General features: G+C 37.5%; 28 protein-coding genes and 3 long non-coding RNA genes across 59 annotated transcripts; 17 read left to right on the forward strand and 14 right to left on the reverse strand.

Annotated features, from left to right (window-relative positions):
- Positions 1–395: 395 nt before the first annotated feature.
- On the reverse strand, positions 396–22,949 carry LOC114245488 (protein obstructor-E). Its single transcript, XM_028177668.2, has 5 exons — positions 22,811–22,949; positions 4,249–4,307; positions 3,462–3,624; positions 1,544–1,738; positions 396–1,166 (listed from the first exon to the last, which is right to left on the reverse strand). The coding sequence occupies exons 1-5, from the start codon at positions 22,851–22,853 to the stop codon at positions 946–948; spliced, it is 681 nt and encodes a 226-aa protein (XP_028033469.2). The 5' UTR covers positions 22,854–22,949; the 3' UTR covers positions 396–945.
- A 12,326-nt stretch (positions 22,950–35,275) lies between these two features.
- Positions 35,276–47,372, reverse strand: LOC114245477 (protein obstructor-E). Its single transcript, XM_028177655.2, has 7 exons — positions 47,183–47,372; positions 41,791–41,877; positions 38,349–38,462; positions 37,318–37,382; positions 36,712–36,850; positions 36,055–36,268; positions 35,276–35,391 (listed from the first exon to the last, which is right to left on the reverse strand). The coding sequence occupies exons 1-7, from the start codon at positions 47,223–47,225 to the stop codon at positions 35,334–35,336; spliced, it is 720 nt and encodes a 239-aa protein (XP_028033456.1). The 5' UTR covers positions 47,226–47,372; the 3' UTR covers positions 35,276–35,333.
- Positions 47,373–59,032: 11,660 nt separating this feature from the next.
- On the reverse strand, positions 59,033–69,910 carry LOC114245478 (protein obstructor-E). The gene is made up of 5 exons (XM_028177656.2): positions 69,752–69,910; positions 64,010–64,204; positions 60,444–60,647; positions 59,347–59,560; positions 59,033–59,164 (listed from the first exon to the last, which is right to left on the reverse strand). Exons 1-5 carry the CDS (start codon positions 69,792–69,794, stop codon positions 59,107–59,109), a joined length of 714 nt encoding a protein of 237 aa, XP_028033457.1. The 5' UTR covers positions 69,795–69,910; the 3' UTR covers positions 59,033–59,106.
- A 9,432-nt stretch (positions 69,911–79,342) lies between these two features.
- Positions 79,343–84,212, reverse strand: LOC114245509 (uncharacterized). Of its 2 annotated transcripts, none has more exons than XM_028177694.2 (10): positions 84,074–84,212; positions 83,779–83,853; positions 83,509–83,582; positions 82,991–83,258; positions 82,111–82,282; positions 81,712–81,892; positions 81,438–81,494; positions 81,159–81,288; positions 80,429–81,073; positions 79,343–80,078 (listed from the first exon to the last, which is right to left on the reverse strand). In XM_028177694.2, exons 2-10 carry the CDS (start codon positions 83,829–83,831, stop codon positions 79,616–79,618), a joined length of 2,043 nt encoding a protein of 680 aa, XP_028033495.2. In that variant the 5' UTR covers positions 83,832–83,853; positions 84,074–84,212; the 3' UTR covers positions 79,343–79,615. The 2 variants fall into 2 exon arrangements, with proteins under 2 accessions (XP_028033495.2, XP_089588884.1); XM_089732758.1 differs by having other exon boundaries at positions 84,159–84,203.
- A 2,899-nt stretch (positions 84,213–87,111) lies between these two features.
- On the forward strand, positions 87,112–110,359 carry Hen1 (Hen1 methyltransferase). The gene is made up of 24 exons (XM_089732759.1): positions 87,112–87,546; positions 88,085–88,255; positions 89,057–89,316; positions 90,365–90,537; positions 90,961–91,051; positions 91,756–91,998; positions 92,801–93,065; positions 93,477–93,646; positions 94,015–94,141; positions 99,471–99,549; positions 100,764–101,030; positions 102,217–102,268; positions 103,044–103,087; positions 103,491–103,592; positions 103,711–104,195; positions 104,529–104,895; positions 105,120–106,006; positions 106,076–106,098; positions 106,202–107,657; positions 107,730–107,870; positions 107,951–108,067; positions 108,719–108,946; positions 109,688–109,799; positions 110,183–110,359. The coding sequence occupies exons 1-24, from the start codon at positions 87,280–87,282 to the stop codon at positions 110,299–110,301; spliced, it is 6,246 nt and encodes a 2,081-aa protein (XP_089588885.1). The 5' UTR covers positions 87,112–87,279; the 3' UTR covers positions 110,302–110,359.
- Positions 110,360–119,185: 8,826 nt separating this feature from the next.
- On the reverse strand, positions 119,186–317,611 carry cac (calcium voltage-gated channel subunit cacophony). Of its 10 annotated transcripts, XM_089732765.1 has the most exons (45): positions 317,500–317,610; positions 303,714–303,887; positions 227,144–227,350; positions 162,708–162,842; positions 160,031–160,163; positions 158,624–158,763; positions 157,342–157,439; positions 156,571–156,726; positions 155,072–155,292; positions 149,284–149,387; positions 148,532–148,647; positions 148,369–148,428; positions 147,483–147,584; positions 147,124–147,141; positions 146,276–146,473; positions 145,525–145,739; positions 144,846–145,058; positions 143,866–144,039; positions 143,551–143,607; positions 143,262–143,351; positions 142,476–142,582; positions 141,514–141,636; positions 140,501–140,680; positions 139,234–139,500; positions 138,233–138,376; positions 137,263–137,464; positions 136,507–136,671; positions 134,162–134,272; positions 133,237–133,320; positions 133,025–133,066; positions 132,206–132,388; positions 131,383–131,474; positions 130,523–130,676; positions 129,631–129,758; positions 129,335–129,537; positions 128,485–128,696; positions 127,892–127,927; positions 126,052–126,206; positions 125,755–125,767; positions 124,611–124,723; positions 124,134–124,288; positions 122,811–122,891; positions 121,784–121,977; positions 120,161–120,270; positions 119,186–119,521 (listed from the first exon to the last, which is right to left on the reverse strand). In XM_089732765.1, exons 3-45 carry the CDS (start codon positions 227,347–227,349, stop codon positions 119,323–119,325), a joined length of 5,889 nt encoding a protein of 1,962 aa, XP_089588891.1. In that variant the 5' UTR covers position 227,350; positions 303,714–303,887; positions 317,500–317,610; the 3' UTR covers positions 119,186–119,322. The 10 variants fall into 10 exon arrangements, 5 of the variants coding, with proteins under 5 accessions (XP_089588891.1, XP_089588887.1, XP_089588888.1 ...); XM_089732761.1 differs by lacking the exons at positions 125,755–125,767; positions 126,052–126,206; positions 157,342–157,439 and adding an exon at positions 158,097–158,197 and having other exon boundaries at positions 317,500–317,609; XR_016324164.1 differs by lacking the exons at positions 119,186–119,521; positions 120,161–120,270; positions 122,811–122,891; ... (1 more) ...; positions 126,052–126,206; positions 157,342–157,439 and adding exons at positions 124,478–124,524; positions 158,097–158,197 and having other exon boundaries at positions 121,822–121,962; positions 317,500–317,611.
- Positions 317,612–362,022: 44,411 nt separating this feature from the next.
- On the reverse strand, positions 362,023–363,296 carry LOC149501420 (uncharacterized). The gene is made up of 2 exons (XR_016324217.1): positions 363,120–363,296; positions 362,023–362,362 (listed from the first exon to the last, which is right to left on the reverse strand). It is a non-coding gene; the product is annotated as an uncharacterized LOC149501420 (long non-coding RNA).
- A 1,030-nt stretch (positions 363,297–364,326) lies between these two features.
- Positions 364,327–365,272, forward strand: LOC149501421 (uncharacterized). Its single transcript, XR_016324224.1, has 2 exons — positions 364,327–364,583; positions 364,765–365,272. It is a non-coding gene; the product is annotated as an uncharacterized LOC149501421 (long non-coding RNA).
- On the reverse strand, positions 365,273–366,398 carry LOC149501422 (uncharacterized). The gene is made up of 2 exons (XR_016324223.1): positions 366,118–366,398; positions 365,273–365,788 (listed from the first exon to the last, which is right to left on the reverse strand). It is a non-coding gene; the product is annotated as an uncharacterized LOC149501422 (long non-coding RNA).
- Positions 366,399–373,604: 7,206 nt separating this feature from the next.
- wds (WD repeat-containing protein wds) lies at positions 373,605–379,654 on the reverse strand. The gene is made up of 8 exons (XM_028177715.2): positions 379,301–379,654; positions 379,083–379,179; positions 377,295–377,440; positions 375,690–375,834; positions 375,341–375,443; positions 374,849–375,080; positions 374,359–374,559; positions 373,605–373,935 (listed from the first exon to the last, which is right to left on the reverse strand). Exons 1-7 carry the CDS (start codon positions 379,427–379,429, stop codon positions 374,371–374,373), a joined length of 1,041 nt encoding a protein of 346 aa, XP_028033516.1. The 5' UTR covers positions 379,430–379,654; the 3' UTR covers positions 373,605–373,935; positions 374,359–374,370.
- Positions 379,655–380,476: 822 nt separating this feature from the next.
- Pgk (phosphoglycerate kinase) lies at positions 380,477–387,669 on the forward strand. Of its 5 annotated transcripts, none has more exons than XM_089732769.1 (11): positions 380,477–380,858; positions 381,156–381,294; positions 381,378–381,581; positions 382,693–382,919; positions 383,332–383,449; positions 384,293–384,431; positions 384,783–384,917; positions 385,762–385,883; positions 385,998–386,098; positions 386,232–386,330; positions 387,424–387,669. In XM_089732769.1, the coding sequence occupies exons 2-11, from the start codon at positions 381,233–381,235 to the stop codon at positions 387,462–387,464; spliced, it is 1,248 nt and encodes a 415-aa protein (XP_089588895.1). In that variant the 5' UTR covers positions 380,477–380,858; positions 381,156–381,232; the 3' UTR covers positions 387,465–387,669. The 5 variants fall into 5 exon arrangements, with proteins under 5 accessions (XP_089588895.1, XP_089588894.1, XP_089588896.1 ...); XM_089732768.1 differs by having other exon boundaries at positions 380,479–380,692; XM_089732770.1 differs by having other exon boundaries at positions 380,479–380,689.
- Positions 387,670–413,553: 25,884 nt separating this feature from the next.
- Pdzd8 (PDZ domain containing 8) lies at positions 413,554–441,025 on the forward strand. 3 transcript variants are annotated; one of them, XR_016324168.1, is made up of 16 exons: positions 413,554–413,792; positions 419,090–419,261; positions 422,036–422,218; positions 422,876–423,068; positions 424,213–424,423; positions 425,629–425,794; positions 426,781–426,981; positions 427,498–427,704; positions 428,696–429,342; positions 429,867–430,089; positions 430,215–430,323; positions 433,588–433,698; positions 433,985–434,071; positions 437,855–437,978; positions 439,039–439,231; positions 440,700–441,025. XR_016324168.1 is itself a non-coding variant. In XM_028177689.2 (15 exons), the coding sequence occupies exons 2-15, from the start codon at positions 419,109–419,111 to the stop codon at positions 440,859–440,861; spliced, it is 2,883 nt and encodes a 960-aa protein (XP_028033490.2). In that variant the 5' UTR covers positions 413,554–413,792; positions 419,090–419,108; the 3' UTR covers positions 440,862–441,025. The 3 variants fall into 3 exon arrangements, 2 of the variants coding, with proteins under 2 accessions (XP_028033490.2, XP_028033493.2); XM_028177689.2 differs by lacking the exon at positions 433,985–434,071; XM_028177692.2 differs by lacking the exon at positions 433,985–434,071 and having other exon boundaries at positions 439,023–439,231; positions 440,700–440,901.
- Positions 441,026–449,870: 8,845 nt separating this feature from the next.
- Sclp (leucine rich repeat containing protein 20 sclp) lies at positions 449,871–458,194 on the forward strand. 3 transcript variants are annotated; one of them, XM_089732771.1, is made up of 5 exons: positions 450,064–450,204; positions 452,653–452,789; positions 456,107–456,250; positions 456,585–456,752; positions 456,940–458,194. In XM_089732771.1, the coding sequence occupies exons 2-5, from the start codon at positions 452,690–452,692 to the stop codon at positions 457,104–457,106; spliced, it is 579 nt and encodes a 192-aa protein (XP_089588897.1). In that variant the 5' UTR covers positions 450,064–450,204; positions 452,653–452,689; the 3' UTR covers positions 457,107–458,194. The 3 variants fall into 3 exon arrangements, with proteins under 3 accessions (XP_028033451.1, XP_089588897.1, XP_028033452.2); XM_028177650.2 differs by lacking the exon at positions 452,653–452,789 and having other exon boundaries at positions 449,871–450,204; XM_028177651.2 differs by lacking the exons at positions 450,064–450,204; positions 452,653–452,789 and adding an exon at positions 455,226–455,771.
- A 3,806-nt stretch (positions 458,195–462,000) lies between these two features.
- Positions 462,001–462,773, forward strand: LOC114245474 (ATP synthase F(0) complex subunit k, mitochondrial-like). Its single transcript, XM_089732772.1, has 3 exons — positions 462,001–462,147; positions 462,267–462,354; positions 462,619–462,773. Exons 2-3 carry the CDS (start codon positions 462,268–462,270, stop codon positions 462,691–462,693), a joined length of 162 nt encoding a protein of 53 aa, XP_089588898.1. The 5' UTR covers positions 462,001–462,147; position 462,267; the 3' UTR covers positions 462,694–462,773.
- A 3,489-nt stretch (positions 462,774–466,262) lies between these two features.
- HERC2 (E3 ubiquitin-protein ligase HERC2) lies at positions 466,263–546,524 on the reverse strand. The gene is made up of 89 exons (XM_089732773.1): positions 546,101–546,524; positions 545,131–545,305; positions 544,270–544,414; positions 543,995–544,162; positions 543,656–543,913; positions 542,998–543,156; positions 542,529–542,657; positions 542,215–542,335; positions 541,969–542,137; positions 541,162–541,372; positions 540,152–540,300; positions 538,950–539,109; positions 538,784–538,881; positions 538,541–538,696; positions 538,026–538,131; positions 537,843–537,948; positions 537,114–537,336; positions 535,047–535,191; positions 534,346–534,428; positions 534,185–534,258; positions 533,517–533,659; positions 532,911–533,107; positions 531,555–531,771; positions 530,071–530,308; positions 529,385–529,555; positions 524,568–524,762; positions 523,643–523,805; positions 523,445–523,563; positions 522,924–523,096; positions 522,286–522,839; positions 522,083–522,207; positions 521,633–522,000; positions 521,391–521,557; positions 521,174–521,313; positions 520,918–521,101; positions 520,481–520,711; positions 513,356–513,474; positions 512,295–512,481; positions 511,757–511,908; positions 510,814–510,904; positions 510,582–510,733; positions 510,219–510,360; positions 509,294–509,419; positions 508,971–509,135; positions 508,531–508,632; positions 508,344–508,445; positions 507,547–507,779; positions 506,785–506,853; positions 506,398–506,569; positions 505,574–505,669; positions 505,319–505,473; positions 504,726–504,950; positions 503,857–503,976; positions 503,357–503,458; positions 503,116–503,271; positions 502,284–502,445; positions 501,544–501,774; positions 501,341–501,464; positions 501,113–501,231; positions 500,359–500,514; positions 499,558–499,780; positions 497,858–497,997; positions 496,887–497,039; positions 496,182–496,301; positions 495,484–495,619; positions 494,727–494,879; positions 486,362–486,529; positions 486,179–486,276; positions 485,783–485,939; positions 484,405–484,592; positions 483,596–483,882; positions 482,213–482,433; positions 481,581–481,675; positions 480,989–481,095; positions 480,724–480,901; positions 479,831–479,954; positions 478,499–478,628; positions 477,984–478,090; positions 477,329–477,456; positions 476,034–476,183; positions 475,488–475,610; positions 474,611–474,821; positions 473,728–473,922; positions 473,174–473,346; positions 472,905–473,035; positions 472,155–472,318; positions 471,463–471,617; positions 471,176–471,288; positions 466,263–470,627 (listed from the first exon to the last, which is right to left on the reverse strand). The coding sequence occupies exons 1-89, from the start codon at positions 546,335–546,337 to the stop codon at positions 470,459–470,461; spliced, it is 14,412 nt and encodes a 4,803-aa protein (XP_089588899.1). The 5' UTR covers positions 546,338–546,524; the 3' UTR covers positions 466,263–470,458.
- Positions 514,777–518,449, forward strand: LOC149501423 (uncharacterized). The gene has a single exon (XM_089732774.1). The coding sequence runs from the start codon at positions 515,414–515,416 to the stop codon at positions 518,252–518,254; it is 2,841 nt and encodes a 946-aa protein (XP_089588900.1). The 5' UTR covers positions 514,777–515,413; the 3' UTR covers positions 518,255–518,449.
- Positions 546,525–548,435: 1,911 nt separating the features above from the next.
- On the forward strand, positions 548,436–559,626 carry Atf6 (bZIP_ATF6 domain-containing protein ATf6). 2 transcript variants are annotated; one of them, XM_089732741.1, is made up of 13 exons: positions 548,436–548,669; positions 549,482–549,674; positions 550,299–550,420; positions 552,122–552,213; positions 553,232–553,292; positions 553,375–553,628; positions 554,010–554,212; positions 554,983–555,133; positions 556,665–556,762; positions 557,183–557,274; positions 557,646–557,849; positions 557,923–558,312; positions 558,655–559,626. In XM_089732741.1, exons 1-13 carry the CDS (start codon positions 548,627–548,629, stop codon positions 559,023–559,025), a joined length of 2,274 nt encoding a protein of 757 aa, XP_089588867.1. In that variant the 5' UTR covers positions 548,436–548,626; the 3' UTR covers positions 559,026–559,626. The 2 variants fall into 2 exon arrangements, with proteins under 2 accessions (XP_089588867.1, XP_028033494.2); XM_028177693.2 differs by having other exon boundaries at positions 557,649–557,849.
- A 1,095-nt stretch (positions 559,627–560,721) lies between these two features.
- On the forward strand, positions 560,722–561,758 carry LOC114245484 (uncharacterized). Its single transcript, XM_089732742.1, has one exon. The coding sequence runs from the start codon at positions 560,867–560,869 to the stop codon at positions 561,530–561,532; it is 666 nt and encodes a 221-aa protein (XP_089588868.1). The 5' UTR covers positions 560,722–560,866; the 3' UTR covers positions 561,533–561,758.
- A 308-nt stretch (positions 561,759–562,066) lies between these two features.
- mRpL30 (mitochondrial ribosomal protein L30) lies at positions 562,067–563,184 on the reverse strand. Its single transcript, XM_028177673.2, has 3 exons — positions 562,944–563,184; positions 562,679–562,805; positions 562,067–562,412 (listed from the first exon to the last, which is right to left on the reverse strand). Exons 1-3 carry the CDS (start codon positions 563,054–563,056, stop codon positions 562,116–562,118), a joined length of 537 nt encoding a protein of 178 aa, XP_028033474.2. The 5' UTR covers positions 563,057–563,184; the 3' UTR covers positions 562,067–562,115.
- Positions 563,185–565,019: 1,835 nt separating this feature from the next.
- On the forward strand, positions 565,020–569,227 carry LOC114245532 (uncharacterized). The gene is made up of 5 exons (XM_028177721.2): positions 565,020–566,793; positions 567,209–567,269; positions 567,391–567,512; positions 568,664–568,884; positions 569,013–569,227. Exons 1-5 carry the CDS (start codon positions 565,322–565,324, stop codon positions 569,090–569,092), a joined length of 1,956 nt encoding a protein of 651 aa, XP_028033522.2. The 5' UTR covers positions 565,020–565,321; the 3' UTR covers positions 569,093–569,227.
- Positions 569,228–572,381: 3,154 nt separating this feature from the next.
- On the reverse strand, positions 572,382–788,550 carry LOC114245449 (GTPase-activating Rap/Ran-GAP domain-like protein 3). Of its 6 annotated transcripts, none has more exons than XM_089732744.1 (26): positions 788,431–788,550; positions 786,301–786,412; positions 729,922–730,027; positions 616,151–616,220; positions 594,957–595,049; positions 591,446–591,527; positions 590,256–590,362; positions 588,001–588,129; positions 587,339–587,465; positions 587,018–587,116; positions 586,756–586,859; positions 586,361–586,466; positions 585,362–585,504; positions 584,961–585,083; positions 584,228–584,384; positions 583,462–583,602; positions 582,486–582,752; positions 581,456–581,565; positions 581,162–581,275; positions 578,696–578,807; positions 578,162–578,251; positions 577,010–577,131; positions 576,627–576,778; positions 575,577–575,716; positions 574,679–574,802; positions 572,382–573,766 (listed from the first exon to the last, which is right to left on the reverse strand). In XM_089732744.1, exons 2-26 carry the CDS (start codon positions 786,353–786,355, stop codon positions 573,685–573,687), a joined length of 2,955 nt encoding a protein of 984 aa, XP_089588870.1. In that variant the 5' UTR covers positions 786,356–786,412; positions 788,431–788,550; the 3' UTR covers positions 572,382–573,684. The 6 variants fall into 6 exon arrangements, with proteins under 6 accessions (XP_089588870.1, XP_028033416.2, XP_089588871.1 ...); XM_028177615.2 differs by having other exon boundaries at positions 786,301–786,482; positions 788,431–788,544; XM_089732745.1 differs by having other exon boundaries at positions 788,423–788,537.
- Atac1 (Ada2a-containing complex component 1) lies at positions 677,599–678,974 on the forward strand. Its single transcript, XM_028177616.2, has 2 exons — positions 677,599–677,756; positions 677,970–678,974. The coding sequence occupies exon 2, from the start codon at positions 677,973–677,975 to the stop codon at positions 678,951–678,953; it is 981 nt and encodes a 326-aa protein (XP_028033417.2). The 5' UTR covers positions 677,599–677,756; positions 677,970–677,972; the 3' UTR covers positions 678,954–678,974.
- On the forward strand, positions 685,531–687,420 carry LOC149501424 (uncharacterized). Its single transcript, XM_089733028.1, has one exon. The coding sequence runs from the start codon at positions 685,855–685,857 to the stop codon at positions 686,998–687,000; it is 1,146 nt and encodes a 381-aa protein (XP_089589154.1). The 5' UTR covers positions 685,531–685,854; the 3' UTR covers positions 687,001–687,420.
- A 1,497-nt stretch (positions 788,551–790,047) lies between the features above and the next one.
- LOC149501425 (uncharacterized) lies at positions 790,048–793,530 on the forward strand. The gene has a single exon (XM_089733029.1). The coding sequence runs from the start codon at positions 790,460–790,462 to the stop codon at positions 793,361–793,363; it is 2,904 nt and encodes a 967-aa protein (XP_089589155.1). The 5' UTR covers positions 790,048–790,459; the 3' UTR covers positions 793,364–793,530.
- Positions 793,531–799,092: 5,562 nt separating this feature from the next.
- LOC114245457 (uncharacterized) lies at positions 799,093–801,893 on the forward strand. The gene has a single exon (XM_028177629.2). It carries the CDS (start codon positions 799,692–799,694, stop codon positions 801,360–801,362), a length of 1,671 nt encoding a protein of 556 aa, XP_028033430.2. The 5' UTR covers positions 799,093–799,691; the 3' UTR covers positions 801,363–801,893.
- Positions 801,894–801,941: 48 nt separating this feature from the next.
- On the reverse strand, positions 801,942–803,075 carry LOC114245496 (uncharacterized). Its single transcript, XM_028177677.2, has one exon. The coding sequence runs from the start codon at positions 802,992–802,994 to the stop codon at positions 802,395–802,397; it is 600 nt and encodes a 199-aa protein (XP_028033478.1). The 5' UTR covers positions 802,995–803,075; the 3' UTR covers positions 801,942–802,394.
- Positions 803,076–805,770: 2,695 nt separating this feature from the next.
- Positions 805,771–821,903, forward strand: LOC114245468 (RNA-binding protein RO60). Its single transcript, XM_028177642.2, has 12 exons — positions 805,771–805,858; positions 806,130–806,445; positions 806,565–806,739; positions 807,212–807,370; positions 808,675–808,886; positions 814,115–814,320; positions 814,490–814,626; positions 815,886–816,017; positions 816,511–816,672; positions 816,892–817,025; positions 818,347–818,600; positions 819,376–821,903. Exons 2-12 carry the CDS (start codon positions 806,245–806,247, stop codon positions 819,509–819,511), a joined length of 1,908 nt encoding a protein of 635 aa, XP_028033443.2. The 5' UTR covers positions 805,771–805,858; positions 806,130–806,244; the 3' UTR covers positions 819,512–821,903.
- A 776-nt stretch (positions 821,904–822,679) lies between these two features.
- PpV (Protein phosphatase V) lies at positions 822,680–828,160 on the forward strand. The gene is made up of 6 exons (XM_028177661.2): positions 822,680–822,975; positions 823,218–823,363; positions 823,687–823,828; positions 824,618–824,772; positions 825,036–825,148; positions 827,241–828,160. Exons 1-6 carry the CDS (start codon positions 822,811–822,813, stop codon positions 827,429–827,431), a joined length of 912 nt encoding a protein of 303 aa, XP_028033462.2. The 5' UTR covers positions 822,680–822,810; the 3' UTR covers positions 827,432–828,160.
- eIF3i (Eukaryotic translation initiation factor 3 subunit I) lies at positions 828,154–830,418 on the reverse strand. Its single transcript, XM_028177660.2, has 5 exons — positions 830,259–830,418; positions 829,907–830,133; positions 829,664–829,796; positions 828,805–828,972; positions 828,154–828,671 (listed from the first exon to the last, which is right to left on the reverse strand). The coding sequence occupies exons 1-5, from the start codon at positions 830,259–830,261 to the stop codon at positions 828,213–828,215; spliced, it is 990 nt and encodes a 329-aa protein (XP_028033461.2). The 5' UTR covers positions 830,262–830,418; the 3' UTR covers positions 828,154–828,212.
- Positions 830,419–831,446: 1,028 nt separating this feature from the next.
- Hr4 (nuclear hormone receptor 4) lies at positions 831,447–964,077 on the reverse strand. 5 transcript variants are annotated; one of them, XM_089732750.1, is made up of 9 exons: positions 963,782–964,077; positions 959,624–959,709; positions 854,453–854,557; positions 845,867–846,976; positions 845,578–845,792; positions 845,104–845,499; positions 844,059–844,251; positions 836,483–836,598; positions 831,447–836,162 (listed from the first exon to the last, which is right to left on the reverse strand). In XM_089732750.1, the coding sequence occupies exons 3-9, from the start codon at positions 854,550–854,552 to the stop codon at positions 836,082–836,084; spliced, it is 2,211 nt and encodes a 736-aa protein (XP_089588876.1). In that variant the 5' UTR covers positions 854,553–854,557; positions 959,624–959,709; positions 963,782–964,077; the 3' UTR covers positions 831,447–836,081. The 5 variants fall into 5 exon arrangements, with proteins under 5 accessions (XP_089588876.1, XP_089588874.1, XP_089588875.1 ...); XM_089732748.1 differs by lacking the exons at positions 959,624–959,709; positions 963,782–964,077 and adding exons at positions 869,740–869,875; positions 893,125–893,676; XM_089732749.1 differs by lacking the exons at positions 959,624–959,709; positions 963,782–964,077 and adding exons at positions 869,740–869,997; positions 893,125–893,676.
- Positions 856,664–860,775, forward strand: LOC149501426 (uncharacterized). The gene is made up of 2 exons (XM_089732856.1): positions 856,664–857,361; positions 860,543–860,775. The coding sequence occupies exons 1-2, from the start codon at positions 856,684–856,686 to the stop codon at positions 860,555–860,557; spliced, it is 693 nt and encodes a 230-aa protein (XP_089588982.1). The 5' UTR covers positions 856,664–856,683; the 3' UTR covers positions 860,558–860,775.
- Positions 964,078–972,138: the final 8,061 nt, after the last annotated feature.

Raw genomic sequence — 972,138 nt, forward strand, 5'->3', positions numbered from 1 at the left:
CCAAAGTTGACAGTGCATTTCGAATTTGTGAATGTTAAATTAATCAGCCAAAAACTTAAGAAAGAAACCAAGAGAAGATCAAAGACAAAACGAAATTGAAGAAATAGCAAAAGGCGTAATAACTATCTCGACGAAGTGCCTTTTGTTACGTTAGATTTTAATCTTTGAGTTCGATCAATACTATGTATGTGTATGTATGAAGCTCTCGTAAGGCTCACCGTGGCTCAAAAACATCAGTTATGCCAAGAATATAGCTAAGATACTGTCGAGCGCTGTAGAATTTTCACATAAAGAGATAAATACTATGCATTTCATTGTTACCTGACGAAGGTCTGTAGAAAAGCATTGGGGTACATGGATCATTACTCAAGTTTGAAGTTTCAACAAAATGACTGTTTATTTTTTTTATATGTTTTATTGGTATCAATATTCTCTCTCGTATTTACATTTTCACATCTCAAATGGTATATTTACAGAAATATGCAAAATATATATATATTTATGTCTCAGATATAAATTATATGGTAACCTAATATCACGTGGTTATTTTAAATTATTCGGCAACTGATTTGCTCGTTTAAATTTGTAATCATTATTTTCTGATGGTTATAGGGAAATAAATAGAATTATTTGAGAAGGATCCAATCTCAGAGTAAATAAGTTAGGTAAAGCATCACAAAACGAAAACGAACTATGTACGAGTATATTTATAGGCAAGTACGTCATTTCAAATCAAAGTTTATCTCTTTTTTATTTTTGTAGTAATTTTAGTTAGGTAGTTTGATTACTTTACAAGAATTTTAATCAAGCGTAGTTTTAATTATTAAAACTTGCAATTTGTTAAATAATAATAAAAGCTTATTGTTATTTTAGAGAGGCTCTGTTCAAAGATCATAAAATTATGGATAGTAGTCGTTTTCATTTTGCAATACAGTTGAAAGGCAATTACGCGCGACCACAATGCGGAACGATCTCTGGATCTTCACAGGTCAGGTTCTGATCGTCGAACACTTTTCCTTCTTCGCAGGTGATAAGACGGGGCTGACCCTCCACGCAGGTGATGAGCCTGTGACAGTCTCCGGGTACGGGGAAGCGGGGGAACGGCCAGAACTTAGCCGACGGAGTGTTAGCTGGTACTTTTGATGGGCATTTGAAGCCAACGACAGCTGGAAGAATAATACATTTTTTTACTGTCAAAATTTATAGACAAACTGGTAAATTTTATGTTGATCCTCACAGAGATGGCCACAAAAATTCCATTGCTGAGGGATCTTCTACAGATTTTCAAAGCCACTTTGAATATCACCACCAGAACTCGAGTGGTCATTGTCACTCATGGACGATCATAGTACTGGTGAAATCGCTGCTTATCATTTACAATGAAGATGTGTGAAAGCATGTATGTTGGTTAGTCTTTTTTACCTGAAGCAACTGTCAAGACTTGACTTTTTTCAAAAAACCACATTTTCTAAAAAATCTTTTAGAAGATATATCACTCAATACAATTCAGAGATTTCGGTTTGACAACAAGATTTGAACTTACCCTCGGGGTTACAGAAGGGTTGGAGGAGATCAGGCCAGTTGCAACTGTGACTGCGCTCATCGTAGACCAAGCCTGGGGTGCAGGGAAATTGTTCCGGGACACCGTATGCGCATTTAATGTAGCTAGTGGAGCACTCGTGGCTATCTGGGTAAATGCCGAATTGGTATTCGCAGCCGGGTGTTGATAGAGGTTCCACTGTGGTAAAGAGTATAAATAACTTGTATTAATAAAATCATAGAGACTAAAGTCATAGCCGTAGTCAAGGGGGTCAGTTTGGCCACAATCTCATCTGTAATTTTTATGTTGTATCTTATGAGTGAATGAGCTTATGGTTCATCTTAGATTCAGTGGTTATTGAAATCGGAGTGTTATAATAGGTACTATAATAATATGAATACCGCCATCCACACTGAGAATTGAGGTTGACGTCTCAAGCGGATTGAACGACAGCTGTCTCAGTGTTCAATCTGGAATGCCTGAATGCTTAATATCAAAACGAGTAAGATTGTAGTCCCCAAATTTTGCGGGTTTTGGTTTTTCCTTCTTCGTGAAAGTTGTTCGTGAGCACGTGTTAGGGACACTTTTTTTAAAATTGGTACCTGTTTGCGGTATTTGAACACTGGCATAGTAGTATTGCTTGATATGAGTACACCCTACGACTAATATTTTTAGGTACGTTACACTTTTCTAGATTTTACAGCTTAGGTATAGAATTTTTTTTTATTGCTTAGATGTGTGGACGAGATCACAGCCCACCTGGTGTTAAGTGGTTACTGGAGCCCATAGACATCTACAACGTAAATGCGCCACCCACCTCGAGATATAATTTCTAAGGTCTCAGTATAGTTACAACGGCTACCCCACCCTTCGAACCGAAACGCATTACTGCTTCACGGCGGAAATAGGCGGGGTGGTGGTACCTACCCGTGCGGACTCACAAGAGGTCCTAGCACCAGTGATTACGCAAATTATAATTTTTGCAGGTTTGATTTTTATTACACGATGTTATTCCTTCGCCGTGGAAGTGAATCGTGGACATTTGTTGAGTACGTATTTCATTAGAAAAATTGGTACCCGCCTGCGGGATTCGAACACCGTTGCATCGCTACATACGAATGCACCGGACGTCTTATCCTTAAGGCCACGACGACTTCGATGTGTCGAACGTGATAAGGACTTGATTGTTATGGTAGACTTGACCATCTCGCTTGTTTCAGTCACGAGGCAATGATTTTCTTCATAGGTCTCATAATCGTAAATCCAATACAATTGAAATTTCGGGCATGGATATCCAGTTGTGTTGCACCTTCACTCTTTTGTATCTTCGAGGGCTGAGTTTTTACGTCTCCTTTGGAGGCGCTCGGGTAGCTGTTAGCAAATCCCACACCTCCTGGTTTAGCCCTTGCTCACCTAGCTGCCCTTGTGAAACTGGAAAGGCCTCTGGGCTAGCATTAATCACTCACACGTAAAAAAAAGATGTGTCGTGTCGTGGGACACCGGATAGGAACGAAGTTCCCTATCATAAAAATATTAATTTAAAGTTCTATTCGAGGTATAAAGAAAATAAAACTGAAGGTTTTTTTTTTATTGCTTATTTTTTTTTACAGCAACAATTCACGATCATTCGGTACGTGCGAACTTATTGTGATACATTCATTCATGGTTGTTTGCATAAGAGTTAGTGTAAAACGCAAACGAACGCTTTGAGATCGTGGTCAATGAATGATAAAAAATATGTTATTTTTTGTACGTTATTACAAAGTTAAGTCGTACACTGTGTGCATTACTAATAAAAATCTTACGTTACGGACGTTTTTTTCCCGGTTAGAGTAGCCCTCCACATCGTCCCATAAGGAACTTCGTTCCAAAAATGGTGACCTGAAAATTTAAAAAGATACTCTAATAAAAATGTCCTTACAATTCGCTGTTCTGTGACCACAATCAACAGCCCAATTATAGTTGCAGTGGTTGTGAACTGCGCCCTTTCCGTCGAAGAGAAGCCCGTTCTCGCAGGTCTCTACGGTGAGCGTGCCGTTAGTGCAGAGAAAGAATTGGTCGCACTGCTCGGGATGCGCATATGCCTGAAATTGAACATGAACATTTATGGTAATTATTTTGACTTTAACCCGACGAAGTACTAGTCTTTTGCTGGTAGGACGTACAGTAATCTCACAAGAATTTTTTTCGCTACCTTATCCTTGGTAGCATAGGGGCTATTCCAACTACGTACCGGTTTGGTAAGTGAGTTCAAGGTACTCAACACTGGGTTAATCACACGGACAAAGACCACTATTCTAAGTATTTCTGAGGTGAAGAAGCCTTGTATTATGATTTAAACGGCAAAGTTCGCATTATACTCTAATCAATTGTGACCTGACCTTTACAATTCCGAACTACGTTTAGATTTGTTTTATGCACTAGATAGTTGAACAAATACGCAGTTCACCTAGTATTAAATGGTTATCGCGGCTCATAGCCATATGAAGGCGTAGAATATGATCTTGTAATTTAGTGAAATCAATAAAAGACCGTATGAGAAGACACCTTATACAAGAGGATGTGAGGACGACATGTATAAGAATGGAGTGAGCGAAGAAATGGATAGGATAGAGGAATATTGAAGGAGAAAACATGTTGGAACTTGAAGAAATACAGGAGAGTGATGATGAGAAGACACTTTATTGAGAGAGAATAGTTTAAATTACCTGGACACCGTATTCTTCCGGGCATGGTGGAGCGTGGTCCAGAAGTATTCCCGCGTTAGCTGAAAGTAAGCAAAATAAATGTGCTTAATTTAATTTTGATTATGAAAGGGCATTCCATGAAAGGGCTCTATAAGACAGACAAATCGCCCAACTGTTGTTACTGGAGTATAGTAAGCGGAGCCTAAAGCAACCGCAGTGAAAATATCAGCGCTCATTACAAGGTCCCAAGTCACATGTTTACAAGATTATATACCCTATAAATAGTAATTTTCTTATTTGATAAATTTCACTATTTTATTCGACAGGTATTCAACATTTGATAAAAAAATTAAAAAAATCATCATTCAAACATTTCATAGAAACTAAAATTTACAAACACTAACTCGTACTAGTTCATAGTAGATCACAGCTAAAACCTCGCAGAGTACCAATTGTCTTAAGAAAATACGTAGGTACTTAACACGTATACACCGGCGACTTATACGATGAAGTAAATAATAGCTTCATATTATATAATTAAAATTAAACGTACACTTATTATTAGAACCTTTCATTGTTAAGGCCATATTGTGAATACTAGCTAGTAAGCTCATCAGCTAAGCAGTAGCTCATCTTTTTTTTTTTTTTTTTTATTGCTTAGATGAGTGGACGAGCTCACAGCCCACCTGGTGTTAAGTGGTTACTGGAGCCCATAGACATCTACAACGTAAATGCGCCACCCACCTTGAGATATAAGTTCTAAGGTCTCAATTATAGTTACAACGGCTGCCCCACCCTTCAAACCGAAACGCATTACTGCTTCACGGCAGAAATAGGCAGGGTGGTGGTACCTACCCGTGCGGACTCACAAGAGGTCCTACCACCAGTAATTACGCAAATTATAATTTTGCGGGTTTCATTTCTATTACACGATGTTATTCCTTCACCGTGGAAATCAATCGTGAACATTTGTTGAGTACGTATTTCATTACAAAAATTGGTACCCGCCAGCGGGATTCGAACACCGATGCATCGCTAAACACGAATGTACCGGACGTCTTATCCGTTAGGCCACGACGACTACCACTCATCTAATAATAAGTTGTTACCACAGCCTATAAAATTAGCAAAGTGACACCATCCATCTTGACATATCTTAGGCCGGTTGACTGTTTCGACGGAATTTTCGGTGAACTATACGAATATTTGAAAAAAAAAAAATTTAAAGAGAGATCGCGATTTCTTACATAATTTTCTACCAAAGAAAAAGCATACGGTATTATCAGAGTGTGCGTATTTTTATCGAAGTCACTCTGATGTCAATAGACTTGTAATGTAACCTCTAGTTCATGACACAACGCTTTCATACAATATCTCTCGCGTGAAATCGTGATGTGAAGTGTGACCGTTGGGCAAGCCTCGCTGTTTGAGGTCGGACGACGCAATTAGCGGTAATTAGATCGTATTTCTCTTACGGATATCCAATATAACACACGAGAATTTGCCCCGGCATTTGAAATCGTTATTTTTTCTGATTATGAGATTACTGGTGGCCCGGGGGCCTTTCCAGTTCCACCAGGACATGTAGGCGAGCAAGGGCTCAGCCAGGAGGGATGGGATTTGCTAACAGCTGCCCGAGCGCTTCCGAAGGAGACCTAACAACTCAAGAGCAACTGCTTCGCGAATGAATCTATTGCCGGATCAGTAATGAATTACTGCAACGCGGCAGAAATAGGTGGGGGTTGTAGTACCTATCCGTGCGCACACAAGACGTTCTACAACCAGCAAATATTTGCTTTCTTCAGATTTTCTTTGCAAACTAAAATCTAGATACAAAGATAAAGTAACATTCTACAACAGTACCTATTCGATACAATTATGTTGTTACTTGTCCGTTCGTTCAGCCGAGCCCCGATTTCGAAATAAAATTGGCGTTTTGGTATCGGCCTATGGTTTCGCAAAGTTTTGCGAAATTAATGTACTAACTTAACTGTTTTAATATTTAGCAATCGACTTCCTACAATCTGCATAGCTGGTCATGAGCCGATTTAAACACTAGAACGAATTTAAATGACAACTCGTTAGTCGACTTGTGGACTTGCTTATTGAAATCGTAAATTAATAGTGATCGTGTCAAATTAGATATTTGAATCTATGTTTTGTTCGACAGCGGAGGTGACGCATAATTTGTTTGATCCTCGAATCGATTAATTGCGAAACAGCTTGGAAGTCGCACAAATATATAAAAAAAAAAACTTATTAAACTGGTTCCTTAGAAGTTTTTAATTTTTAAATACTATACTATAAGTCTGTGCGTAAATAAACGAGAATCCGGATAAAACAAGAGTTTAGAATGTGAAGTTGTGAAGTTTTTATCGATAACGAAATAAGCCGTGGTTTGGTTTCTATTATTAAACAATTATGCACGAACGCCTTGTAGAACGAAGGAAAACAAAATATATATATATATATATATATATATTTATTGCCCTTGTAGGCAGACGAGCATACGACCCACCAGATGGTGAGTGGTTACCGTCGCCCATGGATTTCAGCAACGCTAGGGGCAAAACCAAACTGCTGCCTACCGACCAAGCCACTGCCTGCCTATATATGGAAATGTACAGTAAAGCAAGCAGCAAGCGACCAAGATAGATGGCAAACGTCTCAGAGGACGCCGTCACACGAGATGGTGGAATCAAATTCGATATTTTCTAAACATTAAGTTCGAAGATGCCTTCCACGAAACCAAAGATCGCAGCAGATAGATGGAAATCGTACAGTATAGAATGTGGCGGGTAGCTATCATACAACCCAAGATATTTGACAGATGCCCGAATCTCGCTTACGACATTTTCAAGATAAGCTTGCATATTTACAAGTTCCGAACAACAACATTTGGACCGTCGGTCTACCGAGCAATATAACCCGCTCGGTGCAAGATCTTACCTGTGCCGTATACCTCCGCATAGAATGATGTAGCCGGGTAGTCACGACCCACAGTATTGAGGAAAGCGATGCGAGGAGGGAGGACAGTAAGGCAGACATTTGGAGAGTAGGATAGTAGATATTTTAAATTATAATAATAGAGTTTTTGTCTTCCTCTCTCAAGGTCAGTCAATAGTCACATCGATGGGATCCGATAACCACTTAACAGCGAGTGAGCTCGGTCACGCATCTAGAGGAATGAATAAAATTGTTTCGTGTGAAATAAAAATTTTGCTTAATAATCGATTCTGATAAAATTCATTAATGTTCATTAGCGATAAGTTCACATACTTATACACTAGCTGTCAAATTAATTTAGCGCTATTGTTATAAGGACGTCAATCAACGTTCATGAACAAAACCGCCTCGTGAGTGAAGTAACGTTATGTCGGCCAGGGTATCAACAACCTCGTGGACTTTTACTTTTGTAGCATTATTTATACAATGCCGGCACATGCTCTGTACACAACGTAAATTATTTATAGACACTACTATTTGACGGGCTCTTACCACGACATTTAGTTTTTTAGAAGTTTACCCACGATCTATGTTTTAACTATACTGAGACCTTATAACTTATATGTCAAGGTGTGTGGCGCATCTACGTTGTAGATGTCTATGGGTTCCAGTAACCACTTAACACCAGGTGGGCTGTGAGCTCGTCCACAGATCTAGGCAAATAAAAAAAAAAAAAGATCATGTCGCTTGCAATCGCACCGAAATATCGGGAAATCACAAAGACTTATACTGCTCATTGTAAACTACTTATTACAGTGATCCCCCTTATAATACGGTACTCTTATAACACATTTTTGTTTTACGCGATTTCAGTCTCTGGTATAATAATACATCCTTATTCCCGATATAACGCGGGGATCTAACACGTTACATGTATTTAAGTGCTGTAAAATTTATAATTACTTTGTACAGTTCATAATTGAAGTACATACAAAAGGCAGCAGTTTCTTGAATTCTTACATGTGCTGAAGTAAAAAAAATCAGAAACCATAAAAATTGCTTTCAAAACAATTGCAAATAAAAATTATTGACTGATATATACGTAAGAAGACAGTAATAAATACAATTGAGCTTACGAACTCTTGTCTCAAAAAGATTGATGGTGTTCAAGTTGCGATATTTACCAGCTTCTATAATAACTGAACAAAAGCTTGACTAAGCTACCCTATTTTTAAAAATAATAATTAAATGTACGGCCGACTTTCTGCTTCGATTGCCCGATATCTATATTGTAGACTAGGTCTTATTCTCGAAGTTACTACAACGTGACCGTGACTACTAATTATTATGCTTAAAAATTTAGTGCGCTCATTAACAAGTCCAGTGCCACATTTATACTGCACGTCACTGTTGCGCAGTACTTTAAGCATTTACGAGCGCTTTTGTTCTCTTAGAACTACGTGAAGTCTTTTTTTTTTTTTTTTTTTTTTTTTTTTATGATTGAAACTTTACTGGTGGCCCGAAGGCCTTTCCAGTTTCACCAGGACAGGTGGGCGAGCAAAGGCTCAGCCAAGAGGGGTGGGATTTGCTAACAACTGCCCGAGCGCCTCCGAAGGAGACCTAACAACTCAAGAGCAATTGTTTCGCGAATGAATCTACTACCGGATCGGAATCGCGACCCGCTGAGAAGATCCGGCGAGAAACTCAGCGGGCTGATGCATGGGTTAGGTTGCACGTCGACCTCTTTGTCGAGTTCGACGAGTACGGTTACCGGGGTCCCTAAGCCTGCCCCTAGTATTAGAGCTGAAGGCATCTAATGCAAAGGTTATTGGATCTGATGGATCCGTAAGGACGTGTCTAGGGCGTCGACGGTGACTGGCTCCTGCATGATCAGGATTCGGGGAGTAGTCAGCGGCGGCAACGATAAGGCGATTATCATGACGCATAGCCTTATCGAAGTATCGTTCCGACGCTGACTTCATGTATTTCCGAATTGATTCGAGGCCCAGGTCGTCGTGTAGGTCAACGTTCCTCACGAACCACGGAGCCCCGACAGCTAACCTGCAAAAGCGGGATTGTAGGGATTGGAGGGTGTCTATGTGTGTGCGGGCCGCGTGAGCGAACACCACACTCGCGTAAGTCATGACGGGCCTTATGCAAGTTTTGTAAAGTGTCACCTTGTTCCGAAGGGACATTTTACTCCGCTTACAGATCATGGGGTAGAGTCTACCGAGAATAAACGCGGCACGGTCACGGACTGATTTTATATGCGGGCGGAATGTCATCGATGCATCCAGGGTAACGCCCAGGTACTTGACCTTCCTGGCCCAGGGTATGGGTTGTCTAAAGAGAGTAATCGGGGGTGTGAGATTCCTCCTCCTAATCCGGGAGGAAATCCGTGTGGAGCTTCCCCTCTGAAATAGCACCGCAGTACTTTTCGCTGGGTTGATGTCTATGCGCCATTTTCGGAACCACTGTCCTAGGGCTAGGGCTGCGCTCTGAAGCTTCTTCGCGATTAGGGACTTATTTCTACTAGAATAGTAGACAGTCGTGTCGTCGGCGAATAAAGCTAAATGGGTCGGCGGCGACCGGGGAATATCGTTGACGAATAAGCTAAATAGGAGGGGTGAGAGGACAGAGCCTTGCGGGACTCCAGCTGTGAGAGGTCGTGGGGAGGAGCGGGTTCCCTCGACTCGATATCGAAAAGAGCGGTTCGACAAGAAGTCCCGTATGATGAGCACGAGACTATCCGGCACGCCCATGTTGAATAGTTTGAAAATCAAACCATTGTGCCAGACTTTGTCGAACGCTTTTGCGACGTCGAAGAAGAGAGCTCCCGTGTATAACGGTTTTGGTCGATTAAGCCCCACAAGAATGTGCTCCGTGAGGCGGTGCACCTGTTGAACGCATGAGTGATTTGTACGGAATCCGAATTGTTCATCGATGAGAATGCCCTTGGATGAGACGAAGTATCTGAGGCGTTTGTAGAGCAGACGCTCATACAGTTTGCCTAGAGACATGAGGAGGCTAATCGGGCGGTAGCTCGTCGGATGATTTTTTGGTTTACCGGGTTTATGTATGCCGATAACGTCCGCTTCTTTCCACACCGCGGGAAAGATACAGTTCGCCATAGCGGCATTGAAAATAGATGCCAACATCACGATGAGTTGGACGGGTAGAAGTTTAATAACGCGGTTAGATATACCATCGGAACCGGGAGCCTTGCGAGGACGTAGGTCTTTGATCAAGTCTTTAACTTCTATCGGGGTGACGGGTGGTAACGCATCCGATGGTGGCAAGGAGGCTCTGCGTTCTACCTCACTGTCTACTAATTCTACATGAACAGGGTCCACGGATTGAGTGCTGGGCGTGCACTGGGTTTGCAATGTATCGGCCAGCAGCTCTGCTTTTTCGTCATCATCGAACGCCGCGAGTCGGCCTGAGGGGCCTACGAGGGGGGGCATAGTTACTACCGTATCCGATTTGAGAGTACGAGCTAAGCGGTAGTAAGACCTTTGGGAGGGCGCGAGTCCTTCTAAGAAATCAGACCATCTGGCATCTCGGACTTCGGCGATGCGAGACTTTACGTCGCGTTGTAGGGCACGCATTCGAATACGATTTTCCGCGGTAGGATACCTGTCGTAGGCGCGTATCGAGGCGTTCTTAGCTCTAAGGAGTTCCCTAATATCGTCAGACAATTTGAAGCGGTGAAGGAAGTCCTCCGCTACAACTTGTTTCGATGACCTATCTAATGTCGAGGTGATGTGTGACGTTAAGATGTCTATGGCTTCAGCGGTATCCTGAGGAGACGGGATAGAGTCCGGGTTAAACGGGAGCGATGGTGGATCAGATTCAGCCAGGCTGATGCCCAGCGTGTGCCAATCCACCACAGTCCTCGTGACGGGAACGGAATCGGGAGCGCGACCGAGCTTCATAACGACGGGACGGTGGTCTGAATCTAACTCTGAAACTACTTCGATCGAGTGTAAGCGCAGAGTTACGTTTTTTAATAACGCTATGTCGAGTATATCCGGGCGATGCGCGATGTTTAGCGGGTAGTGAGTCGGGGTTAGCGGAGCGACGATATCGAAGGCGAGATCATCGACTAACGCGTCAAGCCGCCTGCCATTCGGGGTTGTGGTGTGTGAGTTCCACCTGATGTGTTTACAATTTAGGTCGCCCGCCAGAATGACAGAGCTCCCCATACCGAGCAGCGCCTCGATATCACTGCTTAGAACGATCTTATCCGGTGGAAGATAAACGGACGCGATAACGATCGGCGCGTGTCCCGTCAGTGAGATTCGGCACACTGATGCTTCGATATTAGCGAGCGCGGGAGGATCGAGCGGGACGCAATGCAGGGCTCTTCTATAGTAAATGACGGTACCACCACCACGGGCAGAGAGCCTGTCGTTCCTGACCATGTTATAGTTCGCGATTTTAGGGTCACGGCGCGCGGGCTTAAGTAGGGTCTCCTGCACTAAAAAGATATCAATTTGATGGTCACGCAAAAAGTCAGAAACCTGATCACGTTGATTTGCGAGACCGTAAGCGTTAAAAAATCCTATCGTTACGGATAGGGGCTTTATTCTACTTATATACGCCATTGATTACCGGCGGAGTGAGGGGAGGACGTACGTATTTAATGACGCGTATACGTCGGCGTATTCTTGCACAACGGCGATAAAGTGTTGTGCAGTGGAGGCAGCGCGAATGGCGTCGCCCAAAGCGTTAACGCGCTCAAAGTTGATCGACTGAAAGAAGTCGATCGCTAAAGCGAGATTTTCGGACGCGGTCGGAGGGCAAGTCGCGGGAGAGGGACGAGTCGCGGGGGCGGGACGAATCGCGGAGGAGGGAGTTGTAGCCGTGTTCGTGTACGGCAGCGGTTTTGCCCAGGCCGAGACACTGGGCACCGCCGCCGGAACGAACGCTGGCTTAGCCTGCGACGCAGAGGGTGCCGAGGCTTTGATGTCTGGGCCGGAAGCTCGGAGGCGGTTTTGGCGGGCGACGCGGCGATTTATTTTAGGGGCTCGGGGGCAACCACGGTAATTCGCGGGGTGACCCTGTGTTCGACACAGGACGCAGCTAGGCGGTTCCGTCGCGGTTTTTTGGTTGCGAGCGCAGAGGGCCGTGGCGTGATCGCCCAAACACTTAACACATCGGGGGCGCGCGTGACAGTTACGGGAAGAGTGCCCGTACAATTGACAGTTATGGCACTGGCTAGGAGTGCCTTTTTTATGGGGGGCTTCGATGGCGATACCGGAGAGCCTACATACGGTCTGTGTGTTGAAGATTTTCTTACCCTCGGGGGTAGGCTGGAGGGTGACTAGAACCATATTATATGGCTCCCTACCGCGACCGGTGTGCATACGGTGCACAGAATTCACTGGAAAGCCCTGTTCTAACAGATCGGCCTTGACGAGCTCTACATCTAACTCTTTAGGGATTCCGCGTATTACAACGCGGAGTTCGCGCTCCTCCTGGAGCGTATAAGTATGGAAACTTATACGTTCCTTACGGAGGTAAGAAGAGAGGGCCCTATGGTCGTCAGGTGTTTGAACCTTAATTTGAATGCCGTTCGCGAGGTTACGGGCATTCGTGAAATTTATATTTTTGGCCTTAAGGGCCAGGCAAACTCGATCCCAAGCTGCCTTCTCCTGAAGGATAACCGGGGGAGGGGTCTGGGTTTTATTTTGTGCCACCGGACGCGGCGACGGAGTGGCACGGGCTGGGGGCGCAACGGGAGTCTGAGGGCGGGGGCGCGATGCGTTCACGGCTTTGCTAATTTTAGCGGCCGCGGGAGCTCGAGACTCCGCGGCACGCTTCTTACCCTTCTGTACCAGGGTGAATCCATCCGTCGATGAGGCGGGGGCGAGGTCGACCTCCATGTCCGAGTCAGAGTCGGAGCACGAGGAGGCGGGTGCAGGCGACCTACGAGCAAGTGTAGGTGTTTTAGAGGGCGCGACGGAGGCCGCGGATGATCGCTCAGCTGAAACGATGGTCACGGCGGACGACGCAGCAGCTTTTCTCGCCAGTATAGGCGACACGGGAGCGGCAGGCACGACAGAGGCTGCGGTGCTCAATGCAGAAGCTCTGCACGCAGGTACCGGCGACGCAGGAGCAGCGAGCGCGGCGGAGTCCTTGAGAGGGCTCGCAGTGTGATTGGCCTTGAAGGCCAGAAACTCTGAGGCGAGCTGTGGGTGGCGAAGTCGGAGGAATTCCGCGAATACAGTGTCCATGATCGCTGAGTACCCAGGTGGGGCGGCCCTGGGTCTTGAAACACTCGCCTTGCGGCGAGGCCCCAACTTCTCGGACCTGAGCGGTTCTATTGAACACAGGTGGCAATGCGGCGCGATTACCACAGGACAAAGAAAAAGCACAACAAAACAGAAATTACAAAAAGAAACAAAACAAATAAATACTTGCAGGAAAACACTTTGTCGGCAAATGTTCCACGAACACAAAAATAACTAAAACAAAACAAATAAAAGCTTCCAGGAAACACACTTGGTCGGCAGATGTATCACGAACACAGGCCGCGCGAACAATGGCCGGGCTAACAAAAGCCGGGCGAACAAAGACCGGGCGATCGAGTGGACGATGAGCACGTCCGCACGTGACGGGTGCCTCTATCGGAATGACGTGAAGTCGTCGTGGCCTCAAGGTTAAGACGTCGGGTGCATTCGTATCTAGCGAATCCCGCAGGCGGGTACCAATTTTTCTAATGAAATACGTACTTAACAGATGCTCACTATTGACTTACATGGTGAAGGAATAAAATCAAACCCGTAAAATAATAATTTGCGTAATTACGGGTGGTAGGACGTCTTGTGAGTCCGCACGGGTTGGTACCACTACCCTGCCTATTTCTGCCGTGAAGCAGTAGTGCGTTTCGGTTTGAAGCGTGGGGCAGCCGTTGTAAAACTATACGGAGACCTTAGAACTTATATTTCAAGATGGATGGCGGTATTTTTACGTTGTAGATGTCTATGGGATCCAGTAACCACTTAACACCAGGTGGCTGTGAGCTCGTCCTTCCATCCATCTAAGCAATAAAAAAAAGTGAATTGGAATGTCGAGCACATTTTCGTGATGATCCGAGCTTATTCATTATAACTACTATTATTTGAAGAGCTTCAAAAGATTTTCTTTAATCATAAATGAAAATCGCGGTAAGAACCAGTTAAATAATAAAGTACGAACCTACTAAATGAAAGTATTCGTAAATCGAATGGCCAAGCGAGTGTCAACAATTCATGCTTTCTTAGTTTTAAATTTTTTTATTCATTGTATTTTTTTCTCAAAGCTTTGTGGCATGCGCTTCCTGCTAACTGAGATAGTACTAAATAGTGGTGCGTGCTTAGTGCGAGCTCCTACTCTATAAAAATTTGAGTTAAATTTTACGCGATCGAGAAGTTAAAACTCACACTAAGCACAATGTTGGTGTTTTGCTATCTTTTTTTTATTAATTATTTTTTATTGCTTAAATAGGCGGAAGAGCTTACAGCCCACCCGGTATTAAGTGGTTACTGGAGCCCACAGACATCTACGACGTAAATGCGCCACCCACCTTGAGATATAAGTTTTAAAGTCTATTTTAAAGTATATTTACGACGGCTGCCCCACCCTTCAAACCGAAACGCACTACTGCTTCACGGCAGAAATAGGCGGGGTGGTGGTACCTACCCGTGCGGACTTACGAAAGGACCTACCACCAGTCAAAATATTGAATATAGTACGATTCCAATCAATGTAGACAGTTGGTGTTCCCAGTGAACCAAACTCACGTCTACGCTTTTTTTTTCGGGCCGGAGGCCGAATCTCCTACGAGATCCCCGCGCCTAGGGGGCGCGCGGGGTATGTGGGACTCAAAGATCTGCAAGGTGTTGGAAGCAGACCGCGGGCCCAAGGAATTTTAGGACCCACCCACTAAATGACTCCCCTGCACTCTTACACCCGACGTCCGATCTCCGTCCAGGGTCAAAACCCGGTCAGAGTAGGGGGGTTCCCGCGGTCAACACTACAACCAGACACGCGGCGCCACCCCGAAGAATGACGGGTCGTCGAGGCGATAGTCAACGACCAACGACGTCGGTCTCCGCGGTATGTCTACGCTTAACTTAACCTTTATGACGTTCGTTATTTTGTGAGGAAATGAACCGCTAATTCGAGTAGTCGCCAAAAATAATACTATGGCACTACGAAATACTTTCAGTGGCCTTGACGTGCGTCGTAAGCGGTCGTTGCGGTCAAGTGGCGGTCATAATGAAACGTTATTTGAATGATTAATTTTTTTATAGACATGTGATAATTTAATTTAATTTAATTTATATTTAATTATTTAAATAGTTTAATTGTTTTCAATGTTGAACTGAAGTTATTCTAAACGCAGGCAGATACGTATGTATTTTTTTCTGACCCAAATAGATATTCTCAATCCAAATAGGACCCACAGAAATAGCATAAAGTTCCTTGATATTTCGTTAGCAATTTGTTTTGAACTATTTGCCATTAACCTGAATACTTTCCTTGTCACGCCAGAGATCATATCATTTTGAAATTATTAGGTTCGCGTTTTTTTTTTCTTTACAGCTTAGATGGGTGGACGAGCTCGCAACCCACTTGGTCTTAAGTGGTTACTGGAGTCCATAGAAATCTACAACGTAAATGCGCCACCCACTTTGAGATAGAAGTCCTAATTTTTTTTTATTGCCCGTGTAGGCAGACGAGCACACGGCCCACCTGATGGTGAGTGATATGATCGCGTCTTCCGTAAACACGCTTTAAGCGTGTGATCACTAAGATACTCATCTGAAGCTCATCTGAAAATTCTTTTGACTTAATGACAAATATGTAACATGACTTTAATTACGACGTATAACAGTTATGAAACAAAGCAATTATTTCTTTTGAATTAAATCAGTGTTTTGTTGCAGCACTTTAAGCGTGCGTTGCCACAGGGGAAAGTAGTCGTGAGTCGGTCGCCTTGGAGTGTGTTCTGGTCGCACCCAACTAGATTATTACGTTTTATTAGCTTGATAATTCGTACGCGATTGTGTAGTTTTGATAACGTCTACAACAATTACAAATGTAATCTGTCTGTTTTATTGTCGTATCTGATCTAAGATACATTTATAGAGGCGTTATCTATTTAATAAGGATTAATGACAGATATTGAGTTACATTGTAAGTGCGATTTCGTATTATTGCTAAAACGTAAAGGAGTTTGATTGTTATTTTTGTTTCTCAATTTAATTTGTTACTAAGTTAATTCATTTCTAAATGTAATATACATATATTAATATTAATACAAATTCGTATTATTATTTTCAAAATTGCCTTGGATTTTCAAGTTGAAAACAAATTTAAAAGCATCTGGCGAAACAATTGGTAATTTAAAAAAAAAACATATTTTTTTATTTATTGCTAGATGAGTGGACGAGCTCACAGCCCACCTGGTGTTAAGTGGTTACTGGAGCCCATAGACATCTACAACGTAAATGCGCCACCCACCTTTAGATATAAGTTCTAAGATCTCAGTATAGTTACAACGGCTGCCCCACCCTTCAAACCGAAACGCATTACTGCTTCACGACAGAAATAGGCAGGGTGGTGGTACCAACCCGCGCGGACTCACAAGAGGTCTTACCACCAGTAATTACGCAAATTATAATTTTGCAGGTTTCATTTTTATTACACGACTAGCGACCCGCCCTCGCTTCGCTTCGGAAACATTAAAACACACATGAAACCAAAAAAAAAATTAAAAAAGTAGCCTATGTTCATCAGGGACAATGTCGGCTTCTAATGGAAAAAGAATTTTTCAAATCGGTCCAGTAGTTTCGGAGCCTATTCGAAACAAACAAACAAACAAATCTTTCCTCTTTATAATATTAGTATAGATGTCATTCCTTCACCGTGGAAGTCAATCGTGAACATTTGTTGAGTACGTATTTCAATAGAAAAATTGGTACCCGCCTGAGATTCGAACACCGGCGCATCGCTCAACACGAATGCACCGGACGTCTTATCCGTTAGGCCACGACGACTTCGATCTTCGTTTCTTTGACTTGTCCATTTTAGAAAAGTCACACTCTCGGAGTCACAGTCTTGATATATGCCGTCGTTGTCAAACCAAAATCTGCTATGTGCACTTTTTGAGATTTTTACTTTTTGACTTTTTTGTATAGTTCACGGCCCTATCTACTGTATAAAAAAAAAACTGTTATGTGTCCTATAGCTTTAATATTTACTTATAGCTTTCATTTGACACAGTTCTTAAAAAATCACTTTCATATAAAATTTTATACGAAAATGTTTTTACTCGTTAATTCAAAATAGAGTTTTTGCACAAAGCAGATTTTGGTTTGACAGCGACGATGTTAAGTCTCCTTTTTAGTCTATGCCTAGTAGGCCGTATGACCTGTCAAAGAGGTTGTACACTACGACATACATACAGAAGACGACAATAGGGAGATGTTCTACTGTGGTTTGTGTTTGATAGGGGCGTTTTCTTAAATCTTTATCGACTCGATTATTTGATGATCACACATTTCTGCGTTATTATCAACTACGACGGGTTACGTAAAGATAAGGTTTTAACGGCAAAACACTGAATTCGTATACATTATGTGTCAGATGTCAAACGTTAACGAGACGGTTACGTAACGACGAGCGGTTTCACCTCACAATCAGCGCGTCTTGCAACAAAATCACATATTGAATATTCTATTCGCTTCTCCAACATCCAACTTTGAGAGCCGCCGACGAAAGCGAAGAAAGTATCGAGGTAGTGATGCGATTAAATTTGCATTTTGAAACAACAACAAAAAAAAAACATTAGAAATTTAAAATTAGAATTAATTGAAACGATAATGATTAAATAAAAAAACAAAGCCCGGATTTTATGTTTTACGATTAAAATATGGAACGTGATTATCAGATATGAAAATTTTAATAGCTTTGTTAATGGGTTTGGAGCCGCGATCATAAATCACTCAGCCACTGAAAATATTAAGCTCCCACGTCGTATTCGTAATTAAGCATATTAAATTTTTATTGGTTAAATAATAAATGTTTGGAGGTTTTTTTTCATTTATATGATTGAGTTGAAACTTTTATAGTTTTTGTTGACAGTGTCGAGTTATCTGGCGTGATCATATCAAATTAAATTGTGCAAATAACAACCCGGGGGCATTTAGAACGATAGACACAGCAAAATACAGTGTCATATATTCTATTGATAAATATGATAAATTATTGCTTTAATATATGTTTTCTCATAGTTAACTTAAATTAAACAATAAGTTCGGCGTACGAGTTTTTACCTTTATTTTAAAAGGTATGACTATAACTAGGGTAACTTGACACAAGGTTACAACAAAGTTCTCGTTGAACTCTTTTCTGTGAAAGAGCTATGTCCGTAAAGAATACCTTAAGAATTTTGGAGCTATTCATACTTACAATATTGACTGTCAATTAATAACAAACGGTTACGTAAGACGCTCGTTGAACTCTTTTTTACGGACCAGTGAGTAGTTATATGTGACACTGCGTTAATTAATTTTTTTTTAGTTATTCATTGATATTAATCACATTAACAACGAATACAGTTGGGAAATCGAAGCGTAACCAGTGTTAATCCCCTCTATTACAACGAATTGCGAATCTAAGATGACTGATAAACTTACATCATAAATGATTGATAGGCTTACAGCTCGTTGAAGTCTTTTGTTCGAGTGTACAGTTTCATTAAGATTAAAATTTAAAGAAAGTTGCGTGTTCATTGTTTTGCGGTACTTTATTATTTTACTGACAAATCGTAATTACGGTTATGTAAAGCAGTCGTTGATACCGTATGCACTCGTAAGAGTACTGTTGATTAAATAAATTTAACACTTCATTTATTCCCAACAATAAAATAAATTAAATGATTCATAAAGATGAGCTACGCTCGTTAAAGTATTTTGTATGACACATTTGTATGACAGTCCCGAACATAGTGCCATAACTTAATGAGTACAAAAACAATTTATAACAGATTTTTTTTAAATTGGTATTTGCTCCGCCTCCCTTAATGTTAAGAACTAACTTCGAAAAATTAGGTCGAAGCCGTAATACCAAATTCTTCGGGTTTGATTATATCACACAATATTATTGCTTCTTCGTGGCAATTAATTACTTAGTAACTAATTCAAGTTAGTATTCAAATTAGGAGCCCCCACGCAATTTTCTACACATGCACATTGAGTATGTTTCTTTCAAATGCGTATTCATTAGGAATGTGCACAGAAACTATATAAATACAAATTAATTCGATTCAATCGGTCTTATCAACAATTAAAAGTCGGCCTCACACCGATAATTGTTTCGAATTGGATTTCCTTTGCTCCGTTGCTCAATAAATTCGAAAGGGAGCCGGAATAGAGGTCCGAGACTCAAGGCTCGCAGGTAGGTGCGCATGCGACCTGTCCATAAAATATAAATTCAATATGATCTATTTGGGTCGACCCGCGCCGATATGCGTACGTTACAACACCTGATTCTTAATTCAAAAACTGAACAGTTCATTGATAATTGAAGTCTAATAATACATATCGAGGATGAAAGGAGGGTATTTGGTTTATAAACAACATTTCGCCCAATACGCGACCTTTATGATGATTTTGTAATTCGAGGTGCGTAATTTGGTATTGGCATCAACAGTTCAATGTTTTTAATGGAACTTTACTTAAGTTTGCTGCATCGAAATAGCTGAAGAAGTATTACTTGGATATTTTTTCCAAAATTTAAATGAATCTATCATCATCAGCCTGTATCTCTCCACTGCTGGATGTAGGCCTCTCCCATACTCCACCACAATAAACGATCCTCCGCCTTCCGCATCCAATCTTTTCCAGCATATCGCCGCAAGTCATCGGTCCAACGGGCAAGGGGACGCCCAACGCTGCGTTTATAATGAATCTATACTAATATATAAATCTACAGTGGTTTTTACGGATGTTCCGTTATAACTACTGAACCAAGAATCCGATTGACTTGAAACTTGGTATCCATGTAGAAAATACATCTACTTAATGGATAGGCTAATATTTATACGAGTGTTGGACTCCCTACACCAGTTGCGGGGGCGTTAATGATGAGAATGTTTGTGGGAGTGAGAATTAATAAAGTTAATTTTAAATGCCCAGCGAAGCGGTCGGGTACAGCGAGTCTCTTATAAAGTTACAAAACTGTCGCTTACACGAAATAGCCTTTTACCACTCGATATCAATCTTCGACGTTCATATTTCTGTATGAATATTTTTTGACCCTATATGTAGCGACAGTTCACATTGTACAGAAGATATTTGCAAAAAATCTAAATCGGTCTAACAAAAGTTTCAATGTAAAATTTGAATATATAAGAGCTCCAAGCTACGACCTTCTCCGCGTTCCGTATATTACCAGTTACTTATCTTACCCGAATTAGACCAACATATGTCTTATCTTACGCATTATTGGTAGGGCTGCAATGTGCCTTTAAATATGGCTACGATTCGAACTAATTCTGCAACAAATTAATCAAGCGTTCTTGTTTAAAGAATAGCTCAGACTTTATACTGATGAGATTCAAACTTCAGTCTTATGTCCCGAGGGATGCAGTTAAATTCACTTTGACCTCTTCGAGTTACTTAAGGTCAATATCAGTTGAGCTGTATACTTATATTGTCCAAAATATATATATATATTTTTTATATATTTTTAATTATTATAATTTATTTATTATAAAAAAAGAACACAATATTCCTAACCTAAAAGTACATGTTATTATCCGCAACATGCTTCGTCAGATTACAGAAATAAAGTTATCAGCAACATGCTTCGTCAAAAAGTACAATACTTACTTTCAGCTGCAAGCGTCGTCATAAGTAACATAAAGATCATTATCCAAAATATCTGTAAGAAGTCTTAATTTATTTTGACCGTGACAACTTACCCATAAGGCCGTACGCTTGTCTGTATTTACGAATGTATTTTTTTCGAATTGTATTTTTTTACGAATGAATTTTAAAATGGATTTTAAATTTCTCCTTATGAATTAACAAACGAATTTATACTTAATGCTCTGCTTTTATACCAAAAAAGCAGTTACAGATCGCAACTCTATTTTGAGTGTTGTGAGCCAATAACACAAGAAGCCACTGTAAAGATTGGAATGATCGTTTTTTTTTTCCAATTAATATCGTTGCACGTCCAATGTGAAAAAAAATTCTTACTTTAAACAATAGCCAACCTTTGCCTATTGCCGATAAGTATGTGATGTATAAGTTTTTTTTTTAATTCATTCTCAACCGCAAATGTGTGTGCTGTAAAACGAGTCAGTCTAGTCTTTGCGACCGAGTTATTAATAAAACAAGTATTAGGTATTATATGTGGGGCTCAATATTAGTTGTTTATTCGTGATTTAATATTTGAATTGAATCATAATGGTTTTGTTTGTATTGTATTGAAAAAAAAAAGAAATGTTTTTTTAGCATCATGGAAATGTATAATTCGTACATTTTCAATTGTTGTACACACACACAGGCTAGCTGATGGCTCGTCTAGTGTAAAGTGTCGGGGCGACCAGAATCCACCAAACTGTAAATTCCGCTGCCCATCTTGATATCTCACGAGGCATTTTGTTTTCGATGGCTATTTGTTCAGCAATACCCCTATGTTAACTTACTATTTATAAGGCAATACATCATTGCTGACTCACAATTTATACTGCAATATTTAAATCTGCAGCAGAGAGAAGCAGTATGATGGTAACTACGTGCTACGCCTTGTCCCAAATAGGTACAAGGGATAATATCTCAGAAGAAAATGAATCCAATCAAATATGCATCTATTTACCGAATTAGACAAGGTCATGTAGTGAATCGTCTCAGGTTTGGTACCACCACATTGCCTATTTCAATCGCAAAGCAGTCACGACTTTCCAACTTGAAGGATGCTTTGATACAATTTGAAAATCAACCACATTTCTCAAGGTGAAAGACTTCATATTCAATTGTCCTTGAGTTCCGGTGACAACTTAACATCAAGTTAGCCTCTGTCTATTTATACTATTAAAAATAAATTAACCGGTACTACTACTTCTACTACTACTACTACTACTCCACTACTTAACATCAAGTTAGCCTCTACTAAAAACTACTAAAAATAATAAGCTTTGGCGCTATGACCCCGAAGTGGGTCTTGGCTTGCGACAATAAACTTTGTCATTCATCCCGGCGCTGCGCAACCCCTTGCCAGTCCGACACTTGGAGCTCACGTAATTTTTTTTCCACAGCGTCAGACCAGCGGTAATTAACCAGTTGATATTGAATATGTAAAATCTCTATCAAATATAAAAAAATATATAAACATCACCTCTAGCAGCACAATTATGAAAATTATAAGTCCAAATTAAAGGAAGCCGATTTTTAATCGCTGGCTCGCTAAATTGATTCGATATCTGGGTTTATTTAATAGCATAATAACCTTTAAAATTGAAATACCAGACTAATAGCCGGAACGTGCCAACTAGAGGACCTTGACGTATTAAGAATAAATAGATTTAGTTTTTTTTGTTGTTGTGTATATTGTAAGAGTTATTTAGAGGTCTTACCGAAAGCAACGCAAGCGGCGAGATAAAGGAACTTTGCACTCATGTTTACTGGTTTGTTTGTTCGTCGCGACGTCTGTGCGTCGTTCTTGGCCCGGTAGCACTGGCGGCGCGCGGGCTAACACACAGCGCCCGCTGTCCAACGCTGAACACATATATCTATAGTACAGATTTAAAAAAAATACATTTAATTTATTTTCGACGGGTCAATTTGCCCACTGAGTTTCTCGCCGGATATTCTGAATGGATCGCGATTCCGATCCCGTGGTAGATTCTGCGAAGCATTGCTATTACTAGGGCTAGTATTAGCAAATTCTCTCAGGTTGAGCCCGTGAGCTCACTTACCCGTCCGGTTATAGCTGGAATAGCCTCTTAGGTTACCAGCGAATAGGTAGGGGAAAAAACGTCCTTTTTAATTTAGATGGATATTATTTTCTTTAGTTTCACGTGTCGTATATACTATAGATTCAAACTAGTTTTACGGTTTAACTCGCGTCTTTTTACATGATTTCCAAAGTTTCTTGTACTCTATAGTTTTATTCGTAACAGCCAACTGTTGACTATTTAGATTATGTATAAATATTAGATATTTCATTAACATTTAAATTTTGTTATATTTAAATGTGTATTACTCTAACACAAAAACTAATTGTTTCAGCCATTGTGTAAATTAGCGTGTACAAATCCGCTACTGCTATAGTCATATCCCAAAAATGTTTATTTTTCATAAGGAAAATACAATGTCTCTTAAATGCATTTTATTGAAAATCTAGTACGAAATTTTACGAAGGCAATGAATAATTTGATCTTATCTCGACATATTTGAAGTCGGCTATTGCATATAATTTTCAATAAAAGTATTTTATTTCAACGTTCAACTATAGATACGGGTTACGGCTTCGTTAACCGACTCCAAGTCACCTATTACGAAAACGGGCAAATACCCCGAGATCGGTGTGACAATATCGTTCTCGAACACACAGGTAGATGGCACATAAATATCGGACTTGACTCATTGGACATTACATAATTTCCGCGGAGAAACTCCGTTTTCACTGATAAACATGCCAAGCAGCTAAAAAAAATATATTTATCGCCTTCAAAAATCATATCATAAAAAATGTCGACGATAAATCAGTTTAATGGATCCGTTGGCCTGTTCAAATTCTTAACCAGAAATTTTGAGTTGAGAATTTTAATTTAACTTCAAATACCTATCGGACGAGTTTTCGTTGGAAATTTGTAGCTAATACTCAATCTCGCGTTAGATCAAATAGATCGATTGTTATAATCAGATTGTTGATTGTTCGCTTATTAACAAATTTCCACGAGCCGTCCGCGAAATCCATGATAAAGAAACAATTGTGTGATCAATCATTCGTGACTGCATTCATGACATCGGGCATAGTGTTCAACTGCTCATTATTATGATTATTCGGTTTGATGATCAAAATATACTACACAGGTTTTTTTTATTGCTTGGAAGGGTGAACGAGCTCATGGCCCATCTGGTGTTAAATGGTTACCGGAGCACATAGACATCTACAACGTAAATGCCGACACCCACCTTGAGACATAAGTTGTAAGGTCTCACTTTTAACAGTACAACGGCTACCCCGTCGTTGCGTGTTATTCAAGTAAGATAATTATAAGTACTTAATACTGGAAGGTTGAGACATTGCCAAAGAAAAAATAACATATGTATTAGCGAAGCACCTCGTCCAAACCAGACAAAAGCTATATATGAGTCGACTATTATCAAAGCCGGCAATCTGACTTTTGGACAATTATTGGTAAATCAGAAAAACGAATTATTGACTTTGTATTCCATTGGCAGTCACAAAACTCTTCGGAACGACATCTTAGATAAATAACAGGTTAACTATTAACCTTTATTTAATGCAGGTTTTGTACCGTATTCTTTGAAGGAGACGATTATATTCAAATCAATCCGTATTGACATATCAAAACATAGGCATAGAAATCCGTCGATGGATTTGCAAGCAGCCTACTACAATAATTCGACTACAAACTGACGGAGTTATAAACGAAATATCGTATTTTAATACGCTAATAGTAGCTTCATACGTATGTTAGTATGTAACGGAATCTTTGAACATGATTTTGACCTCCTTCAAAAGGTCGGATTAACTCGAAATTTGGCATACTTATTAAGGACCGATGACGATTCAATATTTTAAATGGGTGCATGGTATCAGTAGATATAAGTATTTTATGAGCAGATAAGAGTAGAAGGGTCATTTTGATATTATCCTGAAAAGCAACCCACGCTTTTTTTACAATAAAATATTTTTTTCTTACACTATTATTAAGTATTCAACCATGCGAGCCGAAATTAAATAAATCGGGCTGTTTAAAAAATAAAGTGCGTGACAACTGATTATGACTTTCTGAATGTACTCTTCCCCCAAGCCGACTGGTCCTCGTGGGGGATAAAGACCACAACCCTCCAACAATACAAAAAAAAAAACAACTACAAAGACACAAAAACATCCGTCGCAGCCCTTAACGTACTTCCGCTGAAGAATGAAGAAAATCTTATAGAATTAAAGGACAACATAAGAAAAGTGGCAGGCGTCACGTGGAACAGAGTGGCTCAAGAAAGACATGAGTGGAAAAGGTTGGAGGAGGCCTTTGTCAATTGGCAAACAGATCTGCAGAAAATAAGAAAAATTTAAATAATAGGCTAGATTAAGGTTTAAATAAAATTTAAGTTTTCTATATAATATTATATTTAGTCATATAATTGTAATATGGATCTGAATAAAAGGCTAAAAAAAAAGAAAAATTAACTATATAGAGTTATTAAGTAACACGAGTATTTAAAAAAAAAACGAAAATTTCACCTTGTTTAAATAATTCCATTTGAACTTATTGTAGTATATTTATTATTTCATTCCACGGTTCTTAATTCAAGTTACGAAAAAAAGGCTAATTTATTTTTCGAATGAACTCGTTTTATATGTCATAAGAACTGCCGCTTGTGTAGCATGTTACGTATTTTATTAAGATCCGGTGCGTATTACGTAAAAAATATGATTTGTTATTCAATTGTTATTGTTCATATAGTAAGTGGAAAGTCTATAGGAGGTATAGCGGCGTGTATATTGTCGACGTGGGTTATTTCACAATTAAAACAATATCAATTGCTTTTTGATGAAATAGTCGGACAGTATTTAAGGGAACTATAATGTATTGAAATTCTGATACTTAAGAATGGGCTGGTTTTCCTTGGCACGAAGTCTACACACCTTTATTCGTCTTGGTGGGAAGATTCACTTCTGTCACCTATCCTCCATGAGGATAGGTGAGGTCGGTTATCCTTTTGCTGTTTACGACCTCGGGTAGTTACTTTGGGTGCTAAGTTACATATTATTTTCCATTACATTAAATCGTTAATATGTTCGACTCGAATAATCAGATCTAATAACTTATCGATGAGAGAGTCAGAGTTAGAGACTAATAAAGATCTACTATTTATATCACTGATGACTGACTGACTCGTCTGTATATGTACAGACAACAACTGAACGATTAGCTTTAGTTTGAATAAATCGTGACAAGCATACATATGGATTAAATTGTTTTGTTATATAAGAATTGTATGTCTGTGGTAGGCCTACATATAACTAGTCAGGTCATAAGTTTGTCACACGGTAAAAACTTTTCTATTAGAATGCTGGCCACAAAAAAGTTTATTGAATTCGAATTTCGAATTGTTCATGAAAATAAAAATGTATACTTTTAGAATTTTACTCATTTTTAAATATGGAGTGGACGCTTAAAGAAGACCGTGTTGCAGTTATTGCGTTGCATCGTTGCGGTTACGCGCCAATTCAAATTTTTAACATACTGAAAATTTTGAATATAACCAAAAGATTCGTTTATCGTACCATCAAACGATACAATGAAGACTCTAGTGTAGATGACAGGTCAAGAAGTGGTCGCCCTCGATCTGTTAGGACTCCAGCAGTGATAAAAGCTGTGAAGGCGTGAATTCAAAGAAATCCTAAACGTAAGCAGAAACTGTTGGCCCATCATATGGGGTTAAGCAGAACCACGGTGAAAAGGGTGTTAAATGAAGACTTAGGGCTTCGGGCATATCGAAGAAAAACAGGACATCGTTTGAATGCTCGTCTAATGGACCTGAGACTGAAGAGATGCCGCGCTTTGTTGAAGCGGTACGCGGGGAAAAAAATCGGGAAATTCTTTTTTCGGATGAAAAAATTTTTACCGTAGAAGAGAGCTACAACAAACAAAATGATAAGGTGTACGCTCACAGTAGTGAAGAAGCGAGCAACCGTATTCCGCGTGTCCAACGAGGTCATTTTCCATCCTCGCTCATGGTATGGTTGGGAGTTTCTTATTGGGGCTTAACAGAGGTACATTTTTGAGAGAAAAGTGTAAAAACGAATGCAGTTGTTTATCAAAATACAGTCCTGACGAACCTTGTGGAACCTGTTTCTCATACCATGTTCAATAACAGGCATTGGGTATTCTAACAAGATTCGGCGCCAGCTCATAGAGCGAAGAGCACACAAGACTGGCTGGCGGCGCGTGAAATCGACTTCATCCGGCACGAAGACTGGCCCTCCTCCAGTCCAGATTTGAATCCGTTAGATTACAAGATATGGCAACACTTGGAGGAAAAGGCGTGCTCAAAGCCTCATCCCAATTTGGAGTCACTCAAGACATCCTTGATTAAGGCAGCCGCCGATATTGACATGGACCTCGTTCGTGCTGCGATAGACGACTGGCCGCGCAGATTGAAGGCCTGTATTCAAAATCACGGAGGTCATTTTGAATAAACTTTAGTGTCATAAGAATCTATGTTTTGTTAAGTTCATTTTGGTATATGAATAAACTTGTTTCAATTATTTTACATTAAACATGTGACAGAATTTATGACCTCAATGTGGATGGTGTAATTACCAGGCTTCTATCTATGAGCTCCGGTAACAATTTAGCATTAGTTGAGTCGTGGATTCGTTCATTCATGTAAGAACCTAAGCAATAAAAAATCCTTTTAGTCCAGTTCACGATAGTCCGTGGACCTACAAATAAAGTCGATAAAAACTACCAATAAATGAGTCAATGAGTTTTCCACTTCATCGATCATTGATTTCCGATACCTGATTTCCGGTATGTTCGCACAAAAAAAAATGCATTTTGCACATAATTTTACATAGGACAGCCTTGTGACGATTTCAATTATAAAAAATATAAGAATAGATTGCTTAGAATACTTCCATAGTATTTTGGTCACAAAAGATTTTTATGAATTACTTAAGTTGAGCTGCAGTTTAGAATTCGTCAGTTTGTTGTTACTACACTCTTTTTTTTTGTGTCCCGGAGGCCTTTCCAGTTTCACCGGGACAAGTGGACGAGCAAAGGCTCAGCCAGAAGGGATGGGATTTGCTAACAACTACCCGAGCGCCTCCGAAGGAGACCTAACAACTCAAGAGCAATGATACTACACTCTGTGATTTTCATAGGGATTGATCACCACAATGGGTAGTATAGCCGGAGTGTGGCTGGTATCACTTGAGCCTCTTTCGTTTCAATTGATTTACTAAAAGGTATTCATTGTTTTTTTTTTATATGTATTTTAAACCGACATTTTAAAGTACCGTCCTACTTCTACACCATCTATAGCCATTATGTTTTTTTTTTTTGTTTTGCTTAGATTTGTGGAGGAGCTCACAGCCCATCTGGTGTTAAGTGGTTACTGGAGCCCATAGACATCTACAACGTAAATGCGCCACCCACCTTGAGATAAGTTCTAAGGTCTCAAGTATAGTTACAACGGCTGCCCCACCCTTCAAACCGAAACGCATTATTGCTTCACGGCAGAAATAGGCAGGGTGGTGGTACCCATCCGCGCGGACTCACAAGAGGTCCTACCACCAGTAATTAGGCAAATTATAATTTTGCGGGTTTCATTTTTATTACACGATGTTATTTATTCCTTCACCGTGGAAATCAATCGTAAACAATTGATGAGTACGTATTTCATTAGAAAAATTGGTACACGCCTGAGATTCGAAGACCGGTGCATCACTCAACACGAATACATCGGCCGTCTTAACGCCACGATGACTTCAAGGAATGAACTTTGCTTAATTTCATTACTTAACAGGTTAAGGACCGGAACTGTAGGTAGTAGCTCATCTAGGTTAGTAGCTATAGCATATCGAAGAGGGACTATCCGACAATATAATTTTATAATCAAAAAACTAAAAGTGGGAATAGCTTATTTGAGTATTTTTTTATCCATATGCGTTTAATTACTTTTAGCAAAAATCGCTAAATAACCTCTGTGCTTAACCTGTTAAGATACGAAGTGGAAATCGTGCAGTTTTATTAAAATAGTTAAGTACGTTTGTAACATAAGCGAGTTGTACAGTGGCTTTTAGAAACCGACAAAATTGTAACCGTGTAGGTTCAATCAATTCTTTACTATAGTTACTCCCAAACATGAAACATACATAAGTTCTAGTTATGCTCGATTTAACATAGAACAACCAGTAAATCCGCTTCAGCGCTATTTCTCAGGGCTGTTAGGGTTGGTTATATAAATAGATATAAAATAAAATTAGAGCAAATATAAAGATACCTAAAATACAACATTTAGAAAATCAAAACTAGTATTATTATGGTTTAATCACGCGTTCCTTGATTTCATTGAATTGCTTGATGTATGTGATTTATATACCATTAAATTAATTAATTAATTAATTTCTACACTAAATATATATATTTTTTAACGTACTTATAAACGTATGTATGTCAGTCTTTGGTACACATAGCACAGTGAATCCTAATTTGATCAAATAAAAAAATAAAAAATAAAACATGTTAGAAACAATATTTAAATATCAACGAAGAACACTTTACTTGTCCGTGAACTCGAAAAACTTTAAAATATTCGAAACGTCTTGAAAAATAAAATTAAAATGAGATCTACGAATCGCAAAAGAGAAAGAAAATACTTCATAATATTTTATAGCATTGAGTTCAAAAATATTATCGGTATCTGGTTACAATAAAATGTCAAGAGTTTGAATCATTCTTAGATGATGACCGTAAGAGTGACGTCTCATTATGTTTTCAATCGAAATTGTCAATATGTGAACATCAAGGTGAAATTGTAAACAAAAAATTATTAAAGATCATTTTTAGATCCGACAGTTCCAATTTAAAAAAAATTTAACACTTACTTTTTAAATTTATTATTTGTCCAACGAGTTCCAAATTTATTTATTATTTATTTATTTATTTATGTACACACAGAAAACAAGACACAGTACAGAGTAATAGGAAAATTATGTACAAAGGCACTGCTTATTTCTTTGAGAAATCTCTTCCAGCAGACCTGCGAGAGGATAATGAGAATAATAATAAAAAGTGATAAGTGTGTGTAGAACAAATAACACATAACTAAAATAACAAACACAAAATGAGAATTATAGCACATACACATAGCAAATATTATAAGTAACACAGTAACACTCGTTTATTATTTGTCCAACGAGTTCCAAATTTATTATTTGTCTTCCAACGAGTGGTATTTTACTGGTGTACCACTTGTAGTCCGCGCGGGTAGGTACCACCACCCCGCCCATTTCTGCCGTGAAGCAGTAATGTGTTTCGGTTTGAAGGGTGGGACAGCTGTTGTAACTATACTTGAGACCTTAGCATTTATATCTCAAGGTGGGTGATGCATTTACGTTGCAGATGTCTATGGGCTCCAGTAACCACTTAACACCAAGTGGGCTGTGAGCTCATCCACCCATCTAAGCAATAAATAAAAAAAAACGAGCTCTTTCGTTTTTGTGATAAAATTAACGTTGTATAATTTCAGTAACCGATGTCGAGTTATTTGTATTTATCGGCAGCCCTACTTCATATTGACGTCTAAAGATAAATTCAGTTGTCAGTGACAGTTGATTGACGCGTCGTATTACGCATGCTGTATCCGCTTTAACGCGCACTCATTGTATTATTTTATATTGAGTTTTATTATCTAAAAAAGAAACGAGTCATTGAATTCGTATTTCCAATTTTGCAACTATATTTATTAGGTTGCACATTGCAAAAAAAAAAAAGCAGAAAAACTGAAAGCGAGTGAGTGTTCGTAATTTAATAAAACAAATATTATTACGCATTAGTATTTTTGAAACGGTTAGATCTTATGTTTGAAATTATTTGGATTGGAGTTCGATGAATAATAAAATTGCACTTAAATTTCAAAAACATTGGCCTCTACGCCTCTTTTAAAACTTGTTGTTTACATTGTGTTCTGGATGTTTTTTTTTATTTGTTTTTTTTATTTTTTTTTATGATTGAAAGTTTACTGGTGGCCCGAAGGCCTTTCCAGTTTCACCAGGACAGGTGGGCGAGCAAAGGCTCAGCCAAGAAGGGTGGGATTTGCTAACAACTGCCCGAGCGCCTAAACCTAACCGATGTATTTCCGAATTGATTCGAGGCCCAGGTCATCGTGTAGGTCAACGTTCCTCACGAACCACGGAGCCCCGACAGCTAACCTGCAAAAGCGGGATTGTAGGGATTGGAGGGTGTCTATGTGTGTGCGGGCCGCGTGAGCGAACACCACACTCGCGTAAGTCATGACGGGCCTTATGCAAGTTTTGTAAAGTGTCACCTTGTTCCGAAGGGACATTTTACTCCGCTTACAGATCATGGGGTAGAGTCTACCGAGAATAAACGCGGCACGGTCACGGACTGATTTTATATGCGGGCGGAATGTCATCGATGCATCCAGGGTAACGCCCAGGTACTTGACCTTCCTAGCCCAGGGTATGGGTTGTCTAAAGAGAGTAATCGGGGGTGTGAGATTCCTCCTCCTAATCCGGGAGGAAATCCGTGTGGAGCTTCCCCTCTGAAATAGCACCGCAGTACTTTTCGCTGGGTTGATGTCTATGCGCCATTTTCTGAACCACTGTCCTAGGGCTAGGGCTGCGCTCTGAAGCTTCTTCGCGATTAGGGACTTATTTCTACTAGAATAGTAAACAGTCGTGTCGTCGGCGAATAAAGCTAAATGGGTCGGCGGCGACCGGGGAATATCGTTGACGAATAAGCTAAATAGGAGGGGTGAGAGGACAGAGCCTTGCGGGACTCCAGCTGTGAGAGGTCGTGGGGAGGAGCGGGTTCCCTCGACTCGATATCGAAAAGAGCGGTTCGACAAGAAGTCCTGTTCTGGATGTATAGTTGTGCTGCCAAGTACTATAGATATGTAGGAAAATATATACAAAAATCAAATATATTTTTATCAGCGCCATCTGTTGGTGTCATACGCCAAAACACACTGCTTCTCTTCACCCTAGCGGCATGGTTTGCTGAGAAAATGTTTTAAATGTGTAGAAATTTTAATATAAAACAAATTTGCATTGATTATATACTAGTGAGATAATTAGACAAATTCAATTAATGTTATGACTTATTCTAATAATTAAGTTGTGATAAATGCAGATATAAAACAGCTAAGTAAAATTACAGTAACACAATGAAGGAACCACTGACAATGGCTATAAGCTAAATCACGTTTTGAACACAAGTAATTCCGGATCTCTTGCATCAACGACCACGGCGATTGCGCAACGACCCGCTATAATAATTGTCTTTAATTGCCTCGCAACCCAGAACAGACAGAACTAGATCTCGTATCAATTTGTTTGACTTTTATTTTTGTGCAGCCTATAATACGTTTTAGAAATTTATAGATACAGTGGGCTGCGTTTAGTATTGTTGACCAAGCACACGTATAACCAGCCTTTCATAAATTAGATAAGAACTTTTTGGTCAGTTTTGAAAGCTCTCCTATTTCTCTTCCTCTATACAGTTTCAGAATCTTGAGTAGTCGCTTTTGCAATAAATTCGTAACCTTTCTTCCCAGTCCTAGGGTAGTTTAATCAAAAGCCAATCTGATCGTACCAGTGCTGTGCAGTGGTGATTTAACAAAACCAATTCTGAGGATAAAGCGGAAGCAAAATCTTACTAATTTTCAAGCTTTTCAATGTGTTTTTATGGATGTGTGTATCCCTTACATGTGGTTGAACGAAAGAGCAATCGTTTTGTTGTCAAATACAATTTGATTTTTTGTTTTGAAAGACATGTATATTACTTTTTTGACATACCGTTATGCAGTGAAACGCGGGTTTCAAAAAATAATTTTTGTGAAATATGTTTCAAATAAATATATTCAAATATCGCCATCTATTGTTAAAGATACGAAACTAGCTTCTATTCTGTTTTGTGTATCTTATCTTTCTTATACCCTTAAACGAGCAATTCTTGTATATATATAATCTGAATTTCGGAAACGGCTCCAACGATTTTCATAAAATTTAGTATACAGGGAATTTCGGGGCCGATAAATCGATCTAGCTGCGATTTATTTTCAGAAAATTCGTGTTTTCAATAATCAACTCTTCCCGACATCTATAATAATAATACTATTTTTCTTAATTGAGGGCAACTAACCGCTTCAAAGACACAAGATGGCGTTATCAAAAAAAAAACCTCAAAATGGAATGAATATATTGTTACGCACTGGGGTTCGGGATAAATAAAAATTCTACCGAAGTATAAATTACAACTGTATTAACACTTAAAACACTTAACAACTAATTTAAAATTCTTAATTCACTTCTTCCGCTTCGCTTCAAGTGATCCGTTCGCTGTTTCTCCTCCAATAGTTTCGATTCTTAAATGATTTCATGCCATCTCTGTAACGCTTTTTTAATCGATACGACATCCCTAGAGCTTTTTTTATTTTTTTATTGCTTAGCTGGTTGAACGAGCTCACAGCCCACCTGGTGTTAAGTGGTTACTGGAGCCCATAGACATCTACAATGTAAACGGGCCATCCTCCTTGAGGTATAAGTTCAAAGGTCTCAGTATAGTTACAACGTCTATCCCACCTTCAAACCGAAACGCATTACTGCTTCACGGCAGAAATAGGCGGGGTGGTGTTACCTTCCCGTACGGACTCACGCTTGCATCGCTAGATACGAATGCACCGGACGTCTTATTCTTTAGGCCACGACGACTTCAGAGATTCAAGATTTATTGAGTACATTCTGGGCAAGTCGAGTAGCTTCGATGTGTGTTTCCGCTATCTGACAATAAATGGCGTTGTATTTCTCGAACGTTCTTGACCTTACCAGTTCTTTTGATATTCGTTTCGGCTATTCGGCGATAGATGGCGTTACTCTTACCGGCGTAACAATATTTTGACACCCCTAAATGTTGTATAAGACTTTTAAATATTCGAGAAGGTACATGTTTAATTATAGTAATATATGTCATCTATTTCTTGTACAATTTATCAACCAATTCACACAATACACTTTTGATTGACTGGCAGGTAATGCCTTTGTCACTAAATCCACGACTAAATCCGTCAATCTACACTAATGTGCACATAGGTAATAAATAAAAAAGGAAATTTTGTTTTAAAAATATTAATTTAGGTAATAAGTTCGCTTATTGCCAATACTCCATTAAAGGTCTTTTTAACAATATTTGTATGAGTTTTGAAAACTCATATAATTTATGAAATTGCCTAATCATTGGATGTAGGACCTATTTGACAACCACGCTGGGTTCGACGCAGATCGGCCTATTTCTACCCAAAGTAGACACATGCACCTTTATCAACGGTTTGACAGTCGTTACATAACTCATTCGAAATTTGACTTCATGTCTCAAAGTAGGTTGAATTGCCACAACATGCACTCTTTTTTATAGATATTCTAGTCACTTCGAGAAGTTATACTAGATTCATTGAGCGAGTAGGTGAGTTCACGGGGCTTTAACCTGAATAATTTGCTAACACTAGCCCTAGCAACAGGTTTACTGGTGGTAGGACCTCTTGTGAGTCCGCGCGGGTAGGTACCACCGCCCTGTCTATTTCTGCCGTGAAGCAGTAATGCGTTTCGGTTTGAAGGGTGGGGCAGCCGTTGTAACTATACTTGAGACCTTAGAACTTATATCTCCAGGTGGGTGGCGCATTTACGTCGTAGATGTCTATGGGCTCCAGTAACCACTTAACACCAGGTGGGCTGTGAGCTCGTCCATCCATATAGCAATAAAAAAACAAAAAAAAAGTGAGGTAAACGCGACCCGCTGAGAAGATCCGGCGAGAAATTTAGTGAGCCGTGACTGTGGGCGGTATTCACGTCTAAGCTTCCCTATTATATACAACTAAGTTTTTTTTTGTCTCTCAGTGCTAATAATATCTGAGACATAAAGATAGATAGTTAGAAGATAGAAGATTTAGCTTTGCTCCTTACATTGCTGAAGCACATGGGCGACGGCAACCATTCACCACCAGGTGAAGGTATTATTGTATGCCTACAAAGGTTATAAAACAAAAAGAAGGATTTATTTTGATCCTACGTAGCATGAAAGGTAATTAAAACGAAATTAAATTACCATAATTTATTATAAGTCATATAATACTAAAGTCTTATATTTAAACTCCTTACGCCTTCTTGGGAAGCTTGTTCTTGTCAAGTGGCTGTCCGTCGTAGTAGTTTTCACTGAGAAAATTACGTTAATTATTATTATTTAAGAGTAACAAAAATATTGTCATGCAGGGAAATTTCTAATTATTTGTAATAACAGCGACAGTTTCCACAAATATGATGAAAAATGTTTCAAATAATGGAGTTGATATGTTGTATTCTAATGAAATTAAGTCGGAAAACAGCAGACTGATTTTAAAATGTAATTATTTTTTTATTTCACAATTTAATTTCTGAATATTACTTATTGTAGATTTGATGTTACATCATATTTTATATTTTTTAATGGTGGTAGGACCTCTTATGAGTCCGCGCGGGTAGGTACCATCACCCTGCCTATTTCTGCCGTGAAGCAGTAATGCGTTTCGGTCTGAACGGTAGGGCAGCCGTTGTAGCTATACTGAGATCTTAGAACTTATATCTCAAGGTGGGTGTCGCATTTACGTTGTAGTTATCTATGGGCTCCAGTAACCACTTCACACCAGGTGGGCTGTGAGCTCGTCCACCCATCTAAGCAATAAAAGAAAAAGGTACTCGTGGATTTCCGAATTTCGAGTATACCAAGGCGCCGACGAAAGTACCCTCAGGATAGTGTTTCGAGCTCACTGGAGGCACATAATGTTGGATTTGCTGGCGGTCGACCAGATTTTTTTTAATGACAGACATTTAAATACTCACCATCCAACAACTTTTTCGGGATCGTCGCACATGAACGTATCCTCATTGTAGACCTTCCCGGATGGACAGCTTCCCTTTTGCGGTTGGACTCCGTTACGGCAGATATAGAACTTCTGGCAGTCTTCGGGGTGGGGGAAAGTGGGGTGGGGTAAGGAGCGGCCGTTGGGGCCCATGACCTCGCCGTCGGGACAGGTGAAACCATCATCCAAAACATCTGCAAAAGTGGCCAGTTTTAAATTTGTTGAACTTTGTTCCATTATTTTTTAAATAATGCAGAAATAGTAAAACGATATATGTCGTTTTAATGAGTGGAGTAAAGTTGTGCGCTATGAGCCCTCTTGTCGTGGCGGTCGCTAATTATATATCTGATCCAAATAACGGGGCAAAGCAAAGCCGCCATCGCCCGAAATTTGTCTCATCGGATCCTCTAGATGTCTCTCGTGCTTTTAGACTCTTCAAACACCAGTCACCGTTCTCCTTGAATTCCTCTGTTACAGCGAAGAGCGAACTAGCCCATAGACACAATCCACTATGCTTCTGGCCGGATCTTTTCACTAAGTTCTCAGTGAGCTCACCTACCGGCCGTATTACTGTCTCGCCGATGTTAAAATTCGAATCAAAGGATTTTTTTATATATGAACATGAGAGAACGATTACCTTTTGTGATTTGGTCGCATTGCCTGTTGACTACTTCTTTCCAGTCGCAGTTGGAGGTCTCTTCGTCAAAGTACAGTCCTGGAGGACACGGAAGCTCGTTGGGAATACCATCAGCGCAGTAGTGGAATTTATCGCAGGCCTAAACAGATTTAATTACACTTTTATTCCATATAATTAAAGTGAAACCTTAAAATTCATGTCTCAAGGTGGTGAGCGGAATTTACGTTGTAGATTTCTATGGGCTCCAGTAACCACTTAACATCAGGTGGGCCGTGAGCTCGTCCATCCACCTAAGCAATAAAAAATAAATAAATAAACTCAACATGAGACAATCCGCCCATATTAGTTTCGTAATTAGAAAACAATTAAGAACACACGTAATTTTTTTGGTAAAACTGGCCAATATTAACTCTCTGGTCAATAATTACAAGCACATTTGTAGATCCTGTACCAGACATTGTCAAATATATATAAAAAAAACTCGACAGTACCAGAGTCATATCATTTACCATGATAATAAATGTTCTATGTGCAAGTATGCGGTTGGCATACTTGCAAATATATATAAGATTTAGCTGATAATAATCTTAATTAAATCTAAGTTACCTGTGGGTCAGGATGTTTAAAGTATCCGTTTTGACGAGGGCAGCCCTTCGATGGTTTAGGTTCTTCTGTAATTTCAAATTTGGCAATTAAAAAAAAATTACCACCAATATACTGATAAGTCATCAGTTGACTACTAGCGAACGTAGTTTTGTGGTTTAGACAGATGTCACACATATCCTATCCTATAATCTTGGCATATTTCATATACATAATATACCTACTGTAAGTAACGACAAAACAGTTAAATACCACTCTTTTCGTCGTCAATCGATTTTATCTTTCTTTAATTTTTGTTAAATAGCTGTTGCGAAGCTATGGAGAAGTATTTTTTAAATGTGTCAATAAAATAATTAAAGATTATGTTTAAGCTTCGAACACTGGGCAAACACTAGTATCGATAAAGGCAATAAAATAAACATTATCGATTCTAAAGCACTTATAGATGGCCAATTAAACCTAAGCTGAGAACTATTATCATTTGCTAAAAGATATTTGTCGTTGGTTTAAGTTAAATTTTCGTAACGCGGCAACAGAAAGCGAATGTAGTCTTTATTCCTCTACCCGCGAATCTGTACATTTTTTTATAATGTGGCATACAAACAACAAAACTTAAAAGGCCCATTTCATTAACGTAATTATGACTGATGTATATAAACAATGACGTGTTAATAATCAAATTAAAACAAAAAAACGAATATGTGTATTTTGAATATTCCCCTTTATCATTAGATTTACGGTTCGTTTCTATTTTACGAAAGACGCCAACAAACATTACAAATACGTGTCGAGTCGTGGGTTTGTGTTGATGCGTGAGCATGGCCTGTGTCAATGAACTCTTATCTGATCGCGACGGAGCAATGCAAAGCCACCGTCGCTCGCAACATGTCTTGTAGACATGTTTCACCAGCTTTTTAACCGTCCGGGCGTGGCTGGAAAACCCTTTTAGGCTACCGGCGAATAGGTAGGGGGAAAAAGTTCATGAATCTCCAAATTTGGGATGTACTGACGATAGTTCATTGAATAGTACTCACGTAGCTCCTTTCTGTCGCCGCAGTCGACGTTAGAAGGGATATCACAGTGTTCCTTGTTGGGGTTTTCATCTGAGAACACGAGACCATCAGGACACAGCTTCTCTTCTGCATCTCCTGTATGAACATAAATATTTACAAATAAGTTATCGTGAGTCAAAATATTAACTACTAGCAGACCCGGCCACACGTTGCTGTGGCTAAGGTTTTTGTTTCTAAATAACACGTGGCCGGCTATGCTAATACAAAAAATTAACAAAATAAGAACAATTGGATTTCACTGTATTGCGTTTACTACGAAATAAATTTCACTTATACTTTAGCCTCAGCAACACGTGGTGTTTATGCCATTAAATTGTAGCTTATGTGAAACGTTGGTATTTTTAACACAGCGTCATCTATGAGATATTAATGTCAGACAGTATTACAATTTTCTGTAAAAACTGATTTAAGGGGCCATTTCTTATAGACTCATGAAACTTAAAATTAATTACAACAATCAACATAAGAAATAATTTTATTTTTAATTAATAAATATTGCGACTATTAATCGAAATAAAAACCATCCTATGGCCTAAGTTGGAACAAAATACATATTTAAAAAAAAGAAGTTAAAATCGGTTCAGTAGTTTAGGTCCCCATCGCGGACAAACAACGTGACACGTAATTTATATATATTAAGATTTATCATAGCATGTGATCAGGCTCCGCCAAGCACTTAGCCTCAGGTGGCTGTGAGTTCATTCGCTGTCTGTGGCTCGTGAACACGAGGCAGATACGTATGCCCAGTATTGGTTCAAGTTCTTACCAATACTGTGTTCACAAACAATTTCTACGATTAAGCGGGTATCTTTAGAGTACATGTTACTCATATTTTTTTAGTCATAACTAATGTTTGTGTAATTATGTATACAATACATCATCATCATCATCATTCTTTCCTATCACCCTCTGCTGGGGTGTAGGGCTCGAATCATTTTTTTTCCATTTATATCGGTCTTGGGCAGTCTGTTCTAGCTCCTCCCACGTCATGCCCAAGACCCCTAGCTCCTGCTCCACCGAGCGACGCCAAGTTGTTCTGGGGCGGCCGCTCTTCCTTTTCCCAGACACTTTCCAGGTCAGTGCTCTCTTTGATACATATAATACATACCAAAAATACATTGTTTACTATTTTCTTTATTTGAATTTAGCCATACAAAATGCATTCACATCAATCAGACTTGATTAAATTCATTATAAATGCTAAAGATCAATTTCTAAGCGATTCTCTCTAATAAAATTCCATTTCACTTAAAACAATTACTGTTATTTGAGCTATCTGTTGTTTATGACACGATTAAGTGCATTTACAAAGCATGTTTTTTGGTTTATGTACCACGTAAATTTATGTAAATAGTATGCTTAATATGCTTATTGAGTGAAGCTATTTTGTAAGCTGTTGAACTTTTGAATTTCGAAAAGAAAGTCCGGAATTTCAAGACAGCTGAATGCGGTGTAGATAAAAATAAATGTATCAAGTCTTGTTTCACCTGTTGCTTTAATAGTCCCCGTTGGAGATAACTTTGTAATTGGGATGGCTGTAGAAAAATAAATCTAGGTTCTTTAGGCTTTCGCAAGTTATTTAGGATGTTTTAAAACATGAATATTAAGGAATTTTAAAATGTTATGTAGTTTATCTCTAATTGTGAGCATAAAAAGTTTTTTTGTTGTTGTTTTGGTTTCGCGAGTCATAAGAATAATTAAAACTACTTTTACAATATTGCAAATACTTTACAGTTTACACTGAATTAAATCGTAAAGTCGACTTAATTAAATCGTAAAAGTTGTTTTAATTAAGAAAAATTTCATTTCGTCTGTAATTTCGCCTGCTTGTAGTGAACTACCACTTGGGCGAAGACCAATGCTCAAAGGTTTGAAATTATGTTAAACCGATTTCGTCATAACGTTTATATGAATAATGTTTTTTTACTATATGTCTTTTAAAATCCAATAGTACCTATAAAAGTAAATTCCATTAATCTCTTAGCGATGAGATTTTTTTTGTAAAGTTCCGTATTTAATGAAACAGTCAATATTCTGATCGAAATCAATATTTATTTACTTCCGAAAACTATCAGGTTATATGAGAAGGTTTTTTGTAGTTTCGAAGAATTGCACGAACACACAAACATAAAAAAACAGAACACGAACAAACCAACATACAGAGAGAAAATAATTTAAAAAAAATCTATTGTTTATGTTCTTTTATCCAACCTTAGCTACTCCCTTTCTATTTTAATTACTGTTTATCAATGTACTGTAATAGCTGTAGCTTTCAGTGTACGCCATAGACGCTCTTCTAGAGTTTTCATCTACTGAGCTCACACAAATTCACAGTTAAATGAAAACAAAGTCTTGTGAAACTATTTAGTTATTGCAAGGGGCATAAAACACAAAGAGGAATGAAAACGCTAGTTGCAAAAACAGTTCATTGAACTCGAGTTAGCTCATCTTTCCGCTTAATTAAACATCTTAACCTCTGAACCAGCGATTCGTTTTTAAATGTGTGTGTGGAGAGAGGCTCGATATTAGGGTCACATCTCGTAAGCCTTTTCATCTAAGCATTCTAGCGTATACCTAAAGATGTAGGGTTGAGATATTCTTTAAATATGTGTGCTATTTAACTGATAATAAGCCATTAATCGATACGGGTCGGTACCAATGCACTCCAGACCACGCTCATTTTTAATTTTAGGGTAAGTAATACAAAATTTCCTCAAATATCGGATATCAACTCTATCTTGGTACGAGTTATTAAATTTCTCTTTCAGTATATTTTTGGGAATAAATTTGGCAAGTATACAAAATTTTCGTCGTACATACAAATCCTTCAAGGTCCTTTAAAAGTACTAATCCGAATGTAATATAAGTAATAAATATTCTTCAAAGCTTTTTGAGCCATCTTTATAAATGATTTTGAGTGATGACGTAAAATATTTTAATAGATATTTGAATTTACATTGAAAATGATTTATTAATTTTATAGGTACTCTATTTATCGTCATAATTGCTGTAATTTTTTATGTTACTGATATATTAGAATAGCATTCGTCTATTTTCGTAACCAAATCAGTATCTGCTATCTTATAATCGTGTATTTATGCATCACCTTTACCAATATTCATAAATTGGTTTATTTTTATTTGTGAAAAGATATGAAAGAATCGACTCTAAGTGTTAGTCTCTTACTTACTTGATTGTTTTAATAATTCTCTGATAACTAACTGAATATGATTTTAAGTTAATATTTAAATGTTATTTCGTTCACAAGTATGAGCAAAAACATATTACGCGAACTTCTTAAATTGTTTACGTCACATAGGTGTGTGTTAGTGTAATTACAAATTTTATATTTACGTAAACTTTACACTCAGGCATACGACTCGAAAGACCTTTAAATACTGACCTCTGCTGCATTTGTAATAAAGGTCACATTGATACGGGTCCGGGTAGAAGCCGCTCTTGTCGGGGCATTTGAATTCTTGGCCTGAAACTTAAAAAAAAAAGAGAGGATTAAAGTTTGAAAAATAATTAATTAACAACTATTGCAGGAATAATGAAAATTATTGTTGTTTTCCTAGTTTAATTAGTTTATATAATTTTAAGTTATCGTTACAAAATATTAAAACAGTAATAGTAGAAAAGATACTATACACACAATTAGAACTCCATTAGAACAAAATTAGAACTCCAACACAGTCTTTAATCGACACTTATATCAAGTCAAAGTAAATTGTTTTATGAAAAGGTTGTTCCACCACTTAATACAATAGATTTCCAAGCTACGCGTCTTAAAACTGCATAAAATCGCTTAGGTAATTAACCAATAGAACTAGGAAAAATTAGGTAAATAACCGTAGAAGTCTAATTTGCAAATGTTTTAGCAGAGACAAAGGAAACTTAATATCTTCTGAGGGTTATTTCATAAAGACATATGTTATATAGATCTAATAAAGTGTATTTTGATTTAGGGAAGCATCACTAATTTTACGGTATAGGTACCTAAAATAATTTCACGGTAGCATTAATTCAATTAAGTCCATAAAATGTACTAATGTGTTTTTTTAAAATGCAAACAAAAACTAACATGACCAATAGACACGTTATTACTTCCTTGTAAAATGATATTTCAAAAGTGGTCTTGTTAACGATCAATTAACTCAACTCACTCGATCGACTCAAGAAAGTAATATGTACTTCAAGGATAAATACCAACTGTACTCGAAATACGAGATAAGTTTCAATGTAATGAAATGGAGTAATCAGGGATATTATATTTGAATATAAAATAATAAAAAAATAACAAAAATAAACAGGAATTTTTGAATAGACGGTCAAACGAACTCACAGTCCATGTGTCTCTAAATAATCGCAGGATTATATTGCCATCACAATGTCAATACGCCGCCCTCCTTGAGACTTCTCTAGACTATTCGTCTATGTTTTAATTATTTAGTAATTACATAAAATTATTATTTATGCAAATATGATTTTTATTACAAAATATCATTCCATCATCGTGGAAATAATTCTTGAATATAAATTAAATAGTAATTTCATTAAAAAAATTGGTCTCCGAGATTTGAACACACGCATTATCGTCTCACTTGATACAAGTAGGTACACCGTGCATCTTATCATTTAGGCTACAATGGCTATCAGTTTACGGTAGGCACCGGCTTGGCTCTGCCCCGGCATTGCTGAAGTCCATGGGCGACGGTAACCACTCACCATCAGGTGGGCCGTATACTCGTCTGCCTACAAGGGCAAAAAAAAATATTTCTTCTTATTCTGTTTATTCTGTTTTGTAATTTTCCTAAGTTCGACTAAGCGCTCTAGGGATAGTTTAACCAACAACTACACTCAATTATCTACTTATTGAAAAGACTCGTTGCAAGCCATAAAATAAATAATCTAATTTGTTTCACTCACTACCAAACATGTGCGAAAGTCAATATGTTTATAGTCAGGTTCGGGAAGGTACGACCATCACTCCAACTCAGGATCATTGGACATACGTATTATTCGACGAAGAATTACAACGAAAAGGAACGTACGAAAATACTGAGGTATCAACTTATTTTTTCCCCTACCTATGCTGATAGCCTTGAGAGGCTATATCAGCTTCTCCTTGACGTGTAGGTGAGCTCACGGGGCTCAAGCCGGGTGTGTTGCTAACACGGTCCCTAGCAAGAGCAGTACTTCGCAGAATCTACCACCGGATTGGAAATGCGACCCACTGGGAAGATCCGGCGAGAAACTGAGTGGGATATGTCTATGGGTTAATTTATTCGTCGAACCCTTCGTCGCAAGCGACGGGTTCGGCGAAGACGGTGACCAGTGCTTGTGGTACCTAAAAGCACCATAAATGGATCGGGAGGATCCGTAATGACGTGCGTACAACGTATATAATAGAAATACGCACTGTACGGCCGAGCGCTTAGGCGTACGTTGGATTTTATAAAATAGTCCCTAATAGTCCGCATAACAATGCCTAGGCATATATATGGTATATATTGGTATATCCACGTACTGGGACTTCCCCACCATCCCTGACTAGCAATGGTATTCTTTATTAATTTTTTTAACAAATTTCTCCTATTAATTCCTATTCTAAAACGTTATGCTCACAATTAAAATAAATAAAATAAATATTTAGATTAAGACCTAAAATAGCTATTACTGTATTAACCGTGTCAAGGTGAACTATTTACAACAGTTACCTATTTCAGATTGGCAAGTGTGATTATTTTTGTTTGTTGAGTAACGCGATAAAAATGTGAAAAATGATAAATGTTTATTGATCAAATGATTGTAACATTTTATTCTTAACTAGTGGCGCGCTCCGGCTCCACTTGGGTCTTTAACAAAAATTTCAACAATATTTGACGTTGTTTTATTTTTTTAAATTATAAAAGAACACTTGTTGCGGCATAACTATAGTAATTAGATATATGCTGTCGCGACACTTTTTGTAAATAATAATGTGTTCTACAAAGTCGTGGTACATTATTTTATTCTATCATGAATAATTTTCGCGGGGCACGCGATGTAAAGAATATTAGAGTTTTAGTAAGGATCCCTAATTTAAAAAAAAAAAAATTATTGCCTATGTCACTCGGAAATAGAGTAGCTTCCAAAGAATTTTTCAAATCGGTTCAGTAGCTTCGGAGCCTATTCAATACAAACAAACAAAAATTTCATCTTTATAATATTAGTATAGATAATGTTTGTGTTTTAAATGACCGCTTGTGACCGATAAATATATTTACTAGTTCAAGCTTTTGTATATGTACACACAACTAAAATACAAACATTACTTCTAGTGTATATGCAAGACGTTATAATTGCCCCACTTAACACACTACAGCAATTAATTTGATTATTGACTGATATAAAATCGTACATTTTAGCATGTAATATAGACATTTTGTTATTGTAAAAAATACTGTTTACTTCTCATAGTACATTAACTTGTATCCTTATTATCAAAGCGGATTTATTGTTTTGTTTGCATAACGTATTATTCGTTTGTTACTTAATGTGAAAACGAAATGTCTGTCTCGCGTGTTCTTAAAGTTTTAATTGGTCAATAGTAAACGTAAGCTGTCCGTTTTACTTAGTAATCAGTGATTTGTTATAAATAGCTGTTCTTGATTGAAGTCTATAAGTCCCTACTAAAATTATGTAGTAGATTTAATTGCATTAAATTAAACAATATAATGTTTTAATGACAGCGAACATAAATGTATTTACCGATAATCATATATGCGGTATAAGATTTGTCAATGACCTTCCTTAAAATGACTACTCCGAAATTCGCTAGTCACCTTTTAAGGAAAAAACATTTATTATTATTACCAATTTAAATTCGTTTTTTATTATTTTCCTTTTATTGGAAGGTTTTTTTTAATCTGGCAACTGCGATTGACCGTTTGGAAATATCCTATGACAATTTGTGGTTCGGTAATTGGATACTTGTGTATTATTGAGAATTTTAAAGAAAATGTATGTATTTTTTTATTTTAGTCTGGTCTTTTCGGACTTTGAAAGTCGGGGTGAGCCTAATTGATTGAATAGATGGCCGGTCCATAGAACGCCTCGTTGTACAGGGAAGCGTTGATGGTACAAGACCGCGCGGGACCAATGCGGTGGACCGACCAAATTAAAACTGCAGTTGGAGGTCCCCTAAACGAGTGCAGTAGAATGGCCTGGAGCAGGGAGGGATAGCGCGACATCGTGAGACGCATCAACTCTGCCTCTTCCAACACTACATGACGATCACGACCACTCTGTCAAGAGTGACACGATTGAGAAGAAGAAAAAGATTTTAGATGGTTTTTCTGTTTGTCTCAGATACTTCACAATCTACAGAAATGTTCTGAAGCTTTTCGAGAAGATTAACAGATGTGTCGTGAAATAATAAGTCAACAGTCACTTTCATACAAAAAATAAGCAAAGGCATACACACTTAGGCAATAAGTATGATAGTTTTCAAACAACGAACGTTCGCATTTTAGTCAATGATTCTTTCACACGTTTAACAACATATTGTCACGACACGCTACGAAGCCAATATGTTTCCGTGACGAGGTTCAATAGAATGCCCTTGCATCATATGCATAATGCATACTGGGGCAATAACAGTTCGGGACGCGTGAGTGAAAGGAGACCTGTATTTGTATCTATATGCATAATATTATTATTAAAATTTTTATTGTACTTAAAGTTACTCAATTGGTTTTTAAAAATACATTTAATTTTTTATGCGATGTTTTATTTCTACATTGTAGTACATTTCACACATTATATAGTACATTTTATCAAATCATTTTATCAAAAACCAAATTGAAAATTAATTATATTGTGTCATGTGCTTATGATATTTTTATAATTCGTAAAAGAGATACATTTTTTTAAAGTGTCGTGGCCTAAAGGATACGACCTCCGGTGCATTCGTATGTAGCGATGCACCGGTGTTCGAATCCCGCAGGCGGGTACCAATTTTTCTAATGAAATACGTACTCAACAAATGTTCACGATTGACTTCCACGGTGAAGGAATAACATCGTGTAATAAAAACCAAACCCGCAAAATTATAATTTGCGTAATCACTGGTGGTAGGACCTCTTGGCAGTCCGCACGGGTAGGTACCACCACCCCGCCTATTTTCGCCGTGAAGCAGTAATGCGTTTCAGTTCGAAGAGTGGGGTAGCCGTTATAACTATACTGAGACCTTAGAACTTATATCTCGAGGTGGGTGGCGCATTTACGTTGTAGATGTCTATGGGCTCCAGTAACCACTTAACACCAGGTGGGCTGTGAGCTCGTCCATCCATCTAAGCAATAAAAAAAAAAAAAAGTTTATACTTTAACAATTTCAAAAGAAATATGAAATTGGAATTAAGTTTTAATTACAAACAGTTCTTGACAGGGACAGTTTAAAAACAGCGTTAGTTTTTTGTGAAGAATAATGAATAGCGATAATTTAAAAGACATTTTTGTTTTTATCATTGGCGCATGTTAGATTTTTTACTAAAACATTTTTACAAAAATCCAAAGACGTCGGGTAGCGGTATTAACGTCTATGGACTCCGGGAACCGTTTCAAACTATATGGCCAGCTTGTTGGCTCATCTAGTCAATAAATAAAGTTAAAAATCGCAATTTTATACTTTTCGATAAATTATTCCTTTCAGTTTACATTTTAACACACAACGCTCGAATTTTCTACGACACATCACCTTAGAACTATAAAATAATATTGAGACGAGTATTAATATTGTGTAAAAAACTTACCTAATCCACAAACAGCCAACCCTAGTACTATTAAACTTTTCATTTTTTATTTTATAATTTTATTTAATATTTTGAGTTGTGCACGTGCGCTCCGTGCCGATAGCTGTTTGGTATTGCCACGACTATTATTGTGGACAACGGTCGTCTACTGTACTTTACACGGTAAAGGCTGCTGCGAAGAAAGCTGTCAGCGGCAAAACGATTAATTGTATTGTCGAGTGAAATTTTTATAAATGTTAAACGTTTTGTTATTTACTTTTATTACTTAATTTTTTTGTGTGTTCGGTGGCGGATTTATGGCCTTTGAAAAAAATCGTCTTTTATGTAAGGCTTCGTATGGTTTTTTTTCCGCGATTCTTTCATACGCCGTGCTCACTGCTAACAATCAAATTAACTATATGATTAAATATATTTAAATTCAATTACATATTTCTATCAGACGGTTTACAAAAAAAAATGTATTTTACAATACTGTTATATGAAAGTTTGTAAGTTTGATTGTTTGTTGCTCAATCACGCAAAACGACTAAACGTATTTGAATGGAATTTAGGAGATTTTTTTTAAAACTCGGAATAGCCCAATAGACATTTAATCTGACCTGAATAACATAGGACATATCTGCTGGATTAAATAACAAAATGCGTTGGTTTGTTCATGAGTATACGCACCTACAAATTTACTGATAATTCATGGAATATAGAGTGAAACAGACAACTATATTATTATATTTGGGTATTATAGTTGGGTAAACGTAACGTGACTAAACTAAATTTGGATAAGAAGCTGCGTGTCACATTTAGTGTATAGTATTAGTTAACAAAAATTGCAGCGTTTGAAACCGAGTAAGTTTTAAAAAATCACGTTAATTATTAAGAAAAAATCATATGTACTGGCCACATTCACCGCATTTTAAAGACAACGAGGTCTAAAGGAGATAGCCTCGATGTAACAGCCTTCATGGTCAATTTCATGGCACTAAAAGTTGTTTATCTTGGTCGTTTATGTGCACTTAATTACGCATAATGACCCGGCAGTGGATACTTTTTTCAGAGTTTTAAATAAAAAAGGTTTTTATATTTTACATTTGATTCTATTATAGGCTTTTTAGTCAAGACGTAAAGCTTAATGTAGCGTGAGGTTCGTTCAGAATGAAGACCTGTTATCCGCTTTCATAAAAATTGTTCAAACGTCAATTAAAATTTAAAAAAAAAGTGTCCCGTTTCAAACCAGCCTTTTGCTTAAAACAGCCATCTTTCTCTGTCTATCAGTCTTTTGTAAATTTTAAATTAAATTCGTGAAAGTTTACCAATAGATCTTATTTCTTTCTATTTAAAATTTTATAACACGTTAAGATAACTGAAAGGAATCGACATTCGAACGTCATGGCTTGTGAACAATCTATCGATACATAACAACTGATAAAAGCAAATTAGGCAACGTTAGACAACAATTAGGGTTGAGTAACAGAATGCCTGCCCAGAACTGGTCTGGAAACGGGCTTACGTGTGCACACTGGGCTATGTGTGTTGGCCAACTTGTGCGAATGTTGGTTATTTCAACGGCGCATTGCCACTAATGTAACTAATGTATTTGCCAAATAGAATATCTATGGTTTTGATTTTAATAAAGGTTTTTGTCTTAAACCAATTGATTTTTTTTAGTTATACTTTTTTAGTTACTTCCGGTTGGATCGTTGGATAGTACAAACGTCACAAATTTTGTTCGAAGAATTTTTGTTTATTGCCCTTGTAGGCAGACGATCATACGGCCCACCTGATGGTGAGTGATTACCGTCGCCCATGGACTTCAGCAATGCCAGGGGCAGAGCCAAGCCGCTGCCTACAAACATAACTATTGAAATACTACTGAATATAAAAACATAATTATTGAAATACTAAACAAAACTATAAACTGTGCAAGTGAATCGAATAATATGGACTAATAGTGCAAATATAAAGTGGTAAAAAACTTGTGTATTTTGTTCCGAACAAAATAAGTGCAAAAAATCTTTGTAATACCATAACCTATAAATAATAGTTGACTTTGGCATTTTATAACAGTGCTACCAACATTAGAGATAAGAACATCTTGAGCTTTACAATATCTTAAACATTTTGATTATAGTTAGTATTTTCTTCGGTTTTCGCGAATCATAGATATAACTAAGTATTTTGGTATGTCACCAAGAAACCTTGAAAGTTCTAGAAACGTCGAAAAGTAGTTTAATTATATTTCTATTACAATGTGAACATCATCACTTCGATTTATTTTTAAATTAAAGCCTACTTTTTACGCATTAAAATTAGTATTTATCAATTTTCCTAATTGATAAAAAAATATGCATTATGTATTTCCGATACTTTTGATTAACTGTTCGTTTGGTAATTTTATACAATGTGTGTTCTTAAATTTTTGTTAGTCGTGAAAAAATGTAGTTTTTGTTGTGTAGTTTATTAGTTTAGTAGTTGATTTAACTGGAATAGCGTGGGAAATAAACGCGAACAAATCACACACGGTCGCCTAGTCCCAAACAAGGACTCCCTTGCACTATGGGAATCAGAAACTGATATAGCTACAAACATAAAAACGCTAAAATAAATACACAAATAGATGTTTCTTCTTCTTCTTCTCAATCGTGTCACAGTTGACAGAGTGGTCGTGATCGTCATGTAGTGTTGGAAGGGGCACTGAGTTTCAGGCCGGATCTTCTCTGTGGGTCACGATTCCGATCCGGCGGTAGATTCTGCGAAGCACTTCTCTTATTAGCGTCAGTATTAGCACACACTCTTAGATTGGGTCCTATGAGTTCACCTACCAGATATAGCGTTGTCGAAATAGCTCCTCAAGGTACCAATGAATAGGTACGGAAAAAATAAGATAAAACATGTTTTGTTATAACGTGTATATTTTTATTGTCATTGTAGACAAGGATACGGCCGCCTGTTTGTATGAGTCACCGGTGCTCAGGGACATTGGCATTGTCAGGGGCACAGCCAAGATACCGTCTACTGCTGAGATTTCGTTTAAAAATCATTCAGAAAACACCGAATATAATCTTTAACCCAAACCTTAGAATTAAAATCTAATAAAATATTAAAGCCAGTAATGAAAAACATTCAATCCAATCATTTTTAATTAATAATTCAACATCACTTTATGCATTAAAAAAATTACGGATCGTTCTAGAAAAAAATGTTTTTACTTAATTGAAACATGGCAAGAAATTTAAATACAACTTAATATTTATTGCATGCATGAAAAACGAACAGTCGTATTAACAATCGCATTTGTGTGTCATCGGCATAATTGTATTACAACAAGGCATTCTAATGCATTCTCTATTCTTCCGAGATAATGCTTCACGACAATACGTGTCGAAATATATAGAAATACATAATAAGCTCTTATCCGACATATCGTCAAAGCATTAGCATTACGTCCTTTCACTAATCACGCCTACATACGTCTATACGTACTGTTGTTTCATTACTGTTCTCGGTATGAGCAAAAAACCGCAATACCAAATCTTAATTGATGTGTCTTCAGTGTTGATTATCCGTGGTAATTTTTTTTTCGTAATCTCCACGTCAATCATTTAGTTGTAGATATTAATTACTGTTCACAATAAAAATGTACTAACTAAATATTATTTTCAGCTTGTTTGTTCATTCGTCGTCGTCATTTTCTATTGAATCATTCTATTAGTCCCCGACAATTTAGTTTTTAAAAAGCCATGGATATAACAAACAAAATGACATAAGCCGTGCGTGATGGCTCATACGGCGTTTCAAAGTAATCTATAATAATTCGTATTTTAATAGCTTTCGTGATCATAAGAGGAAGTTGTCTGAGACCAATGCAAAACGCCTGCGGTATTTTAAGAAAATAACATTCAGCAATTAATTGTCTTGACTTCTTTATTGGGACTTGAAACAAGAAACATGTAGAGTAAAAAGACCCGACAGTGGAACCGTGAGCTTGTCCCTACATCTGAACAGCGTGTAGGGAATTTAAAGCATAAATCAACGCGATCCAATCTCGAAAATGAAAATGCATTTTTTATTTAAAGTTAATGCAATATATGCATTCTAGTAGACGAAATAAATGTGAACCGCCATTTGTTTTATTATAAATACAAGATTCTTGTTTATATTTATAGTTTAATGAGGCACGCGACATAGAAATTTTATACATTTCAATGATTGTCTGCGTAGTCACTAATAGGGAGGGTTCTTTGTATCTGGGGCCTCCTTGTTATATCTATATAAGACATTAAGCAAAGGACTAAAAATGTTCTCTACTCAATTCAAGAAAACATCAGACGGAACAGGGAGAACCATTTTTCTTTTCCAGTCGTCGTGGCCTAAAAGATAAAACGTCCGGTGCATTCGTTGTTGCGATGCACCGGTGTTCGAATCCCGCAGGCGGGTACCAATTTTTCGAATGAAATACGTACTTAACAAATGTTCACGATTGACTTCCACGGTGAAGGAATAACATCGTGTAATAAAAATCAAACCCGCAAAATTATAATTTGCGTAATTTCTGGTGGTAGGACCTCTTGTGAGTCCGCACGGGTAGGTACCACCACCCCACCTATTTCTGCCGTGAAGCAGTAATGCGTTTCGGTTTGAAGGGACCAGTAACCACTTGACATCACGTAGGCTGTGAGATCGTCCACCCATCTAAGCAATAAAATAAAATAAAAAAACCATTTCAGCTATTTCGAATTGGCATAATCAATAAACATGGAACACAATGTCCCTAGTATTTCTTCAATGGACCGGACTAGACTGTGGAACAGTAAATAAACGGATCCAAATATTCAAAATAGAAAAATAAAAACGATAGGAATATTTTAAAAGTGCTCATTGAGGCAATGGAACTATAGATCAAGTACTGTAAGAATCATTCGTGAACAAAGGAACAGTTAGTAATTTTTTGGTACTGTTCCGCATTCCTCTCTCTCAAACTACAAGACAAAAGAGTCAAGGATAAGCACACCTAAAGGTCGAAAACCGTTTTAGGGATAAACATTAAAAGAAAGATTTGCCAACGAGCGGGTGGAATTAATTAGTGGACCAATAAATTGCCAACAGTCCGAATATGTTCGGAACTTGTAGAAACAGTTTTCTGCCACGCACAGTAAATCTCTGGAATTCGTTGCCATCAGCGGTCTTCCCCAACAACTGCGACATTGGGTTATTCAAAGAGCATATTCTTACCTGAAGGGTAGGCAACGCACTGGCGTCGCTGGTGACCGTGAGCGGCGGTGAATCACTTACCATCAGGTGACCCGTTTTGCTCGTTTGCCTCTAAGCTGTTATAAAAAAAAAAGGAACTCTTCCTTGAAAATATCATTACCGTGATTCGGGTTTTATTGTATTTATTTTATGATATTATAGCAAACGCTACAATCATATCATACAAAGACCGAGAATCGAAACAATCATTTTAAAATCTTCATAAATTTAACGTCGTAAATTCAATGGACGGTAACATATTAGTTGGTTAATATTCGATTAGATAGGTTGGAATTTTTGAAGAACGTCTAAATATGAACCCGAGCTTCGCAGGCCTTGAGGGAACTTTTTGCACGGTTTTACTTGTGATTCGTGATTTTGTTGCATGAATGCACATTGTGTAAGCATTAAATTGCATTTCCAACTACATCATGAAAACCAACCGAGTAATTTAAATTATATGAAACCATCAACGTTTATTTTACTTGTTACTTTTGTAATTTTATTTTTACTGGTGGTAGGACCTGTTGTGAGTCCGCGCGGGTAGGTACCACCGCCCTGCCTATTTCCGCCGTGAAGCAGTAATGCGTTTCGGTTTGAAGGGTGGGGCAGCCGTTGTAACTATACTGAGACCTTACAACTTATATCTCAAGGTGGGTGGCGCATTTACGTTGTAGATGTCTATGGGCTCCAGTAACCACTTAACACCAGGTGGGCTGTGAGCTCGTCCAACAATCTAAGCAATAAAAAAAAATATTCGAAAAACATTTAGGTTGAATTTTTAAGATCGACATTGTGTTTAGAATTACATGGTGATTTCAATAGTGCTTGATTTTTTTTAATGGTGCCGGTTGTGAACTTGAATGAGTAGATATGAGCATCATGCGTATCCCTCGCGCAAAGCAATTGTGCGGTCCAGTTGTTGGATACCTCAAGGTGGGTAGCGGATTTCATGTTGTCAGCCAGCTCTAAGTTCTATATTTATTAAAACTGCAAAACAACACAATGTTACTCAAGTATGTTTTAAATGAGTACCTACTCATCGTGACGTTCCGTTTCTTTCTCACAGCAACAAAGCCAAAGTTAGAGGTCTTCCCGTTCGCGATGTGAATGCAATTGAAGGCTAAAGGTTTTTTTTAAAAAAATACCTAGTCTAATTTAGAGTGGAGAACGCAGAGGTCGACGACCTACCGCTACTTTTCACGGAATATAACATTGAGTAGTTGTGTTCAATGAACTGACTAAATGTTATTGCTCAGTCGATCCTAAGGTTGTTGTTGGGAATTACAAATACCTAGATATCACAATACACATGAGATCTCGATAAGCTCATTGGGGTATTTCCTGGACTGGACTGGATTAGACTGAACTCCTAGGTTCACGCACTGACCAAAGAGGGGAATTGCGGAGGCACGTCTGGGCAACGCCATACAGGCAGGCTTCGAATAGTACGCCAAGCTAGAACCCCAACTACCGCCTGCCTCGCACCAGTACCTGTATGCGATGCCAGTGCGACAAGAGATGCACACCTCGCGAAAATTTTTCCATTATCCCATCTACCTTTTTTTTGTATCTAATGTTTCGCATTGTTTATTTTTTTGGTGTACAATAAATAATACTCTCTCTCTCTCTCACTCACTCACACACTCACTCATTCTACCACGATTGGGTTATGTCTTATTCGATATGGCCCGCCTATCATCAAGTGGGCGGAACACAGCGATATCCTCCAGACCCCAATAAAAAACTTTGATTCCAAAGAATTGCCCTGAATTAAAAGAACCTATTTTCCACATCGTGACCTTATAATTCGAATAACAATATGGCGTCTTTTGTCAAAATAAGTGACTAAAATTATACAATGTACAAAAGAACTATGAGAATTTTACACTGCTTCAGTGTGAATTATTTGATAAGTATCATAATGAATATAACAATGATTTTATGAACAATGCAAAACATTCTGCATTTCCTTCCTCGGTTTCTATTATGATATAACTGGTGAATCGCAATGCAATTATTTAATTACAAATCGCTAGAAACTCTAGGGTTTTTAATGAACGCCTTCAATTGCTGTATTTATTGTAAGACTACTTAAAGTATTCGTCTTTTTAGGAATTTATTCAGAAAAAAAATTTCGGACAGTCAACAGGCATGCAGACTTGTACCAATGATGAAAAGATAATACCTTTGTACCGATTTAAATGTGATCTAATAATGATATTATTCGGTCTATGGTTCCTGCGAAGCAATTATGCGGTGCGGTTTAAGTATGAGAATTGTCGCAACTCCGATATAATTGATACTTCAACCTCATGTGCTTAGCTGTTTGATTTCCTACAGTGATAAACACTATAAACCCACATACATGCAAAAATATTTCCTTGGGGTCACTTCTCCTCACAGTAAGGCAGACTTATCGTATTATCATGACTATTTTGAAGTTTATATTATCAAATTAAAGTAATTTATTTAAACCTAAATTTTATTAACACTTGAATACCAAAATACCTATACATTCGGTTGCAATAGTATATGTAATTCAAAAACTAAAAAATCATCATTCAATAGCAAACCTAACTAACAATTATTAATAATTTGATCTTTTTTACCTATCGTAGATTTTTTTTAAGAGATTTTATGACCTGGTAACTAAGACCTTTAAGTCATGTCTTATTTTAATTTATATTCTTCTTTTTATGAAAAATGATAATATGGAGTGAATGAAATGAAATGAAGATTTTTTTTTATTGCTTAGATGGATGGACGAGCTCACAGCCCACCTGGTGTTAAGTGGTTACTGGAGCCCATAGACATCTACAACGTAAATGCGCCACCCACCTCGAGATATAAGTTCTAAGATCTCAGTATAGTTACAACGGCTATGTCCGCAAATTTTTAGTTTATTCTAACTCGGTAAAAATGACTTTTAAAGTTTCCATTACATACAAATGAATATATGTATACTCTAAGCGTAATAAGATAGGCATAGTCCTGAAAAACCAGCGAAAGAAACCCAGAAGTCCTGCCTTTGTCGGATACTCGTTGACGGATGTAATTAAATCACGCACACTTTTAGTATTTCCTGTAAAGTCCACGGCGAAGTATTATAAACAACTATTAGACCATTAATAGAAATAAACGTATGATTCAGTGCGGAAATACAGTATTTGAATAGGGATTTCAAACACATACGTAAATGTCCTTGACTTAGTTACAACATCAATCATAAAATTGTCTTTCTTAGTCAACTTAAGTTACAATACACGAATTACGAAGTTTCAGTTAAATTTATGTTAATTATCATAATAGCATATTATGAATGACGAATCTTGATGTAATGTGTTAATTAATTTTGATGCAGGCCTTTGTAAATAATATTATAATGTTTTAAAATAGTATGAAAATTAAATGAAAAAATATTTGAATATACAATTTATACACATATTAGTAATTTGTATTTTTATATTAATTTTTATTTTTATATTTATATTACAAGATTTTGTTACTGGGAGGTTAAAGGGAGGTACCGTTTAAGATAAAATAAAAAAGTCATACATACATTGCTACGAAATTGCGGCTTTATCGATATCGCTTTTTTTAAATATTCACAGTATTATAATGAATATAGAGAAACAGGTGTAAATGGAACAGTTTTTCGGAAAATTGGAAAAAAGCGCCGAGCAATTTTATTGAAACTCGCCAAGACAACGTCTGGCGTTACAGCTAGCTTTAAATATTAAGTGTCACGAGACCTATTAAACAAGAATTTGTTTGTCACATATACTAAATTCAACCACCTAGATATCATTGTACGTTGCTACAAATTATATTATCTTATTGGTCAAGGTCTGTACATTCGATTCGACTTACTTAAGGCGTTGTCGGTCAGCGCACAAGAATCTAGTTATAATTATGATAATATGCTGCGATAGGAGGTCGGCACTAAGAAAAGCTAACTGAATTTAGGTTTACACTAAAAGATTTGCTATCGTGGCTTATAAATAATTTAGGTTTAGTTCTTTCGTTATGTTATGTTTGTCCTAATAGCACTTAGTGGATGTGCACAGTATATGTGTATCAAAGTTTCGGGGAAAACGACATTCTAACCTATAAAGTTTTAAGTCCCATTTAAAGTCGTCGTGGCCTAAGGGATAAGACGCCCGGTGCATTCGTGTTGAGCGATGCACCGGTGTTCGAATCTCAGGCGGGTACCAATTTTTCTAATGAAATACGTACTCAACAAATGTTCACGATTGACTTCCACGGTGAAGGAATAACATCGTGTAATAAAAGTGAAACCCGCAAAATTATAATTTGCGTAATTACTGGTGGTAGGACCTCTTGTGAGTCCGCGCGGGCAGGTACCACAGCCCTGCCTATTTCTGCCGTGAAGCAGTAATGCGTTTCGGTTTGAAGGGTGGGGCAGCCGTTGTAACTATACTGAGATCTTAGAGCTCATATCTCAAGGTGGGTGGCGCATTTACGTTGTAGATGTCCATGGGCTCCAGTAACCACTTAACACCAGGTGGGCTGTGAGCTTGTCTACCCATCTTAGCAATAAAAAAAAAGACCGACATTACGAGCGATACACAGAATGTTATTTTTACTTATGTTGCATTTTGCACTAATAATTTTAGGTTGCGATTAGGATGGTTTACAATGCACTAATAATAGTATATTTAAGTTATTGTTGCTGTGTAATATGTTAAATAGCTTATGTATTTTAAGCTTGCATCTTTACTGTGCAATCTTGATGTTGCAAATACTAAGAACGGGTCCAGATAAAACTGAACTACAGTCTGTGTCAGTCCAAGCTGTACGAGTAGTATAAATCTGAGCTGGGCGTCCGTTCTGTGCTAATATATTTATTATTTCATTCTTTTGTTAAGGTTTTTTGTATTTTTTGAGGCACTAAGCTGTTACTGGTGGTAGGACCTCTTGAGAGTCCGCCCGGGTAGGTACCACCACCCTGCCTATTTCTGCCGTGAAGCAATAATGGGTATCAATTTGAAGGTTGGGGCAGCCGTTGTAACTATACTGAGATCTTAGAACTTATATCTCGAGGTAGGTGGCGGCATTTACGTTGTGGATGTCTATGGGCTCCGGTAACCGCTTAACGTCAGGTGAGCCGTGAGCTCATCCACTAACCTAAGCAATAAAAAAAATTAACTGGATATTCTTTTTTTCAGTAAAAATGTATTATTAATTTTTTGGTATTGATGCCTAGTGAAATATATAAATAATAATGTAGGCATAATAATATGTATAATTTATATAAGTTAATTAGCACATCATTACGAGTAAGTGCTTTACGTTGAAACTTTCAAGTTAAATTCAGCTTTAATTAATAATGGGTTCGCTGTTTTTCTAATTTCTAATTTTTCTAATTATATGTAATACAAATGTGGTTTTACTTAGCTTAAAACACCCTACTGCCCAAAATTAATTCACCAAGTGTATGGTAGGCCTGACTATGTTAAAACAGGATAAGAACTTGTGATGTCAAAATGAGGAAGTAGCATAATAGACTTGAGACGTTTCGACCTCATACCTCAAGGGTGGTTCGTGAAACACGTGGAGTATTCACGTTATGATATATATGTATTTAAAGCAGAGCTTGTAGTCGGCAATGAAATGGTCCGTAAAACCACTTACCTATCTATAATAAATGAAATGGATTGACTTTCCGTTTAACCTTTTGCCTGTCCTACGGGAATGTTGTCTCTGGTAGGATTGATTGATATTGAATTATTTTGACGTCGAATCTGATGTTAGACGCGACAGATCTTGTGTCACCCGGCAGAGACTTTCGTACAGTCAGACGGCTTTAGCCCCATAAATAGCATCACCATCAATCATCATCATCATCATTGTCCTGCCGTCTCCCAATCACCTGGAGTCAGCGCAACATGTTTTCCATACTCCTCAATCAAATAGCATTTCACGCAATCCATCCATTTATTTTTAGATCTAACTCTTCCTCTTCCTCTATAGCAACACAACGTAAGACTAATGATATATTTATAAATTGTCGGGGTTGCTTGTTATAATTATTGTGGACTCCGGCGACCACTTAACACTATATGGGCAATAGGTTTATCTAGCCCTCAACTAGGCTTTAATTTAAATGTGTGAAAAATAAAAAGGGTATCTGTAAGCTTATCATTTTAAAATGCCTTTGTATCTGACAGTTATTGAAAGTAGCGGTTCATGGACGTCAGCAATTCCATAGGCATAGTCAGACCGCTGGCTACCGTCGAGTACTTTTTTTAATTTTTTTTTTTAATTTTTTTTTCCGCTAACCTTTTTTAAAGAAGAACATATTATCATCTTGTATGTCCAATAGTGCAGAAGTAAGGCTTAGTATATTTCGGGATAAATTATGGTGTCACTCATGAGCACGGCACTGCTAGAAACATTCATGAATCACTTTTGATTTTATTTCCTGTTGTTGACAATTTTTGCAAAACCTTATTTTAATATACCAAAAGAAACCTACATTTTGTGATTTTAAATATTATAATAGAAATATAAATATTATTGGTTTTATATTATAGTATTGTTTAATTTTCATTTAATATTAGGGTAAATAAAACGCAAACAATTATTTAACTTAATGTATTAACTTAATAAGTCTTAAGTTGTAATTATAATATAATGTAGTATCACTATACGGCTTAAGATCTCGATTTGGGTCCTGGTGCGGCTTCCTCAGAGTCCTTGTACCAGTCCTCGCTGAGAAACAAAACAAAAAAAAAAATAATCAAATAATGCTAAATCTGAGTCACAGTTTATCTAACAATGCTTTCGAATCAATCCTGTTTTTTATAAAGTATATTGAAAGTTACTGGCTATTTTTATTTTTTATTCTAAATAAAATAATAACTGTTTGTTCATAAATATTTTGTAGTACAAACCATCCGCGAACGTTCTCAGGCGCATCACATTTCTGGCTCTCCTCGTTGTAAACCTCTCCGACTTGGCAGCCGAGGTCACGGGGCTCGACACCGTTCAGGCATACGTAGAAACGTTGGCAGTCGTTGGGGTGGGGGAACTTGGGGTGAGCGACGATCTGTCCTTGGGCATCAACCAGCTGCTCTTTGGGGCACTCGAAGCCATCCTTTGTTTTTTCTGAAACCATCAAATCGATTTTATTATCGATTATTCAAATCGATTTTATTATCGATTATTCAAATCGATTTTATTATCGATTATTCAAATCGATTTTATTATCGATTATCAATTGCTAATAAATATATTAAAACAACGGACGTGCTTTCTACGTTTAATTTTGTATATTACAGGAGTGAGTGCTTGTTGGAACGTTTCATTTTCTATTCTCCTAACTACTACCCTTAAATACAGCGGTGAATTGATCCACAATGTTCTTTCCTTATTAGACAACCATTTCGAATAACTCCATAATTACCGTTTCCACAACGAATAAAAGATGGAATTGATCAAATTTTTTTTTAATTGTCGTATAGGCAGAGATACGGCTCACCTGATGGTGAATGGTTACCGTTGCTCATGGACGTCAGCAATGTCAGGGGCAAAGCCATGCCGCTGAATACCGTTTAATAAAATATATAATACACAATATACAATAACACAATATACAATATTTTATAACTATTTTTTGTCGGCTTGTTGCTAAAGCGTTTTATAGAAATACTAGCTGACCCGGCAGACTTCGTAGTGCCTCAATCGATAAGTAAAAGATCTAAACGTTTGTATAAAATAAACTTAAAACAAACAAAAGGAATGCGTCCGACGGGGGACACATCAAAGGAAAAACAAAATTGTTATTTTTATTTAATTCCTAGCTTTTTCATTCATTTATCTACCTTTTAAATCTTCTCGAGACTTCCACAAATAATTCAATACCAAAATTAGCCAAATCGGTCCAGCCGTTCTCGAGTTTTAGCGAGACTAACGAACAGCAATTCATTTTTATATACATATATTAAACATTAACAAGAATACACGAGGCCTGTTTGTTTGGTTTACTAACTTTGTTGTTCGTTACATCCTTGTCTTCCGGCGGAATCGGGCCAGACGCAGGTACCGGAGTACTCGTCGAAGTGAAGGCCGGCGGTACACTTGACCTCGGTGGCTTCACCTTCGATGCAGTTGTAGAAGATGTTGCACACAGAGGGGTCGGGATGGGCAAAGAATCCATTGCGGCGGGGACATTGTGAGTTGGGCTTGGGGGGCTCTGGAAAAAAGAGAACGATCTATTTAAATATAGTAATAAAATCCCGAATACGTACTTAAGAAGATATCGCGCGATTCTGTTCATCATCCTTCTTTGTTAGCACGAAAGGTACGTAAATACTTGGAAACCTTAAACTCAGAAAAATCAGACGATCGTGAGTCCACCAAATCAATTAGGCCACAGACAAAAGAAAATTTTATTTACTACAATATTGGTCCAGTAGTCTAAGTTCTATCGGAATTACTGACACCTCAAAATTTAGAATCATTTTTTCAGGTAATAATATTATCATATTTGTTTCAAAATATGGGAAAGAACAGTCTAATATTTTTATTATTAAGATTAAATTAAACAGAGAAGAAAAATTTACTGAACAGTTTTGTTGTTCGCATTTATATTAAAAACGTAAGCATTCCCGAAATTCACAATAAACAGCTGTGACACAAAACTTCGATGTCCTTGATTCTTTTTACAAAAATACCCAAGTGAACTTTCAAAATATTGCAAATCTTCGCAGAACCCATCTCGGAAAACGAATGGGAGCTACAATCGATTGCACAAAAAGAAGTTCTCAATGCAAACCGCCTTTTCAGTACAAGCTATTCGTATAAATACGTTGAAAACTTGACTTATCACTTTCGATGTTAACCCGACCTTGGGCAATGCTGAGGTCGTGCGTATCAGGAAACGACAATTAGCCGTCGGGGACTACATTATATTACAAGCAACTCTATTATTAATGATTGTCGTCTAAGAGATTTTTTTCCATAATCATGGTATACTGTGTAATGTTAGTTACCGTTCTCGTCGATCTCGTCGAATAGGACGACAAAGAGGTCGACGTGGAACCTAGCCCATAGGAACAACTCACTGAGATTCTCGCTGGATCTTCTCAGTGGGTTGCGATTGCGATCCGGTGGTAGATTCAGCGGTGCTGCTCTATCTAGGGCTAGTGTTAGAAAATTCTCTCTGGTTGAGCCTGTGAGCTCACCTAGACGTCCACGCGTGGCTGGAATAGCCCCTCCAGCGATTAGGTAGACAAAAGGTTTAAAGTTTATTAAAATGTTATGGGACATTGATTAAAATTTTGTGGAGTGCCGATTAAAACACTGTTGAATGTTGATAAAATTTATTACAATTTCTTCTTTGCTCTCTTTTCTCTTTCTCTCATTTCTCTTGCTTTCTTCTTTGCTTGGTTGATAGTTGGAAAAAAATCGTTATTATTTTTACCTCTCTAATTTCATGATGCAATTATTTTAAACAGGTTGCTCTTTGCATGCACACACAGTACTTTGTTGAAGTAAAGTATAATATGTATTTGAATACGTAAATTTATGAGAATCTTGGTAAAGGTTCCATTAAAACACAGGTCACGGAGTTGCGCTCGACGCATTCCGAGCTTCCACGAATACCACGGAATATTTGAATCTTATACCTTTAAACGAGTAATTCTTGTATATTAATATATATATATATTTATATATATATATAATCTGAATCTCAGAAACGGCTCTAACGATTTTCATAAAATTTAGTATACATGGGATTTCGGGGGCGATAAATCGATCTAGCTACGATTTATTTTCAGAAAATGTTGTTTTATTCGTGTTTTCAATAATCAACTCTTCCCGACATCTATTGGCGAATAATAATACTATTTTTCTTAATTGAGGGCAACAAACCGCTTTAAAGACACAACAAGATGGCGTTATATAAAAAAAACCGAACAAAGCTCGGTCATCATCTAGTGTTAGTTTGTAAAAAGAATACAATAAATAGGTATCGAACCGTTTTTATAGGATTTTTTGCTAATTTTTATATCTTAGAGGGCTGAACGAGTTCGTCACGGTCTATCTGGTATTAAACGGCAATCGGAGTCCATAGACATCAACAACAAAATTCAGAGCCATCCCCTTAAGAAATGAGTTCTGAGTTTCAGTTTTATAGTAGCACTGCTGCGCGATGCTTCTATCCGGAATGTATTACTACTACGCGGCAAGAATAAGCAGGGCGGTGGTACCTACCCGTGCGGACTCACAAGAGGCCCTACAACCATTCAATTTATTCAATTTTTTTCGTTTTAAAATCAACAAACAAATCTACAGGCATTAATTTCACGGTACCAAAGATTACATCAGTGATTTTACTCATATTACAAATATTCTTGTTTCTGTGACTAAAATTTATTCACGTAATAATAAATTTCATAATAATGTCATTAATCTAGTACATTAAAAATTGTAATATAATACCCTCGAGATAATGTTCAACAGAAACTACTAATAAAATCAATATTCCATCAAACATGAGCTTTTGATTGCACACACTCGTGTCTAGACCGACCGGTCGACCTAGAAAGTTGACAATCGGTCAAAGGTACCCAAGACACCTTCACTTAATAGGAACTAGCGAGCGACCTCTAAGAAATTAATCGTTCCATTTATTGGCACAGCAGTAATATATTTCTAAGAATAAACTCAACGTGATTGGACTGAGCAGGAAAGACCGCCATTATGCGACACAGTTTTTTACATTTTTTTATTGAATTCGTTTCAATATAAGCGTTTGCATCATTGATTTATTATGTTGAGTCAGAGTTGAAGAAAATTGTACAAGAAACATACTAGTATGTATGTAAGTATAAAAATATGTAATGTAAGAACAAGAATCAACAATATATATTAAGACAGTTGCAATAGTACCTTTAATTCCCCTTCGAATTTGAACACGTGTTTGCTTCGTGGCATAATTTAAAATGTATCTTAAAGTCAAAATAGGAATAGAGAAGACTAGAGAAACTTTCTGCTTTATAAATTTATAACTAGATACCTATATAAAGAAGAACCTGTATAAGGAAAATGTGAAAAAACTTAAAGAAACGCTCCTATAGTTACCAGTTTCGTCATTTAATAGATTATCCACCCGATGATGGTGCTTGAAATAAAACTTTTAATGTAACCAACTAAAGGTGATAATTACATATTTCTACATGTAGTTTACGATAATCTCGCAAGCGACATGTAGAAATATGTAAAAGTGCGCGCTTGGGATGGTATGGACATGTAGAGACGAAATGAAAATGAGGTTGGTAAGAGAATGTTAACTATGAATGTGGAAGGATATAGAGGAAGAGGTAGACCTAAGAAGAAATGGATGGATTGCGTGAAAGACGATATGGGTAAGAAGGGAGTGAGCGAAGAAATGTTATATGATAGAAGAGTATGGAAGGAGAAAACATGTTGCGCCGACCCCAGGTGACTGGAAGAAGGGCAGGATAATGATGCTTACGATAATCTCGCCTATAAGCCTCTAAAATTGTTTTGCTGTAAATCATGCCTTTATTTCTGGAACACAAAACTTACGGAGCTCAGTCCTATCGCCGCAGTCTACGTTGAAGGGCTGGTCGCATTTGTTGATCTTCCTGATAGTAGGGTCGAACACAAGACCGTCCGGGCAGAGCTTGGTTGTGGCGACTCCATCGACACATTCGAAGAACTTGTCGCATTGCCTGTCGTCTTCATACTGGCCGTCTTTAGCGGGGCACTTGAATTGGGCGCCTGTGGAAAAAATTTAAATTTAGAGGACTGTCAAAAATTAAATGTAAATTGTTAATGCCCTAAATATGAAGTACTAAAGTAAAGCCGTACTGTTAAAAGTGACACCTTAGAACTTATGTACCGAGGTGGGTCATTTAGTGGGCCGTGAGCTCGACTACCCATTTAAGCAATAAAAAGAAATGCTATACAAGAAAACATTAGGTATGTTTTATAAAAAGGCTAAACACAACTTCAGTTACCAAATTATTGATGGGTACATTGCCACCCATCATCACCACCCATTCGCGTTAAGCGGTTACCGGATTCCAGAGACATCACAACGTGAATACTGTCCCCCGCATTGAAATAAGACATCGACGTCTCCTTTATTACAAAACGGCAGTACCATCATTCGACCCGGAGTGCATGGCTTTTTGGCAGTAGAAATACGCAGACTGATGTCACACACCCATGCGACCTTACAAGAAATTTTAACAGCTAAATGTTCCATCAACCTTTGCCATCAGAAAAGTGTTTAATAATGAAACAATCCTGAACAATCGTTTTCAAACTGTTCCCAATAGTTAACATTAAAACTGTTACCCGAATATTATGACAGTGAAAGCGTCTACAGTTCAACGGTCCGGTTCCCTGCTTCTGTTGCTCTGCACGGTGGGCAGAGATCAAGTTTTACATTACGCAATGAAGTGTGTACATTGCGTAATGTGTGAACGTGTCACAGAGTATTGACATAGTTTAAGAGCGCGCAAAGTTTTCGTCTGTCAAATATAATAAATATTGTACACTTGTGCAGACCACACAGATTTGAATTTAGAGTTTTTATCGGCGTAAATGCAAATAGGCAGAGCTCACGGATTAGTTGATGCAGAATGGTGCCTATACCCACCAATACAGCCGCCCTTTTAACATGATGCTTGTTGCATTAAAGAACTATCTTGTTCTTCAAAGTGGAACATATGAGCTAGAGACGGATGGTTATATCGACTTGGGTAGAACACACAAAGTACTCTGCCAGCCATATTTTTTGAGCAATTTACAGGTTTGGGCAAGTAAAATAAAATTTTCCAACTAAATATTTAAAACACAATACTTGCATTTTATTCTTAAAGCAAGTATCGTATTTATTTTTTATTTTATTGAAGTAACTAGAAAGTAAAGCAATCACATAATTTCGATTACTTCAAACAAACAATATTATTATGTTTTTTCTCAAATCTAATATGGATCATCATACCTACTATATCATACATATGATTTTAAATCAGAAATATAGCGTGGCACTTAAAAACATGTCTTAGCATGACACTCAATATCATAAAATATATGTGACATTTAGCAAAATAGCGGAATTTTTGCAATTCAAATCATCTTAAGTGTCAAGGCTAAACGATCATAGGAATATATTAACAAAAATCAAAAACCTGTGATGAATATAAATCTGTTGTTATGTGAGATCGTGAGGCCATGCCTAGTTCAACTATAAATGATAAAAAAAGAACAGAGATTGATGAATCTGACATACATTATTTAAATTATTAATTTAAGTGGGAAGTATTTATTGTTAAAAATGTCGATAATAAGCTGCATAGCGTAATCTCTCTCTTCAAGCTTAACAATTAATTACAAAACGACAAGGGAATTGAAGTTTAAACTAAAGAAGATACCTGCTTAGGGGATCTCATATAGCATGACCACTTTTTTTCCCTACCTATGCTGATAAGCTGCTCAAGAGGCTATTTCAGCTTCTCCTTGACGTGTAGGTGAGCTCACGGGGCTTAAACCGGGAGTGTTGTTAACACTGGCCTTAGCAAGAGCCGTGCTTCGCAGAATCTACTACCGGATTGAAAACGCGACTCACTGAGAAGATTCGGCGAGAAACTCAGTATACTACACGACCACAATTGATTAGCAATCGTAAGCCAGCACGTGCGATTAAAATAAAGTAACAATGTCGGCACGGATTGTACGCAACAAGCTCTCTGACGCAATGAAGTGAAAGTGTGCTACTGCTTGCGAAACCGCTGCATCGCTGCATCCTTCGGGGTCGGAGATGAGCCCGTGTCAACTAATGAAACTTAACCATTAAGCACGCTTGTAAGGTCTACAGCTGTCTTAAAATATTTTAAAAATCGTAACTTAATTTACATGAAATTGATAATGGCGACAATTTTTGAATTTTTAACTACCATTATTGGGCTATAGATATTTATTTATTTTTTAATTATACAAAAAGAAAAAAACACGTTTTACTTTTAAAACAGTTCTCGAATCAAAATATTTAAACGCTTGAGTTATGTGTAGAGTACGAAATGTCACACTTTGGGCCTATTTATACAAGCAGAGTTTCTCGGTTTTGTTGTCTTTTTGTTTACATAAGCAGACTTGCTCACGTCTCTCATAACATCAAGCAATTTTTGGTGCACATACCTCAATATTAGTACCACCTTAAAACTTGAAATCGATGTCTCAAGTATTACAACGTGAATGACAGCCCTGACTTTGACACAAGAGGGTATTTTTGGATTTTATAGAGGCTGTCCCTAGTTCTGCTAGTTTATAAATTATCAGTTACATATAGGGCTGCCAACAGCATTGGTTCTCGGTGAATAATGTTAAAGCAAATTGTACTATAGTTTAATACGCTTCTGTAAATCATCAAAACTTCTGTAAATCATCAAGACTTCTGTAAATCATCATATCAACTGGCGTGTTCCGGTTACGATTTTCTGTGACTGTCATCTAAAGTATTAAAATCGACCAATTCACTGAAAATAAGTGTGAATCGCCAGATTGTCTTTTGATAGTATGAGAAGCTTTCCCCAACAAAAAATTATGTAAGCGTATAATAAAATATTATGGATAATGCAAACACAGAACTAATTATTTACTAGTTAGCTTGGTTACGAGTTGACACTGATTGTTTCGGAGCCGTTGACAATATCTGCAAGCCTTCACATAATGTCAACAGGGTGAGCTTTGATTCGAATCCGTCAAATGGCCAAATGGAGTAATTTCGCTCTAAACAGATCATTTCGGATGCTCCCTATGTACTCTCGTTGCGTTTAGGCATTCCAAGAATCGGTCACCGTCCTTGCCGATCTCTTAGGATGCAGAGACAACCTATTGAGTTTCTCGCCCCCGTGAGCTCGCCTACATATCCGGTAAAACCACAGTGAATCCGTATTCTTCAAATATAGTGTTATGTTACATACAAATACAGATCTACTGGACATAAAGCTATTCGCGTATAAGAATACCTATGTATTGTCACCATTATACTATATGCATAGCACTCATCTTGCTTGAGATTATTTGTCTTCAAATGGTAATTTCTCTACCAACAATTAACAACAATTATAACAATTACAATTATAAACCAGTATATCTTCGACCGTTACATTATTCGCCACCCATGGAACCTATATAACAGTCAAGAGACTACCTTGTATACCTACATTATATTTGGATTGCAATTAAATTGAATTTCTCAAAAAATAATAAACCTTGCATGTGAACTAAATATTCCAGCGGCCTTCGGGTATTTGCGTAAAAATTTCTATATCAAGCGATGTCAACATTCTACAAAGTATATTGCAATAATAGCAACCGAATTTCGTTTATTTTAATGAGTGCGTAAATTATGTTGAAAAATAAAATATATTATAATGAAAATAGTCTACCGAAATTCTACAAAACGAATGTCAATGTCGGATTACGAAAAGAACTATTAGCGAGTGAAAACCGCTTGACTTTCAAAGTATTTTTTTTAGTTATTGCAATCATTCAATTTTTTTTTTTACATAACATCGAGAAATCAACTTTCTCGTAAGTAAGATTTTGTAATTAATTTATTGGCCATGTAACGCGACGGATTGAAAACGAAATTGGATAATGATTCTTTTGTAATTTCATAAGATTTGAAAAACACTTTTTGTGGTGGTAGGATAGCTTATGCACGGGCAGGTACCATTACCTTATACATTATTGATAGATGGTTGATTAACACCAGATGGACCGTGAGATCCTTGTTCTGTTTAAGCAATAAAAAAATAGACACGGTTTAGTCCACGTTAAGATATTATAAAAAATACCATTTATACTTCAGGAATTTTCAAAATTTTAATCTGAATGAAAAATAGCACCCATTTTGATATCCATTTTTACCCGTACTTTTGACAACGTGTAGACAAATTTCATGACAGTCGGTTGAATAGTTAAGGCGTGAAATCGGAACAAAAAAATTCACTTATGTATTAATTACTTTAAAATTTGGATATGAAAATAAATATGTTGAATACTAGTGATGTGGCATTAAAGGCAAATTACCAATATGTTCTATTTTTTTTAAATGCCTAAGCCCTATGAGCAGTGCATTCACAGAATAAAAAAATAATTCGTTTTCTCCCGAATCATTCGAATAATCGATAATATTTTAAAGGCGGCCTGTAGTTTTTCAGTGTATATTATTTTAGCTTAAGAAATTGTGTGAAACTTACGACAAGCTAACACAATCGCGACTTTGTGTTGCCAGATTTTGAAATATGCAAACGTTTTATATTTCTGCATACAGTTAATGTCGTGTCAGCGCAATTGATTGTAACAATTAATCGCGTAATTAGCAGACTCAACGATTCGTAGCGCCAATTGTATAATGTTTCATAATCTGTTACCGCTTTCTCAATTACATCATGACAATTGGTACGTATTTGCCGTCATTGTGATCACGTAGATATATTGAGATGTTACGAGCTCTATTATGTAGTTAAAAAAATTAAATTGAAATAAAAATTCTATAATTTTTTTAAATGCATCTACGCTTATAGCAAATGTCACATGCAATATGATTATATTTTATAAAATCTTTTATTGAAGCTTCTTTGTAACCAACTATTACAAATTAAGATAGGTACAATACCTATCTAAATAAATCTAACCAAATTCAATAATTTGGTTAAATGTATTTAAACTTTCAATAGAGACATTAAATTTATCTTTTAAACTAAAAATAAAATATATAGAATAATACGTTACTATCTATGCATTTGCCTTTCAGGTCTTTTTTTGTTTTATGTCTTGTCTCTTTACAGAGTAGTAAATTCTTTGAAATAGATTCTACTCGTTGAAATCTTTCAGATGACGAGAATTTATTCGTAGCAATCCTAAAGCATACGCTACGCGACAGTCACTATGTGTGTAGATACAGAATAGCTTATTATTAATCACTTACTGAATATATAATTTGATATCAAGGATATTGTTACATGATCGAAACAGAATATGATATTTTAGTAATCGGAAAACAGGGCTGTGGTGGTTTTAACCGCCTTACACAAAGCAAGTACGATTTTTTTATTTATATCAATCGAAATATTGCATTTGCACAATGTTCTGTGCATAATTTTTTTCACCCAAAACGGAACAGTATTTATTAGCAAGGTGACATAATTTTTACAGAAAATATCATTTAAAGTTCCGTTTTAGTATTGAAAATCCATTTGCCAAATTTTTTTTTTAAATCTTTACTTATATTTGTAATGTCGAACTTACTTGCAATTGCAGCGACTGCCGTCAATACGATGAACACTCTCATGATGACCTTTTTTTTTTTAAATATCCTTTTTTTTTTAATGACTAGATAGTCTGACAGCGCCAACGGTTTCGACTCGACTGACTGCTGCGGTGGTAGCGCGCGCCTTTTCTTGCCGCGTGCTCTGCGTACGTACACAAACCGGTACTTAAAGACGGTTCGAATTCTTCTATTAATGCAGCAATAATTGTTTTCAGCTGTGGTTTCTTTAATCTTCTCTTAACAGTGCGCTATAGTAATTCGTCACGCTTTTTGTTTGTTGCTGACAAGAGTTACAATTAAACTGTCTAGCGATGCCTTTGGTGCGAAGGAAATCATATCAATACATAAAATAAAACTGTAGGATTCAGTGTGTCCGTACATTGTAAAAAAAGTAACAAAAATAGAAAGGGGTTTCATTTTCTATTAACATAAAGTAGAGCAAAGAAAAGTAATTGAACGGTATTTTGTATGTTTGTTTGTTCGCATTTATATTCGAAACTAGTGAACGAATTTTCGTGTAGTTTTTATAATGGGAGAGATATCGGAGCAGTATCTAGGATTTGTTTCATTAAAATAAAATGTTACGGAAAGCTTGTCGTTATTTTGATGTTAAATATTATAAGTTCCGAAGCAAATCACATTATTGTTACGAAAGTAGCTCTGTCTGTCTGTTACATTTTCACGTCCAAACCACTGACTGAACTACTGTTGAAAAAATTCGGTAACTTGGTAATCGGTAATTTGGGCCCTGGTAAAGAATAAAGAACATTATCTTTAATTTCAGTTAGTATCGTATCGTAACTGGTGGTAGGACCTCTTGAGAGTCCGTGCGGGTAGGTACCACCACCCTGCCTATTTCTGCCGTGAAGCAGTAATGCGTTTCGGTTTGATGGGTGGGGCAGCCGTTGTAACTATACTTGAGACCTTAGAACTTATGTCTAAAGGTGGGTGGCGCATTTACGTTGTAGATGTCTATGGGCTCCAGTGACCACTTAACACCAGGTGGTCTGTGAGCTCGTCGACCCATCTAAGCAATAAAAAAAAAATCGGTAAAAAGTGTTAAGCCACGAAAGTGAAGCTGAGAGCGATGAACTAATTCTACATAAAATACAAATTAGAATATAAAAACTTCATTGTGCTCTCGCTGTTCGGACAATCGGATCTAGGTGCGTTTCCCAAAAAACGCCTCTGTGGATAGAGTATGTACATATTTCTTATATCTATGAATTATAATAAAATCCCAGTAGCCAATGAATGTAGAACGCTCAACTGTCTTTAAAACTTACTAATTATAAAGTACATATAGGTAAGCTAGCCACAGTAAAATATCACAAGCTTCCCTTGCCCTTAAAGAGTTTTACAAAGTTAAGTGTATCTTTTCGAAAAATTGTTATGTTTAATATGTTTAATAGTTTATGTATTAATATTTTTAAATAGTAAGCGTTGAATAATTTTTAAATCTATTTTTTTTTTTACGCTAAAAAAGTAATGTTGATACTGTAGCAAGCACATTTAGACTTCACTTCGAAGTGTAAATCATGTTAATTCTAATGGTACTGAGATAGGGCCTAGGAATAAAGAAGAAAGGAAGGAAAAATACAGCAATGAAGTACTAGAGATTCACGGTCACATTTCTTGGAATGAAGAGAGAAAGAAAAGAAGTGAGATCATGAAAGGTTTGAAGTTCGTGGTGGTAAACTGCGCGATCAGCTTTCATTATCTATCAAACTGCGTGGAAATTCGGTGTCTAAATGGGATCCATGTTAAATTAGTTTGCCGTCGGCTTGCCTTTTTTTATTGTCCGTCCATGGACTTTTTTTTGTTATTGCTTAGATGGGGGGACGAGCTCACAGTCCACCTGGTGTTAAGTGGTTACTGGAGCCCATAGACATCTACAATGAAAATGCGCCACCCACCTTAAGGTATCAGTTCTAAGGTCTCAAGTATAGTTACAACGGCTGCCCCACCCTTCAAACTGAAACGCATTACTACTTTGCGGCAGAAATAGGCAGGGTGGTGGTACCTACCCGTGCGGACTCACAAGAGGGTCTCTCACCTGTAAGCAAGACGTCAATAATGTCAGGGACAGACCCAAGCCGCCGCCTACCATTAAGTTATCTCCAGAAGCCTTGTTTCAAGAAAGGCATGCCATAGCGCTCGAGAAACACCGTGGAAGGGAAGCTCATTCCAATTCGGATGTACGTGGCAAAAAAGATCTCTGGAGGCGCACTGTGGATGAACGCAGTGGCTCCAGGTAATATGGTTGAACTCTACTCCGATGGCGGGCAGAAAACGAGATGATGGTATCATCTCAAAGAATTCCTCAGAGCACTCCCCATGGAACATACAAGCCATCTGAAGCCCATTGTTCAGTATTTTGTGTATTCGCCGTTGTGATCGTGGCTAGAGATGTGCGTAGCGAGCTTTTAAGTAAAAAAATATCTAAATAATCTCTCAGAATTACTACAAGAACCGATCAGAATATATTTGTTCACTAATTATGCAGGCTATATTGTAACATCTCGAAAATAGTATTCTTAGTTAAATTTTTAAAGTCTACATTTCGCAACATGTACGATTTCCAAACATTTGATGCCAACTTGATTTGAATGTTGCTGGGTCAAAAATACCTGATCTTTGAACGCAATCGTTAAAGTTTGTAAACATCTCAGTAAAATCGCATCACCTTAATTCTCAATTTTGATATCCTAAAATCAATAGCTGAATTTATTAATTTCATCCGTGTAGAATTGGAAACGAGGCGCATGAAATAAATCTGATTCACTGGATTGTAGCTTTATTGTGCTTATACCAAAACACTCCTGTTATTATAACTATAAATTAATTGACACCTATTTTACACATTGCCGAATCAATCGTCCTAGAGATCTTGCTTTTTTATTTTATGATTTTCGCTTTACCATTTTCTCTCACTCACATCTTAGCACTCTTTCACACATCTTCCACGCTCTTTTCATACGTTCCGTTATTACCAATCCTACGTCCCTATCACAATAAATTACATTAGTACCTTTTTGCTCTTAATTCGCTGGCGATACAAGGTTCACCTGAATTTAAATGGCTACCGGATCCCATCGATACAGTAACTTGAATACTGATAACGTCTATACGATGTCAAAATACCACTTGTCTATAGACTGTTCTACTTCAAATCTAAACCCGCAAGTAATTTTAGAAAAATAAGGTAGTCTAAGATAATGTTTACTGTCTGTAGAAATTTTCAATAAAACCTACTAATTTTCACTTTCCATTTTATGCACTAAAATAAAAAAATCTAAACTAAAAATTTAAAGTTTTATTTAGTTAACTTGAAATGAAATAAATAGAAATGTTTGATTTTGTGCAAAAATTACAGCTTACTCATTATGTTAAGTCGCTAATTACAATTATATCAACCCTTGTTTATGCTTTTTATTCGAAATGATCTCACAATCAATGAAGCTTCATTCATCTCAGATTTGGAAAGATGCACAGTAACTTTCGTAACTAAGAATATAAAGTTACTTTTGTTAAAACTTATCGCTATATAAATAATGTATGCGCATATTACATAATTGTCACATAGAGGTATTTGTAGTGTTTTTAATTGTGAATGATACATCAAGTTTACTGTAAGTGCCTAATAAATAGTGTCCATACTGATGAAAATATAAATTCCACTTTAAACTTTTTATTTAGTTCATTATCCAGTTCGAAATTTTATTATTCAAATCAAACCTTCGACCTGAACTAATGATACTTTTGGACTATTGCTCTGTTTCAACTAACGGTATTTCGGGCTAGCTCATGCGCCTTGCATTTTAATTTTCTTCCAATTTAATAAAATCAATGTTGTCACTTAGTAGTCGCGCCGCGTAATTTCAAATTTTGTCAGATAGAGCAATTAGAATGTTTGTTGCTAACTAACAAAATACTCTGGATACAGGAATTACCGAGAGATTGTAATTAATCTGTCAATAATAGAATGATCCGGTGCTAAATGGCTTCCGGAGCCTATAGATTATCTATTGTATTGTGTATCGGTGGGTCTACTATCCAGCCAGGACTCAAGACTCATTATCATCTTAGGCCTTACAGCCCAGGGTGGGGCTTAGCCTGGTCCAGCATGTCTCTCCAGACTACTATGTGCAAGGCTTTCTCCTTCCAGTACTTGACACCGATAACTTTGAGGTCATGCTCTACGCCACAGGACTCAAGACTGCTTTACAGCAAATTTGGGCTGGTGGTACCGTATAGAGTGAACTCATATAGGCCTTAACATCTATATACGCACATAGTTACCTTACAGTCTTTCAGATAATCACAATTCATTATTTTGTTAATCATTGCTTAATTGCTAATAAAAGCTTATAGCAAAAAAACGTGTTGTTTTCGACCATTAATTTTAGAGCACAGGTAAAAATTACGTCAAACATAAAATTAATTCAGAATTATTATTACCAATTCCGTGAACGTAACTCTAAGTACCCACTTGCCGTTCAATCCGTATCTTTTGTACAACTTTCATACGTTTTAAATGTCTCTACTGTGGCGAATTGCCAAATAGACGGCTGCAGCGTATGAAGCCGGAAGTTATAAAATTATTTGCCTAACTTTATCATGCACTGCAAATTTACTTTGACCCGTGATCTATTGAACAGCATCGCTATTCATAGGTCAAAAGATATTTGACGTTGTAAAAAGGTGCGATGTTACATCATGCGTATGCTGAATGTGATTATCAAACGTTTCGCCTACTCGTTGTTACAGAGATGCGAGAAGTACGAAACTGAAAAATCTGGAGCTTATATATTTCTAATATTTTGTTTAAGTAGGTAGTTCTAAGACATATAAGCCTATTCTAGATCAGCTTCGCATCCGAGTCAGGCTCTCAATAATATGCTACCAGAGTATCCTGAGCTACTTCGGTCATATTGCCCGCCGACAGCCGGATAGCTTACGCGAAGTGATTGTGACGGGTAGGGTGGAAGAAAAGAGACCCCGTGGCCAATCACTTAACCGCTGGTGTGACCAAATAAACACCCTAACTGGGCTGTCAGTCGCAACCGCCCTACGAGAAGTCGAGGACCGGACGAGGTGGAAACAGCTCACGACACAGGCCATGGTCAAGTTTCAAGAATACGACCTTCGGTAATGAAGAAGGAGACGAAAAAGAAGAAGAGGTAGTACTATATATTTTTTCTGGATATCTCTATCTGGAATATCTATGGGGATGGGAAATAGAATAAGGGACCAGATTTAATATCGATCTATAGATAATTAAAAAAATCTAGGGCATAGTCTACTACTTGACTTTTTTTTTTTTTTTTTTTTTTTTATTGCCTTTGTAGGCAGACGGGCATACGGCCCACCTGATGGTGAGTGGTTACCGTCGCCCATGGACTTCAGCAATGCCAGGGGCAGAGCCAAGCCGCTGCCTACCGCTTAATACTCTCCATAAGCCTCGTTTGAAGAAGGACATGTCATAGCGCTCGGGAAACACCGTGGAGGGGAGCTCATTCCATAGCCGGATGGTACATGGCAAAAAAGATCTCTGGAAACGCACTGTGGATGACCGCAGTGGCTCCAGGTAGTATGGATGAACTCTACTCCGGTGGCGGGCGGTGCGATGGTAAAAACGAGATGCTGGTATCATCTCGAACAATTCCTCAGAGCACTCCCCATGGAACATACGGTACAAAATACAGAGGGAACCGAAGTCCCTCCGCAGACCCAGAGGCTCCAAACGATCCGAGAGAATGGGATTATCGACAATCCGAACGGCCCTCCTCTGTATGGAGTCAAATGGAAGAAGCTGGTATTTGGGAGCCCCGGCCCAGAGATGGGAGCAGTACTCCACGCGAGGCCGGACTTGTGCTTTATAAAGCAAAAGTCTTTGTCCAGGCGTGAAGTACCGCTTCGCTCTGTTGAGGACTCCCAGCATTTTGGACGCCAACTTGGCTTTGCCTTCCAAATGACTCCGAAACTGGACATCGCTCGAAATGTCGACCCCAAGTATCCCGATACTCTCGGAAGGTTGCAGGGATACTCCTTGGAATTGACTGCTAAAACGTCTAGGTACTTTATTAGTTATATAGAAAAATTACAACCGTAATCCGTCTAGTAGTCTCTCGTTTGTTAAAAATAACTTTTAGAACAATGAAAACACAATTTAGAATTCTGTCTTGAGTGTCACCGAGTTTCTCGCCGAATCGGATGAATTTTGTCAGTGGGTCGCGATTCCGATCCGGTGATAGATTTTGTACAGCTCTAGCTAGGACTAGTGTTAGCAAATTCTCTCAGATGGAATAGCCTTTTAAGATACCAATGAATAATTAAGGAAAAGAATCATAATCCGCTGGCCTGAAAGAAAACCCCTCACCTTATCTAGTATAGTGGTTTAGTGTATCGCGAAATCAATCTAATAAATCCTCATGAATTCCGAGAATCTAAAAACACAGCAACCCCGTGTTGAACTTATCATATGCGTGCACATAATAGTTCTTCACATAATCTTACTTTCATGAAGTGTCGATACCAACGAGTGTCGAGCGAGTCGAAGTTTGCGACCTCGATTCTGACTGCAACGAACTTCGAATGCCTATCTACGGAGAATGTTGTAATTGCCAGGACACCGTCAAATGTGACCTTTAACTTTCAGTTGATTCTTCCTTCCTCTCGGTATAATAGAATGAAGGACATTTCAATTATACTATTTCTTAGGACTATGTATTCAGAGTTGTATAAAAAATAAGATACGCTTTTAAATTTTAATTTTGCGTACAGTTTCCTAACTATCGTTTATTTAAACTATCTTACTGATCATTATTACGAATACAGCGTATGTAAATCGGGCAGTATTTTATCTGCCTTTTTGTTTAATTTTGACACACTGGTTTTTAGTATGCAGCTTAGAAACAAACGAATTTTTTTTGAGTGTTTCTATCAGCAAGAAGGTAACATATGTGTAATAATAATATAATATATTCTGGTGCTGTCTGTTAAAGTAAACGATGTCTCTTAAAGTACTAATCTAATAGGTATGCTTTATAGCATACTTATGTATTTCATTGTTAATGACAATGACGAAGGTTGCGTTTAAGCTATTTCTTCTCTACAAGACTTAGGTAAATGCGGGCTTTAAACCTTAAAATCTTGCAGCGACATCTATGGACTAGTAAAAGAAATTTTGCAAAATCCAGATACTAATAATATTTTTTTAATACTATACAATAATTATACAAAGAATACTCGCACAATGAAAACATTGTGTGTAATCGTTTCCTATAAGCCACCTGAAATATTAAGTATTATGTTAAATCCATACAGAAAAGAATAAAATATAATTTTTAAAAATACCATCATTCGTTACATTATGACTATTATTAAAACCGACAATTGTAAAAAATACTACGATTCAATCCGATCTAATTTAAAGTTTTTGTATTATATTGGATGCAGACTCTGTCCCATATCTCCTGGAAAGCACACCGAACAAATACGTCAATACTCTGTCGCCTCGCGTCTCAATACGTCTGTATCCTTAGGATTCTTCAATACTTCGAACATATTATCAGAAATATTTGGAGGTAAAAGATGACAGCTTTAACAAGAAATGAGTTCCGTGGTCTGGTCAAGGTCCGTCCAAGGACGCGGAGACTGTCCGCGCTGCTGGAGATTGGGTTTGCTAGTGGATTATCTTCAACAGATAATAGTTACATGGATATTACGATCCTCACCATCGAAGAGAACCATGCGAGGAGGAGTACACGACATTTGAATTAAAAAAATGTTTTTTGTGCGAAAATGGCTTTCAAGTTTTCAAGATAGGAATTTTAAAAAGAACAACACAATTCTATATTATACTGTTCTATGATTCAGCCCCATGATATAACTGAGAAAGTAATAGTGGATTTACCTAGCATCATGTTAGTAGGTATAAATAATTTCGTCACTATCAAAACATGATCGAAACTGGTTTACACGACATACCTACCTATTGAGCTCGGAACAATAGCTTTCAAACAATGCTGTGATACTTTCACCCCTGTTTGACAACAGCCAACAGACTTAATATTATCATCAGACTGTTACAGTCTAATTATGTTGATAACCTAGTTCATTCAGTGCAGGTATATTCAAATAATAATAGATTTGTAATCGTTTAAACTCCATCGTGTTTCGTAATGATGTAGGTTATGTCCCGTTTTGGTAATCGTGTTTTTGTCTATTCTCATAGAGGTCGTCTTTTAAGACAAAATTAAATAGTCTCAATGGAAAACGGGCCGGAATACTCTCAAAGTATTTTACCAGAATGCTGCCGTAAAACCACTTTGCTTCTTATTGCTATGAAGCAATTAAACAACCGTATTTTAATATTAGGAGCTGCAGTTGTACAACACAAATTAGACTTCAATTTTTCTAATGAAACACGTACTTAACAAATGTTCACGATTAACTTCCACGGTGAAGGAATAACATCGTGTAATAACAAACAAACCCGCAAAATTATAATTTGCGTAATTACTGGAGGTAGGACCTACTGTGAGTCCGCACGGGTAGGTACCACCACCCTGCCTATTTCTGCCGTGAAGCAATAATGGCTTTCGATTTGAAGGTTGGGGTAGTCATTGTACTATGCTGAGACTTTAGAACTCGTATCTCAAAGTAGGTGGCGGCATTTACATTGTAGATGGCTATTGGCTCCGGTACCCACTTAACATTAGGTGGGCAGTGATCTCGTCCACCAGCCTATACTATAATTTTTTTTTATTTTCAATATCTTATAGGCGACGAATTCTGTATGCTCGTACTAAGAAAGCAAAGAACCATACTCTTAATTTACTACCTATCTCATTACTGGTGGTGCTTTTAAGCTGTGTCGAAATCATGCTTATTTCTGCCTGGAAATTATCATTTGTTCCGCGTCGAAGAATAATAAAGCACTTGTATAAAACTTTCTGTCCTTCCTGTGCAATCAGAAACGGTTGAACGGCAGAAGCAGCTTACCTTTAAGCTGGTAAGAGTAAGTGGGTGGCCCTCAGGGGTGCTCGGGTAACTGTAGTCGACGAGTTTGTCCACCCGTTCTAGTGAATATGAAATGACATCTGGGCCAATAGCAATTCCTCTAACCCAGACAGATATTGCGAATACACACCAAAACCATACAACTCATATTTTTACATTGATTCAATTCCCTCCGATTGAAGTTTGGACAATCGCTAATACAATATAATATGGCGTATGCTTAGTGCGAGTTTTTTAACGTTCTCGATAACGTAAGCGTTAACTCAAATTTGTACGGAGTTGGAACGTTTGCCGCTAGGGGCGCTATTCCAACTGCATACAATTTTGAGTTAACTTTTACGCTATCGAGAACGTTAAAAACTCGGACTAAGCACACTGGGCTCTGGTATTAACGTTGCGGTGTCTTTGACCTTCAATAATCATTAATTACCAGATAGACAGAGATTTTTTATTGAAGATTTTAATTGTTTCTAATCTGCTTTATTTCTGCTTTATTTGTGTTAGTTATTTAAAAGAAAAAAAGGGAAGTTCATTAAAAAAAATTAAAAAATCTAAATAACTATATTTTACAATCCTTACAAGTTAAAAGAAATGCTTATTTATTAACATCAATTATCGTAATTACAATATTTACAAATAAAGACCCAACTGGCGTGGTTTCGTATATATTTTTTTGGCCTTTTTAAGAACGAACATAGAGATGTAATATTTCTAATTTGTTTAAAAAAAAAAATCTGTTGAAGCATAGTTAATCTAAAAAAATACTAATATTATCATCTACTCATCGTAACAATTCCACAACAACGAAATCAATTTCAACTGTTATATTGATTTGCGTGCGTCAACTCTTCCAACTGTTTGTTGATGATTACCAGCTCTTGGTTTTTCCTCTTCAACTCCCTTACTTTCTCTCTGAGCAACAGGACGTCGACTAAAAGTCGCCCAGACTCTTCTCCGTTGGGGACTACATCGCCTGACCTCCTTCCAGTACGAGGAGTATTCGTTAAATAAAATATCTTCGTATTCCCCTCTTTCCCTTTCTGTGTAGTCGTCATTTTGAACATTGCCTTCTCCAAGTAAATGTTCGTGAACATTTGCAAAACGTTCAATCGGAGTTCCTTCGAGAGCATCTCGATATATTTCGGGAAATAGGGCTGCAACATGTATTTATCGATGTTGTATTTGTGTATGTACTCGTGCCTCAGTATTGTGTCGCCTACTTTTTCTGTGATCGCGTCCGATTTGCGAAACTCTGGCATATTTTTTAAATTAGGTTCACTGGAAACAAGAAAATCGTTAGATTCATTATGGAAAAACTCTGTTAAGGTATATGAAACAGTAAAAGCTCTTTATTTGCGGGGTATAATTATGTTTCATAAATAGGCCCCGAATACAGAAACCGTGAATATGGAAAAGAGCGTTTACAAAGGATATTCGGTTGGATATCTATCTACATATAGGAATCCTTTTTATCAGTGTCTATGTACTAATGTACCGATTAGATCCGCGAAAAAATAAATCTTTAGCCGCGAATATAGGAATTGGGTCGCATTCTTTTAACCCGCGAATAGTGTAAATACGAATAAAGAACTTTTACTGTACAGTACCAGTACTATAACATGTTTTACCTGATATTGTCTTCTGTTTGTACAGCTTTATCACTGGCGTCATTTCTCAATTTGTGTATGGCGTCATCATTTAAAACGAAACCGGTAACGTTACCGTCTTTCATATACACGTCGAATACAGGCAGGACCTGTGAATTCGGCGTGTTCGCTCCATTTTCCTGTGCTTGAGCACTGGATGTTCCAGGTTTAGGATCGTTTTCACTGATACCTTCTACATCTTCTAAATATTCTATAACTTCTGTACTATTGTAATCGATCAATTCTGTGGTACCGTCAGCACTATTATTTTTGTATACAACGTTGCCCTCGCTGTCTATACAGCCGATCGTACCATTTTCAGGATCAATCGTTTGGTTGCTATAGATGTAAGTTATAGATTCTCCATCTTCGACATATTCACTTATCACGTAAGCGTTGTCATCATTGCCTATTATTTCTGTAACTAAATCGTTTGATTCTTTGACGCTTTTGGTGTTTTTTTTACTGTCAACATTGGTTTCCTCGTCTGCGACAACAGTTTCATAAGCAATATAGTTCTCGTCTATACTGCTTTCTGTTATAGAGTCTTCGACTGTTCCGTGATCATTATTACTCATGTTGTACTTCTGGGTTCGAATTCTTTTACTTTTTTGTTTTTTTGGAGATCTAAAAAAATCAATTAGAAGTTTCTGTATATATAATTTTAACGGTACAGTTATGTATAAATATCTGAGAAACTAATTTTAAATACCTTTTTTGTTCATATTCATCATTCCAAATGCTTTCGTCGCCACTGCATCTAAACGATTCCTGAAGATCATCTTCACTTAGAAAATAGTCAGGACTATCATCAAAATTTATTCTTTTACGATTCTTTAAGCCTATAAGAATTATTTGTAATTATTTTTAGATATTTACACTCACTAAGACAATATGTGCATTACTAAATTATTAGAACCTATGTTTTTTTAAATCTATTTTCTACCCCCTCTTATTATAATTTATCTTCATTAGTGTTTTCAATACTTACTATTTTCTAGTTTTTTGCTGGTATAGTCTTCATCATCATCATATGTTGCATCAACCACTGAAATTTGAGTAAGCAATTGTGTAGTACAATTTTAATTCAATTAATTTAATTAAGCACTTCTAAACAACACATAAATGAAGTATCTGATCCCCTTAAGATTTTAGAAACAAGAACAGAAAATAGAGAAATTATTTTAAAATAAAATATATTCGTAGTATTTTAGGTGAAGTCTATTTATGGGCTCTGAGATTATTTTAGATAGCAACTTTCTTACATTTAATTTTTTCAGACAATTCATTGAACCTCGTGAGTGGTATGTCTCTTTTAATATTTCTTGTTTTCATGTTCCTTTCCAATGTGTAGAAAAATGAATGACTCATTTTAAACCCAGTCTCCATGTGAACATATTTCCTGATTTTTGCATGACTCACTTTTAAAGCTAACATGTCCATTATCTGGAATAGAAGTGTGGATCAAATTACAGTACTAATGCTAAAAACACTGAAAAATGTTACAAATTGATTGAAAAGTTCAAAGTCATCTTCTTTATTTGGTTACTCAATAAAACAGTACCAGAAATGCAACAAGTCTTCAAAACTAGTACATAGAAAATATAAACTTGTGATTGTTTAAAATTAATCCAAATTATTTTTTTGTGTGTTCTCACTCTCACCTCTTCTCTTACGAATGGCGGCAAACGTCTGCCGTGTTGCAATTTAAAGAACTCCTCTTCAGAAAGAGGATGGTCATGATGATTGCAAACAAACACCACCGTCAATTCATCCTCATTGGGTAATCTTCTCAGTTTTATCTTGCACGGACAGTCAGTCTTTAAATTATTGGTCCTAGAAAAATAAATGTGAATTGAAATGGACTTTTTTATTATTGTTAAGAACCAAAGGCAGGTGTTTATGGTACTATAAAATCAAATGCAGGTGTTTATGGTACAATTAAATCACTTGCAGGTTTATGTACTATGATCATTTTAAATTGAATTATTTTCAAAATTATCACAAAGCTTTGAGTTTCAAGGGTTTGTTGTTATTCAGTAATGATTAGCCATTATTTATGTGTACTAGGTGACATATTTTGGCCGTTTTACAATTACAGCACAAGAGAGCATTATGCGGCATAATGCTCAACTAAGCTTCAGCATAATTCGGCATTGTGCGTCACTGAGTCGCATTATGCTCTGTAATTGGAAAACTACCTTTAAGTAAAGGTTTGTTTTTGCCAATATGAGTTCTACTTAGGGTTAACTAATAAAAGTACAAAAAAGATTACTCAACATGCTTATTTTAGTCCTTGGATTACTGGTGAATGTGTTAATAAACAACACAGAATTATTGTAACTTAAATTTTCAATTTACATAGATGTTACGACTCTGCTTGAGATAGGAGGCCAGTTTCAGTTGTGTGGTATAACCCTCCAAACTGAACAGTCCTTTAAGGAAGGAATAGGCAGGACTGTGATATCTACCAGTGCATGCTTATAATATGGCCTACCACCAGTAGTTCCTTAATAGAGTTATTTACAAATTTTTGATTATTACCTTTTTCTGATACCCTTTTTAACATATTTTTCTTTATTTTTTAGGTAAATGCATGTATATAAATATGATTCTTGTTCTGTAGCCTTCCTCGAGTCAACACATTTGTAATAGAAACACCATCTTTTAGCATTTTCATTAATGTACTGCACAAAATCATCATGTGTGGCAAATTTATCTCCAGGTTTAACGAGGGTATCGTCTTCTAATAAAAAGAGATCAGAGTGTTCTGTGCAGTGGTTTAATTGAGGAAGAAAGATTTGTGAATTTCCTGGAAATAAAATTACAACAATTAATTACTATCCCATAAAATGTATGATTAAGCAAAAACATTTAAATTAATTACAACAGCAAATCTAAATTTTTAAAGCAATATACTTTGTTTATTTATAAAAATTTAGAGATAATCGCTCAGTTTTAAGTGCCATTTGGTGCCATAGGGTAAATATAATTTAAGGTTAAAATGTTTTCTTCACCTAATTTTGCAATAACAGTTAGCAATGGCTAAGTTTATTTATTACCTTTAAAGATTGTAATATTGTTTGATTCATCTTTGACTAATATATACGGTTCGACATCGTCTGATTGAGCATCACTGAAATCAATAAAATTAATTTAAAACGCGAATTGTTTGTCCATTTTGTTGATGAGCTTGACAGGAAATCGGAAGTAGAATGAAATAAACTTTTTCTAATTTAGTAATGTTTTCTTGTTTCATTATAAACATAAAAACGCATGAGCGTTGGCGCAAATGATATGATTCAACTACACTGTCTTTTCTATTAGCTAACCTCATTTCCGCGTTCTCCTGCACATCACAACTATTAAGTTCATTCACTTCCATCTGGAATTTATTTAGACGCGTCCTGAAAATAAGAAATGTTCCTAGTTAATTCGATAGTAAAGTACCTAGTAATAATGAGCTATGCTATGAAACTGCTGATGATTCCAATCTGTATCTAAGGTGTTTGGATTTAGATTTGACTGTTTGTTAGAATTGAAGTGTGCTCAAAACAAGATAAGGCGAATCCATTTCGCATGACACTTTCATTTCTTTAATTTATATAATATACAAATGTTTCATACTCTCAATTGAAAATTTGCTATGCACTTGAAAACAAACAAATTTTTATTGTCTAATTTCGACTTTTCGACATTAGTAAGTTTTCACCTTTTGCTATTTGTTAGTGTATTGTCTATGGGTTTTTTTTCTGCCAATTAATAGTATTAGTCTCAGTGTCTAGTGTTGGAGACGCCTCTCGGATATTAAGTGTGATCTAGTGGAGGATCTTTTAGCGGTCGAGAGAATATTAATGATCCAATATCAATTTTCAGTTTTTACAGTACAACGGTAGCCCTTTGCAAACCAGAACGCATTATTGCTTCACAGCGGAAATAAGCAATATATTAGTACCTACTCTGTAGTCGTCGTGGCCTAAAGGGTAAGACGTCCGGTGCATTCGTGATTCGTGTGTAACGATGCACCGGTGCTTGAATCTCTCAGGTGTGTATCAAACTTTTCTAATGAAATACGTACAATTTCAAATGTTCACGATTGACTTCCACGGTGAAGGAATAACATCATATTATAAAAATCAAACCCACAAAATTATAATTTGCGTAATTAGAGGTGTTAATGGTGGTAGGGCATCTTGTCCGCACGAGTAGGTACCACCACCCTGCCTATTTCTACCGTGAAGCAGTAATGCGTTTCGGTTCTAAGGGTGGGACAGCCGTTGTAACTATATTGAGATCTTAGAACTTATATCTCGAGGTGGGTGGCGCATCTACGTTGTAGATGTCTATGGGCTCCAGTAACTACTTAACACCAGGTGGGCTGTGAGCTCGTCCATCCATCTAAGCAATAAAAAAAAATAAAAACTATGCAATATAAAAATTATAAACCTATCCATGCAGGATCACAGAACACATAACTACCAGTAATTACCAATTTTATAAAGCTTCAATAACTTGTTCATATTCGATCGTGATATCAACAAGTTAAAAATTATATGATCAATGAATATTTGTCACTTAGCCTTATTGTTTTTGGATTCACAATTTGTAAGTGCTTTTATAGTAAATTGTAGTTACATTAAGATTTACAATGATTATTGTTATGCTGTTTGCTTTTTATCTCTAATATATTTAACTTTATTCGCAGAACATTTTATTAGTTTATGCATAATGTTTGTTTCGGGTAACATAATTATTGCCACAATATGGACATCATAATTTTAATTCATATTGTGTTATATAAGTGAACTTTTTGGTAAATAGATTGAAAATGTCCCATTAGTATAGTTGTTGCAAAGTACGAGTGCGCGCCGCCCTTAGTTGATGAGTGACCAATTTGTATACGGGTCAATGTAGGCGTAAGAGAACGTATGGTTAGCAAACAAAAATTCATTAGTTTATTTTATGGATTACACTAATTTTAATATTTTAAGTATTTTTTTATTTACTTTTTAGGTGTGGTCAAAAAAAAATTATCGCTGTAGCTTTAGCGGTACGTTTTATTTATTATTAGTCAAAGGACTCAAATCACTATCATCCATATTGTTCGCTTTCATAAAATTATACTCTTCTTGAAGAAAGTGGTACACGCAGGCAATAATGGCACGTCCCTGGAAACAGTACATAAATATTTTTAATTGATAGGTATTTTTTTAAAGTATTAAACTTTCTTTAAACTTTTTTGATACAACTTATAGTTTTCAAGAAAAAAATTAAAATATCAAATGCGATCCACGAACCTGTCTTTAACGAACCCAAAATCTATCTTTGCATGCCCTCCGCTGCAGGAATGATATTTTTAGCCTATTAGATATATGTATAAGCTACATGTTGGTAACTACATCGATTTATAGGGACAAGTTTAAAAAAAAAAAATTACCTCACCATGAATTACTTTCCGTTTTCTTTCACTTTTAAGATTTGACATGCTGACCGTACTTCGTGAACAATAGCAACTGACAACTCATTCGCTACTAACCGCTCCGTCGTCGTCGGGTACACACACTGGCGAATATGTGTATATGATTACAATTACAAATAAAGCCACGCGCACTTGTACTTTGCAACAACTATATCTAAAACGGGACACTGGCAAAAAAAATGTTTACAACAAAATTAATAGTAGTTGTGATAATTTAGTCTAGTATACGCACCAATTTTCTCTAATTAAACTACTATACTATGTGTGATTAAAATTAAATAAAAATCAGCAATGTTTCTTTTTATTATTTTAATGATATATAATATATATGTAAAATGAAAACTGGTTGAAAATATGATATCCCATTTCATTTTTGTTATTTCCTAGCGGTCACAAAACGAGATTATACCATGCTGTTTGTGCCTTAATGATACGTACCTACCTATTTATCTCTACAAACTAGGTAGTGTGGTCCGTTACGTTCATCTAAATTCTAAATGTATAATGTCACTTACTGTCAATTAATTTGAAATGAAATGTCAAAATTTTTTAAAAGAAATCGAATTCTTTTCGTTGAGATTTTAGAAAAGTCTAATTGTGTCAAGTGATAATTTTAGATTTTTTTAGTAGTAGTAGTTTTATTTTTCTAAATGGAAAGGCAAAGGTATCATACCATACAGCCTAATCTTTTATATATTTTTTGCTTTATAAAATATGATACCATGAAATGAAATGAGATGAGATGATATAATATGGGATATTTTTATGGAAAATGATAATATGAAGTGAAAAGAAATGAAGATGATTAATTTGAGACATTAATCAACTGGGATGTAATTAAATGAAATGAGATGAGATGATAAGGGATGAAATATAATCTCAGTAAAATGGTGGTCATTTACTGAGATTTTTTCAGTGGACTTTTTGGAGGATCCCGAGAAGTTACGTTCGGCGGCTTTGTTTTATTTCCCCACATTTGTACACTTTCACAGATATTAAACAGTCATTAAACCACCGTTCACAGAACACTATTACTTCTAGCGAAGCCACCGTTATTACACATTTAAACCTAAAGAAACATAAATAGACAAAATAAAACAAATCATACAACTTCACTCCTCGCGTTCCCGCCAAAAAGTTCCTATCATAGATAATAATAGATATTATCATAGATTATACACGATATTAGTTAATACACTTTATTTATGTATGGAGTGGGGTGGACTTTAATCTCTTTGTTTTGTTTTGTATTGTATTTGTGTGTTGAAGTATTCCGAAACATGTGAACATCATCGTATTGTTGATCGTTTTCACGAGATAAGACGCGGTTAAATTTTTAAATTATCAACCAGTTATGATTATCGCTATTCAAACTTTAATATTTTTCCGCCAGTCTCTTTTAACCGCGTTAGATAGGCTTTTGAGGCCGTACTTTCAAAAGTTCGCACTGTCCCTCACTAAAAGTTCCTTTGAATCTGATGACGATGAACCCGATGAAAATGTTTTCGCCGAATATGACGATGAAAAAGGCGTTATTTTCTTCCCACCAATGTATGTACAGCGATATGCTGCTATTGTCGACTGTCTACTGGACGAACGGTGGAGCGGAAAATTGGAAAAGGTTTATAAAATAATGGTTTTTCATAATTATAGTGAATGGACTAGACGAGTCCTATGGAGACATACGGATGTTATGGGTTGACTGGTTGACTGGTTGAGGTCATATTTATCAAAACATGTAACATTGAGACACATGAATAATTTGCAAAATACATTCAAATGAGGCTATAATATTACTGTAACATAATAAAAGTTTTCAAGAAAATTTATGATTGCATACATTGTATTGCTGTGTATCTTAGAAAAATTACCAAAGTTTTATAAAAATATTAGCAATATTTTGTAATGTAACTTTTATTCCATGGATTTAAAAAAAAATAGTTAAACGTCCCCATACTGTTCTTGGATTGCAGGCTACATAATACCTAAGTGTGGACAATTAACCCTTACACAACCTTACACCGGCACTTAGCAAAAAAATAATCTTGTATTCAGTTTTAATAATTGTGAACTAGTTTGTACTAAAGATATTTATTTGAATAATTTGAAATGAAAATACTTTTATTATAAAACTTGGATAAACTGATTTATTGTTGCAGGTGGTAGACCTTGGTTACCATGATATGAGTTTCATTAAGTACCTGAAGGAAGTTTCCGGAATCAAGTCAATTTTGGGAGTTGATCTTGAGACTATACCATTGCAGTGCTCATCAGACTTGTTGAGTTGTAATGAGTATGCACCTAAAAGAGAAACACCATTACAAATTTCAGTATGTATACTTGAAAACATTTAGTTTCATTGATAAAAAAAGCAGTATTATAATATTAGTGTATAATGTAATAATTTTATAAATGAGTTCTTTGAAGACAACGAAAGTTTAATGTTAACTTAATAATTTTAAATGTAATAAAATTTCTTAAGTAACATTAAAAAGATCTACAGAAACAGTTCATCTTACACTGCTTGATATTGGATCTATTTTATGACCAATGTGCCCCATCTACTTATAACTCACAATCGTTCAGGCTAAGTTGGGTAGCATAGGTCTCCCGTGAATCACTTTATTATTATTTTGATTGCACAGGGGAAAACCTACTGGCTCAGTAAGCTTCCTGGCTTAATGAGCTCAATGTACCTTAGGTAAGTGAAGTGTTTATGATGTTGAATTATTCCCATTCCTTTGTCAATTCTCACGCAATGCAGCAGTAAACAATATTTGCATATTTTTTTTAATTTAGTACAGTTCTGACCTATCCTGTTTCAATTATGAAACTAAAGTAAGCTACATAGTGAAATAAAAGTTTCAAACTGTTCCCAGGGAGAGCAGAGCTAGTTAATGATACTGAAGGCAATTATCTAAAAATAATACATTCAAAATTTTATATTTATAAATCACACATACTTCTGATTAAGTTTCAAGGAGTGGATTTGTCAAGGCTATAAAAAATTTTAAAATTCAGGATTAAGAGAACCTCCCAATGGTCCCAGTTATTCAGACAGAACACATCTTTGTTCAAATCAGTGCCATATTTATCACTAAACATAATTATGTTCTACTTAAAAATTTCAGCTGCTCCAAGGCAATGCAGCAGACCCAGATTACAGACTTATTGGTTGTGATGCAGTCATAGCCATAGAAATGATAGAACATATGCTACCTCATGACCTGGAACGACTTGTACACACTGTGTTTGCATTTATCAAACCATGGATTGTCATTTTTACCACACCAAATGGTGATTTTAATGTACTGTTCAAATCATTAGAAAAAAATGGCTTGAGAAGGCTCGATCATTTTTTTGAATGGAGCAGAGATCAATTTCATGATTGGTAAGCCGTTGATACTATATGCAAGTCGTTTTCGAGCTACAAATTATAATTATTCGAATAATTATTATATAGGCGGTTTTTAGTTATTTGTTACTGTTATTGTTACTAGACGATTTTTTTTTTGATAACGCCATCTTGTTGTCTTTAAAGCGGTTAGTTGCCCTCAATCAAGAAAAATAGTATTATTATTCGCCAATAGAGGTCGGGAAGAGTTCATTATTGAAAACACGAATAAAACAACATTTTCTGAAAATAAATCGTAGCTACATCGTTTTATCGCCCCCGAAATCCCCTGTATACTAAATTTTATGAAAATCGTTGGAGCCATTTCCGAGATTCAGATTATATATATATATATATTAATATACAAGAATTGCTCGTTTAAAGGTATAAGATTAAAGTAAAATATAATTGACTTGTTGAAAGTCATATTCTGTGACGTAAAATCAATTGTTCTAAAAATCATAAATATAGATATATTTTTTTTGGAACGAAGTTCCTTACGGCAGGCTTGGAGGGGATAGGGATTTTGCTGCGCGACCGAACTGAAAAAAAAGTGATAGTAAAACCGTAAGAAAAAATCCGTGGAAAAAAGTGCGTGGAATAAAACCGTTAAATGAGACGTGCGCAGGCGCGACAGTCGTATACACAAGCGAGTAGTGTATAATACCTTTCTCTTTCTCCCTCTTTCTTTTCGTTCTCTCATCCCTTCTCTCTCTATTTTGTAATTATTTCTATTTCTATGTAATTTTATGTTGTCAAACAAAAATAAAGAGACATATTTTGTTATTTTAATTGATAATTTGAATAACGATTTTATTTTTATTTTACGTAATTTATTATTTCCTAAAATACTGAATTTCCTAAATAATTTCCTGTACTTAAAAACTAATCAGCAAAATTTAAGAGAAAAATCAAGAAAACCAACATAAAATTGAGCACGAATTTTTTTTTGCAAATTGTGTCGATTCTACATTAGCCGAAGGAACTTCGTTCCTACCTGGTGTCCCACGACACCACATAATTAGTTTTTTTTTTTTAATTTCAGGTGCAGTAATATAGTTACAAGATACCCTGAATATACAGTTTCATGCAGAGGTATAGGACCTGGGCCCGAAGGCACAGAGCATCTAGGCTGCTGCAGTCAAATGGCACTGTTTGTTTCTAAGAACTATCATAAACAAAAAGATTTGAATCTCAATAGTTTAGCATTAGTCGCTAGTAAGTGTTCATTGGAACAAAATTTTAGTGTAAATCACTACATAGTATAAAACAAAGTCGCTTTCTCTGTCCCTATATCTGCCTGTCCCTATGTATGCTTAAATCTTTAAAACTACGCAACAGATTTTGTTGCGTTTTTTTTTTAATAGATAGAGTGATTGAAGAGGAAGGTTTATATGTATAATAAAATCCAGTAAATAGTGGAGAAATACTGTTATTTTTGAGCTTTCTAATGTGATGTCGTAAATAATCAATAATAAAATTTCATGTTTCCGATGCGAAGCGAGGGCGGGTCGCTAGTAAATTCTAAATTAACTTTTTTATGTTGAGTAAGATTTGGAGATTTTAATCATGTATTGTTTTAGAAAAAGATTTAAGTACTCTATCGCTTTACAAATGACAATAATGCTAGTAATTTTACAGATGATTCTGTTCCTAATGATTTAAGCGACATGATTGATAATTGGGAGAGTCCAGAATTGATGACGGAGATGATGATTTATCCAGTTAATAAGTAAGTTAACATTTACAAATGCGCCCCCGATTATTTTAATGTATAAGCCGATCCAATTATTTCACCAAGATCATGCTATTTAATGTCGTGCGTGCGTATTTTTCCTTTGGTATTTCGTGAAATATGGGTTTTTGAGAATAAATCGGAAATATTCCCGAGTTCAAGACCGAGATCCAACGCATAACTTACAATAATCATAAGTTATTTGTGAAAAAATAATTGAACACTTCATCAATACAGCAATGGTGACTATTTGTCGGTTATTACATTTCAAACTTAATCGAATTTTGCAACTAATGAAATGTGATGAGCCGCTCGAAAAGTACGTGTTTTTAATTGAAATCAAAAGATTGGGTTCTTATTGAAACACCCTGAATTAGTCGATCGGATCTGTAACACTGATGCTAAAAGTGGGTTCAGCTAGTGGCAGGCCAACGCCGCCTAACATAAATATACTTCATATCGTAGATGGGAGGACGAGCTCACAGCCCACCTGGTGTTAAGTGGTTACTGGAGCCCAGAGACATCTATAACGTAAATGCGCCACCCACCTTGAGACATAAGTTCTAAGGTCTCAGTATAGTTACAACGGCTGCCCCGCCCTTCAAACCGAAACGCATTACTGCTTCACGGCAGAAATAGGCAGGGTACCCGCGCGGACTCACAAGTGCTCCTACCACCAGTAAGATATGCCTTATTTCCAGTATCGAATCGTACACAGATATCACGATTTCCGAGAAACAATCGCAGGTCACGTTTTACGTTCCATCAAAACGAAATTCATCACATAAAATAGAGTTTCAAGACAAATCAACACAATGTAACCTAGATTTTGAACTAGCGAGGAATTTTTTAATGTTCGACAATGAAGATATGTGTTTTAATATTTTGTATCCAAGGAAGAAAGTCGTTAACAAAGTATATGAGATTGAAGATGTTTACAGCAGGTCATAGCTTAAAGATTTATAATATTCTAGTAGTTTCACCAACTTTTATTGTAAATAAAACTCAATACAGTAATAAAACAATTCTTAGCTGTTTATCAACAGACGGAAATTGTTTTTTTTAAATACTAAGATGTATTTTAAATACCTACATATTAGTATCTGATAATAGCTATTATATATTCGTAGTTGCCATGTCCATTGCGGGCTTTACACAATGTAATTTGAATCTTAGCTTAAATAGTTTTAAAAATAAAAATCGAAAGCACTTAAACATCGAATACTGATTTCGACGATATTCAGCGACTATGGGAATGACGAAACCTAGTGCGTTTAAAATTGCGATTAACAAAGCAACAGCTTAGAACGGATCTTTAGTCAGTACTTAGTAATGTTGACCTGTTTTAGTTCTAGTAATGTTTATCATCATCATCATCATCATCATTATCCTGCCCTTCTCCCAGTTACCTAGGGTCAGCGCAACATGTTTTCTCCTTCCATACTCTTCTGTCATATACCATTTCTTCGCTCACTCCCCTCTTACCCATATCGTCTTTCACGCAATCCATCCATTTCTTCTTAGGTCTACCTCTTCCTCTATATATCCTTCCACATTCATAGTTAACATTTTCTTACCAACCTCATTTTCATTTCGTCTCATCACATGTCCATACCATCCCAAACGCGCACTATGTAAAGTTCTAGTAATGTTTAATTACATTAATATTATTACATGTATAGATTTTAAGGATGTGATCACAGGTGATATTAATATTTGTAAATTTAACGAGAAGTATCTTCACAGATTGAACTGTACGACGCTGCAAGTTAAGAAATTCTCTAAAACAACACAAGGTTTGATGGCGAAGAATAAAGTGGATGCTTTAGTTCACACAAGGGAAGTAGTGGAGGAAATTAAACATCTCACGAAAATGTTAAATTTTAATAAAAGCGGCTTGAATCAACAAGATGAGAAAACGCACATTTGGTATAATTTCAACTGGGGCGAGAACGCGCCGTATTGGAATCAGTATTATAAAATTGTTCGAGAATATAATTATCCATTTGAGGTGAGATTTCTGTGTCGAAATAGTTCATTCTTTTTTTTTAAATCCTACCTATGTTGATGGTCTAGAGTGACCATATCAGCGTCATCGGGCTAGTAGGTGAGCTCACGGGGCTCAAACCTGACGACGTTGCTAATACTGACCCAAGCAAGAGCAGTGCTTCGCAGAATTTACCACCAGATCGAAAACGCGACCCACTGAGAAGATCCGGCGAGAAACTCAGTGGGCTTAGTTCTTTTAGTTCACATCATTCGTTCATTGCAATGCGATATTTGGCGGCCTTAATAATATCTAGCAAAATATTTAATATTTATTTATTTATTTATTTCTAAGGTTTATTTTTTACATGACTAGTAAAACGTTGATCAGTAAATAATGTGCATATTTTTAGTAGTTTCTATTTCATCTTTGTAGACCAAATCAGACGACTGCCGCATTCTGGACTTGATATCGGATGAGATGAATAGACTGATAGATTTACAATATGATGATATATTATCTGTTGATTTAAACAAATTGGAGATTCCCCTGCAGCATCTGATGCAGACAGTTCAACATATAACCGATGATGTGGATAAAGTGAGGTAAATTAGTAATGAGACATTTAAAAAAAAATGCTAATTTTATTGAAACAGTATTCGAATTTGGTTCGTTCCAGCAGAATATCATAGTATTGTTTTTTTCCATAAATTATTGTTTTCTATTAAAATCAATAGGTATTGGTCATTAATTATAATTAATGAAAATATGAATTGTAGTGATAGATCTAGTGAACAGATTACTATATTGGTTTATTGAAGAAGTATTGCACAAAGCGAACTGCTGAATGAGTCTCAAAAAAAGTAGTCTATATTTATATCTCGTGTCATGACAATGGGCTACTATGTCCACCGGCTAAAATAATCTATTACCGCAATAATCAGTCATATTGATTGCAACAATTGTTTTACAGAGAACTTTTAGAATGGAACGGATATGAAGTCGTGAATGACATGGTGATATATTCAAGATTGGCTATCGACAATGTTACTATCGATTCACAAATTGACGACTGGCAAGAAAACGAATCAGTATCGGATGTAAAGAAATTTAATTAGTATATTGTATTTTGATCTATACTACCTCGGATAATGTTTTTGTTGAGTTAAATTACAATAGAGTTTCAAGGTAGAGTAGAGTAGAGTCGTTGTGTGGAGAAGCTGCTGCTGCAATCGATTCTCCGACTCTGACGGCACAGCTTCCCACAGGCTCATATACACAAGCTCCGCATGTTCTAAGTACCACCAAGATTCACCCTCACTACGGAAGAGGAATTTGAGGGAATAGAACTGGTTCTCCAACCCATATTCCGCTAACACAGCTAAGCTACTTGGCGGCGGAGTCTGTTTGGAGGGTGATCGGCAGCCAAAATGGCAGGGTTCTACCACCGATTATGCTTTAGGCTCCTGACCTAGCGGTAATTTTTTTTTTTTTTTGTATTGCCACCTGGTGTTAAGTGGTTACTGTAGTCCGTAGACATGTACAACGTAAATGCCGCCACCCATCTTGAGATTCGTCCTAAGGTCTCAGTATAGTTGCAACTGCTGCTCCACCCTCCAAACCGAAAGGCATTACTGCTTCACGGGAGAAATAGGCAGGGTGGTGATACCTACCCGTACGGACTCACAAGAGGTCCTACCACCAGTAACTTGTAGCTGGTTAAAACTACGAAAGCGGCAAACATCAATACCCTAGTGATCAAAATATCGCTGTAAAGCAAACCAGGCCTATCTAGGCGTCTGTCCACAGGTAGAAACGTGTCGGTCGATACTGACCGAGATGTTTGGATCATACCAATACTCCACACGAACTTCTTTTTGTAGGTTGTCGATCAAAACTGTTTTTCGTGGTACTCTAGCATTAACTAGATTTCATTTTGTTGTGTAGCATACTCATATAAGTTGTGATTTTAGAATTTTATGTAAAATAACTGGCATTCTATTGGAATGTAGATTAAATATTTAAATTCCTTCTATATTTATTAGTTTTATTTAAATCCCGTATTTCAAGTTTAAATAGGTATGTATATGGTAGGAATATCAGTCTTAGTTAAATATCAAGAAGTAGGAATGTTGACTTAACGTGAAATGATGACTATCAAAATTATATATATGGGGCACAATCCAAAAATCACTAGAATACCATATTAATATAAATAAAATTACGCATTTATTATTATCAATTTATATTTTCTGATGTTTCGAAAATTTTAAAGGTTTCGTGATGGTTAAAAAAAGGTGAGATTAAACCGTAAAAGTAGATTTAAATAAAAAATCTAAAACTCATGAAGATTGAGTATGTACTAAGAGTACATTAAAGATTTTATATAAATCGAAATATACATACATAGGTATATAAAATTGACTGTAGATATTTTTATACTGTATAAAGTGTATGACAGGTATATAATACACGCATAATATACTATAAAGGTATTTTCTGTAACGTATAAAATTAAAGATAGGGTTAGCTTATGTTGGGGGTCGATTGCTTCCCGCTTCCGTAGGTTTTACCCGCGATTCCCTACAAGTGACCCCTGGGTGGTGCAAAACGGGAGCCGAATACATAATCGGTGGTAGGACTTGTCCGACTGGCTGGCGACCACCCTCCAACTAGAGTCCGCCGCCAAATAGCCTAGCTGTGTTCCGGCGTGTGGGTTGGAGAGCCAGTGTTATTCCTTCCCTTTCCTCTTCCTTGTTGGGGGTGAATCTTGGCGATACCTGGAACATGCGAAGCAGACGTGCGTGTGAGCTCGCGGGACGTGATTGTTTGACGGGGGTATAGGGAGACCCAGTGAAACGGTGTTCGCCGCCGCCCGCCGGTCAGTTGGGGACCTGAACCCGGGTGTCACTACTAAACTCCGCCCCGGGAAGCTGTCCCGCCAACCGGTGTAAAATCCTGTCGTGCGGTCGTCGTGCCGGAGTCGGAGACCGGAGTGGATCCCGGCGATCGTACGCAGGGTGGACTGGGGGCCCTTCCATGCCCTGCGTCAGTCGCTCACGCAACCCGTGGTCGAGCACGTACTGTGCTCCGCGCTTTATTCAGGTATTGTCACGATTTCGCCTCGAACATCCTACCCCACCCAATCCCACTCTCCAAATAAAATTATATGAAAGTTCGAAAAAGGAAAAGGGTTTTGTCGGCGATTCCCCATTCCACATTTAATGTGGATTTCAGCAATGTAAGGGGTCTACATAGCAACCTCGACGCCGTACACCATCATCTTGAGACGGCGCAGCCTGCCCTCCTTTTTCTGACGGAGACGCAGATATCTGCTCCGGATGATACTTCGTACCTTGAATACCCCGGCTACGTATTGGAGCACAACTTCCTGCGTAAAGCCGGGGTGTGTGTATTCGTCCGGGCTGATGTCTGTTGTCGCCGTCTACGAAGCCTTGAACAACGGGACCTGTCCCTCTTGTGGCTGCGCGTAGATCACGGGGGTTGTACCCGAGTCTACGCGTGCCTGTACAGGTCCCACAGCAGTGATGCAGGTTCAGCTCTGATAGAGCATGTGCAAGAGGGGACTAACCGCGTGCTTGAGCAGTACCCATCTGCGGAGGTGGTGGTTCTTGGAGACTTTAACGCTCACCACCAAGAGTGGTTGGGGTCCAGAACCACTGACCTCCCGGGTCGGGCTGCCTACGATTTCGCCTTGGCCTACGGCCTCTCCCAGCTGGTGACACAGCCCACCCGTGTCCCAGATATTGAGGGGCACGAGCCTTCTCTGTTGGACCTTCTGCTGACCACCGATCCAGCCGGATACAGTGTGGTGGTCGACGCTCCACTTGGATCGTCTGATCACTGCCTTATCCGTGCTGCCACACCACTCTCTCGTCCTAGTCGTCGAACGACGACCAGGTATCGAAGAGTTTGGCAGTATTTGTCAGCAGATTGGGATGGATTGCGTGAGTTTTACGCATCCTACCCATGGGGGCGGTTCTGCTTTTCCTCTGCTGATCCTGACGTCTGTGCGGACCGTCTTAAAGACGTGGTGCTCCAGGGGATGGAATTGTTTATCCCCTCCTCTGAAGTGCCCGTTGGGGTTCGCAGCAGACCCTGGTATAACAATGCCAGCAGGGATGCTGCACACCTCAAGCGGTCCGCATACGTTGCATGGGATGATGCTAGGAGACGTCGGGATCCTAACATCTCAGAGGAAAGGCGGAAATATAACGCCGCTTCCAGGTCCTACAAGAAGGTTATTGCCAGGGCGAAATCGGAGCACGTTGCTAGAATTGGCGAGCGACTGAAGAGCTATCCCTCTGGGAGCCGTGCTTTTTGGTCGCTCGCCAAAGCTGCAGAAGGTAACTTTCGCAGGTCTAGTCTCCCACCACTACGCAAGTCCGATGACAGTCTGGCCCATAGTGCGAAAGAGAAGGCTGACCTTCTGGTCAAACTCTTCGCCTCGAACTCGACTGTGGATGACGGGGGTGCCACACCACCGAACATCCTCCGGTGTGATAGTTCCCTGCCGGAGATCTGCTTTACACAGTGTGCAGTCAGGCGGGAACTCCGACTCCTGGACGTCCATAAGTCGAGTGGGCCAGACGGCATCCCTGCAGTGGTTCTGAAAACGTGCGCCCCTGAGCTGACGCCTGCGCTAACGCGTTTGTATCGCCTCTCTTATTGCGCTAACAGGGTTCCGTCTTCATGGAAGACCGCCCACGTCCACCCTATCCCCAAGAAGGGTGACCGGTCGGACCCATCGAGCTATAGGCCTATCGCGATAACTTCCTTGCTTTCCAAGGTGATGGAGCGAATAATTAATATACAACTCCTGAAGTATCTGGAGGATCGCCAGCTGATCAGTGACCGACAGTACGGTTTCCGTCACGGTCGCTCAGCTGGCGATCTTCTTGTATACCTTACTCACAGGTGGGCTGAAGCCTTGGAGAGCAAGGGCGAGGCTCTTGCTGTGAGCCTTGATGTCGCGAAGGCCTTCGACAGGGTCTGGCATAGGGCACTTCTGTCGAAGTTACCATCTTACGGAATCCCCGAGGGTCTCTGCAAGTGGATCGCTAGCTTTTTGGATGGGCGGAACATCACGGTCGTTGTAGACGGTGATTGTTCTGATACCATGACCATTAACGCTGGCGTTCCACAAGGTTCGGTGCTCTCCCCCACGCTTTTCATCCTGTATATCAATGACATGCTGTCTATTGATGGCATGCATTGCTATGCGGATGACAGCACGGGGGATGCGCGATATATCGGCCATCAGAGTCTCTCTCGTAGCGTGGTGCAAGAGAGACGATCAAAACTTGTGTCTGAAGTGGAGAACTCTCTGGGGCGAGTCTCCAAATGGGGTGAATTGAACTTGGTTCAATTCAACCCGTTAAAGACACAAGTTTGCGCGTTCACTGCGAAGAAGGACCCCTTTGTCATGGCGCCGCAATTCCAAGGAGTATCCCTGCAACCTTCCGAGAGTATTGGGATACTTGGGGTCGACATTTCGAGCGATGTCCAGTTTCGGAGTCATTTGGAAGGCAAAGCCAAGTTGGCGTCCAAAATGCTGGGAGTCCTCAACAGAGCGAAGCGGTACTTCACGCCTGGACAAAGGCTTTTGCTTTATAAAGCACAAGTCCGGCCTCGCGTGGAGTACTGCTCCCATCTCTGGGCCGGGGCTCCCAAATACCAGCTTCTTCCATTTGACTCCATACAGAGGAGGGCCGTTCGGATTGTCGATAATCCCATTCTCACGGATCGTTTGGAGCCTCTGGGTCTGCGGAGGGACTTCGGTTCCCTCTGTATTTTGTACCGTATGTTCCATGGGGAGTGCTCTGAGGAATTGTTCGAGATGATACCGGCATCTCGTTTTTACCATCGCACCGCCCGCCACCGGAGTAGAGTTCATCCATACTACCTGGAGCCACTGCGGTCATCCACAGTGCGTTTCCAGAGGTCTTTTTTGCCACGTACCATCCGGCTATGGAATGAGCTCCCCTCCACGGTGTTTCCCGAGCGCTATGACATGTCCTTCTTCAAACGAGGCTTGTGGAGAGTATTAAACGGTAGGCAGCGGCTTGGCTCTGCCCCTGGCATTGCTGAAGTCCATGGGCGACGGTAACCACTCACCATCAGGTGGGCCGTATGCTCGTCTGCCTACAAGGGCAATAAAAAAAAAAAAAAAAAAAAAAATGTTGTAATTAATTTCTATTGACTTTCGTTCGACCAATGAAAATTCAAAAGTTCAAAATTCGACCATAATCACTGACACTCGAAGACTTAAATTCCTCTCACCAAAGCCAGACAAGAATGTATCTTTGCGGATTATAATATTAAGATTTGTTACAGAATTTATTAGTATTTGTCTCGTTATAAAATATATAGATCAAGATTAACTTTTTATTTTGACGATATTTTCAGTGGGACACAGCGGATTTTCGTTCCACATCAATTTCCGATGGAAGTGCAAACCAAGACTACCATGGTTTGATTTATTTTCGTAATCCACAATTTTAAAGCATTTTTCTTTTAAATGATAATTCTTTAGCAGTTAATTGTAAATTGATTAGAAAAAACTCGTAGTTGAACTTAAAAAATATTTTAGAATTCTTTAAAACACCTTTTCTTCGATTAACTGAATACAAAGTAATGAGCAGACTATTAATTAGATTATATGTTTTAGTGTTTGAAAGTGTAACACATATAAAAAAGATTGCAATTTAATTTTAAAGTATAAAATTTTGCGATTATATTTAGCCCGTTTATCGGTCTCGATTATAATTTTTGAATTAATTATTATTAAATGAAGGCTTTACCGGATAGGATGACATGAATACAGCCTTAAAAAAAATAGTTAAGATAATTTGAAATCGATTTCCGACCTTGTGCCTTTCATATTTAGTAATTTTATATAAATTTTTGTTAAAAGCTTAATTTAGGTTTTAAAATAACGTTACATACAATTTGTAAATGATACCTGAAAAGGCTTTAGTGTATTTGATTTTTCTCAGTATTTTAATTACATACAGTATGGATTCCCATCGTTATTTCTTAGTTTCGCAATTTTGAAATTATTTTACGTAGTGTTTTATAGAATACTAGACATGAACCGCGATTTCATTTGCATTATAATTAAGATAGAATATTGCACATCCTGATTTTATAAAGTATCTACCAGTCTACGATATCATTCGTTCATTCCATTATATCCAAAGTTATACCAAGTTATTCAAATGTTCTTAAATATGGATTTTTTTATTTTTTTTTGTTAAGTCGAAATTACCGGCTTAAGTTTTATTTTCTTAATTGACGCTTTGATTCACGATAGCTCCGCGATGGTTTGGATCGTATAGGATTTTTAATTAAGTAAAAAAAGACGGGCAATAAATTTCATATTCTCGATACCTCGATACCAGCGGTTTGGCTCTGCCTCTGGAATTGCTGACGTCTGTGAGCGACGGTAACCACTTACCATCGGGCGGGCCGTATCCTCGTCTCCCTATATGGTATTAAAAAAAAAAAACTAACTAAACACTAACTCTGACGAACATTTGACCCCAGATAGGTAGAAAGTTCGTTCACCCGGCAATAAAAAAAACATCGACAAAACATTCTTACGTTACATCATTTTCTTTAATAAAGCCATCTTAACAAGTAAATAATATAGTATTCCTTCTTCCAAAATTTACAATGTGATTTTTAACATAAATCAAGGGCGATGCTTGCTCCGGGCTATTGACCACAAACTACGTAAGTTGCGTTCGATGCTGACCGCGGGCGAGGATATATCCACTGAATTGGACCGAGCGGTCTGCAGGCTGATGAAGCTGGCTCTCCAGTCCAGCAAGTACCGTTGTACCCCGCCACCGGCGAAATGGATGCAGTGCAAACTGCTGGATTTGTTGACCCTCACAGAGAAGGCTATCGAGAAACGAAAGAGGCATTACATCGAGAACTTTCCGTTGAAAGCGATCGAGTGCGGTAAGTACAATAAGGAAATTATTTAGAACTAGCTGTACGCGTCGCTGGGCATTTAAAATTAACATTATTATTTCTCACCCCCAGAAACATTCTCATTAACGCCCCCGCAACTGGTGTAGGGAGTCAAACACTCATATAAATATTAGCCTATCCATTAAGTTTTCTACATGGATACCAAGTTTCAAGTCAATCGGATGCATGATTCAGTGGTTATAACGGAATATCCGTAAAGACCACTGTAGATATATTAGGATAGATATAATACTTTTAATTGGTATTTTTTTTAAATGGCCACTGGACAATGGATTAAAACGAATTGACCTTCACTTGTTGTTAGGCGTTTAAGGAATTCATAAACGTCACAGCGAGAATGCCGCTGCTCGCCTTGGAGTATTAGATCGAAGGCTAGATTGTTTTAGGAAGTCTGAAGTCGTCGTGGCCTCAAGGATAAGACGTCCGGTGCATTTGTATCTTGCGATGCACCGGTGTCCGAATCTCGCTGGCGGGTACCAATTTTTCTAATGAAATACGTACTCAACAAATGTTCACAATTGATTTCCACGGCGAAGGAATAATATCGGGTTATAAAAAAAATCAAAACCCGCAAAATTATAATTTGCGTCATTACTGGCAGCAGGACCTCTTGTGAGTCCGCACGATCGATTCCGATTAAATTCGTGTTTCTTTAGTAAACTAACTATCAGTATAAATCTATTTGACGTGACTTGAAATTTTATGCAATTTCATTTTGCTCACTGCAATTTATTCAAGAAACATAACAAGTTTCTGGTGGCAGGGGCTCTTGTGAGTCCGCTCGGGTAGGTACCACCACCCCGCCTATTTTTGCTGTGAAGCAGTAATGCGTTTCAGTTTGAAGGGTGCGGCAGCCGTTGTAACTATACTGAGACCTTAGAACTCCTACCTCAAGGTGGGTGGCGGTATTTACGTTGTAGATGTCTATGGGCCGTAACCACTTGACTCAAGGTGGACCGTGAGCTCGGTCACCCACCTAAGCAATAAAAAAATATTGGATTCACCGGGAAATAACCGTAAAATTTACCGCAAATTAAGCAGGCTGGTGGTACCTACTGGTGCCTATTCACAAGAGGTCCTACCATCAGTAGGCGTAGTATGACGCAGATACCTCACATACATTTATTTGTATTTTCTAAATAAAACCTTGCAGATCCGGCCGTTTTTCCCGGACTAACCCTTGAAAATACTAAAAAAATTGGCCAGTAAGTAATTGCACGTTTCTATATTATTATTGGAACGAAGTTCTTTACGGCAGGCTTGGAGGGGATAGGGATTTTGCTCTGCGACCGAACTGAAAAAAATGTGATAGTAAAACCGTAAGAAAAAATCCGTGGAAAAAAGTGCGTGGAATAAAACCGTTACATGAGACGTGCGCAGGCGCGACAGTCTTATACACAAGCGAGTAGTGTATAATACCTTTCTCTTTCTCCCTCTTTCTTTTCGTTCTCTCATCCCTTCTCTCTCTATTTTGTAATTATTTCTATTTCTATGTAATTTTATGTTGTCAAACAAAAATAAAGAGACATATTTTGTTATTTTAGTTGATAATTTGAATTACGATTTTATTTTTATTTTACGTAATTTATTATTTCCTAAAATACTGAATTTCCTAAATACTTTCCTGTACTTAAATAAAAACTAATCAGCAAAATTTAAGAGAAAAATCAAGAAAACCAACATAAAATTGAGCACGATTTTTTTTTTGCAAATTGTGTCGATTCTACATTAGCCGAAGGAACTTCGTTCCTACCTGGTGTCCCACGACACCACATAATTAGTTTTTTTTTATTAAGTTTTCTTAAACCCAACTGTTTGTCAGCCGTATGTATATCTTTTCCCCCCTACCTAATTACTAGTAGCCTAGGGGCTATTTCAGCTAAGCTGGGACGGGATTGTTTATGAAATCTTCAATATTCGTACATTTAATTTCGTACGTTTGTTTTAATTCAACATTATATACGCAAATTTGCATTTCAGAAACGAAATCCTTGAGAAATATAGCTACTTGACTTTCTCTACGGGTGCGTATGTAATTACAATTTTGATTAACCATTTATGTACATTTCAATATTTTTCTTTCCGCCCTAATGACATTATCGAGTGTCTACTAAGTTACAGGGAAATATGAACTCATCAGTCCATATTAAGATTTATATCTTGGAAGATATTACGGTCGAGGCCTGCAAGATCACACTAATTGTTTATAAACACAAAGTCTATAAACATATTGCAGTCATCTGTAAATTTTCGGTACGGTTTAGGAAGAGTAAGCGTGGGAATACTTAAATATGGACGTTGTAGGGATTGGGGTATTCGCTATTATGCTCTATTTGCAGTGAGCAAACAGAAAAAGAATTTGAAAAGTTTGTTCATTTTAAATTTCTTAACTCAACAAATCTTTCATGAAGATACTTTTTGCTTCAGAAAAATTAAATGCAAATGAATTCACACCCCGACCCAAATATTCACCAATTGACATGGATCTAGAAGATGACCTAAGTGTTTCTAGTACAGATCTATTGAAAGGTGCGTTTGAACCTAAAAATTTGTGTTTTCTTTTAAAATATTTAACACAATGTTGCTTTGACATTTGAGCGATTTTCTGCTTTAGATATCAATAAAAATACCAAGATTTTTTCAGTAGAATACGAATACATTGAAAGATTCTCACCAACTCGTGAAACTGATGAAAATAAGTTAACTCTGAAGAAGTTTGATGATGGTCTCAAAGATTGGGACGATAACGACATGGAGGCAAATCTTTGTTTGGATCATGATTATAATAAATACGATAATAGCTCTGGCGATACGGATCACAGTGCGAATAATAAAAGACTTAAATTCAAAAGGTCAAACAGTTACAAAAAGCGAGGCAATAGAAACAAAGTTGCTAATAAAGTTGACTGCCTACGCAAAACCAGTAAGAAATGTTTGGAGGAAACACCACGAAGACAAGATGAAAGGAAGTCATCAAGTACTAAAATTATAAAGAAAGTCATAAGGAAAAAGTCCAGTTATAGTTGTTTGGTTAAAACATGCAGTTACAAGGACATATCAATGGAATATGGTATTTATACGATGAAGATTAAACGGAGCTTGGAACATAAACGTTCGACTGCAACTAAACCGGTAAGATTTTGGACATTCTAATAGTTCAGAGCTTAGAGACAGACGTTAAAACTTAAATTTTGAGAATTTATGAAACGGCAAAGGGAAAATCTTCCATCGAGTGGGTGTTTTTGCTCGGAATGCTATCGTTCACAACTTGTAAATATTTACGCAATATTATTTTGAGAACGTCTTTAACGCCATTCAGGTTTTTGTCAAAGATCATCTAGTATGTGATAGATATCTATACTACATATAAATATCACCACGCCGAATAATGTTTAGTTTTTATTTACAAACTATTCTGTTCGAATGCCATAATTAGGAATCAATTAAAATAATCTTAATCTGCAGATACCCGAGAGTCTTATTGAATTATGCCATCCGGAAATGACGTTGCAGAAAAACAACAATAAATTTCACTATACCCAGCAACAAGAAGCTCAAGCTCAAACTCAAGATATTGGAATGGATCAAGATTATCAAAATATATCCGCAGTAGAAGAAAGCTTTTTTATTGATATTATTTCAACGGATAATACAGAAACCTTAGCTCTGAGACGTACTATAGGCACAGATCCAGATTTTCTTGATGATAATAATAGTGTTGTGCAGAGTGAGAAATTGATTAGAAGTGTTAGTAACGATGCTATGAATGTATTTGATATTTGTCAGGCAGCTGAAGTTGCTACAGTTCCATCACAGGCTGTATTCATCAGCGGTAAGTCAAAAATGCATTAACCGACTGTTCTATTCTTTGTTAATTAATATGAAATATGAATGAATGAATGAAATATGATATGAAAAGTTATTAAAATATTAATATTCACAATAGGGTCTGTAGACTAAATAAAATGTAGAAAAAAATGTCTTAATGATAAAATCGGTCAATTATTGTTTTACTTTTAGACATTTTAATTAGTAATGATAAATCTATATTTAAAGATGTTGATGAACCCAGTACATCGAAAGGCATACGACATATAAGTTTAGATGTACAATGTGGACCCGATGAGATTTCTAAATACTGTATGCTTTCGCCTGCAACTTCAATGGATAGATTCCCAATGACAACAGGAATAAAAATTGGAGATTCTCTCACTAATTTAGCTACAAAAAGCACTGACTGCAGCACCTCTATGCTAGATAGTGAGCAGTGTAATATAGTGACACCTAAAGCTAAGAACTATGGGATACGGATTCAAGATTCAGATCCTTGCTTTAAATGTAAAATGGATAGCTCGACGATAACTCAAGATGAATCATACATAAATACAGAAATTAATGATACTGCTGAATTAGCAATTATTGGTATCACTAAAACTGACGATTCTGAATTTCCTTCCATTGAAGGTTTGTCGAAAAGCTCAGAACTCGCCATACAATCTCTACATGGAAATGATGCAGTTACAACGGTTGTACCCAAAGTGGCTATGGCTACAGGAAATATATCACCTACAAAATGCTTAACTCCAAGATTGAGTTATGGAGCTGTGCACGTACATAGCTACCGGGAGAAGCAGGGAGTGCATGATGTTGTTTATCAAGGAGAATGGCAAAGATATAGACCTAATACCAGAGGTGAACCTTTGAAAAGTCCGATTAGTAAAGAAACAAAACTGACAGTCGACCGTAAGAAAAGATCTCCAAAGGAGAAAATTATTGGAAAGGATGCAAGAAAAGAAGTTGAAAAGCAGAATTATAAAAAACCTGTTCAAATGCGGAAAGCCTTGGAATCTAAAACGAAGTCATTGGTTCGAGAAGAGAATACGATAGTTTCCAGCAAAGTACCGAAGATACGCGCATATAAAGGAAGTAAAAAGATAACAAAAGTAAGTAGCGAAAAGACATATTTGTTGTGCACTTTTTTCATTGTTGGTTAAACGTTTATTTCTGTTTAGGTTGCATCGAAAGTGACTGTGAGGTATGTACCTAGTAAAGTGCTTAGTTTTTCATTATGAATATTTTAGAATTTCCTTCTAATAATTTGGTTATGGCATGTAGTAAATAACACTTAAATGTTTTAGTTCGATTTCGTCAAAAAATTCCAAAGGAACATATGTTGTTAAAAAAACTGATGTCACAAATATAAAGCCTGATGGACAATATGGAAAAGCATCTGCTATTTTACGAAGAAATTACATACCGTTGTACTTAAGACAGCGAATGAAAATGGAGAAGACACTCTCGAACGTAAATAACAAATCTATTAACAATCTCATAGAGACGACAGGCATATTTCAAATTCACAAACAAAATCTTAAATCGTTAGCGAACGAAAACAATAATTTTAATTTTAATAAAGAGTGTCGTGAAAGATACAATTTCCTGGTTTATCGTAATGAGAATGAAAAGAAAGATAAGTCTCTACTATCAAAAGTTGCAACCAAGGCAAGTTGGCAGAGTAAGGAGAGGGCGAATAGATCTTTTAGTCCTCAATCACAAAATAGCTCGACATGTTCCTCGCCTAACAGCATAGCTACTATACGCGTAGCATTCAATAAAAAGAGTTGTCAACGAGTTCGTCAGAGTGCTTCGCCACCTTTAACGTCTAAAAGCTTAGACCCTAGAAAATCCCAATCACCTGCATCAACGAAAACCTCAATCATGAGAACAACTGGAAGGAAAACAAAGCTATCTGAAAACAAAGAAAACATCCCTCATCAAAATGAAAATATCAATAAAAACAAAGACAAAAGAGTGTTCGTGAGAGATTCAAAAAATGTATACATTTCTCAATTGAAAGTGGAAAGTACATCCAAACAAGTGGACCGAAAGAGTAGTGTGAAACAAAAAAAATCACTCAAATTAAATACCACTAGTTTAGATAATGCAACAGATAAACAAACATCTGATTTAAATGTAGAGTCTGAGATAAAAGCGCACAATTCAAAAAACTTACTTGATAATGAAAACGTTTGTGAGACCATTTCACATTTAACATCCATTGTAGAGCCATCAATTAAAGTTCATATATCTGAGCCGACACTAGAGAAAATAATCAATAGGCAAGGCCTAGTAACTGACTGGATTGATAGTTCGAATATAGTTCTTACGGCTACTGCCGATAACGTTGCAATTGGAATAAGGCAGTTGATAGAAAGGACTCTAGATTTTATCGATGATTCTGTTGATGGCGACATTGGAATTGATTCTGAAACGGTGGTACTAAACCAAGAGAATCACAATTTAAGCGGTGACGAAATTCTATCGCAGACAAGTTTCACATCAGCCGTAGACGATGAGAGATTTTATTCTGGTTTAGAGAACGAAGCCAATAACGCACCGACATGTTCATTTAGTTCAGCCCTAGACGAGGAGTTTTTGAGTTTAGGTAGCATGGGACTCGAAATCAATGAATTTGATTTGTTATCATTCAAATCTATGCCGTCTCATTCTGATTACGTCACAGTAAGTGATGTGGCTTCGAGAATTGATTCTATGCGGGAATTATTTGAACGTAAAGATACACAAGTACCTCAAGTATGTATAATAATGTTATTATTTAAATTCGCGATGAATTACCATTTTAATATGAATTTTATTTTATTACAGAAAGCGGCAGGTACGTTAGCTATTCAAGCGTTCAGTGGATTTTCTTTGAACTCTGAGCCGATTGTGGGCGACCAACCGGATCGTGTAAATTTGATTGATTCAGAAACCGGTAGCTTGGCTGTGGAGATAACCAGACAAGCTGTTTGTATTACAACGTGTGTTAATTAGCAATTAATTGAAACTAATATGTTTCGATCCTATATAAATATCAATTTTATTAGACTTCCGAAGAAATGTTCGTGTCCGGAAGATCCTCGGAAAGCTATGAATCGTGTGTGTTAGACGAAGACGCGGTCGTACCAGATTGGCTGTTCAGAATTATAAGCCAGCAACAAGAGGTATTTGCAAACATAATTAGAAGAGATATCTAAAGCCGCTTTCAGACTACGCTACTACACACCTTTTACACAAGCGGTCTTTGGACTACTCACACCCAAAAAACGGATAATGCCCTGCGTATACAATATAATAATGCCTTCAGGGCGTTGTAGAGGCTTCCACCTTATTGTAGTGCATCAGGCATGTTCGCCAATGCACACACTGATGACTACTTCGCGATAATGCCCAAAAAGGTGGCATCCATTATGCGTAGAGTAGAAGAAAGCACCATCAACGTCTTGAGGGTATTAGCTGAAAGACTGGATGGCCAGTCTTGGGTAGGTTCATCAAGTTGCATGTTCTACATGCTGCTTGATGAGGCTGCCAGGGACGGAGTTGATAGATTTATTTAAATACTAACATAGTTCTTCAGTTATTTGTAATACTAACACAATATGAGATTTGATGTCTTGAAATAAAAGTTTTTTATTTATTTTATTAATAGCATATAGTATTATAATATATAGCTCATAGCACAACAATATCACACACCATACATTACTTTAAATTATTAGCTAAGTATAGGCTTCTATACTATATGTTACTATAGTATAGCGCAGTCTGAAAGCAGCTTAAAGAAAAATACTTATAATTGCGTTATTGGTTTTAAGATGTCCGAGGAACCTGAAACCGGTGGTTTAATTATTCCCCTGCCATACGATGAGCCAATGGCTCTCGCTGAACCGATGTACGATGTGAACAGTAACGTGGTGGAGCCTGTCGGAGCCGGTTCTGGTGCGGGCGACGGTCGCGGTATACACAGTGACTATTCACAGGACAGTTCTGGTAGAGGGACTTCTTTAAGCTCCAGCGACACTTCGTCTGGAGCGCGTAGTGAGGTGATTAAAAAAATTATTTTATTGGTGTTAGGACTTGTGAGTCTGCGCGGGTAGGTGCCACCACCCTGCCTATTTCGGCCGTGAAGCAGTAACGCGTTTCGGTTTGAAGGGTGGGGCAGCCGTTGTCTATACTAATATTATAAAGAGGAAAGATTTGTTTGTTTGTTTGTTTCGAATAGGCTCCGAAACTACTGGACCGATTTGAAAAATTCTTTTTCCATTAGAAGCCGACATTGTCCCTGATGAACATAGGCTACTTTTTTTAATTTTTATTTTATTTTATTTTTTTGGTTTCATGTGTGTTTTAATGTTTCCGAAGCGAAGCGAGGGCGGGTCGCTAGTACTTTATAAGCTGAGACCTTAGAACTCATATCTCAAGATGGGTGGCGGCATTTACGTTGTAGATGTCTGTGAGCTCTGGTAACCACTTAACATCCCGTAGGTCATTTTTTAAGAATAGTTTTGAATCGCTTTTTTTATCTGTTCCTGGCTCTAGAAATTAGTTTAGGAGTTTTGATTTTTATTCCTTTTTATTTTTGCAATATAATTTAGTATTATTTTTGATAATTATTCTTAAGCACTGTTGTTAAACGGAGTTTTTGATTTTTCCTATTATTTTTTCGTTTACATAACATTACGAATTCACTCTAGCTGAAAAAAAATCTTTTGTATCCAAAATATTCTAAACCGATACAATGAGTATTAATAACAAAAAAAAATCATTTGATATAAACTTTTTAGACGATCACAATCGACCCATCATCGTTTGCAGTCCAACTGGAAGTTGTTGGTGAAGGTATTGATGTACCAGATTTGAACCAAATTAGATCCGAACAATCCCTCAACATTGAAGGTGAGATTCATCCATAGACAACTTAGATCTAATTACGAAAATAACTTTAGTCTATGGTATATTTTGGTGTGTTCTTAATTTTAATTTATTGATAGTTGTAGTATGCGACCTATTTCGGGTTATAAGTAGGTATTCTTTATTTAACTCATTTCTATCTAGTGATTACTCGAACATATGCACAATGCAGTAAATTTGATTGAGTGCAAAGTAGAGCAACTAATGAGTGTATTTGATTTTATTTGGATTGTATTTGTCATTAATGTCATAATTGTCATATGTCAATAATATATCATATTTGGCAAATATGACATAATTTTTGTAGTGAAAACCTACAAATTGGAAATTGTGATTACGGTTTCCTTATTTGATTATTATGATCTCAGGAGCAACTAACTCGCGACGAGTACGCGAAAGGCGCACTATTGACCAACCAGTTACATCGAGTGATGTTGAGGCCGATGTTAGTTCAACTGACACTGACGTTCCGGATTCCGATAATTAATTATGTTTCCGTTTTAAATATTTATATTTTGGGCCTAATAAATTATGAGTTAATTTTATTGACGTTCTTTGAATTGTACATTTACATTGAATAGGTTACGGTAATGACATTAGATTTGATTCGGTTGAATATCCGAATTTACTGGTGGTAGGACCTCTTGTGAGCCCGCACTGGTTGGTACCACCACACTGCCTATTTCTGCCGTGAAGCAGTAATGCGTTTCGGTTTGAAGGGTGGGGAGTGGGGCAACCGTTGTAATTATACTGAGACCTTAGAACTTATATCTCAAGGTGTGTGGTGGATTTACGTTGTAGATGTCTATGGGCTCCAGTAATCACTTAACACCAGCTTGGCTGTGATCTCGTCCACCGCTCTAAGCAATAAAAAAAAATTGAACATAATTTTTAAAAATAAAATTTTAGGAATTATGGTATTCTTTCGCATCTATTTTTTTTTTTTTTTTTATGATTGAAAGTTTACTGGTGGCCCGAAGGCCTTTCCAGTTTCACCAGGACAGGTGGGCGAGCAAAGGCTCAGCCAAGAGGGGTGGGATTTGCTAACAACTGCCCGAGCGCCTCCGAAGGAGACCTAACAACTCAAGAGCAATTGTTTCACGAATGAATCTACTACCGGATCGGAATCGCGACCCGCTGAGAAGATCCGGCGAGAAACTCAGCGGGCTGATGCATGGGTTAGGTTGCACGTCGACCTCTTTGTCGAGTTCGACGAGTACGGTTACCGGGGTCCCTAAGCCTGCCCCTAGTATTAGAGCTGAAGGCATCTAATGCAAAGGTTATTGGATCTGATGGATCCGTAAGGACGTGTCTAGGGCGTCGACGGTGACTGGCTCCTGCATGATCAGGATTCGGGGAGTAGTCAGCGGCGGCAACGATAAGGCGATTATCATGACGCATAGCCTTATCGAAGTATCGTTCCGACGCTGACTTCATGTATTTCCGAATTGATTCGAGGCCCAGGTCGTCGTGTAGGTCAACGTTCCTCACGAACCACGGAGCCCCGACAGTTAACCTGCAAAAGCGGGATTGTAGGGATTGGAGGGTGTCTATGTGTGTGCGGGCCGCGTGAGCGAACACCACACTCGCGTAAGTCATGACGGGCCTTATGCAAGTTTTGTAAAGTGTCACCTTGTTCCGAAGGGACATTTTACTCCGCTTACAGATCATGGGGTAGAGTCTACCGAGAATAAACGCGGCACGATCACGGACTGATTTTATATGCGGGCGGAATGTCATCGATGCATCCAGGGTAACGCCCAGGTACTTGACCTTCCTGGCCCAGGGTATGGGTTGTCTAAAGAGAGTAATCGGGGGTGTGAGATTCCTCCTCCTAATCCGGGAGGAAATCCGTGTGGAGCTTCCCCTCTGAAATAGCACCGCAGTACTTTTCGCTGGGTTGATGTCTATGCGCCATTTTCGGAACCACTGTCCTAGGGCTAGGGCTGCGCTCTGAAGCTTCTTCGCGATTAGGGACTTATTTCTACTAGAATAGTAAACAGTCGTGTCGTCGGCGAATAAAGCTAAATGGGTCGGCGGCGACCGGGGAATATCGTTGACGAATAAGCTAAATAGGAGGGGTGAGAGGACAGAGCCTTGCGGGACTCCAGCTGTGAGAGGTCGTGGGGAGGAGCGGGTTCCCTCGACTCGATATCGAAAAGAGCGGTTCGACAAGAAGTCCCGTATGATGAGCACGAGACTATCCGGCACGCCCTTGTTGAATAGTTTGAAAATCAAACCATTGTGCCAGACTTTGTCGAACGCTTTTGCGACGTCGAAGAAGAGAGCTCCCGTGTATAACGGTTTTGGTCGATTAAGCCCCACAAGAATGTGCTCCGTGAGGCGGTGCACCTGTTGAACGCATGAGTGATTTGTACGGAATCCGAATTGTTCATCGATGAGAATGCCCTTGGATGAGACGAAGTCTCTGAGGCGTTTGTAGAGCAGACGCTCATACAGTTTGCCTAGAGACATGAGGAGGCTAATCGGGCGGTAGCTCGTCGGATGATTTTTTGGTTTACCGGGTTTATGTATGCCGATAACGTCCGCTTCTTTCCACACCGCGGGAAAGATACAGTTCGCCATAGCGGCATTGAAAATAGATGCCAACATCACGATGAGTTGGACGGGTAGAAGTTTAATGACGCGGTTAGATATACCGTCGGAACCGGGAGCCTTGCGAGGACGTAGGTCTTTGATCAAGTCTTTAACTTCTATTGGGGTGACGGGTGGTAACGCATCCGATGGTGGCAAGGAGGCTCTGCGTTCTACCTCACTGTCTACTAATTCTACATGAACAGGGTCCACGGATTGAGTGCTGGGCGTGCACTGGGTTTGCAATGTATCGGCCAGCAGCTCTGCTTTTTCGTCATCATCGAACGCCGCGAGTCGGCCTGAGGGGCCTACAAGGGGGGGCATAGTTACTACCGTATCCGATTTGAGAGTACGAGCTAAGCGGTAGTAAGACCTTTGGGAGGGCGCGAGTCCTTCTAAGAAATCAGACCATCTGGCATCTCGGACTTCGGCGATGCGAGACTTTACGTCGCGTTGTAGGGCACGCATTCGAATACGATTTTCCGCGGTAGGATACCTGTCGTAGGCGCGTATCGAGGCGTTCTTAGCTCTAAGGAGTTCCCTAATATCGTCGGACAATTTGAAGCGGTGAAGGAAGTCCTCCGCTACAACTTGTTTCGATGACCTATCTAATGTCGAGGTGATGTGTGACGTTAAGATGTCTATGGCTTCAGCGGTATCCTGAGGAGACGGGATAGAGTCCGGGTTAAACGGGAGCGATGGTGGATCAGATTCAGCCAGGCTGATGCCCAGCGTGTGCCAATCCACCACTGTCCTCGTGACGGGAACGCATCTATTTCCTCGTGGCCTGATAATTGTATTATCATGGCCTATCGCCCCTGGTACTGGTAGTTCCGGGGCACGATAGACACTATTTATGAATTATTATTACTGAAAAGAATACCCGTAGTTATAAGAAGTAAATCTATATACTATTTTTTACTATTTATAACATAAAGAGGAAAGATTTGTTTTTTTTGTATTTAATAGGCTCTGAAACTACTGAACTGATTTGAAAAATTCTTTCACTATTTGGAAGCTACACTATTCCCGAGTGACATAGGCTATCATATTTTGAGAAAAAAAAAATTGGGGATCCTACTAAAACTTCAACAATGTAAGCCCAGGTGTAAAAAAATTACCTAAAATATTCTTTAAACCGCGTGCCCTGCGAAAACTATTGATGATAGAATAAAATAATGTACTGCGACTTTGTAGAACACATTAGTATTTACAAAAATTGTCGCGACAGCATATGTCTAATTATTATAGTTATGCCACAAGACGTGTTCTTTTATTTAAAAAAATAAAACAACGTCAAATATCTTTGAAATTTTTGTTAAAGACCCGAGCGGAGCTGGAGCGGGCCGCTAGTTTTCAATAAAGTCGCTATTACTCCATTTATCCGAAACGATTGAGCTTCCACTGCGCTGAGCGGAATCGGGAAGTATGTGTAATAGTACTCTAGCATGCAGATTTTATAATTAATACTAAAGCTTATTCACTCCAAAAACGAAAGCTCCGAAGACGAAAAGTGTATCTTATCTATAAGTAAAATGTAACTTGAGGTACTAAAAGAAACTGAGTACACGAAATCGAGGAAATGTCTTTTTTTTTGCATTTATTCATATTGTACAATCTTATAATATGATTCGTTCTGCAAAATTTTACAGGCGAGCAAGAATTCATTATAAAACATTAGCTCTTTCGTATTGTACATAACCATTTTACCAGTATAGTGAAAACATGCATATAGTATTTTAGTTATAGGATAATAAATTACTTAAATTCTAATTTTAAGTTTGGTTCTTTATTAAATACAATATCAATAGGATTGCTCTATCCTGTAAATGTCATTGGGAAATGCCGAAAACAATTTAGTGCTCTCTCTCTCTGTGCCGATGAACTTTCTATGCTAATTATGTCTATAATTCTCGATATAAAACATGGTTTCTGAAGCAATTACAAGATACAAGGCAGGCATGTTTTTTATATTGAATTTTTTTATATGATGTCAAACTTTCTCGCCTCACTTCAAAATTATTTATTTATATCAACTGTTATTTGACAATTTTGAAACGATATACAAGTTAACTCTTTTAAGACAATTAAGTAACAGGTCCTAATCTTTAATTTAGATAATTTATTGGATAAATTACTTTATATCAAATCAGAATTTTAATCGATTTCAAAGAGGAATTGGTAAGTGTCTTCAGATCAATACATAAAAATCGTCATTTTGCCTTTTAAATACAAATAGAAAAAAGATGGTTTTAAGATGTTTTAAATCTTCGGAATTGATTTCGAAAATTGATTTTTTGGCAAATTGTAATGAGGTTATTTGAAACCGTGAATTTTTTTGCATTTTCCGATTTTGCTTTTTTGTTCGTAGTTCCAGATTTGGCCCTCCACGCCTACTTGAAAAATTCACCCTGTATACGTAGTTTTTTTGATCGTAATTATGGCAATGTCCTTAGATCTAGATCCTTAGATTTAAATTATGTTTTCAAAGCTAATTATACACCAAAATTCGTCAGCAAAACCTCGCAAGAAGTGAGTCAAGAAAGTGTTTTTACAACAACAAATACATTTTTGTATTTTTTTTTAATTTAACAACTGTATAAGAATAATAATATTACATCAATGCTGCTTTACATTCGTTAAACAGAAAAGCGTTGTGTTTATAATTGAATGTTTCATTATCAAATTTTATAAAAAACCGTACATACGCCTTCGATAGTTTTATTACGATTGAATGAATAATATTTTATTTTTATTTTGACGTGAGTATTGAATGATAAAGTATATACCTCGACACAAGAAACACAATGTGCGATTTTTTGTTGAAATCTCTTTTATACGCATTTGTGTGCAGTATTTTTTTTAAGTTTCGACCTAACGTACAGAGTTTTTAGATCAATGGATTTTAAAAAATCTTATCCTAAAATGGTCACATATCTAAAATACATTAGAACGAGTTACAATTTGAATTTTTGGAACCATTGATATTCGACTTTATGACTCTAATGTCAAGATATAACTTACGTAATTGAAATGCGGCCTATCTGGATTAGTTTAAAAATTATTACGTTGAACTTTTAATTATTAATTTTAAGGCAGTGAAACAGCCAACTTAAATTCAAAGGACAGTTGGGACGATATTACCTAGCTATCATTAACTAGTTACATATAACTAGACATTTTCACAGACGGCTCATGCGACCGTTTTTATATTTTACAATATTTACACATATAACACACACGTACATATGCCGGTGAAACATCCGTCACAGTCGTGGGACATTCAAACACTGAAGCAGGACGCACTCATTGTACCTCTGTCATCGAAAGTCCATCGGCTCGTTTGAACATCGTATAACACACAGGATGTTGTGAATTACAAAACGAAAGAACCTCTATTCAAATAACCATTATAAATATATTTCATGAATCGATAAACGATCAAACAATAAACTACATATTACAATAAAATCTAACACTCTGTAGTCGATGGCAACAATTTTTATATATATAATCTGTGGATTACGCTTTTTAGCGCGAAACATTTACGAAACAAAACAATGTAAATCCTACGCAGCTTTGTAATTGTAACATCAATAATATCATTAATTAATTCATAACGCATTGATTGCTATGGTGTCATAACGAATATACATAATACAAATAGAGGCTTTTAATATTTTTCAAACGTATAAATGACGATAACTGACGGTATAGCACAAAATACGATTGAACGGCGTTTCTGGTTTTGTTTTGTACTAATAACTATTAACTAACAGAGGTAAAATATGAAAGCTATAATATACCCGTTCCTGTCCTTCGCAACGAACAACAACGATCAAAATATATGAGAGAATAATATCCGATTTCCACTAAAATATCTATCGTTTAAATATAGCACGTTGGTGGGAAACAAGTTGCTTTTGAGTTGTTCCAATATTAATTAATAATTCGAGAATTTTTAGATAGTTCGTTGAACATACGAACTAATTAAAAATACTTAAAAACGTTGTGTTTTATGTAATTTGTTATGAGATGTCTGATAGTATTGAAACGAAAGATAGGATCTCTTTTTCGATTCGTTAAGATTTAGAATTTAATTACTAAAATTTATAAAACTATTTTAATGTACAGTCAGTAGCAAAATTGAAAAGTTTCTTTGATACACATGTTTCCCAGAACGTGCGCAGACTTAGAGAAATGAACCACCTTGCCCATGCAATCACACAGTTCTAATAATAAGTTCCTTACTTCACCATCATGTTATCACAGAAAATCATGTATTTACAAATTTTTTTCGCACTAATGTGACGTACGTTTTATCCTACAGCATGCCTCGCGACGAATGTACCTGATGGTGAACGATAGCTCTGGAAAGACGACTATTGTACTTTGTTTTTTGTACTCATTTGCTAAAAATACGATCATAGCATTAACAAAGGCTTTGTTCACTTTAATATTAGAAAAAGTTAAAACACATTTAAACTTACAATTAACACGTTATTGCTTTTTAGCGATATTTACGTTTTGTTAATACGTAATGGTCGTGTGATTATTTTATGAGTCTTAATTAGGAAACGAACATATAAACACTTTGAACACCGACTTAGTCTAACACTGAATTTGTACCTACGTTTAACGAAAACAAGGCATTGGTCTGTTTTGAGTTGTACACGCAACTATGTCAACTTTAATAGTTTTATTGTTATGTTATATTATAAAGCCTACTAGATAAACACGAGCCTTTTACGTATTAGTTTTGCGGATACGATTGCTTAATATATTTTTGATAATATGTTTCTTAAATTTTGCCTTGTGTCATATTTGATAACGATTAGGAATCTTTATTTCGCAAAAGCTAACTTGAATGTAAACTAAGCATTGTTATTTTTTTTAAGTATCTAATGTATTTAGTATTATTATGGTTTGATTATAGTGCTTTATACTAAAGTAGTGGTCGAATGAAATGGTTTATCATGATAACATTAAATTAGCATATTAAAATTTGATAACAGAATGCAAAGGCGGATGCGGCGTCGTGACACACAATATTCCAATATCGTGCTTTATTGATTGCTTAGATAGGTGACGAATTCACAGCCCACTTGGATTTAAGTGGTTACTAGAGCCCATAGATAAACAATGTAAATGCCATCACCCATCTTGAGATATTAGTTCTAAGGCTCAGTTTTACAGTGCCCCACCCTTCAAACTGAAAAGCATTACTGTTTCATGGCAGAAATTGGCGGGTGGTGTTACCTACCCGTGCGGGTTCACAAGACACCCTAGAGTAATTACGCAAATTATAGAGCGTAAATATATTTTTAATAAATTTATCATAATTTATTTCTTCAAAATTTATGTCTTTATTGCTTCATGATTCATTATAAAGTTCTCTATTTTAGGCACAGCTCGCGGTAAATGATCATAGGGATTTTTTCTCTAAGCATTTAAATTGTAAAAACAAGTCAAAGGCTTTGCATGTAATTATTTTAACTTTTGATCTCAAAGTACTTCTTATTCTGTAATATTAGTTCAATATATATAATTATTTCTTTCAACATCTAACCCTTAAAGTACAACAGTCGCATTATAGAGGTTCACTAACGAGTGACTAATATATGACAATGTATTTTTTTGTTCGTGATGGTACAAGGACTATATCGGACTATCGAACGGTACATACTACGACAGAATTGGTTTTGTACCATTTTATATTTATTTATATTAATAATTTATAAAAATCTGAAATTCATATCAAATCTAACATGTAAGTACACGCAAAGAGCGTCTTTAGTTTCTAAACAAATCTAAAACCAATTCTGTTGTTGATTGTACAAAAAAAAAACTTTTGTCTGGTGATGATTTACTCTTGGATTGGTTTGATTTTTAATTCGATTTCATAAAATTATATTCATTCTTCAAGAAATTGATGTAAAACATCTCGTGTTTTTTGTTTGTGCAAAGAAAATTAGATGCGAGTAATGAAAGTATTAATTGAAACAGAAAATGTTAGTTTTGTTTAGTTAGTTACGAAATGACATGAATTTTAAGAATTTAATCCAAGAAAATCATTGCACCAGACACTTAAATCTTATAAGCGATAAATATAATTCACGAATTAACAATTTGGGTATAGTTTAACGCAGAGATATATTTTTAAATTTACATAATAATATATTCCGCCATTATAATATAATCGTATTTAAATTTAAATAACGTAGGTATAAAGCACTTGGGGGAAGGACAGCAAATTCAATAAAAATGTAATTATTTATTTAATACGATATTAACTAAGTAAAAATTATTTTCTATGTAAATATTTATACAATACTAGTAATAATTTGTTTGACGATGAATTTCTAGTGTTCTCTCAACGTCTTTCATTTGAACATGAAACGGTTTCAAATGAGGTCTCGCCGCAACGACCCAGGGGCGCAGTGGTGGTAACGCCCTGAATAACTTTTATTAAATAGTGTCGTTCCGCAGCTTCCCCGAATCCCTTGGCTTACCATTTAAGACCTTATCCGCGAAATCGTAAGATATAAAATTGTAAACCAGCTTGTCCGTCGCTTGCGGCGTTCGACTTGCTCGGTCACGGAGTAGCAACGGAGGCGGCGCGACCCTCTTCGTTTCACCAGGCGGCAAACATAGCCCTCACGTAGTGCAAATGTAATATAGAAAGTTTACAATACATACTAATAACATTTTACGTAAAAATCCTAGCGCAAACGAAACGTCCGGCACCGTTTTACACTTAGATCACCTTAACCGTAGATAATACAAATCAACGAGTAAAATGTTTAGCGGATTACAAACGAAAGTTTCGAAACGTCGGGTAAACAGTATAACACGTCGTGGGGGAGGTGGTGCGGCGCGGCGCGGGAGTGTGAGTGCGCGCGCGCCCGCGCCGCTAGCACCAGTCGTCCTCGTCCGAGTCCGAGTGGCGTGCGCGCGGCTTGTACCCGTTGGGCAGCCGCGGCGCCGGCGACGGCAGCGCGCGCCCCCCACCCCCGCCCCCTCCGCCGCGACCCATCGCCAGCGCCGCCTCGTAGCTCAGCGGAGCCTCGTACGGTCGCGCGGTTACCTCCGGCTCGTACGTTCGTACGCGTCTGTGTACACATATGCCTATTTTAAAAGAAATTACTCAACAAGTATTCGCGCCAAACAGTCAAGTTTAAAAATACGTGCATTGAGCCGAGTTTGAGAAATCGTACACGCGATAGACTTATTGAAGTGAAACTTCTTTAGGCGCGTTGAGAACTTAATTCACGACAGATTCGTTACGGCTAGAAAGAAAATATATAATTTAGGAAGAGCGAGAGAGATAATAGACAGCGTCTCGTGAACCATCGAACGTGAAGAGAGGGAAAGGACAAAGCGAGCTAAGTCGTTTCTCTTATACACAGCATTTCCTATTATAAGAGAAATTTTATTTAAGGATGAAAAATGAAGAAAACCACAATACCACACACCATAAAAGAAGTTTTACTTCTTTCACGTACACCAAGTTGCGCGCGTAAAATTTTTATTATTATATCAAGTTACATCTAAAATAAACGCTACATCAAATCGTCAAATCATTATCTCATTTAGTAAAACAAAAACTTCAACATCACAATCACCTACCTCATTGTTAATATACCTACCTACTTTTAATATTCAAAAAAATAAACTTAAAATCAAACGATAAATCAATAAAAAATTTGACCATTAATTTAGATAAACTTTATATAGTTTTATATAATTACCTTTCTCTAGATCTATAATCTCGGTGTATCAGTCTTTCAACTTCTCTGCCGTATTCGTACTCATCATGTAAGGGCTCCACCGGTTCTCTGACCGTGTGCCTTAGTGATAACTGAAATTGTTTAAACTGAACGGTAGATTTCAATATTACATTAACGAGTAGCTAATAATAGCAATTAAAGTCTTGTAATAACTAGTTGATAACAGCTAAGACTTGCTATTATATTTTATTTTAAATATTATATTATTTTATTCACTCAAGATAGGTAATAAAACAGCTGATAAATCGGCCAAGCCGAAAGCAATTTTTTTTATTGCCCTTGTAGGCAGACGAGCATACGGCCCACCTGATGGTCAGTGGTTACCGTCGCCCATGGACTTCAGCAATGCCAGGGGCAGAGCCAAGCCGCTGGCCATCGCATCATTTACAAACCGACCAGGAAAACGTGAAAACTTACAAATAAATATTTAATGATCAGTGCAGTAACAACTGCCACTGGCGCACAAGGTTGCCATATATCAAAAATCCTACTGTAGATTGCGTAGGGCGCGTTCAAGTTGAGACTTGCCAATTGATCCCGCCTGCTAGCTTTGCGCAGAGTAGAAAAGTTCCTTTATATATACGTAAAAGGTATATGATTGCTGTTTATGTGAGGCAGTAAAAGACACTCTTTTTTTAAGGGTGAACCAGTTCTCGGCTTAGCTGGAGTTCAGTGGTTAATGAAGCCATAGCCTTACAGCGTGACAGACTGATAACCTGAATGCCGTCACCTACTTTGACACATGAAGTCGAAGTCCCAATTCTATTGTTGATGGGTCAATCAACTTGTACGAGCTTACTATACACTACCGGCAGTAGGCGATTACGCAGATCATTTTTTATAACAATCTCCTCAGAGAGCACATTTTTTACTTTTCTTTCTTTTGTCGTATCACTCTTGTCTGAGCGGTCGTGGGCGTCATTCAGTATCATTGCTGTGGCCAGATGTTATGCGCCTCACGAGCAATCGCCACTGCTCCCGGTTTGTGGTGCCTTGGTACATTCATGCTAACAACCGCCAACTGCCGACTTAACTTGGTCGGTCCATCGCATGGGCAACCTTCCACGTGATCTGGTGGTATTTTACCCTGAACAACAAGGCGCTCTATGGAGTCCCTTCCTCCCTGGAGATATGCCCAAAAAATGGATAATATCCGCCCATGCACGAGCGCCTGTTGGTTTTCTCTTCTTCAACCCGTGTGTGTCCCCACCCAATGTCGAATGTAGGTCTCTTCGAATGCACACCATTCTCTTCGGTCTTTTGCTTCTCGCATCCGAGAGCATGCATGCTTTTAGCGAGTCTTATTACTCGTATATAAGACTAGCTATATCCGCCCGCTTCGCTAGGCATTTAAAATTAACACTATTATTTCTCACCCCCACAAAGATTCTCATCATTAACGCCCCCGCAACTAGTGTAGGGGGTCCAACACTCATATAAATATAAGCCTATCCATGAAGTACATTTATTTTTTACACGGATACCAAGTTTCAAGTCAATCGGATGCATGGTTCAGTAGCTATAACGGAACATCCGTAAAAACCACTGTAGATTTATATATTAGTATAGAAGAGGTAAACTCACGTGCGAAGGACTGTGGCTGATTCTTGTGAATGGTGGCTGCTGCTTGACGTGTAGCGTGGACGGCTTGGTGGGCGTGGGTGGGAGCTGGCGGCCGCGACCGCGTCTGGTGCCTTCGCGCTCCCACGACCGGTCGCGCCACTCCCGCCACTCGCGGTCTCGTTCCCGCTCCCGCTCACCACCTATCGGAGCCCAAACTATTCTTTGAATAATTTAGAAGTCCTCCAATAGGATCGATCGCTTCGTTCAACAAGCACGGCTTTATTATAATAGTACATATAATACGATAATGGATTTGATTAAATTAAGGAAAATAAAAGGGATCAATTTGAACAAAGCAAAATATTGTTTCATGTAACATATCAAACAGATGTGCAAACAATTTTCTTATACATTAAAAACATCGTAGTAGTCTTCATCCAAACATTCATTCGTCGTTTTCTTTCTCTCAGACGCAACATTTATTTAGAAACTATGAGCTTAACATACTTTTGTAGCACCAGCAAAGGGTCTTGTGCAATATTATTTACGTGAATTATTTTATTGATGATCGTGTTAAGATTTGACAGACCCTTTGCTTTACAATAATTAAGATAAACGAAAGAATCTGAACTAAACGTTAAAGTTTGATTGCCGCTAGACACATTTAATTGTGACATTTAATTCGACGAAAATTATCAGTGGGCAGTAAACAAATTTTTGTGATACAACTTTATTCGATGTGAATGTTGAGGTTTTAAATTCTAATTGTTATAGAAACGTTCGTATTTTGTCGTCTATAGGTATGAGAATTTGATTAGTAATGTGTAATGAATGTTAGTGTGAAGTTGCTCTCAGACTACGTTATACTATAGTGCCGTATAGTATAGCAGCCTATACTTAGCCAGTACAGCTGTAAAGTACAGTGTGAACGTGTCCATAACAATGTATTGTGTGCGATATTGTTGTACTATGAGCTATATACTATGTTATAGCGTAGTCTGAAAGCAGCTTAATGTAGGTTCCAGTGTGGGTGGCGAGTGGATCTCACCGTAGGTGTGATGTGGCGGGCTGGGCGATCGCGAGGGCTGGCTCAGGCTGGTCGTGGGGTGCGGCGCCCTGCACTCCTTCCCTGTTGTCAGGAATACCTTCATGTACCTTCCACCACGTTTACCCGTGGGACTAACGAATTTATTTCCTTACTCACAAAGGTGACTCTAAAAGTTTTGGATGTCTGTCTATCGTGGTAATAAATGTGTTTTAGACACTAATACGATGGCAGTCTTAAGTAGAAGATTTATATGGAATCTGTTATTTGTTGTGTGTTCAATATAGAGGTATAATCATGTAGATTAACAATTGTGACTGTCTGATTTGAATGGATGGTTTTATAATAATGTCGTGGATGAGATTTCTCATGTTTAACAAAAATTTTTCAAGATAGTACAGTTAAGCATTTGCATGCTGCATGATAAGTGACGTTTGAAGGGCATGCACCAAGCACCTCTTGGTAATAAATTAAAGGCCCATGAGCAAAGCTGTTCTTGGTGCGAACAAGGGTGGATTGAGTGGGCACCGTGCATGCAGCAGGCAAATTAGGCTTACATTATTCCGATTTAATCATGTAATGTACTTATTTCAATTAAAATCACTGTTTGTTTATATTTCAAATGGTTTGCTATTTGCAACTAATACTCAAATAGTCAGTATCGTGATTGATTTATTAGCAGAAAAACTGAGCAATCGTGAAGTAGATAAAAATTACTACATAGAACTAGCTAAGTATATTAAATATTTCAATTAAGAACTAGGTTTTTATAATCTAATTATATTTGATCTGAAGAATGCTCGAGCATAAGTGATTCGCTGAAACTTTTCTAAGTTTCTACGTCTACAAAACATGAGTCTACCAAACTACTTTAAAGCTAATCTTCCAATCTCCACACAAAACTTTCAGAGTACCTTTATGAGAAAAAATGTTTGCAAAACTGTTTTAATTTACAGAACAAGCTATCGAAGACAGTTGGTTTTGTTGAAGGTAAAAATCCATGATGAAGGAATAAATACTACAGGAATGAAAATAAAATCGAAGTAAAGGCGTTTAGCTGGAGAATAGGCTATAACTAAGGTGTCTCGTAGGTATAATATAGTTTATATATTATAGATTTTGTTAATGAAAATTAGCACTAAGCCATGGGAAAAGTTCGCAAATCTGCTGATTCTAATAATTAAATCCTAATAAAAACTAAGTGAGCTAAGAAAATGTCGTGAAACTTTATCAGCAGATTAATTAGGGGACTTTTCGTTGAATTTAAAAGATATGAATTATATTCTTAATTTAAATAATGGAAAACGTCGAAGGGGATTTCCCTACCATGTGGGTAGTAGTGATGAGGTGCTCGATGCGCTCGCCCGTGTCTCTGGTGCTCATGCTTGACTATCTCGACGACGTTGCTAACGGTGTCTGAGAAGCCAATGTCGTGATGATAACCTCCGTAATGCCCTCTTCTTCTTGGACTTGGCGTGCGTCTATACAAACCAAATAGGTTTTATTACAGAGAAACAAAAGCTATTCAAAATAATTTAATACGTCATGCATTTGAAGTAGCATGCTACATTTAAGGTTATTTCGTTGAAGATTATCATAAGAATCATCGTTAGCAAGACGTGTGATAAAACTTTCGGTTAGTTTACGTAGACCACGTGCAGTGAACATACCATTTGTCACTACGACAACTTTGAGATCATTCTCTTCTTCGATGTCACTATAAAATAAATAACACAAACTAAATAATAAATGAAAGATTACAAGAGTGATAATTTTTTCGCCTTAAGTCAGGCTGATTCGTACCTTAAGCTGGACGATCTTCCGTGGTGTCCGTTCTGGTAAGTCTGCGGGGCTTGTAGCCTTCCTTCATCTAATGATTCCATTGACGCGTGGTGTGATCCTGGGAGTTCCAAAACCTAAAATTCGATTACATACTAAAATATATATTTTTTAAATTTGATTGTTGAAATCTACACCAGATATTAGGTTTCGCTGTCCCATACTTACAAAATTTGTTACAGTATAATCATGCACACGATTGAGTGCCCCAGTTGCGTAACATGCTATGTGCCATCGTGCAATACCATAAGTTTTACTTACCATCAATTTAAATGTACAATTCTAACAAACTACCTTTTAACATGCGTGTTGCAGTTTGAATTATCATGCATCTTAGAAACAATGAAATAATACGAACATGTTCTAGTGTAATGTTCTCATAATATGACTGTTATGTCTATTAATGTTATGTCAGTGTACTGATAGAGAAAGATACTATAAAAACTAAATAATCAGGAAAAGTTATTCAAAGACAACGTAAGATACAAACATTCCCTATAATCTCGAGATAAAAGATTAGAATGTCTAAAAGTGAGATTTTAAATTCTAATACTGAATTTTTTTACCTAAACATCAACAACCATCTGTAAACTTTAAAAACGTTCATGATAATTAATACTTTGGACGTTAACAACACAACACGATCCGATCACTATATCGAGCCTAAGGCCCTAATTATAACACGTTATAAGTAAGACGAGACTGTTCATACATTTCTAAAATTTAAACCAAAGTTTTATTATTACAGTAACTTAGACAGTAAACACCCAAAGAAAGCTCTTAACATACATTTTAATACAACACCGACTATCTATGACACAAGAAAATGCATCGATGTAGTAGGAAACACTTCTTCTAGAGGAAACACTCATTTAGCGAACACATTTACAGACCAAATAAACAACCAACATCACAAATGTATGTTTAAAGTTATTTGCCAATAGTTTTTTTAGGGGTTTTTTAAAACAAATACAATAAATTTGGGTTTGTCCATGATATTGGTAGGTACATCGATTGCACTAGACAATAACTAGAGGATTTCACTGATTAGATATACAACAGTTACGATTGGATCAAATTTTTTCATCATTTTTGAGTTGGTATTCACCTTTTTATTGTTCCTGAAACAAAGAAAGTTCATGATGACCACGATGTTAGTACTGGTTAGAAATTGTGTTAATAAGATTTTTTAAAATAGAGATTTGAGGCGGTCACTATTTTTATTAAAATAAAAAGGTCCTTAATTCAAATGAATAAGTTCTAAATAAACAATAAATCGAGTAAGCGGTAAGCAGCGACTTGGCCTCGGGACCTTTGGGGCTACTTACATCCATAAGCGACGGTATCAACTTGTTTTGACTTTTTTGTTAGTTTAATAATGTAATTTAATGTAATTGAAACTTACTTGAAAGATTTTCTTGTATTGCGCCTTGCGAGGTTCGCTAATGTGTGGTCTGGGTGTCCTTCGGTTGCGGGTCCTTCGTGGCTGAGCGAGCCGGCCCGGGAACCAGGCCCGAGGCCCGCGGCCACATTCAGCAGGCAGTTAAACAAGGTCGCCTTCTGCACCACGCACCCCATTTCACACCCCAAATACTAAACTTGCGCATGCTCATGTCACACTCAGTTAAGCTTCCTCGGACCCAACTAGCTTCTAAAGCCTACATGAGTTTGCGCAAAAGATCGTGTCCACGCTGGAGTTCCTTCCATACAGTCGATGGAGAATAGTGTAAATGTATTTGAGGATAGAACAGAAGTCCAACGGTTGTACAATGGACACATGAGTTAGGTAAGCAGAATATTGCAACTAGACCGAAAATTTTGTATGAAATATAAAACCAATAAGTTTTGATATAGTAGTTTGTTGTATGTGTGTATAGACCTGAGTTTCAGTTATGTAGGATATGCCGAAATGTAGTTCAAATTAGGATAAAGAGCTGCAAATTACAAAGCATGGTTATTAAATAAATGTGCTCTCAAATAATGTGCAGTAAATATTGAAGCCAGAGGCATAAGTACATATATTCTTTTAAAAAAGGTTTTTTTTTGTATTCTTATTGTTTAGCATGCGTCGCTTTGTTAGTTAGAAACAGATTATTTATTTTTAATTTATATGAAATTTTATAAGGGCGAGAGCGCAACGAACAAGCATGGTTTCATCATAATAATAGGCTTCTAAAAAAATGTAGTAACTGAGCCAAAATGTAATCGAATTATGAAATTTTCAAATCGATTAAGCGAAGAATTAAAAGGTTATTATTATCATATTAACCGTCATGCACATAATATTATTATTAAAATTCCTGTAAAACAAAGAACATAATGCATAGTTTCCACATCAAAATCTAGTTAAGATATGATAAGAGTCTATAATACAATCTCCGTCCATCACTTTCACCTATTTAGTGTTCACAATTTTACTATGGAAGGGTATATAATACATACATAGACAAATTTTTGAATAAAACGTATCACAGTTTAGTGTAATAGTTGTCTTTTTACTGTGGATAAATCTAATGAGTGATTTATAACAAAAAAATATATTACTTGCTTTACATTATCACACATTTTAAAAAGCTTTATAATTTTAATTTCGTGTGTTTAGTGATTTAAAATAATGTTTTTCTATTCCGAAAATTTTAAGCAATTAATTTTTTTTAACATATTAACTGCTGTTTGTTCTAGCTTTATATACATATGCAATTAAGAAATATTGTTGCAGGATTTTCCATATAACAGAAGAGAACTCAAGTACTATAGACCCTTATAGCGAGCGATTTAATGTATTAAGAAATGACGTTTATTTCTACGTCACTAAACTACTGTTCAGCATAGACACCCGTCTACTTTAAATTTTGCAACTATAGGACAGGTCACTATATATTGTGGTTTACAAAGCTCCGTCCGGACACTTGTCAGGCAAAAATGCGCATCTAACGCATATAATATTTCTTTAAAACTATTATTTTAAAGTGCTCCACTATTCACTAGTACTAAAAAAATCTGATCACACCCAATATCTAAAACTATTTTTATTGAGTCCATTAATTCATAAACAAACATTTGAAATTTAGTAAATCTTCAAATATGCCATAGCCCATGTTTCTTAGATTTGCATTAGAAGTGAATCAACGTTTAGACAAGATGCGAGAAAAAAATTCATAGACCAAATAAAATAAAGGATAATCTAGAAATAGTGCAAGAAAAATGTATTTAATGTTTCGTTCAGTAAAATATTTTAATACTACCGGCTGAATCGCCGTAGGGCTATTCTCGTTGTATGCCTGAAAAGTAAACCACCAATGTAGGCGACTCGTCGGAGTCGATTTCAGCTACAGTGACTTGTTAATGTTGTAACTATTTTTTTTTTTAATACAAATTACGGTAATCTGTCTTATTACGAACAACGCCCAAACCGTACCAAGGAAAGAGGTGAACAAATACTTAACTATGTTATTGCATAGAGTTTAGTCGTAAACAATAATACATCACAGTTAGACAACACAAAATATCTATTCAACTACGTATATTATTACCTCGAACGATCTAAAGTGGGGGTTTATAGGGGACCATCAACAAACTACTGAATAACAAAAAAAAAATACTTTTACCTACCCACGTAATGGTTACATTTGGCTCAAAATTACAAATATTTTTTACATTTAAAATAGGTACGTCATCAGACGTTGGGATAAACTCTGGCTTCATCTCTTGTGAGTGAATTAATACACAAAGTGAATTGAGATTACTCGGTAGGTATTTAAACATCTTTTTACCTAATATTACTTTTAGTGAAAATGATTCACAGGGCTACGAATGTGGATTGCTTGTCACGACCTACCTGGTCACCCCGTGGTTCTGTCTGGCCAAATCTAGTTGATCTCCAGCTCTCTAAAATCAAAAGGCCAGCATAGATCTTTCCAACTGTTAGTTTTCCTTGGTTGAGGACATCATTTCGAGGCACCAGCAAGTCGAGCATCTTCTTCGATTGTAATGGCCATATGTGGGTTATTGTTTCTCTGAGTTCTTCGTCTGCCTGATCCATTTCTTCAGCTAGTAAAAATATATATTAAATAGTATAATAAGTCTCTAATAATAGTTATTTGAAGTAGTCGTGGCCTAAAGGGTATGACGTCCGGTGCATTCGTATCTACCGATGCATCGGTGGTCGAATTCCGCAGGCGGGTACCAACTTTTCTAATGAAATGCGTACTTAATAAATGGTCAATATTGACTTCCATGGTGAAGGAATAGTATTGTGTAATAAAAATGAAACCCGAAAATTTTTACTTTGCGTAATTACTGGTGGTAGGATGTCTTGTGAGGTGGGTACCACCACCCTGCCCATTTCTGCCTTGAAGCAGCAATGCATTTCGGTTGGACGGCTCGGGCAGCTGTTGTAACTATATTGAGACCTTAGAACTCATATCTTAAGGTAGGTGGCGGCATTTGCGTTGTAGATGTCTATGAGCTCCGGTAACCACTCAACATCAGGTGGGCCGTGAGCTCGTCCACCAACCTAAGCAATAAAAAAAATCGAAGTACCGACGTCAAAAATTTACCATCGCACTAACCGCCACCAAAGTGGGGTTTATCCTACTAATCCTAGAAATGGGAAAGTGAAGATGTGTGTGGAGAAGTAAAAAATGTATATTACTCTTTCGCATGCTAATCCATAGAACAATACTCACCAGATCTCATCTTGATATTTAAATTTTCTCTTATTAAGGCAAACAGTGTTGTGGTGAAGTTAACTTTTCCTTCTTCGTCTAGTGGCATATTCATTCTAATTAGCTTCTTATACGCAAGTCTGTTCGGGCATTTGTTTCCAAACCCCAACGGGGGATCCATGTTTTTTAACATATCATACATTTCTGTGTAATGAATTTTCCCTCTGAAATTCACCAATCAGACACGTTACGCCTGTTTTAAAACGCAAACAATAAAAATAAAAAAACGAGTAGTACAAAATGAAATAGTAACTTACGTTGCGTTTGGATCGTACTCGGCCCATATCCTGACGAATTCGTCTAGATGATGGGCGCCGAGAATCGACGAGTCTCTCGTTAGATAATCAAAGTTATCCATAATTACGGCGACGAACAAATTCAACATCTGTCAATGGGAAGAGAGAATACACTTTATTGCACACCAAAACACAATTTACATTAAAAAAAACAGTCAAATGCAGATACATTTGTACAATAGGCGGTCTTATCGCCAAAAGCGATCTCTTTCAGACGACTGTTTAATTTACAGTAATTCTGGAAAATGTAAAAATATAGCAGGTGTGTTGTGGAGTACTATAGACAATACATTATTATAGAAAATATATACATACAATAAACAGATATATACCGTTTACATATAATATGAAATATATAACTGATTTATATACATAATTGCATGTGATACATACTAATATACTTAGATACACATAAGAAATCAACAGTATGGAAATGATAAATGATAATTATGCAAATAAACAGCACTAAGCAGATATGTAGTGTTCCTTCACCATTCTAAAGATAAATAGATAAAATTTATAAAATCAGAAGGGTTCTTTTTTTATTGCCCTTCTAGGTTTTACTGGTGGTAGGACCTCTTGTGAGTCCGCACCTATTTCTGCCGTGAAGCAGTAATGCGTGTCGGTTTGAAGAGTGGGGCAGCCGTTTTAACTATATTGAGATCTTAGAACTTATATCGTAAGGTGGGTGGCGCATTTACGTTGTAGATGTCTATGGGCTCCAGTAACCACTTAACACCAGGTGTGCTGTGAGCTTGTCTTCCCCCATCTCAGTAAATGATTGTTTTTTTTTTTAAATAAATATAAGGCATAATGCGCTCATGAGTAATAACCAAAATGAAATCGTACTTACGAGAAATGAACAAAAGAAAATGAACGATACAAAGTATGCATAAGCGAGGGTGCTTCCGCAAGCTTCGTGTGGCGGTTTGCCAGCGCGCCCGTCACATTTGGCTGGTTTGAGGCACGCTAACATTATATTAGGCCACGATTCACCTGTGGCACACCTGAAAACCATAGATCAATGTCATTAAATGCTTTTTATTGGAACGAAGTTGCTTAAGGGACGATGCGGAGGGGTACCCTAACCGGGAAAAAACGTCCGTAACGTAAGATTTGTACTAATGCACAGTGTACGACTTAACTTTGTAACAACGTACAAATTAGTAATGCACACAGTGTACGACTTAACTTTGTAATAATGTACAAAAAATAACATATTTTTTTATCATTGACCACGATCTCAGAGCGTTCGTTTGCGCAATACACTAACTCTTATGCAAACAGCCGTGAATGAAGTGTACCACAATAAGTTTACACGTTACCGAATGACCGTGGGTTGTTGCGAAACCTCCAGTTTTATTTTCTCTATACCTCGAATAGAACTTAAAATTAATATTTTTATAATAAGGAACTTCGTTTCTATTCGGTGTCCCACGATACCACACGTCTTTTTTTTATTAAGTAACATTGACAAAGGTTTTGATCAATTAGCTCGAACGATTATAATATTGGGCGTATCATGAGGTCGCACCGGTACCACCATCTTGCCTATTTCCGCTGTTAAGCCCTCAGGCATTCCGTTTTGAAGGAACAGAGAGCCATTTTACAGAAAAGAGATGAGCGAGCTGACAAGTCGTCTGTCGATCAATCCAAAACCCATCAAGAACCATTTTAATTATCTATTCACACAAATATTCTTTGACTGATTACCTGAACAGAAGCATCAGGGCTTGAATAAAGCTCTGAAAGTTATTATGCCTATTTATGTCTTGCTCGGGCGTTAATTCTATATTTCCAAACACCTGAAAGAAAAAGCGCAGTTTAATTAAAACTGGTCTTAATTCTATTGTTTGCCATAATCAACATTGCGAGTAACATTTTCATTAACATTAGTTATAATCACACACAACGCTTACAGCATATACCTTTTTTTTTTTAAATACAGGCAAAACAGTAGGGAAAATCCATCATGGACACCCGAGAATGGAAGGTTCAGGTAGTGCTGGACTCCTACCAGCTAAAACCTCTAATTTTGCCTTCACAATTATTTCCCATGTCGTTGACATGGCTCTTAATATTACGTTTGAATTTATTTATTTATTTTTATTTTTACCTAATGTAAGGGCTATGGATCGGGAGTTTTTACTCAATTTTTGCGTACAGTCTTACAATCCTAAAGCTTATACATCTATTTTTATAAATCGTTTCAATTTTTACATAATGGTCTTTTTTCCGGTTATATTTCTTATGCTAACACAATTAGTCTAACTATCTAATATAATTTTTATGATGTACAATTTATACTTACTATATATTGCTATCATAGTTTGCTTTCACTTGTTTCTATTTAAGATTCTATTTGCTATTTTTAAATAATACTTTATAATATATTTTCTCTTAATCAACTCCGGTAAATTTCTAGCAACCATTGTCGTATTTAATATTTTCTCGACCCAGCATATACCTTTGAGCCCTTGGCCACTACAGTTACTGGTTACGCTTGTGACAAAATATTGCATACAAAAGTACGCACCTGCATTCCGATGATGGCGTAAATGAAAAACAGCATCGCGATGAGAAGGCACACGTAGGGTAAGGCTTTGAAACTCTGCACGAACGTCCAGAGAAGTATCCGGATGGTGTAACCCTGTCTGAGCAGCTTGATCAGTCGAGCGGCCCGAAACAAGCGAAGGAAGCCGACGTTGAAAGTGTTCTCCTAAAAACGCAATCCCCTAATATACAAATACTACCAAACAAACGATACACAAGACTAAAGAATCTTCTTTTTCTCCACCTTATCCCACTAGGTGGGGTCGGCACATACGACTACAGAATAATATATATATAAATATTCAAATCGGTTAAGATGATGGACTGCTTTCCACGCAAACTATTTAAAAAAAAACTATTAGTTACAAAGAAGTATTCCAAACTATAAATTAGATCGATTAAAAGTTCTAAAACAGCAATGTAATTTGTAATAAAATAAAACATTCATTTAGTAAAGTTATCGACTACTTTATTGTACATACTAGGTAACTTTAGAACTATTTGGATATTATGACGAACGAATGGCATCTAGCAGAGTTATTTACATATAAATATTCTAATAAATCACCACATAATATTTAACGTTTACGACTAGAAATATTAAAAACCCCTACAGTATTCGGATCGTACATTGAGCTACAAAAATCACTAGATATCGTAAAAGTTATGGTTTTCTAAAATAATCTAGCACTACATATTTTGATGTTAATTAACAATCAAATTATTTAACACACTGTCTAAATCAGTATACAATCTGGCAAATATATCTAAACGTCATTAGCTATTGGATTTGTTTCGTTACCTGCTGACACGATAGGTCAGCGCAATTTTCAGCAAGGTCAGTCTGTAATCAGGATATTTTTATCTTCACTTTAATTCGAATAAACTTACAAAAATATAAAAAATAATTTAAACATTGAAGCTCTTAAAATCAGAACACGTGTATAGTGCAATATCAGAGACTTGATGTAGAGCTGTTTAAAGTACACTCGTAATTAAAAAAGGCATACTTACGCCAAACTCCATAATTAAGGCGTCAATAATACTTCCAATGACCGTGATGAAGTCAAAAGTATTCCACGGGTCTTTGAAAAAATTCTGGAAACACAAAAACGTCTTAATAAATCTGCATTAAGTTCATTAAAATAAAATTTAAGTTCAAGTAAATTTTTCAGATTTGATATTAAGTAACAACATATTTGAATTTCTTTGAAATTTAAAGTAATCGATAAATTAAAATGAGTACATAAATTATATAATATTTTCCACTTTATTCCAAAATTATTATTAAGAGAGCCTTACATACCTAATGAGTGGCTTTTTGAAAATTTATCAAAATATAATTTAGGTTAAATTAGGAAATCGATTGAAAATTCTCAAATACAAATGTACACTTTCTATCTTGGCCATAATTTCGCACATGTATTATTGAATTCTGGGGAATAAAATGATACAGGACAGGAGCTAGGAGTCTCTCTATAAAATTAATAAACGATAAATTCAAAAATGATTTCGACGTCACCTAAAATATTAATTATAAAACAAAATCTTTTATTTGATTCCTGTGGTTTAAAATAAGCGGATCGCAAACTCTCTATAAAAACGACTTCTATGCATGTAAATATTCAAGTCAGTATTGAATATTGAACGCTAATCTAAAAAATCATAACGACTATGTTACGAGCAAATATTCATGTGGTAGATCGAAACAGCTTCGAGATTGTATGTACACGACATTCGTTAGTTAAAGCATCTCCGGAATATTTAATGAAAATTAAGATGATGATGGTGATGTCAAAATATTTGCTCTCTGATAAATTTATCAAAATGAAACGCGCACGGTTCGGCGACGAATTACCTTAAAACAAAAACAACAAACCGTGTTTTGTAAAATATAAAAACAAAATAAAATAAAAGTAAATCTGTGTCTTATTCTTACCGTACAACCGAAGGCGATCAGCTTCAGTACAGTCTCGAGAAGGAAGAAGATCGTAAAGACCAGATTCATGAATGTTAACGAGTCCATGAGTAGTGGTGGAGCCTCGTGAAACTACCACAAAATACCAATGTTCTTTTTAAATTTAATATAAATAAAATATGTAAAAATCAATCACGGCCAAATGCTAAACCGATCCGCACATTTCATATCATTTTTTCGTTGATTTGCGATTTCAGAATGTAAAATCTCGAACATCGAAATCGGTATTCTGTATCGTCTTCTAGCATTTGGCTTTAAAAATTCAAATCACAATATAATAATATTATATTCCATGGCTTGAACGTGAGTGTCGCAGTTTTGTGAGTGTCTTTTCCCCGATTTATTCGTATCGGTGTCGTTCTGTGAGCGTGTCATTGTGTTTCAGTGGTCTGTGGTGCACATCCACGCATGCCGTTCATGCAGAGCCAGTGTAAAAGCCGAACACGTATTTCATTCCGTAAGCTTAGAAAGTTAAAATATAAAAAAAAAGAAGAATCTTTACATACCTTTACAACGTCACGGTCCAGAAAACTTTTGATCGAAGCACTCATTACCGCTTACCTTAATTCAGCAGGAAACATTTGCCAGCAGCGTTGAAAAAAAAACACGTGCACAATAGAACGTGCAGCATGCTGCAGTAGACAAAGCCATGCTCGACAGTGCAAATAAATACTCTTATAAAATGTTCAGAGAGATAGTAGAGTCGGGTGGTAATTAGGAAGGGATTAAAAATACTTGTTTCGTAATATTCCCATTCAGTCATGTAAATAGACAAAAACACAATATTAAATAAACGAACAGAAAGAGTACATTTGTATGTATCGTATCTGTTTCTGTTGATAGCCTATGTATCAGTTTCAACTGTGTTAGTGTACTTACTTTCACACCGTAAGCGATGATTTTCAACACCGTTTCCACGGAAAACATTCCAGTAAACCCCATATTCGAATACTTGAGGAAATCCGCGTAGTCGTCATTTTGATGATAGTACTGCCGTTTGGTAATCAAGTGCCGGGAGTAATTGACAAACCCAAGGCAATGAAAATACATTTGTTACTTTAAATAGGTATTGTGATGTGGGTATTCGGTACTCGAGAAAACTTGTTAGGACTTTAATGTAGGTTTGAGTGATCTATCGTTAGTTGAATTTACAGCATGTACATACGTATATAAATAAACTGATTAAGTTGTTAGGAATTTGCGAGGAATGTACTCTATGGGGAACGGAGTTAACATAAGAGCACTGACAGGGACACAATGGTAAGTGAAAGCTTGATTAAATCGACGTCTAATCGTCATGTATCTTGAATATAAGTTCGCTTCTAAACGAATGGGAATTTAAAGAGATAGAAGAATTGATCAGACTTCATTTTAGATTTTCAATAATACAATCGAATCGAATCATGTTTTGGTGATTATAATTTTGAATAGTTCCCAATCACAATGAAGCAGCTGATAGCCACCATTTATATCGCCTGGCAGTAGGCCATTCCACCAAGCATGCATAACCTCCACATAAATAAATTTAGACATATAGTTTGAACCACATCATGCAACACGTACAACACATATGGCCCATGCCACATCTTAGTTCCTAACCGGAGATGTGCTTTACGATCACGGCTCGTCGTGTAACATATGCCATAAATGTGCCGAAAGAATATTCCGTGCAGTAAACACTTATACAACATACATTATATGAAATGAACAGCAAGCAAGGACTCACAAGGATTACTGAACAAAAACCACACAGGATTAACGAAAAATATAACGTTAGCGATACACCTTGAATGTCGGGATTGGCTCAGTAGTTGTCCGAGGGCGCATTCCGATGCAGTGTACCGACACGGAATGCGGTGGCTACATTCAAGTTTGTACATAAAATTGTGAATGTGTGTATGTGTGTCTGTGTCAGTGTGTATGTCCTCGTATTTAATGTTTCTGGGGCGGTTCCCGTACTTTGATATATTCAGTGTAAATACATTATTATAATATTAAGTGCCAACACATACTATAGACATGTACAACAATTATCGCTTTAGCCAACACGTTAGGCGGCAATCTTATATATATACGTTTCAAGTGTTTGTGCTGGTTTCTGTGGGTCAGGGTTAACACGCTAGTCTATTTCATGTTCGTACGTGCCTCGTGAGTCGGCTAATTTTTTTCAGCAACTACTTTATCTTTGGTCTTCTACTTTTCACATTATAAAGTGCTTTAATTATCTTTTTAGAGAGATTTCAATATTTTATCGTTGTTATAATTACGCTTAAATCTAAAATACAGAAGCCACGACATATACATACCTTCATCATGAGCAATAACGTATTGAGGACAATGAGGGTCATGATGAGATACTCGAAGGGCGTGGAAACGACTATTCTCCAAACTTTGTACTTAAAACTCGCTCTTTTACTTGGCATGTACCTTTCGAGAGGTCTCGCTTCTATCGTGAAGTCTATACATGATTTCTGGAGACAACAGATAATATTATCACGTTTTTAATAAACATTTGCTCAAATTGTAACAAGGCTGGGTCGTTGTAGGTAGATAGTCATTTGTGGTAGAGCGTATTATACGTCCGAACTGGTAAGTACCATAATTGTGTCCATTTCTGCCGTGAAGCAGTCATGGGTTCCGATTTTAAGTGCAGAACAACAGTTCGACTTTATCTCTCAAGGTTATGTCTATGGGCTCCAGTAGTCTGTTGTCTATAAGTCGAATAAGTTTTTCTATTATTGCATAGATGGGTGGATGAGCTCACAGCCCACCTGGTGTTAAGTGGTTACTGGAGCCCATTTACGTCGTAGATGTCTACGACGTAAATGCGCCAACCACCTTGAGATATCTGTTCTAAGGTCTCAGTATAGCTACAACGGCTTCCCCGCCCTACAAACATAAACGCATTAGTGCTTCGCGGCAGAAATAGGCAGGGTGGTGGTACCTACCCGCGCGGACTCACAAGAGGTCCTACCGCCAGTAAAAAAATCTTCCGAGTAATTAATTCAATTATAATGATAGATATTTGAGTATAGATAACAAAACAGATTTAAATCGCTTACCTGATTCTTATCGATTTCGCCGTCTTGCAATTCCGCTTCGCCCTGCTCTTGAAACGTTATAATAATCAGAGCTACGAATATGTTAACGAAGAAGAACGGAAACACCACGAAGTAAACTATATAAAATATGGACATTTCTATGCGAAAATTTTGTATGGGTCCCCTTTCTTCGTACGTTGCGGCCATCGAGTTCTGTAGTACTCTGCGAAAGACGATTAAATTCAGAAAAATGTCATCTATATATTAATACGTGAAGCAAAAACTTTGTATCCCTTTTTACGAAGATTGCGCGGACGGATTAGTATGAAATTTATCACACTTTAGAGAATATAGAGAAGAAGTGCAGAATCCTAATATTAAAAAAAAATTATGCATAAAAATACGTTAAATCAATAAAGAAAACATTACACACACTACCATGTATTTGACACACACACATAGACTCTTTGTTTCTCTGGACTTGCACAAATAATTCAAGACCAAAATTAGCCAAATCGGTCCAGCCGCTCTCGAATTTTAACGAGACTAACGAACAGCAATTCATTTTTATATATATATATAGATAGATATATAGATAGATAAGTGTATTCGATTAATTTAGATTCCATTGATTTAGTTGAGGTTAAATTTAAATGAGGTGATCCGTAGAAGAACTAAAGTTGCTGCTGTACATAGCCCGTAGGATTAGCAAGCTGAAGTGGCAGTGGACAGGTCACATAGCGCGAAGATCGGACGGCCGATGTGGCAGAAAGATCCTCGAGTGGAGACCACGTACTGGCAAACGCAGTGTGGGACCGCCACCTACCAGATGAACCGACGGCCTGGTGAAAATTGCTGGGTCACGTTGGATGCAGGTGGCAATGGACCGGCCGCACTGGACATCAGTTGGACAGACATATGTTCAGCAGTGAATAATAGACAGGCTGAGATGATGATGATGATGATGATGATGATAGTCGAGGTTACGTACTGTGGCCATCCTTCGCCCGTCTGTACAGCGAACAACGTCAGCATGGCGGAGGCGACGTTGTCGTAGTGGAAGGACTGCGTCGTCCACGTCCGCCTGTGGATGCGCGGCAGTAAGCTGTTCGACTCGTACACGAAGTACGACCCTCTGGAATTAAAACTCCTCGTTATTACTGCTCTGAATAGATGAACCAACATTTACCTCGTAAGTTATATGCCGCCTCCCACCTTGAGATATAAAGTCGAAGGCTCAATTGTATGGGACGAGTAAATTAGTGGCAGGAATAGGCAGGATTGTGGTCCCTACTCGTGCTCTTAATACGCACTATGAAATGCGATCCTACTAGCATAGTAATAACATTTAGAGAAAGTTATTTGTTAGAACCCAATGGCTCTTTTAGTCACCTTTCACGAAACCCAGAGGAATAGTGATATAGATATATGATATAGATAATAGAGAAGTGGATAATTATATTCTAAGATATGAAGTTATGACAATTGTATGTTTATTAGTGAAATCTAACCAGGCTTAGTTGTAACTATCGCTAAATGTTTGAAAGCAAAAAATATTTTGATGGTTTAGAAGAATATCCCACTTATTATTAAATGGTAATTGGAGCTTCAAACGGCACAACATAAATGCCGCCTTCCGTTTTGTTCATGAAGCATCTTCAATTGGGTTCTGCACCGGCTTTCACATGTTCCTCGGCAGAGGTGAGCAAATTGTTGGTAACTGGTACTTACCATTAGGAACCCACAATGCTATTCCACAAATAAACTTTCATAAAAAACTATTAATTACAAAATTATGTTATTTACAAAAAATAAACGAAGCTTATCATCAATTTTTTTCAAAAACCATAAAATCTTACAATTCTCAATGAAAACATATATACATATTTGTGTTATCTATAAATTGAAACGAAAAAACTTTATGCTAACAAAAAAAGATGAGTACATTTTTTTTTTTATATTTATGTGTAGTTAATGGCAATTAATACTCACTGGCAGTCTGTCTTCGTATTCTTACTGATATCCGAGCAGAAAAAAAATTTACCATTAAAAAGTTGCACCGCGATTACGGCGAATATGAATTGAAACAATATGTACACAATGAGAATGTTAATGACGTTCTTCAAAGAGTTCACGACACAGTCGAACACTGCTTTTAGTTTTGGAACACGTTTTATAGTTTTCAACGGTCTTAACACACGTAACACTCTCAACGACTTTATCGTCGACAGATTCTGACCCGCGCCACTTTTAACGCCCCTGGAACAAAACGATAAGGTATTAATTATCTATTTTATTCTATTCTATCAGACCACAGACGTCCACCGCTAAACATAAGCCTCCCGCAAGCCTCGCCACAAAGACCCGTCCTGCGATGCTTGAATCCAGCGGATCCCCGCGAACCTCAACAGGTTGTCGGTACATCTTATGGCAGGCCTACCCACGTCCTCTTTTCCTTTGAATTTTATATAGGTATAAATTGGAATGCTCAATGGTGTGCAATTGGACAGGCCCGCCATAGGCTGATGATATGACGATATAGTCAGAAATTCAATTTCGCAATCAGGTACATCTCTTTTTCTTGTATAGATGAGTGAACGAACTCACGGTACACCTGGTCTCATATGGTTACCATAACCCATAGACATCACTGATTTTTTTTAATTGCTTAGATGGGTGGACGAGCTCACATCCCACCTGGTGCTAAGTGGTTGCTGGAGCCCATAGACATCTACAACGTAAATGCGCCACCCACCTTGAGATATAAGTTCTAAGGTTTCAGTAAAGTTACAACGGTGCCCCACCCTTCAAAGCGAAACACATTACTGCTTCACGGCAGAAATAGGCAGAGAGGTGGTACCTATCCGCGCGGACACACAAGTCCTACCACCAGTAAAAAACTTGAATGATTCCACTCATTTGAGGCTTAAAATATATACATACGTCTCAATTGTATAGTATGTTCCATATTATATTTTTGTTTGATTTTTACTACACAACATTATTGCTTCACCATGGAAGTTATTCGTCCACATGAGTTAGAACGTATTTTCTTAAAAAAAATGGTACTAGCCTGCGGGATTTGAATTTGATCTAGAGGTTTTGGCAAAAAGGTCAGTGTAATCAAAGAAATGTTAAAGATGTTAGTAGAAAGTAAAAAAAATGTTAGTTAACTCTGTGAATTATTTCTTGAATTGGCAACACTGTCTTAAAAACAGTGCTGACTAAAATGTCTTCGCAATGAAAGAATTCATCATACCCGATCTCGAAGCCAAAGCTGACGAGGGCGCAGATCACGACGGCGGCGTCCATGATGTTCCAGAGGTCGCGGAGGTAGGCGCCCGGGTGGAACAGGATGCCGAGATCGATGATCTTCAGCAGCATCTCCACAGTGAAAACGCCCGTGAACGCGTAATCGAAGTAATTTAATATTTCGTTCCTAAGGAATATAGATATACGTGGATGTTAGTGGCCGTGTTCGATCAGTGAACTTTACATACATATTTTTTTTCTTTTTTTAATACTTCGATGAGCCAACGATTTCACGGCCCTCGCAATGTCAAATAGGCACCGGAGCCCATAGACATCAACAACGTTAATGCCGCCACCCACTTTGAGACATGAATTGTAAGCCTCAGTTCTGTAGCACAACGACGACCCACCCTTCAAAACAGAACGCATTATTGCTTCGCGGCAGAAATAGTCAAGGTGGTCGTACCTATTCATGCAGGCTCATAAGACGCCCTTCTACTAGAAACTACACATGATATTACGGTCATTGTTGATGTCGTGAATATGAGTCAAGTAACCTACATTAAGTAGGTACGTTTTCCAACGCAACACTTGAAATGATTGAAAATTTAATTCAAAAGTTTTATTCCATTCTGCACAATTAGACACATTTTTTGTTTTGTCTTTGAATATATCCTAAGGTCCACATGACACTGTAGAGACCTTTGCTTTTAGACATCAACAAAACCAAAGGTTCCGTAGACTATTGTTAAGAACTCTCTTGTTTGCTGAGTTCTTTTGTTAGTCACTACAGCTTAGCATAAGATGAAAATAGATACGCGTTTCGACCTATCAGCAAAAAATCCTTGGATTCGCAAGTAAAAACAAGAATGTAGTAATGTTTGCTAGAGCTTAGGATTGATGAAGACGTTTCTATTAAAGATGATTAATGGGAATGGTTATTTACACGTATCTTGATATTATTCACATATTCATAATTTCGGATAGATTTAAAGAAATTAATGTAAGAACAGAACTAACCATTTGCTTTTTTCGCGTACGGGATCTTCGGCTGCTAAAGCTGCAGAGCTCATACATATAACTACCATGATAAAAAAATCAAAATATCTTAAATTTACAACCCAGTGTGCGCCTCTCCTTATTCTGAAACAAGAAAAATATTGATCGTCGTTCTTATACACAAAATTAAAACGAATGAATAAAATATCAGTTGTAAAATACAAGTTGAATAATTTTTGTAATTTTTAATTTTTTTTTATTCAATACTCCAAAACATTCACCGGTAAAGACCGATTATTCCGGAGGTAATTTAATTTTCTGAACTACTTTATAAATTTATTAAATCAAAATGTAAGGTAGTTTAATAACCTAAAAGTAAATTTTGTAAATGTAGTAGTAGTACCAAAAGTAAACCAGTAGTATTAGTATGCCCTGGTCAAGTAGCCTCAAACTATTTTTGTGGCGAAATAGTTTTTTAGCCAGGTAGATAGAGTTCTTATTATAATTGACACTTCGACATCACTTGTCAAGGTTAGTGACGGCAATTCCGAGGTGAAATGATTTACCTGTGGACTCCGATAAAGACTTAACTTTATCAAGAAATCGTCGTGGCCTAAAGGATAAGACGCCCGGTGTTTTTGTATCGAGCGATACAACTATGCCGGTGCTCAAACACCGTAGAGTTATTTAGCTTATTTAGCGCAGCCGACGATCGTCTTCCACAGTAGCAGAATAAAATACGTTTATAACGTGATAAAATACAATCTCACAAAAAATATGAAATCGTATAACTACTGGTGCTAGAATATATTCCTAATGACATTTTCGCGCGAAGTCAGTCATGTGTCTATAATGCATCTGGGACTTCGACTCCACGTCTGAAGGTAGCCACTTAATGACAGGTGGGTAAGTTCGTCAGCCCATCTACTTTAATAAATACAATTTTCCTAATATTGCCTGCTCTAGACATCTTAGTAACTCACGGATTAGTAGGTGATAAAATAAACATGGACGAATATGGCAGCATTGGTTTTGGTCCGTCTGGTATCTCTTCATCTTCATCTTTTTTGGCCTCTTCTTTCTTTTTATTCTGTAAAGTTTTCGTATTAATGATAATTTATTGCTATCTGAATAAATGTATTTTGAAATCAAAAAAAATACATCATAAAATCTCTGTAAGTAAGAGTTGAATCAGTTATTAAATTCAAATGTGAGCGCAGCACTACTGAGAAATTTTTGATCGTGAATGTTTTGATTTCATCGTGGTAATAGCTGTGATGTTAAGGCATATTTATTAAGGTTCAAATCAGCTAAACAATGTTTTCTACAATGTTATGGGGAATACGAACTACTCGTAGTATGCTATGAAAATGTTAATGCTTAAACCAAAACAGCATTTTACTGACGTGAAACATCCCAGACAACATGAATATGATTTTTATTTTATATTAACCATTTTGGTATAAACGACAAGAATTTTATAAAATACCTATTGTTACAATTTAGCCCACAGAAGCGACATCGACCCGTTGATGATGATCTATTTAAAATATTGTTAATATTGCCTTTTGTGTTGTGTTGATTACAAGATAGTTTAATTCAAGAGATAAACGATTTGGTCTACCATGCTTATCTAGCCATGCTGTGACAAAAAGCCTCATAGTAAGCACCGATAAAGAAGAAGTCTATATGGAATATCAACAATATTTTAAGTCATCAAATTGATAGCACACGATCAAGCATAGCTCAGCCACCATCGCTTGGTTTACCTTCCTACTCGCCGGCGACGACGGACTTAAGTCAACTCCAGGTGGAGTCCCGTCCAACGCGTGTAACGCACCCATCTCTTTCTCCAATTCCTAATTAGTCGGAACAGATTTTCGCATATGAAATTTCGGATATATCCAATCACGGAATTTGTAAAGACGCTCGTGAAGAAGTGGATCATGCTATGACATTGAGATAGTGAATCTACAGAACTCGAAAGCATTGGTAGATAGCGAACTGCCGTGATCGTCTTCGTGTTTTTATTTTTATTTTAAAGAAGCAATTACTTACTTGTTGCTGCTTCTCTTTGTCTTCCTCGACTTGTTCCTCTTCAGCGGCTGTCAGTTCCTGAAATATCACAATTGCAACATTTACACGGAAAGCGGAATTTTACAGATCAGCATTTACGTTCACACAAATAGAACAATTAGCTTCCTCGTCATATAGTACAACATGTAAAGGATTTTGCGTTCGTTGACATCCTAATCGAAATTCATTCATCATTCGATAAACCTAAAGAACGATACACTTCAATACTTTAAATAGGTCAATCTAATTTGGAGGTCAACCAACGAATGCTGCTGAAACGGACGGTAAGATACACACCTGGGCATTAGCCAAGTTGTCGACAGCGATGGCAAGGAACACGTTCAGCAATGTGTAGTTGCCGAATAAGACCAGAACGACAAAGTACAATGAGTACAGCATGCCCTTCTGAATACCTCCTTGAGATTGGATGCCGTGATACATAACCTCGTTCCAATCTTCACCTGTGAGAATCTACACAAAAATGTAACCCTTTAACAATTCGTTGTTTTGTTGTTTTTATTATTTGTTTTTCGCATTTTGAACAGTTGTCACATCTTCTAAACAAGAATGTGGTTAAACCTTTAGACACATTATTTTGTCTTAATTAGCTAGCGATCATTGTTGTCTTCAAACTAGGTGAGGCGTCTTATCCGCACGGGTAGGTATCACCTACCTAAGTACCACCTTGCCTATTCCTGAGACAGCCTTTTTACAATATATACAAGGATTAAACCCCGTGTCTTAATTTGGGTGGCGGTATTCACGTAGATATGACTATGGGCTTCGGTAACTACTTAACATCAGGTGGACCGCAAGTTCGATTCTAAACAATAAAAAAAGAAAAAAATTGAATGCTCGGAAAAAGCAGACAAAAAAGAATATATGCAAATGAAACTGAAATTGACTCAAAGGGAGCTATTATGTTTTTTTTACTACGAAAAATTAATAAATTTGGTGATATTATGTGCCTTATTATGTGATGTAATGAGACGAAATGAAAATGAGGTTGGTAAGAGAATGTTAACTATGAATGTGGAAGGACATAGAGGAAGACATAGACCTAAGAAGAAATCGATTGATTGCGTGAAAGACGGTATTGGTAAGAAGGGAGTGAGCGAAGAAATGGTATATGATAGAAGAGTATGGAAGGAGAAAACATGTTGCGCCGACCCCAGGTGACTGGGCAGGCTGGGAAGGGCAGGATAATGATGATTATGTGCCTTATTACAATTATTAATATTGTATCTACTACTAATTGCTTGTTATTGGGTAAGTACCTGGAAGACAGTGAGCAACGCAATAGGAAAGGTGTTGAAGTTGGTCGCCGGCGTGCCCTCCTCGAAGTTGAACTGTCCTCCGAAGAGCTGCATGCCGAGTAGAGCGAAGATAAGAATGAACAAGAACAGCAGGAACAGCAACGAAATGATAGACCTCATTGAGTTCAGTAGAGATATCACCAGGTTCCTTAATGATGACCAATACTTTGTGACCTGCAAAAAATAGTTTTGATGTAACTCAAAGCATTGTTCAATTAGTTCTGGTAGTCTTTAGAGTGGAAGTAGATCACAAATGTTTTGCGGCAGATATATGCTGTTATATGTTTATGTGTAGCCTTAAAAAAGGCCGCACTTATGTAAAGCAATGTCATTTCATCATCGCTTCAGTCATTTTTGAACACATGCTAGATATGTGTTAGAAAAAAAAGCCACTCCGCACCATCTACATATATCATAGCTTATTGATAAACCAGGCGGCTTGCACCACAGATGCTATGCATTAACTAAATTTTCAGTATTTTAGTGCTTCTTTTCTAGTTTTGCGGTAGGCAGCGGCTTAGCTCTGCCCCTGGCATTGCTGAAGTCCATGGGCGGCGGTAACCACTCATCATCTGCCTACAAGGACAATTAAAGAAAAAAGAATCTTAGCTAATTTCTTTATTAATATGTTAATAATTACCTTGAATATCCTCAGCAGTCTTAGAGCTCTCAAGACAGAAAGACCAAAGGAACCGCCCTTCACTTCCGACCACACAACCTCGAAGATTGAGCCGGAAATGACAACGCAGTCGAAACGGTTGAAAGAAGATTCGAAGTAAATTCGTGGACCCAGTGCGTACATTTTAACTATCATTTCCATCATAAACAAACCAAGAAATACATACTCTGCATAATCTGAAAAGACAAATAATTTGTTAATAAACGTCACTAAGGGCTTTAGGACTTCTTTGTTAATATTTTTTGAATTCTTTAGAGCTTAAGATATAAATTTACTAACTATAACTATAGCTTAATTTTATTAAAATTATAGTATAAATATTATATAGGATCGATGCCCAATTTTTTGTAATACTATATAATTTTTCGCCAATTTATGTTTAGTATGGGGGCAATTACTTAATAACAACAAATTGCGATAATTATGAAGTTAAGAATTAATGGCATTAATTATTGCTTAGATGGGTGGATGAGCTCACAGTCCACCTGATGTTAAGTGGTTACTGGAGCCCATAGAATCTACAACGTAAATGCGCCACCCACCTTGAGATATAAGTTCTAAGGTCTCAAGTATAGTTACAACGGCTGCCCCGCCCTTCAAACCGAAACGCATTACTGCTTCAAGGCACAAATAGGCGGGGTGGTGGTACCTACCCGCGCGGACTCACAAGAGGTCCTCCTACCACCAGTAAAAATGAATGGTATTAACTCACATAAAAATGAAGTAAGCCATTCAGGCTGATTATAGTGCTCGACGGCGACACATATCGTGTTGAAGAGCACCAATACGATGACCGACCAATAAAACCACTGGGTTTTCACCGTATGCCTAATCCAAAACCGAAACCTCTTCTCAGCACGCCAGAAATCTGCGCATTTGCCAGGCGACCTCGATTTTCCTTTCAGAAAACCTGTTGCATTAAGAAAGAAATTTTTATTATTCAAAATTCAAAAAATTCGTTGATTGGACAATCAACTGAAATAGTAGTTTCCAGTTAATTGTTTAATCAACTGCTCTCACTAGAGATTAGGTTCATTCCACTAAATATTTTACATCTAGCTAATTTGTTTAGTGTAACATTACTACGCTGTGGTCCAAATGTTCCATAAATCTCTAGTACGGATTTGGTCATAACGATCCATAAGCCGTTCAAATTGGATGTCATTTTCGTAATAAAATTCAATCGGAGCCGAAATACGATCTCCCTCGCACATAAATCTCAGAACTCTTTTGGGACAGTTCGGTTCTGCACAATTAGAACACGTCACGTTGTACGGTAACGTTAAGACAATTTTTTTCGTGAACTCTAAGATAAAGCCAAGAAGACAAGGGAAAAGACAAGACAGTTTGGAAACAAGGTTAGAAGAAACACGCCTCTACGTTGTGAAAGTAAACTTTAATAATATGTACAATAAGGTTTCGAATTCATGATGCATTTTACGTATAGACGTCCAAAGAAGGTTCGAAAAGAAATTCGCTAGCCTAAAGCTAAGTCTAATCTATTTTACTACAAAGAAGATTTAAAGGAATATTCTACCAGAACCACGTTTGATCCCATACCTTGCTTTTTCTTTGGAACTGTAAACAACCAACACACAAATAGAGTACGAAGTAACAAAAGTGAATTTAATGCCTTAAGAAGATAATTCTCGTAAAAACAAATAGAACATGCAACATTCACATGTAAGTTTTATCTACATTTAATGTTGATATAACTAATGATACGACGAACAAAACATTTGATTATTATTAACTTTTAAAATACGAAAATGGATACACACATTAAATCTTAACAGCAAATGCATGCGTAAACTAAACTTGTAAAATTATCATAAAAGCAAACAGAATAGTGGTTTGAATTATAGAGAAGTATTGGGTCGCACGATAGATTTGTAACATATAAATGAATAGCTACTGACCGTCGTCCCCGCATTCCTCGTCTTGTTCTTCTTCCTCTGTGTCAGTGCTTTTACTTTTCCCTAAATTTTTTAATTTCTTTTTGGCAGCTGCTCTTCTCCGTGCTAGAATGCCAAATAACTATTAAGCATGATTATTTTTTAACTTATTGCATCAATCGGTGGACAAGTTCAAGGAAGATATATTTACATATCACCACAATATGAATGTTGTCATCCTTCTTGAGACATGAGATCATTTAAAAGACGTTCTATCTGCAGTAATTTCGCAAAGAATATTTTTTGTGGCTTAGATTTTTAATACTATAAATAATTGTAAGTACGTATTAAGCGTGTATTTCTAAAGGACTTGAACACCATCGTAGGTAGTTGCATCGCTAGGTACGACTACACTGGGTGTTTTATTGACTAAGGCTCGAATTTGATTACTTTAAATTTTATATATAGGCAAGTCCTATAAGGAGATCAGGAACCTATGTAAATTTTACAACCGATGTGAAGATGATGAAAATAAAATGTTGTACTGTTTGAAAAAATATTTCAAATACATATTTTAATAGGAAAAATCCCTCGGTCACACACACACACACACCTTCATCAGAAACCAGAATTACTATTTAGCCTAGCCATTCAATTTCAGGGCTATTCTAAGCATTTCGTGTTTTAAAAGTTTTAATTGATGATGATGGGTATATATCCAACTGTGAATTGTAGATATTCCCATTCCGAGGTTGGATAGCCATTATGCAACACAATCAAATTTTCGATCTAATGTATCATGCTACATAGTGAGTTTTATACTGTGGTCCACATGAGTTTTGATAACCACTTGAGAGAACCAACCACAAGCTAGTTTTATGTGATTACAAATAAGCATCAACGTACTCACCTTCTATTATATGCATTCTTTCTTCTTCTGTTGTTCTTTCTTCCGCTAATATAACTTCCTCTATAAAAGGTAATAACATTTTTATTTCAAATTATAATAAAAATAAAACAATCACTAGAAAACAATATGAATATCTACGTATCATTCAACTGCTAAAACTCACCAGCTTTACATATCCACTCAACGTAACCGTTGAGCTCTTTCTCAAGTTGTTGCTGCCTTCGTAGCTTAAGAAATTCTTGTCTGTTTTCGACTTTCTCTCTTTCTTTAGCAAATTCACTGCAACAATAGCGTTACAAATGGTTTCTAGCAGACTTAGCATTCCTACATACCGACTGAAAATTAGCGTTTACAAACAAAAAGACTGTCTTTGAGTTCTACAAAATGCAATGATGTGAGCAATACATGTTCTTATTTAACTTTTTTTATAAATTAGCTTTCACACCACTCTTCAATGACGTAACGAATCTTAGGATACACTATGTTTTGTCTCTTTCAGTCGTGTTTGGACTGTCGATGAAATAGACGCAACAGATGAGGCTTTTTTTTTTATTTGAGCATTATATTGTGTGGTTGGTTGAACCTGCTTCAGTAATCCAGTTAAGATAAGCAGTGAAGTCACGGTTGAACAGTTGACGAGCTCTTTCCTTAACGAATTGAGCCCGCCTCTCGACACGACCTCGCTCGTTGGAAAACTCCCTATCCATGCGGATAACAAGATTTAAAAAAAAAAAACGTAACATAATTTTAAAATTATATATAGCCATATAAAAACAAGATTTTTTTGTTAGTTAAATAAAAAGAAATGAAAAAAGTTAGGAAATGAAGAAAACATTGATTAAATCAATGAAAACCAAACTAGGGTAATTTAAATAAATCACTGTTTTTTTTGTAAATAGAACTATAATGACTTACCCGCTAAGGACACCAAGAACTAAATTGAGCATAAAGAATGAACCCAATACTATTAGAGGCACAAAGTAAATCCAGTTGAACGCACAACCCAGCGCGTCGTTTGTCTGAAACAAAATATAACCAGATTTATGACTTATTTGTTTTTCATAATTCAACATACATTCTCGCGTTTAATATTGAAATTTAAACTTTATTATTATTAAAACTATACTATTCAAGTAGTATTTAAATGAATGAAAATTTCAAAGAAACAACATGGGTTTCGCCTGCCAGAGATTGTGACATTTTTTTTATATTTCCCTACTATCTGTGTGAACAACTCTTTTATTTCATTTTATCATCGCCGACGTGTCGACATCATTACATTTTTCGTAGTCACACGGACGACTGAGACTATTCGGCGATATTTTAATGCTGCGCTAATTATTATTTATTAAAAAAATATATTTATTATTAAATATATTGTTATAATGCGTTAAAAACTGACATACCTTATGGTCACCTACCTAAGAGTTTGTTTGTGACAATTTTGTTAGTTGTTTGTTTTAATTATTTCATTTTCCAAAAATCTTATCTACGTCGCAGAGTTTACGAAAAAGACGTCAGTTACTTTTGATTACATTAACAATTAGTTAGTATTAAGTGATTAATTACAATTTTTTCAGTACTCAGTACTAACTTTTTTCCTTCTTTTCCTTTGTGGGTGTTGGTTAGCGTAGGGTGTTAAAAACCGAATAATAGTTCCCACAGGTTTATACAGTTTATTTGTTATTTTTAAACACAATAATAGTCAACACCACAAGAAGGAGTATATGTACCACGAGAAAGCAACTAAGCTGAAGTTACAAGGAAATTATAGCTAATCGGAAGCAGCGTTATTTAGAGACATATACGTCGTGCGTGTCCGTAGTGGCGACTAGTGGCGAGCCAACTGATCGAACTGAACGGCCGGCAGCGGAGCCGCTCCATCGGGCCGCGGGCGCCGAGGATGCGTAGCCACCACTATATATATATAAAATTTAACTGCTTGTCCGGAAATAATATTATTTAATTTAACATAAAATATATTTTAGACTAAATACAATAACACTATACAATAAAATAAACTTAAAGCTATACAAAATATATACACGCCACATCACCCCCCTCCAGAGACCGTCCTACGGGCGATAATAGTTTGGGAATCGTACTTTACGACCAGACCTCGTCGTTCTGATGTTGCTTCTCTCAGTAGGTGAATTGGTGGTGGGTATTAGTATGTGCGTGTTAGTATGTGTTGTTGCTGTATTAGTATGTGTAGTTGAGTCGTGTAGTGTGTAGGCTGGCTTAAGTCGGTCTATAGAAACTGTAACTCTTTTGCCATTGACAAGGAGGTTGAACACCTTGTCTCCTCGTTGCACTACCTCATGTGGTCCGGTGTAAGCCGCTTTTAAGGAACCCGATGTTTCATCTCTTAGGAATACGTGGCTGGTTGAAGAAAGGTCTTTAAAAACGAACGTTGGTTTGCTACCATGACGGGAGGCTGGTAACGGTTGAAGTCTCTTGGCAAAGTTTCTTAAACGCACCACATACTCGCTCATGTCTTCTGTGTCATCAACTTTTGCCTGAAATAACTCTCCTGGCAGTCTGAGAGTTTCGCCGTACAGAAGTTCAGCAGATGTTGTCTTGAGGTCCTCCTTGTATGCATTCCGGATACCCAAAAGCACCAAGGGCAGAGATTCGATCCAATTGTCTTTGGCGTGACAGACGATGGCGGCTTTCAGCTGCCTGTGGAATCGTTCAATGAGTCCGTTACAGGCTGGATGATAAGCTGTAGTACGTCTGTGATTAAATCCGATGATTTCTGATAACTTTTTGAAGAGTGCAGACTCGAATTGGCGGCCACGATCTGTCACGATGTCCAATGGGCAACCGAATCGTGAAAACCATCCACTCACTAGGGCCTTGGCAATCGTTTCGGCCGTGATGTCTGGTATCGGTATCACCTCAGGCCAACGTGTGAACCTATCGATGGCAGTGAGGCAATATCGGCAACCTTGTGAGAACGGCAGAGGCCCTATAAGGTCGATGTGGATATACATGAACCTAGCCTTTGGTAGCCTGAAGGTTCCAATTGGTGAAGCTACGTGACGGGAAACCTTGGCACGTTGACACGCGATGCAAGCGCGGCTCCATTCTTTACAGTCTTTTTTCATGCCTGGCCAAACGTACCTTTCGGTAACTAATTTGGTCGTTGCGTTAGCGCCAGGATGACTTAAGGAGTGTAAGCTCTCGAATACCTGACGTCGGTACTCTTTAGTGACATACGGTCGAATGATTTTGGTACTCTCGTCACAGTACAGCTCAACATTCGATCCCGGCAGTTTAACTTTTGTTAAGAGTAATGACGTATCACTGTCCAATAAGTGTCCAAGCTCACGATCGCCTTTCTGGGCCTCGGATAATTTGTTCAAGTCCACCGGTTGGACGATTTCCTCGATCCGTGAGAGACTGTCAGCGACAACATTGTCCTTACCTGCGACGTGTCTTATGTCAGTCGTAAATTGTGAGATGAAATCTAAATGTCTAAACTGTCTTGGTGAGCAGTTTTCCTTTCGCGAATGGAATGCGAAACAGATGGGTTTATGATCTGTGTAGATGATGAAATTCCGTGCTTCGACCATATGCCTGAAGTGTTTTATTGCTTCGTAGATGGCAAGCAATTCCCTATCGTAGGGCGAGTATTTCTGCTGTGACGGACTTAATTTACGGGAGTAAAATGCAAGTGGTTGCCATGGCTTTCCATCTCTGCACTGCTGCAACACGGCACCTACGGCTGAGTCGGAGGCGTCGGTCATAATTGCAAGCTTAGCCTCACAGTCTGGGTGCGCCAGCATTGCAGCTTTGCAAAGGCTTTCTTTGCAATTGTTGAATGCTGTTGTCTCCTCTGACGTGAAGTGTACAGGGTGAGAACCTTTTGCAGATCCTGTTAATAAGGCATTTAAAGGAGCCTGGCTCTGCACAGCATTAGGTATGAACCGCCTATAAAAGTTTATCATCCCTAAAAATCGTCGGAGCTCCCGAACGGTCTTAGGAACAGGGTATCTCTTGATGGCCTCCACTTTATCTGGTAACGGTCTGGTACCTTTGGCTGATATACTATAACCTAAGAAAGATACCTCGCTTACACCGAAGACACATTTAGCAGTGTTGATGACCATGCCGTATTCTTGAAGACGGGTGAAAATTTGACGTAAGTGGTCCTCATGTTCGTTTTGGTCTTTCGAAAAAATTAAAAAATCGTCCAAATAAGCGTAACAGAAATCCAGACCACGCAGCATTTCGTCAACGAAACGCTGAAAAGTCTGTCCAGCGTTACGGAGTCCAAAGGTCATATATGGAAATTCATATAGCCCAAAGCTTGTTGTAATGGCCGTTTTTGGAATGTCCTCAGGGTTCACGGGAATTTGATTGTAGGCTTTTTCAAGGTCAATAGTGGAAAACACAGAGCACCCTGATAGACTGTGTGAAAAATCGTGAATGTGTCTGATTGGGTATTTGTCTGGCACTGTTCTGGCGTTCAACATCCGATAGTCCCCACAAGGTCGCCATCCATTGTCCTTCTTGGGGGCCAAGTGCAACGGAGATGCCCATGGTGATTTTGAGGGTCTGGCTGTGCCATTACGCAGCATCGCATCAAACTCCTCTTTTGCAATTTTTAGTTTGTTGGGGGCCAGCCTACGCGGTGTACATGAAACTGGTGGCCCAGGTGTAGTATTTATGTAATGTAACGTATTATGTGTTGGTGTGCGATGAATACCTGAAGGACGGGTGATGTCAGGATACTCTCTTAGTATGTGATGGTATGTGCTGTCACCAATGAGTACCTTTACCGAAGAAACAACATCAGACGGGCAGGCAGGAGAAGCCGGGGCCGCGAGTGTTGTATTATTGTCCATAAGACGGTGGTTCCTGCAATCAACAATTAAATTGTAAAACGACAAGAAATCTACACCTATTATTGCCTTTGTGACGTCAGCGACTATAAATTGCCAGGTGAAGTCACGGCGTAGTCCTAAGTTTAAAATTAAATTTTTGTAACCATATGTACAAATGGGTGTTCCGTTTGCTGCACATAATTGGTAGCTGGTCTTCTGCCGGCGTTCGGGCAATGCCGACCGAGGAAAAACACAGAGGTCGCTACCTGTATCGACCAGAAACTGCGTCTTTGATGTTCGATCGGTAACGAACAAGCGACCAGCGCTCGGGCAATCATCGGTCGCCATTATTGATTGCCCCTTGCATTTCCCGCTGTGTGATGGTCACATGGTCTGATGCATTTTTTAGCTTGCTCCCCGAATTTGTGGTGGTACCAACATAGAGGGTACCGTCGGTAATTGGATTGTGATCTTGTGGAGCTCGAACGATTACGCGTACGGCTGTCGAAGCGTCGCCTGGGTCGAGACATTCGTTCCATTCTTCCAGTTAGCTTTTCCACCTGCCTGGTCAGCGCGGCAATCTGGAGGGCCATACCGTCACTAGAAGTCCCCGATGATGCTGTGACGACGGATGTCGATGCAATTTGCGAGCCGACTACGTCGTGAACTCTGTCGGCTAGTTCCGTAAGTTCATCCATATCGGCCTTGGTCTGTGACGCGATGATGGCTTGCGTACTGTTGGGTAGGCGACTTGTCCAAATTGTGCGCAGAAACTCCTCCGGAACCCCAGGTCCAGCCAAATTAAGAAGGTGGCGGTAGAACTGCGATGGTTTTCTGTCCCCAAGCTCTTCATGCATAAGAAGCTGCTTTACCTTTTTCTCACGCGATGCTGACAGCCTCTTTATGAGTTCAGTTTTCAATTTTTCATATTTTTCTTCCGTGGGTGGGTAGCAAATTATATCTTCGACCTCGCTTGCAAATTGTGGATCCAGGTTGCCTGTGACGTAGTAAAACTTTGTCTCGTCCGTCTTGATGTTTGCTAAAGCAAACTGTGCTTCCATCTGGGAGAACCAAAGTGAGGGTTTCTCGGCGTAAAATGGGGGTATCCGCACGCCCACACGATAAGTTTCTGGAACATCACCACGATTTTGTTCCGCAGACACAACTTGTTTTTTGGATACACTCATTTCCGTGTTCTGACGGGGTCACCAATGTGGGTGTTGGTTAGCGTAGGGTGTTAAAAACCGAATAATAGTTCCCACAGGTTTATACAGTTTATTTGTTATTTTTAAACACAATAATAGTCAACACCACAAGAAGGAGTATATGTACCACGAGAAAGCAACTAAGCTGAAGTTACAAGGAAATTATAGCTAATCGGAAGCAGCGTTATTTAGAGACATATACGTCGTGCGTGTCCGTAGTGGCGACTAGTGGCGAGCCAACTGATCGAACTGAACGGCCGGCAGCGGAGCCGCTCCATCGGGCCGCGGGCGCCGAGGATGCGTAGCCACCACTATATATATATAAAATTTAACTGCTTGTCCGGAAATAATATTATTTAATTTAACATAAAATATATTTTAGACTAAATACAATAACACTATACAATAAAATAAACTTAAAGCTATACAAAATATATACACGCCACACCTTCCTTTTTTTCCTACCTAAGCTGATAGCCTTTTTCAGCGTAACCTAAACTAGTAGGTGAGCTCACGGGGCTCAAACCTGACGACGTTGTTAACAAACCCTAGCAAGAGCCGTGCTTCGCAGAATCTATCACCGAGTCCGAAACCCGACCCACTGAGAAGATACGGTGAGAGTTTTTCTTCCCAGTATCTTAGTCTACCATCAAAAAGTTCACTCACCCAATAGAGAATGGCGGTCCAGCCCTCCATGGTGATGCACTGGAAGACAGTGAGCATTGCGAAGCCGATATTATCGAAAGACGTGATGCCCCTGTTTGGCCCTTCCCATTTCTCTAAACACGTGCTGATGTCATCTCTGCAAACATTCGCCCCGTACGGAGCTAGTGTTTGGTTATCAGCGTTACACGGTGTCGCACTGTCACCTTCATTTGCTATTTGACCTGTAGAATATTTTTATTATAAATTAGAATATTTACTTTTTTTATTTAAAAAATGTTGATTTTTTACTGGTTGTAAGACCTCTTGAGAGTCTGCACGGGTAGGTACCATCACCCCTTCTATTTCTGCCATAAAGCAGTAATGCGTTTCGGTTTGAAGGGTGAGGCAGCCGTTGTAACTGTACTTAAGACCTTAGAACTTATATCTCAAGGTGGGTGGCGCATTTACGTTGTAGATGTCTATGGGCTCCAGTAACCACTTAACACTATAAGCTGTGAGCTCGTCCATCCATCTAAGCAATAAAAAAAAATATTACAGGATGTGTTTCCCCTTGATGACTTTGGTTCTTTATCCCGCCTATGAGAAGTGCTCGAGGAATAGTTTCAAACATCTATTCTTTACGGTGGCACTTAACGGAAACATAATTAAAGTGCAATCTGGTTCTGCAATTAACCCATTCCACGGCGTTGCTAACTTCAATGTCGTGTCTTCATTCAAACGAGATTTGGAGAGAGTTCTCGGCGATACGTAGCGGCTAATTTTCTATTGCTAATGTCCATGAGCGAGGGTGATCACTCACTAATATTCAATATAAACGAAAGGAATACTTTATTCGCTCAGCAAAGTTACTCATAATTTCAGGAAATTCGTAATTAATCCGCAAAAGCAAAGTCAGTCAGTTAACATCCCCCTTCCGCGTCACATGAGGTCTTTAACCCCGTGCATTAGTTGATGTTATATATTGTCTTTTATTGCGACCGGTTGATAATAAAATTACGTTTTTAAAACGAAGTTTCTTATGGGACGATGCGGAGGGGTACCCTAACCGGGAAAAAACGTCCGGAACGTAAGATTTTTATTATTATATTAGTATGAGGCTATACAGTGTCTAAAGTATAGTCTACGTGATGACGGTTATTATTATTATTCATATAAATAGCTGTTTCTTTGCATATTATTGCTATATCTTTTTTTATAAATCATTGTGAATAAAATAAAGTTGATAACTTTGTAAAGTATGTGGCGGGCGTCGTATACCTCCAAAAGTAGTTTTATTTTTATTTTTATCAATAAAAAAATCATGTTAAAAAATGTATACCCGAATAATTATTTTCTTTATACCTCGAATAAAACTTAAAATTAATATTTTATAATAAGAAACTTCGTTCCTATCGTTCCCACGACACCACATATCTTTTTTTAATCGCGACTTTTTGTCTTGCCTAGACAATATGAAAATTGGTGGCACAGCTCATACTTTAATATGAAAATTAACTTACTAATATCTTCTAAACTATAACAAGTCTTATGCAGCGCCCCTGAGTAGAACTCGAGGCCGATGATGGCAAAGATAACAATCGCGAAAAGCACCAACAGGCCTATCTGCAGCAACGGGGCCATCGCCTTTATTATGGATTTCAGGACCACTTGCAGACCTGATGCATATAATTATAAGCTTTATTTCACAATCATAAGGTTGGCATTTAAAGTTACGGTATGAATAGATCGCAGAATTGTTTTTTTTTTTTAATATTTGATTATAAATGTTTTTATTTTTATACAGAAATAGGTACAAACGTTAAACACATATATAATATGTATAAACAAAATCCAACAGTTATTGAATAGCCAGATTTGCAGAAAATTTATGATTTCTATACAGAGTATAGTTAAGTATCTCATTAACAAGACTTAATTCAGAATAGATGCGACGGAGATAGAAAAGATTAATATGAGCTACAATTTAAATAAATAAATATGAGAACTACAAGAGTTAATGCTCAATCGAAGAATACAATGACAGAACATATTAAATAAATTAGTTCACAATCAAACTGAACAACTTTGTTGCATACATTTTATTATAACATGGAACGATGCAATACGTGCATTGCGTTTTCATATGGAATACAATCCTACGGTCGCTTCCATCCAAAAGATTTGACGCTAGCAAGACAAAAAATTTAAACAAATTAAGTATATTTAAATATATGCAACATAAATGTTCGTGATGCTATTTAAAACTAAGCTAGGAAGATTCTAGAACTCACTAGGAATGCCCGATACTAATTTAAGGGGCCTCAGCACCCTAATGGCACGCAAGGTCCTGAAGTCGACTTCGGGCACCATCGGCGTCTGCGTGATGATACTGCCAAACACATATCACTCGATACTATAGCTTGAACTAGCAACTACCTTAGTAATAAAATGCTACTGAAGATTGTGCTTGTCAGGGAATAATTTTGTCAGACACGTTTCGTTCGCTATGTTGGCCGCAATGGACTTTACACAATCTCCAAGTTTCTTTAAAACAAATGTGCTACATTCTATGAAATCGTGTGTCTAATTATCGTCGTATTAAAATTTACTGATTTCCATCTAATGTACACCATAATTATTCACACCTAGAATATAATAGTTAATTGGACTAAATTAATTAATTACGATTTAGCCTTTCGTATTTGAGAACACCTACACAATACACAAAAACTTATAGCAAATTACTCTTATGCAACACGTAGCCTTAATTAAAAGTACATTTCACATCTTATTACGCATGAGAAAAACACACATTTACTAATTTGTGTTACATAAACGTGTCAGTGAACAAACCGAGAATACATTACTACATTAATCATTTGCTAATGAATTGAAAAAAAAAACTATGTTTCACAGCTAACGATTTTATCTACGTTCAAATAATTCGAAATTTAAAAATCCAAAAAACATCTAGCCAGAACCTTCTATGACAATAAATAAGGTAGTAATTAATTATATGAACTTTTCGCCAATTACTGTGAATTACTTGGTATCCGCGAGACGAGCTTGAGCGGTCGGAGCACTCTGAACGAGCGCAGCATCCGCAGGTCAACGTCCACGTTGTATTCGGCGAATATCGTCATCGACCTATTTTTGTTATGTTTTTTTTTATTGAATATCGTATACACTGAAACCGTCTAAAGAAACCTATGCGTAACCTAAAAATTTTGGTTTCAGATTCAGCCAATTGCTTACCCTGATCTCTTCAAAGCTAAAATTTTGCATTTCGAATTTTTTGCTAATCTGTAACACGCAGTGGACAAAGAGGTCAAGTTTCAAAATACTAATACTTAATTTTTTATTGTGATTATTTGTAGACTGCGCGTCGAATACATATCAGTTGGCGTTTATGGTATTAGTCTAAATCCATATACTAAAGTTTTAGTGTGATTAGGTAATTTTATTAGAGCTTCTTTTGTCATTACAAAATGTTGACGTTATCATATTTTTTACATAATCACACGTGTAATAATATTAAGTACTACCATTGGTTAATTGGTTTTGAGTACTCACCCCGTTAGCACAACAAAAAAATCCATGATGTTCCAAATGTTCCTAAGATAAGATCCCTTATGTAAAACAAAACCTAAGGCTAAAATTTTCAACGATGCTTCTACACAAAATATGCCTAAAAAGATCGTCTCGGTCTTTTCCTGTAACAAAAATAAAATATTATATGTAGTATGAAAATTATGAAAATACATTTGCAATAGCAAACCGAACTAAAAATTAATTCCATCATTTCTTTTAGCGATACTGCTCAGGATTTTAGAAGTTAAAAAAATATTGTATTATCTTATTATCGTATTGTAGGATTTTGATACCTGTCAAAATTTTCAAGGTTCAAAGATTCCCTTACGTACAAACAAACAGACATACATCAAACTAATAAAATTTTATTAAAAAAGCAACTGTTCATTCATAATTAATATCATTGCATGTATTATCTGCTTATTTCAGAAAGCATAATGGAATTTTGTGGCTGAGCGTACATGGAGAAATAATCGAAGTATTGTGGCTTTAAGTTTAATTACCAAAATTCGAAAACCAGTATCAAATTATTAAACCGAATGCAGTTTTATAATTGTCATGGCTTAAAACTAATTAATTATCCATAAGTGCCATACAAAACATTAAATTCAGAATAAATCAACACTCCTATTAGCTTCCGTTGGCAGAATTAAAGTTTTGTTTATTTATAAAATATAAGCTGCTAACAGAGATAGTTCTTGAAGGTCTTAGTATATTTCCCAAAATAGCCTATCACCGCTAAACAATAAGTAACTTAGGCAATGAATAAAATTATATTAAAGAGAAAGCAGTCCAGTTTTTAGTAATTGCACAGTTAATGTTGATACAAATATTTCGAGTTATTATTGTTCCACTGGCAAATCATCTACCCCGTCTGATATTGAATTGTTACAAGCTTAGCATTTTGAAGCAATTTTCGTTGCATAAGTTTAGTAATAAGATGGGCTATGTTACTCATACACCACCATGACAATTAGAATCGAAGTTTCAAAGAAGATTATTATTATTATTAGAAGCAGTTAGATTTTCTTAATAATAATATTTTGGGCGGCTATCTGAAAACATTACACTGCTGCTACTATTTTTCAAATAAATTTCTCGACATCATGAGAACTTTCACCATATTTTCCTCCTAGAATTTCCCATATCTTTTATAAATATTATAAATAAACGTTCCCCATTCAATGGCCCAAGATTATCCTTGGTATTGCGCTGAAAATAAATGCGATGTACGAGCAGGGCTCAACCAGAATACGAAATATCTTTCATTAAAATGACTCCGATAGGAAATCGATGGTATACAATCCTGTTACTGAACATGATACCAACGTGGTGGTCATGTTGTTTGTGGGCTCCAGTAACGTCTAGGTTACTATAGAAAATGCTTACCAGGTTCTGTGCTAAGATGGTCTTATCGCCGTTGGGCAGATGCTCCTCCAGCGCCAGCACCACGCAGTTGGCGATGATGGTAAGTAGCACCGCGTACTCGAAAGGCGGCCACTCGATAATAAATTTTGTAGTTCTGAAATTAAGGACGATTCTGATTTAATTTAACTAGAATATCGTCTAGAAGTTATTTACAGGTTTTGAATCATCTAATTTTATCAGTCTGGCTCTTTAATGCTGCTTTTATAATATAACAACAAAAAAGTAATAATTTTTTAATTTGGAATCTGTCATTTTCATAAACAGAGTCTTTTCACAATCTAGCGTTAATTTCGATATTAATATGCTTGTGTTATCAAGATGGAGTAAGGTGATATAGAAAGCCGTACCTATTGCTATGACAGCATTACATAAAGAAAACTATCACAGTGAATTAACGCATAGACCCCACTGACCCCACTGAGTTTCTCGCCGGAACTTCTCAATGGGTCGCATTTCCGATCCGGTGGCAGATTCTGCGTACCACTGCTCTTGCTAGGGCCAGTGTTAGCAACGCTCCCGGTTTGAGCCCCGTGAGCTCACCTACACGTCAAGGAGAAGCTAAAATAGCCTCTCAAGGCTGTCAGCATAGGTAGGAAATAAAATACACAAAGTCGGCCTAGAGACAAATGCAATTTTTGAGACCTCATCTGCTTGGTATTAGTCGTAATAAACATATACATGATCCATTATACATATATGTGTAACAATATTATGGTAGCTAGATAGGTATCATGCACCGTTCTTGCTTATTGAAGGAGTAAAGCAAAGTATTTAAACCCATGTAGTATTCGTAGTAAAATGCAATCGAATAGAAAGAATGTCAGGAAAATGCAGCATAAAAGAAATGCACTTTACTAAAATTTTAAAAATGAACAAATAGGTGGTAATATTTAAATTAATAAAACGGTACGAAGAAAATGGTCACAGACACCAAGGCACGATGTCATAAAGTTCAACCACACAAGCACGGTTGAAAAGGAACGATTCTGACTTCATCATAGGTTCGATCTTATGCTACTTGACTTTGTTGTATAATTTATTTTAAAGAATATGGCATGCATAAAATAAAAGCCAAGCGAATGCTTATGAAATGGTTTTTCGCAAAACTAGATCCGATATTGTGCTCCCGATTATGATTCACTATAGTCCCAGGGAAGCGTGGCTGAGTTTGAAAAGTCATTAACAAAATCTAAACCATACTATAGTCACTAAAAGTTCAAATTATCGTAATAAAAATGTATTTTCATTCTGTTTACGGTCGAAATTGGATTCCGCTGAGATATAGGAGGAAGAGCCTCGTATTTACAAAATGCATGAAGGGCCAAACAAGGCGTTCGTTTAATATTTAGAAGCCAAGGCTATTGTAGGCCGAGCCAGTAAACGACTTGGTCCAACATTATCCGGAAATTTCCGAGGGTGTCCAAATAGAAATGTATTACATTCAAATAAAATTTGGGAACATAGAATTGAAATAAATGTAATTTTTTTTGTTTACCTCATTAATATGACGTGAATGATCAAATGCTCAACGTATTTAATTCTCATGAATATTTTAGTCCAATATTTTAGGTCTTAAAGGGCATGTTAAAAGAGTTTTATTCGAGATCTCGCTCGAGATAATATGCATTGCTATGCATTGCAATTGAATTGCTGTTGTCAAACATTGACTGTGGCCCACAGGCCAAGGCAGTTGCGATGGTTCTAGACTACAATATTCAAAACAACAGATTAGTCATAATCTTCTACATTAATCTATATTACACAGCTACGTTAAACAATAAAAACACAAAACGTATGGGCCGTAACCGCGAGTTTTCACACCAAAAAAGCAAAGATGGGTGCAATACTTTTTTTTCGTTTTGCCGAATTTCAAATAAAAAAACAAAGATACTAAATAAAGCTTCAGTTCCACGATTTTAAGTAATCCATACTGATGTATATTTAACCAGTCTACAGAACACAAGGAAGGGTGCACGGTAAAAGATCGCGCGCGTGCGATAGACCGTTCAAATCATGCTTTATTTATTTATTTATATATATATATTTTTTATTGCCAAGATGGGTGGACGAGCTCACAGCCCACCTGGCGTTAAGTGGTTATTGGAACACATAGACATCTACAACGTAAATGCGCCACCCGCCTTGAGATATAAGTTCGAAGGTCTCAGTATAGTTACAACGGCTGCCCCACCCTTCAAACCGAAACGCATTACTGCTTCACGGCAGAAATAGGCAGGGTGGTGGTACCTACACGCGCGGACTCACAAGAGGTCCTACCACCAGTGAAGTGTTCATTAGAAAGTCCTTTAAATAGGTGCAGTAGCATGGACATAAACGAGAAGAGGTGGGGAACATCGTGAGACTAAGTAGAACTAAGTAATACTGGTGGTAAGACCTCTTATGAGTCCGCGCGGGTGGGTATCACCACCCTGCCTATTTCTGCCATGAAGCAGTAATGCGTTTCGGTTTGAAGGGTGAGGCAGCCATTGTAACTATAATAAGACCTTAGAACTTATCTCAAGGTGGGTGGCGCATTTACGTTGTAGATGTCTATGGGCTCCAGTAACCACTTAACATCAGGTGGGTTTGTGAGCTCGTCCACCCATCTAAGCAATAAAAAAAATTGAAGAATACTGACCTCCGAATAAGATTTTCGTCGGAAAATATAAACAGCGAGCTGGGCCCCGGAGTTGCGGGCTGGTGCGCGCCGCCCATGGTATCAGCTGGCGCCGCGCGAGCCTGCGCGCCCGCCGCCTCCTGCGCTGCCGCCAACCTGAAAACACATCATTCCTATTAAGCATATATGTTACTTAAGCCGTAGGGCGATACTAAAAAGAAACCATACGGCTCACGTGGCCACTGGTTTTTATCGTCACAGGTAACTACAACGGTAAAGTACGGACTTTAATTGAATGGTCTTGGGAGTCCGCACGGATACGTACCACCGCCCTGTCTATTTCAGCCGTGAAACAGTAATGCGTTTCGGTTTGAAGGATGGGGCAGCCGTTGTAACTATACTGAGACCTTAGAACTCATATCTCAAGGTGGGTGGCGGCATTTACGTTGTAGATGCCTATGGGCTCCGGTAACTACTTAAGATCAGGTGGGCCGCGAGCTCGTCCACCTATCTATGCAATAAAAAAAATGGAAATAAACACCAAGAACTATGAATATCATTTTAATAGAAATACAAAAATCTGCTTTGAAAAAACAGGCTGTCATCTGAAATATTCAAAAAATTAGGATCTATATTTACCCAACCATAAATATGATAGTAGTATAAGGCTTCGTTTAATGATATTGAATGCAACGTATTTTAAATAGCCGCACAGTAGTCTAAAGTTACTCTAATTACTGGTAAAATGAACCGGAAACCGCTTTCAGTGGCCATGTAAAAGGCGTAGTCAATATCAAATGACCCAAGTTGCTTGGATCCCGGCGGATATTAGAAAGTTGGAGGAAGCCTTCCTATTTGTTACTCAAATATAGAGACAGTTAAGCCAACAACTAATTTCCAGCTAATAATCTATGGCAGATAGACTTGATCAAATTATTTAAGTATCCAAATAACACGTAAGAATGATGAGAGTCAAATTTAAGTTTACTTTACATGGATTTTGATTGATGGATGAAAATATAATAAAATTGTATATAGTTAATTATGAAAATAAAACTCGAAAAACCGTGGCGAATGTACGTATAATATTAACTATTTGACAGAAAACTTAAGAACAATTTTGACATCTCTACTGCTATTATCATTTATATTTATCCATCAAAAGCACAAATTATTAATAATAAAAAATTCCGAACATTTTTCATTATTAAAACAACAGACTTAACGCTACGTACACACAATACGTACTTAAAGCTTTGACAATTAAAAATTAACTTGTTCCAGCCGAGAAAATATAGATTTACGACGTATTTATAAGCCTTTTACAGCTGTGTTGTAGCTGAACTGAACAGACAGGCGAAATATAGGTCAGTGCCTTATAAGTCGATCGTGCTAAAGCGAAGCAAAAAGGGGGAGCCACCGATGCATTAGACTAATTAATTTTGACGGCGTATCGGTGGCACGGAAGTTTTTACTTCAGAAATGTTAATGTAATCGTTACGTGTTTTTCTGGCACGGAACTGAAGGTAATAGAAGTTAGAAGCTACGCAATTTCTGCTCATATATCACATTTTGAGCCCGTATAGGCGCGGGAGGCCACCAATGCGGTGGACCGACCATATTAAAACTGCATTGGGAGGTCCCCTAAATGAGTGTAGTAGAATGGCCTCGAGCAGGGAGAGATGGCGCGACATCGTGAGACGCATCAAGTCTGCCCCTTCCAACACTACATGACGATCGGGACCACGCTGTCAAGAGTGACACGATTAAAGAAAAATAGGTACTTAGGTTCTATATTTGTGCCGCGAATACATTCGATTCTGTTTGAAATATGACACAGCCATTACACAATACAATTATGACTTCAACCACACGTCTCGAGGTAGTTGGAAACATTAAATCTGCACTCACAATCCCTTAACCAATAACATCAACATCGAGTGCTACAACTCTGCTGTAAACATCGGCTTTGCTGCCCTCCTGTTATTTCTGACGTCTATGAGTGACGGTAATAATTCACTATCAGGTCACCCCTAACTGTCAATTTTTGGGGCGAAGTACGTTTTTCGTTTTTTTTTATGCTTAGTTGGATGGACGAGCTCACAGCCCACCTGGTGTTAAGTGGTTACTGGAGCCCATACACATCTACAACGTAAATGCGTCACCCACCTTGAGATATATGTTCTAAGGTCGCAGTATGGTTACAACGGCTGCCCCACCCTTCAAACCGAAACGCATTACTGCTTCACGGCAGAAATAGGCAGGGTGGTGGTACCTACCCGTGCGGACTCATAAGAGGTCCTACCACCAGTAATTACGAAAATTATAATTTTGATTTTTATTGCACGATGTTATTCCTTCACCGTGGAAGTAAATCGTGAACATTTCTTAAGTACGTATTTAATTAGAAAAATTGGTACCCGCCTGCGGAATCTGAACACAAGTGCATCGATAGATACGAATGCACTGGATGTCTTATTCTGTAGGCCACGACAACTTCTTAAATTTTCTTTCAATTAAATATTTGATACCTTTTCTCAAAATCGGCAATAATCATGTTGTGACTTCAGTAGACTTCAGTAACAGCTGAGCACAAGATGAGCAAGGCGCGTTTCGTCTTATCTGTCTCATTGAAGCTCCATTAAGATTTTTTTCTTTTAATTTAGTCCACAATTAGTTTATAATGTATCCACCATTGCTTACATAAATCCATACCTAACATAAGATGGGTTAACTAATTTAAATTATGATGAGTCTTGATGTGTTATATTACATAATTCAGACCGTATTAAGTACTTGACCAAAATTTCTTGCTTGTACTCTGACAAGGCTCATAGGGCTATTGACGACACGTAACTGGCCGAAAAACCTTCACAAATCCAGGTCAATAGTCCAATGTATCGGGAACAGACAGACTTCGAGAAATATCGGTCGGTAATTAGGCGAATACGGATGCCGCCGGTAAAGGTTGACTTGACATTTCGTTACGAAATCTATTTGCGTGAAATTTTAGATGAGATCAGATGTTTTATTTTAATTAACCAAGTGGATTGAATCGTTTTCGATATTACATTTATAGATTCGTGGGCACTTGGGTGAGCGCGAACGATTATTGTGAAGGTTTAATTGTATTGAATTTGGAATGAATTGATTTCAGTTTTCAGTTGTTTTCCTGTAAATAGATAGCTTGAGTCGAATGGGTGAAGATTTTATTAAATTAGCACGTTACTGCTCGAGGTAGGCAGGGCGGTGGTTCCCGAGCGGGCCGACAATTTTCACAGTAATTACCTAAATTAAAAAGTCTACAGTTGATCTACAATGCTTTTCTATTCTATATCCAATGAAAATATTGGAAAAAAAATCGGGCAAAGATGTATGATAATCATATTGTTCCTGTCGCTATTTTCATTCTGCATTTTGAGATAAAATGTTGTAAAAATATTTTTAAATAAACACCAACAATGAAATTATCCATTTTAATTTCTATGCCGAGTGAATTTTAAGAGAGCATTGAGAGAACAAATCACTTGAGATATATATTTTTAAAACTAACTGCATTGTAATCTTTTTAATAACTTTTCATGACGTTCCCTTGTATATTAAATGTGTTTGTATGTAGTTTTTAAAATAGCAATAATATAAGTTAGATTTTGAGATTTGACTAATCAGTCAAGTCAATAATACTAAAATTGCGTAATCTATATATATAAAAATGAATTGCTGTTCGTTAGTCTCGCTAAAACTCGAGAACGGCTGGACTGATTTGGCTAATTTTGGTCTTGAATTATTTGTGGAAGTCCAGAGAAGGTTTGAAAGGTAGATAAATATGAAAATTCTCGGAATTAAATAAAAATAACAATTTTGTTTTTCCTTTAATGTGTCCCCCAAAAGTTTAAGACTTTTATTTATCGATTGAGGCACTACGAAGTCTGCCGGGTCAGCTCGTAATCTAAAAAAAATAAATTATTTATTGCTTAAATGTTATAAGGAGCTCACGGCATCCCTGATGTCAAATAGTTACCGTAGGCCATAGGCATATTATATTGTGAATGCCGTCTTGAGGCTTGAGGTCTATCTATCTGTCTTTTGTAATCACACCAATTAAAACATTTTGCGGGTTTCAGTTTTATTAAACAATGTTATTGATAAAAATGAAATAGGTACGTATTTCATAAGAAAAGTTAGTACATAGTTCGATAACAGTACACCGCGCGTTTTATCCCTCGGGCCACGACGATGTATTATGAGATTGCTTTACGTCAAATATTTCATTATAGATAATTTTTTATATCTCAATTTTTATGATATACATACTAGTTTTATTTTTTATCGAATTCAAAACAGTCTATAATCAATGGTCATGAACAAATTATAATGTCAAAATTGGCGCCAATTCAGTTTCATGTTCCAAAAAATTGTGTATAACTTCGTTCTAAGCTACATACATGTTATTTATTGTGACCAAAAAGTTTTAGGTTAGATTTAGGTTTAGGTTTATTACATATTTTTTTAGGTCTTAAGCTAAAACCCCGAAATGTATTTATATCAGTATATTGTGGCTTTGGAATCACAACCCTTTAGCCAAAATGTTTTTTTTAAATCATAATTTAGTATTGTAAGAAATATGAAAAGCCAAGATTCTTTAGAAAATATTAATTACTTGATTAAGTTGTTTTTTTAGCGTTTTCATTACGTCGTTAGGGTAGACAATAAATAGAAAAGTAACGGGTGAGATTTCAAACGAGAAATCAACATAATATATCAAAACTAAATTGCTTTAAACAAATTGTTGAAATTTTTTTTTAAACACGAACTTCAAATACAATGAGTATAATATAATCGTTCGTCATTAGTTTCACTAACCGGCCTCCTGTTAACGTCGTTTTTGAGCTTGGCATTAGTTAGCATTTTCGTTATATGAAAAATTCAAAATCAGCACAATAGATCGTCGCAGTGTTTATCGAGTGTGGCCCCGATGAGAGCCGAGGGAAGCCCAGGTCGAGTGATCGGCCGAGGCTAAGGACACTGCCGCATTTTGCCCTTCGGCCGCCTCATTAGCCGAAACACTCGAGTTATTGTCGCCTGAATATGAGAATAGGGCCTTCTTATATTACCGAAGTAGATATTTGTCGCTTTTTCTCAAAATTAGGTCCTTTAGTAAGTAAAAGAGAAGGAGAACAAAGTGCTAAATTGTTTGACACATCGTGCTTTCATTTTTCGTGCATTGAACAAGTTCGCGCCTTATTTGAGATACTTTTATGTTCTTTTTTTTTATTGCCTTTGTAGGCAGACGAGCATACGGCCCACCTGATGGTAAGATGGCAGAGCCAAGCCGCTGCCTACCATTAAGTACTCTCGGCAAGGCTCGTTTGAAGAAGGACATGTCATAGCGTTCGGAAAACACCGTGGAGGGGAGTTCATTCCAAAGCCGGATGGTCCGTGGCAAAATCGAAATGAAAAAGGTAAAGATCCGATTTTCTTTCTTCTTATATTACCGAGAGCTTTTTAAAGTAACACACTATGTCTTTATAGGCACCGGTAGCACCAGGGGGGTCTTGAGGTCGATCACCAACCTATGCTATAGAACAAATAACAGATACATGAGTTTGTGCCATGAGTTTTGAAGACTCAAATGTATATCATTATGCTTTAAAGCAGAATGGTAAAATCTATAATTTAGCTCTCATAATAAGCACTACGCTACGCCCAGCATAAGTTGGTGTTTAGTGGTTACCAACCTTTAATATAATATGATTTAGTAGTGATACTCAAAAAACGGTAATGTAAGATTGTTTCATTGGTGGAATAAGTACAACAGTGGTAACACCAGTCTGACTACCACTCAAATGATGCAGCGAAGATGAAAAAAAAACCCTTTTTTTGACATTGTCTATGGACTCTCGTAGCCTTTTAACAGTTGCTCAACTTATGATTAGGTATAATTTGATTTATCTTTGTAATTACTCACTCCAAGCACACGTTCTGCATTATATCATTTCGTACACTAACTCAATTGATATGTTATTTAATACATCACTAATATTTCACAAAAAAAATCTCAAATTCTAAGTTAATTGGTCAAATTATCAAGATTTCTGATTAAACTTATTTATAGAACTACACATGTTTGTCACACTATTAGTCAAATCACTATGACATGTTTACACTGTTAATTTGTATAAGTTCATCATTATCACCGTATGTTACAGTGTGCTTTATGAGTAATCGACTTAGTTCAAAGTCAATCAAACTTATTGATAATTAGTAATTATAATTAGCTTGTTTGTTGTCCGAGCTCGGCAGTGTACATTTATTGTCAATTTATTACGTAAACTGATAAAACGTGTTGTGCAGTGGAACAATAAATTGAACTACCCTCTACATGTAATAAATCAATCAATTGTGCAAGATGAGAATTTAAATTTATTTGTAACAAGTGGTACAGAAGGATTGCTGATGACGCACATTGTTTGTCACGATTATTTTTTTTAAATAATAAGACAAATTGTAAATGCGTCAAATATTTTATACCTACTACATAATTTTAAATTTTATAATATTGAATAATTTTTTTTACATTTTTTAAGTTACATTACGTTTAAGGTTCATGTAGGTATTTATTAAATTTCATAGTTTTTTATTTGTTATGTTTATTTTTTGTCTGTGAATGAATAAACTTAAAAAAAATATACGTTCGTAAGAACTGTTTTTTTCTATGTTTGTGTGTGCTGTTTCGTAAATTCATAATAATTCGGTGCGTAAACACATCAACGTCACATAAGTTCGGTTTTTCTCGATACATACATTACCGCTAGAACACATAGACGTATCGGTAACACATGTGGAAGCAATCAATCTTCTAGGTAAATTTCACGCAGAGTTCATTGTGCCATGAGCCGTTGGATCGGAAACAATGCGCAGATACAAAGGTGTTTAGTGTTTCAATTGTACGTATACATGATTTAAAAACTGCCTATCTCTGTGTTAGCATTAGAAAAAGTGGCGCATATTATTAATTTGAAATGTAGACGAATTATAATTATAATATAAGAATTGAACTAGTCGATGGGTGTAAACAAAATGATTTTCAACAGAATGAATGAATGCTTCTTTTATTTAAGACAACAACAAGTCCATATGTGTACATAGTATCATTGAAACATACTTAAAATCAACGAAACCAATCAAATAAAAAATATACATTTATTAAAAATAATTATCAGTTGAATACATTTCAAATATTTCATTAAACTGATACTTGAACGAAGCTTCTTGTTGACTTTCTGATCTGCCAGGCGTCACCTTGTCTTGTCCAAATTTTACTAAGCTTTTGGTCACAGTTTTGTGAATTCCGGGGGGGACTTTTAAATTTTTAGTATCGTAAAAAGCTATGCGTTTACCAACCAATAGCAGTATTTTAATTACAAATCTGCATAGCTATAATCGTATTTAATCGGGGACTATTTCTTCATTACGAATAACTTCAATTCAAACTCTTTAAAGAACCTAAGAAATTCACTGGCAATATACAATACTTAATTCCCGGAGCAGCGCAGAGAAACGACCTTTCACGTCACGACGCTGACAAATTATTAAAGTACGTACAACATAGGGTTTCCCCGGCCGATGTCCCATTAACATAACAGGCGAGATGACCTCGATGCCTACATCAATACACAAAAAAATACTCTCTGGGTTCGTTCCAAGGCGCCTGGATATCTGGGTCTTTTTCGGAAGATGCTGGCCAGACGCGACGGCGCCGCCAACTTCGACATCACGACGCCTCTCACAGATATAGGGTAGCCGAATGAGGCCACAGTTTAATCTTTGTTTTGGCTGTGCTTTTGAAATGTAGCAGCAACGTTGGTTTTACCGTATCTATGCAACGAGTTTCAAACGTGAGTTGGATGTAGAGAAATATTCAATTTTAAATTTTTACATTTAATAAATAAAAACGTTAGAATATCAAAATTAGTTGCACCGACACTTATTTTAAAAACTAGCGACCCGCCCTCGCTTCGCTTCGGAAACATTAAAATGCACATGAAACAAAAAAAATAAAATAAAAAAAGTAGCCCATGTTCATCAGTGACAATGTCGGCTTTTAATGGCAAAAGAATTTTTCAAATCGGTCCAGTAGTTTAGGAGCCTATTCGAAACAAACAAACAAACAAATCTTTCCTCTTTATAATATTAGTATAGATAAGAGGTACAATATGTCTTTTCTAATCCCTCTCTTATTGCTTAGGGACGAAATTAGTAATGATTCATATAATAATTTGGGTTACACGTGCCTAATTAACATGTACATGTTTGAGAAAAAATCTTACGGTTCTATTTTCACATATGAAATATAAGTAGTAAAATAAGTAAGTGTGCCATAAATCCGCGAATGGCAACGTGCAAAAGTTGCGTCATTCGATCCTGATTTTGATTTTTATGTCCGTGTTTACGCTGTTTTATACCAAATTGAAATAAATAAAAGAGTTAATACATATTATATGAATAAATTTCTCATTCGTTCTTTGACGAATTTCGATTGAATGTTATTAGCACGTGTCCTAAATCCGATCAGATAGCTCACAAAACAATGAAAAAATAGCTTAAGTTTAATCCAACATTCGGTTTTAGGGTGCTACTTAAAAAGTTCTCTACTTTCGTACTAGTTGATGTCTTGCAAAGTTTAAATCATTGAATTCAGTTTCACAAAACAATTCGACTAAGCGAATTCGTTTAAGATCCAAAATCTAATTCGGACGCTGACAATTTTAAAAACGCATCTTGTGATCTTATTTGAATGTTTAATGTTGTTTCTTCTATTTATTGTTTAGGATTATAAAACGTATGCATTAAATTTCGAATAACAATGAATGAAGCCCGATCTGAGAAACGTTTTCAGAAGGTATTTTCAGCAAAGTTTATTGCGATGACACACCAGGCTCCGCAGTGTCTGGTTACAAAGTTTGTTTACAGTGTAGTGACAATGATATACACAAATATAGATGTGACTGTAAAGATTTCTAAATTATTGTTATTTTGGACAATGAAATTAGTTATTGATGCATCAAGTGTGACTCCTTCTGTCCACTATATATTTGATTCGGCTATGTTCAATTGGCAGGACATATAATAATCAGCGTATTGTATTTTATCAAAAAAAAAACTTGTATTGAGTAATTTACTGAAACTCAACAGCGATTGGAATTTTAAAGATATAATAAGTATTGAAACTTTTGTATTATCCCTTATATCGTATGTGATTATTTAGAAATCGTTCGATTACATAATTGAGTGAGACATTCCATATATCCTCGTTGGCGTAGGAGGCGTTTAGTTGGAGTGACGCCAACCAGCGTGTCCTTCAGATCCTACCGACGAAGATAAGGCAAAGCGACAGCGCGGCGCCATACAGCGCTGATTCTGGAGGTCAGTCTACTCCCTGAATGAATATGGGAGTGTGAAGGATGTTTGCCCGGTAAATCAATGCGTATTTGCTCAATGGATACATTTGTCCTTGTTAGAGGTTTCCATTCGGAATACTAATTGCGATAATAGTGTGTGCGAAGATACAAACTCGAAACCTTTTTGACTAACATTAATTACAGTTTTCGAAAGCCAATCTATATAATATATAATAGATATTAAGATATTAGGTCTGTGAACATTGAAGATTGCTTTTCAGGCTTTTTTTGTAGGCAGCGGCTTGGCTCTACCCCTGGCATTGCTGAAGTCCATGGGCTACGATAACCACTCACCATCAGGTAGGCCGTACGCTCGTCTGCCTACAAGGACAATAAAAAAAATCAAAAAAACATCATGTTATCTTCCGTGTAGATGATCGGTGCCTTACGTATCGCACTGAACTAATTATTCTTCGTTTACTAAGCGCCTGGATTGGCTAACTTTACCTTCGTTTATTTGTTAATGTATGTTTTAATCTTATAGGTCTCTTAGAAATAGATTTATTATAAGTATCTTCGAATTCGTCTATCCTAAAATCTACTAGATATTCTCGCGCCTTAGTAAGAAGATCGAAGAGAGAAATCGACATAATTACTTCAGTGCGCCGCATAGGACACCGGTGACCTACATGGTAGTCGACGTGTTAAATTTCCGAGTATCGTGTACATATGACAACCGTTTATGGATGTTTAAAAGGTTGTGGTCAAAATATGTTACCAAGGGATATTGGGAGCTCACATGGGTGTGTAACAATATCTTGAATGTTTTTGCTACGGAGTAGTGATAACATAACGTTCACGTTTATAGAGAACGGAATTCATGTTGCGATATCTATGGATCTTCTAGAGGTTCTGCTTAAAACCATGTTAGCCGAAAGAAAGTCACACATCTAGAGTAATAAAAACGAAAACTTAAATAATTGGCCTGGTTTAATTCGGTACATATAATAAGCTTATAATCAAATTAATTACCATTTATATTAAGATGCTTTTTACAGACATGTTAGTGTGTGTACGTGTAATTTGATATTCCGAATAACATGAACAATACCGCGGCACAAGTTTTTTAATTATGGCTCTGCATTAGTTCATCTAGATGATTCCCGTTATTATTTTAAAAAATAATGTCAAAGGGGACTACCTTATTATTTGTTTCTTAGATCTGTGAACAATCCCAGAGCTTATCTGGCGTTTAACAGATACCGGAGTCTATAGAGATCGATAACGTATATGCCGCCACTTACCTTCGGACATGAGTTTTCAAATCTTTGTGCTATTATAGTAATTAAGCTTGTCTACACTGGCTGTCTTATGAATCTCGGATTAAAGTATATGTTAAATGAGCAACAATTTAGATTGTTTAACCGTTATTCCCACCCTTAAAACTAGAGCACATTACTAACTACCTCACGGAAAAATTCTGAGGTTTCAAGGGTTCAAGAAAACAAGAAAAGGAAAAAAAAGAAATTACAAACGAGTATTAGATATTTTGGCAAAAATTACATTAGTTTATATGTAGCTGATGTCAAGAATTAAGATTAAATTACAATATTTTTTTAAAGATTGTTCCCAAAGTCTTAATTACATGAAATTAATAACGTGGAAAGGCGGCACAAGTGTTCATTATACATGTAATTTCATTGCACTGGCGCCCTAATAATTCATTTCGAGAGGTGGAAATGCTGAATTTGGGTCAGCGCAGTCTAAATTGGTGCATATTTGACGCGTCAAGAGAGTAAGAATGGTTTAATTAAATATTATTAACGACCCTTGTTTGAATATCAAAAATTTATTACAATAAATAGTATTGATACTTACATTATTTTCGAAATGTAACGGAATGCATAGTATAATTTGATACATGAGGATAGAAGAGCTTATAAACTTTTTGGTATTAAAAAGGTGGTGCAAAAAACGCTTGGATGGACTATTTGAAAAAGGATATGCGAGAGGAGGATGTGAGTGCAAAGATGACATATGATAGACCTGAATGGAAAAAGAGGACATGCTGTACCGAACCCACATAGTGGGTTAAGGACAAGAAAAAGAAGGCTCTTCCTGGTTGTTGAGTGATCACCAGAACAGCTACGATGTTGAATTCTGAAGCTGAAGCTATTCTACTCTTCAAATAGGAAAGTAAAATTGCTTCACTACACAAACGGGCCGGACGGTGATATCAACGCAGATGCTACATGTCTATTGAATTTCCCATTTCATGCCCAAAGATCGGTGGTATTCACGTAGGTCTATGGGTCCTGGTAATCACTTAAATACGACGTAAACTGTAAGAAGAGGGCAAAAATACGTACCTGAATACACTTCATGTACGATTGATTCTCAGAAAAACCATAACCGTCTTATGCAGTCTCGTGAAACTACTTAGCTTTCATTCACGAATTAAGCAACCATCGCCCACTGAGTTTCTCGCCAGATCTTCTCAGTGGGTCGCGTTTCCGATCCGCTGGTAGATTCTGCGAAGCACTACTCTTGCTAGAGCCACTGTTTGCAACACCTCCGGTTTGAGCCCCGTGAGCTTACCTTACGCTAGGGGAAAGCCGATATAGCCTCTTAAGGCTGATAGCATAGGTAAAAAAAAACATTATCGTTTTGAAATCACTACACTATTTCGGTGTACATTTGAAATTGAGTGCTACGATTGCGCTAATTACTATACCAGTTCTCTCAAATTAAGCTGTTTCCGGTTTTATGTAATGCTTAGCGTGCCCTTCACTGTAAGTATAGTTATATTGAATTCCAATGTTTTTAACACGCTATTATTAGCTTGGTATGTATGTTACGTAATATTTAAGTCATTCCCAACGACTTCAAAACGTCCGGTTAACTTCGAAATCTGCATACGGACCAAGGGTCAATGGCAATAAATACAATAATTCTATAATTTCTCTCTAATACCCTAACAAGGACAAAAAGATGAATTGATTGTTAGTTCGCTTTGCTTTTTATTTTATTTTTTATTTCACACTAAATCTTTTATTCGACTCAAATATGTGTATGTAATGTATGTTTCGGCAAATAGTTTTCCGATTTTCTTAAAATTTAGTGTAGTTCTTTTAGGAACTCGGGGTAAGTTTTTGGGAAAGTGTAACACACGTAGGTGACGTATATGGTGACGTAGCTTCAACAAACTGCAGTATTTAATAATGATTGGTGATAGTTTTAGTATAATATAGTATATAAATAGTTCGTGACAAAATAGGTTAAAATAAAAACTTTAAGTCTTTGTGTCAATCTACAAAATTCAAAATCTTGTGAAACAGTTTTTTAAAACGCTTTTACGAGTTTATATATCGCTCAACATCGACGTCTCTCGACATCCTGAGGCCAATTTTATGTTGAAAATAAACGTTTTGACTTGATTGTTGTCATGCAAACACACGTGTACATACTTGTATAATATATATATATATATATATATATATATATATATATATCAAGGGGTGAAAGGATATTTGATTTAAGCAACATTGCGCTTAATATGCGACATTTATGCTAGTAATTAAAGTTTCCTTTTATTTAGTATTAGCATTTTATTTATTTGTTTTTTATTGCATATATGCATGGACCAGCTCACTTCACTCACTCTTCCGAGTGAAGAGTGAGTAGACATCTACAACGTAAATGCGCCACCCACCTTGAGATATAAGTTGTAAAGTCGCAATACAGTTACAACGGCTGCCCCACCCTTCAAACCGAAACGCATTACTGCTTCTCGGCAGAAATAGGCAGAGTGGTAGTACCTACCCGTGCGGACTCACAAGAGGTCCTACCACCAGTAATTGCGCAAATTATAATATTGCGGGTTTGATTTTTATTACACGTTGTTATTCCTTCATCGTGGAAGAAGAATATTCACTTTAAAAAAAACATATAAAACAAAATAACCTTTATATTGATAGCGGATTGTCCTTTTCAAAGAATGATGATATTTTTCGGTCTATTAATTATGACAAGAAACCTCAAACAAAACGAACGCAATTGTTTATTATTTAAAAACAGAATGATTGTGCATTCATGTCGAGCACAATCGCAGCGATACTACTCGGTTGGGCGTAAATAACCGGGTTGGCACGCTTAACCGGCTTACCCGGGTATTTATAGAAAACTGGGGAAAGTGCGGGGGCTTTCGTCTTTTTATAAAACCCGATGATAATATATTTACAGAACGGTGAAATGTAGAACGGATTAAGCTTTGCCGTTAATATTACGAAAGAATATTAACTGGTAGTATTAAATGGTAGTCGTCGTGGCCTAACGGATAAGACGTCCGGTGCATTCGTGTTGAGCGTTGCACCGGTGTTCGAATCCCGCAGGCGGGTACCAATTTTTCAAATGAAATACGTACTCAACAAATGTTCACGATTGACTTCCACGGTGAAGGAATAACATCGTGTAATAAAAATGAAACCCGCAAAATTATAATTTGCGTAATTACTGGTGGTAGGACCTCTTGTGAGTCCGCGCGGGTGGGTACCACCACCCTGCCTATTTCTGCCGTGAAGCAGTAATGCGTTTCGGTTTGAAGGGTGGGGCAGCCGTCGTTACTATACTTGAGACCTTAGAACTTGTATCTCAAGGTGGGTGGCGCATTTACGTTGTGGATGTCTATGGGCTCCAGTAACCACTTAACATCAGGTGGGCTGTGAGCTCGTCCACCCATCTAAGCAATAAAAAAAAAAAAAAAAAAAAAAAAAAAAGAATGGTTAATGTTTTATATCTTAGGAGTTTGAGTAAGGTATGTTAAAAATATCATATATGTGTACATATATGGTAAACACATTGCAAAAAATTCAGATTCGGAAAGTATTTTACTTGGTGAAACTTCTAAAAATAACAATACTGCTTTGATTAGATTTCACTTAATATCTTTGAAAAGTATTTAAAATTTTATCTACTGCACGTTAACTGAACATTAAAGTGTGTTTGTGTTCAAAATTTAAACTAAGTTTACTGGGCACTTCTTATTGTATCCTCTCACTAAATTAAGAACTTAATGTTTTCTATATCAAAATGCCGATTTAGGTATATGTGGCAGAACGTATAGAAAGTCCGCACGCGTATTTAGTACAATTCTGCCTGTTTCGGAGAGTACAATTCAGATTTTAACCTCTTGTATCAAGCTGTTACTTTCACGTTGTATGTCTACGGGTAATATCAACAATAGGTGGGCCTAAAAACGACTGATATTTTATGTATTTATTTTTTATTGCTTAGATGGATCGAGATCACAGCCCGCCTGGTGTTAAGTGGTTACTGGAGCCCATAGACATCTACAACGTAAATGCTGCCACCCACCTTTGAGATATGAGTTCTAAAGTCTCAGTATACCTAATTACAACGGCTGCCCCGCCCTTCAAACCGAAACGCATTGCTGCTTCAACGCAGAAATAGGCAGGGTGGTGGTACCTACCCGTTCGGACTCACAAGAGGTCCTACCACCAGTAAAAAAATCTTCCGAGTAATTAATTCAATTATAATGATAGATGTTTCAGTATAGATAACAAAATAGAATTAAATTGTTTACCTGATTGGATGAGTTCACAGCCCACCTTGAGTTGAGTGGTTACTGGAGCACATAGACATCTACAACGTAAATGCGCCACCCACCTTGAGATATAAGTTCTAAGGTCTCAAGTATAGTTACGACGGTTGCCCCACCCTTCAAACCGAAAGGCATTACTGCTTCACGGCAGAAATAGGCAGAGTGGTGGTACCTACCCGTTCGGACTCACAAGGGGTCCTACCACCAGTGCAAATACGCATCGCCTCACAAAAAAAATCTATGTTGATATATTAGAAAACAGGTAAATAGGACACGAAAACAAAATGAATGTTGGTTAAGTATAAAACAAACACTGTCTCAAACCGTTAGTTTTACGTTAAACTGCCATTAGTGAATGGACGCGAGTGTGCAGCCGATTTATAGCGGGCCGACACGCCACAGTGTAAACATTACGCAGATGTTGCAATATTCCCAATGAGTTAAGTTACTGTAGGTGCGGTTAGTTCGGGTAATGATGACCCTATTTCTTTCAGTGGCGTCTTTAGTGTGATAACAAGTAAATGGAAAATTTTGCGAGCGGTTGTCATAATTTAATTCATGTTCTTTCATTACTAAAATACCATGCAATATGATGCAATAGTTTGTTATGTTATAGTTTTTCATTTGATTACGAAAAAAACTCCGATAATGACAATAAACAAGACATGACATATATATATATATATATAGATATACATATGCTTTTCAATTTTAATTAGAAAGTACCTAATGTCAATTAAAATACATATGTGTCATATGTTCTGTTGATAATGTACTTCGATTTTGAGCGTTTGGTAAGTATATTACTGGTAGTAGGACCTCTTGGGAGTCCGCACGGGTAGGTACCACCACCCTGCCTATTTCTGCCGTGAAGCAGTAATGCGTTTCGGTTATATCTCAAGGTGGGTGACGCATTTACATTGCAGATGTCCATGGACTCCAGTAATCACTTAACACCAGGTGGGCTGTGAGCTCGTCATCTAAGTAATAAAAAAAATTAATAAAATAATACTGTTTACGTTCGAAAATGTAGTCACCATGTTTGCCAAGAAAATGAAAATGCATTATTATTTCTTTCCTTCGATTTAGAATTTTATTGTAAAATAGCCGTCGTCTTTTACAATTGTAACTTGGAATTCATTTGTCAAGCACGATCGCGGTATTAATCTTATAATGTCTATATAATAATATGTGTTTTGAGCCTAGTTATTCTATCAACACCAATAAAAAAACCTAAAATATTTTAGTGGGTCTGGCGCGTAATAAAGTATACATCGCTCGACATATCGTATAGTCATGTAACAGCCGGTGACTGAAATACCGATCGTATTGGGCGGCTTTTGTTTTTGACGGTAACATGTCTAAGGCATACGTACTTGATTCGCTTCGAAAGCTATCGACTATTTGGGTCAGAGGAGGAGTGTGTATTCATGGGCTAGCGATGACCATGGTGGAAATGGTCTCAGGACAATTACAGACATATTAGGTGACGGCTATTCCTATCAAGTCGCTTATAATAAGTTGTTATACTCTCTGGGGCTGTTGGAAGATGTGATCGTTGTATTTATGTTCCTCTATATTCAAAATCTTCCATCTGTAGTCATAATGATCTTAAATAAATTTTCAATACAATTGATACCCTAATAATTATCTTGATTTTTGCTTGTGGAACGTGGTGTGAGTCCACGTAAGTCGGTATCTTGGTTTGTAGGATAGGTTTAATTTTAAGTAATTGAAACATTATTTGATTGATTTGCGAAAACAGTTTTTAGAGCTAGTGGGTCGAGAATGCTTCTGTCACTCCATCATGTTGTTACGTTTCTCTGGGAGTGGGGGGAGCCAGAAAGAATTTGATTTTCGGTACCAACGACCATATAACGACCAACCTTATATGGTCACTATGAAGCTATCACTAGTTAAAGCGCCCGGTTTTCATTCAATGTAACAACTAGTTATTTTGTTTGTTTGTATGTAATTATTTTTTGTATTAATTTTATATTTTAGAATTTGTTACGACGTAACCTAACCTAATTCTGTGTGAATCTACTTCAGTTGCGAATCAAATATACACCGTAGTTTGAAGTGTAGGACAACCGTTGTATCAACGCAGTAGAGGTTTCGATATGATATTTCAACGTTGGCAGTGGTATTCAGAATTCTATGAGCTCCGCTAACATACTTTTTTTATTGCTTATATGGGTGGACGAGCTCACAGCCCACCTGGTGTAAAGTGGTTACTGGAGCCCATAGACATTTACAACGTAAATGCGCCACCCACCTTGAGATATAAGTTCTAAGGTCTCAAGTATACCCTTCAAACCGAAACGCATTACTGCTTCACGTCAGAAATAGGCAGAGTGGTGGTACCTACCCGTGCGGATTCACAAGAGATCCTGCCACCAGTAAAGATTACTATTATTATTATATAAATAATAATACTATTATTATACATACAAAAATCTAGCTATAATAACGGAAAAACTGAAAACGTTATGTTGTACCCCTAGCCTGTATAGACTAATGCTTACTAAACACCTTACTCATCATAAACCCTCTTACAATGATTTCATAAGAACATATCAGTCTCAGTTCGGGTCAGATCTTCATTGAAGTGGGACGTTTACCAATTTTCCTCACTATCTCCAAATTCTTTTATTATAATTAGTTTTCTATTATATATAAAAATGAATTGCTGTTCGTTAGTTTCGCTAAAACTCGAGAACGGCTAGACCGATTTGGCTAATTTTGGTCTTGAATTATTCGTGAAAGTTCAGGGAAGGTTTAAAAGGTGAGAAAATATAAAAAAGCTCGGAATTATATGAAAACAAACAATTTTGTTTTTCCTTTGATGTGTCCCCTTGATGTGTCTTTTATTTATCGATTGAGGCACTACGAAGTCTGCCGGGTCAGCTAGTTCTTTGTAAATATTTTGTAGTGTCGAATAAATTCTATCTTTAAAAAGAGTTCGGCCTTATCAATACTATCATTTCCTTCATAGAAATGCACTTGATAACTTTACATAGCTGTAGGTATATCAGCGATCCACAGTTTGATTTATACAGACGGCTGGGTATCGTTCGCGATCGGATATAGGCCAATTTCCCGATAAAAATGACCGGAGCGCGGACACCGACACCGACGACTGAACGATGGCGTGAATGAGTTTTTTAATGAGTCCGAGAGTTATAGGCGATTGAAGTTGGTGTTATTTTCTTCGAGATTAATTGAATATGCAATTTCGAAAAGGGCACATCTCTGAAAATGTAAAATGTTCACGACATGAAAGAAAAAACTGAATATTTTCTAAAGCAGTGTAAAATTTAAAATATTAACTTTTGAGATATATTTTAGTGTTAATTAGCAATTGAAAATTACTGGAATTATTATAAAATGGGTGTAGGTAAGCCTCAAAACTACATGTATATGAAAAAACGTATTTTACAAAATATGCGACATGAGCCCTTTTCGAAATTGCATATTCAATTAAAGCAAGCGTTGCCTGTGATAGCAGAGCCTGTTTAACCAGAAAGACTTTTTTCTATTGCCTTGTAGGCAGACGATCATACGGCCCACCCGATGGTGAGTTGTTACCGTCGCCCATGGACTTCAGCAATGCCAGGGGCAGATCCAAGCCGCTGCCTACCGCTAAATTAACTCGAGACACGAGTCGTAATCTTGTCGTCATCATCAATGAAAAAATTCTTACAGCAAAGTTCACCATAATTAAGAGTTGTTAAAATTATTTTAATTATTTGAAGGGTGGACGTAGTATCGTTAAAACTGAGACCTTAGAACTCACATCTCAAGGTAGGTGGCGGCATTTACGTTGTAGATGTCTATGTGCTCCGATTACCACTTAAGATCAGGTGGGCCGTAAGCACATCCACCCCCCATCCAGCAATAAAAAAAAATTTCAAATAAGAGTTGTAAGAAAATGAATATGATTTAAAAGATACATCTGAAAAGTTTAATATATAAATATTAATATCTAAATCTGTGACCTAATATCGAGATATAGGTAATGCTAATCAGTAAATTATATTGGTAGCACCGGGCTATGAATTACCTATAATATCTACAGTGAATTGAAATGACATAAATGAAATGCAATTAATTGTTTTAAACTTTCGCGGTTATCTGTGTACATCTCACACATTATTATTTAATAGGTTCTTACCACGTCGTTAGGGCCCTATTAATAGTGTAAAGACGAAATGTAATTTAAATAAATTATGAAATTCAAATAGTTTGGGAATATAGAAAAATGTTAATTCTTAATTCAATTATTAAGTTTCAATTTTAAAAACAAGAAATTATATATCTCTCTCTCTCTCTCTTAAAATCATCTGTAATTGAAGATTGAAGAGATCGTTAATTGTGCATCTTTAGCATTCATTTACAGTTGTTCTTGTTCGCTCGTTGAGCATCGATTGCTTTCCGATGAACGGAAATGAGTTAAGATCGAAAATCGCTGAGTATAATTGAGTCAATCAACTTAACTAACATGATTACCGATACTGTAACCTGATGAAAATAGAGCGACAGTGGCTCTTATTAAGCCCACTTAATTTATAGCACACTAGCGGCCCGCTCCGGCTCTGCTCGGGTTTTTAACAAAAATTTTAACGACGTTGTTTTATTTTTTTAAATAAAAGAAGACTTATTGCGGCATAACTATAATAGACATTATTTTATTTTATCATCAATAGTTTTCGCAGGGCACGCGATACAAAGAATATTTTAGGTAATATTTTTACACCTTGGGTTACATTATTGGAGTTTTAGTAAGGATTCCTAATTTTTTTCAAAAAAGATTATAGCCTATGTCACTCGGGAATAGTGTATCTTCCAAACAGTGAAAGAATTTTTCAAATCGGTTCAGTAGTTTCGGAGCCTATTCAATACAAACAAACAAACAAATCTTTCCTCTTTATAATATTATTATTATTATATATTATATAAGTATAGACGGAAAGATATATGTACATACATACATACGTACATACATACATACACGAACAGATTTATTATATATGTATTTTTATATGTAGTGTTGTTTTAGTTTATGTAGTGTTTTGTAATTTTGGATAAAACAATCGAAATTTTCATATTCTACCGATTTCGGCTATTCATCGATTTCTAGATATAAAACGAAATATATCAAATAAAAGTAAAGCTCATAAGATACAAATAATATTGTATATATCCTCTTTTTTTTTTGAGACATAATTTGACATCATTTCGTTACTTTGTTATTGCCGAGATAAAAAATGTGTAATGACAGAAATTAAGCATTGCGTTTGAATTGGATAGCTTCTGTAATATTTATATATTTGTATTAAATCCCACTGTGGGTAGGTAGGTATAAGTCGAAACATCACTATAAAACTACATTGAAACACCTCCAACGCAAGCTCGCGTAAAACATCTTTACGGGCCAGTGACTAAACTAACCGAAAAATCGTTGTCCGTAATGTCAGGGGTGATCTGATACTTGACATTTTCGAAACATTAGTATAGGCTATGCTATTGTATTCTATAAGTCGCACACATGTACATATACCTATACATATCAGACGGAAAGTTAATGTTATGCAGTATACTGCTTTCTTCGAGTTTAACGAGTCCTAGACATAATTAAGACATTTTATACGTCAATAAATGTAATTAATGTCAATACCTTTTAGTTAGAAAATTTGACGAAAGTTAATAAAAAACTTCAAATGTCAATCGAAGGTCACTCATACGTCACCGCGAAAACTGAAAAGTATTTGACTCGTTGGGATTAAAAAAAAGAAAATGAAATAGGTAAAGTTAAACAACAAAAATATTATTTACTGTTTTATATAATAACAAAAAAAAATGGTAGCGTCAAATCTATTCCAAAATAAAGTTTGTCCATAATGTATATACTAAGAATAAATATTTCTGCACTTTAAATAAATTTTCAAAAAGGACTTAAAATGATTCGTAATTTGATTCTAAATCGCTAATTCCTATTACTTTTTGTTTATTTACAAATTCATTCTATAATGGATCACGAGAAAACATATTTTAATTTATGCAGTCAGTATCAAAATAAATAATCATTTTAATTATAAAAACAAACAAATGATATTCAATGAACATCAAAGATTCATTGATGAATAAAAAGGGAAATTAATTTTCAGTTAACATTTATATTTTCCCGTCACATCATCATTCAATACGAGTCGAGGCTCTTTATTAAGTACAAGAAGCCCTGCCGGTGTCTTCTGATAGATGCCACGTGCTCACCCCGGCAGCTGCGTTAAAATAAATATTAGTAGCGTATTACGGAACGCAGCTTTCACTGAGGGTACGGACTGATGAGAGAGCAGGATAGGTATATATTACGTTGCGTGTTAGAGTGAGACGTTGATACTCTGTCCGATCGATAGCCCGCAGCCGCAGAGTGCCGTCTGCGTGACGTCACGAGCCCGTCTCGTCATCTTCGGCTCCGTTCAAGAAATTGTCACAGTATTTTTGTTCAGGTATTAGGTAAAGGCATCGGATTGTAACTAACTAATAGCATCTGCCAATTAAGTCAATAGAAATTTGGTGTGACGTACTATTGTGACGTCACGAATATTGTTGACATTGCAGGAAAGAACGTTTGTATATTATGACACTGAGAGCATAAATCACAGGGCGAATGATGTGTGAATTTGGTATACAACGATAATGATATTTATGTGTTTACGACACTGTCGAACTCGTGTTTAGATAGAGGGTTGCTGCTGTTTAATACATGTATAGATAAACTGATAAGCTAACTACATAATAACAAGTTTTATGAACGGTGAAATAGGAACAGTGCTGTAGTAGCGATTAATGAATAATATAGAAGGAAGCATAATAATTTGTTGTTAGGAATCAGTAGGCCGGTACTACGGCCGCCTTGGGCGCTACGCCGTAGCGGTTGTCATCAATACTGTCATTAAGCTCGCTACGCTTCGTCTATATCAATAAATTAAAATTTCATAAATTACCAACTAGATTAGATCTACTCAGGTAGGGAGGGTATTTTATTAGCCAGGATGAGTAGGTAAATAGTCAAACGTTCCTGGTTGAAAGTTTGAATAGCTGGATAAGAGCTGACTGATGTCATGATAGAGACCTGATGTCTGAAGGTGAGTGACGGCATTCACCCTGTGGGCTAGCCGTGAGCTTCTTCACCAATCTATGTGTAAAAAAATTAAAAAAAATGAAGTTCTGTTAAGATAATCACATATATGTAATCACATAAACATAATCACAGACATAATCACATACTCGTGTAGGTTTGCTACGAACTTTCGTAGCATCTCTGTGGTCTACGAGAGTTTCATTTTGTGCTAATAAGGTAAAAAGTAGCGTTATGATTGATTTAAAACAAAACTTTTCACGAAGTCGATCGACAGAGCTAACGTCCCGAAATTCACGATGCGATGATCTTAATAGAGATTTGGCGTTAAGTTAATTTTTTTAATGTATCTGGACCCGTAGAGTAGTGAATCCTTTAAAGCCGTCAAGAGAGAGATCGCACGCGTGCCATATCCGTGTATACAGAGACTTGTTTACAGTAAGGTATTAAGGGCACGCAAACGACAGTTCTGTGAAGCGAAAAAACAATAAAATGCTCATAATCATATTTTAATGCTGTTTTGTTCATTTTTCAATTGGCCTTAAAAGTTATCTTGTGTTTTTTTTTTATTGCTTAGATGGGTGGACGACCTTACAGCCCACCTGGTGTTAAGTGGTTACTGGAGCCCATAGACATCTACAACGTAAATGCGCCACCCACCTTGAGATATTAAGTTCTAAGGTCTCAATATAGTTACAACGGCTGCCCCACCCTTCAAACCGAAACGCATTACTGCTTCACGGCAGAAATAGGCAGGGCGGTAGTACCTACCCGTATGGACTAACAAGAGGTCCTACCACCAGTAATTACGCAAAGTATAATTTTGCGGGTTTGATTTTTATTATTTCGTATTATTCGCTGATGATACATCCTTATTGTTTAAAATTAAACGACAATTGGAAGATTATGACGATGTGAATGATGCTATCTCGCGCGTGGTACATTGGTTTAGTGTTAATAGTCTGTTATTAAATAACAAAAAAACAAAATGTATAAAATTTACCACATCTAATGTTAGACAAGTAGACACTAATATCATTGTAAGTGGAGAGACACTGGAGCTTGTTGATTCGACAGTTTTTCTTGGTATAACAGTTGATTCCAGGCTGCAGTGGGGTCCTCACATATGCAAGTTAGCGAATAGACTTAGTTCTGCAGCGTTTGCGGTAAAAAAAATACGAATGTATACTAATGAAGATACGGCACGCCTGGTTTATTTTAGTTATTTTCATAGTGTTATGTCCTATGGCATTTTGCTATCGGGCAATGCTGCCGATGTCGAAACGATTTTCATCCTGCAGAAGACGGCTATTCGTGCTATTTATAATATGCACCCGAGGGAATCCTTGAGGGACAAGTTTAAGGAAATCAAAATTCTAACTTTAGCGTCTCAATACATTTTTGAAAATTTATTGTACGTGCGTAAAAACATTGTAGAATTCCCCAGAGTCTGCGATTTGCATAATGTGAACATTAGGAACAAACATAGGCTTGCGTTGCCGGCGGCTCGAATTAAGAAAATAAGCAACTCTTTCAGGGGGCTGGGTGTACAACTTTTCAACAAGATCCCACTAAACGTTCAACTACTACCTGTTCATAGATTTAAGAAAACTGTCAAGGAACGTTTGTGCAACAAGGCATATTATAAAGTTAAGGATTTTTTACTAGATGGCACTACGTGGGAATGAGGCGTTCGCTCCTGGCCTTTTCATTTTTCATTATTATTATTTATTTGAATTGTATTTTTTTGACTTGTTTTTTCGTATACTGTAAATATGTTTTCTTGTTTAAAAAAAAAAAGAAAATTGTATTTGAGAAAAAAAAAAAACAAAAAAAGCTCACTGAGTTTGTTTCGCCGGTTCTTCTCAGGACTGTGGCTTTTTTTGGAACCGGTGGTAGAGTTAACATTTTCTTTTACATTTTGACATTCAACAAGTGTGTTTTTGATGACATCCAAATTGAAATAAATGATTTTGAATTTTGAATTTTGAATTTTGAATTACCCGATGCTATTCCTTCACCGTGGAAGTCAGTCGTAAACATTTGTTGAGTACGTATTTCATTACAAAAATTGGTACCCGCCTGAGATTCGAACACCGTTGCATCGTTCAACACAAATGCACCGCCGCACCGGACGTCTTATCCTTTAGGCCACAACAACTTCTCGTTGCAATGCTCTTTTTGATATTGTGTTCCTAATGGCAATGTTATTGTTACTAGTGTAGACTATAATTAATTTAAATTATAAGTTTGAACATTATTATAGTTATGTTGTTATACTTTTCTTTATTCATCATTTCTTTAATCATTATTCTATAATTACAGCTTCCGCCAAGACTACACTATAGACAAATAAAATTAAAGATAAATAAAAATATTAATCTATTCTCAATTTGACCGCAGACTGATAAACAATAAACAAAAGGGTGTATATGCGTGTGTATGTGGGTGTGTCAAATACATGGTAGTGTATGTAAATTTTTTTATTGATTGAAAAAAAAAAAAATTAATTTAATTTAATGTATTGTTTATACATAATTTAAAAAAAAAATGTATTCTGCACTACTTCTAAATATTCTCTATAAGTGTGGGAAATTTCACACTTCTTCGTTCGCCCTATTTTCGTAAAAAGGGAAACAAAGTTTTTGTGTCAGGTATTAAATATATGTATATTTTATTGTTATTACACCAAACGTACTTAAGCTCACATTGAATTTCTAATTTAGAAAAAACGAAACGCCCTGTAATTTCCCAGAATGTGTTTTATGTGTTATTTTAGTGGGCGAATGCAACAAGCAACTCTTTATCCATATCCATAAAATACCAGTCGAGGTCCTACCACCAGGAACCATAGATGAAAATAAGGTAAATTTTAAAGTGACATAGTTTATTGCATAAGCATTTTTTATGAATAATAAAAATAATCATTTGCAGTCCACTTTGGGGCCTGTGAATAAGAGCACCTTGTATTGGTACAGCTACGACACAATATCAAATACTTCAGACCACCCGCCGTTATTTGGCCTGAATCACATTGGGAGCAGGGCGTATTGTCATCCCACTCGAGTAAGTTCACATTGCCTATCTATTTTTATAACGAAGCATCAAAAATGGACTGAAGCATTAATAATTACATTATTAAGATTAAAAATTCTCAGGTCTAAAGGTGACCACGTGTATTCACTTTGAGTTGGAAAGCAAGACTGTGAGTTCTTTTGTTTATCCAATTAATAAAAAAAAAAATGCGATCACAATCGCTACTTTAAATCGATACTTTAAATATCCAAATAATTTATTACATCCCTAATTTTCAATTTAATCCCATTGAGGATTGACGGCAGTGGAAATTCCCGATAATAATTTTTTAAGACAAACCAAGTTTGTTTTACGTGCCGTGTCAATCCGAAACCGCGGGATAGGCGTATATGTACAAAAGTCTCCATGCTAACGAACGTGCGATCGAATGACAAGCTCGCTTCGGTTTTGTTTCGAATGAAAATATCGTTTTGAATTTGAAAAAAGTTTAGAATTTTAAAACGATCAAACCTTTTTACTCGAATCGATTTAAAACCCCATACCGATATCCAAAACAACCACAATATTATGTATCGTCCGCACGTACAAAAGAACGAGAACCAGTTACGAGTTTTCTAATTTACAGCGTTGTTTGTATAATGATTTCCTCGTACATATATTTATGAATAAGGGCATTGTACGCACACGCAATCGCATGACGGAGGGCTACTTTCAATTTTGAACATTAAAATCTACGAGATAAGAGATAAAGTCTTTTGAGTGTTCTCAGCTATGATTTAACTAAATTCAAATTTCTGTAATAAACGGGTCTTAATTAAACGATTATCTTTAATAATAATAAAGTTCAATCGTCGAAGAGTTGAAAGTTTATTAAGTCACCTTATAAATATTTCTGGCCTTATTTGTGATCCAGACAGAAATTATATAGAGCATTATCTTGACCAACAGGCTTCAATATATGAATTAAGAGTTATAATTGTAACATAAGTCAACGACAGGCAATACTGCCGTTTGCCGTGAATGTGTTCATTGGAAAGTGAAGAATGGATTTTTTTAATTTAATTATATTTTACAATTATTAAGACTTTGTACTTTTACTGTAACTAAATTCGCGGGATCCCAAGGCAGTTCAAATGTAACTGCTATAATTTATATGACTAAAATGGACGGGCACCACCTAATTCCCCAGTATTTTCATCACGAGACTTAATACGTTACGTATTTGTATGACAATAATCACGGTAAGTGAATTATACGGGTGTAGTTGAGAGAGACTAGTTGCACCTTCAGGCGCCGAAATTTAACATGAAGCCGATAAATTGATTATATTCGGCAAGTTTTTTTTTTTTTTTTATAACAAGTAAGAGGCAAACGAGCAAGACGGGTCACCTGATGGTAAGTGATTCACCGCCGCCCACGGTCACCAGCGTTTACGCCAGTGCGTTGCCTACCCTTCAGATAAGAATATGCTCTTTTCTTGAATAACCCAATGTCGCAGTTGTTGGGGAAGACCGCTGATGGCAACGAATTCCAGAGATTTACTGTGCGTGGCAGAAAACTGTTTTTAAAACGCATTGTAGTGGAACGCCAACCATCCAGATGGTGCGGATGATAGTTCCGGCGAGACGATCGGTTGCGAAAATCAGCGGCTTCTATTAAATTGAACAACTCCTCGGAACACTCCCCATTGTAAATTCTGTAAAGTATGCATAGGGAAGATAAATCCCTACGCAGTGCCAAAGGATCTAGCCGATCGGTAAGTACAGGATCGTCGACAATCCGAGATGCCCTACGTTGAATTCGGTCAAAGGGAGATAGCTGATAACCCGGAGCCCCGGCCCAAAGGTGGCAACAATACTCCATGTGAGGCCGCACCTGCGCCTTATACAGCTTAAGGCGGTGAGCCGGCTTGAAGTACTGTTTGGCCCTGTTGAGTACTCCGAGTTTTTTGGAGGCCATTTTAGCCTTGCTCTCCAAATGACCGCCAAACTGGACAACACTCGAAATGTCTACGCCCAGAATGCCCATGTTCGGCTTGGTACAAAGGTGAGTGTTTCCGAAGAGTGGCGATGCGACAAAGGGGGCTTTTTTAGATACGAACTTTCTTAACTGAACTAAGACTAGTGGTAGTTGATTACTAGCTGGACAACATTAAAACATCACGTTCGAAAATTTGTAGGCTCTAGCACGCAATGTATCACAATTAAAAATTTAATTTAAGTTTAAATTTTTCTCATTCAATTTTCAATTAATTAGATTAATTTGAGATTTAGATAAAAAAACTAATTACGAATTATAATTAATAATATTTTTAATGGTTAGCGTCAAGTGACGACAAGTGGCCACGCATGACGTGTAGTTACACACCATTTGATGATAGCTGAGAGGTGATTACGTCAACGCATGATGTCACTATTAATTGTTCAACAATAAATGTTCAATTTTCTTGATTTAAGTGGTAGTTAATTTGACACGAGTGGAATATTACGATGAGAAACCCGTACTTTATGTTGTCTCAATTGACATCGAATTCGTGTTTTATGTGACATTTACTCTGCAATGATGTATTTTTTTTCTTTTTTTTTTTTAAACTTAGATGCGTGGGTGGACGAACTCACAGCTTACCTTGTTTTAATTGGTTACTGGAGCCCATAGACATCTACAACGTAAATGCCGCCAACCACCTTGAGATATGAGTTCTAAGGTCTCAGTATAGTTACAACGGCTGCCCCACCCTTCAGTCCGAAACGCATTACTGCTTCACGGCAGAAATAGGCGGGGTGGTGGTACATACTGGTGCGGACTCACAAGAAGTCCTACCACCAGTAATTACGCAAATTATAATTTTGCGGGTTTGATATTTGTCGCACCTCATGTATTTTGGTGAATTCGTGGACTTGCTGTCTAATATATCCTTAATCTGTCATTCAAAGATTATCATGTTAATATTATAGGCATAGGGCGCATTCTTTAAACTATGGATAAATGTTACAGTTTGTTGTGAGAATTTGACGGCATTTCTTAATAGTGGCGGTATTCAAGTTCGTAGGTTTAAGCTTCCTAAATGATCTTCTTGGGTAAATTGGCAAACTCATCTCAAAATTAATGCTTAAAAATATGCTATGTACATGGGTTTGAATATTTAAATAAATAAAAAATGTATATACGTATTATATACAGTTAGTTGTACATACATACATACATACATATATATGTATTTTATCCATCTATATATGTATTTTATCCATCTATATATAGTTTTTAATGTGTATGTGTGTGTGTGTGATGTGATTTGTTATTAATTAAAACATCGATTACTGAAATTCTTACTAGAGTTTCATAAAGCCGCCGAAGAGGGACGCAGTTACTAAGTTAAAGACCAAGGCCAGATTTCATGGCATTTAATTAATGTTTAAGTGACTTAACGAACACCTAGCGCAGTTAATGATACAGCGATGCTGTTGGCTTGCTTAGTACGACAGCCTTGCATATTTAGCGGCAGTTAATGACAGTAAATATTAATTTTAATCTATGACAAACGCACTATCGAAATTATCGATAAAGATTTGGGGATAAATTATCTATGCTCTATTTTTTCAATTTTGAAATTAGGATTGGAAATTAAAAATCAGAAATTTTGCAAAAAAAAAAAAACGTGTTTAGGAAATATTCACACGAACGAATGTCATAAGTAAAATGTACATGACCTGATCTGTTATTTTGACATATTCTATAATTAATAATTTATATAAAACTAAATTTTTAGAATGTTAACCCTCTTAAAAATCTATCTACACGTGGTCCCGTGTATTTGGGTTTGTTGTTCCGTCTTAATATTTGCTTGTGTGTATGATATCATTTTTCTTTCACTTTAAATTATACAGGGTGGCCCATAAGTCCTTTGATATGAAAAAAAATTATTAAAATAAAACTAATTACATTATGAATTAAATTTTTATTTACATAAAAAGCTTAAAAAACGGGAATTATTTTTTGAAAATAACATCTCCTAAATGTAATCCGTTGCGATCACGGCACTCTTGCAAACGACGTCTAAAATTGTCGATGACTGCGCGGCACGTCACTGCTGAAATGCTTGTCATTTCTCTGCGGATGTTTTCTTTTAGGGCCTCAATTGACCGCGGGTTTGTGTCGTATACTTTAGCCTTAAGGTAGCCCCACAAAAAAAAATCCATCGGGGTCAGATCTGGACTACGTGGAGGCCAGGAAATGTCTCCTCTCTTAGAGATAACTTTGCCAGGAAAAAGTTGACGGATAACGGGCATAGCAGTGTTATAGGTGTGAGAAGTGGCCCCATCCTGTTGAAACCACGTCCTGGCATTAAAGCCTGAAAAGTTTTGCAATTCTGGTATGAAAAACTCTTCGATCATAGCCACATATCGCTTACGAGTTGACTGTGTCGGATTTTCGCGAATAGACTGTGTCACTGTGTCTATGTTTTGTTCCGTACGTGACGTCCTTGGGCGACCCAACCGCGGTTTATCTAACGTCGAACCGGTCTCCTCGAACTTAGCAACCCAGTTCTTAATCGTTTGAAGAGTTGGAGTGTCGTCAAAGTTGTGTAAACCTTTGTGTTCTCGAAATTTACGCCGCGCAACGGTTGCCGAATTGTCGTTTTTATGAAACTCGCGCACACAAAACGCACGGTCCGCTCCGGTAAAACGCTCCATCGCGACTAAATTCCCAGAAACCGAAGTTACTCCTCACGCTTCCCCTGCACCGCTCACGCGCGCCCTGTTCGTTTTATTCAAATTTTACTTTTCAAAGGACTTATGGGCCACCCTGTACAATAACTCGTGGCATTCACGATTTAGGGTTACCATATGAATACCCTGTAGGATTTATAGTAGTAACTCATTCAAACCACTATTGCTTTCTTTTCCTTAAACCCAGTTTGAACCTCAAACGTGTTACGTAACCCGGGGAAAAGCCGAGTGTCGAAATTCCTGCACCAAACAGGAGCGATTCTTTACTAGTATTGATGAACAAATGAGTTTATGGCCCACCCGATATTATGCGAACATGGACTTAATAATCTAAATACCGCTAATCATAAAGAGAAATTGTTGAAGTCTCTATTGTATTATTTATTGTCTCTCACTAATCTAACACAGTAAATGGTATGGTGGCGGTTACTTAGTTAATATTATTTCATTATTTATTGTATTAGTTCTTTTATTAATTTTAATTTTATATTAGTAGTTGACAATTTTAATTTTAATAATTTTGATTCGGTTTCTTTTGATTTGGTTTCATTTTTGTTTGTTTTTGTTTTGAGGAATTCTGATAAATTGTAATTTTAATTTTATTGTATTTTGATTTAGATGTTATGTAATTGTATATGAAGTTTTATGGGCCTGAGTTGCCTGAAATAAACGCATTTCATTAACCATTTTCTCACTCTTCATACCGAAATGAATTATTTGAGATTAAATCGATAGCTTGTTGGTACTATTTTGTTTTGAATCTTTGTCTATCTACATATGTATAATAGTTATAATTAAAATTGGAGCTTCTATCTAAAGTGGTTGCCGAGACACTGCGGAAATTCTCCGAATAAAATTCCCTATTTCCCACTAGCTTGCGAACGTGCGTCATACGCACAGCACACCTTCGTTCTTTGACTATGTCAATTATGTCTATTTATAGTTCTTTCCCTTTCTTTTATAGTATACGAGTAAAAAAATATTTTAATATTTTTTTGTATTTTTGGAACGGAGTTCCTTATGGGACGATGCGGAGGAGTACACTAAAAGGGAAAAAACGTCCGTAACGTAAGATTTTTATATGAAACATCTATAGCCGCACGTAAAACTGATCTCTGGCGTGGCGACGCATGCCGTGGCGACGCGTCGCCACGCTATATGATGGTATATATGCCATGCGCAATCGACTGTGCGATTCTCTCCCACTCGATCCGGCGTTAAGCCATCTCTCTCACTACACTGATCTCGGATACCTATAGTGTATACTCCGTAGTGTATACAGTGTTGTTTACTACAGTACACATAACCTGTGTTTTACTTGAAAACAAATTATTTTTTCGTAACATTTTATTTTATCATTAGGACATATTTAGTTCCTATCACAATCTGTTCTTTTCTGCATATTACTTTTACAAAATAATGTCGATGTTTCACATCTGCCAGGCGTCCCGTGACGGCTCAAATTTTTTTTTATTAGTAATGCACACAGTGTACGACTTAGCTTTGTAATAAAGTACAAAAAATAACATATTTTTTTATCATTCATTGACCACGATCTCAGAGCGTTCGTTTGCGCAATACACTAACTCTTATGCAAAAAACCGTGAATAACCGTGGGTTGTTGCGAAACCTCCAGTTTTATTTTCTTTATATCTCGAATAGAACTTTAAATTAATATTTTTATAATAGGGAACTTCGTTCCTATCCGGTGTCCCACGACACCACACATTTTTTTTTTATTTAAACTGATTTTGCGGTACCAATTAATTCGTTCTTTATTTTCGTTTCGTTAGATTTCATTTACGCTTTTCGTGGTCACAATCTTTTAGTAATCGTAATTTCTTATGTCCTAGCGATGGTACAAAAAAAAGAAATATTACGTAAAATTAATTACTGATACTGAAACGCATCGTTTTAATTTTTTTATATTAATTTAGAAATTATTCCTTGAAATATTATATTTTTAAATTAATACAAAGCTCGCTCTATTACAAGCTTAATTGGTCTTCGTTGATTGTGACTTGTTCGCGGCCATTGCTATTACTATATATGAAACAGCGAATAACATTAATTTCATGCCGGCATATATAGTTTCTTCGCGGCAGAAATAGAAAAGAAAGTATTATTTACTCTGGCAGACTCACAATAGGCCCTACTACCAGCATACACTCTATAAAGTCATTAGTGAACACTTGTCTGGTATTTATTTATTAATTAAAAAGGGACCTTATTTCTATTTTCACTTTTAATTAATTGTCAACGTCGAAGCAATTAAATAATATAATTGATTATACATACATTCACAGCTATCCAGTTAGCAATAGCTTGAGCAGCATTGATCGAATGCATCAAGCACATCTGCGGATCTAAGTTTAATTGAAATCGCAATTTATGCAAATAGAACCGGACGGTAACTTCATATTCGCCGGGGGAATGTAATCCCGGATATAGTTCGATAATTGCCAGCCGATCTGATTTTGCTACTATTTGCCTTACTATTTACATTAGAAATGGAAAACTACGGAATGAAACAGATAATTGGTGCAAACTCGACACAAACTCGATAAACTCGACTCAAATGCAGCATTTGAATATCGAATGTGCATGTTTTTTTTTTAAATTCAACCATTATATTTTTATTCTGTGATAATTCTTTTAATATCTTTTTCTTTTATTATTAATTTATTTTTATAATCCGGTATTGGGTTTGCAATCTTTTATATATCCTGGTATATATAACAATCTCTAATCATCATTCATCCTGCCCTTCTCCCAGTCGCCCGGGGTCGGCGCAACATGTTTTCTCCTTCCATACACTTCTATCATATACCATTTCTTCTTAGGTGTACCTCTTCCTCTATATTATTTCACATTCATAGTTAACATTCTCTTACCAATCTCGTTTTCATTTCGTCTCAGCACATGTCCACACCATCCCAAACGCGCACTTCTCAGCTTCTCTGTCACAGGTGCCACCTTCAGATTTCCTCTAACATATTCATTCCGTTTTCTACCCATTCTCATTACTCCACACATCCATCGCAACATTCGCATATCTGCTCTATGCAATCGCCTTTCATCCGACACTAATATTTAATATCAGTGTTAAAAGTATTCGGTATTCCGAATCTTGGTTTAATTAGCCTTGTCTCGTACAGGTTTGTACTGTCTGGTGCTGTCATTGTCGTTGAATGTAGAATTGTTTTTTGTTTTTATTCGAAGATCATTATCATTAATAAATACGAAATATTATACGGTAAGAAGACGAATTAATGAAGCGACGAAGAAAAGAGATCATACATATATGTACGTACATGAAAAATAAACGATTATAGATTGTTTTCGGTATTACTTACTTTATATGCCCAATTTAGTAAGTGGCTATTGGAGAATATAGATTTCATGGTATGAATGTTGACGAACAGATGAATTTTTGGCCCACGCGATATGATGTGGACATAGACATCATAATGTAAAGACCGCTAATCACAATGAGAAATTGTCTCTATTGTATTGTTTAACCATTTTCCCACACTTCATACCGAAATGAATTATTTGAGATTAAATATGTAGCTTGTTTATATTTTTTTTCATTTTTTTTAAGCTTTATGTATATATGTATGTCGTGGATAACGACTTTTAGTAATATTAAGACGGTGGTTTTGATTATTATTTTAAATGATGAAATGTTGTTTTTATAAATATCACAAAATGAAGGGTAGACTCCGTAACGCCACAGTATAAAATGGCGGTACGTGGACAGAGTCGTGGCATTCCGTGTCAGACAGTCATTCCGTCCGTCTCAGTCAGTGAGTCTCTGACTGACAGTCAGTCAGTCAGTCGGTCTGTCGGTATGTGGAACGAAACTGTCGGTTTACCCTGTCATTGTGAAAGTTGTGTGTGTTGAGTTTCAATAATTATTATTGAAAAGTTTTATTGACTAAACTGAGTTCAATCGAATACGAGTGATGACGGAACCTACCGCTCGGCCATCCCTGTCGTGTGCCAACATGTATAATAGTTATAATTAAAATTGGAACTTCTATCGTCTAAAGTGGTTGCCGAGACCCACCTCGAGAAGAGTTCCTTGCCTATCCATCGAACCATGCTTCTAATAAGTTTTAACAGTGTGTATAATTAAGTATTCACTAAAAAAAATCAAGGTTTGTTTGACGAACCATTTAAGAGATGATACAAAGGAACGAAATTGTCTATTACATTCGCGCATTAAGCGTGGACCGGTAGAAATCTATTATCTTCTCAATTTCTGGTACATATAACAACTATCTATTCAACTTCTGTCGCATATCCTTTTAAATAGATTATTTCGATTCACGTGAGTCGCTTAAGAGTTATTTGTATGTATAATTACATACGCTGGTAGTTACTATAAAAAAACATCTAATGGCTTAGTTTTATAAACCGAGAGGAAACTTTATAGGATGAGGTCTACTGTCACATCTATATATTAATACGTAAAGCAAAAACGATGCATCCCTTTTTACGAAAATTGCGCGGTCGAGGAAAATGGAATTTCTCACACTTATAGAGAACATAGAGAAGGAGTGCAGAATGTTAATATTTTTTAAAAGTTATGCATTAATAATACACTAAATCTATAAAAAAACATTACACACACTCACTACCATGTATTTGACACACACACCTATGTAGACTCATTGTCAAACTTTTGTTATTGCATAAATTTTGTGGTCAAATTGAAAATAGGTTTATAATATTGTTTGTCTTTAATATTATTTGCGAAATCAGTGATTATAGAAGTAAAATAGTGCTTGATAATAGAACCATAATAATGTACAAACTTATGATTTCAATTAATTATAGTCGAATTTCGACTACTGCGGGACCACTAGTTCTAATTCAAATACACCGTATCGTCGTTGTGTCAGTCAATAATCGGCCGAAAAATATGTCAAATAATTGTTATTTCGAATAACAATAGTATGGTATTTAAGGTGTACAATTACAGGGTGAGCAATGGTGGGCAATGACGTCACTCGGCGGCCATTACGTTTCGATAACACAACGTCAAGTCTAATTGATCAAGGCTGCGGGAGCTCTGTTCGATGACGGTCATCGACTAATCACAATCCATTAGCAGAAATCAGAAATCGAAATCATACAGATCAATCTGTTTAATCAACGCATACTTAATTATCTTGTTTAAGTTTCATTTGATGAGCGTTAATCAATATTTTTAAGGCTTTTAATAAATTAAAAATCTAAACGACTTCTGTCCTAAAAATGTATGTTTACTCGGGTGAAATGTATTAGATTTTAACGCAACTTCATCATGAGCTGAAGACTTGAATATTTGAATGTAACCTTTAAAAATAATTTAAATGAAGTTGAAAGTTAAACAAAAGATCGTAAAAAATTGTTTGGTTCAAAAAAACTAATCATTTGTTTATTGAATTTAGAAGTAGACGAAAATATTGCTTTTCAATGATAGAATTTGTAGTACATAGTAGACTTCTTGTCGTTTTGGATGAGCAAGGAGTTGGGGCTTTCCATGGACGGGTTCAAAACGCTCTCCACACATCCAGAGACAATAACATAGATCTTGCAGAAGAAAGTTCTACAGAAGAGAGAGAGAGAAGAGAGAACATACTTTATTGCACACCAAAACACAATTAACATCAGAAAACATTCAACAAGCAGATACAATTTTACAATAGGCGGTCTTATCGCTAAAAGCGATCTCTTCCAGACAACCGTTTAATTACCCGAAATTCTGGACAGATAAAGATACAGCCGGTATGTTGCGGTGTACTATTAACAACATACATACACATAATAAATTAACAGTAAGGATAAAGCATAAACAAGCAAACAACACTATATAGGCGGATAGGTAATGTTCCTTGACCATTCTTTTAAGGAGGGGTGGTCACGACCCTCAGCATCGAGGAATACGATACACAGAGGAGAGGTCTTGTAATTCCGCACTGGTACATCTCTCCGGCTTTGAGAGGTAGCCGATCGTTATTCCGATTCACATTTTATGGGTATGAGTTAGTAGCACTTTATGGAACATTGTGGGGGCCATCAGCTCGATTACCTACGCTCGATAGTCGTCATTGTGCTCAAGAGTTCAGAGTTCAAATTAGTCGAGGCCTAAAGGATATAAAGGAATAAATAATAAAAATAAATAAATATTTACTAACAATCACGCCACGTTAACTGGTCCCGTGCTAAGTTCGTAAAGAACTTGGGTTACAGGTACCAGATAACGGAAATAAATGTAAGATTTTTATTATACACATATTTAATATACGTCCATAACCCTGGAAAATACATTTTATATTTATCATACAAATAACCTCCCTTGGCGGGATTCGAACCCGCGACCCCCTTGTGTAGTGACCATGTCACTTACCACTACACCAGACGGCCGTTATATAGGATAATCTTCCGCAGTACTCATACAAAACAACGCGACCATACTTTGGTTGACGGGAACAAATAAGTATGAGCGACCAGGATGAAAGAAATAGGATTGTGTAACACAAATCACAAGCTTCACATTTCAGTCCCGAAGTAAAAACATTGAACTTGTACGAAGTCGTCGTGGCCCAAAAGATAAAGGCGTCCGGTGCATTCGTGTTGAGCGATACACCGGTGTTCGAATCCCAGGTGGGTACCAATTTTTCTAATGAAATACGTACTCAACAAATGTTAACGATTTACTTCCACGGTGAAGGAATAACATCGTGTAATAAAAATCAAACCCGCAAAATTATAATTTGCGTAATTACTGGTGGTAGGACCTCTTGTGAGTCCGCGCGGGTAGGTACCGCCACCCTGCCTATTTCTGCCGTGAAGCAGTAATGGGTTTCGGTTTGAAGGGCGGGCAGCCGTTGTAACTATACTAAGACCTTCGAACTAATATCTCAAGGTGGGTGGTGTATTTACGTCGTAGATATCTATGGTCTCCAGTAACCACTTAACATCAGGGGTGAGCTTGTCCAAACATAACTAGTCAGGTCATAAGTATTGTCACACAGTAAAAACTTTTCTTTTAGAATGCTGGCCACAAAAAAGTTTATTGAATTCGAATTTCGAATTGTTCATGAAAATAAAAATGTATACTTTTAGAATTTTACTCATTTTTAAAGATGGAGTGGACGCTTAAAGAAGACCGTGTTGCAGTTATTGCGTTGCATCGTTGCGGTTACGCGGCAATTCAAATTTTTAACATACTGAAAAATTTGAATATAACAAAAATATTCGTTTATCGTACCATCAAACGATACAATGAAGACTCTAGTGTAGATGACAGATCAAGAAGTGGTCGCCCTTGGTCTGTTAGGACTCCAGCAGTGATAAAAGCTGTGAAGGCGCGAATTCAAAGAAATCCCAAACGTAAGCAGAAACTGTTGGCCTTTCAGATGGGGTTAAGCAGAACCACGGTGAAAAGGGTGTTAAATGAAGACTTAGGGCTTCGGGCATATCGAAGAAAAACAGGACATCGTTTGAATGCTCGTCTAATGGACCTGAGACTGAAGAGATGCCGCGCTTTGTTGAAGCGGTACGCCGGAAAAAAATATCGGGAAATTTTTTTTTCGGATGAAAAAATTTTTACCGTAGAAGAGAGTTACAACAAACAAAATGATAAGGTGTACGCACACAGTAGTGAAGAAGCGAGCAACCGTATTCCGCGTTTCCAACGAGGTCATTTTCCATCCTCGCTCATGGTATGGTTGGGAGTTTCTTATTGGGGCTTAACAGAGGTACATTTTTGTGAGAAAGGTGTAGAAATGAATGCAGTTGTGTATCAAAATACAGCTCTGACGAATCTTGTGGAACCTGTTTCTCATACCATGTTCAATAACAGGCACTGGGTATTCCAACAAGATTCGGCGCCAGCTCATAGAGCGAAGAGCACACAAGACTGGCTGGCGGCGCGTGAAATCCACTTCATCCGGCACGAAGACTGGACCTCCTCCAGTCCAGATTTGAATCCGTTAGATTACAAGATATGGCAACACTTGGAGGAAAAGGCGTGCTCAAAGCCTCATCCCAATTTGGAGTCACTCAAGACATCCTTGATTAAGGCAGCCGCCGATATTGACATGGACCTCGTTCGTGCTGCGACAGACGACTGGCCGCGCAGATTAAAGGCCTGTATTCAAATCACGGAGGTCATTTTGAATAAACTTTAGTGTCATAAGAATCTATTTTTTGTTAAGTTCATTTTGGTATATGAATGGTTACATAATGAATAAACTTGTTTCAATTATTTTACATTAAACATGTGACAGAACTTATGACCTGACTAGGTATAAGCAATAAAAAAAAATAAAAAATGTAATGTTTTAGCAAACGTACAAACTATGTAATGTGGTTATTTGAGAGCGTCAGGTCAAACAATTCTCAGTTATACATAACTGAGGTACTCACACTCTGCCCTGACACTAATACATCACAGCGTACTCAATACGATAAACTAGGTTAAGTTTGACATTCAGCGTATGCAGAAACGAAAACCGAGTTAACGCTAAGGTCTTTTTTGGATTAAACATCTCTAAAATTGGATTTACTATTTTTCTTTTCAATCTTGTTAAATTATAGATAATTGTGTAGAAAATAATATATTATTGAATTTGAATTTCTATAGCTCCTTTTCGAAATTGATTGATATATTTTCTACGATAAATAGTATTCATAAATTTAGGTTCCCTTATAGACTTTTTTGAATCAGAAATTTAATATCAAAATTTTTCCGTCCTTAAAATCATTGTATTGTTAATATACTATAGATAAATAATCTCACGGCTCATATAGTTTTAATTGGTTACCAGAGTTTATTGTATATTATAATATAAATATATATTTCAAAGTGGAATACATAAGCAAAAACATGTGATAAAGACAAAAAAGACACTTGGAAACAATATAATATTTACCTTCTAAGCTTTTAATACCAGAACCATTAAATTATATGTATATGGAACATGACATTAGAATTTGTTATATTACATACACCGATATTAACATTTTGTAAGATATCCCTGTGCTGTTTCCTCGGTACGATGTATCTTTGTTTAAATTAAGCTTGATCCAGAAATGACATCTAATCCCCTGTTGATACGTTCCAGAATGCAACAATAAATTGCTTACGGCTCGTCGGGGCTTCTCTATATATTAACACCTAAGCAAACAGTTCAAACTGGGTCGCATTTAACTACGGCTGGCATATATTGCGATGAAGCCTATCTTGAAAATTAGAATTATTTCACATTGAATGTTGTCTATTACTTTCAACAAATATACTAAACATGTAGAAATAGATCCTTGAGTGAACAAAAAAGTATTTTTCAATTTTTCCATTAATTATTCATACTACGACAATAACTATGGTAATGATTAAAACATTTAATTCTGTTCACTCGATACCTTAGTGTGGTTATGATAATACTAGCGACCCACCCTCGCTTCGCTTCGGAAACATTAAAACACACATGAAACAAAAAAAAAAAATTAAAAAAAAAAAAAGTAGCCTATGTTCATCAGGGACAATGTCGGATTCTAATGTAAAAAGAATTTTTCAAATCGGTCCAGTAGTTTCGGAGCCTATTCGAAACAAACGAACAAACAAATCTTTCCTCTTTATAATATTAGTATAGATTTCAGAAATCGTGCCTATAGTTTACATTAACAACTATTTTAAAATTTTAACTCAATCGCATCCGATTATATGGCGTACGCACACAATATAAAGGTGAATAACAAAAAATCTCCAAGCATTGTTTTAGCGCCAATAGTTACTGACGTCTTTTGGAGTCGTCGTGTTGGAAAGAAAAAATGCCAGAGCAAGTATAGAGTGAGACAAATCGGTGCTCAAAATCCGTAGCGAAGTCTCAATCTGTCAAATTGGATCGGAAATTACAAATGTTTCATGGTTAATAATCAGATTATTTGAGCACAATTAAAGTTACTAGAGGTCCCGCAGTAGTCGAAATTCGACTATAATTAATTGGAATTGTAAGTTTGTACACTATTATGATTGTATTGTATACTTCTATAATCACAAATTTTGCCAAGGCTACACTATAAAAAAATATTAATAAAGACAAACAATATTTAATCTATTCTCAATTTGACCACAGACGTCAAGAACAAAAGTTTGACAATAAATAGTATGCATGCGTGCGTGCGTCAAATACATGGAATGTAGTATGTGTAATGTTTTCTTTATTGATTTAATGTATCATTTATGCATTATTTAAAAAAAACTATTAGCATTGTGCACTTCTTCTCTATATCTTATACCTTTAAACGACAAATTCTTGTATATTAATATATTATATGTCGTAGGCAGGCACCAGGGATGGCTGAGCGGTAGTTTCGTCATCACTCGTATTCGATTGAACTCAGTTTAGTCAATAAAACTTTTCAATAATAATTAGTGAAACTCAATACACACAACTTTCACAATGACAGGATAAACCGACAGTTTCGTTGCACATACCGACAGACCGACTGACTGACTGACTGACCGTCAGAGACTCACTGCTGAGGCGGACGGAATCACTGTCTGACACGAATGCCACGACTCTGTCCACGTACCGCCATTTTATAACTGTGGCGTTACGGAGTCTACCCTTCATTTTGTGATATTTATCAAAACAACATTTCATCATTTAAAATAATAATCAAAACCACCGTCTTAATATTACTAAAAGTCGTCAACCACGACACGGCCATTCTGTCACTTTGACGTTTGTGTATCGTTGATATTCCGAACTATTGACCCGGATGCGACATATATATGATCTGAATCTCGGAAACGGCTCTAACGATTTTCATAAAATTTGGTATACTGGGGATTTCGGGGGCGATCAATCGATCTAGCTACGATTTATTTTCAGAAAATGTTGTTTTATTCGTGTTTTCAATAATCAACTCTTCCCGACATCTATTGGCGAATAGTAATACTATTTTTCTTAATTGAGGGCAACTAACCGCTTTAAAGACACAACAAGATGGCGCTATCAAAAAAAAAACCGAGCAAAGCTCGGTCATCATCTAGTTTTCTATAAGTGTGGGAAATTTCATACTCCTCCGTCCGCGCAATTTTCGTAAAAAGGGATACAAAGTTTTTGCTTCCCGTATTAATTAAAGTTATAGTGACAACGACACTGACAGAACAGTGAATACAGTACTTTAAAAGTTTTTCGTTCGAGAACATAATTTATTTCACGTTTCAACTTCGTTTCCATGCATAAATCCAATTATCGGGTCGACCCGATGTCTCTCGTACGTTCAACGCGTGTCAAAAGCAAATGCGGGGGTGTTTTTTTTTTCAATTGACACATCAGATCAGAAACAGACAGACCAACAGACAGACATTACAATACTGACAGTGATTCTACAGCTTAATTACGATTGTTTCAATAATTCTTATAAAGTTTTTTTCTTTTCATACGAAAAGGTATTTGTTGTAACGTTTGTTTATGACTTAAAAAGTTACCTCGAGATATTTCAGTGTGATAAAAAATCTGTATACAGCCATTTTGTTCGTAAGCTGAATTCTAACAAAACCGTAAGTCACACTCGACAGAGATTTTCAAATGGATTTGAAATGACGTCAGAATACTTTTATTATTTTTTTATTGCTTAGGTGGGTGGACGAGCTCACAGCCCACCGGGTGTTAAGTGGTTACTGGAACCCATAGACATCTACAACGTAAATGCGCCACCCACCTCGAGATATAAGTTCTAAGGTCTCAGTATAGTTAGAACGGCTTCGAACCGAAACGCATTACTGCTTCACGGCGGAAATAGGCGGGGTGGTGGTACCTACCCGTGTGGACTCCCAAGAGGTCCTACCACCAGTAATTAAGCAAATTTATAATTTTGCGGGTTTCATTTTTATTACACGATGTTATTCCTTCACCGTGGAAATCAATCATTAACATTTGTTGAGTACGTACTTCATTAGAAAAATTTGTACCCGCCTGCGGGATTCGAACACCGGTGCATCGCTTCGTACGAATGCACCGGACGTCTTATCCTTTAGGCCACGACGACTTCGAATTTAAATGTGATAAGATTTTTTTTAGCTATTGAATTAAAATTTCGTACTTCTAGGTTGAAAATTAAACAAATGATTAGTAAAATTATTAAAACGATCAAGAACTGCTACAATTTAGCTATTGATTGTGCCAAAATTCTTATTTTATTTCATGTTTTTTTTTATTGAACTTACATTGATAATGCCCTGCAATGCAAATCATAAAACCTGCAATGCTAATATTATAAAGAGGAAAGATTTGTTTATTTGTTTGTATTGAATAGTCTCCGAAACTACTGAATCGATTTGAAAAATTCTTTCACTGTTTGGAAGCTACACTATTCCCGAGTGACATAGGCTATAATTCTTTTTGAAAAAAATTAGAGATACCTACTAAAACTCTAATAATGTAACCCAAGGTGTAAAAAAATTACCTAAAACATTCTTTACATCGCGACAGCATAATAATAATGTCTAACTATTAAAGTTATGCCGCAATAAGTGTTCTTTGATTTAGAAAAATAAAATAACGTCAAATATCGTTGAAATTTTTGTTAAAGACCCGAGCGGAGCCGGAGCGGGCCGCTAGTAATATATAATTTTAAATGTTCTATTATAGTTTTTGTTCATCATCTCATCTCTTTCATCTAATTAAATTGAATTAGATTAACGTGAGAATAAATCTCTAAAGGCAACGGGTTGAACACATAAAGACACCGACAGGATACAAATAGACTGTTAAGTAATCGACACCGCGGGCGCTGATTGATCACATCCTGAGATCGTTGTATTATCCGGAACAACAAGTACTAAGCTTTGTTAGGCTCTAATGTATGTATCATATACAACTGATTTATTCTTCACTTTTAGATGAACCATTTTAAATTTCGAATTAAGGAGTATAACCTCAGACTCGTTAAGGTCTGGTCGGAAGAACTACATAGAATGTTTTTGTGTTGTAAGGTGAATTATTTTTGTAATATAATAATAATAATACTTTTTTTTAGTTGTTGTTAGTTTTTCAAGGTCGATATTATTCATAATACAATAAATATATGATAAGTACACGCGTGGTTGTAGTAATATATTTTTCACATATTTAGCAATGGCTTACTATATATAGCTTTAAATTTAGCATGCTTAGAGAGCGTTGGTGCCATCCTCACCACTATTTGGGCGGTAAAGTCGGAATTCGAACCTCGAAAAATTAACTCGTCTGTGAGTTTAATTGCCGATTACCTCATCTTAGATATATTTGTCATTGTTTGTCCATTTTATCTAAAATAAATCCTTACCAAACTAACAATATCTCTAAGCCTAAATTCGGTTTTCATTATTTAGTTGAAATAACGTACGAGTTATTTACAAAAAAATCTTACCAGATAATTGTTTTTTTTTTTTTTTTTGCTTAGACGGGTGGACGAGCTCACAGCTCACCTGGTGTTAAGTGGTTACTGGAGCCCATATACATCTACAACGTAAATGCGCCACCCACCTTGAGATGTAAGTTCTAAGGTCTCAGTATAGTTACAACGGCTACCCCACCCTTCAAACCGAAACGCATTACTGCTTCACGGCAGGTAACTACCCGCGCGAAATCACAAGAGGTCCTACAACCAGTAATTACGCAAATTATAATTTTGCGGGTTTCATTTTTATTACACGATGTTATTCCTTTATCGTAGAAGTCAATCGTGAACATTTTCAAAAATATCTTACCAGATAATTGTTTTTGATGTTGTAAGCTAACAAATTTAATCTAGTTAAGTACTGAAATGTAGCACAAAGCTATTAATGCATTATGTTCTCATCATTTCTCATTTGGCCTGGCAAAGAATCAACGATGAGTCGGCTCGAATTTACAAAGCAAAGCTTGCTGTTAATTTAATTTTTTTTGTTGCTCAAAGGTGTTTTGAAAAATATAAAAATTATTACAATATCCACCAATGTTCGTGTTTAACTGACCCAATTACAAACGGCTGCATCTTGTCCTATTTGCTGATTGACCTGAAATCTGGCTCGATTTAGCGACAATTTCAAGAGGAATACCGAAATAAATGGGTTAAAATTATTCAGTAAAACAATTCACCTAATAGATAAGGTACAGTAATATAATTGTCTAATAGTTGGTTTATTCTAAGCAAGCCAGGCTTTCAGGCGACATATCAACATTCCTACAGCATGATGGTTTTTTTTTAAATATTATAATACGTTATAATATCTTAGTTAAATAATCTCTGTGATATTAGACGTTTCCAAAGCCCGTAGACATTAGAACGTGAACAGATATGAAGTCACTTTAGGACATGAAGTCGAATCTAAAATTTGATCCTATCACGGCTGTTTTGCCATTCAACCAAAACGCTTAGCTGCTTCGTGACCAAAAAAAGTAAGATAGTGACATCTACCCATTCGGACTCAGATTACGTACTGCTAGTAGCTATGCATTTTTATTTCACGAGTGGAAGTCGTTTATAAACATATTCAAGGTAAAGTTAGAAAAATTTACACCTGCCTGGGGTACCTGAACCCTAGTGAGATTGCTTAATACAATATTACAAGTACATCTGGAGTCTAATCATTTAGAGCATGACCACTCAATTCTTTTTAAATTACCTTTGTAGGTAGATTAGCATATGGCCCACCTGATGGTAAGTGGTTACCATCGCTCATGGACGTCAGCAATGCCAGGGACAGAGCCAAATCGCTGCCTACCATTCCTTTCCACCATACCTTTCTTAAGTTATATTGTGCCACACTATGCTTACTTTTAGAAAAATTAGTACATAGAAACATTTTCAGATAATTCTTAATTTTTTTTTTTTTTATTGCTTAGATGTGTGGACGGGCTCACAGCCCACCTGGTGTTAAGTGGTTACTGGAGCCCATATACATCTACAACGTAAATGCGCCACACACCTTGAGATATAGTTCTAAGGTCTTAGTATAGTCACAACGGCTGCCCCACCCTTCAAACCGAAACGCATTACTGCTTCACGGCAGAAATAGGCGGGGCGGTGGTACCTACCCATGCGGACTCACAAGAGGTCCTACCACCAGTAATTACGCAAATTATAATTTTGCGGGTTTGATTTTTATTGCACGATGTTATTCCTTCACCGTGGAAGTCAATCGTAAACATTTGTTGAGTACGTATTTCATTAGAAAAGTTGGTACCCGCCAGCGAGATTCGAACACTAGTGCATCGCTCGATACGAATGCACCGGACGTCTTATCCTTTAGGCCACGACGACTTCAATTAACAAAGTGTTTGTTGGGTGAATTGAATTAATTACCCTAAAACGATATACTTGATACTTGTAGATATTAATGTCGATATATGCTTGGATTTATGTCAAATGTTACTGCTAAATGCACTAATACTATGACTTTCTTTACTTAATGTTTGGTTAATTGGTAGATAATGTTTTAAAACTTAAGTCAGTACTTTGTTAATAAGAGTTTGGTAGAAAACGGACTCTACGGGCAGAGATAGCCACTAACCATCAGATGAGTCGCATGCTTGATCTATCTAAATTATTGGCAATAAAAGTATTGTAATGTTCTGATAATAGCCAGACATAAAATTATTGTGATTCTTTAAATTCAGTAAATACTGAACTAAAAATATATAAAATTTCTCCAAAAGGAAAAACATGTAATATTTATTTTAAACAAGTAAATTACGTGTTTTTTTGTTGTTAAGATGTAATCAGCGGGTTCTTTGAAATGGTAGAAATTTAATGAGAAGTACGCTAAGTCTGGTGAACTCAGCGAGTCAACTCGAGTCACGCATATTCAGTTTTCTTTACCACATAACTCCTAATGCTTGCATGGATAATCATTTTATCTTTCAACATAGTGCATTCTGTAAATTGGTTTGAAATGTCTTTATAAGAATTTAATTGCAAATTCAATGGTGTTTAATACCACTAAAGCCATTTATTTTTGTCAACGACCAATGTTGCGTTAGTAGATAACAAAAGCGTAATTGTTTTTTAAACGATAATTACCTGTCTTGGTGCCGATAGCCGGTGTTTAAAAGTACTGGTGACACAAAGCGTGACTGTAAGTATATTTGGCGTTTGGAGGTATACGACAAAGGGAAGATCTTCCACCGAGCGGGTGATATTTGCTCGGTAGACCGACGGTCCGAATGTTGTTGTTCGGAACTTGTATATATGCACTTTATCTTGAAAATGTCGTACGCGAGATTCAGGCATCTGTCAATTATCTTGCGTTTTTTTATGATGGCTACCCGCCACAGGCGTATGGTGAACCCGCTCGGGTTGTTATTCTGTATAGTGAGGCATTCATATGTTTGAAAGATAAAGAAAGACACATCAGGTAATCACACACATCGTTACAAAACGATTGAGCTTATATCTCAAATTGGCCGATGGTATTAATGTTGTATTTGTGGACTTCAGTATCGATTTTATTAAATCCGTTATTTCTACGTAAATTTCTAAGAATAAGTTCAGCTTAGAAGAAAGCGATTGTTCAAAGAATCACAAATCGTCTTATTTCTATTTATTGTTATCTGGGCCTTCTTTTAAGTTCATAATAATAGATGTGGGTGAAGACTGCGTAAGAATGCTTTGATATTTTATTTTGAGTAGCACGGTTCCAGGTAAGAATGTCACATAGAAAAGAGATTCGCTTAAATATTATATCGTTTATTTTAGGCGATCATAGAGCACTCGTTAATAAAATACTAGATTCTTTAACATTTCCAATTCTATGTTTGATCTACAACTTTTGAATCGTACTTCAATTTCTTCGTACTACTTCGTATTCTTACGAATAGCATGGAATTTTCGAAAGAGGAATTAATGATGGTCATAAGATAGAAGATTTCACGGCCGATCTGGTATGAAGTGGTTTCCGGAACTCATAGACCTCATTACGCGAGTGCTGCCACCCACCTTGAGGCATGAGGTCGATGTCTCACCGTCTCGTTAAGCGGCTGTGCTGTCCGCAGATTAAGCAGAATTACGAAATATAGCTGTCGACCTTAAAATACGCACTCCCGTCAGTAATTACGCAAATTTAATAATTTTGTGTGTCAATAAATTGTAATTATGAATTAAACTCTAAATTTTTTTTTTCCTTTAACCTGTTCGATTTATATGTATAATATTTTTTGTTTTCTTCTAGAACAGTCTAATGACAATGTTGCTGTAAACTAAAACAAGATTTATAATATTAAAATATCTTTGTGTTGCAGCACACACACATCGAAAGGCTTGCAATTTAATTATTCAGTCATATGTAATACATATTCTATGCAATTAGTTCCAGCCGGTACAGCATATTTACTCGCATCGTTACACGGGATCGATATTATTTCAAACGGCAAGACATTTTGAAATGCTTGATATCCACTGACGAATGTGTTATTAGAGTTTTAGGCATAGACAACAACTTTACATAAAGGGAAAAGTGGTGACTTTTTACCGGTACGATAAAAAAAAATACAGAAAACTTATCAAATCTATTTTAGTAATACAAAACAATTTTCACTGAAAACAAAACAGCACACGCTAGTGAGCTAATCAATATTTGTTGAATTCACTCCTATTGACCCCGAACGAAGCTTTCGTTAGTAAAACGTAAAAAGTTTATGGTAAATATTCTGCTTTTTTTCATCCAATTTCGTATGAACAGCAAAGTTATTGGCTTAAGGTGTCGGAATACACCTACGCGGAGTTTCCCGTGAAAATGGCACGCTACGAAGCCTTACAATCTACCACTCACCAGACTTAGGGGCATGGGCGCGGCGCGTCGCTCGCTACCCACCACACTCCTTTGACTAAATGAATCCACGACTATTTTCCATATTCAATCCCAACATTTTATCAATTAATCCACCGAGCGTTAGCTAAGAACTAAGGACCGTTCGCGACCGCCGCCACCGTTGTTGCCAAGTGCAGATCAATCGCTAACTCTCCGGGGTTACATGAATGAAACCCACACATTTGCTGTGCGTCACGAAATTATGTAGGAATAATAACAAATATAAAAACTGGAATATTTAAAAGTATGTTACAGGTGATTAGATATTTATGTTATTTTGAAATTCAGTCTATTTGTGAGTTATTTAGACGTTATATTTGGCACGTTCGAAGGGCGGAGGATTAGTGTAGATCCTGACGTTTCAGAGCCGTGTGGCGAGCGTGCCGCAGACGGCGGTGGCGGAAGGTCGGGGATGCCGGGACCCCGGCTCGAGCCCGGGCTCCGCTGACGTCAGCGACGGCTCGGCGCCGACCGGCGGTGCTCACCACCGGCCTGCCAATTATTATTTTATGTTCACGAACGGCGCGAAACAAAAGGCGGCGACGGTAACGGCGGGGAGCGGGCGGAAAGCGCTCGCCGCAGGAACGACCTTCGGCGCCATCTAGCGGGCCTCGTGGCACCACTCGCGCCAACTACTTTCAGTCTGCAGACGATCGAATAAGAACGAAACCCTTACGCTAACAGGCTCTCACTGGTCATTCGAAAGTCGTGCTCACTATCACTGATAGAGGAACGAATGGCGCAACAAGGGCCAAAGGTCGATGCTTGGCAAACGAAGCCGCGGTCACTGGTCGCGCGGTGGTGTCATAAGGATGCGTACCGTCGTCAGAGCGTGGCTGCGTGTGATGGTGGCGGTCGGGTAGGCCATGCTGTCAGGCTGCGCGGGAGAGGCGCGGGCCGGGCATGGCGGGCTCCTGCTCGACACTGCGGTGCGGGCGTCCGCGGCGCGCGCTGCACGCCACTGACCCGCGCACCGCCCGCGCCCGCCACCGTTGCGCGCGCAAACCCGCACCGCACCGACAGGCCGCACCGCGCCTTTGAGGCTTCGGCCTCCGGCCTGCAACCGCGTGCACTGCCACCACACCACACGCTGTCACACAGCAAGCACAACACGAGCTCTCAATCGATTCCCAACTTTGATTGAAGGTTCTAAGGCATTTGCATTATTTGCATAATTAAAATCTTTGTGTATGAAGCCTTCAACTATATTAAAAATAAAATCTGATTAGTGTTTCTAGCGTAATAATTGCCACGATAACCATGACATTTGATATCTGATGCGTATCTAATGCGTAATAATACTGGGCTATTTAAAAAATCTTTATTTATTATTTATTATAATTTATAAAACTTCTATTAATATGGTAATAATGGTGGCAGTAAACCATATTTACGTTACCAATATTATTAAGTATGACGAAAAACTTATAATTTTACATAACATAGGCTGTACCTTTTTTATATATATTTACGCATCTGGGTCCATAGTCTCTCATTCGTCAATGAAATACAAATGTTGTGATTCCAGTATAACGACCTCTGATTGCAAGCCTCATGACACATTTTGCTAAACAATAACTATACGTAGAAACGAAGATATACAGTTTCACGGAAACAAGACGTATACAATATGATGTTTTTGTAAACATAACAAAATAGTCAATAAGGTGATTGATCATTATGTCTGAGTCTATGAATGATATTTTTTATAGCGTTTTTCGTGTGATTTAGCAAAGTAGTCATAATAAGACGAGTGTTTTGAAATCAATTATAATCTATAATCTTCTTCTTCTATATATATAAAAATGAATTGATGTTCGTTAGTCTCGCTAAAACTTTAGAACGGCTGGACTGATTTGGCTAATTTTAGTCTTGAATTATTTGTGAAAGTCCAGAGAAGGTTTAAATAGATAAATATGAAAATACTCGGAATTAAATAAATAAATAAAAAAAAATACCCTTTGATGTGCTCCCCGTTTGACGGATTCCTTTTGTTTGTTTTAAAATTATTTTATACAAAAGTTTAGGTCTTTTATTTATCGATTGAGGCACTACGAAGTCTGCCGGGTCAGCTAGTATTCAAATAAAAAAAGTGTTATGCTATTTTTTTCATTCATAATACCTCAATGAGACTCAAGAGCATTCAGTACACTTGAACTGTTGACATGAATGCTTCAGCCAACACTGATTTCGATAAAAGAGCTTCTGATACTACGGACGGTTGATAGGGAAATAACTTGCATCCGGCAAAACCGGCAATAAAATAAATATTCTTTTTTTTTATTGATCAGCCGAGTGGAAGATTTCACGGCCAGCCTGGTATTAAGTGATTATCCGAGACTACAGACATCTACAACGTCAATGCCGCCCCCAACTTGAGACATGAATTCTAAGGTCTCACAGTTTTTACAGTAAAATGGCTGCCCCACCCTTCAAACCGAAATGCTTCACGACAGAAATAGGCAGGGTGGTGTTACCTACTTGTGCGAACTCACACACGACGTCCTACTACCAGTAATTATGCAAAATATAATTTTGAGGGTTTTGTTTTTGTTACACGATGTTATTCCTTCAACGTAGATAGGCACCATTCGTAAATTACGTATTTCATTGGAGAAACTATTCTGACATTAAACACTTCAAATATTGATATTAGCAACCGATAATTGAAAAAAAGTTTACAAAGACTGTTCGTTAGGAAATTGTACTGCTCGCGTAAGACTAAATTACGCTCACACTCTCTTGTCGTACCAACCGTAGTTCAGTAAAATACAAACAGTCTACGTCTGAAAACCATTATCAATCATTAACTCATGTTTTAATTTTATTATTTCGTAAATCGGTGAACGAACTTATAACCCGTATAGTTAATACCAGATTCTATAAAAATTATGAATGTCGCCACCGAGCTTGATACATGAAGTCGAAATCACGCTTGTATCGTATAACGGCTATTATTTTTTTTCAAGCCTCGGCCGAATCTCCTATGAGTTCCCTGCGGCTAGGACGCGCGCAGGGTATGTAGGTCTAGACGGTCAACAGATGTTGGGAGCCTAAGGGGATACACTTTAGGACACTACCCACTAAACCCTGAGGAGCTGCACTCTTTCACCTGGCGTCCGATCTCTGCCCGGGGTAAGAACGCGATTACAGTAGGAATCGTATATAGGCTGTACAGTCCTTTCAAAAGGAACGCATGACTGCTTCACGGAAATAGACATAATATAGTAGGTTAGTTTGCTAACCAGACACATAATATCTGAGCAAGATACAAATGATGTCATTATAAAAGAAAGCGTTAGTTTTTTCTACGAGTCATCAACTTATCTTGTATTTGGAGTTTTCGAGACGGTTGCTCAACACTACGACCCTAGAAATCTGTTATTTAATTTCTCTATCTACTTCTTCTCATCTTCAAACACTACCAGCATGAATTTTGCCACAAGCCTTCTTGCTTAAAGGATTAAATATTCATTATCCTTATCCAACTTATAGAATTCTGTCAAATGTTTTATGGTATGCGACATGTGCTACCTACAGGGTCCATTACTCTTTTAACATCAGGAATGCTCAAACTCATAAATATGCTAATCTAGATGCGTTACTAAGTATTCTCCTTTTTCTTCACCTTATCTCACAGGGTTGTTAAGAGAGTGTTAACTATGAATGTGGAAGGATTTAGAGGAAGAGGTAGACCTAAGAAGAAATGGATGGATTGTGTGAAAGACGATATGGGTAAGAGGGGAGTTAGCGAAGAAATGGTATATGATAGAAGAGTATGGAAGGAGAAAACATGTTGCGCCGACCCCAGGTGACTGGGAGAAGGGCAGGATAAAGATGATGATCTCACAGGTTGGGTCGACACAGCTAATTTTTCTCTTCCATTCTCTTCTATCAGCCATCAGCTCAACACTCACTCCTATCTCTCTTTCATATCATCATTCACACACTCCATCCATTTCTTCTGTCGATCTCTTCCTTTTCTACCTTGCACTACCATTTCCATACATCTCATAGTCACATGCATCTTCTCTCTACGCATCACAAGTTCATACCACGCTAACCGTCCGCTCTTTAATTTGTTAATTACCGGGGCTACTTTCACACTTCCTCCGATATACTCATTCCTTACGCGTTACTAAGTAGTAAATTAACATAATTTAAAATCAATTCATTCGTTTTTTCATCCCAAAATCCGCATTAATAAACTACCGATGTTAACTAATAAAGATATCAACGGCATGTACGTTCATTATATCCCGGGAAAAGCTTACAGATGCACTGAATAAACAATGTTTGTCGAGCTCCAGGTCGGATGGCATTTAGCAACTATTATGCCCGCTCCGGCAAAGAACGGGCCGGCTTCCTCGACCTACTTGTATTCAAAGGCAGAACGCTACGCTAGTTTGCGAATTCCTGAAAAGCATAAATAATACTATCGTTATGATTGTAAATGCAATTCACGATATGTTGCACGAATATATGTTAATTGTTAATTTTTGTTAATATTTTGTTGAAGATGTATATGATTTCGTGTGTCATCTGAAAAGTTGACTTGAGGCCTTAGATAACCGGGTTCTGACCTCGGACAGAGATCGCACGTCGAGTGTAAGAGTGTAGGGGAGTCGTTTAGTGCGATAGAGCCCTAAAATTCCTTGGGCTCGGGTTCCTTGCAGATCGTCAAGTCCCACATACGCCGCGCGCCCCCTAGTCGCGGGAACCTCGTAGGAGAGTCAGCCCCGGCCCGAAAAAAAAGAAAAAAGATTCCTTAGATATCGTGATGTCAGAGCCATCCTCCAGATTAAGATATGAGCTAAAACTCGCAATTGTATCGCGTAGCCTCTGTCCGATAGTTCAAACTAAATCAAATGACTATTTCGCAGCAAAATATTTTGTACTTGCCCACACAGGATATAGTAGAATATGGAATATTGTCTAGCTTAGCCTAGCTGTCACCAGTAATTACGAAAATTAAAAATTGTTATTTTATTATGCTTCGTTTCATTCTTCATCGTGAAAGTTGTTGGTGAACGCCTGTTAAGAACCTATTTCCGTATTTCCGTAGAAAAATTAGTAGCTGCATGCGGGATTTGAACATCGTCGTAGTCATAACTATAATTAATTTAACAGTTTAATCTTGCGTTTTCTTAATGCCACAAATATATTTATTTTATTTACATGGGTGGACGAGCTCATGACTCACGTGGTGTTAAATGGTTACCGGAACCCACTAGCAACGTAAATGCCGTCAGCATCCTTAACACATGAGTTGTCAGTCTCAATTTACATATATAGTACAACTCCTGCCTCACCCTTGAAACCAAAATTCGAAACTATTTCACGGCATAAGTAGACAGGGTGATTGTACCTACCCTTACAGGCTCACATAACGCCTTATCACAAGTAAAGTCTTCGATGTTTAGAATACATTGCAGTTTTCGTGGACACGGACGATCGCCATAGTCACCGCTTGACCCATTTGAGCTTAAGTTACGACGACCCCAAAAGTTGAAAGTTGACTTTAGTAATCAATCATACAATGTCGACAAATAACACCTTAGTCGCCCGTGACCGTAAAACTCTAAGTATTTGAAACCACGGAAATAATAAAATTTAATAATAAACACGAGATTACGACTTAATAAAGTAGTTTATTTTTTATTATTATTATGTCTTTATTATATAAAGTATATAGCTATATAGTGTTATATAAAGAATTACAAAAATTCTAATCAGCCCAGGAGGAGTGGTGATTGCTCGTGAGGCGCATAACATCTGCCCACAGCAATAATACCGAATGACGACCACGACCGCTCTGACAAGAGTGATACGACAAAGGAGGAAAGGAATCAAACCGTCATCTATATTAAGATTTCATTATTCGAATCAGAGCAAAATGGACTTGGATTACATTTTTTGTAAAAAAAAAAAACTTTTGTAGCTCAAGTTTAGAAATTTGCGCAATTAGCAAGAACGTGTATAGCCCCGCACAATTATTTTCAATATTTCGTATATATTTGTACTGCTCAGATTTAATATGTTTATAATAAAAGTATCATATATCAAACATAATTCGATACTCTCGTGTCTAAAAGAATACAAATCTACGATGTCGAACAATTTGGAAATATCGACTTGAATCGCAACCAAAGTGCCAAAAAAAGAGAATAGAGAGATATAATTCTTACTGGTGTTGTAAGTCCACACAGGTAGGTACCACCACCCTGTTTTTGCCCTGAAGCAGTAATGCGTTTCGGTTTGAAGAGTGGGGCAGCCGTTATAACTATACTGAGACCTTAGAACTCATATCTCAAGGTGGGTGGCGGCATTTACGTTGTAGATGTCTAAGGGCCCCGGCAACCGCTTAACACCAGGGTGGCCGTAAGCTCGTCTACCCATCAAAACGATAAAAAAAATATCTAATATTTTCTTAATCAAAACGAGGCTGATTTAATATCACAAATGGCATGCACAGACTCCAGTGCATAATCTCAGAAGTGCCGTAAATGAGTCGGTCCCTCAATGCTACCACACAGAAAGTCAAAATATGTAAAATTATTTTATATTTTAAGGGAAGCGTACCAGCGGTACATTTAAAGTAATTTCCAACAAGTTCGAGGGCTCGTGAGTCGTGCCCCACAGGAGAAACACGCTCAGAGTACGTACATACATATATCACTGGTTTTATGTTGAGTCCCTGTTTCAAACTTTTGCTGTTAAAATTTTCACCTTCAATGCATCGCCTCGGCGCAGATGTATCGTGTAAAAACGTGTATTGCCTATTGAGTTTGTTTAAAAAAGAACTGTATTTTTCAGAAATTCGGGTTTAATATGCTTATACGCCTATAAAGTGGAGATAATAAAATAAATAAACTATACGGTATTCTCTAAGTTTAAATGTAAAATTAGCATTCGCAATTGCCTCATTATTTAGATTAATTTGCATGAAATGAGTATAATAATAAATACCTTTCCTTTTTTTTGCAACGTTAGTTGTGCTTGAATAATTTGTTTTAAAAAACGAATGAAAACATTGAAGTAAAATGCAAACAACAAAGCACGCAAATTAAATCGTCTGAAAAGTATAATATAACGTTAAAAAAGGAGTCCACGACAAAGACAATTCCATTAGCATTGCATTAATTCAATAAAAAAGCTCGCTTCGAAGCGATATCTTCGTTTCGGTCGATATGTCTTCCCACGAGAACACCGTCACGCGAAACCGCCACTTACGCAAATTACAATTACGGGTTAAAGTTCAAGTGTAGGTAGTACGGCGGTAGGCGGTAGTAAGTTGCGACGGCAGGAGTACGGCGCGAGGCTGCGGCGGCGACCCAGTGACCGAGGTCAACGGCCGATGCACCCGCCCTGCCCTGCGGCTGACCCCTGGGCCTAGAAATGCACGAGCGTGCCACGCGAAAATATTCCTAGCTTACAAGACTGGGTGTACCTACTTTTTTATAGGCAGGGTGGTGGTACCCACCCGCGCGGACTCACAAGAGATCCCACTACACCAGTACCACCACCTTTACATATAATTAAAATAAAATTGGTATATCTTATTATTAATTAATCATTCGATGGCGCGTGATTTGTGTCTAGCATGACTACGGAACTTATAAAATATTTGAGAATTCAGAGGCTATTTATTAAAATCGATGATTTTGTTAAATTATTTTAGTTTTACCAATTTTATTTAAACAGTCCGTTAAAACAGATGTTTTTTGAAACTGCTTTAAATGTAAATGTTTTCTTGACACTCAATATTTCTCTTGTGTACCCTAAAGACTAAACGCTTTAATAAAATTACACGAATAGCAGATAAATTTTAATGATAATTGGTCTGGCAAACACGGACCAGGTCAAGCTGTAGTACCACCGTGTATCCATTCGTAAAACAGTAGATACTGTTTGACTAACGAACTCCCACGCCTCATGACTATTGCTGGTGTGCAATTAAGTATGTAATTTCATGAAACTCCAGATGCGAATAATCCATTGGGAATTAAATCTCTTTTTTCATGTCTATATTCTACGTACGAGTATGTAGTAGTGATGACCTAGTTGCTCAACTCTCGGCCTATAAACACAAGAATTACAGCGGAATATAACTTATAGTATAGCGATAGTATATATCTATACCTAGTCAGGTAAGTATTGTGACACAGTAAAAACTTTTCTTTTAGAATGCTGGCCACAAAAAAGTTTATTCGAATATAATTCGAATTTCGAATTGTTCATGAAAATAAAAATGTATACTTTTAGAATTTTACTCATTTCTAAATATGGAGTGGACGCTTAAAGAAGACCGTGTTGCAGTTATTGCGTTGCATCGTTGCAGTTACGCGCCAATTCAAATTTTTAACATACTGAAAAATTTGAATATAACCAAAAGATTCGCTTATCATACCATCAAACGATACAATGAAGACTCTAGTGTAGATGACAGGTCAAGAAGTGGTCGCCCTCGGTCTGTTAGGACTCCAGCAGTGATAAAAGCTGTGAAGGCGCGAATTCAAAGAAATCCCAAACGTAAGCAGAAACTGTTGGCCCTTCAGATGGGGTTAAACAGAACCACGGTGAAAAGGGTGTTAAATGAAGACTTAGGGCTTCGGGCATATCGAAGAAAAACAGGACATCGTTTGAATGCTCGTCTAATGGACCTGAGACTGAAGAGATGCCGCGCTTTGTTGAAGCGGTATGCGGTAAAAAAATATCGGGAAATTCTTTTTTCGGATGAAAAAATTTTTACCGTAGAAGAGAGCTACAACAAACAAAATGATAAGGTGTACGCACACAGTAGTGAAGAAGCGAGCAACCGTATTCCGCGTGTCCAACGAGGTCATTTTCCATCCTCGCTCATGGTATGGTTGGGAGTTTCTTATTGGGGCTTAACAGAGGTACATTTTTGTGAGAAAGGTGTAAAAACGAATGCAGTTGTGTATCAAAATACAGTCCTGACGAACCTTGTGGAACCTGTTTCTCATACCATGTTCAATAACAGGCACTGGGTATTCCAACAAGATTCGGCGCCAGCTCATAGAGCGAAGAGCACACAAGACTGGCTGGCGGCGCGTGAAATTGACTTCATCCGGCACGAAGACTGGCCCTCCTCCAGTCCAGATTTGAATGCGTTAGATTACAAGATATGGCAACACTCGGAGGAAAAGGCGTGCTCAAAGCCTCATCCCAATTTGGAGTCACTCAAGACATCCTTGATTAAGGCAGCCGCCGCTATTGACACGGACCTCGTTCGTGCTGCGATAGACGACTGGCCGCGCAGATTGAAGGCCTGTATTCAAAATCACGGAGGTCATTTTGAATAAACTTTAGTGTCATAAGAATCTATGTTTTGTTAAGTTCATTTTGGTATATGAATGGTTACATAATGAATAAACTTGTTTCAATTATTTTACATTAAACATGTGACAGAATTTATGACCTGACTAGGTATATTAATACGTGAAGCAAAAACTTTGTATCCCTTTTTACGAAAATTGCGCGGACGGAGGAGTATGAAATTTTCCACACTTATAGAGAATATAGAGAAGAAGTGCACAATGCTAATTTTTTTTTTAAATAATGCATAAAAGATACATTAAATCAATAAAGAAAACATTACACACACTACATACCATGTATTTGACTCACACACGCATGCATACTATTTATTGTCAAACTTTTGTTCTTGACGTCTGTCGTCAAATTGAGAATATATTAAATATTGTTTGCCTTTGTTAATATTTTTTATAGTGTAGTCTTGGCAAAATTTGTGATTAGAGAAGTATAAAATACAATCATAATAGTGTACAAACTTACAATTCCAATTAATTATAGTCGAATTTCGACTACTGCGGGACCTCTAGTATTATATAAATACCGATTAATTTAATATAAAAAACATAAAATACTTCGCAAAAATGACACGATTGGATGCGACAAGCCAAGTTAATTTATTAACTTAAATACTTTAATATATTATATGATTCAAAGTATTTATGATATAGACAAGTAAACAAGCATATAGACCATCTGATATTAAATAAGAGCACATAGACATCACAAACTCGATGTTGCCGTAGTGACACTTAGGCTTAGATATCGTAAAGCGACTGGTACCCTTCAAACATGAACCCATGACTGTTCGTGGCAGAAATATTACTGGTGGTTGGACCTCTTGTGAGTCTGCGCGGGTGGATACCACCACCCTGCCTATTTTCTGCCGTGAAGCAGTAATGCGTTTCGGTTTGAAGGGTGGGGCAGCCGTTATAACTTACCTGAGACCTTAGAACTTATATCTCAAGGTGGGTGGCGCATTTACGTTGTCGATGTCTATGGGCTCCAGTAACCACTTAACACCAGGAGGGCTGTGAGCTCGTCCACACATCTAAGCAATAAAAAAATAATGCAATAGGCAATTTAAGCCTTCACGTATATATAGACTTATGATTTGATTACAGAATATTTTTCCTACATCTCAGAAGCCGTATTTGAAAATAAAACCATATTTTGAGAACGTGTCTTCCATTTCGAGAACATTCATATTACGAGCATAATTACGTAGGTATAGAAACAGCGAGCCGAAACATTAACTTGATAGTTTGAAATTCGACTAACACGTTAGTTCATCCCGCTAGGCTATCTTGATTGTAAGACTTGGTACATTTATACACATTGACGATAATGACATAATTTTTAATGTGCTCTGGTCATTTCACGAAAAGTTCGTTTTGCTTCGCTGTAACAATACGTTGATTGTTAGTTACACGCTACTTGTTTACAACGTGAGAAGCCTTCCATGATCAGTCAGCATATCTAACTATACAGCTAAACAAATTCAATAGGGAATCGACAAAGACAAATTGTCAAGGATATTCACACTTCTTTTTCACATTTTTATAGCGAATTCTTCACATAAAGCTATGTTTAGTGTTAGTTAACAAAGATAATATATAAAACTAGTCGTACTCGGCCGCTTCGCTGGGCATTTAAAATTAACATTATTATTTATCGTTATTATTATTAGGGACTCCAACACTCATATAAATATTAGCCTATTCATTAAGTACATGTATTTTCTACATGGATTCCAAGTTTTAAGTCAATCGGATGCATGGTTCAGTAGTTATAACGGAACATCCGTAAAAACCACTGTAAATTTATATTTATTAGTCTAGATTATAAAAAAGAGAATACTCTTAATTCGTCAGTTCTTCTCAGGAGCATACGTTTTGAAACCGGCTCTAGAATTACGAGTCTAAGGGCTTATTAATATCTTGAGTCTATTATAATTTAAATCATTTTTCATATTTCATGAGTATTTCAAATTACAATTGCGAAAGAACATTCCAGTATTAAAACGTCGAACGTTTGAAAAACGAATACTAAACGGCCGTGTCGCGTGGAAAACTCTAGAACACATTCTGAAGTAGTGTTAATGCAACGGACGAACAGATCGCACAAAGGAAAACGTGATGGCCTACAAATGAATGCCGCGCCATTGTTCCGCTTGTTTTAATAGTTCTTGCACCCGCCCCAGGTCTGCGATGAGCCGTGCTTTAATTGAAATTCTAAAGTGACCTTTTGGTTGAAAACGATACTTTGGGTACGCAGTTAGAAGTTGTTTAGATATTTTAGTAAAATCGTCAGCGCTTTATAATGAAATGGTACGAATGAAGTATTACTTTACTACTCTGTTATGTCACAATTTGTTATTGGTTTGAACAATTCTGACAATTATTTGTATTTTTTTTTTAAATTAGTTCTGTCGTCGGCCCAAAACTAAAGTCAACAAAGACGAATTAAAGACGATAGTGGAAGCTGACGATACTCAATCTACTGTTAAATTAGTAGCAGCTTTCAATGTTAGTATGGCAAGAAAATTGGTATATTTTCGTTAAATTTTTATTTAAAAAAAATTTTCATAAGTGGGTTCCGTACGAACACTGCCTCATATTATAGCACAACGTCATACAGCACAACAGACGATGTCTTAAATACAGGAACTAGGGTTGGAAGTTTTGCGTCGTCCGTCGTACTCATCAAACCTTGCGCCGACAGAGTTCTGCTTTTAACAAAGTTTGTATAATTTTTTCGCGAGAAAATAATTCAATACCCGGCATTTCACATACGAAGATACAACAAACACTTTTCAGCTACGTCTATAAGTATTCTTCTTCTTCTATATCGTTCCCTCACTACTGAGGATCGCGACCACATGCGACGTACTTCCAATGTGCTCGATCATGGGTGGCATGGACTGCATGGTGCAGACTACCGCCGAGTGCTTCTCTTGCTAGATCTGACCATCTGGCTGGTGTTCTGCCCACGGCGCGCTTGCCTTCTATTCGACCCGTAATTATGAGCTTCTCTAATTAATGTCTGGGAGACCGCATGATGTGTCCGAAGAAGCTCATAACATGTTCCCGGCAGATGGTATATGTGGACGAGCTCACAGCCCACCTGATGTTAAGCGGTTACTGGAGCCCATAGACATCTATAACGTAAATGCGCCACCCACCTCGAGATATAAGTTCTAAGGTCTCAAGTTTAGTTATAACGGCTGCCCCACCCTTCAAACCGAAACGCATTACTGCTTCACGGCAAAAATAAGCAGAGTGATGGTACCTTACCCGTGCGGACTCACAAGTGGTCCTACCACCAGTAATTACGCAAATTAAAATTTTGCGGGTTTGATTTTTATTACACGATGCTATTCCTTCACCGCGGAAGTCAATCGTGAACATTTGTTGAGTACGTGTTTCATTAGAAAAATTGGTACCCGCCTGAGATTCGAACACCGGTGCATCGCTCAACACGTATGCACTGGACGTCCCTTTAGGCCACGACGACTTCAAGTCGCATAGTTAGCCCTTCCGTAGTTTTACGGTAAAGCAGCTATGCATCCTGACTCGAAAATTGTTAGAATCGTTGTACTATAAGCCCCCGACTTCATATCTGAATGTAGCTATATCATTCGTGTTTCCATGTTTATGTGCTTCAGCAATCACTTTATAGCCGTCATCTTTAAGCTGGCTCATCTAGATTTTTTACTGATAGAGTTTAGCTAGTAGGGATGTACTTGTATAACTTATTCCAATGCTTATTTCTCTAACGAGCTAACTGCTATAGGATTAAATTGTCGACAGGGCATTTCATAAATCATATTAACTCGTGCTAATTGCCGGTGGCATGGCTGAATGAAATGATTGTAAATAAGGCTTTTGTAACCATAAGCCGATTCCACATATGGTAACCACATACCTAGTTGGAGTATGACATATTGAATTTATAATTTTAATACGCTTTTATTAGCTTCAGACGTACCTATGTATGTAACGGAATTTTTGAACATGATTTTGAGCCCCTTCAAAACGTCGGATTAACTTAAAATTTGGTATACTTAAAAAACACCGACGACAACTCAATATTAAAAAAATTTGAAAAAATTTAAATTCAACTAAAAAATAGAAAATAAATTTTAATAAATTTGAATTAAAAAAAGTGTAAGAAAAAATTATTTTATCGTAAAAAAGGCGTGGGGTGCATGGTATCAGTAGTTATAAATATTTTATGAACAGATATGAGTAGAAGGGTTATTTTGATAATATCCTGAAAAACCCCGCACGCTTTTTTACTACAAAATCAGTTTTTCTTACACTATTTTTAATTCAAATTTAGTAAAATTTATTTTCCATTTTTTAGTTGGATTTTCTATAAAAGCGTATTTTGTTAGTTTTTTTTAACTATTATTTATTTTGTAATCATATTTTTAAGCCATTGAGGATGGTAACGCCATCTAGTTACGAATCTTGCAAAAATGTTGAGCCCTATAAATTCTCATTCATGATCGTTACATATATTTACTACTACATACATAATATGTATAATAAGTGACTGTGTAAAAGTTCCCGCGTTCCACCACTAGCTCTGTAATTAGACGCCCGCATCTCTAGTACTGGGAACAGGCTCAGCGACCCTGATAACCATAGTCTTGGAACTTGCCAAAGAGTTTGACGTGAAATATAACCCATAAGCCCGCCGAATTTCTCGCAGGACTGGTTTTTACTGGTGGTAGGACCTCTTGTGAGTCCGCGCGGGTAGGTACCACTACCCTGCCTATTTCTGCCGTGAAGCAGTAATGCGTTTCGATAAGAAGGGTAGGGCAGCCGTTGTAACTATACTTGGGACCTCAGAACTTATATCTCAAGGTGGGTGGCGCATTAACGTTGTACGATGTCTATGGGCTCCAGTAATTACTTAGCACCAGGTGGGCTGTGAGCTCGTCCACCCATCTAAGCAATAAAAAACAAAATAAAAATGTTTTTTAAATAAGTTGTCGTTATCTACGAGCAATTAAAATCTACCATCATATCAGTGGCTCTTATTTATCATTTCTACGTTTGTGTTTCCCGGTAATGTTCAATAGACTATTACGAAAATCCTTGAATCAACGCTGTGTATGTTACGTCACCGCGTGGTTCCAATGACAGACGTAGCACTCTATCGAATTAATCATTTTAATTTTGATTAAGTTCCATAGTTAATAGCAACTTGTTAATTAAAAAAACATAGAATGGCCTTTCATGTTACTCAATTTGTGAACAGCTTAATAGGTTTTGCTAACATCAACATTCTGTTTTAACAATAAAAATAATGTAAGACTTTAAGTATGTAGGTACCAAACTTTTTACAAGATTTGACAATGTCCAAATACTCGCTAAAGAACACAAATTAATTCCACGTGTTTTGCACGAGGAAATTGAAATAAATAAAAACACCCTAACTTTAATGTAGATGTATAACGCCTATCTAACATGGTATCATTTTATCGTCAAACAAACAGCGAGACTTCAAGATACTATTACCACTATTACTTTGTTCTGTGTGAAATGAAACGTAAAGGTCTAGAAAATTTTTTTTATAGAAAAATCGACGGTAGTTAGCACAATATTGAAATGTCGATGAACCTTAGTTCTTCTGTAACACTAACTGTAAAACATTCGACACGTCGGAAACAACATAATGACAGTAAAAAAACGCGGGATTAAACCGTAAAACTAATTATAATATTAAAAAAAAAAACTTAAAAATCATAAGTACCTAATGATTAGTGGATCACGAATTTGTTGAATTGAAACCAATATTAACTGAATGTATATTTTTTGGTTGAATTTCCTAGAAATAGATACTGTTACTACATGCAAACGAAATTATTATGTAATTGTAAATTATTTTTAGATACTAAAAATGTCTATCGGAACCAGATATTTTAAGTAATTTGAGGTAAATTAGCCTATTAGATTTATCTTAGAAACAAAATATAATGTGGTCTTCATTGTAATGTTTTATTTAGAAACAACGCGCCAAAGTGACTTTTCACCTCAGTATTTAGGCTGTATTAATATAGGGAAAGCGGCATAAAAAATAGGTCATATATTGGCGGTCAAGTGAAACAGCAAATACTACAACAATTTTCGGTATAGCGGTGTCTCGTTCTACCGCCGGAAATCAATAATGGCATCTAGCCACGTGGTGCCAGGAAGTGAAGTTCCATTTACACCGGACGAATGCCGAAAACGGACGACTTTGACAACTCTCCATTATTAGAAAATTGAATTGGAGCATCTTCTGTGCTTCGGGAGCTGAGATTGAATTTCGATCTGAATGAATTATTCGGATGTGGCAATCGAGACGGACCCTTTGTTTCGTAGCCGAATCCGTAGGCAAATTGGTTTAGTGAATTTGTATTGTAGCTTTGTTCACCCAAGCCTACTTCAACAAAGACCTCTTGAATATACATATTAACTTGTACATAAATAACAATAACGCTGTGAGATACAAACTAAATTTCTAAAATAATGACGTAGTTACTATTTTATTACGATGTTCGTTTTTTAAACCCAACAAGCGTGTTGTTTTTGTTTTTAATAACTGTGGCGCCATCTACCTATACAGAAAGTGTTTTATTATACAAACCCTACGCGGAATTGTCAGATCTCGTAAATATTTTGAGCTTCACGAAGTTAACGCTAGGTGACAGCATTGGCACGAAAACTTGTTAGTTCCAGAATTTCTCGCTAAAGGGTGGGGCGCTGTTGTAGCTTTGCGATGCTTTAATTTTGAGGTCGTCAAACACTAAATGGAATGAGTTACGAGCTCGTTGTATAGATGGCGCGCTCTTTGAGAATGTTCCAACATAATTCTAATCAAGCTTTAGGAACTTGAGTATTATTAGTATTTGATAAATTAGCAATGAGAGCCTTTTTTATTGTTTCTTTTATGATAATCACAATGGATGAAACATAATTTGACTTTTCAGTATGGTTCACTACATTAATTTGGATTAAAATATTTGTGCTGTTTATAGAAGCTACAAAGTTCCTTAAGATTTTTTTTTTTTGTAAAGAAACGTTGACGAATGTGAAACAAATTCTCGCTTTGTAATGAAGTCGTATATTTTTCTCACAGCACTCCAAATGAAATGTACCTACATTTTCAAAAATTAAAGTTCACACTATGAAAATTATTAAATTGTAAATCATCGTTGGTTTAACCTAAATTCAAATATGTTAAAATCCTGTAAAATGATATTCTTAAAAATAATGATATCATGATCTATGATATCATTATGATAACATAGATCATCGTATGATCATCTAATGATATCATAAAAAACTACGCCACTCACATGATGTCTCCCAACTTGAGCCTAGTGTGTATGAGGGCACAAGTTTTGTGGTCTGATACGGCGAGGGCGGCGCGGCGGCGGCGCATCGGTCGCGGCGACGCCGGCGGTGAGTCGCCGACCGCCGCGCCCATGGCCAACCGCCGCACGCCCGGCGAGCTGCCGCGCCGTCGCACCGACGCGTGCCGCCCTCCCACGCCGCCAAGCATCCTGAAACATCATTTAAAACGCATTAGATATACAACAGACACTACGCATAATTAACTGTTGATCAAAATACTGTTACTAAACCTTATATATAAAATTCTCGTGTCACAATGTTAGTTACCTAACTCCTCTGAAACGGTTTGACCGATTTTTATGAAATTTTATATGCATGTTCAGTAGGTCTGAGAATCGGCTACTATCAATTTTTCATACCCCTAAGTGATAAGGGTTGTAATAATATTAAATTATTATTATTATCTAATTATAATTGCATAAGTCGATAAAAAATGCTATGTAATAGCTTTACCGCGGCAGTCCCCGAGTGCCACACGTGCTTTTTTTTGTTTTAATGACGCATTATGTAGTTGAATGAGATTTTTTATTTTTATATTCCCTCATCGGTCACAGGGCTATATGCCTCTTTCACTCATTTACCACATCCTTACACACTTACAATAAGATATTTTTTAAGCTATTGCATAGATTTTATCGCGGGCTTTGAGCGCGGCGACCGAATCAAGAAATCCCGTAACGAAAACAACCTAACACCTCTCCACCTACCATGTAGCTCGCGTTCAACACATTCACACGTTGCGCTTGTGTAGTGTTTGTGAATAAGTGCGCGGCGTGACGTCGCATTGCATGCGCATCATGAAAAGTCTGTCCATCTCTCTCTCGCGCGGTCTAGCTTATGAGTGTGATTATTATTGTCTAATTATAATTGCATAAGTTGATAAAAAATGCTCTGCCATAGCTTTACCGTGACAGTCCCCAAGTGCCACACGTATTTTTTTTTCTACACTAGAAATTCCCTACATATCTTACATATGATAAAACAACGTTTGCCGGGTCAGCCAGTAATCTATATTATATATTAATACGTGAAGCAAAAACTTTGTACCCCTTTTTACGGAAATTGCGCGAGCGGAGGAGCATGAAAATCCCAAACTTATAGAGAATCTAGAGAAGGAGTGCAGAATGTTAATATTTGCTTAAACTATGCATAAAAAATAGATTATCTATAAAAAAAATTACACACACTGCCATGTATTTGACACACATACGTATGCATACCATTTGCTTTATTGTCAAATTTTTTCTTATTGCTTATAGTCTGTGATCAAATTGAGAATATAATAAATAAATTAGATTCTATTTAATAAATTAATTGTCTAAAGTGTAGTTAGGCGAAATCTTTGATTATAGAAGTATTACAAATAGTCTTTGGCAATAGAATCATAATCTATATATATAAAAGAAAGTCGTGTTAGTTACACTATTTATAACTCAGGAACGGCTGAACTGATTTGGCTGGAAATTGGTGAGGAGGTAGCTTAGACCCAAGAGAAGGACATAGGATACTTTTTATCACGTTCTCGTGGGGCGTGACATAAAACGTGGTATAACAAAACGAAACTGATATGGAATAGCAAAACGCAACTGACAGCTAAACATAATATATTCTATGGTTAATTATAGTAGAATTTTGAAGTTGACCCGTTGATGTGTTTGAAACAAACCGTGTGGCGGAACAAAGTTCGCCGGGTCCACTAGTAATATATAAATTTATAATTTCAATTAATTATAGTCGAATTTCGACTACCGGGGCACCAGTAGTAATAATAACTTGAATGTTATTCGTTTTTTCGATATCCATGCCTCGAAACGATTTTAAGATCTTTTAATTGCATTTTGTTTACGACTCGCAAAAAAATTACGAATCGTATCCTGTTATAGAAAAACATTTTGATAGCCGTCGTACCGTACTTATACCTTAGTGGATTAGCTACAACATTAATTCTTCTGAGTTTACTTAGGAGGATTCGGGTAAAAAGTTATTTTTTTAATAATATACTTTTTTTTAACTAAACCGATATTTCCACTATACATGCATATGTATATACTATAAGACGACCGGATGAAATGTTTACCTACAGTATATTATTTATTCATAAAAGTACTGCGTTAAGTAATTTTATTGCAATGCATCTATATATTAATACGTGAAGGAAACTTTGTATCCCTTTTTACGTAAATTGCGCGGACGGAGGAGTATGAAATTTTCCAAACTTATAGAGATTATAGAGAAGAAGTGCACAATGCTAATATTTTTTTTAAATAATGCATAAAAGATACATTAAATCAATAAAGAATTTGACACACACACGCATGCATACTATTTGTTTATTCTCAAACTTTTCTTTGCAGTCTGTCAGTTATAGTCTGTCAAATTGAGAATAGATTAAATACTGTTTTCTCTTTATTAGTATTTGTCTAAAGTGTAGTCTTGACGAAATCTGTGATTAAAGAAGTATAATAGTCCTTGACAATAGAATCATGATAGTGTACAAACTTACAATTTCAATTAATTAAAGTCGAATTTCGACTACTGCGGGACCACTAGTTTTTATTAAAATAAGTGTGACAGTTAATCTATTGCATCGTTATTTGAAACAACATCATTTAATTTTTCCTCAATTAAATTACAAATTACATTAGAACGGCACTCTTCCTCGATTTCGTAAGAATAAACTCCACTTTATTGTACAGCTCCGAGATTAAAGGCGATTATCACGTAGAAAGCTTTTTTTATTGAGACAAGAGATAAAATATCACGTAGCACTTTACGTAAAATTGTTTGTGAATTGTAAGAAAAAGCTCCTTTTTTCTTCTGCTGCATTGAAAAGTGAGCGAGTTCACGCCCCAGTTTCAGTTAAGTATATACCGGAGCTCCTAAGCATAACTACTTGAATGGTGCTATCCACCTTGAGACAATAAGTTCGAAGTTTTAATAGTATAATGACTGACTATGATTATGAATGACTACCTCACCCTTCCAATCAGAATGCTAAGTTACGTCATCAAATCAAAAAGTGTTTATTCAACATAAATGAAAGTGTATACTTGTTAAACGTCAAAAAAAACTACCGCCAATTCACAAAAACTAGCCTCCGTCCAGGGAAGAACTGGCAAGAAACTCAGCGGGCACGTGTTTTTTTTTTTTTAATATTAGATTTTTTTTAAATATTCATTTTTACAATGAATAGAAAGAAGGATAATGATACCTATCCGTGTGGGCTTACATGTGTACTTTCATTGGTCGAAAATCTTTGAATTTCCACGCTTAGGGGGCGCGCGTGGTGTGTGGGGATCGGTTCTAAATGCTACAACCTGCCCACTAAACATCTACCCAGCATTCTCGCCCGATGCCCGATCCCCGCCTGAGATAGAACCGAGGCAAGGGCTACCGTGGTCAATGCTACAACCAGATTTGCAGCTCATCTTAAGGACGTCCGGTCAGCTAAGAGTCCGGTAAACAGGCGATACTTGACGAATGTATTCCGCCCGTCACGTCAGAATATCCCCTACCATTTGTTTATTTTCCTTTTACTTTCGATCGTCAGAACATAGCCAGCAATGTTCAATCTTCCAAGATCACGCAAATAATTCATTACTCAATTCGTTTTGGAAAAATAATAATAACATGTCAAGTCTGAAATTTTACAAGAGGTACGATGACTGGTTGGTTACCTGAAAGATGACATTATCACAAGATGCAGACGTCGAATGGTGACATTATTACTTGAGTCGTAATGAAACTATCGATTCGATTTTAATTAATCGTTATTTTTACGTTTCTTTTTTTACTGAATAGTAACTGACAAAATGATAATAATGAATGGCCACAAATCACGCACGGTCATTCAGAGACGCCTGGGCTTGAAAAACTAGTCTTCTTCACCGAGTTCTCATTTCTGGATATGTGACCAATTTTATTATTCACATCTTTAATTTTATTATTCTTTAAATGAGGTTTTAGGAGAGTGCACAGCGGAATATACTGCTTGACTGTACGCCTGACATTTCTGACTTCCATGAACAAGGGTCCACATTGATGATAATATTGATGGACCCTATGCTCTTATACCCACAAATAGCATGAAAAAAAAACTTTTACAAGAGGTTTTACAGTCCAATTTAGGATTCATCACACAATGTTTGCCCTATGTGGAAATTGAGCCCACGACCTTCAAGGCATTGAAGTCGTCGTGGCCTAAAGGATAAGACGTCCGGTGCATTCGTATCGAGCGATGCACCGGTGTTCGAATCTCGCTGGCGGGTACCAATTTTTCTAATGAAATACGTACTCAACAAATGTTCACGATTGACTTCCACGGTGAAGGAATAACATCGTGCAGTAAAAATCAAACCCGCAAAATTATAATTTGCGTAATTACTGGTGGTAGGACCTCTTGTGAGTCCGCACGGGTAGGTACGGCGGTGGCCCCGCCTATTTCTGCCGTGAAGCAGTAATGCGTTTCGGTTTGAAGGGTGGGGCAGCCGTTGTGACTATACTGAGACCTTAGAACTATATCTCAAGGTGTGTGGCGCATTTACGTTGTAGATGTATATGGGCTCCAGTAACCACTTAACACCAGGTGGGCTGTGAGCTCGTCGACATATGTAAGCAATAAAAAAAAATAAAAAAAAAAAGGCAACAGGGGCAATAACTATTGCACCACCGAGTCAGCCCAAGTCCAAAAAGGTAATTAAATTGCAAACACTTATTCCTGGAATCGAATCTAACGAAAATGAATTCGAACAATAAAATCTAAAAGGAGAATTCATGAATTTAATTAAAATCACGGTAGCTCGCTGCCAGCGAAATCTGTTACAAGTCCTGAGGTGAGAATATTTTTTTTTTTTTTTTTTATTGCCCTTGTAGGCAGACGAGCATACGGCCCACCTGATGGTGAGTGGTTACCGTCGCCCATGGACTTCAGCAATGCCAGGGGCAGAGCCAAGCCGCTGCCTACCGCTTAATACTCTCCACAAGCCTCGTTTGAAGAAGGACATGTCATAGCGCTCGGGAAACACCGTGGAGGGGAGCTCATTCCATAGCCGGATGGTACGTGGCAAAAAAGACCTCTGGAAACGCACTGTGGATGACCGCAGTGGCTCCAGGTAGTATGGATGAACTCTACTCCGGTGGCGGGAGGTGCGATGGTAAAAACGAGATGCCGGTATCATCTCGAACAATTCCTCAGAGCACTCCCCATGGAACATACGGTACAAAATACAGAGGGAACCGAAGTCCCTCCGCAGACCCAGAGGTTCCAAACGATCCGTGAGACCGGGATTATCGACAATCCGAACGGCCCTCCTCTGTATGGAGTCAAATGAAAGAAGCTGGTATTTGGGAGCCCCGGCCCAGAGATGGGAGCAGTACTCCACGCGAGGCCGGACTTTTTTTTTTAAAAAGATCTCATTCGAATAATTTTATTAATCTTGATCTCACAGCCTCTTTGTTTTGAGTCACATTTAGGTAAGATGTGTGGTACTTACACACAGAACCAATCAGAACCAATCAGAACCACACCCAAAATTTGCTCTTTTCAAAATAGATGTCATATCTATTGCTATTCAAAAATTTACTATGTTGATCAAATGAGCATGACTGGAACTAGAGCAGGTCTACATTGCTGACCACTGATCACATAATGATTGAAATCCAGCTTTTGTAATTTGAACCATTCCTAAAAGAAAAATTAATCTCCCCAAAACCTACCATTCTCGTCCTTTTTCTTTCTCAAATCAATAGACGAAGAAAAAGAAAAAGATAGTCTCAATGGAATGGCATTGCTAATTTTCACGAACGTCGGTAACAGTCTGTTTGTCGCAAAAGAAAAAAGTGCTAATAAAAAAACAACCCTGAGATGATACACTGAAATTACTTTTGAATCTAATTAGCAACTAAATAAATATTTCAGAACTAGAGATTTTAAAATGCTACGTTTCTAGCTTACAAATCTCTAAGTTTAAATTCTGTGCAGAATTTATTTAAGTCACTTTACTTGGGGCTCTTTGTTAATTAACTAAAATAATTTCACATTTTCCAATTGTAAATAGCGGTATTCGCCAGATGTTAAGAAATTATAAGTCTTGGTAATTTGTGGATGTATAAATTTATGCATGCGACCATTAAGAAGTACGGTTCAAATCGATGTTAGCTGAATCATAAATGTCTTTCACAAGTCGAGTTCTGAAAACGTACATGTTTTAAGTTTTTCTAACAATTCTATGTGCATAATGGAAAATTTCCCGAGTGCTCTTGGTTAGAGGCTGGTCTTAACAATATAATTAAAACTTTGACTTTTAAATCTTATTTTTTTCTTTTTTTCGCAGGAGCTTTGCATTTCTCTCCATGGTTTGTTCATTATGTTTCATACTCCGAAGAATTATTTAAGATGACTTTGTCATCTCTTTTTATATTCGCACCATCCACTACTGAAGAAGATTTCATCCATACTATCTTAACAATTGCGTTCGCCAAAAGTGAATTTTTAAATATCTTTTTGGCGTGCACTCTAGAATGAACTCTCCATGATGCTTCCTGAGCACTATAACTTCTTTTTAGATGGATTTGTAGTAGGCAAGAGGGCCTGGAAGCCTTTAAACTTCTTAGAACGTACGACACAGGAATGACAGTTTTATCAAACGAGATTTTGATAATATTTTTGTGGACTTAGAGAGCGTCTCAGCTATACGCCCGGCTGATCATCTTTATTGCCCTTGTAGGCAGACGCGCATACGGCCCACCTAATGGTGACTAGCTACCGTCGCCCATGGACCCCAGCAATGCCAGGGTCAGAGCTTGATTCCAGCACTGCCACTGCCTAACGTTGGCCAAGCCGCTGCCTACCAGTGCGTTTGAGATCTGCGTTTGACACCAATTGGGCCGTACGCTTGTCCGGCATATTAGCAAAGAAAAAAACACGTCTAAGCAATAGCTACATTACCTCAACAGAGTTCGTAATTAAATAACAAATGGAAATAACCTCTATAATTGAGAATTCAATGCCAGTGGGTATTCGTTGTGAACGCAATTACCTACATTAATTTATCTATGTCTCTTAATAAGATCTATTTACGTAAATTGAGTGCTTACTGAAGCGTGGCGCACGACAAAGTGTTAGCGTACATTACGAGTATTCTAGAGATAGTAGTATAAGTGGTAAGTATTTTTATTCAATTCTCGACTTTAAGATAAGTTTGCCTTGTAATATTAAAGTGAAGATTTTCTAGGTGCTCCTTCAAATATTTTAAACTTCATGCTTCATACATTATATGTGGTGGCTAAGTGAAGTTATGAAGTCTTCGTAGCCTGTGGGACTGAGGGACTGATAACCACTTAGCATCAGGTGGTCGATGAACTCGTCGACCCATCTTAGCAATAACGAAATAGAAAGTGAATAAAAATTTTCAGTGGAATTTAAATCTGGTCTTGATTCTGTAAGCCAAATATCTCTTAATCAAAGTTCGAGTAGACGAGTCTGAGCATCAACCATCACTTCCTCAGTATCCTAACTAACTTCATCTCTACTCTTCCTCTAGTTCACTCCACCTAAGGCTCAAATACTTTTTCTAATAACTCTGAAACTTTTATTTAGATTTACGGTACTAAATTTAATAAACATTTTGAAAATATTTTTTTAAATCTTACTGTTCATGTTCCACTGAAACACGTTATTTGTTTAAGGCTTACCCAGATTCAACTGGGAAATAAAAACATTAAAAGGGTCACCTTTATCTTAATACTTTAATCTCATAAAAGATTAATTTAAAAGACGCATGCGCTCTGTAACATTCCACAACCGCTTTCATATGTTTTCATTACGATTAATTAATTAAATTACGTCACCGTTGAGGTACGTTTATTAGTTCTGGCGCTCTTTAGTTATCGGTAATCTTATCGCAACAGAAAGCACGTAAAAATATACATAGCCTATAATAATATGAAAAAGTATTATCTAAACTAATATTATAAAGTTTGTTTGTTTGAACGCGCTAATCTCAGGAACTAGTGGTCCGATCTGAAAAATTCTTTCAGTTTTAGGTAGCCCATTTATCGAGGAAGGTTTTAGGTTATATAACATCATGCAAAGACTAATAAAAGCGGAGCACCAATAAAGAATGTTTCAAAATCGGGGTTTTTGTCCCTTTTGAGAGCTTCCGCTGAGTGCGCTGCAGAAACGATTAAAGTTTCGCTAAAATAATGTATGACAGAATTGTTCCCCTTTAAAAGATATAAAAAAGTCCGTGACTGCATATGTCTATATGTTAAGGTTGGCTCACTATAAGGTTTTTATGCAGACCAAATTTGTTCTAAAATAAAGCATTATTTGTGAACTATTCCACGCGGACGAAGTCGCGGGCAAAAGCTAGCTAAATATAGAAGTGAAATGTGTATTTAATGAGTAATCGACACCATAGTATTAAGAATAAAGTTAACTTTCATTCGTACCACTAGCAGCTTTCTTCATATTGAGTAGCATCTTATATGTATTTATTCACATCTTTACTGGCACGGATACCTCAACCAAGGTGATGTTTATCGAATCAGGTCTGGTACCTGATTACAGGCAGAACGTATGAAAGCAGTCAAAAAACTAAGAAATAAAATCGCACATTTGTGTTTAATGTATGTTTTGAAAATCACTAAAGCCACTATTGGTTTGGCTATGTCAGTCGAACCATATTGGCTTGGTTTGACTGACGTAGCCAAAGTGATTGCTCGGAAAAAGTGGAAGTGGACCGGCCACATATGCCGTCGCACTGATAATCGGTGGGACACAAAAGTACTGGAGTGGAGACCTCGTACTGGACGTCGTAACGTGAGCAGACAGCCAACGAAGTGGACCGATGACCTGGTCAAAGTGGTTGGTAGAGACTAGATGAGAAAGGCAAGAGGCCGAAGAGAATGGGGTGCATTTGAAAAGACCTACACTCAGCATTGGGTGGACACGGGTTGAAGAAGAGAGAAAGCCACTATTATTATAATATTTTACTTGAAAACTACTTTTTAGATTAAGTGTACATCTCCTTCGCCCACTAGTTTAAGCCAATACACGTCGTAGAAAAATCACAACGTAATTGTAATAAACGAGGGATTACGTTATTTATTTTGGCGCGCTAACACCGGCTGTTGTTGCAAGGGAAAATGGCGAAAGGCACTTTCGAACGATAGGAACTGTTTCTACGTGCCGCAATCAAGGAGAATTCTCGTTTTTTTTCCCTAAAAATTACGAATGCTACCTGGCCTTTGGGACGTAGTGATAAAATGGAAGTTTTGTCGTTGTTTAATTATGTCGCAAACTCTTTTTTTTTTTAACTTTAAGGCACTTGGCTAAAGGCAATTCGTGCGTGATGCCAAAAATAAAATAAAACCAGCCCTACCTATCAAACAAGCAACAAGTACAAAATTAATTATTAAAATTCGATTCAAGCTTACTCAACCACAGAAATGTTATTGTTTACACTGAAATAATAATAATTTGAATAAACAAACGAATAACAAAAACTCTGATACGTAGCAGTTAATTAATTAAGTCTGCGCTGGACTTTGATCCTCGCAAGAGAACGCTTATTGCTTCGCAGGGTTAATTGTTTAATTACCATCTGTAAACAAACGTTTTCGAACTGATACCTTTTTGGGTCGTGATATTCGAAGTCGAAAAAGATAAATTGCTTTAGTTTATGCTAATTATATTAATTTACTCAACATTGATTAAAACACGCGAGATACTCCGACGTGCAACGAACTTAATGGAGGTATCTTGGTAGCTTTTTACGCTTTTTTACGACGCTTATAAAAACTCAGGTCTAGCCAATAATAGCTAGACCTGTGTTTTACTTATGTAACGTAATCGTTAAACATATGATACTTTAAGTAATTTCAAGCCGTCCCAATTCACTGGCAAACCTATAAAGATAACACCATAATTTTATTTACCAGAAAAAAACCATTTAAATTGTTAGTTGCTATTAAAACTTTTTCTTTGTTTTAACCAATGTACATAATTCTATGTCTTCCCAAATAGTTTATGACCCAATCAAACAAATATGTCGAACAAAATCAAGTTAGCAAGGTGCCAAACGATAACTTCAGGTGAAACATATTTATCTATATGCTCGTTCAATTAGCTAAGATTTTTAGAACAATTCAAGTTTTAAACGTGATAACACAATTGGCAACTAAGCCAGATATTCCCATTGCATTGTAAGTATGTATGAGCACACTTTACGGTACATCCTTTCTCGTAAAAATGCTTTGCATGGATTAGTCCGGTACATGTGATAATAACGGCCGCCTCTGGCTACTGTTAAAACTACTCCCACTATTTTCTATCTTAAATACCGTTGACAGGTGAGATCCTCGATAGGTAGATAACAAAATCCTTCATATTTCTGCTACGAAGCAACCTGAAGGATATGCAATAGAGAATGTGACCTAAAGTACAATTACTAGTTGAAAAAAAAAAGAGTTTCGGTTAAATTCGCGATCTACCCTCAAAGCAGCCCGGCAGTTGTTCTGCTCTACAAACCGGAGCTCATGACTGTTTTTAGGTGAAATATTTAGGATATTGATACTCTGTACGGGCTTATAAGACGCCCATCAATAAACAATTAAATGTCTCAAGTTGGTAAACGGCATCCCCTTTGTGATGTCTGCATTCTAAGAACGTGAGCTTTAAAATCAAATACCCTTAAAGGGCACCATCAATAAGTAAATAAAATTTTTTTTATTGCTTAGGTGGACGAGCTCACAGCCAACCTGGTGTTAAGTGGTTACTGGAACCCATAGACATCTACAACGTAAATGCGCCACCTACCTTGAGATATAAGTTCTAAGGTCTCAGTTACAACGGCTGCCCCACCCTTAAACCGAAACGCATTACTGCTTCACGGCAGAAATAGGCAGGGCGGTGGTACCTACCCATGCGGACTCGCAAGATGTCCTACCACCAGTACACAAGAGGTCCTACACTATATAATGTGTCCATTCTGTTCATGTGGAATATTTTATTCTTTCTATGGCACATGTACGTGAAAATACATATATAAGTTCATCACATTACGGTCCACATACCATTGCATTTTACTCGTACAATAACACATAAAGCTGAGAATCGTCAGAAATCATCTTACTCGGATCCCTAAAAGCTATTTTTTCCAAGTTGTTCCGTCGAATATGATTCGATTTCTTTTTTTTGTGAGCTAAATGTGAAAACACATTTTCCTGATGTATTCGGTCGATAAATCATATCAAGATGCTTTCCTAATAAATTTGAGACGGCATTCAAAACGAGACCCAAGGTCAATCGTTATAACAGCTTCCGCGATAATCTCACCATAAACATACGAAATAAATAATAATGCTATTTTTACAATTTTTACATTTTCATATTCAATATTCCGGTGTGTGTGTGTGTGTGTGTGTGTGTGTGTTTTATTGTTCTTTAATGTGTACCTATAATAATCTTAATTAGTACATTATTTACGGACACTGATGAAACCATAGAGTATTCGTAACGTCGAAAATAGATGTTAATAAAATTTAATAATTGAACGAATTTAATGATAATAAAAATGGACGAGATTAAACCGTAAAAGTAGTTTTAATTATTTCTGGAACACGCGAAAGCCGAAGACAAAGCATACTTTAGTCCTTCCTAGAAGTAATTTCATTTTGTGTAACTTTAATTTTATAGTATGTAGTTAAATTGTTTTGCATTATCTATATATTAATACGTGAAGCAAAAACTTTGTATCCCTTTTTACGAAAATTGCGCGGACGGAGGAGTATGAAATTTTCCACACTTATAGAGAATATAGAGAAGAAGTGCCCAATGCTAATATTTTTTAAAAATAATGCATAAAAGATACATTAAATCAATAAAGAAAACATTACACACACTACATACCATGTATTTGACGCACACACGCATGCATACTATTTATTTATTGTCAAACTTTTGTTCTTGACGTCTGTGGTCAAATTGAGAATAGATTAAATATTGTTTGTCTTTGTTAATATTTTTTATAATGTAGTCTTGGCGAAATTTGTGATTATAGAATTACAATTCCAATTAATTATAGTCGAATTTCGACTGCTGCGGGACCTCTAGTGTACATTAATGTGAAGAAAACAACAATATTACAATGCGAGTATATTACAAAGGTGTCATCACAATTTGTTTGACACATATTATAGTGTCGAACCGGGATCTTCATCTAGACTCGAAGAAATAGCTTACCTCTTAAATTGCTCAGATCAAAAACAATAATAATTGTTCGTGTGAACTATCGTAGTCTTTCCGAATCTTAAATACATGTAATTAAAAACCATGAAAGAAACACGAAATGAAGCCGTAAACGCTATTTATTAATCATGTTACACAATCTTGTGAACTATCGTTCTAATTATTAAAAACATTATTTCACAGATTATAAACTTTACTTTTTGACTGGTTGTAGGACCTCTTGTGAGTCCGCACGGGTAGGTACCACCGCCCCGCCTATTTCTGCCGTGAAGCAGTAATGCGTTTCGGTTTGAAGGGTGGGGCAGCCGTTGTGACTATACTGAGACCTTAGAACTTTATCTCAAGGTGTGTGGCGCATTTACGTTGTAGATGTCTATGGTCTCCAGTAACCACTTAACACCAGGTGGGCTGTGAGCTCGTCCACATATCTAAGCAATAAAAAAAAGAACTTTATTTTTAGGTAAAATAGGCAAACTAACTCACAGCTGACTTGTTCGTAAGTAGTTAACGTAGCTTAGTGACTGCAATGGGAAAGCTCGCCTCGATACGTAACATTAAAGTTGAAATCTACTATTGATATTGGTAATAGTGTTTTCTTCGGTTTTCGCGAGCTTTCGATAAGCTAATATATAAACAAATTTAATTATGAATGCTATTTTAAAGAAAAATTATTAAGGAAACTCTGTAAAGATCATCAATTATGCGATGTTAAAAAAAAACTTATTACTTACTACTATTAACTTATCTGCATTGAAAGTTTTACACAAATGATATTGCTTTAAAATACCGACTTTAATTTGCCCCCCGGCATTCATACTCTACGTTTTGACTCTTCGAGTTGAAATCGTTAAACTATTCCTGACAATAAGACTGTTACTTCTGCAAACTCAGAACAGCTTCATAGAAATCAGCACAGACGTTTGCTTCGGATCCTAATAGTTGTTTGTGCAACAAGAGAGCAAAGTTGTTTTTTGTTTCAAGTACTGATTTTAAGTCCCGAGCAAGCGAAGGACCCTATGATTTATTTATTTATTTAAATAAGTACTGCCACATCACAAACATCTAACATTGAAAATAAATTTAAACTATTTAATTTATGGCCTGATGCATGTGACAACAATGGCGTACATAGCATTGGCAATTCATCGGCTCGAAAATGGAATACAATAATAATAATAATAATAATAATAAAAAAAACAGTACTATTTGTTGAAATATTAATAAAAATGTCTAAAAATGTCATGTCATATCGAAAAGAAGAAAAGAAGAAATGTTAATATAATGTCAAGTAACAACAAGTCAGTTATAGAACAAGAAATGATCAACGATTAAAGTTAAAGTTAAGGTCCCTTTTCCTCTCTTTTCCTACTCTGTCCTTATGATTGATTCAAAGTTAGAACCCTAAGCGTAGTGAGGGACTCAACAGCACGAGATGCAAAAAACTTTGCTCTCGTGTAGCACACATAATTTTTGACCTCAGCAGTGACATATTACTTAGAAATGAACAGAAATATATTGAAATAACGTAATTTCTTTATTACAAATATCTTTAAATTTTAGGGTATTACGCGTTTCCGAACTTTTTTTCTTTGAGGTCGAATTCTAAAATCGATTTTCGAAGGGGTTTGTTTTTTTTACTCGCTTTTTTATATGCATGTGAAAGAGACAGCACAGTAAAATTCGAATGTTTCTATGGGTGAACAATGTCAATTCGTAGCACTGAAGATTGAAAAATAAAACAGCTACTTTGACCCACGCTCGAATCAAAATCGCGTTTTGTTCACTGTTGTTTCACAGCAAAAGCGGCATGTTTGAGCTGCTGAGGTGACAATTTTATTTCGGTGATGGACGCAAGATGGCCTTGGCTGACGACTTAACCTGCCGATTCGGCATTAAGGAGATGTAAACTATGCATCACACATTTTACAGGTGGGAAAGCTTGGCCAGAACAAGAATGGACACCATTGGCAATAATCACCAGGAACATATGTTCAGATTGTTATCTCCAAATTATATTTCAAGATTCATGAATGTCACAAAAGATCTGTCAAAGAAAACAAAAGTCTAAGAATTCGGGTTCTAAAAACCAAGTTAAAATAAAGAAAGGCTCAAACGTAGGGAGTATGGCGTAGGGACCTCGCACAGGTAGGCATCGCCGCCATAGCTGTTTCCTTGGCGAAGCAGCTGTGTGTCGAAACTCAGTCAATACACTTATGTTAAATCTTAAGGTATGTGGCAATATTCACCTTGTGAGGACTATGGAGTCCATTCACTTAACACAATGTGGTCCATCAGCTTTATTTACCCACCATTTTAAAAAAACAAATAACCATTTTAAATTAAACCAAGTATATCTTTCTTAATAAATTTATAACAATTATCGAGCTGTCGAAACAATCTACCGAATTTGTCGAGTTGTTTATAAATGATGTTGATCGAATCTTATTACTTAAGCCATTCATCAGGGATTTGTTTTAAATAAGGAATTCGATTTTCTACATGCAAAATAACAAAAGCCTACAAGTTTGTTAGTCAGTAACTTGGTTTGCCAAATTTGTTCCAATGAATCTAATTGGCCTTTGTTGTACCTTTGTTAGCGCTTTTCACCGTGTACCTAATATGGGCTATATTATAAAGGAATTGATTGAAACTCAAAGCGTATACGCTCAGAGCGACTCAGATTGGAAAAAGGGGATATCGAAGGGTAAATAAGTTTTATGAAATCAAATTATTCTGGAATATTATGTAAAAACTCACTTAAGTTGTTTTATTTAAAACAATACTTCTTAACAGTCCAACGGTACTAATGGCAAAGCTTATATTATTCTCTCATGATTAACATAATATACATATGTACAACAACGTGTTTCTGAATATCTATACTAATATTATAAAACTGAAGAGCTTATTTGTTTGAACGCGCTAATCTCCGCAACTACTGGTCCGATTTGAAAACATTATTTCAGTGTTAGATAGCCTATTTATCGAGGAAGGGTATAAGTTATATAACATCACGCTAAGACAAGCGGAGCACCAATAAAGAATGTTTCAAAATCAGGGTTTTTTTCCGTTTTGAGAGCTTCCGCTGCGTGCGCTGCAGAAACGGTTAAAGTTTCACTGAAATAATGTATGACAGAATTGTTCCCCTTTAAAAGATCTAAAAAAAAAAAACCGCGATAGCATATGTCTGTATGTTAAGGTTGGCTCATTAAAACGTTTTTTATGCTAACCAAATTTGTTCTAAAATAAAGCATTATTTGTGAACTATTTATCATTTTACAAAAGCTAGTAGATATATATATATATAGGTGTATCCATTATATTCATATGGAAAATATTCGGACAAAAAGCAATTAACGGGGCTTTTAATTTTAACTACAACATGGTTCGATGCGCTGCACATAACCGCAGCACGATTGCTAAATGTATGAATATTGAATCAGGTTTTTTTTTTAATTAATCCACGAGCTCTGAACGAATAAACAGTTAAAAAACCTAATATATTAGTTCCCAATAAGATGACAGGTTAGCATTTTCGTTCTTTTTTTGGAAGCCGTGTGCCACAACGCACGATTAAAGCAAGTCTAAAATTAAAACTACCTACGCACTTTTACGGTAAAATCACACATTTTATTTCATCTCAACATTTCGAATACTTAACAGCTTTCGTAAGCATTTGTCGCAGATGGCGAAATGAAGATAATTAATACGAGATTAAATCGTAACAGTAATTTTAATTAGGTTGGCAAGTTTTAATTTTTTATTTCAATCCAAATGCACTATTACCTAAAAATATTTGTTTTAACTTATTTTACACTTGGCACATTCATCTCATCTCGATGCACATTTATTACCTATCTAGTGCCTAAAAATCCGTTTTGAGATATTGTTTATTTTCCATAATTATGTGCTTTTAATTTAACTAGTTAAGGCGTCATACACTCAATTCAATAATGAGTAATTAGAATACAACAACCTGGATTTATTATCGATTTAAAAAAACCTTAGAATAAAAATAGGCATAACACCATAACACCATAACACTGGTGGTAGGACCTCTTGTGAGTCCGCGCGGGTGGGTACCACCGCCCTAAGGGTGGGGCAGCCGTTGTAACTATACTGAGACCTTAGAACTTATATCTCAAGGTGGGTGGCGCATTTACGTTGTGGATGTCTACGGGCTCCAGTAACCACTTAACACCAGGTGGGCTGTGAGCTCGTCCACCCATATAAGCAATAATAAAAATTAAAAAAAAACACTCCACACGAGTGCCTACTCAGATCAGTACGAAAGACCGTAACTAAAACATTCAAACATTATTCCCGTGGAACCCTAAAAGCATTCGATAAAATGTAAAACAGGCAAAGTGCACGTTGAACGCAAACCTCGACACGCTGCAATAAAAAAGGGAACAAATGCTAGCGAACAACAGATGTCATTTGTAGCGCTTTATGTAGAGAAAAGTAATGTACTTATAAAGCTTAGTACGTTCCAACAATGATTTTTTCTCGAACACTGTACTGTATTACTAAGGGAAATGTATTTTTATTTCAATAACAAACACAAACCATTCATATAATGTAACAACATCTTAAGGTATGCCGTGCAATTTTATTTAAAAACGCGATCAGCGTATTTTTGTTTTTAAATCTAATACAAAATTCAAAAGGCGTGACCGACGAACATCGCCTTTATTTATGTCATCATAATTTGTACAAAACGCTAAATTTTAACTTTTGACCTGATCTCTTATTCAAAATTAAAAATAACATAGCATCACCGGCTGCTTTTCTGCATCAAAATATTTGATTTGACATTTTCACAGATGGCCGCCCTTCCTCGAAATAGGGCGCCCCATTCATAAGTTTCTGTAAAGAGCTACGCGGAAACCGGCGACTTGCAACTTTGATGAGTTTCGTCTCCCCGTGTAATGGTAAAACAGAACGGATTGTTCCCAAATAGTTTAATAGGATTTCGTATCACAATGAATCGAATTGTGTGATGATCATATTTAGTTACATATTTTTTTCTTTCTGAGCATCTATTTAACTTGGTAGTAACTAAATAGTAGTCTCTCAGGCTATTTATTGTTCACTATTCCTATCATTCGTCAGTCATAGCTTTATTTAATTTGCCGTACACTTGGTACCAGAACCTATAGATATCACATTACGAGTGCCGCGGCCCAACTTTAAGACGAAGTCTCAATTACATTCCAATAACTAAATAATTTACTACAGCTTGTTTCATTTCATGTAGCATTTTGTTAAATATTAAAGTATTTGTAACATCAGTTTCAAAAAAGCCATAAAAGGCAAAATAAACAGAGCAGGCACATCATTTTCTATGTGAATATTGTATTTATTCACACAACGCAAGTAATGTTAAAAAATAATAATAATATTAAAAGAAAAGGGTGGAAACGAGCACTTTGGATGACCTAATAGATAATCATTTACTTTCTAAAATATCTTGTTGCGTTCTGTGACTGATTCCTTTAATCTATGAACAGGGAGCTTGTTGATCACTTGCTCGCATAGCTGGTAAATCGGTTCTATATTTTTTATTACTCAAATTATACAGATCATAATAATAATCATAAGCTTTGGACAGGGCACTTTAAATTTGTAAAAAGTTTTTGTATGCTAAATATGATGTTCTTAAAAATCACAAACGCTACATCAGATGCATGTTATAAATTACCCGAATATCCCTCTTCTGATAGAAAAAAAAAACGTTTCAACATCGATACATTACGTCAAAATATTGCGCCGTAGAAAATAACTAAATAAAATAACACTACCAATATAACTGAAATAAACCAGACGCGCCGTATCCGCGTTAATATTCGTTAGTAGTAGTTAGTATTTCCCTACGTTGCAGAACTATTGCAAAATGCCTATCGAAACTTATAGAGCTTGTACGCCAATGAGCCCTATCGAGCTTGTAGGACAGTTGAGAGAGCTTAAGCCATAGGGCTTGCATCTATTTTGAAAAAGAGAGACATAAAAGTGGACCTCTAATACCAATAACCAATGCTAGACAACGCATTTAAGTCTTAGATATTAGGAGCCTAACAATAATTCAAATGTAGCAAAAAGCGAACAGCAGCTGTGACACGAAACATAACAAGGTCTACACATAAGAAAAACCCCTCATAAATTGCAGCAGTTAACAGCTTAAATACCTCTATTATACTTATATACGGCCAATGATGTCATTATAATAAAATTATTCTTAAAGTATTTCAATCATTTTAATTGCTTTATATAGCTTTTGTCAATATGTACCTTTAAGCAATTTCCTTATTGACAGTTATAATAACCTTAAAAATAAATTAAGAAAAAACTTTGTTACATTATCTGTGAGAAGCAAGCTTCGAAACCAGAGATAAAATGCTCGATGGTTGAGCGAATTAATAACCAAAGATTAGAAAAGATTTCAAGTAAATCTGACTCTAGCGACCCCAAAGACTGTAACTCAATGATAAAAGCACACAGCTACTTCCATCCTTTAAGATAACACCAATTGCTGTTTTAGGACGTAAATCTTCTTAGAACACAAATCGGATCCGGTAAAATAGGACCGCATGTTTTTTTCATACGTAATTTATTAAATAACATTTTGATATTAATGAGAATGACACGAACTAATTAACTTGTTTCAAACGTGTTTTACAAAAAATGTCTAATTTTAGTTTACTTTGTTTCTTTAAATATTGTTTATTTCTGATGAAATTCGACCTTACTTAACAACCAGTATCTCTTCGGTTTTTCTCCCTTTCTTTCTCCCTATCTCTCTCACTCTCCCTCCCTCTCTCTCTAGATCTCTCTTTCTCTCTCCCCCTCTCTCTCTCTCTACTCTCTCACCCTCTCTCTGTCTGCTCTCTCTCTCACCCTCTCTCTTTGTCACGGTGATAAAAAGGCACAGAATAAAATTTTACAAATCGAATAAAAGTTGCCATGAAATTTAATATTTAAAAAGGTTTTATCAAAAAACGGAAAACTGCAATCACGAAAACACCTTCCCAGCATCCGAAAACAAACTTCGTAGCATAAATAAACGAAAGAGATTTTCCAGTAATAACACGCATAATAATTGAAATGACAACAAAAAAAAAAAAAAAATTATCGACAGCTTACGGAGCTCATCAAAAGTTTGCAGGGAAAGTTTGAAGCGAAACAAGCTGATGGATTTTAAGAGTCCTCAGTGAATTTATTTTGTTTTCGAACAAAGTCGTAACTCCAAGTACTATGGACAAAGGCAAGGCAGAACTGAAACAGAAAACAGAACAATAGGCATAAAATACCAACAGCTTTATTATTTTCTAGAAGATACAACCGCACGAACTAACTCCCTCTTCATCAAACTTCTATTATAATTATAGTTATATGCCTTATTACTGCTTAAATGAAAGTATAGAAAGTATAGTTTAAAGAGAAAGGGCCCTAGGGTTTTAAATGGTTAAATGAGTACATAGGCCTTAAAATTTGATTAACGCCACTAACAATGACAATTGAAAGTCTGAATAAAAAGTAGTTTACGTTGCTAAGAAAAGGAAAAATTTTGGTACTGTTGCGAGCTCACTACATTTTCTACCAAGCAACAACACGTCATAATCCTCAAATTAGGTTTCAATGAACCTATGCTAGTGATAAAGGCTAGCCTTAAAAAAATTCGATTCAAAAAAAGGAAGTGGCGTCCTATATTTCCAATCTCGACCGCTACCATTTTTTATTGTTGTATTGAAAGATGAGGGAGCTAAAAGCCAACCTGGTGCAAAATGGTGCCAGAGCCGATAGACGAACAGCGTGAATGCCGTCACCTCATCTTGAGGCATGAGATCTAAATCTCAAATGTGTTTGTAAAGGCTGTCCACTTTTAAAACGAGATCACACGAATGCTTCGCGCCAGAAATAGGCAGAATGACAGTGCCTATCCACACGGACTTACGATTCGCTCTACCTACCACCTGTTATGCAACATTAATCACAAAGTTTCGTATTACGTGCTGTTTATACGTGTCATCGATTTAGTATGAAATACAATACAGCGTAACGAAATATTTATGGCTCTTCATTCTATTTCAGTTGCGGAATTCACATCAAAATGTTTTTCAAGTTTCATCATAGTGTTTTACACTCACGTAGCCGGATTTCGCATTTATATACACCTCGTGTTTGTTGGCCGATAACGTGCTAACGGACTGTTTATGCGTACAACAGTTTACGAGCTAATTATAGTTATAAATCGATCTCTCTTTGCTGAGCTTCTTCATTAAATTAGTCAAAACCAGCCCGTTTTGCTAGTCTATCTTTGATTTGACTTCAATCTAATCGCTAACAAGCTTCACATGATCACCTACTGGTCCAATTGGAAGTATTTCTGAATTATATCGTAATCGCTCTAGTTATTTCGTAATCTATAGAGAACATACACACACGACTTTTACATACATCCCTGACGTTTAAAAAAATATATCGGTTTAATAATAAATATGTTTAATAAATATCATGTGAAGTCAACTAGAAATATACTAAATATGAAGCATTTTGTGTCGTATGTACGTTGACAAGGTAAGAAAAAGACAAATGGTTGTAAAAGACCAAGGGACGAAAATTCCAGTAGATTTATTGAAACAGTCCTCATAGGTCTGACAAGTTCTAAATTCACTACAAATTTGATCATTCCCCTCGTGAATACGTTATGAATTTCAAAAAAGTTACGTTGTGTGTTGTATTTTTTTTTGAATAGGTTAAGTTTATCTTGGCCCAAAGAATAAGAAGCCGGGTGAATTAATTTCAAGTGATACGACTATGCCAATCTTCAAATCTCAAAGGCAGGTACCAAGTTTCGTATAGAAAGACGTACTTAACATGTGTTCAGGAAAGATAAACACGATAAAGAAATAACAACGTGTAACAATAACCAAAGCTCGCAAAATTTATGAAAGCTTAATTAGTATTGTTTTTTTTTTTTCTAGTCGTATACATTATATAAGAGTAAACTTAATGGTTACTGCGCATGCTATTTTAGTAAATAGTGGGATGCAGACGTTTTTGTATGTATTGTGTGTAGTCTATACTTTTATAAAACAAATAACAAAAGAAATTTAACTCCTAATTTCTAATTTTATACAAGCATATGGCATGTTCCAAACTAAATTGACATTCACGTTTTGTCTATTTCCATCGCGAAATACCCATGCATTTCCATCTGAGGGGTGAGATACATTGTACAAATTAATTTGAAACTTTACCATTTATTTTTCTATGCTTTAAATACAGGGCTATACGGTATCTGAGTCGCTAATAATGACTTGTTTTTTTTATAAGTCAATAGAACAGTGTAGACAACTCGTTTATTATAACACATTAAACTTAAAGTACTTTAGAAATTCGACAAAAACACGAAATGAACGCATTGTTCGGGTGAAACTTGTGAACCCCTGCTGCTGAAGGCAACATCAATCAAACCTGTCGAGTGTGAACGAGTAACAGTCGAGCCGGACAGGTAGCCCGTAATCTTACACCGTAGTGTAACAATTTCAAGAAAATCTGAACAGAATGCTGAAAAGAAATTGAAAATCACTGAAGCCAATTTTGCTTCACAGTGAATGGCGTTTTATTGTTCTTCGTTAATACACTTTGATCGGTTCTGTAAAGTTTGTAAGTGATTAATGCGGAGTTCACAAGTCTTGACAAGAAATACGAATCTTTGAAGCCAGAAGATCTAAAGCATGACAGGTCAGATTATTTATCCGAACACACACAGTATTACGTCAATTACGCCTGATCCCATTTTTTAAGAATCGTTTCTATTTAGTCTTGGATTTCATACTAATTTTAGGTCTATATGTTTTATATAGTCTATGTTTTATGTGATCTTTATGCTCTCAAGCTGCGAGCGCGACATGTTCTGAACATACAATGTTCAATAATTTAATGTCAAATAATCAACAATGTTTTTTTATTGCTTAGGTGGATGGACGAGCTCACAGCCCACCTGTTGGTGTTAAGTGGTTACTGGAGCCCATAGACATCTACAACGTAAATGCGCCACCCACCTTGAGATACTAAGATCTCAGTATAGTTACAGCGGCTGCTTCACCCTTCAAACGCATTATTGCTTCACGGCAGAAATAGGCAGGGTGGTGGTGCCTACCCGCGCGAACTCACAAGACGTCCTATCATCAGTAAAAAGTTGTTGTTTCATCGTCGTAGCTCGCTCGAGAAACAATATTCTCTAAATAATTTGGAAACCTTATTTTCTTAATTTTAATTTCGGTGATGGTAGAACTCTCTGTTAACTCGCACGAGCCCGTACCGTCGTTCTAAAATGATGCAACGAACCAATTACATGATTAGGTTTAGAGGAAACAATAGAATGTGAAGTTTGGTCACGGCATTCACGCTGTGGTAGCTGGCGATTCAGGTATTAATACCTTTACATAAATATTCGACACGATCAGCAAATTTTTCGGACACTAGCAATATCTAAATTGTTATTAAAACTAAATTATTAAAACATTTGAACGAACACGGTATAATATTTTTTGTGTCCGAAAATAGTCAGGCTTGAAGTGTCATGTACTTTGAAAGTTCGCCATTGTGTTTCGAAAATGAGTGCTTAACATCAGATTAGTTCTATTTTGTACTAGCCGTACTCGCCTACTTCGCTGGGCATTTAAAATTAACATTATTATTTATATTGTCATTATTATTAGGGAGTCCAACACTCATATGAATATTAGCCTATCCATGTATTTTCTACATGGATACCAAATTTCAAGTCAATCGGATGCATGGTTCAGTAGTGATAACGGAACATGCGTAAGAACCACTGTAGGTTTATATATTAGCATAGATATATAATGTATAAATTACAGTATCACAATAGCATTTTCTACTAAGTAAAGGTAAAAATACTCTGTGTTTCCCCGAACAACAGCTTCGAAGTGTCGATAGGTCGAAGCTTTTTGTGTGTGACGTCACTCGACATCTGTCAACGTCAGAGCGCTTGCCTGTTCTTTGCTTTTGTTATTATAATAACCTTTACAAACACACGGGATTTTGCGTCACCTGCTTTTCTTCACAAGGCTAATTTTCTTTTTTCCTTAAACATTTTTTTTTCAATTAGGCGTTGTCCCGATCGGAATAGACTGTCAGTCAAATTGATGTACAATAGACATTGCTCATAGAGAACAGCAATAACAGGAGTACCGAACCTTTGTGCCCGTTCATATTTATTATTCAATCACGTTTTTATTATTTTTAGCTTCGTTATTTCTCTTTGAAGGGCTTATCCAATTTGGTAGTTATTTTTTCAATGTGAATAACGTAACGGCTTATAAGCTCTCGTAAATGCTCATAAAATAGTCGTGAGCACCCTTCAATTCAGATATTAAAATATAGTGTATAATGATAAGACGTTGCCGTTTCAGAAAATCTAAAAATATCACTACGATCTCAGTCTTGACTCTCGTAAGAAAAAGGCTTTAGGAGAGAGTAATATATACATATATAGGTAAGTATAAGATGTTTGTTTGTATTCTATGATGTTTATCTAACCAAATCAACGATAGTTGTTGGCATTTTAGGTAACGTTTTTAGAAATGCGCAATCATACGATCGAAATACGTAAGGTGGTAAGCAGTTTCAACAAATATAAATTAAATGACAGCGACTGCGACGCATGACCGGGATACCTATAGTGTATTGTAATAATATTGTGACTGCCCGTCAAACGAACTAACAAAGAGCATCCAGGTTCCTGGAAAACACAACAATAGCGTCGAATGTGGTGTCGCTTGTCTATGCTACTGTGCGTTTTCAGAAGTGTGTTTATATACGTTGAATAAATTGACAAGGTTAATACTATATGCGCGATAGTAACTAATTAAATTATGTGACCAAATTTATTTGTTTGTTAATAATAGTAAAACACCATAACGATCTTAACTTTGCGTAATTACTGGTGGTAAGACAACTTGTGAGTTCGCTCGGGTAGGTACCACTACCCTGCCTATTTCTGCCGTGAAGCAGTAATGCGTTTCGGTTTGAAGGGTGGGGCAGCCGTTGTAACTATACTGAGACCTTAGAACTTATATCTCAAGGTGGGTGGTGCATTTACGTTTTAGATGTCTGTGGGCTCCAGTAACCACTTAACACCAGGTGGGCTGTGAGCTCGTCCACAAAACTAAGCTATAAAAAAATTAAAAAAAAATATTTTACATTAGTATCATGAAATATCTTCTCTTCTTCTATTTCGTCGTGAGACAGGCAACAGAATCACTTAATACACGTTGAACTGCAACACTGTATCATAAAGCGCCTTCTTCTTGTCCTTATCTAGTACATTGATTTGTCTACAGTTTTTGAATTCGTTACCAATTTCAAAACCTTTTAAATCAAATCAAATGAAATCAAATCAAAAAATTTTTATTCAACATAAATGAAAGTACATACTTGTTGAACGTCAAAAGAACTACCGCCAATTCACAAGAACTAGCCTCCGTTTTGAGAAGAATTGGCAAGAAACTCAGCGGGCACGTCTTTTTTTTTTTTTTTTGAAGTTATTATTTATTTATTTTTTAATATTAGATTATTATTTTTCTAATAATCCTAATAATTAAATATTCTAATAATCCTGATTATAAGAAATACTCCATCCGTTATCTGGCCTAATTATTATTAGTGAAATTAGTCGCTCAATGCTACGTCTTAGCTCGCCTTGAAATGATAATGGACTAAAAATAAACGCGCCGTGCTACAGGCTACGGGGCTACGATGGCTCTACGTGCTACGAACACGCACCTACTCATAGGGAAACTTTTGTTTTAAAACTTGCACAATTATTGTTGTGTATTGATGGGGCTTCCGTGAATGAATAGCAGTTATGTTCAGAATTTTGTTAGGTTATAAGTAGAATAATCATTTTGGGCATTTCGTAGAACAATCGCAGATATCAGAATGTAAGTTGAGTCTACGTAACTGAAAAAATTCAAAGTCAAAAACCCGCCTCGAAATCGAACGACCAAATGACATGACTAAATAATTATTTGCCTTTTAGTGAGCGCCACTGCAAAATCAATCAGTCAATAGCATCATTTTTTATGATTTAATTTGATAACTCAAAAAACTACATCATCTATACTAATATATAAATCTACAGTGGTTTTTACGGATGTTCCGTTATAACTACTGAACCATGCAGCCGATTGACTTGTATCCATGTAGAAAATACATGTACTTCGTGGATAGGCTAATATTTATATGAGTGTTGGACTCCATAATAATAATGGCAATAAATATTAAACGTAATTTAAATGCGCAGCAAAGCGGGCGAGTACGGCTAGTTTATTTATAAAATAGAAATATTAATTCCGAAAACGTACTATATTTTTAATTAAATTTACCATTTGAACATTGAATTTATTTTAGAATTTTATATATAATTTGATCAAATACTATAGTTAAAAAAAAATAGTTTTTCTTTTTTATTGCAATTGACTATATTAAACACAGTCATTCTCGCACACGAACATACCATTTACAGAGTACCTAAATACAAACATTGACTGCAATATCCAACGCGTGGATTTGTTTGCGCGCGTCACTCAAATTTCAATGGAACTCCGCCAATATAAATGTAAATCGTACGAGGAATATTCTGTATGTATTTAAATAAAGCCCATTCGTTTTGTGCGAACAACGAAGCTCAGATCTCTTAGGCATTCCGTGCGTCGAATGTGTTTTATCGTTGACAAAGAATGAAATAAAGATAAAGTACTCTCCGTGTTAATACACGTAATAATAATCTCACTAATGTGAGAAGACAAGCTTAATGCTTTCTTAATCTTAATTAACTGCATCATCCGTCCAGTCGTTCCTATCGCCGTAAAATTATCACGCGTTTTGATTAAAATAGTAGGGTAGTAAAATAGTAGGCTATCTTCACTGAGCCGCTAATTGGAAAAGGCACTCGATAATAAATCATAGCTATGCAACAGTAAATATACAAAGCTAGAGAATTTAAAATATTGGCTTACATCTGTTTTATTGATTATCAAGAAGCATTTGATTCTAATTATTGAACAGAGCTATAGAAAACTCTTTGAACTTAAAATACTTTTATTCAACCTCACGATTAATTTAAATTTACGTAGATTCGAAATACCTATCTTTGATGTATTTTAATTAAAATCCAAGATAACATCCAAAATATTATTCACCAATAGAGTCCAGAGCAATATTTTTCGTTAATTCATAATGGACTTCGTCAACGCCAATTCACGACCACAGCTCCAAATTTTAATGGAATCTGTCTATTAACATTATTTAAATCTCTATCTAACCAACAATCGGAAGTATCGAAGATTATTTCATAAATTATCTATAATAAACGATACGATAAAATATGATGCTATAAGTATTTTGAGTCACTCAGTGCAAACAAACACGTGATTCAAGGCTGATTTGATACTAATCTTTTTTATTTATTGCTTAGATGGGTGGACGTGCTTACAGCTCACCTGGTGTTAAGTGTTTACTGAAGCCCATAGATATCTACGACGTAAATGCGCCACCCACCTTGAGATATAAGTTCTAAAATCTCAGTATAGTTACAACGGCTGCCCCGCCCTTCAAACCGAAACGCATTACTGCTTCACGGCAAAAATAGGCAGGGCAGTGGTACCTACCCGCGCGGACTCACATGAGGTCCTACCACCAGTGTTATGGTGTTATGGTGTTATGCCTATTTTTATTCTAAGGTTTTTTTAAATCGATAATAAATCCAGGTTGTTGTATTCTAATTACTCATTATTGAATTGAGTGTATGACGCCTTAACTAGTTAAATTACTGGAGCACATAGACATCTACAACGTAAATGCGCCACCCACCTTGAGATATAAGTTCTAAGGTCTCAAGTATACCCTTCAAACCGAAACGCATTACTGCTTCACGGCAAAAATAGGCAGGGCAGTGGTACCTACCCGCGCGGACTCACATGAGGTCCTACCACCAGTAATAGTAATCTGCTTACAAATAATCAATGTGTTTGTACAAACTCTTATAAAACTCGACAGCATAATTTTTACACGGCACATATCACGGCGACATCCAATAACGCATATTTTATTCAAAAATTTTACTATAAACATCCTGAGCTTTTAAAACACGCATATGAATGCTTTTTAAGCCACTCGTTTAATAATTCACAAACTTATTCAAATACACGTTTAATCTTTCATGAATCCCTTATAAAAGCTATTTCTGAATACACAATTAATTATGTTTGACAGCCAAAATAATGTGTATTGAACAAATCCAGAATAATTATTTAAACGATTCAAATGCAGATTTCCTAATTGTCCTTTATGTGATGTCTCACTTCTCGTGCCATTGTCAAATCGGCGCGTTTTCGATTGAAGTACAATTCAATTATTTTCATATGAAATCTTTTCGATTTTTACGATTCTAAAACATTATTAAAACTATTTTTATGGTTAAATCTCGCGGTTTTTATTGTCATTCTATTATAATGTTTTCCGACCTTTCGAATACTTAGGGTTTTCGTGATCAGGGATGACTGAAATTCTATTCGTCGATATTTGAAAATTGTTGTGACTACCGTAAATTTTTTTATAAGAATAATTTTTAGACTATTACGTTTCAGCTTTATTGATACACGATACCAGCTGTTGAATAGAATAAGTATGAGTTGTCCGTAACTCATAGAAGTTAGTTACTGGTCTTTTTGTGAATTTCTGTATTTGCATTATTGTTACTTGTTAGCGACTTGGCTATGCCCCTTTATCTCTATATACCTATATAGAAATGAATTGCTGTTCGTTAGTCTCGCTAAAACTCGAGAACGGCTGGACCGATTTGGCTAATTTTGGTCTTGAATTATTCGTCGAAGTCCAGGGAAGGTATAAAAGGTGAGAAAATATAAAAAAGCTCAGAATTATATAAAAACAAAAAAAAAAGTTTTTCCTTTGATGTGCCCCCTTGATGTGTCTTTTATTTATCGATTGAGGCACTACGAAGTCTGCCGGGTCAGCTAGTTTGCTAATAATTAATAGAAACAATATAGGTTATATGCTCAATCTTCAAAGGCAAAAAGAATCGGTTTGTTTTCCTTACATAAATCTATAAAAACCGCTTAGTTTAGTAGGCTTTGAATAACCTAGAAAATTTCGCTAGAAATAAAAAGACTTTATCATGTTAAAAACTTATGCAAATGAATTATCTCATCCAATCACGACAAAGCTAAATTAATTATTAATCACACACCAGCGGCAGCGTAATTTTTTCAACTTCTCAACGAACTGTCTCTGTTTATTTAAGTATTTCAACCTGTTGCAAGCCCACAGCGGTTAAAGCAAAATCAACTTATCGACCCACGCAAGAAGGTCTATAATGAAATTTGATTATATGATGGAAAAAATACTTCAAAAGGAAACATTAAGGGTAAACTCAATTTGGCGATGCGTCAAACGGTATTACCTAATACGAGAGCCGTGAGTTTTCGTCTTTCGAAATTCTCCCCCCACTCTTGACGTGAATTATGATTGAAACCTGCAAAAATAATACTCTCCGTTGCCGTTTTGTTTACGTTTCACGACGAAAATTCCACGACGATTGAGAATTTTCCGCTTGATCTTTCCCGCTGTAATCAACTTCGTTGAAACGTGTTTGTAATTTTTGTTTTTTGTTTACAACCAAATATACAGGGTGACTTGTGATTCGACGTATTCCTCTTGGGATGTGATAATACATCTAATTTCCAACAAAATTAACCCTAATGTACCTAATACCAAAGTGTCTCGTTATGGAGATATTCGATATTTTTCGTTTTGTTTAAAAAAATCCCGAATTAACTGCAAAAAAATCATTAAATAAAATGCTAGTGTTTTGAATTAAGTTGTTTGGATTTTTATCAGCTACCAGTACATCAACTAACATTTATTAATACTAATGGCACGAATGTCAAACATTTTAAAATACCAAATGATTTCTTATAAAATTTTGTTTTGATTCTCTAATTTGGTCCATAGAAATATGGATTTATTTTGAAAAATCAAATAAACACTATAGGATGATTTATACGTAATAAATTATTTAAGATGACGTTTACATCCTGTAATGAAATGCAATTAAGATAAGGCTATATACTGGTATAGTTGTTGTTTGTTTCAGTAAAGTTTAGAACAATATTGAATTAAATATAATATGTAAATAAATATGTATGTATAAATAATTATGTAAATATGTAAATAATAATGTTGGTATTTATTATTATTACGTAAACGTATGAGCGAACTGACGGCCGACTGTTGAGTGGTTATGGAGCCCATACACATCTTAGTGCCAATGTTGTCATTCACCTTGAAACTAGTTGCGACTTGACGTCTTGATTTATTTATTAACCACACAATATACATCACAAGCTAAAAAGATACACAAAAAATAACAATAAGTAAAAGAAAATTGCGGGTTTCATTTTCATTACACGATGTTATTGTTATCGTGGAAGTCATTCGCAAACGTGTGTTTAGTGCGTATCTTATTAACTAAAAAAATGAGTACCTCCCTGCGGAATTTAAGCAACGGCACTGTCGCTTCGCTCGAACCGAGTATACTGGAAGTCTTATCCTTTACGCCGACTTGTATGCAGAAGGTTTTATATTCAGAAAAGTAATATATAAATATTAAAAACTAGCGACCCGCTCTCGCTTCGCTTCGGAAACATTAAAACACACATGAAACAAAAAAAATTAATTTTTTTTTTAAAAGTAGCCTATGTTCATCAGGGACAATGTCGGCTTCTAATGGAAAAAGAATTTTTCAAATCGGTCCAGTAGTTTCGGAGCCTATTCGAAACAAACAAACAAACAAATCTTTCCTCTTTATAATATTATTAAGTATAGATATATATATGTATGTAATAAATAATGTGCATATAAAATATTCTTATATTCTTTAATATTCTTATATTCTTAAAACTTAAGTGAATTTTGTTTAAACCAACATGACGTTCGTTGGTCGACTTCGTTGTATACATCCCGATCATTGAATTTACAAATGAACTGCTTAACTGTCAATTTTAATATATATTATATTTTATTTTTATTTTTTTGCTTTGATGGGTGGACGAGGTCACACAGCCCACCTGGTATTAAGTGGTTACTGGAGCCCATAGACATCTACAACGTAAATGCGCCACCCACCTTGAGATATAACTTCTAAGGTCTCAGTATAGTTACAACGGCTTCCCCTTCCTTCAAACCGAAACGCATTACTGCTTCACGGCAGCAATAGGCAGGGTGGTGGTACCTACCCGCGCGGACTCAAAAGAGCTCCTACCACTAGTAATTACGCAAATTATAACTGTTACCGTCCATTATAATTATTAGGGCAGTCGTTTGTTGACCGGTTATTGCCATAGCGACCACACCAACGAAAAACTTACCCGGTTTATGATCAACCTTTATCGCGGTAAGTGTCACAAAGTCTACAAAGGCACTATCCACAAATTTGACGCGTTCGTCAAGTGTTTATGAAGGGGCGGACGACACTTTATTAATTTTATGGTCAAGGTAGTAAAAAAGAAATCACTATACAGCCAAACGTATAGGATGAATTTCATAAAAGACACCTAATGTTTTCTCATCGTTATAAAACTTCATAAAAATACCAAACTCAACCAAAAATCGGAACTCAGTATTTACAATAAACCATATTTAGGTTTCTATATCAAAACTATTGTTAGTCCTCAAGATTTCGATTTATTTTGTATCTTACATTTTCTGTTTTTTTTTTTTATATTAAAAATATTTTTGTGATAAAGTTTTATAAGTCGGGTGGACATTGTTTTGAAATTGAGATGTTGATATGATCTCAAGATGTTAGGCGGCTATCAGGCCGTAAAGTATTTGGATGATGGATTCTGGAAAGCTGGTAACCATATAGCTGTTACATATAGTAGTATACTTGATGTTTCCTAATGATGTATTTTAAATTATCTATACTTCTATACTAATATTATAAAGAGGAACGATTTGTTTGTTTCTTTGTATTGAATAAGCTCCGAAACTACGGAACCGATTTGAAAAATTATTTCACTGTTTGGAAGCCACACTATTCCCGAGTGACATAGGCTATATTCTTTTTTTTTTTAATTAGGGATCGTTACTAAAACTCCAATAATTTTATGAAAATTAGACAAATAATAATATAAAAATAATAATAAAATAAATCAAAACAAATATTATTTAAATGAAAATAAATGTTCATTAAAATAATGATAATTATTCAAACTACCTTTATAATTTTCTATTTTTTAGAAACCTGACGCAAATATAAGGGTCAATGTGTGTGTTTACGCTATCTGCAATGGATAATTAGCATTCATATTTTTGAACGTAACTGAGAGCGCATCGATATAGTCCCGCCCCTTTCCCCTACTATATCAATGACACTTTTAAATTCGAGTTTGAATCGTGCGCATCAAAATTGTGCGATCGCGAAAAGGTAGTGAATATTGAGTGCAGCTAATTAAGTACTTAAAAAACTGAAAGCTTTTCATCAAGATACAAAGAAAGAAGACAGGAGTGGCCACTCCATGAAGATAGTGCTACAAATATTATAACTACAAAGACACAGACTTTCGGTGAGTTCCTAACAAAATTACCTACTACCAAGTATCATATCGATTGCGCTCAAAAATATAAATACAAAAGAACCAAGCCCAAGCAGTGTGTATATTATAATTTTTTATTTTGAAATTTTTGTTAAAGATCCGAGCGAAGCCGGAGCGGGCCGCTGGTTTATTATAAACTGAGTGGCACCAATCGAAAAATTACAATATCAGTTTACAATCAATCAATATTTCAATCAATAAATAAATAAATCAATTACTCAATATTTATGGGCTTGTATATTGTATATATGTATTGTTGTATATAACATGTACAGCCACTTGTATATACGCTATATTTTACCTGAAGCGTTACTCCTTATCTGAAACTTTCTTTTTTACGTCGCCCACATTTTTATGTATTGTACATTGCCTTTATTTTGAAAACTCGTTGTAGGGCTGTCAAATTTGACGCAATATTCAAGAATTTTATGCCGTAAATGAATGTATGTGATACATTTACTGCAATAATTACAAACTGATATTTTATAATTCGTGATAGTAAATATTTAGTGGTGATAGGGCGTCTAGTATTGGTACCACATCTGTGATACTATACAGACTTTGACCACATATCTCCAGGTGGGTGGTGGTCTCATTCGGATTTTGATGCTCACGCGGCCCGCACACACATAGACACCCTCCAACACCTATAATAGAGCCCTTTATTCGGAAAACAGATATAAAATTAAGTTTCTTATATTACTGCACTTATACTGATATATGTATATATATATATGTATTTTAGAAAATTTAAATTGGTGTATTTGGTGCTTGTTTACTCTCTGTAAGTCCGTTTGCCAGTTGGCAAAGGCCTCCTCTAACCTACTCCATTCTGATCTCTCTCTGGCTACTCTACTCCATGTTATGCCCGCAACCTGCCTGATATCATCGTCCCATCTTTTTTGTTGCCTGCCTCTTTTCCTCTTGCCTTCCCTTGGGTACCAATGTGTAGTTATTTTGCTCCATTTTTCTTTTCCTCTGACCATGTGTCCCGCCCACTTCCATTTTAGCCTTTTTATTTTTAGAGTTACGTCTTGTGTCTTAGTATTTTTCCTAATGTTAGTGTTTCTTATTTTATCCTTCCTTTTTACTCCTATCATGCTTCTTTCCATTGCTCGTTGGCAAATAGCAATTCTATTGGTTATGTTTTTTGTTAAGGCCCATGTTTGGCTTCCATACATTAAAATTGGTAGAATGCAAACATTGAATAGTTTGCCTTTTGTTCCTATATGAAGGTTTTTATCTTTCATTATTTCTCTTAGATCCCAATACCTCTTCCAACTGTTTGCAATTCTTCTTTTGATCTCTTTGTTTATATTATCTTTAGGTGATATCAGCTGTCCGAGGTATATATATTCTTCGACATAGGTAATTTCTGACTTGCCTACATTTATGCTGCTTTTGGTTCCGTTGGTCATTACTTTTGTTTTTTCGGGATTTAATTTTAGTCCTACTTTTTCACTCTCCGAGGCTAGTTCGTTTAACATTCTATTTAGGTCTCCCGGTGTTTTTGCGAATAACACAATGTCATCGGCAAATCTTAAGTGTGTTAGTGTGCGGCCGTCTATATTTAAACCCAGATTCTCCCAATCAAGGCTCCTGAAGATCATTTCCAAAACAGAGGAGAAAAGTTTTGGAGAGAGAGGATCTCCTTGTCTTACTCCTTTTTGTATCTTAAACGAATCTCCTTTCTTTTCTAGCTGAATGCACGCCGAGCTGTTTTTGTAAACATTTCTAATCAATCTTATATATTTTTGTTCTATTCCTTGTTCTCTTAACGCCTCCCAGATGTTTGCATGTATTAATGAGTCAAATGCTTTGGTGTAATCGACAAATGCTAGATAGTATATGAGTTGATATTCTGTATATTTTTCAATGATTTGCCTAACAGCATGGATATGATCACCTCCAACACCTACAATCCTACATTTACAAGTTAGCGGTCGGGGCTCCGTGGTTCGTGAGGAACGTTGACCTGGGCCTCGAATCAATCCGGAAGTACATGAAGTCAGCGTCGGAACGGTACTTCAATTAGGCTATGCATCATGATAATCGCCTTATCGTTGTCGCCACTGACTACAAAGAAGTCGACATGCAACCTAACCCATGAATCAGTCCGCTGAGTTTCTCGCCGGATCTTCCAGCGGGTCGCGATTCCGATCCGGTAGTAAATTCATTCGTGAAGCAATTGCTCTTAAGTTGTTAGGTCTCCTTCGCAGGCGCTCGGGCAGCTGTTAGCAATCTCACCCCTCTTGGCTGAGCCTTTGCTCGCCCTCCTATCCTGGTGAAACTGAAAAGGCCTCCGGGCCGCCAGTTATCTTTCAATCATAAAATGTTTGTGGGTTCTAGTAACTCCAGTACTCAACACCAAGAAGTCTATGAGTTAAATCACCAGTCTATACAATAATAAAAATATGTGTTTGTTCGATTCAGTTGAAACTATTTAGTCGTTGTTAGTGCTTAAAGGAAAGGTACACTATTTTAGTTTTAAATGCTCTTATTGCGAAAGCGTCGAAGCCTGATCACTAGGGTCATGGTCACCTACCCTGATGACGTCAGTATAACCAGTCGACGAACGACTTCTAAGCCCTAGGTGCATATCAAATATCTGGTATTAATGAGGGAGAAGAGTGAACGTAAAAAAATAATCGCAACTTATGGTTTTATTTTTTTTATTTCTTTTATTAAACGTATAGAGAATAGCTGGATTTTGAAACGGAAAAAATTACCTAAAATAAAAATTTTATTAACAAATATCAGAAAAAATTCTGAACGACAGCAATACAGTCAGAAATAATTGAATTAATTTTAGTTCATATTTGCAACCCTCATAATAATTCAGTATAAATAAAAACTTTAATCAGTAATTTTTAATCAATTGTAAAATCATTATAGAAAGTATGTCATTGTTAAAAATAATTTATACTTTAGTCCTAGTTATAATATAAAATTTTAATTAAAAAATAAATATATGTTACTCAGCCCTATGATCTGAAAGATACTAAATTTAACGGGGACCATGATTACGGGATTATCCCATAAACCCCCGGACTGTGTTTGGATCCGCATACGTTGACAGCTCAGATTGAATGCGGAGCTTTCATTTCGGGTAATTGTATACGTTCAAAGTAATCAAAGCTCGAAACAGTCTAACGAAGAGCTTAATTAAATAAATTTTGATTATAAATTAAATTTCCTAATTATTCTACCAAACAATATTTGTATGAAAATAGAGATAAACACTTTATGCTATCTGTGGTTTTTCAAAACTAGGCTTTGTAAATTTCGTTTTTGTCGACCAACAATTTTATCGCAAAACACACACATTTCCACATTATTCTGTTTTACGGAAACAGCGCTGTATCCGTATTTGTACTAAGGAATAAATTCTAAATTCATATTTTGTGGTCAACACTGATAATGTCCCAACATTTGATACAAAAAGTTAGATTTTCCAGTATTTTTGTTTTTAATCATCAAATAAGTGAACCTATTAGCGATTTAAACTAAAGAATCTTTAAAAAAAAACTCTAAAATTTGAAAATCATTTTATGAAATGTATTTTATTTAAAATAAAACGATTCGTTCACAATACGTCTACGGACGAGGCGGAGAATAATTATTTCGTGCAATTACATTAAAACAACTTAATTTAATTCTGCTTAGAAACTTCTGGAAACATCCAATTATATAGAAATTAATGTACTTAAGATGCTTTAATTACATTAAGTTAAGTAAAAGCTGTTCTCAAAAAATTCAAAAGCAAACAAAAATTCACAATAAATCTTTTTTGTTACGCTAAAACTAAAAATTGTGGAGTAAACCTTAAAGTAACAAATAAAACTGGTACTTTATTATTAGCGGCGTCGTCGCTTCGAAATCTTCCAGGTAACACTGTAGATATATAGCTACATTTACTTAACTGAAATAAAATACACATACTTATGTAATATTATGTGGGAATTAAAATTTATCGCAATCAAGCTAGTTTTACTACTGCTTAAGAGATATAAGATAATAATCATGCAAAATTGAGAGATAAAATTCCCAGTCCCATGCTGAATTCTGCTTTTCGAGATACAGTAAAGCTCTAGTAAAGTTTTCAAAGGCAAAGTTATTAAAAACAAAAAAAGTATTAAAATCATTTAAATATTTTTTTATTCTTATTCTTTTATTTTAATATTTTTTTTCGGTGGCAGATAGAAGCAAATGGCGTTGAATGATCCGGAAGAAACTCTTGTTGCGAGGAGGTGGTCACGACCCTCGATATTGAGGAAACCGAAGCTAGCAGAAGAAGAAGCCTGTTAAATGTTAGACGATACATAACAAATTTTATAGAGCGTAGCTGTTAGCAAATCCGATCCCTCCTCGCTGAGCCTTACTCGCCCACCTGTCCTGGTGAAACTGGAAAGACCTCCAGGCCATCAGTGATACTTCAATAAAAAAAAAATAAAAATATATTAATAAGAATGTAACTTTGTCTAATACGTTTCAACGCCCAAATTACTGAAAGGCTTCTGACGAACTACGGCGTGGAACTAATTTTAATCCTGGGAACGAATTTATGTTACATCTCATAGGGCTGCATAGCACTTGTCTCCGCCAACACCCTTAAATAACAGGCCATGCAGACGAATTTATGATCGGCGAGCTATATTATATTTTATTGCCTATTTTATAAGTATGCATAATGACTGATAGTAGGGAATATTATGAGCAATCACGTATACGTACCACTGCTCTTTGTCTATTTAAAAAGTGGAGAGGCTGTCATAATAAACAGTTCATAGTCCGAACTCAAGTCTCAATGTGAGCATTGATATTGTGTGTGTTAGTATGCCTTAAGCTCGTTCATCAGCCCAGTGCAATCAAAAAAAAAACACTTGTTTTTTAACATGATTCTAACCGCAGCGTGTTAAAGACTAAATTCCACTGCATACGTTGCCTTTTACTTGGGCGCTCGCAGATCGTCGGGCACTCCATAAACGTTCGAGGCTCGCAAACCAATCTCTTTACGACCGCTCCCGCCGTCTTTATTATTATCCTAAATGATTACACCCGGGTATAACCGGGAAGAGACAACTCCGTCGCCCCCGCAATTTTAATGATCAGACGTTTTACGTTAATTAACAATGAAGTTTTAACGTTAATAACTCAAAACGTGAATGTTATTGTACGAGTAATAATGTGAATTTTAGGTTTTAATTGAGATTTTGATTAAACGTTAATTTACCGGTCGTTATTCTTAGTTAATATGTTTACGCAGATGTATCAATAAATTAAATAGTACAATGCAATACCTAGAGATATCCGGCATGTAGCATACATTTTAATTGATAGCACTAAGCAAAACCTTATTGTGTAACAGACAAAAGTGACTTTTAATATCGTTTCATCTTTTTCATGTATTAAAATTGTTTGCTTCTTCTTTGTTTTTTTTTTTTTTTTTTTATTGCTTAGTCGTGTGGACGAGCTCACAGCCCACCTGGTGTTAAGTGGTTACTGGAGCCCATAGACATCTACTACGTAAATGCGCCACACACCTTGAGATAGAAGTTCTAAGGTCTCAGTATAGTCACAACGGCTGCCCCACCCTTCAAACCGAAACGCAATACTGCTTCACGGCAGAAATAAGCGGGACGGTGGTACCTACCCGTGCGGACTCACAAGAGGTCCTACCACCAGTAATTACGCAAATTATAATTTTGCGGGTTTGATTTTTATTACACGATGTTATTCCTTCACCGTGGAAGTCAATCGTAAACATTTGTTAAGTACGTATTTCATTAGAAAAATTGGTACCCGCCAGCGGGATTCCGAAAAAAACTCAACATCGGATGTGTATGACTAGCTATCCAACCAGTGGACATAAAAGACAATGTATTCAACGCGTACACAATGCTTTCCGCCATAAAAAAATATTTTATGCAGTTTGTCATTTATATTTTAATAATCTAAAATTATGAAAGCTATCTAAAGACTTTTGTTACTAATTTTTACGATCTAGCGAAACGGTTCGCGGCCGTTTTATCGATTCGTTCGTGATAAACCCCGTAAAGCCCGTGATAGATTTAATAGCTTCCGAGAAATGGTATTATGAGTTGATAAATATGAACAAATTGATTTGTCGAATACGACGCCTCCGGGAAAAGGCTGTCAGAATCAGATACCAAAATTCAATCGTCGGATGTTTGTATAATGAAAATAAAACGATTCTCGAATTTCTGAGATTTATTTTGTTTTATTGCGAAAACATATTGGCAATCCGCTTTAGGATTTTATCATGATAACGAAATTCGATTTACTGTATTTAAAAACACAACTAATTATTTCAATCGAATACCTAAATAAACACTGTGTATTTACTTATACGAAGTCAATATTATGATATTAGTGAATTCAGATCACGCTTAACAATGAATATGGTTACAAAAATACGATAAACATCAACTTGTTAGTACTAGATAGACAGCTCTGGGCTATGTCCTTGGCATTGCTCATGTCCATTATTATTATCAACAGGTAGGTCGTATGCCTATAATGGAAATAAAATGAAAATAAAACTACTTGGCCCCAATTTGTTGTAAATTGATTTTACATTATTACTAAAAGAATACTACAGTATTGCAATAAAGTCCTTGGCTTCAAACCGGGTTGCAAGAGTAAATTCAGAGCGGCAGAAATAAGTATAACAATTTCACAGGTCCACAGTTATTATCTATGACCAATATGAATAGAGAAAACGCCATAGATAATACACATAAATTACTTATAGATAAGCAACTCAAACACTCATAAAAAAAAATTGCGGGCGTCGACCACCAGATGGCTTCGCCTCGATTAGTTTCTAATTGCTCCTCTAGATGGCAGTAACATATTACCTATCTTATATTTTATTTTTAATGAAGGATTTTGTAAATTTTCAGAAATCACAAATCGATAAAATTTAATCAACTTGTCTATAACAAAATAATAAAGACTTGAATGATTATTTTATTCTGTGTTTAATTATACAATAATTAAATATTTTAACTTTAACAACTCAATAAGTTTAGGGGCATCCGCGACAAGATGTCGCTAGTTTTCATACAAAAGTTTCAGGGCCCTGGAAATTGCAAAACGCTACAAACAAAATAACTTATGTGCCTCGAAAGCGTGAATATTTAACGACTAATTAAATAGCAAGAAAGTCACATTCAACAGGTCTTATATTCAACATAGTACGACGTCCCTTGGCGACACTCCGGAATATTTCCACTAAATTTCCCTGTCTGTTTGATTTCTTTTCATTTCACCACTTAGTTTCTGCGTTAGCGTTTCGGATTATTAACGCTTTCTCCTCCACATTTTGATAAGTGGACATTAAAGTTGCTTGCCCAAAAAAATGGTTGGTGTCGAATTTTCTGGAAACATGAAAAGGATGTTGTCATAAAGCGTTAATTTAAAAGTAGTTTAGTGGTTTATAATTGTAGACATAATAGTATTTAATACGCTATCGGTAAATCATTTATAATCGCCGATGTCATTTTAAAAAGCCTTAATTTTTTTTTAGGGAGGAAAAATTACTTTTGGCCCCTAGGCCCTTCCAGTTTCTCCAGAACAGGTGGGCAAGCACGAGCTCAGCCAGGAGGGGTGAGATTCGCTAGCAGCTGCTCCGAAGGGGACCTAACAGCTCAAAAACATTCAAATCATAGAATTGTTTATATATATTATATGTATATATTATAGTTTATATATATTATAATGTATTATATTACCATACTATACTTTTTACTTTTCAACACCCTATTTTTATCGTAATTACCTTTTTTGTACAGTAGTCAAACAGCTGTTAATCAATTAAGCTGAGACATATGTCTCAAAATAAATAGCAGTGTTCACATTGTCACCTCTGAGGATTGCAGTAACCACTTTAGAGTTCAAGCTAATTTGGTCTTCTAATGCAATAAAAGAAGAAAAACTTACAACATATTCAGTTGAAACATTACCAAACAAAACAAATAAATGTACCAAACAAAGAAGGAATCCTTTAAAAGAACTAACTATTAGTATCATTAAAGTGGACATTGTTGAGACCCCACCCGTATATTTTATGAGGAAACTCGTAAACTACTCAGCATTGTCATAATATGTGGAAACTTTGTAAAGTTTGTTAACTTATTTAGAGCGACCACTCTAATTCTCTGCAATGTCCATGGAAGCTTTGAACGCAATATAGTCGGTACAGTTTCACGGAACTCAGGAGTTCTTTTCAAAGTTACCGACCTGACTACTCGCCGGTCTCGTATAGTTGTGTACGAGTGATTTCCTGTGCGTTTTATAATGTGGATGTTTTCAGTCAGCCTCCTTCTCGTGTGTGTCGATTAACTTAATTAGAAAAAGAAGCGTAGAAGTTATTTTGTGTGAATAAGATTGATTTGTAGTTGACAGCGCGGTGCTCCTACTATTGCTAATGTACATAAGCGGCGGTGACTACTTACATTTATATAGGCCATATTCTCGTCCACCTACAATGTTTTTATTTTTTATTCCAATTTTTGATGAGGTGAGAAATATTGCGAGATTACTACTGTCATTATGAATAATTTTTTTTCGAAATAGTTAAGCTAGGCGGATTCTCGCTTTAGAAATGTTCAAGTTTGAATGGTGAGATAGCAACTTTACTAGTCCATTCAGGCTTCTATCTGAAATCTCAAGTAGGTAGATGGCGATGATTATTTAGAATATCTATTGGCTTCGATAAACGAGTGGAACGTGACTAATTTGATCATTTACAGCAAAAAAAAACATGCATTTGCGTGCTTCTTTTTCATTTTAATTTCCACCTATAATTTCCAAGGTATCGTTACAATACGTATGATCGCTAACCAGATCTAAATTATAGAATAAGAAGTCACCACAAAAAGCGTACATATTACGGAACAAAACCTTTTTTTAAATGTGAAGAAAATTAATGTTCCCATGTTTGAATGCAGAAGCTAGATACAGTCAACAAACTAGGGTATGAGAGCATTTTCTGCTGAATGAAGCTACGGAATGATCCGACGCGAAGCCACAGCCTAGTGTCCCGAGATACAGTAGAGGATTTCGACGGATCTCAGCCGGATTTCGGAAAACAGTGGACAGTTTCGAGAGCTAGCTCCTTTGTTTCAATGCCTACTGTTCGTTCTGATTGTCCTTATTAATTAAATTATAATTCAAAATACATGAATTTTTTTTATACTAAGAAAGCTGGTACTGTAATTAAATTAGAGTGTCTAATATATCTACTGATGTAGAAATATAAGAGATTTATGTTTCTGTGGTTATTTAAGTACAAATAGGTGATTGTGTTGATGTGTGATGCATGATGTTTTAAAAATCTCTGTAATCAAAACATCTAGACTTTTTTTTGTCACACACCAACCATTAGCAACATAATCATAACTTAGTCGTTAAATTACCCCACTATACTTATTAAATTTCATATACGGAGATGCGAGCATATATAGTTTTGGTCTGAAATCTTCATAGGACTAGAGAATCTCTAGATATCGTCTGGATATATCAATATGGATATATCGATATCAATGAGACGTCGGTCATAAAAACGGTTCAATTAAAAACAATTAAGAAAATGTTTCAAACAAAATCAAATCTGGCCTTCCTGAATATTAAAACCGAAAAATCTCAGAAGACAACGTTTAGGGCCAACATATTCTTAAAGCTAATCCAGGCAGTAACGTCGGGTTGAATATTTTTTTACTCGTCGATCATAAATCGAAAACCGAAAAAAATAAATCTAGTTACAACGGTAAATACCTATGTCAAAACATAATAAACTGTACTGGAGTCCTTTTGGAATACAATAGAAACGAAAACAAGCAGAGATAAGCACCGAATGAAGCATTGTGCTGTTTTCAAAGAACATTGAATCTTTAAAGGTATTATGTGTGTGTTTGTCCACAGAGTATTCATTGAACAATGCTCGTGGATACAAAATAGTACACTAAGAAAACGTATAAGTCTCTTTGCGAGAAGGATTGATTCAGTTATGTATTCGTAATAAATTCCTATTCTCTAAATGTAAAAATGTTTTCGTTCTATGTAGGTAAGTAGAAATAAAAATGTTGATGCTTTTTCGCAGACCATTGCGCGCCAATTGATTTGATGAGGCTCGAATATTTTTCAAACTCATCACTAGCAGTAGGTAATATGAGGATTGCGTGAACTTCGTTCCTCATTGAAGACCAAAGAATAGGGAAACCTTCCAGACATTTTTTTTGTGTGGCGGCCATCTTTTCGAAACCCCTATTATATGGATTAATAAAGCTATAATACATTAAAGTTCCCATAAAACCTGACTTATCTCTACTCCTTCTCCACCTCCTTGCATCGTTCTCCTCATTACTGAGGGTTGTGACTCCCCCGCTGCATCAATCTCTCTTGTACGATTGTTCTCCATCTGCTGCGATCCTTGGCCTCGTGGCGGATGTGGATCTCTACTATTCATCCATCTTGATCCCAAAATGACTTACCTGTTACATATAACAGCATGTGCGTAATGAATACATGTATTTATCTAGGATAATCACACAACTTTTGTGATACTTCAATGAATTATATGCGTCATTGACATCGCTTTATACACTCAACCATTTTATTAATATTAAAAATGGTATGATCGATAGTTATCGAGGTATCATTTGTGCTGTATACTGGGTCTCTCGCCTTTCAAACAGAAGCCGACGATTGCTTCGCATATTTGATGTGATTTAAATTTAAACTCATCAAAATTTATTCTTCTATTGATGTTACGCTTTCATCGTGAAAGCGGTAAACGGAAACGCCTTAAGTATTTTACAGACTTAAATTGCATAACTGAGATATTACAGTGTATTATAGATTCTGAAATAAACACATAGATGTACTCCACAAATACAAACAAACATATCAATAAACAACCCTAATAAAAAGTAACGTTATGTTTCGCATTCCTTTATATTTTCTTTTACTACACGAGATTATCCGCTTATCTTCGGTCGTTCCTTTAATAATTAACGAACAAAAGGTACTCGTTACGGTTCCAAGGAAAATTAATAGTTGTGGCAGATCTACCGTCATAAGCCAGAGTAGGACAAATTAAATTATGGCCTCATGACCCTCGTCGTGGGCAAGGTCCGATTGAGATAACACTCGGGTGTGGTCCTTTCACCAAAACAGGGCTTTAAATCTCAGCTATAATTGATATGCTCCCGTCGTGGTCCTATAATTGAATCAGAAAGCTATTTCTGTAACAAAGCAACAGTGGGCTCACTTTGATAGTTGGGTTATACATAAGTTCAATACTTGTTGACTTTGTGTTTAAGGATAGGTTTTGATAACGTAGGTGGGGGCTTTGTACACTCACATGTTGGATTCAATTACGCTCACTTATTATACGTTATCAAAACAATTAGGCTAATCGTGATATTCGATTGGCCCAACTGAAGTCGATAACATTTGAAGATGTCCTTAGTGAAAATTTTAATGGAATTTATTGAGATTTAAATTTTTAATAGAGCTTAAAATCTATCTTCTTTAGTTTCTTCTACGTCTTTCTGTTGTAAGTAGTTGATCAACAGATCATATCGATATCAACCTATGTCTAGTGCGGCTCTAAAAAGAGATATGATAATAAAGCCAAACAACTCTCTAATATAAGCTAAAATGCTTTCTATCGAACTGGTTTATCGCGTCAGCCTAATGATTGAATTGATTGATGGAATTGATTACCTTAGTAATCAATTAAAACCGTCCACAATTATAATTTCATATGAAACGGCCAAAAACCGTCGGATTGTCGATAATCCCATTCTCTCGGATCGTTTGGAGCCTCTGGGTCTGCGGAGGGACTTCGGTTCCCTCTGTATTTTGTACCGTATGTTCCATGAGGAGTGCTCTGAGGAATTGTTCGAGATGATACCAGCATCTCGTTTTTACCATCGCACCGCCCGCCACCGGAGTAGAGTTCATCCATACTACCTGGAGCCACTGCGGTCATCCACAGTGCGTTTCCAGAGATCTTTTTTGCCACGTACCATCCGGCTATGGAATAAGCTCCCCTCCACGGTGTTTCCCGAGCGCTATGACATGTCCTTCTTCAAACGAGGCTTATGGAGAGTATTAAGCGGTAGGCAGCGGCTTGGCTCTGCCCCTGGCATTGCTGAAGTTCATGGGCGACGGTAATCACTCACCATCAGGTGGGCCGTATGCCCGTCTGCCTACAAAGGCAATAAAAAAAAAAAATACTGTATGGTAAATGTGTGAAAAAAAGTTTTCTCACAAAGTTCGATATACTTAATATTTGTATAGTCAATTATGAATTCCGTTGCTTCATACCATTTATTTAAAAGTCTAAATTACAAAATTAATGATCTTCAGTATTAAATAATCATAATATCATTCGATTTTATTTCATTTAAATTTAAAAGGCTTAATTTTAGTAGCGGCTTGTAACAACCCCACAAAATGTACCCGTTTCCAGTATGTGTCTCAACCATTATTGTTCCACCTATTAAATCGTAGTGAACCGACCCTCACGCATGGAATCCTGCAAATAGACGACCATCAACGTAATTGGGTATTCGACAATGTGACAATAGCCGTTAGTCTGTATTAGTGAATTTGCCTCACTACTTATGGATTTACGCTCTTTTGGTCATTGCAGTGTCACAAAAGTTAAAAAAACGTTAATTTTTTTATATTCTTTTTAAATAATGTAATTTTTATTTAATTTGCATGAATTTGTATGACACCATTATTTGTGATTTATAATTCTTTAATTTCTTAGAAACGGAAGAAGACCACGAGGTAGAGGCCTGAGACGTTGGACTGACCAGATCCGCACTACCCTCGACACCACAGTTCACGATGCTCTACACTCGGCGGCAGATAGAGGCAAATGGCGTGGAATGGTCCGTAATAAACCCTTGTTGCGAGGAGGTGGTCACTACCCTCAGTATTGAGAAAACCGAAGCAAGAAGAAGAATTTCTTAGAAACTCGACATAAGGAGCCGGTTTAAATCTAAAAAACAACTTTGCTTGTTGATTAAACTTCTTTAAAATGTAATTCTTTAAAACTTAATGTAATTGAATAAACTTCTTCTTTCTTTAAAATTCTCTTTAAATGCCTATCAGAATATCAGTCTAGGGTCGGTACAAATGTATTGAGCATTTTTCAAGACTTCGGGCGGGCGAGTCTGGGTCAATTAGTATTCAGTAGTTACGTAGTAGTAAGAAACTAAGCCGAGGATATCAATACAATGAATACTCAACGGAAAGTTAGAGGTTTCAGTCTTAAGAAGCCGGGTCGCAAACTTCCCCCCCACCCCTTCAATCTGCTAGATCAGAAAATTTTATATAAAAATATTTCCTAAGGAAATTAATAGAAAATACGGTAGGATACACCATTATGCCTATTTCTGTGGAAATGAAGTGGTGATGCGTTCCAATTTGGAAAGTAAGACAACCGTTATACAACACGAGTTAAAGCTTAGATGTGCCCCTAGCATTACTGACGTCCATGACGTCCATGAGCAGCGATAACTACTCACCGTTTTTTACTGGTGGTAGGACCTCTTGTGACTCCGCGCGGGTAGGTACCACCGTCCTACCTATTTCTGCCGTGAATCAGTAATGCGTTTCGGTTTGAAGGGTGGGGCAGCCGTTGTAACTATACCTGAGACCTTAGAACTTTATGTCTCAAGGTGGGTGGCGCATTTACGTTGTAGATGTCTATGGGCTCCAGTAACCACTTAACATCAGGTGGGCCATGAGCTCGTCCACCCATTGAAGCAATAAATAAAAAATAAAAAAAAACATAAGGAGCAATGGTGGCCCGCATCCTCATCTACCTAACTGCGTAGTTGATAGAATTCAAATTGGAATATCTACCAAATCCGGTAACTACTAAATAATAGGCGAACTGTAAACCAGTACCTATATAATAAAAGTAATAATATAATATAAGTTAAGTTCCTATATCCGTCTATCGAATAATTGTTTACCTCACACTAATAAATCATTAAGATAAAACTTAATTTTATTTCGATTGGTTTTATAATAAACTCTTCAACAATTGCTCAATTCATTGCAACAATAGAATTATTCACTAACATTATAACAAGAGCTTCAATTTAATTAGTCGGTTTTAAATTCCCTAATAATACGAATATAGATTAATTTCGCTAAATTGCCAAATAATAACCGGAATGAATCGAAAGCCAACCTCGGCCTAATTGAACCATCTCTTCCAATTATTGTACCGAACGAAATACTTCCCTTGTTCATTTGAGATCGCTGAAGCAGTGAATTGAAGATATAGATTTACCGTTATATCTTGCTATGAATACCAACATTTGGTTCCATAAAAATTATAACAATTATAATAACATCGTAAATCTGAGTTGGTTTTATTTGGGTTAATTTACTACCCAATCCTATTTACTATCCAAAAAGCAACAAACAAATCAATACTTTTTTTTTCATACTTAAAAGACCTAATGTGACATTTTTAATTGCTCGTATATATGGCTCACCTCGTTTTAAGTAGTTACCGAAGCTCATAGACTTGAGAAATCAGTTCTAAGGTATGCTTTATCCTTCAAACCAACACGCATTACTACTTCACGGCAAAAATAGGCAAGGTTGTAAGACCTACCCATGTGGACTAACAAAACGTCTTACCATCAATAATTTGTAAATCTCGTTAAAATCTTATTTGCCGCTAATCACCTTGTAACATGAGGTCAAATTCTCGATTAAAATTAGAACCATATTATATATACTATGTAAGCACTGCTATTCTTCAAACTGGAAGGCTTAGCAGTTTCGCTACAAAAATTGTTTCGAGCTAATCTTTTTGCCATGTATCATCCGCTACGCTGTGTCTATTAAGCTCTAAGATACGTCCTGTTTCACACCACGCTTCTTCTAACACATATTTTTTTATAAATTATCCGCACTGTCTGCTTATTGGAAGCCCGAATAGGTAAGTACTATAATCCTGCCAATTTCTGCCGCGAAGTCACTTGTATAATAATAGAAACATCATGCTCCAATGGATAATTACTACCATTACGAATGAGTAGCTCCAGGAAGCTTCCGATGACTGCGAGCTGTATTTTACGAGCGTGGAAAATCCTCTAACGCCATATTTAAGTTACTGCTCAAACTAAGCCCTAACTAGATTAGTCTACAGCTGGACTAAGTTAAATGAGATAAACTGCAATCAGTGAGTCAATTTTGCAGCCGCGAGACGCAACTCTATATTACATTTCGTTCGTTTTAACGGGCGTTTTACAGTTTTTTTGATTACTTAAAATTGGATTTTTTTATATTAGGACAGTATAATATTTTTAATAGAATAATATGCAATATCTAAAAAATATTGAACAAAACATAAAATCTAGAAAGTGATTCCAGCGGTTTCACTCACACCTATATAATTAAATAGTTAATAATTATTGAGACCCGAGCTTCATTGATCGGTGCTAGATTTAAATCATATTAAGTGTATAATCTATGATTTAAATCACTTGAAGTTTATGTAATGTTTTTTTAATTGGCACAGCATAAACAAGCGAAAGGTTGCTATGGCAACCAGCTGTATAGTAATTTGAGTATAAAGTGGTAAAATCACGTGATAGTATTTATGGTTGGTATGGCCATAAATACTCTAACTAATACGCGAATGGCCTTACAGTTTCTCGGTACTAGCAACAACTTCGATCAAATATAAAAAATAAATCCAAATTGACCTTAATCGACTACCCTGCCAATGATTACAATATGTCATAACCTTAGCACTCATAATAGAAATTACTACAAAAATTGTAAATAAATAATACCTCGGGCTTTTTACGTTATTAATCAAGACTTTCATTAAGTTAGTTTTGACGGCAACTGAAAATTTTCCCGGCAATTAAGATGGCAAATGTGGTCAAGCAACATGAGTGGCTAGACTGAACTTCAGAATTTACTTCCCTGTAGACTAATAATTTTGTAAGAAGACTAACACAAGAGAATAATACCTTCTTTGCATGAGGATGAATAAATGTTTTCAGCGCGTCCATTATTATGAATCGTGCGTCGCTTTTTTATATATGAAAAAGTAAGATGCCCAGTGTAATCGTACAAGTATATTGAGGTTCTTAAAAAGGTTTTTTTTTATTGCGGACGAGCTCACAGCCCACCTGGTGTTAAGTAGTTACTGGAGCCCATAGACATCCACAACGTAAATGCGCCACTCACCTTGAGATATAAGTTCTAAGGTCTCAAGTATAGTTACAACGGCTCCCCTACCCTTCAAACCGAAACGCATTACTCCTTCACGGCAGAAATAGGCGGGGTGGGTAATTTTCGATATGTAGATATATATAGAATTCAATTATGTATAAATTAAAACAAATAATGTTATGTAATTCATATTTTGAATAAAGAGATCTATGTAGATTTTTACTCCGATGCTCATTCAGCACATCACACTGAAAATGTTTTTCGAAACTCCGAAATTCGGTAGATTGCAATTTCCTGCATTCAGTGGTCCATTCACCACCGTCTCTATACCTTTTACTCGCAACTAGGAATGTTAGTTTGTGAAATTCCATCGCAGGCGTCCTAATTAAAAATCGATCGATATCAACTTGGAAGTTAACACTAGAGCTATCCTGAATCAGACATCATTGCCTATTTATTTTACAACCTAAACTTCTCGTACCTCTTTTTTCAAAACGGACATTTTGGAACAAAGTTCCTTATGGGACGATGCGGAGGGGTACCCTAACCGGGAAAAAACGTCCGTAACGTAAGATTTTTATTAGTAATGCACACAGTGCACGACTTAACTTTGTAATAACGTACAAAAAATAACATATTTTTATCATTCATTGACCACGATCTCAGAGCGTTCGTTTGCGCAAACAACCGTGAATGAAGTGTACCACAATAAGCTCGCACGTTACCGAATGACCGTGGGTTGTTGCGAAACTTCCAGTTTTATTTTCTTTATACCTCGAATAGAACTTATAATTAATATTTTTATAATAAGGAACTTCATTCCTATCCGGTGTCCCACGACACCACACATTTTTTGCTAAATACACATGTTGACGGAGAAATCAATTGTTACCACCTAATCTTGGTGACTTTGTTGTTAAACCTGCTTAAAGTTAAGCTCAAATGGTTTTTTGGAATTTATCTGCAAACTTTCTCACCATTCTTCTACCATTGAGCTATAAATGGAGCCCATACAAATCACAAAGGGAATACCTCCGATCCCTTTGAGACACGAGATCAAAGCCTCAATAGCTTTCGAAAAACAGCCACTCTCTTCTTCATACTAGAAGGTGCTACAGAAACGGTGATGGTACTTATTAATACGTTCTCACAATACAACTTAGCATATTAGTATAGTCGTTATAGTATGCTAATAAATGTTACCAATAGTATTTACATAAAATAAGGTAAAATGTACCACGCCTTACTAATCGTAATAGCGATAACAAATTAACAAACTTTCAACCGAAACATATAAAAGAAGCGTGATTACCTAAAACACGAACAGTCGAAGAAAATATAATACCTATTTTAGACCAAAAAACTACTACCGAAGTTTGAATGACCACTAAAATGCGAACTAAAGCATTATTCTATGAACTGCTGCAGACAGACCAATCGTCGCAAAAATGACTTTCTCGTCCGATATTTACCAGAAGCCGGTCTCGGACAATCTAATCTTCTTGCAAATTGTAATTCGCTTACGGACGTCGCAACGAGTACACTAGCATCCGTGTATTTCGTACTTACAAAGCTTAAGCTTCATATAAGTCGCATAGAGTAGCAACGAGTACATCCCTGAAGCGCTCGAAGCCGGAAACGGGGTGGAAATGCGGGATCGAGAACCGGGAGTACGTATATACAATGCATAACAACAGATTACCAATACCCATAAACTTCTCAACATTGGAAGCCCGAATTAGAGAATGCATGATTGTTGGCGAGGAAGAGGAGGCAAGCAGTGGTGTACAAACGAAATGAATGTTTTATTTTTCCTTCCAAATTATATTTGAAATAACGGCCGTGACAATATACAGGTACACAGGTGTTGTGCGTAAGGTTGCTGCGAGAGAAGTGTCGGTGCGGTTGCAGTAGTGCTCGTTGACCGATTTATTTATTTTTTTGGTAGTTTTTGTGCGCATAGACAATGATTTAAATAAAAACTTTGTCGAAGTTTTCTCGAAGCCCCCATGATGGCAACAAAAAACTACAAAGTATATTATTATGTAAAAAAAATATCCTCATATCCTATTAAGCGCATAGTTACAGGAGTTACAGCAGCTGTCAAACTCTTCAAGCCAGGAGATACGACAGAACCGACCACATGTAAATACGTATTATTGTGGCGGCTTTGATTTTAATTACACAATGTTGTAACTCTGTCGTGAAATTTGCTCAACACGCGTACAGTAAATATTAACTTACAGTAACTTGGAATGAAAACCGAAATAAATGTAATTAGTAGAAAGATCATGACATCAAGAAAACGATTAGAATGATCAAATAAATTGCAAATTTCTAAGTTTCACGAATACACCAGCTTCTTCCACAGTCGAAAGCGACTGTGATTGGAATAGGAAGCGTCGCAACAGGTGACTTGGTATTGCCAAGCACGCCTCAAACTCGTTTTGCTAGGCATACATCAATCTTAATTCACGGATTCTCAGGCTCTACAAACATTCAAACTAAGCAATGTATTATAAAGCGCGCTGTAGTATCGTTATTTTGAAATCACTAAGCCTCTCTTGTAATGAAAATCGTTAATGAACTAACGAACATAACATTTATTACATAATTAAAACAAGATTTACGGTTTTCTATAGCGTGTAATTAAATTTGCGTTGTATTTTTATGATATACATGAGTCGTTTATTATCAAAGGTGGCAATCGTGCATTTGGACAAAAAAATGTTATTGATATGTCAATACAGATTGATTTGAATATAATCGTCTCTTTCAAAGAATACGGTTCAAAACCTGCATTAAATAAAGGTTAATACTTAACCTGTTATTTATCTAAGATGTCGTTCAGAAGAGCTTTGTGACTGCCAATGGAATACAAAGTCATTAATTCGTTTTTCTGATTTACCAATAATTGTCCAAAAGTCACATTGCCGGCTTTGATAATATTCGACTCACATATACTATTTAAGAGTTAAAACTATACTAAAATACATATTTCGTTCGTGCTAAGACATAATTGTTGTTCTAGCAGTATTTTACAAATTCTGTCCTGTAAATGAACATTTTTGATATGCTTGTTGAACTTTTTTCTTTTAATTTATTGCCTTTCTGACTTAGCTTTATCGCGTCTGGGCTACAAGCGTTTTATTACAGTCATATAAATAGTTGTAAAAAGAAGATTAATTCGTTTTGTTACGCTACAAACGTGGTGGAGAATTGTTATGTCAGTTTTCAAGGCCGCTAAAGTTCTAAATTCGGAACTTTTGAATTTATATTCACAACTATTTGCGCCTTGTTGTTTTATGAAAGTAATATCATATAGCAGAAACGTCTTAAGCCTGGTAAGTAAGATGATTGAGTTCATGAAGTCTGAATTCTACGATACCACAATCTTGGGTACATTTTTGGTTCAATTACAAGTCATTTAAAATAAAATAAAAAATTAAATTCTAATTTTAAAAGAAAGGCCGAGAAGTTATCGCCGTTGCCAAACCAATATTTCCCACATTGCATATAAACATGCAAAAAGAATCGTTCTCCTGTAAAATTTCATCTGAAACAAATTTGAATAATATTATTATAATGCCAGTCATATACAAATTTATTTATACCAATATTTGCTTGGTAAATTATTCGTAACAACCAAAACTGTCGGGATGTCCAAAAAATTTACATAGCAGATATTGGTTTGACAACGGTGTTATTATGTGATCTTCTAGCCCAAAAAAAAAACTCTGTCGATCTATTGTTTTGTCGCTAAATAAAATAAATTCAAACTGCCAAACCTTAAAATATTAATGACAAGATTAATAATAAGATAAAATGTTTGTGATTATTGACGGCGGTGTTCAAAGTTACTGAGACTTTGACTTAATATGTGAGTAATGTAACGTAAGGTAACGTAAAATATGTTAGTAATATTTACGTTGTGATGTCTATGGATTCCAGCAGCCGCTTACCGCCAGACGAACCAAAAGCTCGTTTGTCCATTTACCCTTTACTTTTCACGTAACTTATACTTTACTATACTGTTGTTATGTACGGTTGTGTTATAAGTGTTGTTACTAACAAAATCTATGTAGTAGTACATTACTATAGAGGCAAGTGAAGTGCCACGTACGACAACGTGCGAATGTTGGAAGACTAAAGTGAATTACACCTAACTCGTGAACTATAATACGATGCGACACCGCGTTCAACGACATAGGGTTCAAACTTCTTCAGGTAAAAATATATTTTAAAATACATTGCTCTAATTTTTAAATATTTTTATAGACGGAGTGTAACGACCTCGCGGCACACCGTATGCTAATTGGTTACCGGGACCCATAGACATTAACAACGTAAATACCATCACCTGTCTGAATGTTGTTGTTCGGAACTTGTATATATGAAAGCTTATGTTGAAAATGTCGTAAGCGAGATTCAGGCCCCCATCAAATATCTTGTGATTTACGTTGGCTAACCGCCACATTTGATTCAAATTTTAATCTTTTTAGACTTATCGAAGAGGCAGCCCTGGGTTCATCCGTTATTGCATTACATTAGTAAGTCCTGTGCATAGAATACATTCAGCCCAGTTTTGACTATATCTATTGTCTTGTAGGGAGACAACTATATGGCCTACCTGATGGTAAGTGCTTACTGTCGCTCATGGATGTCACCAATGCTCTTTTTCTTTTCTTTTTATTGCTTGGATGGGTGAGCGAGCTCACAGCCCATTTAGTGTTAAGTGGTTACTGGAGCCCATTGACATCTGCAACGTAAACGCCGCCACCCACTCTGAGATATGAGTTGTAAGGTCTCAGTATAGTTACAACGGCTGCCCCGCCCTTCAAACTGAGACGCATTATTGCTTCACGGCAGAAATAGGTGGGGTGGTGGTACCTACCCGTGCGGACTCACAAGAGGTCCTACCACCAGTTAGCTCGGGGCACAGATAAGCAAATTCAAATAAGAGATGGCTTGTTTTTATTGCGCTAAATGAATGGAAGATTAGGTCATAGAGTTTCCGGAAGAGCTATGGCACGGTGGACCGATGACATAGTCAGGACAGCGGATCGGTCGTGGCTAAGAACAGTGGGAGATCGAACATTAAGGCATAAAAAGGGAGGCCTATGCCCAGCAGTGGGTATCAAAAGGCTGAAAAAATAAATATGAGAAGGTCATGAAAATCAGAAAATGCATGGCGCCAAACATGAGGACGAAATGTCAATTATTATTGTGCCACTTAGAATTACGCTTTACATTTTTGCGGGTTTCGTTTCACTACACTTTAAAGTATACTTTCAGAAGTTTTTCGGCAAACTAGGTACACAGCCAATCAACTGTAATATTGGAAACTTTTGCACAATAATAGAGAAATTGCATTAGAACTTACCAGCGGCTGTTAATATATTCAATCACCTACGCAACGAGCCCCAGAAGTCCTCGAATTACAATAACCGAACTCTAAAAGAATAGTTAATCTCTTCACGCAGAGACTACGAAACAGAGGCAGTCCTAATGATCATTCATTACACAGGTAAGTGCATGCTTTGTGCAGAGTGCTTTATAATCTACGAGGCATTATCCACGATAATTGCACTCGCTACTGGCAGTAGACAGCAGCCATGTTGGCTATTGAAACATTATAGGCCGCATAAATCCCATGCGGCGAGAAACTGGAATTAGTCGCTACAATGTATGGCATCTGCTCTGAGAATTTGTAAATTTTATCACCCAATTTGGACTATTTTACGGTGTTAAGACAATGTTATTTGATAATGATTAAATTCTTCAATTTAACCTTATGAATGAACGCCTTCTAAGCTTCAACACAGTTTGAATTTATAGTGTTTGCGCTCATGATGTCGCCTCTTTGAGATCCAACGAAAGCGTGGGAATTTCAAAAATGGATCACCAAAACAATAATTTTAAAATTTGAAATTTAAAATTGAAAATCGAATTATCGCGCTCAACGTACAACAGCGGTGTTGCGTATTCAGGTGACAAACAATATTTTTAATTTAATTAATCTAACATAATATGTAAATACATGACAGTGTGAATTGCTCCTGTTCGCTGCTTGGAAAACCACTGAGGGTCATGTGGTCTCGCTGGACAAAACGAGAACACAAGGCGAGTCACGAGTCGAATAAAAATGTATAGTCTAGAGGTCTCGATCGCAAGAAAAGGGTACGAAAAGTCCCAACAAATAATAGGTTGGGGAAAAAGTATTTTCGCATTATAGTATGTATGAACTTGTCATAAAATCTCTTTAGCTATAGTATCTGGCTGGTTTTGGTATCATTAAAAGTTTAAATTGTAAAGAAGATAATTCCAAATTCAAATTAGGAAAATGTGTGATTTTTATTTATTTTTCTTACTGTCAAGATGAGTGAATGTAATTAAGAAATTCGATACATTGTCGCGGTATTTTGATCAGAAGCCCCAAAATTTCTATAGCAATGGAATCATGTCCCTACCTATAAGATGGCAAAAAATTATTGGACAAAATGGTACCTATATACTTTAGTTAAATGTTAATAAAGTATATTAAAAAATGTTGTGAATTTTCTTAAAAAATGCGAAGAAACTTTTTCCCCAACCTATTATGTGTACGTGTGTTCTCAATTCGAATCTTAATACTTTATGGACAATCGTTTTTGTAACTTATTCTAAAATTTCCGCAAAACCGTATCTTAAAACTGAAGTTTTCGTTGTCGATTCCACTTACAAAGTTATATTGGGGCCGTTTGATCGTGACAGCATAGATTGGAGCGTAGTCGTGGCCTAAAGAAAAATACGCCTGGTGTACTCGTATCAAGCCATTCGTCTCAGTGGTCGCAGACCATATGCGACTCTTCGACTCCTTAGCTACTTCTGCGAAATGTTTAGTTCAGACACGGAAAATTACTTATTAATTCGCCTTATAAGAGACGAGTAAACATTTTTAAATAAATGTTTAAAAAAAATGGCTCTTTGAATAAATTTCAATTGTGTGTCATCTACATTTGGCTCTTTTAGTTGACAAGGCTGCATATGCAAGGAATGGTACCTATATGTTGATGTTCGTATCCCACAGGCAGTTACTAAGCTTTCTAAGGAAATATGAACTTAACGCATATGAGAATAGAATCACATTTTATAAAAAAAACAAGAAAGCATTTTAATCTGCGTGATTAGGTACTGGTGATATCTACCCTGTATTATAAGTCCGCACGGGTAGGTACTACTGCCCCTATTTGTGAGGGCGGCCATGCGTCACGGCTTGAAGAACAGTTCACCCGTTATACTATACAATTGAAACTTAAGCCTTACCTCTGAAAGTGGGAGATGGCATTTAGGTAGTTTTGTTTATGGACTAAGTATGACACTTAACACCTAGCGAGTGCTTGTTCATTCACCTGAGCGATAAGCTATAAAACCTATAAATAAATTGATTAATTAGGAATCTATACTAATATTATAAAGCTGAAGAGTTTGTTTGTTTGAATGCGCTAAACTCAGGAACCACTGGTCCGATTTGAATAAATCTTTCAATGTTAGATAGCCCATTTATTGAGGAAGGTTATATAACATTACGGGAAGGCCAATACAAGTGGAGCACCAATAAAGAATGTTTCAAAATAGGGGTTTAAATAGCTCCTTAACATTCTATAATTCAAAAATATTTTCACTTTCTACGTAAATGAAGTGGGGGTGAAGTTTAGCGTTATGCCAAAGTAACTATTCCACGCATATAGAAACGCGGGCAAAGGCCAGTACTTACATCATATCTTTTTATTACAATTTATGAGTGGACGAACTAACTCATGGACATCACTAGATGATTGCCGTCACCAACCATGAAACACGAACCAAAAATGCTCTGTACTACTTCTCATCACAAATTGGCCGCTTGTATATAATATTAATGCGGAATAACAAACACAAAATATATCCCGTCCGTCCCAGCTAAGCAGCTCTTTGCAAACTCTTTGAAAACGATCCGCGTTCCTTCCATCCCAAAAAAAATAAACATTTAACAACAAATAACATTTTAACAATTACAAACAAAATATTTTATAAACAACAATAAGCCAAGGCTTCAAAACTTCTCAATTTCGTTTCGCAAAAAAGAGATCCTGTAACTGTAATAATTATTATGAATTTACCCAAAAGTTTACACGTAATTATTATGGAATACCTTTCGCTAGCCTTTCTCCCCAGAAGCCATTATATGGACTGTAAACAGGATCTCGAAACTCCGTAATGAACATAAATTTTCAATCAGTCCAAAAAGCTATAATAAGCTCCCGACAACTTATTTAAGGAAAAGTTTCATAAAATTTATTAATAAACAGACTCCTACTGAGGGTGTAGCCTTTTGTACTTTTAGTACAATTGTCGCGGAGTCCTGCAGAAAAAACATAAAGCTTCTGCGGATTATTCAACCCAACTAACAGTAGTATTGAGGGAGTCAGTTAAAATCGGTTGTCTGTAAAGTCGGTTTACTGACGATAGTTGAACGTGACAACGTCATAAGAAAATACTGATGGAATGGTTTCATTTTTCAACTATCGCAATTATCGTTGCTATAAATAATTGACACCACATTCACTTTTCACTGAACTTCATACTTGACGAAAACATGTAAATGTATTATTGTATAGCAGCTGTCCACGCGGATGCATCACTCATTCAAGTAGGAGAGAGACAGATGTCGAACGCTGCCGAACGCGGAGGCCGATTGTGCCTCTTTGTCGCTCGTTGCGCGCTCTCGCTTGCACTTCAAGCCTTAAATGGAGAATCGCCTCAGAGCGAAGTAACGCCGCATGAGTCATATTTTTTCGTGAATGCAGCCGGCTCCATCGAATTATAAGACGTTGTCACGTCAAAAAAAATTTAGGCCGCGAAGAAAATACAAAAAATAGAATTATTATTATCTTAGCTTAAGGCCACAAATCGTTGTGCATTGAATTAAACAGCGCTTTCTATTCCTCAATTAAGACAACGAACACATTCTACACAGCCTATATGACACGTTTAATATTCATAATTATAACATTGCGTAATATTCCCGTAATAAAGGCAAGATGTGTTTGATAGCAACGTGTTAATAAACTGCTCCGCGAGGCGAATTTTAATATACCTAAGTACACGCTTTTGATCCACCCATATTTTAATCACAGCTGAATTTACTGTGACAGATTCTATTAATTTTCAGAAACAGGTACAAAATTGCGTCTATTAGTAGGATAATCGTAAACTCACTAAAATCCCTAGAAACTAATTGCCTATGTTCGCAACTTCGCAACGGCTTCTGAAAATCTGATATTTTTTATTTGAAGAATATATATCTACACTGCCAAAGTAATTATCGGTTTCACTTTTTTAAATTTTAACCAGTACCGCTTGGTATTCGCACAAAGTAATTTTGGGGTGTAGAACAACACCAAGGTGTAGTATACTCACAGTTCGAAATAGTCCTATATGAGCCATAATGATAATGAACGAATATTAAGAAACGTAGATTTGAATAAATAATGTACTTGAATACAAGACTGTGGTTAAAACTTGACTACGAAAAGTATTCCAAGAACTTGTTAAGGTCCAATAGAATTTAAAAAAAATGTGAAGTGTCTTACAATATGCTTTTAACTCACGCGTAATCATGGATTATTTTTATTACAAATACGAGGATTTGGTACGAAACCACTGGAAATCGATTCTAGGTTCCGTTAAAGTCTCACCAAATTCTTCTAGCCATTTTGTCGGAGATAATTATTTAATTTAAATTTTAAGCTTGACATTTTCATTCCGGTCGCCGTGTCAAGAAAACGCAAATCAAGGATCATAGCGCTGGACATATTTAATTAATCTTTGAAAAATAAACTTTAAGACCTTCTCATTGCAAGCTCTAAGCGTACGCAATTCCAGTGAAAAGAACATAATAAGATAAACAGCCCATTATTAATGAGGTGAAACGTTGTAACAATAGACCCACTGAACCCCAAAACTTATGAAGCCGTGATATTGTGTAGGCCTAATGATAGCCCTTACACACACACTGATTATAACATTATAATGATATGTTGATACACAAGTACGATAAAATGTATTGTTTTACTTGAATGCTTAAATGTAAGTATGTAGTATTTATGTATAGTATAGTATTATATACGCATAGTATTTAGTATGTAGTATTTCATTTTAATCAATTAATCGAAGCTCTGGGGAATATATTATCTAATAAATTTATTCGGTGATAAAAAGCCTTTTTAGGGAATTAATAGTTCGAACCTACCGTGGTGAATATCTAAACACTTCGTAATTTTAAAATTAAATAATCACAGATTAATTTACAAGCAAGCTACCAACGAATGAAGCCGGAATTCCTCCTTTCTACATTTGTAATAAAAACAAAAAAAAACAAAAACGCCTTAATGGACATCGGATATCATGCAAATTTATGAGGTTACCTTTGATGGAGGCAAAATTGTGAAATAGAATACGCTTTACAAATATTCAACTTGTATACAAATGCTTAAACTTCTTCACATTTTACCTGCTTAAATTATCAACGTACAATAAGTCCTTAACTATGAAATTGCCATTTTACAATAAAATCAATTTTATTTAAAAAAATAATGGAATTCTATTTTCAAATTCAGTCAATTATCACTTTGATTTCACTACATTTGTACGTTTTTCTTCAATTCGGACACAATTAAAATACGAGTAATAATTGAATACGAGTTCTATCTAATTGAATTTGAATTTGAATTTTAATTTATCGCGGCAACGTGTATGCAGTGAAAACTAAATATACTCGAGAGCAATGAATGCGGGTCACCTAAAGAAAACTCTAAATCTTAAAAACTAAAAATACTAGCTTATCGAAATTAACGGTGTTTAATACACGATATAATACCCCTAAAATAAAAGTAATAAAATTTATAAGTCACTACATTTTATTTATTATAAATTACGTAAAGAAAAAAAAACTTCTGATCCCCTTAAAACAAAAATAAGAAACATGTAATTTTTGTACAACAATAATTATGATTTTCTTGAATTTTAATAGTTTGTATTGCCTCTTCGTGCTTCCATTACTGCGTTTACGTGGCTTGGCAAGCTGTACACCAAGTTTCGCCAAAGCTCTGTGGGAGCAATTTTGAGCTCACGAAGCGTGATTGGGGGAGGGTTTCGTTGCTTTACGCATCTCCCTCCCTCGATCGGGTTGATATCCGGGCTGCGTGCTGGCCACTCCATACGAGTAATGTTCATCTCTTGTAGGTAGTCATTCACAATGAAACCTGTATGAGGTCAGGCTTTATCATGCATAAATATAGAATCCTGACCCAATTTGACCATAAATGGCCCAACGCGTTAATTCAGGTTTCTTCCACATATCTTACGGTAATTAAAAAGCCGTTTTCTATGAACACCAGCTCTGTGTGACTCTCAGATAAAATACCGTCCCACACAAGTACAGACCCACCACTGTAGGCTACTTTTTCTTCTATACGTGCTTGCTTGAATCTTTCTCTTGGTCTTCTATACACTTTGTGTCTTCCATCGTGCTTGTAGAGCACAAATTTTGATTCTTCGGAGAACATAACTTTCGACCAAGCTTCAATAGTCAAATTTAAATGGTTCTGGGCGAATCTTAGTCTTGTAATACGATCACCACTCTCCACTTTAGGGCCATTTGCTGCATCGGCAGGCCTCCTCCGAGGCGCCGAAACTGATTTGTAAGTTCAATTCCTTTTCCTTTACGAGGCATTATGTTCACCAAGTACCGATCTTCTCATGCTGTGGTACACCTAGTTCTGCTTGTTCCTGGTCTACGTAGGTTAGAGCCAGTTTCCTCGTAACATTGGAAACTCTTTGTACTGTTGACAGCGACACACCGACAGTCCTGACTGTGTCGCGCTGACTCCAGCCGGTTTCCAGCATTGTGAGGATTCTGGTGCATTCTTCAGTTGTAAGCAACATGATTACAGGTTGAATAATAAATATTGAACACTATCAATGTGGTTTATATACCCACTTAAATGACAAATTAGAAACAAAATATCACATACTTTCCAAAAACTCCCACCACTCACCATCACCACCACCACCACCACCAACATCACATACTCTCCAAAAGAGACTACAACTTAGTAGTGTATTTTATATTTACATTGCACTTCTCTCTCTTTTACATAACTAAATGCACCTAAAATTTGTGCACAGTTCTTTGATTTAATCTTAGAGGGTGTAAGTAAATATAAAGATGTTTTGGGTGGATATACGACGGTCAGCAGTTTGGGAGGAAATACGACGGAAGGAAGATCCTCCACCGAGCGGGTGATATTTGCTCGGTAGACCGACGGTCCGAATGTTGTTGTTCGGAACTTGCATATATGCGCTTTATCTTGAAAATGTCGTAAGCGAGATTCAGGCATCTGTCAATTATCTTGCGTTGTATGATGGCTACCCGCCACAATGTCCTTTGTTATCTTTCCTTCTTCCAAATACATCTCGATAGCACTGTTAACTATTAGGTCTCTTTGGAGTGACTACTCTTGCATAATCTTTGGGAAGTCCAATCTAAAGTTTGTTTGACGATTTAATTGGCATTGGCACTGATGTTGAATTCGAAATGAAAACTCTTAACAAAAACGTAGTTAGTTTTTTCTTTGGTCATCCAATTAGTATATACAGATGTAGTAAATTTTTCTTAAAATATGTACCTTTATAATTATTATTCTTGTTCAAGTATTTTTCTTTATATAAATTTAATTGTCTTTTTTTGGTGATAAACCGAACCTGCTATGAGATAAAAATAATGATGATATTTACCAATATACACACCACCAGTGAAAGTTGAATATGAATATTTTAATAGCTGTGGATCTTTCTGGAGAATTTTTCACCCTATGTTTAAAATATGATGGATATGAGGAAAAGTGAGTGTGTTAGATTATCAGTAATAATATTACGTAAACGTCATTCCGATAGAGGCACCCGTCACGTGCGGACGTGCTCATCGTCCACTCGATCGCCCGGTCTTTGTTCGCCCGGCTTTTGTTAGCCCGGCCATTGTTCGCGCGGCCTGTGTTCGTGATACATCTGCCGACCAAGTGTGTTTCCTGGAAGCTTTTATTTGTTTTGTTTTAGTTATTTTTGTGTTCGTGGAACATTTGCCGACAAAGTGTTTTCCTGCAAGTATTTATTTGTTTTGCTTCTTTTTGTAATTTCTGTTTTGTTGTGCTTTTTCGTTGTCCTGTAGTAATCGCGCCGCATTGCCACCTGTGTTCAATAGAACCGCTCAGGTCCGAGAAGTTGGGGCCTCGCCGCAAGGCGAGTGTTTTCAAGACCCGGGGCCGCCCCACCTGGGTACTCAGCGATCATGGACGCTGTATTCGTGGAATTCCTCCGACTTCGTCACCCACAGCTCGCCTCAGAGTTTCTGGCTTTCAAGGCCAATCACACTGCGAGCTCTCTCGAAGACTCCGCCGTGCTCGCTGCTCCTGCGTCGCCTGTACCTGCGTGCAAAGCGTCTACATCGAGCACCGCAGCCTCCGTCGTGCCTGCCGTTCCCGCGTCGCCTATACTGGCGAGTAAAACTACTGCGTCGTCCGCCGTGGCCACCGTTCCAGCAGCGCGATCATCCGCGGCCTCCGTCGCGCCCTCCAAAACTCCTGCTTGTAGGTCACCTGCGCCCGCCTCCTCGTCCTGCGACTCTGACTCGGAGATGGAGGTCGACCTCGCCCCCGCCTCATCGACGGATGGATTCACCCTGGTACAAAAGGGTAAGAAGCGTGCCGCGGAGTCTCGAGCTCTCGCGGCCGCTAAAATTAGCAAAGCCGCGAACGCGTCGCGCCCCCGCCCTCAGACTCCCGTTGCGCCTCCAGCCCGTGCCACTCCGTCGCCGCGACCGGTGGCGCAATCTAAAACTCAGACCCCTCCCCCGGTTATCCTTCAAGAGAAGGCAGCTTGGGACCGAGTTTCCCTGGCCCTTAAGGCCAAAAATATTAATTTTGCCAGCGCCCGTAATCTCGCCAACGGGATTCAAATAAAAGTAACGACACCCGACGACCATAGGGCCCTCTCAAGTTACCTCCGAAAGGAGCGTATAAGTTTCCACACTTATACGCTCCAGGAGGAGCGCGAACTCCGCGTTGTCATACGTGGAATCCCGAAGGAGCTAGATGCCGATCTCGTCAAGGCAGATCTGATAGAACAAGGCCTACCAGTAAATTCCGTGCACCGCATGCACACCGGCCGCGGTAGGGAGCCATACAATATGGTTTTAGTCGCCCTCCAGCCTACCCCCGAGGGTAAGCAAATTTTTAACATTCGGACCGTCTGTAGGCTCTCCGGTATTGCCGTCGAAGTCCCCCATAAAAAAGGCACTCCTAGTCAGTGCCATAACTGCCAACTGTACGGGCACTCTTCCCGTAACTGTCACGCGCGCCCCCGATGTGTTAAGTGTTTGGGCGATCACGCCACGGCCCTCTGCGCTCGCGACCAAAAAACCGCGACGGAACCGCCTAGCTGTGTCCTGTGCCGAACACAAGGTCACCCCGCGAACTACCGTGGATGCCCCCGAGCTCCAAAAATAAATCGCCGCGTCGCCCGTCAAAACCGCCTCCGAGCTTCCGGCCCAGACATCAAAGCCACGGTACCCTCTGTGCCGAAGGCTAAGCCTGCTTTCGTGCCGGCGTCGGTGCCCAGCGTCTCGGCTTGGGCTAAACCGTTGCCGTACACGAACACGGCTATAACTCTCTCCCCCGCGACTCGTCCCACCCCCGCGATACGTCCCTCCCCCGCGACCTGCCCTCCGACCGCGTCCGAAAATCTCGCTCTAGCGATCGACTTTTTTCAGTCGATCAACTTTGAGCGTGTTAACGCTTTGGGTGACGCCATTCGCGCCGCCTCCACTGCACAACATTTCATCGCCGTTGTGCAAGAATACGCTGACGTATACGCGTCGTTAAATACGTACGTCCTCCCCTCACTCCGCCGGTAATCAATGGCGTACATTAGTAGAATAAAACCCTTATCCGTAACAATAGGATTTTTTAACGCTTACGGTCTCGCAAATCAACGTGATCAGGTTTGTGATTTTTTGCGTGACCATCAAATTGACATTTTCTTAGTGCAGGAGACCCTACTTAAGCCCGCGCGCCGTGACCCTAAAATCGCGAACTATAACATGGTCAGGAACGACAGGCTCTCTGCCCGTGGTGGTGGTACCGTTATTTACTATAGAAGAGCCCTGCATTGCGTCCCGCTCGATCCTCCCGCGCTCGCTAATATCGAAGCATCAGTGTGCCGAATCTCACTGACGGGACACGCGCCGATCGTTATCGCGTCCGTTTATCTTCCACCGGATAAGATCGTTCTAAGCAGTGATATTGAGGCGCTGCTCGGTATGGGGAGCTCTGTCATTCTGGCGGGCGACCTAAATTGTAAACACATCAGGTGGAACTCACACACCACAACCCCGAATGGCAGGCGGCTTGACGCGTTAGTCGATGATCTCGCCTTCGATATCGTCGCTCCGTTAACCCCGACTCACTACCCGCTAAATATCGCGCATCGCCCGGATATACTCGACATAGCGTTATTAAAAAACGTAACTCTGCGCTTACACTCGATCGAAGTAGTTTCAGAGTTAGATTCAGACCACCGTCCCGTCGTCATGAAGCTCGGTCGCGCTCCCGATTCCGTTCCCGTCACGAGGACTGTGGTGGATTGGCACACGCTGGGCATCAGCTTTTCTGAATCTGATCCACCATCGCTCCCGTTTAACCCGGACTCTACCCCGTCTTCTCAGGATACCGCTGAAGCCATAGACATCTTAACATCACACATCACCTCGACATTAGATAGGTCATCGAAACAAGTTGTAGCGGAGGACTTCCTTCACCGCTTCAAATTGTCCGACGATATTAGGGAACTCCTTAGAGCTAAGAACGCCTCGATACGCGCCTACGACAGGTATCCTACCGCGGAAAATCGTATTCGAATGCGTGCCCTACAACGCGACGTAAAGTCTCGCATCGCCGAAGTCCGAGATGCCAGATGGTCTGATTTCTTAGAAGGACTCGCGCCCTCCCAAAGGTCTTACTACCGCTTAGCTCGTACTCTCAAATCGGATACGGTAGTAACTATGCCCCCCCTCGTAGGCCCCTCAGGCCGACTCGCGGCCTTTGATGATGACGAAAAAGCAGAGCTGCTGGCCGATACATTGCAAACCCAGTGCACGCCCAGCACTCAATCCGTGAACCCTGTTCATGTAGAATTAGTAGACAGTGAGGTAGAACGCAGAGCCTCCTTGCCACCCTCGGATGCATTACCACCCGTCACCCCGATGGAAGTTAAAGACTTGATCAAAGACCTACGTCCTCGCAAGGCTCCCGGTTCCGACGGTATATCTAACCGCGTTATTAAACTTCTACCCGTCCAACTCATCGTGATGTTGGCATCTATTTTCAATGCCGCTATGGCGAACTGTATCTTTCCCGCGGTGTGGAAAGAAGCGGACGTTATCGGCATACATAAACCCGGTAAACCAAAAAATCATCCGACGAGCTACCGCCCGATTAGCCTCCTCATGTCTCTAGGCAAACTGTATGAGCGTCTGCTCTACAAGCGCCTCAGAGATTTCGTCTCATCCAAGGGCATTCTCATCGATGAACAATTCGGATTCCGTACAAATCACTCATGCGTTCAACAGGTGCACCGCCTCACGGAGCACATTCTTGTGGGGCTTAATCGACCAAAACCGTTATACACGGGAGCTCTCTTCTTCGACGTCGCAAAAGCGTTCGACAAAGTCTGGCACAATGGTTTGATTTTCAAACTATTCAACATGGGCGTGCCGGATAGTCTCGTGCTCATCATACGGGACTTCTTGTCGAACCGCTCTTTTCGATATCGAGTCGAGGGAACCCGCTCCTCCCCACGACCTCTCACAGCTGGAGTCCCGCAAGGCTCTGTCCTCTCACCCCTCTTATTTAGCTTATTCGTCAACGATATTCCCCGGTCGCCGCCGACCCATTTAGCTTTATTCGCCGACGACACGACTGTTTACTATTCTAGTAGAAATAAGTCCCTAATCGCGAAGAAGCTTCAGAGCGCAGCCCTAGCCCTAGGACAGTGGTTCCGAAAATGGCGCATAGACATCAACCCAGCGAAAAGTACTGCGGTGCTATTTCAGAGGGGAAGCTCCACACGGATTTCCTCCCGGATTAGGAGGAGGAATCTCACACCCCCGATTACTCTCTTTAGACAACCCATACCCTGGGCCAGGAAGGTCAAGTACCTGGGCGTTACCCTGGATGCATCGATGACATTCCGCCCGCATATAAAATCAGTCCGTGACCGTGCCGCGTTTATTCTCGGTAGACTCTACCCCATGATCTGTAAGCGGAGTAAAATGTCCCTTCGGAACAAGGTGACACTTTACAAAACTTGCATAAGGCCCGTCATGACTTACGCGAGTGTGGTGTTCGCTCACGCGGCCCGCACACACATAGACACCCTCCAATCCCTACAATCCCGCTTTTGCAGGTTAGCTGTCGGCGCTCCGTGGTTCGTGAGGAACGTTGACCTACACGACGACCTGGGCCTCGAATCAATTCGGAAATACATGAAGTCAGCGTCGGAACGATACTTCGATAAGGCTATGCGTCATGATAATCGCCTTATCGTTGCCGCCGCTGACTACTCTCCGAATCCTGATCATGCAGGAGCCAGTCACCGTCGACGCCCTAGACACGTCCTTACGGATCCATCAGATCCAATAACCTTTGCATTAGATGCCTTCAGCTCTAATACTAGGGGCAGGCTTAGGGACCCCGGTAACCGTACTCGTCGAACTCGACAAAGAGGTCGACGTGCAACCTAACCCATGCATCAGCCCGCTGAGTTTCTCGCCGGATCTTCTCAGCGGGTCGCGATTCCGATCCGGTAGTAGATTCATTCGCGAAACAATTGCTCTTGAGTTGTTAGGTCTCCTTCGGAGGCGCTCGGGCAGTTGTTAGCAAATCCCACCCCTCTTGGCTGAGCCTTGCTCGCCCACCTGTCCTGGTGAAACTGGAAAGGCCTTCGGGCCACCAGTAAACGTTCAATCATAATAAAAATAATAAATTACGTAAACGTAAAAAGGAGTCAAAGCAAAAACAAAATTTAACCGAGCGTAAAATATATAAATCACCGTCAATACATCGTCCAACTGTTTAAACAACTTCTGGGTAAAATGATGATTATCGAGTTAATAATCCGATGTATTCATTCAATCACCATATTATTGTTGACTGGGCTTTTGATGTTGCAATGTGAAACAATAGAAAATTACTATATTTAGCCTAGTATTGAAATTATTTAATGTCTAGACGGGATTCTAATATTTTTAAGTAACAAATCAGAGTATTATTTGGTAGTAGAATAAAACAAGATTCTACTACCTATTCATATTTTATCGAATCGAAAATCGAAATATTCTTCGTTATTATACTTTTTTGATATATGTATCAATACCTGTAACAACAGCCAATTTGATTTGAAAAACTAAAACCTCAATATAAAGATTTGTACATAATATTTTATATAAAATATTATATTGTGTAAATGTTCACTAATAACGGAATGATACATATTTACATACCAATGAATCGAAAAAAACCTACATACACACAGTCATCTAATTTAAAAGTATATATTTAAAAAATATTCCTATATACATATTTAAGATAAATCCGCTATTCACATTATACTCCGATGGAAACAATTTAAAAAACATATTCACGCCTATGTTATACAGTATTCTGAACGCCGAAAAGCCCAGGGCGAAGATCTGAATGATTTAATTCAGGTTGTATCATAAATCACATTGAGATGTTCCACGATATATAGAGAACAGTAACACGCCTTTGAAGTTGTAGAAAAATTCATATTACGATGGCAGACAAGTTGATGATTTAGAATTGTAGCAAATCACTTTAGTTTAACATTTAGAATGCACATAAATTGTGTATAGCAGTGAAAACACGTCGGTTGTTAACAATGATTGCACAGAATAGAATTGTTTTTCCGTGACTCGATTGGTTGAAGGTGTTTTTCTCGTAGTGGCCTCGGAGACCTCCTGATGGTAAGCTAATGAAGTCCATAGACATCAGCACGGATATACCTCCTAGGTGCTAGGTACGAGCAGGTTTAAGTGACAAATATTGTGTAACTGATGTGTCTTAAATAATCCTATTTCTGCTGCAAATCAGTCACATGTTCCGGTTGACTTATAACTTTATGTGCTATAAAAATATATTAAAGTTTTGATGTATATGAACTCTGACAACTTTTTATGAGAAAGAGATGAGGCATGCTCATTTATCAACAGAAAAATAAACTAAATACAGACACGTGGTTGTCTTTAATAATTAATTATCACTTGCCTTACTAGTTTCACTTGATCGTGAAAATGGGTTTGACAAAATGTGGCCTGGGAGTCACGCTCGTGCGGTCTCTCTGGCCCTTCACTCAAGCGTTGCTGATTTTGTATTCGACTCTTGTGGCTTATACGATATTCATCAGAATAGATTTATTTTCATCTATCGATTTAGATTATTGAACCAAAATATCTTGTAAAATGTACGTAATGTATAACACTAAGCTTGGCAACACAAACAATAGTTTTGGCAATATAGTTCCTGCGATTTTAATTTCATATTTTTATTTGGAAAAGAAAAAGCATTTTATTAAAATGAATACATGCTTTTTCTTAGTGAACCAACATTTCTAACGTAAGGTACATACGTTACGTAACATTTCGAACTATTATTTCGTATTTAATACGAAATAATAGTTCGAAAGCTTTGCAATAGGTGGTATCGTTAATAACCATTTGTTCCAGAATTTTCTTGAGTGGAGCGTGTGCCCGCAATTTTCATCAATCTATACTAATATTATAAAACTGAAGTGTTTGTTTGCTTAAACGCGCTAATCTCGGGAACTACTGGTAAGATCTGGAAAATTCTTTCAGTGTTAGATAGCCCATTTATCGAGGAAGGCTATAGGCTATATAACATCACGCTAAGACAAATACAAGCGGAGCACCAATAAAGAATGTTTCTAAATCGGGGTTATTTTTACCTTTTGAGAGCTTCCGCTGCGTGCGCTGCAGAAACGGTTAAAGTTTCGCTAACATAATGTAGCAGTAATGCGTTTCGGGTTGAAGGATGGCCCAGCCGTTGTACCTAGACATACTGAGACCTTAGAACTCATATCTCCAGGTGGCTGGCGGCATTTAGGTTGTAGATGTCTATGGGCTCGGGTAACCACTTAACACCTGTGGGCTGTAAGCTCGTCCACCCATCATCAATTAAAAAAAACCATAATATCCGCTAAATTTAACGCAATAAAACAAAATATTATGAAAATACTTCTATATTATCTCTATTGATTAGCCGATTGTGAATATTAGCATGGGTCTAGCTCCACAAACTCAGGTATAACCGGTTTTATTACAATTCAAAACAGTTTTATAAAAATGTTTCACAACCCTTCAGTCAACCGCTGATTTCACATTCGACTCCCGCGCTTTTATATAAGTAGTCCTTGCCAATCCCGGATTACGCGAGCTAAACTTGTGCTTACAAGGGAACAGTACAAATACTGAATGTAGAAGGATCAAAGGTTCCTTGCAAATAAACTGAGGAATAAATTTAAGCTGTTACGTAATAACAAACGTTGGAACTATGAATCGCTCTAATCTACTTTTTCAGAAATATGCGGTCCACGGAAATATAATCATTAAATTAATTTAAACACACTTTGCTTTGGTAAGTCTAAATAAAATAATTAAGAAAATCTATAACTCATATTGTGTTTTGACGCATCGACCTCGTGTGTCCGGCATGACTAAATTGACATTGTAGTATCTATCTGGTATTCACCCGCCACTCACACCATTGAAACTCCTGTGGAGTCAAGATTGACAGCGACAGCCATACCAATAGACTCTGAATGATAAAACTTGAGTTACTAGACCGAAAACTAAATTGTCTTCCGCAACAACTTAGTAAATAGGAATATAATGTTGTGGTCTATAGATTCTGGTGACCGCATAGTACCGAGTTAGCTGTTGACGAACTGGCTAAAATACATGAAAAAAATATTTTATTCAAGTAGCAATTTAAAATATTTATAACATTACGGCCGATACGAATACCGTTCACTAGGGAAGAAAAACCCACCTTAAATTCAGGGCTTGCTCTTTTACAAATGTAAAATATATGTTTATATATTAATATAACTATAACTATAACTATTTAATGCCTTCAGCGTCAACTAGATATTTGATGTTTAAGGTACAAGAAGTGATGATCGAGATTATTTAATGCTCGGCTTCACTTAAATATGTCTTATATGTCCATAACACTTTGTCTTTTTGTATTTGAAGTAAAGCTGTTGTATTCTTTGTACGAGGAGCACTGCTGCTTGAGATACAGGTTTTATCACCTAGTTCAAGCACAGATGCAAATCATGATTGTGTTTCTACTTCTATGTTAACAATAAATACCTAAAAAAAAAAACTATGTTTCCGTAGACGACTGTACCGGCACCGAATCAAGTTAGTATTTCCCGCGCAACAGTACCGTCCAACTAAATACAACAACACCAAACAAACTCTAACATCACAAGATAAAAACTTCACAAACAAAAATACTTGGAAGACTACCGTGTGCTAAAAGTTATGAAGCTACTATTCCAGCTTGATTTAAGTAATTCTATTTAATTTAAGACGAACTTTAGCAAGATCAAACGAACGATCAAGTCAAAAGTCACTAAAATATCACACGCCAACACATTGGAAACTACATAAGTTAAATTATTATGTAGATAATCCTGCAGGTTCAGGCAGACCCTCTCGGTGTCGAGGGAGCGTGTACTTTGGTATTGAATTAAATCACATTTCGGACGACTGACCTCTTCCGTCGATTTATTTAGGGCGTGAAGAGAGTACTCCTGATGCCGACACGGGAATAAACTTTTCCTGCATGACAAATCAATATTCATATACTAAATTTTACATTAATGTTGTTTTAACGCGTGTTGAATGTTGTTGTGGTTGTGGTTTTTGTGAATTGAGTGAAATTGTAGCACTCAGTAGGCAGATAGATGACACGCTATATTAGTATGTATTTAATATATTAATATATATTTCTTCTGTGCGTGTGTTTGTTACTGAACTCCTTCTAAGCGGTTGGACCGATTCCAATGATTTTTTTGCATGCATTTGGGTGGCGCCCTGGATGGTTTAGATTCACTAATGAACCCGACAAATGGCGCTGCAGTCGGTATATAGGTTATTTACCTTTCCTAGAAATAATTTATATGGCAAAGCAATGTTTGCCGGGTCAGCTAGTGTCATATTTATTTTTAGCCGTCGTGGGTAATTTGTGAGGCCGACTACCGTATTTTTGTATGTGTATTACCATATGTTGTGTATAATACGTATGTGTATGAGTATCAAGAAACTACTCATAATCGGCAAAGTGGAAGAAAAGAGGCTTAGGGGGCGTAGGCCCATGCGCTAGTTTGATCAGATTAAGACGACTTTGGACCACAGCATCAATGTCGCTATCCACTGCGCAGAAGACAGGAGGGAACGGTGGAACATAGTCCTAACAAAAATGCTCCGTAAAGGTCACGAATCTCAGCACTGAGGAACATGACGCACGAAGTTTTATTTTTGCTTAGATGGAGGTGACGAGCTCACAGCCCACCTGGTGTTAAGTGGTTACTGGAGCCCATATACATCTACAACGTAAATGCGCTACCTACCTTGAAATATGAGTTCTAGGGTCTCAGTATAGTTACAACGGCTGCCCCGCCCTTCAAACCGAAACGCATTACTACTTCACGGCTAAAATACAGTGCAGACTCACAAGGGATCCTACCACCTGTTGCTTCATAGACATGGTTGCTTCGAAGAGATAACTCTAAACAATAAGTCCGGCAATTTTTTTTGCCTATTCCTAACGCAAAGCTGCTATAGACATCAGTTTGAAGGGTGGACAGTCGTTATACAAAACAACGATGACTTCGACCTCATGTCTCAAAGCGATTGGAGGCATTGTGAAGGACACGGCTAAGGATCAAATACCGGGATGGTCGTGAGGCAGTTCACCGATCTAAGCAGTTAAAAAGTACATATTCTAAACCTAATAAATAAATTATGTAAGCATCGTAAAAAAAAACTTCACGACTGATGTTTTAGACGATAATTTAATCATCATGAGGTCGTTAATTCTACATAAATCTTTTGTTAATCATTCCTCCGTTTTATATATTCGGTCGAAAGACTTGTTATTACGAGTATGTTTCTGTACACGATAGAACAGTTGATTATACTTTTCAATTTGAGTAATTCAATCCGTTTTTTTTAACTATAATACTTTTTTTAAGTTTCCCGCTTTCAAGACATTTTTGGAAATAGTTTTTCACTATTGCCGTTGACAGTCGTAATGCATAATAATATTTCACAATTCATGAATACTTCAAAATATTCGTAATAAATATCTTGATATGAGACTTAGAAAATCTGTGAAGTATACATGTATGTACTACATATGCTTTATTTATATTAAACGTAGTGTTGTAGCTTTTTTTCCATGTTTTTTTTTGTATGCTTTGGAGAATAACGTGCATTGAAAAAATAATTCTATTGGGTTCGTTTTGGCATGACAGCGTCTTATAATTCGATGGAGCCGGCTGCACGCACGAAAAACATGACTCATGCGGCGTTACCTCGCTCTGAGGCGTTCCGTTTAAGGTTTGAAGTGCAAGCGAGAGCGCGCAACGAGCGACAAAGAGGCACAATCGACCTCCGCGTTCGGCAGCGTTCAAAATCTGTCTCTTTCCAACTTGAGTGAGCGATGCATCCGCGTGGACAGCTGCTATACAATAATACATTTACATGTTTTCGTCAAGTATGAAGTTCAGTGAAAAGTGATTGTGGTATCAATTGTCCATACAAAATATCTATCAAACAAATAAAATTAAAATTTTGTTTTGAAAAATTGAAACCATTCCATCAGTATTTTCTTATGACGTTGTCACGTTCAACTATCGTCAGTAAACCGACTTTACAGACAACCGATATTTTTTTTAAATTAATTTTACAAGGTACTAAATCATGCCGACATTTTTTGTTCAATTTCAAAAGTCAATTAATTTCCGATGTGTAAATAAGCTGCCCGAACTCATTTTGAAAAGCGTTTTTCAATAAATATCGGTAAAAATACTTCGCGGAAGGTTGACTTTTATGTTTAGGTAATTAGACGCGTGGGAAGACGCCCCTACTGATTAATTTTGGAGGTTACTTTTTGTGTTATGTTATGAACCACATTTAGAATAAATAAAAGAATAATTTCAATTATTCGTTTTTTATTTTTATTTAAACGAGTGAACGAGCTCACAGCCTACCTGGTGTTAAGTGATTACCGGAGCCCAGAGAATTCAATACTCAACGATCTACTCTTTTAAAACAGCAAAATATTCAAATTCAAATTCAATAAAACCAAATTAGATAATATTATTATTGTGCGTCCACTGTTTGTTATCCTGTGATTTCCATAATACCTACGTGCTACGATAATCAAATGTACTACGACGTAGTCTCTGATTTGCTACGAAACCTTGCAGTGTCTACGGAATACACCCCTTTGTAGGCGTCTTATTATTGTAGTGGTATCTGGTCCAGACTACAGCAGTTTTTTTTTAATAGACAAGAAATTTTTATTTCTTATTCTGATTCCGTTCCTACTTGTGTTTATCTCGCACTTTCTGTTGCATTCTAACATGTTCTGGCACTCATAACACACGAGAAAATCTTACTTGGAAATAATGAAAGTGACATGTTAATAAAACCGTTTATTTGTGTCGTATTAATGATTCGTTATTTAAATGTTGATTTTAAATACCATCGAGACACATCTCTCAATAATCTATCTAAGGCGTTGGAAGGTCAATGAAATATTGACTGCCACTTAGACCTTTTCCTCAATACAATGTAACTTATAATTTAAGACATTTAACATAACTATTATAGGCTTAACATTACTTTACAGAGCCACAAAATACAGAACCCGCTTGCAAATAACAATTCAGTGAATAGCTAGTTATTTCTCAGTGCCACTTTTATATAGGAAATAACAATTGGATTCGACTGCGTATCCTCAGATTAATAGGATCATTTTGCCGTCAGCGTTTCCAATAGGAATCGACTCGATGTTTGCCACCACTCGCTTGTAGCCTGTTCCAAAGTAAAATAGCGCATTTATTTATACTTTATAGCTTTATTATTTATAGCTTATTTAACGGCCGTCTGGTGTAGTGGTAAGTGACATGGTCACTACACAAGGGGGTCGCGGGTTCGAATCCCGCCAAGGGGAGATATTTGTATGATACACATAAATGTCTTTTCCAGGGTTATGGATGTATATTAAAATATTAAATATATGTATTTGTATAATAAAAATCTTACATTTATTTCCGTTATCTGGTACTTGTAATAAAAGTTCTTTACTTATCACGGGACCAGTTAACGTGGCGTGATTGTTAGTAAATATTTATTTATTATTTATTTATTTATGTTTATTGTTAACACAGGTGGATAAGCTCACATCCCACCTGACGTTAAGTGTTTACCGGAGCCCATAGGCACCAACAACATAAACGCCGCTACGAAACTTGAGACATGATTTCTAAGTCACAGATTTTTAGAGTACAATGGCTGCGCCACCCTTCCAACCAAAACGCATTACTGCTTCGCGGCAGAAATAGGCAGGGCGGTGGTACCTACCCGTGAGGACTCACTAGACACCCACCCTACTCCACCAACAATTACCCAATTTATATTTTTTGTGGCTTTGATTTTTGTTACACGAGGCATTTCCAACATTATGGAAGTCATTCATGAACATATATTAAGTAAGTATTTCAGTAATTATATGCTACCAGCCTGCTGAATTCGAACATTGACACGTTGCATCGCTCGATACGAATGCACTGCGTGTCTTATCCTTTAGGCCAACACGGCTGTAAACTTTCACGTTAGGTAGACGAGCTCACCAATCAACTTTAATTTGGCAATATCCAGAATCCATAGACGCCACAATATGAAGATTGCATTGGGCCATATGACCAAAGCTTACCTGATAGTTAAAGACTATGTAACTAATTAATAAAAAGTCATTTTCATCGGTTCTTAATACGTACGCAAATTTTCAAGGACGATTTGAATTTGGTTAAAATTACATTGAATGATTCTGTTACAGAGTCAAGCAAATATAGGTATTTTTAAAAAGGAAAATCGAAAATTGATGCCTGCATCGTATCGAACCACAACACAAATGCACACTGCATATAAATACATAGGAATGTCTCACGGGAAATAATCTGATCAATCCTGCAGTGGAAAATACCGAAAAAATTATGAGGATTTTAACACGCACGGGTAAATAACAACGTTCCTTTTTTTTTTTTTTTAGTGCCGGTGTAGGTAGAGGAACATACGGCCCACCTGATGGTGATTGGTTACCATCGTCCATGGACGTCAGCAATGCCAGGGGCAGAGCCAAGCCGCTGCCTACCGTTTAATACTCTCCACAAGCCTCGTTTGAAGAAGGACATGTCATAGCGCTCGGGAAGCACCGTGGAGGGGAGCTTATTCCAAAGGCGGTACGTGGCAAAAAAGATCTCTGGAAACATTATTTTTCAATATTTTATTATTTTATTGTTAATGAAAGCACTGGCTCCAGGTAGTACGGATGAACTCTACTCCGGTGGCGGGCAGTATGATGGTAAAAACGACATGATGGTATCATCTCAAAAAAATTCTCAGAACAGGTCATTTCTTACCGATTTCAGCCGTTTGCCAATCATGTGTTTCAATTAAATGCGTCATACAGTACAATTAAAACGTCAACCTGGCATATAAAATTGAATGGTCAATTCACTCCATGCACTCTGTGGACTCGGAATTTTACCTGCTTCCTGCACTTTGGTTAAGTGGGTACACAACTGGCACTTATGCTATTCTACAGCGATGTCCCGGACAGCGGTTTACTGCCAGCATCGTTTTATTTTTATTGGAACATAAAACATTCTTCCTCTCAATCACCAGCCCACTAATGGTACTTTCCGTGATACATAAACAATAATACAAGAGCTTTCAACTTTTATGAGTGGCCGTAAAAAAACGCGCTCTTGCTTGATGTATAGTGTGTTCTCGATGTCATTATAGGGTGTAACACGATAAAATATGAACCGATAAGAATACATGCTAACCTATGTTACAATTTACGGCTTGCAAATAAATCTAATCGCGGTTGACACCCGCTGTATGTTATCGTCGACTGTGTCGTGGTTAAATTCTTCTGACTCCTACTTTTGATTTCAAATCCAATCACCTAAGATGTACTCAGAATTACTTCTGTGACGAAGATATATTTTGCCATGTAAGTTATATTTTTTTTGTCAATTTGAACTATTATTGGTGCTAAGCTGCACAGTGAGCTTGCACGGGTAGGTACCCTTCTTCCCTACTTTGGCCGCGAACATCAATTACACAGCATAAATTGCTCTAGATCAGCAATTCATGAAAATTTAAACTATGACGTCATGTATCATGGCAGTCACGTTATGATGATTCCGGGCTCCGATGACCACTTAACAATAAAAAATCATTAAGTTTACTCATTTGACACGCTTCGTCAGTTGCTAATAATAAGATTTTATTAGTTTATACTAATGCAAAACAAGTCATCGCGAAGTGGATATACATAATATACTAAATACTAATAATACGAGTATTGTTTACGCGTTGACAATCGTAATTGTCAACTAATAGTTAGGTTACGTAAATAGGTAATAAGGTCTTACCAATCGATGGTCTTACAAAATTACAGCTTGATAAATTTCCTGTTCAAGAAATCCACCCTATGGATGTAATTCAAATTCAAATTCAAAATCATTTACTTCAACTTAGATGTCAGTATGACACATTTGTTGAATGTCAAAATATAAATAACAATGTTAATTAACTCTACCACCGGTTCCAAAAAAAAGCCACAGTTCTGAGAAGAACCGGCGAAACAAACTCAGCGGGCTTTTTTTTTGTTTTTTCTCAAATATTTACTTTTTTTTAAAATAAATAAAAATATTTACAACAAAGGAAAAAACAAGTCAAAAAATAATCCAGTGTAATGATCCAGTATAAACAGAATTGTTTTAGAATCCCAGTGCTGTTTAAGTAATACTGACCTGAAGTGCTAGTGTCTGAGCGGCGTGAGGCGCGGCCTGCCACCGTCGTCAACTTAGCGGCATCTCTGCGGCCGCGACCGGCCCTGACTCCTGACAAGGCTGCCACCTCACTCGCTTAGAGACTCATAACTACTACACAGCACTTCACCAACACCGACCACTCTCACTTTACACCTGAAACAAGCAATAAACGATTTTAACACTCTTTAATATGCCCAAATAAGCTCCGAAAAGTACCTTGGTTTGTGATCTACTGGTGGTAGGACCTCTTGTGAGTCCGCGCGGGTAGGTACCACCGCCCTGCCTATTTCTGCCGTGAAGCAGTAATGCGTTTCGGTTTGAAGGGTGGGGCAGCCGTTGTAACTATACTGAGATCTTAGAACTTATATCTCAAGGCGGGTGGCGCATTTACGTTGTAGTTGTCCATGGGCTCCAGTAACCACTTAACACCATGTGGGCTGTGAGCTCGTCCACCCATATAAGGAATAAAAAAAAAAAAACTTGTCCTGTCTATTTTTAACGCACTAGCTAAGTAAATCAATTCATAACTAAAAATGATACTAGAGATCGCAGACGTCACAACGTGTGAGAGCCTCATGGTAGAAATAGGCAGTTGGTGGTGCCCGAATGTTAAGCAAATCAATAAATTTTACAAACTTCATTTTACAAGTTCGGGTCGTTGGTATTTTGCTCAAGATAAGTATTATAATTCATTAGAAAAATTTGCTACATGCCCACGTGATTTCAAAACGTATTTTGTCACATCCCTCAGAACGTTCAAATTAGTTATCTCATTCATTAAACTATGAACTTTTCGCTGAACTTATAAACTTTATAGCTTAGAATCAACAACAAATTAAAATAAAGCTATAACCTAGTATAAACCTAAACCTGAACCTGAACCTAGATCTAAACCTAATTAATTATATACTTATTCATAGATAGATTCGAAACTCAAATATCGGAATTGGAGTATTTATATAGTATTGGAATTTTCCAACTCCTTAATCTCGTAACTCTGAACTATTGTTGTACAGCCTTTTGCAAGTAGCAAAAGTCTTTTAAATTAAAACGCTTGTTTTATGGATCGACTAACGATCATGCTCTGCGAGATACCTTGCGTGAACCGAAACACGTGCCAGGAATACAAAATTAGAATTTGCATTTTATACTGCATTCGTATTCCTAATTGAATTTTTAAAAGACAATAAAACGCTTCTCTCTGTCTACAGCAGCGGTCGGGGAACCGGGGTAAATTACCCCAAATGGGGTAAAATGAAGTTTTCGGGGGTAAAAATGAAACTTTTGTGAGTAAAAACAAAATATAGAAGTGAAACTTCTTTAAAATCGTTAAATTTTGAATTATTGTTTACTTTTCAAAATTATCAAGAGGGCTTTAATATGAAAGACACTAAAAAGATGCGATTTCGTTTTTTTTTGTTCTTCGCCATAGGGTAATATTTATTTATTTATTTATGTACACACAGAAAAAAAGACATAGTACAGAGTAATAGGAAAATTATGTACAAAGGCAAAGAAATATCAACTTACACAAAATTATTTTGGGGTAATAATTAAAAAAGTTCCCTGACCGCTGGTCTACAGGGTCACCTAGAAGGTATAGAAAAATAATAGGTCGCCTATAGCCATAGTTTAGTTCGTCATAATATTTTCTTTGGCTTTCACGAGTAAGCTGTAAAGTATTCGTACCATCAGAAATAATGAAACGATTCCATTTCAAACTTCGTAAAAGCAGTTTTAAGTATCTTTTGTTCGCTATGAGGCAGCATTATCTTTTCGTTTATGGTGCTCGATTGAGAGTTTCCTGTTTCACTATTTTCTCCAAACACTCTTGATCTAATTGTATTTAATTGCTGTAACGTGAATCTTGTTCTTACAGCTATTGTCACTTTCCGTATGAGCGTAGATCTAACACTAACACCATTTATAGATAAAAACTATTAGTGTCATGCGTGGTTAGGCCTTTTGGTCAACCTGTTAACATTGAAGTACATCTCAGTCGATGAGAATTCTTCGTAAGCACATCCAAAAATTACAGTTTATAATGTATCGAATAAAATATAAATGAAGTATAAATAATGAAAAGTGGTAATATTTACACTCCGACCCGTAAAATTTTATTGATCTACTGGAAAAACGCATAACTCGAAATAAGACAGTAATGCTCGTAAATGCTCAGTAATCGTGAAATAGACAGTCGTTATCGTGCGAAAATATTACATTTGTTTACATCAGGTGTACTTTGTGTCGCAGTACTCTTAATATAGTTATTTTCGATACAACTTAACTTAGTGCATAAGTAACTAATAAAAACGAATGCAATTTATAGGTTTCGATAGTTGTTTAAAAAATATATAGTACTAGTGCAACTTGGTGAAAATGAAAGAAGTGAAACTTCTTTTGCGGTCTATAGTATTGTGGTTCTCTTAATTTTTCATCCTTAAATCAAAATTCTCTTTTAATAAGGAATACTGTGTATAGGAGAAACGACCAGCTCGCTTTGTCCTTTTCTTCTCTCCACGGTCGAGTAGTTCGCGAGAGCTCTGTCGTCTCACTTTCGCTCTTCCTGAATTGTATATTTTCTCTCTAGCCTTAACAAATCTGTTGCGAGTTAAATTTTACTCTCAACGCGCCTAAAGAAGTTTCACTTCGAACAATCATATTTGCATCACTGGTTTTCAAAAAAATATTCCTAATTCGAGCTTAATGCGGATATCGAAACATTATAATAATCATATCTACAAAATACTAATGAACCCGTTTTTCAATATTATAATAAAGACGTAATTTATTTTCAAAACGCAGAAATATTAAATACCCACTTTCGTTAATGCTGAATATTGTTTGACAGTTTTCCGATAATTTACCAAACCTAACAGTAAGTGACGTAGATGTCACGTGAATTGTTGACGCCCACGTGTTTGTGTAATCAACCTTCTGTAATTTTGAAGACAAATTCGATAATCAGGAGGAATAAGGCGTTAACTTGATTTATTTGATTTTTTTTTTTTTTTTTTTTAATACCTATAAGTTGTTGGACACAGTGAATAAGTAATCTTCTTCTTCTTTCTTTCCTATTACCCTCTGCTCTAATCCTTCTCCTAATTCTTCCATTCACATCGGACTTGGGCAGTTTGTTCTAGCTTCTCACACATCATGCCCAGGACGCGTAGCTCCTGCTCCACCGAGCGACGCCAAGTTGTTCTGGGATGGCCTCTCTTCCTTTTGCCAGACACTTTCCAGGTCAGTGCTCTCTTGGATAAGTGGGTATCCGGATTTCTCAATAAGTGACCAATCCAATGCCACTTCCGTATAACGATCTCTTTCTCCATTGGCTTGGTGATAAGTAAAGTAAATAAGTAATGGCTAATATTGTTCATAGTTTTGCTGATTACGACGAACGATTTTGAACAAAAAGCTATATTATTTTAAATACTCAAACGTTCTCTTTGGTTGAATGTGTTTGGGGTCCATGGTAAGAAATAAAGTCATACGACGTCTAAGGTACTTTTATTGCATATCTTAGCATCAACACGAAAGATTAACTAACGATAACTACAATTAATTCTCTAATATAATAAGTAAAAAAAAAAATAATGGTTACCTATAATATACAAAGACCGGTATTATTCAACATCATCATTACTAGAAGTACAATTACAAATTTTTCTTTGATCTTTAATGTTGAATTAATAAATAATAAATTAGTAATACAAGCTGTGCAAGCTAAAACATATAAGACATACGCTCAAACGTAGATTTTAAACGTATTCATCAGACTGTTTGATTTAGTTATTTCTGTTTGATGACCAAATTACTCCACTTTGTTTATTATGTGGCGTGTTGAAGATGTACAAAGACCGTGTATTGATCGGGCATTTTGCCAGTCATAAGATTGGCAACATGCACCAGTAACCATTAAAATGTTTATCGGTAACTGTGATAAGAGAACATATGCTTACGTACATTTAGAACAAAGGTAAGCCAGTGTAAACTAATAAAAATAGTTTCATCTTCCTACTTTCCTAGCTCAAGATCCAGCTGACGTTTCGCTTACGAAGCTGAAGCTTTAAGAAAAAACATAAAGCAGATATGTTTTATAAAAAATACATATTATACAAGGGAATGTGTGCGACGTTCCACCATTGCAATCGCTTTATCTATTGGTAACACCCATTTATTGAAATCACACCCACACCATCGGACGGACATACGCTGATTTTACCAACCCTTTTTTTCGTTAGAGAATCCAATTTATGGATACCCGGTCGAAGGGGTAACAGAATGGGTTTTGTTAGACTTCAGCACCTCTAGGGGATGGAGACGAGACTGTTCTCGTCCTCGGAAACTATGCCTTGAAAAGGAAGCGCGAGGTGACGCGCAACGTGAGCCGTACAAGTCTCGCCCCACAGTACGACTACCAATTATACCCCAACGAGCTCCACTTCACCGGCTAAACGAGACCGTGCGCGGCACACGCGAGATACCTTCCATCGTCGCATCAACGAATCCACCGCCGAGCACCGGGCATCCGGCATTCGATGGACTCTACGGGAGCTGTACGGGGTCTCAGCACCCGCACCACTCATCTGCCTTCTGCTTTAAGTAGCTCTAAAGAAGGATCCCACACCATTTCGGGCTCTTTAGCCACGGGGTCGTAAAAACCGGCATGGTATTCCACGACCTTCGCTGCATTAAATAGTGGCGTCCTTACATTAAATAGTGGCGTAAAATGACAATCTTACTGGAATTTACATTACCAATGGCTAAGGCAACATGTTATTATAATAAGTTGTTAGGATTCTATTATAAACGATTTAAAAAAAAACTCTCGTTATTGTGACCCCACTTCCTACCGTTGTATTTAATATGCGTTCACGCTCCTACACCCTTTTATTTCGGTTCTATGTGAACTTAACCTCTCAACCATCGACTGAATAGTCTTTAAGAAATAATAATGGGTGTAATCCAAACTTTGTAGATGCGCAATTATAAAGTTTTTTGATAAACGTATTGTATTGTAATTAAAAATAATTGTATTTAAAACTATTTTTACAGTGACTATGAATGATCACGGATACGTATCGCGACAGCCAGCAGAGTCTATCGAGAAACTTGTTGTTTAGGGTAGGGTCAATGGTAAAAGATTTCATCAGGTGAAAATCCTTTTTTTTATTGCTTAGATGGGTAGACGAGCTCACAGCCTACCTGGTGTTAAATGGTTTCTGAAGCCCATAGACATCTACAACGTAAATGCGCCATCCACTTTGAGACATAAGTTCTAAGGTATCAAGTATAGTTACAACGGCTGCCCCGCCCTTCAAACCGAAACGCATTACTGCTTCACGGCAGAAATGTAATGGTGGTGCCTACCCGTGCGGATTCACAAGAGATCCTACCACCAGTAAAACCTTGCAAAAACCCCACTTAACGAGTGCGTGCGCCAAGCCTCAGTTCACAAAAATACGGAGAGCATCTGTCAAGGCTATATTAAACAAGAATCCCACATGACCACAACTGCTCTGCCAAGAGTTACCGACTATGATGATGATGAGTGATCATGTAAACTATGAAACTAGGTTTAATGACCAGGGCCATCAGTCGTTCGTGGCCACGAGAACCATAAGATATTCGAAACGTCGGAACTAAGATACCGACAGTAAAAAACGCAATAAAATCGTAAAAGTAGTAGTCTTAATTATGTTTACGACTTGCGAAAACCTAAGAAATTACGATTCCATTTCTAGTTTCAGTGGATTTTATGTAGAAGCTACTAGAACACGGTCTCAGGCTGTGACTATAGTTAATTGTAAAAATCGATTTCTTGATTCTGATAGTGTGAAACAGCTCAAAATCGCCATCGGCTGGACTTTCCCAATAGCTTCCCAATAACTATAACGACTGTTCTTGTATTGCTCGAGTTTTGTGGGCTCAAGATTTCTTAAGTACACTATATAGGAAATTCTTTACGAAATTTAGACGTCGCCCCAGGAATAATTTGCCGTTTAACTGCATCAGTAAAACTACACGAAGTCACCATGGCCTAAACTTTAGGTCCTAAAGGATAAGAAGTCCGGTGCATTCGTATCCAGCAATGCGACTGTGACATTGTTCGAATCCCGCAGACGGGTACCAATTTTTATAATGAAATACGTACGTGCTTAATAAATGTTCACGAGTGACTTCAACGCTGAAGAAATTACATCGAGTAATAAAAGCCGCAAAAACTATAATTTGCGTAAATACTTCTTCAGTATAAACCTACAATGCACGTGCTCTACGTACGTTTTTTTTCTGGGAATTGTTGTTTGTGTCTTAGTAATTTAACTTGTTTAGGTAGCTAATAAAACAAGGAAGTTTTTCTAGTAGTTTTTCTACGCTTAATGTTTAGTTGATTTTTCAAAATAAATCCAGTTTTCTATCGACCAAATTAGAGAATCAAAACAAAATTTTATAAGAAATCACTTGCTATTTTAAAATGTTTGACATTCGTGCCAGTATTAGTATTAATAAATGTTAGGAGACACTTTGGTATTAGGGACATTAGGGTTAATTTTGTTGGAAATTAGATGTATTATCACATCCCAAGAGGAATACGTCGAATTACAAGTCACCCTGTATTTCTTACGTGAAACAGTAATGCGTTTTACCTTGAAGAGTGGGGCAGCCGTTGTACTATAAAAAATTGAGACTTAGAACTCATATTTAAAGGTAAGTGGTGCCATTTATGATGTCTATGAGCTCCAGTGATCACTTAACACCAGGTAGACCGTAAGCCTACCTAAGCTACCTATTTAACTTCCTATATGTCAAATTTCAACAACAAATTGTACTTATTATTTCATGGAACGCCTGCTCCAGTTAAAATAGCACAATATATATCTTTGACATTAGTAAATAAATACTAAGTATATTATGAACTATGATTAGCACTTGCAAATCTCGGTAAGATATTCTTTGAATGACAGCCGCCTTGGGGTTTCTGTCACTCAAAGAAGCGACTTTAGATACTCGTATAGTCAACGATGTTCCGTAGCATGTGCCAGTAAAGATAGTTATCACCTTTTAAAATATACAAAATTTTATATTTATTTATTTAATTTTTAATACAAAATTTTATATGTGAAATTTACATGTTGGCTTTGTACGGCTAAATAAAATTATATTAATTTTTCCCTATCAACCAAGTATTTTTATCTGGTAAATGATATGATCCAAGCAACGCCGGGTATTTCTACTATATAATAGTTAGGACAGTGTGCATTTATCTATATATTAATACGCGAAGCAAAAACTTTGTACCCCTTCTTACGAAAATTGCGCAGACGGAGGAGCATGAAATTTCCCACACTTATAGAGAATATAGAGAAGGAGTGCAGAATGCTAAAATGTTTTTAAATATACATAAAAACACATTAAATCAAGAAAAACATACATTACACACACTACCATGTACTTGACACACATACGCATGTTTATTATTTGTTTATTGTTAAACTTTTCTTCTTGCTTATAGTCTTTCGTCAAATTGAGAATAAATTGAATATTGTTTGTCTTTATTAATATTTTTCTAAAGTGTAGTCTTTGCGAAATCTGTGATTATAGAAGTATAATAATCTTTGACAATAGAACCGTAATAATGTTCAAATGTATAATTTCAGTTAATTATAGTTGAATTTCAACTACTGGGGACCACTAGTTAACTATAGATTTTATGAACACATTCAACCAGTGTTAAATCCACGCGTCATTCCGATAATAAAAATATGACTTATTTCTTTGACTATGTTTCTATGGCGTAGGCCAAGGCAATCAAACAGTTCCGTGATCATGGCGCTGATTACCTGTGGCGACCGTTGTGGACAAAGAGCATTGCGTTCCTAGTTTAATTCCTCACCTTACCCTGTCTGTCTTTGTTCAGTTCTGTCATTAGTAAGTCTGTTCTGTCATTGTCAGACACAAATTGTTGTTGACCGTCAGGTTTGAGCCCCGTGAGCTCACCTACTAGCCACGGTTACGCTGAAATAGCCTTTCAAGGCTATCAGCTTAGGCAGGAATAAAAAAAAAAAAAAATTCCCTTTGTTCTAGGTTTCAATCGTCCATCCCAACAAACACCTAACGTCCTTAACATGTAAACAAGAGAGGCGGTTTTCCTACAAACCCTAAAGCCGCTTTAAATTATATCCTCCGTGCGTCGTATTCCTCAGTTCTGAGGGACGTGACCTTTACTGAGCACTTTTCTCAGGACTATGTTCTTCCATTCACTTCTGTCCTCCGCGCAGTGGATAGCGACATTGATGCTGGATTCCAAAGTCGTCTTAATCTGATTGGACCAGCGCATGGGACTACGCCCCCTAGGCCTCTTTCCTTCCACTTTGCGGTGATGAGAAGTCTTTCGAGATTGTCACCCTTTTTTCTCGCAACGTGACCGAAAAACTCTAAAATCCTACGTAGGCAAATGGTGGAGAGTCTTAAGGAGACGCCTAGTTCTTCCAGGATTGATGCGTTTGTCCGATGCGCCGTCCAGGGAATCCGCAGCATTTTCCTCCAGCACCACATCTCAAACGCGTCGATCCGACTTCGATCAGCCTTCTTCAGAGTCCATGTCTCCGCCCCATATAAGAAAATAGAAAACACAAGACTTGTTACAAGTTTACGCTTGGTTTTTATGGAGATGTTTCTATAGGACCAGATGGTATCAAGCTGAGACATGGCAGTTTTTGCTATCCCGATACGTCTTCGAATCTCAGGCTCGCACGATCCAGTATTCGCAATCATGGAGCCCAGGTATATGAATCTTTCTGTTGTTTCAAGATGCAGTGACCCCGTGTGCTCCAGTTTATTCAATTAAATTATATATAGGTATATATAACTAGTCAGGTCATAAGTATTGTCACAGAGTAAAAACTTTTCTTTTAGAATGCTGGCCACAAAAAAGTTTATTGAATTCGAATTTCGAATTGTTCATGAAAATAAAAATGTATACTTTTAGAATTTTACTCATTTTTAAATATGGAGTGGACGCTTAAAGAAGACCGTGTTGCAGTTATTGCGTTGCATCATTGCGGTTACGCGCCAATTAAAATTTTTAACATACTGAAAAATTTTAATATAACCAAAAGATTCGTTTATCGTACCATCAAACGATACAATGAAGACTCTAGTGTAGATGACAGGTCAAGAAGTGGTCGCCCTCGGTCTGTTAGGACTCCAGCAGTGATAAAAGCTGTGAAGGCCCGAATTCAAAGAAATCCCAAACGTAAGCAGAAACTGTTGGCCCTTCAGATGGGGTTAAGCAGAACCACGGTGAAAAGGGTGTTAAATGAAGACTTAGGGCTTCGGGCATATCGAAGAAAAACAGGACATCGTTTGAATGCTCGTCTAATGGACCTGAGACTGAAGAGGTGCCGCGCTTTGTTGAAGCGGTACGCGGAAAAAAAATATCGGGAAATTCTTTTTTTGGTTGAAAAATTTTTTACCGTAGAAGAGAGCTACAACAAACAAAATGATAAGTTGTACGCACACAGTAGTGAAGAAGCGAGCAACCGTATTCCGCCTGTCCAACGAGGTCATTTTCCATCCTCGCTCATGGTATGGTTGGGAGTTTCTTATTGGGGCTTAACAGAGGTACATTTTTGTGAGAAAGGTGTAAAACCGAATGCAGTTTTGTATCAAAATACAGTTCTGACGAACCTTGTGGAACCTGTTTCTCATACCATGTTCAATAACAGGCACTGGGTATTCCAACAAGATTCGGCGCCAGCTTATAGAGCGAAGAGCACACAAGACTGGCTGGCGGCGCGTGAAATCGGCCTGTATTCAAAATCACGGAGGTCATTTTGAATAAACTTTAGTGTCATAAGAATCTATGTTTTGTTAAGTTCATTTTGGTATATGAATGGTTACATAATGAATAAACTTGTTTCAATTATTTTACATTAAACATGTGACAGAATTTATGACCTGACTAGGTAGTTTAGATTGGGATGTTTTTGTCGTCTATATGTCGGCAATTGACGATTGTTTGCATGAGCGTACCAGGCACACCACAAACCGGGAGAAGTAGCGATTGCCCATGATGCACATAACATCTGGCCACAGCAATGATACTGAATGAAGACCACAACTGCTCTGACATGAGTAATATGATAAAAGTTATAATTATATTTGGTCGATAAACTACCTCTACCATTCAGAACTTTCTCTTTCCGTTTGAAAAAGAAAATTAATTTAAAATATGTTTTCACTTTCAAGTAGGCCAAGGCTGCGAAACTATAACGGCTACAATAAAAGGCTGCACACTAATGTCACGGATTCGCAACCCCGGCCAGCGAGAAGGCACGCACTCTCCAGATAATGCGTTATCAGAGATTTACAACATTACCGCAGATAGTGCCGGATATATTTTTACCATGTTTTATTGACGTTGTACTACGTCAGCGTAACTGATTTCATCCGGTGTCAGAGATAAGAACTCAATCCGTATTTATCAGTTATCTAGTGCGGTTTTTCTTTTCCAAATTCTTTTTCACGGCTCGATTTAAACTTTCGCGGTTTTCTACTTTGGAAAACAATATTATTTAACGAGTTCTCTACCATGATTTTTGATTATAATGGGTTCCCGATATTTCAACACTAATACAAAAGCTATGATTACTATAAACTGAAGACTGATGGTAGGTGTTAAAAACAAAGAAATGTGTCTTTCTACTTCGTTCTGGGTGCTACCAATGGAACTCGATAACAACCCTCCCGATTATATATATAATACACCAGTAGTATCGACAGTTTCTCAGGACACTTCGAGAACGCATTCTTTATTAATAAACTTAGTAATGGATTCTGCTCACTTAATAACGCGGAGGCATCAATCGCCGTTTTTGACATTTTCACATAACATAAAAACGTGTATATTAAACAAAAACTTAATCAAATCAAACTTGCAACAATTTTATTTAATATCGGAATATTATTCAGACTTAAAATCATGGTAGTAGTTACATAAATAGTGGTTTAATTTCTTTTTCTGTATAACCAATTCCAATATTTGATATAAAAACTGAGATAGAATTAAAAAGAACGAACACAAACTTCATATTATTAATGTTTACATTTCACTCTTCCGAACAACGTAATTGCAGTCGGCTCTCCATTTCCATAAAGAAATTTCATTACTTGACGAGCCACTAACTGAGATGGAATTATTAAAGATGACTCAATAAACGTCATATTGCTTACTTTATGTCTATATCTATATTACTGTCGTAACAGGTTTATGCCAAGATTTTTATCCTTGATCTGAATGCTATTACCTTGTGGGATTCTGATTACTATAACCCCAGGTCCAGGTTTCTCTCGGAGTTTAATCATTTTTGAGTTTATGCATTCATTCGAAGGTATTTAGTAGACGCTGAATACGTCTAAGCGTTCTTATTCTTTTCTCGAATGTATATTTCCGATACCAGAAGAAGACATTATAATACTATATATTCTAGGTTAAGGTCATTGCATTTGGAACTGGAAAAAACTGAAATTCAACTAAAAAATTAAAAATAAATAATAGTTTAAAAAAACTAACAAAATATGCTTTTATAGAAAATCTAACTAAAAAATAGAAAATAACTTATAATAAATTTGAATTAAAAATAGTGTAAGAAAAATAGATTTTATTGTAAAAAAAAAGCGTGGGGTGCATGGTATCAGTAGTTATAAATATTTTATGAACAGATATGGGTAGAAGGGTTATTTTGATAATATCCTGAAAAGCACCCCACGCTTTTTTTAAATTTACTTAAATTTATTTTCTATTTTTTAGTTTAATGTTCTATAAAAGCGTATTTTGTTAGTTTTTTAAACTATTATATTTAATTCAAAGAATTCTAGTCTACTATGGGACTTTTGTTCTGGTGAGTGCTCTGAGAAATTGTTCCAGATAATCCCTCCATTTCCTTTTCACCATCGCACTTTCTGCCACCGAAGCAGAGTTCATATATATCCCTATACTTTAACTATATCTGGAACACAGAACATAGGGGTTCATCGACCGCTATGACACGTGCTTCTTCAAAAAAGCTTACGGAGAGTACTCGGTAATAGGCAGCGACTTGGCTGTACCCCTTGCATTGCCGACATGAGCGACGTTAGCACAGGTGGTACGACCTCTTGTGAATCCGCACGGGTAGGTACCAGTACCCTGCCTATTTCTGTTGTGAAGCAGTAATGCGTTTCGGTTAGAAGGGTGGGGCAGCCATTGTAACTATACTGAGACCTTAGAACTTATATCTCAAGGTAGGTGGCTTATTTATGTTGTAGATGTCTATGGGCTCTAGTAACCACTTAACAACAGGTGGGCTGTCAGCTCATCCACAAATTAAAGCAATAAAAAAAAGCCATACAAAATTATGACGCAGCAATTACTAATTTCTAGTAGGTACGACCGTCTACCTTTTCTGTCCCGAATTAAATGCGTTCCGGATATAAGGGTGTAGTATAATAAGTTATGTATTTAATAAGTAAGTTAAGACTTTGACCTCATATCTCGAGTTTAGCGTATCTCTTACAGCTCTCGATAACAGATGGCCACTAGATAATCAGTGATTTCATCTGAGTCTTTATCATGTGGAAGCGATTTAGTCGATTCAAAGTGTTCATTATCAAGTTTATTTTGAGACGGAGAAATCGGGATATATTAACTAATTTCAAGTACAACGACTAATTAGACCAAAAATAATAATAAAACCAGCGGTTTTTACGAGTTCTTTAAAAACATCGATACCATTTATTTAGCAAGAAAAAGCTATTGTTTCTAAAAGTGAGTGCTTCATATAAAGAGCTGCCTATAAAATCCGTGCAAATTCAGTGTAAAACGTTTATGTTTCTAAAAATAAAAGAAAATGTAAAAATAAAACGGTATTGACGGAACAAATTGCTTTATGTAAATTTCAATAAAATGTGGCTGTTTATGTGACGCTTTTCGCAGATGTATTCGTCGTTGACAAAATTACTTTATTACACATACATTAACAATATTTACTATACATTACTATGGTAATTAATGTATTTTTTTTATTGCTTAGTTTGGTGGACGAGATCACAGGCCACCTGTAACTATACTTGAGACCTTCGAACTTGTATTGGGCTGAAAAAAAAAAAAAAAAAAAAACCTGGTGACATCTGGTAGACATCTAAAACGTAAACGCCGCCACCAACCTTGAGATATTAATTGTAAGGTCTCAGTTTATACAGTACAACGGCTGCCCTACCCTTTTTTTTTTGTTTATTGCCCTTGTCAGTAGACGAGCATACGGCCCACCTGATGATGAGTGGTTACCGTCGTCCGTAGACTTCACCAATACCAGGGGCAGAGTCAAGCCACTGCCTTCCGTTAAGTACTCTCCACAGCCTCGTTTGAAGGACGTGACATAACGCTCGCGAAGCTACCCTTCAAACTGAAAGCCAATACTGCTTCGCGGTAGAAATAGGCAGGGTATCTACTCGTGCGGCCTCACAAGACATCCTACCACCAGTAATTACGCAAAAATTTTGCGGGTTTCATTTTTATTACACGATTTTATTCCTTCACCGTGGAAGTCGATCGTGTACATTTGTTAAGTACGTATTTCATTAGAAAAATTGGACCCCGCCTGCGGGATTCGAACACCGTTGCATCGCTAAATACGAATGCACCGGACGTCTCATTTTTTAGACCACGACGACTTCAAATGTATTTAAAAAATTTTAATTTTTAAACTACAAAAATACATACTCGCAGAAGTCCATCACATGACAACTTCACAAAAACACTCACAACTAACTAATAATGATTCACAATGTTTGATTCAAACAATACTTTCAAAAAAAAACATACATTCACAATTTAAATATCCCGCCAAAAACGTTCCAAAGCGTCCGCAACGAGGCTGGCAACCTTGCGTCAACAGGTCGTATCCCGTACTGATGTCTGGGCCGATCCCGATCGCGCTCGCGCCAAAAATAATACACAGAGAAGGACATCGGAGGTTCCCTACGACCCTGTTGCTATTGGAGAATAGCTTTCCCTGATACTTTATTGTCATGTACCGTCTCGTTGAGATCCACGTCGATTTGTTTCCATACCGAAACAATGATTCATTAGGAACTTCGAGTACGCTATGAGAGTCCCTTTCAATCGGCTTAAATAAACGTAATATCACTAAAGACGTTATTCTTGTAGATTCGACCGATATGAAACGATATTAATTAAACATTAAATTCAAGATTATTAACGTACATCTTCAAAGCTGACGACATTTTTGTTATGTTTCCAGTATTTTCCATTTTGACTATGAAACCGTCTAGAAGCGTTCAAGTTTGGAAGACAGGATATCTTATTCCAAAGGAGTTTATATTTATGGCTCTTGTCTCATGACGGGTAGTAGTCACTTTACGCTGTAGAGTCCACAGGCTTCGGTGACAGCTTAATACCAGTTACTCACCAGACACCAGGAACGATGATCTCGTCTACGCATCTCAGCTAATAAAAAGCGAATGCATTAAACCAGAATATATCTCAATCGTGTCACTCTCGACAGAGTGTTTATTGTCGTCATGTAGTGTTGGAGTGAGCACACTTGGGGCGTCTCACGATCTCCCGCCATCTCTCCCTGCACGAGGTCATCCTACTACACATATTTGGGATACCTCTCACTGTACTTTTAATTTCGACGGTTCACCGCATTAGCGACTTCTCATACGGTTTTGTACTTTTCACTCTTCCGTATACGACAAGACTTTACAGTTTTCGTGGTCATGATCACGAAAGGGTGGGATCGAATCGTAAAAGTAGCTTTAATTGACTTGAAGATGTTGTGGGTATATGGTGTGTGTATTTTGTGTGTGTGTGTGTGTGTGTATGTGTTGTGTACACGAAGAAGAAGATGTTTATTTAATTCAGGCATCGTTTAAGTAAAATCCTCTTCACTGAACGCCGAACAAAAGTTTTTCAATTATATCAAAGTAAAACCCTGTAAAATATTTTTAATTGAACGCAACACGAAAATAAAGTGATTTCGGAACTTCTTATATTTTGCCGGCTGTGAAACGATACCGAACTTTTGGCAGTAAACAAGAACCGTAAGTAATTAAGTAACTTGCCTAATGAGAATTCACAAAAAGAAGCCTTGTTAAATTTGACCGAGATTTACATTAATTGGATATTTTATACTAACTCGCGTACATAATAATAGATGTCGGCCATAAGTATTTCTTGTCGATACTCTACCAACATCATAATAAATTTGAAGGTTTTCAATTTTAAAAAATTCAACAACCCTCACAAATATAATATATTCAGCGTAATCATATTTATCACTCAAAGTCGTATAGACTGCACCGCGATCACTAACATCAAATTGTCAAATGGCTTTAACCCATCACTAGATGCTACTTTAGTTACGTTAAATAGCCGACCTCACCTAAAGTGGGATAAGGACAAGAAGTATAAATACTTAAGTAAAGTAAATAAATAAGAATAAGTAAGTAAATCTTAGTGATATATTGTAAACCACTAACATAATACATTTCGTACACGTCAATTTAACTGTTTCTTTTTTTATTGCTTAGATGGGTGGACGAGCTCACAGCCCACCTGGTGTGAAGTGGTTACTGGAGCCCATAGACATCTACGACGTAAATACGTTACCCACCTTGAGATATAAGTTCTAAGGTTTCAACTATAGTTACAACGGCTGCCCCACCCTTCAAAACGAAACGCATTACTGCTTCACGGTAGAAATAGGCAAGGTGGTGGTACCTACCCGCGCGGTCTCACAAGAGATCCTACCACCATTAATTACACAAATTATAATTTTGCGGAACAATATATTAGTCTATACGTATTATATAGAGTATGTTTTAGAAATTTTTACGTTTCAAGTTGAAGATATACCGGTGATTGAAAAGCAGTACGAATGAATGTGGAATGTCAATAAAAAAGGAACGACAGAAATGAAAAAATATTAAATTAATAGTTATGTAAAATTACTTATTTTAGTTTATATATTTTTACAAATAATTGTAATATGTAATTGAAATAAATAAAATAAAATACTTTGTTTTTACACAGAAACATATTGGACTAGAAATAATAACAAAAACTAGAAGTAGACGTTTATAGTTTTTAATTTAAGGAAGAAATTCAATTGAAAGCCAACAACAATGACCAATATTTAACTCTAAGCACGTTTTTAAAATCATCGAAAAGTTGAATGCTTTTACTATGGTTATCTTCGATCGACATCAAAAACTTCGAAAACATAGCAAAGATTTCGTAACAAGCTTAATCGAGCAATAACACGTTTCCTAGCGTTGCTATAGCAGAACTGTGGCATTGCGGTCGCTAGCAATCTACACAAGTAACCACTGTTGCCATGGCGGTATAGTGTACACGGAACTTTGCAGCTTTTGGATGCTAGAGCATTTATTAAGCTTTGTTGCTATTTATTATCGGCTAAAATATACTGATTCCACACGCTATATAAATAATTACACTATAAGAAGAAATGCTAAATTATTTGTAACAGAGTACATTGCGTATGACTTAGGTATACATCAAACTAACATTGGTGCTCTTTAGAGCAGTGGTAGAATGAAATATTATTGAAAGGAAGAAATATAAATAAATAGAAGATACTATATCAAAAATACGTGCTCGACTTTAGAAAGAAATGATTAATCTAATTTAAAATATATTTACGATCTTGTGGCTGGTATATTGATGTATTTAAAAAAGGTCGATCTATTTACAGACTCCATTACATCGTTACTAATAAAGGTCGAGGCAACATGGCAATTTTGCTTTAAAACGAACTCGGCAAAATGTGGAATTTACAACCTCTCCAACTTTAATGCTAATGTAAAAATTACGTCGATACATCTCTTTAATATCTGCCAGTGCTTTTTTTCAAATAAGACGTACAACAATGACTAAAACTGTCACAAGGTCACAATTATTTCAGATAGCTAACCTCTGATATGCTTTGATTCGTGTATTGTAGGGTAATTAATGATCAATAATGACGAATGGACAATTAACAAGTAAGCAAAGATTACTTGAATGTAGTTATGTAATTAATACCAATTCAAATTCATCATTCTTATATTATTTTTTTACATTGGGCATACAACGAGTGGCTACCTTCTGCTAATATCACAGTCTTACACTTCCTGTGTTGATCCAATTAATCCGCAAAACTGGAAATTTGCAAAGTTCATTGCAAAAACGATCCCTATTTTCGTAGCCCCATAGTTCTACAGACCAACGCATAGAATAAGAATTTTTGATGTCTCTGTATCGAGCAAAATCCAGTGTGAGTTTCACACTTGGCAAAAAAGAGCATATCTATAAGTAAATCATGAATGCTTAATTGTAAATAGCATATGTAGGATTGGTAAGAACGGAACGTATGAAAAGAGTGTGGAACGAAGAGTTAAGATGTGATTGAGAGAAAACGGAAAGAAAGGGAGAAGATAATGACAGACAGAATGACAGAGAATTGGAAGATGGTGAAGACGGTTGAAATATGAGCCAAACGTAATAAAAGTGTTAATTATTAATTATTATTAGAACTGAAGATTTTGGAACACTGGAAGTTTTATTTTATGCGCTGCGTTGCTATTGTACACATATATAAATTATTAGCATTATAAATAAATAGCAGACTGGGTTTTCCTACGGCCTTGTCGGTATTCATAGGCGGCAACGGCCATTTGTTATCAAGAAATTACCCTGCACCGATCCCTTCTATAGCAAAAAGAGATCAATAGAGAGATAAATTCATGTTAAATAAAATATTTAAAAAAACAAGCCTTTTAATTGTCAGTGGATTCGTAGTCTAGAAAAAAATTGTGAAATAAAAACCATATATAATCGTATAATAATAATCAAACCCGCAAAATTATAATTTGCGTAATGACTGGCGGTAGGTCGTCTTGTAAGTCCGCACAGGTAGGTACCACCATCCTGCCTATTTCTGCCGTGAAGCAGTAATGCGTTTCGGTTTGAAGGGTGGAGCAGCCGTTGTAACTATACTGAGATCTTAGAACTTATATCTCAAGGTGGGTGGCGCATTTACGTTGTAGGTGTCCATGGGCTCCAGTAACCACTTAACACCAGGTGGGCTGTGAGCTCGTCCACCCACCTAAGCAATAAAATAAAAATAAAAAGAACAGCTGACGGGCTTCCGCACCCCAAGGTCCCAAGGTCTCCACGGCAAAAGGCGCAAATATATATATTTACCGCCGTATACGGCTCTCCCAATAATAAAATATATTTTATATGTATAATAAATATTAGCCTTGTTTAGCAATTTAGCATCTTTTGCATAAACACGTTCACATCTCATCTTTAAGCAGCTTCACTTGATAATGTTCGAATATCTCCTTTCGAGTGTTACACAAAGATGTAATTACCAATATATTATGTAATGAGACACCTGTTTCTTGGAATAATCAACGACGGAGCTCAACTCGTAATCTTTTGCGAACAAGAAACGGTAATGTTTGTTATGGAATAACTCATTGTTATCAACAGGTCACAAAACAACCACTGAGTTTTAATGGCATAATCTCGTCCTTTAGCAATACGGATTAAAGACCTTGCCTACTTATGCAACAACGTTGTCAATTCCTTAATATGGCCATATTCTGATCTTCCTAATTTGTTTACCTTAGAAAACTATGAAAACCTAAAACTTAGACTATTTAGACTATATTATAATCTAAAACATAGACTTATGATGTGTGAGTTGCAGTTATTATTGTAATAATAATAATAAATACACCGTGTGATCACATCTATTCACAGAGTAAATATAGTCTAGTTCTTTGAGTTCTAGTTATTTGAATAATCAAATAATCTTAATCTCTAATGGCAGATGAAAAAATTAAAATTCAAGAATTGATTATTCGTTACAAAGGGTTATGATGCAGCGATACATGTAATAAAATAAAAGATAAATAAATACCTAGAAATATATCCGTGAGTAAGTGCTCTTGCTATCCTCAGTTTTATGAAATACGAATGCCATTTGTGTAAATTGAAATGCGCTAACGAGTCCCGAGGGATCGGTAGTCTATTAGCAATAAATATATTAGTTTTACTTAATTTATAATGATAGAGAAATAAAGACGATTGCTTTTATAGTTTAAGCCCGTCGCTTACCTGCCCTACTATGCACCGTAATAAATATAAGGGTCAATGTTCCTAATATAATATCACAAGCAATTTTCAAATTCATGTAAACAGTCTTCACTTGGCACAAAAACAATCTGATGAAAAAAGCTCAAATATTATCATGAACTTGTACGTATACTTTACAACTTCTATGGCTTCTACTCATTCGTTTTAGAATTTTCGGAGTTTCGTATTACACAGTTGTGGTGCTGACGGATGAGAATCGTCTGCACACTTACGACAACATTGCAACAAGTTAACGAGTCGTTCAAACACCAGATTATACTAGGATTAGCTTACATATTGTTACGCCGGTAATTGTAACGCCATCTATCATCGAATAGCAGAAGCGAATATCAAAAGAACTTGTAAAATCGAGAACGCCTGAGAAGAAGAACGCCATCTATTGTTATCAAATAGCGGAAACACACACATTGAAACTACTCGACTTGTCAGGAATGTTCTCGATAATTCTAGGGATATCGTATCGACTTAAAAGCTTTGCAGAGATGACACCAAGGTAGCTAGTAATCGGATCTACTCGAAGCGAAGCAGCGAACGTTCATCTGAAGCGAAACGGAGGAAGTGAATTGCGAGTAGTAAAGTGTTCTGTAAGTGTTTTATGTGGCAAATAAAATTTTAATTTGACTTTGATGGAAATTTTATTTATCCCGAACCCCAGCACGTAACAATAAGTATAATACTACCTGCTTTGCATGACAACACTTGAAAATTGGCTCCTACAAATTTATCCCAATGGCTAAAAATATTTTTTATGGTTTTAAACATTTTTTTTTGTTCGTTGGATGAGTGGACGAGCTCACAGCCCACCTGGTGTTAAGTGGTTACCGGAGCCCATAGATATCTAGGTACAACGTAAATGCGCCACCCACCTTGACATATAAGTTCTAAGGTCTCAAGTATAGTTACAACGGCTGCCCCGCCGTTCAAGCCGAAACGCATTACTGCTTCACGGCTGAAATAGGCGGGGTGGTGGTACCTACCCGCGCGGACTCACAAGAGGTCCTACCACAACCTATCTAACGCCTCCAATTTATTATGGTATTATCTTCCAATTGTTTTATTTTCGGATATATTGAATTCATTGTGCGTCTACTTTTTAACAATAATAGTGTAAATTCCCAGTTCTCTTTTTTCTTATTGTTCCATTTACTACATACAAATTAGGGGGAAAAAATTGAGATCCGTTTTATTTTCAGCATACTTACATAATTAAGTGTTTGTAATTTAATTTTACATATTATCAAAGTATATAATTTGAAAAGCATCTACGAAGCAATTTCTATCGCCAAGCAATCGTGTGGGCGTATGTGTGTTTTTTTTATTGCTTAGATGGGTGGACGAGCTCACGGCCCACCTGGTGCTAAGTGCTTACCGAAGCCCATAGACTTAAACAACGTAAATGCCACCACCCACCTTGAGACATGAGCTCTAAGGACTTAGTTTTTACAGTACAACGGCTGCCTCACCCTTCTAACCGTAACGCGTCATTGCTTCATGGCAAAAATAGGCTGGGCGGTGGTACTCACCGGTGCAGACTCACAAAATGTACCACTACCACCAATAAATTGAATCTGATATGGAGTCAAAGTGAGATAAACAAAATCAACATTAAACCAAATTTAAACCGAAAACATAGCGATTTTAGTATTCCCTAATTGAAAAGATCAATCGAAAATGAAATAGCAATACACGTGCAATATATTTCAATCTTCCTATAACATTGCGGCATTCGAGGGGTAAAACAGCCTTATTCTGTACAACGTGATTTGCCATTTTATTATTTAAAAATATTCTGCCGCGGTATTCAGGTAATAACTGATCGTAACTACATATATCGGTTAAGTGGCTTCGTAATATCATGAAATCTGTGTTTTATTTAATTTGAAATTAAGTCACTTTTTATCAAGAAAATAAACGAGACGTGTGGTTCATAGAACACAAGATATTTCACAGATGTATGAATCAACGATATTTTTTCGACAAGATAAGTTTCCATATAATATATAGGTTCCCAACAATAATAGCATTTGGACGGTCGGTCTACCGAGCAAATTCACCTGCTCGATGGAAGATCTTCCCATAGTCGATACCTCCAAACGTGGTTCATAAACATTGAACAGACAATAATAAAAATTCAATCTTATTTTTTATTCTTAGCTATACTATTTTTTTATTGCTTAGATGGGTGAACCAGCTCACCTGGTATTAAGTGGTTATTGGAGCCCATAGACATATACAACGTAAATGCGATATAAGTTCTAAGGTCTCAGTATAGCTACAACGGCTGCCCGCCCTTCAAACTGAAACGCATTACTGCTGAAATAGGCAGGGCGGTGGTACCTACCCGTGCGGACTCAAATTCTATTTCTATCAAAAAAAAAAAACATAACCTACTTCTGTATGCCCACAAGAATAGGGATTTGTAGTAAGGTGAAAGGCACCTATCAGCGTATCGGACGGAAATTGCGCCCCCAAGAAAGGTGGCGATCTAATCTACTCGTTGCGTGTACCGACCGCGATCATTAGCGCTATCCACCTGATAGCACCTTTCTTTGCTTTCCACGAGACTTTTATAACCTCGATTTTAGCTTGAAACTACTAAGGTCAACTACTAACTACTCTGGCAAATCAACAAAGTTTCAAGTCATCCTAAAAGAAAATTAATTGCAACTGCGTTTTTACGATGCTGTTTTCAGAAAATAATCAAACTTTTCTTTTTTTTCTGGGCCGGGGACCGAACCTCCTACGGGTCCCCGGGCTTAGGGGGCACGCGGGGTATGTGAGACTCAACGATCTGCAAGTGTTGAGAGCCTAATAATAAATAATCAACCTAAATCAACTAACTTAATCTTATAAGATACATGAAGAACTGGCACAAACATTTGTTTCTCAAAAAACGATTTATCATCTTGTTAAAGAAATTAAATCGCAACGCTCTGGTATTTAGATTCTAAGCTACGTTATTTGACTAACCAGATTGAATAAACGAACAGAAATAGTTCCAAGCTAAGAGGTTTGTATAGCAATATAACTGAATAAAGGTTGTGGGCTTATTGACCGAGTCGCCATTGATCGGAGTCATAAACGCTATCGTTCAAATTTTGCGGTCCAACAATTCATTCACTGTAAGCGATTGATTATCCTTTTTAAATAATAGAATAAGTACGTACAATGGAATTTAACGGTGTTTTTCGTTTCAAGTTAATGGTACAGTATAATGGAAGCATCTGTTTTGTGGCTTCGGTTATTTTTAATTACCCTCATTTTAATGCTTATGTGGGTAAATGAGCTCACGAACCACGTAATGTAGAGAGGTTACCGAATTCTATAAACATAATATCGGTTGATACCCCTACGAATATTCAGACAGGTATTTGAGGTCAAAGTCACAATGGGATTGTGCGATAGAAATAGGCCTAGTCGAGCGAGCCCATAAAACTATACAAATCGTTTTTACATTACTTCGTGACAAAACTAACAAAACCATCATCACCCAATGAGAGTGGCTATAGTTTTTTTTCAAATATCAGTCTGAATTATCACATAATGCACTCTAATAAGGAATTTTCGATTTTTAGAAATGAATTGATGTCCTAATTAATAGCCCTGCGTTTCGATTTAGTGATCTTCATACTGTCTTAGATCAGTTTAGAAGTGGCATGGTTTTTTTAATTTTTTTATTTAGGCCACGACGACTTGATTTATAAACCCACACGCACATACGCTAAAGCCCGCCTAACTCTACCACTTAACAAAACCAACGGTCAATGTATAATGAAGTAGAAATCTCCATTTAATAACTATCCCACGGCTTGCAAATTACTGCTTTTCAATAGACCGATAGATCCATTGCCTTCCTTCCTGCCTATGCTTCAGATAGGTAAAGGTACGAATTGTGCGGATCTAACACGCATTGGATTATGAGAAAAAAAGATTGTCTGTTATCGCACTTTTTTATGATTGAAGGATTACTGGTGGCCTTGAGGCTTTTCCAGTTTCACCAGGACAAGTGGGCGAGCAAAGGCTCAGTCAGGAGGAGTGGGATTTGCTACAGCTGACCGAGCGCCTCCGAAGGAGACCTATCAACTTAAGAGCAGCTGCCTCGCGAATGAATCTACTACCGGATCGGAATCGCGACTCGCTGAGAAGTTCCGGCGAGAAACTCAGCGGGCTGATGCATGGGTTAGGTCTGTTATCCCGCTCTATGGGCAGACGAACACACGGCTTAGTAGAAGATGATTAACGGAGCACATAGTCATTGCAATGTCAATCGCGCTTCCCACTTCAGACAAGATTTTAGAGCGTACTGTAAGCCCACGCGGGTAGATACCATGCTCTGGCCTATTTTTGTGCGAAGCAATCATTCATTCGGATTTGACTCTATTCAGAATGGACCCAAGATTGCATTGCGAACACCATGGGGGTCGTTGCGTAACGAAAATAACACCTAACACCTCCCACTCCGCCTACCATATAGCTCGCGTTCAACACATTCACACGTTGCGCTTGTGACAGTTAATATGTTGCTTTTGTTAATGTTTATAAATATAGCGTGGTCTTATTTTCTATTGTTTATAATTAAATTACTATTATTGTATAATTATAATTGCATAAGTTGATAAAAATGCTATGCAATAGCTTTACCGCGGCAGTCCCCGAGTGCCACACGTGTTTTTTTATAAAATAAACTCTACGACTATGATTTTTAAGAACTTTTTTCAAGTATGACACAACATATTTGTAATATGTTATTGTCACCGCAGTAACACATGTTCCCGCAACAGGAAGTCAGTGACGCGGAAACGGACCCTTCGTCAGGAATTATTACCGCGACCAACTTTTGTATTGTTAATGTACCGTATAAGTCACATCAAAGTTTTTCCTGGGAATGTTTGAAACTGTATTAAGTTTACACACAGTTAGTTGTTTACAAGTGTATTATACTAATAATCTGAAAAAAAAATTTTTTAATTGATACCTTTTATAGAATACTAGCCGTACTCACCCGCTTCGCTGGGCATTTAAAATTAACATTATTATTTATTGTCCTTATTAATAGAGAGTCCAACACTCATATAAATATTAGCCTATCCATTAATTACATGTATTTTCTACATGGATACCAAGTTTCAAATCAATCGGATGCATGGTTCAGTACTTATAACGGAACATCCGTAATAACCAATGTAGATTTATATATATTAGTATAGATTGCCCAATCGAAATATAAACCATGTTCACAAATCATCCATGATGTATTTTTAATCTTATAAGAACAGCCCTTAGTCTAATACAATACTATACTATCCTATACATAACTAGACTTATACTGTAGATTCGCGTTGTGATATCTATGAAGTCTTATTACCACTTCACAATAAGCGGCTGTGAATTCGTTCACCCAGCTATGCAATACAAAATAAAACTACCTTAAAGTTTTTTTTATTTTTTTTTATTGCTTAGGTATGTGGACGAGCTCAAAGGCCTCCTGGTGTTAAGTGGTTACCGGAGCCCATAGACATCTACAACGTAAATGCGCCACCCACCTTGAGATATAAGTTCTAAGGTCTCAGTATATGTAGTTACAACGGCCCCACCCTTCAAACCGAAACGCGTTACTGCTTCGCGGGAGAAATAGGCGGTGTGGTGGTACCTACCCGTGCCGACTCATAAGAGGTCCTACCACCATTAATTACGCAAATTATAATTTTGCGGGTTACACGATGTTATTCCTTCAGCGTGGAAGTCAATCGTGAACATTTGATAAGTACGTATTTCATTAGAAAAATTCGTACCCGCCTGCGGAGTTCGAACACCGTTGCATCGCTCGATGCTAATGGACCGGACTTTAGGCCACGACGACTTCAAAGTACATAATTTGAGCAATAAATCTAACTACAACTATGATAGGAGGGCTTCGCACACTAAACATTCTCATTTGATCCTTTTGTGGGCCTTTTTGATGAATTAAACTTTAACATACTGTCCTTTTTAACTATGTAAATATAAGGAGGGACTGAACGGCCTGCCTTGTTTTGAATTTATTAACATCGTTTTATCCAACTTCATTAGCAACAAAACTATTTACTAGTGTACTTATTTACCATCATAAATTAACTAGATTCCATAAAATTACTCATAATTATTCTAAAATAATTGAGATGGTTTATTTTATTATAAAAAATTACGACTGAATCGAATCGAAAAGATACGATATCTTCATATCGAATTAGAACAAGTTGGAATCGTGACTAGTAATGTGGAGACTGAATTTACCGCGTTCTCATTCCAAATATTCCGAAGCATTTTTATAATACGGTTCATCTTCGAGAATGTTGCAAACAATTCGAGAGTACTTTTATTATTAGTTCCTATCTATTTGTCGGCTAAACATTTCCTAAAGAATATAAATCATCGTGTCTAAACAGATGTGTAAAAAAAACCGAATTGCATCAACAAATACGTTAAACGTGTGTTTCAATGTTACGAGCACGTCTATAAATACTGTCCGCAAATGTTCTTGAACAATCTACGCGATGAAACAAAGGATTCGCCCGCCGGATCTCCGCTATGAAGGCGATAATTGAAATTAATAACATCGGTCGAGTTATTGAACAAAACTTGTACATTTTAATTACGTACTAATTTCAGTTGTTAATAAAGAACACTGGTTCGCTTTTTTTTTCTTCAAAGAATTAAAAGACTAGATAAGTTGTGTCTAAATAAGAGTAACGAATTATTCTGTTTTTTTTCCTGAGTAACAAATAAGTATCATTCGTAAAACTGTTTCCCAAATCGATAACTATTTGTTCTCCACTTCAAATGAAACAAATACTATGAATTATGGTGATCATCGCCTATATAGGAGATATTGCGGGACATTTAAAAGCATAAGAAAAAACGCATTAGTTATTTAATGACATATGTACTCACAAAAGCTTTCTTGTAGTTCACAAATGCTAAGCAAAGCGGCAGGTTATATTCCTCGGTCTTTTGTACAATCTGCCGCAACGTATGAATATGGTCTCCGAAAAGGCTATAGTACGCCTTTTCGGAAACCGGCTTGTTCGGGTGGCTGGAAGTCATCAAACCTGCGCGCGAGACGATTCGTAATAACTCTCGAGAACAACTTATATACATGACTCAAAAGTGAGATGGTGCTATAATTCTTCATACGAGTATTGTCACCTTTTTTGAAGAACAGTATCACCACGCCTCTGGTCCAGGCCAGGGGCACATTCCCATCGAGAATGACGGAATTAAATAAATTCTGAAGGGCCCGAAGGACTGGTCTTTGTAGCGAGGCTTAGGGGAGGCCTATGTCAATCAGTGGACGTCTGTTGGCTGATAAGAAGTACTCACAATTTTGTTCTAATAAATTGTATCTTATCTTGACCACTAATAACATCAGAAATAAAAAAACAATATCTATCCTATAAAATTTCTATTTTATGAGCAGCAGAATTATCGTATGCCTAGGGTATCTCACTAGAAGATTTTCTATACGATTCCAACTAACGAAATTGTAAATTCGACCTCCATAACCCTTGTCAATACACTTCAACACACTCCTTAGCTTTTCCATCTACCCCGTCCTGTTACGGCACGCCCCACTTGAGGTGCCTTTCCAAAGCATCTGCTCTGCTCTGATTAGTTATTTCGTGTTCGTGTCACTATCTTTATCAGCTCTTAGGCCTTGAGAATTGTAGTAGTATCGATAGTCGAGTCTGAATAAATTCCTAAAATAATAAATGAATATGTATATAACACATATGACTTTCCTTACTAAATCAGTTATTTCCGCATTATAAAGTATTATTTCGAACGCGTTCAAATTTATTTACACTTCTTTATTATTACATTTAAGTAATTTAAGTGATTGAATACGTTTTAGTGACTTAAAGAGTTTCCGAAATCGATTTCGTTTTACGAACTCCTTGGACGAGTAATTACGAAAACAATTTCGGGAAATGGTATGACGTAATCATTAAATTCGGTTAAATTTATTTTGCCTTATTTAATTAAAGTAAAAGTGAAGCTATCGATGTTTGTGTCGGAAGATGTTTTCATGTCGTGGTGTCTTTTGACTCCGGTGAAAATACGTGGGCCGATATTTAGAATCCCCAACGCTAAATAATGACAAAATCGCAACAAAAATAGCCTTCCCAAGTTTCTTCCTATTCGTACACTCTTGACATAGTGGTCGTGGTCATGCATCAGTCGGATCCTGCGATACCGATGCTCTTGCGATGCGACGCCATGTGGCACGATGTTTCGCAGAGTGAGAGCAATCATTTATGTTGGAGTGAGTCACAGATTTTATGAGGTCGGTTCATCGTGTTGGAGATCGTCCGCGTCTTCTCAAGTACTCATGATGAATTATAATTCGAATGAGTACAGAAAATTATCGCCCACATGAAATTTCTTTATAGTTATCGGATTTCTAGCAATATACAATGCTGAACATATTAAAATTGAAATTTGACAAAAATTTGATCCAGACCACGAATATCAAATATCCCTAGCAACGATACTAATAGACCTATCGAACATCGAACTTGGGAACTTGGAACAAGGCTCAACCACCCACGAAGCAATCGCCTTAATCATCGATCGGCTTCAGTCAACTATGAAAAATTAGCCTTCACAATAACAACATTAAGCAAAAACGTAAAGTACAACGACCCGGTATTAGGCACGTTAATCGAAAAACAAGCTACACAATGTGAAATGACATAGCACAGGCCTTTCCGATCACGCCATAGGCGTGGTTCCATTTACTGTCCATTGCCGCTTATACTTCTTCGTTGAATGGGAAATATAAATGACATCTAAGAATAGTTATTAGAATACATTAGTTGTAATTCTTAGCTCTCCGTATTCTCAGTACTCAGTTACTATCAGGGTAACCAACCGAATTTACAAAATAATGAGACAATGAGTAAAATAATAAACTAAAACTAGTGTTCAATATTTACATGAATTGTATGTTTATGAAGCGTAATAACGTTGTTATATTATTGAAATTCTAAAATATGACATGTTCAATTTTCTTTTAAAATACCTATTGAAAATAACGGTAAAAACAGAAAAAAACAATATCTTGATTAAAAAAATACACTATACGACAGCAAGTCATACTATAACGGCTTAGTTTTAAAGTTGCCGTGCGTTAAGGGAAAAACGCCCGGTGTGCTTTCATGGAGCGCTGTTACTATTCTGATATAAAAATTCTCCTGGAAGAGACTAATTTTCTAATTAAATACTTAAGGGACGCTAACAAATAACTTCCACGATGAAAGAATGACTTCTTCTTCTGGCCCTAATTACACATAGTTTAGAGTCGGCGCAGCATGTCCTGTTATCACAGTGCAGGGGAGGTTGGCATGAAGGTTGTCTGCTTGATGTCAACCTTCCTTAGATTATGTCTTGTATTTTTTTTTATTGCTTAGATTGGTGGACGAGCTCACAGCCTACCAGGTGTTAAGTGGTTACTGGAGCCAATTGACTTCTTCCTATTGGTACGCTCTTGACAGAGAGTGCGCCATAGATATCTACAAAGTAAATGCGCCACCCACCTTGAGATACAAGTTCTAAGATCTCAGTATAGTTACAACGGCTACCCCACCCTTCATTCCGAAACGTAATACTGCTTCATGGCATAAATAGGCAGGGTAGTGGTACCTACCCGCATGGACTCACAATAGGTCCTACCATCAGTCTCTGTAGGACTCTTCTGTCTCCAGAAGTCCATCCTTCGCGACATGCCATAAGGAGGAACTTTTCTGTTTCTTCTTTTGGTACATATTAAGGAACTATGTGTAATAATTGGCATCCATCAAAATTAGCATTGAAAAAAAAACACCTTTTTACTGCTATAACAATAGACAAACATACAACCCTATGATACAAGTTATGTTGCTAATTAAGACCAGGAATTGGTTTAACAAACATAAAATGTGTATTATCCTTCCATCCAATCTAACATTTCACATATTGTTTTTTCAAAGTATTAAGCCGTAGGTAGCCGCATGAGAGATTTACGTAATCTGTACGAGCTTAATGAGCGAGCATGATATTTCTGTTTACTTCAGTGGCTCCTTTGATGAAATGTAAAAAAATGTATGTATTATTAAAATACCAAAGGTAGTTCACTAAAAGACAGTTTTACTTGAATTAGATTTTTAATCAATAAATAATATTACTCATGAACCAAATTTTATAGTTCTGTGTTTAAATTAAGTAGATAATGACCTAGCTTTGCTCGGTTTTTTTTATATAACGCCATCTTGTTGTATCTTTAAAGCGGTTAGTTGCCCTCAATTAAGAAAAATAGTATTATTATTCGTCAATAGATGTCGGGAAGAGTTGATTATTGAAAACACGAATAAAACAACATTTTCTGAAAATAAATCGTAGCTAGATCGATTTATCGCCCCCGAAATCCCTTGTATACTAAATTTTATGAAAATCGTTGGAGCCGTTTCCGAGATTCAGATTATATATATATATATATATTAATATACAAGAATTGCTCGTTTAAAGGTTTTCGTTATTTTACATTTATTTATGGCTTAGATGGATGGACGAGCTCACTGCACTCCTGGTGTTAAATGGTTACTGGAGCCCATAGACATCTACAATATAAATGACATCTGAAGTACCTAATTCAATTCTATATTCATAGACAAAGCAATCACTACCTCGCAAAATCCAAATACGTGCATTTTCGAAATTTTTTTCACAGCAAAAATAATTACCTATTAATTTTAAATTACAAATCATTATCCTCATCAACAATTCACGGAAAACACGTAAACTTTATTAAACAGGGATAAGCTAATTTCATTAGAAACAAAATGAAAGTTACATAGAACTTTACCAAACAATTAATGCTAAAGAAGTTGAAACGAAAAGCCGAATCCAATCTATCGAAGCGTATAAAAGAATTGTTTAAGTACAAATTGAGTTATAGACCTATTTCGCGATATCCAAGACAGACAGCTGATTGGCGGAATGAACAATGAATGATGATGATGATGAACAATGATGATTTTTTTTATTAACTATGACGTCATCGTGGCCTAAATAATAAGACGCCCGGTGCAACCGTATCAAGCGATGCATCGGTGTTCGAATCTCAGGCACGTACCAATTTTTCTATGAAATACATACTTAACAATTGTTCACGATTGACTTCCACGATGAAGGAATAACGAGACCAGGCGTTACAAAAAAAACAATGTTTTCTCATTTCGGTTAATTAATTTCCTACAATAATTTTTTTACAGTGGAAGTTTTTACATTGATTCCCAAACAGCTTAAGTAAGAATAATATTTTATTTTAGTTATCCAATTTATCTACACTTATGAAGCTGTGTATATTTTAAACCTATAATATGTAACCAGACCAATGTGTTTTCGATACTACAAAAAAATACTGCAAACATGTTAAATTTTAATTAAAAAAAGGTTCACTTGAAATAATAACATTCAACAGAATACAACAAAATATCTTAGAAATTAAAAAGTTATAAGTGTATACACTTAGGCGGATCATAATTTAATTGACGGATAATTATTATCTGATGATTAAAAAGATCCTAACAACAAGCCTTTGATAAGATTTTTGTTGTCAGTCAACTAGTGATGGTAACAAGGTGATGGCAGGACGTCTTAGACTGGTGGTAGGAGCTCTTGTGAGTCCGCGCGGGTAGGTACCACCACCCTGCCTATTTCTGCCGTGAAGCAGTAATGCGTTTCGGTTTGAAGGGTGGGGCAGCCGTTGTAACTATACTTGAGACCTTAGAACTCATATCGCAAAGTGGGTGGCGGTGACTCCGGTGACCACGTCACATCAGGTGGGTTTTTTTTTTGTGGTCAGGAGGAAATCGCCGGACTTCCGCCCTCCACTGGAGATGGAGGGCGGGGCATGTCAGAGTCGAACTGACTAAAACCTCCTGTCGCTCAACAACCAACGTCCAAACCTCGCATGAGACAGAACTTATGAAGAGGCAGAGGGGGGAAAGTGAAGCGCTTAGTGCGGAACACATCTCTCCCATCATCACCCTCCCCTTTGGGACGCCGAACCGGCGGTCGTCGGCGCCACGACCACCAGCCCTCTCGGTCGGCAGACTATCCGAAGCCCGCCTAGATGGCGCCGGTTAGAGTGAGCTATCCTACGGAATACCCCGCTGGACCAGAACCAGCGTGGGTCGAGGATAACCGGCCTTCCATCACCCGGATGCTCTTGCGTGCGTGCGCGTGCAGAGCAGTTTGCACGTCGTCTTCTTAGGCCCCCCTCGCCGGTCCCCAGACCGACATGTGAGGGGGACCCGAAACACTTAGAGGGCCAGGGCTTGGGCGAGATCCGCCTCCCTGGCCCCCCGTTTACCCACCTAAGCAATAAAATAATAAAGGTGGTAATTTAAAAATACAAGAATCTTCAAAACTCATACGTACCCAATGACTTAATGTCCATTTTAACATCAACAAATTCAACTTACTGAAATCAAATATTGACTTCGTATAGTTCGTGGAATTATATATGTACAGTATTTGTTCGTTGTAATTAATTACATGAATACAATGTAATACATACAAATCTATGTTATTACAGACAGAATAAACAACATGGAGATGGTAAACAAAATTAATATCGTAATTTACACAATCATACCCCCGGTACTTCTAAAGTTTATCATTCTGAATTACTTAATTATTTACGTTAAATTTTAATACCGCCATTGATTACTATTCAATAGACGATCTAAATTTGGTATTTGGCCCTTTGAGAATAAATTAATTTTTGACGTCAAAGTCCTTATGAAATTTAAACACCAGTTTTTGGCAGCACTTTGTGTAGCTGAAAATTAATGAAAATTTCACTGAAATAGGTTTGTTATAATAATATAGAGCGAATATTAAACCAATTATAGTAGAAATAATACAATCATTCGAAAATATGCTGTTATAGCTTATGGGTGCTATAAGAACATGAATATTAATGCAACATTTCTTGAACTATTATAAAATGCATTTATTACTTCATAATTTAGTTATAAAAAAAGAAACAGTAAAAAGTTAACATAAAATGCATTTAAATTTTGAATTAGGATATGTTTACTAAGCTATGAAAAAAACAAGAAGTGCTAATGATTTTTTTAGTAATTAATAAATAAAAGTAAATAATAATAATTATAAATTTAGTCAAAGGAATGTGTAGGCTCATTCTTTTTTATGCATTAGATCGAAAAACAAGCTCACGGCTCATTAACTGGTTACTGGAGTCCATGGGCATCCTAAATATCATTAGTAAGGTAGTTAAGCAAAAGTTGAACTCTAAGCCACACGTACACTCTCCTGCCTATTTCTGCTCGCGAAGTAATCAAATATTCGCACATTTAAATCATCGACTTCATATCCCATGTGGGTGCAGCAGTCATGTTGTGAAGTCTACAGGGTTCAGTAAGCACTTACACCAGATTAACCGTATCTTCGTTCACCAATTTGGCAATAAAAAATTATTGAAAGCTATCTTAGTTTTTGAAAATGTTTCCAATTAGTCTATTCCAATTATTATTTTCTATTGAACGCATACCATTGTACGACCCACCTGAAGGTATGTGTTGTAGTTACCGTCGCTCAAAGAGACCAGGAATGCTAAAGGTATAGCCGTTGTCTAGATTTCTAATTAAAAAATATTAAAACCAGCGTAAATAAACAGTCGACTGCTAGTATTCTGTAGAATAAGGTCATTGCTCAAATTTTTCTTTACCCAATCTTAGCCAGCTTCGGTAAAAATATATCAAACAATTGGTCACACTTCTGGTAAAAAAAAATAATCTTAAGAAATTTAATCATAAAAAACATGTAGCCAGGTAAATACGTTACAATCCAATTTCGTAGATTCCGAAAATACACGAGAATACGGTCACAATAATTGCCGCGTCAGTTTTATTTCAATTTTCCTTCTCACCCACCCCTACTCACTCCGATAAAAATGTTAAGAATTACGAGCGGTTGAGCATCATTATCACATGAAATTAGATTGAGGATTTGTAAGTTTGCTGTTACAAACATAAGGGAAACGTAAAGGAAAACCTATAACTAGTCAGGTCATAAGTATTGTCACACAGTAAAAACTTTTCTTTTAGAATGCTGGCCACAAAAAAGTTTATTGAATTCGAATTTCGAATTGTTCATGAAAATAAAAATGTATACTTTTAGAATTTTACTCATTTTTAAATCTGGAGTGGACGCTTAAAGAAGACCGTGTTGCAGTTATTGCGTTGCATCGTTGCGGCTACGCGCCAATTAAAATTTTTAACATACTGAAAAAATTTAATATAACCAAAAGATTCGTTTATCGTACCATCAAACGATACAATGAAGACTCTAGTGTAGATGACAGGTCAAGAAGTGGTCGCCCTCGGTCTGTTAGGACTCCAGTAGTGATAAAAGCGGTGAAGGCGCGAATTCAAAGAAATCCCAAATGTAAGCAGAAACTGTTGGCCCTTCAGATGGGGTTAAGCAGAACCACGGTGAAAAGGGTATTAAATGAAGACTTAGGACTTCGGGCATATCGAAGAAAAACAGGACATCGTTTGAATGCTCGTCTAATGGACCTGAGACTGAAGAGATGCCGCGCTTTGTTGAAGCGGTACGCGGGAAAAAAATATTAGGAAATTCTTTTTTCGGATGAAAACATTTTTACCGTAGAAGTGAGTACAACAAACAAAATGATAAGGTGTACGCACACAGTAGTGAAGAAGCGAGCAACCGTATTCCGCGTGTCCAACGAGGTCATTTTCCATCCTCGCTCATGGTATGGTTGGGAGTTTCTTATTGGGGCGTAACAGAGGTACATTTTTGTGTGAAAGGTGTAAAAACGAATGCAGTTGTGTATCAAAATACAGTCCTGACGAACCTTGTGGAACCTGTTTCTCATACCATGTTCAATAACAGGCACTGGGTATTCCAACAAGATTCGGCGCCAGCTCATAGAGCGAAGAGCACACAAGACTGGCTGGCGGCGCGGAAATCGACTTCATCCGGCACGAAGACTGGCCCTCCTCCAGTCCAGATTTGAATCCGTTAGATTACAAGATATGGCAACACTTGGAGGAAAAGGCGTGCTCAAAGCCTCATCCCAATTTGGAGTCACTCAAGACATCCTTGATTAAGGCAGCCGCCGATATTGACATGGACTTCGTTCGTGCTGCAATAGACGACTGGCCGCGCAGATTGAAGGCCTGTATTCAAAATCACGGAGGTCATTTTGAATAAAATTTAGTGTCATAAGAATCTATGTTTTGTTAAGTTCATTTTGGTATATGAATGGTTACATAATGAATGAACTTGTTTCAATTATTTTACATTAAACATGTGACAGAATTTATGACCTGACTAGGTAGTATTTAAAACTCTTTAGTTTTAAAAAATATTTTTCTTAGATGGATTTATTGACCAGTGAATCTTTATTTATTTATTTATTTATTTATTCAACTTAATGCACATAAGTACAATGGCGGACTTAATGCCTGAGGCATTCTCTACCAGTCAACCAAGGGTGGTGTAGAGAATCCTGTGGTAGGTGCATAACTTAATGTGAAACAACCAAACTACATTATACAATATACAAAGTTGAACTCATATGTTTGTCACGTATGTTTACGTATTTTTTAAAAAACAAACATATTTTAAAAATGAGTGAAGAGAGTAGTTTATTTTGCATAATTCAATAAATTGTATTTTTAAATTACATAATTGTAACATGTAATTTGTAAATAACATATTGAAAAAATAAAAAATCCAGGAGCTTGGTGTCCTTGGTGCGGGTTTTTTAACGTTCTCGATGGCGTAAAAGTTAACTCAAATTTGTATACAGTTGGAACAACGCCCATAGCGGCAAACGTAGGCAAACGTTCCAAACCAAAAACTCGCACTAAGCACAGAGAATATATTTTATGAAGATGAAGCACTAAAAGCTTAACTAACCACATAAGACACTAACAACCAAGGTACTAAAAATTAAAACAACCAACAAATTAAACTAAATAGCCTTTTTTTTATTTTATTGCTTAGATGGATGGACGAGCTCACAGCCCACCTGATGTTAAGTGGTTACTGGAGCCCATAGACATCTACAACGTAAATGCCGCCACCCATCTTGAGATATGAGTTCTAAGGTCTCACTATTGTTACAACGGCTACCCCACCCTTCGAACCGAAACGCATTACTGCTTCACGGCGGAAATAGGCGGGGTGGTGGTACCTACCCGTGCGGACTCCCAAGAGGTCCTACCACCAGTGATTACGCAAATTATAATTTTGCGGGTTTGGTTTTTATTACACGATGTTATTCCTTCACCGTGGAAGTCAATCGTCAACATTTGTTAAGTACATATTTCATTAGAAAAATTGGTACCCGCCTGCCGGATTCGAACACCGGTGCATCGCGTCATACGAATGCACGGACGTCTTATCCTTTAGGCCATGACGACTTTTACTTTTTTACTTTTCTTTTGACATTAGTCTGCGAGTAATGTTGTTAAAATATCATAATTATAATAATATTAATATATTTTACAATAATATTGAAACAATATTACTCGCGGACTCGTGAACATACGCAACGGTGAAACAAAGAGCTTATTAATTGCACTCTAGTGGCGGCGGACTATAAAGAATCTGTAAGGTCGGAAAAGTAGAAAATTTTAAAAAGAAAATTCTTTGAAGTTAATTTTCTTTTAGTGACATTTATACTGTGCGTGCCTAAAATAGAGATATCTTATATTGGAGTGAGACCTATATTATATCGGCGGAATAGTAAGATTTCCTAGAGGACGGTACAATCATGGAGAGCATCCAACATTTGTGAGGCGTTTCAGAAAGTGATCGTTTCTTGGAGCTGATATTTCTCGTCATAGCAAATGCTTTTAACACCCTGATTTGCCACGGAACGCACCCTACCTTTAACGGTTGATCGGTTCCTATCTCGAGGATATAATGAAGTAATATAACAATTCTCGATCATGCGCTATATTCCGTAGGGGTCGGTTCTTGTCCGCCTATGGCGGTGCATCAGGTATGACTAAGTGCTGAGGGCACCCCCCTTCCTAGCTCCCTCGTAATTTGCCGTGTGACATCAGTTTTTACGTTAAAAGATCCATTCAACAAAAAGCTCAAAATGACGAAACGTAAATTTGTAGTTAGCTACAAAAATTTAAAATCTGTTAATTTTAGTTTCGACATGTATTTATTTATCTATGGATTAACGAATTCTATCAACATAATTTTAAACAACTTCATGACGCTTATTAACTTGAATTATTTTCACACATATGCAAACCGATGGCTCTAAGGTAAGTTAATTGCTTTCTCCTGATACCAGGATCAACAGGTTTAAAATAAATTACTCAATAATTTTTAATTCGAGTTGCTATTAAAGCGTATATTACACTGGAACAGACGATCATTATAGGGACGCGTCTGGGCGATGGGGCCATATAAATCAATACAGAACTTTAATATATGAAGATTGCGAAAAACATAGTCTTGTTCTGTGTGCGTGCAAATTGAATTCTTATTTTCTCATAAAACTAAAATTATTTATATCCCAATACCAAATATTTTACTACTCAGAAAACGTTAATATTTGAGCCGACGGGGACGGGATCGCTAAATCACTTCCGCAGAAAACAGAGTACACGGTAACAAAAGTTTCCTCTATCTTCAAGATAACTATTATTATTTGCCAAATAAAAGAGATTGATGGATTTCTGAAAGAAAGAAGAAGGAAGTTAACATTTGTGACGGATGATGTATGGAATAAAAACGGTACAAGCTGCAACAGCTCGGACTAGTACAAGCGGGAGTTAAAGATAGCTAGCTAGCACTATGTTTTAGTAGCGTCTGTATGGACTAATTTTTAGTAGCTACCAGAAAATTCTTAGCTTCTCACAATGAAACATAAGAAGTCCGCAATACATTCGGAAGGAAACTAGCTTACACTTCAAGGTGGAACCTATGTTTACCGGCAGTAAAAATGAACAGCCTTACTCAACTACAAAACACCTTAATCAAGATACTTAGAATGCTGGTCGAATAGTACTGCTACGCTTTAAAGTGGCCCCACTCATACACTCATCCGCTGTATAATCGAATGTACTTATCATGGAAAATGTTCATTGTTTTATTGAATATCAAGATTGTATTCCATAATTACTTTTTAAACGATGAAATAAAACGTAAATTGACATTAAAAGCTCTGACCTAAATTTACGTGTATTAAAACAAACACTGAAAGCTTTACTGGAATACGAACTAGATCAATGATTGTTTCAATAAAATAATTATAGTGGAAACTTCAATGGAATTCAAAAACTATGATTTATGACGCTGTACACGTTTTATGGATAATAAAGCATATTTGTTTGTAAAAAGAATGTATTTGAAAATATAAATAGAAAAGAAGGTTTATATTAATAGGTATGTAATAAAACAAATAACTATTTAGTCGCCTCGTTAATATGTAAAATAAATTTTCCGTTATTTGTATCGATAGTCAAGTTAATTTTCCATGTAAAAATAAGTAGGTACGTACCCACACTAAATTCCGAGTTCAGAATTTCACAAGCACACCTTACTATAACACTTCAAAAACACAGGTTTTCAATTTCGGATATGAAGGCACGTGCCGATCCCCACGGAAATGGGACGGCCGTTTGTGCTTTTTGAATTTTCCGCCGGAGCAATGAGCCGCCCACACGAGTCCGCGGGCGTCCTGACGGTCATAAATCGCGACGGTGACTGGCTCCAGCCCGCGGCCCTCCAGAGCTATTTTCACGCTACACAAACTCCTGCGAGATACGTACGATAGTTATGTACAGCACAACTGTTGCTTTAGCGTGAGGATTAAAAAGCTCTCGCCTCTTGGTCCAAAAGCTCAAAACGAATACATTGAATGTACGTGAATAAAAACGTCCGCGACTTAATTATTCGAAGAAAATAAATTTGTTTATTAATATAACATCGTTTTATTCAAAAAAAATTCATTTTTAAATACTAAATAGGAAAATTTATGTAATGAAATTCTGAAAGTTTTCTTTTATCTTTTTATTGCTTAGATGGATGGACAAGCTCACAGCCTACCTGGTGTTAAGTGATTACTGGAGCCCATAGACATGCACAACGTAAATGCGCCACCCACCTTGAGATATGAGTTCTAAGGTCTCAAGTATAATTACAACGGCTGCCCCATACTTCAAACCGAAACGCATTACTGCTTCACGGCAGAAATAGGCAGGATGTTGGTACCCACCCGCGTGGAGTCACAAGAGGTCCTACCACCAGTAAAAAATTTGATTAGAAAATTTGATCCACCAGGCAGAGGCTCAACATTCCCTTAATATTAGCAATATCTATGAGTATTGGTGACCGATCACCATCGTGGGGTCGTATGATTGTCTGCATATTAGGGAAATAAAAATGAAATGATTCCAGATCATATGTTTACTTATTCATATTCATATCATCATAACATCATCTATCTATTCTGGATTTTTTTAAAACGATATTATCAACTTTACTAGTGATTGCTACTCTTCACGATAGATATTTTTGTAACTCAAAAAGGTTTTTGTTGGGCTGCAAATTAAAAAAAAAACGCAAAAGGCCACATCTAAACACTAAATAAATCACTTCCTGATGTGAAATACAGAGAATAATATTAATTTTATACCTAATGAGGTATGAATCGAAAAAATCCGTCTAGTCGTTTCGTAAAAAGCAGATAGATATACAAATAATAAAAATTCTTTTACAGAGGCCATAGCTATCAGAAGGTCGCGATCTCATTTGCTTTTTCTAACAACTGTTTCAGCTTTATAGATACATGACTGCTTCGCAGAAATACCACTCTACAGTACTCGCTAAATACCAGAAGTAAATTATTTTAGATGATTGAAATACCACTAAACACCGTAATTGAAAATTTAAATTTTAGTAGTTTTTTTTTTTTTTTATAGCTTAGATGGGTGGACGAGCTCACAGCCCACCTGATGTTAAGTGGTTACTGGAGCCCATGGACATCTACAATGTAAATGCGCCACCCACCTTGAGATATAAGTTCTAAGATCTCAGGTATAGTTATAACGGCTGCCCCACCCTTCAAACCGAAACGCATTACTGCTTCACGGCAGAAATAGGCAGGGCGGTGGTACCTTCCCGCGCGGACTCACAAGCGGTCCTACCACCAGTAAAAAAGTTTTTTTCAGTTTTTTCGCTTAATACAAATTTAATAACAATCAAAAACAGTTGACACGCAGAATTTACTGTCACGATAGCGCAATGGTGGATGCCGGTTGTAGATACACGAACTCTTCTTCTTTTTTTTTTCTCCACCTTATCTCTCCCATTCTCCTCTATCAGCCGTCATCGCAACACTCACACCTCTCTTTCTCATATCGTCATTCACACACTCCATCCATGTCTTCTTCCGTTGACCTCTTCCCCTTCTACCTTGCCCTACCATTTCCATACATCTCCTAGTCACATGCATCTTCTCTCTACTCATCACATGTCGATACCACGCTAACCGTCCGCTCTCTAATTTGTAGATTACCGGGGCTACTTTCACACTTCCTCTGATATCTCTGTAGAAACACGAACAAATGTCTTAATAAAAGAAAACAAATAATTTAGCATAATGAAATAAAACTATGAATGCTTAGATTGTCAGTTTGCTTTGCGTCAGTAGTTTACTTCCGTTTGGGCTTTAGAAACAATCTAAACACATCGTGTATATGCTCAATAAGCCGGCTCTATGTATATTACTCGTAAATTAGTGTAGAAACGCAGGTGGGGTGGCGAATCAAGTGTGCTTCAACAGCCTTACTGTGTGATTGATGATTTTACGCCGCAAAGAATTACTGCCCAGCGCTTAATGAATCACGGGGCTTCGGATCGAAAAAAATATCGTGTTTTTGTAGATTAAAGACTCGATTAAATTCGTTGGTGAATATATTTTTTGTGGCCGGTCGAGTTTCGGTTTGAATTATAGGTTTGGATTACATTGCCCTAGATGAGCAGAGGAATTTACTGCCCAGAGACGTTACGATGTTTGTGATGCTTCCTACTTTGAAATATGCGGTTGAAGTCTTAATTACACTATAACAAATAAAAACTTTGCCACCCTTTAAACACATAACCGTAATACGTGACAACTACACGACAAAAATAGTCCAATTATAATAAACAACAAGATGAACTACGCAACATTTAAAAAAAACCTCTTACTTAATTTACACAATTCCACTACTTCACTGTAGTAGTCATGAGTATGAGTATTCATGAACACGTATAGGAAATATTTACTTTAAACAAAATGAAACTGCTAGATTGTAACGCCAATATCGTTGCATCACTTGATACGAAAGTCGCAGATCCTCCGATACGGAGATAGCAGTACATAATCACCAACCTTGACCGCTTAGGGCGGTACATTCTGGTTTAAAGGGGGACACAACCGGTTGTAACTTCGACCACATATCTCTAAGAGGGTGACCGTATTCGCACTGTATATATAAGGGACCCGATATACACTCAAAACCACATCGGCACCGAGCTCGTTTTCTTTTCGAAATCAATACATAAATCCCACGAAAAGATTCTTAATTATAATGTTGCAAGCCTTGCATATTAAAATACAGGCCACTACAGATGCATCCTTTTTTTATTGCTTAGGTGGGTGGACGAGCTCACGGCACGTCTGGTGTTAAGTGGTTACCGGAGCCCATAGACACCTTCGAGGTAAATGCCGCCACTCACCTCGAGACATAATACATAATACATAGTTCTAAGGTCACAATTTTTACAGTACAACGGCTGCCCCACCCTTCAAATAGAAACGCATTTCTGCTTCACGTCAGAAATAGGAAGGATGGTGGTACTTACCCTTGCGGACTCACAGGACGTTCTACCACCAGTAGGACGTATTTTCTTTCCTGTTATGTCCCGGGCTGGACTCGGGCTATCGGGAAAAGAATCCCGGGGTGCCGTTGACTAAAAGGCTTTATTGCGGCGAAATCAATAACCACACCTTTCAGTTGGTAACGTTGTTTTATTATTTACTAGCGACCCGCCCTCGCTTCACTTCGGAAACATTAAAACACACATGAAACCAAAAAAATAAAATAAAATAAATTAAAAAAAAGTAGCCTATGTTCATCAGGGACAATGTCGGCTTCTAATGGAAAAAGAATTTTTCAAATCGGTCCAGTAGTTTCGGAGCCTATTCGAAACAAACAAACAAACAAATCTTTCCTCTTTATAATATTAGTATAGATAACATTGTTGTAAATACGTTCAAAATTAACCACTAATAACTACATAAAATGCTAATGTATTACTATGCTCTGGAAGATAAACAAATACTAATTGGTAATACAAAGTTTCACCTTGTTAGAAGTTCGAGAATCTTATTAAGTAAATAGAATATTTATTAGTGAGACATTTCTCTAGAGACTTTTCTTCAATGTCTTTCTCTGCCCTGGTATTTTGGTCTCTGCTCGATCGCCCAAACTTTTTGTAAATGTGAAATATTGTTTTTGGGTAAATGATTTTTTTCCCTGTAGCATCTGTAAGTGCAATGTGTATTTTTTTTAGAGACCTTATAATTCTTATACGATAATGTCAACTGGTGTACGATTATTAAAAACCACTCTTTGAAGTCATTAAGTCAATCAACGTCGAAATTGTCTAGTATCTGTTGAATGAATTGCGAATTTCTTATATTTAAAATATTTTACAAAAAAATATACTTTTTCATAAATTCCAACACTGAAATTTGTGTCAAAATTTAAAACAAATATTTCAACTGCCTACATATTACTTTGTTATGATTTTTTTTATTATATAAGATGATCACAATAACAACAAAGGTTAAATTAGTTTTAGTTTAAGAAAAAATAAACATTTATAAAAAGATATTTTCATTGATAATTTCAATATAATATTTAAAAATTAATGGAACAGCCGCAAAAAATTTGGACGATCATTAAATTACTCCACGTGATTTTACCTTATATAAAATTGCAAATTGAAATAGTTATATCAAAATAAATTACAGAAGATTAAAATATGTTGGCCGATTTTCTTAACCTATCATAACAACAGACCCGGATACAAACCTAAGGAGATAAAATATTAACCAAAGCAAATGAAGTGAAATAAATCTGTTTACTTCAAAATATTGATTTTACAAGTTTATGTAAACGATATCCGAGTTCGACTGTGTTGACAAATGGAAAATTTCACAGCATTTAGTGGAAATTAATTTATAAAAATTATCAATTTCAAAATTATCGATTTCAATTACTAAAACATAATAGACCAATATTGTTCGTATCTAAGTTGCAATTTTTGTTAATAACTACTAGTGAGCCATCGGAAACCGGTCACAATACCACGTAATCACTTATTATTTTTATTACCTAGTAGTAAGTTATCGATTTAGTATTACTTATATGTATTTATTTTATATCTTTCATTATATATGTACGTGTATGTATATGTTTATGTTATTTATGTGTGTAATTGTGCATGTATATAGTCTGATATATTATGTATTAGTATTTTTTATTTATTTATTTATTTTTTATTACTTTTATTATTGTTATTGTGTATTGTATCAATAAGTAAATTGATTAGATTGTACTCTTCTACCCACTTATGTAAGGCTCTCCCTCTTTAAGAACGGTTAGCTGGTAGATAACTCAATTAACTTTGTGTACAATAAAGAATAAGAATAAGTTATTATTAGTTTTTATTACCTATTTATGAACGCTAACAGAGGAGCGGGCTTTTCAATGGACCTAACAACGTCCAAGTCCTACCGGTTTCAATAAGCTCTTGTTGTACATAGGAAAACCAAAGTCGAGCATAAAGTTAGACCTCAAACAAAATCTTAGACAGTAATTGGCCCTCATTAAATTATTACTATAATAATTAGTTGGCACAGTATTAACATTTCGACGAATCAACGTGTCCTTGACCATAGAATCCTTCAAAAAAAACCTTCAAATATTCGAAAAGACAAATAATAAAAAAAAACACGTAGAAGTGTTTTTAAATTACATTCCTTACTACTAAATTTAATTTACTATATTAATATGTTAGAAAATGGCGTATCTATACCACATAACCTTATTTATATTTTGGGGAGTTTACGACGAAAGGAAAGATCTTCCACCGAGCGGATGATATTTGCTCGGTAGACCGCCGGTCCGAATGTTGTTGTTGGAACTTGTATATATGCGCTTTATCTTGAAAATGTCGTAAGCGAGATTCAGGCATCTGTCAATTATCTTGCGTTGTATGATGGCTACCCGCCACATCACTCCCCTCCGAGACTGGAGGTCGTGTCATTTTTTAGTTAGCGTTGTCCGTGCTGAGATTAGCTTGCAAGGGCCAGTGCTGCTCGAAGCCTGCGGTGAGTCGAGGCTGAGCTTGAATGCTGCGTGCGTGTCGCCAGTGCTGCTCGAAGTTTGCAGTGAGTCGAAACTGAGCTGAATGCTGCGTGATTGTCGCCAGTGCTGCTCGAAGTCAGTGATGAGTCGAGACTGAGCTTGAATGTTGCGTGCGTGTCGTGCGTAGTCCATGTGATGCAGAGCTGCCACGCCGGAGATGTGTTACCCCAAGCGTTGATGATCCGGTCGTGGGCTGCGATGAACTGTAGCGGCGTGATGAGGCAGTGAAGTTGCGTGCCGTAGGACCAGGAAGCGCGGTGAGTCGGCTGCGATGGTCCTGTTGAGGCTGCGGTGCTGGCTCGCTGTGGGACGACTGTCAATGACGTTTTATTTGCGAGAATGCGGGGATTGTGGTAGCCGAAATTCTTGATGCGCTGATGATGAATCAGAAGGTTGCGTGTTCACATCTCGTCGCAGGTCACCAGTTTGGGGAGTTTACGACGAAAGGAAAGATCTTCCACCGAGCGGATGATATTTGCTCGGTAGACCGCCGGTCCGAATGTTGTTGTTGGAACTTGTATATATGCGCTTTATCTTGAAAATGTCGTAAGCGAGATTCAGGCATCTGTCAATTATCTTGCGTTGTATGATGGCTACCCGCCACAATATAATATATAACCTGGTCAATGCTAGTTTACACTATATTATGAGGTTAGTATAATAACAAATGGATCGATTGTCGACAGACATTTATTTTTCACACATTTCATTTCAAAAAAGTATTAACACCAAGACATCGAGTTTGATCACGTTCGACAATGTGCAGTCAATAGACTGGTCCTTTTTATTTGTTACAGAAATAAATTATCAGTACATCTGACTCTCAACGTTCAAGAAACTTACTGATTGGTCATTCGATGAACAATTTTATATTAGTCTCGTCTCTTCTTTGCCTCCCTTCATTTTACGATATTCAAGAACTTATTTTTATCCGGAGCAACTCAAGTCGACGTGATCACGATTTGAATTAAAAATCAGTTGTGAAAAATAATCTGCGTCCAACTTTGCCGGTTCCGTCGCCATCTTAACTTATCGTTATGCTTTGAAATTTGCTTATCTTAAAATTCTGTTGAGAACTTTATAATCAATTAGTAGATTCTGGACACAGATAAGCTTGGACGCTGTTCTTCGCTTCAATTAAATTAAGAAAAAGGGTTTATCTTATTTTTATATTGTTGAAAATTGTTTGGGCGATTATTTTTTTCACCAAATTATATCAACTTATAATAATAATATATTTTTCACTGCTAATCATGAGCATTACTTTAAGACGTCTTATAAGAGTTTCGTAATTTAAATACCGATCGATTTTAACATAATAATATTTCAACAGTTACACATGTACTTAGGAATAATCCAGTTAACGAGTCCGCCACCCATGATAAATAATATCTACCGCTATGATATGATCGGGCCGTGCATTATATGTAATATACCTACGTTATGAGAGCTACTCGAGACTTCATGGCATGGTTGAAACTAATTATTAAATCAATTTAAAACAACAATTCTTTTGCGTTCAAGTACATGTAATGTAAAATTATACACACATAGTAGCAATGATCGGAAAATCTCATTTTGCAAGAGTAAGATGAACGGCGCACACTAACATATTGTTACGCCGGTAAGAGTAACGCCATCTATTGCCGAATAATCGAACGAATATCGGAGGATCCAGTAGCATCTAGAACGCTCGAGAAGTACAACGCCATCTATTGTCGCATAGCGGAAACACAATACTCGACTTGTGTGGAATATTCTCGATAATTCCAGGGATGTGGTATCGGCTATAAAAGCGTTGTAGAGATGGCACGCAGTCAGTTAGTAACCGGAACTACTCGAAGAGAATCAGCGAACGGATCACCTGAAGCGAAGCGGACGAACCGAATTTTATTTATAATTTATGTTTATATTTAACATGACAATGTGTTATACTTTTCTCTTTTGTTATATTATTATATAGGTATCAAATGCAAAATATAATTTAACTAAATGCAACTAATTTAATTGTTACAAAAATAACAGAAACGATTATATTATATATTCAATCAAATAAGTCTAACCTAGATACTCCGAGAGGGCTGGTGGTCGTGGCGCCGACGATCGCTGGCCCGGCGTCCCGAGGGGGAGGGTGATGGGAGAGATGTGCTCCGCACTAAACGCTTCACTCTCCTCCCCTTGCCTTTTCATGAGTTCTGTCTCATGCGAGGGTTGGACGTTGGTTGTTGAGCGACAGGAGGTTTTAGTCGGTTCGACTCCGACATGCCCCACCCTCCATCCCCAGTGGAGGGTGGGAGTCCGGCGATTTCCTCATGACAAAAAATAAAAAAAACCTAGATACTGATGTCAAACATTTTGGATAGCACCAACGAGAATCGACCCACTCGAATTATTCGTTTTCTTTCAACGTTGAATACGTTAACATTGTCAAGTTCGAATGTTTAATTTTGTCGACTTCCTCGAAATCTTTACCACTTCATCCTCATTCTTAAAGAATAAATACTAATCTTAATTTGTTAATGGTCTGAAAAAAGTTTTTGTATGCACATGGTAAGTATTTGCGATCATGTTCAACTACTGCGATTTCCCTACCTAACGCCCATGCCTTCTTTGCTCTATCATAAACGCCTACTCACAGAATGTTTTATGAGCCCAATAAAATTCAACAAAACCAAGACAAATACAAATCAAAGAGGCTATTAGTTATTGAATCTTAAAACGATAAAAGAAAACCAATTCGAAAAATAAATTTATTTCATTAAGGAATATCTAAGGCTAGGAAAATCAACGCGTTCTTTTTATATATCATATCTAACTCAAAAGCTTTTTACTCAAACGTACACATATTTGTATAGTAAAACTCACAAACGCAATCTGCGAAACGAGCAAATAAGAGATCCAAGAAACCACTCAAAGGACATTCATCCGAAGAGATATTAAAAATATATCGATACGTGAACGGCCTGCTGAAAATCAAAGCTACATTGGTTCGTAAAGCGTTTTACACACATATTTTTATTTTAGATTGAAATACATACGTAAAGCTGCTTAGAAATTATTTGTTATTAAAATTAATGGCGTTTTAAGTAGATACCTAAACGAAATGAACGCGTTGGACACGTTTATATTTGTGGACAATATTAGATGTATTTTTTGTAAGGTTCAAAGAAAGACGTCTTAGCTATGCTGATGCCTGTAACTCTTAACCACCCACAATAGGGTAGGTAGATATTCAATTACCTACTGAAGATGCGTACTTATTTGATTAAAATGTAAAATTGTCACACTCAAAGTATATTTTGAAGAAAAAAAATCTTAATATCAAAACCTCATAAGTCTTGATCAGTTTTTTTCTGCTAAACATTTTCAAGTTACAGGTTCCCATGAGCATGACATTATTATTGCCGTCATCCACTTTGAGTCATCAGATCGAAGTCCCAAATAAATTGTTTGAATTTTAATTAAATTTAAAAACTTTACAATTTAAATAATTATCTACGAAGTATTCTGTGAAGTATTTTCAGGAAATACGTTAGTTACGCAGCGAATAAAATCTGGTTACGAAATCTCAAATTTATAAAGTTAGAAGAATTTAATATCTCTGAACAAGGTAACATTTTAGTTCCGTGCTCTCAAAGGATTCGCGATTGAAATGGACACAGAACAAACACAGGGCTGAATGAAGTATTTAATTTGAGTAAGAGTTTTTTTATCCCTGTTAACCCCGCACTTTAGTGAACCAATTTAGGCAAATATTTCTTTTTTTTCTTTTTTTTATGGCCCTTGCATGCAGACGCGCATACGGCTCACCTGATGGTGAGTGGTTTCCGTCGCCCATGGACTTCAGCAATGCCAAGGGCAGAGCCAAGCCGCTGCCTACCTTTAAGTACTCTCTCTCTCCATAAGCCGCGTTTGGTTTGAAGAAGGATATGTCATAGCGCTCGAGAAACACCGTAGAGGGTTCGTTTTTTTTTATTGCCCTTGTAGGCAGACGAGCGCACGGCCCACCTGATGGTGAGTGGTTACCGTCGCCCATGGACTTCAGCAATGCCAGGGGCAGAGCTAAGCCGCTGCCTACCGAGACCATTCTTCTCACCATTCGTTCACCATTCTTCTCGTAGGCTACCTTTATAACAGAACTGGTGGTACTGGAAGTATTGTGAGCCCACACGGGTAGGTACCATCACCCTGCTTACATTTGCTGTGAAACATTTATGCGTTCCACTTTAAACTCGTGCATTTACGTTATTGCTGTCTATAGGCTCCGCTAACAGCACATGATGAAAATATTTTATATATCTAAATAAATAATAGTGATATATATTTTTTTCATTCATATTCCCCAAATTTATCTGAAATACAAACTTTATTCGCATTTATTCACATTTTATAATTCGTTTAATTTATTTATTTGGAAAGAGTCAGTATTTTTTATTACATATTTCGTTATTTAATACAAATACAAAAAAATAAAGCAAAAGGAACTCCATTTCAACCGGTGGGGCCACCGAAAGAAAATTCCCTCTTTTAAATACATATATTTTTAATTTAATTTCCTTAATCCATCCCATTGCGCTAAGATCCATTTCATAAAGAACGACACTTTTATTTCTAAGCTTCGTTCTACCTCGTACTGCTTCCGTTGAACAGAGACAAACCAGATGTTAAAACGAAATAAACTGTTCATTTACTATGCGGTTCATTTACTTTTGAAATAGAACGGGGAACGTTATCTATATATTAAGACGTAAAGCAAAATTTTTCACGCCTTTTTACGAAAATTGCGCGGACGAAGGAGTATGAAATTTCCCACACTTATAGAGAATATAGAGAAGGAGTGCAGAATGCTAATTTTTTTTTAATTATGCATAAAAAATACATTACACACACTACACACACGTGCATTTGTTTATATACTGTTGTTAAAGTCTGTGGTCAAATTGAGAATAAATTAATATTGTTTGTCTTTATTATTATTTGTCTATAGTGTAGCCTTGGCGAAATCTATGATTATAGAATGTCTCTGACAATAGAACCTTAATAATGTTCAAACTTATAATTTCAATTCATTATGGTCGAATTTTGACCACTGGGCGACCACTAGTTTATTTAATTTCATCATGTTTTAGTTAGCACTATTGTTTAACGGTATATTATCACGATTTTAGTTTATGCTCTCGATATTTCGGGTAGACTGCGGTAAGAATGGTAAGATGCTACTAGCGCCGATGTATACGCCCAAAAGTTCAATGGTCTTCATTATGGCTTATCAATCTTGTAACAAAGTAATTTTGAATAGATGACGACGCTTCTATGTTTCTGATAATGACTCTGTTGTTGACAGGCGACAGACACTATTCATCGGGTCGACTGGACGCATTGATAGCTGGTGCAACGAAGCCCCCTCGTGATAATACAATAACCGCTTTTCTATCAAAAATCTATTGTAGTAATTTCTTACAAAAAATTTAATGTCATAATTTTACACAACATCGTTTTCGAATCTCATTCCCGTGAAAACATTGAAGAACCAATATAATGGGACACGTATAATGAACATTATATCTAAACGTTTATCTATTAAAAGAAAAAGCGAGAGTTCTTCGTCGTTTTGGGCCGGTAGCGATGTCAGCTCGTAACTTTTCTCATTTGCTAATCCCCGTGAAGTTAAACGTAGCGACAAACTGATGGGATTAACCCCTAGTTACTCAGGGAACTGTAAAATAAAAGCAAAATTTAAACACGAACTGTAGGTACACTCCTTTACTCAATAGTGCAAATATGTTAGTGGCATGTCTTTAAATATGTTATACGTTCCATTATAAATAAAATACCAGTATAAATTTCAATAATTGTCGTAATTTAAATTTAACCACTACAGTTTTTAATCTGTACTTATAATATTATAAAGCTGAAGAGTTTGTTTGTTTGAACACGCTAATCTCAGGAACTACTCTGGTACGCCTTCAGCTCTAACACTAGGAGCAGGCTTAGGGACCTCGGTAACCGTACGCGTCGAACTCGACAAAGAGTTCGCCGTGCAACCTAACCCATGAATCAGCTCGCTGAGTTTCTCGCCGGATCTTCTCAGCGGGTCGCGATTCCGATCCGGTAGTAGATTCATTCGCGAAGCAGCTACTCTTGAGCTGTTAGGTCTCCTTCGGAGGCGCTCGGGTAGCTGTTAGCAAATCCCACCCCTCCTGGCTGAGCCTTTTCTCGCCCACCTGTCCTGGTGAAACTGGAAAGGCCTCCGGGCCACCAGTAATCCTTCAATCATAAAAAAAAAAAAAGAACTACTCTGGTCTGATTTGAAAAATTATTTCAGTGTTAGATAGCTCACTTATTGAGGAAGAGGCTATAACATCACTCTAAGACCAATACAGGTGGAGCACCAATAAAGAATGTTTCGAAATAGGGGTTTAAATAGCTCCTTAATATATATATATATAAATGAATTGCTGTTCGTTAGTCTCGCTAAAACTCGAGAACGGCTGGACCAATTTAGCTAATTTTGGTCTTAAATTATTTGTGGAAGTCCAGAGAAGGTTTAAAAGGTACATAAATATGAAAATGCTCGGAATTGACTAAAATAACAATTTTGTTTTTCCTTTGATGTGTCCCTTTTGTTTGTTTTAAGTTTATTTTATACAAAAGTTTGTGTATTTTATCTATCGATTGAGGCACTACGAAGTCTGCCGGATCAGCTGGTATTTTATAATTCAAAAATATTTTCACTTTCTACGTAAATGAAGTTGCGGGTAAAATTTAGCGTAATGCCAAAGTAACTATACCACGCGGACGGAGTCGCGGGCAAAAGCTAGTTATTAATAAAAAAAACCTCACTGTGATGTTCATAATCTGCTATTTTCCTATTGACGGTTAATTAGCTACAGCGCTGCAACACGGAAACACTGCCTCTTATTTACTCTGGCCGCCAGCCTATGTACCCTCGTACTCAAATCAAATTATGCACTGTCAGTTTTGATTAAACATCTTAATGGAGCGACAGACAGGAACGTCATTTAAGTTCGATACCCTCGAATTACTTGTTAACGCTTTGTTGCACAAGGGACGAGCAGAAGACAATTCAGTATTGTGTAAATACAACATTCATGAAACGATACACCATTAAATTCATCCATTAAAATTTTAATGTGCATTATGACTGCTTGTATGGATGTGTGTGTCTGTGTGTATGTAAGACTGTGTGCTTTAGGCTTAAAAGGTACTGTAAGCACAAGCACATTTCTTCTAGCTAAACAGCGACTAATCAATTCATCGGAAAATGATCAATATTTGATTGGCCCGCAATAATTGTTGTTTTTTCATATTTATAAAGTACTAGCCGTACTCGCCCGCTTCGCTGCGCATTTAAAATTAACATTATTATTTATTGTCATTATTATTAGGGAGCCCAACACTCGTATAAATATTAGCTTATCCATTAAGTACATGTATTTTCTACATGGATACCAAGTTTCAAGTCAATCGGATGCATGGTTCAGTAGTTATAACGGAACATCCGTAAAAACCACTGTAGTTTTATATGAGTAAGTATAGATTAAGTAATTAAGTATTTAAATAAATAATAGAATCTCCTTTTAAAAATTATTTAAAAATGGCTTAAGACGTTTTAACCAACTGAAAGAGCTATTAAAATTTTAAAACAAATAAACAAAAGGAGGATCGATCGACGCGTCTTTAATATGCATGGGGTATGTAGCATGAACCTGAATCTATAAAAAAGAGAGAATTACGTTGAACGCACGAGCTCACGGTTCCCGCAAACTTGTTACATATCGAATGAATCAAATTTATCCATCGGAAACGCTCAATAAACCGCGCGACATGCGAAACTTTGTATGGATATACGATTGAGAAAAAACGACCGACAAACATTCTGCGAAAATTTTAAAAGCTTCCTACTTTTATTCGAGTCGATAGACGAATGCGAAGCTGTCAGAAACATTGAATGAAACAAAGTATCTGTTGATAATGTTACATTAATGTCGCTTGAAAAGAATGTTAAGCTTTAATCTAGTGTTTTTATGATTCATATTAATAATGGAAAATAAAAATAATAGTATCTATATATTAATACGTGAAGCAAAAACTTTGTAGCCCTTTTTACGAAAATTGCGCGGACGGTGGAGTATGAAATTTCCCACACTTATAGAGAATATAGAGAAGGAGTGGAGAGTGTACACATTTTTCAATTATGCATAAAAAAATCATTAAATCAATAGAAAAAACATTACACACACTATCATGTATTTGACAGAACACATATACACACACATATACTGTGTTTATTGTCAAACTTTTGTTAATGTTGAAAGTCTGTAATCAAATTGTGAATAAATTAATATTGTTTGTCTTTAATAATATTTATCTATGGTGTAGTTTTGGTGAAATCTGTGATTATATTTAAAAATTCTAATAGTGTTTGACAATAGAACCATAATAATGTTTATAAAGAAAATTTCAATTAATTATAGTCTAATTTCGACTACTGCGGGACCACTAGTTTTTTTTATTCGCCCTACGACTCGTTGACCGGTGCCCTGCAAAACTTAATTTACTGATTGATGGTATAGCGGTATTTACCCGGCTGCACGGCTATCTACCACCATCCTGTCTATTTTCTTCCGTAAAAAGATCTTGCGCTCCTGTTTCAAGGGGCAAATGTTAAACAATACAGTTGAAAATTCGAACTCGTGTCTCGACGTGGGTGGAAGCATTTACGTTGTGTTGAGCTCCGATAAATTAACGGAACACATATACAAAAAAAAAAAAATACAAAAAACGCGTGTGCAATTCACACGTGGTAGAAATGAAACTTTCGACTTCAAGTTAATGAGACGAATCTAAAATTTCGAGAAGAGGTTTTAGTAATGATCATAGTGATAAAAAGTTTGATAATTATTTTACATTTTATTCGTATATATTCCTTAGAATGTATTAAGTATTAATATAAGGTACAAAGTAGAGCACAAAGAGAACCACGAATATAAGAAACACTGTATAATAGTTCCAATCACATTTTCTCCCACGTTAAATCTTATGAATTTATGTGTCTCTCTTTTTACTGTCGCTTTTTCGTTTCATTGACTTTCGAATCACAACGATGATAAAGAAGTTTTCTCTTCAAAAACGAATATAGCTACCTACTAACCACCTAGCAACTGCTTGTAGTTGACACGCTAATTACAACATCTATTAAATGGGAGACAGCAACACAAAATTACAATCAGTCATCATTGTACGATATATTATCATTAGACAAAGACAACATGACGGATGACAGGATTATTAGGGCCGCGAGTTTTCAAATTACTTTTATATTTCCAACACTAACAGAGTATTTGATTACAGACAAATTAGATTCTTAAAATAATATGATAATTTTTATTTTTTTATTATCCAAATGTTTATTACATGAAACAATCTAATGTTGTTGACTAAAGTTTATATAAAATATAATACCGTAGATAAGCAAATAAATCACAACCCGCTTGCTAATTAACCGTTACTGGTGCTCCACCACACCACTACCAGACTCTTACGATTTATCTTGAAATATTATACTGTAGTTCCAGCTACGCTTTTGTTACAAATTAAAGATTTATTCTAATACAAAAACCTTTTTTTTTTCAGGACATATACAGGCAAGGCATTGGTGCCCATGGTGACTCACAGTCTAATCTACTAATCTAATCAAACAACAGGAAAAACAAGATTCTCTTCTTTGTCTATACTAAAAGTATATTAATAATAATGTAGGATTGATAAGAATGGAACGTATGAAAAGAGTGTAGAACAGAGCGTTAAGGTGTAAGTGAGAGAAAACGGTAAGAAAGAGAAAAGAGAATGACATAGAGAAGAATGACAGAGAAAAGGAAGATGCGAAGACGATTGATTGAATGTGTAAGGCAATTGTCAATCAGCAAGGTGTCAGATAATTTGTTATTATTATAATACAGAATATTTGAGAAAAGAACAATAAAAATGCAACGGTGAATAATTTTATTTTACGTGCCACGATCCCAATTCTACAATAATTATACAAAAACTATCAAAATCTATAAACCATAATATACTTTTTTTACTTTTATTTGTAGTTAGCAAAAACATAGATAAATAACAAAAGATACTTAAAATGTTAATATTAATCTCAGGAACTGAAACGGCCACCAGTAACGTAAATTTAAAGACCGCATAATCCCAGTTTTAAAACACAACATAATTCAACCTTTTTAATTAACTTCTAAGAATAACGTTCAGAATGCCGTAAGTAGAAAAAGACGAGATATAAGCACCGTCTTGTAACGTTTAGAGCCTTCTTAGTAAAATTACGTGAGATAAAATACAAGGATAATACCGCAGGAAAATGACAATGTTTCAGAATCTAATACGAACGAGGGGAAGAATAAAAGCCCGGAGAGTAAAACACAATTGTCCGTGGAAGACACACCGTTTTATATGAGACTTTCGTTTGTGGTTCAACACAATATTGGATCAAGTTAGTGAAAGAACGAACAAATTTCACCTACCAGAGATTCAAATAGAAAATTTAAACAAACTTTTTTTTCTGTATTTATCGAAGACTGAAATTTAAAATACAAAGCGTTTATCTAAAATCCTTACCAGAATTATTTAAAAAACACTATACCCACTATTTTGACAACCGAATCTTTGCCGTACCTTTTGAACAAAATATACAAACGTATCGACATGAAAACAAATAATATTCCGAATCGAATCCAATTAAGAAAGTTAGTTCAAAATATGAACACGGGTGGAATACAAATTCAGTATTACGAAAGAGCTGTACAGAACTTATATTTACTAAAACTTCCTTACGAGACCCGTCAATATGGAATATTGATTTGCACAACGCTCACATACATACGCTACGCAGCACTTCTCAATAGCCCGGGGCACAATATCATCTCTGCTAACATCATTCAATTCCTATCGCTACAGTTATCAACTACCGATTCAACAATATTTGAATATATGTTTAGATCACTAAAATGTTTCTTATTTCGTCTTCTCGTATTAAAACTGTATAATCTCAAAACTTACTAATTTTACCGAAGAGTGTTTTAAAGGTTTAACATGTGATATTCTTAATATTAATCATCTTTGCAACTTTTATTTTTTATATTTTACCAGTTACATTATTTGTCTTTTAAAGTAAGATAAAATTATGTATTCAATTTGTTAATAGTAGTCAAAACATAGGTAAACTAAAAAAAAACTTCAGAGGTGTCAAGGGACACCCGGATGGAACGAAGTTCCTTTCGATTAATTAGTGAAGGAATTGTATTTTTTTTTTAAAGTTCTAATAATAAATTAAGGCATTATGAAGAAGAAAAAAACAATACTATGAACTAAATTACTATTGTTGAAACGCTATCTCGAGAAACTGTACTCATTACGCGGACCAATCGGATACGAGCAATGTCACGCGATAAGCGCCTACACGTTGATTGGTCAGAATGACGGATCTAAACAGTGTCGTGACAACTTTTCGTAAGATTTTTTTCCGTCTAGCCCCCTTTCACAACGCGCGATAAGGAACTTCGTTCCAAAAAAAACAACGCTCTTTTGACAATATTTATGAGAAAAATACTGGTGATACCAAACGAGTTAGAACGAGTTAGTGTGAGTTAATACTCAATTTCGAATATTTTTGGAAATTGTATACTTTTAATGCGAAATGACGATTTGTAAAGTTGGATGAACGTGTTCACGGGGCGCCTGGTTTAATATTATGATTACCGGAGCTTTACACATCACAACGCATTTTTTGCGCGCGATGGGCAACGACTTGGCATTGCTGACGTCCATTAGCGACGGTAACCACTCACCATCAATTGGCTCGTCTGCCAATAAGGGCTATAAAAATGTATTTTTCGCGACAAAAATGAGTTGCATTTTGGTACCATCTATATTTGCCGGTGATACCATTCGTTAACCTAGATAAAATCGTATGCTTTCGGATAAAATTTCTGCAGGTTTTTTCTTTCACTACCTTGATGGCATTTTTAATATGAGTACTAGGTGAAAAACAGAAGACATTTCCTTATGTTTATCTACCAATACCAATACAAGCACATTCGAAAAACGCTGAGTGAGGAGAATTACAAAAAAAATGTAGGATCTATAGGTACCTACTTTGTCTTATGCTATTAAATGAGGTTCTATTTATCATTCTATTCCACATTTCTATTTTATATTATAATATACTATAAACTCTAGTACATATACTGTGTATTATCACAAGAATGAAGAGAAAACATAATTAATATTCAAATAACAATAACACGTTCTACGAGTAGATTCGAATGTAATATTATTGTTTTTTATTGGAACAATATTTATGACAAGACTATGTGTTTGATGTGGTTTGATGTTCATTTTGTTCCAAATATGTATTATTGTGTCAATCGTAATTCTACAGCTTTATTACGATGTAGAACGCTTCAAAGAAGATGCATCGAATTTCACGCAGATAAACGTTCCATTGAAATGGGATTCCGAACGTCACGGCTGGAATATTTTGAAGCAGGTATTTGAAATGACCGTTTATTTTTCTGATATTTCAGTTTTCGATTTGTTATATAAGTGCATTAATTTTATTTATTTTTAAGTTTCACTGTCATAATATGTTCTCTATACTTCCAAAACCACAAATAATCTAATAACTTGTTTAACACATAAAATGTAGGCTCTGTTAAATGTTTTACAAGTAACTAGGGTATCTGTATTGATGTTGGTTTATCTATCCCCACAGTAGATGGCCTAATTTTTACCGTACTGACTTTATTATAAAATAGATCCTCGTTATTATCAATGATCCCTCGATGGCAGAGGCAATCTTGGGAAGATAAACGATGAAATTTCATATTCTTTATGTTCAACATACATAATGATCAATATAGTATAACGCTTTGATTTTATATAATCTCATATGTTTCAAATGTATCAAATCGTATGTTTCAAAGGTATTTTATTTTAAGTATCTTTTATATGTAGTTTGCTTATTCTTATTAATGTGTAAAGAAGCAAATTTTTTAATAATTATTATTATATCACATTGTGTATTCATTGTATGTATGTTTACGGATATATATATATGTATATACCTAGTCAGGTCATAAATTCTGTCACATGTTTAATGTAAAATAATTGAAACAAGTTTATTCATTATGTAACCATTCATATAGCAAAATGAACTTAACAAAACATAGATTCTTATGACACTAAAGTTTATTCAAAATGACCTCCGTGATTTTGAATACAGGCCTTCAATCTGCGCGGCCAGTCGTCTATCGCAGCACGAACGAGGTCCATGTCAATATCGGCGGCTGCCTTAATCAAGGATGTCTTGAGTGACTCCAAATTGGGATGAGGCTTTGAGTACGCCTTTTCCTCCAAGTGTTGCCATAACTTGTAATCTAACGGATTCAAATCTGGACTGGAGGAGGGCCAGTCTTCATGCCGGATGAAGTCGATTTGACGCGCCGCCAGCCAGTCTTGTGTGCTCTTCGCTCTATGAGCTGGCGCCGAATCTTGTTGGAATACCCAGTGCCTGTTATTGAACATGGTATGAGAAACAGGTTCCACAAGGTTTGTCAGGACTGTATTTTGATACACAACTGCATTCGTTTTTACACCTTTCTCACAAAAATGTACCTCTGTTAAGCCCCAATAAGAAACTCCCAACCCCAAAAGTATACTCTAAGAAGTAAGAAACTCTAAAAGTATACATTTTTATTTTCATGAACAATTCGAAATTCGAATTCAATAAACTTTTTTGTGGCCAGCATTCTAAAAGAAAAGTTTTTACTGTGTGACAATACTTATGACCTGACTAGTATATAAAATTTGAATATAATCAAAAGATTCGTTTATCGTACCATCAAACGATACAATGAAGACTCTAGTGTAGATGACAGGTCAAGAAGTGGTCGCCCTCGGTCTGTTAGGACTCCAGCAGTGATAAAAGCTGTGAAGGCGCGAATTCAAAGAAATCCCAAACGTAAGCAGAAACTGTTGGCCCTTCAGATGGGGTTAAGCAGAACCACGGTGAAAAGGGTGTTAAATGAAGACTTAGGGCTTCGGGCATATCGAAGAAAAACAGGACATCGTTTGAATGCTCGTCTAATGGACCTGAGACTGAAGAGATGCCGCGCTTTGTTGAAGCGGTACCATGACATGGGGTAAATTGGGATCCTGGGGTAAATTGGGACAAACCTGCGGAAGATTCTCAAAGTACTTGTAGCACGGAATCTACCTAATTTTCTTTAAGGTAATATTTATCAATGTATAGAAGAAAAACCAAGTTAACTATGGAAGTACTAAACATGAGTTAAGTTGGTCCCAAAAATTCGTCAAATTAAATTTAAAATAGTGGTTGAAAAGTGCGTTTTAAAACAGCTTAAAGAACTTTTAAAAAAAGTGATATTATCGTTGTTTTTTCAATAAGATCACAGTTTATATAAGTTTTTAATACACCTGGAAATACCACAACAAACGGTAAGTTGCAATATTCTTATTTTAAATACAATATTTCGACAAAATAAAAAATGTATATTTTTTCCTTTCTTTTTGGGGAAAATTGGGACGTATGTAGGGTAATTTGGAACGAGACTGGAAAAATTAGGGACGAGAAAACACAAAATTGGAACGCCAAAAGACAAAATAGGGATGGCTTGTTAGGGTTGTCACTGATATCTTATAATAGATTTTTTAGCCTATACTATCACTTAATTGCGTGATGTAAAGAAGGTTAATGTGTTTATCAGTTAGTTTATGTAAGTATTATAGGTAAAAGAAAAGTATATATATAAGTACTTTTTTTTCGCGACATTTACCTTGTAATATCTGCCCGGTCGTATGTTCTTTATAGCAATAAAAAAAATTAAAAGTTAAAAGAACTCAAACGAATCAAAACTTTTGTTATTTCAGAATCTATTCACGCATCGAATCATGATTTTGTTAACATTCACAACGAGCACACACAAATAAAAACAGGCCTCAGATTTTAAATGTAACATTAATTAAAAATCCGAGATATCCAATTATGAGTGAGTGAATTAATTGAGTTTAGTTATTTCGCTTAGAAAGAATTTCTTTTATTTTTGTTATTATTGGCAGTAATCAGATAAAGCTGTTTTTTATCTTATTCACCTGATATCTTACTCTTGCTCAAAGATTATTTTGAAAATGTTGATTAAATAAAATTGTATTATTGCATTTCCAGTCCTTTTGTTTTCTATTTTTTATTCTATTTTATGATTTTGTTTCAGAGTTGTGATTTTTAAGGAAATTAAATAATAATTTTCTAAAATATAACATGCACATACTTTTTTGATCATTGTATTGTTGATTATCATTCATGTCACATCGCTTCGGAATAGAAACCAGCTTAATTTACACTATGTTGTGTATTGTGCTTAAATTATGGATTGTATTCATCATTTCGGTCCATATAAATAATTATATGGCACCACCTATATATCGCAGTACTGCGAGTTGACAACCCTTACAAATATCCCAATTTAACCCTTAACCGTGTCAATTTACCCCGGACGCTGGGTAAATTGGGACGGCCATTATTTTACCGATTATTTCTTTAAAATGAATAATTAAAATAATGTAACGGTTTTTATCACCTAGGTACGTTCAAGACTCAACTTATTTCTTTGGTTGAGCAGTGACTATTTAATTGGAACTATTTTAAAATTCAATCTGAAGGTCGATTTTGTCCCTATTTACCCCATTGTACGGTACGCGGGAAAAAAATATCGGGAAATTCTTTTTTCGGATGAAAAATTTTTTACCGTAGAAGAGAGCTACAACAAACAAAATGATAAGGTGTACGCACACAGTAGTGAAGAAGCGAGCAACCGTATTCCGCGTGTCCAACGAGGTCATTTCCCATCCTCGCTCATGGTATGATTGGGAGTTTCTTATTGGGGCTTAACAGAGGTACATTTTTGTAAGAAAGGTGTAAAAACGAATGCAGTTGTGTATCAAAATACAGTCCTGACGAACCTTGTGGAACCTGTTTCTCATACCATGTTCAATAACAGGCACTGGGTATTCCAACAAGATTCGGCGCCAGCTCATAGAGCGAAGAGCACACAAGACTGGGTGGCGGCGCGTGAAATCGACTTCATCCGACATGAAGACTGGCCCTCCTCCAGTCCAGATTTGAATCCGTTAGATTACAAGATATGGCAACACTTGGAGGAAAAGGCGTGCTCAAAGCCTCATCCCAATTTGGAGTCACTCAAGACATCCTTGATTAAGGCAGCCGCCGATATTGACATGGACCTCGTTCGTGCTGCGATAGACGACTGGCCGCGCAGATTGAAGGCCTGTATTCAAAATCACGGAGGTCATTTTGAATAAACTTTAGTGTCATAAGAATCTATGTTTAGTTAAGTTCATTTTGGTATATGAATGGTTACATAATGAATAAACTTGTTTCAATTATTTTACATTAAACATGTGACAGAATTTATGACCTGACTAGGTATATACCAACGCTGGATTGGTAAACCGCGCGTAGTTCGTTTCCAAATGATTCTTGTCCACCTGATGGTTGTCTGGAAGTGATCGCTCTTAGGAATAAGACCGCCAATTGTACTTTTTTGTATTTCATGTATCGCACTGCTTATTTGTTTTTTTGGTGTACAATAACGAATACTCTCTCTCTCTCTAACATAAATATGGCGTAATCAGTTGTAAAAAAAAATGAAAACGTATCCTATCTTTCTATCCGTATGTCAAAATCATTGTCCTCTTTAAAATGGGGTTGGCCGGTTAAAGCTTTTCTCAGATGTCGCCAGCGTAGCTTGTTCCCTTGTCACAGAGAGCCGCCATTTTGTGTGTTTTGCGTTCGTGATATTTCGGCATTTTGTGACTTTGATACGGTTCTTATTACTTTCTAAGTAGTGCTAAACAGTTTTACAACATGTATTCCAACTGGATAGTTAAAGAATTAAAGGAGGAGTTGAGAAAACGTGTTGCATCTTTACGAAGAAAAAAAGTGGATTTTGTCGAAAGGTACAATGTTGATGTTTTATTTTAACTTAGAAAACTTCTCTCAAACTGTTTCCGGTAGCTATTATAATAATAATATTAAATTGTGTACCTTAGGAACTTTATTCCTTGTAGCATGTGCAAAAAGAATTGCTCATATTACACACATTACCTACCAACTAATGTATTATTTTGCTTTTTTCAGATTAGAGCTACATGACCAAAATTTTAATTTTGAAACAAAATGAAAAAAATGCTCTAGCAAAATATGCTAATATATATGATTTGCTAGTGGAACCATGTGGCATTTTCAATAGCCAAGAGCGCCCATATCTTGCTGCATCTCCTGATGGCGTGTTGGGCGAAGAAGCTATAATTGAAGTGAAATGTCCATACGCTAGCAGAAAACATGAAATAAATATAACAACGGTGCCTTACTTAGAACAATGTAACGGGATATTGTCTCAAAAAAAAACCTACCCATATTATTATCAAATCCAAGGACAGTTATACTGCTCAGGCAAAACATAGTGCAACTTGGTCATTTACACCTACAAGGACATCAGTGATTTATGTTGAAAAAGACAATAATTTTATAAATAATATGTTAAATAAATTAGAAATCTTTTATGAAAATATTTTCAAAGAAGCATTGTATGAAAAACATCTGTATTATAACTATACACACTTGTCGAAATAAAAAATCAGGAATATTTTTAATTATTTTTATTGACAATTCCTTCTCTAATATTACATAAGTAACTTCTCTACTTTTTGTTTCTTCAGAAACTGGTTTCATATTCCATGAAAATATAGATGGTACAGCACCTTTCTTCAGATATTTATGTTAATGTAGAGAACAATCTTAATATATTGGATGTTTGAGTTCCAATAGTAATATGATGCCTTGTAATTGTTTCATCTATACTAGAGTTATTATTTTCTATTAGAATTTCTTGAGAGACATTTGAATCAAAATGCAAATTGCTGTGTTCTTCAAGGGGTACTATATCTTCACAGTATTGGGAAGTGTTGGGGAGGCTAAACAAGGGGTACTATATCTTCACAGTATTGGGAAGTGTTGGGCAGGCTAAAAAGTTGTTTTTTAAGGTTACGAGTTTGTAACCTTTATTCTCTACTTTTTGTTTCTTCAGAAACTGGTTTCATATTCCATGAAAATATAGATGGTACAGCACCTTTCTTCAGATATTTATGTAAATGTTTGACACCTACAACACAAAGAATAACATTAAAATATACTATCACAAGGAAACCTGACCATAGTTTCAAAATATTTGTTATTGCAATGGATGCAGCGATTTAGATAGAACTTTCAATAGTAACAGCTGATAATGAACAATAGCTCATGAGGAATGTGTTTCCTCCAGTCTGATTTTGTGTTTGTTAAAAGGTTCCTTACAGCATAAATCTACTTGCAAAATTTGTTAGCAACTAATAGTATGCCTAACTAATTATTATTGGATTTTTTTAATAAGAGAACAAAGATGTGTGCTACACCTAGTCATGCATTATAAATATTTGATAGAAAGAAGCATACCTGTGTATTTACTAATGTTTTCATAGTCAGATTCCACAAAGTGTTTACGACATAACCTCGAACTTTTTGTGGGAGTACTTTTTTCGCGTCAAATGGCCTTTAACCACAGTCTTCTAATTTTCTTGTCCTTCGGGAATTGATGTACTCCAATTTCTGAGCATATTGGTACAAAACAACGCGTCATTGTGCTTAAAATAATTTTTAATCAAAAATTCCAATACAAATATTGAATGTTATGGGAACAATGCACACCAGCGCCACTTTGACAGTTGCCAACCCCATTATTGGATTATAAGCATAGAGAAAAAATACACTTAATGTTTTGCCATAAACACACACACAAAATTGCTATATTGTCATTACATTTAGTAGCAGTGGTACTCCAGTCGTTTTATTTACTTCATTAATTAATTTTCACTCTAATTAACATTAATTAATTTTCTTAAATATTAAGTGAATTATCTATGGTTTGCTTTTAATTGTAGTAGCGTAGTGCACAACCCATCAGTAAAAACAAGTTCGTAATTATTTAAATAAATCTGTTTTAACGACCCGTCGTCTTGATGAATATGTATTAATTTGAAGCATGTACCTAAAGAAAGTCTTATAATCATAATTACAGTGCTGTACTGTATAGTAATATTATAAATACTACGCACTTTCTCGTAGTACCACTTACACAGATTACTTACAATTAGTCTAAATCTAATCGGTATATTATAAGTAGGTACCTACAATGTTTATTTATTTATTTTTGAGATATAATATTTATAATAGGTTAGGGAAAAAGTTTCTTCGCATTTTTTAAGAAAATTCACAACATTTTATTTAATGTAGTCTACATTTAACTAAAGTGTGTAGGTACCATTTAATTTTTGTACGATAGCTTTTTGCCATCTTGTAGGCAGGAACATGATCCCATTGCTATAGAAATTTTGGGGCTTCTGATCAAAATACCGCGACAATTGGTTTTGGCAATCCTCTCGTGATGTTAACCTGACATTGCCTAAAGAATTCTGAAAAGACCGAAACAGGTGGAAATCTGAAGGTGCAACGTCAGGACTATACGGCGGATGCATTAACACCTCCCAGCCAAGCTCTCTTAATTTTTGCTGAGTGGCTAGAGATGTGTGAGGTCTGCATACTGTCACCATCAACACTGATCTGCCACGAGGATCAGTACTCTTTTCCACCCGTCTCATCCTGTATACCGATGATATACTTAAGTCCATAAAAGTACCTTTTTTTTCGGATAGGGTGCCGACTCTCCTATAAGATTCCCGAGCCGTGTTGTGTTTATCCCGAGACAGAACCCGAGCAAGGTAAGATGGATGGTTTCGGCGGTCAACACTAGAATCGGTATCGCTGCTCAACCCGAGGACGGCCGACTGACGGAACCGAAGCCTCAAATTTGGCCCTTACGATACGCCACCCCAGGCGATTACTACAGACTCATTATAGAGAAATAATAGTAATTCCAAAACTTCACATTAGCCCACAGATTAGCCTTACAATAGGATATTATCATTAAGAAATATCTTACTAGGTATTGGTACTTTCCTATGCATAAAACGAAACAAAAAAATTAAAAGGAGTAAATTTGATAGTTTTTCGTTATAGAACGGATTCAGGAATATTATTCAGGATATTATTATATTCAGGAATATTTTTAGTGGTGGTAGGACCTCTTGTGAGTCCGCGCGGGTAGGTACCACCGCCCTGCCTATTTCTGTCGTGAAGCAGTAATGCGTTTCGGTCTGAAGGGTAAGACAGCCGTTGTAACTATACTGAGATCTTAGAACTTATATCTCAAAGTGGGTGGCGCATTTACGTTGTTGATGTCTATGGGCTCCAGTAACCACTTAACACCAGTTGGGCTGTGAGCTCGTCCAACCATCTAAGCAATAAAAAAATTAAAAAAAGAGAAACGCTCGTTCGCACACTGCCCCGCTTTCGCGGAGCAGCACCACGACCTCGTCGTGAGGATAGGACCGGACCTATTAATGCCGACCGTCCAGGCTTTTTTTTTATTGCTTAAATGGGTGAACGAGCTCACAGCCCACCTGGTGTTAAGTGGTTACTGGAGCCCATAGACATCCACAACGTAAATGCGCCACCCACCTTGAGATGTTAGTTCTAAGGTCTCAGTATAGTTACAACGGCTGCCCCACCCTTCAAACCGAAACGCATTACTGCTTCACGGCAGAAATAGGCAGGGCGGTGGTACCCACCCGTGCGGACTCACAAGAGGTCCTCTACCACCAGTAATTACGCAAATTATAATTTTGCGGGTTTCATTTTTATTACACGATGTTATTCCTTCACCGTGGAAGTCAATCGTGAACATTTGTTGAGTACGTACGTATATCATTAGAAAAATTGGTACCCGCCTGAGATTCGAACATCGGTGCATCGCTTAACGCGAATGCATCGGACGTCTTATCCGTTAGGCCACGACGACTTCAGATGCATTCGTATCTGCGATGCTCGGCAGCAAAGCCCTAACAGACGATGTTCGACTTCTGCGATTCCACTATCTCGCGAAAGGAGGTGGCTGAACGGAAGATGAAGCGCTCTTCTTCCCTTTCGGCATCATGACGCCGCCACCGAGCCGGAAATCGGAAGTGAGAGATGGACGTTTTCCAGCTCCAATCCCTGTGAGAAGGCTGTCTCTTCCGATGATGATCACGGGGCGGCCTGAGGACAAGCCTGTGCCGCACGCTACTGTCACTAGCGCGTTGGCACCCAGAAGACGGGACGATGCGGTAGCGGCTGCGGGTTCGCGTTGCCATCGTGGCCGGACGTGCTGCAGAAAAGCAACCTGGTCGGCGGTTTATCCTATTCCGACCCGGCAAGCTGGTCTGATCTGGCGGGGTATCCCAGAACACCAGCGGCACCGTCCGGGCGGTACGACGGGCCGCTATACCGCGGAGATCAGTGTCGTTGGTCATCGAATATTGCCACGTCGAGCCATCGGTCGGGCCTCCTCGGGGTGGCGCCGCAAGTCTAGTTGTAGTTGACCGCGAGAGTACTCCTACTCTGCACGACTTTTGAACCTGGGGCGGAGATGGGATGTTGGGTGAGGGAGTGTAAGAGGAGTCGTTTTGTGTGCAAGATTCTAGTATTAACCTTGGATTCGCCATCCGCTTCCAACATCTGCGAACCGTTCATGCATTTTTTTTTTATTGCCTTTGTAGGCAGACGAGCATACGGCCCACCTGATGGTAAGTGGTCACCGTCGCTCATGGACGTCAGCAATGCCAGGGGCAGAGCCAAGCCCCTGCCTACCATAAAGTACTCTCCGCAAGCCTCGTTTGAAGAAGGACACCGTGGAGGGGAGTTCATTCCAAAGCTGGATGGTACGTGGCAAAAAAGATCTTTGGAAACGCACTGTCGATGAACGCAGCGGTTCCAGATAATATGGATGAACTCTGCTCCGATGGCGGGAGGTGCGATGATAAAAAGGAGATGAGGGAATCATCTCGAATAATTCCTCAGAGCATTCCCCATGGACCATGCGGTATAAAACACAGAGAGAACCGAAGTCCCTCCGTAGACCCAGAGGTTCCAAGCGATCCGCGAGAGCAGGACTATCGACCATCCGAACAGCCCGTTTCTGTATGGAGTCAAATGGAAGTAGCTGGTATTTGGGAGCCCCGGCCCAGAGGTGAGAGCAGTACTCCACGCGAGGTCGGACCTGCGCTTTATAAAGCGCAAGTCTCTGTCCAGGCGTGAAATACCGCTTCGCTCTGTTGAGAACTCCCAACATTTTAGAGGCCAATTTGGCTTTACCTTCCAAATGACTCCGAAACTGGACATCGCTCGAAATATCGACCCCCAGAATCCCGATACTCGCGGAAAGCTGCAGGGATACTCCTTGAAATTCCGGCGCCATGACAAAAGGGTCCTTCTTCGCAGTGAACGCGCAAACCTGTGTCTTCAATCTGTTGAACTGAACTGAATTCAGTTCACCCCACTTGGAGACCCGCCCCAGAGAGTTCTCCACTTCAGACACAAGTTTTAATCGCCTCTCGTGTACAACGCTTCGAGAGAGACTCTGATGGCCGATATATCGCGCATCCCCCGTGCTGTCATCCGCATAGCAATGCATGTCATCAATAGATAGCATGTCATTAATATGCAGTATGAAAAGCGTGGGGGAGAGCACCGAACCTTGTGAAACACCAGCGTTGATGGTCATGGAATCGGAGCAGCAGCCGTCGACGACAACTGCGATGCTCCGTCCACCCAAAAAGATAGCGATCCACTTGCAGAGTCCCTCAGGGATCCCTAATGCTGGAAGCTTCAATAGAAGTGCCCTATGCCAGACCCTGTCGAAGGCCTTCGCGATGTCAAGGCTCACAGCGAGAGCCTCGCCCTTGCTTTCCAAGGCTTCAGCCCATTTATGTGTGAGGTATACAAGAAGATCGCCAGCTGAGCGACCATCACGGAAACCGTACTGCCGGTCACTGATCAGCTGGCGATCCTCAAGATACTTAAGAAGTTGGATGTTTATGATTCGCTCCATCACATTGGAAAGCAAGGAAGTTATCGCGATAGGTCTGGAATTCGAGGGGTCCGACCGGTCACCCTTCTTGGGGATAGGGTGGACATAAGCAGTCTTCCATGAAGACGGAACCCTGTTGGTATTGTACGAGAGGCGATATAGACGCGTTAGCGCGGGTGTCAATTCAGGGGCGCATGTTTTTAGAACCACTGCGGGGATGCAATCTGGCCCACTCGACTTATGGACATCAAGAAGCCGAGGCTCCTGTCTGACCGCACGCTGTGTGATGCGAATCTCAGGCATGGAGCTGCCACACCGGGAGATGTTGGGCGGCGTGGCTCCTCCGTCATCCTAAGTCGGGTATGAGGCGAAGAGCTTGACCAGAAGGTCAGCCTTCTCCTTCGCACTATGAGCCAGACTGTCATTGGACTTACGCAGTGGTGGAAGGCTAGACCTGCAGAAGTTACCTTCTGCAGCCTTAGCCAGCGACCAGAAAGCACGGCTCCCAGAGGGATAGCTATTCAGTCGCTCGCCAATTCTGGCAACGTGCTCCGACTTCGCCTTGGCAATAGCCCTCTTATAGGACCTAGAGGCGGCGTTAAATTTCCGCCTTTTCTCCGAGATATCAGGATCCCGGCATCTCCTAGCAACATTAAATGCCACGTATGCAGACCGCTTGAGGTGTGCAGCATCCCTACTGGCTTTATTATACCAGGGTTTGCTGCGACCCCCAACGGGCATCTCAGAAGAAGGAATGAATAATTCCATTCCCTGAAGCACCACGTCTTTAAGTCGGTCCGCACAGGCGTCAGGATCATCGGAGGAAAAGCAGAGCCGCCCCCATGGATAGGATGCGTAAAATTCACGCATTCCATCCCAATCTGCTGACCTGTACCGCCAAACTCTTCGAAACCCGGTCGTCGTTCGACGACTAGGACGAGAGAGTGGTATGGCAGCACGGATAAGGCAGTGATCAGACGATCCAAGTGGTACTGCTTCACTGCTGAAAAAGGACTTCAGACCGCAGCTACCACCATGGGACAGTGGTTCCGGAAGTGGCGCATCGACATCAACCCCACGAAAAGCACAGCGGTACTCTTCAAAAGGGGTCGCCCTCCGAACACCACGTTGAGCATCCCTCTCCCGACTAGGCGCGTCGACACCTTCGCCTCCGCCATTCGCCCAATCACGATGTACGACCAGCCCATACCGTGGGCCCCGAAAGTCAAATAATTAGGCGTCTCCCTCGACAGAAGGATGACATTCCGCCCCCATATAAAGACGGTACGCGACCGTGCCGCCTTCATACTAGGACGTCTCTACCCGATGATATGCAGGCGAAGTAAAATGTCCCTTAGAAATAAGGTGACACTCTACAAAATTTACATACGCCCCACCTATACAAGTATAGTGTTCGCTCATGCGGCCTGCACTTACCTAAAATCATTTCAAGTCATACAATCCCGTTTTTGCAGGATAGCCGTCGGAGCCCCGTGGTTCGTCAGGAACGTCGACCTCCATGAAGACCTGGACTTAGAGTCCATCAATAAGTATTTACAGTCGGCGTCGATGCGCCACTTCGATAACGCGGCACGGCACGAGAACCCTCTCATCGTGGCTGCCGGTAACTACATTCCTAATCCTGCGGAAAGAATGGAAAGCAGTCGACGTCGCCCAAAACACGTCATCTCGGATCCTCCCGATCCACTAACGGTGCTTTTTGGTACCTCAAGGGCTCGACGAGTAAATTAACCCTCAGACACAGCCCACTGAGTTTCTCGCCGTATCTTCTCAGTGGGTCGCGTTTCCGATCCGGTGGTAGATTCTGCGAAGCACGACTCTTGCTAGGGTTCGTGTTAGCAACGTCGTCAGGTTTGAGCCCCGTGAGCTCACCTACTAGTTAAGGTTACGCTGGAATAGCCTCTCAAGGCTACCAGCTTAGGTAGGAAAACAAAAAAAAAGCTGAAAAAGGCAGGGTGGCGACGCCTACCCGTGCGGAATAGCAAGTCGTCCTACCTCCAATAATTACATAAATTATAATTTTTGCGGGCTTGATTTATATTACACTATCGTACAAGCTCAGGACCCTCACATTGACTGCTTCAGATCGACACGAATAATCGCCACGAGACGGGCATCCGGCGTCTTATAGGATTTCAAGAAATCTTATAAGGTTCATAAACCCGTCCAACCTGGGTTGGCGTCACTCGCTTTATCGACACGGGTGACGTGCTGCGTACCCAACAGCACGATGTTAATCTTTCAACGTGGAAGTTGTTCGTGAACGTTAAGTACGTATTACATTACAAAAATACGTATCTACCGGGGCGATTCGAACACCGGCACAGTTCGGTCCTGGTGCATTCGCTCGATATGAATGCACCAGGCGCCTAACCTTTGGGTCACGACGACATCAACTTTGGCTTAGGGCTTAGTAGGTGATCAATTTTATGCCCTGTAAGTTGTGAACACTGAGTATTTTTTGTATTTGATATTATTCAATCGTAATAATCCTTGCGTAAGCCACCTAGGGCTAGGCCCATCAACTATACTAGGATAATATTAAATATTATATGGGCCAATTTGTCTTGAAATTGTCGTATATAAATTTTGGAAAAATTAAACACTAGATTTTTTTATTGCTTGGATTGGTGGATGAGCTCACAGTCCACCTGGTGTTAAGTGGTTAATGGAGCCCGCCCACAGACATCTACAACGTAAATGTCACCACCCACCTTGAGATATGAGTTCTAAGATCTCAGTATAGTTACAACAGCTACCCCACCCTTCAAACTGAAACGCATTACTGCTTCACGGCAGAAATAGGCGGGGTGGTGGTGGTACCTACCCGTGCGGACATACAAGCGGTCCTACCCCAGTAATTACGATAGATACGAATGCATCGGACGTCTTATCTTTTAGGCCACGACGACTTCAAAAGTTCAGTTCTTAAGAAAAAGGAATGTAAATAAGTACACAATTTACAACTACTAAATCTTTAATTGCATCCAACAGTTAATTCTTAAGCTGAATTCTTAACTCGAATCTTAACTAAAACATAATGGCTAAAACATTTCATATCTCTCATTTCTTGTCAGATACAAAAATATGTATATCTTAATTACAACCGAAAATGCACACATACCAACTGTGATTACTAAATAGTATTATCATAACCTATTCAAACTCGGTTCACTGTCCAGAGATACCACAAAAATGTATCTCATTTTTATAAAAAAGTATTCACAAGCTTGTGGGCGTTTCAGCTCTCGATATGAAGGCCGCGCACAGATCTTTGTCTGATTGAAATTCTGCAAATAAAGAAATCATTTAGCTATTCTTTACGCATTCAATCTATGACATAGCTATAAAAGTAACCTACAGTATTGAACAATGAAATTAAATGTTTTCTTAAATTGTAAAATATATGAAAATATACTGATTAACTTAAGAGATTGTGCAAATTACCTACGTATAAAGTATTAATTCTAGTGTTAGAGGTAAGTAAGAAAGCATTTGATAAAATATTCTTCACAATATTTGCCTTTATACTTAATACCTAAAACTTCATACATATTTTTAATATATTGGTGATCTTTTCTGATATAAAACCTTATCTGTAGTCACATAAGCATATTTGCATAATCTTTTATTGTGCTAAATATGTTACTGAATTTATCAAGCCTGTATTATTTTTTGACATATATACTGATCATAGGGCTCCATAGACATACCCAAAGTAATTCTTAAGTATCACTCTTCCATAGTTTGATTGTCTTGTCGTTTTCAAGGGCGGCCGAAGCGATAATGTTTTCGGTGGGGTGGCAGGCCGTGCAGAGAACTGTATCCGTGTGTCCAGACAACCTCTGTACAATCTCCTTTGATTGAAGGTTCCATATGTACACCAAGTTGTCTTCTGATCCCGATACTATCCACTGTGGAAATCATTTTGATTAAAGCTTTGTAATTCACACTATTCCTAAAAGTGAAGTAATTATTGTTTAAAATTTTAATTCCATAATTTTCTTTACACCTTTCACAGCATTATGATTTTCTGGTATCAGCTTCAGAACCATAAATCTACAATGTAATGCTAGTTATGTGAAATGCCCGTTTCTGATTGATATTTAAGGAATATTAGACCTTTTCACTGTATACTTTAAGCTGGAATATCAAACTCAAAAAGGCATGGTGCTCATTAAAACATAAACTTATATATATTACCTTCCCGCCAGTGACACTAAAGTTGGCAAAGATACAATATTTTTCGTTCTTGTGTCCAGTATATGTCTTCAAACATTTTCCTCTACTGTAGTCCCATAATTTGAGTGTGTTGTCTAACGTCGCCGCCAATATATATTTTCCATTCGGTGAGAATTTAACAAACGAAACAGGAGGGTTGTCATCGTCTATTAGAGTTTTAAGACATTGTCCTGAAGCTGTATCCCAAATTCGACTGTAAAATTGAGTTCACAATTAACACTTTGCTAATTAAAACGAAATGAATCTTAAAATATCATTGTGTTAAATTTCACTGCTATTCAATAAAATGTAGAGCTGCATTGAGGTTCGGTAACAACACAATACTTTCAGGCCATCCATATCACCTCAATCTCACTTGCGCTCTGTGGCACATCTTCCTATTGCCTTTTTGTCTAAACTGGCAACACTAACGTGATGAACACATTTCTGTTGGCATCAGAACCATAAACTCACCATAAACCATCATAACTTGAAGAAACGATTAGGCTCCCGTCTCTGTTGAAATGAACAGCTGAAACTGGATCTGAATGCGCCGGTAATGGTTTTAAACATTTCCCTAAAACAATGACATTATTATAAATACTGCTGTAACTTTCTGTTCACTTTGAAAACTATACTTAATAATATTATAGTTTTTGACTCTCTTGTTCACTAGCTGACTCAAGATCACATATAGATACTAGATTTTAAATTCAATACAGTATAATACAACTCAATTTAATGTAATTAGTATTAAAACTCATATTAATTAAAGTTATAGTAATAATAATGTTATTTTGAACTCAATAATATTTAAGTTTACCTGTTCTCACATCCCATATCCGAACACTCTCATCGAAACTGCCTGATACAATTAGATTACTTTGTGGATTGAAGTTACAGCAAAAAACATAATTACTGTGACCTTTAAGCGTTTTTAAACATTTTCCTGAACTAAGTTCCCAAACCTGGAACAAAACAATAATAAATCTACAAAAAAATAAGGAATGCATCAACAATACAATTTTAACGAATATATGTATCTAAATCTTCAAATCAAGAGAGTTTGAATAAAATGGTTTACCCAATATTAAAATTTTAGATATTACTAGGACAGTAATAGTGGAAACCACAAAAAATGAGATACGATTAAGTATCAAACTGATTTCAAAATAAGGTTTTTTAACTAAAACAATTCTTCAGTATGTGATAGCTTGCAATATGCCCCACGAGTAAATACCAGTAGCCAATCGTAGCTTTTTTTAAACTTGCCTTTATGGGCAGTATGTTTCACGCTGTTTTATGGTGAGTGGTTAACATCGCTCATGGACGTCAGCAATGCCAGAACCACAATAAAGTTGCTGCCTATTACAATAATACTAGAAGAGGCAGCGGCTTGGCTCTGCCCCTGGCATTACTGAAGTCCATGGGCGACGGTAACTACTCACCATCAGGTGGGGCGTATGCTCATCTGCCTAAAAAGGAAATATAAAAAAAAAAAGTGAAACTCAAACTCAGTCACTCATTGAAGAATGGCACTCAGAGAACAAGTTAAAGTGGGCCTAATCTAGGTCTTAGATACTATTATATGAAAAATAAAAAGCCAAAGGTATTAATTAACACACTGTTGACATTTACAGTTCACATCTTGGGCATTGTGCCAGATATGATGTCGTTAGTTTTATTTGATAATTAATCTGCTTAGTTCAACACATTGGACTTCCTCTGACAGTTTTAGATAACTTAGAATGGATGTGACTAGCATAGCCCATCTGCATTTTGGCCCTTTTCTCCTTTCCCAATTATCTTAGCAGGGATCAGATGCTTGTTGAAAAATTAACAGTAAAGTTGTTTAATAGGTGCAAGACTATAAAGCTTCAGAATAGTATTAAAACTTTAAGTTAGCACACAAACTGTGCCCCAATTTCTCAAATTTAAAATTATTTTTACACTATCATGCTTTATCCTAAAAGTAGCTATACTGATAAAGTTCATTAACTGTGAGAAATATACTTAAATTTTATCTTTAGATTAATCTATGTTCACAATCTCAAATATTTGAGATTTGACCCAGTTTTATAGTCGACTTCAATAATTTTCAAACTACTTTTTGAACTTTTTTAATTTTAGTTTATTTATTGTTGTTATCTAAATGTCGTTTATCTCCAAAATATACACTAATAGTATGTTTTATGAAAAATGAGCAAATAAATTATAAAGGTCACAACGGCTTATCGAGTTTGGTAATATGGGTAGTAGCATTGCCAAGACATTAAACACCTAATCAAGAACAAACCACCACTTAGTATCATACAAAATGTAAAAAATTCCTGTAGTGTAAAAAATATTATAGTAGCTTAATTCTAACTACACATAACATAACAAAATAGCTACATGGCTAAATATTTAGAAAATACTTTTAACTTACTTTTAAAGTTTTATCGTCACTAGCACTGACAATCAACCTGCTGTCAGAGGACCATGCCACATCACTGATCCCCATTTTGTGGCCAGATATTGTCTTTTCAAATTTACCATCATATGCACCCCAAATCTTAATAAGTTTGTCAGCAGCTGAAATAACAAAGAAATGAAATCTCATAGAGCAATAATGCAGTAATGTAGCTTTAAATTATAATTACTATTGTTTCAATGATATCAAAATGTCAAACTGTTGTCTTAAGGCAGCTTGTTTCTACAGTCATATTATAATTTTTATAGGGTCAGCAAGTCCATAAACAGCATTTAGGCTATAAATGAACTGTCTATCTGTTTTCAAATTTTTTCTGGCAGTTCATGTGTGAACAAGCTCAGGATCCACATGTTTCTTAGGTCTTATTAGAGCTCATAACTTTTGAGTTTTAGACAAAAATTTAAGGTGCAAATGCTGCAACCCACCCACCTGTGAGAATTAGGGTGAAATTCTCAATAGTATTGTTATCAGCACTATTATAATCAGAATGCATGTTGCTTTGCAGCACCAGCACAAGTAGACGAAATAGTGGCACCTAATTATAAAGGTTCACTATATACCCTTATAAGCAATAAAACACAATAAATTAAAAATTATGCAGGTGTATTTGTAATGGAAATTATTATGAATAAAGCCCTTCATTGTTGTTTGTAAACATAATGTAATTCATCTATTTATAATTAATTAATATATCTGTAATGTTGATTGAGTTTAAAGCACGATACCAATGCATGAATTTTACATGTGTTTTTTGTTTTGCACACAATGCTGTTTAAATAATTCATACTAACTTGATCCCAGCACTTATATAACCAGGATATGTAGTATCTTGCTCTACTGACTCAGACAGAATTAATATATTTGAATCACAAAATATTTTTTAATTTTACATTAAAAAAAAATATTACTACAACATATGAAAACCTAAGAAATCTATTAAATTCTTATTTTAAATCAGAATGATACTTTTACTCAATGCAGTTTGGTACTTCATTCTTCCAAACCTTGCATAATGTAGTAATTGTTACAAACCAAAATATATGTATTAATGTATTTTGACTCAAAGACACAAATTTAAAATTCATATAATTAACCGTTAATCATATTTTCATTATTTGAACTTTAAGAAATTCAACTCCCTCATTCAACTGTACAAGCTTCCTTTGTTAATGAATTGTAAAAAAACAGTTACATGGCAGGTGCAAAGTAAAGTTGTTACTACACTTTTTAATGCAACAAATACATGCAACAACTTGTCATTTATATCTATATAGATACATGGATAGCCACATAATATTATTTTTAACAACCTTGATATGATTGACAGTAAAATGAATGATTTTTTTAATTGTAATCAAATAGATAATTTCACTATTTTCTAACATTGCGAAATCAAATTATGGTAGCCATTACTTATATTCTTTAGTAAGCTGTATTTCGATATAGCGTTTACAACAAGTGTGTAGTAATATGGCCGTAAGGTCAACAAAATCTTTGATAATCAACATGTATGCTGACAATATAGACATAAGGTTTAAATTAGCATAAGCTATACCATGTTGATTATTATTAGGATTAATGATTTCATTTTACTGCTGTTACTTTAACAAACGATACGGCCAATTATTTTAACATTCAATTAGCAACAAGTGTGTTCCGGTTTCCCACATTGCCATATAATTACAAATGTAAATAAACTTGATAAAACTAAATTAACAAGCGTGTTATATTTACTGTACTTACAAGAGCTAGCCAGCCATTCTCCATTTGGACTGAATTTTACCGATGACACAGCCTTTGTATGACCAGCGAGAGTGAATTTGAGGGTATAGTTCGGCTTCTGCAATGCGATATCAAAATTAGCGCGAAATCGCACGTGCTCAACTTGAAGTTACATAAACATGTGCCGCCCGCCAGACTGACGCAAACGGTTGAAATCGCAACAAACATAGGATGCTTACCGCCACTGAAGACTTGTTTGACTGTGGAGCAGATTGTGATAATGAATTTGGACCGGATAAGCTGGCTGAAGGGCCACCGTGAGTTTGATGTGCAGCAGGGTGGCCTGGCACGGGACCTAGCGGCACCATGTTTCAACTATCGACGCACTACGTTATATGTGTTCGTCACCCCACACAATCACTATTACACACAGAATAACAAAGTAAATGAAAGTTTCGACAAATTAAAAAGTTTTGTACTTCGCGCAATCTCTTTTTTTCATTTAGTTCAACGTAGATTTTAAAAGAACATTCTAAATCCGGGCGTCCCAATGCGTGCATAATGTTGCCAAGACACTTTTCAAATTTACATATGACAATGTTAACATACTTGTGGAAAGTTTTTAAAAACATGGGAAAAGAAAATTATGTATTATGTGGAAAACGTTATTTTAAGAACATCGTATAAATTGAACCTTTTTAAAGAATTCGAAAAATTGTTCCTATTAATTGATTTAAATTTCTGTAATGATCGTCCCGAATTAGTAAATAACAAGTATTTTGAAGTCTCTTGCTGTTGATGTTTTTCATTACCTTCTTCCATTCCAGTCCACTATTATGTAAGTCCTTTAAGTCAGATAAATCATCACTTGAATGCCTATTACCCTCAAACAAAAGGACATCTATTTCTTTCAGTATCAGGAATACTATATTCAATACCGGTACGACCAATGCTTAATACATGTAGCAGTTATGTAATCGTCATGGCCCTTGACACGTAATGACCAAATCTCCTAATCAACTTTTAGTTCTCCTGTTGAACACTATTACAAAATTATTATTAACTTATGAGTCCAAATTAGTCCTTTTCATAGATATTCACGAAGCAGCTGCTGGAGCTATTAGGTATTCGATCAGTTATACGATAACTACCAACTACCTTCTCCATATAATATGATAGTACCACAAATTCATAAAGTTTTTGTGGTTTAGGTTTAAGGTTAATTTACCATACCAAACCATTCTGGTGACCTCATCATAGAGTTTATGGTGCAAAGCGTATTTTTAAATTGATTGAAAAATGATTCCACACAAAACTAATATCAACTGGCACTTGGCGAGCTGACTTCCAAAGACTCCCGAAATTTTAGGAAATGAGTAAGGATAGCAATTGTGCTTTTTTCACAACTGACGCAAACATTGTCAGAACTGCCAACCAAAAAATACTACTAGAGAATCCTTTCTTCCGGTTTTTTTGTCAAATCATTTAAAAAAAAAAATCAATTTAATAATCGAAACATCAAAAAGTGTCGTTTTTACCAACAAAAAACTTTAAAGTTTTTAACTTTATCCACCAATAGATATATTGGTAACAATTTAAGCCTTTTTGGCGGGAACACGAGGAGTGAAGTTGTGTGATTTGTTTTATTTTGTCTAATTAGTGTTTGTTCGGGTTTAAATGTATAATAACGGTGGTTTATTGACTGTTTAGTGTCTGTGAAAGTGCACAGATGTGGGAAAACGAAACAAAGCCGCTGAACGTAACTTCTCGGGATCTTCCAAAAAATCCACTGAAAAAGTCTCAGTAAATGACCACCATTTTACTGAGATTATAGTTCATCCCATATCATCTCATTTCATTTCATGCCATGTTTCATAATAATCAACTTCATTTCATTTCATAATATCATTTTCATATAAAAAACTTACGTATCATTAGAATTAAAATAAGACTTGACCTAAAAGTCTTAGACTTACCTTAGTCTTACCTGGTGGTAATAAAAAAAAAAGTAACAATTTAATGCTATGGCAACAAAGTTTGACCTCTTTGACATTCAAAATTCACAAGGTTAATTTTGTCAATTTCTCTGCACAGGAATTTAAAAATTTCTCGAAAATTACATAGGACTGAAAGCTTCGAAGAATCAAAAAGAATTAAACTTTTTACTTAGAATGGCTTTAAACAAATCAAGTATTGATGCACTTAACTTAGCTGGCAAAAGAGTTCTAATGCGGTGTGTACTTAATTAACAATCAAAGTTGTTTCAAACTCTGAGCACTTCTTAAAATAAGTATCTTGAATTTAATGTCATTTTAGTGTGGATTTCAATGTACCGCTTAAAGAAGGAGTGATTACAAACAACCAGCGCATTGTAGCTGCCTTAGATTCCGTTAAATATGCTTTGGATAAAGGCGCTAAATCAGTTGTACTTATGTCGCATTTGGGTAGACCGGATGGCCAGGTAAATCTCAAGTACACCCTCAAACCAGTCGCTGAAGAGCTAAAAAAATTACTGAACAAGTAAGTGTTTAAAAGAATTAGTTATAAATATTAACACCTACATTACTGTTCGACATATCGTATCATAGTAATAAATTTGAAAACCTAATAGATTCTGATGTGAGTACACCAGTGAATTGAGTGATAGGCTATGTTATAGCCAAGTACTCGACTTAATTATAAAACTTTGAATAAGAGTATTATTGGTTAAATGGAAATTGTGTGCCTGTACTGGCAAGTAAACCCTCAAAAATTTAAAACCAATGAGGTATGATGAAATGAAATTGCAATTAAAAAAATTGTTACAGCTACTTGAAAATTCATTCTCATTTAAACAGATAGCTTGAGATCAAAGGAATAAGGTTTTTATGTAGGGAAAAAGTAACGAGTTAAAACTATTAATTTTGTCTTTCTTGTGTCATTCATTCAATAGATTTTATACACGAAAAAATCATGCAAATATTTTCTAATTTCACATTTGTAATATTAGGTGATATTACTAAATGTATAAACACTGATTCCAATCTAAATTGGAAACCAAGCCTGAATATGTTTGAACCTTGAAAATGTGACAGAAAATAACATATTTATGTTGGCTATCTCACGTGTATCATCTGAACATGAAAAGGGCAAGTTTTGGGCATGTGATATGCCTTAACAGCCAACATAGATGACGATGTGAAAAACAAGGAGAGCTCAGATGAGTTCCTGCTGAGTTTCTTTTTTTTAATGGTCATTTTCAACAATAGCTATTCTTAATTTAAATTATAATCTGTAAATTAAGACAAATCACTTATAAAATTATCAAATAAAACACACATGGACAACCCTTAAATTGTTAAGAACAATGAAGCTCCAATATTAATACTTTACTCTTTTAATTAAATCATTGGTAACACTGCCAACACTATCAAAATCAAAACTAAAAATACAAATGTGAAATATAATCCCAAGGGATGTCCTTAATAAGATTAAAAGTATCCTATGTATTAACCAGGATATGATGTGTCTATGACCAAATTTTACTCAAATTTAGTAAATGGTTTAATTGTAATTAAGTTACAAATATTCAAACAACTTCACATTTCATAATATTAGTAGGATTTAAACTTCATTGAATAAAACTTTACAGGGATGTGACATTTTTGACTGACTGCATAGGCCCGGAGGTTGAAACAGCATGTGCTGATCCTTCAGCTGGTTCAATTATCCTACTGGAGAATCTTCGCTTTCACATTGAAGAGGAAGGCAAAGGTGTAGATGCTTCAGGTGCTAAAGTGAAGGCTGATCCAGAAAAAGTTAAAGCCTTTAGGGCAAGCTTGAGAAAACTTGGTGATGTCTATATTAATGATGCTTTTGGTAAGTATAGTGATGAATTATTAAGAATTCTCACACTGTAAAAGGTTATAATCCTTTCTAACTGGTAATCTGGTACTGAATTGTGTACACAACACAGATAACCAATCTGATACAACCAATATATCTAGTAAAAAAAAACTGTCTCTTAACATTAAAATGTAAACAAATTTAGAATATGCTTTTCGGTTCATTCTGTTACTTGAACACTCTTGGTAGTTAATAACCTATCACATACAGTGTAACTAAGAGCCAGCAGGATTTTCCATTCAGCAGTTTTTTTTTGCCTCTTTATGAAAAATTAATGTGAACTGAGTTACTGTACTCAGGATGATAAAAAAAAACCCCAACTTATTTACTCAGGAAACTCAATACATGGTGCATTTCTAACAGTTACAAATTATTCTATAAACAGGTACTGCACATAGAGCGCACAGTTCAATGGTGGGAGAAGGTTTTGAGCAGAGGGCCAGTGGTTTCTTACTAAAGAAAGAGCTTCAATACTTTGCCAAAGCCTTACATGAACCTGAGAGGTAATTGCATTATTTAAAAAACTAATGAGAATTACTGTAGTACTGATTTTACATAGTAAACGGGCTATCGAAGTTGACCATGTCAATACTTCCACTCAACTTAGCAAGATAATGTCACGTAAAATACACTATTAGATAACACTAAAATAAGAAACTGCACCAAGGTGGTCACGACCCTCAGTAATGAGGAAATGACAAAGAAGAAGAAGAAGAAAATAAGAAAAAAAAAAACTGAACAATAGTGAATAATAATGAAGTCGTCATCGCCTAAAGCATGACTTGTTTGTTGCTTTTGTATCCAGCGATGTAACAGTGTTCAAATCCTGCAGCTAGGTACCAATTTTTCTAATGAAATTGCAGAACGATTGACTTCCATGGTGAAGCTATAACATTGTGAGATAAAAATCAAACCTGCAAATTTATAATTTGCGTAATTACTGGTGGTAGGACATCTTGTGAGTCTGCACAAGTAGGTACCACCACCCTGCCTATTTCTGCGTGGGGCAGTCGTTGTACTGTAAAAACTGAGATCTTAGAATTCTTGTCTCAAGGTAACCACTTAACACCAGGTGGTCGTAGAGCTCGTTCACCCATCTAACAAAAAGAAAAATAATAAAAAAAGACATGAATAAAGCTCTCTTATAAATTTGAAATTATCTAAATGCATGAATAAAAACCATATACAAATTGGTTTATCAGTAGCACAATCTGTGGTAATTGGTGTGCAACAAAAATAAAATGACTATGAAACTAACATTATATGATAGATTAATTATACTGAAGAGATGTAGTTTTTAATCGGTACCTAAATAAAATACAAAGTTTTTGTCAATACTATTTAAGGCCCTTTCTGGCTATCCTTGGTGGAGCTAAAGTAGCAGACAAAATCTTACTTATAGAAAACCTGCTTGATAAAGTAAATGAAATGATAATTGGAGGGGGTATGGCATACACATTCTTGAAGGAAACCAAAGGAATGCCGGTAAGATGTATAAATATTATTATGTAATGAGAAATGGAGAATTTTAATCCATCACTATGCCAAGCTGCAACTTCTCAGACAACAGTTGCTTTCTGTATTCAAATTTTTAAGGGTAAACTTTTAGATTTAACTTAAATATTTGAAAAAAACTAATTATAAACTGTTCAAAATTATCAATCAGATCTATTCTAAAATTTTAATCCTAAAATACAAAATCTTATAAAACTGAGATTTATCCATACTTTTCTTAAACAATATACTACATTAATGCAGTTTTATAGAGAATTTTAGTTTGGAAGCATGATTAGTGTAGTATTTGTCCCCAATTACTTATTAACAACTTCTATTTAGATTGGTAATTCCCTGTATGACGCTGAGGGAGCTAAAATTGTGACAAAACTATTGGAAAAAGCTGAGAAAAACAATGTTAAAGTTCACCTGCCTGTTGATTTTGTGACAGCTGATAAATTTGATGAAAATGCCTCGGTAAGTTAATTTCATTGTATAGCCATATGCGCGAGCTGAATGTCTACCTGCTGTTAAGTGGTTACTGGAGCTTAGAGACATCACAACGTGAATGCCGCCGATCACTTTGAAACCACGTTGTAAAACATATTATCATACCAGTATAATATGTACTATCATTTAAATGGGACCGCATAGACATGGTGGTAGTACCTACACAAGCTAGATCCCACGAAACCCTGTCACTAATAATTTTATACAAATTAAAATGTATGCGAGTTTCATTTATATTACACGATGTTATATATGTGTATTATTATAATATATATTCCTACATTGTTGAATTAATATATGAAAACATGTTAAATATGAATTCCATTAGAAAAATTTATAGCTGCTTGAGGGAGTTGAACACGAATAGTTGCATAGCTCGAGTTTATTGATTTTGAATATTTGGTTATAGTTGTTACTAACGACCCGCCCTCGCTTCGCTTCGGAAACATTAAAATTTATTATTGATAGTTGAGTCCCGCGATGCTACCCACGGTTATTGTCGTGCCGAGGGTGACGCCGCGGGGCGAAGCTAGTCTAAAAAAAGTAGCCTTAGTTACTCCTTATATTATCAGCTACCTGTCAGTGAAAGTCCCGTCAAAATCGGTCAAGCCGTTCCAGAGATTAGCCGGAACAAACAGACAGATAGACAGACAGACAAAAATTGTAAAAAATGTTATTTTGGTGTATGTACCGAATATATATTCATAAGCATGTAGTAAAAAGCGGTTATTTCAATATTACAAACAGACACTCCAATTTTATTTATATGTATTGATAATGTTATCAATAATAATTTGGGCTGTTTTATTAGGTGGGAGAAGCTAATGTTGAAACCGGAATTCCTGATGGATGGATGGGACTCGATGTTGGACCGAAATCACGAGAGCTCTTCGCGGATCCTATTGCCAGAGCTAAAGTTATTGTGTGGAATGGGTATGTATGAAAAACTTTGTACTTATTATTGACACAATATTTTAAGGATTTCTAACTAATTTTTTTGTCTTAACCTTTATATCTTCAGTACATCGAAAATCTGGTTTTTTTTAGACCTGCTGGCGTGTTTGAGTTTGAGAAATTCGCAGGTGGAACCCAAGCCATCATGGATGGTGTCGTAAAGGCTACATCCAATGGAACCGTCACAATCATTGGTAAGTACATTAAGTCATAAGGGTATTTGCCCCATGGTGTCTAGTTCTGCCTTTAAATGACATAAAAAACATAGTTGAGAGTTCCTACTATTAATTTATCCACCTAAGTCGTTTTATTAAATTTTTTATTCAGGTGGTGGTGATACTGCAACGTGTTGCGCCAAGTGGGGAACAGAGGACAAGGTCTCGCACGTCTCTACTGGCGGTGGAGCTTCTCTGGAGTTACTCGAAGGTAAAAAAATATTTGATAGAAATCTTGATTTGTCACTAGAAATGTATAAAATTGAGAAATTGTCCGGTCATCGTTCTCGTCGAACCCGTCGCTTGCGACGAAGGCCTCGGCGAGTAAATTAACTCACAGACATAGCCCACTGAGTTTCTCGCCGGATCCTTTCAGTGATTCGCGTTTACCATCCGGTGGTAGATTCTGCGAAGCACGGCTCTTGCTGGGGTTCGTGTTAGCAACGTCGTCAGGTTTGAGCTCCGTGAGCTCACCTATTAGGGTTACGCTGAAATAGCCTCTCAAGGCTATCAGCATAGGCAGGAAAAAAAAAAAAATTGACAGCTGTTGTTACTAAAGACCGAAGGCAAAGGCGAAATGAATCTTCATTTTTTATACTATGATATTGATATACTCAGGATTTGATCGCAAACAGTTACGACTCTCAAATGATTTTAGTATATTTACTACGCAAGATTGGTATTCCATGGTGGTACGGCAAACATACAATTCTACTTCCTACTGTATTACTTACCTTTATATAAAACAAGAAGCCCACTCATCATCATCTCAGACTACTGGTGATAGGACCTCTTGTGAGTCCGCGCGGGTAGGTACCACCGCCCTGCCTATTTCTACCGTGAAGCAGTAATGCGTTTCGGTTTGAATGGTGGGGCAGCCGTTGTAACTATACTTGAGATCTTAGAACTTATATCTCCCAAGGTGGGTGGCGAATACGTTGTAGATGTCTATGGGCTCCAGTAACCACTTAACACACCAGGTGGGCTGTGAGCTCGTCCACCCATCTAAGCAAAAAAAAAAACATCTCAGATCATCTCAAACAATTCCTCTGAGCACTCCCCATACGTGCGGTAGGTGAGGTCACGAGGCTCAAACCGGTAGGACTTGCTAATACTGGCCCTAGCAAAAGCGGTGCTTCGATGAATGTCCCACTGGAACGGAATAGCGACCAACTGAAAAGATTCGATGGGAAACTCAATGGGTTGTCTCTATGAGCTAGGTTGCTCATCGAACCCTACACACACATTCGACCAGTTCGACGAGAACGTTGACACAATTTCAAATGTTGTATTTTTGTTCACAGGAAAAGTGCTTCCCGGTGTTGCCGCTCTTTCAGATGCATAAATCAATAAAACATGGTAGCAGTAATATTTATTTAGGCTTTAAACAAAACACACTTTGTTTAAGACAACAAATATCGAAAGTAATGTGCAAATAACTGTATTGTGAAAGCTTTTCTATTTTGTAAGTGAAAGTGCAATATGTACGACTATGACTATGGAAATTATAAAATTATGTAAGAACAATATATATATTGATTTTGTGTTTCTACATGCATTTTTATTTGATTAAAAAGGGCCGATAATGTTGTCAGCCTTGCAATTAAAGAGACCCCTTATATTATATAAAAAATATGTATATAATGGAGATTATGAATTTTATCTGTGATCGATTTTTATGCGTGTATCTATACCCGGCTCTTTTAACAAAAAAAAACAATTCAAATAAATAATACAAATAGTATTATTAAATTTTGATTTCATATTACTTTAGGCCCAATTGCATTATCTCTGATGTGTTGCGCACCGCGAGTAATGACTATTTCAAGACATTAAGAGGAAATAAGTGGAGGCCAATGTCTATAACTCAATAATAAAGCAATATGCGGTAGATTTTCAGAACACTAATGTATATTGCAGTATCTAAGGATTAATGAAAAAAAAAAAGTTAATTATACATACATGTTTCCTTCTATAAACCATCTGGTTTTGGGTACCATAGATAGTAATTCCGCTGTGAACCTTAAAATGTACGGCCGAAGCCTCAATTTGCATCGGAATTGGTACATAGTATCAATAACACTTAATCCTTAAAAAGCTCATTGAATTAAATGGTTTGCATTAATTATACCGGTATTTACCAACTCTTTTTTAATTTTTCATTTTACGATAATGGTAAATCCATTTAATATTATGGTTAGGTATACTAGCATGTTATTGTAGAAAAAAATGAAGAATAAGCTCGTATGATTACATCATGTAAAGCACTTCTGACAGAAATTTTAGTCACGCACGAAAAATGAATCCTAATATTCGATAGCATATTCAGAGTGCACACTGAACAGCTAGCCAGATGACGTAACCCTTTTTTTTGTACCGTCGCATCAAATTTTTCGTCTGAAATAGTAGGTAACTTTAAAGAAAAATCGCTTATATATATATATCCTCCATACTATATCTATACTAATATTATAAAGAGGAAAGATTTGTTTGTTTGTTTGTTTCGAATAGGCTCCGAAACTACTGGACCGATTTGAAAAATTCTTTTTCCATTAGAAGCCGACATTGTCCCTGATGAACATAGCCTACTTTTTTTTAATTTTTTGTTTTGTTTTAATGTGTGTTTTAATGTTTCCGAGGCGAAGCGAGGGCGGGTCGCTAGTTTTTTAATATTTTAATGTGATTTGAACAACAGTAGGCTTAGTGCGAGTTTCAAAAATGGAATCGATTGACTCGCAGCGAGTGTACGCTCTTCACGGTGAAACGTGCGGAGCTCTGAGTGCGAGTTACTGGATTTGCAGGACGTTTATTCATCTTGAGAAGCGATATTTTTTTTCTTTTATGTTGGTAGCACGCAAGGGTTTTTTTAAGGCGTTTAATTGAAATGCCAAGCTTTCTAACGATATTTATAATTATTCGAGTAATGGGTAATGTACCTGTGCTTAGTGCGAGTTTTTTTATTTACTCAGTCGATGTTAATGATATGTTTAATTTGTGTGAGGTTGTATCAGTGCCACCTAGTGGTAAGCTTATGAATCTCATTTTGTGGGAGAGAGAAGGTTTGTTTATGTTGCTGTCTCATGTATCGAATAGCTTTACCGAAGTGAGGCTCTCGATTATTGTATGTGAGAGTGCGAGTTGCAAATTAATGGATTTTGAGAGTATTTCTTCACTTTCAAGCAAGTTAAGTAGTCACAAAAATTTTTGCCGTGAAACCAATACAATATCAAGATTTTTTCTTTCGTTTTTAATAATAACGTTGTTTTTTAAGGTTTTATCTATTCTAATGGTTTATACACATATATTTTTTCGGTTAGAAAATTTTATAGACTTCTAGCTAGTTGTAAATACATATTAATTCTTTGCTTTTTCATTTAATTCTTATTAAATCATTGCTTTTTTTTAAAAGAGTTGTTTGATGAGAGAGAGAGAGTGAGATAGAGTTGTTGTTTTTTTTATTGCTTAGATGGATGGACGAGCTCACAGCCCACCTGATGTTAAGTGGTTACTGGAGCCCATAGACATCTACAACGTAAATGCGCAACCCACCTCGAGATATAAGTTCTAAGGTCTCAGTATAGTTACAACGGCTACCCCACCCTTCGAACCGAAACGCATTACTGCTTCACGGCGGAAATAGGCGGGGTGGTGGTACCTACCCGTGTGGACTCCCAAGAGGTCCTACCACCAGTGAAAGAGTATTCTTTATTGTACACAAAATGAATAAATATTGTAAAACATTCTTTCTTGGTCTTATCGCTAAGACTAAGAGTGATCTCTTCCAGACAACCATTAGATGGGCAAGAATAATTTCGAAATGAATTGCACACTGTGTATATACCTATCTATTATAGAAATATATACACACGCGCACACTAACACACACACACGCGCGCGCAATATACATATTTACAGGTACATACGTACAGATTTATATTTATAAATTATATAGAAATTTGAACAATGTAATAATAATTTTGCTTCTTTACACATTTATAAATAAGGATGGATGCTCGTAATAATTTTAGTATATTTGGGCCACCTAATGAAGATCATCAACACTATTACCGTAAATACAATCATTTTATAAACGTTCAACGGGTAAATGATTAAACCTATGTAAAACATAATTTCTTTAATTAAAAAAAGCTGAAATAATTACCTATTCCAAGATTAATTATGTTAAGTATGTCTAAATATGTAATTACAATTAAATAAATTCTATAATAAACTTCTAATTCTAATACTTCTATTAAAGTTACTAAAAAAATATGTTTATGCTGGGCAGTTTTCGTGTATTTTAAAGGTTACGCCATTACGGCAAAGTTTGTTTACGAAATTGCACCATTAGAATGGAAGTGGTATAACTAAAAAATTTAAGATTAGTTTTATATTTCAAAACACTTATGTATTATTATTAAGAACCTACATTTTAAGTAGGTAATACGTGAAGCAAAAATGTTGTTCTCTTTTTTACGAAAATTGCGCGGACGGAGGAGTATGAAATTTCCCACACTTATAGAGAATATAGAGAAGTAGTGCAGATTGCTAATATATTTTTTTTAATTGTGCATAAACAATAAAAAAATAAACTAAATGAATAAAAAAACCTTACACACATTACCATGTATTTGACACACACACACACACACACATGCATTTATACTTTTTTTGTTTATTGATTTATCAATCTGTGGTCAAATTGAGAATAGATTAATATTTTTTGTCTTTAATATTATTTTTCTATAATGTAGCCTTGGCGACATAGAGCAATTATTATTATAGAAATGATGATAATAGAAAGGTGACAATAGAACTATAATAATGTTCAAACTTAAAATTTAAATAAATTATGGTCAAATTTCGACCACTGGACTACCATTAGTAGATAATAATAAAATCATTTATTGCCTTTCACACAGATTTAGATTATTACAGGCAGCCTACACGGAAACAACAAAAAAACAAAGCACTATTATATCATTTCTGGCAAGCAGCTCAACATTTGCACTTGTATATTATTAATAGGAATTTTATTAAGAATATTGACAATTTATGAGGAATTTGACAAGTACGGATTAGTTATAGATATATGTAGTTACATATTGTAAATTAAATTAGTTTTATAAGTGCAATAAAAAATAATTTAAATGATAAAATGATAAAGCCATACCTTTTTCCAATGTGACGATTAGAGGGTATCCTATTATTCTTTTCTATATTATTCTATCAGCTTATAAAATTAAACAGTCTCTTTTAGTCTAGAAAAGGACAAAGTACTCTTTCTGTCTTTTTCAAATAAAATGGCATGCCTTAAAGTGTTTAAACCGAAAAACTAAAAAAAAAAAAAAAAAAAAATACAATTATTGTATAACAATATTGAAGTTTACCAGAAACTAAGAAATTTGGGTTGAGCCACTTTAATTCTAAAGGTACAAAATAGTATTGAACACGTGACATTACCCGAATAATTTTGAAAGTAGTTGGTTCCCATTAAAATGCTGTTAAAATGCGTTGTATTTCATTTAGACGGTCTAATGCCAAAACATCACGTGCTACCAATATACGAGAAATAATATTATTGCTGCTCTCGGTGAATAAACGCCCTGCAAAGCGAGTAGCATATCTCAACTCACACTCACAATTCTTCGCATTCCGATTTGAGCAACCGACGCGCGTGGACGTGCTCATTGTTTTGTCGGAAGTGACTACCGGTGATAATAGATCATTGTTCGTGGCACATCTGTGGCCCAAGTGTTTCTCGGAATTTGTACCTGCGCCTAATTGCAAGGCATTGCCGCCCGGGAACTGTGCAGTGGTTCTATTCACTCTAATTCTATTCTATTTATTCTATTCACTAAAATTTCTAAAATTCCTAGAATCGCTTCGGCCAATTTAGTGTTACCGACGCAGGGGCCTCGCCGCAAGGCGAGCGCGTGTTTAAGTCCCGGGGCCGCCCCCCCCCAGGCGAAAATCACGTAAAGATGGAGGAAAAACTTTTCATCGACTTCATTCGGGAAAAATACCCGTCAATCGCGCCCGAATTCGAAGCCTATAGGGCCTCATTTGGTAACTATTCTCCCCCCGCATCTCTCGCCGCCGTCGCCAAACATGCCTCGCAGGCATGCCTCGCGTGCCCCACCGCCGGTCCGTGTTCAAGCGCACGTACGCACGCCGCCGCCGTAGCGTCTAACGCCCCCGCCCCCGCTACCCCCGCGCCCGCGTCAATCACGTCAGTTTCGTCCGTCGCGACCTCAATAGCGTCTAGTTCAGGCTCCGATACCGAATCGGAGATGGACTTCGAGTCCGCGACTAGCCCTCAACCCGGAACCTCGGATGGGTTCCAAACTGTAACGCGCGGTAAAAAGCGTACTCGCGTCGTGGAGTCCCGGAGCTCCATGACGAAGCAAACCAAGTCCGCGACCGCCTCCCGACCGCAGGTAGTCGTGACGCCGGAGTCGGACTCCGCCCGCCGCGTAACCCCACCGCCGCGCCCAAAAACCGCGCCCGCGCCTAAAACAGTTGTCCCGCCCCCGCTGATACTCCAGGAGAAGTCAGCGTGGAATCGCGTATCCCAGGCCCTTCAGGCCAACAAAATTAATTATACCCATGCGCGTAACGTCGCGCATGGGATTCAGATTAAGGTCGCAACGCCGGGCGACCATAGGGCCCTCTCTGCTTACCTCCGAAAGGAGAACATAGGTTATCACACCTATGCTCTTCAGGAGGACCGCGAACTCCGCGTAGTGATACGCGGAGTCCCCAAGGAACTCGACATAGACTACGTAAAGGAGGATCTGATCGGTCAGTCCCTCCCAATAATTAGTGTGCACCGGATGCACAGCGGACGCGGCAGACAGCCGTACAATATGATTCTCGTCGCGCTAGAATCAACCCCGGAGGCAAAGAAAAGAATCTCATGTCTCAAAACGATATGCGGCCTCTCCGGGGTCACCATCGAAGCCCCCCATAAACGTGGTACTCCCGGGCAATGCCACAGGTGCCAGCTCTATGGCCACTCAGCGCGTAATTGCCACGCGCGCCCCCGCTGCGTGAAATGCCTCGGCGATCACGCAACCACAGAATGTTCGCGTGTTAGGGAAACCGCGACGGAACCCCCAAGCTGTGTCCTATGCCTTAAGCAAGGGCACCCGGCAAACTACCGCGGATGTCCTAGGGCTCCGCGTAAACGCCCGAACCACCCAGCCCCCCGAACCGTCGACCCAAAGACTTCGGCGCCTTCAGTGCCGAAACCAGCCTTCGTACCGGCTGCGGTTCCCACCGTCTCGGCGTGGAAAAAACCGCTGCCGTATACGAAGGAGGGAATACAAAACGTACCCCAGCTCCCGCCTGCGACACGTCACGCGCCTCAGCCCCTGCTCGCACCTCGCCCCGCGCCCGCGTACCGCCCCCCGCAACCCTCAGTCGTCAACGACTTCGCGCTCGTGCGCGACTTCGTCACCGCGGTAAACTTTGACCGTCTGCGATCGTTCGCAGATGCTATCCGTAGGTCGGTAACCCCCGAACAGCGGCTCGCGGCCGCTTTCGATCACATGGACGTCTACGAGTCCGTGTCTCGCACGTTATAAAGATTCTTTACCGGTATTCAATGGCGCAAAAAGGTAGAGAAAAACCGTATTCCCTTACGTTAGCATTCTACAATGCTAACGGACTCGCGCGGCAACGCGATCAAATTTTCGAATTCCTCCGCGACAATCTTGTAGATATTTTGTTAGTGCAGGAGACCTGTCTGAAGCCCTCGCGTCGTGACCCGAAAGTCGCGAATTACGTCATGGTTAGGAATGACAGACTCACCGCCTCCAAAGGCGGGACTGCCATTTACTATAGGCGGGCCCTGCACGTTGTCCCTCTCGATACTCCCTCGCTCTTACATATCGAGGCGTCAGTGTGCCGTATCTCGCTGACGGGACACCAGCCGATCGTCATCGCATCCGTTTATCTCCCCCCGGACAAGCCCCTCCTGAGCAGTGACATCGAGTCACTGTTCGGCATGGGAGACTCCGTCATCCTGGCAGGCGATTTAAATTGCCACCACACTAGGTGGAACTGCCATCGTACGAACGTTAACGGTAGGCGTCTCGACGCGTTTATAGACGACCTCACTTTTGAAGTAGTCGGTCCCCCAACTCCAACATGTTATCCGTATAACATCGCGCTCCGTCCGAGCACTATAGACCTGGCATTGCTTAGGAACGTAACTCTGCGCTTACGTTCCATCGAAGCACTGTCAGAGCTCGACTCAGACCACCGACCTGTTCTTATGCAGCTCGGTCGCCCTCACAACCCAGTCACTGTTACGAGGACCATGGTGGATTGGAATAAGCTGGGCACGTGCCTAGCCGAAGCCGCTCCGCCAATCCTCCCTTACGGCCCGGATTCGAATCTATCCCCCGAGGACACCGTCGAATCCATAAACATCATTACCGATCACATCTCTTCCGCGATCATTAGATCTTCAAAAGAAGTCGATGTGGAGGACAGCTTCCACCGCATCAGACTATCCTCCGAACTTAGGAATCTCTTAAGAGTTAGGAACGCGGCAATCCGGGCCTACGATCGGCTTCCCACGCATTCAAACCGGATTCGGATGCGTCGTCTACAACGCGAAGTCCACTCCCGCCTAAGCGACGCGCGTAACGATAATTGGCATAGTTATTTAGAACAACTCGCGCCCTCCCACCAAGCATACTGGCGACTAGCTAGGACTCTCAAATCCGAAACTACCGCTACTATGCCTCCCCTCGTACGCCCTTCAGGCCAACCACCGGCATTCGATGACGATGACAAGGCTGAGCTGCTGGCCGATGCACTGCAAGAGCAGTGCACCACCAGCACTCAACACGCGGACCCCGAACACACCGAGTTAGTCGACAGGGAGGTCGAGCGCAGAGCTTCCCTGCCGCCCTCTGACGCGTTACCCCCCATTACCACTGACGAAGTTAGAGACGCGATCCACAATCTCCAACCTAGGAAGGCATCCGGCTCCGACGGCATCCGCAACCGCGCGCTAAAACTCTTGCCAGTCCAACTGATAGCAATGTTGGCTACCATTTTAAATGCCGCTATGACGCACTGCATCTTTCCCGCGGTGTGGAAAGAAGCGGACGTTATCGGTATACATAAGCCGGGCAAACCGAAAAACGAAACCGCTAGTTACCGTCCGATTAGTCTCCTCCCGACGATAGGCAAAATTTACGAACGGCTCCTTCGGAAACGCCTCTGGGATTTTGTTACCGCGAACAAAATTCTCATAGACGAACAGTTCGGATTCCGCTCTAAACACTCGTGCGTACAACAAGTGCACCGCCTCACGGAGCACATCCTGATAGGACTAAATAGGCGTAAACAAATCCCGACCGGCGCCCTCTTCTTCGACATCGCGAAGGCGTTCGACAAAGTCTGGCACAACGGTTTAATTTACAAACTGTACAACATGGGAGTGCCAGACAGACTCGTGCTCATCATACGAGACTTCTTGTCGAACCGTTCGTTTCGATATCGAGTAGAGGGAACTCGTTCTCGTCCCCGTCAACTGACTGCCGGAGTCCCGCAAGGCTCCGCGCTCTCCCCGTTATTATTTAGTTTGTATATCAATGATATACCCCGGTCTCCGGAGACCCATCTAGCGCTCTTCGCCGATGACACGGCTATCTACTACTCGTGTAGGAAGATGTCGCTGCTTCATCGGCGACTCCAGATCGCAGTAGCCACCATGGGACAGTGGTTCCGGAAGTGGCGCATCGACATCAACCCCACGAAAAGCACAGCGGTGCTCTTCAAAAGGGGTCGCCCTCCGAATACCACTTCGAGCATCCCACTCCCTAATAGGCGCGCAAACACCTCCGCCGTTAGCCCCGTCACTCTCTTTGGCCAGCCCATACCGTGGGCCTCGCAGGTCAAATACCTAGGCGTCACCCTCGACAGAGGGATGACATTCCGTCCCCATATTAAAGCGGTACGCGACCGTGCCGCCTTCATATTAGGACGTCTCTACCCTATGCTTTGCAAGCGAAGCAAACTGTCCCTCCGTAATAAGGTAACTCTCTACAAAACTTGCATACGCCCCGTTATGACGTATGCAAGCGTAGTGTTCGCTCACGCAGCCCGCACCAACTTGAAGCCCCTTCAGGTTATTCAATCCCGATTCTGCAGGATAGCCGTCGGAGCACCATGGTTCCTGAGGAACGTGGATCTCCACGATGACCTGGAGCTTGACTCTGTCAGTAAGTATCTACAGTCGGCATCGCTGCGCCATTTTGAGAAGGCGGCACGACATGAGAACCCTCTCATCGTAGCCGCTGGAAATTACATACCCGACCCAGTAGACCGAATGGTAAACCGTCGACGTCGCCCAAAGCACGTCATTACGGATCCTCCTGATCCATTAACGGTGCTCTTAGGCACCACAAGCACCGGTCACCGTCCTTGTCGAACCCGTCGCTTGCGACGAAGGGCTCGACGAGCGAACTAACCCATAGACACAGCCCACTGAGTTTCTCGCCGGATCTTCTCAGTGGGTCGCGTTTCCGATCCGGTGGTAGATTCTGCGAAGCACTGCTCTTGCTAGGGTCAGTGTTAGCAACTCTCCGGTTGAGCCCCGCGAGCTCACCTACAAACGTTAGGGTGAAGCTGAAATAGCCTCTCAAGGCTATCAGCATAGGTAGGAAAAAAAAAAAAAAAAAAAAAAAAAAAACAATTCTTCATTTTTCACCGTATAGAACGTAAACTCGATTTGATTTTGATTTATTCATTTACAATTGAACAACTAGGAAAATAAGATGAAAAGACATTTTGGAGGGACCGCGAGGAGCTAAATTGTGTGAATTGTTTTATTTTGTCTATTTAATGTTTCTCAGTTAATGCGTATTTAATATTTCTTCGTGTATAAGTGTAATTTTGAGACCGTCCTGGCCTAAAGGTTAAGGCGTCCGGTGTATTCGTATCTTGCAATGCACCGGTGTTCTAATCCCGCCGGCGGGTATCAATTTTTCTAATGAAATACGTACTTATTAAATGTTTACGATTGACTTTCACTGTAAAGGAATAGCATCATGTAATAAAAATCAAACCCGCAAAATTAATTTGCGTAATTACTGGTGGTAGGACGTCTTGTGAGTCCGCACGGGTAGGTATCACCACCCTGCCTATTTTTGCCGTGAAGCAGTAATGCGTTTCGGTTTGAAGGGTGGGACAACCGTTGTAACTATACTGAGACCTTAGAACTAATATCTCAAGGTGGGAGGCGGCATTTGCGTTGTAGATGTCTATGGGCTCCGGTAACCACTTAAGATTAGGTGGGCCGGGAGCTCGTCCACCCATCTATGCAATAACAAAGTAACGTGGGTTTATTAACTGTTTAGTATCTGTGAAAGTGCGAAAATTTAAAAAAATTAAACAAAACCGCTGGACGTAGCTTCTCGAAGTCTTCGAAAAGGTCCACTGAAAAAAATCTCAGTATATAATCAGCATTTTGCAGAGATTATATTTTATTCCATATTATCTGATCTCATTTCATTTCATTCCATGCCAATTAATTAATGCTTCAAATTAATCAAATCCATTTCACTCCATATTATCATTTTTCATAAAAAAAGATTAGGCTTTATGGCATGATACTTTTGCCTCTCTAGTTGGAAAAATAGAACTACTAAAGAAATACTCGATCGAAACGTTAAAACCCACTAATTTGTAACACGCACTCGCACAAATGTCATTCGTGGTACTCATTTCGGTAAAATTACTCGGTTACGAGATCACAACGTTAATATGAACTCGCACTCACAAAATAACACCGGGTACGTTTGCCGCTAGGGGCGCTGTTCCAATTGCATACAAATTTGAGCAAACTGGCTCGCTATCGAGAGCGTTACAAAACTCGCACTAAGCACACAGATGTATCTACAGTATTTATTTTTCCAATAAACGAAACATCTGTGGCCTGAATACATGACAAGACGTCCAGAATACTCATATCGATCGATTCGAAGTCGTGGCGTAACGGATAAGACGTACGGTGCATTCGTGTTGAGCGATGCACCGGTGTTCGAATCTCAGACGGGTACCAATTTTTCTAATGAAATACGTACTCAACAAATGTTCACGATTGATTTCCACGGTGAAGGAATAACATCGTGTAATAAAAATGAAACCCGCAAAATTATAATTTGCGTAATCACTGGTGGTAGGACCTCTTGTGAGTCCGCGCGGGTGGGTACCACCACCCTGCCTATTTCTGCCGTGAAGCAGTAATGCGTTTCGGTTTGAAGAGTAGGACAGCCGTTGTAACTATACTTGAGAACTTAGAACTTTATATCTCAAGGTGGGTGGCGCATTTACGTTGTGGATGTCTATGGGCTCCAGTAACCACTTAACACCAGGTGGGCTGTGAGATCGTCCACCCAATTAAGCAATAAAAAAAACAAAAAAATGTGGCTATATACAGGAGTTTTTGGCCCTCATTTTATAAAAAATATCCTCACTTAACACTTTTCCACGAACAAATTCTACGGTATTTTAAGAACACGGCGAAGTAAAAGTCAACCACCGTGAACCTTGGTCGTAGGGCGTCTAGTGAGACCGTACGAATAGGTACCACCACAGTGTTTATTTGTGCTGTAAAGCAGTAATGCGTGTCGGTTTGAAGGGTGGGACAGCCATTGTATTATAAAACAGACTTAGAACTAATGTCTCTATGTGATTGGATGCTTTTATTTTGTTGATATCTATGAGTGCCACTATTGTAACCACTTAACACCAAGTCACAGCCCGTGAGCTCATCCGGTTTTTCTTATTGTCCTTGTAGACTTACGAGCGCACGGCCCACCTGATGGTGAGTGGTTACCGTCGCCCATGGACTTCAGCAATGCCAGGGGCAGAGCCAAGCCGCTGCCTACCGCTTAATACTCTCCACAAGCCTCGTTTGAAGAAGGACATGTCATAGCGCTCGGGAAACACCGTAGAGGGGAGCTCATTCCATAGCCGGACGGTACGCGGCAAAAAAGACCTCTGGAAACGTACTGTGGATGACAGCAGTGGCTCCAGGTAGTATGGATGAACTCTACTCCGGTGGCGGGCGGTGCGATAGTAAAAACGAGATGACGGTATCATCTCGAACAATTCCTCAGAGCAGACACGGATATCTAAATATGAAAAAGGTTTTGCGTTCAAGTTTCGATGTCTATGATAAACCCCTAATATAACTGTAGGCTTAGTGCGAGTTTCAAAAATCGAATCGAATGACTCGCATCGAGTGTACGCTCTTCACGGTGAAACGTGCGGAGCTCTGAGTGCGAGTTACTCGATTTGCAGGACGTTTATTCATCTTTAGAAGCAATAATTTTTTCTTTTATATTGGTAGCATGCAAGTTTTTTTTTAAGGCGTTTAATTGAAATGCCAAGCTTTCTAACGATATTTATAATTAGTCGGGTAATGGGTAATGTACCTGTGCTTAGTGCGAGTTTTTTTAATTACTCAGTCGATGTTAATGTTATGTTTAATTTGTGTGAATTTGTATCAGTGCCACCTAGTGGTAAGCTTATGAATCTCATTTTGTGGGAGAGAGAAGGTTTGTTTATGTTGCTGTCTCATGTATCGAATAGCTTTACCGAAGTGAGCCTCTCGATTATTGTATGTGCGAGTGCGAGTTACAAATTAATGGATTTTGAGAGTATTTCTTCACTTTCAAGCAAGTTAAGTAGTCACTAAAAATTTTGCCGTGAAACCAATACAATATCAAGATTTTTTCTTTCGTTTTTAATAATAATGTTGTTTTTTAAGGTTTTATCTATTCTAATGGTTTATACACATATATTTTTTCGGTTAGAAAATTTTATAGACGTCTAGCTAGTTGTAAATACATATTAATTCTTTGCTTTTTCATTTAATTCTTATTAAATCATTGCTTTTTTTTAAAGAGTTGTTTGATGAGAGAGAGAGAGCGAGATAGAGTTGTTTTATTTTTATTGCTTAGATGGATGGACGAGCTCACAGCCCACCTGATGTTAAGTGGTTACTGGAGCCCATAGACATCTACAACGTAAATGCGCCACCCACCTCGAGATATAAGTTCTAAGGTCTCAGTATAGTTACAACGGCTACCCCACCCTTCGAACCGAAACGCATTATTGCTTCACGGCGGAAATAGGCGGGGTGGTGGTACCTACCCGTGTGGACTCCCAAGAGGTCCTACCACCAGTGAAAGAGTATTCTTTATTGTACACAAAATGAATAAATATTGTGAAACATTTTTTTCTTGGTCTTATCGCTAAGAGTGATCTCTTCCAGACAACCATTAGATGGGCAAGAATAATTTCGAAATGAATTGCACACTGTGTATCTATCTATTATAGAAATATATACACACACGCACATACACACGCGCACACACACACACACACACACACGCGCGCGCAATATACATATTTACAGGTACATACGTACAGATTTATATTTATAAATTATATAGAAATTTGAACAATGTAATAATAATTTTGCTTCTTTACACATTTATAAATAAGGATGGATGCTCGTAATAATTTTAGTATATTTGGGCCACCTAATGAAGATCATCAACACTATTACCGTAAATACAATCATTTTATAAACGTTCAACGGGTAAAAGATTAAACCTATGTAAAACATAATTTCTTTAATTAAAAAAAGCTGAAATAATTACCTATTCCAAGATTAATTATGTTAAGTATGTCTAAATATGTAATTACAATTAAATAAATTCTATAATAAACTTCTAATTCTAATACTTCTATTAAAGTTACTAAAAAAATATGTTTATGCTGGGCAGTTTTCGTGTATTTTAAAGGTTACGCCATTACGGCAAAGTTTTTTTTACGAAATTGCACCCTTAGAATGGAAGTGGTATAACTAAAAAATTTAAGATTAGTTTTATATTTCAAAACACTTATGTATTATTATTAAGAACCTACATTTTAAGTAATACGTGAAGCAAAAATGTTGTACTTCTTTTTACGAAAATTGCGCGGACGGAGAAGTATGAAATTTCCCACACTTATAGAGAATATAGAGAAGTAGTGCAGATTGCTAATATTTTTTTTTAATTGTGCATAAACAATAAAAATATAAACTAAATCAATAAAAAAACCTTACACACATTACCATGTATTTGACACACACACACACATGCATTTATACTTTTTTTGTTTATTGATTTATCAATTTGTGGTCAAATTGAGAATAGATTAATATTTTTTGTCTTTAATATTATTTTTCTATAATGTAGCCTTGGCGACATAGAGCAATGATTATTATAGAAATGATGATAATAAAAAGGTGACAATAGAACTATAATAATGTTCAAACTTAAAATTTAAATAAATTATGGTCAAATTTCGACCACTGGACTACCATTAGTAGATAATAATAAAATCATTTATTGCCTTTCACACAGATTTAGATTATTACAGGCAGCCTACAAGGAAACAACAAAAAAACAAAACACTTATTCATTATCACTATTCATTTCTGGCAAGCAGCTCAACATTTGCACTTGTATATTATTAATAGGAATTTTATTAAGAATATTGACAATTTATGAGGAATTTGACTAGTACGGATTAGTTATAGATATATGTAGTTACATATTGTAAATTAAATTAGTTTTATAAGTGCAATAAAAAATAATTTAAATGATAAAATGATAAAGCCATACCTTTTTCCAATGTGACGATTAGAGGGTATCCTATTGTTCTTTTCTATATTATTCTATCAGCTTATAAAATTAAACAGTCTCTTTTAGTCTAGAAAAGGACAAAGTACTCTTTCTGTCTTTTTCAAATAAAATGGCATGCCTTAAAGTGTTTAAACCGAAAAACTAAAAAAAAAAAAAAAAAAAAATACAATTATTGTATAACAATATTGAAGTTTACCAGAAACTAAGAAATTTGGGTTGAGCCACTTTAATTCTAAAGGTACAAAATAGTATTGAACACGTGACATTACCCGAATAATTTTGAAAGTAGTTGGTTCCCATTAAAATGCTGTTAAAATGCGTTGTATTTCATTTAGACGGTCTAATGCCAAAACATCACGTGCTACCAATATACGAGAAATGATATTATTGCTGCTCTCGGTGAATAAACGCCCTGCGAAGCGAGTAGCATATCTCAACTCACACTCACAATTCTTCATTTTTCACCGTATAGAACGTAAACTCGATTTGATTTTGATTTTTATTCATTTACAATTGAACAACTAGGAAAAAAAGATGAAAAGACATTTTGGAGGGACCGCGAGGAGCTAAATTGTGTGAATTGTTTTATTTTGTCTATTTAATGTTTCTTAGTTAATGCGTATTTAATATTTCTTCGTGTATAAGTGTAATTTTGAGACCGTCCTGTAGGCTTAGTGCGAGTTTCAAAAATCGAATCGAATGACTCGCATCGAGTGTACGCTCTTCACGGTGAAACGTGCGGAGCTCTGAGTGCGAGTTACTCGATTTGCAGGACGTTTATTCATCTTGAGAAGCAATAATTTTTTCTTTTATATTGGTAGCACGCAAGGTTTTTTTTAAGGCGTTTAATTGAAATGCCAAGCTTTCTAACGATAGTTATAATTAGTCGGGTAATGGGTAATGTACCTGTGCTTAGTGCGAGTTTTTTTTAATTACTCAGTCGATGTTAATTTTATGTTTATTTTGTGTGAGTTTGTATCAGTGCCACCTAGTGGTAAGCTTATGAATCTCATTTTGTGGGAGAGAGAAGGTTTGTTTATGTTGCTGTCTCATGTATCGAATAGCTTTACCGAAGTGAGGCTCTCGATTATTGTATGTGCGAGTGCGAGTTGCAAATTAATGGATTTTGAGAGTATTTCTTCACTTTCAAGCAAGTTAAGTAGTCACTAAAAATTTTGCCGTGAAACCAATACAATATCAAGATTTTTTCTTTCGTTTTTAATAATAATGTTGTTTTTTAAGGTTTTATCTATTCTAATGGTTTATACACATATATTTTTTCGGTTAGAAAATTTTATAGACGTCTAGCTAGTTGTAAATACATATTAATTCTTTGCTTTTTCATTTAATTCTTATTAAATCATTGCTTTTTTTTTAAAGAGTTGTTTGATGAGAGAGAGAGAGCGAGATAGAGTTGCTTTTTTTTTTTATTGCTTAGATGGATGGACGAGCTCACAGCCCACCTGATGTTAAGTGGTTACTGGAGCCCATAGACATCTACAACGTAAATGCGCCACCCACCTCGAGATATAAGTTCTAAGGTCTCAGTATAGTTACAACGGCTACCCCACCCTTCGAACCGAAACGCATTATTGCTTCACGGCGGAAATAGGCGGGGTGGTGGTACCTACCCGTGTGGACTCCCAAGAGTTCCTACCACCAGTGAAAGAGTATTCTTTATTGTACACAAAATGAATAAATATTGTGAAACATTTTTTCTTGGTCTTATCGCTAAGAGTGATCTCTTCCAGACAACCATTAGATGGGCAAGAATAATTTCGAAATGAATTGCACACTGTGTATCTATCTATTATAGAAATATATACACACACGCACATACACACGCGCACACACACACACACACACACACACACACACGCGCGCAATATACATATTTACAGGTACATACGTACAGATTTATATTTATAAATTATATAGAAATTTGAACAATGTAATAATAATTTTGCTTCTTTACACATTTATAAATAAGGATGGATGCTCGTAATAATTTTAGTATATTTGGGCCACCTAATGAAGATCATCAACACTATTACCGTAAATACAATCATTTTATAAACGTTCAACGGGTAAAACATTAAACCTATGTAAAACATAATTTCTTTAATTAAAAAAAGCTGAAATAATTACCTATTCCAAGATTAATTATGTTAAGTATGTCTAAATATGTAATTACAATTAAATAAATTCTATAATAAACTTCTAATTCTAATACTTCTATTAAAGTTACTAAAAAAATATGTTTATGCTGGGCAGTTTTCGTGTATTTTAAAGGTTACGCCATTACGGCAAAGTTTGTTTACGAAATTGCACCCTTAGAATGGAAGTGGTATAACTAAAAAATTTAAGATTAGTTTTATATTTCAAAACACTTATGTATTATTATTAAGAACCTACATTTTAAGTAGGTAATACGTGCAGCAAAAATGTTGGACTCCTTTTTACGAAAATTGCGCGGACGGAGAAGTATGAAATTTCCCACACTTATAGAGAATATAGAGAAGTAGTGCAGATTGCAAATTTTTTTTTTTAACTGTGCATAAACAATAAAAAAATAAACTAAATGAATAAAAAAACCTTACACACATTACCATGTATTTGACACACACACACACACATGCATTTATACTTTTTTTTGTTTATTGATTTATCAATCTGTGGTCAAATTGAGAATAGATTAATATTATTTTTCTATAATGTAGCCTTGGCGACATAGAGCAATGATTATTATAGAAATGATGATAATAGAAAGGTGACAATAGAACTATAATAATGTTCAAACTTAAAATTTAAATAAATTATGGTCAAATTTCGACCACTGGACTACCGTTAGTAGATGATAATAAAATCATTTATTGCCTTTCACACAGATTTAGATTATTACAGGCAGCCTACAAGGAAACAACAAAAAAACAAAGCACTATTATATCATTTCTGGCAAGCAGCTCAACATTTGCACTTGTATATTATTGATAGGAATTTTATTAAGAATATTGAAAATTTATGAGGAATTTGACAAGTACGGATTAGTTATAGATATATGTAGTTACATATTGTAAATTAAATTAGTTTTATAAGTGCAATAAAAAATAATTTAAATGATAAAATGATAAAGCCATACCTTTTTCCAATGTGACGATTAGAGGGTATCCTATTATTCTTTTCTATATTATTCTATCAGCTTATAAAATTAAACAGTCTCTTTTAGTCTAGAAAAGGACTAAGTACTCTTTCTGTCTTTTTCAAATAAAATGGCATGCCTTAAAGTGTTTAAACCGAAAAACTAAAAAAATACAATTATTGTATTACAATATTGAAGTTTACCAGAAACTAAGAAATTTGGGTTGAGCCACTTTAATTCTAAAGGTACAAAATAGTATTGAACACGTGACATTACCCGAATAATTTTGAAAGTAGTTGGTTCCCATTAAAATGCTGTTAAAATACGTTGTATTTCATTTAGACGGTCTAATGCCAAAACATCACGTGCTACCAATATACGAGAAATAATATTATTGCTGCTCTCGGTGAATAAACGCCCTGCGAAGCGAGTAGCATATCTCAACTCACACTCACAATTCTTCATTTTTCACCGTATAGAACGTAAACTCGATTTGATTTTGATTTATTCATTTACAATTGAACAACTAGGAAAAAAAGATGAAAAGACATTTTGGAGGGACCGCGAGGAGCTAAATTGTGTGAATTGTTTTATTTTGTCTATTTAATGTTTCTTAGTTAATGCGTATTTAATATTTCTTCGTGTATAAGTGTAATTTTGAGACCGTCTTGGCCTAAAGGTTAAGGCGTCCGGTGTATTCGTATCTTGCAATGCACCGGTGTTCTAATCCCGCCGGCGGGTATCAATTTTTCTAATGAAATACGTACTTATCAAATGTTTACGATTGACTTTCACTGTAAAGGAATAGCATCATGTAATAAAAATCAAACCCGCAAAATTAATTTTTGTAATTACTGGTGGTAGGACGTCTTGTGAGTCCGCACGGGTAGGTATCACCACCCTGCCTATTTTTGCCGTGAAGCAGTAATGCGTTTCGGTTTGAAGGGTGGGACAACCGTTGTAACTATACTGAGACCTTAGAACTAATATCTCAAGGTGGGAGGCGGCATTTGCGTTGTAGATGTCTATGGGCTCCGGTAACCACTTAAGATTAGGTGGGCCGGGAGCTCGTCCACCCATCTGTGCAATAACAAAGTAACGTGGGTTTATTAACTGTTTAGTATCTGTGAAAGTGCGAAAATTTTAAAAAATTAAACAAAACCGCTGGACGTAGCTTCTCGAAGTCTTCGAAAAGGTCCACTGAAAAAAATCTCAGTATATAATCAGCATTTTGCAGAGATTATATTTTATCCCATATTATCTGATCTCATTTCATTTCATTCCATGCCAATTGATTAATGCTTCAAATTAATCAAATCCATTTCACTCCATATTATCATTTTTCATAAAAAAAGATTAGGCTCTATGGCATGATATTTTTGCCTCTCTAGTTGGAAAAATAAAACTACTAAAGAAATACTCGATCGAAACGTTAAAATCCACTAATTTGTAACACGCACTCGCACAAATGTCATTCGTAGTACTCATTTCGGTAAAATTACTCGGTTACGAGATCACAACGTTAATATGAACTCGCACTCACAAAATAACACCGAGTACGTTTGCCGCTAGGGGCGCTGTTCCAATTGCATACAAATTTGAGCAAACTGGCTCGCTAGTGAGAACGTTACAAAACTCGCACTAAGCACACTGAGCGTCATGAGTCTAGGCTAGCACCACAACGTGACAGACGAAGAGAGCTAATAGCGTCAGAAACACTTGAGCGTCATGAGTCCAGGCTAAGATTACAACGTAACAGACAAATAGAGCTATTAGCGTCAGAAACACCTGAGCAACATGAGGCCAGGTTAACAGGACGGCGTGAGAGACGAAAGGAGTTAGAAGCTTCAGAAACACCTGAGCAACGCCACGACAGGTTAAATAACCAACGTGAGCGTGCACAGCAACGCAGAGCTGAAAATCATGTACAAGCGTTTGAAAATGCCATTAACACATCGTGTATACACGTTTGTGACATTTGCACGAAGCATTGATATCCTAACCAAATTCATACTGTACGTTACAACACAGCTGTATTAGGATATCTACCTGCAGAACTGTCTTCAAAAACAACATTACTTTTATGTTCGCGCTGCCAAACACATGTGACCAGTAATAAAACAATAGCACCATCAAAGGCGTACTGGAATAATCTGGATCCAGGTTCAATACCAGATGAGATTCAAGCGCTGACGCAAGCAGAGCAGCGATTGCTGTGTAGAATCATCCCGCTTGTTAAAATCGTAAAATTTACTGGGCTATACGGGCAGTACGGTTTCCGCGGACAAGCAGTGTTGTTTGCCCAAGATATCTTTGAGGTCAGTGAAAGATTACCTAATATGCTTCCAAGATCTTCCAGCCAGGTGGGTATCGTTGTAGTTACAGAACGTTTGGAGAATTTGAACATCACAAGAGAGTTCACAATATCTCGCGAAAAATTCTACAGCGCTTTAAGATGGTTAACTAGAAATAACCCACTTTATAGAGATGTACGCATTGACGAAAATGTCCAGATTAGTGAACAAGACTTAATACGACTTAGTGTGCCAGATATACCTGAAAACGGTGAACCTGAAAGAATTGAAATTCCAAATGTATTCATTAGTATTAATGAAGTTGCTAGAATTATTCGGGCTTCATGGCATCAAGGTGACCACAGCGTTTTCACTTCGGGATTTGCCGGCGTGCAATGTAATGGCATGCACGTTATTCACCCTAAAGCCATACAGTTTCCAGCAAAATTCAATTATGGTACGGCTGAAAGAAGGATGTTGCCCTTAGTTTTGTCATGGGCATCCACCGTCCATAAAATGCAGGGCAGCACCGTCGACCATGCAGTTGTATATTTGGGCTCAAAATTGTTTGAGGAAGGACAAGCATACGTGGCTCTAAGTCGAGTCAAGTCTCTGGAAGGGCTATCTATGTATTGAGGAATTAGATTGTACTAAATTATCAGGTAAGAAACCATGTAATAATGATGTACTGAATGAATTAAATAGAATGAGGAATATTCGTTAGACAATTTCACTAAACACTAAAAAGAAGAAAATAAAAATTGGTAAAAAAACTTTTAAGTTAAACGGTTTTATTTTATGTGCACTGAAAACTACAAAATAAATAAATAGTTACTTACCTATCAACCTACGTAGGTCATCTCGGTCATTAATATCTCTGATGGTAGTGGTTGTCATAACATGAACCATGTCAGCGGCCGAAAGGCAGTTCATGAAAGAACACTAACACCAGGGTTTGCTTGGTAGGTAAACTAAGCACACACTATAACAAGTAGGTATTTTGACCTTCTAGTTCAGAAATATTTTAGTACTAGGCAGAATAGCTTTTAGGCATATTAGACTAAAATAAAAACGTGGGGCCCATTATTATTTCTGTATTACTTTCTACTATACTCTGATATATATATTTCTGAACTAGAAGGTCAAAATACCTACTTGTTATAGTGTGTGCTTAGTTTACCTACCAAGCAAACCCTGGTGTTAGTGTTCTTTCATGAACTGCCTTTCGGCCGCTGACATGGTTCATGTTATGACAACCACTACCATCAGAGATATTAATGACCGAGATGACCTACGTAGGTTGATAGGTAAGTAACTATTTATTTATTTTGTAGTTTTCAGTGCACATAAAATAAAACCGTTTAACTTAAAAGTTTTTTTACCAATTTTTATTTCTAATTACGTTAAATCACAAACGAGTACATTAAAACAGTGTCTGATAAAACAAATATTCGATCACTCAAGCTGCGTCAAACTTGGTCCTTTCAGTATTAAAGTATTCTATATTCTAAACGACCAGTATCATAAGATAAATGTATATTATATAATATATAAAATATATAAATATAATATATAAAAAGCAAAATCTACATATGTAGAAATTGTGAGCGATAAACTGTAAAAATTAAGTCTTTAGTTATTTGACAATGTCCATAAAATATAAATCCATTTTTGTATAAAAATTAATATTGTTGAATCCTTTTTACCATTTTTTATGAGTGAATAAAGACTGGAAACTCAGTTAAGCATTTTTTTATACACCAGTCATATTGACTGGTTATGGTAGAGATACGTATATTTAAATAGCTGGTAAATCTAGTGTTAATTTATAAGGTCAAGTTCGCTTTGTCAAAGCCTCTTTCGTGTAACATCTCTCGAGCTGCGAGGTGATTATATTCTTTGATTTACCAAAGTCTGTTTCATGAATCCTTGGTGACGTGTGTTAAACCAGGGTAAGTGTTTTTGAGTTATTTTCCACACTGTGTCCACAAACTTTAATTAAATAAAATTTAAAACATAATTGTGTCTTGATACGTAGGTCCTTATAACTGGTACAAAATATGTATCCAGTTAGGGTGCGAAGCGTGACCTTCTGATCGCCTTCGGAATCCCATAGCACCTTTCTATATGGACGCTGCCAGAAGCGGGGAGCTCTAGCAAGTCGGTCCAAGAAAGGCTGCTTGACTTCGGTAGACATAGAACACACACTTCCCGGTGAAGAGTATTGTTTCTTTTATTTGTAGTAAAACTTTCTCGAGTGTTCGGTGTATCTACCGACACACCATCTGTATTCATTTTAATATTGTAACTGTTTTAACCTCTCACTAGTATCTTATAACTACGAGGGCGGCACTGAAAATTTCGGGAATTAACGAAATGACACAACATTACTATTTAAAAATGTATTTATTGCTTTTCGAAGTATTCTCCGCGAAATTTGACACATTTTTCCATACGATGGAACCAATCATTGAAGCAACCATTCCATTCGGAAGTTGGGGTCTCCAAAATGGCCGTTTTGTAGGCGTCCACAGCTTCTTCAGGTGATGAAAATCTCTGTCCACGCAATTTATTCTTTATTTTAGGGAAAGTATAGAAATCATTAGGGCTTAGGTCGGGGCTGTACGGCGGATGGTCTAATAATTCTATGGTTTCTTGCTCTAAAAATTCTTTTGTTCTGTGCGCGGTGTGAGAACTCGCATTGTCGTGATGGAGGATGATGCGGCGGTTGCAGTTCTCTTTACGGAGTTCAGAAACGACCTGTGGTAAACAAATGCTAGCATACCATTCTGCATTAACCGTTCTTTGTCCCTCAAGAGGAATAGTCGTAGCATGGCCGGTTTTGGAGACAAACGTGGCCACCATTTTTTTTGCAACACTCCGTGAACGAACAATTTTTGTTGGCTTTAACTTATTTTCGAACACCCAAACTCGTGACTGGTTTTTTGTTTCGGGTTCGTACGCGTATATCCAGGATTCGTCACCTGATACAATGTTGTATACAGCATTTGAGGATCCTGCGTGGAATCTTTCGAGAGTTCTGACGCACCAAGTAACGCGAGCCGCTTTTTGCTCTTCACAGAGCGAATGCGGTATCCATCGGGAAAACAACTTTTTTACACCTAATTGTTCATGCAAGATTATTTGTATTTGACTCATGCCAATGTCTAAAGTTGCCTGAATTTTGCGGTATGTCACATGTCGATCTTCCTCAATCAGCTTACGCACAGCATCAACGTTTTCTTGGGTGACTGCAGTTTTTGGACGACTTTGACGGGGATCATCACTGAGCTTGACACGTCCACGTTGAAACTCAGCAAACCAGCGATAAATTGTGGTTTTGGATGGGGCTTCATCACCAAATGCAGAAATCATCCGGTCAACATACTGTTTTTGTGTTAAACCATTTCGAAAGTCATAATAAATCATCGCTCTTGAATTTTCTCAAGTCAATTCCATTTTCTCAACGACTAAACAAGTTTGACAAAACCTCGTGACAAGACCGAGAATCTTTTTTTAAATAAATAAATGGTATTCGATTTTTAAAACCAAGGAGTTTTCAATTAAAAAGATTTTAATATGACAGGAACAGTGGAAATATTCCATTCCCGTTACTTTTAGTGCAGCCTAGTATTATTGTAATTTAGCTTATTTTATGTTTTAAATATCTGTGTCCAATAAACACAATATTGTTAATTGTAATTTGTTTCTTTTATTGGTTTAAGTCTCCCAGAGCGGTAAGTGGTGGCGCCCTGAGATTCTCCCACAGAGTCTCTTGTTCAACTGTTGTCTACCGGTGGTGACGTGTCTAGAAGTGGTGCGACTCGGCCCCGTGTCTCTCGACCCATAGACCACCTTTTGGGGAGTGACGCGACTGGGCCTCATGTAACATCGGCATGCCCAGGGGCACCCTCAGACACAGACACGTTATAACTATTGGCAGATAAACTTTAATGTGATTTGACATTTCACGTCGCCGCCTATATGTGGAGTCCGCCGGGCTGACACCGCACTATGCACTCTGTTGAGACACACTCTGTTGATAATTTATTTCAAATGGATTTGTTTCTGGCACCTGAGACACCTTGAAACCTTCGGGTCAATGGAGGGAATTTAGTTCTCTGTGTGTTTTGCACAATACATTTCATGGGGAGCTATATGAAGAATTGTTCGATATGAACTATCCATCTTCTTTGTACCATTGCACCTTTCACCATTGGAGCAAATTTCATCAGAACTATCTAGAAGCGTTGCGTTCATCCACATATTATATCCACAGTGCGAATCCAGAGTTTTTTTGGCTTGTACAATACGACTCTAGAATGGACTCCCCTTCATGGTATTTCCCGAGCGCTATGACATGTTTTTTTTCAAACGAGGTTTGCTAATAGCTCTACGATTAACAATAGCTTAGGCTCAGGCCTTTGACGTTGCTGACGTCCATGAGCAACAGTAACTACTCACCATACTCTTGAAAGGCAAATAATAATAATAATAATAACGCAGGTAAAATCTTAACTGTAAGCGGTTCACTGCAGAAGTTCACTTATTTCTGTCGTGAAGCAGTAATGCGTTTCAGTTTGAAGGGCGGGACAGCCGTTGTAACCATACTGAGACCTTAGAACTGATATCTCAAAGTGAGTGGCGCATTTACGGTGTAGATGTCTATGGGATTCAGTAACAACTTAACACCAGGTGGATTGTGAGCTCGTCCACCCATCTAAGCAATAAAAAAAAAAAAATGTAGTGTCGTGGGACACCGGTAGGCAGCGGCTTGGCTCTGCCCCTGGCATTGCTGAAGTCCATGGGTGACAGTAACCACTCAGCATCAGGTGCGCCGTATGCTCGTCTGCCTACAAGGGCAATAAAAAAAAATTGGAACGAAATTCCTTATTATAAAAATATTAATTTTAAGTTCTATTCGAGGTATAAAGAAAATAATTATTCGGGTATACATTTTTTATTACGATTTTTTTATTGATAAAAATAAATAAAACTACTGTACTTTAGTTATCAACTTTATTTTATTCACAATTATTTATAAAAAAAATATAATAATAATATAAAGAGAAACAGCTATTTATATGAATAATAATAATAATAACCGTCATCACGTAGACTATACATTAGACACTGTATAGCCATCATATTACGACTATACTTAAATAATAAAAATCTTACGTTACGGACGAACTTCGTTCCAAAAAATATATATTTATATTTAGCATTAATATATTTAATATTAAGTGAGTTACATACGATTATAATACTATTCTGTAATGGTTAAATTTAATACATACTCTACGGCGAACAAAATTGCCGCACTGCAATACCGACTTTTATATGAAGCAAAGAAAGGTGTGTGTTTTCACACACCTGTGACATGATCGAAGTCTCAATCGTGTCGTTCTCCCATCATACTTAAACCGGAACTCAACGGACTGCTTTGTGACAGATATAGGTTAGTAGTAAAAGTATCATTTTCAGAGCAAAATCTACTCTCGAAGACTGCACGAAAAAAAATCAAACAAACCCATAACCAAATCAACAACGTCATTGACGGCTAACACAATAGTCTAAGTTTTTATACCTAGACATTTCCATAGTACACCCAGATACATTTCTGTTACAATTTAAAATATTTTATTAATTAACGACCCTTTAATTAAGCTTAACAAACAAATTGAAGCAAACAATATTAACAAATACAATAAATTTATTTAAATAAACAGAAGCTTAAAATGAAGTTTCAGAAAATGTACAGAAATTGAAATTGCATTTGGAAAGTAGGTTTAATATCGAAAGAGAAAATCGAACTGAACTTTATTGACATTTTATCAGTCGCAAGTAAACAGTTTGTTTTGCTTTCATGAATGAACTTCAAAGTAAATTAATAACTGTACCAAATCAAATGATACTGTCAAGACTTTTGTGAAGGTTGTTTTTTCTTTGACACGCCTTCAGCAATCATAGCAACACTGTACCTGGGAAAAATACGGTGTGCTTATTGATCGAAAACACGCGCAGGCGTCTCAACTGGTGTCCTGGATTTAATTAACCAAAATAAATTTGTTTGCAACTACAATGTTTTTATTTCTGTACATTCATTTAAATATACAATAACAAATATAAAAATTAAAGTCATATGAAATTGAAAAAATAGAACGGTGCAACAAACCCTCTCAGTTCGAACATTGCGTTTTATCGGTCTTCATTTTCCAACAGCGTGAGCTTTGGTCCAGTTGGCGAGGGTCCGCGCATGCCTCGTACAGCTTGTGAGGTTCTATCAAAATAATTGGCGGAATTGTCAGTGATGTAAAGAACAGGCTACGCCGCCGGTGTTCCGGCAGGCGCAAAAACATGATACACTTAATTTTACTAATGTATCCATACAAATAAGACTAAAAAAGCATACGATAATTAAGCTTGATGGTTTATGTCAATTTGTGTAGTGAATGTCCTTGTTACGTAGAGTAATTCGATGTATGAAATATCTCTTAGGAAATTAGCAGGTGAGTAAACGCGAAGGAGTAATTTTGTTTACTTGTACATCTTTTTAATCACTTTAACATACTTACTGTTCTTCTTTGATAATTATGAAATCTATAAAAATAAAGAATTTTTTATCGTATTACATGAAAAAAAAACTGAGGTATTTATCATTGTATTTTATAAAATAAATGCCAATATATGTGCTTATTGTGGTTTTTAGTAGCTTTCATTTTACCATTTTTATCAAACATAAAATAAACACCTGTTTCAAAGGTATCAAACTAAACGGGTAATACATATAAACGTTATGTGATAAAATTAACGTAAAAACTTGATAAACTTAGTAATAGAAAATTAGTTTTTAGTAAGTTAGTGAGTAGATGAATATTTACTACATTTCAGTACCGAAAATCAAGCTAATCTTGTTTTTAACTTCATAAACAATTATGTTCATGTAAGATGATCTAAGATAATGGTGAACAAAATGTTGTTGGAGACAGTTAACTAAGAAATAGTATTCGATTTTACGGAAGCTATTCATGTCGTCGTGCTTGATTTCATTACTACTTTTTTCTGAGTGTCGTCACACATACGAAACAAGAAGATGAATACGTTGACGCAGAATACTAAATACCTTTTTGCAAAGATGTTGCCTGTGACCAGAAGAGGAACCCGAAACTAATAGTCGTAGGTATAAGTAATCAACCAATACACCAACGACCCGATCACATTTCGATTTTTAGTAAAATAACGCAGTAAATTATACAGCATCTAAGTCAAAATATTAAAATTTTTGTTTTAAAATATTTCTGAATTTAAAAAACGTAAAATAGTTGTTCATAGTACATTCTATATTCAATATTAAATTAACTCGTTTTCCTCGTAGCTGGTATTGCAATTTCGGAATGCACGTTAAGTTCATTTCCGAAATAATTTCCCAACGGAACTCATACGAGTAGGTAGGTACTTACATATGTATGCAATACGATATTGGGAAATGATGTTTGTCAGACACTAGTGTTTTTGTAAAATACATTCACAAGATAAATCAAGAACAAACTATAACTTTTGTGACAAAACAAACGAAATCTACTAGAATTTTAATTAATTTCCACACAAGTGTAGATTGGTGTAAAGTACCATGTTGATATCATAAATAAAACATCATACTATGAAAATTATCGAGACAATATCGATTACAAATATATTTAATTTTTTCTATGCACTGCACTAATATAATCCAATAATACCGTTAACAATTTCCTTAATAGTGCAGCCCCAACAACTACTGCAGCAAACATGTTACGAGCGTACGGAATGGGGTGACAAAATAGGGTGACGTGGACTACAACAGGTCATCATCCGTTTTAGCTATGCAGTCAAACATTACGGCGTTCAACCGATAGTTGTACCATGCATGTTATGCTTTTTTTATATAGCACAGACTTAGGATTGATTTGAAATTTATTTTAAATTGTTTATTGATACTTTAGAACAATTGTACATTAATAACAGCCATATTAATGAGTTTATATGTATAAATATATTTTTTTGTTACGAATAATGCTGTAAGGACAAAAAATAAATAAAAAGACTGAATAAAAATAAATAAAGAAACTGACCATGTAGATGAAATAACATATGGTACATATATATTAAATCAATTTTTTCGGTATTAGGAATATACGGTACTTACGTATTAACGCCACCGCGGCAAAAATTCGGTTAAACTTTCCTTTATGGTCCGTCGATTTTGGGTCGGGGTAAGAGTTTACCCCCTGCACCATTCCCACCCCGCGGAACCCCATGGCTATGAAGATATTTCACGGTTAATGTTTTGAGGTTAGAATAGGCACTATTTATTTTTATTTTTTTATTGCTTAGATGGATGGACGAGCTCACAGCCCACCTGATGTTAAGTGGTTACTGGAGCCCATAGACATCTACAACGTAAATGCGCCACCCACCTCGAGATATAAGTTCTAAGGTCTCAGTATCGTTACAACTTCTTCACGGCGGAAATAGGTGGGGTGGTGGTACCTACCCGTGCGGACTCCCAAGAGGTCCTACCACCAGAGATTACGCAAATTATAATTTTGCGGGTTTGATTTTTATTACACGATGTTATTCCTTCACCGTGGAAGTCAATCGTGAACATTTGTTGATACGTATTTCATTAGAAAAATTGGTACCCGCCTGCGAGATTCGAACACCTTACACTTGTGATTATTTATCATGCGTAGCAGCTGTACGCGGTTTTACAGGCGGGGCATATATTATACAATACAATTGAGACTATAACCTCATTTAGCCAGATAGTTGGCAGCATCTTTCTCGAAGCCTATGGACACCCAGGCGAGAGGTCGTCTACTCATACCAACAAAAAACAAAGATATCTTTTTCCAAAAAACAAGTAATAATGACTCCGTTTTCTCGACTTTAATATTCGTTACACTCATCCTCATTCGGGTCAACGGAAATATTTTCTAAATAAAATTTCCTTTTTTCCTGCTTGCTACTGCAGCATGTTGCTACAAGATGTTCATGATAATATCTAGTATTTTCTCGGCTCGTATAACAACATCTCCGGCAAACAGAAAAAACGTTTATTAGATAGTAAACTTAAGTACAGGCACTTACCTCATGACTGGGGAAGAAATGAGTTGTCTTCGATAATTGGTCGTTAAATGTTTTTGCTTTTTTTTTTACTTTTTTTTATTGTTCGTGAAATCTAGTACTGTTGAAACACCAGAGCGGCGTCTGCAGTCATTGCAATGTACGCGCAATCTCATTCTACTACCTATTAAACAATGACACTCTGTTAGTCTGCGTGTTTATTTCTGCAACGGAGCATTCAAGTGGTCTGCTTTGAAGGGTAGAAAAGCCACAAAAATTATTGTAATTGAGATTTGAAGCCAAACTCCCAAAGTGCAGACGGCATTATTTTTAAATTTTGCACTAATAGTGAGCGATTCTTAAGGCCTTCTGTATGCTTAGTGTGAGTTTTTAACGTCCTCGATAGCGTAAAAGTTAGCTCATATTTGTATGGAATGGGATCGTTTGAGTACATTTACCGCTAGGAGAGCTATTCCAACTGCATACAAAGTTGAATTAACTTTTACGTTAACGAGAAAGTTAAAAAACTCGCACTAAGTACACTGCCCGTCGATGATATTAAAAGAATAGATTTATAATGAATTTCCTATTTACAAGTACATTTATTTAACGGGTTCTTACCACAATTTTCAACTTTATCTAACTAACTAATCGATGCCTTATTGCAAACATGGCGCTTGTAAAACGCTGAAATATCATTCACGGGTGAATTGAAGACCTTGTGTAAGTTAAGAGCAGACAAATCTACCAACCCTTTTTCAATGCTTTTTGGGTGCTATCACTACAACTCGATGATTTATCTCGAATATATACTATGAGTTTGTGAAAACTTCCTCAGGATACTTCGAAATTTCTCTTTACTAAATCTAAGTTATCAAAATACATCAAAATGCTTCAAACTATCAAATTCTGTCTAATGAAATAATTAGGCAGTTCTGATTGCTCCAAAGCCTTGTTTATCGATTAAATAATACTTCCAGAAACACTAAATTATTATAAACTAGCTGACCCGGCAGACTTTGTAGTGCCTCAATCGATAAATAAAAAACCTAAGCTTTTGTATAAAATAAACTTAAAACAAACAAAAGGATTCGTCTGACATTTAATTCCGAGCATTTTCATATTTATAGACCTTTTAAACCTTCTTTGGACTTCGAAAAATAATTCAAGACCAAAATTAGCCAAATCGGTCCAGCCGTTCTCGAGTTTTAGTGAGACTAACGAACAGCAATTCATTTTTATATAACTAGTCAGGTCATAAGTATTGTCACACAATAAAAACTTTTCTTTTAGAATGCTGGCCACAAAAAAGTTTATTGAATTCGAATTTCGAATTGTTCATTAAAATAAAAATGTATACTTTTAGAATTTTACTCATTTTTAAATATGGAGTGGACGCTTAAAGAAGACCGTGTTGCAGTTATTGCGTTGCATCGTTGCGGTTACGCGCCAATTCAAATTTTTAACATACTGAAAAACTTTAATATAACCAAAAGATTCGTTTATCGTACCTTCAAACGACACAATGAAGACTCTAGTGTAGATGACAGGTCAAGAAGTGGTCGCCCTCGGTCTGTTAGGACTCCAGCAGTGATAAAAGCTGTGAAGGCGCGAATTCAAAGAAATCCCAAACGTAAGCAGAAACTGTTGGCCCTTCAGATGGGGTTAAGCAGAACCACGGTGAAAAGGGTGTTAAATGAAGACTTAGAGCTTCGGGCATATCGAAGAAAAACAGGACATCGTTTGAATGCTCGTCTAATGGACCTGAGACTGAAGAGATGCCGCGCTTTGTTGAAGCGGTACGCGGGAAAAAAATATCGGGAAATTCTTTTTTCGGATGACAAAATTTTTACCGTAGAAGAGAGCTACAACAAACAAAATGATAAGGTGTACGCACAGAGTAGTGAAGAAGCGAGCAACCGTATTCCGCGTGTCCAACGAGGTCATTTTCCATCCTCGCTCATGGTATGGTTGGGAGTTTCTTATTGGGGCTTAACAAAGGTACATTTTTGTGAGAAAGGTGTAAAAACGAATGCAGTTGTGTATCAAAATACAGTCCTGACGAACCTTGTGGAACCTGTTTCTCATACCATGTTCAATAACAGGCACTGGGTATTCCAACAAGATTCGGCGCCAGCTCATAGAGCGAAGAGCACACAAGACTGGCTGGCGGCGCGTGAAATCGACTTCATCCGGCACGAAGACTGGCCCTCCTCCAGTCCAGATTTGAATCCGTTAGATTACAAGATATGGCAACACTTGGAGGAAAAGGCGTGCTCAAAGCCTCATCCCAATTTGGAGTCACTCAAGACATCCTTGATTAAGGCAGCCGCCGATATTGACATGGACCTCGTTCGTGCTGCGATAGACGACTGGCCGCGCAGATTGAAGGCCTGTATTCGAAATCACGGAGGTCATTTTGAATAAACTTTAGTGTCATAAGAATCTATGTTTTGTTAAGTTCATTTTGGTATATGAATGGTTACATAATGAATAAACTTGTTTCAATTATTTTACATTAAACATGTGACAGAATTTATGACCTGACTAGGTATATAGATTGAATATACTTTTCAGTATATGTACGTACATTAATCTAGTAGTGAATACAACGCAAACTTTCCAACAATATAATATCTACCTAAGCTACACGCTTACAACAAAAATAACAAATACAACTAATCAAGCTTCGCTTCGACAGAATTCCGCTGGTAGCCAAAATGCCGGACTGGACTTGGATGTTGTTTTCGGCGCTATTTGGAGCTGTCTCTGCGTTAACTGTTCCACTGTTACTTCTCATGTATTACGTACGGCCGTTTGAAAAGAGAACTCAAGAACTGGACCAATTTAACATGCCAGTCACTTTGCCTCTGGTAAGTTCTTTTATTTTAAACTTTACCGTCTCTTATAGCTATCCTCTTTTTTCAGTATTTTTCGTTTAGCTCTTCAGCCAATGGAGTCAGTATGAATGAGATGTAATTTCAAAGACAATGAGATTGTGGCAGGTAGCCACCATACTACACAAGATATTTGACAGATGCCTGAATCTCGCTTACGATATTTTCAAAATAAGCTTGCATATATACAAGTTCCAAACAACAACATTTGGACCGTCGGTGTACCGAGCAATCTCACCCACTGGGTTGCAGATCTTCCCTTTGTCGTATACCTGCACAGGATTATAGATCTCATGATCACTTTTAATATTGGTTTGGAAGTCGTTTTTGTAAAACTTAAAAGTGTTTGTGACGATTTGAAAAAAACTTAATTGTTGATTATTTTTTCTAAAGTAAGCGTACGTACTGTCATAATTACGGATGTATAGCTTCTGTACATTATTAATACGAGTATATCATAAAGACAAGATGGTATATTATATGTATATAAATTAACTTCTTAGATACATTCAGCTTCGTTTGATAGGTAGAGCGGAAGATACATTTTCCGACCTTCCACCGGGAAATTAACTTCATACATTATTCATTTCATATGTTATTTTACAAAATAGGTACTTTAAACGTTCCATTGTATGTTCCCAACTAAACTAAAGTTTTATTTTTACAAATCGAAGCGAACATAGCTTAAAATAGAAAAATACTGATATAACAAACTGCGATCACATTTCCTATAAGATACAAATGTGTTAAAAAGTAGCCAAATTGGCATAATGAGTATTCACTTAAATCTATGCAGGTTGTGAGGACGTTCAGACATTAGAGCAATTAAAAAAGTTGAATGTACAATGACTGCTCACTGTAAGCTGGTAGGGGTCCGTCTGTAGGTACCACCACCCTACTATTTCTGTCGCAAAGCTGTAAATGCGTTCCGGTTTGAAGTGTGGGATATCTGTCACACTATTTAACCTCATGTCGCATGACGGGTGGCGGCATTCACTTAGTGAAGAAATAATAGTAGTCCAGTGTGCTTAGTGCGAGTTTAATAACGTTCTCGATAGCGTAAAAGTTAGCTCATATTTGTATGGAATGGGATCTTTTGCCTACGTTTGCCGCTAGGGGCGCTGTTTCAACTGCATACACAATTGGGTTAACTTTTACGCTATCTAGTCGTCAGGTTTGAGCCCCGTGAGCTCACCTACTAGTTAAGGTTCCGCTGAAATAGCCTCTCAAGGCTATCAGCTTAGGTAGGAAGAAAAAAAAACGCTATCGAGAACGTTAAAAAACTCGCACTAAGCACACAGGGTCGAGATCCCAAGATAAAGACAAAACTACATAATAATCCATAAACAAGAAATTTTCGCGAAAAATACTTCCGTTTTTTGCCACAGATAATATTTTTACGAGGTACTATAGATAACAAACATGTTATTTTCTCCGAAATTCATCATTACACGTTAACGGCCTTACAAAACCGTGTAATTAACGCAGGCCCTGTAATTTTGCACGAATAATTAAAATAAAAGCCCAAAGAAAAAAGAGACTGGATATTTTAAAGGTCTCCAATTTCAAAGCTACTCCCTCATTACTTGCTTTCTAATTTAAGAAATGAAAATGTTTTTTGTTTGTTTTGTTTTTCATTAAATGAACTTTAAATTTTTTGTACACTTCTCTTGTATAATTATATTCCAAAGTTAGTTTTTTTATTTTTATTTTTAAAATACATAAATACGAATTTGATAACCATATTTTAGCACTTTCTTGTCATATTGGAGTGAACGTAGTTGCTGCGGTAAATTTAAGGAATTTAGCACACCCTTCCGCGACAAGCCTGGTGTACTTAAATCGAGTGATGCGATCGAATTATGCTAGTGCTCAAATTTTTAATACCGATTCTGGGGTTAATTTTATATACATTACGTATTCTCAAGGTAAACTAAAATCAAATTGGTTTCTAAGTTGTCAGTTGTTACTGGCAAAAAAGATATGTACTGTTGATGACGAATTTTGAATGAAACTTCAACTTTAAATCTCTAGATGGAAGACAGCATTCTTATGGGCTTCGGTAACAACTAAGCACTTGGGTCGCTCCCCTCATGGCTGAGCCTTTGCTCGCCCACCTGTCCTGATGAAACTGGAAAGCCCTCGGGCCTTCAGTAATCCTTCAATCCTAAAAAAAACTTGGTTCGCTAGTTTGTCAGTCCGCACAATTAAATAAAAAAATTCCATAACCGAAATTAGTAGAGAAATGTGTAAGCGTTATGTTCGAATTAAGCAAGTTAATTAAAACTAATCGACGTGTTAATTACTGTAGAATTTAGAATTGCTGGTTACAGAAGTATGGTGGCTAGGGATGTACTATAAATCTTTTCCACGTTTTATTGTTTTTTATTCATCCCCCAGATTTTTAAGTTATTTTTGGTCACAAATATTGACAACAAATTTCGACGCATCATTTGATAGTAAACCCTTCTCTATCAACTTATTAGAGTTCACAATCTTCTCAGTGGGTCGCGTTTCCGATCCGGTGGTAGATTCTGCGAAGCACTGCTCTTGCTAGGGCCAGTGTTAGCAACACTCCGTTTTGAGCCCCGTGAGCTCACCACGTTAGGGCAGAGCAGCACATCTCAAGGCTATCAGTATAGGTAGGATAAAAAAAAGGAGTTCAAAACATACGTATGTGTAGTTTCACTTAAAATAAGATAAACAATTAATCCACATTCAAATTATATGAGCCTGTATCGATATCACAGGAAATTCTGAACGAGCTTACACGTGGAGCCGGCAGCACTCCCGAGGGCGCTCTGAACGCGATGCTACAGTTCATATTCCAACAAAGCACTGCCGATACTCGCTGGTTGCGACGCCGCATGGCTACCGAACTTGCTGAGTTGCTTGCGAAAACATCTTCAGGAAAGATATTTGAATCTCTAACGGTTAGTCTGCTACTTATTCTTCTTATCAGCCTACAGACGTCCACTGCTGGACATAGGCCTCCCCAAGCCTCGCCACAAAGACCGGTCCTGCGCGGCCTGCATCCACTTTTTACTTTTACCGAATAAGGGAAAAGTTTCCAAAACCGAAATAAGTAAACTTGGCATAAACGGAAAACATTAATCATTTATTGCTTGAGTGAATTCATTAAAACCATCACTAAAGCGACCCACCATTTGGACTGTGAGTAGGCACGTCTATCTCAGTACTAAAGTATTTATAGACAAAATTAGCTTTATATATTCCACACAATGTATTATCTATATCTATATATTATTTTATAAAAATTAATAGCTGTTCGTTATTCTCGCTAAAACTCGAGAACGGTTGGACCGATTTGACTAATTTTGGTCTTGAATTATTTGTGGAAGTCCAGAGAAGGTTTAAGAAGTAGATAAATACGAAAATTCTCGGAATTAAATAAAAATCACTATTTTGTTTTCCCTTTGATGTGTCCCCCGTCGGACGGATTGCGTTTGTTTGTTTCAAGTTTATTTTATACAAAAGCTTAGGTCTTTTATTTATCGACTGAGGCACAACGAAGTCTGCCGGGTCAGCTAGTATTCAATATTTAGTTCTAAAAATGATTGGTTTCACAGCTACGTTCCTTGGAAGTTGGCACCGAGTTTCCTAGTATCAACAATCTTCACCTACTTAGCGGCGAGTTGGAGGAAGATGGGGCAAGACTCAGGTCCTTGGACCTAAAATTCGATCTTGCCTACGACGGTAACTTCAGAATTGATGTAGACGCTGTGATGCTGCTCGGCAAGATTGCTAATATATCGATTACTGGTTAGTTTTAAAATTATTTTTTGCGCCATTGGAAAGAAGTAGTACTGTACATTTTTTTTTTTTTTTTTTTATTGCTTAGATGGGTGGACGAGCTCACAGCCCACCTGGTGTTAAGTGGTTACTGGAGCCCATAGACATCCACAACGTAAATGCGCCACCCACCTTGAGATACAAGTTCTAAAGTTTCCCGTATAGTTACAACGGCTGCCCCACCCTTCAAACCGAAACGCATTACTGCTTCACGGCAGAAATAGGCAGGGTGGTGGTACCCACCCGCGCGGACTCACAAGAGGTCCTACCACCAGTAATTACGCAAATTATAATTTTGCGGGTTTCATTTTTATTACACGATGTTATTCCTTCACCGTGGAAGTCAATCGTGAACATTTGTTGAGTACGTATTTCATTAGAAAAATTGGTACCCGCCTGCGGGATTCGAACGCCGGTGCATCGCTCAACACGAATGCACCGGACGTCTTATCCGTTAGGCCACGACGACTTCATACATTACTTAGTATCTGCATAGTTATCAAAATACCAATCAATTAATAGATAATTTATTTATTTGAAGCTCCGTTGGTACGATTGAAAGCAAGGGATGCCTCGATTAGTAAAAGCCACCCAAATGTTCACCCAAAGTCCTGTTATATTGTATCAGTCTAAGCTGTTTTTAGTAGTTTGTACGATGATATATTGGCTCAATGAATTTGGCCCCCCTTTTTTGATTTTCGTTTTTTTTTTTTAAATTATTTCGTCGTTTGTTCATTAATGTTCGAATGTAAAAATTGAATGAACTTAATTGTTTTTATGATCGATCAATCACCAATAGTCGTCGAACAAACGATAATTGATAAAAATTAATTAATCTAAGCGATAAAAATAAAGATATCTAGTAAGGAGGGGAAACTTAAGGGTGATCATTTGTTTAATTAATTATAAATAAATAAAAGACGAACAAACAATTTTTACATTCGAACAAATGACGAACAAATAATTAACAATAAAAAAATCCGAAAATCAAAAAAAGGGGGGCCAAATTCACTGAGCCTGATACATTCCATATCTTGTTTGGTCGACCTCACTTATTTTCTTGTTAAATCGCACGGACACATGTGCTATTACAGTAAATTAATTTACATTTTAGTTGAAAGTCTAAGCGGCAATGTACGACTTATGTTTCGACGCACTCCATATACACATTGGGCGCTTGCTTTTGAAGCGCCGCCGAAGTTGGAGTTGAAAGTCCGGGGTCGATTCCAAGGCCGGCAATTGAAGCCGAGACTTGCATCGTTGGTCGCGGCCCATATCAGGAGGGCAGTCGCACAACGGCACACCCTTCCCAATTATAAGATAAGGTTAGTAAATAAATTGTAAATAAGCTATTTATATGTTAAGTAACCACTTAACACCAGGTGGGCTGTGAGCTCGTCCACCACTTAAGCAATAAAAAAAAATGTATTGTTAAGTCGTCGTAGCCTAAAGGATAAGACGCCCGGTGCATTCGTATCTAGCGATGCAACGGTGTTCGAATCCCGCAGGCGGGTACCAATTTTTGTAATGAAATACGTACTTGGCAGATGTTCACGATTGGCTTTCACGGTGAAGGAATAACACCGTGTAATGAACATCAAAACCCCCAAAATTATAATTTTCCTAATCACTGGTACTAGTTGTGAGTCCGCACGGGTAGGTGCCACCACCCTGTCTATTTCTGCCGTGAAGCAGTAATGCGTTTGGGTTTGAAGTGTAGGGCAGCCGTTGTAACTATACTGAGACCTTAGAACTTATATCTCAAGGTGGGTGGCGCATTTACGTTGTATATGTCTATGAGCTCCAGTAACCAATTGACACCAAGTGGACTGTGAGCTCATCCACCCAACTAAGCAATAAAAAAAATATAAAAAAATAAATATGTTATGTATGCTATTTGTTATGTATTTAATAGTAAATATGTAAGAAGAAGTCTGAATGTGATGAGGCGAAATGAAAATGAGGTTGGTAAGAGAGTGTTAACTATGAATGTGGAACGATATAGAGGAGGAGGTAGACCTAAGAAGAAATGGATGGATTGCGTGAAAATCGATATGTGTAAGAGGGGAGTGAGCGAAGAAATGGTATATAATAGAGAAGTATGGAAGGAGAAAACATGTTGCGCCGACCCCAAGTGACTGGGAGAAGGGCAGGAGAATGATGATTTGTACTAGATATTATTATAAAACTTTTGTGCAAAAAAATTATTTTAATAAAATTTCGACATACATTAAAGCTTACTGATTCGGTGGTGTAATGGGTAACGCCCCCAACTGCTGCGCCAAGGGTCGTGGTTTCGATTCCCATATCGGGCAAACATTCGTGTGATGAACAGGTTAATTTACTCTTTGTCTAACTGCTTATTAACTATGTATTTAAACGTATATAACTATGTATGTCAGGCTCTGGTACCCACAACACAGGGATTCCTAATTTGGGATCGGAAGACCCTGCCTGATTTAATCCTTGTTAGTTTTTATTAATTAGTTAATTATTACTTCTGCTTTTCATAAATACTGAACCATTGCAGATACAAACCATTCTTCCCAAAATCTGAGCCGGGTAGTGGAGAAGCTGATGACGGTCCCACCCCTCAAGGTCGACTGACGGTACGACTTGTCGAAGTTACCCGATTGCAGTGGGCAGGAGCGAGTGGGACAGTAAGGGCTGCTTTAGCTGTGGATTCACATGCATGGGTCAGTGTTTTGACTAATTGCTCCTATCATAATTATATAGTACCAATATATGAATAAGTATTAACTTGATGAACTGAACTGAACTTGAAACGAGTGCACAAGAAGGGCCGCGGTACGCCAGGAATGGCAACCTCAGTGTGCTTAGTGCGAGTTTTTTAACGTTCTCGATAGCGTAAAAGTTAGCTCATATCTGTATGGAGTGGGATCGTTTGCGTACGTTTGCCGCTAGGGGCGCTATTCCAACTGCATACAAAATTGGGTTAACTTTTACGCCATCGAGAACGTTAAGAAACTCGTACTGAGCACACTGGTGAAGCGCACCAATACCCGAAGTGATGACCACTACCACTCTGCCATGAGTGCATACGACTGAGAAGAAGATTAACTTGATACCGCACCATCTCACCTTCAAGTGTGTGTGTCTCAATGTGGGTGGCGACAATTGGCTTTTGGTGTCTTTCGGCTCCGCTAACTTTTTATGAACACCTGGCTGTGATTTCGAAAACCATTTTTTTTATTGCTTAGATGGGTGGACGAGCTCACAGCTGATCTGGTGTTAAGTTGTTTACTGGAGCCCATAGACATCTACAATGTAAATGCGCCACCCACCTTGAGATATAAGTTCTAAGGTCTCAGTATAGTTACAACTTCTTCACGGCAGAAATAGGCGGGATGGTGGTACCTACCCGTGCGGACTCACAAGAAGTCCTACCACCAGTTATTACGCAAATTATAATTTTGCGGGTTTGATTTTTATCACACGATGTTATTCCTTCATCGTGGAAGTCAATCGTGAACATTTGTTAAGTACGTATTTCATTTGAAAAATTGGTACCCGCTTCCGGGATTCGAACACCTCTGCATCGTTACATACGAATGCACCGGACGTCTTATCCGTTAGGCCACGACGACTTCAAACCTAACATTAATCAATGTTACCTTATAAGTGCATAATTAATTTAATGTTCCGTAACTTTTTGTTATAGGTATCCCTACGTCGTGGTGTTTTAGTGTTGGATGTAGTGTTGCCAGCAGTCTCCGGTCCGCTCGGCCTCGTTTGCTGCCAGGGTGTCGGCGTGGTGCTGGTAGATACAGTAGTGCCAATGTCGCCGGCATATCGCGCCGATTTACGACGAGACGATGTTGTACTGGCCATCGATAATAAGCCCATTAATAATGTCGCTCAGGTAATCATGATAAAAAAAGCTTCAAACTTTAATTATAGCGTCTTTTCGTATAGAACAATTAATCATTTTGTGCACAGAGAAACTTTTTGTCTTTTTATTTTTATTAAGTGGATAGGTGAGCGATCCACCTGGCCTAAAGTGCTCACGGGAGTGCATATCACAACATGAAAGCCACCATCCGTGTTTGTTTTTTTTTTGTTTGTTAAGTAGGTGTGTGGAAGAGCTCACGGCCCCTGATGTTAAGTGGTCACCTCAGCCCATAGACATCTACAAGTTAAATGCCGCCACCCATCTCGAGATATGAGTTCTAGGGTCTCAGTATAGTTACAACGGCTGCCTCACCCTTCAAACTGAAACGCATTACTGCTTCACGGCCAAAATAGGCAAGGTGGCGGTATCTACCCGTGCGGACTCACAAGACGTCCTACCTACCACTAGTAATTACGGGTATAGTTTTGCGGGTTTGATTATATAAGTTATAGACTAAAGAGTTTTGACATGGGGTTTTTTCTTTAGGTTGGCAAACTCCTTCGTCTGGTAGAACGGCGTGCTGTCACCGTGCGAGTTCGACGAGGCGGCAGTGGAAACTCAGCGCGCCGTGAAGACAACGCCGTCGAACCGAAACGGATCAAACCTAACTTTTCATTCAGAAGAGTTTCCGAAGTAATGGAGGGAGTTAGACTGCAGGGTATTAGAGCTGCGGCTTCTAAGAGTAATTTACAGGTAGATTGGAGAAAAATATACTTTATAGCACACCAATATTAGGAAATTATAAACATAACAAAAGTAAATTAGATGATCTTATTGCTAAAAGCCGTTTTTCTTTCAAAGAATCACCGAACAAAAGTATTGTACAAGAAAAGTAGCTAGGTAGGTTTTATGCAATATGCAACAAAAATAAATCTTTACATCAATTGGAACCGATAATATACCATTTACAACTATATGAAATAATACAAATACAATATACTGTTTGTATAATGTAGAGTTGGTTTTCTTTTTTAATTCTGCTGCTACTTTTAAATACTAACAATTGGAATCGATAGGCAGCGGCTTGGCTTTGCCCCTGGTATTGCTGTAGTCCATGGTCGACGGTAACCACTCACCATCAGGTGGACCGTACGTTCGTCTACCTACTAGGGCAATAAAAAAAATGTAAGCTACCTTTATAGTATAATCTCGCGTTTTTATCGCCATTTCTGATGCTTAAAGTGTCCGTGGTTATGGATTTACGTTAGTTGTAAAAGAATTTTTTTATTATATCTACCGGTCGCGAAGAGCGAAGAAGAGCAGGCAGGTCGGTAGGCAGCGGCTTGGCTCTGCCTCTGGCATTGCTGAAGTCCATGGGCGACGGTAAACACTCACCATCAGGTGGGCCGTGTGCTCGTCTGCCTACAAGGGCAATAAAAAATAAAAAGATACTATAATGACAATTAATTAACAGTCATATTATACAAGTCGAATCCACCAACGTTTCATTATAATTACTGCTAATATTAAATATATTAAGTAGTTGAAATAGCTTGCGTTTAATCTATTGACAGTAGGTACTATAACAGACACCATCCCTGTAGTACCACTGATAATTGACACTCAAATAAATCACATAAAAGATGAGCGAACGCATATAACGCGAACAAAAAATAAACGTTCAGACATTAAAAATAAATTATTGTACACATAGCTCATTAGGAAAGAACGTATTTTTTTGCAGGAATCCGAATCACCAGTCAAAGCTTCTGTTGAATCACACAACGAGACTGACGCACAATCCAAACCAAAAACAGAACCGGTTCGTCAACTTTCCAAGTCAAATGACCAGCCTTCACCTTCAGCCGCCAATTTCGGTCTTCGTAAGCGCCGTTGTTCCGTGGAAAATAAATCTTCCGATAGTTCTGCGGGTAGCACACCACCGGCTTCTGGAGCCAGTACACCCTTGCGACAGTCCACCGCTGTGAACAAAACCGTCAAACACCCCGAAATACCTATTATTAGAACTGATTCCTCCGAATGTAAAGTTACGGAGAGAGTTGAAACACTTGTAGATGATGATGAATTATTCGAAACAGGCGGCCCCAGACAATGCGAACATGTTGAGATATGCCAAATGTTTTTGACTAAAAGCATCCAGCTCAAGCCCATCATACCGTTTGATGAAGAAACCGAATTCAAATTGAACGAGAATCATAAATATTTAAATATAAACGTATGGGCAACGGTAACAGGAGAGAAAGATGAAGTTCTGTTGGGGTACTTGAATATTCCGCTAGCCGCGTTATTGAGCGAATGCCAGGACTCGACAGTTCCACATCATATGAAACGATATCAGTTTTTACCTCCCGATGTCGATATTAAATTTAGGTAAGGTCATTTAGTTAGGTTCGACGCCGTATCTCCTATATCTTATTTCCTTTTCAACATAAATTTTTGTGATAGAAATAGAGATCGCGGCCCGGATGTTAAGTTGTTATCAGAGCTCGTAACCGTAAATGCAACTCTCATACCTTCAAATCGCGCCTGCCTATTCCTGTCGTGAAGCAGTAATGCGTTTCGGTTTGAAGGAATAATGAGACCTTAGAACTCATGTCTCAAGGTGGGTGGCGGCATTTACTTTGTAGATGTATATGAGCTCCGGTAACCACTTAACACCAGGTAGGCCGTGAGTTCGTCCACTAACCTAAGCAATAAAAAAACCGCTCCCTCAAGTCAGGAGGTAGCATTTACTTTGTCATGTCTATGGATCCGCATATTCGGTTAACATCACGTAAGCCGTGAGCCTTATGCTCAACACTAAAAGAAACAGCCGTAGGTAGCTATTCTCTCTGCTGAAACCTTGTGTTGGAATTCAAAGAATTCCGAGTTCAGAAGTTTATTTTCCATTGCAGCAAAAGCCACAAACTGGCTTCACATGCAGGCTTCGAGCCATGTCTATGTTTTGGAGACGCTCTGGTTTGGTGGGAATGGGATGGGGCAGCTACTCGCAGTGCTCCTCGTCCTCCTGTGAAAGACTCAGCGCCTCCTCGGCCCCCCAAATTGACCAGAGCTGTTCACGATTTTGTACGAACTCACTTCCACAGATCTACTCAATGCGATTTTTGCAATAAAAAGGTAAAAAAAATTACAATAACCTGTTTTAATATTGGTAGCTTATAGAAAAATTAACAAACTTACTATGATATATAAAAAAATAATTTTGTTTTATAGCTTACTAATTAAGCCTACTTCATCAACAGATTTGGTTGAAAGACGCAATGCAATGCCGTAGTTGTGGTCTTTGTTGCCATAAAAAATGCGTTACAAAGTGTCAAGAGTCTTCGCCGTGCGTACCTAAACAAGACTTAGGTAGGTAAACAAGTAAACTAATCTATAATTTCACAACAAAATAGGCATGTTTTCATTTAAAAAATCTTCAAACGTTTTGTATTTGCGTGATCTTTATTGACAGGACAATTCTTCATGCACGGGCCACATAATTGGCACAAAAATGGCGGTTCATACTGCAAAGCCGAATAAATTATGTTTATTTTTATCTGCAACAAAACACCAACTGTTCCTCTTTACTCCACACAAAGAAGATTCAATGATTTTGATGTCTCGAACGGATCGGGTTCCTTAGGTATGCGGAGAGACTTTGTTCTTTCTGCTTTTTCTAGCGTTTGTTCCACGTGGAATGTTCCGAGGAGCTATTAAAAACGATATCTAAGTTGCTTTTTCACTGTCGTACCATCAATTACCGGAGTATCTCGCAAATTTTACTTAGAACCACTCGCTTACGGCGCAGTGCGTTTTCAGCAGAGAATATACCTTAACGCACGCTGTCTATGGTTTCTCATCAAACAAGATCTGAGGGTAATGAACTGTGGACAACACCTCGGTTGTGCCCTTGGCAATGCCGATGTCCGGTGACCGCTTTCATCAGGTAGTCGCAGGAGGCATGCCTATTGCGTCAGCCAGATAGATATATCATGATCTCTTCGGAAACCAATTTCTGACGTCAATGAGCTAACTTGGCACGGTCATATTAAGTACGTCTGTTCACTTACTCCATATCTTAAAGTTTTAGCCGTACATTTCAACTGTTATTATAAAATTCAAATCAGTATTAGTAATCTTATCCTCTCTGAACGAATTGCTACATGTTTTTCCAAGAAACTCTGAGTCATCTTGGAATATTGGATTTTACGAAACAAATCCCGTCGTGTGACCTCACTCTGAGGTCTTTCAGATATTTCCGTATAAATGTTCGGAAACTTAATTTCAGGCAAAGGATGGATCAGCGAAAAGCAAAAGTAGCTGCTCTTGATTAAAACCCATAAAAATTGATTCATCTTGATCCTCAATGTTTTGACACTACTAGCAATTCTTATATTATATTATTCTATAATTACTATGGCATTATTAGGTACAAATTTCCTATTTCAATTTTTTTGCAGTTTCTGATCTTTCTACCACTTTTAATTTTTACTAATTTGTCTCAGTAACATAACCTATTAAAATACCATTTAAAATAATACATTATGATCTAAACATGTCATTAGTCTGTACGTTTTCAGAAAAAAAAAACGATTCAAAGACGTATATAAATAAATAACGTTCATCGGGTACAGTTTATTTTTACTTATTTTACACTTGAAAAGGACATTAATTTCCGAATTCGTATCGTTCTGAATGTTTTTGAGATCTTGCCAAATATCATACCTTCTGTATATCGAATTGGGTTATTGACCAATTCAGTCAATGACATTTTAATTATAAGCACGAATTTCAGTGAAGACGTGTTTGAAATTTTTTCTTAGACATCGGTTTTTTTATTTGTAAATATTAAGGGCATGCGTGCAGATCGTGTTCCCAAAAGGCAGTATGGTTCTTCTTATTTTAATCATATTGAATAATCTACTGTAATACTAGGTGTTCAGGAATTGAAAGAAATTAATCTTTTTTGGAACGGAGTTCCTTATCACTGATTTTGTTTGCGAGCTGAGGAGCTAGACCAAAAAAAATTTAATAATAAAAAACGACACAAAAAACCGACATATTTTGCAGTGATTTTTCAGGCACTTTTCGATGATCTAAGAAATTGAAACTTTCTAACGATTCAGCTCCAGTTTTGAGTATATGCATAAATATTTTGTATATTAATAATCAATTACAAAATAGTGATATATTTTTTTCACTAATATACCAATTTATAATTGGTTTCATTATTTTATACTAACTCTTTCTTTTATATTTAATCATTACTTAATACAAACACCAAAAAAAACTATAGCAAAAAGAACTTTTCTAACTGGATGTCCATGTCCCAAATTAAAAAGGGAGGGGCTTTTTAATTTCAGGTCGGTCGGCTAGAGAGATATTGTTTTTTTTGGCATCAAACTGTGCCATTGTTTACCAAATTGTTATATAAAATATCAATATATAGAGCGTATGCAAACCTTTCCAGTAGCCGATAAAGATTTTAATATTATTTTAGGTTTAGATTAAAGTAGTTACTTTGCAGAGGAAACCTAACCTATGTAGTTAAGGTAGAAAATCGAATAAGAAGGGCAGAACTGTGTTACGTCATTATGGTAACTTTAATTACACTACGAATGAGTAACGACATGATGCGAAGTACAGTTGAGCGCACACTTACATAATTTGTGGTTTAAAGAAACATTCAACTTTTAGATTTCCTGAATCAAACTGAATCTAGAGCGTAATGTCGACGCAATGATTCTTGGGTGCGCAATAAATATGTGTAAGAAATAACACACACAAAGATTCCACGAACACGGCAACTCTTTTAGAGGTTACGCGTGCGACTATTGCCGGCACACATGCGGAAGAATAAAGAACGTTCCACTTTGGAATAATGTGTTGCTTTATGTAGACAAGCGATGCTGAACCGGTTTATACATGTAGTACTTCTTTTTACATCGTAGTTTGGAGTATCTTTATTTTTCAACAGAGGCGCTATATTATTATGCGAGACAAATTGTTTTTTTTTGAAATGTCATAAATATACTTTTGATTTTGATATTTAGACAACACTCACGGTTTTGATTTATTAATAGCTTAATTTATTATACCCAGTTATGGACTCGGAAAAACAGTAAATAAGTATTGAAAAATATCATCAAATATTCTATTATAATATCTGATACTATGAGTCCCAAACAAGTTGAAAAAGTACACTATAATCACTGTAATCTTATATGAAAACGCAGCTTTTACTCGTCCTTATAAATATTATAAAATACTTACATTATTTCTTTACTTTGCATACCATAACCTAATATCAATAATTGAAACGGTACTCAATAGTATTTTCTTAGAAATAGGTCAGTGTTAGTTAAAATAAAAATGTATGTGTAAATTCATGAAATAAAATATAGGACTCTGTGTCCAAACAGTTAAACAATTTGAAATAATATTTTTGTGCGATCTTGAAAAATTATCCAATTTACATGGTTCGATTTAAGGCGATGCCGTCACCCGTTCCGTATTGTCAAGGACAAGTTCAGTATATACCTATCCAATTTACTGTCGCTCTTTTCAGATGCCAAAAATTATTTTAGTATCACGTGAAAACAATTACGCAATAATAGTTTAATACATTAACAGGCTTGAGCTGTCCTCCTCCTGAACTGATTATGACAGAAGCTGACTCAGTTCCCGAACCTGACTCCGACGAAGAACCCGATAGAAAAGACTCACTTGAAGTTCACGAAGAAGGTGAGAACAATTTCAAACACAACCATTCAAAAACGACTTGAAGTCGACTGAATTAAAAAAAAATCAAAATTCAAATGATAATTCTAGAAAAATCACCTAAAATTTCAAATTTTCACTACTAACAAGGTTAATTAACATAATACGATTTTTGGCGAGTTATGTTCGTTTTTATTTTAATTATTATTTTCACTGATTTACTCGATCGAATTTACAATATACATAAAATTTAAGTATGGAATTGATTTTTGTTAATATTATTGTTTACGGTTATGTTCTTTCTGCGCAGACGAATTGCTTGAATGCTGACATTTGGGAAGCAATAAACTATTCTAACACACCCGGACTCATTCGACTTGTCCCTACGACTGTGCAGGTTTTATTATATATTTTTAACAACGTTTATCGTGACTGTCCTAATTTGTCCTCATTGTGTGAAGGCATTCCCGCTATTTTGGGAAATTGCAGTAAAATTTTTCATTTCCGTTCCAATTCTAGATGATCAAATCATAAAAATAACAAGTTGTTATAGAATACATATCATTATATTCTACTACGTAAAATTAGAACCATAAGTTAAAATAAACATAATAGTTTATTTATTTGTATATATATCCATATTTAGTTTAGTTTCTGAATAAATTAATTACATATATATTATTAATGTTTAAACACTAAAATGAAGTGTTAATTAAAATATGCATTTTTTAAACAATTACTGTAACAGAAGATCGATTGAACTTGACATTTGCATAGAATAATAATAATATGAAAATATTTGACTGAAAAAAAACTGAGGCCGTGGAGGTAAAATGAATAACAACTATGGTAAATAATATTGTTCGACTTGAAGTTTATCATAAGAGTTGTACATAGTTAATACTTCGAAGAAATAATGTATAATTGACACGAACAGCTTAATAAAAATAAATAACACTTGCTTTTTGTTTTGTTCTATACATAAAATATTTAAAACAGAAGATATGAAATCTCAAGAAATCTCAAGTTTTTATTGTCGAGTTTTTTTGGCCTGACACGCCCTTTCTAATATTCATGTCTTTACCACCGATTTGGAATATAATTTCGCCATTCCGAGGGCAAGTAGCTCAGGCCTAGCCTAAATAAAAAAAACGTAATTATATGTAATGACAATTACAATGATAGTAGTTAATTCGTCCCCGGATATAAGAAAGAAATATGCAAAAAACTTTAAAATATCAAACATAAATGGACCCAAACTAAAACATCATTTTTTTAGAATATTCTTCAGCCATTTGTTCTACTTTATCATAAACTCATATAGCGCTAGCTGTTTTAATAGTAGTTGTAAGATATTTTGTATTTAAAAACAAAACATATTCCTTAAACAACGGTAAGGCCCGATTCTGAAAAATTCCATAGTTAGGTTATATTCCGTTTTGTATTCCAATAATGTCATTGTAACGGGATAACCGGGATTTGAGTATGGTACACGTCTCTGAGCTAACACATTTCTGAAGCGACGTTATAAGTTCGATAATTTTCCATACTTACATTGATTACAATGACATATACGATGACGGAGTCTTATGGTAAAAAAATTGCTATTGAGATGTTAGATTTTTTTTTTCTGGCAATTCACTTTTCCATATTAGGGTTCGATATGAGAAATTCCGAACAGTAACTTCATAAATTCTGGTTTAAAAAAGTCTTAATATAGTATGCAGAATGTAGAAAATTTTATACGAAAGGCATGAATTTGAAGTCGTCGTGCATACGTATCAAGCTATACGCTTGTGTCTGTGTTCAAATCCCGCAGGCGGGTACCAATTTTTGTAATGAAATCTATAACAAATGTTCACAATTGAAATTCACGGTAAAGGAATACAATCTTGCAATAAAAAACAAACCCGCAAAAAATATCTTTTGCGCAATTACTAGTGGTAGGCCGTCTTGTGAGTCCACACGGTTAAGTATCACCACTATATCGTGAAGCAGTAATACTTGCAGTAAGGCTTGAAGCGTGGGGCAACCGTACTGCAGAAACTAAGACTTTAGAACTTATGTCTGATGGTGGGTGGCGGAATTAACATTGTTGATGTCCATGAGCTCCGGTAACCACTTAACATTAGATGGTCCGTGAGCTAGTTCCCCCTCAAAAGCAATAACAAAAATTGTTTGCCCGAATACGGAATCTCTAATACCAAAAATATGTATAATATACGAATACCTTGTGGATGTAATGGCGGACTAGTGTTATGTTCCCAAAAATGACAAAAATTTCGATTTGAATAACAAATAAAATATAAGATCATTTGGATCGAAAGCATTAAATAAGCTGAAATTGGGATATATGTACCATTTTTAGGTTCCAAGTCAAATATAAATAACTGTCAAACCTGTTTTTGAATTATATACATATTTATTTTCATAGATTGTTTTCATAGATCGCGGCTAACATTTCATATCGGCATATAGACAAAACCATTTAATATACCTAAAGTACATTAATGTATTCTTAACATTCTCTACGCAAAATATTTTATACTATTAAAACACCTATACGGAGAGTCTTAAAAGCGACCTTTTACATCACCTGTTGAATGATTATTGAGTCATTGAATTCCACTAAATGAAATCGTTGTTTTTTTTTTTTTTATATTACCGAAATAATGAATCCGGTCAAATATCTTGACTGATTTATTGTAAGTACCAACCTAACATTTCAATTTCGTATGTTCCTCAACGCTCTGGTTAACACAGTCCAAGGACTACTTCAACACGAAAAGTTTTATTACATACAAAACGCAATACATAACACATCTCATTAAATTCCACTGTAATCTCTGCATTGCTTTAATTATTGCGAATTGAACGGACTAATAAGTTTGATAATTAAAATTTTGTAAAAAAAAAAAGAATTGTAAATGAAGAGGTTCGTTCTTCGTAAAATTTCTACATCTTGCAAGTTTGAGTTCCAGAACAATTATAAACATAAAATAGAATTGAAATACGTTTTACGGAATCAAACTTAAAATAGATAGGTATCCATATAAATATTATGTTTATTATCCACGGAATTCCTATCAAAATCTTAGGCCAAAGTAAGAAAATTATTAAACAGTTCTATTTGTGCAAATTTTCAAGAAAATCTGACGTCTTGGGCTAGGTGTAATACATATATAGATACTGGACTAGATAATAAAAGCATGTTATATTTCTTTATTCCCGTAAATTTCCTACTTGTCTGAATGAACTACCAGTTTGTTTGTCACATCTAAAAAAAGACACGTAGTTTCCCACATTGAGATATTGTAACGATTCTAATTCCTTACTCTATACCTACGCTCTATATCAAGTATTCTATCGATTACATATATACGAGTTTACCCGATATATAAAGCATGATCGTTTGAAGTAGGAATCGATACATTTGCACGATCTCCATAGATCCATAGATAACATCGTATCCATTGTCATCCATCCATCCATTTTCATAATTCTCACAATATCAACCTTTGTACTCGTGATGTTCTATTATACTAAATAATTAGGTATGTTTTATTATTTTAATCTTAAGTTTCAGTAGTGAGAACAATCTGAGTATATTATAATCATGACAAATAATCAACGGGTGTTTATTAGGTAAAATTTCAAATGGTTATTTTATAGGTATGTCCGAATTAATGCTTATATAAAACTAGCGGCCCGCTCCGGCTCCGCTCGGGTCTTTAACAAAAATTTCAACGATATTTGACGTTGTTTTATTTTTTTTAATAAAAGAACACTTATTGCAGCATAACTATAATATCTAGACATATGCTTTCGCGACACTTTTTGTAAATAGTAATGTGTTCTACAAAGTCGTAGTACATTATTTTATTCTATCATCAATAGTTTTCGCAGGGCACGCGATGTAAAGAATATTTTAGGTAATTTTTTTACATCTTGGGTTACTTTATTGGAGTTTTAGTAAAGATCCCAAATTTTTTTCATAAAAGATTATAGCATACGTCACTCGGGAATAGTGTAGCTTTCAAGCAGTGAAAGAATTTTTCAAATCGGTTCAGTAGTTTCGGAGCCTATTCAATACAAACAAACAAACAAATCTTTCCTCTTTATAATATTAGTATAAAGTATAATAAAATTAAAGCAGTAATAATGTGTAAAAACGATACAGGCGGCGGCGCTATGAGCGCGCTGGTGGCGGGGCTACGGCGTGCTGGCTCTGCACACTCGCTCTCGGCTCCCAAAACTTCAGCTTCTTCCAGGTCCTTACCGCCCTCACCAAGCCATACCCCCAGGTGCGATTACCATCTATATATATATATATACGTGAACCAAATCTTTGTGTCCCTTTTTACCAAAATTGCGCGGACGGAGTAGTATAAAATTTCCCACACTTATAGAGTATATAGAGAAGGAGGGCAGATGCTATTACTATTATTTTTTTAAATGATGCACATAAAATACATTAAATCAATAAATAAAACATTGAACACACTACCATGTATTTGACACAACACATAATTATAACTCTTTATTTATGGTCAAACATTTGTTATTGTTTAAAGTCTGTGATCAAATTGAGAATAGATTAATATTGTTTGTCTTTAATGTTATTTATCTATAATGTAGTCTTGGCGTAATCTGTGGTTATAGAAGTATAATGTTTAAACTTATTATTAATTATAGTCCATATTCGACTACCGGGGGACCACTAGTAATTAATAATTATGTCAATTTTAATTGTGGAAGCCATTCGAAAATTTGTATTAAGTGCTGATGAAAAACTGGTACCTGTCTGCGATATAAGTACATATACCGGGCAAGAGCATAATAGTCATTTAGGATTTGATATCGGGTTCTTATTGAATCAATACTTTAAATAATACATGGCAATTTCATAAAAAAAAACGGTGCGCGTGCAGCTTCATGCACATGAATGAAGTGAAACTTCTTTTTTGATGTGTAGTACGAATATTGTGGTTTTCTTCATTTTTCATCCTTACATCAGATTGCTCTTGTAATAGCGAATGCTGCTTATAAGAGATGCGACATCTTCAACATTTATATTATATGTATTTTAAATTATATATAGATATTTTTTTTAAATACTTCAATAAAATATTGAACGCTACTCGTTGCTAGCGCTCGCGCTGGCCTATAACAGGTATACTACGCTATGCGTTCGAGTGCGTCGCATTCACTCTTGCTCGTTCTAGTATGGTAGTATCAAACGTTCAATGCAACCTTGTTAGAAGTCGCATTAAAAGTTTCACTTCAATAACTGTTCTATGAAAAGGGCTTTATATTGAATGAAAAAACGTAACATATTTTACAATCAGTGATTGTACCGTAAAGGAAGCAGTCGCTGGAGTCGGTGGGCAACCCGTTCGGCGCGTGTGGCGTGACGTGGGCACAGCGGGGCGACGTGAGCGCGGTGCTGGCGCCTGCGCTGCGCAGCGCTCTGCCGCCGGACGCGCTGCTCGCGGCCGCCAGGGACGCGGCGCCTGATCTCGCCGCCAGCCTCTCCGCTCAACAGATACACGATATGGTGATACTCTTGCGCTACACAACCTCGACACAACAATAAGGGCCGAGTCACACCGGAACGGCAGCGGCCGGCGGCGATGCCAGCGGCACCCGGCGTTGCCCCTGGCGGCCTCGCGCGGCCTCCGGACTGCACGCGCCTAGCCTCTTCTTGACTAGTTTAGTTCCTTCATTCGGCAATACTACTCGTGTGTTTGGAGTGATGGCATTGGTTATTATATATGACCACGGTGCCGCGAGCGGCCTTGTGTCGCCGCTGGCAGCCGCGGGTAGAACCACCGACAAGACGCACGTGGCGAGCGGCTGTTCGCTTCACCGCGGGCGGGGGGACGGCTGTGTCGCGACCTTTTCAAGAGATACTGATCTTTTAAGTATATAGATAAAGTTTAAAATTATTTCACACTGAAAGTGCTCGCCGCGACGCTGCCGGCCGCTGCCATTCCGGTGTGACTCGGCCCTAACACCTAAAAAAGACGTAACAGCTTTGAAACTAAACTTACTGACATATTATATTTTAAAAAAACTCTGGAAAGTTGATCATAAGATGTAGAAGCTGCAACTAGACAATACATGATAGGAAAATTCCGATGTTTATGGGCTGTTAAAACTTATTTATAATAATCTATACTAATATTATAAAGAGGAAAGATTTGTTTGTTTGTTTGTTTCGAATAGGCTCCGAAACTACTGGACCGATTTGAAAAATTCTTTTTCCATTAGAAGCCGACATTGTCCCTGATGAACATAAGCTACTTATAAAAAAAAAAAAAAAAAATTATTTTTTTGGTTTCATGTGTGTTTTAATGTTTCCGAAGCGAAGAGGTCGCTAGTATAGAAATAAATTTGTATTTGCTTATATTTTTCTTGTTTTGGTGGGCTCAGCGCAGGGTGTCCTCTTTTTCCAATCACTCGTATCATACATCATATTTGCACTCACACCCTTCTCTCATATCCCTCCTCTTTCACACAGTTCACCCAAGTGTTTATAGGACGAGTTTTCTTACATTAGCTAAAAATTAAATTCGACAATTACAGAACTGCAATTATATTTGTACATCATCAATTTTCGATAAATTCTATCATTAACACAGCCGATGAACTTTATGAACTACTAGCCGTACTCGCCCGCTTCGCTGGGCATTTAAAATTAACATTATTATTTATTGTCATTATTATTAAAGAGTCCAACACTCACATAAATATTAGCCTATCCATTAAGTACATGTATTTTCTACATGTGTACCAAGTTTCAAGTCAATCGGATGTATGGTTCAGTAGTTATAACGGAACATCCGTAAAAACCACTTTAGATTTATAATTTTTTTTATTGTCCTTGTAGGGAGACAAGTATACGGCCCACCTGATGAGCCCCTCACCAGGGGGAGAGCCAAGCCGCTGCCTACCGCATATATTAGTATAGATTTGATTATTGATTACTGAATTCGAAATTTAGTTTGATGTTTTCCTTCCAGTTACTGGCAGTTCGTGAGGAGTTATCAGCAGAAGATGCAAGTGTACCAGACGGGGCTGGTGGCGAAGGACGGGCATACGCACTAACAGCGCTGATGCTGCACTGCTGTGCCGCCGCACAACTAGCGCAGCAACGTGCTGACGCCGCACCTGATAACACCTAAAAACCTGATAACGTTGAAATAAATTCATCATTAATTGTGATTTCGATGTATTATCTAATTATTAAACTACCTACTGACGTTGAAATTCCATTATTCGGTATTCCCTGCAATCGTAAATTAAATTGATAGATTTATAAAATAAAAACACTTATATGTCAAAAGTTTTTGTACTACAAAGGTTTTATTACTATTAATTTTAAGAAAGATTCGTTTCCAGTAGACCTTAAAGAGAAGACTAAACAGAAGATTTCGACGCCAACTAAAAAGACTATAGCCGAAATGTAAAAACAAAAATCATCAATGTCAAATAATGGTCTATGGTAGTCCAGGAATAATGAGCATCTTTGTTAGGTCAAATATTATTACTACTTTAAAAATGACCATAGATAATACACTTAATATTTAAGAAAAATGACTTTAATTTTAAAAAGTTTCCAGATTATTATTTTATGCTTAATACAAATGATCGCATGGTGTTAAATGGTTCAAAAGCGATAATTTAACTGTTGCTATCAAATTTTCCAGCCGGACCGCAAGATTTCGCGACAGAAATAGAGAGAGTGGATATATCCCGAGGGTTCACAATATCCTACCACTTATAATTAAACAAATTTATCGGATCTCTTCTAAACTGAGCAATAATTTGAGGGTAATAAAACTGAAAGTGAGTAGTATATAGGTACCTTTCCTAATATTGACCCTTTTTTTTTTTTTTTTTCGGGTAGGGGGCCGAACCTCCTACGAGGTCCCCGCGCAAAAGGGGCGCGCGGGGTATGTGAGACTCAACGATCTGCATGGTGTTGTGAGCAGACCGCGGGCCCAAGGATTTTAGGACCCACACACTAAACGACTTCCCTGCACTCTTACACCCGACGTCCGATCCCCTCCGAGGTCAGAACCCGGATTAGGTAGGGGGGCTACCGCGGTCAACACTACAACCAGACGGCGCGGCTCACCCCAAGGACGGCCAGCCGACGGAGCCTTCGAGGCGAATCGAAGGCTCTGAAACGTCGGCCGTCTCGGTACGGCAGCCCGTCGGGCCGCCCAGACGGTGCCGCTGGTGTCCCGGAATACCCCGCTGGACCAGAACCAGCCTGCCGGGTCGGGACGCGATACACCGTCGACCGGTCGCTCTATTCACTCCACGGCAGCGCGCTAGAGTGCTGGTAGCGCGCCGCGCGGCCTCACCCCCTCAGGTCGCCCCTTGACCTTCACCGGGGGGAGGCCGCCACCTACAGGGGCCGGGACGTACGGGCGTATTCCCGCCTCCGGCCCCCGGCTCGACGGCGACGGATCGGTGCGGAAAGGGAAGAGCTCTCCCTCTCTCGCTCCGCCGCCTCCTTCTGCGAGATGGTGGACTCGCAGAAGTCGAGCATCGCCTTCCAGGACGCGTCGCTGCCGAGCATCGTAGCCACGACGCGCGGCAGCAAGAGGTCCTCTCCTATGACCGCGACGAGGGCGGCGCGTTGCTCGTCGAATCCAGAGCAACGCGCCAATGTATGTTCCGCTGTGTCTTCCTCGTCGCGGTCTGCGCAGTGGTGGCACTGCGCCGTCGGTTCCCTTCCGGCTATCTTAAAGAGGTACCGGCCAAAACACCCATGGCCGGTCAACATCTGCGTCAGCCGGAAGGTGAGGCATCCGCGGTCGCGGCCCACCCAGTCCGCGAGAACCGGGCGGACCGCCTCGACGGTACGGAGGCCGGCCGACGGGTCCGCCAAGCGGCGAGACCACGCCTCCAGCACGGACCGCCGAGATTGGAGCCTCCGCGCTCGAACTACTCCTTCGCCGGGGCGCCCTTCCCCCCTAGAGCGGAGGTCGCTACGCCACCTGTAATCGGCAGCGAGCGCCTCCGCCTCCAGGTCCCAGGGTGGCGCCCCGGCACGCCGCCTCGAAGGAGACGGTGCGGTATCCTCGGATCGCCCTGACCGCGATCGCGCGCTGCGGACGTCGCAGCGCCGCGACATTCTTGCGGGTCAGGGCGTGGCACCATACGGGAGCCCCGTATAGTGCCATCGACCGCACCACCCCCATGTAGAGGCGGCGCGCCACATGATCGGGACCCCCGACGTTTGGAAGCAGCCGGCTCAGAGAGCCGGCCGTCGCCATCAGTCGAGGGCCCAACTTCTCAAAGTGAGCACGGAAGTTCCACCGACCATCCAGTTCGAGGCCGAGGTACCGAAGACCGGTCACCCGACCCCGACGCGGACGTCTCCGATCACGAGGTGGGCACCCAGAGGCGGCGCTCGTCCCGGCCCGTGAAATAACAGGGCCTGGGTTTTGTCGAGCGCCACCTCGAGCCCCAACCGTCGGATCCTAGTGACGACGTGTGCCACGCCTGCGCACGCCAGACGGGCAGACTCCCGGTAGTCCCTCCCCGGAGCCACGACCAACGTGTCGTCGGCGTAACAAATTACGCTCAGCCCGGGGAGGGGACCCCGTATGACGCCCCGCAGGACCCAGTCGTAGCCGATGTTCCACCGATGCCCAGGGGTCCGATGCCCAGGACGGACCCCTGCGGAACACCGCGCTCGACGGGGAAGCGGTACATCGCCCCACCGTGTCCGATGCACTGGATCGACCTGCCCTCGAGGTAGGAGCCGATCAGTCGGCGGAGGTATGCGGGGACGCCGTGAAACTCCAGCGCCCCCGCGATCACCGACCAGGGCAGGGTGTTGAAGGCGTTCCTTACATCTAAGGATAACGCCATCGCCACCCCGCCCCGGGATACGGCTTCATCGGAGAGGGCCCGCACGCGCAGAATTGCGTCGATAGTCGAGCGGCCCTCTCTGAAGCCGTATTGCTCCGCCGAAAGATCGGGACCCGTCTCGGTCAGGTGCCGGCCGATGCGGGCCGTGACGATCCTCTCGAGCATCTTGCCAGCTTCGTCCAGTAACACGATGGGGCGATAGCCCGCGGGTGAGTCCGCGGGGCGCCCGTCCCTTCCGCAGAAGGACCAGTCTGCCCGTCTTCCATTTCGACGGGAACCGTCCCGACTCGAGGCACGCTTCGAAAAGCCCCCCGAGCCGGTCCCCTAGGGCCTCGAAGGCCAAGCTCCAGACCCGGCCGTGAACGCCGTCAGGGCCGGGGGCCGCGTCCTTCGCTCTCATTCTGGACACGGCCGCATGGATCTCCGCCCCCGTGATAGGGGGAGGGGGCTCCTCGGCAGCGGGAACGCTCGGACGACGCGGCGGCGTGCCCCACGTGGCGTCCATCTGGGGGGGCTCAAAGTCCCCCCCCGCTGCCGGCGGGAAGAGTGCCGCAACAATTTCCCGCAGCTGCCGAGGCTGGAGCCGCTCGGTCACCGGGAGCGCCCACGGCTGCAGTTTCCTGCGAACCATCTTGTATGGGCGCCCCCAGGGATCTTCGTCGAGCGACTCCAGGAGAGTCTTCATGCTCTGCTTCTTGGCCTCGCCGATGGCCAGCTGCAGCGCCGTCTGCTTTTGACGACAGTCAGCGTGCAGCTGGGCCGCCTTCTCCGCGAACGCAGCGTCGCGACGACGGCGGCGGCGGTGGCGTGCGCTCCGGCGGCGCGCCCTCACGCACTCCTCACGGAGTCTCGCGATCTCGGGCGACCACCAGAACGTCCTAATGTTGACCCTGCTACAAAGAAGTTTGTTTATCGCTAGGCCACGAGCGTGAGTGGTGTAGAAAATATCAATAAAATGTAAGTAACTGAGGTATATACAGTAAAATCATTTTGATCACCTCTTTGGTGAAGTGGTTAGTAATACTGACTACTTTACTATAAGATCCGGGTTCGATTTCTGATCGATCAGTATCTTTATAAAAGATATTTGATTTTTTTAATATGAGTACATATTCCTATCTCATCTCTCGACACCTTCAGCACCGATGAAAATTATTGATCTACATGTTTCTTAACCCGCTATGGTAAAGTCCCACTGCGGAAAAAAAACCATGATATCCATCGTCAGACGGCCACGATGCCTGGTTAGCTGTTTTTCGTTATTTTTTCCTACAGTAATTTTTGTTTATATTTTATTGCATAGACGTGTGGACGAGCTCACAGCCCACCCGGTATTAAGGGGTTACTGAAGCCCATAGACATTTACAACGTAAATTCGCCACCCACCTTGAGATATAAGTTCTAAGGTCTCAAGTATAGTTACAACAGCTGTCCCACTCTTCAAACTGAAACGCATTACTTCTTCACGGCAGAAATAGGTAGAGTGCTACCCATGAATCAGCTCGCTGAGTTTCTCGCCGGATCTTCTCAGCGGGTCGCGATTCCGATCCGGTAGTGGATTCATTCGCGAAGCAGCTACTCTTGAGCTGTTAGGTCTCCTTCGGAGGCGCTCGGGTAGCTGTTAGAAAATCCCACCCCTCCTGGCTGAGCCTTTACTCGCCCACCTGTCCTGGTGAAACTGGAAAGGCCTCCGGGCCACCAGTAATCCTTCAATCATAAAAAAAAAAAAAAGTTAGAGTGGTGTTACCTACCCGTGCGGACTCACAAGTGGTCCTACAACCAGTAATTGCGCAAATAATAATTTTGAATTTTGATAAGTATCTACGTATTTCATGAAAAAAATTTGTACCCGCCTGCGGGATTCGAACACCGGTGCATCGCTAGATACGAATATACCGGACGTCTTATCCTTTAGGCCACGACGACTTCGACGGCTAAGTTTATTGCGTGCAGTATGAAATACATTCATATAATTAAAGCTATCTATGTTCGTTATCACGCAACTAAACTTGAATATTTCAAACTGTCACGAATTTCCCTAAACATATACATATTAAAATTACTAGTGATGTACTACGTTAATCAAGAGTGACGCAGCTATCTATTTACTAATATTGTTTTCGTTTTTAAAAAAATATGTTGATCTATTTACACAAATAAAACACCCGATTGTCGCAAAAAACACGCGCATTATATTTGCGATCTATTAACATTAAACTTGTTTATAATGCGACCCTCTTTTTTGGCAAACGATCTTGATCGCCGTAAAATGATGTTAAACAAAATAACAGATTAGAACAAAATAAACATGTTTACAGTATTAACACGCAAAAAACATTCAGATCATAATTATTATTGTCGATGAAAACGAATCCTGAATTCAGCGTAATGAATTTAACTAATTCGCTCTTCATCAAAATTACCTTAACATTGAAAGAACAAAGTATATAGTTCATTACAAATAAGAGACTGACAAATCCAGTGGCAAAGTTCCCATCGAGATTTTTTACTATAAACAAAGAAAATCTGTTTATCGAGTTCACACGTTTAGGCAGACATGGCCTTTAATGCAAAAGCGTTAAGACTGATTTGGTACGAATGAATAACTGCGTCATATGTTCACCAAAGAAGCTGGCTCTTGTCCAGGTTTTCCTGAAATAGCACAAAGGATCGACCTCACTTTCACGTTGAAAAACTTCTGCGAAATGTCAGCGGTCGTGCGGTGCGCGGAAAATTTGGCACGTCATCGACCGCGTGTGCGTGAAACGCGTGGTCACTCGTCCGTTTACAACACGTTATAATAACGCTCGTGCAGCTCATATGCTAAATCACTTTCCAATTCAGTAGCTTTGTTAACATCTACGGACTATACGACGTTTATACGTACAAACAAAAGCGTGTGATTCCCCATCATGTTCCTTGAATGAGATCCTTTGTTTGTTGCAGCTTGGCTCTGCCCCTGGCATTGTTATAAGAGATACAGTTATAAGTATATACAGTTATAAGAGAAGAATGGTGAATGAACCCTCTACGGTGTTTCTCGAGCGCTATGACATGTCCTTCTTCAAACGAGGCTTGTGGAGAGTAGGTACTTAATGGTAGGCAGCGGCTTGGCTTTGCCCTCAGCATTGCTGAAGTCCATGGGCGACGATAACCACTCACCATCAGGTGGGCCGTGTGCTCGTCTGCCTACAAGGGCAATAAAAAAAAGTTTAAATTTTTAATTAAGAACTTTATTCGTATTTTATAACAAAAAAAAATAGAACATTATTATAAAAAGAAGCAAAACTCCGATGTACCGTTTTTTGAAAGAAAAAAATATGCTTTTAATGCCTATGTTTTAGAAATAAATTACGCGATAAATTGTAAACGTGTATTCCTGAAACTGGGTTATGCTACAAGAGGGAAATCACAGACTCGAGGACAGCGTATTAAAATTGCCGAATTAATAGACCATCTGCAAATTTAGTGAAGGTCAATCGTAAGAAAACTAAATTCCAAGAACATTAATAGTATTAACGTTAGTTTGTTTGCAAAAAGAATAAATAGTATGTGTTTTCATAAAAAAACAGAAAACTATAAATTTGGAATTGGGGGCTTTATATTATTTATTACCAAACTATTAACCATGATAGTTAACATTTTACCTAATATTACCAAATAAAAAGTTACTTTTAAATTACCGTGAAAATTTAACTATCCGTGGTGTTATCCAGTCTGTGGCATTTGGATTGTTTCCACTTTAACCACTTTTATCGTTTTCATATAACATATTCTTATATCTGTATCATTCTTTGCAAAAAAATTCAGGCTATAGTTTTTACTTCGGGCTATCAATGTCGGCTATTCTACCACGTTTTAAAAAAAGAGCCTTCTGGTATTTTGTTCGGGTGTAATTTTGTTATTCATTTTAAACTGCCTTCCCGACTAGAAATTTAAAATTTGAACATTGTTCCGAAACGCATGACAATGCACAAAAATGCTCAGAAAGAAGTTTTATACCTTATAAAGTTTGTTTTAAAAGTAACGTGGCATTTTTAGAACTTTTTTTTTTCATCATTTTTTTTACAATCATGAATAATTCAGGTAGGCCAAGATGGTACCAATATACAAATACACTATATACAATACTATATAATCGGTTCTGATTTTGGATCCTATTGTAAATATTATAATCGAGTCCATTTTGAAAACTACGCTATGTTTTCCATATTAATTTTCAGTAAATAAATAGTTGCATGCGAACATTAACAGAAGTGCCCCTGTGGATACCTATATAGTTCTGGCAAATGTTCAAGGTTCAGACTCTTTGAAATTTGCGTCTCTGTTTGGCTGAAATACGGCTAGACTTAGCAAGCTTGTCGGCATGTAGATTTTTTCTCTTGTAGACGTCATTTTGACGATTACACGAGTAAAAGATGATTGACAATTCAGTGTATTTTTTTTCCGTATCACATGAGCAAAATATTTACCTATCATTATAAGGCTCCATGATGATACATAATCGTCATTAATTTGTGAAAATATAACCTCGAACGAGAATATTAGAAAATAGTTGTTATCAATAAAGACAAAAGCCATGTTAAAACCTTTTTTTTAATTTACGGGGTATAATAACTATTTGTATTTAATTAATGTCCAGATAAAATCAATAATATTATTGAAAATTGCTCTTCAAGTTTCCTGAGTTAAACATCTCCTTGTATGTCAAAATAGCATAACCCACATAGGGTTTACCGTTAGTTTAATGAATCTTGATCGCCGTATCATATTCATTCATATATGTATATCTATACTAATATTATAAAGAGGAAAGATTTGTTTGTTTGTTTGTATTGAATAGACTCCGAAACTACTGAACCGATTTGAAAAATTATTTCACTGTTTGGAAGCTACACTATTCCTGAGTGACATAGGCTATAATCTTTTTTTGAAAAAAGTAGGGATCCTTACTAAAACTCCAATAATGTAACCCAAGGTGTAAAAAAATACCTAAAATATTCTTTATATCGCGTGCCCTTCGAAAACTATTGATGATAGAATAAAATAATCAACTAGGACTTTGTAGAACCCATTATTATTTACAAAAAGTGTCGCGACAGCATATGTCTGACTATTATAGTTATGCCGCAATAAGTACTCTTTTATTTAAAAAAAATAAAACAACGACATTAAAATTTTTGTTAAAGACCCGAGCGGAGCCGGAGCGAGCCGCTAGTTAGTGATAAAATGATAATTTGTCTGTTTATCACTGTACGATGCACAGAAGTCTAACTGACCTTAGTTTCGCGGCGTTTATTATGAATTCAGCTGTCGCGTCTCATTTGGGCAACGATGAAAACAATCCTAACACTTACTATAAAGAAAACAACGAGTCCTTGACTGGACCGTTACAAATGAATTAAAGTTCCCACCGACCTGGGATCACTTGATTTCAAAAATAACGAACTGCGACTGTTTCATATACAAGGTCGTGACAATTATCCAAGTTTCTACAATATTTTTATTACAAATCATGATGTGTATAAATTATCTACGTAGCTTTCCATGTTACTTTCCCCTACGATATTGTTTCAGTCATATAATAAATTGAAGAATGTGCTTGAAGTGAATCCGCAATCCATTGCAATCAACATGGACACGGATTATGATATAGTACTTTGCTAATCAGAACGGAAAATCGCGTTTTAGCTTTTCGTATTAATTATTCAACTTCAAAACTATACGATGACCGACAAACAAAGCCTATTTAATAACAGAAACAAAAATCCACAATACTTTTCACCACTGTTCCTATCGTGTCTACGTCTCATAAAATTACTTATTTGTGAAAAAAAACTAAGCCCCATTCTAGTTTTTATTTATTGCATAGATGGGTGGAGGAGCTCACAGCCTATCTAGTGTTAAGTGGTTACCGGAGCCCATAGATATCTACAACCTAAATGCTGCCACCCACCTTGAGATAGGTATAAGTTCTAAGGTTTCAGTATAGTACAACGGCTACCCCGCCCTTCAAACTGAAACGCATTACTGCTTCACGGCAGAAACAGGCAGGGTGGCGTTACCTACCCGTGCGGACTCAAAAGAGCTCCTACCACCAGCGGCTTATTCCTAAGTTTTTTTTTCCTTAATAGATTTATTCTGAATTGAATCCCTTATTTTCCGCATTCGTTGACGGACAACATGCGTCAACTACGCAGCAGACAGTGCGAGCGAGACGCGCTATTGTTGTTATTGCCGTCTCGTTTCTCGACCATGCTTCTTTGTTTTGGCAACGATATAAAGGCAGGCCGCGGAAGCCGAGCTCGAATTTTACCAGAGTGCAGCCGTAGACCCGCAGGCGTTTTGCGTTTCGGTGCGGCGGTAGATGGGACATTTATTATACTTTAATTTCTTTCACGTGAAAGATTTTGACAGCAGTGACCTCTTAGACTGAGGAGTTGTGCAGTGACTGTTTGTATTGTAGTGCAGTGATGCGGCCTCCCACGGAATATGACAGCGGTGCGCGCTTGCCCGCCGAAGCCGAGGAGCACGATCCTAGGGCGCCGGCGATGATGATCTGCGCCAGGCTTGCCGGGAGAGCTATCATCAGGGTGGTCGGACGTTGCGAAGATGCCCAAGAGAATAGTCAACTCGGTGCGTTCACTTTAATTAAACGTTTGTCACTTCGGCTGTAACATACACAACAAAGAATTTGAAGATGAACGTATTTTACTAAGATACAAAATTAACTTCTCCGTTTTAAGATTCATTAATAAAATTAAATAAAGCACATTGACTAATCGATATGCAGCGAAATTAGAATTAATAATAATAATAAATGTTTACCAACAACAACACAGGTACAGTGTCAAAGTAAATTCAGTCCGTAATTGTAACAATCTTATCACAGAAACGACGTAGTTTTGATAACAGAGCGCGCCAGTAGGTGAACCCTAACTCAAAACTAGAACACACAATATCGGAGATATATTTTAATTAGCTGTCCCAAACAATACTACACAATGCAATAGAACGATTGTGACATATAATTCGCACGTACGTATTATATAATGTTGAATCTAATCGTTTTCTCTCATGGACAAGATGCACACGAAAACGTATATATTTTTTTTTTCGTTAAAAACTAGGACGAATCTTCAAGGAAAAATTTTTACGTTTTCAACACATACATTTTGTTTTACTAATTTTGTACAAGAACAAGGCATGTTCTGATCTACAAAAAAGTTCAACTTTTCACTTTACAAAGGTTTCGTTTGAATGTTTAAGTAACCTTTTTTACAATATTTTTTATTATCTATATTATTTAAAAATAGCAATAACAATATTTCGGTAAATAGGACTATTACGGTACGATAGGCATAGCGGCTTATAAAATAAAGAATACTTACAAAAAATCTATTCAGTATAAAAAAAATATTATAATTTAATAATATTCTTCTTTATGAATTTTCTGGTCATATTATAAATTGGTATCAGAAACTGAATGTCTAAAGATGTTTAAGCAATTTAGGTAAAAAGTATAACGATTTAGCATTTTAACATAAAAAAGGTTTCATCAAAACCAAGCAATTTTCGCAAACTGTCCAAACCGATGCATATAAATCTTAAAATAAAAATCTAAATATCAGTTGGAGCCCTGAACCTTTTAATATGCCTCATAATAAGCCAAATAATGACGAAAACCATGCTTTATACATGATTTGGTTTCAATTTCATGTATCATTTTGATATAATAAAATAAAAAATCACTGCCTATGAACTAATAACAATGACCGTGATCTTATGACCATAACCATCAGTGACTTCCTTGGAACATTTTAATGTTTAACTCAAAACAACCCACTTAAATTAAATTAATGTTTACGCAAATACCAACTTATTAACCGAATTTGAATAGTAATTTTGACACCGAAATTCAGTACGAAGAATCTTAACAATTAGAATCAAAATCGTTAACGGAATGTTTGTGCTACTTTTAATGAAAATTCAAAATAATTCGATAACGCTTACTTAAAAATTATATGTTTCTCCATTGGTACTTTCGTCAAAATAAAAATAACGAATACATTAGCTAAAAATCAGTTACAGTGTCCTACTTAATAATATTATTGTCCGTTCCAATCTTTTTTATTATTGCTGTTCATGTCGTCAGTAGGTACTTTCTTTACGCGATACTGTTACGTTTCAATCTTTAGGACACCACGGAGGAACCGCAAGAAGTCCGTATTTTCGATAATTAACAACTAAAACTACAACCTTACTATTTAAGTTTTAAGGTCCAATACAGAATGACTTTGAAATGTATAATTACGCGAAATATGCTTTTACGTAACTTAAATGAGTCTTGCGTTCGGCTTTCGTAAACGAAGATATCGTGTAAAAATTGTGAAACTATCCGAGGCCACGACTAACACCAACAGTCTGGCCTTTGTTACGCGGATTAATTTCATTTGTGCTTAATTAAGTCCCTGTATGATACACAATCACTTTATGCAACAAATACCAAGAAATGTAATGCTATTGGACTCGGTTGGTATAGTTAAGAAATTAACTTGAAATGTAAAACTACTGTCTTTCCGAATAAATGCGTTCACTCTTTTTAATGATATTGTCAAACAATTTAGTAAATATCACACGGTGTCTCTATAGAAAGTCGTCTTCATACAATTTATATCATGTCCTGTCCTGGTGAAACTGGAAAGGCCTCAGGGCCAACAGAAATCTATCAATTAAAAAAAAAAAAAAAAAACAATTTATATTTTTGCCAATATTAACGTAAACTAATTGCTGCACGCACTCGTACGCGTACTACCTACCTACTATTTCTATTACACATTTACATATAGTCGGTATAATAGAATAGAAAATGTTATATGAAAATATTGCAAAAGTATAACTGTCTATAGTTGTATTACAAAACTATAGTCTAGTTAGATATAGAATAGATTAGACGCTAAAACTTACTTAAAATAATTCGGATCGAACTTGCTTAAGGAAAAAAAAAAAAAGTCTACAATATGAAATACTTATACGGACGATTAATAGTCTTCATTGTTCGCATCGACTGTCGGCTCCCGGAAGACAACGGCGGCCGGCGGCAGGCGGAAGGCAAAGAAGCATGTCTATTCCGCACTCCGAGACATGTGCTCTCCATTCCGTGGTTTATATCTACTGTTCGTCGTATAAAACGCTATTTAAAGAACGGATCCTTTGTTTAAGTGAGTATTTTGTTTTCAAAATACTAAATTATAGAAAGTCAATTATGAGTAGGTACCGCTCTATTACCTAATCAACAATATTCGACTTTTTAATCAAATGTACTTACAAGTATATAACACGAAATACAAAAGAAACATCCTTGATTTAATTTCAATATCTTGTATTTTAGAACGAGCTTAAAAACGGAGGACCTCAGCGCGAGTCTAACTAGGATAGTGAACAGTTCCGTAGGCAGAAAACTCTGCCAAAAAAGTACATAGACGAAATATGAAATGCTAATAATCTCCGAGTTAATGTGTTGGAAATAAAGACAGATGGGACAAAATTATCTGTTGCTTTTCTACTTTACTGGTTTACGGAATTCTGAAAAAGAAATTCTAATTTAGTTCATTTAGACAGACAGGAAAGACGAATGCGAGTTGTAAACAGCTTGCAGAATGCACCCATTCGGTACTCGCCACGAATACTCGTCCGTTCTTCACGTAATTTAGGATTTTAGCACGAATCAAAGGATTACATTATTGATTCTTTAAGCTGCGAATGCTTAAAGTGTTCACATAGTTGTCGTTATTCAGTTAACTCGGTAACTTTGTCGAACGGATGAAAATGAATTGGACGAACGATTTTTTCAATGAGGTTCCACAGAAGGAAACGTCGTTACAAGTTTCCTTTTTTTTTGTGAATATGTCTGCAAGATCTACATATCTACGTGGTCGTAGTCGCGCACCAATTGTTTGCCAATAATCTAAATGTCAATGTTCTAAAAGTCCAGTGTACCAGGACTTAAATCCTTGCCAATAATGACCAAGACGTATTCATGAACAGCTTTGACAATAAATGAAATACTACATCATGTCAAAACAAACAACTAGAGAGCTTTTTCCGTAAAATTTGTCATTTTCTCTTTAATACATCATCTAGGGCAGGTGAGCCGGCTTGCGCACTTTGCAGCTGTGTTGTCTGTTTCTACCACGAAGCAGTCATACGTTCAAAATTCAAGGAGGATGAGAATCGTTTTATGATCAAGGTATACAAGTTGATCTCGACAACAGCAATTATTTATTTTATACCATAAACGGTGTTCTCCCGCGCCGCTCGTACTGTTGTGACAGTAGGATATAAAATAATATATGTATAATAAGTATATTTCCTTGTCGTGGAGGTAAGGAATGATTCATTGTGTTGAAATTGTGGATTAGTTAATAACACATATCTTTTTCGACATGATAATACTTTCTTTGTTATTAGCTGAACGAAAACATATTAAATGACGGTCAGACGAACTCACAGCGCACCTGGTTTTACTAGGGCCCATAAATAAAGTCTATACCGCGAATTTAGCCGTCGTGTTTGATATTTGAGATCGAAATCTTTGTTGCATTTGAATAGTAGTTACAAATTATATTTGGATCAAGATAAACAGGATTACCTACCTTATTATATATATAATTTGATACACCTTGCTCTTATCTCCTAACATTACAAAGTCATAGATGTTTTAGCTGGAACGCGAGGAGCTAAGTTGTGTGAATTGTTTTATTTTGTTAATTTGATATTTCTATAGGTTCATGCAAACAAATGCGCCCCGTTTAGAAATACAACCGAAGAAAGAACAACCGTTACATGAATAACAATAAATATAAAAGCAGACAGTAGTCACCTTACTGCAGTTGACGGTCAATCTTTACGAATTTCACAATGGATATAAACATAGCATCAATTAAATTCTACCTTACTAACACTACCACTGCTTTATAATGCTAAATTGACAGTTTTTTTTTCTTCTAGATATGTATATAAGTTCAACATCATGAGTAAGCTCTTAGTAAAGTTTCAGTATTTTACAGAGAAGCTATCTCGTTTCAATTCACACCCACGGAGTTTCTCACCGGATCTTCGCAGTAGATAGCGTTTTTGATCCGGTGGTAAATTCTAAGTTATAATAATAATAGTAGGGAGGGCCGCTCAACCATCGACGCGGTGATGTGCGTGCGCGCCCTCGCTGATGAGGCTGTCGGCCAGGGCGGGGTTGCACTGGCGGTGTCCCTGGATATCGCCAACACGATCAACACCCTGTCCTGGCCGCTAATCGCTGGATGCTAGAGTATCACGGCGTTCTGCGTATCTTCGTCGGCTGATCGGGTCCTACCTCGAGAACAGAAAGTGTGCTCTAGACACGGTGGGGCCGGCCGCGCGTCGTTGGAATAGCTCCTTTAGCTGTCAACTATTACGTAGAAGAAAAAAAAACAACTCATCCAGCACTTAGAGTGCTATCTTATTTAATTTCATTTTATTCTATTTCTTCTCCCTTTTCACGTACAACGGTACAATACATGTGGCTTCAAGCTTTGGTTGGCTGCGTGACAAATTTGAATATATGAACTATCTTTCCTTAGCCTACCTAATAGAAAAATCAGACGAATAATTTGACAATTAAAGTCGTTCTAGTGTCAATTTGACGAGTATTGTCAAAAGTACCAATTCATAAAAATCAACAAGTTAACACAATTATTTGAGGAATAAAAGTATATAGAATCGGAGAGTAAAGTATTATTCATGGAAACCAAAAATAGTAATAAAATATTAAAGTAAAAACAAGAGCTACTACTTTACTTTACTTATATAAAGTATTCTTTAGTTACCTTTTTTTACCTAATGTTCATACTTATATTATATACTCATTGTTATTTCAAAATTGGATACTTAATAAAAACGTATTGTTTTACTCAACAATAAAATGAGTAAATAATTATTTAATACATGTCCGTTAAATAGAATAGAAAATTATAATTAAAACACCTACGCAAAACTGAATCTCCTAATCCAGACTATTAGACACGTTTATTAATAGATGTAGCACACATCGGTGCCTCTGTGATTCAGTTTGTGGTTACCATTAAGCTACTGTGGTTCAACTATGGCTTTAGCAGTTACACGTGTGATTTTAAGATGTGAAGATGCCCAAGAAACACAAATTTTAGGTAATCGAAGTTAATAATGCCACGAAATGTTTGTCTACTCTTATTTTACTCACATCTTATATAATGCTTCAGACAATTTGTATTTACTAATTGGAGACAATTTATATACAATGAGTTAGATAAAGTCAATAAGTGTTAGTGACTATTTACTGTCACATGAGCTGATGGTCTTTGAAAGCAAAAAAGTAATTAAGTAATATAGGTAATATTTATGCCGCTTTGTTTTCACTGTTCCACTTTATTACTTTCATATTATTCTATATTCAAACAATTATTACTTTAATCTTTTAGATTAGTTCTGAACAATTGTTTAAATTAGTCTTTATTATTTGCAGATCTATCAGAGTGTCAGCTGATGCAAGTTCCAGATGCAGTATATCACCTAATGAGACACACAGAATTGAAAAGTTGTGATCTCAGTGGGAATGTCATCACTAAAATACCTCCCAAATTTGCAGTCAAGTTTAGTCTGATTACAGGTACAATAAATATTTATTACAAAAAAAGTGAAATAAAAATTATTTATAACCATTTTATAATTTTTTTAAACAGTTAAAAATATTCTAAACAGAACCCAAACAAAATAGAGTTACCATTAAATGTTCAATAATTTTCTTCCGTAAGGTCTAAAACATTATCTTCCTGGCGTCGATAAACCTCAATACTATTGCTAAGGGCTGTGGCCTCCCTTAATTACTCACTCGTGGACTATCCAGTGCCCTGTGAGTAGAGCGTATCTGGTCCAACCAGTCCATTGGGCTTCTGCCTTTGGGCCTTCTTCAGCATAAAAATAACATAAATAAATTCTTACAGATCTCAACCTATCAAACAACCAAATGGCCAGGCTGCCCGATGAGCTGTGTACACTTGCTTGTCTACAGCGATTGGACATCTCACATAATACATTCGTAGCTTTACCTCACATAACGTTCCAGTGTCCAAGTCTGCACACATTGCTCGCACATCACAATCAAATTATTGGTACTTGATTTATTTTGTTTTAAAGAAATTCTTGAAAGGAAATTTCTGTGTATAGAATTTAAACATAGAACTTTTTATCAGATAATAGAAATGCCTAATAGATAAAATTGTATAAAATCTTAAAAAACATATTTAAAGCAAAGACACTGGGAAAAAAAACACATTTTTATAACTTTGATTTTTACAGAAGTTGATGTGGACAGATTAGCAAGATCTCAAGCCCTCGAATATGTAGATCTTAGTGACAATCCCATACCTGCACGGACACATGATGACCTGAAACAACTGTCACGGCCATCAGTAACTTTATCTGATAGACAGAAAGAAGACTGGGAAGAAGATCTCATACTCTAAGCAAAATTGGGCTTGCATTTTTGGCTGATAAATAATTCTACGAGTCAAAATGTTGTGCAATAATTTAAGTGGTCCTAAATAAGCTGTGATCTATCCATTAGAGATGAGAAGATAGGTAATTAAACTGTATGGTTTAACAGAAGGTGATATTATTGAGCTATGTAGGTCAATAAGTTCATTCTTGACACTTCCATGGCCATGGAAATATATCATAATTACTGAAATGAAATGTCACCTTCAAAAGATCATGGTAGTGTCACTAACGAATTTATTTATAGCAATTAATCGCTCAAATAGATATGTGTCGTTCGTTCAATTTTAGAGATTCAGATCAGTACTGACCTGTTGACTAAATGATCCGGTTCGTACGACCCGTTCAGTCGAACGAACGACTAAGCGAGACGGGCGCGGGGCGAGACGCGGCAACCCGATATAACCCGAATGACCGTCGTACTCGTATGGTTCTTTTCTTCTGATTCGTAGGTTTTGTGTTAAACGAGTCGATTTAGTGAACGACTCATATTTTTTGAAGTGACCCTATCGTTCGCGCGGAATTTGAGACCCGGGTCGTTTGACTCGTTCGTTCGCGAACGACACATATCTACGCTCAAATCATTTTAACTAATATAGAAATTGTTTTGAATCACTAAATTCGAAAAATTGATAATTACAATTTTGACACATTTTGTATATTTTTAATAGGTACCTACTGTTTGGATGGTTATTAAATTGAAATAAATATATCTCTATGTATGAAATACTAGTCCATCATTTAGAGATTAGTTTCCAATGTATTTGGAATAAATAGATATTAAGAGATTACATAAATATTGATAATTATGGTGCTATGCTATCTTGAAGTGCGTTGTGTTGCGCGTGTTTGTTAACATTTGTACAATAGTTTTATTGAAATACTTTTTCTATTAAACTTTGAACTATGTGATTAAAAATGAATTATGACCAGTGATGTTTCCCAAAGAAATCGGAATATTGTTATACCTATCCAAAAGGGTGGGTATGTTTTCTTATTTTTTTTTTTATAATATCATGGATTGGTAATTAAATAAGCATTTTCATTAATGCTTCAATTAATGTATTTTATTTTTGTACATAAATCCTTCTTTATGCCTTTTAAATACCATCGATGGCTAGCCTACAAGAGACCCTAATATAAAATATACCAGAAATATATAAATCCTTATCGTAGTATAAATAGGACGTTCTTTATTACGGGAGGTCTCAATATGACGGAGCGGAAAGAAAGCACTTTTATAATAAGCAGAGATGTGAAAAGTAATGAATTTCTAATTATGGAGGGTAAAGATAAGGGCAGCTGTCTTAAATGGGGAACGAGATAAAAATCTGTCCAGCTGTTCAGTGTGCTTAGTACGAGGTTATATATAATCTTCTCTATGGTGCGAGTGTTCTCGATCGCGTAAAAATGTACTGTTTGTATGCAGTTGGATCAACGCCCCTAGCGGCAAACGTTCGAACTCCATATAAATTTGAATTAGCTTTTATGCTATCGGGAACGTTAAAAAACTCGCACCAAGCGCACAGCTCTAGTGAAGCAAGTGGTATAATATGAACATAGTTAAACTTAATATTTATGAGATAGCAGTTTTCAACGGAGTGAAGTGTGCTGATTTGAAAATTTTGGTTTACTTTTGGCGCCAGTGTGCATAGTGCGAGTTTCTTAATGTTCTCGATAGCGTAAAAGTTAAGCCAATTTTATATGCAGTTGGAACAACGTCCCTAGCGGCAAACGTACGCAAACGATCCCATTCCATACAAATATGAATTATGAGCTAACTTTTACGCTATCGAGAACGTTAAAAAACTCGCGCTAAGCTTAGAGATCTAAAATAATACCACTCACTAAGGTGGCGCCACTCTAATTGATCGCTATTTGATAAACATTTTTTCATACGTAGAGAGCCTGTTTTTACATACCCGACCCTGTGGACCGAATGGTCGACGTCGCCCTAAACACCCGACCGTAGGTTTTGTTCTGTAATTTTGGCTATTAAAAATAGTTCATACTCTTTCACATAAGGCAATAGAACACTGAAGTATGAAACCTTCTATGCATTAGAGGAATATACCAAAAAGTCAATGAATGACATCATTTATGTCATTGGTTACATACTTTTGGATGACATTATTAAATAATTAATTGTAGAAATTCATCTGCATCAGAATCATTCTGGCAGCTTCAATCCGGACCCTTTGGTTTTATCCTCTGTTTTTTTCATTTCAAAAAGAGAAATCAAAACATGGCTGGTCACGGAGTAGAGGACGATCCAAGTTTAAAAGGACTCAGCAGATATTTTAATAGTCAAACAAACAGAGGACGCGCTAATGTATGTACTATTTATTCTATTAAGGTCTATAATTGAAAATAACTTGAATTTTGAGAAGGGATCAATTTTCTGCAACATTGCGCCTCTTTTACATGAAGTGGGAATTTTCATTTTTATTTGCCCTCGCGGCTCCTTAAGGCATTTAATAATTATAGTTAAAAAAAATTTGACAAGTCAAGGAAGAAATTTTGTACAGGAATGCGAGAAAATAAGTTTCATAATCGTTTCCTTTTGATTTTCACAGACATCTAAATTAACGATGGGCCTTATTGCATTATATTTTGTGTATTACAAGATGTTCAAAGCAAAACCCAAATCACAAAAGTAGAAACAATGAGTGGTAAGTCTTGCTAAGATATTTTCTTGGGTTTTCGCCTGTCATAGACATACTACAAACTACTTCTCTGGTGTAATCATGCTTTGTCGTCCATGAACACAAACACTGTTAATTATTCGAAACGTCAAAAATAGTTAACTCGAAATAACAAACACGATATTAAACTGTAAAAGTATGTAGTTTAATTAATTACTTATAAGTCGTCGTGGCCTAAAGAATAAGATGTCCGTTGCATTCGTATCTAGCGATGCAACGGTGTGCGAATCCCGCAGGCGGGTACCAATTTTTATAATGAAATACGTACATACTTGACAAAGGTTTACGATTGACTTCCACGGTGAGGGAATAACATCGTGTATTAAAAAATCAAACCCGCAAAATTATAATTTGCGTAATTACTGGTGGTAGGATCTCTTGTGAGTCCGCACGGGTAGGTACCACCACTCCGCCTATTTCTGCTTTGAATCAGTATTGCCTTTCGGTTTGAAGGGTGGGGCAGCCGTTGTAACTACTGAGATCTTAGAACTTATATCTCAAGGTGGGTGGTGCATTTACGTTGTAGATGTCTATGGGCTCCAGTAACCACTTAAAACCAGGTGGGCTATGAGCTCGTCCACCCATCCAAGCAATAAAAAAAAAGCTTCCTCCCATATGAGACGGTACCTCTTACCTCTACCCTCCATAGTTTCGACAATAGAGAGGACAGAGCTGATAACCCCATTATTACTGATATGATGCCGTAATGAGGGCAATGTTTAAATGCGAAATAATTTACAAAATAAAACCGATCATAGCCGGTACTTATTTCGTAGTAACGATTAAATTAATAGGTGTTCCAACGAGAAAGGTAAAGATATCTTACCATATAGCCTAATCTTTTACATTATTTTTTTTTAATGAAAAATAATAATATGGAGGGAAATGAGGTCGATTAATTTGAGATCTTACTCAATTGGTATGAAATTAAATGAAATTAAATGAGTTGTGAAGAAATTTTATCTCAGTAAAATGATGATTATTTATTGAGACATGACCCGATTCTGCAGGATAGCCGTCGGAGCACCATGGTTCCAGAGGAACGTGGACCTCCACGATGACCTGGAACTCGACCCCGTCAGTAAGTATCTACAGTCGGCATCGCTGCGCCACTTTGAAAAGACGGCACGACATGAGAACCCTCTTGTCGTGGCCGCTGGAAACTACATACCCGATCCTGTAGACCGAATGGTAAACCGTCGACGTCGCCCAAAGCACGTCATCACGGATCCTCCTGATCCATCAACGGTGCTTTTAGGCAATACAAGCACCGGTCACCGTCCTCGTCGAACCCGTCGCTTGCGACGAAGGGCCCGACGAGCGAATTAACCCACAGACACAGCCCAATGAGTTTCTCGCCGGATCTTCTCAGTGGGTCGCGCTTCCGACCCGGTGGTAGATTCTGCGAAGCACTGCTCTTGCTAGGGCGGTGTTAGCAATTCTCCGGTTTGAGCCCCGTGAGCTCACCTACACAAGCTAGGGCAAGCTGAAATAGCCTCTCAAGGCTATCAGCACAGGTAGGGAAAAAAAAAAAAAAAAAAAAGAGACATGATCTGTGTACTTTTTGGAAAAAGTTATGTCGAACGGCTTTGTTTCATTTTAACCTGAAGAAATAATAAATAAACAAATTAAAAAAATTGACACAACTTCGTTCCTCGCGTTCCAGAAAGTCCTACGGATGTCGATAATCCCATTCTCACGGATCGTTTGGAACCTCTGGGTCTGCGGAGGGACTTCGGTTTCCTCTGTATTTTGTACCGTATGTTCCATGGGGAGTTCTCTGAGGAATTGTTCGAGATCATACCGTTATCTCATTTTTACCATCGCACCGCCCGTCACCGGAGTAGAGTTCATCCATACTACCTGGAGCCATTGCGGTCATCCACAGTGTGTTTCCAGAGGTCTTTTTTGCCACGTACCATCTGGCTATGGAATGAGCTCCCCTCCACGGTGTTTCCCGAGCGTTATGACATGTCCTTCTTCAAACGAGGCTTGTGGAGAGTATTAAGCGGTAGGCAGCGGCTTGGCTCTGCCCCTGGCATTGCTAAAGTCCATGGGCAACGGTAACCACTCACCATCAGGTGGGCCGTATGCTCGTCTGCCTACAAGGGCAATAAAAAAAACGTGTTGACAGATTTCGACATGTTCCAGGTGACTGTTTTTAATTTTAGCATAAATGTTTTGTCTCTTTTGCTTACTTTCGTAATCTAACAAGACTATCCTGCTGTCAAAATTGTCAAATTCTTCGCAACTCTAAATCCATTTTGCGGGTGTTGTGCAGTAATTACATAATTTTTCAAATCAGGTGATTTTATAATTAAAGTTCAATATAATAAAAGTCCACTAATAATATCATCATGTTATAGAAAAAACTCTGGTAAAAATATTATTGTGACTTAGTTTTAAATTTATACTTACCACCAGGATGGCCGGAGACTCTTCTGTCGATGAATCCCAGCTCAAAGGCTTAGCAAAATACTTCAACAGTCAGACAAACAGAGGAAGATTAAATGTAGGTTTTAAACATTATTTTATTTGAAATTGATGCAGCAAAGGCAAACTACGATTTGTAAGGTTATGTTGAATTCTAGTCAGTATTACTATCTGTTAGACCTAGAATCCCTTCAAGTCCAGAAGTATCTTAATTATTAGTAATATTCATTTAAAATTATCTTGAACTTCTTGTAATTCATAAAAGTTTCATTGACTATGTAAAGAATTTTCTTTAATATGTTTGTATATCAGCTTCGAAAGCACTTAATTTAATCTCTTTCAGACGGCCAGAGCCACATATGCAGTAATGGGAGCAGTCATCCTTTACTTCACACTGAAACCTAAATCCAAGAAATGAATTACAAGAAAAAATTATTAGCATGTTTCTGTAAGGGATTGTTAAGTTATATAGTACATAATTAAAATCATGTGAACAAATCCAATTTCTTTTAATAAGTAGTCATTAAAATTTTTATTCTTGGTAATTTAGTTAGGTTAAGCTACAGTTGGGGCACAGTCCAGTGCGTTGGTCCGATCAGGTTCACACTAGTCATGGACAAAATCACTCACCAAGAAGAAAAGAGATATATGTCTTTTTATTTACACAGGTGTTGGTCTTCTTTATTTAAAGTTCTCGTTTGTATTTATTTAAAAATCACAGTAATCAATTAGAAAAACAGTCAAACCTGGGTAAGTGAGAAAACTCTATAAGTGAGAGTAATAGCCAGGACCCGTCATTTTTAGCTCCTGAAACCTCTATTAGCGAGAAATAGAAACCTCTGTAAGAGAGAGTCGTTTTTGCCTCATGGACCTCCGTGAGTGAGACTGCTACTTATCTATACCTCTATAAGCGAAAGTTGAGCTTTATTTATTTATATTATTTAGGAGAAACAAATGACAAAACAAATTACAAATTTAACATCTGCTGTTTTATGACCCATTCTTAACTTTTGTGGAACTTCTTAACATTGTTTTTGTATTGTTTTCTCGTCAATATTGAACCTATTCTATTTCGTGGAACTAAATAACGTTGTTATTTATTTGATTTGTTTTCGAATGGACACGTGTCCCTGTGTACCGTCCTGTTTGTCGGACTTACTCAGTTTATCGTTAATCAATTGCGAAGGAAAGTTCTGTTCTGCATCATGTCAAAACGGAAAATTAAAGTACTGCCATTAAGTGATAAACTTAAAATAGTGAATGCGTTTGAATCCGGGAAATCGCGAAATGAAATTCAGAGGATGCATTAGCGAGAAACTCGGGTGAGTGAGAAACCTCTATAAGCAAGAATGAGATTGTGCTCCCTTGAACTCTCGCTTATCCAGGTTTGACTGTATACACAAATGAAACTAATTCCTTAACTTGAATATAAATTTGAATAATAAAGAAAACAATAATAACTATTTATTACAAAGAAACAAGTTGACTTGCCACAAGAAAATCACTATGAAAAAATATAAACAAAGAAAGGTTAAAAGATAATGTATATGATTACATTTAAACAAAATTAAACTATAAAACTATAGCAGTATAATTTATTACGACTTGCTACTATATTCGACCTTCTCATTCACTTACTACGTATGCGCAGTGCGTGGGCTAATCAGTAATCTTTCCTCTCACTCTCAGTCGGATCTACAGTCAATGTGTGAAATAGTCGTGAACTGTAGAGTTAAAAATATAAAGACACAACGCCAGTGATATACAGTTCTAATCTCTTTGCGTGGGATATATATCTTAAATTAATCACTCCTGAGTTACTCTGCTAGTCCACACCACCCTTGATTCCACCATCTGCTATGCTCTCCGAGTAGCCAAAGACAAGACGAGATGTCACTACATCGTGAAGACGAAACTCCTGTATGGAAGTGGTTACAACCCTCAGACATGAGGAGCACCACTGGTGGAGGGTGTCAACAGTATTCCAGAATATCCTAAATAAGTATTATATGTATTGCTGTATTGTTTTTGTAAAAGTTTGTGTAAAAGGTGATAATAATATCGACGGAAGAAAGCGAAAATTTTGTAACTTGAAAAAGCCAGCTTTATACCAAGTCCAATCCATATTTATACCAAGTACTTTATACCATAGACTAGGGTCGATAATTTTTAAAACAAAAAAAATATATTGTAGGATGAAACCCATTAGAAATGGAGGACAATATTATGAAAATGGAAGGAAAAATAATTTACGGGCGATCTGAGGTCGGGAAGGGGATAGGGGGGGGGCTTAAGGGTAAAAAACGGGTTTTCTCGATTTCCGGCAAAACTAAAAGTCCTATGGAAAAAGTCAAATGGCAAAGTTGTAGGTAATAAGAAGATCTAAAACTTTTGTATTTACACGTTTTTTCACATAACCTCAAAATTTATGTGAAATTAAAAAAACTACGTTTTTGGTTTTTTATTTTTATCTTTTTCAAAAAAAAAATCTTTTTCTCGACATTTGGTGAGAACTTACCTTTTTATGTCCCAAATACGCTGTAATTTATTTGATTAGAAATATTTATTTTTTCACCTTATTTTGATTATAGTTGATTATATTTATATTAACGGTAGATAGCGGCTTGGCTCTGCCCCTGGCATTGCTGAAGTCCATGAGCGACGGTAACCACTCACCATCAGGTGGGCCGTATGCTCGTCTGCCTACAAAGGCAATAAAAAAAAAAAAATAGAATTAATATCGAAAAAGAACCCTAATTTTCAATCGAAAATTCACCCGTCAAAATATCAGCTTTTTTCAAAAACTTGGTATGTTTTCTGTTCGTTGAAATCTCTAATTTCCGATAGTGAAAAATAATATATATGTTACTATAGTAAATCTGAGGAGGAGAATCTGCGGAGGATCGTTCATTGTGGCGGGCTATGGGAGAGGCCTACATCCAGCATTGGAGAGATACAGACTGATGATGATGATGATAGTAAATTTTCTCAGAAAATGCAAAAAATCGAAAAAAACTCGAATTCGAATTTTTTTTTTTAAATTATATATACAATTTTTTTATTTTAAAATTTACACTTTAATTACTCGAAAAACATAAGATTACATGTTACATTGATAAAAAAAAGGAAATCAAAATATACTACTATAATTAACAACCAAATAAGTTAATAAAATTAATATTTAACATTATATCGTTATTTTTTATTAACAAAAAGTCAAATCAAAATAATTTTACATAAATCAACTCACACAGTAGAATAGATCTTCCAATGCGCTTTAAGGAGGCACAGTTCCCAAGATACTGGCTACATTGCCTCGTTGGACAGCCAGACTCACTCTCTGTGCAAAGTACCAGCCAGCCAGCCTTAGCATCATGTGTAACCTCCTTCAAGCGTTTGGAGATTTCTGTTAAAAAATTCTTTGCTTCAGGGCCCCAAGGGCCCATCGTCTCAACCGCGAAAGGCAAAAAAGAATAAGAAGACCCCAAACCCGAATACTTCCGCTTTTTTGAAATTTCTGCTGAAGCTGCATCTGAACCGGGGCGGGAGGAAGTACCATCTAAGTGACAGGGAGCCATAGTATCCACACAAGTAGCATCCCATACCAGGCACCTACCAACTGACCATGGAATTAGCGTGACTCCATCGGGCCTTTTCTCATCTGACCTCAAAATTCCGATGGGTTCCAAGACAGCCGGAACATTGACTGATGACATATTTAACATTTAATATTTAACATCTACAATATTTGGAGAAAGTTGTCGAATCTTCTTTAAATTATATGACTAGATGCCTATTTATAACTATTTTTAGATAGCTTATATACCTGAGTGACCTACGAAAAGTTTTAGCCCATCAAAAGGTATTTGAAATATATGAAATATACATGAAAATCGGCCAAAAGTTAGTTAACTCTAAACTTGATAGCAGAAAACGTGGAAATGTCCATATGCTGTGAAATTAAAAAAAAAAAAACAATCGGATAAATAATTTTTTAATACTTTATTTTATTTATATGTTGCAACATAATATAGGTTAGTTGACTGGTGTCAAAGCGAAAAGTTGAAAGCTTTGTAAACATAACAAGGTTCATGGAATTACATGTTTTTTGAAAAAATAAATCAGTTATAAGCCGCGCCAATAAAGAAACGAATTTAAAATGGCGGCGGCGATCATCCGTTCTCACTCTAAGCTATTGCTGTCTTACACGGCGCGTACTGCATGCAAAAAAAATATCAGTTCTGACTTTGTTGTTGAGTTCGAGGTTTTTACTTTCGAGTTGTGTGACTTAGATGACTGGCAGCAAAATTATCTACGCAAGTTGCATCCCAGATAAGACACCTCCCCCTCTGCGAGGGCATAAAGTAAAGTAAAGTACATTCTCATTTGTTTTTTTATATTTTTTTACATTAAACAACTTTTTATTTCTATATTTCTTTTTATTTGTTGACCCTATCATCTGTCAGTGCAGGTACATAGACGCCATTTTCGATTCGTTTCTTTATTGGCGCGGCTTATACATAAATCAGTCAGTAATTAGCGGGAAGTTTCAATCTTTTGCATTAAAAGTAAGAATTACAAGACTTGACGTATGCCTTACAGTAAGTAATGCGTTATCTATCTAGCACAGTGGTCGGCAACTCTGACTCCTAGGCTACGGCTCTTTTGCGAAATGTTTAGTTCAGGCACGGAATCTTACTTATTTTGTCTTGTACGAGTATTTTTGGAAACCAAGTTTATAAAAATATATGTATATTAAAAAAATTGCTTTTTGAATAACTTTAAATTGTGTGTTATCGTCTCTTTTGGTTGCAACCACTGGTCTAGCATGATATTAAGACTGTTTTTTATTTAACTTACATACCTACTTAGGAATATAAGTATCGGTTTTATTTATCAGCTATGGCATAAAAAATAGTGAACTTGGCTTTTACAATTAAACTAAATAATATTTCAGCTGCGACGAGACTATTATTACATTTTCAGTATTTTTAAACCAAAGATATCTAAATCAAGTATATTCTTTGGCAACGAAAAATAAAGTTCACGTTGGTTTAAATTTGGAATGTTCGTAACAAAACAACGATAATCGCTATTTTCTAGCGTGATACGAACGCTCCTAATATCAATAAGTTGTAATATTTATATAAGCACACAAATATAAATTTAGCATATCGGATTCTGTATATAATCCAATATATAATGTGCATGATTATTAAAATATTCTCCGTATAAAAAATGTATAATAGATAATACACGAAAGCACTAGCACCAAACAGCTATACATTGAATAGAGCACAATAGCGAAGCGACTAATTCTTGTGAACACCTACATAAATCAATATGATTAGGTTCACATCAAACATTGATTTATTTTTTCTCAACTTCCCTCACTGGAATGGTTCATAGCTACATTTAAGCCAGAATTATTAATTTCAAAACTTTGCTGTGGAATTGTGTTACATTTACTACTTTACTGTGCTAGTTATATTCTAGATAATTCATTCCTCAAATATATGTAATTTTCCGCTGTACAAAAATTATGTCTACATATTTAGATCTCTCCTTAAAGTTACAATGTTTAATTTTTCGGATTATTAATATCTGTAGCTTTACTTTGATGGCCAATCTATTAAAATTTAATGACATAATAATTAACTACTAATATTTTGATTCGTTTCCGCTAAGCTTACATAACCGTTGAGTTCTATAGAAATAACAACCAAGTTAAAAACTTGAAAAATAATGACTAGCATTCCACGAATATTCATGAAGCGCACCGTAACATATTTTATGATTAGTCACTAAAATATTAGACAGTTTTGCCTACGTTAAGCGCATCTACCTCATATCTGATACCGCGGTTAATCGGATCAGCGTGGTTAGTGCGAGTTTTTTAACGTTCACGATAGCGTAAAAGTTAGCCCAATTTTGTATGCAGTTGGAACAGCGCCCCTAGAGGCAAACGTAGGCAAACGATTCCATACAAATATAAGCCAACTTTTACGCTATCGAGAACGTTAAAAAGCTCGCACTAAGCACACAGAACATACGTAGTATGTGATGTATTTATTAGCTTTGCAACTTAGTGTAAGTTAGTTGGTGTAATTTAACCGAGTTTAGTGTCCTAGTCGATCAGTTCGGTGTGCATTTAATAAATGGTATACTAAACTCCAGTTAGTCGGTACTCACCCTTATTATTTTTGTTGTTTTAATGGGCATTTTTCGGGCAGATAATCAAAAGACCAGCTGGAATTCATACACAGCAACCGACCAACTTTAGACTTGATATTCAAATTTAAATGTCAATAAAATCCATTATAACGGCTGCTTGTATTGAAAAGAGAAGACTGGACTTTACTCGTGAATTACATGAATGAAGATACAGTTTATTTGTGCCAGTCAATCAATTGCGATTTTACGTTATCGTGATCGCTTAAAAAGGCAGTTTTATATCGTGAACTTAGATGATCGAGGACTTAGAAAATCATTCCCGAAACTAAAATGCTAATCATATAAATCAGACTGTAACAAAATTATTATAAAATACTTAAATGAGTATTTTTTTAATGTCTTACGAACGCGCAATGTAAGCCGTACACAGTTGATAATTCTTATTACGATACATTGCGGGCTCGGAAGATTTCAATCAATAATCACAAGTAATCTCGTTCATAATTACTTCTTATCGTAGATTTTATAAGACTGTTATAATAATGCGCTCTTATTAATTTTATTATGAATATCATTTATTAACTTTTTTATTACATAGATTTTTATTGCATTTATTTTTTTAACTGTCTTAGTAAGCCCGAAGTCATACTTATATTTGGGTATGGTTTTCTTACACTTTGAAACTTTTTGCATGCCTATTGTGTTAATCGAGAAACTTATGCACAACGAATGGAACTCTACAGTTGAAATCATGTTCGCTGGTCACTAATAACATTGAACTTATATTGTAGCTACAATATAAGGAAGCTAACGCTGCACACGCTCTGATGTTCTCGTATAATCATTAATCATACTAAAAGATCATTAATAATACTATGAGTTTGTATGAGTATTTAAGAGTACCTAATTATGTACCTACAGTTTATATTATTTTCCTACTGACATAAAATACGTAATCGACTTTATTAAATCGTTATTTTATTTCTGTTAATTCCTTAGTAGCTTTTTACTTTTTACGATTGAATATTCAATCCTTTAGATCGTTATACACATAACGCTGGAATGAAATTAGATTTTAAAATATCATTTGGGACATTTAAATATCGTCAAAAATATATCTGAATCAAAATGATTTGTCACCATCGTATATGACAAGTTTTTGTTGATTTAAACACTTTTTTGTACGAGGTAAAATTACATCAATCTCACAAAATATATTTATGAAACTAAATTTCGAAACTTTAGGCGGTTCATGGTACAAAAGTGACCCGATATGATGATAAATTATTTAGGTTATATAGGTTTTAGTTCGACACGAAAATACTTAATGACTCCACTGGTAAATAATATCTGCCACTTTTAAACACAACTTTTAGAAGATAGACAAGATGATTATTACGTTTACGACAAAAACGTGTATACCCAAGTATTTTAACGAATATAAAAAAATGTATTTGTCTCTTACGGAAATACCTCCATAGTTATCATGAATTGATATAAAAAAAATGCAATTCGTATGACATATTGCTTTTCGTTATCAGTGAATTAATATCACAGTATTCATAAAATAATAAAACATTCAACAAACTGCTTCTAGCCTCGTGAAATATGAGCTACTATATTTGGACGTAGTTAAATACAATTGAAAGGAGTCGCATAAACACTATTTTCACTTATGAAAATATTCATTACACTCATAGACGTGACTATAGATATATTGATCGGTCAAGTTTTATACTTATGAAAATCACATAGATCCCATGGTCATATTATTTAGAAAAAAACGGAAGAACTCATTTATATTACTGCCGTGATAGAGTCCTCTCTGTTGAACAAGCGTTCTTTAATCACCTTTTTTTTTTGCTTCATTCACTTGATTACTCATATACTCATCTGAAATATAGATATCCATTTTAACTGTACATTATAACGGTTGTGTCACCTTTCAACTAGAACTTTCTAGAACTAGAAATAGTTCGTTGAATGCCTTAGTTTCCTTTACATGCGAATTACAGCCAGGTCGGTGCTCTGGTCAAGGAGTACAGCGGGGGCGGGTGCGAGGGGTGCGGCGCATCCCCATCGGAATCCGATTCTTCGGACGAAACACGTTCGGCCGCGCTTAGTGCCACTCTAGCGTATTCATCAGTGTCGATACTTTTGCAGAAATGGATCGCGTATCTGAAAACAAAGAATAAATTAGATTAAAGTTTGGAAGGTCAAGAGAAATTTGCTTAATTAATCTTTAAACTACTTTGAGGGTTGAAACTTCTTTTTTTTATTAAAGTACCTCTTTGAAATGTCGGAAATAATCAAACGAAAATTTTAATTTAATAAATGCGATATTTAAACTTAGAAGTATAATAGATTTTGTCTACCACTCCCGAACATCTCACAAAATACTACAGTTTAAAAAGTAAGACTATTAACCAGAGAGTTATAGCATTCACAAGCTGTTATTATTTCCTTACACTATCACTATTATTATGGCAGAACCCTAAAAGCCGCTGATTTTATTTTTTAATGGTTGATTGTTTTGACCAGAATATATCCTAGGCCATCTTTTGAACTTAGTTTGCCAGGTATTCTTTTAGTTTAATATAAGTGAGAATTGCGTGCTGGTAGACGCTGACCTATAGATGGATAGTGAGCATCTACGCTGTGTGCATTTGAGTAATGAAATGGAAGAGAAAATCTATGTAAAGATTCTGCATTGTAAAGTCACTCACCTTAGTTTTTCCCGTAAAACAGATTTACACGAATATCTTGGCATCTTGAGGAGAAAGAAACACGTGTAACTCTCCGGTAAAAAGTGATCCGGTGGTTGGTATTTATCGAGCACCTAAAAGTAAAAATTGAATATTACCACAATACACAATTTAGCAAATTCAAGAAACCATCATGGATTCATTTATCTGCTTATTTCATCCAAATAAAAAAAGCTCTTACAGTGAAACATAGTTTACTGTTAATTTATGCAATTTAAATGTGTTGTACTCTATGCAAGTAATTGAACCTGTAAGACGAAATCCCTTTGTCTTGGATCTTGCGGCGCTCTCGGCAAACGTGTCCGGCCCCATACGAATCGAAGGAACAAAGCGCGCTCGCTTCCCGACAGCTCTTCCATTACTTCCCAAAACCATTGAACTAGGGGCGCATTTGGTTCGACACCTGCGTCATGAATAGTTATTTTATTTATAAAGTATAAATAGTGCAGCACAGTGAAAAGTAACATAAAGATAAGAATTTTTATATTTTATAGCATAAAAATACTATCTATTATTATAATCTATATTATATTAATACGTGAAACAAAAACTTTGTACCCCTTTTTACGAAAATTGCGCGGACGAAGGAGTATGAAATTACGTACACTTGTAGAGAATATAGAGAAATAGTGCAGAATGTCAATATTTTTTTTAATTATGCAAAATATTAGTGCTTCAAAGTCTGTGGTCAAATTGAGAATAGATTACACATTGTTTGTCTTTATTAATATTTGCCTAACTAAAGTGTAGTCTTGGCGAAAACTATGATTATAGAAATATAATAAATAGTTTTAGACAATAGAATCATAATAGTGTACTTACAAACTTATAATTTAAATTAATTATACTCGAATTTGGACTACCGGGGGACCACTGGTTTAAATAAATAATCAAGAAAATTCATCAGATAGTACACACATGATATGGCTAGACAAGTTACCTTTGTAAGTGGCGGAAGCGCGTAACGCGTTGACCGGTATATCGGGCGAGCCGCAGACCAGAGTCTCGAGTTCGGACGCGTTGAAGAGCGCGACGAGCGGCGCCGGGATCACGCGGGACATGCCGTCCCGGACCGCGCGGACTTGCTCGTCGAATTCATGGAGCCTGATAAAGAGAACCAAGCTACGCTCAATATCTTAATATTGGACATTTAAGGATCATTTCGATATTTTTCCTTCTTTTTTCCCCTACCTATTCTAGTACTCTCGAGGGGTTATTCTAGATTCACCGAGCTAGCAAGAGCAGTCCTTCGCAGAATCTACCACCGGATCGGAAACGCGATCCACTAAGAAGATTCGGTGAGAAACTCTGTAGGCTGTGTCTATGGTTTAATTTACTCGTCGAGCCCTTCGTCGCAAGCGAAGAGTTCGGCGAGGACGGTGACCGTTTTCCTTCATTATTCATTCATATTAATCAAAAACGATAATAAATAAATATTTTTTTCATTTAATTCTCGCTGTATGTCATTCTTATACAGGGTGTCCGAACGTTTTTGTTAGATCTATAATCTTAACGTAGTTAAGATCGTTGTCTATATTAGGTACTCTACTGCTGTGCTACAATGCATTGCACAAAAAAAAACATTGCAAAAAATTTCTGATAGTACTTGTCTCCTAATCAAATAAACTAACTACCAAAATCTGATTGTATCCTAACGCACCTATAGACTAATTGAAGTAAAGTACGTTACCTGTAATGCAATGCTAACTGCACATATTCCTCTTTATTGTCAGGGGTGACCCTCTTATGTCGAGTAGACAGGGGTACTTCATGCCCAGCCGCCGATGGTATCGAGAACGGCAACTCCAGGTTCTGCAGCTCCTGTGTATTTATATTATTATAAATTATTTATATTTGGATTTCAAGAATAAAAAATATTTTAAAATATATAGATCTCAAACGTCCAAGCTTTCGAGAAAAAACCACACCAATATAACGTACATGTTTATTATAATGTACCTTATTTTGCGGAGTCATATCTCGGATGCACAGTAGAGCTGGCAGGAAATCTTTGTCGACTTCGGCGAGATCTTGTGGACGCAGCGGTTGTCCAGCCAACTGGCGCCAAACGCCCTCCGCCAGAGATAATGACAACGGTGAACCAGTTCTTATAGCGATGCCCATCAGAAGACCTAGTTTAAATTTTTATCAATAATAACTGTCAAATCTATATATTAGAATGCGTATGAGACTGAGAGTAAGGATTGTATCTGAGCGCACGCTCGAAATGTTTCATTAGAAATTCAAAATTATTAAAACTAATTGATTTAATTGCATGCTACAGATCCCTGAGTAACTATTTCTTTAAATTAATTAAAAATCTAACATTTTTACGAATGGCGTCTATGATGAATAATAAACTACTGCCTTATTGGTTGATTCATTTTATAGGGCTCATAAAGAAATTGTAATTTTGCAAGGAAATATAACTCTTAAGCTGATAATTTTAAGACCTAGAATATGTTGATAGTTGGTAGAGTGTGAGACAGTAAAGGTATGTTTTTAACATTTACCCAGGAACCTAAAGCAGTGCAGGTGAAGAGGCGTATTGGCAGTTGGATTCAGTAAGAAGGCATCCCTGGAGGCGCCGGCGTCTCCGCGTCCGTTCGGTGTCGCCATTAACAGCGGTAGCGAACCGTTCTGAAGTTCTTCGCACATCTCGGCAATGCTCTCGCTGTATCCTCCACCACAGTCATCAACACTTTCTCCTGTTGTGATACGTCGACAAATGAAGATCATACAATAAGCTACTTAGCAAAAATGTTTTTATTTTGTTGCATAAATGAACTCAAGGTCCTCTTGGAGTTAAGCGGTTATCGGAGCTTGGATTTAATGCCAACAACCATCTTGAGAAATATGGTCGAAGTCTCAGTTCTATTGTAAAATGGCTGTTCCACCTTTTAAGCCTAAATGCGTCACTTTTTTTTTTCTCCTACCTACGCCGAAAGTTCGATTTTCGTCCCGCTGTACAGGGAAGAAAGTCTAACTTTTCCTGCCTGGGTACTGACAAGTGCGCATGCGCGTTAGTGTCCAAGTCTGCTCTCACGCACCTAAAATTCTCCGCCATTGTTGTGCTCGGGTAATTTGCAATATTGTGTTTAGTGTAAAAGTGAAATAAACAAAAGGCAATAAAATTTAATAGTGAAGTATTAAACAAAGATCGAGTTCATCAAACAGTTCTTATTCAATTGGTAATAGTTTATTTAAAAATTAAAACACAGTTAAATTGTTTTTTTTATGACAAGATCCGGCGAGAAACTCAGTGAGCATGCATCACTGCTTCGCTGCAGCTGAAATACGCAGAGTTGTGCCAACAATGTGGTACAATAACCCTGTCTATGAATAACAAAAAAGTAATCTATATAACTAAATGTTATGTGACGCTTGCAGACTGACCTACAAACTTGACCTTCCAGACGCGGTGCGGGAGGGTGAGCGCGTCGTGCGGGAAGGTGGGCAGGCGCGCCACCATCTGCCCGAACACGGAGCGCATGCCGGCCGCGCCCGCCAGCCCCGCGCCGCCCTTGCGGGAGCGCCGCGCCGCCACGCGGGACAGCTCCACCACGGGCCCGTGCTGCCGCTCGCGTAGCATTGTAGCCATTATCGCCTGCAATAGATGTTTTTTTACTGGCGGTAGAACCTTTTGGGTCCGCACGGGTAGGTACCGCCACCTTGCGTATTTCTGCCGTGAAGCAGTAATGCGTTTCGGTTTGAAGGGTGGGGCAGCCGTTGTAACTATACTTGAGGCCTTAGAACTTATATATCAAGTTGGGTGGTGCATTTGCGTCGTAGATGTCTGTGGGCTTCAGTAACCACTTAAATCAGGAGGCTGTGAGCTCGTTCACCTATCTAAGCAATAAAAAAAAAGAAAAAAAATTGATAACATTATAAACTAAGCTGACGGGTAAGTTTCTCAGTATCGAACATAGTGTTTGGTTTAGTAACTGATCTTTCATTTTGATTGATTTGTAGTTTATTACTGTTTTAGCTTCCAAAACGCATATCTTACATCCCGTATATCTTTCGACGTCAACTAAGTCGCCTTTTTTCAAAATCAAAATATCCTTTCATATTTACATAAAAATTAAGAGTTCGTCTCGAATTATCGGCAGCATTTATACTGGAACTGGGGCGTCTACAGGTTTCGGTAACTGCTAGTATCAGGTTGACCATTATCTCATCTGTTTATCTACTTCATTCAAATTTGAAAATATTAAATCCTCTATTATAGTATTGTAATCTAAAGTTTAAAATACATATTTTCTTTATAAACCTTTCTAAATGCAGCTTCTTTGACGCTGTGGAACAGCAAATTCCTGAGAGCATCCAGAGGTCCTTCCAAGATCAATAACGACAGATTCGGGCATATTAGCTCAGAAAACTGATGCAATAAAACCTGAAAGTAAAGATATATTTAATATACCGTCAAATTCAGAAAAACATTTGCAGGATCAAAATCTACGTAACGTTAAAAAGTTTAAAGCAATAAGTCAAAATATTTCAATACTGTTTGTTGAATTGGTTCATTATATTATTTATGTCATTAATATACCATCACCGTTATTCAGAAAGTAGATTATTTTGTGTCGAATTATAATTATACTTGCGATATTATTTTTCCTATGTTTTCAAATTTTCTCTACTTTTGTTACACTAAAATAGATTTGAGTATAATTTTTTGGTCCGAAGTTTCTACATTAAGAGCAGTCTGTCCGCCATTCATCAGGGCATACGGGTTCGGTACCCTGGTCAATTTTAGCCACTGCTACAAAAATTACTTTATCCCGTGGTGTTACTATAGAATGCCCTGAGAGCTCACCAGTCGATTGCAGATGAGTTGCGTCGATAGATCTCTGAGCAGGTGGCACTCGAGCGGCGGCGGGGGCGGAGCCCTAGGAGCCCGAGGCGCTTCTACACAGAGTGCCACGGTGTGAGCACTGCCGCATGCCACTTTCGTCACTCTTTTGCCCTGAAACAGACAATTGTATTTGTACAGTAAGGAACGAAATATGTCTGAAGACTTACCGGTTCACTTTCCTTCCACTGCCTCGCGCTCCCTGGGCTCAGCGTCGTTTCCGGAGGTGGGACCGTCTGTCCCTTGACTGGTACACGATGAACAATTGTCGCTGGTTCTAATGGTTACGCGTGACTTGCGTTGGATAATTTTTGTTGTTTGTAATAAATAATGTCTGCCGCGGAACGCGTGTGCTAAGTTACTATACGACGGCGATCTCTGCCCGTAGGCTTGGAGGGGTTGCTCAGCAAGCTTCCGGTTGGCCAGCCGGCCGTCTACAGGCAAGATCGAACCCTACTGCACCTAGGTTAAGATTTGTGTTGTCCCGAAGTAGCATTGCCCAATACTCGATACTAACAAAAATATAGAAACACGAAAATCTGTTTCAGTACGAAACAGTATTCTTCATTTAGTTAAGCATATAATATCATTAAGCATATAATTAATTATATCGAGGGGTGAAAGGCTGTTTGGTTTAAGTTTGCGGTGAGCAGCGGCTTGGCTCTGCCCCTGGCATTGCTGAAGTCCATGGGCGACGGTAACCACTCACCATCAGGTGGGCCGTATGATCGTCTGCCCACAAGGGCAAAAAACTCATTAATTATATACCTGTGATATACATTTAAATCGTTTTCATGTTCCCAAATATCTTCAACATTCGATGGTGATTGTTGTATATATATATATATATATATATAATTTTTTTTTTTTTTTTTCTTAGATGGGTGGACGAGCTCACAGCCCACCTGGTGTTAAGTGGTTACTGGAGCCCATAGACATCCACAACGTAAATGCGCCACCCACCTTGAGATACAAGTTCTAAGGTCTCAAGTATAGTTACAACGGCTGCCCCACCCTTCAAACCGAAACGCATTACTGCTTCACGGCAGAAATAGGCAGGGTGGTGGTACCCACCCGCGTGGACTCACAAGAGGTCCTACCACCAGTAAAATTCGATTGGCATATGGAGGACAAGATACGTCACGTGGAGGCCACGTATTGGAAAACTTATGGGACGGCCTCTCGCCTTCTGGATGACCATATGAAAAAGTGTTGGTCGACGTAGTGATGATGTATCTAACAATGAAGGTAGACAATACCTGCAGAGCCATGAGGAGTCTCGGTCTTTGAGCAGAGAGCGTGGTCCCGTCTCCAAGCTGCCCTTCGTCGTTGTCACCCCATGTATAGACCTCGCCCGTGTCCGTACACGCTACGCAATGAAGACTGCCTGTTGACAGTACTTATTGACAGTAGTAATTCGCTATTGAGATTTGAAAATTTTGAAAGAATTTATCATCATCATCATCATCATTTTTTTTTAAATAATTTTATAATTTAGATCCAAATGTTGAGCGATTTGAGATGCTCGTATCGCTGCCATATTTTAATAGTAATTAAGCTAGGGCTATCAATGATTCTTATGCTACATATTTTTTAGTTTTAATTTAAATGATGAAATCTAAATATTGAAAACCCAAGTGTAAGAAAAAAAAACCGCAATCGAATTTCGTACATTTCACGTTTTTTTTATGATTGAGGGTTTACTGGTGGCCCGGAGGCCTTTTTAGTTTCACAAAGATAGGTGAGCGAGCAAGGGCTCAGCCAAAAGGGGCGGGATATGCTAACAGCTGCGCAAGCGCCTCCAAGGGAGATCTAACAACTCAAGAATAGCTGTTCCCCGAATGAACAATTAACGTCATGATTTCTTTAAAAAACAATTCCGAATTATTTTAAACAAATAAATCGTATAAAAACCTGTTGCTATAGACACGATCATTTTCCCTTGCATTCCTGTTACTCTCATCGGGCGTCGTACGTGTTCGTAGCTGCCGTGCCCGAGTCTGTGGTAGTCCCCTTTGCCCCTGAAACGTACGCGCAGATAACTTAAATGCGTGTTCCCTGAACAAACATCTAATTGACTGCTTATCACAATTATCGAATAAACAAATAGGATTTAGATTTTATGTCCTACTAATAAATATATGAAGCGGGGAAAGGCTATTTGGTTAAAGCGACATTTTTGAAACTTTACAGTTTAAAGAGATAGTCATTTAAAGTTTAAAATTTGGACAAAATATCAATACAAATGGAGTACATTTAAATAGCTGAAGTTTTTTTTTAAACTTAATTGACGTTTAATTAAAAACATTGTTGATGCTAATACCAAATAAAACGCGCTTTTAATTACCAAGATAAATGTCACGTATTAAGCGAAATGTCGCTTTAACCAAACAGCCTTTCACCCCTCGATATTAACATGTGAAACTCACCAAGTGTAAACGCTACCGCATTGACATAGCGCCACTGAGAACTGCGAGCCGCATTCTACTTTGATAACACGCAATCCCTTCAAGCAATCTATCCGCATCGGTAGCTTGCATCCGTCTGAGCCGCCACGACCTGAGTACACCAATTGTGAAATGAAAACGATTCGAAACGATAGTCGTCAGTGTGCTTAGTGAGAGTTTCTTAACGTTCTCGATAGCGTAAAAGTTAAGCCAATTTTGTATGCAGTTGGACCAGCACCCTTAACGGCAAACGTAGGCAAACGATCCCATTCCATACAAATATGAGCTAACTTTTACGCTAACGAGAATATTTAAAAAGTCGCACTAAGCACACTGAGCGTAACATAAAGTGCGTTCACAAGTACTTAAATTTAGCATCGTTTTAGGGTCGTGGTGCCACCCTACCGATTGGTTACCGCAACCAGTTCACAGTCCTCACATTAAGTGAAAGTTTCAATTGTGTTATATCTAAAGGATGTTCCGGAATTTAACACATAAACGAGATGATGGTATCTATCAGTGCAAGGCCGGTCGTTAATTAGACAAGTTTTTTACGGATTTCATTACACTATACACTCGCTTTATCGCGAAAGTCATTCGTAAAAACGTATTATGTACATTTTTATATCTGATGAAGATCTGATGAGAATTTGGACCCCAACGTGAAAGCGTCGATCGGAATGAGTATACCGGGAATCTTATATCCGGTATCAGTCGAACCATAGAAGTTCTCTTAACTCTCTCACTGCGAGCGTCGGCTATAGACGGCGTTAACGCGATACTGCTTAACCATCAGCTTTTTAGGCATTTAGCATTAGGCATAATCGAACATAATTTTAATATTTATCAAGTACCTCAAATTTTATTTGTATTTATAGCGATTGCAAAATATCTAAATAGGCAGTTCAGTGGTGTCACTCCGACGGATCACACTTTTTTTTCTTCACATAAGCAATGTGGGTGGACCAGCTCACGGGCCACCTGGTATTAAGCGGTTACCGGAGCCCATAGACATCTATAACGTAAACGCCGCCACCTACCTTGAGATATAAGTTCTAAGGTCTCAGTATAGTTACAACGACTGCGCCACCCTTCAAACCGAAACGCGTTACTGCTTCGCGGCAGAAATAAGCAGGGTGGTGGTACCTACTCTAGCGGACTCACAAGAGGTCCTAGAAAGGGTTAAGAGATGAAATTTCAGACAAGACTATGATATAACCTGTTACAGTTATCAGACAGTCCACCAATAGCAAACGATGAGCTAGCTTATATTCATACAGTTGTTAGATAAAGTTCAATAGTGTAAGCACAGACCTAATTTTCCATAGTCGCCGTCGCCCCAAGACCACACGTTGTCATCGTCGGTGATACAAAGGGTTTGCGCGTCACCGGATCCGCATGCGACATCTATTACGCGTTGGGTTGCCAGCGCTTCAACCTACAATATCAATACTAATTGAATCGATTCAAACTCTTTCAACAAATCTTCTGGTCTTACAATTAATACCGTTTGCGTGTTCAGCTCAATTTACAATCAACTAGTCAAGATTAATCCTAATAATATGTAATTTCGTACATTGACATAGAACCAACATAAAATAGAAGGCGCGAGTCATTTTATTAAATTAGTGTTCGTCGAAATATACAACAAAAAGTGAAATTATTTAATTTATTATATCATGGAATCAAATGCACTGAATTATACATATATTGTAAAGATAATTTCGTAATTTTTTATTATATTATGACAAAATTGTATGACATCATCCGTGCTTATACAAATGTTTTAAAAAATAACTTGTATACAATGAAGATATATTGTAAAAAAAGTTTGGCATTTTTTTTTCTGTCGATTTGTTCTAGTTTGTCGCGAACTATTCTGATGTATTTATATTTATTATTGGACATAAAAATGATTCATATTTTTACAATAATCTGCAACTAATAAGCAGTATATGAGATAGAAACTGATGTTCCTAATTCGAGTACTTTTTTCTTTAAATAATATTAAATAATAATAATACTAAATAAATAAATTAAATAAATATTTACTAACGACCACGCCACGTTAACTGGTCCCATGCTAAGTTCGTAAAGATCTTGTGTTACCAGATCACGGAAATAAATGTAAGATTTTTATTAACATAACATTGCAAATTAGTTACGGGTGTAGCCGCGCGTCATGTGTATTTTATGGAAAACCTTACCAATTTAGGCACGAGTTGATCTTCAGAATCTCCATGTCCGAGTCGTCCATACCTCCCTTTGCCCCAGGTGTAGATGCGTCCTCGAGCAGTCAGGCACGCCGAGTGAGCGCCTCCGCACGCAATGGCTACCACTTCTAGTCCGGACAGAGCCGTTATTAGCTTAGGACGATCGTAGCTCCTGTTATAACAAGTAGAAAAACCTCCAAATTAATCCAAACAATTAGGTTACAAAGGAATTAATCATTTTATGGTGAATTTAGCGTACACTCTGTTTCCATGACCGAGCTTTCCGTCTTCACCTTCGCCCCAACTATAAACTTCTCCTTCGGCAGAGAGGGCTAAACAATGTTTTCCACCGGAATTGCATGCGACCTATAAAGGGATAGAATAATTGATTACTAAATTAACAGTGATTAGTAACCTCATGTGAGTTCGCGCGGGTAGGTACCACCGCCCTGCCTATTTCTACCGTGAAGAAGTAATGCGTTTCGGTTTGAAGGGTGGGGCAGCCAATTATACTTAAGATCTTAGAACTTATATCTCAAGGTGGGTGGCGCATTTACGTTGTAGATATCCATGGACTCCAGTAACCACTTAACACCAGGTGGGCTGTGAGCTCGTCCACCCACCTAAGCAATAATAAAAAAATATCTTTTATCAGTATGACGAAAAGAACCGTATAAAACGGATAACTAGACCAAGATTTTTGTCTACAAGCTCTTACCTCCAAACAATGTTACAAAGCTGAAGCCAGCGTTGTTAGAAATAAAAACTAACTTTTTTGGATATGATTAAAGATTCCAAGTTTAGAAAATTTGTTGGCGCAACCAAAAATAGAGCAGAGTAAGAAAAGATACCTTAGTGATGAACACATGTTGTATCGATGCCAACAGCGATGGTTGCGAGACCGAATCTATTCCACCAATGCCCAATCTTCCTCCCGCTCCATAACCTAATAAAAGTACCGTTGTTTTCAAGCACGAATTGTACGTAGTTTTTTATTTTTATTATGGCGGGCCAAGAAATTTGACATAGCTATTGTCATAGTCATTAATTGACATTTGTAAATACACAACGGCCTGGTTTAAAATATCGTTAACGTATTTTATTTGGACTCAAAAATTTTCATTACACTATTTTTACCAAATTGATTAAAGGCAATATTTTTTAATACGTAGGTATACATTTTGCTGATACGTAATTGATATTTTAGAAACCTCTTAACTTTTAGAAACACAATAGATAAAACGAAATGAAAAGAAAGATAATTTATATTTTCAATCGTGTGAATGACGTCATTTAGTTTAGTTCAATTATGTGTGTTTAGGATGAATCGAATATTAAGCATAATTAATTACTATTATAAATTATCATAAAATGAAGCTCAGCATTTGAAATAATAATTGGGTTCCAATTTTAAATATATTTCGATTTAACCCAACAAAAATCCAAATGTTAAAATTATTAAATGCTGACGATAAATAGGTACCTGTTGCATAGACTTTCCCATCTGGGGTGACCGCGAAGAGTGTCTGTTCACCGCCCACTAGTTGCACGGGGTTCAGAGCCGCGAGGGCGTGGCAGGGAGTAGGCGTTCGCACTTTAGCCCCTTCAACTCCACCTAATTGCCCGCGATGATTGTGTCCCCAGCCGTACACGGCACAGCCACGAGAACTACTGCCCCACCAACCAGTCCAGTCCTCTGGACGTCTAAAAGTATCAGAAACAGAATCTTTATTTTTAATTGGCGTAGACAAAAAAATAACGGAACAGTTAAAATATCAATTAATAGAGGGGTATGTAGAGTTCATAAACATCGTGGCATAACAGTCGCTGTTTACCTTGAGATATAATGCTGAAGAGACTATCATGTAACATATCAAATAAACATAGTCCTCTAATTGAATAAAAATTTTCCTTTACTGCGGCAGAACAAATTATTTAAAAAAAAAACAAAATGTGTGCAATTCACACGTGGTAGAAGTGAAACCTTCCAAAATTAAAATACTAGGTAAAATAAAGGATTAGCGATGATACAAAACTTTAGCGTAGACCGTCAATATACAGGTACCGTCCCGTTCGAGAAGCAAGACAAAGTGACAGATGTCAAATCGCGACGGCACCGTCAAATCGCGACCCGTGTTGCCGGGTTAAAAATTCAAAACTAACGGATTGGTTTCAAACAAATACAATTATCCTAAACGTCTTAAGTATATGTAAAATTTTGTCATTAGTAAATAATTGTAAGGTAGCGCCCTCTGTGAATTGATATTTTAATTTCACGTATAATCCTAAATTAAAATTCACTACAAGAGCTTTCATACACACGTTAGTATTAAAAAATCTCACAGATGGCGCTGTATTAAATAGTATGTATATTTGTCTCTCATTCTTTGCTGGCTTCATCCTACACATTTTTGTATTTGTGTCTCTTACCTGTCGTTTTTTCCGTTGCATCCGGTTTGAAATCACAACGATTCTAAAGAAGTTTTCACTTCAATAATACTAGCTTAATAATGAAATCTATCAAACGGCAGGAGACTACTCTCACACTAACCTCTTATTTAAATCAACCCACTAAGTTTTCTTTCAATATCTACCTATATAAATAATTTCAGTTGTCGTTCCTAACCATTCATTTTTAATGGTGATTACCTTTGTTACAGTTATTTCTGTCATAGTACACGTTCGACCCACGATATGCTTTTCATACAGATAGCTTGTTTTTTTTTTATTGCCCTTGTAGGCAGACGAGCATACGGCCCACCTGATGGTGAGTGTTTACCGTCACCCATGGACCTCAGCAATGTCAGGGGCAGAGCCAAGCCGCTGCCTAACTAGCTAGCTATCACGAGTATTCCATAGAACTCACTTATTGACCCAGTGCAGCAACTGTTCGTCATGCTGCTTTGTGAACTTCGTGTTGTCCTCCCAGGCGTAGGGCGCCTCGCTGGTAGACTCCTCGCTGTAGACGCCGAGGTCGGCGAGTCGTTTCCTGACGTCGCCCAAGAACGGCAACGGCATCTGTCTACGGCGGATGAGCGCGTCCGCCGTGCGTATGCACAGACAGTACCGCTTGAACCACGCCCAGCGGGACGAGTCCGGCCCGTTGCACACACGCGAGTCGATACGTAGGCCGCAAGCTAACCACGCTAATTCCTGTAGAAATATTCTTATACATCTATGTTGCGCTTTAAATAAATATTTATACAGTTTTTAAAATGTTGTTATTAATGAACTCGTAATGTTTTAATGCCAAAATATTAAAATTACGACTTTTCAAAGTAATTGTAAAATCGACGTACTCTTTGGGCGTCAGCATGGAACATGACAATGGAAAACCTTCTAAAAAATATAAACAGAATTATGGTATTATATTTTTTAAGTATTCAGTTGACTGATGGTATACTGTTGGTAGGACCTCTTGTGAGTCCGCGCGGGTAGATACCACCGCCCTGCCTATTTCTGCCGTGAAGCAGTAATAAGCGTTTCGGTTTGAAGGGTGGGGCAGCCGTTGTAACTATACTGAGATCTTAGAACTTATATCTCAATGTGAGTGGCGCATTTATGTTATAGATGTCTATGGGCTCCAGTAACCACTCGTCCACCCATCTAAGCAATAAAAAAAAAAACAATAATGAAACAGCAATGTTTTTACCTCTGTAATAACCACAATCTAACCTTCATATAATGAGTGTGCATGAGATGCGAGCCGGTCCTAAGAGCCGGCTCTTCGTTTTCGTACTGCGCTTGGAGCAGCTGCGGCAGGTGCGCCAGCGCGGGCGGGATGCCGGTGGTCGGCTCTCCGTCGCCGGAGCCGCACACGACGCCGCGCAGCCGACGCACGCACCACACGCGCGCCCGCCACGCTGTCGGCAGACACAAACCGGTTTCTATTCGAGAACTATCTGATACTATTTCTAATCTATATTCTATATCTATATATAAAAAAATGAATTGCTGTTCGTTAGTCTCGCTAAAACTCGAGAACGGCTGGACCGATTTGACTAATTTTGATCTTGAATTATTAGTGGAAGTCCAGAGAAGGTTTAAAAGGTAGATATATATGAAAATGCTCGAAATTAAATAAAAATAACAATTTTGTTTCCCTTTGATGTGTCTGTCGGACGGATTCCTTTTGTTTGTTTTAAGTTTATTTTATACAAAAGTCTTTTATTTATCGATTGAGGCACTACGAAGTCTGCCGGGTCAGCTAGTAATATATAAAACTACAGTGGTTTTTACGGATGTTCCGTTATAACTACTGAACCATGCATCCGATTGACTTGAAACTTGGTATCCATGTAGAAAATACATGTACTTAATGGATAGGCTAATATTTATATGAGTGTTGGACTCCCTACACCAGTTGCGGAGGCGTTTATGATGAGAATCTTTGTGGGGGTGAGAAATAATAATGTTAATTTGAAATGGCCAGCGAAGCGGGCGGTTACAGCTAGTATGATATAATCTTTTGAATGATTTAACTTTAGTCTATATAATTTAATGTTTATGGATAAATGTCAATGTTTGTCTTTTATACCTTCTGTTACGACTGTTCTTTTGTGTAATTTTTTGTTCACTCTCTACTGATATGTGATTTTGATGGTGGACACATGTTTGGTTATTGTTTTAGCTATTTTTTTAAATATTATAAGTTTATTTCGTACTGTTGGTTTTCCAAATAAATAAATAAACTCCTAGTGCACACTACGCTACCTATCCTGCATTGTCATCACATTCTAATCTTAGCGTCTCGCACTCTCGCCGGCACCACCTTTCCAACTTAGTCTTAATCCAACAACCAAACCTGAAGGTTGGCTCATCCAGGTATCCTAGTTTTAATTTAATAATATCCTTTTTTTAAAGACTCAGACCCAAACCCTCATAACAGTTCCTAAACCATTGATATAATTGTGGTGCAGTTGTTGTTTGCAATATAAAACTATTAATATAGAATTAACGCACGATAAATGACGCGTAACAATTTTTTTCATACAATTACTTGTAGACATAGCGGAGCGTGTTATTTAAAAATGAAAATAAAATTTAAACTCACATAATGTTGGCATTTGAGCACAGATTGCTAATGCCTGAGCCAGCCGCGGTGCGAGCTGGTGGTCATTAGATATGGCCGTCAGCAATGGCCCATCCAACAATCTCCACGCAAGTTCAACTGAGGGACAAGACAAAACATAGCGGTCTGATCCGCTTTCCTGTAAACAAACATAATAATATATATATTTAAATATTAGCAAAAATTCAAAGTAAACATTAAATCGGATGTCATCATTTATTGACTATACCTCTGACATTACCAATGTCAAAGAACAACGATAACTACTTACGATCAGGCGGGATGTTAGATTGTCTGCCTTCGAATGTAATAAAGCGTGTGTTTTATTTAAAATTTTACTATATAATTAAACGTTAGTATGACACTTTAAACACTGACCGCTATAGCGTGTGTTTGTAATATGGGATGAGCGGTAAATCTCCAACCCCATCCGTTTACCGAGCCGTCGCTTGTGAATCTCCAGCGAAGTTCATCACCTTAAACACAATATACGAATATAATGACCCACAAATAAAAAGGCGGTATTTATGTTCGTGTGCGTGTGAGTGTGTATTAAGTTACCATTAACAATAATTTCCTGCGCCCAATCAGACGGTTCCCGGCCCGAGCGTGTGGCGAGCACCCGGCCAGTGCTGTCTGATATCGTCAGAGGATCGTTTCTCCTCTCCGTCGAACATCCCTGCTCAAAGACCACGCGCAACGACGATGCTCCCGGAATTTTGACAACACCTAAGAATAAAATTGTTTTATTGAAGTGAAACTTCTTTAGGCGCATGAGGGTAAAATTTTTACAGATGTAACGTCACGCAGGTATGCAACGGAAGTATCGAAAAAGAAAGAGAGAGAGCGATCGAGAGCGATCGAGACCGATTGAGAGAGAGTAAGACAGGGCGAACGTAGTATGAAGCAACTAGCCATGGAGTGAGAGTAGGGAGCAAGCAAGTAAGAAAGATCGAGAGAAAAAGTGAGACAGCGAACGTCGTATCACGCACAGTGCCATGGAGCGAGAGGTGGGAGAGAGCTATAGTGAGAAAGATTGAACGAGAGAGAGAATAAGGGATATCGAGAAATAATACACGCTATATTGGTATGTGTATTCGTTTACTAATTAATTATTTTTAATACAGCGCTATCTATGAGATTTTTTAATACTAACGTGTGTATGAAACCTCTTGTAGTGAATTTTAATTTAGGATATACGTGAAGTTAAAATATCAATTCACAGAGGGCGCTACCTCATACTATAAAAGGTCATTTACAATTACATATTTGCTGCCCGGGACACCAGGCTAAGTGGCCCCTTGCTGTGTTGTGCTGTGCAGTCAGTGTGTGCCCAAAGTGCGAGTGTTCTATCTAGCGGTGTTGTTTCGGCGCGGAGACGTTCCGAGCAACGTAACGCAGGACCCGGGAACAGGTGAGTTGTTCGACACTTTCTTTCCTAACATTGGTTAATTGCGGGTAGTTGTCGATCAGCCTGGAAAAGCTGCGTACTCATTTTATTTTAAGAATAAAAACCGAGTTACGTTAGCGCCTTCGAGTCTGGCCATCTGTGTCCGTTCCCAGTCCTCCCCTACCCTTCGGGGTTAGGAGGGGCTGTTACTAAACCCGCGTAAGCCGATTTACGGTGGTGGACCACGGCAACGTCGGGAACCCCGTATACAGTTTGTTTTTAGATATAGTAGTAGTTCATAGTAGTTTTCTTTATTCTTGCTCTATTGTCTTTAAATTGTTATTATTCTATTACTAATTATTTAAACTAATTTTGAGATATTAATTATAATTCCTATTTTGTAATCACCCACTAGCGCCACTGTGGCAGATCTATTTACTATAATTAAGTTTTTTCAAATATACCCTCCATAGTTTTAATATTTTAAATTCATGTAAATATAAATTTAATTTTTACGTTTCCAATATTGGCGAACCGACCGACCTTTGTAAGTGGTCATTTTAATTTTTCTTTTTAATTAATTAATTAGTACGAAACACGCTGTAGGTTTTCCCGTCGTTGCCGACTTACAGTAGTTTGTTTTTCTTGTAGATTGTAGATTAAATTAAATTTATGTGGCTGCTGGAATTCTATCCCCACCTTACTACAAGCTGGGGTGGAATCCTGCAGGTCCATAGATATACATAATTGCTAATAGTCTCTTTTTTTTTTTTATTATTATTATTTTTTTATTATTTTTTTTTTATTTTTATTTTCACCAAATTATTATAGTTTATTATTTATTAGGTTAAATATTTTACAACATTTAGATGCACATAAATAGGAACTCGAGTCTTCAATAGTAAGTACATTGTTAATTTTGTAGATTTTTATTACCTTATGTTAATTTTCCTACGCACACTACAAGTGGCCGGCTGCGGCGGATGCCTGCAGGGTGGACCGTTGCAGATTATTTAGTGTATGTTCATTTCTTGTTTTCTCTATTAGTTTAATCCAATTCATTATTATTTTATAAGTCTTTTCAAGTAGTTTAAATTATGGCATTATTGACCAGTTAATTAGTTTAGTTCAGTTAATTATAAGCACCTATTGTTAGTTAAAGCCAACAAATACATCGGTCGGTTAGCGGAAGTATATAGTTATATAGTAACTATTACGGATGTACCGACAGTCGTGGGGACCCGTTAAAATAATCGGCTAAAACATGTCTGGGGGGACATCACCCCCCATTATCAGCACCCCCGGCCCGTCCCGTAAGGGACGCCAAGTTATGTCGAGTCTAAGATTCAGACCAGCACCAGCAACCCGTACAGTCTCGATGGGACTCGGGACGGACAGCCGGCCCGGGCCTCCGGTCGCGGCCCAGAGGACTCCGAGGATCGAACCGGAGGAAGATGTCCTTCCCCCGTTGACCGATCCCCCTGGGCCCTCTCGGCCGCGGAAGAAGGCCAGGTCCGAGTCTGACCGAGGCTCATCGAGCGAAAAGGACAAGCGTCCTAGAATAGGCCCCTCATCTAGATCGGAGGGAGAGGAAAGTGCGACCACATCCTCTGCACACTCCTCAACCGAATCGGTCACTCCTTCCTCGTCTAGGTCTTCGTCCCCCTCTGGGAGTCCAATCCCAACTCAACCAATTCCGAAGCCTAGGGCTCCCGCCAGGACAGGGACAGCCCCAAGGCAAGTAAGATCCCCTCCTCGCTCTCCTTCCCCAACGCTATCTCCAATCCCGGTAGACTCAACCCGAGGTGCCCCCGCCCTAAGCGGCACGGCGGGCAACCTGGATTCGACCAGGTACATGGACCTCGAGTCTACCAGACCTCAACAAGCCACTAAGCCCAACCCCACTCCCTCCACCTCCTATGCTGCCATGGCAGCTAGGCCAGGTATCCCTACCGCCCAGAGGACTTCCCAATCCTCACGAGTCCCTCCCCCGAGGCCGAAGGGTCGCGCCCAGGAGGAACTGCGCCGACACCCGCCAATTATGGTGGAGGCCCTCCCAAATTGGTCCCGCCACATGGCGGCCATTAGGGAGCGCCTAGGCCGCGCCCCCTCGGTGCGACCCTTCGGCGCCGGTTTTAGATTTCTGCCTACGTCGGCTGAGGAGTATAGGGCGGTCCAGGCCTACCTGTCGGAGGCCTCTGCCAGGGACGGTACCATTAAATGGTACTGTTACGCCCTGGCGGAGGAGATGCCTTCGAAGGTGGCGGTCCGGGGCCTCCCTGCCGACACCGACGAGGCAGAAATAGTCAATGCCCTGAAGGAGCTGGGATTCCCGGCTCGATACGCCAGGTGCATTAGGTCCCGGAGAGGGCGTCCGGGCTGCGTTTTTCACGTAGCCCTGGACCACCTCTCGAAGGACGACCTCGCCCGCTTGTACGCAGTCAACGAACTGCTGTACCTGCCGGGGGTGACGGTCGAAGGATGGCGTCCAATCCGAGGGCCTGCGCAGTGTCATCGCTGCCAGGCCTTCGGACACGCCTCCTACAACTGTCATCGCGCGGTCCGTTGCGTAAGGTGTGCCGGGGAGCACATCGTAGCGGACTGCCCGAGGCCGAGGGACGGCCCGTTCTCCTGTGCCAACTGCGGGAAGGACCACGCCGCCGTCGACAGACGGTGTGCGGTCTTCCGCAAACGGGCCAGGATGATGGGAGCAACCGTCCCCCCTCCTGCACCACAGGCACCTCGAGCCGGGAGTGCAGCTCTTCCGGCTTCAATACCTGTAGCAAAGGGGAAGGGGAAGGGGAAAGGGAAAACTTCCCAGCCCCCTCCCCCATCCCACTCTGCTCCGTCTGCTGTGGTGGTGGAGGCACTGCCATCGGCGCCTACGCTGATGGCACAGGCCAACCCACCACTGCGGATAAATAAACCCAAACCCACTCCTGCTCCCCGTGGTCGTACATCTGCTGGTATATCAGTGCCTAAACCACTCCCGACTAGCGGCCCTACGTCCACTAAAAGGGAGAAGAACAAGAGGAAAAAGGCCAAAAGGAAAACAAGAAAAAGGGAAGAAAGAGAGAGACTAAGGGGTACATCTGAACCCACAGTGCCAGAACCCCAACAAACCAACACAGAAACCATGGAGGTCTCCGAGGCCCCCCTTACTGCCCAACAACCGACATCAAGCCAACCACTGCCTACAGCCCATCCGGCCGAAGGCAAGCACGACTTGAACAACCAGCCCCCCCTCCCCCCCCGCCCTCAGCGCGAGCGCCGCAGCGGTCGACAGGCCTCCCAGCCTGCCGGCTTTGCTGCATGGCTGCTCGCACTGTGGGAGAAATTGTCCGAGGTGATCTCCGGAGTAATCCGTGAGATCGCCTCGGGAGCCAGTCCCTTCGGGGCGCTCCTGTCGGGGTTCTACCGAATGATTGCGCAGTTCAATGGCTAGCCAGGAGCTGCGTATCATTTATTGGAACCCCGACGGGATAAAGTCCCGAAAGAACGACCTGCTTGTTCTCGCCCGGGAGTATAACCCAGAGGTTGTGCTCCTGGGCGAGACCAAGCTACGTCCTCAGGATGCGTTCAGGATTCCAAGCTACTTCATGTACCGACGTGACGAGCTTACCCCTGCCGGGCGGCCGTTCAGGGGCACTGCGGCCCTCGTCAGGCGGGACGTGGTGCACGATCAGTTGGATTTGCTGTCCTTCACATCGACAAGGTCAGTCGGTGTGAGGGTACACACCTCGGGGGGAGATATGCGGATTTATGCCGCGTATAGACCCCCGGGGCCTGAATTTCACCCTGAGGACATAAGACGGGTCCTGAATCACGACAGCCGCCCAGCTCTGCTGGTCGGGGACCTCAACGCGAAGCACGTCGCGTGGGGCTCCCGACTTAACTCAGCAGTGGGCAGGCGGCTGTTAGAAGATGCCGATAGGGGCGACTACTCCGTGGTCGGCCCCGACGAACCCACACACATCCCGACCGCCGCGCGCTATCAGCCCGATGTGCTGGATGTGTGTGTGCACAAGGGGCTACGGTGCCCCGTAACGATCGAGGCACTGTACGACCTGGGTACCCCACATCTCCCTATCCTGGTGACACTGGGAATGGGGCTCACCCGGGTTGCGACCTCGCCCCTACGACCGAAGGTCGACTGGGAGCTCTTTAAGAGACGACTAGTCGACCTTCCCGTGATTCAGGACCCCAACACCCCTGATGGGGTCGACGATGCGGCAACCCGCCTTGTTGACTCCATCAGGGGAGCGATCGACCAGGCGACGACTCTTGTGCCCAGCGGCGGGCCCAGAGGTATACTCCCGGCCCATCTGAAGGCGATTATTCGCCGGAAGAGGGGCTTGAGGAGGCTCTGGGCGACAACTCGTTGTCCCAGGATAAAGCGCGAGCTTAATGAACTGGAAGCGGAGCTGGCGACAAAGATTAGCACCTTCCGGGGCTATGCCTGGCAGGAGAGGATCGAGGAGGCCCGCGAGGACCCCTCCTCAGTATCCCTTCACCGGCTTTGTCGCCAGCTCTCAAATCGGCCTGCCCCGACTTGTCCACTCGTGGACGAGAGGGGCAACCGATGCTTCTCGGCTCAGGCCCGCGCCGATATCCTGGCCGAAATGCTGGAGCGGCAGTTCGCTCCTAGTGACTCTGCACCCTCAGAGGCCGCATTCCACCAATCGGTGGAAGAGAGCGTAGCAAGCCTACTCTCATCCCCGGTGCCACCGTTGGGAGATGGTGATTTCATCACTCCCAGCGAATTGCGCCTCATCATCAAGCGGATGAAGAGGCGCAAGGCGCCGGGCGAGGACGGTATTCCCTCCCTCGCTTTTTTCCACTTCCCTGAAACGGTCGTGTCATATATGACACGGCTGTTCAACTCCATTCTGTCCACAGGACACTTCCCGGGAATTTGGAAATTGGGCAAGGTTATCGCCTTGCCCAAACCCGGCAAGGACAGGAGAAATCCCTCCAGTTGCCGTCCGATCACGCTGCTGTCGCACGTGGGCAAGTTGTTCGAGCGGCTGCTGCTGAGAAGGATGTCGCCGCACATCCTTCTCAGACCCGAGCAATTCGGGTTTCGTAGCGGTCACTCGACAACGCTGCAATTGGTCCGCGTCATGCATCACTTGGCGGATCGGACCAACGCGCGCCAGTACACGGCCGCAGTCTTTCTCGACATCGAGAAGGCCTTCGACCGTGTCTGGCATGCGGGACTGATCCACAAGCTGTTGCAGAACACGGACCTCCAGCACGCCTACGTGCGACTGCTGGGGTCTTACCTGGAGGGAAGATCCTTCCTTGTCGCGGTCGAGGGCGCCAAGTCGTCGGTGCGCCCAGTCACGGCCGGAGTTCCGCAGGGGAGCGTCCTGGCACCATTCCTCTACGCTCTCTACACCAACGACATTCCCACGCTCGAGGGCAACCTCGAAGCGTGGGAAGCCGACGTGAAGTTGGCGCTGTTTGCCGACGACAGCGCCTACTTCGCGTCATCCAACTTCCCCTCTGCGGCCATTTCGAGGATGCAGAGGTTATTGGACTTACTGCCCCAGTGGCTGGACCGATGGAGGGTCGTGGTCAACGTGGGGAAGACCGCGGCTATTCTCTTCGGTCCGGTCCGCACAAGAGTCGTCCCGGGACAGCTCAGTCTCCGTGGCGCTAATGTCGAGTTTAGATCCAGCGTCCGGTACTTGGGGGTCGATATCGACCGGAGTTTGAGGATGACCGCCCACGCCAATAAGGCGTTGGCGGCCGCTCGCTACGCGAGATTCCTCCTCCGGCCGGTGTTGGCCTCCAGGTTGCCGGTCAGGACTAAGCTCGGCATTTACAAGACGTATGTCCGTTCCCGTATCACGTACGCAGCTGCGGCCTGGTATCACCTCATCCCACAAGTCACGCGGGTGAAGTTACAGGCCCAGCAGAATCTGGCTCTTCGCACGATAGTCGGAGCAGGGCGTTACGTCAGTAATGCCGTAATCGCCCGGGATCTGGATGTGGAGTCGCTCGAGGAGTTCATCCGGAGGCTAGCTCGTAATCTTTACGAGCGGGCTGACGGTGGACCCCACGAGCATCTCCACAACTTAGCTCCCTTGCACGCTAGACCACCTGATGGTCTGGCGCTACCAAGGGAGCTACTGGAACCCCCGGCTATGGTAAGATAGTCGGCTTAATCGGAGTGATATGGGAGTGCTCATAATGAGTGCCCCCATGGGACTGAGTTGTCCACACTCGTCACTTCCCCCCACATTGTTGGGGTGCCCCCCTATGGGGACCCATTTTCCACCCCCGAGGGTGGACCACTCCCCCGTTTGGGGAGTGTTTTAAGTCGGCCCCTCCCCGTGACGGACTTCCCCTTCTGGGGAGCCCGGAGCGGGTGAGCGCCAAACTAGTGCCGCGGCTCCCCCTCTGATTTGTAGAGGCGGGGCCGCGGCATGGGGCCGGTGGCGGGCCCCTCGTAGCCGCTGACTGTTGTCCCCGTGTAAATAGTAGTGTAGTTTAGTTTGTAGTTAGCTTGTAGTTAGTTAGTAAGGGGAAAAAAAAAAAAAAAAAAAAAAAAAAATTGAGGACAACACGACGCCGGAGGATCCTGCTGCCGGGCGTCATCCCTGGAGCCATTCAAGCCCATCGTATTATGTATAAGTATATATGTTTTGTCGATGTAGTGCAGCCGTGCACGCTGCGAACAGCGTACCTTCCCCAAGTCCTCCCCGCATCTACTTCACCCCTGCCCTATGATGGCAGGGAGTTTCAGCCCGGGTAGTGGGGTTTGCCCCGAGGCCCGTTCCGTGCCCCCGAAAGGGGGTACGACGACCCTTCTTCTTCTTCATATTTGCTAATGACAAAATTTTACTAACTAGAGGTCCCGCAGTAGTCGAAATTCGACTATAATTAATTGGAATTGTAAGTTTGTACACTATTATGATTGTATTTTATACTTCTATAATCACAAATTTCGCCAAGATTACACTATAAAAAATATCAACAACAATATTTAACTATTCTCAATTTAACAACAGACGTCAAGAACAAAAGTTTGACAATAATTAATATGCATGCGTGTGTGCGTCAAATACATGGTATGTAGTGTGTGTAATGTTTTCTTTATTGATTTAATGTATCTTTTATGCATTATTTAAAAAAAATATTAGCATTGTGCACTTCTTCTCTATATTCTCTATGAGTGTGGAAAATTTCATACTCCTTCGTCCGCGCTATTTTCTTAAAAAGGGATACAAAGTTTTTGCTTCACGTATTAATATATAGATAATATAATATACTTAGACATTTAGGATAATTGTATTTTAATTTTTGAAGGTTTCACTTCTAACAGGTGTGAATTGCACACATGTTTTTTTTTTTTTAATTAAGCTCTGATGGGGAAAATTTAGCCTGTCAAAAAAAAAAACTTCTTCAGCTATATCAATTGAGTAAGCTTCAGTGAAATTCAATAAAAAAACAACAAACAGTTGACACTAATACCCAATAAAACGCATCTTTGATTATAAAGATAAATGCCGTGTAGATAAACTATACCCGAAATATCCGTATCGTCGGCGTAAGGGTGCGGACTGTCCACTGTTACAGGTTGCGGGGGGGCACGCCCTCCCCCCGCAGCGGCCTCTTCTAGTTCGCAAACGCACACCTCCACCACCATATCCGCTACGGCAGGCTTACTGGCGCATAGAGCTGTTGAATCAGAAAAAAACATCATTTAAAAATGTACAGAAATAAGACGCATTGAGTGATGATCTGTGCACGGTGGCTGGCAGGAACTGGATGAGAGAAGCCGAGGATCGTGCTCAGTGGCGAACCATTGGTGAGGCCTATGTCCAGCAGTGGACTGCTATAGGCTGATAATGATGATGATGATGATGATGATGATGAAGATGCATGGATATCGTCACTGTAAACAAGCCTAGGACACGTCTGTTGCTTTTTGTTTCGAGAACATGTCACAAGGAATTACGCAATCGAAGAATATTACTGGTAGATAGGGTGTTTTATGAATCCGTACGGGAGGTAACACCACCCCGCCTATTTCTACCATAGGGCGGTAATGAGTTTTAGAAGGGCGAGGCAGCCGTTGTACAGTAAAACAGACTTTTAGAACTCATTCTCAACTCTCTTTTGTTGATGTCGCCAAACGAAATATTTATTTGATTTTCAAGCAATAAATATATAGTTATATATAAAACACACGAGATTTTTTCTTATTTTTTCAATATTACACGCACTATTAAACTTAGCCTTATCTGAACAACGCTATCACATTTAAATATATGGTACATACACATGAGAACATCCTTAATAATTTTGACTGCATTATTAGCATCGGGTATTCGACCCGCCGCTGCCAGTTTCAACAAATCCACGAGGGCTCTCGCATCGGATTCACCAAGCTGCGACGTGAAGTCATCTAACTCCATCTACAACAAAGATTCTTATATCTAACAGACTTTTTGGCGGGAACGCGAGGAGTGAAGTTGTTTGATTTGATTTATTTTGTCTATTTAGTGTTTCTTCAGGTTTAAATGTGTAATAACGGTGGTTCATTAACTGTTTAATATCTGTGAAAGTGCACAAATGTAGGAAAATGAAACAAAGCCGCTAGATGTAACTTCTCGGGATCATCCAAAAAGTCCACTGAAAAAATCTCAGTAAATGACCACCCTTTTACTAAGATTATATTTCATCCCATATCATTTCATTTCATTTAATTTCATCCCAGTTGATTAATGTCTCAAGTTAATCATCTTCATTTCATTTCACTCCATATTATCATTTTTCATAAAAATAAGAATATGAATTAAAATAAGACATGACTTAAAGGACACAGTGACCAGGGCATAAAATCCCTTAAAAAAAAATTATATCTAACAGCAAAATTAGCAACACTCAGTAGGGAAGCAGCATGAAATATTTAAGAAACATCCAGAAGGAAAAAAATTGTATAGTTTTTTTTTAGTTGTTGATATTTGAGTTTGTTACCTTTGGAGCTTCGGATTGTTGCACAGTCATGGTGGCGGCTGCGACGGATACAGCACTCGAAGACATTACGGCCGAGTGTCGAGAAGACATAGAACCACTGAGAGGGCTGCTCGCACCGCTCTGCAAAACAAAATAGTACAATACTAATCTTCTTTATTGTTTATGAGGTGGTTTTCTTAAATTGTTTTCGAAGACAGACACGGTCTACCTAATCATGAACGTTAAACCGATGAGCACCGATAGTTGAATCTCTGCCTGTCCGTTACTTTCTTGAGCACTTGCTTGAAGATTGGACATGTCCTCTCATTCCAGAGGCGGATAGTACGTAACAACAAAGATCTACTGAGAAATTGCTAAACAACCTTTTCGTAACACTACGTTAAGAAATACAAAAATCACATAAAAAAAATATTAATTGTTAATTTATTATTCTTAATAAAGAGGGGATTAGCAATAGGGGGGTACGTTTCTCATAGCACGTTTATAAACTTTTTTTTAATACTCTGAATCTGTTCAGGGCAGGTCAGCCCCACCTGATGGTCAGGGGTTACCGTCGCCAACAGACTTCAGCAATGTTAGGGGTAGAGCCAAGCTACTGCCTACATTTCTCCTGGTTCGCTCTCCTCATAAAGTCCACAAAGTTGATTTCGATTAGTCTAAGATCCTTTGACCACGTATATAGTGTTATTAAATTGTAATAATTACCGGCAACGTAGCTCTGTCAGCTGGAGCTTCTCCGCCTCCAGTGCGTGCATCTCCATCGGCATCTTCGTCTTCAGTGTCTATAGCCGCCGACACAGGAGCGGCAGTCGAAGTCGCTTCGTGTGCCCGCAATGCTTCTACCAGGAGATTGCGTGCCTAGATATCCGAAGATTAATAAATTTACTTATTTACTAATCAGTAAACGCTTGTCGGAAGTACAACGCTTTATTTATTAATTACGCAGACGGATGAATAAGTTCACAGCCCATTTGTTATTGAGTGGTTACCGAAGACCGTAGACAATGTGAATGCCATCGCCCACATTGAGTCTAGAGACATTGAGTCTATGGCTTTATTTTTTAGTTAATACGCAAATTACAATTCCTTTAAGCCACGGTGACTTCAATTATTTACTACTGAGATCGTCTGAGGTTAATCGTTTACCGTATCCCATAGAACTCCCGGAACGGAAATGTCCCTCACTTTTTGAGACATGGTTCTGAAGTTTATAAATTTTAATAGGTACTCTTAACAGCCGTCTGGTGTGGTGGTAAGTGACATGGTTACTGCACAAGGGGGTCGCGGGTTCGAATCCCGCCAAGGGAAGATATTTGTATGATAAATATAAAATGTCTTTTCTAGGGTTATTTTATTTAGGGTTAGGGTATTTAAATATATGTATATATGTATAATAAAACTCTTACATTTATTTCCGTTCTCTGGTACCTGTAACACAAGTTCTTTACGAACTTAGCACGGGACCAGTTAACGTGGCGTGATTGTTAGTAAATATTTATTATTATTTATTTACTCTATTTTATCTCTTTGTATTCGTTATACAGCCTAGTGATATTGTAAGTGATAACGTGTAGCCGTGTTATAACAACATATTTACTAACGATTTTTTTATAAACAAGTAAGAATGAAATTATCACTTTCGATAAACATTGTTCGCGTATACACTGGAAACTCACTTGACAAATGTGCAGGGATAGTAAAATCAAAGACAACGCGTGTTGAACAGCCACCGGTGGTTCTAGAGCGAGTGCGGCTGCCGCCAAAGATGCACGAGGCCCTTGCGGTTCTTCAACTGTGGATTCCTCTGCATATAAACCTATTCAGAAATAAACCTTTAATGTACACTGAGATTGAATTTTCTGCAATCGATTAATGTGGTCTTAATGCGATAGGTTGCGAATTGGGTAAGAATTTTTTTTTTATTGCTTAGATGGGTGGACGAGCTCACAGCCCACCTGATGTTAAGTGGCTACTGGAGCCCATGGACATCTACGACGTAAATGCGCCACCCACCTTGAGATAAAGTTCTAAGATCTCAGTATAGTTACAACGGCTGCCCCACCCTTCAAACCGAAACGCATTACTGCTTCACGGCAGAAATAAGCAGGGCGGTGGTACCTACCCGCGCGGACTCACAACAGGTCCTACCACCAGTAATTACGCAAATTATAATTTTTGCGGGTTTCACTTTTATTACACGATGTTATTCCTTCACCGTGAAAGTCAATCGTGAACATTTGTTGAGTACGTAATTCATTAGAAAAATTGATACCCGCCTGGGATTCGAACACACGTGCATCGCTCAACACGAATGCACCGGACGTCTTATCTCTCAGGCCACGACGACTTTCAAAAAGTGTTGCTTATGCATTTCGTTCCAAATACATGCGGACGGATGTAGCTATAATAGCTATGGTAGCTCACGGGCTCAACCTGAGAGAATTCGCTAACATTAACCCTTGCAAGAGTTAGTGTTTCGCAGAATCTACCACCGGATTTTCAGAGAATCATAATGCTCGGTACGGAAAGTTATCTGTTGAAGTTTACAATAAGCTACAGCCATATCTTTTATAATTAAGGATAATATGAATTTTGATTTCCTACATACTGCAAACTCCCATTCACTTAGGTCATCGGAGAACTTAATGCTGAAGTTTCCGGCTCACGGGACGTCATTCTATAACCATTCCTTTACGGTTGAAGCAGTCCGTTTATGGAATGCACTACCCATAAGCATCAAACAATCGACCTCGCCGGAAATTTTCAAATTCAGATTAAAATCGCACTACCTTGCACAATAATATGGCTCTTACAATATAACTGTACCAGTTGCTACTTATTTTGTATTCAATTGCATATTTTTAGTATTTATTTGTATTGAATCGTATGTAAGTTATATTGTATTTATTTTTCACATGTGTATTTATGTATATATTTTTATGTAAGTTTATTATGATATAGCATCGTCCAGTCCACTTATTCCTCTCCCTGTAAGGTTGCCTGGAAGAGATCACTTTCAGCGATAAGGCCGCCAATTTATGTCACGGACTATTTTGTTTTATTTGCTCACTCTGTACATATGGTGTTAAATAAAGTGTTATTATTATTATTATTATTATTATTATAATTATTATTATAATATAGCGCCAATGAAAATTATAGCTTCAGAGTATGCTACGTAGTGTCAATAATTGAACAGACCCTTTAAGTTTTTCCTTAACGTTTTTATATCCCAAAGTTCCAGCAAACATGTGCTCATAGTCGGGGCTCGAAGCACACTTTCGAACGCGCAACGCAGGCCGTATAATATAACATTATACTGTGACATATACTCCCTTACACGTCTAAACCGTAATGAAGTCTATTAGCTGTTTACCGAGACTCTGCACGCCGAGCGGGTCCTTGAGCGTGGGGAAGGGGAGGGGCGCGACGTGCGGCGCGTGCGCGTCCGGCGGCCGCAGCGACCACGCCGCCGAGTGCGACGAGCCCGCCGCCGCGCGCTGCACGCCCTCCACGCCCGCCACGGCCGCCGGCCGACGGTTCACGTACGTCGTGCCGTTACCCTGCTGGCCGTGATCGTTGTCGCCCCACGCCCACACCTGAAAACATACAGAAAACAAATCTTTTACGTTTTATTTTTATTTAGTAGATGGGTGGACGAGCTCACAGTCCACCTGGTGTTAAGTGGTTACTGGAGCCCATAGACATCTACAACGTAAATGCGCCACCCACCTTGAGATATAAGTTCTAAGGTCTCAGTTTTTACAGTACAACGGCTGCCCCACCCTTTAAACCGAAATACGTTACTGCTTCCAAACACAAACAGGCACTGTTGTACTGCAAAACTGACACTCAGAAACCATGTCTCGAGATGGTATTCAAATAATACGATATATAATTTAGGACAAATTTACTGGTGGTAGGACGTCTCGTGAATCTGCACAGGTGGGTACCACTAGCATGCCTATTTCTACCGTGAAGCAGCAATGAGTTTTGATTTGAAGGGTGGGGCAGCCTTTGTACTGTAAAAGCTGAGACCTTACAACTCATGCCTCAAAGTAGATGGCGGCATTTACGTTATAGATGTCTATAAGGTCCAGTAATCACTTAAAATGAGGTGGGTCGAGAGCTCCTCCACCCACCTAAGCAATAAAAAACAATAAATAAAAAAACATACCTGATGATCGCTAGTTACAGCCAGACAGTGTAAGGCTCCCACAGCGACGTGAACGACTCTCCGGCCGCGCAACGCTTCGACGAGTGTCGGGCGACGCACGTGAGCGTCGCAGCCATGACCGAGCCGAAAATAATCTCCTTTGCCCCACGTCCACACCTATCACAAAATCATTTGTTCCATTACATGTTCATGTGATATGAGAATTTATATTTTATTTTAATAAGTCCTTGATTTGTTAATAATTTTAATATATCGACGGTTGAAAGGCAAACGTGACTAAGCGACAATGCGTGAACTTTACAGTAGACTAATTTAAATTTGAAATACCTGAAATTTTTTTATTTTAACGAATCTAGCTGTAGGATTAAAATTATTTTAATAGACCTAGAATAATATAATAATATATTTTTTGCGCATCGAATATGGTTATTGCCTATCATTTATGTACAAAGCAGTTATTGTCGCTTAGTCACGTTTGCCTTTCAAGTGTCGATATAAACTTAACAAAGACACAATAAAAAATTGTATACATGAAAGATACCATAACATTTTAAAATACTTCACAGAAACGTATCGATGATAACCATATACTATTTCTTTCCACAAAAATGAGAGTAAATTGATTCCAGCTATTCGTAGTGAAATTTTAAATAAGATTAAATTAAATAACATACAATTTTATCATGAGAGTAATATTGCACAGTTTGACTTCGCTCGAAGAAGTCTTTAATTATTAATTTGACTGTGGAATCACCTCGCCGTCTCTTGTCAGAGCCAAACTGAATTGAGCACCGCATTCGACTTGAACAACTCCAAGGGAATTCAATCTTTCTATGTTCATTGGTACTGCACAGCCGTCAGACCCACCTCGACCTAATGTATTAGAAAATATAATAAATTTCCAAGCACATTCAACTAGCCTATTATTGTATTATGATCGTCATTCGTTTTTGATATTTTTTTGTTTATAATAAATATTTACCTAATTTTCCAAAATCACCATCGCCCCACGAGAAGACTTTCCCGCAAGCCGTCAATGCCAACGTTTGCGCATCCCGCGATCCACAAGCTACTTGTATCACCCTAAAATTAGCTAAGGCTTCCACCTAAAACACACAAACCGTTTACCGAATAGCTATTGAAATTTTCAATCAAATTTCAATGTAGAAATAAATAATTCCTCACCATCTTAGGTACCAACTGGGTAATATTATCACGATGTCCCAGCCTCCCGTACTCTCCGAGGCCCCAGGTGTAGAGATGTCCTCGGGCCGTGACGCAGGCGCTGTGAGCAGATCCACACGCGACGCTCACCACGCGCTCTCCGGACAACGCGTCTATGAGACGCGGCACTTCTAATGTCAACCGGTTCCCGTGACCTAGTTTACCGTCTTCGCCTTCGCCCCACGAGTAAACCTAGAAAATTGCAACAAATTAGGTAAATAGTATTAGAATTTAATTCAACGAGTTAAAATCTATATATTAATGCGTGAAGCAAAAACTTTGTACCCCTATTTACGAAAATTGCGCGGACGGAGTAGTATGAAATTTCTCACACTTATAGAGAATATAGAGGAGTGCAGAATGTTACTTTTTTTTTTTATTACGCACAAAAAATACATTAAATCAATAAACAAAAACATTACACACACTACCGGCTATTTGACATACACACGCATGCATACTATTTGTTTATTGTCAAACTTTTCTTATTGCTTATAGGCTGTGGTCAAATTGAGAATAGATTAATATTGTTTGTATTTAACATTGTTTGCCTATAGTGTAGCCTTAGCGAAATCTATGATTATAGAAGTATAGTCTTTTACAACAGAACCATGATAATGTCCAAATTTATAATTTAAATTAATTATGGTCGAATTTCGACTATTAGACGACCACTAGTAAACATTATATTTCGTAGTTACCTTTCCGTCGGCAGTCAGAGCTAAGGCGTGTTTCCCTCCAGAATGTACGGCTACTTTCCGCACGAGCACATGCGATAAGTACGGGTTAGCCCGCGGCGTCGACACGTTGTTGCTGTGCCCTAGGCCTAAGCGCCCGTTCGTGCCTTCACCGCACGCGTAGAGCTACAAATGAAATTAATTAAAATATAATCGATAAGAGTATAATTCTTTTCTTTTTTGACATGACATTTGTTAGAAATTCATATTAATATTTCAACAATTATTACTGTTTTACTAAATTTGAATTTCAAAGTATACTTTCATTAGGTATTCTTTTTATTTTTATTATTGTATTCCATCTTCGAGCCGATGATTTGCCAATGTTATGTACGCCATTATGTCACATGCATCAGGCCATAAATTAAATAGTTTAAGTTATTTTCAGTGTGAAATGTTTGTGATATGGCAGTACTTTTTTAAATAAATAAATCTTATACCTTTAAACGAGCAATTCTTGTATATGAATATATATATAATCTGAATCTCGGAAACGGCTCCAACGATTTTCATAAAATTTAGTATACAGGGGATTTCGGGGGGCGATAAATCGATCTAGCTACGATTTATTTTCAGAAAATGTTGTTTTATTCGTGTTTTCAATAATCAACTCTTCCCGACATCTATTGGCGAATAATAATACTACTTTTCTTAATTGAGGGCAACTAACCGCTTTAAAGACACAAGATGGCGTTATCAAAAAAAAAACCGAGCGCAGCTCGGTCATCATCTAGTAAATAATAATGAATTGAAGATGAACAAGAAGAAGTGCATGTAATTTGATAGAGGAACCGACCTTTCCATCATGAGATACAATGAAGAGCGTTTTAGATCCTCCCGCAATGTGCACGGGACGTAAAGCGCTTAGCACAGGTGAGAAAACAGGCACTTTTACTTTGGAACCTTTCACGCCTCCCAGTTGATCTTTATCATTCAATCCCCAAACGTACACCTGAAATTTTTTATTTAATTTAGAGATAATTTAATAAGATTCAATCGCATTTAAGTTAAAATAACTATTAAAATTAAACATTTACCTTAGGACAATCGTTTGGCAAAATTGGAGGATTATTATCTACGGAGATTGCACTTGATGGACAATCCTTTTCCATCCAATCTTCAGCTACAAAATTCATATTCTGGAATGAATATTTACTGTTAGATACTATTTGGTCACAAATTTATATATTTCGATTTCGAAGATTCGTGTTAATTTTTATAAATCTTTTAAATAAATGAAATGTCTTATTATTCCACGAGACAGGCAGTGCCTAGTGTGGAGAGTTTTTAGCAAACTGTTATGTGTAAATGTTTTCAAGATTAATAAATAAATTATATATAAATAAATTATATTATATATATATTAAATAAACGACTTATTTTGTAAAAGTAATATGCAGAAAAGAACCGATTGTGATAGGAACTACGTATGTCATAATAATAAAATAAAAATATATTCCGATCAATAGAGTTTACAGAGTTTTTCTGCGTTTGATGTAGCGTTTTTTGGTGTTTAGTAAAAAAGTTTTCGTTTTACCTGCAATATTTCTGTGTATAGTGGGTTCGGTCTGAAGCCGGTTATGTACAGTCCGTGCACACGGCAATCTGCGTTAATATTTCTGTTCTGCTTAATACCGATCTCAATACATGGATAGTACTACAAAAAAAAAAAAAACTGTGATCAGTATTTCATTACAAATATTTGAGCGTAACGTTTTTTCTTTAATATATTCTATGGTTTTAATGAAATGTTCCGCAACCACACTGAGTTATTCGCTATTCGTTATTCGGGTTATTCACGCGCATACAGCGAAGTGTGGAGAGTATATTCGTCAATATTCGCTTTATTCGTCCGCATAACACATAAGCACGAATAGCAAATACGCGTATCCGTCGACTTGTCCGTTTTTTGGCACACTTCACAGGACACGAATAAGCTTGAATAAAGCGAATATGCGGCAATATGCGCATCGACTGCCCACACTTCAGTGAGTCATTCGCTCGCTTGCGGCGGTCGTGTATCGACGTGTCTTATGACTTTTAATTATCCACCAGCGTTTTCTTTTCGATCTTTTAGTATCTTTGTACTTGTACAACAAGTACTGATAAAAAATAATAAATTGCGGCAATTCTCAACACGTCCATCGCTCCACGCACACATATCTGCCTTATTTGGCATAATTCAGCGTACCATTGTTGTTTGCGCGCATAACAAATATTTTGGCGAATACGGTTCCGGCATGACACATTTCACACATAGGCAGCGGCTTGGCTCTGCCCCTGGCATTGCTGAAGTCCATGGGCGACGGTAGCCACTTACCATCAGGTGAGCCGTATGCTCGTCTGCCTACAAGGGCAATAAAAAAAAACATGCTGGTCAGATTTTTGTTCTATTTAATCAATCACCTGTTTGCAGTCAGCTACAAGCTGTATCTGCGCCAGATGCGCTGACGGTCTGTCCCTGGGCGGCGAGGGCGCGCACACCAGGGCTGCCACGGGCGCCAGTGCGCTGTCGTCGAAGCTGTTCCCCGCCCGCACGGCCAGCGCCGCGGGACCGTGTACGCCGCCGCCCACCCCTAGGCCGAGTCGACGGACGCGCACGCCGCAGCGCATCTCTATACGAATCCAGTGCTGCGCCGAATGAATTGTATATATTCAAATATTATCTGATATTTTATGAATTACAATCAATATGAACGTGCTAAGTGTAACAAAAGAAGATTCTCAATAAATCAAATTCTTTTAGTGACAATTTATTGTGAATATGAGAGAGTTATAAGTAATAAAACATATGGTCCGAATTAAAAATATCCGCTTAAAGTAAATTAAAACACAAGTTTTAAACTTGTTTTTAAAATTATTATTTTTGCAATGAATGCCATTTTGACTTCGAGAAAAATTATATCCTGGCAAACTTGAAGACACTACTTTTTTCGATGATAAAATTATATATTTTCTTACTGTCAATGACTCTCAAAGCATTAACAAAATCTGTTTACCTGTCCGGTCCCACTAGAACTTTGCCAGTAAGTGTGGGGTTGTGAGTCAAGCAGTCTCCTTGCTCCAGCACCGAGCCTGCATGACGATACTCTCACGGCACGAATGGTTCCCCGCCAGCCGACCGTCATTCCTCCAGAACTTTCACTCCATTCCGCTGTAACACATAAATATTTTATATAATCTAATTAATTTTAAATATTTCTAAGAAAACCGTGTCTTCATCGTGACCGGCACAAACTTGGTAATGGACTTACATTGATCGGTGACTAGTTCCATTTCGCTCACTTGCCCAGTCCATCCAGGTTGTTGAGGGAAGTCGACAGTCAAATCGCGGCCGTTCGTTGATACCGCTAAATTGAAACATTTAATGAGGAAATCAGTATTTTTATACACTGAATAAAAATGTGTTAACGCTCTGACAATACATTCGGCAATTCGGCAACTATGTGTAATATGTTTTTTTTATGGCTTAGATGGGTGGACGAGCTTGTAGCCCACCTGGTGTTGAGTGGTTACCGGAAGCCCATAGACATCTACAACGCAAATGCGCCACCCACCTTGAGACATAAGTTCTAAAGTCTCAGTATAGTTACAACGGCTGCCCTACCCTTCAAACCGAAACGCATTACTGCTTCACGGCAGAAATAGACTGGGTGGTGGTAGCATTAAGAAGTACAAAATCAGAATAGTTATGTTAATTGATTAATGTGGGAAAATCAGTTTAGTATTTTACATTTTTTTCCTACACATTCTAGTAACCTCGAAGGCTGGCGGGCCTTAAACCGGGAGTGTTACGAACACTGGCCCTAGCAAGAGCAATGCTTCGCATAATCTACCACCGAATCGGAAACGCGACCCACTGAGAAGATCCGGCGAGAAACTCGGTGGGCTGTGTCTATTGGTTAATTTACTCGTCGAGCCCTTCGTCGCAAGCGGCGTGTTCGGCGAGGACGATGACCGATGCTTGTGGTACCTAAAAGCACCGTTAATGGATCGGGAGGATCCGTAATGACGTGTTTAGGGCTACGTCGACTGTTTACCATTCGGTTCACCGGATCAGATATGGATTTTTTTTTACCTGTAACAGTACCAACGCTCGTGTGATCGATACAACCCCATTTGTACCGGGGCTGGGTGACTGCAGCTCGCACCCTTACTCTGTCGCCGACTGCGAATGGCGGCGCCCCCGATACTACTTCGGCGTGCACGGCCCGCACGCCGGCCACGCGCCCCAGACCACGCCACTCGACCTGCGCAACACGACATTCATTATACGGTATACTCGTGACCACCATACAGTCGGCGATTTCGTTTTATTAATAAACTGCGTTGCGAAATGAAGTTTGAATCAGGTAATAACTAATACAACTGTGGTTTAACTGGTTGACAATTTAAACAATATAGTCATGTTTTGGTACATAGTGGCAAATTTAATCAAATATGAACACATTGAATTAGAACTCACATGAAGAAAAACGTTCTGTTTGATATCCCGTTCAATTTTCTGCACTTGCCCAACATCACCAAGTGCCACCTAAGATATAAAATGCCTAATAAAAATATTATATGAGACAACCTCACTTAGTAGAGAGTAGGTAATTGGGTAAACTTTATAATAATGAATATAGCTCAGTTACAACCAGTAAATAATAATTGTTTTTTTTCGAACTATAAAATTCAGTTTTTAGAATTGTTATTAATTGAGTGACAGTAATGCGTTATTTAGTCGTAGGACGTCTTGCGAGTCCGCACGGGTAGGTACCAACACCCCGTCTATTTCTGCCGTGAAGCAGTAATGCGTTTCGGTTTGAAGGGTGGAGCAGCCGTTGTACTGTAAAAATTGAGACCTTAGAACTTATATCTCAAGGTGGGTGGCGTCATTTACGTTGTAGATGTTTATGGGCTCCAGTAACCACTTAACACCAGGTGGGCTGTGAGCTCGTCCACCCATCTAAGCAATAAAAAAATATTTGTACCCTGCTTTTATCGTGACCATCTCTACTATATTTTCTAGAGCACTTTATTCTAAAGCTTGACTGCTACTTTTTTACTAATAGGTACTTGTTTTTTTTTGCCCTTTTCCGATAGCCTTGAGAGGCTATGTCAGCGTTGTACTTTTTACTTTTAAGTATAATGTATAGGAAAAAAATGTTAATTAAGATCGCTTTAGAATTGTTTGCTTATTTACTTAGAGAGTTTATTTACTCTATGAAGTTCGATGACTTACACTTTCGAACGCCTTACAGCAGCGTACAGTCATGCCCGGTGTTATCACATCCGATAAGTACTGCGAGTATTCGTCTTCGGATGCGAAACAACTGCGCCATCTATACGGCGTTTGTTTCTTATCTTGTTTAGCTGGCTGTGGTTTCACTTCAAAAACGGAATCGTCCATTCCTTGTTGCGATAGTTCTAATAGATATGCTACGAGAGATTCGACTGACGGGAGACTCGTACCACCTAAAATTATAATATTTTTTTTATTAAAATATTCTGACAACGTGTGGCGCGTATGGTGCCGCTTAACATGTTCACAATACTAAGGAGGCGAAAGTTTGCATGTATTTATTAAGGATTCGTTAGAGGCCCTACTGAAGGAGCTTTAAATATCGATTCAAACGAAAGGTTGTATTGGAATAGTATTCTATATAAGTAAGTATATAAGTAAAACTATTTGCAGACTATTCGCAGATATTCTGGAGATGCAATTAAATCGTTTTTTTTAACGAAATGGTCTACGTTATAATAACCACTGTAAGTAATTGTTATTTGGTTCAGTACACTAAACGCTGTGTGATCAAATCCCAGAATATGATCTCTTACAAAAAGATTGTTCAGGTGGATATAGTTATAAATAAATCATCCAAAGTATGTATATAAAAGCGGTGAAAAGTATAACAGATAAAACTTCACTTTCGTACTACAGGCCATTTTGATTGAAAACACGACAGGCAAGTGTGTGAAGTCGACGCAATAGTAAATGATTTCTGAAATGATATGATATTAACTTCGTATTTATAATACCTAAAGCCTGTATAGCTCCATAGACAGCGTGTCTTGAAAATCCCATCTCAATAACCTGTTGCACCTGAGATGAGTTAGCCCATGTATTAAGATCTTTTCTTGCTGAAATAAAAAAGAAACACACTAAAGAGTTTTTTTTCATTAAAAAGTTTCGTATCTAATTTTAATACTACTGCAGTTTACTTACACAGAGAGGCAGTACTGGTAGATGGTCCCACCGATACATGCATTACGTTACTTTTATCAATAATCGGCATGTCCGGTGAGCCTTCGTGATCCTTTTCGTCACCTGTGGATTTTAAAATTTTATTTTATTTTTATTGCTTAGGTGAGTGGACGAGCTTACGGCCCACCTGGTGTTAAGTGGTTACCGGGGCCCATAGGTAACTACAACATAAATGCCGCCACCCACCTTGATACATAAGTTCTAAGGTCTCAGTATAGTTACAACGGCTGCCCCACCCTTCAAACTGAAACGCATTACTGCTTCACGGCATTTCTGCAAGCAGGGTGGTGGTCCCTACCCGTGCGGACTCACAAGAGGTCCTACCCCCAGTAAATATTTAACATTCGTATATGTATGTATTGATGTCTTTGACAATCTCGAACATCACAATACAAACTTACCATTGACATGAGCAGCCAGCTGCTGCACTATGGTGAGTGCGGCCGCAGCCAGTTCCTTCGGAGTGTACGACGCGGATAATGGACTGGGCCGTGTCGCTAGCGCCAACAGTCGCCGGAGTAATGTACCTTCTGTACCCAAGCAAGTAGATGCTCTCTCTGATGTACCTTTAAAAATTTTAAAAATGCTTCTGTTTATTTCTACAATTTTTAGTTAAATCTACGTTAACATTACCGTATGTGAATTTTTGAAAATTTTTGTAATTATATAGGAAGTATAGTCGTAATACCCGTGTTTAATAATGATAACAAATGTTTCAATTAACCTGAATTATCCGGTGGTTGCATCAGAACTTTCCTGAGGCGCGTTCGTGTTGTGAGTAAGCCTCGTACCGCACACAGCGTCAATAATTCTATTTGTTGTTTTCTTAGACCGTAAACGTCGATTTCAGCTGCAAATAAATATTAAAAATAAAATCATTACGAATCTTCTTGTGTTGGCCGTTTTCATTTTTATACATCCTAGTGGTCCCTCAGTAGTTGAAATTCGACTATAATTAATTGAAGTTATAAGTTTGTACACTATTGTGATTCTATTGTCAAAGACTCTTACTTCAAAATCACAGATTTCGCCACTTTAGGCAAATATTAATAAAGACAAATATTATTTAATCTATTCTCAATTTGACCACAGGCTTTATACAATAAAAAAAGTTTGACAATAAGCAAATACTATGCATGCGCGTGTGTGTCAAATACATGGTACTGTGTGTAATGATTTTTATTGGTTTAATGTACTTTTTACACACAATTCAAAAAAAGATTAACTTTCTGCACTCCTTCTCTATATTCTCGACGCTAGTGTGGGAAATTTCATAGTCCTCCGTCCGCGCAATTTTTGTAAAAAGGGATACAAAGTTTTTGCTTCACGCATCTCTATATATAAAAATGAATTGCTGTTCGTTAGTCTCGCTAAAATTCGAGAACAGCTGGACCAATTTGACTAATTTTGGTCTTGGATTATTTGTGGAAGTCCAGAGAAAGTTTAAAATGTAGATAAATATGAAAATACTCGGAATTAAATAAAAATAACACTTTTGTTTTCCCTTTGATGCGTCCCCCGTCGGACGTATTCCTTTTGTTTGTTTTAAGTTTATGTTATACAAAAGTTTCGGTATTTTATTTATCGATTAAGGCACTACGAAGTCTGCCGGGCCAGCTAGTTAATATATAGACAGCTGTAAGACTGACCGGGTAGGTGGTGTGGATGTAGCGGCGAGGCCTGAGGTCCGGCTCCCAGTAAGGCCGCGCAAACCCGCAGAGCGCTCTCGCCTCCTCCGAGCGGCTGAGCCAAACGCTCACATTCCGAATTCTGAATGCTGTTTAATTCAGTCTGAAAAACAAATCCTTCGAATTATTCTAAAAAAGGCTAGTTTTTTATGTCTCTATTAACGGGCCTTTTTTCGATACCGATCGCTTTTTTGAAGCTAACGTCGTTTCGCAATGCCGATATGCGCTATTAAAATCCGACAATTATTCTTTAATTTCTTAATAAAGTAGTAAATAAAAATAGTTTTAATTACATCTTTCAGAGATTCTTGGTAGTTAACATACCTTCACAATAGTGTTGTCGTCGTGCATCAAGGAGATTTTTGCTCGTGACGACAGCTGTACCACTATTCCGTTACGAGGAGGTGTACCGGCGGACACACGCTGACCAATCCGAATTCTCCATTCCACTCCCCCGATCACTCCCAAAGCACCAGCTTTAGAAATATTTGACATTTAGTTGAAACCGAATAAAGTCTTGTGAGATTTATAGTACTAAATACCCAATAGCACTTACCAATGAGACAAGTCTCGAGACTAGGCGGAGTGGGCTTAACAGGAGTAATTTCTTGGCTTGCATGTGGCCACCAATGCCAGTCGCTTGTTACCTATTTTAATGAAATGAAAATATGTTGAATTAAAATTTGTTAAAATACTAAAAATATACAGTAATATTTATGTTCTACATAAAGGTTCTGATTTTACGATATACATCATATCGTAAAATCAACAGTACAGGTGCGTCATTTGATATCAATTTGAACGAATTACATTTATATGTACTACTGAAACCCGACTACACTTCCCTATGACTATCACTAAACGGTAGAAATAAATGTAAATAAAGTAAATGCCACCATCCACCTTGAGATATGAGTTCTAAGGTCTCAGTATAGTTATAACGGCTGCCCCACCCTTCAAACCGAAACGAATTACTGTTTCACGGCAGAATCAGGCAGGGTGGTGGTACCTACCCGTGCGGACACACAAGAGGTCCTACCATCAGTAATTACGCAAATTATAATTTTGCGGATTTTGATTTTTTATTACACGATGTTATTCCTTCACCATGGAAGTCAATGGTGAACATTTGACAAGTACGTAGTTCATTCGAAAAATTGGTACCCGCCTGGGATTCGAACACCGGTGCATCGCTCAACACGAATGCACCGGACGTCTTATCCTTTAGGCCACGGCGACTTGAGAAGGTGGAGACAAAGAAGAGCATGGTGCGTACAATGATAATGTTTAATCCAAGTATACCCTTTATACGTACCTTTTTTCTTCCTATGTTGCTGAGAGTCTTGAGAGGCTATATCAGCGTAACCTTAACTAGTAGGTGAGCTCACGGGGCTCAAACCTAACGACGTTGCTAACACGAACCCTAGCAAGAGCAGTGCTTCGCAGAATCTACCACTGGATCGAAAACTCAGTGTGCTGTGTATGAGGATAATACGTACCATTTGCGCTGCCAACTGTAGTTTCTCTAGTAGTAAGGCTGTGATTGGGGCGTGCCACTGTGTTGCCGTGTGTAGCTGCCGCACGAGCTGCACGAGGGCGGCGCACGTCCCCCCGGTGTAGCTAGCCGTAGCCGGGGCGCGCCATCTATTGTCTGGAATACAAAACATATTTTATGAATGTAAACTGGCCAACGTTTTGTATTCAATTTCCTTTTCAATCGCATACCTAGTTTTTCCAAAAATATTTTTGTGTATTACAAGTTTAGCATAGAAAACTGAGGACTTAGCTAAGGAAGCTGTATGCTGTGAATTTAGTTCTTTGAGGTGTAACAAATTATCAGTAGACTAATATATAAATTAAAATAAATTAATCCATCACAAATCGAAAAATACAATAAAAATCGACAGAAGTCAGACTTCCGACTTGTTTAGATATTTAAAAAAAAACCTTCTCATTTATACAAAAAATATTTGTCTCTTTTGTATACCTAATTCTACTTTGAAGCTGTAACATATAAAAGTAAATAATCACACTTACCTATTTCCTCTTCATCATTATGGGCTGCGAACGCTTGTTGGTTTAATCTTAGAGCAGGATCCCAAGAATGTGTCTCTAGCCACAGCCGACCGATGAGCGCAAGTAACTGCGCTGCTACGGTTCGACGCCATTCGGGAGACCCACTGTGCTCAACTAACACTCGGCGCAGAAGCCAGAAGGATTGTATCTGAAAAAAAAAAATGAACATCAAAATAGATTCTAAGACAATCATAATCATAGTTCCTAGTCATCTGTAGAGATAACTCCTAGATATACAAAAACCTATATAGGTAAATAATCTAAGTAAAATTAGGTAGATAAGAAATACTTGTGTTGAATAATATTATAGTGTAACGAAGAATTAATGTGTTCCGTGTAAAACAATTGTTATTTTTATACAACTGAAAAATAGGCCTAGCTAGTGTGTTAAGTACGTGATGGTACTTGATGGTAGATGGTGTTGCCTTTAAAAGGCCTATTGGTTCTTAGCAATGGCTCTTAGTAATTACTAAAACTCATAGACATCAAAAGTCAATGCCGCCATATATCTTGAAACATGAGGTGGAAATCTCTTCTTCTTCTTCATTCCCTTGTTCCACATAGTCGGGGTCGACTCTCCTTATTCGTCTACACCAGAAATTTGTATCCTAAGTTGTCACACTATCGAGGTCGAAGTCACAGTTACATTATATACACGCTTGTTCCATCTTTCAAACCGGAACAAATTAAACTGTTTTACAGCAAATACAAAGTTTTAACAAAAAAGAAAAACAACTTCTACAAAATTAAATTAAATTATCATCGATGTAATCGAAGTCCGTTAAATAGGAATTATTAAGGTGAAATCAAAAATCGTCTTGTCATAAGTAGATAAACTTTAAATGGGTCCACACAAGAAGCACCAGCTTTAAAAAAAAAAGAGATTCATCAAAATCGGTTCACGTAGAAAAAAGATAACTTTTTTAAGTTCATTAAAATAAGGCAGAAAGTTATCCATGTAGGCTCATAATACAAGCTATCCAGTAAAATCTAATTTGGCAATGTTTAAGGACAATACTCACTTGTAAATAGATGTGATCTAAAGTGATAGGCTTATCCGAAGTTGATATGATACTGTAGCATAGTTCAAACCATGAGTCTGTACATAGAGATATCCTCATCTCTGGACTTTGAGCACTTGCTAAAAACATACCAAACATTTCAATGACATACCTACTAGGAGTGGGTAATATCGGTTTTGCCGCGTATCGAATCGTATCTATATATTGAGTATCAATATCGGATATTGAATCTATATATTTTCTGAATCTATATATTGATGGATGCTAGTAGATTTTCTCGATTCATGATTTTCGAGATTTGAAACGATCGCTGATATAATATCGTAGTAGATATACCTAGTCAGGTCATAAATTCTGTCACATGTTTAATGTAAAATAATTGAAACAAATTTATTCATTATGTAACCATTCATATACCAAAATGAACTTAAAAAAACATAGATTCTTATGACACTAAATTTTATTCAAAATGACCTCCGTGATTTTGAATACAGGCCTTCAATCTGCGCGGCCAGTCGTCTATCGCAGCACGAACGAGGTCCATGTCAATATCGGCGGCTGCCTTAATCAAGGATGTCTTGAGTGACTCCAAATTGGGATGAGGCTTTGAGCACGCCTTTTCCTCCAAGTGTTGCCATATCTTGTAATCTAACGGATTCAAATCTGGACTGGAGGAGGGCCAGTCTTCGTGCCGGATGAAGTCGATTTCACGCGCCGCCAGCCAGTCTTGTGTGCTCTTCGCGCTATGAGCTGGCGCCGAATCTTGTTGGAATACCCAGTGCCTGTTATTGAACATGATATGAGAAACAGGTTTCACAACGTTCGTCAGGACTGTATTTTGATACACAACAGCATTCGTTTTTGCACCTTTCTCACAAAAATGTACCTCTGTTAAGTCCCAATAAGAAACTCCCAACCATACTATGAGCGAGGATGGAAAATGACCTCGTTGGACACGCGGAATACGGTTGCTCGCTTCTTCACTACTGTGTGCGTACACCTTATCATTTTGTTTGTAGCGGTAGCGGACGCGGCTTAAGTGATAACACAAATTATTTTAAAATTAAATATCAGCAGTTTGAATATAAAAACAGTGAAGCCTTATTGTTTGTGGGACAAGTGTCTAGTGACATTGTTTGTGACAATTATTATTGTTGATTTTGGTTGGTTTTTCGACTCCTATAATGTGAGAAACTTTTATCAAACTGAATTTGACTTGACCCGGCTGCTTTTGTTCTGTGAATGGTACAATAGTGAGTGGGATCCATCAAGAAGACGAAAAACCGGACATATTTTGGAAGATTTTGCAATTTGGGACTGTGAAACAAAAGGTTTTTATTTTATTTAAAAAAAAAAAGAAAAAAATGTCTGAGTGGGTACAAATTTGCTCTCATACCCACATTACTGTTAATTTACGGAATGGCTCGGGTATATAGAAGCAATATTTCGTTAACTAATCGTGTACTTCATGGCTTAGCGGTTGACGTCGCGGCGTAGATGACAGAAGGTTGAGAGTTCGATCCTACCTATGACGGAAGTTAAAAGGGCGCTGTCTTATACTTTTTTAATTTTTTAATTTTATTTTTTAAGATTGTAGTGTGGACGTCATTTTATTGTAACGTTATAGATATAAAAAAATATATTGGATAATTGATTCTATTTAATTAGTATTTGTGGAATTAGTTTTATTTTATTAGCCTGTATGACATTTTATGTAATCTTGATGTTAATATTCTTTGTGCTATCGCACCTTTGTGAATTTGTTAGATAGGTACTCAAATTTTTTTTTTTTTTATGTTGTTTTTATAATTTAATTTTGTTTTATTATGAATGAATGTACTTATCGTTTTTTTTTTTTTCCAAATACTTTTTGATTATTATTATTATTTTTTTATTTACTTTTTACTTTTGCAAATGCCAAAATTATTTACCTACTTTTCTCCTATTTTTTGTGCAATTGACGAAACTGCTGGTGGATAATATTAAATGATAAAGTGAATTTTGTTGTTATTAATGTTATATAACATATTTTATAATTATTTATAACGATTTTAAATAATGAATAGTCCCACAAGGGCAACATGCCCTCATTGTCCGGGTTCCACACGCCTTTTTGTGGTGCCCCGGGGTCTAAATGTGCATATTTCTCATATGCATAAAGACAGCCAGATACAGCCGTCGATACTGCCTCGGGTGCCGTGTGCTGTAACTGCTGATGCTCATCCACAAGCCCAGAGTGTTATCCATACTCTAGACGATTTGGCATCTTACAAAAATAAAATTCCTGTGCTTAAGCACATCCCTAAGGGGGCCAGGAATTTAGTCGCAAGAAAGCCCAGAGTGATTATGGACGGCTGCATAAACAATAACGGTGTGGAGGACTGGGTTTCCTTGTTGTCATTTTCTTACACGACTCTGAGAATTCCAGATCGCGGTGACCCCCGTTCGCTTACTGCAAAGGTTAAGGAGAATGCAAACAATAATAGCCCGTATTTTTTAGAGGACTTCAAACACAAGCCACGATCCGTTGTCAAAAGAATCGAAGCCAAGGTTCATGAGGGTGATTTGCGTGGAGCTGTCCGTCTTTTAGTGTCGGAGGATTCTTTAGCACCTTTTAACGATGAGACCTTAAGCGCATTACGTGATAAACATCCTACTCCTTTTCGTCCCTTATCATTGCCGCCAGCGCCTGATTCTAGTTGCCCTTTTTTGACTGTCAACTCGGAGGATGTTGCAGACGCAATTAGTTCCTTTTATAGCGGCTCTGCACCTGGCCTTGATGGTCTACGTTCAAACCATTTAAAGGAGCTTATTTCCCCTTCCGCCGGTGAAAATGGTGTTCGTCTATTGCACTCAATTACAGACTTATGCAATTTCATACTAAGAGGTACGGTTAATGTACAGGTGTGTCCTTATTTGTACGGAGGTAGCTTATGCGCTCTAACTAAGAAGGACGGCGGAGTGAGACCAATTGCGGTGGGGTCTGTGCTGCGTCGTCTCGCTGCCAAGCTTGGGTGTCGGTCTGTAAGGAATGAAATGGCCTCGTACTTGCAGCCCCACCAGCTGGGCTTCGGGATTGCTCTTGGGTGTGAGGCCGCCATTCATGCTACCCGTGCATTTGCTATGAGCAGGGAGAACTGTAACAGTGCAATTGTAAAGCTTGATATAGGGAATGCTTTTAATAGCTTAGAGAGAGATATCATTTTAAATGAAATCAAGGAAAAGATTCCGGCTTTATACCCATTCTTGTATCAGTGTTACGGCTCTTCCAGCAAGTTGTTCTTTATGGAATCTTCCATTGACTCAGAGGTAGGTGCCCAGCAGGGCGATCCTCTTGGCCCATTAATTTTTAGTCTTGCTATCCACAGCATTATAAAGACCGTCAAGTCACCTTTAAACCTATGGTATTTAGATGACGGCACAATAGGTGGTCCCCCAGATTCCGTGCTAGACGACATCAGACTTTTATTTCCGAAGTTGCGAGATGTCGGCTTGGAGGCTAATACTGGGAAATGTGAGGTATACTTTTCTACTGAAGTATCAGCAAGCGTAGTTAATGATTTTCAGGAGTTGGTTCCAGGTATCAAAGTTTTGAATAAAAGTAATTTCATTTTGCTTGGTACTCCAATATTTCAGGATGGAGTTCCAAGTTCTCTGGAAATAAAAAGGCAGTTATTGTCGTCATTGCGCGGCAACCTGTTGAGCTTATCATCTCACGTGGCTCTCGTCTTGCTTCGTTGTTGCTTTTCGATGCCTCGTTTGACGTATTTGGTGAGAACTTGTCCAACGTGGCTTTTCACTCAAGATGTGGCCCAGCTTGATGCTTTGTTGAGGGATACACTGGAGACTATTTTAAACGTAAGCTTGGATGACAGACAATGGTGCCAGGCTGTTTTACCTATACGTCATGGCGGCCTGGGGGTGCGACAAATGGAGCGTACTGGGCTCGCTGCTTTCCTGGCTTCGTGTTATGGGGTTGTAGACTTTGTTGCTAAGTTACTGGGTACGAATGGTGATGGATCTACGATTCCGTTTGCGAGCGAGGCTTTGGCGGCTTGGGGCCTTTTATGTCCGAATGAGGCGCTCCCGGTGAACAGGAGCTCGCAGAGGTGTTGGGATGATGTGCTGTGCAAGCTGACTTTGTCAACTTTGCTGGGAGACGCCACTGGAGTTGAATTAGCGCGCCTGAAAGCGGTCTCCAGTCCGGAATCTGGTGCTTGGTTGCAAGCATTGCCTTCACCACAGCTGGGGACACTTCTTGATAATAATTCATTGAGAGTGGCCACAGCTTTGAGACTCGGTTGCAGCATTTGCGAGCCCCATCGATGTGTCTGTGGTAGTATGGTGGATGCCGCCGGACTGCATGGACTGAGTTGTGTTAGATCGGCTGGCCGCTTCCCGAGACACCATGCACTTAATGATATTATTCGACGTGCTTTGGTCTCCGCAAATATCCCGTGTGTGTTGGAACCACCAGGCCTCAGCAGGTCGGATGGTAAGAGGCCGGATGGTTTGACTCTGATTCCTTGGGAAAAGGGACGCTGCTTGTTATGGGACGCAACCTGTAGCTGTACGTACGCGGCGTGTCATTTATCTGGGACCCGACAATGTGCGGGCTTTGCTGCTGAGGCGTCGGCTAAAACGAAGCATGCTAAGTACGATGCTCTAAAATCTACTTACCTGTTTGTTCCAGTGGCAGTGGAAACGACGGGTGTGTGGAGTTCGGAGGCCAAAAAGTTTATTGCCGCAATTGGCCACCGCCTCAGAGGGCAGGGCCACGATCCTCGGTCTGGGTCGTACCTGGTTCAGAGATTATCCATCGCCATACAGCGTGGCAATGCTGCTAGCGTAATGGGTACTTTCGGGCCGGGTGCGATCCAGAGTGGCTTGTTTGACTAGCCGATGCCTACGCGCGCATTGCTATTAGCGTTGACCTTTATGTTACTTATGACGACGCTTGCAGCTGAAAGTAAGTATTGTACTTTTTGACGAAGCATGTTGCTGATAACTTTATTTCTGTAATCTGACGAAGCATGTTGCGGATAATAACATGTACTTTTAGGTTAGGTGTTCTTTTTTTTAATAATTTAATAAAGTTTTAAAAGATTTTTGTTTGTTGTAGCTCTCTTCTACGGTAAAAATTTTTTCATCCGAAAAAAGAATTTCCCGATATTTTTTTCCCGCGTACCGCTTCAACAAAGAGCGGCATCTCTTCAGTCTCAGGTCCATTAGACGAGCATTCAAACGATGTCCTGTTTTTCTTCGATATGCCCGAAGCCCTAAGTCTTCATTTAACACCCTTTTCACCGTGGTTCTGCTTAACCCCATCTGAAGGGCCAACAGTTTCTGCTTACGTTTGGGATTTCTTTGAATTCGCGCCTTCACAGCTTTTATCACTGCTGGAGTCCTAACAGACCGAGGGCGACCACTTCTTGACCTTTCATCTACACTAGAGTCTTCATTGTATCGTTTGATGGATAAACGAATCTTTTGGTTATATTCAAATTTTTCAGTATGTTAAAAATTTGAATTGGCGCGTAACCGCAACGATGCAACGCAATAACTGCAACACGGTCTTCTTTAAGCATCCACTCCATATTTAAAAATGAGTAAAATTCTAAAAGTATACCTTTTTTATTTTCATGAACAATTCGAAATTCGAATTCAATAAACTTTTTTGTGGCCAGCATTCTAAAAGAAAAGTTTTTACTGTGTGACAATACTTATGACCTGACTAGTTAGATTTAAGTCAACGTTATACGGTTGGTTTTCTGATATCAATTTATAATATGATTTTAAAGTAATAAAAAGAACATGAAAATGAAATTTATCAAAAAAACTTTCCTTCATGCTTTTATCAGGCTTAGGACTGGCTTAATTTAAAATTAGAAAGTATACCAAAAGAGTGTAGATTACAAAAGTTTAATACAAACACAAGAAATAAACTCAATTATTTGGATTCAACTAAAAATAGAAAAATGTGTACTTTAAAAATCAAACACAAAAAACTTTTAAGTATTTATAAACACTTGTCCAAAAATTCTAGTTCAAGGTCAAAGCGCGTGAAATTAAATTCAACGATGCAAATAGGCTATACTGCATTCAAGTTAGGGTCGAAAGTTGAAACTTCTTTTCTAAATTGTATCCTGCTCATACGACGCTAAGAATAATCTACAGACATATGGACTTAAATATAAGGTTTACAATTGTATGGATAATGCCTGTTTCTGTTTCATTCATCACATGATATCCCTATCGTGCGCTCACTCACTCTGGCCGATTCGATACGAACCAAACGAATATTGCTGATATTCACGAATCGGTACGATATGCCGATGCGCATCACATCGAGCAATATCGTGTATCGGCTGATATCGATATATAGATTTCGATTCACGAATCGGTACGATATGCCGATGCGCATCACATCGAGCAATATCGTGTATCGGCTGATATCGATATATAGATTTCGATTCACGAATCGGTACGATATGCCGATGCGCATCACATCGAGCAATATCGTGTATCGGCTGATATCGATATATAGATTTCGTGCGGGGCGATATCGGATTCAACGATATTGCTGCGATATATAGATATTGAATCTAGATACGATTTATATCACCCACTCCTAATACCTACCGATGTCACTTGTTATTACATGATATTCTATGATTTTACTGATAGTGACATAAAAACAATACACAGATGTCGCTAGTGTGGATAATCACGGTTCTAGCATTTTAGAGTTAAAATTTTAAGATGAAACTTATTTTAGGTTAAGCATTGTTTAAAACCTAGTGAATTTATTTGATATTTTCGAATAATATAAGAATATTAAAGAATTGTTGATTTAGTAATCATAAGATGCCATATCACCTTGTTAATTGAGTAATTTTCAATTTCCACATTGTTATTAGTACAGGTATGTGTGAACAATTCTTATGGTCAACCTTATACAATGGGTTGTAAAATGAAATTAACGTTAGTGAAATGGTACGTTTATTAGAGAACGGGCTATGTATGGACGGAGTATTTAGTGGCAATAAGATTCAAGGGCGAAATAAATAATCAATTAATTATTTACACGAGTGAATCAATGAAATCGCCATATACGATACACACCTCTAAGTAAAGCCAGAGCGGTGTGGTAGTTAGCGGCGAAGGCAGTAGGCGGCGGAGTGGCGTGCGCGTGCGCTAACGTGAGCAGCCGCCGTTGTAGAGCGGTCACGTTCCTGCGGGCCACGCTGCCCAGAGCGCACAGCTGGCGGCCCGCGCCCGCACACAGCGCGCGGATAGCACCCGTACACGCCGAACGGACCTCGCTCACGGGCCACCACTCTATGTTGTTTTCCACTACGAAAAAGTTACATAACTGTGCATTTTATGTATGTACCTATATTTTGATGTTTGATCACTGTCTGGAATGTTAATTTTAAATTCCAAAATTATTATAAGATAATCGAAATCAGAGCTAATTCCTCTATAATTCCTCGTGCGTATGATAATGAGAAACAAAAAGTAACTTATTTTGACATTATTTTATCTGTTCCAACACCTACCTGTTCCATGCACAGTCTCGTCAATAGAGGGCGGTGGAGATGGTGAGCGTGCGAGTTTTAAGTCATATTTGCCTTCCTTCCCCATTCGGTAAGAGTTTGTGCCACCCGCATCCCACGCTACACGAACCCATCCGTCTTCACCCAGCTCACCAATTACTCGACCTTCGCCGCCGGGTACGCCATCCTTTCAACACAAATTGTCAGCTTTAATACTTATAATATTTTTTTTGCACTTTTAATAAAAATCTTATTTTACCTGGTCACCCCATTTCCAATCTTTTCCTCTTACTACCCTCGTTCCAATTTTCATCAAAGAAGCCAATTCTGGTCCTGATAATGATGCGCCACGAGCCCTGGCTCCCAATCTTTCATCCTCATAAATAATGAGGCATTCCGCTGTTAATCAATTTATTATATAAAAATAAAATTTTATTTAAATTATGTGACAATCCAATAATATTGTTATAACTCACGTTTACTTTTCAGTCCGTTAGTAATAAGGGAAGAATACTGAGATGTATCACCGCCGATTTGTTTCAGTAACGTCAGACAGGAACTTAGTGCTCCGCCATTTATCAGCTGTTCTAATTCCGGCCCTTGACAGCCTTCGGTGAGAAGCGATAGTAAAGTTATCAGAAACCTACAAAAAATGTATATTACAGAATTGATAGATACATTTGGATATCGTTTTCCTTTTATAAGTTAATTTGTATACCTTGCTCTAGAAGGTCGATTCAATAATGCATGTGCACCGTAATTAGCACTCATTTTCGTCGGTAGCGTCTGATGCTGCTCCCCTTCCATAACCCTCGCTTTTAATTCAATCAAAACGAAATCCATCAGCTTCGATCGTTCTAGAAGCACCATATACTTGGAATACGGTATCACAGATTCTATAGAGTCCAACGGAGATGTTAACGGTATGGTAGGTTTTAGCGGAACACCAGATACTGATTCGGCCATCGAAGCACCCAGCAATCCAACAAGAGCTCCGTATTTGACACTTTCCGACATCGTTTGTGAGGAATGTAGTATGCAGTTAATAATACTGTAGCCAGTTCTTCTTATTTCGGCACGCTGTACCTGTTTATTTATAAAAAAATCTGCTGTTACCTTAATTACTTTTAATGTAATAGTAAATCAATATCCAAGGCGATTGGCTTACCTGACAATACAGGGCTCGTCTTAATATATCTATATCACAGGTTTCTTCAGTCATTACGAAGTCTATAATAGCTATGGTTAAACTCTGTTGTTCGGGAGTGACCGACTCTAACAGCCAGTGCAAATCTGAAACGACACGATTTAAGAAATGAAATGTTAAATATTATACTACTACCAAAACGGACAGAAAACTGAAACAATTACCTTTCTCTTCACCGGCTAGCCTAGACACCCACGCGTTTACAAACTTATTCCTTTCTGAAGTATCATCGTCTTTTTCTTCGTCAGCCATAATCAAGTCATTCTTGAGATCGTCAGCGAGCAGTATCACTTGTTTCTCGCTTTCTATAGAGTCTTTGAACACCGAATTATCAGTCATATCGTTTATTGAACTGAAAGATATCTCGTTGGTTGGAGTTTTATCATCGTCCCGGTCAAGTATGTCATCTCTTTCTGCCGCGCGATGACTTTCGTTTCTCATGTCATCATAATTGCAAGCATTCTTCAGATCTTTCTCTAATAGTTTATCTTTGGTTTTAACTCTAAGTTTAGGTTCCCTTACGTCACTAGCGCCTTCGCTGGGTTTAAATGGTTCAATCACGATACTTGGGGTGATGTCTTCAGGAGTTTTGCTTGTGGCGTTGGCTATCGACGATTTTATAAGCAGCGCGTCTCCTTGTAAGAGACTTCCGGTAGCTTTGAACATGCTCTTACTTAGACTGTTTTGTCGGTTTCGCAGATCCTTGGTGGTTTCGAAACTGAAATTATTTATTTATTTTGTAAAATATATTTTTTTGTGAACAAACTCATGATAGTTTCGATTGGAGTGAAGAAAATCATACCATTTGTTGAAACTAGGTGTTTTAGCTACGCGCATGACCTTCTGGAATATTCTTTTGGCCGTAGGAGGTCGATGCGACGGCGGCCGATTACGTAATGCATTGACGGCCGGAGACATGGCGGGACGAATTTCGTGGAGAAGAAATCGAGCGCGTTCAAGCGGAGCTGCACAAACCTAGAATATACGTTATCAGATATATAAGATTGTGAGAATTATTTAGAAGATGAACTAGGAAGATTTTTTTTAAGGCGGAGAGAATTTATTAATATTTTTCTAATAACACGAAAAAATGTAAGTAATATACCTACTAACTACTAGCTATTCAACCTATCTTTATAGTATCGTAATATACTCGTAGTATATATAGTATGAAACAATGTACCAATCAATCATAGAATCGTTGTTTATGACTTTTAGTGCCGCTAATTTTTCGAACGTCTTAAACAAAACTTTGCTCACTGCGCTCTTGTAGAAAATCGTTAGAATTGATTCTCAACTGACATTTTAACATTTTGTTTGTACCTCCTTATAGCCCCTGGACAGCTGCTGCCTAGTCCTCATCAATGTCCATTTACTTTGTTGCACAGCTTTAACGATCTCCAGCATAGCCGGCGAAAGTTTCACCTCCCCTTTCTCCATTTCTGTAATTATAACCTGTTTGTGAATATACAAATAACATTGAACGTTATTTCCTAGGCGTTAAAATTAATTTTCGCTTACCAGCTTTCGCAGTGGCTAAGGCGTGTTCCTTTAATCCAGCGTGGTATAATAACACAGCGAGTAAAGCGCGACGCAGTTCTTCGAGCGGATGCTCCGGAGGGAAATGTGGTGCACAGCCTTCGTGACGTTCACACGCCCACCACAGATGAAGTGCTAACGGATCCTGATTATAACAATATTCAAATCTATGAATATGTCTCGGAACCGCAGCGAGCGCAATCAAGCAATGACCTCGGTGGTTCATTCATAGTATTAAGCAGTTACTGAAGACCATAGCCACTGTGACCGGGTGTTAGGAGACCGCTTCCGAAAACGAAAATTTTGCACATACAAAGTTGTAAAATTTTGGGGAGCGCGGTATCAGCGCCGCGCCGTTGTGCGTGTGAAAGAAACGCGCGACCGGGCGTTCGTTGATCCGAACATCAACTGTTTTTTGAATTTTGTGTTTCATTGCTAGTTTTTTTTTAGTAAAGTAAAGTGTTGTTTATAAAACTGTCGTTTCATTTAGCTGTACTAACATTATTCACGGAGCGTAAATAATGCTAGTACGCTAGTAATAAAACGTTTTAAAAAAATGTTTTTTTTAAATCAGGATCTATTCCCTTCATCAAATGTATCATTAGTACTATCGTTTGTCTTCGTTTTCGGAAGCGGTCTCCTAACACCCAGTATATAGTTAATTAAATAATTACCCCAATGTTTGTAGTGTAAAGGTGATTTACAAAGCAGATTATAGTATTCGGACTCCAATATGATGAGACCACGTTTTGATTCTGCATATTTGTTACTACAATAAGGACAAGTATAATAGCAACATAACATTCACCGAACTACGGTGCCATAGTGTCCTTTTTCAATTTTATTTTTATAATATGATGAAATCTTATCGAGCGGTCTCAAGTTTTGTGCATTGAAAATGACTCACGTGTAGCTTCGGTTCAGCAAGTGCAAACAATAGAGATTCAGCTCTGGCCGGAGACGAAGCCACGTTAACGCGAGGTAGCGGCCGAGATATCCGCGTCGTCGCAGGAGTCTCGCTGGCGGGACTGTTGCCGCCTGTCGATGATCCACTGCGAGCTTCTGCTTTCTCCTCTTCAAATGGATTTGTCAGTTGCGATACCTGAAGGAAGAAATCAAAGAAGACGTGAGCAACGCAATCTTGATTTTCATGCAAGGCGCGTTCAGTCAGGAAAAGTAGATGTCTTGTCCATATGTTACTGGTGGTAGGACCTCTGTTAGTCCGCACGGGTGGGTACCACCACCCCGCCTATTTCTGCCGTGAAGCAGTAATGCGTTTCGGTTTAAAGGGTGGGGCAGCCGTTGTAACTATACTGAGACCTTAGAACTTATATCTCAAGGTGGGTGGCGCATTTACATTGTAGATGTCTATGGGCTCCAGTAACCACTTAACACCAGATGGGCTGTGAGCTCGTCCAACCATATAAGCAATAAAAAAAAAAGAAGGCAGATCACACTCAAAAAGTTTCTCTACCGTTTTAGTACATAAAAAATCTGTTACAGAAATCCGTCCATTTGTAATGACAATAACAAATTGAGTGAGTGACCAACAAAATCGCGAACGAAAACAGACAGAACAAACACCTTACACGCTTAATATAACAGCACAAAAGTAACAAAATATTAAAATTTTACGTTCTCGGTTTCGGATTGACGCGTCGCGCACTATATGCCTAATGTTAGACCAGGATTGGGGTTTCGAGAACTTCGAGAATATTCGAAAGATTAATTAATACGTTCTCAGTTTCGGAATCACGCGAAACGCACTATAGGCTAATGTTGGACCAGGATTGGGGTTTCGAGAACTTCGAGAATATTCGAAAGATTAATTAATACGTTCTCAGTTTCGGAATCACGCGAAACGCACTATAGGCTAATGTTGGACCAGGATTGGGGTTTCGAGAACTTCGAGAATATTCGAAAGATTAATTAATACGTTCTCAGTTTCGGATTCACGCGAAACGCACTATAGGCTAATGTTGGACCAGGATTGGGGTTTCGAGAACTTCGAGAATATTCGAAAGATTAATTAATACGTTCTCAGTTTCGGAATCACGCGAAACGCACTATAGGCTAATGTTGGACCAGGATTGGGGTTTCGAGAACTTCGAGGATATTCGAAAGATTAATTAATACGTTCTCAGTTTCGGAATCACGCGAAACGCACTATAGGCTAATGTTGGACCAGGATTGGGGTTTCGAGAACTTCGAGAATATTCGAAAGATTAATTAATACGTTCTCAGTTTCGGAATCACGCGAAACGCACTATAGGCTAATGTTGGACCAGGATTGGGGTTTCGAGAACTTCGAGAATATTCGAAAGATTAATTAATACGTTCTCAGTTTCGGATTCATGCGAAACGCACTATAGGCTAATGTTGGACCAGGATTGGGGTTTCGAGAACTTCGAGGATATTCGAAAGATTAATTAATACGTTCTCAGTTTCGGAATCACGCGAAACGCACTATAGGCTAATGTTGGACCAGGATTGGGGTTTCGAGAACTTCGAGAATATTCGAAAGATTAATTAATACGTTCTCAGTTTCGGATTCATGCGAAACGCACTATAGGCTAATGTTGGACCAGGATTGGGGTTTCGAGAACTTCGAGGATATTCGAAAGATTAATTAATACGTTCTCAGTTTCGGAATCACGCGAAACGCACTATAGGCTAATGTTGGACCAGGATTGGGGTTTCGAGAACTTCGAGAATATTCGAAAGATTAATTAATACGTTCTCAGTTTCGGATTCATGCGAAACGCACTATAGGCTAATGTTGGACCAGGATTGGGGTTTCGAGAACTTCGAGAATATTCGAAAGATTAATTAATACGTTCTCAGTTTCGGATTCATGCGAAACGCACTATAGGCTAATGTTGGACCAGGATTGGGGTTTCGAGAACTTCGAGGATATTCGAAAGATTAATTAATACGTTCTCAGTTTCGGATTCATGCGAAACGCACTATAGGCTAATGTTGGACCAGGATTGGGGTTTCGAGAACTTCGAGGATATTCGAAAGATTAATTAATACGTTCTCAGTTTCGGATTCATGCGAAACGCACTATAGGCTAATGTTGGACCAGGATTGGGGTTTCGAGAACTTCGAGAATATTCGAAAGATTAATTAATACGTTCTCAGTTTCGGATTCATGCGAAACGCACTATAGGCTAATGTTGGACCAGGATTGGGGTTTCGAGAACTTCGAGGATATTCGAAAGATTAATTAATACGTTCTCAGTTTCGGATTCATGCGAAACGCACTATAGGCTAATGTTGGACCAGGATTGGGGTTTCGAGAACTTCGAGGATATTCGAAAGATTAATTAATACGTTCTCAGTTTCGGATTCATGCGAAACGCACTATAGGCTAATGTTGGACCAGGATTGGGGTTTCGAGAACTTCGAGGATATTCGAAAGATTAATTAATACGTTCTCAGTTTCGGATTCATGCGAAACGCACTATAGGCTAATGTTGGACCAGGATTGGGGTTTCGAGAACTTCGAGGATATTCGAAAGATTAATTAATACGTTCTCAGTTTCGGATTCATGCGAAACGCACTATAGGCTAATGTTGGACCAGGATTGGGGTTTCGAGAACTTCGAGGATATTCGAAAGATTAATTAATACGTTCTCAGTTTCGGATTCATGCGAAACGCACTATAGGCTAATGTTGGACCAGGATTGGGGTTTCGAGAACTTCGAGGATATTCGAAAGATTAATTAATACGTTCTCAGTTTCGGATTCATGCGAAACGCACTATAGGCTAATGTTGGACCAGGATTGGGGTTTCGAGAACTTCGAGGATATTCGAAAGATTAATTAATACGTTCTCAGTTTCGGATTCATGCGAAACGCACTATAGGCTAATGTTGGACCAGGATTGGGGTTTCGAGAACTTCGAGGATATTCGAAAGATTAATTAATACGTTCTCAGTTTCGGATTCATGCGAAACGCACTATAGGCTAATGTTGGACCAGGATTGGGGTTTCGAGAACTTCGAGGATATTCGAAAGATTAATTAATACGTTCTCAGTTTCGGATTCATGCGAAACGCACTATAGGCTAATGTTGGACCAGGATTGGGGTTTCGAGAACTTCGAGGATATTCGAAAGATTAATTAATACGTTCTCAGTTTCGGATTCATGCGAAACGCACTATAGGCTAATGTTGGACCAGGATTGGGGTTTCGAGAACTTCGAGGATATTCGAAAGATTAATTAATACGTTCTCAGTTTCGGATTCATGCGAAACGCACTATAGGCTAATGTTGGACCAGGATTGGGGTTTCGAGAACTTCGAGAATATTCGAAAGATTAATTAATACGTTCTCAGTTTCGGATTCATGCGAAACGCACTATAGGCTAATGTTGGACCAGGATTGGGGTTTCGAGAACTTCGAGGATATTCGAAAGATTAATTAATACGTTCTCAGTTTCGGATTCATGCGAAACGCACTATAGGCTAATGTTGGACCAGGATTGGGGTTTCGAGAACTTCGAGAATATTCGAAAGATTAATTAATACGTTCTCAGTTTCGGATTCATGCGAAACGCACTATAGGCTAATGTTGGACCAGGATTGGGGTTTCGAGAACTTCGAGGATATTCGAAAGATTAATTAATACGTTCTCAGTTTCGGATTCATGCGAAACGCACTATAGGCTAATGTTGGACCAGGATTGGGGTTTCGAGAACTTCGAGGATATTCGAAAGATTAATTAATACGTTCTCAGTTTCGGATTCATGCGAAACGCACTATAGGCTAATGTTGGACCAGGATTGGGGTTTCGAGAACTTCGAGGATATTCGAAAGATTAAATACGTTCTCAGTTTCGGAATCACGCGAAACGCACTATAGGCTAATGTTGGACCAGGATTGGGGTTTCGAGAACTTCGAGGATATTCGAAAGATTAATTAATACGTTCTCAGTTTCGGATTCATGCGAAACGCACTATAGGCTAATGTTGGACCAGGATTGGGGTTTCGAGAACTTCGAGGATATTCGAAAGATTAATTAATACGTTCTCAGTTTCGGATTCATGCGAAACGCACTATAGGCTAATGTTGGACCAGGATTGGGGTTTCGAGAACTTCGAGAATATTCGAAAGATTAATTAATACGTTCTCAGTTTCGGATTCATGCGAAACGCACTATAGGCTAATGTTGGACCAGGATTGGGGTTTCGAGAACTTCGAGGATATTCGAAAGATTAATTAATACGTTCTCAGTTTCGGAATCACGCGAAACACACTATATGCCTAATGTTGGACCAGGATTGGGGTTTCCAGAATTTCGAGAATATTCGAAAGATTAAATACGTTCTGTTTCGGATTTGACGCGAAGCGCACTATATGCCTAATGTCAACGGCCATCTGGTGTAGTGGTAAGTGACATGGTCACTGCACAAGGGGGTCGCGGGTTCGAATCCCGCCAAGGGAAGATATTTGTATGATAAATATAAATGTCTTTTCCAGGGTTATGGATGTCTATTAAATATATGTATGTGTATAAATAATAAAAATCTTACATTTATATCCGTTATCTGGTACCTGTAACACAAGTTCTTTACGAACTTATCACGGGACCAGTTAACGTGGCGTGATTGTTAGTAAATATTTATTTATTATTTATAAATAAATAAATAAATGTTGAACCAGGACTGGGGTTTCCAGAATTTCGAGAATATTCGAAAGAGTAAAGGAGAACAGTACCTGCATTCCGCCGCGCAGGAATACAGCTGCTGCATACGGCGCGGCGTCGAGCTCCGCCTGCTGCACGGGCAGCGACCGCGCCAGCCTCGAGCCGCACTGCGCCAGCCCCACCGCGACGTGGAACGCGACAGACGACAGGATGTGATGGGCACGAAGACTGGACGTGCTCTCCTGGGATATGATACGTCAGAGATAGATTCAAAAGTTAGAAATACACTACATACATTCAACTTGCTCGCATTTAAGTTCAGATGTAAAATAAAAAAATAACTTAATCAATAGAGCATTATAAAATTTTACAGACACGTTGTGAAGTTCTTTTTTTTGCGGAGGGATATATTTTTTTCTAAATTAAAACGAGCGATACTACGTACTAAATAAAAAACGACTTTCTAATATACCTAATATTTTATACTAGTGGTAGGACGTCTTGCGAGTCCACATGCGTAGGTAGGTACCACCACCCCGCCTATTTCTGCCGTGAAGCAGTAATGCGTTTCGGTTTGAAGGGCGGGGCAGCCGTTGTGCTATTAAAAAGTGAGACCTTACAACTCATGTCTCAAGATGGGCGGCGGCATTTACGTTGTAAATGTCTATGGGCTCCGGTAACCACTTAGCATCAGGTGGGCCATGAGCTCGTCCACCCATTTAAGCAATAAAAAAATAAAAAATATATAAATACTAACATGACATTTGTGACTATAAATCTGATCTGCATAGAGGCCGACGCACTTCTCAGTGATCCGCGCTAGGAATGCGGCGTGCGGCTCCACGCTCAGGGCCGCGGTCGCGTCGCCGCCCCGCAACTTGCGGACCAACTCCACCGTGCTCGCGTTCTCACAATCGAAATTCTCAACGTCGAAAACGTGACCGGCCACTATTATCCACGAACCGCCGTCTTTTATATGATTCTGTAAGTCGCATCTGAAAGTAAACAAGGCAAGATATTAATGTTACGCGCTGGGGCTCGCGATAAATAAAACTTTCACCGAAGTACAAATTAAAAGTCTATTTAGCTCTTAAAACACTTAAGGAACACTTTACAATTAGCAATTCACTTCTTTTTGCCGTTTCGCTTCGAGTAAAACTGATTACTAACTGCCTTCATTGTTTTTTATGTTTGAGGGATTACTGGTGGCCCGGAAGCCTCTCCAGTTTCATCAGGGCAGGTGGGAGAGCAAAAGCTCAGTCAGAAGGGGACTGCCTTCGTGTCATCTCTACAACGCTTTTACAGTTGATACGACAACTCCATTATTATCAAGAACATAACCGTTAGTACGAGTACGTTTCGATGTGTTTTAGCTATTTGATAATAGCTCGAGCGTTCTCGATTGTGCTAGTTCAGTTCTTTTTATATTTGTTTCTGCTATTTGATAACAGATGGCGTAACTCTTACCGGCGTAAATTTAATATTAAAATATAACTAAAGTAGAATTATTTTGCCCGTGCAGTTTGGGTCATAAAACATAGCCCAGCTAGGGCGGTGAACATGTTGCGCGGGCGGAACGCCATTATCGATAAAAAAAATGAGTCATCGAAGGCAGGGACACGGCGGCGGGGTGGTATACGAAGGGTGGTGAGACATTGTTATGTTATGAGTCATTTGTACATACCTGCAAATTATAGTACATTATGTCGAAGAGAAATGTGTTTTTATGCATTCGTTCCTGAATTTCTTTAGTGACACAATGGCTACTCTTTTGTTTTGTATCAAAACGGCAGAATTGATTCAAAATAATATTTGCACGTGTTGTTATCAACAATATGTTAAAAAATTTCACTGAAATAAGAATAGATCCCGAAAAGTTACAAAGTGTTAATTTTTACCGTTCTCGTTAACTTGCTGTGGCGATATATGATGTAAGTGTGCGATTAGTGATTTTTTCTTTCATTTTAATCACTAACCCACAAAATGACAAAACTAAATACACTATCGATAACGCTTATCGACAACAATAATGCGCATCACTATGCCCGTCCATAAGGCTCGTGAGTGGAAGAGGGAGCGAAATACTCGTTTCACCGCTCGGATTTTGTATGACCGAAACTGCACGGACAAAATAATTCTACTATAGTGTTATAATTTTAAAATACAACTAATCATAGAGTTAAAACTATCCAATAGACGACAGTGAAAGTTTAAACAGACACGCAAGAGAACAACACATACTTGCGTATAACGCTACTGTTCAGCTGGTGTTTCTTCGAAACGAGGCCGGGCCAGCCCAGCAGGTCCGCGTCTAGCTTCGCGGACGAGGGTAACGCGCGGGCCGCCTCGTCGCACGCGCGCGCTATCCTCACGAGCGAGCCCGCGCAGTCGGACAGCGCGTGTGCGGACCGCGCCGAACAAGCACATATCCATGCGCTCAACTCCGTCACAACGCGACCTGCAACACGATTAATTTAAAAACTTGTTTTGTTACTATCCTAACTATATCCAGTGTTAAGTGCTGCCACCCACTTTAAAATGTGAGGTTAGTAATATGAGGTTTTGTTAGTGTTGAGGGTTTACTGTGCGCTCTCCTCCGGAAACCTCATCAGAGTGGTCAATAACACACTGAGTATAATTGCATGTTTATACGCGTCAGCAACCGCGGTGGATCGCTGCACGTTAACCACTGACTGACTAACATATGCTGCTCATTACTATAATTGCATAGTAAGCGGCTAAGCGGGGCGGGGTATCATTTCCCTACAGTAACGATCCTACAACTGTTCCTCCAGAAAAAAAAATGCATATCTCTAGTCTGTTTCTTAGTTTGTAAAGGATATTGGCGGGCTATCGGTACGATGTAGAATACAATATATTCCTCTAGGGTAATGAAGAGATTTATTTTCTTAATTTAGATTCTATAGGTACAAATTTAACCTTAATTTAATCTATAAACAATCAGTATTGTGAATCGGTATAATACGAAATGATAAAGTAAATAAAGAAAACAGTTTAAATAGCGTACACTAGTAATTGATAAAAAACTGAAGGAAAATGATAAGTAAACAATATTCGAGTTTTGCGATATAATTAGTCTGTTATTTTATTATTTATTTATTACACTTCATATAAAATTTACATCGGCGGACTTAATGGCTAAGGCTTACTCTACCAGTCAACCAAGGTAGTGCAGAGTAAATAGTGGTAGGTGCAATGAAATTTATATTAAGTTACAAATAAATACACAAAAAAAGAATATATACACATATATACACAATCACATATACATATAAATACATACATACACAAATACATACATACACACATAAATACATATAATAGTTTATACAGTATTAAAAAGTATTAAAAATTTTAATACTTTTTATAATAGTAGTTTAAAGTTTAAATTTTAATAGTAAACTATTAAAAATTTTAATAGTTTTTCTACTATTATTCTTGTAAACGGAAATATAAAAAGACAACTTAAATAGTATTTGCGAAAGACGAATTTAACTCAAACACCAGTTTACTTCTAGCAGATCAAAATCTAAGAAACACAGGTTATAGATGGGTTTTTTTACACACTCAACTCACCGACAATATCAGAAGCTAGCAGATCACACAGAGCCACGAGCTGGGTATTGTCGGCGCCGTGCACGGCTCGCGAGAACGAGCTCAGCGTCGAATGTACGTGCTCGGACAGTAGAACCGTGTATTGGTTCAGGAGCGAGCGCACTCCGCCCCGCGAGCTGCGGCCGCCGCGACACCACATCGCCTCACAGAACAATAGCCTGCATGTGTACAGACAGACGTGTTCTTTATAACTTGACACTAAAAGTCCGTATTCGTCTTCGGTAGCTTGCTAACATCTGCACATCAGTTAAACGCTCATCTATATTTTAATAATATTGCAGGCTGTATCTATTTATATATCTATATATTAATACGCGAAGCAAAAATTTTGTACCCCTTTTTACGAAGATTGCGCAGAGGGAGGAGTATGAAATTTCCCACACTCATAGAGAATATATTTTTTTAGGACTAAAGGATTACTGGTGGCCCAGAGGCCTTTCCAGTTTCAGTATCTAGTCTTTTGTTTACCTAGTTTAATTTATTTCGTAAAGGTTCATTCGAAAATGATACGTTATCATTTAGGACAAATAGACCAGAACATTTATTTTAAGACACTTTTTAGCTTGCCTTTGAAATCGTATGAGTAGATCACAGCTGGGGCTGACGGCGTCTTGGCCCTTGGGCTCATCCACCTTGCTGGGATCACCATTAATTATTGCGTTTATGGACGTTTGTGTCTGACAGCTTGTATTTCGTATCAAATGTTTCACCTATGGGAAGATAATTAAATAAATCATATTAAGAAGTATTTATTAACTTGGTATGCTCGTTTATAATATTATTATAATCTATCTATAATCTATGTAACGTAATCTTTGAACGACCTTTTCTCCAATTCCTGATTAGCTTGACCAGTACAGGGTAAAAAAGGTTTTCGTTAGTTCGGTTTAAAATTTAAGCCTGTTTTTTGTTTGTTAAAAACTAACTACAAATATTATTATTTTATTATTATTTATTGCTTAGGTGGTTGGAGGACCTCACAGCCCACGTGGTGTTACATGGTTATTGGAGCCTATATACATCTACAAGGTAAATGCTACCACCCACCTTGAGATATAAGTTCTAAGGTCTCAGTATAGTTACAACGGCTGCCCCACCCTTCAAACCGAAACGCATTACTGCTTCATGGCAGAAATAGGCAGGGCGGTGGTACCTACCCGTGCGGTCTCACAAGAGGTTCTACTACCAGTATTATGTTTTGAATCGCTTTAAAAATCATTGTTCAATAATCGTACCAAGTGCATGAGCGGTACGGATGCGCACTTGTCCGATGTTGCAGTGTTGCTCAGATGATATTCTTCAGAGAACCCTGAGATTAAAAATGCATGGTGTAGACCAATGAAAGAAATAATTGATCGTTAAAAAAAAATTAACACCATGGATATATTAGTCTCACCGGTGACGTGTTCAGGATCGTCGCCCGTTTTCGATACGGGAGGACCACGTTGTCCTGTTATTATATCCACCTGGTCATATTCGCTGAAAAGGTACATAACATTAAACCAGTAATCGGATTAGCCTCAACAATTATTAATCATTACATAATATTCGTCAAATACGGCTTTATTTTGATATTTTCTTTTTTAAACGAAGTATGGTTTCATTGCCAATGAAAAAAGGAATTTGCTTGATATTATCATAGCGCATAATTATATCTATGTATCGTTTATTTTTTTAAGGGATTTTAGGACCTGGTAACTAGGAGCTTTAGGTCAAGTCTTATTTTAATTTTAATGAAAACTTTTTTTATAGGAAGAATGATATTAATAAATGAAATGACAACGAAATGAAATGAGATGAGATGATAAGGGATAAAATATAATCTCAGTAAAATGGTGGTCATTTACTGAGACTTTTCAGTGGTATTTTTACGTTTAAGTTATGTTCCACGGCTTTGTTTCACTTTCCCACATTTGTGCACTTTCATAGATACTAAACAGTTAATAAACCACCGTTATTACACATTTAAACCTAAAGAAATACAAAATAAAACAAATCACACAACTTCACTCATCGCGTTCCCGCCAAAAAAGTCCATCTATGTACTGCAATGAGACGATTACACAGATCCCTACAGTTAAGAAAACGTTTACTCACTTATCAAGCTGCAAATGGTTATACATCTCGGCTGAATGAATTTGCAAAGCATTCCGTACGGCGTCACGTAGACCTCCTCCCCCCAGCAGAGACCACACCAGGAGCTCTGTCATGAAACGTGCGCCTGCACTAGCGGGCATTGAACCTGATGAATAAATAATTTGTAACTTGATATAAAACGAATTATTAAGAAATTTAGATACAAATTTGTACAAATTTATACAAGCTTCAACAGTGTATCATCACCCTTTTGCTTGAATGGCGAGACGAGCTCACGGTCCACTTCGTGTTAAGCAGGTGTCATATATAATATCACAAAGGGTTTATTGTACCGTCCACCGCTGCTATCCAAGTTTTAACATTTTTAATTGCATGTGCTTATGACTATGCGATAAGGCTGCCCATTGTAATCCTTTAATTTTTACTAGAGGCGTTCAATGGTTTACTCTATTCTCTGATCTCAGGAGTGAGTTTCTCGCCGGATCTTGTCAGTGGGTTGCGTTACCGATCCGGTGGTAGATTCTGCAAAGCACTGCTCTGCCAGTCAGACCAGTGTTAGCAACACTCCCGGTTTGAGCCCCGTAAGCTCACCTACACGTTAGGGCGAACCAGAAAGTCTCTCAAGGCTATCAGCATAGGTAAAAAAAGATCTCGGGACGTGTGAGAAATTGTAATAAAACAGCAGCCATAATCATATCCCAAAGCAGCAATGTACGACTACTATGCGCAGTCTAAAGCCTTCGTCAAACATAACGCGTACTTAGCGCCGCGTACTTAACGTCGCGCTCTTCAAATTGACTAGATGAGTCTAACGCTCCTTGACGCAACGCATTCGCCAAATCATAGTGCCTTTCGATAGCAGTGTGAAAATTTAAAAGTATTAAGAAATCGAGTGATTCAGATGTGGCATTGTATAAGCATGGGTATTTTCTAACTATTTATATCATTTTTTCAGGCATTATCTAGTATTTTAATACACATTTACATTACATTTACATTACATTAATTACAACGCCTGACGTCAAGGCGTCCTAACGCCGGGACAGAGCGCTGCGTACTTATAGCGCTGGGGCTCTGTTTGACGGTACGTTACCATAGTAGTACAACACATCTCGGCGTCATAGCGCGGCGTCAGTTTAGCGTTCTGACGCGCGCTATTTACGCGTTCTGTTTGACGAAGCCTTAATAGGTCCACATTACATTCTACCCTCTTTTACTTGAAATTAATTTAAATCAATACTATATTTTAATGGCAGATTTTGGAGTATACAGGATTAGCGACAATTAACACTTTTGATTGAATTTCAAGAGGATCTCGAAAATTCTTTTATATGAGGCACCTAGGTTTCCTAAATGTTCATTGGGGCAGGCATGCCCTTTTTGAAGAACTTTCTGCGATAATTTATAGTATCGTGAAATTTTAATAAACAGCCGAACATGTCGTGGATATTATATTTTTTTCACGATTTTGTTTATATGCAATGTAACAGCTGTCATTCACATTAGAGCTTATACTCCGTATATCTAAAGTCAGGTGACAGCCCCGTGAGCTCTCACCTACTAGCTCGGTGAATCTAGAATAACCCCTTGAGGTTACCAGAATAGGTTTAAAAAAAAGTACATCTGTGTCGCCATCTAGTCATAAAAACGTAGTTTTATTCGTAAATACCAGCGCTCCGGATGTATATAAAAATGAATTGCTGTTCGTTAGTCTCGCTAAAACTCGAGAACAGCTGAACTGATTTGGCTAATTTTGGTCTTGAATTATTTGTGGAAGTCCAGAGAAGGTTTAAAAGGTAAATAAATAGATAAAAATGTAAAGTAAAAGGTAGATAAATATGAAAATGCTTGGAATTAAATAAAAATAACAATTTTGTTTTTCCTTTGATTTCCCCCCCGTGGGACCGATTTCTTCTGTTTGTTTTAAGTTTATTTTATACAAAAGTTTAGGTCTTTTATTTATCGATTGAGGTACTACGAAGTCTGACGGGTCAGCTAGTTATCAATAAAATCAAACGAAATCAAATAAAATGCGTAACTAAATCAATATAACGTTTCTCCCTTAACCTTGAGGCAATAAGGATATGAGATGATGTGCCCGCACTTGAGGCGTGGGCAGTAGCAGCGGCCAGGACGCGGCCAGCGCGCGCCGCGCCGCCACCGCGGCTACAGGACCCGCGCGCCCCTCCGCCAGCGACACCAGTGCGCCGTGCACGCCGCCGCACCACGATCTACTCTCCGTCTCGCTCTCCACCGAATCTATACCTCGGGAGTATTGCCACGCATGAACCTATCAACAGACCATAATATTTAAGCGATTAAAGACGTATAAATCTTTTTTTATTGCTTAGATGTGTGGACGAGCTCACAGCCCACCTGGTGTTGAGTGGTTACTGGAGCCCATAGACGTCCACAACGTAAATGCCGCCACCCGCTTTGAGATATGAGTTCTAAGGTCTCAGTATAGTTACAACGGCTGCCTCACCCTTCAAACCGAATTACATTACTGCTTCACGGCAGAAATAGGTGGTGGTACCCACCCGTGCGGACTCACAAGAGGTCCTACCGCCAGTATAAAGTAGTATGTTAGTTTTTTTTTTTTATATTCAGAATTATCATTGCACATGATGATCAGAACTCACAAAACACAAAAATCAATCTATCAGCAAAAAAAATATTTCGGTTTTTTAGCTTATGTCACGCATGCACAGTGACAGTGCTTTTAATTATGTGTGCGACTCGCGAAAACCGAAGAAAATATTAGTATGTATGTTTATTTATGATCACATCACTCACCTGTAACCTCAGTAGATTCAAACATGCTACCGCTAAGCATTCATTCTCTTTTGGGTCACCGGATGTACTTTGTTCCACAACTAATCTTAGAAGTCTTTCTAAAAATCTGTAACGAATTTAAAAAATTTAGATTGTTATTTTTCTACTCATTATTTGTTTATCTTTTGTATATAATGTACTCACTTGAAGGTACCGTCTGACAAGTCTATCACGAAAGGCATAGACGACGGTAAGTCTCTGGGATTTTCTTCACTCCATACGAATATATGATTTGGACCACCACTAATTCCTAAAATCAAACTGTATGTATCAATATATACCACTGACTGAAAATTAGCGCTGTTCGATTTATCGACTTTGAACAGCATTCGCTGAGCCACCTTCTTTTGCCTTTTTCTTTTTTTCTTTTCTTTTATTGATATTTTCTGTGCCACTGACCGACAAAAGTGGCTACAAATTACAAAAAGATGTCATAGGCGGGCGCATCACGATGCTCAGCAATGAGCGATCAACTGAAGAAGGAGGAGGAGATTGATATTTTATTTTATTTAGTGTGAAAGGCAATAAGTTAATTTATTATTAGTATTATTATTATTACATTATTTAGTAACGTAAACTGATAACCATTGATCATTATAGATTTTATTATTCCCTGATATTTATAATGGTAACTCAATATTGAACGTTTACGTATTTACCATTCGCTTTAAATGAAGGACTGAGTACTTGTAGTAATTGCGGTACAGGTCGCACGATTTGCGCTCGTTCGTGCGTGCCCCAAGCGTACACGGCGCCCTCTGACGTCAGAGCTACTCCGTGACATAATCCCAATGACACGTCTATTATACGTATACCTAAAGCGAAAAATGTAGTTGAATTTTTTTTATCATAAATATAATACTGCCATGTTATATAGCTATGTTAACAGTAGCAGTTCATACCTTGAAAAGCTTCCATTACTTTTGGGAGCTTAACGTTTTCCAGGTTGCCATGTCCTAGACGGTAATTATCGCCTTTTCCCCATGTATAAACTTGACCACTGTGAAACATTAGTAAATTGATGTCTAATTCAAATAAATTCGAATGTACTAGTGGTGAAATTCTTACTTGTCAGTCAGAACAGCGTGGAAATGCTCGCCAGTATATACCCTTGTGATCCTTAATACCGAAAGTGATGCTATGGTTCTAGGAGCACCGCCTTCATTGTCACCAAACCCTTGCACTGCCCCCTCCCATGTGCAACACAGTGTGAGGCTGTCACCCCAACCTGGAAAAGTAAGCGATGGGTTAATAATAAATCGTCTTAGGGTGGATTCGACCAAACTTAAATTTATACACGAGTAACTATACGAGGAATAACCTATTCCATGATTTTAATCTCGAGTAAATCCATAGGCGTTTTTCCACGTAAACGATAGTATACTTACGCTGGGAATAACAATACGCGAATAGCAGGGTGAATGGTGAACGAAAATAAAATCCAGCAAATAAATGTTGTTGTACAACGGCATAGTGTAAGAGCATACAAGGCGTCAACTCGATTTTGCCGTATTTTAGTGTGAAAAAGTAGCTGTAGTGAAAGATATCTAGCTGTCAAACGTTATAATTTTATTTGTTGTTTGTTTGAGGGAATTGTCAAGTTTTGTTCGTGTGCTTTTATCTTTTTTCGTTTAAATGTTGCATTATACAATGCCAGACTATTAATAATGACTTAGTGCATTGCGTTGACATGAAATTAAAACAGAATAAATATTTATGAAATGACAGAAATCAGATGATTGGACTGACTGACGCCATTACATTATTCTAGGAATAGCTCCGTTACTAGGTGCGAAACGGCGGTATAGTAACAATTCCCGAATAGGCCCACTATTCTTAGAATTGTAGATGGTAAAACGTAAAATTGATTTACTCTCGATTAACTGACGAGTTATTCTAAGAATAAGATTTACTCTTGTTTGGTCGAATCGACCCTTAGACATGTGAAGAAGACAGATAAAGCATTTTTTTTGTCTGGTTACTTTTTACATAAATAATATCTAAGTATTTTTTTATTGCTGGGATGGGTGGACGAGCTGACGGCCCACCTGTTGTTAAGTATTTACCAGAGCCCATAGACGTGAGCTCTAAGGTCTCATTTTTAATAGTACAACAGCTATCCCGCCCTTCAAGCCGAAACGCATTACTGCTTCACGGCAGAAATAGGTAGGGTGGTGGTACCTCAAGACGTCTTATCACCAGTAAAATATTTATATTATTCTAATTATACATTACTGGGTTTCTGCAAAACTACCTTAGTTGCAACTTACCTAAAGACACGTCTATAATGCGTTCAATGTTATGCGCGTTAAAGGACACGGGTTGTGGAGTGAGACAATTTTCAATAGTGCCGTGACCGAGACGGCCGTGAGGTCCACGACCCCACGTATACAAAGCGCCACGCGATGTTATAACAGCGCTGATCACAAAAAAACAATGAATTAACAATTTTTCGACTCTGAAGTCGCATATAATGAACCAGTAAAAATGAAACTATAATATTATTATTGGTAAATACATAACACGCAAATGATCTAGTCTATCTCAATGAGTCCATGGACAATTATGGCGTGCAAAAATGGCGGCTATAATTCAACCGACCATTGAATATTCCGAATGACTTTACACAGACCAAGCAATGAGCAAACTTTTGAGAATTTACAACGACATTGCCATAAAAAAGTTATAGGTGAAGTCCACATCCATAATGTTTAAACCTACCATAACATAGTGGAATCTCGCCAAAATAACGTTAGTAAATATATTGACCACAACCAAATGACTACAACAAAGGCTTAGAAGAAGAGTGCCTCAAAATCTACTATGGATTGATTGAGATGGACATGTCACTAAACCTTGTGTCCTCACTGATTTTCTATATTAATTTTTTTTTTTCTAAAAACTACTTTTTAAATTATAATAATAGTATAATAATTAAATATAAAAATGAATTGCTGTTCGTTAGTCTCGCTAAAACTCGAGAACGGCTGGACCGATTTGGCTAATTTTGGTCTTGAATTATTTGTGCATGTCCGGAGAAAGTTTAAAAGGTAGATAAATATGAAAATGCTCGGAATTCAATAAAAAGTACCAATTTGGTTTTTCCTTTGATATGTCCCCCGTCAGACGGATTGCTTTTGTTTGTTTTAAGTTTATTTTATACAAAAGTTTAGGTTTTTTATTTCTCGATTAAGACACTACGAAGTCTGCCGGGTCAGCTAGTAATAATTAAATTAAACAGATCACAGTAATGAAGAAAGTTAACAAAAGGTTATTGAACCTGCAGGCCACACCGGCAGTGACGCGCGTCACTTCGTGATGTGCGAGGTGATGGATTGCAGATGGCGCATCCCTATTAGCGGTGTCGCCGTGTCCGAGCCGGCCGTCCTCACCGACACCCCAGGACCACACGCCGCCGCACGACGAGCAGCACAAGAAGTGTCGTCCGGCGGAGTGGCATGCCACTTGACATATGCTCTTATTTTCCAAACCTGATTGAAATGTATGATAAATTAGAACAGTCACAAGTTAATATAACAACATGGTACAGAACATGCTAATGAATTTGTAAATTATTAAAGTTATATTTCCAATATTTGTGGACTCTGAACCTTAAAAGGGTCAACAATAGTGAAATTAAATGGTTGTAATTGTTTTAAAATGATGAACTTATTTCTCTTTGTCTAAATTAATGCGGGTACTCGATATAAGAGAAGTTTAGCTTTAGTTTAGTTTAGCCATTAGCTTCATTGCTTTTTAATTCAAGAATGTATTTTCTTTTTTTAAACATTCCAAGACTTGTCTAATGTGTTATTGTGAATTTTGAGAGAAAAAAATAGTCAATTAAATCATTAAATTGGGTATGTTATTTTTTATTTTAGGTGAATGAGGGGCAATAATCCCGAAAATAAATGACATAAGGAAGTCTTCATATTATGTCTCTACTTGGGCAGAGACAATAGAGACAATAGAGACTTTCGATCACCGATTATTATTCAACCAAGTGGTTCTTTATGTTGAAGACTCGTAACAAACCTAAGAATCATCTTTAAATAAACAATACATTTGCAAAACATATGTTAAATACCTGGAACCAACTGTGGTGTCATAGTATCATAGGGCAGTGTGTATACAACTCCGTCTTGAGTCAAAAGTAATGCTAATTTTTCTGCACAGGATATTTGCTGTATTCTAAGTGAACCTAGTTGTATAGGGCCTAATCCTACTGAGATCACTTCTTGGGCGGATTCTGTACACTGAAATATAATATCCAAAATAAGTGTTTATTAAGATTTGGAACGAAAAAGTGACGAATTATCGAAATCATAATTACCGTTACGAATCCTTTTAATGGTGGTAGTAGGGGTGCCCCAAGTCTATCTAAATGACACAGTAACGCAACACCCGCTTTTCTTACACTCATCAAACCATCGCCGCTTGGAATATTCAGCTCTCTGTAAATTATAATCTAGTTCTAATCTTACTTTGTTACCTTGCAGTTTATTTTAGATTTCCAAAGTTTAATTAAGCATAGCTATTCATTAGAATGAACTAAACACATAAACTCTTTTTTTAAATATAAATAGACGACATATAGGAGATTGGTGCGCTAGAATTCTAACTATAATATATTTCTTTCAATCTTACTTTAAAAATACTTCAGTGGGATTTGTTTCTGTTGAAGGTTCATTGTTGACCATGGGGTTAGGCGCTGCGACTTTTGCCATGCGTCTGAGAAAAGGCCCCAAGGGCGCTGTACATTCTTCTAGAGTAATTCTGGAAATGAAAGGTCAATTACGATCGGAGACATAATCACATTCATTACTCTAGTTATGGGTAGGATATATGTAGGTAGATGAATAGACTATATAGTGGGTTAAACGGGTAGGTATTTTGTGATATCCGTAAGAGCGCCGATAACCAATTAAAACTCAGAAAAAACAAACTTGTTCACCCATCTCATCATTTATAGTATAAAGACAGGTTTTCGTTGAAACTTATGAACAGTTCACGGCAACAATTCTTGACATCGAATGTCAATATCTGTGATTTCAACTTATAATTGTCTGATCTTATTCACTATAAATATTAATGCAACAAATAATGTGTTTCTAACCTGTGATTGGCAGGCTGTCGTTTTTGCTTAGGAGGTAAAGTGACTAGAACATCAGCTGCTTTCAATAGTGCTGGCAGTTCGGCACGTCTCGCACACAACTCAACCCACACACATAATGATATACGCCAATCACCAACAGGTACATTACAACCCACTTCACTGAAAAAAATTATAGAAAATGTATGGGTAAATTGTGGTCTCCGTGAAAATGATATTCAAAGTAATCTAAAGTATGGTTAAAGTAGAAAGTAGAAATGGTTTTGTAGTAATCAAAAGATTAAGCACCGCATGTTCAAAGTTTCCATTCCCTAGTAGGCTAAGCCTGTTGTTGTACTGTCTTCGAGAGATCAATCTCTCGCCTTGAGTTTGGCAGGAGTATTCACTTTACGGTGTTCAGGATTACACATTTAGAATTAGGTAGTCTACGATTTTTCTGACTACTTTTAGCAATGACATACACAAACGAAACAATAGTGTAACAATAAACAAAAATACAGATGCCTTTGCAGTTGGCAGTGATTAGCTGAACACGTCACATGATGTCCATGAGCACTGATGATCCCTTACTGCCAGGAACTCATTGCTTATCTGTCTTCTATCCATCTATGTATCTATATATGCTTATCCTCTTAAGTTAATGGAAATTTACATGACATACCCTGTCACAACCTGATGTAGGAACTGAGCAGCGCTATCTACAACTTCCGCCCATATTTTCTGCGATCTTGGCGCTTGCTGTGGGGTCCCTGTACCGGCATATAGCGCAGCATCAGGTAAAGCCCGCACTGCATCCAACGCATCTTTCAGCAAAGCTGAGCAAACATCTGCATCTTCTCCACAGCGCCACGCACGACGTACCAGCGACAAAGCTAAGCGTAACGCTGCACGAGCACCAACCCGTGCCAAGCCGAGAGTACTGTAACCAATAAGTTTATATTTTACTTAAATTCAAGCATTGGTTAGGTTTCATTCATTGTTGGAGATATATGTTCATCACCTTTCTGAATCATCAGTGGGCTCCTCAATTTCTTCTTGACTTTCTGCGCTTGCATCTATGGGGTTGTTAAGTGCATTTACAACATTGCTTAGTGCTCTATTGCTTACACCATGTGGAGGTTTCTTCTCTAATTTCGCTTTTTTAACTTCTTTTCTGTGACTTTGATCCCTGAAGAAAATTTAAGAATTACATGAAACTTTAAAAACTATTAACATTATGAAACATTTCTTAGGGTTCGTAATTTTTAAGTGACCGTTTGTTCGATCAAACTATACCTTATAACCGCCACAAGATGTCTGTTGCACAAGACTATGAGATGACGGATTTCTGAAACTAATGGACAGCTGACAGCAGTGTTGATGGCTCTAAATCTTTGCTCAAAAATCAATGACTCCATTAAACTTAGAAGACATTCTGGTCCTGCAAATCAATATTTAAATTGAAATAAAAAGTTTTTAAATTCGAAGAAAACAAAATTCAAATTCAATGATGTTAATTAGCAATTGAAAAAAGTAATCTAGTAAGAAAAAGGATCACCAGAATAAGTTTTGTTTATATGTCATTTTAGTCTCTAAAAAAATGACAAATAGATTGAACATGCACTTGGTTGCATTTTAAAATAGATTTGTATTTGTAAGAATTAAATTATATAAAGACAATTAATATTATACAATGCTAATTAAGAAAATTTTCAGCTAGTTCATCATGTAGTATTTGTATTACACAAAACCTTTTTATTGTAATTGTAGTTATTGAATTTTAATTTGGTCTGTTGCTGACTCTATTTATTTTATTTCCATATTTAAAATCAAAGTTACCTATTTTTACTAATACTTATTTGACCAATTTAAATTAGACCTATTGATATTACTTGATTCCATTTTAAGACAAATAACAAACATATAAAAACGATAAGGTAAAAACAAAACTAAACAATAAGAGTATTAAATCATGCATAAGAAATCATTTCATCTTGCTAAAGGGAACTTTGGTAAATCAATAAAAATCTGTCCTGACATATGCAGCTAAATACCTTTTCATAGAATGAAAAGAGATTTTAAAAATTTTGATTTGTCATATTTTGCATTTAAATGGTTTCACAGTCATTCATTTAACAATCTATATAATACACTAACCTGGATCTTGTTTCCATTTGAGATCATCTATTATTTGTAGTGATGTTGGCGGATTCACATATTTTGTCAGGATAGATATTCTATGCTCTTCTTCAACAGATAGTGCAGTGCATGGAACACAAGCACATCCAGAGTGGGGACCACAAAGACCATCACAACAAGTACAGGTTAATATCTAAAAAAAATATAGAATTATTTCAAAAAGATCTAGATATAGAGCACTTTTAAAAAATGTTTTATATTATAAATAACTTACAAAATAATACACACATATCATTATATACATTACTTATTTCTTGGCTTTGATCTTCAAATTTTGGCACAATTTGGTTTGAATAAATTAGATTTACTAAACATTTAATTCAATTTAAAACTAAGTCATTAAGGTAAACTAACTAAAAAAAAAACTAAGGGCTGCCTCCTTCCTTCATTATATAATTTATCTAAAAAAGTTTACTTCTCTGTGCCGCTACCCACTATTAGGCCAGGAGCTCAAAGAATTTTACCTAGCACCAATATAAATAGTCGTGACAGGTTTCCTCATTTTAAAGTTAACTTAAAGCTAGTTACAATTTTTTGGGGTGATGGTCAAATACCATTAATGGTAATTACTTAGTATACAAATAATAAATTATAAGAAAGTATTATTATTTAGATAAATATGTTTCTTTACAGTCCAGGAAAATAGTGCATTAGCTCCTTTTTCATATCAATTACTATCATGGGGATCCTGCCAAACACTTGTATTACTGCCCATCTTTCATTTTCATGGGCAAGATTTAAAGTTATGTATTTTTTTATTATGGTTCAAACAGTCCATTATATTCTAGCGTAAATGGTATTCAGTGTGGGGTGGAAGCTCCCGTGGTATTGAAATCCCAACTCCGATATTTTCGTTCTAAACGGTTATGTAGCCTAGACATTTATACTTCATAATTAGTGCAATATCTTCAGAGAACATATTATTTACCCTTAGGCCGCAGTAGTATTTTCCACTATCCCCAAGTTTAGCAGTAATACCAGCACCGTTTACGAGGCCGCTTCCGGCATTGAAATATATTTCTCTGTCTTGTAAAAGAATATTAAATAAAGCAGAAAGGGAATCTGGATTGTGTAAGGCCTCCTGTAAGTCAGGATTGAGCCATTTAGCATCCAAATGTTGTTGTGGACGAAAAATGAACTGTTCGTGCTCGTCATGGCTTGACATTTTCACAACAAGCACAACTCACAAAGAATTATGAATACATTTTTCGTCGTTATGAATTTTGTACTGAGTAATTGCTAACTGAAATGTAAAAAAATTACTAGCGTTCTCATTACAAAACCCTTTTCACAACTCGACTTAGACAGCACGGGAATTACCAAATAACAACCGAGTAATCAATCATCGGGTAGATTGAAATTTTCAAGTGTCAGCTGTCAACAATCAACATGTCAAATGGATTTTTCTTTTTTGTTCAGCGTAAAGTGTGTGCATCAGAATCATCAATATCAATAAAATTAGAATGGCTAATAGCATCCAAATTGAATAATATGATTTTGAATTAAAATAATTTTCTTTCTTAGAACAACCGATGCATATCAAAAAGGGTCGTCGTGCCCCCTTACGGTGGCACGGAACGGGCCTCGAGGTGAACCCCACTGCCCGGGCAGAAGCTCCCTGCCACTCAGGCCATGGGTGAAATAAGTGCAGGGAGGAACTGAAAAGGGTACTACAAATATATTAAGTGTATAATCTATGGGTACTACTGTTCGCAGTTTGTCCGGCTGCATTGCACATCTATATATACTTATATATAATACGATGGGCTTGATTTTAGGCGACGGATAGATGCCCGCGGAGGTAGCACCCCGGCGCCGACTGCTGTCCTCCGCTTCGGTTTTTTTTTCTTCCCTTACTAACTGACTAAATCTAACTAGCACGCGAGGGGCCCGCCACTGGCCCCATGCCGCAGCCCCACCTCTACAAAATAGAGGGGGAGCCGCGGCACTAGTTTAGGCGCTCACCCGCTCCGGGCTCCCCAGAAGGGGAAGACCAAGGCGGGGAGGGACCGACATATAAGCACTCCTCAGACGGGGGAGTGGTCCACCCTCGGGGGTGGTGAAGAAATGGGTCCCCATAGGAGGGGGTACCCCAATAGTGTGGGGGGAAGTGACGAGTGAGGACAGCTCAGTCCCATGGGGGCACTCATTATGAGCACTCCCATATCACTCCGATTAAGCCGACTATCTTACTATAGTAGGGGATTCCAGTAGCTCCCTTGGTAGTGCCCAACCACCAGGTGGTCTGGCGTGCAAGGGAGCTATATTGTGGAGATGTTCGTGGGGTCAGCCCGCTTCTAAAGATTACGAGCTAGAATCCGGATGAACTCCTCGAGCTACTCCACATCCCCCCGATGCATATGCACGCACGAAAACTTTTTGAAAGGCGGGACGTTCTGTGGTTTGTAGTAGTAGCATAGACTTTACCAGTGTAGGTACATAAATAATAACTCCATGAGTAGTAGTAGTTTTATTTTTCCAACTGGAAAAGCAAAGGTGTTATACCATAGAACCTAATCTTTTATTTAAATTTCTTTTATATGTGTGATTAGAAATGAAATGGTCCAACTGGTGGTAGGACCTATTGTGTGTCCGCGCGGGTAGGTACCACCACCCTGCCTATTTCTGCCGTGAAGCAGTAATGCGTTTCGGTTTGAAGGGTGGGGCAGCCGTTGTAACTATACTGAGATCTTAGAACTTATATCTCAAGACGGGTGGCGCATTTACGTTGTAGATGTCTATGGGCTCCAGTTACCACTTTACTCCTTAGGTGGGCTGTGAGCTCGTCCAACCATCTAAGGAATAAAAAAATAAAAATAAAAGAAATGAAATATAATCTCAGTAAAATGGTGGTCATTTACTGAGACCTTTTCAGTGGGTTTTTTGGAGGATCCTAAAAAGTTAGGTAGGTACGTCCAGTGGCTTTGTTTTGTTTTCCCACAAAGAAGCTGTGGTTTGTATTATTTTGACAGTGTATTGTTTTACTTAATGATTCTTCTTCTTCTAGTAAGTGTCAAGATGGTGACTTTCATATCGGAAATTCGTAAGCAATGTACCGAAATAGTTTGAAGCATGGTTCATGAAAATCTATGTTTTCGATCGATCGATTATTATTATTTTAATTATTTCATAATTATCAGGCTAATTATTTATGTGTATTATTTAAGCTATCAGGCTCAAGACGATGAGTGGGTCTTTTGGCTTAAAAGACTTAAATTCCAAGCAATCAGATTAATTTAAAAAATAATCCTGAGTGACAAAGATGAATAGAACATAGAATAAAAATTAGACATACCAAAACAGAAATTGACAATGACCAATGCGTGTTACTGTTCATAAATTCTAATTTATTAATTAAAGTTGCCGGATATTATAGAACCGTTTTATCTACATGTGTAGTTATTATTTCGATTGCCTAGTAAAATAAATCTATGGCTTCAGTTAAATAGTTCCGATGGATGAGGATATTGTAATTGATAACAAAACTGGTTTTTATGGTAACGTAAATTTTAAATCAATTACTATTTGGTTCTTGCATTTAATTTATTACCTCTATTGTGTTTTATGCATGTCCTTGAATAAACTTTCTGTTTTATTAAAAACTAGGTAATTTAATGACCGAATCGCGTTCACAACTTTTATCTTTATTACATAGTTTAAAATTTTATCTAAACTACGCGGCATGGTTTGTGTTGATGTTTATCTACGAGTTATTATTTATACTTTACTCTGGTGTGAAATGTTACCACAATATAATTGTAATTGTTTCAATCTTACCAATCCCACGGCTTTGTTCAGAGATCATGAGCCTTTCGCAAATTGCAAAATCATTTTATATGTAACTCATAAAAATAACCTGAATTTGACATTTTGTGATGTACATATTTAATATGTTTTATGCATTGATATTATATTATACTTTGGTTATCATCACAAGATGAGGGAATGCAATACTGGCATATTGACCTACTACTGCTTCTCCCTCATCTTTTAAGAGAAGCGGTAGTATTTATACATAAGGGGGTGTTTAGGGCTTAAACATCAACTTCTCTTACCCTGAAAACATTACATACAAAGACAAAGAGATAAATATATTTTTAAATCTGGTGTCCCTCTATATGTCTATGTATATATATGATGAATAGAGAAATAATGTAGTATTTTAAAAACTTACATTATAGAAACTGTTTTATTAAAAAACAAGTATTAGATTAAGCTATACTTTCAATGGTAATTGTAGGGTTTAACTGCTTATTTAAAATTCTCCATTTGGTTATTGAATTTAATTTCTCGTTTATTTTTGTTGAAGGTGAAGATTTTCTAGATGAGCTCCTATCAAAGGACTACTGGCCTTCATTACTGGATGGAGCAGATGCATCGCCCAGTGAAATTCTAGCAGATGCAGCTCCAGTTCTTGTACCACCTATATCACCTGTGTTGAGTTTAAATTCATCTCAGAGCAGCGGTAATTGCGATTCTGGCAGTGATGATGACTCTAAAAAGTAATTAGATAATAACAAATATTTATTGCAAAAGATAAGCTACTCATAATCCACTTGATATTATAGTATTTATGGTGCCGTAGGCATTAAAGCATGATGGCTGTCATTGATTATGAAGACATATTAATGTCACATGACGTTTTCGAAATATGCAGTTAATTTCACTGGCTTGGTAGAGCAGTAGCTAGCAGCCCTGACTTGTCTTGAGGGCCGTGTGCTAAATTCCCACATTAGGCAAACATTTCTATGATGTAACAGGTCTGCGTGTCAGGATGACTGTGTGTGATTTGTCCCCAGTATTTATTTATTTAATTTTTAGTTTAGATTAGTGTAAAATACAAATCATTTAAAATTTGTAATTTTGTTATTTTCAAATCATTAACTAAAAAAGGCTACTACTAATGTGCTGGAGCTGTGACTCCAAAGTAGCTCTTGGCCTCTGATAATAAACAAAAAATGAAAACAAATTAAAAAATAATTAATCCCCACACTCAGTCTTCAAAGGAATGTGGAGGTTTTGTTTGGCTTGGTTACCTTTGTGTTGTGTGTGTAAATTAAGAGCTATGTTAGTATTCTTTTCTGAGATGTAAGAAATATGTTTTTTTTTTTTTCAAACTAAAACAGTGGTTCGAATACATCAACAAGACAATCATCGAATTCACCCTGTGACTGGATGTTAAATTTGGATCAGGAGCCTACAAGCAACCTGAAACTTGAAGACGTGGAACTATTTTTACATAAAACAGGTACAAATCGCACCTTCAGTAAGACAAGGGCCGAAGTGCTAATTTTAAAAATGTTCAGTAGAGACGTTTTAAGATATTTATAGATTTAAATTGTGTTTTTCTGCCCATATTAATGTAAAATAGTATTTTATTTATAGCAAAAATATACCTTATACATGTGAATATTAATATGTAATTTGAAAGACTGAGTTATTTATTTATTTATACTAATTATTTAATGAAATATTAATGTATGCCTACAATTATGCCATTATCCCACCAACATTTAAATAAATGTGCAGTTGCGACCAAAGTTACACATTATATTGAAATTACTTATTAAATGAAAATACTACTTATTTTCTACATCTTTATTCTTCTTTTTCTTAGGAAAATCTTTATCAATGATAAAATAAAACTACAATAAAAAAATAACATAAAATTCACTTCTAAAAGGTTTACATTAAATCTATAAAGTGCCACATATTTCTTTGTGGAATGCCAAGTAAATGCGTAACTTATTTATTTTTTCTGTCAAATATGTGCTCTCAAATTAGGCATATTATGTACACAAAATGTGACCATGTCTTTCCAAAATATAAAAAAAGGGCATATTTGCCCTAATGACCCTTATGGTCCAGTACAAAACCACTACTCGCGCGGGCGATGCCGCAAATGACCAATAAGATTTTGTCGCGCCAATATCATCCAAAAAACGAACGAATGGTACAAAGACACTTTTACCATCTGGCGAAAATAATCTAGTGAATGTCTTTGTTCCTACAGGTAGAAATTAGTTTTTAAGGCACTTTGGCATATTTAACTCATTTTCAGAAATTTTAGCACTTTGGCCCTTGTCTTACCGAAGGTACGAAATGTAGATCATAAACATTCCTGGCGCCCTTAGCTGTTCCCGCATCTCTTACTGCTCTTACTGCACATCTCTTACTGCTGAACTTCTAAACAAAGTCTAGGATATATTGATCTTAGCTTTACTGGTGGTAGGACCTCTTGTGAGTCCGCGCGAGTAGGTACCACCACCCTGCCTATTTCTGCCGTGAAGCAGTAATGCGTTTCGGTTTGAAGGGCGGGGCAGCCGTTATAACTATAGTTGAGACCTTAGAACTGATATCTCAAGGTGGGTGGCGGATTTACGTCGTAGATGTCTATGGGCTCCAGTAACCACTTGACACCAGGTGGGCTGTGAGCTCGTCCACCCACCTAAGTAATAAAAAAAAAGCTTCATGTACTTTTTACAAGCATTAAGACTAGTATAATGTAAAATTGTCTAGATCCTCAGGGCATTGTAAAGGACTTCTCAATTAAGCCTGAATAATTCAAACTACTTTTAGAGTTTAATATTCAAGTTATTGTCATTTTATGATCAATGTCTGAGTCAATTGTCTGAGTGTATTAAATTGTAAAAATGATCAATGAGAAATGAAACCGAAATAGGGTGTGGGTAATTATTTATAACTATCAATCACTACAGTTGGTACGAAAATTCGAATTCTTCTTCTTCTTCTCCATCGCTCCCTCTTTGCTGAGGATCGTGACTCCGTTTTAGCTTGTCTACTGTCAGCCTCCATCGGTTCCGGTCAGTTGCCTGGTGTAGTAAATTAATAGAAAATTCGAATAGATCCATATATTTATAATATTGTATTTTTCCCCACATTTTTACTTAATATGTAAATTCTAATGTAATTAAAGTTTATTTATTAGGTCCATCAAATGTACAGCCAAAAGGCTACATACAAGATGCAGTTCACAAAGAAAAAGGGCCTGTCATGTCGATTGAAAATGGTGTTATCAAGGTAAGTTTAAACAGTATTCTTAAGTAGAATTCTTGGCTAACAAAACAAGGCACTGTGTGTATCGAGTGATTCCACAGATAGAGTTGATTTTTCTTAAGGATAAAATGCAATATAACTTGTATTTCAATTCAAGAGAATCGGGTCTATTAAAGAAATTTATTGAAAGTAAGGCGTAAATTAAAGCCCAAACATTAAGAAGACTAATCTAGTTCTATGATAAAGGCGCTATAGTTTTCAGAGAGTTTGAGAGATGTTCTGCCTTTTCCCCATAGCGATTATTAATACACAGTGTAGACGGATCACACGAGCTTTGACGTCTTTTTACGTGTTCCAGTGCATTTTATTTAGCTGATATTATACAGAGTATAAAAACGCAATTAATTGACTACTAATACAAACGGAACATAATACATATTAAGTCCCTGTGGGCTGAGTCTTTGCTCGTCCACATGCCCTGGTGGAGCTGGAAAGGCCTTCGGGCCACCAGTAATCCTTCCTTCATAAAAAAGAAAAAAAAAACATATCAAGTAGTTTTAGACGACTGGCATATGCCGTCTTTATTCACGATAATTAAGTTCGATCGCTTTTGGAATCATTAAAATACTGTTTAACATTTAAAAATGTTGTTTTATTACAAAAATTACTTGTTTTCGTTTTGCGTATTTTTATGGTTCACTTTAAGTCTCCAAAACTATTCAAGTCAACATGCTTATATGTGCCGCGAAGCATATTTATTTTCCATTTTGTAGCTTAAAGAATTCCCGCTTAATACAATCAATTGAATTTTCACCACTTGTAACAGTACAAAAAACGAAAAACAAAAACGGCTTTGGTGCTAGTAAGCTAAGCACAATGCGTGTCGTGAGTTTATCGGCCCATGCAACTAATATTGGTTTCACGCTTGTTATACAAGTCTATGGAGGGTAGAAGTATCTCTAGTTAATTTAGTGACGTCACTGATAACGACGGACAAAATTCTATTTTTACTACGACGAATACAAAATTCTATTTTTACTAGGGTATCAAGACTGAGATTGAAAGCAGCGATACAAAAGTAACGTGCCCTACGACACACAAAGGTATGTATCGAAATTATTGATGAACCGAAAAAAAAGATTTTTTAAATTTGTTATTTGTTTACTTATTTTATTATAATTTCAGGAAATGGTTATGTTCAAAATGCATATTTTAAAGTTGTAAACGAAAATACATCATCATGTATTTTTGTTAAAGACGAAAACCAAATCAAATTAAATGATCAAATTAAGTTAGTTGTTCAACAAAAAAATTCCAAACTTGAGAGATCTTCGAGTGTCATTCCATCACATTTAGTGCCATTAGAGAAAAATGCTAAAATTGCCTTAATACCAATACCACAGACTAAGCTCAACGATAAGAATGGACATTCCATTAAGGTAAGATAAAAAAAGCAGTATGTATTATACTAAAAATACATTAGGGATAGTCACATAAAATAATTTAAATTTCAACTATTATAATATGGAATCATAATATGAAAAAATATTATGCATTAAGAAAATTGGGATGCAAATTAAGAAAGTGAATATAATCGTCAATAAATTGAAAACTTCTTTCTATTACTTAATATGGATATACCTACTCGTACTGAAGGATCCGATTGTGTTGGGTTCAAATTATGTAGCATGTACGATCAAAAGATATAATTTGCTAAAATCCTGTTCCAAAAAATAAAACGTAAAATTATTATAATTTGAAAATGGAATTGTGAATCTAAACAATTTAAAATATCATTTATTTTTTTTTAATTTTCAAAGGCAGTGTCTCCTAGAAGTAATACTTCGATCGTGATAAATACAGATCTTCCCTTAAGTGATAATGGATACGAAACAAAAGTACAAAACGGGACGATATGTACGACAGAACCAACGAATCCCAGTTTCGACGGTATTGATCTCTCTAGTTTAACTGCAAATGAAATAAGGGCATTGAAAAAACAACAGCGGATGATAAAAAATCGGTAACTATATATGTATAAAATACGAGTTTTACATTAATGTGAAATTAATATAATTTAATGAATGAATTAATAACGTTTTGTATTCCATCTGTAATCTTTGAAGAATAAAATATGTACACATGGATGCATTGGTTTTCCAATACCTAATATAATACATAAAGAAACAAAAACAAAAAATTCTGCTTCTCTACCCTCTCTCTCTCCCCCATTCTCTTCCTCTTTCTCCGCAATCCTTTTATCTATTTTTTAATCGTAGTTTAGACTATTTTCTTCTTTTTTCTCCGCCTTATCCCACTAGATGGGGTCGGCACAGCGAATTTTTCTATTCCATTCTCTTCTATCAGCCGTCATCTCAACTCTCACTCTCACTCCATCCATGTCTTCTTTGGTCGACCTCACCCCCTCTACCTTGCACTACCATTTCCATACATCTCCTAGTTAGACTATTAACGAGTCTAATAATTAAAAAAAAAAAGTTATTGTTTCTTTAAAAAATAGATAATGGTACCTAATTAAGATACTATTATCTCTCTTCTGTTTGTCAAAAGATTTTTTGTTTATTTAATTCTTTTTGACGCACTCTATTGTGATTCATATACTGTTATTGTCTTTTTGTAGATATTAATTGATTCTAATCTATATATAATTATGTAAGCCAAGAAATCTAATCATATAAGAAATCTGTTTGAACACATTGATCCAAAAATTATAGTCTAACGGATTTCTGTGTATTAGTGAAATTCTAATTAAATATATCTTACTAATTTAAGCGAATCAGCTTGTCAGTCACGACAAAAGAAGAAAGAGTATGTGACTGCGCTGGAACAACAATTACTGGAAGCACACCAGGAGATAGCAAGTCTACGACTCGAAAATAAGTTGTTGAGGGATCAACTCGACAGCAACGTAAGAAGTCGGAAGGTAATACAAAACACAATAAATCTCTCTATATATTTAACACGGTGGATTAGTTTTTTTTTTCCTCCTACCTATGCTGATAGCCTTGAGAGGTGAGGGTGAAGCTGAAATAAGCTTCACCCTAACGTGTGTAGGTGAGCTCACGGGGCTCAAACCAGAGTGTTGCTACACTGACCCTAGCAAGAGTAGTGCTTCGCAGAATCTACCACCGGATCGGAAACGCGACCCACTGAGAAGATCCGGCGAGAAACTCAGTGGGCTGTGTCTATGGGTTAATTCGCTCGTCGAGCCCTTCGTCGCAAGCGACGCGACGGGTTCGACGAGGACGGTGAACGATCCATTAACGGAGCCTAAAAGCACCGTTAATGGATCGGGAGGATCCGTAATGACGTGCTTTGGGCGACGTCGACTGTTTACCATTCGGTCTACAGGATCGGGTATGTAGTTTCCAGCGGCCACGACAAGAGGGTTCTCATGTCGTGCCGCCTTCTCGAAATGGCGCAATGATGCCGACTGTAGATACTTACTGACAGAGTCGAACTCCAGGTCATCGTGGAGTGGATTAGTACTGCGTTACAGTAGTAATGTACGTTACGTAATATAATATACGCTGTAGGAAAACACGCTCGTATAACTCCACAAAACGCGTTAAATGAAATAAATTGACACAATGGTTTCAATTGAATATTAAAGGAAAACTGTGCTATGAATAAAATATGTTCTTTTATTAAAATCTAAATTTAAAAAAAATACTGGCATACGCCGTACGTGTCTCGCAGGTATCTGTTTATCACATTCATATCAATAGTGCATGCGCTAAGAGTAAGTGAGATAATCTACATGTTTATATACTGAGCAATGAAAATAAGTGCATATCCCTATGAGTTTAAGGACTATTTTATATTGCACTTTGACAATATATTTTTGCGGTGGTATTTAATTATCTTCTAAGAACTTCTCAAAATATAAATAAAGGTTTAATTTTGAATCGAAATGACTTTCTCAACAAACGGTTCATGGATTATAATATTATAACTGCTCTGTACCTACTTAGTCTAGTCAACAAGTTCAAAAACGTGAAAAATAGAGATAAAGGTCCTAAAAATATGAGCGATGGCTCATTCGATTCGGAATCACTTCTAGAAAAATGTTTTTGAAGGATTTTGGTGCAGGTTAAAAATTGCAAAATAAGATGAAAAAAAAATGATATTTCGTTTTTTGTTAATAACTTGAAAAATATTAACATTGAAGCAATTTTGAAAAAAGCTCGTTAAAGAGGAGGAAATTTCCAATAAAAAAGTCCTAACTCCCGGAACTCTATCTCCATTATTTATAATTTTAATTAGACGTTGAAAATAGGGCTCCGCGCGGCTGTTACAGCACGCGCGCGCCGCCGCTAAAGAGAGTTCAGCAATAAAAATATTTTTTTTATAACATAAAATGTGATTTTAAAAATTTGACAAAATTATAGTATCTTCTTAACACTTGAATCTTTTTAAATGAAAATAACATTTTAATTTGTTTTCTTTTTCAGTTACCACGCCTCGATCCGTCGACATTAATACCTAAAAAGAACATAGCTGTTATCTTTGCTATGGTTTTTATGGTTTCACTGAACTGGAATGTCCTTGGGTACGTAAGTTTCGTTATCACGAACACTCCGTATTTACAAAACTCATTTTAATAATAACTACTATAACTTTAATAAACTAATATGAAAAAAATGTTTTTTTTGGGGGGCTTGTTTTATACACTCGCTAGAAATATACTCCACACGCTAATTTCATCGGAATGGATGGTTTTTACTTTAAATGTAAACTTTGCTTAAAGATAAATCCTTTCAATTGTTTTGTGAATTTTTAAATATCTTAATGATATAATAAATAACAAGTCAATCCAATGTGTTATTACAATATTATTTGACACGAACTGTTGTTTTGAAAATATGCAAAATTATCTAGAAATTCTAAATAGCACTTTTTTTTACTAAATGATTAAATAAACCTCACCTCTATGTACAACTAATATGATATTATGGTAATCTTTTCGAAGGTGGAACTCAAAGCCATTCCTGAAACCGTCCCCAGAACGACAAAGCACGAGACATTTACTATGGGCTGATGAGAGCAGTGTGGAATTAGCTGGTATGAAAATAATGTACAATCACACGTTAAAATAAGTGGAATTTCCGCATATTTCGCTTTCTGTCACGGTCCACGCAAGTCGAATCCAGAGACCTACCTCGTATTGCCCTCTTCTAATATCTTCGTATTACACTCTTCAAACGTTCCGATTTTCAGAGCTGAATAAACCTTATTTTAATTTCAAGCTGTGCGACGACATTATTGGTTTTCTATAGGTTTTAGTAACCGATTAATACAACCCGCTCTGATCTTGTTTGCCACCCAACTAACACTAATTTGACATATTAAACCAATAGTTCTTAATTGAACTTTCGAAATATTACTTAAAATAACAATTAAATTTCTTTGTATTCTATATTTTTATTTTTCAGCAGAAAGTGATCAAATGACAAATAGCAGTTACGATTGCCAAAACATGACAAATCCTCTCGATTCTATATATGTAAACCAAACTGAGAGTATTAGGATAGCCGGAGACCTGAGTCGATGGATTAGAGGAGGCAAGACTTTGAATTGGACCGAAAACAAGTTCCGACGAAAAAGAAGCGCATATATTAGTGAAGAAAAAATGAATGGTATTCAACCTTTACTCAAACATTATTAACATAAACGTTAGATGTAAATCACTCTCCAACCCTAAAATTTCAGGTGGTATTTTAGAAACATACAAACTCTTTAACAAATTAAATTTGGAAGCGAACAATATCGATTTTCAAAACACAAGAAATCAGGTGCGTAACATCCGTGATAAGTCGCGACTGCGACGCCTTAGGCGGAATAATAAAGACATTGATTTCCCCGAGAGTGCTGTGATCGACTACGACCTGTACACAAAACCAATGAGAAAATCTATGAACGATATTAACATGGAGGACTTCGGAGAATGGAACACTCTGCTGCAGGCCCTGGACAGGCGCGACGACACCTTTTATGTGGTCGGAGTTGGGAAGGGCGAACACCTGCTGCTGCCTGCCGTCTCGCATAATGTCACTCGCCCTCCTAAAATGGCACTCATACTTCCTGCACGAAATGGAAATGGTAACGTAATTGTTATCGATACGTAACACTATTTAATTTTTATTTATTTATTTCATTTACTTTAAATATTATATTACATTAAAAATAACACTTCACTAAACTACCTTAACCTATAGGCTGGTTGGATCCAGACTATATTGGTAGTGTTTTTTTTAAACTTAGATGGGTGGACGAGTTCATGGCCACTACATTTTGTTAAGTGATTGCCGGAACACACAGATGTCAACAATGTATATGCACCTTGAAATATGAGTTCTAAGTCTCAGTTTTACAGTACAACGGCTACCCCATCAGTACTAAACGGTGTGTAAATAGTTCTAAATTACCAATGTTGCATTTTAGATTCCATATTGAACGACCACGTGATGTTGATGCAAATAGATTGTTCTGTATTGAATACAACACTGGTGAAGCTCAGGTCGGACGCGCTTCCGGAAAGTTTAAGGAAAACTCAAACAAATGATAAAGTACGCAGTGACAAGTTCGATATTAAAAAAGTGAATAAAGAAACAATTGATGCTAGTCTCTCTAAAGTTCTACAAAATGCCAGCAATAATCTGCCTAATAACATAATTAAGAGAAATAAAATTTCTACTAACCTAGATTATGACATGATGTCGAATTACTTAATGTCTAAGGAAGACCCTAAACCAGCTAATAAGGTCCAAAAGGTCCAGTATACAGAATCGAACAACGTCACTGTTAGTCCATGAAAAGTTTAGGTAATATAGTTGAGTTATTAAAAAAACATAGAGGTTTAATAAGCCTATTTTCGTAATGCAATAAAAATTGGTGTACCATATTTTTAAAAGTCAATGTAGGACGAGACATATATTTGCTATTGATTTAATGGTTAAGGTTGACGTATTTCACATGCATTCAAAAATAATATTGTTAAATAATAACATTAAAAGATGAACATATATTAGTTGTAGTATATAGTTTTGCAATAAATTTCATTTATTTAGTAGGAAATTCACAAAATTGTTATTGAAATTGTTCTATTGTGTTGTTAATTATTCTTTAATACCTCTACCGTTGATCACTTGGCAAGAGTATGACGAATTTTCAAAATTGGGAATTCGTCCAAAGCCTATTTCACAAATTTAGTGTTAATTCTAATTACTTTAGCTTTGTATTGTCAGTGATAGCTGGTAGTCATTAGAGTTCCTAAAGAATCTAAAAATGTTATGTTAAGTATCTGTTAATTATATCACCAAGTATTACAAATTTGAATTATTTTGATTCTATATTCTATGAAAATTGTATCGCTTAAAGTTAATATTTTTAATACATGTCTAAACAACGAGAAAATCTCATTTTTATTCCAAGATAGCTGCAGTCCATTTGTGTAAAAAAAAAAAGATATTGAATCATTGTTATCTGCCTGCCTATCCAAAAACACTAAATTGGTGTCGATGACAGTCTCTACTTGAAGCCTCGCGGTGCATTATGATATTCCTCATTTCAAAAAGGGAGGTGTCGTTTTTGCTTCAAAAAATCTCATTTAATGGTGGGAACAAAAGTAGATTGTTTATTCATGGCGGTCAAGTAGACCAACTGCGAATACTTTACAATGTTTGGAGTATTATAATAAACGGGACGATTAAATTGAAACGTGGAGAGCACAGTAGTAAAAACAGCAAGAGAACAAAAAACGAATGTTAATAACTTAAGGATCAAACACCACCACCCTTTATAATTAAGTTCGAAGTCTCATTTATTTGATAACATCCAACTTAGCGCTCAAACGGGAACGCACGATTGCTTCTTGGCAAAAATAAGCAGTGTGGTGGTACCTACCCATAATAGCTTACAACACGCCCTATCAGTAAAAGTCAGCTGCCGATTACAGTACATAAGTACTCTACATCATCGTTCTCGTCGAAACCGTGGTGGCGTCGCTTGCCACGAAGGGCTCGGCGAGTAAGTTAACCCACAGACAGCCCACTGAGTTTCTCGTCGGATCTTCTCAGTAGGTCGCGTTTCCGATCCAGTGGTAGATTCTGCGAAACACGGCTCTTGCTAGGGTTCGTTAGCAACATCGTCAGGTTTGAGTCTCGCGAGCTCACCTGGTTACACTGAAATAGTCTCTCAAGACCATCAGCTTAGATAAGAAAAAAAAAAGTTCTCAAAACACTTGTCCGGTTTCCGACGAATCTCCCATTATCTTTTGACGGCGCATACGAAAAAAAATGCGGTTATGCTATTCAATGCCATACACCCTATAAAAATACATTTTTGCAACCATTTCGAAAGGATTAATTTTTGACTAGAAAAAACACTGTACCTATGGGCTAATTTCTGATTGCCTTTTCTAATTCGACAAATTAAAAAATCCATTGTGACAGTGGCATTAATCAGCTGTTTGGTAGAAAGTCGAAATATCACTGAAGTATGAAACCTATAAATAGGTCTATGCGAAATATAACCTTACCCTTACGTCTAAGCTTAAACTTTAAAGTGAAAAAATTCAGAGCATAGTTTCTAATTTGTACCCCAAATTCATGAAAATTAAGTGCTAGCTATAAAATGTAATAAGTGACTGAAAACAATGTTTGTAAATATGAATTGTTTACGTGCAATAACGTCGACTGGAAGGTACATAATCAAAATTAAAAGCACGGCAAGATGTATTTCGAATCATCCAATGAAATTTGTAGAAGCTCAAGATCGATGGAGAGAAAAGGATAACGTTTCTAAACGATGGAAATTAATATACAGAGCGCCAATGGACAATGTCCTAAACTTTGTTACAACTTATCTTACATTTACTACTGGTACCATTGGACTCAGTGGCTTGTATTATGGAATGTTTGTTTTCGACCAAGCTGATTTGAATAATCCAGTACTACTGGGAGATAATGTGGTTATAGCCAACGATCCAATAGAATGTATTGTATACCTTGGCAGCTTTATAGCATTCCATGTTGCTGTGAAAGTATTGCTTTCAAAATACGTAATACGACTTTACCAAGATGGAGACGATTATCTAGCGGTGTTTAGAGGACACATATATAATTCGATAAAAAAACATAAATTTCATTTAAATGAGTTTAAAAAGTTAAATCCTACATTTGTCGTGACATGGGGCGATGGCAGATTTTCATTAGGAGAAAAGCATGGTATTTTGCTTGAGAACTATTTCAAAACACCACAACACTTTCACTACTTATTATATAAGAAGGGAAAACAGAAGCTTGAAGACGATGATGACTAGATGTTTTAAAATTAGAAATTTTCATAAAATCTATGAGATATTTGTTATCATAGGTGTCTATAGACACCCACATGTCCACACCCATCTTGAATTATCTTGAAGTTTAATTTATAGTATAGTAAAGGACATATTGCTCATCAAATTGGATACTGATTGCTTCAGAGCAAAAATAGTTAAGACAATTGTACCAACCAGTGGTCTATTTAGAATAAAATGTAGATATTTATATATTTCGTTTCTTATTTATGTTAAGAAATTGCTTTGAAACTAAGGCTTAATGCTTAATCCTACACAGGATGATATTACGGTCCCATCTATTTCCGCCATGAAGTACTGCAGTTTTCTAAGCCTAAAAGGATAAAACTGCCATTATCAATATTGGATATTTCCATACTTAATTTTATAATTTTTATATTAACTGGACCAAGGTGGTCACGATCCTCAGTAATGAGGAAACGACAAAGAAGAAGAATACTTAATTTAACTTGGTCCTATAATTTATTTTCAGCTCATAATTGAATATAAGTCAATAAAACCATTTTATTTAATTTTAATACTACATATTTGAACATACTAATTTAATTTAAAATCCCCCTCCATGTCCTGTATTCCATCTATGTCTAGTATCTCTTTTTATGGTTGTAGAATTCATCTTTTTTCTATCACTATCAAATTCTTCTAGGGCCTGGATCTGGCCGAATTCCGGTTCCAATTTTTTTGTAACCAAGCATTGACCATTTTCTTTAAGGATTGTGTAGTTTATATCATCTGCAGTTGGTTCTCCATAAGGAAATTCAATTGGTGTAATTTTAATCAAATGCTTGATTTTCCATAGTTTAGCATTGATTTCTGGTATATTTTTAACCACAGTGACTCTGGTCTGAAAGTAAAAGCAAAATTTTTAAATAGTCATTATTTATAAGAATATTTTGAATTTTTATGTTTTTTTATAATAAACTATTTAATAGATAATAATTCTTGATTTTAACCTCTCACTCTGTTGCATTGCAGATTGATCCATCACATTTTGTTATAAAAAGAATATCAAGTAAAAAAAAAAGTTTAGTAAGCACTAAAAATCTATTTCAAATATTTTTTACAGAAGAATTGCAGCTGTAGTTTCTCATTCATATTATTAACACAAACCTCCTCATGAATTTTCAATTCATCCAATATCCTTTTTTGCCAGTATGGAAAATGTTTGCTTGATTTAATTCGCTCTACTCTGAACAACTTTGATGGAGTTATTTCAGGATCTTTGTAATCTGGGAATCTATGAAATTTAAAAAGTATAATTAAAGTCATGACAATAGTAAGCAAATATTATTGAATGAGCAATGCTCTCTAAGAAAGCCTGAAGACGATCGCCGGACCCTAGCGAGTTGTGTATATAAATGATTTTATATATTACCTGGGATAGTATGTTATGCCCCCAGGGTAACGAATACCTCCTGGATGTTTATAACCTTTTGATCGAATGATAGAAACCAGTGGATTAAAATTTCGTAGTAATTTTCCGTTCATTTTATTGGTGATAAATTGTTAGTAACAAATAGTAGGTATTTAGTTATATTGTTGATGCGATTAAATTAGACTTTTAATAATTATTAAGGTGGTTGTGGTTCCATTTTTCCAACTGGAAAGACGAAGGTGTCACCTTATACAGCCTAATCTTTGGTTTATTTTGCTTTTTGAAAAATGATATGAAGCGATTTTTTTCCCGTAACTATTCGCTGGTAGCCTAATAGGCTATTCCAGCTATGCCCAGACAGGTATGTGTGAGCCCATGGGTTCAACCTGAGAGAATTTAACACTAGCCCTAGCAAGAGCAGTACTTCGCACAATCTACCACCAGATCTGAATCGCGATGCATTGAGGAGATCCGCCGATAAACTCAGTGGCTCAGTGTGTCTATATATCTGTCACCGTTCTAGTCGAACCGGTCGAGCCTATCGCTTGCGACGAAGGGATCGGCGAGTACATTAACCCACCGATACAGCCTACTGAGTTTCTCGCCGGATTTTCTTAGTGGGTCACGTTCCCTAACCAGTGGTAGATTTTGCGAAGCACTGTTCTTGCTAGGCCCCTCAAGGCCACCAGGTTAGGCAGAAAAAAGTGTCTATGGGTTAGTTCGCTCGTCATAATTGACGAGGACGGTGAGCGGTACTTGAGGGACCTAAAAGCCCTGAGATTGAATTCGGGGATCCAACAAGACATATTTCGGGCAACGGCAGTTTTGCGTTACCCTGTCGCCTGGTTTGGGTAATAATTAGTGGCGGCCACGATAAGAGGATTTCGCATCGCGCCGCTTTGTCTAAGTAGCGTTCTGACGGTACCCAAAGATATAAAGGTTTTTTTTTTCTCGGGCCGGGGGCCGAACCTCCTACGAGGTCCCCGCGCCTAGGGGGCGCACGGGGTATGTGGGACTCAACGATGTGCAAGTGTTGAGAGCAGACCGCGGGCCCAAGGAATTTTAGGGCCCACCCACTAAACGACTCCCCTACATTATTACACCGGACGCCCGATCTCAGTCCGGGGTCTAAACCCGGTCAGAGTAGGGGGGTTCCCGTGGTCAACACTACAACCGCGGTGCCACCCCGAGGACGCCCGACCGACGCGACGGGTCGTCGAGGCGATAGTCGACGACCAACAACGTCGGTCTCCGCGGTACGGCGGCCCTACCAGGCCACCCAGGCAATGCCGCTGGCGGGATTCCCCGCTGGGCCAGAACCAGCCTGCTGGGTCGGAACGCTATACACCGCCGACCGGGTTGCTCTTCCACGGTATGTTCGGCGACGACAGCGCCGACGAAAATGCGGCCCGCATCGCAGTCCGCAGCCGCCGACGTGTCGTCCCGTCCTCCTGGTACCGGCGCGCTAGAGTGACGGTAGCGTGCGGTAGGTAGCTGGACAAACGCCCTCCTCCGACCCCCCATATAAAGTTGAGTTAACTTAAACTCTGTCGAGAACGTTAAAAACTCGCACGAAGTATGTACACTAGAGTTTATGTGCATGTGAGTCGCGTGAGCGAACACTACACTTGCATAGGTCATGACGGAACGTATGAAGTGAAATGAAGCGAAATTGACTAATTTCAGATATTAATCAATTGGAATAAAATGATGAGATGAAATATAGTCTCTTTGGAAGATTCGGAGAAGCTACGTCCAGCGGCTTTGTTCCATTTACCCACATTTATGCACTTTTACATATATTAATCAATTAAATTAAAAATTAAACCACTGTTATTACACATTTAAAACTGAAAAAACGCAAAATTAACAAAACAAAAACAATTCACACAACTTTACTTTTCGCGTTTTCGCAAAAAAGTAATTGTAATTGCTATTAAAGTCGATGTTTTATTTAGGAGAACTTTATTCTGATTTCAAATTAAATTATTTTTATTTTAATTGATAAAGTTAAATCGGCCCGTGATGAGTACAAAAAACTAGCCAGTATGTGCTTCTTTCCCATTGCCAAATGGACAACGTAATGAGAAATGGTGAGTATAAATTTGAATTTCAAAAGGTAGGAACGGGAAAGTATTTAATTTAATTTACTGTACTTTTTACGGTGCCAAACTTCCTTTAATCTATAGTATTAATATAGTCCTGCCTAACTTATAAGATTTTAATCAACTTAGAGGAATTGGTACAATAAAAATGTTGCCACGAGCGTGCCTATAAATTGTAGATTATTGTTTGTAAAATTTGTGAACAACGGTCAAGAATTCGAGTGTTTATATATTACCTAAACACATAAACAGTAACCAGTAAATAACGTACTCATGAAGAAGGTCCGCTTTGAAAGCCCTCTAAAATTTTCTACAATGACCGAAGCGGAGTGTGAATCTCCTCGGCCACTTATCGGAGATCATGCCTTTATTATACCACCGGAAATTCAAGAATATACAAGAATTTTGCCCTATAACTCAGATCCTGCACAAAGATTTGAGTGCAGTAATAGCATGCCATATCCAACTGTTAATAAGACTCACTTGAGCGATTTATTAGAAAAGGGTCCCAAGTGTTTGCCATCTAATGAACTGGACTTGAGTTTATTTGATGCATCATGTTATGAGACAAAGGCTCCTTCCAGACCGATTCTTAAAATCCCAGAAAGAATTGACACACTACATCAGAGTTCAGATTATAATTTTCGTCCTGCATTATCAACTGTTCATAATCAAAGCATAAACTCTCCTAATATTTTGATGAAAGATAACAGCTTCTTTATCAGACGCAATAATAATAGGGATTTGAATTGCTCTGACAATGGCCAAATTTATAAGCAATTTGGTAGGTTAAGTTTGGGTAAAGAAAATTATCCTTTAGCTAAAAAAGGAGAATTTATTAATAATATGAACTTACCAGAATGTACTCAGCAAAGACAGCCAGTTTCATCAAAGCTTGTATCTATCCCTGCAACACAGACTCAATACTGCTCATGTCATTATTGTGTGAAGACAGTATCAAATGAACATTGTTTGAGAGAAAAATTTCATTGTTATAATGCACCAAAAAAGAAATATTGTCAGTGTTGCTTACCAAAGCCAAATAACTGCATGCATTGTGATCACAAAAAGCAAAAACCTCCAATTTGTAATTTTATCAGTGAACAATCTGGCAATTGTACAGTGGCAGATGCTGTGGATCAGAAGACTTTAGCTATAAAAAGATATGAAGAAAATGCCATTCCTACAAATACAGAAATAGTACCACAAAATAATGTACTTAAGGAGAAATGTGAACCAACTGTTGCAGATTTATTCAAAATTATAAAACATCAAAATGAACAACTTCAGCTGCTGCAAGAGAAAGTAGATAAATTCATATATGCAACAGAAAAAACTCAACAGTGTTCAGAACCCAAAGAGATGTTACAAAATACTGAACATAAAATATCTATTGGTGTAATGACTAGCTTTGAAGTGGTACAAACTTCTACGGTGATCAACAAGGAGATATATAAACAAACAAATGAGAATGCACAAATACAATGTAATAGATCACAAATAAGTATAAAAGAAGTGATATCAAAGACTCAGCCGACAAATATAAATTTTTTAGATGGTCTAACTCCACCTTCTAATTTACCACCACCTCAAGCTGCATTAACTAACTCAAACACACAAAACAATGGAAATGAAGAGAAGATATTTAATGAAAATAGTTTGTATAATGTACAAGTTGATAATGCAACAACACCCTTTATGTCACCAGAGCCAAGCATGTATTTGGATGTTAGGGATTATAGTGAGTGAGTATTTGTTTACTTTTGCTCAGTTGTTATTTAAAGTTGGTCAGATACAGCCTCAGCCATCAGCCTCTCTGATGATAAGAGGTCATCACCACAATAAAATACTTCAAAGATCATACCATTGTTGACCTTGAGCTGCAACAAAAAACTCTGGTACAACAACTACTTTACCCTTCAATGCTTCATAGTTAAATTGATTCATGCTGGTTTTTAATTTAGCCAAAACCGTGAATTGATGATGATAACACAGTTCATATTTAGTGTTTTATTTTGTAAAATGAATTGTTGTTATGGCTGATGTGTCTGTTAATGATGCTGAGTAGTTCTTAATATTAGAATTATAAACTGCTTTTAAGTACTGTTGAAGTTCTGTACTATAAATGCATTTTTATTAATTTTCAACTGTCATTTATAGGTCTGATGCAAGCAATGATGACCAGTCCAATCTTGGATGGACCTATTACAATAAAGTTATGGTTAGTACAGCTGTCTACTTGTGTGGTTTAAATTAATATAAAAAAATAAATATGTTTTTTGTATCAAGCTCTTATTAAATACTTGTTTGGTAAAGCACACTTTTTTTATTATTATTTCAAGACTCACGTGAATGGTATATTGCAAGACTCTGATATACCATCGTCAGCTAGTGCACTGTACAGAAATGCGAGACAATGTGTGCAAATGCAGATTGACAAGACGAATGTCAGTGTTACTAAGAGGTAAATAGATAATAATGAACATTAACTATGATAATGTGTAAAATTAATATAAAGAGATAGATAAAATTGAATAGAATGATTTAGGTACTAACCCTTTGCACTCGAGAAGTGGGTCTTGCTCGCCACATAATGTAAAATGAAAAATAAATCTATCAGAAACATAAAAAGTTTGCAAAACAGCGCATCGAATTTCTGCACTGAAGAAAGTGGTGAGTGAGACTCTCAAGTGCAAAGGTTTAAATTAAATATGGTAAGGAGTTAAACAAGTTAATTTGTGCACTATGATCTAATGAGCAAATTCACTATTGTTTCTAAGTAGCCTTGGGATATGCAAACGATATAGCTCCGCATTTTCCCCCATAGCTATCTTATTTCCTCATAGCTAATGTATACCCGATCCTGTAGACCGAATGGTAAATAGTCAAGTTCGCTCAAAACACGTCATTACGGATCCTCCCGATCCATTAACGGTGCTTTTAGGCACCACAAGCACCGGTCACCGTCCTCGCCGAACCCGTCCTCGCCGAACCCGTCCTCGCCGAACCCGTCGCTTGCGACGAAGGGCTCGACGAGCGAATTAACCCATAGACGCAGCCCACTTAGTTTCTCGCCGGATCTTTTCAGTGGGTCGCGTTTCCGATCCGGTGGTAGATTCTGCGAAGCACTGCTCTAGCTAGGGTCAGTGTTAGCATCACTCCGGTTTGAGCCCCGCGAGCTCACCTACTAGTTAAGGTTACGCTGAAATAGCCGCTCAAGGCTATCAGCTTAGGTAGAAAAAAAATTAGCTAATTGAAAAACTTGTCAAAATGTAAATTTGTTATCTTCCACTTGGAAAATATCTAAGACCACCGCTTTGCTTAGTTTTACCATGAAGCTTAATACGTGTTCCGATTTGAAGAGCGCCGTTATTCCAATAATCCTAAAAACTTTATCTAAAGGTTGTCGGCGGCGTTTGCTGTGACTTTATGGTTAGAATCGGATCTTACGATAGCTAATAGTAATGAAATGGACAAAAAAGAAGTACCTAGAGTACTGAGCCACGTTGGTAAATTAGACCTCATATGTATGTTTTTATAAAACGTGATCCATAAAATTTTGCGAACACACACATTTGTAATAAATACTTATATAACGCTTATTTCTGTTTGCAGAGTCAAGTTCGGTGATGATCCGCTGGGATTACACCAGCCTCATATATATACTGCTCTTAATGATACAAGTTTGAAGATGAACCAATTAGCAGCTAAGTATCTGAAAGGTCAGCCAACTCTAACTTACAAAGAACCTGTCAAGCCCACGACGCCAGAGCCTCGCCCTGTGGACATGTCCATAGCGACGAGAAATTACATGGAACGATATAAATTACTAGAAGGTAAATATTTCCAATTTTCGCTATAATTCTAAAAACTACTCTCAAAATACATAGTCACAAAAATTTAAATAGTTAATATTTTAATTAATAACGCATAGATCATCTGAATTATAATTTTTTTGTTACAGGTACCCCAAAATCACCGACATATGAAATGCCTAGGTTTTTGGACATCACTGCCTTAAAACAGCAACCGAAACTAATGTAGACTATTCCTATCAAATATTTGGATTCCGCTTTAATTATGTTTTAATAAATAACATAATATATTTATATAGATACTTCATGCATTTATTATATTACACGTACGTTGTAAATTTTAATAAAAGACGTTTTCTTCGAACAGACATTAATTTATTTAAACTCCAGAGACAATTACAACAGTGTATAATCTTATATCATTTTTATAAACTTTGGAACAATTTATAGATTAGATACTATATCTATGTTTTAAATTTCATAAACATATTAAATTACTATTTGTTTTTAAAACATTCAAATCAACTACTTTAATAATAGGCTACTATACACACAGTTTCATATTCACAATACATAATAAGTATTCAGTTATCACAATCCGTAAAAATAATATTTTAAAGTTTTTGACGACAGGGTCATTTTCTATTCAATTTGTCGGTAATCAGTTCTACGTTACATAATTATAAAAATTTTTGGTGAATCGTTTCATTTTTTTGTTACAGCTGTTAAGAATAAGTTAAATCATAATCGGTTGCGATTGAATTACGTAACAATTAAAGTTATTTATAAATTCCTTTCCCGTATCCTCCAAAGGAAATATTGTGTAGGGATACCAAATTAAAACAACAACCGTTACACAAGTATGAGGCAACATCGTAGGATAACCTCGTAGCCTCTTGCGAGGTGGAAATATTTTACAATGCCTGTATACATTTTTTAGTCAATAAATTCCGTAGTTATTTACATGATACACTCAAAACTCAGTGATAACTTTATGTTATTAATCGACCATACTATAAACAGTACAACTTATCAATGATTATTTTATCCTTCAAACACTTCCCACTAGAAATACTTGATATCCCTCATCTGTCCACGTGTTCTACCCTCATTCCTGATTATTAATTTTATTCAATGTTAACAGTTTGAAATAATAGTCAGTATATAAATATACACATCAGTAAGTAGAAACCTCACTACTACATGAGAAATTTCTTACAACATTAGTCATAAATTCATAATACAATACACTTTACTATACCTTATAATGTTCGCCATCATATCTATTAAACGAAATTTTAATACTGTAAAACTTTGTACATTATACGTTTGTTTTGCACTTACTCGTACTTATCTGTATGAAATTGCTAAACAAACCAATTTTGATTTGTTTAATAAAAACACAGACAGAGCTATACTAAGACTTACTTATTTGAAAAAAACACCAATAGTTTTTTTTTTCCAATATAATGTAGTTTATACAACGATTTTGTTTATTAATTTAAACTTAATTTAATATTTTTTTTACTATTCAGTGAGATTCAAATATAGTTTAGTTTTACACAAACTTTAGGAATTATATAGATTTATTTTACAAATATAGAAATTATTTTGGTTTTGCAATCTTTGGTAATTATTTCACGATATTTAAAATCGATGTTCTATTTTTACAAAATAATGAAGCTTTCTTATAAGTATTAAAATTGCAACTTATCAAAATATAATTACTTGGTAGATACCTACGTTATTACTTTTTGGATGCCACTAAAAAAATGTGCTATTAAATTAATTACTAAAAAAATTAAATATTAAAGTTATGAGCAATTCATAATACGAAGTATCTCTAGCCAATTTCAAGAATATTTAAGGGCGACGGCTTTACGGCTGCGTCATAATTTTATTTACCCCAATATTAATGCCCCCTCATATCTATTACTAAAAAGAATTCTTAGGTGTATTAAATTTTTTCTATCATATCAAGTAAATATATTGTACCTACGTTAAATGTGCGAACAAAATGAATGTAATCCATTTTGTTCAAGCATACATTGCACGATCAAATTTTTATTATGAAACAAAACTGTGCTGTGTGTGTGTAAAAGTTATTGTATGGAATAGGATCGTCTGCCTACGTTTGCCGCTAGGGGCGCTGTTCCAACTGCATACAAAATTGAGTTAACTTTTACGCTATCGTGAACGTTAAAAAAGTGGCATTGAGCACAATGAACGTTTATGATGAGATTAAAACTCTTTAATCATTTTGATGATTCCTAAACAGATACAATTAGGTAATTAAAATGTTTAATTTCCGCGATATTTCCAAAATATGTAAATTATGGAACTATTCTAGAATCATCATAGGTATTTGTTAATAGTATCAAATAAACTATTCAGTAAATATTACATCGTCCAGTGCCGTATTACACTTTTAAATCCAGTGCAGAATCTCTATTAACATTATTAATTTTTTACTCAAAAATGACTACTAGAATACTTAAACTTACACAGAAGATTAGTATTTACTCTTAATTTAAATATTCAATTCGCTTGCATCGCAAAATATTAATTTATTATCTCTAAGGTAGTTAACCGAATCTTTTGGATGGCACTTCTTTACTGGTAATGATTTTATAAAATACATTTTATGATTTATTTAAAACGCGAACAATACGATAGAGTTTATGGTATTAACAAATTAGTTGTGCGATGGCCAAAGATGGATCGCAAAATAGTCTTTTAAAGAGATACTCTAAAGTAGTCTAAAGTAGGTACTCTTTAATTATTAGGGTCTTACTCTAATGTAGCAGAAATTACATCGGCGCCGTCGATGTTTTCGTCGAATATTAATATTATATTTTTTATATAGTTTATAAATTGTATTATTTTCAAATTGTATGTACACAAATTATCTTTGAATTCTTAAATACTATAGAAATTGTTTGAATGTATTCTATGCACACTTTTAGTTTCAGTTTGTATGTGCAAGTAACTATATGTCTCATTCTACAATGTTACAATGACCGGTAGCTATATTTAATGACTGGTATCTCTGCTGTTAATTGTCCTTCAAAATTAAATGAGGTTTCAAAAATAAGTTTGAACAGACCAACGATACGAAGAACATTGGGTGTGCCGTGTTTTGAATATCTGCGTTCGATAGCATTTTAAATAAACTGATTTGATTTTAACTATCTTTGAGTAATACATTACTGATAAATTGTACGTAATAGTTACCCAAAACATTGTACACTAAAGTTTACTTTGCTTAGGAATAAATGTATTAGAAATATTTAGTAGGACAGCGCGGATTTTTAAAATGAATCGTTTTTTTATAATGGAGTAAGAAAGTACTGTTGATTTTTATTTATTTAATTTAAATTATCACCTACTATAAACCTAGTACCTAAGTGTTAAATGACTAAAGTCATAGGGGTAGTGTGAGATGATACCGCCAGCGCGTTGTTGGAATAGTAGTAGGCTATCGACTAGTATCGGTTAGGTAGGGGAATAAAGTGAGATGTTCGAAAATTAGGAAACTGCTGGTATTAGTTAAAGTTAATTAATTATTTAATTCAAGAAAAGAAAAAAATAATGCGGGCACTAATTTTATTCAAGCGACGCAGAAACAAGGCGTCAAGGAAAACACTTATTATTCCCTCAGATTATGCTTTGCACGAATAATTTGAAATTACGGTTAGAGGTTATCTTTAAGGAAAGGAACCGTTATCGATTCCGCAAATTTTACTGACAAATTGTGCGTGTTATTTTTACTGTATGAAGCACAACATTGAAATTTGGTAACATGTTGTGGGAAAAGTACACTCGAGCTATTATGTATCTTATATATTATAATAATAGCAATATTTAATTTAAAACTATGGAGTTTCGCCCTCTTGTACACTTACATTCATTTATTACTTAAATTCTATCCACTATTTATAAATCACTTTATGTCTTAAAGTTTTCCAAGTCAAGTGACTCAAAGAATATCTTAAGAATAACAAATGCTTATTTAGTATACCTAAATACAAGTTGTACAAATGCATCTTTAAGTATAGCTATATTATTTTTAAATTAAAAAAATGGAAATTAAAGTTAATTGATAATGTTATAAATATCATATAATTATCAACAAAGACTAGTTTAGATGGCGAATCAAGTAAGTGTTTTTGAAATAAATGAAAGATGGAAATGTGGACCAAATGCGAATCTCTTTTTTTTCAGATTTAAATACTTTGGAACACTTAATAAAATATTTTAATCAGATCTAAGAATAGGGTACCTACTAATGGTTAATGTCATTGTAATATCAATGTAGTATTTTCGACATTAATCGGATTTAATTTTACATTTTTGTCCTTCTGAACTTTTCTAATTTCATTCAACATGCTCATCCTATGCAACAACATTCATAAAATTTATTATGATTTTTTTGTGAATTTGCACATTTTTTTACATATTTCATACGCGAAGGCTACGCATTCAATAGCCCACTTATCACTTATATTACTAGTACAGATTGAAGAGTGATGTGTTGCGTTGTACTTACTTTATAGAGCACATTAATCCCATAGATCCATAACAATATAAGACGCATTTATCACCAACAATTTTTATTTAAAAAATATACGTTCTGAATATACACGTCTAATTGTAACTGTTCAATTTTATATTCTATATTAATGGAATAAGTCAACGTTTACAACATTCGATAGAGTTAACCTCATATAACAAGCTATTCTAAAACATCTTTATTTTATTTTACAAACGAATTTAAAATTGTGCAGCGGCTTATTTTCATCGTACATTTTGATGATTCATTCACAAATTTTCGTCATCGCCTCCTCCCCTAGACTTGCTGTCTAATCTCAACTCCGCTAGTCTCTGTCTGATGCTGTTTGGTCTGTAAGGAATAAACTACTTATTTCATTTGAAACAATCTTCATTCATTTATAAAGGGCTGTTCCAGTAATTTGATTCTCTTAAACATGTACCACTTATTATTACCTATATAATGATTGTTTACAGTAGGTGTACTAATATAGAACCTAAGACCCTAAAGGCCCAAAAATTCGATCAATACAATTTTGAGTAGGACGCCATCGGCAGTCAAGTCGTCACGGCGTAATCCCCACAGAATAATCCGAGTAATAAAAGTAAGAAATACCACTTAACTAATCCACCCACAATATGAGATGTGAGACGTTATGACAAAACGTTTAACTATGCGTAATTGTCCGACGAATATACCTATAATCCTTGAAAACTTAATAATAAGAGCTATTATCTGTGAACTTGTTGTTTTTAATGAGGTTTTTAACTATCTATTTAAAAAAAATATGTGTTTGGGCGCGCGGTACGCTGCTATAGTTTTTATATCTACTAATTAACCTTGCATACCCGCATTTACTAGCTAAACATTTGACAATATGGTGTCTATTTACCGACCTATTTAAATGAATTGTATTTAGCATTTTTTTTTTTATTGCCCTTTTAGGCAGACGAGCATACGGCTCACCTGATGGTGAGTGGTTACCGTCGCCCATGGACTTCAGCAATGCCAGGGGCAGAGCCAAGCCGCTCCCTACCGCTTAATACTCTCCACAAGCCTCTTTTAAAGAAGGACATGTCATAGCGCTCGGGAAACACCGTGGAGGGGAGCTCATTCCATAGCCGGATGGTACGTGGCAAAAGTGTCAAAAGTGGTCACTGAACAGCCATGGAATGAACTAATTTTGTAAATGTAATGTTTTGAAATTCACTGCCATGGCAATCGACATGCCAGTCAAGTGAATGACCTATTGATTATACCAACCTGTCTGGAAAGTAGGAGGTGACGACTTGATCGGCTGACACAGACTGTCTTTGGTAAGTACCCGCGCTGAGGTTACTCTGTGGTATTTTGTAAATACGCACGCAACGACTGTTCTCTGGCATTACTGAAAAATATTAATTAAAATTAGTGACCAAGTTTATTGGACGATTCCTTTGTTGCTGAACAGGTAAAAGCCAAGTTTTTGCATGCAGGTAATTAAATTATTCCTTTTCAATAATTATCGATAAACTCATGCTTGCCAGTAGGTTAAAAACAGTAATCTCCTATAACACGGTAGATTGAATTCGCGTTATGGGTGTATTCTCACATAACGCGCTAGCTCAAAAACTAGAAACGTATATTTAATAAATTAATTTAATTTAATTTTATAACAACACAATTGACACGCTGTGCAAAAGCACGCGAAATTAATTATGAACTGTGCAAACCTATACATTTCACAGTATATACATAAATATAACTTGTAAAATCCCCGCGTAATATGAAAATGCGTTATAAGAGTACCGTGTTATAAGAGGGACTAGTGTATTTTTATTACGAGTACATAATCATTTCACAAACCTAACTGCAGTAGTCTCTACTAATTGAATACATAAGTGGATGAAGGGGAGTACCATTTTCAACATTTCGAGTTTTTACATTGAATGAAGGTGTTATGTGCCTACAAACCATATTAGGCTTTAAAATTACGATTTTAAAGGCTAGTTTTAGAAATAGCATGTGATGAATTAGTTGTGTACGAAGAATAAGTACATGTAACAAAAGTTTGTTGCCCGTTTTCTTAAAAATTAAATTAACGAATTGTATCATATCCCCTTCATCCACTCATGTCTTCAATTGGTATTCAATTAACTCACAATTTGAATGTAGCAACTACCTTGTGGTGACGTAGGCGGTGATATAGGTGCCATCCTTTGTAAGGGAGGTCTAATGTTCTCCTGTTCTGATGATATAGAGCTGCTTCTGCTCGAGGCTGAGTTGTCTTCGGATGTTCGATTCGCATGAGCCGCGTCGCCTCTGTTCGATTTTAACGTAATTTAAATTATTATCAATATATGTAAGCTTGAAGTCGTCGTGGCCTAAAGGATAAGACGTCCGGTGCATTCGTATCTAGCGATGCACCGGTGTTCGAATCCCGCGGGCGGGTTCCAATTTTTCTAATGAAATATGTACCAAATGCTCACGATTGACTTCGACGGTGAAGGATAACACATCGTGTAATAAAAATTAAACCCGCAAAATTATAATTTGCATAATTACTGGTGGTAGGACCTCGCGTGAGTCCGCACGGGTAGATACCCCCACCCCTCCTATTTCTGCCGTGAAATAGTAATACGTTTCGGTTTGAAGGGTGGGGCAGCCGTTGTAACTATATTGAGACCTTAGAACTCAAGGTGGGTGGCGACATTTACGTTGTAGATGTCTATGGGCTCCAGCAACCACTTAACACCAGGTGGGCTGTGAGCTTGTCCACCCATCTAAGCATTAAAAAATAAATAAATAAAGGTATCAAACAGATACAGGTAGAGGAAAAGAGTAAATTTTTGCATTTCTGGCCGATTCTTATGTATATTAAATTATTTATCTCGGTTTGTGAACCGATTTTAGTGTTATCTGTTTAGTAACTATTAACGATGTTTTGGCTTTGTCAATAAATAATTTTTGTAACGTTTTACTTTTCCCACCTATTTTTCTAACGTAAGCCGAACGAATATGAGTGTTAAGGTAAGATGGGCTTATGATCGAATTACGACCATCGGGAATTTATCAAATACAATCTAGTACTATACTATTTACACGGCTTTACTCGGTACATTTCGTAGAATTTGAATATGTTCTATCCAAGAATAAGTGCAATATGCACATATGCATGCAATAAAACGTGATAAAATGATGATCTCTGTAAAATATTCAAATAATTTCATACTTATTTTCGTGGTTTTCATCTTCATCCAGTGAATACGGGCCGCTCTGTTTGTTCATCTGCTTGACTAGTTCGTAGTCGTGCAGACTCAAGCACGGGTCTATCTCACGGCTCAAAGGTACATATTCCGGAGCACAGGCCACGTAGAATATATCCTAAATATGATTAGTTTAACATAATAAAAAATCATAAAAATGTAGAAGAAAAAACTTTGAAAAATAAAATTGCAGCCGAGAGTGTTGAATAAAATCATTAATTTTCCTATTTAGTTTCATCGCTAGCCGAATATTGAGTTGTTCCCGAAATGCATTTCTTAAGAAGCTAATAAATGTTTTGAATTAATTTGAATATGATTTTTATTTATAAATGTAGATTGTAATGCTCACCATTCGTCCGCACAGAAGCTTTAAGCCTGGTATGCAGGCTGCGTGCACCAGAGAACCGTTTGCCACTAATCGTATCTCCAGTAAATCTTCCGCGAAGGCCATTATGTATGGAAAAGCACAAACTAAAAAAGTAATTTGATTAATAATATGATAAAACAATGGATATTATCAGTATAAATACGACAAAACCAATTAAATGCAATGATAACAAAAACTAATCGTAGAAGAATCATACAAATTAGTATTTTTTTAATTATTTTTTAATTGCTTAGATGGGTGGACGAGCTCACAGCCCACCTGGTGTTAAGTAGTTACTGGAGCCCATAGACATCCACAACGTAAATGCGCCACCCACCTTGAGATATAAGTTCTATGGTCTAAAGTATAGTTGCAACGGCTCCCCCACCCTTCAAACCGAAATGCATTACTGCTTCACGGCAGATATAGGCAGGGTGGTGGTACCCACCCGCGCGGGCTCACAAGAGGTCCTACCACCAGTAAAAACCAGTAGTATCGTCCATGATGGCGATTTGACTAATTTGTATGGAAAATTCATGCAATTACTTTTACTTATTTCACTGGTGGTAGCCCTAACACACACACGAGATGTCTTTCTGCACCCGGCACAGTACTTTTACGAGTTATAAATATAATTCCCAATATATTTGTATTCAATCAACAAATTCCATTTTTAAATACGTATACATACGTATACATGTTAAGGCAAATCAGTCGTCGATACATTGTCGGCAAATACATAAAAATGTACATCTTATTTTTTCCGCGAAACAGTCATGCTTTGACGTTTGAAGAATGGGACAGCAATAGCTTGTTAATAATAATTCGATTGAGTCTACCATGTCATGTCTCAAGGTGGGTGGCGGTATTCATACGAAATCTATGGGCTCCGGTAACCAGTTCACATCAAGTTTGCCGCGATTTAGAATTTTCATGTAGAATAAAAAATCCAATCAAACCTTGATGCGGAACATAGTACATTTGGTTTTCGAAAGAATTACGGGGTTGCATGATAATAGCAACCTAAAGATTGTACAATAATATAGTTTTTAATAAAAAGAGTTTGAAACTAATTTAAGGACAGAAATAGAATCAGAAGCCAGAAAAAGAAGTTTACTATTGTAATTAAATTACCGATAGCAGCAGGAACTGTGGTCCAATGAAAGTCATATTCTCCGTCGCTCTCTAATCCTTTGCTTGTCAGCCTCTCAAAGTGACATGTATCTGTAAAACCATAGATAGGTCTTTATTAAAACAACCAGAGAGAATTTAAGTCGTAAACTACAATTTACATTTGTGTGAGCAACAATTAAAGGCCTTGCCCTCTAGAGTGAGCTTGCTTCTATGCAACCTTCTATGAAAAAATAATAATACTCATAAAAACGACAGCAATAATCAATATTATATTAAACTAAATCATAGGTTACGTCTCAAAACCTTTCACGAGAGTTTTCCTTGTAAGGCCTCTCTTTAAATTATACATAATATGTGCTCATTTAGGTAATCGAGTCCAATCGAGAGGAATCGGCTATTTTATGAAAATTGAAAGTGTTATGCTCCCTTCCGAGTTCGTGCTCGCCCACCTGCCCTGGTGAAACTAGACTAACAGTAGGTCTCCGGGCCACAAGTAATCCTTATTTCCTAAAATAAAGTGTCGTGCAAACTTACGATTGTAACATAATACAATTTGTCCGTCTCTTTCGTCGCCAATCCTCAGAGCGTTGACTAGAGTCCCGCGACGTGTTCCAGGGTCTTCGGAATTTTCGGCTCTTTTCACACCCTAAATTTTAATTTATAATTACATATTCAGATACTATAACCAAGAAACAGTTTCTAGACAGTTCATTTTATTTAATAGTAACTTGTCGCCGATACAAGGAAATCGGACAGCATTTATTTTACGAAATTGCCGTGTAAATTTAAGAAAATTCGTTCATAACGTATGAGGTCATTTGGGGCCAAAATAAAACGACCTAACCAACCTAAGCTATACGCTAATACTATTACGAGTACTAGTTAGTTTACACAACATGACAACGTGTGTATTGCAATTACTTATAAATAATTACTACATATTATCATAGATAATTTTAATAAATTAAAATAACTACACAAACCTTAAATTTTTTACAAAAGCATTGCTAGAACATTCATTTTAATTTGTTCGAAATCCTTTATAAATTTGCTTTCAGATATAAAATCTTATTTCTTGATATACGGATGTCTGTTGTACTACCTATAAGACTTATACATAGGCTGCACTAAAAGTATCGGGAATGGAATATTTCCACTGTTCCTGTCATATTAAAATCTTTTTAATTGAAAACTCCTTGGTTTTAAAAATCGAATACCATTTATTTATTTAAAAAAAGATTCTCGGTCTTGTCACGAGGTTTTGTCAAACTTGTTTAGTCGTTGAGAAAATGGAATTGACTCGAGAAAATTCAAGAGCGATGATTTATTATGACTTTCGAAGTGGTTTAACACAAAAACAGTGTGTTGACCGGATGATTTCTGCATTTGGTGATGAAGCCCCATCTAAAACCACAATTTATCGCTGGTTTGCTGAGTTTCAACGTGGACGTGTCAAGCTCAGTGATGATCCCCGTCAAGGTCGTCCAAAAACTGCAGTCACCCAAGAAAACGTTGATGCTGTGCGTAAGCTGATTGAGGAAGATCGACATGTGACATACCGCGAAATTCAGGCAACTTTAGACATTGGCATGAGTCAAATACAAATAATCTTGCATGAACAATTAGGTGTAAAAAAGTTGTTTTCCCGATGGATACCGCATTCGCTCTGTGAAGAGCAAAAAGCGGCTCGCGTTACTTGGTGCGTCAGAACTCTCGAAAGATTCCACGCAGGATCCTCAAATGCTGTATACAACATTGTATCAGGTGACGAATCCTGGATATACGCGTACGAACCCGAAACAAAAAGCCAGTCACGAGTTTGGGTGTTCGAAAATGAGTTAAAGCCAACAAAAATTGTTCGTTCACGGAGTGTTGCAAAAAAAATGGTGGCCACGTTTGTCTCCAAAACCGGCCATGTTACGACTATTCCTCTTGAGGGACAAAGAACGGTTAATGCAGAATGGTATGCTAGCATTTGTTTGCCACAGGTCGTTTCTGACCTCCGTAAAGAGAACTGCAACCGCCGCATCATCCTCCATCACGACAATGCGAGTTTTCACACAGCGCACAGAACAAAAGAGTTTTTAGAGCAAGAAAACATAGAATTATTAGACCATCCGCCGTACAGCCCCGACCTAAGCCCTAATGATTTCTATACTTTCCCTAAAATAAAGAATAAATTGCGTGGACAGAGATTTTCATCACCTGAAGAAGCTGTGGACGCCTACAAAACGGCCATTTTGGAGACCCCAACTTCCGAATGGACTGGTTGCTTCAATGATTGGTTCCATCGTATGGAAAAATGTGTCAAATTTCGCGGAGAATACTTCGAAAAGCAATAAATACATTTTTAAATAGTAATGTTGTGTCACTTCGTTAATTCCCGAAATTTTCAGTGCCGCCCTCGTAGCATGTGTTTTATTTATTGCGTCGATACAATATCTTAGAACCCAATAAAAAAAACTATAATGTGTACATATTAAGTTTTGACTATCAAGTCATCAGTGGCACGTAAGTCATCCCATAGTCATTAAACTGTCATAAATTAATTCTAGAGCAAGTTCCAATTATTTTAGTTGGTAATTATGATCGTAGCAGTTCTTGTATTGAGGAATGACTTTCATGATGCAGGAATATAATATTTTATATTATTAATAAGAAGTAAAGTCTGGCAGAACTCAAGATACCTTTATTTCGTACTTTGAAATGAAATGTAAGTCTCCCTGTCCACGCGAAGCTGGAATAGCCCTATAAGCTACCAACGAATAGACGGGGAAAAATTCTAGAGATATTTCTGATAGAACGGTAAATGGACAGTTGTTAGCACTATATTCTAATGTCGACGAATAGCAACTTAGCCATTCGTGATTAATGTAGTTTTAATTATGTTGACGACTCGCCGAAATCGAAGAAAATATCGCTTAATATCAGGGCTTAGAGCTCATTTGCGCATCTAGGTAGTAAACATTTAAACAAGACCTAATAATTATCGGAACGTACTTGGCCACTGCTTGTGTCGAGAATCTCCCAATGGTGTTTGTAGCCGACCACCATTGTTTCAACTTCACCGTCCATCAGCTTGATGAGGGTTGGCGTTTCGCTTAATTGAATGTCCTACGAGAAATTTATTAATATTTAAAATGGAATTAATTTTGTTTAATTGCCTTTTTTATCAATACTAAACCACTACAGGTGTAATTTACCGGAACTAGTGTTTTACGATTCTATTCAATATACGTCAATTATACAGTATTATTGTATTAGTTTTGATAGTAAAGCAGATAGATGGCTTACCTTGATATGTACGTACTCGAATCCCATTTCATAGTCAGCCTTAACTTCTTCGATCATGAGCATCACTCGTCTACCGACCGCTATTGCTAGTGTTGTCTTATTTCCATTAACTAAATGAAAACAAGAAAAAAATTATCTTCTACTACGATAAAATAATATTGTGTCGGGAAAATGATCTATAGACCAACTGCGACCATTTCATCCAAAAAAAATCCCGGAAGGGATACAAGTCGAAAACTGTAAATGTATAGTTAAATATTATGGATTACATCTCAAGGAAGAAATGCGCCAAAAATGTAATCTGTTTCGGAATAAGGAATTTTGTAGAAATAAAGGGTCTCAAATCTCTCGTCCAGATTATGATATTGAACACCGGTTGTCCCGCCCTTGAAACCGAAAGGCATTATTGCTTCGTGGCAAAGTAGGCAATAGGCTGTACCTACCCGTGCGGTAGCACACTAAGCCCTAACTCTTGTTCATAATGAACCATTTGTGGTTTGGTCAATGCTTGGGTTTTGGTTTTTGCACGACACTGTACTTTAGACAATAACAATACAGCGAGGTGTCGCAACAAGCGAACCCATTGTCAAACTTGTATTTTTTTTCTGGGTGGACATAGTATATAATTTATTTGTATTAAGGGGTTATTTAGGGACTTATAGGAACACGAATTCGCAGGACAGGTTTTTGCAACAGATAAATCCGACTTTATATTTTTATGCCTGGAAATGTTAAGTTATTATTACTGGTGGTAGGACCTGTGAGTCCGCATGGGTAGGTACCACCACCCTGCCTATTTCTGCCGTGAAGCAGTAACGCCTTTGATGGGCGAAGTTTGAAGGGCGTGGCAGCCGTTGCAACTATACTGAGATCTTGGAACTTATATCTCAAGGTGGGTGGTGCATTAACGTTGTAGATGTCTATGGGCTCCAGTAACCACTTAAAAATAGGTGGACTGTGAGCTCGTCCACTTATCTAAGGAATAAAAAAGGAGGCTATAATAGTATTAAAGTGAGGATTATCGACTGACCTGACTCCAGGACATCGAAGTATTGAGCGGTCTTGGTACGCGGCAGTCGTGCGTGTTTACAGTCCTGCAGCGGTCGCATTGCCCAGGCGCCGGCGCAGAGTTCGGGCAGTGGTAGCGCATATAGTCCCGCACCACCGGCCCCTCCCGTGGTTGAGCCCCCGCCTGCCACAACACGCGCTCCAACGCGGAACAAGCCAGCGCGTTCGCTCACACGCGCCGCACGCACGCAACCTTCCCATCTGAGGACTACGCGCGTGGTTCCACTTTCTGTTAAGTAAAATTTTCTAGATTAATTCGTGAGTAATTCTAAATTATTCTCTAATATATAAAAATGAATTGCTGTTCGTTATTCTTCCTAAAACTCGAGAACGGCTGGACCGATTTGGCTAATGCTGGTCTTGAATTATTTGTGGAAGTCCAGAGAAGGTTTAAAAGGTGGATAAATATGAAAATGCTCAGAATTAAATAAAAATAACAATTTTGTTTTCCCTTTGACGTCCCCCCCGCCGGACGGATTCGTTTTATTTGTTTTAAGTTTATTTTATACAAAACTTTATGTCTTTTATTTAACGATTGAGGCACTACGAATTCTGCCGGATCAGCTAGTTATCTAATAAAATCAAACCCGTGGACTTTGTAGTAGGGCATAGTGTTAACGCAATTTAATGTTAATGCTTGCCTAATTATATCACTAAATATTTTTACTTCGTGTCTAAGGTGGGCAGCGGAATTATGCCAAGAACTCCGGTATCAACATAACTGGACCCAGATGAATGTGAATAGGTAGCTAACTGCGCCAAGAAAGACACAGGTAAAAGCATGGTTGCCATTTAAATTGCAGGTCTTTTCTTTGATAAACACATGATAACACTAACTTTGTGAGCCCCGTGAGCTCACCTACTTGTTAGGGCTACGCTGAAATGGCCTCTCATTATTAGCTTAGGTAGGAAAAAAACCAAACTTTCATAAAAATTACCTTCTAAAATATAAGTGTTTGAGGTAGTAGACAGGAGTAGTCGTCCTTCTGCCAATTGTTCAGCGCAAACAGGAGATGCTGGAAGTGGAGCAGCTCTCCACACGCGACCTTCCCAAGGTGCACGTCTTAAGCCACCGCAACCTTGGTTGAAAAGAACGAGTTCATTAAAAGAACGGGTTCACAGCCCACCTTGTGTTAAGTGGTTATTGGAGCCCATAGAAATCTACAACGTAAATGCCGCCACCCACCTTGAGATATGAGTTCTAAGGTCGCACTATAGTTACAACGGCTGCCCCACCCTTCAAACCGAAACGCATTACTGCTTCACGGCAGAAATATGAGTGGTGTTGGTACCTACCCGTGCGGACTCACAAGAGGTCCTACCACCAGTAATACCCACCTTAATATGCGATATTTATCTTTCTAATTAAAGGCGCGTTTTATTTGGTATTAGCATCAGCAGTTTGATATTTTTAATTGAATTTCAATGAAGTTTACTCCATTCAAGTAGCTGAATATTTTTTTTGTGGTAAGATTTTTTTCCAAATTTAAAAATTAAATGGCTCTCCTGTAAATTTGTAAAAATGTCGTTTAAAACAAATAACCTTTCACCCCTCGATTTGTAATCAATATATGTAGTTTAGGCTGGTTATATGCAACAGTGAACTAAATTAGGTGTGGTTTATTTTTTTCTATTTTGGCAGTAGCAAAGTTCTTTCTGCTGTTATTCTTAATTTGAATAATTCAAACCAGTACGTCAACATACCTGTAGAAACAAGACTGGTTGGTGCGTCTCCTCTTAAGACCGCGTCTAGTTTAAGAGCTTGACCAACATGTAAGAATCTTTCGGTTCTCGCCGCCCCGGCTCCTGCCCCAGCACCTCCGGACCAGACGTCAGAGAGCGCGCGTCGCGACAACATGGGCTGTGGGTTTGAGACTTGACATTTTTCAGAGGGAATATCTCTTAAACTAGAGAAGGAAGCTAAGAAGTGAAGAAGTAAGCTAAGAAATTGCTATATTTCTAATTAACATTTCCTTGTATCTGAATAAATTTTTATTGTGTGCTTAATAAGTAAACAAATCGTTTTGGACTTAACGATTTCAAATACTGTTTTTTTTAAATAATTTTACAAATTAATTTTGTAATGCTACTGAAAAGTGACAATTATTTCTTTGTTTCGATTTTTTTTATTGCCCCTTGTAGGCAGATGAGCATATGGCCCACCTGATGGTGAATTGTTACCGTCGCCCATGGTCTGCCGTCTGCCTACCGTTAAGTACTCTGAATTGTATGTAGTAAGGGCAAAGCTTCTTGTAGATTAAGTGACAAAATTAGAACTAAAATATCTATGTTAATCGATTTATCTATATATACTTGAAGCAAGATAAAGATTTTATACAAAGTTGTGGTGCTAATTTATTTTCGAGTTTAAGTTTAATTATGATTTCAGATCCACCTTCTTCCGTCAGAATTGAAAATCTACCAGAATGGAACCTACCACTTTGTGGTCTGCACAATGTTCTGCATAGATATCCCTTATCAATGTATCAAGAGTCCTTTGTCGTTTCAACGCAAAAGTGGGAGTTTGAAACGCGGCTTTCTCTCCATTCATCAATTTCACCTGAAATTACAAGTCGTGGTGAAAATTCGGCAACATAAAAATAGTATTAGGAAACAGTTGAAACAATTAAGAACTCTGGGCGGAAGTTCCGAGTCATATAGACTTGATAAATTGTAAATTAGAATATATTTTTTTAAATTTATCATTCACGCAATAGCAAATCTTCGTGTTCTGATTTAGCTGATAACTAAACTAAAACTGAATTTCACTCACATAAACCCTTGGAGAAAGTTAAAATGTGTTTATTATCTATTTACTTTCACTTAAATATTTCTCACCAGTAAAAATTCCCTGAAGAGTTGGGGATCGCTGAAGATTGCGGGACAAGGCAGCGAAGGTCCAAATGGGGGTACTGTATCATCGCTGTAAACACTCAATCTATACCCCGCTCCTTCCACCTCAGATACAATGGCAAAAATATCTGTTTACTCGCTAAAGAAAAACTATTTTATCAGTAGTATTATTTTATCTATTTTATCGCTAGGTAGCGGCTTGGTCGGTAGGCAGCGGCTTGGCTTTGCCCCTGGCATTGCTGAAGTCCATGGGTGACGGTAACCACTCACCATCAGGTGGTCGTGTGCTCGTCTGCCTACAAGGGCAATAAAAAAAATGTACAATTGTATTAGGGTGGATGAAAATATACGAGTATAATGCCACCTGTTAGGCACGGCTTCACCGGTGTCTAAGAAAAGTGTGAATTATTATTATGATCCTAATATTTTTAAAGATACTAAAACAGTTTCCCGTGGTAATGAAATGTTTTTTTCGGCATAAAAGATAGTCTTTGTCACTCTTGTTGACCTAAAATATTTATAAAAAATCAGAACAATGCCGATGCTTCATTTCGACGTGAAATAAGGAGAAACGAACAAACACAATCTTACATTTATATTCAGTGTGGATTTTAAAGGAATTATATGTAAAATATCAGGTTGAAATTAAACGAGGCGTAGGGTCATTTATTGGACGTGTGCTTGAGAGCTACCTTCTTAATTATTTTACACGAAGTAGAAAAATTACACATGCATCAAGTAAAATATATATTGTTGATGATCACAATATATTATTACGATAGTAAAAAAATATTTGTGAAAGTCCTTTACAGAGAGAATTTTAGCTCGTCTGTCTATCTCTATTTGTATAAAAGCCGTGAGTCAATACATATTTTAGTTTACATACAGACTGTCACGTTAATCTTACACTATCTAAATTATCTTAATCTAAATCACGTTAATAAATTATTTAATGCTCTTTTCAGAGACTATTTTAAAGGATACGCGTGAAATGGCTTTTAACGCACTGCGGGTTGAAGGTATTGTGGACGGAGTCATCCGAGAAAATTATATTCACGATATCATTACCAATATGCCGTTTTCTTTCCAACTGCAAAAAAAACCTCCTTGGATCAACATCATTCTACTCGAACCTTCGACAAATATTGAAATGAGCTTTCAGAGTAGCGCAAAATCGCTTACAAGTAATACGTAGATTAAGATTTCATCCAAGAATCGATATTATATTGTTAGTTTTTTTTTCGTCCAAACTTTTTTCCACGTAATCTTTTTTTATCCTGAATTCGAAGTTAAATGGATGAAGTTTCTTCAAAATCTGCTAAACGAAAAATTGCGGTAGAATTTAAAGTACTCATTTTCTCGTCGAGTATTGATCTCACCTGCTGTTTGTTATCCTTTGAAAACGGTAACATCGTTGAGACGTGAAACATAATTTCGTGTCCTTGATGCATCGTGTAAATGGAATGGCTGCCAGTCATATCACCTGAGTCATTAAAACGCAATTTAGCTTTGACATGAGATATTCTTGATAGCGAACGTACAGGTAATGAAATACAAAAACATTTTCTGTTTACGATGAAAAAAAATGTTGAAATTTAAATACTTTACTGACCCGATAAATACCTTACTGAGGGATGTTACCTTTAACGTCGAGGCCGCCTCGGAAACGGTTCCATCCTCGTAATCGAATTTTATCACCCAAAAGTGAAATAAATCGTTCCCATTTCTCGTCGCCCTTTTCTGAAAGATTCCGAGAAATTTAAATGACCCTTCATAAAATTATTCTTTTTGTTTTTAGTTTACATTTGGCTGAATGTCATATTACATTTGGGGTAGGCACCGGCTTGGCTCTGTCCCTGGCATTGCTGAAGTCCATGGGCAACGGTAACTACTCACCATCAGGTGGGCCGTATGATCGTCTACCTGCAAGGGCAATAAAAAAAAATTGTCAATTCTACTAACCGTTCGAAAGCATCTCGTCGTCAGTTTTCTGACCTGGACTCATTAGCATCACGCCTATTTTAAAGTTCACAGAGCCTTCTTGCTCTTCGAGCAGCAGAACGTCTTTCTGAATTTCGGCGCATGTGATCTGATAGAAAATACATGTGCGTAAATATTGAACGACAAATGATTGCAAATGATGATGATTTTAGAAGTCGTCGTGGCCTAAGGGATAAGACTTCCGGTGCATTCGTGTTGAGCGATGCACCGGTGTTCGAATCCCAGGCGGTTACCAATTTTTGTAATGAATTACGTACTCAACAAATGTTCACGATTGACTTCCACGATGAAGGAACAACATCGTGTAATAAAAATGAAAACCGCAAAATTATAATTAGCATAATTACTGGTGGTAGGACCTCTTGTGAGTCCACGTGGATAGGTACCACCGCCCTGCCTATTTCTGCCGTGAAGCAGTAATGCGTTTCGGTTTGAAGGGTGGAGCAGCCGTTGTAACTATACTGAGATCTTAGAACTTATATCTCAAGATGTGTGGCGCATTTACGTTGTAGATGTCTATGGGCGCCAGTGACCACTTAACACCAGGTGGGCTGTGAGCACGTCCACCCATCTAAGCAATAAAATAAAAAAACATTGTGTAATTTGCGGCTTAAAAAGATTACCTCTCTCGGTACTTTGTCTACTTTCTCCATAGCTGGAAACTGGGCTAGTATTTGTTTTACCGTCGGCCTTGTTGCTTGACCGCCGCTTCCACTCCAGGCACTCGGTGGTAAATATATTTTGTGTGCGCCCTGAAAACATTACGAAGCGATAAAGAATATCGTAAAAACGGCGCAAGCCAGACGATACGTGAGTAATGAAATACGATTCGAAATAACTCAGGATTCCTAGAACCGATAAAAAGTGTCTAAGAATGAAATATTTAGATATTCGGAGATTTACATTTGCGACGTTTTAATCGAATATCAACATTATCGGGGAAACCGTATTTATTTGACATCTTATAAAATTAAATGTCGCGACGAAAAATTCGATAACATAATTCCATTCGTTTACGTACATAGATTTTCCAAGTTTTTTTTTTATTGCTTAGATGGGTTGAAGAGCTCACAGCCCACCTGGTGTTAAGTGGTTACTGGAGCCCATAGACGTCAACAACGCAAATGCGCCACCCACCTTGAGATATAAGTTCTAAAGTCTCAAGTATAGTTACAACGGCTGCCCCACCCTTCAAACCGGAACGCATTACTGCTTCACGGCAGAAATAGGCAGGGCGGTGGTACCTACCCGCGCGGACTCACAAGAGGTCCTACCACCAGTAATTACGCAAATTATAATTTTGCGGGTTTGATTTTTATTACACGATGTTATTCCTTGACCGTCGAAGTCAATCGTGATCATTTGTTGAGTACGTATTTCATTAGAAAAATTGGTACCCGCCTGAGATTCGAACACCGGTGCATCGCCCAACAAGTATGCACCGGATGTCTTATTCTTTAGGCCATGACGATTTCATAAAAATAGTACATATCCATCCGTAGACGTGTTTACAATACTTCTAAAAAGATGGTGCGCCGCTGTCTCGCTGAGGCTGTGTCATTGCTATTAAGCGACGGTGACCTCCGTCTTTCATCAGATAAAACAAAATACATTTAGTCAAAAAAGTACGTATCGGGAATTGGTGATTTGTTCCAAATTCAAATTTTTGTTTTTTTTGTTGTTGTTAGGTTAGCACAACTGTTTTCCATTTTGGCGCGGAGTTTGAGTTTCCGTTTACATTAGGTAACAATGTGATTTTTTTTAGTTATATCATGTCTAGTGTGCGTTGTGAATTTCATACCAAACAGAAAAAATGGAACAAAAAGTTTGTCTTAAATTTTGCATCGCCAATGGAATTTTCTGGTCAATCATTGAAAATGTTACAGAAGGCTTACAGTGAAACGAATTTACGTGTTTATGAGTGGTGGTACAATGCGTTCAAAATCGGTCGATATATATTGAAAGTTTTGCCTCGCTCTGGTATGCTGTGAACGTCTGCAACTGAAGTTATCATTGCAAAAGTAAAGGAAATAATGACTGACGGTCCTTCAAGTTTGAGAAAGATAGCCGCCAAACTATATGTCTCATAGGTCGATCGTAAAATTTTAAATAATCACTTGGGTATAAAATATGTTGCCGCTCGGCTAGTACCAAAACACCTGATTTTACTCCAAAACATCACCAAAATTCTATCGAGTAACAAACCTTATTTCCCAATATGGCTGCAACCGGACTTCTTTATTTTTCCTACACTCACATTACCACTTCGTGGTATCCGTTTTTCATTCGTAGAAGACATAAGGGCGATTTGCGGTGAGAAGTCAACTCCGTAAAAAGCGTTAAAAAATGTTTTGATGACTGGATTATTTGTTGGCATGAGCGTATCGTTTCTGATGGAGCATACTTTGAATTAAATTTGCACGAATAACTAACTTTTTGTTATTGATCTTATAAACGTTAGACTACACCGTTGAATTATTTTAATCATTTAATACCCATTGGCTACGACTTCAGACTTTTGTTATAAATTGCTGTCAGTATAAGTTTAAAGAATCGATTTGACTACTGAGCCTGGGGATCAATGTTTCGTCACGGAGAGGAGATCTCGTAAGATTACCATTAAAGTCTTGAGTTTACCTTATAAATTGGTATTATTAATTTCTAGCTTGTTCGTGATCAACGTTTTATAGTTTACGTGATTGATAGTCGGTATTCCAAAAAAAAAACAACAGGTCGTAAAAACAATCAACATGAGATAAATTTAGAGGAAGGAACTCATGAAAGTGTGGAATTAGATATTGTGCAATTTCTCATTCTAGCTTAAAATATCATATTAATATGTTTATAAAATGAAAAAAAAATTTAGAAACATGTTCACCATTTTGTTAAAAAGTATGGCACGTAGTAGTCCTGCTCCCCCTTCCTGAACAACGCTGAGAAGATATGGCTCCCTCGCTCCATCGACACCGATGTAATTCTGATGCACTGTTGGCAAAGTCAAAAACGATTGTCTGTAGCAATACTGATATGCTTTTAACAAAATGCTTATTATAATATATTAGTAATACTGTGACAAAGTGAAAAATTGTCAAGTTAAAGCTATTCGAAGAGACATATGCGGAATCATTAATAAATATCAAGTGTTTTATCTTTAGTATTTATCTTTGCAAAATTGTAGCTTTTAACATGACTACCGCTTTATAGTGGACAATTCAGACATAAATATAACAGTCCAATATACCTCAAATTGGGAACAAATATACTCGTTCTTATAGTCGTTATAGACGTATTAATTCCATTTCTACCTAAAGATGTATAAACTAAATAGAAAGAAAACTTATTTGTTCAGTTTTGACAGTTCTCGGAACTTGTTATTTATTGTTCACGATCGGTCAGGTCAGACTTTGCGAGATTAATAAGTTTTTTTTTCACTTGTCGCTTCGAAAATATCGTTGAGTGAAATAGTTTAAGCTCTATAAACTTAAGCGGTCCGATATTGACATTCAGGTCTATTGTTATTGATGATTGAGAAAGGTGCATTAAAAAATGAAAACGGGTCATCGTCTTCAACAAACCATACTAGTTCAAAGACTAGCAGATTGTTACGTTCAGGAATTCTTACGTTTCGCAGAAACGACATGACAAACGATTTCCCATTAATAAAACTAGTTATCGGTATAAACTCCGTCTACACACCTCAGTGAATAAACACGTTCTTGCTTCAAGCTTTCGGTGTTCCAAATACAATTTTCATATGGTAAAGGGAAAGGAAATTGGAACTCTACGGTTTTCTTCTTATTCTTACAGAATAGTCAATAGATATTTATTGAATAAGGCTTTAGAACGTATAATAAAAAAAATGCTAATGAAAATTTCTGGAAACTAAAATTCAATATGCGAAACATGAACACATAAATAGATGATTACAAGATTTCGCTTGCGAAAAAAAATGGTAGTTTTTTTTCAATTCTTAGCAATAACATTAAACTCTTTTGTAGTAAATAGGTTACGTTTGGTACGCGGGCGTGATCACAGTTTGTGAGGTAAAGGACACTAGATAATACTCACTTTTACCAAGAAAGTATTTGAAGTACCATCTTGTTTGGAACTCAGGGTTCTCAAGGACGGGCGCGCTGGGCGGTCCGAACAACTGCAAAGAAAAGAAACGTTCGAAATATTTTCATGTTTACCATGAATATAATTTGTGTAGTAATTAATGATAATTAAATAATAATTAGTATTATTTATTATTATTATTTATATTTATTTAAAATCTTATTAATTACACAATATTTTTTTTAAAAGATATTAAAAATATAATCTTTTAAAAATACTATATAAAAATAGATTGCCGCTGATTATTTATTATTATCATATAATTAAAATAAAGAAATAATAATAATGATAATTTAAAGTATTGATTTCCTAAAAAGATTAACCTAATCATATTTTGTTACAACGTCGAAAGTAATGAACTAAATAGTGGCGTTGCTGGTTACTATCAGACGTAAAGTGTGAAGTGTAAAAGTTTAACTACTTTAGATTGGGAAGTTTTTAGGGCTTGTTGTAAACGTTGTTGTAAACGTGCTCTTATTATTATTAAATGAATTTATGTCAGATAATATTAATCCATATTAATGTTAGTAACATTGATTTCTTATAAATGTAAATAAGGACATAGTAACAAAACAAAAGAACAACATAACTATACAATTGCAATAGTTGGCCAATACGAGCAATTTTTGTGGACCTGTCTACAATGATTGAGAAAAGGTCCATCTAATCTCGAAAATATTATGGTCAGGACGCTGTTGGAGCTAGCCCCTACCCTGCAGAGCAAGGATGCGCATCGCTTTCTTTTTATGGCATGGAAATCGTCCGTACGCGCCTCCGCAAACATGCAAATGCATATTATGTAATGCAATGTAATGTAATTATGCATCGTTATACTGTTATAGTTGCGGGTGTGTATCGTGATGCTTGGATTACTCTATATCCTTCTTAGCTGAGTTATTACGATTCCAAGATCGAATTTAGGGAGCACAGCTGTGGAAAAATGATCAACTGTTATTATTTGAGTCTTACTGCAATTGATAATAAGACCCATTAGTTGGCAGATGATTTCTAGAAACTTCTTCAACAGTCCCTTCATCTCTGCCTACGATGAAGCAAGCAGTGTGGTGTCTTTGCGTAGGTAACGAAGGCTCGGTTCTTTGTACCCACCAGCCCTAACATTTCCCGATCATTAAGAGTTTTCTGCATGACATGTTTTCTGTAGATATTCAACAAGATGGGAGAGATAAAGCAACCCTGGCGAACTCCCCTCTATAATTTAAAATTGTTCGAGGTGACCTTTTCAATGTTTAGGTACCTTTTCTTTTTAATTTCTTTCGGAAAACTGTCGAAAGGAAACTCAGACATAATCGCATGAAACATTTTTCTTTTCTCGAAACGTCCAATATTTCTTGTAGCTGATGAATTAGATTCGGCATCTGTTCGGCTTCAGTTTTTCTAAAGCCGTTAATCCTTCACGGCACGTTCTACTAGTGTTGTAGTATAGTTGAGTAAATTACATTTACTGACAAGAGTTGATTTATGAAGGCAATTAGTGGATAGTTAAGGTGGGGACGGACCATTTTGTCATGTATGCTAGTGCCATTGCTACTAAAGTGAATTAATTTTAGCGAAAAACAAAAGACAAAGTCTATATTATTTATTACCTAAATTATATTATTTATCTATATTATTTATTATGTAATGATGTCTTTTAATCTTATATAAAACATTTGTTATTCAAAATAATTATATATGTATTACAAATATATTACAAAAATACTTTCAGAAATACCTAAGTGAAATATTTTAAGGCCGGTCATGGGCTAATTATCAAATTACAAAAAGGGCTGCTTGTTATGTTTTATGACTTTATTACATTAACAAGTGTACAACAGCAAAAATATTTATTTGAAGTGTGACGATAATGTAAATTTACATATAGACAAACGAAATGTAACATCGACTGATGCCCGCATCGAATTGGAATAAATTTTGTTTTTTATCGATCTACATATTTTATTTGAAACATGAACGTACTATGAACCATGAATCTTTGGCCCAATTAATTAGGCTCGGATAATCCAATTGTTGTAATAAAAATACATTTAAAGACTAACACTAAATCGATTTCTTTAACAATACAGTACTGTTTAATTCTGGTATAAAATTGGTATGAAAACATTTTCTGTAAAGACTAATGGTGTTTATGAAAAAAAGACATTGACAACCACAAGGCTGCTCCCAGAAATTGCACCTATTTAGCAACTTTAATTTGGTACTCGACATGTTAAGTGTAACCTTTGATCATAGTATGAATCATCAAGACTGATAAGAGCCAGTAAGCTCGTAGCCAGTAATGTATGCGAAACGGTTAAATAAACAGATCGCTAAAACAGTTGTCTAGTGATGTAACATATCAATTGAAGGCCAATTTTGGAATACGATAGACACAAGTAATTGGACAGTTTGATATGTTGTGAATCAAATCTAGTTTTTAAGCTATTGCATAGCTTCTATCGCGGGCCTTGAGCGCGGCGACTGAATTAAGAAATTCCGTAACGAAAATAACCTGAAACCCCACTACGCCTACTATGTAGCTCGCGTTCATCACATTCACACGTTGCGCTGGTGTAGTGTTTGTGAATAAGCGCGCGGCGTGACGTCGCATTGCATGAGCATCATGAAAAGTCTGCCCATCTCTCTCTCACGCGGTCTAGCTTATGAATGTGAAGGGGACAGTTAAAGTTTTGCTTTTGTTAATGTTTATAAATATAGCGTGGTCTTATTTTTATTATTGTTTTAATATTAAATTATTATTGTCTAATTGTAATTGCATAAGTTGATAAAAAATGCTTTGCAATAGCTTTACCGCGGCAGTCCCCGAGTGCCACATGTCTTTTTTTTGGTCACTTAACCAACTCGATAACATAGTTTAGGTTGAAATCTGAAATATATTAACATACAACGAATTCAGAGATATTAAATAATAGTGCTTACTTTATCATTATTTAGTTTTTATTGATCTTTATTTTTATTTAACCGTTTATTACTAATTCACTTTTAAACGATATATATTTTGAATAGTGTTAAATTTCTTATTAAAGATGTGCAATACACGATTAGTAATGAACCACTGAAGAAGTTTTCTGCAACAGCAAACATTTTAAGTATTTTATTATTTGATGGTAGGACTTATTGAGAGTCCGCGCGGGTAGGTACCACCACCCTGCCTATTTCTGCCGTGAAGCAGTAATGCGTTTCGGTTTGAAGGGTGGGGCAGTCGTTGTAACTACACTTGAGACCTTAGAACTTATATCTCAAGATGGGTGGCGCATTTAAGTTGTAGATGTCTATGGGCTCCAGTAACCACTTAAGAGCAGGTGGGCTGTGAGCTCGTCCACCCATCTAAGCAATAAAAAAAACATTGGATCGCTTTGATTATTAATTACGAGCTTCGGGCACGCATCTCTAGGTTTGTGAACAGAAAAATATTAAATAAATAATATGTTGATTAGATGCCTACTTCATCCTTTTCGCCGAGAGAGTTTCCGTTTTCGAGCCGGTAACGGCGCACCACTGCATCCAAAGCGCCACCACCGTCGCTTGTGCCTGATAACTGAAAAGAAAAGTTTATGATCACTCGGATTTTTTTTGTTTTAAGGCAGGTAGCAGATTGTAACCCAATAAATATCGCAAATGCACCATAGCAGTCACTTCACATATTTTACATTTCGAGCTTATTAAATCGAAATATTTAAATCGAATTAGTCGTCCTAGGTTAAAGGATATGATTACCGGTGCATTCGTCGAGCAATGCAACGATGTTCGAATCCCGCAGGCGGGTACTAATTTTTGTAATGAAATACGTACTTAACAAATGTTCACGATTGACTTCCACGGTGAAGGAATAACATCGTGTAATAAAAATCAAAACCCGCAAAATTATAATTTGCGTAATTACTGGGGGTAGGACCTCCGCACGGGTAGGTACCACCGCCCTGCTCTGCTGCTCAGAGCTCAGCGGGCGCTCGCGGTGAGGGTCATCAGGGGGTACCGTACCATCTCTCAGGATGTGGCCTGTGCCCTCGCCGGATCCTTACCGTGGGACCTCGAGGCCGAAATCTTGGCCGCGACATACCGACGGAGAACACAGTCCTCGACTCGGGAACGGACACCCGGCCCGTCGGTTGTCGATCGATGGAGGCGTGCTGCGCGTGGTCTGGCGTATGCCAAATGGAGAGAGCGCTTGCTGGAGGAGCTCGGCCGAACTTCGGCCACTCGTCAGCGCACGCTCGAGGCACTGGTGCCTGTGCTGGAGGCATGGTCGGACCGGCGACACGGTGAGCTCTCCTTTCGCCTCACCCAGGTCCTTTCGGGGCATGGATGCTTCGGGAGGTATCTGTGGAGAGTCTGCGGAAGGGAGCCACATCCGGGCTGCCACCAGTGCGGGCACCCGAACGATGACGCCCAGCACGCGCTAGAAGCGTGCCCACGGTGGGAGCACCCGCGGCGAAACCTCGTCGCGGTGTTGGGGCAGGACCTCTCTTTGAGGGCTATCGTCGCCCGTATGGTAGAGGACCGGAGTTCGTGGGAGGCCATGGCTGGGTTTTGTGACTTGGTCATGGCGCTTCGTGAGGCTGAGGAGCGCGAAAGGGAATGGGATCCCTCTTCGGCTCCTCAGCGCAGAAGGCGGGGTGGACGGCGCGTGCGAGAGGCCGCCGCTCAGCCCTCGTAGGGACTATCGAGTGCCGGGTGCGGGGGCGCCCGGCACTCGACTGTTGGTCCGGTGGTGAAGCGGTGCAAGGTGGCTCCTGTGCGCCGCTCACGGTGTGTCTCCCGAGACGAGGTTCTACGGGATTTTCCCGGGGATGAAATCCCGTCTTAACATCAGTACGGGTACCGCCTAAGGCGAGACTTTCGGCGCGAATCGCGGTACCGTTAGTTTCGTGTAGTCGGTGTGGTGGAGCTCGATGGGGTTTAGTCGGTAGTCGTTCTGCGGGGCAAGTGCTTCGCGCGCCTTTTTCAAGGCGTAGTCTCCTGTGAGAAATTGGGGGAGGTGAAGGACCTCGGTCCTTCTCTTCTCCCCTTCTTCCTCTCAGGAGGCGCCGGAGTCCGACATAACCCGGTCCGTTACCCCCCTCGACCGGGTATCCGTAAATGGATTCCCCAGCGTTAAAAAAAAAAAAAAAAGGTACCACCGCCCTGCCTATTTCTCCGTGAAACGGTAATGCGTTTCGGTTTTAAGGGTGAGGCAGCCGTTGTAACTATACTGAGACCTTAGAACTTATATCTCAAGGTGGGTGGCACATTTACGTTGTAGATGTCTATGGGCTCCAGTGACCACGTAACAGCAGGTGGGCTGTGAGCTCGTCCACCCATTTAAGCAATGAAAAAATATACTCTGCTGTTTTGTGAAGATTTTGGGTTCGGCCCTGATATCCTGGATAAAAAGCGAAAGTTCGTTCCTTGCCTAGCCAAAGGAGAAATACGGAAAATTTGTAATATGAAAAAAAGGTTGCGTTTTCAATTTTCAAATAGCGGTCTGTCTGTCTAAGCTAGATAAAGCTGATATGAGAATTGCGTCGTGAGATGAGGACATTAAGAATTTTTAGAATAATAAATTAACAATGTGTTCTGTTTCAATGGGTAGATTAGAAACATCAGTTTTCAGTATATATCAAACGGCTTGCGTTCTTGCAAGTCCTTGAGGCAAAGGACTAGAAACTAGAACTGCCCTTTATGACAAGAGTTTTTTTAGTATGTCATCAAGAATATTTAATAAACTACCTATGAAAATTTTGAAGACAATAGATTTACAAGATTTTAAGCAAAATTTGCAAGTATTTTTATTAGATAAGGCTTACTATAGTATGTCAGAATATTTAGACGATAACTTTAGATAATTTAGATAATAAAGTAGAATAGAGTTCAATAATTATAATTTAAGTTTTTTTTATTTTTATGTAGATTATACTTACACCTAATATTTGTACACTTTACTAGCAGGACATAGTGATACATTTATTAATATTAACTTATTAATCTTTGTTAACCTATGACCACAAATAATAAATAAATAAATAAAAATAAATAAAAAAAGGTCTAAATCTCGGTTGCATAGATTAGCGGGTATTTTAATGCTTATTTAACTGTTCGATCACATAGCACGACACGAAAAAAATTGTAACAGAATATTTAATAACAAAACATTTTTATCCGTTATAAATTTTCTGTTATTCCATCGAAATAAATTTGAATTATTTATCGAAACTCAACGTTCTGGAAGTTTCTAACTCAACAGAAAATATTTTGTTATTGTTTACACTAACAAATAAAACAAGCGCTAACTCTCTTCATTAAAACTTGCCACGTGATTCATTTAAATCACGAGTTTGTATCGAAACTACAGGACCGGAATTAATTTCATCACGTTTGTCCCTTCGTCTTTCAGTCTATAGCTATGTCACCCAAAAACTGATAAATTTTGTTAATAATTGGATGTTTATAAGTAAAAAGACAATTGATTTTCAAAATAACATTATTTTCAAAATAGTAATTCCTAGTAGTACAGTTTTCATTATTTATTCATTTTCATCATTTGTGATACATGTTGGAGAGGGGGGACTCCCTAACAAAACCTTATATTTTGTAGGACAAATATTTTTTCACGTTATTTAGATAATTATCTCGATAATTAATAAAGAAAAATTCGGTTAGTAATAAATTTAAAAAATTCGAGAAATCAATATATTTTATCCTTGCTACCCCTAGTAAGCTACCATTTACCAACGTAAGGAAAAAAGTTGGGCGTCTAGTCAAAAGGAAGCTACTCACGAAAACTCAGCTTGTTAGTAATAAATGATGATAAGTGTACCAGGGATCCTGTATTATTACTGTACTGTTTTAACCTTTACTGTTTTAACCATTAAACAAAACTTGGATGGACTTTGTGTAAGAGGATATGCGAGAAAAGAGTGTGAGTGCAGGGATGGCGTGTGATAGGCCTGAATGGAAAAAGAGGACATGCTGCGCCGACGCCACATAGTGGGGTAAGGGCAAGGAGAAGATTTAACAACATGGACATCAGTTTCATTGAATACGTATCCTGGTACTTTTGTTCAGAATTGTCACACACGAAGAAAGTTTTATGAGGTCAAATAAATACGAGACGAGCACACGACCTATTTGGTGTTGTACAAGAGCCCACAGAAACACGACGTAAATGCCGCCACACAGCTTGAGACATGAAGCGTTAATGTCAATTATATTGTAAAACAGTTGTCCCACCTTTCAAAGCGGAACGCATCAATGATTCGCCTATGAAATAGGCAAGGCACCACACCCATTCCATCCTCTCAGCTTCGCGTAAGCGTGACCAAAATGCACCGGACGGCAACGAAATGGCAACAGACAGGGCCCTCGTCTGGACGCAGTCCTAGTTCCCTTAGTGACCAAGGGGATCGTTTTGATTATTTTCAATTTTGGTCAACTTGAGTTAGTACGGCTTCCGTCGCTACGAATGACTGGCAGACTGATGCTGCGCCGTGAGGAGTTCAGCAGCTGGTTAATATATCGGCGGAGCAATATGACTTCCGGGAGACCCACTCTCACCGCGAAACTTTAATACGTTCCGGGTTGAAGGGCGGGTCAGCAATTTCACTATAGAACTGAGTCTTGGAATTCATGTCTCAATGGTCCCATGGTGGCGGCAGTTATCTATGGGCTCCGGTAACTACTTAACATCAGGTGGGTCGTGAGTTCGTTCACGGTATTAAAAAGAAACTTCCTTTCTGAATTAAAAAAATCATTACGTGCTTTTAAGCAATAGAATAGTTATTGACACAAGGCGTCATAATGCATAGCATTTCTATAACAAAGCGCTGTTAGCGTCTTTACAGGTGAATCATATGAGAATAATTAATTATTTATTGTCATTTAAACAATAGAATATTTCTTGGAAAGTCACTATATTATCAACTGATCGATCATTTCATGATGTGAAGTGCTTCTTGATAGTCAGTATTGGGGTATATATAATAAATATACTTATTAAATACATGTCGACGCAAGTCCATGATAATTAACAAATGTAATTGTTCTGATTATGAAATCAATCATTGTGTCGAATAAATTGGTTGTTTTTAGTTATTAATTAGTTTTATGATTTTTGGAATGTGTTTTGCGTTAGAATAAAACCTAAAATGAATTGATGAAATTATTGAGTTGTTTAACAGTTGAAACATTCGTCGCCATTTGTAGACCGGATGTTTCAACTTTGTTTAAGATTTAAAAATTAATTCAATTGTTCATAATTACTTTCGAAATGTTTAATTAGTTTACGAATTATTTTTGTAATTAAAATTAATCATTTAGAGAAGTTGCAATTTAAATAGTGCGTTGACGTTTTGCCGCCCTACGCCATCTTTTAGTGTTTAATTTCGCTGGCGCACGAAACTACGATAGACGAATGTTAAAACACTTTTTGTTCGAGCGCCGGGCGGTGAAGACGTGGTGAGCTGGTGTATTATATCTTGTGAGTACCTACCTATTGTTTTATTATAATTGTGATTATAAAACTATTATTTTGAGAACCCTCTGGTGTCTTGTAAAATAAATTGTTTAGTGTGTTTCTGGTTGTGTTTTATTGTTTGCGATGAGTGCGCTGAATAGTGAAGGCAGTGAAGTTAGCAATGCTGACGTCACTGCTTTTAAAAGTTCCTCTGGACCAAACCCCTCGTCATCAGAAGTGGGATCATCACCCACATCTGCTCGTCATTCTGTTACAAACAATCAACATAGTGATGCTTCGGTTAGCGGGGTCCCAGTGGAATTTTTGGCGCAAATGTTGCAAATGATGAAGCACATGTACGATCGTATGACAGCAATACCGGACACAAAAGATAAAATCAGTGACGCGTTTTTACCATCATACGATCCGGACGCAAATATAGGGGTGCGAGAGTGGTGTAAACATGTGACCACGGCCATGGAAACCTGCAACCTGAGCGATTATGATGTCAGAATGAAAGTCAGTAGTTCGCACAAAGGTCGTGCAAGGTTGTGGGTTGACAACTGGCTCATCTTAACCTCCACGTGGCAGGAATTGCGTGATTTTATGATAACAACCTTTGAAACTCAAAATAGGTATTCTCGTGATATAGTCCGTTTTCGGGAACATAGTTACGATAATTCAAAGGACATAGTTCTTATCACAGGCTTGATGTTATGGAGACGTGTCACTAGGGATAAATTATCGGATGATGACGTGGTTGAGGCTGTGATTGGTTGCATTGGAGATGAGCGTTTGAGAATCGAATTATTGAACGTCAGGGCTACTTCCGTACCAGAGTTGATTTCTGTAGCTTTCTCAATAAAGCGCAGTAAGCGACCTTATCCTTGTTCATCAAATATGCAACAGGGCCCTGTCAAACGAGAACGATTCTTGGATAAGCCGTCTTTATATTTATTGTCAACAGTGTAGAAAGCCCGGTCATGATACTCGAGATTGCCGTTACCGTGATAAGGCTGATAACCCTCAACTGCGACATCATGATGATAAAACCGTTCCTCAAAGGGATAATAAGCCGACCTGTACGTTCTGTTCACGAACAGGTCACACATATGAAACTTGTTATAAACGTGAACGAACAATTGTCTCGAATGTTAATTGCGTAGGTGTACCTAAATTAAACTCCATGCCGGTGTTGATGGGGGGTTAAAATTTTTTCGGGGTTTTTGATAGCGGGGCGCAATGTTCGGTAATACGCGAATCGGTTGCTTCAAAATTACCGGGTAAAAGAACGAATGTCTTAACGTTAATTATCTAAAGGGCTTAGGACAGTTTACAGTAGTGTCATTATCAAGGTTGATAACCATTTGCGTGATCGATGATATAAGGGTCGAACTTCATTTCCACATAGTCCCGGATTATGAAGTGTGTTCAGATATGTTGATAGGCATGAATCTTGTGGAAAATACAAATTTAAGTATGATGGTGAATTCAAAGGACGTGACATTGATTCATCAGCCCACGATTTTCCACATGCGATTACAAAGCGAAACGTTTCACAATTTGGATTGTGACTCAATGGATAGGGATCAAATAAACGAACTTACGTTGTTAGTAGCAAAATTTGAACACCTTTTTATGCAGGGTTACCCTCACACACGTGTTAATACCGGTGAACTCTAAATACGTTTGAAAGACCCGAACAAGTGTGTTGAGCGTAGGCAATATAGATTGAGTCCAATTGAACGACAAAAAGTTCATGAGAGAGTTACTTGAACACAATATTTTTCGAAAGAGCAAGTCACCTTTCTCCAGTCCGATCATTTAGTCAAAAATAAAAACGGCAAAGATCGCATGTGCGTGGACTATCGCGAGCTGAATAGAAACACTGAGGGATCACTATCCTCTGCCTATGATTTCCGATCAAATAGACCAATTAGCGGGTGGTTATTATTTCTCTACTTTTGATATAGCAGTGGGCTTCACCAGATCCTCATCTCTGCACCAGATCCCCATCTCTGAAGGGTTTATTGAAAAGACTGCCTTCGTAGCACCGGACGGCATGCACGAGTACTTGGCCGTGCCATCCGGTCTCAGTAATGCATGTTCCGTTTACCAGAGGTGCATGAATAGGGCTTTAGCTGACCTTCTAAATTCACCTGACCAGGTCTGCCAAGTCTACGTCGAGGACGTACAAGCAAAATGTAGTGAATTTACAGAAGGTTTGTCTCGTATCGAACGGGTACTTATCGCATTACAAGATGCCAGGTTTTCTATAAATATTGAGAAAACTGCCTTCCTTAAACGCTCTATCGAGTACTTGGGCAATATAATTACAAACGGACAGGTTAGTTCTAGCCCAAAGAAAGTGGAGGCTTTAACGAGGGCACCTATTCCACGAACTGCTAAACAAGTAAGGCAATTCAATGGCTTCGCCGGATATTTTCGTCGTTTCATTCCCAATTTATCGCGTGTGATGGTACCGCTTTATGAGCTAACAAAGAAAGACTCAAAATGGGAATGGAATGAAAGGTACGATGAGGTCAGAAATAAAATCATACATGCATTTGTCTACTGCGCCTACCCTTGCATTATTTCAGGAAAACGCACCAGTTGAGCTTTACACAGATGCGAGCAGTCTCTGTTACGGCGCAGTATTCATTCAGATCATTGGAGGACGCCAGCATCCAGTCGCGTACATGAGCTAGCGTACCACTGACACAGAGCCGCTACCATTCATACGAACTCGAGACGCTAGCAGTGAAACCCTACAACTGAAATGGCGATCAACATCATGACCAAGGACGCAGAGTCGCTGCAAATTGAACAACGTCGTGACGATACTCTTCGTCTTGTGATAAACAGCATGTCAACCGACAACCCAACTCCCAGCTACGTTCTTGAGGACGGCGTGCTGAAGAAATTACTCGCTGATCCTTCCATACTCGGTTTGTAGATAACTGCGTTATATGCAGAACCTTGAAGGGACCTTCAGGTGCAATCCAGGCACAGCTCCACCCAATACAAAAACCTACTGCAGCGTTTAAGTAATCCACATGGACGTTACCGGCAAACTTGGTACGAGAAACGCTGAAGGTCAGGACGAATATGTGATAGTTATCATTGACGCCTTTACCAAATACATCCTGCTTAGTTACTCTAACGACAAGAGTTAAAGCAGCACTGAAACGAGTCGTGCAGTTATTCGGGACCTCAGTCCAGGTAGTGATTGATGGCGGCCGAGAGTTTCTCTGCGAATTCGAAGCCTATTGCGATCAATTTGCATGCTATAGCGCCAGGAGTAAGCCGAGCAAACGGGAAAGTGGAATGAGTAATGGGTACCTTGAAAAAATTCACTTACAATAACAAGGAACTATGACACTGAAAAGTGGCAAAACTGCCTTGGAAGCCCTTCAACTTGCATTTAATTGCATCCCACACAGTAACAGGATGCGCGCCACTTATTCTCCTGACACGCCGTAAGCACACCGTTCCGCCAGAACTTTTAGGAGGGCGCCCACGTAAGGTGGCGCACTATCAGCTACGCCGGACTCCACATCCTGGGGAACAGGAGACCGTGTCGACGGGCGCCAACGATGACATCGAAGAACAGACCACAGCCCAAGTAGTCGATACACCGGAACCACCATCAACGTCTACATTACAAACCACCCAGTTATTGGACGCTTAAGTGTTAGTGTAACATTGATTAGAAGTTTAGTGTAACATTTTAAGTGTACATAGGTAGTACAGCATCATTTATTGAGGATGTTAAATTCTGTACGACACGTATCTTCTTTTATCATTTTCAGAGCCTCTGGGGACCACGGTCAGAAACATAAGACCCAGGCCCCAGCATCGACTTACCCTGATCCTTTAGGACCCCTGTGGACCACGGCGTACGGGACCGCTCAGCGCCACAGCAGCAATTCCCTGTGAGCTTCATCAATAAGCTACGGTAACAGGCTACATAACTTTCCGAGCCCCTAGGGACCACGGTCATTGGAGAGACCTAGGCCCTAGCATCGACCTACCTACATCCCCTAGAGCCCCTGTGGACCACGGCGTACGAGACCGCTCAGCGCCACAGCAGCAATCCCTGTGAGCTTCATCAATAGCTACGGTAACAGACTACATAACTTTCAGAGCCCCTAGGGACCACGGTCATTGGAGACCTAGGCCCTAGCATCGACCTGCCTACATCCCCTAGAGCCTCTGTGGACCACGGCGTACATGACCGCTCAGCGCCACAGCACGCCTGTTCGAGAAATATAATCATGTAAGTAGGCGTTGGGCATTTGCATGTCAACAAATCAGAAATGTAATCAATCAGTTACTATTTTGCTCACATTCCTTTATATCCTTAACTTTATGAACCTAATGATTTGCGGTGTACCAAAATTTATTTTACGGGAACCGCGACTGGTGCTGAGCACGCACCGTCTCGCAGAATGGCCGTGTCGACGCAAGTCCATGATAATTAACAAATGTAATTGTTCTGATTATGAAATCAATCATTGTGTCGAATAAATTGGTTGTTTTTAGTTATTAATTAGTTTTATGATTTTTGGAATGTGTTTTGCGTTAGAATAAAACCTAAAATGAATTGATGAAATTATTGAGTTGTTTAACAGTTGAAACATTCGTCGCCATTTGTAGACCGGATGTTTCAACTTTGTTTAAGATTTAAAAATTAATTCAATTGTTCATAATTACTTTCGAAATGTTTAATTAGTTTACGAATTATTTTTGTAATTAAAATTAATCATTTAGAGAAGTTGCAATTTAAATAGTGCGTTGACGTTTTGCCGCCCTACGCCATCTTTTAGTGTTTAATTTCGCTGGCGCACGAAACTACGATAGACGAATGTTAAAACACTTTTTGTTCGAGCGCCGGGCGGTGAAGACGTGGTGAGCTGGTGTATTATATCTTGTGAGTACCTACCTATTGTTTTATTATAATTGTGATTATAAAACTATTATTTTGAGAACCCTCTGGTGTCTTGTAAAATAAATTGTTTAGTGTGTTTCTGGTTGTGTTTTATTGTTTGCGATGAGTGCGCTGAATAGTGAAGGCAGTGAAGTTAGCAATGCTGACGTCACTGCTTTTAAAAGTTCCTCTGGACCAAACCCCTCGTCATACATATATACCTAGTCAGGTCATAAATTCTGTCACATGTTTAATGTAAAATAATTGAAACAAGTTTATTCATTATGTAACCATTCATATACCAAAATGAACTTAACAAAACATAGATTCTTATGACACTAAAGTTTATTCAAAATGACCTCCGTGATTTTGAATACAGGCCTTCAATCTGCGCGGCCAGTCGTCTATCGCAGCACGAACGAGGTCCATGTCAATATCGGCGGCTGCCTTAATCAAAGATGTCTTGAGTGACTCCAAATTGGGATGAGGCTTTGAGCACGCCTTTTCCTCCAAGTGTTGTCATATCTTGTAATCTAACGGATTCAAATCTGGACTGGAGGAGGGTCAGTCTTCGTGCCGGATGAAGTCGATTTCACGCGCCGCCAGCCAGTCTTGTGTGCTCTTCGCTCTATGAGCTGTCGCCGAATCTTGTTCGAATACCCAGTGCCTGTTATTGAACATGGTATGAGAAACAGGTTCCACAAGGTTCGTCAGGACTGTATTTTGATACACAACTGCATTCGTTTTTACACCTTTCTCACAAAAATGTACCTCTGTTAAGCCCCAATAAGAAACTCCCAACCATACCATGAGCGAGGATGGAAAATGACCTCGTTGGACACGCGGAATACGGTTGCTCGCTTCTTCACTACTGTGTGCGTACGCCTTATCATTTTATTTGTTGTAGCTCTCTTCTACGGTAAAAAAATTTTCATCCGAAAAAAGAATTTCCCGATATTTTTTCCCGCGTACCGCTTCAACAAAGCGCGGCATCTCTTCAGTCTCAGGTCCATTAGACGAGCATTCAAACGATGTCCTGTTTTTCTTCGATATGCCCGAAGCCCTAAGTCTTCATTTAACACCCTTTTCACCGTGGTTCTGCTTAACCCCATCTGAAGGGCCAACAGTTTCTGCTTGCGTTTGGGATTTCATTGAATTCGCGTCTTCACAGCTTTTATCACTGCTGGAGTCCTAACAGACCGAGGGCGACCACTTCTTGACCTGTCATCTACACTAGAGTCTTCATTGTATCTTTTGATGGTACGATAAACGAATCTTTTGGTTATATTCAAAATTTTCAGTATGTTAAAAATTTGAATTGGCGCGTAACCGCAACGATGCAACGCAATAACTGCAACACGGTCTTCTTTAAGCGTCCACTCCATATTTAAAAATGAGTAAAATTCTAAAAGTATACATTTTTATTTTCCGGAACAATTCGAAATGCGAATTCAATAAACTTTTTTGTGGCCAGCATTCTAAAAGAAAAGTTTTTACTGTGTGACATACTTATGACCTGACTAGTTACAATCATACGTAAAATAATATATTTAACAATGATGTAATAGATACAAACAGGAAATACCGTGTAATATATGCCAACCAGAGATTGGATATCAAAAGTCATCAATCAAATCGAGAGACTCCAATATTACGTTTTTATTTCAAATCATATTAAAAATTATGAATGTCTATTCCCCTCCGAGGATAACCGCTTTGTAAAAAAAAAACTCTCATGAATATTTGATTGCTTTTAAGGGCGAGTCACTAATGAAATTTTGAAAGATATCTGTTTCGAGGATACATTCTTCCAAGATTTATGAAAATTAATTTGTTTTTCTTTTATCTCAAATTATGTTCTCCGTGAATTTTTGCTTGTAATTTTAATTATTTTACATGTTCGATTGTAACTGACGAGCATTACATCTATCTCTCATCTCATGGCTGTGTGGGGTCAGCCAATCTCTTCCCATAAGGCTCGAAAAGCCGCTAAGCGATTCATTGGAAAATAATAGGCAATAGCGTTTTCCTATTAGCAATTTCTTGAAAACAGAAATTTCTACTTCGGCCAAAGCTCATGATTTTACACTCAAGGCTGTTTGTCGCTAGAAATAAGCAAAGTGGCAATGATAATCCAAGAGTGTCATTTAAAGCTTACTACTCGGTGGAAACAAAAATTGAAAATTTTGAAGTGTAACTTATTTAGGCGCATTGAGAGTAAAATTTAACTCGCGACAGATTCGTTACGGCTAGGGAGAAAAGATACAGCTTAGGAAGAGCGCGAGTGAGAAAATAGACGGAGCGTCTCACGAACCACTCCACGAGAGTGGGGAGAGGGAGAAAACGAGCTATGTCGTTTCTCACACATTCTGTTTGCGGATGTAGGCCACTAGATGATTTGTTATTAATTTCTCATTGCTCCTGTAGATGGCAGTAACATATTAACTATCTTATGTTTTATTTTTAATAAAGGTTTAAAAAAATATATAATTATTATTCTATAGATAATTTAAAAAATATATAAATGGTGAAGAGGTCGTTTCTCTTATACATTCTATTACACTATGTTATTGTTCCTATTAGCCACCACTACAGCTTTCATTGCATCTGATCTCGTTTCATTAAATTTAATCCCATTTAATTACAGTCTCAAAAAATCGATTTCTTCTCATTTTGCACCAAATCATTTTTCAAATGGGAACATAGATACGTATTTAATAATTGAAGATTTTTTAAACTCGACACTGGCAACAATGGCATCGTAAGAAGTCTTACTTAAAAAAAAAAGAAGTGGACGCAGACACAACACTTTGAAGGCCTTTGCCTACTTTGACAGATAAATTAAAATTACATTAAAATTTACAATTAATTCTGCTCAGTTTTTTTTTATTTTTTTATTGCCCTTGTAGGCAGACGAGCATACGGCCCACCTGATGGTGAGTGGTTACCGTTGCCCATGGACTTCAGCAATGCCAGGGGCAGAGCCAAGCCGCTGCCTACCGCTTAATACTCTCCACAAGCCTCGTTTGAAGAAGGACATGTCATAGCGCTCGGGAAACACCGTGGAGGGGAGCTCATTCCATAGCCGGATGGTACGTGGCAAAAAAGATCTCTGGAAACGCACTGTGGATGACCGCAGTGGCTCCAGGTAGTATGGATAAACTCTACTCCGGTGGCGGGCGGTGCGATGGTAAAAACGAGATGCCGGTATCATCTCGAACAATTCAGTTTGTTTCATTTGTTGTCTATTAATTTAGTCGTAATATGATATTTAAAAAGCTTTCGATGCAGGCATACTCTTATTCATGTTTATGAATTTTCGATGCTTCGTCGTCTGTCAGTTAGGAAAAACTGGGTCGACCTAAATAATAAGGGTCAATTCATATCGCAGAGTCATGCTCAGGAGGAGAGTGATGCCTCGACCATACCTCAACGCTGCTCACTCTGTGTATGACTTGTCTCATATCAAATTGTTATGGATCAAAGAGCCTTTGTAAACGAGAACTAAACAACGCGGAGTGACACGACAACCCTCGTCACCATCATAACCTTAATCGCCTATACAAGGCGTCGGATGCGTGCCTACGTTCAGACCTAGTGATATAATACAGAAGACTTTGAATTTTATTACTTTAATCTTGCAAATAACGAAAAAATGAGAATAGAAATAAATCTTTTAAAAAAATTATCGGCCCCCTTATCTAAAGAGAGATTTTCCGCTGTGAATTTAAATATAAATGTAATTAAAATATATTAAATATAAATTGTAACCGTAAATATAAATTTTATAAAAGAGTCTGTTAAAGAATTACATAAAAATTAAAAACATTGTGTTTTTTTTTGTTAATTTTACTTTGTAAGAACAGAAAACCGTTCACCGGGAAAAGTGTTTGGTAAACTTAATGACGATACGACGTAGCAGTGATGACCCTTTAAGGTAGCGTTTGTGAATAAGCATTCCAGATCTATAGAATAATAAGATTGAGATAATACGACAAATATTTCGGAGCCGTCGTTCGTGTGTGACATAAAACTTAAGTGTTGATTTTTGTTTTAATTAAAACAATTTCATAGTTTTTTTTATTGTTTCTAAATAAAACTTAAATTAGTTCTACGTATTTTTTTGTGATCATCTAAACAGAATGGATTTCAAAATGCTGCAGTGTGAAAATGGTAATTTTAATGTTTTAATAACATACGACAAAGGTACTGCATATATAAAATATAATAATTTATTATGTATATTTGTTAATAAATTTCCTTTATCGCGAAGCTCTGTGTGAGATAGATTTAAGCCTTTTATTTCATGTTTAAGCAAACTAAAAGAGTAATTTACCGAATAGATTAACGTTCCGCTCAAGTTTAGCAGACAAAGTTGTAAAAGCTATGAAAACATAGTAGAAACTTGATGGAGAGGCATTACGGCGAAATGGAAATTGAGAAATGTAGTTCTTATTTCTTAGGTAGTTATTTAAGCGAAAAGCGGCCGTTAGCTTTGAAATCTCATTCGTCATATCCAAGGTTTGGTGAAAGTTATGATAAAACAAACTTGGAATACATGATGACCAAAAAAATTTTCTAAAAAAAAGTTTTATATTGTTATTATTTTATATTAAAATTTACTTCTTTTATAATAATAGCTTTTTATTTGCTATTCTATTGCTATTTTGTTTCCAATATTTTCTTTCATGTACTTACGATGTTTTGACTCTGTTATAGGTTTTAGTGATTTAAAATCAACATTTTTTCTAGTACTGATTAATATGCATTAATTTTTATACAATGTCATAAATTAAAACCTTGGACTTTTTATTTATTTCCACATATCTGTTAATCTAATTTTGAATAAGATTTCTTGGCTGCGAGTAACGAATGCTCCTATAAAGTTTGCTACATAACATAACGAACAATGCGGTCTAACGGAACACCGAAAGACCCTTTCATTAAAGGTGGAGGAGGATTAGCCAGACTTATTGCCACGATTATCCCTTGCAGAGGAGAGATTATTGCTTTTTGTGGGTAAAATCTTCGGGCAAGGCGCCGTTTATTATATTGTTATAAAGTGTCATTTCATTTCACAAGCATTTGTTTAAGTTTAGACGCTGTGATGAAAAACAAGTAACAAAAATAAAATACACATTCATTGACTAAAATATACTTGTTTCGTAATTCTTCTAATATGTATATTGCACATACTATTTACGGCGTAAAAACGAAGTTAAATTATTTAAATGCTAAGTCAGTATTTGGACCATTGGAGGGTGATTTGTTAAGCGTAAAACTCGAGCTAGCCACAAAAACTAACTTTTTGTTTCAAAATATTACTTGTATGTTGCCTTAGTTTTAATATAAATAGGGTCATCAGCTGAAACGCAGGAGTGAGCGAACTTCTTGAATATTGTTAAAGAGAAATAAACGGCTACTGGTAAGTTGTTTTTCTTCGCCAAGCAGGCTTTTGTAATGAGGGTAGTGGTATCTTCCTGCGCCTGACGTCACGTTTTAAAAACAACCAGGTCATAGGTCCTCCGCCGTACATTATATAACATAAACGATATAACGTCATGGCTGCGTCAAGTACGTTGTATAATAATAAGTCCCGGTGATAGGGGATGTGGCGTTACAACACTAGCGATTGTCAACATATTGTTGGTTATTTCTACTGCGAAATTATCATGCGTTCGTTCCAGTTTGAAGGAAAATAATCGAAAAGCAATCGAGGCTGCAATCATATTATCAAAGATATTATCTTAATGTGGGCTGCGACGTCCGAGTGTGAATCTCTTAGTTAGCCGCATTTATAGAAAGACGATTTTGATTATTTTTTTTGTATTTACTGTTCATCTGGACGGTAGAACTAAAGACTCATCCGGCGTTTGGTATTTACTATAGCTCATAGACTGAACGATATTGTATTAGTATATTTCAAAATTTATACAAATCATGGTTTTGGGAAAAGAAACACTTTCCTTTTCTTGGTAGACCTCATAAATATACAATAAATCGTCGGAGCGACCGGTTCTACGTAAAATTTTCTATCCAAAGGAATATTTTCTCTTTGCATTAGCAGATATGATCAACACGTCTACGTCATATCTAAGAAAATATCACAATCGTGAATTCAGAAAATTTGTATAAGTATTTCCCAATCTACTCCAAAGAAAATATTGCCTTTCCTTGCTTTGAACCACACAAATGAAATTCATAGCTCATTTGAATATTGGACGTTTGGACGAAATTTCAATGTTGAACTTGTTCATGGTTTAGTTCACAGGGTCCTCTGTTTCGATATCAACACAATTAACAATAGAATATTCCGACTAATGATCACGAAACCACTTTCCGCTTGAATACATTAATTGGTTCATCAGGTCATGTAAATCAATCAACATCACGACGCTGACAAGTCCTCATTCGTGAGCTAACAATGAGTACAATTACTGTACTGCGGATGTACGGTCTATTGTCAATATTTATTGGATTAGATATTGTTTAATGTAATTAATTGAACTTCGTTATTTAATACTAACGCCTTTAATGTAATTAATTGTGTATTCAAAATATTTTAAACGAAGATTATTTAAATAATAGATTGGTATTATTATGAAAATGATTTTTTTTTGTGATTTTATAATTATCCCATGGTAGTAGCAAGTAGCACGGTGACGTTGACAGGTTGAAGATCTTGAGAATGAACTAAGCTTGCCAATACGCATCAAATTTTACGCATAAAAAATTAGCGGCCTACCTGGTTATTACGAGTATACTAGTATTGCAAAAGAAAATATCACTCTTAAAACGAATCTATTGCCTAAAAGAGAAGATGGCCGGTGTACCCATACCGACCGATCTATGCTGGGGCTCAGATTCCACAGCCAGGTACTAATTTTTTAACTAAATACCCATTTGCCGCGCGTTTATGATCGAATGCTATTATGCAAGAATAACATCGCTTTCTTCGGTCTTAAGGTTGATTGATTTCATGATTGGTATTTTGCAATATATAGCGGCAATAAGGTGGGTTGTCTATTGGTTAATCAACTTAACAATAATCACTTAACACTAAGCGGGCCGTAAACTAGTTCACCCATATATACATACTGGTGGTAGGACCTCTTGTGAGTCCGAACGGGTAGGTACCACCACCCTGCCTATTTCTGCCGTGAGGCAGTAATGCATTTCGGTTTGAAGGGTGGGGCAGCCCTTGTAACTATATTTGAGTATACTTGAGACCTTAGAACTTATATCTCAAGATGGGTGGCGCATTCACGTTGTGGATGTCTATGGGCTCCAGTAAACATTTAACACCAGGTGGGCTATGAGCTCGTCCACCCATCTGAATCGGCAATAGAAAAAAAAACATATGTTTATTATGAAATATTTTGGAACTGGCAATTTATTCCGAACACGTTCATTTTGGCACGTACGCTGATGACACGACGAACGGCAAGTCAGGAATTCGACGAAACCGCATTTTATGAATAAACGTGTTGTGTTGCTATATTTGTAACGGCTTATACCTAGTCAGGTCATAAATTCTGTCACATGTTTAATGTAAAATAATTGAAACAAGTTTATTCATTATGTAACCATTCATATACCAAAATGAACTTAACAAAACATAGATTCTTATGACACTAAAGTTTATTCAAAATTACCTCCGTGATTTTGAATACAGGCCTTCAATCTGCGCGGCCAGTCGTCTATCGCAGCACGAACGAGGTCCATGTCAATATCGGCGGCTGCCTTAATCAAGGATGTCTTGAGTGACTCCAAATTGAGATGAGGCTTTGAGCACGCCTTTTCCTCCAAGTGTTGCCATATCTTGTAATCTAACGGATTCAAATCTGGACTGGAGGAGGGCCAGTCTTCGTGCCGGATGAAGTCGATTTCACGCGCCGCCAGCCAGTCTTGTGTGCTCTTCGCTCTATGAGCTGGCGACGAATCTTGTTGGAATACCCAGTGCCTGTTATTGAACATGGTATGAGAAACAGGTTCCACAAGGTTCGTCAGGACTGTATTTTGATACACAACTGCATTCGTTTTTACACCTTTCTCACAAAAATGTACCTCTGTTAAGCCCCAATAAGAAACTCCCAACCATACCATGAGCGAGGATGGAAAATGACCTCGTTGGACACGCGGAATACGGTTGTTCGCTTCTTCACTACTGTGTGCGTACACCTTATCATTTTGTTTGTTGTAGCTCTCTTCTACGGTAAAAATTTTTTTTCATCCGAATAAAGAATTTCCCGATATTTTTTTCCCGCGTACCGCTTCAACAAACCGCGGCATCTCTTCAGTCTCAGGTCCATTAGACGAGCATTCAAACGATGTCCTGTTTTTCTTCGATATGCCCGAAGCCCTAAGTCTTCATTTAACACCCTTTTCACCGTGGTTCTGCTTAACCCCATCTGAAGGGCCAACAGTTTCTGCTTACGTTTGGGATTTCTTTGAATTCGCGCCTTCACAGCTTTTATCACTGCTGGAGTCCTAACAGACCGAGGGCGACCACTTCTTGACCTGTCATCTACACTAGAGTCTTCATGGTATCGTTTGATGGTACGATAAACGAATCTTTTGGTTATATTCAAATTTTTCAGTATGTTAAAAATTTGAATTGGCGCGTAACCGCAACGATGCATCGCAATAACTGCAACACGGTCTTCTTTAAGCGTCCACTCCATATTTAAAAATGAGTAAAATTCTAAAAGTATACATTTTTATTTTCATGAACAATTTGAAATTCGAATTCAATAAACTTTTTTGTGGCCAGCATTCTAAAAGAAAAGTTTTTACTGTGTGACAATACTTATGACCTGACTAGTTATTTTCGACACCGACGTGTCCGCGAACTGCAATCGCTTTTACTGATGATAGAATATAGATTATTATAGTAATCCTACACAGGCTGCTTGTTTGTTGCGAATCAGTTGTGTCTTTTGGTTTGAGGTGTAGGAATACGGCCCACCTGATGGTGAGTGGTTACCGTTGCCCATGGAGTTCAGCAACTCCAGGGGCAGAACCAAGCCGCCGCCTGCCGCTTAATACTCTCCACAAGCCTCTTTTGAAGAAGGACATGTCATAGCGCTCGGGAAGCACCGTGAAGGGGAGCTCATTTCAAAGCCGGATGGTACGTGGCAAAAAAGACCTCTGGAAACGCACTGTCGATGAACGCAGCGGTTCCAGATAATATGAATGAACTCGATGGCGGGAGGTGCGATGATAAAAAGGAGATAAGGGGATCATCTCAAACAATTTCTCAGAGCACTCCCCATGGAACATACAGTACAAAATACAGAGGGAACTGAAGTCCCTCCGTAAATCCAGAGGTTCCAAATCCGTGAGGATGGTATTATCGACAATCCGAACGGCCCTCTTCTCTATGGAGTCAAATGGAAGAGGTTGGTATTTGGAGCCCAGAGATGGGCCCACGCGAGGCTGGACTGGTCCTTTATAAAGCAAAAGTATTTGTCCAGACGTGAAGTATCGCTTCGCTCTGTTGAGGACTCCCAGCATTTTGGACGCCAACTTGGCTTTGCCTTCCAAATGACTCCGAAATTGGATATCGCTCGAAATGTCGACCCCAAGTATCCCGATACTCTCGGAAGGTTGCAGTGATACTCCTGTGAATTGCGGCCCCATGACAAAGGTGTCCTTTTTCGCAATTAACGAGTATTGTAGGACGTCCTCCTGCTAGATGGAGCGACGACTTGCGCAAAGCAGCTGATAGTAACTGGATGCGTAAAACTGAAGATCGGGTTCAGTGGCGAACTTTGGGGGAGGCCTATGTCCAGCAGTGGACTGCCGCAGGCTGATGATGATGATGATTATGAAGTATAGTTACCATAAAATGACGGATTTCATGTTGTCTATACTAATATTATAAAGAGGAAAGATTTGTTTGTTTGTTTGTTTCGAATAGGCTCCGAAACTACTGAACCGATTTGAAAAATTCTTTTTCCATTAGAAGCCGACATTGTCCCTGATGAACATAGGCTACTTTTTTTTTATTTTTTATTTTTTTATTTCATGTGTGTTTTAATGTTTCCGAAGCGAAGCGAGGGCAGGTCGCTAGTTGTTAATAATTATACACTAAGTGTATTCTATGATTCTACATCTATGATAAGAAATATCATTCGAAACTTTATTATTGTAGAATCTCTAATTTCGTTTTTAATTTCCAACAAAAAAAGTTTTTATTTCAAAGTTCATTGACACGACACTGCTGTTATCAGGTGAAACGTGTTTTGTTGTTTAACTAATTCTCGGCGGAATATTTCATTTCACTATTGCGTGTTACGACTTTAATAATTCACTACACACCTCAAGCTCTGTTCTATAATATTTTGTTAAAAAATATTTTTATGGTAGAACTAAACTGACGCCGGTATAAAAATAAAATCGCTGCAATTTTACAGTTTTATATACAGCCATAAAATCTTTGCCGGTTCGCCTTCCACTTGTGAAATATTTTTACAATTTCTTAGCATAAATAATATTTAATAATATTAATTTTTTTTTAAAGTCGATGGACGTATTAGTGTCGATATACGCTTAGCACAGAGATGGGTTTGCAGGTGCTTTGTTTGAATTTGTTTTGACGAAGAAATAGTATCTATGTATATATTATTTGAATTATAAAAGTGTGAAACAGTGCTTGGGCTAATCTAGCATTTGGCAGCGGTTCCTATAGTCCTGTTTTTACAATGGAACTACGTCAAAGTATGTACTAAATTTTATTTTATTAAATCTATCATCAATAAATTTGCTGTAATCCAACTTTTAAATTGCATTAAAAATTATCATGATGTCTGTATTAAGCCCCGATATTACTCAGAACTGCAAAAATTAGAGTGATGTTACAAACAATTGCGTATTTTCAAGAAAATGAGCACGGTAATTTTATGTCGCTTTCGTGGAAGAACATAAATTTAAAATAGTTTACCTATTTGCTGCATTTAATTTGTGATCGCTGAGAAAAACAATTACCCAGGTATTGTAATTTAGATGATTCAGGTGGTTATATTTATCTTTCGATTGTCGATTTTACACATTTCTCAACATTATTTATTCAAAAGTACATTTTTTTTATTTCCGTATAGGCAGACGAGCATACGGCCCACCTGATGGTGAATGGTTACCGTCACTCAGGGACGTCAGCAATGCCAGAGGCAGAACCAAGCCGCTGCCTACTGTTTAATACTCTCCATCAGCCTCGTTTGAATATTGAATAATTACGTAATTTATTTAGTAAATGCTAAAATAATAGTTTTCTTACCTGTTCAACGGAACCATATTGTCGTCTGGAAAAAACGCCGCGTCTTGTTATCAGCTCACTCGCCGACGAGCTGTTGACAAATATGAGTTGTTAACAATATCGTAAAAAGTAAACTGAAATCCAAAAGTCATTCAAGTTTTGTGTACCGTCCAACTATAGTGGTTGGTTAGCAACTATATTTCATAATTATCATCTTGTCGAAATCTTCTTACTCGTGCTCCCTAGTATTACCGATGCTAGGTACCACCATACAGTACCTACATCCTTAAAGGCACAAATAATACAACTTAACAAACTAATTATACTTATGTCGTGGAACGTCAGGTCCGAACCGACTTGGCGTGTTCGGAAATGGACGTTGGCAGCATTAAGGAAGATGTCAATGTCAGTTGAGTTTGAGCGCGAGTATAACAGTGTCACTTGATAATTTAACTTCATTTCTAGTCTCTAATATATTAAGTGTATAATCTATGATTTCTAGGCTAAGCCCTGTGTGCTCGCTTACACGCTTGATGAAGCCAATGTAACTCCATCGAGATTATTTATAATAGGAAAAAAACTTAACCTCACTTTTGGATTGAGCACCGAACGGTGCTGCCAACGTGGATCCGTGAAACTTGCCGTGCTCCAGTAGTAATCTGTTTTCATCCGATTAATGCGTGTAGATTTTATTGCTTACTAGCTGACGCGGCAGACTTCGTAGTGCCTCAATCGATAAATAAAAGACCTAAACTTTTGTATAAAATAAACTTAAAACAAACAAAAGGAATCGGTCCGACGGGGGACACATCAAAGGAAAAACAAAATTGTTATTTTTATTTAATTCCGATCATTTTCATATTTATCTACATTTTAAACCTTCCCTGGACTTTCACGAATAATTCAAAACCAAAATTAGCCAAATCGGTCCAGCCGTTCTCGAGTTTTAGCGAGACTAACGAACAGCAATTCATTTTTATATATAGGTATAGAGATGTAATATAGATTTGTTAAATCGTTCTAAATACACCCCAAGAGTAACATGTGAATCAATCCAAGATCTATTTACGTGATTAAACATGGACACCAAAGACTATTTACGTGATAAAAGCTCAAACTACCCGTCATATATTTAGTTGTAGTTTTGGGTAATTCGATCATAGTCACTGGGCATCTTAAGAATTCGATTTATTTTATGTATTCAATTTTCCCTTTCATTTTGTATGAAATAAACATTATTATGAAAAGTACAAACTATTTCTAATTTTTCGGCAACATTAAATCTCATCAATCTCAAAAGAAGCTTAAGCAAAAAAAGTTAAACTCAGTTGTCAAACGGAGGATGGAGGAGAGGCATAATGGAACATAACTGTTTTTCTTTTTTACCTATTTCTAAATAGATTTACCATTAAATGTAATCACAAAGCTGAGTTCAGTAGTATCCTGTTTCTTTTGGATATGTCTTTGAAAATAAAGATTAAAGTCATGTCACTTATCCACTGTGGAACTGACGTTCACGTGACAATCCTAAGGATTGCCGTGACGTTCTGTAGTAAGTGGCGTACTTTGAAGTACTTTGTATGAATTGTCAATATTATTACTTATTTCTGCTCACAATTTATGTTCCGTAGATACGTAACTGATGTATGAGTAGAATATGTTGTTAAGTGAACTGTTTTTACCCTGTAGATATGTTTTAAAAGTATAAAAGGCTGTCATTCGTTATGTCAAATATTCTGAATCGCATAATTAGTTTTTGAGATGATTTCATCATCGCATTGAACAAACACTGAAACAGTTGATTTCTCTTTAAAACTACAATATGAGATATGTCCGACTGAAATCAGATTTTTCGATTGGCTAACTGATAATCCTTCCAAAAATATATATTCAATATTTAAGTGAAATAGTTCTTAAAATGTAGCTTATTGCTATCTTACGGTTCGTATCATTGTCGATTTTTATTTATTTATGGCTGGCATAATAATATAATAGTTGGTTTAATGAAATCACATGTTAAGTGATATCCGTAGCCTGTACACGTCATAAAGTGAAAAATGTGGGATGTGAAATCGAAGTTTCAATTCTCTTGTGTGGAAGATATTCCACCATTAAAACGTAACGTATGACTGCTCTGCGGCTGTAGTTAGGCATAATGCTACGAATAAATACGCCGGTTTATTTTAGCGTCCTATTATTTCTTGTTCATTAAAATTTGCGACAATTTCATTAAAATTCAAGAAGACGTGTATCCCTCGAACCGTGCATTTTAATTTTTACTTGACATTATTAAGCTCAGCTGTTTTCTTGATCGTGAAGCTTCCAATAATTTGGAGTGCACTGGTCCCGCGTGACCTCTTGGGCTCGTTCAAATATTGCTTACAACGGTACGTGACAAGCCAGATGGTGCTCGATACCACTTTAATTCAAAAAAGAGAAAACGCCCACCGACTTAGCACTTTTCAACACCTTTCTTTAATTATTGATGTACTCTATCGAATATACATACATTTATATGAAATGATACATATAATTTATTCATAAGGTCGCACATTCTAGCACAATTTAGGGGTGACCTGTGTCCAACGTCGGACATCTGTACGCTGATGATGAAGATGAATGTCATACTGTGGTTAGTTAGATATTAATGTCGTGGTTAATGATAAGTAGTTTGTGCACATATTTGACTTCCTTTTTAATACACTGCGTGAACTAAGGTTCGAATCGACTTTTATTGATCGTCATTGTGTCATAACATATCGAGGGGTGAAAGGCTATTTGGTATAAGCGATATTTCACTTAATACGCGACATTTATTTTGTAATTAAAGGCACATTTTATTTGGTATTAGCATCAAGAGTTCGATGGACTAACTTAAATTAAGTTTCATCCATTCAAATAGCTGAAGACTTTTTTGTTATGATATTTTTTTCTAAATTTAAACTTTAAATGGCTCTTCTGTATAGTTGCAGAAATGTTGCTTACACCCATCTTTTACACGTCAGTATGTAGTAAAATCCGTGGTACTGAACTTTACAGTGTAAATTCACTCCTAATTGTGGTGTGGCTGCAAAATTTGGTAATCGTACGTATTTCCCGTGGCATTACAGTAAATATTATTGTGGTACCATCCAATTGATGATGAATTTGCAAGAAAGACCCGTGATTGGTCCATCGATGTTTTATTAATTTTATTTGTTGGTGGGGAAAATTTCTTTAAGGTCTATCCGATTTTAAGTTGTTACCGGAGCCCGCAGATCTATCTTTCCGTAAACGTAATAGTGAAATATATTAAATAATAATTTACCTTTAAAAAAAGGTAAAAAAATTGTTCCACATTTTCACGCTCTAATGTTATTCCTTTTAAGTTAATAATCCTCACACGGAATAAATTAATAATCCGAAACTTCAGGAACGATTTTTTTTGTACAATAATTTTTAAAGCATAGATTTTCGAGCTATAAAATAAAGTTTTTTGGAACGAAGTTCCTTAGGGGACGATGCGGAGGGGTACCCAAACCGGGAAAAACGTCCGTAACGTAAGATTTTTATTAGTAATGCACACAGTGTACGACTTAACTTTGTAATAACGTACAAATAAGTAATGCACACAGTGTACGACTTAACTTTGTAATAACGTACAAAAAATGACATATTTTGTTATCATTCATTGACCACGATCTCAGAGCGTTCGTTTGCGCAATACACTAACTCTTATGCAAACAACCGTGAATGAAGTGTACCACAATAAGTTCGCACGTTACCGAATGACAGTGCGAAACCTCCAGGAAAAGCTGCAGTTTTATTTTCTTAATAGAACTTTAAATTAATATTTTTTTAGTTAATAAGGAACTTCGTTCCTATCCGGTGTCCCACGACACCACACATATTTTTATTGTAATTCGAGAAGCCATGTTTCAATGTTCAAATATTTAGTAAATATAAATTGAAATCCAAAGTTTAGACGACGTACGATTTTGCCGAGATGGAGTTTTGTACGTTCAATTGTATAGGCTCTTTGTATAATCAGGGGAAAGTGGCCTCTTGCGAACGGAAGTAAGTCGGAGGCTTTACTTTATTTACGAGGGTCGACATCTACGGAAGCTATCCGAGGTCGACTTGAGTGTTGTCTGTTTCTTCTGCTTTCGAGTGCAGTTTTAAAATCGCTAAATTCATGAAAGCCCTTTCTTAAATCCGTTTCTTGGAGAAGAAGTAAACAGTAAGCTACTTTAAAAAGTTTGTTTGCCATCTTCAGGCCTTATTTATTATAATAACACAACGACCATGAAACATCTTCATTTAACTTACATGCGTGTCTTATATATCTAATAACATAAAAAAGTAAAGGAAGAGTGGGATTTTAAAAAAATGCATTTGAAGGATTAATAACTTATTATTCACGTTCCTTTTTTTTTGCGTTGCAAGTAGGTATCCACGGTTACAATAATTATGGTTATCGATCTAAAGATTAGGTTATAAACAAGACTCATAAGATTTCATTTTGTATCGAGATTAGATTTTCTCACAAAGATTATTTACAGCTTTTACGTGCGATGATAGCACTTAAAATATCGATTACAAAAATCTATTAGTAATAGGGTAATATAAACGGTTTATAGTCTGTGCGTGATGTCTATGGGAAACGACGACACAAAAGCGAACATAACACGAAACTCAGTAGGGCAGTCATATCATGATCTTTACTCCTATATTTATAGGTTCGGCCAGTATGGCTACGATATTAACACTAACAGCGTTCGTGACGCGATATTGCTGTGATTTTAACGCGTTACAATGATCCCCACTGCGCCGCCTTATGTTATTAACTCTATAAATAATTATATTTGTTTCATAGGGCGAAGGTTTTCGAAGCCTGGCAGCAGGGCGTATTATGATTGGTGCGTTATACCACAATAAATTTTTTGTATAATTAAAAGTTAAGACATGGTATTTACCAAATTCACATGCAAATGGTAATTTATTAATTTCGTTTGTTATTTTCGATCAGCAGAACAAAGCAGTTCTTTTTTATTAAGATATAAGTGCGTTTCCAGAGGTCTTTTTTGCCACGTACCATCCGGCTATGGAATGAGCTCCCCTCCGCGATGTTTCCCGAGCGCTATGACATAACCTTCTTCAAATGAGGCTTGTGGAGAGTATTAAGCGGTAGGCAGCGGCTTGGCTCTGTCCCTAGCATTGCTGAAATCCACGGGCAACGGTAACCACTCACCATCAGGTGGGCCGTATGTTCGTCTGCCTACAAGGGCAAAAAAAAAAATACCGTTACTACGTCCTTAAACAGAATGTTTGCTTCGTGATCGAGGTCGCATCACCGTCTAGTTATACAAGGGCTTGCCACGTCCAATTACTTTGATACGTACTTGTACCGAAGGAATCCGACGATAAAGTGCCACCACTATGGCTACTACGTGAATACGGCAGAACATACGTGTGATTTTGTAACGATACTGAGATCTTAGAACTTATATCTCAAGGTGGGTGACGCATTTACGTTGTAGATGTCTATGGGCTCCAGTAACCACTCAACATCAGGTGGGCTGTGAGCTCGTCCACCCATGTAAGCAATAAAAAAATAAAAAGTTAATTAATTTCAATATATCTCACTGTTACTTACAGTATCGGATTTGGTCCTCTAAGCTTACAAATCAAGTAACTTTAGAGGACCAAATCTGCCACGCTGCATCCTCTACTCCTTTTTCCCTCTATTTTATTATATTATTTCTAAGGCCTCAGTATAGTTACAACGGCTGCCCCACCCTTCAAACCGAAACGCATTACTGCTTCACGGCAGACATAGGCAGGGTGGTGCGGATTCCCAAGAGGTCCTACTACCAGTAATTACGCAAATTATAACTTTGCGGGATTGAATTATAACTTTGCGGTTCGTTTGATTACACGATGTTATTCCTTCACCGTGGAAGTCAACCGTGAACAGTTGTTAAGCACATATTTCATTAGAAAAATTGGTACCCGCCTGAGATTCGAACACCGGTGCATCGCTCAACACGAATGCACCGGACGTCTTATCCTTTAGGCCACGACGACTTCAAAACATTTATTGAGTTCTTACAAATTTATTTTAAAATTATAATAGTAATATCACATTTAGCAAAATAAGCACGTTTCGAATCAACATAAATCGTAAATACGGTCGATTGAACGAACAACAACATTTAATAGACTTTTCTTGTTGATATCCTGTTGTGAGATTGGTTTGTAACATTAGTAATTTAGTCTTTCCACGAATAGCGTTTAGCATTAAATCATAGCTCCTTTTACGATATTGAGAAGGTAGACCTGATCTTGGCAGGTTAAATTCAACAAAAGCTTCTCATATGCACACAATAATATTATTAGTTAGTATCAATATCAGGGGGGCCGTATGCTCGTCTGTCTACAAGGGCAATAAAAAAAAAATATTTGAGCTATCAGCAGACTACGGCAAATCATTTACTCTTTCAATGAATCTCAATGAGCATCCGTGGTGCCTAATTTAGTGTTTAAATCCTACAGTAGTTATTAATTACTCTTTAATAAATAAATAATAGGCAAATATAAAACAGTTCAGCAGCTTTTCTGTACTTTTGTTTGATATTGTTGTTTTTAACTTGCCAAGTATTGATGAACTTATTAATGCTATCAGAAAACTAAATGGAAGATGTAAAATTATTCGCGCATTAAAGACGAATAATCAATTATAAAATAAAAGAGAAACTCAAAATGAAAAACTCTAAATGAATCCAAATTTTGAGATGTCCGTGGATTAGGGCCCAGTTTCGACCAATTTTTGAAAATTATTGTTCTTTCTTGGAGACCAGTACTTCTATTTTTACACCTATGTATTCAAGACCGACCACATTGAAGTCATCACATCTTCGTAATGCCTCTTGAGGATGACCTTCCATGCCAATACTTCTGTTCCACCCATCAAACTGGAAGACATGACTCTTTCGCGGCAGAAATGGCGGTAGGATGCTGTAACTCACCCATGCGGGGTTACCAAACACGATACTATGAGTAAAGCTGCTGCTTTGATGTTATGTGTCAAAGTGGGTAATTGTTTTTTGTTATGATATAAACAGGATCATAATATTATACCACCAGACGCCTGCAGACTCACACCGAATCATTTGTGGATTCTGCCAAGACGCTACGTTTTATTATAGTTCGCTTGATATTAATATATTGATAGATCATATATGGAACAATATTTTATGTCTGTACTGATACGTGTCTGCGGCTTATTATGCCTTTAGGTATAAATGAAGCTTATACGGGAAAATTATGAATATTTTAAATATTGAAAGTAAAGATTGATCGTATATAATATTACGCTATTGCTGATGAAGTTTTACTGGAGTCAAGGAAGAAAGTGATTACATTTTTTTTTAATAATATGGTATAGACACTTCTATTATAATTCTATAAGAGCTTGTTTATATAAAATATACATATTTATAGGTTCTAAAAATTAAAAGCTCTGAAGGATGGGACAGCCATTGTAGAATTAAATTGAGACTCGTGTGTCAAGGTGGGTCGCCACATTCACAACTGACAATTTTAATGACCGAAAAATAGAATAAGTTTCAATTTCACTATGATATAATAAAATTGAAAACACTGCAAACATGTAAAATAAGTTCCTAAAGTCTAATCGTCAGGAATAAGCCGAGTTAATGGCCGAAATGATTATGTCGATTTAGCGAAATACGGTTCGTTCCAAGGATCATTTTGTTATATCGCGTCTGTCTGGGAAAGTAAATATTTAAACTGAACGAAGAATGTTTGTCTGAAAAGTCTAAAAAATCTTTATTAAAATTTAGTGTCCCACTTTTTGTTATGAAATTAGTACTGGCTTCTTATTGCTTTCGAACGCAAGCGAGAGAATGGTTCATCTGGTGATGAGCATTCAGTAAACGCCCAAAAAGAACTTAATGGTACGGATACATGATTAATACTCCCAAAGGCTCTCTCGTCTGTATGGTCTCAAATGGAAAAATTAAAAGAAATTGATCCTGCTCACGAGATAAGAATACCCACATTCGATTCCAGAACGCTAAACATATTCACTTCCACCAGTAATCGAACGCGAGACACATGGTACTTGGCACAGCGCTCAGGTTCACTAACCACCATACCTGCAAGGCGATTTAAAGTATTCAGGTACTTTAAGAGTGATGTGCCTTAGACACGCGCTCCGCTAGTTTAGTAATGGGTCTGGGAATGTTAGGCCGAGAATAAAAACACGCTTCGTTTATTTTTTACATAAACTCATTTGTAGACTTCAAAAAATGTACTAAGTTGGTGGTACATTTTGTTTATATATATGTCGGCGGCAGCGCCAGGGATGGCTGAGCGGTAATTTCGTCATCACTCGTATTCGATTGAACTCAGTTTAGTCAATAAAACTTTTCAATGATAATTATTGAAACTCAACACACACAACTTTCACAATGACAGGATAAACCGACAGTTTCGTTGCACATACCGACAGACCGACTGACTGACTGACTGACCGTCAGAGACTCACTGCTGAGACGGACGGAATCACTGTCTGACACGAATGCCACGACTCTGTCCACGTACCGCCATTTTATAACTGTGGCGTTACGGAGTCTACCCTTCATTTTGTGATATTTATCAAAACAACATTTCATCATTTAAAATAATAATCAAAACCACCGTCTTAATATTACTAAAAGTCGTCAACCACGACACGGCCATTCTGTCACTTTGACGTTTGTGTATCGTTGATATTCCGAACTATTGACCCGGATGCGACATATATTAAATTTTTTATTTCTTAGACGGGTGAACGCTCATAGCCCACCTGGTATTAAGTTGTTATTGGAGCCCAAAGACAAAAGCAACATTAATACCGCAACCCATCTTGAGACATGAGTTCTAATCCATTGTGGTCTTTGGCAATTAAATTTATATTATTAATGGCAATATATAAAATTTTACTATATTTTTGTCTGTTAATTAAAAATACTGACTTATTTGCAAGTATATTTTTTTTCAATTAATTATTCGATTAATTCACAGTTTACACGGTCGAAGAAATATTAACTATATGATGAAATGAATGCAAACTGGCCATCAGTAAGATTACAGCTTACATTATTTTAAATATTAGACACGTTTCAATCATAGCTACTTAATAATATGATCTTGATTAGCTTGCTTAGTTTTCCAAACAATTATTAACAAATAGTTACCCTTTTACCGCACAGAACATATTAGAAATCTTATTACTATTCAAAATGAAAAATAAACTTTCCTATTTCATGACATCTGAAACAGAAACACAAAAGACATCGTAAACAATATTTAAACTACTTCAAAGCGAAACATAGTAGTCTGAATATTAAATGTCAACGGCAACTACTGCAATAACAACAGCAACACTTGAAACTTTTGTTTCGTGTTTATGCAATGGCAACATTGGTAAAAAACTGGTCTCCCAGCAGGTATAAGAACGTTAAGTTCAATGGAACCAATTTTTTCTGTAATTGTCATTGATTTATTTAAAACAATGGTAATTGTATAAATATTAATGCTGCATTCTAAAACAGCAATAGAAGAACTCTAGACCAGAGCGGGTATAATTACACGGCCCGATATTTTAAATTTTGAATTCGAAATCTTGAAGAAATAAGTTTATTTTTAGAAGTTTGTAAATTTATGGTAAATTGTCATTGCAATAATAAGCCTTACGGTTTAATATCGCGTTTTTTATTTTGCTTCAGGACACAAGACTTCAACACCAGGTGGGCTGTGTAAAAAATTGCTACCGGTGGTAGGACTCATATCTCAAGTAGCTCCAGTAACCACTTAACATCAGGTGGACCGTGAGCTCGTCCACCCTTCTAAGTAGTAAAAAAATGTAATGAAATTATTGCTGGCTCTGAGGTTGGGTAGCGCAATACGTTCATAAATAGAGGTTCAACAGGAAATTCTTCTCTATTTACACGAGACCGAACTTTCGCAAAGTAAAGAATAAAGGCTCTCGATGTCGTTTTAATTAGTACTTAGTCGGTTCGTTGTCAGAGCGATTACAGAGGAAATTTCTTTATGGCCCAGCCTATACACCGAGCTAATGAAAAAACTTTTAACGTTTAACTAATCCGTTATTTAAAGTGCTGTTTTTGAACGAAATAAGTAAAGAAAGAAGCGTCTTCGGCGAGCACACAGGAGCAAATATGAATCTTTTCTTTTTAAAAAGAACACGATATTTTATTATAAAAAATTTAATCTAAACACGATTATGAGTTAAAGTAGCTTCTTGTTGGCGTATATAATAACGTAAGTACGTAATACATACATATGTACATACCCCTATTATGAATAAACTTTAATCCCACTTTTCAAATCTTAACAAACGATCTTTATGCTTTCGTTTCAGTTCTAAATATACATTTTATGAATGCTCCCTCCAATTTATGGAAATGAATATAAAACTAAAATGAATTCAATAAAATCATACGTTTTCAATTTCACCATAACGTTTCACATAATTCCAGTTAGTTGAATTCAGTTAGCATTTTATTTCGACATCGTCAAGAGCTCGCTACACCGCGGTGTTTGAAAACAGCTTTATATTGCAGAGCATTTCAACTGATTCACGGAATACGTGAAACAAGTTAAAGCCAATTATAAGTTTACTCTTATACCGTACAGAATGTACCTTTTCGACGTATATATGTACGGCAGATATAATATAATATCTTTTGATTTGTATAATGAGTAGAAAAATATTTAACGTGTACCGATTTAATGGCTATATTTACGGACCACATTTTAACAGCTCAATATCAAGTTTTATTAAGGCCATTACACTTGATTTATTTATTTTATTTATTATTTATTTATTTATTTATGTACACACAAAAAAGTAGGCATAGTACAGAGTAATAGGAAAATTATGTACAAAGGCACTGCTTATTTCTTTAAGAAATCTCTTCCAGCAGACCTGCGAGAGGATTATGAGAATAATAATTAAAAGTGATTGAAGAACAGCTAAAATAACAAATACAACATGAGATCAGTATATACGAAGAGTATAGAACACTGATCATTCGGTTGATGAGAGATAGAATTGTTATAGATTTTATATTATATATTATTAAACATATGATAAAAATAAATCGTTTCTCGTGCCGGAACAGGAATAAATTACCAAACTAAACTAAACGCAAGACAAAATCAGTTTTGATTAAATATTTTTAATATTTTTTTTTTTTTTTTTTATTGCCTTTGTAGGCAGACGAGCATACGGCCCACCTGAATAGTTAGGCAGAGAAAGTAGTATACCTTTTTCTACTCCGTTTATCAACTGTTTTGTTCTTTAGTTCATGTTAACCAGCAACAGTATTGTTAATTTAAAAAAATTGGAAGTGTTTTTTTCCCGCCTTCCAAAACTAATTAAAACATAAAAATAAAAATAATGAAAACATAAAAATGAAAATATATAATACGATCATCGACGAGTTTCGACCATTGAGCAGAGACTAGTAAAGTGTTATTTATTTATTTTATTTAATATACTTTGTACACACAGCTGTTAGAAGAAACACGACAACAAGGATACAGAGTACATGGGCACTACTTATTTCATGTTGAAATCTCTTCCAGTAGGCCCGCAGAAGGAAAGAAGAATTAGGAACACAAACCTAGTGCATACAGTAAACATTACATATAATAATATAAACATATTACAAGATACAAAACAATACACATACATATACTTACTTTATAATATAATACATTATACAAATATATATACTTTTGTTTAATATAGTAAGGGTAAATAGTGTTCTTTAACAGATTATTTTATTTTAAAATGTGTACATTTGCTGAACTCTCTTATGCAAAATAGTTGCTGCCAAATGCATCCCGCTATATCTCGTAGATCGCGTGCGACTTGAGATTTGTTTTGTAATTGTGGACTCATTATATGTGAAATAATTGAAAATTATACATAGCATATGAATTGACAAGAAAACATATAATGCTATACTCGAATTGAAAGTTATAAGGGTCTCAAATACATAAAAAAATTAAGAACATATTTTGAGATAATCATTCTCTGACGCAGATAATGAGATACTATACTAGAATAACATAAAGGACATTATTGATAAAAAACTTTATATAATAAATTGGTCACGTTTTTTGATCATGAGATCGAAAAACACACTTGCTTGCAATTAGATTGCAAGTTTGAAGTTGTCGTGGCCTAACGGATAAGACGTCCGGTGCATTCGTGTTAAGTGATGCACCGGTGTTCGAATGTTAGGCGGATACCAATTTTTCTAATGAAATATGTACTCAACAAATGTTCACGATTGACTTCCACGGCGAAGGAATAACATCGGGTAATAAAAATCAAACCCGCAAAATTATAATTTGCGTAATTACTGGTGGACTGGACCTCTTGTGAATCTGCTCGGGTGGGCACCACCACCCTGCCTTTTTCTACCGTGAAGCAGTAATGCGTTTCGGTTTGAAGGGTGGGGCGGCCGTTGTAACTCTACTGAGACCTTAGAACTTATATCTCAAGATGGGTGGCGCATTTACGTTGTGGATTTCTATGGGCTCCAGTAATCACTTAACACCAGGTGCGGTGTGAGCTCGTCCACCCATCAAAACAATATAAATAAAAAAACATATGGTGGTATCCTAGACTTTTTTTAAATCCCGAATGACTACTGACAGTTAATTATCATTGACGCGAACCACTGCTCTTGCTAGGGTCAATGTTAGCAACTTCGCCAGGTTTGAGCCCCATGAGCTCACCTACTCGTCCGGTAACGCTGATATAGCCTCTCAAGGCAATCAGCATAGGAAGGAAAAAAGAATAATATTGAAATATCTAATATCCAAATACTTTTTTGACCATCACCTAAACACTAATGTTTTCATTGTTTTGATGAAGCTCTGGCAATAATCTTCTAATAAAGTATTGAAACCTTTTTCATAATAGCGATATCATTAAAATAATTTCGCATTAATCTCCAAATATCACCCCAAGTGTATTATTATCTATGGCTTCAAGAAAACTAATGTGCACTGAGACTTAATAAGTAATGTTCTGTTTCAAAATTTAATTTAAATATAAAAAAAATACTCATATTATTTTCTAAAATTGAACCGAAAGCTAAGCAGTCAAGTTTTTTTTTTTTTTTTTTATTTATTGCGTAGATGGGTGGACGAGCTCACAGCCCACCTGATGTTAAGTGGTTACTGGAGCCCATAGACATCTACAACGTAGACGCGCCACCCACCTTGAGATACAAGTTCTAAAATCTCAGTATAGTTACAACGGCTACCCCACCCTTCAAACCGAAACGCATTACTGCTTCGACTTTAGGTCACATTCAAGTCTCGTGTGCAATTTCAAGTATGAGATTTTAAGAAAAAGGTAGAATTAAATTATAGTATGTTTATCTATATGTATGTTAAAACGTGAAGCAAAAACTTTGTACCCCTTTTTACGAAAATTGCGCAGACGGAGGAGTATGAAATTCACCGATAATACAATACACGAACGTTTTATTCAATTCAGTAAAAACAAAAAAAACTTAACTTAACTAGATAAACCAGTTCAAATTTAAACAAACCTAACTTACCTACTTTGAAGTTAACATTACAATAGGAAATCTCCTGACGGAACCGTAACTTCTAATGGAAACGTCAATAAGGATTGGGTTGTTCATTTGACAGAGGCGTGGACAGGACGGGCTCAGTATTAACAAATTGAATCGATCCAAATTGGTTGCCCCCATGTCAAACGTGACTCGCATGTATATAAGCTTGCAGCTCGGAGCGTACCGTGTTCTTTGTCCTAGTTAAAATGTTTACTAAAGATGTATGATCGTTATCTATTGAATACATGTAACACGAGCCGTGAGTCATATGACCTATGTTTGACATTCGCACAGCCTAGGAATTAACTATACGACCTTTGCGATTACGCGTAACTGATTATAAATTTGTCCTACGACTAAATTTCATTTCAATTTTTTTTTATTGCCCTTGTAGGCAGACGAGCGTACGGCCCACCTGATGGTGAGTGGTTACCGTCGCCCATGGACTTCAGCAATGCCAGGGGCAGAGCCAAGCCGCTGCCTACCGCTTAATAACAGCATGTCTACAATATGCTTGACGTGGCATGTTGTCGTAGTAGCTTTGTTATTTTTTTTAATGATGATTTCTTTAAATTCTACAGCATGACCACGAGAGGTTCGCGTTAAATGCGACATAAAACTTTAAAACCTTTTACCTGAAATTTCATACATAAAAGTAGCACTTGTAGCAGTAGCGGTTAAAATATTAAATTAATAAATATTAATAAAATTTTACTAGTTTTTGTTCGTTATCGCTATAGTTAAAGCTTGAGAACGCATAGAAAACAAACAAACACATAAGGTCAGAAACCTATATAATTTATTTGCATGTATTATAAATGCTCAAGCGCCAGGTCTTCTCTAAGTTTATGATTTTTTTTAGATAAGACTTAAATATATTGCCCAATTAACATCTGTGATGTTTTACAAATATAATAGTCATAATATAAATATGCATGTAGTATAAAACTAATGTATAAACTAAAAAGCACGTTTAATTAACAAATAGGATTAATATTTAATTTTTTTTTTTTTTCTTCTTTATACTAGTCAGAATACTGAAGCGAACAATTGTATTGTTATCGGTCCTTGATGGGTTTGCAAATTTTAAAGTTAATCTGCCGTCTTTAAGTTGCGCATTTGAATCCGGATTTAAAGTCGTCGTGGCCTAAAGGATAAGACGTTTGGTCTATTCGTATCTAACGATGCACCGGTGTTTGGGTCCCGCAGGCGGGTACCAATTTTTTTAGTGAAATAGGTACTTAACAAATGTTCACGATTAACTTCCACGGTGAAGGAATAACGGAAAGAATCGTGTAATAAAAATCAAACCCGAAAAATTATATTTTGTGTAATTACTGGTGGTAGGAGCTAAGTGAGTCCGCGCGGGTAGGTACCACCAGCCTCCCTATTTCAGCCATGAAGCAGTAATGCGTTTCGGTTTGAAGGGTGGGGTAGCCGTTGTAATTATACTGAGACCTTAGAACTCTCAATGTGGTTGGCGGCATTTACGTTGTAGATGTCTATGGGCTCTGGTAATCACTTAACACCAAGTGGGTTGTGAGCTCGTCCACCCACCTATAAAATCAATAAATAAATAAATAAAGTTGAAAGGACATTCGAAGATTTCGTTACATACAAATAAGCATACATACCAAGAAAATAAAAGTATGTTAAAAGACAGAGTTCCTTTAGCGAGACGAAAATAATTATACAACCCAACAACCTTTAACCATCGATCAAATCAAATTTAATTATGACGTAATTATTTTCCTCTATTAGCAATGGACGCCTAGCCGCCGGTTTGATAAATTATTTTACCATACTACATTAGTCCGGCCGTATATGTCAGGCTACCCGATTAGGTTTCCTTATCAGGACTTCGGAATCTTAACTTATCCAGAACCCTGACCGGGTGTGAACTGTCACATCATTCTAAATGTTGGCATTTCTCATAACAAATAAATCTAATCTGTTACGTAAGGAGATTTGAATAACATTAAATAAATTAACGCGTGGGCGTAAATTTAAATTAATAAATTGTTCTTTGTTGAATCTCTGACTTGTTTTTGGTGTGTCTAATTTTCCTAATTTGGTACAAAAAATAAACGCTGCCTCAGAATCTCGTATTTATTTGGATTCTAAGTCTCTTAAGTATTCAACATTTTAAGAGAATTGGATATCAGTGGCCATAACACCACTCTTCATTGTTTTTATAAAGGCATCACTACTTTGCAACAGAAAGTCTCATCGTGCTTGCGAAGTCAGAGGAATGAAGGTTCGGATTAATGTAATAAAATTAATGTAATGACAACTATCTGAACTCAAAAAAATGGTGCGCGCGCATCTTGATGCACGTGAAAGAAGCGAAACTTTGTTTGCGGTGTGTGGTATTGTGGTTTTCTTCATTTTTCATTCTTATATCAAATTTATCTTGTTATAGGGTATGCTGTGTATAAGAGAAAATACCTCTTCACCATTTATATGTCGGAGACGGTCATTAGTTTGGTAGCTAAACGAAACGCAGCACGATTCCCGAGAGATAGCAACACGATTGCGGTCACATTCCGATAGAGGCACCCGCCATGTGCGGACGTGCTCATCGACCACTCGATTGCCCGGCCTTTGTTCGCCCGGCTTTTGTTAGCCCGGCCATTGTTCGCGCGGCCTGTGTTCGTGGTACATCTGCCGACCAAGTGTTTTTTCTGGAAGTTTTTAATTGTTTTGTTTCCTTTTGTTATTTCTGTGTTCGTGGTACATCTGCCGACAAACTGTCTTCCTGGAAGTGTTTAATTGTTTTGTTTCTTTTTGTTAATTCCGTTTTGTTGTGTTTTTTTTTCTTTGTACTGTAGTAATCGTGCCGCATCGCCACCTGTGTTCAATAGAACCGCTCAGGTCCGAGAATTTGGGGCCTCGCCGCAAGGCGAGTGTTTTCTAAGACCCAGGGTAGCCCCACCTGGGCACGTAGCCATCATGGACGCTGTATTTGCGGAATTTCTCCGGCTTCGCTACCCAAAGCTCACTTCCGAGTTTCAGGCCTTCAAGGCCGATCACACCGCGAGCCCTCTCGTGGACTCCGCCGAGCTCGCTGCTCCTGCGTCGCCTGTACCTGCGTGCAAAGCTTCTGCATCGAGCACCGCAGCCTCCGTCGTGCCTGCCGTTCCCGCGTCGCCTATACTGGCGAGTAAAACTGCTGCGTCGTCCGCCGTGGTCACCGTTCCAGCAGCGCGATCATCCGCGGCCTCCGTCGCACCCTCCAAAACACCTACTCGTAGGTCACCTGCGCCCGCCTCCTCGTCCTCCGACTCTGACTCGGAGATGGAGGTCGACCTCGCCCCCGCCTCATCGACGGATGGATTCACCCTGGTGCAAAAGGGTAAGAAGCGTGCCGCGGAGTCTCGAGCTCCCGCGGCCGCTAAAATTAGCAAAGCCGCGAACGCGTCGCGCCCCCGCCCTCAGACTCCCGTTGCGCCTCCAGCCCGTGCCACTCCGTCGCCGCGTCCGGTGGCACAAAATAAAACCCAGACCCCTCCCCCGGTAATCCTTCAAGAGAAGGCAGCTTGGGAACGAGTTTCCCTGGCCCTTAAGGCCAAAAATATCAATTTCACGAATGCCCGTAACCTCGCGAACGGCATTCAAATTAAGGTTCGAACACCCGACGACCATAGGGCCCTCTCTTCTTACCTCCGTAAGGAGCGTATAAGTTTCCACACGTATACGCTCCAGGAGGAGCGCGAACTCCGTGCCGTTATACGTGGCATCCCTAAAGAGTTGGATGCCGAGCTCGTTAAGGCCGACCTTCTCGAACAAGGCCTACCGGTTAACTCCGTACACCGCATGCATACAGGCCGCGGAAGGGAGCCATATAATATGGTTCTCGTCGCCCTCCAGCCTACCCCCGAGGGTAAGCAAATATTCAACATCCGAACGGTCTGTAGCCTTTCCGGAATCGCAGTCGAAACCCCACACAAGAAAGGCACACCTAGCCAGTGCCATAACTGCCAATTATACGGGCATTCTTCCCGTAACTGTCACGCGCGCCCCCGATGCGTCAAGTGCTTAGGCGATCACGCCACGGCCCTATGCACTCGCGATCAAAAAACCGCGACGGAACCGCCTAGCTGCGTCCTGTGTCGAACACAGGGTCACCCCGCAAATTACCGCGGATGCCCCCGAGCCCCTAAAATAAATCGACGCGTCGCCCGCCAAAATCGCCTCCGAGCTTCCGGCCCAGACATCAAAGCCTCGGCACCCTCTGTGTCGCAGGCTAAGCCAGCGTTCGTTTCGGCGCCGGTGCCCAGTGTCTCGGCCTGGGCGAAACCGCTGCCGTACACGAACACGGCTACAACTCCCTCCTCCGCGATTCGTCCCGCCCCCGCGACTCGTCCCTCTCCCGCGACTTGCCCTCCGACCACGTCCGACAATCTCGCTTTAGCGATCGACTTCTTTCAGTCGATCAACTTTGAGCGCGTTAACGCTTTGGGCGACGCCATTCGCGCTGCCTCCACTGCACAACACTTTATCGCCGTTGTGCAAGAATACGCCGACGTATACGCGTCATTAAATACGTACGTCCTCCCCTCACTCCGCCGGTAATCAATGGCGTATATAAGTAGAATAAAGCCCCTATCCGTAACGATAGGATTTTTTAACGCTTACGGTCTCGCAAATCAACGTGATCAGGTTTCTGACTTTTTGCGTGACCATCAAATTGATATCTTTTTAGTGCAGGAGACCCTACTTAAGCCCGCGCGCCGTGACCCTAAAATCGCGAACTATAACATGGTCAGGAACGACAGGCTCTCTGCTCGTGGTGGTGGTACCGTCATTTACTATAGAAGAGCCCTGCATTGCGTCCCGCTCGATCCTCCCGCGCTCGCTAATATCGAAGCATCAGTGTGCCGAATCTCACTGACGGGACACGCGCCGATCGTTATCGCGTCCGTTTATCTTCCACCGGATAAGATCGTTCTAAGCAGTGATATCGAGGCGCTGCTCGGCATGGGGAGCTCTGTCATTCTGGCGGGCGACCTAAATTGTAAACACATCAGGTGGAACTCACACACTACAACCCCGAATGGCAGGCGGCTTGACGCGTTAGTCGATGATCTCGCCTTCGATATCGTCGCTCCGCTAACCCCGACTCACTACCCGCTAAATATCGCGCATCGCCCGGATATACTCGACATAGCGTTATTAAAAAACGTAACTCTGCGCTTACACTCGATCGAAGTAGTTTCAGAGTTAGATTCAGACCACCGTCCCGTCGTTATGAAGCTCGGTCGCGCTCCCGATTCCGTTCCCGTCACGAGGACTGTGGTGGATTGGCACACGCTGGGCATCAGCCTGGCTGAATCTGATCCACCATCGCTCCCGCTTAACCCAGACTCTACCCCGTCTCCTCAGGATACCGCTGAAGCCATAGACATCTTAACGTCACACATCACCTCGACATTAGATAGGTCATCGAAACAAGTTGTAGCGGAGGACTTCCTTCGCCGCTTCAAATTGTCCGACGATATTAGGGAACTTTTTAGAGCTAAGAACGCCTCGATACGCGCCTACGACAGGTATCCTACCGCGGAAAATCGTATTCGAATGCGTGCCCCACAACGCGACGTAAAGTCTCGCATCGCCGAAGTCCGAGATGCCCGATGGTCTGATTTCTTAGAAAGACTCGCGCCCTCTCAAAGGTCTTACTACCGCTTAGCTCGTACTCTCAAATCGGATACGGTAGTAACTATGCCCCCCCTCGTAGGCCCCTCAGGCCGACTCGCGGCGTTCGATGATGATGAAAAAGCAGAGCTGCTGGCCGATACATTGCAAACCCAGTGCACGCCCAGCACTCAATCCGTGGACCCTGTTCATGTAGAATTTGTAGACAGTGAAGTAGAACGCAGAGTCTCCTTGCCACCCTCGGACGCGTTACCACCCGTCACCCCGATGGAAGTTAAAGACTTGATCAAAGACCTACGTCCTCGCAAGGCTCCCGGTTCCGACGGTATATCCAACCGCGTTATTAAACTTCTACCCGTCCAACTCATCGTGATGTTGGCATCTATTTTCAATGCCGCTATGGCGAACTGTATCTTTCCCGCGGTGTGGAAAGAAGCGGACGTTATCGGCATACATAAACCCGGTAAACCAAAAAATCATCCGACGAGCTACCGCCCGATTAGCCTCCTCATGTCTCTAGGCAAACTGTATGAGCGTCTGCTCTACAAACGCCTCAGAGACTTCGTCTCATCCAAGGGCATTCTCATCGATGAACAATTCGGATTCCGTACAAATCACTCATGCGTTCAACAGGTGCACCGCCTCACGGAGCACATTCTTGTGGGGCTTAATCGACCAAAACCGTTATACACGGGAGCTCTCTTCTTCGACGTCGCAAAAGCGTTCGACAAAGTCTGGCACAACGGTTTGATTTTCAAACTATTCAACATGGGCGTGCCGGATAGTCTCGTGCTCATCATACGGGACTTCTTGTCGAACCGCTCTTTTCGATATCGAGTCGAGGGAACCCGCTCCTCCCCACGACCTCTCACAGCTGGAGTCCCGCAAGGCTCTGTCCTCTCACCCCTCCTATTTAGCTTATTCGTTAACGATATTCCCCGGTCGCCGCCGACCCATTTAGCTTTATTCGCCGACGACACGACTGTTTACTATTCCAGTAGAAACAAGTCCCTAATCGCGAAGAAGCTTCAGAGCGCAGCCCTAGCCCTAGGACAGTGGTTCCGAAAATGGCGCATAGACATCAACCCAGCGAAAAGTACTGCGGTGCTATTTCAGAGGGGAAGCTCCACACGGATTTCCTCCCGTATTAGGAGGAGGAATCTCACACCCCCGATTACTCTCTTTAGTCAATCCATACCCTGGGCCAGGAAGGTCAAGTACCTGGGCGTTACCCTGGATGCATCGATGACATTCCGCCCGCATATAAAATCAGTCCGTGACCGTGCCGCGTTTATTCTCGGTAGACTCTACCCCATGATCTGTAAGCGGAGTAAAATGTCCCTTCGGAACAAGGTGACACTTTACAAAACTTGCATAAGGCCCGTCATGACTTACGCGAGTGTGGTGTTCGCTCACGCGGCCCGCACACACATACACACCCTTCAATCTCTACAATCCCGCTTTTGCAGGTTAGCCGTCGGAGCTCCGTGGTTCGTGAGGAACGTTGACCTACACGACGACCTGGGCCTCGAATCTATCCAGAAATACATGAAGTCAGCGTCGGAACGGTACTTCGATAAGGCTATGCGTCATGATAATCGCCTTATCGTAGCCGCCGCTGACTACTCCCCGAATCCTGATCATGCAGGAGCCAGTCACCGTCGACGCCCTAGACACGTCCTTACGGATCCCTCAGATCCAATAACCTTTGCACTAGACGCCTTCAGCTCTAGGAGCAGGCTTAGGGACCTCGGTAACCGTACTCGTCGAACTCGACAAAGAGTTCGCCGTGCAACCTAACCCATGAATCAGCTCGCTGAGTTTCTCGCCGGATCTTCTCAGCGGGTCGCGATTCCGATCCGGTAGTAGATTCATTCGCGAAACAATTGCTCTTGAGTTGTTAGGTCTCCTTCGGAGGCGCTCGGGCAGTTGTTAGCAAATCCCACCCCTCTTGGCTGAGCCTTTGCTCGCCCACCTGTCCTGGTGAAACTGGAAAGGCCTCCGGGCCACCAGTAATCCATCAATCATAAAAAAATAAAAAAAATAAAAAAAACGATTGCGGTATCGTCGGAACTCGGCTGACTTCGTGCTATGACAGAGTCTAGCCGACGGAGGCGTGTAGACGCCAACACACTTACCAACCAGCCTTCTCGAAGAGCGGGGCCTCCGTCCCCGTCTGTCATTGGTTTTCATTTGCTACTATCAAGAGATTTGCGGTAGGCAGCGGCTTGGCTCTGCCCCTGGCATTGCTGAAGTCCATGGGTGACGGTAACCACTCACCATCAGGTGGGCCGTATGCTCGTCTGCCTACAAGAGCAATAAAAAAAAGAAGATTTCTAAATTGTTCTAAGACAACAAACGTGATTGGTGTACTCAATTTTTCTCTTAGCTCGATCATCCTATTCGCCCCTATGATGTCTGACGATAGTGTTAATAATTGTGGTTTCTCCGACATACATATAATTAGTTAATATGTTACTTATATCTACAGGAGCAATGATAAACTAATAACAAGACATCTAGTAGCTGACGCCCGTAAACAGTATGAATATAAAAGAAACTACCTAGCTCGCTTTCTCCCTCTCTCCAAGGTCGAGTGGTTCGCTTGTGAACTTCACTTTCGACAGTTGATCTAAAAAAACCTACATAAATTACTACAAGTGTTCATTAGACCTAATTGACTTTCACGATTAACAAACGAGATAAACAATTGAAATAAGAAACAGCCTGGAACAAAGACAATTGAATCGTATACCAAAGTAATTACTGAAAATCTCTTGAGATCAACCGAAACTTGAACAGTTGCCGGTTTCGTATGTGGTTCGTATCTATACTGCGTTTCGATACATATGTATATGTCAGTAATAAATATACAGAGCGGCTTAGAAGTTTTAAACTTTATTTAACGAGTGAGACAAGACAAAGAAGTAGTTAGCGATTTACTGATGGGGCTTAGTTCATCTGCTAAATTTATATATTTGCGTTATTATATAAGGAGTTTAAGGTCTCCCGGGTAGGTACCATTGCATATATCTACTTTGTACAATTGAAAAAGAAATGAGAAATAGGCACATTTCATGAATAGGATAACGGTTAGGTAACGAAGATAATCCGGAACAAGTTTTCGTCTCTAATTAATTATATTCTGTACTAGTTACAAATCGGTGAGAAAAGGAGTAAATACCTTAACGTAAAAGTCCTTGAGATTATACTAGTTTTTTTATAGAGCGAGCACGAAGATAATTTGTTCAAACTTTTAAGCTTGGCTTCGGCCAATGCTCTGATTGATTCGAAAAAATATGGATTTATTTTCTCTCTAAAACTCAACAGTATGACAATAATTTTAATTTGATTAATTTATTGAACTTTATATTCTTCTTCTCTGTTTTTATGTATACGTTATCATGATTAAATTAATTCCCTTCAAGTTGTTTTGCAAATATGAGAATCTCATTTAAAAATATTCGTACAGCCAATTGAATGCAATATCTATGGATATGGCTCTTAAAAGTTGTTGAAAATTTCTTGTAGTAGTGAACTGATATTTCTGCCGTTAAGTAGTAATACGTTTCGGTTTGAAGGTTGGGGCAGCCGTTGTACTGTAAAAACTGGGACCTTAGAAGGTGCCGGCAAATCTCAAGGTAAGTGGCGGCAATTACATTGTAGATGTCTATGGGCTCCGGTAACCACTTAACGTCTGGTGGGCCGTGAGCTCGTCCACCTACCTGAACAATAAAAAAATTAATACATTGTTTTCGGACAATATGAAACACTTTAGTGATTGGACTTCCCCGGCCATGGCATTATACCTAATAAACAAGCCACACTGGATGAAAATGTCTTTTAGATAATTTTCTCACACAGACTTAATGGATAGGATACCCGCTGAGTAACAAACAACTTGTTTTGATTCGGTTTTTTTCTGAATCTTATTTTATTTACGAGTCTTTTTCCCAGTTTGTTTTTGTTTGTAACGAACTTGTCCTATTAGTGATTTTTATGATAATATAAATGTAGGGCGTAGTTACAAAATTTATTGCACTCTGTTTACTACATTTTGTTGTTCCAGATAAGGCATAGGGTCGACTCAACGATTACCGTATCTTGAATTTGACGTTAAGTGATTCAGGCTAAAAGTTTATTCGAACTTTAGGTTATTTGCAAATAATGCAAGTGAATGTGGTAGCTTTTTCTCATAGGCGCGCTCCCGGGCCTAGTCTTAAAGAATTTGCTGAAATTTGGCCTAGGAAAAGCAGTGTTTCGCTGAAACTCAGTGGGTTGTGACTATGAGTTAAGTTGCACGTCGTATGGTTGACCGGTGCTTGGAAATCTTAAAGTAGCATCTGTGGTAGCGATATCAGCAGTATGGACATGGTTAATAATCGAATTTCGAAACTGTTTTTTTTTCGTCCTAATTACTGAATCAGAATCTTAATTGAGCTTATTTAGTTACCAATTAACTGAGGAGAGCGAGGGCGAAATAGAAAACGGACTTACTTTGCACGATGTTGCTGATAACATCCGGTCCGATGAAACCCAGAGATATCTAAGGGGAATGCGAGCAAACCCTATTAAACCAAATGTACCTAATAAAATTATTTATTTTTTGTATAAATTTAATTTAGTTACATTATTAATAAATATTCGATAACAAAAATAAATCAAATCGATCCGCTTAGTTTCAATGAGTCAGTTATCAATTAGTCTTATAATAGCCTCAATTGAAATACTTACTGAAACATTGTTTCGTAATTTTATTCCACTGCATTGTCAATTTCCAAAATAATTCATCATGAGCCCTGATACAATACCATTAAGTTCAAACTAAGCCAATATTCTTGTAACTCTATTTTAATTTAGTTAAGAAAACAAGGTACCTATAATTATTTTGTTAAACATTAAAATGAATAAGATAATCGATTGTCGAATATTCCGTTTTTGGAGACCTTAATAACGCAATGCATTCCTTTGTGCGTCACAGAACAAGGAAACTAGGTCGGCCGTATTTATCATTTTGGCGGGAAACGGCGTCGAATAGCCGCCATGGACGTCACTGACGTGTGTCACCCTTTATATGGTAAATATTGTCGTTCCATAACACGTAAATTTTTATTTCCGAATAAATATAATTGAATGTATGTTATGTATGTATTTCATTTGCCCTGATATTTCGTGCGTGTGCCATATTAAAAACTCTGTAGCTAAGTATGTATTATAGTCGTGGTTATTTTTAAAGTGTTCATTGCGAACTTTATAGGCAGGTTATTGCATGCTTGATTTTTCTCTAGCTATAAGTAATGTGTAATGTATTTAACTATTTAATTATTTGTATTACAAATGAAAAATATGTGTTTTAATTAATGTGTTATTGTCTGATATCTTGCCTTATTTATTGAGGAACAGACAGGCTAAAATTGTTCAACAAAATTTACATACGAATATGAAGTATATATTTATTAGGACATGCCTATGTTATATGTTTCAAATTTCTCAAGTCAAATATTCATTAAAAACATCTGAGACAAGACAAAAGAATGCGGGTTGCCCTTTTATGAAAACCACTTGAGACCTTTTCAGTTGTTAAGAATATTTCAAGGTCCAAGTAATGGGGTCAGACGTGCTCGCTCACCGTCAGAACGAACGCTAGTCATCAATCTTGTAAACTTTCAGGTATACCTATACATTTAAATTTGAAATTGATTTATATCGTTTTATTTTATTTTCTTAAATTCTTAGTTTGTTAAATGTGAAAAAAAAACTAAAAATACAGATAACAATATTTTGCATTGTAACTGCTTTGTCTGTGGTTCTGAGTGGTGAGTGGAACCGTGACATCAATCAATGAATCAAGCAGATTGTTTTGATTCTACCGACATGCCTTTTTATTGTTTTGTTTGTTATCATAACGTAATCGTTAGTAGTTATTCAATGATTAAAGTCTGATTCTCAAATCATAACGTGCTTTGAATTTCAAATTTATCGTAACGTGTAAATGCGTTTTACGTCAAATCAACTAAAAAGAAATTATTTGAACGAACCCAAAATTTAAGGTGGGTGGCGCATTTACGTTGTAGATGTCTATAGGCTCCAGTAACCACTTAACACCAGGTGGGCTGTGAGCTCGATCACTCACCTTAGCAATAAATAAATAAAAATCGTACAGTCGCACCTTATACCTTTATATTTTTAGCACGAGCTATCTAAGCGTGATTTAATTCCCTTAGTTTTCGCCTTCTTATTCTTAAAGTCAATCTAATTCTTTCAAATGACTTTATAGGCTGTTTCATCTGTTGGGTCGAGCTATTTAAAAAAAACGTGATTTGACTGTGAAAAGTTCCTTAAAACTCAAAATAACAATTCGATCGTGACGTTTTAGGAGGATATAACAGAAGTTTATATTTTTTTGTCGCTGCTTTCAAGTCCATTAGGAAGGTCCTTTGAATTTATACTTATGTCTGGAGCCTATTACCCTTCTGCGCGTAGTTGAAATAGTCCCTTAAGGCTACGCAAGGAAAAAAGGAAGCTATAAATTGATTGTATTTAATTTATGCTAAAACACACAACCTTAACTCGTGTTTTATTGAGCTTTATTTTCCTATGTAGTATGCGGTAGGCAGCGGCTTGGCTCTGCCCTTGGCATTGCTGAAGTCCATGGGCGACGGTAACCACTCACCATCAGGTGGGCTGTATGCTCGTCTGCCTACAAAGGCAATAAAAAAAAAAAATGTTATATAATGTAAACTAATTTAATTATTATTCATTGAACTTAGTTGATGAAAATTGTTTTATGTTGCGAAGGAAGTACTTCGTGCATAAATTTCTACCATTCTAATAAACAAGCTAGAGCTAGAAACCTAGATTCGAGTAAACAACAAAACAACTATTTATACAAAGTAGGAAGTTGTGACATTAATGTTTAATATACGTTTTGTAGTTTTCGGTGGATTCCAAAGCGCAAAACTATTTATGACGTTTATATTTTGAAAATTTGTTTGAATCGTTTTCATGAACTCATAAAATTTTATCATATTAATAAAAATGTTTGTTTATTATGCCGTAAATGATTATCGAGAGCACTTGAAGCTTATCTCACAATTTCAACACGATACAATTTAATCAATTTTTATCAATCATTAATTTCGGCGCCTATTTTGTGGTTGTAATGTTTTTTTTTTTCCTTAAAAGAAAGATACGTATTGTTTCCGTCAATTTTGAATTATTGTTATTTGTTATGGGCCTTGAACCGAATAGAGATCGTAGTACCAATTTCTGACGCTACGCATTAATGTACACGTCACCGGAGAGCCTGTACGCAATTCAATGATGACATATTTTTATATATAGGAAGAAGGATTACGGATACCTCGGAGGCTTTATAAAGCACAAGTCCGACCTCGCGTGGAGTACTGCTCCCATCTCTGGGCCGGGGCTCCCAAATACCAGCTTCTTCCATTTGACTCCATACAGAAGAGGGCCGTTCGGATTGTCGATAATTCTCATTCTCACGGATCGTTTGGAACCTCTGGGTCTGCGGAGGGACTTCGGTTCCCTCTGTATTTTGTACCGTATGTTCCATGGGGAGTGCTCTGAGGAATTGTTCGAGATGATACCGGCATCTCATTTTTACCATCGCACCGCCCGCGACCGGAGTAATGTTCATCCATACTACCTGGAGCCACTGCGGTCATCCACAGTGCGTTTCCAGAGATCTTTTTTGCCACGTACCATCCGGCTATGGAATGAGCTCCCCTCCACGGTGTTTCCCGAGTGCTATGACATGTCCTTCTTCAAACGAGGCTTGTGGAGAGTATTAAGCGGTAGGCAGCGGCTTTGCTCTGCCCCTAGCATTGCTGAAGTCCATGGGCGACGGTAACCACTCACCATCAGGTGGGCCGTATGCTCGTCTGCCTACAAGAGCAATAAAAAAAGGCTTTTTCAGTTTCACCAGGACAGGTATGAAGACTTATATGTATTTCTCCAGATCACTTTAAAGGGGGGCAGTGCTCACGATATACCTATCCGACGTCGTAAAATATCTGAGCATAATAATGGCAGTGTTTACATTGCGATGTATATAGATTAGAAAGCAAACAAAACAAAAATTTACCTAAATAATGAACAATAGTTTCCCATCTCAAATAAATATTAACCATCTGGGATCACGGGGTAATTCAACCAATACATCTGAAGTTGACTGAATTAAACAAGCTCTAAAATTGTTTTTTTTTGTTATATTTAAGATAGAAGCTGCGTTAAGTCTTTTTGGTCTTCAATTTATAGTTTTTTTTTTTAAGGAAAGGAAGAATGAATACAGACTTGATTGATTTAAAATGACCGACATTTTGAATATATTTCTGAACGACTAGTTCACTTTTCCATTTTTTAGCTATGTAATAGATAACATTTAAGTTTTAATAGCTCAGACTGAAATAAGACTTAATTTTGCGGCATTTGCGTACAATGATAGGCCTAAGTATTTATAAACATCCGCTTTAGTTCTAAATAGGGCCGATCCTAACAAGTTCACGGATCGTTGCTTCCGAATACGCCTCTTCAAAGATTTTCCCACAAAGCGGGACTTAGCAGGGCGAAATTATCGTAATCCATATACTCTTCGAAATATTAATATAAGTTCAAGGATTTTGCTAATTTTAAATAATAATAAATTTTAAAAAATTAATTAATTTAGCTAATAATTTTTTGTAAGGAAAAAACTTAGAATACGTTATTTCTTTTCTGTTTAAGGAATCTAAGTAATCAAGATATCAAATAATATAGTGAAACTCATTTTGTAAGCGTTTTAAGGAAGGCATTTTTTTATTTTGTTAGTGGAACACATAAACATCTCAAAAAACTGCTATTTTCTTATAAGATTTCACTAAAATATTATAATTAGTCAAATTATAAATTTTAATGCAAAATGATTAATTTGTTACGCTTTCATAATTTAACTACCCGACTAATAATACACATACAAAATATAAAAAACATAGGGGGGTACTTATAATCTAGAAAAAAGTATTTTACGTTAGTACTTACGTATGTTACGATATACTTTAACAATACTAGTATTTTACGATAGTACTATATGTTTCTAGGGTTTTTTTCTACATTAACACGAATGATATCACGTACAAAACCTAGTGTAATTTATAATATTTATTCGAACATTTTTAATGTCAAATGATAAAAAATACAATTCAGTATTCTTTTTGCACAGCATAAAGCGCAATTAATTAAAATTCAACTAATCGCAGGGATAACTATTCCCGATCGGGGTCACCCGGCTTGACTTTTACGAAATATGAACTCCCGATAAACTGCGACTCTAAAACGATCCGTATGTTTTCGATTTTTATTTATGCTCAAATAGTTATTACAGTTTTGGCTTCGGAAACGGTTTGCCCACGCCATACACTCTATATTATTATAAAATGAAACTCGTCGTGCCTTGCCTGGAGCCATGTATTAATCAGAAAACGCGTAGTCGTCCATGTGGGCATCTAATAATAAAATTCAATTTTCGTTTCATTTTGTATGGTTTTTAGTTAGTTAGTATTTTTTTTTTTGTATTTTTTTTTTTTTTTTTTTTTTTTTTTTTTTTTTTTTTTTTTTTTTTTTCCTACCTATGCTGATAGCCTTGAGAGGCTATTTCAGCTTCACCCTAACGTTAGTAGGTGAGCTCGCGGGGCTGAACCGGAGAGTTGCTAACACTGACCCTAGCAAGAGCAGTGCTTCGCAGAATCTACCACCGGATCGGAAACGCGACCCACTGAGAAGATCCGGCGAGAAACTCAGTGGGCTGTGTCTATGGGTTAGTTCGCTCGTCGACCCCTTCGTCGCAAGCGACGGGTTCGACGAGGACGGTGACCGGTGCTTGTGGTGCCTAAAAGCACCGTTAATGGATCAAGAGGATCCGTAATGACGTGCTTTGGGCGACGTCGACGGTTTACCATTCGGTCTACTGGGTCGGGTATGTAATTTCCAGCGGCTACGATGAGAGGGTTCTCATGTCGTGCCGCCTTCTCAAAATGGCGCAGCGATGCCGACTGTAGATACTTACTAAAAGAGTCGAGCTCCAGGTCGTCGTGGAGATCCACATTCCTAAAGAACCAAGGCGCTCCGACGGCTATCCTGCAGAATCGTGATTGAATAACCTGAAGGGATTTCAAGTGGGTGCGGGCTGCGTGAGCGAACACTACGCTTGCATACGTCATGACGGGGCGTATACAAGTTTTGTAGAGAGTTACCTTATTACGGAGGGACAGAGGGAGAGGGGAGGGAGTTGCTTCGACTACAAAGCATTGGATAGAGTCGTCCTAGAATAAACGCGGCGCGGTCGCGTACCGTTTTTATATGGGGACGGAATGTCATCCCTCTGTCGAGGGTGACGCCTAGATATTTGACCTTCGAGACCCACGGAATGGGCTGGCCAAAGAGAGTGATGGGACTAACGGCGGAGGTGTTTGCGCGCCTACTACGGAGTGGGATGCTCGAAGTGATGTTCGGAGGGCGACCCCTTTTGAAGAGCACCGCTGCGCTTTTCGTGGGGTTAATGTCTATTCGCCACTTCCGGAACCACTGTCCCATGGTGGCTACTGCGATCTGGAGTCGCCGATGAAGCAGCGACATCTTCCTACACGAGTAGTAGATAGCCGTGTCATCGGCGAAGAGCGCTAGATGGGTCTCCGGAGACCGGGGAAATAATAACGGGGAGAGCGCGGAGCCTTGCGGGACTCCGGCGGTCAGTTGACGGGGACGAGAACGAGTCCCCTCTACTCGATATCGAAACGAACGGTTCGACAAGAAGTCTCGTATGATGAGCACGAGTCTGTCTGGCACTCCCATGTTGTACAGTTTATAAATTAAACCGTTGTGCCAGACTTTGTCGAACGCCTTCGCGATGTCGAAGAAGAGGGCGCCGGTCGGGATTTGTTTACGCCTATTTAGTCCTATCAGAATGTGCTCCGTGAGGCGGTGCACTTGTTGTACGCACGAGTGTTTAGAGCGGAATCCGAACTGTTCGTCTATGAGAATTTTGTTCGCGGTAACAAAATCCCTGAGGCGTTTCCTAAGGAGCCGTTCGTAAATTTTTCCTATCGTCGAGAGGAGACTAATCGGACGGTAACTGGAAGTTTCGTTTGTCAGTTTGCCCGGCTTATGTATACCGATAACGTCCGCTTCTTTCCACACCGCGGGAAAGATGCAGTGCGTCATAGCGGCATTTAAAATTGTAGCCAACATTGCTATCAGTTGGACTGGCAAGAGTTTTAGCGCGCGGTTGTGGATGCCGTCGGAGCCGGGTGCCTTCCTAGGTTGTAGGTTGTGGATCGCGTCTCTAACTTCGTCAGTGGTAATGGGGGGTAACGCGTCCGAGGGCGGCAGGGAAGCTCTGCGATCGACCTCCCTGTCGACTAACTCGGTGTGTTCGGGGTCCGCGTGTTGAGTGCTGGTGGTGCACTGCTCTTGCAGTGCATCGGCCAGCAGCTCAGCCTTGTCATCGTCATCGAATGCCGGTGGTTGGCCTGAAGGGCGTACGAGGGGAGGCATAGTAGCGGTAGTTTCGGATTTGAGAGTCCTAGCTAGTCGCCAGTATGCTTGGTGGGAGGGCGCGAGTTGTTCTAAATAACTATGCCAATTATCGTTACGCGCGTCGCTTAAGCGGGAGTGGACTTCGCGTTGTAGACGACGCATCCGAATCCGGTTTGAATGCGTGGGAAGACGATCGTAGGCCCGGATTGCCGCGTTCCTAACTCTTAAGAGATTCCTAAGATCGGGGGACAGTCTGATGCGGTGGAAGCTGTCCTCCACATCGACTTCTTTTGAAGATCTAATGATCGCGGAAGAGATGTGATCGGTAATGATGTTTATGGATTCGACGGTGTCCTCGGGGGATGGATTCGAATCCGGGCCGCAAGGGAGGATTGGCGGAGCGGCGTCGGCTAGGCACGTGCCCAGCTTATTCCAATCCACCATGGTCCTCGTAACAGTGACTGGGTTGTGAGGGCGACCGAGCTGCATAACGACAGGTCGGTGGTCTGAGTCGAGCTCTGACATTGCTTCGATGGAACGTAAGCGCAGAGTTACGTTCCTAAGCAATGCCAGGTCTATAGTGCTCGGACGGAGCGCGATGTTATACGGATAACATGTTGGAGTTGGGGGACCGACTATTTCAAAGGTGAGGTCGTCTATAAACGCGTCGAGACGCCTACCGTTGACATTTGTACGATGGCAGTTGAACGTAGTGTGGTGGCAATTTAGATCGCCTGCCAGGATGACAGAGTCTCCCATGCCGAACAGTGACTCGATGTCACTGCTCAGAAGGGGCTTGTCCGGGGGGAGATAAACGGATGCGATGACGATCGGCTGGTGTCCCGTCAGCGAGATACGGCACACTGACGCCTCGATATGTAAGAGCGAGGGAGTATCGAGAGGGACAACGTGCAGGGCCCGTCTATAGTAAATGGCAGTCCCGCCTTTGGAGGCGGTGAGTCTGTCATTCCTAACCATGACGTAGTTCGCGACTTTCGGGTCGCGACGCGAGGGCTTCAGACAGGTTTCCTGCACTAATAGAATATCTACAAGATTATCGCGGAGGAATTCAAAAATTTGATCGCGTTGCCGCGCGAGTCCGTTAGCATTATAGAATGCTAACGTAAGGGAATACGGTTTTTCTCTACCTTTTTGCGCCATTGATTATCGGTAAAGATTTTATAACGTACGCGACACGGACTCGTAGACGTCCATGTGATCGAAAGCGGCCGCGAGCCGCTGTTCGGGGGTTACCGACCTACGTATCGCGTCTGCGAACGATCGCAGACGGTCGAAGTTGACTGCGGTGACGAAGTCACGCACGAGCGCGAAGTCGTTGACGGCAGAGGGTTGCGGGGGACGGAACGCGGGCGCGGGGCGAGGTGCGAGCAGGGGCTGGGGCGCGGGGCGTGTCACGAGCGGGGGCGGGGGTGCGGTTTCCGTTCCCGCCTTCGTATACGGCAGCGGTTTTTTCCACGACGACACCGTGGGAACTGCAGCCGGCACGAAGGCGGGTTTCGGCACTGAAGGCGCCGAAGTCTTTGGGCCGACGGTTCGGGGGGCTGGGTGGGTCGGACGTTTTCGCGGAGCCCTAGGACATCCACGGTAGTTCGCGGGGTGCCCTTGCTTAAGGCATAGGACACAGCTTGGAGGTTCGGTCGCGGTTTCCCTAACACGCGAGCAATCTAGTGTGGCGTGGTCGCCGAGGCACTTTACGCAGCGGGGGCGCGCGTGGCAATTACGAGCCGAGTGGCCGTAAAGCTGACATCTGTAGCACTGCCCGGGAGTGACACGTTTATGGGGGGCTTCGATGGAGACCCCGGATAGGCCGCAGACTGTCGAGAGGCATGAGATCTTTTTCTTGGCCTCCGGGGTTGGCTCCAACGCGACGAGTATCATGTTGTAGGGCTGCTTGCCCCGCCCGCTGTGCATCCGATGCACACTAACTATAGGGAGTGCCTGAGCGATCAGGTCCTCCTTAACGTAGTCTATGTCTAGCTCTTTCGGTACTCTGCGTATTACTACACGGAGCTCGCGGTCCTCCTGAAGAGCATAGGTGTGGAAACCTATGTTCTCCTTTCGGAGGTATGCTGAGAGGGCCCTATGGTCGCCCGGCGTTGCGACCTTGATCTGAATCCCATGCGCGACGTTACGCGCATGGGTGTAGTTGATTTTATTTGCCTGAAGGGCCTGGGAAACGCGGTTCCAGGCAGTTTTTTCCTGGAGAATCAGCGGGGGCGAGGCAGCTGCTTTAGGAGCGGGCGCGGGCTTGGGACGCGGCGGCGGGGTTACGCGGCGAGCGGAGTCCGACTCCGGTGTCACGACTACCTGCGGGCGGGAGGCGGTCGCGGATTTTGTCTGCTTCGTCGTGGAGCTCCGGGACTCCACGGCGCGAGTACGCTTTTTACCGCGCGTTACGGTTTGGAACCCATCCGAAGTTCCAGGCTGAGGGCTTGACGCGGATTCGAAATCCATCTCCGATTCGGTATCGGAGCCTGAACTCGAAACGATCGAGGTCGCGACGGACGAGACGCGCGATGACGTAGTCGACGCGGGCGCGGGGGTGGGGGTAGCGTTAGGCGCTTCATGAGTCGCATCGTCGGAACGTGCGCTCGAACTTAACGCGGCGGCGGGGGGCGCGCGGCGTGCCTCCGAGGCACGTTTGAAATACGCGGCGACGGACGCGGGGGGGGAGGGATTGCCACGGGCGGCCCTATACTCTAAGTACTCGGCCCTAATTGACGGGTACCTATCCCGGAGGAACCCGACAATATCCCTAACATCTTCTTGCTCCATTTCTTCGGTCTTCTTGCCCGGGGCGGGCGGCCCCGGGACTTTTGTTGATCTCGCCGAAAGGCGAGGCCCCGGATAGGATTTGTAACCCCCCTGTGCTGCAGGACAGCAAGGAGCAGGGGGGGGGAATGCCTATGCCGTGAAAACGGCAATCGGCGGGGAAAAGGAAAGGAACCCGCTCGGGCTGTATAGTGCTACAGCAGGCAGAATCGCGAGCGGGGGTCTAGTCTTGAAAAAGACTGTTGTTTTGGGAAGGGTTAGGAAATCGCTAGCCTGTGAGTGCCACAGGAAGCCTGAACGTAGCGATTGGTTTTGCCTTGAAAAAGGCAGTTGGTAAGGGTGGCTTCGCGGTTACAAAACTTTAGCGCACAAAAATGGACTCCGAGACGCAAATCGCAAGCGACCAACGGATCGGCACGTCCGCACTACCGAATTGTACGCACGATGTATTCACGGTCACTACACTGTCGAGCACAACTGTGAGCTCAGAGACGCAGCTCGCAAGCGGGCCACGGATCGGAAAGCACGTCCGCGCACGACCGAGTCGTGAGCGAGAATGTTAGTTAGTAGAACTTAATTCACGGAAATATAACATAATTGATGACTCACCGGGAACTTTAAAGATTTTATCATTTCCGGTGATATGAAATTGCAAAATTCTGTCGGAAAATCTTATGTTACCTAGGAGTATCATTTGGATCTTTTTAACAATTGGACTTTTTTCTCATAGTTATTTCGCCGGCGACTAGTGCGGTTCTAATGCGACGCCATGTGTCATGATAACTCCTTCCAAACTGGCTGCGACAAAGTCAGTTAAACATAACAAAGCGTTTCTAAAGGTTTCTAAAGGTTTGTTGTTTACCAGACTGACACCAGAAAACAGCTCTTTCGCTACTATTATTTTGTCAGTAGGTTGTAATAGTAGTATCATCGGTCGTATGTCAAGAAGGATACTGCTACCGAGAACTTTTAAAAATCTATTTTAAGCATTATGTTACTGTTTCTACTTTTATAGTCGGGCTGCATGGGAAGGCCGTACCAAAGGATATATCTTTTGCCCAAGACTCTCAATTACCAGCTACTTTCAGTTGTTTTCGTACAGAAGAGAGCCGGTTGGATTGCCTTTAAACCCGAATTGACCGTTTCAGAATTCGGGGCTTAGCGGGAAAACGTTTTTTCTTACAGACTCTAAATATATTTCAAGCAAAGTAATATTGTGGATGCGGCGAATGCTATCACCCAGCTTAAGACATATAGTTGGCTTCGCCTGCGTTGTCGATATAACGTATTTAATAAGTTTTTGAAGTAAAATGTACAAAAAAATACTGTATAGGATGGTATGAAAGAGCATCGTAGCATTTCGAAGTGGTTCCACTCTATTTTGGTGATGTTCTGACGTAGATATTCAGTGATATATTATTATATAATAATAAATATTAATAAAATTATATTAATAAATATTATATATGAATAAATATTAATAAAATTTGAGTTTTAAACATAATAAAATAACTATATAATTTCAGTGATATACATTAGAACTCTTCTATAATATATAATTAACAGCAAATTTGCCGTGATTGCTGCAATCACATCCATATGTATTGTAATCATAATTTCAAATTGTTTTTTGACAGTATTTAATGTAAAACTCAACAAGGATTTTTTATGTATTTATTTATTAACATTGGGACATTATGTGGAGATGAAATTTATAAGGACACTGTCAAATTGATCTATAAATTCTCATATCTATCAATTGCTCATAATTGTCCTTACGTTTTATATTACGATTTATCTAAGAATTATATAATGAACAAGCCGAGTTCAAGGATAAACTGAATAGAACATCATTATCAGATTGACAAACAAACATGTTTGCCGTGAGCACGTCCAAAGAAAGTTGGGGTGGATCAGATAAAGCAGATTATACCTATAGATTATCATAAAATAAATGTGTTTATGCTTGTTTACCCAAAGGCGCATTTTATGTAACATATTAATTAATACGATAGCCATATTAGAACATATTTTTGACTACTTAGGCTCGTGAGCCTCTTGAATTATTTAACCCACATAAAAAAATCGCCACCCAGTATAAAACATGAGGCCGAAGTCTCAGTTACCTTGTATATTTATTATAAAATAGCTGACCCGGCAGACTTCGTAGTGCCTCAATCGATAAATAAAATAGCTAAACTTTTGTATAAAATAAACTTAAAACGGAATTGATGTATCCCCCGTCGGACGGATTCCGACGGGGGACACATCAAAGGAAAAACAAAATTGTTATTTTTATTTAATTCCGAGTATTTTCATATTTATCTACCTTTTAAACCTTCTCTGGACTTCCGCAAATAATTCAAGACCAAAATTAACCAAATCGGTCCAGCCGTTCTCGAGTTTTAGCGAGACTAACGAACAGCAATTCATTTATATATATATATAGATTATAATACTGGTACCATTTTACGGGATTAATTAGGTATTTATCTAGGCTTCAAGTTATATAAATACGAGTATGGAGTTTTTAAGCCAAACAAACACGTGTGACTTATCTGCACAAATTTGCACGTATTCTTTGGAACAAAGCTGATTCAGCGTCGATAATGTCTTGTAATGTCTGTCGAATAATTCTTTCACATCTACTAGACTTTCTGACTTTTTGTTCGTGGTTATTGGGAACTTTTATGATGTTAGAGAATGTCTTTAATGTGCTTGAGGTGGTTTAATGGTAATCGTTTCGAATACGCCATTTTTCTTTTTTTTGTATTAGACTAGCTAGCATGCACGCACACACGCACACCCACACGCACGCACACACACACACACACACACACACATATACACACACACACACATTTGTTATGCATAATTGGTAGTATTATAGTATGTAAAGTGCTTTTATGGAAGAGTGGAGTCTAATGCTGTATGTAATGAGTGGAGTAATAATGCTGACATCTACTTTGATATATGAGGTCGAAATGTCAGTTGTATTATATTGTGGAATAGCAAGATGGTGAAACTTATAGTGCGAAGCCTTCTTTTCTTCCCTAATACGAGTACACTTTTTTTTCCTACCAAAGATGATAGCCTTGAGCAGCTATATCATCGTAACCTTAGCTAGTAGGTGAGCTCACGGGGCTCAAACCTGAGAACGTTGCTAACACGAACCTTAGCAAGAGCCGTGCTTCGCAGAATCTACCACCGGATCGGAAACGCGACCCACTGAGAAGATCCGGCGAGAAACTCAGTGGGCGAGTACACTGCGTCTTATATTCAGTTCCCGATGTTCCGACTCATATCGAAACCGACTAATCTCAGTCATAGGAACACGCGATATTAAACTGTTTTTCAGCTATTAATATTTCCTCATTATCACTTAAAAATCAAATTAAAAATAGTATTTTCTTTGGTTTTCGTTAGACTTAAGTAAAACTACTTTTATATTTATTCTCATGTTTTTTTTGTCATCATAATTATATTTTTGCCACTTTCATATTCGTGGTCACACGAACGCCTAAGATGTTATTCTTCGATATTATCTAATACTATTCAGCCGCTATAAACTGTAATATTTAATTTGTGAATATTTCAATAATTGATAACAGAACAAAATGTATTACTATTTCATTACAATACAACGGAAAACTCTATATCTAAATTCCTAATAAGAGCAGACTAAGAACAGTGTTCTGACGGTATTGTAGTAAAACTAGCCTAATAAAATGCAGTAGTACTCGTAGTCCTACACGAGTACAATAATTTCGTTTAGGTGATACAATAAATTGTTATTTAGTGTTATTACAAACTTGGAACTCGTTACAACGTTAGCGTTGCTTAAATTAAACGCATTTATATTGCATCTTGACTTTATGCAGTTGATTCGAAACTATATGCTGTAAAAAAACCGAGAACCTGACAGCCCTTATTGTTCAAAATTGCTGCGTAAGCTTTACAAAGCACTGATCAATTAGTATATTCGGCTCGAATTTATTAGTTTGACTTGAAAATAATATTAGAACTATTCGAACGTTTTTTTGTGTTTTTAAAATTATATAAAACTAGCGACCCGCCCTCGCTTCGCTTCGGAAACTGTAATTTATTACTGATTTCTCTACTTTATAATGGATGTTATTATACATGTCGCATCCGGGTCAATAGTTCGGAATATCAACGATACACAAACGTCAAAGTGACAGAATGGCCGTGTCGTGGTTGACGACTTTTAGTAATATTAAGACGGTGGTTTTGATTATTATTTTAAATGATGAAATGTTGTTTTGATAAATATCACAAAATGAAGGGTAGACTCCGTAACGCCACAGTTATAAAATGGCGGTACGTGGACAGAGTCGTGGCATTCGTGTCAGACAGTGATTCCGTCCGTCTCAGCAGTGAGTCTCTGACGGTCAGTCAGTCAGTCAGTCGGTCTGTCGGTATATGCAACGAAACTGTCGGTTTATCCTGTCATTGTGAAAGTTGTGTGTGTTGAGTTTCACTAATTATTATTGAAAAGTTTTATTTACTAAACTGAGTTCAATCGAATACGAGTGATGACGAAACTACCGCTTAGCCATCCCCGCCGCCGCCTACGACATACATATAAACCTTCCTCTTTAATTACTCTATCTATTAAAAAAACCGTATCAAAATTCGTTGCGTAGTTTTAGAGATTTAAGCATACATAGGGACAGAGAAAGCAACTTTGTTTTATACTATGTAGTGATTCCACAAAAATAGTGATTTAATTAGAATTTTAATTGAAATTTCTTAGATTTAAATTGGTTTGTGAACGGTACCTGATTGCGTATTGTGGATACTTTTCAATATTAATTAAACGAGTAATTAAACGTTTTTAGGAACGTAAACTAGGAAGCCGTTGTTAACGTGCTTTTGTTGAAGTGTGATAATTATCATGTTTCCTATCAGTTGTAGTTCCAAAGTAACAATGAACGTGACGGAATAAACCGCAAACTGGTTTATTGCATAAGTTTTGATTGAAACGGTGACAAACTCCACGCAAATTATGAATTTTCAACTAATAATTCAACCATATCTGTTTCTTGTCTTATTGTTTGGAACTGTGGAAGCGAACCAAATTCCATGTAACGTGAGTTTTGGAAATGGGTTTACATTATGAGTTTACGGACCTATTGTGTTAAAACACATTGCTATGATAACAAAATAAGTACTTTCTACCCAATACGCACTTCATTTTTCAAATCGGAATTCTAGAAGACATTATAAAGAATTTAGGTGATATTTTTATTAGTGCTACAAAAGTAATGACCGCCCAGCGTCATTAGTTACAAGCGTAATTAAACTGTAGTGCTGAACGAAATGACTTTCGTGAACGTGACATTCCATTTTTAAGAATCTTAAATAGTAAGTATTATAATATATACCTTGTAATATTTTCTTCGGTTTTTGCGAGTTGTAAACCTAGACGAGTTATAACACTTAAAAGAATATTTAGAATGGTAGACGGTAATTAGCATATTAATGGAATGTCGACGAATTACACTGTAGTCGTACGTGACCACGTAAACTATAAAGTATTGGAAATGTAAAGGATATTATCGAAGCGTGAAAGGTTATTTGGTTTAAGCGACATCTTTATATTAATACGTGAAGCAAAAACGTTGTATCCTTTTTTACAAAAATTGCGCGGACGGAGAAGTATGAAATTTCCCACACTTAAAGAGAATATAGAGCTCCTCTAAGATGCGTGGACGCGCTCACAGCCCACCTGATGTTAAGTGGTTACTGGAGCCCATGGACATCTACAGCGTAAATGCGCCACCCACCTTGAGATATAAGTTCTAAGTTCTCAGTATAGTTACAACGGCTGCCCCACCCTTCAAACCGAAACGCATTACTGCTTCACGGCAAAAATAGGCAGGGCGGTGGTACCTACCCGCGCGGACTCACAAGAGGTCCTACCACCAAATATTAGATTTTTACTTACGGCAGTCACGAAAAATAGATTACTGTTTGAAAAGGTGTTATTGCTGCTGATATGTTTAACTCTATCTTCTAGACGGGGCGGCCACACTAATATTGTGATGCATATGAGCTCAGAAACTGCTGAAAGTTAGGTAAGCTGAGAATTCGTCAACATATCCGTTGTGTTTTTTTTTTAATACTATTTTTTTTTTATTAAGATTTTTTTATTAACAAAAAGTCAAATCAAAATAATTTAACGTAAATCAACTCCGTTGTGTTAAAAATGAAAAATCTAACATAATAATTATAATTTTACATTTATTCAAATTAAATTTACTCCACTTCTTGTGATTTTAATAAAGACGAATAAAAAAAATTCAAATTTACTAAATTGCGTTTCGTGAGAGTATACGGATTTCATTGAAACTCAAATCTTTACAGTAATAACATGGTAAATGGTTTCCCTAAAGATTTAATTCGGAGTGCGAAAAGATAAAAATCCGGTACGATTCATAAAGACCAGGCATGTAGGTCAAATAAACCGGGTTTTGTGGCCTCGATCTGCTTTATGACTCGACCCTCCCTCTTTAGCATTTTAATTGCAGGTCTAGTCAATTAATAGTACGTTTATCGCAGTGTAACCAGCTTTTGTGATGATGATGTGATGAATGAAAGCTTCCTTCGTGTTTCTAGAGCGCTAGAGCTAAGTTATTTACGTTTTTCGTCGTTTTTTTTCCGTAGGCAGCGGTGCCATAGTGCCAATGTCAAAAGCAAGTAAAAAATACCATACCATAAATATTTGCTTGAAATCTAGGCATGAGGTCTAATTTAATTATATTTGTCGGAGACGGTCATTAGTTTAGTAGCTCAACGAAACGCAGCACGATTCCCGAGAGATGGCAGCACGATTGTGGTATCGTCGGAACTCGGCTAACTTTGTGCTACGACAGAGCCTAGCCGATGGAGGCGCGTAGACGCCATCACACTTACCACCCAGCCTTCTTGAAGAGCGGTGTCTCCGTCCTAAGAACTGTCATTCGTTTTCGTTTGCTAACGTCAAGAAAAGATTTCTAAATTGTTCTAAGACAACAAACCTGATTGGTGTACTCAATATTTCTCTTAGCTCGATCACCTTATGCGCCCCTATGATGTCTAACGATGGTGTTAATAATTGTGGTTTCTCCGACATATTTATAAACAAATAAATAAATAGAAAGCGATGTAACTTCAGTGGGATACGTATGCGTATCATCTTGCTTTCTATATCTGCCACCACGTATCACTGTTTCTGAACTTAATATTGATTACAGTAAAATGTATTTAGTATAAAAATAAATAGAAATTTTTTTTATACATACTTAAGTAATTATATATATTTAAAGTACATAATTTGATTTGATTTTGAGGTCGAAAACAACATAAATTTAATTATTTGGAGTTGACTAGTACTTTTTTTTTATTTGTAGTTAATTCTTAAATCAGGTTAATGCGCCTAAATGAATTGGTACGTATTCTGCGCACGGTTTGTTTTAAAGAAGGTTTGTAGGTTAGTTGATAGTGGTGTAATAAATTTTGTTGGCCACTTTTCGTTCCGTAACTAATTAGGTATACTATCGTGTCTAGACTAAAAGTAACAAAATCTTTGGTTGGAAACCTAAATTATTTTCACACCGGTGTTCGGCGGTGCGACTCCTCCGTCATCCATAGTCAAGTTCGAGGCAAACAATTTGACCAGAAAGTCAGTTTTTTTTTATTGCTTGGATGGGTGAACGAGCTCACAGCCCACCTGGTGTTAAGTAGTCACTGGAGCCCGTAGACATCTACGACGTAAATGCGCCAGCTACCTTGAGATATAAGTTCTAAGGAATCTAAGGTCTCAAGTATAGTTACTACGGCTGCCCCGCCTTTCAAATCGAAACAAATTACTGCTTCATGGCAGAAATAGGTAGGGTGGTGGTACCTACTCGCGCGGACTCACAAGAGGTCCTACCACCAGTAATTACGCAAATTATAATTTTACGGGTTTGATTTTTTTACACGATGTTATTCCTTCACCGTGGAAGTCAATCGTGAACATTTGTTGAGTATGTATTTCATTAGAAAAATTGATACCCGCCTGGGATTCGAACACCGGTGCATCGCTCAACACGAATGCACCGGACGTTTTATCCTTTAGGCCACGACGACTTCTCGCACTCTTTCGCACTGTGGACCAAACTGTCATCAGACTTGCGCAGCGGTGGAAGACTAGACCGGAAATTGTTATCTTCTGCAACCTTGGCGAACGACCAAAAATTACGGCTCTCGGAGGGATAGGCAGCGGCTTGGCTCTGCCCCTGGCATTGCTGAAGTCCAGGGGCGACGGTAACCACTCACCATCAGGTGGGCCGTATGCTCGCCTACCGACATGACCAATAAAAAAAAAAGAAAAGAGATAGCTCTTTAATCGCTTGGCTTAAATTCTGACATCTAGAACTATTGCGTTCATCCAAAGTGCGTTTCAAGACGCCTTTTTGTTACATGTCATCCCGTTTAGAATAAAATTCTCTGCACTCTGTTGTATAGTGTGGCTTTACTGTGTCCTTGGTGTTATAGTCGTCCATGAACGACGGTGGCCACCGTCAGAAGGGCCGTATTCTCATTTGCCTAGGAAGGCAATAACATTCCATTGCTACGGTACGCATTTTATTGTTCCTCTATTACGACTCGTGAAAACATATAATTGGCTTTCAAAATAACACATATTATCTATATATTTGATTTTAGTCTTCATAATAAAATAAAGTTTTCCGTTCAATACCACAATTATGTACTTAATTAGTGAAACCAAGTACACAGTGTGTTTCCTTAAATTAAAAATTACATTAGGCAATTTAGGCATTTAATTAAAGTTCCAATCCTCAACATTCTGTATTCATTAAGCGAGTCGATCGACCATTAAAACATTGCTCTAAAGTACACGAATCCCTAATAATATTTTCCAATTAAGGGAACATTGATTTTGGCTTCGATAGGTAAACGAATATACGACAGAATTTGTTCGTATTTGTGGTGTGAAAGTGAAATAAAATAACGTGTATGACGCGTTAAAAGTCGTTGTTACCTAAAGATAAGATACCCGTCGGTATAATCACGTCAAACGATGCGACTGTATCGTCGTTCAAATCACACAGATAGATACCAATGTTTCTCAGTTAATATATATTTAACACTTGTTCACGAATGACTTTTACAATGTCAGAACAATATCGTGTATTACAATGAAACCCACCAAATTTATAAATTTACGTAATCTATCGGTGTCATAGGTTAGAACAATGTACACGAAGATTCCACTATGCTGCTTATTACTGGCGCGATGCAGTTACTGCATTCGAGTTCGAAGAGTGAGATTGTCGTGATACAATTTAATTGACTTATTCAAATTGACTTATTGAATTTAATTGACTTATTGACAAATATTGCACCTTCTTTTTTTGATGCAAAATTATATTGGATGTGTTGGCGTGGACGCTACCCTGTATCCTGGAGCCAGAGAATCTGGTTGCTAATTAGTGGTTCAAATCTGGGTAGTCCATGCCTGAGGTTTGGCTTAGGTCGCTGTCCAACTGTCATAGCGATTCGCACGCCAGACGAGCACCCCTGAGATTCAAGTAGACTACATCTTCATGTCGATTTTCGTCTTGAAACAAAGCGACCGAGTGATGTATTGTCGCGCTCCTTGACCTACGCTGGTTATAATTCAGCAGGTTATTCTGGGGCTATGAGTTGGTGATCACAAGTGGCCTTTGGAGAGCTAGCCGACTAACAGGGGTGGCGGTAGTGCCATCCCTGGACCGGTGTTTCATGGAGGAATATGTCCTCAGCGTACTAAACGCATCGCCTTTTATCTCTGATGAGTGAGAGCGGAAGCTGTGTCACAAGATGGGTAGTGGCATTTACGTTATGACATCCATACTAAGTGGGCCGTGAGCTCGTTTAGTCGTGTATGCAATAAAAAGAAATACGATATATATAAAACGACAGACAAACATTCCCTCCAGCTGTGATAGCTATTTCACATGAGATATTCAGGCAGTAATGTCCAACAGAACAAGACTTTAGATATCTCAAGAGTTTTATGGCCGCCTTAAGCTTGTTCTGTTTCAGTTGTGGTTAGAACGTACATGTCTGCTTCATTACCAGAATATCCTGTTTGACCTAATTTGTGTTGGAATTATTGTAGCTCGGATATAAAATGATAATTTATTAATCGAATTTTTATACGCTTCCCGACAAAATGAATGTTTGCTGAAATGCTTTTTCTTTACATTATTGGAAGCTGTTTATCTACATATACAAATAAAATATGTTATTGTTTATTCAACTACCTACATATAAACATATGTACATATGTCTGATTTTTGTCGATGGACAATTTTAATTTAATACTATGCTATGTTAATTTAAGCCGTATTTTTTAAATTTATTTTATTCCTGATGATTTTGCGCGAAGCTTTTATTCGCGCTGGTAAGTAGTGGGTATCATCGAATTGCCTATGTCGTGAAACAATCGTCAGTTATCGTAGTTAGGTTTTTTTATTAAATCTAACTAAGACTTTGACCTCATATTTCATATCTCGCCTCGTGTTTTCCATTGCTATTAGATATGGACTAAAGTACCAAAACAGAGGGTCTCGTAATCATTATATCCACACCAGGTATCATTCGTACCAATCTTAAACATAAAATAGGCGAGATATTTATTGCATTTACGTTTGACCTAATTTTAGTTCAACTGGAACACCATTGTTTGTAGAGTGCAGTGTTTTTAAAATTTAGTTTTCTTTGAAACAGCCTTCTTGGCTCTGCTTTCGTTTAGTATAAAATAGAGTAATGACCTCTATAATAGCTTTGGTATACCGTTTGAAAGTATACCACAAAAATACTCAATTACTATTTGAATGATAAATTTAAAAACCGATGTTAAAATTTTCGGTCTTTTTGTGTGAAATTAAATGAATGTGTAGAAGTATTTTTTATACAAAAATAGACTGTTGTTAGCAAAATTCCAAATTTCAATAAATAACAACTTCAATGTGCACGACCACGACAATTGTTAAGTATTTAAAATGAAAATAATATAACGATAATAAAAAAAAGCGAGATTAAACCATTAAAGTGGTTTTAATGATATCTACGATTCACGAAAACCGTAATACTGCTACATAGTAAGTAAGTAAATACTACAAAATAAAAACAACAAAATTTTTGAATCACAAATAAATGACAAAACGAACGTGTATTTATTGAGTTTGCTAGGAGCAAACGTAACTCAAGCTAATGGCAGGTTATTTTTCAGCTGTGTCTCGATATACTAGAATTAATGGTAACGATGGAAGGAAATTCGGGAGTAATCTCCTTATAAATAGGCAGTATCGACTATGATAGATAGATATAAAAATGTCTCTTAAACCAGATATTAAAATCAGCAAAGGTTTTTTTTTATTTTGGTATGTTTTTATAATAGCGTTTGTCCAAGTAATCGGAATACTAAACATTACCTCCAGATTTCGATTCTTTTTATCACATTCATTTTCTCTTTTGCTAATAACAGTTTGAAAGAAAATTAGTTACTCAGTATTATAATAATATTATGTATATGTATTTATTTAAGTACGAGTATTTGTATCTATAAATATTATGTATGTTATATATACACATATTATTATGTTTCAGCAATATCACCTTCACACTACACCTACCAAGCTTCATCTCTGCACTCCCCAAAGGTAGACTGTTAGAGAATGCCTATGACATTAAGTCCGCCTTTATACTTTATAGTATAAGAAGTTATAAATAAATAAATAAAATAAATATAATGTTAATTTATTCAGTATTATAATGGTAACACTAAGGCTCGTCAGTAGCTGCTAAAGAAGGAAATAAAAATAATATTACTTGACAAAAAGAAGAGAAAACTTGGCTTGGATACTTACTTAGATTTGACTATCTATATATGTATAAATAAATTTGTCATAGCTTACTTTCTTGTGACCTCTTAAACCTCACACTTATAATAGCATCCTGCCTACAGAAATTCGTCGAATAACTGGCATTAAAACAGTCTCCCTATTTTTTAGTATTTCGCTATACATAGTAATGAAATTTGAGTGCGATTTGGAGCACTCGTAGTCTGCCATCTATCGAGCAATAGTGAAAACTTGACACATAGACTAAATTTGAAATGTGTGTGATGCGTATGTTTCAGGGGTTAAGTGATATTAGAACACCGTGCATTGTAATAATGTACCAAATTTTGCACAAATATGATCAAAAATTACAATTTTCTTTGTTTCCACTTGTGTTGTTATTGAAATACACTATTAAGTTTTCAATTTTATATGAGAATTCTTTTGGTGTTGATGAATTAGTTAACCAGTAAAATGTTGATGTTTCTATTTTTTTTTTTTTTTTTATAACAGCGAGAGGCAAACTAGCAAGACGGGTCACCTGATGGTAAGTGATTCACCGCCGCCCACGGTCACCAGTGTTTACGCCAGTGCGTTACCCTTCAGGTAAGAATATGCTCTTTTCTTGAATAACCCAATGTCGCAGTTGTTTATATCTAAAATCATGAAAAACGCACTTTAATTAAAACTAATAGCGCGCACTTCGTCCTGCGTTTTTTTCTTCTTTCTGAAGTGTCAACATCATCTGTAAAAAACTTTAACGCGATTGGGTAAAATACCCACGAAACCATAGTTCGAGATGTATTTACTGTAACTTTTTTGTACTATGCGTATAAATAACCGTCGCATAAGTGGAAAGGAATTAGTTGATAAAGTTTCTCGAATGAAATGGTAATCGTAAGAAAAACATATATACATACATATATAAACTCATAGAGTTTAGTTAAATTGAAAATAGGCTTAACAATAAAAGAAGGTGGCTTACAACGCGCTACTGGCTCTTCTGTGCAATAATTGAAGAAGGCTTCCATCACCAGCTGAAGAGCAGAGGCTTCTAGAACGAGTTCTTCTTTCCCCATCCCTATCACCACGGTCGCGCCATCGCGCCATCAGCGACTCCAAGCACAGCATCGCGCCACCATCGCACACCATCCGTGCTAGTTTTTCCAAACTTCGTAATACCGAATAAAATTGCTATTCACTTCTAAATTTAAAAAAAATACTTCGTCAATTGTTTCACATTTTTAGCTATTATACTTATGCTATTTATTATATTGTATTCGATATTATATATTGCGATATATATTTAGTATTTATTTATTTAATTGAATCTTCTTCTTAAAGCCTATTTAAATACTCGTACATGTGCTTAATTTAATTAAGTTCCGATTTCGTAGATAAAAATATCTAGAGATTTACTATCTATTCTACTATGCACTCTTTCGTTAAATTCATTCGATTGAGGAACTAATCATAGTACGTGTCTTCATCAGCATTCGGTAATTTTTGAGTTGTATAGCTAAGGTTTTTCTTTTACCATACAATTAAACGTCAACGATTTTCTTATTTAGGACGTATTGAATAATGATATTAGTTACAATGACCTTATTTTGAAATCACGGCACAACACGTAAAATTTAAACAGAAAAAAAACACTTCAAGTAAAAATTTATACAACACGGGGCAATGTTAATCATGTAACGGCACGGCATTAAGTCAGATTTGCACAGTGCTACAATCGCATTAGTAAATGGGGCGAACTCGTTACATCACGCGAAAATCCAGGTGCTATACTCGATAGATATAGAAAATGGTGCAATGCATGTATTATGGTGAGAGTCTTGAAACTGTTACGGCCATAGAGTTGAATTTGTGTTGTTTATTATAAAGTTTTCCGAGGGCCGGCGACGGCTTGCGATTGGCGGCACGACGCGTCACCTTCGGAGGCTACTTTACAACTGGCGAGCGATGTCGGTGCTACGTCTGCGGCACGTAGACGTAGCTGTAGCACTGGCGCTACGAGGCTACAACTTAGACGTTAAAGTCATTTTCGCTACAATTCGACCATTGTAACTGCATAAAATGATGTCTTCGTAGCAATTTTCTGAAATTCGTAGGCGAGTCTCGTGCAGTCATTATCTTGTCGTGTCAAAACATTTCAATATTTAATAACGGTATTTAATTTTAAATACAACGAATTTGTTTTTGAACAAATTTAGTTATTAAGAATTTATGAAAATAATACAAGATACGTCAGCCTATCGCTTCATATAGGACTTAGTTACCCTGATTATTGTATTAAGATGATCGAGTTCTACTCCTGGTCAGAGCTATATTTTTGATATAGTCTGCGTATTTGGAGTCTGTTGGTACACAAGATATAATGTTGCTTAGGGTTCGTTGATTTTAGACGCTTATATAAATTTATTAAAACAGTAAAGTGTCAGTAATGTAGACGTGAAACAAAACTAATCTGCTAAGGTATTCCAGCATGTTTCATTTGGCGACTACGGAGACAGCGGGAATATACAATATTCTGTTATTAAAATCTGAATATCGACAGCGCAGTTGTCATGAAAGATTCTCTTGGTGTGAACGGTGAACGGAATGAAATACGTGCTCTATAGCTGATGAAATGGAGAATAAAAATCTATCTCGTGTTTTATTTGACTTTGAAATTAAACATAAATATATATTTAAATATGTTTTATTTTTATTTTTATTGCTTAGTTGGGTGGACGAGCTCACAGCCCACCTGGTGTTAAGTGGTTACTGGAGCCCATAGACATCCACAACGTAAATGCACCACCCACCTTGAGATATAAGTTCTAAGGTCTCAAGTATAGTTACAACGGCTGCCCCACCCTTCAAACCGAAACGCATTACTGCTTCACGGCAGAACAATAGGCAGGGTGGTGGTACCCACCCGCGCGGACTCACAAGAGGTACTACCACCAGTAAAGTACAGCGCTCTGTGTTTATCGTTTATTTTTTACAATCTTGTTATTGGCTTGAAAATATATATGAAATAAATTCAATTTTGGTTCGTTACAGTTTCGATCATGAATGATATTGAAGATGATATTGCAATAAAGTAAATCAATCGGTTGTTGTTGGCATACACAGGTCATGGCAACGCACGCTTAATCGTTTGGCCTCCTCTGAGTATGCTTCAAGCGATTAGACAGGGAAATTCAACACGAAATTGAGATTTTTTTATTTTTATTTATTGCTTAGATGGGTGGACGAGCTCACAGCCCACCTGGTGCTAAGTGGTCACTGAAGCCCATAGACATCTACAACGTAAATGCGCCACCTTGAGATATAAGTTCTAAGGTCTCAATATATTTACAACGGCTGCCCCGCCTTTCAAACCGAAACGAATTACTACTTCACGGCAGAAATAGGCAGGGTGGTGGTACCTACCCGTGCGGACTCACAAGATGTCCTACCACCAGTAGTTAAATTAATTTAAATGTGTTTGAGTAAGTTTTCAAAGTGTTTTTTCACTTGCATAAATGGGTCCATGAAGATCACTGGGTGTTACAAATTTGCTGTCTAATAATTACTACTTAGAGATAATAACTATTGTAGCATAGGTTCGCGTTCGATTCGTGAAGGAATCTGTTATTTTTGTCGAAGTTATTTAATATTTGGTATCGTGGTATGCTTTATCTAGTACGGGTATATGTCTGTCTCCGTCACACATAGAAAGTCCGCCGGAGACGCCGAATGGGAATGTATTTTTTGTGGTGAGATTTTTTTTTTGAACTAGAATAATTATGCAAAATTATCGAAATCAATATTTAATTGTTAGTAAACACATTATTTTTAAGACATCTTTGAAAAAATAATGGAATCGCATTACAGCCCCCACAATCTTTTGTTTATTTTTCGTACTTGATAACAAAACTACATGTTATTACCAAATTGTATATATTTAATCTGTGCTAAATTATCAACTTTCTCTCCATATAACATTAACACTCTTCAATGGCAAGTTTGTCTATATGCTCTTAAAAATAGAGAAATATAATTTATTATGCGCATCTAAGTTCTCGCTGTTTGTCCATATATGGATGTAGTAATAAGTGCTGATCGATGTTCACAGATCTAAAACTTTGTGAACGAAGCTTGGTTGGATATATAGCAAAGAAACTGCTTTGACCCATATTATTGATTTTGTTGTTACGTTATGGTTGGGTGAAAATATCTGATTTTATACCAGCTAAGAGCTATTTGCGGGAAGTATGGTTTTTTTTTCTTTTATTCGAAGAAACAGGGGCTGAAATACATCGAAAGCCCCAAAGAGTTTACGGCGCTGAATTCTGCTGTGAGCGCAATAACGTGCAGTAAAGTGAAGGCAAAGCCAAAAACTTTGGATGAAGCTGAATTGGAGCCATTGCTCAATAGCCATTCGTGTCAAACGCAAGATCAGCTTGATTCAGCATTAAGAGTTACTCACCAAGGCGTTTTCAAGCGATTGTATATTTCGGAAATTATTTAAAAGCAAGGAACTTGGGATTCTTAAGTTGAAACCAAGAGAGGTTGAGCGTCGTTTTTTGTTCTGCAAACAACTGCTCCAGCCGTATAAAATGAAGAGTTTTCTAAATTGCACTATGACGGGCCATGGCCTCAATTTGCCAAATAATTTTTTATGAGAAATCGTTTCAATTAAAAAGAAAAAAACTTGGGAACTGCCCGGTCATGTTTCTACGTCGTCGGCTTGGTGGAACATTGACACTGGGAAGGTTATGCTGTGTATTTAGTGGGACCAGGAGGTGTTATTTGTTATGAACTAATCGAATCGAACGGTATCGAACTCAAAAAGATTGCATTGCACCGGGACACTGCGCGAAATACGACTAGAAGCACAATCAAGAGTTTCTCTCGCACGATAACCTTCGATCTCGATTTGCCAAACGTGTTAAAACCTATCTACTTGGAAACGCTCAATAGAGACTTTTTTTTACCGCACTCGCCATATTGCTTAGATATTGCGGCGTTCGATTATTATTTTTTGAGTTCGATAGTACGTGATCTGGTTGATCAGCTGTTCCGTTCATATACAGACCTGAAAAAACGGCTTAATTGGTGAATAGCCTTAAAAGATGAACACTTCTATCGTCAAGATATTCGAACTCGGCCAGATACATGAGAAAAAGTTGTAGTTAGTAATAGGTAATGCTTTGGATGATTCAGTTTTAAGTATTTTGTTACAATAAAATAGCGTTCTCTTTTAAATAAAACCCAGCGAGATCTTAGTTGCGGACCTTATAGCACATATAACACTAACTGTTTTCAAAAGATAATGTAAACAAACAGAGTGACATAGGTATATGCTTTGACGAGAAAAATCATTATATTAAGAGAACGAAAATATGAGACAAAGCAGTGTTTTTCGAGGAAGAGAATATGTGACTGTGAGTTACTTGTTAACAAAACACGTCATCTACAAATACACATCCGTCCTTTGATGAGATATACGTCGAACCTCGCTCTACCCCTTTATCCCAGATTATATTCTTTACACTCAACACATTGTATTTGAAAATCCTACAGGACACAGAAACACGTAATTTCGATATACTCATGATAAATTTCAATCATTTTGCTACTATACTTTAGTTGTTAATACAAGTAGTGTTAAAAACATAAATTTTGAAGGTAAACAAATTACATTTTAATAAATGATTGCTTATCTAATTGTTTACCTGCCAATGTTTCTCGTTAAAGAAGCCTTGTTTTTGTCCGTTTCGGAGAATATTAAATTTTAGTTTTCATTGGTGGTTAATAATTCTTTTATCACTAAGTCTGAATGAAAATCCCGGAATTCTTTGAGTACACTAAACGAACAACGGCGTTCATGTATTTGTTATGGTTGAAAACAATTGAACCTTTTAATGTGAAACAAATGTATTAAAACTTTAAAAAGATAGTTTTTTGTTTAGTTAGTGAACATACGAGGATTATTGAGCCAACGTGAACAGCAGCCGTAGCTCGTTAAGATTAACAATATGTAGCATGTCATTGAAGTTGGAGTTCATGTCACTATTTGGGTAGTCGACCATTCTTTATTCGACCTTCGTTATTAAAAACGGTAGACTCGATACAAAATCAAATTAAACCTTTATATAAGTATTTACGTATAAACTTTCTGTCCGTGTGTATATTAGTGAACACCTTCTAAACGGCTGTACCGATTTTGGTGATTTTTTTGTGTGTGTTCTTGTGGATTCGAAAATGGTATAGAAATACAATTCGGTCAACTACAAGAAAAAAAAATAATAATTTTATAATAAGAGTTTGAAAATTTCGGGTCTTTAATGCGTGTACAGGACAACGTTTTTACGATCCACTAGTATAATATAAAACATGTAGGTATAGAATACTGCATTTTCTCTTCACAAGTCGTCGACGTAATTAAAACTACTTTTATGGCTTTGGTGAAGTATTGGAAACCTCGATATAATGAAAATAGAAAACGCGATATTTAACGGTAAAATTAGTTTTAATTATTATGAATTAAATATAATATAATATAAATTAATTATGAAGAAACGTGTGAATGTAATTTAATACACCAATTAATATCTAAAGTTGTGGGATAAATGGTTCAAAGTTATTTGTAACGAAAGGAAGGAAGTCCTCTGATGTTGTCTGCAAACGTTCCAGTGCTAGTACAGAATTGGAAAAATCCACGGGCATTGGATTTTATTAAAAATAAATTAGAATTAAATTTAGCCTGAAATTTTGTGGCTGCAAAAAAATTTACACGCGGATCCAACGAAACATTCTGCTTAAAATATTTCGTTATATACGAACGAGTATGAAGACAGGAAGGCTCTGTCAAATTATGGCATCCGATCCCTTACCAGCCACGGTCGAACAAACAACTGGGACAAGGGAAAAACGAGGAAAAAGATATACAGAGAGCGTACGTATTTACACTACTGATTAACATAGTTTTATTACATTGTACTATAACATAGATTATGATAAGATGTCATAGTTTTTTTTTTTTTTTTTTTTATTGCTTGGGTTGGTGCACGAGCTCTCAGCCCACCTGGTGTTAAGTGGTTACTGGAGCCCATAGACATCTACAACGTAAATGCGCCACCCACCTTGAGATATGAGTTCTAAGATCTCAGTATAATTACAACGGCTGCCCCACGCTTCAAATCGAAACGCATTACTGCTTCACGGCTGAAATTAGCAGGGTGGTGGTACCTACCCGTGCGGACTCACGAGAGGTCCTGCCACCAGTTGAAGTCATTGTTAAGTATAGTTTGCACTGGAACTGGAAAAAAACGTAATAAAAACGAAAGTAAACCGTAATTTATTATAACACTATAAAATATAAGCAACATGCCGTTTCGACTTCTTATATCAAAAGTGAGGAACTTCTCATAAAAACTTTAACGCTTAAATTTAAAAAAAAAGTCGAATGTATTTTTATTGCTAACTAATAGTAGGTTTATGAAGTTTCATGCATTTTACTTTGAAAGTAGCGGACTTCCAGTAATCCATTATTTTATCCATTTAGGGCGAAATTCTCAATAATCCGTCTTTAATCCTGAAAACATAAAAAAAACCAACAGCCAAAATTTTATGTTTTTATGTTAGGTTTAATCAGCCACTCAGTGAGTCATGAAAATTAAATTATCCACATTAGTATTCTAAATAATAGTATGTGTTTGTTTGTTTGTCTTTCTTTCTCGTGAAAGAAAGCAACAAATTGACATGTTTGTACAAAAAATAATAGTATCAGGTCAGGATAGTGACGTAGGCTACCTTTAATCTCGAAAAAGCATCTAATTCCAATGGGAAACTAATTGATTACGTTTAGAAAAATTACACGACACTAGAGAAGAAATAATTGACACTTGTTCTTGACCACGCCACCGAAGGTAGTGGTAGCAGCTAGTACGTGTATTTATGCATAAATTAAACTCACTCTTGAGCACACGTTAAAGTCAACTACATTCGATGAACAACGGTCAGTGGTCGAAGCTATCATTGAAAATACTAACAAGCTGTCGACGTTAAGCATAAAAGCTTAAAGTATCCGCACATTGAACGAAAATACATAGATTTCGCCATTAAGATTGAGAACCATTTCATAGTCATTTACCCCGTGTTGAAGTCGCTTCACTTTTCAACGGATTCCGACCGAATCTTTTTAATACATAAATAAATAAATAAATAAGAATACTTACTAACAATCACGCCACGTTAACTGGTCCCGTGATAAGTTCATAAAGAGCTTGTGTTACAGGTACCAGATAACGGATTTTTATTATACACATACATATATTTATATACATCCATAACCCTGGAAAAGACATTTATATTTATCATACAAATATCTTCCCTTGGCGGGATTCGAACCCACGACCCCCTTATGTAGTGACATGTCACTTACCACTACACCTGATGGCCGTTAGACAGACGAGTTCGTTGATGAACTAATGTAAATTTTTTTTATTGCTTATATGGGTGGACGAGCTCACAGCCCACCTGGTGTTAAGTGGTTACTGGAACCCATAGACATCTACAAACGTAAATGCGCCACCTACCTTGAGATATAAGTTCAAGGTTCTCAATATAGTTACAACGGCTGCCCCACCCTTCAAACCGAAACGCATTACTGCTTCACGGGCGAAATAGGCAGGGTGGTGGTACCTACCCGTGCGGACTGACAAGAGGTCCTACCACCAGTAATGGTGGTCCACCACGAGTAGCTAATGTAAATGTGAAAGCCGTCGCTCGTCTTGAGAGAATATGAGATCGATGTTTTAATCCCACTGGAATCGTTATTTCACTGCAGAAATAAGCAAAGCGGTAATAGTTCTACGCCCTACTGCCATTGTAACTAAGAACTGTAAGTATCAAATAATTTAACTTTCATATTCAACAAGCTAGGATTTTATTCTACACACTCAGTATAGTATGGAGTAATACCTATATATTATGTTCCACGTCTTATTCATCAATTTCGATTGAAACATGTCTATCGTAGTTAGTACTCTTATAAATAATCAGATACAAGAAAAGGCTCAAATGCAAGAAATAGCGCATTTGACTTCAACAACATTTTAAGGAGCCACAAACGTTACCTATACGCTAACTATACCATATATTAAGTTATCTACCTAAAATATTCAATACGAGACAATAATGTATACATGCTACCCTCTTATCGTGGTCGCCTCTGATATATCTGACCCAGGCGACGGGGTAACGCAAAGCAGTCATCGCCCAAAACGTGTCTCATCTGAGATCTCAAGAACTCATCTGAGTTCCGGATCCGGATCTTCTCAGTGGATTGCGATTCTGTTCCGATCGTAGATACAGGGAAGCGGTGTTCTTGCTAGAGCTAAGGCTAACAAATGCTCTCAGGTTTAGCGCATGAGCTTACGAGTACCTACCCGTCCGCGCGTAGTTGGAATAGCCTCGTAAGCTATCAACGACTAGGTAGAGTAAAAGACAAATACATCCAAACCCTTAATATCTACAACAATAATACCGACATCTCTATTTCGAACTCCATACGACTCATAGTGGCTTAGGTCACTGACGAGCAGCAGCGAGGCGAATTAATATATTTAAATTTAAAGCCGTTTACGTTCCAGTGGCCATTTAATTTATTTACGTTTTCATTTCTTCGAATTAATTCAATAATTACCGCAGCTGCTGAGTCTAAAAGCTTTTAATTTGCGGTCCCGGCGTGGCCCGCTCTAACCTGATTATAGGCTGGTATATAATTGCCCGGGAGAGCTCTGTACAGATTCTAACTCTAAATCAATTAGCCAGCAACAATACATGCTAAACATGTTAATTGATGATTTAGTAAGCATTTGCTGTATGAATTGTTTATTCTCTAGACTCTGTAAAGAAACATTGAATCATAACATTCTTGCAACAATAAATCTTGCCAGATTGTGCCAGTTTTTTTACCGCACGTACTCTAGCTTAAACGGTTTAATGGATCTTAACTATTATAAGGTATCGTGAGGATTTGCTAAGACAGGCAACGGTCAAGTTTCAGGGACACGACCTTCAGCAATGAAGAAAGCGACGAAGAAGAAGAAGAAGGATTTGCTAAGTCGCTAAAAAAGCAGCATATTAATGTGATTTTTTCGTGGATGTGTTAACAAGTTCACGGCTTGTCACGCTTAGATAGATAGTCACCGAAGCAGATAGACATCAAAACTTGAATATAATGATTCATATTGAGAGATAATAAGGCCAAACTCTCAATTGTACAGCTATAATGGCTGTCCTATCATTTAAGCCTGACCAAACAAGAAAGATTGTGGTTGCTATCACTCCGGGCTCACAATACGCCCTGAACTTAACAAATTCAACAGTTTCGTTTTTATTACACGATGTTATTCTTTTGTTGCAGTAATTGTTCGTAAGCACGTGCACTTATAGATTTAATTTAGAAATAAATTGAAGAAATTGCGCCCCGTTGAATAGAAATAGAATGAAAAAAAAACAGTCAGAATTAATAGTTTACAACTTCAAACCTCTACATCATTTGAGGGACGAGAGCGTCGGCAGCGAGGGACCGAAGACTAAGAGCCGAGAAGACCAGGGGAGTCCGCGGCGGAGGTGGGGGGACGGAAACACTCTCTAACTCGCAAGGTAAGGCAAGACTTACAATTAGACTAACAATCTTTGCGCACTTTCATACCATCATCACCATCTCCATTGTCATCATGACATCATTTAACAAACTACATCAACATCACCACATCATCACATCTCATCATTTTACCAGCAGAATTCTCACCATTGCGGAGAAGGCAGGGACTTCAAGTCCGGGCAGAGGGGATTTCCCCGAGGCCCAAACCGTGCCCCCGGGAGGGGACACGAGGACCCAGAAGCAAAATAGTACATACCTAGTCAGGTCATAAATTCTGTCACATGTTTAATGTTAAATAATTGAAACAAGTTTATTCATTATGTAACCATTCATATACCAAAATGAACTTAACAAAACATAGATTCTTATGACACTAAAGTTTATTCAAAATGACCTCCGTGATTTTGAATACAGGCCTTCAATCTGCGCGGCCAGTCGTCTATCGCAGCACGAACGAGGTCCATGTCAATATCGGCGGCTGCCTTAATCAAGGATGTCTTGAGTGACTCCAAATTGGGATGAGTCTTTGAGCACGCCTTTTCCTCCAAGTGTTGCCATATCTTGTAATCTAACGGATTCAAATCTGGACTGGAGGAGGGCCAGTCTTCGTGCCGGATGAAGTCGATTTCACGCGCCGCCAGCCAGTCTTGTGTGCTCTTCGCTCTATGAGCTGGTGCCGAATCTTGTTGGAATACCCAGTGCCTGTTATTGAACATGGTATGAGAAACAGGTTCCACAAGGTTCGTCAGGACTGTATTTTGATACACAACTGCATTCGTTTTTACACCTTTCTCACAAAAATGTACCTCTGTTAAGCCCCAATAAGAAACTCCCAACCATACCATGAGCGAGGATGGAAAAAGACCTCGTTGGACACGCGGAATACGGTTGCTCGCGTCTTCACTACTGTGTGCGTACACCTTATCATTTTGTTTGTTGTAGCTCTCTTCTACGGTAAAAATTTTTTCATCCGAAAAAAGAATTTCCCGATATTTTTTTCCCGCGTACCGCTTCAACAAAGCGCGGCATCTCTTCAGTCTCAGGTCCATTAGACGAGCATTCAAACGATGTCCTGTTTTTCTTCGATATGCCCGAAGCCCTAAGTCTTCATTTAACACCCTTTTCACCGTGGTTCTGCTTAACCCCATCTGAAGGGCCAACAGTTTCTGCTTACGTTTAGGATTTCTTTGAATTCGCGCCTTCACAGCTTTTATCACTGCTGGAGTCCTAACAGACCGAGGGCGACCACTTCTTGACCTGTCATCTACACTAGAGTCTTCATTGTATCGTTTGATGGTACGATAAACGAATCTTTTGGTAATATTAAAATTTTTCAGTATGTTAAAAATTTGAATTGGCGCGTAACCGCAACGATGCAACTCAATAACTGCAACACAGTCTTCTTTAAGCGTCCACTCCATATTTAAAAATGCGTAAAATTCTAAAAGTATACATTTTTTTTTTCATGAACAATTCGAAATTCGAATTCAATAAACTTTTTTGTGGCCAGCATTCTAAAAGAAAAGTTTTTACTGTGTGACAATACTTATGACCTGACTAGTTATAATTTGAAATGCGCCAATGTGCACACAATCAATATGCGCTGTACATGCATACAGTGACCATTCGTACTGTTTTTGGTAGGACAGTACTGCTTTTTAGACGATGTCCTTCTTTTTTGTTGAGCATAAATGTCCTGGTTTTTACTTGTTTGTACTACACTCGCGAGCAAAAGTTTGGAATCACTTACTTGAAATTGGTTCCGCGCGATCTTGTGTACTAAATATTTTTTTAATAATCATAAAAATGACATCATTTTAAAGGTTTAACTTTTAACTTTAAACTGATACTGAATTCATTAAAATCAAGCCAGTATTTAAGAAGCTATCCCGGATTAAGTGAAGGAATAACGAAAAAGACGTGTTTTAATTGTTTGATACGTCGCGAGTTGCGACCTATTGACTCCTGTAAAAGCACCTAATATCGGATTTCCTTGTCACACACGTTGACCGGTATACATCTCCGCTAATTTTGACCCTTTAACTTGTACGACAATGGAGACAACACCTACAGAAGCAGCACAAATGGTAGTACTATTGCAAGAAGGGTTCAACCAGTGGATTGTCGCTCGTCGACTCCACATAAGCCAGTTCTAGGTTTCGAAAGCTTACAAGCGCTTTCGGGAGACTGGTGGCTTTATCTCGAGACCATGATCTGGACGGCGCCGGTGCACATCAGAGAGGGATGACCGTTTTATCGTGTCAACCTCTCTCTGAAATCGGCATTAACCTGGTGTCGACGTCCAATAGGAGCTCCGAGATGTTCGTGGGGTAGCAGCCAGCGAGTGGACAGTTTGTCGACGACTCAAGCAAGCGAATTTGACTCCAAAAAGGCCTGCCACAGGCCCAAAACTCACGGCAGCTCCCCGAAAAGCACGCCTTCAATTTGCTCGCACCCATCTTGATTGGGAGGTTGAGCAATGCAGGCAAGTCCTGTTTTCCGACGAGAGCAGGATGTTTGCACGGTAGCGACCGAAGAGGTTGGGTCTACAGGCGGCCTGGGGAGTGATTTGCGCAGTGCTGTTTCGCTAAAACAATGGCTTAGGGGGCGGCTCTTGTAGGATGTGGGCCGGCATTTCATTCGACGGTAAAACCGAGCTTGTTTGCGTGCCTGGCGGGGGACAAGGCGGCGGTCTAACTTCGGACCGGTATATTTCCGATATTCTGCTGGAACATGTCGTTCCCTATGCGGGATATAGCGGTGATGCCATGCTCCTTATCCACGATAAAGCTCGTTGTCACACTGCCCGTGAAACAACTGAATACCTCGAAGAAGTCGGTATCGCCACATTGGACTGGCCAGCGCTCAGCTTGGACTTGAATCCCATTGAGCACGTGTGGGATGAACTGAAGAGGAAGGTTCGTTTCAGAACTCTTGCTCTTTCATGTCTGAATGAGCTGAAATCGGCGTTGATTGAGAAGTGGGAAGGTATCCCACAAGAATCAATTCAGAAGTTGATCAGGTCTATGAAGAATCGTCTTCGAGCAGTTATTGGGGCGAGGGGAGGGAACACCAAGTACTGATACATAATTTGAAGGCTAAATAAAAAAAATATGAATTAATTTTTGTTGTTTTATTCATTCATTATTTTTTCATATTTCCTTGTTTTCCTACCTCCTTCACTTAATCCGTGATAGCTTCTTAAATACTGACTTGATTTTAATGAATCAGTATCAGTTTAAAGTTAAGAGTTGAACCTTTAAAATAATTAAAGTTTTTTTTAATAAGCAATATCGCGCGGTACCATTTTCAAGTAAGTGATTCCAAGTAAGTGATTTCGTGGTCGTCGTGGCCTAACGGATAAGACGTCCGGTGCATTCGTGTTGAAGCGATGCACCGGTGTTCGAATCCTGCAGGCGGGTACCAATTTTTCTAATGAAATACGTACTCAACAAATGTTCACGATTGACTTCCACGGTGAAGGAATAACATCGTGTAATAAAAATGAAACCCGCAAAATTATAATTTGCGTAATTACTGGTGGTAGGACCTCTTGTGAGTCCGCACGGGTAGGTACCACCGCCCCGCCTATTTCTGCCGTGAAGCAGTAATGCGTTTCGGTTTGAAGGGTGGGGCAGCCGTTGTGACTATACTGAGACCTTAGAACTATATCTCAAGGTGTGTGGCGCATTTACGTTGTAAATGTCTATGGGCTCCAGTAACCACTTAACATCAGGTGGGCTGTGAGCTCGTCCACACAGCTAAGCAATAAAAAAAAAAAAAAAAAAAAAAAAAACTTTTGCTCGCGTGTATAGTTTGCACAGGTTTTCAATGAAAGTTAAATAATACTGAAATTAAAATTTTGAATGAATAATTATAGTATGGGGTCTTCTGCGTGAGTCTTGGTTCAGGTGATAAGGGCTTTGGGTCCGTTACCGAAATAACTATGTCCAATTTCACACACACCAATTGATTGTACAAATATTTATATAAATGATTAGAAGGTGAAGAGTAACAAACGGAAGGATAAGACGTCCGGTGCATTCGTGTTGAGCAATGCACCGATGTTCGAATCCCAGGCGGGTACCAATTTTTCTAATGAACTGCTCAACAAATGTTAACGATTGATTTTCACAGTGAAGGAATAACATCGTGTAACAAAAATCAACGGTAGAACGACGTCTAGTACATCCGTACGTAATCCGACGTCCGTACCGGTAGGTACCATCAACCCGCCTATTTCTGCCATGAAGCACTAATGCGTTTCGGTTTGAAGGGTGGGCAGCCGTTGTACTGAATTGAGACCTTAGAACTCATGTCTCAAGGTGGGTGGTGGCATTTACGTTGTAGATGTCTATTGGCTCCGGTACCACTTAGCATTAGGTGGGCCGTGAGCTCGTCCACCCATCTAAAAAATAAAAAATAAATAAATAAATAAAACCCGCAAAATTATAATTTGCGTAATTACTGGTGGACGCTTTGTAAGTTCGCACGGGTAGGGTAGGTACCACCACCCTGCCTATTTCTGCCGTGAAACAGTAATGCGTTTCGATTTGAAGGGTGGGGCAGCCGTTCTACTGTAAAAACGGAGACCTTAGAAATCTGTCTCCACTTACCTTAGTGGTGGCATTTACGTTGTAGATGTCTGTGGCCTCCGGCAACCACTCAACATCAGGTAGGCCGTGTGCTCGGTCACCTACCAATGTAATAAAATAAAAAACGCCTTCATATATTATATGCTAGGTTGTTGTTTTTTTTTATTGCTCGTTATCCTGTTTTTTTTTTACAAAAATAATGGTCACTATATTTATGCTAATATAGCGCCACTGCCAATAAAAACACATAGACATGATGATTTATAAAAAAATTGAGATATTTTGATCAGCTTTCACACAGTCTCAATAAAACACTATAAATGGCACGAAATTATCATTGTTTATTAACAACAAATAGCATTGAATGTTAGTCATCTGTTTGACTTTTACTGAAACTTGTGGGAAGCGCGAGCATTGCCATCTGTGTTACAATTTTAGAAACAAACTACTGGTTTTGTTGTGTGCATAAACACCTAGATGGCGCTTTGTTTTGCTTGTTATTCTTGCGTTTCACTTGATCATAAAAAAATATAAATTTATCGTGTACGCTCATTTTCCTTAAATAGGAACAATTGTTGGAAATAAATTCTTAGTTCGATGTAAAAATCTCATTGGTTTAGAATCTCACTCATTTTTTTCAGATATAGATTCTTTGACGTTTATGTGTTTAATCTATGAAACTGTCAGTAACAAAGTAACCTTCTGAAGATTTATTGTTCATAGTTTTCGGATTTTAAAATTCTAAGTTCTGCGTACATAAAGAATGTAATATTTATTTATTTTAACGTCTACTATAAAGCAAACTGTTAAGGCCCTAGTGAATAGGTTGGTATTAAATATTTTTTACCTGTTATAAATAAAAGAAATAGACTGAACTCACCGGTCCGACCAGCCTTCAACTGAAGAGCTTCTGAATTCATGCCTACATTTTTTGTTATGAACACTGTTTATTTTCTTTTTTATTTTTACACTCAAGTTTTTAGGATTTTTCGCTATTTTCATTCCGAAACTATTATTCATATTTTTATCAATTTAAAGGTCATGGACAGCTGTGATGAATATGAAAACGAAAGTGAGAAGTCAGACGATGAATTTGCATTTGAATCAGACCATTTAGCCTTAAGAGGAAACAAAGACTACTGCAAGCTACTCAAATACATAGTTAAATTAGAAGCACAAAAGACACAAGCTCTAAAAGACATAGAAACTTTAGCTGAATCTCAGAATAAAGCCTTGGATGACCCTTTGACGTTTATTGATGATCTCAGATCCGGAAACATTCAATTTCCTGCTCATCAAACTATCTCTGACTTGCCCAATATAAACTGGAATGAGTATGGAATAGATGTTTCAGACACAATAGGTGCTAGTGAATCAAAACAATGTAAGGAAGAATTAGATTCTAGTTTCAAAGTTAGAGGGCGGAAGTTCACAGACAATAAACCAGAGACGTTCAATCAGTTATGGTCATGTGAGGAGCAAAAAAGATTAGAGGAATTGTTAGAAATTTATCCTGAAGAGCCTATTGAAGCGAGAAGGTATAAAAAAATAGCACAAGCCCTTGGCACAAGGACCCCAATACAAGTTATGAGCAGGATTCAAAAGTATTTCGCTAAGTTAGCGAAAGCAGGTCTGCCCATTCCAGGCAGAGCACCCAAAGGTGTTGGACGAGATAAAAACAAGTCTATATTTTATAAGAAATCTACATTTTTTCCTCAATTGCATGTTCCTGTAAATATGGAGGACTCTTGTGACAGTGGGGAAGGACACGACAATATGTCTTCTTTAGAAACTAAAAATGATGGTAAATACATGTTGGAACTATTGAAATTAGCTAAAGAACAGAGGGTTTTAGATGAAACCACACCAGTTTATCAAACTAAGACCATGTGTGTCGGTTGTCAAAAAATGGGTTTTTTAGGAGCAAGGTGGACAGACAATTCGGGTACTGACTATTGCACAGACTGCGTGGTGAGATTATTACCTGCTGAAAGACTTATTCCAGTGAGACATTTAACTTGATGCAATAAAATGCTCAGCTTATTTTGTTTTTTTTTAAATGTTTTTTCAGAGCTATCTACATCACCAACAAAGGTAGTTTTAAAGTATCTTGAAAAATATGGAAGTAAATTTTAATCAACTTCTAAGTATCTTATCGATTTGAAACATTACAAATCACTGTAATGTAGATCATAATACTAAAATATGGACACAATAGGTTGTGCTAGGTGGATTAATCTGAATTACTTTTATGAAACTCGTTGAGATTTGAAATTTTTCAATTCATTTTAATAATTACTCTTCGGCTTCTATTTATTGCAACATCACTGCACTTGAGACGTTATTATTTAGTTTTTAAAACTAGATACCCGAAAGAGCTTAAAAGACGCAAATTTAGTAACAGCACACATTCTGAATTTTTACTATTTTCTAGAATTTAAACGAATATTTTAAATTAACTAGATACGTATTTCAATAACTTAGGCTATACTGTCAATTACCGACTGGTTCTGGTGATAACGCAATACTGGGGCGTCCGCGGCGAGTGATGAACATCCACTGGACTGGAACACTGAGCACGCCTCGCACCCGCTTCTATCTACCCTCTATACACACTACATTATCTACTGCTTGGCGGGAGTTTTGTGTTCTACACATAAATAATTAACACAATATATCACACCCTCATTCAACACGCCCTATGATTTGACCTACAACTTCATTCTTATTCTTAGAGATAAGCAATGTGCGCCTCATTTTGATTGATGTGTTAATAAAACGTGCAGAAACTCACCAACTAAAATTATTTTAACATCGCGTGTTTCTTTTTAATTTTGGATTAAGCTCACGGAAGCCTATTGGTACTGCAGTCCAAAGATAGTGGTAGATACATAATAAAGTGATTTCCGCCGCACCCCGGATAGGTGAAACAAGTCTCAAAAGTATTGCAAAACTTGTATGATTCCAAAACAATTGTACCCATAATATTTATATAATACGTCCTGCAATAGGTAATTGTAGATGTAAGAACAGGAATTGTGTAGAATGCAAAAGGCATCTGAGGACAGGATACTTTAAGAGGTGTTTTAAAAAAAAAGCGGATGTAACCGTACATCACTAATTGCCGGGTATTATACTATTAATAACCTACATTAGCGCGTTTCTATGTTGATATAATATGGGATTTGTTATAATTTTATAGGAAGTATTTATCATTACTTATTATAATTCAAAGCGAGCAATCGTGAAAGCCAGCAGTCTCTCGAAAACAAATTTAGTTGAAAGTGCAAATTGCAATTATAATCTTAGCTCAAGTTTTGTATAAAAAATTATTTTTCCCCTACAGTTCACTTTATTTTTTGTAACATTTGTGTAGGAATAAGGTCTGCAGCGATTATTTCCCGCTAAATCGGTATGTAGATAAGCGTGGTGTGAATAGCAGCTTTCTACATTAAGCTACATAAACTCACCAATGTCCACTTTTGTTTTGATACACTGAAAATAACAAGAACGCATTATTTTACCTAGGTACCTAAATATTACTATTTCTTTTTACATTATTTATTATCCATTATTATTCATTAATAATATTATATATTCATTAAATAAAGAAAACAAAATTTAATGGGAGATACGGTTCTAAGATTCGACACACTTGAAATGTACCTACATCATTTATTCACACCTGAAAACATAAATTCACAAACAAAAATTTGCTTTGTATTTTACTATGAAGACGAAAGAACCATGACAAATGACCAAACTATTCTTTTGTACTATCTTCACACTGGAGACTAAGTGGTTAGACCTATTCATGCTTGGACGTCTCCTCGGTAGATTGATTAATTAAAATGATATATTACGTATTTCCTATGAGCTTGCTATACATATTTACGTACCATAAATACAGTGTGTTTACTAAGCATTGTTTACATAGAGGTGCGATAATGTTTTTATTCTGAGCGTTGAAATTATATCCGCATTTGTTTATATTGATAGATCTATTTGTTCCGTGGTTCATCCGTCTCTCAGATTACGATGATTGGACGCGGTGGAGCGCAATGGGGCAGCGATCGCAGGCCTGTTAATTAAGAACAAGGCAATACCGATCGTTACAAAAGATCTTGTTTACTCGTACCCTTTTTTGAAGTTTGGATACCTACATTTTTGTAATATGCTGGTACTGCGGAATGTTTGACACCTAATTTTAAATACAGGCTGGATTGTGATTGGTTTATCCTAACCCCTGTATGAGACGGTCTCAGTGGAAAGCAGTTTTAATATACAGTTGAGACTGACACTTCACGTACTCCAGCTACCACCCAGTGGTTACTGGAGCCCATAGACATCTACAACGTAGACGCGCCACCCACCTTGAGATACAAGTTCTAAGGTATGTAACATGTAACATTTTTAAATTGTTTATGTATATTGATTTTGTAATTGTATTGTTGCAAATCTCACATGTAGTTTTTATTATGGGAGAGATAAAGCGCAAAAAAAATATTTACTACAATTATTTTAAGAATTGGGAACATTGATACACTTCTAATTCAAGTTTTGAAATATAAGATTAAAATGCTTAAAATGAAAGCAAAACCCTTTAACATCGTATGCTGATAAAGATATAGTTAAAAAAATAACAAATATACCAAAGATTACCCCAAGAAGATTTTAATGTTTGCTCAATTTATTTGTAAACTAGGAAGATAAACGTTCGAGGGCACAAAAAAACCTCAGTGAATTGTATAGAACATAAGAAATATGAGAAGAAAGTTGATGAGAGATTGAAATTTTTTCTGAAGAAATACAGTACCTACTAGGCCTTATTTTTATTGTTTTGATCAGCCGGTCTAAGCCGGTTACTGGAACACAGAGACATTACAACTCAATTGTGTCTCCGGTTAATCCCCTTATTCACCTTTTACGATACCGACGTGAAGTAATGGGGTGGGGTTATTCCAGACCGACCGTACAGTATAAGAAATGAAGTTTTTTTTGTTATTGTCCTTGAAGGCAGACGAGCACCCATCCGGTGGTGAGTGGTTACCGTCGCTCAACGACGTCAGCAATGCCAGAAGCCCATCCAAGTCGCTTCCTACCGCTAAGTACTCTCCACACACCTCGTTTGTATAAGGCCATGTCATAACAATATGCTTTTTAATATACTTTTTTTAGATATTCAATACCAAATAATGGTAAGTGATTATGGCTAAAAGCAACAAAAGTGTATTACTATGGTAATGGTGTAGGTGTAATGGTAATTTAAATACAGTACTAAGAGCTCCCTCTATGTAGCTATAACACCATTTCATTATTTGAATCTCACCTTGAGACTCCAGAGTGAATGTTTCATGTATAATGATTTCATTTAATTGTAATTCTTAGGGCAAGTGTCGGTTTAACGGGTAATACGTGAACTCGTAGCTAGTGATGCTCTACTATGCTCTGGTTCAAATCCTATGACAGATACCATCTTTTTCTAAGTAAATACGAACGTCATGAATTTATTTGTAGTAAAAAGCAAACCCGATCAATTTTATTAAAAAGTAGATAGTTGTATTGATATCTCATCTGTTTTTCTTACTAAGTTTCAACAATACAAGTGAGGCTTTGATTTCCATGGCTCAAGAAGAGTGATGGCACTAAGGTAACGTTACGATGTAAACATCTAGGTATTGTCAGGTGAACTATGGAATAACCATGTTTTGGGACCAGATCCTGCGGGCGCGCGGTATACGTGGTGGAAGGTGCCAAGGCCAGACGAAGGTGTTAAAGACCCATCCACTAAACGACCACCTTGTACTCTCGCCTGACGTCAATTTACCGCTCGTGACAGAACCCGGAACCAGAACCGAAGTTATTTAATGATCTCAAAAATATTTGCTAAGACGTTATTCAATATAATTAATATTCCACATGAGTTAAAACCACCTATTAAACAGTATAGTTTCATGTAAAACGTATTAATCATAAAGGGGAATGCCCATTTCAGGCCTAAAGCGGACAATAGATTACAGAAAAAATAATTAGTGCATTCATTTTGTCATAAATAAATATGCATTTACTTTCTTCCAAATGAGCGCCACTACACTTTACTATTGTAGTTTAAAAAAAGTAATTAAAATTAACGTCAAAACGAATTTTTATTTTATATATTTTTTACAATAGTGGCGTCAATTTCAATATATTTTTTAGATATCCAATACATTTAAGAATTTGAAACAGTCCGTTTTTAGAGTAATATTTGATGTCCATCTTGGGCCCAGCACACTATGGAGAGTGGGCATTCCCCTTTTAGTATTATACATCCGAATGGTGCAGTTTACATGCTTATAACTTTATCGTCATAAAGTTTTATTAAAGTATGCATTATCCGGCGTTATCCTCTGGAAGTTTAGAGATATAAAGCTTTGTAGGGGCCATGCTAAGTTGTAGTATTCTCGAGAACTAAACCGAACAAAGTTAGCAGCTAAGTATCGAACTGCTGGGTGCTACTGTTATAATGCGGTAGGTTATATGATAATTTTATTAAAATATATAGCTTTGTTGATAAATGAAATTTATTGCAGTTTGCAACTTTTTTTCTGTAGCATTCAACGTCTCTGTGAGATTATTCGAGAAGATTCCGTTATCCCATCGATTGACACTGGACTTTTATCTCATCTTTTATTTAAATCTTGTAATTTCCAATCTTAACCGCTACCGTTCGAGATTAAATTACCGTGGCCTTTAATACAAAGAATTCTTTAAAAAATGTGTGAAATCCAAAGTATATTAAAAAAAAGCGCTAACAATATATTAATTGCTCAAACGCAATTTTTATAGTTTAAAAACATAACCAAAACATGAACTATGAAGCACTAAAATTTTTGGTAAACATAACAAGTGGTAAATAAAAAAAACTATTTCAACTATTTGATTATAAATTTCCTTCGGTAAAATTGCAATAAAACCTCTGGGCGCTCCACTATTTAATTTCCAAACTAGTAAATTTGGGCATACGCGAAAAATTAATTAATTCAAGGACTACTCGTTATAAATAAAAAGATATATACAAGAATTGCTCGTTTAAAGGTATAAGATAAGATAAAATATACGTTTCCAAAAATTACTATCACTAAGGAATATTCTGGAATATATATAATCTGAATCTTGGAAACGGCTTCAAAGATTTTCATAAAATTTAGTATACAGGGGATTTCGGGGGCGATAAATCGACGATTTATTTTCAGAAAATGTTGTTTCATTCGTGTTTTCCATAATCAACTTTATCGATAATCAACTTTATGACTCTTCCCGACATCTATTGGCGAATAATAATAAGACTATTTTTTATCATCTAGTTTTCTTAAAGAAAAGACTGTAATTTGTAGAATTTATAAACAAATAAACAGTATGCCTATTCTCTTTTACGTCGGTATAGGTATATTATGATCATGGACGCATCACAATTGGTACCGTCGGCCTTTTGTGTTTCTGCCATATTCTAACTTTGTTTCTATAGAGCGGAGACATGAAAAATTGAAACTGCCTTAGCTTAATGTTAGAAGTCAGATGTATTCACATTGTTTCACATTGTATGAAGTATGTTACGGTTTTTTTTTAATTACAACTTTTTGCCCGATAATTTTCCCGGAGGCTCGTCCCGTACCCTCTTTAGGGTGCACGACGATCCAACGAAATTATAATTAGCAAGAGTATGAGCTCATTTGCCTCATCAAAAGAAGCGCATACATATATTTTTTATTCATAGTCCATAATTTATAAGGTAAGGAAGTTTCAAATGGTGTACCCCAGGGCAGCGTTCTGGGACCAACCTTATTTTTAATTTATATCAACGACCTCTGTAACATGCATATAAAAATGCTAAAATTATTTCTTATGCTGAAGATACCGCTATTGTTTTTACGGTTCCACGTGGGATGAAGTAAGATCTAATACAGAAACAGGTCTGATTCAGATAGCTAGCTGGTTGAGTTGTAAGTTGTTAACCTTGAACACTGCTAAATCAAACTACATTTGTTTTAGTATTGACTCGCGTAATCAACCAAGTGCAGATTACTGTATAAAAATACATTCCTGTAGTCAAACTTCATTGAACCCAAATTGTAATTGTCCAGTGATTGAAAGAACCTCTGTAGTTAAGTACTTGGGTATAATGTTGGATCAGAGACTGTCATGGTGTCCTCATCTCGAAAACGTGATAAATAGGGTTCGAGAATTATCATGGATATTTAAGTCACTAAGACACGTAGTACCTAGGAACTCTAATGCTCAAACACAGGACTCTTATAATAATCTTTTAAACTATATTTACATATCTCTTGTTCAATCTGTTCTTATTTATTGCATTCCGGTATGGGGTGATGCTGTTAAAACTCATATCCTTGGCCTGGAAAGAGCACAAAGATCTTTAATTAAAATAATGTACTTTAAGAGAAAACAATTCCCATCTGTATCTTTATATAAAGAATGCAATCTACTCACTGTAAGACAATTATACATCCTACACTGTGTATTAAAAAAATACAAAACTATAAAATATAACGCGGTAAGAAACAGTAGTAGACGTAACCATATGATTACCGCTGTCAGTCCGACAGAAGCACCCGCCGCCTGCGGACGTGCTCATCGACCACTCAATCGCCCGGCCATTGTTCGCCTGGTTTTATTGTTAGCCCGGCCTTTGTTCACCCGGCTTTTGTTCGTGGCACATCTGCCGACAAAGTGTGTTCCTGGAAGTGTTTGTTTTGTTTTATTTTTGTTGTTTCCTTTTTTTTGTTGTTCTTTCTTTTTCCTGCAGTAATTGTGCCGCATCGCCACCTGTGTTCAATCGAACCGCTAAGTACCGAGAAGTTGGGGCCTCGCCGCAAGGCGAGTGTGTTTAAGACCCGGGACAGCCCCACCTGGGTCAGACATCATGGAAGCTTTATTTACAGAATTCCTCCGACTTCGCCACCCAAAGCTCACTGCTGAGTTTCTGGCTTTCAAGGCCGATCACGCCGTGAGCCCTCTCGCGGATTCCGCCGCGCTCGTCGCTCCCGCGTCGTACACCGCAGCGTCCGCCATGCCTGCCGCTCCCGCGTCGCCTATACTAGTGGGTAAAACTGCTGCGTCGTCCGCCGTGGCCGCCGCTCCCCTGGCGCGATCATCCGCGAGTTCCGTAGGGTCCGACGGACGTCCTGCATCTGCCCGTAGGTCGCCTGCTCCCGAGCCTGCTGCCTCCTCGTCCTTCGACTCTGACTCGGACATGGAGGTCGACCTCGCCCCCGCCTCATCGACGGATGGATTCACCCTGGTACAAAAGGGTAAGAAGCGCGCTGCAGAGTCCCGAGCTCCCGCGGCCGCTAAAATTAGTAAAGCCGCGAACGCGTCGCGCCCTCGCCCTCCGACTTCCGTCGCTCTCCCTGCCCGTGCCACACCGTCGCCGCGTCCAGTGGTACAAAATAAAACTCAGACCCCTCCCCCGGTAATCCTTCAAGAGAAGGCAGCTTGGGACCGAGTTTCCCTGGCCCTTCAGGCCAAAAAAATTAATTTTATCAGCGCCCGTAACCTCGCGAACGGGATTCAAATTAAGGTAACGACACCCGACGACCATAGGGCCCTCTCAAGCTACCTCCGAAAGGAGCGTATAAGTTTCCACACTTATACGCTTCAGGAGGAGCGTGAACTTTGCGCGGTCATACTCGGCATCCCAAAGGAATTAGATGCCGATCTCGTCAAGGCCGACCTTCTAGAACAAGGTCTGCCGGTCAATTCCGTGCACCGCATGCACACAGGACGCGGGAGGGAGCCATACAATATGGTTCTCGTCGCTCTCCAGCCTACCCCCGAGGGCAAGCAAATTTTCAACGTACGAACAGCGTCGAAACCCCCCATAAAAAAGGCACTCCGAGCCAGTGCCATAACTGTCAGTTGTACGGGCACTCTTCCCGTAATTGTCACGCGCGCTCCCGATGCGTCAAGTGTTTGGGCGATCACGCCACGAGCCTTTGCACTCGCGATCAAAAAACCGCTACGGAACCGCCTAGCTGCGTCCTGTGCCGAACACAGGGTCACCCCGTGAATTACCGTGGTTGCCCCCGAGCCCCTAAAATAAATCACCGCGTCGCCCGCCAAAACCGCCTCCGAGCTTTCGGCCCAGACATCAAAGCCACGGCACCCTCTGTGCCGAAGGCTAAGCCTGCTTTCGTGCCGGCGACGGTGCCCAGCGTCTCGGCCTGGGCTAAACCGTTGCCGTACACGAACACGGCTACAACTCTCTCCCCCGCGACTCGTCCCACCCCCGCGATACGTCCCTCCCCCGCGACTCGTCCCTCCCCCGCGACTCGTCCCTCCCCCGCGACTCGTCCCTCCCCCGCGACCTGCCCTCCGACCGCGTCCGACAATCTCGCTCTAGCGATCGACTTTTTTCAGTCGATCAACTTTGATCGCGTTAATGCTTTGGGCGACGCCATTCGCGCCGCCACCACTGCACAACACTTCATCGCCGTTGTGCAAGAATACGCTGACGTATACGCGTCGTTAAATACGTACGTCCTCCCCTCACTCCGCCGGTAATCAATGGCGTACCTAAGTAGAATCAAGCCCCTATCCATAACGATAGGATTTTTTAACGCTTACGGTCTCGCAAATCAACGTGATCAGGTTTGTGATTTTTTGCGTGACCATCAAATTGACATCTTTTTGGTGCAGGAGACCCTGCTTAAGCCCGCGCGCCGCGACCCTAAAATCGCGAACTACAACATGGTTAGGAATGACAGGCTCACTGCTCGTGGTGGTGGTACCGTCATTTACTATAGAAGAGCCCTGCATTGCGTCTCACTCGACCCCCCCGCGCTTTCTAACGTCGAAGCATCAGTATGCCGAATCTCACTGACCGGACACGCGCCGATCGTTATCGCGTCCGTTTATCTTCCACGGGATAAAATTGTTCTACGTAGTGATATTGAGGCGCTGCTTGGCATGGGAAGCTCTGTCATTCTGGCGGGTGACCTAAATTGTAAACACGTCAGGTGGAACTCTCACACCTCAACCCCTAATGGCAGGCGCCTCGACGCGTTAGTCGATGATCTCGCCTTCGATATCGTCGCTCCGCTGACCCCGACTCACTACCCGCTAAATATCGCGCATCGCCCGGATATACTCGACATAGCGTTATTAAAAAACGTAACTCTGCGCTTACATTCGATTGAAGTAGTTTCAGAGTTAGATTCAGACCATCGTCCCGTCATTATGAAGCTCGGTCGCGCTCCCGATTCCGTTCCCGTCCCGAGGACTGTGGTGAATTGGCACACGCTGGGCATCAGCCTGGCTGAATGTGATCCACCATCGCTTCCGTTTAGTCCGGACTCTATCCCGTCTCCTCAGGATACCGCTGAAGCCATAGACATCGTAACGTCACACATCACCTCGACATTAGATAGGTCATCGAAGCAAGTTGTAGCGGAGGACTTCCTTCACCGCTTCAAATTGCTCGACGATATTAGGGAACTCCTTAGAACTAAGAACGCCTCGATCCGTGCGTACGATAGATATCCTACCGCGGAAAATCGTATTCGAATGCGTGCCCTAGAACGCGACGTAAAGTCTCGCATCACCGAAGTCCGAGATGCCAGATGGTCTGATTTCTTAGAAGGACTCGCGCCCTCTCAAAGGTCTTACTACCGCTTAGCTCGTACTCTCAAATCGGATACGGTAGTAACTATGCCCCCCCCTCGTAGGCCCCTCAGGCCGACTCGCGGCGTTCGATGATGACGAAAAAGCAGAGCTGCTGGCCGATACATTGTAAGCCCAGTGCATGCCCAGCATTCAATCCGCGGACCCTGTTCATGTAGAATTAGTAGACAGTGAGGTAGAACGCAGAGCCTCCTTGCCACCCTTGGACGCGTTACCGCCCGTCACCTCAATGGAAGTTAAAGACCTGATCAAAGACCTACGTCCTCGCAAGGCTCCCGGTTCCGACGGTATATCTAACCGCGTTATTAAACTTTTACCCGTCCAACTCATCGAGATGTTGGCATCTATTTTCAATGCCGCTATGGCTAACTGTATCTTACCAAGGTGTGGAAAGAAGCGGACGTTATCGGCATACACAAACCCGGTAAACCAAAAAATAATCCGACGAGTTACCGCCCGATTAGCCTCCTCATGTCTCTAGGCAAACTGTATGAGCGTCTGCTCTACAAACGCCTCACAGACTTCGTCTCATCCAAGGGCATTCTCATCGATGAACAATTCGAATTCCGTGCAAATCACTCATGCGTACAACAGGTGTACCGCCTCACGGAGCACGTTCTTGTGGGACTTAATCGACCAAAACCGTTATACACGGGAGCTCTCTTCTTCGACGTCGCAAAAGCGTTCGACAAAGTCTGGCACAACGGTTTGATTTTCAAACTATTCAACATGGGCGTGCCGGATAGTCTCGTGCTCACCATACGGGACTTCTTGTCGAACCGCTCTTTTCGATATCGAGTAGAGGGAACCCGCTCCTCCCCGCGACCACTCACGGCTGGAGTGCCGCAAGGCCCCGTTCTCTCACCGCTCCTATTTAGTTTATTTATTAATGATATTCCCCGGTCGCCGCCGACCCAGCTAGCCTTATTCACTGACGACACAACCGTTTACTACTCAAGTAGAAACAAGTCCCTAATCGCGAGTAAACTCCAGAGCGCAGCCCTCGTTAGCCCTCGGACAGTGGTTCCGAAAATGGCGCATAGACATCAACCCGGCGAAAAGCACAGCAGTGTTATTTCAAAGGGGAAACACCGCTTATTTCCTCCCGCATTAGGAGGAGAAATATCACTCCCCCGATCACCCTCTTCGGCCAACCTATACCCTGGGTCAGGAAGGTTAAGTACCTGGGAGTCACCCTGGATGCATCCATGACATTCCGCCCACACATAAAAACAGTCCGCGACCGTGCCGCATTCATTCTCGGCAGACTCTATCCCATGATCTGTAAGCGGAGTAAAATGCCCCTTCGGAACAAGGTGACACTTTACAAAACTTGCATAAGGCTCTTCATGACTTACGCGAGTGTGGTGTTCGCTCACGCGGCCCGCACACACATAGACACCCTCCAATCCCTACAATCCCGCTTTTGCAGGTTAGCCGTCGGGGCTCCGTGGTTCGTGAGGAACGTTGACCTACACGACGACCTGGGCCTTGAATCAATCCAGAAATACATGAAGTCAGCGTCGGAACGGTACTTCGATAAGGCTATGCGTCATGATAATCGCCTTATCGTTGCCGCCGCTGACTACTCACCGAATCCTGATCATGCAGGAGCCAGTCACCGTCGACGCCCTAGACACGTCCTTACGGATCCATCAGATCCAATAACCTTTGCATTAGATGCCTTCAGCTCTAATACTAGGAGCAGGCTTAGGGACCCCAGTAACCGTACTCGTCGAACTCGACAAAGAGGTCGACGTGCAACCTAGCCCATGCATCAGCCCGCTGAGTTTCTCGCCGGATCTTCTCAGCGGGTCGCGATTCCGATCCGGTAGTAGATTCATTCGCGAAGCAATTGCTCTTGAGTTGTTAGGTCTCCTTCGGAGGCGCTCGGGCAGCTGTTAGCAAATCCCACCCCTCCTGGCTGAGCCTTTGCTCGCCCACCTGTCCTGGTGAAACTGGAAAGGCCTTCGGGCCACCAGTAATCTCTCAATCATAAAAAAAAAAAAGATTACCGCTGTACCTATGATTAAGACTAGTTTTGCACAAAGACAATTTTACGTAAGGTCTTCATTCCTATATAATAAAATAAACAAAGTGCTTAAAATATATGATAAATTATACACTGAGTGTAAAATAAGTATTTCTAAATGGCTAAGATCCATAAATATGACGAAACAGAGGCTATACTAAATATAATAAAGTAAAACACATACACACACACACACACACACACACACACGCACGCACGCACGCACGCACATTTGTTATGCATAATTAGTATTATAGTATGTAAAGTGCTTTTATGGAAGAGCGGAGTCTCCTAGTACAGGCTTGCACGCTTAAAAGGAGACCCCACTCAATGTATTGTTTTGACTCGTATTTGAAAATAAAGAATTTTTGTATTTTGTAGTTTTTAATGAAAAATGAAGATCAGTTCTAGAATTTCACTTTTGTTGACCACACATGTGACTCAACGAAAGTATTTATGATATTATTATGATTATTTATCGATATAACCGTGTATGGATGTCATATGTATTATGTGAAATCGACCATTGCGCCGATTCTAAAGTTCTTAATCGATTATTCGCGATCAATTATTCATTACATAAACGCCAGCGCGACAGTGTGGCAGCACGACTTATTTTAGTGTCGACATTTGGAAAAAAAAAATTAAACTTAGAGCGTTTGTGGTGTAAGGATTATACGCCTGTTTACTGAAAATATAGTAACGGCCGTGATGGCAAATTGGTCGCAGCAATAGCGTCGACACTCTGACGATCAGGGATACACGAACTCTGGATAGGGTAATCGATTATATGTATCATTCCTACATTGAGGTGGTTTGTCGCCTGATCAGGCTTTCCGGTATTAGGTAGACGTCGGCCCAAGGCGCTGGTCATGTCCAACAGTCGTAGCACCAGGTCAACGAAATGAGCTCAAAACGTCTAAAGACTGTCCGAGGTAATTTAGTTGTGCTTCGATCTTAATGCGGACGTCTCCAACCACGATAATGTCCGTGAAACCTCAGAGCCTGGGACATACACTAGACGAAGCGTTGAGAACCGATCTTATGATTCCACCAACAACGAGTGCCGTTTCAGCAGTAACAACACAGACAGACTCACGAATCGAAATCAAGCGTGTAACAGATTGTGCGGAAGCTCATAAGCACCGAATCATACCCGATGTGGTCAAGGATTTTTTGGCCTTTTAATGAATTCCAAATCAACCTGGTGTTAATCGGTAAATTGTCTCCATAGACATCACGATAGTTTCCACCTTACCCAATTTGACATATTATGGTGTATAAGAGTAGTTACTAAAATTGCTACATTAACTATGTCGTGCTACGCTTTCTAGTACATATTTTCGGCATTTCACTCGTATTCATTTTCATGACATTATTTAATTAAAAACTTTCGTTAGACAACAAAATTTATCATTTAATTTAAAAGAGACTACGTTGTTCATAAAATTATTCAAGAGCCATAACTTATCATCACCAAGTCCATTAACTCGCAGAGTTTTAAAAAGCTTGCATTCTTTTTAAAAGTACGCAGCCACAAACTTTAACCTCACCACAGATTTTGGACGTATTAAAAAGCAACATGTTATATGCAATATGTTCTTAAATAAAGTATTTATTGATAATTGCTATGAAAGCTGCTGCAATAAGCCTTTTATTTGAATTAGATTATAATGACATTGTCGGTCTTGAGGAAAATTACTATATTGTTATTCCCGGTGAAAATCTTTCTTACTGGGGTACGATTTAAACTTTTCAAGAAGCTCTTGTGGCCATTGATAACTTTTACATCTTAAGGATGACAGTCTGTTCGATAATACAAGATCAGTCCAGGATCGAGATCCTGATAACACTTTCCAGTCATATCTAGTATTAATACTAATTCGCTTCCCATCGATGTGTAAAGAGACTCGGAGACTATGTAGAAAAAGAAATTATTAAGTTATCAATAGTCATTATATTCTATATCATTCTCACTAATTTTTGATCCCTCCTCGTAATTACTGGTGATGAAATATTGCAATCGTATAAGAATAATATAATTGATATTTAGTAATTGGCACAGAATACTAGTACTGAATACCTAATAATAAAATATCATTTTTAATAATAGCAAATACCAGGAACGTGTTTTCCCTCCCTAGTTCCGACGAAAACAAGCCTTGTTTACATGCAGCCAGCATTATGCTGATTCTGGATCTGATTTCCGGTGAAGGACGACATTCAATTTATGTTTTTAAATTTGGAGACAAAGAAGAAGAATTATTGATACATCTTTTTAATATGTATACGTTTTATTTCACGGTAAATAGAGTTTTTTAAATCTATTCTATCGTGTGAAACATACCTGCCACACACACCCGCCGCCTTGAGAGGCTATGTCAGCGTAACCCTAACGTGTAAATGAGCTCTCGGGGCTCAAACCAGAAAGTTTAAAGTTCTTTATTATGTATTAAGAATAAGCTGTATTTTTAATGCTAAATAAAGAACGCTAATGGACATTATGTATCACCACCAGATAGTTTCTGGCGCGAAATAAATATGCGTTCTGGTTTTAAGATACAGCCCTTATACCAAAACGATTGAGATTTCGAAATCATATCCTTAAGGTGGTCAGCGAAATTGACGTATCTATTTGCGTTATATTGCGCTTAGAGTTGTTTACCAAAATTTTGCAGTAAGTATTTAAATAATATAATTTTTGAACTCTTAATATATTTTACAAAATAATAATATCAAAATTCAAATGAGTGCCTTACACTCGAGTGCGTTCCCACTTCAGATTAAAACCATTAGTTACGGTAACCCTGTGACCCTGAATGTGCCTACTTCCTGTGATTAGAATACCTACCTGTATTCGTACATTTAACCACTGCTTAAACAGGTAGAAACATATTGTGTTTATCTATTGTAGCGTATTGTCTGCATGTCAATAATTTGGCATTCGCAAATTAAAACAATTAGTTGTTTTTTTTTTATGCTTAGATGGGTGGACGAGCTCACAGCCCACCTGGTGTTAAGTGGTTACTGGAGCCCATAGACATCTACGACATAAATGCGCCACCCACCTTGAGATAAGTTCTAAGGTCTCAAGTATAGTTACAACGGCTGCCCCACCCTTCAAACCGAAACGCATTACTGTTTCACGGCAGAAATAGGCAGGGCGGTGGTACCTACCCGCGCGGACTCACAAGAGGTCCTACCACCAGTAATTACGCAAATTATAATTTTGCTGGTTTCATTTTTATTACACGATGTTGTTCCTTCATCGTGGAAGTCAATCGTAAACATTTGTTCAGTACGTAATTCATTAGAAAAATTGGTCCCGCCTGGGATTCGAACACCGGTGCATCGCTCAACACGAATGCACCGGACGTCTTATCCCTTAGGCCACGACGACTTCAAAACATTAAACAACTCCTTAAGCAGCTAGAAACATATTGTGTTTATCTATTGTAGCGTATTGTCTGCATGTCAATAATTTGGCATTCGCAAATTACGACCAACTTAGTTCTTGTTTAATTGCAACCACTTTACGCAGTTCGTGACCACGTAAACTGTTTACACGTAACACATTCGAAATGTAGGGAATGATGTAATGACAATAAAAAAACGGCTGATTAAACCGTAAAAGTAGTTTTAATTACGGCTGCAATTTGCGAAAATCGAAGAATATAGGTACTATAATTTCTTGTTTATTGTTTGTATTTCTTGCAATTAGAACAGAACTATTGCAGTGTTTAAAATGATTTAGCACTCGTGATATTATATCATTAGAACCAACCTAAATTGAATACTTGAAATCAATACTAAAAAATAGAAGCTACTTTTATGATTTATGATTACATATGAAATTGAAACTTTAAAACGCTCTCCTGTAAACCACAATTTTGAACATGACGCTTTCGTAAATTAGCCAAGTAACAATACTATTATAATTATATATTTTTTTTATTGCTTAGATGGGTGGACGAGCTCACAGCCCACCTGGTGTTAAGTGGTTACTGGAGCCCATAGACATCCGCAACGTAAATGCGCCACCCACCTTGAGATACAAGTTCTAAGGTCTCAAGTATAGTTACAACGGCTGCCCCACCCTTCAAACCGAAACGCATTACTGCTTCACGGCAGAAATAGGCAGGGTGGTGGTACCCACCCGCGCGGACTCACAAGAGGTCCTACCACCAGTAATAAATTATAATATATATAAATATTAGTAATGCAGTTTACATTTGGACCTCTTGTGAGAAGAGAGAAGAGGGAGCATTGATGTTTCCGTTCGTCTTCCAGGGTCCTCGGTAGTAACCACAGATTCGTGAGCGCCGGAATCTATTTACGCTAGTGGAAAATAAACGAAACAATTTCACGTATTCATATTTCAATCCTCAGATACACACGCTCAATTTACTATCAATCTGATCCATGATTCACAGTAGATTGAAGTCGAATAGGTCGCTGATTGATGGAACTCGAAAGCCGATTTACGAATTTTTTAATATTTTTCGTTGAACGTGTACAAAGTCGAAAACGTCAATTTTAGCATAATTACGATTCGGTGCAATATGTCATCGCATTCATTTTGGCAGTTATGTGTATTTGTGTATATAGTAGCGACTCGCCCTCGCTTCGCTTCGGAATCATTAAATTTTATTATTGATAGCAGAGTCCCGCGATGTTACCGTGACGTGACCGGGTGACACCGCGGGGCGAAGCTAGTCTAAAAAAAAGTAGCCTAAGTTACTCCTTATATCATCAGCTACCTAACAGTGAAAGTCTCGTCAAAATCGGTCCAGCCGTTCCAGAGATTAGTCGGAACAAACGGACAGACAGACAGACAGACAAAAATATTAAAAAAAAATATTTTGGTGTATGTACCGTATTCATATGCATGTAGTAAAAAGGGGTTATTTCAATATTACAAACAGACACTCCCATTATATTTATATGTATAGATTTTGTCTTAGAGGAACACCTACATATAAATTTAACACACTCAATTAATTATCATTACCTACTCTGCACGATAAAATTAAGCCACAACACGTACAATCGTTAACACGATAAAGGTTCATTCGCCTATTCTTGGGCTAAATGTTAACTCAATTGAATTTACTTATATTGGAGGGAGTGTTGTAAGTCCGCACGGATTAATGCGACTGTCTTTTTAATGACACGACGAGAACATGTATTATAGGGTAGAATAGCCGATATTTGAATCTAATGAAGATTTCTACTTTAAGTATTTTAAGAGAATTTGTTATGTCCACTTTGCTATATTTATGAACTCCGTTCGAAATGAAGTTGTATATCTGTACCAAAAAAATGTATAGCTTAAAACCAAAATAACGTGCTTTTTTAATTATCAAAAAAAAAACTTGTCCTGTTTTTCTGATCCTGTTCAGAATTTTAGGCCAAAATAATAAAATGCTTGTAATATATCATGGGTTTTCGATAAAAATAAATCAACATAATATAATTACAATATTACGATTGAGGTGTCCCTCATAAACACTACAATACTAATTATATAAATATTATAATTTAATAATTACTTAACACTATTACTAAAAATGAATTCATGAAAACATTTTGTAAATGTACCTCTAATTCTTTATAAAGCTGTTATAGCGTGAGAGTAGCCCACACAGTTTATAATTTTCTAAGAAAATGGCCGCGGCGGCTAATCTAACCCTAAAAATGATGAATGTGCGGTGTTCACGGTTACAAAGTTTTTCACGAACATTAATTAACCGTATTGTCCATGTTAATAATGTACGCTATTCATCTCTTTGTTTTTGTTTGTAATAGCATGATAATTATGGACGCGATTAAAAGTAAATTATATTTTAATGTTACATGATGATGTAATAAATAAAAAAATACAGTTTTTTAAGATTAAATTTAATAAAGATAGAAAGGTTAACCATTTAAGAGAGATCTGTTTGGTTACGGAATTGCAAACAAGCACAGGTTTAAACAATAAATATGTATGGGTTAATGGTCTATGGTTTGATCTATGATTTATGCTTTGCTTCACTGATATAAGTAATTTGATGTCATGGTCAATAATGAGCATTTTTTGACAATAACTTTTGTTTGACTGATTTCTGTCGTTATGTTACTTTAGTGAGCTCTCGATATTTCAATGCTGTAGCCGGAATGATCCCAAGATTCAATGGCATTCACAAATTGAATACTGTGGGTAGAATTTTAGGAATAGACAGTAGGTACTATAGTAACATAGACAAATTGTGTATGTTACTCGTACTAATGTAAAAGTTAAAAATCAGTAAGAAAATGGTATCTTTCTATTGTTACTAGCTCCGACCATATAAACTCATTTCGAGATTACTTCAAAGCAAATATATTAGTTATTTAGAAATTATAAATTTACTTATGTAGATTTACTTAAATATAGTAAGTAATTACTTTACAAAAATTACGTTTTTTATTTTTTATTGCTTAGATGGATGGACGAGCTCACAGCCCACCTGGTGTTAAGTGGTTACTGGAGCCCATAGACATCTACAACGTAAATGCGCCACCCACCTCGAGATATAAGTTCTAAGATCTCAGTATAGTTACAACGGCTACCCCACCCTTCGAACCGAAACGCATTACTGCTTCACGGCGGAAATAGGCGGGGTGGTGGTACCTACCCGTGCGGACTCCCAAGAGGTCCTACCACCAGTACCAGAAGTACGTTACGTTACAATTACAGTAAGTACTTTACAGCAAGTAAAGTGCTGCTAAAGTAAAGTGCTCGGTGCTTACAGCAAGTAAATCCATTGAAATAGCTGGTAAGTCTTTAAGCTCTACAAAACGCCTTAGATTGACACCCCTTAGTTTCCACAGTGTTATTCTCTTACCTACATTGGACTACTTTGTAGGAATAATATCCAAGCCACAACCTGTTTTAGTAAAGTACACACGAGACATACGTAAGGGTGTCAGGTGTTGGCAATTAGCTGCCCGCTGTAGTTCACCCTCGGACTCATTAGAGGACAGAAGTAAAACCGCACTTAAATCACTTTTTCCTTGGTTTTATTTTGGAAAGTATTATGTTGATGAGGGTTTAAACTTCATATGGTCGTTAATTTGGGACTAGCTTCCTTTTCAAAATACCGATAGTGATATAGGTCGTTAAGTCTAGTGGAAGTCGTAATGATTAATGATCGTAAGTTCGCTGCGTGGTTCTCATTTCATTGGCTATATCCCGGCTCTGGAATTAGTTCCCCTTCATGGTATTTCCCAATGAAACGCTCTTCATCAAACGAAGTTTGGAAGTAGTCCATAAGTAATCAGAAGCATAGCAGTATCCATTGCATTAATAGCGTCCATGCGATACGGTAACCACATACTAACAGAGGAGCTGTCTGATCGTCTGCCTGTCACGGCAATAAATTCAGTGCCTGAGTTTACCTTCTTCTTTCGAAAGTGCTTTGCTTCTGTACCCGTAACAAGAGAAAATCTTAGCTCGGTGGTTCTAGGGCTATTTTGGTTCCTAGCCATAGTGAAACTACAAAATAATAGCCTCTTGTTATGTATGTGCAAAGGTAATTAGTCTCTACGGGTCGCATGAGAAAGATTAACTAAAGTCTCTTACAAATCTTAGAAAGGCCGATCACGTAATCCTTATGCCATTTGTAGTTCCTAAATACCTTGTTCATTTTGAAAGGGATCCTTTTAGGATTATAGTGATGTGAGCAAATATCGTCGGTAGTCTTTGAGATAAAAGGAACTAATGTTGTGTTGTTACTGGCAGGTGTAATTCAAGAATACAAAGACTGAAAATACGCTGTGATTTACTTATGTTTTTTTCCTTAATCATGTAAAATATATGTATAGTTATATATTATATATTGATTGTATTGCGTATTGCGTATTAAGGGAATCAGATGGCCGTAATAAGTACGGGCACCAGATTAATACAATTATTTTACTTGATACACTCGTAACCATGTAATGTTATGCCTGAAACATTATCTTTTAAATCATCTCATACCCAAAATGTATTCATACAAACAATTTCCGCGGCGGCTTAACAAAATTTGTGTAATAAAATGTATCGGATATTTTCAGTCGAATGAATTAATTAACAATATATCTGTAGCTATGTCATAATAATGTACGTAGCTTTTGAGTGTCGTAGCCTATAGGATTAGATGCTCGGTGTACTATTATCGCAACTATGCCGGTGTTCAAATCCCGTAGACAGGTGCAGATTTCTCTAATGAAATACTTACTAAGCGCGCGTTCATAATTGGCTTTCACATTGAAGAAATAACATAGTTCTCGAACTCACGATAAAAGTCTAATTTGCGTAATTACTGGTGGTGTTAGGGCCTCTTTTGCCTACCTATTTCTACAGCGAAGCAGTAATGCATACCAGTTTAAAGGAATGGACTTCCAGTTTGAAGGATGGTACAAGTGTTATACAATGAACATTTGGCGGCAGCGCTTAATTCGTGATGTCCCTGGGCAGCATTATCTAATCAAAAAGTAGCCGTGAGGTTTTTCATCCGTGTATACAACAATAAAAATTGAAAAAAGAAACTACACAACATAAGGTCGAAGTAACTTCTTAACTAATACTTGAAGAAACGAGTAACTTAACCTTCAAACTCAAGCACTTAGGTGCTTAGGTAATTAGTTACCTTGCGGCAAAATTATGCAGGATGGTAGTTCAAATTCGAGCGAATTAAGCACTCGGGGGGAAAGTACGCACTAATAATCTATTATATAAAATATAATTCAGAATCGTAGGCAGTTTTGTACAAAAAGGCATTGTGTTTATATTACGATAAGGTTGTAATCGTTTCTTCTGTTACGGGTAGCTCGATTTTTCATTAGAAAATGAACACGTGCCTGGCTTAGTACATGCCGGCCTGTAATTGCGCGTAGGTTAAAGAGAAACAAGATTTCGATGCCTATCGTTGTTTAAATTTGGTGAACAAAAAAACATGTTCGCTAACAAATTAAAAATAAAAGATTATCTATATGTATAAAAATGAATTGCTGTTCGTTAGTCTCGCTAAAACTCATAACGGCTGGACCGATTTGGCTAATTTTGATCTTGAATTATTTGTGAAAGTCCAGAGAAGGTTTAAAAGGTAGATAAATATGAAAATGCTCGGAATTAAATAAAAATAACAAATTTGTTTTGGCTTTGATGTGTCCCCAGTCGGAAGGATTCCCTTTGTTTGTTTTAAATTTATTTTATACTTCACATTTATCTACCCTTTAAACTTGTGGACCAGCTCAACTGTGAGTGTCCACGTTTCCGCTCCGTATGTCATGACAGGCAGGATGCACTGATTGAAGACTTTCGTCTTTTTTTTTTATTGCTTAGATGGGTGGACGAGCTCACATCCCACCTGGTGTTAATTAGTTACTGGAGCCCATGGACATCTACGGCGTAAATGCGCCACCCACCTGGAGACATAAGTTCTAAGGTCTCAAGTATAGTCTTTAGACTCTGTGGAATGGACGAGGAAAACGATTAAGCAGTTACATTGTGTAATCTAATATATAAAATTCTCGTGTCACAATGTTCGTTCCCATACTCCTCCGAAACCGCTTGACCGATTCTCATGAAATTTTTTATGCATATTCAGTAAGCCTGAGAATCGGCTATTATCTATTTTTTATACCCCTAAGTGATTAGGGTTGTCCACCCCTAACATATTTTTTTTATTTGGACATTTTTTTTTATTATGATGAGGTATTATGTGGTTGAATGAGGTTTTGTTATTTTTATTATATATTCCCTCATCGTTCACAGCACTACATACCTCTTTCACTCATTTACTACATCCTTACACACTTACAATAAGTTAGTTTTTTTTTCTACACTAGAAATTCCCTAGAAATCTTATATATGGCAAAACAATGTTTGCCGGGTCAGCTAGTACATTATAAACTAGAATGGCTGGAATAATAGCTGATATAGCCCTCGATAGCGATTAAATAGGGAAAAAAACCGAATGCAATTGAATTTCAATCTTGAGGTGAAGAGCATCACTCATGTTCTCGTGTAAACTACTTAGAAGCAGCTGGAGATTGGCAATCCAAGTACGAAAATAACTAAAAAGTAACTCCTGCTTCGAAGAAAAACTTGATTACAGTGATGATTTATTTACCGAACCCTTTGTGAAGATTAAGGTACGAAGGTTTTTTATTACTCTGAAATACCACATGAGAGAATAAACACAAAGAAAAGAAGAAAAGTATCTCGTCGAAATATATTTTGTTTGTAAACTCTTATAAGTTTTAATGAAATACGAAACATCAAGTTAAGCAAATACGAAAACCACATTCTTTAGACATAATTATTCTCAAGAATTATGAATGAGTGACGCAGCTTGGTTGGTATAGTAAGCAAAATTCCAAAGATTTTGAAAAAGATTTCAAATATACTAATAGATGTATCGAAGCGCATTTGTCCAGCTATAACTTAGATAAAAACTGGAGCCATCTGTTCAGAGACCAGTACTGAATTATCTTGCACCAACGCCTCACTTGATGGATCTGCGTTTTATATTAGCGTAAAAAAAATTAGTATTACTATGCTATTAAGAGACTTATTGTTTTTTATCTGTTAATAGTTACTATATTGCATAGGATAAGTCGTACATTGCCTGCTTATTTCTGTTGCTAGGCAGTAATATGTTTCGATTTGAAGGGTGGGGCTGCCGTGGTACTATAGAAACTAACAGTTAGAACTCATGTTTGAAGACAGGTCTCATGGCGGCAGCTACGTTGTTGATGTCTATGGGCCGCGGTAACACTTTAACACCAGATAGGCTGAAAGATCGATCAACCATCTATCTACGCAACAATTTTTTTTTGTCTAATATTGTCCGCAACTTGAATATTTTAGGACAAATAGTATGAATTTGAAATTCTGGCAATCAAAACTAGTACCAATTTTGAAAAAGCTGCTTACATATTAAATCTTTACTAAAATTTAATTTACATGCTTATAAAGTAATATAGTATTCTATGGTCGCCTAATGCTTCAGCATTTCACAAAATTGGAAGTGGTTTATTTTGAAATAATGATTCTGCAACTTTAGCTTGACAAATAGTTAGGTAAATCAATTTAGCAAACACATATTGGCCACACATATTTATAATGGTGAATATTCAGTGAAAATTAACAAAAATAAAAGCGAATTAATATTTTAGTTTAAAACAAAGCGGTTCTTTAGCAAAAGGAAAGCGTAACATCTAAAGTCCGTTAGAAAAGCGATTTTCTGTCTGAGGTAGTCTGTTCACTCTGTGGCGGTTTAGCAAAACCTAATCCGGATTTCAAAACGTTTCCAAGAAACCAAATCTTCTCTTTAACCTTGACATTATTCAGGACTACCTTGTTTACACGTGGGTATTGTGTTTTTTCGATTATGTTTTAATGAAATGAGGGCTCATAAAATTTTAGAGGTAATAAATGATTACAAAATAAAGTAAGACGCTTTTAAAATTTGAAGGATATATTCATACGGTTAAAGGATCTTAAACGATAAAAATACGTATGCGACCCGTTTCCTTAAGTTACTAAAAATTTTTCGTTATCCAGTCACGAGAATTTAAGTTATTTCAAATTGTAAACTAAAACTTTAGAAGTACCCGTGAAGTCGCGTTTCCGATCCGGTGGTAGATTCTGCGAAGCACTGCTCTTGTTAGGGCCAGTGTTAGCAACGCTCCCGGTTTGTGCCCCGTGAGCTCACCTACATGTTAGGGCGAAGTTGACATAGCCTCTCAAGGCTATCAGCATAGGTAGGAAAAAAAAAGAACCAAACGGTTACCAGTGATGAAATCTCAGTATATACCATAACCACTTCGAGACACGAATTCGAAATCTTCGCTGTATAACTTAATCCTCGAAACCGGAACGCATGGCTGCTTCGTCGCAGAAATAAGCGGGTTGATGATACCTACATACATGAGCAGGTATACAGTACATCTTACCACCAGTAACTAAGCAAAATCTGTAATTTTGAGTCATGGTTATCTTTTATTTGTGTATTTATTTAACTTTACGCAGTGAGCACGGTGACGGATTTAAGGACCAAGACATTCTCTATCGATCAACCAAGAGAGGTGTGATGATAGTGCTTTGTTTTTTTGGAAAATATATTTACATATTGATAAAGCTCATGATATGCAGACGTGCACATACATACAACACTCTTCATAACGATATCATAAATGACATACAATTTAAATTTTTAAGTAATCTGATCATGCCGAAATTCGATCCTCGAATAAGATCCACTTTTTTGTACTCGTTGCTGCTGAGGGTTTTAGTACATCCAAAAAATATTCGATACTGGCCACTGGCTCTTACATAGGCGGCACTGAAAATTTCGGGAATTAACGAAGTGACACAACATTACTATTTAAAAATGTATTTATTGCTTTTCGAAGTATTCTCCGCGAAATTTGACACATTTTTCCATACGATGGAACCAATCATTGAAGCAACCATTCCATTCGGAAGTTGAGGTCTCCAAAATGGCCGTTTTGTAGGCGTCCACAGCTTCTTCAGGTGATGAAAATCTCTGTCCACGCAATTTATTCTTTATTTTAGGGAAAGTATAGAAATCATTAGGGCTTAGGTCGGGGCTGTTCGACGGATGGTCTAATAATTCTATGTTTTCTTGCTCTAAAAACTCTTTTGTTTTGTGCGCGGTGTGAGAACTCGCATTGTCGTGATGGAGGATGATGCGGCGGTTGCAGTTCTCTTTACGGAGTTCAGAAACGACCTGTGGCAAACAAATGCTAGCATAGCATTCTGCATTAATCGTTCTTTGTCCCTCAAGAGGAATAGTCGTAACATGGCCGGTTTTGGAGACAAACGTGGCCACCATTTTTTTTACAAAACTCCGTGAACGAACAATTTTTGTTGGCTTTAACTCATTTTCGAACACCCAAACTCGTGACTGGTTTTTTGTTTCGGGTTCGTACGCGTATATCCAGGATTCGTCACCTGATACAATGTTGTATACAGCATTTGAGGATCCTGCGTGGAATCTTTCGAGAGTTCTGACGCACCAAGTAACGCGAGCCGCTTTTTGCTCTTCACAGAGCGAATGCGGTATCCATCGGGAAAACAACTTTTTTACACCTAATTGTTCATGCAAGATTATTTGTATTTAACTCATGCCAATGTCTAAAGTTGCCTGAATTTCGCGGTATGTCACATGTCGATCTTCCTCAATCAGCTTACGCACAGCATCAACGTTTTCTTGGGTGACTGCAGTTTTTGGACGACCTTGACGGGGATCATCACTGAGCTTGACACGTCCACGTTGAAACTCAGCAAACCAGCGATAAATTGTGGTTTTGGATGGGGCTTCATCACCAAATGCAGAAATCATCCGGTCAACACACTGTTTTTGTGTTAAACCACTTCGAAAGTCATAATAAATCATCGCTCTTGAGTTTTCTCGAGTCAATTCCATTTTCTCAACGACTAAACAAGTTTGACAAAACCTCGTGACAAGACCGAGAATCTTTTTTTAAATAAATAAATGGTATTCGATTTTTAAAACCAAGGAGTTTTCAATTAAAAAGATTTTAATATGACAGGAACAGTGGAAATATTCCGTTCCCGATACTTTCAGTGCAGCCCTCGTAATACGGCAGAAAGTTTTGATACTAATTTAAAAAACAACATTAAACATACCAATTGATAGCGTGAGCTTACGAAATAATTTTATGTGTCATTCCTTTGGACATCATATTTCCAAGTCAACGTTTCTAACATTAAAATTTAATGTGAATTTATATCGTTTAGAAGTTAATTCCAGTCAGTAGGGGCGTTTCCTTTGTTACTTCACAAGCAGAGAGGCTTCGGGCAAACTGAAACAATTTTATTCTTCAGAAGTTCAAGCTACGTTCCATTTATATTGTGGACTGTTCGTGTTTAAATTCACGGCATTCCGACACTGAATACTGTTTTAGATTTTGAATTTACAGAATTTTAGGTGTGAAATATTTAGATCGGCAAACGGCCCCTTGGTGTGCGGTAGACAGAGCCAATATATAACAGATGTTAATCCAGCCTGAGACATGAGCTCGAAGTCTCAAATGAATTGAAGACATGGTTCTACCCTTTAAATCTGGACTGGTGATTGTTACGTATCAGACGGGGATGGTGAATACCTACCGGTGCTGCATTGCGATACACCACTAATAGTAATAACGCATAATTACTAATTTTTGGGTTTAATGTATGTTTCCTTATGCTTAAACAAAAGTAAAGTACCTGCGCCATGATTAAAAATCTGGCATAGTCACTTAATGTGAACATACCGGGCGTATTAATCATTAGTTTACGGTAGTTTTCAAAGATAAATGTCATACATTTCGGAACATTAACCGAACGTTTAACACGTTTAAAAATGTTCCCAACAAAATTACCACTTAAACGATACAATTCGAACAATAAATTCCGTATTAAGCGCAAAATGTCTGATAGCGGGATTTTATAACTACGCTATAAATCTGCGGCGACCGATACAATCGACCAGCACTCTCACTCTGTTCGCGTTTTACGCGGTACGCAATAAACTTGAATGAAAGCCACGATACAAATTCGGACCCTTAAATTTATGGTGTTGCGTTGGTGTGACTTTAATTTTGTCTGAAATACGTCGGCATTACATCGTAAAGGCGTCGTTGTTACAAAGCAAATTTCGCATGAGCATACTGGCTTGAAAATACTTCAGGCGTATATATGTATAATACTACCTGAACTTAGAAATATGTCACTGCATGTAACTTAATACTACCGTTTTCCTTTGAAGGCTATTTTTAATAAAATTTACTTAGGTATGTATCCATTATTAAATATATGTATTATTACTTTTCTGAGACAAATACGACAGCGATATCTTACTGTTGAGAAATAGAACAGCTTCGATTAATAAAAACGAACTTACTTCCAATTCACGACACATTTACGTATACCTAAATATTTTTCTGAACAGATTTTTTTCATCATTAGTCTATAGACGTTTCTTTTTGGATATGAAGGAAATCACCCGACCTCCATCTACGCATTGGGATTACTAATGCCCTATGATGTCCAACAGCTTGAGTTCGAACATCGGATCAGACAAAACTCATCTCATGAAATTCACGCGGAGTGTATATCTCGCCGCTAGCCTGCTTACACAATGGTCATAGCTTAATATCTTCTCCTTCTCCTCCTCGAGTAGCTATCCTCGTATCTGAGAGTCAGGAGCATCACTCTTATGTTTTATCATTAACGTAGGTAACGTTCCTTGGCGTCATCCAACACACACATTAAAAGCATTTTTTTCGGAACAATTGTTAATGTGTTAGTAAAAATGTAAACCAGAGTGCGCAGTACCCAACGTAACGAAATTGCTTTGTAACAAGATACACACGATTGTAAGGACATTTATGTAACACGTGCCTTTAGCCTTAAAGTAAATTATTAAAGTAAATTTTGTTAGTATAACGAGATGATTCTTTTCCGCTGGCGTGCATTACTGTAGACTTTATTAAATTTTTTGCTTAGATGGGTAGATGATCTCACGGTCCGGTTTTAAGTGCTTACCGAAGCCCATAGACATCAACTACGTAAACGCCCCATCCTCCTTGAAACATCAGTTTTAAGTCTCACTTTTACAGTAGGTTCAACGGCTACCCCACCCTTGAAACCGAAACGCATTATTGCTTATTAAAGCGTCATTTTTTTTCTTGTGAGGTGGGAAAAAGCTGTTTCCGAATATTTATTTTTTGGTAACTAAAACATGTAAATAAAACAAATCAATTGACAAACCAAAAAAAAATAAAGCTACTGAACTTATTTATCTTTGCCTTTGCCTTTGTTCTGTTACTTTTTTTTTTTTATTGCTATTGTAGGCACGAGCATACGGCCCATCTGATGGTGAGTGATTACCGTCGCCCATGGACTTCAGCAATGTCAGGGGCAGAGCCAGGCCGCTGCCTACCGCTTAATTAATCTCCACAAGCCTACGTTTGAAGAAGGACAGGTCATCTCATTCGAGGGGAGCTCTCTCGAGGGGAGCTCATTCCAAAGCCGAATGGTACGTAGTTCAAAAGTCGTTCAAAAATAATCTAGACTTAATTGCTGAGACCTATAGGCATTAAGCGCGAACACCTGTGCCCATCTTAGAACTTTGGAATGTCTTCTGATATTTATAATTATATTTATAATTAAATATTACGGTTTTACATAACAATAAAACCGATATTATGTGCCGAGAAGGAAAACATACAGCATTGTATTATGAAGAAGCAGTGTGTACTTAGCTTAGATTCCTTGTCTATGTCCAACCATAGACCGTCAATTTAGTTCCATCTTTAGCCGCTAGGTGCTGCCAGCAAGTATAAAGGGAGCGCAGCCATCTTTGATCTTCATAGTCTTCACCAGGAAGAACTTCCTGCAATGCTGTATGTTTTCCTTCTCGGCACATAATATCGGTTTTATTGTTATGTAAAACCGTAATATTGATGTGCCTTTGGAAAACATACAGCATTGTATTATGAAGACGTGTTTGTTATCTGCTGGTGAAATTATTAAGCACAACGCTATGATGAAATAGGTAAAGCGATAATAAAATTATGAAGCGCAATGATAATGTTCATAATTTATATAATTATTAAATCGAAAAAACAGTTGTTAACTTCCACGTTAATTCAATAATTAAAAAATATTTATAAGTTTGTAATAAACATTTTATCTTGTATATACAAGAAAATGTATAAATTGTATAAATGATGTATATACATCATGTAGAAGTAAATGTGTTGAAAAAAAGAATCGTGAGGATCTTTACGAAGCTCTATTATTCGGCAATAATTATTGTAAACGTTTGGATGATTTGCAATTGCCTCTAGAAAGTATTTCGTCCATTGGTTCATTATCAATCCATCTCAAAGGCTACTGCTGATCTACCACTTCTTAGAGATGCGTTGATGCCATTACCTCGTAAGGTTGAACGAAGACCAGTTTCCAATTACAGTACGGGATGCCGCTTTTGTGACAACACACATAGTTAGAAAAAAGTCCTTACGAATCTTACCGGGCATGTCTTTAGTTTCATGTTTAGAAAGCACTTATGCAGATTATTGACGAAAATGGATTTCAATTTTAGACCCAAAGACTGGTATCAGAAAGATGTTTTTCTCTGTTATCAAAGAAACTGTCTTTAGAAATGTTGAGCAAAGTAAGGTCATTAACTCTGCGTCCCGTAGCCAGCAACATGGTTGTTGGTGTCCTTCAAGCTACATTGAGGCGTGATGTGGTGGCTGGGTTTGAAGAAAACCAGTTTAGAACTATTCTCGGATCTCATGTGAATGGGACTACACTTAGTAAAATTGTAATAAGTAGTTGAATTTTGTTTAGCTATTCCGATGGCTTTTTTAAATTAGCAATTTTTATTAGAGAGCTTGAGAATGTTTGCTGTCCTACAAGTATTTCGCCCACACAAAGTCGACAGCGCTGCTTTATGATGCAGAAGGATTGTTTTATAGGCAAAATTTTCTTTTTGGAAAAGAAGAAAGAATTTGGCAACATCTGCAGACTTAGGATCAATTTTAAAACTGTAGCACCATATGCACCATCTTCTAGTTGCTGGTAAGTATGCTGACAAAGTGGATTGACACCAGTTAATTTTCAACAAATCTTCTCCTGTTTAGACCAGTCATTATTTGTACAACCTCCCCCCCCCCTTTCTAAGCTTTCAGGGTTAATGTTTAACCTGTGGAGGAGGCAGGTTTTGGATTTCGTGCGAGTTATCTAGCGTTCGGGATCTGAGGGCTTGGAAACCCAAATGCTTTCGCTCAGTCTGGGAACACTACCCGGTAGGTTCCCTAGACACTGTTGAAGTGAGTCAGTACTTTGGGGAGAAGGTTGAGAGGAGGAATTCTCCATGCTAGTTGCATCCTCTACGGTCTGCTGAAGGTATCCAATCTTGGTCGGCGAATGGGTTTATATCCGGATGACCCCACTTTCGAAAAACTTTTGTGGTCACTTGTGGTAAAAAGTGCCATTTCGCAGGTTGATTTCCTCGTGATAGCCTGTCGGCTATGATGTTGTATCTCCCCGAGAGATAAGCTGACAGTTATCTTGAACTTATCGCTTAGGTTTAAAAATCGAAAGGTCAACGTTAGTGAAATACTTTCAGATTCATTTTGATTGTCACTACCATTGCAAATAGCTCTTTTGTGGGTGAGCCGTTTCTGTTGTTGAGCTGACCATAGACAGGACGTTAATATTTTGTCTAATTGTAACCCCTACCCATGTCCGAAGCTTCCGTTGCCAGGAAATGGTTGGTTTTGGGTCTCGGCAATGTTTGACATGTGGCTCCGCGTCAGCACTGCATTTGTAACCCCTACACATGTCCGAAGCTTCCGTTGCCAGGAAATGGTTGGTTTTGTGTATCGGCAATGTCTAACATGTGGCTTCGCGTCAGCACTGCATTTAATTGTTAACACATGCAGGATGGCCTGTTTTTTACCCCTTTTCTTGAAACTTCGCAAGAAAATTTGCAAGTTAGCATAGATTGATGTAATTCCGTCAGAGTTTGAGCTAGGATGTTGTTGAGTGGCCACTTCGTTTCTCGCAATTTTCCATCGAATCCCTAGACATGTCATCTCTTGAACCAGTGTACTAATTGATTTTTTGTAAGGCTGACTTGGCAGCCCAAATAATCCAAGAGCTTTACAGCTTATGTGGCCTGAAGACTCAACTTGGACTTCTTTTGATGGACCTGGTGGGATTTGCGTAGGTGGGATAACACTCAACATCCCTTTGCACGCAATGTTTCCGCGACCGAGCATGCTATGCAAGCAAAAAAGGTGTATTTGTCTTCATGGACCAAGAAAAAGTCGTGTAGGTAGGTTAACATTTGACTTCCCTATGTACGTAAGGTCTTCGCGACCGAGCATGCTATGGGAGCAAAAACGTTTATTTGTCTTGGTGAAACAAGATCATATCGTGTAAGTAAGCTAGCACTTCGATTTTGCACGCAATGCCTCCGCGACCGAGCATGCTGTGGAAGCAAAAAGGTGTATTTGTCTTCAAGGACCAAGAGAAAGTCGCGTAGGTACGTTAACATTTGACTTCCCTATGTACGCAAGGTCTCCGCGACCGAGCATGCTATGGGAACAAAAACGTTTATTTGTCTTGGTGAAACAAGATTAAGTCGTGTAGGTAAGCTAGCACTCGACTTTGCACGCAATATCTCCGCGACCGAGCGACCGAGCGACCGAGCACCCTATATAATGGAAATTGACATGCCAGCCCAGATAATCCAAAACCTTCACAGCTTCTGCAGCCTGAAGTTTCAACTTGGATTTATTTTGGTCGACCAAAAGGAAGTCGTCTAGGTAGACTAGCACTCGAGTTCCTTTTGCACGCAAGGTCTCTGCGACCCAGCATGTTATGGAAGCAAAAAAGGTTAATCCAAAAGCTTCACGGCTTCTGCAGCCTGAAGTTTCAACTTGGATTTGTCTTGGTCGACCAAAAAGGAAGTCGTCTAGTAGACACTAGCACTCGAGTTCCCTTTGCACGCAAGGTCTCTGCGACCCGCATGTTATAGAAGCAAAAAGGTGTGGCTCTGAAGCCAGACCGAAGGGTAGGCATGTCATTTCATACTAACTCATAAGAAGGTACCGATTCCTTCCTGGAGGTACTGATACTGGTACCTTGGTACTGATCCTCAAGAAGTATCGACGAAATTTTGCGACTGATACTAGAAAAATATTCCTGAGAAATGTTCAATTCTATCATCCAGTCCCCTGGGTGGAGAAAGTTTGGTACCTAGGTGTCCGAAAACAGGTGTTTTATCTTTACGACCTTGTTCAACTCTCGAAGATCCAAAATTGGACGCATTGATCCGTCGCTTTTCTTCCGCAGAAAAAAGGTAGTTTTTTTTTTTTTTTTTTTTTTTTTTGGTTTTTTTTTTTTTTTTTTTTACGGTATTTGGTAACCATACATGGTTTACAAATTATTACAATTTTGGTGGCACTCAGTGCCTCCCGTCGGTGTCTTCAATTGCCCCCCTCTGGATTGTGCCAGATGTTACAGACTATGATTGTTTATAATGTTTGGCTTACCTTTTGTACGAGATCGTGACAAATAGGATTGTAGCCCTCCGAGGGACTGAATAGATTTCAATTTACTATTATCAAACAAAAATTCCTCAATGAGTGGTGCGTTGGCAACAGGATACTTTGTTAGAGACCACGGAAATTAAACTTTGACGTGTTATTTCTATACATACGGCCCTTTTTTCCGTATACAATTTAAAACGCTTTTTACGGGTAACTTGTACGACGGAGACGATTTGTCAAAGTTTTCAGTAATTATGTTACAAAGATTATTAGTTTAAATCTGTTGTGTTTTTGTCAAAATTTCCGTATTGACGAGATCAATTTGTTTACAACATTTTTCGTTACATTCAATTGTTACACACAGTTGATGCATTATTAGATTTACAACGTCACTGACCTGGTGGGATAACGAGCCGATTCGAAGATCGACCGTTACCTTTGAATCCCGTCGTTTCTTACGCAGAGACTCCTTTTGTTCTTTTTCGCTTGACGAGCTGTTCGAACGCGAGGCGTCTCCATCGCGTCTCGCCTGGACATCTTCCCTCTCGGAAATTATGGAGCTTGACTCAACATCACCTCCAACAGATGACGCGTGATTCATGGCGTCCGATGATAGGATTGGTAAATAATACTCGTAATGATTGCAAAATAACACTCATAGAAACACAAAATAAATATTTTTTGCAATTAATAAGAAGTCGAATAAATATTTGTGGACTTGCGACTTCACAGTACGAAAGTACACAACGCTATGAAGATCAAAGATGGCTGCGCTCCCTTTATACTTGCTGGCAGCACCTAGCGGCTAAAGATGGAACTAAATTGACGGTCTATGGTTGGACATAGACAAGGAATCTAAGCTAAGTACACACTGCTTCTTCATAATACAATGCTGTATGTTTTCCAAAGGCACATCAATAAGATAATTTTCATACTGAAACTCATATTCATTTGGAACAAAAATAGATACCTAGGTAGGTCGGTGTAAACAAACTTTAAGACCTATACAATAATAATCGATAACGGCGACTGACTGGTCACTGTGTTTATTCAATTTCATTGGGTTGAAAACCAACAGTCTTCAACCTTCTGAGCGTAAAATTACACAACGAATAAATTATTAAACTACCACCTTCTATTCACCTTTTCCATATTTATACAAGCATTCACCGTTTGTTATTGTAAGTACAACGTTTTAATACGAAAGTTCGTATTACGTTGTATATTCAACTGGATATCCCTTCAGGCTTAACATAATTCATGAACTTAGTAACATTTAATCCTAAACTCAAAGGAAAGTACAATAATAAATCAGCGCTCTCGAAGAGTTTAATGTTCGGTGGAACAAACAAATTCACGGACAACGGAAATAAACTGAGGTCAGACATAAATCTAATAAAACTAAATTAACTTACATCTATTAATGTTAGAATCTAAATACATAGTTTCATCTTTTATAATTACATCCCTGTACATCGACAGTGCTGTGAAAGAAATAAGTTAATAATTAAGTGGAGATAATTATTAAAATTAAATGATTTTTAGATGGTTTAATCTTTTGTTTCTTTGTAAGCAGAAGAGTATATTGCTCACCTCATGGTAAGTAGTCATCGTCGTTAATGGCATCAGCAATGCCATTATTCATTTCACGTTTTGGCGTGTGGGCTTTAACAACACCGCCACTAGGATTAAAGACAAAAAAATGCATTCACCAATAGAACAGAGAGAAGACAATTAATGTGGTAATATTCCTTTTTTTGTTTGGTTCCCATCAGCAATGAAATCAGTGACTATTATCTACAAAACCGGCGCGATTTATTATTTCATAACAGTACGGAATCATATCCATTACGGGATTGATTACAATCAATCTACAATATAATGATACCCCTTTATATAAATGTAATAGAAAAACATAAAATCATGTAGATAATTCAATTGCTTGATAACGATGGGTCATAATTATTACTCTTCCATTGCTAGGGCGGATCGCCGACCTCGGGGGAATCGGAAATTCATAAAACTAACATTCAAGATTCTTTTGTCCTTGTAGTACAATAAATTTTCACTGGAGGTAGGACCTCTTGTGAGTCCGCACGGGTAGGTACCACCACCCCGCCTTTTTCTGCCCTGAAGCAGTAATGCGTTTCGGTTTGAAGGGTGGGGCAGCTATTGTAACTATACTGAGACCTTAGAACTCATATCTCAAGTTGGGTGGCGGCATTTATGTTGTAGATGTCAATGGGCTCCAGTAACCACTTAAAACCAGGTGGGATGTGAGCTCGTCCACCCACTTAAGCAATATTTAAAAAAAATGGAGAGCATGTCATTAATATATATCATGAGATGCATGGGGGGAGCACTGAACCTAATGGAGCGCCAGCCTTGATGATCATAGCAACGGAGTAGCAACTATCAACGGTGTCTTTGATTCTTAATCCATTCAAAAATCTGGCTTTGGTTTGTTAGACGACTGTTACCTGTATTTATCTTGCTTATATACCATCGTATGTATACCACGCATTACGTGTTATCGGCGTAACATGTCTCCTTATAATGCTGCATAGGGATTTGACATGAGTTTTACGACCGACCGCCTGCCTGAAGTCAACCCTCCTTAGGTTGTCAAGTCTCCAGTAGTATATCCATTGAAACGTGACGTAGAGGTCGACTTTTTTGTTTCTTATTTTGGTGTTTCTTTTGCTACATTCATTTTTGATTCTGTGATTTATATTTTATTTTTATAATAGACATTCACACTAAAATATATTTATATATTTTCAAATATCTAAAGATTAAAATGGTTAATGACTTGCTGGATGTCTTTACAAAATTTTCGGATTATTGCGATGGAATAATTTACAAGTAAAGGTACGGTGTCTTGTAATATGTAAGCCGCACGTATGAGCAGCATCCGTTTAATCTGCTTTGTTAATGTTTCAGAATCATAATATGTCACCGGTAATCGTGTGACATTTTGAATTACGTGTCGACAACTTACATAATATATTTCAGAGAAATCTGTTTCATCCTGAGACAAGTTTAAAGCACAGATCTATTTACATATTGTTACTATCTTACTGCAACATGCTTTGCCGAAAGTTATGTGAATTTGGAAATCCTGCAAATATGTTCTCGCGTTCGGCCTATTCCTATTGCGATGTTTTTTTATTGCTTTGTTGAGGAGTCAAGAATACGATTCACCTAATGAAGATTGCTGTCTATTGGTAATGGCGACTTTGTCGTACCTCTGCCTATCATACAAAATGAATTAATAAATTACAGTTTTTTAAGGAAAGCAAAGCCGTTATTACAGTTTCACTGACAATTCAAGATGAGAAATAGATTTAACAGGTAATCTAAGTAAAATAAATTTACTCATAAATAATTTTTACATAAATACAACCTTAAATCTTGATGCACAACATTTACAATTAGTTAAAATGGTGTGTCTAATCTGAGCGTCCAAATACGTCACCTGTTAAAAATACACCCTAATCTGTATTCCCAAATGCACTAAAACAAATATAACGTCAAAAATATCATAATATTTTAGCTTATATACATGAAACCTATCATATTTTCTTATGTTGGGACACACACACACACAGATGTACATAAAAACTTCTCTAGTTTTTTTTTGTTGAGTTTTCAACCATTAACTTATACACCACTTACCTATACAAAATAGGCAGGCATTAAGATTATAAAACGTTTTATTACCGCCGGTACCGGAATACTTAACAAGAAACTTTTACAAATTATTCGGAATTCGCATATCATTGCTCCAAATTGCTGAACCATTTATACGCCTGTTCCCTCGAGACGGTGTTTGGTCAATCATTAATCTTTTGATCTCGGTAAAGTAGCTTATATTATATGCATGAGATTAAACATAATAATGTGTATATGTAAGTATAGTTGATTTTATTAGCTAGGTTATAAAACAAGAAAAATACTATTTAAAAAATGGAGGCCTTCACGCGAAACAGGTCTTAGTATTTTTTCTTTAATTTGAAATTTCTATTCATATCTCTGTTTTTATCTTTAATTTGATTTTTTAAATTGTTTTTATTACTTTATTACTTGTACATATATGTTATTGTCAAAATTATCTGTGCTGTGATAAAGACAAAATTGTAAAAAGTACTGTTGATTATATACTGTGTTCGTAGATTAAGAGTTTTATTAACTATGTATATGAATATTTTTTGTATATGACATTAAGAAAATAAATGAAAAAGTATAATAAATAAAACTAGTTTAAGCCTTGACGCGTTTGTAATTATGATGATTACGCTAAGACAATTATTAAGTATTAAAAAATACTTCACATTCGATTGCTCTAAGCTTTCGTTTGCATTGTGGGTATTGGAGTGTCAATAAACGGAGAGTGATAAATGTCTTCGACAAAAATACTACCTCTCTCTCAAGCATCGAACCTCGACCTGTGGCGCAACGATCAGCAACATGGTTCGTGCTTACAGTCGAATCAGTAACGCTTCTAATCCGCCTCGAAATATTTTACTACGTTTACACTATCGTTCTAAGAATTGTGAAAATTATCAGCATCTGTTGCTTCATTCACTTTCATTAAATGCATAAATATCGGATGGTGTTTGTATCGCAAACATATACGCGTGTTGGATAGATTTCACCTAAAATACCTCCGAGATATTTTCGAAAAATCAATAAAACCTAATAATTTCAAAGACATTCTGGGTATCTTTATTTATGTTCAGTTCAAAATTGGAAAACATTGGAGAATGATAAAATATTATAAAAACAATGTTGATTTATTCAAGCCGTGTTCTGTCTTGACAATCTTGTTATCTTTCCAAACAAAGGCTAGGAGCCTCAAAAGTAATTTTCTAAAAAATAATATTTATAGAGTTAAAAAATAAATTTTTTTATTGCTTAGATGTGTGGACGAGCTCACAGCCCACCTGGTGTTAAATGGTTACTGGAGCCCATAGACATCTACAACATAAATGCGCCACCTACCTTGAGATATAAGTTCTAAGGTCTCAAGTATAGTTACAACGACTGCCCTACCCTTCAAACCGCAACGCATTACTGCTTCAGGGCAGAAAGAAGCGGGGCGGTGGTACCTACCCGTGCGGACTCACAAGAGGTCCTACCACCAGTAATTTCGCAAATTATCATTTTGCGGGTTTGATTTTTATCACACGATGTTATTCCTTCACCGTGGAAGTCAATCGTGAACATTTGTTATTATTTGAAAATTAGCATTCCGAAGATATTATTATTCTTGTAGATTCCCCAACCGATGCTAAGTAGTTACCGTAGTCTTTGGACGCCGCTAAATGTTAGTCGGAACTTAGTTTGAAATATGAGATCGATAAATTATACCAAAGAAAATGTAAGAACAAAACAATTGAACACCATTTTACTCTCGGTTTTTTTTGTACAGTGACTATTGATGAATTTTAATAATCACAATTGAAATTTTAATCATCCGACTTTCCAATTTGTCTAAGAAAATATGTCAATAACATAAATTAAATCTAAATCTTGAACTGTAAACGAGTAATGGCTTAAATTGCTGGGTGAATATTGTTTATTAGAAAATATCTAAAGTGAATCATTATTGATACTGGCCCAACGAATACAAATAAAAACATAAATACAAGTAATTTTATGTGAACGTTCTCATCTCTATATATAAAAATGAATTGCTGTTCGTTAGTCTCGCTAAAACTCGAGAACGGCTGGACCGATTTGGCTAATTTTGGTTTTGAATTATTTGTGAGAGTCCAGAGAAGGTTTAAAAGGTAGATAAATATGAAAATGCTCGGAATTAAATAAAAATAACAATTTTTTATGTGTCCCCCGTCGGACGGATTCCTTTTTTTTTATGTTTATTTTATACAAAAGTTTAGGTCTTTTATTTATCGATAGAGGCACTACGAAGTCTGCCGGGTCAGCTAGTCGAAAATAAATATAAAATATTAAACCGAAATTGCTATTTAAAACAGCATATTAGAACATTGAATCCTTCTCAAACTATTTCCAAGACTGGTGCTCGCAACATTTAACTTGGTTGTTACGGTATTATCTTAACGACTATGACAGTTATTAAGGTGGTCCTTTAACAATTTTGTAGAATTTTGTGGTAATTCAAAAAGCTTTGAAATAAATAGAAGATTTATTTATTACCGTAGAATCTGAGTTTTATATAATCGTTGAACATTAATTTGAACGATTTTACCCTGGGCTTCTTTGTTGTTGGATATGTAAATGAGTAAAAAGATGTCATCATGTATAGTTTCATTCATTGGTTCGTAAGTCAAATCAAATCAAATCAAATCAAAAAATTTTTATTCAACATAAATGAAAGTACATACTTGTTGAACGTCAAAAGAACTACCGCCAATTCACAAGAACTAGCCTCCGTCCTGAGAAAAATTGGCAAGAAACTCAGCGGGCATGTCTTTTTTTTTTAATATTAGTTTTTTTTTTATATTAGATTTTTTTTAAATATTCATTTTTACAATAAGTATTATAACATAACAATTATTACAATATTGAAATGCCCGGAGCGAGCAAGTCATTCCCACTTTGTGCAATCTTCTAGATAATCATTGACTTTATAGTAAGCTTTATTGCACATATGTTCTTTAATAGTTTTCTTAAGCCTATGTATATGTAGGTTCTCAACATCTTGTGGGATTTTGTTGTACAGGCGCACAGACAAACACCCGAATGAATTTCGTATCTGATGTAACCTACTCATCGGCACAACAAGCTTGTGTTTGTTTACTTTTTTTACGTTCGTTTACTTGTAACTAGTATACAATGTAACTAACGGGTTTTTTTTCAATAAATTTTTTTTTTTTTATTGCCCTTGTATGCATACGTGCATACGGCCCACCTGATGGTGAGTGGTTACCGTCGCCCATGGACTTCAGCAATGCCAGGGGTAGAGCCAAGCCGCTGCCTACAAAGCCAAGCCGCTGCCTACAGCCAAGCCGCTGCCTACAGCCAAGCCGCTGCCTACATATTTACCGTAATGTACATATTTATCGTAAATTTAATCTTAAACGTTTATTTATAGTCATACGGTGACTGTAAACATTTTTTTTATAAACTACCAGAAAATGAACCTGCTACATTCAGACGTTAAAAACTCTCAATTATATTGATTTTAGTAAAAGCTTTGAAACTTTTCTTTACGGATTACGTCATGTTGGATGTTTTAGTTTTAATATTCCCGTAGCGCTACGCCTCAAATTCTACACAAAGAATTTGTTGGAAAGTCTACATATGTACATACAATATACAACTTTACGGATAACTGACTAGTAAACTATGCGGAAAATCGTTTTGTACTTATTCAGACGGGGAAACAGTAATCTGTTTTACAATGAAATTGTATGTTATGACTTTCCTATTTTCTGTCTGAAAGTAGAGATACTTAGTCGCCTAAAATTTTGTACACTAACCTATTGTTATTACAAAAATTTAAATAGAGATTGACAGTTTATCATTTATTACTATTTAAAAAAAAACTATTACAGCTGTACTGTTAGATTACATTATTTAAAATTTTAGACAGTACGAGAAAACACTAAATTCCACGTGGAGAAAATTGCCGAAGTTATCTAATGTTTAATAACTTTAAAACTCAACTGAACAAATTTAAATTACAGATTTTGATAGAAACACTATTTAAGATAGTAGGGGATATTGAGAGCTCGCACAAATTTCATTTTCTTACATGTTCTAACATTTTGAAGGACAAAAGAGCGTAGGGCGGCTGAATTGCCGTAGTAATTTCACTGGTTTCTTAAAGAAGGCCATAAACTTCTCTGTCTTTCAATGTATGATATTGGCCAGACTTTAAGTAACATGTTGATTGTTGCTTTGTAGTAACAGCTCCAATTCTTTTATTTTCGTTTTAATGTATCTATGTACACTTTTTTTTATTGCTTAGATGAGTGGACGAGCTCACAGCCCACCTGGTGTTAAGTGGTTACTGGAGCCCAGCCCTGGTAGACATCTACAACGTAAATGCGCCACCCACCTTGAGATATAAGTTCTAAGGTCTCAATTATAGTTACAACGGCTGCCCCACCCTTCAAACCGAAACGCATTACTGCTTCACGGCAGAAATAGGCAGGGTAGTGGTACCTACCCGTGCGGACTCACAAGAGGTCCTACCACCAGTAATTACGCAAATTATAATTTTGCGGATTTCATTTTTATTACACGATGTTATTCCTTCACCGTGGAAATCAATCGTGATTTGTTGAGTACGTATTTCATTAGAAAAATTGGTACCCGCCTGCGGGATTTGAACACCGGTGCAGCGCTCAACACGAATGCACCGGACGTCTTATCCGTTAGGCCACGACGACTTAACCTACTCGGTTAGAGACAATGGTTTTTTGAAACATATCGTATAACCATACCTATATGTACGATCACATTAATTGATATAAATAAATAAAAACACAATAAAACATTTTCAACGAGAAAGGATATTATTATGTATGTCACCTAAACAAAAGGCTACAAGCAATAAACAGAGAAAAACAAAATTAACCAAACGATGTATTCCTTTTTTTATTTTTTTTCCCCTTTTATAGCACAATTTAAAATCGTTTTGTTAAGTTTTTCGGAAAACCGCTTTTATAACTATTGTGTTGCTTAAATTCTTTAATAAAACTCCGTCCGATTCGGGGTAATGCTCCCTTACAAGCTAATCCTTCTGAGTCAAAAACCCATTAGTATTCTGAAGGTAGATACTGGTAAATTCCCTTTAATCTAAATCTTTATGAGCGAACAATAATTAAAAATTTATAGCCAACCGACGTATATTTACGATTCAATCATTTTGGTGTGAAGAGGCAGGTATATTATGTTTAATTTATGAAAAGACGTGCAAACATTCAGGTATTAGCTAATTCGGCACTCCATATTGAGTAGCATAGTGCTATAATAGTTATAAATGTTTTTTTTATATTTCTTATTGGCCTTGTAGGCCGACGAGCATGCGGCCTACTTGATGGTGGGTGCTTACCGTCGCCCATAGACTTCAGCAATGCCAGGGGCAGAGCGAAGCCGCTGCCTACCATTAAGTACTCCCCGCAAGTCTCGTTTGAAGAAGGACATGTCATAGCGCTGCTATAATAGTTATAAATGTAATACGTGATTAATTTATATCAGGCTAGTATTAAAGTCGCCACAAATTGAAAACAAGTAGGATTAACTGGCAAAGCGGGCAATTTCTGGCCGGGATAAAAGAAAGCAACCAGAGCTGTTTATAGGTAAACAGAGAATTCAAGTTAGTTTCGTTACTTAAAACAAAAACTCAGGAAACGCGGTACTCGCCTTAATCTCTTCCTGAGGATTTCGACTTAGTGATTCAGCGGAAAATTGACATCATCATTCTCTGTGTATTTTAACAACATACTGGAATCGCTAACTGACATTTAGTGATATATAAACATCTACAACGCAAATGCGCCACCCAACTTGAGATATAAGTTCTAAGGTCTCAGTATAGCTACTGTATAGTTTTAGATAGAGTACGTAATTCATCGAATTGAATTTAATAAAAATGCAATCTACGCTGAGTAGATTACCTAATCTTGTTCAATACGTAACCAGCATTAACACTTCTTTTGCTAATTTACGGCTTCATTAATAAACGTAAAATGATCTATGAATAATAACACGAAGTTAAATCTTTCGTATTGATAGACAGCCATATATTCCTTATTCGACCCTTAGAAAGAGACAAAACATGATCTAAACACTGATAATTAAGATATTTAGTGCCTACTATAGTTCCAGATTGTTCTATATTACATTATGATTTCGTGTACAACAAAGCATAATAATATATTCAAATGAAATTGTTAATACAATTTTTTTTTTAATACACATGTCGCTGAGAGGGTATATAGAAACAGATCCGTTGTCATAACGACATAGAAAACTAATTTCCGTATTGCTCGTGGAGCGGAACACATTGAGCTCTGCATGTATTGATATGAACCAACCCACAAATATCTTTATTAATAATACGCATGTATATATGACGATGGCTTTGTCTTTAGATGAATGATCTGCAAAACGTATTCAAGCCGTTCATTGTCGATGAAGGAATAAGGCACCAAGCGTGCATTGAGTTTGCAAATCCGTATATGTTTATAATAAAAAGAACTAAAACAACTCGATATTTCGAATTCGATATGCGCTTTATTTCACGGAACGACATTTCATTATAAGGTTTCCGAGTGAATGTGTCCCAACACTTTTCATTTCCATTTAAAAAGAATCGAGTCATAAATATTAAAGGGACGCGATTTATAACAGCTCATTTTTTGTGACGTCTGTTTCAGTGCTCGTTAGATAAACGAAATGGTTCTCTGCCACCTTATGAATGGCAATTTTTGAGTATTCAACTGATCTTTATTTGTTAGCTTGAAAGATGAACTCGTGACCGAGTACAATCTTGAAACGTAAAGTAGGAATTGAGCTATAGAGAAAGTAACAGACACAAAAAATTCACACAAATCTCTGAAAATATTTACAACTTTTGTGAGCCGTAAAGATTATTAAATTGAACATTTACTTATGGTATACAATATCACCAGTTAAAATCTATTAGCTTTCTGATTAAGGAATCAATACATTAATAACCAAATTAGGTAAAAAGAGGTTCGTAAGAAAACTCTAGTGTGGAAAGACTACTATGGATTAATAACGGTGAACAATCTAGACTTCAACCTCATATCTTACACTGCGAGGTGGCATTTATTCTGTGATGTTTTAACCCATAGACACAGCCCACTGAGTTTCTCGCCGGATCTTCTTAGTGGGCCACGTTTCCGATCCGGTGGTAGATTCTGCGAAGCACTGCTCTTGCTAGGACTTCGCAGAGGGCCAGTGTTAGCAACACCTCCGGCTTGAGCCCCGAGAGCTCACCTACACGCTAGGGTAACGCTGAAACAGCCTCTCAAGGCTATCGGCATAGGTAGGAAAAAAATCTATGACGTTTATGAATATCGATAACCGAATTTTGGGCCGAAAGAGCGACCGATACAGAGAAAAAAAAAACAAAAAAAAAGGAGATCCTTTCAATATTCATAAAGACGTTATCTTTTTGTACAACAAACATACATGAAAAATAAGATGACATAAAAGTTAAAGTCGTTTTAAGTTGCGATGGAACGTTGTAATAATAATGTACAAGTCTAAAAATCTTGATTAACAAGATGAAACAAAAAAACAGCTAAGTACAAGTTTCTTTGATTAATTAAAACCCTTTATGTCAATAAGACTAGATGATCTTAGACGCAAACAGTATCTGTATTGATATTAGTAATTATAAAACCAACTGATATTAATTTGAAATGGTTGTATATACTACAATCGGAAATAATGCGACGTTTCCTTGAAACATCTACCACTATTTAGAGGAAAACCTGCGTTCATCCATCAGCAATGGCGTTAATAATTCTTAACGGTATTGAATTATCTATTTTTCTGCTAACTTAAATATTTGTAGCGTGAAACATTCGATCACGTCGGGGTCACCACTGTGGTTTGTTATTTGATCTTCGTATTCGCGGGATATTTTCACTCCGAATATAAATAAAAGTCAAACACACTATTTCAATAATATCTATAATGTGTACAATATTAAAATATAAACTAAAAAAGAGTAAACAACGCTAGGCACTAGAAGATACAAATTAAAATACAAACCACACATTAATAAATAAATATAAAAAATCGAAATTCATTGAAAAAAGTATTCAAATACCGCTTACGTTACGTGTTACACTCAAACTCTGATCTATGTTTATAAATCGTTTATTACGCCCTTATCGTTTCTTCGTGGAGGGACTCTTTTGAATCATGACGTTTTAATACAAGGAGTGTAGAGCTATTGAATCAAATACGTTCGTAACCCTATTTCAGAAACGCGACACAAAGACCCGTTAAGTTAAAGAAAAAGGTATACAATATAAACCGTAAGGCATTGTAATAAGATTCAAAAGGCTTTCTCTGCATAGGTTTTGTTCTTTTTGTTCCCTCTGAAACTAAGTTTAGAGGCGTTCCGAACTTCTACTCGATGGTATTCGCTGCCGACGTGCATTGTAGTCAGTTCTGTTTTACAAGCTGAGTTGGGTACCAATTTTTCTAAAGAAGTACGTATTTCTTTAGAAAAATTAACAAATGTTCACGATTGACTTCCACGGTGAAGGAATAACATTGTGTAATAAAAATCAAACCCGCAAAATTATAATTTGCGTAATTACTGATGGTAGAACCTCTTGTGAGTCCGCACGGGTAGGTACCACCACCCCACCTCGTTCTGCCGTGAAGCAGTAATGCGTTTCGGTTTGTAGGGTGGGGCAGCCGTTGTAACTATATTGAGACCTTAGAACTCATATCTGAAGGTGGCTGGCGGCATTTGCGTTGTAGATGTCCATGGGCTCCAGTAACCACTTAACACCAGCTATGAGCTCATCCACCCATCTAAGCAATACAAAAGTAGAAAAAAGTATGTTTTTGAAACTAACTTAATAACAATTCTGTCCCAAATAACCAATATATATTTTTATCATCGGCTACTTGACAACACCACTGTAATTTTGTGTTTTGTGTATCGTTATGAAAACGGTTTCATTTCAAAGAGAAGCCAATTTTCATCGTTTCTCTTGCCCAGCCATCTGTAGAAGCAGTATACATGAATGCACTGAAAAATGTACTGCGCCAGTTTTCAAAACAAATCAGTAAACATTTTTCAGTGAACGAATTTGAATAACACAAACATAATTTTCAGTGGGAGTACTTTTTAATACGGTACTTTGTATAATTAAAAAAAATAACACAAACGCTCACTTCCTCATTTAGATTCAAATAGGAACTTCCCCTGGAATAAAATACGAATATATATATTATATAGATATTTTATGTTAAGTAATTACGTCGATTTTTTTTATTGCTTAGACGGGTTACTGGAGCCCATAGACATCTACAACGTAAATGCGCCACCCACCTTAAGATATCAGTTCTAAGGTCTCAAGTATAGTTACAACGGCTGCCCCACCCTTCAAACCAAAACGCATTACTGATTCACGGCAGGAATAAGCAGGGCGGTGGTACCTACCCGTGCGGATTCACAAGAGATCCTACCACCGGTAAGGAATAAAATAATATATTGCTATTTTATGGGATGTAATGGGGCAAATTAACACCACACTGTCTCAAATGCCAACCCTACCTGCACGTGGTGCATCCTGCTGATTGACGAACAGGGCTCTGGTGACCGATAGATGGCGGAATAACCATCAACGAAAACCGCTGGGTGCGGAAATCTCCTGGCTGGTAACGGGCAGCAGCATTACCGGTGCAAGGCACCGAGCACTGCGATCGCCAACCCGCCTGCCAAGCGTGGCGATTACGGCATAACCCCGCCTTATGGCAGCTACAAATAAAAAACGGCCCACAGTTCCCGGCAGCTTTGCTATCCCTGGCTACGGTAGCAGTCATGGTAACGGTAAGACAGGGGGTGCGAAGAATCCCCGGGCTACGGACAGCTACCACCAAATGACCCTGGCGACTCTCAATACCCGGACCCTGCGGCTTGACGAACATATTGAGGAACTGGAAGCGGAATTAGGAAGGATACGATGGCACGTACTAGGGTTGTGCGAAGTCCGAAGACAGGGGGAGGACGTCATAACTCTGGACTCAGGCCACCTATTCTACTTCCGGGAAGGAGACCAACCTGGACAAGGTGGAGTTGGCTTTCTCGTCAATAAAATCCTCACGGACAACATTATAGAGGTATCCAGTGTGTCGACACGGGTAGTGCTGGGGTTCCAGGGGAAGTTTTGTTGAGTTCCAAAGAGTTAGTATGTTATTTGAGCACCTTTATTATGTCGGTTAAGCACAGATGGTAACGTCTTAACGAGTACGTGTTGCTAAGTGCACTGCTCTAAGAATATAATAAAATAACCTGACACCACAATGACGACGCACGGCGTGTCCACGTATTAGTTAGGTATGTGCAAACCGTACAGGTAGCGTATCTCGTAATTAAGTTCACCGAAAGGTACTCTCTTAAGGTGGTGCAAGTATACGCACCGACTTCGTCATACTCGGGTGACGATGTGGAGATTGTGTACGACGATATCACCAGGGCTCTGCACGATACCACAAAAGCCCACTTCAATGTTGTCATGGGAGATTTTAACGCTAAAGTGGGAGTACAGACTTGCGACGAATCGGTGCTATCGATCCTTCGGTTATGGATGTAGGAACCACAGGGGGCAAATGCTAGTCAACTTCCTTCAGCGTGAGAGGCTCTTTCTAATGAACTCGTTGTTTAAAAAGAAGCCACAAAGGAAGTGGACTTGGCTAAGCCCCGACACTGTGACGAAAAACGAGATAGACTTCATTATGACGGACAAGAAGCATATATTCAGGGAGGTCTCTGTGATCAGCAGGTTTAATACCGGTAGTGATCACCGACTTGTCAGAGGCACACTGAATATGGACTTCAAGTTAGAACGCACTCGTCTAATAAAGTCTACGCTTCGACCCAGCCTACATCACATGGCTGTAGATCCGGAGCAATTCCAGCTAGATCTCCACAACCGATTCGCTGCCTTGGAAACCACCACAGACGTAGACGAGGCCTTAGATGGCGTGGTGAGGATACTGAGACAGGAGGGACAGAGACTGTGTCCAAAGGGTCGTACAGGCAGAACATCAAAGTTATCATCCAAGACTCTCCGGCTAATGGAAGAAAGGCGAGAAAACACACAGGCCACACAATCAGAGAAGGTGGCTCTTAATAAGAAAATCAGGACGCTGGTACAACGCGATCTCCGACGGTACAATACTCAGCGGATCAATGACGCAATCGAGCAAAACCGAGGAGCCAAGGTGTTCGTGCAGCCTCTTGTTAAAAGCCACCTTACAAAACTGACCAAAAAGGATGGCCAAATTCTCACCTCCAAACCGGAGATTCTCAAGGAACTTGAGGACTTCTACGGAGGCCTCTATACTTCCAAAGCAACTAAGCCTGTCTCCGACCCAGCAGATGTCCGAGCCACACTGTCCCGCCACTACACCGATGAGCTGCCACAGATTAGAGTAGACGAGATCGGGATGGCTCTCAAAAATCTTAAAAACGGAAAGGCCCCGGGGGAGGATGGTGTTACTTCTGAGCTCTTGAAAGCAGGAGGTCTTCCTGTTATTAGGGAGCTCCAGAAGCTCTTCAACACTGTCCTCTTTACCGGTAAAACTCCAAGGGCGTGGAGCAGGAGCGTAGTTGTCCTTTTCTTTAAGAAAGGAGATAAAACACTTTTAAAGAATTATCGCCCCATCTCGCTCCTGAGCCACGTCTACAAATTGTTTTCAAGAGTCATAACGAATCGTCTTGCTCAGAGACTTGACGACTTCCAGCCTCCGGAACAGGCAGGATTCCGAAGATTCCGAAGATTTGGTACCGTGGACCACATTCACACAGTTCGGCAGATTATACAGAAGACTGAAGAGTATAATCTGCCACTATGTCTGGCGTTTGTGGACTACGAGAAAGCCTTTGACTCGATCGAGACCTGGGCTGTTCTGGAATCTTTGCAGCGGTGTCAAGCTGACTGGCGATACATCGATGCACTAAGATGCCTGTACGATGCCGCTACAATGACCGTCCAAGTACAGAAAGACCAGACGAGACCAATCCAGTTGCGCAGAAGTGTAAAACAGGGGGATATTATATCCCCGAAACTGTTTACAAACGCACTGGAGGACGTTTTCAAGACTCTGGACTGGAACGGACGCGGCATTAACATAAACGGCGAGTACATCTCACATCTTCGCTTTGCCGATGATATCGTCATCATGGCGGAATCGCTGCAGGACTTACAAGATGCAATGGTGCACAGCCTTAATGCTGCATCCCAACGGGTTGGCCTCGGAATGAACTTGGATAAAACCAAGGTAATGTTTAACGGAAACGTCATTCCGAGACCAATCGATGTTGGCGGTACACCTCTCGAAGTTGTTCAAGAGTATGTCTACCTGGGACAGACCCTACAACTAGGTAGAAACAACTTTGAGAAGGAAGTGACCAGAAGGATTCAGTTGGGCTGGGCAGCGTTCGGGAAGCTTCGTCAGGTCTTTTCGTCGCCTATACCACAATGTCTGAAGACAAAGGTCGATAATCAGTGCGTCCTACCCGTGCTTACCTACGGAGCCGAAACGTGGACACTGACTGTGCGACTAGTCCACCAATTAAAAGTTACTCAGCGAGCTATGGAGCGAGCTATGCTCGGTTTGGCATTGCGAGACCGAATACGCAATGAAGTCATTCGGGCAAAAACCAAAGTGATCGATATAGCTCGCAGAGTTAGTAAGCTGAAGTGGCAGTGGGCTGGTCACATATGTCGCCGAACCGATAACCGTTGGGGTAGACGTGTTCTGGAGTGGAGACCGCGAACCGGCAAACGTAGTGTGGGACGCCCTCCTGCTAGATGGAGCGACGACCTGCGCAAGGCAGCTGGCAGTAACTGGATGCGTAGAACCGAAGATCGGGTTCAGTGGCGAGCTTTGGGGGAGGCCTATGTCCAGCAGTGGACTGCCGCAGGCTGATGATGATTTTATGTTAAGTAATTAAGTCGATTAATGAATAATGTGATCTCTCTCTCAACAAATCCTAAGCGACTCGAAACACGAAATACTACATGTATTACAATGTAATGAATGATGCAGAACCGAGGCCACTAAACCCCGGTACTAAAATCCTGCTATTCTCAGAATGATCATAAACGACGTTATGGTGTCACGTCCGTAATTATTATTTTAATGGCACAATGCAAACATCACAACTCAGTCTTACCAATATTCTGAGAGACAAAGTAAGATTACTATTATGCTAGATGAATGATGGGCGCTATTCAACGGAAATGTCAACAAACTCACCGAATCGAAAACATTCAATACGAAATGTGTTGATTAAATGCCTATCTACTTTACAGAAGATTAATACGTTTTATTATCGTTCTTTTTTATGGCGGGAAGAAATCTCCCACGAACTACAGGGCAGCCTCATAGGTGTCAACTTTTTTTTCTTATAGCTTAGATGGGTGGACGAGCTTACAGCCCGTCAACGTAAATGCGCCACCCACCTTGAGATATAAGTTCTAAGGTCTCAGCATAGTTACAACGGCTGCCCCACCCTTGAAACCGAAACACATTACTGCTTCACGGCAGAAATAAGGCGGTGGTACCTACCACCAGCGATATATCCGAAGACAATTGTAGTAGCGTTAAAAACAATTGACTTAAAATCTTTCGAAATCGTCGTAGCCTAAAGGATAAGACGCCCGGTGCCTTCATACCGAACGATGCGATTGTGCTAGTGTCCATATTTTTGACAGTTACCAAATTTTCTAGTAAAATACGTACTTAATAAATGTTCACGAATGACTTCAACGGTGAATGAATAGCATCGTGTAATAAAAGTAGATATGTATGTGAATATATATAATATGATATGATTATATATAAGATATAAGTGTAAATTTTAAATGATTACCATGATTGATTGAATATTGTGTACGTTGTATAATATTGTGTATACAGTGTATGTGTTTGTATATGTATGTAATATTATTATCAATTTTGTTATTTCCGCAATAAGTAACGCACCTATTACAGAACTCTCTACACCACCCTTGGTTGTCTGAAAAAGAATACCTCAGGCATTAAGTCCGCCATTGTACCCCTGTGCATGAACTTGAATAAATAAATAAAAGTCAAACCCGCAAAATTATTATTTGCGTAATTACTAGAGGATGCAGCGTTTTGTGAGTCCAAACGGGTTGGCATCACAATCTCACCTATTTCTGTCGTGAAGCGTGAATGCGTTTCGATTTGAAGGGTGGGACAGACGTTGTACTATAAAATTTAGAGTTAGAACGCATGTCTCAAGCTGGATGACGGGATTTACTTCTATAACGTCTATGGGCTCCGATAACCGCTTACTATCAGGTGGTCCATGAACTCGTCCACCTGTCTAAACATTAAAATAAACCTAGCCTTCTGTGTCCTTCGTAACCATAAACTTTTGAGCTGGCGAGAGCCACTGAATTAACTGCTATTTCAATGCCGGAGACACTCGAATTAACGTCTCAAAGCAGTGATTATAGCCTATTTTAGGCAATTAAAAAAGTTCGTTTTAAAAGTAAAGTAATTCCCAAAATGCTAATTGTACCATATCTAAATCAACGATTTCTATTAGTGACGCTCTATCAATTAAACCATTTATATGAATATATGTGTATAGGTGATTCAATCGTGTTCGTTAATCTTAGTAAAGTAAGTACACTGCACATGATATATTTTACAAGTTCATAAATTGGCTTCATCTAGCAACCCCAAGTAGGTTACTCTCAGATTGCAATTTTTCTCACAGCATAAACCCTTGAATATTCATAAAAAGGAAAAAAAAAAGCATTGATAAAAAAATCTTCGCTGAAAAAGCGTTTCGAGGCTAAACAACCGTGAACACGTACCTACATATATATTCTCTCACTTTTTATCTTTTTTGGAGCTCGGCTATCTAAACAAGCACCGCGCCCGGATATGTACGGTTATGGCTCGTCTGGATGTACGAATTTTCCGCTTTTACCGACCGTACGAGCTTTGTTTTAAATATATAAACTACTTTTAAACTGTTTTATGTTTTGTATCAGCTTAATACAGGTTGCTCTTCAGAGTAAAAACGTTTTGTAGCAAAAACGCGCTGTTGTAAACGAAAAAAGAGCTTGTTTTTTTTGAATTAATAGGTCAATTTATGTATTTAAAGTAGGTCTTATAATCTATCGTACTGTCAGATTAAGCTAATGGTTAGCAAATATGTTATCAAAGCTACTGAATATCTATTTTTTTTAAATGAATTTAAAACATTCTTATGTGAAATTTTATATCAATTATATCATTATGCTAACGTTGTGTCTTTCGTACTAAATGTGTTTAATATTATTTCAGATAATAAATAGATTTTATTATAGATAATACAGAATTCTCATAACTTACATGGCACATAGTAATATCGTATATAAGAATTTTTAGCAAATGTAGAGATATTCAAATACTCACTGGTGGTCCACAGTGAGTGCTCGTCGTGGGGGCGCCACGAGTGCAACAGGCCACGCGGCCTGAACTAGCGATTCTCTGACGAACTGCTCCCACGACGGCGAGGGACCTGAAAAGATATCAGTTGAATTTCTAAATATATGTGCTTGTCAAAAATGCTTTAGTCGGGCTGACGAACCTCCTCTTCTCGCTAATTCTGCAACGTGACTGATTAGTGCATAACTGTTTTCCCTGATATGTTCCGTCAGCTTAGACTCTCAGCAGTGCGTACCGCTTGAACGTTCAAATCAAATCAAATCAAATCAAAAAAAAATTATTGAAGATAAATGAAAGTACATACTCGTTGAACGTCAACAGAGCTACCGCCAATTCACAAAAACTAGCCTCCGTCCTGAGAAGAACTGGTAAGAAACTCAGCGGACATGCCTTTTTTAATATCAGACTTTTTATTTTTAAATATTAGATATATTTTTTTCAATATTCATTTTTACAATGAGTATTATAACGTAACAATTATTGCAATATTGAAATGCCCGGAGCGAGCAACTCATTCCCACTTTGTGCAGTCTTCTAGATAATCATTGACTTTATAGTAAGCTTTTCAGTGTATTGGGTTCGACGAACCATTTGGCGTTAAATGTTTCTCGGAGGCCATAGACAACAAAAATTGAAACACGAAGTCTAACTTAATATTATTAATATAGTAACTTATAATACATTAATATATTATTAATAAAAATAATAGTATTTTAAACGAATTTCTCAGCCCTAAAATAGTACGGTTGAAAGCTACGTGATAGAAACAGGCAGGATGGTGGCAACTATATGTGGGTTCGCGATTAAAATACGAGTATGTAGTAGCATCAATCTTTTTTAAAGATTCGTGTAGGAATATGAACTTTACCACTTTTTATTTTTATTAAACTCGATATCGTCTCGTCATATAAATCCTTACACGGATTTATCTGTTAAGCGCTTACAGGAAAAACGTTTTATTTTGTTTAACAACGAACAAATCACCGAATAATATAAGATTACATTTGATTATTCGGAATCTTATTAACAGTCGCGGTAGGCCTAACTCAATATTAAGGACTTTGGCAAAATTGTGCGTCGTAAAATTTTATAACTCTAGAGAATCCGCAATACCTCAGTCGATGACCCTGGTACCTTCAGGTAATATTTACATAAGGACGGGATGCCATTTTGTTTGATACCAAATATTACGGGTAGGTTTTGGTATGAGGTAGCAATCATAAATAATCCTAATCGTAATGAAGTATAGTTTACATAATATGTATAATGAGGTCCGCATCGATAGAAGAAAAGACGATTATTTTCGTTGACATTAAATTTAGCAGATCGATGTGCTCATTGACCGTATTTCTGCATTTGGATTTGGATTTTACGATTTTTTGTTATCATGTTTTGTTTTTCGATTTTTTTTAATAAACACTGTAACGCGCTGTTGTTCGGAATACATAAATGCTCCACCTAAGTACAGATTAAAACTGTATTTATCACTTAGAACACACGCGAACACTTTAAAATTCTCAATTCGCTTCCTTCGCTTCGCTTCAGATGATCCGTTCGCTGTTTCGCTTCGAGTAATTCCGATTACTGACTGCCTGCGTTTTTTTTTTTCCTACCTAAGCTGATAGCCTTGAGAGGCTATTTCAGCGTAACCGTGGCTAGTAGGTGAGCTCACGGGGCTCAAACCTGACGACGATGCTAACACGACCCTAGCAAGAGCCGTGCTTCGCAGAATCTACCACCGGATCGGAAACGCGACCCACTGAGAAGATCCGGCGAGAAACTCAGTGGGCTGTGTCTGAGAGTTAAGCCTGCGTTCCGTCTCTGCAACGCTTTTATAGTCGAGACGAAATCCCTAGAATCGTCGAGACCATTCCTCACAAGTCGAGTACCTTCAATGCGTGTTTCCGCTATCTGACAATAGATTTCGTTGTCCTTCTCGAGAGTTCTAGATGCTACTAGATCCTTCGATATTTGTTCGACTATTCGGCGATAGATACATACATTTATTTAACAACACAAAGCAAATACGAAACGCATACAACTCGTCCCCACGGTTCTGACCATCTCATGTTCTCGTGTCTTACTTATCTCAATTTCTATGCTAATTTTACGTGTTAGCTTTGAATAGTTACTAACCAAAAAAATCAGTGTACAAACACAGCAAGAAATTATATTGTTTTATCTTTGTATATTTATTAATAGACTAGCTGACCCGTCAGACTTCGTAGTGCCTCAATTGACAAATAAAAGACCTAAACTTTTGTATAAAATAAACTTAAAAGAAACAAAAGGAATCCGTCCGACGGGGGACACATCAAAGGGAAAACAAAATTGAATTTTTTATTTAATTCCGAGCATTTTCATATTTATCTACCTTTTAAACCTTCTCTGGACTTCCACAAACAATTCAAGACCAAAATTAGCCAAATCGTCTAGCCGTTCTCGAGTTTTAGCGAGACTTACGAACAGCAATTAATTTTTATATATATAGATTATTAGTCCGATAGACCAATTTGTTTGTTAGGAAGACAATATTAGTAAAACAAATAGATACCTGGTAAATAAAATATCTGATAAAATGTACACATATGCATAAACCTTCCTACATAAGCAAGGGAAAGTAATTCTGTTAACATTATATATTCTCCCGCGGTGCTCGTTTCTCTATCTCGAAAATTTTACAGAAAAATAAACGCTAACATCCAATTTCAGCGGGTCCATTCAAGCACCTCGTAGAACAATAAACGATTCATCACTCCGAAGAATTTTTGGTATCGAAATTTCATAGCTCCATAACGACAGTGGAAGTTCCATTTACATTTCATTAAACTACTACTAAGCGGCATTCCTTCAAAGAACAGAATACACTAAAAAGGTTTATTTAGGTATAATTCCACAGGTTTCATTGAAATCACTCATAGTGCTATGAACACACGCTGAGAACACAATCCTTGACCTGACCGGCAGTATTCGGTAGCCGCGTGGCCAATTTCGCCACTAATTGAGTTTTCGGCTTTTAAAGCCAACAGCCCCCAAAGTGCGGTGGGTAAATTTAAATCTCACTATAGTTTCGACTTTAGGACTCTAATTTGAATATCGATCGCAAAATTAATAGAGAAAGTTATGGACATCCGTGGTGTGACGCCATAGCTTTTGTTGTTTTCGAATAATTTTATCCTCAATTATTTTTATGCTTATGATTCATGAAAGTTATGTGAATTCCCGAATTTTAGCGAGGCTCTGCAGAGAAAACGCCACAACAACATAAAATTACTTTTGAAAAACAAACACATAATTACGAAAGCAGTTAAGCGCTCTGATACAAAACAAAACCCACATAATTAAAAGTAGAAAACAACGTACGTTTTATAATTGTTTGGCTCTTTGAACATAACACATATTAAGTTTCAAAATGTGAGTCAGCTTCATTCAACCTTACGCATGAAACTGTGGCCGACATGCGTCGTAAACTTGTGTGATTTATATTAATTTGTATCGAGTTTAGTAACGCGTTCGCTGACACGGAGAGATCTCAACTTTTCAAGATAAGATTTTCAGAGTATTCTCGAATACTTAAATACAGGAACATTCCTCTCTTGAGCTGGACGTTTATGAGACAGGCGCTCATTTTTACTGGTGGTAGGACCTCTTGTGAGTCCGCACGGGTAGGTACCACCGCCTTATTTCTGCCGTGAAGCAGTAATGTGTTTCGGTTTCAAGGGTGGGGCAGCCGTTGTAACTATGCTGAGACCTTAGAACTTATATCTCAAGGTGGGTGGCGCATTTACGTTGTAGATGTCTATGGGCTTCAGTAACCACTTAAAACCAGGTGGGCTGTGAGCTCGACCACCCATCAAAGCAATAAAAAAAAATACACCAGGTGGGCAGTGAGCTCGTCTACCCATCTAAGCAATAATACAAAAAAAAACATATTTATTCCTTCAAGCTCACAGGAGTAGCTACCTACCGGTCTTCAAGCTTGGGGTCACCTGTGTCGCACTCAGAGCAACCTGGCTGGTTAATTTCTCGTTCGCGTGTTCATCATGTTTGGGCTTCGTTGCCAATATTAGCTAGAGAGCAACTTTTATGAAAACAAAAAAATTTAGGTATTTTATTTTTATTTTTTATTGCTTAGGTGTGTGGACAAGCTCACAGCCCACCTGGTGTTAAGTGGTTACTGGATCCCATAGATATCTACACCGTAAATACGCAACCCAGCTTGAGATATAAGTTCTAAGGTCTCAAGCATAGTTACAACGGGTGCCCCACCCTTCAAAACGAAACGCATTACTGCTTTAGGGCAGAAATAGGTACGGTAGTGGTACCTATTATACCTGTGCGGACTCACAAGAGGTCCTATCAGCAGTAATTACGCAAATTATAATTTTACGGGTTTGATTTTTATTACACGATGTTATTCCTTCACCGTGGAAGTCAATTGTGAACATTTGTTGAGTACGTATTTCATTAGAAAAATTGGTACCCGCCTGGGATTCGAACACCGGTGCATCGTTCAACATGAATGAATGCACGGACGGACGTCTTATCCTTTAAGCCACGACGACTTTAATTGACTAAATAATGACTGAATTGACTAAATACTAAATGCTTGAAATATATCATCGAGTAAATTCGTTTTAAATTACCGCTAAATTGTTTTGTGGCCTCTTCCTTAAAATAAAAGAATAAAGTTACAACAAACCCATAGATTTCTTTAAAATGAAAGAAGAAGTCAACCGTGATCATGTAATGTTGAAAGTAGCTATAGAACTAAATGTTTATTGTTATTATCACGAAGGTTTCAACGAGTTGTAACGACACGAACGAGGTCTTCCGATATCCATTGAATGGGTTTCCTCAGGGTTTTGTCCGAAGGTCCTTTTCATTTCTTACTATTTCTAGCATTTTGAAAGGTCTTTGGAGGGTAAGCACGAATTCATATTTTTGACATATTCGCTACTTAAGATAAAACTGCTAAATGGTAACAGCATTTTTTTTAACAGAAACTTAATTTTAAATATGTTTTATACGAAGGTAATCTGTGGCTTTAATTTTATATAGCATTATGTTATTATTTTATAGTAATAGTAAGTTAGAAATTTTGGAAATATATAGAACAGTTTCAATCGATATGGATACGTAATAGCCGAATGTGTTGCTAAGCCTGGCTAGGTATATCTATTCCTATTTCTAAAGCAATAAAAATACTGCAAATTCGGCATGAAATTTTGTGGCTGCGGAAATGATCAAAAGCAAAACTCATAAACATACTCATATTATGTTAAATCGTATCCCACCTGCCATCCAACATATTTTTATCTTGTACATTGTGAAATCATAGTCAAAGTAAAATATCACAACTAAAGGTTTTCTTCAGTAACCATTCATAACGCTGTACGGAAAGGACCTTCAATGTTACCAATAAAAGAAGCCTCTTTGACGTCGAATCGTTTACAAACAATCTTTTTACAAAAGCCAAAACCCAATAAGCAAGAAGAAACAATGGTGTCTTATTCCTTTTATTTTCCCTCCGACTGAATACGCAATCTATGTAGAAATTCCTTTCCTCTTTTCAATGTTTTTATATCTCCCTATTTATTATTTCGTATTGTACAAAAAGCATCAACTGAAGCAAACAACAACACGGGTTGTTGGTAATACTAAAATTTCTAAGTGATGAGTAAGTTTGATGCTAAGGCAGAAAGCCTTTGGCTATAACCAGCGTTGAATTGGCAAAATTAATACAATTTTGTATGTATATTAATGAATAATTAATTAAGTAATGGTTAATCTTCCCATAAATACAGTGGAAATTCATAATAACGTGGGATAAGTTTCTCGAACAACTTATTTTACTTATATTAACATTAAAGAATCAGATAATTGGGTGCGTAAAATTAAACATTGCTCTATATTATCTATGATAAAATAAACGAGAGGCGTGAGATGTCGATATGAATGTGACTAACAACTATGGCTTGAATTAAAGAAAAAAACACTGTCCAAACGATACAATGGTAGTAAAAAGTGAACTTTTATTCAAGAAGCACACGAAAACTTTAAAAATCAAAGGAGAAAACGGTATGGGAGGAAAAAAAATCTAAAGAATCGACTACTTACCCTTCTAAATGAGTGCGGATAAAATGAGCACAGAAGAAGAGCTTATGGATAATCTCGGTGTTTTAAAAACACAGTGGCCATTAAGCCAGTTTGGATAAAACATCTTGAAGAGGAGTTGTGAAAATGGACTGGATAAATTAGCTAAATTGAAGGGAGGGAAAATCTTGTTTCTGGTAGATAATTTCTCTACTGACCTCGTTTCCAATCTTCAACAAATAGCATTTAATCAGAGCTTAATAATAATTAAAAACCTATAAAATCATCGTAGAACAGAAAGTTGTTGGACGTGGTCGAAATTGACAGCAAGACCACGCTTTCCTGCAAGTAGAGAACTTCATATTGAAAATCTGGATAGAGATAGCACCAGCAGCAATCCAGCTTTATTGTTGTCAGGCAAGTACCTTGTAACAATCAGACAGAAGCATTTAACGCGTTGATCTGCTGAGCGATTTCATCAGCTCGGTGGAAGATCTACCTTTTGTCGTTACCCCCTAAAACATATTATAATCCCTTTCAACGTCACTTAAAAAAAGCTGTACAACGTCAAAGTAGCATTCGGATTTAATTTAAGCACGTAGTTGCATAGCCCCATAGGTTACTAATAGTTAGGTGGGGGAAAAAACAGTAGACACGGAGCAGAATGATAGTGAGGACAATCTACAACTGAATTGTTGGATTTTGAACTGTTTTCAAAATAGTAGAAAAATTCACAAATATCATTTTGCAAATATAAATGTTTTCGACCTTTGGGCAAAACTGATTCTGAAAAAAACTGAGACTATGACATAGATGTCTCGATCTGAGCATGGCAATGTCAATGGCGGTGACATCACTCCTGTTGTGGCTTCTATCGGCTTTAATGACCAATTGACGCGCTTGGTACAGACAATGGAAATAACAGCACCTGTTATTAAATTACAGTTGAAAAGGAAATAGATAACTGAAATATTTAGGTACATATTGTTTTTTTTTGTTAATATTCTACACACTGTACTTATCTTAAAGATCTTCCCTTTTGATAACAGCGTTTATTAATAAGCAATCAGAATTTGCATAAAATTAATATTGAATGTCACGTTTCAGTTCGTTTTCGATATTATTACACGTGATCATTGCTTACTCGTGTATTTTCAGCGGTAACTTTTCCAGTATATAAGCACCACAATATGATTATCATATGTCCAAAATAAAGACTTCGTTTTTCAATGGTTATCTCTTTTACAGTAGCGTAATTTTAATGTATTTGAAATATAATCTAAACGACAAACAGTAGCTACCAGCATCGGGATTTTTATTAGTCGTCGTGGCCTAAAGGATAAGACGTCCGGTGCATTCGTGTGTAGCGATGTTCGAATCCCGCAGGCGGGTACCAATTTTTCTAATAAAATGCGTACTTAACAAATGTTCACGATTGACTTCCGCGGTGAAGGAATGACATCGTGTAATAAAAATCAAACCCGCAAAATTATAATTTGCGTAATCACTGGTGGTAGGACCTGTTCGGAGTCCGCACAGGTAGGTACCACCACCCCGCCTATTTTCGCCGTGAAGCAGTAATGCGTTTCGGTTCGAAGGGTGGGGTAGCCGTTGTAACTATACTGAGACCTTAGAACTTATATATCGAGGTGGGTGGCGCATTTACGTTGTAGATGTCTATGGGCTCCAGTAACCACTTAACACCAGGTGGGCTGTGAGCTCGTCCAACCATATAAGCAATAAAAAAAAACTCCCTGATGGGCTACAACAATAACTTTTGATTATTATAAAACTTTCAGAACCAGTTTATTACCACAAAATCGATAGAAAATAAAACTTATCTAAACTTCAACGGCGCAAGATTAAAATTATTAGTTACCTTTAACGTAGATTCTAGTTTCGATAGTCAAGATTTACCTTTTTCAGCTACAGATTGACGATGCCAATCTGATTATTGGAAAACACGTTGCTAACGAAATATCACAGAAAATCTCGTGATTTGTCGTTTGCGGATCATAGGATCAATATATCAACAGAGCGATAAAGCTTTAAATAAATTGCTTTTCAACACTTCCCAGATTAACAAAACAGAGCACTTTTTATTGTATTGCACTGTTTGATAAAATGAAATATTAATTATTGTACGTTGGTCTTAAAGCCGTCCATGAATTTCTAAACTGTGGATTAATTCAGTAGACTGGTTTAGAAATTCATACGCAGGCAAAGCTGCTTGTGGAATATTGGATTAATTTTAGATTCTCACTCGGAACACGATGTATTGTAAACAATTTATTTATTTACTTGTTTGCTTAGGATCAATTTGAGAAACTGCACTTGTTTGGATAGGATGTCTTCTAAAGCGCTGTCCTTTTCGAACTTGAAAGTAATATGGGCATAATTTTAATGTACATTGTAGTTAGATTTGTTTGCGACCAGCGAAGGGACTTATAAACACAACGCGTCTTCGATCTTTGCTTATTCATTATTATAAAAATCGGCGCACAAATCCTATGACGAAGCGTGGTGTTCTCAAGAACCATAGGAAAATGAATTTGGGGTCTCTAAGCGGATTTCGTACAGTCTATTAACCAAGAGAGCTGACGGATGCGATGTCGATGACCACCGTCTCGGTGTCTCGTGGGCTGAAGTGGCAAACTTTACATCTCGTCTATTACTGCTTTGTTTCTAATTAATCGCCGGTAGCCTTGAGGGGCTATTTCGGCTATTCCTAAGTGGTAGGCGAGCTGATAGGGCTCGGTCATCGGAATCGGTATCGCGACCCACTAAGAAGATCCGGCGAGAAACTCAGTGGGTTTCAATTTCTTCGGTAAAGCAGTAATGCATTCAAGTTTAAAAGACGGCCTTTATACAATTGAGAATTCGACTCCATATCTCAAGATGGATAACGGTGTCGTATTACTCACACATTCACATTGTGATTTCGGTAGGTTCCAATAGCCATGACATCGAAATCTCGATTGTATTTCACGAATATTCCAGCCTTCTAACTAGAATACATGACGGCTTTGTAGCAGAAATAGGCAGAGCGATAGTATATACTCGTGCACACAACATATATACAATACACACAACACAACGTTTATATACAACACGCCCTACTACCAGTAAGACTATTAACTGATAAACAGAATTAACCATTAAGCATTATTAATTTTTTTTTTATTTTTTTTTATTGCTTTGATGGATGGACGAGCTCACAGCCCACCTGGTGTTAAGTGGTTACTGGAGCCCATAGACATCTACAACGTAAATGCGCCACCCACCACGAGATATAAGTTCTAAGATCTCAGTATAGTTACAACGGCTACCCCACCCTTCGTACCGAAACGCATTATTGCTTCACGGCGGAAATAGGCGGGGTGGTGGTACCTACCCGTGCGGACTCCCAAGAGGTCCTGCCACCAGTGAAAATTAATATTGAATCCCGAATTGTGAAAAGCAAATCTTCGTGATTGCTTGATTTTTGAGAGAATATTCAGTCTTCATTCATACCGTAGGGAAGGCATGCGCGAGGAATATTGAACAAGGCTACTGCAGCTTTGTGGCAGCCGGAATTATGAAAATACAATCACATAGTACTAGGTACTTAATTTCGTGGGTGCATGCCTAAAAATGTCTTAACTTGAAGAAAGCTCCAGAAAACTGTGATAACATCACTACATAGTATAAAACAAAGTCGCTTTCTCTGTCCCTATATCCCTATGTATGCTTAAATCTTTAAAACTACGCAACGGATTTTGATGCGGTTTTTTTTAATAGATAGAGTGATTGAAGAGGAAGGTTATATGTATATCCATTAAATAGTATATTAATATCCATGAAATAGTGGAGTAATCAATAATAAATTACAGTTTCCGAAGCGAAGTGAGGGCGGGTCGCTAGTGTTATTATAAAGAATAAAAGTCTACATTTTGAATCAGTTGGATTTTAAATCGCTTAAACGTATTCCGTGAATAATGTTAAAAAGTAAGCGAGTCATCCCCTTCAATCTGAGTCTTATTTACTAAAGATTAAAGTATATAGTAGGTTGATAGTGAGTTCTGACCGTGACCTAACTCGAGGCAGAACATTTAATCTAATAAAACAGGTGCTAAATTGGAACTCACAGTCGCTGTGACTTCATAATCAAAAGACCACTTGTTATCAAATACAAATGCTTGTTACTAGATAAATAATTAAATGGAATTGTGTACACAAATTTTGATCGTGTTTAGTTAAATGCTACGAAAAATGTTTTGCTTGTGTAAATGAATAAAAATAAATGAAAGGGAAATTGATACTCAAATCTTGATAACTTTCCGTGTTAATGGAGAATTTATTTTTCTTTGAACATAGAACTTAGAACATTTCATTAATTTTATTCACTGAAATGTAGTCCAAAGTATTTATTCAATGAATACAAACATTTTTTTCAAACCACTGCATTTCTTAAATTTGCTTATTTTTACATTTCATTTCATTCAAATCTAAAATTCTTATCGGGCCGTGTAATATCTGTCTTATTTGAAAATTGAAGATATTTATTTGTAATAACTCTTGGCTGCCAATAAAAAAATGTCATGACTATCCTGTATTTAATTTAAATACAATTCCCTTTTAGATTTATCGGACTCAGAAATACAAACAAAAACATTTATCTGGAATGTGCAATAATACGCTGTCACACAACTCAACTTTATCGCAAACCACTTACATTCAGAGGAGCCCAAAAATCATATAAAACAGGAAAAGTACATTATTTGCGTAAACAAAAACCTGTTTTTAACGTAAAATTATTTGACTTGAACATACATAATACAGTATTAACGACCTATGGAAAAAGAAGTTTGTTATTTATTACAGGTACGAATAAAATCATGTTTATGAAGACAATTATATATTTGTTTCAAATTCCATATTGCATAGTATTCGCCCATCCATCCTCACCAATGCGAGTCTGATCTGGCTTACAAACCAGGTTTAATGTTTCCCTACGTTTACCAGCCGTTGTACTAATCAACAACATTACAGTTGAACACATATAAGTAGAAGGGTTATTTGGTTAATATCCTGAAAAGCAGCCCACGCTTTTTTACAGTAAAATCATTTTTTCTTACGCTATTTTTAATTCAAATTTATTAAAAAAAAAATCTATTTTTTTGTTGGATTTTCTATAAAAGCGTATTTTGTTAGTTTTTTTAAACTATTATTTATTTTACTATACGTAAATTATTCACGCTGAAAGAAAACATAAACTCTCATCACTTTTGCAGTTTCCTTTATGAGACCGTCATTCAGCCAGTCGCACGCCCCTTAACGTCAAATCTTATGATCATTATTCACCACGAACGGCCGTGGATTTCGAGTAATTTACGTTCCTACATTATTGCTTGCACACATAGAAATAATTTTAGGTTATCATTAAGGACCGTCTGGTGTAGTGGTAAGTGACGTGTCATTACACAAGGGGGTCGCGGGTTCGAATCCCGCCAAGGGAAGATATTTATATGATAAATTTTAATATAAGATGTCTTTTCCAGGATTATGGATGTATATCAAATACATGTATGAAATATGTATAATAAAAATCCTACATTTATTTCCGTTATCTGGTACCTGTAACACAAGTTCTTTACGAACTTAGCACGGGGACAGTTAAAGTGGCGTGAAAAAAAAAATTGTAATATTTTATTTCTAATTTGAATGTCAGTGAATCGTATATAGCAATAACTATTGAAAAATGATCTTGATTCACAACAACGTATTTATTTTAAATAAAATCAGTATAAGTCAATGAATGAACAAAATCTAGGTTCAGTTATTCTAAAACAAGGAACTGGTTTTATTCTGTGTTTATTTTTTATTTTTATTACAAATAAAAACGTAAGACAATGAAACATGTTCTATCTATTCGATCCTAACTCTGTGTAAATACACTTGAATTGGGAAATTCAAAATGCAGACTCATAAATTGTATATATTTGGGAGAAATTAGAGGTTGGACGAAAGGAAATTAAATCTGATTGGAACGTAAAACAAAACCTGTATATTGTTCGATTTATAAAATTGCAAAGCAAAGATCCGGTACGGTAGGGCGTAATTATGTATATGCAGCGGGATACCACCACAGGTATCACCATATTATATCACCGATGCGTTCTGGTTTGGAGGGTAGGAGGCCGTTGGACTATACAAGTGAAACTTCTGTCTCATGTCTCAAAGAGTTTTTTTATTTTTTATTGCTTGGGTGGCTTTGATGGGTGGACGAGCTCACAGTCCACCTGGTGTTAAGTGGTTATTGGAACCCATGGACGTAACTGCTGCCACCTACCTTGAGATATAAGTTCTAAGGTCACAACGGCTGCCCCACCCTTCAAGCCGAAACGCATTAATGTTTCACGGCAAAAATAGGCACAGTGGTGGTATCTACCCGTGCGGACTCACAGAATGTGCTACCACCAATAATTACGGAAATTATAATTTTGCGGGTTTCATTTTATAACACGATGTTATTCCTTCACCGTGGAAGGCAATCGTGAACAATTATTGTTAAATACGTATTTGCATCGTGCAGCGTTGCATCGTGCATCGCTACATACGAATGCACCGGACGTCTTATCCTTTAGGTCACGACGATTTCATTGGTGGCATTCACACGTATAAGAGTACCGGTGACCATTCCAAACACGATCAGCTGTGGGCCCTTTCTTTTAACTACGAATAACGTTTAGCCATGAATTAAGAAATTCGATTGTAGCCGTAGATCTATGAATGATTTGAAAAAGAACTGTTTACAGAACCGTGGTTAGAAACGTTACATATTTACGAAGGCTTTTTATATATCCATGGCTCTTGTAATGAAAAATATGACTTGTTTCATATACCTCCTGGGGCGTTCCGCCGAGAATACACAACGTACACGAAGAAGACTCCGTATGTGCACATATTTTCTTTCGAAAACGAAATAATATAAAAGCGTTTCTCCTCACGTGAAATTGAAACATCGACCACAGCTATCATTGTTAGCTACGAAATTATAAATGCGCCTATATTTATAACTTCGAAGAGAAAGCCGAATGTAGGGCTGCACTCCACCGTCGGGTACTTTCTATATACCTACGTATTTCAATCTCGTCTTACCTGTCATTGGTGTCATTACTGACGCATTATAGACGCACAAAAATTAGATATACAAGATACTCAGGCCATCATACTCAGGCCGATCCTATTGTATGTTTGTGTGTTTATTTGTTAGTTCCAAACCGATTTTCAATATATTGGCTACTGAATGTGTTACAACTGGTTCATGGTTACAGATAGTCATTTTTGGATAAAATAAATTACTAAGAAGATATTTGCTACTAAATATTTAAAAAAATACTTCATTCTACTGTTCTTCACTGTAACCCATCTCCGGCCTAATTCTGGTCCGGGGCAGGCGGTGGCGAGTAATTTACACTTTACAGAACATAGATTTGAAACTGTATATCCAAGCTGACTTAACTATTTGTAGAATAGCCATAATGAACTACAAGATAAACTCTTAATTTTTGATCATAGTACGGATGGGATTAAAGGGTTTGTTGATACAAGCCCGGGCTGTTAGTTCAATATTGAGCTTAAATACGCATTTGCTTTGTGCACAAGCACAGGAGATCGCAGTTGATACTAAGCGACTAAATTAAACCATAGACAATTACAATGTGAACGCCACTGCTCATCATGAGACAAAGGTCCGTGATTTTTTTTACTGCTTAAACGTTTATACCATGGTTTGGGTAAGGTCCCAATTTCTGCAGATATTGGCACCAGACCGTGGGCCCAATGATGTTTTAGGGACCTACCCACCAAACCATTCCCCTTGCAGCTCTCACTCGACGTTCAATCTCCACCCACGTCAGAACCTAGGCTGAGTAGGGAGTTTCCCACGGTAAACACTATAACCAGACTCGCAGCGCCACCCCTAGAATCTTCGAGGCGATAATTGATGACTCTACGTCGGCCGTTTCGGTACGGCAGCCTATCCGGCCGTCCCAGGCAGTAGCGCTGGGGCCCAGAATACCCTCCTGGACCGGAGCCAGCCTGCCAGGTCAGAACGTCGTACACAGCTAAACGGTTGCTCTTACACAGCAGTTCCATGAAAACATACACACATATCTTCATAATAATGAACGGAGATAAGGCATTATTTACAGAAAATACGACTTTGTTATTGTTGTGTACAGTATAATATGGGAATGTGTTGTTTGTCTACTATTACGAGTGCCCATAGTAGAAACTGCACAAAAATACATTTTTACTCTATGTGAAAATGATTACATTCTTGCTTAAATATATATGAAGGAATGATCGGTTCCATGTTGTTTGTAAAATAATAACGTACGTCAGCGTTGTTAACGCCATTCTCTTCATTATTATCATTGCCTTCCATAGTGACAGTAATTAAAACTTATTTTTTCAATGAATTCCACTTATTATATTTTAAGTGTACAACGATAACGGCAGCGAGCTCCGCTCCATTCGACTGCTCGAACCGAAAAGTTTTGTGCGACAATAGCTACTCGTATTTATAGTAGAAAGTGGGGGTAGCTTAGACATGAATTCTCTTGAATACCGTCATAAACAATTATTGACATCCGTAACGTTAAGGAAACAGTTAACTTTAACTGTTTTTAGTTAACTAAATTGTTACGTTGCACCGACATATACATTTAAAAGTTAATATACTTTCTCAGCATCACCACAACAATACGATACATAACTCTCTCACGTAGACCTAACTCTCTCTTGTTATATAATATGGTAATAATAATATTTTTTATATGCACTATATAAGTTTATTAAGACCTGAGACAAACTGTCCAACTAGATAAGTCCGATTTCGAGAAAAAGATCAATTGTCGAATCAAATGTCGAATCCAACTAGGACAGGCAAGACTCGGGAAACTGCGTTAAAACTTCTTATCTCGAATACCGCAGTGTCTCACTACGAAAGTCTTTGATTAGTGTGTGTTGCTAATGATGAAATACAGCATTGAGACATAATACATTGGCCTTTATGGGTCAAAGTAACTCAAAAAGCAATAGAGAGGCCCATGCTCGGAGTTTCTCTGTGAAATAGAATCAGAAATGAGGAAAATGCACAAAATAACCAAAGTAACTCACATAACTTAAGGATTCCAAAATTAAAGTGGCTGTGGGCAGAGAACATTGCTCGTAGAGCAGATAGCCGTTGGGGCCTGAAAGTTCTCGAATGGTTTGTCCAGGCCAAAGTTCTCGAGCCGGAAATTAGTATTAGTAGAAATTAGATCTGCAGTACATATTGAAAAATCACAAAGAACTAACTTAAACTATCCAATTTGTGTGTGTATTGACGATCGTTATTATTTTTTGCATCTACAAGATAAATTCAATACACAGAATGCACTTTAATTGCATCGTACTTTACTTATAAATTTTTGCGTTAGAAAAGAGCCCATGTAGTCAAATAACACTCTGTGAACCTTTTGCACTTAGCAGTATTTTTCCCTTAAGCTGACTACGAACTAGTAGCTCGTGGAAATTATTTTAAAACTTAATTTACTTAGTAACTTTATGATCTTCAATGTAATGAGTTCCAAACAAACACGGTTAAATGGCCGTTCTGAAATCTATTTCTTTCGAACAGAATCGTCTTGATCTAAATGATAAGTCGTCCGGTGTACTCGTATGCGATTTGACTATGCCGGCGTTCTAATTTCGCATGCATGTACCAATTTGTGAGATACGTGCTTAACAAGCATTCACGAACAATTTCCGCAATAAAGAAAAATCGATTTTCACGCAAATCGTTAAACATGTGGCGTCGACCTGATGTCACAACGTAGTTGGCAACACTTACTTTGTGATGTCTAGGTATTAGCCCCGGTAGCCACTTAATACTAGATAGAGCATGATCTCATTCATCTATAAATGCTGAAAAAGGAATAACGTCTACAAAAAACATTATATTTTGGAAGTCAACAGCCTGGCTGGTCCGTCGGTCCCCGATTTTATTGAGATTATGTACAATAATTGACTACCCCAACACATACAAATGACGCTGACATCCCAACGCACGCAACGTCTACACAAATTAGTAGACTGCATCTCGGAAATTACAGCACCTGGAAACGTGGCTGCTACTTTATTTTTATTTTTATTGCCTAGGTGTGTGGACGAGCTCACAGCCCACCTGGTGTTAAGTGGTTACTGGAACCCATAGACTTCTATAACGTAAATGCGCCACACACCTTGAGATATAAGTTCTAAGGTCTCAGTATAGTTACAACGGCTGCCCCACCCTTCAAACCGAAACGCATTACTGCTTCACGGCAGAAATAGGCAGGGCGGACTCACCTACCCGTGCGGACTCACAAGAGGTCCTACCACCAGTAATTACGCAAATTATAATTTTGCGGGTTTGATTTTTATTACACGATGTTATTCCTTCGCCGTGGAAGTCAATCGTGAATAATTGTTAAGTTCTTCAGCTTCGTCAATAGCCAGTAGATATAGCTCAAATGAGGTTCAGACATCTGTCTAATATCACAAGATATTCTCTATTGTTGTTCTATGTTGTTCTATGATGGCAACCGCAACAGCTTATTTATATTTTTCTACATACCAATGCTCGTTATAAAATCGGTTGAAAAAAGAAAAGTTGCACGAAGATACTCCTTAGTTAAAAATCTAAGTCTTTTCGTTTAAGAAATATAATTTTATTTCCAAGAGACTTAGAAAATAATTATAATTTTAGCTAATCCAATCATGAATATGAACAAATGAATATATTTTCAAACGTAACTCAACGTCGGTGATAATACAAAAACACAAAAACAGGGATAGTTACATCAACGAAGTTTTGGAAAGCAAACGTTCACCACGTAATGTGTAGTAACGTAAATTGCTGAGTTAGGTAAACCTGATTTGATTAATGGATTAATCTAACCTATAGAGTTTGAAAGTAGAACCGACCTCGGGATTCACGGCATCGAGATCCCAGATGAGAGAGCTGCAAAGAAAACTACACAAGATTATTATCTTAAAACAAGAAGGCTATCTATTGATATCAATCTTTTATGGTTTCCAGATAAAAGTAAGCGTGCAAATTTGGAAGATTTGTTCGTTTCAGTTTAACAACAATACTTCTGAGGTCCGACATGTATGTCCTTCAAACGAGGCTTGTGGAGAGTATTAAGCGGTAGGCAGCGGCTTGGCTCTGCCCCTGGCATTGCTGAAGTCCATGGGCGACGGTAACCACTCACCATCAGGTGAGCCGTATGCTCGTCTGCTTACAAAGGCAATAAAAAAAAAGATATTTTTTTAATTTGAACTAAGTATAAAATGTTCTTAGTGTTCGCCCAAAAATAGCATTTAATTACGTTTAATTATTTAAAAAATATTTCTTTTTAAGTCTTTCGCCGAATGGGTGAAATTGTTCGACAGACCGAAGGTCCGAATGTTATTGTTTGAAACTTGAATAATCGCAATATTATCTTGAAAATATAGTTAGGGAGATTCAGGCATCTGTCGAATATCTTGCATTAGCTACCGACACTTACTGATGGTGAGTCCCACCGCCACCGGTAGATAACCACCCTACCTATTTCTGCCGTGAAGCAGTAATGCGTTTCGGTTTGAAGGGTAGGGCAGCCGTTTTACTGTAAAAACTGGGTCCTTAGAACTCATATCTCAACGTAGGTGGCGGCATTTACATTGTAGATCTCTATGGGCTTCGATAACCATGTAACATCAGATGGGCTGTGAGTTCGTTTACCGATCTACACAAGAAAAAATAACCTAAGATGAGGAGAACATGGACTTCATAATGTCATGAGGCTACCCATCATGCCTGTGCAGGGGTGGCATTTGTCGTCGATAAAATTCGAAGGTTGGGCCTCGAGATGGCGGTCGAGAAATTTCAGGCCCTGCTGTTTCACAGGGCTGGATACCGCAATGTCTCCTTCAAGGCGTCTTGTGTTCTCACCGGAACGCCTTTCTGAGACCTGGAGACGGATGCGCTCGCCGCCGATTATGCGCGGCGATGTGACCGCGACAGGGGGAGTCACGTCCCGGCGAAGGAGCGATTACAGCGCGGAGGTTCCAACCTCGACAGTCCGTGCTGGAGGCGTGGTCTAGCCACTTAACGAACCCGTCAGTCAGTCTCCGGACTGTCAAGGCGGTGTGCCCGGTCCTCGCGAAATGGGTGAACCGTGACCAAGGGCATCTCACCTTCCGGTTGACGCAAATACTCAACGGCCATGAGTGTTTCGGCTAATGCCTGCACCGCGTCGCCCGGAAGGAACCGACGATGCAATGTCACCCCTGTGACTGCAACAAGGACACAGTCGAGCGCACGCTCGCTCATTGCCCCGCACGGTTGGGGCAGCACCGTGTCCTCGTCTCGCAAATGCGACCGGACTTGTCGCTGCCGACCGTCCTGGCTACGATGCACGCCACTGACGAGTCCTGGAAGACGATGCTCGATTTCTACGAGTTCAACATCTCGCAGAAGGAGGCGGCGGAACGAGAGAGGGAGAACTCATCCCTCTCCACACCCATCCGTCGCCGCCGGAGTAGGACCTTTGCCTGACTCTGGCCCCTGCAGAAGGCGACCTGCCCCCCCGTGTGGGTTACGAGGTGCCCTGAGGGAAGAGACTGCGCGGCGCGCTACCTGTGCTCTAGCGAGCTGCATGATAGCAATTCCATGGAACTGCTGTGCAAGAGCAACCGATTGACGGTGTATCGAGCTCCGACCTGACAGGCTGATTCTGGTTCAGCCGGTTATTCTGGAACACCAGCGGGACTGCCTGAGGCAGCCTACGGAGTCCGAAACAAGGTAAAAAAATTAATGTAAATACCGAAGAGGATTTTTTTTTATTGCTTAGATGGGTAGACGAGCTCACAGCCCACCTGCTGTTAAGTGGTCACTGGAGTTCATAGACATTTACAACGTAAATGCGCCACCCACCTTTAATGATAGAGAATACTATTAGAGACTTATACGGACTAAACTCTTTCGATAAACAAAAAATACTATTGTGCCACAGTGCCCACAGTGGGTTAGGCACAAACTATATCGATATTAGAATTCAATAAAATTTTAAGATGTCTCGTCACATTAGTGCGTTATACAGTTGTAAATTAGTTACAACGAAACGAGGAGCAACATTTTCCGTATTGATTTTCAAAGGGAAGTAAGAATCGTGTCACGTACGTCCGAACAAAGGGTCGTTGTCGTTAGGCGTAAAAAATAACTTTAACCTGCATTGATTACCAGAGAAGGCTAACAAAGAGTTTGCTACAGTTGGCTCAAAGCCAATGTCCCAGTGATGCTCAGGACGTGTCTTAATTGAAGGATACGTGAGCTGAACAAAACTGGTTTCGTGAGATACAACAAAAAGCCAAGTGTGGCCTTTCAAATCAAACTAGAATAGTGTTAAAAAAATGCACTAAAATACGATTATTTTAAGCCCTTATGTTTCTTGTCTTATCTTATCTTATATCTTTAAGCGAGCAATTCTTGTATATAATAAATAAATATGTAATCTGAATCTCGGAAACGGCTCCAACAATTTTCATAAAATTTAGTATACAGGGGATTTCGGGGGCGATAAATCGATCTAGCTACGATTTATTTTCAGAAAATGTTGTTTTATTCGTATTTTCAATAATCAACTTTATCGATAATCAACTTAAACATAAACTATTTTTTTTTTATTTAAAGAAAATAACAAATAACATAAGTATACTATAATATAATATCAATATTATTATGTAGTTCGTATTTGAATATAATTTCTTAAAAAACACAATTTATCAAAAAAAAAAACCGAGTAAAGCTCGGTCATCCTCTAGTTAAACTAAAGTAGGTTTAATTATTTATTCCACATTAATTTATAAAACAATATTATGATATTTTAAATAAACTGTAATGAATTAATTATAGTTACTAGAGATATAATTGAAGATTCATATGGTGCTTAGAAAAAACAAATTGATTTTAAGTAATTTATTTCAGGGTTAGGTTTGGCAAGATCTAATTTGATGCTGATGTTCCACTTCTTCTAGGCTGGAAGTGATTTTGCCTATAATAAAATTTACATTTCTGTAGCACTTCTACGGAATAGGTTGTTTTATACCAAATTCAATAATATTGAAGTGATACGAAGGATATGGCTTTAATGAATTGAATATCGGTAGCCTTCAAATTCTTTATAGGATAATGAATCCGAACAAACGACGGTTACACTCAATTACGTTTTTAAACAAAACTCATCCACGAAAATGTACATTTAAGTACGCTTAATGATAGCAATTTATTCCCTTAGATTAAATCAAGCATGAACGGTCTAATTACCAACATTTCCGTCTAACAGACTTACGCATCTGGGATTACTTAAACACGGTGGTGATTATGGGCTTTAACAGGCATCGCAATGAATTACACGGGTTCCTTCACGACAGGCAAATTATGGCGTGTCAGTAAAGAAAGCTCGTAGGCAGATCCTCGTCGCTCCAAGGGATTTGAGATAAGATGCTCACATTTAATGTATTGGCTGTGACGAAAAAGTGACAACATAGTACTGATAACTTTTATCCGAATAACTTACGCAATATCCGGTATTCGTTATTTTTACTGAAGGAACTTTGAATCTAGAACAAAAAAATTACGGAACTATCGGGACTTCGGATTTTTGCTTCTCCAGAATCATACGCATTATTTATTATTGGGTATAAAAGTAATTTTTATATGTATATTCTAGTCGTTATCGTTTTATTATCAAATCTATTTAATCTTTTACTGATCCGTCATAATGTAGAAGTCCCTGCCGTATTCTATTGTGGCGGGTAGCCATCATACAACGCAAGATAATTGACAGATGCCTGAATCTTGCTTACGACATTTTCATGATAAAGCGCATATATACAAGTTCCGAACAACAACATTAGGACCGTCGGTCTACCGAGCAATATCACCCGCTCAGTGGAAGATCTTTCCTTTCGTCGTATATTCCCAAACTATGGTTCCATAAACGAAGCTCAAGTCCGTCTAAAAATCGTAAATGATAGTCGCTGACTTCTTAAAGTAGAATAAAGTAACAATAAAATTCGTAAATCAATAAATCTTGGAATACAACACATGGAAATTCAAAATCTATGGGTATGCACGAGATGAGTTTTGACGAAATTAATTATTCCTGTTGCCCGCGCCATAAGCTGACACAAACATTCAGACTGAAACGTAAATTTGATAAAGGCGATAACGAGAATCATTTCGACGAAATTCGTTTAATTGAATTAATAAGATCTAATTTCGTTTTGTTACAAATGAAGGCCTGAGATTTTTTTTCGTTGGAGAATCTAATATATCTGTTTTTTTTTTATTATTTTCATGTTAATACAAAGTAATGTAAAATACAGTTACTTTTTTTTCTTAATAGATTATCAGTCCCCTCTGAATCTGGGTTTATACTTCTTGCTACTACCACCACCACTATTACTAATAATAAAATTTACCCACAGACACGTTTTTTTATTTATTGCTTAGATTGGTGGACAAGCTCACAGCCCACCTAGTATTAGCCCATAGACATCTACAACGTAAATGCGCCACCCACCTTGAGATATAAGTTCTTAGGTCTCAAGTATAGTTACAACGGCTGCCCCACCCTTCAAACCGAAACACATTACTGTTTCACGGCAGAAATAGGCGGTATTGGGGTGGTGCGCAGTATGGCCCTGTACGGTGCTCCCGTGTGGTCGCCCGCACTCTCCGCGAGAAACGCGGCTCTGCTGCTCAGAGCTCAGCGGGCGCTCGCGGTGAGAGGGGGTACCGCACCATCTCTCAAGATGTGGCCTGCGCTCTCGCCGGATACCTACCCTGGGACCTCGAGGCCGAAATCTTGGCTGCGGTATATCGGCGTAAGGCGCAGGTCTTGAGTCGGGGACGGTCGCCCGGCCCGTCGGCTGTCGGTCGGTGGAAGCGTGCTGCGCGTCATGTAGCATACGCTAAGTGGAGAGAGCGATTGCTGAAGGAACTTGGCCAAACTTCGGCCACCCGCCGGCGCACCCTCGAGGCCCTGGTGCCCGTGCTGGAGGCATGGTCGGATCGGCGTCACGGCGTACTCTCCTTTCACCTTGCGCAGGTCCTCTCGGGACATGGCTGTTTCGGGAGGTACCTGTGGAAGGTCTGCAGGAGAGAGCCACATCCGGGCTGCCACCAGTGCGGGCACCCGGACGATGACGCGCAGCACGCGCTCGAAACGTGCCCGCGTTGGGAGCACTCGCGGCGAGATCTCGTCGCGGTGCTGGGGAGAAACCTCTCCCTGCGGGCTGTCGTCGCCCGCATGTTAGAGGATCAGGGCTCTTGGGGGCGCCCGGTACTCGACTGTTGGTCCGGTGGTGGGGCGGTGCAAGGTGGCTCCTGTACGCCGCCCACGGTGTATCTCCCGAAATGACGTCCTTCGGGATTTTCCCGGAGATGAAATCCCGTCTTATCATCAGGACGGGTACCGGCGAAGGCGGACTTTCGGCGCGCACTGCGGTACCGTAGGTCTTGTGTAGCCGGTGTGGTGGAGCTCGATGGGGTTTAGTCGGTAGTCGTTCTGCGGGGCAAGTGCTTCGCGCGCCTTTTTCAAGGCGTAGTCTCTTGCGAGGAATTCCGGAAGGTGGAGGACCTTCTCGTCCCCTCTTCCTCTCAGGAGGCGCCGGAGTCCGACATAGCCCGGTTCGTTACCCCCCCGGACCGGGTATCCGTAAATGGATTCCCCAGCGTAAAAAAAAAAAACAAAAAAAAAAAAGGGTGGTGGTACCTTCCCGTGCGAACTCACAAAAGGTTTTACCACCAGTAATTACGCAAATTATAATTTTGCGGGTTTGATTTTTATCATACGATGATATTCCTTAACCGTGGAAGTCAATCGTGAACATTTGTTGAGTACGTATTTCATTAGAAAAATTTATATTCGCTTGGGATTCGAACACCGGTAGATCGCTCAACACGAATGCACCGGACGTCTTATCCTTTAGGCCACGACGACTTAATATTGGTTATCAGTGCCCATCTGCCTAAATAGTTGAAAGTTTTACAGCTTGCACAAGGCTTAGCGATCCGAAATAATTCTTAAAATATTGACATCAAACAATAATTATGGTGCATATTTTACTGTTTTTATCCAAGTTTTTTGTTGTTCAGGCTACGTAACTATCGAAGATCAAATACTCAATTACATTTTAATAGCGACTTTGGTGGTCACTACCAACGTGAGCTGATTATATGCTCTTCTACCTGAAAGTGAAATTCATACTATTGACTGTGAAAGATTACTTATCAAAGACACAATTTGTCATTTCATTATAGTGAAAGACTTTCTGTTCTGTTTCAAAGCTACAAAAGTCGACCTAGTCGACCATTAATTAAAATGGAAACAAATTTAACAGCTAATTCAGTGTGCTTATTCGCTAGCCAGACCAACTATTTTAATATATCCAAAATGGTTCTTGAACACAAAGAGTTGTTACGCCAAGACTAATTAGAATGTATATGCAGACATAGGAACCCCGGACTGAAAGATATTTTAATAGAAATTTAAATTATATAACCCTAAATGAGACCTTTAAAGTTAAATGTTTTAAAATTACTTCAATCTATAGTAAAAATAAATTACATTATTCCTTTGAGTCTGCTAGTGAAATAGCAACACAAACAAGGCGCAAATTACCAATTCAATTATGTTGGATATAAATTCTACAGCCTTATTAATAATTCTCTTTTTTCTAATGAAATACCTAAAAAAAAAAAGGTCGAGCATATTCCATTAAAGTATTTTTGTAATCTTGACTATAAATTAATTGGTTCTTAAGTGGCTTTTGGCAATTGGCTTTTGGCTTAGTTATACCCCTGGCACTCCTGAAGTCCATGAGCGACGGTGACCACTTACTATTAAAAGGGTTGTATAGTCGTCTGTCTGCAGCGGCAGTAAAAAAGACTTGTAGCCAAAACATTATTTCGGAGAGTATCTGTTAGTTAATAGCCATTGTATTTGACAAAACATTTATCTAGCCAAATCATAATTTAATTTTACTTGAGTACATATTGGTGTGTCGGAACGAGTTTCTAGTATGCAAAGTAAATATTCGTTGTGTACGTTATAAATAAGCCGCGATTCTCATTCGTGGGCCTTTACTTGGCTTTATCATCCAGTCTCCATAGAGTTTGTTTGACAACGACGTTCCAAAACAATGACGTCGAGTGTTTGTGTTTAATATAATGTCTTTTCTTGTGTTTAAAAGCTAAGAATACTTTCATACTTTAGAGACTGCAACTGGAGTACTTTGCACAGGTGGCTTTGTATAACTCGCTGACCTAGTTGGAATATTCAATATCGCATTGATACTTTCACGGGACCATTTCTATATGTATGTAAGTATCGAAGATCTTTTACCTACGGACGTTTTTTTACGACATTGAAGCAAAACAAATGGAGCGTTAAGTTCTTCGCAGTAGATTACACATTTTCCGTGTACTAATCTGTGATGTTTTTGGGTGGAAACCATTAATAAATTACTGGAGAATATTAAAGCTGTCTTCAGAAAGTAATCGATTTCGTGCACGAGAAATAATCAAATTGCTATTTTCTGTTCAACAAATAATACATTGATATTTTTGTAAATAATATGAAACAAGGGAAGCGATATTGACATGTTTGCATTAAACACTTTAGTATAAAATCTTTCAACCACGAACCGTGAAATATTGAATTTACTTCATGCTCTCTCCTTTCAACGAAGATACGGTGTATTCGCATAGCTTCAAGTAGCTTTCCCCTGAGAAATTCTTTGAACTTACTGCTTAATAATGCTGCTTTGTGAAAACAGAATTTTGTTATTAAACAGTTTGATTTTGTTCCATTCCAGTACATATTTGGTTTAAATCTAGTATACTGTTGAAGTTGAAAAAAGTAAATGTTATTTTTAAACGAAAAGTAAACCTTCATTTTAATGCACAACACCTAACAACAAAACTTATTGCCTACAAAATCTCACCACCTATAGATACTCACGACTTGCACTTAACACCTTATTTTCACTACTGAACTTATATAATAATGTATTATGTATATGTAAGTCGAATGAATACCAATGATCAAAAGAAATCGTCGAGCCGGACAATGTCCTATAAATTACGTTGTAAAGAATGTGAAAATTAGTATCTGAATTATTTAAACAACTTCAATAGCTCAATCGATACTTTAATCGTCAGGTCAGTGATACTAACAAAGTACAAAAAGCTTAAGAAGTTGTACTGAATAGTAACAATATATTAGCTGAACTAAAATGGAAAATTATTTTACAAACTCACTTTATTTTTTACGGTACTGAACTTTTGGGCAAGCTCACAGCCCACCTGGTGTTAAGTGGTTACCGAAGCCCATAAACATCTACGATGTAGATGCCGCCATCCACCTTGAGATATGAGTTCGAAGTTCTCAGTATCTAACAAAGGCTGCCCCACCCTTCAAACCGAAACGCATTGCTGCTTCACGGCAGAAATAGACAGGGTGGTGGTGGTACCTATCCGTGCGGACCCACAAGAGGTCCTACCACCAGTAGTTACGCAAATCATAATTTTGCGCGTTTGATTTTTATTACACCATGTTATTCCTTCACCGTGGAAGTCAATCGTGAACATTTGTCAAGTACGTATTTCGTTAGAAAAATTGGTACTTGCCTGCGGGATTCGAACACCGGTGCATCGCAACATACGAATGCACCGGACGTCTTATCCTTTAGGCCAGGACGATTTTATAACGGTTGTCCCAAACTTCAAATCGGCACGAATGACTGCTTCGCGTGTTCTTTCTTAAATGAGGTTAAAAAGATTGAGACGAGGTCACACGAGGTCACAGCCCATCTGGTGTGATTCAAAGCTCCAAATTGTATAAAAGCGGTCCTACCTTTCAAACGTATGACCGGTTACCGACGTAAATAAATAAGATGCTATTTTTCAGTGGCGTTATTGCCTCAGAATACGCCGTAAAACCAATGAAATATTACAAAACGTAAATAATGGTCACGTTCAATAATTTCGTTTTCAACAGTATTCTGATTCTGCAGGAGATCACAAAGACGAAAAGTTTATTTTATTCAAATGAATCGATTACATGAAGGTTCCTCTGGAGTTCAACAAAAGTTTCAAATAACACCTGAGTTGAATCCCAAGTAATTTGCAAATGGAATTCACGGTCTTATTAGTAGCTATGAAAATAATAAGGGAATGTTTATAAGTACTTTAAAATTATTCAAGAAAATAAATTATCTCAGTCCTGAATAATCGCTTTACGAATTTTTATATTATTCTATATATCAATTATAGCGACTAACGTAATAGTGGTGAATGTAGTATGTAGTCTAAATCTATACATATTAATAAAATTGGAGTGTCTGTTTGTAATATAGAAATAACCGCTTTTTACTATATGCAAATGAATATAACTAGTCAGGTCATAAGTATTGTCACACAGTAAAAACTTTTCTTTTAGAATGCTCTCCACAAAAAAGTTTATTGAATTCGAATTTCGAATTGTTCATGAAAATAAAAATGTATACTTTTAGAATTTTACTCATTTTTAAATATGAAGTGGACGCTTAAAGAAGACCGTGTTGCAGTTATTGCGTTGCATCGTTGCGGTTACGCGCCAATTCAAATTTTTAACATACTGAAAAATTTGAATATAACCAAATGATTCGTTTATCGTACCATCAAACGATACAATGAAGACTCTAGTGTAGATGACAGGTCAATAAGTGGTCGCCCTCGGTCTGTTAGGACTCCAGCAGTGATAAAAGCTGTGAAGGCGCGAATTCAAAGAAATCCCAAACGTAAGCAGAAACTGTTGGCCCTTCAGATGGGGTTAAGCAGAACCACGGTGAAAAGGGTGTTAAATGAAGACTTAGGGCTTCGGGTATATTGAAGAAAAACAGGACATCGTTTGAATGCTCGTCTAATGGACCTGAGACTGAAGAGATGCCACGCTTTGTTGAAGCGGTACGCGGGAAAAAATTATCGGGAAATTCTTTTTTCGGATGAAAAAATTTTTATCGTAGAAGAGAGCTACAACAAACAAAATGATAAGGTGTACGCACACAGTAGTGAAGAAGCGAGCAACCGTATTCCGCGTGTCCAACGAGGTCATTTTCCATCCTCGCTCATGGTATGGTTGGGAGTTTCTTATTGGGGCTTAACAGAGGTACATTTTTGTGAGAAAGGTGTAAAAACGAATGCAGCTGTGTATCAAAATACAGTCCTGACGAACCTTGTGGAACCTGTTTCTCATACCATGTTCAATAACAGGCACTGGGTATTCCAACAAGATTCGGCGCCAGCCCATAGAGCGAAGAGCACACAAGACTGGCTGGCGGCGCGTGAAATCGACTTCATCCGGCACGAAGACTGGCCCTCCTCCAGTCCAGATTTGTATCCGTTAGATTACAAGATATGGCAACACTTGGAGGAAAAGGCGTGCTCAAAGCCTCATCCCAATTTGAAGTCACTCAAGACATCCTTGATTAAGGCAGCCGCCGATATTGACATGGACCTCGTTCGTGCTGCGATAGACGACTAGCCGCGCTGATTGAAGGCCTGTATTCAAAATCACGGAGGTCATTTTGAATAAACTTTAGTGTCATAAGAATCTATGTTTTGTTAAATTCATTTTGGTATTTGAATGGTTACATAATGAATAAACTTGTTTCAATTATTTTACATTAAACATGTGACAGAATTTATGACCTGACTAGGTATATACGGTACATACACCAAAATAACATTTTTTACAATTTTTGTCTGTCTGCCAGTCAGTCTGTCTGTCTGTCTGTTTGTTCCGGCTAATTTCTGGAACAGCTGGACGGATTTTGACGAGATTTTTTCGAGACTTTCACTGATAGGTAGCTGTAATATAAGGAGTAACTTAGGCTACTTTTTTTAGACTAGCTTCGCCCCGCGGCGTCACACGCGGTACAACAGTAATCGTAGGTGACATCGCAGGACTCAGCTATCAATAATAAAATTTAATGTTTCCGAAGCGAAGCGAGCGGGTCGCTAGTCTTAAATATATTGTACTAGTCTTCCGTCCGCTGGTACGTCAGCGTTAGCTACTTTATATCGGAAGGGCCGAGATCCGTGATCAGCAGTGGAATCAATGGAAGCCTATATCCTTTCCCGATTCACTTGAAACTATTTCCATACCAAATTTCATCAAAATCAATTCAGGGTTTCGGGCGTTACAACCGAACGGTCAAAGTTATTTCCGCATAAAAAACAATATTATTTCGTATGTATCTTTCTGATAACATTATCAAAAGAAAAACCAAATACCAATATCGCGATATATATTTTTTGCTTCATCCGACTTTAATGAAACATATTCTTTTCCTAATTAATCACATGTGAAAACTATAGGAAAATCGCTTCAAGCTTCCCTAGAAGTGCGCGATTAAACAAACAGACAATAAACCAATTTAAAGCACAATTATTTTTCATTATATACCTGGAGGCAATTTTATAAAAAAATCAACAAACTTGATACTTGTATTACATTCCAAAATTAACATCACCTCAACGTTAACATGAGGTAAAATTAATGAATGCTCAGGCGCGCGTGTTACGAGTATTCTAAAACATTTTTGGAGCATTTTAATTTAGTACATTTCCGCTCAGAAAGTCGGCTAATCATTAATTCACGTGTTTTTGTTTGCGCTTGTATTTTTAACTCACGAATAAACGAAATTAATGATTACTTTACTGAATCCGAGTCTGGTTTTAGATTTAGGTGAATTCGCAAGTTCATAACTGAGCTTTATTCAACTGAAACTTGAATTTCAATTAACAATATAATGATATCTCTAGGGCTATTGTTAAAATAATTTATGTTTGAATGTCATCATTGATTGACAGAAATAATAAGAATAATTTAATTCAACCAGAATATATTGAAGAATACATTGATTAGTTAAGTCCTGATTTTGCAATTACAATGATAACTTGGGTTATAGAAGCACTCGTAAATAGACAGATTATGCATAACCTCTTATTTTTATGTTAAGCTAAACTAATACGATATTCTTGATTGTTTTATAGTATGTTGTGGTTTATATAACTTATTTTATTTGATATGTATTTCTTATTTATTTTTTTATTGCTTAGATTGGTGGACGAGCTCACAGCCCACCTGGTGTTAAGTGGTTACTGGAGCCTATAGACATTTACAACGCAAATGCGCCACCCACCTTGAGATATAAGTTCTAAGGTCTCAGTATAGTCACAACGGCTGCCCCACCATTCAAGCCGAAACGTATTACTGCATCACGGCAGAAATAGGCGGGGTGGTATGTACCTTTGTATGTCTTTGTATGTATGTATCTATATATTTGTTTTGGCAATGTAATTTATAATCTAGTGTTCATTTTACTCATGTCTACTGTAATTCTTTAAATTATCGCCATGTATTAACTTCATCACAGCTACGCACTTCTTGAATCTTTCACTTCATCAACGAAGGTTAACTGGAAGAGAATGCCTGCATGGCGTTCAGTTTGCCCTTGTACACTATTTTGTACAATAAAGAATTTTCATTCATTCTATGAAAATTTCTTGATTAATTTAAATCAGCAAACAGTAAAACCGTTGAATTTGCTTTTCTAGAATCAGAAACTGAGAAATTGTGTATACTATATAATAATATATGCATAGCTTTTATGTAATTAAAAGATTTTTAGTCTTTTCAGGAGTTTTGTCTGCATACATAAAATTTTGTATTTTTTAATCCTGTTATTTATATCCTAGAATACATTCTTAGCAACATAGCAACTAGTTGAAATAATATGTATAAATAAAATACTTTTTTGAAAAAAAAAAGTTCTTGTTTCTCATGTTTTGCAGAGGTAATATCGAGACAGTGTAGAAAACGTGAATGCATGGATGCTACTTCCTTCAGGCGTACAATAGAGCATCATGCTCACCGCTTGTGTCTATATTGATAAGCATATTCCACTTACATCCATCGTGAAAATAAGGGGACTGAAATGATGAAAAAAATCATGATCTTTTTTTTTTTTTTTTTGTGATTGAAAGTTTACTGGTGGCCCGAAGGCCTTTCCAGTTTCACCAGGACACGTGGGCGAGCAAAGGCTCAGCCAGGAGAGGTGGAATTTGCTAACAGCTACCCGAGCGCCTCCGAAGGAGACCTAACAGCTCAAGAGTAGCTGCTTCGCGAATGAATCTACTACCGGATCGGAATCGCGACCCGCTGAGAAGATCCGGCGAGAACTCAGCGAGCTGATTCATGGGTTAGGTTGCACGGCGAACTCTTTGTCGAGTTCGACGAGTACGGTTACCGAGGTCCCTAAGCCTGCTCCTAGTGTTAGAGCTGAAGGCGTCTAATGCAAAGGTTATTGGATCTGATGAATCCGTAAGGACGTGTCTAGGGCGTCGACGGTGACTGGCTCCTGCATGATCAGGATTCGGGGAGTAGTCAGCGGCGGCAACGATAAGGCGATTATCATGACGCATAGCCTTATCGAAGTATCGTTCCGACGCTGACTTCATGTATTTCCGAATTGATTCGAGGCCCAGGTCGTCGTGTAGGTCAACGTTCCTCACGAACCACGGAGCCCCGACAGCTAACCTGCAAAAGCGGGATTGTAGGGATTGGAGGGTGTCTATGTGTGTGCGGGCCGCGTGAGCGAACACCACACTCGCGTAAGTCATGACGGGCCTTATGCAAGTTTTGTAAAGTGTCACCTTGTTCCGAAGGGACATTTTACTCCGCTTACAGATCATGGGGTAGAGTCTACCGAGAATAAACGCGGCACGGTCACGGACTGATTTTATATGCGGGCGGAATGTCATCGATGCATCCAGGGTAACGCCCAGGTACTTGACCTTCCTGGCCCAGGGTATGGGTTGTCTAAAGAGAGTAATCGGGGGTGTGAGATTCCTCCTCCTAATCCGGGAGGAAATCCGTGTGGAGCTTCCCCTCTGAAATAGCACCGCAGTACTTTTCGCTGGGTTGATGTCTATGCGCCATTTACGGAACCACTGTCCTAGGGCTAGGGCTGCGCTCTGAAGCTTCTTCGCGATTAGGGACTTATTTCTACTAGAATAGTAAACAGTCGTGTCGTCGGCGAATAAAGCTAAATGGGTCGGTGGCGACCGGGGAATATCGTTGACGAATAAGCTAAATAGGAGGGGTGAGAGGACAGAGCCTTGCGGGACTCCAGCTGTGAGAGGTCGTGGGGAGGAGCGGGTTCCCTCGACTCGATATCGAAAAGAGCGGTTCGACAAGAAGTCCCGTATGATGAGCACTAGACTATCCGGCACGCCCATGTTGAATAGTTTGAAAATCAAACCATTGTGCCAGACTTTGTCGAACGCTTTTGCGACGTCGAAGAAGAGAGCTCCCGTGTATAACGGTTTTGGTCGATTAAGCCCCACAAGAATGTGCTCCGTGAGGCGGTGCACCTGTTGAACGCATGAGTGATTTGTACGGAATCCGAATTGTTCATCGATGAGAATGCCCTTGGATGAGACGAAATCTCTGAGGCGCTTGTAGAGCAGACGCTCATACAGCTTGCCTAGAGACATGAGGAGGCTAATCGGGCGGTAGCTCGTCGGATGATTTTTTGGTTTACCGGGTTTATGTATGCCGATAACGTCCGCTTCTTTCCACACCGCGGGAAAGATACAGTTCGCCATAGCGGCATTGAAAATAGATGCCAACATCACGATGAGTTGGACGGGTAGAAGTTTAATAACGCGGTTAGATATACCGTCGGAACCGGGAGCCTTGCGAAGACGTAGGTCTTTGATCAAGTCTTTAACTTCCATCGGGGTGACGGGTGGTAACGCATCCGAGGGTGGCAAGGAGGCTCTGCGTTCTACCTCACTGTCTACTAATTCTACATGAACAGGGTCCACGGATTGAGTGCTGGGCGTGCACTGGGTTTGCAATGTATCGGCCAGCAGCTCTGCTTTTTCGTCATCATCAAAGGCCGCGAGTCGGCCTGAGGGGCCTACGAGGGGGGGCATAGTTACTACCGTATCCGATTTGAGAGTACGAGCTAAGCGATAGTAAGACCTTTGGGAGGGCGCGAGTCCTTCTAAGAAATCAGACCATCTGGCATCTCGGACTTCGGCGATGCGAGACTTTACGTCGCGTTGTAGGGCACGCATTCGAATACGATTTTCCGCGGTAGGATACCTGTCGTAGGCGCGTATCGAGGCATTCTTAGCTCTAAGGAGTTCCCTAATATCGTCGGACAATTCGAAGCGGTGAAGGAAGTCCTCCGCTACAACTTGTTTCGATGACCTATCTAATGTCGAGGTGATGTGTGATGTTAAGATGTCTATGGCTTCAGCGGTATCCTGAGGAGACGGGGTAGAGTCCGGGTTAAACGGGAGCGATGGTGGATCAGATTCAGCCAGGCTGATGCCCAGCGTGTGCCAATGCGCGATATTTAGCGGGTAGTGAGTCGGGGTTAACGGAGCGACGATATCGAAGGCGAGATCATCGACTAACGCGTCAAGCCGCCTGCCATTTGGGGTTGTGGTGTGTGAGTTCCACCTGATGTGTTTACAATTTAGGTCGCCCGCCAGAATGACAGAGCTCCCCATACCGAGCAGCGCCTCGATATCACTGCTTAGAACGATCTTATCCGGTGGAAGATAAACGGACGCGATAACGATCGGCGCGTGTCCCGTCAGTGAGATTCGGCACACTGATGCTTCGATATTAGCGAGCGCGGGAGGATCGAGCGGGACGCAATGCAGGGCTCTTCTATAGTAAATGACGGTACCACCACCACGGGCAGAGAGCCTGTCGTTCCTGATCATGTTATAGTTCGCGATTTTAGGGTCACGGCGCGCGGGCTTAAGTAGGGTCTCCTGCACTAAAAAGATATCAATTTGATGGTCACGCAAAAAGTCAGAAACCTGATCACGTTGATTTGCGAGACCGTAAGCGTTAAAAAATCCTATCGTCACGGATAGGGGCTTTATTCTACTTGTATACGCCATTGATTACCGGCGGAGTGAGGGGAGGACGTACGTATTTAATGACGCGTATACGTCGGCGTATTCCTGCACAACGGCGATAAAGTGTTGTGCAGTGGAGGCAGCGCGAATGGCGTCGCCCAAAGCGTTAACGCGCTCAAAGTTGATCGACTGAAAGAAGTCGATCGCTAAAGCGAGATTTTCGGACGCGGTCGGAGGGCAAGTCGCGGGAGAGGGACGAGTCGCGGGGGCGGGACGAATCGCGGAGGAGGGAGTTGTAGCCGTGTTCGTGTACGGCAGCGGTTTCGCCCAGGCCCAGACACTGGGCACCGCTGCCGGAACGAACGCTGGCTTAGCCTGCGGCGCAGAGGGTGCCGAGGCTTTGATGTCTGGGCCGGAAGCTCGGAGGCGGTTTTGGCGGGCGACGCGGCGATTTATTTTCGGGGCTCGGGGGCATCCGCGGTAATTTGCGGGGTGACCCTGTGTTCGACACAGGACGCAGCTAGGTGGTTCCGTCGCGGTTTTTTGATCGCGAGTGCATAGGGCCGTGGCGTGATCGCCTAAACATTTGACGCATCGGGGGCGCGCGTGACAGTTACGGGAAGAGTGCCCATACAATTGACAGTTATGGCACTGGCTAGGAGTGCCTTTTTTATGGGGGGCTTCGACAGCGATACCAGAGAGCCTACAGACGGTCTGTGTGTTAAAGATTTTCTTACCCTCGGGGGTAGGCTGGAGAGCGACTAGAACCATATTATATGGCTCCCTACCGCGACCGGTGTGCATACGGTGCACAGAATTCACTGGTAGGCCTTGTTCTAACAGGTCGACTTTTACGAGCTCTACATCTAACTCTTTAGGGATTCCGCGTATTACAACGCGGAGTTCCCGCTCCTCCTGAAGCGTATAAGTGTGGAAGCTTATACGCTCCTTACGGAGGTAAGAAGTGAGGGCCCTATGGTCATCAGATGAATGCACCTTTATTTGGATGCCGTTCGCGAGGTTACGGGCATTCGTGAAATTGATATTTTTGGCCTTAAGGGCCAGGGAAACTCGATCCCAAGCTGCCTTCTCTTGAAGGATTACCGGAGGAGGGAACTGGGTTTTATTTTGTGCCACCGGACGCGGCGACGGACTGGCACGGGCTGGAGGTGCAACGGGAGTCTGGGGGCGGGGGCGCGACGCGTTCGCGGCTTTGCTAATTTTAGCGGCCGCGGGAGCTCGAGACTCCGCGGCACGCTTCTTACCCTTTTGTACCAGGGTAAATCCATCCGTCGATGAGGCGGGGGCGAGGTCGACCTCCATCTCCGAGTCAGAGTCGGAGGACGAGGAGGCGGGCGCAGGTGACCTACGAGTAGGTGTTTTGGAGGGCGCGACGGAGGCCGCAGATGATCGCGCTGCTGGAACGGTGACCACGGCGGACGACGCAGCAGTTTTACTCGCCAGTATAGGCGACGCGGGAACGGCAGGCACGACGGAGGCTGCGGTGCTCGATGCAGAAGCTTTGCACGCAGGTACAGGCGACGCAGGAGCAGCCAGCTCGGCGGAGTCCACGAGAGGGCTCGCGGTGTGATCGGCCTTGAAGGCCTGAAACTCGGAAGTGAGCTTTGGGTAGCGAAGCCGGAGAAATTCCGCAAATACAGCGTCCATGATGGCTACGTGCCCAGGTGGGGCTACCCTGGGTCTTAGAAAACACTCGCCTTGCGGCGAGGCCCCAACTTCTCGGACCTGAGCGGTTCTATTGAACACAGGTGGCGATGCGGCACGATTACTACAGGACAAAGAAAAAACACAACAAAACGGAAATAACAAAAAGAAACAAAACAATTAAACACTTCCAGGAAGACAGTTTGTCGGCAGATGTACCACGAACACAGAAATATCAAAAGGAAACAAAACAAATAAAAACTTCCAGGAAAAACACTTGGTCGGCAGATGTACCACGAACACAGGCCGGGCTAACAAAAGCCGGGCGAACAAAGGCCGGGCAATCGAGTGGTCGATGAGCACGTCCGCACGTGACGGGTGCCTCTATCGGAATCAAATCATGATCTATGATGCGTTGAACGGCCTCAAGCTATTATTGGTTATAATAACAAAAACATACAAGACAAGAAATAGACCAAGATCGCGAACAGCAAATATCGAACCCATAGTCATAGTCACACACAAATAGACCAAATAAAGTAATAATATACCTTGCACATATTTATTGTGTAAGAAGTATTATAATATATTTTATTTACATATTTATTATTCATTTTCCTGTCGAATTAATTATCCTTTTAAACATTTAAGCATTGGAGCAACACGAATATTAAAAAGCTCTATTTGTCTAAATTATCAAAAAATTTTATTAAAATAAATTTACTATTTTCTTTTTTATATATTTATTTAATAAAATATTTTAGTACCATTGCATGTATCTATATGATAAAAAGAATACGTCAATGACAAACACGGCTTACATTACTGTGTTAATCACAATACATATTGTATAGTAAAATCACGTGACAACATCCCTTAAGCATTTTACACGTTCAATTATGATATGTACAATGATTCCGGTCCCAAGTGGAACGAGCTCTTGACGAGGGCGGACAGATGCTTCCGGCCGCTTCGCTTAAACGCCGTTCTTTCTTTCTTCACAGACATGCGCGGGTATAATTTCAGAACGAATTCTTTGAGTAGTATAATTTTTTCTCTTTGTATTGAGTTGTTGCGACCATGACTATCGTAATTTAAAATAGTAGTTTAATATCAAACTAACTGAAATTCGCGTTCGATTCTCATATAAATGGCATTTGCTTTTAATTTACCTACCGAATACAATAGGTACATACATAACTAGACTGATGGTAGGACCTCTTGTGAGTCCGCACGGGTAGGTACCACCCCGCCTATTTCTGCCGTGAAGCAGTAATGCGTTTCGGTTTGAAGGGTGGGACAGCCGTTGCAACTATACTGAGACCTTAGAACTTATATCTCAAGGTCTGTGGCGCATTTACATTGTAGATGTCTATGGGCTCCAGTAACCACTTAACACCAGGTGGGCTGAGCTCGTCCACTCATCTTAGCAAAAAAAAAAAAAGACTTAAGATCGAAATTTCATATTTAGATGCACAGGGAAAACGAAACGAAATCCAAATAATTGTTATTGTACTGTAAAGAACGGCTACACTACACTGTTAGTCTTATCATAACTTAACTCAATTCAATATTCTACTTTTATACAACGATATTCTACTTCTAACACTGTCCCCTCTAACACTGTATGACGATCACGACTACTCGGTAAAAATGAAACGATTGAGACAAAGAAGTAGTTGAGTGATATAATTTAAAAAAGATTAAAATAAATAAGTTGCTGTATAGCTTAAATCACTTACACAAATAAATTGATCACCGTGTACGCGTGCGAACAATATATCAGGAGCTAGTGATAAATCTTTCTAATCCAAGCCACAAATACGAAAATCAGATTACACAGATATCCAATAGACAAATGTCGTTTCGGTCATTTGAATAATGTCACCAGCTAAATCGAACATTTGAAACCTTTCGACTGAAAAGTACTTACTCATTTATATAACATCGACGGCAAAAGAATTTCCAACCAGTAGTACTTGATAAAAACCTGTATTTGGTAAATTCCTTTGACTTTACGTTCGATAAACACTAAACGGGAAACAGTACAAGCCAAATGTTTCCTGCTTAAGTTTATGAATCATTTTTTGAACCTTTTAATGTGCAATAAGATGTTAATCTAAATTCACTTCTCATTTGTGCTGGAATGCTTCAATTAAACGAATTTCAAAACTCTTCCCCACAGTGTGAGGACATCTAACTTTCCACACGTACACAGAACGAAATGTTCAACATTAAAATTTGTGCAAACGTGGCGAGCGATTTTGTTAAAGGATTGTACTAGTAATTGAGATATGAGTTCTAAAATCTCAGTTTTTACAGTACAACTGCCATATCCTACTAACCGAAACGCATTACTGCTTCACGGCAGAAATAGGTGGTAGAACCTACCCGTGCCGATTCCCAAGAATTCCTACCACCAGTAATTACGCACAATATATGTACAAAATTTTTGCGGGTTTGATTTTTTATAAACGACGTTACCCTGAAAGTCATTTGTGAACATTTTAAAGTACATATTTCATTAGGAAAATTGGTATCTGACTGCGGGATTCGAACACCGTTGCACCGCTCGATATGAGTGCACCGAGCACCTTACCTTTTAGGCCACGACGATTTTCTCATTAGGAACACCTTAATCGCCTCATAACACCCACAAGAAAAGATGGGCTGGTGCCATTCTAAGTCAAAATACAACGCAACTACTATTTACCTACTTAGATAATTAATTATACTGTGGTACGAAAAAATATTAATATGTAATATTAACCAGAAAATTCAGATTAAGATCCTGGCTACCTCGAACTGCTAGTCCTATTTCTTTAGCATTTAGCTGGAGTAGTATACAATTTGGATAATAGTCGCTAGGGCCTGTTATAAGTCGACACGGGTAACTTGTATCCAGGCTATAGCTGCCAACCCAGCAATCCTAATACCAGCAACTATGCGTTCCTGTTCGAAGGGTAAATCAGCGGCTATACCAATACTATTGCGAATTCACGATGGACAGCGTCATTCGTGTCGTAGTGTCGACAGACTCTAGTTAAACATCAAATGGGACGAAAGGTGATCTAGGCAAAAATAAAAAAATCAAGAACGATCAAATAATTCATCGTAAGCAGCAACTTATTAGGCCGTAAAGAAATACATTGCTGTTACATAATAAATATGAAGGCATATTTCATATCTGCGGTCGGTCATGGAAATTTTTAATTTCCCTCAGCACAAGAGGAAGTGGAGCCAGTTTTTCTTTTGTTATTAAAATAAAACAACGTCGTGAAATGAGCTTGGTTTGCAGAGTTGTTTGTGAGATTCTTACAATATTATTTGTGTTGGAAATGTTCTTTAATTGAAAACCATCTGTCATTAATTGTATTAGACTTTTTTTATGCCACTTTCGTCGGCTGTTGGTTGGTTGACATTGCTTATGCTACCATTTTATGTTAATAATTACTATTTACATAAGATTTTCTGAAAATGTGAATTTTAGCTCCACATGGCTTCACCTCACCAACCAAGTCGTAAAATATTGTGGTAAAAGAAAAATGACGTACAAATTTTTATATACAAAAAGTTAATTTGCACTTTTCACATTTGAAACTAAAATTAAGTGAGGTACATATCGAAATTACCATACTTAGTTAGGAACAAAGTATAGACAACCTGGATATCGGTGTACATACAATTAATGGGTAAGCATATCGTAGGTACAATGGGCTTGTCAAAATTCCTATAAAATTTAGTGACAAATGATCGAGGTTTATCCAAGCGGGTAGACGAAAAAGCCATTTAACCCGAACATTTATAAGGTAACCGAAGGATATAGCGACCGAAGTGGTGACATTGACATTAACAAAGGTAAAACGTTTTACAAATAACCTGTTGGCATAAAATTCGCGCGTTAGGCATCTTTCAATTTTCGAATATTCTACGCTAACACTGACTATATTCAGAGAGCCTGGCGTCACTTTTGTCTTTCCCAGAGTAAATACCAACCGATAGTAAACAGATAGGCTATAATATAATGTTATATCGGTTTTGGTTAGTTATGAGTATACTAGTACTTATGACCCCAGAACGATAATAGAAATGTAATTTTTATTTGATTGCTGTTTCTTTCACAAGAATCCAATGGACATTTATTATTATCATTTCTCTGAAGATTAAGTTAGTAGAAGTATCAAGCCACACGGGTATATCATGACTTCCCCTGCATACTAGATAGCTCAAATCCAGTAAAAAATTGACCACTTTTCTTGGATAAAATTTCTTCATCTCCTCAAAGAAAATAAAGTGCTTTTCTAGGACTGCTGGAAATAGGTACGGATCACAAAGGTTATTGTAAGTCAGTACGGACACAACAGCGCCTTCTGTTTCCGAGATGAACCAATAGCGCGTTCAGTTTTGAACGACAAGCATTTCCATTTTTGCAATGCAAAGTACTTACTACAAAGAAAATTTATCATTTGAGACGGTTTAGTAACATCTCAAGGTGGGCGAGTAACAGCTTAGCACCAGGCGGACTGTGAACTCGTCTACTACCTTAAATACGTCGTTTTATAAAGACATACGGAACAACAAACAAACTTTCTATAATACAAAAGCAGCAAAGTAAATTTCAATGCTCCGTGTTTATGTTTTTTTTATGCATACAAGTAATTAACCTCCCCTCTTACAGTAAGTGATTAACTGACCCCATAGACATAGCAACTTGAACACATTAAGTATAGATTTCAATTAAATAGTACCAAAAGGCTGTTTGTTCACCCTTCAAACGCAACCTACCCGTGTTAGCTCACAAGACGTCCTACCGGCTACCGCCAATAAATTATAAATTCCATTTAATCATTTTATTTATTTATTGTTCATTCCATTTCACAAATTGAAAGTCTGCAAGAAGAACATTAAAAATGCATCAGTACACGCAAAAGTATCTGGACGTGACATTGTTTGTGTACGGAGAATTTGCTAGTTAATTATTTATCTCGTCACGATGACTTCGTGCTCTTTAGCGTTCCAGATGAAGAGCTCTACTCAATTTATGGATATGACGTATACATTTCCAAATGCATAGCAAAAAAATCTAAACGTAGAAATCACGTAATGTTGAAGAAAACTAATATCTATAGTTACACTACCAACTTTTTTTTTTTTTTGTCAGCAGGAAATCGCCGGACTTCCGCCCTTCACTGGGGATGGAGGGCGGGGCATGTCGGAGTCGAACCGACTAAAACCTCCTGTCTCTCAATAACCAACGTCCAAACCTCGCATGAGACAAAACTCATGAAAAGGAAAAGGGGGGAAAGTGAAGCATTTAGTGCGGAGAACATCTCTCCCATCACCCTCCCCCTCGGGACGCCGGACTGGCGGTCGTCGGCGCCACGACCAACAGCCCTCTCGGTCGGCAGGCTATCCGAAGCCCGCCTAGATGGCGCCGGTTAGAATGGTCTATCCTACGGAATACCCCGCTGGGTCAGAACCAGCGTGGGTTGAGGATAGCCGGCCTTCCATCACCCGGATGCTCATGCATAAAACGCGTGCAGAGCAACTTGCACGTCGTCTTCTTAGGCCCCCTTCGCCGGTCCCCAAGTCGACATGTGAGGGAGACCCGAAACACTTAGAGGGCCAGGGCTTGGGCGACATCCGCCTCCCTGGCCCCCGCTCGACGGCGGCGGGCCTGTGCGTCTCTCACGCGCCCCGCCGCCTCCTTCTGCGAGATGCACTCGCAGAAGTCGAGCATCGCCTTCCACGACTCGTCGTCACCGAGCATCGATGCCACAACACTCGGCAATGACAAGTCGTTTCCTATTTTTGCGACGAGGACACGGCGCCACCCCTCCCATGCGGGGCAGGCGACGAGCGTGTGCTCCGCCGTGTCCAAGTCGCAACCACAATGGAGGCACTCTGTCGTCGGCTCGGCTCCGATCCGGTGCAGGAACTCACCGAAGCAACCATGCCCAGTGAGCACCTACGTGAGCCGGAAAGTGAGGCGTCCTCTGTCACGATTCACCCAGTTCACAAGAACCGGGCGAATCGCCTCGACGGTCCTACGACCAGCCGAAGGATCGGCCAGCCGTATGGACCATGACTCCAGCAGTTATACTAACTTCAGTGACTTCAATTCAAACTTCAATTTTGGTATTACTTTGTTTTAGTAGTTTTATTATTCATCGTAACTATAACCCCAAAAATCTACAGAAAGCAGTATATATTTACCCAAAATTAAAAAATACGAATCTGTTGACATTATTTCTGAAATTCATCCCCTTTATGTATATTTATTATTATGTACATAGAAATAGTTTTTGTTCATTTATCGCGTTCTATGTTACTTTTTTATACATTGAAAGAATTAACACTGACTTGAGGTATAGCAGCCGGTTTCATGATAAGAACCAGGAGATTGGTTGTGTTCGAGAATCCTCAATTTTCTTTATTGAAAATCGGATTTTCTTTTAATTGCTTTCAATCATGTTTGAAAGCGATGAAATTCTAAAAAACAAGGGCTAATAAGAAGTCTCCTCTCGTGAATTTCGTAAGAACAACATCAACTTATTATAATATTTCTAAGACCAAGTCAAACACATAACAGGGAAGAGAGTGCACGAAAAGTTATACCAACACATATTACAAAAGAAAAAGTTTTTAAGTGAGTTGGTGAATTTGCAAAATTTTGGTTAAAGAAATCCACTTGCGATTTTGCACAGTTTAGCTCTCAGAGAAAGTTGGGAAAATGGTTTACTGGATACACGCAATCAGGAAGCTCTTCAAACTACAAATATCGATACAAAGAGGATTGCCGAGGGTGAGTTTATTTCCAATCACCGTTCTTAAAAAACGAACTAAATCGGTTTGGATTGTGACAGATAAGTATGTACTATACTATATATAGAGCACAAGCGTAATTTAAATAGTGTGTACACTGGTTATATTAGACCGATCGCACATGTCAGCTGTAGGTATGATACTGTTACGCCGGTAAGAGCAACGCCATCTATCGTCGAATAGCAGAAACGAATATCAAAAGAACTAGTAAAATCTAGAACACTGGAGAAGTACAACACTATCTATAGTCAAATAGCGGAAACACATGTTGAAACTACTCGACTTGGCAGGAATGTTCTCGATAATTCTAGGGATATCGTATCGACTATAAAACCGTTGTAGAGATGACACGGAGGCAGTTAATAATCGGATCTACTCGAAGCGAAACAGCGAACGGATCACCTGAAGCGAAGCATAAGAAGTGAGTTACTAATTGTAAAGTGTTCTATGAGTGTTCTAAGTGTTAAATAGAGTTTTAGTTTGTACTGCGGTGGAAGTTTTTATTTATCCGAACCCCAGCGTAACAATACTAATTTGACCACATGATAAGCAATAGATTTGCCATGGTCCTGGCACTCCTGACATCTATGTGCGATGGCGACCACTCACTTCAATGTCAAATGTGCCTTAAATTCATTTACCTTTAATACCAAAAAAATACATTATATATTTTTTTTTAAACATTTGTATGAAAGACACGTATTCGTATGTTTAAACACTAGCCGAAACCACACTGAAAGCCAAAAATATAATAAAACATGAACAGTCTCAAATCTGCGATCCCATATCCGCCTCAAAGTAATTAGATTGGTAGACTAGCGTGTAAAATAATACGGATTTGTAGGGATTGAAGCTTCAGTGTTCAGAACAAATGCTTACACTGGTTTCAATTCATTAATCGGATGACCTTTAATAGATTTCCAACTTAGATACGTTTTTCTTACCGTCTAGTTTATTTCTATCAAGATTTACGACGGAACTTTCTTTTATAATTCGACATGGGTGTTATTTATTTCAAAAAAACTTGTTAGTCGATTATCTTTAGTCGATTACTTGACTGACTCAGTGGTGTAGGAGTTAGCGCACCTAACCGCTAGGACGAAGATCGTGGGTTCGATTCCCGCATCGAGAAAACATTCGTGTGGTGAACAAGTTTGTTTGTTTTTTGTCTGGATGCACTTGTGTTCTGTTCGTAGTTTTGGTATATAATTCACTAACTAATAAAGGAGAATAAGCAATTAACATTTGTTTTATTACTTATACAAATGAACGAGCTCACGGTCTACCTGGTTTTAGGTAGTTATTGGAACCCTTAGACTTAAAATCAGACCCTTAAAATCATAGGTTTCGGCACCCACCTTGAGGTGAGTTCTAAGTCTCAGTTCTACAGTATAACGGCTGCCCCTCCCTTTTAACCTGAACGCATTACTGATTCACAACAGAAATAAGCAGGGTGAGTGATATCTACAGGTGCCGATTCACAAGACGCCCTACCAGTGTGTACAAGCCGTTATTTTTTTTTATAAAGTTATTATACTCTGTGTTGATACATCACAGGGTGTGAACAAATTCGAACTGCTAACTATACGAGAAAACAACAAATTTGATTAAAGCCGAAGAATGATAGCTGATGGTAAAAAAGTAGTGGATATTATGGTTTTTTTAGAGAATTCAATCTCTTGTCTTTTGATACTCCTACAAATTATTGAGATTAAGAACAAATTTATCCAATATTTGTACAAAAATCAATAACATTTTGTTGCTATCGATGCGTTGAGTACGTGGGAATGAAACATGGTCGGCTAATATTGACCGGTGGCTTAATTTACATGTAAATTAAGGAACGGTTTGAACGACTTACGCACAATTTAACCACCAATATTGATTGGTTGGTTGAAGGTTTTCATAAGTACTGAACTTAAAGTGCTTGTTTCGACAATAAATAACAACAAATAATATTATAAACACGAATTAAATCGAGTATCGGGAAACATGGTCATTGACACTAACACAGATATCAAATATTTCTTTACGAACACGACTCAGTATAACATTCCGAATATTTGTATAAGAAAGGAAAACGAAAGCTTTATACAGAAGTCCAGTCTTTGTGTCTTCTGAAATTTATGTAAATCTCTCATCGGGCTTCCCTTGTATTTGATTTCAAAGTTACGTATTTCTCTCTCGGACACGTTTTGATCAAGATAAGACCCGTATTTTTGTTTCAACCCTGCAGCTATATTCGAGAAACATTGTATTCATTACGTATTAAACACACTCTGCTAACATTTATCTAGAAATTCAATGTAATTTACTTTTTTGGAATAGCGTGTTGTATTGTCTTGTTAAAACTATAATAATTATGACAGAAGTTTTGGATTTAGTAAATACTTGTTTATATCTTTTTTTTATTTATTGCTTATATGTTGTGGTGTTAAGTGGTTACTGGAGCCCATAGACATCTACAACGTAAATGCGCCGCCCACCTTGAAACATAAGTTCTAAGGTCTCAGTATAGTTACAACGGCTACCCCACCCTTCAAACCGAAACGCATTTCTGCTTCACGGCAGAAATAGGCGGGGTGATGGTACCTACCCGTGTGTACTCACAAGAGGTCCTACCACCAGTCAAAAAGATATCTTATTGACTAGACTAACTGGACTGACCTAATAAAGAAATCAACTGAGTCCACCATGGTCCAGTGTACGGGAAACTCTTCGAATCGCCAGGTTTTTTTTTATTTATTTTTTATTGCCCTTGTAGGCAGACGTGCATACGGCCCACCTGATGGTGAGTGGTTACCGTTGCCCATGGACTTCAGCAATGCCAGGGGCAGAACCAAGCCGCTGCCTACCGCTTAATACTCTCCACAAGCCTCGTTTGAAGAAGGACATGTCATAGCGCTCGGGAAACACCGTGGACGGGAGCTCATTCCATAGCCGGATGGTACGTGGCAAAAAAGATCTCTGGAAACGCACTGTGGATGACCGCAGTGGCTCCAGGTAGTACGGATGAACTCTACTCCGGTGGCGGGCGGTGCGATGGTAAAAACGAGATGCCGGTATCATCTCGAACAATTCCTCAGGTTTGCAAGCACCTCGAAAACACTAGGAACCTAACGAATGTTTCCACGTGCGTGCATGTCCCACTATCAGTGCAATCACGACCACTGACAAGAGTGCCCAACTAAGAAGAATTAGTATAATTTTATTTTTTATTATTATTTTATTAGCCAAGGAAAAATTATCATTTCTATACTCGAGACAAATCAAACTGCAAATCTTTAATGATTCTAAAAAATCTACACGGCCCAAATAAATTGAATATAAAGGAATAAAAAACACACAACACAAACACCAAAACCGAAGGTCTGGACGACAAGAGCAAACAACATGTCTTTGTACCTACTCGCTGACCTAAATTACCTAGCTCTATATGCAAATCGTTAGTGAAGACATCTTTGTAGCAAACGAATTTAAACCTTTTCCGTCCTCTGAACCCTCTATAAATAGTCATGAGGGAATGCAACTTCAAAAGTCACATTGATATGCATATCACGTAATTTCTTTACGTTTGTCATTTTTCTGGAAAATTAAAACAGTTCTTTTTTTTATAAAACCCTTTCATTGCGTACGTATCACATTATTTTTAATACGCTTTTATTAGCTTCAGACGTATGTATGTTTGTAACGGAATCTTTGAACATGATTTTGACTCCCTTCAAAAAGTCAGATTAACTCGAAATTTGGTATACTTATTAAGGATCGATGACAATTCAATATTTAAAAAATTTGAAAAAATTTAAATTCAACAAAAAAAAATAAAAAAAAAAAAAATTTAAAAAAATCTAACAAAATACGCTTTTATAGAAAATCCAACTAAAAAATAGAAAATAAATTTTAATAAATTTGAATTAAAAATAGTGTAAGAAAAAACGATTTTATTGTAAAAAGAGCGTGGAGTGCATGGTATCAGTAGTTATAAATATTTCATGAACAGTAGAAGAGTTATTTTGATAATATCCTGAAAAGCACCCCACGCTTTTTTAAATAAAATCATTTTTTCTTACACTATTTTTAATTCACATGTATTATTATTTTTTTATATTAAGAATATGGAAAATTGATATATAAAAAGGAAAAGTATTAATCTAATAATCACCTTCTCCTTTGTTACCGTTTGACTTCTCGTAGGCTAATTTTACGAATTGCTTGCGAGATGCGTCTACCGTGAAATAATAATGCCATGTCAAAACCAGGGAGACGGGCTTCATTGTATGCCTATCTACCTAAGTGTTTTTCACACAAGAATGAAGGAATGCGAGCGTGTATTCGAGTAGATTAACAACTTAAAGGCCGCCAGTGCAAAGGCAATTAAAGCTACACACAATTAAAGCTACACTACTCTACATGCACTTTTATGTTCATTTATTCTTTCAGAAGTTCTACGATGCCGCCGATAACTCCACCGATGCCGGTCCCAAGCCCGGATGCAAAAGGAGGAGGGTTAGTCTGGATATGACATAATCAACTGTAAGAAGTCAACGCCGAACATCGGGCGGCGGTTAAGTAACCCGACTCGAAGGCTTTTAGTGACCTTGAGGAATTAAATCCCCTCGAAAAGACTAACGTGGAAGGACTTGGGAACCCACCACGAACCTCTCCCAAGAAAACCTCATGATGTCGACAGATAATCCTGTCGACATAATTATAATGGTCACGACCCTCAGCAGTGAGGAAACGATGCGAGGAGGAAGTTCTACGAAGTTTTTTATGTTATAAAAGAGACGCTATTAATACGTATAAATTCAGAGATGTATTCGAACTACACGATCCACTAACACCTTTATTAGACGCTTTCAGTTCTAACACTACGACCAGACATAAGGACCTTAGTAACCAAAATTGTCGAAGCAATTGCATGAACCCTCTTAGTTTCTTGCCAGATTTTTGAAGTGAAAACTTCTTTAGAATCGTTGTGATTTCAAACCGGATGCAACGGAAAAAACGACAGGTAAGAGACACAAATACAAAAATGTGTAGGATGAAGCCAGCAAAAAATGAGACAGAAATATACATACTATTTAATACAGCGCCATCTGTGAGATTTTTTAATACTAACGTGTGTATGAAAGCTCTTGTAGTGAATTTTAATTTAGGATTATACGTGAAATTAAAATATCAATTCACAGAGGGCGCTGCCTTACAATTATTTACTAATGACAAAATTTTACATATACTTAAGACGTTTAGGATAATTGTATTTTAATTTTGGAAGGTTTCACTTCTACCACGTGTGAATTGCACACATTTTGTTTTTTATTGCTTATGTCGGTGGACGATCTCACAGCCCACCTGGTGTTAAGTGGTTACTGGAGCCCATAGACATTTACAATGTAAATGGGCCACCCACCTTGAGATCTAAGTTCTAAGGTCTCAATATAGTTACAACGGCTACCCCACCCTTCAAACCGAAGTTCATTACTGCTTCACGGCAGAAATAGACGGGGTGGTGGTACCTACCTGTGCGGACTCACAAGAGGTCCTACCTCCAGTAAAAAATATGCTTATTGGATCGCAATTCCGGTCCGTTGGCAGATACCTCCGTGCAGTAGCATCCCTTGAGCTGTTAGGTCTCCTTCGAAGGGGCTCGGGAAGTAAGATAAGCCCACCCATGTGACATTATTGAGAGAATCAATCACATCTTTTATTTTATTGCCGTTGTAACCAGACGAGCATACGGCCCACCTGATGGTGAGTGGTTACCGTCGCTCATGGACTTCAGCAATACCAGGGCCACACCCAAACCGCAGCCTACCGTTAAGTACTCTCCACATCGTTTCATCGATTAATTAATTAATGGCTCGTACTTATACGCTGTTACGTCTGTAAAATAATTTCATTCATAAATAGAGTTTACGCAAAAACTAATTTTATTACGTTATATTCTTCAGTGCTTGTGTCTGTGAAAAATGGTCTCTGTGAGATATATTTACTCACGCAACGAAGGGGCGAGGTCTCTTCCGCAGCAGCCAGTCGCCCCACATCCGCTAGCTTTATCTCCGGTACATCGTTTGACACATATAGTGGATAGCTTTAATAAAATACTGTCTTGTTTGTTGTCTCTCAACTTTTTATAAATCTATATAAATCAATAAGTTAAGTCTAAAATGAAAACTAATCGTTATTTATAAATTACATAGAACAACTGAAGCCCGGATCTTATTTTATGAAATAGCATTAAGTAATACTTAAAATTTTATTCTCTTTTACAATGATTTTTAATATTTTGGAACGCCGCTTATGCTTTCAGCACACAGGTGCCGCAAATCGCGTTTAGTAAAAATAAGGACCTTATACTATAGACAAATTTCGCGTAAGTTACCTCTGGATCAGATTATGATGGCGTAAACTACCATTTTTATCTTTATGGTCCCCTACTTATATAACACGCGATATTTATTTCACACTGATACGGCGGTATCCCACTACTGCTCCTGGGAGTATTCTGGTGGTTTGTCTTTTAGGTAATAATGTTTCAATGAAACAAGATGACGCTATAGAGTAATATTTTTATTTAATTCGGTATTATGTTTTTTTTTTTTTTTTTTTATTGCTTAGCTGGGTGGACGAGCTCACAGCCCACCTGGTGTTAAGTGGTTACTGGAGCCCATAGACATCTACAACGTAAATGCGCCACCCACCTCGAGATATAAGTTCTAAGGTCTCAGTATAGTTACAACGGCTGCCCCACCCTTCGAACCGAAACGCATTACTGCTTCACGGCGGAAATAGGCGGGGTGGTGGTACCTACCCGTGCGGACTCCCAAGAGGTCCTACCACCAGTAATTACGCAAATTATAATTTTGCGGGTTTGATTTTTATTACACGATGTTATTCCTTCACCGTGGAAGTCAATCGTCAACATTAAAATTTGTTGAGTACGTATTTCATTAGAAATATTGGTACCCGCCTGCGGGATTCGAACACCGGTGCATCGCTACATACGAATGCACCGGACGTCTTATCCTTTAGGCCACGACGACTTCAAACTTATGTATTTAACAGTTCCAGTAAGACTATTACTAACAACTTTCTTGAAGATATTTTGCTTTTCATATACTATATGAAGCTCTCTTGACCCTTCGTTATATTTAAACAGCTCGTGTATTAACTTCGAGTATAGACGTAATACTATGTTCATTCTCTAATCACAAAAACTGCTCTCTGGCTTTTACATTGAAAAAGACAATTGCTTTTATAAAAAGAAATATTTTTGATTTTAAAAACTGTTTGTTTCAATAAACAACATATTATTATATATATTTTGTCATGGATACATTATATTGATGCACGATCATTAGTTAGACATTCTTCAGACACTATACAGTTTGGTTCAACTGGAATGATTCAAATGCACCAAAAATTCTCGAATTACTGATAATGAACAGCAAATATCGCGCTCTTCTATTTGTAATTGAGTGTAATTTATTTGAATACAATAAGGACAGCAGCAATTTATTATTACTACTTTATCCATCCGCATAGAGCTACGCGATAACTTTAAAAGCATAATTCGTTATCGTGTAAGATAATCGAGCCACTGAAACGGTCCTTCAAATGTATCTTAACATATCGAATTGGTAGATAGCTATTTTTATGTAAGCAAATCAATTTGTCCAAATGGAAAAGGCCTTAAATCTGTTTAGAAATACTGTTTCATCTTGTCTTTACGCCTAAATAAACAAAATAGTATTGTTTAAAAAAATACATTTCGGCGTAACAATACGAACACATTCCTAGACAACTTATTTAAATAAACCCCAGTGTGGGTACGAAATGTTTATACGGAGCAATTTCATTAGGAGTCGTGCAGATTACAATTCTCGGTCGTAACAGAGAATCTAGCAGAACCAAATCTTTCTAATGTAAATGTATAACGTATTTCTTTCAAACTTGTACACGTACATTATTCACAACTATCACACAAACTAAGTGACAATGGTTTCGCAGGTGTCAGTGATGTATTATCCAGAGACATTTCGAGCTATATACGCAGAATAAACAATGAAATTACATAATATTAAGATGTTTGATAAATGACGTAGTTTTCGTTTATTTGTGTTACACAATAGGTAATTTCGCTTCGAACAGACAGCTGTTGTCTCATTCGAAAACTAGTTTCAGGAGATCGTTAATATTAACTCAGTCAAGTTATACCTTTAACAGTTTCTGTTTCACATGTTCGTAGGCAGCTCTGGCTCTGCCCCTGGCATTGCTGAAGTCAATGGGCGACGGTAAACACCATCAGGTGGGCCGTATGGCTCGTCTGCCTAGAAGGGCAATAGAAAAATAAAAAAATGTCCCTTGGCCTGGTAGAACAAAATCTTCCATTAGATTCTATCCATAGTCTTTGACTTCCAGTTGCTGAAGTCTATCATATCAGTTATTTTATATACGCCAAGTAAGTACCTGATTTTGGGACGTCTACGGTTTTATTTGTGTGTGTTATTGCGTATATGTATATTATTATGTAAAATTATTTTACTGTGCCCACTCATCTCTGAATGATTTGATAAAAATAATATTATCTATGCCAGTATTATGATAATGCTGCAACGATACAACAAAATTTATGTTCCTGATTCAGCGGCAAAATAAAATTAATTATTTGAGTGCGGCCATATAACCGGTTCGGTATCCTTCCAACGACAATAAAAAGGCAATTCAACGGATCCTTCAGGGCGAAGCGTAATCCATCTAGCTCAGCCGTTAAGTTCGAAGCAATCAATTAGACGGCATATTTTTAAACTAAAAAACATTAATCACTTGTGGTACTTAAATTTGCGTTGTCTAAATTTTTGCATTAATTGACGAATAACGTTGGCCTCGTTTTATTAAATAACTCGTTTTGTTACCGAAACCCATAGAGACCTCAATACGAATGCCACCACCCACCTTGAGACACGAGGTCTAAAATAGCATTATGGTTATCCGATATCTTCAAAACGGAACGCATGACTGCTTCGCATGGAATTAACGGGCACGGTGGCGGGGTCTAATTCCTGGTTATTATGCATTAAAAAATTTATTACCTGATATTAATCCTCCATCGTCGAAGTCATTCATGAACACGTGTTAATATTTCCTGAAAAAAAATTGTATCCGCCTGCGGGATTTGAACAATGCCATAGTGGCATCTCAATAAGACTACAGCGCGTTATCCATTAGGCTGTAACGACTTCAAGAAGAAAGTCTTGAAAACAAAAAATCCCGTGGAAAATCAGATAACTGATCTGAAATTTAAGATTGAAGCCCGGCAATTTAGATTGAATAAATAGCGTTTCTTTTTTTCAAACAGAATTATAATAGAAAACCTGATTAGTTACAATTTTGATTGGTGACATAACGGCCTTGAATGACACTAAAAGTCATTTTTAGAAACCAGTAGACAGACGAGATGTTGTGCTTCCGCTAAAGCAATTCCATTCGCCGCTACACACCGCAAGACATCATAGCAATCGGTGGTGCTATCTCCCCGGAAAACCTCATATAATCCAAAACGACATATGTCGTGGTGGTTTCTGCAAGATTTGAAGAATTGAACTTTATTGACTACACCAATACTTAACATTTTTATTATTATGTTGCCTATTTTTCGAGAAATCTCTTATTATGAAATCTGCCTAAAATCAACTAATTAAATGTCCTCTAAACAGGTTTCATATTTTTATTTCACTGCCAGTATCTACCGCATTCTATTTATAGTAATGCGAAATGCGAATTTTCACAAAAATCCGTGAATATTCTCATGAATTTCACTAAACTCACATACGTCAAACTCTTTATCACATTAGTGCTGGTAATTTGACAGGAGGGACATTTGGAGGGATAGACTTGACTCGATAAAAACAACAAAAAATATGTGACGCTAACTAAAAAAGTAACGGATTCCATCAGACTTGTAAGCAAGATGAAAAGTAATTCAAAAACATCAACTAAAAGCTTAGTAGTAGTAGGGCCCCTTGTAAGCCCGCACCATCCAGCCTATTTTGCTGTAAAGCCGTTATACTATAAAAGTGAGACTTAAATAGAACTCATGTTCAAGACGTGTGGCGATATTTAAGTTGTTCATGTCTATGGGCTCCGGTAGCTACTTAGCACCATATGGGCCGTGAGATGGTCCACCCATATAGACAATAACAAAAATAAACCGTAAAATAAGATAAATCAAATGTGAAGTCAGATATGAAGCAGTGTTACAGAGAAATGTGAAAAATTTAATAACCTGAAAATCTGAGTATTATGGACAGATCATGGAACAACAAAAAGCTTAGGCTGCTCAGTTTTAAGCAAAAAAGGGACGACGTGTACCACAATGTTCAAGGATTTTACTGAAATTTTTTGGATACATAATTTTTTCCATCGTAAAAATCATTTCCTTTTTTTTATTTATTGCTTATATGTGTGGACAAGCTCACAGCCCACCTGGTGTTAAGTGGTTACTGGAGCCCATAGACATCTACAACGTAAATGCGCCACCCACCTTGAGATATAAGTTCTAAGGTCTCAAATATAGTTACAGCGGCTGCCCCACCCTTCAAACCGAAAGGCATTACTGCTTCACGGCAGAAATAGGCAGGGTGGTGGTACCTACCCGCGCGGACTCACAAGAGGTCCTACCACCAGTAAAGATGTAAGTGAAAGTTCCTTTCGTAAAAATGTAAGTGAAAGTTTTGGTTCATAACAATCCATGACTTGTTGTTACTGTCCTTGTTTTCCTAGGTAATATATGTATTTATGGCATGCGTACGAGTGCTAGGAAAGAAAGTCGTCAAAACAATTTATTTGTTATCAGATTATGTTTGTGAATAAACAGAGGCTTTTGTGTACATACCATGTGATTAATCAACTAAGTTATTTCTCGTCAAGTCAATTTCATCCAACCTCAAGTGTTGTGAACAAAAAAAGTAACTTGTCGTATTTATTCAAGAGACAAATAACAGATATCTAACTTAATAGTATTTAGAAGTTAGTTAACCAAGTATAAAAGTAGCTTTTAGTATACTTCACAGTGGATGTGCTCCGCCTCTAAGTCTTGAAAAGCAAATTTTTTGGATTCTATTATAAAAATAACTCATAAAACATGAATATAAAAATTGCGTAGCCATTGCGCTCCCGTAGCCTTTTGATGTATAATTTCCGCGGGAATGTTATCATTATAATAATTTTTAGTATTTTGTTTTTTTTTGCATAAATAAAAAATTTAGAACATACGCTATTAGCGTACGATCTCGTTATCTAGACTATAATTCTTGATAAAGAAGTAAGTACACAAATAAATCTAAAATTATTGTTGAGCGATTAACCGATATCTTCTAGTGTAGTCGTTGCTGTGGATCCCGGTAACAAAGGAGTTACAGAAGTGGAAAAGAGTGGCACACACCTGATGGTGAATAGTTTCTGCCGGTTATAGACGTCAGCAATAATAAGGGAATAGTCAATACGCTGCCTACCGCTAAACAATACGCTCCTGAAACTTTGCTTGAAGTAAAACATGTCATATCGCTTAAAAAGCACCGTATATGGGAGATAATTCTAGAGCCAGATAAAAAATATATATTTAATTTTTCTTGATTATTGCCGAAGAAATAATGTATCGATGTCGTGTGATATGCTTTCGAATAAAATTGATGAGGCCATCGAGTCAATCATCTCCTAAAAGGAGGCGGTGGAACGAGATAGAGAGAGAGGTGTTCCTTTTCTGCACTAATTCGCCGCCATAGAATCGAGGGCCAGAGGAAGTATTTCGCCTAGCTCCGACCCTAGTAGAAGACAGCTTTCCCGCGGTGAAGGTCATGGGGCGACCGCAGGGAGTTGAAGCCACGCGCCGCGCTATTATCAACTTAGCGCTCCTCACCGGTTTGAAGAGCTACCAGTTGGCAGTGTATCATTTCAACCAAACAGACTGGTTCTGATTCTGCGGGGTATTTTGAAACACCAACTGTTTCGCCTGGGCGGCACAACTAGCCATGTGCCGATATGGCCGACATAAAGTCATCCGTTCGCCTTGACAACTCCGCCGGCCAGGGTCCTAGGACATAGCTGCGCATTTAGTTGCAGTATCGACTGCCGAGTTCTGTCTCGGGTGGAGTTTAGATGCTTTGCTGGCAGTTATTACTGATACTGTTGGCTAAGCTTTGTAGCGCATTCAGTTGTCAGATACTGTAAGTTGTTTCGCTAGCTATAAAACTGGCAGTCCTACATACCCCACTTACCCCCTCGACACCAAGACTTCAATAGGGGTTCGGCCCCCGGCCCAAAAAATAGCCTACATAAGACAAAGCTTTTTTGTTAATAAGCTCACTATCAATTCCACAAACAAAGAAATGTAAAAATCACATATATTGATATTAACTTTCGAATTCAAATCCCACTACTACTACACTACTAACGTAATAAAAACATGATAGTTGAATTTAAAAAAAAACGGTTTTTGGGCAGGTATCCGCGGGGGTTCCGCCTCGTTTTCCCGGTAATGAGAAAAGACAAGGCAAATTTGTTTAATGGCTCTACATACAACTTTACGACTTTATTTTTAATTAATTTTGGACAAAAGGACAATTTACATTAACTGACTGCATGCAAATAAGAGCAAACCAACGAAATTAGACTACGTTAACCAGAGAAATGCATTAGAGCTGTCCTCCACTAAGACTTGAATGAATTGGGAATTGGTCCGTAGTAACACAGTAGCCTCAACTCGAAGTTCCATAATAATATGCAGTTTTAATGAAACTAATTCAAACTTTATTCATCTATTCACCGTAATTGCACTTGTCTGCGCTTTGTTCTCATAGATACAACAGCACATAGCACTCAACTAATGTGATTTCACTTCAAACTATTTTTAACTTTTCTCTAGAGTAAAATGTATTGTCATTTAAAGAATCTTACTTTTCATTTTAAGTAACAAAATAAATAACAATTACATTAATCCACGGTGTTTCCCGAGCGCTATGACATGTCCTTCTTCAAACGAGGCTTCTGGAGAGTATTAAACGGTAGGCAGCGGCTTGGCTCTGCCCCTGGCATTGCTGAAGTCCTTGGGCGACGATAACCACTCACCATCAGGTGGGCCGTATGCTCGTCTGCCTACAAAGGCAATAAAAAGGTAAAAAAAAACAACTTGATATTTAAAAATTGAGGTTTCAATTGTATTGGAATCGACAGTTATTTATCCATTGATTTTGTCATTGCAAGCTTTCTTAGAAAGATTTAATTAGAGATAGTTTAATTAGCATTAGACATATTTATAGTTTACCTTATTTTATTAAACCTATTTCTATTGTGAAGCAGTTATGTTCCGGTTTGAAGTGTGAGATAGCCGTTACAATAGAAACTTGACCTCTTATAATACATATCTATTGGCTCAGGTAACCTCTTAACGCCGAGTGAGCGATGAGCTGTTCTATCTATGCTATAAAAGCAAACAATAAAACATTCCTTTATTTCCTTTAACAAAAGTTTCATACTAAACAGAAACAGAACAGTTAGGTGGCGGTGATTTAATTCTAAATACAAATAAATACGAACGTTCCGTCAACACGGCGTGGAAACTGCATCGCAGGCTGTACAAACGAACCGAAGTACCTTATTCGATTTCCTCATTTATATAGTTCAGTCTTTTTAACGTTGGCTACAAAAACTTCAACAAAACCTAAATACGTTTCTCGGAATTCAGTTTACAAATCAAACATTAACTAATGCTGTGCTCGGCACTCAATTCTGATACAACCTCAATTAATCCGTCATTTCTTTAATCTTATTTTATATTATACGTGATATTTAATCGCAACAGTTAATCAGTGTAATTACGCCTACCACTTACTACAATTATCTACCACTTCGATAAAGCGGCACGACATGGGAATCCTCTCATCGTGGCTGCCAGAAACCACATAGCCGATCCTGCGGAACAAATGGTAAACAGTCGACGTCGCTCAAAACACGTCATTTCGGATCCTCCCGATCCACTAACGGTGCTTTTAGATACCCTAAGTACCAGTCATCGTTCTCGCTTGCGATGAAGAACTCGGCGAGTAAATTAATCCACAGATACAGCCCACTAGGTTTCCCGCCGGATCTTCTCAGTGGGTCGCGTTTCCTATTCGGTGATAGATTCTGCGAAGCACGGCTCTTGCTAAGGTTCGTGTTAGCAACATCGTCAGGTGTGAGCCCCGTGAGCTCACCTACTCTAGGTGAGGTTACGCTAATATGGTATCTCTAGAATCTAGACCATCAGCTTAGGGAGGCAAAAAAAACGCTTATCTATTTCCTACCTAATAATAACCGATTTCCGCTATCCGTCGACACCAGCAATGCTAAGAGCACAGCGAGGCTGCTAGCTTCTCAATGGAGAGTTATTATAATTTAAGAAAAAATTTACTATTTAAGAAAATAAAAAAAAAACAGTTTTTCGGTAGCCAACGGCTTAGTTGATAAGCAATGGCTTGGCCGTAGGCAGCGGCTTGGCTCTGCCCCTATCGTTGCTGATGTCCATATGCGAGGATAACCAACCAAGGACAATAAAAAAATCTGGACTAATAGTTCTTAAAATTTACGAACATTTTTCACATAAAAAATTCATAGCATTCTCATTTGACTCTTCGACTTAATTTTTTACGGCTTGCTAAATAAATTACCTGTCTCTTGAAGCTGTGGAGGGCGTAGTCTTCCGTCTTCAGCGCGTCTCTCCATCTCAGTCAACACGTCTTAGATTTTCCAAGTCCATCATTAACTGCGATTTTCAGTAGCCTATTGCAATTTTTTTGTATAAATTTAGTGGTAAGTTTGTTCGGTCTCAGTAACATGAATATTTAAATTTCTTCATTAAATTAAATTGAATGCTTTCGTATTGATTATTTTGGATCGACGTAAGTCGGGGATTGGTATTTAGATTTTCGGTTTTGTGTTTGTAGTATTTACTATTCTTTTTAATGAAGTGATAAAAAGGTATGACTTCTTTGTCTATTTTTTACCTTTTCTTTAGTGTTATAGTTGTAAAACATTCACGAATTGGAAAGTTGTGTTATAGTGACGTCTCAACTATTTATTGTGGTAAATACATATCGAAATCAAACAAAGTTCTAAAGCTCTACGTTGTACGTAGACATCCGTAGCGACTCTACGAACCGTAGCTCCATAGGTGTAGCAACAAAACGACTTATTTGTAAACCTAAGATGATTTGAATACAGGATGGTGCTTTTAGAGCGCTCTTTATCTTTTTCTATGGCTCTCCTTGGATTGTTTTCTTGCTTTACGCAATGAATGCAGGCATTGGGCACGTACCAATGACCGAATGTCGAACAAATTTTGGTAAACTACTATAAACATTACTGAACATCACTTGACATTGGTGAAATCTAAAAGGAAGCGCCATAAACCTAAGAGATAGAAAATTTTCACGGGTATTTTATAATTTATATGTTTTTGCGTTGTTTTTCTCAACAATTCGGATTAACTGAGTCTTGTACATTATTTATGTTTTTGTTGAAATTACATCATTATTACCTATAAGATAAAGCGGTTGACGTACTCGTTTTAATAAATGTGACTATGTTGATGATCAAATACCGTTGGTACCAATTGAATTTTTTTTTTATCTTAATACGTCTTCACGATGAACTTCCGCTATAAAATAATCTATTTAATTCTATAAGCACACAGACGTCTACTGGTGGACATAGGTTTCCCCCAAGCATCGCCACAAAGATCGGTCCAGCGCTGCTTGCATCCAGCAGATCCCCGCGAACCTCAATGGGTCGTCGGTCCATTTTGTGGGAGGCCAACCCACGCTACGTCTTCCGGTACCCTACCGGAAGATAAAATAATAATAAAGTGTAATTAAGCGCAAACCCACATAATTTATTATTTGCTGGTAGGGTAGCGATTTGGAAAACCGCACGGGTAGAGACCACTATGCAACCTATTTCTGTCGCGTAAGTGTAAGGACAGAAAACAGAAAAATAAGTCTAAAACATTACAATTGTGACTTTAATCTTATATTCCGAGAAAGGCATTCACGTTGTGAGTTCTACGGACTTCAGTTACCACTTAAAACCAGAGGAGCATAAGGGCCTCTATGAAAAACGAATGAAATTTCTATCATTCAGTCAAATAATTTGCCGGGTGTCCAAATTTACAAACACACAATCCAATATCGACCAAAGAGACCAATATATTCATGTTTTCATAAATAAACATTATACGATTACCCCTCCACCTGAGACAGCTATATCGAAATTAGTTTACCAATTCCGAAAGCAAATGTATTCCTATGAAATGAAATTTCAAACAGTTTTTTTTTTTTTTGCATAGGCTTAAACTTTCATATTATAAGAAATAGCTGTGAATTCTATTGTTCGATCAGTAATTCAAAAAATAAAAAACGTGAATTATAAATAGCTATGACATCATATAAATAAATAAAACACTTGCGCACAATTTGATAATAGTTTTAGAATAAACGCTTTTTTTACGATAAATTGATTTTCAAATTTTTAGTTGGATTTTCTATAAAAGCGTTTTTATTTAATTATTTACCTATTACTTTTTTTCGAAGTAGATTAAAAAAAGGGTGTTTTATAAAATAGTTCTAAATAATGCATAAATAAGTTCACCGCCTGTCAACTTCCATAAGAAAACACAAACTTCAAACGGGACATTTCCCACGACCAATGCTTTCGCGCCTCATGCAGTATTTAAGTGATACCGTTAAATCATGTTACCGAAATGGTTAAACGTGAATAAATTTTATAACATACAAAATTACCACTGTTTTTCATTTAAATAATAATAATTTTCATTAAAGATCGCATACCGCGTGCGATAGCGGAGCGCTCGTCGGAGTGGCGCGTACCGCGACTGACCGAGTACTGAACACTGAGCAAAGTACTGACGGCAACTGAATACTGCTAAGCAATGAGCGTTGGTCACACTGAAAGCGAAAACCCTCGCTTATGTAAGCCTCTGCGCCAAGTATCGACATGCTCCCGACATCAGAATAACCTTGGACAACCACATGTTGATAGCAGAGTAGTTCAATGGTTTCAAATATTCATAAGGATTTCCTTGTTAAAAATTTGAGTTCGCTTAACCATTTCAATAATAAATTAAATTATTCTGAAAGGGTACTAATACACAAACTGAGAATCAGTCTCAGGTTTTTTTGAAGCTTTGAAACAGTGCAACACTTCGTCTTATAATAACTGTGAATCGGTTTAATATCGCATTTTTTATTGTTATTTATATTATTTCCGACTTTTTGAATACTTTAAATTAGATTCTGTACCTACAGTTGTCGTAATCACCAAAGACGATTGATGATATGATCTGACAGTCCACGTGGTATTAGTTACCAGTCTATAGACATCACAAGGTGAATTTAGGCCACCAACCACCTTGAGACATAAGGTCCAAGCCTCAATTGTAGATATAGTATAACGACTGTCCCTCGCTTTTGAATGGGAACTGGTTTATCTATGTGTACGGGCTCACAAAACCCTTGCTCTGCTATTCCCATCATGAATCTTCAAACCACATGATGTTAGCGGCTATCAGAGACCATATTTATTACTATGTCTGTCCATCAAACGCCTTCACCTTTGAAACATGAGGTTGGATTCGAATACTAAAAGTCTCTGTTACACAGACGGCGGTACGAACTTGTGGGACCTCACATCACGATCTACCAAGCTAAGGGGTGGCAGAGACCTAATTTGAAAGACCCGATAATTAGGACATGGGAAAGTTTATGTAGGGATATGAAATGTTTTCGACAATCGAATAAGTAACATAAAATATTGTTATGGCTTGAACAAATTTAAATATACTCAAAATAAAATCTAATCTATATGATCTTAAGCATGAGAACGAATTTTAAGCTTTTGTTTAAGTTTATTTTTGTTTGATTTAGCGTCTTGGTATTCACGAAATTAACATAAAATATCTAGTTATAGCTTGTTAAATTAAGACATGAGATCGATTTTCCACAAGTATGAAGACAAATAGTTTCACTAAGTGATGACATGTAAAGTTGTATACGCTAATACCGAAGAATTAGGACTGGGAGGTAACCTAAAAAACTTTGAATCTCTTCCAAAAACATGGATACCTCCCGTTTTTTCTCCTTATTCGTACACTCGTGATACCGGTCGTGGTTGATAACCCTGCATTTTCTTTGAATGAAGCAGCCCCCGCTATGCGCATCCACTTGTCGCGGTCATCAACCTCTCTGAAACCTTGGACCATGGAAGATTGTGTCGCAGCTTTGATGACAAGGTCTGTCCAATGCGTAAATGATTGACCGAATAACCACTTGCTCTCCACCTGGCCCTGTACAACGAGTCGTTATTTGAAACAACGTGTCCGAAATATTTGAGTGTATATATATATATTATAGCAACCCTAACGCCTGCCGCGTCGGCAGCCGCGTCTGATCGCGCGCCGCGACCAATCAGGGACTCTCGTTGTCGGTTCCCGGCGCGATTCAAAGAGTAGCGACCGAGTGGCTTTCCTTTTGGCAAGCCGCGCGTGCGCCTTTACTGGCGCCGAGAGTTCACCCGCAACCACCGAAGCATACACACGAGAATACGTCCGCACCTCGCTCGCTACCATTCCTTTTCGAACTTGTTTGTGGGACCCTCTGGAGTATTCATACCCAGTGCTCCAGCTGGACAACACAAAACTGGCGCCTCAACGTGGTAAGGAGGACAACACAAAACTGGCGCCTCAACGTGGTAAGGAAAATCTAGCGGTGAGTCGACGAATCGTACCGGTATTGCAAATAAAATTGTGAACTCATGATCATGGTGAACACTCGAAGTGATAACCGTGCTAGCCGAAATCGCAGGGATGATGACGCAACGGACCCGTCGTCTGTCCGCGTCCCGCGATCGGTCTCCCCGAGCGCGTCCGCCGCCCAAGAAAATGGCGCCGGCGACGCCTCGCGCACAATCTACGAGTCCTTTCGAGAAGCATCTACGAGCGCGTCTCCCGCCTGCGAAATCGGCGCTGCTGACGCCTCGCGCTCCAATCACCACAACCGATCCGGCGACAGCCACGTGGCCCCCGCCGAAGCCACCTTCTCCAGCGAGCACGTGTCAACAATAATAGAGGCACTACAGCGGAGCCAAACAGAGATTTTGGAATCATTATTTGAAACGATACGGCACAACACATCAACACCAGTGCCCGCATCACATGCACATGCGAACTTCGCCCGATGTACCGCGCGCTTTAGTGGGACTGCAGGTGAGTCGCTTGATGCCTTCCTGGATGCGGCTGAGGCGTATCGCGACTGCTCCGACATCTCGGATGAGAACGCCGTCCGGGGATTGTCCATGATGTTGTGCGGCGACGCTGCCGTCTGGTGGCTGGGTGTGAAGTCCTCCATATCTTCGTGGTGCGATGCCGTATCAGCCCTACGAGACGCTTTCGGTGATCGCAGACCTCCACACCGTATATACGCTCAACTATTCAAACGAGGTCAACAAAACGATGAAAGAACGGACCGTTTTATCGCTGCGACGCGTGCTCTTCTCGCGAAGCTACCTGCCGGCGACCTAAGCGAGAAAGTCCAGCTGGACATGATCTACGGACTCCTCAGCCGCCGCGTACGGGAGAGACTTCGCCGCGACGAAGTAAGTTCATTCGACGTGCTCCTGCAAAGAGCGCGCCAAATTGAAGACGCGACGGACGAACTTCGCTACGAGCACGATGCCTCAAGACCGACGGGAGAATTAGCAAGAAAACCATACGAGTCGACGACCGGCACCGGACGCACCCGCCGTCCACCAGCAGTTGCAGCGCGCACGGCCGCGTGCGCTCCGAGCGGCGCCGCCCCCGGCCACGAGCCCGCGACGCAGCCGCCGCTTGTTCCCGGAACGCCGCGTATATTTGACTCCGTCGAAAGGAAGCGACGCCCGAAATGTTCGTATTGCCATTTCTTCGGTCACGAGAAGAACCATTGTCGTAAGTTAGATTCAAAACAAGGTGATCAATCTCATAGTAACTTATTTAAAAATAAAACTCACTCGAAATCTAGTGAAAGTGAAGTTAAAAGTGATCAGTCATTTTATTGTGTCGATTCAAAAGTGTGTTTTGAATTTGAAAACGACAAATCAGTAAAAGACCATATTCATAGTTCTAATTTAGTGCATGAAACTTGTATACCTATTTTGCCAAATAGTGATGCATGCACTGATACCTACACACAGTATAAACAGCGGCGAATTCCACAAAATTATAATTTTGCTGTCCATAATTCAAATCGTTCGCGGTTTAAGGTTATTGATAACAGTGATAATTCCGATCGACCTCGTATTGATCGCCCAGGTTCTTCTCGAGAAAAGAACCACAATATCATTGCATGCAACACGAAATGCATAACATGTAATCGATCGAGTGACGATCGCAAAAATAATAATAGTCCGAGCGAAAACATTACTCACGTTAACCCTTCAGCCGCCACAACTAAAAATGTTAACTCTTTGGTTGCCGAACGTAAAAATGATAATTTTTTTTTCAACAAAAATAATAATTTGGATAGGTTTTCTAGCGTCGACGGACATCTTTGCCGCAATGCCAATGCAAACGGGCAATGTCAAACATTAATCTGCACGGTCGCAGAGGATTCAAATTTTGTTCATCAAAGATGTCCGGGCGACAGTAAGATTTGTATACCATTATTTGAAAATTATTTTGATAAAAACGGGATAAACCCGAATTTTACAAAATATGGGAATAAGCGTGATGTAATGGGATTTGATTGTTTTTATGGTTGCGGCGGAGATGACGATCTTACGGGACCCCCTATTGGTCGTGACGTACGGCCGATTTTTAACATAAATATACTGGGTTTTGACGGCACCGCTTTAATAGACACAGCTGCAAAACACTGCATCGCGGGTCATACGCTATACGCTCTCCTCCAGCAGAACAACCATCCTCTCCGCGTTTCCTCTCAACGAGTCAGACTTGCCGACGGTGTGGTGCGCATTATGGACGTTTTTACCACCACACTCGATGTACGCCTAGAGACGACAATTATTTCCACTCCATTCCTCATATTTCCTGAATCCACCAATAATGAAACGTTATTAGGAATAGATTTTATTACCGCAGCTGGAGTAGTAATCGACTTCAAAGAAGAGGTTTGGTTCTTCAGTGATGATGCGATGGTAAAGTATAATCTGTGTTTCGAACCTAAGTCGCGCAAAGTTTCCTGCGCCGCTACAGACATCCTTAGAGATGACGAAGGTACTCACCTTACGCCAGCTGAGCGGCAAGCGCTCGCCGACGTACTGGACAGGCACGCACACATCTTCAGAGCAGGGGGAGGTCCAACTCCGTTTGCCGAGCATCGCAACGAAACAGGTGAGCATACACCAATATCAGTACTCCCATACTGTTTAAATCCTTCAAAGAAACCGCCTGATATTATATTAGGGAAATACCATACCCAAGACCTTACCTGTTACCACGGTAACAAAGACTCCTTACCCAAACCTGTGATTCCTAAGAGGAAACGTGGACGCCCAGCTAAGGCTGTTGATGTCCTAGTCCAGGAGCGAGGGCGTTCTCCAGGACTAGAGGGGGAGTATATAGCAACCCTAACGCCTGCCGCGTCGGCAGCCGCGTCTGATCGCGCGCCGCGACCAATCAGGGACTCTCGTTGTCGGTTCCCGGCGCGATTCAAAGAGTAGCGACCGAGTGGCTTTCCTTTTGGCAAGCCGCGCGTGCGCCTTTACTGGCGCCGAGAGTTCACCCGCAACCACCGAAGCATACACACGAGAATACGTCCGCACCTCGCTCGCTACCATTCCTTTTCGAACTTGTTTGTGGGACCCTCTGCAGTATTCATACCCAGTGCTCCAGCTGGACAACACAAAAATATATATTTTATTGCCCTTGTAGGCAGACGAGCATACGGCCCACCTGATATGTACAGTCGACGATAATGTCTGCTCAATTTTCTTCAAACGAGGCTTGTGGAGAGTATTAAGCGGTAGGTAGCGGCTTGGCTCTGCCCCTGGGATTGCTGAAGTCCATGGGCAACGGTAACCACTCACCATCACGTGGGCCGTATGCTCGTCTCCCTGCATACAAGGGCAATAAAAAAAAAGTGCCACCTGGATCGAGACGTTGGTCCTAAACGCCATCCAAGGGATGCAATCATTCACCGCTACTACCATATCTCGATGCATCGATTTTACGCGCCAGTGTTTGAGGCGAACCGTCTACGTTTCTGCGCCATAAAAAACCCTAAAACTAAGAGCATTAGGCAGACTTTCGTGTGTGCAGAGAAGACTCTACTCGTCCAGAAGCCGGTTTAACGGACGTATATGAACCCATGCCAATAGCACAGACACTATCACGTAATAAGCCTCATGGCGCAAGACGAGCAGCGGCCTTCACTTCTTGATGTCTATGGGCTCCGGTGAGCACGGCACGGGAGATAATCTGCCCATTTAATACAATATATAAATTATGAAATAACTTCGATTTTACTAATTATTATTGTATAGGACGTAACGTAACTTTTTTTTATTGCTTAGATGGGTGGACGAGCTCACAGCCCACCTGGTGTTAGTTACTGAAGCCCATAGACATCTACAACGTAAATGCGCCACCCACCTTGAGATATAAGTCCTAAGGTATCAGTATAGTTACAACGGCTGCCCCACCCTTCAAACCGAAACGCATTACTGCTTCACGACAGAAATAGGCAGGGCGGTGGTGCCTACCCGTGCGGACTCACGAGGTCCTACCACATATGATTAATTATTTAAATATCTTCTCACTAACGAAGTCTATCATCTAACACAGTGCATAGCCAGCTATCTTTGGAGCGCATCGAGCATTGTTTTAGAAACAAAACTTGTAAAACTTAACTACACCACGGTCTGTTCACTAGGACCACGGATCAATTTCAGGCCGTAATCAAGTTTTAAACGGCTCGTAACATTGTCAACGAGTACGTTGTTGTTTATATATATGTCGCATCCGGGTCAATAGTTCGGAATATCAACGATACACAAACGTCAAAGTGACAGAATGGCCGTGTCGTGGTTGACGACTTTTAGTAATATTATGACGGTGGTTTTGATTATTATTTTAAATGATGAAATGTTGTTTTGATAAATATCACAAAATGAAGGGTAGACTCCGTAACGCCACAGTTATAAAATGTCGGTACGTGGACAGAGTCGTGGCATTCCGTGTCAGACAGTCATTGTGTCCGTCTCAGTCAGTGAGTCTCTAGCAGTCAGTCAGTCAGTCAGTCAGTCAGTCGGTCTGTCGGTATGTGCAACGAAACTGTCGGTTTATCCTGTCTTTGTGAAAGTTGTGTGTGTTGAGTTTCAATAATTAGTATTCAAAAGGTTTTATTGACTTTTTATAAACTGAGTTCAACCAAATACGAGTGATAACGGAAACTACCGCTTAGCCATCCCTGACGCAGCTGCCGACATATATATTTTTAGACGGAAAACTAGAAACCAACATTTACTTAATTATCTACATTTGACCCCAGAAATACGAACACCACAGTATGCGAACCGTTTTCTATAAGTACGGTTTTGACTTACGCCTCGTAGAACATGCTACGGTGTAAGTAAAAGCAATCGTTTCTTGTTTGAAGGAACCGAGCATTATCAAACTACTGGCCGTACTCGCCCGTTTCGCTGGGGATTTCAAATTAACATTATTATTTATTGTCATTATTATTAGGGAGTCCAACACCCATATAAATATTAGCCTATCCATTAAGTACGTAAGTCGTCGTGGCCTAAAGGATAAGACGTCCGCTGCATTCGTATGTAGCGATGCACCGGTGTTCGAATCCCGCAGGCTGCTACCAATTTTTCTAATGAAATACGGACTCAACAAATGTTCACGATTGACTTCCACGGTGAAGGAATAACATCGTGTAATAAAAACCAAACCCGCTAAATTATAATTTGCGTTATCACTGGTGGTAGAACCTCTTGTGAATCTGCACGGGTAGGTACCATCACCCCAACTATTTCCGCCGTGAAGCAGTAATGCGTTTCGGTTCGAAGGGTGGGGTAGCCGTTGTAACTATACTGAGATCTTAGAACTTATATCTCGAGGTGGGTGACGCATTTACGTTGTAAATGTCTATGGGCTCCAGTAACCACTTAACACCAGGTGGGCTGTGAGCTCGTCCATTCATCTAAGCAATACAAAAAAATAAAAAAAGTACATGTATTTTCTAAATGAATACCAAGTTTCAAGGCAATCGGATGCATGGTTTAGTAGTTATAACGGAACATCCGTAAAAACCACTGTAGATTTATATATTAGTATGGATGAGAAACGTGTTAGTCATCGATCCTTGTCGCAAAGGGAAGATGTTGGAAAGTTAAACGTAGACTTCTTGAAATATACGCTATACCTAGCTATCGCTGGCAGATGTTGCCAGATTTCTGTTCTGTTTTTAAATAATTATAATTTAACACTACACGAATAAATAATGTTTGTCACTTAAAATAGTTCAGAAAGCTTGCAGAAACAATGACCTTACACTTAACTTACGTAGTACTGCACTTGTCGTCGTGGCCTAAAGGACAAGACGTCCGGTGCATTCATCTAGCGATGCACCGGGCCCGTTCCATAGGCAAATACCTCTTTTTCTCATGAAATACGTAATTAACAAATGTTCACGATTGACTTCTACGGTGACGGAATAGCATCGTGTAATAAAAATCAAATCCGCAAAAGTATAATTTACGTAATTACTGGTGGTCGGACCTCTTGTGAGTCCCCACGGGTTCGTTTCGGTTTGAAGGGTGGGGCAGCCGTTGTAACTATACTGAGATCTTAGAACTTATATCTCAAGCTAGATGGCACATTTCCGTTGTAGTTGCCTATGGGCTCCGGTAACCACTTAACACCAGATGGGCTGTAAGCTCGTCCACCCATATAAGCAATAAAAATAAAACTTCTTCGTGCTTTGTTGTAGTTGTTTTTTCCTATCGCAATTGAAATATTGAAGTGAAAAAATCAAGATCTTGGAAGACAGATAAATCGAAATATTCACAGAATTTAGAAACTGTTATTATTGAACCATAACTCGCCCAAAATAATTGATTCACTCTGATATCATTTTTTAATTGTTGGTGGTCCTGAGGCCTTTCCAGTTTCCATGGGCGAACTTTTCATCAAGTTTAACGAATATTATAACATACGCTTTGCCGCTGCTACCATTAAAAGTATTAGCCTCCAACTGAGAGTGGATCAGCGGGATCCTACAGATCGTGGCAATGTTGTCGAAAGTTGACTACTATGTGAGTTGGATCAGGAGTGCAGTGCAGAAACGATAAGGGGATGATTGTGACACATCGGTGCCGTGAGGTAGCGTCCTGACACTCTCACGGACACTGTATTAAACATTTGAGGGGCATTTTATATGTAGAAAATTCGAAAATTGGAAAGGTGGTCAAAAGGCCCACAAAACCACGCCCACAACAAAAGTGTCAGACGACCAAGACGCAAGGTAGACGAGCTTACGACCCAATTTACTGGTTGTAGAACCTCTTGTGAGTCCGCATGGGTAGGTACCACCACCCTGCCTATTTCTGCAATGAAGCAGTAATGCGTTTCGGTTTGAAGGGTGGGGCAGCCGTTGTAACTGTACTTGAGACCTTAGAAGTTATATCTCAAGGCAGGTGCCGCATTTACGTTGTAGATATCTATGGGTTCCAGTAACCAGTAACTGATCCATCAGGTTAAACTACTACTTTGGCGATTTCTGGCAATAATCGGAAACAGTTAATCGGAACAGGTTATTACCCGACTTTTGGTAAGAATGTGCCCTTCACATCACCTCATCTGAATTTTTAACGTCATATTTAATTGCCACGTTCATTGAAGGATTCGTTCCCTTTGCCTTTTCAGGTACAAAAAACTAATTAAAAATCTATACCGTAAAATGGGACGATTAGGGATTCAGAGGCGAATCGGGAAAAAACCGGGAAAATCTTTCGACGCTCAATATTAATATTATATTCGTTGCAAAATTTTCCATTTTTGTAGTTTAATAGTAGAATGTTGAAAGTTTACAAAGCAACTCTGAGTATGCATGATAATAGCTGCTAACTTATAAAAAATCGCGTTTCAAATTAACTTCCTGTGGTGGTCATTATTTTAGTGCTAGAAACTGCTCTCTTTTATTTATTTGATAATAATAGAAGACGACTGTGATTTATAAACGTTATTTTGTGTTTGAACCATCATACATATTAAAGGTAAGTCTCAGTTGTTATTGGTTTTAATGTATTTTATAAAATAAAAATACATGAAAAAATCTGTTGTTTCTGGGGATATTGGGGACGTCTTAGATACAAATAACAAAGAAAAAGGGGTCAATTGGGATGAGAATACGTGAAATGGAAACGACCTAAGTATAAATAGGTACAGGTTTGTAGGGTTGTCTATGTAGTTATAACAATATTTTTTAAATTTTTCGTAAGAATTTGGTTTATTCATAATGTTTTTGTCTAAAACTTTTATTCAAAATTATCAATGTGTTATTTTATTGTTTGGTAAATATTTATATTATCAGTTACGTATTGTTTTCTATTTTTAGATATGCCTCGCGCGTACGTATCAAAGAGTGCAAAACCTTATAAGAGATATGATCCCTTAATATTAAAAACAGCAATAGAAGCCTATGAAATTGGGAATAAGTCTTTAGTTGAAATAGCTAAGCAATTTAATATAAGTAAGTCGATTTTGCACAGACATGTAACAAGAACAATGAAATCTCAAGGTGGACAAAAATGTCTAAGTAATACATAATAAAATATGTAATATTTTTTCAGAGTGGGGGTATTCATCTGATTAATCCATGGAATAACCAACACACCTAATCACTTAACCCAAATAAAAATATCAGCCCCTAAGTACTTACCAAGAACGAAGAAATATAAACCGTTTATAAGAAAGCCCACTCGTTCGAATTTAGGTGCTTACTCTGCCGTATACAGAATCCTTTGGGACTACAATAATGTCCACGGTAGCGTGGTCTCCGTCAATGTTCACTCGGAATTGTCCGATTGCGCTGAACTATTTTTAAGTGATGAAATAGATGTTTTTTTTAATTGTTGCACAACTTACAGGAGAAATCTGTCGCGGATCATTTCCCAAGTAAATATAAATTAATCATAAGTAAATAAATGTAATCAAGTTTTAGTTATATATATATATATATATATATATATTGTTGTTAATGCGCTGTCGATTGCACCTATAATTGAGGTGACATCTGCCATGTACTTTTGTCAGTTTTTCAATGTTTTTTATTGATGATCACTTTGTTGGTGCAACTAAATAAATAAATTAATTAAAACCAGTAGTGCCACCCCTAGCAAATTTCTCATTTCGTCCCAATTAACTGCAATTTGCGGGTAAATAGGGATTACGCCTATTTTTGCTTTTTTGCTTAAACTGGAATGCTAGTTGCATAGTTTTAAATTGGACAACAAAGATGCCCCCAAGACTCAATTGTTTTGATTCTGATATAGCATTATATACATCAACAACTACCTTAAAATTGGTCATAAAGTTGGAATTTGTCCCTAATCGCCCCATTTTACCGGTATTAAGAAAAATAACGGTTAATATCCTGACCTAACCATAATTTATTATCTATGATCCTGACACCAATGGGTCAAAAAGAGGGACATAGCCAAAAAGCCAAAGAGCAAAGTTACGATTGCAACGATTGTCAATATTGCCATTCTCCATTATCACTAAGATAACAGAGCAGAAGAGTACATAAACAAGCAAATTATTTAAAACATACTTTAACATACTAACGCGTTCGGATCTAAGAACCTAGGTACTCTTGAAGTTGTTTAAACATATTTAAAAACAATTAATACACAAACAAAAATCACCACAGACTTAACTCCGTACCATGGTATATTAATTAAGGTACATAAATTGTATTATATAGATTGTGGATAATAAAAAAATACAAATAAAATGCTAATTCGTTAATAAAAAATGTATTTCAACAATAAAAAACGTACTATTAATATTCACGAAATGCTTGAAAAAGGAAATAATTCTAGTAAGAAATTATACCCAGCAGCTACAAAAACCACTATGAAGTCAAAATATAAGTTTACTAATAAAAAATCAAGGCGCTGCAGTAATGCGAGACCTTTGCCGTCTCTTGTCGATTTAGAGCGAATGTTCGAAGATTCTGATGATAATTCAATAGATATCAATTCAAACACTTCTGCTGTTAATAATAATCAGAGTTCTCAAGACTTACAGTTACAATTTTCACCTACTGTATTTAAAGACATACCTAAATACCCAAACGCTCAAACTATTGAATCAACATATAAGGAAAGCTTGAATACACAAGACTCCTTCTCTCAAACACAAGAACAAGCCAGTGGATTATATACAAAGTTCTCAAATGATAAATTATTTGAAATAAAAAAATCTACACAATTTGTTTCGAACGAAAATGATTGTACCATTGACTTAACTGATGAAACGGATGAAATACCATTTGATGAATGTAAAAGAATAAACCATGTGGACTCAAAAGTCAAACTAACTGCTGAAAAACTTAACAAATCAAACAACAGTGGGCGTAATGAAGACGAAAATGATAGTGACTGCAGTGATAAAACAATTATTTATGATTATGGCACATGTCAAAAATTTTCACCTCTGCCAAGTACATCTACAGATATGGAAACAATTATGAAAAATGATGATATTTTGTCTAATAGTTTTATATGTGCTATAGAAACAAAACATTTGCCAGAAACAAATGATTCTTTTAACTATAGTGATGTGCTGATTGAACTTAGTGACCACAAAAATGAAGTTGAGAAAGCAAAACCAATACTAATTGAGAATATAGATAGTACTGACAATGACATTCAGATTATTGATGAGGCTTTTGTAATTGACGAGGACAAAACAAATATAGGTGAAAATGACAAAAAACAAAATACTGAAGTTATAAAAAAAAATAAAGTTAAGAAAACGTATCTGCCAGCCAAAAATGACATAACTGTAATTATCGATGATGACAACGATTACTCCAAAAATGTAATAACAACATTACAACCTCAAGAAGAATGTGAATGTGTTGAAATTATATTTGAAAATTCAAACTTCTTAAAAGATGTTAGACCAGAAAGATTTACGTCTAAGATCACTAATACAAAGACAAATAATCAATTCATTGAAGTGTTGGACGATTCAGATGTAATTAGCATTTTGCTAGATACAAATCATTCACCAATACCTACAAATTGTAGGGCTATTTCTACAAATACATCTGTTGGGAATGTCAATTATTCAACTCAAAATAGTTCTGCAAATAATGCTATAGAATCTATTAATCTCACCAAAGAATCCTTAACTTTGAACAATAAAGTATCAAACAGTAGTAAAAGATTACTTGTAGAAACATCTATTTGTGAAGATTCAAATAAAATCCAAACTGAAAAACCTAGGACAGGTATAGGAGATTGCCCAATCTGTTTAGATTCTCTTTTAAATAATAACATAGTATCAACCATATGTGGTCATTTATTTTGTAAGAAATGTATAGATGCTGCTTTCAAACAAAGCAACAAGAAAAGGTGTCCAACTTGCCGAAAATATCTTCGTAATAAACACTCTTATCATCCAATCTTTTTGTGATTATAAAAACATGTTCAAATAGTTCACTTACTTCCTCAACATATTGTATTAGCATAGATTATTTACCATTGACTTTTACATTAAAATCTAAAACTGGCACATACAGCCTGTGGTACCAACAGAGCTTGACTGGAATTAGGATTGATATGTGGGAAACGATTGTTAAAGTAAATTAGTCTAGTAGTATTAATCACAAGCAATGATAGGGGAAGTAGAAGATTACCAGGAGTTTTAAGTCTTGTGATAGAATGCTTTATCTTTCCATTAGTTGAAAATTATTATATCATCTGATATATATTAATGTAAAATGATTAAAAACACAAAAGAAGTTATGCAATTATAATGTTTAAAGCATTTGTATACAACGTCGGTTAACTAAAACAATATTACTGTCTTCATTAACTTTTTTTTTAACTGCTAATATTGCTTTAAGAACATAACTCTTACATTATTTTTAATCCAACAGTTTGTCAAAAAAATTAGAAAGTAGAATTTTATTGATATACATAATAAAGACCAGTATCATAAAAACTTGATTCTATACTTGCACTCTTTTTTAATAAATACTGACACAGGAAATTTAATTTTGGTTATACTTTATTAATCACCAATTTAAATTAAAGTCTAAATAGAATAATAAATACAGCACTATGTACAAAGTTCTTCCAGTGTGGATTGATGTGTCAATTTCAGTCATTAACAGATAAACAAATTAGACTTAAGAATATATTTGACACATATCTCCTTGATGTAATTCAATTGTAACAATTCTTGAAAACATAAAATATATTTTTGGATTATCATTCAACTAGTATTAAACATGAAATAATATTTAAAAACAAAACAGAACACAATATTAATGTGTGAAATTGATCAGTTTTGTAAAGCTAAGTAATATAATATAATAGGTAATTGGATTGGAACATTTTCTAAGTGATAATATAAATTTTTAATACAAAAAAATATTAAACACCTACATGTTACAAAGTTACTATACTACTTGAAAATACATGAAATAAAATAAATTTTAAGTTATGGTTTTTCTTCAGTACTGCTACATGGATTTGTGTCACAATGTAGTCTTTCTATAGAATTCGACAACTGTTCCAAGCTTTTAACAAGCTGTTCCATTTTATCTCTAGATGCTGAATTTTCAAAATTATCTTCTGTGGGTTTATCTACATCAGCACACAAACGGAAATGCAACCTGGCTAAGTGCTCCTGTTGATCTCTTATGTTAATCATTTGTTCCATGCTACAACCCGATCCAAAAGCACTTAACTTTCCTGTGTGAAAATCATCTAATAGCTCAAGTAGTGCTTTCTCCATGTTCTTAACATCTGGGGTTTCTTTTGGTATGTTCTTGGGTCTATTGGTATAGTTCGAGCGCATAAAATCTCTTTGAAGACGTCTTTCATTTACGTACGACACCTTCGTGGATTCGTTTAGACTGTTACCAGTACTGGTGAGTACTTTTTCATGGTTTTTTGATGTTAAACTTGCGGCTTCGCTTGATATCTTATTACTCGTGACAGGCGAAGTCGCACTTTGTGGTATCTTTTGTTCGTCATCTTCACCTTCATTCTGCATTAATTGTTGCGTTTCGTTTGCTTCTTCTAGATGTAAACTCATCTATATATTTTTAATCTTAAAAATTCTAAACTTCCAAAACATGCTAAATATATATTATTGTATTTTCCATAGATAATACTTTAGTTTCAGTTTTTTTGCTAATTTGTCTCTTAGATACACAAGAGAAATAATGCCCATACAGACGATTTTTTGTAATAGGTTGTAGTCTGTCGTAGATGTAAGATGAAATTGATAAAAAAATTAAAACACCGCAAGTATTCGATATTAAGACTTAAAGTAGCTCTCAATAAATTAGTAGGAATTTACTGTGGTGACTTTAATGAAACCGAAAAGCTTCACCTGTACCATTAAACCATTAAAACCCATTAAAATACCGCTAGTATACGAAGTTAAGTGATTTGAATGTAATTGTTGTAAACGAAATGAATTGTGCTGAATGTAAAAATTCAGTAAATTTTTGAGGCTTTCTCTGAAATTACACCAATGGACAGGTGCTATCATCAACGCATTTTGACGGACACTTTTAAATACAGAGATTGTGTCTTTACCTTTACCCTCCCTAATAGTATGATAATTAGGTAATCGCATTCCATTTTATTAACTACTACCTTTATTGGTAATTCATTTTTTAGTTTATTAAAAGCAAAGGTGCCACAGCATAAATTATATTTATATTTTCCTGCTAGACGATGACCAAGCTATGCTCGGTTTTTTTATAAGTGGCTTAACAACGCCATCTGCTGAAATAGCTTTAGTGTTATTGTGTCTTTAAAGCAGTTAGTTGAAATTATGAAAAATAGTCATCTCGGATCCTCCCGATCCATTAACGATGCCTTTAGGTACCACAAACACCGGTCACCTTCCTCGTTGAACCCGGCGCTTGCGACGAAGGGCTCGACGAGTGAATTAACATATAGACACAGCCCACTGAGTTTCTCGCCGGATCTTCTCAGTGGGTCGCGTTTCCAATCTGGTGGTAGATTCTGCGAAGCACTGCTCTTGCTAGGGCCAATGCTAGCAACACACCTGGTTTGAGCCCCGTGAGCTCACCTACACGTCAAGGAGAGGCTGAAATAGCCAAGGCCAATCTCAAGGCTATTAGCATAGGTAGGGGGAAAAAACCTCTTCCCTTTGTTGAATGTATAGGGAGTGTGAAATGGAATAAGCTTCATTCCATTTCACATTCCCTATAATATTACCATACCACAACTTGTAAATGAAAACTGGAATCCAAATAGTTTACTAGGTTCTAAAAGTAACCCATCATCTACGTTACATAGACAATTTACGTTAACACAAATGCTAAAGGTAATATTGACCACTCTTAATTTAAATTTATTAGGTAAATAAATACCATGGAGCTAATAAGTCCCTACAACAATTAATACTAACAAATGTGCTCTAAATAGGCGGCACTGAAAATTTCGGGAATTAACGAAGTGACACAACATTACTATTTAAAAATATAATTATTGCTTTTCGAAGTATTCTCCGCGAAATTTGACACATTTTTCCATACGATGGAACCAATCATTGAAGCAACCATTCCATTCGGAAGTTGGGGTCTCCAAAATGGCCGTTTTGTAGGCGTCCACAGGTTCTTTAGGTGATGAAAATCTCTGTCCACGCAATTTATTCTTTATTTTAGGGAAAGTATAGAAATCATTAGGGCTTAGGTCGGGGCTGTACGGCGGATGGTCTAATAATTCTATGTTTTCTTGCTCTAAAAACTCTTTTGTTCTGTGCGCGGTGTGAGAACTCGCATTGTCGTGATGGAGGATGATGCGGCGGTTGCAGTTCTCTTTACGGAGTTCAGAAACGACCTGTGGCAAACAAATGCTAGCATACCATTCTGCATTAACCGTTCTTTGTCCCTCAAGAGGAATAGTCGTAACATGGCCGGTTTTGGAGACAAAGTGGCCACCATTTTTTTGCAACACTCCGTCAACGTACAATTTTTGTTGGCTTTAACTCATTTTCGAACACCCAAACTCGTGACTGGTTTTTTGTTTCGGGTTCGTACGCGTATATCCAGGATTCGTCACCTGATACAATGTTGTATACAGCATTTAAGGATCCTGCGTGGAATCTTTCGAGAGTTCTGACGCACCAAGTAACGCGAGCCGCTTTTTGCTCTTCACAGAGAGAATGGAAATCGGGAAAACAACTTTTTTATACCTAATTGTTCATGCAAGATTATTTGTATTTGACTCATGCCAATGTCTAAAGTTGCCTGAATTTCGCGGCATGTCACATGTCGATCTTCCTCAATCAGCTTACGCACAGCATCAACGTTTTCTTGGGTGACTGCAGTTTTTGGACGACCTTGACGGGGATCATCACTGAGCTTGACACGTCCACGTTGAAACTCAGCAAACCAGCGATAAATTGTGGTTTTGGATGGGGCTTCATCACCAAATGCAGAAATCATCCGGTCAACACACTGTTTTTGTGTTAAACCACTTTGAAAGTCATAATAAATCATCGCCCTTGAATTTTCTCGAGTCAATTCCATTTTCTCAACGACTAAACAAGTTTGACAAAACCTCGCGACAAGACCGAGAATCTTTTTTTAAATAAATAAATGGTATTCGATTTTTAAAACGAAGGAGTTTTCAATTAAAAAAATTTTTAATATGACAGGAACAGTGGAAATATTCCATCCCCGATACTTTTAGTGCAGCCCTCGTATAATAACTGCATTGATAATACTCCAAACATAAATGTATAATGTCATGATAATGTGATATGGGCTTAGATCCCCTTGCCTTTCCTAATAAGGAAAAATTGTACCAAAAAATGTCTATGCTGTGCTGCTGTCACGTAGTAACTAGTAACAGTATGTAGGTAGCTAATAAGCTAATCTGTGGCTGCTGTGAGTGAGTGAAAATACATCGGTTAAGGTCAGTAAATTTGTAATAATTCATATCTTTTATAAATACTATCAAGCGCTGCATTGAAAAAATATGAAAGAGAATACTAATTTATAGCAGTAGAAAATTCTAATGATTTCGAATATTCAGCTCAATTTATGAGAAAGTAAAATTTCCGCCACCATTGTTATTTTTTTCTGGCCACATCCTCAATTTACTCGTGCACGTTTCGCCCCAAAACTGCAAAAAACGTATTCTATTGAGAAAGTAAGCTTACCTTTACTATCTGCGTTATTTGCAGGTTTACAATTCAACGAGATAACTGTTCAGATTCCTGGATGCTTGGTCAGTTGACGATCAATTTGCATTGTGTATGCAATATCAAATAAGCGAGAACTGTAATTCACTGAAACAGAATGACTGAAAAAAAAAATTCACTAGATCCAGCATTGCGCTGTAGAATTCTACGATACCTGTATACTGGAAATGAGATTCCCAAGTACTACCCTGGTTGCTGGGAAGCCCATAATTATTTTAAAATCGATAAACTAACTGCACTTAATGAAGCATTGACAAATGATCCAAACAATACTGAAGTCATAAACCTTATTGTAAAGGTGGGTAGTAAAAATGAAAAAAATGATTATTTAATTAGAAAAAATATGAGAGTATTATTAGATATCATATAATGTTAACATGTGTATTTTATTCAAATAAGAAAATTATTAAAATACAGGTTGCTAAAGATGGCATGTACACTCGTTTTGAACCAATTGCATTTGCTTTGGCCAAATGTCTTCTATTGGGAACTCCAACAATAAAGGAGGCTACATACAATGCTGCTGCAGAAATATGTGTTACCTCAGAACAGATGTTGTTATTCCAAAAATTCAGCAGGCTATTTAAAACAGGTAAACAGAAAACCAAAAAAATTAAGTACACATTTTGATACATAGAATTAATTGATACATAAATATTTTAAGGTAGGGCCAGAACTTCGACAAACAAGGGACTTGATAATCCTGGTGATGTGGCAATGCAAAAGCGCCATCGCCCGAAACATGTCTTGTTGGATCCCCAGATCCACTCTCTGTGCTTTTAGGCCCCTCAAACACCAGTCGTGTTCTCGAACTAGTTGATGATGATGAAATAACCCATAATCACAGACCACTGATTTCTTGCTGGATCATCTCAGTGGCTTATCAGCCCACCTCGGGTTAATAGCTTGTTCACATTTGCTTTATTGTATTTGGTGGCAAGAGATTTCAGCTTTTCAATATTGGTCACTGTCCATAAGTATAATAATATTTTCCTTCGCCTGCGTAAAAATATTGATGTAAAATTTCTTAGTTTTGAACATCTCATAACATTTATTTTTGTTAGGTAATGGCCGTGGATGGTGTAAGAATGTAATCCAATGGTACACAAATAAAAAACCAATGGATCTCATTAAAGAAATTACTAGAGTCAGAGGTCGCTATGGACGTACTCATAAGACATTGCTGCGTAAATCACACATCAAAGTTCCGGAAAATGACTTTTGTAAGTTTACACTATAATAAATCAGCAGAACTCTGAAAATCTCTCCACAGGTGGTGTATACGTTCTTTTGAAGTTTACATGTTGTCAGTGACCTAATGGATGAGATGTATATAATGCGAGTCTTAAAGTTCCACACCAAGTATTATATTTTTATTTCTATTGTTTATTATTATATAGTTTAAATTGTTAGACAAGTTTAAGCCCCAGCTGGTGCTAAGTCTATAGACAATTCAACATGAATTGCACTGCCCAGTTTTATACAAGAATATTTTTTTTATTGTAGCAGCTTTTCGACCCTTGAAACTGGAACACATTAATGTTTGCCAGCAGAATTATGGTACTTAATACTTAACTGGGTTCACAAGACTGCCTACCAGTAATTATGCAAATAATATTTTTTATGGGTTTGATTATTATTATTTGATGTTATTTGTTCATCATGGAAGTCTTTCACATCAGTGAACACATTTTAAGTATCTATTTCATTAGAAAAAATATTAATTTGGCTGGTGCTGATGTTCGAATACATACCAACATAACTGTGGGATTTGAACACCAGCTTAGCCATTTGCACCAAGCATCTTTAGGTCACACAGGTTACAGTTACTTCAAATTTACTGCCATTTTTTATCTTTGCTGAAGTAGTAATGCTACTGGTTCAAGTTTTCCCACCTAAGAAAACAAGCAAAATATAGTACAAATATTTCTGCTATGGATAGTTTTTTTTTTATTTATTGCTTAGATGGGTGGACGAGCTCACAGCCCACTTGGTGTTAAGTGGTTACTAGAGCCATGTTAGTACATCCACAACGTAAATGCGCCACTCACCTTGAGATATAAGTTCTAAGGTCTCAGTATAGTTACAACAGCTGCCCCACCCTTCAAACCGAAACGCATTACTGCTTCACGGCAGAAATAGGCAGGTCGGTGGTACCCACCTGCACGGACTCACAAGAGGTCTTACTACCAGTAATTATGCAAATTATAATTTTGCGGGTTTCATTTTTAATTACACGATGTTATTCCTTCACCGTGGAAGTCAATTGTGAACATTTGTTGAGTACGTATTTCATTAGAAAAATTGGTACCCGCCTGAGATTCGAACATCGGTGCATCGCTCAACACGAATGCATCGGACGTCTTATCCGTTAGGTGACGACGACGATAAAGGGGAAGGTTTGTTCAACACACTGTTTTTATGCTGTATGTATGAAAACCAATTTGATAAAAATATTTTCCGTAAGTTAAGGATATCCGAAATTAAAAGTATTACAGTATGTAAAACCATTATTTTATTTATTTAGTGCGTGATGCCATTGTGAAGTATGCTATATTTGGTCTGAAACGTGCCAAGCAATTGATGGGCGACAAGCCAGGGACCAGTGAAATATTTGAATACATTCAAAAAGTAGAAGACCTACGCCACTGTGAAGATCCTCCAGCCGCTGCAGAGATGATTGTGAAGAATAAATTCGTCCTTGACCATATTCCTGGACATTTGCTGACAACTCAAGAGGTATAATGTCGAATCATTGAAATAAACATTGTGTTCGATTTTGGGGTTTACATTTTGAAATCTCCCGCCAACTTGCCCGGTACCCGCGCAATCAACACTGAGCGCGACACTAGCGCTACGTGTTGCCGCAGTTTGTGCAACATTTGAAAAAGGAGTCGTGAAATCTTTGAGCAGTTGGCGGTAAGTCCGTAATTCTTTAAATCTTTAAAATATCATAAAACTGAGCTATCGTACATTTATGATCATTCGACCGGATTTTACCTGTTACGAAATCAAATACCAGTGATTCAGTATAACAAAGACATAATTATTGTAAAAACAATTCCTACAAAAACTTTTATTCGTAAGTAGGTAGTTGTGTGTTTTTGTGAAAAACATAACTTCTGTGTTTTGTGTTTTACAATAAAGAAATTTATACAGTGATTCATAATATACATCGGCGTTCAGGTATTTAGTATTATTTTCGTTACAATATTAAACTTTATTTCAAATTTGTTGCGAACTTTATACTACATAATATACATATCTGACGCCTTGCCGCCATTACTGGCAGTAAATTAAATTTCAATAAAATAACCATAAAATATTTTTAGTGATAATTCTTATTGTTTGCTGTTGAATTAAATCTTAGAATCTTTAATTTTGTCGTATTAAATAGTTTTTAACCGTAGTATTGTCTTCGAATATTAATTAATTAATTATTAATATTGTTTTGTGTTACAATTTTACTTTGTAGAACGGTACTTTCTTTTAATATTTGTTGTTTGATTATTCGTATTTTATAACATTCTACTAATTCTTAAATTGTGTTTTAAACAAGTTAATTTGTAAATTCAGAAGTACCTACTAAATAAAATTGTAAGATGGCGAAAGCAACATCTGGAAAAAAAGCAATAATTTCCGATGACGATGTCGATCAGTTGTTGGCACCACATCAGACAACCAAGGAGATGGCATTTATGCGTTTACAATCGTTGTACGAGATGTCACGAGTAGTTAGAAGTAATACTGATATGCAGCCACAATTTCGCGCCCGTTTTAGAGATATTGTCGCTTTGAGAACTGCATATGAAAGTGCTATGAGTGAAATTATTTGTGTCCAAAAACGTTATAATGCGTCGTATGTACCGTCATACGACCAAATCAAAGCATTTGATGAGATGTATTACTCTGTTTGTGATATCGCGGATAGTCTAAATTTATCAGGTAGTGATAATACTAGATGTGATTTCGGTTCCGGTAAAACTGTAAAACCTCGATTACCGAAATTAGAAATTTTCCACTTTGACGGAAAGTTAGAAAATTGGCCCACATTTAGAGACACTTTTACTAGTTTAGTACATTCTAATACTGATATAGTTGATATTGAAAAATTTTATTACTTATTGTCGGCTGTCAGTGGTCCAGCACTCACTATCGTAAAATCAATGCCAATAACAGCAACAAATTATTACATTGTATGGAATTCTTTAGTTACACGTTTTGAAAACAAGAGGGCGCTAGCGACTACATATTTAGATAAAGTATTTAGTTTCAAAACATTACAATATGAGTCAGTAGACGGCCTAAATGCCTTTTTACAAGCGTGTCAAGATAGCGTCAAAGCATTAAAATCATTAAACATACCAGATTTATCAAGTTTTGTTTTGTTTTATGTAGCTTTGCGTAATTTGGATTCAACTACTAGGCGCGCATTCGAAAACAAAAGTGTACCGGGTGATCTTCCGACGTTTGAGGGTCTTATCGCTTTCGTGGAAAACCAGGTCCGTATCCTGGAGATGTCGGAAAGTAAATCGGTCTCAAATCAAAGCATAGACAATGCAAAACCTATATACGCAAGGGGTTACCAGAATACCAGTCGTTTTGATAAAAAGCTTAATAATTCAAATACCAGGGTGGGTGCGCCTAGAACATCTTTGGCCTCGGCCGCAACTGCGGCTACTAAGAATCTTCAGAACGAACAAAACTCGAATGAAACTTTAAATAAAATAAAAAAATGTTATTATTGCGGCAAGCCTCATTCAATATATCGGTGCTTCGAATATAGTGATCTCACTCCTGAACAACGGCTTCAAAAAATAAAACAGTTGAAGCTATGTGAAAATTGTTTGCGTGATGATCATATATTAAAGAGTTGTCCATCTAGGGTACGTTGTACAGTTTGCAAAAATATGCACCATCACACACTTCACATCGATGCTGGCGCTGGTGCCAATTCAGGAAATAATGCCAGCTCGGTGGCTCTTACCGTTTCTACAACTTCGACAGTCTTGCTCGGAACCGCAATTATACACGTCGCAGATTGTTGGGGCATCTATCAACCCGTACGTGCTATAATTGACAGTGGTGCCATGACGGGCTACATGGCTCAAGACTGTGCATTAAGGTTAGGACTAGGGCGGAGAAAGTGTGATTTCGATTCCATTGGTCTAGGTGCCAAGCCTATTGCAGATCTGGGGCTAACTACCTGTACTGTAAAACCGCGTCAGTGCGATAGCCCCATATTAACTACCGATGTAGTCATAGTTGCAAAAATAGCCGGAAATCTACCGACTATGTCTATCTCAGATGATATGATCCGTAAATTTCAAAATCTTTCACTTGCTGATCCAACTTTTGGTAAATCGGGTCCCATCGACATGTTATTGGCCGGTGATCTATTTCCTCAAATTTATGATGGAGAAAAGATCATGCCACAAGATAAGAACATGCCGGTGGCATTGCATTCCATTTTCGGCTACGTCATCGCAGGTCAAGTATCGATTTCGGATCATAGAACTGTAGACACGGAAAATCATCATATCAAAAGCGATAATACAAAATCATTTGTGGCTCTTTCTGTGAACTTGGAGCAAGAAAGGCAGTCTGTCTCTGAGATGGAAAGTATTCTTAACAAGGAACCACAACATCCAGATAATAATAATATATCAGTAGGGACATTGTCTGATCGCGATCATAACCGTGATAAGAAAAGTAGATGTTTCGTAAACTACCCTTTGGAACCTTTTTATAAACTTTGTGTTTCATATGGAGCAGAAGAACGTAAATACATTGATATAGAAAATAATTTGGAACGCGATCCGAAATTTATTCGTGAGTGCGAAAGTCTTGGTGGACACAAGAGCCACGTAGGTGCGGTACAAAACGTGGATTCAATATTTATCATCCCACATCTTTGTATTTTGTTGCTTTCTAGTACAACAAACAAATTGGGAGGCATGTTTAAAACATCATGCAAAACAATACCTGAGTGGTTTAACGGCCTCCATTGGCTTAATGACTTCCAGTCAGAGGGTCCAGTTAAACCTATAACTCTAAGCCTAGAACGAAAAACTTTAAGTACTGTATTTGTCTCAACAGAAGTCATAGAAGCATATTCACTGTTGGACCTCACTAACAGATACTCTAGTTTTGGTAAGCTTGTGAGTATAATCGCGCGGCTTTACTTGTTTATCCACAACTGTCGAGTCTTTCAATCAGAACGAACATCGCTGTTTGTGGATGACAGCAGAAAGGCTCACGACATTATTATTAAAATCGTACAAAGTCATTTATTTGTGGACGACATTATGGCCTTACAAAAAGGTCAGAGATGTTCTCAGAGTTTGCGGAAACTAATTACCTTCATGGATTCAAACTGTTTCCTCAGGGTGGGGGGTAAATTGTATAATTCTAGTCTTTCACCTGATAGGAAACATTCTTTACATTTACTCAAAAATTCAATTTTTACAAACATTTTAATAGATTATTGTCATAAATTTTATTTATATGTTGGTCCTCGCACTTTGCAAGGAATTACAACAAGTCAATGTCTCATGATTATTTCAGATAATGCCAATTTTGTGTCGGCTACGAAACATTCAGCAGATGTTACGCGTTTTTTCGAGTCTCACTTAGAAAGCTTATCAAGAGAACTTGTAGCGCGTAATTGTCGTGGGAGCCATAACCCTCCTAGTAGTGATCGTTTCGGTGGTTTCTATGAGTCTGCAATAAAATTTGCTAAATTATATTTGAAACGGATTGTAGGAGACAAATCATTTCCATTCAAAGAGCTCCGAACGCCTTTTGCTTGGGTTGAAGCAGTTTTCAATAGTAGACTGCTATGTCCACTATTTGATGATCCAGAGGAGTTCCAAGTGCTGACGCCGGCACATGTTGTGATCGGGCGTGAATTGTTGACTGTACCGGCATTCGATATCAGTGAGCAACGACTTTTACCTCGCGAGCGGTGGCAAATTGTACAACAATTTTCACAACTTTTTTGGAAACGGTGGCGCCAAGATTACCTTCACACACTTCAACAACGACAAAAGTGGTTCAACAGCTGTCGAAATTTAGTAATCGGAGATTTAGTTTTAATTAAATCACATGCACCACCTTTACAGTGGGATCGAGCGCGAGTCACTGAACTTAAGCCTGGTGCGGATGGTATCGTGCGAGTTGTTAAAGTTCGTACAAAAAATAATGAAATGACACGTCCTGTCGTTAAGCTTTGTCCGCTCCCAATAGCGACGGACACAGAGTAAGTCGTATGATACAGAAAACATAATAAGATTACATAAAGGTAGGTCTTTGTGTGATCTCCCTTTTAGTTATAAGTCAAGTTTATTGTTTAAATACTTAGATTTAAGTACTTAAAATAATTTTAATAAATACAGTCCACTGTGAAACTGAATCAACAAAACATTGTTATTGGTATCGTAATGGGAAATCCGGGCGGATTTCGGTGGGGGGAATGTTCGATTTTGGGGTTTACATTTTGAAATCTCCCGCCAACTTGCCCGGTACCCGCGCAATCAACACTGAGCGCGACACTAGCGCTACGTGTTGCCGCAGTTTGTGCAACATTTGAAAAAGGAGTCGTGAAATCTTTGAGCAGTTGGCGGTAAGTCCGTAATTCTTTAAATCTTTAAAATATCATAAAACTGAGCTATCGTACACATTGCAATACTTTAAACTTCTCATTTTAGTAATTCTTTAGTTTGTAATCCATAGGTGAGTGACACTGTTGAATGTAATATAAATATAAGACTGTCAGAACACCACAACTTTGTCATATCTACTTTGTGTAGTATATAAATCTATAGTGTTTGTGGTAAATGCTAGAAATCATCTTGATAAATCGAAAACAGTCATATTTATACATAATTTTACATTATATATCTTTATCTTTCAGAATATCCTGCATTATATACTTTGTAACATTACAAAAATAAATATTATCACAGGTATGGGAAGCTCTTTTACCTCATTTCACGCTACCGCAACTACTGCACCACCTCCAGCGTATGCACAATATGGCCTTCTTGAGCGGAACATCTACTTTGATTCCAAAATTGTTGACCCTACTGAACAACCAGGATTACATTCAGAGTTCTGATGTTACTCCGCTGCATGTGTACATATCGAAATGTGACTACAGACTAAAAACTAGGTATGTTTTATAAAAAAATTAAACAAATTTCTCCAAAGATTTAGTATGTTAATTTGCCAGTCCATGATATAAAATTGTATCCAAAATTAAAATGACACATGTCATATATAAAATGTAACCTCTCCTATTACTATTCTTCTATTCTGTTTAATCAATGCTGTTCTCACAGACCAATGAGACACGAAAAAGCAAAAGTAGCCGCTGAAAAAGAGCAACGCCGTCGCAGTCGGCAAATATATGACAGCAAAACTGGACTGTGGGAGTGGACAACAACTCGAAGACATCCCAAAGAACTAAAAAATTGGGGTCAGTATAAAGTGAAATAATGATCTTTGCCACAAATTGGATCTTGTCGTAATAACATAATACAGACTTATTGCAACATCAGAGCCATAATTTCGGATCTACTTATTACAGTTTTTTTTTTTGTTTTTTTGTTCTTGCTGTCTTGTCCTATTGTTGACCTCATACTACTATTTTTTACATAATTGTTATAATCTATTGAAGTGAAACTTCTTTATGTCCCTTGAGAGTAAAATCTAACTCGGGACAGATTCGTTACGGCTAGAGAGAAAAGATACAATTTGGGACGAGCGAGAGTGAGAAAATACACAGAGTACCGGCGAACTACTCGACCTTGGAGAGAGGGAGAAAACAAGCTAGGTTGTTTCTCCTATATACATTATGTTTACGGGCGTCGGCCATTAGATGGCTTGTTATTAGTTTCTCATCGTTCCTGTAGATTGCAGTAACATATTAACTATTTTATATATTATTTTTAATCAAGATTTAAAAAGATTTAAAAAAAAGTTCTATATATTATTTAAAATATATTAAAATGATTAAGAAGTCGTTTCTCTTATACACAGTATTCACTGATACAATAGAAATTTGATTTAAGGATGAAAAATGAAGAAAACCACAATACTACATTGCAAAAGAAGTTTCACTAAGTTGCGCGTGCACCATTTTTTTAATAATAATGAATATGTAAAGAGATTGTATCCTAAAAATGCATCGAATTCCACATGCATATTTTCCCAGTTAAATTTAGTTTAAGTTATAAGACACCTGGTGTACTCATCTGGAGCGATGCAAAAATGCCTGTAGTTTAAACCCTGCATTTAAATGCTTACAAACGACTTCGACTGTCGAAAATATACTGTTGTGTAATTAATAGTAAATCCTAAAAACAAAAATATGGAAAATTATATAATTATCATAAATAGTAGTGATAATTATGTCTGAGTGATGCAATATCATAATACAGTATGACCGGATACCGCTGGCCTGCCTACATCTATAGCAAAGCAGAGTTTTGGATTAAAGTGTTGAAAACATTTTACACCATTCCTTTCAAGGTTTCTCGTGTCAGAGTATGTGGCGACATTCACATTGTGATGTCTGTAAGCTCCTGTAACTGCTTGACACCAGCCATGAGGTCGTTTCGTAATCAACTTAATAAAACATCTGGAAGCCTTATGTCTCTAACGTTTAAATACATTGTCTGGTTTTCGTATACAATGTAATTTTCACTTGTAATTTTTTCATTTCTTTAATTTTAGGAATTGACAAGCCACCCAATCCGCTCGTGCTTGCATCGTTGAGTAAGCTTGTTGACCAAACCTGGTGTTTAACTCCACCTACAAAAAAGCGTTACTTGATCACTATGGATATGAGACACCATATGTTTAAAGGTAAGTTTTGTCCTAGTTTTTTGTACGAAGTCCCAACTTGAAATATCAAATAGGTAGTCAACTACCCACACTATTGCAAAAATACTATGGTTAATTATGCAATGAGCATATTGAAGCTACTATGTAATACTAAAAGCTAACTTTCCTAACAAAAAACTAAATTTCGTAACTTTGTTCCGTGCTTAACGCATATGAAATGGATAAAATAGACAAATATATAAAAATTTAATAACGTGCTTAAAATGCGAGAACTCGCCTTGGCATAGTGATGATGTCTAATCAGCCACCGTGGGCAGCCGTTGTAACTATACTGAGATCTTAGAACTTATATCTTAAGGTGGGTGGCGCATTTACGTTGTAGATGTCTATGGGCTCCAGTAACCACTTAACACCAGGTGGGCTTGTCCACCCAATTAAGCAATAAAAAAAAAATCCTAATGGTAAAGCATTTAAACTGTTATGCAATAAAAAATTGTGTATTTAATGTGTTCAGGTCGTCATTTCTGCAAGAGTTACACAGTGCCAAAGAAGGGTAAATTGGCAGCTAATAAAGCCACTGCTCTGGGATCTGGTGACACTGACACAGAGAAAAAAAGCAAAAAGCATCTTCTTGCTGAATGCTTCTACAATAAGCATATAACTCCAGGACATGCAGGTACAGATTAACACTTTAATCATATTTTAGTTTTGCAAATTAGAGGAATAATTATAAATCGACTAAATAGCAGTTTTGAAATCATTTAATTAGTTCGAAAATCATGAAGGTATCATGTTTTAAAGTAGTCTTTATTTTATCTTTAAAAAAACTACATAACCATGCCGAGATAGGTGAGATAAGTTGCAATTATAAATTTGCTCATTTTATTTGTTACAGCAATAGTTATGGCTCTGCAATTATTAAAACGCGAGAAAGACGTGAAACTGGCCGTATTTTCAGAGGAAGGTATCGAATTTGTTTCCATCGAACGGAACTTTACGAACATGGAGGAAGCTGAATTCGTTCTCAGGGTAATTAATATCTTATGGTTTTATTATGAATTCGGTATGACAAATGGAAAAGTAGAGCTCTAAACACTTTACATTACAGTCATAAACTTTATCATTGAAAAATTAAGTCTAACTAGGCAATATCTATACATGTATATTAATACGTGAAGGAAATATTTTGTATCCGTAATCATAAACTTTATCTTTGAAAAATTAAGTCTAACTAGGCAATATCTATACATGTATATTAATACGTGAAGGAAATATTTTGTATCCCTTTTTACGAAAATTGCGCGGACGGAGGAGTATGAAATTTCCCACACGTATTTGACGCACACACGCATGCATACTATTTATTTATTGTTTGACTTTATTAATATTTTTCTATAGTTGTAGTCTTGGCGAAATTTGTGATTACAGAAGTATAATAGTCTTTGTAAATAGAATCATAATAGTGTAAAGTAAGGCCAACCAGACGAGATAAAAAATGTAAACAAAGTTTCAGGAGTAAAAAACATTTTTATTTAAATAAATTATTACAATGTTCGAATTTTAATCGCTGTCATCTGTACTAGACAAAGATGATTCGTCGGAAGAGTCCCAGTCAGCTGTGTTTATGATAAAACTATCTATTGCTATAAAAATGGTCCTCGACTTTTATAACATGATCCACACAATTTCGCCATTTAACAGCAGATACACGTTGGATCCCCTCTTGTAGCAGTTTTTTCATATCTTCAAATTTAAATGTAGTATTATTGCGAGCTACGTGTCCCTTTATGTCAGCCCATACGAGTTCAATGGGATTGAGCTCGCAATGATAAGCTGCCAGGCTGTGATTCCATAATTAAAATCAACAACTAAGTACTCACAATAACAGCAAAAATCAAAAATAAAACTAACAAAAACGGAATAATAACAACAACAAGCCAAGTAAATACGGAAACGAAAAAATATGTATCACTTCGAACGCAATCCAAACGTGAACTTGTTCACAAAATGGCGGACCAAATCTTGACAACTGCGGTACTCAGTGCTTTCCTGTACCACGAAACGCACAACGACAGCTGTTGTCGACCAACTGACGCCATAACTGCGCGTACGAGTGATAAGGACAGAGATAATAATCCCTCGCTATCGCAATGTAACTCAGTAACGGTCCGCTTGTTTACGTTTATTATCTCGTCTGGTTGGCCTAAGTTTACAAACCTACAATTTTAATTAATTATAGTCGAATTTCGACTACTGCGGGACCACCAGTTAACCACATTAAACAGCCAAATAAATTGTTATTTTCGCTTTTTTTTTTCAGTATAGATCCTAATGATTTCAATATTTTTAGAAAGCGAATCTCGGGCGCGTCCAGCTAGACGCACCTATTGAATGGGCCGCGAAGTCCAACGTTAAGTTCGACGTGTTCATCAACATGGTAGACCGCGTTACTCGGTACATGGAGCTGGACCAAAAGGACCGTGGCGGCCGGGGTCCAGGAGGACGGTTCGGGCCTCCGCCGTCGCCGGAGAAGAACCTCGTCGATCATTGCCCCGTGCGAGCGCTCCAGCGCTACAGGAAGACCAGCGGCGTCAAGGATGCTAAGTGAGTATGGTCAACCAGGGTAAACATCCCTCCGCAACCTGTAGTTTAATGTAAATCTCTACTGATATATAAAGGACATGGGCCATAACGTATAGTAATATAAATAATATTTAAGTATAGTAAAGTGTGTATTGACAGCAAATCATATATAGGTAACCTAAAAATCTTATTTTTTTAATATATAATAAATTTTGTTAAGCTAATTGTCTAGTTTTAAAATTGGACAATAACTAAAAAACTACATTTTTTTATTTTAACATTATTTACAAATCTTTAAATACAGCCGTATAGCAGATAGCCATTCTTGACGGTAACCGCTTATCATTAGGTTAGGGTGGGCCACATTTGTCAGGATGGGTACCGGCGACGGCGAAACTTCGGCGCGCTCTGTGCGGTACCGTATTTCGTGGTGTCGGAGTGGTGGAACTCGATGGGGTTTAGTCGGTAGTCGGTTTTGCGGGGCGGGTCCTGCGTGGTTGACGCCGCGCAGCGCCTCGCGCCCCTTTCTCAAGGCGTAGTCTCCCGGTAGGAATTGGAAGAAGAGGAGGAATATGGTCTTCCTCTTCTCCCTCTTCTTCTCTGGAGGCGCCGGAGTCCGACATAACCCGGTCTGTTACCCCTCTCGACCGGGTATCCGTAAACGGATTCCTCAGCTTTAAAAAAAAAAAGGTGGGCCACATGCTCGTCACCATTCTAAAGCAATAAAAAGAAACGCGTGCCAATATTGAATACATAAATTTAAAATTAGTAATAAAAAATGTGTTTTACTTACCAGATTGATCGTGATGAACTTGGCATCTCACCGCGTGTCCACGACTGACGGCAGCCACGAAGGAGTGCTCGACGTTGTCGGCGTCGACAAACACGTGCCCCAACTAATCGACGCATTCGCGTTGGGACACTTCTACTGAACGCAACTTCATACTTGTATTTTGCTTTGCAAGTTACTTTACCGATCGGCACCGATTATCAATTTCGATCGCATCGATTTATATCTCGGTATTAGAACTAATATTTGAAAACCAATAATGTTTACAAATTAGATGGAAACAATATGTCCGAAAATATTTGTAAGAATTTTAATATCAGTCTACAAATGTTGCAACCCGTGGGCATATAGGACTCGAAAATGAATACGTACCGTAATCTGGGTAAATCTACTTGTATGACGTTAATATTGGACCTAGAGAGATATTAGTTACTTACGTATTATTTTAGAGTAACCTTGAAATAATCGCTTTAGCTTAGTTTAGGGGCATCTAAACGTATTGTCTCGCAAACTTTGATTTTGGATCTCTGCTTACATAATAATATAAGAGGCACGAATTTTTTTATGCTAGTGTTAGGTTAGAGGGCTTGATTGATATTCTCCATACATTTTTCGTACGAAACGCTCAGAGTATTTTTTCCTTAACTAATACGTCAGTCCGGTTGTGTTTGTATAATTTTTTTTAATTTTTTGATTCCTTGAGTTCCTTAAATGCACTTATGATATTTTTGCATTAATCTTCAAATATATGTATAATTAACATAAGTATGAAGTGTTTATCTCTAGGTATTGGTAAGCTTAGTTTATTATGTATGTAGCTTGAAACCATACGTAACAGGGTCTTTTTGGTTAATCAAAAATTTGGCACCTGGCGTTCACTCACAAGCTGTGTTCATAAGTCGATACAAAAACTTATTTATAAAATGAAATCAATGTGACCAAAAGAGCGATAATTCTTTTATTCTGGTTTTTATAAAAGAACATTCTTCGCCGATAGTCAGCTGTTTTAAAAAAAGTTTGCACGTCAGCATGTAGTTTTGTATTTTGGATTTTACGTGACTATTAAATTTTTACTAAAATAGTCGTTCATAGGTTGTGCGGTTAGACGATTTTAGACTCTGCCAAAGTTAATTGTGCATTTTTATTTAAAACATATTCAATTCTGACGTGCGAACTTTATGTATTTAGCAGATAGATAAAAATAGCATATCTTCGTAATAATTAGAAACAATGAAAACAGGTACATGCTCATTCTATGGTCTCAAACTTCCATAACATTATCAACGAATTTGTGGTATATTCGAATCCGTCAAAGATTGTAACTGAACATATAATGCATCAGTTGCATAAATGCATAACTATTTGAACATTTCCAAAAGATTCGCTCAATTTATTATTTCTAAAAATAAAATATCGGTAGAAAAATCACGAATATTCTGGATTTATTCACTTCATTTTCAAATAGAACTAGTTTATTTTTAACAAATATTGTAACTATCGATTAGTGAATATCGGCCCTGCTTGACTGAATGAGAATGACACTAAGTTTATGTTTATGAAACGCACTAGCGACGCACATCACTATCGAGGAACACTAATGTATTTCTTTCCTTTTGAGTGCAAACAGCAAAAGTAACTGCGAAATTTGAACTGAATCGAAAAAAACAACACAGTAGGTACATGAACAAACGAATATGGATTGCATAATTGTGCGAATCTTCTGGAACACAAATGCGCATGCATCTGCTTTCATAAAATATAGCGATAGGTAAATCCGTTTCAGAACATTAGTTACTTTTGTACTGATCAATGAGCGGACCTTTCAGAATCTGTGATCACTTGGTACTCTCTCGGGTTTAAGTATTTTTATATCTGAAAATGTTTAGAATTTTCAAAACTTAGGAGGAAAATTGTTGAAAACTTTTTTTTCTGAAATACCTGTAATATTTTGTTTTGTTGATATTTTTTAGAATAACTCATTTTTCATGAACGAAAACAGCTTATATTTATTATGCTTTCAAAATGTAGCAGCCGACACTTCATAACTTCTAAGCAAATTCCTAGGTTCTAAAGAATATTTGGCTTTTATAATTATTTCTTGTAATTTGTGCTAAAACATAATATACCTACTTTCATCACAATTTATTTGGTTCTAATAATAAAACAGTTACAACTGTCCAGCTATGTTTAGCTTTCAGTTTAAAAGGTACAGTTTGTAAATATACATATATTGCAATTAGACCATGTGGCTGCTTCAACATGATTACAAGTTTTGTTACATCACCTTTGTTTTTGTTTAAAACTTTTTAGTTTGACGATAATGTTAGTGCATTTTTTCTTGATTACTAAAATGATCCGTCCCTTATTGAAATAAACACACTAGTGCCGCATGCGATTCTAGTATATTATTATATAATATAATAGTGTAATTTTTAATCAATTCACCGCATACCAAAACCACACTACTGGATGAATAATAATAAAAAAATGTACTTGCATGTTTGTTTTCACGTTAATAAATCGTAAATAAGCAATTGTTTGTTTTACTTTACACACTGAAATAAAAATACAAATATTATGTACCTACAGCTTATGTTTTTCAAAATCCAGTATACCTACATCTGTTTACTTCTTGACTATTTGCGTCATTTGATTATTTTGGTCGAATTAAGCATCGTGATATCGATTTAATAACCCTGTAATATAACCATAGGCCAAAAATTATTTTGTCTTTGCCTTTAAAATAAACAAATTATAAATTGGCGGTTTCATATCACATATTATACATTAGAGAATGTGGAATAGAGACATCTTCAAACACAACATGAAATTATTTTATTTTACAACAAGTCAACTGGGGACTGGGGACCTTATGTAGTCGGTTGGGCGGGAGAGCGCGAGGATTAGAGTTGTGAATTATTATTATTTTTATAATTTAGTGTCTATAGTTTTAAACGTGTAGCGATGGTCGTTTACTGTTTAGCATCTATAAAAGGACACAATTGTGGGAAAATGAAACAGGGCCGCTAGACGTAGCTTCTCAGGATCTCCAAAAAATTCAATAAATGACCACTATTTTGTAGAGCCTTTAATTAATTCTGTATATAATTCTATATCTATCTAAGGCTCTACAAACGAGATAATATTATCTCGTTTCATTTCTCAATTGATTAACGGCTCAAATTAATCAAGTTATTTCGTTTTTCTCCATGTCATTTTTCATAAAACATAATTTACAAAAAATTAGACTGTATGGTGTTACATCTTCGCCTTTCCAATTAGAAAAATGGAACAGGGAACTGCCACTTTTGTATGTCTGTCACTGTCAACCATTCTAAAGCAATTCATTTACCTCTAGTTCGGATTGATGCATTTAATATAAATTAAGGTTAAAAGGCCATTCTTCGTTTATCCGTGAATATATTTTAATTTGTTTTAGAAATGACGGATATAGATAAATGGATAGAAGTTGCAAAGAGATGCAAATACCTCCCGGAAGATGACCTACGGGAACTGTGCAATATAGTTTGTGATTTGTTACTTGAAGAACCTAATGTTCAACCGGTACAGACACCTGTGACGGTTTGTGGTGATATTCATGGACAGGTAAGCTGCCTGATCCAACTGAAACATTTAAAATTACATCGGAAAACTAACCAGCTTATTCTCTTGTGACTTTACAACTTAAATCAGTTAAAAAAGTTTGTTGGATAAAACCATCAGCTAATTTTCTAAATCACTGCAACTAATAAACTGTAAATTTAATTATAAGTATAATAATAATGAAATGTTTACTAAGAGCTCCTGTAGAAAAACTATATTTCAAAATGTAATTTCAATATTTTCAGTTCTATGATTTAGAGGAGCTTTTTCATATAGGTGGTCAAGTGCCATATACAAAATACATATTTATGGGAGATTATGTGGATCGAGGATATTATAGTCTAGAAACACTAACCTTGCTCATGGCCTTGAAAGCTAGATATCCAGATAGGTGAGTTGTACTTTAAAAAATTAAAAGTATTAAGTCAAAGTAATGGATGAAAAAATACATATTGCTGTTACGTAATTATATCAATTATTATTAATATCAATTATCATTATATCAATATTGATTGAGGTTAAATGAAATCAATAAATTTCCCCATTAATCAGAATAAGTTTTTTCATAATATACAAATAAAGGTAACTCCGGATAATAAGTATTTATGGATGCTAAATTAATATTGTTTTTTTTTTGTCAATATTAATTCGTTGATACACATTGCCTTTCAACATCTTGCTTAATAATATTTATCTTCAAATCTTCTTATTCAGGATAGTCTTATTAAGGGGTAATCATGAAACATGTCAAATAACTAAGGTTTATGGATTTTATGATGAATGTCTCAATAAATATGGAAATGCAAATGCATGGAAAGACTGTTGCAGAGTTTTTGATTTGCTGACTGTTGCTGCAGTAAGTGGACATTGAATAAATATTATCTAAAATAAAAATATAAATTAGCTTAAAATTTTAGTTATAAAGCTTATTTCATAAGAATAAATTGGGATTATGGTTCATGTTTGTCATAGTTTTATGGCTGAAAACTTCAGACAATTTTGTAATTTTAACAAAGTCAATAACATTTTCAACAATAAAATGATGGTATCAATTATTCTAATGATATAAGTACTGAACACATGTGCCCAAGTGACTTCCATGATGGACGAGTACTAATCTATACTAATATTATAAAGAGGAAAGATTTGTTTGTTTGTTTGTTTCGAATAGGCTCCGAAACTACTGGACCGATTTGAAAAATTCTTTTTCCATTAAAAGCCGACATTGTCCCTGATGAACATAGGCTACGTTTTTTTAATTTTTTTTAATTTTTTTTTTGGTTTAATGTGTGTTTTAATGTTTCCGAAGCGAAGCGAGGGCGGGTCGCTAGTTTGTAATAAAAATTGAACCAACTAGGTATGTACTAAGTATAATTTGTATAATCAATTTAGGTAGGGCATCTTGTTAACCGGCACAGGTAGATATCATTATCGCGCCTATCTCTAAGATGAAGCAGCCATTGTACTGCAAAACAGAATTAGAACTTTGTCTTGAGGTGGGGGATGACATTTGCTTTTGTTCATGTTTACAGATTAGTAACCACTTAATAATAGGTGGGCCGTTAACTCATTTATCTATATAAAAAATAAAAAATAAAAATTAGATTATGTTACAACAAATCATTTAAGTCAGCAACTTTTACAGTTAATTGATGAAACCGTCCTATGTGTGCATGGTGGTCTATCACCAGAAATATCTATGATTGATCAAATAAGATGCATTGATAGAAATCAACAAATTCCACACAAAGGTGCATTCTGTGATTTGTTATGGTCAGATCCTGCTGATGTGAAAATGTGGTGAGTATGTAGCTAATGCTGATGTAGAGTATATGAAAGATGTAGAATGTAGGCTTTAATCTTGTGTTTTGTATAATTATTATATTATTTCTAATATTTCAAATACTTTATAGTGTTTGTGGTCAGTTATCCTCAAACTAGGTCACTTTGTGTACTAAGTATCAGTATGATCATGATAAGATTTAGTGTTTTAATTGTAGAGAACCCAGATCCAAATGATTATAAAAAAAACATGTAATAATACTTTTTTTTTTAATGTACAGGTCAGTAAGTCCTCGTGGAGCTGGATGGTTGTTTGGCTGTCAGGTTACAGAACTCTTCATGAATTACAATGATTTAACTCTTATATGCAGGGCACATCAATTAGTGAATGATGGTGTGTATTTTTAGTGTTTTATTTTATTAAGTGTTCAAATTAAAACTTAGTGTACATAAGAAAACCACTCCGCTACCATAAGATAGATTCTCAAAACATCACAAATCCATCAGAAATATTATAATATCTGGTAAATCTTCTCACGTCATGTCATGTCATAAAATGAGTTTACATTCGAACTTTAGACTACACAATCCGAAGGCTCACCATAATTGAATTAGCAGTAGTGCCACTCTTTTTAAATTTCTAGTTTGAATTAAATACCAAGCACTGAAGTCTACTCGTGCCAATACAAATATGCCAATGTTTAAATCTGCTGACTTATCAGCTTATTAAATAGTAACTCATGCTTACAAATAATTTTCACAACGAAGGAATGGGTAATAAAAACCAAATCTACAAAAACTAGAATTTCTAAAATGTAATTGAAATTACTATGTAATGAAAACTTGGACCTCATGCCTCAAGATGGGTGGCAACAGTCACATATCTATGAGATCCAGTAACCACCAAATGCCAGATGGGCCAGGAATTCATTTCACTCACTGTACGGGGCGCCCGTATGGTGCCACGCCCTGACCCGTGACAACGTCGCAGCGTTGCGACGTCCGCAGCGCGCGATTGCGGTCAGGGCGGTTCGTGGGTACCGCACCGTCTCGTTCGAGGCGGCGTGCGTGCTCGCCGGGACGCCTCCCTGGGACCTGGAAGCGGAGGCGCTTGCTGCGGATTACGCGTGGCGATGTGATCTCCGCTCCAGGGGGGAGCCGCGTCCCGGCGCGGCGGAAGTTCGAGCGCGGAAGCTTCAATCTCGGCGTGCCGTGCTCGAGGCGTGGTCTCGCCGCCTGGCGGACCCCGCCTACGGGCGACGGACCGTCGAGGCGATCCGCCCGGTCCTCTCGGACTGGGTGAATCGCGACCGCGGACGTCTCACCTTCCGAGCGACGCAGGTGCTCACGGGACACGGCTGTTTCGGTCGCTACCTGCACCTCGTCGCCCGGAGGGAGCCGACGCCGAAGTGCCACCATTGCAGTGGCTGCAACGAAGACACGGCGGAGCACACGCTCGCGTGCTGCCCCGCTTTCGCGGAGCAGCGCCGCGTCCTCGTTGCAAAAATAGGACCGGACTTGTCGCTTCCGACCGTCGTGGCTGCGATGCTCGGCAACGATGAGTCCTGGCAGGCGATGCTCGACTTCTGCGAGTCCACCATCTCGCAGAAGGAGGCGGCGGAACGGGAGAGGGAGAACTCTTCCTCCCTCTCGGCGCCGTGCCGCCGCCGTCGAGCCGGGGGTCGGAGGAGGGCGTTTGTCCAGCTCCGGCCCCTATGAGGAGGCAGTCTCCTCCCGGTGATGGTCACGGGGCGACCTAAGGGGGCTGAGACTGCGCCGCACGCTACCGTCACTCTAGCGCGCTGGCACCAGGAGGACGGGACGACGCGTCGGCGGCTGCGGACTGCGATGCGGTCCGCATTTTCGTCGTCGCTGTCGTCGCCGAACATACTGTGGAAGAGCAACCCGGTCGGCGGTGTATCGCGTTCCGACCCGGCAGGCTGGTTCTGGCCCAGCGGGGTATCCCGGAACACCAGCGGCATCGCCCGGGCGGCCTGAAGGGCCGCCGTACCGCGAAGACTGACGTCGTTGGTCGTCGACTATCGCCTCGACGACCCGTCGGTCGGGCGTCCTCGGGGTGGCGCCGCGTGTCTGGTTGTAGTGTTGACCGCGGGAACCCCCCTACTCTGACCGGGTTTTGACCCCGGACGGAGATCGGACGCCGGGTGTAAGAGTGCAGGGGAGTCGTTTAGTGGGTGGGCCCTAAATTCCTTGGGCCCGCGGTCTGCTCTCAACACCTGCAGATCGTAGAGTCTCACATACCCCGCGCGCCCCCTAGGCGCGGGGACCTCGTAGGAGGTTCGGCCCTCGGCCCGGAAAAAAAAAAAAAAAAAAAAAAAGGAATTCATTTCACTATGCCAGAAAAAATAAAAACTCAATATTGTAATAATATGTTTTTTTAATGTAATCAGGTATATAGCTTAGTTGGGTAAATGTAATATCTTCACACATTTTAAGATTCTGTTTAACCTAATACTTTTCTGCAGGTTATAAATACATGTTTGACAAAAGATTAGTAACAGTCTGGTCGGCGCCTAACTACTGTTACCGATGTGGTAATGTTGCCTCAATCTTGGAATTCAACACTGTTCATGATAGAACAGCAAGGTTATTCCAAGCAGTGCCTGACACCGAACGAGAAGTTCCTCCACAGCATACTACTCCATATTTCCTTTGAGCTGAGATTATGTGATCAAAGTATTCCATAAGTGTAAAGTTTTGTATTAATAAATGTTGCATCTATTACAATTTTTTTGTTTATTGACCCACTTTTATGTTCTTTATTATGAGATCTGTTCTTTTTGACATATTACTATTATTTTTTTAAATCTTCATTATTTATACCTTCGTTTTTTTATATTTATATATTTAATTTTACCTTTTATTATTAAATATGTACCATCATGAAATCATAGTCTGTTGAAAATGAATAATGGGATTAACAGAATATATTACAAACTAGCTTTCTGCTGCATTACATATGACATGGGTGGAAGAGATCCATGCTCAGCAGTGGAATGAAAGGCATCCCAGTTTTTTAAAGGTTAAACTATTTCCATACAATGTTTCAATATATATCCAAAATCCAAGACAAGACGAGAGAAGTGAATATTTATAACAGAATATTTTTCGAACAACCAATTTTTATGAAACAAAGCCTGTATATATTTACAGTGAAAATCCTTTCAATAGATTCAGAAATATGTGACAAATGTGGGTGAACAGACAAATGGTGACTAATTCTAAAAATGGCCAGTTTATGTTCTATTACTGTTCTTTAACTATTATTTTTCTACTTATATAATTTTTCCTAAATGTATAGACGTACTAGATTTAACTGTTTTATTATATATGTCGATTGATAAAGTGGCATGCATTTAAATAAATGATATACAAAAATTTTTAATGAGGCTTTATTTATTTATAATTTTATGAAACACTAGAGTATTGCAAATTAACTACTCCCTATTGTAATCGAAAGTGTAGTCAAAGTAAGATTGATCAAAGTTATGAACACGAACATAACCATCTTCACCTCCGGAAGCATAGGACTTTCCATCTGGATGGAAAGCCAAACTGTTGATAGGACCAAAGTGACCTTTCACTCGGCCAAACTCCTCTTCAAAAACTAAGTGGAAGAAACGAGCATCGAATTTACCCTGTCTGGTTGATGTGGTTGTCACTTCCATAGCATCTTGACCACCACCAAGTACAACATGATCAAGGATTGGACTGAGAGCAGCAGAATTTACAGGTCTCTCTGTCTTGTATTCTTTAAGAAGTTCTAATGAGTTAGTGTCAAATAACTTAGCAGTATGATCCTTGGAAGCAGTTATAAACATTGTGCCGTCACGAGAAAGTTGCATATCGGTGATTTGGTGGGTATGCTCTTTAACAGAGTGGATTTTTTTACCAGTCTGAAAAATAATTAGATATCATTAGCAGTATTTAAAAATAAACAGAATAATTTCTATGAAAGATAATTTTTTTGCATGGAGAAAGTAGATAATATTTTAATTTACTTAGTCTATTGAAAAATTATTTGCATACCCTCAGATCCCATTGTATAAGGTCACCAGCTTCATGACCAGTGATAATTGTCTCATCTAAAGAACCCCAAATCATTGAAGTAACCTTTGAATCTGTGATTTCCCATTTTAAAATAGGAGCTTGACCTGACACTGTTTCATCAATTGTTCTTGTATCAATAACGAACACCTGTAAATTGACATAATACTTTATATCTTAATTGTTATCAAAGGATATACAAAATTATAATACTAGTTAGTAAGAACTTACTATATATGTATATAGGAAACACATTAAGGGTTAAAATAGAGATTCCCAAGAGTTGATATTGTCTACCTAAGCACACTATAATTTAACCGACTCCAAAGTTTCAGTTCAGTTTGAAAAAGGGTAATTCCTGCTCAAAATATTTTGTGATTTAGGTTAAAGGGTATTAAATTTACAAGTGAGCCTTTCAGTAATAATAAATTTTAAATGTCTGGAGAATAATAAAAAAAAAAAAGTGAAATGTCAGCATAAATGACACTTGTACTGTCAACAAATCTTAGTTTAAAGAAATACAAGGTATGTAGGAATTGCTCTTGAATACTAAGTTGTAATCATTAATTGACGGATATGTTAAAGAACAAAAAATAAGAATTTTTTTAAGGCATGGCCCTCAATAAACCACTTTGAAGTGAAGCAGACAAGTTCACTTTGTGGTTTAATAGAGAATGAAAGTTCTGAAACGGAAACAACTATAATAATATTTATGCTTAGCTTTGCATACAATTTTACTTTTCTTCTAATGTTAAAGTTGCCAGTCATAATATCCATTAGTCTTTCTCATCCTCAATTCACGTTTCTCTATTTAAATAAAATGTATATACTATGTAATTACCTCACAAGGGTGTCCCATCGCTTTGTCAGTGGTATAAGCAGCTTGATATGCACTATAGCTGAAGTTGCATGTTCTTACAGAAGAGTTGGATTTGAGTGTTGCAATATTCTTGCCTGTCTCCAGATCCCATAACCTGTGCATCGTTTAGTGTTATCAACAGCCTACTCATCTTTGAGCAAACAACATAAAAAAAGAATTCAATTTTCAACACTTTATTTGTTTATAATATACTGAGGATAATACCTGCAGGAACTGTCGCCACCACCTGTGATGAGATTAATTGACTGCCAGTCGACGTCAAGGCACCATATTACACCACCGTGGCCGTTGAAAGTGCCAAGACGTTCGCCGTTCAGTGACCACCAAACATTTGGTTTTGAATCTTTAGCGGCGGAGAAGAGCAAGTCACCCTCGCGGTTATATTTGATCTGTGTGATGGCACGCTGGTGCCCTTGCAGCATAAGAGGTTTCTGGAATTACATGAGTAAGTAATTTACCTAATTTATAGTCATAGCTATGTTTGTGATTGAATTTGTTTGATATTTCACACAATAACTTTGGAGGCATTAAAATTTTGTATAAGAGTGTTATTTACCATGTTTAGAAAGTATTTTATTTAATAGTTTATTATAAATCACAATAAAAACGATGTGGTGACATGTGGCAGGCGGCGGACTTTTTGACAGAAGGTATTTTTTTCATAATTTTTATTTAGCCTTCGCCTGGCGCATAGTTGAGCTCTATAGCTTAGGGTAAATTTTTATGGGATGTTATGACCTGGTAACTAAGACCTTTAGGTCATGTCCTAATTTAGTTTATATTCTTATTTTTATGAAAAATGATAATATGGAGTGAAATGAAATGAAATGAAATTAAATGAGATGAGATGATATGGGATGAAATATAATCTCAGTAAAATGGTGGTCATTTACTAAGATTTTTTCAGTGGACTTTTTGGAGGATCCCGAATAGCTACGTCTAGCGGCTTTGTTTCATTTTCCCACATTTGTGCACTTTCGCAGATATTAAACAGTTAATAAACCACCGTTATTACACACTGAAACATGAAGAAACACTAAATAGACAAAATAAAACCAATCACACAACTTCACTCCTCGCGTTCCCGCCAAAAAGTCCATACATTTAATTTAGTTACAATCATAGATTATACACTTAATATTTGAGAATTACAATAAAATTCTGGTCGTACGTGCACGTGTTGTACATCAAAAATTCTTCGCTCTGAATCTAGTTTTTATTGAAGCTAGCACCTCTTTTTTTTCTCTTTTCTTTTTTCCTACCTATCCTTGCTATAGCCTTGAAAAGCTATTTCAGCTTCATCCTAACATATAGGTGAGCTCACGGGGATCAAACCGGAAGTGTTGCTAACACTGGCCCTAGCAAGAGCAGTGCTTCGCAGAATCTACCACCGGATCGGAAACGCAACCCACTGAGAAGCTCCGACGAGAAACTCAGTAGGCTATGTCTATGGGCTAATTCACTCGTCGAGCCCATCGTCGCAAGCGACGGGTTCAACGAGAACGGTGACCGGTTCTAGCACCAAAATACAGTCCACCCTCTAAAAATAATGCACCCCCAGTCCAAAGTTAGGTTTGAAATATGTCCACTTGCAAGATTTCTTGAAATGTTCGCTAGTACAATTCGGGTTGATCGATACTGTGGTCTCCAAACACTCTCAAAGTTAATCCCGATGTTTCCAGGAAATAACTGATCTTTCGTTTGACGCTATAAAAGACGGGTAAAAAAATAAAACATTTTCAACAATATTTGACATACATTTTATTTTCTTAAATTAATAACCATTGATTTCCAAGAGTACAACTAAAAAACAAATTAAAGTACAAACACGTTATGCGTTGCTAACTAAACACAACTGTAGGTAACTTCTCTTGGCAAACCAGTACACTGTTTTTGACTAACATCCGGCGCACCACTCGAACGAGACAAACGAGAGACAAAACTCACAATCAATAGTCACTACGCACTTAACTTGGTCGTATAACAAACAGCCTTTATTAATCCATCGAGAATAGTACAGCAATCAGCAACTAATGTGATTTGCTACGTACAAACATAGAACCTTATGGTATTCATAATACTTAAAATTATTTCTACGTTCTGAAAGCAATAAGTCTTGAAATTGAGCGAGCTCAACCAAACATGTGAAATACAGCACACTCTCTACCACATTGAATTCTCGTGCAAAACAATATTTGATACGTTTCTAGTTATTGAGGCACTTACGATGTTATTATTTGTTAAACTAATAAAGTGAAACGACTGTATTTAAATTTGCTTTATAATAGTGTGTATATCAATACATTATAATGAATACGTTACACATAAAAGAGTAAAGCTAAACACGTTTGCGTGTTCATAACGTAAACAGATCGTTTTGTTTCAAATGTAACTTGTAGAATTTATTATTACGTGGATACTTAGAATTCAAACATCTGTGAGATACTTAATTACATACAACAATCGCTCAATGTTCCAAATATCTGGTACAGCTTCATACTCGTCTTCATAACTATTTAATGTCTAACGTACACAAATATCAATCTTCCGTTTACCCGAAAGAAATTGAAACGCTATTTTTTATACACAACAAACCTTATCCTACAAATGTGAAATATATTTCTCTTATGGACTGTAAAGAAATTGTGAAATGCATTAAGTTTTTGTTACACCCTTATAAATAGATTAACATTATAATGTTTGTTACATTACTATATCAGTCAAAATATTTTCGAGTTAGATATTATCTACGGATCGGCTTTCAAACGAATTCTTTTATAGGCTCCGAATTATGTATATTAGTTTTGTTTAATTGACGGTGTTGTTATTGTCGTGTGTCCAACGAATGCACGAATACGTGCCCTTCTAATTTGAAAACCGATCACCACCTTGAAGATTCTCTGTGGCATCGAGATCTACTGTAATATAGTATTCAGAAAACACCAAACAACGCGGCAAACATAAGCAAATCAAATACTCATAATACGGCTTCTCTCAGTCAATTTTGTTACTAAATTTCAAAATAGAATATTAAAACGCTACGTTTTTTTCAAAAAATTGAACAGGCGAAAAGCAACGAAAAGTGAGTGTGGCCATTTTTCTGGTCGAAGCATAACTTTAATAATATTTACATTGTAAACGTATTAGCCTCAGGAGGCTCCTCGTGTATTTATCTAATTAGGTACTCGCCAGTAATGCGCCAATTTCATTGTTTATTTACTAACAATACTATCCTTTGTACAACGCCAATAACATCCTTACGAATCTAGTTCCCTTTTAACACTGTCGTTAGTTTCATCTTAACAATACGTTATGCTAATAACAAAATAAGTGTCAATATTACTTAAATTATCATTTACATACACAATATTAATAGAACGATGCACAATTCGCGATTACATTTTATAATTTACGATTTTTTGTTTTTACACGTTTAAAAATCTATAAAGGCATCTTTACCTCAGACTTTAGATTTGACACCGTCGTTTTGATGGTGTTGTTTATGTACTAATTTTTTTATTAAGTTAGATAAAATTGAATAAATAAATAAAGACACCCAATTGTCGCAAAGTATTCGCATAGTGAGACCGAATAAAGGCGAGCGCTCACGGGCCGTGGTTGCGTATCGCGAAACGCGCGTATCTTCGAACGGTCTAGATCCGACATACTATCACTGAATATTATCACAATTAACTAATAATTTCACCAACGACGTCAACTTATATTTATCTAAATTAAAATACAACAAAATTAATTGAAAAAAACTACTTAGGCATTTGATGGCAGTTTCGTAACTGGTTGTTTTAATTGTTTCACAAACTAAATTAATAAAAATGTACAAAACATTATTATCGACTAATACTTAACTAATGGTAACACGATGAGGAACGGACGTGTATCGCTCATTCAGGTAACAGAATCATTTTACTTACAATTTGTGTTCTCGCGAGAGTTCAAGATTCAGCTTGTGTGCTTTGTCGATGCTAAATTTAAGAGAGCGCATTACACTGTTATTTTGAGACCAAAAAACCTGGCAAACATGCTTTTGTTTTTTATTATTATTCCAATAAATTTTAAGCGATTGCAAGAATTATTGAATTAAACAAGCTTGTTTGATTTGTTTTATAAGCTATGACTTTGAGTTGGATCGTAAAGGACATGATTAATTTCACAATTAAGCTAAACACTTTTTGATATTCTCACATCAAACATTGTTAGTCCTTTTTATAAAAGTATGAAATTTATTTTAAAGATTAATGTTCAACAAATTGCGATTTCACGCATATATTGTATAAAAAATCCGATAGACCTCCATTTTGACTGCAAAGGCGTATTAAGACCTATTCAACTAGAACCTAAGTCCTTAGAACGAACTTTTTGGTTGTCACTTAATTTACAACGAGACGAAGTCGCCTCCTACACCTAATGGTAACTGTTCACCGTTGCTGGAACGTTTATTACATATTTAACATTACATTACAATACGAGAGTTAACAATACACGGCAAATAAATTTAATTACGATAGGCAGTGATTACTGACAGTGTTAATATTAAGTCTTTAAAACGATGTTAGATGAATATTAATGATATTTTTTTGATGATTTTGTGATTTTATTTATTAACTAACAATACAATTTATGATTTATTACTTGATTTCGGGAAAGGAGTATGCACGAAGTTTTGTTAGTATAGAAATTTCGACAATAGATTTGTGAGTTTTGAGTGTAATGAGCATTGAGTAAAATAAAATTATGGCAATGATGTGAAGTGAAGTTTAGTCGCGTTTATAATTATATAAAAGTGCTGCTCCACTTTTGTCCTAAATTCTCAAACGTATATACATTTTAAGACGTGTTTATACTGTTCATTATATAATTAAAACTACTATTATGGTTTTAGCTCGCCCTTTTCTTTATTACTGCATTATTTCCGAGTTTTTGAACAGCCTGCAGTTTTCATGGTGAAGCCCGACTTGGATACGAGATTATACCATAACACTAGTTTTAATTAAGTTTACGACTCGCAAAACCGAAAAAAAACTACTGTTGATCATAGTAATAAATTCACATCGAACAAACATGTATATTAATTACATTATAATGACGACTACGTAACGATACTGTTTTATTTTTTAACACGTTTATTAGTAGATATAATCGTGTTTTGTATATTTTTTTAATTAAGTGTCATCGGACACGATCAGTCCATAGTCAAAAACATATAAATCTCTTTCAATTATTTTAAATGACTTCAGTGGAACATTAAATTATAAAACAATAATTTGATGTAGTTAGTTGAGTTAGATGAATATCAGACAACGTTGAAAGCACGATTCATTGAAAAAATTAAGGCTACAATTTTTTGATAACCCACAAAATAGGACATTGAGCACAATTAATTATGAACACATCGAAAGGAAGCAAAAGATCCGTCTTAAGCATTAAAGGATTATGTTCAGATACGAAATGCAAAGGACTTGCGAAAACGCTACGCCGACACGCCGAAAACTTCCACACGTGCACTCACAGTCTTATAACTACGTAGACCAGAATCAAGAAATGAAATAAAATCGAGAACGAATTACTATTAGATAATATTATGCGAAAACCAGTGTTATGCGAAGTATTGGCAATAAAAATGCATTTAAAGTTGTGACTACAAGAATAGTGCGACCGCACCGCGTCGTGTTAGTGTAACAGTTGTATACAAGCAGTCTTAGTTTAGACACTGAGAGTAGGTAGGTACTTAGTGCTACTTATAATATATACGTACAAAATAAAATAAAAAATTCTCATATTCAACACACCAAGTGACAATACTAACATTTAGTTATCCTAAAAAATATAAAATGCAAACTAAAACAGGAAATATTTCATTTACAAGAAACAAATTCTGTCTAAACAATTCTTAACGACTACGTTTTTTTTTTTAATATTATTAATTAACATTATATTTACAGTACTTATATGTAATTAGAATATATTATGTATATATTATGCGATTCTCCGTCTTACAATCATTAAATAATAACATTAACAGAATATTTAATTCTATTTAACACTAAATAGTGTACACTACCACGTATAAAACACGCATCGAGTCCCTTCCGTAATTAAACTTTAAAATCTATATTTGTTTATCAATAAATCAGTCTGTCAATTGGGACGTTTTAATTCATCTAGTAAACATTAACCAACGCACTTGATTAGAAAATGTCTCCTGGGCAATGTCCCGGCTCGAGAAGGGACATCCGCACGACCTCTCGTGCCGGTCCGGCGGTTTTCTGAACACAGGGTGGTGTGATCATAAGTCGAGGGTGGGTAGTGTAGGGCGTGACGTCACTCACTACGAGGACTGGACGCCCTGCTGGGCCATATACTATCTGATCTCCGCCGAGTTCAGCACGAACGGAACGTAGAACATTTTGCTCTCGAGGAGCAAGTTAGCCGCCGCCTGGATCTGTGGAGCGAAAAAGCTTTCGTGTGAAATCGGGTGCTTTCGAATTGTCAAGACTTTCTATCCGAAACGGGTCTGTTACCAAAGCCTTCACTTGAACCGCAATGAATCTCATTTATAATGCTGCAAACGGAATATGAATTTTACTGTTTTTTTTTAGTTTTTTTTTATTGCCCTTGTAGGCAGACGAGCACCTGATGGTGAGTGGTTACCGTCGCCCATGGACTTCAGCAATGCCAAGGGTAGAGCCGAGCCGCTGCCTACCGCTCAATACTCTTAATACTTTAGTTTATAAGGCTAAATTTAAATGTTCGTCGAGTTACCTCTGGGATTCTGGCGAACAGTTCCTGTAGCCTGCCCGGATGGTGCGGGTTGGCGTGTTCAAGGTAGCTGCGTAGTACTTGCACGTAGCGGTCCTGGATTCCCTCGAGTTCGACTTCTAAAAAAAGATTATATCTCACTTTGACATTTCGTAAATAATAAAATAATACAATTCAGAATATCAAATGTCTCTTCTAACACCCAAGTAATAAATACTTTTGTTTTTAACTAATTGATTTGTATATATCGTGATATGTTTAGTAATGAGTTTTACCTGTACATGTACATTACATACATGTGATTTTTATCAGGTATAGAATATATTTTTTCTAGAAAATTAATATACTGTATCGGTGAACTGCTTCTTAATTCAAAACATTTTTTTGCGGTAGTATTGCTATTCGCTAACAGATGGCGCTGCGAAGCATTAATAAACCAATGGCATAGACTACGGCCGGAACGCGCGGTGCGGCGGTGACGTCACACGCTCAGTAGGTCACTCCGATAGCAGGGCAACGACCGCGGCTAGCCGTTGACCTCCGCTCGAGCGCGCTCGCGTCCTCACTCGCTGTTCCTATCTCGCTCGCACGTTCGTTTTTCCACGCTAACTAAGGTACGTGCGACTCTTCAATGTGCAACTTCATTTAATTGACATTTTTGTTACTCGACAGTACGAATCTGTTGACTTCTTTGATATTCCTTTACCTATTTCGCCGTGATTATTAACGTGAGCTATTCTGGATCCGGACGTAAGTTTCCATGTTTGGACGCATCAAAACATTGCGCGTATATTGATTGCGTTACGTAAAGAGTTCACGTGAGAGAGGGTAATATGTAGCGAGCGTTACGATCTGCGTTCTTTTTTCCGCTGCATTCGGTTGCGCTGCGCAAAAGAGAAAGTCCGCCTTCCGCGTTGCGCTTTCCGCTGCGAGAGTGAAATGTTGTCCCGTTAGATGACGTAACGAGCTCGGCTATTACGCGCACACTGACACCTCCGATTTTATAACCGATTATGAAGGCATAAAATATTCCATTTCTTTTAACGTAATATAAATAAAATAATTAACGTATGTATAGCATTATTCGTGAATTACTTTAAATTAGTCAAACCTAGTGCAGTAACAACTAATATTTTAATGGGGAGTCGATACAAAAATACATTGGAGCATTCGATCGTTGTCCGTATGTCTAATAGCTAAATTCCGAAACGTTGCTCAACAGCACACAATCATAGTGCAAAATACACACGCGCTCATAGAAACGGCAGCGCACACTCAGGCATGTTGGCTGTGTTGCGCAAACGCTTTCCATTTCACCGTGGGTCTCATTCGAGCACCGGCCATTACTGCGTTATGCAAAAACGACTTTAAGTGGCTTTAAAATTCGTTTTTATATTTATTATTATTTAGGCTGCTTTATTAAATCGAGTTTCCACAAAATAAAAAGTTTTGTAATTAAATTGAATATGTAAATTGTCCAATTTAACTATTTTCATTCAAAATTTTTTTTGTCAAGACAGATTTCATGTCTTATACTCACAATACATCTCTATAATTTTTTTTATTAATTTGTATTGTATCATCCGTACGTTATGTCGAATATAGAATTGAGCAATAGAGCAGAGTGGTCAAAGTTGTCTGTTTGATGTGTTCGTAAGTAGGTTATCAAGAGTTTCAATTCGGAGTCAATTCAGTTTAATGGGTCCACTCATTGTAGCACTGAATTTTGTATGCGTGTTTAATTCACAGTTAGTTTAGATTTGTTATAAAGTAAGTAGGAAGATGTTTGTTAGTTTCGTAAACCACACCGATATTTAAATTTAAATTTGGTTTTGCTACTGAATCTGAATACTTTAATGGTTATTCATTTCCTTGACAAATGCTATTTGATTAACTGGTGCTAATACCGCTACAGGGTATGTGGTCTATTTCAAGTCATTCTAAATATCATTCAACGTCATTATTCGTGAGAAGGTAAAATGTATTATGCACTTAATTTATCGAATCGTACTATTTTCACAACGACCGCCAAATATTTGGCGTATATTTCGTGAAAGATAAAAAAAATATATGAATACTAGCCGTATTCGCCCGCTTCGCTGGGGACTTAAAATTAACGTTATTATTTATTGTCATTATTATTATTGAGTCCAACACTCATATAAATATTAGCCTATCCATTAAGTACATGTATTTTCTACATGGATACCAAGTTTCAACTCAATTGGATGCATGGTTCAGTAGTTATAACGGAACATCCACAAAAACCACTGTAGATTTATATATTAAGTATATATTCTAGAACTTTACTTGCTTTTGATAATAACAAGTTAGGTGCCCGCAGTTGCCTCATTGTCCTCGAAAACTAATGATGAAAAGTGAACGTTTGTTTGTTTGTTTGCGGTGTGCGTTCGCGTCTTTATTATACACTAGCGACCCGCCCTCGCTTCGCTTCGGAAACATTAAAACACACATGAAACAAAAAAAAAAAAATAAAAAAAAAATAAAAAAAGTAGCCTATGTTCATCAGGGACAATGTCGGCTTCTAATGGAAAAATAATTTTTCAAATCGGTCCAGTAGTTTCGGAGCCTATTCGAAACAACAAATCTTTCCTCTTTATAATATTAGTATAGATATTAGTATAGATGACTTGAAAACTTGTTGCTATTTTAATTTAAAATACTATTACGCTTTAAATTCACATTTTTTTATTGTCAGTATATTATTATCTCTGTCATCCGTGACCACGTAAACGGTAAAGTATTTGAAACGTCGCGAGTTTTTCATTATTGCTCTTGTAGGAATACAGCCCAGCTGGATGGTAGATGGTAACGTCGCTCATGGACTTCAGTAATGCTAGGGACACAGCCAAACCGCTGCCTACCGCTGTAATATACCACATGTATTGTATCGCAGGTACTTTTAATGACTATAAAAAACGCGAGTTATAAAAGTATTTTTAATTATTACGACTCATGAAATCCGAAGAAATTAATATTTTGTTACTATTGCTTATAGTTAGTTACTCTTGGCGCTTCAATGAAGATTTTCGTCTAGGATAGCTACGAGTCTATAACTGACTAATATTATAAAGAGGAAAGATTTGTTTGTTTGTTTGTATTGAATAGGCTCCGAAACTACTGAACCGATTTGAAAAATTTTTCACTGTTTGGAAGCTACACTATTCCCGAGTAACATAGACTATAATTTTTTTTAAAAAAAATTAGGGATTCTTTTTAAAACTCCAATAATGTAACCAAAGGTGTAAAAAAATTACCTAAAATATTTTTTACAACGCGTGCCCTGCGAAAACTATTGATGATAGAATAAAATAATATACTACGACTTTGTAGAACACATTATTGTTTACAAAAAGTGTGGCAACAGCATATGTCTAACTATTATAGTTATGCCGCAATAAGTGTTCTTTTATTTAAAAAAAATATAACAATGTCAAATATCGTTGAAATTTTTGTTAAAGACTCGAGCGAAGCCAGAGCGGGTAGGTTGTAATTGATATTTTTAATAAATTGGCGTTCTTGATGCACTTAGCGGAAGACCTCGAATTTCTGTGCAAGAAACTATTCAAATACATATTTGCTTAGTCACGTACGTATTCCAATATGATTTTAACATATTTTTTTTCTTAGATATTGTTTCCTTGCTTAAAGATTTCATGTAAAAAATTAGGTAGTTGTTGGTTTTAAATGTTTATTACATTGCTTTTTTGTAAAGCACACCCCTGATCCAACCTGTACAGTTAACAGTAGACTGTGTGATTTTTTTGAAATCTTGAAACTTCATTTATTTATCTTCAGTATTCATAACAAGCAATGGAAAGAAGCGTACTAAAAATAAGAAGAATACAAAAAGCAAAAAGCGAAAAAATTAGACAAAAAAATAAAGTTATAGATGCCTTACAAATTGCTTTAAAACAGAAATGGCAGTGGGCAGGACATATAGCAAGACGCACAGACAAAAGATGGACATTACAGACAACTATGTGGAAAGTACCAAGAGGAAAAAGAAGAAGAGGGCGCCCTAGAAAAAGGTGGATAGAAGATATAAAAGCGATAGCAGGAAGCGTTTGGAAAAGGAAAACCATGGACAAAGTGATTTGGAAGAAGCTGGAGGAGGCCTTTACCCGAGAAGGGGTTCCGATCAATGGTACAGAAGAAAGTAACGTTAGCGAATAAAAGAAAATTAAAGTAATTCTACCCTAGTATATTTAGATATTTAATCGCATGTAATAACGTTATCATTATTGACTGGAAATAAACGGGCTTTATTATTATTATTATTATATTCATAACAAATAAAATATCTAGTTTATTAGTAAGAAATGTGCATGTTACGCTAGTACTATTAATGGATGGTATGGACATGTGATGAGGAGACGAAATGAAAATGAGGTTGGTAAGAGAGTGTTAACTATGAATGTGGAAGGATATAGAGGAAGAGGTAGACCTAAGAAGATATGGAAGGATTGCGTGAAAGACGATTTGTGTAAGAGGGGAGTGAGCGAAGAAATGCTATATGATAGAGGAGTATGGAAGGAGAAAACGTGTTGCGTCGACCTCAGCTGACCGGGAGAAGGGCAGGAGAATGATGACGCTAGTACTGTTAACAAGGGCTTCGGCGACTGTCAATTCGACTGGCGACAGTTTGCAAGAGCCAGGAGCCAGCATTTATTATATATAAATTATATTTATACATTAATAAATAACTGGCAAACAAATTACGCATGTCATCCGGCTTTAAATTACGATTCCCTATGTTACCAGAGACTGACACATAAACATAATAAACATATTATCATTTCAGCATATGAATATATAGGAGACGACAGCGCCATTGGATTCCTACCATCATAGCCGAATACTAAACACAACTTTACACAAATTATTTGGCGTGTTGTTACTCGTATGAAATACCTACTAGCTAGTTCAGTTAGATCAATAAATCATGATGGATGACGTACGCACTTTCACTTGGTAATTCGAGTATCGTTGATGTTAATTTTGTTAGTGAGATAGCTGGGAGATTACGGAGAAGCATCTGCAGATTACCGTGTCATGAAAACAGTGTTGATTAGCGCGAGAAGCAGTTTCTTCTAACATCTAAAACTATATTGTTCCATAATCAGCTTTCATATTTCATCATGAGTATATAAACGAACAAAAATAACTATTGTAACAATAATCAAATTGGTATTGTTATTAATTAGTATTAATACATGTAATTGAACGCTATGAGGAAATCCTTTTGAATAGATCCCAAAGTACTACGCTGGATATTTACATTTTAAAAATATATCTTTTTTCTTCTTCTTTTTCTTAGATGAGTGGACGAGCTCACAGCCCACCTGGTGTTAAGTGGTTACTGGAGCCCATAGACATCTACGACGTAAATGCGCCACCTACCTTGACATATAAGTTCTAAGGTCTCAAGTATAGTTACAACGACTGCCCCACCCTTCAAACCGAAATGCGTTACTGCTTCACGGCTGAAATGGGTTGGGTGGTGGTACCTACCCGTGCGGACTCACAAGATGTCCTACCACCAGTAAAATTATATTTTATTAAGAATAATAGTACGTATATAATATATAAATATATATCTCTATATGATAGTATTTATTGTAGGCAACATTGTATCTGTGCACCAGGAAACTGCCTCCATTTGTTTGATAACAGCGTAAAGGTACGTTTGCCGGTGAAAATAATTTTCAAACACGTCGACAGAGCGTGAGGTCGACCCACTTACAGCGGAGCGATAACACAGGATGTCATAGTTTCCTAGTACATGCAATGAAAATAGCCGAACCGTACTGAATATTGTTCACCTATTCAAAAACCAGGCAATACAGTTTGCTCACCGTCGCCAATACATATTTTGTTTTGATTTTATTTGAACGTGGAATGTTTAATTCAATCCAAATCGTTAGTTTTTCGATTAAGTGAAATAAATTAAAGTTTATGATGAAGACACAAATCGATTTCGTAATCGATATGACTCGCTTCTTGACCGTAACTGGGTTACATGTACCATAAATCATAATACTGTTAACGAATAAAACTCGCACATTTTTATAATGTGCTGTGATTTTGTGTTTTAGTATCGAATTGTCGGTTTCAATTGATTGAGATCAAAAACATGCTTGTAATAAATAAATAAAGAAAAACGTAGCTATTGAGAAAAAAGTTACAATTGTTTAATGCTTATCGAAATATATTTCGTTTATTACTGGTGGTAGGACCTCGTGTGAGTCCGCACGAGTAGGTACCACCACCCCGCCTATTTCTGCCGTGAAGCAGTAATGCGTTTCGGTTTGAAGGGTGGGACAGCCGTTGTAACTATACTTGAGACCTATTATGGGCTCCAGTAACCACTTAACACCAGGTGGGCTGTGAGCTTGTCCATACATCTAAACTATAAATTTTTTTTTAATCAAATGCATCCCAAAAACGTTTTAAAGTAGTACTGATTCTAAATGATTATTTTCTAACATGTATTGCCATCATTACCTCTTTAACTTAAAAAATAAATAAAAAAAAAGACGACGACTCACGCAATAATGAAATAATATGAAACGTTCCACAGATAAATAATAAAATCAGCAAAAAAACAAAACCTTACGGTACACGGTCCGCGTGTCACAGAAAAACCTCGTTAGTGCAAAACGAGTAATGAGTCAGGCTGTACGTCACAGCTGTAGGATGGCTAGTTTGCGTAACTGACCTACATGAATGCAGTGCCGTTGCACCCCCTACATGTCTATAACTGGATTATAGGCTCCGGAGCGTTGACATGCAAAATAAATGAGTCGAACACCATGAGGTTCTTTGTGAAGCGGAGGCTAGTCTATCGATTGATTTATGTACTTCGAGCTTTGATAAATTGTTTTTGTTTTACAGTGCCGTACATTTAATGACGTCGTACATAAAGTATGAGGCTTTTTGTTTTAATGCTATGTTAGAATGAATATGAGATGTCATATTTAACTAACAAAATACAAGGAAGAGTTTCGTTCCATTTTATTAACTTACTTACCCTAAAAACCGACCTCAATGGCGGTGAAAGGTTATCTGAACGTTTATCAATTAACACAATTTTAAATCAGCATATTCGTCGTTAATTTGTCGAAATTGACGTCAAACCGTGTTAAGATGGGTATGTTGGGATGTTTTTTTTAAGTTTTATAACGGCAAACTATAGTTTTTGTAAATACGCGTTTTCAAGTCGCGTGTTCAAATATTGATTGGAATTTTATGCACGTTATTTATACCTGTATTTGAGATTTATCTCGAATAATTCAATACATTATCAAAATAAACGCTACTGAATAACATTTTCAACATTTATTTCAAGGCAAAAGGCATTACTTTTAAAAGTCCTTTCACCATAATACGTGTTAAACATATTTTACATCCAGATTCAAGTTTTGGGTGTAAACAGAGGCATCCAGTTTTAGAGTAAATTTTATATTGATCTAGTAAACTGAGATGTTACATTTAAAAGACATTTGATTTTTACTCTGATTTTATAATGATCTTTATAATTTTAAGAAATTCTTACCTTGATTAAGCAGTATATAGACTTTGAGGCAGACGTATTCCTCCATTCGGAGCTGTATGCGACGGAAAACACAAGTTATCTGCGTCATCTTTTCCACAACAAGTCCGACATCCAGTCGCAACTGCTCCAGCGTGATGGGCCTGCCCATAAGTGACGTCAAGCAATTCTGCAATGTCCGGAGATTGGCGTTTACCTGATAAAAAAAATATTTAAAAATATATGCAAAACATTTTTGAAATTTTTCGATGAATGACTTCGAACTCATTCCATTTTCAAGTTCCTTAAAAAATTCATATCGGATCGGATCCAATTTTTATTTTATTAAAGAAGGTTTTGTAACAATAATTGTTTGAAATAATTGTGTTGTTTCTACCTTGATTTTAATTTAGATCTCAAATGATTACATCAATTCACTTAAAACTGACGAGTAATTTAGATTCAATAGATAATTCTGATGTACAACTTTACGTAATACTACAATATATGTATGTGAGTGAGAAGGAAATGCTCTAGACAATGAAAAATGCTTCAGTGTAACTACCGTTATTACCGCACAGACGTTTACGTAATAATGCAATTCGCTGTTCGATATTTTATTGTAAAATTTCATTCAAATCGTTTTTTTCCTCGCTGCGATAGTGCGTAATGAAACTTTAGATTTATTATTGTGATCTTGTGACGAGATAAATGGAGGCATGTACTTTATCGCTATCTTAAATGAAATTGCAACAAGCATTTGAGTCTTTATTGGGTACTTGCCTAACCAACTTAATGTGATATCGACAATAGAAACATTAGGTCCATTGAATTATTTTATGACTCTAGTAAAGCCGACTTAGCAGTGAACGTGTAGTCTAAGCCGGTGACTTTCTACGGCGGTTGCGCAAGAAACGATGCAGATCACGTAACTGCATCGCACTGCATGTGGCGGAAGTCTGGAGCTGGTATGGCCCACCAGTTATCCACAACAGACGTTCTTACTTTCTCTTTCGGCCTTCTAACAGTAAAATATTGTAATAGCCAAGAGAGACAAGAACTAACTCACCTCTTGCATAAAGTCCTGTTCGTGATCTGACGAGGGAGGAGCGTGGGTCTGCTTTCCGTGCATCGCTTGATACGCCGCCGTCGTTAATACTGAGATCTCATGCCACTTTTCCATTAATAATTTTGAGTGTATTTCCATAGGGATTTCCATAATGAACGGTAGTTTTTTCGTCCACGCGACCATTTTGTGCACGATGGAGTCACCGATCTTACACAATTTGTCGCTTATTTCCGAAGTGTCATGAAGCAAGTCAGGGAGGTGTCGTACTGTCGCAATGTCTTCCATAGCGTCACAGTCAATCAGAGCGCGAATCATGTGCAGCGCCCTGTCCAAAGGGACGGCTCGATCTCGTGACGACGACACGGCACTTTCAAGCCTTGCTCTCAAATGAACAACCTGCAATCACCACCTTTAACTTAATTCCTTTGCAATGTTTGCTATGACTTCAAAAAAAGAAACTCAAAGTGAACTTACCTCGCTAGGATTTGTTAGTGCAGTCTTAAGTATGGTACCATTGACCAAATGCGGTGGGAGTGGGGGTAAGGGTTCTTTAGGTTTTTCTGGTGGCGAAGCTCGACTTGTAGCCGTAGCTGTTTTGTTGGCTTTCTTGTTCTTCTTATATTTCACTTTGTATAAATTGTAAACAGCTCCACTGTTCCTCCCACCAGGCATCCTGTCCTCTCGTACAGCTGTAAGAAATTACATTTAGAAAAATACTGACAGCTTCTCCAATATTTTTATGAAATCTATATTATTTACGTACCTTGTAGAACCATTCCTTGTTCAATACATTTTTTGAATCTACAATATTGGCATCTATTTCTTTGTGCCTTTGTAATTTCACAGCCACCGTCAGCGACGCACGTGTAAACCCTTCTGTTTTGGACAGTTCGTTTGAAAAATCCCTTACAGCCTTCACAAGTAATTATGCCGTAATGCAGTCCAGTCGCTTTGTCTTCGCAAATCATGCATATCATTGGTTGTTCGTCTTCATCGCGTTCAGTCTCTGGTGCATACGTACGCAGTTCTGGTCTAGGTAACGCTAAGGAACTAGCACCTGCCATTGGAGAAGAACCCGCGATGCTTCCGGCAGCAGCGCTCAGATTTAACGCGTGAATTTGTTGGTGAGCAGGGAGCTGGGACACGTCTCCGGCCCAGAGTAGTTCCATGTTCAATGGTGGCCCTCTAGGTCGTCGTAACTCGCCACCTAAATTGAGTAATAGCCTCGCTGCTGACTCCTCACTGCATGAAGCTGGATCAGGAGAAGGTGTGGATGAAGTATGCGAGGCACTGGCTGCAGGCTCACTACTCGAACTAGGCGCTGGTAAGGTCCAGAACATTGTTCGGACACCTCCGGATTCGCCCATTATGACAGCAGGAGTACCTCTCCATTGTGTTTGTCCACGCGCACCTGGTTTATTTTCAATCGGCTGTGGTGGAAAATTTCCGCCTATAAGTTCAGGTTTAACACCATTTATACAAGCGGCCGGCGGCCAATGTCCTGGTGATAGATTAGCGTGAACTCCAGGCGGAGGCGGTACGAGGGTACGTGGTCTGAATGGTTGTGGTGATTCTTGCGGTGCGCTTTCCAACTTCACTGAAGACAACTGAGACTGCGTTGCGGGCTGGTTTTTTCCACTCGCAGGCGAACTTTCTGCTTTGACAGCGGATTGTGCACCTTCAAACTTGATGACTGAGTAGGGTGGCGCCGAGCGTATAACGGTGGGATGGCAAGCGGGTGAAGGTGACGGAGAGCCACCGCCATCGAACACGGGCGGCGGGTGCGGCGGCGTGCTGCACCCGGCTTCAGACATACGCGGCGAAGGCGGTCCTGGGTCAGGTGACGAAGTGCTGGTGTCGGCCGCCGACTCGCCTGGGAACAAACACGATCGTTCAACAATAGCTACAGCATTTGTCTGCACGCCAACGAAAAACAACACCATAGATTTTTAGAAGCAACAAATAGAAACTAGGTGAAATGTCAACGACCGTGCGGCGTGATCATAGTTAGAAGGCGCGGAGCGACGCAGGGACCCGACACTGCACTTCCCGACGTCGCCGACTAGATTAGTTGATTGCGTCATAATGTAAGCCATCGGGGGACATAGATAAATTATCTTTTAATTTAAATAGAAACCATGAAACGTACATATAATATTAGCGAATGATAATATTAGCGAGAGATGATGAATTTAGTTTTACGAATAGTTTCAATCGAATTTAAAGTTGACGTACAGAATTTTGATTTCACAATTAGGAAACTTAGATAAATTAGGAAAATCAGGAAACGTTTGTGGTGTTCGCGGCGGGTACGATGAGATGTAACAGCGCGACGGACAAGGGGAAAGTGAAAGCTAGCGGCGCGGCGCGAGCGCAGATGCCGAGCCCGGAAGCGTTGTGCCTACGCTCTGTACCGACTTCACAAAAGGGCTCTACGTCATCCGCTCACGACTGCATTGCCGTTATAATAATTACAGTTAACATGTATTAACATATCCACAATATAATTTCGAGTATTTACATACATTCGGAGAATTATCAAAGCGCAAGAATTTATAACATGAAATTTAAACACTTTATTAATATTTTCGAAAATTACTTCAGAACTGTGGAAATCTCGCTGCCTCGTACGTTTCGATGGAAATAGAATACACGTAACAGAAAATCATAAACATTACCAACTTTTTATGACAAGATCCATAGGCGTAGTTTTAACTTCGTACGCGACCCGGCTTACATCGCACGACCATCCATATATTAAAATGTAGCATTAGAATTTTTTGGAATCACATTATTGTTCACCGGGTTTTTATTGTTCAATATTGCACCCAACTACGATTTGAATGCGGAGCAATGATTAAGAGAATCATGTGAGACCGGCGTGCGCGTACCGGTCTCGGCGCTCACGTGCGAATATCAGTAGAGTTTTAGGCGAGGAAAAGTCACGAAGAAAGTTTTCCAGAGCGTGTTGCCGCGGCGGCGGGCGGCGGGCGCGCGCTATGAGCCCGACCTACCGCACGAGCGGCTGCGGCCCGCTCCCCGCGCTGCGCTTCCCGGTCCCTCCCTCCAGCCGCTATTAGGTCACTCAGGCGGCCGTGCGTGCGAACTGCAACCGCACAATGACTAGTGCAACGCGTGCACCGCTCTCGCTTCGAGGACGATCTCTATTTCACTTCGCGTCCTTTGCCACATCATTGGTGGGGACCGATCTTTCTAGCCGCGTGATGCAATCGTCGCCCGCAGAGGTTTTACGTAGGTTCGTACGAACCTAGATAAGTCACCTTTCGATAGAGTACTTGATACTTGTCGATAGCACGGTGTCTATTACGAGTTTAAAATTGTCACGAGGAAAATCGGTTCTTTACTCGAAACTAGCAATGTATCGATATAAGTACGTACAGAGTATTACACGAACACGTGTTTATAAAGAGTACATACAGATTGTATAGGAGATGAGCGATAAAAGCCGTAGTGCGGTAAACAGACAACAATAAAGACGATTACGTAACTTGCAACACTTTTATTTCGGGGCGGATGATCACAATCGTATATTCGATCGTTGCAAGCCCGAAGGTCGGCCGCGGTCACCGACACACGGGAAAGTAGGTCACACCCCTACCACTGGTGTCGCCCCACCACCCCCCTAAGCATCGCGACGCCACGTGTCGTTGCGCCCGGCTACATTTCGCATTATTTTTTCGTAGTTTTGCGCCTAACAGCAACCAACTCCTCAAACGATTTGCTTTTTAGTTTCAAAATTTGTAAATAGGATACTGTTGTTTGATTAATACTATTTTTCTAAATATAATGAAATGAAAATAATAAAAAAGTGGTTAAGCTGTACAACAGTTTTGATTATGTCTATGATTCGCGAAGACGAAGAAAATACAAAATTTGTTTGTCTTATTTGTTTTAATCGATTGGCTATTTGAATCGAACACACCACACAAATATATTAGGGGCGATTTTCTATTTAATTTAACGCAAATAAGACCGTGTTAGAGTAATCGAGATTCAATAGTAAATGTAGCCGTATAGTAGGTAATTTGTTTACGTGTAGAGCTCGCTATCGGGAGGCCTTCGACGTTATGAGTACATCGACTTTAATAATATTTGTTCACTATTTTTCACCGTTCGTTCGTATATTTCAATTTATCGAACCGACGTCAAACTACACCTCGTATATCAAGCACCAGCTCGTTTGCTGTAAAATGAATTCCATGTGCATGAAAATTTTGATGCGACCAATTTAAAACACACATGCTGCTAATTTGAATTCGACTGATTTAAAAAATAAAAAGATTTTTGCTATCACAAGGTTGTGTGTCTTTAATACTGTCATTTGAAAATCTACAAACATTTTAACATTGACAAGTATTTTTTAAATTGATTCAAACAGTATTGCTATTCACCATTAAATGAAATTTGTTTACCTAACTACAATGTATAAATTAATTCTATTATATAAAGTAAAATAGAACGGTTGCGTCTGTATGCTGCACAAATTTTATGGTATTTAGGTGTAACTAAGAACAAATCAGTTATTGAACTTCAAAGACGGGACCTAGATTTTCATGAAAGAAACATTCCCTTATCACCAATTACGAATGGTACTAAGTTATGTCCTACACACACGAAACAGCTGAATTTATTGATCTTAGCCCACTGAGTTTCTCGCCGAATCTTCTCAGTGGGTCGCGTTTCCGATCCGGTGGTAGATTCTGCGAAGCACTGCCCTTGCTAGGGCCAGTGTTAGAAACAACACATCCGGTTTTAGTCCCGTGAGCTCACCTACACGCGTTAGGACGAAGCTGAAATAGCCTCTCAAGGCTATCAGTATAGGTAGGAAAATAATAATAATAGATCTACCACACAATTTCCTTCATATTTTCTACGCGGTACGCATCTAATTACTCTTTAAAATTAGATCTTACACGTTCCGTGCTTTGCTTTCACGTTCATTTTAAATAAAAAATCTTAATTGCATAAAGGTCTATGATTATATTACAGCGAGGTCCCAGTAGCAGTTAATAGTTAGTATGCTGCTTTTTTTTCCGGTAGGAATTCTTGCCTCTTATGTTTCTGGCATTAGAAAGGAGAATACCCTGCCTTGATTCGTTGAACCTTTAAAAGTTTTTAATATGATTTTTTTTTATTGCCCTTGTAGGCAGACGAGCATACGGCCCACCTGATGGTGAGTGGTTACCGTCGCCCATGGACTTCAGCAATGCCAGGGGCAGAGTCAAGCCGCTGCCTACCGCTTAATACTCTCCACAAGCCTCTTTTAAAGAAGGACATGTCATAGCGCTCAGGAAACACCGTGGAGGGGAGCACATTCCATAGCCGGATGGTACGTGGCAAAAAAGACCTCTGGAAACGCACTGTCAATGAACGCGATAATTTCAAGGGCCAAGTGTTACTGTTTGTAAGTTAATAATTGAATTACCTGTTTTTTCATAAGCGACTGTCGTAGATTGAAGTCGTTATGGCCTAGAGAATAAGACGTCCCGTGCATTCACGACGCAACGAGGTTCGAATCCGGCAGGCGGGTACAAATTGTTCGAGCTCACAACCCACCTGGTGTTAAGTGGTTACTGGAGCTCATAGACATCTACAACGTAAATGCGCCACCCGCCATCCACCTTTTTATTGTCATCATACAATTTTGAACGTTTCGAATTCTTTATAGTCATCGCAGTCACTCACGGATGTCCGTAGTATGACAATAAAAAACGAAAAAAGTAAATTGGAAAAAGAGTTTTAATTAGGCCGCTTTAACTTAATTAAGACTTAAAATTAGGTGGGCTGTGACATCGGTCGCCTATTTACGCTAATAATTCACGCAAAAAATCCGAGTGTATCCTAGTAAATTACAATCAATAGTCGGAGTTACGCGTCACAGTGACGGCGAGACGGGCGGGCGCGTCGCTACGCGTCACGCGACCCGCTTCGTCACACCCCCTGCTTGCGTTGCAATGCGAAATTTCGTGTACGCTACGTTATCTAGATTTATTATCGAAAATCTGATCGGAGCCAAAATAGAATCGCTATTTTTGTTTCGGACGCACTATGAATTTAAGACGATTAGGACATCACTAACTCTGTAGCTACTGCTTTTAAATTTCTTTTGTAGTGTAAAGAAGAGTATTGTGATATTCCAGATGGTTCCTAATAAGGACACTAAACGACACTAATGTCTAGAAAAACCATTTTAAAAAACACTAATCAAGAATCATATGTTTTCATTTGATGTCGTATTTACTTTTGTGACGAAAATTTGCGACAGATATTTTTTCAGTTGCACAAAGCAGACCGCTCGGCGGTTAGCAATGGCTTGTCTGTGTCTTTGACGCGTCACGTTACTCGTATGCCTTCACTCAGAAAATATTTCTACGTTCTGAAACATATTTATTATTTAGCTACAAAACCATGTAGAAACCCAAACGTGGTATCCGCAAATTATGTTTAATTAATTAAAAACAAAAAAAAGTATTTTCTGTTCATCAAATCAAATTACGATTCCGTTTAAAAACGGGCTTTAATATTTGTTGTTGTCATTTTAAGACAGCAGTAACATTACGTTTGATGACAGTGAATAATCTTTCTCTTATGTGTTATTCATGAGAGTACAATAGCGATGATTACAACGTGACTATTACTTTCACCTATCCGCTTGGTTCACGTAAACTTTCTTTGCTGTGACTTCACTGCGCACGTCACAATTACGCAATCCTCAATGGTGAGACGTTATTTTTGCTACAACATTCAAGTTCAGTTAATTAATATTTTGAGTAAACTAACTATGAACTCACCTAGGGTTAATTTATAGCTTGCCGAACTGTTTCGCATAAAGATAAGGGAATTGATGTGAGGTTTTATAAAAATAATTTGTAATTTTATTCGAAATTACCTTTTTTAAGACCGACATTTAAAAGCTTTATTAAATTATACTAGCAGTAGCTATGTCGTGAGCACGCACGGATCGGTACCACCCGTTCTGCGTAATTCCACAGCAAAGCAACCATCTATTACGGTTTGCATTTATTTACATTGAGCGAACTCATGTCTCATGCGTGATATTTATGTAATAATATGTATTATTCTGACAATTTTTCATAGTATAGATATCATAGCCTTCAACCAGATGACCACGTGTGATTGCTCTCTAATTATTTTTTATGGACTGCGCCAACAGCTTATCAATATGTAGCCCAAAAACGTTCACAGTCCTCTTGAAGTGTATAACCGGATCTCGTCTCGGTAGATTCTCATTTTAAAGAGCAAGTGAAAGTAATATTGTAATCTCGCGATGTTTGTATTCTGATGTTTTAATCTCAATGGACGAGCAACAAAAATGTTTATCACTTTATAATACAATTTTACGTTATGTAATGAATTATTATTGTGTATTTTTATATTAGCCAACTCGAACCAACAAGTCACGTGGACGCCGTTGCCACTTTGAGAAATGAGGTGGAAGTCTGTGCTACAGTACGATTATATTTAAAAAAAAACCAAATAAACATGGCGTCAACATGTGGTCGAAGTAAATAAAAAAAAAACACGTACGAATGAAAATGAAATTACTAGCTACCAAAGCTACGTAGTCGAAAGTGATATCGTTCGTGGGTTGGTTCATAATGACAACTCGTAGCATCTCAAAACGAAACACGAATGACAAACGAGTTTTGACCTTATAAAATACAAGTTAACGTTCGAAATTCGCGCAAGTTTCGAGGACAACGTACGGAGAATATTGGTGTTTATTTTGGTTAGTACATTTTATTTATTTATTTTTTATTGCATAGATGTGTGGACGAGCTCACATCCCACCTGATGTTAAGTGGTTACTGGAGCCCATAGAGATCTACAACGTAGACGCGCCACCCACTTTGAGATACAAGTTCTAAAGTCTCAGTATAGTTACAACGGCTGCCCCACCCTTCAAACCGAAACGCATCAGCTTCACGGCAGAAATAAGCAGGGCGGTGGTACCTATCCGCGCGGACTCACAAGTGGTCCACCACCAAGTGGACTCACCAGTAATATATGGTATACCAAACATAATATGGTATTTGGTATATGGTATTTGTTTTGTTGGAATTGTTCGATGTAGTACTTACTATATTACGTACTCTTCTTGAGTTTAATAGGTGTGAAATTAACAAATACAATTTTATAAAAAAAAACTTGACAAAAAAAGTTCATGCAGCTTCACATCTTGGGTTAATAAATTCTTTTACTAATTTAAAGAAGGAGAAATTCTAATATTTTCGCATTTATAGCATCCCGATTGCACGTAAAATATCAATACATAATACCATGACCTATTGTTTTGGTACTAAACATCATGGCAAAGGTATTTAGGTTAAATGCATTACCATACACATGATGCGCTTTGACGCAGCTGAGACATAGAAAACCGAAGATCAAGGTAAGGGTCAATTCATTTGCAATCAGAACACGTTCGTCTCCCGAGTAAGAAGAGAATATAATGTTTTCCTTGACTTAATCAATAAAACGAACCGACATTGAAGTTTAAACCTACACACTCTTTAAGTACTGTTGAAGTTTTGTATAGTTTTATATATTTATAGTATGTGTTGTGTATTGTTAGAAAATCAAATTAGAACAGCAATGCGGTTTTTATTCTGAAATTCTAGTCGAAAACTAAAGTTCAATTTATTCGGATAGTCTTTTCGTATAAACCATTTTTACCACCTAGTCCTACGGTCACGGTGTTATACCATTTTTTTCTAAATAAAGTCATGCGTAACTGCTCACTAATATATCCATGTACATACGTACATACGTATTTGTATATTAATCCCTATAACATCATGTATGTATGTAAAGTCTATGTATAAAATATAAATATTACAATGTATGTTTTACGGTGTAAAATATATCGTGTAGTAAAAAAATAAAACTTTCAACTTTCATAATTAGTAGTAGTTGTACAATGAGCCCGCAGGGGTGGCAATTATGTTATACCTATATTTATTTGAAGTAAACAGTTTTTAAGTTACTTATCTAGTATAGCTATTAGCTATATATATGTATATGTATATTTGTAGGGGTGACGCGGCGGGACAGGCAATATCATAGTGACTTTAACCTCGTCTTTCGAAATGGGTTACATTTTGATTTGTCGGTTATCGGTTAGTACCATATTATGGACTATTATAGACCAGGAGACCGCGTGCCTACTACTATAAACTTCTCTAACGGAAGATGCAGAAAAAATTTATATCTCCTTCATATATTGACACTATTTTTTAGAGATTCCTTTTTTAGTGTACCTAAAAAAATATTTCCAGCACAAAAATATAAATTCAATGAAACTCACCATCGCTGCTACATCTGGAGTCAACTTTCCGCCTCTTTAGTTTGAGGTCTTGAAATAGACTCATGTTGTCGAGGTCACACGGCCCGCGGCTAAGTGTCATTATTCCTGTAAACAAAGAAAAAAATAATTAATTAATGATTCATTAAGAAGGTTCTTTTCCCAGTCGTACACTCCTGGCGGAGTGGTCGTGGTTACGTATGTCTTAATGTTTGGTTGCGGCTTTTGACAGACTTCTCCATCTAGGTACATTGACATTAATCATAAATTGCTGTTGTTTTAGTTGTTTAATGTTTTGCTGTTCTACGTAATGTCGTTTATTGAGTTTTTTGTAATTACTTTGATTGAACTAACGTGCCCACGATCTATGTGCTGTTAGGCTATTATCGTTGCTAGTACGAATAAAATACGCTTCTTTGTTGTACTTGTCTTGATTTACATTGGATTTTTTTTTGTAAAACTTTCACGCATTTTACCGTTTTAAAAACATAACTCATTCAATCTGTATTACTTTTTAAATGAACACCGCCAAAGCAAGGTATAAAATTACAATTGTTTTTTTTTCCATATTTTAATTGAATATCGTTCTCATGACTATGATTCGCTGAACAAAAAGCGCAACCAAATGTGTTTATACAATAATTAATATAACTAAGGCTATTGAGTTGCTTAAAGACGTTTCCTTAGGTTTTGGGGAGTCGAAAATATGAATAAACTAGATTTACCGTTGAAATTGGCGCTAATTATTTTATATTTACTTTTAACGTTTTGAAAACCTTACAATGTGACAAGCACAGATAAAATAAACTACGGTTTAGTTTTAACAATAATAATGTAAATATATTGGGCGGTTCTTAAACGCGGCGAATACTGGTAAACTTTCAGAAAAAAAAAAAACCCAGTAAGTCTCGAACCTGTCCCTAACGTATGAGACCCCATTGACATACCTCTAGCCCATAAGTGCAGCTGACCTAATTTATTGACTATTAACATTCGATTATGTTATCATGCATGGTAACACATGGTGTGTATGTATTTTCTAAAAATAGATAGTGGTATCCTTACGGGAGTCCGATGACATATCCACGCGTTTGACGCAAAAAACACCAGAAACCACAGAACGGCGAACTTGCATTTTCAATCAATTATAAGCAAATATATAAAATCAAATAAACTTTAAACACCAATTGAATCACAGAACGCGTCGTGAAGATTTTAAATTATTTTGAATTTCTATTCGACGTTATGGGTTTCATTAAAATTTGATTACGTCAATGTTTGAAACTGTCAATTTATTCAGATCACGGATAAGCCGTAATCAATTAATTGCAAGAATTCATTTTCAAGAATATCAATTAAAAATTACGGAATACACTCTTCAATGTCATTGTCAAAGCGAGGCGACACGTAAACTATGCTAGAACTAATGCAGTCCCAGTGTTTTATTCTAGCATCAAATGAAACTACGTATAGTGTTTTTATTACTATCGATAACGTGGTTCCATAGAGTAACTCACCAACAAGATGTTTACTGCTAAATAAAAATATAACTAAACTCATAAAAGCAACGGAACTATATATTTGTTTTTAAATATATGATAAATAAACTATATACATATCACTACATAGTATAAAACAAAGCCGCTTTCTCTGTTCCTCTGTATGCTTAAATCTTTAAAACTACGCAACGGATTTTGATGCGTTTTTTTAATAGATAGAGTGATTGAAGAGGAAGGTTTATATGTATAATAACATCCATTAAATAGTGGAGAAATCAATAATAAATTACAGTTTCCGAAGCGAAGCGAGGGCGGGTCGCTAGTATAACTATATACGATAGATAAATAAACACTTAATAAAAGCTTAATTAACATTATTCCTAAATAAGCTTTTTTCGTACCTAATCGCTGGAAGCCTAAAGGGCTATTCCAGCTACTTTCGCATCGGTAGATGAGCTTACGGGCTCAGCCAGAGAGAATTTATAACACTGGCCCTAGCAAGAGCAGTGCTTCGCTGAAACAGTGACCGGTTCTTCGACAGCCTAAAAGCACGAGACTGGATCCGGAGGATCCGACAAGACATACTTTGGGCGACCACGGGTTTGCGTTACCCAGTCATCTGAGTCGGATATGTATGTAGTTAGAGACAGCCACGATAACAGTAAATTTACGTTTCGATTTGTTTCAATGAAATTTATAAAAATCACAAGTGTAACGGACGTGACGTCAGCTGTCATGCCCTGCCGCCAGCCAAGCCGCCAAGCCATATTAACACGCCCCCTTCCGCCACAGCCAACGCCACCGCCGCCAGCCAAAGCCAACGAAGGGGGGATAGTGTTAATAAAACAAGCCGTGCCAGCCATTTCTAGCTGCTTTCTGCATTTTCGCACAAATAAAAGAACTTGTCGTTACGCTGCTGGTTTTTATTGTCACATCATTTGCAACAATCAGAAGTGGCATAAAGAAATGAAACAACGTCATATACACGCTCAGATCTCTCGGTCTTCTGACAAGTTTGAAGAAGATGAAGCTCCTATTCCACTGGCGAGGAAGGTGTTGAAAAATTGCTTCAGAAGGAGGTCCACAAGGCGATACTTGAGCTACAGGATGAAGAACCTGGAACAATCAAATCAAAGGGACTTCGACGTCGTCGGACCAAGAGCGCCTGCCGCCCTGTCCTTCCATAATTCTGGTTCACGTGGAGGGAAACTAAAAGAGCAGCAACGTGGTTACTCCACTGCGGCACTACGAGATTCACGACTACGAGCTTCCTTCTCCCTGCCTGCGACGCTGCTGCGCGGCGAAGACAGCTACGTCAAAGTCATCAACATGAGCTCGGAGACCATCATGTGGCCGCCGGGCGAGGTCCTGCCGAGGGCCAACAGCTGCGAGGAGCCACAGCCAAACAGCCAGGTGTGTTGCATTTCTACTTGCCCTAGCCATGCCATTACAAATATTTCGAGATTTGAGGGTAGAAATAAATAAAAATTAAAAGGAGCCATTGAATAACAAGGGTCATTCAGATTTAAAAAATACAGTATAAGCATTGCTTTGCTACGAATACACATGATTTAGGTATTGCCAATTTAGTCCAAATGCAAATTAAGCTTACTAGTGATCAGCCCGTGTATCGCCACCTTTACTTTCTCATAATGAACAAACGATAGTTAAATCTAAAGCTAATTAACTTTTAGATGCCGGCATTATAAAATAATCTCAAGCTAGTCATGCTTCACCAGTGGTCTTATTAAGAAACAGAACGGCGACAGTAGGCTATGCGTTGATTATCGTGCGTTAAACGCTATGGTAAAATATAAAAGTATCCACCGAACAGTACTTCACGAGTTTAGATTTAGACCAGGGCTACCATAAATTAAGCATTGTGCCAGACACACAACTGCTTTCATTACGCCGCAAGGTCATTATTTCGAGTACAGTAGAACTCCTTTTGGTTTAGCATATGTGCCATCTGTATTCATGCGTTTCTTCTTTTTGAATAATTGAGTCTGTGGGTAGAAAAGAAATTGAGTAAAAATAAATGTAGGTCAAATCGAGATACTAGCAATTTTAAACGATTTACCTCTACCCTCGGTTGATATAAAATCAGGTTCAATAGTTATTGAGAAAGTACTTGGGAAATTTTATGGTGGAGACTTCAAATTAAATATGAGTAAATGCTCATTCTTGGAGAAACAAGTCACTTGTTTAGGTCATAAAATATCTTCAGACGGTATACAGCCGGGTGCAACAAAAATTGACGGCCGTTTCGCAGTTTCCTGTGCCAAATAATGCTCATAGTGTGCGACAGTTTATTGGTTATATGTTACTTGCGCGTCCATTAACTGTGTTAAGAAAAAAAAAAAAAGATAAATCATGGGTGTGGGGCCGTGAACATAACGCGAATTTCGAACAACTGAAAAACAGTTTATGTTCCAAACCTATGCTAGCTCTGTATAATCCTATGCTTCTTACAGAAATACAAACCGATGCGTGTAACTTAGGAATTTCTTGTATACTATTACAAAACAAACTGACAACTCACTGCGGCCTGTTATGTATTTTAGCCGGGTTACTAGGAAGGAAGAGTGTGTATCATAGTTAAGAGCTCAAAACCTGGCGGTCGTACAATCGCTACGTAGGTTCCGTGTTTATGAAGTAGGTAAGCATGATATAGTAGAAACTGATTGTACTGTGGTTTGTGCTACGCTTACCAAACGCGGCATTATACCACGCATGGCGCGATGGTGAGTTTTGAAAGAAGATTATGACATTAGTGTTGAGTATAGACCTGGTGAACGTATGGAACATTTGTAGACGCGCTTAATAGGCATCCTGTTGACATGATGAACGTAAATTATCTTAAAGTTACTAATTGATTCTGTACTGTGCAATGTCAGGACGAAAAGCTTAGTTCGATTATAAAGCAATCTATACTAGCATTATAAAGCTGAAGAGTTTGTTTGAACGCGCTAATCTCAAGAACTGCTGGTCCGATTTGAAAAATTCTTTCAGTGTTAAATAACCCATTTATTGAAAGGTTATAGGCTATATAAAAGGTTATAGGCTATATAACGCTAAGACCGCTAAGACCATCATTGTGTCACGCTAAGGCCAATACAAGCGAAGTACCAGTAAATGTTTCAAAATCGGGTTATTTTCCCTTTTAAGAGCTTCCGGTGCCTGCGCTGCAGAAGCGGTTAAAGTTTCGCTAAAATAATGTGACAGAATTGTTCCCCTTTAAAAAAAAATGTCCGCGATAGCATATATCTATATGTTAAGGTTGGCTCACTATAACGTTTTTTTATGCTAACCAAATTTGTTCTAAAATAAAGCATTATTTGTGAACTATATTCCACGCGGACGAAGTCGCGCTGATGTTAAAGATAATTATGAACTAGTTCGAAATTTTTTTAAGGGAAATAGACTCGCAGTCCCTTCGGCTAAATGGAAAATTGTACAAATGCACTATGACGACATTTGTCACGTGGATCTAAATCATCGTTTAGCTTTGATTAAAAGCCAATATTGGTTTCTTAAAATGACACGCTTTATTAGGAAATACGTGGCAGCATGTCTTTATTGTACACATGAGAAGGATAACTATGTTAAAAAAAGAAGACTGTCTATATCCGATCTCTAAACCATCTGATACTATGCGCATGGTACAAAAAGATAACATGATGCCCTTCTGTAGGACATCTAAAGGGCACCAACCAGTACATGATCGTAATGAAAGATGCGTTGTCTAAATTTGTGATAGCTGAACTAACGCGTACTGTAAATTCAATCGGGACCATTCGTGCATTGAAAAATATATTAATAGGGTTTGTCCAGATACCCGAATTACGTGGTGACAGACTACGGGAAAGCTTTTACGAGTAGGTACTTTAAAAAAAATATATCAGAAGATAAACAGTTTAGGCATACGTTAAACGGTATTGCTTGTCCGCGCGCTAATTGGCCAGGTTGAACAAACTAAACATATAATTTTATGTGTTGCGGGCAACTGATCCTAGTGAAACTTCAAATAATTTAAACTCCGTCATTTGAGGCACAAATAACACAATTAAAAGTAACAGCGGCTACAAGCCTTGTGATTTAATCTTTACGCGCTCTGGTAGGTCAATATGTGATGTTTTCTTGGTCGCGAACCAGAAACTGTTGACGCACGGCGTAAGATAGCTGCAGCTAGGATAAAACAAGCGAGTACAATAATGACACACAACATTAATATAAAAAAAGCTCATGTTTATAAGAAAAGGCATATTTGTATCGTAGAGACAGGCGCCAACTGGTTAGTAGCGCCGCTAGGATTAATACCAAATTAGACGATTTGTACTCAGGTCCGTATGTAGTAACTAAAGTAGTAGGTAACAATTGGTATCGAATTAGAAGTATATCTAAAAGGTTTACGAAGTTATAAAAACTTCACTGGCCTGGTATCAACAGATTCATTAAGGCCCTATAAAAGTATAACCCATGTGTCTGATAGCGCTAGTAGTTCCGATGAGCAGGTCGAAACTGAAGACCTTATTGATTTATTTGAGAACTAAATGTTTTTGTGTGTTCCCCATTGCGGGAGCAATTGTTGCAGGATGGCCGAATGTAACGGACGTGACGTCAGCTGTCATGCCCTGCCGCCAGCCAAGCCGCCAAGCCATATTAACACGCCCCCTTCCGCCACAGCCAACGCCACCGCCGCCAGCCAAAGCCAACGAAGGGGGGATAGTGTTAATAAAACAAGCCGTGCCAGCCATTTCTAGCTGCTTTCTGCATTTTCGCACAAATAAAAGAACTTGTCGTTACGCTGCTGGTTTTTATTGTCACATCATTTGCAACACAAGATATTAACGGTAAGCTCAAATCGAAATGAGTATTTCAGTGAAATTCCATTGTTTACTGAAAAGGTTGACGAACTCGGACAGTTTTAGATCGACAAAACGAAGCCGTCTTAATGTTGTAGTATAAAAACGATAAGTGTGATTCGGTTAATTCTACTAAATTATTTTCGTCGAACGTTTATTTTTTTTTTGTTGGCAGAGCTACAGTATTTTTTTATAAGCTGACGTATAATTTGAGACAGTGCCCATGAAAAATAATGGGTCATGGGCATCAACATTATAAAACATTGAAGTTATTTTTATTACTGTCCATTTAGTATTGTGATTCCACACGGATACGTTCCAACATATTTCGTCTGCGAAACAATAATTATATTCTTATTCAAACGACGGAGCCGCGGTAGTACAATGCAATTGAGACATCGAATAAATATCGACATCAACTGGTGGTAGGACCTTTTGTGAGTCCGCGCGGATAGATACCACCACCCTGCCTATTTCTGCTATATAAACAGTAATGCGTTTCGGTTTGAAGGGTAGGGCAGCCGTTGTAACTATACTTGAGACCTTAGGACTTACATCTCAAGGTGGGTGGCGCATTTACGTTGTAGATGTCTATGGGCTCCAGTAACCACTTAACACCAGGTAGGCTGTGAGCTCGTCCACCCATCTTCAATAAAAATATATATACATATATATCTCGGAAAGTGAATCACAGTAAATACATTGTAGTCTCCGGTAAGCTTAATGACAGGTGATCCAAAATCGGTAACGGTCGAATAGGGTAAGAAAACCATTCGTGACATTTAATAGTACTTATTTATACAACGGTCATTGTGGCGAACCTTGGGGGAGGCCTATGTCTAGCAGTGAACGTGAGTGGGATGAAAAAAAAAACACAAAAATCGAATAGTATTTTTCTCGTCTTGACGTAAACGAAACTTAAGATTAGAAGTGAACGATCGCGTGTAGGTACTCTGATAAGAAAACAATTAAAAAAAAATTATAAGAATGCACTGATTTACGTAACTGCAAACACGTATGAATATGGGATTCATAATAAACTACGTATTATCATACGTACTATGACGTGGATCGGGGAGAGGAATTCTCGTAAAAATATTCATAGCCTATGTTTTGATAAGGATTGAGTCATGAAATACGTCAACGTAAAGACGAATGATAAATTAGTATCGGCTATTTCGGTGTTTCTAAAATACAATAATATCTTACGATTTGAATTTTTATCGCATATTTTTTTTTATCAAAAAATAAAACTGGATCGTACTGTGAAGCACAGAATTAACGCAGGATGGATGAAATGGCGGCAGGTCACGGGCACCATATGTGACTCGCACATCCCTCTTCCCCTAAAAGGGAAGATATATAAGACCTTAATAAGGCCTGCCGTCTTGTATGGATCAGCCTGTTGGACAACGAAAGTGGCAGATGAAAGGCGATTGCATGCAGCAGAGATGCGAATGTTGCGATGGATGTGTGGAGTAACGAGAATGGATAGAATACGGAATGAATATGTTAGAGGAAGTCTGAAAGTGGCACCTGTGACAGAGAAGCTGAGGAGTGCACGTTTGGGATGGTATGGACATGTGATGAGACAAAATGAAAATGAGGTTGTTAAGAGAGTGTTAACTATGAATGTGGAAGGATTTAGAGGAAGAGGTAGACCTAAGAAGAAATGGATGGATTGTGTGAAAGACGATATGGGTAGGAGGGGAGTGAGCGAAGAAATGGTATATGATAGAAGAGTATGGAAGGAGAAAACATGTTGCGCCGACCCCAGGTGACTGGGAGAAGGGCAGGATAATGATGATGATGATGATTTTTTTTTATCAAACTAGCTTTCCGTCTGTTGCTTCATCCGCGTGGGCGGAAACCCTTGTTCAACAGTGGGGTGGACTGAACTACATTTGTGTTCATAATATTAGTAAGGATTCTGAGGCTTATGTATATACATTTAAATGACGGAAAATACTTTTTGCTACTCGTGGACTTCACTAACGTAAAGGGCACAGCCAATAATGAAATATGTATAACCTTTCACACTCAACGGACCAGATCTAGGATTTTCTCCTGAGTGTTTGGGTACTAGAAGTATTCGTGCCCAGCACTCAATGTTGTAATTAGGGTCATTGTACCCCAAACCACTCGTACACACGACAATAACATAACAAAGTTTTTGAATTAGTAAGTATTTTGTATCAATAAAAAAATACATAGGAATAGCATTTTTAAAGTAATTTGACTACGGGGATCTGAGGTAAAGGTTTATTTTCGAAAGGGATCTTTTGCCCAAAATAGTTTAGGAATCCCTGTCCTAAATAAACGCGGCGTTCGAATGCGTAAATATGAATATGTATGTCTATGAATTTAATAGACATAAATAATGAAAATATGAATAGTTTTACTTTTTGTTTTCATATAATGGATAGGAACGTATTTTGGATGACCGATAGCAAGATAATATGTACAGCAGCTCCCTTAAATAATAGCAGACCAAACTCAGCTCTAAGGTCAAGCATCGGAACAAATAACAGTACAAACAAGAAACATTATCTAATTATGTTTTGCAAACATTATAGAAACTTTGTAACGAACATGAATTACTAAACAAATACCACGGAATCGTCAGTTGAATAACTTGTAATTCGCGTTTAAGTGCAACGTTCGATACTATTTTGTCAATAAAGAGATAAACGAACTCTAGAATGTCCCCAAAATAAACCAGAATGAGTCAAAGACCTTGATAGTGACGTGTAAGAGTGAGTTAATTGATTGGCGAGTGAACGAATATACTTACGAATACTGTTTTGAGGGAGGTCGTGCGATTGACTAGACTTCCGTGAACAGAGGAAACTTAAAATCGATTTGCATCTGCGAGGTACAATTCGATGACGTTCAATATCTATATAATATCGATATTTAAATATATGCAGTACGTGTTTCGGAATTTAGTACTAATCGTTGAGAGATTTTTAATTTGGAACCAGATGACCATAATAATTATTCCAGATTATTTCTTGTTTATGTGCGATATAGTCTAGAGGAAATTCTTGCTTAATTCAGTTTTAACGTAAAACCATGTTGCTAACTAAGCATATTAAAATGTATGTATTCACCATAATCTGTAAGTGCTGCGTGGGTTTTTGTATAGGAAACATATTCGTTCGTCTATTGAACATTTTGAATTTCCAGGAATTTTTTTAATTGTTGTTTACAAACAATAAAAAAAACTTGTAATATTACGTTTTTAATTAAAGTGACGAAGATGAACTTGAACGATACGGACAGGTGTCTGAGACGTCATACGGAAGCAGTCGTCAGCACGTCCGCACTCAGGGTCGGTCACTTCACTTGACCGCTTCTTATTTGTAATCTGCTTTGTTTAATTATAATATTATAATGTAATTCAAATAATAGATGAATATTGCGTAATTTTATTTAATTTTTTCCTTTGCCCAATTTATTACTGGTGGTAGGACCTCTTGTGAATCCGCGCGGGTAGGTACCACTGCCCTGCCTATTTCTGCTGTGAAGCAGTAATGCGTCTCGGTTTGAAGGGTGGGGTAGCCGTTGTAACTATACTGAGATCTTAGAGCTTTTATCTCAAAGTGGGTGGCGCATTTACGTTGTAGATGTCTATGGGCTGCAGTAACCACTTAACACCAGGTGGGCTGTGAGCTCGTCTACCCATCTAAGCAATAAAAAAATATCTAATCATAGCATTCGAATGTAACATAGCTGTATCGGTCACCATATATGATTAAATTATAATTCAAAAAAGTGTCTTCCGTGTGATAAAGACGTAAAGGAACGTATTCAAATACAAAATCTATTCAACGATTGTTGAAATTTCCTTCATGTTATAGGAAGCACCTTATCGTTTAAGGCGCGGAGTTACACGTGCTGTTGTCAAAATAGTTTTGTTGTCAGAGTAGTCGGAAGTAATCGCGACCTCGGACATGGCCACCCGGTTTGTCGCCCACAACATTAGGTTTTCCGCGCGCGTGTTTATTATTTCACCACTTCATTAAATTATCAAAATTACACAGTGTTAATGTTCAAGACAATACGACAAATCACTGGAAAGGAGAGTTAGTTCTAATTTTATCATGGTCGTTTTATCATGGGTTATTTTAATCGTGCATCAATTTTATATACGACACGTTATGTATTGGGTTTACTTAGTAAAGACTACAATGTTCTTTGATACAAAGTTAGACTTGAAGACACCTAAGAATGTCAAAACTTAAACGTCCGTTCGAATCTTTATACGAATTACATGAAATAGAAATGAGTGCGAATGTCTTAAGCAAGGTTACAAAATGCACTAATGATATTGTATTGCATCAGTTCCAAGTACCAGATGAGTGGGTTAAGGTCTTTGTGTTATTTCGTAGCTAAAATAATAAATTTTGTAGTAATAATTTAAGTGAATTAATCGGATAATCTGAAATGTTTGCATATTTCCTTTTATTATGTTTTTTACTCATTACAACTGAAGTTGCAAATGCTCAATAGACTTTAGGTTACAAAAAGTTGTTGACTTTGAAAACACTTGTAAAATCAATTGTAGTTCAGTCTTGAAAATCACGGATGGAGATGCGCCATTAATAGCTTCCCAAAAGTTTAACGCTATTAAATTGCTGTTCAACTAATTAAGGATGCTTCGATTTTTCCGCTTGCATTCAAGATAAAAGATATACAACTTAATCGTATAGTTTAAAATGCAGGAAGCTAGCTGTTCCGGTCGCAATGTCAGGGTAAAATCTGTAGCCCGTATAATTGGCCGTAGTATCTATTCCGTTCTGGTTTATGATAATTGTTAAAAGTGTGAGCAAGAAGGAGTGCATAAAGTGGATACGACGTATTTTCTTTGTCAGTGTCAAGCCCGAGGTCGGCGCCTGTTTCGTCGATCGTCATTACCGTGTAAGGTTGCACACGTACATAATGATCAAATTTTATCGAGAAGAAGTGTACTGAATGAATTGTATAAATCAGCGGTCGGGGAAGTTTTTTTAATTATTACCCTAAAATATTTTTGTGTAAGTTGATATTACCCCATGTCGAAGAACAAAAACAACGAAATCGCTTCTTTATTGTATCTTTCAGAATATAACCCCCATGATAATTTTGAAAAGAAAAAAATAACTAAAAATTTTACGATTCTAAAGAAGTTTCTCTTCAGTATATACTTTTTACTCACAAAAGTTTAATTTTTACCCCTAAAATTTCATTTTACCCCATTTGGGGTAATTTACCCCGGTTCCCCGACCGCTGGTATAAATCATATTGTGGTAACTTGAATTGCATACGTCTCATTCACGAGCCACTTTGCATTATGTGATAGCTAGGATTCATAGATAACTTGAGACTTTCGATTAGTAGAGTACGCTTTATTGTACAACAGCAATTATATATCCAAAATAATGAACATTAAACACAAAAGTGTAATAATAGGCGGTCTCACGGCTAAAATCTATTCCAGACAGCCATCAAGCGGACAAGAACCATCTAAGGAAAGATATTAATCGCGATGTAATTAATGTGTTATCGTTAGAATTATTAATAAATAATGATAATGACTATAATGCAAGATATATTTGTGCTAATTATGTTTATTTTTAGGTATTTACATATTATACCTACACTTGTAGAATCTAATTTCGGCGTACTACTAGTAAAATGAGCAAATTTCTATGCTTGTGGTACATACAAATTTTCATTATGTCTCAGATATAAAAAAAAACCGAGTAGTTTATGAATTTCTATCATTTTGTTGACGATACGTGAATAAAATAGTTGAAGGTTTCTGTAGTAGGCACAAGTTTATTGACTCACGGTAGGTAGGTATGACTTGTCCTTCATAGAACGGACATTGCTTTGATCACTTACGCCCACACCACCGCCCAAATGATATTTGTGGTTGCTTTGGCATTTAGGTGAAAGTCCCTAGGCTCTGAATTTAAATAAAATAAAGTGAAAATAAGTTAATCTGTGAAAACATTTTAGGATTCGTTTTTTAATGTTAACATGAGACTTTTCTTATGAACTTCTAAATAATCTCATGTAGACTATAAAAGTTGTTAAAAAATATACGAAATTCAGAAACTTTAAAATTAAATCACAGAGGTAAACGAACTTCTTATTATCTTAACAGCTAGCCTTACGAAGGTAATGACAAAACCTTCATGGTCGATTATAATACCTAATTACTTGCGAGATTACTTTGTACTGTTGTTTAATTTTCAACATTATTTATTACGTTGGGATAAACATGTTGTTAGGCATGGCATACCATTTCAAAACTTAAAATATGTTTACGGATCTTTAAACAAAATTAAATGTACGAGTGAATTAGAATTTTTAATCAATCTATTATACAGTAAGCGTGAGAAAACCTGTTGTTATAACATGCATTATATATAAAATTACATGCATATTTTTTTTGTAAAATACGCACTTGCTTAGGCTACCATTGATAGATTAGTCTAGTCGAGTAGTAAATTCCAGTCAAGTCAATCTTTTCAAGTGATTGAAATATTTTGGTTCTGTAAAAATTTTAGACATGCGTTTCTGTTATCGCCGTCATTCTAATATAATTTAATAATTGAAGGGCACTGATAATCGCTTAACGCTTGGGGGCCCGTGAATTAGTTTGCCCATTAAAACGGATCATAAGCACAATTATAACAACCTACTAGGTATAGTTTTATACAATGTTAGTCGAACATAAGAAAAAAAAAACGGGAAAAAATTGATTTTTTATTTTATTTTTGACTCTTTTTAATTCTTGTGTGTCGTTCGTACCTAAATATGTTGGTTATTTGTGTCGATAATGGACACATGTTAGAAAATATATTTCCTAAAAATTGGCACGGACATACCCATACCGGGCGTCCTGCCTGTTATGCAGAGATCGTTGACAATTAGTCTTTGGAATCATTATTGAATCAATGAACTTTAATTTGTGTTTGGTTTGACCGTGAATATTCTTATACAGAGTACAATGTTTCGGCTCGGGTTTTGGGCCTCTCTCGTGGCCTCCGATGCACCTTGACATTCAAGCTGCGCGTGCGCACAAAGCCAAAGCGTTCCATTTTTAACTCTAGAACTTCCTATCTGTATGATTTCCTGTTTTGATACAGATATGCACGGTGTATTTAAATATCAACATAGCTTTACACCTTTGAAATCTATTGCTACTAATTCCACAACCCATGTCTTAATGCGTAAATGGCCAACATTTTGTTTTACTACACATAAAAAAATTAATTTCGTTCATGCAAAAAATTAGATTTGAAACTTAAAAATTATGATATATTATTAGAATCCAAAACATGCACATAAACAAATTAATTGATAAGTAAATTTCTATAAGAACATTGTATGCAATAGTTGACAAAAGCCATAGTCATTCAAATGAGCGAACAATGATGTTTTAGACGGACAAACTATTATCGTTTAAGCCGACGTCCTCCCACCACAATGCTATGAAAGGAAGCAGTGACATTCTGTACATTTTCGCTTTCACCGTATTGGAAAGTGAGCGTAAAAAACGAATTTCGGCAACAGTGATGGCGAGGGAGCAACGACCCCGACCATAGACCATAGATTAAAGACAAAGGGAGGCGTTTCGATAAAAGTAAAAGTTTGCTTGTCATTAGGGTTGGATTTCTCATTCAATTAAATATATGTAAATGTATAGTATGTTTTGTGTTAATATCAGATATTACAATCAGTTTTAATAAGCAAATGTGTGCTTATTTAAACGAATTGTTGTGTGATTTATTCTGATTTAATAAAAATAAAATAATGTTGAATGAAATCTCAACCCTAGCTTTGATCACGACTGCGATCCACGAGACGATTTGGGAATGTCACGGTTACTGCTCGATGTTATTATTGGCTTTGTTTTGCAATCTGTACACTGTCAATGGATATTGCAAAAAATAGTTCTTAACGGTTTTCTCTCGACAATTAAAGTCGTAGCTATTACTAGCACTCTCACTTACAATAAAAATAAAACCTTTTATCATATTATGTTTTAAGATTATTTTTATTCTAACATGAATATAATGACCTCACGGTTCTGATAAGGCATATAAAATAAAACAGACTTAGAGAATAATTTCCGTGTATACTTAGAGGCAACCTTCCCTCGAGCTCATCTTTCTATTGATATTTTTCTAATTCATGATTTGTTTATTTTTAACATTATATTATTTTCATAACAAAAATACTATACAAAATTTAAACACTTTATATTGGTCGTATTAACACAAATTTCTTAAACAACTAATAACATAAATGAAGTAATAGATTTTTTTTTTTAAATCAAACCGAGTCGCGGATTTTTTGTGGGATAGCTGTTTAATAAATGGAGGAAAAAATTTGGACATATTTTCTCTCTATTTCTAAGAAAAATTTCTATTTTTTCTTCTTCTGTAGATTAAAATTAACTTAAATATTACGTATATTGTATAATATGTTCTGTTTATTATTAAATTGATAGAACAGTGAGTTGTTATGAAAAATTTTTTTGAGGTGAGGTGGTATAATTAGAAGAAACATACAAAGTTTAAAAAAGGACTAAATTTCATTTCATATCATTCATATATTTTTATACGTAAATATTTTTCAACAACAAATTAAATTATTAGAGAATTCGAAAAAATCCTTATATGCTGATCATTATTCAGAGAAAACGTAGCTCGTAGCTCGTATGCTACGGTTGTAGAGCTACGCGTTGTACAGTAAATTCAACATTGACTGTGAACTTGTGCCATTTGCTTTTTTTCAGTCAATTTTTTTCAAACATAGTCACAAAAACATTAAGTAAAAATATTGTTGAATTAAATAGCATGATAGAAAAATTTTTTTGGAATTTATTTGATGCTGATGACATGGGAAAAATTAAGTTAATATTTACCCATTGTGGAGGTCATCGTTTGCAGTTGTTGTGCTTGCGCAGAGGCGTCGTGCGCCTCGTCAGGCCCCAGCTTGTCACCCGCCGACAGCTTGTCTACTGGCGAACCACGCACATCACACGAAGATTCACCTTGTCCCTGATGCACCGATCACCTTTTTAATTTACGTCTTCGAAAATTTTTAGAAACACCAACTCTCAGCATAGTTTTTTTACGACAATCACTGAACAGTTGTCAGCATGCAGAGTCCGGGGCACTTCCTGCGGATCGAAGCGGCAAGGGTTGCGCGGGCGCTATCAGTCTCGTCGTTCGGCTATGAGCGCGCACCGAACCTCTCGATTCGGCAAAATCACGATAACGACTGCGCGCGAATGTCGTCATGTCGAAATTCGAAACACTTTCACCTAAATATTCCGCCTCCGTTTCGGCGGACGCGGGCGTCGCTCTCGGCGCTCACGCACACACCGCTGACTTCGTTAGTGCTCAATTACGTACGCTGTAAAAATTGCGTCAGTATTTTTCGTAGTCGACCTTACGCTCGACGAGTGCACTGCCGAAATATATTTATCTCTGTCTGGTCCTTATTCACCGTTACAAGAAATATTTTTTATTTCGTTTTTTTTTATCTGGCCGGTTCGTCGAGGACACGCGTGTGAGTGTGCGGATTTCGATAGCGGGGTCGTTGAACTGCCGAAAAGGGATTCGGTTGAATGTTGAGTTAGTCGGCGTTGAGTAGTGACTAGGATGGGCTACGATAATATAGATGGGAGTGCTAGCGCAACGCGTCGGTGCTAGCGTGTGTGGTCTAATACCGAGCGGTAATCGTCGCCAGCGCAAAACTAGGTCAGCCGCACGCGCACGCGCTGTTCTTCATGATCGCACACTGAATGCTCCACACAGTATCCGACTTCAATTAAAAGCAACTCTAACAAAATTCAAAATATTTCACAAATGTGATCACATATACTGGCCAAATTTGTATTAAAATTGATTGTTGAAATGACTTAGCGTAACCAAACTTTTTGGTTTTCTAACCTTCATAACGAATCACCGTTCGTAATTAAGTTATTAATAAAAGGGAATATCGCGTATGAAACGCTATTCAACAACGAATCCGTCCGATATGTTCGACATACGGCGTTTTTGTCTAAAAGGTTAGCCAGGCCGATGGCACACTTCGGTGTTGGATTACATTAAAACGGAGTTCGTTAGCATCGGTCGCTATTCAAATCTATCTAGATTGTGCTTCTGAATCATAGTTGAACAATAGACGTCCATACAATGTTACTTCAATGGAATTTTCACAGTAACATTTGTTTGCAAAACGACAATCTCCATTTACTGTCGATAAGCTACTTCGACATTCTACTATGTATTTACTGCCCTATATAGGAATAACAAAGAATTCACACAAAACCATACTTGCTTTGTTAAGAATTTTTTTAGTTGTATAATTAAAGTACGCGCGTAGTTTTTTGAAATTACTCTCTTTTCAAAAGATCAAAAAGTAAAAATTTCAAAAATATAATTAAAAATGAAACATTTAAACCGACATCTTCTATGGATCTGTCATTAAGAACCAATTACGTAAGTTTCGTAAATGAGTTTGAGGATGACAAGCGATGATCCAAGGTGTCGGACGATCTGCGCCCGGTCAGGTAGCGCGCCGGTAAAATTAGCCTGGAATAACTGAAACTGGGTTAACTATTTTTCCTGAAGGAAACACGACCACTCATAAGACTGACGCAACGTGCAATGGTCCGTCCAACTATGAATAATGGGTGAAAGCGAACCCGAACCGTATAACCCAATTTTGGGAGAAAAAAACAGGAAGTCCGTGCAGCATCTAAAAAAAGATTTTGTTCTTGGAACCGCGCAGCTCGCGTCTTATTAGCATAAGTAGGTTTAAACTGTTTAAACTTTAACGCGACTATCTTTAGGGTCATTTTTATAAGGCAGATATTATTTTCTTTGTTCTCGACAAACTATAACAAATGAGTCTGCGTTTCTCCAAACGTAATACGATTCTATCTTGTGATCGAATGAGGACATTATGAGTTTTTGTCACTAAGTTGGCAAATGTTCTGGAGTAACACTAAAACCCATGTGACGGTATAACAAATACGTCGTTATTAATGTAAGTTATAAAAATGGTAATAAGTACGTATTCATTATTCTGTTAAATGATTTGAATAGTTTGATACTGTGTTTACGAAGGATTTCCATAATGAAGAAATAGCAAAATTAAAAAAATATGAATATGAAATAAAATAAAATTTTCATTGCTTTTGTAGGCAAATGAGGATACAGCTCACTCGATAGTGAGTAATTACTATCGTTCATGAACGTTAGTAAATACTTCTTACTTTACAAAGTAAAAGGACTTACAAGCCCATAATTATAGTAGGTATTGCTTATTTTCACCGCGGAACCGTCACAGCTTTGGTTTTAAGAGTGGGACTGCCGTAGTACAATTGAAACTTCGTCCTCATGTTGGATGATGGCGTTGAGGTTGTGACGTCCATACTCCGGTACACACATAAAGCCTGGTTGATCATAAATTTGTCTCTCAACCAGTAGTAATAAAACAATTACGTTTATAATGGACAACAGAACTGTGTCAGGCGAATGCCTTGCCCAAATTCGATTGAATAAATATTTGCTTAGTGATATCATTGAAGCATCGTCACTCACAGGGCTCAAGATATCTGAGACGCGTTCAGATTATAAGTTATCAATAAAAAGGTGTTATTTCTTCGCTATTTGTACATAGTTTGACAGTTTTTTTAGTATTTACTAAGCTATTCGATTGTATCGCTGTATTGCTTCGAAGTCACAGCTGTTTTTCACATAAGCTGTTCCACTTCAAGTTGAATGACCTGACTGAGTGAACTGTCGATAATCTTTCATGATTTTCTGTTTAGACCAATTAATCGTAGGTCAATGTTTGATAAGGTCATATAGTGATTATATTTAATTAGAAAATTAAAATTTGAACATGAATTTCAATCGATATCTAAAATCAAATGTTTTTCTTTATCTAATATAAATAATATCATAATTATATAAATAATTATTCATAGAATTTTGACTATTGAAAACCAACTGAAGAATTCCTGTAGCGAAAACGCATGGCAGTAAGAGAGAAAAAGTACACCTTAAGTTATATTTGCGTCACACAGCCAGACCAATACATCTATCATCTGACCGATTAGGGCGACGTATTATATGATAGATGTGTTTTGTGAACTTGGCTTATTCGGAGGCGGTTGGTGACAATCCAATTTTCCATCGCTCTGAACGATAAAAGTGTTAATGACCTCTCGGAAATCTCGTAAACACCTCGTCAAATAATCCCTCGTAACAAGTTTATACTGTGATTTCACAGTCTCAATAACACTTTTAATTGTTTTCGACCGTGAAAGACCTCATAATGAATTTAAAAGCGGGCCAAGCTTTTAATAAGATACATTGTCTCGGTTGGTTTTTCTTTTTAAATGAATGTGATTCAGTGATTTTAGTTTTCCCAAAAATAGTCACGTGAATGGGAATCTGATCTAAACCGATATAATTAACAAGCTCTAATATCACTTTGAGTTTAAATTCCCTATGTATATTTCTTTTGATTTTGAACAGACCGGGTCGTCTTAATTTATATATATTTTAATTTTAAGGAATAGGAATACCGACATGGTAACGTGATTTCTTACTAACTACTTCGTTTTTCTTTTCTTACTTACTATTCTTGGGATATGGAGTTAACTCCATGCTATTTTACAGATACGACTGTATTCAAAATAAACAAATGTTTTAATGATGATACAATATTATGTATGAAATTGAAAGGATTTTAGTACCTCTCATATTCTAAAGATCATAATAACTGAAATATTTTTTTACAGAAAAAGCATGTTACGAAGAGTCGAATGGGTTGCCTTAAGTATAGTTCAAGGCAGTAGCCCAGTAGGTCTGGTCGATAACGTACAATCCAAAGTAATTTAGGCTGCTGCGAAAACAAATGTTTTTGTATAGACTAGTGAGCAAGCTCACGGCCGACCTATTCCTAAATGCTTACTGAAGCCCATATATACCTTAACGTAAATGCAACCACTCAGCTTGATACATAAGGCTGTAAATTATAAAGGTTGTTCCACCCTTCAAACTGGACCGCATCAGTATTCGCGGCAGAACCACTTAGGATGATGCTACCTATACCCGTACCCACTCAAATTTGATTAAATATTATTATTTCACACCTAAAACGTGCATAGCAATACTTAATAAAACACTAGTCGATTACACATTACCATCGCTATTGTCTCGTGAAATTTGGTGTTGTGTCATTAATAATAAGGTCGCACCTGCCAAAACTATAGGAATGTTTCTATTGATGACATCAAAGTAACTGTAAAACTGATGTTATCGAAGACCCTTTGTAAAATGAATATAGTTAACTGCATGACGAAGTCGTCGCTATCAAATTAAGTTTATTTATATTTCAAATATTTTTCTTCAAACAAGTATTTGGTAAAGGCTTTACCAGCAGAGCGGTTGGTTAATGCCCAGTTTAATATGACAAATACTCTTAGATTATAATTATATATCGTACGTATGATGAAAAATAAATTAAATGGGCTAATTAGCTTCTTTATAGCTAATAAATTATTTTGGCGGGAATTGTGATTGTATTAAGATTTCATTACCCACTATAATGCGTTCTCTGTTTGATTTAAAATGAAACGTTGACAATTTCTAATTTTGCTTTGGCATTTGTTGAAGACTTATTATTTTCTTTACTGTAATGGTGTTATAAATGACGTATTAATAATAAATATTCTGACAATTATATTTTTGTTATATTTAATATAACTCAACACGTGGTTGACGAAAGCCGTCTAATTATATTTTAAATTGTCTAAGCCGTCTAAATAAATTGAGTAATTCGGGTCTGGCTTAGTCGTTACGATATTGGTCTTTAGCTAATATATTCTGTTGACTTAGCTTCCAAAGCCAGGAAATAAATACATAGATTGCAAGAGTTCACTTAATTCTGTATTGATTTATTTGTAACTCCACTTGTACAATCTTTAGATATATGCTCACTACAGAATACATCGCTTTTTCTGTCGTTTTTTCAAACTACCGCCTTTTTTATTATGTCACGTCCCCACTACTGCCATTGCTCCCGCCAACAGTGTTGCTAGTTGGCAATCCGAAAATTGTCTTAATTTTGAACATGATAAATTTTATTTTACAACAAACCTTACGATTCTAATACCGGAAGTGACAGTAAAGAATACAATTAAACGGTCCCCTCCTGGCTGAGCCTTTGCTCGCCCACCTGTCCTGGTGAAACTGAAATGGCCTCCGGGCCACCAGTAAGCCTTCAATCATAAAAAAAAGGTTTTAACGGTCAGCTTGTGTGAACCCATACCATGTTCGTTACATAATAAGTGACGCTGCGACCGACCGCACCGTACTCGCGCGCTCACCATCACGAGGCCTCGTCGGCGCCTAGTTTCACAACAGCTCAGCCACCGCAGCCGTTTTCACTTTTTCGCTGTCAAGACCGAACGCTAACGATAAACAAACTAACATTTTGGCCGTCACTGCCAATAAACAAATTAAACGCTACATGTCTAAACTACCAAACTTGTGCCGTTCAATTTCGAAACGTAAACGAAAGGCTCAGAGTTCAAATTGCATAAACGCCACTGTATCACCTACGATAGAATTTGGCGGGTACATCGCTCTGTTACGAACAAAACAGAAGGCCTTCCTATCCAAAACGCTAGAAACGGAATATGAGCCTTAACTAGCAGTTTTTAGCATTTAATTTTGTGAATTGAATGTTGCCGCAAACATTGTTACGGTATCAAGAGGTTTGTAAAAATGCCGAGGCTGTTCATTGACCTTTTTAAGCACATAACACTGGCGAAACAAAAGACGAATTTTATTAAGATGTAAAGAAGAACCTTGATCTGCAATGCATTATTAACTGCAGTTGAGAAACAACAACGATGGTCCTAAAACCCAAATTGCAATAAAATAAAATTAAACGTGTAGAAGAAAATGCCTTCGAATTTTTGCTACACCATTAATGTCAACAGTTGAATGCGAATTATTTAAAAACAAATAATATTGTGTTACTAATAATAAAATTGGCAGGTTAAATATGTTTTCTATGTTTCAATTTGTGTAACACTAAAACAACAACGAAATCGGTTTTTAGAATGTGGCCATTCATATTTTAAAGATGGGACCAATAAGCAGTGGTTGTGTAGTAGGAACATCTCTCTATCTCTCTCGCACTATCGCATTTCAAATGACAGTGACACGGTAAACCGTAACGTAACATAAATATATTTTTTATAAATGACAGCTACCCTCATTACCATATTTGAATGTTTTCTAAGTTTTTGATCTTCGAAAGACAGATAAAGATTATTTCTGTTAATGATAGCATAAGTTATATTTAAAAAATATATATGTAAAGCAATCAATTTAAACAAGACTGTGAACAATTTACAAAGTTTCTACTTCAAAGCTTGTTACAAAGGTACATTCACAGAGTAACTTGGAAGTAGACACGTTCATATATGTATGTAGGTAGAAAGCGCTCTATATTGTTATTGAAGCTGAAGTTGCAACAACATAAAAACAACAGTGATTGCAAACGTTGTAATATACAGATTAAGATCGACCTCCAACTTTCAAACGTTCCTATGAATTCTCGATACGTACCGGATAATACAGATTAACAGTTAAGTACTCGACTGTACCGAAATAAAGCATTGTACGGCGATCTATAAGTGTTAGCCTGTCATAATAATAGTGAGGCTGACATTGCCTCTCACCGGCTACGTAACAGACATTATGTAAAAGGTCTTTACCCTTGTTTATTTGGGACAGCTCTATCAAAGAGATGTTTTAATTCACGAATGTTTAGCAGTCGACGGTTGGGTAATCGCGCACAGCGATCGGGATGAAATTTCCAAAAATAAAAACACAAAAAACAAAAAACAAATGTTTTTGTGCAATAGCACGCAGCTTTTAGCGTCTCGTATGCGTTACAATTAACAGTTTGTTCTGAGTTTGCGAAAGTCTTTTGAAAATTCGTATTCGGGTGTGGTTTGTTGGTTTGTTTCTCGTTTGCAAATTGACCCCGTAGGTATATACTTTCGTGATCATATTTTATATATTAAGTGATATTTGTAAGCTTACTATTGTTTTTTTATAATGAGGTTGGGTTTTATTTTTATATGATTTGTCTGTAACGTTAAACGGGGTTACGAGTGCTCACGATTGCAAATTACATTATCAGTGACCGTGATGACAAGCGAATTTAAGTCGTTTACTTAAATCTTAAAGTTAATTTCAATTCATTAGTAATAAAACTTAATAATTATTTAAAATCGATTTCTTCAATAGTACAAGGAAATTTTTGAATTTCCTAATTTTTTTATATCATTATTATCATCATTATTTTTATTATCATTGTTATCATTGTTAATTTTGAATTGGAAATGTATTTCAGTTTTCAAATTTTCTTTCACAATTTTTGTGCGACCCTAAACAGAAATGTTTTAATTGTGGCAAATTAACTTTTATGTCTATCATATTTGGCGCTTGTGAAAGAGGTCTGTGGAATCGAAATGTAAGGTTGCCGTGATATGCCACTGTAGAGTGTTTTCAATGCTGTATCTAACGTGATGTTTCGCCTTAAAATTACATGCTGAATGCCTAATGTTTCGTAAGGGGCCACCAGTCGATGCATCCTTGCGTAATTTCTACCAAAAGCAATGTCAGCCGACGACTCTTATGTAACAGTAGCGATGGCTGGCGCATATTATTTTTTCTCTATGTTTAAATATAGAGATGGGCATTTGCAACAAATTCACTTGACTGTCATTATCAAAGCTGTTTAGTTCTTCAATACAAACTTCACGAACTTTAAAGAAATCACTCAACTTAGTTTTGTAAGAGAGCTTGCGGTACGTCGGGTAGGTGGGAGTTGGTGCCCACATTAAGACGTAAGTTCTCGCGCTAGACATAAGCAAAATTTATCTTAAAGCTTAAATTTCGTATATTCTATAGAAAGGTGTTTATCTATAGCACTAACATTCACGCCCCTTTTTTTTATTGCTTAGATGGGTGGACGATCTCACAGCCCACTTGGTGTTACTGGAGTCCATTGACATCTACGACGTAAATGCGCCACCCACTTTGAGATATAAGTTCTAAGGTCTCAAGTATAGTTACAACGGCTGCCCCACCCTTCAAACCGAAACGCATTACTGCTTCACGGCAGAAATAACATGATATCGTGCAAAATCAATTACGAAATAAATAAGGTCCCGAATTGTATTGTCTTATAAATTTACATTTGATTCAGCATGCGTTGATTGCACAAGTTACGAAATAGCCCCGAGACCAAACGTTTAAGCGAATTTCCTCATACAAACTCTCGTTAACCCAGCTACCAGAAATATTACACGGCCTCAGAGTCAACGGATAGTGTGTGTTTTAGTTTCCATGTTTACAACTTGTTAATCTATTTCAGAGGATGTGTTGCAAGACCGTGTGTCGTTTGATCGATCGTTGTTTTATTTAGAAAATGTTTCTGTTTACACAGTAGTCCCTGTAAAATGTTTATTGTTCGTATTAAAACTGCACGTTTTAATGGTGACCCTAAAACAAGAGTATTAAAAAACTGCGTATACTGAAAAATCTGACGAGAATTATTTCTGAACGATGCGACGGATGCGGCCTGTGAATTACAGGGAAACGAAGATGGGTCAAGTGAATTAATATTCGTATAAAAACTGGTGGTAATGCTTCTGCAGTCACTCGTAAAACGTTCCTTCATCGAAAATAAAAGTTGAGTACGACGACAAACGAAATGAGCATCTTGAAAGCTGTGAAATATTTCCGTTACGTCATTTATTTTTGTAATATTCAAATTTAAAATAATTAAATAAGAAGCCAAGCGACCAATTTACATTATGACTGCTGAGATTATTATAATGGCGTACGTCAAATGAAGTTTCAAAGCGTAGACCAATATACATATACTAGAGGTCCCGCAGTAGTCGAAATTGGACTATAATTAATTGGAATTGTAAGTTTGTTCACTGTTATGATTGTATTTTATACTTCTATAATCAGAAATTTCGCCAAGGCTACACTATAAAAAAATATTAATAAAGACAAACAATATTTAATCTATTCTCAATTTGACCACAGACGTCAAGAACAAAAGTTTGACAATAAATAGTATGCATGCGTGTGTGCGTCAAATACATGGTATGTAGTGTGTGTAATGTTTTCTTTATTGATTTAATGTATCTTATATGCATTATTTAAAAAAAAAATTAGCATTGTGCACTTCTTCGCTATATCCTGTATAAGTGTGGAAAATTTCATACTACTCCGTCCGCGCAATTTTCGTAAAAGGGATACAAAGTTTTTGCTTCACGTATTAAAATATAGATTTACCCGATAAACTATTCGATTTATATAGCTCGTGTGTGCGAGTTGTATGAATCGGACCTGAGGGTGTTAAAGGTACTTATAAAAACACGCGAGCTAGTCACGCGAGCTTGCCACAGTAACACACTGCTAAAGAAACGCCGAGGAAAACGTCTTCCGGGGTGAACGGCCGCATTGCGTAAAGAACCAACCAGCGGTGGCGCAACATGTGCGCGCGCCCCTGTTTGCGATGCTCTTGCGTACCGGCCAGTGCCATCTATCGACCGCGGTGCAATCCAAACTGAATTTACCTGAAAACCTATTGTCTTTATTCATTTATGCGCTTAGCGTTTATAAGCTTATTGGTACCAAGCCCCTTTTAGTCTGTTGGAAGCCTGCAAGAATGACGCAAAGCCCAATTGGACGTATCGTGTATCGCCTTCTAATGAACGGTTTCAAAAGAGTTATGTATGAAAAAACAAAAAAAAACAGTATCAGTATTAAAATTCTGATTTCGTTGAGAATAAATAACACGTTTCGCTATAAATTTAAAATGTGTGCATGCAAATTGCAATATGTGAGCGCGCAAAGCGTGAGTGACGAAATTAAATTTTATTTAATTCCTAGGTCAAGGTTCAGCTACTCTTCGAAATGGGAAAATTGCCACATATCGGCGACCTTAACTCGCGGCGAGACCGCTGGTTTCGTAAGGCGATATCGCGAATAAAGCTGTTTTTACACTAGCAATTTTATCGAATGCTTTAAACAAGCACAGGTAGTAATCACGCCGCGCCGTTTATATGTACTGTTACGAAATTTGTTTGAAATAAAATCACTGAAATTAATATCCGATAAAAGTAATTAAAACAAAAACACTTATTTTAGTTCATTCTATTTCCGTTGAAGAAATACAAAAGGATTTCACTTTAAATATCATTCGCGTTAAGAATCATTATTGTCTTGTTATTGTTCGTCGTATTGTCTGCAAGATACTTTAACTCGAAGAAATGGAAAGTCGATTATACAACGGACACCTGAACGGTCCGTGAAAGGCGCGTGAGTTTTAATGTCAGCCACCCGTGGTCAAGGCTTCATGTTTTAGTGCTTGCTTCACGAGATTTTATTTTCAATGTTGTTGATCGCGGACGTTGATTCGCGTCGAATCAAAGCCAGTCGCCATATTTATTTTTTCGTTCTCGTCAGTGGCAACGTAAAAAGGATAGGTTGAAAATAACCTGCGCCGTTTTGTATGAGTAGCACGTGACTCATTGACGGAATTGTTATTTGATACGTCATGCATATGTAGGGTCCATTACGCGTCACGAATAAATTCAATTTCAATTGATTTTGATGAAAACACCGTAATTTCAAACTAGAAACATTTCATTTTTAAAACTGACATATTAATTACACTTAAATGCACAAAACCAGTTATCTAATTAGGAACTGTATTTATCATTTAAATGTTTAGTAATTGCTGTCATTTTAGTATCGTTTACATGAACAAAGGTAAATCAACGTTATTCAAATTCCGACTCGTTTAACAACGCGAAATTTAATACAGCTAAATACTCACACTTTTGAAAGCATCATACCGTAAACATCATTTTACTTCCACTGACACGGCAATCTTGAAAGCGAGTTTAAACTATAAAATAATTTCAATTTCTCGAGTCACGTCACGTCTGTAAATGTGAACGAACCTTAAGTTGAAAGCGAGAGTAATTGTCGGTCTAGGCTGCGCGAGCGCATGGCCCGTTAACGGTACCCTGCGTAAAACATTCTCAACATAAAAGTACTTCCCCTAGGAATAAGCATTCACGTTTTTTTTTTATTACTTAGCTGGGTGGACGAGCTCACAGCCCACCTGGTGTTAAGTGATTACTGGAGCCCGTAGACATCTACAACGTAAATGCGCCACCCACCTTGAGATATAAGTTCTAAGGTCTCAGTATAGTTACACTTACAGTCACGTGCTCTTTTTTCTTTATACCTTTTCTCTGCATAGACGAAAATGCTCACGGTTAGTGATGTTAATTGGTAGCTTGAACCCGTATTATTTATTATATTGTCATTAATTATATTGTCCGTCTGAGCCTTGAAGTCGGATCGCATTTCTGCTTTGGGACAGAAACGGGCGGGTTGGTGGTACCTAGATGTGTCGTCACATTAGACTTTCTACAAGTAATTACACAAATTTTAATTACACTATGCTATTCCTTTATCGTGGACTTCGTGCATTTGATTCGCAAATTTTGTATATTATGACATTTTTGTAACCTGTCTATCGTGTGATTATACGTATCGGTTAGCAGGGAGTAAGTAAAAAATGGCCGCACTTTCCTAACATTTACAAATTCTCTATTTAACTTATTTATAAACTTTAATTTACATATTATTATGTAAATTTTAAGAGTTTTATTTCCGTTTTTCTTTTTCTATATTACATTAAAGTAATTCATAAAAATGTTTGGTTAAATTTTATTGTTTTTGTGAATAAAATTGAATAGCGACAAATTTAAAATATAATCAAGTTTTGGAATTGTTTTTTTATTTTACTCAAAAAATATTCTCTTTCCATATTATTAAAGCGTTTTCGTTTCCGTAACCACCAGAAGCGGTCAAGCACCACACAGGCCATACCACTTTCTCTTTCGATAGCTGATCGTGCCACCTATACGTACACACAATATTAACACATGGATCTCCGGGCGTTCGTTGTTACATCATGGATAAGTTTAGCTGACGCATCATTTGAAAGGTCATCATCTATTCATAGTATGGCACCTCGCTTTCCATAATGTTTTAGGGGCGGATCATATTTCAAGATCATTCACCTCTGTTTTCATTTAGTGTTAGGACATCATTTAGGATTGATTGGAATAATTATATTGACAACCCGGTTCTATTCGTAAATGTTGTTTAAGGATTTCTTAAATAAACAATAGAATATTTTTTGGCAAATTGGCTGTGATTTGAATTGGGAAAAAATGAGATATCCTACATCAAACGCGATTTTTATTTTCGCTTGGTCTTGGCAATAGGCGACGGCACCAACATAACATCAAGTGAGCTGTAAACATATTCGGTTGAGATCAAGGGTAGTAAGAAATGTCGAGAATATTATATTAATACTGTGAATTTAATATAATGTGTATTTGAGTTGAAACTTTATTTCGTCAACAAAGTAAATTGAAAATCGAACGAAATCTTTTCTCTTCTTAGAGTCACACCATTATGTAAATACCGGGCGTGGAACAACTATTGAACTTGATCAGTTAATTAATATATATTTTTTTGTAATCCCATAATTTATTACATTTCGATTTGTAATTTTATTTCCTATTACGTAATTAATGTTAACTCCCAGAAGATGATATTTGATTTGGTAGCTGGTTGCGCAACAACTAACGTCTCGAATACAAGTGAAAGTGTAGTGTCTTTTTCTATTTTATAGGTTGTAAAATTTTGGTAGGCAGCGGCTTGGCTCTGCCCCTGGCATTGCTGACGTCCATGAGCGACGGTGACCACTTACCATCAGGTGGGCCGTATGCTCGTCTGCCTACAAAGGCAATAAAAAAAACCCATTTCTGTAATGAAGTACGTACTTAATAAATGTTCACAATTGACTTCCACGGTGATGGAATAGCATCGTGTAATAAAAAACAAACCCGCAAAATTATAATTTGCGTAATTACTGGTGGCAGGATCTCTTGTGGGTCCGTACGGGTAGATACCACCACCTTGCCTATTTCTGCCGTGAAGAAGTAATGCGTTTCGGTTTGAAGGGTGGGGCAGCCGTTGTGTATACTGAGACCTTAGAACTTATATCTCAAGATGAGTGGCGGCATGTTATGTTGTAGATTTCTATGGGCTCTAGTAACCACTTAACACTGTGGTGGGCTGTGAGCTTGTCCATCCATCTATGCAACAAATAAATAATTATACTACAACTGCCTTCTACAGCGTAAAAAAATCATATTAGATCGGAGTCGATTACTACCAAGGCGTGTTTGCTTAGATTTCTGTTATTCATACCCTCGGTACCAAAGTAGACAAATTTATATTGTAAATTAGCGTCAACAATGAGATTAGAAACAATAGACGGAGGCTCGAGTCCGTGACTTCGTAGCAACATTGCAGGCGTACAAAGGTTTGCAGGCAAGGCCGCTGGGCCTACAGCCTGCGTGGGAAGCCTTACAAGCAATAACAAGTCCTACTGCAAGCGAAAATTGAACAAAACAATTTGCAATCTATTCCCAAATCTCATGTGATATTCAAACAAAATTCAGCCGAGTAATTGTTATAAATATGTTATGGACATATTTTTTTTATTGCTTAGATGGGTGGACGATCTCACAGCCCACCTGGTGTTAAGTGGTTACTGCAACCCATAGACATTTACAACGTAAGTGCGCCACCCATCAAACATACAATTAACAATTAATTCTTGGGAGATAATGTTTTTACATACAAGAATGATTTCCTGTTTATAGTTTCGACTGTATTTTTTTTTTCTTATTTAATATACACAGATTTCAATTAATAGATGATTTAGTACGTTAATATTCCGTTTGGTTCACACTCTTAAAGTACATAACGGATAATTTAGTATGTTAATATTTCATTTAGTTCACACTATTAAAGTACATAGCCCACTGTGAAGCAAGTACTTTATCTTTGTTGCAACTCTTGAACTTAGTTCGGTTTACGCAACAAGCTGTGTTCGATAAAACCGACATTTCTAGGAACCGTAGTTGGCGCTGTTGGTATCCGCTACACCTTGTTAGGAAAAGTATTGAAGGGCCTTTGAAAGATATGTTTCGGTAAGACAGCTAGAGTAATTTACGTTTGTCTTTGAAAGCAGTTTATATGGGTTTAGAACTCGTGGGAACAACATATCGAGGGACTACTTTTTAAGGTATGTTATTTTATTATAATCTATTTTTATTTTCATCATGGAGAAGAGGATCAGTTTCGATAATATGTGATTTTAAGTCTGTAATCTTTAATGATAATTTAAAATTCCAGGTCTATTACATTGTTTACGTGTTTTAATTTTACCTCATATGTGATGTTATTTTGCGTTATTTATGATAAGTGGACAAGTCTTGTTGAAGCAACATTACGAAAATTACGATTTTAAATAATCCTTCAGTACCTTTGAGACATTATAATTTCTTAGACCGTGTAAAATAAAAGTAAAAGTGCGAGATACAAACGGTAAGATATTTTTAGTAATAATCGTCATCGTGGAGATTTGACATGGAAATAATCAGTCCGAATAACAATTGGAGCTTTCAACACGTTGGGCCTTACATAGTGGTAGAAAGACATATGCAAAACGAAATGTTTCACATAACAATACAGCAATCTACGGCACCTTTTAATTAGAAAGAACGCCAAGATCACTATTGGTAGGGCATATTGTGAGCCAGAACTGTGCGATATCGCAATCCTGCCTATCTCGGCCGCGAAGATTTTTTTTATTGCTTTGATGGGTGGACGATCTCACAGCCCACCTGGTGTCAAGTGGTTACTGGAGTCCATAGACATCTACAACGTAAATGCGCCACCCACCTTGAGATATAAGCTCTAAGGGTCTCAGTATAGTTACAACGGCTACCCCACCCTTCAAACCGAAACGCATTACTGCTTCACGGCAGAAATAGGCAGGGTGGTGGTACCTTCCCGCGCGGACTCACAAGAGGTCCTACCACCAGTAACAGAAGATATATATCTGGTTGCAGACAGCCTTTACCTCATGCAATTAAGAGTTTTACCTCATTTCTCAAACTCGGTGGTAGCATTCAAACTGCCAATGACTTAGCAACCACTTAGAATCGGGTTTGCCTTAAGATTGCATAGGGCAAACCGATCTAATGCTATAAAACAAGAAAGAAAAAATCCAAGTCGAATTTATTTAGCGGTTAAATTGTCTACACGAAGCAACGCATCAAACCGCTGACGGCTTTACAGTCTTATCATTGACCCTAATTTTAGAGAACTCGCTCCCGCCGCTCTGTTACTCACTACTAACCATGTGCGGATAAAATTATACACGTGTGCCTCTTACTGGAAAAATCTAAAATAGAACTATGACTTATGACACTGCCGACAAGCATCGCATACCTTCGATAAAAAAAATTGGGGATATTGTATAAAAGGACTTCTTTTCTTTTCTTTTTGTTATTTCCCTTCTAAGCAAACGAGCATACGATCCATCTTTTTTTCGTTTTTTTTATTGCTTAGATGAGCGAATGAGCTCACAGCCCACCTGATGTTAAGTGGTTACTGGAGCCCATAGACATTTACAACGCAAATGCGCCACCCACCTTGAGATAAAGTTCTAAGGTCTCAGTGTAGTTACAACGGCTGCCCCACTCTTCAAATCGAAACGCATTACTGCTTCACGGTAGAAATAGGCGGGGTGGTGGTACCTAACCGCGCGGACTCACAAGAGGTCCTACCACCTTAACAATCTGCTTCATGGTAGAAATAGGCGGGGTGGTGCTACCTTACCGCGCGGACTCACAAGAGGTCCTACCACCTTAATAATCTGCTGGTGAGCAGTTACCGTCGCTCATGAATATCAAAAATGCCAGGGGTAGAAACCGCTGTCTACTGCTGAGTACTCACCGAAAATCTCGTTTGAAGGAAGATGTGTCATAGCGCTAAGGAAACACCGTGGAAGGGAGTTCACTCCAAAACCGGATAGTACGTGGCAAAAAAGATCTTGGTAATTTGGATTTTGGATGAACTTTTTTTTTATTGCTTAGATAGGTGGACGAGCTCACAGCCCACCTGGTGTTAAATGGTTACCGGAGCCCATAGACATCTACAACGTAAATGCGCCACCCACCTTGAGATATAAGTTCTAAGGTCTCAGTATAGTTAGTTACAACTTCGCTCCGGAGGCGCGCAGTGCGATGATGAAAACGAAATGGATCATCTCAAACAATTTCTATATACACTATCTCAATTCTTTTGAAATTAAACTGTATTTTACATTCTTTTACAAAATCTGTAATAACACTAAAGCTTTACTAATACAATTACGATATTAACTTAATTTCATAAAAGTATTTTCTGCGAATTTAGCGTGTCGTAGACATAATTGTATCTAGTTTTACAGTTTTTTCTCCCGTTTTTTTCTTATCATATCCGACATTTTTTATACTTCAGGGTCCGTGTTCACAGGCAACTGTTATTCCAATAACTCACCGATCTAGTCAACATTTTACTTGATTCATCACTTTTAATTAAATAGAAGTCTAAAATGAACACTAGCTTAAGATGTTGCGGAGTTCTAATGTATCCCAGAACCACGTATCTATGAGCCCCAAGTAATGTACAGTCAATCACCAGCCGCATTAACCAGTTACTTAGAATAAGGCGCCATAAAATGAGTGAATGATTGTTAATTTCAAAACGTAATACCCTATAAATTATATAGTTGGCTAATTGTTGGTTTTCAATTCTAACGGTATCTATGCAACGTCGTTAATTTATTACAGTTATTAATGTGACATAAAACGTTGAACTAACATCAATTATTTGAATTGTGTAATAGTGGATTTGAAAGTCCCTTAGTGAAATATATAAATTGCAACGACTTTAGCTATAGAGGTATGGTAATAATTTGTGCTTTACAAGGTTTGCTCTATTTCGTTTTTCAAATTGAATTTCAATTTAAATTCAATGAAATTCAATTTAATCAACAAAATCGTAACGTCTCAATTTTGTTATTTTGTTTCATGTTTGTGTCGATTTTTTTTTCTGGTAACTTTGTTATTCTCATTACATTCTAATAATAATAATTGTTTGTTGTCTTCTAGTTCTATTAGTACAATAGCGAGCCCGGTAACAGACTACTGCAGACGTGAAAGAATGAGACGTAAAGATTATAAATGTATCATGCAACGTGGATTAAATTTACCTAATCGAAAACTGACTAGAAGTTACAACTAATATCGTATAAATTTATAAATAATTCAAAAGTTAAGGAATTCAGTAATAATTTTGAATTCTTAACATTTCCTAACAAAATCAAATATTGATAAACAAATTTAATTCAGTTAGTTCCTTTTGTGTCTATATTAAAAAGAAACATCGTTCCTTTTTCAAATGGAATTTGCCAAGATATCTTATTATACTACAAACTGAATATAAAAACCCGTTACATTTATACATTTATACGTTACATACGCATGAATTTTCCAATGTGCAATCTTATATGTAACGCGTATTACTACTATACTGGCAACGATAATAAATTCCTAGTGACAACGCGTCACCTTGCCAGCGTTCGTTGACGCTTCTATGTTTTGTCCAAGTGACCTTAAAGCCTAAGCGTGTTAGACTAATCACAGCTAACTATTGATACGTCCCGTTTGCTCTAATCGCGCGAACTATGCACAGGAAAGAGATACAGCAATGCGAATGATGATTTGAGTTGCCAGCGTTCACCTTCATGAAATGTGGACGGCGCTAACGAAAATGAAGGGCGACAATCGTTTCTAGTGTTTGAAGGTAACCGGCTTGTGTACTAATTGCTATAAATTCACGTTGCACTAGCTAATACTGTGTGTCTAGGAGGACGAATACAAATATTAGAATAGACAAAGGATTTTACTACTTAAATGAATTGAATTTGATTAATGACGTAACACGTAAAGAGTTTTACTGGAGATATACCATAGACAACTATTGTGTACTATATGGTAACTATATCTACACTAAATGTAATAACATCTATATTATAGGCCTATACTATTCTTGTTAGGCTCCGGTCACAGTCCTCGTCGAACCCGTCGCTTGCGACGAAGGGCTCGACGAGTAAATTAACCCATAGACACAGCCCACTGAGTTTCTCCCCAGATCTTCCCAGTGGGTTGCGATTCCGATCCGGTGGTAAATTCAGCGAAGCCGTACTCTTGCTAGGGCAGACGTTAGCAAAATCTCCGAAGTTGAACCCCGTGAGCTCTAGACCACGCGTAGTTGGAATAGCCCCTTAGGCTACAAGCGATAGGTAAGGAGAAATAAGAAAGACTGGGAAGCTCTGGGCCACTGTAAACGAAATAAAGAATATGTCTTCTTAAATGCGTTTCTTTTCGATAATAACTATAATAGGTATTCATTAGAGTCTTTTTGCTTCACAAGCATGAACAATACCGAAATGAACAATAGTATTCAGTTATATGACGTCAGTGTTGCACGTCCTTTCACTCAACTTTCACCGTCCTTGGCGAAGAATATAGCTACGAGAATAAGCAAGCTCATTTTATACTAAGCCTTACTCCATTGACTTAGAGTTGGAGAACGCTTACAAAGGATTTAAATAACGGCAAAACTAAAAGTGTTAGTATATTCGCCAGCTTCTGCAATATTCAAAGAAATTGCCCTCCCATAAGCAGGATATACCTACATTTCTGTGTCTAAAACAAACCAAATAGCATTTGTATTGCCAAGTGAAAGTGAATTAAACGAAAAAGTAATTTAGGATATTAATCTAAAGTTTCTCCGAGTTACTAGATGACATTCACCAGATTAAATATAACAGCGTTTTCGTTTTTGCTACTAAACATTGTTTAATATTTTTGAATACCATAATTTACTACTCCGTTTAAAAATGTTATAGCGAATTTGTTTTCCTGTCTAATTTGTGGTTAAAATTCAAACACTTTTCAAACGAATTTGAACGTTAATAATTATAACATCTCCATATTATTGTTTTTGTATTCTGTTTTCATAACCTAGTTGCAAGTTCCTTAATTTTCCTAATTAGTTGATATGGGTTGTAAAAAACTTTTAATCTGATGAGTATTGCGTTAACAAGAAAAGAAAGATCTTTCCGTTTTGTGCTATTTCATTTTGTTATTACTCACCACAAAAATGTGCTCACCATTACTTACAATTGCTAAACTTTCGCCCTAGATTTGAATACGAGCTTGGAGCTGATCTGTGTGCTCAGTGCGAGTTTTTTAACGTTCCGATAGCGTAAAAGTTAACTTAAATTTGTATGGAGATCGAGAAGATAAAAAACTCGCACTAAGCACACCGGTGTTAATTGTTTAGGGCAGCCCTTCGACATCACTTGAACACATTTCGAGAAATATGATTTAAATATCATTGGTTATGTCAAAAAAAAAAATTACTGTCTTTTAGGCAACAACCATACGGTCCATCTGACATCTGTAAGCTGTCACCGTTGCTTATGGATTACAGCAATATCAGAAGCATAGCCAAGACGCTGCCTATAATTGCCAATGAATGCTAAGCAATCTGATATTAATAAAATCATATTAAACCTTTAAAATAGATAATTACTTAAAGTTTACTAGATAAATGGTCTTTTAATTTTAGAATTGAGTTCATGACTTAGCATAATTAAAGTTAATTTTATTTATTAAATGGAAATTGTTATAGACATGACTTATGATTATTTTTCATGAAGTTTGTGAAGTAAAAAACAGTGAGCTCGTAAACACGCACGACTCCTGTTTATAACGCCATCTATGAATTGGTAATTCGAACTATGAAGTTTCATTCATAAAAACTGTAGATTCATATATATTTTTTTAAAGATTAATGCGACAATAGTTTGGTCTCTAAAAGTTCGAGTTTCAAATTAGATTTAAAAAAAAAGCGTGTGTTTAAATTTTCTTTTAAAAAAGATTTTTCTAAAATATAATATCTTGAAGCATTTATTTTATAGCTTTACGATGCAATTAAAAAACTCTTCGTTAATTTTGAATAAACATTTCCTCCAATTTTCAAATCTCAATTTCCCATAGATTTAGATTTTCTCAGTACGTATACTGTACTACATGAATGCTTAGAAGAAAAATATTATCGTAACATTAAATTGTGAAATATAGTATCGTCACATAAAATTAACCGCGAAAATGTGGAAAACTTTAGTCAGATCACTGTGAACTAGTTGCGGAATTATCAGAATATAATGTATGTACATATTTGTATCGTAAATTCACAAGTGTCAAATATCATAGCATGTTTTGTCCGGGCAGTGCAGGAGACAGGTTGCCCACCAGATAACCCTATACGAGTGCACGAAAATGCGAACAGGCCGCGATAATGATAACAGAGCTAGGCGGGCCTTTCGCGCCACAATCGTTAGATAAACATATAGGTCACTGAACCGACCTAGTTTCGCAGCTACGCGTGTGTGCGTGATTTAGTCAAAAAATCACACAAACGCAGCTCGCCGGCACGTACGAATTCGCGCGTTACGACACGCATGGAAACTTAGAGTACGTATTAGTTAGAACTTAGGTATTGTAATGAAATGATAGAGTTAAGAGATAGTTGAAATTCTCACTTTTATTTTTGTGTGTGTGTTGTTATAGTGTTACCAACGAATGCTATACGGTAGAGACTTAATTAAGGTCGTTGTACTAAAAAGCTATCTTAATCTTACCTACTTTCCAAATTTATCAGTTATATGAATTCGTTATTGACAAAAACATTTTGATACTTTTAAGAAATTTTTATTTAAATGTTTTCATGAGAAATAAGTCTCACAATACTCAGTGTCGCTTACGCTCTTTTCAATACATGCAGTGGAACCACGTGGCATGTTTCTCTCTCGAGATTCAAGGGTTATGATTGTAATTTATATATACTGGTTATAAGACGTCATGTGAGCCCGCACGGGTGGGTACCACCACTTTACCTATTTCTGCCATGAAGCAGTAATGCGTTTCGGTTTGAATGGTGGAGCAGCCGTTGTACTGTAAGAACTGAGGCTTAGAACTTATGTCTGATGGTGGGCAGCGGCATTGACGTGGTCGATATCTACGACAGGCTGCGGTGACCACTTGACCACAAAATATTAACAAAATATTTCAATCTCGTTAACAGTGCAAAAAAAAACATATTTAAATATTTGGTCTACTAGATGGACGCTGGTAACATTCATTTTTCGGAATTTAATTGATAGTTCAACACTACAAGATTTAAACGAGTTATTATATTAATTTATCATAGATCAAATAATTTAAAACCTTTCAATATTAACACCACCTTAGGGACAACATCGAAAAGCTTTCAACCTTATTTTTAACACGAAACTATTTTCAGATCGTCATTGACCAGCGCCTTAACGGATTTTTCGATAGATCGAACAACTGAAATTCAATAATGCATCGATCGTAGCTTTTAGTAGTGATAATGTGTTATAATTTAGGCAATACTACTAAAAATAAAATTAGATATCTATATAAGAAAAATGAAAAAAAATAAAATTGTCTCTTAAAAAACTTTTGTTTTTATTAAATAAAGAACGTATATATTTATATTTACTATGCGGATTTTATTTTCCAAAAGTAGTTTCAATACCAGTAAGTTTTGACACATAATCAGTTGGGAGTCACGAAAGTGCTTCCACAAGCTAAATACCAACCCACTTCTCATATCTAACTTACCGCTCTCTGACTCACTTTAGGTAGCCGACTTCATTACGGATTAACAAAAAGTTTTAAAGTCATCATTAATTTACTGCGAATTAATCTTTTCGAAACTCTTGAAAAAATGTGCGGTGCATCTGCTACACCATCCGTGTGGATTCAAGCATGTGATTGACATTATCGTATAAGAATAGTTTTAATATGTAACGTGAGTTTTTTTTTTTGTTAAATATATTGTCTTTTTATTGTTTATACTAATTAAGATCTTAATATTTTAATTATTAATTCTATTATTGTTTTAATAATGGAATGGAAACTACTTCGTAGATGATGGATTGTACTCTGTGATATGGACTCCAGTAACTAAATATCAGGTACACCGCAGTTTCATCTGCTTTGGATAACAAATGAAATATATATATAACTGGATTTCTTTAATATATACTATACTGTAATAGATCTTGACATAAGAATAAGAAGGATTAAGTAGACTCGTAATTATAAGATCTATATGAGTTGAACCCCAATCCAAAAACAATCTTACACTAAATGAAATGGAGAGATATTTTTGTAGCGCGATTAGTATTAATGCTTAAATATTTATAATTCTGCATTAACATCTGACAGACATACAGAATTGGGCTCATAATTTAATGAACGTTCTGTAGATAAAGTCTTCAAAACAAACGATAATACCCTGATAACCCATATTTTAATAATCATTGCAGATATGCACAGAAATACTTGAAAATCGCCAACAAACAAATGAAACAAAGATTCAATGATATCATAGTTAAATTTAGCGCTAGAGGGCGACACTGTTTTAATAAAAATCCAATATGGCCGACCTCAGCGTTAATAATTTTGCATGAGAAAATTGACATTTGGACTTTTTTTTTAAGCGTAATTAAACCATTCAAAGCAACTATGTTGAAATGCTAGGTAATATTTTGTATATGAGTGAAATTTAAGAATTTTAGAGAAAAGAGGCGTTGATGGCAATACAATTGAAAAAAATTTAACTGATAATTAATAAAACTCAATTTTGTAAATTTTAGGTCGAAGTATTTCACCTTTGCCTATTTAAAATTGTAAAAGTGTTTTTAGTTGAATAGGCAGTTTTTAGTTTAATAGTTACAAATATATTATATATTATATTGATTACCATTGAATCAAAAAGCCTATTAATTCACATTTGACATTACCGTAAAACTGTGAAATACCGACTAAGTACATCATTATATTTTATCGTCTACTATGGCATGTATTGTAAGCAATTCGAACGAGATTTTTACTGCTCTGAAATAAACAGTTTGTTTATTCTATAATTGCTTTATATCATCAGCTTAAAATATTATGTCAATAGTAAAACACGAGTGCGTTGCCGATTTCTAAGAAAACAATGAATGAAACGACGAGACTGAAAAGTGCATGCCAACGTGAAAAATAATATAAAAGCTGTACAAGACGAACACATCATCATCTCACCATAAAACATTTCGTTCAACTTGGCTTGACGTCCTTTCAGCTCTATCTGGTTCCTGTCCATTCAAATGAAACGGCCGCAGCCGGAACTGGAGAGCGAACCTTATACAACAGTTCTGTTAAAACAGTTCATCACTGAAACGTGTCATAAAGTAGGCAGCAAGTATGGGCTGCGGTACACACGGGGCGAGCGAGCGTGCAACAGAGCGGGAGACGCGCTCGCGGTTGGCGCCCGCACGGAAGTAGGTTACTAACTAAAGTTTTGTTTGTGTGAGGCTGCGGCGCGGTGCACTCGACGAACTAGCTGTGGCGCGCGGCTCTACCCGAGAGCTGTGGTGCCGCCGCGCCCCGCACCTCGCGCTCGCGCATCTTTCACCCAAGGCGGCACGGGTGCCGGCCGGCATCCCGCCCGCCCTTGCTCGTCTTGTTTGCTGCTCATCCCACCGCCGTTTCATTGGACGCGCACTTGCCCCATTCAAGTTTACATCTATCGAACTCACTCTCCCACAATATCATTTGTTCATCATATTAGTATTTTTTTAAATTCTATCAATTTAAAATATCTGACATTTCAAAAAGGCAAGGGCAAGCTTTTTTTATTAAGTTTGCATTAGTCGCTCTTACGACCCATCTCTTGTTAAATTTTATCAGGATCCATAAACATCACTGCATGAAGGGCACCTAACGCTTTTGTTAAAAATAACTGGTACATTATGTGATAATATTATCAACCCACAGCACCCCTACTACGAATAGCCAACATTGATTACAGTAACCTTGAAAAACAATATTCAAATTATTACTGTTATCCGCAGTTTTTTTAAGCTGCTATTATTCCAAAATCACTTAATTATTGCAGTAGGCAATGATGAAGTCAAATCAATTGAAATAAATTGAATTTTTTAAATCATTTTAAAACAGTTAAAGAATCTGAATCTAATGGTATTATATGAGAATAATGGCCATATTGGGTAGAGATATATAGGTGCCGGGACTGCCGGGACGTTTTATTTTGATTTAGAATTTAAGTACAGAATTGCGAGGGGAGTCGTCGCATCCCATCTATTAAACGTAAGCGTCGGTGGATCGGACGCATTCGGCGAGCGCTCATTGTCGGTGGTTATGTAAGGCGGAGGCCGCGTCGATCCGCTGCTGCGAGTCAACGAACGGCATTGACACGCCGCGCCGTGCTGCCCCCCGCACCCCACATGCACCCGCGGCGCCCCACGTTGCTGCTGAAACCACCAGCTGCGAAATTAGGTCACGAGCTCCAAGCCACCTCACGTACACAACGACCACACAACGGAGACCTCTGACGCGCAAAATTCGCCTGCCATTCTGTGACGCACAAGGGCTCTCGGCCGTTGGTGCTTGCTCGCAACACGACAAATGAAATAAACCTTCTGCCGTTCAAAATAACTGCGTATTACGACATGATAGATTGAACGCGGAATCAGTGTTTGTTACTATCAACGAACCTTGAGTTGTATGATCTTGCGATGGCCAAGATTTTTTTAAACAGCTCCGGGTGTCTTATTCTCTCAGCCATGTTGTTTTCTTATAAATAAGTTTAGAATAAGTTGTCGCATATTTATATGATAGTTATTCAAAAGTAAACAATATAAAAAGTTTATCAGTGCATAAATAAAAAATACACTTTTCTTTTTATTCTTGTGTGTCTGTAATTATAAAATGACCAGATAACATTTATTGCCTTATCAAATAAAGAGAATCGTCAAATCAAATAATTTGCATTGTTCTATTCAAATCGAGTACGCAACGGAACAAACAAAGAAAATTATTTAGGAAAAATCATGAATTTGGTAACATTTATTAAAAGTTCATTAAACCCTACATTCCAGTCTAAAAATGTATTCACACATAATTTTGCTCAGAAGTATTAATTTTAAATCAGAAATATTAATAACAGAAATCATATTTATAGTTTCTAATATCAATACATGAAAACGGAGAAGGAAAACAGCACTGCGATCGAACGCTCGAGTCAACGAACGTCATTGACCACACGTAACAACGGAACTTGTACTGTGCCGTTGAACAGATAAAGTTCAAAATTGTCCGCATACATTGCACAACCTAGCCTTGGCTCCTACTGGCCTGGCTGACTTAGACATTCTATCTACTTTTACGAGTACGTGAGCGAAGGCTCCAGTACAGTTTGGTACTTAGGTGCATTCTGAGCTAGAATGTCTTTATTATAAGCGGCAGCTTAGGAACGACCTTATATAAACGCTCTAATTCGTGTTAAATACTTTCATTGGATTATCTAAAAGCCGTTTACCGTCTATCTACATACATCGTTTTTTCAAGTGGTATTTAATGTATGAAAAAGACGACACACATTACGATAGGAAGATTAGAGGAAAGCTTGAATTAAAATAATCAATCGATTAATAATAAAAAAAAAACAAGTAAATTTGTTGAAAATGAAAGGAAAGTATTTTACGGCAGGCAACGGCGCATCGCAGCCCCTAGTAGTGTTTAAGGGCAACAATGAACACTTGCCATTTGCATCTTCGCCATCGTGCTAAGACAACAAGAACATTGTCGTGGTGGTAATTCAGTAGTCTTTGAAGTATAATTTATATCAATGTTTATTATTAAAGAACATAAATATAAGTTTTAAAACGATGATATTCATAAAAAGATTAAGACGATTTCGTGTGCGTAAACAAACAACTTTAGGTTTTTTATTTATTTATCTGTCTGCTGTCTGTTTACTTTTTCTTTCGAACACTACATAAAACTACTGAACGGATATTAATGTCTTTCAAAGCTCATGATAAGATATAAAAACTGGTAATATGTATTGATAATTTAATAAAAAAAAAACACAAATATACAGCGAACTCCCTATTCTAGTTTATTCGTATAATTTATTCCAACGTGTGGGACCGCGGGACACACCTAGTAATAAATAAACAAGCACCTGCATTACGTAAACACGTTACAAAACGTATATAATAATTTATTATCTGTATTCACAAACAGTCACAATTTGTTGGTAACACTCGAATATAACTCAGTACCAACATATTGTTGTATCAGTACTGGCGCATTCAAAGCGAACCGCTCAAGGTCAAGTTGATATTTATAGTAATCTGTAAATGAGATATCTAACAATCTACATTTACATGATGAGCGCTCACACTGAGCATTAAATACATAAGGGAATGCAGTATGTACTTGCACGTAAGTACAAAACGGTCCAAGGGCTACGTAGCCGCCCTAGTTTCAGGTCGCGATGCACGGGGTGAAAGAACGTCATTGACCCAACTAGTACTTGCGCGCTGGAGTCCCCCCGCTCGCCATCAGACTAGCTTATACACGATATGTCATTGAAATTTTGTACATAGGGCATATGTACCTAAAATCTCAGGCGACCTTGTCCGCCTACGTCGGTTGATTAATCAATATAGCGTTGATAGCGGGGTTGGATGCACGGGAGTCGCCACATGTTAGTTTTTAGTTAGTCTGTTAGTTTAGCGTTTCGATAATACGTTGACTGTATCGTTATTAAATAAGTATAATCCCGTAATATTTACTGGTGGTAGGACCTCTTGTGAGTCCGCGCGGGTAGGTACCACCGCCCTGCCTATTTCTGCCGTGAAGCAGTAATGCGTTTCGGTTTGAAGGGTAGGGCAGCCGTGGTAACTATACTGAGATCTTAGAAGTTATATCTCGAGGTGGGTGGCGCATTTACGTTGTAGATGTCTATGGGCTCCAGTAACCACTTAACACCAGGTGGGCTGTGAGCTCGTCCACCCATCTATGCAATAAAAAAATAAGATATTCTAGCCGTTTCTCCCGTAGACTTTCTTTCGTAGAAAATTTTCAGGGGATTTGTTAAATCAATACGTTAATGTTATTCTTTGTAATTTTGATTTATTGAATTTCATCACTACATAATTATGAATTTGAAAAAAAAAAACAACATAATTGAGCGTAGCAAATTTTGGTACATTTTTTTTTCGGTTTTTGCGAGTCGTAGATATACTCAAAACTATTATAATTTTAATCTTTAATCTCGCATTTAATTTTTCATCACCTTAGTCGTCCTAATAAAGTTTTCGGGACGTCAAAAATAATTCAATAAATTATACAAACGTGAGATTACACCGTAAAAGTAATTTTAATTATAATAATACTAGCGACCCGCCCTCGCTTCGCTTCGGAAACATTAAAACACACATGAAACAAAAAAAAAAAAATTAAAAAAAATTAAAAAAAGTATCCTATGTTCATCAGGGACAATGTCGGCTTCTAATGGCAAAAGAATTTTTCAAATCGGTCCAGTAGTTTCGGAGCCTATTCGAAACAAACAAACAAACAAACAAATCTTTCCTCTTTATAATATTAGTATAGATGTAGTAAATATTATACTTGTTCAATAACATAATGTAATTGTTTTACATTCCGGAAAACAATCATAACGCAACAAACATCGCACAAAAATCACAATACAAACTGGTAAACATAACAATTAAGTAATCGTATAAATGCGAAGACTGTGTTGTAGTAGCTGTATTAATATTTTGGTAAGCTCGAGCGCTAGGGGTGTCGTCAGCGAGGGGAGGGTGGCGAGGCCAACACGTGCTGCTTGCAGCGGGTCGACGAACGTCATTGACCCACCTCCGGGGCCTACTTTAGACCGATAACACCCCGGATGATAGCACACACAGACACGCGCCGTAACAACACAAGCCTGCGAACGGATGTAATACGCTTCGTTCATATACTAGTACTATCAAGGTCGTTTGAAATTCGAGGAACTTTAGTACACAGGTCGAGTGTTAATGTACTATGAATGACTTAGCTAAACTGATTCGGCCCTCGGGATTCATTATACGACGGGGCATCAACTAGTCAATGTAACCATCTATCATAAACTATTTTATAGGCTGCGCTAAGATATCGTTGTGAAATATAGTTGTATAAATTTTTCATATATTTTAATTTGTTACGTAGGTCCTAAATAAATTATAAAACTTGATGATTTAATAGATAAAGAGATTAAAAATTAACTTTTACCACGAAATAATAAATGTAATGTATTTGCAACAAATCGATTTTTTATGACATATCACACAATTACCTAACACAACGCGTAACTGTGCGGTCTGTAACAATAAAATTTGTAAGCGTTGGTGAGCAACAGAATCCGCAATACACCGCCACCTTTTATCGCATAGCGGAAGCTTTAACAATTGTTTTTTTTTACTGCCGTCCACGGCAGACAGTAAACGGCGTACCTGATGTTATTGATTAGCTTCCCCCGTGGACTCTACTAATTCCAGAAGCATAGCTGTCCTCTGTCTATCAAAAATAAATCTTATGAGTCTCGTTTGAAGACGAAAATCCTATAGGTAGAGTTCAGGGAACACCGAGAAGGGGAATTCACTCTATAGATGAACATACCAGGTAAAAGTGATGATGGGTAAAAGAGCTCGTAGGCTACCTGTGTCTGAAACGTTTTCAGGAACCAATAAAACTCACAGCGTGACTTCCATTTTGCTTATCTTACAGAAGGTGAAGAAACAGTTGAATTGTTCAATGGCCCACCGACCTTTCAAATGTAAATACGCAATAGTTTCGCGGCAGAAATATTTGTGAAATATTTTTTTACTGGTATAAAATAAAAATGCATAAGAAACTCAATTCGCTTCTAAGGATTTTAGTCGTTTTACAGTTCTTTTGTTTTTTTTCTTTCATAAAACAGTCAGCGATAAAACCGTCCACTAATGTAAGTAATATTCATTAAATTAGTTATATATTTTTATGTAGAAGCAAGAGTTACGAAATAAGAATACTTTATAAAGTAAATTTGTAGCTCATCATTTCTAGCTTGACTACACAACTTGACCCTACAAGTTAAGCTATTTTCCTTCTAGACAAGCAGTTCTGTGTCAATGTCAAGTTTATAACTAGTTTAATCTAATAGCATTCGCGTAACTAATAAAATTAATTAAATTTGCAGTCAATTAATACAATGACGTCATAGCTTGTTGAGTTGTGGGTCAAGAAGTTTAATTTATTTCCTTCGGTCGGATTTCCTAAAGTGAACGCCCGATCACCAAATTTAAACGTCATAACTTTTAAAGTATCTCGAAATTTTAATACGAGTATATACCGCGTTTTTTAACATTATATTTATAATGCTTGGTATATATTATGTTTTTTTTTCTTTTTTTACATATATGTATGTTTATATGCAATGGAATCTTTAAAGGTCATTTTCAGTGACTTCAAAACGTCTAATTTGAAATTTTTAATACGCATCAAGGATTGATGACAATACAATAGTTTTATAACCTAGTACCGATATATACATACATATATATGTCTTGTCTTCGTATATACCTTGTCTTGTTAAATATATCAATTTATATATCTTGCATTTTAAGCATGTTTTTTAGTTTTTAAGCTACTGGTATTAATTTTTACTTAGACAAGCAATGCTTGATATTCAATGCCCTGATACTAAAAGGAGTAGTAGAGTTATTTGGATACAAAAAAGTAGTCTTATAACTACTGCGAATTATTGATATTTGAATAATAGTATTTCAAGGAATAAGGAATAATACTCTATGTACTCTGACTTTTTTTTTTATTGCTTTGATGGCCTGACGAGCTCACAGCCCACCTAGTGTTAAGTGGTTACTGGAGTCCATAGACATCTACAATGTAAATGCGCCACCCACCTTGAATTAGAATTAGAAAAATTTACCTGAATTAGAAAAATTTAAAATCGGATATTCATTATTACTTTTTTTTTTTTTGCATTAGTGCACAAGTTCACGGCTCAATTCGTTTTAAATGGATACTGGAAACTATATATTTGTCACCATACTGAAAGCTATACGGCGTGCCTGGCTCCTTAGTAATCAAGCAAAACATAAACATGGTGTGTTTACGTGCACGTCTTTGAAAAATACATAAATTCTTTCGGAATTGCCGTTCGTGTTATATCATTGTCAGTACTAGAGTCCGTCGAGGGGTGAAAAGCCGGTATCAGTATCGGGATCTATTGCATCGAAGTGCCTTTCGGCCTCGTCGGCGCGATCAATAAGTATCGGGGAACGAACTTGCGACCTCGGCTCTGAGAACTGGGGCGCCGCGCAAGCGCAGCCATGCCGCCTCGATGCATCCTACGCCACTTTATTCTGAATTGCTAATTCTTCTAAGATCTCATCGAGGCTTAATGTTAAGGGTTTGATAGAGCTGACTAAAAGGGTCGACTTCTCTTTTTTTTTTAATATACTGGTTATTAATTTATGTCAAAACAGCCACACTTTAAGTCACATTCGATATTTTAGTTACTTTTGATGCGTTTTTTAATGAAACAATAAAACTTAGAAAACTACTTCTATGCTCCTAAATCTATTTAACCTGCTGCAGCAAATGGAATTTGTACAACTTAATTTTTTATATTGTCTTAAAATGACTATCATTGGTTACGTAATTATTATTATTTTCTATTTTACAACACAACACTCATTATATGAAGCCCTCTGGAGTTATATTATCTGTTGAGTGAATGTCTGTACTAGTAAAAGTAACACTTAAAATGAATAGTTTTAAGATAAAAATTTTAGTACCTGTCCTATCTAATGATTTTTATTTATTTATTTATTAAGTTGCACCAACAAAGTGATCATCAATACAAAACATTGAACAATTGACAAAAGTTCATGGCAGATGTCACCTCAATTATAGGTGCAATCGACAGTGCATTAACATTAAAAATAAAAAAAAATATACAGCTAAGATTTGATTACATTTCATTCATTGCTTAAGATTAATTTATATTTAATTGGTAGATGATCCGCGACAGATTTTTCCTGTAAGTTGTGAGACAATTAGAAAAAACATCTATTTCACTTAAAATTAGTTCAGCGCAATCGGACAACTCCGAAGGAACATTAACGGATATTTATTATTATATTTATACATGTATGATCATCATATTCATATATATATTTTTAGTTACAGCGTCTATTTTCTGTTTAAATCATTACTTTAGGTGAGTTCATGGTAGTAACAGTATTTTAGATTATACTAAAGATAATACTAGGCCATTGAATATAGTCTGCGCCCCTGTTTAAATTATTTAAACAAGAACAGATGCATGCAGAATTCATAAGCTCCAACCGGGTCTTCTTTTAGCTTTTTATTGATTGCTTACGATCGTGAACCGCTGACATAGTTAAGCGGACTATGACCTGACATTTAAACTTTGAACACCAATCGATAGTTGCAATTCGTATATGTCTTTACAAATTTAGGTTTGCGGCTAAAAAAAAATACGATGGGCTGAATGTGATGAGAAGAAATGCGTTTCTTATCACCTAAGTTACTGTTATTTATTTCTAACCAAAAGCTATTAATTTTATCTCTCGAGTGTTGGGTAAATAAAATAAAAATATAATAAATAAACAAGCACGATGGGCTAAATGTGATGCGAATAAATGCGTTTCTTAGCATCTAAGTTGCGATTGCTATTTCCAATCAAAATCTATTAAATATATATCCTGAGTGTTGGGTAAATAGGGTTGAAATTTTTATTTATTTTGACTCTCTGTAACGTAGACTTTGGTCGAAACATACATACGATAAACAAGTCTTTATGAAACATTACCGTAAAGCATTACCATAAGACTAGCTAATAGGATAAAGTAACAGTAGTAATCTTGTTACTACATGGTACTTTGCTTGTAATGTTTTACTTGAATTAAGTAGCGTAATATAATAGGAAATTTATTGTGCAAACAAAAAAGGTCAGACGTGAAATCATAAAATATTATGGGGTATTAAAATGTATTTGTTAAGGAAGTCATTTAACGATAAAAATTTAGTTTCAGAATATCAATAAATGACGAATCATACGTGCATTAGAATAAAAGTTTCCCTACCGAACTTATTTTCATTCATTTCGAATGGAATATTTCGAGTGATCGGCCTTTAACCGTAATATTTGTAGTTGTAAACAACATGAGTACACAGCCAAATCTATAAATAATCAAACGTTACAAATGTGTATTAATAGAATGGAAAAAAAAATACAATCAACGCATTTAATACGAAGGTAAAGGTCGGTTTATAATTACTTATAGGTTTTGAGACTCATGAATGCCCTGTTGCAATGCCAAGGCAACTGCCAAAAGCGAACTAAGGTCGCGGTCCAATGTCAGGGGCCCTAAGAATTTTTAAGCCATACTCAGCAATTTTTTTTAATACGGAGGTTATGAAGGATGACGTGATTAACTTTTTATTAATGAAAAATAATATATTTTTTAAACTGCACTTTTTTTTTTTTTATTGCTTATATTGGTGGACGAGCTCACAGCCCACCTGGTGTTAAGTAGTTACTGGGGCCCATAGACATCCACAACGTAAATGCGCCACCCACCTTGAGATATAAGTTTTAAGGTCTCAAATATAGTTACAACGGCTGCCCCACCCTTCAAGCTGAAACGCATTACTGCTTCACGGCAGAAATAGGCGGGGCGGTGGTACCTACCCGTGCGGACTCACAAGAGGTCCTACCACCAGTAAAAAACTTTTAACCCATTACTTTTAATGTTCAGGTTACAATCACTTTCAATATTGTTTTAGAGTGAGAATTTTTAATTGCACTGTAATTGTTATATTGTTGTAATTGTACTTACATAATATATCGGCCATTGAATTCAATGAACTCCGAAAAAATTCCAGCGAGCTCCTTTAGATTTTTGTTTCATGAGTCATGATTTTAGTGTTCCAGTTTGGATTTGTAAAATTTATTATTGTACCATTTGTCACAGAAACACATTTGTTTCTTTGAATAACTGGAAATAATTAAGGTCAGCACTCACGGAAATAGATTGGATTTCGAAAATGAGTTTGATGATTTAGACGCCTATATGTTTATTTTTCATTAATGATTTTGAGTACAATCCGAAAATGTATTGATAACCGCATTTGTGTGCACGCACCTTACATCACTATATTGTCATTTTATTCGAAACTATTCAGATACAAAATGAATTTTGGATTTTAAATATAGTTAGATTAGTTAGATATATAGAATAGGTTCATAAATTTGTTATTGATGATGATAGTTGATCACAAAACGGCCAACTAGATATGAACTGTTCACCGAAGCTCACAGACATCGGAACGATTCTTGAGACATGTGTCGAAGTATCATTGCATAACGTCTGTGCCACTTTTCAAACCTACACACAATATTTACATAGCGTTATAAATTGCGCTGGTTTGATTTTACAATGCTTTATATGTATCTTCATTGTAGAAGTTATTTGTCTACAATAGTTAGTTACGTTTCGGCTTAGGTAGATTGGTACCGGACACAGAACTACCTAGATATCAGGTGAACGAAAGCCTTAGCCATTAAGACCAATGATGCTTAAAAAAAAACGAAACTGGACAATAACAAATTCTGATTTTTTTAGTGCCCTTGTATGTGGACGAGCAGACGACGCACCTGATGGTGAGTGGTTACCGTCGTCCATGGACTTCAGCAATGCCAGGAGCAGAGCCAAGCCGCTTCCTACCATGATTCTAAACAAACTGCGGTTTTAAATAGAATGAACAATCAAAACAGCATCACAGCTGTACAATTGTAAACGGGCCACACCTAAGCCCCACCAAAAGTCGTGGACGTCATAAAAGTGTCAGTTGCCGCAGGATCCTTGCTGACCTCTCGAAATTCCGAAGGTCGCTCCGTACACGTGGCGCTATCATTGATTTTACGCTATAAAACGCGTATACGTATAGCTGTTATACGGCATGACAGTGACAGTGGTCGGCCCCCTTCTGACCTATTTTCGGGTCCCTTCCACCAGCGGAACGGTGACGCAAACACGCGCATGTACTGCGTTATAGACGACGCCAAAACTTTGGAGCAGCGGTGAGCACGAGGGTTTGAACTGCGCAAAATATCTGTGAAGAAATTTTAAGACACCAAAACATTAGATAAACTTTAAGAACTAATTATCTTTATCACGTCTTTTAAATCTAAAATAAATATGAATTTACGATAATCTGTTCGAAATTCGAACAGGTAAATAGTGCCTGCAAAAATAGCTGATTGTAATGGGGCAACCCTACGGTTATTGCCTCGCGTTACTTACTATTCGGCCCTCAGAAGCATCTAATACTTTTTATTATTCATAAATATGCCGGAATATTTTTCTGTTAAAGAAATGTATTTGTTTAAATAGATGTTACGACCATTGTTAGTTAGTAACTATCGTTCCAATGTTAGGGGTGTGTTACGAAGATGGTTACCGTAGACCTCATCCTAAGCATTTAATAATATTTTGGCTGTAAGACCTGAGACGTTTTTCGTTTCTAGTAATTTTCACTTCAAAAGTTCTCAATTTTTTTTTACATCAGTTTTCGGGAAATCTTTGGTGAGTAATCATTTGTCAATCGCGTCGTAAGTGGACATATACTGGCAAATAGCAGACACCTCATGCAAGCACACACAGGGAAAAAGAAAGTGTGACCATTTTAAGCAAAGCTAAAAGTATTAAAAAAGTATTTGCGAGCATAAAGTAATCGACTTAAATTTAGCAGCGTAACCCATAACAGAAAGTATCTGTTACGCTACCAAAAATTACCTATCCACTAATCAATCGAGGCTAATAAAACCTAGGTATTCTACCAAAGCTTGATATTTATAATATTTGTCATTTAACCAATCATAAAAACACGTAACAGGATTATTGATACCACAAAATCGTTGGGAGTTGTGATTAGCTAGAAATGCCATTATCGTTCCTTAAACGCGAGCAGCACATAAAATGTCTATTCATAGACGGCACAATAGAGCCTAAAATAATCAGGGAACAAACAGCAGCCATGTTGGATTGGCGGCGCGTCTGGGCGTCGTCGGCGTCGTTGCCATGACTACGTTGCAACCCGCCGACCTACTTCCGCGCCCCGACCAAATGTTAATGACCTCCAAAACCCAGGTCGAAGTTCACAGCTACACGAGTAAGGGATATCCATGTACTCTCATAGGCTTTTTACGGGTCAAACCTTGTATTGATCGAATAATATGTAGGTTACTATGGTTCCAGTGCTGTACACGTGTACCCTTGACGATGTTTTGTTTTGGTACTCCAACTAATACTTATAAATATGTGATTTTGGTACTCTCTTATTTTCAGCATTTATTTTAAACAGTCGCAGTCAATCGGTTTTTTGCTTTATTTTCGAAGACTTTACGAGTCTTTTCACGAACAGCGAAATGTCCATTCATTTCGTGTCTACGTAGGGTAGCTTTTCGCACTGATAGTCGAGAATATAACATTGTACCTTATTATATCTAAATATAGAATTCGTAATTGAAAAAATACACAGTTGAAGGATTTAATTCATTGAAAAGTCAGAAAGATTTTTAAAAAAACTGTTACAAAAATACCTTACGTGATTCAACGGTCGATTTGGTTAGCTTCGTTTCCACAGAGATGGCGCTATAAAAAATACCGACTCAAGAGGGAGAGAGAGAGATGAATTATGATGATGAACTATGTGAAAGATAACTCACACACACTGTGTGTTTTTTTTTGTGCGATTTTGGCATTTGCTAACTTGTTCGTTAACATATTTCTATTTGGCAACATTTGTTCATGTTCTATTTTATGTATTAACAACAGATAACTGTGCGGTTTTTATCAGACTAATTTTCCATCGCCAGGTCTAATCTAGTCTAATAGTGACTTTGACTTTAGTTCTACAAAGTTCGGTTTCGAGTTTCAGTCGCATCAGACTCTTTGGTTATTTTATTTTTTATTGTTCATCTTATTAATTACATGAGAAAAATTTGGGAGGTGCGGCTTAACGGCGGTTAAAAAAAAGGTTCAGGTCCCTCAGCCAGTTAAGAATGTTTGTAAGGAAATAAGTACGTAACACGTGCTTTGTTTGACTTCCACGATTTAGATATATTTGTAATTGATTCATATTTTAATGATAAAAAAAGCCACATTTGTAAATTTAGCACCGTGAAGCGTATCATACGGAGAGCAACTGACCATCGTTTTGAATATGTCTATGGTAAAATGATGATGAGTTCCGCTTAAAAGTTGCGATAGCGGTTATACAATTCAATTGAGACTTCGACCTCATGTCTCAAAGTCACGTTATCTTATCTATTTCGTAGGCAATTAATACCAGTGCAATAATTATACTAACGACAAACATCTCAGCTAAACGAGCTTCACTTATCTCTGTGTTCGTGTTTAGTTATATTTATATTAATGTACACCTTACTAGGATCATATATTCGTAGAACTATATAGTATAGGAATATAGACTAGTATAGATAGAACCGAAAGGAAATTGCAAATAATTTAGACTCATTACGACTGTGTCTATGCAGCGTAATGTTTATGTGTGAGTGATCGTACGTACAGGGGGAACTAGGTAACTACACGCGAAGAGAGGGGACACACACATGGACGAGAATGGATGAATGTGGTCGAAGGACTGCTCTGTCACATGCATTTACAATTCTCGTTATAGCGCTAAGGATGCCGCTATCCTACACAGAATTCGATCGGTGTATCAAATTAAATAATATCTATGACACTGATTCGACGGTGCGGTAGTTAGCGCCACTGACTACTGTGTGCTTAGTGCGAGTTTTTGAAAGTTCTCGATAGCGTAAAAGTTAACTCAATTTTCTATGCAGTTGGAACAGCGCCCCTAGCGGCAAACGAAGGCAAATGATTTTTTTTATTGCTTACATGGTTGGACGAGCTCACTGCCCACCTGGTGTTAAGTGGTTACTGAAGCCCATAGACATCTACAACGTAAGTGCGCCACCCACCTTGAGATATAAGTTCTAAGGTCTCAGTATAGTTACAACGGCTGCCTCACCCTTCTAGCCGAAACGCATTACTGCTTCACGGCAGAAATAGGCGGGGTGGTGGTACCTACCCGTGCGGACTCATAAGAGGTCCTACCACCTGTAAATTCCCATTCCATACAGATATGAGCTAACTTTTACGCTATCGAGAACGTTAAAAAACTCGCACTAAGCACACTGGGCCGAAAGCCGTCGGTTAACATCCCACATTGGGCAAACATTCGTGTGATGAACTGATTGAAAGATTCATTGTTTGCTTTTTGTCTGGGTGCTTAATATCTATAATTATGCATATTTAAAACCTTTATAGCTGTGTATAAATATGAGTCCTTAGTTCCTGGAGTACAGGGAATCATAGTATTGGGTCATAGGACCGTTTGTGGGTTATTCCTGGTCATCATTATTATTATTACTATTAAATATTGTATTACTAAAAAAGTGTTTTAATCGAATATTCTTATATCGTGAACAAGTCTTCAGATCAGAGGTCAAGGTATACTGGTGGTATTCTGAGCACGCGAGATAGGAGCCGACATCCTTCCTATTTCTGCTGCAAAAAATTAATTAGCTACTTATAATATTATTACGTTATAATATTTGAATTATATAGTTGAGACTTAAATATCATGTCCTAAGGTGACTCTAGGTTATTTAGTTTTCAAAACAAAACCAAATTTAAGTAGTCAAAAATTATGTAAAGCTTATAACTAAATTATTGAAGATAAATTTAAGAAGATGCTTTAAAAACGTTCCGGTAATAGCTTTTAACGAATCCGGCACAGTTTCAGAGTAGTACGTAACTCATGCAGGTAGATAAGTGTTTTTTAATTCTATGATCTCTTCTGGACTGGATCCAATACGAACATTCAAATCAATAAGGACTTAAAGATAATAAGTAGTTGAAGTTAAGTTAAGTTTCACTGGTGGTAGGACCTCTTGAGTCCGCACGGGTAGGTACAACCACCCTGCCTATTTCTGCCGTGAAGCAGTGATGCGTTTCGGTTTGAAGAGTGGGGCAGCCGTTGTAACTTGAGACCTTAGAACTTATATCTCAAGGTGGGTGGCGTATTTACGTTGTAAATGTCTATGGGCTCCAGTAACCACTTAACACCAGGTGGGTTGTGAGCTCGTCCACCCATCTAAGCAATAAAAAAAGTGAAATGATTGTATTGGATAGAACAACCACCATTAAATTTAATTATATTTGTAGTGTGTCGCAACACCTCATATAAAAGGAAAAGGACATAAAGATGTAAGATATCAGAATATTGAAATAAACTGTTACTAGTGAACGCAAAAAGACTACGTGTAAAACAGTCATCAATAGTAAGGACATTGGCTAAGTAATAGTCGTATCTTATAATTAACATCTATTCAAATGCCAAATGAGTTCATCATTTGTTTATTACTATAATACAGGGTGGGCCATAAAGTTGAGCGGATTATAAAAAATCATATAAAAAAAACTACAAAGCTCAGGAAAGAAAAAATATAATTATAATAAAGATTACAAATGGGAATTTTATTTTTTTTAAATAACATCGCTGAGATGTGTGCCATCTACACGTACACACTCTTCCAATCTAGCCCTCAAATTCGTGAAAACTCGCTCGCACATCGCTCGTGGGATATCGGACATTTCCTTGCGAATATTGTCTTTGAGCTGGGCAATTGTCGTCGGTTTATTGGCGTAAGCGCGACTCTTGAGGTACCCCCACAGAAAATGTATAATACCGTTTAAATAAACGCGAATGTTACGTAGAAGAAAATGCGCCAAAAGTATCGATTTCATTTGCAAGAAAATGCTAGTAACTCATCAACAGAATGTATTTTGAATGGGTCCTTACATTAAAAAATAAATAGTTTTTGTTCGGATTCCACTTGCCGTCTTGATCATCTTTTTTTTTGCTTAGATGTGTGGACGAGCTCACGGCCCACCTGATGTCAAGTTGCCGGAGCCCATAGACATCTACAAGGTAAATGCCGCCACCCACCTTGAGATATGAGTTAATTAATATATTATTATATAATTAATATATAAAGTCATGATTTATATAACGGCTGCCCATCCTTCAAACCGAAACGTATTACAGGTTCACGGCAGAAATAGGCAGGGTACTTACTACCTTTTTTACTGTTTACTTCTACTTTTACGGTTGTAAACTGTAAATTGTTTAAAACGTAATAGTTTATAACCAAAACGACAAATTATCTGAATAAAATCCCTGAAAGGCCCTTTGTAAAGACATCCCTAGAGCACATTGATTACCTTAACCAATAATTACTAAACGCTCACGCAAAGTTCTCAGCACTACGTCGTTTTTATTCATAAATGAAGCAATCACGCGACTGAATCGATAATTGAAAATTAAATAGTTTTTATTTATTTTGTTTTAATAGTTGTTCTATGTCCAAAACGTAGAAAATAATTATGAGTAATCGCCACCGCTTACTTGTATATCGTTGTTGTCAAACCAAAATCTGCTATGTGCACTTTTTGAGATTTTTACTTTTTTACCTTTTCGTGTAGTTCACAGCCCTATCTACCGTATAAAAAAAACTGTTATGTGTCCATAGCTTTAATATTTATCTATAGCTATCATTTGATATAGTTCTTAAAAATTCACCTTCATATAAAATTTTATACGAAAAAGTTTTTACTCGTTAATTCAAAATAGAGTTTTTGCGCATAGCAGATTTTGGTTTGACAGCGACGATATGTCGCAGGCTCTAGTGCGCTGTCAGTTTGTGTGCATGTCGACCGGTCACAAAACACTTTCCTGTTTCCATGTCACTGAACTACTAAAGGCTGTAAGCTTCCTTTTGAAGCTTTCATGCTCAGCGCTCTCGGTCGGCTACTTGAACGTTATCATATTTACAAAAGGGCAAGAGGAACAATATTCTGAACGGAAAAATCTTTTTAAAAAAACACCAACAAACAAACACGCTTTGATACAATACGGATATAAAATAAAAGACAAAAATATTTTTTATGGATATAATTGTACAGCAACGGAAATAGTGGCCGGAAATCCTTTTTAAGAACCTAAAAGACTAAAAATAAAAGAAAAAATTGGAAACGATACCAGATAAATGAGATTATATTAAAATTGAATAAAACTGAAATAAAAAAGTTAAAATGGTAGACAGGAAAAATATACATATAAATCTATATACTTATATTAATACGTGAAGCAAAAACTTGTACCCCTTTTTACGAAAATTGCGCTGACAGAGGAGTATGACATTTCCCACACTTATAGAGAACATAGAGAATGTTAATATTTTTTTAATTATGCATAAAACATACATTAAATAAATAAAACATTACACATACTACCATGTATTTGACACAGCACATATATAATATACATTTAAACTCTTTATTTATTGTCAAAATTTGTTATTGTTTAAAGTCTGGTCAAATTGAGAATAGATTTTAATATTATTTGTCTATAGTATAGACTTGGCGAAATCTGTGATTATAGAAGTATAATAGTCTTTGGTAATAGAACTATAATAATGTTCAAACCTATAATTTCAATTAATTATAGTCGAATTTCGACTACTGGGGGACCACTAGTATTTAATTAATATATAATAAGTACCTCATGGAGTCAACAATAAATTAATTCATTAGAATTGAAGACTTAAAAAGGTGATAAAAAGAAAAATAAAAAAGTAGTCAGAGTAAAAAAATATATACTTCTTTTTCTTTCTATCGTTTTCCCGGTCTAGGAAGCTAGAGTCCGCTTTCCTATTTAAACTCCTCCAACTTAGCAAAATATATTATTTTATAATTAGGTAATTCAAATTAAGATATGAAACAGACTGTAAAATCAGGCGAAAGTACAAACGTATACTTATAAATACTATATAGATAAAATACGAGAATTAATACGTCTACATACAACAAGAAGTTTCTACATTAGTATTTTTTATTGCATACACGACTACCTGATTTTACGTGGCTATTAGAGTTTAGACATCGAAGCGTGAATGTCACTCTACATCGTCGTTTGACCAAAAACATTTCCATTCATTAATGATTCCTCTAATAGTACCATACAATAGTACCATAAATACGGATGCTCTCGCCGGATCTTCTCAGTGGGTCGCGTTTCGGATCCAGTGGTAGATTCTGCGAAGCACGGCTCCTGCTAGGGTTCGTGTTAGCAACGTTGTCAGGTTTGAGCCCCGTGGACTCACCTACTAGTTAAGGTTACACTGAAATAGCCTCATAAGGCTCTCAGCTAGGTAGGACAAAAAAAACGGATGCTATTCTTTTTTTTTATGGGATTTTATGATCTGGTAACTAAAACCTTTAGGTCAAGTCTTATTTTAATTTTAATGATACGTAACTTTTTTATATGAAAATGATATTATGAAATGAAATAAAGTTGATTATTATGAAACAGCATGAAGTGAAATGAAAACGAATTGAAATGACATGAGATGAAATGATATGGGATGAAGTATAATCTCAGCAAAATTCATTTGTTTTTTATTGAACTACCTACTTCTGACGTGAAGAGACATGTGCTCCAGTTTGAAGGGTGGAACAACTATTATTGAATACTACTGTAACTTCGACCTAATAATGTCGGATACTTTGTAGTATTTAAGGACTTCCGTGTGCGCTAATATCAATAATGAAACTAACTTATCATCTAACAATAGTTGTGAGTTTACACCTTCCTCCATTTTTACTGTTTACTGTTAAGTGACAGACATCATTTTCAGGTCCAAATAAAATTCAAGTATAATATACTAGCGACCCGCCCTCGCTTCGCTTCGGAAACTGTAATTTATTATTGATTTCTCCACTATTTAATGGATGTTATTATACATATAAACCTTCCTCTTCAATCACTCTATCTATTTAAAAAAACCGCATCAAAATCCGTTGCGTAGTTTTAAAGGTTTAAGCATAAATAGGGACAGAGAAAGCGACTTTGTTTTATACTATGTAGTGATTATAATTGTTATATAATAGTAAAGGTTTTATATTCAAATTACGACATAGATTCTAGAACATGTATAGAATTAAACGCTAAAATCTTCAATACAATGTATTATAGTGAATTATCATAAAGTCAATGCTGATTCATTTTTATATTCCAATGAAATCTGTGAACCATTGTAACCACAAATTATTGTAGTCAAAATGTAGAGTTTTTTTTTTAAATTAACACTATATTATTTCCGACGCTTAAAAGTAGTAACGTGTAAAAATACTTTAAAAAGATTACTACATTAGTAAAACGCGAAAGTAGTATTAATTACGTCTTCGACTCCCTATCACCGAAGAAAATACTACCTAGTCCAGCCATAAGTTCTATTACAAATGAAAATGCATTTTGTAGTAGTACAAGTGAATGTAATATTATTAAAATTTATACCTACATATTTATTAAAGTCTCAGCAAAAAATAAAAAAATATTCTATTCGAAATGGTCACCTTTAATCTGTTTGGCCACGAATCTATGGATTTACGCACTGTTTCCAAGGGAAATTTAGCCACTGCTTGCTCCAAAGATTTTTTAAGAGACTCAATATCGCCGTGTCGTTTAGGGCAGGCCATGACCTCTAAAACTGATCATAATTTGAAGTCTAAAATTGAGTTGAGGTCTGGGCTAGATGAGGGCCAGTCTGCAGCTCTTATAAAGTCCGGACGTTGGTTTCATGCCAGGCTTGGGTTGTTCGTGCCTTACGAACTACCCAAGCAGAGTCCTGCAGGAAAGTCCACGGTATATTTTTAAAAATTGTATTACTGATAGGTTTCACAACATAATCCAAGACTGTATCTTGATACGCTTTCGCTGAAGTTTTGACGCCTTTTTCACAAAAATGTAATTTTGCGACTCCTTGATAAGACACGCCCCATAAAACCATCACTGACGCAGGATTATGACCACGTTGTACCTTTCCGACAAATTGAGCAGCTTCTTTAGAACTGTGAGCGTACACTTTATCATTTTACTTATTGTAGTTTTATTCAATCGTGAAAATTTTTTCATCGGTAAAGAGGATATTTCTTTACCTTTCGCGTACGGCGACAGAAGGCGTTTTGATCGATCCACTCTCTTTAATTGTAAAGATTGATTGAGGACATGTCCTGTATATCGACGATAAGCACCGAGCTTCAGGTCTTGTTTTATATTTTTATATTACGTACGATATACGAACGTACGGCTGATACCAAGCTTTTTAAGTGTCTGGAATATGACCGATGGCTCCATACACACTTTGTGCAAGACGATCACTGCAATCCTATTTTCTATAACACCCGATTCCATATTGTAATTTAATAATTAACACGAAAAAATATGTGAAATGCAAATCGCAAAATCGAAAAAAGTTTTTAAAATAATATAAATGTTCCAAATTCAAAATAATTAAAAGTTGAAGAAAAAAAAGACAACTTTTTACGTAACAGTATTTATGGCCAGACTAGTTATATTCTAAAGGCTCTCCTGAAAGCAGCACTAAAAGGTTACGTGAAAAGCATGCATATGTGTCCTTTGACGAGCAAGTACTTGGCTTGTGCAGGGCGCGAGGCGGGGGCGGCGCCTATTTCTAGCGCGAAACTAGGTCGGACGCCGACCGCTGACGCTGGCCTGAACTACAAGCGAAGCGGACGCGATTTGCATGTTACTTTGTAATACAGTTACACTTGTTAGGTACATATTATACGCAGTTGGTAATGGCGCTTATTAGATCTGTATAACGAAGTTGTGGGTGGCGTTTTGTACATTATCAATTTAATTCAGTATTAAATAAGACTCCAATTTAATTGTCAACCAGTTAGCCGAATATTTTACACGATTCAAATTACTAGGAACGTGAGGTTAGATGTGTCTGTATACAGAAAAGCCTGTATTAATGTAATCTTTCCAATTTCAAGGTGCTTTTGCAAAATTATTAAATACAGCTGAAGATAATAATTACTTCATTTCTTAACTAAGACATTATCATTTTCAGAAAAACCGACTAAAATATGTATGGAAATAATTAATTTTAAATCTTAATTATTTTTTAAGCCAGACCGCTTTTAGCTCCGGAGATGTGCAGTGCCAACAAAAGTTGCTTCTTAGAACGTTAGTTCAAGAATCAAGATCTATGTCGCTAGACGCCGACGCAAATGAAATATCAGAATCGCTTCCTCGTGAATATGTGCCGGCGATATTTATTTTTCTTGCTAAATTAAACATGTTAATTGACGAACACGAAAATAAAAGTGGTATTATTTTCGTGATAATGTTTTTTTTTCTTGCGCGGGCGTTGCGATGGTAAGGACGAGATGATGGTATCATTTTGAACAATACTTCAGAGCGCTACCCATGGAACATACGGTACAAAATACAGAAGGAAACCTCGTGCTTTCGTCTTAAAAAAACCCGAAAATATGTATCTACCAAAATTAGGTGGTAATAAAAATCAGTACATACAACCGGATTACGAATCAATGAATTCGAATAGAATCAACATGACAAAGGTCATTGATGAAAACTGGAATACATCAACATAACAGCAACAAAAAAGGCTACCATCCTGCTACAATAGCTGAGGTCGTTGAATCAATTAAATACGAACCTCAGCGTATTCGGAGAGCAGAAGCACGTGCCCCGATATTTCGAAACATCCGCATGCATTAATGCCCTCCGCGGATGATCTATAGGTAACGAGATACCCGACCACATTTCGCTTACACTTTAGAAAGCGAGTCTTTGTTTTCACTTCGCAACGGTAGTTTGTAATAATGAGGAGAGATCATTACGCGCTTTGTAATTAGCCGTATTTGGACGAACCCCAAACGCGTTTTTATTGCACACTCAATTCACTATTCTAATAATCTAAATCAATGGTAATGTCCGTACGTTTTCGCATGTCGCATACGTACAGACACCATGGCGATGCGGCTAATGCAGGTGTTGAAACCTTGACTATTGCAGAAATGTACTTTCACTACGGACTGCGGCACTTTATCGTAAACATAGAATATAGGCCGCATGCCGTTTCATACGAACGATGAATATTACAATCTCTTTGTGTGTGAATTTTGTGTCATCTTATCGCAGAAATCCTTCAGTTTTTAGACTCGACGGTAGTCAATACGTAAACAGAGTCATGGCCGGTTGTCGATCTCCTAATTTGATGGTCACTTCGTTATCGTATTAATACGCTTCGCCTTGAGATAACGCCATACCAGTTTTTCGAGTAATCAAAACAATATATATTCTGTGTATCCGTTCAATGAATTATTTAAGGGTCCGATTTCTCATTTGCAATTCAAAGTTTCAAGGTCACGCTTCGTGAGTAACGCAGCCAGCGTTCAGGTCGACTACAAGACATGATATAAAGACTGAATGAGTTTCTTGAAACTCGTGAATTAAGAGCAAGTCAGCTTTAGTGAGTTATGGTGTGTTTACACAGACCGCGGTCTCGAGCGCGAACTTGTCCGATTTTTTTGCGAGTACGAAGAAGCGAGCGAACTTGCCCCAGTGACCACGGGCCGTTTATATAAATGTAATATATGGGACCACGGCCAATTTCAGAGTATTCACGGTGGCACTTTGCCGCCACATTGAGGATCAGCGCCTAAATGCTAGAATGTATGTAAAAGAGCCTGATAGTTGCGATCCTCGTGCAATCAAATCTAATTTAGCAGTTGATGTAATTCAAAGCCCCGTGAAATGTATCTTTAAGAGCTATATCAGATTTTCCTAATATAGGTAGTCTCAATCATCTGTATGATTCGCGAAAAACTGCTAATGCAAACAGTTTAGAATTTAATTCAATGCTGGTAATGGAAGGTCGCGTTTAGATATACTAATAAATAAGCTTATTTTAAAACTGTAATATTTACTCAATACAACATAAAAACCACACATGACCATGGTCCATGCGCAAAACAACCACAGTTTCCCCCTGAGGTGTGCATTTGACATTTTCTAGTTTAAAAGTGCACAGATCATAGAAGTAGTTGCGTGGTGCTCGGGTGAGGGTGCGGGGCGGGAGGGGTGCGGTCGCCGGTTCGCGCAGTGTAACCTACATACCGGTCAACACTCCGACTCAGTCAACACTCGCTACAGGGACATCAGGCGCGTTCACTGTACCACTTTACTTGAGCGAGTGACTTGAGCTAGTAGCTTGACTGTCGTTCTATACATTATTATCGATGTATATACTCGTACTATATCTTAAAGAAACGCTTGAGTGAGAAAAGAAATTTTTAAATTTGAATATAAAACGCATTTTTATCTGTGCTCCACGCTTAGTTCTTTTGTTTATTTTAATAAGCTTGTCGAGTTACAATTGTATTTACTTGTTACTACTCTACTTATCGTTAAGTAGCTTTATGGATCTGTACCAGAAAACGTAAGCTAAAAACATACAATTTTCCTCACGACGCTACAGCAGTATATAATGTATGCAAAACTTACACGTAAGTGTGTACCCACTCCAAAATAAACTGTAACACTCACCTGAAACAAAAGAACAATAATTGTATTTAAAATATTTAACAAATGAGTACAACGGTTCCCATATGTAACAGACTTATTAACCATGCCAGTGACCGTAAAATTCAATTTAAACTTGAACAACTGTTTATACATCCGTTTTTGACACGAATAACCGGCGTTGGATGAACTGGGTCAATTTTTAGGTTGCAGTCATTTGCCTAGTAAACAATTTGTAAGCAGAATTGTTTCTTTTGTTAACATGTTTAATTTACTGGTACGCTACTTTACGCTACTTTATAAATATTAAATTCAAACGAATGTGGGTTCGAAAATTGTGGAATCTTATCGTTAAGTTTAACTTGTACTAGTGGACGTTCAAGTAGCTAGTTAGCCAACGATTTAATGTAAACGGTCTAATGCCAGCATTAGATGCGACTAGACAAGGCCATAACTATCAGTGAAATGTCGAGAACGAAAGAGATAGAAACAGTACGTATTTATTGCACACTTAAACAACAACACAAATGCAATTCACGCACACCCTAACAAATCTTCTATTTCTGTTCTACGCTATATGGTTCAATACTAGTGAATATGTAAAAAGTTTAATATTATATTTACTCTATTTAGATTCCTGTTAGTTATTATATCGATCAAAAAATTCGTGAAGATAGTAAACTTAAAACGAAATGTGTGTCAGGGGCGTAAATGTTGACTTTGTAGATTACTACTAATAAAATTGATACCTGGCAATTATACTCGTTACGTTTTTGTTAAACGAAGAAGTATTTTAGTAATAAACCTAACCTACTTGTCATTATCGTAGCCAAAAGAAACAACTATCATCATTGAAACAATCTATAATATTAGCTTTTATATTTTTCTGATATTTTTGCAAAGCAGTTGATTAATCACGCGTATTACTCAGACGTAGTAAATATAAAAAAAAAAAATTAAAGACGATTCACCGTCTAGGTCACTAAAAAGGAGGTTAGACAATCAGCTCAAATTAGGTAAACGGCGTATAAGCACCTCACACCAAAATATACGTCGGCCGAATTAAAATTACTTATCAGTCGAACAAGTTAACTAGTTGAAGGTACATCGAAATTTGTCGATGTAGATGTATCTTGAAGCCGCGCTAAAAAGATAACAGCGGTCCGAACTTGCGACAGACTGTTCTAGAACTCGCTCTGAACTCGAGTGCCCTCGATGATTATTGTGCCCAAATTGTAACAATAAAACGGCATATCAGCACATAGCGCGTTTTTTGATTACTTTATATCCAAGTGATGCGATTTGGAAATGAATTCTGGGTCATTGGTTTTTCATAAATCGTTTCATTATTATTAAACAATTCATAAATATTAAATAAAGTGGCAGCGGATGGCAATTCGTTTAAAATGTATTTCAGTTTACTCACGTCTAAAATACATTCAAATAACTAAGCCTCATAGAAGGGGGACTTTAAAAACTTGATGACAAAGGATCTTTTGGGGTCTCAAGGTTTCATTTGGGGCTCGTAATTTTTTTTTAAACCTAAGTTTTCATTGTGCGGTGCTTATGCGTCCTTTTTGAGTTAAATTAAACGGCTATTGCAGTTTAGCGAGTGGACATTGGTTTATTCGCTAATAAAATTTATTCTTGAATTAATTTTAACAGGAATTAAATCAGAAAAAAATATTCCTCGGGAGTGGCAATTTATTTCCTAGATGAAAGGTATTCTATTTTCATTTCTGTACCTTTGAAAGCGTGTATATAGAAACGAGTTTAATTGTAACAAGCTAACGTACAAAGGCACTTTCGAATATATAATATTAATTTAAAAAATATGTATAATTAACACAAAAACCGAATGTATAAAATTGAATACCCCAAATGTTAAACAAGTCGATACTAATACCATAGACACTAAGTACACTATTGATAGTTAGGTTTATAATAACTTTTAACTTTTCAGTTATCTAATGGGAAATTCTGTGAAATTTTAATGAATAGATTTGATATAAAATAACTTAAAAGATATTATGAAATCAGTAGTGGTGGTAAGGTAAGGCAACTCGTGCACCGGTCACCGTTCTCGTCGAACCCGTCGCTTGCGACGAAGGGCTCGGCGAGTAAATTAACCCTCAGACACAGCCCACTGAGTTTCTCGCCGGATCTTCGCAGTGGGTCGCGTTTCCAATCCGCTGGTAGATTTTGCGAAGCACGGCTCTAGTTAGGGTTCATGTTAACAACATCGTCAGGTTTCTAGCCCCGTGAGCTCACCTACTAGTTAAGGATACGCTAAAATAGCCTCTCAAGGCTCTCGGCTTAAGAAGGAAAAAAAAACAGGCAACTCGTGCTCGGATGGTTAAGGAATTAGACGTTTGGGAATTCCTACAATACATTCAGTTAGTCTGTTTGACTGTATTAGGAGCTATTTCTCGATTGTCTCTCTGTAGTATTATTATCCCCACCCTATTTTATTCCTGATTCCTAACTTGACTAATAATAGTAATTAAGATACGTTATTATTCGGCCGTTTGGTATCTTCTCCCAGTCTATTATAGTTACGAAATAAATTATTAACGTTACCATGTTTTTTACTCCGATAAATGCCTTACTTGCGGACTTCGTCGCCATTCTACACAAAAAAAGGAATTCCTAATGTCAATTTTGTGCAACAAGTATTTTGTTTCGTCACCTGTGTATTCCTAGCACACAGTTCCCATAGAAATTGGGTTATCTTGATGGATTGTTAGCCGGGCATGATCCTGAACACGATAACAACCTAAAGAAAGTGCGATTGTGAAACATTTTAATAAAAAAAATACTTCACAACAATGTGGAGCATTTAATAATTTAGAGTCATTGTAATTTTTTTTTTATTGCTTAGATGGAAGGACGAGCTCACAGCCCACCTGGTGTTGAATGGTTACTGGAGCCCATAGACATCTACAACGTAAATGCGCCATCCACCTTGAGATATAAGTGCTAAGGTCTCAAGTATAGTTAAAACGGCTGCCCCACTCTTCAAACCGAAACGCATTACAGCTTCAGGGCAGAGATAGGCAGGGTGGTGGTACCTATCCGTGCGGACTCACAAGAGGTCCTACCACCCGATAGCCCGATTTGTAAATATATTCCTTTGTATAGGAAAGGGACGATGTTTTGTGGTTTGTTTTTTCAGAAAATAGAGCGCGAAACAAAGCCTTGTCTGAAACAGATATTTGTTCAATCTGTTGATGATCAGACGAGCTTGCGGTAGAACTTGTGTGCTTTAGTAAAGTGATACCACAGCTTGAGAACATTAGAATGTGTATAACGTCGCCAACCTTGAGCCATGGGGTAGAAATCACAATAGTACTGTACTGGTAATACAATTATCGTATTCTTCAGCATGAATCGAGTGGATGTTTCACAGCACATACGCGATTAATTCTTCGTGTATTCTGTCTGGTGGGCGGTAGAATTCATTTCAAGTCGCCTATGGCCTCAGATTGTCAGGCAACACATACTGAATTGAATTAAGAACAAAATTTAGTAAGCACGAAATCGTAGAGTGATTAAATCCTGTAAAATCAAAATTATATCAGTAAGACCCGTGAAAACCGAATAAGAATATTCGTTTATTAATATTATTTTATAAGCTTTACGGTCTATATTAGATCGTAGCGAATTTCCATATCTGGATAAAGTATTCGTTGTCATGTTTGCAACGTTACGTCACGGAATTTTCCTCCGAATAGAAAAGGGAACTACGGTTGTTTTAAGTTCATAATTGGGTCAGGGCCCGTTTGAGTTACTTCTAAGCTTCAGTAACTTTTGTAAGCCGATTATTTTATTGAAACACACCGTAATATAGTTATACAAAACGTGCCGCTTTTTATTGAATCTATTTATAGTTGCATTAGTTGGGTGTACATGGATTTTATACAAATGAGTTGAATTTTATAATGGGAGTCCATATTAAGTTTCTATGAGCTAGTACTATCGTTCTATCTGTTTCTAACAAAGTTTATGTATATTTTGAGGAATTGGGTTTCATTATTGCAGCCCACAAATGTAGGTTTTTATTATTATTTTTAAACAGTAACACTTGCAACTTTAAGCCGCTAGACGAAAATAATAATAATAATAAGCCCATTTTATTTCCAAAACACAAATAGAAAAAAAAGAAAAAAGAAAAAAACACCTTATCAAATAAAAATTACAAAATTAAATATAAACTTGTGCTTGGAACCCCATTCGGGTATAGGCCTCCTCCAGCTTGCTCCACTCTTCCCTATCCTTGGCTTTGTTTCTCCATTCTTTTCCAGTTGCTGCTATTATTTCGTCGATCCATCTGCTTCTTGGTCGTCCTCTTCTTCTTTTACCCGCTGGTCCTTCCCATGTTGTAATTTCTAATGTCCATCTTTTATCCGTATATCTCGCAAGATGTCCTGCCCAGCGCCACTTTTGTGTCAGAGCGTACCTGAGAGCATCTATCAGCTTTGTTTTTTCTCTAATGTATTCGCTTCTTATCCTTTGTATTTTTCTTATATTCAATATACTTCTTTCCATCGCTTTCTGACAGGTCGCTAATTTTGTTTTTATTTTTGTGTTGTAAGTCCATGTCCAATAGACGAAAATAAAGTATATAAAATATTTCTTACTGTGCGTTTGGGTCGTGTGAAACCGAGAGTTTGAATTTTAAAATAATTATTTTATGACATAATGCAATTCTTAAAGAACGATAAACTAGTGCGCCTTTATGTAAATAAAATCGATAGGTACTCAAATCAGATTAACCGACATTCATTATTTTGCAAATTAACATAGCAAAAAGGTTTAAAATACGATTTGTAATTTTTGAACTCGACAACGACGCCAGTTAAAGTGGTGTCATAAACCAATTTGAGATGGGTCATTCCTGTACCGATGGCCTATATATTCAAAATTCAAACCGTGGTTGGAAAACGGCCAAAAAATAATTAGTCATCGTTCGTTGAGCTCCTTCGCGATCCTAGGATAGGAAAGTTCTTAGAATATGTTTTCGATTGATATTATAAAACTACTGCACGCCGTTATTCATAAGCATGTAAATAATTTTTGTTCGTTATTGATGATCTAGAAACAAAATTACAATTTAATGATAGATATTGAAAGACAAAATCGTTCCAATAAAAAATTAGTAAACAATTTCATTTATAAATGTATTTTTTCACTTTTTTGTAATTTAAAACATATTTTTTTACTAAAATTGTCATTTGGTATTGAAATCTGTTAATAAATTTGAGTTTACTGAGTTATTATAATTTTAGTTGTTAGTGCCATCTAGCGTAAACTTGCAGAACTACCGCACTCACTACTCGACGCTTGATGGCGCGGAAAGAGCTCATTCACGTATAGAAATAATTTGTCACAATTTAATCTTGAAAATACGATATTGACAAATTTGTAAGCGAAATATTCATTCCTAAATTTCTTTATTATTTACAAATAGGTACTGTTTCTTTAAATGAAATGGACTACTGATTAAATGTGCATTGCAGGTAATGTTCCATTTTTTTTTTTATGTTATCATCAGAAAGAAGCCACTGAAATCTAAATTAAATACTTTATATTTGTCGTATTTTACCGTAGAAATGAAAATGTTACTTGTTTTTTCTAGGAAAAAATCGAACTACACTTTGCCTACGACGTAGTCACGTAGCTAAGGCTACGTCGTAGGCGGATAAGACTACTACGTCGTCATCTTTATGCAATTAGGTATCGAGAAATTAAAAATGAATTCGGAAAAAAATAAAAGATATACATAATTCAATGTACTCAGAAAGTTCAAACGGAGAATCGAACGTTATATAAATAAATTGAATTATTATTTTATATAAGCTTCACTACTCGTCACCGCTTCCCTCTGTTGAAATGTTTTCTATCTGCCGTCGTCCGGAAGAGATCACTCTAATTTATTAACCCGATGGCGCTGTGGTTAACGCCTCCGACTCTTGGGCCGAATATCGTGGGTTCGATACGCGGGCGAATATTCGTGTAACGAAAAGTTCTTTCCTTGAATAGCTCTGACTTACCATGAGACAGCCTATTTCAATGACAGTGTCAAAACTTTAGTAGTAAGTTATGTGATTATGCACCTATTACCATTTGACACTTGTTGGGCTCTAAGTATGTTTGCACTAATGCGGAAATTACTTAACAAACCACTTCAATCGTATTAATAGTCGTGACGTTATGTACGAAGTGTTACATTACATATTGTCTAATAAGTGGAGAGAAATCGTGTAAATCAACCAGAAATATTTATATTTTATTTCAATAATAACGTACTGTTGCGAGAGCGTATTGTATATCTGTCGCCATGCAGTCACGCATTTCGGTGCGAAGGGTAGAACACCCGCTACGTAATAAAATTAACAATTAAATGAAGTCAATCGAAGATCTAGACAGACAAAGCATAATATAATCTTTACTTTTTTATGTTTATTATTACTGGTGATAGGACCTCTTGTGAGTCCGCGCGGGTAGGTACCAGTACCCTGCCTATTTCTGCCGTGAAGCAGTAATGCGTTTCGGTTTGAAGGGCGTGGCAGCCGTTGTAACTATACTGAGACCTTAGAACTTATATCTCAAGGTGGGTGGCGCATTTACGTTGTAGATATCTATGGGCTCCAGTAACCACTTAACACCAGGTGGATTGTGAGCTCGTCCATCAATCTAAGAAAAAAAAAAATCTAGTTATACACCAAGATTAATAAGGCCATTTTTGACATAATAAAACTAAATGAAAATCAAAATTTCCTTTCGCATTAGCACCACTAAGCTTTAATAAAAAGATAAAGGAAATTATTCTAACGAACATATTAATTAATACAATTTCGCGACAAGACAAAGATTTCTTTTGTGTTTAAGAGCACGAAACTCTAGTTCGAATCTCCAATGTTCTTTAAAGGTCGCGGCGAGACGAAGGTCAGGCTACGCTAGATTATAATACGAAACGGTAATGGTTGGTAATTCTAGGGCAAACACCCCGAAGACTGCTCGAGGGATTAAATGTCTGTTGATTAGGTGTACATTTTTTAAACTTGTAGATTAGTAGACGAACTCACGGTTCACTTGGCACATGTTTACTGGTGGTAGAGCCTCTTTCCGCACCCTGCCTATTTCTGCCGTGAAGCAGTAATGCGTTTCGGTTTGAAAGGTGGGGCAGCCGTTGTAACTATAGTTGAGGCTTTAGAACTTATATCTCAAGGTGGGTGGCGCATTTACGTTGTAGATGTCTATGGGCTCCAGTAACCACTTAACACCACGTAGGCTGTGAGCTCGGCCATCCATCTAAGCAATAAAATAAAAAAAGTTGAATCCTTAGACAGCGTAAGTGGGTGCCGCGGCATACCTTGATACGTGAGGTGGAAAGCTGATTTTTTTATTGCCGTATAGGTAACGAGCAGACAGCCCATCTGTTGGTAAGTGGTCACCATCGCTCATTGACGCCAGCAATGCCAGGGGCAAAGCCAAGCTGCTACCTACCGTTAAAACTGAATTCACATAACTACGAGTATATTCATATAATATTTAATAACTTTCACATCAGAATCATGTAAGCTATATTCATATCCAAAGATTATAAAAATATTATTTTATACATAAATAGCTGTCAATTTAATTCTCAAAGTATTCAAAATCGCATAACAGCGGTCCACTGCGGATATAGAGTTCTCTTTGTCTATAATGTTACGTTACGACTATATTGAATTTCAACGCTGATACGATTTTGAAAATGTTTTTTTATAAAGAGTTTACAATCTCGAGATGATTCCATTGTTAAGTTTAATTAATACATTTTAATATTGTACTCTGTTTTAAATTTTATTTAAATTACAATTATTGAGAATGTAAGTGTTTACTTACGGTAGCAAAAAATACTCCATCATTAATTATTCATCCGTATCTAATTTAAAACACGACAAAACAAAATTATAAGTAGCAATTCCAAATTGTTTCTTTTTTTGTTTAAACAAAGTTTCGGCTAAATTTTTTCACACTATCCTTCTCATGATACGGCAGAACCACGCGAACGTCCACAATTTACCAGTAACAATTTGTAATTTGCAAATTTGTTTAACGCCGGCAGTAAGGGGTTTTGTAAGCCTTCAGTATGTATCGGTATCATCATCCCACATTCCAGTTTCAAGGGAGAGACAGGATTACACAATTAATTTTATACAGTCTTTCTACAATCGAGACTTTGATCTCAGGACTTTAGCAAAAAGCGGAGGCGTTAACATTGTCATATGTATCGAACTTCGGTTACCACTTTTAGCGATTTCTACACTTACTTACGTACCTACTAAAAAAATATGCCGGTTTGCAATCGCGGTATGTTCTATTATACCAGATACCAGCTATTATACCAGACTATACTATACGTACTACATCAGAAAACACAGCTGCCCATTCTCTGGTATCTAAGGCGTCTTTTACGACACCCCCGGGAAGATATGGGACGGTGCTATTCAAGGATATCACACCGTTTATGTTACAGTATTAATTTGCGACTGTTTAGGGTTCCGGACTCGTTATTTAATATACTCCACATAATATACTTACTAGACGATGACCGAGCTTTGCTCGGCATTTTTTTTTTTTTTTTATGTATTTTGTTTTTTAGAAATTATATTTAAATACGAATTACATGTTGATAAAATGATGAAATATTCCAAGAACGTTTAGGCATGTTTAAGTGAACACGTGAGTTAAAAAGACACAATTAATATAAATAAACAATTCATTTTCTTGGTCTAACCTTAAACCAAACACTCATTGGCTTCGGGTGGCTTAACAACGCCATCTGCTGAAATAGCTTTAGTGTTATTGTGTCTTTAAAGCTGTTAGTTGCTCTCAATTATGCAAAATAGTAGGTATTATTATTCGCCAATAGATGTCGGGAAGAGTCATAAAGGTGATTATCGATAAAGTTGATTATTGAAAACACGAATAATACAACATTTTCTGAAAATAATTCATAGCTAGATCGATTTATCGCCCCCGAAATCCCCAGTATACTAAATTTTATAAAAATCGTTGGAGCCGTTTCCGAGACTCAGATTATATATATATACAAGAATGGCTCGTTAATAGGTATAAGATAATCAATTTATATAATTCTAAAAATTAAAAATAAACGATGCTCATAAAAAAAACCATTGTAGATTACAAATTACAAATGTACTTTATTAGATTTGTCAATCAGAAAGAACACTACTCTCGAAAACAGCTCTAGTCCGTTTCAATAAAACAATACAAAAGTTTAAGTAGTTTTTAAAATAGCACACGGAAGTACAAACAGCAACGAACCAAAAATCGATAGGTAATAATAATAATGCGAAACAGTCTTGCACAGAAGACTGTGATCGAAGATCGTGCACACAAGACTGCAATCGACTTGTTTACTCTAAGGAATCTGCAGGAAGACGCAGACAGAGCTAAGAAGAATAAAAGGTCAAAAGATTTTAATGTTTACGCAAATAATTACTTATAAATAAATCAATTTAAAAAAACCAATTGTTCTCAATAACTTCTTACGTTCTTTTTCACTGACAGATACGTTTAGGTTTTTTTTTTAATTTAAAATTTTTATTGGTTCGGTATCATAGTTAGATATTGCTTCAACTAGTAAAACTCTAAAGTATACGGCACCAAACATAGATAGCACTATCAAATTACAGAAGAAATGATATTTAAAAAGATTATTAATAGATCAGCCTAAGAAGCTTTGAAAGGAAATGTTTTGTGTAAATTGACTCTGTAAATTGACTGAATTGTGCTAAATTAACTCAGAGCGCATTTCCTGAATTAAGTAAATTATAATCGATAAAAAGGCATAAATACCGACACGAAAATCTGAATAATTAATAAAATCCACAATTCAACTATGTCAATTAAGTGATGTACATACAAATCTATCTAGAATCTCTGAATAAAACATCCCTCCACAATTCCTCATCCCTCCCTGTAACGTGATTGAAGTTCACTGCTATACTGTGTGTGTGAGTCAGTGCATACACGGGTGCACTGAACGCAGTTTATCCTAGGTCCTGTGTACACTAGATTGAGGTAGGCTTCGCGTACACGTGCAATTTGTTTTATGTATGGAGGCAAACCTTTCTGTTGACGTGTCGTGATTCGTGAATCTTTTCAATATTGGTGTTGGTGTTGTTATGAGGTTTATTTATTTAGCGTTGATTTTCAGTACTTTTCGTTTTTGGCTTGTTGATATTTTAAGCTCTATGTTTTATTGGTTTAAAATATAAATTTGCACTTTTCAGGTTTGGTTTTTTATATCGTTCTTGTTTGTTGTATCGATGTGTCACTCAATCAAACATCTCGTTGATTAGTTCAATATTTATTCAGTTTTTTTTTTAAATAACTAAAAACTTTTATCTCACTATTGTAAGACGTAATGTTTACGTTATAAATCTGATAGAAATTATTACAATGGAGTTTTAGACTTTCTACAGTGAAGTTATACAGTAAACTCTGTTCAATAAACACAATGCAGTGAATCAAATGAAAATACATTTTTTCATCATTGAATTCCAACTTAAAGTATTAATATAAGGTATAAATTAAATATATGCACTAGGTTTGTGTTCCTAATTCTTCTTTCCTTCTGCCGGCCTACTGGAAGAGATTTCAACATGAAATTAATAGTGCCCTTGTACTCTGTAGCCTTATTGTCGTGTTTCTTCTAACAGCTGTGTGTACGAAATATCTATATATATAAAAATGAATTGCTGTTCGTTAATCTCGCTAAAACTCTAGAACGGCTGGACCGATTTGGCTAATTTTGGTCTTGAATTATTCGTGAAAGTCCAGAGAAGGTTTAAAAGATAAATATGAAAATGCTCGGAATTAAATGAAAATAACAATTTTGTTTTTCCTTTGATTCCCCCGTCGGACGGATTCCTTTTGTTTTATGATTATTTTATACAAAAGTTTAGGCCTTTTATTTTTCGATTGAGGCACTACGAAGTCTCTCGGGTCAGCTAGTATTAAATAAATAAATAAACCTCATTAGCTTTACTTAAGAAAAAAAAACTAATAAAATCAAGGAGGCTTTTTTTTATTGCTTAGATGGGTGGACGAGCTCACAGCCCACCTGGTGTTAAGTGGTTACTGGAGCCCATAGACATCTACAATGTAAATGCACCACCCACCTTGAGATATAAGTTCTAAAGTCTCAGTAAGGCTAAGGAATATGAAGTTCAACGAACATCAAAAAACCGACCCATGCAAATTGGAGCGATGTAAGTAAACAAACGACAAAATTTGCTAAGCGCAGACATCGCACACATCCGTGTAGTAGTGAGTGAGTGCGGTGCAGCTGTGTGCGTCGGGAGGTGGGTCTCGTCTCGATGTCTAGGTGTCCTAGGGTGCATCGATGCAGCGTTGGGCTAGGTCGATCCCCGCCCTGCAATAACTGGCGCCACGTAATGAAACGCTCAACGTTGATCGCAAGCCCTCCGAGAGGGACTTGAGTTTGTTTCCCTCGATAATGAGTTCGCGTAGTTCATTGCTCATTTCGTGGCCTGTTTTAAGATTATTTTTTTTAATTTGTTTGGTTACCATAGATTAAGTACGGACTAACGAATATTATGAAGAGTAGCGGATTGATGCCTTCGAAATGTGGTGCTGGAGTAGGATGTTGGGTATTCCCTGGACCGCACGCCGCACCAATGTATCCATGCTAGCTCAGCTCAAGATCCGGACTAGACTTTCCACCATTTGCCTCCGAGGGATTCAGGAATACTTTAGCCACATTGCAAGGAAAGACAGTGACGACAGCTTGGAGAAATTGGTGGTCACTGGAAAGGTCGAGGGCAAGCGACCAAGAGGCAGGAACCCGACCCGTTGGACGGACCAGATTCGTGCAGCCCTTGATACCACAGTGCACGATGCTCTGCACTCAGCTGCAGATAGGAACAGATGGCGGTGCATTATAAAAAACAACAAACTGTTTCAAGGCCATGACCACGACCCTCAGTAATGAGGAAACTGACGCAAGGAGGAGGAGAGTCCGCGGCAACTACATTTTTTTCTTAGAAACCTCGTAGAGAATAGTTTTTTTTTTATTGCCTTTGTAGGCAGACGAGCATACGGCCCCATTCCGTCTCCCATGGACTTCTGCAATGACAGGGGCAAAGCCAAGCCGCTGCCTAACGTCATATACTCTCTACAAGCCTTGTTTGAAGAAAAAGGACATGTCATAGCGCTCTACAAGTAATTACTGAAGCGGTCAAGGTTCCGAGAGTGTGACGATTATATAATATAGACTTCAATTTCATGTCTCAAAGTTTTTTACGTCATTCAAGTCACGTGTAATGTCTCTGAGATATGATAACCATTTTACACCAGTTTGACCATGAATTCGTTCACCCGTCAGTGCAATAAAAAAATTATTGAGCAGTACATTTTTTTTCTTTTTTTTTTATTGCTTAGACGGGTGGACGAGCTCACAGCCCACCTGGTGTGAAGTGTTTACTGGAACCCATAGACATCTACGACGTAAATGCGCCACCCACCTTGAGATATAAGTTCTAACGTCTCAGTATAGTTACAACGGCTGCCCCACCCTTCAAACCGAAACGCATTACTGCTTCACGGCAGAAATAGGCATGGTGGTGGAACCTACCCGTGCGGACTCGCAAGAGGTCCTACCACCTTTTTTTAACATAACAAAAAAAAATCTTCAGCTATTTTAATGGAGTAAGCTTAATTGAAATTCAATTAAAAACATCGAACTGTTGATGCTAATACCAAATAAAACGTACCTTTAATTACAAAGATAAATGTCGCTTAAGCCAAATAGCCTTTCACCCCTCGATATAAAGAATAACGCCTGCACAAAAACCAACTTCTACAGAAGGTAAACTGACCGCTTGTCTTCTATTAGAAGTTATCATCCTTTAGTTAGAGCAATGCTCATTTTTCTTCAACTTATCCCCCATCTACTAACTTGAATACTGAATGAGCGTTCTGTGTCTGATTGGATACCAGTACAGGGTCGTAACGAGACAAAAACACTGTTGAGCTTATTGGCTATTACTGCCTTCGTCTTAAGGTGTGCTGTGGTGTTTCTTTTTCGGTGTCTATGGATATGTCAATGTTTTTTTCCTGGTAGCCTTGAGAGCCTATATCAGCGTTACCCTATCGTTTAGGTCAGTTCTCGGGGCTCAAAATGGAGGTGTTGCTAACACTGGCCCTAGCAAGAGCAGTGCTTCGCAGAATCTACCACCGGATCGGAAACGCGATCCACTGAGAAGATCCGGCGAGAAAATCAGTGGGCTGTGTCTATGGATGACAGCCAACCATTTACATTAGGAGTTTATTAAGAAACACACTAAAAAAAATTGGTATGTCATGAATGTGTTTTATTATTGTTGTGTTGTGCATTACGAATATTATAATGTTTTCATTGACGTCTATCAGTTAAGTTTTTTCCAATTTGAATAGGAATAGTACATAGTACATAATGTTTTCAAAACATCTTCCTCGAAAACTATTTATTGTTAGCTATTATTTCCTGACAGTGGCATTGGCCATATAATAGTTACGCTATCGACAAAACGTACAATCAAAACATTCGATAAGTTATATAATACCAATGTTTATTTACCAATACGCGTCCCCGGAGGTCGTCGACCTCGACTCCAGGTCGGCAAAATTCGGAAGCGTCCGAACATCCAACAAGGATAAACTTACGTTGCAATGGATGAGTGCGAGCGAGTAGACCGCGAGGGTAGAGACCTTGAGCTGGCAAAATCAAGGGTAAAGTTATGTGGTTGTGTGCGTAAACACAGAGGACTTCTGTGTGCGTCGATACTCATAGTTACGAGTATGAATAGGTATTGGTGATACCAGGAAATATAGAGAAACGTTTATTTGAGAAAATCTCCCCTTTGTTTGCAAAATACATGCGATGATGATTTCCGATCGATTTTATTGGGATAAGTGAAGCATAAAACCTTACATCTCGTAATGACATTAATTAAAATCTCATGTATTTTCCCTTTACATTTATTCATGATAATTTACGACACGTTTTGGGGTAAAACTGTATTACTACTAGACGTTGTATTACGCCATACAAAGTTAAAAAAATAATTTTAAATCTATCAACATCATCAAACACGGCAAGCAATAAAGTCTCAGCATTCCTTTGGTCTTCATTGAGACAAGTTTTAATTAACTGATTTTTTATGGCTATGCTATCAAACATAAAAATAAACCATACCAACATGATTATCGCAATTCGGTAAACTTAAACCAATGATGTAATGCAATTAAGTGATCGAGCCGCGGATAAAAATAAAATAGTATGTCAACAAGCAACAACTACGAACCACGTGCTCTGCCCAAAATAGACGTGCACGCACACGCACTCGCGCCAGCACGCACACACACGCAAGCCACGCGGCCGCAGTGCCCGCGGAAAAATCAATATTTTGAGCAAAACTACTTCCCATTGCACGCCTGTGTGCGGCGTTCGGTTCCCTGACTAAATCCATGTTTAAAGCCTAACTCCCCCGATACCGCCAAACTGAATCAGACCGTATCTTTTACGGGACAAAGTGCTATTTCCTCTATTATGTTCAAGGGTAGTTAAATCATGAGGGTACGAGTTAGTGCCGTCCCGCTCCGATCAATCGGATGGGCAGGTCGCTCGGCCGCGTGGCGGCGGCCGACGACCCCGGCTCGGTCGTTACCCCGCGACAGTTGCACCCTGCTACCCCGACTGCCAAGTACGCACCCTTATTCTTGCCGAATCTTGGACCTGAACCGCTGCTGACATTGACTCGAGTCTAGGTTCAATGACCTCCACAACGCGCTTCCGTTTTCCGCTGCGCTTTATCGAAATTCTCGTTCAATACTTGCTTATCGTAGTTTATTTTTATCTATGGTACTTATATGAAAATTCTAAATTTAAATTTATTACAAGTGGGAAGAAAATGAATGTTAATGATTCTGTTATTATTCAAATTAAGAATTAATCTAATTAATGCTATTAAAGTCATAAAAAAAAGTTTTTCGGTCACTTGATTTAAAAAATGCAGCATTACCATAACCGGAACTGTCTCCACTAAATCGTCAAGCGACGTTAAGAATTATAAATTACGAGCACATTACCGCGGATACTCGAACGCCCATTTAATCAAGTTTAACAAGAGCAAAGCAATCTGTAACTGAGTGAATGAGGATGAATGACTGCGCGCACGCTTCAGAGCTAACTGACGCTAATGCAATGAAGCGGTCATACAAATCATTCTTTCAAAGCAAATTAGGCAAAAGGAATGCCAGACTCGGCGCCGATGGCAAGGCAAGATAAACAAAACAAAAAAACTCTGATGAACCTTGCCGAAATTAACGAGTGATTCATAAAAAAAATATTGAAGCGCGAACGCACATTTATTAAAACATTTTAATACGTATTAATCTTTCTGAGAATCGTTTGAGACTAAAATTATTGTAAAGTTTGTTTATTTTGTTGATGAATCAAAAAATACATTCCGAGACACCAGTGCAACAAAGAATTTAATCTTTGTTTAAGATGAAATTACAATTCGTATTCTCGTTACAGTCTACCACTACTTCCCCTTTTACGCCATTAATTAGTACCCAGTAGTAATTTATACTATTGATTAGTAAACTTCCTTTTAAAACATCATCTAATCGGAACTTGAAATTGCACTCGTAATATAAGCCCTTAAAGTAAACAAGCGCATATCATTAATTTGGATTCGATATCGATTCCCCCAAACCAATAAAACTGGTTTAGGTTGTGCAATACGCCATCAATTATTACTCTTGATGATTTTAAATATGCAATTAGTGTATTTAATAAATAAAGTACTTTTGCAAAATATCTTCAATTTACATTTTTATTGATTTTGATGTGTTGCTGACGTTCATGCATATCCACTGACCACTTCGATAAAGCGGCACGACACGAGAACCCTCTCATCGTGGCCGCCGGTAACTACATTCCCGATCCTGCGGACAGAATGGAAAGCAATCCACGTCGCCCGAAACACGTCATTTCGGATCCTCCCGATCCGATCACAGTTTCTCGCCAGATCTTCTCAGTGGCTCGCGTTTCCGATCCGGTAGTAGATTCTGCGAAATATGTCTCTTGCTAGGGTTCGTGTTAGCAACGTCGTCAGGTTTGAGCCCCGTGAGCTCACCTACTAGTTAAGGTTACGCTGAAATAGCCTCTCAAGACTCTCAGCTTAGGTAGGAAAAAAAATCCACTCATTAGGAAATCTCTCATTTTGTAATTCGACAGCGCCTTCAGGCTCCCACTAATTCATATCCTGATCTTACAAATCTCAGATCTGCTTTACGCCAGTTGTAAAATTTTCATGATATTATAAATGTAACTTTAACATGGATGTCAACCTAGCACAGGAGTAATAAGTATAAAACATTAATGAACCGAGGCGAAAAATGATCGACGCGGTCATCTACACAATGAACCGTTGTTTTTCCGGACACGACACGACGTCGCGGATTTAAATGGAATTTTCCGGGTGCTTTAACGATTGCTCGGCCACATGATGACTTGATTTTTATTTTTGTATTTCTTTAGCAGATCTTTAATGACGGATATAAAAGGTTTCTTGGAAGACAAACATAGTTATTGGTGGTGGGGCGACTTGGAAGATACCGCCCCCCTATACCTGCCGCAAAGCAATAATGCGTTCCGGTATTGAAAGGTGAGTAGTCCGATATATAGAATTTAAACTAAGAACTTACTTAACAAACGTTCACGATTGACTTCCACGGTGAAGGAATAACATCGTGTAATAAAAACTAAACTCGCAAAAATTATAATTTGCGTAATTACAGGTGATTGGACCTCTTGTGCATCCGCACGGGTAGGTACCACCACCACCACGCCTATTTCTGCCGTGAAGCAGTAATGCATTTCGGTTTGAAGAGTGGAGCAGCCGTTGTAACTATACTGAGACCGGGTGGCGCATTTACGTTGTAGATGTCTACGGGCTTCAGTAACCACTTAACACCAGGTGGGCTGTGAGCTCGTACACTGATCTAAGAAAAAAAACATGACTCAAGATTGATGGCGGAATTTGTGTGGTTAATATTTATAGTATTCGTAAACCACATAGAATCATGTTCGTAATCTCTTTCACTCGTTTAAGCATAAGAAATATACACATAAATTAGATACGGCACGCTAAATAATATTTGAAACTGTTGTTCAAATGTATTTTTTCTTGCTATTTGAGTCAATCAATTGAGGAATGAGATAATAGTATAGCTGATACTAAGGCACGTTTTTCATGCTATCTGAAATAACTAGTAATAGATAGAGTTGCCTTAATATTGAATAAAGTTACCAAGTAATTACAGTGGGACGATTTCTTACTAGACGGAGCAATGAGACAACCAAGATGAGTTTTCATACCCGAGGGAGTGCAGAATTAAATAGAACGTCTATCTAAAGTATAAAAGCTGGGTGTAATACTGTGCTAAATATTCTAGTGAATAAATTATAATATTCTTTTTACCAGCAAATTAGGTACTAATAGTTTTGTTTTAAATTAAACTTGAGGCTATAAGCTAAACAATAGCAAACAAGGTTCGATCACTATTCTACATATTCCTTCTATAAAACAGTTGTCTTCTTCTTCTTGCTCTTATCCCACTATGTGGGGTTGACGCAGAATGTCCTTTTTTTCTATTCATGCCTATAACACGCCATCTTTGCACTCACACAGTCCATTCTAGTCATTTAGATTAATTCCTTATCACATTACCGTCTATTTTCGTATACAGGGTCTTTTGGCGAAACAGTTGTATCGATAGCTAACATACAACAGAAGATGCTTTCAAAATAAATTTGTATACGTAGAAAGTTTGGACAGTCGGTCCACAGAGCAATTTCACCCACTGGAAGATTTTTTCTTTTGTCGCTTCCGAAACAGGCACGTGTTATCGTTCGATGTGTAGCATAGCATGTGCAATAGAAACTTCGACCCAGGTCTTAAGATGCATTTGCTTTGCACTGGCCGGTTCTATTAATCGGTTATAACCAGACGACTATCTCCGGAAATCAGTACAAAAACCGATCAGACACATACATAGAGTTCGGTTATTGCATAACATTCTTCCTTGATCTAAATCAACTTGTCAACGCATTCGCAACGAGGCAGCCCGTTAAACGTGTCTACGGTAATAAACGGTCCAGCTTACACCAATTCGAACTTTAAATGTCAACCTTTATAACTACAGCAGCGGTTAGTACCCATCGTGTTAACTACACACACTACTAACCCCACGTTAGTAGTGTGTGTAGTTAGCTCTTGTTTTCATGTTGTTTTCAAATATACTTTTTTTTCGTACTGTTAACATTTAAATTTAGCCTATTTTCCCGCTGTTTGTAAAATTGCTGTACATGCCTGTAACTGGCTTACATACCAGTACTTAATTTTATACATGTTAATTTTAAGCTTGAATGTTTTGTGTGTATTGCTGTTGGTGTGTCTAAATAAATAAATAAATAAATAACTCGTGTTTCCATTTGTTGTAAAATACGACTATAGCGAAATTTATTAGCGCCTTTGCGAGATTTTAGTGTACGCTTTCAATATTTATGACTTTGAATGAAACGTTCTTTCCTATAATATTACTATTAGGTTTTATTTGTTTTCGAGCATTTTAGCCTTTTAGCCTATCTTCCAAAGTTTAGCAATTATCAGTTAAACACAGTAACCTACCTTAATGAACATTTTAGACGAACCCGAGAAATATGAGAAGAGAATTATTTTTATTCCATTTACACACTTATTCGCTTTCCATTATTCTACTATAATAAACATCCAGAAACAATAAATTGACAAAATAAGCTATGCAAACCCTACTTATCGTACTCTCATAAAAATTATGTATGTAATTAATTACATTGACTTCAAAATCGACCAAAGTACTGTCTAAATGACATTTTAGAATTTATAGATTAAGAATATAACCGAAACAACATCTTAAAATTTTAATCTGTTTGTATTCAAAGGAGTACGATATAAATGGCATTGATGTTAATTATTCCATAGAATGATAATTATTTACGATTTTTTCACAGGAACGGTTATTTCGAATTATTATGTTAAAAATTCTACGAGCGTCATTCCTTGGATCTTTTGCGTACCACCTTTCCCGTCATTATTTCTAAATTGTCAGTAGGTTTTCTTATAGCATGTGCAATATACTTTAGAAATCTCTAAAGGCATACAATAAATAGTGTCTGGTCCTTTTAAGAGGACTCCATAAGATGGTCTTTAAAAATTAACAGCTTATACGAGTATTAAAAAAAACGCGTTAGTGTTACTTTCAATTTAAAAAAAAAAACATGACATCCAACTAACATTACACGTACATTGACACAACGAATTAAACAGTAAGTTCGAATCTTAGAAAATGAATTTTATTATGTAATATGTTGAAATTCTATTATACGTATCATCAAAGCCACAGTAACAATAAGAATTATCGATGAATCACTTACTATCCCTTTGTCGCGAACAAAGAGAATTTTTCCTCCGTCTGGGCTCACAAACTTGGACAAACGATTAATCTCTCCCAGTGTAAGGGTAACCGAGGGATGTCATCATCTCGCTGATAGATGTGATGACGTGACACAGATAGATTTTATCACGCTGCCATATTTCAGGTCAGTAATTCGGTAGCAGAACTTTGTGAAATTCACCGGGAAGATACTTTAATGGTGATTCAATTGAATCAAAAATTCAATCAATTTTCCAACCAAGGGATTTTGCTGGTGATTCTCCTTCGCATAGTTTGATTTGTAAATGATTTTTCGTTATTCTTAGATCGATATTCTTCTTAGAGAGACTATTCGTGACAGGGAAGATCGAGGTAAAATGGCCGCGCGGCCGCAGTCCGACAAGGTGGTTCGGTCAAATCCGCACCACACTAGAGAGCCCTTTTCCACGAAGCCCTTCATGCAGCCAATGATCGGAGGGACTGGAGGGACATTACAAGGAGTAAATCCTGTCTAAATATGATGGTCACGACCCTCAGCAGTGAAGAAACGACGCGAGGAGGAGGAAAGACCAATATTCTCGAAAATCTTAAAGTGTATATTTTCACATCTAGCATGGAAAATTGATATTTTGGGTACGCTGGTGGTAGAGTAGATTGTGAGCCCACACGGTATGACCACTATACTTCTTATATCCACCTTGCAGCTTTTCTTCCGTAGTATTTTTTATTGCTTTGACGGTTGAAGGAGCTCTTTTTTTTCTTTTTTTTATTGCTTAGATGGGTGGACGAGCTCACAGCCCACCTGGTGTTAAGTGATTACTGGAGCCCATGGACATCTACAACGTAAATGCGCCACCCACCTTGAGATATAAGTTCTAAGATCTCAGTATAGTTACAACGGCTGCCCCACCCTTCAAACCGAAACGCATTACTGCTTCACGACAGAAATAGGCAGGGCGGTGGTACCTACCCGCACGGACTCACAAGAGGTCCTACCCCCAGTGAAACGCTCACGAACTATTTGTTATTAAGTAGTTACTGGAGTCTGTGGATATCACTAAGTGAATGAGGCCGCACACCTTGAAACATAAGGTCTAAGTTAAAGGCCGTTCGAACCTTCAAAACGTCTTATTATTCTTATTATTTCACGGCAGAAATAGATCGGGTAGTGGTACTTACATACTTGGGCTCAGAAGACACGCCCCCCCATTATCTACGCAAATTAAATTTTTTGCACTTTTATGTATGTATGTATTTAATGATGTAATTAATTCATCATGGATGTATTTGTGAACCTTTGTTAAGTACACACGATTTACTGGTACCTTTTTTTTTTTTTTTTAACGCTGGGGAATCCGCTTACGGATACCCGGTCAAGAGGGGTAATAGACCGGGTTATGTCGGACTCCGGCGCCTCCAGAGAAGAAGAGGGATTCTTCTTCCAATTCCTACCGGGAGACTACGCCTTGAGAAAGGCGCGCGAGGCGCTGCGCGGCGTCTACCACGCAGGACCCGCCCCGCAAAACCGACTACCGACTAAACCCCATCGAGCTCCACCACTCCGACTCCACGAAACCTACGGTACCGCACAATGCGCGCCGCAGGCTCGCCGTCGCCGGTACCCGTCCTGACAATAGGACGGGATCCAATCCCAGGGAAGATCCCGCAGGACGTCGTCTCGGGAGACACCGTGAGTGGCGCATAGGAGCCACCTTGCGCCGCCTCACCACGGAACCAACAGCAGAGCACCGGGCACCCCCGCACCCAGTACCCAACAGTCCCTACGGGAGCATCGTGCCCGCGTCGCCCACCCCGCCTTCTTCGCTGAGGAGCCGAAGAGGGATTCCACTCCCTTTCGCGCTCCTCAGCCTCGCGGAACGCCATGACTAGGTCGCAAAATCTGGACATGGCCTCCCACGAACTCTCATCCTCTAGCATGCGGGCAATGACAGCCCGCAAGGAGAGGTCCCTCCCCAGCACCGCGATGAGATCTCGCCGCGGGTGCTCCCAACGCGGGCACGCTTCGAGTGCGTGCTGAGCGTCATCATCCGGATGCCCGCACTGGTGACAACCCGGATGTGGCTCTCTCCTGCAAACCCTCCACAGGTACCTCCCGAAGCAGCCATGCCCCGAGAGGACCTGCGTAAGGCGGAAGGAGAGCACGCCGTGTCGCCGATCTGACCATGTCTCCAGCACGGGCACCAGGGCCTCGAGAGTGCGCCGGCGGGTGGCTGAGGTTTGATGGAGTTCCTCCAGCAACCGCTCCCTCCATTTAGCGTACGCCAGATGACGCGCAGCACGCCTCCACCGACTGACAGCCGACAGGCCGGGTGTCCGTCTCCGACTCAGGGACTGTGTCCTGCGCCGGTATACCGTAGCCAATACCTCGGCCTCGAGATCCCAAGGAAGGGAACCAGCGAGGGCGCAGGCGACCTCTCGGGAGATCGTACGGTACCCCCTGATTCTACCTGCCACCGCGTATTGAATATCGTCGTAGTCTGCACCCTATTTCCTACATTTCTTTTTTGATTTTGAAGTCGTCGTGGCCTAAAGGATAAGATGCCTAGTGCATTAGATGGTCTCTGGTAACCACTTAACACCAGGTGTAAACAATAAAAAAAAAAAATAACATTATTTAGTTACCTATTGCAATAGGAAATTAATTTAGGCTTAAATAGTACGTGGGTGCTTAAATAGCCAGTGAAATCTATGGAGGCTTTTGCGGAGAGATTTTATCATGATTTAGCAGTTTATAGCCAGCGTGTGGGAGGGTTTTGCTTTGTCTATATCACGAAAGTCAGTACAAATTATGTAATTAGTTTTAGTCTTTTCGTATACATTGTAGCGTGCAAGTCAATCGAGTCTAAGCATTTAGAAAGAATCTTGAGCAAGTTGAGCACCTGTCTTTTCTGATGATGACGAGCAACCCTATATGCTTATCATCATGGTGGACCTTACGCTAACTTTGTAAATAATAAAAAATACAGAGAAGTTGTGCACCTATATACCACCCATCAGACACCCGATAATTAAACAATAAATCAATAAGTGAAAACTAATTGAAGTCGAGAATATATCTTACGATAATTTAATATCCATTGCGTCAGAAGTTAGAAGCTTCTCTCTCTTATGCAACATTTCCTTGACATCGTCTTGACGTCTGCTCTGAGTGTAGTAGTAGATAATTTATATTGTGTGCGGCGTACATAAATAAACGCATTGCAAGATGCACCGCGCTAGTTTCAGCAACAGCTGTAACCGGCCCGAGCGCTCGGGGTCAATGCCCACTCGTATTTTCAACATATGCCGACGTTTTCCGCGTTCCTCGGAAAGCGCCCGCTTGTCATCCTTCGGGGATCTTCGGCTTTCTTCGGCCGAATCGAGGTTGGGTTGCGTTTTTTTGTCTTTCGAGTGCCTTCTAGATTTTGTTTACCCACCGAATTGTGTTTAATGTTTACTTTATCGCGGGCGGATGATGGCTTTTAATGGAGTTCACGATACTGTATTCTCGTTAAGGTACGATGGACTACATAAATAAATGCTTTTGTTTGTTGCTGTAACGATGAACGTTTTTGGAACGATAGCACGAGTAATTGATGAGCTTACCTATTGTTTAAGGTTTTTTAGTGGAAATATGTTGTTCATTTTTACTATAAACAATTTGTCAATACAAAGTTTAAAAATATTCTTGTACTCAGCATTCGTAAAATCAATAAACAGTGAAAAGAAACATGTAGACCCGGTGCATGTGCAGACAGGAAAGATTAAAACAAAAATATTATGACAACAACGGTCCGTGTTTATTCAACAGTGGCTGAGAACAAACTGGAATTGTTGTAATGAGCTCTTAACCAGAGACCTTAACATTGGAACACGACGAAGTTATGTCTTGGTCAATTAAAGATTAATTCAGTTAAATATTCTAAGATTTTTGTGCTTAATATTAATCAAAATGATATGATTATGATTATTAATTATTTATCAATAAAATTATACTTCTGCCGTGAAACAGTTATATGTTTCGGTTTGAAGGGTAAAACAGCTGTTGTACTATAAATCTGAGACTAAAAACTCATATCTCGAGGTAAGTTACGTTCTTGATGTCTATGGGCTCCGGTAATCGTTTCACAACTGGCGGGCAGCGAGCTCGTCCAGCCATAACCTTCTTCTAAAGAATAAATTCGTCAGATGAAACTTTAGCATGTTCTCCTGTGAATTTTATATTTATGATTAAAATAATCTTATAGAATACACGATGCGGCGTCTTATTTCTTAAAAATAGCGAGGGTTTATTTATATGCTCACCACAAAATTATTGACCTGTCTCATTTTAAATTAAATTGTCAATATATGAACTTGGATGAATTATTTACGTAGCTATGGATGTATTTCATCAGCATCCATCGGTATGAAGAACGAGTATTGATTATGTTTTTTTTTATAAACAAATAGTTTTTTTTTCGTAGATTTACTAGCATACGGTCTACCTAATAGAGAGCAGTTACCGTTATGGATTTCAGCAATACTAGAGGAACAGCTAAGCCGTTGCCTCACATTGAGTATCCTCACTTAAATCTCGGAAAGCCTAATCTGTTTTAGTTGCAACAATAAAACTCATATGTTATGACGACGCAATAATAAAAGACGACGGCGAGACTCTTGAAATCTCTTCGTGCCGTGATTTACATGCATTCCATAGTCTGAAGTTGTCTTCGTCCGTTTCGGACTAAGCATTGAAAACAAATATTTCATTTTAACCCTTTGAGCGTGAATCCTCGATAGATCGACTCTGTATTAATGCGTATAAAGTGCGAAGCGTCGTAATAACGACTATTGAACAGTTTGATTATAGGTATTAGGTGTCGTATACCTAATACCGATATGTACAGACGTGTCTTAGCGTGCGCATGTATAACGTTTTTAATGAGCTAATAACATTTAGAAATAACAATTTAAAATTATTTTGCTGTGAATTTAGCTTTGATTTTTGTATTTTTTTAATGTTAAAGTTAAATAAGCCACTTTTTTCAATGACCCTTTAGCAATTTTTGTAAAATATATAAAAATAAGCTCAGTACTAGAAGGGTTAAATACGCCCTATGTGATCACCATTGTCTATAAAAACTGATCATAAAATATTTTTGACTTTTTATTTTAATTTTTTTTTTTCACTACTGAAAATTATACAATATGTTTGTAGTGTGTATTGTATGCCTGATCTAAATCATTAGAAATAGAAAATCTTGGAACTACTTCGTGTACTATCAGATCATCTACCATAAAACGTCATGTACTAGAGTTTAAAACAGTGAAATCCATACACAGCATTCCAAAGACAAAAATTTGCTTAGCCATCGAGATTTCTTGTCATCAATGAGACGTAAGCCAATATTATAATCTAAAGAAAAAATAGATAAGAAATGCCTAATAAGGCGTATGTTTAGCTATTTATAAATAAATGCATAGAAATCGTTAGGATGACTTCATACTCTTTGTCATGCATATGAATATGGTCATCGCAGAAATGTCAGACTAATTACAATAAAGAAAAGGCTGTATGAAAATATATTCATTATTAATATATAAAATATTTTATTATTTTCCCGATTCCCGACACGAGAACGAAGTCCTTTGGAAGTTGCGGAAATGGCGGTTTTCTTCTTCTCTAACTGGATTACATAACTTAGTTCTTTGCTTCGAAATAGGCCGAGTATAGTATATATAAAATATAGTATAGTAGTATAGTGTATACCCGTGGTTAAGAATTCACTTTAAGATATTTCTTAGTAATTAAATTCCGAGTCATACTACAATTTAGTAGAATTAATACTAGAATTTGTTTTCACATTCAATTTAATTCTTTCAAATGCCTTTATCTATCTATCTGTTCTTTAAATATTTCGTGCTAAACTTACATCAACTTCTGATAGCTTACCTACAGCGCTAAGCTACGTCAGCGAATTTCAATGTCAACCAAGGTCACACAACCAAAGAATACAAATAGCTTAGTTTACAACCTAGCTGTGTCCTTGAACTGAGTTTTGCATGAGGATTATTTAATTTTATAGTTCACTAGGTGTGGCCTACAGTTTCACTCGAGTTGAAACTGTGAACCAATATAATAATAAACACATGTCCTAACTATCCTAAATAAAAAGTAGTATTAGCAACAAATTAAAAATATTTCGAATTTGATTTAAGCTATTAACATTTTCCAATTTATCCTATCCTCGACTTATCGAAGTTGATATTGCCAAATTGATTTCAAAATTAAAATAAATGTATAATTACATATTTGAATTTTAAAAATTTATTAGCATTCCAAAAAAATAGCTATCGAGCAAAATTTTGCACCCACAAAAATTTGACTCTCGCAACGTGACGCTATTTATATGTAAAAATAACGGTAACCAGTGACCATACAAACAAGACCTACTCAAGACGACTAATATTGAAATTGAATTAACATATATTAAAATAATAACGAATTCAATATGCTTCCGTTATTCATATCGATGGACGCCGACAAAATACATCCAAACGTACACAATTCACTCAAGTTCATAATTAGTAAGCTATTGCATAGATTTTATCGCGGACCTTGAGCGCGGCGACCGAATCATGAAATTCCGTAACGAAAAAAAACTAACACCCCTCACTCCACCTACCATGTAGCTCGCGTTCAACACATTCACACGTTGCGCTTGTGTAGTGTTTGTGAATAAGCGCGTGGCGTGACGTCACACTGCATGCGCATCATGAAAAGTCTGCCCATCTCTCTCTCGCGCGGTCTAGCTTATGAGTGTGAAGGGGACAGTTAATGTTTTGCTTTTATTAATGTTTAATATAGAGTGGTCTTGTTTTATTATTGTTTTAATATTAAATTATCATTGTCTAATTATAATTGCATAAGTTGATAAAAAATGCTATGCAATAGCTTTACCGCGGCAGTTCCCGAGTGCCACACGTTTTTTTTATAATGACATTTCATTTACAATAGTCAATAATTTTGTAGTGAGGATATAAATAGAACCTCGCTATTTTCAAGGAATAAGAAACCCCAGCGTGTTTTTTATAAGATTATTTTAGAGAAGATGATTTGAGTTTCATTTGACATAAAATTAGAGTTCATTAACAGTAGAACCAACGAGGTCTCTCTCCGTTTTATCTCGTTTAATAGTATACGAATAGTATGCGAAGTTTTAATACGATATATATAAGTATTATATAGGTACTAAAGCCGAGTGTCAGTGTCACGTACGCTGCGCAAACGGCGAGCATTGTCACTCCTCTGTTTACCGGCCTTATCAATAACATGAGAATATCCGTACTACAGTGGAAGCTATGCTATATTGAGTCCATTGTTCATTGTCTTTTGGTTCAATGTCTCCTAAGATTTTCTCGTTACTAGCTATTGATGGGTGGAGATGGTTTTTTATTGCATAGACGGGTGAACAAGCTCATAGCCCACCTGGTGTTAAATGGTTACCGGAGCCCAGGTAACCATTTAACACCAAGTGGGTCTTACCACCAGTAATGGTTTATTACTCTTGTGAGTTCGCACGGGTAGGTACCACCACCCTGCCTATTTCTGCGGTGAAGCAGTAATGCGTTTCGATTTGAAGGGTGGGGCAGCCGTTGTAACTACACTGAGACCTTAGAACTTATATCTCAAAGTGGCGCATTTACGTTGCAGATGTCTATGGGCTCCAGTAATCACTTAAAACCATGCGGGCTGTGAGCTCGTCCACCCATCTAAGCTATAAATAAAAAAAGCCGATAGTCATCTACAACGTAAATGCCGCCACTCACCTTGAGATACGAGTTCTAAGGTCTCAGTATGGTTAGTGGAAAACTTTCAATCTACGAAATGAGACGTCGAATCGCGACCATCGGAATGACGAGGCAAATTTTCCGAATTACATTTCGCTGGCCTTGAACAATCCGTTGGCATCGAAAGTGTTTATCGCTTGAAACTTGCGAATAAAAACGGCACGGCGCCGCGCCGATGATCCGTGAACGTCATCGCAATTCATCGCGTGTATCTTTGTATAGAACGCGGACCGATTCGTCAGCGGGTTCAAGTTCGGGCGGACGACAATGAACTTGGCCGGCCATGACTCATGCATGCCACAGCCATCGGTGTTACGAAACCATAAACACGGTACATCTGCGAATGCGATTGCGGCCTGCGATCGAGAAACACGATACACGGTCCCCTCTACTTCTTGAAAAACGATAGATTCGTCGAATTTATTCAGACCTTTTGTCTTTTCGATTAAACTGATGTCTAGTAGGAATTATCATGATTTGAATTATTTGATTTATCATGATCCCTTCATCTCCTTTTTATTATCGCAACTCCCGCCATCGGAGCAGAGTTCATCCATATTACCTGGAACCGGTGCGTTCATCGACAGTGCGTTTTCAGAGGCCTTTTTTGCCACGTACTATCCGGCTATGGAATGAGCTCCCCTCCAGGGTGTTTCCCGAGCGCTATGACATGTCCTTCTTCAAAAGAGGCTTGTGGAGAGTATTAAGCGGTAGGCAGCGGTTTGACTCTGCCCCTGGCATTACTGAAGTCCATGGGCGACGGTAGCCACTAATCATCAGGTAGGCCGTATGCTCGTCTGCCTACAAGGGCACTAAAAAAAATTATTTAATTAGAATGTAGATTAAATCCCCCATTCGCGAGAAACTGGAATAGCCCCTTAGGTTACCAGCGAATAGGGAAAAAAGATTAAATCTTTTCAAATTTATACGAATCGCTGTTGCATTTTAAGCCGTCGTTTATTCTAATCTTCAAAGAAACACCAGCCCGTCACGGATACATCAATTGATTATAATCACTGCAGCGCTACCGAACCATCCCGCATGATAATTATGAAGATATTTGACCCTAAGCGTTCATATCAAAATCCTACTCATTAATTAATAAACTATTAGAATTTTTTGTTCTTCATTGTATTTTATTCTGTATTCTGTACGTATACCTTAATTTTAACTGCAATGTAAAATATTTTTTATATTGCGCTTTGTCTCGAACTCGTTCTTCGTAACTGACGTTAATTAACTAATTAATTAATTAATTAATTAACTATAGTTAACGTTAATTAATTAACGTTAACTATACCTTAGAACTTATATCTCAAGGTGGGTGGCGCATTTACGTTGTAGATGTCTGTGGGTTCCAGTAACCACTTAACACCAGGTTTTTTTTTTTATTACTTATGTGGATAGACGAGCTCACAGCCCACCTGGTGTTAAGTGGTTACTGGAGCCCATAGACATCTACAACGTAAACGCGCCACCCACCTCGAGATATAAGTTCTAAGATCTCAGTATAGTTACAACGGCTGCCCCACCCTTCGAATCGAAACGCATTATTGCTTCACGGCGGAAATAGGCAGGGCGGTGGTACCTGCGCGGACTCACAAGAGGTCCTACCACCAGTGACCTACCACAGTGGGCTGTGAGCTCATCCACCCATCTAAGCAATAAAAAAAATCGTAAAACTAATTGGTATATTTACTGCAAGCCGTGAGCACGCACAGTTTAGATTACATATATTTTTGAAAATAGCTATCTCCTCAAAGATATCTCTATATTTTATACATAAACATATCATTATATTAGCAGAAATGAACACTTTCCAGTTCTTAGAAAGTGGTCGTTACAACACCGTTGTAGAATAAATAGAAAACCCATCTATTATAACAAAAACAACACACTGTTCATTGCTTAATCTAATTAATTTAATGGTCTATTATATTATAATAATTAACAAATAAAAGAGCGGACGGTTAGCGTGGTATGGACATGTGATGCGTAGAGAGAAGATGCATGTGACTAGGAGATGTATGGAAATGGCAGTGCAAGGTAGAGAGGGAAGAGGTCGACCGAAGAAGACGTGGGAGATGTGAGCTAGAGAGGAGTGAGTGTTGAGCTGACGGCTGATAAAAGAGAATGGAAGAGAAAAATTAGATATGCCGACCCCACCTAGTGGGATAAGGTAAAGAAAAAGAAGAAGAAGGTCTATTATATTATTATTTATTATAAAAAATCGAATCAAATCATACGTTTCGGTGAAGTTATACTTTCGGATATTCATTATTCCAATTAAATTAAAAATGGACGTCATGCCTCAAAGATATTTGAGATGAAAGCTAACTAGCTACCGTTGTTAAAATCAACATTTAACTAAGAAAAAGTGTCAAATCAAAGTGCCATGTCAAATAAAAAGTGTAAATCTTAAATGTGTGAACAAGCTCATGGACCATCTGTTGTAAAGTGGTTACCGCATTCCATAGACACTAAAAGTGAAGACCACCACTTTGAAACGTGAAGTTCAAATCTCAATAATTTCCTGTAAGGGTTGTCCCACCAATCAAACTCGAACGAAAGATTCCTTCGCGGCAGAAATAATCATAATGGTGGTGCTCATCAGTGCGGCCTGACAACACGCCCTACCCAAAAAGTGCTGCTACCCGGTCTCCGGTTCATACCTTAGTCGTGTTTTACGATACCCATGGAAAGTTATAGGATGCTATTTTGAGCTAAAACTACACAGCCAAAGATTGTTTATTTCATAACGTATTTCTAGTTTAAGTAGCTATTAGGTTTTTTTATTTATTTATTTTTTGTCTGGGAAGTATTAGACAACAAGGAAAAACTTATTCAACCAATCATAATAAGAATATCATAAAAACATTCATTCATTTTCAGAACGTTATACGGAGGTTTATAAATTTCGAGGAAACGGGCAGAGTTCAACTACAGACATTTTAAGAAAGTTTAATGATTCGCGTAAACGAAGTAAAGATAAAAAAAAAAACATCCATAACCAAGGAAATAATAGATTTCTATTTTAATCTGTTTACATATTATATCGTAAGTATACATTGTGGAGTCATTGCTCGGAGTTCATTGACTGCCACGATAAAGTTGAAACGGAATTTAGAATACGTCAGCTAGTGATGTCATTTTCAATGTCAAACTTAATGTACCGGTTTAATGTACTGGATTAATTTCAATGAATACACTTGTTTCATTTACAGTTTTAAAATATTAAATAAACAACGCTTTATTTATTTATTAAGAAGGTTTTTTGATATTTTTGTTATTGTATCGACGACGGCTTAAAGGACCTATAGCCGAGTTGATGCTAAACAGTTCAAATAACCATAGATATCATCAGTAGGTGAATGCAGCCGCCCGCCTTCAGATTAGAGGTGTAAGACTGATTTCTGTAGTACAATGTCTATCCCGCCCTTCAACCATGAACGCATTATTACTTCGCGACGGAAATAGAGGTCGATTATGCACAATTATTATAATTATTTGATTTATTTGAATAAGAAAATGCCTTCTAGCTTTCAGTTTTAATTTTTATTTGTTAAATTTTGTTATAGAGTAGGAAAAAATTGGCAATACCAAAGTTTAAGTGCCGATTGAACGGTCTGAATAATTCCGATAAGTGTGAAACAAAATATTCTCACTTTGATTTTCATTTGAAGAATGTTTTTATTTTAGAATTTCTTTCACATTGCAGTATTTTGAAAACATTCGAACTAAGAATACGTCATTATGTTGATAGTTACAATGTCAATGTTGCCATACTGATTTAAATTCAAAATACTTATGGTTGAACAAACAATTTGAATTGAGAATGTTTTGGTAATTTAGAAATTTCGAGAAAATTTTGGTAATTGACTTTCGCTGTAGGTATATTTCAATAAATACTTTTAGATTTTTAAGTTTTGTACATGTTCGTCACGTTGGCGCGTTGTTTATGTGATCAAAGTTAAAAATCGGTACATTCAAATTCAACATCAGGAAAGTTTCCTAGTATCAGCAAAGTACGGCGTCAGTCGGTTCAACAAAATTGATGCATTTAGTAAACCTAGCTTCACAGTAACAACGAATTATTATAATACCTATGACTGTCAGTTCGTAATGTCACTACCAAGGTCAACGTTGATTAGGGCTGTGAGTTGAATGTCCTCAAGGAATTTCAATTATCCAGGTACACTGGATAATTGTTCTCCAGTCGTCATGGAAAGTTTGGGGTACGTCGACGTATCACGTACATGTCGATGTTTAATTAAACAAGGCAATCATGCGAGTTGAATTTAACGTGAAATAACAATATGTTTTACAACATTTACAATTAGAATATTAAGAGTGTTATTTTACATCTTTTAGTTTTGGCGGGCTTTTCGTCTCTGTATCACAGACTATTTCAATGGGTGTAGATTAGGTACACCTACATTTCGCCACAAAAGCAATAGAATCTTCGCCCTCACGGCTCAAGCAGAATCCCTAACAAATTGTCAGATTTTTTTATATTTATTTTTTATTGCTTAGATGTGTGGATGAGCTCACAGCCCACCCGACGTTAAGTGGTTACTGGAGCCCATAGACATCTACAACGTAAATGCACCACCCACCTTGAGATATAAGTTCTATGGTCTCAGTATAGTTCCAACGGCTGCCCCACCCTTCAAACCGAAACGCATTACTGCTTCCCGGCAGAAATAGGCGGGGTGGTGGTATCTACCCGTGCGGACTCACAAGAGGTTCTACCACCAGTAATTACGCAAATTATAATTTTGCAGGTTTGATCTTTATCATTTGATTTGGGATCAACTCTTCTTCAACACTACTACTACCGAGCTGGCGCTATGACCCCGAAGTGTGTCTTGGCCTCCGACATTAAACTTTGCCATTCATCCCGGCGCTGCGATATAGTAAAATTTTGGAAAAAAATAATTGTCTGAGCCTCCTCTATTGTAATTTATAAAAGCATTAAGTATTTTATGTAGTAACTAAATATGTATAAAACGAATTAGAACCTAATAATTATTAAGTAGAAAAATCAAAAAAGTTAACAAACAAACTCAAACTTCAATTTAATATAAAGAACCCACCGAAGTCTCGCATGACATCCCTAATACTCGTTCTATATTGACCGAAAGGGAAACAAACAGTAATTAAAATGCGAAATTAAAATCGATACGTACCTAAGTTCCGATGACGACAACATTCGTGTTATAGAAAAAAAAAAAAAAAACACTTCACAGATCACACAGATCGCGTAAGACAAGTTTCCGATTTTATTAATCGGTTTGTACCGCGAGTGTGAACACAACGAGTATGAGCATAATAAATAAAACGCACGCGATATTCGGAGTTCAGTGGCGGCCGGCCACGGGTTCAACGACCGTCCTTAGCACAGCTGCGCGGAGCTGACACACGTATACGCGTCTCGCTCTGGCGGACATCGCTACCGTGTACATTTATTACCATAATATTCGAATCAATTACATACATACAATGTTTGTAGTGATCGAATTTGTAGCAACAATACTTTGTGGTAAGTTCGGTCTCGTGATTATAGTTATAGATGTTCATTGAACGATAACTTTGGCACATTTAGAAATAATAAACGGTGCGATAGTGCGTAAGAGCTTGCTTTCGCAAACAATTGGTAACATTTGATAAAACAATACATATTTTGGAGTCTTTAGAACTCAACGAACGACCGAATGACGAATAAGAAATAAATTATTTTTTTCGAAGAACGCATTTCGTTGTCTTAATTTAGACAGTTTAAATTAATTCTGATATTTTCGGTGTCATGTATACAGAACATAAAAAGACGTAGGAACAGAACAGAACAGAGGTCCATTGCAACTATGAAATCCTCTAAGCATAAAAAATGCTCATCGTTAGCAATACGTGATCCACTTTAAGAACTTACTTCGATAGCGACGTCACACACTGTTGTCAAAAAAAAAACTAGGAAAACGGGAAACCACACACTGGGATAGTTCCATGTGAACGCACCTGTAAGCCGGTGAGACGATGAACTCTGAGACGCGGCCGCGAACCCGTGACGTCACCGTCTCGCGCGTGTCTATCCTTCCGCTAACACAATTTACATGTAACTGACGGTGATGAGGTGGAACAACGCTAAGTGGACGAATCGTGTGCGAAAACTTAAGTGCGGCCCTTCAAGCTTCAACCTTGAAATTTTGTTTTTAGAGCACAGTCTCCGTATTTATCTTAGTGAATTTAATTATACTAATGTTCGAATTCAAACATATCCATAGACGCTCAAGATTCGCTCGATTATTTTATTTATTACATTTTCCTTTTCGATCTGTTATAGAATATTTTTCTTGTATATGTGAAAAAAGAAATTGGTAACATAACGGAACTAGCAAAATGTACTGAAATTTTGTATCTGTTTATTTTTGTAACTATGGAGTATTTTAGAATGAATAAACAATATAAAACTTAATTGTATTTTTTTGTGATATAATAAGAAAACATTTAAAGACCTTAATCTCTTTTAAAATTAATATTTAAAAAAAAATCTAGTTTATTATAAAAAAAATAACGTTCTTCTTACTGAAAGACCCGACTACTTCATGACACTGAATGAAAATGAAAAAAAAATAGTTTTTAAAAACTAAAGAGTTTTAAATAATAAAGGTTTTTCTTTACATGTATATATTAATTAGTAAACTTAACGATTTCTAAGTTTGTTTAAAAAAATAATGAAAACACACACTATTTTGTCGTTTGTCACATTCAAATCGATGATTTATGTTGAGCGTGATACGTCAGAGTACCTACGCAATACAACGGCTACACCATTCCGGGGCAATGATTCCCGACCCGGGTGAAGCCGGTCAACACACCCTAGCTCGTTTTCTGTCCATGCAAGTCATTACGTCTAAGCGGAAACGAACGACTTCAGTGATTTTAACAATTCATTTTCAAAGTTCTCAAATGAAGTCCATTTTAATGCGAAAAAAGCTACTAGTATTTACTTTTCACTGAAATTTAATGTCTTATTGAAAAAAGATACACACAAAGTACACAAAGTACATATATATATTTTTTTAGAAACTTTTACAATACTATGATCATAGTAGGTCTTTTTTTTATTACTTCAAGTATGCACACGAGCTTCTGGCTCATTTGGTATTAAGCGATCATAAGAGTCTATAGAAATCACAACTTGTAAATGTGGCATGAGGCTTTGAGACATGAGGCCGTTCTCAATTCTGTTGAATATCAGCTGTTCCACTGTTTTAATAGGACCGCTTTATAGCTTTGCAACGGAAAGAGTAAGTATAGGGCCATATGAGTTTGTAACACCTACATACGCTCACAATACGTACATTATCACTGGTAAATGTGATCACAGTATATAGATCTAATACTCAATGCTGCTGCCTATTCTCCGACGAATCACTTAGTCGTCTTTGACGACACCCACGAGAAGAAATAAGATGGTGCTATTCTACCAGCCTGTTAGTCATTCAGACAATGGGACGGTAATCAAATTTAGACACTATCTTAAGATTTCAAATATCTATCTAATGTTAAATATGAGCATGGTGAAACAAACTGTCACGTAATTATACGTAGGTTTATATGTAATATAAGAGTCTGGAAAATCCTTACACACGTCCTCATAATTTATTATAATAATAATAAATAATAATGCTTCTTAGATTTATATTAGATTGCTCTACATTGTTGCAACACTAAAGTGCTCCGTGTCAAGCTAACATTTTACGACTTATAATTTTCATTTATCATTTTATTGCACAGTGTGATCTAAAATCTTTTATATATCATCATATTTCTCTGTCATGAGATACGTTTTTAGTGTAGCTCATTTAAACTTTATAAGGTTAACGTATTATTGTATGTTATTTACTTAATTATTAGTGTATCCACTTCTGGTATCTTAGAAACATGTTTAACTCAAATAATTCAATATTTTCTATTAGGGATCATATAATAATAAGAACACTATGAAAATAGTATTTACTTCAGATTCCTATGAGTCGCAGACACTCTTCTAAGCTAATTTTACGATTAAATGTCGACCACAAAAACTATAAACTATTCAAAACATTTGAAACAATAAAGTTAAAAGAATTAACGCGAGATTAAAACATTAAAATCAGTTTTAATTATACACCCCGAATGCTTAACGTTTCGGATTATAAGTATAAAACAAAATTAGGTTTCAAATTTCAGGTCGTCGATAAAGCCTAAAGGATATTTGGCGACCTAAAGTTAGCTTTTTCAAGTTGGGATCTTGTACCGAATTAAAATAATCCTTTAATACCCAACGTGACGAAGGTAGCCTGTAACAATGTGCCACAGTATATTGGGATTAAATGTTAATTCTAAATATTGTTGGTATATTTTTTATTGCATTATATATGTAAAGGCCGACGAGGAAGCGTGGATGGATTCAGACGTTGTGAGTTCATGACCCGCTTGTTGTTAAACTGTTACTAGGGCTCATAGACATCATAAAAGAATGCCGCCACTCAGACACATGAGATCGAAGACTAAAGACTAACACTCAGATAAATGACTCGTGAAAGCATACAGTACGAATAAACAAACAAACAAGTTACTAAGTATATTGATTTATTATCTATATATATAAAAATAAATTGCTGTTCGTTAGTCTCGCTAAAACTCGAGAACGGCTGGACCGATTTGGCAAATTTTGGTCTTGAATTATTTGTGGAAGTCCATAGGAGGTTTAAAAGATAGATAAATATGAAAATGCTCGGAATGAAATAAAAATAACAATTTTGTTTTTCCTTTGATGTGTACCCCGTCGGACGGATTCTTTTGTTTGTTTTAAGTTTATTTTATACAAAAGTTTAGGTCTTTTATTTATCCATTGAGGCACTACGAAGTCTGCCGGGTCAGCTAGTAATAGAATAAAATAATAATATGGTTACTTATATTATGAGCTGGCATGGGTGAATACCACCATCCCACATATTTCTGCCGTGAAGCAGTCCTGCGTTCAGGGTTATAGAGTGGGATAACTTTATGCAATAATGTCAAAAGTTCAAACCCATGTCTTAGAGTGGTAGCATTCACGTTGTACTATTAGTGACCACTTCACACCAGCTACGTCATGAGATCGTCCCCCCGACAGTGCAATAAAAAAACATTAGTATCGGGTCAATTTAATTCAGTACTAAGTGCAAAGATTTCCCCGACAAAATGGTGCGGTAAGTACTCAGAGTGCAGCGGACGCGGTGAAAGTGTGAAGCGAACGCGGAAGAGACTTCGCGGTTATGTTAAACGAACATTGTTACATTTAAACGTTTGCAAAAAAGCATTAGTTATTTTGCGATTCACAACCCGCCTATCAAGTGTGCGAGCGACATAAAGTTAATCTATATATTATATAAAAGAAAGTCGTGTTAGTTACACTATTTATAACTCAAGAACGGCTGAACTGATTTGGCTGAAAATTGGTGAGGAGGTAGCTTAGAACGAGGAGAAAGACATAGGATAGGTAGATAGATAGACATAGGATTTTTATCATGTTCCCGTGGGACGTGACATAAAACGTGGTATATCAAAACGTAACTGATATGGAATAACAAAACGCAACTGACAGCTAAACGTAGTATATTCTATAGTTAATTATAGTAGAATTTTGAAGTTGACCGGTTGATGTATTTGAAAAAAAAACCGTGTGGCGGAACAAAGTTTGCCGGGTCTACTAGTAAGTTATAATAGACAGCAGAACGTCCATAAGGACAATACGGTCACCAACTTTGAGATATACGGCTGAAGTCGCCATTGTCGAACAACGACTGTCTTTCCCTCATTCCACCTCCGGTGGTAGATTCTGCGAAGCACTGCTCTGGCTAGGGTCAGTGTTAGCAACACTCCGGTTTGAGCCCCGTGAGCTCACCTACTACCTAAGGATACGCTGAAATATCCTCTCAAGGCTATCAGCTTAGGTAGGAAAAAAAATCCTCATTCCAGAATATATTGCTACTTCGGGTAGTAGGTGAGATGATACTTAGCTACGTTGACGTTTTGTATAAAAACCACCATATTGGTTTGGAAACACGCTGAATATCCAAGATAAATTAAAATTTTATTTACAAATTCAATTCTCAAAATAGCGATTACAGAAAGTACGAATATGCTGTAGATCTATATGTGTAGATAAGACAAAATAGTTCTCTAACTTGTTTGGATTTGCTTAGGGACCCATTTTTGTTTTCTTTTTATATATGTAGCTGGCTTCAGTGCTATCGATAAAATAATAAGTTACCCACCATTTTTCATGAAAAAAATCAAGAGACAAAAAATGATTAAAAGTCTAGAAATGTCAGTGAATATCCGTACATTTTGGACCACTAGGTAAACATTAGGCCAAATGAACACGACATTAATAATACATATCTATCCTACTGGTGGTAGGACCTCTTGTGAGTCCGCGCGGGTGGGTACCACCACCCTGCCTATTCCTGCCGTGAAGGGTGGGGTAGCCGTTGTAACTATAGTTGAGACCTTAGAACTTATATCTCAAGATGGGTGGCGCATTTACGTTGTGGATGTCTATGGGCTCCAGTAACCACTTAACACCAGGTGGGCTGTGAGTTCGTCCACCCATCTAAGCAAAACAAAAAAAGAGCTTTGGATCTTACGTCTGATGACATACGTGCACTGGAAGTAAAGAAATCTAACGTGATGAGATTCTTGTTTTACTTTCTTCGGACAAAAACGATTTGAACAGTTACCTCGTGCGATGATGATCATTTCCGTTCCGAGAACTGTGAATGGCGCACTCTAACGAAAGTAAAAACAGTGCTGTTGCACCGTGACGTCAGCCGTGACCCTAACTAGCTGTATATGCTGTATTTTGACTTAGCTTGTTTAATGCTAAAACTAAATGAAAACATCAATCGCCTAAAACTAAATGCTAACTAATTACTGGTGGTAGAACCTCATGTGAGTTCGCGCGGGTAGGTACCACCGCCCCACCTATTTCTGCTGTGAAGCAGTAATGCGTTTCGGTTTGAAGGGCGGGGCAGCCGTCGTAACTATACTGAGACCTTAGAACTTATATCTCTAGGTGGGTGGCGCATTTACGTCGTAGATGTCTATGGGCTCCAGTAACCATCAGGTGAACCGTGAGCTCGTCCACCCATCTAAGCAATAAAATAAAATAAATGCACCACAGATAACAATAAAAAATAGTTTTATGTAAAAATGTTTCATTCTTTTTTTTTAAATTGCCAGTTTTTTTTATTGTAGGTATAATAACTTCATGGTGACATCTATGCGGTTCACTGCGGCAAAACTATCGGCCAAATGAAATGCAGTTACGTTCATTGAACTAAGGCGCTTCCGTGTGCAAGCAGGAAGCCTCCGACACTTTCCCTTTTACCCGAGCGCAGCAGCCGACCTATAACTTTACCGACTTAAGAAGCGTCCGGTATAAATGAGTGATCGTTCAACGTTACTACTCCTGAACTCGTTCGGGTTATAATGTAGTTAACAAATGAGGTTAAGTGATGCTTCATATGAGGCAGCTGTTGAGCGTTTGAACCGAGCTTCCAACGGAGATAAAAGCTAAAAGAGCCTACAGAAAGCCTTTTGATTACATGCCAGACCACTTCCTTCAAGTTCGTTGGCCATTCACGCCAAAGTAATTGTTATTTTGCACGTATCGAATTATATTTCCTAAAAATAACGGTATCCAGTTTAAATATGGAATGTTCAACGCAGTAAGTACATTGCATTAAAAAAATAACCCCCTTCCTAAATATGAATTTCATGAATAATACATGAATAATAACTAGTTATGAACTAATGAATATCTGAATAACGTTTGCAGTAAAAGTCGAAACAACACGAACGAATCGGTTCCTGTTACGCAAACAAGTTTCAAAGCAGTTAATTCTTATTGAGTAAGAAGTTTCAAATTCGCGTAGCGGTTGAGTCTAAAGACAACTTGGCTGACATAATACAGACGAAGAGGCGCCTCCAGTTGACCTATATACCACTCGCGGACATTGACCCCATAGCTGTGACTCGTGTGGCCGAATCGCGAAGGGGTGCCCGAACAATTGTAACATGTGGCATCGGACAAGTATACCTTCAACGTAAACATAAAAAAATAACGGAGAAGGTAATTTATTTATCCATAATATATTTAAAGTATTTACAATTAATATTGTAATTTTTTGAAATAGTTCATAAATTACTTAATTTTAAACTAAGCTGCATTTAAAACAACAGACACAACGAAACTGTTATTGTATATATATATATTTTTTTGTATTTTTTTTATCGTATTGCAAAAAGCCTGTAAACGGGTGAACAAAAGAACAAAAACAAAAATAGGCAGAGCGGTAGCGATCGAAGCGAGTGCAGAGTTCACGATCGGCCGGCGACCTGCCGAAACTGGGGCGGGCCAAGTCTAGAGCCTTGCGGAACGCCGCGCCGGAATATCCACTGTTCGTAAATTGTAACCGTAATTCAGACTTTTTAATAAAACTGGCTTCTGCCCGCGACTCCGTCCGCGTGGAATAGTTACTTTGGCATAACGCTAAATTTTACGCCCACTTCATTTACGCAGAAAAATATTTTTTAATTATAGAATGTTAAACAGCTATTTAAACCACTATTTTGAAACATTATTTATTGGTGCTCCATTTGTATTGGCCTTACCGTGACCTATGGCCGTAACCTATGGCCTTCCTCAATAAATGGGTTATCTAACACTGAAAGAAATTTTCAAATCAGACCAGTAGTTCCTGAGATTAGTGCGTTCAAACAAACAAACTCTTCAGCTTTATAATATTAGTATAGATAAAACGTCTTATTCGAAATCCTGATTTTTAAGTTACCGCAGTTTATAGACATCACAACGTCCTAACTTGCGTCATGAGCTTGAAGTCTCAGTTGCATTGTATAATAGCAGTTCAACTATTTAAATTCAATTAGAATGTATTACTGCTTCGCGGTAAAAATAGCCAGGAAACGGAAACTATACGTTAAATAAAATTAAAATTTTGATCGACTATTTCAAATTGGATGGCAGTATTCACATCTGTTCCGTGGAGCTCGTGTACTCAATTTCAGTAATAAAATGGCATGATCATACGAAAAACTAAGCACTTATTACATATGAAAATGTGGCTTATTAATAAATAAATAAAAACAATAATCCTGTTTGTCGGTAAGTATGGCTGGACTAAACTTATTTTTCAATAAAAATTAAAAATATTTGTTAAAAAAATTTAAGAAAACGATGACCGACGTATATCTTAAAAATTTGACAGGATAACATCTGTCAGATCAACTTAATATATCAGAATCTTTTTACGGAAGAAAACTAGAATAGTGATTTAATATATATCAATTCATAATATATCAATTTATATGTTACAATTATCGATTTAAATGTTACGTCACTTCAGGAATGGTTGTTGAAATTTTATACCAGAATATTTATTGGATATGCTCTGTAAATATTAATTTACATTTACTTGTTACATTTCGCCTTAATCTTCCACAATAAGTTTCTACAATGTTTTATCCGTTGACACGGAAAGATTTGTGAAAACATTTTGTTATCACACGCATGTTTTTTTTTTCTATTTAAGTGGACATGTCATTGGCCTTACATACCTAGGTATTATCAACAGTTTAAATTTTTGTTAAGACTGGATTCGTACTTAAAGAATTTTTTTAAATAATATTTGCTTGCTAACCAAAATAAGCGCTTTATTTAATACGTGGCGAACATAATTACGTACGAAAGTACACTTCCCCGGTGTAGTAAAACAAAACTCACGTATGCTTGTCTGTTTTATTGTGAAATGAAAAATTAAATTAATGGTCATGATTTTAACATACAAAATGATCGAACAGAAAAGATACTCAAATCAATAAATATTAATGAAACAATAACGAATTGAATCCGTCACTTAATTTTGCAAGCGGAACCTTATAAACTTTTATCAATTCATATTATATACTTAGTTCAGGATGTAGGACATGAGAAACGTAAATTATTAGAAATACGTGAAACAATAATAACACGATAAGGAATAGAAACAGTGCCTACTGTATCTAGGGCAAGTCAGACCTTAAGAACACAACGCCATAGGAAATCATTAACCTAGTATTTCTGCGACGCTTTCAAATGCCTACATTTAATATTTAAAACAAAACGTTATACATAATTGTCGGTACAAGGAACCGTACAGAGAATAGTGCGCTACATGGAACTTACTAATTTAATCGAGGCGACTTAACTATTAAGTAGTTTGCTGATATTTACAGGAGACACCGTTATCTCGAAATATTTATAGAATGGGACACTTTGGTTCAGACATCAATTAATTGCCAAATACCGTTCCACGGATGCTAATGAATATATTAGAAAAAATATGTGAGTAATTTCGTTTTCATAAATTAAAAATAATAATTCAAGAAAGTATTAACGTAAATTTTATCGTTCGAATACTATTCTGTTTAAGATGGTGGACGCTAAGGAAATCGAAAGTTTACACGAAACTTAAATATCGATATTGTGTCACTTAAAAATATTGTGTGTGTGTTTGTCTGAGTAGTTGCAAGTAGGGGAGCGTTGCTAATCTAACTGACCTATATAATGTGTTCGGTGAAAGACCTCGTAAACTAGTGGCAGTGCATTATTCCAGCAATAATACTCTATGATACGAGCTGTATACGATTATGATGCCTAACGCCAATGCTTTTAGATAAAATTTTCTATAGACCGTTCCATATGAGCTACAGAATAGAAACAAAATGGTTTCTCGGAATAATTTTGTTTAAAACGCATTCATAGGTTTAACTAATTTCTAGAACGTGCATTTGAACGAAACAACCAGTTGCGGTAGCTTCCTGCAATGACTGTTGCCTGGTGTAATCATTTCACTCGCTGCCTATTCATGTTATTATGTATGTACGGGTATGTTCTAGAGATCGTCATTTGTAAATTCAATTGTTCTCTTTGGCGTTTAGTCAATGCTATTTTAGGGCAACGCTTTTCGATATTCGAAATCATACATTAAGACAACTATAGAATATCTCTATTATGTATTTTAATAAAATTTGATATAATCTGTGATCCTAGTTTGACAAATTTTCATAAATATAATCTGTGGATTAATTTCAGCTTTCCCTCCATAATATAAATGTAATGAGTATTATTTTCTTTGCAGTTCTAGGTTGTAGCGACTTTTGAGTTATTTTAGTTTTACCCAGTCACTCCAAAATAAGATACTTCGCCTTTTGATATCTACGTTTAAATATAATAAAGAAAAAAGTCAATAATTTTAGTGTCATATCAATCGTACTTTGATTGACAATTTTAGGTTACACAAGCTGAGAAAATGCGAGTCAATGCAATACCACTAATTACTGTTTTAGTCTTAGTAATTACTTAACTTTTTAGTTTTTCTAATATATAGTCGTAGACTGTTTGAAAATTCATTAAGTATCTAACTTGGAAACCTAGTGAATGAGTTATTATGCACAGGCTATTTTCAAATTAATGTCAAGCTCCGTGGAATTACTGCTAAAATTATTTACATTCCGTGTGCAGTTGTGTGAAATGGTTTTCTACCACATTTTTAATTTCACGAAAAACACAGAATCGGTAGTATAAGTAACTTCATATCATAGCGTAGGTAATTTTTCTTAACCTTATTTTGAAATAATAAAGAATACTCACATTTTTGTTTATTGATCCAGTTGTATACTTTTTCAGCCCTTTTCCCTCATCTCTAGTAAAACAGAGCGATGTAGAGTTGTTTTGACCTGAAAAAAAATTGTATACATATATATTTTTATTAGTACTATTAAAATCAGTGTGATTAATAATAATAAAATTTGTTAATCGTTAACTCGAATTTTAATTAACAAAATTCCCATTTCTATGATTAACATTTTATTTAGCTATTGCCTGGATAGGCGTATGAGCTCACGGCCCATCTGGTATTAAATGGTTACCGAAGCCGGAGTGAGTATCGAAGTTTCTATTCTATTATACATATTATATAAATATAAATAAATATATTATATATAACCAATCGACTGTCCCTTCAAATCGAACCACATGGCGTATTAAATATTCCGTATTAATGATATCAGGCTTCTAATATACCCTACAAATTTTCCACAATTCGTTAAATGAAATATATAAATGAGATCCATGGTTATTGACTGTGGAAGATCCTATTTATTGGTTGTTGAACTTACCTTCGAGGCAGTTGTGTTAACGATTTCATGCGCAGACGCTTTATATTTAGGCATCCGACTAATTATAATATTTGTATTTTATGCTTGCTAATTGATTAATGTAAAAACATCCTAAACGTTTACACAAGGTTATCGCCCATCACTGAAAACCACATCCGAATTATAATAATTAAGGTGAACGCACAGACAGACACGCAAACCTTGTTTACAAATTCTATATATCTCTATATTTTGCAATAAAATTGCATATAATTAAAAAAAATCTCTTTCTATTTTCTTCTTTTTTATATTTTGTTTTTTGTTTTTTATTTTGGCTCATTGGTCATGTTTTCCTTTTCATTCTATTCCAAAGCTTTCGAGTCGTCTTGAACTAAACTTAAACGATGCTTGGTAAAATTGAATTAATATTGAAATTATATATTTTATATAAAAAAATGGTTTTTCTCATATATTGAGGTATAGATTTGAGTTCTGAAGATTTGTTACGCTTGGAGTTTCACTTACAGAATCTATATATGTATGTATATATAAAAGAAAGTCGTGTTATTTACACTATTTATAACTCAAGAACGGCTGAACTGATTTGGTTGAAAATTAGTGGGGAGGTAGCTTAGAACCAGGAGAAGGACATAGGATACTTTTTATCACGTTCCCGTGGGACGTGACATAAAACGAAGTATAACAAAAGGCAGCTGATATGGAATAACAAAACGCAAGTGACAGCTAAACGTAATGTTGTAGTCTGTGTTTAATTATAGTAGAATTTTGAAGTTGACCGGTTGATGTGTTTGTTTCGAGTTTCTATTAGCTTATTGTGCTGCCGAGATAAGTAATTATTAAGAAAGCCATGCCGCGATCAACATGATCAAATCTTTCCCGACGAAACCGTAATGCAACTAGGGTTCGAAACATTGCAAGTGAAAGGACTGAAGAAGAACAAGAAAATATAATAATAATAATAATAACAACAAAAATACATGGCCAATAAAGTATCATTAAAATACTTGCTTTTTTAATTTACATTAATTATTCAAATAAAAAATTGACCTTGATAAAATCATGCTCATTTATTGCCTCTAAGGCGGAACAAAGTTCGCCGGGTCACCTAGTTTATTATAAATCCACTGGTATGATCGTTCCAACATCGTCATGATCTACAATGAATATTTGTGTTAAGTACTTTTGAATAGTAATTAGGCTTTTGAGTATATGACTTCACAGTTCATCTATATTAAGAAACAGGTAACTGCTTAATGAAGCCATAAACACAATACGTAAGCTGCCACCCTCGTTAGGCTTGGATTGATATCAAATACTCAATAGCATTTGAGTTATATATAATCTTATACGTCAAAGTGGAACATGTGATTGCTTGACCGCTGAAGTGCGAGGGTACTTCAACCTGGAATCTAATGTGGAATCTTTCTCAAATGTGCACTATTTTTTTAGGTATAGTATCAAGAGCGTAATATGTTCATTAACAAATAACTTCATCCTCAGCGTTCACTTAAACTTTACTGGTGGTAGGACCTTCTGTGAGTCTGCACGGGTAGGTACCACCAACAGGCGGGGGCCTATTTCTGCCGTGAAGCAGTAATGCGTTTCGGCTTGAAGAGTGGGGCGGCCGTTGTAACTATACTTGAGACCTTAGAACTTATATCTCAAGGTGGGTGGCGCATTTACGTTGTAGATGCCTATGGGCTCCAGTAACCTCCACCAATCTGAGCAATAAAAAAAAAATTAGCATATTTTTAATGATATGAACCCAAAACGCTTTCCTCGAGTACAGTCGAGTACAATTGTGAATATCGAAAAATAAAAATCGAAACTTCAATTAATAATTTAACATATAAACAAAAGTTCAAATGAATTTTAAGTTAATGGACGAAAAAAGTGTTAAGCGACTGGATCAAAGGAAAGTTTCTAACAAGTGTGATAAATCATCTATTTCCGCTGTCGTAATTCTCGATATTTTCTCGTTGCTTATGATTAAAAAAATTTCTTCCTTGAAGACGATTTCGATAATAAATTATCTATTAAAGTTTTGTAATGTTTGATCAGATTTTTTGACGTCAGAAACGATAGTGAACGATGGCGGAACACCATCTGTGATAGAGTCTTGGAATGAGACGAACCGAAGTATAGGATTTTGGGGAGTAGGAGGACCATTGATATTCTTAAACAGAAAACATGTGATAGCTTGTTATAGAGACCTAAAGTCGGAAAATGCATTTTGTGTGGGAATTTTAATAACAACTAAAAAAAATGTTAAAATAAAATCGTTAATTTTTTTTTAATCATAAACTATTTCAGCCTTTTTAGCCCGTACATAGGTAAAACGCTTTTGAACAAAAAAACTGAACAGCGCTTTTAAGCGAGTATATATTTAGGGCAAAATGCGTAGCTTTTAATGGTGGTAAGGAAATCAAAATAGTGTTAAATAATATATAAGAGTGTTACATAAATACAGATAAATAACGGAGAATGTTTCAAATATATGTAAAGACGCGAACCTGACGCAAGTCTCAATCGTTTTCTAAAATTAAAAGTAATTTTGAATCTTTATTCCTTGACGATTACTTACTGACAATACTTGACGGTCTCATATTAGTTTAAAAAAACCGGAAGTGCAATTTTCTTACACAATATAGTTTCATTTTCAAATACATTCGTTTGCTACTAAGTTTATGAATGACAAACTAACGAAGGACATACAAAAATTTCTCTGTAATAGTAGAATTTGCTCATTATTTACTAAAATCTCTGAGCAGAACCACAACTACTCAGGAGTGCATCGACATAGTACTTTCATCGGGCTTCCCGAGTTGTAGACATAATAAAAACTACGATGACGTGACGGGAAAAAATAATAAACCCGAGATTATTTTAAATAGTTTTAAATTTATTATAGTTCCCGATAGTTTTAAATTCAAATTAACAAAAAAGATTCGAGACAAAGTCGCTAAAGCTCCAAAAATGGCTAGTATTAATTTTCAAACACTTTTATTGCCATTTAAGGGAAACAAGTATAAGGTCCATCTGATGATGATTGGGTATCGTTGTTCATATAGATACATCAGTAATACCAGAGGCACAGACAAAACGCTCGAACTGCTAGTCCGCCTTCGAAGTCGTTAAAATAATCTACCATACTACCTAATTTAATAGAACCGAATATATTACGAACGCGTGTTTTAGACCGACTAGGATTTTGACCTCTTAACCAGATTGATATATGAAATGTTACAACGTAATCCTGGGTGTATATCTCATTAATTCCAAACAAATTAATTAATTAATTAAATTTTATTAATATTTATTCGATTTGTAATCCTAAAAACACGTTACATCATAAAAATATTAGTTATCCTACTAAAGTAATACGTCTTTACGTTAAGATATTTTTTAATCAAAAACTTTTTTAGAGTTCAGTTTAATTCAAATTATTACTTTTTAAATAATTTACACCACACTGCAATTAACCACTCAACGTTTAAGCTGCTATTTGCAAATACCATTTTTCTGTAAAAATCCAAACACAATCCTACTAGAATGATTGCGTGAAAAATAATTATATGAAATGAAAATTAAAAACAATTAATATTATACAAGGTTTTAAAATTTTAAAGACCTTCTATTCTCAAAGAAGAAGACTCCCCTGCAGCATTCCAAACAGAATCCTGTGTCTCAAAATCCTTTGAACAAGTCACTCTTCACTTATTTCTCACATTAACGGTCACCATCAGTCGATGCCACACTAGTCTGAAAATTTAAAAGCACGTCACAAGTTCATACGGGGGACGTTTCATACACCAGGAAGGATAGATAAACATAGAAGGTATCGAGCAGTCGGAATTGGAGATCCGCGTGGAGCGCGAAATAGCTGAACAACCGCACGACACGCCGGTTAAGCGGTGACTGACCGACACAGTGCCGGTGCCGCACCACCCCGCCTGGATCGCTCCTCCGGGACCCTTCCGCCGGGAATCAGACCCGCACTGTGCGAACCCAATAACGTTTTCCTCGCACAGCCGCATGCCTTCCCCCAAACCGCTACCCTGTACTCTCAACAGGTTTCGACTGTTTTAAAATTCGAACAATACACACCATCACCTTCGCTAATATTCAGGAAACATAGAATGGCTCTGAAAATCTGGCTGGAAAATCCGGGGAGGCGGATGATGAATAAAATTTCGAAATGTTACGAAACCAATGTCAATGACCCGTTTCGGTGTTGTGTTTCTGCAGTTTTTATTTTGATGAGAAATAGAGAAAATGCAACTCGCGTTATATATATATATATTAATATAGCAAGGTGGCTGTACAACATTGAGTCTAGTGGTCCCCGTCGATAGTGAAAGTGGCCGCGGTCTCGGCGAGTGCTCTCGGGGCCAATACACGACCTCTTCAGAAAATGTATTAGATCGTTGCTAATAGAAGCCTTGCGGCTTATTAGCCTTCATTTGTTGTAAATAAAAATACTATGGTACATATATATTAGAAATGTGAAAGTTTGTATGTTTGGTACTAAAAACCCCACATGGCCGAACCGATTTAGATGAAGAATTGCGCAAAGACTGTAACTTAGGATACCATGTAAATAACATGACCCGGGTAACGACTGGTATACCTGAGGTAATATATCGTCTTTTCGCATTAAAACTGTATAATCTCAAAACTTACTTATTTTACAGGAGAGTGTTTTAAAGGTTTAACATGTGACATTTTTAATAATAATCATCTTTGCAACATAATTTTTTTATTTTTTCCAGTTACATTATCTGTCTTTTAAAGTAAGATAAAATTATGTATTAATTTTGTTATAGTAGTCAAAATACTGGTAACCAAAAAATTTAACTAAAACTAAACTACGCTCTTTTGACAGTATTTATAAGAAAAATACTGGTGATACCAAATGATTCCGCATATTAACTCAATTTCGAATTGTTTTGGAAATTTTACAGTTTTAACGCAAAAAGACGATGCATGATAGAGTATTCGCGGGTCCGTGATTCGTACCAACAGACCGAAAGCTCGAAATGGACCGAGCGGCTGTCACTAAGATGAGCTACTCTTAGTTTGGGGAAAAAACAAAATTTTATATTGTTTTTGAATTTGAAATTAAACGTAGGTGAAACCACGAGCGTGGCTAGTAGTATTTATCTACTAGTTGTAACATAATAATAAAAAAATTCAACGACATCATACTAATAAGAGAAAATCATGTTCAGAAATTTAATAAAGTAACAACTAATCCATAACAAGCTTAGGGACATTGACCTTAAGCAAAATCCCAAAATATTTCATTAGTCGAAATCATCATCATTTAATTGAAGTAGTAATTTAAATATTTGAACACAAATTAAAATTGAATTATTAAAAACAAATTAAAAAAAAAAACATTAATCGATTAATCAATTTTTTTTGATATTTTTGAATCAAAACTATTTATATTGTTTTCGCTTATATTGTTTTCGGACAGTTCTCGGATTCGTAGTCCTATTAGGAACAAAAACTAATAAATAAAATGTCTTCCTATCTCTCTTTTTATATACGTTTAATGGAAGAAAGTGTTAGCTTTCATTAATAGTTCAATCACCTCTAGATGGAGCGCAGCATGTTACTTTTATTTCGAACTATGTCTACAAGACAATCGATGTATAAGCAGTTTCCTTTTTAACAAATTTAACGAAGTCATATCATTGTTGGTACATTAGAGAAGGGTGGGGCCCATCTAAACTTTATACGTATAGTATGTTCAGATGTATTTTTTCTATTTCTTTTTTATTTACTTTTCCACATTTTGTTATGTATTAGTACACATTATTATTTATGTAACTTTTAATACTGTAACTCTAATACTGTTTAGTTTGTTTTCATTATTATTGTTATTATTTTTTAGTTCATATACTTTAATTAACATTGTATTTTACCTTTTATATCTAGTGCCATGATGAAGGACATTTTGATGGCAACACAATTTTATACCGTTTAAAAGTGTGTTTAAAAAATTCCTTAACCAAAAAAAACAATGTAGCGCGCGAGACATTTGAACAAATTCGTGTATTTCAATTATATACGTAGTTAACATTTCAGTAGTTTCTGATAAAGTATTTTTTAAGTTTACTGGTGTTAGGACCTCTTGTGAGTCCGCACGGGTAGGTACCACCACACTGCCTATTTCTGCAGTGAAGCAGTAATGCGTTTCGGTTTGAAGGGTGGGGCAGTCGTTGTGACAATACTGAGACCTTAGAACTATATCTCAAGGTGTGTGGCGCATTTACGTTGTAGATGTCTATGGGCTCCAGTAACCACTTAACACCAGGTGGGCTGTGAGCTCGTCCACACATCTAAGCAATAAAAAAAATAAAAAAAAGTATACTTTAAATTTTTATTTTGAGTTTAAAATGTTATCGAAGTTGATTTGAAACTCATGATCTACCTGGTGCTTCAGCTACTAGAGTCTATAAAGATTAAAACGTATGACGCTATTCATTTTAAAACTTTTTCTCTTTTAATAAAGTATCAATTGTATTCATTCACTGGGGTATTGTATTTATTCACTGGGGCAGCCGTTGTACTGTAAAAACTGAGACCTTAGAACTCATACCTCAAGGTAGGTGGCGGCATTTAAGTTGTAGATGTCTATGGGCTCCGGAAAGCAATTAATAACAGGTGGGCCGTGAGCTCGACCACTCAGCTGAGCAATAAATAAAAAATAAATAAAATTGTGAAATAGGCAAGACGGTGGTATCCTTCACTTTGCATCAGTATTTTAAGATTATTAACTAGGAAGTTAGATGCGGAAAATTGTATTTTTCATTTCCTTTGAAAGCAGATACTTCTATAGCCCACCCGATGGTGAATGATTATATATCATAGTCCGCTCTCTCGGAAAGCTGGAAAGGATACTCCTTGGAACTGAGGCACCGTGATAAAAGAGAGTGTTATCTGAGCGATATTACTTGTCCTTTTTCAAACGAAGTACGAAAGCAGTCATAAATTGTTGATGCCCATGAGTGACGATAACCACTATAAAGCAGACCGCATGATCCTCTACTTACAAAGACAAAAAAAAAGTAAAATAAAAATGCACTGTGGTTCGTACGCAGTGATTCCAGGTAGCGCGTGCACAAGATATTTTCTTGGGATCCAATAGCTACTCAGTGATCGGAAAAATGCCGCATAATCGTTACCAAGAAGAGTGATATGCAACAGTCAGACATTATACATGTGTTGTAAAAAATCTGAAAAATCTTGTACTCCTCACATAAAACATAAAACTTTTAAAATTCCTTGCGTAGCACTTGGAACGGCTGCTATATGATAATTCTATAACCGTTATAATATTTTAAATAGATAAATAGAAATTTTTTTATTGCACGTAAACAACGCGTACGCGCGTATGGTGAACTTAATGCCATAGAGCATTTATAGGTGCCAGCTAAGCTTCGTTTAAAGTAATAAAAAAACATTGATATAGACGTAACACATAAAACATTGATAGTAATTTGCTTCTCTCTCGGCCTATGCTCACAAAACACGTGTATTTTTAGCGTATATCTTCTATATTTAGTTACACATTAACACGTTGACAAACAGAGATCAAATCTGGTCGTCGTGCTCCGTATAAAATCGTCTTCAAGCACCGTGAGTCATCGATACGACAGATTTGTGATAACGACGTGGAGCTGTAATGCTTTCAAACGTCCAGAATATATTTCCTGTATGAAAACATTAAGCTTTACAAAAATATTGTGGCTCTCTTCACGACTAAAATAATTTATTAAATATTTATATCGTACGAATCGACAAATATTTGTTTGTTTGTGTTTTTTTTTCCGCCCACGACGTTTGTCCGATTGCGTTGTGAAGTTGCACAACTGTTGTCGGGGAAGAGATTTTTGGTATTGAACAATAACGTGCGTAACACGAGAGGCGTCGTCATAAATATGTTATTCGGTGTATTTCAAAACATTAACATTCATTAGTGTACTCGTATGGGTAGAAGGCGTTATCGTGTCGATTTTTGATTGTGCGTTGCGATCTGTGCGCTTTTGCGAGTTTTTTTACGTTCTCGATAGCGTAAAAGTTAACTCATATTTGAGTCGTCTATTATCAAAGGTGGCAATCTGTGCAAAAATTATTGATATGTCAATACAGATTGATTTGAATATAATCGTCTCCTTCAAAGAATACGGTTCAAAACCTGCATTAAATAAAGGTTAATAGTTAACCTGTTATTTATCTAAGATGTCGTTCAGAAGAGTTTTGTGACTGCCAATGGAATACAAAGTCAATAATTCGTTTTTCTGATTTTCCAATGATTGTCCAAAAGTCACATTGCCGGCTTTGATAATAGTCGCCTCATTTGTATGGAATGGGATCGTTTGCCTACGTTTGCCGTTAGGGGCGCTGTACCAACTTCATACAAAATTGGGTTAACTTTTACGCTATCGAGAACGTTAAAAAACTCGCACTAAGCACACTGAAGGGTGGTAAGGCCATTACACAAGACAAATGAGAATTCAATCACATCTGAAGGCGGGACGACCACCTACCAGATGTACCTACAACCTGGTGAAAATCGCTGGGTCATGTTGGATGCAGGTGGTAACGGACCGGCCGCACTTGAGATCGATTGGAGAGGCCTGTGTCCAGCAATGGACAGCTAGCTATGTGCTGATAAAACAAGGTGGGTATTTTATATACCCACTGTACATAACTGCTTAATATCATTGAGCTTAATTAAAACTACTTTTCCGGTTTTAATCTCTGTTTTTTTTTTTGTCATTATATAATTCGTATACTTCACAGTTTTCGTAGCCACGGAAGACTCGATAATTGAGCCGTGAACATTTTTCCCATTTACAACAAAAATGTGCTGTAAAATTTACAAGATGTTTTGGTTTCATCTCAAACTGTCGAGATTTTTAGAGTTCAGCCTCGGGCTGGCATTGAACCGTCTTTGCCAAAGAAGCCGAAATGAGTTGAGTTGGGCTAAATAAGGTGAGTTTATTTTCATTCTAAAACAAGTTATGATTTACCAACCGAATTCAGCAAAGGCGATAATACAAATCCGCTTGGATGGACCTGTAGGCCACAACACCACTAGAAATGAGCCAACAGCTAACGTAAAAATTTCCCCACCTCTCTCTACCGCGATCGTAAGAATATTATCAGCAACCTGTCAAGTTTTCAATAGTATAAAAAGACTTGTGTAAAACTTCATATTATTATCATCATTCCAATGGTTTAAAGAAAAGCAATACTCAAACAGATAACTAATGTGATAATGTAAATATGCTCCGTGCATTCTACGGCTAACTGCGGCGAACATAACACAGAGGTTGATTGTTTTATTCACACGTTACTCAATAAACTTATTGTTTTACCGATTGTCTTTGTAAACGTTTATCGTTTTGCGTACGTGTGTGCGTGAGGTCTGTACGCAGGGACGATTACGCAAACCGGCGAGCTTCCCCGAGGAGCGAGGTCGTTGGCAATGGACCCGGTTCAATGTCACCAAATATATCACCGAGTGCTGAGTAGCGCTCGCGACGTTTTGATACTTTCGTCTTTTTGCACAGATTTAAAGGAATTAATTAAAATTTATTTTGAAATATTTTTAAATGAAAAGTTTTCTTGTTTTTATAAATATTTAATTATTTAGGTAATATGTTTTTAATAACACAGACCAGGTAACAGTAAAGCTTAACATTTTGTTTTGATCACGGTATTTATTATTTATTACGCGATAGTGATTTTTTATTTCATTGTCTCATAAAATTTTAAATTACAAAAAAATGTTGGCTTTTTTGATACTTAGATACTTTATAGGCTAAGTTTGACGTTTAAATGTTTAAAGGACAAGCTTATTCTTCAACCGATGCTAAACAGCTCTTAGAAGCAGTCATCACGTGAATGTTACACATGAGAGATGCGGTGTCGAGGTTCTAATTGCATTGGTTTGAAGGTCACTCACTCTACCATTCAAATATAAATGAATGTTAACTTTGAGAACGTAAGACTATATTGATTACTGGAATCCATTAACAGCGCAACGTTAATGCTTCCATCAAAGTTGAGACATCATGCTTAAATCTTAAATGTAGGACGGCTATCCCACCCTTCAAAGTGGAACTTATGACTGCTTTGCGATAGAAACAAGCTGGTAATACGCTCTACCACTAGCAAATTTTCACTCAAATAAGTTTGATTAGGCATCAAACTGACGTTAAATACTACAAACTCTTTATTTTGCATGTAAACAGCTTAATACAATCTTATAATTAAATATAACAACAAATCCTAAAGTTTTGCTACATCTAAAAACAATCTCAATGGTATTATTTAATGTAGTCAATTGCCATGCTTCATTTTGTTTGTAACATAGTAACGTATTGGTTTTCAAACATATCTTAAAAAAATCCTTAACGAAAACATAATTTAATTTATTAAATTTATTAATTTATTTAATTTAATTCGTAAATTATTATAATTTAATATTGTTCAACACAAAGAAATAATATTAATAGACCAGTTCCTTTGAATTTGTAAATGCTCGATGACAAAAACAATAGCGCATTGTTCTTAGACAGCTGATCAAGACTTATTGAGTGAACTATACGGCCGCGCTCCTGACCGGGTCAACGACCGCCGTTTTCGGCAGGCGGCCCAAGTTTCAGCTGTAACGTGATCCTGCACGCACACCATTACTCACACAAGCATAAAACTGACTCACGCGCATGCACACACTCTCATCGATACGACGATCACCGGAAAAGTATTTTCGAAATCATTTATTTTCTGGGTAATTATTAAAATAATAACAAAATAAATCATGGCTTCAAAATGCTTAGAGATTTATACAAGTATAAATTTCTTCATGTGGTACAAGTTGCTTTAAATCATTTGGCACATGTTCCGTATGGGTATGAGATTACTAATTTAATAAATAAATACAAAATTGAGTACATTTTTGCAAAATTGCAATATCTTCCACTTTATCAACACTTGACATTATGGACATTACTTTTAAAAACATAAAGAATTTTAATGATACGTAATATTTTATGTAACAAAGTGTCTGACTCTGAATCTGAATCCGAAGAATATTCTTATAAAATGTGTCCAAAAGGGTAAGTTGTTTCCTCAACTGACTGAGAATCAGCCATAAGGCTAGACTAGATATTTATATTTCCGCAACAAACGGTTTGTTTTGGAAGTTTCCGAGGAGAGCCGTGAACTGAGCGAACTTTGAACTTGAAGTGAACGCACCCTTGACTCGGCCAGTCGCGGTCCCTGGCCTGCTATAATTAGACTTTCATATTGATAAACGTTCGTATTTTACGCATTTTTTTTTTGTAACTATTATTAAGTACTTTAACGTATTTAATTATAATCTTATCTTATACCTTTAAACGAGCAATTGTTGTATATATGGGAGCAAACGCCACTGTTGGCAATAATTAACATAATAATATATAGTTTAGTTTATTCTATGTTAATATTTATTTATTATTAGCAACAAAAGTGTTATTCTACCATATTTAATAATTAGCTGACACTGTTTTGATGTGAAAATGTTCAGAATATGTTTAATGTTTATATTATTGTTTAAAAACACAAATGACTGTATAAATGATTAAATATGAATAAAGCATAAATATTAATAATAATTTATATTATAATTAACAGTACTAATAATTTAATTAAGTATTGTAATTGTTATGCAATGATGTTGTTGGCGCCATCTATTATTAGGCTGGATAATAACAATGTTAGTTAATATTACTTAAAAGTAATTCATGTAAAATAAATTAAATGTGAGTCATGTAAAATCACTGAAATATGTATTTTGAATATTAAGCTATGTTTTGTGAATTGTTTCGCAGTAATTACTTTTGTTTGTATAAAATAAGTTGTAGTTACTATAACCATCACAAAATGGCTAATTGTGTAAGAACTAAGACGTAGCTTTTTGTA

The sequence above is a fragment of the Bombyx mandarina genome, chromosome 15 (assembly GCF_030267445.1).
Source record: "Bombyx mandarina strain Sakado chromosome 15, ASM3026744v2".
Lineage (NCBI taxonomy): Eukaryota > Metazoa > Arthropoda > Insecta > Lepidoptera > Bombycidae > Bombyx > Bombyx mandarina.

What these genes read in the sequence shown, in the direction of transcription:
- Hr4 (XM_089732748.1), bottom strand. An exon ending in ACAAGGAATGGTTCTACAAG is followed by an intron (nt 845,793 to 845,866) that starts GTACGTAAATAA and finishes AATTTCTTACAG; the next exon opens with CTGTACGAGAGGACAGGATG. An exon ending in CTATATACTGCTTAATCAAG is followed by an intron (nt 836,599 to 844,058) that starts GTAAGAATTTCT and finishes ATCTTTTTTTAG; the next exon opens with AAGTCGAACTCGAGGGAATC.
- LOC149501425 (XM_089733029.1), top strand. Translation starts at nt 790,460, where the DNA reads ATGATCATGGTGAACACTCGAAGTGATAACCGTGCTAGCCGAAATCGC.
- Atf6 (XM_089732741.1), top strand. Translation starts at nt 548,627, where the DNA reads ATGGATGAGGATATTGTAATTGATAACAAAACTGGTTTTTATG. An exon ending in GTGCCCTACGACACACAAAG is followed by an intron (nt 553,293 to 553,374) that starts GTATGTATCGAA and finishes TTATAATTTCAG; the next exon opens with GAAATGGTTATGTTCAAAAT. An exon ending in GAGCAGTGTGGAATTAGCTG is followed by an intron (nt 557,275 to 557,645) that starts GTATGAAAATAA and finishes TTTATTTTTCAG; the next exon opens with CAGAAAGTGATCAAATGACA.
- HERC2 (XM_089732773.1), bottom strand. Translation starts at nt 546,337, where the DNA reads ATGTCAAGCCATGACGAGCACGAACAGTTCATTTTTCGTCCACAACAA. An exon ending in GCAGGAAATTATTGTTAATG is followed by an intron (nt 486,277 to 486,361) that starts GTAACTTAATAC and finishes ATTGTGTTTAAG; the next exon opens with GTGATGAACTTCGCTGGAGA. An exon ending in TGCTCAAATGCCAACATTAT is followed by an intron (nt 484,593 to 485,782) that starts GTGAGTTTAAAT and finishes GTCTGCCGACAG; the next exon opens with CGTGGCGGGCGCGCGTGTGG.
- LOC114245478 (XM_028177656.2), bottom strand. Translation starts at nt 69,794, where the DNA reads ATGAGAGTGTTCATCGTATTGACGGCAGTCGCTGCAATTGCAA. An exon ending in CGGCGATAGGACTGAGCTCC is followed by an intron (nt 60,648 to 64,009) that starts GTAAGTTTTGTG and finishes TCTTTTTTCCAG; the next exon opens with AGCCCCCCAAGCCCAACTCA. An exon ending in AGGATGTAACGAACAACAAA is followed by an intron (nt 59,561 to 60,443) that starts GTTAGTAAACCA and finishes TGATGGTTTCAG; the next exon opens with AAAAAACAAAGGATGGCTTC.
- LOC114245474 (XM_089732772.1), top strand. Translation starts at nt 462,268, where the DNA reads ATGGCCGGAGACTCTTCTGTCGATGAATCCCAGCTCAAAGGCTTAGCA. An exon ending in CAAACAGAGGAAGATTAAAT is followed by an intron (nt 462,355 to 462,618) that starts GTAGGTTTTAAA and finishes AATCTCTTTCAG; the next exon opens with ACGGCCAGAGCCACATATGC.
- LOC114245509 (XM_028177694.2), bottom strand. Translation starts at nt 83,831, where the DNA reads ATGGAAGTGAATGAACTTAATAGTTGTGATGTGCAGGAGAACGCGGAA. An exon ending in CGCCATTCGTAAGAGAAGAG is followed by an intron (nt 81,893 to 82,110) that starts GTGAGAGTGAGA and finishes CTTCTATTCCAG; the next exon opens with ATAATGGACATGTTAGCTTT. An exon ending in CAAACAGAAGACAATATCAG is followed by an intron (nt 80,079 to 80,428) that starts GTAAAACATGTT and finishes TCTTGTTTCCAG; the next exon opens with TGAACCTAATTTAAAAAATA.
- Pdzd8 (XM_028177689.2), top strand. Translation starts at nt 419,109, where the DNA reads ATGCCGGACTGGACTTGGATGTTGTTTTCGGCGCTATTTGGAGCTGTC. An exon ending in GCGATTTTTGCAATAAAAAG is followed by an intron (nt 430,090 to 430,214) that starts GTAAAAAAAATT and finishes CTTCATCAACAG; the next exon opens with ATTTGGTTGAAAGACGCAAT. An exon ending in TCACCAAGCCATACCCCCAG is followed by an intron (nt 437,979 to 439,038) that starts GTGCGATTACCA and finishes TGTACCGTAAAG; the next exon opens with GAAGCAGTCGCTGGAGTCGG.
- eIF3i (XM_028177660.2), bottom strand. An exon ending in CGATGGGACACCCTTGTGAG is followed by an intron (nt 828,973 to 829,663) that starts GTAATTACATAG and finishes GTCAATTTACAG; the next exon opens with GTGTTCGTTATTGATACAAG. An exon ending in TTATACAATGGGATCTGAGG is followed by an intron (nt 828,672 to 828,804) that starts GTATGCAAATAA and finishes ATTATTTTTCAG; the next exon opens with ACTGGTAAAAAAATCCACTC.
- Sclp (XM_028177650.2), top strand. Translation starts at nt 450,042, where the DNA reads ATGCGGCCTCCCACGGAATATGACAGCGGTGCGCGCTTGCCCGCCGAA. An exon ending in CCAAGAGAATAGTCAACTCG is followed by an intron (nt 450,205 to 456,106) that starts GTGCGTTCACTT and finishes TATTATTTGCAG; the next exon opens with ATCTATCAGAGTGTCAGCTG. An exon ending in CAAGTTTAGTCTGATTACAG is followed by an intron (nt 456,251 to 456,584) that starts GTACAATAAATA and finishes AAATTCTTACAG; the next exon opens with ATCTCAACCTATCAAACAAC.
- mRpL30 (XM_028177673.2), bottom strand. Translation starts at nt 563,056, where the DNA reads ATGAACGGAAAATTACTACGAAATTTTAATCCACTGGTTTCTATCATT. An exon ending in GGCATAACATACTATCCCAG is followed by an intron (nt 562,806 to 562,943) that starts GTAATATATAAA and finishes TAAATTTCATAG; the next exon opens with ATTCCCAGATTACAAAGATC. An exon ending in AATTGAAAATTCATGAGGAG is followed by an intron (nt 562,413 to 562,678) that starts GTTTGTGTTAAT and finishes TTTTACTTTCAG; the next exon opens with ACCAGAGTCACTGTGGTTAA.
- cac (XM_089732765.1), bottom strand. Translation starts at nt 227,349, where the DNA reads ATGCTTGGCGGCGTGGGAGGGCGGCACGCGTCGGTGCGACGGCGCGGC. An exon ending in GCGAAATCGATAAGAATCAG is followed by an intron (nt 136,672 to 137,262) that starts GTAAGCGATTTA and finishes TGTTGTCTCCAG; the next exon opens with AAATCATGTATAGACTTCAC. An exon ending in GGAAGATCGTCCAGCTTAAG is followed by an intron (nt 124,289 to 124,610) that starts GTACGAATCAGC and finishes TGGTTTGTATAG; the next exon opens with ACGCACGCCAAGTCCAAGAA.
- PpV (XM_028177661.2), top strand. Translation starts at nt 822,811, where the DNA reads ATGACGGATATAGATAAATGGATAGAAGTTGCAAAGAGATGCAAATAC. An exon ending in AAAGCTAGATATCCAGATAG is followed by an intron (nt 823,364 to 823,686) that starts GTGAGTTGTACT and finishes CTTCTTATTCAG; the next exon opens with GATAGTCTTATTAAGGGGTA. An exon ending in ATTTGCTGACTGTTGCTGCA is followed by an intron (nt 823,829 to 824,617) that starts GTAAGTGGACAT and finishes CAACTTTTACAG; the next exon opens with TTAATTGATGAAACCGTCCT.
- LOC149501424 (XM_089733028.1), top strand. Translation starts at nt 685,855, where the DNA reads ATGGAAGCTTTATTTACAGAATTCCTCCGACTTCGCCACCCAAAGCTC.
- Atac1 (XM_028177616.2), top strand. Translation starts at nt 677,973, where the DNA reads ATGGACAGCTGTGATGAATATGAAAACGAAAGTGAGAAGTCAGACGAT.
- LOC114245477 (XM_028177655.2), bottom strand. Translation starts at nt 47,225, where the DNA reads ATGAAAAGTTTAATAGTACTAGGGTTGGCTGTTTGTGGATTAG. An exon ending in CGGCGACAGAAAGGAGCTAC is followed by an intron (nt 37,383 to 38,348) that starts GTGAGTACTATT and finishes TTGAAATTACAG; the next exon opens with AAGAACCTAAACCATCGAAG. An exon ending in ATGCGACCAAATCACAAAAG is followed by an intron (nt 36,269 to 36,711) that starts GTAATCGTTCTC and finishes CCACTTTTGCAG; the next exon opens with ATGTTTTGGATGATGGTTTC.
- LOC149501426 (XM_089732856.1), top strand. Translation starts at nt 856,684, where the DNA reads ATGCCCTGCCGCCAGCCAAGCCGCCAAGCCATATTAACACGCCCCCTT.
- LOC114245468 (XM_028177642.2), top strand. Translation starts at nt 806,245, where the DNA reads ATGACTGAAAAAAAAAATTCACTAGATCCAGCATTGCGCTGTAGAATT. An exon ending in TCATAAACCTTATTGTAAAG is followed by an intron (nt 806,446 to 806,564) that starts GTGGGTAGTAAA and finishes ATTAAAATACAG; the next exon opens with GTTGCTAAAGATGGCATGTA. An exon ending in CAGCAGGCTATTTAAAACAG is followed by an intron (nt 806,740 to 807,211) that starts GTAAACAGAAAA and finishes TATTTTTGTTAG; the next exon opens with GTAATGGCCGTGGATGGTGT.
- LOC114245532 (XM_028177721.2), top strand. Translation starts at nt 565,322, where the DNA reads ATGAAGAAGGTCCGCTTTGAAAGCCCTCTAAAATTTTCTACAATGACC. An exon ending in CCTATTACAATAAAGTTATG is followed by an intron (nt 567,270 to 567,390) that starts GTTAGTACAGCT and finishes TATTATTTCAAG; the next exon opens with ACTCACGTGAATGGTATATT. An exon ending in AATGTCAGTGTTACTAAGAG is followed by an intron (nt 567,513 to 568,663) that starts GTAAATAGATAA and finishes TTCTGTTTGCAG; the next exon opens with AGTCAAGTTCGGTGATGATC.
- LOC114245496 (XM_028177677.2), bottom strand. Translation starts at nt 802,994, where the DNA reads ATGAGTTTACATCTAGAAGAAGCAAACGAAACGCAACAATTAATGCAG.
- LOC149501423 (XM_089732774.1), top strand. Translation starts at nt 515,414, where the DNA reads ATGAATAGTCCCACAAGGGCAACATGCCCTCATTGTCCGGGTTCCACA.
- Pgk (XM_089732769.1), top strand. Translation starts at nt 381,233, where the DNA reads ATGGCTTTAAACAAATCAAGTATTGATGCACTTAACTTAGCTGGCAAA. An exon ending in TGGAACCGTCACAATCATTG is followed by an intron (nt 386,099 to 386,231) that starts GTAAGTACATTA and finishes TTTTTTATTCAG; the next exon opens with GTGGTGGTGATACTGCAACG. An exon ending in TTCTCTGGAGTTACTCGAAG is followed by an intron (nt 386,331 to 387,423) that starts GTAAAAAAATAT and finishes TTTTGTTCACAG; the next exon opens with GAAAAGTGCTTCCCGGTGTT.
- LOC114245449 (XM_028177614.2), bottom strand. Translation starts at nt 662,834, where the DNA reads ATGGTGTGCGATGGTGGCGCGATGCTGTGCTTGGAGTCGCTGATGGCG. An exon ending in TCTTCAGGGAATTTTTACTG is followed by an intron (nt 585,084 to 585,361) that starts GTGAGAAATATT and finishes TTGTAATTTCAG; the next exon opens with GTGAAATTGATGAATGGAGA. An exon ending in ATTGTGCAGACCACAAAGTG is followed by an intron (nt 584,385 to 584,960) that starts GTAGGTTCCATT and finishes TCAAACCCACAG; the next exon opens with CCCATGTTGTCGCGACGCGC.
- wds (XM_028177715.2), bottom strand. Translation starts at nt 379,429, where the DNA reads ATGGTGCCGCTAGGTCCCGTGCCAGGCCACCCTGCTGCACATCAAACT. An exon ending in CAAACAAGTCTTCAGTGGCG is followed by an intron (nt 379,180 to 379,300) that starts GTAAGCATCCTA and finishes ATCGCATTGCAG; the next exon opens with AAGCCGAACTATACCCTCAA. An exon ending in GATATGGGATGTGAGAACAG is followed by an intron (nt 375,444 to 375,689) that starts GTAAACTTAAAT and finishes TCATTGTTTTAG; the next exon opens with GGAAATGTTTAAAACCATTA.
- LOC114245488 (XM_028177668.2), bottom strand. Translation starts at nt 22,853, where the DNA reads ATGAGTGCAAAGTTCCTTTATCTCGCCGCTTGCGTTGCTTTCG. An exon ending in CGCCGCTTGCGTTGCTTTCG is followed by an intron (nt 4,308 to 22,810) that starts GTAAGACCTCTA and finishes GCTTACTTTCAG; the next exon opens with CTAACGCGGGAATACTTCTG. An exon ending in ACCCTTCTGTAACCCCGAGG is followed by an intron (nt 1,167 to 1,543) that starts GTAAGTTCAAAT and finishes TTATTCTTCCAG; the next exon opens with CTGTCGTTGGCTTCAAATGC.
- LOC114245484 (XM_089732742.1), top strand. Translation starts at nt 560,867, where the DNA reads ATGTTTGTAAATATGAATTGTTTACGTGCAATAACGTCGACTGGAAGG.
- LOC114245457 (XM_028177629.2), top strand. Translation starts at nt 799,692, where the DNA reads ATGTATTTCAACAATAAAAAACGTACTATTAATATTCACGAAATGCTT.
- Hen1 (XM_089732759.1), top strand. Translation starts at nt 87,280, where the DNA reads ATGATTATCGCTATTCAAACTTTAATATTTTTCCGCCAGTCTCTTTTA. An exon ending in GGAGCGGAAAATTGGAAAAG is followed by an intron (nt 87,547 to 88,084) that starts GTTTATAAAATA and finishes TTATTGTTGCAG; the next exon opens with GTGGTAGACCTTGGTTACCA. An exon ending in TAGTACAGATCTATTGAAAG is followed by an intron (nt 103,593 to 103,710) that starts GTGCGTTTGAAC and finishes TTTTTTCAGTAG; the next exon opens with AATACGAATACATTGAAAGA.